At 36.0% G+C, this 943,127-nt stretch overlaps 35 protein-coding genes, 4 long non-coding RNA genes and 3 other non-coding genes across 78 annotated transcripts; 19 read left to right on the top strand and 23 right to left on the bottom strand.

The window, feature by feature from the left end:
- Window positions 1-11,376: 11,376 nt before the first annotated feature.
- On the bottom strand, window positions 11,377-241,525 carry LOC149679713 (uncharacterized). 5 transcript variants are annotated; one of them, XM_089835491.1, is made up of 14 exons: window positions 241,213-241,525; window positions 135,343-135,429; window positions 20,425-20,691; window positions 19,201-20,011; window positions 18,880-19,092; window positions 18,562-18,804; window positions 17,986-18,428; window positions 16,556-16,845; window positions 16,318-16,457; window positions 14,901-15,126; window positions 14,671-14,792; window positions 12,998-13,310; window positions 12,841-12,893; window positions 11,377-12,073 (listed from the first exon to the last, which is right to left on the bottom strand). In XM_089835491.1, exons 1-14 carry the CDS (start codon window positions 241,446-241,448, stop codon window positions 11,762-11,764), a joined length of 3,756 nt encoding a protein of 1,251 aa, XP_089691617.1. In that variant the 5' UTR covers window positions 241,449-241,525; the 3' UTR covers window positions 11,377-11,761. The 5 variants fall into 5 exon arrangements, with proteins under 5 accessions (XP_089691617.1, XP_089691620.1, XP_089691618.1 ...); XM_089835494.1 differs by lacking the exon at window positions 241,213-241,525 and adding an exon at window positions 168,232-168,590; XM_089835492.1 differs by lacking the exons at window positions 135,343-135,429; window positions 241,213-241,525 and adding an exon at window positions 107,914-108,334.
- On the top strand, window positions 155,706-156,873 carry LOC149679714 (uncharacterized). The gene is made up of 3 exons (XR_016365882.1): window positions 155,706-156,051; window positions 156,116-156,222; window positions 156,321-156,873. It is a non-coding gene; the product is annotated as an uncharacterized LOC149679714 (long non-coding RNA).
- Window positions 241,526-241,646: 121 nt separating the features above from the next.
- On the top strand, window positions 241,647-245,571 carry LOC149679712 (WASH complex subunit 1-like). Its single transcript, XM_089835523.1, has 6 exons — window positions 241,647-242,258; window positions 242,330-242,622; window positions 242,708-242,925; window positions 243,810-244,228; window positions 244,308-244,392; window positions 245,233-245,571. Exons 1-6 carry the CDS (start codon window positions 242,025-242,027, stop codon window positions 245,379-245,381), a joined length of 1,398 nt encoding a protein of 465 aa, XP_089691649.1. The 5' UTR covers window positions 241,647-242,024; the 3' UTR covers window positions 245,382-245,571.
- A 578-nt stretch (window positions 245,572-246,149) lies between these two features.
- On the bottom strand, window positions 246,150-269,911 carry LOC149679711 (endosome/lysosome-associated apoptosis and autophagy regulator family member 2-like). The gene is made up of 19 exons (XM_089835505.1): window positions 269,669-269,911; window positions 269,458-269,581; window positions 260,449-260,569; window positions 258,449-258,656; window positions 257,487-257,637; window positions 257,181-257,270; window positions 256,329-256,443; window positions 255,668-255,817; window positions 254,715-254,990; window positions 253,517-253,910; window positions 252,710-252,928; window positions 252,358-252,570; window positions 251,735-251,956; window positions 250,711-250,836; window positions 250,461-250,647; window positions 249,287-249,495; window positions 248,139-248,319; window positions 246,989-247,035; window positions 246,150-246,852 (listed from the first exon to the last, which is right to left on the bottom strand). Exons 2-19 carry the CDS (start codon window positions 269,554-269,556, stop codon window positions 246,831-246,833), a joined length of 3,030 nt encoding a protein of 1,009 aa, XP_089691631.1. The 5' UTR covers window positions 269,557-269,581; window positions 269,669-269,911; the 3' UTR covers window positions 246,150-246,830.
- A 1,873-nt stretch (window positions 269,912-271,784) lies between these two features.
- LOC149679710 (coiled-coil domain-containing protein 77-like) lies at window positions 271,785-279,099 on the bottom strand. Of its 3 annotated transcripts, XM_089835518.1 has the most exons (8): window positions 279,032-279,099; window positions 278,711-278,756; window positions 277,493-277,668; window positions 275,802-276,129; window positions 274,285-274,889; window positions 273,151-273,276; window positions 272,708-272,860; window positions 271,785-272,094 (listed from the first exon to the last, which is right to left on the bottom strand). In XM_089835518.1, exons 3-8 carry the CDS (start codon window positions 277,655-277,657, stop codon window positions 271,945-271,947), a joined length of 1,527 nt encoding a protein of 508 aa, XP_089691644.1. In that variant the 5' UTR covers window positions 277,658-277,668; window positions 278,711-278,756; window positions 279,032-279,099; the 3' UTR covers window positions 271,785-271,944. The 3 variants fall into 3 exon arrangements, with proteins under 3 accessions (XP_089691644.1, XP_089691645.1, XP_089691643.1); XM_089835519.1 differs by lacking the exons at window positions 278,711-278,756; window positions 279,032-279,099 and adding an exon at window positions 278,600-278,630; XM_089835517.1 differs by lacking the exons at window positions 278,711-278,756; window positions 279,032-279,099 and adding an exon at window positions 278,170-278,316.
- An 851-nt stretch (window positions 279,100-279,950) lies between these two features.
- LOC149679709 (isocitrate dehydrogenase [NAD] subunit gamma, mitochondrial-like) lies at window positions 279,951-284,909 on the bottom strand. The gene is made up of 10 exons (XM_089835526.1): window positions 284,640-284,909; window positions 284,474-284,530; window positions 284,200-284,303; window positions 284,021-284,136; window positions 283,552-283,609; window positions 282,978-283,110; window positions 282,772-282,905; window positions 281,296-281,545; window positions 281,117-281,211; window positions 279,951-280,367 (listed from the first exon to the last, which is right to left on the bottom strand). The coding sequence occupies exons 1-10, from the start codon at window positions 284,739-284,741 to the stop codon at window positions 280,214-280,216; spliced, it is 1,203 nt and encodes a 400-aa protein (XP_089691652.1). The 5' UTR covers window positions 284,742-284,909; the 3' UTR covers window positions 279,951-280,213.
- Window positions 284,910-285,377: 468 nt separating this feature from the next.
- On the top strand, window positions 285,378-286,140 carry LOC149679708 (translation machinery-associated protein 7 homolog). The gene is made up of 4 exons (XM_089835473.1): window positions 285,378-285,521; window positions 285,596-285,651; window positions 285,732-285,894; window positions 285,962-286,140. Exons 1-3 carry the CDS (start codon window positions 285,506-285,508, stop codon window positions 285,861-285,863), a joined length of 204 nt encoding a protein of 67 aa, XP_089691599.1. The 5' UTR covers window positions 285,378-285,505; the 3' UTR covers window positions 285,864-285,894; window positions 285,962-286,140.
- Window positions 286,141-288,398: 2,258 nt separating this feature from the next.
- LOC149679707 (protein SSUH2 homolog) lies at window positions 288,399-292,722 on the top strand. The gene is made up of 6 exons (XM_089835544.1): window positions 288,399-288,499; window positions 288,556-288,605; window positions 289,302-289,374; window positions 291,383-291,512; window positions 291,584-291,665; window positions 292,112-292,722. Coding segments are annotated over exons 1-6 (564 nt in total). The 5' UTR covers window positions 288,399-288,497; the 3' UTR covers window positions 292,339-292,722.
- Window positions 292,723-293,400: 678 nt separating this feature from the next.
- On the top strand, window positions 293,401-296,298 carry LOC149679706 (protein SSUH2 homolog). The gene is made up of 4 exons (XM_089835743.1): window positions 293,401-293,891; window positions 295,006-295,108; window positions 295,171-295,275; window positions 296,041-296,298. Exons 1-4 carry the CDS (start codon window positions 293,770-293,772, stop codon window positions 296,185-296,187), a joined length of 477 nt encoding a protein of 158 aa, XP_089691869.1. The 5' UTR covers window positions 293,401-293,769; the 3' UTR covers window positions 296,188-296,298.
- A 1,214-nt stretch (window positions 296,299-297,512) lies between these two features.
- LOC149679705 (protein SSUH2 homolog) lies at window positions 297,513-303,025 on the top strand. Its single transcript, XM_089835741.1, has 11 exons — window positions 297,513-297,598; window positions 297,669-297,733; window positions 297,819-297,968; window positions 298,282-298,351; window positions 299,538-299,667; window positions 299,747-299,807; window positions 300,759-300,937; window positions 301,142-301,338; window positions 301,445-301,547; window positions 301,726-301,830; window positions 302,259-303,025. Exons 1-11 carry the CDS (start codon window positions 297,588-297,590, stop codon window positions 302,403-302,405), a joined length of 1,218 nt encoding a protein of 405 aa, XP_089691867.1. The 5' UTR covers window positions 297,513-297,587; the 3' UTR covers window positions 302,406-303,025.
- Window positions 303,026-303,398: 373 nt separating this feature from the next.
- On the bottom strand, window positions 303,399-485,812 carry LOC149679702 (uncharacterized). Of its 3 annotated transcripts, none has more exons than XM_089835506.1 (7): window positions 485,592-485,812; window positions 465,124-465,248; window positions 322,978-323,221; window positions 313,430-313,687; window positions 308,471-308,674; window positions 307,551-307,887; window positions 303,399-306,824 (listed from the first exon to the last, which is right to left on the bottom strand). In XM_089835506.1, the coding sequence occupies exons 1-7, from the start codon at window positions 485,679-485,681 to the stop codon at window positions 305,680-305,682; spliced, it is 2,403 nt and encodes an 800-aa protein (XP_089691632.1). In that variant the 5' UTR covers window positions 485,682-485,812; the 3' UTR covers window positions 303,399-305,679. The 3 variants fall into 3 exon arrangements, with proteins under 3 accessions (XP_089691632.1, XP_089691634.1, XP_089691633.1); XM_089835508.1 differs by lacking the exon at window positions 485,592-485,812 and adding an exon at window positions 483,028-483,183; XM_089835507.1 differs by lacking the exons at window positions 465,124-465,248; window positions 485,592-485,812 and adding an exon at window positions 340,231-340,659.
- Window positions 374,099-375,636, top strand: LOC149679704 (uncharacterized). The gene is made up of 2 exons (XR_016365881.1): window positions 374,099-375,105; window positions 375,560-375,636. It is a non-coding gene; the product is annotated as an uncharacterized LOC149679704 (long non-coding RNA).
- LOC149679703 (DNA repair protein SWI5 homolog) lies at window positions 413,200-420,108 on the bottom strand. 3 transcript variants are annotated; one of them, XM_089835548.1, is made up of 2 exons: window positions 419,831-420,108; window positions 413,200-415,318 (listed from the first exon to the last, which is right to left on the bottom strand). In XM_089835548.1, the coding sequence occupies exon 2, from the start codon at window positions 415,278-415,280 to the stop codon at window positions 415,020-415,022; it is 261 nt and encodes an 86-aa protein (XP_089691674.1). In that variant the 5' UTR covers window positions 415,281-415,318; window positions 419,831-420,108; the 3' UTR covers window positions 413,200-415,019. The 3 variants fall into 3 exon arrangements, with proteins under 3 accessions (XP_089691674.1, XP_089691673.1, XP_089691675.1); XM_089835547.1 differs by having other exon boundaries at window positions 419,805-420,102; XM_089835549.1 differs by lacking the exon at window positions 419,831-420,108 and adding an exon at window positions 418,980-419,384.
- A 7,431-nt stretch (window positions 485,813-493,243) lies between the features above and the next one.
- On the top strand, window positions 493,244-496,572 carry LOC149679701 (NFX1-type zinc finger-containing protein 1-like). Of its 2 annotated transcripts, XM_089835510.1 has the most exons (3): window positions 493,244-493,403; window positions 493,598-493,717; window positions 494,120-496,572. In XM_089835510.1, the coding sequence occupies exons 2-3, from the start codon at window positions 493,714-493,716 to the stop codon at window positions 496,012-496,014; spliced, it is 1,899 nt and encodes a 632-aa protein (XP_089691636.1). In that variant the 5' UTR covers window positions 493,244-493,403; window positions 493,598-493,713; the 3' UTR covers window positions 496,015-496,572. The 2 variants fall into 2 exon arrangements, with proteins under 2 accessions (XP_089691636.1, XP_089691637.1); XM_089835511.1 differs by lacking the exon at window positions 493,598-493,717.
- Window positions 496,573-496,592: 20 nt separating this feature from the next.
- On the top strand, window positions 496,593-499,587 carry LOC149679700 (uncharacterized). The gene is made up of 4 exons (XM_089835530.1): window positions 496,593-497,328; window positions 497,901-498,332; window positions 498,393-498,474; window positions 498,563-499,587. The coding sequence occupies exons 1-4, from the start codon at window positions 497,259-497,261 to the stop codon at window positions 499,089-499,091; spliced, it is 1,113 nt and encodes a 370-aa protein (XP_089691656.1). The 5' UTR covers window positions 496,593-497,258; the 3' UTR covers window positions 499,092-499,587.
- An 814-nt stretch (window positions 499,588-500,401) lies between these two features.
- On the top strand, window positions 500,402-501,464 carry LOC149679699 (diphthine--ammonia ligase). The gene has a single exon (XM_089835472.1). The coding sequence runs from the start codon at window positions 500,502-500,504 to the stop codon at window positions 501,246-501,248; it is 747 nt and encodes a 248-aa protein (XP_089691598.1). The 5' UTR covers window positions 500,402-500,501; the 3' UTR covers window positions 501,249-501,464.
- Window positions 501,465-506,069: 4,605 nt separating this feature from the next.
- LOC149679698 (uncharacterized) lies at window positions 506,070-513,055 on the top strand. Its single transcript, XM_089835515.1, has 8 exons — window positions 506,070-506,541; window positions 507,203-507,249; window positions 507,811-508,020; window positions 508,739-508,903; window positions 509,739-510,113; window positions 511,188-511,288; window positions 512,111-512,611; window positions 512,762-513,055. The coding sequence occupies exons 1-8, from the start codon at window positions 506,441-506,443 to the stop codon at window positions 512,984-512,986; spliced, it is 1,725 nt and encodes a 574-aa protein (XP_089691641.1). The 5' UTR covers window positions 506,070-506,440; the 3' UTR covers window positions 512,987-513,055.
- A 565-nt stretch (window positions 513,056-513,620) lies between these two features.
- On the top strand, window positions 513,621-612,846 carry LOC149679697 (uncharacterized). 7 transcript variants are annotated; one of them, XM_089835485.1, is made up of 14 exons: window positions 513,621-513,795; window positions 580,164-580,229; window positions 580,911-581,005; window positions 581,086-581,275; window positions 598,017-598,096; window positions 599,595-599,678; window positions 599,799-599,864; window positions 601,104-601,325; window positions 603,414-603,518; window positions 603,605-603,746; window positions 604,582-605,379; window positions 608,180-608,574; window positions 609,786-611,447; window positions 612,166-612,846. In XM_089835485.1, exons 2-14 carry the CDS (start codon window positions 580,164-580,166, stop codon window positions 612,314-612,316), a joined length of 4,056 nt encoding a protein of 1,351 aa, XP_089691611.1. In that variant the 5' UTR covers window positions 513,621-513,795; the 3' UTR covers window positions 612,317-612,846. The 7 variants fall into 7 exon arrangements, with proteins under 7 accessions (XP_089691611.1, XP_089691607.1, XP_089691606.1 ...); XM_089835481.1 differs by lacking the exon at window positions 513,621-513,795 and adding an exon at window positions 545,079-545,289; XM_089835480.1 differs by lacking the exon at window positions 513,621-513,795 and adding an exon at window positions 551,125-551,452.
- Window positions 612,847-644,728: 31,882 nt separating this feature from the next.
- On the bottom strand, window positions 644,729-652,669 carry LOC149679696 (sterile alpha motif domain-containing protein 3-like). Of its 4 annotated transcripts, none has more exons than XM_089835470.1 (10): window positions 651,453-652,669; window positions 651,218-651,306; window positions 647,255-647,551; window positions 646,929-647,189; window positions 646,761-646,860; window positions 646,505-646,705; window positions 646,231-646,434; window positions 645,268-645,448; window positions 645,128-645,204; window positions 644,729-645,044 (listed from the first exon to the last, which is right to left on the bottom strand). In XM_089835470.1, exons 3-10 carry the CDS (start codon window positions 647,539-647,541, stop codon window positions 644,775-644,777), a joined length of 1,581 nt encoding a protein of 526 aa, XP_089691596.1. In that variant the 5' UTR covers window positions 647,542-647,551; window positions 651,218-651,306; window positions 651,453-652,669; the 3' UTR covers window positions 644,729-644,774. The 4 variants fall into 4 exon arrangements, with proteins under 4 accessions (XP_089691596.1, XP_089691597.1, XP_089691595.1 ...); XM_089835471.1 differs by having other exon boundaries at window positions 647,255-647,400; window positions 651,453-652,668; XM_089835469.1 differs by lacking the exons at window positions 644,729-645,044; window positions 645,128-645,204; window positions 645,268-645,448; ... (2 more) ...; window positions 646,761-646,860; window positions 646,929-647,189 and having other exon boundaries at window positions 647,456-650,021.
- A 73-nt stretch (window positions 652,670-652,742) lies between these two features.
- On the top strand, window positions 652,743-657,547 carry LOC149679695 (uncharacterized). The gene is made up of 6 exons (XM_089835467.1): window positions 652,743-654,339; window positions 654,402-654,723; window positions 654,778-655,187; window positions 655,257-655,362; window positions 655,434-655,648; window positions 655,716-657,547. Exons 2-6 carry the CDS (start codon window positions 654,716-654,718, stop codon window positions 656,996-656,998), a joined length of 2,022 nt encoding a protein of 673 aa, XP_089691593.1. The 5' UTR covers window positions 652,743-654,339; window positions 654,402-654,715; the 3' UTR covers window positions 656,999-657,547.
- A 17,118-nt stretch (window positions 657,548-674,665) lies between these two features.
- Window positions 674,666-691,742, bottom strand: LOC149679694 (PI-PLC X domain-containing protein 3). The gene is made up of 2 exons (XM_089835466.1): window positions 691,232-691,742; window positions 674,666-679,468 (listed from the first exon to the last, which is right to left on the bottom strand). Exons 1-2 carry the CDS (start codon window positions 691,407-691,409, stop codon window positions 678,462-678,464), a joined length of 1,185 nt encoding a protein of 394 aa, XP_089691592.1. The 5' UTR covers window positions 691,410-691,742; the 3' UTR covers window positions 674,666-678,461.
- Window positions 691,743-693,768: 2,026 nt separating this feature from the next.
- On the bottom strand, window positions 693,769-695,157 carry LOC149679693 (NFX1-type zinc finger-containing protein 1-like). The gene has a single exon (XM_089835698.1). The coding sequence runs from the start codon at window positions 695,155-695,157 to the stop codon at window positions 693,769-693,771; it is 1,389 nt and encodes a 462-aa protein (XP_089691824.1).
- A 4,053-nt stretch (window positions 695,158-699,210) lies between these two features.
- Window positions 699,211-704,946, top strand: LOC149679692 (uncharacterized). The gene is made up of 5 exons (XM_089835464.1): window positions 699,211-703,853; window positions 703,920-704,219; window positions 704,283-704,411; window positions 704,479-704,508; window positions 704,591-704,946. Exons 1-5 carry the CDS (start codon window positions 703,813-703,815, stop codon window positions 704,736-704,738), a joined length of 648 nt encoding a protein of 215 aa, XP_089691590.1. The 5' UTR covers window positions 699,211-703,812; the 3' UTR covers window positions 704,739-704,946.
- A 3,914-nt stretch (window positions 704,947-708,860) lies between these two features.
- Window positions 708,861-716,300, bottom strand: LOC149679691 (NFX1-type zinc finger-containing protein 1-like). Its single transcript, XM_089835697.1, has 3 exons — window positions 716,147-716,300; window positions 714,117-714,198; window positions 708,861-713,727 (listed from the first exon to the last, which is right to left on the bottom strand). The coding sequence occupies exon 3, from the start codon at window positions 713,691-713,693 to the stop codon at window positions 708,861-708,863; it is 4,833 nt and encodes a 1,610-aa protein (XP_089691823.1). The 5' UTR covers window positions 713,694-713,727; window positions 714,117-714,198; window positions 716,147-716,300.
- Window positions 716,301-717,678: 1,378 nt separating this feature from the next.
- LOC149679690 (NFX1-type zinc finger-containing protein 1-like) lies at window positions 717,679-723,381 on the bottom strand. The gene has a single exon (XM_089835696.1). It carries the CDS (start codon window positions 723,379-723,381, stop codon window positions 717,679-717,681), a length of 5,703 nt encoding a protein of 1,900 aa, XP_089691822.1.
- A 294-nt stretch (window positions 723,382-723,675) lies between these two features.
- On the bottom strand, window positions 723,676-726,682 carry LOC149679689 (uncharacterized). Its single transcript, XR_016365932.1, has 3 exons — window positions 725,971-726,682; window positions 724,401-724,482; window positions 723,676-723,989 (listed from the first exon to the last, which is right to left on the bottom strand). It is a non-coding gene; the product is annotated as an uncharacterized LOC149679689 (long non-coding RNA).
- A 6,983-nt stretch (window positions 726,683-733,665) lies between these two features.
- Window positions 733,666-743,483, top strand: LOC149679688 (NFX1-type zinc finger-containing protein 1-like). 2 transcript variants are annotated; one of them, XM_089835462.1, is made up of 3 exons: window positions 733,666-733,845; window positions 735,907-735,988; window positions 736,239-743,483. In XM_089835462.1, the coding sequence occupies exon 3, from the start codon at window positions 736,265-736,267 to the stop codon at window positions 742,526-742,528; it is 6,264 nt and encodes a 2,087-aa protein (XP_089691588.1). In that variant the 5' UTR covers window positions 733,666-733,845; window positions 735,907-735,988; window positions 736,239-736,264; the 3' UTR covers window positions 742,529-743,483. The 2 variants fall into 2 exon arrangements, with proteins under 2 accessions (XP_089691588.1, XP_089691589.1); XM_089835463.1 differs by lacking the exon at window positions 735,907-735,988.
- Window positions 743,484-744,209: 726 nt separating this feature from the next.
- Window positions 744,210-746,962, top strand: LOC149679687 (apicoplast pyruvate carrier 1-like). The gene is made up of 7 exons (XM_089835695.1): window positions 744,210-744,283; window positions 744,444-744,576; window positions 744,634-744,828; window positions 745,378-745,500; window positions 745,653-745,862; window positions 746,154-746,253; window positions 746,317-746,962. The coding sequence occupies exons 1-7, from the start codon at window positions 744,210-744,212 to the stop codon at window positions 746,364-746,366; spliced, it is 885 nt and encodes a 294-aa protein (XP_089691821.1). The 3' UTR covers window positions 746,367-746,962.
- A 3,217-nt stretch (window positions 746,963-750,179) lies between these two features.
- On the bottom strand, window positions 750,180-751,827 carry LOC149679686 (uncharacterized). Its single transcript, XR_016365931.1, has 2 exons — window positions 751,369-751,827; window positions 750,180-750,513 (listed from the first exon to the last, which is right to left on the bottom strand). It is a non-coding gene; the product is annotated as an uncharacterized LOC149679686 (long non-coding RNA).
- A 4,851-nt stretch (window positions 751,828-756,678) lies between these two features.
- On the bottom strand, window positions 756,679-833,485 carry LOC149679684 (protein FAM107B). 2 transcript variants are annotated; one of them, XM_089835539.1, is made up of 5 exons: window positions 833,467-833,485; window positions 801,521-801,626; window positions 763,336-763,642; window positions 761,339-761,492; window positions 756,679-761,271 (listed from the first exon to the last, which is right to left on the bottom strand). In XM_089835539.1, exons 3-5 carry the CDS (start codon window positions 763,623-763,625, stop codon window positions 761,158-761,160), a joined length of 558 nt encoding a protein of 185 aa, XP_089691665.1. In that variant the 5' UTR covers window positions 763,626-763,642; window positions 801,521-801,626; window positions 833,467-833,485; the 3' UTR covers window positions 756,679-761,157. The 2 variants fall into 2 exon arrangements, with proteins under 2 accessions (XP_089691665.1, XP_089691664.1); XM_089835538.1 differs by lacking the exon at window positions 833,467-833,485 and adding an exon at window positions 824,331-824,988.
- LOC149679685 (uncharacterized) lies at window positions 778,043-781,181 on the bottom strand. Its single transcript, XM_089835522.1, has 2 exons — window positions 780,828-781,181; window positions 778,043-780,758 (listed from the first exon to the last, which is right to left on the bottom strand). Exons 1-2 carry the CDS (start codon window positions 781,078-781,080, stop codon window positions 779,578-779,580), a joined length of 1,434 nt encoding a protein of 477 aa, XP_089691648.1. The 5' UTR covers window positions 781,081-781,181; the 3' UTR covers window positions 778,043-779,577.
- Window positions 833,486-840,350: 6,865 nt separating the features above from the next.
- On the bottom strand, window positions 840,351-840,422 carry TRNAE-UUC (transfer RNA glutamic acid (anticodon UUC)). The gene has a single exon. It is a non-coding gene; the product is annotated as a tRNA-Glu (tRNA).
- A 236-nt stretch (window positions 840,423-840,658) lies between these two features.
- TRNAE-UUC (transfer RNA glutamic acid (anticodon UUC)) lies at window positions 840,659-840,730 on the bottom strand. The gene has a single exon. It is a non-coding gene; the product is annotated as a tRNA-Glu (tRNA).
- A 764-nt stretch (window positions 840,731-841,494) lies between these two features.
- On the bottom strand, window positions 841,495-841,566 carry TRNAE-UUC (transfer RNA glutamic acid (anticodon UUC)). Its single transcript has one exon. It is a non-coding gene; the product is annotated as a tRNA-Glu (tRNA).
- A 5,779-nt stretch (window positions 841,567-847,345) lies between these two features.
- Usp7 (Ubiquitin-specific protease 7) lies at window positions 847,346-867,630 on the bottom strand. 7 transcript variants are annotated; one of them, XM_089835496.1, is made up of 20 exons: window positions 867,016-867,630; window positions 864,118-864,240; window positions 863,927-864,029; window positions 863,754-863,852; window positions 863,597-863,670; window positions 863,162-863,226; window positions 861,839-862,234; window positions 861,688-861,768; window positions 861,518-861,608; window positions 859,308-859,910; window positions 858,212-858,293; window positions 856,709-856,904; window positions 855,980-856,274; window positions 853,051-853,334; window positions 852,592-852,957; window positions 852,398-852,507; window positions 851,218-851,434; window positions 851,066-851,137; window positions 849,687-849,792; window positions 847,346-849,589 (listed from the first exon to the last, which is right to left on the bottom strand). In XM_089835496.1, the coding sequence occupies exons 1-20, from the start codon at window positions 867,092-867,094 to the stop codon at window positions 849,483-849,485; spliced, it is 3,549 nt and encodes a 1,182-aa protein (XP_089691622.1). In that variant the 5' UTR covers window positions 867,095-867,630; the 3' UTR covers window positions 847,346-849,482. The 7 variants fall into 7 exon arrangements, with proteins under 7 accessions (XP_089691622.1, XP_089691623.1, XP_089691625.1 ...); XM_089835497.1 differs by having other exon boundaries at window positions 849,696-849,792; XM_089835499.1 differs by having other exon boundaries at window positions 858,212-858,281.
- A 331-nt stretch (window positions 867,631-867,961) lies between these two features.
- On the top strand, window positions 867,962-872,416 carry LOC149679679 (HUWE1-associated protein modifying stress responses). Of its 3 annotated transcripts, none has more exons than XM_089835534.1 (5): window positions 867,962-868,255; window positions 868,688-868,902; window positions 869,746-869,817; window positions 869,879-870,253; window positions 871,640-872,416. In XM_089835534.1, the coding sequence occupies exons 2-5, from the start codon at window positions 868,713-868,715 to the stop codon at window positions 871,915-871,917; spliced, it is 915 nt and encodes a 304-aa protein (XP_089691660.1). In that variant the 5' UTR covers window positions 867,962-868,255; window positions 868,688-868,712; the 3' UTR covers window positions 871,918-872,416. The 3 variants fall into 3 exon arrangements, with proteins under 3 accessions (XP_089691660.1, XP_089691659.1, XP_089691661.1); XM_089835533.1 differs by having other exon boundaries at window positions 867,963-868,249; XM_089835535.1 differs by lacking the exon at window positions 867,962-868,255 and adding an exon at window positions 868,365-868,585.
- Window positions 872,000-879,918, bottom strand: Sans (SAM_USH1G_HARP domain-containing protein Sans). 2 transcript variants are annotated; one of them, XM_089835521.1, is made up of 3 exons: window positions 879,314-879,918; window positions 879,024-879,231; window positions 872,000-876,686 (listed from the first exon to the last, which is right to left on the bottom strand). In XM_089835521.1, the coding sequence occupies exons 2-3, from the start codon at window positions 879,191-879,193 to the stop codon at window positions 875,414-875,416; spliced, it is 1,443 nt and encodes a 480-aa protein (XP_089691647.1). In that variant the 5' UTR covers window positions 879,194-879,231; window positions 879,314-879,918; the 3' UTR covers window positions 872,000-875,413. The 2 variants fall into 2 exon arrangements, with proteins under 2 accessions (XP_089691647.1, XP_089691646.1); XM_089835520.1 differs by having other exon boundaries at window positions 879,024-879,206.
- A 676-nt stretch (window positions 879,919-880,594) lies between these two features.
- LOC149679677 (uncharacterized) lies at window positions 880,595-882,028 on the top strand. Its single transcript, XM_089835540.1, has 3 exons — window positions 880,595-880,762; window positions 880,909-881,022; window positions 881,098-882,028. Coding segments are annotated over exons 1-3 (807 nt in total). The 5' UTR covers window positions 880,595-880,760; the 3' UTR covers window positions 881,789-882,028.
- Polr3E (RNA polymerase III subunit E) lies at window positions 881,903-888,859 on the bottom strand. Its single transcript, XM_089835509.1, has 11 exons — window positions 888,657-888,859; window positions 888,418-888,549; window positions 888,235-888,347; window positions 887,837-888,179; window positions 887,659-887,774; window positions 886,549-886,631; window positions 886,279-886,478; window positions 885,350-885,409; window positions 884,619-885,242; window positions 882,779-882,910; window positions 881,903-882,124 (listed from the first exon to the last, which is right to left on the bottom strand). The coding sequence occupies exons 1-11, from the start codon at window positions 888,696-888,698 to the stop codon at window positions 882,041-882,043; spliced, it is 1,929 nt and encodes a 642-aa protein (XP_089691635.1). The 5' UTR covers window positions 888,699-888,859; the 3' UTR covers window positions 881,903-882,040.
- A 270-nt stretch (window positions 888,860-889,129) lies between these two features.
- Window positions 889,130-927,059, bottom strand: LOC149679675 (uncharacterized). Of its 3 annotated transcripts, XM_089835489.1 has the most exons (7): window positions 926,784-927,059; window positions 926,561-926,636; window positions 895,912-896,195; window positions 892,610-895,843; window positions 892,002-892,265; window positions 891,788-891,931; window positions 889,130-890,687 (listed from the first exon to the last, which is right to left on the bottom strand). In XM_089835489.1, the coding sequence occupies exons 2-7, from the start codon at window positions 926,571-926,573 to the stop codon at window positions 890,589-890,591; spliced, it is 4,038 nt and encodes a 1,345-aa protein (XP_089691615.1). In that variant the 5' UTR covers window positions 926,574-926,636; window positions 926,784-927,059; the 3' UTR covers window positions 889,130-890,588. The 3 variants fall into 3 exon arrangements, with proteins under 3 accessions (XP_089691615.1, XP_089691614.1, XP_089691613.1); XM_089835488.1 differs by lacking the exons at window positions 926,561-926,636; window positions 926,784-927,059 and adding an exon at window positions 923,948-924,882 and having other exon boundaries at window positions 889,130-890,684; XM_089835487.1 differs by lacking the exons at window positions 926,561-926,636; window positions 926,784-927,059 and adding an exon at window positions 923,948-924,881.
- A 1,998-nt stretch (window positions 927,060-929,057) lies between these two features.
- Window positions 929,058-933,614, bottom strand: LOC149679674 (uncharacterized). 3 transcript variants are annotated; one of them, XR_016365857.1, is made up of 4 exons: window positions 933,317-933,614; window positions 931,299-931,397; window positions 930,831-931,205; window positions 929,058-929,727 (listed from the first exon to the last, which is right to left on the bottom strand). XR_016365857.1 is itself a non-coding variant. In XM_089835460.1 (3 exons), the coding sequence occupies exons 1-3, from the start codon at window positions 933,471-933,473 to the stop codon at window positions 930,925-930,927; spliced, it is 537 nt and encodes a 178-aa protein (XP_089691586.1). In that variant the 5' UTR covers window positions 933,474-933,614; the 3' UTR covers window positions 929,058-930,924. The 3 variants fall into 3 exon arrangements, 2 of the variants coding, with proteins under 2 accessions (XP_089691586.1, XP_089691587.1); XM_089835460.1 differs by having other exon boundaries at window positions 929,058-931,205; XM_089835461.1 differs by having other exon boundaries at window positions 929,058-931,205; window positions 931,302-931,397.
- A 1,176-nt stretch (window positions 933,615-934,790) lies between these two features.
- On the top strand, window positions 934,791-941,835 carry Pdi (protein disulfide isomerase). 2 transcript variants are annotated; one of them, XM_089835459.1, is made up of 8 exons: window positions 934,791-935,132; window positions 935,581-935,778; window positions 935,853-936,124; window positions 936,201-936,305; window positions 936,365-936,812; window positions 936,883-937,061; window positions 938,240-938,326; window positions 941,143-941,835. In XM_089835459.1, the coding sequence occupies exons 1-8, from the start codon at window positions 934,982-934,984 to the stop codon at window positions 941,185-941,187; spliced, it is 1,485 nt and encodes a 494-aa protein (XP_089691585.1). In that variant the 5' UTR covers window positions 934,791-934,981; the 3' UTR covers window positions 941,188-941,835. The 2 variants fall into 2 exon arrangements, with proteins under 2 accessions (XP_089691585.1, XP_089691584.1); XM_089835458.1 differs by lacking the exon at window positions 938,240-938,326 and adding an exon at window positions 937,993-938,082 and having other exon boundaries at window positions 934,797-935,132.
- The last annotated feature ends 1,292 nt before the right edge of the window (window positions 941,836-943,127 follow it).

Raw genomic sequence — 943,127 nt, 5'->3', positions numbered from 1 at the left:
AGATTAAAACAAAAAGTGTACTTCGTTGAAGCGTGCTCGCGGTTGTGTAATATGAGAAACTCTCCCCCTTTATCTCTTGGAATAGTGTCGACCCCCAATCCCTGCGTATATAATTACGTTTACGACCGTAACACAGGGAACACGCGTGAATAGTCTCCTAGGGTAGCACATTCTAGCTCTAGTACCAAGAACTAATGTTTTGAATTGAATCGCCACCATATACTTTCTTTAAACCTTTGACCTTGGATGCTAGCTCTAGTACCAAGAATTAATCTTTGGATTGCCACCCATAGTGTACTACTTTCTTTAAACCTTTGACCTTGGATGGTTCGTTTAGGGGTTGAGAATAGTGTACTACTTTCTTTAAACCTTTGACCTTGGATGGTTCGTTTAGGGGTTGAGAATAGTGTACTACTTTCTTTAAACCTTTGACCTTGGATGGTTCGTTTAGGGGTTGAGAATAGTGTAGTTTGTTTCTCATTTTACATGACGTCTAGGCTGGGAACTGTAAACGAAGTACACTTTTTGGTTTGATCTATGAACCTTTGTTTGATAAAACGAGTAGAAAACTCAACAGCAGCTAGCATATAGATTAAAATATTTCGTTAAGCCTTGTCCTCAAGTTTAAAATATCAGCAGTTTAACAAAATAACAGACTAACACTTATGGAACATTAATTATAATAACGCGATCTTCGCGACTGAAAAAAAACATTAAGAAATAATTAAAAATAATGCAATCAATTTACGACAGAGAGAGAAAAAAATAAATAAATTTAAAAAAAAAAGCGAAAGAAAATCAAATCTAGGAAATCTAACAAATTTTTTCTAAATACGAAATGTATACTGATGTTGTTCCCCCGCAAAGCATGATGCAAATATAAATTAACGCTGCTACTTTAAAGCCCGCCGCCGCCGCCAGTAAAATGTGAAAAATTTTCTATAGAAAAAAAAAAAAAAACCATTGAATAACGTGTTAAAATATGTTAGTTAAAATTTAATGTTGTTAAGAAAACATTTAATCTGTTATTATAAAAAAATCGCTAACTAAATTTCTTTGTTTAGTTTAAAATTGGTTTTAATTAATTAATTACTTAATTAATTAATATATTAAATATTAAATTAGAAAAAATATTCCAATCCAAACCAAACCTAGTCAAATTTGAAGAAGAAAAAAAATATATAAAATTTAAATTTAAAAGATAATTAAGGAAAATATTAATTAATTTTCATCTAGTCATAATATTAATTAACTATTGGTAGAGTATAAAATTTTCTTTAGAATATTCCCTTATAAAAATGTTAAAATTTTTGAAAATGTTAAAATTAATTTCTATGTAAAAGTTTAAAAATAGAAAAATTAATTATAGTTAAAATTAAAATTAAAATTAAATAATTGTTATTATTAATTATTGAATTATTTTATTTCAGGAGTTAAAAAAATATAATATTTTTAAGCTAAAGTTGTGAACTTGTGATAATGATAGTTTATAGCTTGGTTATGGTTTTATTTTTAATTAGCTTCTAAAAATTCCCAAAATAATTTAATTTAATTAATGGTGCTTTTATTATTATTATATATATATATATATATATGTACGTGTATATTTTATTAGTTTCTAATAATATCTTTTAAATGATTTACACCCAAAATATTTGTTTTAAACAAAAGCCAGACTGCTGAGAAAAAAAAATATTATATATTGGAGAAATGTTAATTGCTTTTTTTAGAATTAAAGTTTTAAAAGGTTTAAAATAATAAATGCGTAATTTTTTCTTCATTAATTTTTTTAGTGTTTTAGATTAATTTTCATTGTGGAAGGTACAATACAATTCGCTTTCATTTCAGAAGACTAGCTGTTACCCGCGGCGTCGCTAGCGTGTAATAAGAACTTCCATCAAAATTATATAAAGAATGGGTAATGTAGATTTTACCAGGGATAGATTTAATTTTAGAAGTAGGAATGGAGAACAGAGTAACGTGAGCGCGCATGGTCAAAATCCCGGACGGACCCCCTTCCCCGGGACGGAAGGGGGGGGGGTTATGAAAGAAGAGGCGGGTCATAGCGACAGAGGTAAAAAGGAAATTTAAAAAAGGTATTATTGTATATAACTTTTGTCCAGGGATAGATTTAATTTTAGAAGTAGGAATGGAGAACAAAGTAATCTGGGCGCGCGTCAAAGTCCGGACCCCCTTCCACGGGACGGGGGGGGTATGAAAGAAGAGGCGGGTCATAGCAACAGAGGTAAAAAGGAAATTTAAAAAAGGTATTATTGTGTATAACTTTTGTCCAGGGATAGACTTAATTTTAGAAGTAGGAATGGAGAACGGAGTAATGTGGGCGCGCGTCAAAGTCCCGGACCCCCTTCCACGGGACGGGGGGGGGGGTATGAAAGAAGAGGCGGACGGGTCATAGCGACAGAGGTAAAAAGGAAATTTTTAAAAAGGTATTATTGTGTATAACTTTTGTTAAACTGGACATAGGTGACCACTGGTGCGTGGTACTGCTGGGTTGAGTTTGAACCACTGCAAAAATTCGAGGGGCTAGTCACCAAGGCTCAGGGATCCCAGCGATCCTATAGTTCTTATAAAATCGTATACTTTTGAACCTGTCCTATATTATTCTATAATTTCATGAAAGGTCCGATAATATCCTATAATTTTGGACTTAGTCGAAGTTTTCCTATAGTTTAGCATGAAACTGGGGTAGATTTAATTTTAGAAGTAGGAATGGAGAACAGAGTAATCTGGGCGCACGTCAAATCCCGGACCCCCTTCCACGGGACGGAGGGGGGGGGGTATGAAAGAAGAGGCGGGTCATAGCGACAGAGGTAAAAAGGAAATTTAAAAAAGGTATTATTGTGTATAACTTTTGTTAACCTGGTCATAGGTGACCATTGGTGCGTGGTGCTTCTGGGTTGAGTTTGAACCACTGCAAAAATTCGAGGGGCTAGTCACCCAGGCTCAGGGATCCCAGCGATCCTATAGTTCTTATAAAATCGTATACTTTTGAACCTGCCCTATATTATTCTATAATTTCATGAAAGGTCCGATAATATCCTATAATTTTGGACTTAGTCGAAGTTTTCCTATAGTTTAGCATGAAACCGGGGTAGATTTAATTTTAGAAGTAGGAATGGAGAACAGAGTAATGTGGGCGCGCGTCAAAGTCCCGGACCCCTTCCCCGGGACGGGAGGGGGGTTTGAAAGAAGAGACGGGTCGTAGCGACAGAGATAAAAAGAAATTACGTATATTTCGCCGTTCCCGTCAGCAACGTCATCAAAACGTAGTTTAAGTGAGCCAATAAGACAATTTAAACTTTTCTTTACGAGTTGGAGGGAGGGGCTCTATACTGGGCTATGAGTCGAACTGAAGTAAATACTAACCGTTCTCCATTCCTACTTCTAAAATCTAATCTATCCCTGAAGGATTATAAATTTTTGGCTGGGCCTCCTGTTAAAGCATTTAAAGTAATTTAACCTTTAACCGAGAATTAACTTTTGTTTGAAAGTCCGCGCGTTTCAACCTATTTCACAAATATTTAGTACACTGGTTTCCTTTAACCTATAGACGGGCTGAATGGTCTGTTGGGTTCGATTTGTTGCCATCTTTATAAATGGCGGCCAGAAATTTACAAACTCTTCTTTATGGAATGATGTCCGCGTGAAAAGAAATAAAATATGTCCCGACGGGCTGAAGGGCAATGCCGAGTGCCTTCGCTGAGTCGCTCCTAGGGTACTACAAAAATATTAGTCATCAGTCAAATCTACCCATTCTTTAAGTCATATTGATGGAAGTTCTCACTACACAGCTATAGTCTTATAGTTTCCGTATATCCTAAATGAAGTGATAACTTTGGATTAAGTTACTTTGCGTGCTTACCCTGAGTATATAGCATTGCGAGCTTGTGCGTTGTCAGTATAGAATCCGTTTCTGATAAGCAAACGCACAGTCAGTAAAGCGGCCCCGCTCTAGCTTTAAGAAATTGAGAAACGAGGGATAACTCAAAGATCACACTAACCAATCCTTGAAGAGTTTGTAATATTCAAAATAGTTGTGTTGTCCAAAATAAGTGTGACACTTAATGTCAAAACGTTCGAGAAAGCGATCCCTGGTAGCCGAAACCTTCCCATTATAACAAACAATCTTTAACGTGGTTAAATATCAAAGGGAAATGTCACGCTTGTGACTCTGGCGCGAAATATGCAAACAGTGCTAGGCCTAAATAAATTAAATATCAATTTAGATACATACTTATACGTTAAGCCTATATATATAAACAATGAATTAAATTATAATAAAAGGGTCACGTCATAGGTTACGTCACAATTACTGTAACGATGACGTGATCTATGACGTCACAATTACCTTAATGATCACGTGACCTGTGACGTCACAATTACGTAATGATCACGTGATCCATGACGTCACATTTACGTAATGATCACGTGACCTGTGACGTCACAATTACGTAATGATCACGTGACCTGTGACGTCATAATTACGTAATTATCACGTGATCCGTGACGTCACAACTACGTAGCGATCACGCGACCTGTGACGCCGCAATTACGTAACTATCACGCGACCTGTGACGTCGCAGTTACGTAATGATCACGTGACCTGTGACGTCACAATTATGGTAATGATCATGCGACCTGTGACGTCACAATTACGTAATGATCACGTGACCTATGACGTAACCATTACGTAAGGATGACGTCATAGGTCCCTTGACCATCGCCAGACAGATTGAAATACAGAAGTCCATAATGTCGGAGTGAATTATTGTTATCCGCTTAATGACTATGGCCTTGAATCTTTTGAATTAAGTAGCTATTTTATGATTCATGTACGTCAGTGAATCGGTAACTTGTAACGTATTGAGCCCATTGGTTCTGTATTTGATTAATAAAATTCACGTTATTGTGTTGAGAAAGCACTCAAAATAATTCTAATATAGTGGGTCTAATTCAGAGGATATGTTCTGTTTGTATGTGTGTGACTCCGTTTCCAAACCCTATTACCACTGACATTTATTAGTAAGCTTAAAAGTAAAAATGATTTTATCATCCAGATTTAAGAATATTAAAGCAAAGTTTTATTTCAATATTAGTATATTACATTTGGTTTTATAAAAGACAAATAATTAAAAATGATACAATAGTTTATTGAAATGAATGAAAGTCGCGTCCAGATCCCGAAAATAGAACAAATTTTATGTTATTAACAAATGTTAAGCAGCTTAGAAGTATATAACTTAAAGTAACAAATTTTCCCACGCTTCTGGAAATTGGGGTTCTTGTATGGATAACAAGGGCCTGATTTATCATTACTTTCGCTTGCGAAAAGCCGAAGATCCTAACTTTTCGCTTGAAGCGCGTCCCGATTACACTCCGTCCCAGCGTACCAAGCTGGCCGCTGCCAGAGCTGAACTCTCCCGTCGACTTGCTACTGGTGAAACTGGTCTTCACATTCGTAACTGTAAAATAGTTAAGAGACCTCAACGCCCCACACCTCTTCCACGTTCTACAAACAGTTCTTCTGTGGGCAAGTCTACTACTCCCTCCCATAGTGTCTCTTCCGGTACTGTGCCGAAAACGTTTGCCTATAACGCACCTCCAACTCCCCCACCAGCTCCATTCGCCACTGGTCCACCTCTTTCCTTCCCCAATAATCTTCCAGTTGGTGTCCCATCTCTCCCTGGTACTGTTGGACAACCTCAGTACCCTCCCCCAGTACCGTGGTCCCCTTACATATGTCCTCCGCCGTTCACCACTCATCGTCCCCCGGCATTTCTTGCCGTGTGATACTACTGTAATATCAACCTTAAACTCTCGTGCCGCTGTTTTTCGTCCTACTTTGTCTACATATTTACAATGTTACGCTTCGTCAATTTTACCTACTGGCTCCCCGAGTACCACTGACCGTGTTTCCCTCTTATCTTCTTGTGATTCTCGCGCGCTACTGACCAATGTTCGTAGCCTTAACAATCGTTATAAACTGGATGAGCTAACTACTCTAGTCGCCACATATCATCTCTCCCTGATTGCCGTTACCGAAACCTGGTGGTCACCCGAAGTTCAGGACTGTGAATATCCCCTACCGGGATTAACCCTCTATCGGCAAGATCGACTTACTAGTTCCTACGGCGGTGTAGCGCTATATATACTCTCTTCGTTACAGGTTACCGTCTTAAGTTTCCAAGACTTTGGTCTTCCCAATTTCACCCCGAATATCCATGGTCTTGATATTTTAACTGTTTTAGTGTCCCAGTCTACCTTTAAGATTGTTATATCTGTAATTTACCGTTCGAACAATGCGGCTTACCGCAATCACGACCCATTAATTTCGTATTTAAATATGTTAATTGCCTACTGTGATAACAATAAGTTCCTACTCCTCCTCCTAGGTGATTTTAATTACCCCTTAATTGATTGGTCTACGACCTCCCCTAAACCTGGTGCGTGTCGGTTCACTAAACTTTTCTGTGATGTTATACAACAACATTCCCTAACTCAAACTGTTCGTTTTGCTACCCGTGACGGTGGTCCATTTTGTAATGATAATTTATTAGACCTCATCTTTAGTTCTGATCCTAACCTTGCACATACCCCAGTTTTATTACCTCCAATTGGCTCGAGTGACCACGGTTCCGTCTTATTCAACATTGTACTCTCTCCCACCAGTCGGATACATGTCCCTAAGCCTAATTTTTTTAAAGCTGACTATACTGCATTTAGTTGCTTTTTATCTACCATTGATTGGTCGTTGATCTTGTGTCAAGGTGATTTAGATACTACTTGTTCTTCCCTCCTCACACTGATCCATTCTGGCGTGCGAGCTTTTGCCCCATTAACCACACCCCGTAAAGATATCTCCGCTGCTCTTCGCACTCAAGCTAGTCATGACTTCAAACAAAAAGCTTGGCAGCGTTTATGTAAAGCTAAATCCCGTGGTGCTGCGTCTGCAACACTCCTTCGTCTCCGTAATGCTTACTGTCAAGCTCGTAATGCCCACACGACTCATTACCGGAATTCTCGGCGTCGGTATGAACATTCCCTCACCACCCTTATCCGTTCCAACCCGAAATCATTTTATTCCCATATAAATAACTTTCGTCAGTGTAGATACACAGTCCTGCAATTAAAACGCCCTGATGGCTCCCTGACCAACACTATCAAGGAGTGTGCTACCCTCCTTAACGATTACCTTGCCACTACTGTTCAATATCAATCCTCGCGTCCAACGTTCAACTTCCCTCCTATCCCCACGAATTCCTCGGTTCTCCTCTTAAGCGAATTTACTTGTGACCCTTGCGATATCCTTCGACTCCTCACTCTATTAGATATAAAACAATCACCAGGTCCCGATGGTATCCACCCTAACCTCTTAAAGGCCCTTGCACCTCTCTTAGCTCTACCACTATACTTACTCATAGCGCGTTCCTTTTCTTCGTGTTTTGTACCCTCTGCCTGGAAAGAAGCCAATATTACTCCTATACATAAAAAAGGGTCTAGGGCCGATCCCGCTAATTACCGCCCTATTAGTTCCTTAACCCAAGTCTCGAAATTATGTGAGCGTCTCGTTCATGAACAATTGCGTTCCTTTCTCGTATCGAAAAACTTTTTCTCCCCTTATCAACATGGTTTCCTTCCCCGTCGTTCTTGTCTCACAAACTTACTTTTTGCCACGAATGAATGGACGCAGTGGTTGGATGATGGCCACTCTGTCGACGTATTATATCTCGATTTTAGTAAAGCTTTTGATTCGATCCCTCACTGTGCCCTTATCTATGCCCTCGAGGTTGCTGGTGTCACGGGTAACGCCCTTGCTTGGCTCTCCCACTATCTCCTAAATAGGCGTCAGCGAGTCGTCCTCCAAGGTGTCACAACCGACTGGCAGTATGTTGAGAAGGGGGTGCCCCAGGGGTCCATCTTGGGTCCCCTCCTTTTCAACATATTTATTAACTCCATGCCGTCAGTTGTGAAACACTCTTCCATTATCCTTTTTGCCGATGACGCCAAGCTTTATCGTCGTATCCGTGACTCCACCGATCAAACCTTGCTCCAACTTGATCTCGATGCACTGGTTCACTGGGGTATTGCTAACGGACTCTCATTTAATGTCACTAAATGCAAAACTCTCCATTTAGGTCGCCGTAATCCCTTGTTCGACTATTCTATAAATGCTACGACTTTAGCCACGTCCTCTTGTGAAAGAGACCTAGGGGTATTTATTGACCCTCTTCTCAAACATTCCGTTCACACACTCAAAATTTCTAAGCGTATTAGGAGTTTGACGGGCATAATCCGTCGTAATTTAAATTTTAGGTCCATACCCCTAATTAAAACGCTTTACAATTCATTAGTCCTTCCTCTAATTGACTATTGTTCACCAGTCTGATGTCCACTTATTACAAAAGGCCCAAAATGCTTACTCCAAGCTCCCGCATAAACTTAGCAACTACCCAGCCCCCCAACGTCTATCTTCACTAAACATTGACCCTATCACCTTACGTCACAAAATCAACAACCTGTGTCTAGTATTCGATATTGTCCATCGTAACCTTGATTTGGACCCCTCATTATTTTTCACCCCCTCTTCCAATACAAGAACTCGTGGTCACTCACAGAAATTCACTAAACCGCGGGTCGCGACTACCTTCCGCCAAACGCATTTTGCCAATTCTGTCATTGATGATTGGAACTCTTTGCCCAATGATATTATCATACTCTCTACCAAATCTCAATTCCGTCGTCATTTGATACGCTTTTTTCGCGCAACTTTGTAACTTTCATTACCCTAAGTTCCTTATTGTATTGTTAGTTTTTTTTTTCTTTTTTTTATTCTGAATGACCAATTTATACTGTACCATCTTATTTAACTATCATTATTATCTTTATCTTATTTTATTTTATTCTTATTTTATACATATACATGGTCTTAATTAATCTCGTGTTATTATTCTTGCCCAATATTATTGTATTATTTGCTCCTGATTACTTGTTGTTGATGTTTTCTTATTTGTAATTACATTTTAGTTTTTTTTTTTTGTTTTCTCTTGACAATTTGTAACTACGTACGATGCCCATTTACACGTCACTTTGATGACTTTGTGGGCAATCATTCACTCAATAAATAAATAAATAAATAAATAAATAAACGTTTCGGGCTGGAAACTAAAGTATAAGCGTGGATAGGTGTGTTCGTGATTGTTCCTATATCCAGATTCTGAAAATAAAATCAAAATAATCAGATTTTCTCTTATGAAAAATTCATGTTTGAGCGGATTCGAAAAACACGGACTATAGGGTGAATCCTAAACAGCGTACGTGTAGCTGTAAATTATAGAGAATTTATATGTTTTCTCATTTTGTCTGTTATTACGCTCTTCTTCACTCGGGATCCTTGCTTTCGAATAGACGAAACCCTACCGAATGTTATTATTACCCTTATGGACGATGTGAGTCAAAATATTTGTTAAAATCCCACCACCCTTAGTATGGTAACAACGACAAGCGTGACATTTCCCTTTGATATTTAACCACGTTAAAGATTAATTGTTTGTTATAATGGGAAGGTTTCGGCTACCAGGGATCGCTTTCTCGAACGTTTTGACATTAAGTGTCACACTTATTTTGGACAACACAACTATTTTGAATATTACAAACTCTTCAAGGATTGGTTAGTGTGATCTTTGAGTTATCCCTCGTTTCTCAATTTCTTAAAGCTAGAGCGGGGCCGCTTTACTGACTGTGCGTTTGCTTATCAGAAACGGATTCTATACTGACAACGCACAAGCTCGCAATGCTATATACTCAGGGTAAGCACGCAAAGTAACTTAATCCAAAGTTATCACTTCATTTAGGATATACGGAAACTATAAGACTATAGCTGTGTAGTGAGAACTTCCATCAATATGACTTAAAGAATGGGTAGATTTGACTGATGACTAATATCAGGAGTTCATAATAAACCCTCCTTCAGTTTAAACGATAATTCTAAAAGAAATAGGTTTGAAATTTAGTCATCTTGGTCGCGATCACCCATTATTTACCATTGAAGCGTGGTTTTCACGAGTTCTTTGGGTCACCGGATATTCGACAAGGACACGTCCGATATTCCCGTTTATGATAAATTAATAGGCAGGTAAGCTATAGATACAAAAAGAGCTCAAAATAGATCAAAACAAGCAGTGATATCTAGTTTATTAGGGAGGTGTAGAATTCGCCACATTTCCAGCTTTACCTCCAGTCCAAACGTAGGTCCGGAGTTAATCCCCGCCGCCTCTAAATTACAACAACCAGCATCTCATTGGTTCTTGAAAACTCACGTCAGCGCGACGCGAATGACGAAAATTACGTATTTTCCGACTGAGGAGAGGCAGCGAAATAGCCCGGCCTCCTTTTAAGTCTCCCCTTGTATTTTGAAAGGAGGATTGGGACTATGGCGCTCGAGTACTTAGGCATCTTATACCTTCTCCCTAATAAACTAGACATCACTTCTTGATCAAAGCTATTTCGTTGTTTTCACATCCGACAACGGACCATTTTACGTCAATTAATTAATATATATATATATATTGCTATTGACACAAGTTCATAAGATATGTTCCATAAGTATGTCACTACCTATACTTCTTAATGCTAGAGACTTACAGCTCGAGCTAGTTCGAGAACGACAAGCGAGAATTGACTACACTCGGTTTGGCAGTCCATCTTCCTATTTTGTCTGTGCTAAGCCTTTGACAGGGCCTCACCAGGCGTCGCTTTACGAGAATCTATGACGTTTCACCTACGTCACTTCATGACAAGCTCTCATTAACCCCGTGACTAACTTATGTAACATATCTTATGAACTTACGCTATTGATTATAAGGTAAATCGACAACCTTCAAACCTTATGGGTTTATTTACAACGACACTTGACTTACCTGCGTTGGATTTCAGTACCAAATGATCGTTTCATAGACGGAGTCAATTTGCTAGATACCTTTAACGACAGGTAAAATTACGCAACATTAACACTGGGTAGTGGGTACTATCATAGGTTTATATGATATGTTCCATAAGTATGACACTATCTATACCCCGTAAAGCTATAAAGAGACTCACTGCTCGAGCAAGTTCGAGTCTCGACACCACTAGGTTAATTTTGCAGTCCATCTTCCTATTTAGTCTGTACTAAACCTTTGACAGCGCCCCACTCACCAGGCGTACGTCGCTTTACAATTGAATCTATGACGTTTCGCCTACGTCACTTCGTAACAAGCTCCAGTTTGTAACCAGAATTTACAAACTTATGGAACAAAAACTTAATTACGCTATTAGTGACATCAGAAAATAAATAAGTACAAACAACACACTCATATTCATACTAGTATTTAATTTTATTTCTGTAATAATTTTGTACTCGCTACTATTTACAAATAATTTACATTTTTATTTTTCATCTTGGAAAAATGTTTTTTTAAATCTTTCTATAGATTAATTTTATTTATTTATTTATTTATTTACACTTTAGCGTAAATAATTATAATTTTTGTTTTATAGAAGGGGGGAAGGGGGTAAAGGTGTGTAAAATATAAACTATTCAAACTATTTCAATTAACTGAATTGAATTGAATTGAAATTTTTGGTATTAGGAGAAAAAAAAAAGGTATATTTTTTTCATTTCGCATATATTATTAAAATGAGATGAAAAAAGAAAATTAATATATAAAGTTTTTTTCAAATTAATTTTATTTTCAATTTTTTCTCACGCTTCGGAAGAATCACCAGGTAGTTTACGCGGTTGTTGCGTTATTTTGCTTGCACTACGAGTTTTTTTACCGAATAAATTGCCAAGAAAACCCGGTTGTCCCGGTTGGCTTTTGCCTTCAACTCCAGTGGCTCCTACTGCGGCTGCGCCGGCCGAGGCCATACCAGCAACTAAAGTGGAGCCTTTACCACTACCACCAGTTGTAGTGACCGTTGTGGTACCAGCACCGGGTTTCGAAGTTGAAGGAACTGTTTGCGGGGATGAGTCTCGACTCACAGTACTAGCTGCGGAAGACTGGAAGGAAACTGACTGCAAATTGTAGTAAAGAAGTATTTATGTTTAAGTGTAATTAAATGGGTTAATAAGTGCGCGGCTAAGTTTGCAATAGTTATTATCCCTTTTCTCATATAAAAACTAAATAATAAAATCCACGTGAGTACCCAACTTTCGCACCAAAATGAAGAAACCACGCGAGTACCCAACTTTCGCGCCAAAACAAATAAACCACGCAAAGACCCGACTTTCGCGCCAAAATAAAGAAACCACGCAAATACCCGACTTTCGCGCCAAAATACATAAAACACGCAAATAGCCGACTTTCACGCCAAAATACATAAAACACGCGAGTACCCGATGTTTCGCGCCAAAGTAAAGAAACCACGAGAGCAGCCGACTTTCGCGCCAAAATAAAGAAACCACGATCGAGAGCAGCCGACTTTCGCGCCAAAATACTGAAACCACGAGAGCAGCCGACTTTCGCGCCAAAATACTGAAACCACGGGAATACCCAAACTTTCGCGCCAAAATACATGAAACACGCAAATACCCAACTTAATTCGCGCCAAAATACATGAAACACGCAAATACCCAACTTAATTCGCGCCAAAATACATAAACCACGCAAATACCCGATGTTTCGCGCCAAAATACATAAACCACGCAAATACCCGATGGTTCGCGCCAAAGTAAACATCGCAAATACCCAAAATTTGTTTCTTCTATCCTCCCCACCCCCTCAGTAGGAAAACTTCCAATAACCCCCACAAAACATACTAAAAATCATGAAAATCACTCACCATTCCACTATCTAAAGATCCTGCACTTCCTCTTCGAACCGGTTTACTCATTTCTGTAATAGAACGAAGTTTAATTCAATTAAAAAATCAAATAATATAATCAGTTACTTCGCAAAATTTAAAAAAAAAAACACCAAATTGTAAAATGTAAACTTACGTTGCTCATGAAGGTCCAAGAGGGAGTTGGATAAGGCGGAACGCTTTAAACTATTACTTCCAGAAGCTGGAGGTATTGATAAATTGCCAGTACTTCCACCCAATCGGGCGCTGGAACCAGCGAGCTTCTCTTCCTTCAAAGCCCCCGCCGGTGGAATTATTTCCATATCAGCTACACCGGAGTCTCGATTTTCCCCGACACGCGTTACACCATTCAAATTCGCACTTGTAGCGGCGTTATTCGTCAAATTTCGAACCAATTGCTGCTGTTTCTCTAATTCAGCTTCAATTCGAAGGTTTTCCATTTCGTCCATCTAGTAGTAAAATCGCCAACAAAACGTCTTAATAATAATAATAATAATCTAAGCTTTTGTCTATGAAGGGATTTCCACACTAAGCCTTGGCTTGTTTACAGGTGGGCCCCTTTACAATGCATAGAGGGGTGGTGGCTAGCCCCTATGCCCCACAGCTAACCTACAGCGCCCTATGCTAACTATTACTACTAACTTAGAAGTTAAAAACCACTCTTCGGTAAAGGAACGCTTGTTTCTGTAGGCAGACTGATCTAGCCCCCATAACTCCCATGTTAATTTCCACGTGGTTTCTGGGGGCTGGGCTTGATAACTTATTATCCCCAGCACGCCTCTGGTCAACGTCTTTCTAACTGTGATTTCATTGGTTGGTAGCAGAGATCCTACCACAAAACCCGCCTAAATACGTTGTGAAAATGGTACGTACACAATGACTACTATAGAGCTATCTCAGAAGATTTATTTGCCCATAGAACCTAAGCGGTACCAATATGGCCGCCAATTTCCAAAGCTAAGCCTGTGACGTTTTACCTAGGCACTGACGTCACTCACAACTGAGATACGTCTATTAACTATGATATGCATTCCTGGTGTCTATTATAACGACAAAAACTAAGTCTGGCTAATTGACGTCTTTCTAACTGTGATTTCATTGGTTGGTAGCAGAGCGCCTCCCACAAAACCCGCCTAAATACGTTGTGAAAATGGTACGTACACAATGACTACTATAGAGCTATCTCAGAAGACTTATTTGCCCATAGAACCTAAGCGGTACCAATATGGCCTCCCACTGCCAAGGCTAACCCCGTTACATTTTACCTAGGCACTGACGTCACTCACAACTGAGATACCTCTATTAACTATGATATGCATTCCTGGTGTCTATTATAACGATAAAAACTAAGTCTGGCTAATTGACGTCTTTCTAACTGTGATTTCATTGGTTGGTAGCAGAGTGTGGCCCTACGCGAACGCAAAGTGCACAGCGCAGTAAGATAGATTATTGGCGGGGTAAAATTCGTTATACCAGAAGAAAAAAACGGGACGCCTCGCGAAGTTGCCCAAGCTACCCACTTCCCCTATTTTCTTCTGGTTATACATAATGATTAGTCTAGTGTTTCCCAAAAAACCGCCGGAAGAACTTATTGGACTGAATTTTTAGCAACAAAAATTGTTCAAAACCTTAATAACAGTATAAAGATTAAAAATAAAAGCTTATTTTTTGTAATAGAGGCATGATTATTCTGATGATTTCGGATTGGAAAAAATTAGGCTTAGCTATAGTTATCGCTAACAAAGAAAATCTTGTAGATTCATTTTTACACACAATTAAAACGGGAAGATAATTAGACTTAACTCTTACCTCTAATATCGATTCCTTCAAATCTTCAACGAATTTGGATCTATCATGTTCGTTACGAGCGTTAAAAGTGACCAGCACTTTATCGTCGACACGTTGACTTAGTCTAATTCCGTGAGGATAATCTGCTCACAAAAAATAATTAAACACGTCACAATTAATAATACAATAATTAATAATCCGATTTTAAATAGAATGATTAATATATATATTTTTTATTTATGGGAACTTACACGGAGCTTCGAAGAGAGTGACACTCATACCGCAGAGTGGAAAAGATTGTCGAAAAGTGTATGTAACGCTATTCTTCTTCTTGCTGAAGATTTTCGTGACCATAAGCATATCGTTGAATAGAAACACTTCTCTCTGGTGAACACCGGGTCGTTCCTTTTTACTGACGTCGAACACCTCGTACAGTCGACAGTAACAGACGAGACGTCGATGTGGTAATGCGAGATTCTGAAATACCAACAAGAAACGTAACGATTATTAAATATAATGTTTGCATGTGTTGTTCAAACGCTTCAAAGGGTTCTATAAGGCGTTATGTAGGCCCGTTTCAAGAACTATATTTTGTAGGAGTGTTACTATTTCATGGAGTAGTGATTGGGCAAAGTCAAACTCTTTATTGGAATGTACAATGCGTTATGTAGTGCCGTTTCAAGAACTATATTTTGTAGTAGTGTTACTATTTTGTGTATAAGTGATTGGGCAAAGTCAAACTCTTTATTGGAATATACAATGCGTTATGTAGTGCCGTTTCAAGAACTATATTTTGTAGTAGTGTTACTATTTTGTGCATTAGTGATTGGGCAAATTCAAACTCTTTAAAAGGGATGTATACTGCGTTATGTAGGCCCGTTTCAAGAACTATATTATGTAGTATTGTTACTATTTTGTGTATTAGTGATTGGGCAAATTCAAACTCTTTAAAAGGGATGTATAGTGCGTTTTGTAGGCCCGTTTCAAGAACTATATTTTGTAGTAGTGTTACTATTTTGTGTATGAGTGATTGGGCAAATTCAAACTCTTTAAAGGGATGTATACTGCGTTATGTAGGCCCGTTTCAAGAACTATATTTTGTAGTAGTGTTACTATTTTCTGGAGTAGTGATTGGGCAAAGTCAAACTCTTTAAAGGGATGTACAATGCGTTATGTAGTGCCGTTTCAAGAACTATATTTTGTAGTAGTGTTACTATTTTCCGGAGTAGTGATTGGGCAAAGTCAAACTCTTTAAAGGGATGTACAATGCGTTATGTAGTGCCGTTTCAAGAACTATATTTTGTAGTAGTGTTACTATTTTGTGTATGAGTGATTGGGCAAATTCAAACTCTTTAAAGGGATGTATACTGCGTTATGTAGGCCCGTTTCAAGAACTATATTTTGTAGTATTGTTACTATTTTGTGTATTGGTGATTGGGCAAATTCAAACTCTTTAAAGGGATGTATACTGCGTTTTGTAGGCCCGTTTCAAGAACTATATTTTGTAGTAGTGTTACTATTTTGTGTATGAGTGATTGGGCAATATCACGTGAATGTAAACGTGGAAAAACTACACTCGTATAAACTAAACAATTATTTCCGTAAATAAAGATCATTTATATTTAAATTTAAACTTAAGGTCTAATAGCATAATTAAATAAAACTTACAGGTTTCTTTCCAACGATTGTTTGATGAACTTTCAAAACTTGAGTGACATGATCGGAACCTGGTTTAAACTCATTGGCTTTGATTCTTTCATATATTCCCGTCAACATCTCTTTATCCAAGTCATGACCGTCATCAACACCTAAGAATTAAAGTAATTGGCAAGGCTTAACACACGCAACACTTAATCCTAATTATTTCTAAGAAGAATACGAATATAAAATTTAAACTAAAACTAACCTCTCAAATTTTTAATAAAGTCTTCGACCTTCATCCGTTTCTCGGCTTTCATATTAGGCGTATGTAAATCAGTGTTGAGCATAATAATGGCAAAAGCCAAAACAAAAACGGTGTCTGGGTTGGTGAATTTGTTGACAATATCCCGATTACAAGAAACGAATCTGTGACTGAATACTTCAACGAGACGTTCGATCTTTTGAGCTTCACCAGGAAGCCTAAAGTAAGTTTGAAATTTACGAAGGGCCACGTCGACTTGCATACCAGCCAGATCTAACTCCTGGACAAAATATCTGTAAACGGAATTGAATAAGGTTAAAGTTAACCAAAAGTTAAACATAAATCCATTGATTCTTCAAGTCTTAAACTTAAGATTATTTTTTTTTACGAGTTTGCATAGGAATAACGTGGCTTTACCAAGGGTCTTAAACTTAAAAGTAAATTCTCAAATTTTAATCGATTTTATATCTATTCAAAATTCCATAATTAAAACTTATTAGACTTAAATGTTAGCAACAAAAATCGTTAAAAACCTTAATAACAGTATAAAGATTAAATATTAAAGCTTATTTTTAGTAATAGAGGTATAATTATCCTGATGAATTTGGATTAAAAAAACATAGCTTAAAGGGGCTGTTCGGTGTGCTGAACAAAACGACGATCTTCCAGATGGAGATGGGGTCTGACAGCTGCTTTAACGATTGCTTAACAAAGCGCTAATTAGACTGAATTTTTAGCAACAAAAACCGTTAAAAACCTTAATAACAGTATAAAGATTAAATATTAAGGCTTATTTTTAGTAATAGATATATAATAATTCTGATGAATTTGGATTCTCAAATTGTAATCGGTCTTTGGTAATAGTTACGATATATGAGAACAATGTGTAAATATTTCCAAACACCTATTCAAAATTCTATAATTAAAACTTATTCGACTTAAATTTTTAACGACATAAATCGTTAAAAACCTTAATAACATTATAAAGATTTAATATTAAAGATTATTTTTCGTAATAGAGGTTTAATTATCCTGATGAATTTGGATTAAAAAAACGTAGCTTAAAGGGGCTGTTTGGTCGACGATCGGCCCCATGGAGTTTAGCATAGCGGGTGGGTAAAAAATGAGAGGGGGTCGGACAGCCACTTTAACCATTGCTTAACTATACTTATAACTAAAAAAGCGCTAATTAGACTTAAATTTTAGCAACTAAATAGTTCAAAACCTTAATAACAGTATAAAGATTAAATATTAAGGCTTATTTTTAGTAATAGAGGCATAATTATTCTGATGAATTCGGATTGGGAAAAATTAGGCTTAGCTTTACTTATCGCTAACAAAGAAAATGAGGTATAACTGTCTGCTCTGAAGTCTGCTACAAATATCTAAACTAATCTTCACAAAGGAAAAACTTCAAAAAAGGTAGAACTTACTCTAAAACGGCCATATTGAAGGGCGACATCAAATTTCCCAGGTATTCTCCAATCATCTGCTTGCTGAGTCCTTTTCTGGAGATAAGAAATCTGGCGACCGCTTGCGGCGATCCTTCGAGAAAACCACGTAAAATGAGGTAACGAATACCTCGTTCTGGTTTCTTATTGAACAAATTCAGTCCGACTCTGTATTGTCTTTTTCTTTGGACTTCAGAGACTTTAACACCGCACAAGGGGGTCACCGGGATGCCATCGTGGGGAGTTTGTAAACCGGGGATACCGTACGAATGGCCCGGATAGTTCATCATTTCCGAGTTGGGCGGAGAACCGCAATAGCCGACACCGACCGTTGTACCTTCCAAACTATCTTCGCTGTTCTCAGAAATATTGCTCAAACGTTTGTCTTCGGCTAAACCACTGTTGGAACACTGTTCGGCTAGGACCTATTGGGAAGATAATTGGATGTCGTCGATTAAGACAAAGGTCATAAGATATGTTCCATAAGTTTGTCACTGGTTATTGGGAGCTTGTCATGAAGTGACGTAGGCGAACGTCACTTTTGTTTGTGGTACTTACTAGAGATTTTCGTTTCCAAACTGGGGAAGCTTCAACCATGTAGGTCTTCTGTCGTACGGACGATTCAACTCCTGGTACACCACCTCCACTACCACTTGTATTGCTACCCGTGCTACCACTGGAAGAAACCGACGACGCGTCATAGGCTCCTGACCCTGAATCCTTCAGACTTTCAGCCGGAGACGCCCGACTGCTACTTGAACTACGTGAATCCATCACGATGGAACAAGTCCTCTTAGGTATCTATTGAACCCCATTCCGTTAGTTTAGGGCTAACTGTACACTAGTTATTATTGCATTGCGGGGTTAAGTACTTACTTGTGGGGGAACCTTGCGGATATCCGTGGCAGAACTGGCCGAAGCTCTACGTCCCAAAGACGACGAGTCACCCGGTCTACTTTGCGTCATTCTCAACTGTTCCGGTGTTCCTTGGCGATGGACATTATTGCGAGGAATGTTCGATGACCGACGCAAGTCTCTCGGTAATGAATTTTGACGGATTTCAGACAGTTCACCTTCACAGGCACCAGACTGAAAATAAGATGACCCGCCACGATTATTCAGCGTTCCCACAATGCCTCGTGCGTCAAACCTCCCAAGGTTACAAATCCATTAACAATAAACCAAAAACAAACTCACCGAACTGATGGCACTATCCTCGGAAGACAGAGATTCCCTTGGCGTATGGTACCTTTCTTCTTGCGTCATAATCATGGCTTGTTCGCTACCTTGCTGACTAGAGTTAATGTAGCATCCACTTGAAGATGCAGGCCAATTATTAGGCGGCAACCTTGTTGGAGGAGTGTAGTAAACACTATCGTTCCCAGCATCCAATGACCCTGATATTGAATCATCAGTCACGGCCCGATCTTCAATGACGCAATGACAGGAGACGCTACCATTGGCTATGATCCCGGAAGACGCGTCATCAGTCGGTGTAACGTAACTCGAACTACTGCTGCGATGTCGATCTCTCGAACTCGAAGACCTTCTGGAATGGTTACTCTCATTGAGGCCATCGTCGTAGTACAAGGGGTATGGATTCTTGACGACTTCATTATCAACCACGTCGTTAGGTCGCTCGGTTTCAGTCTCGAAAATAGGGTTAGCTCTTTGGTGTGGTTGTAGATTATTGGTGGCGTAGTTTCCATATCGACTCGAGTGGTGGTGATGGTAATGTGGATGGTGGTGGTTTGGTGCCGGCGTCATGGCCGTCGAACCGTTCTTGTACAGGAGCCACTCTTTGTTTTCCAGTTCTAAGGCGTAAACTCGACGGGACAAACGTTTCTCGCCTTTGGACGCGTTGGCAATGTCCTTGAATCGTTTTACCATACAGTACTTGCGGAAAACGCGTTGAATGGTCAAGGCAGCGTGACGTGCTCTCACACCGCCGTACTTTCGTTCAAGCATCTCGACTTGCTTGTCGAGCAAGTCTTGGGACAATTCATACCTAATAAAAGGACATGCCGCGTTTAATTTTAACTAATAAACTGGGCATAATTAATTATAGATCTTAATTTAACTGTCCTAAAAGAGACGTTAAAAACACGTTAAAATATTTCCCGCATCCTTCTTTGGCCCTAGTTACAGCTTTGATGTTTGGGTCATCCATAAATTAAAGCAACGTAAAAATTCAATCATAACTCGTAAAAGGTGTCTCTTGTGGCAAAATGTCCTAGAAGTTACACTTTCGACTCAAAACCACTCTCAGAACCCCTTGTACTTCGATCGTACCACCCTCTTTGCAACACCCTGTATAGTGGCATTGTGGGGGACCACCCATAAATAAGTTCTGATCCCTACATGCCCTTAAACCCGGCCATAATTTCGCAAATACGTGCATAATAGTATCTCAGAACTTACTGATTTGTGTGTAACCTGGTCCGTTTTAAAGTTTCCTCATCCAATCTCCTAACGGGTGTTTTCTTGGGACCGATATGACCACTAACTGACCGTTGTCTGGAGCGTCCGAATGCTGGATTTTGAACTGCGGGGACTGCTGAATTAGGGTAATGACCATTGCCCAGTAACTGTCCAGATTGTGAGGTATTATCCACCGAATAAGACCGCAGTTGCTTCAATGGTGGTCCGGGGCCGCAAGTTGGACGGTCAACGGTTTTTTGGCCAGGGCTGCAAATAAACAATAGAACACAGAAATGTTAAAAACAATTTAAATTAAATTAAGTACAAAATTAAACACAAATGAACAGGTAAGTCAAGTAACTCCTAGGCCTAGCAGGTGAATATGAAAGCCAACAATATCAAAATTCACACTTTAAAATACAAACAAAGGTGAATTTGAATTAATTACTAGCAACCCTGATAATAACAATAAAACAATAAACAATTGTTTACCATAAACTCCGCTTTTGTCTAAATGAAAGTCTAAAAGATCCAAATTGAACAACAATTTCATTTAATTCAGGATCTTTCGGTACTAAAGCTTGCTTATCCGGATCAACTTTGGGTATCAGAAGCTCAACGCATTCGAATTCAGACATATTACAAATTTACATTGAATTGAATGTAAAATTCGCTTGATTTGACAAACACGTCAGATTTCACTGATTTCCTAACTATGTTCTAACCTTCCTTAATAGAAAAACACCTCAGGGGGTTAATAACACTTTGAACGCCTACAATACGAACGATGCGGTGAACCTTTCTCGAGAAAATTAAACAACCCACATACGTTGGTCGAACCGTACATGCGATTTCAACCACAAAACCGCGAACTAACCATAATGGGAAAGTAGTTACTAAAAAAAGCAATGATTGTTATTACAATTTTTTTTATCGAATTTTTTAATTTGGTACCAAAGTGGCGCAATCTTTTTTTTTTTTTAGTTTTTTTTTCATTTAAAGGGATAGTTTGTTAATTATTAAAGTGACAGTCGTTTTCCCTTAGTTTATGGTAATATTACAATACGAAAATTCCCCAAACATTTACGAACAATTTCAAAAATTCCCCAAACATTTACGAACAATTTCAAAAATTCCCCGACTTTTACGAACAATTTCAAAAATCCCCCGACTTTCACGACAATTTCAAAAATCCCCCGACTTTCACGACAATTTCAAAAATCCCCCGACTTTCACGACAATTTCAAAAATCCCCCGACTTTCACGACAATTCCAAAATCCCCTTAATTTCACGACAATTCCAAAACTCCCTAACTTTTAAAAATCAGGTTTATCCAATAAATCCATAGATACTGGTCTGTTTCAACCCTGAACTACCAATATCTTAAAAAAACCCTAATTTAAATTAAAAAGCGATTAAAAACCAATCTCACGGATGAATAACTGAGAGGAAGTCAATTAAAATAATGTCAATTAGGGGAAAGGAGGAGGGTTAAATCAAATGTCAGAGAACACCTAAAAATGGCAGAAGATACTTTAACAACATAAAACAGAGAGGCCAAAATTACTTTTTACCTTAAAGCAAGTTTCAAATTAAATTTCGCAATCAGAGAGGAGAGATTTCCTGCCTGGAGTATTTCTCACGACTCAAAAATCACAAATGAATGGAATGAAAGTGTTCTGTTATACCGGTATTGCACTATTATTTTATTTTTAATTTGTTTTGTAGGTCGTCACTAAGGCCTTAAGTTTATTCTTGGAAATTTTTGAGTATCAATAACCTTGTACATACGTTAGAGGAAATTGCGTAAATTAATTTCCTTCATAAACATTTCCGAAACGGATATTAAAAGGAAGTGTTATTAGCAAGAGATTAAAATTTAGAATCAATACCTAGAATTTTAAAATTTAATGAATGGAATATTGTAAATTGTAATCATCATTAACTAATTGAGCCATTTCTAAATTTCAACGAGTTAGTAATGTGTACGTCATAGTTCGTGAATGGACCGAAAACGTTCAGTTAAAATGTCGTCTGCTATAAATTAATTGACAGGTTTTAATTTCTAAAATTAAATATATTAAATTATACAAAATTGGAGGGATTTTTTTCTTTGGGTTCCAAACAGTAGTAGTGCTAGGTTTTACTTGTTACTACCACTTTAATTGATCATGATATTATTGGCCAATTTTAAAGCAATTATAGACCAATTTTTAAGGCAATTATAGGCCAATTATTAAAGGCAATTATAGGCCAATTTTGAAAGGATTATAGGCCAATTTTGAAAGGATTATAGGCCAATTTTGAAAGGATTATAGGCCAATTTTTAAAGGCAATTATAGGCCAATTTCGAAGGGAACATAAACCTATTTTAAAGGGAATATACGCCCCAAAATTTTAAAAAGAATAAATAAAATTAAAGTAACAGTGAAACAAACACTCATAATAAATAGGCCTACCATTACGATAATTAAAATTTAAGGTTCGTGAGGTCGAATAGCGTATATTTATTTATATTATTTTTAAAATAATAAATAAACAAGTTTTCAAATTAACCAAAAGCCGGAAACTTCAAAATTTGTTTTAAAAAGCGAAATGATTATTATAAGCAAGTTAACGCCCGTTCAAATATTAACGTAGCTTCCATTTAAAACAATCGCATACGGTTTTGAAAACGAACTACAAAACTAGACAATGGAACTCTTTTATTTTTTATTATTTTTTAACTTAGAAAAAGTCAAGCCACCTTACAATAGTTATTGGGACTTTTGCATAAGATAAAAAAAAGTGTTCGGCTCTGTTGACCAAGCGTGGCAACGCTTAAGAAATTAAAACAATAGGAGCCAACTATACACTGCCACTTTAGGGACGTCAGCTAACAAGGTTAAAGGCTTAACGCTAAGCCTAACTTAGCTAGAAAACAAATCTTATTATCACGTATGGACTGAAAGGTTAAAAATTGGTGCACATTTTTTTTCTTTCTTTGTGTACTTGAAGTAGAAAGGCAACTTAATATAAGATTTTCACCACAACTACCTTGCTATCTAGGTAGCTATGTTTTCAGTTACAAATTCCCTATTTTCCGTGATTTTCCCTGAAATTTCAAGGCAAAAAATAACAGTATATATCTTTAAGAATTTTTTGGTTTTTATACATCATCCCTCCAAGAAATTGTTTTAAAGCATAAACGTTGGAATTTAGAAACTTTCTTACAATTTCCCTGACTTAATTGAAATCTTCAAATTCCCTGACTATTCCCTTGACCTTTTAAACCAATTATTAAATTCCCTGACTATTCCCTTGACCTTTTAAACCAATTATTAAATTCCCTGACTATTCCCTTGACCTTTTAAACCAATTATTAAATTCCCTGACTATTCCCTTGACCTTTTAAACCAATTATTAAATTCCCTGACTATTCCCTTGACCTTTTAAACCAATTATTAAATTCCCTGACTATTTCCTTGACCTTTTAAACCAATTATTAAATTCCCTGACTATTCCCTTGACCTTTTAAACCAATGATTAATTTCCCTAACAACGTTTTTGGAAAATTGTTAAATCCCTTGACTTTCCCTTGACCTTTTAAACTCATTATTAATTTCCCTAACAACGTTTTTGGCAAATTGTTAAATCCCTTGACTTTCCCTTGACCTTTTTAACTCATTATTAATTTCCCTAACAACGTTTTTCGCAAATTGTTAAATCCCTTGACTTTCCCTTGCCCTAACTGGCCTCTTCTTAAGACAATTCCCACGCAATTCCAGATTTTCCCTGAAACATAGCAACCCTGTACTAGGCTACGCTATCCCATAAAATTAAAGATATAAACCTAAAAGAAAAATTGGAATAAAAATTGGTCAAAGGCCATACATTGTATATTAAGTTAAAAAATATAAAAATAAAAAAAAAACCATTAACGAGATCCGCCTCTTCGTTTTCTGGGGTTTTCAAATAAGGTTTGTTTTAGGCATGCATGGTTCACTTATATATCACTGCACTTCCGTTTCACCAAAATTAGGGGTGCAAAAACATGTGTAGAGTTTTGTAGACTAGATTTTTATTTATAGACCAAAGCGGAAGTCTGCGGTGAATGGGGGTATTTTGGGTATAAGGATAAGCGTGCGCTGAAATGTTAAATCCCGTCTTTGGACTTGAGTCCCTTTAACTAGAAGACCAGGGAGAAAAGCTAACCAGATGCTGATTAGGGCTTAAGGATCGGATTCATGTATATTTTTAATTTATGAAGTGTTTTAGTGAGTTATGTCCGATATAATTCTGTCGGTATGTTATGTAGTACTTAAATATGAACCATCTTAAACTTATTTACTAATAAGGGTCGGCATTAATTTTAAATTGACTAATAAGGGTCGGCATTAATTTTAAATTGACTAATAAGGGTCGGCATTAATTTTAAATTGACTAATAAGGGTCGGCATTAATTTTAAATTGACTAATAAGGGTCGGCATTAATTTTAAATTGACTAATAAGGGTCGGCATTAATTTTAAATTGACTAATAAGGGTCGGCATTAATTTTAAATTGACTAATAAGGGTCGGCATTAATTTTAAATTGACTAATAAGGGTCGGCATTAATTTTAAATTGACTAATAAGGGTCGGCATTAATTTCAAATTGACTAATAAGGGTCGGCATTAATTTTAAACTGATCAATAAGGGTCGGCATTAACTTCAAATTGACTAATAAGGGTCGGCATTAATTTTAAACTGATCAATAAGGGTCGGCATTAATTTCAAATTGACTAATAAGGGTTGACATTAATTTTAATTTGACTAATAAGGGTCGAAATCAATTTTACATGCAACCCCGTTAAAATCACGTTTAAACACATTCACCATATTAAACCAATTAATTTCTATAATTAAAATAAACTAATTATTTCATAAACTGTTAATAAAAACAAACAATAAATAGAGGGTAAATTAAAAATTGCAAAATAATATAATATTCATCACGTGTTAAGTTAAATTAAATTAGCTCCAATTGGAGTTCAGGACAAGTTGCAATTTATTTACGCAATAAAACAAATTTAATAATTATTACAAAAACAAACCTTACCGACTAACAAATCCAGATACACAAATTAGCATCTTCGATTAAAAAACAACATCCACAAACGCCACTCTTACGTTAAACCATCGCGTTTAAAATACAATATTAAACTTCAAACCCGCATAACCCACGTAAGCGAAGTTTCAAAAATATATAAGATCATTACAAGCAGGAGAAGAAAATCCCACATCACATCTTAGGAAAAAAAAACAAGAAAAAAAAATAACAGGCCCTTGGTTGCTTAGCAACGGCCAATCACAATTCTAGGGAAGTTTCTCTTCTGCTACAGGCGAGCGACCAGACGCCAGGTGGCTCGTACAATATTTTGGCCACGAGTTATGTATGCAGACCCCTCTGGGCTCTGGCTCTCTCTATCTAGATAACAGCAGATGGCCAGGGTGTTTGCGCGCCACGCGTAGGGGTCATGGGTCAAATTTTTCAAAGAATAGCGCGGCTGCTAGCTGCTCTGTTAAAGTATTTTTATCTATTTCAAAATAAAACTGAACGAATTTTCTAAAAAACAAAAATATGTAACCTAGACACTCAATGATGTGTAACATTTTTAAGAAAATATTTAGAATTATTTAAAATAAGGTTTATTTATAAATTTTATGTTATTACTTAAAAATTTAAATTATATCATTCATTCCTAAGAATGACCCTTTTACAATATTTTTTTTAATTTGCAAAGGGATACTTAAACTGTAGAAAGAATGCAATAACCTTAATTAAACTAATTAAAATTTAAATATAAAGTTGGAAACATTATTAGACATTTCTTAAATTCTTTAAAACATTTATAAACTATTTTAATTTACTTGAATTAAATGGAGAAAATTTCCTTGGGATTTTATTAGTTTTAGTTTCATTGCAGGGCTATCATAACTTTAGTTAAGTCAATTCAGTTTGAATCAGTTCCAAAATATCTATCTTAACTAATTGCAAAGGCCTATGGATTCTGACATACCTAATTATGATTTACTTTCATTGCAGGGGTATCATAACTTTAATAAGTCAATTCAATTCAGTTTGAAACAGTTCCAAAATCCACCAACCTTAACTAATTGCAAAGGCCTATGGATTCTGCCATAACAAACTATGGTTTAACACAAATTCGGGCCTCTCTTTCAGATATAACCTGATCTCAGTAATGTCAGGCCCTGTAAAATAATCCAAGTCAAGCAATACTGACAAGTTCAAACTGAACTTCAGCACAGTCTCTTGGACAACCAATGGACCAATGGTCTGGCAAGACTGGAGCGAGGAGGAACCACAAAAAAAAGTCCCCATAGTGAAAACTACTTATTGAACAGCCGAAAACCACAGAATTAAACACATATGTACTAAATCCCCAAGGGCATAATTTATAAGAGACACCTGGATTCCGATACCGGTGGATTGTGGATGAACCCAGGTTTCGTAATATAATTGGCACTCTCTGCTACCTAGCTGGTAGGTACTGTCGTATCTTTGAGGGGATATCGCGTCCATAGTACCGAGGGGTCAGTTACTCAGCATAATTAATGATATTACCTGTAATATTTAAATGCACTATCCTTGAAAGTGATTATCCCCTCGCATAGCGCGTGCCGACTGCTGCATGACATGATTATAAAGCACGTGTTTTCTCTTTATATGAGAGGCACACGTCACGACAGGGCACATGTCTGACTCTGTCCTAACCAAGGACGAATTATATTATAAATATACTGCTTAAATATTAATAGGTATTGAATAACTTCGATTAAAACCAGGATTCAGGTTTGATTTATTCGCGAAATACAGTATAATATAACTTTATTTCGAATTATTTAGATTTGATTAATTTAATGATGCAATGTGTGTACTTTTTAATCAAGTGCTTTTAAAATAAGCAAATAAATGGTTTAATGCAAATTAGCAAGATTTAACAAAAATAGGGTTGTAAACTTGTAATGTTCAGTTTTTGCGTTTGAAAATTTCCCTGACTTTTCCAAGGTTTCCCTGACCGCCCAAAGTTATTTGCCCTGACTAATTATATTAAATGCCACATTAATTTGAGGAATTTACTAATGGTGTGATTAAATTTACCGAAATAAATAATTATTAACAGGTTTGCAACATTTTAACAAAACAGGGCTTTAATGTTCAATTTTTGTATTTATAAAAATTCCCTGATTTTTTCAGATTCCAGGTTTTCCCTGAACGCCCTAAGTTATTTTCCCTGACTTTGTAGAATGTAGTCGAATGTTGTGTTTAAATTTCCCGAAATAATATTAAAGTCCCTGATTTCTATGCCATATTTAATTACAATTTTCAAAATCCCTGACTTTTCCATGTTTTTACCCGGACTTCCCAGGGATACAGTACCACAAAAAAATTTAAAAATTTAAAAATTTCTCACAGTCAATTTCAAAGTGGACATTTCTTAATCGTAACAACACCCGAACTAAATAATAACATCATGCGATAGTCAATTGAAAGACCCGGATTTTAAAAAAAAGGTCTCTCTATTAGAGTTGGTTCAGAAATACAGGCATTAGCGCGAATAATTACACGAAGATAGACGTCATTACGGTTGAATTACACCACGTATACCAGTACTAGTACCCCGTATCCATACTCCGTAGTATCTGGGAAGCGAAATTTGGTTCTCATGAGGACACTAAGTTACCTAGCTTAAAGTTCAGGTGAATTATTTTTTTTTTTTAAATTGCAATCTAAAACATTTTATTTTAATATTAGATGATCTATTTAATTTTAGAATATATACAGGGTGTCTCTAATAAGTCTGGCATAAATTAAGCGGTGGGGGTGTTCTTAGGGAGAATTATAGGATTTTATAGGAGAAAATATGTGTTTTTATAGGAAAATATAGGACTAAAAAAGTAAAAATGATCATATATAATACTATTTTGGCTTAAAATATGTAGAAAAATCTCAAAAAATAATAATAACCAATTAGATTTTACTTTGAAAATTCAGAGGAACTTAATTAAATTAAATGATATAATATAAAAAAATCCTGAAGCAATTTCGGACATATCTAGTCAAGTGTGATCTCGATCATAAAAGGGCCAACTAAACTTTGATATAAATTTGATGCTAAACTAGAAACGAAAACTTCCCAAACTAAGTCAAAAATATAGGAGATATTATAGGGCATACCTTTCATGAAATTATAGGATAATATAGGACAGGTTAAAAAATATGGGATAAAATAGGACCTTTCATGAAGTTATAGGATAATATAGGACCTTTCATTAAATTATAGGATAATATAGGACCTTTCATTAAATTATAGGATAATATAGGACCTTTCATTAAATTATAGGATAATATAGGACCTTTCATGAAATTATAGGATAATATAGGACCTTTCATTAAATTATAGGATAATATAGGACCTTTCATTAAATTATAGGATAATATAGGACCTTTCATTAAATTATAGGATAATATAGGACCTTTCATGAAATTATAGGATAATATAGGACAGGTTCAAAAATATGATATAGGACTTTATAGGAATTATATTACCGCTGGGCTCCTTGGAATTAAGTAATATAATAAAATTCATTTCACATGACCTTTAAAGTCAAATAAACTTTAATAATAGTGTGTAGTTGAAATGTTATTTGAATGAAACGGGCGTCACGCTTTCCTGACCATTCCCAACAAATGCCGCCCATCATCTAGACAGTCTCCAAAAACAGAAAATACGTTTTTGGACAAACTTAGAATAGTATTAAGTCTGGGGACTCTCAGTGGACAATAGTTTCGAATTTTCCAGAAAGAAAATGACAATTTGATTACGGGACATAAGCGGAATAAACGTGACCTTGAAATTTATTTTGGGGTTTATTTTCTATAATGACGTAATTTGGAAAAGATGGGGAATTCATTAAACCCTTTTTGTTTTAAACAAAAGCTAGCGATGATTAGCTCATATGTTAATTATGCTAAGTTATTTTCCGTTAATGTCACAAGCTATAGCAGGAATGCATACATCTAATAGGAATTATTGTGTAGCCATTCATTTTCTCTCAACGTATCTAGACGGATTCTGTGGAAAGAGCTAGACTAATCATTATGTATGACGAATTTTACCCAAGCGATTAAAAATCTATCTCGCTGCCTGTTTCAACTTGTGCACGCGCATGACCACTCTCTGCTACCAACCAATTTATGAAATCACAGTTAGAAAGACGTCAAAATTATTAACAGGCGTGACGGATACTATAGTAAGGTCTTACGCCCGGCCCACAGAACCAGCATAGAAATTAACATGGGATAAATGGGCGCACAATGATTCCTATTAGCTATATGTATTCCTGTTCAAATATATATGCCTATTTTTATAACGTTTTTAAATTATCACTAAAATTCGAAAATTCACGTGTATTATATTTCATATTTTCTTTGAGCGGATGTTGAATATAAATTCCATTTTCTTTTTATTACAAAGCAGGTGTTTTGGTTTTATTTTCTTTTCATATTTTCTAACGCATTATTCTGGGTGTTTTGTTGAGTTTTCTGTCTATATTTGTATGAAATACATAGCGCACGATTTTACTGTAAACCACATCCTCTTGGAACTACATATTTTACAACGTATATTAAGAGATTATAGATACACTTTCTCTAATGACCCCTAACCCTAATGGAAAAGATCATCCTAGAATACTTTAAATTTAATTCGAAACTTCAAGTAAAATCATATGAGAAAATAGACCATTTCATCAATCACTTGCAGAGATATTTGTCTATCCATAAAAGATATACAGTAGAGGAGTAGACACTTTAGCCTTTCCAGTTTCCACCAAAGGCGGCAAACTTTACAGAGTGGAAGGCATCTGATTGGCTAAGCGGAGGTATGAAGTTAAATGGGGGATATTTTTACCCCTTTGCCCACTCCCTATACTTCTCGCCAAATTTTTACTATAGGGATTTGGCATTACTACGTCATGAAACGTCAGGCTACCTTCCACTAGTGCTAAAAAACATACCAGGAGAGGGTCTTATATAGCTTTCATTCTGTAAAAAAACATACCATAATGGCGCTGGGGGCGGAGTTAAGTCCGAATTGCCAAGTCCCTATTCATTTTCGTTCCCCCCCCCCCAATAAAATGTCGTCTGCTTTACTGTATATCCCTATGGAGGCGGAGAGTGGTGTTTAGACAAAGGCAACCACGTGATTGTCTACCAAGTAACCGAAGAAGCTCCGGGATTTAACTAGAACTGAATACAACAACTGTCTACTCCTCTACTGTACATCCTCTATGGTTTATCCTAGCATTTTCCTTTCAAAACATTTGGCAGCATACTGATACAGAGAAAGTTAAATATTTGAAAATCTTCAATAACAAAATCATTTTATACAAAAAATTTTTCCCTGTTTAAAAAACACATAAACGACAATTATCTTCTTAAAGCTGGTTAAACAAGGTTTGAAAAATTCACGTTATATTCACGTGAAAGTCAAATTAACCCCAAAGTAACTAGTGAAAGGGGTCAAGATATATTACTTAAATTTTCCTCCTGGTAAAACATTTTCCATTTCATTTTCAAAAATTCATAAAAAACAAAACGCCCTTAAGCGGTTTACAAAATATCGAGTATACCAATACATCTTTAATGTTACAATATGGGAAGTAAAATATTTAAAGTGTCTGTAACATTTTTCAAGACGTGCCGATGCAGTAACGAATTTTAGTGCCGTCAAGAAGCGATATCTAGCTTACTAGGGAGAAGGAATAAATTCGCCACATTTCTCGCTTTATCTCCAGTCCAAACGTATATAGGTCCGGAGTTAATCCCCGCCGCCTCTAAATTACAACCAGCCAGCATCTCATTGGTTCTTGAAAACTCACGTCAGCGCGACCTACGCGAATGACGAAATTTACAGTCATATTTTCCGACTGAGGAGAGGCAGGCGAAAAAGCCCGGCCTCCTTTTACGTCCCCCTTGTATTTTGAAAGTGGGACTGGGACTATGGTATAACGCGAATACTTAGGCATCTTATACCTTCTCCCTAATAAACTAGATATCACTTCTTGGTAATAATAAGGTATCATACTATCACATACACTTTTAAATTTTCTTATGGGTACCGACCGGTAAAGTCGGTTGGGAACATTTTATAACCTAGATTTCTTACGCAAAAAAGTTCAGGAGGATCTAAGATCAAGAAAGAGCGGAGTCTAAGGTATTCTTGGAGAAAACGGTGTAGTTTTCTTTTGGGGGGACAAAATATGAATACAATACGGTTCTCTCATGGTTGGGTGCTCACTTCAAAGGAGCTACCGGCTTTTCTATTGAAAAGGATGGAATGCAGTGACGCAACTATTTAATATTCAATGATTTATAAAAAATGGTTACTGAACTACGATTGCCAAAGCTATAGGGTCGTCTATATGCGATAAAAAAATTCGGTTGAAGATTTGCAATACTCTGGGGAGTTAGACCGACCCCCTAGGTTATATCATATTTTTGAAGTACATAATATAACTTTTAAAAATTTATAATTTTTATATTTTTGTTTTTGAAAATGTTTTAAATATTATTTCTCAAATATGATATAAGGCATATTTGAAAATATAAAAACAAACATTACGCATAAGTAGCTTCAACATTAGGCATATTTGATAAAAACTAGCTCAAATATCACGCAAACTAGCTCAAATATCACGTAAACTAGCTCAAATATCACGCAAACTAGCTCAAATATCACGCAAACTAGCTCAAATATCACGCAAACTAGCTCAAATATCACGCAAACTAGCTCAAATATTACCAATATTTCATAAATATTAGCTCAAACATAACGCATATTTTGCCAATATTAGCTCAAACATAACGCATATTTTGCAAATATTAGCTCAAACATAACGCATATTTTGCCAATATTAGCCGGATTTAGCCCAAACATTACGCATAATTTGTAAATAAATCAAAGAATTTGAGATACTTTAAACAAGAAGTGATATCTAGTTGAATAAACTAGACATCACTTCTTGATAATAATATATCTTCAAAAACTGCTCAAATATTTTTAACAAAATCTAAAATTAGTATGCATTCAAAAGACTTACGCAGTTTAATAAATATACAGGGTGTTTTCGAAAAGTCCATCAATAATGAAAGGGCGTATTTATTGGGCCATTTTGAGTCGAAAATGTTCTATGACATTTTGCCGTCCGACCCACGGTTTTCGAGTTATGATTTGAATATTTTAGGGATGACCCCTTCATTAAATTAGCGCTGTCTTTCAATTTCTTAATTAAATTTAAGGGGGTCATCCGTAAATTACTCCAATCATAACTTGAAAACAGTGGCCCGGACGGAAAAATGTCATAGAACATTTTCGACTCAAAATGACCCAATAAATACGCCCTTTCATTATTGATGGACCTTTCACAAACACCCTGTATATACCCCAAAACGTTGTTGTACTGTGCAATTTAATATGGACACACTTTTAAAACACCGCGTCAATATAGAAACTAAAGTTAGAATACAAATCAAGCCACCCAAAACAAAACAATAACCAGGCACACAGATACAGGATGTTTTTTAAACCAACCAATTTCAAAATTTAGAGAATTTTATCTCTAAATGTTTTCTAGGAATTATAATCATATCATTGAACAAACGATCTCATCTCGATCTTGGGGATTTTCCAAAAACAGTTCTAACTTCTTAAGGTCTTATTCTTAAGAAATGAAAATTACATCCGCAAAGCCCCTAGCGCCACCTGCCGCTTCTTGACGCAACAATTCCAAGAATAATTTTTTTTTTTTTTTTTAAAAATCTCAATTTCCTAGGACCAAGGTCATTATTATTCTTATAATCTTATAAAGTCCATGAATTCTTACAAATCGCCTTCATCGTATACAGGGTGTTTATAATTATAGGACCGAAGTACAGTGGGATAGATAGTTCAATGGGAAACCAATTTTGAGCCGAAAATGTTCTATAGGCTACTTCTATGATCATACACAACCGAAACAAGTTATTAACATTATCGAAGGAATGTTTTACGGATGACCCCTTAATAAAATTAAAAATCATTGTTTTTGTAGTTTATTTAAATTTAAGGGGTCACCCATAAAACAATCCAATCAAAATGTTTCGCCCTAAGGGACATCCGAAACAAGTGTTTAACGAATGACCCCTTATTAAAATTAAAAATCATTGTCTTTAAGTTTAAATAAATTTAAGGGATCACCCATAAAACAATCCAATCAAAATGTTTCGCCCTAAGGGACATCCGAAACAAGTGTTTAACGAATGACCCCTTAAATTTAATTTGAAACTGAACGACAATAACAATACTAATTTAATTTAATTAAGGGGTCATCCCTAAAACACTACTTCAAATTAAAACTGTGTCCATTATGTCAAAATGGTCATAGAAGTATAGATGTTACATTTTCGACTCAAAATTGCTTCCCCATAGAACTATCCCACTACAAATACTTCGGTCCTATAATTACCCTCGATTTTGTAGAACACCCTGTATTTAAAATTCCATAGATACCACGCCGCAATACGTAAAAAATTAATTTAAATCGTCATTAAATCGACATTTTAATGAAGGTATGAATTAATAAACCTTGAATTAGCTTCAAGGGTTTTGCGTTTAATCACGTGGTTTAATTCGTTTGAGCGGGAGTAAATGTAATAAATTTTATACTCAGATATTTGTTGGCAACAATGCAAAAGTAAAGGTATTTTAATGTCATACACCTGCGACGTATTTTTCGAATTTTGATGTATAGTGAGACAGAATTTTTCTGAAAAACGTGATCTAACGCACACGTTTTTATATTATTAAAATTAGAATCTAACAATCTATTTCGATGTATAAAGATATAAAAAGACTGTACTTTTAACAATTATTAATAGCTATAGAGTATTTTACCGTGGTAATTTATACGGTATTTTACCGTGGTAATTTATACGGTATTTTACCGGTAAATTGAAGACACCTGAAATTTTATTATTTTTTTAGCGGAAAAAAAGGATAAATTTCAAATTAGCTAAATCTTTTAAAAATTTATATAAATTATTAATGATTAAGGTGCAAGATTAAAGGTTTAAAAAAGTTGGATTTATTAAGTTTAAAATGGTTAAATAGGCATGATATACTTATTACACTCAGGGATAGATTTAATTTTAGAGATAGGAATGGAGAACCGAGTACTGTGGGTGCGCGTCAAAGTCCCGGATCCCCTTCCACGGAACGGAGGGGTATGAAAGAAGAGGCGGGTCATAGCGTACGTATTTTTCGCCGTCCCCGTCAGCAACGTCATCAAAACGTAGTTTAAGTGAGCCAATAGGATAATTTAAACTTTTCGTTACGTGTTGGAGGGAGGGGCTCTATACTGGGTGGTCTATGAGTCGGACTGAAGTAAATACGAACCGTTCTCCATTCCTACTTCTAAAATTAAATCTATCCCTGTTACACTTACTTATTTCAATAAATAAATTTGTTTATATTTAATGATATTTTTGCCTATTTTTTATAACTCTAAATTGAATAAAAATCAAGTTGATTCAACCCTTTATGCTCCCTTTAAATAATTATATACAGGGTGTTTCTGATAAGTCTGGTGGCATAAATTAAGGGGGATGTTTATTCTTTGGAAAATCGATTTTGAGTCGAAAATGTCATAACTTCTATCGCCTCCATTTTGTTTACCACAAGAGACACTGTTTTCGAGTTAAGATTGTTGTTGGAGTATTTTACGGATGACCCCTTAAATTTAATTAAGAAACTGATTAAGGCAATGATTAATTAATAATTTAATTAAGGGGTCATCCCTAAAACACTATATCAAATCATAACTCGAAAACAGTGTCCCTTGTGGCCAACAAAATGGAGGCCATAGAAGTTACTTACATTTTCGACTCAAAATAGATTTCTCTAGGAACAAACACCCACCTTAATTTATGCCAATGCCAGACTTATCAGAAACACCCTGTATATATATTCATCATATTTTACATATAAAAAATAATATCAATATTTTGAAAGAATTAATGGGACTGCGTTTATCTTTGAATTACCTCGACGTTTAATTTTCTCTACATATACACATACCTGTACCTCGTACATTAATTAATGGTTAAAGGTACTGTAGTAGTTCTTGAAAGTAGGTTAAAAATACCAGTTAATTCAGATTTTTTGTAGAGATTGTCAAGTTTTAAGCTAGACAACTTAGCGACTTAATACTATAGCTGTTTATTCTAACCTTCCCCTTTTTCCCAGCATGGACCATTTTAATTATTTGCATAATATATCTTAAACTGGTTTCTATTTAACAGTTTGGTTTGATTTTGATATAACTGGATCTTACGAAAATAATCAAAAAAATTATTATATATGGTAATTTTTTTCCCAAATTTTTATAAAGGGATACTGAAGCTATTTTCATTTATAATTAGAGAAAAAATGTTTTATAAATGTTTGTTTCTCCTTAAGCTCTAGGCCAGGTCTTGACCTGGGATGTTATGACCCCAGTTTTGATATTTAGGTTACCTTAACTATAGATGCCTACCATGAAAGGTTGATTTAAATATTCAGCCGCCATATTAGAAAATGGTGGGCAGATACGTGACTGAAAATTGTTGACTTTACGCACTAATGTAAATACTATACTATTTACTTTTATCTCCTTTGTTTACACTACACAGCACACCTGTACCTACGTCTATGTTTGCCTGTTTATAAATGGCAACATAGTATTATCATAAGTTTATAAGGTATGCTATATGATAAGTATGACACTAACTATACAAGTTCGTAATGCTAGAGACTTGCAGCTCGAGATAACTAGTTCAAGAACGACAAGCGAGAATTGAAGTACTTCACGTACTCGGTGGTTAATTTTGTAGGACTTCCATCTAGCTCCTATTAAGTCTGCATTACTAAGCCTTTGACAGTGCTTCACTAGGCGTACATCGCTTTACCTCGAATCTATAACCTACGTCAATCACTTCACAATTACAAGCTCCAGTTTCTAAGTTACCAGAATTTACAAACTTATGGTGAACATATCTTATAAACTTATGATATTATTTATATCAACAAAGATGTATACATTCTGTTCATCAATGTTTACTAACGTCCACTAAAAACTAATAACCCACAATTATTTAAACAACCCAGTTAAGTGCAGCTTAATCCACTGTTATTAACCATCTATAACTAATAAAACTATCACTTTAGAAATAAATAGTAAAGCGTAGTTATTAAACCAGTTAAATACAAAAACATTTTAATATTTAAAAACCTCTTTTAACCTTTAACACGCATTAAAATTCCACAATTTTAAATAAATCAAGTGGCCAAACGAAACCGAAAAAACAACCCACGAAAGTCAAATATTTTTTTACACTTACATTTATATAAGAAAAAGCTAAACACTGTCCCAGACACAACTAAAAGGCCGAATTATTCCAAAGTTCTAGACAAACCAAGCCAACCAGACTAAGAACACTGTACAGCATAGTTATAATAACTCGATGGAAAAACCGTACATTCAACAACGGGCTCAACGGCAGAGGAAATAAGAGAAAGAACCATTAAACTAAAGTCGCGTGAAACCAACGTTAACTGAAACACGCCATACTTGCGCTAAGCAACCGACAAAATAATGACGTAGATAAGAGCTCCTATAGGCGACAGTTCCAACTAATACTAAATGATACGGGGGGGAAGGGAGGAGGAGACGTAGTTTATTATTTTAAAGACCGAATGAAACGTTGGAATATTATTCTTGAAATATATGGACTCTTCTATCGAAAGGGTTAGTCTTGTTATTTTCGCCGTTAAATTGGGCTATTTTTCCGCCGTTAAACTATAGCTATTTTTCGCGTTAATCTAGCTATTTGCCGCGCTAAACTACTTCTTTTCGCGTTAATCTCGCTATTTTTCGCGTTAATCTCGTTATTTTTCGCGTTATTCTAGCCATTTTTCGCGTTAATCTAGCTATTTGCCGCGCTAAACTACTTCTTTTCGCGTTAAACTGGCTATTTTTCGCGTTGATCTCGTTATTTCCGCCAATTTAAACTCGATATTCGAATTAGTCTATTGAATTTCCTTTCCATAGATATTATAAGGGGTGACCTTTGAACCTTATCTCAGGACAGGTCAAATATGGAGCCTTTAGACAGATACAGAGACAGCTTTAAAACTTCTTTAATTATAAAAAGCCACATTCTCACAAAAATGTAACTAATAAACTTATGTTAACCTTAAACTCTTGAATTTTCTTTTAAGTTGTATCATCTTCCCTTTGGCATATGTGTGTACCCTTTCAAGCCAGATGCTTAGAATCAACTTCAAACTATTTATAATTCCACAACGGTATTTTAAAAAGGGTGCCCCCACAGGATTAAACTCAGCAACTAACTTACCCTATAGTGCCGAGCACCGAGTGTAAAGGTATTTATTTATTTTGCATCTCTTTCTCTCTTATATTTAAATTATAACGTTTATGAACTGAAATTCTCTTTGTTAATTAAAAATAACGGTTACTAGTGTTATAACTTTGAACAGTAAATTAAGCTTGCCCTTAAAAATAAGCCCTAATATTTCCAAAGTATTTTATATTCTTTCAAAATTAAGCCCTAATATTTCTAAAGTATTTTATATTCTTTTAAAATTAAGCCCTAATATTTCTAAAGTATTTTATAGACTTAAAATTAAGCCCTAATATTTCTGAAGCGTTTTATACCTTAGCCTTAACATTTCTAAAGTTTTTCATACCTTAGCCCTATCATTTCTAAAGTGTTTTATACCTTAGCCCTAAGGCCCCTAATATTTCTAAAGTGTTTCATACCTTAGCCCTAAGGCCCCTAACATTTCTAAAGTGTTTTATACCGTAGCCCTAACATTTCTAAAGTGTTTTATACCGTAGCCCTAACATTTCTAAAGTGTTTTATACCGTAGCCCTAACATTTCTAAAGTGTTTTATACCGTAGCCCTAATATTTCTAAGGAGTTTAATACCTTAGCCCCAATATTTCTAAGGAGTTTAATACCTTAGCCCCAATATTTCTAAGGAGTTTAATACCTTAGCCCCAATATTTCTAAAGTGTTTTATACCATAGACCTAATATTTCTAAAGTGTTTATACCATATAGACCTAATACTTCTAAAGTGTTTTATACCATATAGACCTAATACTTCTAAAGTGTTTTATACCTTAGCCCTAAATGTTTTATACCTTTTAAAATTAAGCCATAATATTTTTAGTGTTTTTTATACTCTCAATTAAGCTTAAGGCCAAAATATTTACACTATATTACACCTTTGAAATTAAAAATCATACGATTAAAACGGTTCCAGTTTAACTTCATCCATTCATTTTTTTCATATTAATATTCATAAACTAAAATCCCATTAGCATTTTAATCTAAATTAAATTTGCATAATGAATTCCTTTTATCTTCAATATCATTATGTATAATAAAGGTTAAAAACTTTTGTTCCTTAAGAAGATGAAAGACATATATACACAAAAGAAGGGCGTAGTTGGAAAAATGGTGTGAAAACTACATTCTATTCTCTAATGGGAATTATAATCTACATTATTCATGAATATTAAATTAAGTTTTTCATTATCACTAATCACTTATGAATTTCATTAAATTAATTTTAAGATATTCCAATCGAAAATTTGGATATTTCAAAATAATGTCAGAATATGGACAGACTTAAGATTATAAACCTATCCTCGCATACTTCGGTTATTTTATGACGTATTTGCAATAAGCCACTTCATATTTGAATAAAATAATTATTTCCACAATTAAAATTTGAATATTTAAATGTCAGATGGCGCTCTTTACATTTCATCATTATTAGATCAAAAATTAGCAGACGAATTTTCGCTACAAAGTTAGGTCCTAAAACGTTTCTTCGAACGTTCATATGTTCTTATCATAAACATAATAGAATAAAGCGTAAGTATGGACCTGCCATATAGGCTTATGGTATGGACAATGTGCATACGAGAACGAAAAGAGATCTGACTGCGGTGCCATCTTTCTTTGAAAGTTTCCCCTACTAACTGAATAAAATAGGCATGGTCTATTGTGATTTCCGTCATCAGTATTGAAGGGTTACGAGCAGAGGTAGGTGATCAAAGTAGGCCTTGCTTTCCACCACCAGGAGACGCTTCTCTACGATAAATAAGCCACCACGACACGCCCCTCTGTTCTTTCTAAAACAATTGGCGCTCATTGCAAATATCCTCTGGACCTATACTTACGCAAAAGATTATAGTCTTATGTTATAAAGAATACCCTACAACTTTTGTTATTTTTGCGAAATTTAATATTTAAAATTTAACATATTGACGCAGATAGTAAATTCCGTATGACGCAAGTATTGTCTGTAATTTCTGGTCAAAAGAACACGAAATTTCTTATATTTTTCAAAAGAGTAAAATATTATCATTATTTATTACCAAGGGCACTTTAAATACCGCCCCGCGATACAACGGGGAAAATAATTTGTCATAAAAACAAGTTTTTTCCAATACTCATACGTTACTTTAAAAAAAACAATTCTGGTGATTTCTTTCCTTTAAGGTTTAAAGAACTAATGCCGTATGTCTGGGTATAATGATGGTTTTAAATATCATAATTAAAAAACTGGTTATTAAAACCATGTTTCTTTAACAATGCCTTTATAAACTGCACCAGGGATAGATTTAATTTTAGAAGTAGGAATGGAGAACAGAGTAATCTGGGCGCGCGTCAAAGTCCCGGACCCCCTTCCCCAGGACGGAGGGGCATGAAAGAAGAGGCGGGTCATAGCGTCAGAGGTAAAAAGGAATTACGTATTTTTCGCCTTCCCCGTCAGCAACGTCATCATAACGTAGTTCAAGCGAGCCAATAAGATAATTGAAACTTTTCGTTACGTGTTGGAGGTAGGGGGTCTATACTGGGCTATGAGTCGGACTGAAGTAAATACTAACCGTTCTCTATTCCTACTTCTAAAGTTAAATCTATCCCTGACTGCACATATATTTACCAGGAATGCATACAGTTAATAGGAATCATTTTGTAGCCAATTTCCCACATCAATATCTATGTTGGTTTTGTGGGAGGGGCTTGAGAACTTACTATCCGTCACGTCTCATTATACTTGGCAGTGCTACGTCATGCAACGTCACGCTACCTTCCACTAATGTTGAAAAACATACCAGGAGGAGGGGCTTACATACTTTTCATTCTGTAAAAAAATACCCTAATGGCGCGGGGGGCGGAGTTAAGCCCGAATTGCCAAGTCTCTACTCTGACGCCTTTCTAACGTAAATAAATTGCTTGTTAGCCGAGTGTGGTCATACTCAAAGTAAAATTCGTCATATATAATGATAAGTCTAGTCCCTCCCACAAAACCCGCATAGATACCCTGAAAAAATAGATGTAGCACAATGTTTCATATAGAGTTATCTTAGATGACTTAGTGTGACGTCACCAATGCTATTTAAACCTAAGCAGACCAAACATGGCTGCCCACTGCCAAAGCTAATCCCGTGACGTTTTTACCTAGACACTGACGTCACTCACAACAGAGTAGCTCCGTTAACAGTACTATACATTCCTGGCTTCTATAATAAGGTTAAAAACAACTTATGTCTAATTCCCCAAAAATTCCTCAGTCAAGGGTATGGCATAGTGGTTTGTTACATCACATTTGTTTAAAAATCATAAGTTAACGAAAATTCAATTCAAATAAGCTGTAGGCGTGAAAGTCTGAAGAAGTTAATGATCTTGCCTAACATTAACAACCTCAAGAAATCCTTGAAAAAAAAACAACTTGATCTATTTTTAAAACGAGTATAATACAACATAATTGTGTCGCGAACTTTTTGAAAAATGGCTTGGCATGGTAATAACAAGAAGTGATATCTAGTTTACTAGGGAGAAGGTATAAGTTGCTTAAGTATTCGCGCCAGGCCATAGTCCCAGTCCCCCTTTCAAAATACAAGGGGGGGACGTAAAAGGAGGCCACCGGGCTATTTAGCAGCCTCTCCTCAGTCGGAAAATATGACTGTAATTTTCGTCATTCGCGTTGGTCGCGCTGACGTGAGTTTTCAAGAACCAATGAGATGCTGGTTGTAATTTAGAGGCGGGGATTAACTCCGGACCTACAATACGTTTGGACTGGAGATAAAGCTGTCTGAAAATGTGGCGAATTTATACCTTTTCCCTAGTAAACTAGATATCACTTCTTGCTTTTACCTTGGGAAAATGTTTCTTTAAAAAAAATGCGGGAAAATTCGTACCATAAAACTTGTAACCCCGTGCCTAAAGCGCCACTAATGAATGTATGTATGTATGATGCATTGGCAAAATTTGTATGTATATGTATTTAATTTTTTCATTATTTTTTTTTTTGATATAAAAATTAGACATACGGTATACCAGAAATCAGCAAGTCATAAGTAATTAGTATAACATTTGTTTGACTGCACGCGTTTATTTAAACGGGTCAAATTAAAATTTATTCCGTAGTACATCTTACATCTACCTTATTAATTACATGTACTCTAATTAGAGTGTAAATAGATTGCGGATTAGGAAATTATATTTGTATATGTATATATGTTATTTTTGCATGTTTTAAGATTAGTCGGCACTATTTTTCAGGTCAAAATACGACTTGGAAATTTCAAATTTGTTTAACTAATTAATGTCGCCTCAGAAATTCGATAACTTTAAGTATCTTGAATTGAAAAATTTATCAAAATTCATTCCCATAAAAATGTTGAATTGATTAATGAAATGCATCTTAACTCATCCTCATAAATTACTTTGAATTCACAAAATTTGTCAAAATTAATCCCGATAAAAATCAAGAATTGATAAAATTTATCAAAGTTCATCCCGATAAAAATCTTGAATTGATAAACTGCATCAAAAACCATCCCCATAAAAAACTTGAAATGATAAACTGCATAAAAACTCATCTCAATTAAAATCTTAAATTGATAAAATTCATCAAAAATTAATCTCAATTAAAATCTTAAATTGATAAAATTCATCAAAAATTAATCTCAATTAAAATCTTAAATTGATAAAATTCATCAAAAATTATCTCAATTAAAATCTTAGATTGATAAAATTCATCCCAATTAAAATCTTGAACTGATAAATATTCTTAATTCATCTCCACAAATATCTTGAATTGATAAAACCACAACACCGATAAAGAACTAAATCGACAACTTTCTTCTTACATCTAGTCTTTGAGCGACTTAGAAAACCCCAAATTATGGCCTGTTTACGCGTCTTCCAAGTGGCTCTAAGAATCTAAATGTACACGTAACAATCAAAACAAATGCATGCCACTATTAATAGTAACATAGAAGAGCCTATAAAAACAGTTTTAAATTAGGTCTCCAAAAGCTTAGTAAAATGTACCGCATATATCTCTTTGTAAGACAGATTTAAACAAAAAAAGAAACATCTTGTAGTAATATAACACATACAACACCATCGCAACCAACCACGTTTATTTCGTAAGGTTTCTACGTATCTGGGGGTTTTTGACCTATTTAATTCCTATCTCTACCATCATTTAGCGAGTGTTCAGAGCCTGAACCCATTATCTCTCCAATTACAGCATTAAATCTTACAAACAACAAAGCTTTTAAAATTTCGAGACAAACAACTAAATGCTTTTAAGTTTCTAAAACAATTTGTTATTAGGAACAACTCTCCATATAGACATAGCCCTATATTACTATCCATAAGTAAGGGTCTATAGAGTGGTATTGAGAGTGGAGGAGCTACGGTGAAGTGACGTCAAAATTGAGCTGACGACTTCCAATTTGATCTCCAAAAACCAACTTAAGGTAAAAAGTTAAGGAGGTTGTGACGTCATGAGAAAGTTCGTAATAGCAGACTATAGAACTAAGAATCATGAGATAATGGATCCATTCAGAAGTATCGTCTGCTAGACAGTTAAGGTGGAATATAGGGAGCTGCCAGAGAGGTGGGGTTTAAAATGGCTCCTCCCCTTTCCATCAAATTGGCGGCCAACTTCACAGAATGAACGGTTAGTGGGGGAAGGCTTCTGATTGGCTAATTGAGGGTCTGACGCTAAGTAGGGGAGATTTTAACCCCTTTGTCCACTCCCTATTCGGTATGGGGATCCAAATACATTAGATATGGACACATAATGAGTCGTGTTAAGGGTATAGACGAGTATCACAGGAAGTGATGATTTTCAATTTATTACAAATCCGCCACCAGGAGACGCCCCTCTACTAGAAATAAACCGGCACGAGAAAAACTCTACCTCACGACAGACACATACTTATAGAGAGTATTATAGGGTTATGCTATAACGGCTGTTACAAAGTAAATGTATAATCTTTCCGCGCGGGTTTAACCTTTAAAAGATGTTTTTGAATTGGTATCAATGTAGGTCTAGGTCTGACAAAACGCGTAGTAAGCTTCTGTTATGAATTTTTGTGTAGATGGAGATAAACCTAACCGATGTGAAGGTTTTAGACCACACGATCGAGTCGCGTTATGAATGTTTTTTATAAAACGACAACCTTTCATATTATTAATTGCTCAAAGAGACAGAAAGATAGAGAGAGATGATTCACGAGAAATTCTAAGCCTTGGTTTCAATGTCTTAAAGGCATACTACTACATTAAATGAAACTTATGCTAGCATTAAAACTTCTTAAGTAGATACATGTAATATACCGTTCTTGTTTAGTATTTAATGATAGCTCCAAGTTTGTTTTTATCTATATTTTCATACACTAAATAATTTATAACCTTTTAAATAATAGATTACTAAGCCTAATCTGGTTTCAACCGCTTTAAACGGTGGTTTAATAGGCCTAATCTAGTTTGAACCGCTTCTAACGGTGGTTTACTAAGCCTAAATCTCTAGTTTGAACCGATTTAAACGGTGTTTTACTAAGCCTAATCTAATTTGAACCACTTTTAACGGCGGTTTACTAAGCCTAAACGTAGTTTCAATCACTTAAACATAGGTTACTAAGCCTAAATCTAACTTTATTCACTTCCGTGATAATTTTAACACTTTTCCAAAAAACAATTCGACAAAGAATTTCTAAGCCTAACTTTGTCTAAAAAACTGTTTCCCAAACTTACCTAAGCCTACTTCTAATGAAAAGTAGGCTTAGGTAAATCGGGATATTAAAATTGGGCCTATTTTTTAGGTTTCAAATGACGATCTAATTAAATTATCATTTAAAACCCAAAATAGACCAATTTAGGCTTAGCGAAATTCGATATGTCATTTAATAGACCTTTAATTAAACCTTGGTCCAAAGTACGAAAAAAACAGAGAAAGACAGAACAACACTTACGCCAAAATACAAACGCAGAAAAACCTACACGTCTCAATCGCGCAATTTTGCAAAATTCCGAAATAAAACATTTTTTTCTTTCTTTTTATTTTTTGTGTATGTTCGATTAAGTTTAAAATTATCCCAAGGTTAAAACTACATCTTAACTTCGGAGTTTACATTTATCCATATGCTATAACACGTCTCTAAACTAACCCGTAAATTTTAAACAAACATTCTACCAGTAGACTACTAAACCACAGACCCGATAATGCTTTTAAACTTCACATAACAAAATAAAATTCAAATTTACACATGAATAAATCCATACATTTAATTCAACCAACCAAAAATGAGTAGAGGTGGAACTCACCTATTGAAATTTCAATGAATAAAAAGAAGAATCCCTGGTGTTATTTTTTATGTAAAAAACGTATAAAAATCAACCTGGTTTACAATGCACTGGAGAGTTTTATTCCCCCGTTTCCGGGTTTTTGATTACTAAAACACACTGACCGAGGCTTAGTGATGCCTCTATCCTAACTGAAATAACACACGAGTTGCTAGGATGAACTAAAAGTTCTTCTAAAACTACAGAGAGTTGTTAAACTTGCTAAGTAAGAGAGTCTGCCCTGTGCTGGAAAAACGATTAAATTTTCCCTCGCGCTTTTGGCAGTTTTAAGCCACGCCTATTGGATTGTTTATATACTTTAGAGGTCGCTGTTCATAGGTGGCGCACTGTTCTTTATGTAAAAATTTAAGATTCTCTAGTCTACATTAAAAAAAATATACGTTACTAAGCAAAGAATATTATATTTCTACTTTAAATTGTGTTATTAATTAGAATTTGAATTACAATACTCATTAGTAAGTTATAAAACCTTAATTTAGGCTAATCATCTAAAAACGAATGTAATATTTTAAATATTTTCTCAATTTTATTTTAATATCTGTACCTTCGATATTTAGGCCAAAATTTGGAGAGAAAAAAATTCATATCAACCTTTAATTTTATTTATTTCAAAACCTCTAAAATATTTATTTAAATTATTAAATGTTCTGGGCGTTGTCTAAAATTGTCCACCGTAGTAAATTAAAATTCCAAACGCCTTTTAAGTTAATTAGTTTTAAACGTTCCTCGTCTTAACTGATAATCTTTATTTTTATATTACTGCTAGACAGTTTTTTTAAATAAAGTTTTAATCTAACATTGCGACGATAATAAATCAAATCTTTGCAAGTTGGTAGACAGAAATGAAGTTTTTAGGTCATATCTCGCGACAGGAAAAGCGGGAAAAAAATTGTTCCTTATGTTTGTAAAAGTTGCGTATTTCAAAATTCAAAAATAGCAATTAGGTAGCGCCATCTATCTTAGCTTAGTTAAAGCTACCAATATATTTAAAATAACGATGTTAGATAAAAATTTGATAATTATTTTGAAAGGCGTTAATTATACTCATTATAAAATTATATATAAAATGGTTTAAGATTTAATAAACAAGTATTTCATAAAATTTTCGCAGTGCTTTCATAGATGGCGCGACATGCTAAGTATTTATATAAAACATTTTATTATTTTTTGCGCCTTTTCCCTGTGTTGAAAATAACGTGTTTTGAGAACTAACTTCGTACAAGTTAATAATTAACGGAAACATAAATTTAACTGAACTTAAATTCCGAAATTTTTGAATTAAATGCATTATATACCCCTTGCTACATGTTTGAGTGACACTTTATATCCTAACATTAGGACCGTTTAAGTTACCGAAGGTGCAGATACTATGAATATGTCTGTAAATAAAACCTCCCTCAAATATTAAGATTTTTTCCGATGGTTTGAAAAATGCTTTTGACACGTGCAGGCCTAACTTTCGTAAGCCTCGGACAAAACGTAATTAAACGCACTTAAAAAAGTAGACCAAATTTAGACGAAGCCCATAACCCATAACATTCTGATTCATAATTCACCAATCAAAAGACTTAACGACGCGTTACAATCGCCTACAATTAAGGGGTGTAAAATATAATTTACTCGCATTTATGTACCTAACCATTCTCTCACCAGATGGCAAACGAAGGAACGTTTTCAAAATAAACAATTTTTAAATAGCTAGCCTTTTATATGCCTAGTGAATGTATATTGGTTCCGGGCCATTAAACAAGAGCTGCAGTGTATATACTACCTTCATTAGGTAACAGCATAAGATCATAAGATATATTCCCCATAAGTTTGTCACTGGTAACTTAGAAACTAGAGCTTATAATTTTGAAGTGATTGAGGTAGGTCATAGATTCGAGGTAAAGCGATGTACGCCTGGTAAGGCGCTGCTGTCAAAGGCTTAGTAATGCAGACTAAATAGGAAGATGGACTGCCTGAGAGCTTGTCATGAAGTGACGTTGGTAAAACGTCATATATTCGAGGTAAAGCGACATACGCCTGGTGAGGCGCTGTCAAAGGCTTAGTAATGCAGACTAAATAGGAGCTAGATGGAAGTCCTGCAAAATTAATTAACCACCGAGTGTAGTTAATCAATTCTCGCTTCCGTCGTTCTCGAACTAGTTATCTCGAGCTGTAACTCTCTAGCATTGAAGTATAGGAAAGAGTCATACTTATGACGTAACATATGTAATAAACTTATGGTAATCGTTGCCATTTTTCACTGGGTAGAGTCCCTAGGTCATTAAAGGTTATCGCTTCTTCCTCTAAGGTAAATTTAGTTTTACAAAAGATTCTATACAACAACCCTGTGTAAATTAATTGATACAATAGAGGGCAGTTAAATAGTTTCCAGGTTGCATATATTTTCTGGGAAATAATAAATAATTTTCTGTTTTGTAGCTGTGCTTTGCTTTGTCTGACTAAACTGTTTTAGCTGCCTTCAAACCCCCCAAAGTTCATAGGATGAAGAGTTTAATGTAGGTTGCGACATACCGGTAGTAGTGCAGATATTTACGTATTTATTTATTTGTTGTATTCAAAATGAGTCAAAGGTTTCCAACAATTTTTTTATTATTTTTATAAATAATTTTTATGAACTAAAAATATTTGTTATCCAGTTAATAGCTACAGTACGTTTAATGACAGGTCATATTTTGCAAAGTAGTTTTATGTGATTTGTTTTTGTTATTGCCAAATTTTCTAGGTACCTGTTAGGTCTATTTTCTTAAGCCTAAATTGTAAATTTAAATAAAATTATTAGTCCACAATGGTGCGTTATATTTTGGGACTAAAATGTTTGTTTACGATTTTCGGCAGCAAATTTTGAAGGTCTACTACCCTGTAATTAAGCCTACTTTTTAGGCCCTAATTGGCCATATGTCTAATCAGCGCCACTAGCGGAGGGTCTGAAAACTACTCCCATAGAGTCTAGGTATATTTAAGAGGGCTTGCAGAATTTCCGCCAGGTGGCTCGAACGCCGCGCCATCTGACGGAAATTCTGCAAACCCGCTTAAATATACCTAGACTCTATGGGAGTAGTTTTCAGACCATCCGCTAGTGGCGCTGATTAGACATATGGCCAATTGGAAAATATTGAACATGGATTGTTAAGCCTAATTATTGCATTTGCAAAATAGTTTGCCACAAGCTGGCTATTTTGTAAGTACAAGCGCTGAAAGTATCACTAATTTAAGATGAACAGCGAATTCCACAAACGTTTTAGGGGTCTAAACTTGAAAAACCTAGATCAAAATAACGCGTCGTCTGCTTCAGAGTTCAAGATATTGAAACTTTTGGACTCTCAAGCAGACGGCGCATGCTGAAAATCACGTGTTAAGCCTTGGCAATGCATCGGTAATAATATGGACTGAATTTTATAAATTCATATTGAAATGTTTTGACTCAAGCAGACGACGCATCATTTTGACCCACAGATTTGTAAGTTAAAAATCGCGCGTTAAGCCTTGGCAAATGCACGGGGAATAAGGTGGATCTAATTTTTTCAATTTATTTTTATACAATAAACCAAATATGTTTTAATTAATTCTATATAGGTACCTCAAAGGCAAATAAATCCACTTTTTAATAAATATTAAAACCGCAACTACCATTCTATAATGAAAAAGCCTGAAAATAAAAGTAACTATTTAAAAAAAGAGTATGGACTAAACTGGGATAGATTTATGGCCCTAAGAAGTAACGCGACCGGTAGTCAAAGACATACATAAGTCACAATAAAATTGGTGTCATTGAGTTACAAACTAACGAAAAATATTTAAGTAAAAAAAAAAAACTCGTTTTAAAAGTTACCTAATAATTCAAACTGCTGAAAAAAATGAAAGTTTACAGACGTAGAGAAAGAATTTGCAAAAAGTTTTCACGTTTTTGGTCAATGTTTAGGATTTTTACTAAATAATAATAGACCATTTCAGAAGATTCCCAAATTATGTATTATTGTTTTCCCTGATATTTCCCTGAAATTTCAATATTTTCCCTGTTTCCCATATTATTACAAAACACTGGATAAAAAAGTTAAAAAATGTGACCAAAAAATCCCAAAATAATAATTTTTTGTTTAAAGTTCTACGCGTACCTACACGTTTCAGAACAAATTTACGTCGAAAAATAAAAAACTGAGAAAACATTGAACGAAATATTTTCCAATCGTTATCGTCTAAATAACAAATAGGTCGCTAAGTTTCATCGATGCGAACCTTTAAAGGCGTGGCGCTAGCGTGTTAACCAACCCCAGTTTGCATTAAGTTCAAAACTTCGCACCGCATTTAAATTTAAAACATTAGACTGTAAACTAAGACTGTCTTAAATGGTACATGTTACCATCGATTAAGGTTACACCGGCACAAACTTTAGTTTAAGACGACTTGGAATAAGACAGGAGAACGGAGGGGGGGGGCTATAATGTAACTTGATATACTTATGTTAAGTTTACCTACAAATCTTGAATCGAGAAAATAAAATAAGAGATAAATAAAAAGTTTTTTCGTTCAGGAAAAATAAATATGAGTTTAATATTTTGTTGTATTTCTAACTATTTTGAAAAAGTTTCCATAAATAAATTTGGTTTAAAATATTGTCTATAGGCTTAGGTACAGACAGGAATGCATACAGCTAATTGGAATAATTGTGTACCCAGCCATTTTCACTGAACGTATCTAGGCAGCTTTTCTTTATGGGAAGAGCTAGCTAGACTTTTCGAATTTTACCTCGCGAATAATCTAACTCGCTGCGTGGTGCATCTTGGGCGCATGTAGGGCCACGCTCTGCTAGCAACCAATGAAATCACAATCAGAAATAAGTCAGAATTATATGAGGCGTGATGGATAGTGTACTCTAGGTAAAGCGGTTTGGCCAGCGAAATCGTAAATTAATTCCAAATTAAACGTTACTATCATTTTAATTATCTTTAACATAAAAAATTACGTGTCATTTTCCATTAAAACTACGAAATTAATTTAGGATCGCTTTGAATTTTAGCCTAAATAAACCCAATTTTAATTTAACTATGTATTATATAAATTTAAAAAAATAATTAGCAAGTCAAATTTCATAAAAAAATTCAAAATTCATCAAAAATATTCCTCATAATTATTTACGAAAATTAAAAATTCTCAGGCAATTAAAAATTAAAACATTAAGAATTTATGGATATATTAACTTCGGATGGACGGGTTTTCTACACCACCACCAACAGTATGGTACCATTTCGTTCTTAGCACACACAATGAGTGCGAAAAATGTGAATTTGACAGAAAATTTCGGGTTGATTAGGTTTTTCTTTTTATTTTTTAAATTTTTTCAAATATTTAATTTTTGTTCTCGAGGTCAGTAACTTTAGTATAGACATGAAGTAACGTATTAAATCCAGGGCTAAAAGCTTTTCTGGTTTTTCCAGGCACTTTTCTACATCATTAAAAGACAGTTTGTAATTTAAAACTAGTAAAAATGTACGTATAGTTTTGAAAGCAAAAATACCTTTATTTTAATCAAAATTATTAATCTATAAAATAACATGATAACATTACAGAAAAATAACCCTTGTATCTGTTATTAAAAAGGTTATTTTTGCTATTCTAAAATGTTTTGTTGTTTTGGTAACGGCACGGGTTGGGAAAATCTTACGGTGTATTTCGTAAATAATCTCACGAAATATCAAATCACAACTAATCCAAAATCAAAACTGCTATATAGAGACCCGCATATTGCTTCAATGAACAGCGTTGCCTAAGATTTTGTTTTAAAATGTCTTTCGCAGATTTTCTGAAGTAATTTTAAATGAGCAATTTTATTGTCAGAACATGTAGAATAGTCAGAAAGTTTTGTTTAAAAGAAGCTAATCATGAACTTATAAATATAGTTCATGCTAGTACTTACAATTGGAAAATTACGGAACCAATATCAAAATTCCCTGACTTTCCCCCTGACATTTGACACTCATTTTCAAATTCCTTGACTTACACCTGACATTTGACACTCATTTTCAAATTCCTTGACTTACACCTGACATTTGACACTCATTTTCAAATTCCTTGACTTACACCTGACATTGGACACTCATTTTCAAATTCCTTGACTTACACCTGACATTGGACACTCATTTTCAAATTCCTTGACTTACACCTGACATTGGACACTCATTTTCATTCCTTGACTTACACCTGACATTGGACACTCATTTTCAAATTCCCTGACTAACACCTGACATTGGACACTCATTTTCAAATTCCCTGACTAACACCTGACATTGGACACTAATTTTCAAATTCCCTGACTTACACCTGACATTGGACACTCATTTTCAAATTCCCTGACTTTCTCCTGACATTGAACATTCATTTTAAATTCCCTGACTTTCTCCTGACATTGGACACTCATTTTCAAATTCCCTGACTTACACCTGACATTGGACACTCATTTTGTAAAGGCGTTAGATAAGTGGCAATAAGTCGCAAGATGACTTGGCCCAATTAGCTAGCTTTTAAATTCCCTGACTTTTCCCTGACATATAGCATTCATTTTCAGACTCATTGACCTTTCACCTGAAATTATAAACCCATTTTAAAACCCCGACATTTCACACCACTCCACACTGATTTTCAAATTCCACAAAACAAAGTAAATTACCCAATTAAGGCCATGCGGCATCAAGATATAAACCCCAATAAGAAACCGCTACTATACTAAAGACACTACAGCAACAGCACGTACAGAATTAGCGTAGGTGAACTTCCCGTTAACCCTTAAGGGGCCATTTTCTTCCCGCCTAAAAGATATACATAAGATTCACGCATATAAGGATTTAGGATAGTTTATAACGAAATTGAAATTAAGGTCTGTAACACCCTTGTCAAAGAAATCTTTGAATTCGAGTCGGTGTACTAGCTGCGCCTGCGTGTCCTTCAATGGACATATTTTGCGGTTCGCAAAGCGTGTACTCAAGTCTCTCCCTTTTTATTTAATTACTGTTACTTTTACGTTTACTTGGACGTGGGGGATTTGGCAAGGATATTTCATCAACGCCTGTTAATTCAATATTATACATTCAAAGAAAGAAAATAAATCTTTGCTTTGAAAGTAAAAGGACTTGTAGTGACGCGCTTTGTTGGTTTCAATTGTTATTTGTATACACTAACAGTTTAGAACCGGACAAGGTTAGTGAAAATGGACAATAGGCCAATTTAATACATTGTAATATAGACCTACCTGGTTTAGTGTTTATGATTATCTAGTGATATTTATAAATACAGGATGATGTGGCAAAAAAGGTGGTATGGATTCAGTGAAGTAAAGTGTAGGCCTACAACAATGGACTAAAATTAAAATGTAGCTTCTACGACATTTTGGCCTAAGGTACATGATATTAAAGAGTGTTTTACGGATGACCCCTTAAATTTAAGGTAAGAATTTGATTTAGGCAATGATTTCTAATTTAATTAAGGGGTCATCCCTAAAACACCGCAATCATAACCTTTTTAAACCGTGTCCCTTAGTGGGACAAAATTTTGACTCCAAATTGATTTCCCATAGAACATTTTCACTCACTGTATTTCAGTCCAATAATAACCCTTTTTAAAACATCTGTTAATAGCGATAACACTATAAATACAGGGTGTTTCTGATAAGTCTGCCTTCCATAAATTAAGAGGGATGTTTATTCCTTTGGGAAAACGATTTTGAGTCGAAAATGTCTTAACTTCTATCGCCATTTTGTTGGCCACAAGGAACACTGTTTTCGAGTTTAGATTGCATCCAGAGTATTTTACGGATGACCCCCTTATATTGAATTAAGAAACTAATTAAAACAATCATTTCTAATTTAATTAAGGGGTCATCCCTAAAACACCCATCAAATCTTAACTCGAAAACAGTGTCCCTTGTGGTAAACAAAATGGAGGCGATAGAAGTACAGAACATTTTCGACTCAAAATCGATTTTCCAAAGAACAAAGATCCCCCTTAATTTATGCGACCAGACTTATCAGAAATTAACACCCTGTATACAGCAGATAAGGAATTAAGAAGTTGGTTCTGGAAATTGGTGTAGTATTATTACTAGGAAACTAGGCATGCAGATTAGCTGATGCCAATCAATCTCTGTGATAGGGGGTTCGCGGACCCAACTTTGACAAGAACTCAACCGTCAAACCACTTCTAATAAACCTTCCTCTAGCATTACTGATACGAACCATGAAAAGTTTGACCAATCAAATTGGGTAATTAATAGACTTATGGCAGCCCATGTTATTTGCCCATAGACCTTAATAATAGTCAAAACTGTAAAACTGCCATTACTCTATGTAGATCATAAACAAAACAACACACAAATAAACAAACAACTTTCTCAAATATGTATAAATATAAAATTATTTAAACATCAATTCAAAGTTCTTTGAAAACCATTAATTAAATGTACGTTCATTTCTTCCTTAATTAATTTCCTTGTGATTGGACAAACAAATCACTGTATTTTTCCAATACCAAAGTCTAGGTAAACATTCGAAACTTCGATGATCAAAATACATCAAAACATTTCTCTCCTAGAAAACAGGCCGTAATACTTAAATCCAGGTCAACATATGCATATCCTAAACTATTTTTAAACAATACTGGTATAAAAAAAACGCCCTATTCCGAATGCAAGTTGACGACGGTAGTTTTACTAAAGCCAAGAGAAAAATCTTTTTCAAAAAGTCCCAGATTAAAACTTTAAGAACAATATCCCCTAAATAAAAATAACACATTTAAGGAATAGTACAGGATATTAATTCTAGAGGGGCCAAGTACGTGCTAAATTCTTTTTTTTTTAAATCTTAGGCGACAAACATTTAAAGCAAGACTCTGCTCTGTGGTTTCCCTAATAGATGCTGCTTTGGTTAATCTTTCTACACACCAATTTTACCTTACAAAGGCGGGAGCCAATCCGAACGCGTTTAAGAGGTCTGGAGCTAAGGCGACAAACATTTAAAGCAAGACTCTGCTCTGTGGTTTCCCTAATAGATGCTGGTTTGGTTAATCTTTCTACACACAAATTTTACCTTACAAAGGCGGGAGCCAATCAGAACACTTTTAAGAGGTCTGGAGATAAAACTAGCCATTGCTAAGCTCACCGGGACAGTTAACCCCACCCCTCGCTGTGCCTAGGATCATCTAGTGGTATTTGTTTGAACCACAGGAAAGATTTCTTGGGCTCAAATCATTCGTTACACTTCAATCTATAATTAATAATACCCAAATTTGCATTAAGAGTATTTGACTAAAAGCTTTTAATTAAGAAACGCTGCATGTAAGCAAAAGATTCAAACACTATTGGGCAAGCAAGTCTGCAAGTTAATTGCTTGCCTAACAGAGGTAATTTAGTTAATTAAAAGCTAATAGGTAATTTGCTTATTATTAATTATGGATTCCAGCATTTTTGAGCAGAAAAGTTCAGGAAAATTTTAAAACTCTTGAATCTATTTTTTAAACCAAATTGACCCCCAGACAAAAAGAAATAATTATTTTCTAGGAAATTTATTTTTAGTCAAACAATTTTTTTAGTTGTTCCTTCACGATAACGGAATACTAAAAAGTCTACCTGGTAAGATAGCAAAAAAAATAACCCTTCGCGTGTTGTACATATCGGAATTAAGTTGATCTAAACGTTTAAGGTTCAATAGCTTTTATCACTTAATCTGTGCAGTATTGATAAGGCCTATTGATTATTTATAAGGAACAAGTAGCCCATATCGGCTTTGAACATTTAGATTCGCACGAATGACCTTGAATATATTTATATATGAGGTTTATCTATAGGCTAGCTTTAAGCTTAAGATATTTTAAGTGTAATTATTTTGAAAAGGTATAGCTAGCTGAGTTTAATAATTTAAAATTAAATTAAATGTGTGAAATTCACGGAGTTTTAATTTTATTTGGGTGTAATATGATAGGGTTTAAATAGAGGTTTAATACGAGCCTGATTAGGGCGAAATCCGATCAAAAATAAGAAATTTACGAACCATTTTTAATAGAAAAATTAATTCGTAATTTTTATATATTGTTAATTCTAAAATTGTAAACAAAAGGGATTTTACGTATTTGCATATAATATGATAGGGTCTAAGTAGAGGTTTAAAATGAGCCTGATTTGGGCGAAATCCGACCAGAAATAAGAAAGTTATGAACTATTTTTTTGGAAAAAATAATAGTTAATTTTCATATATTGTTAATTCTAAAATTTTAAACTAACTGGATTTAACGTATTTGTGTGTAATATGATAGGGTCTAAATAGAGGTTTAATGTGAGCCTGATTTGGTCGAAATCCGATCCAAAATAAGAAAGTTACGAGCTATTTTCCCAAATAAATAATTCGTAATTTCAATTCAAATATTATAAATTATTAACGCTCTAGATTCACGGGGTTTCTTCGTAAGGAGCCTAAGTAAGAAGCGCTTTAAAATGAGCGTGAATTGTAATAAATAAATAAATAAATAAATCCAAACCTAGATTAGAAAGTTTAATGCTAATCCCCCCCCCCCCAAATAATAACAATAAATAAAAATAATTCTAAAATTGCCGTTATAAAATTATATTATATCCCTACAAACTAATATTCCACATATTATTATTACTTAAATATTAGTGTCTTCCAAAACTATTATATAATCGACTAGAGACTCTTCAATAACAATTATTTTGATTTTCCCAAACGGAAATTAGAAATTACCAATTTTAAAATAACGGAAAAGAGAGAATTGGACATAATTTTACTTCAACTAAAAATGAACGAATCGTTCGTTTCCCTGATAAAAACTCATTATTAAATAGGGTATTTAGCTGTAATCTTAAAAATAATACTATAGTTTTGATAAATTAAATAGAAAATCATAGATAAGGAAATGAAAACGTTATAAAACAAGCACGAAATTGTAGACTGGCACCCAAAAAGGACTTCTGTCTCTCTCTCAAAATTGAGGATAAAATTACCAAAACAGCGCAAAAAATTTTATCATAATATCCTTTAAATTTCACCGAAATTTCTCTAGTAGTGGCACCTTAAGGTAGCATTCACCCAGGAAAACATTACAGGTATAATTTTTTTTTATGCAAAATGGTTTGTATACTACCGCTTACGTTAGTTAGTTAGTTAGGTCAATGCTAGCGTTGTATTTACCTATATTTATTTTAAAAGGGTTCCCTGTATGGTATCCCATTGACAATGAATATTACATGAGGCGAACGCTAGCTATAATGAATCCCTGTCGAGTTAGGCCTAGGCTTAGGTGGGAGGGGAAATTTGGGGATGACGCAAAAAAACGTACGGGACCCCCGTCGCTTTAAAAGATGAGTAATACTATACCTATCAGATTTATGACAATATAAAGGTTTTCTACCTTTGTTAGACCGACCGTCTGCTTGCTGCAATTTGAATATTTTGAATTTGCACGTCATTTTTCCCCGTTAGGTTAGGCTTAACAATCTCTATGTTAAAACTGTCATTTTTGCTAAGCCTAATTACTTTAAATCTTCTCTTAATTTGGCTCTACACTGTCCCAATTGCATATTAAGCGCTAAGCCTAATTTATAACCCGTTATCGAACTCTAAGCCTAATTTATCTCTGTTAAACTTTATCGAACATTAACCCTAATTTATCAAAATAAAACAAAAATTACACCCTACCTTTCATCTCTGTATTTCCACATTTTGTTTTTGTTAAGCCTAATCGGTGATTTAGAAGGACTACGTCGACCCCTTGGCGGTGTATAATGTGACCTTTTAAACTTTTCACTGACACTAGCGCGTTCAAGCGATATGGCGCGCGAATTTTTGGCTTGACCCCTCCATAATAACCCGCGACTTCTGCTACTACTTCTGGTCCTTGTTGGCACAGGGGTACTTTCGGCGCCAACTTCGTCCCATTCAAAATCCTCAACGATACCGTAACAGGATTCGGGACTAATCACCACATTGCACCCTTTAAACCACGGCCTACTTTGACCTCCAGCACCACCAACTTTCTCGAGACGATATAACCTCTGACCTTTAGCCCATCTTTGCCGGTAACACGCCGCCACTCTTTCAGCTTCCGAATCCGGTAAATTCACTAATTGATCCCGCCAATTATTTGACATTGATTCGGGTTCATTCAGGTCAAAGGACACTTCTTTGTAAGCACCAGAAAAATCGAATTCATAATCGGGACTGGGTGTTTTAATTGGAGATTGATCTCGCGCGTTTGTTTTCAAAATCAACTTACGACCCGGTGGGCAGACGACACTTACACAACCTATGGTAGCCATTATTAGGCCTAATTTCCGTGGCACGGCTTAACGAAACATCATCAAAACACGCGCAAACCGAAAAATTGCCTTAAAAAGTTAAAATTAAACTGCAACCAAGGCCTAACGCGGAACTGATATTAAACGTAGCGATGACAGAACTTGGCGGGGAAAATGATCAAAAAATACTAGCCGAAAACTTTTTTCCCGCATTTCGCAGAGACTAGAGGCGACCCGAATTCGTTTCCCCCCTTTTTTGCGTCCACCCCCACGTGATGTAGGGAAGCCACGCGACTGTATATGTACTAGAGGTAAAGCCGAGTCTGTTAAAAGGTGTACAAGAAATTTAATGGGGAGGAAGGAGTAGTCTATGATTTGAGATTAATTACAAACTTGGTTGGCTATATAGAAGGGATCGAGACAGGGAATTTACCACGGTTTTCTGATTTGCATAATTGTTGTCATACGCCAATTTAGGTACTTTTTATGTGAAACTAACGTATAAATAAATAGAACTGTAATAGTGACGTCAATGGTTCGGTTTAAATCTAATTGGCGATTAAATACTCGTGAAATTACGTGTTTATTTTTCAAAACGTTATTATACAGTATATGGTTAGGAGATATTTTTATAAAGGTTTGGTTGCGGCGTGAAAAGACAAACTAGATATCTGTGCATGTAAACATGAATATATCTGAACTACTAGACGAGTTAAATCAAGAAACTTCATTACAATTAATTAATTAAAAAATATAGACCCATCAAAAAAATCAATGCGCGCAAACTATAGACCCATCAAACCAATTAATGAGCAACCAAGACCCATCAAACCAATTAATGAGCAACCAAGACCCATCAAACCAATTAATGAGCAACCAAGACCCATCAAACCAATTAATGAGCAACCAAGACCCATCAAACCAATTAATGAGCAACCAAGACCCATCAAACCAATTAATGAGCAACCAAGACCCATCAAACCAATTAATGAGCAACCAAGACCCATCAAACCAATTAATGAGCAACCAAGACCCATCAAACCAATTATTGCGCAAACTAGACCCATCAAATCGTTGCGCAAACTAGACCCATCAAATCGTTGCGCAAACTAGACCCATCAAATTGTTACGCAAACCCAAGACTCCTCAAATTGTTACGCAAACCCAAGACTCCTCAAATCCTTCCGTAAACTAGACCCATCAAAATCCTGGCGCAAAATTGGTCAATCAACAAAATAGATTCGCCGAATAGACCTTTCAAATTGTTGCGCAAACCAAACCCATCAAAACAATTATCGGAGCAAGCTATCAAATCACAGCCCAAAGTAGACCCTCAACAAAATCATTTCTAAAAATAGACCAACCTATCAAACAAATAAAACTAACCCCAATTACCATACCGAAAAAAATTAGGAAGTACAATTAATTACTTCGGGTTAAAAACCGCGTAAAACTTATTTAATCCAGACAGAAATATTTAAACTTTAGGATTACCTATAGAAGGGAAAAACCGAAATTAAAAATTTTTCTAGAAAAGTTCAAAGAGACAGGGCTCCCAAAGAAGCAAAGCGCAAGTCAAAAGTTAAAAGTTAAAAATTCCAATACGGGGTAAAAGCAGATAAGCCCGTTAACGGTTAAAAGGGTGCTGGATCGAAAATTCGAAATCCCTTTTCTAGAACAGACCCTGATTAGTGTTGGAATTATCAATTTTGACCCAGGTTACCCTCTCTCCAGATATTCTCTCTTGCCCTGGGCAAGGACAGGATAAAAAAGCAACCAGCATAACACGTTGAACAAAATAATCGAAAAAAAGAAAAAAAAACCAAATACAAGAGGGGCACCGTATAAAACTTTTACTTCGAAATTACTTCCTAGTACTAACAGAAGTCGATTAAGTCAAAGTTATAAAACGATGAAGATGAACTTCATATTTATTTCTTAAAGAGATAGGAGCGTCATCTGGTGTCATGTATATTGATTGGACCACGTGAGTTAATTACATCGAAATAATTAGTTAAACATCCATATAAATTATAATCGAAATATAAATGTCTTAACGTGTTGCAATCAACAATTTGACGTAATATTAAAAGAAAAATAAATGGCAGCCATTTTTAAAGATATCGGGCATTTTTTTCTTTGAGAAAAATAGAATTACGCAGATAGTATATTAAACATCTTCCTAAATTTTAAGAGAAATATAATTTGAAAGTGACACAACAATATATAAAAGGAAGCCAGTTTCCAAGATGGCGGCCGATTTATTTTTAAACCACTTAAGACCGATCCAGATAGTCTAATAAACATACGCACCACTAAATGGCGAATGATAGAAGTACAGGATTAATTTTTTTGGTCTATTTAACTAATTAACTAACCTATCCCACAAAATCGCTATTATGAAACTTAAGCAGACGACGCGAGTACTGCCTTCATTTTTAACTCATTTAAATAACTTTCTCGCTTATAAAACCACAAGTAGAACTACGCACGCGCTCCACATTTTCAGTACAATAATATTCAATATGAATAATCAAACCACTCCCACCGGTTTGCCAACATGGAACCAAATGCATTCAGGTACTATACTTCGAGGTTAATATACTTCTTAATGCGAAGAGTAAATTGAGGGACTATATAAAATTTATAAAATTAAAAAGGTTTTGATAAAATTTTTAGTATTTCCCTATACAGGGTCAAAAAAAGAACCAATATACTGAAATTCATAGAAACTTTATCAAAATATACAACAGAAATTATTGCAGTCTTGGAAAGGATCATATTTATATATAAAAACCCGGTTTTCTAATGCAATTACACCATTTATCTAAGACTAAAAATTAAATATACCTGTTGGAAACAGACTTTAAACTTAGCGATGCGTAACCGAGTAGTTTGTAGGTAAATAATGTTTTCAAAATTTTTAGTAGAAAAGCATAAAAAAGATTTTGACTACTTTTCACTGGGTAATACGGTGTAGGTCGAAGCACTAGAGTGGAAACTTTGGTTTAGTGAGAATTAGAAAAGAAAAAAAAAAATAATATCTTTTTCAAAATTAATTAAGTGTAATTTTTACGGTTTTTGTAGTACGGTAGATTTAAAAATTTAAAAGGCAAGTTTAAATGCGTGAACCTTAAAATTAAGTTGTTGTTATTAAAAGCGTGACGTCATTATTTCACATTTATGGTAGCGTAATAGACGCCATTTTGGGTTAATATCTTTTACGCAATAATTAACGGTATACGTAACGTTACCACTCAGGGTTCATGCACAATTTTAAAAACAAATTTTAATAATATTTTTAAAAATAATTATTTTCAATGTTTTTTCAAGATTATAATTATTTCACTAGATTTTTCAAAATAATTATTAATTTCCCAGACTATTCAAGATTTAAATTTACCAGGTTTTTCAAAATAATTATTAATTTCCCTGGAATTTCCATGAGTTTTCTTACCCTAAAACTACCCATTCGTTTTCCGGCCCTAAACAATTTCCATGAGTTTTCTGGCCCCGAAAAATACCCATTAGTTTCTAGCCCTAAACAATTTCCATGAGTTTTCTGGCCCCGAAAAATACCCATTAGTCTCTAGCCCTAAACAATTTCCATGAGTTTTCTGGCCCCGAAAAATTTCCATAAGTTTTCTGACTCTAAACAATTTCCGTGAGTTTTCTGGCGCCCAAACAATTTCCGTGAGTTTTCTGGCGCCCAAACAATTTCCGTGAGTTTTCTGGCGCCCAAACAATTTCCGTGAGTTTTCTGGCGCCCAAACAATTTCCGTGAGTTTTCTGGCGCCCAAACAATTTCCGTGAGTTTTCTGGCGCCCAAACAATTTCCGTGAGTTTTCTGGCGCCCAAACAATTTCCGTGAGTTTTCTGGCGCCCAAACAATTTCCGTGAGTTTTCTGGCGCCCAAACAATTTCCGTGAGTTTTCTGGCGCCCAAACAATTTCCGTGAGTTTTCTGGCGCCCAAACAATTTCCGTGAGTTTTCTGGCGCCCAAACAATTTCCGTGAGTTTTCTGGCTCCCAAACAATTTCCGTGATTATTCTGGCCCTAAACAATTTCCGTGATTATTCTGGCTCCCAAACAATTTCCATGAATATTCTGGCCCTAAACGACTTCCATCAGTTTCCTGGCCCTAAAAAAATCCCGATTAGTTTTCTGGCCCTAAACAGTTTCCACGATATTTCCGTATGTCTTCTCTGTAATTTGTTATTGGAAATTATGATTCATTGACGGAAGGGCAAAATAACAATAAATAAAAAAAACAACTTTGAGTTTACGCGCGAAAACCTTCACGCATAATTTTGTAATAAATTATGTTAAAAAAAAACAAAAATAAAAACCATATATTAGCGAATAAGCCATATTCTTTCCTAATAGGCTCCGGTACTGTACCCACATAGCACCATCCATACATACATACATATCCAGCACACTCCAAATAAACAACAAATAGTAAAACACCTGTATTATTAACTTTCAAAAACTAGCAAGGCAACGCCCTACAGGTATATCATATGTACGGTAATACTTCAACGGTAAAAAAAATAAATGGTGAAATAATTTATAAATGATGAATTCAAAACAGAATTTTTAACTCTGATAAGTAACATATCAAACAATAAGTATGACTAGCAACATAAGTTTACAAGCTCCAGTTTGTAACCATCTTATAAACTTATGGTTTAATTAATCAAATAGAGAAATTAGCAAATTATGATTGTGTAGAATCAGGGATAGATTTAATTTTAGAAGTAGGAATGGAGAAGGTTAGTATTTACTTCAGTCCGACTCATAGACCACCCAGTATAGAGCCCCTCCCTCCAACACGTAACGAAAAGTTTAAATGATCTTATTGGCTGCTCACATAAACTACGTTTTGATGACGTTGCTGACGGGGAAGGCGAAAAATACGTAATTCCTTTTACCTCTGTCGCTATAACCCGCCTCTTCTTTCATACCCCCCCCCCTCTTCCGTGAAAGGGGGTCCGGGACTTTGACGTGCGCCCAGATTACTCTGTTCTCCATTCCTACTTCTAAAATTAAATCTATCCCCGGTAGAATCATAAAAAACAAATATGCAAACTTTTCTTAATCAACTTCATTTTTCCAGAATTGTCACACTTAATTTTACTATATTATTTACGTCAACAGTTCTTCATTATAAAAGCTTAGCTTTTATACAACTGTCATCTGTTTTACATAAAATTAAAAACAAGTTTTACCGTATAGCGTCGTCAAGAGTAAGCGATCGCGCATCGATTTAATACCCTAGTAACCAGTATTAAGATTTAATGTAAACATCAGGTGGAAATTGGCCCGTATCAATTTAAATGTTATGTATCAAAACCAATTTCGTGATCATCGCCGACCGCCAAAGGAAAATTAAACTGGTTTTTATTTTGTATTTTTGTATTTTTAATTTCTTTCCCGATTCTGTAATCTTAATTTATGTTTTAATTTCAACTTTTTTTTTCCGTCTTAAATATTAATGATTTTGAGGTTATGTAAAGATGTTTGTTCTTCCTGGTTTTTTAGAAATATTATGTTATCCAGGTGTGGAATTATATGATTTTATATTAAAGGAGTCTTTATAATCTAAAACAGAATGATAACTTCCTAAACTATTTGGTTATATGTACGTTTGCTAAAGTTTATTTAGGAAAAGCTAGGAGTTTTAATAAATAATAATTTTCCCTAATTTTTTAAAAATAATTTTTATGAGTTTCCATGATTTTATCAATAAAATTATGCTTTTCTCCTCACTTTCCATGACTTTTCCAAAATAAGACTTTTTTCCTGAGTTTCCATGATTTTTCCACAATAATTAGGCTTTTTTCCTAAATTTCCATTATTTTTTTCCAAAATAATTTGGCTTTTTCCCTTGAATTTCCCTGATTTTTTCAAAATTAGGCTTTTTCCCTGATTTTTTCAATACTAGGCTTTTTCCCTGATTTTTTCAAAATTACGCTTTTTCCCTGATTTTTTTAGAATAATTAGATTTGTTCCCTAAATTTCCATGATTTTTCCAAAATAATTATGATTTTCCCTGAGTTTCCATGATTTTTCCAAAATAATTAGCCTTTTTTCCTAAATCTCCATGATTTTTCCAAAATAATTAGCCTTTTTTCCTAAATCTCCATGATTTTTCCAAAATAATTAGCCTTTTTTCCTGAATTTCCATGATTTTTCCAAAATAATTAGCCTTTTTTCCTGAATTTCCATGATTTTTCCAAAATAATTAGCCTTTTTTCCTGAATTTCCATGATTTTTCCAAAATAATTAGCCTTTTTTCCTGAATTTCCATGATTTTTCCAAAATAATTAGCCTTTTTTCCTGAATTTCCATGATTTTTCCAAAATAATTAGCCTTTTTTCCTGAATTTCTATGATTTTTCCAAAATAATTAGCCTTTTTTCCTGATTTTCCATGATTTTTCCAAAATAATTAGCCTTTTTTCCTGAATTTCCATGATTTTTCCTAGGCTGTTTCCCTGAATTTCCATGATTATTCCCTAAACCAATTTATTAATCGTTTCCCATGTACATGTAAACTCTTTTACAGCGACCTTCTCTTATATAATTACCAGTAATTTCCGAACAGTAATAAATAACCAATTAATAACTCTAGTTCTTAAGCCTTGCCAAGCTTTCATGGATTTACTATGCCAACAATCTGTTCTCTATTTCAACTAAAAAAAAATGTTTAATAGAAATCACTCCTCTAGTCAGTGGACCATTATTTCAATAACATTAAAAACTCTCTAAGATTAAAGTAAATAATATCAATAAACATTCATCAACATAATACTTTAAAACCCCAAAAACAAAGACTGAAAACTACACTATTAACCCCAAAATAATGGCATTAAACAAAAACCTTTCCGATTAAAATCAAATTTTGATTCAGGCACTGACCATAATAAATCTAAGCTCAAGAAAATTATGAGAAAGTGTTCTAGATAACACAATTATTGTGGGTTGGGCATTTCGAAAATGAAACTCGAGAAAGAAAAAAGAAAAATTAAATTGAAGAATGTTTTAGGTAGGCGACCAAGAAAGGTAACCGTTAATTTTTGTAGGCGTTATGGGTCCGCAGATTTTTTTTAAATTAAATATCCAGTCCGGTTTAGGCCCAGTTTACGCCAGAAAAAGGAAACCGTATTATCAAAGTTGGAATCGAAATTAAAGCCACTATTAAGTCCCACAATATTTCGTTTTTATTTTTCAAATTTTCTGAAGGATTAATTTTTTTATGTTAACGAATAAGGAGATTTGCCAAATGATCCTATCCTGTATTACTACTTTTAAAAAAATAAGTATAAAGTATTTACAAAAAGTGGTTTTAGTGATATCAGAACTAGTTAGCAACCTTGATCTAAATTACAGTTTATGTATCTACCGTATTAAATTGCGGATATCGTTATCCCCTGGGTTTTTAACCACCAAATTGTATGTTTCATTTGCTTTTGTCTCTAGGTTAATTTGAATTGCAAATATTGGTTAATTATTTTTCTTTGTTATAAATAAACCTAAGGCTATTTTGTCTAGGGAACTATTAAAATATATACATTATTCTTGACACAAAAATGAAACCTTAGCCTCCTTGTGAATGTGCAGTGCAATCCAAAGCCAACTTGCAAACCCATCAATAAACCCCAAGTCTACTTTTGACCCATCTTAAAACCTCTAACCCTAGCTTTCGACCCATCTTAAAAACCCAAACCCTAGCTTTCGACCCATCAACGAACCCTAACCCTAGCTTTCGACCCATCAACGAACCCTAACTTTTCGACCCATCAACGAACCCTAACCCTAACTTTTCGACCCATCAACGAACCCTAACCCTAACTTTTCGACCCATCAACGAACCCTAACCCTAACTTTTCGACCCATCAACGAACCCAAACCCTAACTTTTCGACCCATCAACGAACCCTAACCCTAACTTTTCGACCCATCAACGAACCCTAACCCTAACTTTTCGACCCATCAACGAACCCTAACCCTAACTTTTCGACCCATCAACGAACCCTAACCCTAACTTTCGACCCATCTTAAAAACCCTAACCCTAACTTTCGACCCATCAAAAAACCCTAACCCTAGCTTTGACCCATCAAAAAACCCTAACCCTAGCTTTGACCCATCAAAAAAACCCTAACCCTAGCTTTGACCCATCAAAAAAACCCTAACCCTAACTTTGACCCATCAAAAAACCCTAACCCTACTTTTGACCCATCAAAAAACCCTAACCCTAACGTTAAACCCGTGAACAAACACATAACCCCAACTTTCTAACAAGTACATAACAACATTTGGAGCTAAGCCTAATTTATTCTCTCTCAAATCTCAATTCTCCGTTCCGTTCCGGAAGAGATTTTTCTTTCAGTATATGTTGATTATGAATGATGGATATTATTATGATATTTATATCAAATCCATTCTTATAGCAACATTGTCTTTCGCATTTAAAATCCTCCAATTAGATAGCCTAACGGACTGACTATTCCCGCCAATTTTCATTTCTCCCCAAGTCAAATTGCGGCATACATTACATTCACCCTCTCATCATTTCAGACCTAAAACGATCGTTAGCGTGTCTTCGAGAGAGGGGAGATATAAGAAAAACAAAAAAATTCAGAAAAAAAATAAGGTTTTTGATGTCACTAGGAAAAGTAGGACTAAAGTCAGTATTCATTCATTCATTCATTGAAAAATATTTCAACTGGAATAATTTAGTCTCTGCCAGTTTTTCCAAGCATTTTTTGTTCGTCTAAAGAGATAGTAGTGAGTAAAAACAAGAAGCGATGTCTAGTTTACTAGGGAGAAGGTATAAATTCGCCATATTTCCACCTTTATCTCCAGTCCAAACGTAGATCAGGAGTTAATCCCCGCCTCTAAATTACAACCAGCATCTCATTGGTTCTTGAAAACTCACGTCAACGCGACGCGAATGACGATAATTCCGTATTTTCCGACAGAGGAGAGGCGAAATAGCCCGGTGGCCTCCTTTTACGTCCCCCCTTGTATTTTGAAAGGGGGACTGGGACTATGGCGCGCGAATACTTAGGCATCTTATAACTTCTCCCTAGTAAACTAGATATCACTTCTTGGTAAAAATTATTTGAAATACGTCAAAGAAACCACGTGACGACAAGATACAAAGAGATTGCAGCGCCAATTCCCCACAGTATGTGGTAGTTTTCGAAATAAAACAAACTAAGCTCCATTAAACCACGTCTTTCCTTAGTCACGTGTCTATGATGTATTTAAAATAAATTTAATCCGTGCACATGCCGATGCCTTCTTTAGTAATTTTTAGGGACTTTTGCAAAGAGAGCCAAGGATAATACATTTAATTAATATAAGCTACTATCCCTTGGAGTTACATAACAGTCAAGGACTCGCAACATTACCTTAAGCCTATATTTTAATAATTACTATAAGACTGTTCAAATACACCTTAACAAAGCTGCCCAAATAGAGACATCTAAAAAATTCCAAAAGGTTTTTGATTGTAAACAAATGAAGTTCATAACTAGAAGTTAATGTATTACATTAGGCAAATTGAAGGTATACAGTATTACGTAAGATTATGAAATTAGTAAGTAAATACATAATTTGATCAAAAATATCGTCTGCTAGTGAAATTTTCTAAGCCTAATTTAAACTTTACTACAAATAGGCCTAAAAAACCCAAGAAGTTTTCCTTTCAAAAATATTCAATTCAATAAACAATTAAGAAAATAGATTACACTTCAAATGCGTTAAGTTTAAATTTATCTAATTTTGGTATACGTGTTAAGCCTAATTTGAATAACTGCTTTATTAGGCCTTAGTCTTGAACGTTACAGCTTTTTAAAAAGTACGAAGTTGAAGTTCAATTTCTCAAACCCGAATAACTTTGAGAAAGGTTTTAAAATTGTCTATCCTGAAGAAGATAAGTTAATTAGTAAATAAAGTTTGTTATCTTATTATATATTCAAATTTATCCCCATTAAGTTTAATCCAAATTAAACATTTGCATATAATACTTGTGTAGAATACAAATTAGCAAAATACGAGTTTTCTTTGAACAACTATACTGTGACTAATTTAAAACCATCTAATCTATCAGAATCCCATGCTGGTATCGGTTTTAATAATAAAGAAAAAAAAAAGGCGCGCTAGTCTTATGAGAACCCATCTTAAGCTACATTCACAAGACTCAAAAGTTTAGGGAAGATTATGAAACAGAGAAGACTATCAAATAATAGTTCTATAATAGACGAGCGAAACCTTTTAACAGCCGTTCCGCAACAACGCTTTCTGAAATCGGCCATCCAATGACGTCACAATTTCAAATAATTAAAAATAAAAAGCCCGGGAAATAAGCTTAAAAGTTGCAACACGAGAACGTTGTACCATCTATCGATTGAAAGGGGAACTAAGGTGTCTACTAAAGTGGCGCCCGCTGTCGGTTGCCAAGGTTGGTTCAGCCGATTCTAAATAGATGGCGCGCGGGTTTCAACCCAAAGTAAGTTAAATTTTATCTCTGGTTTTATTTTGAACAAATATACGAATCCAGTTGCATCACCTGTTTTAATGTTTTTCGCGTGTTTAAAATGCTGATTTAAGTAAAAATAATGTTTTAGGATAGATTTTAGAGCATTATTTTGAAATATAACTAATTTGGAGTCGCAAAACAAGTCAAAATAAACTTTTCAACCGAACTGTTTCTAGATTTTGATGTTATACTTCATAATTTACTGTTATACTTCATAATTTACTGTTATACTTCATAATTTACTGTTATACTTCATAATTTACTGTTATACTTCATAATTTACTGTTATACTTCATAATTTACTGTTATACTTCATAATTTACTGTTATACTTCATAATTTACTGTTATAACCAAACCCTTCATATTATATTAGAGAGTTTAAGAAACTAACGCGAAAACCAGCACTTCAATTTCGTTTTGTAAAACAAAAAAATCTCACGTGACCATTTATTTCATGGTCAAGAAATTATTTATAGTCTGCTACTACGAAATTTCACGTGACGTCACACCCTCCTATCTCTTACCACGGTTTTGGCAACAATATTGGAAGTCGTCAGCTCGGAGCATACAATTTAGACTACCAATATTGACGTCACGTCCCCGTAGCCCCTCCCCCTCTCAGTACCACTCTATATCTACAATCCTCGAGGTTTTCGAAGACGGTGAGTTTCTTAACCTCTCTATTGGTCATATCCTTCAATATTTTAACAGCACATTCAATTGATTTTTGTAAAGCAAGGGGGTATAACAATTTCCACCAATATAAAATCTATAAAATCAATATTTTAAACGTTGTTTTCCCCAAATTTTATCCGACACCTCAGAATGAAGATGTTGCGTTCAATAAATAAATAAACAGATTAGAGCAGACGTTACATTGTTATCTCACTGATGTCGCCGGAATAAACTAGTTTTCTTGTCTTAAAGGTTAACGTAATCATGAAATATTCTAGTTTGATAAATATCTTAAGAGTAAAGACTTGTTTTTTAGGAATTTTTTCTTAGTTTCCTAGTTTGAAATTGGACCCTACCCCTTTTTTCACCTCTAGGTAGATCTTTTAAAAGTTTAACGCCTCAGAATAATAAAGTTTTGTGTGTGTAGATAAACCAAGGGAACTTACTTTACTAGAGATAAGATATAGCAGAAAGAAGATAGAATATTTCTTGTTAAATGTTAATAAAAATTCATCGTAACGCCCAACGGTCAGTTTCAACAAGATGGCCAGGGAACAGTTATTACTGCTCCCTTCAACTTAAGCCTAATTATGGTTCTTTTGGTTTGGTTAAAAATGTTAAGCCTATAATGGTAATAAGGCTCAGATGTATGAGATTACGCTAATTTTAGGCCTATAATGGTTTGAGATTACGCAAATTTTAAGCCTAATTAGGCCTATAATAGTAATAAGGCTTAGATGTAAGAGATAACGCTAATTTTAAGCCTAATCAGTCTTATAATGGTAAGGCTCAGATTTTTTTGAATTACGCTAATTTTAAGCCAAATTAATTAAAACCATTAAGCCTATCTGGAAAAGCATTAAGCCTAATTTTAAAGCTTAATGATAAGTTTGATTATGCAAATAAATAAATACAGTTGAATTTAAAAAAAAATAATAGTGCTAGTTAGGCCTTATTTAAAATATGATACAGATTTACAATGCCGTACTAAGCCTAATTTGAACTTCAAATAAAGGCCTAAATAGTAGCAGGTAGCTTGGACGAAGAGAGAGAAGATGAAAAACAAAACGCTTATTAAGTAACTATCTTCCAAAGTTCTCGGGAAGGAGATACAAAATGAAAAAGCAAACCATATTACAATTTGCGCGTTTTTCTTCCTAGAGAGCAACAGGTTTGGTATAAGAGCGAATTTTGGAGAGTAGCCCACCCTGAAATTTGTCAAGAACCTATTCAACCCACCCACATACCCTCCAGTAACATTTAAAAAAAAATCAAGTTTTTACGATTTAGGCGCGTGCTGGAATTTAACACTTTTAAACTTTCGAAGAAAACATCCAAGATGCCAAGTCAGGGATACCGTACCATTTCTTTTTACTAAAGTAAATCCCACCTTAAATCCGACTAAAATGGTCACGAAGAGTCGAAGTTCATCCTTTCAACCCTCGTTTCCAAATTCAATACGGTTAAAAGAAACTTTTAGGCTGGGTCCTAGGCACGTATTACTTAAGTTTTAGCAGACGACACTGAAGCTAAGATTAATATTTTAAAGGCCAATTACCAAATTCCAACCCTTTCAGACACTCCCTGACCATTCAAAGACGTATTTTGTTAATAGGTACGCCTTTTCCCCAAACATTTTAGGGAGCTAGCAGACTACATTAAAATTCACCCTCATTCAAAAACGTATTTACTATTTTGCCTTTTCCCTTACAGTCTTTGTTAAATAGCAGACGACATGAAAGATACGTACGCCTTTTTAAAGACCTATTCCCACATGCATTACATTCACCCCTTCTAGCAGACGACATTAAAGCTAAGCCTAACATATCAACAAAACAAAATGCATCTTTCTCCCAATATTATAAAGATGATAGGCTGTTACCAACTTGACGCGAAAACCTTGGCAATAGAGAGCTTTCAGTTGGCTGAGTAGAACGTCACACCCACCTAAGTCTTGCCAAGGTTCTGGCAGCCATATTGGTGGTTATTAGCTTTGCTTCTGCATTCAACCCACCAGTATGGCCGTGAAAATTATCTCACGTATCATAGCTCCTCCCCCAACCTAAAGCTCCTTATTCAAAGACACATATTTTAAATATTTTAATAACCCATCCCTTACCGCATATTATCTAGCAGACGACATTAATGTTAAGCCTAAACCAAACAAAGTAGAAAGTACTATCATTCCCAAGATTTAAAAAGATGGTAGGCAAGGCAACGCAGCATCACGCGAAAACCTTATTTTCGGTTATTTCCGTTCATCTAATTTATTTAAATTGCACTGGCAGGGAAAAGATAATTTGAGTCTCAATATTTCATGTAGCATGATAACATCACCTGCCCTTGTCAGGACACAAAAAAAGAAAATCGAAATTTTTCCGATTATAATACTGATGTCACAACGATTTCATTTCCTAGAGAGGCTTATAAAGATGGAGATAAGAATACACAGTAGGGGGTTAAAAGAAAACCCTAACCGGAAGTTGAAATAGTTATAATATTGGCTAACCAATATTTATGGATTTGATATATTGGCGTATATACTCTACAAGGCCAAGAAGCGACGCATGCAATGCTTATTCTTCTACATTATCCCGGTTATACTGAGATCTTACTTAGATATTTGACTGTCAGTAATGATTACATTATCTTGTTGCGATTTAAAGGCGTTGTGAAATAAGTTGATTTATTGAAAAATGTTGTTTAAATTAATTACCTTTATCCGTTGACTCATGGACAAAATAATAAGACCCTTTTCAAAAGGGACGGGGCGTAGTTTTAGGGTTAAGACGGAACATTGATTGGGTATGTGGACACAAAGACGTTAAACGGGGCTTCAACGTTACTAGTCTTGCATGCACCAAATTTGGATGGTCCGTATTGTTTGAAGCTATCCATATCTTAATTAAATACGTCTTTGTTGACAAACATACCCTTCAATGTTCCTTCTGTCTTAAGAATAGAAGGTGTATGGTCAACACACCAGACTCTATTTCGACCCCCTGACCTTTGAAAAGGGTCAAATATGGACAAACACAAGAATAAATGATGTTTCCAAGTGAAACTTACCTAAAAAGAGAATAAAATAAAACAAAAAATTATTAGATTACAGTATTTTTGAAAGAGTATTTCAAATTGTAATAAAAACACAAGACGTTTAGGAAACTTTAACTAAGCTTCATGAGTCACCTTAAGATATACAGGGTGTTTCAAAAAGGGAGGGTTATTATAGGACCGAAATACAGTGGGATGGTTCTATGGGAAATCTATAAATTTTGAGTGGAATGGAAATGTTCTTTACTTCTAGGACCGATTTTGAACCCCAATTGTCGTAACTTATTTAGAAGGTGTAACTTAGGTCAAAAGGTCATAGAAGTATAGAACATTTTCGACTCAAAATTAATTTCCCATAGAACCTACAAAACCCATTTCGTTACAACCAGTATTACACAACTCCTTGAGTAATTTACATAAAATCGTAATTATATTTTTAATTTTTATCTCCCTCTAATATAGGAGGGCTTAAATTAACGTTAATGAATGAAAATATCATAGTTCATAGTAATAGGTGTATTATAATATTAGGCACTTTGCCAGTTGGCTTCAGAAATGTATTATAATAGGCATGATTCAATTCAACCATAAGTTTATAAGATACGTTACCTGATAAGTAAGACACTACCAATACAAGTTCGTAATGCTAGAGACTTACAGCTCGAGATAACTAGTTCGAGGGAGAACGACGCAAGCGAGAATTGAAGTCCCACAATGGGTTAATTAATTTTGCAGGGCTTCCATCTAGCTCCTATTTAGTCTGCATTACTAATTAGGCCTTTGACAGCGCCTCACCAGGCGTACGTAGCTTTACCTCGAATCTATGACCTACTTGAATCACTTCAAAATTACAAGCTCCAGTTTCTAAGTTACCAGCGACAAACTTATAGGGAACATATCTTATGAACTTATGATTCAACTTAATGATAATATATAGTAAGTACCCTAAGGGTATGTAATTGCGAATTTTAAATGAAGACTGAAGAGCTTGCATGCAAAAAAAGAAAGAGGCTTGAATAGGAAAAATACAATCACCAGCTGCCATGTTTTTTGAATGACGCTATGTTTTTAATGAAACCAGAAGCTTATGAACTTCATCAGGAATGCATACAGCTAATAGGAATTATTGTGTACCCACTTATATCTCCCGTGTTAATTTATAAGAGGGTTTTTTGTAAGCCGGTAAGCCGGGTTTGAGAACTTACTACCCGTCAAACACCTATTAGTAATTCTGACGTATTTTAAACTGCGATTGCTTTGGTTGGTAGCAGAGCGTGGTCATGCGCGTGCGCAAAGTGCAACTGGCAGCGTGATAGATTATTAATTCTTCATACCAAGAAGCAATATCTAGTTTACTAGGGAGAAGGTCTAAGATGCCTAAATATTCGCGCGCCAAAGTCCCAGTCCCCATTTCAAAATACAAGGGGGGGGGACGTAAAAGGAGGCCCCGGGCTATTTCGCCTCTCCTCAGTCGGAAAATATGACTGTAATTTTCCTCATTCGCCTCGAGCTGACGTGAGTTTTCAAGAACCAATGAGATGTTTGTTGTAATTTAGAGGCGGAGGGGATTAACTCCGGACCTACGTTTGGACTGGAGATAAAGCTGGAAATGTGGCGAATTTATACCTTCTCCCTAGTAAACTAGATATAGCTTCTTGATCATACATAGATTAGTCTATAGCTCTTCCCACAAAAAATCTGCCTAGATAGTGACGTTGAGTGAAAATGGCTACAAAATGATTCCTAGTAGCTGTATGTATTCCTCTTAATACTGATATCTATGAACAAACTGAATGAATTAATTTTTTTCGTTTAATTTCGATTACAATAAAGTTTTTTATAGTTTTAAAAATAATCGGTCCAAATTTGAGTTTAGTAATTTTTTATCTTTCACGTTTACCTCAAAAGAAAATTAATAATTGCTTTATAATTAGTCAAAAATTAGTACTTAAAGCCTAATTTTAGTTATTATTTTAGGCATTGCAATTACGCAGACAGTATGACCTCCATTTCCCCATTTAGCAAAGTAATAATACAAATTTATAAATAAATTATAATTTCGTAAATGTTCAATTAGCCTAATTACTAAAGTAGTCCTTCGGCTAATTGTTATTCGTAATTAGCCCCGAAATATGAAATATCCCAGTTTTAGATCGAAAAAATAAAATAATAATATAAACCAGAAACAGAAAACAGTCCGGTTATTACCAAAATTATTCAATATTTTTTATGAGAAATTATAATTTCGAGAAAATCAACTTTCGTTATTATTATTTTTGGGTGCTTTTATGTGTCACGAAGTTAGGACACCAAATATACAGGAATTACACGAAATTTAATTGTAAAAAAACAATTTCCCTGATATTTTTTACAGGTTTACCAGAGTACTTTTAAACAAATTTCCATGAAGTGTTTAAAATTTTTACATTCAAGCATGCGGTTGCCACCAAATTTTCATGTTCAAATTCCCCGACTTTTCCAGGTTTTCCCTGACCTTTTTGGTCGATTTTAAAATTCCCTGACTTTTCTAGGTTTTTCCCTGACATTTTTGGTCCATTTTGAAATTCCCTGACTTTTCTAGGTATTCCCTGACCGAGCTAACCCTGTTTAAGGAGTATTTAACATTCTAAAATTGAAGTTTATTTCGCCCTAAATGTCAAGGAATTTTGGTAAAAATAATTTTAAATGCTTTTTTAAATAATTATTAGGGATTTCCCAGATTTTTACTCCCCAGATAATTACAGGTCTTCCCCGTTTCCATGTTTGTATGAACCCTGACAACAAATAAACTGACCAAGCCCAAAGGTTTAAAAATACTTCTTTTAAAAATACCAAAAAAAAAAACTAACAACTTTTCTTTTGAATATATCCAGTCTTTGAACCACCCTAAAACGAATTCACTTAAAATACAATTTAACTTATTTGTAGTTGACCTAGTTTTAATATTTTCAAACTTAAATATAAATATGGATTGTGAAAGCTTCATAGGTTTCTCTAGGTGCAATGAAATTCATCAGCAGTTCATTATTTGGGAGCTACTATTTCTACCTTGAGTATCCCTTTAAATTCAGTTCACATCAAACAAGTAAAAACCGATCACACAAACTCGTCTTTGTTTCTAAAAGCAAGTCACCCGTGTCCTAGTAAACAGTGTTAAAACAAAACGGAAGACGTGATCTAGAAAGTAAATCCATAAATCTCGTAAAATCCACTTTCACTATAAGTTCATAAGATATGTTCCCCATAAGTTTGTAACTGGTAACTTACAAACTGGAGCTTGTAATTTTGAAGGGATTGAAGTACGTCATAGATTCGGGGTAAAGCGACATACGCCTGGTTTCGGCGCTGCTGTCAAAGGCTTAGTAATGCAGACTAAATAGGAGCTAGATGGAAGTCCTGCAAAATTAATTAACCACCGTGTGTAGAACTTCAATTTTCGTTTGTTGTTCTCGAACTATTTATCTCGAGCTGTAAGTCTCTCAGTAGCATAACCAACTAGTATAGGTAGAGTCATACTTATCACGTAACATATCTTATAAACTTATGCTTTCACTAAGACCGGGCTGGAGTAATAATTGACCAGGCAGTAGTATAGTATAAAAAGTTAATATTAAATAATTATCTAGTACCCTCATCAGTTCTTCTTTGTTTCAAATCAAAGAAGCGGAAAACTAGTTCTGAATCGGTATGGAATGGATTCGGCTAAAATACCAGCAACCAGTATTGTCTTTGACAAAAAGTAAAGAATAAAATTCGATAACTTGCACTTCAAGATACAAAAAAAAAAAAGAACCAAACCGAACCGAACTGATAGCCCAGGCGGCTGGTGACGTGTCTCTTCTCCCCCCCCTATAATAGCACGGGTCATTAGGTCCTGGAAAACTCTCACAAGATTCTCCTTTATGCCACCATCTAATGGGGCTACTCCCCCCTTACCAGTCTTCAAAATAATTGTCTCTCTAGTAGAAGATGATTAAACTGAAGTAGGACCTTTCACCAAATAATAGGATAATATAAGAGCTTTCACGAAATTATAGGATAACATAGGACCTTTCACGAAATTATAGGATAACATAGGACCTTTCACGAAATTATAGGATAACATAGGACCTTTCACGAAATTATAGGATAACATAGGACCTTTCGTGAAATTATAGGATAACATAGGACCTTTCACGAAATTATAGGATAACATAGGACCTTTCACGAAATTATAGGATAAGATAGGACCTTTCACGAAATTATAGGATAAGATAGAACCTTTCACGAAATTATAGGATAAGATAGGACCTTTCACGAAATTATAGGATAACATAGGACCTTTCACGAAATTATAGGATAACATAGGACCTTTCGTGAAATTATAGGATAAAATAGGACCTTTCGTGAAATTATAGGATAATATAGGACAGGTTCAAAAATATAGTATTTTATAGGAATTATAGGACCGCTGGCCTCCGTGTAATTAGGATCAAAAAACCTCTGACAACTTCAAGTTAACACGTGTTTGTCATTATACCATTTTCCTCACTTTCAATTTTTTTGGAACACTTCAAATTCACTTTCCCTGAAAGTTAATAATGCCCTCTTTTTTTTAATGGGAAGTTCTGGCACCAGATGAGGAGTTTAATTAAATAAAATAAAGTCGGAAGCGATCGTTTATTTTGTTTGGCTTAAATTCATTTATAATTAAATTAAAAATAATAAATTTATGGGTAGTCGTTAACCTAATTTAATTTAATTTAACTTAACGATACTACGGTTACGGTTAGATAATATGAGGTGACGTATGTTACTCCATACGCGGGTTATTTATTATCATTTTTTTATTAAATTGGTTTTTAATTTAACTGGAATTTCAGAAAATTTGAATTTAAATTTGTTTTTTTAGGTTAAGCTTATCAAATTTATTAAAAAAATTTTGATTTCGAATAATGATTTGTAATTTTGTTTTGAACGCGTTTAGGTAATGGTTATGTTTATCTGGTTTTTCTACTTATTTCGAAAGGTCCAGGGTATAGAATATTTCAATAAATATTAGAATTTGCATATTTAATAATGAATATTTAGACTAAACATTGCAAAATCTCACTCCATAAAACATAATGGACAAAATGAAATTTCGGTAAAAAAACTAAGAAAAGTATTTCATTTAAAAAATGTCATAAGTTTATCAGATATGTTGGCCATAAGTTTGTCACTGGTAACTTAGAAACTGGAGCTTGTCATGAAGTGATTGAGGTGGGTCATAGATTCGAGGTAAAGCGACGCCTGGTGAGGCGCTGTTAAAGGCTTAGTAATGCAGACTAAATACGAGCTAGATGGAAGTCCGGCAAAATTAACAAACCACCGAGTGTAGTATTTGAATTCTAGTTTGTCGTTCTCGAACTAGTTACATCGAGCTGTAAGTCTCTATGCTATAGCATTAAGAATTGTACAGGTAGTGTCATACTTATCATGTAACATATCTAATAAACTTATGATAATGATTTATAATCGTGCCTCTAAACTGAAAACTTTCAATATCTGGACTTCGGTCATTATATTAATTCTGTATTATTGTAAAAATTACGTTTAATTATAAAAACAAATTAATACTTCGGAAAAATATTTATTATTTTTCCATTAATTAAATTTATCTACCTTAACTACTAAATAAAAATCGCTTTTCCTAAGTTAATTTCATTTAATTAAAGTTTAATTAAAATTCAACATCCGGCGATTGAACTACATATAACTCTACTAAAACTTTATCAAAAAATCCAGTTTATCAAAAAAAAAATAAGAAAACTGTCTAAAAAGGTTAAATTGTTAATTTCACCCAGATTATGATTATCGCTTTCGGAAGTTAGGGAGCCCGACTAATTAATGCAACCTTAATTACCCCTAATTAATATTCAGAGTGAGAGTATTACGTTCTTGTTTTTTTTCTTAGAGAAAAATCATGCGTTTTCATTTTTAATTACAATTAAGATTTCTAGATAATACCTTCGTGTTTTATTATTCTTTTTAAGTATCCCGAATAATATTTAAAACAGTTTACGAAATCTGAATACAAATTTCAGTTTTAATTATTCAGGCATTCGAAATTCAACGCGTCTTGAAGAAAAACAGGAAAAATATGGTCGTACCAGTTAATGATTGCCGCAGTGAAAGTTTTTTAAGTTTTAAATTGAGGAAGATAACAGTTCAAAAGAATAAAAACTATAAGGATTTTTCAATTTGTAAAAGGCGAGAGAATTTAAAGTACAAAAACAAATAACACAACATATGTTATTAAGTACTTGAGGAAAACTTTAATTCGGTTAGTAATAATACTAATTTCTAAACCTTTAAAGTGCCAAGAATTTTTATTAATCTTTCGAGCTTTTTGGTTCTAAAAAAACCATTTAAATTAATGTAATATCGATACTGTAAATTAACCAATGTCGATATCGAAGATAAATATTTTTACTAATTTTTCAGCCGATTATCAACCGATTTTTCACCCGATTATCAACCAATTTTTCACCCGATTATCAACCAATTTTTCACCCGATTATCAACCGATTTTTCACCCGATTATCAACCGATTTTTCAGCCGATTATCAACCGATTTTTCAGCCGATTATCAACCGATTTTTCAGCCGATTATCAACCGATTTTTCAGCCGATTATCAACCGATTTTTCACCCGATTATCAACCGATTTTTCACCCGATTATCAACCGATTTTTCACCCGATTATCAACCGATTTTTCACCCGATTATCAACCGATTTTTCACCCGATTATCAACCGATTTTTCACCCGATTATCAACCGATTTTTCACCCGATTATCAACCAATTTTTCACCCCATTATCAACCAATTTTTCACCCGATTATCAACCAATTTTTCACCCGATTATCAACCAATGTACATGGATAATTTAAATTCTAACTGACAAATGGAGCTTCACCTAAACCTATTCTTAATGTTTCCCCATAAAAAAGAAAAAAATAAATCATACTTAAAATTCATATCATGTAACATCACCTAATTATAAATCTCCCCAAAATAAAAATTAAAATAACTTTAAATACCCGCCTTATTTAAACGATAATCTAATTAAAACCAAATTACAATTATTATTTTCACACCCAACCATAAAACTGCATAATTAATTAACTTCTAATAATAATAATTGCCTGAGAACTACCACCAACCAGCACATCCAATTACTCTACCAAATTATTTATAAACTAGTTAGTGGACTTAACCCTTTTCTCATAGAACTCAGATATTAAAATACCTTAATAATTTGAATTAAATATAAAACTGGCTTGGTCAGTTTCAATATCTTTAAGAATTTACAAAAGGCGCGCTCTGTAGTGCGTATCTACAGGTTTGCCAACTTATCTTTGCAATGCATTGTTCTAGGCAATTGATAAGTCCATAAAAACTTTAAAAAATGGCGAACAATTTGACCACGCAACCACGCGTGAGGCCTTGAATTTGGTGGTACCTAGTACCATCAAACCATACTGCACGACTTACTCATTATTTACTGAAGTAGATAAACGTAAAGTCGAATGATTAACTATACAGGGTGTTAATTTCTGATAAGTCTGGTGGCATAAATTAAGGGGGATGTTTGTTCTTTGGGAAATTATAGATTTTGAGTCTAAAATGCTCTATCCACCAGAAGTGAGATGAGACCAGAAGTACTGAGCTAACCAAATTCTTCACTCGGCGAAAGTGAATATTCTTGATAACACAAGAACGGTTGGCCCTCTAGTAGCGGTTTCTGAATTTTCCCTCCAAAACGTGAGACGCTTGCAACGGTAGACGACCGAACTAGATTCAAGGAGCTGCGTCCGTATTTCGCCGCTTTAGGTTGAGGGGAAGCGGGTAGGAAATGTTTTTGGAACTCGACCAATTTTTTTCTCTCTAGTGTAGGCGCGATTGAAGCGGCATAAAATCCTCAAATTTGTTCACTAGTGCCAGGATCTATTGCCAATGCTAGAGCCCTTCACTTAGAGCCTCATCTCACTTCTGTCTATACTTATATCTACATTTTGTTTGCCACAAGGGACACTGTTTTCGAGTTATGATTTGACTCAGTGTTTTAGGGAAGACTCCTTAATTAAATTGTTAATTAATCATTGTCTAAATCAGTTTCTTAACTAAATTTAACGGGGTCATCCGTAAAATACTCGTTACAATCTTAACGAAGCCCGATTTATACTTCTAATTGATTAACTTCGGATACTGCATACTGAAAAAACGTTACTCGGAATTTTTTCTTTTTTCTTCAAGGACTCTTGTTGGAAAGCGCATCTTTCCACAAGATATTTTTGAAGAAAGAAAATTGTTCAGCGTGTGAGTGAATTAAGTAAGTAGTAGAATCATATTTCATCGGGCGGATTATTTTATAATTAATTCGTGGATTATAAGCAACGATAGGCATCGAATTCCTTTTAACCTCCCCCTCTCTTATCTATCTTTCGTTTCAGGAACCTTAGGTACCGTTCGTTCCTGTTCAGAAAGTTCTGTGTTTCATCAAGGAGAACTTAGAGAAGATGTCGGTTATGATACTAAAATAATTTGTATTTAGTTGTTAAGGGAAGAGCACGTTGGTGTTGCGGTCAGTTGAGGTTTAAACTAACCATTCTAATTTGTGGTCTATGATATTAATTGATCTTTTTCCTTGATTTACCAAAATATTATTATTTTTCCATTAAATTTCCAGAACAAGAAAATTTTACGTGAAATTTGGAAAAAAAAAGAAATTTTTCAATGACATTTCTCTAAACAAGTATGATTTTCCACTGACATATCCCTAAACAATTATGATTTTCCCTCATTTTTCAATAAACAATTATGAGTTTCCCTCACTTTTCAATAAACAATTATGAGAGAGATTTCCCCAAACAATTAAAATTTTCCCTAATTTTTTAATAAACAATTATGAGATTCCCCTAAACAAATATAATTTTCCCTAATTTTTCATTAAACAACTATGAGATTCCCCTAAACAATTATAATTTTCCCCAATTTTTTAATAAACAATTATGAGATTCCCCTAAACAGTTATAATTTTGCCTAATTTTCCAATAAACAATTATGAGATATGCCAAAACAATGATTTTCCCTAATTTTTCAATAAACTATGATATTTTCCAATCAATTATGATTTTCCCTAATTTTTCAATAAAAAATTATGAGATTTTCCAATCAATTATGATTTTCCCTAATTTTTCAATAAAAAATTATGAGATTTTCCAATCAATTATGATTTTCCCTAATTTTTCAATAAAAAATTATGAGATTTTCCAATCAATTATGATTTTCCCTAATTTTTCAATAAAAAATTATGAGATTTTCCAATCAATTATGATTTTCCCTAATTTTTCAATAAAAAATTATGAGATTTTCCAATCAATTATGATTTTCCCTAATTTTTCAATAAAAAATTATGAGATTTTCCAATCAATTATGATTTTCCCTAATTTTTCAATAAAAAATTATGAGATTTTCCAATCAATTATGATTTTCCCTAATTTTTCAATAAAAAATTATGAGATTTTCCAATCAATTATGATTTTCCCTAATTTTTCAATAAAAAATTATGAGATTTTCCAATCAATTATGATTTTCAACTGATTTATAGAAAAAAAATATTTCCATGAAATTTCCCCAACTTTCAACTTTTTCCACGTTTGTATGAACATACTTGAATACCTCCTTAGCTTCCCTCTGTTCTCCCTGGCTGGTTCTTGTTACCAGTTACGGACAAGAACGTCCTGCTTTCCATTGCGTTAAAAAAGGCAAGGCGTTCTTGGGTTTTCTGCAGCACGCTTACCACCAACGTGAGGGCTCTCAGGGTCAGGGTTATTTAGCCGTTCAAGAAATGTCTATTCAGGCGTGGAAGTTAATCTATTCTTTGGCTTATAGTGAGTGATATTACTGAGAAATACAACTTACGAAATCCATTACTTCGTCGTTATAATTTTTTTTAAACGCGAATGGTTAGAATAGTTTGAATGCTTCGATAGCTTACGTGGATAATGAAGAATTTTTGCTGTTTAAGTTAGACAATGATATTTCATGGAAAGAAATAATACCTCTAAAGGCCTACTCAGAAAATACAACTTTTGACTCAAATAGATGGGTCAAAAAGTTAAGTCAGCAAAAATTGATCAGTGATCAATTGATAATTTGGTGATTCACCAGGTCCAACTAATGTTAAATGTTCACACGACACAACTAGTTTACTCAACTCAAGTTGACTCATCTAATTGAGTCAAAACGTCGTATACCTCTTTAGATCTAATGAACATACCCTTTAAAATATGGCCGACTCAAAATTTCACATCACTCTCAACAGACATCCCAACCACGCGGAACAAAATCCCGTACATAAGTATAGGTGTACCATAAGTTTATAAGATATGTTACAAGATAAGTATACCGCTACCTATACTTCGTAATACTAGGGACTTACAGCTCGAGATAACTAGTTCGAGAACGACGGAAGCGAGAATTGAAATCCTACACTCGGTGTTTAATTAATTTTGCAGGACTTCCATCTAGCTCCTATTTAGTCTGCATTACTAAGCCTTTGACAGTGCCAAAACCAGGCGTACGTCGCTTAACCTCGAATCCATGACCTACGTCACTTCATGACAAGCCCCAGTTTGTAACAAGTCCTACACTCGGTTAATTTTGCGGGACTTCCATCTAGGTCCTATTTAGTCTGCATTACTAAGCCTTTGCCAGCGCCTCACCAGACGTACGTCGCTTTACCTCGAATCTATGACCTACGTCACTCACTTCAAAATTACCAGCTCGAGTCCAGTTTGTAACCAACCAAACTTTACAAACTTATGTAGGAATATATCTCATAAACTTATGGTATAAGTTATAGTAACAACGAAAGTCTAGCACGCCTAAAATGATTTCCCAATAACTATAACAAAAGATTTTCAATTTAAAAATTACTAAACCGTAACGTTTCATGCAAATCAGTTTCTGCATACTCATTATAATATATAATAATAATAAAAAAAACTAACACAAACGTCTCTTAGAAAACAAAGCTTCCGTGAAATTACGAAAAAAGGGAAAAGATACTGTCACAAGACCTAACTTAAATTTATCACAAGTGTCAAGTTCTGTGAATGGGCGAGAATAATGAGAGGAATTTTCACTTATTAAACTTCAACCTTGGGTTGGAAAGAAGAACAGAAAAAAATAAAGAAAATTTAAATTAATTTTAGTTTTTGCTATTTTTTTCAGAGTCACGAAATGAAAACTTAAAGTGGACTCGAATCTCTTGTTGTAATATTATTGGGTTAAATTGTACGCTATTACCAAAGACAAATAGAGATACAAGGGAGTAAGGAAGGCTACAGTGTAGGCGATGCGCTATAAACGTTTTTTGAGACAACCAAATACTTTCAATGCCGTCTTGTGGTAAGTAGTAGTAGTCGGAGAAAACTGGCAGAAGGGGATAATAGAAGAAGGTTGACACTCTCTGTATCCTCTTAATACTTTAGTTATGTAACATGAATCTTCCCAAGCGAGGGAGCCATTTTTGTAATTTACTCCCCGCTTATCAAACTTAATTCAGATGGGCATCGCACCACCGTGCTAGGGTGAATTCTAAAATTACTGCTTGGTATTTATTAAATCCCCAGCATCATTTAATCCACAAACCTTGATTGTCTTGACGTGGATGGGACAAAAATGACCACAAGCGCCTGCATGCATGCGCCTTGGCAAATGTTAAGCACTAATAGAGTAATGATGAGGGGGAACTATTTACATGGCGTATGCATGATTCGGTTTAGTAACTCCAAATGTTAATCTGATGATGTTGGGAAGAATCATATTACAATTACGCCCCGCTTTGTGGTGGTGCACTTCTCTCCAATAGAAGTATAGGCCTATATACTACTGATTAAGCCTTTCATTATCCACTCCAGTGTCTTATTACTTTCTCTTATACTTCTATTTGTATTTGATAATACTTTTAAATTACATCTCTGCTTTATTTTACTTGGAAATTTTCACCCAATTACGATTAGGAAAAAAATTAAAATAATGAAATCTGATTTGATTTTGAAATTCTTTTCCGAAATTATCATCTTTGTGTTGTTGGAATTGCACGCGCTACTGCGTTTCTCCCTTGTTAAAATAACAGTGGCGCGAGCTGAAAGGTCACCAAAAAGGTCAGCGATTCTTAGAATATTCTTTAAGATAATAGCTAGAAAGAATAATGGCTAATTTGTCACGATTTATCGTCGAGTAATTTAGCCATGACCTTTCTGACCCCTTTCATTGACTATAACTGGTCTTTCTAGAAAAGATTGCAACGTTTCCCAACATATCTCTCAAGTAGTTAGTTTTGTTATTTTTTCTTAAAGTGTCGTTAACAACTAACAAGGAAAATTTAATTGATAGGGGAAAGAAAGTATTGTTAACTAATATTGTATCACTGACACTTTAAGTTGTGGTTGTATTAAGGAATACGTTGAGAGGAGTTTTTGATTGAAGGATGATTGTTGTACAAAATAATTTTAATGAGTTTTAAAAAGGTTTAGTTCTTTTTTATTGGTAAGCCTTGGCTCAATTTAAAAGTCGACACTTTTAGGCTTAACAAGTGTGGAAAGTACTAGTAGATTTTAAAAATGTAAATTTGTTAACAATTGGAAAACAATACATTAACTTAAATTGCAAACCAGCAAAGAAATTAACGCTCTTTGTAATTGATTTTTTTAAACAATCCTAACTGTTTTTATTTGTAAATACGATTAATGGCACCATTTTAAACAGAGTCACACTTTAGTTTTAGTACATAAATCACCCGCAAGGGGTCAATTAAAAAATAACCCCGACTAACGCATTCCCAGCTCGTAATATCACGTGACTTAAGCCCAAGAAAGACGCGAATCTGAATCTCTTAAAACATTTATCTCTTAAGTTATGTAGATATAGTTAGCTCGACACAAAAAATAAGCCTTTTGATTAAGGAGGGGCCCTACACTGTACTTAATCCCGTTGAGAAATACTATTAAGATAAACTGACTAAAGTGATGCAATCGGATTGAGTTAGTCACCCAAACTTGGCATTGGTAATGACATCGTTATAATTTGCAAAAATGTATTTTTATTTTTCTTTTCTGGCTTGTATCCCGGACCAAGGCACAACCCTCCTGGCCAAGTCCCGGCCCGGGGCATTGGATCTCATTAGAGATTATACGGCCTTGGCCTATTTTGGGCTCACGAACTTTCTTCAAAAAGAAAATAAAAAGGTGGCGGGAAATTTTTCGAACCAAAAAAAAAAGTGTAATTTTAGTTTTTCTTTACGAGTTAGGCCTAGTTTATGTTATTAAGTTGTATAATCATAAATACAGGATCTTTTCAAAAGATTTATTAATGATACTAAGAATTGCTACATCCAAGGGGGAAATACCTTAAATGAGTTACGCAAGAAATAGGCGTTAAGTTACGAAATCATTGTGGTAATTTAAGAATTTGAATTTTCAAGGGTATATTCAAATGCAAACAAAAATAGACTTAGAATAGCTAGGCTTATGTTATAATGGGAGAGATTAGATCTGCCTTTTTTTTTGGTAAATAAACAAAATGTCCTTGAGTTTTCAAAGCAATTACGATTTTCCATGAAACATGACCGATTATTCACAAAATTTATGATTTTCCATGAAACATGACCGATTATTCACAAAATTTATGATCTTCCATGAAACATGACCGATTATTCACAAAATTTATGATCTTCCATGAAACATGACCGATTATTCACAAAATTTATGATCTTCCATGAAACATGACCGATTATTCACAAAATTTATGATCTTCCATGAAACATGACCGATTATTCACAAAATTTATGATTTTCCATGAAACATGACCGATTATTCACAAAATATGATTTTCCATGAAACATGACCTATTTTTCAAAAATAATCGTGATTTTCCATGAAACGCCCCTAATTTTTCAAAAAATAAACATGACTTTCCATGAAATATCCCTTCTAATTCAAATATAATTATGATTTTCCATGAAAAATCCCTTATGTTTCAAAAATAATTATAATTATCAATGAATCATACATAATTCTTCAAAAAGGTTACGATTTTCCATGAATCATCAATGATTTATCAAAACTAATTATGATTTTATATGAAAAATCCCTAATTTTCCAAAAGTAATTATGATTTTATGCGAAAAATCCCTAATTTTCCAAAAGTAATTATGATTTTATGCGAAAAATCCCTAATTTTCCAAAAGTAATTATGATTTTATGCGAAAAATCCCTAATTTTCCAAAAGTAATTATGATTTTATGCGAAAAATCCCTAATTTTCCAAAAGTAATTATGATTTTCCATGAAACATCCCTAATTTTCCAAAAATAAATACGATTTTCCATGAAAAATCCCTAATTTTCCAAAAATAAATATGATTTTCCATGAAACACTCCCGACTTTTCCAAAACAATTACGATACTCCATGACATTTCCCTGAGTTCTGGGCTCTCGGAAAACTTTACATGATAATATCAATACCTCCTTATCGGTTTTCCAACATTCTACGAACCCTGGTTATACCAACCACCAAATTTATAAAAATGCAGTTAGCACTTTCAGCTGTGAAGGGGGCGTAATTCTTTGCAGAAAAATCTGATTGATTGCCAATAGGTGCTAGGGGTCAGCTCCGTTTCTGACATATCTTTCAAACCCGGCTGGAATCAAAATTCGAATCCCATTGTTTCTAAAATCTAAAACAAATACAGGCTGGCAAATATCATTGTCAGAGTCCGTCATTCCTGAATTGAAATATATATATTCAAATATATCGTGGGTGGATGTGTCGACGCTAAGCCTCGTACCGTACTTGCTAAAACTTTAAATTATAAATTATAATAAAAGTAATTTAAGATAAATATTTGATAGCTAAAACTAAACGCCCCCTTTTTTTCTTGGTTCTGCCGCCACTGGTTTATTAAATGTAACCTTGACTCTGACATTGACAAGAAAAATTAATTTCTTTTTCTACTATAACATTTAGGATGGTGTTATGTTTAAAGGGATGATGAAGACTAATTGAGGTTGGATAACGTTTCTAATGGACATAGTTAAGCCTTAAGCCTAATTAAGGTTTACATAACCTTTTCAAATGGATATAGTTAATCCTTAAGCCTAATTGAGGTTTACATAACCTTTTCAAATGGATATAGTTAATCCTTAAGCCTAATTGAGGTTTACATAACCTTTTCAAATGGATATAGTTAATCCTTAAGCCTAATTGAGGTTTACATAACCTTTCCTAATGGATATAGTTAAGCCTTAAGCCTAAATGAGGTTTACATAACCTTTCTAATGGATATAGATGAGCTATAAGCCTAAATGAGGTTTACATAACCTTTCTAATGGATATAGATGAGCTATAAGCCTAATTGAGGTTTACATAACGTTTCTAATGGACATAGTTAATTGAGCTTGGATAATGTTTGTTATTTACATACTTAAGCATATTTGATATTGGATAATGTTTGTAGTTTACATACTTAAGCATATTTGATATTGGTTAATGTTTGTAGTTTACATAGTTAAGCCTAATTGAGCTTGGATAAGGATAATGCGTGTAATTTACATACTTAAGCATTTTTGATATAGGATAATTTAAAATTAAGCCTAGTTTGCGATCATTTATGTTAAGTACCTTTGTAAATATATTAAAGTCTAAATTGCGATAATTTAAGTGGGATCATTTATGTTAAGTATCTTTATAAATAAATTAAGCCTAATTTGTGATAATTTATGTTAAGTCCCTAGCTAAAACACATCAGTAGTTAAAGAAAACCCTAAATTGACAGTTCACAATCCCATGAAAATTAGGCTTAACACTCAAAACTCGAAACCTGTTAAAAGTGTCTTAAGAGATTAAAATCTTTCCCGTTAAGAGATGTTTTTTTAAGTGAAAAAGGGTTTTACGTTATTTCATGATTTTAAGTTTTTAACATAACTCGAGTTCATTCGAGTCGAAAGCATCGAGTGAAGGAAAGGCCTTGGAGAAATCTTCCTAAACTGTCCATTAAATATAATTTGTTTAAGATATATTTTTCTGACCTTGTTTCTATGAAACTTCTTTCTATTTATAAACAACGTAACGGAATAATTGCGCAAATTTAGTAATTATGCGGAGAAATATTAAAAAAGGTAATGCGGGTAATTTTTGGCGCGAAATTTTACCTCAAATTATTCACTAGTATGAAGTGTCGGTGACTATATAATGATTTTAAAATTATCTTTACGGGGAAAAATTAGTTAAATTGGTTTAATTCAAAAGTTCATGCTATAATCTTTTTTTTTTTTCTTAATAATTTATTCGAACGAGCATATAAAGAAGAAGTAAGACTAGGCTTCAAATAAAAGTAGTTGGGCGCAGGATTGGTAACTAACTTTTTAGCCCCATCTAACGTCTTTGTTGTTCACATACCCTAAATCAAGCAGACGATACTGTCTATCCTGCCCGTCTCTTTTGTAAAGGAAACTATTAACTAATCTTTATAAAACCAGGGATAGATTTAATTTTAGAAGCAGGAATGGAGAACGGTTAGTATTTACTTAAATGAAAATCCGACTCATAGCTCAGTATAGAGCCCTCCCATCAACACTTAACGAAAAGTATAAATTATCTTATTGGCTCACTTAAACTACGTTTTGATGGCGTTGCAGACGGGGACGGCGAAAAATACGTAATTCCTTTTACCTCTGTCGCTATGACCCGCCTCTTCTTTCATACCCCCCCTCCCTTCCCGTGAAGGGGGTCCGGGACTTCGACGCGCGCCCACATTACTCTGTTCTCCATTCCTACTTCTAAAATTAAATTTATCCCTGATAAAACATAATTAATTATGCTTTTAAAATCTTTAATTACTTCTATTTCTTTAAATTGATACGTCGGGTTAGAATTCTTTCTGTTTTAACGGAAAAAGCGTATAAAATAATGAACATATTAATTGGAACCATTTTTCTATCTACAATATTAAAGAAGATACAAGTGAATTAAGTTTAATCTGTAATGAGTGGCACTACGCGTTGGGCTTTTCCGCTAAACACTAGGGAGTACATCTATTGGACGCCTAGTACCACCTGATGGATTTGCCCAATAGGGGTTCTCCCCAGTGAGTGCTTCGCGGTTTAGCCTAACGCGTAGTGTCATCCATTACGAAAACTTAATTCACTTGTATCTTCATTAATATTGCAGTTAGAAACATGGTTCCAATTTAATAAATTCATTATTTTATACGCTGTTTCCGTTAAAAAAGAAAACATTCTAGCCCGATGTCCCTATCCCTTTAAAAACTTTTATTTATTTTATTCTTTTAAGTTCCGAATCTGTCACTTATTCCCTTAAAAGTTAAAACAAATAATTTATTACGAGCGAAAAAGTATTTGAACTAGAACTTTTAAAAACCCTATATAACTTATCGAAAATTTTCGATTATTAGGTACGTGTTTTTTTTTTTTCTATTTCTTACGGTGTAAACTTTTATGATATTGGGAAAGTTCAAAATCTTTATCCCAATATAAATCTACGAATCCGTGACGGAATTCAAAAAAGTCGGGCCCGGCTGACCTGATTTACTTTTTCTACCAAAAAGATTTATAAAAAAAAACTTTAACGAAAAGAAAGATTTCTAAACATATAAAAAATGGATAACTTTCAAATATAGTTGCTTTCAAAAAGATCTTTGATTCTATTTTGAATAGGTAGGCTACATTCTATAGAAATAATATGGTTCTTTTTAGAGGTCAAAACAGGGGAATAACTCTCAATCAATTATACTACGCTATATCATAAGTAATATAGCTATAAAAAGTATGACACTTCAAGAAAATAATTAGTTTATGAAATTTAGGTGATTATAGGACAGTGAAACACCCTGTATATCTTTATATTTTTAGTTAAAATTTTTAATGCATCTAATTTTAATTAGAAACTAGAATAATTAGAGATGTGGAAATTAAATTATTTTTCAAATATTAAATTCAAAATTTATTATTTAAATTAAAAATAGGTAGACATTTTTAATTGCTAATTATATTCTCCAGCTTAATTATCATATTATTTTATTTATTTAGGCCCTAAGTACTAATTAAAACTGAGCAATTAATAGGTCAAGGGGTCAAAGTTGAAGGTGTCTCTAATTAGCATTTTTTCTCAGCCAATGATATGACCGATTTAGTTAATTGTTTATTTAATTAAAGAAGTTTAAAGCAGTTTGTTTGGTGACGAAGCAAGAGTTCAAATTTTTTTATTTGTAACCCAAGAGGGCAAAGGTCAGTCTGTCTATGGAAGCAAAAATTAAATGACTTACTTTTCGATTTCAGCTCAAAAGTAATTGTTTTAAAAGTAAATGTTGAAAAACAATTTGTTGTTAATTTGAATTGTAATTTTAACAGAAAGAAAATAGCTCCAAAACCAAATTTCCAAATGAATTAAGTTTCTTGAAAATTTTACGACTCATTTCTACTTTAAGTATCCCTTTAAGGACTCAAATGACGTCATTTGTTAACCGATCTACCCCCCCCCCCCCCAGAAGACCTAAGCTATGACAAATTTTCCGGATAACTATGGTCAATAAATTTGGTTAACCCTAACTGTAATAAATTGCGCTGAAGTGACGTAAAAAAACCAAACCTTCTAGTACAGTCCGTTCAAATTGAAGAGCTAACACGTAGAAACAAATGGCGGAAGATTACACAATGTTAAATTTGATAGAAAAGAAAGTCAACGTTGTCAAAGTCAGCCTGAACAAGAACGTAACATCTTTTTATCGACTTATGGCAGTGTAAGCCCTAAAACTATAGAATTTGAACCAGGCGGAAAACATTAAGTGCCATTACTCTGTATAGATATAAAGTCAATAAAGAATGAAATATAGCAGCGGATCGGTTTCGACTTTTTTTTCTGTCCTCTCGCAAAATTTAACACGAAAATTTCTCATGAAAGAAAACCGTTTGTCAATTTTGAACCACCAGCACCGATGGTGGCGGTCGCGAGGGGGCGTTCATGACCAAAAAAAAAGATCGGGAAAAATGTTACTAACGGAACGGAAGCGAATAAGAGCAAAAGTCACCCCTGTAGTTTAAATTACGATGCCTCATTTCCGCGTATACTTAAAGGGAAGGTAAAAAATCACATCGATATGTATTAGGCCTAAATTCTTCCTTAAGCCCAAATTTTAAACTTTTCTCTTTTTTTATTAATTTTAAAAATTGGCAGTTTTGATTTTATTTCAAGTTTCTCTTAAGCCTTATTTTGTGATTTTGACACTGTTTCAAGTTTCTGTTAAGCCTAATTTGCTGTTTTTGACTGTTTCACGTTTACGGTTTCTATTAGGCCTAATTTTGTAATTTTGATTCTTATCAAGTTTTTCTTAAGCCTAATTTTTTAATTTTGATTCTTATAAATTTTCTCTTAAGCCCAATTTTGTAATTTTGACTTTGTTTCAAGTTTCTGTTAGGCCTAATTCAGCAATTTTGACTTTTATAAGTTTCTGCTAAGTCTATTTGGCAAATTAGTCAGTAAAAAAATTACTCTTAAGCCTAATTTTGCAGTTTTGATTCTTATTAAGTTCCCGTTAGGCCTAAAAGCCTAACCTACTTCGCAAAGCCCAATTCGGTGTTCTAAAAGCTTTTTGTTATGTCTAATTTGGTTATTTTGCGTCTTAGGTTTTTGTTAAGCTTAATTTGAATATTTTGTGTCTTAAAACGTTTATTCTTAAGCCTAATATAAAAGTTTTTTAAGCCTAATTTATTTACTAAAACTGCAGTTCCGCAAACCCTTCAAAAACGTTCAATATCCTTTCAAAACATTTTATGGAATTTTTCTAATACCATAAAAAAGGTCGATATAAAATATAACTTCAAAGTAAAACACTAAAGTTTACATTAATTAATATTCACACAAATTAAAAATTAAAAAGAAAAACAAAATCGTGGTCGCTCAGCTCATTAAAAAGTTCATATTTCGTCGATGAAAAACTGGTATTACACGGTTAAAGGGTTTCAGCGCTCGGTAGGGTCCCCCGGAGGGGATAAAGGGGGCGTGGTTAATTACCACGGCACGACGGATCTTAACCAATGAACCATAACGCGTGACCGGTCACCAGTTACGCCTAATTTCCGACATCTGCGCAGTGTAAATTGTAAAATACCTCTTTTTTATATTTTTTTTGGTATTTTTAGTATTTTTAGTACCACCTTTTTTTAATCGCCTAATGAACAAGAACAATTTCCGCAATCGAGCTCAGGATTTGCGTTTTCAAATAGTTTAAAATCAAGGGTCTTAGCTCAAGAAAGAAGATGGGACATTGATTGGAATGCAAAGACGATAGATAAGGCTTCAAAGTTACCAGTCCACCACTTAATTTGGATGGTCCGTTTCGTTTGAAGGTGTATCTTAATTAAATACGTCTTTGTTGACAAACATACCCATCAATGTTTCTTTTGTCCTAGGAAAAGGTGGTCAACATACCTTACTCTATTTTACCCACCAACTTTTCATGTTTAAGAGAGAAAACTGTATAAATGGTTTATTTGTCTTTACCTTTTGAGAGATGACTCATGAAGTCCATAATTACCAAACATGGACCAAATACACCACAAAACAAAATATTGAATTTTCCAAATGAAACTTACCTAGAAAGAGAAAAAGATTCAAAATTATTAGACCAATATCCTTAACATTGCCATTAATTTGCTTAAAAATTAATATTTAAATTGCATTACAGCTAGTAAACATGGGTTAGAATCTGGGATTATGGTAATTTAAAGCATAAAATGCTACGACTTGGTGATTCAAAATTTCAAACCGATTTATATAGACATTTTCCCATTTTTCAGTGCGTTAAATAAACCGATCACATAATCATACATAACGGGTATTATCGGTTCATGCGTCTGAACGCATCTTTGTGAAGTCGACATAAACAATTAAGCAGGTTGACGCAGGAAAATTTAAGTTTTGTCTGTTCAATTGCGTTAGATTAGCTGGAGTTTAACGGAATTAATGTCAATTTTAATCTCGATTAACCGAAGTAAATGAGAAAATATGAGATGCAATTATTCGATAAAATAGGCATCGATCATTTTTAAACGCGATCGCCTTAAATTCAATCAAATTCAACCCCAAAATGATCGATTGATAACAAAACTATCCTTGAGTGTTTATAGTTAGTTACCCGCATAAGGAAACATTTTTCATAACTTCCGGAAAATAATTTAATTTAACCCGTTTAAAAACTTCAAATTAAATTATTGCAAACGATCTGTCGGTATCTTCTCTCTATGATTAACAGATTAAGGGGCCCGGAAAAAATGACGAGTATGTGCAGTTAAGCGTGTCCTGACGCGATTTCAACTTCCGAAAATTTAACTTTGAAACTTTTGAGGGTTTAAAAACCAACACAAAAAAGGTTTAAGTTAAAAACTTTTCCTTATGGTTTTATTTTTTTTTCTTTAAATTATATCGGAAATAAATGCGAGAAAGAGAAATGAAGGAAAAGAGATGCGCGATACAAATAGATTATTAAATTTAAATCCCGAGGTCTGACCGCGAATGAGAAGTTGGTAGAAAGTTCAAGTATTCAACTTTTCTGAAGTATTTATGTAGCCGGAGTTGAAATTCTTCCACGTGTTTGATGTGAATTCAGTTAAATAGGTACAAGGAAGAAATTGATTTAAAGGTCTTTGAGGATCGAGTGTAAATAGGTTTTATAATCTAGTGCCTTTTCTCTTAATCTGAACTGAAGATAACTTAAACTTTATGACACTATTAAAATTCCATTCGACACTCATTTTCAAATTTTCTGACATTTCAATGACATGCAAACCCATTTTCAATTTTCCTGACATTTGAATGACACATGCAAACCTACGCTTTCAAATTTGCTGACTTTTCAAAATCATTAGACACCTATTTTCAAAACTCCATGACTTTCACATGCCATTCCACACCCCATTTTAAAAACTCCATGACTTTCTCATGCCATTCCACAACCCATTTTAAAAACTCCATGACTTTCTCATGCCATTCCACAACCCATTTTAAAAACTCCATGACTTTCTCATGCCATTCCACAACCCATTACTCCATGACTTTCTCATGCCATTCCACAACCCATTACTCCATGACTTTCTCATGCCATTCCACAACCCATTACTCCATGACTTTCTCATGCCATTCCACAACCCATTACTCCATGACTTTCTCATGCCATTCCACAACTCATTACTCCATGACTTTCTGATTCCACAACTCATTTTCAAACACCATGACTCTCCCTATCATTCCACACACATTTTCAAATCTCCATGACTTTAACATGCCATTCCACACACATTTTCAAATCTCCATGACTTTAACATGCCATTCCACACACATTTTCAAAACTCCAAAACTTTTCAATGCCATACCACACAAAAATTTCCAATTAACAGACACACCTGGTTTTCCAGGTAGCGTGGCAACCCTGGTAACTAAACTTACCACCATTACAATAATAAAATATAATTTTAAATTTTAATTATAGATTTCGATTTTTTATTTTTAATTAAAATAAAATAGAAAAAAAAACTTTCAGATTCAGATAGTAATCTATAGCAATAAAATTTTGGACAAATTTGGAAAACCTGGCAATTAAAATTGGCCCAGATATTTTTTTCAATGTACACTTATCAATAAAAAAATCATAGGAAATCTCGTATAGAAAAAAAAATAATAAAATAATTGTTTTATAAAAACGGTATCACCTCTTTATACAAATTCAATTTAAAAATAAAATTTTCTTATGTAATTATAAACCTTATGGTAACTTAAAATAATAAAATCTGCACCTTCCGGGCTATAGCCTTTAGATATAAATAATTAAAATTTTAAGATGTACCATAGCATTAAATAGCTGGTTATAATTTTATATGGTTTCTTAATAACTAAGTAGAAAGATACGAATGATGAGTCAAGTTTTGGCTTTAGGCCTATTACGTTTTTATTATCAAGTCTATTATTTTGATATTTTAAAAATGGGGTCAAAATAACGGTCTTTAAAACTACAATTCTTCAAAAGCATTATCATAAGTTCATAAGATATGTTGCTGCATAAGTTTGTAAAGTCTGGTTACAAACTGGAGCTTGTCATGAAGAACAACCCCCTCCATAGGAATAGCATTACACTAGACTTTAAAGGCTCTTAACTCTGGTTCAACTAAATATACGGGAATGCCATTTGAGTATCTTATAGTCCAATTTGTCCCCCATCCAACCATACTTAAACCTTGGGCCTACGAAAAACATGGGCCGAGTAATTAAGCGAAACGTAAACAAACAACCCCCTCCATAGGAATAGCATTACACTAAACTTTGGAGGCTCTTAACTCTGGTTCTACTGGAGATACGGGAATGCCCTTTGAGTATGTTATAGTCCAATTTGTCCCCCATCCAACCATACTAACGCGATTATCTATTATATATACCCTTATAATTTTCATTACAGTTACAGACCCTTTACGATGCAAAGAAATCTAGGCATAGTCTAGTCTAGAAGACGGTTATTATTAAAGTCTCCCAAAAACTGGATTAAAAAATTGAGCAGATGTTACGTAGCTCCCTGCAAAATTATCGCCAAACTTAATTTGATTTTTTTTATCTCATCGAAACACGAGTTCGTTTCGTTATTTAAGTGCATCGGATGTGTCTATATCCACTTAGCACCTTGGAAACCACTAGATCTAATAACATAACAAAACACTTGGCACTCTAACCGAGGCTTAATTTCTTTTGAATTTGGCCATACAAACACGGGTTCTTCCGCTAGCACCCGATCATTTCCTGTTAGCATACCAAGATGCTAAGAGACTATACTATAGTTAGTTAGAGCATCCCTTGTACTCTTCAAATTTCCAGTCAGTGAAGCCAGGTACCCTTTTATTTTTTAATGAACTATAGTTAATTATAATCGTATGATTAACTGGGCCACAAATCCGTCAGTTTTTTTTTTAATATCACCACCCAAATGTTTTGCGTTACCAAAACAATCCACGAAGTTCATGAAAAATATAATTGGCCAATTTCAAATGATATATCTATAGTACAGCTAGACAAAGTATGGTTTTGTCTAACATTAAGTATCTCCTTGAAAACAATAAGAAAAAATTAATTAATATACAATTAATGTTTCACGATACGAATTATTTCGTCGAGGGTGGCTTTTTTCTTTCCTATTTTATATACGGTTAAAAGTTTAAGATATATTCAGTTCACGAAACGGAAGGAAATTAGAGTTTGTTGCTAATTTTGGTTTTGAATTTATAAATCAAAATTTGTTATGCAAAAGCATAAGTTTATGAGATGTGTTGCATGATAATTATGATGCTTCCTATACTTCGTAATGCTAGAGACTTGGTGAGAGCTAGTTCGAGAACAACGGAAGCGAGAATTGAATAGAGAGTTTAAGCATCCCCTAAACGCGTACGTGTAGCTACCTTCCACAGTGCATTAGACCAATGCATTGTCAAAGGTGGCTACACGTACGCGTATAGGGGATGCTTAAACTCTCTATTAACTACACTCGGATGGTTAATTTTGCAGGACTTCCATCTTCCTATTTAGTCTGCATTACTAAGCCTTTGACAGCGCCTCAAAAGGCGTCGCTTTACCCTGAATCTATGACGTTTAACCTACGTCACTTCAAAATTGCAAGCCCTCAGGAGTCAGGCAGTCCATCACATATTTAGTCTTTACTAAGACTATGACCAGGCGTACGTCGCTTTACCTCGAATCTATGACCTGCTTCAACAAGCTCCAGTTTCTAAGTTACCAGTGACAAACTTATGGGGAACATATCTTATGAACTTATGACCATATTAATTATGAAATTCATGATTATAAAATTTCGATTAATATGTTTGGTCAACTTAAACTTGTTTCACCAATATCTTTTGAATAAAAAAATAGCCTTTAAAACTAAAATAAACAAACAAATTGCGATAACTATGTTTTGGTCAACAATTGTTTGGATTAAGATACTGATAAACAAAAAATAAAACCCAATAATTTTCCCATCACCTTAAGTTACGATTCTCAGAAGTCAGAAGCGTTACCTCTAAATTCAAGTGTGGTAATAAGCAATATTTAAATGTGCCACGTTTATTGTTAACAATTAAAATAAAACAATGGTCAATAATACATACAGTCAGGTGGTTATTCATTTCCTGTTTGCTTCTAAAAATTCTTATAAGTATCGTAATACTTTTTCCTTAATTATTTCACCTTGAAAGTAACGTATGTTTCTCGTTAGTAAAATAAAATTACAATGAAAAATAATTTTCGACTTAGACAAAAGAATTTTGTCATAAATATATCTTAATTAGTTACGGGACTTTCTCGGAAATATGGATAATGTAAAATATATTTTTGAAAGTAGAAGTGCAACTTGCGCTTTCATTTTCTCTAAGGGATATGGTTAGTAGCCCTATCATGGAACACCCATCAAGCAACTAAACTTAAGAAAAGTGTTCCATATTAGAACTGTTCCAAGTTAGGCCTGCTGACCATAGTAGCATTAAAGTTTTGATAGTTTCAAATTATGTCAAACAGTCAAACTCAATATTGAGTATTGCATTTAAATTAAATTAATAAATCGAATATGTTACGAAAACGGTAAAGAACACAGCTAGCAGTGGGTGATGACGTCTTAAGGGTGTTAGCTTATGATTGGTGGAACTGGAAAATGTCTGCAGCTTGAGACTGACGTTTACTGAGCACTCAGAGAGTACCCTACGTAACTTAAAGCAACAGGGACGTCAAGACGGTGTCAACTTCTGATTGGTGGAAAATATCTGCAGCTCGAGATTGGCATTTACTCCGTAGAGCGTGCCTTTCGTAACTATAGAAACAGGGACGTCATGACGGTTTGACCTTCTGATTGGTGGAAAGAATCTGCAGCAGCTCGAGACATGCGTTTAATGCGCAGAGCGGGCCTTTCAGGGGACGTCATGACGGTGTCACCTTCTGATTGGTGCAAAATATCTGCAGCTCGAGATTGGCATTTACTCCGTAGAGCGTGCCTTTCGTAACTATAGAAACAGAGACGTCATGACGGTGTCACCTTCTGATTGGTGGAAAAAAATCTGCAGCTCGAGACTACAGCATGCCCTACGTTACTATAGCAACAGGGACGTCATAACAGTGTCACCTCCTGATTGGTCGAAAAAATCTACCGCGAGCAAATGGCGCTAGGTTCGTAAAGAGTGACCTCAAACGTCATAACGGCGTCTTTCAATAAAAACTATTTAAACCGCAAAAGAAATTTCTCAAAACATAGTTAATGTTCTATGTTCTTTTCGAAGAAAATTCTCAGGATCAAAAGTTTAATGGTACCTCAAATTATAATAATAAAATCATAGGTTTCATTTCCACTTTAATTAGTAGTATTTTGATTGGCTACGGTAAAAACTGACGACGCCTAGCGGGAAAATTATCTACAACCGAAATATCATAATGTGAACATCGTTTCTTTGACAATCAGATAATTATTAGGTTTGTCAAAAACTCGACGAATGAGTCGACGACAAGGAATTACTATAATACTGGCATAACCCAAATTCCTTAACCGGTTGAAATTAAAATAATTAGGCTTAACTTAAGAAAACATCCGTTACGGGATTTACCGGCATTGTATAGTTGAAAACTGTATTTATATAATCGTTAACAATGTTATATAGAATTAATATTTAATTGAAAATTTTCTTATTAAAAATAAAATGATGGTTTTATACATAGTGTTTCTGATAAGTCTGGTGATGGCATAAATTAAGGGAGACTGTGTTCTTTGGGAAATCGATCGATTTTGAGTCGAAAATGTTCTATACTTCTATCGCCTCCATTTTGTTGGGCACGTGGGACACTGTTTTCGAGTTATGATTTGACTTGAGTGTTTTAGGGATGACCCCTTAATTAAATAAATTTGAAATCATTATCTAAACCAGTTTCTTAATTAAATTTAAGGGGTCATCCGTAAAATACTCTTTTAAATCTTAACTCGAAAACAGTGTCCCTTGTGGTAAACAAAATGGAGGCGATAGAAGTATAGAACATTTTCGACTCAAAATCGATTTCCCAAAGAACAAACATCCCCCTTATTTTATGGAAATCAAACTTATCAGAAACACCCTGTATAATAATAAGTTGAAAAAGTGGCCAGCTTTTCAATGGACATTTTGGGGGTTTTTATTCCAGAAGATGAAATAAAACAAAAAATACTTCTAATATTTATTTGGTATTTTCGTTAATGAAGAATTAATGGTTTAAAAAAATTTTGCAATTAGTTAAAAAAACCAAAAAACGGTGAAGTTGTTCAAGCTCTACTACTTCCAGGGGTGATCTCAGATCAATAAACAAGATACTATAATTAATTCCACATTAACTTGCGCTAAAACAAAATACAAATTAATTAATTCACTTTCAATTAAGTTAATTATTCAATCGAATGTGCCCGAGAGGATAAAACCTTAAGTTGTAAAACTAAAACAAAATTCCATAGACATAATTTGAGGCACACTTATTTGACGTGCTCTAAACAATTAGGTCACATCAGGAATACATACAGCTACTAGGAATTATAGTGTACCCAGCCATTTTTCACTCAACGTATCTAGGCAGCTTTTTTGTGTGAAGAGATAGACTAATCATTATATATGACGAATTTTACCCAAGCGAATTTATAATCTATCTTCGTTGCACCTTGCGCGCGCATGACCACGCTCTGCTACCAACCAATGAAATTACTGTTAGAAAGACGTCACAAATTCTCAAGCCCGTTATACCCACAAAACGCGGATAGAAATTAATATGGGATATATATGGGGGTACACAATGATTCCAATCATCTGTATGCATTCCCAGTCATATTAATATTATGCATGGATAATTCAAAGCACAGAATGTAATAATTCGTTTGTCCCTTTGATGAGACCGGTACAGAGTGGAGACGGGTGCCATAACAGAAATCTTCATCGATTTCTTAAATGAAAGGCCTTTGGCTATGATTTAATTACACTTAAGTTTGAAGGAAAGAAATGTACTTAAGTATAATTTTGATTTTTGGGGACAAAATTTGTTTGGTTGGTCTGTAAGTAATACATTAATATTCTGAAATTGTTTCAACACAGTATTTGTAAAGGAAAAGTTAATTCTAAAATTTAAATTAATTGTTGAAATTTAATCTAATATATACCAAAAGTGTACTGTGGTCTTGATTTTGAACTTAAATTATTTTAAAAGAAAAGTTCAGGTAACATAACATTATACCAAAAAGCGATATCTAGTTCATAGGGAGAAGGTATAAATTCGCCACATTTCCAGCTTTATCTCCAGTCCAAACGTATAGTAGGTCCGGAGTTAATCCCCGCTGCCTCTAAATTACAACCACCATCTCATTGGTTCTTGAAAACTGACGTCAGCGCGACACGAATGACGAAAATTACAGTCATATTATCCGACTGAGGAGAGGCTGCGAAATAGCCCGGGGCCTCCTTTTACGTCCCCCCTTGTATTTTGAAAGGGGGACTGGGACTATGGCCTGGCGCGAATACTTAGGCATCTTATACTTTCTCCCTAATAAACTAGATATCACTTCTTGGTATAATGTTATAACACCTGAACTTTCCCTTTAAATAAAACATTACAATTAAAATTCGTTTCAACTTTTCCTTTGACAATTATACTTAAACAAGACCACTTCCTCAATAATAAAATAATATCCCAAAGCGTAAGTTCTTAATAATATATGTAAAATTATTTAAATCACCCCCAGAAATTAAGAAAATTAAGATTTTTATCTGGAGCAAACTTTCACTAAAACGTTTTAAATGAAAATAAATTAAAAAAAAACAATAAGAGGTATTTGATCATTTTAAACACGTTATTCAGATTCTAAACTTGGCCCACTTATTAAAATATATTGTTTATATAAAAAATAATGGAACACATCTTTAAACAATGGTTTGTGTTAAAAAAATACTTGCAAACAATCACCTTTGTCTTTGCTGATAGATTAAATGTTTTTAAGAAAATAAACACCCTTACACAAACCGACCAACCACAAACAGACAAACAAAGAAACAAACATGCCTAAGGCCACACAAAACTTCATTTTCTAAAACCTACGTTGGTTAAAATTCCAAACAACGAAAAACCATCCATTTAAGTCTAAAACAAAGCAACTTCTCATAATTTTTCTTCAAATAGTTGAAATATCCGGTTTAGCCATAGAAAATTTAATTTCATATTTTTTTTTAGAACTTAAGGACGGATTAGTATTGGCTGGTGGAAACCATAAGAAAATCACGCGCGTTAATACCCGTGACCGCACTCTAAGCACGTGCGTTTTCGCGCGTCTTCATTTCCCGCCAATTTAATACAGTTTTCGTAGATTTCCCGCCTTGCCTTTATAATTTTCATATATATTTTAAAACGCTCTGATTATGCGGTGTTGGACAGAATAACAAAATCTTCCAACTCCATTATTAAGTTCAAGTGCTTAATTAGAATCTAACACGTTTAAATGAGTAAGTTTAAAATCTCAAGGGCCAATATAGTAAACATGGATATGAATAAATACTAAGGTATCATGGATTCCCAACTAAGCCCAAAAGCCGGCAATTTCAAGAGCCAGTCTATTACAACATGGATAAGAATAAATACTAAGGTATTATGGATTACCAACTAGGACCAAAAGTCGGCAACCAAATACGCGATACATCCGTTGGGGGGAGGCACCTCTAGAGTCTGAAGTGGGCAGGCAAGAAGAGCTATAGCTCTATCGGGTGAATCCTGAGTGGTGGAGTTTGAAATTTCTGCCATGCGCATAGAGAAAAAATACGAAGTTTCCTCTCACTTATAAGGATGGGGAGGGGGGCTAGAATTCATCTTTATTCTCTGCTGAACGGGCGTCTAAGTGAAATGCCTCGAGGAGATACAAGAGATGGTAATCCGTAATAGGTTAGTATTTATACATATCCATGTAGAAAACAATGTCATTTTGATTTTGATTGAAATTAAAATTAGGCATAAACTAAACGTGTTAAGCCTTATCTACTAACCAAAACTTAATTAGCTAGTTTATCTATAAATTAAAATGTTATGACATAAAAAACACAAATTATAATTGCTAAACATATTTAAATATTTTGAAAATAGTATGCGGACATATTTTTATCACCACACAAACTCAAGTTCAAGATGTCATGAAAAATTAATTTAAAAAAACGTTACATATTCAAATTAATTGTAATTTAATATTCACGCTTCCTGGTTCACATTTTCAATTTAAATAAATGTATTAAACTTCCAAATTTAATTTTAATCGATAAAACAAAATTTAATCTCGTGATTCCGGCATTTTTATTCCGTGGCACGAGAAGTCTCAAGAATTTTTTTTCCAACTTAACCGATATTAAAAAAAAAACCTGGATTTTTTTTGTTGCGTTAAAAATTAACAGGCGCTTCTTTTGGGTGTGTGTTAATGTTAAAAGATAAAGCTGACACCATAGATATAGTAAATAAATATTTAAAGTGGCTATCGTAAAATAAATTGAAATTTTAAGAGAAAATTTACAATTTGAAATATGTAGAAATTTAAAGAATTTAAGTCGCATCAGAAGGGGATAATAGAAGAAGGATGACACTCCGTATCCTCTTAATACTTTAGTTATGTAACACGATTCTTCCCAGGCGAGGGAACCCTTTTTTTAATTTGCTCTCCCGTTCATCAAACTTAATTAAGACGGACATCGCACCGTGCTAGGGTGAATTCTATAACTGTTTGGTATTTACTAAATCCTCAGCAATCAATTAACCAACAAACCTTGACTGTCTTGACGTCGGACAAAAATGACCACAAGTGCATGCATGCGCCTTGGCAAATAGTTAAGCGCTAATAGAGCAATGATGAGCTGGGATCACTATTTACATGGCGTAAGAATGATTAGGTTTTGTAACCTTGCTATAATAAATGTAAAATGATGCTGGGAAGAATCAAGTTACAATTATTACCCCTCAGCTTTGTGGTGGTACACTTCCCTCGAAGAGAAGTAAATATTATATACTTCTGGTTTCATTTATTTCCAATATCTATGATGGTTAGGAATTTTAAAGAACTAAGTTTAAGTAGAGTTCAAAAAAGGGAGATTCACTTAAAATGTTTCAAATAGCCACACCACACGTTATTCGTCAAAAGGGGGGTGAAATACGTAAAGAAGTATTTTTTTTTAAATAACCGTTAATGGGTTAGAGCTTGAAGGTATAATTTCTTGCCGGGGTCTCTCTAATTTGAAATCGACGTAATCTCGTTGGTTTTATTCTAGTTTGAAACATTTTGACGCAACGCAACGAGCAAAATATTGCCTCAAGTTAAAAAAGAAAACTCGTTTATTTTTTATTTTATTTAAAAGAAAAATAATAATTCCTTAACAACGAGGTATGTACTATGTACAACGCAGTACGTTATCTACTTGAACTTTTTCAAAGATTTTATACAGATTTGCACACAAAAGATTAAGTGCTTATCAATGAAATATTCCGCATTGAATTATTTTTATTTAAAAAGAAGATAACACATGCTTGGATAATAATAATTTACAGGCTTTTTGCACGCAGCTTAGCCTAATGCTAATGCCAAAGTCTTAGGTTAGGAGTTTCTAGGTCCAATAATGCCAACGTCTTTAAGTCCAAATCAAACAAAGCCCGATAATGCCAACCTCAATCAAACCCAACTAAGGCCGATAATGTCAACGGCTTTCTAACCCAACTAAGGCCGATAATGTCAACGGCTTTCAAACCCAACTAAGGCCGATAATGTCAACGGCTTTCAAACCCAACTAAGGCCGATAATGTCAACGGCTTTCAAACCCAACTAAGGCCGATAATGTCAACGGCTTTCAAACCCAACTAAGGCCGATAATGCCGGCCCAACGTCAATCAAACCCAACTAAGACCAATAATACCAACGTCGATCAAACCCAACTAAGACCAATAATACCAACGTCGATCAAACCCAACTAAGACCAATAATACCAACGTCGATCAAACCCAACTAAGACCAATAATACCAACGTCGATCAAACCCAACTAAGACCAATAATACCAACGTCGATCAAACCCAACTAAGACCAATAATACCAACGTCGATCAAACCCAACTAAGACCAATAATACCATATACCAACGTCAATCTAACTCAACTAAGCCCAATAACTCCAACGTCATATCAAACCCGACTAAGCCAAATCATTACCTCCAACGTCAATCAAATTCAACTAAGCCTACTAGCTCAACAACAATGAAACCCAACAAAGCCTGAACATCTCTTACACGCATATCTAACCCTAGTTTTGAAAAAAAAAAAAAACCAGATGAAAAAAGGGATAATTTGGGAATTTAAAGGAAAATCCGTGAAAAATCAAAACGAAATACACCTTAATCCAGTTTAAATTTCATTAACCCTTTATGAGTATTTCAATCGTCAAAAATAACATCTTCGCAAAACCGTTTTGTTATCTAAATCATTAACAGATTGGCACGTTCGAATCCATCCAAATGATTTAGTTAATGGTACTTATAGCCTACTTTTCACCCAATACACAAGAAACCAGTAGCAAGACACCAAGCAAACACCATGTCAAAACGTTAATACACAAGTCACGTAATCAAAATAGGTTTAATTTTTTTAAGGGGAAAAACGATCAAATAAAACGAAATAAAACTTTATATAATATAAAGACTATAGAATTTACGAATTTTTGAAAAAACACCGAGAAAATTTATACCATATATAATATTTCCTAACACAAAAATGGTTCAGGTAAAAAATATTAAAGTGGATATGCAACTTGGAGGAATTATTTTAAAATTTAAAATTCGTAGTAAAGCAAAGGTTCTATAGCATAAGTTCATAAGATATGATCTTTCCATAAGTTTGTCACTGGTAACTTAGAAACTGGAGCTTGTAATTATTTTTGAAGTGATTGAGGTAGGTCATAGATTCAGGGTAAAGCGATGTACGCCTGGTTTTGGCGCTGCTGTCAAAGGCCTAATTAGTAATGCAGACTAAATAGGAGCTAGATGGAAGTCCTGCAAAATTAACCACCGCTTCCGTCGTTCTCGAACTAGTTATCTGGGGCTGCAATGTTATGTTCACACTTGCACAGGAGTCGGTTGACAACTCGTTTGCGCACCAAGTTTTGAAACCAATACAAGTGCAAGCACCAGTACAAGCACCAGTACAAGCACCAGTACAAGCACCAGTAATTTATATCATCGGTATTTCGGAAATAAATTGCCGACTTGCATCTCTAGGATGGGCTTATCAGCAAGTACCAATATTTTTGAGTAACATATCTACTTTAAAATTAAATTACTTTTATTTCCGTATAAAATATCTAGGTTTACGGTCAGTTTTATACGATTCTGAATGCTTGCTTATAAAACCATGATACCGCTTATTAACCGTATAAGCATTACGTCACCAAAAAACCCCACCAAATTGACCAATGGATAATCACAGATTATCTTTTGAAAATTGAAAGGATGTTACTTGGTTATTTTGCTATTTTTTAACCGCTCTGGTTAGTAAATAGGACTTATAATGTCAATTTTAAAAGTGAAATTTTTGTTAAAAGAAAAATAATAAATAAATGTTTCAAGTGAAATTGATTTCAGCACCATTTTAGGTAGGTCCTTAGGTTCATGGAACTTTTAGCTTAGCTTAGCTAACAACACTCCTTCCAGATTTTTCATGTCATTTCAAAATGATAAAATCTTACTTCGTACGAGGCCCCATTTAATATGCCCTTTTTAAAAAAGAAAGCTAAAACTATGTATTACAGAATGTTTTAGAGAAGATAAACCAGGCATAAATACAAAGGGAGAGTGAACAAAAATGGATATCATTATTAGTAATATAATAATAATAAGTGTGACGATTTTCATAATTTTAAATGGGGGTTGATTGGAAAGCTAGATATTTTCACCACTTTAACCAAATTCCCCGACTTTTTTTTTAATTCTTAAAATTCCATAACTTTTCCCTGACCTTCTTGTGCCCATTTTAAAACTCCCCGACTTTTCCCTGTCCTTTTTGGCCCATTTTGAAATCCCCTGACTTTTCCCTGACCTTCTTGTGCCCATTTTAAAATTCCCTAACTTTTCCCTTAACCTTTTTGGCCCATTTTAAAATTCCCCGACTTTTCCCTAACCTTTTAGGCTCATTTTAAAATTTCCCGACTTTTCCCTGACCTTTTAGGCTCATTTTAAAATTTCCAGAATTTTCCCTGACCTTTTAGGCTCATTTTAAAATTTCCAGAATTTTCCCTGACCTTTTAGGCTCATTTTAAAATTTCCAGAATTTTCCCTCACCTTTTAGGCTCATTTTAAAATTTCCAGAATTTTCCCTGACCTTTTAGGCTCATTTTAAAATTTCCAGACTTTTCTCTGACTTTTTTTGGCCCATTTTAAAATTTCCCGACTTTTAGCTGACTTTTTTGGCTCATTATAAAATTCCCCGACTTTTCCCTGACCTTTTTGGCTCATTATAAAATTCCCTGACTTTTCCCTAACCCTTTTTGCCCCATTTTCAAATTCCCCTCACCTTTCTGGCCCATTTTGAAATTCCCTGGCGTTTTCCCTGACCTTTTTCAGTCCATTTTGAAATTCCCTGAGTTTTCCAGGTTTTCCCTGATCTATGGCAACCCTGTTTCCACTCCATCCCTATCTCTCCTTGAATTCAACCTTTTATAAAGGCTCACCCATAAGTAATATTTCCAAAACCAGGAATTTATATTGTACGCCAACGCCACCTACACAAAAGTCTCGAAGAATATCACAACAATATTTCGAGCTCGAAACGATCCCCAAACCTAAAGTTTTTGTTTTAAAATATTTGCTTAGAAGTTTCCCACATGTCTCTATAAATGGGCGATTTTTAAACCCAATCCTACACAAATACTTTTTCCAAGACCCGACGTGCGCCAAAGGCTTGTCTTGGATAAAAAAATTATCCCCCAAAAGACGTTTGAGAAATACCTTTTTTAACAATAATTGAATTTCACCATTCAATAATACGCAAATGGCAACGCTAGCCTTTTATTGTATATTTATTCTTTAAGGGTTTAATATTAAGTGCCATTAGTTGGGATTGGAATTCCACCCACCATTAAGTTCTATATCATTAACCATTCAAAAATTTTCTTATTTGGAAATGAAAATTTCGTAATGATAGATAACGTAAAAGTATATTTTTATATATAAATAACTATGGTAAGTATATGGTATGCATAGAATGTACTTCAGTTAGTTAACAATGGAAAATATTGGTTTAAGAGTTTTGAAAATTTGGGAATTTTTTTTTATAAGTTGTGGCAATTTTACCACAAATTTCTGACTTTTGCAAGGAAATTGTCATCACAATTTTACCACAAAATTCTGACTTTCTAAAGGAAATGTTCTCAATTTTAGCAATAAGTGTCAATTTTAGCAATAATTGTCACTTTTCTAAGAAATTGTCTCAATTTTAGAAATAATTGTCACTTTTCTAAGAAATTGTCTTAATTTTAGAAATAATAGTCACTTTTCTAAGAAATTGTGACAACTTTACCACCAGTTTGTGCCTTTTTCGAAGAAAATGTCACAATTTTACAAACACTTCCGACATTTTCCAAGAAATTGTCAGTTTAACAAAAATTTAGTAAATTATTATATATGGAAATTGTCAAGATTTTTCCACCAACTTGTGACCTTTTCTTAGAAATTGGCATAATTTTACCATCAACTTGCAACTAAAATGGGTCTTAAAAACTGTCACAAATTTATCACCAATCTGTTAGTTTCCTCGGATGTTGTCACAAATTTAACACAAATGATTATAGGCTAAGCAACCAATAATTATGCATATTCAATTTGCAATAACAAATATAACATTGCTGTGACAACAATTAAAAACGAAAAATAAACAATTAAAAATGACATCATACCTTAAACAAGCAGTTGACACAGCCTTAACCCTTAGACAATACTTCCCAAGTTGACCATTTAACCTTTTTTCACTCGCGTGTACCACAGATTGACCACCTATTTTAGCAGTACGTCTCTTATAAGGTTGTCGCGTTGTCACAAAAACCGCCTCCTGAAAAATTAAACTATCCTCTTCCAAGGAAAACATGTTGTCACAATTTTTCACACAAACAAATCCAATGCCAAATTTAAACTACGCAGTTAAACCCGAACTAACACATCTTCAAACACAAATTAATTCACAAGAAAAGCGCGAGCGCTGCACGGTACGTTGTAATAAATCCGGGAAAACAACATAAACAACGCATGATGGTTAAGCCTAAATGTCACGAGATAATTTCGCGCCAAAGTTGTTTCGCGCCATATAAAAAGCGCGCGTACAGACGTGCGTTCACTAGCATGGTTCGAAACGATATTAAACAGACAGACTAGTAGTAGAGCCTGGCGAACCGAAAATCTTTTCGACTTAGGACCCCCGTTTCTTTTTGAAAAGAATATTTCCAGCCCTCCCCTCTGTCATATTGCCATAGCCTCCTGAGGAAGTTTCGCGCAAAAAACTATCCTCATCAACTAGTAGATTTTTTATTTAGTTCGGCTGTTGGAAAGTATAATTTGCAGACGTCTCCTCTATGGTTTTTTTGACGTTCGCAGCGCTAATAATATTGCAGCGGTGTCTTTAGGAACTAGTACTAATTATTTTTGATATAAATATGGACTGATTATTTAAATTAATTTATTAAAAGGTAAAATATGGTCTATATTTAAAAAGGCGCATGTTAAAATTTAACATGTTTATAATAAAAAGGAGAAAATTTAAATTTATATTTTTAAATCGGTTAGGAGTGTAGCGCACTTCTGTAAGTCGAGATTCTGGGCGACAAAGTTTGAGGGGAAAAGTCTCTTCGATGTTGGTAAGAATAATGTTACAATTACCCCGCTTTGTGGTGGTACACTTCTCTCGAAGAGAAGAATATTATATACTTCTGATATTTCTTATAACCGCAAAGCTAGGCTTAAAATAAAATGAAGTAACAGGAAGATTGCATTTAATAATTAGCATCGCTATCAGATTGAATTTGATACCCGTCGACAATGTGGGAAAAATGTCGCCTATAAAATGTTCTAACAAACCAACCTAATCTTTATCGTATAATCTAATACGGAAAAGTTGTATACCAATAAGATTACGTAGTTAATTAATACAGAAACAAATTGCACCCTGTCACGTTCGACTCTAATCAAATCAAGATTATTTAATAAAAAGCTTTGTTCTCTTATATGGGAAAAATAGTTTGCATTTTATACTTCCTTTGTTTTCAGTATAAATATTAAGGTAGATAAAATTTATTTATGTAATTCGTTGACACTTAATTTGGTTGAGTATTTATTTAAAAGTGGCAGGAATACATACAGCTAATAGGAATAATAGTGCGCCCATTTCTTCCATCTTAATTACTACGAGGGTTTTGTAGGCGTGACGTCATGACTCATATCTGACGTCTTTCTAACTGTGATTTCATTGTATCAACGCGAGTGCAGGCGCAACGCGCAGCGAGATAGATTACTCTAGAATAATTTTTTTCTAAATCCGTGGCCATCTTGGAAAATGGCGACCTACAACATTTAGTTACGGAAATTAGGGCTCCCAAACCTTGATTGTCCCTTAAATCAAGGAAAACTTCACACTTTTTAACAGTTTATTATTTATTTCCCTGACAATTTAAGGTTTTGCAGGTTTGTACTGTACGAATCTTGTTATACCATATCAAGAAGCGATATTTAGTTTATTAGGGAGAAGATGTAAATTGACCACATTTCCAGCTTTATCTCCAGTCCAAACGTAGAGTAGGTCCGGAGTTAATGACGGCCGCCTCTAAATTACAACCAGCGTCTCATTGGTACTTGAAAACTCACGTCAGCGCGTTGCGAATGACGAAAATTACAGTCATATTTTCCGACTGAGGAGAGTCAGCGAAATAGCTCGGCCTCCTTTTACGTTCCCTTCCCTTGTATTTTGAAAGGGGGACTGGGAATACTTAGACGTCTTATACCTTCTCCCTAATAAACTAGATATCACTTCTTGACCATATCAGTATTCTCTAAACACTATTGATTGCTAATACATCCAATTAAAATTAATTCGTTTATGGTGATTATAACGTTAATTTTATAGCAGTTTCCAAATACTTGTTTTTTTTTTAATTTTTTTTTAATACCAAAATGTAGGAAGATTGGAATTCTTGGGGGTTAATTAACTTTTTTTCTTCTTCTTAAGCTAATGGAGACGATGCGATTAACGAGCCGACTCATTAAGGATCTGTATACAATCTTATTAAAAAACGTAATAGCCTAAGAGGTACAGTACAGTACCGTTTTATTAAGCACCTCCGAGGGTGTGAATTCAAACTGAGCTGCAGTTTTTCGGGTTTTTTTCGTTTTCAAATTGAAAGGGTCCTAGCCTAGCCGTTAATGCGAAGAAATAGGGATGGGCTCACTAATTTACTATCAAATACTTCAAAGGGTTAATGCCATACCACCTTACTGTTTATTATAACAGGAACTCATACAGCTGCTAGGAATAATTGTGTATGGCCACTTTCACTCAACGTATCTAACTAGACGGAATTTGTGGGATGAGCTATGGACTAATCATTATTATTTATGAGGAATGCCATACCACCACCTTACTGTTTATAACAGGAATACATACAGCTGCTAGGAATAATTGTGCTACATCCACTTTCACTCAACGTATCTAACTAGGCGGAATTTGTGGAGAGAGCTGGGGACTAATCATTGTGTGTGACGAATTTTACCCAAGCGAATTTATAAACTATCTCAATCCCTGTTGCACCATACGCATGCGCGCTAAAGGAAATCGCGTTGCCACCAAACAATTAGGAGGCGTCAGAATTATTAATAGGCGTGGCATGTAGTATTCAAGCCCGGCCCATACAACCCGCATAGAAATTAAAAAGGAAGATAAGATGGCGCAATGATTCCTAGTAGATGTATGCATTCCTGGTACAGAGTCATAACCTTTTGGTAGTATTTTCTTCAATTAAAAGCTGTATTTAGCTCAACACAAAAATTAACTAATTTTAAATTAAACTCTAATATTAATAAAAGAAACAGTTCAGGCAACATAACTTTATAGAAGCATCTTTAAGACTAATTAAATGTACTAATTATTTTGTAATAAGAGATATTTAATTATTTTTATTTTTTAATATTTTCTCTTCATTTTTAGAAAAAGGCCAATCATTCTTTTAAGGTTTAATGTATAGAACCTAGACCATTTCCCTTAATAACTTCTATATTTAATTAATCCCAGCTAAGTATTTTGATCAAACAAAAAAAAAATAAAGGAAATTATTTCTTTTATTTTTGATATTAAGGCCCCGATCTTTATCGGAAATTCTATCTGGTAATTTTCGTTGGACGAAAAATATAAAAAAAAAGAAAGAAAAAAATTAAGAATTTTTATATTTGCTCAGAGTGAAAATGGGATGGGAGGATTGAAGGGAGCGAGAAAGGGCCACTTCAAACGAAAATTTAATCGAGAAAAAGTTTCGATGGATCACAGAGAATCATCTTTTTTAATCTCCTCCAGTTTCTCTCTTAAGAACTTTTCCTCTAAGCAGGGAGGTGTTAAAAAGGAGACGTAAGAGACTATTTCCATGTAACTAATGGGGGAAAGACACGGGGGTAAAACTCTGCCTTCCATCTCGCTTTTGGCGCCTGCGCTGTAGTCTTTTTGTATCATGAGAGTGCCTGCGCAGGGAGGTGTTGAAAAGGAGACGTATAGACTATTTCGATGTAACTCTAAGAGGGGAAAGACACAGGGGGGTAAAACTCTGCCTTCCATCTCGGTTTTGGCGCCAGCGCTGTAGTCTTTTTGTACAATGAGAGTGCATGCGCAGAGAGGGATGGCAACGTATAAACCCCCTTCTATGTCCCGATAGCGAGGGTTGCCTACGAACGTTTTTAAATCGAAAAGGAGACATATTGTGGTTGTGGGGTGATTTAATATACTATAACGCGAGCCTAAACATCTCCCACAGTGTAGGGTTAAACCATGAACGCTGGATCTATCTCTAAAGGGACTGGTAAACGCCCGCCTTCCACTGTACAAATCGAGTCCTCTCTAACATAGCATCGGGGGAAAAATCTACCCCGTTTACCAGTCCCTTTAGAATTACAGCGTCCATGTTGTCACGTGGGTTACGGTGTGGAAAAAGAGCTACTATTTGGCGCCCTCTCTCCAACACAAAATTTAAACATACTCTTTTTAAAAAACGTCTCGAACTGATTTCCCAACTACAGCCAAAGAACGTTTATTTTCCTCTCTATCAAGGTCTGTGAGCACTGATAGGAGTTATGAAGAGACAAAATCCTAAGTCAACACCAAAAATATCCCCTGTTCTACTGCTCCCTGCAATGCTCAAAGTTCCCAACAACTGGTTTTCTTTTTCTAAAGTCAACTTCTCGAAGTCCTAAAGCATCTTCAAAGATGAAAGACGTTCAGGCTAAGAAAAGCTGCTCGAATTTTTTTTTTCCTTTTTAGTAAAGAATTTTGCTTTATAAGTGGATAATTATTAGAAGAAAAGACAAGAAAAATCCTCTGCCTTTTTTAAAAAGAAACCGACAGACACTTAGCACGGTATTATCAGCTGTTTAAAAAAATGTTTACTTAAGAGGCAACTTACTGCATGCACCTTATTGATTGTCGAATTGGTGTGAGATGGTTTTTTGTTTAACCGCAGTTTGCAAACTATGATAGTTTAATAAATAGTTTAATACAGTTAAGAAGTGTTAGTACTGACTAACTAATCAAATTCTGACTGATCAAAGCCCAAACCGAATTACAGCTTAAAGGTGAGAAATTGTTTTGCAAGGATGTTAATTAACTCTGAAGTAATAGGCACTGATCAAAGCCAATCCTAACCGAATTATAGCTTAACGGTGAGAAATTGTTTTGCAACGATGTTAATTAATTCTGAAGTAATAGGCACTGATCAAAGCCAATCCTAACCGAATTATAGCTTAAAGGTGAGAATTGTTTTGCATGGATGTTGATTTACTTTGAAGTAATAGGCACTCACTAAAGAAGGATTTTTTCGAATCCGCGGCCATCTTGAAAAATGGCGGCCAGAAATGTGAATATGGTATAACGTAACGAAAACGAAATATATAGTTCTATAATCTTGAAGAAGTAAACATAAAAGATGCAATGGATACACATCTGTCACCATAAGATATGTTCCTCCATAAGTTTGTCACTGGTAACTTAGAAACTGGAGCTTGTAATTTTGAAGTGAATGAGGTAGGTAATAGATTCGAGCCTTCGAGGTAAAGCGAAGTACGCCTGGTGAGGCGCTGCTGTCAAAGGCTTAGTAATGCAGACTAAATAGGACCTGCAAAATTAATTAACCACCTCGAGTGTAGTACTTCAATTCACGCTTGTCGTTCTCGAACTATGCTGTAAGTCTCTCAGTAGCATTACGAAGTATAGGTAAGTGTCAAACTTATGGAAAATATCTTATAACTTACGCTGTCACCAAATACAGCGTTAAATATCACTAACGAGCATATCATACAGTACCGTATTATCCTCATTAGTGAAAAAAAATTGTCATTTACATTTAAAAGTCATCACGCCTAAAAACTAAAAGAATCATCACAATATTTGCATTTTAAAAACCAGCTTAATTAGAAACTCCAAAGTTAAGTAAAACACCCGATGCCAATTAGTGCCAGGGCAAAGCACGCACGTTCACTTCCTAGACGATGTTAACACCTCTTTGAACCCGACAAACTTGCTAAACTGCCTTTAATGATCAAATGTGTCAAAGTCAGATGTTATGAAATATAACTTTAACTTGGGAACTTATTTCATTTTTTTTTTTACAATTTACATATTTTCACACCCCTTAAAATATATTTTTTTATCTTTTAAATTCTTTGGAGAGATGAAATAAAAGGTAATTACTAGAAGAATATGGTTGGTAGCTTGTTCGTGACGTCACCTTTTGACATGCGCCATGGTGGTAAACGGGCATGGTAACTTATAAAAGAGTAACCTCTCTTACCGCGCGTTTAATTTTCGTGACTCACGAATACGCACGATCAAAAATTCTAAACTCGCTGCCGTTTCGTTTCTAGAGTTGCATTAGGGCCAATCGACTATGAGAATTGCTAGGATAATGGTATAGTAATCCAATTTACCAATGGTTCATCTCGCAAAATGTCATAAGGTTTACATTTTCAACTCGAAATCGCCCATAGAAGTCACTGTACTTGTACCTACTACAAGCCCTGAGAGTAGTCGCGTTGTCGGTACGTTCACTTCCCTGTTCAGACGCAAGAGCAGACGACTTAAAACGAGTCATGTATAAACGGCGATTTTTGAACCAAGAGACTTTTGAATACTAAAATAGCTGCTCATCCAAAATTACAAACAAATACCGCATGCCAAGAATCCTAAAGCTTTTCATATATATCGTCTGCTAATGCAGCCATAGCTCACTCTATCACGCGTCATTAACTTAGGCATGATCGAGTGAGTTATGGCTAAGAAAAGGGGCTATCTAACTTAGGTGGCGCCATCCCGACAGACACTGCCCCCGACGAAATTGACAAATTTTCAAACCATAAACCCGCGAATCTTTTACGTATGTTGTAGTTGACACGTTTCTAACTAAGTGAACAAAGCGACTTCACCGACGTGAATTAACGTAAGATTTAATTAGCCTAGTCTGAATGGACCTTTAGAGTCTTATACAAAATATTGGTTTCTTGTTTAGAACTAATTTCATCATTAAAAAGGTTGACACTCTCCCTTTAAAAATGGTTCCACCATCGTCCTATCATTTCTAACTAAGAGGGTGTGTGAAATATTTTTCTTTTATTGTGTAATTAAGCTCGGAAGAAGAGAAAGAAGAAGGTTCGTTTTTTCTTTCGTTCCTTTTAGCAGCAGAGCGGCCCCCATATATTTAAAATCATAAGTTTATAAGATATGGTACATGATAAGTATGACACTTCCAATACGAGTTCGTAATGCTACTGAGAGATTTACAGCTCGAGATAACTAGTTCGAGAACGACAGGCGAGAACTTGAAGTAGTTAATTTTGCAGGACTTCCACCTAGTCCTATTTAGTCTGCATTACTAAGCCTTTGACAACGCCAAAACCAGGCGTACATCGCTTTACCTCGAATCTATGACCTACTTCAATCGCTTCAAAATTACAAGCTCCAGTTTCTAAGTTACCAGTGACAAACTTATGGAGGAACATATCTTATGAACTTATGATGAAATATATTGAATTCACCAAAATGGTGGGAGAGTGTAAAGAAGCTTAAGAAATACGTGTATGAAACGAGATGGACTCCCATAGGGTTCGCCAAAGAAAAAAATGTTTGTTCTAAAAATGAGGGAATTGCCTAAGATTTGGAGAATTTCATTTTTTCCCACGTAACAGTTTTTGAGTGAAGTTTCTTAGGTAACTGTGTTTTGGTTAAATGTCAAGAAAGAGATGTTAATTTCAAAATATTATTTAACAATCCTATATAATAATAATAATATAGGCTTTATCTGCGAATTCAATTCTCATCGTTTAGTTTTAAATATTTTTAAAGTAAACTTAAATGAAAATTAAAATTCGTTTTCATTAGCTGCGTGTGGTTACGCAAATAATCAAACGTAGCTATTGCGTTGATGTGTCTGTGTATGTGTGCATACTGTATACACGATAAATAAGCATAACTCTGAACTACTTAAGAAAAGGACCGCTAATAACTGCGACTCATACTGATAAAGTTAATTCCATTTCATTAGCTACGTGTGGTTATGCAATAAACAAACGTAGCTATTGCGCTGATGTTCTGTGCGTGGGGTTTGTTTGTGGAACCCTGCCAGTTCGAAAAGAGAAAGTTGGTTAACACTTATATTTTTCAAGAAGTGTATCCTGGAGGTAAAGATATACGACTGTCGTCTGCTCAATAGAGCAATGACGCTATAAGCAACAAAACGACGTCATAAGGGTGTCATTTTCCCTTCACAATGTAGCACTACCATTTAAGAACATAGATATAGAACACGTTCATATTCTATTCGTAAAAAAAATTGGAATTTAATGATAGATTTATAGGCTTCTATCCCTTTAAACATAAAGTGACCTTTGACCTCTAATAACTCATCAATACTTAATGATCTTTATGATAAAAGCGACTATAAAAGTCCCAAAATCTTTTATAGCAAACGAAACTAAGTGCATGGTCTACTGATTACAGAACTACACTATGACACTATGAATATCGCGATATCTCACAGAAAAAACTATACGTCAAAGGTTAAAAGGTCATTAATAATATTAATAACGCTACGTGAAACTCCGTACATACAACACAGCACGTTTTGGTACAGACCTAGATAAAAATTCTATTAAATATATCAAGTCCTGTCATAGTTTATGGCGTTAGGCTATTTATTTTATGTAATATCACAAGGTAACAATATCTCCCGAAGGGACCAACTTACTATGCGTGGACGGTTCGATTTTCTCACTCCAACGTCTAATCACAAGTGTTTATAAATGTAAGATTTACAGCTCAAGGCAAGACCGAATGTATGTATGAAAGTCTAATTTGAACTGCCTTATTCGCTGCACCTCTTTCCTTACGTAATTTCACCCCTATTAATTACCGTTTAATCATTAAGCCTCAGTTTAAACTTAAGAATTTTTGCAATAGCGAATATTAGATGCTAAGCTGCTGGCCAAGGCTTTCCCCGTACGTTTCTACATTCCCACCCTTAGGCCGAGATAATAAATTGCATTCTCTACCACTAGGGGACATTGTTTAAAAGCTGCATCTGAGTTTAAAAAAATCAATCTCATCGGGCAAGCTAGCAAGGTCTACGTCACAACATTCAGATCTAGCCTATAAGGCAAAAGGAACTTATACCCTTGCAATTTATTACCTTGTGGTAATGTTTAAACCCAGACTGAGATTCAATTTGGCGATGACAGAGATGAAGATGAGGGTTCGAGACCAAACGCGACCTTCTTATCTACAACATCAGAAGTGTATCACATGACGTAGACATTTTTCTAGCTACGACTATTCTATAATCTAGCTTCCTAACAAAAGTTTGCAGACTTTTGCTACCACAGACTTCTAGTTGTTTAGCCTAAAATAGAAAACATTGCTGTGGGTGCCAAGGCATCTAGAATAGATCGGCCATAGGTCCCGATCTATAAAAAGAGCGAAACTATCTCCGATGAAAACAGCAATGTCTTGATTGACAGATCGGGAATATAAGCAAAAACACGAAAAGAAAAATTCCGATATGCCTCAATGCCCAACTGGAACACGGACAAAAATAATAATAAGTTCAGGCTTAACAAGTTCATCCCTTTTAGGATGCTGTGTATAGACAACAGGTTTACAAGAGACGCTTGTAGTTTCAAGCTTGCATAATTGAAAAGCTCAGGAATTATAGTTAATTTAGCAATTATTAATTGAAAAAACAAATAGTTTTAACGACATTTAATAGCAGGGTTCGGACAAAATTTTTTATATTGGAAAATTCCTGACTTTTCTGACGTGACCAAATTTTGCCAATACCCCTGAACATTTTAAGGCCCACTTCTCTAGTCCTTATTTAGCACTGCTCGAAGCATGGTTTGGTATACCAAACGAAATCCCTGACTAATCCCTGACTTTTTAAGAAAAAAACTTCAAATCCCTGACTTTTTAGGGAAAAAACTTCAAATCCCTGACTTTCTCCCCTATTTTACAAATCATTGACTTATCCAGGTTCCGTACGAACCCTGAGAACTGAAAATATATGAGCTTTACCACAGAGTTCTAAATTTAAAATTCCCTGACTTTTCCAGGATTTCCCTGACCAATTTTAACGGCACATTTAATTGTAGAAAAGACAGACTACATTGCGTTTAAAAATGACTTAATTACAATGAACTTATAAAGACATTAGTTCACGCGAGTACTACTAAAGGTCAAAGTTCACGTTCTCAAAAACAGCGGTATCAAGTTCCATAAATTTACAGAAGGTTGTGGTAACATTGTTTTATCAGGAAAAATTTCAAACGCCGAAATGATTTTGTGCAGATCCTTCAATTTTGCTTAAGGCTTGGAAATTTGAAATTTACAAGAAATCAATTTTGTTATGTAAGAACGTAATTGAAAATCGTGAAATATATTTTTTACCTTTAATTCTAAACTAGATCGAATACTTCTGGCGTCTTCGTCTCCCTTATTGAAAATCCCCTTCAGTGTTAAGTTCGCGGCACGCGCGCCTCGATTTTAAAGGGATAGTAGTATATAAATACATAATAAACTCTTTCCAACAAGGGGACACGAAGTATCGTTTCAACACCAGAGTATTGTATTATTTAACAATTTTTCTATGAAACATTTTAAGACTTTTTTTTTACTAAGCAGTGATTTTTGAATGACAATAAAATCCAAAAAACCCCAATAAAACCCTGAAAAAAAAACCCCAATAAAATCCAAAAAACCCCAATAAAACCCTGAAAAAACCCCAATAAAATCAAAAAACCCCAATAAAACCCAGTAAAACCCAAAAAAAACCCCAATATCACCCAGGAAAACCCAATTAAACATGATGGGCTATTTTTTCCAAAATAAAACCCCGAATTTTTCGAACTACGCTTTATTTTTCCCTCCAACTTTTGAAAAAGGGTAGATCTATTAAAACTCCCCAGTATCCCTTTAAATTTGGAATATATTGGGCTAGTTAAATGATTACGTGGAAATGAGTGTCTAGAGGGTCATTATAGCTTATTATACATCAATAATCGTGAATCCCTCAAAATTGCTTCTATAATAAGGTCTTATTACTTAAAGACGTTAGCTCTCTCTTGAAAAGATTTATTAATATACGCTTTGAAATTTAAACTACAACAAGACGGCACAATCTCTTTCAAGTATAATTTTGTGTTTCTAAAATACGTTTTGACAGATTTACGATATGGTATAAACTAAAATGTAGTCTTTATATGTAATTTAAATGGACTAATTTTATATATATTTTGGCATAAGTAATAAATACAATTATAAGTGCGTCTATTACGGTTGTTTGAACGCTAAATTATGCGAGATAATGTTTATCAAGTAAAACTGAATATTTTAAAATTTTATTTTAAAAATAAATATTTTTAACTAATTGTGTTTGATTATCACATAATTTTCATAATCATCAAACTCTCGCTTTAAGAAACTTGCTTTAAGCATAAGCCTAAATCATCAAGGCTTAATTAAAGTATTAAAATTTTGACTTTGAAATCAAAAGACCTTAAATAGGAAAAAGTAAAATAACAAAGACAAACTTTTGGGGCTCATTTATCAAATAAATTTCAAATATTTTAATTTAGTACAAACTCCAGTCAAATAATTGTCGTTAAGCCTTATTCTAATCTAGCAAGTCTTAATTAACGCAGTAAAATTATGATCTTGAAATTGAGAGACCTTGAAAATCTAAATAAAAACTAATTTATTCAGATTAACAATAGCATAATTTAATGTATTAATACAATTCTATCAAATAACTAACGTTAAGCCTTTCTAATCTATCAGGCAGTAAAATTTTCATCTTGAACTAGGAAGACCTTGAAAACTTAATAATTTTAATTACAAAATTAACTTATTAAACTTGAGCATTTAAAACTGCAAAAATAACCATCTAATTAACCAAATTTTAAGTCCAATTCTAAATATCAAGATTTAAAAATTTAAGCAGTAAAAATTTGATCTTGAAATCGTGTGACCTTGAAATTAAATATATAAAAAGTTCCCTTTTTAAACTAAAGATCAGCAAAATCGTAAAAATTGAGAAAATCGGAACCGGGTCACTTTTGCCACCAAAAACTCTCATCGCGATCGACTTTTTCCTATTTCGATTATATTGAAAAAGATTCTCCGGTCGATTTTCTCTGATTTATTAATTTCCTCTCAGGGATATGTCAATTTTATACCTTTTTCTATATAAAACACACACTTTTTGCTAAAATGGAGCAAACAGAACTTCAGTTAAAAATGAGGGTCTTTTAAAAAGTCAAGTCTGGCGAAAAGATTTTTTTTTCTGTTGGCAAATCTTCATCTTTTATTAATCTTAACCTCGAAAGGACTTTTATCTCTCTAGACCCGAATTGAAATAACGTTATCATCTTTATCCTGGAAAAAGTATTTTCCGTATTTTCACCATGTCTAGGGCAGGCCATCGTATTATATAAAAGGAAAAATATTTATTATAAAAAAAGTTTATTTTATTATTTTTTTTATTTTCTCTTAATCTGATGATACACTTTTTGATGTATCTATTTTATTATGGTCCAGTGTCACGCTATTTCGTGGTATGCCAGGTGCACGGGATTTTAATTTTTTTATTTCTATGGGAAAATGTTATTTAAAAATCCCGGTTGGTTTAGTAAGAGTTGAGAACCGATTTAGTACTAGCATCATGCAAACTTTTATATGTGTTGGGATTACGTGGTTAGGATTTTAGTAACGAGCGGCCTCTAGAGGTCAAAATGTCAAAAGTCTCATTTTAATCAGAGTTATATATTTTATTTTTGTTTTCAAAATTAACATCTAAGCCTGCATAATTTCAAACTTATTTCAAAATGTCTCAGATTAACGTAATTTCAAACGCTAAGCCTAAATTGTGATTTCAAATAAGTTATTCCAAATGTTAAGCCTATATTGTAACTTCACGCGTAATTATTCTAAAATATCTAAGCCTATATTGTAACTTCACACGTAATTATTCTAAAATATCTAACCCTATATTGTAACTTCACACGTAATTATTCTAAAATATCTAAGCCTATATTGTAACTTCACACGTAATTATTCTAAAATATCTAAGCCTATATTGTAGTTTCACACGTAATTATTCTACAATATCTAAGCCTATATTGTAATTTCACACGTAATTATTCTAAAATATCCAAGCCTACACTGTAACTTCAAACGAGGTTATTCCGAAATGAGCTAAGCCTAAACTGTAACTTCAAAAGAAGTTATTGCAAAATTTCCAAGCCTACACTGAAATTTCAAAGGCAGTTATTCCAAAATATCTAAGCCTACACTGTAATTTCAAACAAAGTTATCCCAAAATGTCTAAGCCTAAATTGTTATTTCAAACAAAGTTATTCCAAAATATCTAAGCCAAAACTGCAATTTCAAACAAAGTTATTACAAAAAAATCTAAGCCTACACTGCATTTCCAATCGAAAGTTATTCCAAAACACCCAAGCCTTATGCGAAAAACTTCAAATAATCCAGTAGATTTTCATAAATAAAACAAAGGCGGCTTAAGTCGTTAATACGAAGCCAAATTTCGACAAATAATAGGTCTAAGTAACCAAACACGATATCTACCCCTTTTTCTTAAAAAACAAATAATAATAATAAAACCGAATAAGAAAAAATAAAAAAACAGGTTTCGAATTTCAACCGGAGATTAATTAATCATAAAAGTCATTTTATATAATTTAAAAAAAAAAAATCCACACTGGGCTGTTTTTCGGTTTTTCTTTGGAAAAACAAAATGAAAAAGAAAGAAAAATTGGAATCTTGCCCACACGTCTTCTTCTTCGTCTTTGGGGCAAACCTAAACACACCCTTAGTTTATCATCTTCCGCGTGCAATTAAGGTCATCAAAAGGAATTAATTTGTGGTGAAAAAGCGAGTAGCCTCTACCAAGGTAACCAACCCCCTTCTTGAAGTCGCTCGCCACTTCTTCTACAAGCTACAAGCACACTTAACCGCGATCACCACTTTTAATGGAGTTGAAAAATGCACGCAGTGACATTTTGATAAGGGTTTAAACACAGACCTAACCATACATACGCCTTGACAAATCATTTAATTACACCACAGAGGACCTTAAAAAAGATGTAGTAGATAATTTGAAGTAATGAATATGCGACATTTGCTAGGTTATCATGAAGGGTTTGGACTAAATTTTTATATTGAAACTCCCTGACCAAATTTTGCCATTTTAAGGACGTGTTTACCAGAGCCCACTTCATGATCACACCTGGCCCTTATTTAGCATTGCTTGAAGCAATCATTGTTTGATATACCAGGGATAGATTTAATTTTAGAAGTAGGAATGGAGAACTGTTAGTGTTTACTTCAGTCCGACTCATAGACCACCCAGTATAGAGCCCCTCCCTCCAACACGTAACGAAAAGTTTAAATCATATCTTATTGGCTCACTTAAACTACGTTTTGATGACGTTGCTGACGGGGACGGAGAAAAATACGTAATTCCTTTTTACCTCTGTCGCTACCCCCCCCCCGTCCCGTGGAAGGGGGTCCGGGACTTCGACGCACGCCCAGATTACTCTGTTCTCCATTCCTACTTCAAAAATTAAATCTATCCTTGCAATGACTTATAGCCCATCTTACAAATCCCTGACTTATCCAGGTTTCCAGCCAGTATCTAGCTTTAGGCCTAGTTACTTATCCCCCTGACTTATCCCCCATTTTACAAATCCTGGTCTACATAGGCAGGAAACCCTTCCAGGTCTCCAGCTATAGTTACTTCACAATTACTAACTTCACCTGAAACCTTTAAACAAGAGGCCTACACTTAATTAGACGTAACGCCAACCAAAACATATTTTTTTCTTCTAATTCTTGAAGTTCACTGATGGAAGGCACGAGCGTTAGCCTACGTAAAAATGTTAAGGAGAACTTTGGGAATTTCTTATACTTAAAGGTCACGACCTTTTCCGCGGTTACGGAGAGACGTTGAGCTATATATGGAGTTAAAGCCTTAATTAAGGGTTGTGGTTGCCTAGACTGCCAGGAGACGACGCTCTACGCTATTCTTTTTTTTTGGTTTTTAAAATATTACGTGTATTGCACCTCACTGCATGGATAATTAAGTGGTTTACGTGGGTTTTACTTTGTGCCCCAAAGACCTTGTTTTTGTGTTGTTAATGATTAATCAAATTAATATGTAGGCCGTATGGTGGTGAATTATGATTCTGAATATTAATTAAATGCAATGCCATTTAATATCAGGCCTAGTTTAAATTTAAATCTTATGTACAGGGTGTTGCTGATAAGTCTGGCATGGCATAAATTAAGGGGGATGTTTGTTCTTTGGGAAATCATCGATTTTGAGTCGAAAATGTGAGTAACTTCTAACTCCATTTTGTTTGCCACAAGGGACACTGTTTTCGAGTTATGATTTGATTGGTGTTTTAGGGATGATCTCTTAATTAAATTAGTAATCATTGTCTAAATCAGTTTCTTACCTTAAATTTAAGGGGTTCATTAATAAAACACTAAAAGTAACCTCATTAAAAATTCAAAATTTCCGTGACACTATCTATGTTCATGTGATTAAAAACTTATTTAGAAAAACATTAACGCTGGAAAACCCCCCAAACAAATAAACACCAAGAATTAAAAAATAAATAAATAAATACACAAAAATTTCAAGAAAATTTTAGTATTTGACATATATTTATTTTTATAAATTCCATAGTTTTTAACTATTCCCAATCCCAAACTACCTGTCAGTAGGGTGAAGGGCTTAACTATGCATACAATCATGCCTTCATAAATGCCAAGTGAAATTGGTTCCAAATTTTCGGAAATCACATTAAAACGGGCACCCACTAAACTAAACTACAATGACTTAAATTCAAAGAAAAGAAATATTTTTTTTTTAAATTTCACTTTCAAACTTTCTCGTGATTCACGGAAATGTAATTTAAAAGTTACTAGGAACGTCTGTTAAAAAAAATAAAAAGGCTTAAGTTATTTAGTATTTAGAGTTTTAGACAACCTTTGCTGACTGTACATACACTACAAACTTCGATATTTTTCTACAATACTAACCTACTGCAAATACATTTTGACCTCACTTAACTTATCTCGGTATTTACCAACTTCTTCAAGTCTATTCTCAAGAGAATTTGAAAATGAACAAAATTCGTGATTTCGATTTTTCTTTTTTACCGATGTGAGTGAGGGGTATGCTACTTGCTTGTCTATTTGAGAATCGAATGGAAAAGTTTCATACTTTTGAGAGAAATTAAATGGAAGAGTAATGATTTTAAATTAATATCAATATATTTTAAGGCAAAACTAGAGGATTTTGAGATAATTTTGATCTGTCTAGGGAAGATTCAAGAAACTGACGAAACCAAGGGATTTAGAAATTTCCCTGAAAAACGGTGATAATTTCCAATTTGTATGAAATAACAGTTCAAATTTAAAGGCAAATTTGATTTATAACCGCAGAATTTCGAAGAGATTATAGAATTTCCATGGAATAACCCAACATTTTCGAAGAGATTTTAGAATTTCCAAAGAAATAACCCAACATTTTCGAAGAGATTTTAGAAATTTCCAAAGAAATAACCCAACATTTTCGAAGAGATTTTAGAAATTTCCAAAGAAATAACCCAACATTTTCGAAGAGATTTTAGAAATTTCCAAAGAAATAACCCAACATTTTCGAAGAGATTTTATAATTTCAAAGAAATAACAGAACATTTTCGAAGAGATTTTAGAATGTCCAAGAAACAATCCAGCAATTTCAAGCAGAATCAAGCTTATTATTATACTCATTCATTTTAAACATCATAACAGAAAAAATTTACCAAATTGGAATATAAGGCCTTTTTGAGATTTCCATTGAAGTGTCCAAAACCTCGTTTAAGTGAGATGGAAAATGTAAGAAATGATATAAAATAAAAGCCCATAAGCGCATTAAGGTCATACGATACAATAGAATCCGTTTCCCAAAAAATTGTAGAAAAATCCCACTCACAAATAGACATAAATCATAAATAAAATATAGAATTTATAGACCTAGTTTTGACTTCAATAGAGAACCCACATAAGACCTGAGAAAGGGTTTAAGTAAGTTTATACAATTAGGTAACAAAACGTAGAAGAACACATGGCAACCTACGATGGTTATACAAACGTTCTCAGAACTTACATGGGTTCTTATTTCAATGGAGGTTTTTGTCTGCAGTACATTTTTATTAAAATATAAATATAACGTTTGCAGAGTCAGTCGACTCCCAGATTTAAGTGAAAGCGTTTTACCTTTGTTTATCGAAATGGAACTAGTGGGTACTGAAGGTTATATAATCGTGGTATAATTCTAAGTTCTTAATAGTTTTCTTGCCTTAATTTACCATTGACTATTTTATGCCTTTTGAATTACATCTAGGAGATATCGTTAAAGTTAAGTGGAAAACATGTGATTTACAAAAGATTTTTTTTCTTTAGTTGGTTATTAAATTTGGGTTGGTAAATCGATTTAACAAAGGCGCATTGTTCAATACGAATTATGATTAAAAATTAATCAAAATTAAATCAGATTTATATTAAACTAAATTTAACAAAGGAATTAAATCCATTGAATTCTAGAATTTTAATAAAAATTATAATTTTTTCAGAGTTTTCGCATAAATCTTAGTAAAAATTATAAATTTACCATAGTTTTTCCTAAATTTTACTAAAAATTATAAATTTACCATAGTTTTTCCTAAATTTTAGTAAAAATTATAAACTTAAGAGTTTTACCCGAACTTTTAGTAAAAACTATAAATTTCCCGGAGTTTTACCTGAAATTTTTGTAAAAACTCTAAATTTCCCGGAGTTTTACCTGAAATTTCAGTAAAAACTCTAAATTTCCTGGAGTTTTAAATGAATTTTTGGTAAAAATTATAAAATTCACCTAGTTTCTCCAGAATTTTACAATTTTTTTTTATAAATTTCCTTGAATTTTCCTTGACTTTATAGTCAACGATCTATTTCCCTTAATATTTTCCAGGATTGTACGAACTTTTAGAGTAAATCCCTTTAAACACCATGTTTTCCATCAAATTAACAAATACCCTATCACAAAAAATTCAAATTACAACGCAAGCAAAACCTAAGCAAAATATCTCACCCCCAAATAAAACCGTGTACACAAAAATTTCTATTTTTAAAACCGCTTCGCATGATTACATAGCATATGATATGTTTCGGAAGCATCTTATTAGGCTTTTTATGACCCTATCTTTATTTTTATTGAAACGTAAAAAAAAAAAAAAAATAACCAAAACTTTCTATAGAAAATCTTCACGGGGTATTCAATAAGAATAAGGAAAATGTTAAAAATAAAAAGTAATTTATCACCATTACACTTGACACTGAAGTAATAACTAAATTACAACCTTATAACATATATACTTTGATGCCAAGTTACCTCGTTTAATAATACAACGTAAAGCGAGCCTAAAGGCATAAATATTTTTTTCTTTAAAGATGACAAGGCTTAACAAAACGTGCTTCAGTTTATTTTTATTTTTTTTTATTTTTAGTTTTTTGTAATATTTCTATTTTTGATCGTACTCGTCAAGACAGACCCTTTAAGCACTTTATTATTGTTAAACCTTCAACCAAAATGTCATATTAATTTTATTTGCCTTTATAAAGTGTGACTGACGTATCTCTAGGCGATCAAGATTTATAAATCTATTTTATGTCTTATTGTGATTTACTATTTTGGCAATTTCTTTCTATTTTTTCTATTTTTTTATTTTCAATTTGTATTTTAAATATTTTTTAAAAACATACATTTTTTTATAAAATTTGAAATTTGCACCTCTGACCAATCGCGTAACGTCCTGCCTTTGACAATATCGAATGAAATTTAGCGCGAGATTTGTTATAAAAATTGCGTGCGATGTGACAACTTAAAATCGTAGCGCGAGATATAGAACGTGCTAAGTTAATTTTGTTAACAAGAAGGCAGGGCGTTACGTGATTGGTCGGAGGTGCAAATTTAAAATTATCCACGAAATCTATGAAAACTAATTTGAATTTTAAAATTAATCATTCTGAGTCTGTATTTCCTATATGTTTCACTATGCAGATTGGTTTTATAATTAGTAGAAGAATCCTTATATAAAAAATCACTTGATTTTCTATTTCACCCTCCCTTTAAACAATATCATAAAAAAATTAATCGTTAGCAAGCAAGGTAAAAACCTTTACGAATTACGTTGTTTTTAGTATCGATCTCCTATTGGGTGTATTTTAAGCCAATAAAAAGTATTTTAATCGAAAATCCATAACGCTATACATAATAAAAAAGTAAGATAATTTTCATGTTTGTAAAATTATAGTTTGCTCGAGTAAATATTTCAGGTCCATAAAATCAATGATGCCTTGCAAGCATGCATATTAACCTGCGCCTTCAACAGGAAAGCTATAAAAGCCCATTCAGACTGTTGTAAAATATTACGTTCCTTTCGGTCGCGTTCATTTCCCCGTTCAGACGTTTAAAGCGAATTTTTGAACCAAGACTTTTGAATACTAAAATAGCTGCTCATCCAAAATGATAAACAAATACCGCTCGCCAAGAATCCTAAAAAGTTTCATAATATCGTCTGCTAATGCAGCCATAGCTCACTCGATCACGCGTCAGTAAGGCACGATCGAGTCATAGACAAAGCAATACTGAAGGACCGATGGCAGAGGAAGAAAGTTGAAAAATACTTGTTAATTCGCCTTCTAGCGGCAGAGTAGCAAACCGGAAAGTGGGGGCAGATGGGGGAATCAACGTTCTAAAGAGGGAAGCAGCTAACGTCTTATTTTGTCTAGATGGCGCTACCTTTCTCCGGGATTTGACTCGGAATTTTTCATAACCCCCTCCATTTTGGGGTTGAAAAAGGGGGAAGTAAGCTTAACATTGGTTGTTTAGTCGCTTAGTATGGGGCTCTATGGGCTGCCATTGGTCCTTCAGTATTACTTCGTCCATGATCCAGTGAGCTATGGCTAAAGAAAAGGCACGCTAACGAAGTGGCGCCATCTCGACAGACACTGCCCCGACAAAACTGAAAATATTCAAACTATAAATCCTCGAATCTTTTACTTACGTAGTCGTGTATGTGTCTAACTAGTTAAGCGTGCAAAACAACTTCACTGCCGACATGAACGTAAGATTTTAGTCTATAGTCTGAATGGGCCTTTAGTTACAAGTCGGTTCGTTCGAAATATGGTAAAATAGAGACATGATCACACACCAAGTTACCCCTTCCTTCCCCAATACAAACAACTGCCATTAGTATCTTCGTAACTTTCTGAAAGGAGTTCTTTGACCTTCAACTTCCATTTACTATATATATATGCACATATATACACACGACACGCTACCGTAGACATTGATAATTATCGAACCAATCACAGAAGTTCATTTTCGACCGCGACTCAAACGCAAATTAACGTTTAGGAAAGGGGAGAACGCTTGTACAGGACAGGTTGGCTTAGATATTCGAGAAAATAGAAACTTTTGAAGTTAAAGGCCGACTTCCATCGAAAAGAGTTCTAGCGAACTGAAAACCGAGCATGGAGAATAACTATGTTCAGAGCGACATTGCCGATTTTCGAATCCCAGCTGGGGTAAAAGATGGAAGGGTTCTAGCTAACTGAAAGCCGTGCTGAAGATACACAATAGAGAATTTTCTTCAGGGGAAAGCAAAAATTCGAGAGGAAATAAATTTAAAAGGATTTCTATTGTTCATCTTCAGTTCGCTAGAACCGCATTGCACGGCTTTCAGTTAGCGAGAACCCTTACAACTTTTGACCCAGCGGGGATTCGAAAATCGGCACGGTCGCTTCATTGGTGGTGGACTGGTAACTTTGAAGTCCTGTCTAACGTCTTTGCATCCACATACACCCAATCAAAGTTAGGTATTCTTAACCCTAAATCAAGCAGACGATACTTTTGAAAAGGATTTTTTGGTCATATTCGATTAGCTAAGCCACTCTGTCCATATGGTGAGGAGTCTGAGGACAGGTGGAAAACCACAACGATACAAATGACTAATTTCCGTAAATGATTAATTAACCAATCAAGCGCAGTCAAATGGTTTTAAGGTATTTTTTAAATGCTTTGGATAATATTTAAATAAACAACTCTCTATTTTTTTCAATTAATTTGTCGGTTCAAGCCGGACAACCATTTTTCAATTAATTTAGTTATAATATAGTGTGACTGTGTGAAAATTAAATTTCTATAGTACTAGGTCACGTCACATTACCGTAATTTGTTGTTTGTTCAACAAAAGATTGAAAATTATTAGAATAAATAAATAAATAGCACCCTTTGTAAATGAATAATTGGAAACATTTTCCCGCTTTCTCTGACACTTAAAAGGGTTAACTTCTGGGTGCACCCGGAACTATACCGAATTGCAGAACGTGGATAAATAATTTACAGTGTCGTTCAAATGCACTTGATAATAACGGAGAAAGGTAGGGCGTATGAATACCCACTGTTAAATCAGATAAACTAGAAAGTAGACCCAATCAAGTTATATTGGACATGAATACACTAACGTTTCTAAGAAATAGATAGGGTGTAACCTTGTAATATCAGTTTTAGATATTTTGAAAAGTAATAGTTTAAACCCAAAAGGTTAAACCGGGGTCAAATTATAACTTGGGTGTGCATTGCAAGCCCATATAAGACACGAGAACCTATTAAAAAAAAAACATGGAACATTTACGACTCAAAATCGATTTCCCAAAGAACATCCCTCTTAATTTATGGCAGACTTCTCAGAAACACCAGGGATAGATTTAATTTTAGAAGTAGAAATGGAGAACAGAGTAATGTGAGCGCGCGTCAAAGTCCCGGACCCCCTTCCACGGGACAGGGGGGTATGAAAGAAGAGGCGGACGGGTCATAGCGACAGAGGTAAAAAGGAATTACGTATTTTTCGCCGTCCCCGTCAGCAACGTCATCAAAACGTAGTTTAAGTGAGCAGCCAATAAGATAATTTTAACTTTTCGTTGCGTGTTGGAGGGAGGGGCTCTATACTGGGTGGTCTATGAGTCGGAATAACTGAAGTAAATACTAACCGTTCTCCATTCCTACTTCTAAAATTACATCTATCCCTGGTATGATGAATTTTACCCAAGCGAATTAATAATCTATCTCGCTGCGTAGGGCCACTCTCTGCTACCAACTAATGAAATAACAATTAGAAAGACTGGAGAACAACGATTCCAGTTAGCTGTATGTATTCCTCTTATTAGAACTAAGCATGCTCACGTTTCTCTATAAGACACAGGCCTACCTCAAGTTTAAGAACAGAGTTAAGCATAGCTTCGGGCACTAATTGTTGAAAGGAAGAACACATTTAAGAACTAAGAACTTTCAAACAGTAGAATTTAGATGATTCCTAAAAATGCTAGGGTAACAGCTAACTTGTTTTACGATAACACGAATTCGTTTATTTGAATAAAAATATAACCAATGGTAAGGATACAGTGCCCTAAATGTTCTCTAAACTTATATGGGTTCTTGTTGAAAGATATAACAACATAAGCCCGTCAGTTATGGTTCAAAAAAGAAAAAGAAAAGTTAATTTGAAAATAACCTTACAAAACAAAGCTGAAGGTATTTTTTTTTAAACTTCTTTTTAACTGTAGAGCGACATCTAATTTATTTGAAGACAATGAATAGTATTGAATATTGTTATATATTACTTACACGAATGTATTATAAATTTATATGAATATTTGAAGGTAAGCAAATTTTGATACAACGCGCATGTCCTACTCCTAAGTGCAGTTGGCAGAATAGTCTACATATTTTTAAAATAGGCTTTTTCGCATAGGGGGGGTGCAGTAAATATATCTTGGACATAAACATCGTCACCTTTGACCTCAAATATTGACATTCTTTAACAACAAAATTACCCCTAATAAAAATTCGAACAATAAATTGCATGGTAATATTTTAAAAAGCATTACTTCTGAGGTGGGCCCAAAAAATGTATTTTCTCCATAAACATCATGACCTTTAACCTCAAATATCGACATTATTTTACGTTAAAATTGCCCCTAATGAAAATGCAATTGCTTGTTTGTCTTTTAACAACAATTACTTCTGAGCTGGGCGCAATAAATGTACCTTGGCCATAAACATGGTGAACTTTGACCTTAAATATCACATTCCACGGTTAAAAGTGATTTAAATTTGGTCCCACCATAACAAAACCTCTAAAATATCTTAAACTAAACCCAAAATAATTATCGAAATCGGCCAAATAATGGCTACAATACCACATTTTGGTCACGCCCCAAAACTGGCACTTTTGCTTCATTAATATTCCAGGGATAATTAAACTGATTCATTGTTGTCGAAGGCAGTTTTATAATGAATGAGCTATTTGAATTACAAAGGGTTCAATGGAATAATCATCGTAATTAAATGACTTTCGATTATTATTATATTAAAACGATTTCAATCTAGTTTCCGGATTGACTTGACCTTCAGAAAAAAAGGTTTAGATTGTCTAGAGGTCAATTTGAACAGAATAAAAAGGGTGAAAGAACTTTGTACTTAATTATGCTATAGACTATACAGACCACAAGAGAGAGCGTTGTATCTTCGTCTAGGGTCCAACTAAATTGGACCTAATTGCTTTGAATTGATACAAATTATGCGCTGAAGTTGTTACACCAATTTAAACCTTGAGATGCATTTGAACTATAATCAAATCTTTTAGCGATTGAAATGATTAACTTTTATTATGTAGGTACATTTACTTTTCAAATCAAAATGCAAGACGCTAAGCCTAATGATTGATATGATTAACTATTATTATGTAGGTACATTTACATTTCAAATCAAATTGCAAGACGCTAAGCCTAACGATAAGACGTAATTTATTTGGCGGTAAAATATAAAAATTGCTCAAACTTGGTTGGCTATTTCTCTACCTATTGAAATACGTAATGATATGTACTTATTAATAAAGATTAAAACCTAATAACTTGCGTGTTAAGCCTAATTTTAGGCCAATATCAGACTACTTTAAATCTTGCAACAATTAAAAATGCAACTTCAAAATTTTAAAGACTAATTTTTTTTAGCTTATTTTACTTGGCGGGAAACCCTAGTCTCCTAGTGATCTTTCACTCTCCTGATTGGTTATTTTAAACCCAACAACAGTTAAAAATACAACTACAAATGTTTGAACTCATGAAAAAGCTAAGCCTAAAATAAGGGCCTATTTTATTAAGCGGGAAATACATTTTATCTCCAAGTGAATGTAGTTCACTCTCCTTAAATGTTATCAATTTAACCCCTACAAGATTTAAAACACAACTTCAAAGTCAGTTATTTAAACGCTAAGCCTAAACGTTACACCTAGATGCATTTTTTTTTATCGAAAACCATATTCAACCCAACCAGTTTCATTCAAAAATAGGGACAGAAATTTAAAACACCCTGACAGATCCTTCAATTTCCTTTAAAAGTAGCTTCACTAAGTTCTTTTTGAAAGCAGCTTGACTAAGTACTTTTTGAAAACACTAGATCATCATATTGTTTGTCACATCAAAAAAACAAAACAACACAAAAAGAAGAAATCAAAACAAAAGATTGTAAAGCACAAAAACCTTTCAGTTTTACGATCTTTTAGTGAGATTTTGAAAGTGAGAGCTTTGCCTTCTCTCCGTTTGGTTTCTATCTTCGAAGCCCAGAAAAGAAAGTTAAGGTCGCGCCCTCTATTGTCATTTTCACGGTAGAATGGATGAAAACAAAAGGAAAACGCGACGAAAAATGGTGGTGGCAAGATTACTTCGTCCCCGGCTAAAAATGGGCGCGAAAAATACTCCCAGATAATGGAGAAGTAGAAATAACTCGATCCGCTCTAAGCCTAACTTGGAGGAGAGGTGAGACGGAGTGGTAATGTTCATATGTAATGAAAGTATCTCAGAGTACCTCGCGACAGGCTAGGAAATAAGACAGGTTTACAGGTCAAAAACCAGTTTATTAATAGCTTTGACCACTTTTTTTATTCAAAACGTGAGGGTCACTGGTCCCAATGACTAGTTTATTAATTCCTACTTTTATTAAAAATTGATATGGGGACCTCTTTAATTATTTTCATTTTAACATAAATTTCGACTCCAGGAGTCCAGTTGTGTATACAACCCTAAGCCGAGAGAGATTTTTTTAGAAGAGAGAACGACCACAAGTCCTGGGACCAGTAGAAAAATAAATAGGGGAAGGGTCACTGGTCCCGGGACCAGTTTCATATTTAAGACATCAGGGGTCACTGGTCCGGAGGACTAGTTCAGAAATAAACCTTATTTCCAAGCCTGCCTCGCGAACGCCTCTGTCAATGGTAGGCGATTGTTAAGTGCTGCCACCTAGCGCCATTTAAAAATTTTAATCTATAGTTTTAATGAATTAGCTTCTATTTTTAAGAGATAGGGTGCGACATAGTCGACAATTTCGGACCGTATGTCATTGTGAGGATGCTGGGAGGACTTCATTGCCGTTCCGTAGATGGGGTACCGTACAGAGACTAAGTTATAGCATAAGTTTATAAGATATGTTACGTGATAAGTATGACACAAACTATACAAGTTCGTAATGCTATAGCATAGAGACTTACAGCTCGAGATAACTAGTTCGAAGGAGAACGACGGAAGCGAGAATTGAAGTACTACACTCGGATGGTTAATTAATTTTGCAGGACTTAAGTTCCATCTAGCTCCTATTTAGTCTGCATTACTAAGCCTTTGACAGCAGCGCCTCACCAGGCGTACATCGCTTTACCTCGAATCTATGACCTATCTCAATCACTTCAAAATTACAAGCTAAGTTACCAGTGACAAACTTATAGAGGAACATATCTTATGAACCTATGCTTATAGGGATGGAAATTTCCTATGGATATTTCTTCTCCATCGCGCATCTATTCGCCAAGGCCTAACTACAGAAGCTAGGGCTAGGGGACCCACATGGGATAAAAATTTGCAATGAGAGTTAATTATCGTTCCCTTATACGCAGCTGTTCACGACAGCGTGAAATTCTTAATTACTCGACACTAGAATTCCTGTTTCTTTTATCTAAATCATACCTTATTTTTACTCTGGTATTTATGCAAATATAATTCCGAGGCCCAGGCTGCGCTACAATCATTTAGACACGACGCGGACAACATATGAAGCGAAACGATTTTAAAAACCATCTTTTGAATAAATATAATTTAATATAATACGCGAGAGATAAAACGGATGGTGCTCTAATTAGGCTAATATAAGCGTCGAATTATTTTACGTTAGGCTTAATGATGCTTATGGATTTAAATTGAATCAGAATTTCAAAGATCTTTACGATTGTTTTGTTATTTATTAAATTTTTGTCCAATTTTTAGAGAGATTAGTTATAGCAACGTTTTAGAGACTCTTGAATCACCATATTGCTGACTAGAGATGGGCCGATACCAGTTTAAACCGATACCGATATGATCCGATACTTGTTAAACCGATACGTACCGATACCGATATTTTACCCGATCCTTCGATTAAACCGATATCAAACCGATACCGATATGGTATCGGTATCGGCCCATCTCTATTGGTTTATCATACGAAAAACCCATTTTAGACACTAGTTACGTTATCCAAAAATAGATGAAAAACTGTGCTGTCTCAGAGTTTAGGTCTTATGGCGTCATCTACTCTCAGCATAAGTATTTATTTTCTTCAAAAAATATCGGGTAGAAATATCGGTTCATTTTTAACCGATACCGATATATCGGTTAAGGCCAAATATCGGTACCGATACCGATATGGCATCGATATCGGCCCATCTCTATTGCTGACTTTCTAAGAAGATTTGAGTTACGATTGTTTTGGTATTTATTAAATTTTTGTCAAATTTTAAAGACTTGATTAGTCATAATGACGTTTTAGGGAAACTTATTGTGATGTCGATGACATTTTCTCAGTTTATTGACATGGAAACATGAGCATAAGCCTATTATCCTCTCAGTAAGTAAGGGTCAAAAGGATAAATGTTTTGACAAGCTCTAAAGGGTCTCGTGGTTTTGTTTATTTATATCGTAGAGAGGCACCACCTGGTGGTGGATTTATTTAAAACCAAAACCATCGCCTACTGTAATCTCTACCTGTAACCCGACAACACCAAGGAAGTAAGGAAAACACAGTGGGCCATGTCATAATGACACCTTAACCTAAGGCAAATTTTAACAAAATATAAACCCATAGTTAAGCCTGAAGTTAAGTATTTGAAGCCTGTAAATAGTTTGCAGATAAGTGTTGCCAGTCATTTACGAGTGCAATTCAACCTTTATCTACAACAGATTGAAAGCTGGTAGTTGTGTATGTAATCTTTAGAACAGACTATCTTGTATCTACAGATCTTAGTAAAAATAGGCACGCTTGAGAGCGCTAAGTGGTTTCTTTTCAAGAAACTAGCGCGCTACCAGAGACGCTACCGCCACCTATGAGAAGTTTGTCAAAACATGGACTCACCCATATGCCAAAAACGAAAGAGTCGCTTCGCCCTCCGTTCCATGGTTGGATTGAGATATTGGCAAACTCCTTAAACTGGGTGGTGGTCTGCAATTAAATAAATAAATAAAAAAATACATTAGTGAGAAATTTAAATCAAATTAAATTAATTTAAAACCACACAACGTAAATACAGAAAACGCAACCGCCAATCACGTGACGTCAATCACTACCGTTTCTTAGACAATGTTTTGATAACTTCTAGCAGTAATTTAAAGGAAAAGAGGTTCGGTTTAGCAGACGCCACTAAACCAATGGCAGATGGCGTAATAGTCCTTGATTTTAAGACTAATTAAATGTTAATTATTTTGCAATAAGACATTTTTTAATATTTAATTCCTTTTATATTTAGAAAAAGGCCGTTCTTTTAAGGTATAATATTCAAAATAGCTTGCGCCATCTATCGCCATTAAGCGGAAACATGATGTGTTTCTCGTGAATAATTTCTATCCCAAAAAATAGGACTTTGACGTAATTTTTGGGCTATTGACACTCACTCGGTCTATATATACTCTTAATACAACAAAAGGCTATTCAAGGCAAGTTCATTGCTGGAAACAGTGACGTAATTTGTCTGAGGAAACCTTGCGTTAAGCCTAAAAACTTCAATGGCTTCTTCTAGGGTTCAAAAATCTTAAATTCTTTTACATAACTTAAGCCTCGCGTTCTAGACCTAATTCCCTAACATATTCGCAATCCCTAATTATTATTCTTTCGTCGTAAAAAGCAGTAGCTTTAGAATTTCGCTTAAATCTGCTAAGTAGAACATGTGCTCCGACTAATTAGATTGCAATTAAGAAGTTAAAACAAAAATTTCGCTTCTTATTTTATACTCTTACTGACAATCTCTCGTTAACACAGTAAAACTGCGTCCTTAATGAGTCAACGAAAGTTTAAATTAAAAAGGAGATTAACTTTTCTACTAACTTATTATTAAAAAAGGTCTTAAGCTATTTTAAAACTAAAAAGCAATAATGTTCATTGTTCAACTACAGCCGCAGTATAAGTCTATCAAACTCTCCATAAGTATGGGTCCAAAGCGAATCTTCTACGACCACGCATTCTTTATAGTATAAGCGCCTCCTAGCGGAGTTTTTTTTTCGTAAAAGGGCGTCTCCTGGTGGCGGATTTGCCCAAAACAGAAATCATAGCCTACTGTAATCTATACAATCTTTACTAGTAACCCGTCTACACACAGTAGGCTGTGCAGGTTTGATACTAGATGGCGCAACTGTAACTTTAATTCTGTCTCCTCGATACTATATGCTTGGAGGAAAGAAATGAGATGCAGTAGACATATTCCTTGGCCATGTGCTGCAATGAGTCTCCCAGAGTATCTTGCACATGCCCCTACCTTTGGTAGAGGATTGTTAAGTGCTGGAACCTAGCTCCATTTAAAAGTATAAGGTAGTTCTCATGCATTAGATTCTAATTTTAGGATACCCTACTGAGGATGCTGGGAAAAGTTCGTAAAGCTAGATTCCCACTCGACGGAAAACACGACGGAAACCCGGCAGAAAGGGGTTCGACCAAAAAATCTTAACGCCGAGCTCGACGGAATTTCCGGGCGTAAGTTGTGTTCTATTTTTTCGGTCGTGTTCGGCGTTACGCCGGTTTCTCAGCCAATGAATTTATCCCACTGACAACGTCATAAATTTCAAGAGCGCCCGCTTACGCGAGATCGATTGATAGCCGCCAAGGCTTATCGGAAACATACCACCAAGAAAGAAAAATAAAACTAACGGAAGTAAAAAGAGATTTGATGTTAATAAGGAAGACTTTACTGAGGAGGTTAGAAAAATTCCCTTCTTGTACGATCTAAGCGACAAGGGGACAAAGATACTAATTCAGAGTGAAATGGATGTTGTGGAAACAACTCATATCTGTCACGTGACCCAAAAATATCTACCGCCAAACTGAAAATTCAGTCGTAGTGTGAACGGTCTACCGCCGGACGCCGGCGTAAGTTAAAATTTCTACCGTTGGCTGTGTGATTTCCGCCGGTTTTTTTCGGTCGAGTGGGAATCTAGCTTTAGAGGTATGGAGATGTCTACTACATACGCTGCATCTCATCTCTCCTTCAAGCTATAAGCCTCTACCGCGGACCCAAACTTACGCATTATAGGGTTGGTACAATTTGAGTTAAATTTAGAACCGTGGTGAAACAACCTTTAAGTGATAAAAGAACTTAGACGAAACGAGTCCTTTTCTACGCATTATTTTAACCATTCCAAGCATGAAATGTCATATAAAGTCGTTCTATGATTAAAAATCAATTGAAAAGTAATCTTTTTGGGATTGAAATTTTCATAACATATTTTTTGTACAGTTCCAAGAATTTCAATCTTGCCTAAATTACTCTAGTACCGCATGTCAGGTTGAAAAGTTAGCAATTATAAAGCTAAGCTCCCTCTTATATCTAAGAATAGGTTTAGAGAGATAAGAGGAAAGCGGGCTTTATACGTGCTGACGTTTAGACAAGAATATGATTATAAGCAAAAACATTAACATATTAAAATATTCATAATTTTTCTTTTCTTCCAAATCACCACCATAATTTCATCGTAACCAAACTTAAGTTTATACCAGTGATAGATTTAATTTTAGAAGTAGGAATGGAGAACGGCTAATTAGTATTTACTTCAGTCCGACTCATAGACCACCCAGTATAGAGCCCCTCCCTCCAACACGTAACGAAAAGTTTAAATTAACTTATTGCATGGCTCACTACAACTACGTTTTTATAACGTTGCTGACGGGGTCGGCGAAAAATACGCAATTCCTTTTTACCTCTGTCGCTATGACCCGTCCGCCTCTTCTTTCATACCCCCCCCCCCCGTCCCGTGGAAGGAGGTCCGGGACTTTGACGCGCGCCCACAGGCCCCACATTACTCTGTTCTCCATTCCTACTTCTAAAATTATATCTATCCCTGTTTATATTTAAACAATTACTTCTGAGGTGCGCGGAAAATTCTATCTTCGCAATATACATGGTGACCTTTAACCTTAAATATCCCAGGCCACAGCACGAATATTTGGAATCGGGTTTCGTCACGAACACGATAAAGATCATTAAAATGTATTTAATTAAAACAATATAATTATCAAAATCAGTCAAATCATCGCTGAGAAAGGCCATAAGTGACGTGACTTTTGACCTCAAATTAATACATCTTTAATTAAGATGTTTACAATCTTTCAACGAAAACTTTGGGTTGTATTTCGACTTTAATTGCACGAGTTTATATTTCAAATCCCCTCTCCCAAATAAACCATCCCAAAATGATTGCAATCTTAAGATAGGCTAAATCCAACCCCAAACTCGACTTCTGAAGGGTTAAAAGCGTACCCATTCCAACGCTGTAACAAATAAAACCACTTAACCAACAATAAAATATTTACCAACCCACATAATATAAGAAAAATCCAATAAAAACCATACCCAAAATATTAAATTTAATATAAAAACTCAACTACTCCACAAGAGTTGGTAAACTCGTTGAGGATAAAAAAAAAAAAAAAATACGGCCTCACAAAACATTTTAACAATATGAAATATTGTACCCCCAACTAAACCATTTCTATTGCAAGTGAGAGTTGCTAAGGTTACGGTGGAATTATTTTGCAAGAAATTGACTTTACTAAACAGGTCTTCAACTGGAACTGTAGATTTAAATTGAAAGGCACACAATATCATATTTTTAAAAACGAAAGTTTTGTTTGGCGGAACCGTTGCCCTAGAAATTCTAAAAGACCCGTATCCCCAAAACGATCAGATCATAAAGCACCCAAAAGGCACAGCACGAAAAATGAAAAATATAATCCAGTTTTACTCAAGTGATTCAACATAGAAGTTCATAAATAAGAATAAATAATAATGATTTTTATCCTGAGTTTTTGGCTCGAAACCAATTTCCGTTATATTTCCAGGTCTTCCCTTCTCCCTGATAAACAAGTGTTCCATTTCCCTGATAAACAAAAATTTCCCATTTTCTCTGATATTTGTTTGGTTCTCGACCAATTTCCCTGCTAAAAGGCTATGAATTTTACTAATAATTATAATTTTCCCTGATTTTCAAGAAAATTATGATTTTTTCCAAATTTTAGAGCTCTAACCTAACATATCCCTTATATTTCCAGGTCTTGCCTGTTTTCCCTGTACAACGACCTCTGACCTCTGGTAAAACTCTATATAGAAACTCGAAAAGAGTACGTTTATTTTGTTATCATAAACTAAATCCACCTGGCTTAATTACATAATCCATTTAACTGCCTAAAACTATTTAAAAAAACCAGGAATACATACAACTAATAGGAATAATTGAGTAGCATTTTCAGCCAACGTATCTAGGCAACTTTTTGTAGGAGGAGCTAAACTAATCATAATGCGTGACGAATTATACCTCGCGAATTAAAAACACATCTCTCTGCCTGTTACATCAAGGACCACGCTCTGCTACCACACGTTAGAAAGACGTTGACCAGGCGTGGCTGGGATAGTAAGTTCTCAAAGCCCGGTATACCCACAAAACCCTCACAGAAATTAACATGGCAGTAGATATAAGGCTACACAATGATTCCAATTATCTGTATTTATCCCAGGTACAAACTAATTTACTTCTCATTATGGTCATCTGGAACGTTTTCTGGTAAAGGATGATGGTACAGATCCCAAGAGATATTTTTTTCATCCGATATAATATGAAAGAGACAAGTTTTTTTAGGTCGAATTTTGGAGCACTGCCAACCCAGAAGAAGAAGTAGAAGACGGAAATTCTTCCAAGTAAAAGGTTAAGTATATGGGACCCCTATATCTTTGGGGACCCAAGTAGAAAAGAAGGGACGATGACGACGTTACCAAATCGATGACGTCTTGAATAAGAAGGGGTTGGGAGGAGGGGGTAGGTTTAGTAGCAAGGGAGATAGGGGTGGTCTTATTGGCGCCAGTCTGCCTTTTACCATTTAACCCTTCACTGAACTTATATTTCTGTAAGGTACCAAGGGCTCAAACACTTACTTAAATAAAATCTCCTCGAGTTAATTTCGTCTAATATAAGGTATTGATATAGTTTGAATACATGTAAAGATATGAGAAGTATATAATGCTTCTCTTGGAAAGAAGTGTACCACCACAAACCGCCCGGGGTAATTGTAAGTTTGTAACTTGATTCTTCCCAACATCATTTTGCATTTATCTAGCAAGGTTACTAAACCGAATCACATACGCGATGATAAATAGTTCCCTCACCATTAAGTACTCTATTAGCGCTGCTTAACTATTTGTCAAGGCGCATGCGTGCGCTTGAGGTCATTTTGTTCCATCACGTCAAGACAATCAAGGTTTGTGCAGGGTTAATTGATTGCTGAGGATTTAGTAAATACCAAACAGTAATTTTAGAATTCACCCTAGCACCTGGGAAGAGTCATGTTCTACATTCCCAAGATTTTGTCCAGCCCCTCAGTAGGTAAAAGTTCCAAGTTTTTGGCGAGAAACGCACCTTCCTATCTTTGAACCCGAGACGTTGTAGAAAAAAAATATCGGCGATTCGATTTTCGCTCCTATACATCTTACACGAATCTACCTACAACAACCCGATTAAGAAAAATCGCCGAGTCCTACTTGAATATGAAATTTTTCCTAAGCCTTTTCCCTTACCTAAGTATTCTTAAAGCTTGGAGGTGAGACGTGAGATGGAGGAGTTGTCGTTGGGCCTTGGTCACGCCCCTACGTTTTGTAGGAGATTGTTAAGTGCTGCCGCCTAGCGCCATTTAAAAATGGACTAGTTCTCATGACTTAGCTTGTATTTTTAAGACACAGGTGGCGGTATTGCTGACTTTTACATACCGTGCGAGTCGGACGGTGCGACCCTACCAAAACGCCATCAACTGAGGATGCTGGGAGGACTACGTTGCCGTTCCGTAGATGGAGATACAGAGGTTACTTTATAGGTATGGAGAATTCAACTCCTGCTCACCTCTCTGCTCCAAGCTTTAAGCAGAGAGGCAACAGGCTTATGGATTTCTTTTTTTCTTTAATTTGAAAAATGGCGGGAAATTAAACGCGCGTGAATTGAGCCACCGGTCTCCCTCCCCTGGTACTTCAGATATGAGTTCAGTTCAGTCTATTTTAGAGTTAAGGGGTGTGACGCAGTGAGTTGGAAGTGATTTACATGAAAGGGAGTGAGACTATGGTTTAGTCTAGAGATGGAGGAAGCTTCGCTTTTGCATTATTAAATTATTATTTTAAACAGGAGTTATTAGACCATACAATATACGACGACCGGAGGGGGTTGTTTAAGTAGCCAATCAGAATAGAGGAGTGATTTTGGCGGGTAATATTGCGCCAGGCCTATTTTGAGGTGTGGAAGGTATTTAAGGCTTAGGTGATTGCTAGGAGAGTTTATGATTAGCGTATTTTGTGCCAAGGCTTAGAGCGTATCTTGTGACAAGTATAGGAATATCAATCATTAATTATCATAATGACCAAAAATATGTATGTATAAATATGGCGACAAGAAAGGTAAATTTAGGCCTAACTCAAGTCTCGAAGTTAGGCTTAAATACTGGAGAAGAAAGGGTCAAAGTTAGGCTTAAGAAATTGGATAAAAAACGTCAAAGTTAGGCTTAAGAAATTGGATAAAAAAACGTCAAAGTTAGGCTTAAGAAATTGGATAAAAAAAACGTCAAAGTTAGGCTTAAGAAATTGGATAAAAAAAACGTCAAAGTTAGGCTTAAGAAATTGGATAAAAAAAACGTCAAAGTTAGGCTTAAGAAATTGGATAAAAAAAACGTCAAAGTTAGGCTTAAGAAATTGGATAAAAAAACGTCAAAGTTAGGCTTAAGTTATTGGATAAAAAATATCGAAGTTAGGCTTAAGTTATTGGATAAAAAAACGTCAAAGTTAGGCTTAAGTTATTGGATAAAAAAAAAAAACGTCAAAGTTAGGCTTAAGAAATTGGATAAAAAAATATCGAAGTTAGACTTAAGATTCTTGGTGGTACAAATGTCAAAGTTAAACTTAAGATCCTTGGTGGTACAAATGTCAAAGTTAAGCTTAAGATCCTTGGTGGTAAAAATATCAAATTAGGCTTAAGGCCCAAATGATAAGAAAGTAAAAAGGCTAAAGGTTATTTAGACGATAAAGGCTTAACTTTTGAGTACATAGATTCATTCATGCTTAAAGACAGCGGTTTGAGATAAAAATTTCTTGAGTAATCTTTTCTACAGTTCCTAACCCTTAAATTCAAAAATACCACTAACGTTAAGCCTAATTTAATCTTCAAAAATCTCCTTGACATAAACATGGAAAAGTAACCCTAAACACAATGCTTTCTCTTCGTCTCATGATGACAAGGCCTAATTCAAGCGTATCATAAACCCAACCTAGAAGAAAGGAGGGGGTTGAAACTACACCCTCCCTTCTGGGATTTCAACTGACATTCTCTTTAATACAAAATACACCAGAGGTTGAATTTCCCCAAGTAGAAAATTTAGGGTTTTAGCTATGATCGATTTCTATAAAGAAAAATGATCCATCTTTGCACTGAAGATAACCCTACGCGGAGTGATACGTAATAATAATTTTAGGTAGAGAAAAAAGAATCAAAGTCAAGTGACATGGTACCCAAAATTACTTACTCCTCCAGCAGAATTTTGATTAAAAATTAAATTAAAAGCAGACGAAGCATCCATCGCAAGGTCAAATATTAACTTGATTAATTTTTGGGGAACCAGAACTGACTGGTGGGTGTGCGGTGGTTTCAAATATTAAATTATTTAATTAAATATTTAATTATTTTTAGTTACGCCCCTATAAGTATTTTTTTTCCTTGGACTTTGGTGTGCAGTGAGGTAAACATTTTTACAGGGGTACCGTAGGTTAACATGGGAAATTGTGCAGCCTAAATGTCGGCTTTACCTAAAACCCCGGTGTGCAGCAGGGTAAACATTTCTGCAGGCGTTTATAGGAAAATTGTTTTTTTTATTTTTTTAAATGATTTTTTGGTTTTGTTTAAAAGCATAGTTTAAACGCAAAATTGGTATGGTTTAATTAATGAAAATAATTTTTAAGTATCTAGCCTTCGTAATAAGCTAGATCTTTAATGGAGGTAGCCATATTTTTCATAAATTTTAGGGGAAAATATTTTTGTGATAAAAGCTACCAAGAATTTCTCCGATTTTTCCCTGAACTTCAACCTTTCAAAACCAAATTTAACAACAGTGAAAAATAATTTTTGAGGACGTTTTCAAACCGCCTTAAATTATTCTACCACTAAATTTTCATTGGCATATTTTTTGGTTGAATTTTCATATTCCTACATTTACTAGTTCAATTTTCAAAACCTCAATTTTAAGTCCAAATTTCCAAACCCCTCATTTCAAAAATTCCCCAAAACGCCCTCAGTTTTCCGGTTAATTCCCCAAAACGCCCTATTTCCCCAAACACCCTCAGTTTGTTGACAAATTTCCCAAAACACCCTCAGATTGTTAGCAAATGTTTCAAATCCCCTCAAGTTTTTCGGAAAATCATCTCAAGATTTTATGCCAGTACGCCTTCAGATTTTAGACCAATTTCTCAAACACCCTCAGTTTTAAGAACTCCTCCCAAAACTCGACCAATCCCTTAACTTCTCCTCAACTGTTCATAGCAACCAATCCTATGTTTAAAAATTCCATTCACCACTAAACCCCACCGCATTAAAACGCTTTAAAAGCAGGCTTAACAACTTTGATGTTGGTGGTTTTCAACTTTCTACTCTTACATCAACTAAGCTTAGTGATTCACAGCTAAATAATTCAAACCGTTGTAATGCCATGCAACATGGTAATACTTGGGAAACTAGCATTTACATTACGAAGGCAGCAAGACGGGGGAACTAACTAACGGAGGGGTGCATAAAGTCACAAACGAAGATATATATAGTAGACCAGATGTGGCCCTCCTCCCTGAGTCCCTGGTAGGGTCCCCCTAAACTGTCTCCCCAGCGTCAAATAAAGGAAAAGTTAGAAGGGAATTTACCGGAAGTAAGGGGTGGGGACGTGGAAGAAGAGATGGGAAGCTGACTGACTGAGTAATCAGGATTAAGATATAGGCCTAGAAAATTCCATAGCATCCTTTGCTCCTGAGCTTCCGTAGTTTGTATATTGGAATGACGGTGGTCAGGTCAGAATAGTATATGGGGGGATTTATAGAGATGATGATTCAGACACAGACCCTTAAGAGTTGGGTAGGTACCTGACTCACCGTTTTCGGTTTCCCAAAATTCAGGGGAAGCCCATGCCATGCAGCTCCCTCAAGATTAACATACGCTTCAATGCGTCGATAGGTACGTGGTGGGAAACGGGTTCGAGTGCAAAATCTAACGGGTTTTAAATATATTCAAAAGTGAATCAATTCGAAGTTATCAATTTTCGCTGGCATTTAAAGTTTTTCCCCTTTCTATTTCCACCTATTTTCCATGACCTCTCGATTTCCCTGACTATATTCGGCCCCATTTGTTATTTCCCAGACTATATTCGGCCCCATTTGTTATTTCCCTGACTATATTCGGCCCCATTTGTTATTTCCCTGACTATATTCGGCCCCATTTGTTATTTCCCTGACTATATTAGGACCCATTTGTTATTTCGGATTTCCCTGACTATATTCGGCCCCATTTGTTATTTCCCTGACTATATTAGGACCCATTTGTTATTTCGGATTTCCCTGACTATATTCGGCCCCATTTGTTATTTCCCAGACTATATTTGGCGCCATTTGTTATTTCGGATTTCCCTGACTATATTCGGCCCCATTTGTTATTTCCCTGACTATATTCGGCCCCATTTGTTATTTCCCTGACTATATTCGGCCCCATTTGTTATTTCCCTGACTATATTCGGCCCCATTTGTTATTTCCCTGACTACATTCGGCCCCATTTTCAATTCCCAGACTATATTTGGTCGTAGCTAAATGATGTAGACCCCATTCTCTGGTGACACTTTCCACTACTCAGTTGACCCTAAGAACACACCCTACCCTTCAATACATAGCAGACTTATATATGAAACACCCTGTACAGTGTCCTCCCAAGATTGAAAGCAAATACACAACACAATTCAGCAAAAAAAAAAAAAAAATCAAGAAAAAAAAATGTGAAACTTTTTCATACTGAAATATACAATATTGAACAAGGTATAAATTCCTTAAATTGTAAACCACAAATAGCCTCAATATAACTTCCATAACAGTGCAAAGTAACATTGGGAAACCGTCCATAATCCCTTCAGTAAATCCTTAATCAAAACTATGGGGTTCTGAAGAATCTTGAAAACGATTACTCGTTGCACCGCGTGTGACTCAACACGACTCCAATTCGCGAAATGAGTTTTTCCCATCCCTAGTTTCAACATCCAAACATTCCCAAAAGTGCCCACTACTATTTTATTACTCTATGACAAGTACCATCGTAATTCTCCGTTGCTAAGTAACGCTTAAGTACGACGTAACTTGACACTGAGGTGGAAAACTACAAGGTACTTGGAGTAGCAGTTTGAAGCTTGGATAGTCTAGGAAATGAAGCGATTTTGGTCCATTTCGAGTGGGATTTAAACTCTGTGTAAAAGCTGACACTGACTCAAGGGGTTCCGGATTTTTTAAGGGGTTATAGTTTAGGGTTCTGTTTTTTTCTTCCTTTCTTTTAGAGGTTAAAGGTTATAACAAGGTAATATGTGTATTATGTGCTTTGTGTTAAGACTTAAAAGAGATGGATTGAGTTGGGGTTTTGTTAGGATTAATGGAATGGAATTTTTAATCTTGGGATTGAAAGAGTAAGCTGAACCGAAATAGTTTTAAATTAGGGTTGGGAGGAGTTGTAGGCGGAGGTTGGAAAATTAGGCTTAAGGAAGAGTTGTAGGGGGAGGTTGAAAAATTAGGCTTAAGGAAGAGTTGTAGGCGGAGGTTGAAAAATTAGGCTTAAGGAAGAGTTGTAGGCGGAGGTTGAAAAATTAGGCTTAAGGAAGAGTTGTAGGCGGAGGTTGAAAAATTAGGCTTAAGGAAGAGTTGTAGGCGGAGGTTGAAAAATTAGGCTTAAGGAAGAGTTGTAGGCGGAGGTTGAAACATTAGGCTTAAGGAAGAGTTGTAGGCGGAGGTTGAAAAATTAGGCTTAAGGAAGAGTTGTAGGCGGAGTTTGAAAAATTAGGCTTAAGGAAGAGTTGTAGGCGGAGGTTGAAAAATTAGGCTTAAGGAAGAGTTGTAGGCGGAGGTTGAAAAATTAGGCTTAAGGAAGAGTTCTAGGTGGAGTTTTAAAATTAGGCTTAAGGAAGAGTTGGAGAATGAAGTTTTAGAGTTAGGCTTAACGAGAGTAGAAGAATAAGGTTTCAAAGTTAGGCTTAGAGACGAATTTGAGGCGAAGTTAGAAATCAATGGGAAAACGCTTTTTAAAAACCAACTTATTTGGTTAAAATAAAAAAATTATACATTTAATTAACGTATGAACGTCCCCCAGCAAAAATACGCCCCCATTCCAATTTTAAACCTAGAACAACCAGGCAACCCTAGGCAGGCTATAAAATTCAATAAAACAGTGACTTGTGGGCTTCTACCCATCAGTTCATATTAGTCTAGAGTCGGTATATAGCTCAGAAGGCAGGCAAAAGAAAAATCCACGTTCCTTTGGTCCGGAAAACATACATATACTCCTACGATATAGGGCTAACTAAATTCACTCACTTCTGAGGCATCATGGTATCAGAAAACCTACAGAAGTAGGAACTATACCCCCATAGGTAGGCGGGAAGAGGGTAAAAAAAAATAGCAATTCCCATAAGGCAAAAGCAAGCGCGCCAGTTCTCGTTCAATATTACCCTGATAGACAGAAGCAAAACCCCTATACCAAAAAAACCATTAATCCCATATAGATTAGAACCCCAGTGGGGAGCCAAGGCCTAACTTTATATATACAAAATGGCGGCGACTGAGAGAGAGAGAGAGTCAAAGGAAAAAAAAACCAATATCAAGCCACCGACCGACATTCCGTGGGGACGTGGGACACTTGCCTGAAATATGGAAGTCGACTAAGTTAGCTGACCCTTGTCTTTTACCTGTTGTGTTCTACTAGCAAAGGTGGCATGACTGTTTCTACATTACAGGCGGCCATTTTAAAAATGGCGGAGGGAATATTCAAACCCACGCAGGATATAGTGGGGCAATCATTACACGGCTCTACTTTTCATTACATGTACTATTAACAGGAATACATATAGCTAAAAGGAATCATATTTATCCCATATTAATTTCTATGCGGGTTTTGTGGGCTGGGCTAGAGATCGTACTCATAATTCTGACGTCTTTCAATCTATAATTTCATTCGTTGGTAGCAACGTGAGGTCAAGATGCAACAGGCAGCGAGATAGATTACTCGCTTGGGCAAAATTCGTCATACATAATGATTAGTCTAGCTCTTCCCACAAAAAAGCCAGCCTCGATACGTTGAGTGAAAATGTCTGCACAATAATTCCTAGTAGCTGTACGTATTCTTGTCACAATCTAACTACAAGTATCCAATCCCTCCACACAGAACATACCTATAGTTGGTATTTGTGATTTACCCGGCAAGGTTCGTGTGGCCAGACTCCATAATAAATAGCCTTACAAACTCGCGCCTTTTCAAAATAAACTCACGGCACATATTCCTTATGTTTTATAAGGACCATTTCAATACAAAGTCAGCGCAACATCTCGTAAGCAAGGCTAAAAGTTAGTTATAAACTAACAAATATAAACGCGCGTGCTATCAAACGAAATAGTCTAAGAAAACATCCAAACGTATTGGCACGTGGCTGCCGATTTCTTTCACCTTTTCCCGCCTTTTCCAAGTTAAGGTTTTTCCCGCCATTTCTTTACTAAGCGTGTATGGATGTTTCTATCTCTATCAGGACTCCTGGCTGGAGTTCTGGGTTTCCGTTAGGGGGCAGGATGAGAGACGTCTTTCGTGTCTAGTTGGAAAGCCTCCCTTGCCCTTACTTGGTGCCCTATTTTCGCGCCAAAAGAAGGGCATTTTTTTCGCCAATATTTTCTCTTTCTTTACAAACGATTGCTTTGGAAAAATGACGTTTAGAAAGAGAAAGGAAAAATAATGCCATCACGTATGCTACGAGTGTCAAATTAATTTGATAAAGATGTTAAATGGTTGGCGGAGGATACGTAATTCATACAATATTATACAGGGTGCGAATTTTGCATGGTGACCAGTAAAAATACTCCAACTAAGGCGTAGGTGTTAGGCAGGGAAAATGTGCAAGAGATTTACAGGCGCTAATAGAGAAATTAAAGAGGGTGCTAATTAAATCAAGGCCCAGCCCAAACCGCTTTACCGATAAGGCTTAAAATTTGCAAGGACGTTACTCTTAAGTAGTAGGTACTCACTAAAAATTATTTTTTCCCAATCGGCCGCCATCTTTAAAAATGGCGGCCATAAAAGTAACCTAAACCTATTTTATGGAATAACGTTGGTGAATTTTAAACAGATTTCTTTTATATTTAGTTCACTGGTTCAGTATATCCTATAGACGGGCTTTATTGCTTTTAAAGTTCAATTTGCCGACATCTTTAAAAATGGCGGCTTAAATAGTAGTAAATAGTTTACCTAGAAATGGTTTGGAATAAACTACTCGACTTTCAAATTCGCTACCATCATGTATAATGACTGCTATAAATGTAAAAAACGTATTTACGAAAGCGCTGACATTAAGTATGGTGGTTCACTAATAGCATCGCTTGTACTCAATTCTCGCTTGTCGTTCTCGAACTAGCTCGTCGTCATACTTATGGAACATATCTTATAAACTTATGCAAATATTATAGACGATCTTTTATGGTTTTTGCTTTGATTATGTCCCCATTTTGGACGATGCCATTGCAGAAAAATAAGCCGAAAACATAAAGACAGGAAGTACAACGTCCGTACATTTTAGGCCTAACCAGGTCGACGACAGCAGTCTCCTTGCTATTACCCTATAAATTTTGAAAGGCGATATGGGACCAAAACAATCCCAAAAGTGTATATATATATATATATATATATATATATATATATATATCTTTAGTATCTTTCTGGATGGTTGTTTTAAAAAAGTCGCAAAGATATTTTCCTAGAAAGGTTTCAGGTTTTTTAAGTTTGAATTTAGTTGGTCTTAGCTATAGCAAGAAGCGATACCTAGTTTATTAGGGAGAAGGTATAAATTCGCCAAATTTATAATCTAGCTTTATTTCCAGTCCAAATGTATAGCAGGTCCGGAGTTAATCCCCGCCGCCTCTAAATTACAACCAGCATCTCATTGGTTCTTGAAAACTCACGTTAGCGCGACGCGAATGAGGAAAATTACGTATTTTCCGACTAAGGAGAGGCTGCGAAATAGCCCGGCCTCTTTTTACGCCCCCCCCCCCTTGTATTTTGAAAAGGGGACTGGGACTATGGCGAGCGAATACTTAGGCATATTATACCTTCTCCCTATCACTTCTTGGCTAAAAATAACTCTACACTAAAAAGGCTTTTATCAAAGGTTTACCTTAAAAAATAAACACGATAATATACACTGGTCCCATGTGAAATTAACCCGCCATATTTTAGGCGGGAATCTGTTTGAATCAGTTTGCTTATAAAAGAAAAAATAAAAACTAAAAATAAAATAAAACTTTTGACAATATACTTGAAAATGCTTTTATATTATTATCACAAAAACTCAAGTTTTTCTAAAAAATATTTTTTTTTTTTTTACTTTTTTGGTTGAAAAATAAATAAGATTTCACGAGACAGTTGGCGCGGATAGACAGGCTATAACCGCGCGCGCGGGAAAAAAAATATTTTGGCGGGAAAGATAACGCGCCTTTTAAAATGACGCGCGACAAACAATTTTTTCTTTTCTATTCTAAGAGGGTAGAGAGAAAAAGGCGCGAAATCATAACATTTAGATATGAATATATCATTTTTTCTTCTCATAAATATTGAAGCAGGGATAGATTTAATTTTAGAAGTAGGAAAGGTGAACAGAGTAATGTGGGCAAGCGTCAAAGTCCCGGACCCCCTTCCACGGGACGGAGGGGTATGAAAGAAGAGGCGGCCGGGTCATAGCGACAGAGGTAAAAGGAATTACGTATTTTCCGCCGTCCCCGTCAGCAACGTCATCAAAACGTAGTTTAAAACTGAGCCAATAAGATAATTTAAACTTTTCGTTACGTGTTGGAGGGAAGGGCTCTATACTGGGTGGTCTATGAGTCGGACTGAAGTAAATACTAACCGTTCTCCATTCCTACTTCTAAAATTAAATCAATCCCTAATTGAAGTGAATATTGTACGTGGGTTTACACTGCGGTTAAAGGCTTTTACTTAAAATTGTGCCAAATAATCAGGTTAAAATATTTTTGGGAAAAACAGAATCAATTCTTAAAGATAGCCTTTAGAGCTTCACTCTTAAAACTTTTATACATTCTCAAGTTTCACTTTTGAACATTTGGAAAAGTTTTGAAAAGCTTGAAAAAAGCTTTTTAGACGCGGTTTAGATAACGAATGTACGACTAGGTCGTACCATGGATATTATAAATATGACTGTTATAACTTCCAACGAAATTTCACTAGCTTCTGTAAATTTGTAGCCCAATACAGTGGGTTATTACAGAAACACAAGGGGAATGGTTCTATGGGAAATCAATTTTGAGTGGAAAATGTTGTAACTTCTATTGCCACCATTTTGCCACAAGGGACACTGTTTTCGAGTTATGATTGTAAAGAGTATTTTACGGACCCCTTAAATTTAATTAAGAAACTGATTTAGGCAATGATTTTTTAATTTATTTAAGGGGTCATCCCTAAAACACTGAGTCAACTCATAACTCCCTTGTGGTAAACAAAATGGTGATAGAAGTTCATTTTCGACTCAAAATCAATTTCCCAAAGAACATCCCCTTTAATTTATGCCACCAGACTTATTAGAAACACCCTGTATCATTTTCAAAGCAAGTTATCTAAAGGAATCAATTTCATCCTTTTTCCTCAGATGTGCAAAAACTGACCATCTGTCATTCTGCGATATTTCTTATATCTATGTTTTATGAAACTATTACATTAGCTTTGTGAGCAGCGCGGAAAACTAGACCGTCTGATAGATAGCACACTGGCACAAGCTAAAACTAGCACGTGTGGAATTATTATAGAAAAATACGCGCGACTTGGAATGAAAATCGGGGCCACGCGCTTTTGGATGTAATTTCACGCGTTAATGGTTACGCGCCTGAATTTCTTTTTTCATATATATATTTTGGCGGGACATACAGCGTGGTTTAGCTATTTGAGAGGACAAATAGATTATTGAATCTAATTATTTTACCTAAACGTTCCCATGCACATTAAGATCCGCCAGGGATAGATTTAATTTTAGAAGTAGGAATGGAGAACGGTTAGTATTCACTTCAGTCCGACTCATAGACCACCCAGTATAGAGCCCCTCCCTCCAACACGTAACGAAAAGTTTAAACTATCTTATTGGCTCAGTTTTAAACTACGTTTTGATGACGTTGCTGACGGGGCCGGCGAAAAATACGTATTCCTTTTTACCTCTGTCGCTATGACCCGTCCGCCTCTTCTTTCATACCCCCCCCCCCCCCGGTCCCGTGGAAGTGGGTCCGGGACTTTGACGCGCGCCCACATTACTCTGTTCTCCATTCCTACTTCTAAAATTAAATCTATCCCTGGATACGCCACGACTCACGAGGCACCGCCAGACGGAGCTCGAGTTCACTACACGCAGCGGGACGATAACCAACTCACACATTGGCGCTTCTCGAATAGCTAAGCCACTCTGAATAGATCTATAGGACGAGTCTTCCTTTTTTGGGTCTTTGGTTTTTAGATGAAATTCGGTTATGAATGATTCAGGCAGAGTAAAGTTGCAGGGTCAAAGTCTAATCAAAAATATTTTCACTTCATGGTACCATAAGCTTATAAGATATGTTAGTGATAAGTAATTAGGGCTGTGCGAGCCTTGAATTTTTGGTTTCGAGTCGAGTTTCGAGTATTGAAATTTTCTCTTATCGAGTATCGAGCCGAGTCCCGAGTACTCGAATCGAGTATCGAGTAGTTGGGAAATTTGTTTCGAGTATTTATCGAGTAATTGGGAATTGATTTTGCAGTATTTCAGCACTTTTTGTTAATTTATCGCTCTCATAATAGACATTTAGTGTAATTTTGATCATCGACAACTACTTCAAATAATTCCCGGACGGTATTAGTCTTCTTCCCTTTAAATTTAACAAACTTAATTCCTAATTAATATGTTCTTCGCAATCTCATTCCTCACCGAAGTCACTAGCCATTGTTATACTTCGAGCAAAGTCTCAAACGAAATATACTAAGCTGAATTTAAAAATAAATAAATAAAATAAAAGAACAATAATAATAGTCAACGCGCCTTTAACTGTATTTCACTACTTTTACTTCCACTGTTGAACCAGCTAGGAGCTACTACCCCATTACATTACACTGGCATTATGATCTAAAGTTTAGATTCTAAACTACCCAATCAGCACTGACTTGCGTCTGTTAACCATAAAGAGTGACTTTCTAGTAGATTGTTATTGCTACTACATCCCATTTTCAAAGCTAAAGGCCTTCCAAAAGCAGGTTCGAGTATTTATCGAGCCTTGGTTTGATACTCGAAACTTTTTCGAGTCTCAGAAAATCTCTTATCGAGTATCGAGCCGAGTACTCGGCTCGATACTCGATCGAGTACTCGAGTCTTATCGAGTACTCGCACAGCACTATAAGTAATACACTGTTGTTTACGTTTTGCTTATTTACTCGGCCCCTGTTTGTCGTAGCCCTACGTTCTCAGTATGGTTGGATGGGGGACAAATCGGACTATAACATACTCAAAGGACATCCCCGTATATCTAGTAGAAACAGAGTTACGAGCCTCTAAAGTCTAGTGTAATGTTAATCCTACGAACATTTTGCTTAATTACTCGGCCCCTGTTTGACGCAAATTTCCCTGATTTCCCTAAATTTTACTAAATATTCGAAATTTCCCTGAATTTTCCATGAGGTTTTTGTCAACTATTTATTTCCCTGATGTTTTCAGGTTTTCCAGGTTTATATGAACCCTGCCAAGCGTATGTCGCTTTACCTCGAATCTATTACCTACTTCAATCACTTCAAAATTACAAGCTCCAGTTTGTAACCAGTGACAAACTTACAGAACATATCTCATGAACTTAGGACGGTACTAAAAAGAAGTCTATTTCATGTCAAACCCTAAATTTTTTTTTTAAATAAACCCTTTAACAAAATTAGTATAATTAAAACTATTAAAAACACTGAGGTGCTTTTAAGTATCCCTTGAAGGCGGCCACGCTCCTCAAGTAACTCAACATGAAAAATTAATTAGCTCTAAATATTTTTAGAAAAACTAAACCGTACATACCATATTTCAAAGTTAAAATGTATAAATCTACCTCCTTCAGTTTCAGCACGTGTTTCAAATTAAATTCTAAAATCCTATGGGATACATGCACCAGAGGGCCAGGGTAGGCCTCCCAAATGAAGTATAGTGTACTACTTAGTCTTTAGTTGGTGGCGCCTTGAACCCCATATATTTTGCACCAGGGGGCGCTCCGGGGTAACACGTCACGGAGTAAGGAAAAGTTCTATTTAAGGAAATAACTCGGGTCAGCTGAGTTAGTTCTCGGGTTTTGATTGACTTTCGGGGCACTAAGGAGATTCTAGTTGGTCTTAGGCTATTTTTAAAGATGTTTCGCTAGGGCTAAGGCTACGGTTTACCCAAATATACATACTGTATAGAGGACGAGATTTCAAGGGTCCTGAAAGGTTTAAGGCTTGTTGATAACGAGCCGTGAACGGATTTAAAGATGAAGAAGTAAATATGCGCCTACCTTTGACAGTACTGAAGGGAAAACACGTAATATTTAAAGGGGGATTCCAGATTAGAATTTTTTTAATCTAAGAACTTTCTTTATTGAGCGGAAGTCCACTATTATATTAAATGGATAGAAGCAGAAGGGGATAATAGAAGAAGGATAACACTCTGTATCCTCTTAATACTTTAGTTATGTAACATGATTCTTCCCAGGCGAGGGAGCCCTTTTTTTTAATTTGCTCTCCCGCTCATCAAACTTATTATCGCACCGTGCTAGGGTGAATTCTTTAACTGCTTCGTATTTACTAAATCCTCAGCAAGCAATTAACCAACAAACCTGGATTGTCTTGACGTGGGACAAAAATGACCACAAGCGCATGCATGCGCCTTGGTTAGCAAATAGTGCAGCGTTAATAGAGTAATGATGAGGGGGAAATATTTATCCTTCGCTTATGCATGATTCGGTTTAGTAACCTTGAGCACTCCAAATGTAAAATGATGTTGGGAAGAATCATCTTACCCCGCTTTGTGGTAGTACACTTCTCTCCAAGAGAAGTATTGTAACGGGGACTTCGGTGAATGTCCCTACGTTACTCTCGGTGACTTTAGGGAAGGTCCCTTTATGAACTTCATGCCCTTATTTGGAAAACTTTCCGTAAAGATGATTCACCCCTTTCGCTCGACCACCGGAGAGGATTTGGGGTTTCTTGGGGTTTTTTGGAGTCAAAGGAGTGTTCGGTAAAAAGAGAGGAAAAAGACTTCACTTCAGTTTTGGATTGTATCGAATAAAGATGTTCTTGTAAAAACGTTTCACCTTATTTCCCCGATAAAAACTTATGTAGCGATACCTCGCCACATAACTTGGTGGAGGCGCCGGGCAGATTAAAAAATAGGACGGTAATGAAGATTAAAAAATAGGACGGTAATGAAGATTAATAAATAGGACGTAAAATAATAAATAGGACGGTTGGTGAAGGGGGGGGGGGGGTGTTGTAACGGGGACTTCGGTGAATGTCCCTACGTTACTCTCGGTGACTTTAGGGAAGGTCCCTTTATGAACTTCATGCCCTTATTTGGAAAACTTTCCGTAAAGATGATTCACCCCTTTCGCTCGACCACCGGAGAGGATTTGGGGTTTCTTGGGGTTTTTTGGAGTCAAAGGAGTGTTCGGTAAAAAGAGAGGAAAAAGACTTCACTTCAGTTTTGGATTGTATCGAATAAAGATGTTCTTGTAAAAACGTTTCACCTTATTTCCCCGATAAAAACTTATGTAGCGATACCTCGCCACATAACTTGGTGGAGGCGCCGGGCAGATTAAAAAATAGGACGGTAATGAAGATTAAAAAATAGGACGGTAATGAAGATTAATAAATAGGACGTAAAATAATAAATAGGACGGTTGGTGAAGGGGGGGGGGGGTGTTGTAACGGGGACTTCGGTGAATGTCCCTACGTTACTCTCGGTGACTTTAGGGAAGGTCCCTTTATGAACTTCATGCCCTTATTTGGAAAACTTTCCGTAAAGATGATTCACCCCTTTCGCTCGACCACCGGAGAGGATTTGGGGTTTCTTGGGGTTTTTTGGAGTCAAAGGAGTGTTCGGTAAAAAGAGAGGAAAAAGACTTCACTTCAGTTTTGGATTGTATCGAATAAAGATGTTCTTGTAAAAACGTTTCACCTTATTTCCCCGATAAAAACTTATGTAGCGATACCTCGCCACAGTATCATATCCTTCTGGAAATATTATATACTTCTATTGGAAGTGTGCGTACACTAGTAAAGTAAAGCTAATGACACCACATGTGCTTATATTATTTTCATGTTTTAGAGGAAAATCAATGTTTGGGAGCAGATATCTCCGTAAATAAATGTTGTAGACCACATGGATGTTCTTTGACGACACCTTCCACTACTCGGTTCAACCCAAATAACACAGTAACTTTTAATTTAAGGTAAACTTATCAAAACACCCTTATATTAAAATAACTTTTGCATTGGCCCCATATGATCTTTCTACAAACTACCAAATTAAGAAACATTTCCCAGTAAAGACGAAGTTGAACATTCAAATCAACGTCAAAAAATGTTGTTCCAGTCAGACCTACCTACAGCGTCGTTTACGAACTTGTCAGACAAGAATAATATGGTTCATTTTACGAACTATTTTCTTAACTTTGGCGTTCCGGCTACTAAAAGCAACGTAAAACAACATAGACAAGCAATTTTAGGAAGCAACAAAGTTGTTACTAGGTAATGTTACACGCCGCCATTTTTATTACCTTTTTCCCGCTCGTTTTATTATCTATTAAGAGCAGCGCCACCTTTTTTTACAGCCCAATTTGTCGTCTATAACAAACTGCTTCTGTCCAAAAACCGAAACGGCTTATGTACAGCCAGCCTAGCGCTAGACTTAAAGGTTACAGGTAGACCCTTTAAATCAAGAACATATAGCTACTAGTATGGTAGTAAAAAGCTTGGCGCGAACAAATGGGCGCCAAATTTATTCCTACACTGCTCGGTGAGTTGAAAAATATACTACAAGTGCCAGTAACATACCTCAAGTGGTTTTAAAATATTTTAAAACAGTTTCACCTACACTTTAAATATTATTTTTTATATAAAACGGTTGCTAGGCAACGCTACTCTCTAGCTAAGCCTAAATATCGAAAGAGAAAGAAAAAAATCGCGGGAAATAAAGCAAAAAAAAATCCCTGCACGCGCTTGATTCCACATCCCATGTAGGAACTTTTCGCGCCACCTTCCCCAATCCCCTTTTTGGCGGGAAAGATGGACTGTTCCTCCCACGTGCCCGCGAGATTTTCCCGCCTTTACTAGCTCCTTCTCTAAAGTAGGGAGAGAGTAGCAGCTCCCTTTTCATCTCAACTCCCGCCAGATGCGAGGCGCGAGCCACGAGCGACCCTACCTCGAGGTTGCAGCGTGCGCTATTTAAAGATCTATAGCTTTCCTAGACCATCGCGCGGGAAAATCTAGTCTAGGGGGAAAAGCGCGGCGCGTAAATTTCTAACCTTTTCTCCTTATCCTATAGGGTTCCAGCTCCCGCGATCTTTTTGGCGCGGTTTTAATGGCGGGAAAAGCGAGGAGGTATACTATAGAAAAGGGATGTCTGTTGTTTCCCGCGCGCGCGTTTTTAGTGATGGATCAGGTTGAGAGCGGGGGCGGGAAAAATGCTGGAAGTAAACGAAGTTACTTGACATCAGCGTGGAAAACGGGGCTGTAATTTAAAAGGTAGTTTGTCTAAGGACAAGGTATTTTGTTGTTTTTTTATCCTGTTTTCCCCGTCAAGGTTTTGATCTTGAAAAGTTCCCGTGGAAAATGGGCGTTGTGAAAATTTAATGCTGTACTTTAAGATCAAAGGGACGATGGGCTATCAAAACGCGAACCTGTACGTAAACGCATAAAATATTTAAAATGGTGCATTGCATTTTGCAATATTTTACAAAGAAATACTTATTGAAGTGCCAATAAGCCTGACGCCTGTGGATGGGTTATACATGTTCGCAACGACGTATTGGCAGAAAGCCAGCCATCAGGGGAGCCTAGATTTATTTACCTGCCTTCGGAAGGCATAACTTTGTGTATTAAATATTTGCGATAATTATTGGATTTTGAGTTACTGTTGGGTAATTTTTATTGGGAATTATCTTCCATTGGAGGATTTTAACCAAGAATTTACAAAAGAACGGTACATTGGAGGATTTTAACCAAGAATTTACTATAAACTGTTCCATTGGAGGATTTTAACCGAGAATTTACTAAAGACTGTTCCATTGGAGGATTTTAACCGAGAATTTACTAAAAACTGTTCCATTGGAGGATTTTAACCGAGAATTTACTAAAAACTGTTCCATTGGAGGATTTTAACCGAGAATTTACTAAAGACTGTTCCATTGGAGGATTTTAACCGAGAATTTACTAAAGACTGTTCCATTGGAGGATTTTAACCGAGAATTTACTAAAGACTGTTCCATTGTAGGATTTTGACCAGGAATTTACTAAAGACTGTTCCATTGTAGGATTTTGACCAGGAATTTACTAAAGACTGTTCCATTGTAGGATTTTGACCAGGAATTTACTAAAAAATGTTCCATTGTAGGATTTTGACCAGGAATTTACTAAAAAATGTTCCATTGTAGGATTTTGACCAGGAATTTACTAAAAAATGTTCCATTGCAGGATTTTGACCAGGAATTTACTAAAAAATGTTCCATTGCAGGATTTTGACCAGGAATTTACTAAAAAATGTTCCATTGTAGGATTTTGACCAGGAATTTACTAAAAAATGTTCCATTGTAGGATTTTGACCAGGAATTTACTAAAATTGATCCATTAGAGGATTTTAACCAGGAATTTAGTAAAGACTGTTCCATTAGAGGATTTCAACCAAGAAATTTAGTAAAGACTGTTCCATTAGAGGATTTCAACCAAGAAATTTAGTAAAGAGCGCTTCCATTGGAGCATTTTAACAAAGAAATTTACAAAAAAACATAGCCATAAATCGAACTGAAAACTTCACTACTACTAATCAATACTATTTCAATTTAGACCAAAAAAAAAAAAAATCAATAAACCTTCACTCTCTTCAAAAACGCCTGCATATATTGAACCACATAAATCTATCACCAAATCTCATAAAGCAAGCGTAACTGTTAAACACACGTGTTGCTTTCAAAAACCCAACCAGTACAGACAGAACGTGACCTAACTCAACAAATCGTACAAAACCCTAGCACCTTTAACCAAAAACAAAGCTAAGCCTTGCCAATATCCGTTGTACGATTTAGGCCCGGTTATGTTATACCTATAAAACCTTAACCCTAACTCGAGCGCAGTATAACCTTCCGTCCTCAGAGTCTGCACGTGCTGCGAGTTCGATAAGGTTAAGGGATAAGGCACACGAGGAACGTACAGTACATTCAATATCCCTGGAGATTTGAATGACACCGAGGTTAAGGTTTGCCTTACTAAGGAAAATGGCGACCTGAGGGGGGGAGTTTGCTTCAACAAGGTAAAATACTGGGTTTTTTATCCCTTACGTTTCAAGTTAAGTTTATACCACAATCAAAGGTAGGGCTCTATGGTTTAGAGAAGATATAAGAGAGCTAGCACCAAAAGACAAAGACAGTTTTGGTTTTGTGTAAGAAGCATAAGTTTAAAATCGTAAGTCTCTGTACAGTGTTGAGCAAAATCTACAGCACACATTTTTACCATGTAATAAAAAAAAAAAAACCATAACTTCATAATTTTCCAAATGTTTTCTGTCCATACCTCTATAAACGTCCAGAACAACATTAAAAAGTTGCTAATATTTTTAAACCACATTAAAATAATAATGCTGGATCCTAGTTGGGGTTCGCGGGCCCATATTAGGTTTAATTTGGAATGATTTCCCTTGTAAGATACGAACACTTTATTTTTAAATTTAGTTATAAAAGAATTTGTTTTTATCTTATAACTACAATAGAGGGACAAATACTTTGTTATTCAAAAACAGGACGCAAGTTGGGGTCCGCGGACCCCCTTAGATTTTCTTTGAACCAGCTTTTATTGATGTATATGAAGGAATTAATAAACAGTATTTACGCAGTTGCCTTTTATTATACAAAAACTTTGGTTTTCAACTCTAGATCCAAGTTGGGGTCTGCCGGCCCTTTTTTAAAAGGAATTGCATTTTAAAGTTCAAGACTTTTGTTTTTTCAACTCTAGATTCAAGTTGGGGTCCTCGGGCCCAATATGGACTAGCTTTCCTTGAGAGATATGAAGCCGTTAAAATAGAATAAGTGACATCATTAGCCTAATAAATTTCCTCACAAAAATTGGAAGAAAACAAACAACATAAAATAGGCAATCCGTTCCAGACTTACTTAAGGTTATAGACTTATGGTATCAATCAGAATGGAAAAAAAAAGTTCTTCGAAAGAAAAATCGAATCTAGTTTCTTCCTTTTCTTTAATCTAATTTAAGGAAGTTCCATTCCTAATTATATTATGCTAATCAGTCTAAATTTGAATAAGAACAAAAAAAATATTCTTTTCTTTCTTATTAGGCATAGACTTCAAAGAAATCTGACGGATGGAAAACTTGGAAACTTTAAAATGCCATTTATGTCAACTCAAAGATTCAAAATAAAAATTGCCAAGGTTCTATAGTAAGAATCAAGCTTGCAAAGAGTAGAATTTAACACAGAAAAAGCAGGTCCTATTTAAAGCTAATTAAGGTGAACCTTTGTGATGTTTGTTTAGTAATTTATTTTGAACAATAACGTTAGATCGACAGACAGGGTCATGACCTCGAGACTGTAGATATTGCCCTCTAGTATACAGTAACTAGATTAAATGGCGAACGGGTTATCCGTTATCAGATTGGCTTCAGAGTGAAGCGATTTGGGACAAAAATAATGATACGGTAGACGATAGTAGGGACTTGCCAAAGACCAAAATGAATTTCTCTTTATAACAAAGAATGCTTCAAAGGGTTACTTACAAGTTCTTTGCAGTAGTTAAACTAGGCTTAACTAATTTTAATGTTAATTTAATGGAAAATACAGGGAAATATATGGTATAAGTTTTGACATTGCTATAAAGTTCACATAATTTTTTTTTAATCCCCGATTTATCCTTGACTTTTTACACTCATTTTTCAAAATCCCCGACTTATCCTTGACCTTTCACCCTCATTTTTCAAAATCCCCTGACTTATCCTTGACCTTTCACCCTCATTTTCCATATTCCCTTACTTATCCTTTCCAAAATCCCCGACTTATCCTTGATCTTTCCCCCTCATTTTCCAAAAATCCCTGACTTATCCTTGACCTTTTACCCTCATTTTTCCAAATCCCTGACTTACCCTTGACCTTTCAACATCATCTTTCCAAATCCCTGACTTACCCTTGACCTTTCAACATCATCTTTCAAAATGCATGACTTATCCTTGACCTTTCACCCTCATTTTTCAAAATCCCTGACTTACCCTTGACCTTTCAACATCATCTTTCAAAATCCCGACTTATTTATCTTTGACCTTCTTCCCTTATTTTCCAAAAAACCCTGACTTATCCTTGACCTTCCACCCTTCCATTTCAAAATCCCTGACTTACCCTTGACCTTTTATCTTCATCTTTCAAAATCCATGACCTTCCTCTAACCTTCTAACCCTCATTTTATCAAAAACCCCTAACACATCACACAGATTTGATACAAACCCAATTAAGTACCCCTTTAAACATCGACGCAATAGAGCGAGGGTTAAATACGGATACTCTGAAACCCCAAATAACAGCCAAGGCGAAGTATTTCTGGACCTTGGCCAAAGATCAACATTTAGCCTATATTTACTACAGGGTATTAGGCTTAAATTGATATTGAGTCATTTTGCAATATTGCTTTCTGGTATTTAATTGTTAGAATAATTAAATTACGCGCCATTTGACCCAGAATCACCACTAAATCTAATGAAGGAACTGACCAGCAAGGGAAACCAATTTAAAGCGTAATATATTTCCCGGCAAATTAAGCCTATTTTCATTTCATTTAAAACAATTCAATTTAGGCTTAACGAGTCGGAGCTCGTCATGCTATAAAAAAGGTTTAAGCTAATGCTATTATTCTCTAATGATAAAATAGAGAAAGCTGAGGCGTGGGGATACACGATGATTATTTAATCCCTTAAGAAAGAAAGTAGTACAGAGAAAGGAATTTTATATTCTTTCACGAAATTAAAGTTTAACCAGGGATAGATTTAATTTTAGAAGTAGGAATGGAGAACAGAGTAATCTGAGCGCACGTCAAAGTCCCGGCCCCCTTCCAAGGGACGGAGGGGTATGAAAGAAGAGGCGGGTCATAGCGACAGAGGTAAAAAGGAACTACGTATTTTTCGCCGTCCCCGCATCAGCAACGTCATCAAAACGTAGCTTAAGTCAGCCAATAAGATAATTTAAACTTTTCGTTACGTGCATGTTGGAGGGAGGGGCTCAATGCTGGGTGGTCTATGAGTCGGACTGAAGTAAATACTAACCATTCTCCATTCCTACTTCTAAAATTAAATCTATCCCTGGTTTAACGTAAACATTTTTCAGTTTCTATTCTATTCTAAACTTTGACATTTTCGATTCAAAATTAATACCCAATGGAACCTGCATCCCACTGTATGTACTCCTGTCCCATAATTACACCCGTTTTGGAACACCCTGTACATAAATAACAACAAATTCAACATCTCTAAGGTTATAACACCCTAATCGAATTAATTACAGCGTCTGGGTACTACCAGAAGTAAGATGAGACTAGAAGTACTGAGCTAACCAAATTCGTCACTTGGCGAAAGTGAATATTTTTGATAACACACCAACGGTTGGCCCTCTGGTAGGGGTTTCTGAATTTTCCCTCCAAAACGTGAGACGCTCGTGGCGGTAGACGGCCGAACTAGATTCAAGCACCCGCGTCCGTGTTCCGCCGCTTTATAGGTTGAGGGGAAGGGGGTAGGAAATGTTTTGGAACTCAACCAAATTTTTTCTCTCTAGTGTAGGCGCGATGGAAGCGGCATAAAATTCTCAAATTTGTTCACTAGTGCCAGGATCTACTACCAATGCTAGAGCTCTTTACTTCTAGTCTCATCTTACTTCTGGTACTACCATTCTGGGCTGCAGGCTGCTTACTATAGTATTCACGCGGGGAAAAGGTGCGAAAATTTTCCCCGCGTGAATACTATAGTAGCTGCCCCTATAGGTAATTTTCCCAGACACGCTAACTTCGAATAGGCGCAATTTACCAACACCAATAACAGTAGTAGGAGGAATGCAGCTTCCATAGGCAATTCAATTCAATAATGAAAACCCAGGGAAACAAGGATATACAAGGGAGCGAGTAAGCAAGCAAGCAAGCCATGGGAATAGCTTTACCGGAACAGAGGTATGGTCGGAAATTAGAAGCGTGCATGTATGAATTAGTAATGAGTACCCCGAGATTGGACTAATTACTACCGCTGAGAATTACATGTACAAAAGACTCGATCGGATCCCCCACGTCGGACAAGCTCGAGAACATGAAACGGTGAAAGCATCAGGGGAATTGGTAGCTATACCAGAAACGTCCGAAGTATTACGAGGGCAACGGTTGATCGAAGTATGTTTTATTTATTATTTGTAATAGGAATGCATACAGCTAATTGGAATAATCCATTGTGTAGCCATTTTTCTCAACGTATCTAAACGGGCTTTGTGGGAAGAGCTAGACTAATCATTATGCATGACGAATTTTACCTGACGAAAACTTGCGTTGCTAAGAACCAATGAAAGCACAGTTAGAAAGACGCCATCAGAATTATGAGGCGTGACGGATAGTAAGTTCTCAAGCCCGGCCCACATAGAAATTAACATGGGAGATATTAGGCCGCAATGATTCCTATTAGATGTATGCATTCCTGTTATTATTAAGGTCAAATGTAAGTGACAGATAGGCAGTAATTAGATAGTAATAGTAGATGATGCCCGGTTCACGTTGCTTATTAAGAATTCTTTTTTCTTAGGCTATTTAACATATTTTTGAAATTTCTGGCAGCAGTCGCTCGCGAACTTTTCAGGGACTACACTATAAGTAAGCAAATAGACGGTGGATTCATTTCCCAGGAGACGGTCATTAAACTAAGCAAACTCCTGGTTTGATTTATTTATTTATTTATTTATTTATTTATTGGAGGGATAGGGTTGCTAAGCCAAATTGACTTATGTGCAACCCCCCAAAAGCATTAAAGTACAACAAATGAACCGAAAAATATTAAATTATTAAAGTCAGGCGTTGTCCAGGATCCAAGCCGTTATACTATGACGGAAAGTGGTAGAAGATTCCAATGATAACAACTCCTCAGGTATCGAGTTCCAATCATTGATGACCCTTGCGGTAAAGTGACTAGCTTTAGGAAAGGACTTCGCCACAGGTTTCGCCAGTTTAGCAGGATGTCCTCTGGTGCGTAGATTAGTTGACGGGAGAAATAGTGAAGACATGTCAGTGTGCACATTGCCTCTATAAATATCGAATACGTAGACCAAATCATTAACACGTTGTCTAAGAGACGGGGAAAGTAGGCGGAGTCGCTCATCACGCGTAGCAGGGGAGTGGTGGCTAAATCCCTTTGTGACCTTCGTGAATCTATTGTGGGCCTTTAAGAGTAGAGATTGCTGCGTAATTCGAGGAGGGCGCCAGATGACAGAAGCGTAGTCAATTAATGGTAAAACCAGGGAATTATAAATTGTACGCATGATAGTTGGCGAATGGTGGCAAAAATTCCGTCGCGTTAGCCCAGTAATGCTATTTATACGATTGGCGGTGCGTTGAGCATGGGTGCTAAAGGCAAATGTTTCATCCATAAAAACGCCTAGGTCCCGCACTGAAGCCACATTAGACAGAGAGATACCGTTGATATTGTAAGAAAACCTAGGGTTTTTTGATCCTAAATGAAGCACCGCGCACTTTTCCACGTTGAATTGCATCCCGTAGGAGGACGCCCATGCGACGACGTTGTCCAAATCACGCTGCAATTGAAGGCATTCATCCTCGGTCTGTATGGCATTGTAGAGTTTCGCGTCATCCGCGAACAGAAGCATTTTAGAGTAGGCGACATTGTTAGGCAGCGAGCTTATAAATATGGAAAAGAGCAGTGGTCCAAGAACGGAGCCTTGAGGAACGCCACTTTGTAGTTCGCGATAGGAGGAAGCGAAACCCTTGTAGACCACACGCTGACGCCTGTTCGAGACAAAATCGATTAACCAGTCAAGGGCATTCCCGGTGATACCAGCACCCATCAAGGAGGAACGAATGGCGGAAATTGGAATGGTGTCAAACGCTTTAGTGAGATCAAGGTATATGATGTCAACTGAAGCTCCATTCTCAAGCCATTCCACCCAGTCGGTAGTGGCAGTCAGTAGATTAGTCACGCATGATTTTTTACGAAGAAAACCATGTTGGGAGGGATGAAAGAACTGAGTAGCTTCAAGATAGTTGTCAATTTGAATTTTCGCGATCCGTTCGCAAGTTTTGCCGACTTGACTTGTAAGGCTAATTGGTCGAAAGTTCTCCTTTGCAAGACGACTCCCTTTTTTATGAATCGGAGTGACATCCGCGGTTTTCCAGCCCATCGGAACAGTACCCGTAGAGAAAGAACGATTGAACAATATGGTTAATGGGCCGCAAAGGAGAGTAGCCGAATTTCTCAAAAGATACGGATGTAAGTCATCGGCGCCGGGAGATTTCGAGACATCGAGTGAAGAAAGCTGAGAGAATACATCCTGTTCAGTACAGATGAAAGTGTCTAAGGCACAGCGATCGAGTGACTGTGCCCGTTTGGAGGTCACGGCGGATACTTCCACGACGTTAGACGAAACCCCCGCGAAGTAAGCGTTTAATAATTCCGTGATCTCCTCCTGGTTAGATGTCAATGAGCCATCAGGACGCCGTAATTGCGAGATAGAGAATTTGCACGAACGTTTAGTGTTAATATAACTGTAGAAAGCTTTAGGGTTGGATTTTATCATGGAGGTTAGCCGCATATCCTTTTTTCGCTGGGCTTTCCTGGCAGCATTTGTATAGCCATTACGAGCCTTCTTATAGCAGTTATACGCTTGGTCAACGAGAGTATTATTAGCTTTCCGCTTCTTTAGTCGTGAATAGCGTGCCCAAGTTTGTCTCTTATATTCATATGATTTCGTCGAACGAACATTAATAGGTGGCCTTGCCGACGATATTTTGCGGTAAGGAACGTAATACGAGATTCCACGCTGTAGAATTAAACAAAACTTCGACCAGCATTCATCGAGAGTGGGATTGTTGAAAATGGCTATCCAGTCTTGACTTGATAAATAAGCGTAGAAGTTTACATAGTCGCCCTTGAAATAGTCTCGTGTGAGTCGAGGAGTGGGACTGGACGAAAACACCGGAAACGCGCAAGTAAATGTTAAAACATCATGGTCGCTGGACGCGATGGGCGACTGGTGAGAAAGATTGTAAACAAGCAAACAATCAGACACCAGTAAGAGATCCAAGATGCTTGGCGCGGTACTGGTGGTTCCCGCGCGGGTGGGTTCAATGACTATTTGATAGAGATTTAAATCCTGAACCCGTTCTAAAAACGCTTTCGTTGCCAAAGTTGCTCCGCTGAGTGAAGTGAAGTTTGACCACTCAATTTTCGGATAATTGAAATCGCCCAAAATCAAAAGTTTACATTGAAATGAATCCACCGTCTATTTGCTTACTTATAGTGTAGTCCCTGAAAAGTTCGCGAGCGACTGCTGCCAGAAATTTCAAAAATATGTTAAATAGCCTAAGAAAAAAGAATTCTTAATAAGCAACGTGAACCGGGCATCATCTACTATTACTATCTAATTACTGCCTATCTGTCACTTACATTTGACCTTAATAATAACAGGAATGCATACATCTAATAGGAATCATTGCGGCCTAATATCTCCCATGTTAATTTCTATGTGGGCCGGGCTTGAGAACTTACTATCCGTCACGCCTCATAATTCTGATGGCGTCTTTCTAACTGTGCTTTCATTGGTTCTTAGCAACGCAAGTTTTCGTCAGGTAAAATTCGTCATGCATAATGATTTATTTATTTATTTATTTTAAAAGGTTCAAATTTGTGGATCAGATAATATGCTAATTATAATTTTTAACAGGAATATAATCTAAGGGTTTAAATTATTCTTCAAAGATAATATTATACTAAAATACTTGTGATACAAATTGTCAATTTCTGTAAGTTACCCTTGACAATGCAACCGTCAATTTTCCCCAAGCTACCCTTGACAATGCAACCGTCAATTTCCCCAAGCTACCCTTGACAATGCAACCGTCAATTTCCCCAAGTTAGCCTTGACAATGCAACCGTCAATTTCCCCAAGTTAGCCTTGACAATGCAACCGTCAATTTCCCCAAGTTAGCCTTGACAATGCAACCGTCAATTTCCCCAAGTTAGCCTTGACAATGCAACCGTCAATTTCCCCAAGTTACCCTTGACAATGCAACCGTCAATTTCCCCAAGTTAGCCTTGACAATGCAACCGTAAATTTCCCCAAGTTACCCTTGACAATGCAACCGTAAATTTCCCCAAGTTACCATTGACAATGCAACCGTAAATTTCCCCAAGTTACCATTGACAATGCAACCGTAAATTTTTCCCAAGTTACCCTTGACAGTGCAACCGTTAATTTTCCCCAAGTTACCCTTGACAATGCAACCGTAAATTTTCCCAAGTTACCCCTGACAATGCAACCGTCAATTTCCCCAAGTTACCCCTGACAATGCAACCGTTAATTTTCCCCAAGTTACCCATGACAGTGCAACCGTTAATTTTCCCCAAGTTACCCTTGACAGTGCAACCGTTAATTTTCCCCAAGTTACCCTTGACAGTGCAACCGTTAATTTTCCCCAAGTTACCCTTGACAGTGCAACCGTTAATTTTCCCAAGTTACCCCTGACAATGCAACCGTCAATTTCCCCAAGTTACCCTTGACAACATAGCCCAATTGTCAAATAAGCTAACCAACATAATATAGACAAACCTGTCAAAAATATCCCTAACTTTTTCTTGACCCAATAAATCAACTAAACTTCATCTTGCCTATACTATCCTTGACCTTTCAGCCCAACATTCTCAAAGGTCAAGATTGTTTTAAACCATATAGGTCAGCTGTCACTTCTGCTTAAGTTAATGACCTTTTTAACCCAATACCAACTTCACTAAACTTGACTCAATCACCTTTTAAGAGTCGATCAACTAAGCAATAAAATTCAAAACCATCAACAAGAACAGACCCTCCATAAACAACACAACCTTCAAAAACAAAAAAAATACAAAAATTCCAAAAACCAGGTCAATAAATCCATCAAAACATCATTAAAAAAAGAAAGTTCAAAGGTCAAATCTCCTTACCTATCACCATTAACCCCATTATTCATCTCCATCGCCGTCTTGGTCAAGTAAAACCAAATGATGCCGGTTAAATTACGAAACCAACCTCAAACGTAAACAAGTACCTTCTTTTAAAAAAACAACTTCCCGCCTAAACCGTTAAGTTAAACCTTTTAAAGTCAGTAAAAAACAAACGGCCTTTACTGACAGAAGCTTAAAATCAGTTCGATAGGCTTCGAAACAACACGATAAAACAGTTTTAAACACACAATAACTGTTCCGCTGTACTGTTCTAAAAGAAAACACGGCCAAAACCCCAAAAGCAAAGTTCGAACTCTCTCAAAGCTCGTCTCTCGAACACGGTTCCCAGCTTCCGCAACTCAGACAGAATAGAAGACTAGTGACTGTGTAAGGCCTAGTGAGGCTTTTCAAAACTCTAGGCGGTGGGGGAGTTAGTAAGGGAACGCCACCTATTGGGTCTACTTGGGGTCGATAATTTTTGAAGTTCCCCCTCTTTCTACGTTTTTTTCCTTGCCATTCTAACATTTTTATGGCCGCCCCACTTAAGGTCCGTTCAGACTACAGTATTATCTTACACTCATTTCCATGTTCCGAGGGGCTAATCACTGTCAGACTCCCTGTACACCGATCTGGGATAGATTTAATTTTAGAAGTAGGAATGGAGAACAGAGTAATGTGGGCGCGCGTCAAAGTCCCGGACCCCCTTCCACGGGACGGGAGGGGGTATGAAAGAAGAGGCGGGTCATAGCGACAGAGGTAAAAAGGAATTGCGTATTTTTCGCCGTCCCCGTCAGCAACGTCATCAAAACGTAGTTTAAGTGAGCCCCAATAAAATAATTTAAACTTATCGTTACGTGTGTTGGAGGGAGGGGCTCTATACTGATCTATGAGTCGGACTGAAGTAAATACTAACCGTTCGCCATTCCTACTTCTAAATTTAAATCTATCCCTGACCGATTACAGATTACGTGTAAACATTTTAAGACTTTCAAGGACAGGGCTTTTAAAGATTGCTAGTAATCACTGTAAAACAGTCAAAATTACAGACGTGTACACTGAGTGACCGGCCCCTCGCCCTGTACAGACGTGAAAGCAGACGACTTAAAACGAGTCGCTTATATTGATTTTTGGAATAATAAAATATCTGCTCATCCAAAATGATGAACAAATGCCGCTTACCAAGACTCCTAAAACTTTTCATAATATCGTCTGCTAACGCATACATAGCTCACTCGATCACGCGTCACCAACTTAGGCATGATCGAGTGGGCTATGACTAAAGAAAAGGCACGCTAACGAGGTGGCGCCATCTAGCCAGACGCTGCCCCGAGTAAATTGCAAAAAGTTTCAAATTACACCCGCGGAGAATCTTTAACGTAGTCATTGACACGTGTTTAATTAAGCGAGCAAAGCGACTTCACCAACGTGAATGAAAGTATGATTTTAGTCTAGTCTGAACGGGCCTTTACTGCCTACCCTTCTCTAGTAGACAGGAGGGGGGCAACGGTATGACAAAAGGGGGGGGGACACATTGTCATAGGGATAAGCCCCCGTTTTCGGGGGTTGACAAGGCGCGCTGTCTAGGATGCAGCGTGGGGTGAAATTTGGAGCTAAAAATGTTTGACATTGGGGGATTTTGCCTCTCTCGGACTATTTTTAGATATTTTTGTGTGCCTTTTGCTATCCAAAGGACAGTAGTAGTGCATTTGTGGATTTGGTTGCAATGGAGTTGGAATGCGGAGCTTTAAAATGCGTCTAATTATATCAAAATACGTTTGTAAATAAGAAAGTTACAAAGTTCTCAAATTAAGGAATTTTAATAAATATTCCTTAGCTCTACTAAAAATTATGAATTTAATGAGACTTGCCCTTAAAGAATTTATCATGAGACTCGTCCTTTAAGAGCTCATTATGAGACTAGCCCTTTAAAGTCACTAATTGTTACACTTTACATTTAATAATTCACTAAATTATCCCAAAAATAATCAACTATTACAATTTCATAGTTAATTATTCATGAAGTCATTTGACAAAAAAACGATGATTTTAATTTTTTATATTTTGTCTTTAAAATTCCGTGAATTTCATTGGAATACAATAAAATTCTATGAAATTCCATAAAATATTTTACGAAATCTGCTGTTTTCACTCTTTTCTAGAAAAAAAAAAAACACCACCAATAATCTTGAAACAACATATTTGACCTAAAAACCCATAAACCCTGACCTCTGATCTTACGAGGTAATCGCCTTACTTTATAGCTAAGCCTTTGCGCTGACAAGGCTTAACTCTGTGTCTATTATAAAAGGGCTATAGGGGGTAAAAAACACAGGTCGAATAATGCAAAGTACATAGTTTCGCTGTTTCGCAATTTGGCGGGAAAAAAACGACTCGCAATAGAAGCAAGTACACCCCCTAGTACCAATGCTGCAACTTGCCGTAACAGTAACGCGAGCACGTTTCCCGCCAAGAATGAGCCAATCAGGATTTCGCATTAAAGCTCGTTAAGCCTTGCTCGGTAAAAAAGAGGGGGCAAAAAGGGCCAGGGAAAGTTTGTAATGTACTAAAAAGGGCCCTAGACTCCTGAGCCCTGATTAGATCAGAAAACCCCCAGGTCCAAAACTCGAGTATTTCGCTAATACAAAATGGACCCGCTAAGCCTAACTGTCGAGAAAAAAAAAGCGAACAAAATGCTAACTATACTCTATTCCGTGTTGCAAACCTAAAAAAATAAAAAAGACTTCACGCAACTTCATGTTGTTCTTTATGAATTTTATCGTTACAAATTTGAGTGAAATCTAGATTTTTACCTGAAATTAGGGTTAGGAAAGGTAGATTTTTGAACTCGGACATTTTCAAATTTTCTGATTTAATTTTATCTTTGACCTTTCAGACAAAACAAATTTCCTAACTATTGTGACATATTTTTAATATTTCCTGATGTTTCCCTAAATTCTCGGTAACATTTTCCACATTTCATGATAATTCTCTAAATTCTAAGGCATATTCTTATTATTTCCTGAAGTTTCCCTAATTTCTCGGGCATATTTTCAACATTCCCTGAAGGTTCCCCTAACTTCTCGGACATATTTTCAAAATTTCCTGAAGTTCCCCTAATTTCTCGGGCATATTTTCATTATTTCCTGAAGTTTCCCTACCTTCTTGGGCATATTTTCATTATTTCCTGATGTTTCCCAGATTTCTCAGGAATGTTTTCAATATTTCCTAACGTATCCCTGATTTAAGCATACTTTCTAATTACCTGACTTTCACCGACCTTTCAATGACATTTGTAATCCACCTACTTCACCCTGCCTTTTGAAAAATTCTGAGTTATTATCTGCAAAATATCAACGACATTTTCCTGACCTTCTAAGGAAGTTTCAAATTCCCAATATTTCTCTGACCTTTAAGGTATATTTTCAAACACCCTGACAAATTTCGAATTTAATGAAATATGGCAACTCAACTACCTAAAAATCATACTTTATATTCAAACTTTCCAAAAGAAAAACAAAGAGATTTAAAATAAATTTTTGATATTTTGTATAAATAAAGATACAAGCTTTAAATCTTAACCTATAGGATGAAAATAAGAAAGCCTACAATATAGTAGCTATTTTAGGAACTCCCTAACTCTAACCTACTTTTGTCACAAAAAATATTAACTGACACCGGAGTGGGCACGAAGCAATTTCTATGGATTACCCCTGGGTGCCTACTAAATATTTCAACAGAGTTACGTCAAAAAAAAAAAATACGAGACAGGAATTTTAAAGTTTAATTTTTCAATTTGAACGCACGTTTTCTTTTCATAAATATAATAAAAAAAACTCAATAGTTTCATTTGAATTTAAATTGTGCATAAAACAAAAGCAATTATCTAATTTTGGCGGGAAATAAACACGTGTTTCCCGCTAAATAACAAAATCTAACAATTTCCCGCCAATAAGTACATGTAACGCCACCTTTCGCAAAAATTATGAACTAGGTAACTTCTTCGTTTCCCGATAGACGGAGACACCGTCAAGTTTCGCGCCAAATCGGGTCGAAAAACGCGGGAAAAGCGGGAGCTATGATGCGTGACGGAAAGCGCGCCTAAATTCTCTATCCTCTATTATAGAGTTACAGAACGAAAAAGGAAACTGAATTTAGTTTCTAAGAAAGATTTGAGTAGAATTCTAAGAAAATATCTAGAAACTTTATTTCAAATTAGCATTTAAGGAAAAAGCTATTTGTCCAGGGTTCCAGAAAAACTATTTAAGCGTAGTAAATAAATAGGGAGTCCATTTACTTAAATGGAGTCGATGCTAAGACTAAAAAGGAAACTAAAGTCGGACACTTTCCGTTCAAGATGATTGAATAAAAGGACAAATTTGATTTTGAAAGTACCTAGGCGTCTTTGGGAATGAAAATAACTCCCTTAGCTTAAAAGACGGGGTTGTATGGATATTTTATTTGAAAACTACCTCCCTGACATTGGCTGACTCTCCCTGACAATCTAAAGTCATTTTCAAGCCTCATAATTCTGACGTGTATCTAACTGTGATTTTATTGGTTAGTAGGTAGCAACGTGAGTTCCCAGACGAGAGATAAATTAAATCAGCCTATAGATACTTTGACAAAAAATGGCTACACAATGATTCCTATTAGATGTATGTATTCCTGTACTCGTATAGCTTCTTCATTTTACATTTAAAGTATCAGTATCCGACCTCTCTTTGTTCGAATCTTGGAAAATACAAAAGATAACCTTAACCCTATAGGTTTTGTGTTTTTCTATTAAAGTTTTTTCTTTTCCACTGGACTCTACTACTTTCTCTCTCTTCCAGGGTTTATATAATGTTTGGAAAACCGATCTCCCAGTTTTTTCCTATATATTTCCATGAGTTTCCCCATCTATTTCCCTAAGATTTCCAGGTGTTTCCCCAACAAATTTTCCAGGTGTTTTCCCCATATATTTTCCAGGTGTTTTCCCCATATATTTCCCAGGTGTTTTCCCCATATATTTCCCAGGTGTTTTCCCCATACATTTCCCCGAGTTTTTCGGGTGTTTTCCCCATACATTTCCCCGAGTTTTCCAGGTTTTTTTCACCCACACATTTCTCTAACAGTTCCAGGTTTTTCCCCACACATTTCCAGGTTTTTTCCCCAAACATTTTCCCAAGTTTTCCAGGTGTTTTCTCATATATTTCCTTGTGTATTCCAGGTTTCCCCCAATACATTGGGTAATAACAATGGGAGTCGTTTCTTTGACAGTTTAAGTAACCTCTTCAGAGAAAACTTACTGAAACCTCACAAAATTTCCCTGAATTTCACTAAAAATTCTAAATATTCATGAGTTTTAGTCAACTATTTCCCTGAGTGTTCCTTCAATTTTTGTCAACTATTTCCCTGATCTTTCCTTGAATTTTTGTAAACTATTTATTTCCCTGAGGTTTCCAGGTTTGTATGAACCCTTGTCTTCTCTATGGACTAAAATAAAAATAGGGCTTTATTTTTATATATATTTTCTTTGGTTTCTTTCTTTTATTTTTTTTTTCAGTTCTTCTAAGTTGAGTAAGTCCCATAAGAAAGACCTTTTTCCTTCCGAGTCATTGTGTACAATATAAAAAGAATCTATTGGATTTTAGGATATAAAGGGTAAATGCTTCCAGAGGAAGAAGGAACTAAGGGGTGGAAGTAGTGATCCAAGAGAGAGAGAGAGAGAGAGAGAGAGTGCACTCGATAATAAAAGAAAAGTTAAGGAAAATTTAAACGAAAACTGACTGGTACGCGTACGCCAAGGGACTCAAATTTTATTATTATTATTATTATTATTTTTTTCCTATTTTATTTCAATAAAATTATGAATATTGATAAAATATCATCATAACGCTATAAGACTCTACATAAGTAAGGGTTATTGCATAAGACCAAGCATTTTACGGACAAGGTAATTTCCAAAAAGAGTAGTTGAATAGTATTATAAATGAGCATTTTTAGTCCTATATTTTCCTATAAAAACACATTTTTTCCTCCTATAAAATTCTGAAATTCCGGGAAAAAAAACCTATTCTTGGTTTTTCCCTGACCTCTTAGGTACATTAATTCCCTGACTTTTCCAGGTTGTCCCTGGACCTGCCCCTACATTAATCAGACGACATTGCGTTCCAACCCCTTAGAAAAGGAGTCTGACTACTCTGGTATGTCCCTTTCTGTTAAACATAACCCTACTTACAATTTCATACTTTTCATCTTTCTTATAAATTACCAAAAAGGGGTGTTTGTTTTAATAAAAACACAAACTTAACCTTAAAATTAGACCTTTTAGAAAAGGGGTCTGTCTACTCTGGTATGAGTATGACCCTTTCTGTTAAACATAACCCAACTTACATTTTGCTACTTTTCATCTTTCTTATATTCAATTACCAAAAAGGGGTGTTTGTTTTAATAAAAACGCAGCAAGCTTAATCCTTAAAATTATACCTAAATTTAGACATACTTGGAATCTGAGTCATATTTTTACTAGAGCTTAAATACGATATTCAGAAACAAGACATTAACTTTTGGGGCTTTTGGGTTTAAGGACAATTTTAAGGGCGTCTAAAATTCCTAAGATGTTTTTGGGCTCGTGTCGCGCACGTGTAGCTTTTCTCCCGCCAAATATGCTCCCTAGAGTATATAAAAAAATATGCACATTCCCCAAAAAGGAGAGATATTTTGGCCAAAAACATTCGTTCGTAACATTCTAGTAATCCAGAAGTAACTATATCAAGATTTCTTGAGTTATTTTTAGATTATCTCAAAAAAAAAAAAAAAAAGCTCAAGATTCATTCTGTTTTAGTACTTCATTGTCTAAAGGCCTATTCAGACTAAATGAAATCTTACGTCCCAGTCGGTTTCCTCGTTAATTTCGTTTCGGTCGCGTCATATGATATGTTACATGATAAGTATGACACTACCTATATTTCGTAATGCTACTGAAAGACTTACAGCTCGAGATAACTATTTCGAGAACGACAAAAGCGAGAATTGAAGTACTACACTCGGTGGTTAATTTTGCAGGACTTGCATCTAGCTCCTATTTAGTCTGCATTACTAAGCCTTTGACAGCAGTGCCTCACCAGGCGTCGCTTTACCCTGAATCTATGACCTACCTCACTCACTTCATGACAAGCTACAGTTTGTAACCAGTGACAAACTTATGGAGCATATCATATGAACCTATGGTCGCATCGGGACGTTCATTTCCCTGTTCAGACGCCTTAGCAGACGACTTAAAACGAGTCGGGTATATATGCCAATTTATTTAGCCAAGAATGTTGAATACTAAGATAGCTGTTCTTCCAAAATGATAAACAAATACCATACCAACTTTTCATATATCGTCTACTACAGCCATAACTCACTCGATCACTCGTCAGTAACTAAGGCATGATCGAGTGAGCTATGGCTAAAGAAAAGGGGTGCTAACGAAGTGGCGCCATCTCGACAGACACTGCCCGACGAAACTGAAAATTTTCAAACTATAAACCCGCCAATCTTTTACGAGTCGTTGACACGTGTCGAGCAACGAGACTTCACAGACGTGAACGTAACATTTTAATCTAGTCTGAATGGGCCTTAACATACTTAAGCCTTTTATCCACCATAGCACCATCATGAGCACTCTCTTTAATTCCGATTTACCTTTGCTACTGGACATATAATATAACAATGTGATTTAGCCTTTCAATATATTTCTGTTCTCTAATCTGCAGAACGCGTGATAAGTTGGAAACAAAACGTTACGCAACCAATCAAGCGTATATAAATTCGGGGTTCCTTTCCAAAATTTCGTTCAAAAATGAGCTTTTCCCGATACCATTATAAATTTAAAGGAAATGCCTCTTTTAATAATAATAAATGTGTAACCCATACCAAAGGTATAACCTTTAACAGAAGGGGATAATAGAAGAAGGATGACACTCAGTATCGACTCTTAATACTTTAGTTATGTTACATGATTCTTCCCAGGCGAGGGAGCTCTTTTTGTTAATTTGCTCTCACGCTCATCAAACTTAATTCAGATGGGCATCGCACCGTGCTAGGGTGAATTCTATAACTGTTTGATTATTTTTGATACTAAATGCTCATTGATTGTCTTGACGTGGGACAAAAACGCACAAGTGTACACGCCTTAGCAAATGGTTAAACCAAGAAGTGATATCTAGTTTATTAGGGAGAAGGTACAAGATGCCCAATTATTCGCGCGCGCCATAGTCTAAGTCCCCCCCTTTCAAAATACAAGGGGGGGGGGACGTAAAAGGAGGCATGGCTATTTCGCCTCTCTTCAGTCGGAAAATACGTAATTTTTGTCATTCGCGTCGCGCTGACGTGAGTTTTCAAGAACCAATGAGATGCTGGTTGTAATTTAGAGGCGGGGATTAACTCCGGACCTACGTTTGTACTGGGGATAAAACTAGAAACATGGCGAATTTATACCTTCTCCCTAGTAAACCAGATATCACTTATTGGTTAAACGCTAATAGAGTAATGATGAGGGAACTATTTATCGCGTAGTCCATGATTCGGTTTAGTAACCTTGTGCACTCCAAATGTTAATCCTGATGTTGGGAAGAATCATGTCACAATTACTTCGGTTTGTGGTGGTACACTTCTCTCGAAGAGAAGTATAATACACTTCTGCCTTTAAGCAAAGCGGAAGCTCACCGTTATACGAGGTTCCCACGAATCCGGTCCCCCGTTTCGTTATGAGTCAAAAATCGGCCCGAAATTACTTTAAAATGTACAGTACAGCACAGCAAGAGTCACGTGATCAAAAACCGATAATTTTAAAATTAATTATTTTAGCCCATTCGGACGAAAGATGCCTTGCCTTCCTTCCTTCACGATCCCATTTCAAAATAATAAATGTTTTACTTCATAAAAGTAAAGAACTTCTGCTAAAAACCAATATAATTTCAATATATATTTAAAAAAACCTCTAAATTAATCTAGATATACAGGGTGTTTCTGATAAGCCTGGTGGCATAAATTATGGGGGATGTTAATTCTTTGGGAAATCGATTTTGAGTCGAAAATGTTCTATACTTCTATCGCCTCCATTTTGTTTTCCACAAGGGACACTGTTTTCGAGTTATGATTTGATATAGTGTTTTAGGGATGACCCCTTAACTAAATTATTAATTAATTATTGTCTAAATCAGTTTCTTAATTAAATTTAAGGGGTCATCCGTAAAACACTCTGGATGCAATCTTAAGTCGAAAACAGTGTCCCTTGTGGTAAACAAAATGGAGGCGATAGAAGTACAGAACATTTTCGACTCAAAATCTATTGATTTCCCAAAGAACAAACATCCCCCTTAATTTATGGAAGGCAGAGTTATCAGAAACACCCTGTACTTAAATTGAGAAAAGTTAAACCTAACTGTACTTCATCAAAATTTTAAAAGTTACCCTAAAGAAAAAAAAGGGCATTTAATAATAGAAAATTTCGCCTTGAAATCCGAAAATTAACTCACTCTATTTAAAAATTTAAAACGTCTCCAAGTTAATAATATACCTTTCTAGAATACGGTCAAACAGTACTGACATCTAATTCTGTCTCGAATAAGAGTAAAAGCCTTAGAAAGTCAAAAGGAATTGACAATTTAATTCAGGACGATTAAGCTTAGCGCGCGTTTGAATAAATGTTGATTGCCAAGCAAGCTGGTGCCATTGCCCACCCTCTAGCTTAAGTTAAGGTGGGCCTTGGGCCTTGGGCGATGGTAGCAAATGCCTTAGCAATCACTCCTTGGAGTGTAACAGATGTTAAGACTGGAAAAGGAAGGCTATACTGGAAACGGATCCGATTTAGGCTTAGGTAGATTACAGTACCTCGCGGACAAAAGCAAGCGAGAGAAAGAAAGATATTTCATATATATCTCGCCCAAGTTCAAAATTTGTAGTTGATTAAAGGGATACTTAAAGTGGGTACATTTAAATCGAAAATTAGCTGGCTTTCCAGGGAAAAGTTTCAAAATATCAAAAAACTTAAAATTGCATAATTATTTTTGGGAATAATAATAATATTAGGCCTTGGTGTTCATGGTCAGAAAAATGTTTGTTTTTACCTTTACGATGACTCATAAAACATCCCAAAATTTATGACACATGGACAAACACATTTATATGTTCAAATGAATTTTCAAAGTGAAACTTACCTAGAAAGAGAAAAGTAAAACAAATCATTAGATTAATATTTAATATTCAATTTCTGTTTTAAAATTAATGACATATCCTCAATAAAAAATGGTAAATTCAATATATTCGGTTTGGTACTTGGTAGCGAATATCTAGTATTCATTTCCTCAGTTTACCACGAGGTGGCAGTAAATACATTTGTCGTTATCTCAAGACAAGAGCATACTGGGTAAAGCACACTTCCTCTGGTCCTGGTCCAAAACCATTTTATTAATTGCTTAGACCAGTTTTTAAATTTACAAAATGGGGGTTACTGGTCCTAGGTACCACCAGGGATAGATTTAATTTTAGAAGTAGGAATGTAGAGCGGTTAGTATTTACTTCAGTCCGACTCATAGACCACCCAGTATAGAGCCCCTCCCTCCCTCCAACACGTAACGAAAAGTTTAAATTATCTTATTGGCTCACTCAAATTACGTTTTGATGACGTTGCTGCCGGGACGGCGAAAAATACGTAATTCCTTTTTACCTCTGTCGCTATGACCCGTCCGCCTCTTCTTTCATACCCCCCCCGTCCCATGGAAGGGGGTCTGGGACTTTGACGCGCGCCCACATTACTCTGTTCTCCATTCCTACTTCTAAAATTAAATCTATCCCTGTTTTGCACAATAGGTGGGGGTCCCAAGTACTAGTTTAAAAAAATATTCTTAATTCCTAGACCAGATTAGTCAAGAGGCAATAATTTTGAATCACGTGATTGTCACCTACTCTGGGTCTTACTTTCTGTTCTTTTCTATTTGCGTTTGGTTATAAATTTGGTGAGAAAAAAACCGGATTTTTTTGTGCCAACCCTGAATGTTTCAGGATCCTAAAAAGTCTAGTAAAAGTTGGAAGAAAAATGTAAAAATTTATCTTGTGAATAAATTTTTCTGTATCTCTGTATTTTGTTGGTGAATGGGTATATAAGGCCAAACGCTGTGTAATCCCTAAAGAAAACTCGGGTAAAAATTTGAATATCTACCCACTGTATATACAGCTAAGTTTAAGCCAATGCAATACATTAAGTGCTCTAGAGCATATAATGAATGCAAGCGTTACTTACAAGAATATTATATAAAAAGGCGTTCCGCATTTACATAATATCTACTTCCATTTTAACGTGAAAAAAAAAGTAAATTGTACGTTTTTTTAAAGGAAATATAGGAAAATATAGGGAGGAAATCGGTGCAAAATATAGGGAGGAAATCGGTGCAAAATATAGGGAGGAAATCGGTGCAAAATATAGGGAGGAAATCGGTGCAAAATATAGGGAGGAAATCGGTGCAAAATATAGGGAGGAAATCGGTGCAAAATATAGGGAGGAAATCGGTGCAAAATATAGGGAGGAAATCGGTGCAAAATATAGGGAGGAAATCGGTGCAAAATATAGGGAGGAAATCGGTGCAAAATATAGGGAGGAAATCGGTGCAAAATATAGGGAGGAAATCGGTGCAAAATATAGGGAGGAAATCGGTGCAAAATATAGGGAGGAAATCGGTGCAAAATATAGGGAGGAAATCGGTGCAAAATATAGGGAGGAAATCGGTGCAAAATATAGGGAGGAAATCGGTGCAAAATATAGGGAGGAAATTGGTGCAAACCCTAAAAACATTTTTCCCTGATCTTTTTGACTCCTTTTCAATTTCCCTTACCTTTCCATGTGTTGTACGAACATAAAAATTAGACGCAATTCAGTATCCACTTTGCACTAAACTGTAAACACTCGTGACTTCATTGAATAAATTCAAGATTAGAAATCCCCTAACCCGAAAAAAAGGGATATATATATATATTTCTTTTAGGTTGTGTGAAAAGAAAGTCTAGCTCTTCTAGCGCGTAGATTGAGTACTGTATTTATGCACTGACTTCTGAAGTGTGATTTGGGGTAGAAATGGAGTACTTTCTCTATATCCTTTCGATAGACTACTTCGGTCAGAAAAATAGCGTAATCTCGTAGAAGCCGGGAATATTCAATAAGTATTAAACCGGTTAAAGGCGAGAAACGAAATTACTCCGAACTTGAATCAAAACGCCGGGATTATTAGCCGGGATACAGAGATCGAAATCGGTCTGATTTCAACTCGATGACGGTTTCTTTAAAAGGAGAATTTCTTAAGGCCTGTTCAGACTAGACTAAAATCTTACGTTCAATCATGTTGGTGAAGTCCCTTTGCCAGCTTAATTAGACACGTGACAACAACGACGTGTATAGATTCGCGGGTATAGTTTGAAAATTTTGCAAATTCGTAAGGGCAGTGTCTGTAGAGATGGCGCCACCTCGTTAGCACGTCTTTTCTTTAGCCATAGCTCACTCGATCAGTCTGGGAAATAAGGATATTTTTTAAACTAGTCCTTGGGACCAGTGAACCCCTAGTGTCCTAAATAATAAACTGGTCTCAGGACTGGTCCCCGCCTTTGTTCTCCTATAAATGTACAATTAATAAACTGGTCCCGAGGACCAGTAACGTCCCACTTTTTGAATTAAAAAAACTAGTCCAAGCAATTAGTAAACTGAGTTTGGACCAGAGGAAGTGTGCCATTTCTCAGACTGCACTCGATCATGCCCAAGTTACTGACGCGTGATCAAGTGAGCTACGTACGCTTTAGCAGACGATATTATGAAAAGTGAATTTTAGCGAGGTATTTGTTTATCATTTTGGGTAAGCAGCTATTTTAGTATATTCAAAAGTCTTGGTTCCAATTTCAAATTTTGAAAATAACCATACACGCAAGTCGTTTTAAGTCGTCTGCTCTGGCGTCTGAACAGGGAAATGAACGTACCGGAACGAAATTAACTAGGCGACCGACGGGAACCTAATATTTTACTCTAGACAGTCTGAATAGGCCTTCAGGTATTCCCACTGCATTTTAGCTTAAGATTTGTAGACTTTTGCAAATAAATTTTTAGAAAGTGTTCTCGATAAGTTTAAGGGTTTAGATTGATTTCTTTTATAAAAGAAGTGGTATATATTTTCAGTTCGGTTCCTGTGGGACTAAAGGATTTACTAAATAAATTACAGAGGTTTTCGCAAGTAAAGATTTCATCCGTTTCTAGGAAAGTTCATAAGATATGTTCCATTCCATAAGTCTGTCACTGGTAACTTAGAAACTAGAGCTTGTAATTTTGAAGTGATTGAGGTTGGTCATAAATTCGGGGTAAAGCGACGTACGCCTGGTTCATGAGGCGCTGCTGTCAAAGGCTTAGTAATGCAGACTAAATAGGACCTAGATGGAAGTCCCGCAAAATTAATTAACCACCGAGTGTAGTACTTCAATTCTCGCTTCCGTCGTTCTCGAACTAGTTATCTCGAGCTGTAAGTCTCTAACATTACGAATCGTACAGGAAGTAAGTCGTACTTATCATGTAATATATCTTATAAACTTATGGATTAGCTAAAAACCAGTACTAACCTAATTTCAAAAATGTCAAGCCTAACTACAAACAAATCTTTAGAACAAATTTCAAAAAGATGAAGCCTAACTACAAACCAGATTTCAACTAAATTTCAAAAACGTTAAGCCTAACTCTAAAGTCTCCAGTAGTCAACCAAATGTCAAAAATATTAAGCCTAACTTTCAAACCCAAAGTCTTAAACAATAAACATCACATTTGAAATAACGCTGCCAATTTCAGAAGTGCATTAAAAGCGAAGTGAGCTACATAAATGTATCCCCATCTGATAGTACAGCAGAGTACACGAGTCTATTTTGACTAGCAAATCACGTGATCCATCTCTAAGCCTAACCTAGAACGTTTGTAATTCCACGACAGAAGAGCAAGTAGAGAGAGAGGAGAGACTCCGTATTTTTATCTTTCGCTAAAGCATTACAGAGCATTACATCAGCAGTCATTAAAAGCAAAACAAGGTTCGCGTGTCACGTGTCACGTGCTGGGAAAAACGTCATTAGAGGTCATCGGTCAAAGAGAAGAACCCCCTTTTCCCTTTTCATTCGTACCCCCAGAGAAAAATAGGCGATGAACCGAAAAAAAAAATACCGAAATAGAAATAGCTTCTTTCCCCAACTCTCTTCGGATATGTCTTTCTTAACTCTTTAAGCTAAGGAAGCGTTAAAATATTCCATTATAACCAAGATGGGGTCCATCCATAACCAACTACGATGTATGGGGGCCCATACTAGGTTACCACCCCGTGTTAATGTTACCTTATGGTGTGATTTGGTATTTTGGTTTAAGGATGTTTTTCGATGTTACCAAAAGTCTATTATATGAAGTAGTAAAAATATTTTAAAATATAGGTCTCTAAATTAGGAAGATGACTTAGTTCACCCTCCCTTTAACAAAAGAAGTGCTGTTTTAAAGGTTTTTCTACTAATTATAAGACCAATATGAATGGTGAAACATCCAGGAAATACAGACTCCGAATGATTTTAAAATTAAAATTAGTTAAATTAGATTTCATGGATAATTTAAAATTTGCACGTTCAACCAAACACGTAACGCCCTGCACCTTCTTCTTACATAATACTGTTTTATAATAATATTTTGCCTTAAACTATGTAGAAAAATCTATAGAAATAGTAACAAATTGGATTTTAGTTTGAAAACTGAGAGGAACTTAATTAAAATTTAATATATAAAAAAATCCTGAGCAAGCCTTTGAAGCAATTTCGGACATGTCTAGTTAAATGTGATCTCGATCATAAAAGAGACAACTAGATTTTAGGATAAATTTGATGCTAAACTATACGAAAACTTCCCAAACTAAGTCAAAAATATAGGATATTATAGGACCTTTCATGAAATAATAGAAAAATATAGGATAGATTCAAAAATATATTATTTTAAAGAAATTATAGGACCACTGGGCTCATTGAAATAATCTAATTTCCAAATACCCCAAGAACTTCAACGTTTTTTGAAAACTTTGTATTCTATTCTGAAACCTACGTTGTCTTACGTTTTTTGAAAACTATGTCTACAATTCTGAAACCTACGATGTCTTACCCCAACTTATATTTCTTTCGTGGACACCTTGACCAGGTTGACCCCGATTAATATTTGACCCCGTTCGAACTCCAATACCAACATCAGGGGATGTCCTTCTGGGATAGCCCACTTTTGTAAAAGAAATGTCTAATGTATAAAAAAAAAAAAAGTCAAACTAGACGAAGAGCGATTTTCGACCCAAAATTCCAATAGCGGAGAAATATATCTCAAAGAGGCATACGCCCCCCCTTCCTCTTGCCCTATTCCAACCCCCCCAAACTCCCCCTTGAATGTCTAGCATCATCCAGCATCTCTTGGGGCATTGCGGGCGTTTTTGAGGGTGGCACTAGAATACACCCAAGAAGACACTCCAAGAAAAGCAGCCCCATACTGATACAACGCCACCCTGCCAGCACCATTTCGAGCTGCTTTTCCTTATTATTTAAGAATTTTTCGTCCAGGGAGTCGCAAAGTCGAGAGGATAAATATTGCCATAACCGTATAATATATTTCTCCATAAGTATGGGTCTATCGTATAGACAACTTCGATGTTACTAAGTGGGGAAAGACACGGGGGTAAAACATTGGCTTCCATCTCTCGCTTTGGGTTCAGAGAGTTCGCAGGGAGGGCTATGGGTCCACCCCTTGTATGTCCTGATACTGAGTGTAGCCACCTACCTCTTATTTACACTTGATAATGAAAGCGTTAAAAAGATATCCAGCGCCATCTTCGTTACAAAAAAAAATAATTATACTCTAAACCTCGTACTTCAAGTTAATATACCCCTTGAAGGAAAGAGGTGAGATGCAGTAGAAATCTAAATATACCTATAACCAGAACGTAGCCTCTGTACTGCCATCTACAGAACTTCAACAAACTCCTCCCACCATCCTCAGTTTATGGCGTTATGGTAGGGTCGTAAGGGTACTTAAACGTCGACAATGCCGCTCCCTGTGTCTTAAAAATAGAAGCTTCTAATTCGTGATAACTAGGTTCTATTTTTCAATGGGCGCTAGGCGGCAGCACTTAACAATCTCCTACCAAAAGGTAACGGCGTGCGCGAGGAACTCGGGGAGACTTCCATTTCCGCATATGGCCCACGAACATTTTTACTCTTAATCGAATCTTTCCCCCAATATCACAAGTACCGTTGCCATTTTATCCAACAAATCCATCACCAGATGTCGCCCCCTTTACGACAAATACGCCACTAGTAGACGTACGTTCATAAAAGCATTTTAATAGACCATTGTATTAATTCCAGCAGAGTAGCAAACACCCCAGGGGCGGGGAGGTCACGTTCTTAGGTTACTTCCCTCTTGCCAAGAAGCACCACCGCTAGATGGAGGCAGTGTAAGTCAGCTAGACTCCCATTTCGCGTGTAGTGAACTCAAGCTCCATCTGGTGCCAGGGAAATAACCTAAGAGGGCAGCCTACCTCCCACCTTTGTGTTAATTTCTCTTCAAACCATTAATGGAAACGAGAAGCCCTGGCAGAATATTTTAGCCTAGGCTTTGAACCAATACTTAAGGAGAGTTTTACAGGGTTATGATATTTCCTATTCTACTGTGACTCGTGAAAGGGATTTGTTACAGAGCATGAAGCTTTGGGGTAACACGAGGGGTGCATGCATGCAGTGATTAATGAATTTTTCCGAATTGTTTTTCTTCCATTTCAAAGGATTTTTCACAAACTTATATAAGAACGAGTGGGTGTCCATCTTTCTTTTTAATTAAATACGAAACAGAAATTGTTTGCAATCATCCTAAGAAATTCAATATAGATTCAAAAAGAACTTAGTTCATTACGTAAACGAGCATGCTTCTAGCTGTACTTCCGGCGCAGCTTACATTGTCGACTAAATATTTCGTTATCGGTTGCACACTTTATTTATCTTTCTTTTTAAATCATTTTTGACCTTGCATTAAAATTATTGTTCACATTTTATATAAAATTTACTTAACTAAGAAAACAAGCCAATTGATTTTCGCTTACTTAGACAAGATGACCTTTGACCTCAAACATCTCCGACTCAATTTAATTAGCGCAGTTTTAATTCTAAAAATTCGTTCAAATTAATTAGTCCTTTCAAATACATTTAACTATTTTTAGAGCTATTTATTTTCTACTGAATCTTTGGTTTACTTAAATCTGAAGTTAATGACTTCATCCTGAGAAGTATAACACTGAGTTTCCATTAGACGAATGAACCATAATTTTTACACGCTAATTTTAAATCAAAGGCCGTGATATTCTGAATTAATATTAGCAGAAGTGAGATGAGACCAGAAGTACTGAGCTAACCAAATTCTTCACTCGGCGAAAGTGAATATTCTTGATAACACACCAACGGTTGGCCCTCTGGTAGCGGTTTCTGAATTTTCCCTCCAAAACGTGGGACGCTCGTGGCGGTAGACGGCCGAACTAGATTCCAGCACCCGCGGCCGTGTTCCGCGGCTTTAGGTTGAGGGGAAGGGGGTAGGAAATGTTTTTGGAACACGACCAATTTTTTTCTCTCTAGTTTTAGAGCGTGGGAAGCGGCATAAAATCCTCAAATTTGTTCAGTAGTGCCAGGATCTACTATCAATGCTAGAGCCCTTCACTTCTAGTCTCATCTCACTTTTGATATTAGTTAATTATATAATTTAAAACCAAATTAATACGGAAAGATACGAGACGCCATAATTTTCGCGGTCACGTGATGAAAAATAATGCTGTATTATTGGACTTTTAAGAAAGATAGATGCCGCTATTGCTGTACTATTGGTCTAATTTTAGAAACTTAGCCAATAACTAATACGCTACAACAACTTAAGTAAAATGGGTCCGTAATTTAAAATTTCCCTGAGACCAACTAAACATTACTTTTAAACAAGCTGTCTAACAATGCCTAGTTTTCTAATAAGCTCCGACTCTAAAGTGTTATACTTCCCTGGATAGAATATCATGAACTTCTGGTTAATTTCCTTAATTATAAGCCTGAAAACAAACTCAAATTATAAAAGAAAAAAATAATACTATTTACTTTTAGTTTATAAAATGACACTGGCCTCTAAACTCTAAAGCCTCTCGTAGTAAACCAAAACCAAAGTTAAGAGGGGTTTAATTTCCATAAATTAAATTCCGCCCACAATTAAAGCCCGCCCGTATTAGAGTCTCCTCTAAAACCAAACCAAAAACTAATTAACAATTTTAATCTGCACCCAACGGAAAATAACCCTGCAACCTACACGGTAAACTGTTTCTAATCTGTTGGTTTATAAGAAACAATTAAGTCAACTTCCCCCCTCTCCGTTTTTTACTTCTTAATTGCTAAAGCAACAGTAGCGCCATTGTCAAAAATTACATTACCATAGAGTGCTTAATCATCAGCGCCATCTCGTTAGTAGGATGCTAACTAGAAGTAAAAATTTTTTTTTTCTATTTGCTAAAAGCAGGGATAGATTTAATTTTAGAAGTAGGAATGGAGAACAGAGTAATCTGGGAGCGCGTCAAAGTCCCGGAACCCCTTCTACAGGACGGGGGGGGGAGGGCTATGAAAGAAGAGGCGGGTCATAGCGACAGAGGTAAAAAGGAACTACGTATTTTTCGCCGTTCCCGTCAGCAACGTCATCAAAACGTAGTTTAAGTGAGCGAATAAGATCATTTAAAGTTTTCGTTACGTATTGGAGGGAGGGGTTCTATACTGTGAGGTTATGAGTCGGACTGAAGTAAATACTAACCGTTCTCCATTCTTACTTCTAAAATTAAATCTATCCCTGTGATAACACAACCCTATAATACGTTTTAGAAGTATTAAACTAAACATTTGTCATCATTCGCGTCGCATCAATTTAAAATAATTGATTAGAGTAATTAGATAATGGTACAGCAGTTACCTTAGCAATTCCAAACCCACAAACGATAAGAAAAATCCTTGAAAAAAAAGTTACAGGTACCTTAATAAATATTAAAATCAACCAAACGGAAGAAATCACAAAGTTTTCTAAAGAAGTCAAATTATACAATACATAATTCAATTAAATACTTATATTGCTAATAAACTCCAAGTATTAAAAGAAATAATAATATAGGTGCTCTAGTTTTACGTTATCAAAGGCTTATAACTACACTTAAGTGTAACACAAATTGATCTAATAAATACGAATATACAGGGTGTTTCTGAAAAGTCTGGTGGCATAAATTAAGGAGTATGTTTATTCTTTGGGAAAACGATTTTGAGTCGAAAATGTTCTATACTTCTATCGCCTCCAATTTGCCACAAGGGACAATGCTGTTTTCGAGTTAAGATTGATTTTAGTATTTTACGGATGACCCCTTAAATTTAATTAAGAAACTGATTTAGACAATGATTAATTAATAATTAATTACTAATTAAATTTAAGGGGTCATCCCTAAAACACTAAAATCAAATCATAACTCGAAAGCAGGGTGTCCCTTTTTCGACTCAAAATTAATTTCCCAAAGAACAAACATCCCCCTTAATTTATGCCACCAGACTTATCAGAAACACCCTGTATATAAACGAACAATACATCAATATACATAAACGGAAATAGAATGCCTTTAAACGGAATCTGTACGAGTGTAGACCTACAGCAACGGTAACGGATACAAGCATATTTAAGCTAATTTCCCGGTAAGTGTGTATGCATTATTTGATTAGATAATGAATTCACAGCTAAGACCTAATTCGTAGAAAGATAAAGAAAATACTTCAAACTAGAACTATTATTAAGGGTTGCCACATAATATTTTTCATTTACATATTAAAAAACAAGTTGGGAAACCAAAATAAACCTCTCCGAGTCGAGACGCAATTAAGAGGTAAGTAACACTGGATATGTACACCAAGAAGTGATATCTAGTTTGCTAGGGAGAAGGTATAAATAGTGCCACATTTCTAGCTTTATCCCCAGTCCAAACGTAGGTCCGGAGTTAATCCCCGCCTCTAAATTACAACCAGCCAGCATCTCATTGGTTCTTGAAAACTCACGTCAGCGCGACGCGAATGACAACGAAAATTACAGTCATATTTTCCGACTGAGGAGATGCGAAATAGACCGGCCTCCTTTTACGTCCCCCCTTGTATTTTGAAAGGGGGACTGGGACTATGGCCTCGCGAATACTTAGGCATCTTATACCTTCTCCCTAATAAACTAGATATCGCTTCTTGGTACACCATGATTCCTCTTAGCTGTATGTATTCTTGCAAATACTCATAATATCATTTACATATGGCCGACGAAATGTTAAGGCAATTAATTAAAAATTTAAAATTGAAAGTTCAACGACGTTTTAGGTGGAATAAATTAATTCAAGGTTGTAAGTAATAATTACGACCTTATTTTGAATACACCAAGGCCCAAAACGAAACGAATCATTTATATATCTATAGGTACTGTAAAATTAAACATTTAAAACTCAGTTGTTACAATTCCCCGATGCTTGATTCCTTTTGGTTCCGCGCCAGTGACACCTCCAGCCAAAATTGAAGTACAACATAAATAACCTAACAAAAATTAAGTAAGAACTTCGATAAAATGCGCTATTAAAGCCTGATGATGGCGGTTTTAATGTATAAGGGTGGTTTTTGATTGCATTTAACTCTTTTTGTATTGCGTTTACTGTTTTGTAAAAAATTTGCATAACTAAAAAAATGAGTGGTTAGAATTTCTATGAGATACTTCCAATTGTTTATGGAGGGAGCCCAGACAAAGATTTAAATTTCTCATAGGAAAAATAGGATTTTGTTTCCGGAATTATAGGATTTTATAGGAGAAAAAGATGTGTTTTTATAGGAAAATATATGACTAAAAATGATGATCATATATAATACAATTTTCGCTTAAACTATGTAGAAAAATCTAAAAATAATTACAAATTGAATTTTATTTTGAAAATTAAGAGCAACTTAATTAAAATATAATATAATATAAAAATCCTAAGCGAGCCTTTGAAGCAATTTCGGACATGTCTAGTCAAATGTGATCTCGATCATAAAAGAGCCAAATTTGATGCTAAACTATACGAAAACTTCCTAAACTAAGTCAAAAATATAGGATATTATAGTCTGACCTTTCACGAAATTATATGATAATATAGGACAGACTCAAAAATATAGGATTTTATAGGAATTATAGGACCTCTGGGTACTTTTCGTTGGTATGTTACTTGTGATAATAAGCATAGAAGTGGAACTCCGCACTGGTTTACACTAGGGTAGCAATTAAATAATCCCCTTTCACTGTAACTTTCCACTCGAGCAAGTTAGAGCCCTCTCCCTTTCTGGCGCTGCTGCATGCGGGTCGTTGGTCGATCTGGCCACCCATAACTGTCACGAGCTAGTCACACAGTCTCAAATCACAAGATTCCCTCGCTCTCCTCATCTTCTATCATAATACTTCAAGAGATACTCAATGTGGCCAGGGTATAGTCCCTAAACCATAACAGACCATAAAAGCCAATATAATATATATTTTACCAGGGATAGGTTTAATTTTAGAAGAAGGAATGGAGAACAGAATAATGTGGGCGCGCGTCAAATTCCCGGACCCCCTTTCACGGGACGGAGGGGTATGAAAGAAGAGGCGGGTCACAGAGACAGAGGTATAAAGGAATTACGTATTTTTCGCCGTCCCCGTCAGCAACGTCATCAAAACGTATAGTTTAATGGAGCCAATAAGATAATTTAAACTTTTCGTTACGTGTTGGAAGGAGGGGCTCTATACTGGGATACGAGTCGGAATATCTCAAGTAAATACTAACCGTTCTCCATTCCTACTTCTAAAATTAAATCCTACCCTGGTCTACAATCATGTTATGAACTGACTTAAGAATCCCTTTAAGGGCCATCCCTATTTAGACGGCTCTCTTTCAAGCAAGGGGGGATTCGGAGCTTAACGCGAATTCCCATATAAATGACAAGGATGACGACGTAATCCCAAATTCTAGCTTTTTCTTTAAAAAGAAAAAAAATAACTAGAAAAGAAAAAGCCTGGTTTGTTACTAACAGAAAAGGCAGGAAAAATTTCAGACATTCTTAGCCTTAAGTCCGTTCACACCATGTTCTATGTCAACTTGAAAAGAGGACAAGTAATAATGGCTGTTATAATACCCCACATAGATATCATAAACATTTAAATTGCACCTCGACTAGATCGAGCGTTACTAAAAGACAGACAGACATAAGTGGCGCTCATGCTCTTACATCGTTTGAAGGAAAATAAAGGGATTTCTATTCGTCTACTAATTATTAGATCAATCTGATTAGTGAAACTCAAATTAGTTTCATATATTCCATGGGTAATTTGAAATTTGCACCTTCGACCAATGGCGTAACGCTATGCCTTCTTGTTAGCAAAATTAATTCCCGTGGTACGCATGCTCCATGTCGAATGAAATTTAGTTGCCGAGATTTGATAAAATGAGCGCGATGTGACAATAATATAGAGGGCGCCAAGTACATTATGTTAACAAGAAGGCGGGACTTTACGCGATTGGTTGGAGGTGCTAATTTCAAATTATCTATAAAGTCTATGAAACTATTTTAAAATCAATCGGAGTCTGTACTTCCTTAATGTTTCACTACGCAGATTGGTCTTATAATTAGTAGAAGAATCGATACAAAAAAAAACCACTTGATTTTCGTTTTCACTCTCCCTTTAAACTAAGAAACTAATCATATAATAATAAGGTCAACTGGTTTACGCGTAACAAAGCCACGTACGTTAGTGCCAAGAACATTACCGAAGAAGACATCACTCTTATTTGAAAAACCATAGAAAAGAAACCCATAAGAAAATAAAAATATTATCATCGTTGGCTTTTTAAGTGGTTGTCGATAAAATGGGTTGGATTCTTATAAACCTCTGATGGTATCGAAAAAAAACAACAAATAAAGTCAGATGCCAAATAACTTTTCCAAAAGAAAAACCCTTCTTCAGACGATGATACGAACAGCAAACAATCACGCTTTACAAGGAGTTAATAATATTAATAATTGGATTAAATTGATACCGTGGACTAGAATTGCTTTCATTTTAATCGAAAGAGGGTATTAAATGATGAATATATCAATTGGAACCATGTTTCTATCTACAATGTTAAAAAAGATACAAGTGCAATTATGTTTCCGGAATGGACAGACACTACGCGTTAGGCTTTCCGGCTAAGCACTGGGGAGCACCTCTATTGGACCTCTAGTACCACGTGTAGCATTCGTCCAATAGATGTACTCCCCAGTGCTTTTCGGGAAGCCTAACGCGTAGCGTCCATTACGGAAACTTAATTGCTCGTATCTTCATTAATATTGTAGATAGAAACATGGTTCCAATTGATTTATTCAATATTTCACACGCTCTTTCAATTAATAAGGAAATAATTCTAGTTCGGAGTATCCCTTTAAAGGGATTGTGAAAAGTAAAATCAAGGCAATTCTTCTACTAATTGTAAGACCAATCTGCTTAGTGAAACTTCAGGAAATACGCCAGGGGTGAGGCCGTCATTGGGGTATTCTGTGTCGCCAAGAAGCAACAACAGATGGAGCCACGGTTCACTACAAGCGGGAGGCTAAGTAACTAACACTGTCTCTAGTGTGTACCTCTTGAAGAGAGGGAGAATAGAATATCCCAAAGGTGGCCTCGCCCCAGTGTGTTGGTTTCACTGTTAGTTCTGTTAGTTATTTCCGAAATGGTCAATAATACTCCTTAGAAAAAATAAAACACGATACAATTTTTATTCCTCGTAGCTCTCCCGATCGTTACTTTTACTCCGTTCGCGCCCTTTTGGAAGAAGCAAAAAACTTGCCCAAGCTAAACCTAAGAAAAAGGGGAGAAACGTCTTTGTCGATTGACGAAGTGCAAGGAAAATTCTTTGATGTTATTTTGGACATTTTCCAACAAAAATGTTGACTTTTTTTAAAAAAGAAAAAGCTATCGATGGGTCCTTTCTTCTTTTAACACTCCCTTTTATCTTATAGCTAAAGAAAACAAAGTTTAAAGTACTCTTTAACGACTTTTCACAACAAGGTCAAGTGCAATTATGGTAGCAAAAATATCGCTATAGCTTAGTCGTATGTACCAACTACACACAGTTTGGGAGATTGACAACAGTTTGTCACATGTTATTCTGAATAAACAAACTTGTCCAAATACAGATGGATCCCAGCGGTGGTCTTTTAATTCAACTGGGAATATATACAGCTTTGTGTAGCCAGCCATATTCTCAGGCGTAGAGTATACTGAGATATGAGGAGCTAAGGGGGTCTGACGTCAATAGTGTGTGATGTGAGCTGACTGGTGACTTCCAATATGGTCGCCAAAACCGAGGTAAGAGATAGGAGGGTGTGACGTCACTAGAAAGTTCTTAGTAGCAGACTATCCAGGCAGCTTTTCTTTGCGGGAAGAGCTAGACTAATCATTATATATGACGTATTTTAGCTAAGCGAATAGCCAGTTGCAGGGTATCAAGTCATATCTACAAGGGCCTACCGGCCCTGTAGAATAGGCGTTTCGGGGATAGCAATTTCTCAAGCCCCGCCCACAAAACCCGAATTCATAGAAATTAACATGGGAGAAATAAATGGGAACACAACGATTCCAATTAGCTGTATGCATTCCTCAAATACTCATAATACCATTTACTTTTAGTCAACCACATTTAAAGGCAATTAATAAAAATTTAAGCTTACGTATTTAGGACTACTTTTAAAATGAAAGTTCAAAGTTCAAGGTGGAATAAAGTTTAAGTTCAAAAGGTCAATCAACACAAGTTCCTAAATAAAGCTAATTAAGCCTCAACCTAAATGCATCAGAATAAATTAAATTATCCCCTTATTTCATTATCCCTCAACCTAAACGCATCAGAATAAATTAAATTACACTCTTATTTCATTACCCCTTTAAAATATAAATTAACTATTATTATTTTAACTATTACTCTCGGGTAGTCACTGTCTTTAAGTCCATCAACAAGTTAGAACGGAGAGAGAGTTAGTGTTCCCATTAGTTACAGCAGGCACCATTACATTAAAACTATACTGAGCACTAGCAAAAGCAAGCTTGCACCCTCTCTCATACGAAACACTATACAAGTAGCTTAAAAAAGCAGGCAGGGACATGTAAGGACAGAAGCCAGCAAGTACAGGGTCGATAATTAGACACTGATTGAGTTGCCGCCCTGTTGGGGTAAGGAAAGGCAAAAAAAGTCACCCTCCTTTTTCAATGAATGATCCACAAGTGAGGTATATATAGAGTAAAGTTATCCGAGTACAGAGTCAACCCCATAATACAACACCGAGTGTTTTGTGTTCTCTCATGAATTTTGAGTGTTCATTATCATTAATGGAAGGGGATTTTTCTATTATCCGGAAATCCCTTCTCTTGTTTATTCCAAAATTAAAATATATAACCTTTGAAGTTGTCCTTGACCTTTTGGAAGGGTTGAAGTCAATCCCTAAATTACCCTTGATTTTTGCATGGAGTTTAATCAATACCCTTAAATGACCTTGACATTTTGGAAGGGGTAATAGCCTCGATCCTCTATAAATTGACCTTGACATTTTGGAAGGGGTAATAGCCTCGATCCTCTATAAATTGACCTTGACATTTTGGAAGGGGTAATAGCCTCGATCCTCTATAAATTGACCTTGACATTTTGGAAGGGGCAATAGCCTCGATCCTCTATAAATTGACCTTGACATTTTGGAAGGGGTAATAGCCCCCAATCCCCATAAAGTGTCCTTGACCTTTTGGAAGGGAAAGCCCCAATCTCCTACATTGTCCTTGACCTTTTGGAAGGGAAAGCCCCAATCTCCTACATTGTCCTTGACCTTTTGGAAGGGAAAGCCCCAATCTCCTACATTGTCCTTGACCTTTTGGAAGGGAAAGCCCCAGTCCCCTACATTGTCCTTGACATTTCGAAAGGGGTAGCCCCAATCCCCTAAATTTTCCTTGACATTTTGGAAGGTTTTCCTCAATTTTCTTTGACATTTTGGACTGATTTTCTCACTTATAATAGAGCTCCACTACATACGCATTTTGTACCTAAATTTCTATATAATTTAGACACGATTTCTCTGATCATTTCCCTTCATAAATTACATTTAACTTTAAGTTTACTATTCCATACTCCATAGTCCTTCATTCGATGTCTTTCGCATCTAATCATTCTCATTCATACCAGTAACAATCCCCACCAATTTAATTTAATACATTCCCACAGACACAACACATATTCCTCCCATCGACCCACCCAAATCCCATAATTCTCCACTAAAACCTATTCATGAAAACAATTACTCCACTCATAACAGACCATTGAGTTCTAATATATGTATTTCTAGAGTTTTTGTTGAATTTCCTCCTCGCGTACTCGGATTCGTCGAATTTCATTACTTTATCATTAGTCGGTAGCGCCATCTGTCGCCTTACGTGAGAAGCTTAAAAGAATTTCCCACGATTTTTGCGGGAAAGCGCCCCGCAAAATCGTCGCAGCTCGAGTTTGAAAATTAGGCTTAGGAAGAAGTAAAGCGCGAAATATGAAAGTTAGGTTATTGAAAAACCGTAAGTGGAGCCTAATAAATAAAATTTGATATTTAATAAATGGAATATTGATCAATTTCTTATTAAATGCGTGTTTTTACTTGGGAATTATATGTTATTAGTTATTAAAGTAACACATAATGTGAAAATGTATTAAATTTCGAAATGGGTCGAAAATGCTCAGTAGAAAAGTGTGTCAACACTGGTAGAAATAAAAATGTTTTGTGACATAAGTATATACGTATAGAAAATTAATAAATATTGAGATAGTTCAACCCTTTTTGAACTGTACCATTAAGATTCCATGCAAAAAATTCGGAATTACCAAAACAATGGTGTCAGGCCATTAATGGAATTGTATGGACTCCAAAAAAAGACATTTGCAGTGATCATTTTTGTCAAGTTGACTACCACGAAAGCTCAAAAATACATTTACTATCGGTTAATGCAGTTACTTCTCTGTTTTTACTCGAATCTAGCAATTTACTTCCATTATCATAGCGGTTTCTAAACATTTTCTATCTATATTGAGAAATTATAGCAGACGCCATAGTAAAAAATATGTGTTTTTAAGTGAAATAGATGGCGCCACCACCTAATGATAAAGTTATCCGTCCGTCCCATAATTTCAAAAACGATGGTCGCGCGAGCGCGAAAACCCGATATCCAAATAGAACTCTAGAAAGATATATGTTCTGAACTCAATGTAACAGACTATACAACCCCTCCACCCCCAAGTTAGAAAAAAAAAATCCGAGCAGCAGCGCTTATTAAATCTATTCGTTCGCTTCCTGCTTAACAGAACATTTTTGAAAAGTCGGCCGGAATAAAGACAAAGGCCTAGCGCCGGTAGTGGGGTGGAAGCTTTTCAAAAGAGCCATGCACCAAGGCTTAGCAATAGTTATAAAGTAAAAAAATAAAAAAGAAAGAAAGAAAGAAAGTGACTAGCCCGGGTTATCTATCAAAAATGAAGACGGCAATTTTCCACTCCGGAGGCGACACACTTAATAACATTAACTAAAAAAAGTCATTTGGCAAGCCTAGTGGTTTTTCCTTAGTCCTTACTACACTCAAGTTCATAGTTTAGAAATCCAGCAAAAACGTCTTAAAATAAAAATGGCGTACGAAGGAATTACTGGTGGGGACGGTATCGTCTTAATTTAAAGACTTATGGTTAAATACTCTCGAAGTTTTATAGCTAAGTGACAATATGCAGTGATTAACAACACCAAGACACGTTAGAACCGCTATTAAAGGCAATTGTACAATGCGTTACGTGGGGGCGTGGCCTATATCAAGCTTATCTATATCTTAAATCCAAATAGCACTCTACTGGGCATGTGTGAATTTCGTAGCGTTATCAGTGCCTTGGGAAGCGGCATCTCCATTTCCATTGAATCCATAATGCCGAGTCGTGGCACACCATTACAGTCACGTGTCAATACCTAATCACTACTCCATAAAATAGTAACGCTACTACTTATGGCACAAAATATAGTTCTTGACACAACGCACTAGACATCCCTTTAACCGGAAGTCTCGTTTATACCATACACTCTTTTCAAAATTCTTAAGACTGAACATTGATGTTCATGTGGACAACAAAGATGTAAATTAAGATATGGCTTCAAACGAAAAGACTCCAGTTCAGTGGACGGGTAACGTTGAGGCCATATTTAGCGTCTTTGGAGCATCCACATACCCAATCAATGTCCCGCCTTAACCCCATAACAGAGCAGACGACGCTTCTAAAAAGGGTCTATTCCAGGTCTATCCTGTATAAACAAAGCCCTTACCAAAATAATACTTTTGAAATCGTTAAAAGAAATCTGACCGCAAAATTTTTCTTTTCAACCAACGCAACCGCATCTTAAAACCACCCCAAAATTAATCCTATTAAGTCAACAACCCTTTCATAAAAAGATTATATGGTTTCTTATCGGATGGCCCAAGACCCTCTAGGTCTTCTTTAATCGATTTATGACCTTATGACCCTTAAACTCGCCCTTAAAACCCACCCTACCAATATCGACTTTAAAACACCTACTTCTTTCTCAATAAACTTTCATAGACTTTCAAAGAAATATTGTCAGTGAAAGTAAAGAAAAAAATAATAGAAATTGATTTTTTAGCTCTATTAGTCTAGCTAAGAACCCACTTATGACATGAGAACGTTACAAGAAATAATTGGACACACTGTGATCTCGCGTTTTAACCCCTCCCCTATCTTAGAGGAGGAATGTTTTATTCTGGAGTAGAAGTAGTTGCTGGTGATACTTAGTTGTTTAAAAATCCCGGCGTGTTTCATTAAGTGCAGCCATCTATCGGTGAGAATATTTTAGTAGCAAAAACTAGCTAGTTCTTGTTGGTATAACCAGGTGGCATCAAAAACGCATGACCTAGCATACATATTGGTATATTTTAGGGACATTCAAGGGAAGGTCCTGCAACTCCAGTACAAACTTCTCCTCTAATTGGCAAGTTTTTAAAGAGAGCGCTAAACGTATGAGATCATAGTATCTAAAGATGGGTATTCGTACCTTCTCAGTAGGACTTTGAGTTCTAGGTCTGGCCTATTTTTAGGAGAGAATAAAATCGATATGACATGTCGGTGCCATGTGTGTCCTTTAAAATAGTAATGCAAGCTGACCTTTATGAACTTAAAAGTTGCCTTTACCATTAATAAAACTTAACAAGGGTCACCAAACGAGAATTATTTATTATATTATTAGTTAGTGACGTATTATACCCTTTTCCCAAATCCATAATAATGATTATGATAATAATAATATTAGTGGATTTGGCGCGAGGGACAGAAAATATTGGCAAACGACGAGAGAAACCGGACGTAATGAAATTTTTATCACCAGATGACGCCCTGCGAGAAAAAAATAGAGAAAATCGGGGAAAAGACAAAAAATACTGACGGCGGGAGCTAACGGAGCGAAAAACAATAAAGAATTCCAGCCCGGAACAAAATAATAGGGAATTTTGTAGATTTTCTGTCACAATAAAGCAGGGTTTTCATCGGACCGAATTATTTGGCAAAATATCGCTTTATCCTCTGCTAAAATACACCAGGGGATTTTCACTCAACGGAAATTGATGTCCTTGGTCACCGTTAATACAGTCCTAAATGATGTCTGCTCAATCGTCTGCTTGTATAACTGCCTTCCATCTCGCTTTTCGGCGTCTGCGTTCTACGCGTTTTGGGTCCAAGTGTGCGCATAGACAGCACTGGGTCAACCCCATTGTAAGTCGGAGTCCCGATACTGTGGGTTGCCTAGCCCATTTTTTTACACCGAAAGGGTCTTTCAGAGCTCGGTCCCAGTCGCACTAAAAGATACTTTTCGTTTCAGCCAATCGAAAATGTTCCACTGGTGGCACTTTTTCGCACTGTTTTGCCTCGATTCAATTTCCGACCTCGTGAAAACCCGCCTTAAAGGCAGCAAGGGTCCCCGGCGTTTCTTACAGAGTATTCTATCCTCCCAAGAAGAAAAGGTCTTGATTGGAAGAATTTGGATTTGATCGGTAAAACGTCTACCGGTGCACTTTCTGGTCTTTTCTTTGCTGAGACTATGGGTAAGGTTATACCACTAAGCCTTGGCACTAAAACTAAATTGAATCTATACTACCTCTACATTGAGCGAGCGAGAGTGAGTGAGTGAGTGATGCTTGCCGAGTCAATTTTGTTCTTTAGAACAAGGACTAGGTCCCAGGTTTGTTGTTCGTTGGTCCTACGTGTTTGACCAGGAATAAATACAGCTACTAAGAATCATTGTGTACCCAGCCACTTTCTGAACGTATCTATGAAACTTCTATTGTAGGAAGAGCTAGACTAACAATTACGTATGAAGAATTTTACCCAAGCGAATTAATAATCTATCTTTCTGTCTGTTGCACCTTGGGTTGCTACACCAACCAATGAAATCTTAGTTTGAAAGACGTTGACCAGAATTATTAATTGGAGTGAGGCGTAGTAAGTTCTCAAGCCAGGTATACCCACAATCCCCACATATAAATATTAACATGGGATAAATGGGGCAGGCACAATGATTCCCAGTAGCTGTATGTATTCCCGGTTTGACCCGGTTTAGATTAATCTTTTAGCAGCTTTAGTGCTTTTATTGTTTAAGAAATATACGTGTATTGCGATAACCTTTAGTGACACTTGGTATTTGTTTAATAAAATACGTTAACACACACGTAGATTACCTAATTGTAATGTGTATTGTCTTATTTACTCGAGCTCTGATTTATTGTTAATATAAACGAAAGTATTTAGTACGAGAAGTTTGGGTTATCTATATCTAGTAGGTCAAAGTCCTGACTGACAGACTGACTAATAATCAACGCCCAGCACAAACCGCTTTACATAAAAGGCTCAAATTCAGCAAGGATGTTACTCTTAAGTTGTAGGCACGCTGCGCACGCAATAGGAAAGATATTTACAATCCGGCGCCATATTGAAAAATAGTAGCCTGAAATGTAACCTAAACCATCATTATGGAATAACTTTCACGCTATTCAACATATTTCTTAAATATTTAGTACACTGGTTCCCTACATCCTATAGACCATCTTTGTGGTTTTTGGGTTTCGATTCGCCATCTTTCAAAATGGCGGCCTGAAATATAACCAAAACCTTTATGCAATAAGATTCGTGCATTTCAAGAAGTTTCTTAAATATTTAGTACACTGCTTCCCCATATCCAATAGACGGGGTTTATGGATTTTGGGCTTCGATTTGCCGCCATCTTTAAAAATGGCGGCCTGAAATGTAACCTATGTAATAACTTTCACGCTATTCCCTAATATTTAGTACACTGGCTCCCTACATCCCATAGACGTGCCTTATAACTATGGGACTTCGATTCTCCTCCATCTTTAAAAATGGCGACCAGAAAGATAACCTAAACATAATATATGAAATAACGTCCGTGCATTTCAACAGATTTCACTAATATTTAGTACGCAGGTTCCACATATCCTAAAGACGGGCCTTATAACATTTGGACTTTGATTATCCACCACCTTCAAAAATGGCGCAAGGAAAACTAATAAAAACATCCCGACATACTGAAGGGGCAACACCCCAGAGCACCTTTCAATTAAAAAAATATTCTTTAAGTAACAAAAATGACTCATGAGGCCTGCCTTTGCTACCATAGTAGTTCATAAGCTCCCCAATATTATCACCAGCACTTTACACCTACACCTACAGCAAACGAGAAAATAGAGATAGAAACAACAATACAAACTTTGATTATGATTAATTTGGTTGGTTGGCAAGGCCCACAATAAATGTTGTCTACAGCTTAGCAGAAATACTCTATTTTTGTCCATTACATTAAGAACCTTGTGTCCCTCTCGCCGGACCCGGACCCGGAATCCGGATACGCTCAAGGGACCATTTCCCACTGTCCCTTTTTCCCGCGCTATCTATTCCTACAACAAGACTTTGGCGCCTTTTTCAGGGTAGAAACGGGGGGGGGAGACCATTTTGAGTGGGCATTTGACAAACTGGGTACCATTTTCCACCACCAGTAATGGAGAACCATATTTTAAGGGACTTATATTTTTTTTATATCCTCCTTAAAGCTATAATATTTTTTGGACTCAATCCAAGATGGCAACCCCCCCTCTCCCCCTTTCACCTCTACAACAACCCATCTTTTGTAAAATAGAGTTTATGACCCCTGGTGGATGGCTTATATTAGAAAGTTAGGGGCCAAGGCTTAAGGGCATCTTTATTTTTGAAAAAATAAAATAGCTAGCTAAACATCATTTGAAATATTGGTACGAGATAAGGGTTTTGTGATATATCGCCTTGAATTTATTTATTATACCTAAATAATAATAAAATTATAAGTTAATAATAATGCATTAATAAGTTAAACAGATGCAATAAACTAATGTGACATCAAGGCCATAGCGCAAAAGGCAATTTGTACCTTACTACAAGAGAGCGCCATCTTTCTGCAACTAAGAAATCAAACGTTACAAACAGACAGACAAAAGCAGAACGTTCCTCATTAGAACGTGTGAATAAGCTCTCCTTTCAGACTCACTTCACGTTATTTCTAAAAATTTGCGTTTATAACTTACTACACGAGAGCGCCATCTCACTGCAACTTACAAATGAAGCGTTACAAACAGACAGACAAAAGTTACCCCTTTCTTATATACATACATTTTATTTTATATAAAATAAAAATATGAAGTTTTAAGTAAATGCACCCCCTATAAAGTTCCAAATCAATTAAGCGTTATTTACAGACAGACAAAAGTACTACGGGCGTTTCGCATAGAACGTACTGTGTTAGAGCTCTCCTTACACTTCATGTTATTTCTAAACATTTGCCTTTGTAACTTACTACACGAGAGCGCCATCTTTCGGCAGCTAACAAATGAAGCGTTACAAACAGACAGACAAAAGTTAGGCCTTTCTTATTATACATTTGATTATATTTAAAATAAAAATAGAAAGTTTAACGTTAAATATATAAATGCCTACAGAAAACCCCCGCCTATATCTTGAGTTTAAGGAATATCTAGCTTAAAAATTTTGACAGGGCCCTGACAGTCTGGTATGCATGGTCGATTCTCATTGTATAAGGGACGTAAGGTTTAGAGACCCTAAAACCCTAGGAAACGAAAATTTGCACACTAAAAAGATTTTAAAAATGTATTTTCTTGCACTGCTAAGCATTTCATATTTGCTATGGGCAAGGAAGGGCCCCTTTTCTTAAGTTATTGTCACTTTAGAGCACTATAGAACCTTATAGAGACCCAAGTATCATCCTATTCCTAGTGTAGACTTACATTGATAAATTGAAAAGATTTTGGCAGATTTCTTGAGAGAGAGTAAATATTGATCGGCAAATAAATATACTGCATGAAAAATTGGCTTAATATTTTAAAGGATTAACTTAAGGTTTCTGAGTGGATTAACTTTTAAGAAATTCACAATTTAATTTTTAAAGTGCCGTTGACTGCATGTGTTATAGGGATTTCATGTTTTTTTTTTCTTCTCCAAATTTGGATATTTAAAGGGATAGTACCGTTTAATTTTTAGTTAACAAAAGGAAGAACTATAGGTTTTAAACAGAAGCATATAATACTTCTCATCGAGAGAAGTGTACTATCACAAAGCGTGTGGGTAATTGTAGCATGATTCTCCCAAACATCATTTTACATTACAAGGTTACTAAACCGAATCACAGACGCGAAGGATAAATAGTTCCCTCATCATTACTCAATTAGCGCTGCTTAACTATTTGCCAACCAAGGCGCATGCATGGCATGCGCTTGTGGTCAATTTTGCCCCACGTCAAGACAATCAAGGTTTGTGCCTATTTGATTGCTGAGGATTTAGTTATAGAATTCACCCCAGGCACGGTGCGATGCCCATCTGAATTAAGTTTGATGAGCTGGAGAACAAACAAAAAATAGGGGTTGACCATAATTACGAGTCGTGACGTGTAGTAAGTTCTCAAGCCCGACCCACAAAACCCGCATAGATATTAACGTTTAAAATATGGTGGCACAATAATTCTTATTAGCTGTATGTATTCCTGCTCAAATACACATATAAGATACTAAATAAAAAACCTGTTAAGATCCCAATCACAATGATTTGCACTATTCCTACAATAGACTAATGGCACCTACTGTATTTGGCCGTATGGGTAGTTAACACAGAATGCCACTCCTCTATACTGGCCTATTGACACAACAGTCAGTAACTCTATCTTGCCTTCCAATATTGCCAGTGGCTAGACTATGGATGGGTATATCTATACGAGTATCCCTTTAATTGCTTCCTAGATTGCATTACAAGAACTATTATCTAACCAGGCAGGGCCATAGCCCTAAAACCCAGTATAGTGGCTATATCTATTTGCGGGGTCCCAAGTCCAACACCGTTGTCGTACCAATAAAGGCCAAGGGCTAGGCTTGGTCTGTCTTGCCTTCCCTGCCTGTCTCTCTAACTATGGCTCTTTTAGTGGTCATCATCCCCCTTCAAATATATTATCGATTTTTCTTCTTGGCTCCACGGACAGCTTGCCAGTGCACCACCGTGGGACTTGGGCAGAGAGCCAGTATACAGAACGAGGGGTGATTCACTCAGAAAAGTACCAAGGATTTTTCATTTCAAAGTACGCCTCGTTTTCACTGAACTACGCCAGGTTTTCTGTGACCGGCTAGAGAGGGGTTGCATCATGCATGCAGCAGGCTTCGAAATAAGGCTTACAAAGAGCTCAGGTAAAAATTTAAATTCCTTATAGGGAGCTAACAGTTCTGACCCTGAAACGTCACACCCTTCTATCTCTTACTAGATTTCATCCCCCATGCAGTTGGAAACAGTATTCTACGCGCAAAAATGACAACCAGAGAGGGGCTGTGTGACGTCAGACTATCTCTTCCCCCTAGCCAGTTGTTAGCTCCCTATAGGAAAATATGAACTTTTTTTTCGGAATTATAGGATTTTAAATTAGAATAAAATGGGTTTTATAGGAAAATATGGGAATAAAAATGCTCATATATAATACTATGCAAGGCTGAAACTATGTATAAAAATTACAAAAAATAATAATATCAAATTGGATTTTACTCTGAAAATTCAGAGGAACTTAATTAAAATATAATATATAAAAAAATCATGAACTACGCAATTTCGGTGTCTAGTCAAATGTGATCTCGATAAAAGAGCTAAATTTTGATAAATTTTAAGCTAAAATATAAGAAATCTTGGACTAAGTAAAAAAAATAGGATTTCACGGGACCTTTCATGAAATTATGGGATAATATAGGACAGGTTCAAAAATACAGGATTTACAGGATCGCTGGTCTCCCTAATTTAACAATACGCATACTTCAAATGCAATATTACGTCTTAGTGGATATTTCAGACTTGAAGCGCAGCGAGATAGATCATTATTTGCTTAGTAAAATTCGTCATACATAATGATTAGCCAAGCAAAATCACAGTGGCAACCTCTGGAAAACACTGCACTGCAGCAGTGAATACCCCCTTGAAAAGAAGGCAGTCTTATCTATCTCTGGTAGTGAAACAATTCAATCAACTTTCTGCTTAGCCCCTTATTCTTCCTGCTCCAACCCATATACTGCGTATTGTATGTACAAAGGAGGGGTACATACATGGCATAGTGTTGGGCATTTTTCGAGACGGGATAAAATATAGTTCTTTTGTTCTTTGCGATGATGTGGTCCATAGGACGCGGACGATTGAATGTCCACCTCCCATCCCCTTCCCATCTCTCGTGAGGCTAGTTGATGGTCAACTGTAATTAGGGCATTGGAAAGCCCGGGTCCGGGCCGGGGGAAAAACGGGTAAGCCTTAGCAAACTTGTAAAAGGCGCGCTCCGCTCTTTTATCGTTAATTAATCTTTCATCTTGTTATATCATAAGTTTATAAGATATGTTACGTGATAAGTATGACACTACCTATGCTACTGAGAGACTTGCAGCTCGAGATAACTAGTTCGGGAACGACGGAAGAGAGAATTGAAGTCCTACACTCGGTGGTTAATTAATTTTGCAGGACTTCTTTCCATCTAGCTCCTATTTAGTCTGCATTACTAATTAGGCCTTTGACAGCAGCGCCTCACCAGGCGTACGTCGTTTTACCTCGAATCTATGACCTACTTCAATCACTTCAAAATTACAAGCTCCAGTTTCTAAGTTACCAGTGACAAACTTATGGATGAACATATCTTATAAGCTTATGTGGTGTATCTATACTAGCTGTTGTTGTTACTGTATCTGTCATGTCCGCAAAAATGATGCTATTTATAGCGTTTGATTGCGTTTTCGAATTTCATTGTATTGCATTGCATTGCGGTTTAGTTCTACCCCTTCCCCCTCGGTTGAGGGATTGTTTTTCTTTGCGTTGTATAAAGGACAATTCAAACTAGATTAAAATCTTACGGTCACATCGGTGAAGGCGCTTTGCTCGATGCTTAATTAGACACACGTGTCAACGACTACGTAAAAGATTCGCCGCGGGTTTATAGTTTGAAAAACTTCGAATTTCGTCAATGCAGTGTCCAGATGGCGCCACCTCATTATCGCCTTTTCTTAAGCCATAGCTGACTCGATCGTGTCTTACGGACGCGTGATCGAGTGAGCTACGCATTGACAGTCGATATTATGAAACGTTTATCCAAGGTTCTTCGAGGTATTTATCAATTTGGACGAGCAGCTATTTTAGTATTCAAAAGTCTCGATTCAAAAATCAATATCACCTTAATTATGATTAGGCCTAGTATTATGTCATACTAACAGACCATTTTAACAGGTCGGGATCTTAAAATAGAGTGCATTGACTACCTGGTTGTCATTCATGGCTTCAAACAATACGGACCATCCAAATTTGGTGCATCAGGACTGTTACAACTTAGAAGCCCTTTTTAACAACGTCTTTGCATCCACATACCCACCCAATCAATGTTCAGTCTTAAACCCTAAATGAAGCAGACAACACAAGCCCAACCACGCCCCTTTTATAAAAAATGGTCTATTTCAAACTAAGGTATTGATTATAAAACATTAAATACTTGTACTTCATTTAACGAACGTCTGATACCCTTCAATATACTTAAGCGGATCAATACGGGGCGATATTCTCACACTCACTATAAGCCCGCACTTAATACCAACCAACCCAACCCAACCCAACCAGTTCAGCGACTGAAGGGTCTTCCCGGCACGCTATAAAGATCTCGGCTTTATAACTTACCCAATAGACCATTCAAATAATTGCTTATAGAGAAGCCCAACAACACAGCAGGCGAGAGCAGGGATAAGGGAGGTGAGATGGATTGGAAATGATGATGGGCGACCTGCGGCACCGTATCTCTCCCAGTGTACCTCGCGCACGCCCCTACCCTTCGGTAGGCGATTGCTAAGTGCTGCCGCGTAGCGCCATTTTATATGTACGAGAACTAGCTTCTATTTTTATGATAGAGGGAGCGTCCTTTACAATTTCCTCCGGTACGACCCTACCAAACCGCTGAGGATGCTGGGAGGAATACGGTGCCGTAGGTGGGGGTACAGAGGCAACGCTGTACGTATGGGGGTTCCACTCCATTCCTCTCTCCTTCAAGGCGAGAGGAAGGCCCCCTTCTTAAGTTATTTCCCCTGGCGCCAACCAGGAGAGAGACGGAGAGAGGCAACGCGAGACGGAGTCCAAGGTCACTACACGCATCAGGGGAGGCTAGTCGACTCGCGCTGCCTCTAGCGGTGATGCTTCTTGGCGCGGCGCCAGGGAAGTAACTCAAGGTGATCTCACCCTGCTTCTCTGTTGGAATTAATGAAATAGTCTATAGGCCCATCCAACCGATCTGATAGTTGATAAGGCGGACTTGATTTTAAGATTATTATAATATAGATTGTTTAGAGTTTCCCTAAGAAATAAGATAGTTTCCAATTTATTTAAAACAGAGTTAAAGGGAGCTAGAGTATAGAGTTTAATTTCGATTATCGTAAGGTTTTGACAGTTTTAATTACTTTGAATAAAATGTGAAAATTCCGATTTGCTACCTAATAAGTTATAACTTCATTAAATTGAAAGTATTTCGGAACTGAAAAGGGTATTAATAATTATTGGACCAAAGTAGAGCGGGATGGTTCTATGGAAATCATCAATTTGAGTCTAAAATGTTATTTTTATTCTATACCGATTTTAGTCCAATAATGAAAACCTTCTAAACAAGTTATGATTGCAGTGTTTTACGGATGGCCCCTTAAATTTAAATAATATATTACCAATTTAATTAAGGGGTCATCCGTAAAACCCGGGTTAACACAACTATCGGAAAACCGATTTCCCTGAATTTTCTAGGTTTTTATCCCATATATTTCCCTGAACTTTCCAGGCTTTTCCCGAAATATTTCTGTGGCATTTACAAAGGTCAATGGTTTCAGAAGCAGACGATAATTTACGTTGCAGTAACTTACAGCAAGCTTACAGGCGCTTGACATAAGCTGACAACGCGGGAGCCAATGAGTATATTCTATAAAACCTCACAAATTTCCATGATTTCCCTGAATTTCACTTATAATTCTAAATTTCCCAAAGTTTTTCATCAACTATTTACTTCTCGAAGTTTTCCAGGTTTTCTCGTACATATTTTCCATGCAGGTTTTTCCTTGATTTTTACTAAAAAGTCTAAATTTCCCCTAGTTTTCTGTCTACTATTTATTTCCCAGAGTTTTCCATGCAGGTTTGTATGAACACAGATAACTTCTTTTCTACTTAGCGTATCCCTCGTTTCAAAACATCATCAAAACAACATCTTCCAATCAAACAGGGCCACAGAACCCGCTGTACCTCAGTCCAATCCTACCACCATTATGAGAAAACCACGTACATATGAACCCTGTTAAAAACTATTAAGGCTCAATATATCCCTGGAATGCAGCAAAATCTATTATGGGAGAAAATTCTTTAAAAGCCCTTGATTATGGATTGGCGTGAGCAGGATAAAAAGGAGCGAAAAGCTAATCGAACTCGCTGCTTGGTGATTTCCGAGCAAGGTCCTTTCTTTTTTTAAAGACCATGACGTCAATGGGCAGTTTCTTTGACGTCTTTAAAGGTCCGTTGCGACTCCGCGTTGGCGCTAGCTAGCGACACAAGTTAGTTAACATTGATTTTAGATGACAATTATGGATTTTTGTTAACGATCCCCGGGCCAATATTATTACATACATACGCTCTATGATAAAAAATAAAATTGCTATCACAAATTACAAGAAGTCGCTGATTAATTTAACGTCTTTCTACGTCCACTTAAGTTAAAACTAATTTCAAAATTAAGAGGGTGATAGTAAAATAACATAAATTAATATGTATACAGGGTGTTTCTGATAAGTCTGGTGGTGGCATAAATTAAGGGGGATGTTTATTCTTTGGGAAATCAATAGATTTTGAGTCGAAAATGTTCTGTACTTCTATCGCCTCTATTTTGCCACAAGTGACAATGATGTTTCCGAGTTATGATTGTCCAGAGTATTTTAGGGATGACCCCTTAAATCTAATTGGATTCTAAGGAAGTATAATGTTAGGATGCCTAACTATCAATTAAGTTTTTTCTTTAACTATTATTAGGCCTATACAGAGTGTTAATGAAGGACCTATCATGAATTAAGGGGGATATTCTTCAAGTTAAGATTGCATCCAGAGTATTTTACGGATGACCCCCTTAAATTTAATTAAGGAACTAATTTAGACAATGATTTCTAATTTAATTAAGGGGTCATCCCTAAAACACTGAGTCAAATCATAACTCGAAAACAGTGTCCCTTGTTGCAAATGGATATATAGAAGTTAAGACATTTTCGAATTTAATTAAGAAAATGATTAATACAATGATTACTAATTTAATTAAGGGGTCATCCCTAAAACACTCATCAAATCTTAACTCGAAAACAGTGTCCCTTGTGGTCAAACAAAAAGGAGGCGATAGAAGTACAGAACATTTTCGACTCAAAATCGATTTCCCAAAGAACAAACATCCCCCTAATTTATTTATATACACCAGACTTATCAGAAACACCCTGTATTTTAAAGTAAATAAACACTTAATTTTAAATAAACTATGATATTAAAGCGCAAATTATTCTACAGAAGATTCATACCACGTCCCACAGACACAGTCCGTTATTTGACCACCCAATTGAGGCCCAGTGGGCGTATTACATGTTCACCCATGGCCAGCCACAACCATGGGTTCAGTTCAAAAAATAAACCGCTATTTTACTTAATCTGTAGGCGTTTTTTCACCCAAAAAAAAAATTCAAGTTCCTGGTTACTTAATTCAACTTGAAAACAGACCAAGAAAAACAGTTAGGATAAATAGCTAACTTCAGTATCGTCTTAAGTTGATACTTGAATTCAAGTACCATGTATTATTTCAAAGATAAGTTGCACTGAGGTTTAACTTAGCTGGTTTATAAATTCAAGTTAGAATTTAAAGTTGTCAATGACTCATGTCAAAGTTTAGAGAAAAAAGTATTTTCTTTATCTACGGGCGGGTCTGTGTGAGAAGTTGAGAATTCGTTTAAATACCAACCAAGTTTTGACTTTATCGGTGTATTTTAAAAGTAGACATGACAGAAGAAGCTATGACTACTACTGTCACACGGCAATGTTAAAATATTTGGTGGATTAGCAACTAGGGGTATTTGTATTCGCGGTTTCACTTATTCATTTGCACATCCGGGAATTGTACGAAATTTACTGAAATTTATGTCCAAAACCCAATTTTCTTGTTATTTCCTTGAAGGTTTTGCCCTAAACTACTTCCTCTGATATTTCCATGAGTTTTTCTTTAAATCACATTAATTTAATTTGTCCGTGAGATTTTTGGCTTTAAACCAGTACCTGAGGTTTTGCTTAAAAGCAATTTCAATGAGTTTTTGCTTTAAACCAATTTACACGAGCTCAAACCGATTTCCGTGACGTTTCCATGAGTTTTTGAATTTAAACATTTCCCTCGAGTTAGAGCTCAGAAAACCAATATCCATGAGTTTTTGCATTAAACCATTTCCCTCGAGTAAGCTCAGAAACCAATTTCCATAACATTTCCATGAGTTTTACCTCAAAACCATTTCCCTCGACATTTTAATGAGTTTTAGCTCAAAACCAATTTCCCTCCACATTCCCCTAAGTTTTAGCTCAAACCCAATTTCCTTGAAATTTCCATGAATGCTCCAATAATCTCATTTCCTTGACTAATTTTCTTCTCCTTATATTTCCATGACTTCCCTGTATTGCATTCCACGTACGTTAATACGAACCCTTAGCTCAATCTGCACCTTCTCTGCACCTCATTCGTTATCCGCGAACATCAATTCCTCTCTAAGGTATAAAATAGACTGGCAATTTCTCAGCTTGACATAACATAAGCAGAGGTGGAGTAGTCCCATGGATGGAATTGGGCCTATGTATTTGGTCTTTAGAAACGGGGTGGGAAAAGATCGCGTTTCTATTAATCCCCAGTGCAAACAGACTCGTTTCAACTGTCTAGGGGTCCCTGAAGAGGGCGCTAAAAAAAGATTTACTTTTATGACCGCCCCGATACGATATGGGGGGAGGAGGGGACACAATCTCGGGGCAAAACCCAAAGCACCCCAAAGACCCCCATTGTGGACCCAGATTGGCCCAAACGATACCCTAACAGGATTACTTGAAGGACTGGTTATCATAAGAACAGAAAAATAACAAAAGGATGTTTTTGATAAGTCTGCCATAAATTAAAAGGCGTGTTATTTGAGTCAAACCGAGTGAAACGTTTCCAGGAACATGGGCGCATGGATTAACCAACGCTAGGGATTGTTCACTAACCGGGTTTCCCATGTATTTCTATTGCCAACTACATGTTCCGAATTATTCCTTGATCCCCCTTTTCATTCCCCCAATTTACTTCACCAAAACGGATGAATATAGCGCCATCTCTAGGCAAAATAAATGGTTTTTGCGGATTTTAAAGATGGCGGCGCCCAATTTTAGGCGGGATTTTAATTTCGACGTCATAGGACACGTGATATTTGGTCCAATTTTCTTATAACTTCCGGTTAGGGATAGTAGCTGCTGCTAGGGGGTGTTTGGAACATGCATACTTAATCTTTTAGGGGGAACGAACATCCATGATGGCGGTCTACAACATTTAATTACGAAGATATTGGCTCCCAAACACTGATTAGTCTCTTAAACGACGACAGAGCCACACACGTATTTTGGGTGGTTTAGTCCTTGGAGGAGAGACGTGATATAGAGTAGAGTGGGTCATGAGGGGCAATGAAAGTATCCCAGTGTACCTTGCGTACGCCCCTACTCATCGGAAGAGGAGATTGTTAGGTGCTGCGGCCTAGCGCCATTGTATTTGAATGAGCTTCTTTTAATTTTTAAAAAACAGAGAGCATCCTCGACTACCCTACAAAATCGCTGAGTATGCTGGGAGGACTGAGAGAAATAGTCGCACTAACTGTGGAACGGCTCAGATTGGGTGTGACGCCAAAAATGGGGGACGCATTGGTAATTGGTCAAGAAGGGCTACAGACGAACCAATTACAATCGAGTCCAACTATTCCTAACCCCATTTTTAAGTGGCGTCCCACCTAACCCGAGCCGTTCCGCAGTTAGCGCGCATGCCTATTCCTCTCAGATTTCGTCATCATCCTCGGTTTCCCTAGATGGCGCTACATACTGCAACGTTAGAGGTACTGAAGTTACTACTCCATCTCTCTCTCTCCTTCGAGGAAGTGTCAGAATCATCCGTTTCCAGGCCCGCTGCTCAAACCAACCAGTACTTCAACGAACCCTACTACAACACAACATCCCCCTTTATCAATGAAGCTCAACGTACATACGTACGTACGAGAGCAAGACTTGATCTGGAGATATATTTTTTTTCCAGGGCTATCCTTCTTTCGTTTCAAATGCTAGGGATCTTTTTTATTTGGGCGTGCTCCCGAATACTAAAAACTATTGAATCGGAGGGGATTTGGGAGATTTTCATTCCGAGATTGCTTGCTTTAGCTTAAGCACTTTTAATGAAAGAGAAAGAGGAAAAAATTCCCAGTAAATTCTCCGTTTTCCCAAGGGATATTTCCAGAATTAAAATTTAAAGCTCTGATTAGATGTCAAATATTTAAAAATCATCAATTCTTTCAAAAGCATACACATAGTTTTCTGACTAGGAGCGTTGATAACATTTACACCAGGAGACCAGGCTACTTGGCGCACGATAATGCGTCACCAAGATAGCCTGGCCTCTTGGTGTAAATGGTATCAATGCTCTTAGTTTGAAAACTATTTACTAAATAAACAGATTTAAATGCTAGCAAAGACATATGGTGAAAATAAAGAACTCTTATTGGATATTAGCAGAAAACCTAGGGGTAAATGTAGTAGATTTCATACAACTTTTAAAAACTGATTTCAAATATATTTGCAGGTGCAAGGTAACCCTGGTAACTGCAGGAGTGGCTTTCTGTAGTAACAACTACGGGATTGCAGTAACCCATTCAGGGCAAACTTCCTCAAACCTCACAAATTTCCCTTATTTCCCTGAATTTATACGCCAACAATTTAAATTCCCTGATATTTCCAGGAAACCTGTTATGCATTTGGTTTGCCCACGCACTCTAGTAAGACTACAATACTCATCCGCCGAATGTTTCCCACCAATACCACGAGGTGGCAGTAAATACACGTGTTTCCCTCGGCTCAGAGGCACCGCGAGCCACGTGATTGTCTCCTACGCTCTCCGTTTACAGTACCTTACTTTCTGTTATTACAATTTGCTTTTGCTAAAATTTCCCATGAAAAAAATTAGGGGCTACGCTCTTGTCATAATGATGCTCTAGAAGTATCTGATATCACAGAAAAAAGGGGGGAGAACTCCAAAAATGTTTTAAAAAAAATATTGAAAAAAGTATCTTCTACCCTAAAGCTATCTTGAATTGGTGGTCGAGGAGCTAACCACATTTTAATTCTTAATTGCTACACTACACCATGCATGCATGACGAAAAGTTATGTCTAATGATAATAACACAACAAGAATGAAAACATGCAGTTTCGTCTGTCAGTAACGCTCAAACATCAATTAGCTTGCAAAATAAGTTCACATTGCTTATACCACAAGTTTATAAGATATGCTCCATAAGTATGACACTTCCCATACTTCGTAATGCTAGACTCTTACAGCTCGAGATAACTAGTTCAAGAACGATAAGTGAGAATTGACAACATTCGATTTATTTTGTAGTCCATCTTCCTATTTAGTCTGCACTAAGCCTTTGACAGCACCGACTGACCTACCTCACTCACTCACTTCATGACAAGCTCCAGTTTGTAACCAGTGACAAACTTATGGAGGAACATATCTAATAAACTTATGCTTATACTGGTTTCGATTTAGGACCGATGTAAAATGGGTTTTATGGGAAATCAAATTTGAGTCGAAAATATTTAATGACATATTGCCACAAAAGACGTCCCCAAAACAAGTTACGATTGGAATGTAGTATTTTAAGGATGACCCCTTAAATTAAATTTAAGTAAGATTTAACTGAAAGACAATGATTTCTAATTTAATTAGGTTGTCATCGTAAACGGCCACCCTTAGGGCAAAACGTCACAGAACATTTTTGTAAACTTTGTAAACGTATCGATTACTCGTAGTGACGTGCCCCTCGAAATTTGATAATATATGAAAAGCATAGCTAAAACCCTTAGGGATAAAAAAAAAAAATAGAAAAAACCATCTCCCAGATCCTTGTGTGTCTGTTCGGGTGCGTCTCCATCAAAATTAGATTATTAAAAACACTTACTGTAATAACATACATATATATGCCTACGAACCCCCATCATAACGACTTTTTCCCCAGCCAAAAATAAGTGATATCTAAAAAAAGGTATATTATTATTAGAAATAATATTCATTTTTTCTTTCTTTCCTATAGTATTTTTACAATCTAGAAGTAAATGAAACTGAAGTTAACACATAAACTAGCCTGCCATTAGGGGTATACTAACACTAATGGAAAGGAATTCACGGGTATATAGAAATCGTAAGTGTAAGTGCATGATTGTACAACGAGGATTTTACTTGTCATTAGTTCCGCGTTGTTACAGACGAGTTGCGTTACATCGCCCCAGGGGATATAACATTGATTTCTTTACCTTTTTACCCAATAAGGAGGTTTTTCCGAATAGCCTATTGATCTTCTCATGGTTGAATTCCAAATTTGGTAAAATTTAAAAATGTGTTTCTCTTTTATCAAGTTTTATGTACTAGAATAACCCTATAATGCATAAGTATGGGTCTGCCATATAGGGGCAAGATTACAGTATCGGCACTGTCTCTATACGGGACTTACGAGGTTACCGCCCCCTATTCGGAGGATTGTTATGCCAAGGCTACGGAGCGCGTTCGACGACAGGGAATGTCAGCCACTAACTAAAGGCCGCCGACAGGTTATGGCAGCGCCCACAGAAATACCTCTCGTAAATCCCGTATAAAAATTTTCGAGTAACATGGCTGAATTCAAAATTTGTTAAAATTAAAATTGTGTTCATTTTGTACAAGTATAACCCAATAGGGCATAAGTATGGGTCTTCCATAGGGGCAAGCTTATAGCATTGGCGCTGCCTACTAATCTTAATTCTCATGGCTGAATTCGAAATTTTGTAAATTAAAAAATGTGTCGGTTTTTTGTAGACTTATAGCCCGACATTGCGTAAGTTTGGGTCTTCCATAGGGGCTTATAGTTTTCAGTTGAGGGAGGAGCAATGATTTCTGAGATAATTCAGGAGGAAAGCTGAAACCCACCAATATGGCTGCCAGAACAGAGGTAAGACGTAGTATTAACCCCAGCTCTAGTTTTCTATAGTATAGAACTGTGACACTGTCCATTCAGGAATGAAAAAACTAAACAGAAAGTTACGAACTTGCGCCATCTTTCATTTAAAATTTCTTCTCTAAATTGGAACACATCCTTACTGCGACTTAATTCCTTTGTCTATACTCGGGTTACGCGTAGAGTTAGAGATCACAGAAGGCGATAATTTACATTTCAGCCACCAGGTGTCACCCCTTTACAAGAAATACACCGCCAGAAAATGTCCCTCTATATTTTACAATAAAGACCCTTTCGACCCATACTTATGAAAAGTATGTCAGGCTTATGGTACAAATTTGTATTTCAAAAGCATTATACAACGTTTTACGCAGGTTGGTTTAGCTATTTGAGGACAAATAAGCTACTATAATCTAGAGTTTTCCCAACTTGAACTAAGCCGACGATACAGAATAAATGACAGTCAACACTTTTACATCATCTCGTCAACTCAATTCAGTTCAGTTCAAACACTATATTATAATAAAAGCTATTGACCCTTCTCAAATGGCCAAACCACTCTGTAGCAGAATAGAGGTATCTTAATTTTCGGGCGGCAAGGATATAATTTCTGTGAATTAATGAATTAAATGAAAGAGAAACGCTTCGTTACAGAAATTTTAACGGATTTTGAATATTTGAATTTCAAATTTTCTTAATTGGAATAATATTTTTCCGTTGGGGTTGTTTCTCTTGTATCAAAGACTTTAAGATGTTTGTATTATATTAAGCTAATATTAACAATTTAGGCTTAGCTATTTTAACAGCCCAAAAGTATCAATGATTTCGGTTTAGGGTTATCACAAGGTTTAAAGGTGAATATTCATGAATGGTACAAGGTTTAAAACATCGAATTAGGCTTAGAGATAGTTGACAAAGTCCTAAAAAACAAATTAGGCTTAGAGATAGTTGACAAAGTCCTAAAAAACAAATTAGGCTTAGAGATAGTTGAAAAAGTCCTAAAAAACAAATTAGGCTTAGAGATAGTTGACAAAGTCCTAAAAAACAAATTAGGCTTAGAGATAGTTGACAAAGTCCTAAAAAACAAATTAGGCTTAGAGATAGTTGACAAAGTCCTAAAAAACAAATTAGGCTTAGAGATAGTTGACAAAGTCCTAAAAAACAAATTAGGCTTAGAGATAGTTGACAAAGTCCTAAAAAACAAATTAGGCTTAGAGATAGTTGACAAAGTCCTAAAAAACAAATTGGGCTTAGAGAATAGTTGACAAAGTCCTAAAAAACAAATTGGGCTTAGAGAATAGTTGACAAAGTCCTAAAAAACAAATTGGGCTTAGAGAATAGTTGACAAAGTCCTAAAAAACAAATTAGGCTTAGAGAATAGTTGACAAAGTCCTAAAAAACAAATTAGGCTTAGAGAATAGTTGACAAAGTCCTAAAAAACAAATTAGGCTTAGAGAATAGTTGACAAAACTTTCAATCAAACCAACAAAGAAACACTTAGGATTATCAAGCAGAAAATTGGTCCGCTTGTCAAGGCGACAGTATTAAGCTACATAAAATAGGCTTAACAAATCGTCGGTGTTTAGCGACTTTACACACTTAATCCTACTAATTACACAAGGAAACGTTGACGAAACAGACCCATCATAACCATGTATAGCAAAGCTCAAAAGAACTGTAAGCCAAGAAGAAATTAAACGCTTTCAAAAACTTCTTGACCTCATCTTAAACCCTCTCAAGAAAAACTGACGTTAATGAGTTGTTTCCAATTAATCTTAAGGAACTACAAAACGTATATACATAAGCCTTTGCCGCTTCTGAAAAATCCGCGGCTTTCTTGAAGAAAATAGAAATGTCTTTCACTCCCTTTGTTAATTTGAAAGGCGACACTGTCGGCAAGCCAGCTCTTTCGTGTCCCTCTAAAGCCCAAAATATCCACTAAGACTTTGCAGAAGTAACTTAACTACGCAAAGTAACCCACCAACTTTTTTTAATATTATCAGACGGTGATAATACTTCTCTTTAGAAGAAGTGTACCACCACAAAGCTGGGTAATTGTAACATGATTCTTCCCAACATCATCAGAATTAACATTTATTATAGCAAGGTTACTAAACCGAGTCATGCACATACGCGAAGGATAAATAGTTCCCCCTCATCATTACTCTATTAGCGATGCTTAACTATTTGCTAACCAAGGCGCATGCATGCGCTTGTGGTCATTTTTGTCCCATCCACGTCAAGACAAAAAAGGTTTGTGGGTTAATTGATTGCTGAGGATTTAGTAAATACCAAACAGTAATTTTAGAATTCACCCTAGCACGGTGCGATGCCCATCTGAATTAAGTTTTATGAGCGGGAGAGCAAATTAACAAAAAGGGCTCCCCCCTCGTCTGGGAAGAACCATGTTACATAACTAAAGCATTAAGAGGAAACAGAGTGTCATCCTTCTTCTATTATCCCCTTCTAATATTATGCTTAGCTAGTAATTCTTTACAAAATTTAAAAGGTTTGCTACACTTAGCGCTGTCAGGCTACGTTTGTCAAAACGAAAGACACAGAAATAAGAATAGTTTATACAGAAAGGGGGGCCCATTTGGAGTCGTTTTGGAGACAAGCAAATTCGTCACGTCTTATGTCTTAACACAGCGAGCGCGCGCTGTCTTTGTAGCAAGACATTTTTAAATTCAAGAATGAAGATGGTAAAAAAAATTAAGAAAAAATTCTAGGCACCGCAGAAATATATATCTAGTCTAAAAGATTTTTGTCTTAATTGATGTTACAAAGTTGACAGACCGAAACGGGAGGAGACTAAAAGATTTCTCATGATTTAGAAAATGAATGTACACCTCCCATCTAAGATTTTTTTAGGGATTTTAATGGAAAACCTTCCAAGATATTCTTTAGAAAAATTCTACTCTTTTGGCCAATTTCGTAGTTCAGTTTTCAGGCAGTGTTTGTTAACATCACATGGTTCAAGAGCACTTTGCATGCAATTTTCAAACACACCAAAAAGCTCAGTTGGGAAATATGCGAAAGCCGTCACAAAAATACTATCCACGCTAGGAGTTTTGTGATCCAATCAACCTTATTCCCGATGCGTGTGCCAAGGCTTAACTCTCTTTTATTTAACTAACAAATCTGGGTAAAAAGTATAGCGTCGCCTGCTTCTGAGTCAAATTACTTTCAGTAACTTCTTAATACTAATTGCTTGTAATCCAATACACCTTATTCCCGATGCGTGTGCCAAGGCTTAACGCGCTTTTCTAACAAACAAATTAGGCTAAAAAATATGAGTCATCTGCTTCAGAGTCGAAAATATTTAAACATTTAGAGTGACTTTCGAATTTGAAGCAAACGACGCTTTTGTTTATGCCCTTCCGTTTAAAATAATCTACGATGACGTCACGAGCATCTTAATTACACACAATTCAACCCGTTTAAATTTAAAGCTATACTGCGCATGCACCTGACATCGATAAGGTGGGGTGGCGTAGCGGTTAGCGCTTTCGCCTCGCAGCAAGAGGATCCCGGGTTCGAACCCGGACTGTGACACCGGGTGAAAAATCTGGGAACAAATCCTTCTGCGTAGAGTTTGCAAGTTCTCTCCCCGCTTGTTAAAGGAGTTTTCCTCCGCGGTCTAACCCGGTTTCTCCTTTCCATCAAAACTTGCAGAGGTTAACGGTAATAGTTAGTATAGGGCGCTGTCGGTTAGCTGTGGCATAGGGGCTAGCCACCACCCCTCTATGCATTGTAAAGGCGTTAGATAAGTGGCAATAAGTCGCAAGATGACTTGGTCAAATTAGCTAGCTGAACTTATAAAAGCATCAGGATCGAGCCCTTGCAAACTGCTCTTCATAAACCTGTACGCGATAATACAAATAGACTTAGCAATAGCAAATAAATGTTTTTCATATTGAAATTAGAAAGCCGTCTAGGTTCTATAGCTACCTCTGCATGGCCTATTTCAAAACACATCACACTATACGCTATTCATTTCACAATATTGCAAAATCTATAATAACACGTTTTTTCCTCGTTCGAAAGGTTCAATGTAAGAAATACCAGAAGTGGTATGAGACTAGAAGTGAAGGGCTCTAGCATTGGTAATAGATCCTGGCACTAGTGAACAAATTTGAGGATTTTATGCCGCTTCCCACGCGCTAAAACTAGAGAGAGAAAAATTGGTCGAGTTCCAAAAACATTTCCCACCCCCTTCCCCTCAACCTAAAGCCGCAGAACACGGACCCGGCTCCTTGAATCTAGTTCGGCCGTCTACCACCGCGAGCGTCTCACGTTTTGGAGGGAAAATTCTGAAACCGCCACTAGAGGGCCAACCGTTTGTGTTTTATCAAGTCTTTTCACTAATGCCGAGTGAAGAATTTGGTTAGCTCAATACTTCTAGTATCATACCACTTCTGGAAATACTAATCATTAAAAATTCCCCTACCTATCTAGGCTTTACTGGCAACCCTAAAATTACCGACTGAATGCGCTCGACTCTACAAACTAATTAACCAATTAGCTTTGTCTAACTATGGGCTGTTAAATAAAAGCATAAGCAAATATTAATAAAAGGAAGTAAGCTACTAAGAATTATGAAAGTTCCCAGTAAAATAATATTCACGACGTGTACTCCAACTGCAAGTCTTGATTTCTTTCTTTATAAAGTAGCGTCTATGGCTGAAGACCAATCAGAGCCAACGTCCTGACTGACTGGTGCTAGTAGGGATAGATTTAATTTTAGAAGTAGGAATGAAGAACGGTTAGTATTTACTTCAGTCCGACTCATAGCCCAGTATAGAGCCCCTCCCTCCAACACGAACCGAAAAGTCTAAATTATCTTGACGTTGCTGACGGGGACGGTGAAAAATACCAGAAGTAAATAGCAGAAGTGGCCCTTTGTACCTTTGGTTAGTGCAAGGCGTCGCGAAACCCCTCAAAAACGGTTCCCGCGCTCAATATTTTAAATAAGCCAATCAGGAGGAGCCCAGAAATTAGTTCTCATTTTCATTTTATCGCTACCTGGTGATAAGCTTCTCAACTATTTCAGTCGTCTTATTTCAACGCAATGCGATCTTACATACAAAGATCAAAGTGAGAAGAAGACACAAACTGTATTTAAAGGAAAAACTAAAGCAAGTCAAACCAAACCAGATGTGAAAACTAAGAATATCTCTACGGAAGACTTAAGCCTTGGCGAGCTTGCGGATAGGGAAGGGGTTGAAATTAAGGATAATAATTTGAAAAATCCTGGAACTAATTTGGAAATTGGTGTTCTTGGCGCTAAACAACATTCAGCGGCACAGATTGTTAAAAGAAAACTACAAGGTACTGATTTGTCTGATTAATGTGCAACTCCTCTGAAATATAAGCGTGAAAATAACCCTATGGTTGGGAATGAAGCAGACGACTACTACCAATCCTGGAAATCCATGTATTCATCCGCGTTTTCCCGCCAAAATCACCTAGTTAGGACGGCGCGAAATTGTCCAGAAAGTGACGCCTCGCTAAATTAGTCTATTGGGCCACTTGTGCTATTTACTTCTGAAAATACGTAGTTCCTTTTTACCTCTGTCGCTATGACCCGCCTCTTTTTTCATACCCCCCTCCGTCCCGTGGAAGGGGGTCCGGGACTTTGACGCGCGTTCCCAGATTACTCTGTTCTCCATTCCTACTTATAAAATTAAATCTATCCCTGGTTCTAGTAAATGTAATTCGGTTTTACCGCGTGCTCGCGCTAGTATTCATACGTGAGTTTGTCCCGTAGTACAACATTCAATACATTGCCTTACTTTTTGTTAAACAAATTCTATTTGCTTTTGGTTAAACCTATTGTCACCTTGACCTACTTAACTTCCACGAGGACCCAAAATTTCATTAAATAAACCAATTGAAAGAAAGTAGAAGAAGAAACGATATATCTTTATTAATATTAAAAAAAAGGTCCCTATATAAAGAAGTCCATAAATCAAGTAAAAGCTTTTGCGCCTGAATAGAAGCATTGCGATTCAAGTATTAAACAGAATCAGGTTAAATTATTGACTACACCTCCCACATACGAAAAACACCTCCCAGTCCTGACTCCGAAAGATGCGCATAGATCAAGACCAATTAAAGTCTCAGTAACAACGAAAAGAGCTCAAAGAACAAACAGACTGCAGCAGGGATAAATTTAATTTTAGAAGTAGGAATGGAGAACAGAGTAATCTGGGCGCGCGTCAAAGTCCCGGACCCCCTAGCTTCCACGGGAAGGGGGGGGTATGGATAAAGGGGCGGGTCATAGCGACAGAGGTAAAAAGGAATTACGTATTTTTCGCCGTCCCCGTCAGCAACGTCATCTAAACGTAGTTTAAGTGAGGCAATAAGATAATTTACACTGCTCGTTACGTGTTGGAGGGAGGAGCTCTATACTGGGTGGTCTATGAGTCGAACTGAAGAAATACTAACCGTTCTCCATTCCTACTTCAGAAATTAAATCTATCCCTGACTGTTAAGTCACTAAATTTGTAATCGGGCAGTAAAGTCAGCACAACAGCCAACGCGAAGAACATGAACTTTACAAGTTGACAGTGAAAATAAGGATAATAGGGGAAAAAGCAAAAGGGCTGGATTTGAAGAAGGCACGCCCCTTTTACATCTACATGGTGGAGAATTTTTTTAAGTGGAAGGCTAGTGGGGGAGTAGCGCTGATTGGGCGAGCAGGAGTATGACGTTGGGAAGGAGGGGTTTCAACTGTGTTGCTGTGCGAAGTTCGACCAATTAAAGGCTCTTTCAGACTCAACTTGATGGGTCGACTCGAGTTGAATCAACTAGTTGGATCGAGTGAATAGACGCTGGATGAGTTGAGTCACCAAAAAAAGTTGGCTTGGAAAAATTGGATCAATGACCCAATTTTTGCTGACTCAACTTTCTAAGTTCATTTCTCCAGCCAATCAAAATGAATTACAAAAAAAAAGCCTTTTTCGCGGGTTATTTCGTAAGTGCCAATGTAGGTGGCGCTTAAAAAGTTCCATTTGGCGGTAAAAGTTTAGTCGTGTGAAAAGGAGGATTTATTTCACTTTTCCCTTTTCCCTTTAAAAGTTGGGCAAGTTGATACAACTTTTTGACCCATCGAGCTGAGTCAAAAAGTTGGATCGTCTGAAAGAGCCTTAAAGGCCGACTTCCACCGAAAAGGGTTCTTACGAACTGAAGACCGTACATCGATTCTTAACAATAGAGCGACCGTGCCAATTTTCGAGTCCCCACTGGGGCAAAATTTGGAGGGGTTCTTACGAACTGAAAACCTTGCTATGCGGGTTCTTACGAACTGAAGATAAACAATAGAAAGTCTCTTAAATATTTTATTCCCGATTTTTACGACCCTCTGAAGGAAAATATCTATTGTTTATCTTCAGTTCGTAAGAACCCCCGTATCAAGGTTTTCAGTTCGTAAGAACCCCTCAAAATTTTGTCCAGCGGGGATTCGAAAATCGGCACGGTCGCTCCATTGTTACTCTCGATGCACGGTTTTCAGTTCGTAAGAACCCTTTTCGATGGAAGTCGGCCTTTAAGATATTCCCCATAGATTGGGCGCAAAACTCGACCCAAAACATTAAAACTAAAATGTCACAGGCACTTTTAACTAGACTTCAATATATTGGCAAGAGAGTTCCAAATGATTACTACCCCCACCTCTCCAAAACTTCACCCCCCCCCTTCCGATATTTTTTTATTAAAAGTAATAAAATAGGGGGCACCCTTCAAGTGACAGCTACTTCATTTTTCATGGCCTCTTTACAAAAAACGAAGGAATAGTTTTCAAGTAAAAAAAAAACGAAGACTAAAGGGTTTCGTACCCTTCTTTGGCGGATCATATACTTTTGTACAACGGGGGTTTCAAAGGGTAGATAGCACCACCAGAGCATGGCATACAAAGGGATACGTTACTTAGGCCTATATTACCCGGCGCAGAGGGTGTGTTTTAAATGGATTTCAATTGCTTCCGCACCATCACCATGGTGAAAGCATAACCCTATAATATTCTCCATAAGTATGGTTGCAACGGATATTTGCTATGGGGCAGGGAGTCCAGCCAAAAATTTGAATGCCTTATAGGAAAAACTGGAGTTCTTGTTCTGTAGTTATAGGATTTTATAGGAGAAAAAGCATGTGTTTTTATGGGAAAATATAGGATTTTATAGGAGAAAAAAATGTGTTTTTATGGGAAAATATAGGATTTTATAGGAGAAAAAATGAGTTTTTATGGGAAAATATAGGATTTTATAGGAGAAAAAAATGTGTTTTTATGGGAAAATATAGGATTTTATAGGAGAAAAAAATGTGTTTTTATGGGAAAATATAGGATTGTATAGGAGAAAAAAATGTGTTTTTATGGGAAAATATAGGATTGTATAGGAGAAAAAAATAAGTTTTTATAGGAAAATATGGGATTTTATAGGAGAAAAAAATAAGTTTTTATAGGATAATATAGGATTGTATAGGAGAAAAAAATAAGTTTTTATAGGATAATATAGGATTGTATAGGAGAAAAATGTGTTTTTATTGGAAAATATAGGAATAAAAATTATGATCATATATAATACTATTTTGGCTTCAACTATGTAGAAAAATGTATAGAGAAAATAATGACAAATTGGATTTTACTTTGAAAATTCAGAGAAACTAAATTAAAATATAATATATAAAAAAATCCTGAACAAACTCTTATACTTATAAAGAGTTATATAAGGTAATGATGAAGCAAATGCAACCCACTAATTTTTTTTTAATATTCAAGAGTGTGGAAGATGGGGTAATTCATTATTACCGTTACTTCAAAATTCATCTCGAATCATCTGTCTAGTTGACAGTTAGACCCCTAATCAAAATCGGGATCTTTATAAAATTAATATTTAATCGAGTAAAAATTATGCTTAAAGGGAGGGTGAAAAGGAACATCGCGTTATTTTTTAATCGATTCTTCTACTAATTATAAGACCAATCTGCATAGTTAGCGAAACATCCAGAAAATACTATCTCCGAATTATTTCAAAATTCAAATTAGTTTGAGATAGATTTCATAGATAATTTCAAATTTTCATCTCCGATCAACGGCGTCATGCCCTCCCTTTAAAAAATACTTTTGGCACCGACAAAGCGGTCTCACAATACCCTATACATTAATCCTTTAGTACAGGTACATCCCCAGTGCCTGGCCCCTCGATGTCGCCTGTCCTTCAATTTACATACTTCCCTTCTTTCACAATACAGTCATGTAAGTAACTTTCCCAGGAAGTCAACTGACCAAACAAAACATAGAATACGTAACCGCCCCATCAGAAGCAAAATAAAATAAAGCCCATTTTATGTACAGGGTGTTTTCCAAAAAGGGTAATAATAATTATAGGATTGAAGTACAGTGAGTGGGAAGGTTCTATGGGAAATTAGTCAATTTTGAGAATCGAAAATGGAACTCTATACTTCTATGATCAGGCGATTTTGTCCTAAGGGACACGGTTTACACGTTATGACTACAGTGTTTTACGGATGACCCCCTTAAATTTAAATCAGAAACTGAAATACAATGATAATTTAATTAAGGGGTCATCCCTGTAACACTCAAATCATAACTTTAGGACAAAGTGACATAGAAATTATATTTTTGAATCAAAACCTAAAACTGGGTTACCAGAAACTTTTCAGATTCAAATTAAATTTTTTTCCGGACATTATTCCAAAATTTTCCCTGATGTTTATAGGCCCAAAAGTTATTGTTCTAAATATAAGAATGCCATGATGATATAAGTCAACAATTTCGTTTAAATCGCAAAAATATGGTCAAATGTGATCTATCTAAAACTGCCTTTAAAACGTAACCCAGCTGGTTGGTTGAACCTCAGATATTACAGCAACTTTAATCAAAATCTTCCTGATTTTGTTAAAATTCCAAAGAAAAAAGTTTTCCCTGACCTACAATGGACCATTTTGAAAATTCATAAAAATACCCGACATTCCCCTGACCTAGGTTCAATAGCTCATTTTGAAAATCTTAAAAACCCCTGACCTTCACGACCTTTTTTGAAATCTAAAAAATTCCTGACTTATCCGGACGTATATGACCCAAATTTTAAATTTCCCTGACCTTTCCAGGTTTTCCCTGACCCTTGGTAACCCTGCCAAATAGAACCCAATGTAATTACTATTTCGGTCCCTATACCAACCTTGAACCATTCTAGAACACCCTGTAAAATACGTAACCGTCCGTCAGCTGTTAAAAACAACTACTACTACATTCAACCAAAACTGATAAATATTGGTTTATTTTCATTATACTAGCTAAAGCCCAGTATAAGGTACACACACAACGATATTCGGGGCGTTTTAAAGTTATGGGTTATAGTCGATTGAATAAATGCATTTTCAGGGCTTAAGTTTTATTAGCATAAAAAAAGCCAGGCGTTTTAACGTCAAAAACACATTTTTCCCAGAAGTATATTATAATACTTACTCTTCGAGAGAAGCGTACCACCACAAAGCGGGGTGGGTAATTGTAACATGATTCTTCCCCAACGTCATTTTACATTTATTATAGCAAAGTTACCAAACCGAATCATGCATATCATCATTACTCTAATACCACTGTTTAACTATTTGCCAACCAAGACGCATGCGTGCGCTTGTGGTCATTTTTGTCCCATCCACGTCAAGACAATCAAGATTTGTGGATTAATTGATTGCTGAGGATTTAGTAAATAACAAACAGTTATAGAATTCATCCTAGCACGGTGCGATGCCCATCTGAATTAAGTTTCATGAGCGGGAGAGCAAATGTTCAAAAAGGGCTCCTTCGCCTGGGAAGAATTATGTTACATAACTAAAGTATTAAGAGGGTACAGAGTGTCACCCTTCTTCCATTATCCCCTTCTGATTCTCCACATAACCCCTAAAATCGTCCATTGAATTTAATACGTTTAAGGTTGATGGCGAAAGATGCCATCCCTTTCTTTTTAAAAGCCCAAGAAAGCTTCCATAAACGGTAAGAAAATAAGAAGTCGCTTAGATAAAAGAATGGCAAAGATTTTTTTAAATTATAAAGCCCAGATAATTCATAATTACTTTCCAATTACTACCAGTAAAGATCCGAGGCTACAACCCACGAACATGTATGAGTATTTCCGGGAAAAAATATCAATCCATCATTTGCCCCAAAAAACTAGGAATAAATACAGCTAATAGGAAACATCGTGGTCCCCATATCTCCCATGATAATATCTATGCGGGTTTTGTGGGCCGGGCTTGAGAACTTTAATACTATCTGTCATGTCACGCCTCATAATTCTGACGTCTTTCCATCTGTAATTTTCATTAGAGTGCAAGGTAGATTTTAAATTTCCAATGTAAAATTCGTCATATATAATGATTAGTTTAGGTAGCTCTTCCAACAAAAAAAGCTGCATAGATACGTTGAGTGAAAATGGCTGCTACACAATGATTCCAAGTAGATGTATGTATTCCTGGTTGTTTTTAGAAAAATCTCGAGAGACTATCTTTCAAGATATTCTAACAACCTCAGACAGACCCTTGGGGGCCTAGACAATACAATATACCTTTCTTTCCATTCATATAACCATAAGCTAATGAAGACATATCCTATAAGAATGACACTATATAATCTGTAATGATACAGACATTTTCGTCATTGTAAGCCTTTGATAACACATCCAAATTCCCTGATGTTTAATACCCATAAAAGTTACGTAACATTTTCGATTCTCAAAATTGATTTCCCCATAGAACCTAATACACTTTATATAACAACCAGTACAGATCGTGTACAAAGTTCAAGTGTTGCCAGTCATTTGTGACGTGTGCAATTCAACCTCTATCTACAACAGAACAGAACAGACTGAAAACCTTGTAGAAATCCGTTCAATTCAGTGATTATTATCATTCAGTTCCAATTACCCCAGATGCTCTAATATCAAATTACTGACAACCCCTTGAAGCGCATGCGCAGGTTAAAGTTAGAAAAAAGGGGAAGGGAACATTTTTCCTACCCCCTTTAGTGCACACCACAACTTATCTGATAACCAGGTACCAAACTTACACGAACCAAATCTCATAAACTTATGTTATATAACCCCTTTTTTAACTCTTGAAAAATAATAAAAAAACTAATAGACAGACAACATCACAACGTAAGACACAAAACAAAGCCCGTCATAAACCATAGAGTAAAACTAGGTATCTTTTCCAAACCCCCCACCTTAAAGTCAAACTAGATGCAAAAAAATATAAAAGAGGGTAAATTTGCATAAATAACAAGAACACCGACAAAACTAAGCTAAGCTAAGCTTTCGGTGGATTTTTAAAGCTATAGAAAGGGCGTCAATGTGTGTAAAAGGAGTGGGCTTATGGTATAGAAACAATACCTTACAATTTACGCCTAAAAAACGAATAGCAGTCTGGAGCCATAGATGCTCCAGTCTCTACTTTATAAGGAATGCATACAGCTAATAGGAATGATTGTTTACCCATTTTTTTCATTGTATATAGGCAGGGTGGAGCTAGGCTAATTTTACGTTGCACCTTGGGCACGTATGACCACGCTCTGCTACCAACCAACGAAATCACAGTTAGAAAGACATTGGCCAGAATTATGAGGCGTGAAGGATATTAAGTTCTCAATCCCAGCCCATAAAACCCGTGTAGAAATTAACATGGGATATATTTTTTGGGAGGCACAATAATTCCTAGTAGCTGTATGTATTCCTGCTACTATCTAGCAGCGAGATAAGGTGTATAGCCTTAAATTTAACCTAAATTAAATACTGTGGGATTTTATGTCATTTTTACTTTGAAACCAATACGTCAATGTCCATGACGTACCATAATTAAATAAATTTGGGCTTTAAATGTTGAAGTTTAAAATAATTATTTTACTCCATTAAAGGGATAGTAGTACCTATAAATAAATTATTAGATGCACCCTTTTCAAACGTCGGGGGGGGGGTAAAATAGAGTGATGTGTTGACCACCTTGTTGTTTCAAAATGAAACATAGATGGGTATGTTTGTCAACAAAGACTTAAATTAAGATTTTATGGCTTCAAACAATACGGTCCATCCAAATTTGGTGCAGGACTGGTAACTTTGAAGCCCCATCTAACGTCATTGCATCCACATACCCAATCATTGTTCAGTCTTGACACTATTTCAAGCAGACGACACTGAGCTTACCCCTCGGCTTACCCCACCCCATTTAAAATGATCCAATCCCTGATTTTCCCTTGACCTTCTCGTCCCATTTTTAAAATTCCCTAATTATCAGGTTGTCCTTGACCTAAATTTAGGCAACCCTGAATTCAAGAGTTAAATTATGCAACTACCACTTTAGACAGAAGCTAAGTAAAAAATAGACCGTAGCACATACATGTTCTATATTTAAAACAATACATAACTGTAACATAAGAATTTGGCTGCATCGACATTTTTCCAAATAATAATAATATCGTCGAGGTATCAATGGCTACCCTTGTGTAATCCACTAACACCAAGGTGTCGGATAGTTCTCAAAACTCAATGTTAATTCTTCACTTAAAAACAAAATATTCCAACTCAATATTTAAATTTAAATTAAAATCTAAACCCAACCAAATTCTACCAAAAACCCTAACGTAACGAACACAAAATACAACGAAAATGTAACCATAAAATATCAAGTGTTATGTCCCTCCGTGTTACTGATAGCATCACCAGTCCCTTGAGGGCGGGAAACACACACAAAAAGCGGGAAACCCATGAAAACAATGCCTTCATCCAATACTAAATAAATTCCAACTTGAGAATGCACGAACTACTTCGTCTTTAGGCACGATTACATTACGTGTAAATCCGCCGTACGAGTTTCTTCAGTGCACTAGTAACAGATAGAGACATAATTCTATCATACTATGGATAAGTATTAGTCGAAATGACAATGCAATGATCACCCAACCTTTATCGAGGGTGGAGTTAAAGCTATTGTAAAGAAGGCATCGACGGGTGGGTAAGAACTATTTGAAATACGTCACAGGAATCACGTGACGTCCAAATACAATACAATGACTCCATATGGAGTGAGACTGGTCACCTAGTCCTTTTTTCGCAATATTGCAGGGCAAATTCCCCGTAGTGGCATTTTTTGAAATAAAACGAACTAAGTTTCTTTGAACAACACCTTTTCCTCAGTCAGTTGAATATGACTTATTTCAAATGAATTTAACCCACACGCCGATGTCTTCCTTACAGACCAATTAACTGGTCCACTAGGCGCATCAATAGCTAGTTTTAAAGCAACAGCCACTGATCAATTCTGATTGATTCTTGTCTTTGACTAGAGGTAAAACTGGCAAACTCGTAGAAGATTAGCCAGCATGTTAGGGGCGCTAAAGAAGCCAACCAACATATTTTCTCTAACTAAACACTGTCTCGCAAGGACAGTGCCAATAAGCCCATATGGAAGACCCATACTTAGCATCATACCCTTACGATAGAAATAGGATGCCTTTGAAAGGAGGCGAACGAAACACGTGAATATGACATTTTCAGCACCAAATCAAACCAAAGCCAAGCCTAAAAGCTATGCTTTTCTAACCCATACTTTGTTATCATTCCTTCAAAGCTAAATCTTCAGTCTAAACTTAGTTTGAAACCAAAATACCCCCCTACTAAGCTACTTGACCCTAAAACAACAAAAGGTAAAGTACTCTAATAGCATTTGTAAGTAATGCAAGGTGACATCGGTATTAGTGTAAGTAAATCTATACAGCTAAGCCTTGTCAACGACTCCCCCTATTGGAAAAATGAGAAGAAACACATCCTATTGTTTACACCCCTCAGTTTCCGCGCTGTATCTCAACCACAAAATGCAATGAGGTTTATATTGTTTATATTTATAAAAATAAACATTGAAGTTTGAAGGCGTGGAATTTTAATTTTGGGATGAACTCTAGGGTAAAGATGACGCAAAGTAAGATAAAATTTCCCATTTTTCCAATGATATTATTTTCAATCACGGAAATTTAAAATATTTCTGATTTTGATGTTTTGAAAATTCTTTGTCACCTACACGCCCACTGTAATTTCCATGAATTGTTTGACAAATTATTTCAAGGATAATATTTATGGGTTTTCCTAAAAATAGAATTATTTGTTCAAATTCATTTTAAAATTAGTCCAAGTAGACTTATTAAATATTATTAACTTATGGGATGACCTTCAATAACCTTTCGAAATTATCTCCTGACCTAAATCAAGGGAGCTCGTAATAAACGTTAATTAATAAAAGTGTTTAAAACTATTAAAGCAAAATAAATAATTAACTAGGAATTCCAAGCATACTTATTAATTCACTTAGTAACATTACATCAGTTCATAATTAATCATTCCGACCCTTATTGTTAAATTGTAAGGAACAAAGTAACTGTAAGTATGACAAAGCCGTGAACTTCTTTCAAGGGCACATTTTCAAATCCCTTATATTCTTAAAAAAAAACTGACCTTAGATCAAATTTTCAAATTCGGACTTCAGTTTGAATTTTCGGAATAATTTTAAAAATCAACCAAATATTATTTTCCTGATCTTTAGGGATAACTACTTGACCTTTTGACCTTTCAAAGAAATTGTCAAACTAAACGACATTTGCTTGACCTTCAGGGCCTTGCATTTTCGGACAAAATAGTCAAATGAATCTACTATTAGGCTCTAAATTCCTTATTTTTAGGGCAAATTCTCAAATCAACCTACAATTATTTCCCTAGTGTTTCGGGAAAATTCTCAAATCAACCGACAATAATTTCCCTGATCTTTCGAGCTAATTATAAAACTCAAGATTTTTCCCCAAAATTGTAATTAAATCCCAAAAGAAAACAACAATTCATATAGATGTCAATAATAAATGTTTCTGTGAACAAAGACTAGCAAAAGTAAAAGATAAAAGAAGCAAATGGAATGACTGAAGTGCAGATATTGAACATTTTCAGACATGATTATAAAAAATAAATTATTTGAAAATAAAATTGCTTATCATCATAATTTTTTTTCACCAAAATTCCACTTGCCAAATTCATTCATCATGAAATTTTGCATTATTTTCTTTCAGCACTTAACAGATACAACTAACCATCCCCGAACCCTCAACCCTTGGTTGGGTCACACTAACATCAACCACGTTACCTCTACCAAATATAATTAAACATAGTTTGTATTAATAATTACATTATCTCTTAGCGTGCATGTATGTACCCTCTTCCTTCTCTAGGTTACATAAACGACTTAATTAATATTTTACCCAACCAAACTTCAAGAGAAAAGAAGAGAAAATTTCGCCTGACGTGCGACCCCTATATCTAACCTTACCCAAAGCCTTAGCCTTAGCCTTAACCTTAAGGCCCGGCCCCCCCTATTTAAGGCGTCTCTGTTCAAAGTACAAATGGAGGAAGAAAAGTTTTCTTATAGAATAGAAAGACATTTAAAAAGATGAGGAGAAGGTGGTGGTAGTAGAGATGGGGGGGGGATGGTTAGTGGATTCAGGAACAGTTCAGGGCGGCTCAACCTTGCTCCTGAATGGAGACAGGGGTGAAGGGTAAGGGTAGGGGTACAAGGTTTCGCAAAAGGGGGGTTGATTGTTTCCCGATCTCTTCTTTCCGACAAGGCTAGGGTGGTACTCTACTGGTACAGCGTGGGGTCCGAGGGGTCGACTGCATAATGTCAGAAATTAATAGGGGCAAATGGGACTTGAAATAGGTATTTCTTAAGTTTAAAACATGTTACATGATAAGTATTACACTACCTATACAAGTTCGTAATGCTAGAGACTTACAGAGAGCTAATTCGAGAACTGCAATCGGTTAAATTGCAGTCCATCTTCCTATTTAGTCTGCATTACTAAGCCTTTGACAGCAGCGCCTCACCAGGCGTATGTCGCTTTACGCGAATCTGAAGCCAACGTCACTTCATGACAAGCTCTAAGTAACGTCCATCAAAATGTTATAAAGAATGGGTAGATTTTTACTGATGACTAATATTTTTGTAGCACCCTAGGAGCGAAGGCACTCGGCGTTGCCCGTCAGCCCGTCGGGACATTTTTTATTACTTTTCACGCGGACATTATTCCATAAAGAAGGGTTTTTAAGTTTTTGGCCGCCATTTAAAAAGATGGCAACAAATCGACTCCGAAAGACCATTCAGCCCGTCTATAGGTTAAAGGAAACCAGTTTACTAAATATTTGTGAAATCGGTTGAAACGCGGACTTTGTTGCATTGAGAAGATTTTTTTTACATTTCTGGGCGCCATTTATTAAGATGGCGGCGGATAGGGAAAATCTTTCTTATTGCGCGCCTACTACTTATGAGTAACGTTCCTGCAAATTTTCAGCCTTCTAGAGCAAGCGGTTTGGGCTGGGCGTTGATTATCAGTTTGTCAGTCAGGACTTTGATTTATATAGATATAGATTATAGGACCTTCCATGAAATTATAGGATAATATAAGACAGGTTCAAAAATATAGGATTTTATAGGAACTATAAAACTGCTGGGCTCCCTGAATTCGAGTAAACAGTAAACATTGTATCCATAAATAAATAAATAGAATAATAAAATACACAAAAGCAAAATATGCTTGGAATTATTGCACTTCAATTTCAAAACAGATATCATCGTCTCTCATTTCCCACTATTAATTTCCGTCTCCTTCTTATTGATTTCTTTTACTGGGGGGTCTACTGTACAGTATGAATGTGGGTCCCGCGATGCTCTAGCTTTTACCCCAATTCCGATAACTTGATCGACATTGGTATATACAATACGAGTCTGCTTGCTGCGAGAGAGAGAAATAGGAAGAGGAAGTTGGAAGTATAAGGGGAGAAAGAAGAAGACTTCCTCACTTCCAGGGCTTTTTGTTAGGATATAGTCACACTTTACTAGAGTGCCTTTATAGTATTTACCTGCTAAGCTTTCGTTTTAAATATTCATAATATAACTCATTCGAAAATAAAAGGTAAAGAAAAAACAAGATAAATATAGAAATATTTTTTCAATTCAAAAAAAGAAAAAGAAGTTTACATTTTCAATTTCTATGATATTTCTTTACAGGTCAAAATTTAAAGAGACTTCTATATTGAAAATCAGAAAATACCGTTCTTTCCCAGGTAATCCTTGACCAAATTTTGCCAATATCCCTGACCATTTTAAGGTGTTTACCAGAGTCCACTTCATCACAGCTGGGCCCATATTTAGCATTGCTCGAAGCTAAGACCATTAACAACCCCCGGGACTCGCAACGCAAGCTTTGTACTTTTCGTGGTTTTCTGTTACGCGCGATCCTAGCGACCCTTGCGGTATATTGAGGAAACTTTCAGGGTGCACCGAATTTCCGGTTTACAGATTCCTCTTTGCTATTTAAAAATGGCGGATGACGACGAAGAAGATGAGAATGAAAATGTTAACGTGTAAGTTATTGAAATTTAGCGATATATTATTTTGCTATTTTATCATAATTGTACATTGGGCATTATTGTAGTTAAACCGTTGCGGCCTCGGCCTCCGAATTTATTTTAAGCGATATCCGGAACCGGAAGTTCTGTAAACCCTATAAGTTTCTATCCGTTGCCGCTTGGTGGCACCCTTGTCGCGAAAACAGCCGTAACTCCCAGAGGCGAAAGTTTCAATACGAGGATCTTATTGCGTAGCGAGTCCCGGGGGTTGTTAATGGTCTTAGCTCGAAGCATGGATTGATATAACAAACGAAATCCCTGAATTTTCAGAAAAAGTTATAAATCCCTTACTTATCCCCGACTTTTTCCTAAATTTTCGAAATCCCTAATTTATCCAGGTTTTATCCCATATATTTCGCAGGTTTTTCCCCCATATATTTCCCTGTGTTTTCCAGGTTTTTTCCCATGTATTTCCCTGGGTTATCCAGGTTTTTTTTAATAACAACGGGAGTGGTTTTTATTATAGTTGAAGCAAACTTACTCAAACCAAAAAGTGATATCTAATTTATTAGGGAGAAGGAATAAGATGCCTAAGTATTCGCGCGCCATAGTCCCAGTCCCCCTTTCAAAATACAAGGGGGGACGTAAAAGGAGGCCGGGCTATTTCGCTACACTCTCTTCAGTCGGAAAATACGTAATTTTCGTCATTCAGTAAGGTGAGTTTTTCAAGAACCAATGAGATGCTGGTTGTAATTTAGAGGCGGGGATTAACTCCGGACCTACGTAAATTGAACTGGAGATAAAGCTAGAAAATTGGCGAATTTATACCTTCTCCCTAATAAACTAGATATCACTTCTTGCTAAAACCTAACAAATTTCCCTGAATTTTACAAATAAATCGAAATTTCCCTGAGTATTTCACCAACTATTTAGTTCCCTGAGTTCTCCAGGTTTTCCCGGTTTAGTATGAACCCTTTCAACTTCCCTCCTGAAGTGAATACACCACCAATATGGCCGTGTAAATTACCTCACGAACCTTAGCTCCCTACACCCAAACTAAACCTCTCTCTATTCTCTCAGCGCATCTTTAAAAATAAGATAAAGATATTCAATGTTAAGAAGCTGAAAATTCATTCTCTATGGCGTGTTTGAAAGCTCTTAAACTTGCAAAGTAGCAAAATGCGCCTTTGTTGTTTAGATTCCGGAGAACAACTTAAGAATTCAGGCTTAAAGAGAGCTATAGAGAAAAGTCATAAAAAGATTTGGATTTCTAAATTTAGCTTCATTCCTTTTTTATGCTAAAAGAAATACAAGGCCTTTTTTCCCCCTAGTTGTTAATAAAGCTCTTTTCTTTCTACTAAACATATTACAGTCTAGCCTAAGAAAGAAATAATAACAATGTGCTAAGGCTCTAACCGGCAAAAAGAAGAAAAACCTTTGACAGAAAAAGAAAAAACATTTGCAGAAGCTACAATGTTTTGGGTCATTAAGAGAAAAACGAGGGGACAGTTACCCAGTAAAGTTTGTACTTTATGATCTTCATAGTTAAAATTCATTAATCTCCGAATTTTATTAATTAAACTGCATGGTTAGTACCAATAACACTAAGTAAATTAATTTTAATTATTAGAAATGGTTTAATTGACTTCGGAAAATTCTGATGGCAGGGTTGCCACGAAGTTTTAAAATTCAATTTCCCTGATTTTCCCTGTCTTTTAGACGAACCCCTAATAATTAAACCAATTAATAACGTTCCATTCTACACCCGTAACATTTTAGCTTACCATTAATTAAGCTTAATTAACTTAAATTTGAAAAAAAGGTTAAATTATGCCATTATCAATGTACGGGGAATCCGAGAGTGATTTATCCCTTGGAGAAAGCGTCCCATATACGATTCTATAAAAGCATAAAAATAAAAAGGAGACCACCCTTAATTCAGTATTACATATTAGATAAATCTTAATTTAGACTAAAGACCTCCCGAGACCTTCATAGTTTAAAAACTTAAGTTTAAATATTACTAATTACCCGTGAATTAACCGGCATTATTTAACAGGGGGGGGGGGGGTAATTTTCTTACAATTAGTCGAAAATTTCTAAATCCATTTCACCAGGAATACATACAGATAATTGGAATAATTGTGTCCCAATATACATATAACCCATATTAATTTCTATGCTGGTTTTATGGGCCGGGCTTAAGAACTAACTACACGTCACGCCTATTAAAAATTCTGACGTCTTTCTAACTGCGATTTCATTCATTGTTTCTAGGCACGCACAAAGTGCAACGAGCGGCGAGATACAAAATTAATTCGCCAGGTAAAATTCGTCATGATAAGTCTATATCTCTTCCCCCAAAAGCCGCCTAGCTACGTTGAAAAAACTATTGGGTACACAATTATTCCTATCAGGTGTATGAATTCCTGGTAAATATCGAATTTCCGCGGGTCGTCGTAACCTTGAACTCATTTCCAATCAAAAAATATAATTACAAAGATCAAAACCTTAGATTAAATCCGAAAAAAAAAAATTGTAAAATATAAAAATATGACCACAAAATTCAAACAAAGCTAAAATATTTCAAGGTCATTCAATTTTAACTTCCTCATTCGCATATCATCATAAAAAGTTCACGTTTATATTACACAACGCCGAATTTATCTCCGGAGATAATAAAACAAGACCCTACCTGCCCATCCCGGGGTCAAGAGCGGAGAAGTCAGTGTTTTAAAATGGAAATCCCGTTAAACATTAGAAACAAAAACGGAGAATGAAAAAATACCGGTTTTTTTTTTAAATTAAATATGTTTTATATTTAAAATTCAATCGTTGTCGTGAATCGTGATTGTCCCTCCATATATAAGACAAGATAATATTGGTATTATTACAATAATACAATAGAAAAAGAGCATTGGTATTATTTCCTCAGTTCAAAATAAATATATAGGATTAAATTATTTCCTAAAATTTTGAAATAACAACAAATGAACTTTAAAAAGTAACGCAACACTTATAAGTAAAATTCTGCTTGATATTATACAGGGTATTTTCTATAAGGAGTGTTAAGACCGAAGAACAGTTTCAATCAAAAATTTAAATTCCTTATAGGAAAATGGGAATTTTTTACGGAATTATAGGATTTTATAGGAGAAAAAATTAATGCGTTTTTATAGGAAAATATAGGACTAAAAATTATGATCATATATAATACTATTTTGGCTTAAACCATGTAGAAAAATCTCAAAAAAAAAAATAATAACCAATTGGATTTTACTTTGAAAATTCAGAGGAAATTAATTAAAATATTATATAATATAAAAAAATCCTGAGCGAGCCTTTGAAGCAATTTCGAACATGTCTAGTAAAATGTGTTCTCGATCATAAAAGAGCCAACTAAATTTTGGGATAAATGTGATGCTAAACTATACAATATAAACTTCCCAAAACTAAGTCAAAAATATAGGATATTATAGTCTGACCTTTCATTAAATTATAGGATATATAGGACAGATTCAAAAATATAGGATATTATAGGACCTTTCATGAAATTATAGGATAATATAGGACAGGTTCAAAAATATAGGATAATATAGGACAGGTTCAAAAATATAGGATATTATAGTCTGACCTTTTATGAAATTATAGGATAATATAGGATATGTTAAAAAATATAGGATTTTATAGGAATTAGAGGACGGCTGGGCCCCCTGCAGTCAATTTCTTACAGTCAATTTAAGGGGTCATCCATAAAATACAAGTTTCCAATCCTAACTCAATAACAAAGTGTCACTGAACATTTTTGACTCAAATTCGCCTTCACTCCTACCACCCTTATAAAGATCTCGACCACGTGGTATACTTAAGTTTATTACGTTACTTGGTCCGTTTTAAATAATAAATAAAAGAGTTTCCTTTTACAATAGACTAAAATAATCTGTTTTCCGCTAAGCCTAACGGAATGAAGAATTGAAGATTAAATATTATAGCCTTGGGCAACGAGGGTAGTAGGTACTGTATAAGTGCAACGCGTTTATTCTTTTTTTATTCTCATCCGCATTAAGAAAGAATTAATCTCTATTCAAGCGTTATTACGTTGACTACTGTTCTACAATTTTAAAAGAATCCTTTATCAAAACTAAACCAGGCAAAAACAATTGTCAAACCGGCGGAGGACCTTTTTTTAATAAATATATTTAAGAAGACCATAACATAAAGTAAATTCTCTCGGTGAAATGTGCATTTTTTGATGATGAAAGATGTCGTAAATTGACTAATGTTGATACCGATGCGGATATCGAAGTTTTTCTGGAACCGATAAAGATTTTAACCGACTATTTAAACCCAATGAAATCGGATGTCGACCGATTATCAACCGATTGGTAGCCGATTTTTATCGATTACCAAACGACGTTTAGTTCTTTACCCCCGATTAATCGACCAAAATCAGTAAAGAAACCTCAAACTGATATATTGGCTAAATTAATATGATATCGGTCTCGGGGATCGATATGGCCGGTATATTGGATAATAATTAGTAAAAGTCAGTCGATAATTGTGTTCATTGGGATAACTTATCTGTTAAAATCGGTCGATAATCGGTTAAAATCGGTCGATAATCGGTTAAAATCGGTCGATAATAGGTTAAATTGGGATAAATAGTAGCTTAAAATCGGTCGATAATAGGTTAAATTGGGATAAATAGTAGCTTAAAATCGGTCGATAATAGGTTAAATTGGGATAAATAGTAGCTTAAAATCGGTCGATAATAGGTTAAAATCGGTCGATAATAGGTTAAATTGGGATAAATAGTAGCTTAAAATCGGTCGATAATCGGTTAAAATCGGTCGATAATAGGTTAAATTGGGATAAATAGTAGCTTAAAATCGGTCGATAATCGGTTAAACTCGGAATCGGTTCAAGTAAAACTTCTATATCAATATCGGTTAATTTACAATATCGACCATAACTAAATTCGAAAATCCATTTGGCAAATTAAAATACCAAACATTCATCCCCAAAAATATTAAAATTAAACCTACAAACCTAAATAAAAAGTTAAATAAAACGGAATATAAAAAAATAAAACACTTCCCATTTGTAAATGAAAAGCCAGAAAAAAAAGAATGCTTTTAAAAAATCTGATCTCAAAATATAAAAAATAATATCAATTTTTATGGGCACTTAAATTTTTGGCGGGAAAAAAATATTCAACGGCATAAAACCAGCCACCCCATGGACCCCCACACCATATCCCCATAAAAAATAAAACCATAATCACAAACGTTTAGAAAAAAAAAAGAAAAAAACCCGAAAAAATTTCAAATTTCTAAATTGCGCTATTACCAAAAACTATCCGAGCGTAAAAGCTTAATTTATCCATTTTTTAGGCCTCTAGAAAAAAATATCCAAATTGGCGCGGTATGTATCTCATAAAGATACAACATTAAGACGTTTCTTTCTCTCTTTTTTTTCTTGCTTTATTTTATTATTTTAAAGATGAAATAACGCCCTTAGGAAATATAGTCTAAAATATTTCGGAATATAAAGAGAGATGAGATAGACTCGGGGGGATAAGCAGAATCAAAAGATCAAGTTCCCAAATTTCCAATGAAATTTTTGAAACTGACTCAGTCTGTCTGTCACTGTCTCAACGCCATGAAAATAGTGATGTCATCCGAGATATTCTTCACCTCGGAGTTGTGTAATATTTGGATTATGACTGTTTAATTAAATAATTTAATAGTGGGTGTATTTGACAGAGGGGGTATTGCACTCGCGGATTCCCTGGATTTTAGTAGATATTTTATATTTTACAGAAATGTTCCCAAAATTTTAGTAAATATTTCAAATTTTACAGAAATGTTCCCAAAATTTCAGTAGATATTTTAAATTTCACAGAAATGTTTCCAAAATTTTAGTAAATATGTTAAATTTCCCAGAAATTTCCCAATAATTTACTAAAAAATATTTTATATTTCCCAATATTTTACTAAAAAATATTTTATATTTCCCAATATTTTACTAAAAAATATTTTATATTTCCCAATATTTTACTAAAAAATATTTTATATTTCCCAGAAATTTCCCAATATTTTACTAAAAAATATTTTATATTTCCCAGAAATTTCCCAATATTTTACTAAAAAATATTTTATATTTCCCAGAAATTTACCAAAATTTTACGTACAATAATTTAAATTTCGCCTAAATGCCTCAATATTTTACGTACAATAATTTAAATTTCACAGAAATGTCCCAAAACGTTACGAACAATATTTTAAATTGCACAGAAATGTCCCAAAATTTCACGAACAATAATTTAAATTTCCTAAAATAACTATAAATTTTAATATTTTAAATATAACCCTGAAATTTCACTAACTTTACTAAAATATTTTATAAAAATATAACTCTGAAATATCGCTACTAATTTTACTAAAACGTTCGCCCTAACATAACAGCAAACAACTTACTTCCCCGATTCGTATTTTGAACCTTACGAAATCACAATAATTTAGCGTAAAAACAACAAACACATTTTCCCTCCCTAATCCATCCCTGAACTACAACATCCCAAAACTCCCATGAAAAACGCAAAAAAAAAAATTAAAAACCCCTGTACGAAAAACACCCTAAAAAGAAATTTAACCCTAAATGACCTTTGTACCAACCAAAACTGGTCCCACTCTCTCTCTCCCATAGCTAGGTAATATCTCACCGAGAACAACTTTACAGTATAGGAACAACCCCCTGTAGTTTTAGTCTACAAAACAATTTTTAGGAAGCCATGCCGCTGAAGAGAGGTGGTCTTTTATAAGCCCACAATACAATCGGCAAATTTTCCATATATAAAAAAAACGTAATAAAAAAGGGCCGTTGGCTAGACCAGAACAGCAGACCGCCCTAAAGCCTAAACCCCGCTCTAAACTCAGCTGAGGATGCCGGTTGTACCTCCACACCACCAGGTGGTTGCGGGAAAAAAACTCTCTAATCTCTAGGCCTAAAAACTTAATCCTCAAGTTTTATCTTTTCTTTTTAGGCAAGGCCTACTGGCTTTAATAAATAAATAAATTGGTATCAAACTTCACCTAGCTAATTAAAGCGCGGGAAATAGTAAACTAATTTATGATTGCAAATTTGAATATATTTTAGCGCGCGCGTTGGAGGCCCCTCCTTTCAAGGTTGCAACGATGACGTAATTCAAATAATATTTTGTACAATATTTATACACATGTACTGTACCTATACTAAACACTTCGTAATTTAGGCTTAACGCCAGGTAAATATTGCTTAAGCACCACGTGTTTAAATAACTTGTTATTATACATTTTCAAAAGAATAAACAATGAATGTTTACAATAAAGGATTTGTTGTATGACGTAATATATTAGTTACGTTAGGCTAAGGGGAATTTTAAACTAAATTAGGCTTAACGTCAGGTAAATATTGCTTAAGCACCACGTGTTTAAACAACTTGTTATACATTTTCAAAAAAAAATAAACAACGAATGAATGTTTACAATAAAGGATTTGTTGCATGACGAAACATATTTGTTACGTTAGGCTTAACTATAGGGAATTGAATACTAAATTAGGATATAATTGGGAAACTCTGATTTATAGGCTAATTAAAATGGATGACTCAAATGTTATGGAGCGTTCTTAGACCCTACTATCATAGATTGCATGATCTAATTAGTTTATGGGAGAGATAACGAGTTTAATCCCTCTGATAAGGGGGTGGTTATTTCACGAACGATGTTCTAGGGTTCTCAATCTCAACTCAACAACTTGGCGGGATTTGATTTGGCGAAAATACCTAGCTTACTAACTTTTCGCGCCTCTTAAATGCCACCGCCCCCTTTTCTCCTAGCTGCTAGCTGTCAAAATACTAAAACGTCAAGAAAAGAGGCCAAGTTTTTATTTAATTTTAGCTTTAACCCTAATTAAGGTTGACATTTAGTAAAGTTTATAAAATAAACATTTTCCCGCCAATTCCGAAGGTTATAATAATGTTAAACAGAGGTCAAAGGTTACCACATTCTTTACGAAATATTTGGCGCCAATTTCTAACCCCCCCCCCCATACCTAAGTCGCATTGGTTTTAATGGACAATGTTACCAAGTTCATGAATTAGCAATACCATTTAAAATATTAAATGCTTGTGTTCCCTTTAAATTAATTAGGTTAGCCAATTAATGTAGCTCTATTGACCACATGTCCATTAGAAAAAAGAAGAAAATAATAACCATTTCCCAACGTGAATTTAACAAACAAGTTTGTTGTGTTATTGATGTTCTAAAGTTATTGCAACTTTTCCCGCTTTTATTTTGGGCGGGAAATAGTAATTTCGGTTAAGTTTAGACTACCGGAGGTCAAAGGTGACCAGATGTATATGATAGAATAATAATATAAAATTAGTTTCCTACCGTTCTTTGCTGTTAGGATTATCCTTAATTCTCTTCAATTCGCTCATTTCCAATTCAAACTTGAGTTTGTTGATATCACAAAGTAGGGCATCCCTTTCTTGTTGCAAAGTAGCCACTTCGTTTTCCAATTCTTCGATGCGAATAAATTGACGTATCACTAATTTGTCCTTTTCTTCGACTATTTTACGTAAATCCTCCATTTCTACCCGGGAATCGGGTACCGAATTTTCACTCATCTCACCGACACGAACTCTAAACACACACTGGACGCCATCATCATGATCATAGGCTTTCGAAAACGGAATAGACACTAGCGCCGACACTTTGCGATGACGGCCGTCAATTGAACTAATAAAATCCCGCTCTCTGTCTTGCATCTAGCTCGCGGATTGGCTGAAAAAAGCAACCAAAATACAGAATTAAATCGTCTGTCATCCATTCCAGCCTTGATCCTTTAGGCTACAGTGACCAAGGCTTATGGATTTTTATCAATAAATTAATTAAAAAGCCATAAATAATGCAGTTAATTAATAAAAATAACTAAATTAACAATTCTTAATACGATTTTGATATAAAATAAGCAGTTTTCGCTAGATTAAACGAAATACTAAACGTTTTTCGCTAACCCTAAAAGTTTAAAAAATAGCGGAAGCCCAGGCAGCAGGTAGTAATCAGTAAACAAAATCACATGACTTCGGATCGGAAATCATTTTATAAAAGGGGGTGTAGACGTATGTTATATTTCGCGGCGGTGAACTATCAATTTAATTATGATTAAAGTTTTAAATTACTAAAACTAAATCGTAATAAAGATGAGGGATCAAGTTTATACCGTGCCCCTTATCCCACCTGATTTAAGAAGGGAAGAAACAATACTTCACATCGCGGATACTCTAGATTACTTAGAGCAAATTACCAATGATATTTTCACGCGAATTACATCGCGGGTTGAAGAATATCGAAATAGATTACAGGCAATTAATAAAAGAGCGGAAATCGCCCAAGCAAAAGTTAACAAAATCCGTGGTAGCAATAAAGCAACAAAGGTATCTATGTTCCGTCTATTTCTAATTCCTCGTTAAACCTTAATTAAATCTAACTAAAAGGGGGTATATAGGTCTTTTCAAGCTACAAATACCCGGGTGTTGAACAACCCATAGCCCATAAACCAGTATTTTTAGCTGAGGATGATTTTAAACTCAAACAAATTGAGAGATGTCCCCAAAAAGTCAAATCAAAGCATACATTGCCAACGGAGCAAACATTGAAAGAAAAGCTACAGTTTTATAATGTCAGGGCTTCGGAAAAGAGGCAAAGGAATTCGGAAACTGTAGAAGAGGGGTTGGGTAGATTACCAGCGGTTTTGGACTCCGTCAGTACTTTATTACTGTTTAATACAGCGGAAAATCCGTAAGATTTAGATTTCTCGTCTAATTTTGTCACTCAATCGTCTATTTTTAAGTTAATAAATACATAACACTAAAATTGGGTGTAGATATAAGAAATACGTGTTATTGGACCCATTGGGTGCTGTAACAAAAACCAGGAAAAGTTTGGAGGATGAAGCTAAAGATGATGAACTAGGGGATGCTCCGATAACAATGACAAATCAAGATCAATTGGAAAAACAAGATAAAGAGAACTACTTCTATCATCCTGGAATGGGACAAGTTCCTGATATGGATGTACCTCTGGCATTGCCTGATTTACCAGGTTACTACTTAAGTTTATTAACCTCTTCCCCTTAAATTTTCCTTACAAAATTAACTGTTCCTGACATCCCTATTTTGCATTCTTATTTATTTTAGTCTTTGCAAATATATCAATAAATAAATTTAGGTTTACAAAAAATTAACTTTCCCAATAAATAGGGAGCTGCCAGAAAAAGGTGTAACTTAAGATAGCTCCTCCCCTTTCCACCAAAATGGCGGCAAACTTCAGAGTGAAAGGCTATAGTGAGGGAAGGCTCCTGATTGGCTGAGTGAAAGGATAATAGGGGTGGGGGAAGGCTCTTGATTGGCTGAGGGAAAGGCTAATAGAGGTGGGTGAAGGCTCCTGATTGGCTGAGTGAAAGGATAATAGGGATGGGGGAAGGCTCTTGATTGGCTAAGGGAAATCTATAGTGGGCTGGGGGAAGGCTCCTGATTGGCTGAGTGAAAGGATAATAGGGATGGGGGAAGGCTCTTGATTGGCTGAGGGAAAGGCTAATAGAGGTGGGTGAAGGCTCCTGATTGGCTGAGTGAAAGGATAATAGGGATGGGGGAAGGCTCTTGATTGGCTAAGGGAAATCTATAGTGGGGTGGGGGAAGGCTCCTGATTGGCTGAGTGAAAGGCTAATGGGTTGGGGGAAGGCTCCTGATTGGCTGAGTGAAAGGCTAATGGGTTGGGGGAAGGCTCCTGATTGGCTGAGTGAAAGGCTAATGGGTTGGGGGAAGGCTCCTGATTGGCTGAATGAAAGGCTAATGGGGTGGAGAAGGCTCTTGATTGGCTGAGTGAAAGGCCATAGTGGGGGATGGCTCCTGATTGGCTGAGTGAAAGACCGTCCACAACCCAATCTAATTTCACTTTAACATAAAACTTTCCTCATACATTTGCAGGTATTGCCGATGACATGCTCTACAGTGCAGATCTGGAACCCATAGCTCCCTCATTCCCTAACATAGGCCTCCCTGAAGTTCCCGATTTACCAACAGTCATCCCTGAACTCCCATCACCATTAATGGACTTGGACATTATAGCACCTCCTCCTCCCCCTCCCCCAGAGCTCCCATCTCCTCCCCCGCCGCCTCCTCCACCTCCACCCATGTCAGCTCCCGCTCCACCACCCCCTCCTCCACCCACTGAACTCCAAAAACCAAAGGAGTCCACCCAGACTAAAACACCCAAGGAGAATCTACCCCCAGTTCCCGATGCTAGAGCAAGTTTGTTAGAATCTATCAGACAAGCTGGAGGTTCGGGGAAAGCTAAACTTCGCAATGTAACTGATAGAAAGATGGAGGTTAAGAAGAAGAAAGAGGTGAATTGAACTGAATTGAATTGAACTGGTGTTTGTGTAAGTAAAGGATGAAATAAATGAAAAATTTTATTGTAACTAGGAGGAGAAAGTGGTTGTCGCAACTTCAGGGGATTTGATGACTGATTTGTTTAACAAGTTGCAATTGCGTAGAAAAGGAATATCTGGTAATTTATCTACCATGGGTTTCAGGGTTCATACAGCTTTTGGAAAACAAATTTCCCTGAGATTTCTAGCACAGGTTTTTTCCCATATACTTCCCTGAATTTTCCAGGTTTATCATGGAGCAAATGATAACGAAGGAGGGGGGGGGGCAAATAGGACTATTACATAATCAAAGGACATGCCCGTATCTCTAGTAGAACCAGAGTTATGAGCCTCCAAAGTATAGCGTAATGTTAATCCTATGGAGGGGGTTGTTTGTTTACGTTTTGCTGTATTACTCGGCCCCTGTTTGTCGTAGCCCTAAGTTTTAAGTATGGTTAGATGGGGGACAAATTGGACTATAACATACTCAAATGACATCGCCGTATCTCTAATAGAACCAGAGTTATGAGCCTCCAAAGTATAGTGTAATGTTAATCCTATGGAGGGGTTGTTTGTTTACGTTTTGCTTAATTACTTGGCCCCTGTTTGTCGTAGCCCTAAGTTTTTAGTATGGTTGGATGGGGGATAAATAGGACTATAACATACTCAAAGGACATCACCGTATCTCTACTAGAACCAGAGTTATGAGCCTCCAAAGTTTAGTGTAATGTTAATCCTATGGAGGGGGAATGTTCACGAACATTTTGCTTAATTACTCGGCCCCTGTTTGACGCAAATTTCCCTGATTTCCCTGAATTTTACTAAAAATTCTAAATTTCCCTGGGGTTTTTGTCAACTATTTATTTCCCCGATTTTTCCAGGTTTTCCCTGTTTTCCAGGTTTGTATGAACCCTGCAGTTTGTTTTAAAGTTAATTAAGGAAAAGTAATTAAATCCGCATCATAATTACGTACAATTTAGGTACAGTTAAACCAGCAGATGCAGGGGGTTCCGGTGATAACGCGGTTTCAATGATGAGTGCAATGGATAAAGTATCCGCAATGATTCCACCTCCACCTGCAACAGTTGATAAGGATGAAGTTGATAATAATAGCGATGATTGGGATTAAGATATTAATTATATTATTAGGCCTAAATGAATGTGATTACCTCAGCCTAATTTTGTACACATAAATAATAACTAATAAATAACCCCTAATCATTGGATTGATATTGATATAATGAAATTAGTGTAAGAAATTATATTTAACTATGTTGAAATTTTGATTTTTCATAAATAAAACATTCCTAAACACCTACTTTTGCTTCTCGTGTACTATTTTACGCTAATAGGGACTTGGCAGTACTACGTCACGCAACGGCAGGCTACCTTCCAGTAGTGCTAAAAAACATACCAGGAGGAGGGGCTTATAGCTTTCATTCTATTAAAAAAACATACCATAATGGCGCTGGGGGCGGAGTCCCTATTAACACCAATAATTAGGCCTAACCTCATTGTTACCTTTGCCTAATCTTTAATTAACTGGTTTCCATTTAAAACAGAAATAAAGAAACATATTTACCCACACTGAAGTGTCAATTTTGTAGAAATAAACGTTCTTAAACTCTTTAATTACTTTCTAATCATACTTCATTAAATTAATTTAATTTTAATTCACTCAAAACGTCCTCCCAATTTCAAAATTTTCAGTTAAACAATGGCGTGATACTTCAAGCTTCAACCCTGGAAACTGGCGATTTCGCGCGCTCGATTCTCAAGATATGTCACGTGATATATATAGAGACTTCTCATTGGTTGAATCAAAGTTGCAAAGAAAAGCGGGAATTAAAGGCGCGAAAGTTATTATGGCGGTAAATTTGAAAGAGCAGACGACAGATTCTATTTTAGCGGTTTTTATTATTATTTCGTTAGCTTTTTGAACAAAACAATTTTTTTACATAAAAACTGCGCCAAAAACCAACAAACACAAGGGAAACATTAGTTAAGTTAATTTTTCACGAGAAAACAAAAACCTTTTTAAAAAATAGGGTTTTTATGTGCGATGCGTTTTTCCAGTTTAATACAAAACTTGATGTTATGTTAGTTAGTTAGTTAATACATAAAACGGGTTATAAATGAAAAACACGTAGTAGGAACTACTTTTTGATGAACGTTTTGGTTAGTATTAAAGTTAATTATGGATGGACTAGGGTTTTTTAAATACGATTTTAACTTGATTTAAAGTAAAATCTAGTCCAGTTTTTTTTGTGCGGGAAGCACGAAAAATTTAAGGTACAACTTATAGTTGTATCATCATATAGTTAATTATTAAATATTTTTCCACATTAATTAGGTTTAAATTAATTACTTATCAAAAACTTTTTAAGAACAGTTCTCTAAAAGTCCAGCGCGCGCAAAATAGTTTACTCTGGTTCACAAATTCTCACTCAAAAGTTAAGCCTAAAATTGTCTCTTTTTTTTAGTTTAAAAAAAAACGAACATTTTTGAGGGAATTTCATATTTTAGTTTTTTAGAATTTAAAAAAAAAACTTTTGCGTTTAAGTTTGGTTTTTAAGTGTTACGAATTTATCGGAAATAACCTATAATTTAATGTCAAATTCAGCTAATAGGCACTTTTTCGTATATTTTCATATATATTATGTTATAAATAATATATCGTAATTGTTTAAAATAAAACAATTTGGAAATAAAAATAAATTAAAAAGAAAAACTCACAGCTGACTTCGGTTTTTGGTCAAGTGAATCCTTTCGGAATTGTCATCCTGCAAAAATTTAATTCCGTTTTCAAACCAAAAAACTTAAAAAAAAATAAATTAAATAAATAAATGAAATCATAAATATTAATTAACTTAGTCCTTCTTTTAGAATTTTCCATATTTAACTTTGTTAATCTAATTACTTACTAATTTAACTCTTAGAATATCTACAAACTACCGTTTTTTACCACTACAGAAGATTAAACGTTAAGCCTTGGTTAAGAAGAAATTCCCTAAGCCTTTGCAAGATTGCCAAAGTTAACAATAATTTTACTAAGCCTAAAATTATTTTTGCTAAGCCTTGGTTTAGATAAATTTCCCTAAGTCTTTGCAATTGCAATAGTTGCTAAAGTTAAAAAGAATTTTACCAAGCCTTGGTTTAAATGAATTTCCCTAAGCCTTTGCAAGATTGCTAAAGTTAATAAGAATTTTTCTAACCCTAAAAAGAATTTTTCTAAGCCTTGGTTATGGTTAAAAATACTTTACTAAGCCTAAATGTTAAAAATACCACAAGTAAAAGATTAAAATCCATTCAAAACAGAACAAGCCGAGTTCCTAAAATTCCACCATAACCACAACTACATGGGAGCTGCCATATTGGCATTGGCAAACGCTAAGTTTTCAGCTAAGCCTTGGTTTTAAGGCTGAAGTAATTTCAAGTAAATATATTTAAGCCTCGGTTTTAGGGCTGAAGTAAATAAGTTATATCTTAGTTTTAGCCAAGGGTTAACAATCCCTAAGCCTAATTCGTTTTTCAAAACTAATTTGAGGTAAGCCTTTGTGTTAGGGTTAAGAAGAAGATCGTAAATGCGTATCATAGAGTTTTTTAAACCTATTATTATTTCTCAATAGTAATTCATTAAAGCTAGGATAAAGTTTGAACAGCGGAAAACTTTCAATTACTCTAGTGATATCCGAAAAACTAATTATACAATTAATTAATTATTCAACTATTGGTTTGGTTTTTGTTATATAATAATTAGTACGCGCGGTATACGGTACGGGTTTCAAAAAAAAATTGTTGTTATTTAGAGAAAGAAGAATTATAGAGAGATAGAGAGAGAGTTAATGTAATTAAAATTAATAAAATGTGCTTAAACAAAGTTTACATTGTTTCCTCGACCGCTTCCTTGGAACTTGGAGAGCAGGCTTGAACGTCCAGTGCCCGTGGTGACCACCGCGTCATACTGATCATCGTCGTCATCATATATGGCACAGCTTTCCGCCGTGGGCAATTCACCTTCCTTGGAAGTGCCCGACTGAACTAATTTCATGTACTTGTACTCCAATCTACAATCAAGTACAATTATAACTTACAAAGGCTTAGCGTTAATTAAATCAAATATCGGCTACTGTGGCACCCCTAGCATTCTGGCTAAACTTCTACACACCAATTTTACCATTTTACCTCACCTTTCCAAAGGCATGAACCAATCGGAACTCATTCTTGAGGGCGGAGCTAAAACTAGCCGCCTTTTCTAAGCATAGAGTAGTACTGAGAGGGGAGGAGTTACGGGGACGTGACGTCATTATTGGTAGTCTAAATTGCATGACCTGAGCTGAAGACTTCCAATATGGTCGCCAAAAGAGAGGTAAGAGATAGGAGGGTGTGACGTCACGAGAAAGTTCGTAGTAGCAGACTATAGCGGGCCAGTTAACTTCACCCCTCGACTACAGAATACGGCCATAACCCATAAGTTCATAAGATATGTTGCCATAAGTTTGTCACTAGTTACAAACTGGAGCTTGTCATGAAGTGACGAGATTCTCGTAAAGCGACGCCTGTCAAAGGCTTAGTAATGCAGACTAAATTGGAAGATGGAAGTCCTACAAAATTAACTAACCGAGTGTAGTTAATCAATTCTCGCTTGTCGTTCTCGAACTAGTTATCACGAGCTGTAAGTCCTAGCATTCGAAGTATAGGTAGTGTCATACTTATCATGGAACAAATCTAATAAACTTATGATACGGGATCGTAGCAAATATCCTTTCAACCCAAACTTATGGAGAGTATGATAAGCTTATGATAAATCGTCTAATGTCATACTTTTGTAACACATTATATTCATAGCAAATTTCCTTTTCACCGACAAATACTTATGGAGAGTATGATAAGCTTATGATAAATCGTCTCGTACAAGAAGAGGTCATTACACAAAATACACGTTAATGAAACTGTTGAAGCGATTAGGCCCGAAATAGAGCTAGGGTGTTACGTGAAGTAAAAAGAGCGTAAAATAATCAATGAATCCCTTACTTTCTATTTTTCTTCCAACAATATAGAAGCAACGCCAATAAAAGAACTCCTAACGCCACACTAGACGCTATCACTGTTTGCAATTCGAAAGGAACAACGGAGCAAGGTTGAGTGTGCTTTTTGGGTGTGTCCTTACCACTAGGCACGCAACCCTTTAAGGCGATGTAATGCAGAGTTTGAACTCCATTCTTACACTCGCCCTTAACGATCTGCAAAAAGAAATAACCACCAATAGTTCATTCGTTTTAAGATGATTAGGTCTGAAGTACAAATGAAGCCTAAAATGTGATTCTTTTAAAAGATAGTAGTAGGCACGTCAGATAGCAAAGGCAAATAGACATAAGAGGAAGTGAGGTACTAAGGATAGAGGAGTATATTTTTCTGTCTGTTAGTAACACTAGGGATAAAGTAGAAGTGAAGCCTAAAATTATATATTTTTTTAAATCGTAGACACGTAAGATAGCAAAAGCTATTATAAATATCAGAATGTGAGGTAGGTAGGATAGCGGAACATTTTTGTCTGTCTGTTAGTAACGCTAGGTATAAAGTAGAAATGAAGCCTAAAATGTATGTTTTTTAAGCATAGTAGACACGTAAGATAGTAATGGCGAACAGAAATAACAGAAAGTGTCAAATGATGTCGTAAGGATAACGGAGCGTTTTTGTCTGTCTATTAGTAACGCTAGGTATAAAGTAGAAATAAAGCCTAAAAATGGATATTTTTTAAGCATAGACACGTAAGATAGTAAAGGCGAACAGAAATAACAGTCTAACAGAAAGTGTCAAGTGATGTAGTAAGGAAAGCGGAGCATTTTTGTCTGTCTGTAAGTAACGCTCGATCTAGTTGTAGGAATTTGGCGGAGATGACGCATATCAGGAAACATATAGCTAATAATTGTGTAGCCATTTTCTTGCCATTGCGAGAAGAGCTAGACTAATCATTATGTATGACGAATTTTACGTTGATCAGAATCATGAAGCATGACGGATACTATAAGTTCTAAAGCCCGGCCCACAAACCCCGCACAGAAATTAGCATGGGATATATGCCTACACAATGATTCCTATTAGCTTTATGTATTCCTGATAATAGTTATATTTCATTTCTGCTTTATGGATTCTTTAAACGTTTTTCGCGCGTGCTAAACTCAAATTTAGTTGGAAAATAAATTACCTCGTAATCGTCGCTAGTACAAACTCGGCACGCTCTCTGTGTTTTCCATAAGAAATGGTAACTACACCCATCGCAAGTACCATCGACGCAATCAGGTGGCATACTTATTTTACCAGGATCTTTCATAGAAGGGTCACAACGCAATGTGACAGTCGTGTATCGTCCATCAGGACACGCCGTTGTTCGACTATAAGTTTAATTGAAATTAATTTAATTTAATTTGAATTAGGTGTTTTAATATATATTTTACCTCGAGGCGATATAATAAAAATGTATATCGTCGGGTGAACTTTCGGGTCCTTTGGCGAATTTGTCGATGACCGCGATGTTTTGGTAGGTTTTTTGTTTCGTCACACCGATTAGCCAGTCGCCGATGCTGTTAAAGTAATTAGGAATATGTGGTTATTTAGTTCTTCTTCTTTAATATTGTAGATAGACATATATGGTCAGTGTGGAAAATCGGTTATTTCAGTACCAAATAATTTGCTAAAGTGAATAAGCAGACTAATACGTAATGTTTGGACTATTGCCGATCGATTGCACCCATTTTCAGACTACTACGATGCGTATTTTTCTAACAAAATGTGTTTTAGAATAGCTATATGACAGTCCTAACTTGGAACAGTTGGTCTTAACTCGGAACAGTCAGTCTTAAAATGGAACAGTCTGCCCTAATTCGGAACAGCCAGCCTTAAAATGGAACAGTCTGTCCCAAAATGGAACACTCAGCCCCCAAAATGGTACAGTGTCTCAAAATGGTACAGTCTGCCCCCAAAATGGTACAGTGTCTCAAAATGGTACAGTCTGCCCCCAAAATGGTACAGTGTCTCAAAATGGTACAGTCTGCCCCCAAAAATGGAACAGTCTGCCCCCAAAATGGAACAGTTTGCGCCCAAAATGGAACAGTCTGCCCCCAAAATGGAACAGTTTACCCCAAAAATTGAACAGTCAGCCCAAAAATTGAACAGCTTGCCCCAAAACGGAACAGCCTGCCCCCAAAATGGAACAGTCTGCCCTAAAACGGAACGGTCTGGCCCCAAAATTGAACAGTCAGCCCTAAAATGGAACACCTTTGCCTATTTTGGAACACCCAAATATAAATGCGGGAAATCGATGTTAGGGTGGGTAATAATAAGCAATTTTTAACTATTAGCGATGCTACGACCATCCCAAAGGGCCAAATCCCAATATTCACTCTTTCCAACAAAAAAACTGGCCCTTTAATTTGATTCCCATTTCCTTCGAAAACGACTAAAGAAAGAATCGAAACTTACCTGACAGCTTGCGTGGCCATTATCTTGTCTTCATCTCCTTGACCTTGCGGAGGTACCAGAGTTACTCTACAAACGCTGGACCTAATTTCTGAAACTTCTTTCGACACATTGTTGGTGCAAACTGCTTGAGGGTTAGGTTTCCCGCAAAGGCTTATATTAAACAAATGATGGAAACTCATGCCGTTTGACGTGAAAAATGTGCTGGACTGAATTGTCATAGATCTGACAATGAAAGACGAAACAAACGGTCCATAATATGGTCGTTAGTCTTAATAAGAATGCATACAGCTAATTGGAATCATTGCGTAGCTATTTTCTCAACGTATCTAGGCGGATTTTGTGGGAGGGGCTTGACTAATCATTACGTATGACGAATTTTACCTAACCGAATTTATAATCTATCTAGCTGCTCGTTACACCTTGCGCATGCCTAGGACCACGCTCTGCTACCAACCAATGATGTCATAGTTAGAAAAACGTCAGAATTATGAGGCGTGACGCATTTGAGGTTCTCAAGCCCAGTCCACAAAACCCGCATAGAAATTAACATGGGATATATGGGGTCACAATAATTCCAATTAGCTGTATGTATTCCTGCTTTTAATAATAGTACTTAGGCTTACTTTGGAAGCTTGGAGAAGTCTATTTTTCCATTAATGCCAACTGGTAAGCCGCAATTACTGTAACAAGTTTGTCTATCATCTGAACGGAGACCAGCTCCGCATGGTTTACAAGATCCTCGTCCAAATGCCAACTTATCAGTGACGTAGGTGTTCAAAGGACATTTATGGCAACCCGTACCTTCAAAGTATTCACCAGGACCGCAAGGGATACATCTAAGAAAGTTAGTTTAATCAAGTTTGTATTTAATTATAACGGTTAATCAATCATTAAATTTTGTAAAGAACCATTTTTAAATGTTCAAAACCTTAGTAGTGGAAATTAAATGCTAAGAAGGTTTAATTATTAACTTACCCATCAACTGCTAGTCCTTTATGACACTTGATACACTCCGAGGCGCCGCCTTTAATCGTGTTGGTGACGCCAATGTCGAAGATTTTGACGTATCCGTCATCTGGGCTTGGGGAACCACTTTCAGTTGAGATGTAGGGAACATCACCTTCGCTGGTGAAGTAAGGTGCCCGGGTAAAGGCCCAAGCAAAGTTGTAGGTGTCGTTGCGCAGTATTGGATACCTGAAATGTTTACGCAATGTCTGTTGGTTCTTTGGGTTAAAACCAGAAGGGGATAATAGAAGAAGGATGACACTCTGTATGCTCTAAATACTTTAGTTATGTAACATGATCTTCTTCCCAGGCGAGGGACCCCTTTTTGAACATTTGCTCTCCCGCTCATGAAACTTAATTCAGATGGGTAACTATCGCACCATGCTAGGGTCAATTCTATAACTGTTTGGTATTTACTAAATCCTCAGCAATCAATTAACCCACAAACCTTTTTTGTCTTGACGTGGATGGGACAAAAATGACCACAAGCGCATGCGCCTTGGCAAATACAAATAGTTGAGCAGCTCTAATAGAGTAATGATGAGGGGGAACTATTTATCGCGTATGTGCGTGATTCGGTTTAGTAACCTTGTGCACTCTAAATGTTAAGGAAATGATGTTGGGAAGAATTATGTTACAATTACCCCAGACGTTTTGTGGTGGTACACTTTCCTCCAAGAGAAATATTATATACTTCTATGAAAATTAAGTCTACCCTAATTTCAACCAAAATCTTAATTCTTAGCTTAAAATTAACTTCATTAAAATTTAACTTACGAGAACGTTTCCTTTGGTCTATTTCCTTTCCAGGAGTTGATGACTTTGAGACTATTTCGTCCAGTCGTTTCCAACAAGAAAAATTCGCAATTGGCTTGACAGTTCAGTTCAAAACTGAAAGTTAATTCGCCAACTGGTATGGCTTGTCCATTCACAACCTTTTCCTTGGCGCGAAAACCGTCCACTTCTAATTTCAAAATGAGGATGGCGCTGTCACCGTGTCCGTGTCCGCTGCGGATGTACTGTCCCGCCGGTATCCAAGCCGGGTTTGTTCTACAATCTCTGTCCTGAGCAGCGCTGTTGCACGAAGCCACCATGAAGGGAGGAATTTCGTTCCAAATTTGGTAATTTATTCCGTAATTAGGTGACGTTGACGCCGGACATGATTTGCAACCTTGAGAAAATTGGAACACAGAGAAGACACGTAAGATAACAAAGCGGAATAGAGATAACAGAAAGTGAGGTAGTAAGGATAGAGGAGCTTTTTTGTCTGTCTGTTAGTAACGCTAGGTATAAAGTAGAAATGAAGCCTAAAATACTATTTCCTTTTAAACATAGTAGGCACGTGAGATAGCAAAGTCGAATAAAAATAACCGAAAGTGAGGTAGTAAGGATAACGGAGCATTTTTATCTGTCTGTTAGTAACGCTAGGTATAAAGTAGAAATGAAGTCTAAAATGCCATTTTTTAAGCATAGTTGACACCTGAGATAGCAAAGGCGAATAAAAATAATATAAACTGAGGTGGTAAGGATAACGGTGCATTTTTGTCTGTCTGTTAGTAACGCTAGGTATAAAGTAAAAATGAAGCCTAAAACACTATTTTTTTCAAACACAGTAGGCACGTGAGATAGCAAAGGCGAATAGAAATAACAGAAAGTGAGGTTGTAAGGATAGCGGGGCATTTTTGTCTGTCTGTTAGTAACGCTCTATCTGATAGTTGCAGGAGTTTAGCGGATATGACGCATATTAGGAACTAGGACTCATTTTGTAGCCATTTTCTCAACGCATCGAGGTGCATTTTGCCGGCTGACAAAACCCGCATAGAAATGAAGTTGGGGGCACAATGATTCCTAGTAGCTGTATGTATTCCTGTTATGACATAATACTAAATTTCTAAACGATATGGATTTTCCGTGAAAAGCAGCACAATTTTATTTTCCTTAACAAAGGCTTAGTGATAAAGACTACGTTACTTACTTGATGATCCCTTGGAGAAGCTATTAGGATCGCAAAAGACGCAGGTACTACTTGACTCTGATTGTTGCATTCCGGGGTTACAAGTCATGCACTTTGTTGTTTCCGCCGAAGGTAAGCTAATAGATTTAGGATTGTTGTCGCTGAGACATATTTTTTTATCTCTCCATTTGTAAGACACTGTCGTCGTATTGGTGCTCAAATCACATTGGGAATACAATGGGTAGTAGTCTAAGTTGGTGCAAGGTTGGCGTGGGACGCACGTTCCCGAACCAGGAGCTATAACAAAAACAAGATTAAAGATTCAGTTAATTAATAGACCATTACATTAAGATGGAAATAACGTTTAAATAATCTTTAAAGTAATAGCGTTCAGAAGGGGATAATAGAAGAAGGATGACACTTCGTATCCTCTTAATACTCTAGTTATGTAACATGATTCTTCCCCCAGGCAAAGGAGCCCCTTTTTGTTAATTTGCTCTCCCGCTCATCAAACTTAATTCAGATGGGTATATAACTATCGCACCGTGCTAGGGTGAATTCTAAAATTACTGTTTGGTATTTACTAAATCCTCAGCAATCAATTAACCCACAAACCTTGATTGTCTTGACGTGGGACAAAAATGACCACAAGCGCATGCATGCTCCTTGGTTGGCAAATAGTTAAGCAGCGCGCTAATAGAGTAATGATGAGGGGGGAACTATTTATCATCGCGTAGGCATGATGATTCAGTTTAGTAACCTTGTGCACTCCAAATGTTAAGGGAAAGATGTCGGAAAGAATCATGTTACAATTACTCAGGGCGCTTTGTGGTGGTACACTTCTCTCGAAGAGAAGTATTATATACTTCTAATACGTTTAATAAGTTTTCTAGTAGTTAACTGAGAGTGAGTCGTGGATTTTCTGGTGACGTTCGGTTAAGGCTTAGCATATAGTTTAAATAAAATTTACTTACGTGAATATTCGTAAGTTGAATTGCAGGGGGTACATACTGCTGAGCCCCGTTTGGAATAAGTATTTTCAGCGCAGGGTGTGCATTTTTCTGCCCCAGTAGGACTTGAGGTTCCCGCTGGACACGGTGTGCAAGTGGAAGTATAAGCTACCCCTAAAATTTAACTCGTTTCTAATTAATTGCTTCTCCAATAGAGAAAATTTGGAGTGAAAATATGGATACAAGGATGATTAAGAATAACGTGGAAATTAATTGAACACCAAGTTAAAATACAGGGTGTTTGTGAAAGGTCCATCAATAATGAAAGGGCGTATTTATTGGGCCATTTTGAGTCGAAAATGTTCTATGACATTTTTCCGTCCGAGCCACTGTTTTCAAGTTATGATTGGAGTAATTTACGGATGACCCCTTAAATTTAATTAAGAAATTGAAAGACAGCGCTAATTTAATGAAGGGGTCATCCCTAAAATATTCAAATCATAACTCGAAAACCGTGGCTCGGACGGCAAAATGTCATAGAACATTTTCGACTCAAAATGGCCCAATAAATACGCCCTTTCATTATTGATGGACTTTTCACAAACACCCTGTATACGTCATTTTACAAGCTTATTTGTTGGATAAAACCAGAACATATTAAAAAAATATTAAATTATTTATTTACCTGTAACTGAAACAGATCTAATTTTAACTGGTCTCGGAACGTGATCAAAATATCCAACGCCACCGATTCCTATTGTTTTCCAATACACTACATTTTGGCCTTGATTTAAATCAACCTGAAACAATACCTCAAAATGAACTAAGATCATATGTATACACCCCATGTCTTTACGTTCTCAGAGAGTATATGGGTTCCTGGTTAGGGCTACACAATGATTCCTATTATCTGTATGTATTCCTGGTTAGGGAAATCCCCATATTAGATGAAACCAAGAAGTGATATCTAGCTTATTAGGGAGAAGATATAAGATTCCTAAGTACTCGCGCGCCATAGTCCCAGTCCCCCTTTCAAAATACAAGGGGGACGTAAAAAGAGGCCGGGCTATTTCGCCTCTCCTCAGTCGGAAAATACGTAATTTTCGTCATTCGCGTCGCGCTGACGTGAGTTTTCAAGAACCAATGAGATGCTGGTTGTAATTTAGAGGCGGCGGGGATTAACTCCGGACCTACTATACGTTTGGACTGGAGATAAAGCTGGAAATGTGGGGGCGAATTTATACCTTCTCCCTAATAAACTAGATATCACTTCTTGATGAAACTTTAATTTAATATACGTGATATAATTATTATCATATGGGTCCACTCGGATCTGAGCAAAAAATATTTAATTTTTCCACAAAATAATAAGTAATTTATTCATAACAAAATTGACCTCAAAATTATTTCTAGAATTTAACCAATTTCATGTCATTCGAAAAAAACCTACGCTTGGTAATTTTTCTCAGTTCTTGATCACCACTAATTACACCATCGGACTACACAATTAATTAAAATAAATTAAATGCAAACTAACCGTAATTGTTCTCCATTCACCTTCATCCGTTCTTTCGGGCCATCTATAGCTCTCGGGTTGTCGAACGTTCTGACACCGATCATTTAAAATCTAAATTAAAAACAATTAAAAAGCTACAACGAAGCTGAATCTCAGCCTGTAAGTTTGCCTCTGCAGCCTGTAGGTTGTTTTTCCCTTGAACACAAGTGTGTTGCGGGTTAAACACTTCTACAGGCGCTCGTAAGAAATACACAGGGATGTTTGCCCCTAAATGCAGTCTTTCCATACGCGCTTGGTTTAAGAGAAAATAATATACAATATATTCACCTCAAATGTGAATAAGACCATATCATCCAAACTTTGATACTCAAATGTTAATTTTCCATCTTTTACTAATTTAACCGAGTAACTTAGAGTGACGGAACAAGGCCCGCCTTCCGAGGAAATATAATCACCGTTATAAGATTTCCAAGAATATCTAATATTAAAAATAAAAATAAGAAATTGGGTGGACTAATTTAATTAATTAAAGTAGTAGGAAGATTAACTAATTTCTTTAAAAGAGATCGATCATACAGGGTGAGTACCTTTGCATGGAGCCCATACAAAAATTTAAATTCCTTATAGGAAAAAATAGGAATTTTTTTCCGACGGAATTATACGATTTTATAGGAGAAAACAATCATGTGGTTTTATAGGAAAATATAGGAATAAAAATGATGATCATATATACTACTATTTTGGATTAAACTATGTAGAAAAATCTATAGAAAAAATAAATAGCAAATTGGATTTTTTAATTTGAAAATTCAGAGGAACTTAATTAAAATATAAAAAATCCTGAGCGAGCCTTTGAAGCAATTTCGAGGATAATATAGGACAGGTTAAAAAAAACAGGATATTATAATACTTTTCAAGAAATTATAGGATATTATAATACCTTTCAAGAAATTATAGGATAATATAGGACAGGTTAAAAAATATAGGACCTTTCATGAAATTATAGGATAATATAGGTCAGGTTCAAAAATATAGGATTTCATAGAAATTATAGGACCACGGAGCTCCCTACCTTTGTCGTGGTCCTGTCTATAAAATATACTGAGACTTATCATTTAATTCATCTACTAGCACCTGTATAAATTACTACGGTTGGAGAAATAGGCCTATAGACTGTTTTGGGAGGCGCAAAGGTTTCCACCCTGTATATTAACCATCCAATTTAGTAAAGCCCTATACGATCTATTTATTAATTAATAAAATGGAGTATGGAATAATAAATGACTTACTGCGTGCAATTAACTGGTCCGTCTAAGTTTGATTTTTGGAGAAACCTGAAGCTACTTCCGAACGACTCAAAGGATCTTTTGAATCCTTCGGGTAAGGGCTTCCAATCATCAATTAATTTACCTCCTCCTAATGAGAAGGTACCCGGCTTGCACGGTTTACATTGAGAGTTTTCTTTGTCTAAAAATGTCCCCGGTTCGCACGAAGTTGCTGCCAAAAGAAAAAGGAAAAGATACCTAGTTTTAGAAAAGAGATTTTACTTTTCAAAGGGATAATAGTAGGTTTTCTTTCGACTACAATAATGTTTTCGGTATAGTTTAAAAGAGTTTGATTAGTAATGGACACAAACCGATGTATCGATTCGAAATTAATTTAACGATTACTCGGCTAGAGGTTAATTTAGGTTAATAATCGGCAAAAATCGGTCGATAATCGGTAAATATCGGTCGAAAATCGGTAAATATCGGTCGAAAATCAGTAAATATCTGTCGATAATCGGTAAATATCTGTCGATAATCGGTAAATATCTGTCGAAAATCGGTAAATATCTGTCGATAATCGGTAAATATCTGTCGAAAATCGGTAAATATCTGTCGAAAATCGGTAAATATCTGTCGAAAATCGGTAAATAGCTGTCGAAAATCGGTAAAGATCTGTGTATAATCGGTAAGTATCTGTCGATAATTTGTAAATATTTGGCGATAAACGTTATATAACTGTCGATAATCGGTAAGCATCTGTCGATAATTGGTAAGTATCGGTCGATAATCGTAAATATCTCTTGATAATCGGTAATTATCGGTGGATAATCGGAGGATAATCGGTAAATATCGTTCGATAATCGTTAAATATCGGTTCATAATGGGTCGATAATGATTTCATTCGGATAAATAATAGTTTTTTAAATAGAAAATATAATAAGCAATTTTATTGGGTGATGACGTCACTACTGCCGTTTAATCTTCTGCTTGGAAAGTATCTGTACCTCGCGACTGGAATTTTCTGCATTTTGCTCTACTATCCCTTTAAGTCCAAGTACCCCCATAGCCAAGTCTGAAAATTATAACGAAGGGTCTGACATTATCCATTTCAAACTTTCAAAATTAGCATAATCACTTTTAACACCCTTAATTTACATATCAGACATTGGTGCGGTCGCTACGAAGTTTTAAAGTGTATAAAAATCATGCATTATTTATGAAGTTTTAGAAACACTCGTCTAGTTGCTTAGCATCTAGTAAAGAGAGAGGTGTTAGTAATTTACTAAATTACGCTATAAATTACCCTTATATTATCATAGCTATTAACCCTGTATATTACTAACATTTTTTCTCAGTGTATTTTCGTATTTTTTAAACCTAAAACTTAATTTAAAACCTTAAAGGCCGAGATCCAACAAAGAGGGGTTTTAGCCTAGGCGAACTGAGAACCGTGGAGTGGATAGGTGGGGCCATCTGGTGCTGTTTAAAGGAAAAGATACCGGTTCTACACATTATGCCTTAAAATGACGGCCTTTTTCTAAATATAAAAGGAATTAAATATTAAAATTAAAATAAATGAACTCTTATTACAAAATAATTAGCATTTAATTAGTCTTAAAAATAATCAAGGACTACTGCCTCGCCATCCGCCATTGGTTTAGTGGTGTCTGCTAGCCAGAACCCCTTACCCCTACGGGATTGGTTGAAACAATCCCGTGCGAGTTCTGGCTACCAGACGCCTCTTAAAATGGCAGCACAGTAGCCCTTGGTTTTTTAAGACTAATTAAATGCTAATCTAATTATTTTGCAATAAGAGATCATTTATTTTAATTTTAATATTTAATTATTTTTATATTTAGAAAAAGGTCGTTCTTTTAATTAAGGTGTAATGTTATGTTTCCTTTTAAATTAATAAATTACTGATGGTGCTATATACTTGTTCTTACCAAGATGCTAAGTAACTCTAGTCAGTCTGGAATTTAAAGGCAGACTCAATATATCAAAGAAAAAGTATTCCTTACTGCAATTGGCTCTTTCAGGGGGATTTGGTGCTCCTTGTATGCACGTATTAGGCTTAGGCACCGAAACTCTCCATCTCCCGCCAAATTCGTCACACTCCGTGAATTCGTAGTGAAAATCTTCCTAAAAAAATAAAATAAAATAAAAAAAATATGAATATCGGTTTTTAGGGATAAGAAATTTTTATATTTTGGTGCTGGAATAGAATACAGTAGAGTCATAAGCCTGTCATATTCTACATAAGTATGGGTCGAAAGGATGTTTGGTACTAGTACCCATGCTTCATAAAAGGGTGGAGCATGGAGTTAGGGAAAAATAGTCGTTGGGGGAAATCATGAAAACTCAATACGTCCGCCCTTGTCACTGGTTACAAACTGGAGCTTGTCATGAAGTGACGTAGGTCATTGATTCGAGGTAAAACGACGCCTGGTGAGGCGCTGTCAAAGGCTTAGTAATGCAGACTAAATATGAAGATGGAAGTCCTGCAAAATTAACCACCGAGTGTAGGACTTCAATTCTCGCTTGTAGTTCTCCCTCGAACTAGCTCTCAGTAACTCTCTAGCATTACGAAGTATATAGAAAGTAATTAATTTTTATTAATTATAATATATAGAAAGTGTCATATTTATGGAATATTATAGTTATATATAGGGAGATTTCGAATCCAGTTCACCTCTTTCCTCCAATTACTAAGAAACCAACCTAACCTATGACCCACTCGACCAAGGAAAGACAATCAAAGTATACCAGCCACTGTTTGGCTTTGGAAAGAGAAACTTAAAAGAAGATGGCGCTACTGTCTCTTCAATTTTGTCTCGCATGGAGTCCGGGCCCAAACGGTAGAACTATACTTATGCATTATGGGGTTAGTAGTTAGGCCGTTTCCGAACAGCTTAATGCGATATCGATTTTTCGGTATTTTATATATTTCTTTTAGATCTTTCGTCCTGGTAATAAAGAAAGGCCTTCGATTTTCAGCGTCGTTCAGGGTTTTGAATAGATATGTCAAGTTGCAGTACAGGGATGGCCCCCTTTGTTTAATTAATTACCTAACCCCTTCCCCAACATCTAAAAGATAAATTATGTCGATAAAATTCCAAACAGGATTTTTGCGGTATACTGTGCCAATTCCCTTCTTTCAAACACATCGTCCTTTCTCTACAACCCTTGCTTTTTTGTAGCAGAAGTCGTAAATGAATAATTACGACACAGTAAAGTTAATTAAATGCATTTAAAGGGAATACAAATACCGAAATTTGCCTTATTCCTATTCAGCGTCACTAGCGGAGGGTCTAGAAACTACTCCCATAAAGACTTCATAAGTTACCCAGTCTCTATGGGAGTAGTTTCCAGACCCTCTTCCAGTGGTGCTGAGTAGGAATAATAAGGCAAACTTACAGTGAATCATCTAATTACCGCCACATTTTTACACCAAGTGGCGCTAGTTACGTTAACAAAGCAATTTAAGGCCGACTTCCATCGAAAAGAGTTCTAGCGACCTGAAAACCGAGCATCGAGACTAACAATGGAGCGACCGTGCTGATTTTCGAATCCCCGCTGGGCTAAAAGATGGAAGGGTTCTAACTAACAGAAAGCCATGTAATGTGATTCTAGCGAAATGAAGATACGCAATAGAGAATTTCCTTCAGGGGAAAGGAAAAATTCGAGAGGAAATTAATTTAAAAGGATTTCATTTGTTCATCTTCAGTTCGCTAGAACCACATTGCACGGCTTTCAGTTAGCGAGAACCCTTCCAACTTTTGACCCAGCGGGGCTTCGAAAATCGGCACGGTCGCTTCATTGTTAGTCTCAATGCTCGGTTTTCAGTTCGCTAGAACCCTTTTCGCTGGAAGTCGGCCTTTAAGTCGGGGCACAAAAGTAGTCAGTGCAATTTGGTCATGTAAGAGGATTTAAGTTTAAATACTATATTTTAAAATGATATTAATTCTGTCTGTTAGTAACATCGGTCCTATAATTACCCTTGCAACACCCTGCATATAAAAACCGTGTTCTTCCTAACTACCAACGCATCTGTTTCGACTAACCACGTGACACCTAGTGCCCATTTTGTATTAGTCAGCAGCAAGTAAGTGTTCAGTTTTTATACCCTTTCCTTTCAACAGTACTCGGCTACATTTCGCGCCATTATTATACCGCGCCAATTTTTTACGCTAGTCCCGTTCCCATACCACCGGAAATTAAGATTTTTGGAGTTGCAAGCTCAGTTGGTAGGGGTAAACTAAACTACCACTATTTACTGAACTTCTTCCGGAACTGGGAGAGAGAAGCCATGCCACGAACGTACGAAACAAAAAACAATTAAACCCAACAAATCAATGTCATAAAAGGCAATAAACAATGTAGCGGTACAAATACAAGGCGGGGGTTGTCTTTGGGGGCTGGAAGTAGTAAGAGATAAACCAGGAGGTTTTGCTCTAGCTCCTCTTTGTCTGAAGGAGAACAGAACAAGAGGTGTAATAGAAGTTAATAATTTGAGGTGAATCTGATCTGACACTCAGAACAAATATGTGAATGTAACTTATTTCTAACTCAACAAGTTTCACTGATTTTTGAACCTTTTTGCTGTCGTAAGATGGAAAATTCATAAGTATGTTTGTCAACAAAGACGTATTTAATTAAGATATGGATAGCTTCAAATAATACGGACCATCCAAATTTGGTAGTGGACTGGTAACGTTGAAGCACTATCTAATGTCTTTGGGTACCACATGCTTAACCCCTTATATCAAGCAAACGATACCCATTTCAAAAGAGTCTATTTCGAAATCTGTTTTATCAAAAAGTTTGAATCAATTTTCAAAATGGAGCTTATTGATTTCTATGAACTTTTGAACGCTAACATTTCCTTGACCTTTCGGGGTCAACAGCGTTTGTAAATTTTTCCCTAATATTTTGAACGAAATTTTCTCAACGATTCCCTGACCCTTTCAATTATATTTGTATTCAGAACGTTTCCCTGACCTTTTGAACAAAATTTCGTACTCAACAACATTTTACAGACCTTTGGAACAAAATTTAGTATTCCCAACATTTCCCTGACCTTTGCAACTAAGTTTCGTATTGACCCAACATATCTCTGACCTTTTGAACTGGACTTCGTATTCCCCAACGCTTCCCTGACCTTTTGAACTAGACTTAGCCTTCCCCGACGTTTCCTTGACCTTTTGAGCTAGACTTCGTATTCCCCAATCTTTTGAACTAGTCCTCTTATTCCCCAACATTTTTCCCGACCTTTTGAACTAAGTTTCGTATTGACCCAACATTTCTCCGACCTTTTGAACTAGACTTCGTATTCCCCAACGCTTCCCTGACCTTTTGAACTAAACTTCGTATTCCCCAACGTTTTTCCTGACCTTTTGAACTAGACTTTGCAATCCCCAACATTTCCCTGACCTTTTGAACAAAATTTAGTATTCCCCAACATTTTCCAGACCTTTCGAACAAAATTTCGAATTCCCAACTGCCTTAAACCTTTAAAAGGGGTGTCTGAAAGTTCCCAAGGCTTCACTTCAAATCTGTGAACTTCTATTTCCACGAATCTACTAGAAATAAAACGACGTAGTACCAAAGTAGCCAATCCATTTTTGATGAAGTTTTGTGTAGGTTTTTCTCCTTCAAAGAAATAGGGGAACTAGTTTTTTCTAAGCCTTCTTTACTTCCTGAGAACACACCGAGAGGGTAGACACTACCTTAACGGCACTAATATCAAAGCTATACTCAACAAACACAGAAACAAATGGGTGAATATTCCCTTGGAAGGTCCTATACCGGTAAATTGAGGGTTATATATTTCAGGTAATGTTTCTATGGCCCTAACTACTACCTACGTTGAAATCAAAATAGAGTGCTCCTTTGCTAAGCCTAACGCGTAAAGTTGAAAAGCTTCGTGTAATCGCAAAAGATACCTGGACTTATTCTATGTTGACAGAAATAGATAAACACAAAGTGTTCATTCATTAACAGGTACAAAATGAATATTGACCAACCAAAAACGTTAAGCCTAGTTTTAAAATTGAACTTCGCACGATTTTACTTCCAGACGTTGCTAGTCAATCTTCGAAACGCTTTACTAAATGAACCGTAATATAGGCCTACTATTTCTTCATCGTAAATGGCTCTCTGTTGTTACCTTTTCATTTATTTATTTTTTTTTAGAAAATAAACTATTTCACAACTTTCAGATTCAAAAGTAAATGATAACAAATTGGGGGTTATCCATAAAGGTTACGGGTCAAGAATAGAATAGGACGCTCTTAATAGGCTTCATGGATAGGGGTTCACCTCTGTCCCAACTTTGAAGCGAACTGAAACAAACCACTACGAAAAATTAAACTCAATTTCCCTAGTGTTACCAAAAGCGGATAAGGCTTCACACATACACATTGTGTATGAGATATAATTTAAATTTATATAACGGTCATTTGTTTATAAAGTCATCACCCCTTCATTTGCTGTAAAATAATACGTATATTTAACGCAAAATTACAGCCTAGTTTTAAAAATAATGCCTAATATAATAACAACAAGTGATATCCAGTTTATTAGGGAGAAGGTATAAATTCGCCAAATGTCTAGCTTTATCTCCAGTCCAAACGTATAGTAGGTCCGGAGTTAATCCCCGCCTCTAAATTACAACCAGCATCTCATTGGTTCTTGAAAACTCACGTCAGCGCGGCGATGCGAATGACGAAAATTACAGTCATATTTTCCGACTGAGGAGAGGCAAAATAGTCCCGGCCTTCTTTTACGTCCCCCCTTGTATTTTGAAAGGGGGACTGGGACTATGGCGCGCGAATTCTTAGGCATCTTATACCTTCTCCCTGATAAACTAGATATCACTTCTTGATAATAATAAGCTATTAAAAATATCACAATTTTATTATGTGATAAAATTTGGTGCCAAAATTAACAAAGAAAAACTTCTAACAACAAGAAACAAGTAATGAAAATTTTCCACTAATCTACTTCTTTTCATATCATACAGGTAATTTCAAACTCTTTCTTGTAAAATATGAACTTTATTACAACCCTATTGTTAAGCCTAACTTATTTTACATAAAATTGTCACTTCGCTAAGCCTTTTCATAAAAAAATATACGAACTAATTTAAAGTTTGTCCCCTTTAAATTTTTGGTAAAACGATGTTGTTTATAGACAAGCGAAAAGCAGTTAAAACTACCCCTACATCGTTTCCGGTTTAACCAATAGAAAACGGAAGAAGTATAGTGACGTAACATACACTCTACACAGCCAATGATACCTCCGGAAACTCAAGGATATATTTCCTAGACCTCAGTTTCCTTTCCTAAGTTTCCTTATTCGTTTTAAGGAAAAAAGAAACTAAATTAAGGCTGAATAGAGTGGCCTTAATTTGTTACAGCAGGCTACATTACACATTAACCTTTTTCTCTCTCAAGGATTTATGAGTTTAGGGGGATTTTTATACAAGTTAGGCTTAACGAAATTTACCAAGAATTTGTGTATAAATGCAAGAGAATGGTTGGGGATTAAAGTTTCTGTGTATCTTCTAACCTAAAGGATTAACCTAGATTACTGAGAATTTCTTAAATCTAAGAAGAACTTCGATGTGTTAAATATTTCAAAGTGTTTGGTAAGAACAAGAAGTGATATCTAGTTTATTTGGGAGAAGGTTTAATTCGGGGCACATTTCCAGCTTTATCTCCAGCCCAAACGTATAGTAGGTCCGGAGTTAATCCCTGCCTCTAAATTACAACCAACATCTCATTGGTTCTTGAAAACTCACGTCAGTGCGACGCGAATGACGAAAATTACAGTCATATTTTCCGACTGAGGAGAGGCTGCGAAATAGCCCGGCCTCCTTTTACGTCCCCCCTTGTATTTTGAAAGGGGGACTGGGACTATGGCGCGCGAATACTTAGGCATCTTGTATCTTCTCCCTTATAAACTAGATATCACTTCTTGGTAAGAAATAGTGCATTAGTGTTTGAACAATGGGGTTTTAGCAATAATTTTTGGGTTAACCTATTTTCCTTATGTTAATTAACTATAAAAGGATCTTAATTCCAAAAACCTAGCTCATTGATTTAATGAATATTAAGTATTTGAGCCCAATAACAACTGTTAATTTAAATAAAAAAAATTTGAAAGGTGTCTATTTGTGCATTAAAGTGGGAAAATGGAGCATTAGGATTTAGAATTATTTCCCAGACTCTATTACTGTTAAATTAATTTCAATTACTTGTTTACCATGTTCGTATGAACCCTGAACTATATGTCTACAAATAAAAGCACTCCACTGAATATATCCTTGCAATGTCAATTCAGGAAAAACTGTTTTACAAGCTTTAGAAAAACACCACCGGTATCGTTTTTAGATAAAATGTCGTAGAAATTGCATAAAACCTTATATAAAACTTAAACCCACGTCAACCTAACTACAGTATACACCCCTACGGATTACATTCGTTGAAAAACATCAAAAAACCGCAGTGAAAGTGCTTTTCCAGGGACAAGAGAGTACCCCCCCCCCTCCCCTAAAAATACCATGACAAAAATGTCAAACTAAGCGAGTTTTTTCGCTCAAAATTTTGTGAAAAAATAACCCCAATAGAATGGATTCCGTAGAACCCAGGAATACATAAAACCATAAGTTTATAAGATATGTTCCATAAGTATGTCACTACCTATACTTCGTAATGCTAGTGGCTTAATGAGAGCTAGTTCAAGAACGACGTGAGAATTGACTACACTCGGTTTTGCAGTCCATCCTCCTCTTTAGTCTGTACTAAGCCCTTGACAGCGCCTCACCAGGCGTCGCTTTACGAGAATCTATGACGTTTCGCCTACGTCACTTCATGACAAACTCTCATTAACGAGTGACACACTTATGGAACATATCTTATAAACTTATGATAAAACTAACCGGAATCATTGTGCAGTCATTTTCACTCAACGCATTTTTTGTAGGAAGACCTATGTATGACGAATTTTCCCTAGCGTATAATATATCTCGCTGTACGTTGCACCATAGAGGATAAACAATAGAGGGGTAGACAGCTGTATTCAGTCTATTTAGTTCTGGATAAATTTTGGGAATTTATTTTTCGACTTTTACGAAGTATGATTATGATTTACAAGGGCCTAAGTCAAATTTTATTTAGCTACTTCCGGCCCTCGGTTAGTTGGTAGACACGTGGTTACCTTTAGTAATCTAAATATCACTCCCCGCCTACATAGAGGATAATACAGTATGGCAGACGACATTTTTCAACCAATACTACGTCTTGTACAATGGAAAAAAATCAGAAATTAATAGTAAAAATTTATGTATTTGCAAAGGCTAAAGTATCCACTCCTCTACTGTATATCCTCTATGGACGGGCTACACCTTGGGCGCGCTTAGGATCCGGCGTTGCTACCAACCAATGAAATCACAGTTAGAAAGACCTCATGCAGAGGGGAAAGTAATTTCTCAAGCCCGGTATACCCACAAACCCCGCATTATGGGAACACAATGATTCCTATTGGCTGTATGCATTCCTGGTAGAATCAATCTAACAGAACGTGGTACGTGTTTTCATAAAACAGCTTTGAAATAGTGTAGTATTCACCTACACAAACTAGACTAACAGAACTTCAATAACGAAACACCATTTGGTTTTAGTGCATGTATACGGAAACCAATTTCTCTATAAAATTTTATCTTCCATGAAAATGGTGTTTATTTTTTTATTTTTTTTTTTTCATATGTAAAAAGGGCTTATTTCCGTTTTTATCTAAAAATATGTTCAATATTTCTAAAACAATCAAGAACCATATACATGGTGTTTCAAAAAGGATGGTATGATCAAAGTACAGTGGGTGGGATGGTTCTATGGGAAATCAATCAATTTTGAGGAGAAAATGTTCTATACTTCTATCACCATTTTGCCACAAGGGGCACAGTTTTTAAAACTATGACTGGAGTGTTTTATGGATGACCCCTTATATTTAATTAGGTAAAAATCTGAAAGACAATGATTTATAATCTAATTTAATTAAGGGATCATGCGTAAAACTCTATAATCATAACTCTTAAACGGTGACCCTTTTTTCATATTTCCGAGGGGCCACTCACTCAGTGTATTTCGTGTAAAATACGGCACCCTTGACATAACCAAAAACGGGTTTACAAGTAATCTTTAAAAGCCCTGCCCTTAACAGTGTAAAAACGTATTAGGTGTACAGTACAGGATACATAAGAGTGATTAGCCCCTCGTATATTTCACAATGCAGATATTCCCTTAAATTAGTAGAAGAACAAATAGATAAAAAAAGCACTTCATCCTCCCTTTAAAGGGATAATGAATGACCAATCTGAGAATTACGACTGTACCATAATTTAAATTTAAACAATATACCTCTAAGTTAACTTTAACTTCAGTGCCATGCTGAGAGTTTAGAGTCTAGAACCGATTCAAACTGAACTACAATCCCGTTTTTCTAACACCGCAATAACAAACTGGCAACACTCATAGAAGTTACCCTCCATCATTGAAAAACTAAATATAATTAACAAAAACTAAACACATAAACCACTCACCAAAAAATTGACCTAACACCTAACTAAAAAACACCTAATATTTCATTTCGCCACGTTTTCAATTCAATATGCAAATGAGACTATACCAAACCAGGCCGGGAACAAGACAAGTGCGTATTACGTCACAGTGCTAAAAATCACACCCGAACAGTAGGACCTACCCGTATTTTTTATTATAGCAGTATTATTAACGTAAGGGAGTCTAAATAATCAATAATTTCGTCAAACAGGGGGGTCTAGTTGGCGGATTAGTCGGTTAAAAGATTAACAAAGACCCACTATAGCTGTGGCCCATAAATTTAGATTAAAACAATACCACGCTACGGATTAAGATAAAAAGAAAACCAGACAGGTAGAAGTATAAAAACACAAACGCAAAAATAAAAACACGTACTGTAATAATTAAAGTCTAAAAAACGGAACTTACTGGTTTACAAGCTGGGTATTTATCCATATAACATGGCTGTAATTTCCAGCAAAATAGCCATAATGTTACGGGCATCCATAAGGCGTAATTAATCTTCATAATTACAGTTTAATAGGTGTGAGCGCTAATTAATTATTTTTAATAAATTAAATTACGACTAAATCTATGTGCCGATAAATTACAAAAAAAATTAAAATAGTTAAATATTTACTGGGCTAACTTAATATAGGATTCATTTGATTTATAAATATATTTATTTATTTATTTATATTTAAAGCACTTTTATTAATTAATTATTTATTTATTATAATATATAGATGGTTTTAAACTAACGAGCATTACCCAAAAGCCGAACAACAACGCGTAGCAGCACACTCCGCCATTTCGCGCTTTACTGTAAGGTTTACGCAGCGCTGTTTAGATCATTTTAGGTGTTGGCTGCGTTACGTTCTCTCTCCGTAGGTTGTTCGATTTTTCGCTAGAGATACATAGAGACTTTGGGAACATGTGTTTAGGGTAGGGGTTGAGTTCATGGCGCCATCTAGGTAGGCCTAGTTAGTACAAGGATTTATAGGATACGCCACGCTCTATTTGATTTTTCCAATCACGACCTTAGTTGATTTTATGGTCTAGTGATTGTTATAAGAATAGATCGATAAATTCGACTGGTTTAGACGAAGATTATAGAGAAGACACGTCACGTGGTTATTAAATTAATTATTTTGAAGGGTGTGTAAACTAAGTTTAAAGGGGGTGTAAAGGGAATAGTTTAGGGGGTGTTTGTTTTCTACGGAAGGTAAGTAACGCCATCTTTATTATAAAAATATGGAATTTTCGGTAGAAATTAGCGGTTGATGGGCAGAAGCGAATAGAGGAAAGTATGAATCAAAGGGGGTTTCGCGAGGCGTAGGGATAATTTTTTTTCGCGCCTTCTAAGAGTCGCGTTTTGGCGGGAAGTCGCGGATGAATACAATTCCCCCAAACTATTTTCTCTTCGTCTGTCGCCCTTGACAAGGGGTGCATCTAGTGGAGCGTTGCCTACGTTAACGTAGGCAACGAGTGGAGTTTGTTTAAAATAAACCTCATCCGGAACTAGCTATACGAAGTTTTATACTTACGCAACATAACCTTATGTAGTCGGGATATAATTAGTGAAACTTTCCTAAGCCTAATTGCCTGGCTTTACAAATATTATTTCCGTTGATAAGCATTTTGGAAAGTTTAATAGCTTCTTATAATCGAGCGTTGAGTTGAGAAATTAGCAGATTGTAATCTTAGCTTTGTTTATCGGATGAAGTGTTTCTAGCTTATAACTGATAATATTATATCTTAATTGGCACACGATGGCAAACCGTAACATTTTCCCATGTGTAAATCAAAAAGTACGGAGATACACAAGTTTTAACAACTTCTATAGTCTCGCGCCGCCTATCGGCAATTAAACCGCTCATATTTTGAAAATTTCCCGCCATTTTAAAAGTAGGTCTTAAAAGATACAATTCAAGAGTTTTGAAATAAATAATAAAACTGGAGATTAATAAACGAACGGTTTCCAGGACTATGTTGAAATTTGTTTTCCAAGCTAACATATAACCAGAAGTTGATAATAACTGAATCTTTAGGCAATTAAAGGCACTATATTTAAAATTTCCCGCCAATGCAAAGGTATGCCGCTACGGGGCAGCACTTAACAATCTCTACCGAAGGGTAGGAGCCAGGCTTGGAAATAAGGTTTATTTCTGAACTAGTCCTCCGGACCAGTGACCCCTGATGTCTTAAATATGAAACTGGTCCCGGGACCATTGACCCTTCCCCTATTTATTTTGCTACTGGTCCCAGGACTTGTGGTCCTTCTCTCTTCTAAAAAAATCTCTCTCGGCTTAGGGTTGTATACACAACTGGACTCATGGAGTCGAAATTTATGTTGAAATGAAAATAATTAAAGAGGTCCCCATATCAATTTTTAATAAAAGTAGGAATTAATAAACTAGTCATTGGGACCAGTGACCCTCACGTTCTGAATAAAAAAAGTGGTCCAAGCTATTAATAAACTGGTTTTTGACCTGTAAACCTGTCTTATTTCCTAGCCTGGTAGGAGCGTGCGCAAGGTACACTGTGAGAGTTACGGTGCCTCAGGTCGCCCGTCATCCATCTTACCTCATTTATCCCCGACTAAATAGTCAGGGATTTAATACAACTAGAAATTAAATAACTACCATTTAATTTCAAAGCCATCTATGGCCAATTAAAAGCCCCATATTTTAAACTTTTTGCGCCATTGCAAAAATAGGCCTAAATAGGTCTAAATTAAGTAAAAAACTATGAAATTCAACAGTCAAGAATTTATTAAAAAAAGGTTCTCATTTGTAGGAAAATACAATTTTCGTAATAATACTAAAAAAAAAAAAAAACAGATACAAACTTAATACTTCATTTTAGGAAAATCGTTAAGAAAATTGATTTTGAATGGTCCGATTACAAATGATATTAAACTAGACGCAAGTCTCGTTCCAATTGCGCGATTTGAGCTTTCATGCTTCTCAAGTTATCGTGAAGATACTTAGACTTGGTCGTAGTTTTATGAATGGTCTCCAAGGCCTCAGAATCAATTTGCGAGTGACCTAACTGAGTCGCAGCCTAATTAACCACACAAAAAGTAATAATCAGGACCCATAGCGAATTTGCAAGTGCAAGTTTGTACAATCATAAGTTTATACGTGATTTGATACATGATAAGTATGACGGGGGATAGATTTAATTTTAGAAGTAAGAATGGAGAACGGTTAGAATTTACTTCAGTCCGACTCATAGACCACCCAGTATAGAGCCCCTCCCTCCAACACGTAACGAAAAGTTTAAATTATCTTATTGGCTCACTTAAACTATACGTTTTGATGACGTTGCTGACGGGGACGGCGAAAATACGTAATTCCTTTTAACCTCTGTCGCTATGACCCTCCCGCCTCTTCTTTCATACCCCCCCCCCGTCCCGTCCCGTGGAAGGGGGTCCGTCCGGGATTTTGACCATGCGCGCAGACATTACTTTGTTCTCCATTCCTACTTCTAAAATTAAATCTATCCCTGGTATGACGCTACCTATACTTCGCAATACTGAAGACTTACAGCTCGAGATAACTATAGTTCGAGAACGACAAGCGAGACTTGAAGTAGGCCTACTACACTCGGTTTTGTAGCAAAGTGCTGGCAACGCAATGTAAGTTTTACAAAGGATTAAAAAAGGTCTCATTACCTTTGCAAGGGACTTTTCAACTTTGTCCAAATGAGTCTTCAGAAGTTTAATGTCACTCTTGAATCCCTCAATTTCGAATTTGTGACGTTTCTCCAATTGCTTGAATTGAGTACTGAATGATTTCACTTGATTCGCGAGTTTCTCATTACGTTCCTTATTAAAATAAATCAATTCGATATTTAAAACCTTATTAATTAATAACATTGGTGTTAAGTGCGCCAAAAATTATGGAGACGATACCCTAAGTTTATTGTTAAGAACGTACCATTCTAACACCTTAATGATTAACTTCTAATTAATCCGAATTTAATTTAATTTTAAAGTTGCAAAAATATTAGTTTCTAAGGAAAATATAGGCATATAATTAAGAAACCTTTTCCCAGTTTCCAGCACAAGTAAAAGCTTAGCTAATTCCAAAAAAGAAGTAAATAAACTTTACTTACATCCATCAAATGTTTCCCAGCATCCTTTTGTTCACGTAACAACGCCAACTCTTCTTCCAACTTCACACATTGACTCCTGTATGTTTCGCACAATTTTTTGCTCTTTTCTAGATTACGATGCAACATCTACGAACATGAAAACACTTCGATTTTAGGTCAAAGGTTATCTAACTAACACTGTGACTGCGTTTCAAACGTCATCCAGCTCGATTATTAAAATATATTAACATTATGGTCGAGAAGATGAAAGAGATCAAAATAAAGAAAGAATCCAGAAAAAGTGACAAATTATATTAACTAATTTTCACATAAGTGACTTACAGTAACTGGAATTTGAAACAAATTTAAGAGGCGATCCCAGAACATTTCATGGGCAACGATCATTCTCAACTCAAAAATGCCCATAGAAGTTCCCACTCAGGGTTCATACAACCAGGGATAGATTTAATTTTAGAAGTAAGAATGGAGAACAGAGTAATCTGGGCGCGCGTCATAGTACCGGACCCCCTTCCACGGGACGGAGGGGGGTATGAAAGAAGAGGCGGGTCATATCGACAGAGGTAAAAATGAAACTACGTATTTTTCGCCGTCCCGCCAGCAACGTCATCAAAACGTAGTTTAAGTGAGCCAATAAGATATGATTTAAACTTTTCGTTACGTGATGGAGGGAGGGGCTCCACACTGGGCTATGAGTCGGACTGAAGTAAATACTAACCGTTCTCCATTCCTACTTTTAAAACTAAATCTATCCCTGATACAACTTTTAGAAAACCGATTTCCCTGACCCTTCCAGGGTTTTTTCCCCATATATTTTCAGGTACAAGACCACCTATTAACTGCGAGAGTGGTTTTTTAAGCAGTAACTACAGGATTGGTTATTTTTAGTTACAGCAACACTGCCAACACTCTTCAGTAAAAACTTACTCAAACCTCAGAAATTTCTCAGAATTTTACTAAAAGTTATTAATTAAATCGAATCTTCCCTGAATTTTTAGTCAACAATTTATTTCCCTAACATTTCCATGTTTGTAGGTTAGGTACTTACCCTGCCACTGAACTTTAACCTCCCACCATCCTCCCATTTTGGTACAACACCCTTTATACTTGAACCCACAACTTATCATATGATATTACCTGTATTTCCGCTCTGGCATTTGTGATTTGAGGCGCCTGTGAAACGGGTTTCATGTTGGGCAAAGTATGAAGCGCGTTCGACGACAACGACAACGAAGACTGAGGTTGTCGAAATCCGGGTGGTACCAGACTGACGAGACTCGACGCCTTGCTCATACCGTGAACAGTACTGCCCTCCCTGTTAGTAAAACCAAGGCTAGCGGCTTGAGCGGTCATTTGAGCCTTCTCCTTAGCCACCATTCTCCTCAAGGTCCTAATATGCATGGCCATTTCATCTCGTTGAGCGAACCAACTCTGTTCTTCGGCTTGGTGCTTCCTTATCTGTTGTAACGAGTCTTCCGTCATCTTTGACAAGAGATCTTGGGAAATTTTCAACTTCTCATTTAAAGAGGCGATTTTTTTGCTATCCTTTTTGCGTTGACCTTCGGCCTCGGATCTCGTCACCGAAAGGTCTTCGGTTAAATCAGCGATATGTTCTTTAACGTATTTAGTTTGTTCTTCAAGTTCAGATTTTAAACCCTCAATTTTAAGCTTAAATAAGTGAGTATTGTCAAAGTCTTCGACTGATTTAGGCTTAGTTTGTTTAAGCAGTTGTTGCTGTTTGACTGAAAGTAAATTGCGTGTAGATTTAATTAAACTTTCGATTAAAAGAAATTAAATTAACCCTAATTTAATTTATGCGTTTATTTCATTATTGTTGTTGTTTGGTTCAAGCAAGAAGCGATATCTAGTTTATTAGGGAGAAGGTATAAGATGCATTGCCTAAATATTCGCGCGCCATAGTCCCAGTCCCCCTTTCAAAATACAAGGGAGAGCGCGCAGCGATTGGTTCAGTGGCGTCTGCTAAACCGAACCTCTCACCCCTACGGGATTGATTGAATTCTAACAAACAGAGGTAAGGATAAAGGAGTTAGCAATCCGCCATCTTAGTCTCTCAGAAGCCTTAATGTGAAGCGCCCATGCTATTTGCCCATAGAACCAAAGTGGTACCAAACATGGCCGCCCACTGCCAAAGCTAAGCCATTAACGTTTTACCTAGGCACTGAAGTGAAATGAGATAGCTCTAGTCTATAGAGCTGTCTCAGAAGGCTTAGTGTGACGTCACCCATGTCATTTGCGCATAGAACCAAAGCGGTACCAAACATGGCCGCCCACTACCAAAGCTAAGCCCCTAACGTTTTACCTAGGCACTGACGTCACAACTGAGATAGCTTTATTGGCGATGCGTGTGCCAAGGCTTAATGCGCCATTTTTCAATTTTTAAACTGACAAATCTGGTTGCGTAGTCTGCTTCAGAGTTAAGAATATAAAAAGCAAAAACCCAGATTTATCAGCATCAGATTGATTAAGGAGAGGGGTTAATTATTTAACACTTCGGTGGTCACATGATCATTCAATAGGAGACTAAAACCAATAAGATAGGCCTAAACGAACATAAATTACATGACAACTTCACAAGCAACAGTACCAAGGCTTACCAAATACCAAAGATTTAATAAAAAAAAATTATTTCTTACTGAAAACTTGTTGTTGCCTAGCAACTGACGTTGCATTTGATTTTGGTCTAAATTTAGGCTGATTTTTACCAGTAGTGCCAACATTTTCAGAAAAATTCTTCAGTACTTCCTCAACATCGAAAGAAGGCTCACTTTCCTCGCAATAATGAATAAGTCGCTGGATTTTTTTACGATCTTCGAGTTCTCTAATCTTTAGCCTATCATTTTCAGCGTACAGCCTCAGAATTAGTTCGCGTTCTTCGAATAAACGAGCTTGCAAATCACTAAGTGATTGACGAAGAGCGGCATTCTCTTCCTCTCGTTCCATCAGATCTTTCTCCAGTTCATACTATGTAAATAGCAGTTTAAGTGATGAAAATTAACCCTAATTACATTTTAATTAAAAACTAAAGCATATAATAGCTACAAGATTAGATTAGATATATGCAGGGTTCATACAACTTTTGGAAAACAAATTTCCCTGAGAATTCCAGGTTTTTCCCCATATATTTCCCTGAGTTTTACCGTATATGGAGCAAATGTTAACGAAGGAGGAGGGACAAATAGGACTATTACATAATCAAAGGACATCCCCGTTTCTCTAATATAACCAGAGTTATGAGCCTCCAAAGTATAGGGTAATGTTAATCCTACGGAGGGGAATGTTTCTTTACGTTTTGCTTAATTACTTGGCCCCTGTTTGTCGTAGCCGTACGTTTTTAGTATGGTTGGATGGGGGATAAATAGGACTATAACATACTCAAAGGACATCCCCCCATCTCTAGTAGAACCAGAGTTATGAGCCCCCAAACTTTAGTGTAATGTTAATCCTATGGAGGGTATGTTTATGAACATTTTGCTTAATTACTCGGCTCCTGTTTGTCGTAGCCGTACGTTTTTAGTATGGTTAGATGGGGGATAAATAGGACTATAACATACTAAAAGGACATCCCCCTATCTCTAATAGAACCAGAGTTATGAGCCTCCAAAGTATAGGGTAATGTTAATCCTATGGAGGGAAATTAATGTTTATGAACATTTTGCTTAATTACTCGGCCCCTGTTCGACGCAAATTTCCCTGATTTCCCTGAATTTTACTAAAAATTCTAAATTTCCCTGAGTTTTCCCTGGGGTTTTTGTCAACTATTTATTTCCCTGATTTTTCCAGGTTTTCCCTGTTTTCCAGGTTTGTATGAACCCTGATATGATTTTTTATCTGAGAGATATTCTAAGTGTGTAATGCTAATTAGGCCTTATTAGTCAGAAAATTAGGCTTCACAAATTACGTCAATTAACAGAATTTATGATTATGATTTAATAAATTGTATCAGCATTCAAGAATCAGACTAAATGTGCACCCGTTTTTGTTATTATCAAGTTTTAACAACTAAATAAATTTCACCCTTTTCCAAAAATTTTAATATATTGGAGATTTTTACCCCTAAATATTGCTACTTTTACATAATTATAGTTAATTAGCTTGTTTATTCATTGTCGCCTTTTGCGCAATGTTGTTATTTTTAATTTCTATCTACCCTAAACTGAGGCAAACTTTTAGTCACTGGTAGAATCAGAACTATAGTTATTAATTAAAGGTATTTATCTATAAGACATCCTAATTAGGGTTAGATACTGCACGAATTAGGCTTAACAAATTAAGTTAAAAGAGATGACTTATAAATTAAGAAATAGATTAAATTTAATTATCTTACCACATTACTACACGTATGTTTGAACTCCGAAAGCCTGGCAACGATTTTCGAATCTTCTTTTTCGAAAAGTGAAAGCCTGTTTCGATAGAAATCAAGCACTTCTTTCGAAGGTTCGAGATCTTTAAGCCTTTCGGCCACAGTAGGCAGATTTATGTTCGTATCCATGACGTTAGAACCTTAAAATAAAGTTTTACCACATCGGTAATTAATTTAAATATGGCGGTGTTGAATGAAGAGAGTTAAGCCTCGGCTATAATTCTCAAGAGAAAATGCAGATAAAACTGAGGAACGGTTCTGATTGGCCCAAAAACCCGGCCCGGCTTCGTAATAAACAAGGTTGAAGTATCGGGGTTAAGACATATTAAAAAATCCCGTGAATTTCAATAATTTCTAAAAAATTATGTTGGGTTTAATTTAATCTTATCACTATGTAATATATTAAAGAATTAGTTTTAATTTTTTCCCCGATGATTAAAATAAGCCTATTGTAATACAATCGACTACATATAACAAAACTACAAAATCAAGTCTAGAATAATCCTACTTTCTTAGCCTGAATTAAATATCCTTGATTTATAACAAACAACACTGTTTTTAGACAGCGAGTACAAGTCGGTTCGCTATACATATTTTTAATATATAATAGGGACAAGTGACCTTGGTAATATCAAACTTACTCCCGTTAGATGATAGACCACAAGCGGTTCCACTGCAAGTCTGCAACACGAGTTTCACGAAAGGCTTTTGTTGCCGCGAACCCGCGTTTCCTCGATGAGAGGCTAACAGTCAGCCAAGAGAGCTCCGTTTAAAATGTGGAATATATTCGATGAGATCCTTGGAAAAAAAGTTAGAACCCCCGCGCCCTCTGACCACAGGCTTTACACGTGACTAACCGACCCCAGAAGGATGCTAAGCAGGGGTAGTACGGGAGGGATAAAACACACACCCGTGGGCGATTCGTTGGTGACCAACTTAGCAGAAGGGGGGGGGGGCTAGGGTAGATTGACACTTTATCGCGTTAAAGATAACTTGACTAGTTTATATCCTGCCCTTTTATGAACATCGCTACGTGTTACCCGGTTTGGAGATTCTACAAGTCAAGCTTACCTGCTTTCTTTTATGAACATTGCCGCGGGTTAGCGTTTCCCCGATTCTATAACAATAGAGGGCGGGAAATGGGCTGAAATTCTTTCCTCCTACCCCAATCAGGTGACTTACCTCCCACTAATCTTCAACAAAATTTCTCGGAACTCGGAATTTCTCCTGTAAGCCAAGCTACTGGGCGGCAAAGTTTGAGGGAATACGACACATGTCGGCGATCCTACCCTATAGGTGCCGACTGCCCCGTGTCCGCCGGAGGTGACTTGACCCCCACACCCCGCCCGTCACCTCCCAAGTAAACCTCATTTCCTTCCCCTGCTTACACTCCTACTGAAAACCTGACTAATCACATCCTTGCCGCGGTCCATAGACCCTATCGCATTGAAACCTCAAAAAAAAAAAAAAAAAAAAAAAAAAAAAAAAACTCGGAATTTCTCCGCCACTTTAAAGGGGCTCTCTCCCTCTCCCTTTTTACCCATGGCTATGTTAAGCTCTATGAGGAAGATCGTCCTTTGTCCCACGTTCTACAATGCACCTTGGGGTAACTTTTAAAGAATAGAGCTATCTCAGAAGCCTTAGTGTGACGTCACCAATGCTATTTGCCCATAGAATCAAAGCGGTAACAAACATGACCACCCACTGTCAAAGCTAAGCCCGTGAGGTTTTACCCAGGCACTGACGTCACAACTGAGATAGTTCTATTTCTATTAAGAATAAAGATGCGGCTATCTGCCCTCTCCAATTAGCAACTTTCAAGCCTTGGCACATGTATAAGGAATACAATGAGATTACAGTAAAATAGGCCCACACTTAAAATGACCTACAATGTAGCTAGCGGCATTTTAATGCTACAGAGGTATCTCAGAAGCCTTGGTGAGACGTCACCCATACAATTTGCCCATAGAAGTTAAACCAAGCGGTACCAAACATGGCCGCCCACTGCTAAAGCTATAGAGTGCTGTCAGAAGCGCCGGTGTGACGTCACCCATGCAGTTTTCCCATAGAGTGCTGTCAGTTGTGACGTCAGATCCAAGGTTAAACGTCACGAGTCTGCCTTTTAGCAATGGGCGGCCATGACAGTTACCGTTTTTTTCTTTATGGGAAAACCGCATGGGTGACGTCACACCGGCGCTTCTGACAGCACTCTATAAAGAAAAAACGGTAACTGTCATGGCCGCCCATTGCTAAAGGCAGACTCGTGACGTTTAACCTTGGATCTGACCTCACAACTGACAGCACTCTATAGGCCTGTGACGTTTTACCTAGGCAATGACGTCACAACTGAGATAGCTCTATTGGTCCCATTTTGAGGCTCTACAAGGATCGCGTAAACACCAAAAAAATTGGGCAAACGCAATTAAAACTCTTGAAATACTTTAATTAATAATAAACTTTTACATTAAACACTTTCACAATTCAAATTTCTGGAGTTTCTAATCTACATTAGAAACAAATAAATATATTTTTGAACAAGTTCATTAGGGTCTAATTAATTTAAGTTAATGATTATATTATAACAGCTAAATACATTCTGCGGCAGCTCTATTATTTCTCTATTCTAAATGATTGTATTTCTTTTAGCGAAGGAAAAAGGCTTAGGTTTTAGTGTTTTTTTCTTTCTTAGACCAGAGAAGAATGAGCTTGGACATCCTTAATGATTGATTTCGCCACATCAGCGGTAGTTGATTGACCACCCAAATCAGGGGTGTGCAATTTCAATTTGTTAATCGTCCTATCGATAGCGTTTCTAACAATTTGCGCCTGCTTTTTCAAACTAGAAAGATTTAAAAGTAATAGAAGAAATTCAAAGTTTGAAATTAAATAACTAAAAAGAAAAAAAAAATTGAGGTTTTTGGTCGCCATTTGCAATTTAGGCAGACAGCGCCATCTAGTTTAAACGGTATAATCCACCTTATTCCATTTCGCCAAAAGTTAGGCTTAGTTCGGGATTCATGGGGGTGAGTAACGGGAAGAAATTAGTCTGTCATCCGCTACAGTAAATATTTTTGGCTTTTGTAGCAGACGACAGACGAATTTCTTCCCGTTACTCACCCCCATGAATCCCGAGCTAAGCCTAACTTCCGGCGAAAGGGAATAAGGTGAATTAAGCGTAAATTATTAATTCGAAATTAAATAACTAAGAAAAAAAGAAAAATATTGTGGTTTTAGGAGTCGGGACTATGGGTCGCCAATTTGCAATTTAGGCAGACAGCGCCATCTAGTTTAAAAAATATAATTAAGCGTAAATTATTAATATTTTCTTATTTAAAGTAATTAAAAACGTATTTCGTTGTTTATTTTGCTAGCGGACGCCACTAAACCAATGGCGGATGGCTCAGTAGTCCTTGATTTGTTTTTTAAATTAAATTCTAATCTAATTATCATATTGTAATAAGAGATCATTTATTTTAATTTAAATATATTTAATTCCGTTTTATATTTAGAAAAAGGCCAATCATTCTTTTAAGGTATAATCAGTTATGTTTAAATGAAATAGGCCTAGAAGAATTAGAGTAAACTTACCCCAAATAATCCAACAAATCTCCACTCGCATTCAACATAGCAATAGGATTAGCGATATTTTTACCGACAATAGATTTTCCAGTATTACGAGTTCCCTAATGAATTTTTATTAATTAATAATAAAAATATCTTTACCAACTCTTCTCTAAAAGCGAAATATTAAGAAAGAATCAACTTACAGTCTCGAAAACAGCGTAACTATGACCATAATTCGCACCCGACGTAATTCCGGGTCCACCAACGATTCCACAAGCCAAATTGGTCAAAATATTTCCATAGAGATTCGGGAGAAGCAAGACATCAAATTGATGAGGATTAGAAACCATTTGCATGCTGCAGTTGTCAATAATCATATTATTGTATTCCAATTCGGGATATTCTTTGGCAATCTCCGTGCAACATTCCAAGAATAATCCGTCTGATAGTTTCCTTAAATAAAAAAGTTAAAGGAGTGTTGAAGACCTATGCCTAGTGATGGCCGAGACTGTCAATTAACATTTGGCGATATTGATATCAAAGTTTTAATGGAATTAATACTGATTTTAACTGATTATTTATTTAAACTCCGCGAGATAACCAATTATTTAAGGCAATCATACTGATATCAACTGGTTTTTATGGATTATCGACAGATTTTTAAGGATTATCGACCTATTTTCGCGTGTTATCGACAGATTTTCGCGTGTTATCGACCGATTTTCGAGTGTTATCGACCTATTTTCGAGTATTATCGACCTATTTTCGCGTATTATCGTCCGATTTTAGCGTATTACCGTCCGTTTTTCGCGTATAACTGTCCGATTCTCGCGTATTACCGTCCGATTTTCGCGTATAACTGTCCGATTTTCGCGTATTACCGACCGATTTTCGCGTATTACCGTCCGATTCTCGCGTATTACCGTCCGATTTTCGCGTATAACCGTCCGATTTTCGCGTATTACCGTCCGATTTTCGCGTATTACCGTCCGTTTTTCGCGTATTACCGACCGATTTTCGCGTATTACCGTCCGATTCTCGCGTATTACCGTCCGATTTTCGCGTATAACCGTCCGATTTTCGCGTATTACCGACCGATTTTCGCGTATTACCGTCAGTTTTTCGCGTATTATCGTCCGTTTTTCGCGTATTATCGTCCGATTTTCGCGTATTATCGTCCCATCTTCGAGTACTATCGTCCGATTTTCGCGTACTATCGTCCGATTTTCGCGTATTATCGTCCCATCTTCGAGTACTATCGTCCCATCTTCGAGTACTATCGTCCCATCTTCGAGTACTATCGTCCCATCTTCGAGTACTATCGTCCCATCTTCGAGTACTATCGTCCCATCTTCGAGTACTATCGTCCCATCTTCGAGTACTATCGTCCCATCTTCGAGTACTATCGTCCCATCTTCGAGTACTATCGTCCCATCTTCGAGTACTATCGTCCCATCTTCGAGTACTATCGTCCCATCTTCGAGTACTATCGTCCCATTTTCGCGTACTACCGTCCGTTTTTCGCGTATTACCGTCCGATTCTCGCGTATTACTGTCCGAGTTTCGCGCATTACAGTGAGTTTCGCGTATTACCGTCCGATTTCAACATATTACCGTCCAATTTTCGCGTAACACCTTCCGATTTTCACAACTACTATCTCCCTTTCTCAGTTACTTACATGATATTAGCTTTGTGAACAGCCGTCACCTTCTTGCGTCCATTATTTTTGGCATATTCAAATCCAAATCGAGCAATTTCCTCAGATTTCTCGCGTGTAATGACTTTAATGCTTTCTACCACTCCGTGAACGCTCTGAATGAATGAAAATTCTCCGTTTTTAAATAAATACCAATCAATTTTCGGCCATTTTGAAGGAACACCTACTTCATGCTCTAAGCAACTGTACTCTCCTTCGGTGTTCTGACGAATCAGAACCAAATCGACATCCTTGTGTCGTGTTTTGATGGCGTCTTGACTCTTACAATGAATGATGTTGGCGAAAAGGTTTAACCTGAGTCTAAAAACCGATTTAAAATTAAAAATAAACAACTACAGTTCCGTTAACTAGCAGTTTTTTTAACCCTATGCGCGTGCCAAGGCTTAAAGCTGGAATTTAACTGACAAAATGAAGCGTCGTCTGCTTTAAAGCCATAAATACGCGTGCCAAGGCTTAAAGCTAGAATTTTAACTGACAAAATGAAGCGTCGTCTGCTTAAGAGCCATAAATACGCGTGCCAAGGCTTAAAGCTAGAATTTTAAATGAAAAAATGAAGCGTCGTCTGCTTTAGAGCCATAAATACGCGTGCCAAGGCTTAAAGCTAGAATTTTAACTGAAAAAATGAAGCGTCGTCTGCTTTAAAGCCCTAAATAAGTAGGTTAGTCTTAAGCCTTGGCGCGTGCATGGGGAATAAGGCGGATTGATGAAACATTACAGGTGTGTTATTAAACTTAAACCTACCTTAGTTCAACATTTCGCGAACGAAAATGTCTAACATTTTCCCTCGTTTCAATGTTACCTGTTTACAAAACTTAACATTATTAGTGATCCTTGTGCCAAGGCTTAACAAGCCCTTTATAAATCCACCTTATTCCCTTTCGCCGGAAGTTAGGCTTAGCTCGGGATTCACGGGGGGGGGGGGGGTTGAGTAACGGGAAGAAATTAGTCTGTCGTCTGCTACAAAAGCCAAAAATATGTACTGTAGCGGACGACAGACCAATTTCTTCCAGTTACTCACCCCCATGAATCCTGAGCTAAGCCTAACTTCCTGCGAAAGGGAATAAGGTGGATTTAACTGTTAAATTTGGGTCAAAATGATGCAGAGTTGAAAACAAAACGTTTCAACTCCAGATGCGTCATTTAAAAAAAAAATGACGCACAAGCATTGGGAATAAGGTCAATTATTTTAATTTAAAAAAATCTCTCCTACCTTTAATAGCAACACCATTACGTCTTATGGAAGTAATGGCTTCATTGACTGCATCAGCATCCTCCTTAGTAGAGTCAAGGTTAATGATTTCAAAATCGACAGGGAAACCTCCAACGCTAAATAATTAACCTACAAGTCTAACCTAATTTCAATAATTAAATATTAATAATTAAACTTACGTGAACATTTCTCGAATGTAAGCCATCATTTCAGGTCCAATTCCATCCCCAGGTAACATGCTAACCATAAAACGTCCTCCATACTTTGCTTTTTTAAATTCAACCTGGAAAATTTTATCGGAAACATTAGAGGAATTTTTGTATAAAACGTAATAGTTTTAGTCTAAACACTAATTGTAACAAAATTATACGTGTTTTCTCATCTGGCGGAGTGGCAAAAAAAGCAATTGCAAGCATAAGAGTGAACCAAAAATTTGCATATTTTTAAACTTACCCAGGCTGTCTTGTCTATTTCGCTGAGAATGTTGCTTACAGAGTGCAAGCAAGCCACCTAAGGTCACGAAGAAATTAGAATTTAAATATTTTTATTGTTAAGCCTTAGCCTTATTAGGCTTAATATAATACGAATTGTTTAACTGAATTATTGTTTAAATGCTTACATGATTGTTCGGGTGCAAAGCCGCGGGTTTGGTTAGGTTTAAATTAGCATTATTAATTAATTTACTACAAGTGCGAAAGGGGAACGATCTAATAGCCGCCATCTTTATGATTGGAAATTGAAAGGTCACAAAAGGTCAAACCAAGGAGGATCGAAACAGTGATCACGAGTGGCTGAAAGACGTGCGCCTTTAAGAAACTATTTTAATAATAATAATAATATTGTGGAAAAGGTGGCAATAAACAACAATTAGCAATAATTTGGAAAAAGGGGGGCAATATTTAGGGGTAAAAATAGAAATATGTCAAATTTTGGAAAAGAGGGGTTAAGTTTATAGGTAAAGTGGTAAACTGAACTGAATTGAAAGCCTTCTACACAGGCCCGGAAATAAGAAAAAAATCTTATGGGACGTGTCCAGTGACTCCCCATTTCACTGGAGTGTTGCATCTTCATAGTCAAGCTATCAAAATTCGGAAAATTTATTGGTCAAAATGTCCAGGGACCCCCTTAGTTTTTATAAAAATTGTGGGACATTTTAAAATTTTATTGGACAATGTCCTGTGTCTTGTGCTTATTTCCGGCCCTGTCTACATAAACCATAGATATTTTCAACATATATACATTAGGATTTTATATACATAGATTTCAGACTAGAAAAACTGATACTATTTACACCAAGAGGCGAGGCTAATTGGTACTGCACTTTGTAAGACAAGTAGCATGGCCTCCTGGCGTAAATGGTATCAACCCTCCGTGGCTGAAACTATATATTAACATTTCTATGACATAAACACGTTTCGTCGTAAATTTCCCTTCTTTCGTTAGGTTTGTTTCTCGTCCTCTCTTCACTAAAATTAAATTTTCAATATGTCTGGACGTCAAGGTTTGTATTAATGAAGTTTTAATTAACAATATTAATAGTTAAACTTCAAATTTACAAGCGTATTTTGTTTGTAGGTGGAAAGAAAAAGCCCCTAAAGGCTCCAAAGAAGGATGGTGGAGACCTCGATGATGTAAGCCTTGGTTTTAATTTTAACTATGCTTTATCTCATTGTTAACCGCGTTTTAATTAATCTAATTGTTATGTAATTAGACTGATAAGGAGTTTAAGCAAAAGCAGAAAGAAGAGCAACGATTATTAAAGGAAGCTGCGGCGAAAGCTGCGCAAAAAGGACCTTTAGTTGGAGGTGGAATTAAGAAATCGGGAGCTGGAGGTAAAAAGTGACACTTGCTGCTTTTGGAATGGGCTTGTGATGGTACGTTAATTATTAATTAGTTTAATTACTGATTAACTATTCAATTAATATTACTAAATTTCTGTAGGAACTGAAAATGGAAGGCTAAGGGAACTCTTTGTACAGATATCTCGTTTTTTTATAATGACTTAATTAAAATTATCCCAAGCCAATTTTTTTTACTGGTTTCATTGTTCTGCCTAATTTTCAAAATTTCTTTTTATCTTCTGTAAAATGTTAACTAATAAAAATTCTCCTTAAAACCGTGTTGTGTTGTTGTGTTTTTGATATAGAGCTATTTCAGTGGGGGAAAAATTTCGTCTGCTACGAAAATTGGGCCTGCCTTTGAGTGTAGGGCGGCCATTTTATGAGAGTTTTCTCTATGGGCAAATAGCATTGGTGACTAGCCATTACCCCCTCTGAAATAGCTCTATTGGGCAGTTGTTGTGAAAGGGCCATTGGTGAGCAATGCAGAGAAAAAGCAACAGTAGATAGATAATTTTGTTAACAAAAAGGCAGGGCGTTGCGTGATTGGTGGGAGGGGCTTATTTCCAATTATCCATAAAATCTGAACCTAATTTGAGTTTTAAAATCAAACAATAAGACGTCTGACATAATTTTCCTTAAAAAGAGGCACTAATGCCACCAAAGTTAAAGCTAGAGAGTAGGAACAAAGGGAACCATCTTTACAAGGAAATTCGGTGTCATCGGTGATTACTAGCATAGCCCAATCGATCACGCACTCGACAACGCAAGCTGCTCGCGCTATAGAGCTATTTCAGTGGGGGAAAAATTTCGTCTGCTACGAAAATGGGCCTGCCTTTGGCGGACCGGGGCGGCCATTTTGTGCAGATTTTCTCTATGGGCAAATAGCATTGGTGACGTAGCCATTACCCCCTCTGAAATAGCTCTATAGAAGCCTATTCAATCGGCCAAAAAGTGCGACTTTTAGACTATCGCCGGGGAGTTCGAAGGAACCCAAAATTAACATTAAGTTCTATGGGAGGAGGAAGGTTTTTTGGCCAGATGCTTTGTCCTATTCATCCAAATGACCTGAAATTTCACTATATTCAGGGTTCATACAAACCTGGAAAACAGGGAAAACCTGGAAAAATCAGGGAAATAAATAGTTCACAAAAACCTCAGGGAAAACTCAGGGAAATTTTGAATTTTTAGTAAAATTCAGGTAAATCAGGGAAATTTGCGTCAAACAGTGGCCGAGTAATTGAGCAAATTGTTCACTAACATACCCCCCCCCTCCATAGCATAACATTGCACTATACTTTGGAATCTCATAAATGTGGTTATATTAGAGATACGGAGATGTCCTTTGATTATGTAATAGTCATATTCCCCCCCCCTCCTCCTTCGTTAACATTTGCTCCATAAAATACTCCATATACGGGAAAAAACCTAGAAAACTCAGGGAAGTATATGGGGGAAAAACCTGGAAATCTCAGGGAAATTTGTTTCCCAAAAGTTGTATGAACCCTGATATTTACGAGTTTTGGTTTTTCCCTGATGTCCTTTAGCTTTATTACAAATTTTCTTTAAAAACGTGTATAAGCAAAAGTACAAACATATTTTCTTTTTCACTCTGTTATTTAAGCGGAAAACATCTAATAAATTAATAAACGTGTTAAATTTAAAAAAAAAATTAAGTAGTTTTCAACAACCAAGTCGCGGTAATATTTGAAAGAAAATATATTTAGAACATTTTCTTGTATGGAAATTAAAATTTGGGATTTAAATGATACTTTAACGAAGATATTAAAACTTTAAATCAAGCACTTGGTTTAATAAGTTTTTTTTTTTTTGAATTATTTTCATCGAAAATTAAAACTAAAAAACTTGGGATAGTTTTAGATTCATGAAGTAGCTTTTTTTATTACATTAATGCTTATATATTACTAAAAAATGGGAAAAAACCATCTATGGGACCGGATCTTTTCCTTCGTAGACTAACGTTTTAGGATTCATGCCTGAATCCGTGTAATATTGGCCGTTTAAATGGTCTACTTCATGCTGCGTAATTCGAGCTGGCCAGCCTCTAACTTGCCACGAAATTGGCTTCGAATATTCATCATTAATAAATAAAATTACCTTGGGTCTAATGTACTCTCGAGGTTTAGTTTTGTACCAATTAGTTTTACTTCAAGAAACCAAGGAACGCTTTTGCTGTAACTTTTGAAGCTAGCGCACATCTCGGGGAAACTAACCTTAGTATTATCAGAAGGGGATAATAGAAGAAGGATGACACTCTGTATCCTCTTAATACTTTGAATCTATCGTCCGCTGAGTCGTGGAACATGCCTACAGACACGTGACATTTCTCAATCACTATTGCAGAAAATAGTAACGCTACTACTTGAAAATATAGTTCTTGGCACGACCCTAGTACCTAGGTAACGAATTGTACATCCCTTTAAGTATGGGTCTGGATAAAAAGCGATAAGGTGCAGAGATTAGAACAATCCTGGTTGGTTAAACCGAAAATAAAATAAAAACCCCGTTATCAGTTATGACAGAAAGCGGGAAAAAGAACATTGTTGCAATCCTAAAACATTCGAATTTGCATCTCATCGTCGTAAACGCACTGTAAATTTCTTCTTCCAGATTATAAAATGTATGAGTAAATCATTCGTTAATTTAAACCAATTTTTAATTCTAATTAAATTACAGGGCTACGTCTAACGAAAACGAAATACCTTCATCAACACAGAATGTTCAAGGTTAGAGTTACTTAATTAAATCATCATATTTTTAAAGGCCGACTTCCATGGAAAAGAGTTCTAGCGAACTGGAAACCGAGCATCGAGACTAACAATGTTCAGAGCGACCGTGCCGATTTTCGAATCCCGCTGGGGTAAAAGATGGAAGGGTTCTAGCTAACTGAAAGCCATGCAATGTGGTTCTAGCGAACTGAAGATACGCAAAAGAGAATTTCCTTCAGGGGAAAGCAAAAATTCGAGAGGAAATAAATTTAAAAGGATTTCATTTGTTCATCTTCAGTTCGCTAGAACCACATTGCACGGCTTTCAGTTAGCGAGAACCCTTCCAACTTTTGATCCAGCGAGGCCTCGAAAATCGGCACGGTCGCTTTATTGTTAGTCTCGATGCTCGGTTTCCAGTTTGCTGGAAGTCGGCCTTTAATGTAATCATAATTAGTGATAATTAGATGTTGCCACATTAAATGGGTAACACTGATTGGGTATGTGGACAACAAAGACGTTAAATACGGCTTCTAACTGGTGATGTTGAAGCCCTATCTAACGGGTTTGGGTTCATCAACAATTTGATGCCTCTTTTTGGCATCTTTTATTCTTTATTATTACTTCTAATGGTCAGCAAGCCACGCCCCAATGCCCGTGTTCCTCTCTATACAATATATAAATTTGTCTAACGCTAAAAATGCATTTTTTTTCCAGAAACTGTTGCACCCCCTGTTGATCAAACAAGAAACTACACAGCTCCAAGGGAAAATGAACCCTTTACAATAAGGTGATAAATATGTTACTATTTTGTGGAAAAATCCATATAATCAGAAGTATATAATACTTCTCCTCGAGAGAAGTGCACCAACCACAAAGCGGGGTAATTGTAACATGATTCTTCCCCCAACATCAGAATTAACATTTGGAGCAAGGTTACTAAACCGAATCACATACGCGAAAGATAAATAGTTCCCCTCATCATTACTTTATTAGCGTTTAACTATTTGTTAAGGCGCATGCGCTTGTGGTCATTCTTGTCCCACGGCAAGACAATCAAGGTTTGTGTGTTAATTGATTGCTGAGGATTTAGTAAATACCAACCAGTTATAGAATTCTCCCTAGCACGGTTAGGTGCGATACTTACCAATCTGAATTAAGTTTGATAAGCGGGAGAGCAAATTAACAAAAAAGGGCTCCCTTGCCTGGGAAGAATCATGTTAAACATAACCAAAGTATTAAGAGGATACAGAGTGTCATCCTTCTTCTATTATCCCCTTCTGATATGAAATAAGAATGTATATACATATACTTGTGAAATCCTCTGACTCACTGATAACTGTCTCTCCAGAACAGTTCAGACATTATTCTCAACCAGATTTGCACGGAGATTAGTTGATCTTAAGAAAGTTTTTATAATCTAGATCAATTACTAAAACCATAAGTTTATAATGCCTCATGATAAACTTATGCTAAAACTATATGTAGAAATTGCAATATATTATAATTTGATGCATACGATTGGTTATCGTATTTCTCTTTAAATACGTAACAGATTTTTATCATTTTGCTTTCATTTTATTATCTTGCATTTCGCGGAAAAAATGTCATAAAGAATTATTTATATCACCGTGTTGCGTACAAAACTTAATAGCCGATTTTAAAAATGACGTTTCATTAGGTGCGTCCGCAGAAACAAGGGAGTGCCTTCCATCTCTGCTTTCCCCCCCCCCCCGGCTACATATATTTTGTATGGAGGACAAGGCTTATTGAGCACTTTTACCAAAAAAAAATTAGGTTTCATTAAAGACAATAGGACACCACAGGGGTAGGGAGGCTAATGGTGGAATTCATAAACGTCGGACGAAACGCAATTTAGTACTGGCGAAGGCAGGACGTTTGCGCACGACGCCCTGACAACGCCTGTACCAGAAGTAAGATGAGACTAGAAGTAATGAGCTAACCAAATTCTTCACTCGGAGAAAGTGAATATTCTTGATAACACAAAAACGGTTGGCCCTCTGGTAGCGGTTACTGAATTTTCCCTCCAAAACGTGAGACGCTCGCGGTGGTAGACGGCCGAACTAGATTCAAGCACCCGCGTCCGTGTTCCGCGGCTTTAGGTTGAGGGGAAGGGGGTAGGAAATTATTTTGGAACTCGACCAATAAGTCCTCAAATTTGTTCACTAGTGCCAGGATCTATTACCAATGCTAGAGCACTTTACTTCTAGTCTCATCTTACTTCTGCCTGTACTAAATTGCGTTGTTTTCGATGTTTATGAATCCCACTAAGTTTAGTGGCCCGTGATCAAACAGTATGTTAGGCGTGCCATAGCAGCCGACAGTTGATTTTAAGCCTATTCTGAGTTATGATAAGGAATGAACCGGTACAGATACCATATCGTTATAGGCACCGATACTCTGGGTTTCCCGATAGTATCGGATCGGCTGGTTTAATATGATACTAAACCGATACTCGTTTAAAATACGTTAGATGGCGCTACATGACATTTTTAGGTCTTTCAGTAATGTATTGATGGTGATAATATCTCATTTCTATGAATGTCAATAAGCCGTGATATTATTTTGGAAGTACCTCTAAACATTGTACATTGTAGTATAATTCATAAAATTACTCTATAATTATTTAATAGTATTTTTAATACATATGTAAATGGCACTGTACTACTAAAAATATCGGTATCGGGTTTTGGATCATAGTGAGTAAATATCGGTATCGGTTTAAACCTGGTATCGGCCATCTCTATAAATTCTGATTGGTTTAACCTGTAATGCAGCAATCCCAACTTAACGGAGGAACAAGTTAGAGAAGCTGTTCTGGATTTCGCTACTAAAAAGTCTTGCTATGGCAAGAAAACAGCAAAACAAATTACTGTGGAAGAAATAACCAATAAATGTGCTTTTCATGTAAGACATAAACTAATAGACCATCTTTCAATTAAGCCTAATGGTTTTTTTTTTGGTATTTTTTCGTAAAGTATACTTTAGAAACCTTTGCGGAGAAACGGGAAATATCCTATAATTACGTTCCTGCATACTCAAGCAAGGATGATGACTCAAGTAAAGAACGAATTTTTAAAAAAATGTGAACAAATGAATGAGGGGAGTTGGTAGTGCGATTTTGTGAACACTCTGATGCCACACTAAAAGTTATACTCGAAGTAATTAGGGGAAGTACGTAACAGATGGAGTTTTGACGGAAGTCGCGGATGAATACACTATTTTCTCTTCGTCTGAATCCAGGGCTTCAGGCTGAACGATTTTTGTTAGCTTTAGGGCCGTAAGGTGGCACAGTGTAAGAAAATTTCTCTGGATAACTTGCCTCTCTCTGATTGGATGAATTCAAATTTTGCGCGGCAAACCGTGTTTTATTAAGCTGGAGATACATACTTCGTCTATTTACTTCTGGTTGGTTATACCAAGTTTTCCTGCAGCATCCCTCTTTCTCTCGTTGTGGCAGTTAAGATGCGCGTACAATTTGTCCCCTTTTCTACTACTCCTTGTAGGTGATGAATCAGACAATGAAGATCCTCCGGAAATATGGGAAATACCAGCCGAACCTGGCGAACCTTTCGTTGACGAAATACAAGTTCTGGAAGTACCTAACAGTAGCACAATCGAAACTTGCCCTATTTGCGATGGAAGTGGGGAGGGAGATTGCATCATGTGCCACGGAACTGGAAAGGTAAGTTTTCCATTGTTCTCTGAGATTACCATAGATTTCGTAGTATGAACCTGAGTCCTGAGGTGGTAAATGTAATTCGGTTTGCCCGTGTACTCGAGCTGGTATTCATACGCTCATTCATTTTATGTTATTTAAATTTAAATTTGAATTTAGCAAGAGAAAATAGAAGAGCTTGGCTCAAAATTTAACTTTAGCCCAGCTTTCTACCGCGTTTGATGGTCGTCCTGTTTTTTACGCCCTCCCCCTAGAACCTAAAGTAGCCAATCAGAGGAGGCTAAAGATTAGATATTGTGTTTTTGGAAAGTAGCGCCAGTGAGCACAAAAATTGGATTTGTGTTCCTCCCTGATAGCGCTACACAACAGGGATTCTGGGAGAGAGAGCCGCTCCTCATTTGTTTTGCGGGGACTTCCTGGGAGGTGGGTGTCGCTAGAGCGGTTGTAGAAGTGACTGAATCTAACCCCTCAATCATAGATAGATAGTGGGGTGGCGTAGCGGTTAGCGCTTTCGCCTCGCAGCAAGAGGATCCCGGGTTCGATCCCGGACTGTGGCACCGGGTGAAAATCTGGGAACAAATCCTTCTGCGTAGAGTTTGCAAGTTCTCTTCCCGCTTGTTAAAAGGAGTTTTCCTCCGCGGTCTAACCCGGTTTCTCCTTTCCATCAGAACTTGCAGAGGTTAACGGTAATAGTTAGTATATGGCGCTGTAGGTTAGCTGTGGCATAGGGGCTAGCCACCACCCCACCCCTCTATGCATTGTAAAGGGACCCACCTGTAAACAAGCCACAGGCTTATTGTGGAAATCCCTTCATAGACAAAGCTTAGATTATTATTATTATTAATAAATATTTATTATCTATTCCTCAAACCAGGAGTTCATACTCAGTTCAGGTATGAACTCCTGCACAAACGAGGAGCAGTACGCGGAGGAAGAAGTATTAGACCTATACTCTCTTCGATTTTCTCTTGCCTTTAGTCATAAGTCTAATAAATTAGCCTAGGAAGTAACAAAAATGTGGGTCTGGGTCCTCTCCTCTGTTGTGTAGCAGTACTGAACAAGCGCGACACATTCGCCCCCTCGCGTTTACTTTTTTCAGAAATTCGTTTTAGGTGCGACTCGTAGGCCAAAAATTTGCCCTATTGGGAGGGAACCAGATATTGGATGTAGAAGTGAAGAAAGATTTTCAAGAGAAGAGATCGAAATTTCAAACAGGGTTAGGAGTTAAAAGGCGTTCCTACCCAACAGCAGAGACTTACGCTATACCAGCTATTGTAACTGTTTACTTCCCAGGCTAATTTAATGGACTACTGCTTTAGTGGACACAAATTTGGGTTTTGAAAGAAACTAGTTGCCGGTTTGATTACTTCGTTATTCATTGACTTATGATTAAATACGTAGAAAGCATGCGGGCGTTGCGGAGGAGGTGGTTCTTTTTTTAACGGCACTACTGTGTTTAACGCCACTGATGCCCTAATTACCTGTATGTCATGCCTTGGAAGTGGAACTGAAAGGTGTTATTATTGTAGCAGCACGGGTAAAAGGGATTGTCGCCATTGTTTTGGAATGAAAAAAATCTTAAAATTCATGGAACTGACAATTACATGGTAATAATAATAAAAACCCCATTAAGGGATGCCAGGGATAGATTTAATTTTACAAGTAGGAATGGAGAACGGTTAGTATTTAGTTCAGTCCGACTCATAGACCACCCAGTATAGAGCCCCTCCCTCCAACACGTAACGAAAAGTTTAAATTATCTTATTGGCTCACTTGAACTACGTTTTGATGACGTTGCTGATGGGAACGGCGAAAAATACGTAATTCCTTTTTACCTCTGTCGCTATGACCCGCCTCTTCTTTCATACCCACCGCTGACCCGGGGTAGGGGGACCGGGACTTTGACGCGCCCCAGATTACTCTGTTCTCCATTCCTACTTCTAAAATTAAATCTATGCCTGAGATACGTCAGAAGTTAAAGGCTTAAATGTAATCAGGGAGAAGTTGAAAAGGGGAGCGATACACAGTGGGAGATAGGATCTTCGAATATGGTTATATTAGTGCTTTCTCGTCGCGTGGGTTACTGTTTGTATATTTATTTAGTTACTATTTTGGGCCCTCTCTCCAAAACAAAATGTGTGCGTTGACGCGTCCAATGAAATCACAGTTAGAAAGACGTAGAAACTAACACGGTATACATGGGGTTGCAATGATTCATTTTAGCTGTAACAGAAGTATATAATAATACTGCCCTTCGAGAGAAGTTTACTACCACAAAGCGGGGTAATTGTAACATGATTCTTCCTACCTAACATCATTTTACATTTATTATAACAACGTTACTAAACCGAATCACATACGCGAAGGATAAATAGTTCCCCTCATCATTACTCTATTGGCGCTGCTTAACTATTTGCCACGGCGCATGCACGCGCTGCGCTTGTGGTCATTTTTGTCCCATGTCATGACAAATCAAGGTTTGTGGGTTAATTGTTGAGGATTTAGTAAATACCAAACAGTTATAGAATTCACGCTGAAGTTGAATGCCCATCTGAAGTTTGATGAGCGGGAGAGTAAACCAATAGGGTTCCCTCGCCTGGGAAGATTCATGTTACATAACTAAAGTATTAAGAGGATACAGAGTGTCATCCTTCTAATATTATCCCCTTCTGGCTGTATGTATTCGTGTTTATGTTACTAATAATTCGTGTGTTTGAAAAGGACCAATCACATTGAGGAATATGTATCAGATACAAACGACTTTCCAGGAGCGAAAATGAAACACGTTACCGGGGAGATAGCATTGTTGGAGAGATCTCCTAAGGTTTGTTGAAAGATTCAACCAAGGCTTAGCAACGAAGAATAACAAATTAAACATTTCAATAGGCACAACCTGTGACGGGGTTCCCAGTTGAATCTGTCAACACCGCGTCCCAAGAAATAACTTCCAAACACGAGACTGAATTTCCATTGGAAAAATTTTTGGAACAAGTGAACTTAAGCCTAAACAGGGATAGATTTAATTTTAGAAGTAGGAATGGAGAACAGAGTAATCTGGGCGCGCGTCAAAGTCCCGGACCATGGATTAACTAACGCTAGGGATTGTTCGTTAACCCTAAAAGATAAAGTATACATGTTCCAAACGCCCCTTGCAGCAGCTATTTTCCCTAACAGGAAGTTTTAAGAAAATTGGACCAAATATCACGTGTCCTATGACGTCAAATTTAAAATCTAGCCTAAATTGGAAGCCGCCATCTTTAAAATCCGCAAAACCAATTTATGTTGCCTAGAGATGGCACTACATCTACATCCGTTTTGGTCCAATAAATTGGGGGAATGAAGAGGGGAATCAAGGAATAATCCGGAACATGTAGCTGGCGATATTAATACATGGGAAACACTGTTAGTGAACAATCCCTAGCGTTAGTTAATCCATGCCCGGACCCCCTTCGATGGGACGGGGGGGGGGTATGAAAGAAGAGGCGCGTCATAGCGACAGAGATAAAAAGGAATTACGTATTTTTCGCCGTCTCCGTCAGCAACGTCATCAAAAACGAAGTTCAAGTGAGCCAGTAAGATAATTTAAACTTTTCGTTACGTGTTGGAGGGAGGGGCTCTATACTGGGTGGCCTATGAGTCGGACTGAAGTAAATACTAACCGTTCTCCATTCCTACTTCTAAAATTAAATCTATACCTGTCTAAAATTTAAGCCTAATGAATATTTTATATCTAACCGGAAGTATTATTTCATACAGCGTCAGACGCTCAGAATCATTCCCTTAACAGAAGTGGCCTACAAATGGCACGAAAAACCAGGACGACTCTACATTTATGGCTTTGAAAATAAAGTCTACTTTCCCGATTTCCCAAAACCCTGTTGTTGGGGTTGCAACATTATTTAAATTCGAAATTTTAAAAAAAGGCCAAGGCTTATATTCATGGCCACCATTTTTCTGTTTATTTTAATTTATTTATTACTGATTAAATGCTAATGATAATTAAACAAAGAATAATGTTTTCCTCAATACGTTTCCCATAAGTTCATACTATGTATTCCTCCATAAGTTTGTCAATGGTTACAAACTGGAGCTTGTCATGAAGTGATTGAGGTAGGTCAAAGATTCGCGGTAAAGCGACGCCTGGTGAGGCGCTGCTGTCAAAGGCTTAGTAATGCAGACTAATTAGGAAGATGGAAGTCCTGCAAAATTAACTAACCTAGTGTAGGACTTCAATTCTCGCTTCCGTCGTTCTCGAACTAGTTATCTCGAGCTGTAACTCTCTAGCATTACGAATTTGTATACGTAGTCTCATACTTATGGAACATAACTTATAAGATTATGGTCTTCCGTTGTGTGATTTTGAACATACCTACTACTTAGTAGTAACGTTCCTGCAAAACTACTTTCAGCCTTCTAGCTAAAACGGTTTGATCTGGGCGTTAATTATGAGTCAGGACTTGTATAGATAATTTTTAGACAAGGAGGATTGATACCTTTCACACCTGGAAACCAGACTATGCTAATGCACTTTCCCCGCCAAGCAGCCTGGCCTCCTGGTGTAAATGGTACCACCAATCCTCCGTGTCTGAAAACTATGTTCAGACATAGATTTTATAGACTCAAAAAGATTTCAAAATAAAAATAAAAAAATAGTTTAACCCTTTTCTTGAAGAGTAATTAACATTTATCATATATCAAATTGCAAAGTGGTAGTCGCACGAGCTTGTCCGAAGCCAGTGGTAAATGAGGTAGGATGCATTGGAAATGATAATGGGTGACCTGAGGCATGCAACGAAACTCTCCCAACCAGTGTACCTCGCGCGCGCCCCTACCCTTCGGAAGAGGCAGGCGATTGTTAAGTGCTGCCGCGTAGCGTCATTGTATTTGTATCTGAACTAGCTTATATTTTTAAGACACAGGTGGCGTCCTTTACGTACCATTCCGAAATGTACATTCCCGACCTAAACGCCACTTAGGATGCTGGGAGAAATTCGGTGCCGTTCCGTTCCGTAGGTGGGGGTACAGAGGCAACGTTGTAGCTATGGGGTTTCCACTCCATGATCTCTTTCCTTCAAGGAGAACTTAGCAGAACAATGGCAATTTTTCTTCACTGAAGTAGATAAGATGATACATTTAGGCTTAACGCTTATCATACCTTATCAGTTATGTTTGCAAGCCGACAATTACTACTACTACCACCAGTACTTCACTAAGATCCCTGGAAGCTTAAAATAAAGACCACCACGAAAATTGGGGCGTGTTATTTTTCAAGTTTAACCCTGTTGTCAAAATCTTAATTTAAAATGAATTACGGGTAATTAATTAAAGTGATTAATAAATAAATTAACAATTATTATAATTAATAATATTAATTTTAATTGCAGGGGAGCTACAATTAACGATGGTGCTTACTCCAATACCATACCGTATTCTCCGCATGACCCACAAGGTTATTTAAATTATTATTATTATTATCAAAGTTAGTGCCATTAATTAAGCTTAATTATTAATTAAATTGTTTTATAATTTATTAGGTTCAAGCGGAATTGGTCCACCACCACCCCCTGATTACGCCACAGCTGTTAATGTTCCAACAACTCAAGAGCATATTGAGGATTTTAAAAAGATACCTATTAATGAATTGCAACAAATACCTGGTTATAATGAAGCTACGTTTGATTCAAGCAAGTTACATGTTAATAAGTTTATAATTTAAGTTATAGTGGGGCGTGTATAGTCTGCTTGATATAGGGTTAAGACGGATCATTGATTGGGCATGTGGGTGCAAAGACGTTAGATAGGGCTTCAAAGTTACCAGTCCTGCACCAAATTTGAATGGTCCGTATTGTTTGAAGAGATATCGTCTTTGTTGACAAACATACCCATCAATGTTTCGTCTTCAGACAACCAGGTGGTCCAAACACCAGACTCTATTTTAATTTTACAAGTCTAAAATGTAATTTATATTAAAATGCATCATTTAATGTATTATTTCAGTGGCTACAGCACCCCCTGCTGACCTAAATCGAAATTACACACCACCCACCGAAAGAAACCAGTTACTAAGGTGAAAATATGTTTATAATACGAAATTTTATGGCTACGGTGTAGGGATTTTCTTTTCATATCAGAAAAAAAGTAAATTAACTCGAAACTGTAATAAGAAACGAACAACTTTGTCTGTCTGTTAGTAACGCTTTATCTATTTGTGGGTAGATAGAAAATCTGTCTTGCTCTCTGTGTGTTAAACCATAGAAATATGATAACCGCCATAAGCATGAGTTATAAAGATATTTGGTACTAACAACTTTGTCTGTCTGTTAGTAACGCTTGATCTATTAGCGATGTAGATAGAGAATCTGTCTTTCTCTGTGTTAAACCATAGCAATATAATAACCTCCATAAGCATGAGTCATAAGTATATTTGGTACAAATGCACATATTCTCTATATATACAGGGTGTTTCTGATAAGTCTGGTGGCATAAATTAAGGGGGATGTTCTTTGGGAAATCGATTTTGAGTAGAAAATGTCGTAACTTATATCGCCATTTTGTTGGCCCAAAGGGACACTATTTTCGATTGGATGTGTGTTTTAATTAAATTAGAAATCATTGTCTAAATCAGTTTCTTAATTAAATTTAAGTGGGCGTCCGTAAATATTAAATTACGCTAACTTCAGATTTACCTTCTTCGTATAAACACCACGTATAATTTGATTTCTAAACATTGCCGATAATATACTACAATTTTTTCTTTCATCTGAATTTTTAACAAAAGATAATCATATCGTGGGTTACACTTAAATTTCTTTTTTTTTTTTTGATATGGTAACCTTGGTATAACCAAGAGGTAATATCTAGTTTATTAGGAAGAGGGTTTAAACTAGCCAAATTTCTAGCTTTATCTCCAGCCCAATTTACGTAGGTCCGGAGTTAACCCCCGCCTCTAAATTACAACCAGCATCTCATTGGTTCTTGAAAACTCACGTCAGCGCGACCGACTTGAATGACGAAAATTACGTATTTTCCGTCTGAGGAGAGGCGAAATAGCCGGCCTCCTTTGACGTCCCCCCTTGTATTTTGAAAGGGGAACTGGGACTATGGCGCGCCAATACTTAGGCATCTTATAACTTCCCCCTAGTAAACTAGATATCACTTCTTGGTATAACTAACCGAGTTATTAAAAATATCTTAACAAAAGAGTTTTAAAGAGAATGTAACGGTTTAACTCGGAACATCCGCGTATATTACAGCATTCCTAACATGACAGAGGAACAAGCCAGAGAAGCTGTACTTGATTTTGCATCCGAAAAATGTTGTTACGGTACTAAACCCGCAAAAGAATTAATCGTGAAAGATATAACTTATAACAGCGCTTTTCATGTGAGACAAATAATCAATTCATAATTTTTATAAAGTAGATCTAGGCCTAATTGTTGTTTGTTTGTTTTCTTCTTAATAGTACACTTTAGAAACATTTTGCGAGAAACGGGAAACAGCGCGGGCTTTTAAACCATATAAAGGTAAATAAACAACAATAAACATCTGGAGTGATAGATAACTGGGAGTCTGGGAGAGTTATTTCTTTGTCCAAGTACAAAAATATACAGCCCCCTATCTATACTGACTACGTAATCAGTCTGTAATCCTTGGTAATCATTCGTAATCCTGTCATAATCCGTAATCATTCGTAATCCTGTCATAATCCGTAATCATTCGTAATAATGATTAGTCATTACGTAATCATGTGCAATCATTATGTACTCGTATGCAATCATTATGTAATTATGTGCAATCATTATGTACTCGTATGCAATCATTATGTAATTATGTGCAATCATTATTTTATCATGTGCAATCATTATGTAATTATGTGCAATCATTATTTTATCATGTGCAATCATTATGTAATTATGTGCAATCATTATTTTATCATGTGCAATCATTATGTAATTATGTGCAATCATTATTTTATCATGTGCAATCATTATGTAATTATGTGCAATCATTATTTTATCATGTGCAATCATTATGTAATTATGTGCAATAATTATGTAATTATGTGCAATCATTATTTTATCATGTGCAATCATTATTTTATCATGTGTAATTATTATTTTATCATGTGCAATTATTATTTTATCATGTGCAATTATTATTTTATCATGTGTAATCGTTATGTAACCATGTGCAATCATTATGTAATCATGTGCAATCATTATGTAATCATGTGCAATCTACATAATCATGTACAATCATTATGTAATCTTATGCAATCTACATAATCATGTACAATCATTATGTAATCTTATGCAATCTACAAAATTTAGCCACGGAGACATGGGTTCCCAAACATTGATAAAATAGATTATTGGGTAAAATAGATTATTTCAAAATGCGTTAGATTACTTTAAATTCGATAAAATTAACCAAGAAAGATAAGCCTTGGCACTAAGCACTAAGCCTAATTATAGGTACACCGATCTCGGTTGGTTACGCTCCATTACCGTGGGAAGTACCAGCTCATCCTAAAGAAGCATTCAAGAACGAAGTGCAAATAATTGAAATCCCTAACACGGAAGAAATCAGAATATGTCACATTTGCGCTGGAGTTGGACAAAAATGTTGCACCAGATGTATGGGAGCTGGAAGCGTAAGTTTTAAATATAATTAGAACATTTCGACGGTGATAGACCTTTTTCCAAAAGGAGGCGAAAGGCGTATCGTCGACTTTTGAAAAGTGTCTATTATGGTGTTGTCAACATTTAGTATCGCGACATACCACGTGGGTTTGCGCCCCAAAACTGGCCTATCAAACACATGACCAGTTTGAAATTTTTATTTTAAATTATTTCAGGTTTGTTGCTCATGGTGCAATGGAAGCGGTCACAGACATCGTCACGGCGAAAGCGAACATCATCATAGCCACTGCCACCATTGTCACGGTAATGGGCGTGATAGATGTTTCACATGCATGGGTAATGGACACGTGACATGCAACACTTGTAAGGGAAAGACCCAGCTTCGATTCTTCATTGAATTGACAGTTACATGGTAATATAACTTGATCCAAAGAACACCCCCTTAATTTATGGCAATATTTATCTGTGTAAGAAATATATGAATATGATTAGTAATTAATTACCCTTCGTTCCTGAAGGACCAATCACGTTGAGGACCATATCTCCGATATAAATGACTTTCCCAAAGAACTGATTAGAGAGGTTAGTGGTCAGATTGCCCTGGATGAAAGATACCCAAAGGTTTGTTAATAAACCCTAATAGACCATTACAATAATGTCATAAGAGAAGCAAACACCACAGGGTCAGGGGTCACAGCGCGAGTTACCCTCTCTTCCTTCTCTGTGTTGTTTTCTCTGCAACTAATTAATCAAATGGTCCATTTATCATCAAATAATGTCACCTAAAATATTTGAACAGGTATGGCCAGTGACGCAGTTTCCCGATGCTTCAGTCAACATGGCGTCACAACGCATAATTTCCAAACACGAAATAAGCTTTCCAATGGAACGCGTTTTGGAACAGGTAAATCTAAGTCTAAAATTTAACCCTAATCAGTTTCTGATATAAGTCTGGTGGCATAAATTAAGGGGGATGTTCTTTGGGAAATCAATTTTGAGTCGAAAATGTTGTAACTTCTTTCGCCTCCATTTTGCCACAAGGGACACTGCTGTTTTCGAGTTAAGATTTTTAAGAGTATTTTACGGATGACCCCTTAAATTTAATTAAGAAACTGATTTAGACAATGATTTCTAATTTATTTAAGGGGCCATCCCTAAAACACTCATCAAATCATAACTCGAAAACAGTGTCCCTTGGGGCCAACAAAATGGAGGCGATAGAACTATAGAACATTTTCGACTCAAAACCGATTTCCCAAAGAATAAACATCCCCCTTAATTTATGCCACCAGACTTATCAGAAACACCCTGTATAATAAGTATTCATTATAGCGCCAGCGAATCAGAATCGTTCCCATAGCTGCGGTAGAGTACAAATGGCAGGAAACACATGGACGATTTCACGTTTATGGTTTTGAATCCAAAGTCCATTTCCCGGATTATCCACAAACATGTTGTTGGGGTTGTAACATTATTTAAATGGTGTGAGAAATGTTCAATTAAACTGAGATATTTTACTTTTTAATTGGTAAAACTAGTTCAAGAGAGTTAAAACAACTCAACAAGTATTAAGCCTAAATTTATGGTTTTATCAGGGATAGATTTAATTTTAGAAGCAGGAATGGAGAACAGAGTAATGTGGGCGCGCGTCAAAGTGCCGGACCCCCTTCCCCGGGACGGCGGGGGGTATGAAAGAAGAGGCGGTGGGGTCATAGCGACAGAGATAAAAGGGAATTACGTATTTTTCGCCGTCCCCGTCAGCAACGTCATCAAAACGTAGTTTAAGTGAGCAGCTAATAAGATAATTTAAACTTATCGTTACGTGTTGGAGGGAGGGGCTCTATACTGGGTGGTCTATGATTCGAACTGAAGAAATACTAACCGTTCTCCATTCCTACTTCAGAAATTAAATCTATCCCTGGTTTTATAAATACTTTTGACACTATCGTGTAACTAAAAATTTATTAAATTTTTGGGAACTTTTCATACTCCAATTAAATCTAAAACATTTGTATAAATGGGGTAGTAACAAATAACGTGATTGAGAACTCTGTGATTTGTATAACAGCTGTGAAATAAAGACCTATTTGATAAACAAACGGTAGCTAAATCTTTTCAGTTTTCAGCAAACGTTCATATAGTGTCGAACCCCATCTGTGCAGGATTACCTTGACGACGCTGGCACAGGGAACACGCCTGAAGTGGCAGATGATAGCTCGAGTACCAAGAATTAACGTGATAATAGAATACTACTTTCTATAAACCTTTGACCTCAAATAAGCAAGCTCTTCCGGTTTAGTTGATGTAAAGGTTGAGGGGAGGGTCATTTGCTTCTAATTTTACATGGCGTCTATAATCAAAGGTTGGGAACTATGAAGGAGGTATACTTTTTGTTTTAAGCTATGAACGTTTGCCTTTATCATGAACTAATCACCGATCCAGAAGTGTAAATAGTCATAAGTCAGAAGTGTATATGTTTGGTAAATACTAAATACGTTTATTAACACATCAATATTATTCAATTTACAAAATATAAATCGCGCATACTACCAAATACTGAAATTTCTTTGTAATTTGTATATGACATTGTATTGCTTTAAAATTGTTTAAAGTAATATATAGAGACCTAAAAAAACGCCTTTGGCTGTAAGTTTACTAGAGATGCGAGTCGATAACTTACCGTTTTATCAGAGAAAATTGTACTGGAATAGAAAGTAGAGACGATAGTTACGAACAAAATCGTTCTTTTTCAGATTATGACGTCACAGAGATAATAATTAAAGTCAACTAATCAGAGATATTTAGAAAGATGGAACGCACCTACAAAGGCAGGACCTTAATTCTATTCCAGAACGATTATCTCTGTTGTTATATGGATTTTACAAGAGCATTGTAGAGAGAAAAGGGTTAAGATGGTGTATTTGATTTAACGAATGGCTTATTAGTAGATGGCGCTGCACTTCGTAGCGTTTACAGAACAAGTCCATGAAACCTCGCTATTCAAGTAATTATAGCATTATAATTTACCCCCAAAATTACAATCGTATTTTTGACAATCAAAAACCGTAGGTGTAATTACGAACACACACAAAAAAACCAACGGTAATTTAGTCGGTAGATGGCGGTTTTTAAAAATAACGGTATCACTTCGCATCTCTACGTTGTTTCTTTTCAAATATTAACAGATTCCAAAGGCAATGAGACACACTTGCGCTGTTTCTTTTTATTTAATTAAAATGGTCCATTGGATACGTATAAACCACTAATTTTGTACAATACCACATTTGTTCATCATCTTTTCATATAGAGTAGCGGCACTCCGTGTTACTACCCATAGAACGTAATACAGTCAAAGGTAGGTAGGTGCCATTACTCTTTAGCAAGCATAAGTTCCATAATGTTCCACGAATGTAGTCAAATTTATGGAACATACTAATTTTTAGATTACGTTTAAAAATATATATATATCTTTTCTTCCAATGGGAGGGGGTCAAAAGTTCAAATTTCCAAAAAATTAAAAAAAAGGTCAAACTTTACAAAAGTGGAGCTATTATTTGGCATCTTCAGGTATTTGGTTCTATAATGTTCCAAGATACGTTAAGGCATAGCTAACTATAATCTAACTATACTAACAAATGATTTGAAAAAAAAAAAAAAACTTAGAGAATATTAATTTTAAGTTTATAATTATCTTCGTAATTATTTTAGCAATAATTATATTAAAAATAACCAATATTTATATATATATTTGTTTGTTTTTTGGCACGATGTTTATAGTGCCTATTTGGTAAGTTGTACGTGAGGTTCTTTAATACCAGAAGTAAATCAGCATCCAGAAGTGTGTCATTTCAGTTTCTATAAGGCTAAACTGTACGACTACGTTCAGCCTACGCTCTGACGTCACAAGCGAAACGGCTCTATGTTATATACCTATCAAAGTTTCAACAAATTCTCAATTTTAAAATTCCTTGAAATTTCCACGCATTTCACGTTATTTTCCCTTTTCCATAAATTTCCGCGAATTTCCGCGAATTTCCACGTTCTAATACCGTCCATAACCACCAGACTTTTCTTTGTATCGTCTGCTGAATCTTCTACCAATTGTCAAACTCCTTTACCGATTCTAACCGAGTATTAACCCATTTTGACCGACCATTAACCTTAACTTTGCAACGGCTCGGGTGGCGAAACCGTTGCATTTAAACCCTACGTGATACCAAGAAGTGATATCTAGTTTATTAGGGAGAAGGTATAAATTCGAGCCACATATCCAGCTTTATCTCCAGTCCAAACGTATAGTAGGTCCGGAGTTAATCCCCGCCGCCTCTAAATTACAACCAGCATCTCATTGGTTCTTGAAAACTCACGTCAGCGCGACGCGAATCACGAAAATTGCGTATTTTCCGACTGAGGAGAGGCGAAATAGCCCGGTGCCTCCTTTTACGTCCCCCCCCCCGCTTGTATTTTGAAAGGGGAACTGGGACTATGGCGCGCGAATACTTGGGCATCTTATAACTTCTCCTTAATAAACTAGAATCACATCTTGGTGTTACAACTTCAAACTACTACAGCTGACAGTCCAGATTTCTGATTTCACCCAAATTACATATGGTGACGCCCCTGTTGATACTGACACACTTTTGGCATACTTAAATCAATTAAATCTACTTCTGGTACTCAAAATAGTTCGAATGCACAACATTGTTCGTCTAAAATTACTGTTCCCGCACAAATCAACCAATGACCAATCAAATCAAGATATTAAACAATTTTTATTGGCGGCATCTTTGGATCGATCATGCGCGGAAGAACGTTCATGGTGAGCAGCGGGCGATCTTGTTGCGGGCATACTTCCCGCTCTTTGTTTAGCGGCTGCCAACGCGTCATTACTGACGTAAGAAATACGTACACCACCGTAAGCCTTGCGCGGTGGTAATTGGTAAGGGTCATCATCGTCATCTGAACTGCTACTCGAGCAAGTACTACAACTCTCCCCGTCATCGTGACCATGATGACTGGCGTAGTTTCCAGCGGCACCACGAGTAAAACTATCATTTAATCTGGATTTTCTATTGGGATTTGAAGTTGCTTCCGAACCTCCGTAGCTACGACTTCTGGGTAGATTTTTCGATATTGTAACTGTCTTTTTAGGCTTAGGAGTATTGGTACTACCACTGGTGTTAAGGGCGGGTTTAGGCAAAGGCTTAACGTCTTCAACAGTCGAACTATCGGTGCTACTACGTTCGGCTTTGCAGCTAGTGTTCCGTGACGCGCTGCGTTTGGGTTGAGTTGTCATCTCACTGTCGGCACTGCATATACTCGTGTTGACCGATGGTGGGGTCACAGTGTCCGATTCTTGTAAACTACGAGGGGTCAATTGTTGTTGATGGACAACATTGTCCTCCATGGTAGCGGTCATGGGGTCGCGTGTAAGGTCAGGCATACTAAAATGACCACCGGATAGCCTCTGAGCCGCTACTACCATGTTGCGGTTTCTACTACGTTCACGGATTTCTTGTATGACTTCCACGAACATTTCGGAGTTGGCTAGAAGCGTGTCCAAGGTGAATTCTGATAGGTTAATGGGGACACGACACCGGCCTTCCACCGTCGAAGGTACGAGGCAATTCCCTGCCTCGCCATTGGTTGAATTATTGTCTCTAGGGCTGGAGTTACCCAAGGTTTCAAGTTCGTAACAAAGCTTCGATAATACTAAAGCCTTTTCAGCAGCGCTGACGTCAGCGGATGATGTTGAACCCTTGTCAGAGGTGTTGCCATCGCTTTGTTGCTGCGATGACGGGGATTGCGTCAATGGATTACGGTTGTTGTGTGAGTATTGGTCAATAGCTGGTGCCACTGGACCTTCACGGATGCTACGATTGACTGTTGGCGGTTCGCCTGGACAACGTTGATTCATTATTAGAAGATATTTTCGAAGCAATTGGAAGGAAACTAACGGAAACCACGTGGTTATTCAAAGCGCGTGCAATCATGCATCGTACCGTTTAGGTTAAACCAAACCAAGAGTGTCGTTCGAAGAAGGTGAAAAATTTCCAAAACCAAAAGAAATGCATAATAAAGAAGTGAATACAAATCTAGACGATAAGTCTATCTATGCAGGAATTGGACCCAATCAAATTGCAAGGGAATGAACTACGAACGTGCAATGGAATCACGCAAAACCTGCGTAGGCAAGCCCTAAACGCAGGTGAAGCTCTAAACAGCATTAAAAATGCTCATAAAAATGCTCATAAAATCACTACTCGAGCCAAGGAATTAAAGCAACTCGTTGTCGAACCAACTGAACTCGACATAACGCCACGTTATATAACCAACGCTTAACGCATAAATAAACATGCAACTACCAACCCAGAACTACAAGTTCTATATTTTAAGAAAAACTCCAAATATAAAGTGCAAGGCTTAGCAGAAACATTGAAATGTCCAGGCAAGAGCTATCAATAAACGCTCTAAGGGTTAGGTTATCTAGATTTTCCACCCACCAAAACCCTATTAAGTCAAACAAAGGCAACTACTACAACCAGTTCTTAAAAATTCAAGTCATAAAACCAAGTACCAAGGTTTAAATTCTATATTAAAAATAGATGTAAATCAATCACTCACCCCTACTGCATTGTATGGTACAATATATGAGTCCACGTCTAGGTAGAAACGGTCGTCCCAAGAGCGATATCTTGCAGGTATGACAGTTGAAACATGCTTCAGTTGCGTGCCAATGTTGACCTTCGTGTGACATTTGACCTTGATCAACTCCTATGGCTTCTCCGCACGAATCGCAGTATTCGGCAAATAGGGCGTCGAAACAGTGCAGACAGTAGGGTCGACCTTCCCGCATTATGTACCGCTGACCACCCAACTGACGGTCGCATTCGAAACAACTGAAATGCTTCATGTGCCAAGCTCGACCTTCAGCTTCGGTGCATTCGTCGGCGAAGATTATCTATTTTAGAGGTCATACAGAGGTTAACAAATATAATTTTTATAACAATTTTGTACTAAGTCTATTTGGTTACAAAGTCTATTTCGTTAATAAGTCTGTTTTTTTTATTAATTCCGGAGATAGATTTAATTTTAGAAGTAGGAATGGAGAAGAGAGTAATGTGGGCGCGCGTCAAAGTCCCGGACCCCCTTCCCCGGGACGGGGGGGGGGCTATGAAAGAAAGGGCGGGTCATAGCGACAGAGGTAAAAAGGAATTCCGTATTTTTCGCCGTCCGCGTCAGCAACGTCATCAAAACGTAGTTTAAGTGAGCAGCCAATAAGATAATTCAAGCTTTTCGTTACGTATTGGAGGGAGGGGCTCTATACTGGGTGGGCTATGAGTCGGACTGAAGTAAATACTAACCGTTCTCCATTCCTACTTCTAAAATTAAATCTATCCCTGTTAATTCTAAAACAAAATCGTTGATAAAATGGCTGGTTACACAATGATGTATTATGGGATACCCTGGTTACTCTAACACAATATTTTTAGAATCGTTTTACTTCCGATGTAAGAGGGTCAAAAATCAAATGTTTACATTACCTCATCACAAGCGGCACACCGTGGTTTGAGGCTTTCGGCATGATGTCGTCCGCAATAGAGTTTGCCTTCCCGGAAGAAGTAGATTAGGTCAACAAGAAGTTCATTGCAAACGGAACAGGTGAAGCAGGCTGGGTGCCAACAGGTCGAAGGTCCGGCTCGGGAAGCAAAGACGCAAATATCGCCAGCTCCGATTGATTCTTCACACTGAAATTTAATTTAAATAAAATTTTCAGAATTTTCACTTCATATTATCAGAAGGGGATAATAGAAGAAGGGTGACACTCTGTATCCTCTTAATACTTTAGTTATGAAATTACATGATTCTTCCCAGGCGAGAGACCCCTTTTTGAACATTTGCTCTCCCGCTCATCAAACTTAATTCAGATGGGTAATTATCGAACCGTGCTAGGGTGAATTCTATAACTGTTTGGTATTTACTAAAACCTCAGCAATCAATCAACCCACAAACCTTGATTGTCTTGACGTGGGACAAAAATTTAATTACCACAAGCGTATGCATGCGCCTTATTATTATTAATAATTAAGCAGCACTAATTGAGTAATGATAATTGGGAACTATTTACATGGCGTATGCATGATTCAGTTTAGTAACCTTGCAATAATCAATGTAAAATGATTTTGGGAAGAATCATGTGACATTAACCCGGCTTTCCGGTTGCAGATATCAGCCCACGTCACAAATGACAGGCAACACTAGTCAGTACATAATATCTATTTATAAAATATGTGGTGTCCTATTCCCAAGATATAGTGAAATAAATGATGATTACTAAGACTACATTATTAAAAGGCCAAGTTAAAAATTTCCATGTATGAATCACTTTAACCATTAGGCACCTGAACATCTTATCAGGCTTCCCCCGACCCCGGGAGCCAATTCCATTCCATCAAGCTTAGTTTAACACAAATCAAAGGGATAACGACCCTCTCCCATAACATGATGACTAAACCAACCTCCCTCGACTTCCCCACGCTCTGCTACCGCTTCGCCGGTTTTAAAGATATGGGGACATTGTTATAGATAAAGTGCACTCTTAAAATAACGCAAAAACCTTATAGAAAACTGTTACATTCTCTTGAAAGTATGGAGCAAATGAAGATTGTGAAAAAGAACAGACTGAAATTCTGTCTGTATGTAAATGTCTCAGAAACCAGAGGTGTCGGATACTTTCAAATAGATAGCTTTATAGGTCATTTAAAGTCCTGATTGACTGATAATCAAGGCCCAGCCCAAACCGCTTCAGCTAGAAGGCTGAAATTTTGCAGGGATGTTACTCTTAAGTAGAAGGCACGCACTAAGAAAGATTTTTACAATACGCCGCCATCTTGAAAAATGGCGACCAAAAATGTGACCTAAGTCTTCTTTACAGAATAACGTCCGTGCATTTCAACAGATGTCTTTGTTATTTAGTACATTGGTTTCCCATATACTATAGACTAGCTTTATGGTTTTTGTGGATAAATTTGCCGCCATCTTTTAAAATGGCGACCGGAAATGTAAATATTAAATTTATTGAGCTTATTTTGACGAAATGTATCAAAATAAATTTTGATGATCTTATTTTAAATCTAATTCAACTCAATATTTAAAATTTGTGGTGGTAATGAAGAACCAAGAAACGTAAGGTGTTTTTCATTTTATTTGGCAAATATCCAACCCCTTCTATAACATCATCCTCATCACGGGATGAAATGAGGGATCGAATTCTCCTCTTCCATAAACGTGAGTTGATCTCATAACGAGATTTCAACACGCACCATCCCCACTAAAGGGAGGGTGAAAAGGAAAATCAAGAGATTTCTTTTTGTTGATCATTCTACTAATTATAAGACCAATCTGCATAGTTAAACTTTTATACAGGATATACCTCCGAATGATTAACTTTAAAATTCAATTTAGTTTCATAGGTTTCATGGATAATTTGAAATTTGCACCTCTGACCAATCACGTAACGCCCTCCCTTCTTGTTAACATAATTCCCGTGGAACGTTCTACATCTCACGCCATGATTGTCAAATCATTTCATTTGACATGGAGCGTGACACGGGAATTTTGTTGACAAAATGTCAGGGCGTTACGCAATTGGTCGGAGGTGCAAATTTCAAATTACCTACGAAATCTGAAACTAATTTTAATTTTAAAATAACTCGGTGTCTGAATTTCCTGGATATTTCACTACAATTAATCAGAAGAATCGACATTTCGAATAAAACGTTTCAATTAAATACATAATAACTGTACATTTCTACACTGGCTACTAAACACTATCCCTTATAAAGAATTCTGAATTATTATTACACTCATAAACAATAACATATAACAGCACAGCACACAGAAGGTGCTTAACTTCACGTTTAAAAATCCCAGTTTCTCGTTACACCATTACGTGACACCCCTACCCGGAACTCCTGCCCTGCTCGAGTCGGTGTCGAAAAGCCGAACTCTTGCAGTCCAGAGCAAGTCGGAGTTTGATTACATTGGAGTACGGGGTGATGGAGATCCATCCCCGTTCTACTTTTCAAGGGGAAACTGGTTGGCTTTACAGGATTACACATAAGGATATTATCATTCCTTCCATTCTCCTCCAGAACTTCTCCTACATCTGAGTCACGTGGTTATCGATGTGGAAATTCTACCCCCTCCAACCCGGCTCGTGTATTGGATAAATTTATGTCCATGACTCGACTCACCAAATGCATGAATATTTTAATTTGTATAAATATAAGTATATACAGTATGTGTTTTTGATAAGTCTGGCTGGCATAAATTAAGGGGGATGTTTGTTCTTTGGGAAATCGATTTTGAGTCGAAAATGTCGTAACTTCTATCGCCTCCATTTTGTTTACCACAAGGGACACTGTTTTCGAATTATGAGTTGATGGGTGTTTTAGGCATGACCCCTTAAATCTAACTAAGAGACTTAAAGACCATTCTAATTCAATGGGACATTCCTTTAAAATACCTTAGATGAAAAAATAAACAAACATTTCAGGGCTTTCGAAGGCGCTAAAAGTGTATATATAACCATAAGTCCATAAGGATATGTTGCTACATAAGTTTGTCACTGGTAACTTATAGAAACTGGAGCTTGTAATTTTGAAGTGATTGAAGTAGGTCATAGATTCGAGGTAAAGCGATGTACGCCTGGTGAGTGAGGCGCTGTTAAAGGCTTAGTAATGCAGACTAAATAGGAGCTAGAAGTCCTGCAAAATTAACTAACCATCCGAGTGTAGGACTTAATTCTCGCTTGTCGTTCTCGAACTAGTTATCTCGAGCTGTAAGTCTCTAGGTAGCATTACGAACGTGTATAGGTAGTGTCATACTTATAATGTAACATATCTTATAAACTTATGATATAACACATTTAAAAATGCCCTGGTGTTGGTGGCATGGATTTATCTTGAATTTACTAACAAGAGTAATTTGAAACCATCGAACCGTTGCGACGAAACATTATATAAAAAGACCACCCTCTTCAAGACAAATATTTCCCACGAATCTTACCATCAACAAGTTTGTACTCTACGTGTTCTTAAGGTTAGAAATGTTTAGATTTATCATAGCCCTAGCTGTAATGCATAAGTATGGGTCTACCGACTGGCCTTTGTTTTCCAAAAAGGGTGTTAATAAGGCAGTGGTTCTATGGAAAAACAATTTTGAGGATCGAAAAGGTAATCTATACTTCTATTACCAGTCGATTATGCCCCCATAAGGGATGCACCCCCAAAACTAGTTAAGATTGGAGTATTTTACGGATGTTCCCTTAAACTTAAGTAATAATAAACTGAATGACAATGTTTTCTAATTTAATTAAGAGGTCATCCCTAAAACACCACTCAAATCATAACTTGTTTACCGTGACCTTTAGGGCAAAATGGAGTTAGAACATCTCGGTTCTTCCAACCTCTCTGGAATTAACATCCTGTAGTATCGGCCTTTATCCTTTTATTTAGAAAATAACTTTTCTACGCATACTTTGGTTAGTATGATAGAATTATGATTTTATGACTGTATTGTTGGTAAAACAATCAAATGGATTAAAATTCTAAAAGCAACCGAAACCACCAACCGGAAACATTTATCGAGAATTATATAATGGAACCTAAATTGCGCAACAATCAACCTACAAATAGACCGCTTCAAATTCATTTAATTTGGGTAAACGCATTAAAATCATCGCGAGAAGCTATGTCGATTTACCAAAACATAAGTTTATAAGATATGTTCCACAATAAGTATGACACTAAATATACTTCGTAATGCTAGAGACTTACAGCTCGAGATAACTAGTTCGAGGGAAAACAGCGGAAGCGAGAATTGAAGTACTACACTCGGTGGTTAATTTTGCAGGACTTCCACCTAAGTCCTATTTAGTCTGCATTACTAAGCCTTGGACAGCACCGCCTCACCAGGCGTCGGTTTACGTGAATCTATAACCTTCCTCAATCACTTCAAAATTATACGCTCCAGTTTCTAAGTTACCAGTGACAAACTTATGCAGCAACATATCTTATGAACCCATCAAACTCTCTTTATCACATTACAAGTACTAGTTCGAGAACGACGGAAGCGAGAATTGAAGTCCTACACTCGGTTAATTAACTTTGCAGGACTTCCATCTAGCTCCTATTTAGTCTGCATTACTAAACCTTTGACAGCATCGCCTCACCAGGCGTATGTCGCTTTACCTCCTCGAATCTATGACCTACCTCAATCACTTCAAAATTACAAGCTCCAGTTTCTAAGTTACCAGTGACAAACTTATGCAGCAACATATCTTATAAACTTATGATACAACCCATGAAATTCTCGTCATCACATTACGTGTACCAGTTAAAAAAACAACAGACAAAAACAACATCTATGCCCAACTTTCGTCCAAACAAAATTAAAATCAAACATAGAAAATAAGAAAATAAATATTTTTTCAAACTCACATTATCGCAAGTAAGCGCGTTGTTTTGAGCATGAACAGGAACTTGTCGAATGGTTCCTCTTCCTAAAGCTTCCCTCTTCCTCTGTTTGGAAAATAGGCGCAATTCCCTTCGTTCTTCCTCACTGAGGGCGCTACAGTAGCGAACCTCATTGTCGTGCGGAGGCAATTGATGGAGCAACTGCTTTATACGATACTTTTCACCAACACTGTTCACGTAGGGCACTTTGGCTTCCGGCAACCCGGCAAAGTACAAATGAACCTGAAATAAAAGGTAAGAGATATATAACGGGATATCAACACCACTAGATTAAAATCAAATTTAAAGAAACAAAAATAAAAAAAGATGCCCGTAAAACAAATGTTAGAACAATTAAAGTGATAATATAATAGGCCCGGGTATATTATGGTTTGGTATGCTGCCCTAGTTTATAGATTCATTTTGGTATTTTTTTTTTTTTTAAAATAATAATTTATAAAATGGAGGTCAAGATTATATCTTCGGGTGTCGGGCTCAATCTCTCTATACAGGGTGTAAATTTCTTTAGATATTCATAAAATGTTCAATAATTAATACAATACAGGGTGCTACAAAAAAAGGTAATTATAGGAACGAAGAACAGTGGTATTGTTCTATGCTGGGAAATCAATCAATTTTGAGCAAAGAAAATGTCGCAACTTTTGGGACCGATTTTACCATTAAGGGCCACAGATTTCAAGTTAAGATTCGAGTAGTGATTTAAGGATGACCCCCTTTAATTTAATTAAGGGGTCATCCCTAAAATAATCTAAGCATAACTCGTAAACGGTTCATAGAAGTTGCATTTTGAGACTCAAGATTGATTGTCCATAGAACCATGCACTGTACTTCGGTTCTATTACCCTCTTTTTTGAATACCCTGTATAATTGTAAAAGTCCAAGATGACTGATCATTAACGCCCAGCCCAAACGCTCCGCTTTACCTACTAAGGAAGCTGAAACTAGTTCTAGTAAGTCGTTATTATAAATTAAATACTAGGTGCTCAATAGATAGTTTGTCGACAACTCTATTGCCAATCATTTGAGAGTGCAAACTGAACAATTGAATCCGCAGCCATTTTGGAAAATGGTGCCCATATAATATACATGTTATTATTAATAATACCAAGATGCAATATCTAGTTTATTAGGCAGAAGGTATAAATTCGCATCATTTCCAGTAGGTCCGGAGTTAATCCCCGCCTCAGGAGAGGCAGGCGAAATAGCCCGGCCTCCTTTTACGTCCCCCCCCCCTGTATTTAGAAAGGGGGACTGGGACTAAGGCGCGCGAATACTTAGGCATCTTATACCTTCTCCCAAATAAACTAGATATCACTTCTTAATAATACTTCAGATTAATTCACTTCTGTACTATTTACTTCTAGAAATATTAAACCTAAAATAATACTATGTCAAGGTTAATAAACTTCGAAACAATAGACTATAAAAATTTAAATTTTGTCACCCGGAACTAGATTAGACAATGTTAGACCCGTAACAATTAAAATTAAGGCTACATTAAGTTAATTACTTAACTTAAAAGTCCAAAATTATCATCAAAGGTAAGTAACCTTAGGGAAACCTACACTGTACAATTAAAAATGATTCTTTTTATCCCCCTCTCTTAAGAAAATTTCAATGAACTTGGCAAAAAGGACCTCATAAAAATGAGTAATTTCATCTCAGTGGCGTCACGGCCCTACCTACGAAGAAATATCGCCGAAAAAATGCCTTTGGAGATAACATTTTCAATGAAAATAATACGTAGGAAACACTAATTACTATTTCGGAACCCCTATTTAAAGGGATAATAAAATGCTTCATCTGTTTTGGTAATAGCACATATTAGTTTGCAAAATATTATTAGAAAATTTGTCATGCATATTCAAGTAAATAAGTGGGTAGTGATAGTCCTCTCGACTCGGAGACGTAATATTATACTTTACCAACTTGTTTCTATTTTGACACTGAAAATTTAAATGTGGATGCGAAAAATCTCACGAAACAGAGTTTTGGGACACACTGATTTAGCTCCCTCGTAATGAATACAGGGTTGCTACGAGAGTTTTATGTTCAAATTCAATGGCTCTTCCAGGTTTTCCGGTTTTCCCTGACCTTTTTCTACTATTTTCGCAAACGTTTTTAGGTGCAGTTGTTATTATTCTAAATATAAGAAGGGGTGATATATAAATTTTAAACATTTTAGTTTAAGTCGTATGTAAAACATTGCGAATTTCGGTGTCTGGTCAAACATGATCTCGCCAAAACGCAATTTAAAACGTCACACCATGCTGGAGGGTTTAACAGCAGATCTTTTAGCAACTTTAATCAAATTTCCAGACTTTATTGAATTCTTATCACTACACTACTTTTCCCTGACCTTTTCGGCCAATTTTGAAATTCCCTGACTTTCCAGGTTTTCCCTTACCTTTTCAGCCCATTTTAAAATTCCCTGACTTTTCCTAGCTTTCCCTGACCTTTTCGGCACATTTTAAAATTCCCTGACTTTCCTAGTTTCCCTGACCTTTTAAAAAAGCCAATTTTGAAATTCCCTGACTTTTCTTAGTTTCCCTGACCTTTTCGGCCCATTTTAAAATCCCCTGACTTTTCCTAGTTTTTCTGACCTTTTAGGCCCATTTTAAAATTGTCTGACTTTTCCTAGTTTTCCCTGACCTTTTAGGCCCATTTTAAAATTGTCTGACTTTTCCTAGTTTTTGAAAAGCCCATTTTGAAATTCCCTAAATATTATCCGAAATTTCTTACACAAGCACTTCACAAACCCTTGAAAACGAGTTTTGTCACACCACGTGGAACACGTGTGTCAAGTTACATTGACTCGGAAATCTATATTTCCCTGTTAATTCAAGTCTAACGAGGCTGAATATGACGACTGTTTAGCTTGTTATAAGAACACACCGCGCGTTTTGTGGCCCTCCGGTGCAGAGGGTTCATTCCTTGTAAAATGTACGAAACTACAAAGTGGAATGTTCATTTTTAGAGAACTGCTTGGCCAGAGCCCAGAGGCCGAATACAAGACGCTGCTGAAATGCACGTACCCTGTAATTTTTGTGTAGAGTGCAAGTTACTACCATATCTCCAAAAAAAATAGAATGGTCTTTTTCTACCAAAAGTTTATGAGAGGGCTATTATTTTTAAACAGTATATTTTTAACACACAAAATATTTTAGTGAAATTCTTTGTCGGCGGCAGGCTAGGCAGTACACCGGACTTTGAATCTTGAAAACTTAACAATGCGTTTGGTTTTATGATGACACTGTCTGTTGTTGTGTTTTAGGCTTAGAAATATAAGTCGAGGCTTCAGGTTATATTTAAATATATAAAGTTTTAAGGTTTGTTGTTTAGGTTTAAGTTTAAAGAAACTTGTGTGACAAAACAAAACTGTTCATTGTAGGGCTGTCATAGTGAAATTTGAATTGTTTGTCAAATTTAGCTTAACACAATGATATCTCAAACTTAGTTACAGAAATTTTAAACAGTTTACGTTAAGTTTAAGGCAGAGAAATTTCAAACTGTTTACGTTAGGCTTAACGTAGAGAAATTTCAAACTGTTTACGTTAGGATTAACGTAGAGAAATTTCAAACTGTTTACGTTAGGCTTAACGTAGAGAAATTTCAAACTGTTTACGTTAGGCTTAACGTAGAGAAATTTCAAACTGTTTATGTCAGGCTTAGCGTAGAGAAATTTCAAACTGTTTACGTTAGGCTTAACGTAGAGAAATTTCAAACTGTTTACGTTAGGCTTAACGTAGAGAAATTTCAAACTGTTTACGTCAGGCTTAGCGTAGAGAAATTTCAAACTGTTTATGTCAGGCTTAGCGTAGAGAAATTCCAAAACTGTTTACGTTAGGCTTAGCGTAGAGAAATTTCAAAACTGTTTACGTTAGGCTTAGCGTAGAGAAATTTCAAAACTGTTTACGTTAGGCTTAACGTAGAGAAATTCCAAAACTGTTTACGTTAGGCTTAACGTAGAGAAATTCCAAAACTGTTTACGTTAGGCTTAACGTAGAGAAATTCCAAAACTGTTTACGTTAGGCTTAACGTAGAGAAATTCCAAAACTGTTTACGTTAGGCTTAACATAGAGAAATTCCAAAACTGTTTACGTTAGGCTTAACGTAGAGAAATTCCAAACTGTTTACGTTAGGCTTAACGTAGAGAAATTCCAAACTGTTTACGTTAGGCTTAACGTAGAGAAATTTCAAACTGTTTACGTTAGGCTTAACGTAGAGAAATTCCAAAACTGTTTACGTTAGGCTTAACGTAGAGAAATTCCAAAACTGTTTACGTTAGGCTTAACGTAGAGAAATTCCAAAACTGTTTACGTTAGGCTTAACGTAGAGAAATTCCAAAACTGTTTAGGTTAGGCTTAACGTAGAGAAATTCCAAAACTGTTTACGTTAGGCTTAACGTAGAGAAATTCCAAACTGTTTACGTTAGGCTTAACGTAGAGAAATTCCAAACTGTTTACGTTAGGCTTAACGTAGAGAAATTCCAAACTGTTTACGTTAGGCTTAACGTAGAGAAATTTCAAACTGTTTACGTTAGGCTTAACGTAGAGAAATTTCAAACTGTTTACGTTAGGCTTAACGTAGAGAAATTTCAAACTGTTTACGTTAGGCTTAACGTAGAGAAATTTCAAACTGTTTACGTTAGGTTTAAAGTAGAGAAATTTCAAACTGTTTACGTTAGGTTTAAAGTAGAGAAATTTCAAACTGTTTACGTTAGGCTTAACGTAGAGAAATTTCAAACTGTTTACGTTAGGCTTAACGTAGAGAAATTTCAAACTGTTTACGTTAGGCTTAACGTAGAGAAATTTCAAACTGTTTACGTTAGGTTTAAAGTAGAGAAATTTCAAACTGTTTACGTTAGGTTTAAAGTAGAGAAATTTCAAACTGTTTACGTTAGGCTTAACGTAGAGAAATTTCAAACTGTTTACGTTAGGCTTAACGTAGAGAAATTTCAAACTGTTTACGTTAGGTTTAAAGTAGAGAAATTTCAAACTGTTTACGTTAGGTTTAAAGTAGAGAAATTTCAAACTGTTTACGTTAGGCTTAACGTAGAGAAATTTCAAACTGTTTACGTTAGGCTTAACGTAGAGAAATTTCAAACTGTTTACGTTAGGCTTAACGTAGAGAAATTTCAAACTGTTTACATTAGGCTTATCGTAATGATAATACAAAACCATCCTAGCAAAATATAGTTGCATCAGTTTTAAACTGAATGAAATTTTATATTACATTTTAAAGATAAACGTATCAAACAAGATCATAGCATCTAGGCCCCCTACGTTTTTCTCACTTTATTTTAAAAAGGAAAAAATTCCAATTTGGCTAAGGCTTAACCTAATTGAAAATTGTCATTTACGTAATCTGTACGAAGCAATTACTCCCACAGATGCTAGCTAGAACCCATGGCATCTTAACCATTTTTCAACCCTAGTTTATTAAACGAGGCCTAGCTTTTCTTCCATCCCCTTCTCAAAAGTTATCTCAAAACTAAATTTCTTCTAGAAAACGCACTAAAACTATCTTTGAAATCCACGCCCTCATTTAAACTTCAATGAATATGAATGAATTAGCTATAACTAACCCTCTTTCGTTTAAAAAAAAGCATCATTTTCAAATTTTCAATTTCCATAAATTACTCGTTAGCCTTGGTTTATCATCAAAGCCCAAGTTGGCGCCAATAAAACTTAGGCGCCAAAATTTAGGGGCACATTTGAAGCCCGCCTAAATAAACTATAGTGAAGTTAAGAATAGAGGCGAAATGTTCTGAGATCAAGAAAGCCCATACCAAAACAAGTAGGCCTAAGGTCAAGAAATAGAACTGTGTAACTTCTATCTCCATTTTGCCACAAGGAACAATGCTGTTTTCGAGTTAAGATTGTTAAGAGTATTTTACGGATGACCCCTTAAAATTAATTAAGAAACTGATTTAGACAATGATTAATTAATAATTTAATTAAGGGGTCATCCCTAAAACATCAAATCATAACTGGAAACAAGAAGTGATATCTAGTTTATTAGGGAGAAGATATAAATTCGCCACATTTCTAGTTTTATCTCCAGTCCAACCAAACGTAGGTCCGGAGTTTATCCCCGCCTCTAAAATACAACCAGCATTTCATTGGTTCTTGAAAACTCACGTCAGCGCGACGCGAATGACGAAAATTCCGTATTTTCCGACTGAGGAGAGGCGAAATAGCCCGGCCTCCTTTTACGTCCCCCCCCCCTTGTATTTTGAAAGGGGACCACTGGGACTATGTCGCGCGGATACTTAGGCATCTAGTAAAATAGATATCGCTTCTTGCTGGAAAACAGTTTTCCTTGTGGCAAAATGGAGGCGATAGAAGTACAGAACATTTTCGATTCAAAATCGATTTCCCAAAGAAGATGCCCCTTAATTTACGCTGATCAGACTTATCAGAAACACCCTGTATAGTTGGGAACTTTCTTAACACAGCTTAATTTTCGTGGCAAATGTTTGGGGCTCATAAGGATAATAATATAACTTTTGGCGCGAATTCAACCACATTAACAGCGCCAAAGAGCCAACGTGATTTATTTATAACAAACCAATCAGATCTGTTAAAAAAATAAATGTGACATTTCTAAACACTAAAATAAAAAAAAAAATAATAAAAAAACTTTATAGAAACGTTTTAAAAATGAGTCAACATTCAGATCGGACATATTCAACGCCCTTGTACATGGAACACACACTTCCGTCATAGACTACCTACTCCAATTGTAACAATACATAAGCCACTCCCATGTCACGTCAATCCAAATGCGAAGCGTTAACAAAGGTACGAAACAGACTTTTCATAAGTTTTTCTGTAAATTCCCAAATTCCCATTTGTCTTTTTAAAACCACCATCTCCCCACGCGAACCTATAAAAGAAGGTTGGACTGCTTTCTTTTTTACAAGTTTTATCTTAATCTACTGGATAGATTTTTCTCTAGTGCTAACATAAACCTATAATACTCTCCTTAAGTATGGGTCGACTTAATATTTGATTGTTTGTTAGATTCTTCTAAATGATCTACGCATAAAAGTATAATCCTACGTTCACAAGCAGCTTTCGTCGTCAAGCGCGTGATCGAGTGGGCTATGCTTCTATACACCAATTTTACCTCCCCAAAGGCAGGAACCAATCTTAACTCATTCTTGAAGGCGTAGCTAAAACTAGCCTTTGCTAAGCATAGAGGGCCAGTTAACTTCGCATCCCTTGGCCATTCTTTTATATAAGTTCATAAGATATGTTGCATAAGTTTGTATCTGGTTACAAACTGGAGCTTGTCATGAAGTGACGTAGATCATAGATTCAGGGTAAAGCGACACCTGGTGAGACGCTGCATGTCAAAGGCATAGTAATGCAGACTAAATAGGAAGATGGAAGTCCTGCAAAATTAATTAAAAATCCGAGTGTAGGACTTCAATTCTCGCTTCGCGACGTTCTCGAACTAGTTATCTCGAGCTATAAGTCTCTAGCGTTACGAAATATATTTAGTGTTAAACTTATGGAACATATCTTATAAACTTATGGTATAACATAATGCAGATATTTTATACAGTTAGGTGCAAAGGCTTTAGTGCACCAGTACTTAAAACCACATGGGTCGCTAGGCAACCCTGGGTAGGTAAGCCCAAGCCTTAGTGGAGGGATGTTTCTACGAAGATGGCGCTACAGTCTCCAGAATTTCTTCATTCTTACCCCCTATGGCAGACCCATACTTATGAAAAGTATTACAGCGTTATATTACTATTTCTCTCAACTGAGACTTTCCCGTTTCGAGATCCGAGAATTTTCCAAGTGTTCTTTAGAAATTGTGACACCAAATAGATTGATCAATGCTAGCGAAGATTTAATTTATGACCTTGTGTGATAATTTTTATATAGGTATGTACCTACATGTACCTCTCTCTAGTGAAAATGTTTTCCATGTTTCCAAGATCAAAAAGGTTTCTAGACTCTAGAGGCCTTAAAAATTAGTCAGAACTTAATCTATCAAAGAGTACGTATACTTGCAATCTTGATTTATAGAAAAATTCATAAAACTACGAGCAACATTACAGCCATTTCTTCGATTTCTACTGAAGCCACCCAACAAACGAACGAACGAACATATTTAACTAGATGTTTTTCGTACTGATTATATTAAAAACAAATCGGTTTTTAATTGCTTATTTGCATTCTAGGAATTATAAAATGTTTCTTTTTTGTGAAGTAAATAAACCAAGCAAGAGCTTCAATTTCGTTCCGGTTATGATTTGGCTAAAAAGACTTTTACAAGCAATAGCCCAAAGGCTTAACAAACAAAAAAGGATCATCATTGTAATTTAAGCATTGGTTTGTTATATATAATTGCTAAGCTTAACGCGATGCCAGATTCAAACTTACAAACTTTTACTATAACAGCCCAAAGGTTTAACTAACAAAAAATCATCATCATTCATTAATAACTTAAGCCTTGGTTGGTTATGTATAATCACTAAGCCTAACGCCATGACAACTTCAAACTTCCACAAGCCTTGGGAAAACAGTAGCATCATTGTAACTTAGGCCTTGTTTTGCTAAATTATAACTAAGCCTAACGCGACGACAGCTTCAAACTTATGAACTCCACAATAACAGCCCAAAAGGCTTAACAAACAAAGGACCATCACTATTGTAACTTAAGCCTTGGTTTGTTAAATTATGGCTAAGCCTAACGCGATGGCAGATTCCACCTTATTAACTTTCACAATAACAGCCCAAAAGACTCAACAAACAAAAGAGCATCATCATTGTAACTTAAGCCTTGGTTTGTTAAATTATACCTAAGCCTAATTCGACGACAGATTCATTGACCTTGAATCTGAATAAAAACGAACATCAGAGTTCCTCTGGTAATATTATTACAATCATAATTTTTGCAGCGGGTCCTCCCGTTTCTTTTAAGTCTTTTTGCGCACAAAAGGAAAAAAAAAATAAAAAATTAAAGCTAAACCTCCAAACAATGACTTCATAGGCAGGAAAAAGTAATTAAAAATATAGAAGGAAGGCAAAAATAATCCTTCGGGGCAAATGACCTTTGAACTGAATGAATTTTTCGCGTTTAGTTACGGTGCCTCAAACTCAACAGATGATGGGTAGAGAAAGAGGAGGAGTTTTAACGTCACGGGTAAAGTTATCGCGTCAGTTTGATGGAATTAGGCTTAAGGATTTTTATACATAAAAAATTTGGCAAATATTTTAATTGCATAACGGAGATTTTTTAATGAGTTTTTGACTATCTGGGGAGTCTTATCGGATGTTAGGCTTAACAAGAATGGTTCTAGATGAAGCATCCTATGCTAATTAACTGAGCAAAGGCTTAACTGCTAATTTACAAAGGCGCTATGTAAGCGTTCCCATAAGAATTGATTTTCGATTCAAGCAGACGACGCTTGAAGTCTAGATGTTAGTCAAATATCGCGCTAAGCCTTAGCCAAACAATATCTAAAAGCTAGTTTGAAAATTTAGGCTTACCTGTTCAGATTTTAATCCAGGTGGAACCCAAGTATACTCTTCAAGAGCACACCCACTATCATCATCCGATTGACTTTGTCGCTGATTGGCGTCCGCCGTGGGAGCAAAGGGCAGCGCCATCCTTTGGGTCAAAATAGAACGTTCCGTTTCGCCCGATAGGGTGGGCGTGGCTTGGGTAATCGTCTCGCCATTAGCTGCCACCGTATGCTCGTCTCGCGGACATTTGCAATTTCGACAAACTTTTCTGTAAAAATAAGAAGAAGAAAGTGGATTAGCATAAAAATTCGTTTAGAAAATTAAATAACTTTAATTAAAATATAACTATGAACTCTGTTCCCATAAATTAAAAGCTCGCTTGAAAAACCGCGCCAAAGCTCGCGTTACAGCGACATCTGGCGACGCTATTGTGGAGGGAAACAGCACAACCTACGCTCATCACTTCAAAAACCGCTTATGTGTTGTAGCATTTTAATACCCCTTTAACTTTGAATAATCTACTATTACGGTGATATAACTTTCAGTTTCATCTCATAAAATGTCCTCGAGAGAATCAACATTCCAAGTGGAGTAAAATTATGATAATTCGACTATAATAATGAATATTAATGAGGAAAATTCAATACCGCCTACCATAATGATAAAATATTGTTTTAAAATGTATTAAAATTGCTTAAAATTGTATGGTCGCCACGATCGCTAAAGCCCAAAGGCCAAGGAGCTTACCCTATTAAAACCGAAGGGGAAAGAAAATAATATCATTCCCCAAGGAGTATACAGAATTTATTTGACAGTTTAAAGTAATTTTCCCTGACCAGGGATAGATTTAATTTTAGAAGTACGAATGGAGAACGGTTAGTATTTACTTTAGTCCGACTCATAGATCACCCAGTATAGAGCCCCTCCTTCCAACACGTAACGAAAAGTTTAAATTATCTTATTGGCTGCTCACTTAAACTACGTTTTGATGACATTGCTGACGGGGACGGCGAAAAATACGTAATTCCTTTTTACCTCTGTCGCTATGACCCGCCTTTTCTTTCATACCCCTGTCCCGTGGAAGGGGGTCCGGGACTTTGACGTGCGCCCACATTACTCTGTTCTCCATTCCTACTTCTGAAATTAAATCTATCCCTGGTATAGCTAAGCTTATAAGCTTCTGGTAAGAATAATACTCCATAGAAAAAAGGGGTAACATGTTTCTCCTGGCTTTAAGCTTTGATCCTGGGCCTAGATGATTACCTACTATACTACCACCACGAGTAGCTATTGCTAAAGGCTTTTTTAATACATACGGAATTCCCCCTAAACGAAAGTATTATAAAATATTAAAACCAGATAAAAATCGCCTATAAACAGTCGTTGCACCCAATATATATAGAGCTCCCATCACCGACTCTTCGATTTCAAGCCTAGATAAACCACAAAAATTCGGTTACCTAGCCTCTTACGCAAGAGATAAGTTTGATATTGTATCGATTAGATAGAGTATAACCTGTCTCCCTTCGTCTATAACTAGGTATAGGGTCGCGTTTAAAATCGTGATAATGAAAAAAGTCAGAGGGGGTTTTCTCAACATGTTTTGAAAATACAGCTGTATACGCATAATAGGATTAAATAGACCAGATTTCTTATCATTTTAAGTTATCTTAAACATTTCAGTAGTAGTTTTAATACCATCATAAGTTTATAAGATATGTAACGTGATAAGTATGATACTACCAAGAAGCGGTCTATAGTTTACTAGGGAGAATGTATAAATTCGCGCCACATTTCTAGCTTTATCTCCAGTCCAAACGTTACGTAGGTCCGGAGTTAATTCTCGCCTCTAAATTACAACCAGCATCTCATTGGTTCTTGAAAACTCACGTCAGCGCGACGCCAATGACGAAAATTACAGAGTATTTTCCGACTGAGGAGAGGCGAAATAGCCCGGTCTCCTTTTACGTCGCCCCTTGTATTTTGAAAGGGGGACAGGGACTATGGCGCGCGAATACTTAGGCATCTTATATCTTCTCCCTAATCAACTAGATATCACTTCTTGGCATTACTAAGCCTTTGACAGCGCCTCACCAGGCGTCGCTTTACCTCGAATCTATGACCTACGTCACTTCAAAATTACAAGCTCCAGTTTGTAAACAGGACTTACGGAACATAACTTATGAACTTATGATACCATCTCGGTATAATATAGCATAAATCGAATAATCCTTTTCAAAATAGAACATTTTAGGCTCAAAAGAGACCATAGAACCATTATACTTCGGTCAATACTACCACCCTTTTTCGAACTCCTTGTTTAATGTAAATTTTATGAATTATTGAAATGTGGTGTCTCTTTCACAAACACCAAAAAAGTACGCATATCACAAGGAAAAATTTGAAAACGAAGGCTACCATAAATTTATTTGCTTATTTAAGTGTAAAAACGCCCCATTTTTTAAGGAATTTCGTCGCATCATAACAGGTTACAAAATTCAAAAAAGTGAGGGAGAAAGTACTCAGTCATTTAAATATAAACTCTAAATAACGAGACAACTTGACTTTGATAAACGATATACAAATTCCAACAAGTTTCTCGCCGGCCAGTAAATAAAAGAAAGTTAAAGAAAACACACTTTTCTGGTTTGGTGCTATGATACACATCGTAATGGCACCGCGTGTAATCCTTCCGTATACACCTAACACCCTGAACGGCAGTCAAACGCCACTTCACTTAAAAAATAAAACTTCATTCTGAAGATATTTTTCAACAGGGAGACTCGATTGGTGTGGAGACGTATTGGTTATAGGCTAAATAAACGTCCCTACGCTACTGCCACCCTCTATGGGGAAAACTCAACTTTCGCGCACCTTTCCGGGCATCAGAGATCAAAGTTCTCATTCGTGTTTACGATGTTGTATAGACCTTTTCGACGTAGAAAAGGGGGGTAGGCAACCCTCAGTATCGGAACGTACCAGGGGGGGGGGTTGATACGTTGCCGTCCGTCTCTGCGCTCTCTAAAGATACAAAAATACTACAGCGCAGGCTACAAAAAGCGACATGCAAGGCAGAGTTTTATCCCCTTTTAATTCCATTGAAATGGTCTATTATCCCGAATTTTTAATAACTGGATCACGTGACGCGATGACGTCAAACGGAATAGACGTTTTAAAATCAGGTAAGATGGCAGTATCGTCTGCTTGGAATAGGGTTAATACGTAACATTGATTGGATGGGTGGACGCAAAGACGTTAGATATGGCTTCTAAGTAACCAGTCCACCGGGGACGTGACGTCAATAGTCTCAATTGTATGGCCTAAGCTGGCTGACGACTTCCAATATGGTCGCCAAAACCGAGGTAAGAGATAAGAGGGTGTCACGTCACCAGAAAGTTCGTAATAGCAGACTATTCAGGATTGCTTAGCCCTCCCTCTTCACTTTCGACATGGTACATTTAAATTCACCCTTTTATAATAAACTCCCATACAGAATCTCCCTGATTCAAAAGATAGAAAAAAACACAAGCGTTCAATCTAATTCTCGTTTTGGCCCATTTGTATTTTATAAGAAGGGATTGACCTTTGAACTGCCAACATTCTATCAATATTAAAAACGTATCTAGCGGTGAAAAGAAATTCTTTCTAAATCTTATTAACGCGATTCACAATAGGAACCAAGTTAGGGAATTTTAACGGAAACTGAAAAGCTTTTCTTCTGTTTCCATTTGTTGCGAAGTTGATTTATATATTGCGTACCATTCTTGGTTTGCTTATGATTTAAAGCTGCATTTAAAGCGATTTAAATTAAATTTAAAGGTAAAGTTCAGGTAACATAACATTATACAGGGATAAATTTAATTTGAGAAGTAGGAATGGAGAACAGAGTAATCTGGGCGCGCGTCAAAGTCCCGGACCCCCTTCCACGGGACGGAGGGGTATGAAAGAAGAGGCGGGTCATAACGACAGAGGTAAAAAGGAATTACGTATTTTTTTGCCGTCCCTGTCAGCAACGTCATCAAAACGTAGTTTAAGTGAACAGCCAGTAATATAATTTAAACTTTTCGTTACGTGTTGGAGGGAGGGGCTCTATACTGGGTGGTCTATGAGTCGGACTGAAGTAAATACTAACCGTTCTCCATTCCTTCTTCTAAATTAAATCTATCCCTGAACATTTCCTTTAATCAACATGGTAAAGAAAATTGCGATTGAAAACTAACTGGCAATAACAAGGACTATTATTTTGTGCAAGTTTTGAAACAGTGCATGCGTTATCCGCCGCGTCGTGCGCAATTTACAATTTAAAATGGGGGACCCAATTTTTACGCTTCGACTTTGAAAAATGATTCCTTTTATGATTCGAAGGTATTTTTTTATTCCACTCTTTAGAAATAAATTTGAACCATCATCAGTTTTGCATCATCATACCCGAACCGTCTTGACTAGCTAAGCCTTTTATGGGAATCTAATTTTGATGTGGTATTAATTTTCAAGTTTTTGTAGCCCAGAGTGAAAGTTTAATGACCTGAATATTTGGTTGTTTGAGCGACGTTTAAGTACCCTTTCTAGATGAAGTAAATTATTGGTGAGAACACGTCTTCTAGACAACTAATCGTGATTTGTTCCCCTAACTTACTGTGATCATAGTTAGAATTGTTTTAAATTGTTGCAGTTATAGTGGTAAATTAATTATTCCTGTAATTTATAGTTACAGTGGTTTTGTTTAATTTGCATTGTGGTTAAAATGGCGTTAATTGCATTTAAATTACAGTCAAAGAATCAATATAGAGCAAGTTAGTTTAAATTACAGTAAATATTAAGTAAAATTCCTTTAAATTACTGCAAAAATCCCGTAAAATCCCTTTAAATAATAGCCAAAATCTCGTAAAATCCCTTTAAATAATAGCCAAAATCTCGTAAAATCCCTTTAAATAATAGCCAAAATCTCGTAAAATCCCTTTAAATAATAGCCAAAATCCCGTAAAATCCCTTTAAATAACAGCCAAAATCCCGTAAAATCCCTTTAAATAACAGCCAAAATCCCGTAAAATCCCTTTAAATAACAGCCAAAATCCCGTAAAATCCCTTTAAATAACAGCCAAAATCCCGTAAAATCCCTTTAAATAACAGCCAAAATCCCGTAAAATCCCTTTAAATAACAGCCAAAATCCCGTAAAATCCCTTTAAATTACAGTCAAAAATATGTAAAATCCTCTAAATTACAGCCAAAACCAGTAAAACTCCTTTAAATTACAGCTTAAATTCCATAAAATCCCTTTAAATTACTGCCAAAATCCCGTAAAAATAAATACATTCAATAAGGTGTTCAATTCCTTTGAATAAATTTACCCCACAGAAAAATACGTCAAATATTTTAAATTTGCCTACAGTTAAAACTTCAAAATTTTTGGGCCCAATTTAGCACCAAAGCCAAAGGGTAAAATCGAGCTTAAACTGGTTTCATTAATAACGCATTGTAGAAGCCTTTGGCTTTGCTACAACCAACCAATTCGTACTGGTCAGGAAATAAAAACACAGTCGTTTTAAACAGGTTGAATTTCACTCTAAAAATTGCTTGAAGATCTATACGATGCGTTTTGTTACTGCATGCAGGATTTATGAATTTATTTTTTTATTTTTTAAATATATTTCAACCCTCTCTCTCTCTCTCTTTCGAGAGAGAGAGTCAATTGGAAATGACATTGATTTACAAGTTTAAAATCCGGGTTGAATTACTTCCAACTAACTGTCAGGTTAAAGCGGTATATGGAAGTAGAAAGTGCATTACGGTGTTGGGTTTAGATTAATGTACTATGATGTCAGGCGTTAATGGGGCCATTTAACCGTCCCTTGAGTCTACGTATTCATATAGTTCTAGTTTCATAGGTAACATACAACAATTAGTATGACACAGAATGTTTGTTTACGACCAAGAAGCGATATCTAGTTTATTAGGGAGAAGGTATAAGTTATTAACATTTCCAGCTTTATCTCCAGTCCAAACGTATAGTAGGTCCAGAGTTAATCCCCGCCTCTAAATTACAACCAGCATCTCATTGGTTCTTGAAAACTCACGTTAATCGCTACTTCCGTCAACAGACTCGTTATTTGTCAATAATTTTATATACAGGGTGTTTCTGATAAGGCATTTTTCCGTCCGGGCCACTGTTTTCAAGTTAAGATTGATTTGAATATTTTCAGGATGACCCCTTAAATTTAATTAAGAAACTGATTAAGACAATGACTTCTAATTTAATTAAGGGGTCATCCCTAAAACATCCATCAAATCTTAACTCGAAAACAGTGCCCTTAATTGTGGCAAAATGGCGATAGAAGTTACTACATTTTCGACTCAAAATCGTTGAATGAACACCCAACTTAATTTCTAACAGAGATTTCAGAAGCACCCTGTATATGAAATCTTATGAGAGTCACGTGACTTATATCCTTCAATCTATTAGCCCATGATTCTCATTATTACACGAGGGGCCGGTCACTCTGGGTAATCGGAGTACACGGTTGTACCTTTGACTGTACTAAAGCCCTGCCCTTGACAGATTACACGTAATCAGTAATCGGTGTAAAGGAAATCTGACAGTGATTAGCCCCTCGTTATTATATACCAATTCAGAATTACGTTAGTATCTGTCCCCTCGGATGTCTGAAAACGCGGTGGAGCAGCAAAGTGCCCATTGTTTTGGGAGTGACCATAATTTATGAGCCCGGTCTAGACCGTTTTTGCCCTCAAGCAACAAAATACATTTTGGGTTTAAGACTTAACTTCACAAACTTGCATTACAACGCAACGTTAGGCAATTCTAAGTACCCGATTTACCGAATGCATATTCATGAAACGCGATCGCAATGAAAAAGTAAAAGCGCTTCCTTTCACCTTATCTCTCATACCTTGAATAACTAAACAAAGCTGCTAAGGGAGAAAAAATATCATAGGGGTTTCACCTAAAGTTCGGTTGTTAAAGAATAGAGTGTGAAATTACCTTAATTTTTAAACTGGGTATTAACTGGGTAAATTACCGATAAATTAGTATCATTGGACAGGCAAGAATTTGGGCTATACTCAATGGATTTGCAGGAATTCACCACCCAAAGTTCCAAGCCACGTTTACAATATGGTCTGTCTGTCGTAATTGAAGTTCTAATTTATAAGTAATTCTAAGTGAAAAGTAATTAATTTCGCATAAACATCTTGGAAGAAGTTGGTAGAACGTTCTTTACAAGGTTAATTGCAACAATTTCAATTTTCAGATTCAAATTCCCTGACTGTTTACAATCATTGTCCTTAACCGCTTTAGGCCTAAGTTAACAGTATATTTTCAACAACTCATATATTATAACACTCAATGCTGAAACATTAAAGTTGAAAGCTTCCCCACTAAAATCAAATTTCCTGACTATTTCCAACGATTTTCCCTGACTTTTTAAGGGAAAAGTTTTTAATAATAACAGAATATTATATTCAAAATACCATCTTCAACTTACGTTATAAACCACATTTATTGTAAACATGTGCAACTCTGTAACATAACATTCAACGCCGGAATTTCACCAAATAAAACCAAATTCCCTGAATTCCCTGATAAATTTATGCCAACTCTGTTCTATTCGCGCCTTACAAGTAAATGACATATTTCCGTTGAAATGAATTTTTTCATAAGAAAACTTAAAAATTCAAAGAAGTTTCTAGTAAATCACCTTTGCCTCGAGGCTAATGACTCGTTTTAATTTTCACCTATAATTATATATTTTTATAAATACCAGTCACACACATAAATTTTGACAGGATGTGCTTGTGCCCTTTCCTTAGGAAATTAGGTAGTTTTTAACCTTTTTTTAAGTTTTATTATTTCATTTGACAAGTGTTGAAGAATTTTATCCTTAATCCAAATTTACGATCTGAATAATCCGGATTAATTTTCGAATTTATTTAACTTTTTTAAATCTTGTAAAATATGGTAGACAACATTGAATGGAAAACCTTCCGTTAGAGGATATTATTTTCTTTGTTATGTAAAATATGTTTAAATATATTGGGGTTTTAATTTATAGACCGAGTTCGGATTTTTATTGGAAAACACTATAATTCTTTTTATATAAAGGATTTAGTTGAATTAGAGATAAATTAAATCACCATATTTGCAATATCCGGACTCGTTCGAACCAGGGATAGATGTAATTTTAGAAGCAGGAATGGAGAACGGTTAGCCCAGTATATAGCCACTTCCTCCAACACGTAACGAAAAAGAACATCTCCCTTAACTTATTTATCAGACCAGAAGTAAGATGAGACTAGAAGTAAAGAGCTCTAGTATTGGTAGTAGATCCTGGCACTAGTGAACAAATTTGAGGATTTTATGCCGCTTCCATCGCGCCTACGCTAGAGAGAAAAAAAAACTGGTCGAGTTCCAAAAACATTTCCTACCCCCTTCCCCTCAACCTAAAGCCGCGGAACACGGACGCGGGTGCTTGAATCTAGTTCAGCCATCTACCGCCACGAGCGTCTCACGTTTTGGAGGGGAAATTCAGAAACCGCTACCAGAGGGCCAACCGTGTGTGTGTTATCAAGACTATTCACTTTCGACAAGTGAAGAATTTGGTTAGCTCATTACTTCTAGTCTCATCTCACTTCTGATCAAAAACATTCTGTACAAAATTAAGGTTTATTAATGACTTCTGTATTATTTTATCAACACACACAAAGAGATTAAATTAAAAAAATAGTTATCAGACCATTTCATTACCCCTTTAATATTAATCGTAAATAAATAAACAAATAAAGTTTAAAAAATTATAATTCCATACTCTTTTAAAAATAAATGAAAAATAAAAGATAAAAAAAATCTATCATAACCCTTTCCTTCAAACTCAAAAATTTGAGATATTTCGGATACTAAATATAACTTTCTAACTAAATTAATTTACATAAAAAATTTGAACTAGACTCACAAACTTCAAAGTTAAAAAAAAAAAAAAAGTAACCCATAGCATATATTTTATCATGTAGAACGTATGTGCAGTATTTTTTAAACTTACCTGGCTATATAATTACTACCTGTCAATTTACCTCCGTTCACAACGAAAAACCTTGAATGTGATGCTATGCTAAAGGCCTAATTTTAGAGAATGGGCATTACCATAAATATCTTTACACTGACTAAGGTAAAAGGTGCCTATACTCTGTAAATTAGTACCTGAATTTTCTTGAACAGAGTCGACTCTATATTGGTATCATTTCGAAAAAAGAAGGGACTAACTTAATCATAGGATAGGCTCTGGTTTTATATTACTTTGAAATAGAAAAAAAGGGTTAACTTGGATTCTTATCTACTTTCTAGAGATAACCACGTGTTACGGACACTCGAATTAAATTTGGAATTTTAAAAGCACATTCTGTTAAGTGTAAATTTAGTTTTTTTTTATTATTAAAGGGTCGTAAGTAAAAGTTCTCGTAGTTAAGTTTCGAAACGTGTTTGTAATTTAAAGTTACTTATTTAATATTAAACAAAAGTATATGTATAACTAAATTTCACAGTTTAGGTGAGTTTTATGCATTTTTTTGACATTATTATGCTAATTAAATTTGAGAACAAAAAGGATTATGGTGCGATTATTACTGAATTTTGATTATTTTGATGATTTTCATGAAAATCTCGAATCATTCGAAGATTTTTTAATGATTTTCATGAATTTCTCGAATTATTCGAAGATTTTTTAATGATTTTCAAGAATTTCTCGAATTATTCGAAGATTTTTTAATGATTTTCATGAATTTCTCGAATTATTCGAAGATTTTTTAATGATTTTCATGAATTTCTCGAATTATTCGAAGATTTTTTAATGATTTTCATGAATTTCTCGAATTATTCGAAGATTTTTTTAATGATTTTCATGAATTTCTCGAATTATTCGAAGATTTTTTTAATGATTTTCATGAATTTCTCGAATTATTCGAAGATTTTTTTAATGATTTTCATGAATTTCTCGAATTATTCGAAGATTTTTTAATGATTTTCATGAATTTCTCGAATTATTCGAAGATTTTTTAATGATATCCATGAATTTCTCGAATTATTCGAAGATTTTTTAATGATATCCATGAATTTCTCGAATTATTCAAAATTTTTTAATGATTTCCATGAATTTCTAGAATTATTCTTAGAATTTTTAATGATATCCATGAATTTCGTAAATTATTCGAAGATTTTTAACGAATTTTTGAATATTTTTGTTCAATTCGCAGAATTCTTTGATAATTATTAAAAAATTCAAGAAAAAATATTTTAAAAGTAGGTATTTTACTAAATTATATTAATTATTTGAATCTTTTGTGTGACTTAAAGTTAAAAATAAATAAAAAATGTGAAAAAATTTATGAATTTTATAACTTAATTGAAGGCAATCGTTAATTTAATTTAAAATTAAAGAATTAAGATAAAATATTAACGATCTCCATAAATTAAATTTAAAACAGCAAAGAATTAAAGTGAAATATTAAGGAGGTTCATAAATTACATTTCAAACCTAGCCAAGAATTAATGTATTTAAATTATAACTAAACTTCATGAATTCCAAGCATTTCTAAATCAGATAAAAAATACAGGACTTGCTAATCTGCCTTTGGGGGAAAACTCAATCGTAAAAAAGGCGTATATTTTCTTGAGTCAAAAAAAAAAAAAAAAAAAAAAAAAAAAAACTATAAATATTTGAAATTTGTAATTTCTGTCGAAGTTACGGAACTAAATTAACCTTAGAAGTAATAAGGTCATTAAATAAATAAATAACGTACACTTACACTGATTTAGAGTTCGACATAACTTCGAGCTTATCAACTTTACAACTAATCTCCTTTATGATAAATGATATTAGTTCGCGAACTTGCCAAGTTTTAAATTTCAAACTTTAATTGGTTGAACCCAACCCTTTTTACTTTTGACGAATAACCGACCAATAATTTTAATTTAAAAAAACGAGAGAGAGAGAGTTCCCTTCTACAATTTAACTTTCAACGCAATTAATTTTTCAGTTGAAAGTAATTATTAATTTCTATTAGTTTTAAATCAATAACTTTAAGTTGGTTTAAAATTGGTTTATTTCGTCCATGTCTAGGAATTTAACTAATAATACTTTCCCCCTGAGTCTTCCAAAATAATTATGATTTTTGAAGTAATGATTTTTCTCCTATTTTTGAAATATTTACGATTTTTCGAATTATGATTTTTCTCCTATTTTTGAAATATTTACGATTTTTCGAATTATGATTTTTCTCCTATTTTTGAAATATTTACGATTTTTCGAATTATGATTTTTCTCCTATTTTTGAAATATTTACGATTTTTCGAATTATGATTTTTCTCCTATTTTTGAAATACTTACGATTTTTCGAATTATGATTTTTCTCCTATTTTTGAAATATTTACGATTTTTCGAATTATGATTTTTCTCCTATTTTTGAAATATTTACGATTTTTCGAATTATGATTTTTCCTTGATTTTCCCCTTATTTTCAAACATAATTATGTTTTTTCCCCTGATTTTCCAATATAATTATGTTTTTCCCCTGATTTTCCAATATAATTATGTTTTTCCCCTGATTTTCCAATATAATTATGTTTTTCCCCTGATTTTCCAATATAATTATGTTTTTCCCCTGATTTTCCAATATAATTATGTTTTTCCCCTGATTTTCCAATATAATTGTTTTTTCCCTGATTTTCCAGTATAATTATGTTTTTTCCCTGATTTTTCAATTTAATTATGTTTTCCCAGATTTTCCAATTTAATTATGTTTTCCCTGATCATTCAATACAATGTTTATTTTTCCCTTATTTTTCAATATAATTATAATTTCCACGAATTTCTTCCCCTAAAATGATTTCCCAAATAACCCCATATCTTCCCTTACAAATTCTCCAAACTATTCCAAACACATAAAAGTACACTGTTCCAATTAAATTTTTTAATTATTTTCATTCTAAAACATCAACTCATTCAAGACACACTCATGCTTATCGTGATCTAGACAGGTTAAGCTTCGATACAATTTCTCAAAACTTATCAAATTAGATACTGAGACCTTGCCTTAGATAGCCGCGTATAGACAAAGCGGTCTTTGTAAACAGTTATAACAGGGTGTGTACCCCAAAAAAAGGGGCGTGGATCATCCAACCTCCCTAGCTTTGAAATGAAAATTGAAGTTTTCGTTTTTTTCGGACCCTTCAAAATAAAAAACACACGAAAAAATTTGGAACAAAAATTTGCCGGCCAGCACTCACTTCAAATTTGAAGGAGGGGAAAGAAACATTAAAGTAGGTCTAAAGTTGCACACTAAAAACAAAGCGAAGTTAATGCTAAATAATGTAGTTAATCTTGGTGTGAAGTTAAGTTGATTCATTTCAAGTGTCATCAACGAGAAATATATAGCGATTCACCATTGTTAATTAAAAATTAAAAATTTATAGTGAATGTATCTTATGTCTGTCTGTCTGTCTTTTAGTAACGGTTGATCTTGTCAAGTGTGTGAGGCCAGCTAAAAATTTAAATTCCTTATAGGAATAATAGGAATTTTTCTCACCGTAATATAGGATTTTTAAGGAAAAAAATAGGATGTGTTTTTATAGGAAAATATAGGAATGAAAGTACTAATCTATAATACTATTTTGGCTTAAACTATGTAGAAAAATCTATAATAAAAAAAAAACTGGATTTTTTAATTTGAAAATTCAGAGGATTTTAATTAAAATATAATATGTAAAAAATCCCTAGAGAGCCTTTGAAGCAATTTCGGACATGTCTAGTCAAATGTGATCTCGATCATAAAAGAGACAACTAAATTTTGATAAATTTGATGCTAAACTATACGAAAACTTCCCAAACTAAGTCAAAAATATAGGATATTTTAGTCTGACCTTTCATGAAACTATAGGATAGGTTCAAAAATATAGGATTTTATAGGAATTATAGGATCAATGAACTCACTGCAATTTTTTGTTGGTTTTCTTTGAAAGACATGTACAAAACGAATAAAACTACGTGAAGAGTCAAATTAACACTTGTTTAGCTATCCACAATCACAATATTTTTTAGCATATCTTTATGCCCACAACCAGTCAAGCACAATTCACAAACAACTTTCTAAATGTTTGTCCTATTTCGGCGTATTTGGTCTTCAAATGAAGGTCTCGACAAACTTAACCGTACTTATTAACTACCTTCAAATATATAATTTTCTCAATATTTAGGTTATAGCAGAGTGTATTTATTTTTCAAAGGGTTTTGTGTGGGATTTCATCCTTTTCCGCCGTTAAGAAAAAATATGGAAATTTAAATGCCCATTCAGACTCAAGACTAAAATCTTACGTTCACTTTGTCGGTGAAGTCGCTTCACTTGCTTAATTAGACACGTGTCAACGTACGCTTTAGCAGACGATATTATGAAAAGTTTTAGGATTCTTGGCGTGGTATTTGTTTATCATTTTGGATGAGCAGCTATTTTAGTATTCACAAGAAGCGATATCTAGTTTACTAAGGAGAAGGCATAAGATGCCTAAGTATTAGCGCGCCATAGTTCCAGTCAACCTTTCAAAATACAAGGGGGACGTAAAAGGAGCCCGGGCTATTTCGCCTCTCCTCAGTCGGAAAATACGTAATTTTCGTCTTCGCGTCGCGCTGACGTGAGTTTTCCAAGAACCAATGAGATGCTGGTTGTAATATAGAGGCGGGGATTAACTCCGGACCTACGTTTGGACTGGATATAAAGCTAGAAATGTGGCGAATTTATACCTTCTCCCTATTAAACTAGATATCGCTTCTTGGTCTTTAAAAGTCTTAGTTGTAAAAATCACCATATGCGCCGCTGGTTTTAACTGAAAATAGTCTGCTCTTACGTCTGAACAGGGAAATGAACGTACCTTCGACGCGACCGAAATCAAACTAACGAAGCGACCGACGGGAATGTATGAGATTATATTTACTCTAGTCTGAATGGGCCTTTAAAAGAAAAATATAAAGTCCTATTTATGATGACAAACTTAGGAAGCATAATTACAGGGAGTAGTACTTTTTGGAGTCCTAAGGCGGCAATGCATTTCTTTTTAACTTGGTTTTTCACGATCTGATTTACTTTACGATGTAAATAACAATAATACCTATGGTGGGCCGTACACAGACACAGACTCGAGGGAAATTATTTTTTAAGTCATAAAAGATACCTGCTACACCTTTTTTGGAAACCCAAACACTATTATCATATTTTGGATCATTATGGATGGTGGTTTTAAAGGGTTACTTAAACGATAGTGGAATTCAAAAGGGGACAGGGGCGTGTTATCCTCTGCTTATATAGGGGTTAAGACATAACATTGATGGGTATGTGGATAACAATGACGTTAAATAGGGCTTCAAAGTTACGAGTCCTTTAGTTTGAAGCAATATCTAACGTCTGTCCTCTGTTGTCCGTCTAAAGAAAACAAGATGGTCAATACACAATACACTATTTTAACCTCTATTTTTCAAAAAGGTATATTTTAACTCGTTTTTTACATTTTAGTCCGCCATTTTTCAAGATGGCGTAGGATTAGATAAATCTTTCTTAGCGCATGCCTACTACTTAAGAGTAACGTCAATGCAAATTTTCAGCTATCCATGTAAAGCGGTTTGGGCAGCGCTTGGCGTTTTTCATCAGTCAGTCAGGACTTGTGACTTAAATATATATCATTAGCTTATGCTTAAATTAACAATTTTGCATGAACATTCGCAAATAAGTTTTAAATATAATAAACTAAAATAATCCAAATTTAAAAAAAAATGTATTTTTGTTAATTTAAACTATGTCAATTAATTTTCTAAGTCGGCCGGAATCCCGGATAAAAAAAAATTTCCTCAAATTAAAAAAAAAAGAAAAAATTTTAATATTAAAAGCGACCACCCATGAAATTCCAAAAAAAATATTAAAAATATTTTAAAATACTTATCGCTTTATCCCCCAAAGAAATTAAATGAAATATGATTAAATAAAATTCAATTCCATCTTTTTAACTAATTTAAAAAAAAAATAATTATTTAATATTATTAAAAAGCCAAAAGAAAAATAAAAACCCGGAATTTATGCTGAAAAAAAAATTCCCTTCCAAGTTACGTAAAAATGTAACCCTAATGCGTTTTGACCTCTTGACCTTAACCACGGTGGGGCGAATGCGTTAGACACTTAAGTGTTTTGAAAAATAATATCGAAAATGTGGGGAGATGGAAGCTTCGGGCAAGAAGCGATATCTTGTTTATTAGGGAGAAGATATAAGATGCCTATGTATTCGCGCGCCATAGTCCCAGTCCCCCTTTCAAAATACAGGGGGGGGGGGGACGTAAAAGGAGTCCGGGATATTTCGCCTGCCTCTCCTCAGTCGGAAAATATGACTGTAATTTACGTCAATCGCGTCGCTTTGACGTGAGTTTTCAAGAACCAATAAGATTCTGGTTGTAATTTAGAGGTGGCGGGGATTAACTCCAGACCTACTATACGTTTGGACTGGAGATAAAGAGCTAGAAATGTGGAGGCGAATTTATACCTTCTCCCTAGTAAACTAGATATCACTTCTTTCTTCGGGTGTGTTTTAGTTAAGATATACATTCATTTTCTCATTTTATTTTATTTTATTTATTTTTTATATATTTTAGGTTGTAATGACACTACATGACGGAAATCTACTGAAGGTCAGCTTGGTCAGTGATTTATCTACGGCATTTTTACCATCACGTGTATACACGTAGTTCAATATCAAAGTTGATACTGTTTTAATACGTCAAAATTAGAATTGCGAGTTCTAGAGCAGACGGCGTGTATATTAAAACCAAAATTCACGACTGCATGGGCGTGAATGTGTTCTTGGCGAGGGGATCATTTCGCGTTATCGGTGTACTATAATGTATTTTTTATAAACATTTCCCTATACTTTTGGGAAGGGGGGGGGGGATTTTATATGTAACTTTTTTAAATATTGCGGTACCCATATAGCAATGACCTTTTTTGGCCAATTTTCCTGCATTTCAATGACCTTTTAGACCAATTTTTATATGCCCCCCATATGTCTCATGTTAAAATCTATGCCGGGCTTGGGTGCTATAAATTACGCCTCATATTTCAGTTTAAACTTTAGTGCAGTGTTGACAGGCCCTAAGTTGGCCGAGTACTAAGTGAAACTGAACTACTAGCCTTTCTTATTGAAATTTCTTGACTCAATAACCGCCTGGCAACACTGTGGGAACTCCAAAAAAATAACCCTTCAGTGGAAACTATGTATGGATATGTTTCAAAACCAATAGAACTTTTCCCGGCTAAACTTTACTTTAGCTCGCGCATTTTAAATACAGTTTTTTCAATAAATATCTTTTCTGGGAGGTTAATTATATGATAATTAATTAAATTTAAGGTGCGGAAACTAACTTACATCAATATTTTCCATGTTTTTTGTAATTTATTCCCTCTTATTCCCTTATCCATGAGCGGCTAAATGTGCGCCTGTTTTTGTATGAGTGGCTAAATGTGAGCCTGTTTTTGTTATTATCAAGTTTTATCAACTGAATAAATTTCCCCTTTTCCAAAATTTTACTAAATAGAATATGTTTTTACCCCTAATTATTATTACCTTTCCAAATTATGGCTAATTAGCTTGTTTATTGCCACCTTTTCCAAAAAATTATTATTTTTAGTTTCTTTCTACCACAAAAAGAGGCGCACTTTTAGCTATTCGTGTTTTTGTTATTGTCAAGGCTTATCAACTGCATAAATATCCCCTTTTCCAAAAGATTACTAAATTTTGTATGCTTTTTTACCTCAAAATATTGGTCCTTTTCCAAATCATTAGACCCAACCATAACTTTTTTTAAAATGGTTGGGGAACTTTATAATCCGCTTAACACTAACTGTTGATATGGATGATGAAAGCCATGAAAACATTGATTAAAATAGTTTCCGCACCTCAAATGTATTTAATTATCATATGATTAACCTCCAAGAAATGATATTTGTTGAAAAAACTGTATTTAAAATGCGCGAGCTAAAGTAAAGTTTTTCCCTTTTCCCTGATAAATCCCTGAGTTTTCTTTGTTCTAAACCAATTTCCCTGATTTTCCCAGGTCTTCCCTGTGCCAATATGCATCCGGTGACGACACACTTTCAAATAATACCCCCGAAACTTCACCAATCCCTTCCCTTATCTTCAAGTTCATAACCACTCAAGTTTATATAAAGTAACTAATAAAACTTACATGGCTTCTTGTATCTTTGGTGGTTCACTAACAGACCCATTTGTAACTGGTCTCCTTTGACCATACATTTGTTTGTACAACTTATACTGGTCACCGTATAACCAACACACTTTCCACCATTGACGACACACCAAAACCGAACTCTTCGGTGGTGTCGTTGTGGGTAACCCGTTTCCATTATTGGCACTCATTTCAAATTAACAACAAAAGATAATCACAAAAAAAATGAACAAACGCGCACCATAAATATCACAACACAAATTAATTAATCCACAGAGCTTCAGGTAACACCATAGTAATCCAATATTTAAGCCTATATTTACTGATAAATTTAAATTATAACGCGGACACTGCTGCGAGAAAAACGTCTTACTACCTTTCCTCATGCGTTAGGTTTAGGCACTAGAGAGTAGAGAGCAGCCGACGCGATCTCGAGAGACTAAAGTTTTGGCGCAAAAGAGGGCTGGAAAACAGAAAAAAGAAGAGATTTTGCCGCGGGCATAGGGGGCTTGTACTAAAACGCTACTACGCTAGTTCTTCTAAAGTTTTAAAGTTTGGTTTTACCGCAGAAAATGACTCGAAGCATGGTAGTGTAAAAAGAAATCTTAGAAGATTTTTCTTTTAAAATATTGTATTATTTATTTATTTATTTATTTTCTAACAGGAGCTAAATAAAAACTTGCGCGTTACTTTTTGGGGATAATCATAAGCTACTTTGCGTTTGTGTTGCAGTTTCCGTAAACGTTACATTTTTTTGTAATTTTTTTTACTATGATGGAAAGAAGTGATTTACACTAAAGGTTCATTTGAAATTTCACTGATATTTATAATAGTCCATGGCTAATATTTTCTTAGACTTTTCCAAATTATTATAACAGTTTTCCTGATTTTTTCGAATACATTATGACATTCTCCATGATTTTTCCAAATAAATATGACATTCTCCATGATTTTTCCAAATAAATATGACATTTTCCATGATTTTTCCAAATAAATATGACATTTTCCATGATTTTTCCAAATAAATATGACATTTTCCATGATTTTTCCAAATAAATATTACATTTTCCATGATTTTTCCAAATAATTATGACATTTTCCCTGATGTTTCCAAATAATTATGACATTTTCCCTGATGTTTCCAAATAATGATGACATTTTCCCTGATTGTTCCATATAATTATGACATTTTCCCTGATTTTTCCAAATAAATATGACATTTTCCATGATTTTTCCAAATAAATGTGACATTTTCCATGATTTTTCCAAATAAATATGACATTTTCCATGATTTTTCCAAAATATCATGATATTTTTCCTGATTATTCCCAATAACTGACATTATCCCTGATTTTTCCAAAGATATATGACATTTTCCCGGATTGTTAACAAATTATTATGAAATTTTTCCTGATATTTCCATATAATTATGACATTTTCCCTGATGTTTTCAAATAATTATGACATTTTCCCTGATTTTTCCAAATAACTATGACATTTTCCCAGATTGTTCCCAAATAACTATGAAATTTTCCCTGATTGTTCCCAAATAACTATGAAATTTTCCCTGATGAGTCCAAATAATTATGAAATTTTCCTTTATTTTTCCAAACAATTATGTCATTTTCCCTGATGTTTCCAAATAATGACACTTTCCCTGATATTTAAAAATAATTTAGATTTTCCCTGATACAAATAGACTGCAGTAAATTATAAATCATATCTCCTTTAACATTGTTTATTTGTTTAAAGAACAAACGAACAACAAACAACTTTCTGAAATATTTACAACATAGACACATAGTTTAAAAATATCCATTATTTTATATAATATTTCAAATAAAAACCTAAACAATAAAGGGATAATGACACGAAGAAAAAAAAATGAAATGATGTAGAGTCAATGACACCTTACAAACAAACACCTAAAAACGTAAAAATTTCGGACAATGAAAAGTTTCATGAAAATCTCTCTAAACTAAAGGTCAGTGGGATGGTCCGGCCCGGCATCCAAGCCCAAATTTTCTTCTTCAATATGGAAGGGTGTGTGTTAAGGATACATTATCATCGCAAAAAAAAAGTGGAATACTTTAGGTCTATACAAAGAAAAGCGCGCACATTGTCCGGGCTGAAAACTATTCATAAACACGAAGCTATGCACCTTTTTAAGATAATAAATTAAAAAAAAAATTAGAGAGTGACTTGAAATTTAATTAAAACAACCCCAAGGGTTTCGAGAATGGGACAAACCCCTTTTTAATTAATTTAATTAAAGCGAGACATAACTAATTATCTAGAATTGCAATTTGAATTGGTTAGTTTTTAATTTAAATTCGAATTTCAAAGGTAAAATTTTTGAATTTAAATTTCAGATTGAACTGGTTAATTTTTGAATTTCAATTTCAGATTGAACTGGTTAATTTTTGAATTTCAATTGCAGATAGAGCTAGTTAATTTTGAATTTCAATTGCAGATAGAGCTAGTTAATTTTGAATTTCAATTGCAGATAGAGCTAGTTAATTTTGAATTTCAATTGCAGATAGAAACAAAATTGAACTGGTTAATTTCAAATTTCAATTGCAGATAGAACTAGTTAATTTTGAATTTCAATTGCAGATAGAACTAGTTAATTTTGAATTTCAATTGCAGATAGAACTAGTTAATTTTGAATTTCAATTGCAGATAGAACTAGTTAATTTTGAATTTCAATTGCAGATAGAACTAGTTAATTTTGAATTTCAATTGCAGATAGAACTAGTTAATTTTGAATTTCAATTGCAGATAGAACTAGTTAATTTCGAATTTCAATTGCAGATAGAACTAGTTAATTTCGAATTTCAATTGCAGATAGAACTAGTTAATTTCGAATTTCAATTGCAGATAGAACTAGTTAATTTCGAATTTAAATTGCAATTTGAGCTAGTTAATTTCGAGTTCAAATTGCAATTTGAACTGGTCAATTTCGAGTTCAAATTGCAATTTGAACTGGTCAATTTCAAATTTTAATTACAATTTGAACTGGTTTATTTTTCAATTTAAATTGCAATTTGAACTAGTTAATTTCGAGTTCAAATTGCAATTTGAACTGGTTAATTTCAAATTTTAATTGCAATGTGAACTGGTTTATTTTTGAATTTAAATTGCAATTTCAAAGGTAATATTGAATATTAATTTGCAATTTCAAACGCTAATTTTCTGTTCTTCAAAATAAATTAACTATTAGTGTACTTCATCTTCAATCAATAACTAAAAATATTAGATTTAATTCCAATTGAGAATTAATTAAACAAAACCACAAATTATTTCATCACCTCTTAAAATAAACTTGCGCTATTTGAAAACAATACGTAAAAACCCAAGTTATATAAGATTAAAGTAAACCGTTAATTAAATAAGTTAAAGTTGGTAAAAACCCGGGAGTTAGCGTCAAATTTTTCTCGTTTTTCTCCCTAGTTACTTAATTATCGTAATTAAACCGCTAAACCGTTAATGATTTTTATAATAATGCCTAATTTAGTTGAACACCATACCACCATATCAAGGATATTTTTTCAGATCCGGCAAAAATGAAACCGTGTAACTTAAATCACAAGCGACCTTGCACTTTTAAAGATAAAACAAAGGTAACATAATAATTATAAGTATGTCTTTTCACAAATTGAAAGTTGCTCATAACCCTTGGTCAAAACAGTCCACATTATTCTTAAAATAATAAAAATAATAACGAAACTATGCCTATATATTTTTTGATATAATTTAGAAAAATTTAAAAAAATTCGGACGGTTTAGTAACAAAGCAGACGACGCTAGCTACAATAACCTCAATACTAGGCCTACTTAACTTTGTTAACCCTATTATAAAGCAGACGATACTAAGCCCCTCCCCCTTGGTCTACTAAAACAATTTAGAAAGAGGCATACCAAGAAGCGACATCTAGTTTACTGGGGAGAAGGTATAAATTCGCCACATTTCTAGCTTTATCTCCAGTCCAAACGTAGGTCCGGAGCTAATCCCAGCCTCTAAATAACAACCAGCATCTCATTGGCTCTTGAAAGCTCACGTCAGCGCGACGCGAAGGACGGAAATTACGTTTTTTCCGACTGATGAGAGGCGGAATAGCCCGGCCTCCTCTTACGTCCCCCCTTGTATTTTGAAAGGGGGACTGGGACTATGGCGTGCGAATACTTAGGCATCTTATACCTTCTCCCTAGTAAACTAGATATCACTTCTTGGGCATACTTATAGCTGTAATATCACTTTTAATTGCACTTAAAAGATTCAATCTACCCACGCATTGTACGGCTGAACCCCTTAATTATATTAACACTGAAAAACAATAGATTTATAAATCCTATAGTAATTACTAATTAGGGTGTACAATTCCAAACTGGTTTAACGTAGTAAAAATTAATAACTTAAGAATGAAGTTAATTTTTAATTCATTTCTAATTTTGAAAAAGAAAAAAGACATATGATAAAGAACGCTTTTCTGACTACTTGAATGAATATGCTATTTTATTTTTCGTCAAAAACATTTTTTTTGCTTTTGTAAGGCCCGGTGAATAGTTTAGTATGGCATTTATTAATTGGGAAAATTTTTATAATTCAGGGGCTTCTTTGTGTAAAAGGATATAGCGTCTTTTGTGAACAAGTTTCTTCAAAAGATTTCTCATTTATTAGTACGAAGATTGATTATTGAGAGTATTGTTCAATTCAAGGTTTCAATTCAAAACTGACTAAGGGTTTGTTTCGTAGAAGCAGAAGGGGATAATAGAAGAAGGGTGACACTCTGTATCCTATTAATGCTCTAGTTATGTATAACATGATTCTTCCCAGGCGATGGAGCCCTTTTTGTTTGCTCTCCTGCTCATCAAACGACTCTGGGTTTGTTTGGTAGAAGCAGAAGGGGATAATGGAAGAAGGGTGACACTCTTGTATCCTCTTAATACTTTAGTTATGTAACATGATTCTTCCCCCAGGCGAGGGAGCCTTTTTTTGTTAATTTGCTCTCCCGCTCATCAAACTTAATTAAGATGGGCATTGCACAGTGCTATGGAGAATTCTAAAATTTCTGTTTGGTATTTACTAAATCCTCAGAGCCAATCAACCCACAAACCTTGATTGTCTTGACATGGGAGAAAAATGACCACGAGGGCATGCATGCGCCTTGGCAAATAGTTCAGGGCTAATAGAGTAATGATGAAGGGTAACTGTTTACATGGCGTATGTGATTCGGTTTAGTAACCTTGCTATAATAAATGTAAAATTATGTTGGGAAGAATCATGTTATAATTGAATTAACCCTCTTTGTGGTGGTACACTTCTCTCAAAGTAAAGTTGTATTATATACTTCGGGTAGAGCTTAAAATTATTATTGCCTGAAAAGCCATAGATTTAGATAAACAGTAAACAACGAAGATGTTTTTTTTTTAATTTTTAATTATTGGAGTTGGAGAGATAGAGAGAAAGGATAGCAGTTCAGTTTGAATCAGTTCCTGATTACCTTGGCTAATTTCAGAAGGTCTGACAATACTACATTGAAAACATTTCATCCCATTAAAAAGTCAAAATACCAAGGGTTACGTTTGAGTTTCCAGTATCCCTTTAAGTCAATAAAATGGATTTAATTTTTCTATGAAAATGAAAAATGTTTTTAAACAGACTTTTTAGCCCCGTAAACTTTCAATTTCGTAATGCTCAATTTCTCATTTGAGGCCTACAAAATAATATCAAAACTATACAACAAGCAAGCGCCTTTGCAAAAATGGTCAATTAAAGGGGCCAGTCACTAACTAGATATACTTATATACCAACGTTACTTTACACTAAAAATTAAGCCGGGGAAAATACGTAAGGTAAGAACAATTTAATGAAAAGTGTCATCAGATCTTAACATAAGGGTGGTTCAGATCAAAACAAAAAATTAGGTTTATAACAAATAAAAAAATGCTTAATTAGGGGTTATTCAAAAAGCTAAAATGTTATGAGTCTTTAGAATAGTACGTTGTTAAAAGGCTTCATGGTTATTAGGGGTTTGCCTCCGTCCCCAGTTTTGATTAGAACCGTACAACTACCAAACAACTTCTAAAAATTAACCTTAATTTAACTAGTTTTACAAATTAATATCAAGCATACAGATTAAGTAATTAAATTGTGAATGTGTAGATCATTAAGGAGGAAGAAACAAACCACTTTATCAAGATTTAAGTCTGCCTTCCCTAAATTAAGGGGAATGTTCTTTGGGAAATTGATTTTGAGTCGAAAATGTTCTATATACTTTTATCTCCATTTTGTTTGTCCAAAGGGACACTGTTTTCGAGTTATGATTTCATTGGTGTTTTAGGGATGACCCTTTAATTAATTAAATTAGAAATCATTGTCTTAATCAGTTTCTTAATTAAATTTAAGAGGTCATCCATAAAATACTCTGGATGCAATCTTAACTCGAAAACAGCATTGTCCCTTGTGGCAAACAAAATGGAGGCGTTAGAAGTTACGACATTTTCGATTCAAAATCGATTTCCCAAAGAATAAACATCCCCCTTAATTTATGCCACCAGACTTATCAGGAACACCCTGTACATATTAAATATTGGGTCTTTTGATCCGTACCACCCTATATGTATATACATTTACCATCTTATCATACTCCTGAATCAATCTAATAACAAATCATAATGATATCCAACTAGAGACGCTCTAGAAACAAGATGAAATGAACCATATTTCATATATATATATAAATTGAATTGCAGTCTTGAAAAGTGTACATGAAAAAAACACGGTGCAGTTTATAATGAAAATTTCATCTATCTAAGATATATATTCGGCACCTTAATATTCGACCCACGTGGTTCCATTATTAATGAAACGTTTTTAATCCAAAGGGAAATTTAAACCATAATATAAGGTTTACTTACTGCGAAGTTAAGTTGAAATTCGCATTGTTTTATTATAATATAAATCAAAGTAATTATGTAGTAGTATTTATATTAAAAGGAACTTGGTAATTTAAGTCTATATTGGCCCTAAGGGCTTTTATAAATACGACTATTTTTTGTTTAATATTTAATATAAATGTATGGGTCGAATTTTCCCATGGTTTTGAACTTTATATTTTAGTAAACGGTGCAATGGTGACAGAAGAGGGGGTATCATTAGAAGATGGTACGCTTCGATGCCTTTCAAAATGTTGTTAAGAGTTTAGTTCTGTATCTTTGACTTTCTGTATTTCTAACCTATTATTTTCGTAAAGGATTTTGTGCTTTAGAAGTATATAATACTTCTCTTCGAGGGAGAAGTGTACCAGCACAAAGGGTCCGGGGTAATTGTAACACAATTCTTCCCAACATGATACCCTTAACATTTGGAGTGCACAAGGTTACTAAACCGAATCACATACGCGTATGATAAATAGTTCCCTCTCATCATTACTATATCTATTAGTGCTTAACTATTTGCCAAGCTGCATGCATGCGCTTGTTAATTTTTGTTCCACGTCAAGACAATCAAGGTTTGTACCTACTTGATTGCTGAGGATTTAGTAAATACCAAACAGTTATAGAATTCACTCTAGCACGGTGGTGCGATGCCCATCTGAATTAAGTTTGATGAGCGTGAGACCAAATTAACAAAAATGGCCCCCTAGCCTTGGAAGAATCATGTTATATAACTAAAGTATTAAGAGGATACAGAGTGTCATCCTTCTTCTATTATCCGCTTCTGATTTTACTAAAAAGAAGATTATCTTAAGATTTTCATATTTCCTTTTTTCAGGGTTTTATGAATTTTTATTCATTTACTAGCAAAAACGGGTAAAGCTTAAAATTAACTGACGCTATCTTACCAGGATGTTTGGATTAGTTTTCCTGTTGCTATTAAAATAAGCGACGACTTAAACCCTATAGTCATTAGACAGTTTTCAAAAGTAGGGGGTAAAATAGTCTGGTGTGTTGAGCACCTGGTTTTCTGAAGACGGAACATTGATGGTTATATGGACAACAAATAAGTATTTAATTAAGATATGCCATCAAACAAGTTCTAGCAGCATCATCAGCAACGTTTTGGTAGAGTCGTACATAGTACGAAAACACCTGCAATACGGTGTGTTCTTAGGCCAAACCAGGGATAGATTTAATTTTTGAAGTAGGAATGGAGAACGGTTAGTATTTACTTCAGGCCAACCCAGAATAGAGCCCCTCCCTCCAACACGTAACGAAAGGCTTGAATTATCTTATTGGCTGACTTAAACTACGTTTTGGTGACGTTGCTGACGGGGACGGCGAAAAATACGTAATTCCTTTTTACCTCTGTCGCTCTGACCCGCCTCTTCTTTCATACCCCCCCCCCGTCCCGTCCGGGGAAGGGGGGTCCGGGACTTTGACGCGCACCCACATTACTCTGTTCTCCATTCCTACTTCTTAAATTAAATCTATCCCTGTCAACATCATTTACCAAAGGAGGGCCTTCGCAAGGAACTCTGGGAGACTCTCATTGCAGCGCATGGTCTATAAACATTCTACTCCATTTCACCTCTCTTCTCCAAGCTATATAAGATGACACGATCGAATCGAAGTACAACCGCAAAAAGAATATCAACAAAACAATCAATAAATAAAACTTTCAATTATTATCATCTAATTTGAATATGAAACTGCTTTACCGTCTAGACTAAGCCTTTTAACGGTTCATTCCTATCTTTTTAACGTCTCCGAAAAACATCCTAATTGAATTAAAATCAAACTAAAGGTGTGCTGTAAGTTGTTTTTACCATTTACTCCTTTTTTTAATCGTCTTGAAAACGGGATTTTTCTCCACGCTTATCGCTTTAGAAAAGTCTGATTAAAAATGAGAGATTTATTTTTTTCCCATGTATTTAGATTGGAATAAAGAAATCATGGACTTTGTAAGTCTATAAGGACTTGTCAGTTCAGAAGAAATAAGTTTTTTGCGACACCTGAGTCTAGATATCATTTTCCAATGATAGGGGGGGGGGGGTAAAATAGAGTCTGTTGTTAAAGGGAGGGTGAAATGAACAATAATGAATCAATCGCTTTATACACCCTAAATTTCCAAAAATTGTTAAAGCGGCATATGCTTGAATTCAAACGTCAACAATAGCTATGTTTAAAATAATTTCAGGAATACAGTTTCTTAAAATGATTTAACTATAATTTAGGTAAATTTATGACGATTAAAATAATTAATATCAATTATATTTATTAATTTAATTACTTAAGAAAAACATCTTAATTGCGTCTCAACTCTGAGAAGTTTATTTTGGTTTCCCAACTTAGCTAGTCCTATGCAGGGTACATAAGATCCATGACGAAACTGAACTTGAAAAGTTTAAAAATGCTTTATGACTTAACGTTATCTTAATGACATTTTTTTACTTTTTTCTGATATTCCGATGTCTCTAAACTCTTTTTTACAAAAAAGGAACTTTCTCTCTCGAGTCTAAATTGACATTTTCGACTTTTGCGGAAGTCGCGTGATATCAAAAACTCGTTTGCGACTGAATTATCTCCCCCTTTACTGATATGGAAACGGAATTATCTCCATTTTCCCCCCTTTACTTATGGGGGGGGGGAACGGTGACGTAATTAAGCCTTATTGATGTTACTTTGCACTGGTGGTCTTTAAAAATCAAGATAACTAAACACACTTTTAATCTCAAAATTTTAGAGGTAAATAAACTAAGACTAACTTGACATCCAGGTGTGTTGTGTAATAGACAGTTTTTCTTAGAAAATAAAAAATATAGGATATTAAGGAAGAATATTAAGCCTAATTAGGAGTCAATTAACAGGGAATATTAAGCCTGAAACAGAGAATGTTAAGCCTAATTATTAGTCAACAAACAGGGAACATTAAGCCTAAAACAGAGAATAATAAGGGCTATTAACTTCCTAAAACAGAGAATAATAAGGGCTATTAACTTCCTAAAACAGAGAATAATAAGGGCTATTAACTTCCTAAAACAGAGAATAATAAGGGATATTAACTTCCTAAAACAGAGAATAATAAGGGATATTAACTTCCTAAAACAGAGGGGTTTAAATTAAGCCTAAAGCAGAGAATGATAAGGGATATTAAACCTAAAACAGAGAATAATAAGGGATAGTAAGCCTAAAACGGAGAATAATAAGGGATATTAAGCCTAAAACGGAGAATAATAAGGGATATTAAGCCTAGAGCAGAGAATAATAAGGGATATTAAGCCTAGAGCAGAGAATAATAAGGGATATTAAGCCTAAAGCAGAGAATAATAAGGGATATTAAGCCTAAAGCAGAGAATAATAAGGGATATTAAGCCTAAAGCAGAGAATAATAAGGGATATTAAGCCTAAAGCAGAGAATAATAAGGGATATTAAGCCTAAAACAGAGAATAATAAGCTATATTAGGCCTAAAACAAAGAATATTTATTAATCTTTAAACCGAGAATATTATCCTTTAACAGAGAATCTTAATCCTTAAACAGGGAATATTAATCCTTAAACAGAGAATATTAATCCTTAAACAGGGAATATTAATCCTTAAACAGGGAATATTAATCCTTAAACAGAGAATATTAATCCTTAAACAGGGAATATTAATCCTTAAACAGAGAATATTAAGCCTTAAACAGGGAATATTAATCCTTAAACAGAGAATATTAAGCCTAATTAGAAGTTAATGAAGAAGGAACATTAAGCCTAATAAGAAGTCAATTGATAGGGAATATTAAGCCTATTTTTAAACCTCAATTTAATAAAAAAAAAAACATGAAATCAGGCCAACAATTTTCAAACTTCACACCTGCTGAACAACTTTTAAAAATAAAAAATAAATTAAAAATTTTAAAAAAGTAGTTCATAAATGAATTATTACATTGAGGGCAAAGTTTAACGAGTTCTAATTAACCAATATTTTAAAACGACGTCTGATTAGGTCGAACATTAAATTAAAAATTAAAAAAGAATGTAATAATAAAAAATTCATTCAAGAAAATATCGTAATAAAATTGGCACGACAGATCGGCCCATCTACCACGCCTACTAAAAATATTTCAGTGTAAAAAATATATTTTAAGGTCCCAAATAGGAAGTTACAGAGAAATTCACGTAGTTTGTAAACGGCCCCTAGATTTAGAGTCACAACTAGCAAAATTAAAAAAGGGCCACGAGACATAATTAATGGTCTCATAAACGTTTGCTAAGGGTTTTTTAATTAATTCTTATAACTTTTAGAAAACATTCTTGAGACGGTCGCGAATGGCTATCATAAAATCTAAGCTCTTGAGTTTATCCGTCGAGGGGTTCGCTACTCTTAAAGACAGATAGACCCTTATCAAAAGTGGGAAGTAGAGTCTGGCTATACAAGGTGTTTCTGATAAGTCTTCCATAAATTAAGGTACAATCAAGAAGAAATATCTAGTTTATTAGGGAGAAGGTATAAATTCGCCCCCACATTTCTAGCTTTATCTCCAGTCCAAACGTAGGTCCGGTGTTAATCCCCGCCTCTAAATTACAACCAGCATCTTATTGGTTCTTGAAAACTCACGTCAGCGCGACGCGAATGACGAAGATTACGTATTTTCCGACTGAGGAGAGTGTAGCGAAAAAGCCTGGCCTCCTTTTACGTCCCCCCTTGTATTTTGAAAGGGGGACTGGGACTATGGCGCGCGAATACTTAGGCATCTTATACCTTCTCACTAATAAACTAGATATCACTTCTTCTTAAGGAGTATGTTCTTTTGGGAAAACGATTTTGAGTCGAAAATGTTTATGACAATTTGCCGTCCGGGTCACTGTTTTCGAGTTAAGATTGTTAAGAGTATTATACAGATGATATCAATTTGTTTTAGTAGCGTTCCCCTCAGTATAAAATTAATTAAAAAAATAAAATAAGGGGTTTTTCAGCTAGATTCAAAGGCTCGATAGTAAAATTGGAAATTGGAATTTGTGGATGTTTAAAACCTAACCATTTAGGTTTTGGGCGATAAAATTCAAGGACTATAAAAATCGGGCTACAAAATTTCCTTCCTTCCTCAATATAAAAATTTAAGAATAAAAAAAAATAAAAAGTACTAATCACGTGGGTGCAAGAAAGCGCTTAATTCGAACGTTTTGCTTGCGAGAGAGTTGCGATTTAAAGGTTTTGTGTAAGCTAAATAGGTTTATTTTTTCTTATGTTTTAGAGTTAAAACGTTTTAGGTCTAATAACGTCTACGTTTCAATTTTGAAGAAATTATTTTTAAGTTTTATTTGTATTCGTTCAAAGTGATTTACTCCCAACTTGTTGAAAATTAATAGATCTAATTACGGTGACGAAGGCCGATTTTTCATTTTAGGTAATTAAAATAAAATTCAATTACTTTTATTATTAAATGTTATATAAATTAATATTTTATTTGAAAATTAATATTTCATTTGGAAATTAATATTTCATTTGCAAATTAATATTTTATTTGTAAATTAATGTTTAATTTTTAAACTAATAATATTTAATTTTTAAACTAATAATATTTAATTTTTAAACTAATATTTAATTTTTAAACTAATATTTAATTTTTAAACTAATATTTCATTTTTAAACTAATAATTTGTTAATTGTTATTTATGGGGAATTCATTTTTTAATTGTAATTTATGGGGAATTCATTTTTTAATTGTAATTTATGGAAAATTCATTTTTTAATTGTAATTTATGGAAAATTCATTTTTTAATTGTAATTTGTGGAAAATTCATTTTTTAATTGTAATTTATGGAAAATTCATTTTTTAATTGTAATTTATGGAAAATTCATTTTTTTAATTGTAATTTATGGAAAATTCAGGTTAAAATGAAAAATATTTAATGGTACAAATTTCCACTACTCCTTTAAAAAATATTGCCGATTTTTGGCGCCAATACCTTGGGCCCTTCACACAAAAAAGAAAAAAAAAAAAAATATCGAAGAAGTTCGAACTCAATTTAATTTACCAATTTTTTTTGTCCCTTGGAAAGTTATTTCTTCTTTACCCTTAAGTTATAATTAATGGAACTCGTTTTCATCGAAAATTACGTATAAAATTGGACGAAAAAGAATTTTTGAAATTGGAGAAGCCTGGGCCTAGGCCTATAGGGCAATTTAGGATAGCCTCCTCAGCATTGGTATTTGACATCGCGTGCTAACCCAAGCAAAACGAGATATCATCCCTACAGGATCCCAAGTTAGTGGAAAAACGCTCGGGTTAAGCGCGATTTCATCATTTGATACACTTGGATACTCTTTAATGTTTCAAATTTTCGTCTTGTTTCTCTTCATTTTGATACTTAATTTAGGACTAAAGATTAAATTATTTCGATTTTTGGAAAAGATTTGAATTTTAAAGTTCGAAAGCATTTATAAGTCATGTAACTGGGGAAAAGTATACCATTTAATGAGTTTGAAGGTTTTTAAAGGCGCCATTTAAAGAGTTTGAAGGTTTTTAAAGGCGCCATTTAAAGAGTTTGAAGGTTTTTAAAGCGCCATTTAAAGAGTTTGAAGGTTTTTAAAGGCGCCATTTAAAGAGTTTGAAGGTTTTAAATTCACCATTTAACGAGTTTGAAGGTTTAAAGTTATCTTTTAAAGAGTTTGAAGGTTTCAAAGTCACCATATACATTTTTTAAAGTTTTAAAGTCACCATTTAAAGTGTTTTAAAGTCACCATTTAAAGTGTTTTAAAGTCACCATTTAAAAATCTTAACGGTGCCATTTAAAGAGTTTGAAAGTTCTAAAGTCACCATTTAAAGATTTTCAGGGTTTTAAATCCATCATTTAAAGAGTTTCAATGTTTTAAAGTCACCATTTAATGAGATTGAAAGTATTAAAGTCAACATTTAAAGACTGAATATTTTAAAGTCACCATTTAAAGAGTTTGAATATTTTAAAGCCACCATTTAAAGTGTTTGAAAGTTTTAAAGTCACCATTTAAATAGTTTCAAGTTCTAAAGGCACAATTTAAACAGTTTGAAAAACGAGTGCCTACCCTTCGAATTAACTGGTCAACAGGGGGCTCTGATAACGTAATCATTTCCAAAAATACAAGTTTATCGTTTGGTATACTTACTGAAGATAATGTTACCCATGTTAATGGAGATAAAAACTATGAGCCATTTTTAAAAATAAAACTCTATTTGAAATTCCGCGAAACACCTCAATAGACTCTTGTAATGTCACGTGTAATGTACTTTCTTTTCTCTATCCTTTCTAAGCCTTGTCAGATTAGGCTTAACAAAGTTTGACGTCTAACATCGCGAGGAGGCCCCACACTGCTTAACTTTTTAAAATAAGAAGCGTTATTTTTTGACTTTTTATGTAAAGTGTCAATCAAAAAACATAAAACCCTAATACCCTATGACGTCAATTTTAAAGTTAGGTCAAAAGGAATTGACATTGAAATAACGCGAGTTTTCAACACAACGCGGCCTTTAAATTCAAGGACTTTTAAACTGTCCGTGTAATGTTATCCTGAATGACAACTCGCAAGTGTTTAACGTTTGTAACTATGTTTAAAGACGTTCAAAGATTGAAGAGGGTTGCAGTGCCATGATCTCTGTTTTTTCCCCCATAATCTCCGCCATATTGGCAAGCTAATACGAAGAAGTGATATCTAGTTTATTAGGGAGAAGGTTTAAGATGCCCAAGTATTCGCGCCCCATTGTCCCAGCCCCCGTTTCAAAATACAAGGGGGGACGTAAAAGGAGGCCGGGCTATTTCGCCTCTTCTCAGTCGGAAAATACAAAGTAATTTTAGTCATTCGCGTCGCGCTGACGTGAGTTTTCAAGAACCAATGAGATGCTGGTTGTAATTTAGAGGCGGGGATTAACTCCGGACCTACGTTTGGGCTGGAGATAAAGCTGGAAATGTGGGGGCGAATTTATACCTACTCCCTAATAAACTAGATATCGCTTCTTGCTAATACAACGAGTATCTGTTAATGAACTACACGATACGTCATCAGTTCTTATTAACAATCTTATTTATATTTGATTAGGTAGTTTGTTCTTTATTTAATTCCAAATTTGTTCAAATTGCACCATAGATGATATCAAGAATACCAGGAATTAATACATCTAATAGGTATCATTGTGTAGCCAGCCATTTTCTCAAGGCATCTAGGCAGCTTTTTTGTGAGAAGATCTAGACTAATCATTATATATGATGAATTGTATCTCGGGAATATTCTATTTCGCGGCGCGTTGCACCTTACGCGCATGACCACGCTCTGCTACCAACCAATGAAATTGCAGTAAGAGTATACCTTGACCAGAATTATGAGGCGTGACGTGGATAGTAAGTTCTCAAGCCCGGCCCGCAAAACCCGCAAAGAAATTAACATGGGAGATACATATGGTGGCACAATGATTCCTAGTAGCTGTATGTATTCCTGGTAACGCTAGAAGTGGTTTAGTTGAGTTACTACTTCAAGGTTAATTTCCGATAATTTCCCTAACAAGTATTACTGATAATAACCATGCAGATTACTCAAATCCAGTAAAGAATTGTGACTGTGCGTAAAGAACATATAAATAAATAAGTAAACAAACAAATAAATAAATAAGTAAATAAACCAATAAATAAATAAATAAACCAATAAATAAATAAGTAAATAAATAAATAAATAAGTAAATAAACCAATAAATATATAAGTAAATGTATAAATAAGTAAATAAACCAATAAATAAATAAATAAACCAATAAATAAATAAATAAATAAGTAAATAAATAAATAACTTTCTGAAATATAAAATAGACACAAACAATTGTTCTAATTTTAATAATATTATATTTTGTTTCAAATAAAAATTTAAAAAAATAATAATCTAGCGTTAAATTTTCTTTTTCAATTTAAAATGGGTTCATTTTCATTTTGAAATACGCCAATTTTAATGACCATTTAAGTTTCATGGTCACTCGCTTTTTCCGTTTGAGTTAATACCGCCCACATTGAAATTGAAACTTGAAATATAAAATTAACCAAACCTACTTGTACTAAACGTGTTAAAAATCTCCAATTAAACCAACGTATTTCCTTCTTTATTTAAAATCTAAATATCTCTCTAAATTATTAAAAACAAAACCTGATTTATATTTTTTAATGACGGGGAAACCCGGTACTGTAAACAAAAATTTTAATTGCAAACGACTAATAATATTAAAGGTGAAAATATCCAAATATATATTTTATATACAGGGTATTTACAAGAAGCGATATCTAGTTTACTAGGGAGAAGGTTAAGATGTCTAAGTATTCGCGCGCCATAGTCCCAGCACGGGCCACTTTCAAAATACAAGGGGGGACGTAAAAGGAGACCGGGCTATTTCGCAGCCTCTCCTCAGTCGGAAAATACGCAAGAAGCGATATCTAGTTTACTAGGGAGAAGGTTAAGATGTCTAAGTATTGGCGCGCCATAGCCCCAGTCCCCCCTTTCAAAATACAAAAGAGGGGGGACGTAAAAGGAGGCCGGGCTATTTCGCCTGCCTCTCCTCAGTCGGAAAATACGTAATTTTCGTTGTCATTCGCGTCGCGCTGACGTGAGTTTACAAGAACCAATGAGATACTGGTTGTAATTTAGAGGCGGGGATTAACTCTCGATCATTTCCCGCCTTCAAGTACAAGTACCCCACTCAAAGCGTGCAAGGCACTTTAGGTATAAGAAAGCTCACGAGATGGCGTGGGTGTCGAATAAAGAGTTCTCATCAAATCTTATTACCCCCTTTTAGAAACCTACGAAATGTATAAGATCTATTCAAGACATGATAGTTAAGTAATAATAGGGCGGTGATGGAATTGAAAATACACCTAGAAATGGGAGAGAGAGAAAAAAAACGCTTCTGTCCAGGCTTCTGTTTTAAAGAGAGCTTGAAGGAGAGACTCGAGAGAGTTCTCGAGTGGAAATCCCCATACCTATGACCATAAGTTCATAAGATATGTTCCTCCATAAGTTTGTAAAGTCTGGTAACTTAGGAACTGGAGCTTGTAATTTTGAAGTGATTGAAGTAGGTCATAGATTCAGGGTAAAGCGACGTACGCCTGGTGAGGCGCTGCTGTCAAAGGCTTAGTAATGTGCAGACTAAATAGGAGCTAGATGGAATGGTCCTGCAAAATTAACCACCGAGTGTAGTACTTCAATTCTCGCTCCATAAGTTCATAAGATATGTTGGCCATAAGTTTGTCACTGGTAACTTAGAAACTGGAGCTTGTGTTTTTGAAGTGATTGAAGTAGGTCATAGATTCGAGGTAAAGCGACGCCTGGTGACTGGGGCGCTGTCAAAGGCTTAGTAATGCAGACTAAATAGGACCTAGATGGAAGTCCTGCAAAGTTAATTAACCACCGAGTGTAGTACTTCATTTCTCGCTTACTCGTTCTCGAACTAGCTCTCAGCAACCTCCTATCTCCCAGAATAGTGTCGACCCCCCCCTCTGTGTATGAATACATTCCCGACCGTGGCACAGTCATCATGTACTACTTTCTATAAACCTATGACGTCAAGAAGCTCTTTCCTGATTGGTTAGTTCCTATAGACGGTTGAGAGGAGTTTAGTTCACTTCTCAGTTTACATGTCGTCTACAGCCAAAGGCAGAGATTTGTTAATGAAGTGTTCTTTTCGTTTTTACATCCATACACTTTTGCTCTCAGTAAGTCTCTAGCATTACGAAGTGTCATACTTATCATGTAACATACCTTATAAACTTATGGATAACGCCAATAGAAAATGGCTACACCATGATTCCTATTAGCTGTATGAATTCCTGATTATAATGTTACGTAATTACCTGCAACTAATTTCTCTTTATCAAATAAACAAGCTAGGTGTTTTTCAAATTAGAAACACACCTGATACAAACTTAAATAAACCCTGACACTCACGAACAGAGTACTTAAATCTTTGCATTGTACCCTATTATTACACTTTGAAACTTAAATGTTATCAAATTAAAATACAACAGATTCTAAGCCAACATGCAGCTTACAAAAGCCAGCGCGGTGTAAAAAATGTATTCAGCTCGTGGCATCCTTAAACTAGATAATTGCACATCTTGCAAAACGAGTTCATGCAACTTTTACTATTCAAAGAAAAAAAATATTATATAAAAAAATGGACTATAGTGAAAATATATATATATATATATACAAATACACGAAAATAAAAAATGATATTTTAGAGAGTGTCATTTGACTTCTTCAATTTTCATACCTTAGAAGTAGATTAAAGTGAAATTATTAAATTAAATATATTTTCTAATTTAAATTATTATATTAAATCAAGAAGTGATATATAGTTTACTAGGGAGAAGGAAAAATTCGCCACATTTGTAGCTTTATCTCCAGTCCAAACGTATAGTAGGTCCGGAGTTAATCCCCGCCTCTAAATTACAACCAGCATCTCTTTGGTTCTTGTAAACTCACGTCAGCGCGACGCGAATGACGAAAATTACAGTCATATTTTCCGACTGAGGAGAGGCGAAATAGCCCGACCTCCTTTTACATCCCCCCCTTGTATTTTGAAAGGGGGACTGCGACTATATGGCGCGCGAATACTTACGCATCCTAAACCTTCTCCCTAATAAACTAGATATCACTTCTTGGTGAGAGCTAGTTCGAGAACGACAAGCGATTTGATTGAAGTCCTACACTCGGTTAATTAATTTTGCAGGACTTCCAACTAGCTCCTATTTAGTCTGGATTACTAAGCCTTTGACAGCACCCCAGTCACCAGGCGTACATCGCTTTACCTCGGATCTATGACCTACGTCACTTCATGACAAGTTCCAGTTTCTAAGTTACCAGTGACAAACTTATGGAACATATCTTATAAACTTATGGTTACATCGAAGTGGTCTATTCCTCAGCAAACTTTGAACCACTAAAGAATCAAAATATCACTTACACTAAAAACAATCATTCCATAACGTCGCAATAATCTACTTCCTGATATATATATGTATATGAAATGGTCAATGAACTTGGCCAACTACATATAAATAGGGACGCTACCTAAGTACTTATTCTCGAAGTATTCTTTACAGTAGGAAAAACACTGGCCATCACAGTTTCCCTATATACTTTAAAAAGAGACTACAAAAGAATAACCTGAACTTTGACCCTGCAGAAGTTAAAAAAAGAAAAAACCCAAAATTAAGGACTTTAAACCATTCAAAAGAATGGCTATATAGAATTTAAAATAACCATTATTAAGCTCTTTGTTAAAGTAATTTCAAAACTCATCGTATCACCTTTGAAGAAAAGATTAATAATAATCATTTATAAATTTTATATTTAAATTTAATGCGTTATTTAATTGCTTATTTTAATTTTATTTGTTACTCTTAATTATTCACTTATGTTAAAACAATGAAAAACTTCGCTATTCACTAAGAATAATTAGCAAAAGCTTCTTTTAACAAATGGCAATAAACAGTAAACAATATCCTGCTTAGTTCCAAACTTCTAATCATTCTCGAACCACGGTATCATTTTCATCGGTTCGAATTGTGGAACGCTTAAGAGAGAGATCAATAGGGACTCATGGCGCTGGCGCCACCTAGATTCCTAATGAGGAACTATGTAATTGAATCGGTGACGTCACGCGAAACTGAAACTGGTTTATGAGTGAAGCCTAGATAAGAGGCTGACTTTAAGGGGTTTTTCGAGTTTGGGAAATTTGAATCAGTGTTGAGGGCTGATGTCGAAAAAATACGTATTGTTTCTTAGGTATTTCTTTGGTTATTTTAATAAAATTTGGCATATATTATAAATATAATAAATTTCCCTGAAGTTTAACATAAAAATAAGAATTTTCTTGATTTCTTGACTATTTCGGTTCATTTTTAAATTCCCTGAATTTATAGATTTTCCCTGAAAGTTGCTTTAAACTTTGATATCTATTTTTTAAAATGTTCAACTTTTACTAAATAAATAAGTACGGCATTGAAGCTTTCAGAAAAAAAAATTCCCAAACATATCTGGGAACATTTTTAAGTTCCCTAACTTTATATTTTCCCTAACAGTTTCTTAAAATTTTTTCCTAGTTATTTTTCATTATGCCTTATGCTCCACTTTTACTAAATAAATATATGCATCGAATTTAATTTCCCTGAAGGTTTCAGAAACAAGATAAAATAAAAATGATTTTCCCAAACATTTTTGGGCCCATTTTTAAATTCCCTGATTTTTACTTTTGTATAAAAAGTAATTTCCATGCAGGTTTGTTTTCTACACGTTATACGAAGCCCTGGTTTAACTAAATTTCGTTAAACTTAGACAATTAAGATTAATCGAGAGTTAAACTGCCTCGCAATCAATAACGAATTAAGTACAATACCATATTATTAACATTATATCTTAGATTATCTATTGACTACGATTAAAAACAAATTTAAAATAAAAATATTTTCTAACTTGTCCTGGATATATATGGGCCTTCCTCTAGTCTAACCAGAAGTAAATTTAACGGAAAATATCAAAGGGTCCTAAAGCTAACTAAAATCGAAAAAAACCTGGACAGACGAAGAGAAAATTGTTTGGGGGGTGTATTCATCCGCCTCTTCCCGCCAAAAATGCGATACTGAGAAGGCGCGTAAAAAACCACAACTCGACGCCTCGAGAAACCCCCTATTTACTTCTGTCGGAATTTAAATATTTTTGATACCTTTCGTTTAATATATTTCTATTTTAACCTATAATATAATTAGGTATTATTAAGTATCCTGTAGAAAATCATAAAGTCGCCTCTTAAGAAGAAAAAAAGTAATTTCCCTTTCGAGAGTAGGTAGGATCGACTTGTTATTCAAAAAATATACGTCACGATCAACGGTACCATCCGGGTTTTTGACGTCACGATTTAATAAATTATAATGATTCCTCGAGAAGTAATCTTTAAGCCTACCAGTTACTAACTTATCATAAGGAACGGTACCACCATTACTGAAACGATATTACTTATCCCTCCTTTAAAAGTTCTAAATTTCATTTAACAATAGAAGCATGAACGATAAAAATCAGATTACGATAAACGTAATGGTGCTACTAAACATCATTGAATTTTTAGTTCGTAAATATGGCCATAGATGGCGATATCTTCCAATGAAGTTTTATAAGATCAGGGATAGATTTAATTTTAGAAGTAGGAATGGAGAACATGGCAATCTGGGCGCGCGTCAAAGTTCCGGACACCCTTCCAAGGGACGGGGGGGGGGGAGGGTATGAAAGAAGAGGTGGGTCATAGCGACAGAGGTAAAAAGGAATTACGTATTTTTTCACCGTCCCCGTCAGCAACGTCATAAAAACGTAGTTTAAGTCAGCCAATAAGATAATTTAAACTTTTCGTTACGTGTTGGAGGGAGGAGGTTAAATTAAATCTAAGATAAGATACATGGGAAGGTTTTTAGAAATAATTTGGTACGTTAATACCAGGGAGAAATGAGGTAAAGTGGAGTTGAAATGATGATGGGCGACCTGCGGCACTGAAACTTCCCCAGTGTGCCTCGCGCACGCCCCTGCCCTTCGGAAAATGCGATTGTTAAGTGCTGCCGCGTAGCGCCATTGAATTTGTATGAGAACTAGCTTCTATTTTTATAAGAGAGAGGGCGTCCTTTACGATTCCGTACTGTACGACCCTACCTAAAAGCTACTAAGGATGCTGGGAGGATTTCGGTGCCATTCCCTAGGTGGGGCTACAGAGGCGATGTTATAGGTATGGGGAATACCACTCCGTGTATATTTGACCCATAATGTCCATTCCTAAATGCTTATCTACACATTCATGCAAGTACAAATAGGCCTATGGCACTTGACAAAAATATGTAAATATCCTGATATTCTTTAGTTATTATTATTCCTGTTACTTATGTACCGTACCCAACCCAGAAAAGGGAAAGGGTACAAAACCATCATCATCATCAAAATAACGATGGGTCTTTAGCGTAAATGTTTAAGAAGCAAAAAGAGAAAAGATATGATGGAAAGGGAGAAAACTTATACAGTACAGGGTGTACAGTAACAAAAAGGGAGGACAGTTATAGGGCCGAAGTACAGTGGGATGGTTCAGTGATCACTTATAAGTAGGAGTCCCATTTAAAAAAGCGGTGCCGAGCTGTGGATCAGACTTAGGCACATGCGCAACTGGCGAAACAGGGAGAGAAATAAATCAGTGAAGTTTGTTTAGGGTCACCTTCGCCTGTGCACCGAGGTAGGTGCGCCTGAGAGAGAGATCGGGCTTACGGATCACGTGATGTCTGGCTCCTCGGCTATGCGCCAAGGTAGGTGCGCGTGAAAGAGAGTCTAGGCTGTGCCGTTATAGTTACCTTTCATCTTGGACTCTCCATCTTATACGTTCTCACTGGGTGGGAAATCAATTTTGAGTTGAAAATGTTTATTCTACGACATTTTGTCCTAAGAGGCACCATAAACAAGTAGATAAGCTTTAAATCTCATCAAAGGACCACCCTCAACAAATAATGACTTGTTTTAGGGATGACCCCTTAATTAAATAAGCGTCGTATTTCAATTTCTTACTTAATTTTAAGGGGGTCATTCGTAAAACACTAAAATCATAACTAGTTTAGGGTGTCCCTACCCTCATTTCAATCAAAATGGCGATAGAAGTATAGAGTTAGTTACATTTTTGACTCAAAATTGATTTTCCATTGAACCATCCCATTGTACTTCCGGTTCTACCACAGTTTTTGGAAAACACCCTGTATTTCCATGGGAAAAGATTATTATGGGATTAAGGGGCTTTTCGTCGGATGAATAAGCATTAATAACCTCCTCAACCCATGCATGCACCACTGTCTTTTGTTTTCACAAAAATCCCACCAGGGAGCCAGAGCATGCAGATATTGAAACGAGAAACGAGTTTATGTAGAGAGAATTGCCTGACTCTGAAAGTAATGCTGCTAATAATATCTAGCAAGGGATGGGGGGATGGGAGAACTTCAAAAGAAAAACGAGCTTAAATGTAGCATAGAACATACATTGCCCCGGTCGGTTGGGCTAAATTGACTTCAAACCTATCCCGGGTATTTGTAACAGCAGGGAATTCTCAGGGTAAAGAAAAAATTATTTGGATACTTATTATGATGAGGATAGAAGAATTTCAAATTAGGCTTAGGCAGAGGTGGATTGGGGCTATAGCAAATATAAAAGAAGTTCAAATTAAGCTTAAGGCTACATTGAAGATTAAATAATTTCAAATTAGGCTTAGGGCTACATCGAAGATTAAGTAATTTTAAACTAGGCTTAGAGCTACATCGAAGATTAAAGAATTCAAATTAGGCTTAGTGCTACATCGAAAATAGAATAATTTCAAATTAGGCTTAGTGCTACATTGAAGATAAAATAATTTCAAACTAGGCTTAGAGCTACAACGAAGATAAAATAATTTCAAAACAAGCATAGCATTAGCAACACTGCTACTTTATGAAGAAATCTAATTCAAATTAGAATTAGCATCTTTTCAAACATATAAGTTTTTAAATCCAACAGAATAAATATAAAACCCTACCCCCCCCCCCAAAAATTTTGTCTGCAATCACAAGAAATAAACCTAACTACAACACGACCACTTGGCAAAACGTGGACAATACTAGTCCCTTTTAAGGAGGCCATTCAAATAATGACACTCTCCACCAGAAGAAAGATAAAAACTACGTAGCAATCTACTCAAAGAGTCAAATCTCGTCATGATGACGTCATTCCCTTATATCTTACGACGAAATCACCCAAGAGCCAAGGCATGCACTGTCACTAATAGACACTTGTCTTTCGGTAACCCCCTACTACACCCGCCGTGTATATATCTCTTTCCTAAATATCATCCTCTTTCCCCGTCTTTTAAGTCTCCGAGATGAGCTAGACTCATCCCGTTTCATCCCCAGCTTCTGAGAATCCCTCGGAACGGTTCTTTGCCTCCCCCTTTTTCCACAGTATCCGCACATCGATTTATCTTTTGGCTATAAAGAGATGGTTGGTGTCTGAGCCATCCAAGAGCTTAAGACATTGGGGGTCCAAAGAGGCGTGACAGTCACCCTGGCGCCTTTAACAACCTTTGACCTCCCTCCCCCCAAAACAGTCATCGTTAAAGTGTAACTGATACGTCTCAAGTGGAAGCTAGCAGCTATGGCAGCTTTCCTTTATTTATTTATTTGTTATGTTTTACTCCTAGTGTCCGGTTCACCGTATTTCAACCAATAAGGGGCAGAGAAAGATGCCGTATTTCAACTAATAAGAGGGCAGGGAAAGATGCCGTATTTCAAAAAAATAAGAGGGAAAGTTAAAGTATTTCAACCAATAAGATGGCAGAGAAATATGCCGTATTTCAACCAATAAGAGGGCAGAAAAAGATGCCGTATTTCAACCAATAAGAGGGCAGAAAAAGATGCCGTATTTCAACCAATAAGAGGGCAGAAAAAGATGCCGTATTTCAACCAATAAGAGGGCCTAGAAAGATGAAGTATTTCAACCAATAACATGGCAGAGAAATATGCCGTATTTCAACCAATAAGAGGGCAGAGAAATATGCCGTATTTCAACCAATATTAGGGCAGAAAAAGATGCCGTATTTCAACCAATAAGAGGGCAGAGAAAGATGCTGTATTTCAACCAATAAGAGGGCAGAGAAAGATGCCGTATTTCAACCAATATTAGGGCAGAAAAAGATGCCGTATTTCAACCAATATTAGGGCAGAAAAAGATGCCGTATTTCAACCAATAAGATGGCAGAGAAATATGCCGTATTTCAACCAATGAGAGGGTAGAGAAAGATGCCTATTTTAACCAATAAGAGGGCAGGAAAAGATGCCGCGTTTCAACCAATAAGAGGCAAGAGAAAGATGCCCTTCCCTTCTTAGATAAATTATTTACAGATAATTAAAAATCTAAATCATGACTAATTAAGTAAATTTATACCCTAGATTTGTCCATTATAAATAGTACAGAAGGTCAAGTTATTTGATTGAACTTAGTGTAAACGTTTATGATATATCAAAATGATTAAAAATGCATAATTATTTTCGCGAAGACATTTATGGTCAGAAAAGTGTTTGTTTTACCTTTACGATGACGCATGAAACAACAAGTTTATGAAACATGAACAAACACATTTACAGGATTGAATTTTCAAAGTGAAACTTACCTAGAAAGAGAAAAAATAAAACAAATCATTATATTCAAATTAAACATTAAATTTCTGGATTAATTTTAAACACATTCTCAACAAGAAAACAGACACACAACGCAACAGTTTCACTGACACTTTAAAGTCTCGATCGTCTCGGGCCGCCAAGACAACGAAAGACCCTCGTAAACAATAAACTGGATATCTTTAAATCCTTAAGAAGCAAAATATCGTATATGATAGCTAAACCTTGTACTAAAGTTACTTGATTTTGTTTGTAAATTACATCCAAGACTTTACTATTATTGGAGTTCTTACTTAAGAACTTAAGAGAAAGTTCCTATTTGAAACAAAGGAAGGATTGGATACTTCCAAACTTCGCGTTCGAGGACCTTTTACATATTATATAAAAGAAATGCATACAGCTACTAGTAATGATTACGTAGCCATTTTTTCAACGTACCTAAGCACCTTTTTTAGTTGGGAAAGCTATAGACTGATAATTATGTATGACGAAGTTTACATGGCTAGCTGCATCTTGAACCTGACCTCGCGTTGCTATCAACCAATGAAATCGCAGTTAAAAATACGTCAGAATTATGAGACGTCACGCATTGTAAGTTCTCAAGCCCGGATTACCCACAAAACCCGCATAGAAATTAACATGGCAGATATAGATAGGAGCACAATGATTCCCAGTACCGGTATGTATTCCTGATATTAAAGCATTGACTGCACCTCTTCTGTGTAGTGCTCCCTCTCCAATCCGCGAATTGAATGTTAAAATTCTTACAATTTTTTTCTACATGGTTTGTATAGCGTTACAATGGTATTATCTTTGGGATATTTTACGATTGGTACGTGAGGTTAAGTTTAAACCTTCTCGGCTTTTCGAAGCTTAACCAGTTCCAGCCTTTTTTTGATTTAATAAGTCGTGAAAACTGAGGGTCACAAGTTTTTATGCTCGGATCAAGCTTCTGAGTCATGGTGGATCGTTCGTTCAAGTTATAGAAGCATTTTTAGGGATGGTCATAAGACTGTAATACTGTCCGTAAGTATGGGTCGAAAATAATATGTGTTACGATCCCGGATCTAGAATGGACTGAAGGATGAAAGCCTCCGGTTTGAAGTTGAAACTTTTAAAGGAAGATGGCGCCACGGTGTCTATAATTTTGTCTCGCATGAACAGTTACATTGGTAGGTTTGCGATTTTGAAGCGTCGCTCCGCAATAGCGAGAGCTACGACGCTCCTTTCCAATTTAACCTTGATATATGTTGTGCAGGGAAGTTTCAAACGAGGATGAATGCAGAAGTAGATTAACATTCCTACCTCCAAGGTTTAAAAGATATGAACGAACAAAACGGGTTCTAGATGAACTAAACCGAGCATTGAACTAACAATAGACTAATGGCACGCTATGTTATTTCTTCATAGAGATTACAACACTCAAAGTTGGGATACTACAATACACCACTTTGACATTACCTAGGGCGCCACAGCGGGCTACTGCGAACTAGTACTTATTAAGATGGGCAGGGAAAAAAACCGCGTGGGGTTGCGCTTTTGCTAGTAGGGGTAACAAAGAGCAGTTTCCAGTCTTTCCCCTTGAGGCGCTTCGAGCGCGGGGCATCGGGCATGCGCACAACAGAATGTCGAAGTGGTGAATTACTCTATGGATGACCGTTAGGGGCCCTAAGCTAACTAAAACCGGTAAAAGACGTTTTAGGCCCACAGAAGAGCATAAACAATGAAGCCTCCCTTCATGTGTTGATGTTGTTTTGGCCTTGACCCTACTTTCAATTAATTTAATTTTGCTTAATTAGAACCCCTGGTCTCATCTAGAGAACAAAGAACTAAACTTTGGGACTGTTAACTAACACCGCCCGGTTCTGCCCCAACACCGCAATAATATACTGTCTAAAAGGGGGGGGAGTAAAACCACATGGACAATTCCGATACTATACGCCCCATTGGCAGACCCACACTTAAGAAATTTTAGGGTTATGATAAGCACTGACGAACCTATTATGCCGAATTTCTTGCTCCCCAAACCAGCTATGTTCTCAACTGGCTTCAATGAAATTAGGAAATTAACGAATTGTGACTGTGTAGAAACAAACAAACCACTTTCACAAATATACAGGGTGTTTCTGATAAGTGTGGTGGCATAAATTAAGGGGGATGTTCTTTGGGCAATCGATTTTGAGTCGAAAATGTTCTATACTTCTATCGCCATTTTGTTGGCCCCAAGGGACACTGTTTTCGAGTTAAGATTGTTAAGAGTATTTTACGGGTGACGCCCTTAAATGTAATTAAGAAACCGATTTAGACAATGATTAATTAATATTTTAATTAAGGGGTCATCCCTAAAACACCCATCAAATCTGAACTCGAAAACAGGGTGTCCCTTAGGCCTTAGGGGAAAAAGGAGGCGATAGAAGTTAAGACATTTTCGATTCAAAATCGATTTCCCAAAGAACAAACATCCCCCTTAATTTATGCCACCACCAGACTTATCAAAAACACCCTGTATATAAGATTAAAAAATCGTTCTGATTTTCAATTATTATTTTTAAAATTATCCTCTAGATTTAGTTTTAATTATCAGACCATGAAGTACAGAAGAAAATTAAAAAAAAACTCTGATCCACAGTAAATTTGTAACACCATTATATGTGACAAGACAAAGGGTTTAAAAATTAGGGTTTCCTTAGGAAATGAGCCGCACGACAAAAATCGTTTGAAAGAGGGAGAATGTGGGAAGCCTTGATGATACCATAAGTTTATATGATATCTTCCATAAGTATGACACTACCTATACACGTTCGTAATGCTACCCTGAGACTTACAGCTCGAGATAACTAGTTCGAGAACGACGGAAGCGAGAATTGAAGTACTACACTCGGTGGTTAATTAATTTTGCAGGACCAAGTTCCATCTAGGTCCTATTTAGTCTGCATTACTAATTAGGCCTTGGACAGCAGCGCCTTACCAGGCGTACTTCGCTTTACCTCGAATCTATGACCTACTTCAATCACTTCAAAATTACAAGCTCCAGTTTCTAAGTTACCAGTGACAAACTTATGGAGAAACATATTTTATGAACTTATGATGTTACCTCATTGTGTCCTTAATGTCTTCGAAGGCCCCGTATTCCACTGCTACGTATCCTCCCTAGTTTTATTTTAACAAAAAAGAGGGATATGCAAATGAGACGTGAGTGCCTGGGAAATTTGGGCCTTGACAACATAGCAGCGGACAGAATAAAGAGAAACTCTATGCAAATCACCTACGTATTTTTAACATAGTTTTGATGCAGGGTTTACTGTGCATGTGCATGAGAAAATGGCTCATTTGAACCGAATCAAGTGATGACTTGAATTCTAAAGGAAAATTTGAACTTTAATTTTAATTATACAGGGTGTTTCTGATAAGTCTGCCATAAATCAAGGGGCGTGTTCTTTGGGTCAAACTGAGTGGAAAGTGTCAAAGAACATGGGGTGTACAAGAATTTGCAACGAAGATATGGCCCCCCAAACATTGGCCCCTAAAACAAGAAAATATTCGAATATGTAGACTAAAACAAATTCAGCCTTATCAACTTGTTTAGAAATAATGAGACAATTTCAATAGTTTCCCTCTAACATCGTTATTGAACTTTCACCTGACAGAAGTGTATTAAATGAGTAGAAGTATGCCTACTCTAGTAAAGTAAATTCAAAGTATCATGGTACCTTTCGGTTGGTATTACTTTTATTCTTAACAAGTTAACATGGACGTTACAGGTATTGTTCAAAATGTCCACCAACGGCGTTAAGACAAACATGAACCCGTCTTTCGAAAGATTCTTGGACATGTTGGAAGATTCCTGGCATGTTCCTGATTGTTTGACAACCTTCAATAATTCGTCTTCGCAAGTCTTCCTCATCACGGACTTCATTCTTGTACATGATGTCTTTGAGATGACCCCAAAGATAGAAATCGCACGGATTTAAATCCGGAGATCTGGCTGGCCACGCAACTGGTCCTCCACGCCCAATCCACCTCAAATTAAACGTAGCATTAAGATGTTCTCTAACTGCACGGCTGAAATGTGGGGGTGCCCCGTCGTGCATAAACCACAGGTCACGAAGTAATGCTAACGGTATGTCCTCGAGTAGTTCAGGTAAAGTGTCTCTTAAGAACGTGAGATATGCTTCACCATATAGTCTGGGTGGAAGAAAATGCGGACCTAGTAAATGATTACCAACAATGCCGCACCATACGTTTAAAGAAAATTGCTGTTGGTGACTTCTAACACTAGTTGCGTGTGGGTTTAATTGGCGCCATTCGTGGTGGTTGTGATAGTTCAGAATTCCATCCCGGGAAAAATGTGCCTCGTCGGTTACTAAAAGGACCCGTGGAAATTGATTGTCCTCTACTCTGGCCAAAAACCACTCGCAAAAGTCGATGCGTCTTGGATAATCTGCCGGGTTAAGAGCTTGCACCTTTTGAATATGATACGGGTGAAACTGATGTCCGCGGAGAATTCGCCAGACCAAAACGTGATTAACATGTAATTGTCGTCCAACTTGTCTGGTACTTGTCGAGGGGTCCTCATCGAACATGGCAAGGACGTCTTCCTCGATTTCCTCCATGTCTTCTGGAATGTCTCGCTCTCGAACGTTGTTGGGTTGTACTTGTCCGATGTCCCTCAAGCGCCTGTCAACAGCCTCGAACGTACGACGATTTGGTATGCGTCGTTGCGGAAATTGTTCCTGGTATCGCCGCTGTGCTTCCACTGAATTGCCCTGCGCCAGTCCATACATGAGATGCATGTCTGCATATTCTGCATTGGTATACGCCATACTGTACTACCACACGTTCGTTCGAAGTGATACTGTGACGTTATCAACAACATCGCGTTACTTTATAGCAAACCACCGTTTAGTTTTTACGTTTGCGTCATGACTGTCAGCATTGTTTTTTATTCACAAACGTAAACAATAAACGGTGGTTTGCTAAAAAGTCTTTGGGGTCATCTCAAAGATTTTTTTGACATCGTGTACAAGAATGAAGTCCGTGAATAAAAAACAATGCTGACAGTCATGACGCAAACGTAAAAACTAAACGGTGGTTTGCTATAAAGTACCGCGATGTTGTTGATAACGTCACAGTATCACTTCGAACGAACGTGTGGTAGTACAGTATGGCGTATACCAATGCAGAATATGCAGACATGCATCTCATGTATGGACTGGCGCAGGGCAATTCAGTGGAAGCACAGCGGCGATACCAGGAACAATTTCCGCAACGACGCATACCAAATCGTCGTACGTTCGAGGCTGTTGACAGGCGCTTGAGGGACATCGGACAAGTACAACCCAACAACGTTCGAGAGCGAGACATTCCAGAAGACATGGAGGAAATCGAGGAAGACGTCCTTGCCATGTTCGATGAGGACCCCTCGACAAGTACCAGACAAGTTGGACGACAATTACATGTTAATCACGTTTTGGTCTGGCGAATTCTCCGCGGACATCAGTTTCACCCGTATCATATTCAAAAGGTGCAAGCTCTTAACCCGGCAGATTATCCAAGACGCATCGACTTTTGCGAGTGGTTTTTGGCCAGAGTAGAGGACAATCAATTTCCACGGGTCCTTTTAGTAACCGACGAGGCACATTTTTCCCGGGATGGAATTCTGAACTATCACAACCACCACGAATGGCGCCAATTAAACCCACACGCAACTAGTGTTAGAAGTCACCAACAGCAATTTTCTTTAAACGTATGGTGCGGCATTGTCGGTAATCATTTACTAGGTCCGCATTTTCTTCCACCCAGACTAAATGGTGAAGCATATCTCACGTTCTTAAGAGACACTTTACCTGAACTACTCGAGGACATACCGTTAGCATTACTTCGTGACATGTGGTTTATGCACGACGGGGCACCCCCACATTTCAGTCGTGCAGTTAGAAAACATCTTAATGCTACGTTTAATTTGAGGTGGATTGGGCGTGGAGGACCAGTTGCGTGGCCAGCCAGATCTCCGGATTTAAATCCGTGCGATTTCTATCTTTGGGGTCATCTCAAAGACATCGTGTACAAGAATGAAGTCCGTGATGAGGAAGACTTGCGAAGACGAATTATTGAAGGTTGTCAAACAATCAGGAACATGCCAGGAATCTTCCAACATGTCCAAGAATCTTTCGAAAGACGGGTTCATGTTTGTCTTAACGCCGTTGGTGGACATTTTGAACAATACCTGTAACGTCCATGTTAACTTGTTAAGAATAAAAGTAATACCAACCGAAAGGTACCATGATACTTTGAATTTACTTTACTAGAGTAGGCATACTTCTACTCATTTAATACACTTCTGCCAGGTGAAAGTTCAATAACGATGTTAGAGGGAAACTATTGAAATTGTCTCATTATTTCTAAACAAGTTGATAAGGCTGAATTTGTTTTAGGGGCCAATGTTTGGGGGGCCATATCTTCGTTGCAAATTCTTGTACACCCCATGTTCTTTGACACTTTCCACTCAGTTTGACCCAAAGAACACGCCCCTTGATTTATGGCAGACTTATCAGAAACACCCTGTATTTTCTTAACTTTAATTATTATAGTCGGTGTTAATTTTTCCAATATAGTTTAGATGACGGGTTTACTGTGCATGAGAAAATGGCTCATTTGAACTGAATCAAGTGATGACTTGAACTTTAAAGGGAGAATGAAACTGTAATTTTAATTTAATTTCCCAAACACAATTAATTATTGACGATGTTAACTTTTAAATCTAATTATCTTTATCTGGGTGCTCGTTAGTTAATTTTTAATTATGATTAACAAAATAGATTCATATTGGTTAATTAATAGTAAAGTAGTTTTATAAACTTCAATAAGTTAATTAAATAGTGACAATTTTACAGTCTGAAATTTCTGGTGATTAGAAGCCATCGCTAGCTGGTTTACAAACTTTGATAATTAGCTGAAAATTAATGCAAAATCTTTGGTAGTAAGTTAAGTTTTAACACTCCAAATCAATTAAAAATAACTTGATGTCGCCTTTAATTATGAAGAAAGGTATTTAGAAAATTTTCTTTTGTTTAATTAATTTCAAATTTGAGCATCAATTGTAGAACAAAAATTTCTAGTAGAAATCTCGTATATTAAAAATAATATGCCTAAATATTTTCTTATAAAATAAATAGGCGAAAATAGGCCAGTTTAACTCGCAGAATATTGTGGTGGAAAAATATTTTACAGCCTCGCATATGTTCTTAAAATAAATAGTACTTCTGCGCGATTCGTACCTGTGTAGGGTAGTGTAACTTTAAAAGGGTTATATTTTACACGTAAAAGAGAGGTATACTCTATTTGAACATATGCCGGTTGTAAGAGTGCATGTAGTTGGATGTTTTCGAACGAGAACTTGCGGGCCAAGGTTGCAAAGTAATATTAGATGGTACGGAATAGAACTTTGCAATAACAGTTTGGCGTACGCGATAACCTTGATGTTGTTATAGACATATTCGTTTATTACAAACAGAGAAACCAACACAAAGGAGTGAGGCCGCCATTGGGGTATTCTCCCTCTCGCCAAGAAAAAACGCCAGACGGAGCCAGAGTTCACAACAGACGGGAGGCTAACCAACTCGCGCTGCCTCTAGCGGTGCTTCTTGGCGAGAGGGAGAATACCCCAATAGTGGCCTCCCCCCCCCCCTGTGTGTAGGTTTCTCTGTTTTTAATAAACTAATTTGTCCATTCCGAAAATTTATGGAAATCAGACAAATCAAATTTAATATGACGAATTTGTTATAAAAGCCTTAATTGGATAGTTGGCGTTAATTAATCGCTCGCGAAAATTTAGTTTTAGGACTCAGACAATTGTTTTAGTAATAAAGAAAAAGAAATCATTTGATACATCACTATATAAAGAACAGCGCTATATCGTCTTGAAATTTACAGGGTGTTTCTGATAAGTCTGGTGGCATAAATTAAGGGGGATGTTCTTTGGGAAATCTATTTTGAGTCGAAAATGTTCTATACTTCTATCTCCATTTTGCCACAAGGGACACTGTTTTCGAGTTATGATTAGCATAAATTCAAACTAATATGTAATTCCCATATGCCTACATCATTCATTTAACGCCGACGAAAAACATTTCGAACAAGCTATAGATTGTCCAACTAATTTCGTTATTCTTTGAACTTTGACCTTTATTTATAATAAGAGGATTGCTGGTGAAAGTAAATATTCAACAAATAGGTCCATATTTTCTTAATTATTTTACGAGAGAATGGCCAACTGGGCTGGCTCCAACTAAAGAAGGTGACCTCCAACGCCCCTGTAGTGTTTTCTTCTCTTTTGGAATTAATGGGAATGGTCTATTGAGCAGTGCAATCTTCGAAGGTTTATTATCAACATAGAAAAGAGCGGTTCTCTATGAGAACATATGTCACTTCTAAGGTTGATTTCCTGCTTAAAATATAAAATGTAGTTGAATGTTTTCGTACGCAATTTTCGCGTCAAGGTGAAAATGACACCTGCAATTTAGTTTTTGGCCTTCGCCTGGGTATTTTTGCAAGAGAATTTGGCGCCATGGATGTCTATTTCGACCATGTACATTCCTAGACGCACGGAATCGCTGGATAACTTTGCGATATATCTCAACCATGTACTGTACCTCGATGCGCGAATGATATAAAAGCACACTCGGCGGTATCGTTGTCATTCCGAGATATTACCATAGAGATAGGAACATATATACCTCTAGAGTCACAACATGGAAGCGTCCCCATAGACTTTAACCTTATCATTAGTGAATATACAACGTTAAAAACAGTATACTTTATCAAATACACCCAGCGCCATCTGTGCCAAAACGGAAGAACTATTTTGATATATTTTCAACGGCGTAGTCTGCTACTGTGTCTATGCGTGTATTGTATTCTAGCAAATTCGAGGGAAGTGATAATGAATTAATTAAACAAATTGATGATGATTTGACAAGTTAATTAAACAAACATTATTTTTTTGGAGTGAATGAACGAATCATGAATGCTGAATGTAAAATGTACGTATCAACTAATAAATAAATTCAAATTATAAATAGACTACTATTGTCCTTGGAATAAAATCAGTTTGGTCAGTCGTTTTCTAATATTCTCTTTTCATTTTCTCGTTCATATTCTTTGCTATTTTCCTCAGCCTGATATCTGTGTAGATGTTTATTGCCTTTTTAACAATGTGATTTAAATCGTGGTTCCATCCGAACTCTTGGTCATATATGTGCTCCGTTAGAGTGGGAAATATGTTTTCATGAATTAAGCATCGTCAACAAGAGTTTCTATTTTGAGTGGAATGTTTTTAATGCAACCACGACATTTTTCAAGATTTAAGACTTCTAAGGCATTTTTCAGTAAGATCAATGATTTTGACAATATCCTTAGATGGATATTGTCTGTGGAAATACGTTAATGTTTGACAAAGCCCCTAAAATTACAATGATATAGCCTGTAGCTCTGTACATACAACAAACAGAGGGCTATCGTGTTCTTCAATGTCCATTGGGATGTCATACATTTCTGTGCGTTGGGAAAATGTTCCAACTTCTACAGTTAATGCGCGATATCCTCTATTGCATTTTCGTCTAGATTATGCTCCGCGGGTTCATTGACCTCAATGTAACTTGCCAAAGGTATAGGCTAGTTTGGAGTGTGATATTGACCGCCGCTTGAATAGTTGGCAATAAGGTAGGCCTATTTTCAACCGTTTCATTTACCGACGCGTGAGTGGTTTGGGGAAAGGTTTCATTTGGGATTGTTCTAGCGTATGTTTTCTGTAAATTGTATTAACAAGTTAAATAAGCACCAAAAGTTATTTTGCAAAACAGTAAATTAGAATTTAGGAGATCCTCATTTGATTCCGGTAAAAATAAAGAAGGAATCTCAGTTCTTGTCAGCCTGGACTAAGTAAAGCTAAGTTTCTATTATTAGTCCAAGTTGTCAGTACTTTAATAATGGAAGCATTTTCCCGAAAGGCATTTGCCTCAAAATTATCTCCGCAAATCGTGTCATTTGCAGTTGGAACCCAGTCCGTTTTTCCTATGGCTTATTGTGATAACAACTTAGTTTAATAAATTAATAATGTCAACGTTTAATTTATTGGGTTTTCACCTATGGCATTAAACCTTTTTGTTTCTTCCAGTATTTTTACAAGAGGAAACAGCGCATTTTCTACCCATTTTGTTAAATTTTGAACAGAAATAAAATAAAACACTTAAATATACTTTGGAAACATTTATTTAGATAGTTAAGAACAAATAAAATAATATAAGGTCCGTCAACTGAAAAAAGTTTGAAAAAGTTACAGATTTACCGCGAAAAGTTCATTTTTCCCGCCAAAAAGTCATTTTTAGCGCGAAAACCTTTTTTAGCAACGCCATCTATTTGTAGCTCGAATAATATTTTAGTTAAGAATATCGCCGATAGTGGCGCTGGTGTCGAATGATAAAGTTTACATGGTTTTAAAAAGTGCGGCCTGTCTCGGGATATACGTTGTGACTCTAGAGGTATATATGTTCCTATCTCTATGGATATTACTGGAACCAGACTACTGAAAATTCTACTGTCGACTAAACTCTACACTATTGCCTAAAGATGAACAGCAAGTACTTCTCAACCCTTTGTGTTTTGTTGCTGGTGGTAGCAATGCTGGATGCATCCAATGCTGAAAGTGGTATGTTTTATCAAGAAGCGATAACTAGTCGCTTCTTGGTTTTATCAGAAGTAAGATGAGACTAGAAGTACTGAGCTAACCAAATTCTTCACTTGGCGAAAGTGAATATTCTTGATAACACACCAACGGTTGGCCCTCAGGTAGAGGTTTCTGAATTTTCCCTCCAAAACGTGAGACGCTCGTGGCGGCAGACGGCCGAACTAGATTCAAGCACCCGCGTCCGTGTTCCGCCGCTTTAGGTTGAGGGGAAGGGGGTTGGAAACTTTTTGGAACTCGACCATTTTTTTTTCTCTCTAGGCGCGATGGAAGCGGCATAAAATCCTCAAATTTGTTCACTAGTGCCAGGATCTACTACCAATGCTAGAGCACTTTACTTCTAGTCCCTTATTTTACTTCTGGTTATATTAAATAATAAAGAATCTTCAGGCATAGGAATGAAAGTATAATGTATATGAGGGTAATTAATTCATGCAAGCTATTTGATTGCACTTAAATCATAGTAAAAATCTCAATTTAATCTAATTACTAATTAATCGTAAAGCAGTTAAAAATCACTTAAATACTGAGATCTAACGAGCACAATGAAAAATACACATTAATTAACTAAAAAGACGTCAAATTTGAAGACTGAACTAAATACATGGTAACTTCAAGCCCAAAGTAAAAACATTTACTCGAATAAAAATAGGCCTAAAAACCAGTTATATTTCAGTCATATTAAGTACATATTATAAATCTGTGGTAATCGGGACTAAATTTATTTATTTGTGAAAATCCCTTGATTTTATCAAAATAATAAAACTAAATTAAAGCATTGAAATTCATCTTTGACGTGAATTAAATTCAGTATAATGAGAGTAACTACGTAATTAGATGTAGAATCATGGCGTATATTATCATAAATTCAATATGATTTACTCACTATTTAAACATAAATCTTCTTAGATTTAACTAGATGTTAAATCTTGAACTGAATTTTGAAATCTCATTTGTCTCTATCTAGTTAAGAATAATGAGAAATCACCGATAATGGAATTACTGCGCTCTAAAAGATCAAGATTTGGATCATCGCATTTGTTATCTAAAACACCAGGAAAACCATTTTCTTTCAAAGCTGGGATATGTCAGGTCGTTCCGTGCTCGTGAAATGTTAAGGATTAGGTGTTGGTTTATTATATCATTCTTTCCAAGTATTAAAGGGTTTAGACACTATTATATAATTGTAATGTTAATTGATATTATCAATATGCACCTCAACACCGGGAATATTCCACGAAAACCTTTTCCATTCTTGAATTCAAAAATATTAAAATACGTATTGTAAAAGTATAACAATGTTTTATGTTATGTATATTTTTTCCGCAATAAAAAGCATTATAGGCTTAGTTCTCCTCTGAACTTTTTAAGCCCACTAAAACTCTAAAAACTCCAGTAATATCCGAACAGGGGGTGGGGTGGTACTGAAATCTTGGCTGAAATCAAAGGCTGCGTTCAGTAACACTCATCAGGAAAAACATCGATGTTTGGGAAAATGAAATCGGTGTTCTTTTGACGTCATGATGACGTTGCAGTTGCTCAACGGCACAATTTTGTGAAATCGATGCTTTTCTTAATGGCGACGATATTATGATAACGTTATGGCAGAGGCTTAAATAATAAATCCGAACTATTTACAAAGATATTGTACTTCAATTTATCAATTAAATCAAAATTCTTTCAGAATCCTTTTTTTACCGAAATAATATATTGCTTTTTCTATAAGGATAATATTTGTCAATTTTTCACTATTTAAAATTGATGGAGATTGGGATGTAGTTCCCCCAATCTTTTTTATCGCGGCCCAAAATGACGAAATTTACGTCATGAATCCGATGCTCATCAAAAAAAAAACCTCCTCTCACAGCTGATTTTTCTGATGGGCATCCGATGAGCATCATGACGTCACGCCCAAAGACGCGAAAAACCGTTCAGTAAGACATCGATGTCATCTTTTAGACATCGATGTTTTTGATGCCGGTTACTGAACGCAACCTAAAGGTCGATCTACTCAATATAGTAGATATATATAATTTTTATTCCAAAGTCTTCAATTGTAGAACAAAAACATTCTAGTAAAAAACTCCTATATTTAAAATAATAGGCCTATATGTTCTTACAAAATAAATTGGCGAAAATAGTCCAGTTTGACACGTCGACTATTGTGCTGGAAAAATATTTTTCAGGGTCGCATACGTTCTTAAATTAACAAATAGTACTCGTCTGCGCGATTCGTACCTGTAGTGCAACTTTAAAAGGGTCATGTCTTACATTGAATAATGAGGTACTCTATGGCAACGTATATTAGCTTAAAATTTAAAATGGAATTGAGCTTTCAAGTCAAATGGCAAGTGAAATTAATATTCAATACAAATTCATAAGATAATGTTCCATACGTTTGTCACTGGAAGTTATTGAGACCTTGTCATGAAGTGACTTAGGTGAAACTTCATAGATTCTGGCAAAGCTTGTCGTTCTCGAACTAGTTATCTCGAGCTGTAACTTGTCCCTAGAATTATGAACTGTATAGAAAAAGTCATATTTATGGAGCTTAAAAAGTTATGGTTCCACGGAGTATGAATTTATTTCCTTCTCTAAATCATGTGCTGCAACTCGATGCAAAAATGATATAAAAGCACACTCGACGGTATCGTGGTCATTATCTCCGAGATATTACTGGAACCAGACTACTGAAAATTCTACTGTCGACTAAACTCTGCACTATTGCCTAAAGATGAACAGCAAGTACTTCTCAACCCTTTGCGTGGTTTTGTTGCTGGTGGTGGCGATGCTGGGAGCATCCAATGCCGAAAGTGGTATGTTTTATTAAATTTTTATAGAGTTTGAATATTGAGGAAGGAAACAGTCCCGCAACAGATAAGAGGGTGATTAAGTCTCAAACGCTATTTAATTGCACTTAAAATCGAAAATGTGAATTTAATCTAGAGTGACCACTGAAAATTGTAAATTCCTTTAAAAGAAATATATCCTTGAAATATAGGAAGAAATAGATGAAATTTATGGGAAGAAATTTATGAAAAATAGGTTAGGAAGAAATGTTTTAGAGAAATTGATCTAACAGTGCACGATTATCACGTAGGTTATGAAAGTTAACTATTGGTTTTTTCTGTTTTAAGGAATCATTGGTTCATCACCTTCATTAGGGATGATTAAATTTTACGAGCATATTGTTATTTTCGCTTTCAATTTTGAGTAGCTGACTATAAAAACCATATCGAGTTCAAATTATAGAAGAGTATAGGAATTTCCATGAAATTATGTTATAATATAGGAATTTTAACGAAATTATGGGATAATATAGGAATTTCCATGAAATTATGTTATAATATAGGAATTTTAATGAAATTATGGGATAATATTGGAATTTTAATGAAATTATGTTATAATATTGGAATTTTAATGAAATTATGGGATAATATTGGAATTTTAATGAAATTATGGGATAATATTGGAATTTTAATGAAATTATGGGATATATACAAATTTTAATGAAATTATGGGATAATAATAATAATGAAATGAAATGTTTGTTTATTGTGTATAAAAAAAGCTATTATTACAGCTCACGAGAATATAATATCTTTATCAAGGTTTTTTTTTAAAATCAGAATTCCTGGTTGCTTACATCATTTTTCGTACCGGTTTAGTTTAACTATTAATTCAATAATAAAGTTATATTAAATTTTATTAGATTGATTAAATTTATATTTTACTTTCTAATAGAACGTTCGGTTTAAGATTTATAGTCCTTTGTAAAATGAACTTGCATTAATCATCGATTATGAATTTCAAATATATTGAAAATCCCATTAACTAAAACCATTAAAAAGATATAAATAATCTGCCTAAATTTAACAAGACATGAAATCTGCAAAAGAAATTTTCTAAATCTTTCTTTCGTCTCTATAGTTGCGAATAATGAGAAATCACCGATAATGGGATTACTGCGCTCTAAAAGATCTGAGCATTTCATGTCTAAAACGCCAGGAAAACCATTTTCTTTCATAGCTCGTTCTCCTCAAACGTATCAATGCTGCCCTGGTACTGTTTGTTGCTATGGTAAATAGAATGCTAACAAAAGGCAGCTATGGTGGCGGGTACGTTTTAAACAATTATTGTAATAAAAATATACTAATTAAGTAGAATAATGTTTAATGTAATGCATAAATAATGAAATAAAGAGAAATATTATCATACACTTGATGAAATTAGACATACTTCCTGAATTTAGCATATTCGGTTAGTACCAATATCTTTATAAAAGTACTATTGACGCTAAGAGACATAAGGTTTATGGGTGAACCATTCCTTTATTAAGGTTCTAAGATAATTACCGATTAAAATATTCATTCTTTAACACACGTTTGACCGAGTCTCTGTTTACGATTTTGAACGCCTCGTGATTGGTGAATATTGTGTATAAATTTAAGTGGTCATCCGTAAAACGCTCTAATCATAACTTGTAAACGGTGTCCCTTACCGTAAAATGGGTACCCAATGCAATTTGGTCCCCTTCGTAGCACCGTGTATATTCCAGGGCTGATAATCTCCCACGCGCTCAAAATTTTAGTTAATAAGTGACTAATTAGCTTAAAATAATAAGCAAAAGTGCCTTAAAAGGACCAAAGTAAGTTATTAAAAAGGAACAGGTGGAATTATTAAAAAATTTTCAGGGATGACCCAATTTTCATAATCATTTACTTAAATTAATGATATTTTAAAGGTCTATGACGTAATTGAGCCCAATCTATGGACTTGGATACTTCAAGTCAAAGGTCATCTCATAAAACGTTTTAAGGCGAAATAAGCCACTTTGAAGCACGGCTCAGAATGTAAAGTAATTGTTATCGTTTAAAATCAAAACCAAAAACATTCATTTTTAGCCACATCGTTTGATGAACATCTAACAATGAGGGTATTAGTTTCACTTGGTCTGAAGAAGATGTAGAAGGGGAGAAGAAGAAGTATCGTTCGTCTTTTTAAAGGGAGAATGAAAAGAGTGATTGATGATTTTCAAAGGGAGAGGATTATGATTTTTCTATAACAGTGCATTGGGAATGTACCTCTGCACATATAAATTAACACACTTAGAGTGAAAAGCGATAAATTGTGTTAAGGTGATATTTTTCATTCATTGGTGATTTTAAAGGAGAAAGGATTATGATTTACCCATGACAGTACAATGCGGATGCTCTGTAAGAATATTAATGAACAAACACTAGTATCTGTATGTCTTTTGTGAACACACACATTTGTCATATTGACCTACATAAAATTGCTGATTTCATACTCTCTTTAAAATTTCTCACCTTTCAAGCCATAAATATTCTAAGAAACCGAACAACTTTCTATAAAATAAAAATTTCGGGATTTACACAAAGAAAGAACTCAAGTTGGGTGTTTTACCGAATTCTTTCTCTTTCAAACGCTCCTGGACATAAGTCAATAAGTATGCGTGGGTATAAGTCTATGTTGTAAACTTAAACTTTCAGTGCGTGTATTAATTGAGCGTTACGTGTTTAATAATTTTAGCACTGTTAAAGGTAACTCATCGAGGACATAATCACTAAAACTTTGTTCTTCTATTAAGGTCCACTTAGATGTTAAAGGTGTCGAGGGGCTATGCACTAATCTTCGTTCATTGGTGATTTCCATTGATACTTTTAAAAGGGTTATGGATTTATTGGTGATTTTCATTAATGCTTTATAAGGGATAGGGATTCATTGGTGATTTTCATTAATGCTTTATAAGGGATAGGGATTCATTGGTGATTTTCATTAATGCTTTATAAGGGATAGGGATTCATTGGTGATTTTCATTAATGCTTTATAAGGGATAGGGATTCATTGGTTATTTAAATTGGATGAGAATTAGGGGTTATGTCTGGATTACGGTTAATCATCGAGGTGCTACCCACTCGTCGATTTTAAACGGAATTGTGATTAAGGTATACTTAGAGGTAACGGGTAATCATCTTAGCACTGTTAAAGACGACGCGTCGAGGAGCTATTCACTAACGGTAATTTTCACTCATTAGGGATTTTTATTAGTGATTTTAATAGGGAATTTGTTTAAGGGTTACTTATGTGTAATTATTTTAGAAACGTTAAATGTAGCGCGCCGAGGGGCTACTCACTAAAAAGTCATTGCCGATTTTAAAAGGGATTGGGAATAGGGGTTATTTAGTGGAACCGAGCAATCATTTTAGCACTGTTAAAAGCAACGCGTCGAGGGGCTATTCACTAAAGAAGATTTTTTTTCATTGGTGATTTTCATTGATGCTTTTAAATGTGATAGGGATTTATTGATGACTAGCTGTTACCCGCGGCGTCGCTCGCGTGTAATAAGAACTACCATCAAAATGATACAAAGAATGGGTAGATTTTACTGACGACTAATATTTTTGTAGCATCCTAGGAGCGAAGGCACTCGGCGTTGCCCGTCAGCCCGTCGGGACATTTTTTATTACTTTTCACGCGGACATTATTCCATAAAGAAGGGTCTTTTAGTTTTTGGCCGCCATTTAAAAAGATGGCAACAAATCGAACCCAATAGAGCATTCAGTCTGTCTATAGGTTAAACGAAACCCCTGTACTAAATATCTGTGAAATCGGTTGAAACGCGCGGACTTTGTTGCATAGAGAAGAGTTTTTACATTTCTGGGCGCCATTTTTTAAGATGGCGGCGGATTGCAAAAATCTTTCTTAGTACGCGCCTACTACTTATGAGTAACGTTCCTGCAAATTTTCAGCCTTCTAGGGCAAGCGGTTTGGGCTGGGCGTTGATTATCTGTCAGTCTGTCAGTCAGTCAGGACTTTGATTTATATAGATATAGATTTAAAATGGATGGGGATTAAGGGTAACTAATACCTATTCCAAAGATAGAATGTCCTCGATAGATGGAGCCTTACAAACGATGGGGCTCTAATCTGGCCGGGGCCATCTTGCTTGATTTAATAAGTCGTGAAAACTGAGGGTCACAAGTTTTTATGCTCGGATCAAGCTTCTGAGTCATGGTGGATCGTTCGATCAAGTTATAGGAACATTTTTAGGGATGGTCATAAGACTGTCATACTGTCCGTAAGTATGGGTCGAAAATAATATGTGTTACGAGCCCGGATCTAGAATGGACTGAGGGATGAAAGCCTCCGGTTTGAAGTTGAAACTTTCAAAGGAAGATGGCGCCACGGTGTCTATAATTTTATCTCGCATGAACAGTTACATTGGTATATAGGTTTACAATTTTGAAGCGTCGCTCCGCAATAGCGAGAGCTACACCGCTCCTTTCCAATCTAACCTTGATAAACGTTGTGCAGGGAAGTTTCAAACGAGGGTGATGCAGAAGTAGATTAACATTCCTACCTCCAAAGTTTAAAAGATATGAAACAAAAAAACGGGTTCTAGATGAACTAAACCGAGCATTGAACTAACAATAGACTAATGGCACGCTATGTTATTTCCTTATAGAGATTACAACACTCAATGTTGGGACACTAACATTACTCTATGGATGACCGTTAGGGGCCCTAAGCTAACTAAAACCGTGTAAAGAAGTCCAAGGCCAACTGAAGAACATAAACAATGGAGCCTCCCTTCACGTGTTTATGTTGTTTTGGCCTTGACCCTACTTTCAATTAATTTCATTTTGCTTAATTAGAACCCCTAGTCTCATCTAGAGAACAAAGAACTAAACTTTGGGACTGTTAACTAACACCGCCCGGTTCTGCCACAACACCGCAATAAGGAATAATATACTGTCTAAAAGAGGGGGGGGGGCTAAAACCACATGGACAATTCCGATACTTTACGCCCCATTGGCAGACCAATACTTAAGAAATTTTAGGGTTATGATAAGCACTGACGAACCTATTATGCCGAATTTCTTGCTCCCTAAACCAGCTATGTTCTCAACAGGCTTCAATGAAATTAGGAAATTAACGAATTGTGACTGTGTAGAAACAAAGAAACCACTTTCACAAATATACAGGGTGTTTCTGATAAGTGTGGTGGCATAAATTAAGGGGGATGTTTGTTCTTTGGGAAATCGATTTTGAGTCGAAAATGTTCTGTAGTCTGTACTTCTATCGCCTCCATTTTGTTGGCCCCAAGGGACACTGTTTTCGAGTTAAGATTGTTAAGAGTATTTTACGGGTGACCCCCTTAAATGTAATTAAGAAACCGATTTAGACAATGATAAATTAATAATTTAATTAAGGGGTCAACCCTAAAACACCCATCAAATCATAACTCGAAAACAGTGTCCCTTGTGGGCAACAAAATGGAGGCCATAGAAGTTACTTAAATTTTCGACTCAAAATCGATTTCCCAAAGAACAAACATCCCCCTTAATTTATGCCACCAGACTTATCAGAAACACCCTATATATATAAGATTAAAAAATCGTTCCGATTTTCAATTATTATTTTAAAATTAGCCTCTTGATTTAGGCTTAATTATCAGACCATGAAGTACAGGAGAAAATTAAAAAAAAACCCTGATCCACAGTAAATTTGTAACACCACTATATGTGACAAGACGAAGGGTTTAAAAATTAGGGTTTCCTTAGGAAATGAGCCGCACGACAAAAATCGTTTGAAAGAGAGAGAGAAATGTGGGAAGCCTTGATGATACCATAAGCTTATATGATATCTTCCATAAGTATGACACTACCTATACACCTTCGTAATGCTACCCTGAGACTTACAGCTCGATATAACTAGTTCGAGAACGACGGAAGCGAGAATTGAAGAACTACACTCGGTGGTTAATTAATTTTGCAGGACCAAGTTCCATCTAGGTCCTATTTAGTCTGCATTACTAAGCCTTTGACAGCAGCGCCTTACCAGGCGTACTTCGCTTTACCTCGAATCTATGACCTACTTCAATCACTTCAAAATTACAAGCTCCAGTTTCTAAGTTACCAGTGACAAACTTATGGAGAAACATATTTTATGAACTTATGATGATACCTCATTGTGTCCTCAATGTCTTCAAAGACCCCGTATTCCACTGCTACGTATCCTCCCTAGTTTTATTTTAACAAAAAAGAGGGATATGCAAATGAGACGTGCGTGCCTGGGAAATTTAGGCCTTGACAACATAGAAGCGGACAAAATAAAGAGAAACTCTATGCAAATCACCTACGTATTTTTAACATAGTTTTGATGTAGGGTTTACTGCATGTGCATGAGAAAATGGCTCATTTGGACTGAATTACGTAATGACTTGAATTCTAAAGGGAAATTTAAATTTAATTTTAATTATATTTTCCTAACACAATTAATTATTGACGATGTTAACTTTAAAGTCGAATTCTCTTTATCTGGGTGCCCTGTAATCAATTTTTAATGATGATTAACAAAATAGATTCATATTGGTTAATTAATAGTAAAGTAATTTTATAAACTTCAATAAGTAAATTAAATAGTGACAATTTTACAGTGTGAAATTTCTGATGATTAGCAGACTTCACTAGCTGGTTTTAAAACTTTGATAATTAGTTGAAAATTAATGCAAAATCTTTGGTAGTAAGTTTAAATTAAATTTTAACACTCCAAATCAATTAAAAATAACTTAATTTCGCCTTTAATTTTGAAGAAAGGTATTTAGAAAATTTACTATTGTTTAATTAATTTTAAATTTGAGCTTCAATTGTAGAACAAAAAATTTTCTAGTAAAAAAAACTTTTATATTTAAAATAACAGGTCTATATTTTCAAATTAAATAAATTGTAAAATTTACTGTTTAATTAAATTTAAATTTCAGCTTCAATTGTAGAACAAAAAATTTTTCTGGTTAAAAACTTTTATATTTGAAATAATAGGTCTATATTTATATTTTCTTATAAAATAAATAGGCGAAAATAGGCCAGTTTAACTCGCAGAATATCGTGCCGGAAAAATATTTTTCAGTCTCGCATATGTTCTTAAAATAAATAGTACGGCTGCGCGATTCGTACCTGTGTAGAGTAGTGCAACTTTAAAAGGGTTGTATTTAAACATGTAAAAGAGAGGTATACTCTATGGGAACATATGCCGGTTTTAAGAGTGCAATCGGATGTAGTTGGATGTTTTCGAACGAGAACTTGCGGGCCAAGGTTGTAAAGTAAAATCAGGTGGTACGGAATCGAAAACTTTGCCATAATATTTTGGCGTACGCGGCAACCTTGATGTTGTTATTCCAAAAATTTATGAAAAACAGGTAAATGAATTTTAATATATGACGAAATTTGTCATAGGAGCCTTAATTGGATAGTTGGCGTTAATTTTAGTTTTAACATCACAATAATTTTAGTTTTAGCATCACACTAATTGTTTTATTAATAAAGAAAAATAAATGAATCATGCCGTGAAAACCCACTCGATTAAGCTCCATTCATCTTCAAAGGAGCATAAATGTAATCCCCCTATTACGTCATTCATTTAAAGTCGAAGAAAAGCATTTCGAACAAGCTTGATGAATTAATTTCTTTTTTCTTTGAAAATTGACCTTTATTTATAGCAAGAGTGTGGCTGGTGAAATAGGCCTATATATTTCTTGTCAAAAGAGTTGGAAAGTAGATCAGTTTAAAGCATAGCACAGCACTTGGATTTCCTACAAGGTGACTTTGCTCCTGAACTTCAGGTTTAGCTTGGCGAAGGCAACCTTAGAAGGGTTATTTTCTACATAGAAAAGAGCGGTTCTGTATGAGAACATATGCCTTTTCTAAGGGCGATTGATTTGCAGATTAAAATCTAAAATATAATTGAAATTTCGAGCCATTTGACAGATGTTTTCGAAAAAATGGCATTGATATTTATTTCCAATATAAGTTCATAAGATATGTTCCATAAGTTTGTCACTGGTTACAAACTGGAGCTTGTAATTTTGAAGTGACGTAGGTCGTAGATTCAGGGTAAATTAAGCGACATACGCCTGGTTTTGGCGCTGTCAAAGGCTTAGTAATGCAGACTAAATAGGAGCTCGATGGAAGTCCTGCAAAATTAATTAACCGAGTGTAGTACTTCAATTCTCGCTTCTCGTTCTCGTACTAGTTATCTCGAGCTGTAAGTCTCTAGCATTACTAATAGTATAGGTAGTGTCATACTTATGGAACATATCTTATAAACTTATGGTTCCACGGAATTGAATTTTTGGCCTTCGCCTGGATGTTTTTGCAAGATAATTGTTGCGCCATGGATGTATATCTCGAATCTATAACTCTAGACCATGTACATTCCTAGACCCACGAATTCACTTTGCGATATATCTAAATCATGTACTGTACCTCGATGTGCGACTTATATAAAAGCACACTCGACGGTATCGTTGTCATTCCGAGATATTACTGGAAACAGACTACTGAAAATTCTAAGGTCGACGAAACTCTAGACTATTGCCTAAAGATGAACAGCAAGTACTTCGCGGCCCTTTGCGTGGTTTTGTTGCTGGTGGCAGCATCCAATGCCGAAAGTGGTATGTTTTTCCAACTTTTATAGAATCTGCAGGCAGCGCAATGAAAGAGTCTCGAAAAGGAGGGGGGTTTAAGTTTCTCCCGCTATTTAATTGCACTTAACTTATGGGATAATATAGGAATTTTAATGAAATTATGGGATAATATTGGAATTTTAATGAAATTATGGGAGAATATAGGAATTATCATTAAATTATAGGGGGAAATAGGAAGACTTAAATAAATAGGAAATGTAGGAAGAGTGGTCATTCTTGTAGGCTGAGTAATTACTAATAAATCAAAAATTAATTGCGAGTAAATCCCATGACTTATAAAAAAAATATAATAAACCAACTTAGCATTGAAATTCATATTAGACATCGATCATGAATCTCAAATATATTGAAAATCCCATTAACTAAAACCACTAAAGAGATCTCTCTAAATTTAACTAGATATTAAATCTGCAAAAGGATTTTTCTAAATAGTCCTTTCGTCTTTGTAGTTGCGAATCGAGAGAAATCAAAAATAATGGAATTACTGCGATCTAAAAGATCAGAACTTCGATCAAAGAATCCCTTATCTAAAACAGCAGGAATACCATTTTCTTTAAAAGCTGGTTTTTCGAATTGTTGTAATGAATATAACGAAAGATGTTGTTAAAGAAAATAGAATGCTAACAAAGCGCAATTATGGTGGCGGGTATATTTTAATTATTTCTGACTTCAAGACACTTGCAATTATTGTAATAAATATACTAATTAAGTAAAATTATGTTTAATGTAATGCGTAAATACTGAAATAAAGGGAAATATTGTCATACACTTACTGAAATCAGACAAACTCATTAAAGTTAAGTGTATTTATCCTGAATTTATCATATTCGGTTAATTATTTCTAAAAATTACAAATTTCTAAGATAACTATACCGATTAAAATCTTCATTGTCCGAGTCTCTATTTATGATTTTGAAACGCCCCAAAAGATAAATTTAAGGGGTCATCCCTAAAACACTCCAATCATAACCCTTGTAAACGGTGTCCCTTATTTCAAAATGGGAATAGATTAAGTTGATTTCCAATAGAACCATCCCACATCAGGCCTATAATTACACCCTTTTTTATAACACTCTGTATATTACATTTAACACGTGGATTAAGGATATTCGTTTTATCTTCGATTTCAATGGAAAAAACATTAGTCAGCAATTTTTTAAAACCGGCAATGACATTATTCTCGACACATTATTAGGGAGAAGGTATAAATTCGCCCCACATTTCTAGCTTTATCTCCAGTTCAAACGTAGGTCCGGAGTTAATCCCCGCCGCCTCTAAATTACAACCAGCATCTCATTGGTTCTTGAAAACTCACGACAGCGCGACGCGAAGGACGAAAATTTACGCCCCCCCCCTTGTATTTTGAAAAGGGGACTGGGACTATGGCGCGCGAATACTTAGGCATCTTATACCTTCTCCCTAGTACCACTAGACATCGCTTCTTGGTATTAACCAGGTTTTTTTTTCCAAAATCAACCAGTGTACGTGGATGATCCAAAGACGTTACAAAACTTAGGACACTGGTAAGTGGTAACATTAAAGCCCTGTCTAACGTCTTTGTTGTCCACATACTATACCAATCTTCCGCCTTCACCCTAAATCAAGCAGACGATACTGCGACCCTGCCTCAATTTGAAAGTCGCTAGGTGATGCGAGATCCCAATATGATCCGAGTCATTTCTAAAGTCTTATTAATAACATATAATTAACTAAAGTAAGATTTTATTAAGATGCGCGCGGTTGGTTCCGATTCTCCGAACGTGCATGGTTCGATGGAAGTCGTGAAAACTGAGGGTTACAAGTTTTTACGCTCTTATCAAGCTTCTAGGACACTGTGGTTTCAAGCTTCTAGGACACTGTGGTTTCAAGCTAGGAGCACTTTTATGGATGGTCATAAGACTGTCATACTTTCCGTAAGTATGGGTCGAAAAGAATATTTCTTACGAGCACGAATCTAGAATCGACTGAGGATAGAAACACCCCGGATTGGAGGAATAACGTTTGAAGGAAGATGGCGCCACGGTCTCTATAATTTTGAATTTCGTAGCTTTTCCCCAACAGCGAGAGCTACTACGCTCCTTTTTAATCTAACCTTGATGTACGCGCTGTGCAGGGAAGTTTCAAAACCGAGGATGATCGCGGAAGTAGATTAACATTCCTATCTACAAATTTTAAAAGCCATGAACCAACAAAATAGGTTCTAGATGAACTAAACTTTTTTGAACCTTGTTTAAAATCGCTCTTGTGTCTCTATTAATTAATTGTATCTTTAAAAAAAAATATTGAAAGTGTCGATTAAAATATTTAAACTGGTACCAAGGACCATCAGTAACACCAATGTAATCCCCCTTTGCCTACATCATTTCGAACTTTAATTTACGAGAGAATGGCCAAAGGGGCTGGCCTCCCCCGCCCTGTATTGTTTTCTTCTCTTTTGGAATTAATGGGAATGGTCTATTGAGCAGTGCAATCTTGGAAGGTTTATTATCAACATAGAAAAGAGCGGTTCTCTATGAGAACATACGTCATTTCTAAGGGTGATTTCCAGTTATATATATAAAATGTAGCTGAATGTTTTCGAACGCAATTTTCGCGTCAAGGTGAAAACCTCTTTGGCAGTTGTTTTTCGGAAAAAATGACACCTGCAATTTAGTTTTTGGCCTTCGCCTGGTTGTTTTTGCAAGAGAATTTGGCGCCATGGATGTCTATTTCGACCATGTACATTACTCGACGCACGTAATCGCTGGAGAACTTTGCGATATATCTAAACCATATACTGTACCTCGATGTGCGACTTATATAAAAGCACACTCGATGGTATCGTGGTCACTACGAGATATTACTGGAACCGAGACTACTGAAAATTCTACTGTTAAAGAAACTTGAGAATATTGCCTTAAGATGAACAGCAAGTACTTGGCGGCCTTTTGCGTTGTTTTGTTGCTGGTGGTAGCAATGGGAGCATCCAATGCCGAAAATGGTATGTTTCACTAAATTTATATAGAATCTGTAGGCACCGGAATGAAAGAGTCTCGAAACAAAGGAAGTTCAAGTCTCTCCCTCTATTTAATTACACTTAAAATCGAAAACGTGAATTTAATATACGGTGACCACTAAAAATTGTAAATTCCTTTAAAATTATGGGATAATATAGGAATTTTAAATGAAATTAGGCGGAATATAGGAATTACCATGAAATTATAGGAAAATAGGAAGGAAATAAAAATATTGGAGAAAATAGGAAGGAAATAAAAATATTGGAGAAAATAGGAAGGAAATAAAATATAGGGAAACAATAGGAAATATAGAAGAGTGGTTACAGATTGAACAATTACCAATAAATCATAAATAAATTGCGAGTAAATCCCATGACTTATGAAAATATATATATATACCAACGTAGCATTGAAATTCATATTAATCATTGATCATGAATCTCAAATATATTGTAAATCGCATTAACTAAAACCACTAAAAAGTTATAAATAATCTCTCTAAATTTAACTAGATATGAAATATGCAAAAGAAATTTTTTAAACCGATTGGTCTCTATAGTAGCGAATGAGGAGAAATCACCCATAATGGAATTACTGCGCTCTAAAAGATCGGAATTCCGATCGAAGCATTTCTTATCTAAAACAGCAGGAAAACCATTCTCTTTAAAAGCTGGTGATGATTATATTTTATGTTGTATACTTTATCCATGTGAAGGTTGTCCCGCTGATTAGAATGTTAAAAAATATCAGCTATGGTGGCGGGTATGTTTTAATTATTTCTGGTTTCAAAACATTTTCAAATTATTGTAATAAAAATATACTAATTAAGTACAATAATGTTTAATAGAATGTATAAATACTGAAATAAAGAGAAATATTATCATACACTTAATGAAATCAGACAAACTCATTAAAGTCTTAACATTTTGTCCTGAATTTATCATATTTGGTTAATTATTTCTAAAAATTACAAGTTTCTAAGATAGCTATACCGATTAAAATCTTCATTGTCCGAGTCTCTGTTTACGATTTTGAAACGCCGCGTGATTGGTTGGTGAAAATCATTCTGTATGATACCCAAACGATAAATTTAAGGGGTCATCCCTAAAACATTCCAATCATAACCCTTGTAAACTGTGTCCCTTAGGGTAGAGAAAAATGTCATAGATAGAAGTTGTCATTTTCTATTCTCAAAATTCATTTCCAATAGAACCACACCACTGTACATCAGTCCCATAATTAACCTCCCTTTTTATAACACCCTGTATATTACATTTAACACGTGGATTATGGATATTAAATCAATAAACGATTTTTACCTTTAAAAGGGTGATATTTTACATAGTAAAATGACGTAGGTACTCTATGGGAACAAAGAGGATATATATTATCTTTGATGGGAACATATACCAGCTTAAAATTTAAAATGCAATTGAGCTTTCAAACCATTTGGCACATGCTTTCGAAAAATGGCACATGAAATTTATTTCCAATACAAATTCATAAGATATGTTCCATAAGTTTGTCACTGGAAGTTATTGAGACCTTGTCATGAAGGTGAAACTTCATAGATTCTGGTAAAGCGCACCCCTGGTGAGACGCTGTGAACAGACTAAATAGAAAGATGGTTGTGCTGCAAAATTAACCACCTAGTGTAGTACTTCAATTCTCTCGAACTAGTTATTTCGAGCTGTAAGTCTCTAGAATTATTATGAACTGTATAGAAAGTGTCATATTTATGGAGCTTAACTTATAAAGTTATGGTTCCACGGAGTATGAATTAATTTCCTTATCTAAATCATGTGCTGTAACTCGATGCGCAAATGATATAAAAACACACTCGATTGTATCGTGGTCATTCCAAGATATTACTGGAACCAGACTATTGAAAATTCTACTGTCGACTAAACTCTACACTATTGCCTAAAGATGAACAGCAAGTACTTCTCAACCCTTTGCGTGGTTTTGTTGCTGGTGGTGGCGATGCTGGGAGCATCCAATGCCGAAAGTGGTATGTTTTACTAAATTTATATAGAATCTGTAGTATCCTGTATATGAGAGTATTTAATTCACGCACGCTATTTAATTGCGCTTAAATCATCATAAATTATTAATTTAATCTAGTTAATAATTAATCATAAACCAATTAAAAATCACTTAAATACTGAGATCTAACTAGCATAATTAAAAATACACATTAATTAACTAAAAAGCCGTCAAATTTGAAGACCGAACTAAATACATAGTTCAAAAAACCCAAAAATAACACTTACTCAAATGAATATAAGAATAAATTTCAATTATATTTCACTCCAAGTACATATATTATAAATCTGAGGTAATTAGGTCTAAATTTATTTAGTTAAGAAAATCCATTGACTTTTTTCAAAATAATAAAAATAAATTAATGCATTGAAATTCATCTTTGACGTAAATGAAATCCAGTATAATGAAAATAATTGCGTAATTAGATGTAGAATCTCTGTAGTAAATTATCGTAGACTCAATATGATTTAGTATGCAATTAAATCAATAGTTAAATCAAGGATAAATTTAATTTTAGAAGTAGGAATGGAGAACAGAGTAATCTGGGCACGCGTCAAAGCCCCGGACTCCCTTCCCGGGGGGAAGATGAGGGTATGAAAGAAGAGGCGGGTCATAGCGACAGAGGTAAAAAGGAATTACGTATTTTTCACCGTCCCCGTCAGCAACGTCATCAAAACGTAGTTTAAGTCAGCCAATAAGATAATTTAAACTTTTCGTTACGTGTTGGAGGGAGGGGCTCTATACTGGGTGCTCTATGAGTCGGACTGAAGAAAATACTAACCGTTCTCCATTCCTACTTCTAAAATTAAATCTGTCCCTGGTTAAATATAAATCTTCTTAGAGTTAACTAGATGTAAAATATTGAACGGGAGATAGATTTATAAATCAATCCCGCTCCTTTTGTCTCTTTATAGTTCGGAATCGAGAGAAATCACCAATGATGGATTTACTGCGCACTAAAAGATCCGAATTCCGATCGAAGAATTTCTTATCTAAAACCGCCGGAAAACCATTTTCTTTAAAAGCTGGTGGTTCAGGATGTTGTTATGGTACTTATTGTAGAAATTGTTAAAGCAATTATGGTGGCGGGTATGTTTTAATTATTTCTGTCTTCAAAACACTCGCAATTATTGTAATAAATATAGTAATTAGGTACAATAATGTTTAATATAATGTATAAATAATGAAATAAAGAGAAATATTATCATACACTCTATGAAATCGGAAAAACTCATTAAAGCTAAAATAATTTGTCCTGAATTTATCATATTCGGTTAAATATTTCTAAAAATTAATAAGTTTCTAAGATAACTATACCGATTAAAATCTTCATTGTCCGAGTCTCTGTTTACGATTTTAAAACGTCTCGTGATTGGTTGGTGAAAATTGTGTACGTTACTCAAACGATAAATTTAAGGGGCCATCCCTAAAACATTCCAATCATAACCCTTGTAAACTGTGTCCCTTAGGGTGACAACATGGCGATAGAAGTTATCATTTTCGATCCTCATAATTATTCGGTCCCATAATTGCCCTTTTATAACACCCTGTATATTACATATTAACACGTGGATTATTGATATTAGTTTTATCTTCAGTTTCAATGGCAAAAAAATCAATAAACAATTTTTCAAAATTTGCAATTTCATTATTCTCGACACACCTGTGGCCGTACATCGTATATCAAAAGTATTAACCAGGGTTTTTTATACAAACAATGAGAAAAGAGGTAAGATGGAGTGGTAATGGTGATGGGAAAGCCCCGTTTAACGTCTTTGGGTCCACATACCCTATCAATGTTCCGTCTTAACCCGAAATCAAGCAGACGATACCGCGAACCCGATGCTTAGTTTTCTAAATTTGATAATTAATTGAAAATCAATGCAAAATCTTTCTTAGTAAGTTTAAATTAAGTTTTAACACTCCAAATCAATTAAAAATAACTTAATTACGCCTTTAATTTTGAAGAAAAGGATTTAGAAAATATTCTGTTAATTAATTAAATTCAAATTTGAACTTCATTTGTAGAACAAAAAAATTTCTAGTAAAAAAACTATATTTAAAATAATAGGTCTACATTTTCTTATAAAATAAATTGGAAAATTTTCTGTTGTTTAATGAAATTCAAAGTTGAGCTTCAATAGTAGAACAAAACCATTTCTAGTAAAAACCACTTTTATATTTAAAATAATAGGCCTATATGTTCTTACAAAATAAATTGGCGAAAATAGTCCAGTTTAACACGTCGACTATCGTGCTGGTAAAATATTTTCCAGGGTCGCATACGCTCTTAAATTAACAAATAGTACACGTCTGTGCGATTCGTACCTGTAGTGCAACTTTAAAAGGGCCATATTTTACATATATATGGAAACATATATCTGCTTAAAATTTAAAATGTAATTGAGCTCTCAAGCCAAAATGGCACATGAAATTTATTTCCAATACAAATTCATAAGAATTGTTCCATAAGTTTGTCACTGGTTACTGGGAGCTTGTCATGAAGTGACTTAGGTGAAATCTCATAGATTCATAGAACCATATATGGCCTTATCTAAATCATGTATTGAAACTCGATGCACAAATGATATAAAAGCACACTCGACGGTATCGTGGTCATTCCGAGATATTACTGGAACCAGACTACTGAAAATTCTACTGTCCAAGAAACTCTACACTATTGCCTTTAAGATGAACAGCAAGTACTTCTCAACCTTTTGCGTGGTTTTGTTGCTGGTGGTGGCGATGCTGGGAGCATCCAATGCCGAAAGTGGTATGTTTTAATAAATTTGTATAGAATCTGTAGTGTTCTGTATACGAGAGTATTTAATTCACGAACGCTATTTAATTGCACTTAAATCATCATAAATTATCAATTTAATCTAGTTACTAATTAATCATAAACCAATTAAAAATCACTTAAATACTGAGATCTAACTAGCATAATTAAAAATACACATTAATTAACTAAAAAGCCGTCGAATTTGAAGACCGAACTAAATACGTATTTAGTTCAAAAAACCCAAAGCAATAACACTTACTCAAATGAAAATAAGCCTAAAATTCAGTTATATTTCAGTCCAAGTACATATTATAAATCTGAGGTAATCGGGACTAGATTTATTTAATTAAGAAATTCCCTTGATTTTATCAAAATAATAAAAATAAATTGAAGCATTGAAATTCATCTTTGACGTAAATGAAATTCAGTATAATCAGAAGTAAGATAAGGGACTAGAAGTATCGAGTTAACCAAATTCTTCACTTGGCGAAAGAGAATATTCTTGATAACACGCCAACGGTTGGCCCTCTCCCTCTGGTAGCGGTTTCTGAATTTTCCCTCCAAAACGTGAGAAGCTCGTGGCGGTAGACGGCCGAACTAGATTCAAGCACCCGCGTCCGTGTTCCGCCTCTTTAAGTTGAGGGGAAGGGGGTAGGAAATGTTTTTGGAACTCGACCAATTTTTTTTTCTCTCTATTGTAGGCGCGATGGAAGCGGCAAAAAATCCTCAAATTTGTTCACTAGTGCCAGGATCTATTACCAATTCTAGAGCACTTTACTTTACTAGAGTCCCTTATTTTACTTCTGGTATAACGAAAATAACTACGTAATTAAATGTAGAATCCTGGCGTAAATTATCATAGATTTAGTACGCAATTAAATCAATAATTAAATATAAATCTTCTTAATTAGATTTAACTAGATGTAAAATCTCGAACGGAGATAGATTTTTAAATCAACCCCGTTCTTTTTGTCTCTCTTTAGTTCGGAATCCAGAGAAATCTCCAAAAATGGATTTACTTCGCTCTAAAAGATCCGAATCCCGATTCAAGAATTTCTTATCTAAAACCAAAGGAAAACCATTTTCTTTAAAAGCTGGGGGTGCATGTTGTGTCCAAATGCATTGCCCAGGTTGTCCTCCCCGAGACCAGATTCCTCAGTAAAGCAGATATGGTGGCGGCCTGGCGGGTATATTATAATTATTTCTGGCTTCAAAACACTCGCAATTATTGTAATAAAAATATACTAGTTAATTATAATTATGTTAAATGTAATGTATAAATACTGAAATAAAGAGAAATATTATCAAACACTTAATGAAATCAGACACAAACTCATTAAAGTCAAGTGTTTTTGTCCTGAATTTATCATATTCGGTTAATTATTTCTAAGATAATTACCGATTAAAATCTTCATTGTCCGAGTCTCTGTTCTATTTACGATTTTGAAACGCCGCGTGATTGGTTGGTGAAAATTGTGTATGTTACTCAAACGATAAATTTAAGGGGGGGGGGTCACCCCTAAAACATTCCGATCAAAACCCTTGTAAACTGTGTCCCTTAGGGTGGCAACATGTCATAGATAGAAGTAATACATTTTCGATTCTCAAAATTGATAATTTCCCATAGAACCACTAGCTCCACTGTACATCAGTCCTATAATTAACCTCACTTTTTTATAACACCCTGTAGATAACTAGTTCGAGAACGACAAGCGAGAATTGAAGTGCTACACTCGGTTAATTTTGCAGTCCGTACCTGGCTTGGGTGTAGTGCAATTTTAAAAGGGTTATATTTAACAGGAAAAAGAGCTTATCTCTACGGCAGCATATGTCGTTTCTAAGCCGGTATAGAGTGCTGTCAGAAGCGCCAGTGTGACGTCACCCATGCTGTTCTCCCATAAAGAAACAAGAGGTTCCAAGGAAACCCTTACAATTTTGTCGCGCTTTCTAATGTATTTTAGCAATGTATAATGAACTCCATATTGATATAATAGCAAAGGATAATTATTACAAAAACTATATTTACGCACTGTATAATTAATGCCTTACTTATATACAGTAACATTGCTAATTAATATTGAAATCGTATAAAGAATATCTCCTCAACAAAAGCCGAGATACAACAAACCCCAAAAAATCCTTATTTCTCAGCCTGTTCTCATGCGGCTCTGTCGACACAGGCCAGATGTCCAGTTTAAAAAAATCCTTATTTCTCAGCCTGTTACGGCTACAATGACAGGGAGTCGAACATAAAGAGGTCACACAAAAGACACGTGTCCTTGGAATGACCCATATTAGTTTAAAACACGTTTCCGCACAATTTAAATGAGATCATAGTGTTTAGCAGACGGCATAATGAATTTTAAACTTTTTAGGACGGTCTGAGACAAGGACTTGGCAGTATCCCCGTCGGCGTTACAGCGTCACTTTCGGCGAAAATGAGCCAAATAACGATGAAACCGAATTAAAAATAACGATGAAACCGAATTAAAAAATTAAACACCGTTAGCGGAATGCAGTGAGCAACAAAAAATGTCGAGTCCGCACGTTTAATTACCGAAAATCAAAGAATAACAGCGAAAACATGAGAGTGGAGGTATTTTTAGTAAGGTCTCAAACACAGTTATAGAAAAAGCCCCGTCATGAGTCCCGAGGAACAAACAATACGAGCTTTTCCAAGACCTATGGCAAAACGCTGCCAGTAGGTAAAACCAAAAGACGCGATAACACGAAAAGGTATAAAACCAAAAGACGGCGATAACACGAAAAATAGTTTAAATCACTGAAAATTAAGTTTGATTACCGTTAACGGAAGGCTTTAGAAGTCGTTATGTGCAAAAATCCGGAAACAGAACGAACAAGGAACCGAAATTTGAATGAAATAACCGGAGCGCGAGCAGCGTTGCCAGATTGAAAAAACGAAATTATGGTATTCTCGCTCCAAAATTATTGAATTCTTGGCAAAATTATGGTACGGCTGGTAAAGCCCTTTTAGGCATAGCGTGATCAAGTGGGCTATGTTCAAGGACGTGCTAGCCGCCTTCCTATCCTACCCTATCATCCATCCTTGCCGTGAGACCTCTATTGGGTTTCGTCTCGCAACTTCCAAGAAGTAGTATACAATAAATTTCTAGGAATAGTATTTACGGTATACCTTGAAAAATTATTGAAAATATGGTACTAACAGTAAAATTATTGAATTTATGGTACTATTTAAAAAATTATTGAATTTATGGTACCAAATATCAAAATTATTGTGTTTTTGCGTACCATAATGGTACATAGTAGAAATTATGGTACACTGTGAATTTCGAGGTGAAATTATGGTATTGTACCATAATTATGGTACATCTGGCAACGCTGAGCGCGAGTGAAGCGGCGAACTTATCATAGATGGCGACAAAGTCGCTTGTGATAAGGTAGTAGTTTAAAGAGACGACGACGAAAAAATGCGACGACGAAGGCGGAGCTAATCTTCCGTTTTATGTCTCCGTAATATTTTGACTCCATCATAGATGGCGACAAAATAAAAACGGTAACTGTCATGGCCGCCCATTGCTAAAGGCAGACTCGTGACGTTTAACCTTGGATCTGACGTCACAACTGACAGCACTCTATATCGAGGTTTAAAGGTACATGGTTAAGGCAACCATAGCAGAAAATATTTTAGCAAAACATGCAATTACAAATAATTGGATCTTGTATTAAACTTTTATACAGTACCTGTCTAAACCATGTACATCGATGAACAATATAAAAACACGTAAACGTTGTTTTTCAGAACCCAAACAACTAAAAATTCTACTGTCGACAAAACGTTACAATATTGCCTTTAAGATGAACAGCAAGTACTTGGTGGTCTTTTCCGTGGTTTTGTTGCTGGTGGTAGCGATGCTGGGTCCATCCATTGCCGAAAATGGTATGTTTAAATAAATGTTATAAAATCTTTAGCAGAGAAATGAAAGTGTCCCATACCACTGTTTGATTTCACTTAATCTCAATTAAATCTTAATACTAATTAATCGAGAAAATAAATTAAAATAACTAATGTACTGCGAACTAATCACCTAAAAATACGTTATATTGAAGACTGAAAGACGTTTTGAAAACTTAAATTGAGTATGAAATGATCTGACAACAATTTTTTAATCGATTTTTACTGATAAAATACTATAACGGGCCTAACGAAGATAAACTCGAAGCACAGGGCGCGAGATTTTAATAGTGGATAAAGCAAGTGGTGGGTCACTAATTGGTCACTCGCAATACCTCTGTTTTTAAGTCATAAATCTCAAAATTTATTGAAATTTCTATTAATTTATAAATCTCCCTGAAGATATAAAATCTTGATCAGGATTAATTTGTTTTTATAGGTCCGAATAAGGAGAGATCACCAATAATGGATTTATTGAGATCTAAACGATCATTCGAGTTTCGATCATCGCATTCCTCACCGAATCATGCAGGAAAGGGAATTTATTTAAAACCTAAATTAGGTTTGGCATATGGTGGACACTAGTTGGTGTCCTGATGAATGATATTAACAAAAGGTAGTTGAGGTGGCAGGTTATTTCATTGAAGTTTTTAAGCATTAAAGGGTTAATTTAAACACTATTCTATCATTGGAATGTAAACTAACTGATATTAAATTAATTAATAAAAAAGGAGATTAATATATGCACCGGGCGGGAAATATGATGGATATTACTTAAAATTAGATTTAATTTTTGAGTTTAAAATAAAAATATTGTTTGATAATAACGGTTAATGCAATGTACATTTTTCGTCAATAAAAAGGAAGATAGTGTCATTCAATATTAAATTATTTAAAATACCGTCCGAATATTTAATGCCCACTCATAAAGACCAACCAGGGATAGATTTAATTTTAGAAGTAGGAATGGAGAACACAGTAATCTGGGCGCGCGTCAAAATCCCGGACCCCCTTTCCCGGGACGAGGGGGGAGGTATGAAAGAAGAGGCGGGTCATAGCGACAGAGGTAAAAAGGAATTACGTATTTTTCGCCTTTCCCGTCAGCAACGTCATCAAAACGTAGTTTAAGTGAGCCAATAAGATAATTTAAACTGTTCGTTACGTGATGGAGGGAGGGACTCTATACTGGGTGGTCTATGAGTCGGACCAAAGTAAATACTAACCGTTCTCCATTCCTACTTCTAAAATTAAATCTATCCCTGGACCAACGAATAACGAAATATTAATAAAAAAAATTACAAATTGGGCGTTGATTATTGACATATTCTAATTTCTAATAGATGACTTCAGACTTCATACCGACTTTAACAGTATTTCAGTTCTTTATAAGACTGATGGCGCCATCTAAGAGTAGCAATCGCGTATTTTGTATTTATAGTTAAATAATTTTCATGCATTAAAGTATATTGGAAAATTACAACAAATGACAAATAAAATCGGAAAAATATTTCAATATAAAAGATTATAATTTGATTTCTAATTTTGTTAATTTTAATAAGGACTGCTACTTCATGGAATATATAATATAGTTTGACTTCAAAGAATTCTCCAACGGATCATTCTCATAACCAACAAAAAGGGTATACACAGAATATTGCAAACAAGATGGACTCGTCCATCGTTACACTCCGCCATAATACAAAACTGTACTTCAATACGATTCGTAGCAGTACAGTGTCGTGCAACCTTGGAAGCCGTATATTTTATACGTAAAAGAGCCCGATCTCTATGCGAAAACATACGGTTTCAAAGGGTACAGCTCATTCTTCAAGGTACATGGATTATACTACCTTCGCAGACATTTTCCGAAAAACAAAGCATAAATTATAAAATCTAGTTGTACGGTTATCTAAACCATGGAGCAATAAAACTAAAGGACATGACTCTTGTAACTTTAGAAAATATGACTGCTCAATATTTGCTCAATAATTTGTTATTCAACAAATTTGTCCAATACCATGTTATGTTATTCAATAAATTTGTCCAATACCACGTTATGTTATTCAATAAATTTGTCCAATACCATGTTATTCAATAAATTTGTCCAACATCATGTTATTCAATAAATTTGTCCAACATCATGTTATTCAATAAATTTGTCCAACATCATGTTATTCAATAAATTTGTCCAACATCATGTTATTCAATAAATTTGTCCAACATCATGTTATTCAATAAATTTGTCCAACATCATGTTATTCAATAAATTTGTCCAACATCATGTTATTCAATAAATTTGTCCAACATCATGTTATTCAATAAATTTGTGCAATATCATGTTATTCAATAAATTTATCCAATATATTGTTTTTCAAGAAATTTGTCCAATATATTGTTTTTTAAGAAATTTGTCCAATATATTGTTTTTCAAGAAATTTGTCCAATATATTGTTTTTCAAGAAATTTGTCCAATATATTGTTTTTCAAGAAATTTGTCCAATATATTGTTATTCAATAAATTAGTCCAATATTGTTATTCAATAAATTGGTCCAATATTGTTATTCAATAAATTGGTCCAATATTTCGTCATTCAAGAAATTTGTCCAATATATTCATATTGCTATTCAAGAAATTTGTCCAATATATTCATATTGCTATTCAAGAAATTTGTCCAATATATTCATATTGCTATTCAAGAAATTTGTCCAATATATTCATATTGCTATTCAAGAAATTTGTCCAATATCATGTTATTCAATAAATTTGTCCAATATATTCATATTGCTATTCAAGAAATTTGTCCAATATATTCATATTGCTATTCAAGAAATTTGTCCAATATATTCATATTGCTATTCAAGAAATTTGTCCAATATATTCATATTGCTATTCAAGAAATTTGTCCAATATATTCATATTGCTATTCAAGAAATTTGTCCAATATCATGTTATTCAATAAATTTGTCCAATATATTCATATTGCTATTCAAGAAATTTGACAATATCATGTTATTCAATAAATTTGTCCAATAATTTGTTATTCAAGAAATTTGTCCAATAATTTGTTATTCAAGAAATTTGTCCAATATCATGTTATTCAATAAATTTGTCCAATAATTTGTTATTCAAGAAATTTGCACAATAATTTGTTATTCAATAAATTTGTCCAATAATTTGTTATTCAAGAAATTTGCACAATAATTTGTTATTCAATAAATTGAAAAGTAGACCAGGTTACTTTGACAAATGGTAGAATTTTTTTTTTTCTTTTGACGTGTGCCTTCACAGTTTGAAAGATCACTCCTGTACAATTCGTACTGTACAATGTAAAGCAACCTTTGAAGGGGTATAATTTATATGGGAAAGAGCGGTTCTCTACGAGAAGATACACAATTTCAAAGGATGATTCAACATTTTAATACGAAGCAGTTCTGTCTTCGTATATATTTCAGCAAGATTGACTAGACAATGTCCTTGTTGCTGGTGGTAGCGATGCTGGGAGCGGGTAAGCAATATGCTAACCAACAGTTTGACCCCCCCTTCACCCCAACATCTCCGGCCAGCCCCTTTAATTTGTTTCTATCCACGATTGTTTTTGGTGTACCCGGGGCCAGAAACACGGATAGAAATGCTTGCTTTAAGGGTTGGAGTAGGATACCTATAGACCAAGTAGCGTTAAAAGGCTAAAATTGGCGTCACAGTTATAAGTATTAATTATTAAAGAGAAAACACATTATGTTTCCGCTCATTGGCGACAGACGGCTCTTTTAGCGCGAGTCTTTGGGTAGCTGCATTTCAGTTCTTTATAGGACTGATGGCGCCATCTAAAGAATTCTTCAACGGACCATTATCATAACCAAGAAAAAGGGTAGACACAGAACATTGCAAACAAGATGGACTCGTCCATCGTTATACACCGCCATAATACAAAACTGTACTTCTATACGATTCGTAGCAGTACAGGGTCGTGCAACCTTGGAAGCCTTATATTTTATACGTAAAAGAGCCCGATCTCTATGCGAAAACATACGGTTTCAAAGGGTACAGCTCATTCTTCAAGGTACATGGATTATACTACCTTCGCGGACATTTTTCGAAAAACAAAGCGTACATTATAAAACATAGATGTACGGTTGTCTTAACCATGGAGCAATAAAACTACTACATTAAATAAAATACGACATTGCTATCGTTCCATTTATTGTTATAAAACAATAAATGGAACGATAGAAAACAATAAATGGAACGATAGAAAACAATAAATGGAACGATAGAAAACAATAAATGGAACGATAGAAAACAATAAATGGAACGATAGAAAACAATAAATGGAACGATAGAAAACAATAAATGGAACGATAGAAAACAATAAATGGAACGATAGAAAACAATAAATGGAACGATAGAAAACAATAAATGGAACGATAGAAAACAATAAATGGAACGATAGAAAACAATAAATGGAACGATAGAAAACAATAAATGGAACGATAGAAAACAATAAATGGAACGATAGAAAACAATAAATGGAACGATAGAAAACAATAAATGGAACGATAGAAAACAATAAATGGAACGATAGAAAACAATAAATGGAACGATAGAAAACAATAAATGGAACGATAGAAAACAATAAATGGAACGATAGAAAACAATAAATGGAACGATAGAAAACAATAAATGGAACGATAGAAAACAATAAATGGAACGATAGAAAACAATAAATGGAACGATAGAAAACAATAAATGGAACGATAGAAAACAATAAATGGAACGATAGAAAACAATAAATGGAACGATAGAAAACAATAAATGGAACGATAGAAAACAATAAATGGAACGATAGAAAACAATAAATGGAACGATAGAAAACAATAAATGGAACGATAGAAAACAATAAATGGAACGATAGAAAACAATAAATGGAACGATAGCAAAGGTACCAGGACATTTTTATCAGTTTTCGTGCCACCATGTTTAAAGATGACAGAAAATCGAAGCCAAAAATCAATACGTCGTTTACCAGGCAAATTCCAGTGGGGCCGCCATTGCGTCTTAGTAGTTTTTGCTACCGCCATCTAGCGTCGAAGTAAAGCGTAAAATTCGGTATTTTTGTCTCTTTAAACGTCGGTGTTTAAAGCCATCTAGCGTTCAAAAGCAGGAAGTTCAAAACCATCGTCTGAAATCCTTTGGCACGGTGAATCCGGTGATTTGAACATATTTTTTTAATTCTCATTGGTAGTTAGTAAGTTTTGAAAAATAAAAAATGGCAAGTTGGGGTAGAACATGTTCCGTTCTTGACTGTAAAAGTAGTGATAGGGTTTTAAGGGAGTGGAGATCGCGGGTTTGCAAACTTCATTCGGGACCTGACAAAGGGTTAGCTCAGTGTCATAAAGATTGTTGTTGTCCTCGGCCATTTTTAAAATACGGATTAAAATCAAAGTACAGAATTCGCTCACTAAAATTTAAGAAGTGGGAGGTAACCTCGTACATCGCCTATAGGTTATAGGGAACCAGTGTACTAAATATTACTGAAATCGGTTGAAATGCACGGACGTTAAAGGGACTGTGAAGAAAGCATGGGCGGGTGGGTAAAAATTATTTGAAATACGTCAGAGGCACGTGACCGAGGAGAGGCGTGGTTCAAAGAAGCTTAGTTCGTTTTATTTCGAAAACTACCACTTCATGGAATTGGCGCTGCAATCTCGCGAAAAACAAGGACTAGATGTTCAGTTCCACTCAATGCGGAGCCTATTTGTATCTTGGCATCACGTGATGTCTGTGACGTATTTCAAATAATTTCTACCCACCCGCCGATGCCTTCTTCGCAGTCCCTTTAATCCATATAGAAGGTTTAGGTTACATTTCTGGCAGACATTTTTCAAGATGGCGGCGGATTGGATGAAAAATCTATCTGCAAAATTTCGGTGTTCTAGGTTTGGGCTGGGCGTTCATTATTGACTTTATACCGACTTTAATGTATTTTAGATAAACATTTCACCTTTCTTTGCAAGAAAAATATATAATGTTAAACCAGTTATAAAAATATACGCTTATATTTTTGTATAAATTGGAAAGTAGGCCAGTTTATATTTTTCTCGAAAAACACTTTGCAGCCTCGCGTCCGTCCCTGCCTTTTGTGTAGTGTAGAAGGGTTATATTTTACAGTTTTACTTGTACAATAGAGCTTATCTCTATGTTAACATATGCCGTTTTTACTTCCTGGTTTAAAGATACATGGTTAACGCAACCATAGCAGAAAATTCAAAATGTTTTCCATAAACCTGCAATTACAAATAATTGCTTCTTTTATTAAACTTTTCTGAAGCAGTTGTCTAAACCACGTACATCGATGAACCATATAAAAGCGCACTTGGCGTCCACGTTGTTATTCAGAACACTCAACGGAGTCCTGATTGCTACAAAGTCAACTCTACTGTCAACGAAAAGCTACAATAACTTTGCCTTTAAGATGAACAGCAAGTACTTGATGGTCTTTTGCGCTGTTTTGTTGCTGGTGGTAGCGATGCTGGATGAATCCAATGCCGAAAGTGGTACGTTTTAATAAATCTTACTGAATCTGAAGGAAGTGGCAGGGAAGTTTTCTGTTTGTGTCATGCATGCTATTACTCTTATTGTAGTAAGGATTAGGGTTACCATTTTAGCACTGTTAAAGGTAGCGCTTCGTGGGGCTACTAACTCAACTTTCTGTCTGTTTTTGTCGCGCTTTTACAATTATAACATAAGTGAATTATTGAAGTAAGGATGACTTTACCACTGTTTAGGATAGGGCATCCACTCAAATTTTAATTTCAGGAAGCTCAGCTTTTAAATTCCTTATAGGAAGAATAGGGGTTTTTTAAATTCCTTATAGGAAGAATAGGGGTTTTTTAAATTCCTTATAGGAAGAATAGGAGTTTTTTAAATTCCTTATAGGAAGAATAGGAGTTTTTTAAATTCCTTATAAGAAGAATAGGAGTTTTTTAAATTCCTTATAGGAAGAATAGGAGTTTTTTAAATTCCTTATAGGAAGAATAGGAGTTTTTTAAATTCCTTATAGGAAGAATAGGAGTTTTTTAAATTCCTTATAGGAAGAATAGGAGTTTTTTAAATTCCTTATAGGAAGAATAGGAGTTTTTTTTTCCGGAATTATAGGATTTTATAGGAGAGAAAAATGAATGTTTTTTATAGGAAAATACAGGACTAAAATTGCTCATATATAGTATATACTACTATTTTGACTTACACTATGTAGAAAAATCTCAAAAAAAATAAATAAATTGGATTTTACTTTGGAAAGAGGAACTTAATATATATAAAATCCTGAGCAAGCTCCATAATTTCCGCGTCTGGTCAAATGTGATCTCGATAAAAGAACTAAATTTTGATAAATTTGACGCTAAACTATAAAAAAAACTTCGACCAAAAATGTAGGATATTATAGGATCTTGAAAAATGGCGAACATAAATGTAAATAAACCTTAAAGTTGATCTGGCGTTTCAACCGATTTCTTTAATATTTAGTTGTCCGCTTTTCTGTATAATATATTTCCATTTGATCGCTATTTTCGTTTCTATCTAGTTGCGAATAACGAGAAATCACCGATGATGCATTTATTGCGCGCTACAAGATCCGAACTTCGAGCAATGCATTCCTTATCCGAAACGGCGGGAAAACCACTTTCTTCGCGAGCATTGATGGGCAGGAATAGTAACGGTAAAAACGATAAACAGAGCAGAAATAGACGAAATGGCAGGCGTTCAGGCTAAGAAAAGGCGGCATGGTTATTTCATTTTGTTTTTCCACGTATTATACGGTACTATAAACACTATTCGATTATTTTGATGTTATTGTTATTATTAAAACACCGCGGGAATATTTGACTTGTTTTCAGTTTTCTTATACTTTTTTTAAAAATTTAAAACACTTTTTCAAAAATTATATAAAAAAAATATTGTAAAATTGTACGAATGTATATTTTTCTGCAATAAAAGCTTAATAGTGTAACGCAATAAATATAATAATATTCTTTAAAAATTCCTCCGAATAATTCTAAGCCTATTGAAAGAAAACTCAAATAGTAAATTCATTTTGAGCAATTTCTAACTTCGTATTTCCTAACGCTGGAAGAGATAAATTGGGTTGCTGTTTGAACAAAATGTTTTATGGGTCACGAGGTCAAATCAAGGACTGTTATTCGTATTTAAGAATCAATCAACTATGCTCAATTTACGGGCAAAGGTGACGGGGTCGTGAGAAAGACAGAAGTTCAACAAATATTAAGGAGGTTTATCATAGCTATTGATATCACGGTAGTTAAGATTAAAAGAGGTCGAATCAAGTGATTAAATAAGATATTTTATTAACAATTTCAGAGACTGAATAACGGGCCGCGGCCCGAAACGTTTCTGAAATTGTTAATAAAAATATTAAGGAATACGTTTTGGTATTTCTTCCTACCAATAATTTGGAAACCGAAAAAGTAAGCCAGTCTAACTTGACGCATACCGAAGTAGAAAAGCATTTTACCGCCTTGCAGATGTACTCATTATGAAAGAGTACTTCTGTACAGTCTAGGGTAACGCAACCTTAGAAGGGGTTATATTTTACATGAAAAAGAGCGGTTCCCTAAGAGAAAACACGCAGTTTCCAAGGGTGATTTGCACTTTTTAATATAAAATGCAATGCATCTTTTCGTACGAAAGGTTTTTGACAAGACCGACTACACAATGCTCCTAGTTGACTGAGCCACGTACCTTGATGGGGACATCATATAAAAGCACACCAGCGTTGGTGTTGTCATTAGAAAAAAAAACCTTTCTACTGAAAATTCTACTGTGGACGAAATTCAACATTATTTTGCCTTTAAGATGAACAGCAAGTACTTGGTGGTCTTTTGCGTTGTTTTGTTGCTGGTGGTAGCGATGCTGGATGCATCCAATGCCGAAAGTGGTATGTTTTACTAAATAAATATTTTAGAGTTTGTAGGCAGAGGAATGAAAGACTCCCGTGCAGATATCGAAATGTATGAAAAATTCACACTGATTTTAACAGAAAGACACCTTTTGAAATTAAGGTATTTTCACTAAAAATAAAATATCCGTTGATTTCCCGTTTGTTCTCAACAGAATAGTTAGTATGCCTAATAAGAGCTGGAGTTATGGGAATGACGTGGCTTGAATATGGGTATTGACCATCTTGTTTTTCATCTAGATGAGAAATCATCAATGGGGTTTGGACCGAGGCGGTTTTTATCTGAATCGGATAGACAAGGAATGATGCCCTTGCTGACAGAAGAAAGAAGATTTCCTTTCCAATAATAAAGGATGATGTTAGTTGTCAGCTTATTTCAATTTTGTTTTTTCCAAGCATTACTACGGTACCATGAACACTATTATATTATTTTCATGTTATTGCTATAAATAAAACACCGCGGGAATACTTGATTTGTTTTTCTTCACCTATTTTTGAACTTAAAACACTTTCAAATATTATAATAAATATTGTAAATTATAATAATGTTTAATGTAATGTATAAATACTGAAATAAAGAGAAATATTATCATACACTTAATGAAATTAGACAATAAACTTTAAAGTGTTTTTCCCGAATTTATAATATATTCCGTTAAATATTTGTAAAAATTACAAGTTTCTAAGAAAACTACCGAGTCTCTGTTCTGTTTACGATTTTGAAACGCCAAGTGATTGGTTGGTGAAAATTGTGTATGTTACCCAAACGATAAATTTAAGGGGTCATCCCTAAAACATTCCGGGGCAACATGGCGATACAAGTTACATTTTCGGTTCTCAAAATTGATTTCCCATGCAATTCCCATAGAACCATCCCACTCCAAATCGCCCAAAAAACATCCCCCTTAATTATAAGAAACACCCAGCTTTGAGCTTCTTATTGTAAAAAAAAATGTAGCCGGTACAACTTCAATTAAGATAATTAAAATTCTATAAATGAATCCATATTTTCTTGTCCAATATTTTTCTTCTTTGGAAAAGTAGGCCATTTTAACTCGACGAATATCGTGCTCAAAAAATATTTTGCAGCCTAGCGTTTAAATTCTACTTCTGTACAATCCGTACCACTGCAGGAAAGTGCAATCTTAAAAGGGTTATATTTTACATGGAAAAGAGCCGTTCTCTATATGGGAACATATGCCGTTTCTAAGGGTGATTTCCAGTGAACTAGCCAGATGTTTAATTTTTTCGAAAACAATAATTTGTCGCCAAGGTTGTCTACAACTGTAGACCATGTACCTCGATGCACGAATTGTATAAAAGGACACTCGGCGGTATCGTTGTTATTCCGAGATATTACAGGAACCGGACTGCTGAACAAAATTCTACATTATTTTGCCTTCAAGATGAACAGCAAGTACTTCGCGGCCCTTTGCGTTGTTTTGTTGCTGATGGTGGCAATGTTGGGAGCATCCAATGCCGAAAGTGGTATGTTTTAATAAATTTAATAGAGTTTGAAGACTGATAAATGGGGCAGTCTCGTATCGGAGGATGATTAAGTGAAATCAGAAGGGGATAATAGAAGAAGGATGAAATTCTGTATCCTCTTAATGCTTTAGTTGTGTAACGTGATTCTTCCCAGGCGAGAGACCCCTTTTTCAGGGCTCCCACCAAAATCTCAAAAATAAATAGGGGAAAACGGACTTTTCACGATAAAAATATTGTAAAATAGGGACCTAAATTTTAAAAGTAGGAACCAAAAAGGGACCACTGGCAGCAGTAAGACACGCTACCACTGAACCATAGAGACACGATAGAACGTTCGAGTTTTCATCCTTTAGTTTATCTCTAAAGTGTCGGGGATGGGGGGGGGGGTTTCCTCTCCATCTGTGGGGTCGGATACTTTTGAATTTTTATCTGTGGGGTCGGACACTTCTTTACATTTTTTTTAGGTTTTTTATATTTATTTTCTTTTTATTTATGCGCTAATTAAATAGATAACGATGTGGCTACTAATAAGGCCCTTGGGCCATCTTGTTTTTTCTCTATTTAGTTCCGAATCACGAGAAATCACCAACAAGAGAATTATTGCGCCCTAAAAGATCCGAATTTCGAGCAATGCATTCCTTATATAAAAAAACTGGAAAACTACCGTCATCGCAAGCATTGAGGGCCTTCTGAGACCTGGAAAAGCTTCTGGTAAAAGATTTAGACACTAAGAAAAGGTGGACCATATTAGGTGGCCGGTTATTTCCCTTTGTTTTTCCAAGTATTATATTACTACGGTACTATAAACACTATTTTGATGTTATTATTATTATTAAAACACCGCGGGAATATTTGATTTGATTTGTTTTTCTTCACCTTTTTTTGAATTTAAAACAATTTCAAAAAATTATATAAATAAATATTTTCAAATAATAACTTTGTTAATATTTTTCTGCAATAAAAGAAATATTTTGCTGGTTGGCCTAGTAATAAACATTCATCACATTTACCAACTTTTTTATATATAAATATAAATGAGAAAGAGGGCCATTTTGCTCGACAAATATTGGGTCAAAAAACATTGCACTCAATATAAAATCATTGACATTCTAATTCCAAAGTAAACTAGATATCGCTTCTTGATACAACCAAATGAGAAATGAGCCATTGCTCGTGGCGCAATTTCTGATCCTCTATAGGGTTTGGAATATCCATGATTAACTAATACAACTGTAACTCAGCATGACAGGTGATTGTATAGGGTAGTGCAATGTTAGAAGCGGAAGAAGAGTGATATTATCAGATGAATTTGGATGTTCCGCTTTTACGAGAATTTAGGTAAAAGCATCACGGGATCATGGACCTCGATGCACAAACCAAATAAAAGCGCGCTTGGCTTTAGTACATTTATTCCGAAACAAATTTCGAACAACAAGACAGCTGGAAATTTACTTCCGGAAAAAATTCGACACATATCGACGTATTGCCTTTAGTAGTGGAATGTTAGAAGCGATATTTTTAATACGAAAAAGAGCGGTTCTCTATGGGACGGCATACAGAATCTAAGAGTGATTTCCAATTAATATTATCAGATGAATTTGGATGTTTCCGCTTTTACGAGAAGAGAATTTAGCTGAAAGGATCACGGGATCATGGACCTCGATGCACAAACTAAATAAAAGCGCGATTGGCTTTAGTACAGTTATTCCGAAACAAATTTCGAACAACAAGACAGCTGGAAATTTACTTCCGAAAAAAATTCTACACGTATTGACGTTAAGATGAACAGCAAGTACTTGGTTGGCTTTTGCGTTTTGTTGCTGGTGGTAGCGATGCTGGATGCATCCAATGCCGAAAGTGGTATGTTTTAATAAATTTAACAGAATTTGAAGACTGAGGAAAGGAACAGTCCCGTAACAGACAGAGAGTGATTAAGGCTAAAACGCTATTTAATTGCTCCAGAAGTGAGATGAGACTAGAAGTGAAGGGCTCTAGCATTGATAGTGGATCCTGGCACTAGTGAACAAATTTGAGGATTTTATGCCGCTTCCCACGCGCTAAAACTAGAGAGAAAAAAATTGGTCGAGTTCCAAAAACATTTCCTACCCCCTTCCCCTCAACCTAAAGCCGCGGAACACGGACCCGGCTCCTTGAATCTAGTTCGGCCGTCTACCACCGCGAGCGTCTCACGTTTTGGAGGGGAAATTTTGAAACCGCCACCAGATAGCCAATCGTTGGTGTGTTATCAAGAATATTCACTTTCGCCGAGTGAAGAATTTGGTTAGCTCAGTACTTCTGGACTCATCTCACTTCTGATTGCACTTAAATCGAGATTGCGAATTTAATCTAGGGTTACCACTGAAAATTGTAAATTATTTTAAAGGAAACATAATGGAGCCCAGTCAAAATTTTAAATTACTCATAGGAAAAATAGAATATTTTTTTTCCAGAATCATAGGATTTGTTCGTTTTCCGGAATTATAGGATTTGATAAGGGGAAAATGTGTTTTATAGGAATAAAAATGCTCATAAATAATATTTTTTGGCATAATTAATGTAGAAAAATCTAAAAAAAAAGGAAAAACAAATTGGATTTCACTTTGAAAATTCAGATAAACTTAATTGAAATATAACATATAAAAAACCCGAGCGAACTCCGCAATTTCGGTATTGTCAAATGTGATCTCTATAAAAGAGTTGCTAAACTATACGAAAACTTAGACTAAGTCAAAAATATAGGATATTATAGGAGTAGGACAGGTTAAAAAAATAGGATTCTATAGGATTTATAGGAAAATATTGGAAGAAATGCATGAAAAATATATGAAGAGGTTTTTTTTTGAGAAATTAATCTGTCAGTGATGAATTATCACATAGATCATAACAATAAACTATTTGTTTTGCTGTTCCAAGGAATTGGTTCATCATCTTCATTTATAGGGATAGTGTTTTTCGTTTTAAATTTTGAGTAGTTGGCTATAAAAACCATATCGAGTTGAAATTAAAGGAATTATCATGAAATTATAGGGGAAAATTTTTAATTCATATAAATCATGAATATCAAATATATTGAAAATTCCATTAAACCTATAAACATATATAAATAATCTCCTCAAATGTAACTAGATATGAAATCTGCAACAGTTATTTTCTATTTCTAAGTCGTTCTTTCGTCTCTATAGTTGCGAATAATGAGAGATCACCGATTATGGAATTACTGCGTTCTAAAAGATCAGAACTTCGATCAAAGAATTCCTTATCTAAAACAAAAGGAAAACCATTTTCATTAAAGGCTGGTGATGCAGATTTATTGCCTTCATGAATGCTAATAAAAGACATCAGTAAGGCATTGGGTGACGGATATGTTTTAATTATTACTGGCTTCAAAACACTGAATTATTGTAATAAATATAGTAATTAAGTAATGTATAAATACTGAAATAAAGATAAATATTTTCATACACTTTATATATAAGTTTAAATATACGTTTAAGGACCAATGTTAATTGTTAATTAAAAAGAAATTTTTCGTTACTTTTTATTTGTAAATATAGAGATATTAAACAATTAAAATAGAAGTAAATTGATTACTTCTTATCGCTTGAGAAACGTTCCCTGATTGGCTGAAGCTTCAGTCATTTAATTCCAAAGATAACGTTGAACTAATTAGCGAAAATCAAGGTCTAAAAGTACTGACTCAATAAACCAATAAACAAAAAAAAAAAAAAACACAGAAATTTGCATCTTTTCACCTTCTCTTTAATATTTATAAATACAGGTTGTTTCAGATAAGTCTGCCACAAATTAAGGGAGATGTTCTTTGGGCGGTCCGTGAGATACTGCAATCTTAAGACTCAAAAATCCAGAAAGTGTGAAATAGTGATTAATTTTTAAAAAGTGGGTTCTAGTAACCGAAATTGAAAAAAGGCCCTGGGAAAGGCATGACACTAAATGAAATACGTTCAGCTTGTTATTTGTCAACAAAACTGCCTTTTGTGGAAGCCATCAACTCCTGATGAGTGAGACAGAGCTTAGCCAATAAGTATGAAGCCCCAAGGACGCAAAAACGTCTACAGATACCGTGGGAAATACCTTAAATTCTTAAAAAAATAGCATTACAACAATGTGATCTAAGCGTCATACTTATTGTTAAATATAACTTATGTTAAAACTAACAAAAGCCAATGTACGGAGTTAATGTTGCAGCATATTAAAAATGAGTCAATTTCAGACCAGTCTCTTTCTGTCTCTCTCTCTGGAAATTCTTGTATATAGTTTAAATTAGGTCATTAACGAAAGCCCTAATGAGCGGGACGTGATTAAGTATTTAATTAATTAATTAATCAGTTCCTCTAGCTTAGTTTTAAATTAGTTTTTAACGACTGTTTCTTTTCTTTTATTTTTTTAATATTCAAGTTCGTTAAAATCATTATTTTTAATTAGTTACGCTTAGTCTTTCCGTTTATTGAATTTTAAATTGATAAAATAAAACAGCTAGACATTATTGGAATTAATTAACAAGTTGGTGGGAAACCAAAATACACCTCTCCGAGTCGAAACGCAATTAAGAGGTTTTTCTTAAGTAATTAAATTAATAAATATAACTGATATTAATGATTTTAATCGTCATTAATTTACCTTAATATTAGTTAAATCGTTTTAAAAAATATTATTTCTAAAATCATTTTAAACATAGCTATTGTTGACGTTTGGATTCAAACGTATGCCTCTTTAACAATTTTTGGAAATTTAGGGTTTATAAGGCGATTGATTCACAATAATGGTAAGAAAAAGCGCAATTGCATGAACCTTTGGTGGAAGCCCTGCCATTGCGAGGGTAGACGTTTCTCGTAACCCTATAGCCGATCGCCGCGTAAATCTTAATCCTAACGATGATAATAACGTAGAAGCCAAAAATTGCTATCTGCAAACACGTTTGCCGCGATTTGCCAACTGCGAAAGCATTTACAGACACACAGATACGTCCAATGTAATACCTCTCGTCACTCGGAGAGGTTAAAACATATTTATTAATATTAATTAAAAATTTATATTCGTTAGTTTTTATTGTCGGTAAGTTTTTAATAATAAGAATAATGCCGATTCTAATACAATTCAATTAAGTTTAATGAAACAATGCGGGAAATATTAATCAAACCCCAATTAATCATTTAGTTGTAAATCATATTTCTGGTACTGTTCTTTAGTGGTGGTTCCCTCCATTTCGGCCAAACGACCCATGACCATTTGGGCGGCATCTTTAAGTTCATTATACTCGTGTAATTTATCAATATGCCAGTCTAATTCACTCTCGATTAGACCCTCTCTTTCTAAGTCCGCTATTTCGGCATCCATCGCACGTTCCGCGTTAAGGAGAGAGGTCAAATCCCCTTTGACCTTTGTGACCTCGTCACTCGAGGCCATGACTCGGAAATATAAGGTTTTAAATGCTTGGCAAAGGCCTAAGATTAAAACAGAAAAACAAAGAAACGGTATATCGGTATGTTTTCCCCCTAAACAGTCACGTGATAGGATTGGAGTATTTCTCGTAAGTTGTAAATTCAATATAAGCAGTAGCATAGATATCATAAACATGTACACATTTCCATCGATGTATAAATCTATGAGATTTTTGAGGTAATTTATTTGATAAGTGGATTAAATTTTCTCAGTTAATTTATACGGTAAATTTATGATATTTTTTGAGGTAATTTATATGGTAAGACATTTCAATTTTTGAGGTAATTTGCATGGTAAATCGGTGCAATTTTAGACATACTTTAGATCGCAAATGTGCAATTTTTTTATTTAATTTTTAAGGCAAATCGATGCAATATATGATCTAATTTTTAAGGCAAATCGATGCAATAAATGATCTAATTTTTAAGGCAAATCGATGCAATATATGATCTAATTTTTAAGGCAAATCGATGCAATATACGATCTAATTTTTAAGGCAAATCGATGCAATATATGATCTAATTTTTTAGGCAAATCGATGCAATTTATGATCTAATTTTTTAGGCAAATCGATGCAATTTATGATCTAATTTTTTAGGCAAATCGATGCAATTTATGATCTAATTTTTTAGGCAAATCGATGCAATTTATGATCTAATTTTTTAGGCAAATCGATGCAATTTATGATCTAATCTTTAAGGCAAATTTGTGCAATTTTTGATCTAATCTTTAAGGCAAATTTGTGCAATTTTTGATCAAATTTTTAAGCCAAATTTGTGCAATTTTTGATCAAATTTTTAAGCCAAATTTGTGCAATTTTTGATCAAATTTTTAAGCCAAATTTGTGCAATTTTTGATCAAATTTTTAAGGCAAATTTGTGCAATTTTTGATCAAATTTTTAAGGCAAATTTGTGCAATTTTTGATCTAATTTTTAAGGCAAATCGGTACAATTTTTGATCTAATTTTTAAGGCAAATCGGTACAATTTTTGATCTAATTTTTAAGCAAAATAAGTGCAATTTTTGATCTAATTTTTAAGGCAAATAAATGCAATTTTTGATCTAATTTTTAAGGCAAATAAGTGCAATTTTTGATCTAATTTTTAAGGCAAATAAGTGCAATTTTTGATCTAATTTTTAAGCAAATAAGTGCAATTTTTTGACGTAATTTTTAACGCAATTCGGTGCAATTTATAACGTGCTAATGACACTAAATTCATGCTATTTCTTATGAAATATACTGTTCGTCACAAATTTTTTCTAAAATTTCATAACTTCACCTCACACAAGCCGTAAAATCACATCAAAATTCTAAAATAAACACTGACCCTTAGATGTATACATATCTTTGATATCTATGAAAGAAAAACTACTAAATTCCTTCCTCAATCCTGACAAATACTCTAAACGACAACGTTACTTGTCCATACAGTCAAACCTAGCGTCTGATACACTAATCTAATCGTTTGAATGCAAAGTTATAGGAGTTAACTGATCCCCATGGCGATTATATGGCGGGAAAACTTCGGGGGTCCCGGAGGTAGTCCCGAGTTAAATCCGGACCAAACGTAAATCAAAGTGGGTTTCCATGTGGGTGGGTGGTCATTAAACGGTCAAGACTATTTCAGAGTTGGACTGACTGCAGCAGTCCGGGACATTCTAGATAGAGAGTCTAGACGTCCGAGACACCCTATTGGAATTTCGAATAGATATAGATAGAAAAGACAGAGAAAATTGCGCTTTTCCGGCTTAAAAAGCATTCTAAAACTTTGAGATGAGATTAGGCTTAGCGAAATGATGCAATTTAGACTTATCGAGACTATCAAATTGCTTTGAAAAGTTCGCAATTGTTTGAGAATAGGGTTAGATTTTTCACATTCAAGAAGTTGAGATAACAGTTAGGTTTTCACAGTAATAAGATTGAAATTAGGCTTAGCTTTTCAATTATTTTTTCACAGTAATAAGTTTGAAATTAGGCTTAGGATAGAATTTTCCTAGACATAAGTTTGAAATAAGGCCTAGATGTTTCACATTCGTAAGTTTGAAATACGTTCAAAAGTATGAAATTGGGCTTATTCCAATATGTATTTAAATATCCAAATTAGGCTTAGCAAACTATTCCAATATGTATTTAAATATCCAAATTAGGTTTAGCAAACTATTCCAATGTGTATTTAAAGATCCAAATTAGGCTTAGCAAACTATTCCAATATGCATTTAAAGATTTAAATTAAGCCTAGCAACTATTCACACGATGTATTTAAAAATTTAAATTAGGCTTAACGCAATAAATCTCTGAATTTAACAATAAAACTTTTAAAATTGGTTTACAAACTAAATAATAGTTCAAAACACCCACATCAGGGCTCCCACCAAAATCTTAAAAAAAAGTAGGGAAATAGGGGATATTTTAGGCTAGAAATAGGGTGAAATAGGCACCGAATTTTTTAAACTAGGTACCAAATAGGAACCAAAATGGGATCTTTATTTGAACTTATATTTTCACAAAATGACATAGTCAGATATTTGTAAAAATATTTTATCATAAAACTGACTTAGTTTTTGTTTATTACATTACTACGTTTTATCTATCACAATTCTATCACACTTAACAATCAGTCTTTTTCGTTTTTCAACGAAATAAGAAATTTAAATGTGTAAAATGGACTTTGGGTTGAATATTATAAGCTGATGGCACATTAAACTAGGAATATGGTGATTTAGGGACCAAATCACAATTCTATGGTGGTATAGGGACCTCAAAAAAAAGTAGGGGGTTTTAGGTATTTTAGGGACATGGTGGGAGCCCTGCCACATGGAACCATAAAACAACCATTGAATCGGAAAAAGAAGTGTCCAAAAACACTCAAGGAAAAAATGGACATTGAAGAAAATCAATATAAAAAGAATGAGCGCGTTGTCCCACCCGCCAAACTGATACTGATGACCTGCAAATGAAAAGAGACAGCCGAATTCCCCCGTCCTATTTCAAACATAAAATACATCGCTAAGCTGTCCATCTATAACACCCTAGTACACTTTCAAACTCGTGAATTCCATTTAAAGTACCCTACAATTTCAACTTATCTCTACACTGGGGCAGATACTAAAGAATAAAAAAATAAAAACAGGCCCTGAAAATTACGGGGGCGATGGTGACGATATTGCCATAAGTAAATAACTATCCCAAATAAGTTAGGATAAATTATCACTAAAATTCAAATTAAATTAATAAATTGTTTAAATTTAAAATAATTTCTTGTGTCGTCTGAATTACGCTTTCATAGACAGGGTGACCTTTGATAGGTCACAGACGGAATTTTTAAAGTCGGACTTCGTCACGACACAGACCTTTAATATGTCTTTAATAACTAAATTATTAAACTAATTATTAAATCGGTTAAGTCATCACTGAGGAACGTTGTTTTTAAGTATTATCACCTTTGACCCCAAATACAATATCGACATCAACGCCATAGTGAGTCTCAGGGCCTGGTTATATTCTAGATTATTTCTCGGTGTCACCCAAAATGATAAAAAATGGTTCATCATTTGACAATTCCAAGATGGAAAATCTAAGCCGAGGAGTCTAAACCCAAAGCCCAACCGTCAAACATTTTTTCTTTTTCAAATTTTTTGGTCTAACTTCCAAGTTCTACCTACATTCTAGATTCTGACCTTCGCCAAGTTAAAAGGGACACTTAAACAAATTTCTTCTTCACATCACTCTTTCTCTGGCACTATAGTAGGAATTTAAAAGCGTAATAATCCATTGAGTGATCACTTATTTCAAAGATTCAAATTTGATGTCCGATTGTCCAAATTAATAGTGATTTTAGCTGCATTTAAAAGAATTCTTGGTAATAAAGCTCACTATCGAAGTATTTCTTTGATTTTATACAGTACTCGCGCCTAAGTATCCCTTTGATTTTGTACAGAACTCGCGCTTAAGTATCCCTTTGATTTTGTACAGAACTCGCGCTTAAGTATCCCTTTGATTTTGTACAGAACTCGCGCTTAAGTATCCCTTTGATTTTGTACAGAACTCGCGCTTAAGTATCCCTTTGATTTTGTACAGAACTCGCGCTTAAGTATCCCTTTGATTATGTACAGAACTCGCGCTTAAGTATCCCTTTGATTATGTACAGAGCTCGCGCTTAAGTACTCCTTTGATTATGTACAGAGCTCGCGCTTAAGTACTCCTTTGATTATGTACACAGCTCGCGCTTAAGTACTCCTTTGATTTTGCACATTTAAGTATCATTTTAATTTGTACAGTACTTGCATTTAAGTATCCCCTTAATTTGTACAGTACTTGCATTTAAGTATCCCCTTAATTTGTACAGAACTCGCGCTTAAGTATCCCTTTGGACAGTACCAGAGAACCCAACCCTAATAACGGTTTTCAAATTCAAAATTTTCAACAGTTCTTTCATACACTTTAAAATTAAGCTCATTCTTAATTATAATTAAAATACTTATACTTACGCATCTACATATAGATTTAAACTTACAATTTACGTATTTTAAATGTAAAGTTAAACTTTAAATAAAACTTATTTTAAATCCATCCGCAGATCGACGTCCCATTTAAAAAAATAGCAGACTAAAAATTCCATTAAATGAAACTAGATGTCAGGCCTATCTCAATATCTCATTTTAAAAAACCATCATAATCAAAATATGTGGTCTTATTCGGTTCATAAAGATGTCTGTCCGAATATATTTAATACTGGCAATATTGATCAACTTATCGTGGGAAAGAATGCTTAATAATTACCATAATTACCTATGCAAAGTATAAAATAAAAAAAATCGAGATATATAATTTATAAATAAATTATATAATTTTTTTAAATTAAAAAAAAAGCCATACTGCAGGTTTTAAATTTTTAAAACAAATTTTATGGACCACTAGTGGATAGTGAAGGTAAAAGTTTACAAACCAACGAACGTCGTGTGTAATTTGAATAATTATGATACTTTGTCTGAAGGGACAGTAGCATAAAACAGATAATTAAATTTTGTGTATAAATTTAAAACCTTTGAAGCTATAATGTTAGGAGAAAAATATATATTTTAAAATTTTCCATTTAATTGATATTTGGTGACATCTCAAAGAGAGTTAAGTAGTTATGACGTCATCAGTCTGTCAAACGGTCTAATTTATTTTCCATTTTCGAAAACGTTCATCCAAAATTAATTAATCTCAATTTATATGTTTTCAAATATTAATTTTTTTCATGTATTAAAACTTTATATTTGTTAAAATTAAATGCTACTATCCCTTTAAAAATTACAGCGTTGCTAAAATCTTAAGGGGGGCTCAAATAATTCGATTTTAATTTTTCTAAAAAATTATTTTGAGTCTGGTATGGGATTGAAATAAAAAATTATGTCAAAAGTTTATAGTGAATGTATTAACCCATTTTTTGTCAACTAAAAATATGAAATGATAATTGATATTTAAGACGACTAATTACGTAATCGAATATGGGTCATTCTTGTATAAATTTTTAATTGATTTAATTACGTATTATTTTCAACGGCTTATTAACGGATTTTATGGTCGTTTCCCACAGTTTTTTTAACAACATTAATTAAAAACAGAGTTCAGAAAAGAATTTCCAAAAAAAAACCTTTTGGAACTGATTTACCTTTGCAGGTTTTAATGAGTATTTCAGGATAAATTTCCAGGAGTTGAACTTAATAATTTTATATTGAAGGAATATATAAAGCTACTTGGAATTTCGCACGCGCACGACCACGCTCTGCTACCAACCAATGAAATCACAGTAAAACCTCACAATCACATGAAACGTGACAGATATTAAGTATTTAAGATTGGCCCACTAAACAGTCATAAAAATAAACCAAAATTTAAAAATCTCAAACAAGAAATCACTTCTGAAAAATTCAAATTAAAAATATAAAACTAGAAAACCCGAGAAAACCGCTAAGCCTGAAAAATATTGTCTAATATGAAAAAAGAAAGCATACAAGGCTATAATGTAATAAATTCATCCCCTGTCTTGAGGTTCTCGTAAAAACTAAAAGAAATCTTTATGTTTTTAGTTCAAGGCAACCGTTAATCGTCTTATAGTGTCTTATAGAATAAGTAGAAGTTTGGGAGGACCTCGTTTTTAAAAGCATAAAGAATTATAGTCAGCTAACTTTTACGCCATACACAAAAGTATTAAAAAAAATAGCCAGTGACACAATCAGAAACATAAAAAAAGAAAATAATAATAAAAAAATAGAAAACCGGTGCCCCTTTAATCTTTGTTTTAAAAGATATACCGTGACCTTAATACGCCTAGCTTTTATTTTTTCTAATTTAATTTAGAAGTTTAACTTCATTAGCATATTAAGAAAACTAATTAATTTTATGGGTTTTTATTATGAATAGACCGTTACTGTAATTGCTACAGAGAAGCAAACATACCGGGGGGGGGGGGGATTTTCAACGTCTTACCAGGGATAGATTTAATTTTAGAAGTAGGAATGAAGAACAGAGTAACTGTGGGCGCACGTCAAAGTCCCGGACCCCTGCCACGGGACGGGGGGGGGGTATGAAAGAAGAGGCGGACGGGTCATAGCGACAGAGGTAAAAAGGAATTGCGTATTTTTTCGCCGTCCCCGTCAGCAACGTCATCAAAACGTAGTTTAAGTCAGCCAATAAGGTAATTTAAACTTTTCGTTACGTGTTGGACGGAGGGGCTCTATACTGGGCTGTGAGTCTGACTGAAGTGAATACTAACCGTTCTCCATTCCTACTTCTAAAATTAAATCTATCCCTGGTCTTACTAACTGCGATGTCTTTACAGTTGGTAGCAGAGCGTGGTCCCAGGCACGCCTTTTGCAAGGCGCAACGTACATAGAGATGGATTATTCGAAAAGTAAAATTTTTCATACATAAAATTATTGGGCCAGCTCTATAGAACAAAATCTGCTTAGCTAGAAACGTTGAGTGAAAATGTCTACTTCATTATTCCTGCTATCCGTATGCATTTCTGCTCTAAACCAATTACAAATCATGATGCAAGTATATAAACAGCCTGTTATATTCCAGACTCTTATATTGATTAGAGCACCCCTTATTATTTTGACTATGTGGCAGTCTGTCAGTTAGTTCCATAGAGTTCTTACCCACTTCTTCAATCAACGTAAAAGAGTGTACCCCCTAACCATATAAACAAAATCCTTTACTGTTTATTTCACCTTAAGTTTATCAGCAGCTACAAAGCTAGAGGTCCTTTTATCTCTCTTATACTAAACCCTAGAGATAACTGGAAGTCTAACTTCGTACACGCTCTCATTTGAAGTTGAAAAAAGGGGTAGTCTATAAACCAAATAAACTTGTCAGCGAGTTCAAAGTCAAACATACCATGCCATGCCATACCCGACGTAACATCATGGATATTAACTCTTTAAAGGGGATAGGAAAACGGGGGTGCCACAAGAAAGGAGAGCTTAGGATATAGTATATCAAGGTCATTTGATATTTTACAGTACTACTGTTTAGAGGTCGAGTCAAATGACATACAGTAGGTTCATACAACTTTTGGAAAATCGATTTCCCTGACATTCCCAAGGTTCTTCCTGTGTATTTCCCTGATATGTCCAGGTGTAAGGCCACCTAGTAATTACAGGAGTGGGTTTTTTTGGAGTAATAACTACGGGAGTGGTTATTTTTAGTTGGAGCAACCCCTTCAGGGCAAACCTACTCCAGTCTCAGAAATTCCCTGAGTTTTCCCTGGATTTTCCCTGAATTATACTAAAACTATAAATTTCCCTGAATTTTGCTAAAAATATAAATTTCCCAAAGTTTTCCCTGAATTTTGCTAAAAATTATAAATTTCCCAAAGTTTTCCCAGAATTTTACTAAACATTATAAGTTTCCCAGAGATTTACCTGAATTTTACTAAAAACTATAAATTTCCCAGAGTTTTCCCTGAATTTTACTAAACATTATAAATTTCCCAGAGATTTACCTGAATTTTACTAAACATTATAAATTTCCCAGAGATTTACCTGAATTTTACTAAACATTATAAATTTCCCAGAGATTTACCTGAATTTTACTAAACATTATAAATTTCCCAGAGATTTACCTGAATTTTACTAAAAACTATAAATTTCCCAGAGTTTTCCCTGAATTTTACTAAAAACTACAAATTTCCCAGAGTTTTCCCTGAATTTTACTAAACATTATAAATTTCCCTGAACTTTCCTTGAATTTTACTAAAAATTATAAATTTCCCAAAGTTTTCCCTGAATATTACTAAAAATTATAACTTTCCCTGAATTTTTAGTCAAAAATATATTTCCCTGACATTTCCAGGTTCTCCAGGATTGTATGAACCCTAATACTCCCCGACTTTGCAACATGGCCCATTACTAATTTGTACTAGTCCTCTTTATGAACACAATGTCCTTGGCCAACTCAGTGCAGTGCAAACTCACGTGGGGGTTCTCATGATATAAACTAAGTCGTAACATAAGTAACTTGTCAGCGGGGGTCAGGGCTAAATTGATTAAGCGTAATTGGACGGAGCGGGCCGGGTCCGCCTGAATTGTGGACATTGGTCATTCCAAAGTCGTTTTCGGGAATCCAGACCAGATTGAATTAAGACTCTCCGAGGCTTAGCAATTCCTTAGGGTATTTAGAAACCTTAGGGTTCCCCGCTATAAAGTTTCTTATCATCGACTCATTCAGGGTTAGGGAAAGGATAAGTGCTAAGCCTAATGGAGGGTCAGCTCTTTCCCCTTAACCTCAAAGCAGTCGACCTTTAATTAGGTTTCGTGGTTATTTGATAAGGACTTTGTGGGAATCTCAAGTTTTATATTTACTTTAATTGCTTAATTTGAGTTGAATGAAATAATTACGACCCAATCACAAAGACTAAAGACATCGGTCTAATCTAAGAAATTTAAACTTAAGCTTGGCCAAGAAGTGATATCTAGTTTATTAGGGAGAAGGCTAAGATGCCCAAGTATTCGCACGCCTTAGTCCCAGTCCCCCTTTCAAAATACAAGGGGGGACGTAAAAAGAGGCCGGGCTATTTCGCCTCTCCTCAGTCGGAAAATACGTAATTTTCGTCATTCGCGTAGGTCGCGCTGACGTGAGTTTTCAAGAACCAATGAGATGCTGGTTGTAATTTAGAGGCGGGGATTAACTAACCTACGTAACGTTTCGACTGGAGATAAAGCCAGAAATGTGGCGAATTTATACCTTCTCTCTAATAAACTAGATATCACTTCTTGGTTAGCGGTTTAATTAAAAATAATTTTATCACGATTTAATCTGATTTAATTAACAATTAATTCGAATGTGAAAAAAGGCACGTACTTATACCAATTAAAACATCACACACGTTTGGTAAAACCTGAGCAATTTAAATAATAATTATTTCGTTTCATAATTAAACGCAAATTAAAAACATTTTGTATATATATATGTTAAATAGTAAAAAACCTGATCACGTTCGTTATTATGAACGTTTGGAATTTCCGTTTTGTGTTTTTCTTCGACGACTGTAAATGCAGGCAAATCGTACATTTTTAATTAAGGCCCATCAATCTCTTTAAACGTTTCTAGTTTTCTACCATTTTTTCTTTTAATCGAATTCTCTTTGCAGAGAGAGAAAAATAACGATTAATTTCAGAGCTAAACTTTAAGGTTTGGTTCCGAAGTAACGTATCCCCTATAAGTATGCTTTGTTGGAAATTGTGTGGAAGTTAGCAATAGTAATTAAGTTTAGAACTTTATTCAGCCGGCTTGTTTTTCAAAGGGTTTACTAACTGTTTTTACGTCAAAAGGTGCATGTACTGATGAGACCGGTTATATGTATTCATATTTGATCGTTTCTCTGGCTGAACGCAGTCAACAACGTTGCTATAACGCGTTTACTGTTGTTGCAACGTCACGAAGATGCGTTCAGTCGCAGCTACCGAAAAGAACGCTTATCCATAATCGGTTTCTCACGCTGAACGCAGTCAACAACGTCGCCAACGCGTTTACTTTTATTGTGACGTCATGAAGATGCGTTCAGTCGCACCAACCGAAGGTACCGGCTATATATGATATTAAATGTGGTCGGTTTATCAATCTCGCTGAACGCAATGTCACTAACGCGTATAATGTTACTGCAATGTCACGAAGATGCGTTCATTCACACCTACCGAAAAGATCGGTTATATGTAATCGGTTTCTCTCACTGAACGCAGCCAATAACGTCGCTTAAAAATAAGTTTGAGGGAATCGGACACATGTCCTCGATCCAACCCAATAGGTGGCGACTGTCCCGTGTCCACCGGTACAGGTACCTTAATCCCATCACCCTTTCCCTGATAAATCATACACGTCATAAAACCTGACTAATCTCATCCTTGCCGCGGACCATTTGCATTGAATTGAAACCCTTAATACAAACAAAGAGGCATACTTATAATTCCTAAATCACTTATTTTAGTTTTGGGACGGGTTGCCGGGCACATAAATTAGTCGGCCCACATGTAACGCCCTTTTCGTTTAAACCTTCATGTAGTTTTTTGTCAATTTTAAGATAAAACTCGGATAAAAATGCGTTTAACTCTTAGTGTTCGTGTTATGTACGACTCTCATATAGCTATACCTCGACGAGGTGTTAATGTATTTTGACCTTTTGACACTATCCCATGCAAGCAAAGAAGTGGTCGAAAAAGAAGTTTGTGACACATACAGAAACTAGATTAGAAGGATTTCGATTTTAGATTTAGTGTGGCAGTAGGAACATAACCCATTTAACTGGAAAACTGAATAGATGATTGCATAAATTTCTTGCAGAGAAACCAACACATAGGCGGAAGGCCAAACGCCTGAGTTCACTACACGCGGCGCCTCTAGCGGTGCTTCTGGGCGCGAGGGAAATAACCCAAGAGGGCCAAGAAGGCGACGGACCTGCATGTTGTTGAGTTAACAAGACGGCCCAAGGGCTCGTAATAGTAGCCATATCGTACGAGTGAATAGCCCCTCTATACCCTACCCTAATGAGTGGATAACCCCTCTATACCTTACCCTAATGAGTGAATAGCGCTATCTTTTTCAATGCTTAAATGATTTACCGTGCATAAAATCAGAGTGAATAGCCCCTCGATTCACTACTCTAAACAGTGATTAAATTATGACCGTATAAATTTACTTATGTTGTAATTCTAATATTCCGGCGAATCGAAGAACAGATAGTTTTCAGTGATAATCCCCTCGATGAGTTTACAACATAGACTTATGCCGATGCACACTTATCGCATCTTATAAATTTCTAACAAGGACTTGTGCCCAGAAACTTTTGAAAGAGAAAGTTTAGTTATAGTGATTACGCATTTTAGTGATTATCCCCTCGAATTACCTTTAGCAATACTAAAATGATCAAACGAATAACGCTCATTTAACACTATGTTAGCTCTATCTAAACCCACATTTGAATTAACCGCCAAAACGTTCCAGTCAAACATAACACAGATGACGATAGCTTCCGAACGAGAACGAAACACATGAGGAGCGCGGTAGGAAACGGGGAAAATCGTTATCTATTTAATTAGCACATACATAAAAAGAAAATAAATATAAAAACCCCAAACATACAAATTCATAAGTATCCGACCCCACAGATAAAAATTCAAAAGTATCCGACCCCACAAATTAAGAGGTACCCCACCCCACATCACCCCGACATTTTAGAGATAAAAATAAATAATAAAAATCTCGGGGTTTCTATCAAGTGTCTATAGTTCAGTGGTAGAATGTTTGTCTACTACGCCAGCGACCCGGGTTCGATTCCTGGGCCTGACCTGAAAAAATTTTAATTAAAATTAAATCTCTAACCGAGCCCAGTAACCCCTATGGGTGAGTTGCGGTAATATAAAGTTCCTTTTAAGCTAACATCTGACGATAACGAAGCGACAACCCCGGCCTATCGATATGGCTAAAAACCCCAAACATACAAATTCATAAGTATCCGACCCCACAGATAAAAATTCAAAAGTATTCGACCCCACAGATTAAGAGGTACCCCACCCCACATCACCCCGACATTTTAGAGATAAAAATAAATAATAAAAAACTCGGAGTTTCTTTCAAGTCTCTATGGTTCAGTTGGTAGAATGTCTGCCTATCACGCCAGGGTCCCGGGTTCGATTCCCGGGTCTGACCTGAAAAAATTTTAATTAAAATTAAATCTCTAACCGAGCCCAGTTACTCCAATGGGTGGGTTATGGTAATATAAAGTTCCTTTTAAGCTAAAATCTGACGATAACGAAAGCGAAAACTCCGGCCACAAGTACTACTACTACTACTACTACCAGGAGTTCATAATAACCCCCCTTCGGGGGGGAAGTACGAAACTGGTTAAAAAGCCCGTAACAACAAAGTTTCGCCGTAAAGCTCAGCGGATTTATACACCGCTTAACTCCCAAAGAAATAGTTACCCCAATGTTTAGCGCCCACGCGCATTAATTTCCCATATTCCGGGCTAGCACTATTTTTATCTTGTGATTTTGGGAGCGAAAATGGCTCGCGAGTCGCGTTTCACGTCTGTCGGCACGGCGCGCGGGCAGCCGCGGTGTACATTAAGCCTTGGCTAAGAAGTTGGCTTTGCGATGGTTTCTAGTTTTCAACAAAACATTTAAACGATAGTCATTATTGTTTTCTTGTGATATGTGTGAGAATTCCGTGGTTAAATTAAAACGGTATGGACAAATTGATTCCTAGTATCTTTAATATAAGAATTCCATCGTGTTTCTACGTCCACATACTCGCCATTTTTCTTTTAACGACGGAGATCCCTGCCAAGTTTTGGAACGAAAACCAAGGAGTATAGATACTACTACAATCTACTGTAAAGTTGTATGTCCATCAACAGGCTAGTCCTTTATATGCGCAACGACAAAATCTTGTTGTTCGCGATTTTTACCATTAGCTCTATGGCAAGTTTTGTACTTCCCCCCGAAGGGGGGTTATTATGAACTCCTGCTACTACTACTACTACTACTACCACTACTACTACTACTACTACTACTACTACGGCTCGGGTCAAAATAAGAGCCTATCGTATACTACGATATGGCTAAAAAAGACTATCTTTGAATATAGTTTTAGCAATTAGCTTCAGTTCAGTTTTCTTCATGATTTAGTATTAACTAAACCAGTATTTAATTTGTTGCCAAGTTCAATAAAATTCTTATGCTATACCAGGGATTGATTTAATTTTTCGAAGTAGGAATGGAGAACGGTTATTTACTTCAGTTCCACTCATAGCCGAGTATAGAGCCCCTCCCTACAACACGTAACGAAAAGTTTAAATTATCTTATTGGCTCACTTAAACTACGTTTTGATGACCTTGCTGCCGGGAACGGCAAAAACTACGTAATTCGCTATGACCCGCCTCTTCTTTCATACCCCTCCGTCCCGTGGAAGGGGGGTCCGGGACTTTAAAGCGCGCCCACATTACTCTGTTCTCCATTCCTACTTCTAAAATTAAATCTATCCCTGATTGGAAATATATTTAATGACAAAAATACTTTACAATAAATTTCTAATTTAAATATATTTCACATAATGAAACCAGACGTACAACACTTTGATCACGAGTGACCAACCTCTGATTCTTAATTCCCTGGTGAATTGAGCAGACCCTATAAAGAAGGGCAATCTCCAATATTGTTAAAAAAAATCATCCGCGATCTATTTTTAAAATATTCCAATACACAAAAAACTTGATATATCTTCCAGGAAACTTAAGTTAAATAAGTTTATTTTTAGCCTGAGAAGTAATTTTCACCAGCGGTTATACACCAAACATTATCTACAACTTAAGTATGTAAATTTTAAGTTGCGAATAAAAAAAAATAAAACTTTAAAGAACTATATCTACAATCTAGGTCGGGGAGTGTGGTGTACTAAGTTTTGAAGGCCTAAAGAGTAACGTCTGGGCAACAAAGTTTGGACTCGGGATAAGACGCCAGGCAACCCGACCACCCACACATTATCCAGCATGGTTATGTTAAACTCGAAAATGTCTTAACTTATATCTCCATTTCGATTACCACAAGGGACACTGTTTTCAAGTTATGATTTGATTTTAGTGTTTTAGGGATGACCCCTTAATTAAATTAGAAATAATTGTCTTAATCAGTTTCTTAATAAACACTGTTGTGGATGTCGCTAAGTCATAGCATGAATTTATTTATTAACATGAATATATATCTGCATTGACTAGTTAAACTACATATTCAGGGATGGGAGGGGCTTAGTTTGAGTGACGTCAGAGGATTTCTGTCGGTTTGTTTTTAAAGCTAAAGCTCTTGTCACGCGGAAGGCTAATTATGCTTGTAAATTGATCAACTACCGAATTAATTTAACTCCAACAGCAGGGAAAAACCAGCATCATCAATTCTCACGATTTAAAATGTTAGTAGTTTACTTTCAACCGTTACATTAATTTTCATAATGGCCAAGGCTTAGTACTTTACCAACGGTTTTCAGTTTCAGATTAGGAAAAACCATTGCAGGCACTTATTATAATTTCCTTTAAAAGATCAATATCACTTTCGGACATCGTGTTGAGATATTTATTCACGTATCGGCGATCATTTTTAATATTCAGTTGACGCACTTTGGTGAACCTAACCGAAAATTGTATCCCTCATACAATTTGGTTAAACTGGTCGTCTGCTGTTCGAACTTCCAGGTGTCTCGATTTTGATTGGCTACCGCGATGACGTTAAACGCGTATGTAATAGAAAGGTCCCTCCCATCCCTGAATAACATGATAGAAAGGCTAATGATACACATATATATTCATGTTAATAAATAAATTCATGGTCATAGGCTTAGGGCAAAATCGGTCATAAAAGTTACATTTTCGACTCAAAATTGATTTCCGTTGGCTCCTAAGTCTAACCACGGTTCTGGCAGCCATATTGGTGGTAGATTTCAGCCCTCCTTTTGCATTAAACCCACCAATATGTCCATGTAAATAGAATCTCACGAAACTTAGCTAATTCCCCAAACGAAAAACGCTCTACTTCCGGTCTATAATACCCCATTTTTGTAACATCTTATTTCAGTTTCAAATTTAAATTTCAGGGGTCATCAATAAAACAATTTAATCCAAACTTGGTTAGGGTGTCCCTCCCTTTCGTCACAGAAGGTATGTTTTAGACCCACTGTAATTCGGTCTTAAAAAAACCCATTTTGGGAACAACAATGTATAATCAAGAAGTGATATCTGGTTTATTAGGGAGAAGGTATAAGATGCCTAAGTATTCGCGCGTCATAGTCCCAGTCCCCCTTTCAAAATACAAGGGGGGACGTAAAAGGAGGCCGGGATAATTTCGCAGCCTCTCCTCAGTCGGAAAATACCTAATTTTCGTCATTCGCGTCGCGCTGACGTGAGTTTTCAAGAACCAATAAGATGCTGGTTGTAATTTAGAGGCGGGGATTAAATCCGGACCTACGTAACGTTTGGACTGGAGATAAAGCTAGAAATGTGGCGAATTTATACCTTCTCCCTAGTAAACTAGATATCACTTCTTGGTATAATATTTAGTATCTTTGAACCATTTAGAGTTACCTCCAAAATTAAACTTCAAGTACGACTATCCCTTTAACCTTTAGGTAAGGACTATAAAAATCGTCTGGAATTTCCCGCTGTTCTTATCGGAGAGAGATTCGAAAATACTATAAGAATGCTTTTAAAAGCAAAGGCTCCGAGTCCTTAGCTGGAAATTCATACGCATGCTAACTTAACAGTTGAAACATCTGTAAAAACACAGCTAAAATAGATATAGGCGATCCCGTATATCCGTTACCAAAATAAACGGTCGTAAAAAGGTTTTAAAAATAGGCCAAAAAATGTTGGGTCCGAGTACAATAGCATTGTATCTTGCCGCTTTAATTACCCCTCGAGGGCGTTTATAAATAACCTAGAAAACGTTGTTACGTTCCTCCAAAGCGTCAAGGTAAATTTAATACATATAGTTTTCAAAGTAGAGGATTGATACGATTTACATTACAGGAGGCGCAGGCTACTTGGCGGGAAAAGTGCAGTATCAAGTGGCCTGGTCTCCTGGTGTAAATTGTATCAATTCTCCTAGTCGGAAAACAAAGTATATTGTAGGGATACCCAGCCAACCCTAGGGTCGTTTGAATGTTTTGGAGTAATGGAGGACCACCTTTTGGTTGAAATAATTGTAAATTGGTCATTTGAAATTCTCCCACTGTAAAGCTATGTATCAAGTGATGGTGTTACTACGTATTTTACAAACTTCGCTTATAAGACTGATGTTAAAAGCTTTGATCTTATAGAGCATTATACTAAATATTAATCGAATTTTCAACGAAAAACTGTAATTTCTAATTTTAAACATGTCAAGATACTTACTAAACAAATGCACCTAAGCCTAACTTAAATAAATAAATAAATCACTTCATTTTCCATTTCACCCTCCCTTTAAGAAATCCAAAAACTCAAAGGCGTAACTCGCAGACCCTTTGAGGTCATTTCATACTTATTTTTTTCAAGGCATCTCCCAAGCCAGTACACCTATTCGAAATTGTAATGCCGCACCCATCTTGTTTGAGAGAGAAGAAAAAAAACGTTGGTGATTATAATTCTTTTTCTACACGTGCTTTGGCGAAAAAAGTTATTTTTTTATACAACCCGGAACACTATATTTCATTCCAATGGCTGGCTTTTACTATAGATCCAACCTTATACATGTTATGTGCGCGTTAACATTAACAACCTTCAAACGAGGCTCGAATTTATGTTACATCGAAGGAACGAAGGGGTTGGGCCCAATTGGTTGGTTTGGTTAAGCTAGCAATCACCAAGAAGTGATATCTAGTTTACTAGGGAGAAGGTATAAATTCTCCACATTTCCAGCTTCATCTCCAGTCCAAACGTAGATCCGCTTCTAAATTACAACCAGCATCTCTTTGGTTCTTGAAAACTCACGTCAGCGCGACGCGAATGACGAAAATTACGTATTTTCCGACTGAGCAGAGGCAGCGAAATAGCCCGGCCTCCTTTTACACCCCCCTAGCCCGGCCTCCTATTACGTCCCCCCTTGTATTTTGAAAGTGGGACTGAGACTATGGCGCGCGAATACTTAGGCATCTTATACCTTCTCCCTAATAAACTAGATATCACTTCTTGGTAAGCAATCACTTTTACGATTTAATAATTGGGAACTTAACTTCGAAAGGGTTATAAAATATTTACGGTTATAGGTATGTACACTTTGTGGATATCAAAATTCTTCGCAAATGTTTGATAGATTTTATTAGCAACTTTTAAATCTATTAAGTTATCTATGTACCATGGATTTTAGCATAAGTTTATAAGATATGTTACATGATAAGTATGACACTACCTCATTCACTTCATGACAAGCTCTCAGTAATCATGAAGTAACGTAGGTGAAACGACATAGATTCGAGGTTTAGCGACATACGCCTGCAGTGGTCAGGCGCTGCTGTCAAGGCTTAGTAATGCAGACTAAATAGGATCTAGATGGAAGTCCTGATGCAAAATTAATTAACCATCCGAGTGTAGTACGTCAATTCTCGTAATGTCATACTTATCATGTAACATATCTTATAAACCTATGATCTTACGGTTTCAACCGATTTTTTTAATTTCTGGTTGATAATTTAGCAGATCACCCTTTTCAAGTTAACCTGTCGTATATTTAATGTTAAATAGCTATAAAATGGAATGGATTAATCTGATAGTGTTAATAAAGGCCAGTTTTCTTTAAGAAGGGCGGTTTTATAAGGGAAGAGATAGACGAACTGGACTCGCTGTGAGTTCAGTGATCCTAAGAAGGGAGAAAGAGAGAGAGAGAGTGCATACACCCAAACAATGTGTGATGAATAAGTCTACACGTTAAGTTTTACGGTTTTTTCTAACGTTTTTCCTGCAGATTTTAAGGGTGAAAGAAAGGTTTCTATCTGGTTAAATTCTTATATACAGGGTGTTTCTGATAAGTCTGGTGGCATAAATTAAGGGGATGTTCTTTGGGAAATCTATTTTGAGTCGAAAATGTAAGTAACTTCTATCGCCTCCATTTTGCCACAAGATACAATGCTGTTTTCGAGTTAAGATTGTAAAGAGTATTTTATGGATGACCCCTTAAATTTAATTAAGAAACTGATTTAGACAATGATTTCCAATTTAATTAAGGGGTCATCCCTAAAACACCCATCAAATCATAACTTGAAAACAGTAGTGTCCCTTGGGGCCAACAAAATGGAGGCGATAGAAGTACAGAACATTTTCGACTCAAAATCGATTTCCCCAAGAATAAACATCGCCCTTAATTTATGCCACCAGACTTATCAGAAACACCCTGTATATATTGGACACTAACTTTTCATTTAAAAATTCCTTGACTTAGTTATTGTCATCCCTTTGGAGTTATAATAAGTATGGTTTTGCAAAAGATACGGGGATGTCGCTTTGAGCGAGTATATTACAGCCCCACTTCTTACCTTTCTAATGACAGTAATTACTAATGGTTAAAACCATCAGGTATTGATTAAATTAAGCATTAAAATCAGGTTAATTATATCGAAATTATTTAAAAAAAAAGGCATAATTATTTTCGCGAATACGAGACTTTTTATCATTATTCATAGAATTGTTCAAATATAGAAAAATTTAAAATATTCATAACCATATTTTGGCGAAGACAATTAAGAACATCGTCCCAAGATGCTTTGTTCTTACCTTTGAAGCAATGATGCAGACGTTGAATACCCAAATTTTCGAACCACAGACAAACAAACACATATGCACAATCGAAATTTCAAAGTGAAACTTACCTAGAATGAGAAAGAAATAAATAAAATATTAGTAACAATTTTTTTTTTAATATTATTTTTACAAATAAAGAGATAAACCATAGTCTGACACTGATTACTTAACGAGTGACGTAGATGGAACGTCATCATAGATTTTCGAGAGGCTCTTTACCAATAAACAGACTAACAATGCTCTCAATAAGGCTGTATTATTATAAAATATAAATATACATATATAGTTTTCAGAATGGAATGATACATATCATTTACACAATGCTGCCAGGCTTCAGGTGTTACACATGGAGGCCATACTCTATGGTGTAGTCAGAAGAAAAAAATGGTATGAATACTCCTAGCCTGAAAACTAAGTACTAAGTATGGTCTGCTTGATATTAGGGTTAAGAACACTGAACATTGATTGGGTAACCGTATGTAGGTCCAAAAAAGTTAGATAGGGCTAATTCAAAGTTACTAGTCCTGCACCAAATTTGGATGGTCCGCATTATTTGAAGCCATATCTTAATTAATTTAATACGTCTTTGTTGTCAATAAACTTACGTCTTAAGTCAACAAGGTGGTCAACACACCAGACTTCATTTGATCACAAGTAGAGCCACCCAAAGCACTCGAGCCCAAAATAAAAATCTATCATATGCACATGAGAAAGGAAAGGGCATTTTCTCCCAAAGGAGTTCGAAGTATCTTGAGTTTCACATCAAAATAAAAATTCGTGAAGTTTAAATAGAGATCGTGTTACTTATAGGGCTCGAAAAATAATTGCCTCTCTCCAATATAATCTACCTCCATAAAAAATAATCGCACATCATGTGATTTTATATTTCCCTTTTCACTTCGGATCAAACAAATCCGTAATATATTAAAGAACTAGATAACGGAAGTTCCTTAACAAGAAGTTATCCAATAAAACATGATCATTAAATTTAACTTAAGTATAGCAATATGGGAATAAACAACGTATTTTCATGGTAAAATATTGGGAAATAAATAACGTATTTTGATGGTAAAATATTGGGAAATAAATAACGTATTTTCACGGTAAAATATTGGGAAATAAATAACTTATTTTCATGGTAAAATATTGGGAAATAAATAACTTATTTTCATGGTAAAATATTGGGAAATAAATAACTTATTTTCATGGTAAAATATTGGGAAATAAATAACGTATTTTCATGGTAAAATATTGGGAAATAAATAACGTATTTTCATGGTAAAATATTGGGAAATAAATAACGTATTTTCATGGTAAAATATTGGGAAATAAATAACGTATTTTCATGGTAAAATATTGGGAAATAAATAACGTATTTTCACGGTAAAATATTGGGAAATAAATAACGTATTTTCACGGTAAAATATTGGGAAACAAATAACGTATTTTCACGGTAAAATATTGGGAAATAAATAACGTATTTTCACGGTAAAATATTGGGAAATAAATAACGTATTTTCACGGTAAAATATTGGGAAATAAATAACGTATTTTCACGGTAAAATATTGGGAAATAAATAACGTATTTTCACGGTAAAATATTGGGAATAAATAACGTATTTTCATTACGAAATGGGAACAAATAAATTCCCAAAAAGTACCATTAAAATTATCCTATTGAATTTTAAAACTTCAGCTTGATACACTTTCGTAAGTAAGCTAAGATAAGCATATCTGGTTTTTGAATAATCACGACTTTTCTTAAAACTGAAGCCGTCATAGCCAGCGCAAGACTGCCAGCGCGATTTAAATCTCGAAAAACTCCATTTCTTTTGAAACTTCATTTTTATTGGATTTATCGAAATTCTCGTGAAATATTTTATTATCACGAAAAGATATAATGCCCTTCACGAAAGCTTAATAACATCTGATAATCTGGCATTTCAGTTACTGAACCGTGCAAAAATCACGCCTTATAACCAAGTAGGGTCCCTCGAGTCTTCAATTGAATCCTAAAGAACCCCTACTCGGATGTAAAGCTATTTTATAATGGAGTTAGAGTTAAGAAACCAAAAAAGTATTAAAAATAACTGAGTGAATGGATCAGGTATAACTCGTATTTTAGTCGGTTTTTTTGGAGGGGTTTGAATCTTCAATATCTCTTATTTCCTGAACTTTCGCTTGTCAATATATGCCGAAGACAAGTTATGCAAAAATACAAGCAGCGGGAACATGTTTGTTAGCTGCTATGTATCTTTAATCTAGATTTATTTTAAGTTTTTATATAGGGCCACTTTTAGGGATAGGGGGAGATATTCAATTAGCGTTCATTATATTTGGGATGTATATATTAAGTACGTAACTAAAATAATTAGAAAATATTGTATACGGATTTTACAAATAAATACTTTAGTATTTTAAAGATTTGGGTTCCAGATAGGGTTCGAAAATTACGGTAATTTTGGAAAATGGTAAATTACGCGGTAATTTACCGCGTAAATTACCGTTCATGGTAATTTACGAAAATTCAAAAATGAATTATATTGATCGTTTCTAAGCTAAATATTGAAAAATACCACTTGAACATAGCTATACCTTTCAAAGCATAGTGTCGTACATTATTTAAATACCGAGTTTTGATGTTTGCAGTTCACATAATACTTTTGAACAGCTACATCTACTTTCTTCTTCTTACCCATTTTGTGAATTATTGCTATTTCACGTTTTTAGAACAAAATTCTAGAAATGGGCCGATACCAGTTTAAACCTATATATCGGTACCGATACAGATATTGGTATCGGCCCATCTCTACAAAATTCTAACAACTACAGGGTTTCCAGCTGACGCAAAGGAACTCGACGACAAGAATAGACCAGAAAATAAAATTTCATTTCCTTAATCAAATTTTTTCCACGCTTACTGTTCGATTTCTATGACTTACTCATGTCTCATGAAAAGAAATAAGTGTGCATGCGCGGCTAGAGCAAAATATGGAGCTTTTAGACCATTTTCCAAGAGAAAGACATGAGAATTCGGTGGTAAATTACCATCGTGGTAATTTACGACGGTAAATTACCACGGTAATTACCAGGGTAATTACTGTTTTCGTAATTTACCCGGGAAAATCGTAAATTACAGTTACCCTGGTAAATTACCGTGTAAATTACGATGGTAATTTACCGATTTAGAACCCTAGTTCCAGATTGGAACTGTATAGGTTTATTTTGAATTTCTCCTAGACCTTTCGGGCTTATTTACAAAATCCTTGACATTCTCCTAGACCTTTCGGGCTTATTTACAAAATCCTTGACATTCTCCTAGACCTTTCGGGCTTATTTACAAAATCCTTGACATTCTCCTAGACCTTTCGGGCTTATTTACAAAATCCTTGACATTCTCCTAGACCTTTCGGGCTTATTTACAAAATCCTTGACATTCTCCTAGACCTTTCGGGCTTATTTACAAAATCCTTGACATTCTCCTAGACCTTTCGGGCTTATTTACAAAATCCTTGACATTCTCCTAGACCTTTCGGGCTTATTTACAAAATCCTTGACATTCTCCTAGACCTTTCGGGCTTATTTACAAAATCCTTGACATTCTCCTAGACCTTTCGGGCTTATTTACAAAATCCTTGACATTCTCCTAGACCTTTCGGGCTTATTTACAAAATCCTTGACATTCTCCTAGACCTTTCGGGCTTATTTACAAAATCCTTGACATTCTCCTAGACCTTTCGGGCTTATTTACAAAATCCTTGACATTCTCCTAGACCTTTCGGGTTTATTTACAAAACCCTTGACATTCTCCTAGACCTTTCGGGCTTATTTACAAAACCCTTGACATTCTCCTAGACCTTTCGGGCTTATTTACAAAACCCTTGACATTCTCCTAGACCTTTCGGGCTTATTTACAAAACCCTTGACATTCTCCTAGACCTTTCGGGCTTATTTACAAAACCCTTGACATTCTCCTAGACCTTTCGGGCTTATTTACAAAACCCTTGACATTCTCCTAGACATTCTAGACTTACAATTTTGAAAATTAAATTATATTTCGACTCATTCCATTTAGACTAGTTAATTTTGAAACCCGTTAACTTTTCAAACTAAATGGTTTTAGCCTTGTTTTAAATAAAATCAAACATTTTCGCAACCTTTATTTATATGATTTAAAAACCATAATTTCTCTACAATTCCGGATTTCCCATGAACAAAAGACCACCGAAGTTCAAATATTTGCGCCTAAAGGTCTTTAATATTCTTCTATAAACACTGTTTTATTTGCTAAGCAATCAGAAGATTAGTGGGCCGTATCTTAATTAATGTAATAAAGCTCAAACTATTCACGTTAAAAAGAACACAAAATTAATTTCACCATAAATAACATAACAACAAGAAGAATGTCACTCAACGAAAAACGTTAATAAAGATGCTCTTCCGAGTAAACATTTCCGTCAACCAAAGTATACAGGGTGTTTCTGATAAGTCTGGTGGCATAAATTAAGGGGGATGTTCTTTGGGAAATCCATTTTGAGTCGAAAATGTAACTTCAATAATGGCGATAGAAGTACAGAACAATTTCGACTCAAAATCCGATTTCTCAAAAGAACAAACATCCTCCTTAATTTATGGAAGGCAGACTTATCAGAACAGAAACACCCTGTATAATTTAAACAAATAATACAAATTAAGTATTCACGCTTCCTACCTGAAGTTAATACGATTTTAAATGGTTAATAAGAGTCATCTGCTTTTTGGAAAACGAAAATACAAATAATAATACGGTAGCAACGTTATTCGTGAAGATGAAAAGAGTTATTAAGGCTAGCCTAGAGCTAGGAAGCTAAGAAAACCTTCGAACCATTTGGTCTCGCACGAAAATACCCTTACAATACAATCAAGAAGCGATATCTAGTTTACTAGGGAGAAGGTATAAATTCACCACATTTCTAGCTCTTTATCTCCAGTCCAAACGTATAGTAGGTCCGAAGTTAATCCCCGTCGCCTCTAAATTACAACCAGCCAGCATCTCATTGGTTCTTGAAAACTCACGTCAGCGCGACCAACGCGAATGACGAAAATTACAGTCATATTTTCCGACTGAGGAGAGGCAGGCGAAATAGCCCGGCCTCCTTTTACGTCCCCCCTTGTATTTTGAAAGGGAGACTGGGACTATGGTGCGCGAATACTTAGGCACCTTATACCTTCTCCCTAGTAAACTAGATATCGCTTCTTGATACAATTACAATGGGTGATTCTCAAAATAACAATTTTCGGGAAGGGGGGGGGGGGATATTGCCAAACTAATAAAAGGAAGAAACCAAAATTATTCGCCGAAAAGTATATAATTTAAAATTAGTACCTATAATCTGATTATTATGGAAACCAGGAAATCAAACCGAGGAAATAATAAAATACAAATTGCAACTATACGTATTAAGAAATTTTCGGAAGATGGTATGATGATGTCTATTTCACGATTTTATATCGTAAGTCAGGAATGCATACAGTTAGCTACTAGGAATAATTGTGAACCCTTATGTTAATTTTTATGCGAGTTTTGTGGACCGGGCTTGAGAATTTACTATCCGTCAAGCCATAAGTTTGTCACTAGCTTTACATGAAGTGACCTAGGTAGGTCATAGATTCGAGGTAAAGCGATGTACGCCTGGTGAGGCGCTGTCAAAGGCTTAGTAATGCAGACTAAATAGTACTAACACGAACTGCAAAATTAACACCGAGTGTATTACTTCAATATTCGCTTGTCGTTCTCGAACTAGTTATCTCGAGATGTAAGTCTCTAGCATCACCAAGTATAGGAAGTGTCATACTTATCATGTAACATATCTTATAAACTTATGGTCAGGCCTATTAATAATTCTGACGTCTTTCTAACTGTGATTTCATTGGTTGGTCAGGTGAGCACGTATGAGGAGTTTCCACCCCCTTTCAAATCCGGTACCGAGCTTTGGCTGTGTATCAGAGTTCCGCACATGGGCAATCGACGCAACAGAGAGGGGAATAAAAAATATCAGAGACGTTTATTTAAGGCCAGTATTACTAACGGATCCCGTGATGTCTGGCGCCTTGGCTGTGCGCCGTGGTAGTTGCGCGTGAGAGAGATATTAGGCAGTGCCGTTATAGTTACCTTCCCTCTTTGACTATCCTTATTTTACGTGTGCAGCGAGATAGATTATTAAATTTGATAACCTCTTGTTTAATTTGTTTTATGACCAAATTTGTCTATGGGAAAAAATAAAACCCGATTCAAATTCAATGACTAATCCTAAAACATTTAAACCCCTTTAAGGCCACTTTATCAAGTGATATCGTGTACATGTCAACCCACGCTAAACTATTCCGTATATTGATGGAGACCTAAGATATTTATATAAAATATAGAAATTACTTCGTCAATGGCATAATACCACATATTCTATATTAACCCAAAATACGGACATACATTTTCGTTCAATGTCAACTACGATTGTCCTCAAATCGAACAAATGTCAAGTTCCTTTCTTAGGTTGACTGAACCAATGAGACTTCAGAGGTCTAGACTTTGTGAGGGTAAAAAGTATGCAATTCATTTGGAATATTTTAGATGTAACTTCTTAAATCACTTAAAAATAAATCTTTGACACAATAATTCACAATACCGTCTTCTGCCTTTGTCATATGTCTCCCATGAATACATATTTTTAAACTTTCTACGTAGACAAAGAAACTTGTCTAAAAATTCACACCAACTTCAATAAGCAACTAACAATTCACAATACTGCCTTTTAGCCTTGTCATTGTCTCAAAAGAATATATATTTTTTAACTTTCTCCATAGACAAAGAAACCTGTCTAAAAATGCATTAAAACTTCAATAAGTAACTAACAATTGACAATACTGCCTTCTACGCTTGTCATTGTCTCAAAAAAAAAAATGTTTTTAACTTTCTCCATAGACAAAGAAACCTGCCTAAAAATGAATACTAACGTTCAATAAGTAACAAACAATTCACATTACTGTCTTCAACCCTTGTCATTTGCCTCCCAGGAATGCATATTTCTTAACTTTCTACGTAGACAAAGAAACCTGCCTAAAAATTCATACTAACTTCAATAAGCAACTAACAACAATGACTACTACCCTTGTCATTGTCTCCCTTAACTTTCTCCATAGACAAAGAAACTTGTCCAGACACTCCTACTAACTTCAATAAGTTATTAACAATACACAACACTGCCTTCTTCTACCATTGTCATTGTCTACCATGAATCTACAATATATGTATGTCATTTACCCTTAGCAAGAAGCGATGTCTAGTTTACTAGGGAGAAGTAATAAGACGCCTAAGTATTCGCGGGCCATAGTCCCAGTCCCCCTTTCAAAATACAAGGGGGGACGTAAAAGAAGGCCCCGGGCTATTTCGTCTCTCCTCAGTCGGAAAATATGACTGTAGTTTTCGTCATTCGCGTTGGTCGCGCTGACGTGAGTTTTCAAGAACCATTGAGATGCTGGTTGTAATTTAGAGGCGGGGATTAACTCCGGACCTACTATACGTTTGGACTGGAGATAAAGCTAGATTATAAATGTGGAGGCGAATTTATACCTTCTCCCTAATAAACTAGATATCGCTTCTTGTCCTTAGTATAAACATTTTTTATTCGGAAACCTTTTTCAAATCACAAATAAAAATACAAAAAAAAATAAAAAGGGTTTTCACTCTTCCTATAGAACTATTGCACCCACTGAGAATTCCTTCAAGGGTGAGTGAATAATGTGTTTGCAACTATACCATTGTTTTGAACAGGTATACCCTCCCTACCTTACCTTAATAGAAAAATTATTATTACAGATATAAATACGTGTTTCAAAAGATATTTTTATATAGATATATAAGTTAATTAACTTCTTTTGATTTGTCTGCGAAGAGTTCGATGAACTTAAGGGGGTTTCCTTCAATAAAGCTTGCTTGTTGTTTGACTGCATTTTTTTGTACGCAGTTGATTATTTTTAATTTAATGTGTTATTTTAATTGGCTTCCTTCGTTTCAAAAATGCGAATTATCTTTAAGATTAAGATGATGATTATTATTATTATGAATTGTAAATGCTTACAGATTGTTTCCTGCCCCTGAGCAATTAACTAATGAAATCCTGTTCTCAGTTTCACTTTTAATTTTTTTTATTATTTTTTGAATAAAATTTGTCGCTTGATTTTGAAGGTGAATTAAATTAGAAGTAATATAATATCATAAGGTTATAAGATATGTTACAGTAAGAAGTGATATCTAGTTTACAAGGGAGAAGGTATAAATTCGCGCCACATTTCCAGCTTTATCTCCAGTCCAAATACGTATTTTATTTATTTTTTATTTATTTATTTATCAAGTATACATATTCGCTAAGCCTTTTTTGTCTAGGCTTCTATGCAAATAGAAAAAAGAGTTATGTATGAAAAAACATGTAATTATGGAGCAAAAAAAAAAAAAAAAAGAAAAAAAGGAGGGGAGTGGGTGAACAAAATTTTAAGAATTTAAACTATAAAAAATAGAAACTTTTTGACGAAACGTGTGACGATTTTGAAGTTGAACTAAATTAGATGGGAGATTATTCCAGTCATGAATGGCAGTGAAGGTGACATGATTGAGGCGAAAATTTGATTTAACGAGAGGCTTAACCAATTTGAGGGCGTGACCACGGGTGATGGTTGTGGATTTGGTGAAAAATTCACTTGTTTCCAAATCAAGGCGGCCGTGGAAAAAGTCGTGTAAAAGGCAGAGATTGTTCACGCGATGTCTTAAAGAAACTGATTGAATCCGCAATGCAGCTAGGCGATCGGGTGCGGGAAGTCTAGATATTCGTTGCGGAAGCTTCGAAAAAGCATTTTGAGCCTTCTGCAAGATCTTGGCATCACCTAAGAGAGATGGTGTCCAAATCGGCGATGCATAGTCAAGTATCGGAAGAACCAGAGAGTTATATAACCCACGAATAAGTTTCTCCGATCGATGGTGTATATTTCGTCGAACCAATCCAGTGGTGGATCTGAGACGCTTGCAGACTTTGTTGGATTGGCTTGAAAATTTCAACTTGGTGTCCACCAGAACCCCTAGATCCTCTTCCGTCGCGAGCGAACGAATTGGGGTACCATTTATGAGGTATACGTTGTTCGGGTTATGACGACCAAGATGAAGAACCGCACACTTACTGGCATTGAAGCGCATATCGTGATCAAGTGCCCAATTCGCAACAGCGTCCAAATCATCTTGTAGGAGGCGACAATCAGCCATATTACGAATGCGAAAGGATAACTTAGTGTCGTCCGCGAATAAAAGGACAAGAGCATGTCGCACGACAGATGGAAGCGAGTTGATGTAGACGTTGAATAATAGGGGCCCAAGAATGGAACCTTGGGGTACCCCGCGCTTCACAGCACCCAAAGAAGACATTTCGCCGTGCAGAACCACTCGCTGTGTACGACCGCATAGGTACGACCTCAACCATTCCAAAGCGTCTCCAGTGACGCCCGCTAACTCCAATGTATGCAGCAAACCAGTATGAGAGACAGTGTCGAAAGCCTTCGAAAAGTCCAAATATATAATGTCAACACTCGAACCATCGTCTAGCCATTTCGCCCACGTAGTGGTGGCAACGAGCAAATTGGTGATGCATGACTTCCGAGGAAGGAACCCATGTTGAGCCCGGCTGAAGAAGGTGATGGCTTCGAGATGAGCACGCAGCTGAACGTGGACTAGTCTTTCAGCAATTTTAGGAATGTGATTCAGCACACTGATCGGTCTGTAGTTCGAGGGATCTATACGCGATCCATTCTTATGTAGAGGCGTGATGTTGGCCTCTTTCCACTGGTCCGGGAGAGTGCACGTAGAGAAGGAATAATTGAGTAGCCGATGAACTGGTGCCAGCAATTCAAGTGCGAGACGGCGTAGTAGAAGAGGGTGAATACCGTCTGAACCAGGAGACTTATTCGTAGGTAATTGATGGAGTTCGACTAAAATAGCTTCAGGTAGACAATCAAAATGGGCAAGAGTACGGGTAGCAGTAGAAGGGAGCATAGTACGGTCGACAAACGAGGGACAAGAATGGTGACCAGAATCCGAAACCACCGATACGAAGAACTCATTTAAAGCATCAGCCGCGTCCCGAATAGAAGTGGTTTGAGAGCCATCAGAACGAGTTATATGCGTAATTTTGTGACGGCATTTTCTAAATCGATTTATGTAATTGTAGAAACTTTTTGGATTATCCTTTATACGGGAAGCCAATATGTTTTCTTGCTTCCGTCGTAGTTTGCGAAGATGATTAGTGTTGGAGTTTCGAAATTTCTTATATAAATCGTACTGGGCATTCACAACGCGCTCACTGGCATGCTGACGCTTTAGTTTAGAAAGTTTCTTCCAAGCTGCTTGCTTAAGTTGACGTGAACGAGTAGTCCGAGCAGCTGGTGATGGCTTTGGCAATTCCTTGCGAAATGGGATAAAAGCGTTTATCCCAGCCTGTAATACCAAATCGAAAGCAGTCCACAAGTCATCGATGTTGTCAGCGGATAAGATATTATCCCAGTCAGTGTTCCAAAGGTAGCCGGAGAATGAATCATAATCACCCTGGTAGAAGTTGCGTGTAGGGCGAAAAGTATCGGACTTTGCACTAAGGCAGGTTTCAAAGAGCACAACGCAATGATCACTAGTACCCACAGGAGCATGGATCGTCGGATTGAAGGATAGAATGGGATCCGAGCAGAAGATAAGGTCCAGGACAGAGTCCTTCATAGAAGCCCCGCCGAAACGCGTTGCATCCAGCACGATTTGGGTTAAACTGCTGTCGATAATGCACTCTAAAAACGACTTGGCATGCTGGGTGGCCCCCGGGTAGGGAATAACCGATGTCCAGTCTAGTCCAGGGTAGTTGAAGTCTCCAAGAAGGAGAAGCAAATGATGATTAACATCACAGAAGTCCGTGAGGGCCTTGATGTAGTTGGTAGTGAAGACATGATTACTGTATATCGGATTCGGCGAGCGATAGACAACAGAAACGACCAATGTAGTAGACCCCAGTACAATTAAAACAGCCAATGAGTCAACACCCTCATAATCTCCGGCCTGAGGGAGAATTGGATCCAATTCCCGAGACTTGAAAGAGTCCAATAGGTATAAGGCAACACCGCCACCCCTTGAAACACCGCAACGGTCGGCACGGTAAAGCGTAAATGAGGGTACGTGAAATTCACTATTTAAGTGCTCGGATGTCCACCAAGTTTCAGTTAACGCGACAATAACGGCGTTATGACGAGAAATTAGGTTCACAAGTTCAGTAAATTTATAGTTATTGGCGATACTGCGTGCGTTTGTTAACAAGCCCGTGAAGGATGACCGAGTATTAGCACACGATTGGCGTTGGAGAGGAAGTGACGATAGTGATGAGTAATGCGAAAGGGAAGGCACTTGATGTTGACGTGGCGAAAAGGAACTGAAGGTCGACGCACAGCTCGAGAGTAAATCGGGTGAGGGTACGAAAGGTGCAGCGAGATAGTTTAGGTGAGACCCTTCCGAAACAGCTGAGAGCGGAATTAGTTTTTTGGCGCAGACGCAAATGGTGGCAAACTTGCCAACGGTATAGCAGTGAGTTTTGAAGCGCATGGTGACATAGACATTGTTGTAACAGTAGTTGTAGCGGTAGCGGACGAAGTTGAAGTAGCACGGGGCGAATGAACGATGGATCCCTGACGTATTACAAGATCGGTTTCGCCCCCAGCACGGCGACGTTTAAGCGCCTGGCGCAGTTCAAAAAATCTTCGCTGTTCATGCGGCGGTCTATCCAGCGAATAAGAATAATTGAATCCGTAATGACGATCCTTGCGTAAGGCATGTAGGCGAGAGAAAAAGTATCGACGGTCATGAACCGTCAGAAAACGAAAAGCCAATGGACGCGGCCTTTGAGAATCCTTTGAAAAACGCCCCAAACGAGAAAAGTGAACTTGCTTGATGTCTGAGACAGTATAACCGCTGTCGCGCAGAAGATTCTTGCAGAAGTTCTCGTCATCATCAAGTGAATCATTATCGGCCACGCCATAGATCAAAATGTTACGCTTGCGCCGCTCAACATCAAAACGATCAGTGGTGTGGGATCCATTGACAACGGAACCCCCGTCAACCCGAGGAAGTAAACCCTCTGCGCCAGTTGATGGAGTCGAACGAAGAGAAGCCTCGAAGTTTGCCGACAATTCTTGTAGGCCTTGCGAGTTCGATTCACTTTTAGCACCCACCGAGTGTAGCTCATTTCGCAGGGACTTCATCTCACGGCGAAACTCATCCAGGTCAGATACAGCAGTCGAGGTCTTACAAGACTGACAATGAAGTTGCAGCGAACGAGAAGTATTCTCGCAAAGGACTCTGACAGAGTTAAGGTCACCTTGCAGGGAAGTCAATGAGTTGGTAATCGAACGAGAATGATTGTGAAACTCCTCAGAATGGCTGGAGAGTTCCTGTGGTAGCTTCACTATTTCAGGAGGCAAAGAACCTCCGGGTGAAAGTCCGGCACACAAAGTTTGAAGCGCAGCGAGAGATTCTTCGACGCGTCGTATGGCGGACATATTGTCATTCACAATGGTATGTAGATCTGGAGCCAGGAGAACACAACTTGGGCAAAGAAACGGTAAATGCTTAGCCTGGGCGGTATCCAGACTGCAGTGGTCCTTGCAAAGGCTGTCAGGCAAATGAACGCACCCAGAATGGCAAAGAGAACGACACAAACCGCAAGTAAACGCAGTTTGTCCCTCGCCAACATTCAAAGAACACATCGAGCACACTCGATGGTCGCTTGAGGTAGTGTGTTGAGTAGTAGTCGTGGAATTAACGGACGACAACGCCTTGAGAACCGACCGACCCCGGGTCATAATGGAGCAATCGAGGTCAGAATCTGCGATAGTGGAGACAACTGAAGCGGATAGAGAGCGTCGTCGAGGCATAGCAGTGGTTGCAAGGTTATTGTAAAATAAAAGAAATCACTAAGCCTTGGCCCGAGAAAAAACGAGTTTGAAAGTTGAATTTAAATTTAAAACGGCACGAGCAAAAAAACACGCGACCGTCCGCCGCGAGAGTTCTAATTGTAATTAGGTCCGGAGTTAATCCCCGCCGTCTCTAAATTACAACCAGCATCTCATTGGTTCTTGAAAACTCACGTCAGCGCGATGCGAATGACGAAAATTACGTATTTTCCGACTGAGGAGAGGCTGCGAAATAGCCCGGCCTCCTTTTACGTCCCCCCTTGTATTTTGAAAGGGGGACTGGGACTATGGCGCGCTAATACTTAGGCATCCTAAACTTTCTCCCTAATAAACTAGATATCACTTCTTGGTGAGAGCTAGTTCGAGAACGACGGAAGCGAGAATTGAAGTACTACACTCGGTTTATTAATTTTGCAGGACTTCCATCTAGTCCTATTTAGTCTGCATTACTAAGCCTTTACTTAACCAAACCTTACTTTAACCAACTTCCCTGACTTTGTTGAAATTTTTAAAATTTTCTGACTTTCCCTGACATTTTTAACCCAATTTTAAATTCCCTGACTTTTCTAGATTTTTCCCTGACCTGTTGAAATCTTGCAGAAAATTTTAGACTCAAAATCGCCCACGGAACCAACTGTACCACTCTTTTTGAAAGACCCTGACAAGTACTACTTTAGGAAAATTCCCAAACCAATATGCAACTCCGTGACTTTCAATATTACAATTATAAAATTCCTTCTCACCCATTTTAAAAATAACCTTTTTATTTTTCAAATTTCCCATGAAATCAAGGAAAATTTTCATTATGTACTTTTACTCATTAAACATGATCATAAAATCTAGTTATTTTTAAATTAATGTAGAGGTACTGTTAGATATGACGTCACATGTAGCGTCGAGTCATGTCGGTATAAAAAAACCGTAATAATAGTCTGAGAACTAGATTTTTCAAGGATAATATTGCTCGAAAGTTGAATCAAGCAGAAAAACGATTTTCTAAATTGAATTCAAGGTTCTTTATGATGAAAGGGAAGGCATTAGAATAACCCCACCAAAATTTGATAGACAAATTGAATTGCGAGTAAAGTTGCGGTGACTCATCTCAATAAAACCTGGCCCTCCAAGGATGGGATTAGTTTAGCATCCCTAACTCCTCTCTTTGTTGAAAACATCACTTCAATCTCGATTAAAACTTCCAAATGGTTTTACAATTGTTAAAATCAAATTCCCCTTTGTACTATTAAAGTTCATTCATTTGAAATTGTATAGACAGAAGTAGTTTAGAGTGACGTTAATAAAATGTAGGGTGGTTATAGAGAGTTTGTGTGGAACATGTAGCATTTAGCAGCTTGATTTGAACAATTTAGATCTGTTTATGTGATTTGGGAATTTGATTTTAGTGTAATAGATCTGTTTTCGTGATTTGGCAATTTTATTTCAGCATAATATATCTCTTTTCATGATTTAGCAACTTATTTCAGCATAATATATCTCTTTTCATGATTTAGCAACTTATTTCAGCATAATATATCTCTTTTCAAGATTTACCAACTTATTTTCCACATTTTAGATCAATAATTTTAATGACTAAGCAATTTGTTTTTAATATTTTAAATCTATATTTTATCATTTCAGATATTTGCTGAGATTTGGCGATTTTTCAATCTCATTTCCTTGATTTAGAAATTCAAGTTTTGGCGAAATTAATTTCCAAATTTTTCAAATAACATTATTTGAAGAATTTTTGTTGTAATTTTGTAATTTGGAAAACTTAAGTTTAACATTGCAATTGTTTGATTTTAAGATGGTGGAGATTAATTATGCATAATTGTAGATCAAATTTTAATCATCTTAGTCCTAATTAACGATACTGCAAACTAATTCAACAATTTCAGACACGAATACCTCAATCTTTCAATGAAAACCATAAAATTAGATCTAAACAAAATCTGACAAACCGGCACTTCAGTCATCATTAAAAGGTGAATTACTTCCAAGTCATGAAGTGAACTTTCGAAAAAAGCCTAACCCACCAACCCAAACAATAAAATACAAGCAGTGCAAAGTGTTAATGGGTTCAACCTCAAACACCAACGTAACTTTACATCGATTACCATACTAAGGTAACGGATAAAAACAGCAAAACAACGGTGCATAGTTAAGCAGGTACAAAAAAACTTAACAATGTAGGAGAGAAGTTATTCAGGCGATACGAACCCATAAAAACTATCGTCAGATTGGTATGTTTGCTTGCCTAAGTTACGTTTGATTGATCACGATTTTTTTATATAACATCTAATGGTTACCAAGAATGAATAAAAAAAAGAACTAATGGTATGTGTACCACTCAAGTGAACTTCCTGAAGTTCAAAAAAATTTCACTTCCACCCGGGGCCCGAAATCGAAATGTTGAGCAAACAGTTTTTTTAAATAATCAAACAAGGAATACTCAGATTTCTTCGACTTGGAATCTTTAAGAGGCCATAAACAACCTACTAATATCTGAATGAAGGCAAGGGGAAGGACTTAAACTTTGACAAACAGCATGCTCCTCCTTCCTAGCGTTTCATTGGCTGTTCACATATAAAGGACAACCGTCTACTTGTTCAGCTTGTTTACATGTGGGTTCGACGTTCATAGGTCGCTTGCTACGTCAATGTCACGTGATTTCTAAGTTAAAATATATTATGCATGACGTCAGGGGTGATGGTTTTTAATGCTCCTCCCCTTTAGTTCAAGCAAAAAAGCTAAGAAAAAGGTCTGTTAAAGATTTGAAGTGGACGGATAGTAAGTTTTTAAGCCCGGCCCACAAAACCCGCATAGAAATTAACATGGGAGATATGGGAGGTAGAACAATGATTCCTAGTAGCTGTATGCATCCCTGATCAAACACATCAGCATTTTCACGGTTACTTTTTGTTTTGACTTTGAAAAAGTTCTTCCACGTTTCGCTAAATTTTAAACACAGTAATTAGCCAGCTACTGTCCGAATCCGAAAAGAAAATCAAAAAGGTTACACACCTTGAAGTTCACTGATCAGAATATAAATAACACGCAAACAAAAAGTAAGACATAAAATAATAATCACAATATTAAAAGATAAGTTCAGTTAACATAACATTATACCTTAAAATAACGGCCTTTTTCTAAACATAAAAGAAATTAAATATTATAAAAATAAATTATCTCTTATTGCAAAATAATTAGCATTTAATTAGCCTTAAAAATAATCAAGGACTATAGTACTATCCGCCTTTGGTTTAGTGGCGTCTGCTAATTCGAACCTCTTATCCTTTATCTCTCTCAGCATGTGAGAATTCAATAAATCCCGTAGAGGTAAGAGGTTCGACTTAGCAGACGCCACTAAACCAAACCTCTTTACCTTTCTCAGAATGTGAGAATTCAACAAATCCCGTAGAGGTAAGAGGTTCGACTTAGCAGACGCCACTAAACCAAACCTCTTACCCTTTACCTCTCTCAGCATGTGAGAATTCAACAAATCCCGTAGGGGTAAGAGGTTCAATTTAGCAGACGCCACTAAACCGAACCTCTTACCCTTTACCTCTCTCAGCATGTGAGAATTACACCAATCCCGTAGGGGTAATAGGGTCTGGCTAGCAGACGCCACTAAACCAATGGCGGATGGCACCGTAGTCCTTGATTTTTTTAATACTAATAAATAAATGTTATGTGTATATATTTCAACTTTGTCGTACTTTTAAAACACGACATATTACTTATGGCCAGACTAAGTGGCTAACTTCGCACTGAACATAAATCTAATCCAAACCCATCCTTACTTCCATGTCCTCAGACTAAAGTCTCCTAATTTGAATTTAACGAGCTTTCAACGAGTAAAAAATGGACTTTTCTGTAAATCACATATTACTTGTCTATGTTACGAGGATTTCGCATTAGAGAGATTAGTTTTAAAACTACTGACAACAGATGGGGGTAAATTAAGTTAAGTTGAAGTTTACATTACTGCAAAAAAAAAGAGTGAAAACTTACTTTGAATTTCAAAAATTTAATAAATTTATGGGTTTAAAATTAGGTTAGACATTAAATATAGATTCGGATAGATTTATATGAAATTTAAAATTCAATTTTTGGGTTAGGGGAAAGTTAAGTGGACGGTTTCACGCTGTGCCTACCATCAGTGGCAGATGAGATTTTAATAAATTCCCCAAGCCGTTTTAATAATTTCCTTTTTAAAATTATTTCTAGATCGATTTTCCAATAAAAGATGATCGAAGTAATCTGCAAATGCTCTCGTTAAAATGATGTAATAAAGAGTCTATAATTGGTTTAAAGGTATTTTGCTTTGTTCGGATTGGTCAGATCTCCTTACCAAATAAGTGTGAAGCGCTTCCCTCAAAACGCACATAGATACGTTGAAAAAATGCATGCTACACAATCATTCCAATTAGCTGTATGCATTGCTGCTCTAAACTAATTACAAATCATGACGTCACAGATGTAATCAATAAATAACTCTTATGATTCACCGATAAGTAATTGTTTTCTCATATTCAATTCTACTCTTCATAAGAATTTAAAACTAATTAATCGAGATTCAGAATTGAAGTCGAATAAGTTCACAATCTTTCTTTCCCATTGTTATATTGTAACAAAAGATATTTAACCTCATGCTACACGTATCAATTCCAAACTAAACAATAGTCTATACGCATAAATGCTACTTTATATCAACTTAATTAATTTAATGATCTATATAAAGAAACAATTTAAAAACCATTAAAAGTAACGATTATTTTTCAAGGAAACCGTAATCTCAGGTTGATCCCCCTCACTATTCCGAGTTCACCATTTAATATTAAATCAGTGATAGATTTAATTTTAGAAGTAGGAATGGAGAACGGTTAGTATTTACTTCTGTCCGATTCATTGCCCAGTATAGAGCCCCTCCCTCCAACAAGAAACGAAATGTTTAAATTATCTTATTGGCTCACTGAAACTACATTTTGATGACCTTGCTGACGGGGACGGCGAAAAATACGCAATTCCTTTTTACCTCTGTCGCTATGACCCGCCTCCTGTTTCATTAAGAGTAATTTTAAAATTACCAATAATTAAACATGAAATTAAATTAAGAGTAATTTTAAAATTACCAATAATTAAACGTTTAAATTACGCGGAATTTAGAATTAACTTGCACGCAATTTTATATTAAATTAAATTACATCCTGCTATTTAAATTACAAACCTGTAATATCCCGTAATATTAGGTCGGAAATATAAGTAACAAAACGTACGTAACACAATTTTTTTTATTTTATTATGGTCAGAATTACGTCAAAATTTGAGCACGATTTTGTGGTATGGTTTGAAGTTTGGGTTTCCCGAGCCAGCTATCAGACGCATGGTTAGCGACGCGGAAAATCTAAAATTTTTTTTAGCCCAAAAAATATTAAGTGACATAACACCCGTAAGTTTTACGTTATATTTAAAATATATTTATCATAAACTGAACAAGAAGGGATATCTAGTTTATAAGGGGGAAGGTATAAATTCGCCACATTTCCAGCTTTATCTCCAGTCCAAACGTAAGTCCGGAGTTAATCCCCGCCTCTAAACTACAACCTGCATCTCATTGGTTCTTGAAAACTCACGTCAACGCGACGCGAATGACGAAAATTACGTATTTTCCGACGGAGGAGAGGCGAAATAGCCCGGCCTCCTTTTACGTCCACCTTTGTATTTTGAAAGGGGGACTGGGACTATGGCGCGCGAATACTTGGTCATCTTATACTTCTTCCTAGAAATATCCCTTCTTGAACTGAATATATTTGTTTGCTCTCCCGCTCATCAAACTTCAGGTGGGCATTCTATAACTGTTTTGTATTTACTAAATCCTCAGCAATCAATTTATCCACAAACCTTGATTGTCTTGACGTGGGACAAAAATTCACCTTGGCAAATAGTTAAGCGCTAATAGAGTAATGATAAGGGAACTATTTACATGGCGTATGTGATTCGGTTTAGTAACCTTCCTCCAAATATTAAGGGATGTTGTGAAGAATCATGTTACAATTACCCCGATTTGTGGTACACTTCTCTCGAAGAGAAGTATAATATACTTCTGGTAATATAAAGCCTGAAAGAACAGTGTCTATTCTCCCAAAAATAATAATTTTTACTATTATAATATACACGAAACACACTTATTCATACTATATTACTTTTTTTACAAAATGTTTTTCCCCGGTCCACGTAGAAACACTTATATAACAGTTTAACAGATAGATTACACTACCACCCCCCCCCCTTACCTAGACCGCGGAAAAATAACAAAAAAAAAGAAAAAAATAAAGAAGTAGGAATTCTCGCGCGGTCAAAAACGGACTCCAGCGCTCGCCATCGAAAATTCAAAGCGAGTAAAATAATTTGAGAGCTGTCATTTCAAATTTCGGTTGGGCATCGTGATTACTAGAGCGTGATGCCCCGAAACACTCCATCCGCACGAGAGTTATGTCAGAATAAGTCAGATTCACAGAAGAAAAGATTGAGAAATTAATGTACTACCTGTATTCAATTACGCCTCGAAGGAAATATGGATTCAACTAAGATTTTATTTAGGATGGTTTAGCATAGATGCTCTGACTGTTCTGGGGTATTTTACATTTATATTCAAAAACAAATATAAAATAATTGAAAGTGTGGCTGTGATTCATGATGACTAGTTATAACTGAGCTAAAACACAGAAATATTTATACAGGTGTATAAACTACTAGAAGTATATAATGTATATATAATCTCTTCGAGAGAAGTGTATCGCCACAAAGCGGGTTGGTAATTGTAACATGATTCTTTCCAACATCATTTTACATTTATTATAGCAAGGTTACTAAACCGAATCATGCATACGCAAAGGATAAATAGTTCCCCCTCATCATTACTCTAATAGCGCTTAACTATTTGCTAACCAAGGCGCATGCGCTTGTGGTCATTTTTGTCCCACGTCAAGACAATTAAGGTTTGTGCAGGGTTGATTTCTGAGGATTTAGTAAATACCATACAGTTATAGAATTCACCCTATCACGGTGCAATGCCCATCTGAATTAAGTTTGATGAGCTGGAGAGCAAATTAACAAAAAGAGCTCCCTCGCCTGGGAAGAATCATATTACATAACTGAAGTATTAAGAGGATACAGAGTGTCACCTTTCTTCTATTATCCCCTTCTGGCTGTATCTGGGAGCACGGCAGTGCTCCCAGCCAAGTCGAGCACTGACATCCTTTTCTCGAAGCAACTCGTGGCACTTTTAAGCCCACTGTAACTTCGTGATGGGTACAGGTAAAAGTCTGAAATTTTGCTTGCCGCGAGGACTGTCAATCCTAGCTATAGTTTCCAAATTTCAAGTTCCTACCCTATATACTTTTCGATATATCGAAGGTGAAATTTACCTTATTTTGTCACTCACTCACTCACTCACCGATCATCAAAATTCTAAGTTACTTCTAGGGTAGATAGAAACTTAAAATTCAGGATTTAGTTTTAATTTATTTTATAAAGCACAGAAAAATTAAAACATCCCGAAATTTTTATAAAATTGTTCTTTAGTTCTTAATTTTAAAACTAGATGGCGCTGCCGTCTTTTCAACAGAAATAGTGTGTGTTCTTGATGAAAGGACGTAATGGTCCAAAGTTAACCGAAAGTTGTAACTGATGCTACATTCTTATATTAGGATATCGCGTACAATCTTTATTACATATTCTCTGCGGGTCGAAAGGGGTAATTCAGCGTAAATAAGGACAAACGTTAGCGATTACATTGGCAAACGAAGTACCACGAGAGGGTCTTGTTTTAATATAACTACCGAGGGTCTACAAAAAGAAGTGAGATCCTATGAAAAACATTAACATGTACAAAAATGGGCCAAGCCTCGCCTCGTGACCTCTCCGCCGTAAAACGTTCTGAGATCCCATGTAGAGCCAAGTCTGCCTTTTGTTCTCATTCAATCGCCAATTGAACAATTATGTTATAAATTAAGTCCTTTTCCTAATTAATAACCAATATTCTTTGACTCTATCATTATTATACATCTTTGTTCGTATCAAAAATATCGTGACTTGGCAAGAGCAGGTCATCCCCGTCGATTATTTTAAAATAGGCAACGATTTAGTGAATATCCCCTCGACTTCCTTTTAATATTACTTACCTGCGATTGCCAAGTCACGATATTTTTGATACGAACAAAGATGTATAATAATGATAGAGTCAAAGAATATTGGTTATTAATTAGGAAAAGGACTTAATTTATAACATAATTGTTCAATTGGCGATTGAATGAGAACAAAAGGCAGACTTGGCTCTACATGGGATCTCAGAACGTTTTACGGCGGAGAGGTCACGAGGCGAGGCTTGGCCCATTTTTGTACATGTTAATGTTTTTCATAGGATGTAGGTAGTCCTGATACTAGAATCAAATCAAAATCACTCGAATACCCTCAAATTAGCTTTCACCCTCCCTTTAACGATATGAATTGTTTTGGTTTGTACATATCCTGTGTAACTATTTAAGCATAATTAGTCTTTGTTTTAATCTACGCCTTATCTATCTAAAACCATTAGAACTTTAATTTAAAGTCCATTATTAGCCAATCGGAACATTGTTTTACAATTGTAATGATTCTACGATCACGAATTTCAAAACCATACTGGCTGGCCCTTCCAAAAGAAGTTTTTTTTTAATTCTTTCTTAGCCATCTAGGGTATTTGCGAATAAGAGGTTGATGTAATGGAAAAATTAAAACAGGAGTTTTGATGTTCATAGTATAAGATCAGGGATAGATTTAATTTCAGAAGTAGGAATGGATTAAACGGTTAGTAATTACTTCAGTCCGACTCATAGACCACCCAGTATAGAGCCCCTCCCTCCAACACGTAACGAATAGTTTAAATTATCTTCTTGGCTCAGTTTTAAACTACGTTTTGATGACGTTGCTGACGAGGACGGTGAAAAATAGTGACGAATTACCTCTATCGCTATGACCCGCCTCTTCTTTCATACCCCCCCCCCGTCCCGTGGAAGGGGGTCCGGGACTTTGACGCGCGCCAAAATTACTCTGTTCTCCATTCCTACTTCTAAAATTAAATCTATCCCTGATAAGATCTCTTAGCGCAAGAGGAAAGAAAACCACTTTGTATCAAGGTACAGAAATTTGTCTAATTAGGCTTAATACAAAGATTTTAAGCCATTTCCTTGGCCTTTCTGCTTGAATTAAAAGGGAGGAGGGTTTGGGGTTTTAAACCGTCACCCCTGACGTCATGCATAAAAAATTAAACTTAGAAACCACGTGACATCGACGTAGCTAGCGACCTTTGCCACAACTTTCACAAACCCAAATGTAAACAAGGTATCTTTGCGTGTATCCTATAGATGTCAATAGCCAATGAAACGCTAGGAAGGAGAAGCGGGCGGCATAAAAACGTTTTAAGCCCTTCCCCTTACATTCAATCAGATATTAGTATGGGGTCTATGGTCTCTTAAAGATGTACTTCAGAGGACACATGAATACTTCTAATCTCTGGTCAAGAACGACCCGTAAACCTAACCACTAAAAGCACTAATCCTTATTTAATTTCTCTACGATATAGCGTTGTTGAAACAAATCTCGTTTTCTATCTCCATCTTGCGTGGGAGTGTTGTGAAGGTTTGTTGAACAGGGCCCATTGTCTGAGAGTTTTAAAACAAGCCATATACTTTCACCCCCAACACGCTTCTTTGTTCTCCCATTTCTTTTGGTTAATTATTACCGCCGGTCTATGCCTGCATGTGCTACGTCGTGGAATTTGAAATAAGGCGGTGAAAGTACTTGAAGGGGGGAAAGGGGGGGAGTGTGTTCTCTTCATGATGTCTCTGACCCCTTCAGTATTATAGTTTTACAAACACCAAAATGCATTGCACCTTTTAACACGTCCTACGTGAGTCTAGAATTCTATTTCGCCTAAATTGTTAATTCTAATCTTTATTTATATTTTAGACTGTGTGTTTGTATTATAGTATATATTTAGGTTAGAACAGGAATTCATACAGCTACCAGGAATCATTGTGCAGCCATTTTTTAAACGTATCTAGCTAGGCGGATTTTGTGGTAATAGCTAGACTAATCATGAACCTTACTGAGAGCTAGTTCTAGAACGACAAGCGAGAATTGAAGTCCTACACTCGGTGTTTAATTTTGCAGGACTTCCATCTTCCTATTTAGTCTACATTACTAAGCCTTTGACAGCGCCTCACCAGGCGCACATCGCTTTACCTCGAATCTACGACCTACCTCACTCACTTCATGACAAGCTCCAGTTTCTAAGTTACCAGTGACAAACTTTTGGAACATTATGTCATTATGTATGACGAATTTTAGCTGCTTTTTTGCACCTTGAGGGCGCGTGACCACGCTCTGCTACCAGCTATTTAAATTACAGTTAAAAAAGACGTCAGAATTATGAGGTATAACGGGGATAGTAAGTTCTCAAGCCCGGCCCACAAAACCCGAATTCATAGAATTGATATGGGGGCACAATAATTCCCATTAGCTATATGTATTCCTGTTCCAAAATATAATCTAGACTCTCAACAGAATTTACTAGGCACACTAACATCTACTTTCCTGTACTACAAACATGGTTAAAGATGCTTGAACCATGTCTAGGAAATTTACTAACAATGATATTCCATGATTTATCCCTCCCTTATTATTCAAAATAATTCCAATTTTCCCTGATTATTTTGCCCTAAATCAATTCCCCTGATATCTCCAGACATTCCCACAGTTCCTCATATTCGTTTGAACACCGACTTCACCCTACACAGCAAATACAAATCATTTAAAACCCTGCACACCACAATTACAACCAGCCAAACTTCAAAGAAATATAAAAGGCGCCCAGCCAACATGGATATAACAATAGTTTTCCATCCCTAAAAAGCGCAAAAGTAAAAAAGCAAAAAACATCGATAATGTAAAAAATTATAATCCGATAAAACGTCACACTGGACTTCCAATTCTTGGGATTCTAAATTTTTAATCTTTTCATATTAACGTATAGTAACTAAAACCAGTTCCTTTAAATTCTAATAACAGTATAAACCACCTTTCTCCCAACCTCCTTGTCAAAAAAGAAAACGTATTTCCCCTTTGCCTTTCAAACCAAGTGACAGCACAATACTTAAGTTTAAATAAAATATTATTCAAATATTAAATTTAAAAAAAAATATTCAGTTGAACCTTGCTAGATCTGACTTCAATTCAAAAGAAGAAGACGTACTTAACTATGTACCTTGACAACTTCAGTTGACCCTGACTCAAATGAATTATTGTATTTAATAAACAACATTAACCCCAATGCAAACTTAAACTCGAAAGAGTTATAAACAAACTTTTCAGTACGTTATTTGAATACGAAATTATATTTATTCCGCGGGCCTTTGAAGAAATGTAAATTCGGCATAGATAAAGAAAAGGTTATGGTCTAATGGCAAGTCATGTTATTGCGATATGGGGTTTCATATAGTAACTGCCAATACGGTATTCTGAAAGGTAGTTAAATTCATTAAAGTAGAAACGTAACCATGCATGGGCTCATCAAAATAACCTATTTTATCGAATATAACCTTTTTATATGTCGCGGGGGTTAATGGTGTGTTAACCAACTTGTTTTTATTGATGGGTACCAGAGAGGTAAATTAAGATAAACAATTATTTTCAAATAATTGATGTTTTATAATCATGTCTCTAAAAACTGAAAAAATATTTAATATCTGGGACTTCAGTCATTCCAATTTGTTCATTTATCTCTTACGCTTTTTAGTCCTATAGTCTTTGTCCACAAAAATAGTATTTATTAATTAAAATATGGTTTCAAACAATACGGACCATCCAAATTTGATGGACTAGTAACTTTGAAGTCTTATCTAACGTCTTTGCATTCACATTATACTCAATAAATGTTCCATCTTAACCCTAAATCAAGCAGACGATACTACGCCTACGCCCCCTTTTAAAAATGGTCTATTTTTAAATATTAAAAATGCCTTAAACATTTAGAATTAGCAATGTTAAAACGTTTATTCATAAAATTGTATTTATAAAGCATAAAAATTTTGAAGTGTCATTTCCACTTTAAAGTTCTATTTTCAAGAAAATGAAAAAAAAATTGCCACAAAATTCCAGATTGAAATAAAAAATAATTTCTTAGAAATACCTGCACCTAATTTTAAGGTCTAATTTTTTTAAAAGAAAACCATATTGTAAAGGAGGTGATTATTCAATTTGAATTGGGTTTAAAATATTTTTAAGAGCTCGCAGTCTAAATCATCATCGTCAACTTTAGGCCTAAGGAGGTAATAAAATTATGGGCCAAAAATATTCCAAAAAGGAGGTAAAAACCGGTACTTTAGACTGATCGACCCGCGCGACTTCGGGCCCACTGAGGCGTAACTTTGAAATATTTTATTTGATTTATAAAAATTATATTTTTTTATGTTTTACTTTTACCATTGAAACGCTATGTAAAAAGAAAATTTCACCCTTAATTTTTTCATAACCTCAAAGGAATGGCGTGGTGTACCTCAAAGGAATAGTATCGTATCTATATTTTAAGTTTATCTGTCTGTTAGTAACGTACGGGACAGTTTCGATTCTATATTTCAAGTTTATCTGTCTGTTAGTAACGATTGGGATAGCTTCGATTCTATATTTCAAGTTTATCTGTCTGTTAGTAACGATTGGGATAGCTTCTATTCCAAATTTCAGTTTGTCCATTCATTAGTAACGCTCGCGATAAATTATATTCAATACTTCAACTTTGTCCGTCTGTTAGTAACGCGCAGGATCAATTATATTCCACATTTCAACTTTGTCCGTCTGTTAATAACGCTCGGGATAGCTTATATTCTATATTTCAACTTTGTCCGTCTCTTAGTAACGCTCGGGATAGCTTCTATTCTGTACTTCAACTTTGTTCGTCTGTTAGTAACGCTCACGATAAATTATATTCAATATTTCAACTTTATCAGTCTGTAAGTAACGATTGGGATAAATTAGACTCAACATCTCAACGTAGTCATTCTGTTAGTAACGCTCGGGTTAAATTAGACTCAACATCTCAACGTAGTCATTCTGTTAGTAACGCTCGGGTTAAATTAGACTCAACATCTCAACGTAGTCATTCTGTTAGTAACGCTCGGGTTAAATTATATTCAACATTTCAACTTTGTCAGTCTGTTAGTAACGCTCCGGTTGAATTATATTCAACATTTCAACTTTGTCAGTCTGTTAGTAACGCTCCGGTTGAATTATATTCAACATTTCAAATTTGTCAGTCTGTTAGTAACGCTCCGGTTGAATTATATTCAACATTTCAACTTTGTCAGTCTGTTAGTAACGCTCCGGTTGAATTATATTCAACATTTCAACTTTGTCAGTCTGTTAGTAACGCTCCGGTTGAATTATATTCAACATTTCAACTTTGTCAGTCTGTTAGTAACGCTCCGGTTGAATTATATTCAACATTTCAACTTTGTCAGTCTGTTAGTAACGCTCCGGTTGAATTATATTCAACATTTCAACTTTGTCAGTCTGTTAGTAACGCTCCGGTTGAATTATATTCAACATTTCAACTTTGTCAGTCTGTTAGTAACGCTCCGGTTGAATTATATTCAACATTTCAACTTTGTCAGTCTGTTAGTAACGCTCCGGTTGAATTATATTCAACATTTCAACTTTATCAGTCTGTAACGCTTGGGACAGTTTCGATTATCTATTTCAACTATGTCCGTCTGTTAATAACGCTTGAGATAGCTTCTATTCTATACTTCAACATGCTTTGGTCCGAAGTCAAACCTAACGTCTTCGTTGGATTCACATACCGGACAGACACACAGTTAAAAACAATAATCATTTTATATTATCTTTCCAATAAATAATAAAATAAAATAACAATTCGAGAAAGAATGGTCCTTTCCTTTAACTCGCGATAATCTAATAGTCGAAATAATTTCCCGGAACCATTTTCCTTCAAAAATAAAAAATAAAAAATTAAATAAAAATAATGGCATCCCGAACCAAAGTCTCGAAGGTTCGATTTGTCATTATTAAATCAGCGGCGCGGCCTTATTTCATTGTATCGCCGTAGTGTAACCTTTGTATTTCCGTGGCTATAGGTGCGTGCCTACCCCAAATATTTTTCTATTGTATCAATTGGAATTGTTCGTTGGTGGTTTGACCTTATAAATCACCGCATTTCAATTTTTCAAATCGACATGAAAGAAGCCGATTATCGGTTAAGTGAAAAACTTAAAAATAAAAAAAAAAAAAAAGAATAAGAATTAATATTGAGGTTCTAGTAATTTTCAAAGACGGTACTAGAAAAAGCAAGGGGGGAGGGGGATCATTCACTAAGAAGACGCTGTACCTGTACTAAAGTAATTGCAAATCATAAGTAACCTAACAACAATATGTATGGTATTCAATGTAATACGTAATAAAGGTGTGTTTCCTAGGAAAATATTATTTCCAAGTAAATTCCAACAACAATAGAGCTTGATTGAAATTTTTTAAATCTATCTTAGGGAATTTAGCATTACAGCAATGGTAAGTGTTATACTTATGTTTATATGTTACTTATATAATTCGGTCATTTATAGCGGTATTTATTAAACTACCGTAATTAAAATAATTTTATCATAATCTCCCGTTATTTTTACTATGATAACACCTGTTACCCACAATTTTTATTATTCTTTTTTTCCCAAATTAAATAGGCAATTTAATAGGTTAATTACCGTTTTTAAATAATTTCCCATCTCTACAAAAATTCCACTGAATTACGGGCAATTAATTAACTTCTTCTCCAAATTTGAATCGTTAAATCCAGTCTAATTAACTCAATAAATTACATTTTTTAATTTCCGATCTCTACAAAACTCCCACTAAATTACAGAAAAATAATGAATTACTTTCTTACCCAAATTTGAATCGAAAATTCTCTCGAAATTAACTCAATAAATTTTTAATTTCCCATCTCTACAAAACTCCCACTAAATTACGGAAAAATCCCCAAAATTTAAAGGGACTGTAAAGAAGGCATTGGCGGGTGGGTAAAAGTGTTTTGAAAAATACGTCACGGACACACGTGATGCTAAGATACAAAGACTCCTCATGGAGTGGAACTGGACATCTAGTCCTTGTTTTTCGCAAGATTACAGCGCCAATTCCATGAAGTTGTAGTTTTCGAAATAAAAACGAACTAAGCTTCTTTGAACCACGCCTCTCCTCGGTCACGTGCCTCTGAAGCATTTCAAATAATTTTTACCCACCCGCTGATGCCTTCTATACAGTCCCTTTAAAATACCACTAAATTACGGACAAATCATTAATTTGAATGGTTAATTGTCTGTTAATCACTCGATAAATAACTAATATTAATTCCCCATCTGTCCAGAAATCCCACCATTACCATTAAAGGCAAAGAAATAAGATATTATGGAGGCTAACTTTACATCAAAATATTTCATCCTCTTTCAAAGTCTACTACATCTCAAAAATCTAAAACTTCCAAAAACGAAAATTTCTAATTTAGAAAAGAAAAAAAAAGTTTCGAGGCATATTTTATAAACTGATTTAAAATTCAAACTCCGAGTAAGATAAAGAATTTATTTTCCGAAAATGGTATCTTAATTGTCCCTCTCTATTAAAAAAAAAAAATACAGCATCTTCAAAACTAAACTGGAAGAAGGCATTTTATAAAACCCGTTCTTACATAATTCACCCTTAAGCTTCTTAGAATATCAGTCGCCATGGAAATTTAAAAAAAAAATAAAAAATAAATACAAAAAAACAGGAATTAAAAAAAAATTATAAAGAAATAAAAATAATTTAAAAGAGATAGTAGTAACGTTAAATTTTGATTATCAGTATCGAAAGGTTTTCATAGTTTCAAATATGCGAAAATTCAAAATTTAGCAACTTATCAGTTTTGTTAACCGTTTACGAGTTATGACCAGATTGATTTACGGATGACCCCTTAAATTTGATTTAATAAAGAAATTGACAGAAAATCCTAATTTTATTAAGGGGTCATCCCTAAAACTCTCCAAATTCTCATATGATAAAATTGAGCAACTGATCAGTTTTGTTAACCCTTTCTTTGGCCACCGTTTCAAGTTAAGATTGTTAAGAGTATTTTAAGGATGAACCCGTTATATTTAATTAAGAAACTGAAAGACGAATAGTAATGTAATTGAGGGGTCATCCCTAAAACACTTCAAATTCTCATATGAGAAAATTCAAAATTGAGCAACTGATCAATTTATTAACTCTTTCCGGGGCCACTGTTTTCAAGTTAAGATTGTATCCAGTATTTTACGGATGATCCCTTAAATTTAATTAAGAAACTGATTAAGAGAATGATTTCTAATTTAATTAAGGGGTCATCCCTAAAACACTCCATCAAATCATAACTCGAAAACAGAGTGTCCCTTGTGGCAAACAAAATGGTGGCGATAGAAGTTACGACATTTTCGACTCAAAATCGATTTCCCAAAGAACAAACATCCCCTCTTTATTTATGCTAAACCTTTCAGAAACACCCTGTATATATTTAATTTGGAATAAATATTAATTTCATTAAACTTACTAATTAATTTATAAGCTACTATCCCTTTAAGTTGATAAAAATTGATACTACAGAACTTTTCCCATCCCAAACAATTTTTTTTCAACAGAAACAAAAATACCCTAACAAGGTTAGAGTAATGGCATTCCGTGCTAACATGCCATTGTAACGCTAAACTAACAAAGGCATTGACTGCCATACCAACGTATTCAATTCGGCAAAATTTATATAGCATCAATCTAAATTAAAAATCTAAATTGATGGAAAAAGTATCTTTAAGTTATAGGCCATTTCAACGTTTATTTTCCTACAGCTTAGTAATCGTATATTTTTAGTACCATTAAAGGCTGTAGAGTAATAGCTCATGGTTTGAACCGAAACAGCAGATGAAATTTAAGAAAAGGAGTTTGTCTTTATAGTTATGGGCTATTTCAACGGGGTAATTTTATAAGTATAATAAATTTCATATTTATAGTACAGTTAAGGGTAGCGTTTGAAACAGCGCGTGGTTTCAATTGAAAACCAGCATCGAGGTTACGATGGACTATTTCAATGCATAACCCAATACGATTCAATTATGGCTTAAGAGTATTCGTATTTATATTACAATCAAAGGCAGAAGCGAAATAAAACCTAAGTTGTATCGAAATGGTCCATTAAGATAACGGATTTTGTTTGCTGTTTGTTATTACAATCAATCATAAGATGCGTAAAGGTTTTTCAAGAAACTTCCGGATTAAGTTTAAAGTAACTTATAGAAATTTAACTCGAATTATTTTCAATAATAACAAGAGTGTATAACATAAAACAGAGCGTGCAGCTGCTCTTTAGCCCTTGGCTTTGCCTAATACGGTAATTAGCGGTAATACATCATTATCTATGATATAATTGATTGTCAAATTGGTTCTATAAGTTGTAAACTCGTTTGGTTGTACACAATTTGCAACAATTGTCACATTGTAAAATTAACTACTAAATTAAGTTTAATTATTTTAAATTGGAATATATCGTTTCGAAAAGTAGGGGGATGAAATAGTCTGGTGTGTTGACCACATTGTTGTTTTAAGATGGAAAGGACATTAATGGGCATGTAATGTTTGTCAACAAAGACTTATTTAATTAAGAATGGTTAGAAACAACACGGACCATCTAAATTTGGTGCAGGACTGGTAACGTTGAAGCCCCATCTAAAGTCAATGTTCATATTTAACCCTTATATTAAGCAGACGACGTATACTGCGCCCCTCCCTACATTTTTAAATGTTGCCTATAAATTATAATTATGTATTTTTCAAACCCAACTTAATAATTTTAAAAGTCTAGATATAAATTTTGATTTCCTACCTCCAAAAATGAGCCACGTATCCTGGACACTTGTCACCGCAGATTTGACATCCGGGAGATGAGTCCATCGTCTTGTCAGTTTCAGGTTTGACCACTAACTTCCGGCGTAGTAATGGAGAATGAATCTGCAAATATTTTTAAAAAAATTAAAATTTAAAATCCAGATTTCTTTGTTTTACATTAAAAAAAAAGAGGATTTTTGTTTGTTTCTTTGTTATAGGATTCTACCAAGAAGCGGTATCTAGTTTAATAGGGAGAAGGTAAAAGATGCCCAAGTATTCGCACGCCATAGTCCCAGTCCCCCTTTCAAAATACAAAGGGGGAATGTAAAAGGAGGCCGGGCTATTTCGCCTCTCCTCAGTCGGAAAATATGACTAATTTTCGTCATTCGCGTTGGTCGCGCTGACGTGAGTTTTCAAGAACCAATGAGACGCTGGTTGTAATTTAGAGGCGGCGGGGATTAACTTCGGACCTACGTAATTTTGGACTGGAGATAAAGCTGTCTGAAAATGTGTCGAATTTATACCTTCTCCCTAATAAACTAGATATCACTTCTTGGTTCTACACAATCCCGGTAAAACACAAGGGCAACCAACGCCTGGTAACTTAGCTATATAAGCATAGTATTTTATAAAATCTTAAATGTGATTTCAAGGAGATTTATGGCAATCAATACACGTATCAACGCGATATCCACATATATACTCCTTAATTTGAACTATAAGAAACTTTGTCAAAATTTCTTATCTTAATTTCGTCATTAAAATTCTGCTAGTTTCTTCTCAAAATGGTTAAATAAAAGATAGCCCGAGAAAACCCTGTGCCACACCGCAAATTCCATCAAATAAAAGTCGAAAAATAAAATTCCAAAAATGTCAAAACCTCAAAATAACTTTTTTTTTTTTTTTACCAATTCCGATAAAAGAACTCGAAAAAAGTAACTTTTTCTTTCACAAAAACTTCAAAAAGTCGAAAAGTATTTTCATATTGAAAAACTTAAAGAAACATACTTAAAGGCCGACTTCCAGCGAAAAGGGTTCTAACGAATTGAAAACCGAGCATAGAGACTAACAATGGAGCGACCGTGCCGATTTTCGAAGCCAGATCCCCATGGGTCAAAAGTTTGGAGGGTTTTCGCTAACTGAAAGCCGTGCAATGTGGTTCTAGTGAACTGAAGATGAACAATAGAAACCCTATTAAATTTATTTCCTTTCGAATTTTTCCTTTCACCTGAAGGAAATTCTCTATTGTTTATCTTCAGTTCGCTAGAACCACATTGCATGGCTTTCAGTTAGCGAAAACCTTTCCATCTTTTACCCCAGCGGGGATTCGAAAATCGGCACGGTCGCTTCATTGTTAGTATCGATGCTCGGTTTTCAGTTCGCTAGAACTCTTTTCGATGGAAGTCAGCCTTTAAGGAAGAGGGGTAGTAAGTTCAATTCAATTCAATTCATTGAGAGTTCCTCCTTCAATTCCAAATAAGTACATTTATATACAGGGTGTTTCTGATAAGTCTGGCATAAATTAAGGGAACCATTTTGAGTTTAAAATGTCATATGACATTTTACCGTCCAGGTCAATGTGTTCATGACATTTTCAAAATACCCTGACTATTTCCCTGATAGATAACACCCATTTTCAAAATCCCTGACATTTCAGGTTTACCATGATGTACTTCATCATTTTACCATGGTAATTTACTCCTTAATTACCAATCATTTTAGTAATTTGGCGCTCAGAACTTCAAAAGAACTTAACAGACTACAATGTAATATTTTTTTTATTATTATCAAATTTTGAATGGACTAAAAAACACTATGGTAATCAGTAATCTCACGTCACTAAAACCAAATTTTACACTGTAATTACAGGTAATATTGCAATGATTTTAGAAATTTTGGCTTGCATAACTCTTAAACTGTACCGTTTCCAAATAAACCAAAACATAAAATACCAAAATAAACCGCAATATAATAGTGATCTCCATTTTTGAATCCACTCAAATTACTCTATAAATAAATATGGTAATCAGTAATGTAAATGTACCGTTTACAAATAAACCTAACCATAAATTACCAAAATAAAACATCACATCCCTAAAATCAAATTTAGTCGCTAATTACTGGCCCACACTACCAATTATTTTAGTATTTTTGGAAGTTCAACTTTCCACTAATAAAATTCATCAAATACAATACAAAATAAGAAAAAAATTAATCGACTCTAAAAGAATATGGTAATCAGTAATCTAACATCTCTAAAACCCAAAAGCACCCTTTTCCTTCACATAGAAGGGGGTAGTTACCAGTTAGATATTTTCCATTAATGCATTGACCCTTTTTTTTATGAGTTGAACTCGCTGACCCGTGACTACTTATTTCATCCAACTTAACTTAAATATTTTTCAACCTTAAGTTCCAAGCGAGTATACAAGGCTAACCCCTAGTATTTTGGATAAGCCTGTAATAAACCATTTCTACCTTTGTTTCTAGTACACATTTAGGGTCAAAATTTATTCATGAGAAAACAGGTTAGGTCCCAACACACATTTTAAAAGTTTTTTTTTTTTTTTGAATCAAAGGTAAAAGAGTGCCGGCAAAAACACACCAGTGGCCACTCAGACCCCCGGTACATGATTAAGTCTACCAAGTCACGACAGAGTTTTAACTTTAAAAAAATAAATAATAATTCGAGGAGTCAGACAGTTCCCAGTCGAAAAATTAAATTCCTTATAGGAAAAAATGGGATTTTTTCCCCCAGGAATTATAGGATTTTATAGGAGAAAAAGCATGTGTTTCTATAGGAAAATATTGGAATAAAAATGATGATCATATATAATACAATTTAGGCTTAAACTATGTAGAAAAATCTAAAGAAAATAATAACAAATTGGATTTTACTTCGAAAATTCAGAGGAACTAAATTAAATCAGGGATAGATGTAGGTTTAGAAGCAGGAATGGAGAACGGTTAGTATTTACTTCAGTCCGACTCATAGACCACCCAGTTTAGAGCCCCTCCCTCCAACACGTAACGAAAAGTTTAAATTATCTTATTGGCTGCTCACTTAAACTACGTTCTGATGACGTTGCTGACGGGGACGGCGAAAAATACGTAATTCCTTTTTACCTCTGTCACTATGACCCGCCTGTTCTTTCATACCCCTCCGTCCCGTGGAAGGGGGTCCGGGACTTTGACACGCGCCCAGATTACTCTGTTCTCCATTCCTACTTCTAAAATCAAATCTATCCCTGTCCTTTAGCTAAAATTCGATTAGACAGACAATTGGTTAAGATTCCTTTTATTGAATCTCATTCATTGAAGGAAAGTATCCGATTTAAAGAAAAGACAAAAAAAGTGAAAGTGAGTGTACTTATATGAAGAAAAGGCTTTAGAGCCCCGAGGGCAAAAGAAAAATCAAAATGCATGCGAGACTAGAGATATTGCGAATCTGATTGTAAAAATAATACTTATATATATATATATATCTCTTGACCACGATTTCAATGAGTCAATCTTAACCTCATTATACACCTTAACAATTGCGCCGCCTAACAGGAAGGGATTAAATATCGTCAGAAGTAAATGAACCGAAGTTACTTAAGACTCTAAAAACTGTCCAACACATTTGACATAACGCGGGGCTTTAAAAAAGCAGAACCTTTCATCCCCCCCTCGTCCTTGGCAGAATTATTGCAGAGGATTCTGGGACCAAAGACTATAAGTGACTGTGCCATTTAAGCCCGACTATATAGTCTTTGTTCCGGTATTTCAGTTGTTTTGGAAAAGTCGTCTGCTTGATCAAATTGATCTTGACGTCCAAGGCTTAGGCTTAGTACCTGTTGTTTACTTGCCGTTTCGGAACTGCATACCGATGGTTTCTGATTCAAATCGATCCCGAATTAAAAGCAACTTCAATTATGGCCAAAAACTTAAAGGAGAAATTGAATATTTATCTAAAAAATATTAAACGACCCTTCGTTATTTCAAGATTCCAAAGTTACAAAGACATTTTGAACTCAGCAACAGGCTAAAAGTATATTGAAATCCGCCATTTTAAAATATACAAATTTCCGACAACCGACTTCCGTTTCCACACAGCAACCGTTTGGTGGCGTTTTTAGAATAACGGCGCTTGAGAATGGGGTGCAGGAATGGGGGTTAAATAAGGGGAATTATAAGTAACTTGTGTTTAGCGAAGAAGCAATGGGACTCCAGTAACTTCGGTTCATTTACTTCTGATATCGTTATTATGCAACCGTTTCCGCTTTAAAAAGGTATTGTGCAAAATGTTATAAAATTATTATTGTAGACCTGGTCTGGATGGGTGCACGTCTACAATTACGGTATTGGTCCATTATCAAGTCGTATACTGTGGATTAGTTTTAATAAAATCGAGTAATAGACTCATTTAAAACAATTTCATGAGAACAATACCAAGAAGGCTTATTTAAATTGCCAGATTTTAGGCTTCTTCTTTTTGGCCGGTGTGAGTGGACAAGTAAGCCCCACCCACTTTATGTCCGTCATTGCCCCGCGCTTACTCATTGGATTCCGACGCTAATGACAATTTCCGACTTTGTGCACTTCAACCAAGAGCTCCCGTCTGACACGTGAGAGAAAGTGAAATATCCTTCTTCGTATCTATTTGTTATCACCATATAGTTTTTTGTTAATATAAGTGTTAGTAATTTCAAAATAGTAATATTTAATTAATGTTTCAAAATAATTCTTATATTTCTCCGATTTTAAAAGTAAATCGCGACATTTCTCCGATTTTCCAAGTAAATCGCGACATTTCTCCGATTTTCCAAGTAAATCGCGACATTTCTCCGATTTTCCAAGTAAATCGCGACATTTCTCCGATTTTCCAAGTAAATCGCGACATTTCTCCGATTTTCCAAGTAAATCGCGACATTTCTCCGATTTTCCAAGTAAATCGAGACATTTCTCCGATTTTCCAAGTAAATCGCGACATTTCTCCGATTTTCCAAGTAAATCGCGACATTTCTCCGATTTTCCAAGTAAATCGCGACATTTCTCCGATTTTCCAAGTAAATCCCGACATTTCTTCGATTTTCCAAGTAAATCGCGACATTTCTTCGATTTTCAAGGTAAATCGCGACATTTCTCCGATTTTCCAAGTAAATCGCGACATTTCTCCGATTTTCCAAGTAAATCGCGACATTGCTCCGATTTTCCAAGTAAATCGCGACATTGCTCCGATTTTCCAAGTAAATCGCGACATTTCTCCGATTTTCCAAGTAAATCCCGACATTTCTCCGATTTTCCAAGTAAATCCCGACATTTCTTCGATTTTCCAAGTAAATCGCGACATTTCTTCGATTTTCAAGGTAAATCGCGACATTTCTCCGATTTTCCAAGTAAATCGCGACATTTCTCCGATTTTCCAAGTAAATCGCGACATTGCTCCGATTTTCCAAGTAAATCGCGACATTGCTCCGATTTTCCAAGTAAATCGCGACATTGCTCCGATTTTCCAAGTAAATCGCGACATTTCTCCGATTTTCCAAGTAAATCGCGACATTTCTCCGATTTTCCAAGTAAATCGCGACATTTCTCCGATTTTCCAAGTAAATCGCGACATTTCTCCGATTTTCCAAGTAAATCGCGACATTTCTCCGATTTTCCAAGTAAATCGCGACATTTCTCCGATTTTCCAAGTAAATCCCGACATTGCTTCGATTTTCCAAGTAAATCGCGACATTGCTTCGATTTTCCAAGTAAATCGCGACATTGCTTCGATTTTCCAAGTAAATCGCGACATTGCTTCGATTTTCCAAGTAAATCGCGACATTTCTCCGATTTTCCAAGTAAATCGCCTAATATCTTTCAAATGGTTATTGAAGTTTAAAAAAAAAAAAGAAATATTGATACATTTTTGTAAATTCATAAGCAAATACTCGACAAAAATACATTATACAGTTTATCCCTAACCCCCGAATGAATTAGCGCACCTTTCGTCTCTCTTCAATCGGCTTCTTAGGGGTCGTTCATTAGAGGATTTTCGAAGGTCGGGCGTGTTAAAAATATTGTCACACTTCTTACGTCACATTTTGTGAACGCCTCCAATCTTTATTCGTTATAGAATATCTTTATGCGCTTGTAAACCAATTTTCATGCTCTTAACCCAATGTGCACAATTGTTTCACATATCAACCAGACTATACCCAGATATTTTGCAAGCCTCCATTATTTTACACAATCCTATAAACCCAGTTTACACTCCTTAAAAACCAGGATCATAGTTCAAAAAAAAAAAATTCTCGGAATTTAATTCAATAACATTGTTAAATAAAAATTACCTATAATTTGCTTTGTTTACAGTAAATAAACAATCAGTTCAAGTGTTTCAAGAAACTTAAAAATCAACTTTCGGTAACTTTCTCCTTCGTAACCACTTAACTTTAAATACTCGCGCCTCCTTCAACAAAGAAAAAAAAATAAAAAAATAAAAAACCCGCGCCGAAAAACGTGTATCACGCAACCTCAAGATCTTCTAGAGAGTCCATATAATCAAAATTCTTATGTACCAACCAATATGGGTTGTGAGAATTGATAGGACGACAGTAGTACCAGGAATAATTACAGCTAATAGGAATTATTGTTCCCTCATCTCAAAATTGTTAATTTCTACGCGGATTTTGTGGGTCGGGCTTGAGAACTTACTATCCATCACTGATCATAATTCTGATGCACGTCTTTCTAGCTATGATTTCATTGATTGGTAGCAGAGCGTGGTCATGAGCAAGCGCTAGGTGCAACAGGCAGCGAGATAGATTATTAATTCGAGAGGTAAAATTCGTCATACATAATGATTAGTCTAAGTAGCTCTTCCCACAAAATCCGTGTAGATATGTTGAGAAAATGGCTTCACAATGATTCCCATTAGCTGAATGTATTCCTGAGATAACTTCATAAATTATAAATTCTGAATGACTGATAAATCAATGCCCATCCCAAACCGCTTAACCTATGAAGGTAAAATTTTGCAGGGACTTTACTCTTAAGTAGTAGGTGCACATCACTGAAATATATTTTCTCTCCGCGGCCATCTTGAAAAATGGTGGCCAGAAACATAAAATTTGGGAATAACGCTGATCTTGCGTTTCAAAATATTTCGGTAGTTGTTAGTAAAGGTTCCCTATATTCTATAGATGGGTTTCATAGCTTTAGGGGTTGAACATACCCTCCGCCATCTTTCAAAATGGTAGCCCTAAAAGTAAGAAAAATGGGCTGACGGGCAACGCTGCTACTCCCAGCAGGGAGAAAAGTGGTAAGATGGAGTGGAAATAATGATGGGCGACTTGCGACTAAGAAAGTCTCCCAGTGTACCTTGCGCACGCCCCCTACCCTTCGGAGGCGGCGATTGTTAAGTGCTGCCACGTACCGCCATTGTATTCGTACAAGAACTAACAGAACTTCTATTTTTAAGACACAGGGGGCATCCTTTACGTTTCCATACCATACGACGCAAACAAAACGCCATAAACTGAGGGTGCTGGGAGGACTTCGTTGCCGTCCCCTAGATGGCACTTTTGACTGCAACCTTATTAGCTACAGAGATTACCACTCCATCCCTCTCTCCTTCAAGCTACTCTTGTATAAACTTTCATTTTAACCAAATATACAAATAGCACATCAGTATATTTTACAATTGGTACTACTTTCGCCCTAGAAATTCGTAGAAAGTATATATTATGGGTTAAGTATCGCCAGACTGGCACCTTTAGCAGAAGAAGGATAAGAAACGCGTTTTTTTAGTGCCCGGCCAAAACATTCAACTTGTTAGTTATGAAAATGTTGAAATCATGCATGGTTTTATGGCATTTGTGGTTAAAGGCACGAGACACAAGGTCGCATTTAGCACGAAGACACGAATAGAGATCCGGTTTATGGTACCTAATGTTAATTGTACACTGTAGTTTAATGTATGACACTGATATTAGTTCATTTTAAAAACAACCTTGTTATATATAAGAATAGTAAGTAAAACACAATACTGCGTGTTAATACGTAATCAAATTAGAATGTGTTATTAAAGGACTTATTTTTAATGAAATATAGTAAAATTTGAGTTTTATATACTCGATGTATATGAAACCAATTTTTAACCGATTATCGACCGATTTTAACCGATTATCGACCGATTTTAACCGATTATCGACCGATTTTTAACCGATTATCGACCGATTTTCGACCGATTTTTAACCGATTATCGACCGATTTTTAACCGATTATCGACCGATTTTTAACCGATTATCGACCGATTTTTAACCTATTATCGACCGATTTTTAACCTATTATCGACCGAATCATTTAAAATCTACTAGACAACCGATTATTTATGCAAATGAAAAAGATACCAATCTATTTTTAACGATTATCGACCGATTATTATAAACTTAGTGACATAACCGATTATTTATCCCAATGAAAGCGATGTCAACCGATTTATACCAATTATCGACCGATTATTTATCCCAATGAAACAGATGTCAACCGATTTATACCAATTATCGACCGATTATTTATCCCAATGAAACAGATGTCAACCGATTTATACCAATTATCGACAGATTATTTATCCCAATGAAACAGATGTCAACCGATTTTTAAAGATTATCGACCGTTTATTTATCCCAAATGAAACAGATGTCAACCGATTAATACCAATTATCGACCGATTATTTATCCCAAATGAAACAGATGTCAACCGATTTTAACCAATTATTGACCGATTATCTATCCGAAATGACATATATGTCAACCGATTTTTACCGATTAGCGACCAACTATTTAAACTCCGATAATTTATTCCAATAAAAACGATATCGACCGCTTATTAACCGATAAAGAGGTAAATTAACCTCGAATCGATCAATGCTATAATGATTAATGAATGATTTAAGTCTCAGCACGAATCTTCAGTTAATTTAAAAAATTAAATATAATTCGTTCAAATTAAAAAAAAATAAACAATGTACATAATATAATAAATATTACCTAAACAAATTACATGGCGTATTAACTATAACAATTCGAAAAGAAACTTCATAACAAGTCTAACTTAATTTAGGCCCAACTGAATGAAACTCTTTATATATTTCTTTAATTAGTTCTAATTAATCATTCAAAACATCCTACACAACAAGAATTCAAACGTCAAGTTAAGTCAACCTTCACGACAACCTCTAATTTAAGTAGACAGTCATACGCATTAATATTACATTTAAAGAAAAAACTCTTTTTTTTTTAATTATCATATTCAAATTAGGAGGCGTGGTTTCCAGACGACAGAGCTCCTACGATTTCGAATTTTTGTCTTTAAAAATATTAACATAAAAAATATACTAAGTCTTATCTTAATTAAAAAAAAAGAATAACTCTTTTGGCCTATAGGCGAAATATAAATTATAAAAAATATGGAAATGGCCTTGAAGTTAAATATAATTATTTAATGATGAAAAGTTTATGGGAATCAAATGTGATTGCCTTAGCTTTTTCAAATCGAAAAAAAAAATCCCTGATATTTGAAGCTTTTTAGTGACCAATTTTAAATTTAAATGGCACTTTAATTTATAGAAGTCTATTTAAATGACATTGCTAAGCCTAATTAGAAGGATATATTTAAAAGTAAAAACAAAACCCATAAAATTTCTAATAAAAAAACCACCTGGTTAGAAAATAAGTAAAAAAACCTTCAACAGGTGATAGTAGCCAAGATTTAAAACCTACACTTTCCAGGGTTAGAAATTATTGCAACCGGAAGTACTAGAAAGGTGCAACGACAGAAGAAATGAGAAACAAATTAAGAGTAGAAAGTTTGGACTACTAAGACCCAAAAAATATTCTCAGTATTCCCAAGCTGTTTCTGAGAAGTCTGGTTGGTGGTGGCATAAGTTAAGGATGATTTAGATGTTCTTTGGGAAATCAATTTTGAGTCGAAAATGTCTTAACTTCTATCTCCATTTTGTTGGCCACAAGGGACACTGTTTTCGAGTTAAGATTGCATTCAGAGTATTTAATTAGAAATCAATCATTGTCTTTGAGCTTGAGGTTAGAATTACCCTGTGTTAGGGGCCAATCGATGTTTGGGAGTTCATACTAATAACCACTAGTTATTAATTAGTAGTAAGTTAGGGTTAAGATGTGGCTTAAAATTTAATACTAATTTGAAATAAATAATAACCCTTTCATAAGTCGGTGCTTATTTTCAAAGACACGATGTATCCAAAAAGTGATATCTAGTTTATTAGGGAGAAGGTATAAATTCGCCCCCACATTTCCAGCTTTATCTCCAGTCCAAACGTATAGTAGGTCCGGAGTTAATCCCCGCCGCCTCTAAATTACAACCAGCATCTCATTGGTTCTTGAAAACTCACGTCAGCGCGACGCGAATAACGAAAATTACAGTCATAATTTCCGACTGAGGAGAGGCTCAAAATAGCCCGGCCTCCTTTTACGTCCCCCCCCCTTGTATTTTGAAAGGGGGACTGGGACACTATGGCGCACGAATACTTAGGCACCTTACACCATCTCCTTAGTAAAGTAGATATCGCTTCTTGGATATCCAAAGACGTTAAAATGGGGGGACTGGTACATTTAAAGCCCTATCCAATCAATCAGTCGATAGGTAACAAAACACCTTTCTTCCAAAACTAGACACGACGTCATTGGTCCTTTAAACTATAAACTAAACTAACTAATAAAACTAATAAAAATCTTTCCCGGATTCTTATCAGAGAATCCATCCACAAAAAGGTTTGAAAAGATTTTATATAAAACTAAAATTAATATAAAATGAAATAAAAACTTTTTACATGTCTATGATTTCTTTGAAAAAAAATTAGAATTTTTGGTATAAGGTACGTAGAAAGGTGTTTCTGCGAACTAGTTCTAAATTTTAAAAGAAGATTTGAAAGAAGAAAAACAGAAATAAAACCACGACGTTTATTTTAAGACAACGCCCAATGGAAGTTTAGTTACATGGCAACCCTTTTCTTTATTTTTTACAGAAAAATGTTTTGAAGTTTCTTCTTCTAGTCTTTCTAGAATAGGATAATTTCAACTGAATTCGTTCGCACCTTCGCCCACAAGTGGGCCAAAAGAACCGGACAAGAGGGTCGCTTTGGTTGCGAATTAAGCTTCCTCTAAGGTTTGTTATGGGAGAATTGTGTGTACTAATTGTTATGATTAAGAACAAAGAAGTCTAAATAATGATTTTAGTGCTGTAACGGTATAATTTTTTCATATAAATTGGAGGTTTGAAAGAATATTTTTCCGCGATTACGCAAAAATAATTTAGAAAAATCCCCGATTATGAAAACAATTGCTTTTTCTTGATATTTCTGACAATTTTTCTCCCAAAGAAATTTCCCTGATAATTCTGACCTTTTTCTCCCAAAGCAATTTCCCTGATATTTCTGACTTTTTTCTCCCAAAGCAATTTCCCTGATATTTCTGACTTTTTTCTCCCAAAGCAATTTCCCTGATATTTCTGACTTTTTTCTCCCAAAGCAATTTCCCTGATATTTCTGACTTTTTTCTCCCAAAGCAATTTCCCTGATATTTCTGACTTTTTTCTCCCAAAGCAATTTCCCTGATATTTCTGACTTTTTTCTCCCAAAGCAATTTCCCTGATATTTCTGACTTTTTTCTCCCAAAGCAATTTCCCTGATATTTCTGACTTTTTCCCCCAATTTCCCTTCTATATCTGACTTTTTCCCCAATTTCCCTGATATATCTGACTTTTTTTTTCTCCCAAAGCAATTTCCCTGATATATCTGACTTTTTTTTCCTCCCAAAGCAATTTCCCTGATATATCTGACTTTTTTCCCTCCCAAAGCAATTTCCCTGATATATCTGACTTTTTTCCCTCCCAAAGCAATTTCCCTGATATATCTGACTTTTTTTCCTCCCAAAGCAATTTCCCTGATATATCTGACTTTTTTTCCTCCCAAAGCAATTTCCCTGATATATCTGACTTTTTTTCCTCCCAAAGCAATTTCCCTGATATATCTGACTTTTTTCCTCCCAAAGCAATTTCCCTGATATATCTGACTTTTTTTCCTCCCAAAGCAATTTCCCTGATATATCTGACTTTTTTTCCTCCCAAAGCAATTTCCCTGATATACCTGACTTTTTTCCTCCCAAAACAATTTCCCTGATATTCCTGACTTTTTTTTCCTCCCAAAGCAATTTCCCTGATATTCCTGACTTTTTTTCCTCCCAAAGCAATTTCCCTGATATTCCTGACTTTTTTTTCCTCCCAAAGCAATTTCCCTGATATTCCTGACTTTTTTCCTCCCAAAGCAATTTCCCTGATATTCCTGACTTTTTTTCCTCCCAAAGCAATTTCCCTGATATTCCTGACTTTTTTTCCTCCCAAAGCAATTTCCCTGATATTCCTGACTTTTTTCCTCCCAAAGCAATTTCCCTGATATTCCTGACTTTTTTTCCTCCCAAAGCAATTTCCCTGATATTCCTGACTTTTTTTCCTCCCAAAGCAATTTCCCTGATATTCCCGACTTTTATCCTCCCACAGCAATTTCCCTGATATTCCCGACTTTTATCCTCCCAGAGCAATTTCCCTGATATTCCCGACTTTTATCCTCCCCGAGCAATTTCCCTGATATTCCCGACTTTTATCCTCCCCGAGCAATTTCCCTGATATTCCCGACTTTTATCCTCCCAGAGCAATTTCCCTGATATTCCCGACTTTTATCCTCCCAGAGCAATTTCCCTGATATTCCTGACTTTTTTCTCCCAACGCAATTTCCCTGATATTCCTGACTTTTTTCTCCCAACGCAATTTCCCTGATATTCTTGACTTTTTTGTTAATGCAATTTTAAAATGAAAATTCCCATTTAACACACAGAAATATACCCGATTTTTTGGTCACCAATAATCTAATATTCCCCATATCGTCTCTATTTTCCATATTCATACGAACCCTGTCTTACACTAATACTTTCTACTTCTGAGTTACTTGACCCCTCAATTTGCATTCAACTCTAAAATTTAGAAACACACATTTCACTCTAACATTCAAATGTACTATATACAGAAGATGACACATTAGGTTAGTAAATAGCTCTAATTTTGGAAACTCATAATTTCACTTCAAAGCTATTGAATGCTATTTAAAAACAACTTTAATTTTCAATGAAAACCATTGAAAAATGCAGACCTGTATTTTTTTTTTTTTTTTAACTTTACCAAAATATCAGCATCCAGTCAAAAAAGAAAATGGTTCTAAATGAAATCACGGGGCTGGGATTCGCCGAGGGGCCTGCCACTCTTACAGGATTCACATAACTTACTTTACGAAAAATAATAAATAAATTTCCCTGAATTTGTCTAAAAATTATATATTCCCTTGGATTTTCCCTGAACTTTTCGAAAAACAATAAATTTCCCAATTTTCCCCGCATTTTACGACAAAATCTAAAATTCTGATGTTATCCCGAGTTTTAGGGAAAATTATATAAATTTCCCTGAATTTTACGAAAAATTATGTGTCAAAAGACATTTTAAATAATCAGTTTGAACCCTGCTCTCACTCAAAGTAATCGGTGTGCACGGCAGATAGCTCTTGAATGCACTGAAGGGATATCGTTGAACCGAGAGAGAGAGATACTGATAGTGATTATCCCCTCGGAATTGACGCAGTCTCAGACTAAAGTTAGAAGAGAGTGGTAGACTGGGAAATTTATGATACCAAAAAACATTCGAGCGAAAGAAATACACAAATCAGCGCAACGGACTTTGGTAAAAACCGTAAAAACATAAAAAACAAACCGGTTATTCCGTTTAAAAAAAAAAGAAAAAGACATCTAGCTTTCTTTTCTCAGTAAAAAGAAAAATACTAAGTAGCGACCCAGACAGCAAGGAGGACAATTTCTAGTTATCTAAATCCATTAATATGGAAAAATGCAATTGCAATTTCATTATAGAGTAGACCAAATATTCCACGATTTTATTAATTTTTACATTCTCTTAATATAAATGGTTGAACTAGATTATTTTATATTCATAATTTTTAAATTTTGATTAGCGTAAAAAATAATGATTAAATTTGTACTAAGTGTTTATCTTATATGAATCTTTAAGAAAATTGTTTGTTTCTTTGTTATTAATGATCTACACAGAAGGGAGTCCAGCCCAAAATTTAAATTCTTTATAAAAAAAAAGGATTTTAATTCTCGAATTATAGGATTTTATAGGAGAAAACAATTATGTATTTTTATAGGAAAATATAGGAATAAAAATTATGATCATATATAATACTACTTTGGCTTAAACTATGCAGAAAAATGTAAAAATAAAATAATAAATTGGATTTTACTTTGAAAATAAATTCATAGGAACTTAATTAAATTAAATGATATAATATAATTAAAAATCCTGAGCGAGCCTTTGAAGCAATTTCGGACATGTCTAGTCAAATGTGATCACGATCATAAAAGAGATAACTAAATTTTAGGATAAATTTGATGCTAAACTATAAACGAAAACTTCCCAAACTAAGTCCAAAATTATAGGATATTATCGGACCTTTCATGAAATTATAGGATAATATAGGACAGGTTCAAAAATGTAGGATTTCATAGAAATTATAGGACTGCTGCCTTTACCTAATTAAGTTACCCAATAAAATCCCAACTTAAATATATTTCTAAGTCTAAAATATATGATGTTATAGGACCTTTCATGAAATTATAGGATAATATAGGACAAGTTCAAAAACACAGGATTTCATAGAAATTATAGGACCGCTGCCCTTACTCATGATACCCAATAAAATCCCAATTTAAATATATTTCTAAGTCTAAAATATATGATGTTATCGGACCTTTCATGAAATTATAGGATAATATAGGACAGGTTCAAAAATATAAAAGGATTTCATAGAAATTATAGGACTGCTCCCCTTATTCGTCTTACCCCAATAAAATTCCAACTTAAATATCTTTCTACAAGTTCAAATCGATTAAATTAAAACCGCACATTAAACCAATTCAACCGTTTTGAAAAAAAAAAAAAAAAAAAATAAGAAATTCCAGAAAATACAGTTTTACCAAAAATAAATTAAAAATAAAGTAAGAAAACCGGACAAGGTTAATAACGGTTTTTCACCATTAAACTTTTCAACTTTTCGTGCCCAGAAATGAGATAAAATATGTTCAATAAATCGAAGAATGGTCAGGCCCCCCAGAGGCGAGTGAGGACGATCGAGTAGTCCCCCTTTTAAGTAATTTAATACGACTTCATTTAATTTAAGGATTCGACGTCCCTCGTTTTCAAAGATCTTTAAGAGTCTAAAAGAAAAACCAGGCGGCCGGCCGCATAAACCATCTTCAAAATTCGAGTTTCGTTTATATATATATATATATATACATTTAGTGGCACCCCCATAGGGTGTAAAATACGAATATATCCTGATACCATGAGTTATCACCATCTATCAATGAATAATGAACTACTTTCTATAAAAGGTTCTATATATACAGGGTGTTTATGATAAGTCTGATAATTAAATTAATGGGGATGTTCTTTATACGATTTTGAGTCGAAAATGAAACTTCTATCGCCATCTTGCCGTTGTTTTCATGATTTTTTGTATTTTACGGATGACCCCTTAAATTTAATAAAGAAACTGAAAGATAATGCTAATTAAATATAAGGGGTCATCGCTAAAACACTCAAAACGTACCTCGAAAACAGTACCTAACCCTCACAGGGTTCATACAACTTTTGGAAAACAAATTTCCCTCAGATTTTCAGGTTTTTCCCCATATACTTCCCTGAATTTTCCAGGTTTTTCCCGTATATGGAGTCTCCTATGGAGCAAATGTTAACGAAGGAGGGGGGGGCAAATAGGGTTATAACATACTCTAAGAACATCCCCTTATCTCTAGTAGAACCAGACTGAGAGTTATGAGCCTCAAAAGTATAGTGTAATGTTAATCCTATGGAGGGTATGTTTATGAACATTTTGCTTAATTACTCGGAAGCTGTTTGACGCAAATTTCCCTGAATTTTACTAAAAATTAGAAATTTCCCTGAGGGTTTTGTCAACTATTTATTTCCCTGATTTTTCCCTGTTTTCCAGGTTTGTATGAACCCTGCTTTTACACCACAATATACCTTCACCCTCTAATACCAAATTTATCCCCCCCCCGATTTGACCTTTAACCCCTGTAATTTCCCCATATATTTCACGTTATACTAGGTCTATATAGACAATGAATGCAAAATAATCGTTGGGTCCACCCGTATCGAACGTCAAATATCCGCAATCATGATGTTGTATTAAACAACTTTCATTTTCAATAAAAATTATCACGCTTAATTAGGGGTTAATTAATCAAAAATCTAAATTGTTAAGCGTCTAGAACAGCTATTGGGGTTCACCTACGTTCTGACCTTGAAAATAACTAAATCAAACCAGTTCTAATAATAATAAATTACCTTAATTTCAATAGTGTTGTTTAATTAATCAAATTGAGAAATTAAGTAATTGCGACTGTTTGTATCATAAATAAGAAACAAACGAACAACTTTCTCAAATATATATAACATTCATCCTGCAGTACAATATTCTTGGGCCAATTTAAAAAATTCATCCTAATATCATTAAATACTCGAGATAGAATATAATCATTACTTTAGAAGACCCTACTCTCTCCTTACTACGTTTTTAGTCCCCCTCTTTTTTTCTTCAAAGTATTTTTCTTTATATTAGTTCTACACCAATTACTTCTTCGTAGGAAACGAACTCATCCCATAAAATTCCAAGACACAGTATGACGCCAATGCGTAATTAAAAGCAAATTTATGTAACTTTAACAATTCGTGCCATACCCTATCCTTCCCTTAATATCGCTAAGCCTAACGTGTATCAATGTTGTAATATAACGAATACGCATGCGTCGACTAAATTAAAACGTATTTACTTATACTCCATAACTAATTAAAGTTTCATAATATATTTAATACGTAATAAGTTCATGGTTCGTGCTAACCCTAATTTACAGGAATTGCACACTTTCGGGCTTACGAAGTTAAAAGAATAGGCCAAAAATAGGCGAGCTTACGTCACCGGCTACCGAAAATTACGCCGTCTGTCTTTAATTTTCACCGTGCAAGGGCTGAAGTTCAAACTTTACCCGCTTTGTTCTCATAAAGCACTGTCTCGTGCATAAACGCGCCTCATTTGTCGCCCGTTATTGGACAATTTACGCGCCTTTGCCCTTAGTTTTGTTGAAGAAGGCGCATAATTGCGTTTCCCGCCCCAAAAAAACACAATAAGATCGTGTCAAAAATTACCTATTTGCAACATACTTAATCACTAATTCGTTGATAAATAAATGTTTAACTGTAATAAAATCCCTGTTTTGGCTTTCATTTGCGATGCAAACTAACTTATAACTATAGAGTGCTGTCAGAAGCGCCGGTGTGACGTCACCCATGCTGTTTTCCCATAAATAAAAAACGGTAACAGTCATGGCCGCCCATTGCTAAAGGCAGACTCGTGACGTTTCACCTTGGATCTGACGTCACAACTGACAGCACTCTATACCAACAATTTTGGACCGGCCATATTATCACCCCTTTCAAACGTGATTTACAATAACCACATCTTTACTACTAATATTTCCGATTTATTAACAAAACCATAATAAAATTAGGCTTAATAATCTTGTAAACAATAGAACATGTCTAATCACATTGAAGTTTTAGTTAATATTCCATTCCGTCTGACATAAAAAACGTTTCGAAAATAGCGCCCAAACACTCCAACGTGATAGACCAAGGCTTAACGTTGTTCCCAAAACTTTCCGAAACAAATTAATCTTGCTTAAAAATTAAACTCACCCAATTAGTTCGATTATCCTCTGTTTAAATCCACAAAAAAGTAATCCAAAATGCTTGAAAAATGCACAAAACACTCTGTTCACACCACTTTTAACAAAAAATTGACAGGAAAAACGCGCCGTAAACTTTCCGACAACCGTTCGCGATCGACAAAAAGCTAATACTGAATCTCTCCGGTCGTCGAGACTCGAGAGTCCGAATTCCGAAAGGAGAAAACTTTTCTTCGGGCGGGAAACGGACGGGGGATAGAGACGCGCCGTTGGCTAGTAGGGTTTGAATTTTAACGTCGTCTGCTATTTGCCCCCCTTTTGCTACAAAGTACGGAGAATTAAAGTGACGTAATAAGCATATTTTTGACCAAATTATTTGAGCTTAAAGTGTGGGGCACATTAAAATGATCATTATTTAAGCATAATATTGGGATAAACCCTTTTTATAGCTTTGATATGAGATTAATAATTCTAAAATTGGTTAATAAATATGAAAACTACGCGAAGTTTACATGGAATAGATCAGAAAAACACCTGTTTTGTTTGAAATGTCACCTTCTATGATGCTTTGCCTTTCATTAGTTAAGGCTACTGCTGTAATTAGTTAAGTCTAATGCTGTAATTAGTTAAGTCTACTACTCTAATTAGTTAAGTCTACTGATTTAATTTGTTGTCTAATGCTTTAATTAGTTAAGTCTACTGCTCTAGTTAGTTAAGTCTACTGCTCTAATTAGTTAAGTGTACTGCTCTAATTAGTTAAGTCTACTGCTCTGATTAGTTAAGTCTACTGCTCTGATTAGTTAAGTCTACTGCTCTAATTAGTTAAGTCTACTGCTCTAATTAGTTAAGTCTACTGCTCTAATTAGTTAAGTCTACTGCTCTAATTAGTTAAGTCTACTGCTCTAATTAGTTAAGTCTACTGCTCTAATTAGTTAAGTCTACTGCTCTAACTTTTTATAGTTAAGTCTACTGCTCTAATTTTTTATAGTTAAGTCTACTGCTCTAATTTTTTATAGTTAAGTCTACTTCTCTAATTTTTATAGTTAAGTCTACTTCTCTAATTAGTTAAGTCTACTTCTCTAATTAGTTAAGTCTACTGCTCTAATTATTTAAGTCTATTTAAATTGTTTGATCTGTTATAAATATTATAATAGTTTTGAAATACTAAAAATAGCACAATATCAAGGCCTATTTTTGGGCTATTTTATTCATTTTTAGGTCAAAAACAGCTGATTTTATGAAGTTTAAAATCCAGACTGCTTTTTAACGCTTCTTTAGTCTCTACTTTCTATAGAGACTTGACGTAACAAAATGTTTTTGTAACCTTTTCTTAAAAAGGACTAAACCTGAGGTTCTTTTCGGTTTTGCGGAGTGAAAAAGATTTGATTTCAAAAGATGTTATTACAGAGGTTATGTCATAAGCCACAACCTTTTCTGATATGAAAGGGGCCTCATAACGTTAACCAGGAGACGAGCAAAAACCTTCTCCCTGCCAACTCCTATCCACCCACCACATAACAGGATGAAGACAAAACAATATAGGAAAAGACCATAATACAATTTTACATTTTAACAGTTCGGTTGTATCACGGAATACCTATTACATTTTTCAGGAATTATGTTTCAAATTACCCTTATATCTCAGATTATGACATTTTTCTACCCTTGTGTCTCAGATTATGACATTTTTCTACCCTTACGTCTCAGATTGCGACATTTTTCTACCCTTACGTCTCAGATTACGACATTTTTCTACCCTTACGTCTCAGATCACGGCATTTTTCTATCTTTATGTCTCAGATTATGACATTTTTTAGCCCTTATCTCTCAGAATACAACAATTCTTAACCCTTATATCTCAGAATACAGCACATTTCGAACCCTTATATATCAGAATATAGCAATTGTCAACCCATATATCTCAGAATACAGCAAAATTCCAACCCTTATATCTCAGAACACAGCACAATTCCAACCCTTATATCTCACAATACAGCACAATTCCAACCCTTATATCTCACAATACAGCACAATTCCAACCCTTAATCTCAGAATACAGCTCAATTATCAACCCTTATATCTCAGAATACAGCACATTTCCAACCCTTATCTCAAAACAGAGGACTTATATTATAATATCTCAGAATACAGCAACTATCAACGCTTAAAATCTCAGAAAACATCCCCATTTCCAACCCTTGTATCTCAAAATACAACAAATATCAACTCTTATACCTCAAAATACAGCAAATATCAACCCGTTTATCTCAAAATACACTAATCAACCCTTACATGATACATCTCCGAACACAGCAAACCACCACCACCACAACAGCATCAAAACTCTCTTCTTAAATTCAATATTACCACCAACCCCAACATTAAAACCGCACCTAAAAAACATGGTCTCTGCACGTGCTCGTAAATTTGATCTCCCAGCGGCATTCAGCATCAAAAAAATCCGCCAAAAACCTTACAGACTTTTTCCAATCCCGTATAAAATTTAACAGAAAAACTTGGACTTGCGAATCCCCAAATTAAAAACTTAATAAAATAAACTTGATTAAAACTTACTGTAACATTTTGCGTTGGTAATTGAGTAAAATTATCATCAGTACATTCTTCTAACGACTGTAAATACCTAACAACGGCTTCAAACGCCATAAAAATAGTTGAAAAAGGCTAAACCTAACTTTAGAAACAACCGGAACCTTTTGAGTCGAGTAAATTTGTGTGGAAGTAACTTCTAGAAAATTGCAACGAGAGGGCTGGAAATAGACCCTAACGGAAGATGAAAGTCATGGATGTGACTGTACCAATGGGATGGGGATTTTTCAAGAGCAGTAAAGAAGTTTCGGGGAAAAGATGTGTAGGGGTCAGAATGGAGACATTTCATCCCCCCTTTCGAGAGCGCGGCATCCCTTGCCTATGATATCCGAACTTTATCTACATGTAAGGGACATAACTACAATACCCCTGTCGCCGTATTGTCGCTGGGTTTGACGCTAAAAAATGAATTGGTTTTTGGGTATGGATGGTATGGGGAAGGGACAAATTCAATTCAACCAGTGGACAATTTTTTTTTAATATAAGCGTAATCAGGAGTTGATAACGTGAGTATGAAACGTAGAATCAGAAAAAAAAAAGAAATTAACTTCAATGCTGACTGGTCCTGATGGTATCAAAAGCTTATAACTCTCACCGAAGTTCACATCAGAAGCCTCTCGCAGCAAGGCGTGGGTAGTTGAAGAATTTTTATATGGGTGCGACAGCTTGGAGGAAAGAGGTGAAATGGAGTAGTAATCTCCATGCCTATAAAGTAGCCTCTGTACCGCCATCTAGGGAACGGCAACGAAGTCCTCCCAGCATCCTCAGTTTATGGCGTTTTGGTAGGGTCGTACGGTACGGAAACGTTGACGACTCCGCCCTCTGTGTCTTAAAAATAGAAGCTAATTCATTAGAACTAGATTCGATTTTTACATGGCGCTAGATGGCAGCACTTATCTCCTATACCAAAGGTAAGGTCGTGTGCAAGGTACTCTGGGAGACTCATTGCCGCCACACCTGGCCCACGAACACTTTTTCTTGAAGGAGCCAGCTTGAAGGAATGCAGCTTGTGTTGCACCAATGGTTGGCAGTTTAAAACACCCATCATACTTTGCGTTAGCGTGGACTTACTCCTTAGGTGGCATCTAGTGGACAAAATTATCGAGGTTTTTTTCTTTAATGTTCACACATACGACGTGGCTAAAAAGTGAGGAATCCGATAGAGGGCGCTGCAATCTTAAGCCCATGTAAACTAAAGCATAGTGGGTAATTATTGCTGCTTTACATGTCACACCCACTTTTCGTCTCCAGTTAAGCTGGTTCCTCCAAGATTTTTTCTCCATCTCACTTCTCTCCTAGCCTTGAAGCTTTAAAAACATACTACTATTTATGCATTCTTTCGTTGGTGGTACTCATGGTTCGAAGCAGCTGTGGTTAATCGCTTTTGTGTATGAGAGAGAGAGGGTTGAGATATTGAACAAAAAAAAATTAATAAATTTCAATAGGGTGTGTGGTGTACTCTGGCGGAATTTATCGGTGCAATGGTGCGGAAAGGGGTATGCAGATGTATTTGAAGTTAATCGACTGAATTTCCAAATATAATTTAGAAAATTTGGAAGATTTCAAGAGCATTTGAACAAATATACAGGGTGTTGCCAAAAAAGGGGGGGGGTTACATCGAAATGGTCTATGGGCATTCGAACTCCCGTTGACTCTATTCGCCGATTCGTGGAGACTTTGAACACGCTTACAGTCAGGTGAATTTTCCCAATTACGAAATAGTTCCACTACTACAAAAAGTAGTTCTTGATGCGCCCCAAAATAGGCCATTGTACATTCCTTTCATCATAAGTTTCTAAGATATGTTACGTAGTACTTATACAGTTCGTAATGCTAGAGACTTACAGCTCGATCTAGCTGGAGAACGACAAGCGAGAATTGAAGTCCTACATTGGGTTATTTAATTTTGCAGGACTTCCATCTTCCTATTTAATCTGCATTACTAAGCCTTTGACAGTGCCTCACCTCGAATCTATGACCTACATCATTCACATCATGGCAAGGTCCAGTTTGTAACTAGTGACAAACTTATGGAGGAACATATCATATCAACTTATGCTTCCATTAAAGTTAGAATTGCGTAAACATTTACAGAGAAAACAATGACACCGGAAATCAAAACGAGACTTTCACTTCCTTTTCCGAGTTATAAGCGACTTCTCAACTTCAAGAGGCAGATCCCGTCGAGAATGTTACGGGAATTATTCCAAAATAGTGATTTATCCAAATGATTGTAATGTTTGTTAAAATTTTTAATTACAAATGTATCGTAACTATCATCAGCATTATGTCTGTATTACATATAAGTGCTTTTAAAGGTGAGAATACGCTGTTGTTAGATGAAATAGACTATTTCATTACTACCATAAGAGATGCAAAAACTGAAAGGGCGAGGGTGATCACCTTCTTGGGTTATTTCCCTCACGCCTAGATGCACCGCTAGAGGCAGTGCGAGTCGGCTAGCCTCCCACGCACTCCGTCAGGTGTTGCTTCTATAGACCATTTCGACGTAGGCAACCCTCAGTATCGTGACGTACAGGGGGTTGATACATGGCGCAATTTCATGATACAAAGAGATTACAGCGCAGGCGCCAAAAAGCGAGATTGAAGGCAAAGTTTTACCCCGCGTCTTTTCCTTTTAGATACAGAGAAATGGTCTATCAACTCAGATTGTTTAAATTTAATTGTAATAAATCCCTTAATTAGCTGACTCTGGGTGTACTGCACTTGACAATGAAGGATCTATACACCCTCATTTGTCCAAGATTGCTTATGTGTGTCCAAAGGTCAATCAACTCTTTGGAGATAAATACAGAACTTGCGTCAATGGTACTTGGACTGGAAGTGTTCCGATTTGCGGTTTGTTGTGACTATATATATTTTTATTAGTTTGACACTGGTTACCGACAGCGTTGCCTACGCACAGGCCTTGATTAACGTAGGCAGGGCTGACAATTACTATAGTGAAGCGATTACATAGATCTGCCTTGCAATTGACTGGTTCGCAATGATGCAGGTTCGAGAATGTTGGTTGAAAATGTGACTCAAACTAGCACGTATAAAGACCAGGTGCCTAGTCTGGCAGTAGACTTAAATTATTCCACTTGTGCCATGATTCCATTTTTCGAAATCGCACCGTTTCCCTACGACTTACGCTGGTTGGGAAATATTGACTCCAGTAAAAACGTTTCTGGATTTCGAATTACGGTTTCTCTAAGTAAATTTTCCATGATTCTAAAATAAATTTTTGTCTATTCTGTTTCTTTTTTGCTTTTAATGGAAAGGTTAAGGTAACATAACATTATGCCTTAAAAGAACGGCCATTTTCTAAATACAAAATTAAAAATATTAAAATAAATAAATAATCTCTCATTACAAAATAATTAGCATTTAATTAGTATTAAAAACGAGGACTACTTTTAGTAGCGTCTGCTAAATCGAACCTCTTTACCTTTCTACCTAACCTTACCTCTCTCAGTCTGTGAGCAGGGCCGGAAATAAGCACAGGACACTGGACACTGTCCGATAAATTTTTAAAATGTCCCATAATTTTTTTGTTTAATCTAAGGGGGTCACTGGACATTTTGACCAATAACATTTTCGAAGTTTTGACAGCTTGGCTATGAAGATGTAACTCTATTTTTGCACACTCCAATGGACAATGTCCTATAAATATGTCACTGGAAACATATCCTTATTTCCGGCCCTTACTGTGAGAATTCAACCAATTAAGCAGACGATACCTGGCCCCTCCCCCTTTTTAAAATTTCTAACAAGTCTTTCGGCTTCTTTAACCAGAAAAGGTGACATCGAAGTATCCAAAACTATCAGTTTACGTCATTTCTACACCCGATGCTTCACCAATACTGTATAGCAGTATTGAGTGTATTAGAACTATAACATACAAAGGTAATTAAATCCAAGGCTTAACCGATTGCCATGCCAATTACATTTAAACTTTATTAAATAAATAGTTGATGAATCCATATTGGTTCAAAGTCGGGTTTTCACTTGCCCTGAAAACACCAAAGGAAACAAAGTTTACGTAGATTACCAAAACCAAAACAAGAATGGCGATTATACTAATCTTCAATTGCTAAAACTCTGCGAAGTTGAAGTCTTCACGAATGAAAGTACATAAATGTTTTCAAATGGTTTTCAATCCTATTAACACTATTAACATAAGTTTATAAGATATGTTCCATAAGTATGACAATTCCTATGCTTCGTAATGCTAGAGACTTACAGCTCGAGATAACTAGTTCGAGAACGACAAGCGAGAATTGAAGCCCTACACTCGGTTAGTTAATTTTGCAGGACTTCCATCTAGCTCCTATTTAGTCTGCATTACTAAGCCATTGATAGCAGCGCCTCACCAGGCGTATGTCGCTTTACCTTGAATCTATGACCAACGTCACTTCATGACAAGCTCTCATAAACCAGTGACAAACTTATGGAAGATATGAACTTCTGCTATTGTCTTTCAGTATCTTAGTTAACTTGAAGGGGTCATCCACAAAACAATTAAATCATAAAATTTAAAAGCTGTCCCTTACATCAAAATGTCCTATAGTTACCCTTTTTGTAATGAAGCGTCTAAGCCACGTGGTAATTTTAATTAGAAAACTTTGGGAAACACATGTTACAAACAACATGAGATAAACTTGTAGGTTAAAATACTAATCAATTTAATTTATTTACTATTATTTTATTTATTTCAAATAAGCTAAAGGAGGAGTCCCGTACCCCGCACCTAAAATTATTTTATTGAAAGGAAACCCAGAACCATCCAATACTTCAGTCAAATCAAGTAAGTTATGATATAATGTAAGACTGTTTGGGTTTGGAGTTGAATAAAAAAATGTTATACGGATAAGTTCCAGCTGGACCTAGTGAAGAATTTTACCTTAACTACGTTTACATTGGACTTGGTTGTTTGGCATTCGTTTGCGCATTAGTAATCATTATTGTACTTGTATCGTAAGTCTATTCCTCTGGTCATACACTTGCTATAATCTTGGCTTTGTAATAATTGCATATGCATTTTTAGCAAGCGCAAAAAACGTCCAAACTCAACAACAGATTACTGGCCAAACATCACTGACACCAATATGGAAGAACCAAGTACTAATTACAAACAAGAGTTGTCATATTTAAACATTCCGTACCCTTTGCCACGTGACTCGCAGTCAACAGAGGTGATAATTCGCGATTGGTCAAACAGTGCACGCGATTCAAGAGAGGACGAACATCATTACAGTGTCGTTGACCATCCTGTCTTACCGGACAACCCGTATTTGCGCATTTTGGACGAACCATCAGATGATGACAATGGACAGGTACACATTTACGAAGAATGTCACGACTATGATTGTCATACAGCCTCTGCTTTACGAGAAAGACGTCCCAATGAAGAGAATGTTGTGCCTAAACCACCGACAACTAGATTTTCTCAATTGTTGAGTTCTTTCGGTAGAAGACCACCTCCTACAGCACCCAAACCCGAATTTAATTTTAACTACAATCCATGAAACTTAGGATTATGTAAATATAGTAAAATAGTTTTCCATATACCATAAATAAACTGTAATTTTAGGTACAGAGGTCACCTTGAAAAAGTTCTGGAATTTTCTATGTATTTCTTAATGCATTATTTTTAAGAGATCTTGCCATATTGGGAAATTTTTTAAACTATATTTAAAGGGGTAGTGAATGTTTAATTAACGTTTGTGCAATGAAATTAAATTAAAAGATGGTTACATTTACATTAGCAAGAGATTATAAATAGTGTGCTCTAAAGTGGGTAGAGAAATTTCTCAACTTTAACTGCGCATGCGCTTCAGGGTTTCCAATAATTTGTTATTAGAGCATCTGCTGTATGCAGGTTTGGACACTGAATGATAATAATTGAATTTTACAGTATCTGTTGTAGATAGCGGTTGAATTGCAGACGTCACAAATGATTGGCAACACTTGTCCGCACAATATTTAGATAGAAAAGTAGAAGAACCAATAGTGGATAGCAGTGTACTAACGTCATAAGACTAAACATAGTAGATATTTCAAATAAAAAATAAATTATTAAATTTATGAATATAGGCCAAATACTTCGGAGTTATTATGCTGTGTCAAATTTCACACCACAGTCTAAAATTTAGTGATCAATTAGTCCATCAAAACGACGTTACTAGTCTGTGTGTTTTGCTCCGTGGTATTATGGTATTTAACAATCCCTTTAAATACTTCACTTTCTTTTATCAAATGATAACATCAACATTTCAAGCTACTCGATCTTCGAACGGTAAAGGATCTTTTCATAAACCTATTATAAACTAAGTAAGTATGAGTTGAATTTAACGATATCGTAGACGCATTCTTTACAAAAGCAAAAGTTCATAGGAAACCAAAAAGTGTACTTCAATACAGCTTCCTCGCGCCGTGTAATATAGAACCCCCTCAACTCTCACAATAGTGTTGACCCCCCTCTGCGTATGATTACTATCACGACCGTAGTACAGGGAGCACGTGTGAATAGGCACCTAGAGTAGTGAGATGGAGCAGAGAGGTTCGTGCGGCAATGAAAGCGTGGAAGAACTCCCAGAGTACCTCGCGCACGCCCCTACCGTTGGTGTAGGGAATAGTTAAGTGCTGCCGCGTATCGCTATTTTAGAATTGAAGCTAGTTTTCATGAATTAGCTTCTATTTTAAGACACAGGGTACATCGACGACCCTAAAAAAACACTACTGAGGATGCTGGGAGGATTTCGTTGCCGTTCCAATAGATGGGGGTACAGAGGGTACATTATAGGTATGGAGTTTCTACTCCATCTCACCTTTTTCCTCCAAGAATTGAAAATAGTTAATAGTTTAAAAAAGCAACGCAAATAATTGTTTTATAAACATTTTTGACCCTAATTTGTCATAAAAATTTAATAAATCCCATTTGTACGAACCTTTCATAATCCAATTAAATCTAAAACACATGTTTAAATGGGGTAGTAACAAATAAGGTAATTTAGAACTACGTCATTTGTACAACCAGCTGTGAAATAAAGAACTATCCTATTTAATAAACAAACGGTAGCTAAATCCTTCCGGCTTTTAGATAAAAAAACCTTTACAAACATAATCGCGTCAACCGCCATCTGCGTACGTTTACCTTCACGACCGTACTATTTTCCATCAACCTTTGACCTCAAAAAAGCTCTTCTCAGATTGGTTGGATCGTGTAAGGGTTGTTTGCTTCTCATTTTACATAGTGTCTGCAACCAAAGATTGAGAACTTTGAACGAAGTATAATTTTGCTTTCATCTAGATGGCGCTGGAGTCTCTTATATTTTGACTCATATGAAAAATAGAGAACTTTAATTTTTTTCTGAGTAACACGTCTCACCCTCCTTATGTCTTTTCACGGTTCTGTTAGCCATATTGGTAGCCTTTATATTTCTTCTTGCATCTGTATGGTAGTGAAAATAAATTACCTGACGAATCTTAGCTCCTCCCATAACCGAATGCTGTCTAGACCGATACTATCAGCCCCGACAGCAATTGCATACTTACGCATTATCATTATAGGGCTATGATCTTGAAAACAATTTAGAAATCAACATTTCAAAAGCCCAGACTACGTGAAACGACAGTCGTCGCTTGGGACGGGACAACTGCGCGACACAAGAAATTTAATAAATAATTAAGACGAACATGGGAACATTGACGTTTGGCTTAAAATAAACGTAATTAAGCCTCGATTAACGAAGATAATCAAAGCTGGAAATATAGGTAAGTTTTTCAGAATAATTTCTTTACAGTGCAAGAAAAATTAAAATTGCGTGATACTAATTGTCCTAAGTTTACTACACATTGGCGCGTTTTAATCGTTGTTTTGTGTATGTGTTTGAAAAATTGCGCCAAAGTTTTCGTTCACAATTAACGCGGGAAAACACAATGAGTAGATAAAGATTAACTAATTTCAGAAGGGGGATAATAGAAGAAGGATGACACTCTGTATCCTCTTTATTCTCTAGTTATGTAACATCAATCTTCCCAGGCTCACCCCTTTCAGTTTGCTCTCCCGCTCATCAAACTTCAGATGGGTAATTATTGCACCATGATAGGGTGAATTCTATAACTGTTTGGTGTTTACTAAATCCTCAGCAATCAACCCACAAACCTCGATTGTCTTGACGTGGGACAAATATGACCACAAGCGCATGCATGCGCCTTGGCAAATAGTTAAGCAATGATGAGGGGGGACTATTTATCGCGTATGCATGATTCAGTTTAGTAACCTTGTGCTCTCCAAATGTAAAATGATATTGGGTAGGAAGAATCATGTTACAATAACCCCGCCGCTTTGTGGTTGGTACACTTCTCTCGAAGAGAAGTATTATATACTTCTACTAATACCCTTGATTTTCAAAATTCTTTAATTAACTTCGGGTTTTTTTTAAATACTTCATTCGCAGTCACAAAATTTTTCCGTTTTAAATCCACAGTTGAGAAATTCCCAATGATGGAATCAAAACCTGGAACATCTAATCAAAATGACTCAAATGAGACCAATAACCAATCACTGTGTCCTGTACAGAACAGCGATGGTGATCAGAGTGCACGTTGTCCTAAGTTACATTACTTAAAATACATTCGGGAATTAACACCGTTTCTAAACGAGTCCAGACGTAATCAACTGAAACGCGCCTATGAAAATGACGCATCGACGCTCGAAATGCAATCACAACGTCCAAAACTCAATAATAATAAAGACAAGCCTGAATTTGCACGACCACTGGCTAAGGAATGGCTACAGGGTCAAGAGATACTAAAACGTATGCAAGAATCAGTCAAAGTTGATGTGGAGGATTGTCTTCGGGGGCAAGTTGAGGTGACACTACCTTGCGGTCACTTAACAAAATGTCTTCGTTACCAATCAAAGGAAGAGGCGTCTTTAATGGAAAATTGTCCTCAAATCTGCAACACTGAGTTAAAATGCGGACACAAATGTCGCGGTACTTGTGGCCAATGCTTTCAAGGAAGATTGCACGTCGTTTGCGAAATGAAATGCCAGAAAATACTGGTATGCGGCCATCCGTGCAAGTCTGGGTGCTCGAATAGCTGTCCGCCTTGCAGTAGACCTTGCGAAAATAGATGTCCTCATAGGAAATGTCCTCAACTATGCGGTTACCCTTGCTCTCCGTGTCTCGAGCAATGCAGTTGGAAATGCGAACACTTCAAATGCAATCAACTGTGCAGCGAACCTTGTGACAGACCACCTTGCGATCATCCTTGCGACCAACTCCTTATCTGCAGTCATCCTTGCGTTGGTCTATGCGGGGAACCTTGCCCTAAACTATGCCGCATATGCAACAAAAAAGAATTGCAAGCCGTTTTCTTCGGCAACGAAGACGAACCCGACGCGAGATTTCTGCAATTAGAAGATTGCCACCACGTATTAGAGATCCAAGGCTTAACGGAATGGGTCCAGGAACAAATCAGCGGGGCGATAAAAGCCATCACGTGTCCAAAATGCAAAACTCCTATTAGAAGGAATCTTAGATTCGGAAAGGACGTGAATAAAAGTTTGTTGCTAATCGAATTGGTTAAAGAAAAGTGCTTTGGAAAACTCGAGGAAAACAGAGAGTTGCAGAGGCAGGTAAGACTCGAATTGTTGAAAATTGAGCATTATTATCCTCCTTGGAGACACAACGTCCAGAAAATATACCAAGCTATGAAGAATGAGCTTTCAGATCAGCAAATACAGCCACCGCGTAATGTTCTGATTGCAATTCAAAACAACACAGCAATTTTGAAGGAATTGCTGAAGATTTTATATTATCATAGAGTTAACCATAAAAACGAGACGCGATATGCGCTTGAAAAATACCTCAACATGTCCGCCAATAAAATTTTCTCCAAGATGACTGAAGTCAATCACAACCGTCAAACTGTTCAATTTTTGGATGACATAAGCGTGGAAACAAGACGTCTGCAATGGATGATAAAATTCGCCAACGAATTTAAATGGTCCACGATTACCACGGAGCGAGCTAAGGAATTTATCGCAAAGTTGACATCTTGCAAAGCAATGACAGAGGCAGATTTCGATGTCTTTAATTCCTGGAAAGAAGAGTTGAAGATATTTAAAGGTGGCATGTATTCAGAAATAACTAAGGGAGAGACCATGAAAGTGGTAAGGGCCATGTGTCTGCCTCAAGGAAATTGGTATTGCTGTCCAAATGGACACGTTTATTGCGTCTCCGGATGCGGAAGGCCCATGGAAGAAGGAACATGCAACGAATGCGAATCAAGAATTGGTGGACGTGACATACTGATCAACGATAATAGACCTTTCAACTTTTATGACAACTTCTTCACTGATATACCGTGGATGTAGTCTGAAGTCAAATTATTCAAGCAGACTAAACTTGTGGACTTTTTTCTTAAGCACCATAACTTCCAAGAGGGTGTTCAAGTATCGACTGTAGTCCGTGCATGGGTTGATTCTTTGGCCTAAAGAGACACCGTTTACTAGTTATGGTCAGAGTGATTGACCAATGTCCCTTTAATGAATAAGCATTGCCCTTCAGTTTCCCGAGCAGTTTCCTAATTAAATTAACCACACTCTAATCATAACTTAATTGTTTAGGGTGTCTCTTAGGGCCAAATAGGTCATAGAATTTATATTTTCGAATCAAAATCAATTTTCCATAGAACCATCTGTACTTAGGTTCTATAATTACTATTTTTGAAACAGCCTGTACTGAATATGTTTTTAAAACTTGATTGTCTGCCGCAACCACTTTTGACCCTTGGTGTACAGACCAAGTTTTTACCCAATTTTTCTTCAATAGATCTAAAACATTTCTTTCGTTTTTCTCTTAATTTGTGTTTATATTTTAAGGCGAAAGATATTAATTATCAACCATTTTAATTAAAGAGTGTTTAAAATTAATTCTTAGTATTCTTATTTTAGTAAGAATAAAGTTAATGAACTTGTAGATGGCACCACTTTAGTAATAATGGCCGTCTTGAAATGCTTGAATCATGATGACCATTCCTAAATTTATGTTACTACCGCGTTCATGCTTAAAGTTATAGAGGTTTAATTGCGTTTTTTGAAAGTGATTGTTTGAAGACATGTAAGCAAGACGTAAAAGGAGGCCGGGCTATTTCGCCTCTTCTCAGTCGGAAAATACGTGATTTTCGTCATTCGCGTCGCGCTGACGTGAGTTTCAAGAACCAATGAGATGCTGGTTGTAATTTAGAGACGGGGATTAACTCCGGACCTACTATACGTTTGGACAGCTAGAAATGTGGCGAATTTATACCTTCTCCCTAATAAACTACATATCACTTCTTGGTTAGGTCTAAAGGATGTACGATTGTGACTCGTCAGTATTTTTAGAGAGGAAGTCAAGAAACTTACACACCCTAATCTATTGCGTACACTTACTTTAGTTCGACTTCCGACTGAGCTGCAGTGGCGAGAATTAGAAGCTTTAATTATTAAATACAATGCAAGCTTATTTTAACGCAACCAACCATCTTTCGTAACATTTAGTTCGAGGTAGAGGAGGTCGAAGAATGGCTCTGGATGTTTGTCTTTGTTTTCAAAATAATGATTAAATTATTATAATTATGTTTAAATTATTTAATTTTAAGTTTATCATCTTCATCTTTAGCGTGATAATAGTACATCCTTCAAAAGGTGAGAATATGCTAATTAATTTTAAGTTCAAAGACGATTAATTAGATTTAATAATAATAATTTCCCCATTAGCCGGTTATGGGTGTAGTAAACTCGGGCTTCGCTTTTTTATTAGAAGGGGATAATAGAAGAAGTATGACACTCTGTATCCTCTTAATACTTCAGTTACGATTTCACTAATATTTAGTACACTATCGTTGGTTTTATCAGAAGGGGATAATAGAAGAGGGATGACACTATGTATCCTCCTAGAGTAACATCCCTGAAATTTTCACCTCTCAGCCTGCACCTTGCGCGCCTAATAACTCGCGTTGCTTCTGTACCAACCAATGAAATTGCAGTTAGAAAGACGTTGACCAGAATTATTAATAGGCGTGACCACGGATAGTAAGTTCTTAAGTCCGGAATACCCACCAAACCCGCAGAGAAATTAACATGGGATATATATATATGGGGGCGCAATGATTCCAATTAGCTGTATGCATTCCTGGTTATATCTATAGTAAAAACATTAAAAATGCTGGCACTTGACAATTACAAACCAGAATTTAAATATGTTCATTCTGATACAGGTTGGTGTAGTCGCGTAGGCAGGGCAGGGCCGTTGGAACCGAACCCTTCACCTGAAATTACTTCGAACAGCACAAAAGCACCCAACAGTATTTCAACAATCGCTATAGAGCCTATGAGCATTCCACCAATCGTTCTAAAGCCCATCAGCATTCCACCAATCGTTCTAAAGCCTATCAGCATTCCACCAAACGCCACAAAATCTACCAGTAGTTTACCAATCCCCACAAAACCTCCCAGTTCCTCACCAATCACCACAAAATCTACCACTACTACACCAATCGTCACAGAACCTATCACTATTTCACCAATTGCCACAGAACCTACAAGTTCTTCACCAGTTGCCACAGAACCTACCACTACTTCACCAATTGCCACAGAACCTAGTATTTTACCAACTGCCACAAAACCTACCAGTACTTCAATCAACTCAAGTAAGTCATATTGTACTACTTACGCAGGTTTGATCTAACATTACTCATTGCCTAGCAAAGACTTTAACCCGACCTACGTGTACATTGGACTCGGTTGCCTGAGCTTTGTTTTGTTATGGGTAACAATTCTAGTACTTGTTACGTAAGTCGTTTCCTCTGACCGTTTGCGCATAGCTTTACTAATTTGCATATTGGTAAATCGTAAAGCCTTAGTGTCTATGTGTATTTAGTAAGAACAGAAAGGGTCCAAACTCAACGACACCTTACGGGTCAAACGATACGGATATCTCTACAGAACATCCAAGTTCTCATTCCAATCAACAGGTGTCGCGTATACACATACCGTGTCCTTTACCACGAGGCGCGAAGAAGCCAGAGATCATGTTAGGGCGTTTTCAAGACTTACGTCGTGACTCTAGCGTGGACCAACATCATTACAGCGATGTTAACACCCGTAACTTTGCGGAGAACCCTTATGTGACCATTATCGATGAACCATCTGAGGCTGGAAATGGACAGATAGAAGTTTATGATGATTGTTGTTCCGGGGTATTGTACGATGACTGTTGTTCGGCTGCGACATTGTATGATGATTGTTACTCGGGTAATACGAACCATGACCGGTGTTCGGAGGCATTGTACCATGATTGTTTTAGTGGGCGTACGCCACAGTTACCTCAACCACAGAAAACTATATTTTGTCAATTAGGTGTCAGTACTTTAGGCCTAAGAAGGCCTCCACGTGGAGGTACCTCATAAACAAAGTCTATTTTAATTAGACCACCCATTTGAAAAATTGCTGCGGTAAAATAGAGTCTCGTGTTTGGACAACTTGTTGTTAGCATTGATGGGTATGTTTGTCAACAAAGACGATAGACATAGCTTCATACAATAAGGGCTTATATGCACTGGTAACTTTGAAGTTTTGTCTTTTGGTTCACATATTGCCCAAAATTTTGCAGACAATTTAATCAAATATTTTGAAAGTGAAAATGAGCGTGTATATAATATAATTATAATTATAGTTTTATATCGAAATTAATTTCTTTCAACACTATTTTTAAATAAATTACACTTTTAACTGGAAATTCGGTGAAATTCAAAGGACTACTTACCATTCTTCCTGCCTCGGGGCTAAGGACATCCTGTACATTGCACAACTTCCGTCGCGAAAATCATCCTCTACCTTTGCGATTTTTTTTCACAATATTTTGAGTGTATTGACGTTTGAATTTTCAATAAACTTTACAGTCGATTATGATGTCTTCATTAAATGCAATAGCCACGTTGAAAGGTCACTCTTGCTTGTGACCCCGACTAAACTATCCTTAAAGAAAACGATGACCTTTGCTGTCCTTGTTATTTACATCAGCATGAGGGGTTTTGTGGTCTCTTCTCATTTCTGTCTGTAATTCTAGTGTAATTAAGTTAATTACGACAAACTATTAAATTAAAATATTCAAGCTGAACAAGTAATTTTTTGCAAAAGCAAAATGGGCAACAAATTCAACTAAAGATGGAATAGAAGGTCCTGTCTTTGTACGTCCATTGCACGGATATTAAGAGCTTTTAGTTCTTCTTTCATTTACAGCTTTCTTCTGATTGGTTTTCATTTGATATTAACTATCTGTTGCGACGTCATAACCGAATATTAAGAGAAAATTAATTATCTTGTTCGTCGCAAATAACCACCATCGATAGTACCTTCTATTCCAGTACTATTTTCTCTGTTGCAACTTTAGAGCACATCTTGGTTTTCACGATACGCTAGCGCCATCTTTGTAATCGTTCGAGCACATCTTGGTTTTCACGATACGCTAGCGTCATCTTTGTAATCGTTCTAAATAAAATTCTAACTATATGTCTGACCTTTTCAAATAGTATAATTTAATTAAAAATTGGGTTATAAAATTAATTTAACTAAAATCCTTTCATTAAACAAAATAAATTACTTAAACATTTACAAAATCAATTTGATTAAAAATATAATACAAATACATTGATCGATTTCAGCGTCACGTCACCAGGATGATGTAAAACAAATCGTCTGCTACACAGTTACAGCAACACGACCACGTTACCGGTAACCCTAAATGCAAAGTTTCGACACCAAAATCAATTTTTAATTAGCAAATCTGTATCAAAATCACTCAAAAATCTTAATAAACCATGAAAGTTTTAGCTTTAGTAAGTGGTGGTAAGGACAGTTGTTACAATATGATGGTATGTGTCCGTGAAGGCCATGAAATAGTAGGCTTAGCGAATCTGTATCCTGTTGGTGCTGAAGAACTTGACAGCTACATGTACCAGAGCGTAGGTCACGACGGTATCCAATACTACGCAGAAGCGATGGAACTACCGCTTTTCCGTCGACCAATCAAAGGTAAGGCCGTGAACAAAGGAGAACTGTACCAAGAACCAACCACTGGTGATGAAGTTGAAGATTTATACCACTTAATGAAAGAAATTAAACAAGAATTGAACTATGATGCTGTTAGTGTCGGAGCAATTTTTTCCAGTTACCAAAAGGTCAGAGTTGAAAACGTGTGTGAAAGATTAGGAGTTACTATGCTAGGTTATTTATGGCATCGTAAACAATCAGAACTCTTGAAAGAAATGATTGAAAATGACGTTAATGCTATTATAATCAAAGTGGCAGCGTTAGGATTGGACCCAAAGGTACATTTGGGTCTAACTATTAAAGAAATTTATCCGCATATGCTGAAAATGGAAGAAAAATACGGGTTGAATGTTTGTGGAGAAGGTGGAGAATATGAAACATTTACATTGGATTGTCCGTTGTTTAAAAAAAGGATTGTAGTTGAGGATAAAGAAATGATCTTACATTCCGATGACCCTATTGCCCCTGTTGGATATCTTAAGTTTAATAAGTTAAAAGTGGTTGATAAAGTTTAATTAATAGATCGTTTTTGTAAAGTAATGGCAGCCCCCCACCTTTGACTGTATAAAGTTCTATGGGGAAATAACATGGGCTGCCATTACTCTATTATTTTCTGATATTTATTAAATAGAGGAGAAAGTTTTATAATGCGCTGGCGACATCTATTGAGAAAATGTTGTACTTATATACTTGTTTTTGTTGAATAAATATTTTTAAACTCTCTTGCCCAATTTCTTGAGTATTTCTTTGTCAGAATAGAGTAATTTCTTTCCCATATACCGCAACATCATAACCCTCTATCTCTTACCTTAGTGATATCCCCTCTCCCCTTCCCTTCCGGGGGCAAATAGTATTCTCTAGTACAAAGTTGCCCCTAACGTAGGGGATACACAGTTCACTCCCCCTCTCAACCGAAATTACTCTATAAGTACTGAGAATTGGTAGGGTGATGATCCAGCCATTTTCCAAATACAAACACCATAAAAAGTTAAACACTGAAAGTGACGTCACAAATGCGTTTTTTTCTGCAAAAGAATAAAATTAAATAAAAGTCACTTTTCATTTCCATAAATATGAAGTTTCTTATAGAGCTATTTCAGAAGCCTTAGTGTGACGTCATCCATGCTATTTGCCCGTAGAACCAAAGCGGTACCAAACATGGCCGCCCACTGCCAAAGTTAAACTCTTGACGTTTTACCTAGACACTGACGTCACAACTGAGATGGCTCTATTGTGAAATGGAGGCCTTGCATCAGAGACATTTTATATTTAATAACAAGGTCTTAGGTTACTGTTTGTAATATACAGGGTGTTGCTTAAAGTGTGGTGTTACCGAAGTACAGTGGGTTCTAAGGACCATATTGAGTCGAAACAATTTTTGGTAGAAACTGGAATCCAAAACTTGGAATCAAATTATGCAAATTCTTGGAATTAAACGGTGTATTTTTTACTTTACGTTTTGCAAATTACAGCGAAACTGGAGATATCCCCTCCATATATCATATAACGACGTCATCACCTATATATCTTCAATCAGGAATACATACAGCTAATTGGAATAATTGTAACCCCCATATATATCTCCCATGTTAATTTCTATGCGGGTTTTGTGGGCCGGGCTTGAGAACTTACTATCCGTCACGCCTCGTCTCTCTAACTGTTGTTTTATTGGTTGGTAGCAGAGTGAGGTCAGGCGCGCTCCCAAGGTGCAACAGCGAGATAAATTATTCGCCTTGTAAAATTCATCATGCATAATGATTAACCCAGCTTTTCCCTCAAAATACGCCTAGATACTTTGAGAAAATGGCTTCATGATGATGCTTCTTAAGTTCCTATTAATTTTATGTATTCCTACTTCAATACATTACCTTTTGGTTTGGCCAATAGCACACCTGTTTTAATTCTCCGTAACTCAAAAACATTTCAGATCATATTTTAGGAAAAACATGTTTACTACCTTTTATAGGTAATTATCATTTCTCTAACTAAAGCAATGAAAGTAATGTAAAAATATTTAAACAATCTTGTTTTGATCGTTAGTATCTTGAGTTGATTAGATAGAGTATCCTAAAGAATGTAAATTGATTGGGTATGTTTATCAACAAAGAGATGGCTTCAAACAATACGGACCATCCAAATTTGGTGCAGGACTGGTAACGTTTAAGCCCCATCTACCGTCTTTGGATGTCCACAATGGGTAAATTACCGGGGATCCTACGTATAATTGTAATCTGCTACATTCTCCGGTAAATTACCACAAGTTAAAATAAAAGTTGGTAATTCACCAAGGTGCATTACACAACCACCAAAATGTTATTGGGTTCATTGACCAAAATTTCAAAATGATAATTATTAGGTTATGGTTGGAGTGTTTTACGGATGACCCCGTTAAATTTAATTAAGAAACTGAAAGGCAATGATTTCTAATTTAATTAAGGGGTCATCCCTAAAATACTCTGGAAGTTACATTTTCGACTCAAAAATTTATTTCTCATAGAACAGCATTTTAATTATTTTATTAAATAAATATTTTATTACAAATAGTAAGTAGATTTTACTACACACTAATTATTATCACCTCCTGACCATTTCACCATGACATAGAACCCCCCTTCCCAAAAAAATGCGGGCCTTTAGGACTACAATAATAAGATTAACATACCCATAGTAGCACGTAAAAACGAGCCCGAAAGAACCTAAAACATCTGATTAAACAAGTAATAAAAATAAATTCTAATTAAGTATTTTTGTTTCAACAAAAACCATTGAACATTATTTGATCAGATACTCCTTAATCAAACGCCGCTTTTAACGAGGACCCTTCTAGTAAATATTTTTCATCGCAAAGTGATTGTTGCAAGTACGTCCCTTGGCCAGAAGATCAAGAAAAATACTAATAAACCGTTTCGACGTAAAAACGGTGGTAGGCAACCCTCGGTATTGGGACACACAAGGAAGGGGGTTGATACATTGCCATCCCTCTCTGCGCACTCTCATGGTTTAGAAAGACCACAGCGCAGACGTCGAAAAGAGAGATGGAAGGCGAAGTTTTTACCCCCGAATCTTTCCCTCTTAGTTACATCAAGAAGTGATATTTAATTTACTAGGGAGAAGGTTTAAATTCGCCACATTTCTATCTTTATCTCCAGTCCAAACTTAGGTCCGGACGTAGTTAATCCCCGCCTCTAAATTACAACCAGCATCTCATTGGTTCTTGAAAACTCACGTCAGCGCGACCAACGCGAATGACGAAAATTACAGTCATATTTTCCGACTGAGGAGAGGCTGCGAAATAGCCCGGCCTCCTTTTACGTCCCCCCTTGTACTTTGAAAGGGGGACTGGGACTATGGCCCGCGATTACTTAGGCATCTTAGACCTTCTCCCTAGTAAACTAGATATCACTTCTTGATGAGAGCTAGTTCGAGAGAATCGAGAACGACAAGCGAGAATTATCTACACTCGGTTTTGCAGTCCATCTTCCTATTTAGTCTGAATTACTAAGCCTTTGACAGCGCCTCACCAGGCGTACATCGCTTTACCTCGAATCTATGACCTACCTCAATCACTTCAATCGATGTTTGGCAGTTCATACTAATAACCACTAGTTATTAATTAGTAGTAAGTTAGGGCTAAGATGTGGCTTAAAATTTAATACTAATTTGAAATAAATAATAACCCTTTCATAAGTCGGTGCTTATTTTCAAAGACACGATGTATCCAAAAAGTGATATCTAGTTTATTAGGGAGAAGGTATAAATTCGCCCCCACATTTCCAGCTTTATCTCCAGTCCAAACGTATAGTAGGTCCGGAGTTAATCCCCGCCGCCTCTAAATTACAACCAGCATCTCATTGGTTCTTGAAAACTCACGTCAGCGCGACGCGAATAACGAAAATTACAGTCATAATTTCCGACTGAGGAGAGGCTCAAAATAGCCCGGCCTCCTTTTACGTCCCCCCCCCCTTGTATTTTGAAAGGGGGACTGGGACTTTGGTGCGCGAATACTTAGGCATCTTACACCTTCTCCCTAATAAACTAGATATCGCTTCTTGGTTACATAGAAAATCGAAACTCGTTTCCAGTTTTTCACGTCAATTTAAGTGATCGACTATCACTTTAAAGTAAATTTCTTAATTCCGCAATGATTCTTTCTTGGATCAGAATCCTTGATTTCCCAAACCCGTTACGATATTTTCAAGATAAATTGAGTGGAATTAAGACAGACCTTCAGAAACTCCCTCCAAAAAAATTTTCCACATTTACACTTAAAGTATCGAAAAAATTCGTTACTCAACATATAATAAACTGGAAGAAGATATATACGAAACTAACGAAAGATCCTGAATGTTTCAGCATCAATATAAAGTATATTAACTCAAAGTTATATACTAGCTTTTACCCGCGGCGTCGCTCGCGTGTAATGAGAACTTCCATCAAAATGATATAAAGAATGGGTAGATTTTACTGATGACTAATATTTTAGTAGCACTCTAGGAGCGAAGGCACTCGCCTTTGCCCGTCAGCCCGACGGGACATTTTCTATTACTTTTCACGCGGACATTATTCTATAAAGAAGGGTTTTAAAGTTTCTGGCCGCCATTTAAAAAGATGGAAACAAATCGAACCGAAAAGACCATTCAGCCCGTCTATAGGTTAAAGGAAACCAGTCTACCAAATATTTGGGAAATCGGTTGAAACGCGCGGACTTTGTTGCATAGTGAAGATTTTTTACATTTCTGGGCGCCATTTATTAAGATGGCGGCGGATTGGAAAAATCTTTCTTAGTACGCGCCTACTACTTATGAGTAACGTTCCTCCAAATTTTCAGCCTTCTAGGGCAAGCGGTATGGGCTGAACGTTGATTATCAGTCAGTCTGTCAGTCAGTCAGGACTTTGATTTATATATACAGGATGTTTCTGATAAGTCTGCCCAAAATTAAGGGGATGTTCTTTGGGAAATCGATTTTGAGTCGAAAATGTAACTTCTATCGCCATATTGCCATCGAATTAAGATTGGAGTATTTTACGGATGACCCCTTAAATTTAATTAAGAAACTGATTTGGACAATGCGGTTTTGGCTGCGCGTTTCTGTCAGTCAGAAATTTGACTTACAACCTTTCCTGATCGAATTTAGCTTAGAGTACTAAATTAACTTCATGTTAACACTACTCTAAGTTTCAAGGACGATTAAAATAAATACGCTTCTGAAAACATCGAGCTAATCTTCTTTCTTATAACTACGTCATAAATACCCCGACGTTTCCGATTGGCTCATTCTTAGTTTGATAAGAGTCTAATGACTCGTCGCTATAGGGCGGGAAATTAAGAAGACTTATTTCGAAGCAACGCCGCCGAATACGCGCGCGATTGAAAATTCGTGGTAGCAAAAAAATTACCTTCCTAGAAGTTGCGATGCATCCAAAGTAAAATACAGTATAGAGAGTATATAGCAATAATAACCAACATTTGAGGACATTAAATTAGCAGGTTCATCACCTAACCTCCCCTAAAAAACGGGATACTCTTAGGGAATATACCTTTCTGAATTTTAAAAATATCCTTGTCGAAGTTTCGCAAATTACAGAAATTTATTTTTTTTTAAATTTATTTTATTTGTCGAGGCATCTTTGTCATATTGTACTGAATTGAAGTTGTGTAGATTTGCTGAAGTGGTTTTTGGCAACTGATTGTCAAAGTACACACAAGATGAAATTGAAATTTAGGCTTAACGCGATGTTGTTTGCCTTTGTTTTGATGGTGCTTTATGGATTTGTGTTACAACAAGTTAACAGTAACGAAGCTTCAAGGTGAGTACTTGAATTGATTAAGTTTCAAGTCGTCGTGTTCTTGGGAAACTAGTTTTGGTTGGAATGAATTTGATTTTGCCTTCAACTTGAATATTTTGTCAAGTTGAACAATTAAGTCAAATTTTATGGTTGTTTTTCTCAGGTTTCTTCAATCATTAAAGTTGGTGTGAAATATCAGGGAATTTTAATTTTGACATTTACAAGTCAGGGAATTTTTATAATTGTCATTAAGACATCAGGGATTTTTATAATTGTCATTTAGAAGTCAGGGAATTTTGAAGCTGTCATTTAGGAGTCAGAGTATTTTAAAGTTATCATTATGTAGAAGTTAGGGAATTTTAGAGTTGTCATTTAGAAGTCAGGTAATTTTAAAATTGTCATTTAGAAGTCAGAGAATTTTTAAAATGTAATTTAGAAGTAATGGAATTTTCAAATTTTGTCATTTAGAAGTCAGTAATTTTTATAATTGTCATTTAGACCTCAGGGATTTTTAGAAGTTAATTTAATTTAAAATTGTCATTTAGAAGTCGGGGAATTAAATCAGGGAATTTTTTAATCGTCATTTAGAAGTCCGGATATTTTAAAAATGTAATTTCGAAGTATATATTGTTGTTCAACTATTCATTGTTTTAACATAAAGACTTAATTACATTTATCCTAGAAACGACAAACTATTATCAAGAATTAAAAGATCGAACTATAATCAAGGTATGTTTCACTGCCCCTTTAAATTTTAAGATGTCTAGTCTAATAAATAAACTTGAGTGAAGTCAGCATGCTGTTCAAGAAATTCGGTTCACATCACTATTAATTTTACCATAAGTAACATTACTACTCATAAGTGTGCAACGTAAAAACTCACAGAAAATCATAATAATCTTGCAAATCAGGAAATAATACTCATTTTTCAAATCATTAAAGATCATAATTATTTTCCAAAAATCATAATTATTTTGCAAAATCAGGAAATATTATAATTATTTTGCAAAATCAGAAATTATTATTACTTCTCTCTGAAACCAGGAAAATTATTATCATTTTGCAAAATCAGGAAATATCATGCAAAATAAGGAAAATTATAATTATTTTACAAAATCAGGAAATATTATAATTATTTTGCAAAATCCGGAAATATCATTATTTTGCAAAATCAGGAAATATCATAATTACTTTACAAAATCAGGAAATACCACACTTATTGTAAATGTTACTTATGGTATTATGAAAAGGGCACTACATTAAGCACGTGCTTTTTGTTACACTGGCTAGATTGCACCATTAGGTCAGAAGGGTCATCAAGGGGCAGTATTATTACACCATGGTACCCCGAGCACTACCCCTCCAACTCCCGCTGTGAGTTGGACATAGAAGCTCCAATGGGTCACACAATCTCCCTTACTTTCGAGGATTTTGATTTGGGACCCCAAGAAAATTGTCCATACGATTGGGTCAGCGTTACCGAATACTTCGGACAACGAGGTCAACATTACATAAGCAATTCAAACGAGTATTTTTAATTGGAAGTGTTACAGCAAGAAAGTAAATGAGCCTAATTAATTAGTGTTTTAATTAAATAACACCTAATTTTTATATGTTACTGATTTATATCTTCAAAGGATAATAGAACTATCAGAAAGTAATTAGGTACTGGGAAGGTTATTAAATCCTTAAGTAGTAGCAAGAAGTGATATCTAGTTTATTAGGGAGACGGTATAAATTCGCCACATTTATAATCTAGCTTTATCTCCAGTCCAAAAGACGTAGGTCCGGAGTTAATCCCCGCTGCCTCTAAATTACAACCAGCATCTCATTGGTTCTTGAAAATCACGTCAGCGCGACGCGAATGACGAAAATTACGTATTTTCTGACTGAGGAGAGTCGAAATAGTCAGGCCTCTTTTTTCGTCCCCCTTGTATTTTGAAAGGGGAACTGGGACTTGGCGCTCTAATACTTAGGCATCTTAAACCTTCTCCCTAATAAACTAGATATCACTTCTTGGTAGTAGTAAAATTGTTTCCGACATAGGTGCTATAAGTCTTGATTTCCTTATCTTTATAGCTTTTCAAAGAAAGTGAGGTTATTGGATGAAAATTAGTTTTAATGAATTAGGAGATACCTTACAATTAAAAATACGTGTTTGCAATATTAAATTAAATTGTGTTTAGTGTATTAAATTAACGGTAATTAATGCAATTAGGAGAAAATATGATCATGTTCTGCGGTAGTTCCCATAGCAGACGTACAGTCGAAACAGCTTCCCGAAATATCAAAATTGTTTTTCAATCTGATGGTTACAACAATTATAGAGGATTCTACGCCAAATACAGCTTCGTTCGCACATATGGCAGCACTGCACAGAATGGTTTGCAGTAATAATATGCACTATTATACTCGTAAAGGACAAGTCAAATTTGGTTTTCATGTACAGCTCAACTACCGATGTTATCAAATAGTAACAGCAGCATAAGTTTATAAGTTCCCTAAGTATAACACTACCTATACTTCGTAATGCTAGAGACTTACTGAGAGCTAGTTCGAGAAAGACAAGCGAAAATTGAAGTCCTACACTCGGTTTTGCAGTCAATCTTCCTATTTAATCTGCATTACTAGCCCTTTGACAGCGCCAAAACCAGGCGTCGCTGTAAAGAGAATCTATGACGCGTCATGACAAGCTCTCAGTAACCAGTGACAAACTTTTTGTACATATCTTATGAACTTATGTTAGTTAAAAACTAACAGCATGAATTGGTAATTGGTAATTTTATTTCAAAACACAATAACTATATAATTTGTGAGACTTGTCCTTTTAAGTCAATAGACTTGGGAATGGCAGAGGGTTCAATTCAGTTCAATTTCGTCTTCAAATTACGTACGAAACCCAAAACTGAAAATAATGAAAGCGACCAGCTACTATGTCTTTTGGTATTTTATTACTCCACACGCAAATATTGGCAGCAAAATTAAAACTGAACTGAACCCGTGCCGTTGACAACAAGGGACTAATCACTCTCGGGTTACTTTCGTTGTAATCAGTTTCGCACTGTCAGGATAGTGCTTTCAAACATTGCATACGTAACTTTAGTACATATTACTGCAAGTACACTGAATACACAGAGTGACTGGCCCCTCGATTAGCAATGTTGCAAACGAAACGTACATACTTTAACCAATTTACCAAAACCAATATGTAAATGTAGATCGAAACCAGAACCAAAATCACAACGTGAACAACCAACCAAACCGTCAACAACAACCGAACCAAAACCAACCACACAACAACCGTAATTCGAATCAACCAGTAAGCAACCAAAACAACCGTGGCACACAAACCCAAGGGAGTAATCACCAACCAATAAACAATCAAAACAACCGTGGTACACAAACCCAAGGGGGTAATCACCAACCTCAACAATTACGTCCGAATAATAAGAAACCTGGAAACAATCAACCAATTGCTTCCAATCACAACAATAATAATAAAAACAACAATAAACAACAAAACAAACCAGGCTCCAATAACAAAGTGCAAGTTAATCAAGGGAAACCAGTTTCAGCCGGATATCCACCTAAAAGTAAGAAATTAATCAACATTATGATAGTGATTAATTTTTCTCTTACGTAGATAGTTAATTTTAAGTAAAGTTTAAAGATGTTTATATTGAAAGGGAATTTTTTCAAGGCCTTTTTATTGCGTTACTAGAAAATCAGAAGTAGATTAAGTGGAAGTATAGTAAACACAAAGTAGACTCTTTACAAAAGGGGTCTGACCGCAGTGTTGTCTGCTTGATAAGGGTTAAGACGGAGTATTTGATTAGGCATGTGGACGCAAAGACGTTAGATAGGACTTCAAAGTTACCAGTCCATCAAATTTGGATGGTCCGTGTTGTTTGAAGTTATAGCTTAATTTACGTGTTTGTTGACAAACATACTATATCATTGTTCTGTCTTAAGACAACAAGGTGGTCGAATTAGGACTACTTTTGAAAAGGGTGTATTTCCCGTTTTCCCCTTTCACTTCTTTGATTGGCTAGCAATCTAGCCAATGAGAACGCTGGTCGTAAATTGTGGGATATTGGGTAAATACAAAGTAAAAATAGTAGTGGAATTCATTTTTGAATTCTGATGTTTTAGGCCTATATTAGCAACTGAAAATCGTTTAAAAATCAAGGAAATTGTTTTGATGAGCTAATATAAACGTTTTTGAGCTAATTTCATCATTCTAAAGCTACCGAAACGCTTCATGCTCTCTTTAAAGTGTTACATAAGTTTATAAGATATGTTATATGATAAGTATGACACTACCTATACTTCGCAATGCTAGAGACAGCTTGAGCTAGTTCGAGGGAGAACGACCAGCAAGAATTGAAGTGCTACACTCGGTTAATTTTGCAGTCCATCTTCCTATTTAGTCTGCATTACTAAGCCTTTGACAGCGCCTCACCAGGCGTATGTCGCTTTACCTCGAATCTATGTCCTACGTCACTTCAAAATTACAAGCTCCAGTTTATAACCAGTGACAATCTTATAAGAACATATCTTATGAACTTATGCTGTTATCATACCTTCGAATTAATCTACGTCTGTTAAGATACGAACCGCGTTGTAATTAATTTTAATTGGGGAAACTTTCATTATCATTTCAATAGGGTGTGGGAAGAATGTTGAAGATATGGCCGAAGACAGAAACCAACAAAGCTCCAGAATTGTTGGAGGCAGTAAATCGGAACGTGGAGAACATCCTTGGCAGGTATGACTTGAGTGGTATACACCAGAAATAAATGAGCATTTATTTCTTGGCGGTACACATCAAAAGATTCAATTTTAAAAGTAGACATAGTTGAAAAAGTTCGTTGGAGATTTCAAAGTCTCAACTAAGCATGGTATTCGGTCCAGTACAAAGCTCCAATGAATATTTTTCTTCTATGAGCAAGGTTGCTTAGCAAGGTCATGATTATAACCCTGACAAGGCCCTTTTTTTCCGAAAGTATTAAAAGTTTTTAAACAGGCAAATTTCCTTAAATGGCTAGTAGCATAAAATTGACAATTAAATGAGATTGCGAAGCGATGTCTAGTTTATTAGGGAGTAGGTATAAATTGGCCACATTTCCAGCTTTATCTCCAGTCCAAACGTGTAGTAGGTCCGGAGTTAATCCCCGCCGCCTCTAAATTACAACCAGCATCTCATTGGTCCTTGAAAACTCACGTCAGCGCGACGCGAATGACGAAAATTACAGTCATATTCTCCGCATGAGGAGAGGCGAAATAGCCCGGCCTCCTTTTACCCCCCCCCCCTTGTATTTTGAAAGGGGTACTAAGTTTCAATAAGAGTCGCTGCGTGGCGCTATACAGAACCACACCGTCATATCCCCATTCTAGTCCATTTTTGTTTACGATCTTAGATGGGATGTTGAATGTTCCGATGGGGGCGCCACAGGAGCAGACATTTCCTTTAAACATTACATGACCTTTGACAACTTACTAGCAGATGGCAGCACATGCCCTTTTTAATTCTCATTGCGTAATTTCATCAATTTACTTGATCAACGAAACTTAAATCTTTATCATTCAGGCCATGCTATGGGAACCAGACAACAAGGCCTTCTGCGGCGGGACCGTACTATCAGACATGTGGATCATATCGGCCGCTCATTGCTTTGACCCCAAACTGACCTCCCACATAAAATGGAAGCGTGTTTGGGTCAGATTGGGTAAATTCAACCAACTGAAGAAAGAAGACGACGAATTCAATTCGCAAATCGAGAACATCTACCAACACCCTGATTACAACGGAACCAGTTTCGATAGCGATCTGTCTTTAATCAAACTGAAGAAAGCAGTTCGATTCAGTCCCACTATTCAACCCATTTGTTTGGGACAAGCCCAGTTCATCGAAAGGTTCTTTCAACAAATTGATAACTTGCCGCAAACGAGCGGCAACAACAAGGGACCAATGGGTGTCGTTACTGGATGGGGGAAATTGGCTGAAAAAGGAAACGCCCCCAAAGTGTTGCAAGAAATTAAGATACCCATTGTCAGTAGAAGTTACTGTAAAGGCACTGATACAAAAATAGTACGTATTGACAGATATTTATTCAAACCGTATGACAATCTCTCAGTAACCACTGACAAAATTACGGACCCATACTTATGGAGGTTGTTATAGGGTTATGTTCTTGTATGAGAAATTATTGTAAGAACCAGGATTTTCTCTGTTTGTTAGGTCACAAAGAACATGTTCTGCGCTGGTTATGACCAAGATAGCGTTGGTGACGCTTGCCAAGGAGACAGTGGTGGACCATTCATGATCGAGGATCAAAACACGTGGTATCTAATAGGCGTGGTCTCCTGGGGTATTGGTTGCGGTCGAGCCGGACAATATGGTTTCTACACTAAAGTTAACAATTTTCATCCGTGGATTAATAACATAATACGATCTGAATCTTGATTAAATGTTTTATATTCAGTTCATTCCTTTATTATGAGATTAAAAACCGTACATTTTCTAAGGTTTAAATTAATCCTTATTTATTTTAAAAACGTCATAATGTTTAAAAGCAGTGGTACACTTCTCTCACTTAAAAAATATTGCCTTCTTATGAGATTAAATGTTCAGACGTTCATTGGTAAAAACCGGAGTCACCGAGTTTCTAGAATTTCTAAGACTACCGGTTTCTTTGTATATATTGCTGAACGCAATATAAAACAACGTTCAGACTTATTTAGTGGGAAATGTATTTTGTTTAGTGCGAACGAGGCTTTAAACATTTTAAGTTTTATTTCTACTCCTAGATGGCAGCAGTATATTGGTTTCAAACCAACATCTATACACGCCGCTGGAAATATGGGTAAATTTGAGATAAATTATGCAATTTTTATTTACTAATTAGTGTTAAACAATTTATTAATATCGATTCCAAGAAATAAAAATTATTTGGCAATATTATTTACAAGTTTAAGCAAAGTAAACGAAAGTTATCGCTTAAAGTTTGACCGCGGCATCATCTAAAGAGATTTGAAAATTTTCGGCGCATTTGGCGCATGCGCTATTACGTAAGTTATATCACAGTAGACGGGGAAAAGCGGGGGAAAGCCACGAATCCGGCTGCTGCAGCAAGTAACGAACGTTACGTTACGTTTCGAAGTCGGCGGGTTGTTGTTTAATCGGTTAATTTTGATAAACAATCGTGAATAATGTGAGATAACATATCAAGAAACAGTATACACATCTAAAGAGGAAATCAACTTCGTTTAAGGGTGAGTGAAATCTTATTTTATCTACTTTAAAACTTTCTTCGAATTGTTTGGGATAGTTAAAAAATTCCTTCAAGTGTAGTAAATCTCATTGTATTTTTATTTTTTATCTCAGTCAATTTGTATATTTTGTATATTTTGTACATTATTATTCTATTGTTATATTGCTTATTTCGCTCCTGGAGCTGTAAGGCGTTCCACGCCCTAGCTCGTCAATAAACACGGAACAAAAAAAAAAAAAAAAAGTTGCCAAAAAGTTACGTTAAGCCTTGGTCATAGGGTTATATCATATCGGAAGTTAGAGAAACTTTTGGAGTGTAAACAATGTGGACTTTAGAGGCGTGTGTGAATGGGAAAACGTGACTTCCAGACAAAATATCGTTTATATTTAATTTAAATTAATTTATTAGATTTAATTATGAGTTTTAATATTAATTTCGACCGTTATATATAAATATATATTAAAAAAATAAGGACAGCTGGTTTTTCGAAGCCTTTAAGTCCCATGGGGTTCACTATAGGTAGTAGCTATTGTATTTTTAGTCCAGGTGATATATTAGAATTAGGCCTAACATCTGTACCGATTAAATAATACAAAATTGAGGGCGTTTTTTTTTACAATAATTATTTGCGTCGTAGTTAGGCTTAGCAACAAACATGAAAACTTTCACTTAATACATAATAAAACAAGTTTAGCCAACTATACATGAAAAAAATTATACCAAGACTGGTTTTCGCGCCATACATTAACATCCCCTATAATTTAGGTCTACTGTAGAAGAATTTTACAAAACTATCTCTCTCTAAGTAATGTAGGAATGACATTAAAGTGTAAGTGAGATCTTCTGTGATGTTTTCTTACATTTTATAGACCCCACTTTCCCTGAAGCCAACGGTTATGCAAATTAGGTTTTAGACGTCATAAAAACGGTCTTTATAAAAAAAAAACTTTCATTGCCTTGAGGCTACTAAGGCTTAGGTAATACCAAAAAGTTTTTGATTTTGGTCTACCTCTCTCTCAAATTCCTTTTAGGAAGGGCAAACTAGTTTTATTGCACGGCTTTGGGCAAAAACGTGAGCCTTCATTATCTGTGTAGAAAATCCCTCGCATGTTTGTATCAACGTTATAATTTTTTTTATATAAATTCTTTTTTTTTTTTTTTTTTTTACTTTAGACTTTTTCGGGTTGAATTTTTTTTTTTTCGAATTGAATAATCGTGATTTGAAGGTCGTTGCTTTTTTAAGAACTCGCTTGCTTTTTGGGCGACTTGTTTTTATAAACCGTCTTACGATGAGTGTTCAGTAAAGGTTAAACGATTTCCTGATTATTTTTTTTGGTGAAACAGAAACGTAGAAACACTGCTACAGGTTGAAACTAAAGGGGTAAGGGGTTGGACATTAGCGAACAATTTAAATTTTTTTTAATAAGCGCCTGAACATTGATTGTCATATGGTTCCCATTTTTTTTGACACGTGATTTCCTTCAATGTCATACGGTTTCCTGTGATTATGGTGTGATTACCGCGTAATTTGGCGAGATTACCGGGAAATTTTGGCGAGATTACCGGGAAATTTTGGCGAGATTACCGGGAAATTTTGGCGAGATTACCGGGAAATTTTGGCGAGATTACCGGCCAATTTTTCGAGATTACCGCCCAATTTTTCGAGATTACCGCCCAATTTTTCGAGATTGCAGCCCGATTTTTCGAGATTGCAGCCCGATTTTTCGAGATTGCAGCCCGATTTTTCGAGATTGCAGCCCGATTTTTCGAGATTGCAGCCCGATTTTTCGAGATTGCAGCCCGATTTTTCGAGATTGCAGCCCGATTTTTCGAGATTGCAGCCCGATTTTTCGAGATTGCAGCCCGATTTTTCGAGATTGCAGCCCGATTTTTCGAGATTGCAGCCCGATTTTTCGAGATTGCAGCCCGATTTTTCGAGATTGCAGCCCGATTTTTCGAGATTGCAGCCCGATTTTTCGAGATTGCAGCCCGATTTTTCGAGATTGCCGCCCGATTTTTCGAGATTGCCGCCCGATTTTTCGAGATTGCCGCCCGATTTTTCGAGATTGCCGCCCGATTTTTCGAGATTGCCGCCCGATTTTTCGAGATTGCAGCCCGATTTTTCGAGATTGCAGCCCGATTTTTCGAGATTGCAGCCCGATTTTTCGAGATTGCAGCCCGATTTTTCGAGATTGCAGCCCGATTTTTCGAGATTGCAGCCCGATTTTTCGAGATTGCAGCCCGATTTTTCGAGATTGCAGCCCGATTTTTCGAGATTGCAGCCCGATTTTTCGAGATTGCAGCCCGATTTTTCGAGATTGCAGCCCGATTTTTCGAGATTACCGCCCGATTTTTCGAGATTACCGCCCGATTTTTCGAGATTACCGCCCGATTTTTAGAGATTACCGCCCGATTTTTAGAGATTACCGCCCGATTTTTCGAGATTACCGCCCGATTTTTCGAGATTACCGCCCGATTTTTCGAGATTACCGCCCGATTTTTCGAGATTACCGCCCGATTTTTCGAGATTACCGCCCGATTTTTCGAGATTACCGCCCGATTTTTCGAGATTACCGCCCGATTTTTCGAGATTACCGCCCGATTTTTAGAGATTACCGCCCGATTTTTAGAGATTACCGCCCGATTTTTAGAGATTACCGCCCGATTTTTAGAGATTACCGCCCGATTTTTAGAGATTACCGCCCGATTTTTAGAGATTACCGCCCGATTTTTCGAGATTGCAGCCCGATTTTTCGAGATTGCAGCCCGATTTTTCGAGATTGCAGCCCGATTTTTCGAGATTGCAGCCCGATTTTTCGAGATTGCAGCCCGATTTTTCGAGATTGCAGCCCGATTTTTCGAGATTGCAGCCCGATTTTTCGAGATTGCAGCCCGATTTTTCGAGATTACCGCCCGATTTTTCGAGATTACCGCCCGATTTTTCGAGATTACCGCCCAATTTTGGCGAGATTACCGCCCAATTTTGGCGAGATTACCGCCCAATTTTGGCGAGATTACCGCCCAATTTTGGCGAGATTACCGCCCAATTTTGGCGAGATTACCGCCCAATTTTGGCGAGATTACCGCCCGATTTTTCGAGATTACCGCCCGATTTTTCGAGATTACCGCCCGATTTTTCGAGATTACCGCCCAATATTTCGAGATTACCGCCCAATTTTGGCGCGATTACCGCCCAATTTTGGCGCGATTACCGCCCGATTTTTCGAGATTACCGTATAATTTCCGAGTTCATGATTACCATATGTTCTCCGATATCCCACAAAGTCATTATCGACAATTGATTATCCAGCGTGGTAACTCGCCCTTTTAATAATTTCGGAACCTGTTTCAATTTAAACATTGTAGCAGATTGAGCTGTTTTTGGGGTGATCAATAATTTTTAATCGGGTGGTTTGATCTAATTAGCATAATTAAAATGGTGTCGTGGGCATACCAGAAGTATCATATAGATATTTAACCTACGCTACGACTACCTTGAAGAATTGAAACTGTATTAGTCTTACAGAAATAGTAATTGAAAGAATTAAACACAGGAAATAGAGAAAAAATTCACTGAAATTCCAAGAAATTTCATTATTTCCTGAAATAGCAAAATTAATTTAATTCCAATTTCGAAAATGTTCTATGACGCCTTTTTGTGGTCCGGGCCAATGTTTTCAATTTAAGATTGGTCAAAGTATTTTACGGATGACCCCTTAAATTTAATTAAGAAACTGATTTAGACAATGATTAATTAATAATTTAATTAAGGGGTCATCCCTAAAACACCCAGCAAATCATAACTCGAAAACAGCATTGTCCCTTGTGGCAAGCAAAATGGAGGCGATAGAAGTAGAGAACATTTTCGACTCAAAATCGATTTCCCAAAGAATAGACATCCCCCTTAATTTATGCCAATTCCAGACTTATCAGAAACACCCTGTATACTTCTACCAAAAAAATCCCGGTATATTTCCCCCAAATCCTTCTGCAGTCTAAATATAGAAAGAGAAAACGGTCTAATAAAACTCTTTAATTTACTAAATGAATGGCAGATAAAGTGACCCTTCAATCCATTGAACAAGTATAATTTAAAAATTGAGGTTTGGGTGCGCCCTGAACCAAATGGACCAAGATAGCCCAATACACTTGGGACTTCTGAGGCCATACTCTCTCATCAAATACTATTCCAGGAATACATACAGATACTAAGAATCATTGTGCACCCATATATATATATATATATACAGGTTGTTTGTGAAAGGTCCATCAATAATGAATGGGCGTATTTATTGGGCCATTTCGAGTCGAAAATGTTCTATGACATTTTTCCGTCCAGGCCACTGTTTTCAAGTTATGATTGGAGTAATTTATGGATGACCCCTTAAATTTAATTATGAAATTGAAAGACAGCGCTAATTTAATGAAGGGGTCATCCCTAAAATATTCAAATCATAACTCGAAAACCGTGGCTCGGACGGCAAAATGTCATAGAACATTTTCGACTCAAAATGGCCCAATAAATACGCCCTTTCATTATTGATGGACTTTTCACAAACACCCTGTATATATGTTAATTTCTCTGCGGGGTTTGTGGGTATACCGGGCTTGAGAACTTACTATCACGTCACGCCTCGTAATTCTGGTTAATGTCTAACTGTGATTTCATTGGTTGGTAGCAACGCGAGTTCCTAGTCAGGGTTGCCACGGGTCAGGGAAAACCTGGAAAAGTCAGGGAATTTAAAAATGGGCCGAAAAGTCGGGGAATTTTAAAAGTTTCAGCAAGGTCAGGGATTCTGGGCTGTTATTTATAGTTAAAATGTTTCTTATTCATTTTGGTGCAACAAATACGTTGGAAAACGTAATGTAGAGAATTTATTTAATTATAAGGACTTAAAACGTGCTGTAAACATTTACACTTCGCCCTAAAAAGGTCAGGGAATTTGGTTCTGAAAGTTCCGTGGCAAACCTGCTAGGGGCGCAAGCAAGGTGCAACAGGCAACGACGTAGATTATTAATTCGCTTTGGTAAAACTCTTCGTGTATAATGATTAGTCTATAGCTCTTCCCGCATTAAAAGATGCTTTGATACATTGAGTGAAAATTTGCTACACAATGATTCCTGGTAGCTGTATGCATTCCCGACTATACCTATAGTTGATACCAAGAGTAGGGCGGAAGATAATGGGAATTGATCTAGATTTTTTTTTCTCTTTTATTTAAAAAGCGTTCTTTTCCGTTGTCGAAAACTTGAGGACGCAGAAAAACAACGCCCTATCTGTAAACTCTTCCCAAAGTCTCTTATTTTTCCGGTTTTTATCTACGTGTGGTTTTAGAAAAGGAGTTTTTGGGGGACCTCTGGTTTGTGTGTCTGTTTGTTTGTTATGTGGAGATTGAACCACAGCAAACATGGTTAGACTAAGGGGATATGTCGGGCTAGAATTTTTTTCTCTTTTTTAGTCGAAAGAGCGTGCAAAATAATGAATATTTCAATTGGAACCATGTTTCTATCTACAATATTAAAGATGATACGAGTGATGCAATTAAGTTTCTGTAATGGATGGCACTACGCTTTAGGCTTCCCGCGAAGCACTCAGTAGGGAGTACTCCTATTGGACGCCTAGCACCACCTGAGGGATTCCTCCAATTGGGGTACTCCCAGTGAGTGTCCATTACTAAAACTTAATTCACTCGTATCTTCATTATATTGTAGATAGAAACATGGTTCTAATTGATAGATTCATTATTTCAAACGCTCTTTCGATTTTCAAAAATAAAATATTATCCCTTTAAGTTTAATGTGTTATTACATTTAATAGAAGACTGTCATTTTCTTTATTGCAATACTTATTTATTCATTATACGTTAAACATTTTTATTCTTTCACAATATTTATTATAATATTTGCAATTATTTTTAAATTCAAAACCCAGTACAGAATATTGCATATATTTCTTTTAATTATATTATATCATCAAGAAGTTATATCTAGTACCTCTGGGATACTGATATAACTTCTTGATATCATATTGCATAACTTTACGGTGATCTGATAACATAGTGTTTAAAACCTTTAAGACTTGGAAATAATATTGAAATAACGCGCCGCCACCTATAATTAACTGCCTGTTGTTAGCATCAACGATGACCATAGTTACTACCCGTCCCAGATTTAAGAGGAAATGGTTTTCATGCCGTTTTAGTTAAGGAGTGCCATGATCGAAATTCCGATCTTTTAGAACGCAATAATTCCATGATCGGGGATTTCTCCTTGTTTGAAACTATATAGACACAAAAAGAATGATTAAAAAATCTCTTTAGGGTTTCACGTCTTGATATTCAGGGCGAGATATAACTTATCAGGGTTAATACGAAACCTGGATAACTCATTGATTTGAAAAATTGGAGGAAAAGTCAGGGATTTAAAGTTTTTTCCTAAAAAGTCAGGGATAGGTCAGGGATTTCGTTTGGTATATCAAACCATGCTTTAAGCAATGCTAAATATGGACCAGGTGTAATTATGAAGTGGGTTTTGGAAAAACCTTAAAATGATCAGGGATATTGGTAAAATGTGCATGGTCAGGGATAACCTGAGAAAGTCATTGATTTTAAAAATGACGAAAAAGTGAGGGATTTAAAGTTGTTTCCAAAGAAGTCAGCTAGGGATAGGTCATGCATTTCGTTTGGTCTTTTTAGTAAAACATACCACTTTCGGCATTGGATGCACCACCAGCAACAGAACGCAAAAGATCACCAAGTACTTGCTGTTCATCTTGAAGGCAAAAGAATGTAGAATTTAGTCGACAGTAGAATTTTCAACAGTCTGCTTTCCTCTAAGTTTCTCCGAACAATAACGTCAACTAAATCTGTGTTTAAAATTTGATAATTGGTCTACAGTTGTAGACAACCTTGGCTTCAAATTATTGTTTTCGAAAACATCCAACATCTGGCATTATACGAATTAATTTAAAATCACCCTTAGAAACGGCATACGCTCCCATTGAGAACGGCTGTTTTCCATGTAAAATATAACCCCTTTTAAGATTGCACTGTCGCGTAGTGGTACGGATCGTACAGAAGTACTATTTTACATTGAGAACGTAAGCAAGGCTGCAAAATGTTTTTCTAGCACGATATTCGTCGAGTTAAACTGGCCTACTTTTTAAATAAGTTATTTTACAAGAAAATATAGACGAATTTATGCTTAGAATATTAATTATTTTAAATGAACTTTTATCGGCTACTTTTTTCTTACAAAAAGAATTTGAAATAATTATCTATTAAGAATTGACTACACTCGGTTTTGCTGTCCATCTTACTATTTAGTCTGTATTAAGCCTATGACAGCATCTCAACAGGCGTCGCTTTACGGGAATCTATATGACCTATACGTCACTTCATGAAAAGCACTTGATAACCCATGACAAGCTTAGGGAACATACCTTATAAACTTATGAAGTTATGATTATACGTGAGACATCTTTATGATTTGACAGTATTTATTATAATATTTGATATTATTTTTAAATTCAAAACCCAGTACAAAATATTGAATACATTTCTTTTTTTTTTTTAATTATATTATATTACATAACTTTACGGTGATACCATAGTGTTTAAAACCTTTAAGACTTGGAAATAATAATGAAATAACCCGCCGCCACCTATAACTAACTGCCTTTTGTTAGCATCAACGACGACCCACGGTAGTAGTAAAGACCGATTTAAGAGAAAATGGTTTTCTTGCAGTTTTAGTTAAAGAATGCGATGATCGAAAGTGGGATCGTTTAGAACGCAATAATTCCATGATCTGTGATTTCTCCTGATTCGGAACTATATGGAGACAAAAAGAAAGTTAAAAATAAACTGTTCAATGTTTTACGTCTAGTTCCATTCAGGGCGAGCTATAACCAAGAAGTGATATCTAGTTTATTAGGGAGAAGGTATAAGATGCCTTTGTATTCGCGCGCCAGAGTCCCAATCCCCCTTTCAAAATACAAGGGGGGACGTAAAAGGAGGCCACCGGGCTATTTCGCCTCTCCTCAGTAGGAAAATATGACTGTAATTTTCGTCATTCGCGTCGCGCTGACGTGAGTTTTCGAGAACTAATGAGATACTGATTGTAGTTTAGAGGCGGGGATTAACTCCGGAACTACGTTTGGACTGGAGATAAAGCTGGAAATGTGTCGAATTTATACCTTCTCCATAATAAACTAGATATCACTTCTTGCTATAACTTAACAGGGTTTTCGTACGAAACCTGAATCATAAGCCATTGATTTTTAAAATTTGGGTAAAAGTCAGGGATTTAAAAGTTTTTCATAAAACATCAGGGATTTCGTTTGGTAAAAAACAGACCGTGCTTTAAGCAATGCTAAATATGGACCAGGTGTAATTATGAAGTGGGTTCTGGTAAACACCTTGAAATGGTCAAGGATAACCTGGGAAAGTCATTGATTTTAAAATGGGGAAAACGTGAGGGATTTAAAGTTGTTTCCAAAGAAGTCAGGGATTGGTCATGTATATAGTCTTTTTAGTAGAACTTACCACTTTCGGCATTGGATGCTCCCATCGCTACCACCAACAACAGAACGCAAAAGACCACCAAGTACTTGCTGTTCATTATAAGGCAATATTGTAGAGTTTCGTCCACAGTAGAATTTTCAGCAGTCTGCTTTCTTCCAAGTTTTTCCGAATAATAACTTGAACAAAATTTGTTTTTAAAATTTGGAAAATGGTCTACAGTTGTAAACAACCTTGGCGTCAAATTCTTGTTTTCGAAAACATCCAACATCTGTCAATATACGAACTTGATATCACCCTTAGAAACGGTATACGTTCCCATAAACAGAACGGCTGTTTTCAATGTAAAATATAACCCCTTTTAAGATTGCACTATCCTGTAGAGGTACGGATTGTACAGAAGTACTATTTTATATTGAGATCATAAACGAGGCTGAAAAATATTTTTCTAGCATGATATTCGTCAAGTTAAACTGGCCTACTTTTTAAATAAGTTATTTGAAAAGAAAATATAGACGAATTTATGCTTAGAATATTAATTATTTTAATTGAAGTTGCACCAGCTACATTTTTCTAACAAGAAGCTCAAATCATTATCTATTATAATAAGAATTGACTATGCCCGTATGCCTACAAACGGATTTGCAGTCCACCTAGTAGTAAGCCTTTGACAGCGCCTCACCAGGCGTCGCTTTAAGAGAATCTATGACCTATCACAATCACTTCATGACAAACTCCAGTTTGTAACCAGTGACAAACTTACGGAACATATATCTTATGAACGTATGATAGAATTCAAATTTTTATATTTTCACAATATTTATTATATTTGCAATTATTTTTAAATTCAAAACGCAGTACATAATATTGCATATATTTCTTTTTTACCTCTTCGAGTGACGATGACGTCACGGAGAGGTATTACACTGGACGTATCTGTCTATCTATCTGTGTGTGTGTCTGTCACCACGTTCGCAGTTGGCAAATCCGATGAAACTTGTACACCATTTTCATCGTTAGGGTTAAGATTTACGCGTTGATCGGCTAGGGTTACGAGAAACGTCTAGCCTCCCTAAGGTGGGATCGCTACCAAAGGTTCACGAAATTGTGGGTTTTCTTATCATTTATTGTGAATCAATCGCCTTATATACCCTAAATCTCCCAAAATTGTTTAAGAGGCATACGCTTGAATCCAAACGTCAACAATAGCTATGGTTAAAATTATTTTAGGAATAAAGTTTTTTTAAACGATTTAACTAGAATTAACGTAAATTAATGTCGATTAAAATAATTAATATCAATTAAGGTAAACCTCTTAATTGAATCTCGAATCGGACAGGTTTATTTTGGTTTCCCAACTTGTTTATTAATTATATCATTTTACATTACAGTGATACTTTAAACACTATAAGATTTGGGAAAGAATGAAATTACCCGCCACCTGTCTTTTGTTAGGCTCGAACTTTACCAGCTTTTAAAGAAAATGGTTTTCCTTTAATTTTAGTTAAAAAGTGCGATGATCGAAATTCGGATCTTTTAGAGCGCAATAATTCCATCATCGGTGATTCCTCCTTATTCGGAACTATATAGAGACAAAAAGAATGATTAAAAAAATCTCTTGAAGGTTTTCCGTCTAGTTACTTGATTCAGGGAGAGATATAACTTAACAGGGTTGCTACGAAACCTGGATAACTCATTGATTTTTTTTTTTTTTTTTTAATAAATTTGGAAAATGCCAATGGGGAAAAAGTGAGGGATTTTAAGTTATTCCCTAAAAAAGTCAAGGATAGGTCAGGGGATTTCGATTTGTCTATCAAACCATGCTTTGAGCAATGCTAAATATGGATCAGGTGTATTTTGGTAAACAACATAAAATGGTTAGGGATATTAGTAAAATTTGACCAGGGACAGCTGGAAAAGTCACTGATTTTCAGTATAAAATTTCGTCATAACCCTGCTCAATTATTGAGAGATTTATGATTTACGTAAAATAATTGTTACAATTTTGAAATTAGTATTAGTTTCAGAATATTCAAGGTTGGAGTTTTCCTGTATTTACTTTAGTATTTAGATGATTTATTGGGGTTGATTTATGTAAATTGATTAATCATTTCTCTGGGTTTAACTTATATAGATTAAATTACAATTAAATATCGTATTGTGCTTCATCCCCCTCCCCAGAGTCCCCTTGTTCTTGGAACTCTTTCCTTAAGAGTTTGCGGGCCCCCATCAGGACAGCCTTAGAAGGTTCGGGCCCCGGGAAACTCAAAACTGATCGAATTTCCCTCCTCTCTTGATGACCGTGATGTAAACAAATTCTATATACTTTTAGTAAAACATACCACTTTCGGCATTGGATGCACCCATTGCTACCACCAGCAACAGAACGCAAAAGATCACCAAGTACTTGCTGTTCATTATAAGGCAATATTGTCGAGTTTGGTTCACAGTTAGTAGAATTTTCAGCAGTCTGCTTTCCTCCAAAGTTTTCCGAATAATAACGTCAACTAAATCTGTTTTTAAAATTTAGTAAATGGTGTACAGTTGTAGACAACCTTGGCGTCAAATTCTTGTTTTCGAAAACATACAACATCTGGCATTACGAATTAATTAAAAATCACCCTTAGAAACGGCATACGCTCCCATTGAGAACGGCTGTTTTCCATGTAAAATTTAAACCCTTTTGTGGTTGCACTAACCTGTAGTGGTACGGATCGTACATAAGTACTTTTTTATATTTAAACATGTACGAGGCTGCAAAATATTTTTCTAGCACAATATTCGTCGAGTTAAACTGGCCTACTTTTCCAATTTATTAGACAAAAAAATATAGACTAATTTATGCATAGAATATTAATTATTTTAATTGAACTTTTATCAGCTACGTTTTTCTTACAAAAAGAATTTGAAATAATTATCTATTAAGAATTGACTACACTCGGTTTTGCAGTCCATCTTCCTATTTAGTCTGTATTTAAGCCTATGACAGCATCTCACCAAGCTTCGCTTTACGGGAATCTATGACCTACGTCACTTCATGAAAAGCTCTTGATAACCAGTGACAAACTTATGGAAAATATCTTATAAACTTATGAAGTTATGATTATAGGTTAAACATTTTTATTCTTTCACAATATTTATTATAACATTTGCGATTATTTTTAAATTCAAAACACAGTGCATAATATTGCATATATTTCTTTATTATTAATTATATCATTACAGTGACAAAATACTGTTTAAACTCTTTCAGATTTCGAAACAACCCTCCACCTATAATTAATAACTGCCTTTTGTTAGTATCAACGACGACCTATGCCAGTTTTAAGTGAAACTTCTTTTCCTTTTGTTTTAGTTAAGAAATGCCATGATCGAAATTCGGATCCTTTAGAGCGCAGTAATTCCATGGTCGGTGATTTCTTCTGATTCGGAACTATATAAAGACAAAAACCGATTAAAAAACACAATTTATTAAACCATGTTCAAGGTTACACGTCTAGTTACATTCAGGGTGAGATATAACTTATCAGGGTTCCTACGAAATCCGGATAAGTTATTGATTTATAAAAAGGGTGAAAAAGTCAGGGATTTTTAAAGTTTATTCCTAAAAGGTTAGGGATTTCGTTTGTTCTATAAACCATGTTTTTGAGCAATCTATGTCTATATAAATCTTAAATCAAAGTCCTGACTGACTGACTGATAATCAACGCCCAGCCCAAACCGCTTGCCCTAGAAGGCTGAAAATTTGCAGGAACGTTACTCGTAAGTAGTAGGCGCGAACTAAGAAAGATTTTTCCAATCTGCCGCCATTTAAAAAAATGGCGCCCAGAAATGTAAAAAATCTTCTCTATGCAACAAAGTCCGCACTTTTCAACCGATTTCGCAAATATTTAGTACACTGGTTTCCTTTAACCTATAGACGGGCTGAATGGTCTTTCGGGTTCGATTTGTTGCCATCTTTTTTGAAATGGCGGCCAGAAATTTAAAAACCCGTCTTTATGGAATAATGTTCGCGTGATGGACCAGGTGTATTTTGGTAAAAAAACCAGAGATATATTGGTAAAATGGTCAGAGATATATTGGTAAAATGGTCAGAGATATATTGGTAAAATGGTCAGAGATATATTGGTAAAATGTGGTCAGGGATAAGCTGGAAAAGTCAGGGATTTTAAAAATATGAAAATTTCGTCCGAACCTTGCAAGTTAATTATTGAAAGATTTATGATTTACGGGGAAGAATTCAATTGTTTTCATTATGCCGAATTTGAATTCAAAATAAAAATGAATTTCAAGTATTATAGTTTAAAGAAAGTTCGGGCCTTGGAAAAACTGACCGAATAGCCCCCCCTCCCCATGTCCACGGCCCTGCTAGCGCTGCCAACAGATTCTATAATATTTATTTATTTAAACATACCACTTTCGGCATTGGATGCTCCCATTGCTACCACCACCAACAACAAAACAACGCAAAAGACCACCAAGTACTTGCTGTTCATTTTAAGGCAAAATATTGTAGAATTTCTCCGACAGTAGAATTTTCAGCCGTTTGCTTTCCAGTAAGTTCGCGAAATGACAACGATACCGTCGAGTGTGTTTATTTAAAATTCGTTCATCGAGGTATGTACATGGTCTACAGTTGTTGACAACCTTGGCGCAAAATTCTTGTTTTCGAAAACGTCCAACATATGCCAATACGAATTAACTAGAAATCACCCTTAGAAACGGCAAATGTTCCCATAGAGACTAGCTGTTTTCCATGTAAAATATAACCCCTTTTAAGACTGCACTATTTTGTAGTGGTACGCATCGTTCAGAAGTACTTTTTTATATTTAGAACATACGCGAGGCTACAAGGTATTTTTCTAGCACAATATTCGTCGACTTAAACTGGCCTACTTTCCAATACGTTATTTATCTCACAAAAAAAAAATATAGAATAGTTTATGCATAGAATATTATTTTAATTGCTACGTTTTTGTAACAAGAAGCATATCAAATCATTATCTATTATAATAAGAATTGACTACACTCCCTTTTGTAGTCTGCATTACCAGTGAAGGATTTAATTTTAGAAGTAGGAATGGAGAACGGTTAGTATTTTCTTCAGTTATTCCGACTTATAGCCCAGTGTAGAGCCCCTCCCTCCAACACGTAAGGAAAAGTGTAAATTATCTTATTGGCTGCTCACTTAAACTACGTTTTGATGACGTTGCTGACGGGGACGGCGAAAAATACGTAATTCCTTTTTACCTCTGTCGCTATGACCCGGCCGCCTCTTCTTTCATAGCCCCCCCCCGTCCCGTGGAAGGGGGTTCGGGACTTTAACGCGCGCCCAGATTACTCTGTTCTCCATTCCTACTTCTAATATTAAATCTATCCCTGGCATTACTAAGCCTTTGACAGCGCCTCACCACTTACCAGGCGTACTTCGCTTTACCTCGAATCTATGACCTACTTCAATCACTTCATGACAAGCTCCAGTTTGTAACCAGAGATTAACAAACTTATGGGGAACATATCTTATGAACTCATGATAGAATTTACATTTTTATTCTTAATTACAATATTTATTATAATATTTGCAATTTGTTTTACATTCAGAAGGCATATATATCTTTTAATTATATGATATCATAAGACATTACAGTGCTACCATAGTGTTTAAACCCTTTAAAACTTGAAAGTTATAATGAAATAACGCGCCACCTATAACTGCCTTTTGTTAATTAGCATCAACGACCAATTAGGCCAGATTTAAGTGAAAATGGTTTTCTTGCCGTTTTACTTAAGGAGTGCGATGATCGCAAGTCGGATCTTTTAGAGCGCATTAATTCCATAAACGGTGATTTCTCCTTATTTGAAACTATATAAAGAAAAAAGAACGATGTAAAATTTCCCGATTAAGATTTCTGAATGATCCAAAAAAGGTGGTGAAAGTGAGACTGAAGTATAAGACGCTTCGATTTTGAGTCGAAAATTTAACATTTTGTTCCAAGGGCCACTGTCTTCAAGTGTTTTATGGATAACCCCTTTAATGAAATGAGTATTGTCTTTCAGTTTATTACTTAAATTTAAGGGGTCATTCGTAGAAATCTTTAACCTGTGGTCCTCATTTCGACATTTTCGACTCAAAATTGATTTACCATAGAACCATCCCACTGTACTTCGGCCCAATCACCCTTTTACTAACACCCTGTATAATTAATTGTATTTTGATTTTAATATTTATGATTTAATTGTAATCATGTAGCATGCAAAGCATCACTGTCCGTTATGGCGAACTTGACTTCTTCTGCCTAAAGATTCTAGTATATAAATTTAGTAAAACATACCACTTTCGGCATTGGATGCACCCATCGTTACCACCAACAACAAAACAACGCAAAAGACCGCCAAGTACTTGCTGTTCATCTTAAAGGCAAAATAATTGTAAAATTTTCAGTGGGAAGTTTGCAGCAAGTTCTCGAAATGACAACGATACCGTCGAGTGTGCTTTTTTTAAAATTCGTACAGCAAGGTACATGATCTATAGTTGTTTACAACTTTGGCGCCAATTTATTTTCGAAAACTTGCAACATATGCCAATATGAATTAACTAGAAATCACCCTTAGAAACGGCGTACATTCCCATAAACAGAACGGCTGTTTTCCATGTAAAATATAAACCCTTTTGAGATTGCGCTAACCTGTAGTGGTACAGATCGTACAGAAGTACTATTTTATATTGGGAACATAAACGAGGCTGAAAAATATTTTTCTAGCATGATGTTTGTCGAGTTAAACTGGCCTACTTTTCCAATTTATTTGACAAAAAATAATATAGATAAATGAATAAAATATTAATTATTTTAATAGAAGTTTTACCAGCTACGTTTTAAATACAATGAGAATCTCAAATCAATATATATATATATACAAGTTTAACAGACTAATTCAGATTGTACTTTGTACGTCGAATAATGGATCCTTTGTTCAAGTTCAAGATGAATTTCAAATGTTTAACCTTGAAGGAGAGAGGGATCGTTTAGAAACCTTCAAAATACTAGAAAATACCGCGTCAAGAATTATAAAACTATTCATACATCGTCTGCTAATGCGTAGCTTACTCAATCACGCGTCATTAAGGCATAATCGAGTCAGCTATGACTTAAGAAAATGCGCTAACGAACGAGGTGGTGGCGCCATCTCGACCCTGTTCGACGAAATGTGGTACGTAGTCGTTGACACAGTCTGCTAATGCATAGCTCACTTAATCACGCGTCATTAAATCATGATCGTACCAGCTATGGCTGAAGAAAATCCGCTAACGAGGTGGTGGTGCCATCTCCAGATCCCCTGAAGTAACTGAAAGTTTTTCAAACTATAAACCCGCGAATGTGTTACGTAGTCGTTGACGCATTCTGCTAGTGCGTAGCTTACATGATCGAGTAGGCTATGACTGAAGAAAATATGCTAACGAGGTGGTGGTGCCATCTCGAGACTGTTCGGCGAAACTGAATATTTTTCAAACTATAAACCCGCGGCGAATAACTAATTTAGCGAGCGAAGCGACTTCACCCACCGCGACGTGAACGTCTGAATGGACCATAATACCCCTTTAAATCGTGCAAAAAAGATCGATAGGGCTATAGCTTTGTTCAGCGTCGTATTGTCTAGAGCTCTAGCCTTTAAAGAAACCGCTGAATTGGGGGGAATTTCTTTCTGGACTTAGCTGCCTACTGATCCCCCGCACGTTTTGTCATTGAATAAAAAGCCATGGGTAGGCTACTTTTTTTAGTTTTTAGCGCCATCTATTGATGGCTAAAAACTAATGCATTTATACCGAAGATTTACTACCCCCACTTTTACCCCTTTCACCCCCACTTTTTCCCCCTTTCCCCCCTCTTTTCCCCCCATTTCCCCCTTTTTTAGTGCCTTTCCCCCCTATATTACCCCCTTTTTTCCCCCATTATATCCTATGTTACGGCTGGTTGGGCGTCTTAACCCCGCCTTTTCGCGTTAATTTATTCAAATTTATTCATAATTCATAAATAATGCTCTAAAACGCTAACAGATGGACCTAGGGTAGCTAAGCTTCATATTATTTTATTTCGTAAATTTCCAAATCCCCAACGGGACTCGAACGCTCCAACGTCAACGCTACGGTTCGGAAACCCGGTACGCTAGAACTGCGCCACAGAATGCTTATATAAACCTTTGCTTTCATGAGATATAAGCTGGGATAGAAATCCATCTCGAGTCTAGGCGCGTTTGCGGCGTTTCGCGCTAAGAGAGAGAAATTAAATAATCGCCCACTACCACGTTAATATGACGTTAAGTCGGCCTCAAAGTCACGTCTGAAGCTTAGAGTTCTTTTCCTAAAACCTTATCAGTCTTGAATGTAGAGAGAAACGAATTAGCAGGCAAAGTTCACCATGAGTTAACCAATGATATCGTCTCTTGAAAACTCGTCTGCTACTCTACTTAGTTAAGCGAGCAGTCCACGTTTACAAGTGAGATTAATGATAACTTTATAAATAATGATGTTTAAAATTAACCGATTGAGGAAGTTACAATAGTTCAATATATATTATTCTGTAATTTAATTAAGATTAAAATAAATATATATTCACGAGTGAGATTAATGATCATAATGGTAGATAATGATGTTTCAAGTAAGTTAATTGAGGAATTCACTGTAGATTAATTAATATTATACTTTAATTTAATAAATATTATACTTTAATTTAATTAATATTATACTTTAATTTAATTAAAATTGAGGAAGTTACAATAGTTCAATATATATTATTCTGTAATTTAATTAAGATTAAAATAAATATAAATTCACGAGTGAGATTAATGATAATTATAAATAATGATGTTTCAAGTAAGTTAATTGAGGAATTTACTTTAATTTAATTAATATTATACTTTAATTTAATTAATATTATACTTTAATTTAATTAATATTATCATGATACTATAGTTTATGATAACTTTACAAATAATGATGTAGTTTAGTTAAGTTTAAAACTAACCGATTGAGGAAGTTACTATAGGGTTGGTACTGGTAATTATGGACACTTTTTGCAAATCTTTGAATAACTTCCGTGGAGCTAACGTTAGACACCAGAAACTTTCAGGATATGAAATATGATTCTTTATACACAATTCGCTGTTTTCAGCTTTTTAACTCTCTTAAATTTTGCACAATATCCTATTTCCCAATCCCCTCGGAGGACCCCAATTGTGAACAATCGCTGGTAAATGTAAACACCCTGACCCTAAATACTGAAGGAGGTAGTGACTGAACACTGGACCCAAATGTGAACAACAATGATAATCAAATGGGAGGAATAAAAAAGGCCCTAGGAAAGGACAGGGTTGCCACAGTACCTGGAAATCCTGGAAAATCTGGAAAAGTCAGGGAATTTAAAAATGGGCCGAAAAGGTCAGGGAAAAGTCAGGGAATTTGATTTTAGTGGGTAAAACTTCTGGGAATAAGTCTTTATTGAAAGAGTAATGAAAGTTTCTCCTCATGCTCTCTCAACACAGAAAACTCTAGATTAATCCTTAAAAATGTCTAGAATTGTTTTTGTAAAGTAAATGCTCTCTTAGACTGTTATTTATAGTTAAAATGTTTCTTATTTGTATTGGTGCAACAAATACATGGGAAAATTTAATGTTGAGAGTTTATTTAATTATAACCACTTGAAACGTGCAGTAAACATTCACTTTTTCGGCCTAAAAGGTCAGGGAAAATCTGAGAAAAAGGTCAGGGAATTTGGTTCTGAAAATTCCGTGGCAACCCTGAAGGAGCTACCATTACGTAGGGCCTAAATCCATGCACCTAGATTAAAGTTTACGCAGATGTGATAAGTGATAATAGGATAATATAGTTAAATCAATACCCGAGTCAAAATGTTCAATAATTTGTTGAGAAGTCCTATTTATTTCGATACCTCGCATAACAGCTGTCTCATTTTCTCGCTTTCCCGCCCAATAAGTAGTCGTAGCTACCGCCCTCTTACCGCTAAATTGATAAACTTACTAATGGCGCGAAATTTGAGTCTTTTTTGGGTCAATGATGTATTTTAAAGTTAATATTATAACTTTTACTTTTATTTTTTAGTAAAATAGCTTAAAAAGGATTCTAATTAACCTTGAAACAATTGAATTTTTACCTGGTTTTTTCCAACTCTAAAATCGAATTCCGAATCGAAACCACAGATATTAATATCAATTTTATAGTGAAAAACGTGATCTATCTAACGATTAAAGGTTTGTTATCGTGGGATTATTTTAACTCTTCCTAGAGCTTATTCCCCGATGGTATTGTATTAAGCAACACCTAAAATTGGCATCAACTTAAGTTGATTAGTCCGAGTTGGTGTGTATATAGGTTCGTATCTTTCATCCACGTATTCCTACAATGTTCATACCATTTTTATCGTAATCCTCAATATTCAATCTACAAATAGAGCTCTTTTAAAAGGAATTTAAGCCGCCCAAAAATTAGCTACAAAATGTTAAAGAAAAAATAGAATCGTTCACATTTACCAGTACCGACCCTAGTTTAAAAAATATTATTCTGTAATTTAATTAAGATAAAGTTCTGTAGGTTAAGTTTAAAATGAACCTAATGAGTAAGTTACTGTAGTTTATTACTAGATTGATTTTATTCATAATAGGAATGCTATTTTACAAACAATGAAAAAAAAAACCCCGAAATGCTAAATTAGCTGGGGTCATCTTATAATGCATATAGTAATACTAATTCTTGTCACTAGAAGGCGGTAAAAACTATATGACTGGGTCATCTTGTTTCATTCTCAATTTTTATGCCTCTTGAAATTCCCCATCTCTTTCCTTTTTGCCATAAAATGATCTATAAACCGAACTAAAGTACCGTGAATAAAAGGGTTAATGCGGTTACCCTTTTCTCTTCTCTCTCTCCATTTCTTCATGGAGTCGGATCATAAGTAAATAATTATCCCTTATAAGTTAAACCAGGGATAGATAGACTTTTTTAAGACGGAATAAACAATGTTTGGCCTTTACTTCAGTCCGACTCATAGACGAGTATGTAGTCCCTTCCTTCAACACGTAACCAAAAAATTAAATTATCTTATTGGCTCACAAAGACTACGTATTGGTGACGTTGCTGACGGGGAGGGCCAAAAATACGTAATTCCTGTTTACCTCTGTCGCCATGACTACGACCCCTCTTGCGTTGTACCATAGCCCACTCGATCACGCGCGTCACGACGCAAGCTGCTCGCGCTATAGCTATAGAGAGCGGATCGAGTGGGCTATGGTTGTACAGATAAGCGTCTTTACAGGGGTTCAAAATGGAGCCGTCTAAATGCGAGGGTCCGGTAATTATTCGGGAATTGTTTTTAATAGCAATTAAGAAGGTAGTTAGTGAATTTGGTGCCGGTGTTTTGGATTTGGAGTACATCTGTAAAGGTGAAAAGTGTTCGCTAATTCTTTCTTAAGCCAATCATGTCTACTATCCTCATGATTTGTAAACTAATTTGATGAAGTTAACCAAGGCTTAGTGAATGGTCAGGAGTTTTGTGAGCTTAGTGTTTGGCTAAAACCTGTTCGTGATGTAATATCTATGAAGACTTTTACTCAATTCTAACTCACTATTAATTTTCTTGGGTCTTCCCCGTTTTTTTTTTCAGTTGCAAGCCCTATGTCTTGTGTAACTTCCATTTTTAAACAATGTTATTTCAAAAATTACAATCCGAGCCCATTCCAACTTGGCAGACGAAGGGGCAGACGACGTTTATTTGACCCGGATATACATACAACGCCATAACAAAAATAAGACCCGCCTCTTCTTTCATACCCCTCCGTCACGGATAAGGGGGTCGTGGACTAGGACGCGCACCCGAATAACCCTGTTACCCATTCCGTCTTAAAAAAGTCTATCTATCCCTGGTTAAACATACTCTATTAATGAGGTTTCATGGTTAATTAATATTAATATAGGTGACAGGGATAACTTTAGTTTGGGAATATCAGTGGTTGGTTGGTTTAGAGCAATATGAACTGAAGGGAAATTATAATTATGTTGAAGAATTTGGGGAAGATTAATTTTATTTTGGAAAATTAGGGAAAATTAATAATTTTTAAAAATTAGGGAAAAATTAATAATTTTTAAAAATTAGGGAAAATTAATAATTTTTAAAAATTAGGGAAAAATTAATAATTTTTAAAAATTAGGGAAAAATTAATAATTTTTAAAAATTAGGGAAAAATTAATAATTTTTAAAAATTAGGGAAAAATTAATAATTTTTAAAAATTAGGGAAAAATTAATAATTTTTAAAAATTAGGGAAAAATTAATAATTTTTAAAAATTAGGGAAAATTAATAATTTTTAAAAATTAGGGAAAATTAATAATTTTTAAAAATTAAGGAAAATTAATAATTTTTAAAAATTAAGGAAAATTAATCATTTTTAAAAATTAGGGAAAATTAATCATTTTTAAAAATTAGGGAAAATTAATCATTTTTAAAAATTAGGGAAAATTAATAATCATTTTTAAAAATTAGGGAAAATATAATTTTTAAAAATTAGGGAAAATATAATTTTTAAAAATTAGGGAAAATATAATTTTTAAAAATTAGGGAAAATATAATTTTTAAAAATTAGGGAAAATTAATAATAATTTTTAAAAATTAGGGAAAATTAATAATAATTTTTAAAAATTAGGGAAAATTAATAATAATTTTTAAAAATTAGGGAAAATTAATAATAATTTTTAAAAATTAGGGAAAATTAATAATAATTTTTAAAAATTAGGGAAAATTAATAATAATTTTTAAAAATTAGGGAAAATTAATAATAATTTTTAAAAATTAGGGAAAATTAATAATAATTTTTAAAAATTAGGGAAAATTAATAATAATTTTTAAAAATTAGGGAAAATTAATAATAATTTTTAAAAATTAGGGAAAATTAGTAATAATTTTTAAAAATTAGGGAAAATTAGTAATAATTTTTAAAAATTAGGGAAAATTAGTAATAATTTTTAAAAATTAGGGAAAATTAGTAATAATTTTTAAAAATTAGGGAAAATTAATAATAATAATTTTCCCAAATTTTACAAATTAATAATAATAATTTTCCCAAATTTTACAAATTAATAATAATAATTTTCCCAAATTTTACAAATTAATATTTTCATTTTTAAAGGTTTAGGAAAATTATTATTACTAATTGGGAAAAATTGTTATTATTGATTTGAAAAATTTCTTCTGTTTCTTAGTAAACTTGTTTATGAATTAGCAAGAAAAAACAAATTTAATTTCTTTGGCTTCCTCCTCCTCCTCCTCCCAACCCAGGGACTACCACATGATATAAGAGAGCCCTAATTATCCCCAAGGGACCCTGTATCCTTGCAAGGGGTCATACTTATGGGAAACCCCCTTTTTTCATGAAGTAACTACCCTATTGGCTGAGTAAGGGTTAACACCACACTAGCTGTGCCTCAAAATAGTTTTACAGGGTTCATACCAATATGGAAAACCTTTTATCTATCAGGTTAATTAATTTAGAACAAAATAACTCGGTGAAGTATCAGGTAAATTAATTAAGATCAAAATTACTCTGTGAAATTTCAGGTAAACTAATTAATAACCAAATAAATATCAGGAAAAATCGGGTAAATTAATTAATAACAAAATAAATATCAGGAAAAAGCAGGTAAATTAATTAAGAACAAAATAAATGTCAGGAAAAATCGGGTAAATTAATTAATAACAAAATAAATATCAGGAAAAAGCAGGTAAATTAATTAAGAACAAAATAAATATCAGGAAAAAGCAGGTAAATTAATTAAGAACAAAATAAATATCAGGAAAAAGCAGGTAAATTAATTAAGAACAAAATAAATATCAGGAAAAAGCAGGGAAATTGTAGGAACCATGTTTTATAACCTCTATGGGGTGTTATTACTGGATTTACTGCTCTTGCCTTGATTGTTTTCTGATGACATAAAAATTTTGGAAATTTCTTCTTTCTTTTTTACTTTCCTTGGTGTGAGATAGTGTACTTTGAAATCCACTTTAGGGAGTTAAAATTGGACCTTTTTTATTATCCCTGTGACCTATGGTAGGAGAAACCAATTTTCTTATGGGCTTCCCGAAAGACTCGGCGCATTTTTGGGGTTTTTTTCAGTGAGAATTTTAACCAACTAAGCTACTCAAATACTATGCAGGGAACCCAGCGGTCCTATAATTCTTATAAAATCCTATATTTTTGAACCTGTCCTATATTATCCTATAATTTCATTAAAGGTCAGACTATAATATCCTATGTTTTTGACTTAGTTTGGGAAGTTTTCGTATAGTTTAGCATCAAATTTATCAAAATTTAGTTGGCTCTTTTATGATCGAAATTGCTTCAAAGGCTCGCTCAGGATTGTTTATATATTACTAGCCGTTACCCGCGGCGTCGCTCGCGTGTAATAAGAACTTCCATCTAAAATGATATAAATAATGTGTAGATTTTACTGATGACTTATATTTTTGTAGCACCCTATGGCACTCGGCACAGTCCGTCAGCCCGTCGGGATATTTTTTATTACTTTTCACGCGGACATTATACCATAAAGAAGGGTTTTTAAGTTTTTGGCCGCCATTTAAAAAGATGGCAACAAATCGAACCCAAAATACCATTCAGGCCGTCTATAGGTTAAAGGAAACCATTGTACTAAATATTTGTGAAATCGGTTGAAACGCGCGGACTTTATTGCATAGAGAATATTTTCTTACATTTCTGGGCGCCATTTTAAAAGATGGCGAAAAATCGAACCCGAAAGACCATTCAGCCCGTCTTAAGGTTAAAGCAAACAAATGTACTAAATATTTGTGAAGTCGGTTGAAACGCGCGTACTTAATTGCATAGAGAATATTTTTTACATTTCTGGGCGCCATTTTTTAAGATGGCGGCGGATTGGAAAAATCTTTCTTAGTACGCGCCTACTACTTATGAGTAACGTTCCTGCAAATTTTCAGCCTTCTAGGGCAAGCGGTTTGGGCTGGGCGTTGATTATCAGTCAGTCTGTCAGTCAGTCAGTCAGTCAGTCAGTCAGGACTTTGATTTATATAGATATAGATATTTTAATTTAATTAAGTTCCTCTGAATTTTCAAAGTAAAATCCAATTTGTTATTATTTCTATAGATTTTTTTTACATAGTTTAATCCAAAATAGTATTATATATGATCATCATTTTTAGTCCTATATTTTCCTATAAAAGCCTTTTTTTTCTCCTATAAAATTCTATAATTCTGAAAGAAAAAATAACAATTTCCCTATAAAGAATTAAAATTATTGGCTGAAGTATCAAAACATGCGAATGTAAAAAGATCTCTGAATGGATCAAAGTTCTATTAACTTAAGGTTTAATTTCAGGTGTGCTATATTAAACCACCACAAAAAAAAATGGAAAAAAATCCCTTGAATTTCTTCCGTCTTGGACTAGAGCCCGTCTAATTACAAAGCCTGAAAGCCGTGTACCCAAGTTAACCCACTTTCACCGACGTTGCACCACCCTTACCCATAAGTTTATAAGCTATGTTACCTGATAAGTATGACACTACCTAAACTTCGTAATGCTAGAGACTTACAGGCTCAGCTCGAGATAACTAGTTCGAGGGAGAACGACGGAAGCGAGTCAATTGAAGTACTACACTCGGATGGTTAATTAATTTGCAGGACCAAGTTCCATCTAGCTCCTATTTAGTCTGCATTACTAATTAGGCCTTTGACAGCAGCGCCTCATCAGGGGTACATCGCTTTACCTCGAATCTATTACCTACTTCAATCACTTCAAAATTACAAGCTCCAGTTTCTAAGTTACCAGTGACAAACTTATGGTGAACATATCTTATAAACTTATGCTTACCTTAATCTCTCATTCCCAAAGAGAGAGATAGAAAGGCTTAAGATTGGGGTAAGGTTCGTTTTCTTTGCCTGAATTTACCTCAGGTTTTTCCCCTGATATTTAGAGCTGTCTGTAGCTCGTCTCTATTTCCCGCACATCCTTGATATCAGCTCATCGCACCAACCTGGCAATCTCACAAAATCATCTCTCTGTTAATTTCCCTCTCTTTCTATTTCTAAGTGGAATAAAGAACCCACCGTTTTTGGTAGGAGTCCAAATGATAACACATAACAGGCCTTATTTCTGATTCAATAGACAAATTCGTTTATTACAAAGAGGGAAACCAACACACGGGGGCGAGGCCGCCATTGGGGTATCCTTCCTCTCGCTTAGAAGCAACGCCAGACATAGCTAGAGTTCACTATACTTGGGAGGCTGACCAACTCGCACTGCCTCTGGCGTTGCTTATTGGTGAGAGGGAGGATACCCCAATGGCGGCCTCGCCCCCGTGTGTTGGTTTCCCTCTTTGTAATAAACAAATTTGTCTATAGACTTTTCAATCGTCTGCTTCATAAGGGGCTGAGATTTGAAGGAGAGAGGGATGGAGTGGGAGTTCCCATACCTATGACCAAAAGTAATATAAGAACCTCCCTACGGGAGGAAAGTGTACAAAGGCGAACTTTTGCCGATACATCCTCGTCCCGCGGCGCGTAGAGCGTAGGAATACATTCTCTGATCTCGCGATTGCGTCGGCTGCTTAAGTTAGTCAATCTCACAGACTCATTGTAATTTTAAGCATTTCCAAAGAAGTAATTCATGCTGCATTTTTAGATTTTGATGATAATCAATCATTAATAACCAGGGAGTGACTAGATTATAGGATTTTCATAGGTCTTTGCATAAAATTTGATTTAAACCCTTACCTTGCCAAGGTATATGCCTAACACTGTACATAGATAGATTTTAAAATGGTGTTATTATCTATCTCGAAATTGTATTCTTGTATTCATCATTTTCACCCTCTTGGCTTCACAAAAAACTAGATTTTCTTTTCGAAATAACCGTTTGTGAATATTTATTAGTAAAAATAGGAATCCTCTATTTCTTACGACAGACGGCTTAGCAGACTACACAGCTCTTTTTCCTCTTTCCCTTTCCAACGACCATATCAAAGGACTAAGATCTACCGTACCTTGTCCATGCGCAATAGTGTCTGAATATGGTATTTGGCGGTTCGAGGATGTATCGCGTGTTTTAACGTTACGACTATGGCGTCTTGTATACTTCCCTCCTGTAGGGAGGTTTCTTATATTACTTCTGCTATGACGTAGTGTCTGTAGCCCCACCTTCGGAAAGGCACCGAAGTCGTCCCAGCGTCCTTAGTGTTTACAGTACGGAATTGTAAAGGACGCCCCCTCTGTCTTAAAAATAGAAGCTAGTTCTCATACAAATACAATGGTGCTACGCTGCTTGGCTCCATCTATTGAAGCTTTCTATTAGTTCAATAGACCTTTTCGACCTCATTATCGGGACATACAAAGGCCATCCGTCTCTGCGCACTCTCATGATTAAAATGACTACAGCGCAGGCGCCAAAAAGCGAGATGGAAGGCATAGTTTTACCCTCATGTCTTTCCCTCTTAGTAACATCGTAATAGTCTATTCGCCCTTATTATTACACTCCTTGGAAAGGAAAGGTTTTGTTTCTTCTCGTATCTTGAAAGACTGAAGGCGACTCAAATCAAGACTCCAAACGCGAAAAGTAAATTAAGAAATTCTCCCGGGAAGTTTTGGGTTTGGAGGAACTATGGGAAGTCTTGTGTACAAGCGTAAAATATCTCCTTTGAAATTGATCAAGGCAAAACAAGAAAAAGAAAAAGGTATTATATATAAACTGGGCTTAATTTAGATCCATCTACATTCTAGACTCTACGACCTTTTTATTCATACCCTGTTTAAATTTCAAACCCTACTATTTTGTACCACCAAGAAGGGATATCTAGTTTACTATGGTGTAGGTATAAGATGCCCAAGTATTCGCGCGCCATAGTCCCAGTCCCCCTTTTAAAATACAAGGGGGGACGTAAAAGGAAGTCGGGATATTTCGCCTCTCCTCAGTCGCAAAATACGAAATTTTCCTCATTCTCGTCGCACTGACGTGATTTTTAAAGAACCTATGAGATGCTGGTTGTAATTTAGAGGCGGGGATTAACTCCGGACCTACGTCATCTTGGACTGGAGATAAAGCTAGAAATGTGGCGAATTTATTCCTTCTCCCTAATAAACCATATCACTAATAGGCCTTTATAGAAAGTTTTTACGGCTTGCGCACCTTGTTGATTTGTCCCGCCGCGCCTGCGCATTATAACAGCCATACGTCACCAAAATTCTCTCGGAAGTGACGTCACTAAACTCAACAACCAAGGCTTAGATCAAAATTCTTAAATAAATATACTTTACGTTAGATCTAATCATTATAAATTCATACGAGTATCAAATATCAACATTAGAATAGTTCGGCAAAATATGAATAAGATTTGCTGGCTTAAAGTAGATAAACACAAACGAAGAACAAACGCGTTAAAAAAAGCCCACCATTTTATCAGTCGGCTTTATCTCTCCAAATCTTGCCTCCAGTTCGTGTTTTTTATAACACAAAACTGGCTGAACTGAACTGACTCAGTTTGAACTACAAGAGGGGACAAGTACCCATAATTCCTTTAGAACTTTCTATAAAGGCCTATTGGTTATAATAAACCATTTTACAAAATATCATTTGAATTGGTTGAAAAATACAAAAGTTACCTTAAGAAGTTGCACACAATAACAAATAATTTCGGGTTCGTCCAATTACATTCCAGGGTTCCATGAAACTCCGTTAGAAGCGCTCTTTAAACGTATGTCATTTAAGTATAACTTGTTAAACGCTTCCCATGGGCATCCGTGATTAATATATTAAAAACAATTTACTAACTTTATGATGGTTTCAAAAGTTTTAAACTAAACTACACCCTTTTGCAACATTCCTTGAAGAAGAAAAAAATTATTTGCAACTCCCTTCGTCGCATATTTTTAAAAACCGCATAGCAAGCTTCATTAAACCCCAAATATTCGAGCTATTTTTAAAATTAGAAACGATAAATTAGACAGTCAAGCAGCCTGCTCTAGCTACCTTTCAGTCCCAGTCTTCATAGATAAGAGAAATATATATATATATATATATATCTCATGAGTTCCTGACTATGTAGGGCGAGTATTCTTAAGTCTTAACGGATCACGTGACGTCTGGCAGTCTCTGCGCCGATATAGGTGCGCGTGAGAAATCAAGCTGTGCCGGCGTTATAGTTACTTTTTGCCTTCCCTCTTTGGATCTCATTTAGGTTCTTTGGGCTCACCAGTTTGAAATATAGGGCTTAACTCCGCCCCCAGCGCCATTATGGTATGTTTTTTTTTACAGAGTGAAAGCTGTATAAGCCCCTCCTCCTGGTAGGTTTTTTAGCACGAGTGGAAGGTAGCCTGACGTGTCATGATGACGTAGTAATGCCAAGTCCCTATTGGTAGCACATGTGGGTAAAAGTCTACTTAGGATAAGACGTGTTGGTGACATTGAATGGGTATGTGGATGCAAAAACGTTAAATAGGGCTACAACGTTACCAGTTCACCAAATTTGGATGGTCCGTCTTGTTTGAAGTCTTTGTGGAAAAACATGCCCGGGTGGTCAACACACCAGACTCTATTTTATGATTGTTGAAAAGGTTTTATTAGTTAAGATATCTATGGGGGATATTCTCCATTGAAGCCTCTCCGTTGCACAATGTCTCCACGTGCGTGCTTTTTCGCGCCTTTTTCTTCTCGACTCGAGGCGGGTGGTGGGCTGGTGGCAGCATTTGGCGCGTGCTTTTTCGCGCCTTTCAATTCTCTCGCGGGGGCCCTCTTTTGAAGTCAAGGAATTTGGTACCAAAATATACATTTTTCTTTTTTCAGTTTGTACTACGGATAAAGGGGAGACCATTCTTTATTTTAAACACGCTTTAGGTTGTTTGCTAGGGAAGGTTTTGGTATATTTTTATCTTGAAATGGAATTTTAGCTTACTTGCGTGTTTTCATTGAAAGTGGTGCTGAACCAGGATGAATTCACCCGAAAAATTTGTCGTATGGTTTCTTCCATAGTGACCGCCCCTCTCCCCACAATGTGCTTCCACATGCTTTTTCTTCACTTATAGATTTTTCCTTATTTTGTCCCATAGATTTTTCCTTATTTTGTCCCATAGATTTTTCCTTATTTTGACCCATAGATTTTTCCTCATTTTGTCCCATAGATTTTTCCTCATTTTGTCCCGTAGATTTTTCCTTTTTTTGTCCCATAGATTTTTTCCTTATTTTGTCCCATAGATTTTTCCCTATTTTGTCCCATAGATTTTTCCCTTATTTTGTCCCATAGATTTTTCCCTATTTTGTCCCATAGATTTTTCCCTATTTTGTCCCATAGATTTTTCCTTATTTTGTCCCATAGATTTTTCCTTATTTTGTCCCATAGATGTTTTCCTCATTTCCCCGTGCATTTCTTCTCTATAAAATAGGCATAGATTTTCCAAAAATAAAATTCCAATATTTGTTTTATTTATTTTTATTTCACCTTCCCTTGAAACATTTACCGACGCAGGTATAACGCTACCACAACAAGCAAACAAAGAAGCCACCCACCCATCCATCTTGAGGAAAAAGAGCGCGAGCAATATTTGTTATTTTTGCTTAATTAATAGACAGAGGAAGCTGTTTTGAAAAATATACAAAATTACTGCTTCAAACTTCAAACATTTACTTACAGCAAGTTTAAAAGGCTTTTAAAACCCCATACTTCGTTTAAGAGATTAATCTCAAGCTTTTAGAAATAATCTTCTTAGTTCGTACTCGGTTTTGGGAAATATATTCAAAATTTAATTAAGTTTATCAAATATTCTCTTAATTGCGTTTTTCGGGCTTGAGTTCGCTTCTAAGGTCTGGTAACGAAATTAGAGCTAATAGAACGAAAGCTAAGCTTCAGTGATGTCTTTACCTTAATCTCCGCCTTATTTACTATTGCCTCAAACTGACCAAATTGCGGCCACGGTGTTTTTAGAAGTAAATTAATTCGTAATGTTCCAGAAGTTATCAGGGGTTCATTTTCAACTGAAATTACTGGTAAATTAACATTGTAAAAATACGGTATGACTCTAATCGGTAATTTACTGCGGTATTTTGTAATTTATGGCGGTGTATGGTAATTTACTGCCGTAAATTAACAAAATACCGCCGTAAATTACCAAAATACCGCCGTAAATTACCAAAATACCGCCGTAAATTACCAAAATACCGCCGTATTTCGTAAATTACCGACTCACATCATCTCTATTTATAGCATTAACATCTAATTAATCTACTTCCGTTAGCAATACAATACCATACCTTGAAGCGGAAGTAGTCTTATCATTATATGGGTTTTAGCTCTGGTTAGGTTTTTGGGAACTAAGAGGGAAGCCTTACAACAAATTAATATCAGGGATAAATGGACAACCTTAGTTTGCATTAAATACCATCATAAACATTCTTTAGATTTACTGTTATACTCGCTGTAACCTCATTCTGTCTACTCTGAGAAAATTGGTCTAAAATCTGAGCCAAAAAGATGGGAGGCTCAAATTCTTCTTTCTATCAACAGGGAGACTCTTTAAGGGAGCTGTAACACAAAACATTCACAAAGACTGCCTGTAATAGACCCCTTTTCTGAAAGGGGGATAGGAGTCTGCTTTATTTAGGGTTAAAACATAACATTGAATGGGTATGTGTATGCAAAGATGTTAAATAGAGCTTCAAAGTTACCAGTCCTTACTGTTTGAAACCATGTCTAACGTCTTTGGTATCCACGTGACATACCAGATGCTGCGTCTTAAGACAACAAAGCAGTCAAACACCTGACTCAATTTTAACCCCAGTGTTTTGAAAATGTATAGAACCCCACAGTTATCGCTACCTTTCGCAGGGAAGACCCTACACAACTTATGCGCATCGTTCTGCGCATCATGAGTCTTTCGATCATGTTTATTATTTAAGTTCACGATTTTCCCACAATTATCACGTGACCCACGTGCAGAGAGGCGATGTAAACCATTAAGTGCTGCCCTCTAGCGAAATGGAAGCTATTTCTCATGAATTAGCTTCTTTTTTAAGACAGAAAACAATGCCGACATTTACGTATTATACGACCCAACCTAAACGCTAAGGATGCTTAGAGAACTTCGTTGCCATTCCATAGATGGCACTACAGAGGCCACTCCATCCATCTCTCCTTCAAGTTAAAACTCCCGCTGGGAGGACTTCGTTGCCGTTCGTTCCCTAGATGGCGCTATAGAGGAAAGGTTATAAGTGTGGAGATGTACACTCATCTCTCTCCTTCAAGTTATAACTCCCGCTGGGAGAACTTCGTTTGCCGTTCCATAGATGGCGCTACAGAGGCAACGTTATAAGTATTAAGATGGCCACTCCATCCTTCTCTCCTTCAAGTTAAAACTACCGCTGGGAGGACTTCGTTGCCGTTCCATAGATGGCGCTACAGAGGCACGGTTATAAGTGTTAAGATGGCCACTCCATCCTTCTCTCCTTCAAGTTAAAACTCCCGCTCTAGAGTCTCCCTGTAATAAACGTTGGACATGCGCGATGGTAAAGCTGGGAAAAGCAATGCGTTTATTGGTAAGCGCCTCTCAGCTGATTTCAGATTCTTATAGTGCGGCGTAGTTCTCTCAAAGCTGCATATGCCGGCGTTTCTTAAAAACCTCCAAAGCTCGTCCCAGTATAAAATTTAACCCTTTTGCCGCTAAGAGAGCTGTGAAAAATGCTTTCTCCTTTTACTACTTGTTTTTATCAAAAGGATTTCGGAGAGTTTTCTTGCTGCAGAGTAATTTAACCGAATTTAGGGCAAAAGATGTCGGTGTTGTTACTCTATGAATTGCAAAGTGTAAAGTGATACCTTTTACTCAAAAAGTTGAACAGTGAATTTATTTATTTATGAAGTTATTGGCGAGTATGGTTGGATGCCTCGATTTGTGTTTTACCGTAAGTTTTATTTAAAATATTGTTATATACAAAGTGTTTCTGATAAGTCTGGTGGCATAAATTAAGGGGGATTTTCTTTGGGAAATGAATTTTGAGTCGAAAATGTCTTAACTTCTATCGCTATTTTGTTGGCCACAAGGGACACTGTTTTCGAGTTAAGATTGTCAAGAGTAATTTACGGATGACCCCTTAAAATTAATTAAGAAACTGATTTAGACAATAATTAATTAACAATTTAATTAAGGGGTCATCCCTAAAACACTAAGTCAAATCATAACTCAAAAACAGTGTCCCTTTTTGCAAACAAAATGGAGATAGAAGTTAAGACATTTTCGACTCGAAATCTATTTCCAAAATAACATAAGTCCTTAATTTATGGTAGTCTTATCAAACACCCTGTTTACTTGCAAGTTGTCCGCATGTCTGTCAATGAAAGCGTGACAACTGACAGAGGAGTGTTTTGTTTTAATATGGGATAAAATGTTATTGGAAATTGACGAATTTTGACAGTGATGGGCACAAACCGATATGATGTCGGTATTGTTGATTGAATAGATTTATCGGTCGAGGTTATTTTACTGATTTATTGGTTGATTATCGGTAAAAATGGGTGTTGATAATTGGTGAAAATCTTTTTATCGGTTGTTTGTCGGTGAAAATCGTTTTATTATCGGCTAAAATCGGTTGTTTGTCGGTAAAAATCGTGTTACTATCGGTTGTTTGTCGGTAAAAATCGTGTTACTATCGGTTGTTTGTCGGTAAAAATCGTTTTATTATCGGTTAAAATCCGTCGTTTGTCGGTAAAAATCGGTTGTTTGTCGGTAAAAATCGGTTGTTTGTCGGTAAAAATCGGTTGATTGTCGGTGAAAAATCGGTTGATTGTCGGTGAAAAATCGGTCGATTGTCGGTGAAAAATCGGTCGAATGTCGGTGAAAAATCGGTCGATTGTCGGTGAAAAATCGGTCGATTGTCGGTGAAAAATCGGTCGAATGTCGGTGAAATATCGGTCGAGTGTCGGTGAAAAATCGGTCGAGTGTCGGTGAAAAATCGGTCGAATGTCGGAGAAAAATCGGTCGAATGTCGGAGAAAAATCGGTCGAATGTCGGAGAAAAATCGGTCGAATGTCGGAGAAAAATCGGTCGAATGTCGGAGAAAAATCGGTCGAATGTCGGAGAAAAATCGGTCGAATGTCGGAGAAAAATCGGTCGAATGTCGGAGAAAAATCGGTCGAATGTCGGTGAAAAATCGGTCGAATGTCGGTGAAAATAGTTTGATTATCGACAAAACGGTTGATTATCGGTAAAAATCGGTCGATTAATATCGAAACACTAATTTTGATTTTTCATTAACGTTTAACCCTTAACCTCGCTGCCTCCGCATTTTTCTCCAATCAACATCAAAAATAAAAGCTTATCACTATAAATAAAGGCCCTATCTTCCGTTAGAGGGCTGGGAGGGGAGGGGGGTGAATTTGAAGCACTTAATACCTGTCCAAGCTGCCAAAGTTCCAAAGTGAACCTATAGCTCCTGTCAACGTTTTAAACGCCAAAAACGTTTCTCCTAAATAAGGTTTTGTTTGCTCTGAAACTTTCAAGTTTATAAAAATTAGCGTGGGCTGTCCATTTTTAACCCAAACACTTGAAGAATTTTTTTATTTTTTAAAAAGGAAAAGGAATATTTGAATTTTAAAAATGAGCACCACCAACGCCAAAGTTAATTATTTAAGTCATTTTCTTGACATTTAGACGCTTGAATATTTTACAAATAAATATGAGAAGAAAGCAAAGGAAAATTCACCCTGTAGAAGGAGCTGTTTTAACGTTTAAACTTAACTGAAGTATATAATACTTATCTTCGAGAGAAGTGTACCACCACAAAGCGTAATAATTGTAACATGATTCTTCCCAACATCATAATAAACATTTATTATAGCAAGGTTACTAAACCGAATTAGTTTCGCGATAAATATTTCCCCCTCATTACTCTATTAGTGCTGCTTAACTATTTGCCCAGGCGGATGCATGCGCTTGTGGTCATTTTTGTCCCATGTCAAGACAATCAAGGTTTGTGCAGGGTTGATTGCTGAGGATTTGGTACAACCAAACAGTTGTAGAATTCACCCTAGCACGGTACGATGCCCATCTGAATTAAGTTTGATTAGCGGGAGAGCAAACAAAAGGGGCTCCCTCGCCTGGGAAGAATCATGTTACATAACTAAAGTATTGAGAGGATACAGAGTGTCATCCTTCCTCTATTATCCCCTTCTGCTGCTATAAATTTCATCCTTATATGTGAAGTGGTTTGGAATTGGCGTTGATTATTAGCCAATCAGGACTCTGACTTACAATGTAGCCAACAGAGGGCTCTGCTTCTTTCTTCTATTAAAAAAAATTCTATGCAAAAATTTAAAAATTTATTTATATACTACCAGGGATAGATTTAATTTTAAGAAGTAGGAATGGAGAACAGAGTAATGTGGGCGCGCGTCAAAGTCCCGGACCCCCTTCCACGGGACGGGGGGGGGGGTATGAAAGAAGAGGCGGGTCATAGCGACAGAGGTAAAAAGGAATTACGTATTTTTCGCCGTCCCCGTCAGCAACGTCAACAAAAAGTAGTTGAAGTGAGCCAATAAGATAATTTAAACTTTTCGTTACGTGTTGGAGGGAGGGGCTCTATACTGGGTGGTCTATGAGTCGGACTGAAGTAAATACTAATCGTTCTCCATTCCTACTTCTAAAATTAAATCTATCCCTGATACTATACCATCTCTTAAAATAAGTCTATAAGAAATTTTCAAAAGATGAAAATGGGTATTTTTTACTAAAAAGAGACAATTTGATGAAAACGTTAAAGGTCTAAGGTTGACCCGAGATCGACACACCTGTACTATTTTTATCGTCGCTGTCTTTTATGACAGTATCACCGGAAGATTATCTTGAGCGAGCTATTTTTATATCTATCTAGGCTAGAGTTATCTTTTATGAGAGGCTATCATCTCCTCACCACCAGGAACTGTATCTATGTTGACCTTTTAGTGGTTGTATCTATGGCCTTTAAGATATATGATAATGTCAAATTTCCCGGGGATTTATGACTTTTTGGGGGTGAGGGAGTTATTTGGTTTTCTTTTCAAAGAATTTTTCGCGAGATGGGTCATTGATTGAACTAAAAGCAGGGTTGCCTTAATTCCTGGAATTCCTGGAAAGTTCAGATATTTTTGAAAGGCGTGAGATTTTATAATTGTCATAATAGTCAGGAAGTTTTCGAAATTATCGTAATTGTCAGGGAATTTTTCGAAATTATCGTAATTGTCAGGGAATTTTTCGAAATTATCGTAATTGTCAGGGAATTTTTCAAAATTACCCTAATTGTCAGGGAATTTTTCAAAATTATCCTAATTGCCATGGAATTTTGAAAAAAAAATGTCATATTGGTCAGGGAATCTTGAAAAGAAAATGTCATATTCGTCAGGGAATTTTGAAAAAAAAATGTCATATTGGTCAGGGAATTTTGAAAACAATGTCATATTGGTCAGAGAATTTTGAAAACAATGTCATATTGGTCAGGGAATTTTGAAAACAATGTCATATTGGTCAGGGAATTTTGAAAAAAATGTCATATTGGTCAGGGAATTTTGAAAAAAATGTCATATTGGTCAGGGAATTTAGAAAAAAATGTCATATTGGTCAGGGAATTTTGAAAAAAATGTCATATTGGTCAGGGAATTTTGAAAAAAATGTCATATTGGTCAGGGAATTTGAAAAAAAATGTCATATTGGTCAGGGAATTTGAAAAAAAATGTCATATTGGTCAGGGAATTTGAAAAAAAATTGTCATATTGGTCAGGGAATTTGAAAAAAAAATTGTCATATTGGTCAGGGAATTTAAAACAAATGTCATATTGGTCAGGGAGTATGTCATATTGGTCAGGGAATTTTGAAAAAAATGTCATATTGGTCAGGGAATTTTGAAAAAAATGTCATATTGGTCAGGGAATTTAAAACTTATAAATTGGTATTTTTTTAATAGAATTACGGTAACACACGTAGATCCGAATATTACATAAATCATAACTTTTCTTGTTAAATAAAATAACAGTCGACAAATTAACGTGTAGGAAGTTTTTAAAATGAGAAAAACACTCCTTAGTTAACTCCGCCTTGATGAATTTTAACTTTCACTTCAAATGAAACTTAATACTTAAAATTAATCCATTCCCCCTTATACTACACAGTACAAAGTTATCTTGAACAACCCGTATCTCAACGACAAAAAAAGTCAACCTAACTTTATAACCTTTTGAAACTTTCTTTTGAAATAATTTTAAACGAAGAAAGTTTGTAGAATATGTATCAGTTGAACTCGGTACTAAAGGATAGATGAAACCCTTTATAAATAATGGAACACATTTATGTTGACACAAGCGCTACTTAACTATTAATGTGTCAACTAAACTTGGTACTGTTTATTAAATTAATTCATGGGATTTTTCATAGTGAAAAGGGGTAATTAAGCAATTTTTATTTAAAAAAATGCTTAAAGGGTTTTCTTGATTAAAAATACGTTAACGGTGGTTTTTATGCAGTTAATTATATAGTTTCCGTTAATATAACGTTCGGCCTAGGGTTAGGTTTATGATGAATGATATCAGAAGTAATTTAGTAAAGATAAGTTTGCCAAACGCCTGTCCAAATCTTATCTTATTATGCATACAGGGTGTTTCTGATAAATCTGCAAACCATAAATTAAGGGGGATGTTTGTTCTTTGGGAAATCGATTTAAAGTCGAAAATGACTTAACTTCTAGCGCCATTTTGCCACAAGGGACACTGTTTTCGAGATATGAGTTGAGTGTAGTAATAGCATAAGTTCATAAGATATGTTCCATAAGTTTGTCACTAGTATCTTAGAAACTGGAGCTTGTAATTTTGAAGTGATTGAGGTAGGTCATAGAATCGAGGTAAAGCGACGCCTGGTGAGGCGCTGCCAAAGGCTTAGTAATTCAGACTAAATAGGATGATGGACTGCAAAATTAATTAACCATCCGAGTGTAGTACTTCAATTCTCGCTTGTCGTTTTCGAACTAGTTATCTCGAACTGTAAGTCTCAGGGTAGCATTACGAAGTATAGGTAGTGTCATACCAAGAAGGGATATCTATTTTATTAGGTATAAGATGCCTAAGTATTCTCGCGCCATAGTAGCAGTCCCCCTTTCAAAATACAAGGGGGGACGTAAAAGGAGGCCGGGCTATTTCGCCTCTCCTCAGTCGGAAAATACGTAATTTTCGTCATTCGCGTCGCGCTGACGTGAGTTTTCAAGAACCAATGAGATTCTGGTTGTAATTTAGAGGCGGGGATTAACTCCGGACCTACGTAACGTTTAGACTGGAGATAAAGCTAGAAATGTTGCGAATTTATACCTTCTTCCTAATAAACTAGATATCGTTTCTTGTCTGTACTAAGCCTTTGACAGCGCCTCACCAGGCGTCGCTTTACCTCGATTCTATGACGTTTCACTTACCTCACTTCATGATAAGTTCTCACTAACCAATGACAAACTTATGGCACTAATAAACTTATATTTATATTGTAAGAAATCAATTTTGATATTAATTTTGGGCATACTTAGGAAGACTTTATTACTAATGGTAGAATAACCTAATGAGGGCCTTACCAGTCATAGAGAGGAAATTTTTTTATCTGTACATGGCTCAACCAACCCTCCAACGACGTTTTGTGTTTTATTGCTAAGAGAACTTTGATCGAGTGCAGTTCAACTCGGAGCTGCTTGCTAGTTGTCTCGAAACTTTTAAAGAATGTTCTAAGAAACAGGGACCACGACCACTACTGCCACCTTTCACATCTGGTTTTATATTTTAAAACGTTAAAGACATCTTTTTTTAAGCCTTTCTTTTTAAAGATCTCAGAGTTCAAGTTGTTGAGTTTGGTTCAGCGTTTCGTTTAGTTTGAATTTTTGAAAGAGTTACAGTCATAGTTTGTTGTTTTCCCGATGTGGATAAATTTTGTGTATCAGATTGGAGTGTGATTTGTGAGTGTGAAGTTGAGCAACGTTTGTAGTGCGGTTTTAATATTTTAAGCCAAATATGATTGCGGATAAAGTGCTCGCTTCGCCAAAATGGCAAAGAATACGGAGATTTGTTAATGTAAGTTCAAAGTTCAAATTTATTTTGTTAATTCGTTTTGATTGTTTTGTATAGGTTGATTTGTTTACAAATTAGTGGGATTAGGTTTAGATACGGAAACAGGGTGTTAATAAAGACCTGGAGATTCTGGAAATGTCAGGGAAATTTACGGTTTTTGTAAAATTCAGGGAAAACTCCGGGTACGTTTATAATTTTTAGTAAAATTTAGGGAAATTAGGGAAGACTTGTTTTTGTAAAATTGAGGGAAAACTCCGGGTGCTTTTATAAATGTTATAGTAAGATTCAAGGAAATTAGGGAAGACTTAAGTTTTTGTCCTGAGGAAGTCGCTTAAAACTAAATATTACTAATCCCTCCTTAGTTATTACTCCAAAAACCATTTCGGCAGTTATTAGGTCGTCTTGTCTTGCACATGGAAATACTATGGGACATAAACCAGGAATTTTCAGGGAAATCTGGATTCTGTTTTGCAAGAGTTATATGAACTCCGGGAAATAAGTTAAATAACACATGTGGTTTTAAATCACTTAAGTCATGGTTGCCATTCATTTATTGTTCAGGGAAATCCTTGAAATGTCAGGGCTTTTAAATTAAATCTAAGTTAGAAGATCAGGGAAAGCCCAGGAATTTTTATAATTTCAGCTAAGTCAATGAATTTGAGTTAAGAAACGTATTGGGTTAAATATTCATTAATGAAAACACCTATTTAGTTAACCATTATTAATCTACCATAAATCCAGTATAAATATTGTGACGTAGATTTAATTTATTCAAATTAACTGATCAGAATTATTAATATGACAATATTTCTGAACAATTAGTATAGCTTTTAATTCCGGATTCCAGAACAATAACAAATATGAATGAGGATCGAAAAATGGAAGTTATTACTAATTAATACACAAAACTTCCCCGTCAATTCCTCGAAAATTAATAAAACAGCTGTTTATTAGGGGGGGGGTGTTCAATAAAATACCCACGCAAATTCCATATAAATACACTTGCATTTGCGTCCTTGGTTTTAATCGAAAAAGATATAAATTAATCATATCTATAATATAGGCCATTCCTATTCAATTCAAGAGCTATCTAAACCCACATTAAATACCGAAGTTAAAGGGAGAGTGAAATGGGGACCAGACAATTTTTGAATTAATTTAGATGTTTCAAATAACATCATAATAATTATAAAAAAAATAAACAGGGTGATTAAATAACATAATAGATAATAAATATATACAGGGTGTTTCTGATAAGTCTAGTGGCATAAATTAAGGGGGATGTGTTTGTTCTTTGGGAAATCGATTTTGAGTCAAAAATGTTCTATACTTCTATCGCCATTTTGTTTGCCACAATGGACACTGTTTTCGAGTTACGAGTTGATGGGTGTTTTAGGGATGACCCCTTAATTAAATTAGAAATAATTGTCTTAATTATTCTCTAATTAAATTTAAGGGGTCATCCGTAAAATACTCTGGACAATCTTAACTCGAAAATAGTGTCCCTTGTGACAAACAAAATGGCGATAGAAGTTACTAAATTTTCGACTCAAAACCGATTTCCCAAAGAATAAACATCCCCCTTAATTTATGCCACCAGACTTATCAGAAACACCCTGTATATGCATTAAAATTCTTTATAATTTTCTTGACAATGCACTTTAATTTTGGGTCTAATTAACCAATACCGTTTAATTAAGTTTAAATTACCTTAAGCCATTGTTAATTGGACTGGGTATACTGATAATGACGTATTATCGATTACCAATGCATACTTCAGTCGATTTTATCGTAAATTAACTTATCCAAAGATAAATGAACAATAATTATAATACTTGTGATTTGTGAAATCCACTTAATGACTTGAGGGCTCTATCTCGATTAAATCTTCCACTTGAAACCATCGAATCAAATAGCTTTATTTTTAATTATACTAATTTGAAAATAAACCCTATACTTTTACCCTAAAAAGAGGATATAAATAATAAAATTTCAATCACAAATAAATTATTTAGTTCCCTATATTCCCACAAGGTGGCGCTAGGATCTTCATACGACTTAAAAGTTAAAATTTCCTGACTCAATTTGAAAGTGTAGCGAACCGAAAGCTTGGAGCTATTGCCGTTCCGCTTATTTTGTCTTTGGGTTGAACTAAGCACTGCCATCTTTAATACTAGGCCTTGAAATGTACAACAGAAGCATTTTTTAAGTGACACTTTGAATTTGCGCTTAGTAACCGTTAGATGGCGCTTTTCTGAGGCGAATTTTCGCGATGACGAAAGTAAATTCGTACTGCGCAGTCTCACATGACGTCACGTCTTTCACCTACGGCGGGCTATTTTAAAATGTCCCATAAATTTCTATTATTAGAATGGCTAAAGGTGCACCTCTTTTTAGGGTAGAAATAAACTAAAATGACAATTTTTTGGAAAAGGTTGCAATAAACAAGCTAATTAGCAATAATTTTCAGAAAGGTAGCAATAAATAAGGGTAAAATTTAGTAAAATTTGGAAATATATTCAGTTGATAAAACTTGATAATTCCAAAAACAGGTGCACATTAAGCCGCTCATATTTTTTTAAGAACTAAGAGGTCCATTGGATAGTTTGACCAATAAATTTTCAGAAGTTTTGATAGCTTGGCTAGGGAGAAGCGTCTCTATTTTTGCGCACTCCAGTGGATAATGTCCTGTAAATTTTCCATTCAAACTGGGGGCACTGGACACTTGTCCTATAAGAAGTGTTTCTTATTTCCGGCCCTGACTATGGGTGCAATTAGTCGCTAAAATGATACTCAGTTATGTATGATTGTATCCTTCGTCAAATTCAGTGAAATCTGAAGCCCAACTACAATGAATAGATCAATGTGCTTGTATCGTGTCTCTCAACCTAGATCCCACGCAAAAGTTTTGAGTTTAATACTTTTGCTGGATCGTTGGGGATATAGGTATCCCAGCAATTATTTGACGAAAATTTGAATTGATATTGCAGATTTTGTAAAGAAAGCAATGCACTTAATTTCGAAACGTTGTTCATTGATGATACTTGACATCTCATTCAACCATATTTTCCGAAGGCTTTAAAATGTGACTGTCACACTTATTTGTCATTAACGAAACTACTGTTAACAAAGTTTATAAGACCACTGTTTGACAACTACGCGAAAGATTTAACAGATCGCAAATAATCGTACAAAAAGTTCAAGAACAAACCTCTCTCTAGAAAAACTCTAAAGATTTAAATACATTTTACCCACGCTGTGATAAATGCCTTCTTATGTTTTAACAAGTTGAAAATAAACTTGTCGTTTGAATTTTAATGTGTCAGGTTATTTTAATCAGCTGCTATATTATCCTCAATAGCTTTACTTTAACCGTTGTCTTGCAAGCTTTCAACAATTTCCCATAGTTTTGAACTTGCCGCCAGTTTAACGCCTCAGAAAAGCGACATCTAGCGCCATTTGTGAAATCCTACCTGCCACCCCCCTTTTATTCGTATCGCATGGCCTAGTATTAGAGAAGGCAGTGAACTAAGGCGTAGTACAGAATTAACTTGAAAATATTCTTGTGGTTGTTATGATTATATTTATAAGGAATGTTTGAACGAAGGACGGAAAAAATTAGAAATGTGTTTTAGTCATAATGATAATGAGTGTTTCTTTGTAAAATGTATACCATTTAAGGTTTATTATGAGTCTACGTAACAAAATGCCTTATTGTTATTATTAAGATAAAATGAAACCGACTTTGGCTCTTTATTAGGAATAGAGTTACAAGATAAAATTAGACACTTTAGTTAAAGGGATTTACACTTTGCGAATTTTAAGATATAATGAAAGGGAATTGAACACAATTTGGGAATTTTAAAGGTAAAATTAAAGGGATTTGAACTCAATTTGGGAATTTTAAAGGTAAAATTAAAGGGATTTGAACAAAATTTGGGAATTTTAAAGGTAAAATGAAAGGGATTTGAACAAAATTTGGGGATTTTAAAGGTAAAATGAAAGGGATTTGAACAAAATTTGGGAATTTTAAGGTAAAATGAAAGGGATTTGAACACAATTTGGGAATTTTAAGGTAAAATTAAAGGGATTTGAACACAATTTGGGAATTTTAAGGTAAAATTAAAGGGATTTGAACACAATTTGGGAATTTTAAGGTAAAATTAAAGGGATTTGAACACAATTTGGGAATTTTAAGATAAAATTAAGGGGTTTTGAATTAAATTTGGGAATTTTAAGATAAAATTAAGGGGTTTTGAATTAAATTTGGGAATTTTAAGATACAATTAAGGGGGTTTGAACTCAATTTGGATATTTTAAGAAAAACGAAAGATATTTGAACCCAATTTGGATATTTTAAGAAAAACGAAAGATATTTGAACCCAATTTGGATATTTTAAGAAAAACGAAAGATATTTGAACCCAATTTGGATATTTTAAGAAAAACGAAAGATATTTGAACCCAATTTGGATATTTTAAGAAAAACGAAAGATATTTGAACCCAATTTGGATGTTTTAAGAAAAACGAAAGATATTTGAACCCAATTTGGATATTTTAAGAAAAACGAAAGATATTTGAACCCAATTTGGGAATTTTAAGAAAAACGGAAAGGAATTGGATCTCAATTTAAGAATTATAAGATAAAATTAAAAGGATGATTTGAATTCCATTTGGGAATTTTAAGATGAGACGAAAAGGGGTTTTGCACCTAATTTTGGTAATTACAAGATGCAATTTAAGATGAGACGAAAAGGGGTTTTGCACCTAATTTTGGTAATTACAAGATGCAATTTAAGTAATTTGCATTACATTTGGGAATCTCAAGATTAGAAAAAATTTGCCCTTCATACGGAAAAAATTAAACAATTTAACAATTAAATATAAAACAAAAATGAAAGCTTAACGGCATAGAAATTAAAATGCGCATCTCGAAATTTCGAAATCCGGTACGAAACCGTTGGGAAGTTAACCCAAGTCACGAATCGAAACCATATTAATAAATAGATCGTTGAACATCAAAATAAATAAAATTAATATTCCGAAAGCATTGCCTTTTAACATATGATAACTAAAACTATCCACGCCTAAACCCGGGCCTGTTGTATCAAAAATACGGTTTAAACGATCACCTTTTAATTTAAACGATTACGCGCATTGCTAAATTCGTACAAAGAAACTTTTCATATCCCATCCAAATTTAATCGTTTTTTAGCACCCCCTTTTGGTAATTAAAGGTTACTCCTTGGTTTTACTGACCGACCAATCATAATCGTTCATTTAATTCCTACGGGCGCCATCTGTCAAGCGCGTTAACCGGCGTGTCAAAAGCAGTCTTTCATCGCGGCTTTATATTAAAACTCATCCCAAAAGATGAAATTATTTAAAACGGTTTTTTTTGTTTAACTTCATCTATGAATCGAGTTTTTCTTTTTTTTTTCGTAATAAAAACCGTTGTTTTAAATTATAGGGTATATAGACCGGGAAAACTGACTTGAAATATCTAGTTATGTAGGCTTTGAGAAGTTCTAAGGTAACGGTGGTGACAATGGAAGTCGTAACGGTGGTGACAATGGAAGTCCTATTTTCAAAAGTCAGGGGGTAAAATAGAGTGTAGTACTTCAATTCTCGCTTTTGTCGTTCTCGAACTAGTTATCTCGAGCTGTAAGTCTCTCGGTAGCATTACGAAGTGTATAGGTAGTGTCATACTTATCATGTAACATATCTTATAAACTTATGGTATAAGTCCTGGCTGACTGATAATCAACGCGGGGCCCAAACCGCTTTAGCTAGAAGGCTGAAAATTTTCAGGGACGTAACTCTTAAGAAGTACAGACGCGCTAAGAAAGATTTTTTTCAATACGCCACCATCTTGAAAAATGGAGGCCAGAAAAGTAACCTAAACCTTCTTTATTGAATAGCGTCTCGTCTGTGCATTTCTACAGATGTATTTAATATTTAGTACACTGGGTTCCCTATATCCTATGGACTGACTTTATGGCTTTTGGGTTTACATTTGCCGCCATCTTTAAAAATGACAGTCAAAAATGTAACCTAAACCTTCTTTATTGAATAACGTCCGTGAATTTTAACAAATTTCTTTTATATTTAATGCACTGGTTCCCTATATCCTATAGACGGACTTTATAAGGCTTATGGGTTTCGGTTTGCGCCAACTAACGTTAAAATCAGTTAAAATGATATCTAAGCTAAGTTCCTAGAAAATTACCCCTAAAACCACGCCCCAACTTAGTTCCAAATGGACGCAACGGAAAAAGAAGTTGAATTTTACATCTGACAAAAGCTTAAATTTATCATACAATGGCACCACCATCCCCTTGTATCCTAGCAAATCACTCTGTATTAACTCTGCTCTGTTTGAAATTTTTTATCTCTAACTTTTTCCGCTTTTATAGTTGAGGGGGTGGATTTAATTTCAGACCTGTATTTTGATTACTAGGGTCCTTTAGACAGTCATCTACTTGATCCTTCATTTTTTTGTTCGGTTCGCTAAGCCTAACTCCTCCCATTTTGAGTCGTTCACTCTTTTAAGTCATTAAGTCTTGTTTCTATTTCATTTAATGACTTTTTACGACAAATGACAAAAGTCCTAAATAGTCTTTAATTCTTTGTACAGTTGTACATCCTTCACTTCCGTTTTTGAAAACCCCGTTTTATTTGATTTGATGAATTACATTTTTGGGAAAAACCGTAATTTTGACCCAGATTTCTTTCTGATTTGATGTGTGATGATTATAACGACGCTGTTACGTCAGATGGTGAAATTTTTGTATGAATAATTATTTATTTTTTAGCTGTTATCAAGAAGTGATATCTAGTTTATTAGGGAGAAGTTATAAATTCGCCCCACATTTCCAGCTTTATCTCCAGTCCAAACAAACGTAGGTCCGGAGTTAATCCCCGCCACCTCTAAATTACAACCAGCATCTCATTGGTTCTTGAAAACTCACGTCAGCGCGACCAACGCGAATGACGAAAATTAGGTATTTTCCGACTGAGGAGAGGCAGCGAAATAGCCCGGCCTCCTTTTACGTCCCCCCTTGTATTTTGAAAGGGGGACTGGGACTATGGCGCGCGAATACTTAGGCATCTTATACCTTCTCCCTAATAAACTAGATATCGCGTCTTGCTGTTATACTGTATTTATTGGTTCAGTGTCCTAAACTGAAGTTTTATTTGGTCTTGAGGAATGTAAGATAAGACTCAAAGGCTTAATTAGTTAATGGTTTTGTAGAATTATTTAAATTAGTTTAATTGCATCCTTATTAAGATTAATTATAATTAAGGTTAGTTGTTGAAGGGTTTTTTGTGACGTAAATGTTGATGACTATAGTTCATATTGGAAAGCGTGGTTCTTTTTATAGGGAGGTTGTAATTGCTAAGCCGGAATTGCATTTTTTTTTAATTTTTTGTGAAGAAAATTGATTATTTGATGAAAGTTTATTCATAAATTTCAAAAGTTTTTAAATATTACTTTATCAGTTTAACGTAATTTTTCATTAAGGAAAAAAATTATAAATGAAATATTTGCTTAATTTTACGACACACGTGCTTATTTCCCGCCAAAAGTGCATAAAATTTCCCGCCGTTTTCACCCATCCGGATTTCTAAATAGTATTTTAAAATTCATCTATCACTTGATTATCGCCTTTAAGAAAAAAAATTAAATCATTCTGAAATATTTAATTTTTCGATACACGTGTTTATTTCCCGCCAAAAAAAAGACACGTGTTTTTTCCCCGCCATTTTCGAAATCCATCTAGAGAGAAGAAGCATTTTAAAATATCGCGAAATTCAATGGCACGTGCCGCAATTTGGCGCGAAAATAACTGGAATCTCGCGCGACCCTACTAAAATTCGCACACAGCACACCCGGGGTTGTTTGTACTTTATTTAGCCTTTTCAACGTTGCTAGGCAACCGAATACCAACCGAGAAGAAGAAGATGAAGAAGAACGTGAACATTTTTGGATTCAGGTTTTATAAAATAAATGTTTTAAAATAAACCCTCGACGTATTAAGCCTAACTTTTAAAAACCTTTTCCGAAAGTCGATTGAATTCAAAACTAAACGGGATTGTCTAGTCCTAATACTAATCTCTTTAATAAGTCAAGTAACCTCGTCCGTTATAACTTGGAGATTTGAACAGGTTCCTCGCTCAAAGACCTCCCCTCTATTAAACGACTCTGTAATAGCAGACAATTTAAAATTTATAAATCGCTTGACTTTAAAATTTCCGGTGTTGCGCTGTTATACAAGTATTAATTATTTACAGAAGTTTATAATGTTAGAAGTAAATGTAAATACCCGCGTTTAATTCGTTTTTTTAAAGAGATTTTAGTATATAAATATATTATTAGATTTTTTATTAAAGTCTATTTACAAAAATTGTCATGAAGGTTCATGGCGCTAGACATCTTTTGGTTCGAAGAAAACCCGGAGTTTAATTAAAAAAAACCAGCTCATTGGGTTTTATTGGGTTATTTATATTTAGAAGTTGGAGTTCGTGAATTTTAATAATTGTCATTAAAAAGTCACTTTTTAATAATAAATAAAAATAATCTTAAAATATTTTTAACATAAAATTTAAAAATATTAAATAATACTTTTGAGGTTAAAACAAATATTTTAAACTATCTTTAAAAATAAATTATTTTAGCATTTAACTTAATCAAAATTATAGATTTTAGTGATGGTTTTTATGATGGGTAAAATAACCCCCAGCTCACTGGGTTTTATTGGGTTATTTATATTTAGAAGTTGGAGTTCGTGAATTTTAATAATTGTCATTAAAAAGTCACTTTTTAATAATAATAAAAAAATAATCTTAAAAATGTTTTAACATAAAATTTAAAAATATTAAATAATACTTTTGAATTTGAAACAACATATTTTAATCCATCTTTAAAAATAAATTATTTTAGCATTTAAATTAATCAAAATTATAGATTTTAGTGATGGGTTTTATGATGGATAAAAAAACCGATAAAACCAGTAGGTTTTTTTAAAAAAAAATCGAAATTTCTGCAAATAAAAACATCAATTAAATTTATCAGTAAAAAAACTTGTAAAATTCAATATAATTTTTTTTAAATTAAAAACTTCTTTAATTAATAATAATAAAAATAGTAATTTAAGATTCTTTTAGCTGCTATAATAAACTTCAGATTACGAACTTCATATTTCTAAAATAAACTTTGAGCCTCCGGGGTTTATAACATAGTTCTTTTTCACGAACTCTGACGTACGTACGATACCAACACACACGAGACGAAACCGGAGGGGTGCTAAGGCTTAAAACACCAAAAATTTTGGTGGTTAAAATTCGCCCCCCCCCCCATCCATATTATTATGATGCAGCCAAACTCTCCCTCCCCCATAACTTGCTGTAAAAAAAATAAAAATATTACAACGACACCCTGCGGTAATATCATGTAACTCGATTTTTCAACGCTCGACACTTGTGTGTAGGATTCTACATCGACTAGAGAGGTTACCGCTAACGGGAGCTTGTGTCGCGCTGTTTAAAAATGCTGTGTCTAGTCTTTTAAAATGTGTTTAGAAGTATTTTAGTGCTGAGGTAAATGAAGATAAACACCGTATCGTGTCGCGTTGTCTCGCGCCATGCCACGTTTTAGTAAATAAATAAATAAATAAATAAGTAAATAAATAAACTTGCAAATGTGTTTGTAACTCAATTAAACGTGTTTAGAAGTATTTTAGTACTGAGGTAAATGAAGGTAAACACCGCATCGTATCGTATCGCGTAGCGTCGCTCCATGCCACGTTTTAGTAAATAAATAAATAAGTAAACAAACTTGCAAATGTGTTTTTAGCTCAATTAAACGTGTTTAGAAGTATTTTAGTACTGAGGTAAATGAAGATAAACACCGTATCGTGTCGCGTTGTCTCGCGCCATGCCACGTTTTAGTAAATAAATAAATAAATAAATAAGTAAACAAAATAGCAAATGTGTTTGTAGCTCAATTAAACGTGTTTAGAAGTATTTTAATTCTGAGGTAAATGAAGGTGAAGATAAACATCGTGTCGTGTCGCGTTGTGTCGCGTCGCACCTTGCCACGTTTTTTCGTAAATAAATAAATAAACAAACAATCAAACACATAATGATTGTTTGTGTGGAAAATATTTTGGTACTGAGGTAAATGAAGATAAACTCAGAGCACGTCGCGTCGGTCGCGTTCGCATTTTAAGTTACCGTTAAATATATAAGTAAACAAACAAACAATGATTGTTTATGTGGAATATACTTTATTGTTTAGAGGTATTCTAGTACTGAGGTAAACAGTGACAAGCCCAGAGCACGTGTTTTATTCAAGTTTCTGGAATACGTAAATAAGTAAACAAACAATAATGCTTGTTTGTGTGAAAAATTGTTTAGAAGTATTCTAGTACTGAGGTAAACAGAAGAGAGACAAACGCGGAACACGTGGCGTAAATAAATGTCTGGTAAATAAATAAACAAACAAATAATGTTGATTTGCGTGTAAAATAATTAATTTATTCTACAATATGAAGTGATGTATTTAATTACTCCGTGTTTTGTGCGATTGACTTAAAGAATTTTGCTTGATTTTTAACAACATGGGATCTGATAGACTTTACAAGGATGTGATACAATTTTTTACAGTAAGTTTTTGTTTTTTATGTTTTATTTTTATTGGTACATGCCATATTTTGTTAGAGGTATTTTTTTTCTTCTTGGAAAACTGTATATTGTACCGTTGCGCGCGGGACTACTTTTGCCGAGAAGGGTTATTTTTAGGGACATGTCTCTTGATTTTGTTGGGTTTGGATGGGAACTTCTTAAGTTGGTTTATTTGAGTGTGTTAGTAAAGAAGAAGTCTTTTAGCAAAGTTCTTTTTTGAGACGAAGGTTTCAAATGGTTTTTAACTTTAAAAGGGTAGAGGGTTTTTAAAGGTGAGTTTTAACTTAAGTTTTTCTATAGTAAATTGAGTTTTGTTTTATTTTTGTGTAATTTTAAAGTTGGGTATAATTTATAGTTGCGTTTTATTAACGGGTTAAGTCTAAATGGTTTTAATTTTATTAATTAATGAACAGTTCAAGTTTAAATTGGGGTTTTGCTATGCGAAATTAACTTAATTAAGTTTGATGTGTCATTTGTAATGATTTCTTGGTGTTTTGGGTTTAAATTAGGCTGTGATGTTTCTGGGGTGAAATGTTTTAATTTTTATAAATAGATGATTCTGTATATTTATTTATTTATTTATTTATTTATTTATTTGAAAGTGAAGTTTAAATTTAAAGTAGTTTTTTAAACTTGTGGTCAAAATTTAATTATGCTATCTTTGAATATAACTTAGTTGCTTATCTACTTAAAGTTGTTTATCTTTATTATTTCTAATTTAAAATTGATACACCCTAGGTAATTAGCATAAAACCCAAATTTATCAATATATATTATTGTGGGAAAATGTTGTTAAGTCAAATATGTTAATGAAATTGATACCCCGAAATCGGATTCGTTGAATTAATTTGGGTTTTCCTTTCCGTATAGAATTGCTAGCTATCTCTTCTCGGAATATATTAGTTAAAATCGAGGGGCTATTCACTCCGATTCCCTGTACACCGATTAAAAGACAGTTTTCAAAAGGGGCGGGGCGTACTATCGTCTGCTCGATATTAGAGGTTAAGATGGAACATTTATTGGATATGTAGGTGACCGCAAAGACGTTAAATATGGCTTCAACGTTACCAGTCCTGCACCAAATTTGTATGGTCCGCATAGAGACTTAACAGCACTACATGCAACGTCATGCTACCTTCCACTAGTGCTAACGCAAAGACGTTAAATAGGGCTTCACCGTTACCAGTCCTGAACCAAATTTGTATGGTCCGCATAGGGACTTGGGCTGTCAGTATGCAACGTCACACTACCTTCCACTAGTGCTAAAAAACATACCAGGAGGAGGGGCTTATATAGCTTTCATTCTGTAAAAAAAATACCGTCATGGCGCTGGGGGCGGAGTTAAGCCCGAATTGCCAAGTCCCTATTGTTTGAAGCTTTCCATTTTTTTCAATTAAATACGTCTTTTTTAACAAACATACCCATCAATGTTACCTCTTAATATGGGGGTCAATACACCAGACTCAATTTTACACCCAGAGTTTTCAAAAGGATAAATATTTTTAGTACATACGCGGAGTATCTGGCCCCTCGGTTAGAAGTGGGAAAAGAAGTTTAGTATTACTGTTTATCCGCTTCTTTGAAAGTTGGATATGAGCCCAATTCGTACTGTTTATGTAAATTAGGCACTCACCATCATGTGACTCTCTGACATAACTTTCGCTTTACCTTGGTGGGAGGAAACCGCTGTATAATTATGGCATGTAGTGTTTCTTAGAAAATTTTTTGTACAACTTTTCCCATTGGAATTATTATTTTTTTTTTTGGGTCGGGCATATTTTAACTTATAAGAATATGCAATGTAAATGACGCTAAAGTGTCGTAATTTTTTGGGGTGATTTAGGTATGTTTAAGAAGAAATATAAATTATAATCCGACACCTTTATGGTTATGGTATTTTGAAATTTTAAGTTTCTTAAGGGTTAATTGCTTGGATAAATTTGAAGTTTATAATTAATTAACATTTTGGGTTAATAATGAAATTTCCGATTTGATTCTGTATGGTTAAGGGAAAGTTTGGGATTTTTATCTATTACCAGAAGTAATTACAGAAAATAGTTTACAATTTTTAATAACTACTAAATGCCAAAATTAGAGAAAATAGTTTACAATTTCAAAATAAAGCAAAATTTCATGATAAAATATTTTGGGGAAACGGAATTTTGGTTAAAAAAAAACGAAGATAAGTATTTTTTGAATAATTGATGTTTTATAATCATGTCATTAAACTGAAACATTTTAATATCTGGGACTTCGGTCATTCCATTTTCTTCTCTTATCGTTTACTTTTTCTAGTCTTTGTCCACTAAGACAGTTTTTAATAGTTCACAATTTTTAATAACTACCAAATTCCAAAATTATTGAACAAGAGTGTACTAATTTAAATTAAATCAAAATGATCATAAACCTGGGAAGTTTAACATTTTAATTGTGTCTACATACTCATAAGCAGAAAAAGTTCAATTTTTTAATTATATCAACAATCAATCAATCATTAGCAAGATAATCTATAGTGTGTTCAGGAAATGTTTGTGAATTTTTAATCTAGAGATTGTTAATTAAAAGGTAATGAATTTTTAATTTTAATTAATTAAAATTAATACAGGACTTTAGTTAGAGTTAACACTTGGGCAAAATCTCTCTGGGAATACAGATGTAATTACAATTTATAGCGCACAGGTATAAAATAATTTCGTAGTAAAATGTAAGTGTAGGATCGCAATGTTTGTGTAGGTGTTCCCGTTTTTCAGAGGGTTTTTTCCGTCATCGTACCTTAAATTTGCTATTCGAATGTCGTCGTTGTATTTTAAATCCAGATAACACTTCTACGGTCGTTTATATAGGTTTTTGAATAAAAACGTAACAAACACCCTTGCATTGCGCCCCTAAAAATTTATATCTGATTTGCGTAAACTTTACCCCTACGCATTGTTGTTAACTAATACGCAAAACCACGTATCTCATTTGTTGATCATTTCACACCTTTTCAATGGATAAAATAACGTTACAATTTAGGGTTTAATGCACTGAAACTTCCGGGTGAGATGATTTGATTTCAAATACGATGTTTTTGATTTAAAGTTGTAATGAGGACAGGACGATTGTGTCGGGTTATGTTTTAGTGGAATATCCAAAGAAATAAAATAAGAAAAACACCCCTTTTTTGAATATAATGGTTGGTTATCATAAGTAATGTAACATCTGTAAGTACGATCGACACTCAATGAAAAACTTTAATAGATAATACCAAGAAGCGATATCTAGTTTATTAGGGAGAAAGTATAAATTCGCCACATTTCTAGCTTTATCTCCAGTCCAAACGTATAGTAGGTCCGGAGTTAATCCTCGCCGCCTCTAAATTACAACCAGCATCTCAATGGTTCTTGAAAACTCACGTCAGCCCGACGCGAATGACGAAAATTACGTATTTTCCGACTGAGGAGAGGCGAAATAGCCCGGCCTCCATTTACGTCCCCCCTTGTATTTTGAAAGGGGGACTGGGACTATGGCGCGTGAATACTTAGGCATCTTATACCTTCTCCCTAATAAACTAGATATCACTTCTTGATAATAACGTAAGTTCGTAAGATTAGTTCAATAAGTTTTGACACTGGTTACAAACTGGAGCTTGTAATTTTGAAGTGACTTAGGTCATAAATTCGAGGTAAAGCGACATACGCCTGGTGAGGCGCTGTGAAAAGCTTGCTAATGCAGACTAAATAGGAAGGTGGAAGTCCTGCAAAATTAACTGAGTGTAGAACTTCAATTCTCGCTTGTCGTTTTCGAACTAGTTATCTCGAGCTGTAAGTCTCTAGCATTACGAACTGTATAGGTAGTGTCATACTTATCATGTAACATATCTTATAAACTTATGGTTAAGGGCGTAGTGTGCGATTGCCAAGAAAATTAATTGAATCCAATTTTTTTTTCTTTACCAAAAAATTGGCATAAGTTAACATTACATGCAGAACCTTTCCTCCTTCCACAAATTCCAACAGCTTTATTGCAGATTCAGCAAATTCTTATGAACCAAAAAATTAAAAATAACAGTTTCAAAATAATCTTTAGGTATCATATTTTTGAACGTATTATTAAATATCACTGTGAAATCGAACACCTCATCAGATAGATGACTAGTGTAGTTTATAACAGAGAGGAAACTGAGGCGTAAGAATACACTGTGTTAGGACTCGTAAGAAATAAAGTAGTATATACCAAGTACACTTGTACAAGTATAGAAAGATATGTTCGATTTATGTATGAGTAATGGTTTTCCCTTCTCTTCCTTCTTTCTCTGAATTGTTTTTCGAGTTCAGAACTGAGAAAAACTAAGTCTAGAGTGCTCAATGATTGGCAATAACTGCGTATGATTTATGTTAGGTTTGCTTAAGAATGTGTTGGGGTGATTTTTACTTGTGAGTGATTTGTGGTAAAGTGAAAATGTGGTCCACTCATGTTAGGAATTAATTTTTTGTCAGAATTCTAGGGATGTTTGTCTGACTAATGCAGCAATGCTTACTTGTCTGCATGGTTAAACGAGTTTCAAAGTTCGTTTTAGGAAATCACTTTTTTTGAATCAGCATTTTTGCGGATATTATATGTTTCAATTTATTGCTTTTGCGTTTCAATTTTAGTTCCAATGGAAATGGTTCTTTTATTACTTTTAAGTTTATGAGCATTGAAATTTGTATTATTTGATCTTTATCACCTTAATATTGAAGGTTTTTCAGTTATGAACATTAGCATTGACCCTTGACCATCATTTACAAGGAAGTGCCTTGTCATTGTACAAAATTTAAGTCCTTACAAACCCGCTAAATTATGTGGCATTGTTTTTGTTATTAAAAGCCAATAGCTTAATAGTAGAGTCGAAATAATATAATATATAGTGAGTTCCTCGTATGAGAATAAATTATGTTAAATAATAGTTTATTCAAAAAAAACCGAAATTTATCGTCCTTGTCTCGTTAATTAAATAATAAAAGTATTGTCTATCCTAGACCAAGGATAGATTTAATTTTAGAAGTAGGAATGGGGAACAGAGTAATCTGGGCGCGCGTCAAAGTCCCGGACCCCCTTCCCCGAGACGGAGGGGTATGAAAGAAGAGGCGGGTCATAGCAACAGAGGTAAAAAGGAATTACGTATTTTTCGCCGTCCCCTTCAGCAACGTCATCAAAACGTAGTTTAAGTGATCAGCCAATAAGATAATTTAAACTTTTCGTTACGTGTTGGAGGGAGGGGCTCTATACTGGGTGGTCTAAGAGTCGGACTGAAGTAAATACTAACCGTTCTTCATTCCTACTTCAAAAATTAATCTATCCCTGAGTAGGCATAATTTTCCATACCATTTACACTGCAGGATACTAGGCTACTTGGCGGACAAAGTGCAGTACTAACTAGCCTCTCCTCCTGCAGTGTAAATGGTATCAACTCTCCTAGTCTTAAAACTAACTATATTATATTAGCATAAAACCTAATTCATGCCTTCTGATAGCCAATCTAACCTTCAAAATAACACAAACCATTGTCGCCTGATAAAAACGACCCTGATCTAAAGTGTTCCCAACAACCAGCCAGCCATTCATTCATTCATTGTGACTGAGAGAGCATTTTGATGTCACTCAATTTGTTAGCCAATTGAGATCGAACGATTAGGGGTAAAGGATGTTGCCTTATGTGGATAGCGACAATAATAAATAAAGAAGTTCATCTTCCTTATAAAAACTGCAACATCTCATCTTTTGTCTTCTAATCTAAAACCAGTTGATAGTAAAACGTGGTAGGGGAATAACACGCCACCAGTAATCACGTCTTCAATGTACGACCCTGCCTTTCTCCATATTACATTCATCTCAATAGATAAACCAAAAGACGCTTTTCTTCTTCCAAACCAAACCAAAGCAAATGAAGATACAATCTTAAGTTCATAAGATATTTTCCCCATAAGTTTGTAAATTCTGGTAACTTAGAAACTGGAGCTTGTAATTTTGAAGTGATTGAAGTAGGTCATAGATTCGACGTAAAGCGACGTACGTACACCGGGTGAGGCGCTGCATGTCAAAGGCTTAGTAATGCAGACTAAATAGGAGCTAGATGGAACTAAGTCCTGCAAAATTAGCCATCCAGTGTAGGACTTCAATTCTCGCTTCCGTCGTTCTCGAACTAGTTATCTCGAGCTGTAAGTTTCTCAGTAGCATTACGAAGTATAGGTAGTGTCATACTTATCACGTAACACATCTTATAAACTTATGATACAATCTTATCTTTGAGCTAAGCCTTGGTCTCAAATTATTAATAGTGTGGCTGCTGTGGCATACGCGGTTGACAGACTTTCTGTCTTTGTTTGTACATCCTTTTCAAGCGTGTAATTTTTTCAGGCCCCAAGTGGCCCCTCACCCCTGTTCATGACGTAACAAAAATCAACACTAGGGTGACAAGACGCCTTTTTTTTTTAATATTGGCAAAGGCTTAGCGTTCATTAAAATGCACCACCGACATCCATGATTGACTCTTGAGAAGGGAGATAGATAACCAACGCCCATCGTTATGAACCCTAATATTAAAATTCGTGACGTGACACGTTACGTAGCCCGTGAAATATTAGGCAGGTCAAAGGTCATTAGGCTAATGGGTGCGGACACGATTTTAGAATTTAGTTTCGTATATACTGTAGCTTTAGAGAGGCGAACAGGTTTCAAGGTAAATTTATTAAGGTATGTTCGAATCGTGATGTTTTAACAATTGAAGTTGGGAAATTATTGACGTTTATGTACTTGGATAGATTAGGCTTAGATTTAAGCCTATAAGTGCATTGTTGTAAGGAGTGATAAAATGATGTGGAAATTAGTTAACATTTTATGTTAATTTCGCATAACGTTTTGTTGTATTTTTAAAAAACGCTTTATAAACAGAGCCATTGAAGAAAGTTAGCATTGTCTTAGTCAGTTCCTTTTTTAAATTTAAGGGGTCATCCATAAAACACTCCAAACATAACTTCAAAATGTCATAGAGGTTACATTTTCGATTCGAAATCGCCCAAAGAACATCCTCATTTATTTATGGCAGACTTATCAGAAGCCCGCTGGATAACATAACACCAGAAGTATATAATACTTCTATTCGAGAGAAGTGTACCACAAAGCGTGGTAGTTGCAACCTGATTCTTCCAAATTAACATTTGGAGCTAACTAAACCGAATCATTCATACGCGATAAATAGTTCCCTCATCATTACTCTATTAGCGCTGCTTAACTATTTGCTAACCAAGGCGCATGCTTGCGCTTGTGGTCATTTTTGTCCCACGTCAAGACAATCAAGGTTTGTTGGTTAATTGATTGCTGAGGATTTAGTAAATACCAAACAGTTATAGAATTCACCCTAGCACGGTGCGATGCCCATCTGAATTAAGTTTGATGAGCGGGAGAGCAAATGTTCAAAAAGGGCTCCCTCGTCTGTGAAGAATCATGTTACATAACTAAAGTATTAAGAGAAGATACAGAGCGTCATCCTTCTTCTATTATCCCCTTCTGATGAGATACAACTCGTTATTTAATAACCAGAAACAAATAAATATTATATGATATCATTATTAAATATATGGTCATTGACACAGACAGGAAGTCGACATTCAGATAAAATTCGATACTTCTAGTCTGTTTAATTTAAATTTTAATGAAAAGAATAATCCATAGTATCATATTTCCTTGTTTAAAAATCACACGTTCTAAAAAACAATCAAAGAAAACTTAAATAGAAAAAAATTTAAATTCTTAAAACTGTTAAAACAAAAGTTTCGAAGGCTACGCTCCGTTTACTCTTATCATAAGCTTATAAGATATATTACATGATAAGTATGACACTACCTATGCACTTCGTAATGCCAGATACTTAATGAGAGCAAGAAGCGATATCTAGTTTATTAGGGAGAAGGTATAAATTCGCCACATTTCTAGCTTTATCTCCAGTCCAAACCGTAACGTATAGTAGGGCCGGAGTTAATCCCCGCCTCTAAATTACAACCAGCATCTCATTGGTTCTTGAAAACTCACGTCAGCGCGACTGACGCGAATGACGAAAATTACGTATTTTCTGACTGAGGAGAGGCGAAATAGCCCTGGGCCTCCTTTCACGTCCCCCCTTGTACTTTGAAAGGGGGACTGGGACTATGGCGCGCGAGTACTTAGGCATCTTATACCTTCTCCCTAATAAACTAGATATCGCTTCTTGTTGAGAGCTAGTTGTTCGAGAACGACAAGCGAGAATTGATTGTCTACGCTCGGTTTTGCAGTCCATCTAGCTCCTATTTAGTCTGCATTACTAAGCCTTTGACAGCAGCGTCTCACCAGGCGTCGCTTTACATCGAATCTATGACCTACGTCCCTTCAAAATTACAAGCTCCAGTTTATTACCAGTGACAAACTTATGGAACATAATCTTATGAACTTATGCTGTTATATAATATTTACCATATTGTCGAATTTTTTTACGCTGTTCCATGGTAACTTTACAGTACTACTAAAGGCAGGGGAGTCGTTTTTACTCCCTTTCCCTCTTGACAAGTTAAAGTGCACCCAAATATAAATTTTTCCCCATTTTCATTTTTAGAACAATAGATGCGATAGTTTTTTTGAAAAATTCCAGACTAGGGTATTTTTTTTTTAAATAGAAAACAAAACATACACCCAAAGAGAAAAGTTATTCAAGTGTATCATGTATTTGTTACGTAACACATGGCCCGTTCTTAACGGAGTTACGAGGGGTCGGATACTCAAATGTTTTGATTAGCTTAACTAACATAATTCTCTTACAGGGAGGGTGAAAAGGAAAATTGGTAATTTTTTATGAATTCTTTTACTAATTATAAGACCAGTTTGCATAGTGAAACATTCAGGAAATACAGACTGAATGATTTTCATAATTCAAATTAGTTTGAGATTTCATAGATAATTTGGAATTTGCACCTCCGACCAATCGCGTAACGCCCTGAATTTTTGTTAACAAAATTCCCGTGGAATTCACACTCCATGTAAAATGAAATTTAAAATTATCAAAACATTAATAATAATAGTGTTGTCACAGAACAGTCCTGGAACTGTCCATGGAATTAAAAAAAAGTGTGAAATGCCGTGGAATTTCAGGAAATTGACACTTAGTCAGAAATTTTGAAATGAAAAATTTGGGAATACCAAGGCTTACTGTAGCCTAAATTGTGCTAAAATCCCTTTAAGCATACAGTTAAAGAACTATTTTCGAGTATATATATAGAGTTGTACTAAAAGGGGAGGAGCTACGGGGATGTGACGTCAATATTGGTAGTCTAAATTGTATGCCCTGATCTGACGACTTCCAACATGGTCGCCAAAACCGGGGTAACGGATAGGAGGGGTTGCCGTCACGAGAAAGTTCATCGTAGCAGACCATAGTGTAGAAATTTCAGCCTGCATTTTGTTGACAACTGCGCTGCACCACAGAATATGGGCCCCTTGGTGCATATTACTTTTAACTTTAAGGCCTTGTGAATTTCGTGAGCCACGCACTGAACTTAGACATTTTATTAATACTTTACAACATTTGCTACATCATCTCACGCAATTATCAGTGCCTAGAGTGTCGCGTGGCGCACTGTAGTACTTCGAAGTAGTTTTGGGGTGTCAGTTAGGCCTAATTTTTAGTCATTGAACTGAATGGAGGCCCTTTTATGTGTTTATGTTATATGTAAGGGAAAGCGCTAGATAGATTGATAGATGTATTTTATCGGTTATGTTATTATTATCGTTGAAAACGGCGGAAGTTTGAATTTTCAACTTCCTTTCTATGAGATGTTTCCTGTCTACATTTTTTGATACAAAAATATCACCCGCCCCTCTTATTATTATACAGGGTGTTTCTGATAAGTCTGGTGGCATAAATTAAGGGGGATGTTTTGTTCTTTGGGAAATCGATTTTGAGTCGAAAATGTTCTATACTTCTATCGCCTCCATTTTGCCACTTCAAGGGACAATGGTGTTTTCGAGTTAAGATTGTAAAGAGTATTTTACAGATGACCCCTTAAATTTAATTAAGAAACTGATTTAGACAATGATTATTCTAATTTAATTAAGGGGTCATCCCTAAAACACTCCATCAAATAATAACTCGAAAACAGTGTCCGTTGTGGCCAACAAAATGGAGGCGATAGAAGTATAGAACATTTTCGACTCAAAATCGATTTGCCAAAGAACAAGCATCCCCTTTAATTTATGGTTTGCAGACTTATCAGAAACTCCCTGTATAAGTGAGTACACAATGTCGATAACCCTCTTTTGGGGCCGCCCAGTTGTGGAGGGCTTATTATTTGTAAAATAACCCAAATTCGAAGATTAATTGCATTTAAATTCATTGGTTGAAACTTTAAAAGTATAGTCACGGTGGACCAATTCTATCTGTTTGAGAAGTAGCTTGTTATTACAAATTTGGTGATTCATCAAATATGTTTAAGTTAGAATTGTTAGAATTTTATTAATTGGATTATTCGGTAGAAAAGGATAGAGACTATTCTCTGGCTTATTTAATTTTAAAATTAGAAATACTTTTTAATTGTATTATTTAACATTAAAGAAATATTAATTTTAATATAACTATTTCTTTGCTTTTAATATAATTTATTTCATTGGAGCTTTTGTAAGATAATTTTGAGCCATTTTATTCCACTTCCACATTTACATGTATTTCCAAGCATCGAAAACATCAATTTTCCCGCCTTTTCAGTTTCCAATATAACTCCCATACCATCCCGCCAGGATCCCGCGGCATCATTCTCACCAAGCACGTTCCCATCGATAACTATCGCCACCTGTTGAGTAGGGGATACAACTTTACAATAACGTTAGGTGGGCGTCACGGTTTGGCGCGCGCGCGGTTTTTTTTTCGAAATGGCGGGAAATTCGAGAGCGTGTTTATCATGTTGATCCCGTTACATTTACGAGGAACGGATATAAGGTTTTATGATTTCTCATAACGATAAAACATCTAATTATCTAATTATTCAATAATTTTATATTATTTACTACCTGTACTATACATGATATAGTGTAGGGAAATTTGTCCGTTAAAAATGGGAAATTGTTTTAAAACCTTAAAGGGGCAATGAAATGTCAGACAACCATTTTTAATAATCTTATATTTGAGAAACTGTTTTGTTTGTTTGTATGGTTGTAGCAAGAAGCGATAGCTAGTTTATTAGGGTGAAGACTAAGATGCCTAAGTATTCGCGCACCATAGTTCAAAATACAAGGGGGGACGGAAAAAGGAGGCCGGGCTATTTCGCCTCTCCTCAGTCGGAAAATGCAAGTAATTTTCGTCATTCGCGTCGCGCTGACGTGAGTTTTCAAGAACCAATGAGATGCTGGTTGTAATTTAGAGGCGGCGGGGATTAACTCCGGACCCACTATACGTTTGGACTGGAGATAAAACTGGAAATGTGGCGAATTTATATCTTCTCCCTAGTAAACTAGATATCGCTTCTTGGTTGTAATTTATGATGATCTACACAATCTCATGCCCAAAGATTATTTAGTGTTTAGTGTCTACATTGACGGTAAATTCTTCCCAGTTTCAGGGCCATTAAAACACGTTAATTATTATAGCATCTTAATTTAATTAAGTCAATTAAATTAATTTATGACGTCATTATAGACTTATTCAGCAAACTTTATTTCGAATACTTTAAACTTTCAAATAAATATTTTATTAGTTTCAAAGTTTTAGGAGTGTTTAGGTTAAAAATCTCAAATGACGTGATAAAGATGATTAACCTCTATTACGTAATTACATCATCTGATGCCACTTTTAATTTTAATAATGTTTTAAGATAAAAAAACTACCCAAAAAGGATTTTTTTTTACATAAATATAATTTTTTTACTGCCATCCCAAATCGGAAAAAGGAAATTACGAAATTGTCGGAAAGAAAAGTATAAAAACGGAAGTTAATTAGGCTTAGAAACGGAAATGAATATTCGAAGGCCTTAGTTCCTCATCTCTAAGAAAATATTTTAGACTCTAGTGGCGGTGATAAGCAAGAATAGTAAGATTATTATTACTATAGTTTATCAAGGTCATTTAAAATTAATTGCAGACCGCTGTGTTTGAAGCTAGGTGCATGGAGGGGAAGTAAAATATTAGAATCTGTGTTTTTTCTGGTATATCAAGGTCACTTGAAATTTCCAAGCCTAAAAATTAAAATTATATAAAAATAAATAAATAATGTAAAATGATTATTGTAGTATATCAAGGTCATACCAAATTGATTTTAGACCTCGATGTTTGAAGTTAGGCGTTTGAACGAGAAGTAAAATATTAGGATCTGTATTTTATTTCTGGTATATCAAGGTCACTTGAAATTTTCAAGCCCACCCAAGCCCAAAAATTAAAATTTAGAATTACATTTAAATAAATCTTACTTGTCAGGGAAATAACCTTTTAAAAAAGAACTAAATATAAATCACGAGATATCCTTATCGAAAGTTAAAAAAATAACCTTTAAAATCAAAACACATTAAGACAGACGTCACATCACGTGACCTTCCCCGGTGAAGAATTTTAATTGCGTAATGATAGGAAAAAACCGTCCTGCCAACAAACTACCTAGCCTTTCAATTCCGAACCCAACTTTCCGGAAACTTTAGTATGAGCTCATTCGCTCTTTAACAAAAAGGAAAATAATAAAAAGAAAATTCCTTTGAGATTTGGCTACTCGTCATACGAATTGATAGGAAAACGGTGGCACCTTTTTGCAATGGTTTTACTCGAATGGTGTGTGTTGTGAAAGTGTCTTTGGGCGCTTTGTCGACACAAGAATTACTGTTTAAATAAAAATAAAACAAATTAAATAGAATTGGAAATAAAAAATAAATTACTGAATTAAAAAACGAATTGGAAATAAAAAATAAATTACTGAATTAAAAAACGAATTAAAAAGATAAATAATAAATGATTTAAAAAGTAAATAAAGCTAAATAACTGAATTGAAAAGATAAATAATAAAATATTTAAAAAGTCAAAGATAAATAACTGAATTAAAAGTAAATAATAACTGAATTAAAAGTAAATAATAACTGAATTAAAAGTAAATAATAACTGAATTAAAAAGATAAATAATAAATTATTTAAAAAGTCAATAAAGATAAATAACTGAATTAAAAGTAAATAATAACTGAATTAAAATGATAAATAATAAATTATTTAAAAAGTCAATAAAGATAAATAACTGAATTAAAAGTAAATAATAACTGAATTAAAAGTAAATAATAACTGAATTAAAAAGATAAATAATAAATTATTTAAAAAGTCAATAAAGATAAATAACTGAATTAAAAGTAAATAATAACTGAATTAAAAGTAAATAATAACTGAATTAAAAGTAAATAATAACTGAATTAAAAATAAATAACTGAATTAAAAGTAAATAATAACTGAATTAAAAATAAATAACTGAATTTAAAAAAAATTTAAAAGTGAATAAAATTAAATAAAAGAATAAAAATAATTGAAAAAATAAATAGGAATAAACAAAATACAATAAAAATAGAAATAGTATAAATTAAAAATAGAATAAATAAACTAAATAATAGAAAAAATAAAATTTGTAAATTAATATAGTGAAAATAAATTAAAATAGTAAATAAATAACATAAAATAACAGGAATTTTAGAAGATAATTATTATAAAATACCCAATATTATTAAAAAAACACAATTAAATTCATTTAACTCTCCCTTTAAATATATAAATAAATAAATATCACCTCTGCCGCCCTAGCAATTCACACTATTTCTACCTTTATAAACACTGTCAGTTGAAGTCTCACAACAACCCTGGCCTTCTAGTACGTACCTTCCCCTACCTTTAAATCAATGCCAACCACTTGTTGGAATAACTCACTATTGAAAACTTTGTGCCAACTACGCAGGCGCTTCAGTTATAACATCGTAATAGCACTACACGTTAAAACGAAGTATGAAAAAGGCGTGGGAGCTGCCATTAGTCTGTCTCTTCACCTCCCCCATATCCCTTAGGATGATAAAAGTTTTGTTGGAAAGGAATTGGAAAACGGTTTGGTTTACTGGTAGTAACTCATTTCGTTTTCATCATGAGAAGCAATTACAATTTGTCTCCCGCTCGTGGCCCCGAACTGTAAACGTGTTTATTTTAATTGTAGTTAACGTTAGTTAAGCCTAATTAGGAGTCGCGATGGATTATCAACTTGAAGTTCCAACAATAACAACAGAGTTGGATGAATGTGGGATTCCCAAAATGAGATTCTCAGCTAGGTGTAAACAAGGACATGTTGGGCCTCATGGCCTCAAACATTGTTACGGATTACAATTAAAATTAAAGGTATTTAATTCATAATTAATTATGAATTTTCTAGTTTATTTTTTTTTTTCGTTTTTAGTTACGGTTAGCTTTATTAATAGTTAAGTACTTTAATTAAACCTGGAGTTATGACTCAGTTATATGAAACGTAGATGTAGGAGGTGAAGTTAGTTAACCCAGAATTTTGGTTTTGTACCGGTAACTGTACAAAAATCCCAGTTACAATGGGGTTATCGGGTTTTCCACGTCGGTTTTTCCGTAGAAATGACATTTTTAGGGTTTTTGAAGCCATAGTACATTTTGACGTTCATTTAAATTACCGAAATTTCACTTAAACCTTTTTTAAATTACCGAAATTTCATTTAAACCTTTTTTAAATTACCGAAATTTCATTTAAACCTTTTCTTAAATTACCCCAATTTCACTTGAACCGCTTTTTAAATTACCCCAATTTCACTTGAACCTCTTTTTAAATTACCCCAATTTCACTTGAACCTCTTTTTAAATTACCCCAATTTCACTTGAACCTCTTTTTAAATTACCCCAATTTCACTTAAACCTTTTCATAAATTACCCCGGGCCAATTTCACTTAAACCTTCTCTTAAATTACCCCAATTTCACTTGAACCTTCTCTTAAATTACCTCAATTTCACTTGAACCTTCTCTTAAATTACCCCAATTTCACTTGAACCTTCTCTTAAATTACCCCAATTTCACCTGAACCTTTTCACAAACTACCCCAATTTCACTTGAACCTTTTCACAAACTACCCCAATTTCACTTGAACCTTTTCACAAACTACCCCAATTTCACTTGAACCTTTTCACAAACTACCCCAATTTCACTTGAACCTTTTCACAAACTACCCCAATTTCACTTGAACCTTTTCACAAACTACCCCAATTTCACTTGAACCTTCTCTTAAATTACCTCAATTTCACTTGAACCTTCTCTTAAATTACCCCAATTTCACTTGAACCTTCTCTTAAATTACCCCAATTTCACTTGAACCTTTTCACAAACTACCCCAATTTCACTTGAACCTTTTCACAAACTACCCCAATTTCACTTGAACCTTTTCACAAACTACCCCAATTTCACTTGAACCTTTTCACAAACTACCCCAATTTCACTTGAACCTTTTCACAAACTACCCCAATTTCACTTGAACCTTTTCACAAACTACCCCAATTTCACTTGAACCTTTTCACAAACTACCCCAATTTCACTTGAACCTTTTCACAAACTACCCCAATTTCACTTAACTTAAATCACATTATATTAACGTTTATACATAAAATATTTACAAAAACCGTAAATTTAATTACTTCTTTTCATACAAGTTTACAAGTAATGTAGATAAGGACATAACTAATATTTCCCAATAACATAAATATAATAGAACAAAAAACATAATCGTAAATTCACGAAACAATTTTGAATTTGTAGTCCACCATCAATTAAAGAAAAATAACGGTTAACATAAGGTACTTGAATCTTCTGATAACGTCAACGCGTTTATTACTCAATATTTATCAGTGACGTCACAATTTTATTACTCTTTCAAGTGTTCACTCAACCGCGTCAACCATTGAAAATATATAATTCGAACTAATTTAAGTTTAAAAGGCTTAACAATACGATGATGGCACCTATAATTACTTACAAAGCTTAAAATATTATAACTCTGCCATTACCCTACGGAGAAGGTTTTAAATTTCATTATATGACTTCATTAAATACATTTCGGGGTGATGACGTAACTTATTATTATTGTATTTTCCATTTCTAAATTAATTCTACTCACGTGGGTTGATTTTGAGATGGAGTAGTGGCAGTCTGGCAGATAACGTTACCATTTCTTATATATTTCTACAAAGGAAAGCTAGGCACTGCCATTACGTTAACAACAACACCCACAAGGCGAAATAAATTTGATAACATCATAATTATTTTTAAAACTAAATTGAGGGACAAACATAATTTAAAAAAAGTAAAGAAAGACTGTAGTTATTTTAAACTTCCAAGGTTTCTTTGCAATATAGTTGTCAATAGCAGACGACATTTGACCTACGTATAGACAAGTGTTGCCAGGCATTTGTTAGTGCAAGGGAAATTTATTATACCGGTTCTTAACTTTAACCGCATGCGCCCTTCATCTCGGGTTTTGAACTGAATCGAACAGAATTCTACAAGATATTCAGGGATAGATTTAATTTTAGAAGTAGGAATGGAGAACGGTTAGTATTTACTTCAGTTCGACTCATAGACCACCCAGTATAGAGCCCCTCCCTCCAACACGTAACGAAAAGCTTGAATTATCTTATCGGCTGACTTAAACTACGTTTTGATGACGTTGCTGACGGTACCCGCGGAAAATACGTAATTCCTTTTTACCTCTGTCGCTTTGACCCGCCTCTTCTTTCATACCTCCCCCCCTCCCCGTCCCGTGGAAGGGGGTCCGGGACTTTGACGCGCGCCTAGATTACTCTGTTCTCCATTCCTACTTCTAAAATTAAATCTATCCCTGGTTTCACTAAGCTCTTAGATTTTATAATCTATAGAAGAATCTATGTATGAAAAAAAAATCTATTTGTTTTTCATTTCACTCTCCCTTTAAGCTTAACAGTTGAAATGAAGATAAAAGATGGGTTGGATAAATTGAGGTTACACTTGGGATTTATTTCTTCATGCTCACGAAAAAGTTTCTTTTAAAGATTCGTCATGGTTTTTACGGTCACCACGCCTTTTGGGAATTACCCTTCGCTTGATTTCTGTTGTTGTTGGTCAGTGTCCCTAGGTATTTGCAATTGAGAAAAGGCTTGTGAACAACGATAAAAGAATCAACCATCCATTTGTAGTCCATGGGAAATTCATGGGCGCAACTCTGTAAGATTAGACCAGTTTCAAAAATCGGGTTATAGTGGATGGGGATGTTTGCCAACAAAGACGTAGAATTTAAGATATGGTTTCAAACAATACGGACCATACAAATTTGGTGCAAAGGAGGTCGTCAACACACCAGACTCTATTTTAACCCCGACTTTTCAAAAGTGCCTGTTCAGTATTACCAAGAAGTGATATCTTGTTTATTAGGGAGAAGGTATAAGTTGCCTAAGTATTCGCGCCATAGTCCCACTCCCCCTTTCAAAATACAAGGGGGGGGAGACGTAAAAGGTGGCCGGACTATTTCGCTTCTCCTCAGTCGGAAAATATGACTGTAATTTTCGTCATTCGCGTTGCGCTGACGTGAGTTTGCAAGAACCAATGAGATGCATCATGCTGGTTGTAATTTATAGGCGGGGATTAACTCCGGACCTACTATACGTTTGGACTGGAGATAAAGCTGGAAATGTGGCGAATTTATACCTTCTCCCTAGTGAATAGATATCACTTCTTGGTATTACTATAATATCGACATGGTCTCTCACGAATTTCTCAGTACCTATTGAAATTTATTCTAAGCGATAGAGTTAATGAGCTCACCTGGAATAGGTTTTTGACCTCCCATAGAGGTTAAATTTAGGGTCGAGATGGGTTTGTTATGTTGTTATCGTAATATTGTTATCTGCTCTGCTGTTAGCACTAGGATGTCAATATCAAAGTTTTTTTTAACAAGTATTAGCTAAAATAATGTGTTAACTGATATATATTTTTATCTTTTGTTTTGCAGATGGCTGAAGGACGTAGAAGCCAAGTCGTGTTGCTGGACGACCGCAGACTTGACATTCTCGTCCAGGTATGTCTTAATTTTTATCTTAATTAAAAGGGATTCTTAAACGATTTAATTTAAACCTAGAAATCCCCAAATGAATTAAAATTTTCGTCAAATCACATTTTTTAAAATTGTAGTGGTTTGATGAAAATAGTTTAAATTTCTTAGTATAGTTAAGCTTTAATAATTTAATTAAGTTGAAACTAGTAATTCTTTTAATTGAATTTCACTAGAAAATTAATCATGTCTAAATTAATTTAGTAGTTTCTTAATTGGTTTAATAAACGTTTTGGTTGTATTAATGAAATTTTAATTAACAATCTTCAATAATTTAATTAGGTTAAAACTATAGTAATACTTAAAATTAATTAATTCTTAATTAGTAGACTTTGTTTGATGAAAATAGATTAAATTAATCGAATTTCATGAGAAAGTTGTCTAAATTAGTTTATTAGTTTCTTAATTGGTTTAATAAACGTTTTGGTTGGATTAATTGAATTTTAATTAACAATTTTCAATAATTAAAATATTTAATTAAGTTTAAACTATAGCAATTCTTAAAAATTAATTAAAATTCTCAAATAGTAGATTTGGTTTGATAAAATTAGGTCAAATTGATTTATTAATTAATGGTATAATAGACGTGTTTGTTGTATTAATTAAATTTTAAATTTTAATTATCAATCTTTTTATTTAAATTTCTAGCCTAAATTATACGCTGGTGATCTGTTAGATATGGTCTCATCTCATTTTAATTTAAAAGAAAAGGAATATTTTGGTTTGGCGTATTTAGACGAAACGTAAGTTAATTAAATTTAATTTGAATTTATTAAGGTTTGGGTTAAGTTAAATTATTATTATTTTCATTTTAACGCAACAGTGGTCACTACAATTGGCTCCAAATGGACAGGAGAGTTTTGGAGCATGAATTTCCTAAGAAATTTGCTCAAGGGCCGGGTCCACTAGTACTCTATTTTCTCGTCAAATATTTTGTGGAACATATAACGCAATTACGAGATAGTTCCACAGTCGAGGCATTTTACCTACAAGCCAAGTCATTAGTGGCCAAAGTAAGTACTTAAGTTTTTTTTAACTATATTTTTTACGGAGGTAGATAAATTGGAAGTTATCACATAATTAACAAATTGTTCGTGAATATCGCGAGTCTTGGGAATTTTTAATGTTATTGTACTCGATTTTGGGATTTTTCCAAAATCTTTCGATAAGGAATTCAGGGTTTTGTGAAGTTTTATAAAACTTGATACTATATTTCGAGTTTTTGATGTTGACATTTTAATTTGAATTCGCGAAATTTTGAGTTGACATTTTAATTTGAATTGTCGAGATTTTGAGTTGACATTTTAATTAAAGATAGTAGTGAAACATTTTGGGTTCCAAGATTTTAGAGAAAGAGTTTTTTGACAAAATACACAACTTTTCGACTTGATTTTCACCACAATATTTGAGAAATTATAATTTTAGTTTCATCTACTTCTGATTTTTACCTCTCCGAGTGACGTATGTCACGGAGAGGTATTACACCGGCCGTGTCTGTGTGTCTGTCTGTCTGTCTGTCTGTGTGTCTGTCAGACCCCACGTGACCGCGTTCGCAGTTTGCGTATTGGAGCAAACAAATACCCGATTTCCGGAACGCGTTCGCGGTTCACGGAAATTTGGCCATTCATCTACCAACACAAGTCTTTACTAACTGGCTTCTAAGGACCACAATCTGCTAGTCTTTGTCCATCCCACATGGACACTAGTCTGTACTTGCTAGCTTCTAAGCACCACCATCTTCTGTTCTTCGTCAATTTCCCCTTGACACCAGCTTCTATGCACCACCATCTTCTGTTCTTCTTCAATTCCACATTGACACCAGGTTCTATGCACCACCATCTTCTGTTCTTCGTCAATTCCACATTGACACCAGCTTCAATGCACCACCATCTTCAGGTCTTTTGTCCATTCCACATGGACGCCAGTCAGTACATTCTGGCTTCTTTTCCTCCGTCATCGTTTGGTTCCAAGATATACGCGGCGATCGGCTAGGGTTACGAGAAACGTCTAGCCTCCCAATGGCAGGGCTTCCACCATCGGTTCACGCAAATGCGTTTTTATCTATTATTTGGTTTTAAGATATACGCGGCGATCGGCTAGGGTTACGAGAAACGTCTAGCCTCCCAATGGCAGGGCTTCCACCAAAGGTTCACGCGAATGCGTTTTTATCTATTATTATAATGGAAACGAAACGTATATATACCCCAAAATTTGAAAAAAGCGGGCAAGAGGGGTACCCTTCACTTTAAACGTCAATATTAGCAAAGTTTCGAAAGATAATAGGAACAACTTTATTTTAAACGATTTAACTATTTTTAAAGTTATTTACTGGCGATTAAAATAATTAAAAATAATTATATTTATTTAAATATTAAAGATAAACCCAAGTACCGAAGTCGTTAAATCATTGCCTCCTATATCTATCAAGGCCCGTGCATTGCGTTATATTTCGTACATTGTCTCTTATATCTTTTTAGGCCCGTGCATTGCGTTATATTTCCTACATTGCCTCCTGTATCTATCAAGGCCCACGCATTGTGATATATTTCCTTCATTGCCTCCAATATCTATCGAGGCCCGTGCATTGCGATATATTTTTGAGAACAACAACCAAAATGGGAAGCTCCTCTCAGAACCATAATAATTTGTTTTCTGAGTTATATGAAATGAAAATATGGATAATATTTTCGGCAATTCGATTTGAATGGCTCTTTCTGATGTATCATTCTCTCAGCACTGTTCATAATGGACAGGAACGTAGAGATTCGAGACACTAGGAATTACGATAGTGTTTCAAATCGTCTGTATTGAGGGCTTAAAGGCTTTGAGTGAGTCGAAAGATAAATACACATCCTATTTTTTAGTTGTACCATGCGTACCACAATGTTGCCAGGCGTTTATTGAAGGATGCTTGGGTACTTGGTACAGACTGTTACGTCTACCAAGTTTCCTAGCATCCAAGAATAAATAGGATTCATAGAAGCCAGTGTTAAGGGCATGTCATGGGTCAAGTCGTTAAATATATCGACGCAGTTAAATAGCTGATGGCATTATTTTATCCACTTTCCCATTGCCTTTCGAGTGGAAGTTCAACTTTGGCACGGACGACAGATGGCGCTCTTAAACTTCTACCCCCAAAAATCGTTGTTGTCTGCTCGTTTTCCCCTTCCGCGTTTTTTCGTTATAAACTTATGATTTAACGAACTGTTAAGATAAAATTTCATATTTCCTAAGACAGATAAGCTTCTACTCCTTTCATATTACTCCCAGTTAGATTTAACGCTTAAAAAATATATTTTCAATAAAAACACCGCTTCCACTAGTGGATTTATACTCCTTGTTAGATTAGTGTAGGTGTAGAGAGTAATCATTACAAACGCTAAAAAATATATTTTCAAAAATGAAGAACATAGAACATTTATTCTATATCAAAAAATATTTTGGTGGTAAGATTGGTTTAGAAAAATCCAAACGGCTAGATATTGTTAAAAAAGAAATGTGTAAGCTATTTGTAGATGAGATAATTGTTTTACATGTTTTAAATGAGACTAAAACTTCCACTATTGTGTCTAAAAAAGTGTTGGCAATGTAAATTTTTTAAATATGACGGAATTGCGGTTGATATGATAGCGCCCTATTTGCGAAAAAAACCTTTTTTTAAACAGTTTAATCATTCTTTGATAGAATTTCGAAGGAAGAAGTTAAGTGTTAGATTTGCTCGATTAATTTTGTTCGGCAAATAATATAATTAAGCCTTACGTATTACTGAAGGAGATTGATTTTGCCAACCTTTGTGAGTATTTAACTGTTTAATAATTATTTTGGTTAAGTGGGAGCCTAGCTTATGTGTGATTGGGTTGTGGCTTCCATGATTTGGGCACATTTGCTTTTTGTGTGGCGAGGTATGATTCAGCTTTGATATGGACAAATGTTACAAATCATACTGGTAGACTAAGAATGCGGTTGAGGTATAGCGAGAGAGTAGAGTTTCCACAGCAATTGAGAGATATTGAAAAGGCTTGAACAATAGACTATTTTAAAATTCAATTCCTGCACTTGCAAAGAATTAAAAAAAGCGATAGATGCATATATTTAGGTTGTTTAAGGGGTAGTGATAGTCATCTAAACTCGGAGAGGTAATATTTTGGCTTTCCCAACTTGTTATGGTACGCATTTACTTTCAGTGTGTGTAGCCACAAATAAGCTTTGGTGCCGGGAGTGTGGCGCACTCCTGTAAGCCAAGCTTCTGGGCGGCAAAGTTTGAGGGAATACGACACATGTCGGCGATCCTACCCTATAGGTGCCGACTGTCCCGTGTCCGCCGGAGGTGACTTACCCCAATGCCACCTTCCGTCACCTCCCAAGTAAACCTCATTTCCTTCCCTGCTTACACACATACGACCTAGCGGCCCCCGTCAGTGCTGGGCCGCGTAGGGTCTCCCGCTCACTTCTTCCTGGTGCTCAAGGCCTAACGGCTAAGCACTAGTGCTAGTAGGTGGAAAAAAAAAAAAAAAAAAAATAAGCTTTGGTGTTATGTAACGTTAACAGTCATGTTGACAAACTAAGAAAATCGTTGAGATGAAACGAAAGGATAGTGTTTACAATGCAACCCTGTTGTGAATATGGCTTTGAACATAGAGGGCATACAGTTGAGGAGTAGAAAATTGGGCCTTTACAAACACGTAAAGGTAATATCCCTCCAAAGTTTTATCTCTTCATTTCCCGTTTTTCCCCCATCGGATGATTTTAATGTGTACAAGTATATCATTATTGGATGTAAAATGTCGTCTGATTTACAGTATATTTGCTGTGCTTTGTATACTGCTTAAATATTTCATAAATTTTAACTTAAGAAACATTTCCATATCTGGGTAAATAAGTTTGTAAGTAGTCGTCTTTACTCGGAGAGGTAATATTTTGGTTTTCCCAACTTGTTACACTTTCCTCCGTTTTTATGAGAAAACATTTTTACAAAGTTTTATTAGAGCAAAAACACTTAAAAGAAGGTTTACTTTATTTATGATTTTTAAGTCCGAGTTTAGGAAAGGGTTTTTTTCAAAACACTTTTTTCTAAAAGAAGTTATTTCTTCAAAGAATAAATTAGTTTCTATCTTTAAAAGATAGTAAATTCAATTTTATGTTTTATGTTTTTTGCGGTTTCTAAACATTTTAAAAAGCTTTTGAAATTGGCTGTTCCACAAGGCTTGTTTCAAATTTTAGTTTAAGAGTGAAAGTTTTAACGTTTTTTATTTAAGATGAATTCGTTAAGCATGATTGCTTTTTGATCTTTATATGAAAATTCTTAATGTATTCATAGCGAAAGTTATTCGTGAATTTTAAACGCTGTACCAGTTTCATTTTAATATTTTTGTTTTTATAAAATCTTGGAATATATTAGGGTTTTTTTTCTGGCGTGGTTTTGGCGGGATATTGTGGTTAGTTTATCCTTAATTTGGCGGGAAGGGTTGTCAGACGCCTTAAATTTGGCGGGAAGGGTTGTCAGACGCCTTAAATTTGGCGGGAAGGGTTGTCAGACGCCTTAAATTTGGCGGGAAAGGTTGTCAGGCGCCTTAAATTTGGCGGGAAAGGTTGTGACAGGCGCCTTAATTTGGCGGGAAAGGTTGTGACAGGCGCCTTAATTTGGCGGGAAAGGTTGTGACAGGCGCCTTAATTTGGCGGGAAAGGTTGTGACAGGCGCCTTAAATTTGGCGGGAAACGTTGTCAGGCGCCTTAAATTTATAGTTAAAGCTGTTACTTGAACTATTTTTAAGTGAAAGCTCCGTATTTAACTTGGAAAAGGTTATCAAGTGTTATTTCTGGTCTATAAAGATTGATAAGTGCTATATTTGGCGGGAAAGGTCATAGTACTTTTCATTTAGGCGGGAAAGTTTATCAGGTGTTATTTATTTATTTAGTTATTTTTTTCTATAACGACTCGAGAGTCAGGTGTGGTTGTATTTGTTCTATTTTAGGCCTGCCTTGAGAGTTAGTTTTTTTTCTTTGGAAAGAACATAACACTCCATATTGTGGGGGGAAAAAATATATAACGCTACACCCCACATTGGTGGGGAAACAAAAGGGTCCTGGTATCAAAAATGACGGGAAATGATCTCCAAAAAAAAGTCTCCCCATCTTGAGTGAAAAATGATGTTGCCAAAGGAAAACCGCTCTACAAAATGGGCATCCCATTTCCCCATCTCTTCCACTTCATAGTAGGGACAAGAAGTGATATCTAGTTTACTAGGGAAAAGGCATAAATTCGCCCCCCCCCATTTCAAGCTTTATCTCCAGTCCAAACGTATAGTAGGTCCGGAGTTAATCCCCGCCGCCTCTAAATTACAACCAGCATATCACTGGTTCTTGAAAACTCACGTCATCGCGATCTACGCGAATGACGAAAATTACAGTCATATTTTCCGACTAAGGAGAGGCGAAATAGCCCGGCCTCCTTTTACGTCCCCCCTTATATTTTGAAAGGGGGACTGGGACTATGGCCCGCGAATACTTAGGCATCTTATACCTTCTCCCTAGTAAACTAGATATCGCTTCTTGGTAGGGAAAAGACTCTTCAGTCTGTCCACAAATGGAGAATCAATGTTAGGCCCAACCAAAACTTCTCTACTGTCATAATTTAGGTCGAAATTATGCTACCACGATCTCTTCGTAGCTGTCAAATTCTGGCGCATATTGAGAAGGGTTGCGTAAATGGTAAAACACTCTCTCTCCCCCGCTGTCAGGATAGATTGCCATTGAGGATATCACGTGGGTTAGGCGCCCAAAAGACCCGCCAAAAACCCCCCTTCAAAAGCCACGGGGGTTAGTGCCGATGTATATATAACAAAAGGCGGGAACTTGAAAGGATTCTGATTGGATATTACTCTTAATAGATTGCCATTTGGTGTTGCTAGTACGTGTAAATCGGCAGTTTATGGTTAATTTATATTAAGTGTGATGTCAAGTAAGATTGACTATTTCAAGCTCTTTCAAGGGTTAAAGATTTCTTGTAAACTTAGCGAAAATATATATTGGTAGTGTGTTATTTGAAAATATTTTAAATGGTTTCTTTCTATGTTTAGATAAACATGTTTGTTTACTTCTCATTTCTTTAAATAACATTTTAAATTTTTAAATTTACGATTATTGGAGTTTTCTATGGCTTTTGAATTAGTTTTAAAACTCTTTTCAAAAATTTTCAAAGAGGGAGTTAGGGTTAACGCCTTTTAAAGTCCTTAAGCCTAAACGTCAAAACCGAGCTTTGCTTTCTAAGCCTAAATAACGAACGTTCCACCTGCCCTTTAAAATGCGACTACGTGAGTTCACAGAGTTCGTTCGTAGATGTAAATTATTCAAATCCACATTCATCCGGCCTCATATAGACGAAATGACGTCATAAACTAACACAAGCTGACAAGATAAGCGATTAAAACGAAACCAGTATAATATTTTACGTCTACTGACATTATTATTCGGTATAGTTCAAAAACCTCTGGATCCTTTAATTACATGCACCCCAACCCAAATTCATCTCCAGTGTTAGGTAGCTAAAAAAATAAACCTGCTGTAGGCAGTTTTTAGCAAATAATTTTCCATCTTCGAGCAATCAGTAAAATCCAATGTAAAAAAAAGTGTTTATAGTTAAGCCTAATTGTAAATAAAAGGTGGCGCTGGGCCCCCTTCGTTTTTATTTCAGTTTCACCTTTAACTAACTACGTCGTAACTATTAAAATTCTTTTTAAATCCATTCCATCATATTTAAAGGTCAAACATTTTTATTATTTCCAGCCCTAAGATCTTTCTCCTAGATAAAACACCCTATTTCCAGCCCCATTCCCTTTTTGGACTAGTCCATTTTCTACTACTCTCTTAGAATTTTTACCCCCATTTTCTTACTCCTCGCTAAGAGGGCGGGGGGATTACGTAGATCTAGGCATTTCTGTAGAAAGGGGGGAATGAAGCGTTATAGGAGTTACAGGGGCAAGTTTCATCTCCGCCACCTCCCCCACTTCTCCTAGTTCTCCCACTTGCTCCAGTGATGTTGCTCGCGTAAAGTTAGTCAGTCGATTCGATGCCTTGTTTTGACGCGAAGTTATCCGCCGTAAAGATTCGAAATTAAGTGAGACAATGTAATTAACTATTACCAATCGATAATTAAGAGATTGAAGTCGCAATTGGGTGAGTTGTCTTTAATTTTAAAACTAGGGTTAGCCTAGGAACGTGGGAATCTTTGTTTGCAATGGGATGAGATTGACCAAGGGTTAAGTTGGTTGCGTCTGCGAATGTTACGAGATTTTGGCGCGATGAACTGATGATGCTTGCGCCTTATGAGTGACCATTGACCCCTCTATTCTTATATTAAGTTGTCTGCTATTATGGGTGATGATTTTAATTTAAGTTCGGCTTAATTTTGAGATATTATTGGTAACAAATCGAAACAATTTCATATCAAAATTTGAGCAAATTTTTTATTAAAAAACTACGATCGTAATCTGATGAGCTAAAACGTTTGTAGACCTTAATTAGGCTTAACTATAATCTGTCTGTAGTTTTAGTAAACCGACCTTTAACCTCACGGTTTAAATGCTAGCGTGGTTTTTTTTTAATGTTGTTGAGCACATTTTTATTGAAAGACTTCGTAATCTGATGAGTTAAAAATATTGTAGACGTTAATTAGGCTTAACTAATCTGTCTGTAATTTTATGAAACCAACCTTTTGACCTCACGGTTTGAAAGTTAGGCTTAGCGGTGTTTTTTTTTTAATATTGTTTGTGTCGTGTTTAATACAAACCTAGATACCCCACGTTTAATTTTGACGTGGGAATTAACATAAGTTCTGTTTATAATACATTTTTCTTAAGTGAGATTACACTTTGTAAGTGAGAAACACGTTTGACTTTGACCAAATTTGGCCCACTTCCTTTCAAAGTATCTTCACGTTTTTTAAAGAATAAGATGCTAGCTTAGACCGGTTGTTATTTTACCCTTAAGGTTTTTCTTTTTTTTTGTGATTAGATCCTAAATAGCAGCACTAGAGTCTTTTTCAAAGTAAACTAGCCGATGGTACCATTAATAAAAATCTAAATATCACTCACCCATATCCATGTCCTAAAGAAAAGAACACTGTTATTTACAGACAGTAGGATGACACTAAATTCCGGAGCTATGTGTAATGTAAATAGCCCATAGGGTCCTTTACCCTAATCATATTTGCCCCAAATTTTAATTTTTTAATAATACGAGTTATTGATTTTGACAAGATCAATGTACTATGTGATGAATTAAGTTTCACCGTTTTTTCCTTCTTGAACAGAAGTACATAAACTGAAATAAATTAAACTCATTAGGTGACAATAATTGTCAAATACATAAAATGATTTTCCAAAGAACGGGGCGATTTTTGAGTTCAGAATTTTCTATGACGTTTTGCTGTAATGGCCACAGTTTACATGTTATAATTTAATTGTTTTATGGATGACCCCTTAAATCTAATACATAAAAGGATTTACCAAAAAGGGTAATAGGCCCATAGAACAGCGCGATTTTGAGTTGAAAATGTTCTATGACGTTTTGCTGTAAGGGTCACTGTTTACGTGTTGTTATAATTTAGTTGTTTTATGGAAGACCCCCTAAATTTAAGTAAGAAATTGAAAGACAATTCTAATTTAATTAAGGGGTCATGCCTAAAACACTATAATCATAACAAGAAGTGATATCTAGTTTAATAGGAAGAAGGTATAAATTTCCAGCTTTATCTCCAGTCCAAACGTATAGTAGGTCCGGAGTTAATCCCTGCCTCTAAATTACAAGCAGCATCTCACTGGTTCTTGAAAACTCACGTCAGCGCGACCTACGCGAATGACGATGACGAAAATTACAGAGTATTTTCCGACTGAGGAGAGGCTGCGAAATAGCCCGGTGGCCTCCTTTTACGTCCCCCCTTGTATTTTGAAAGGGGGACTGGGACTATGGCGCGCGAATACTTAGGCATCTTAAACCTTCTCCCTAATAAACTAGATATCACTTCTTGATCTTAACTTGTGGGGTAAAATGGCATTTAGAACATTTGTAGACTCAAAATCGCCCCCCAAACCAAATTCTTAAAGAAATCTAATATGAATAACGATTTAAAAGACACCATGCTTACTTCGAGTTACGAACTTCTTTTCGAAGTCTTGAAAATTTAATTCCGTTGTCAAACAAATTAGGTGTTTTTTTTGTGACAAATTTTCGGGGTTAATTTCAATGGATCACTAACTAAAATGGGTGGCGATAAGAAAGACAAAAGAGCAGCTGTAACATTCTTGTATCTTATGACTTTTTAATTAACTCAGATCTCCCTTCTTGTAATTTTCAAACAAAAGAGCTACAACCGCTCGCCTCGCTTTTGTTTGACTAATTATGTGTGATGTAAACGAAGAACTCATTTTTTTGTTTTGTTTGGTAATTAAATATGACGTCATTAATGATTCTCTCTACACTGACTCTAAATGACTGTGTTAGCTTAGGTTTTGGTTCCCAACCGGTTTTTGGAAAAGTCCACAAATCTTGCCAAAAAATTAAAAAATAAAATTGAAAAATGCTAAAATAAATCCCAAGAACTTTTTAATTAATATTCGTGTATTATCCAAAAATCCAAGATGTTCTTTAAAAATTATAAATTTCAATATTAAAGGCTAATTAGCGATAAAACAAACATTCTAATGATTTAAAGCAGGAATGCATACAGCTACTAGGGATAATTAACGATAAAACATTGAACACTAAAGGATAATTATTAATTAACGATAAAACAAACATAATTATTTAAAGCAGGAATACATACAGCTACTAGGGATAATTAACTATAAAAAACTCTTTAATGATTTAAAGTAGGAATACATACAGCTACTAGGAACTATTGTGCCCCCATATAGAGCTATTTCAGAGGGGGTAATGGCTACGTCACCAATGCTATTTGCCCATAGAGAAAACCCTCATAAAATTTCCGCCTTACACTCAATGGCAGGCCCAATTTTCGTAGCAGACGAAATTTTTCCCCCACTGAAATAGCTCTATATCTCGTGTTAATTTCTATGCTGGTTTTGAGGGTATACCGGGCTTGAGAACTTAGTATACATCATGCCTATTAATAATTCTGATGATGGCGTCTTTCTAACTGTAATTTCATTGGCTGTTTGCAACACGAGTTCCTAGGCGCGCAAGGTGCAACGCGCATCGAGACAGATTATTTCAGAGGTTAAATTCGTCATACATACAGCTCATCCCACAAAGCCCGAGTAGATAAAATGAGAAAACGGCTACACAATCATTCCTGTTAGCTTTATGTATTCCAGGCCAGATATTTGCGAATGCAATTCAACCCCTATCAGTCTACAACAGACTGAACTAAGCTTGTAGTTCTGTTCGATTCAGTTCCAATTACCTGAGATGCTCTAATAACAAATTACTGGCAACCCTGAAGCGCATGCACAGTTAAAGTTAAGAAACGGCGGGGAGGAAATTTCCCTACCCCCTTTATTGCACATTATTTATACACAATCGAATTTCGTTGTTGCCAAATACCAAATACCAAAATGGTTTCTTTATCCTTTGAAACTCTAAAGCAGTATTATTATACTCTTTTGGGAAATTTAACCCGTTCAAATAAATAACTACCTTCAATATATTCTACCAAGAAGTGATATCTAGTTTATTAGGGAGACGGTATAAATTCGCCACATTTCCAGCTTTATCTCCAGTCCAAACGTATAGTAGGTCCGGAGTTAATCCCCGCCGCTTCTAAATTACAACCAGCATCTCATTGGTTCTTGAAAACTCACGTCAGCGCGACCAACGCGAATGACGAAAATTACAGTCATATTTTCCGACTGAGGAGAGGCTGCGAAATAGCCCGGGGCCTCCTTTTACGCCCCCCCTTGAATTTTGAAAGGGGGGACTGGCACTATGGCGCGCGAATACTTAGGCATCTTATACCTTCTCCCTAGTAAACTAGATATCGCTTCTTGATTCTACTAAGAAACTGAAATCACCATCATCTTTGAGATAGAGAAAAAAAAACTAACTACCCACTTTCATCAAAATCTATTTCGTTTGAAAAATAAGAAAAAGAAACTGGACTAACCTGAACTCTTTGAGGGAAGTTTTAAAGCCCCAAATTTTCTTTCTCAAAAATCACCTGTTTTAACGTGATCGGTCGGTGGGTTGTTCGTGGTTTTTGTGGTTTTGGTTTTTATACTTCACCATTGTGTCTACCATAAATTACCTGTATCGCAACACTAATTCAAAAGTATGTAATAATATTATTATGCCAAGTTGCCAACCAATATGGGGTAAATCAGGTTTAACCAGTATTTGTTATTGTGTAAAGATTTGGTTATTTATTTGTAAATTAATTTATATAAGAAGGGTTAGAGTGATGTTGCGGTAGTGGTGGGGGTGTTTTCCAAGTTTTTGTTGGACCGTCGTAAGATTTAATTAATTTTGACTTTAATTTTAATTGATGTTTGCCCGTAACATGTCAGGGATTTTGAAAATTGCGCGTAAAATCGGGTTCATACAAACAAGGAAAACAGGGAACAAGCCCTGGAAATATCAGGGAAATTGGTGAAGAGGAAAAAATCAAGGAAATATCAGTAGAAATAAAAATTACTTCGAAAAATCAGGGAAAATCAAAGTATCTTTCAAAAAAAACAGGGAAATTAAATAAAGTGAAACAAATACACTTCAGTGGGACCCATAATATATTTCGGTGCATGAGAAAATCGATGTTAGTTGTCTCAGTGTAGAGAAAAACTTCGGTGGATGGAATTATGTTTGTTGGTCCCACTAAAACATCATTCGTATATTATCTTCTAACAAGGAGTGATAAATATGTGCTGATGTAGGTATGGGTGTGTCTGGTTACCCTTTTGAAATTATAACACTCCTCTAATGCAAAAAATACACCTCTGGAAATTTATCAGAAGTACTCTGGAAAACCCTGATATATCTGGGAAATTGGCTTTGGAAATTTCGTATGAACGCTGACAATGTTGGGGAGTTTCAAATCGGTAATTTCTAAACGTTCAACATTCTGAATTTTTTACCAATAAATATGACAATAAATTGGTCAGGGAAAGTAACATTAGAGGGTCAGGTATGGTCAGAGAAAGTTACATCGAGGAATTTTGAAATGAAAAATCTGACTTGGTTGGAACCTTTTCTTGAATATTGCCGATTACCTAATCCAAATCTATCTAAGCGGAATAACTTTTCGTGCTTAAAATGTAGAGATAGACATTTGCAAAATTTGATGTTTCCATCTAGCCTAAGGGGAAGGCGGTTTGATTTTTGGAGATAAAATTGAGTAATTCACTTCCGAAAGTTTGGAAAAATCGATCGTTAAATACATCAGATGGGGAAATAGAGCGGACGTGAAGATGCAACCTCAGGGGGAGGAGGGTCGCTTCCGATACATAGCCGAACTTCCGATATTTTCAAGTTTTCTACGAAGTATCAACTAGAAATAGTATTAGGCGCCGCGTACGAACGAGATATGAATCTATATTTTATCCAAAAACCAAAAGTAAAATAATAAAAACAAATAAGTATGACGATTTAAGTGAAATTTCTAAGGAAGATTTGTTCCGTTTGGGGGAGGAGCTGAGATTCGTGAGATAATTTACACGGCCATATTGGTAGGTTCAATGCAGAACGAAAGCTGAAACCCAGGAAGTGATATCTAGTTTATTAGGGAGAAGGTATAAATTCGCCACATTTCCAGCTTTATCTCCAGCCCAAACGTAAGTCCGGAGTTAATCCCCGCCTCTAAATTACAACCAGCATCTCATTGGTTCTTGAAAACTCACGTCAGCGCGCGACGCGAATTACGAAAATTACAGTCATATTTTTCGACTGAGAAGAGGCAGGCGAAATAGCCCGGCCTCCTTTTACGTCCCCCCTTGTATTTTGAAAAGGGGGACTGCAGGACCATGGCGCGCGAATACTAAGGCATCTTATACCTTCTCCCTAGTAAACTAGATATCACTTCTTGGTTTTTTTGGTATTCGGAAAATTACCAAAACATCTCTACTTCTGCGAGACCTTTGGACAAATAACAAATTGGGTTGAACGAATTTTAAGTTTCACTCAGCAGCAATTGTCATACTTAATTCGTTATGTTACTTATATTCGAACGTCGATTTATCACGATACTGAAGTTTGTAGGCATTTTTCGCATTTTTTATCATCATAAATAGACAGTATAAGAATGTTCCGTAGAAAGTAGCTACACGTAAGCGTAGACGGTCACGTGATTCATAACATTTCTCCCAAGAAGACCCCTTACGTGGACGTATAGCTATAAAGTTTACAGTACATTGATGAACAAATATTCTATTGAAGTTAGCTAGCTCTAGACGTACGCGTAAAGGGGCTTCTGCTTAATCTCTCTAATTTCTGAAACGTCAAGTTATCGTGTTTATACGCGCAGAAATCGCTGCTGTGTTTAATACCGCGCGCCATCTTTTCTAGTTGAAACTTTGTGAATATAGGCCTAACTGTAAGTGAACAATCAAATCGAGCGTAAAAGCAAAAGGGAAAGTTTTGAGTCACGTGATGTCATTTTCTGACCAATCTCCCTCTTAGTTTCCTCCTTTTTGAGCCGTGCGCGCGTGCTTCTTTGTCTGTGTCTCGCGTGCATGACGGAATCCAGAGGGGTCGGACAACTATTATAAATTCTATAGTAGAATATTTTTTCATTTGATCCAATTGCATTTAAAAGTAGAGGAAATATGCCACAACTGTATCGTAAATTCCATTATTATTACTAATAGGAATACATACAACCATAAGTTTATAAGATATGTTATGTGATAAGTATGACACTACCAATGATTCGTAATGCTAGAGACTTACAGCTCGAGCTAGTTCGAGAACGACAAGCGAGAATTGATTACACTCAGTTTTGTAGTCTATCTTCCTATTTAGTCTGCATTACTAAGCCTTTTGACAACGCCCCAGTCACCAGGCGTATGTCGCTTTACCTCGAATCTATGACCTACTTCACTTCATGACAATCTCTCAGTAACCAGTGACAAACTTATGGCCAACATATCTTATGAACTAGTAGTAACATCAAAAAGCGATATCTAGTTTACTGAGGAGAAGGTATAAATTCGCTACATTTATAATCTAGCTTTATCTCCAGTCCAAACGTATAGTAGGTCCGGAGTTAATCCCCGCCGCCTCTAAATTACAACCAGCATCTCATTGGTTCTTAAAAACTCACGTCAGCGCGACGCGAACAACGAAAATTACAGTCATTTTCCGACTGAGGAGAGGCAGCGAAATAGCCCGGCCTCCTTTTACGTTCCCCCTTGTATTTTGAAAGGGGGACAGGGACTATGACACGCGAATACTTGGGCATCTTATACCTACCTTCTCCCTAGTAAACTAGATATCGCTTCTTGGTAACATGTAATAACACGGAAACTGTCCGACTCCTCCAGAGAGAGACACTCACACACTCTTTTCCCGCTTCTTTTCTCCCTGATGTTTCCGCGCCAAATATTTTCGGGTGCATCATCATTTTTATATCATTTTATCCCCTCCCTCCCTACCTCCCTCTGTCCCCCCTTTCTTTAGTCTTTCCGTGATATTATCTTTAGAAACGTGCTCTTTTACAATGGAGTAGAATAGCGTCCTGTGTGTGTACCGTTATTCCTGAATGCCCTAAGCTGCTTGACTGGCTTCCCCCCAACGCTAACGCCGGCCAAATACCCTATTCCCCTCCTCCCTTTTCGTTTCCCTCCCCTCGGGGTCATTATCTTTATCCAATTTTCATCTATAGAAGGTGAAAAATGACAGTGATTTCATTGTTAGTATTAGCGATTGTCTTTCGCCTATAAAATTGCCTAAATCAATCTTGGGATTTAAAATTAGTAACGTTAGGTTTTATGGATAAGTATCTTTGTAGGAATATATTTTTATCTATTTTAAGCATAAGTTACATACAGGGTGTTCTAAAAAAAAAAAAAGGTGGCGATTAGTAGTATCAGAAGTATATAATAGCGTGACAAATGTACCAGCACAAAGCGGGCGGAGTAACATGGTTCTTCCCAACATCATTTTACATTTATTATAGCAATTAAGGTTACTAAACCGAATCATGCATACGCGAATAGCAACGTTTCATTGCAACAGAAGTATATACTTTGCTTCGAGATAAGTATACCACCACAAAGCGGGGTAATTTGCTTCCCAACATTGTACATTTATTATAACAATAACGCGATACATAGTTACTCATCATTCATTACTCTATTAGCGCTTAACTATTTGCCAAGGCGCATGCATGCGCTCGTGGTCATTTTTGTCCCACGTCAAGACAATCAAGGTTTGTGGATTTATTGATTGCTGGGGATTTAGTAAATACCAAACCGTAATTTTGGAATTCACCCTAGCACGGTGCGATAATTACACATCTGAATTAAGTTTGATGAGCAGGATAGCAAACAAAAAGAGCTCCTTCGCCTGGGAAGAATCATGTTACATAACTAAAGTATTAATAGGATACAGAGTGTCATCCTTTGTTATAAGGGCGATTATAAGTTGGAAATGTTGTGACATTTTGAAAAAGCATTAAGTGAAATAAGTGCGATCTGGTAACTTGGGCTAAGAATTATAAATAATGTTTGAATTTGAATACTGCTAAGTTTATCAAAACTACCTTAACGAAGATCCGTTTCAGCATGTGACAAAGCTAACTGTAATGTAAAAATACAGTTGCTACGTTGTGATTAGTGAGCTTTGCCTCGCGAAGTTGCAACCCGTATCTTAAAACTATATTTATTCTGCTCAAGAATGAAAACAAATAAGAGTTTTGGCTCGAAAGATAAATTACTATCATAGCTTGTTAACTACAATTTGGTTGCCTTTATTAGCGACTCGCAAGAGGTAATTTTCCTTTCAGTGTGGGAGGGAGATAAGCCTTAGTCAAACCAAAGAGGGTATAAAGGGGAGGAGTAGAAGGCTTGGCTTTAGCCACCGTTCTCGTGAAAGTTTTCTTCTTTCTCTCTCTCGTAGCTCCTAGTGCGCACGCATCTCTCTCTGCCCCTCTTATCGGTTGAAATACAGTGAACCGGTTATTATATTAGGAGGAAAATAAAATAAACGAAAGAGAGAACTCTATTCCCGATTCCCTAAATAGTAAATACATTGTCGAAGCTGCTAGCTTCAAAACCAGGGATAGATTTAATTTTAGAAGTAGGAATGGAGAACGGCTAAATAGTATTTACTTCAGTCCGACTCATAGACCACCCAGTATAGAGCCCCTCCCTCCAACACGTAACGAAAAGTTTAAATTATCTTATTGGGTAGCTCACTTAAACTACGTTTTGATGACGTTGCTGACGGAAACGGCGAAAAATACGTAATTCCTTTTTACCTCTGTTGCTATGACACGCCGACTCTTCTTTCATATCCCCCCCCCGGTCCCGTGAGAGGGGGTCCGGGACGCGCGCGCCCACATTACTATATTCTCCATTCCTACTTCTAAAATTAAATCTATCCCTGCTTCAACTTCCTCTCTATATATACCCTCTTTGGGATAAGCTAAGTCATAGCATAGATTTGTTTGGGAATTTTCCTTCCTAATTCTTTTGTTTTATCTCTCTCTGTTGGAGATTATTCGAGGGATTAGTTGCCAACCAAATTAAATCAGTCTCAACTAGCTTAAAGTTTCTCACGTTATTTTCGTTTTCTTGTTTTCGTTCTCAGGGTTCGATCGAAGTTGATAGTGAGACTGCCTTTCAACTTGCGGCACTCGTTTTGCAAGCCACTCATGGAGATTATACTGAGTAAGTATAACATTATCTACGTCTTTGTTGTCGTTGGAGATTCAATTAAATTCAAATTAGGCCCAGCACCTGTAATTAAAGTTAAGAAAGAGAGAAAGTCGTTAGGTTAGTTAGCTATGATTATGTTTTGATTTGATTGCCTTAAATGGGAAATAGAGAAAACAGACGGGTTCGTATAAACCTGGATAACCCTGGAAATGTTGTGTCAGGGAAGTTAATTGTTGACTAAAAATTTAGGGAAAACTCGGGGAAGTAAATTGTTGGCTAAAAATTTATGGAAAACTCGGGGAAGTAAATTGTAGGCTAAAAATTTATGGAAACCTCAGGGAAGTAAATTGTTGGCCAAATATTTAAGGGAGAATTCTAGGGAGAGTAAATTGTTGACTAAAAATTTAGGGAAAACTCGGGAAAGTAAATTGAGGGAAATTTGTGAGGATTAAGTGAGTTCACTCTGAAAGTGTTGTTTCAACCAGAAGTTCATAGCTAAAAACCAAAAAAGTATACTTCATTTAATCTTGCTCGCGTCGTGTAATAAGAGAAACCCCCTTCTAACTCTCAAAATAGTGTCGACCCCCTCTGCGTATGATTACCTTCACGACCGTAGCAAAAGGAACAAGCGTGATTAGGCTCCTATAGTAGCAGATACTAGCACTAGTACCATGAATTAACGTTTGGATCGCCACCATAAACCTTCTCTATAAAACTTCGACCCCCAAAGACCTCATCTCTGATTGTTTGCTTCGTGAAGAGGTTGAGAGCGACCAGCTAAAGGCTGGTAACTGTAAACGAAGAATACTTTGTTTTATTTATGAAGTTTTGCTTCAGCTATAAAACCAAACTTGCAGCAAGAAGATATATCTAGTTTACTAGGGAGAAGGTATAAGATGCCTAAGTATTCGCGCGCCATAGTCCCAGTCCCCCTTTCAAAATACAAGGGGGGACGTAAAAGGAGGCCAGACTATTTCGCCTCTCCTCAGTCGGAAAAGGAAAATACAAAGTAATTTTCGTCATTCGCGTCGGTCGCGCTGACGTGAGTTTTCAAGAACCAATGAGATGCTGGTTGTAATTTAGAGGCGGCGGGGATTAACTCCGGACCTACTATCGTTTGGACTGGAGATAAAGCTATAAATTTGACAAATTTAGACCTTCTCCCTAGTAAGCTAGATATCGCTTCTTGCTTGCAGTTCTTAGTGCAAATTGCATGGGAAATCGGGGTTTCAAAAGCTTTACGAACCCTTTACACGTTTTTAGTTAAATTACTTAACCTCTCTATAGAGTCACTCAAACTCTAAAGTTAAGAAACTTGAACTCCGTGTTACTCTATAATGATAAGCGTTAGTTTGCCTACAAAAACAACACTTGTAGTTAATTAAGAGGTTTCTTCTATACCCGAAATCTTTGCCCCTTATAGCTTAGCCTAGCTAGGATGGAGAGAGGCCCTGTCATATGTTTATCACTCAGTTTAATCATAAACCTTCCCCCCAATTTTGCCTCGCAGTGACTCCACAGCGAAAAATTTGTTGAAGAAATTGCCAGTTTTGCCTACCAGCGTCTTTAAAGAGCATCCGTCCCTAACTATATGGTGAGTACACTACTTCAATAAGTTTCCCTGAATTAACTGAGTAAATTTAAGGTTAATTATAATGATTTCCTGTTTTATGGTTAATTTGCTAATTATGCTTTTAATTTTTATATTTTTTAGTGAAGATAGAGTAGCTGGTTACTATAAGAAGCAACTCGGACAGTCCAGAGGCTCGGCTATCGTAAAGTAAGTTCTAATCTCTCATTTTTTTAAATTGGGTTTATTATTAGGTTATTTATGGACTAAAAGCAATTAGTCGGTATTTTAATGAATGGCCTGCTTAGATTACTGGTAATTCAATGACGTCCGTAATTTACTGAAAAATTTTACTGTCGGTAACTTGATCATAAATGACTTTCGTGGTGAACTGTCGGTAATTTGATCATAAATGACTTTCGTGTTGAATTGTCGGTAATTTGATCATAAATGACTTTCTTGGTGAATTCTCGGTAACTTGGTAAATGACTTTCGTGGCGTATTGTCGGTAATTTGATCATAAATGACTTTCTTGGTGAATTGTCGGTAACTTGGTAAATGACTTTCGTGGCGTATTGTCGGTAATTTGATCATGAATGACTTTCGTGGCGTATTGTCGGTAATTTGATCATGAATGACTTTCGTGGCGTATTGTCGGTAATTTGATCATGAATGACTTTCGTGGCGAATTGTCGGTAATTTGATCATGAATGACTTTCGTGGCGAATTGTCGGTAATTTGATCATGAATGACTTTCGTGGCGAATTGTCGGTAATTTGATCATGAATGACTTTCGTGGCGAATTGTCGGTAACTTGATCATAAATTACTTTCGTGGCGAATTGTCGGTAACTTGATCATAAATTACTTTCGTGGCGAATTGTCGGTAACTTGATCATAAATTACTTTCGTGGCGAATTGTCGGTAACTTGATCATAAATTACTTTCGTGGTGAATTGTCGGTAACTTGATCATAAATGACTTTCGTGGTGAATTATTGGTAATTTACTAAACATAAGTTAGCACATATAAGAGTATCATAGTGGCAGCTTAGGGTAATTAAATGCGAACCCAAAATTTTGGTAATTTATAGGCCTAATATTTAAAACAATTTTAATTCACGCGATAAAATTACTTTTTGGGCTAAAATTTCTTGAAATATTGCCAATTTTTCACGAATCACTTCAAATTTGTTTTTCGAGCTTTACTATATTTCAATTACAAATCTGCCCACACAATATTTTATCTGTACTCCTAATTACGATAAATGAAAGAAAGCCTATACATTTTCATTTAAAGGAATAATGAAGTAGAAAAACAAGTTCATTTTAACACCCTTGATCAATTATAAATACATTTTTTCCTACTTCATTATATCTTCAAGAGGTTCATTTTGGTTATCTATAGCAGAGTAGTTTATGTGAAGTCTTTCTTTTCTTTTCTCTTAAAGCTATATGAGTTTGGTTGAAACTCTGCCTACTTACGGGATACATTATTATCAAGTGAAAGATAAAGGTAGTATTCCATGGTGGCTTGGATTAAGTCATCGAGGTCTCAGTCAATACGATTTCTCCGATCGTAAAACTCCGCGAAAAGTCTTTTTATGGAAACAACTTGAGAATCTTTACTTCAGGGATCGCAAGTTTTCTATTGAAGTTCACGATGCTAAACGGTAAGATCATGGTTTTTGTGTTTCTCACTAATAATTCTGTCCTGTCTTTAAATCTCTTTAAATTCACTTTGATTACGTAATATCAGTTCTTGTTCGTCGTCACTTCAAAGACACTTTGAACTAATTGTATTTCTAACTGTTTGAAATGATTTTAAATCGTTTTCTGTTCATCTAATTTCATTGTTGGGAACTTTTTATTCTGTCTCATTGCAAATCTTTTAAATTCAGTTCGTGTTTTCAAAAATGTTGCATTACCATGTCATAAGTTTATAAGATATGTTGCTGCATAAGTTTGTCACTGGTAACTTAGAAACTGGAGCTTGTAACTTTGAAGTTATTGAAGTAGGTCATAGATTCGAGGTAAAGCGATGTACGCCTGGTTTTGGCGCTGCTGTCAAAGGCTTAGTAATGCAGACTAAATAGGAGCTTAACCACCGAGTGTAGTACTTCAATTCTCGCTCCATAAGTTCATAAGATATGTTACTGCATAAGTTTGTCACTGGTAACTTAGAAACTGGAGCTTGTAATTTTGAAGTGATTGAAGTAGGTCATAGATTCGAGGTAAAGCGACATACACCTGATGAGGCGCTGCTGTCAAAGGCTTAGTAATGCAGACTAAATAGGAGCTAGATGGAAGTCCTGCTAAATTAACCAACCGAGTGTAGTACTTCAATTCTCGCTTGTCGTTCTGCTAGAACTAGTTATCTCGAGCTGTAAGTCTCTAGCATTACGAACTCATATAGGTAGTGTCAAACTTATCATGTAACCCATCTTATAAACTTATGATTTAGTAACGTTTTGAGTAAATTTTATTGTTGGTAAGCAAGTAAAATTTATTTGAATCCTTCACGCTCATATTGGATATTGTTGCTTAAATTTCACATTTAACCTTTCACACATTCAAATTCACACGCAGTCTTTCGAACTGTTTCTAAATGCAATTCATATTCACACCACAAATCTTTTAAACCCCGATATTTATGTATAAATGACCAAGCACCGAATCATCCTTATTTTTATGTTGTGAATTTTTTTACGTCTCCTGACTTTGTTGTTTTTAAGTTTCACGTTCTGTTTATATGCACAAATTCGTTTTTCACTCGTTTTAAAATGCGTAACTAGTACAGACTACAGAGTTTAAGAAATTGACCAAAAAAAACCTAATCATTTAGCATAACATGTTAATATTACCTAATTTTTAATTATGGATCGAGAATAAGGTCGCCAAGGGTGAGGGAAACCATGAAAATGTCAGGGAATTTAGAAATAGGCCTTAAAGGTCATGGAAAAGTCAGGGAGTTTAAAAATGGGCCTTGAAAGGTCGTGAAAAGTCGGGGATTTTAAAAATGGGCGTTACAGGTCATGGAAAAGTCAGGGAGTTTAAAAATAAGCCTTAAAAGGTCGTGAAAAGTCGGAGATTTTAAAAATAGGACTTGAAGGTCATAGAAAAGTCAGGGAGATTAAAAATATGACTTGAAGGTCATAGAAAAGTCAGGGAGATTAAAAATATGACTTGAAGGTCATAGAAAAGTCAGGGAGATTAAAAATATGACTTGAAGGTCATAGAAAAGTCAGGGAGATTAAAAATATGACTTGAAGGTCATAGAAAAGTCAGGGAAATTGAAAATGGGCCTTTAAAGGTCATGGAAAAGTCAGGGAGATTAAAAATATGACTTGAAGGTCATAGAAAAGTCAGGGAAATTGAAAATGGGCCTTTAAAGGTCATGGAAAAGTCAGGGAAATTGAAAATGGGCCTTTAAAGGTCATGGAAAAGTCAGGGAAATTGAAAATGGGCCTTTAAAGGTCATGCAAAAGTCAGGGAAATTGAAGATAGGCCTCTAAAGGTCGTGAAAAGTCAAGGAATTTAAGAATAGGCCTCTAAAGGTCATTGTAACGTTGAATGGGACGTTTTTTTTCGGTCAATTTCAAAGACTTGTTAGCAACTTCAATTAGCTATCTTGTAAATATTGAAACTGCGAAACTTTTCAAGCAACAGAGCTAGGAGACGAATTTTCTTAAACAATGACAATTAAGACTCTGGATTAATTATGCTCATCAAACTCGTGGGTTGGTTGGTTGTTATTCTAGGGTGGTTCATACCCTAAGCAGTTTCAATCTTTACGAGGATGCCATTGAAGAGCCTCCCTCTGACTTAGACGAGCTTTCCGATGCTATTTGTGATCCCACTACTCAGTAAGAGTAGTTTATTAATTGTTAATTTTATTTTATTTTGGTGGAAGGAATAGTTTTTTGATCTGGTTAATTATTTTTGATTCTAGGGTTTCTGTAAGTCGTAGAACTTTTGGTCCAGGGAACGTTACTGTCCTGGTATGGCTAGCTCAATCTCCAAGTCTGACAAAATGTATTTGGTCCATGGCTATCGCTCAACATCAGTTTTATTTGGACAGAAAGCACAATAAAGTAAGTTTGCAAAATATATTTGGGTTTTATGAAAAAGGTTAAGTGAAAGTGGGGATATATTTGTTGGCATGTTAACGAAATTATCGGGATATATTAATTGGCATGTTAACGAAATTATCGGGATATATTAATTGGCATGTTAACGAAATTATCGGGATATATTAATTGGCATGTTAACGAAATTATCGGGATATATTAATTGGCATGTTAACGAAATTATCGGGATATATTAATTGGCATGTTAACGAAATTATCGGGATATATTAATTGGCATGTTAATGAAATTATCGGGATATATTTGTTGGCATGTTAACGAAATTATCGGGATATATTTGTTGGCATGTTAACGAAATTATCGGGATATATTTGTTGGCATGTTAACGAAATTATCGGGATATATTTGTTGGCATGTTAACGAAATTATCGGGATATATTTGTTGGCATGTTAACGAAATTATCGGGATATATTTGTTGGCATGTTAACGAAATTATCGGGATATATTTGTTGGCATGTTAACGAAATTATCGGGATATATTTGTTGGCATGTTAACGAAATTATCGGGATATATTTGTTGGCATGTTAACGAAATTATCGGCATGGATTATTGGCATGTTAACGAAATTATCGGCATGGATTATTGGCATGTTAACGAAATTATCGGCATGGATTATTGGCATGTTAACGAAATTATCGGCATGGATTATTGGCATGTTAACGAAATTATCGGCATGGATTATTGGCATGTTAACGAAATTTTCGGCATGGATAATTACTACAAAAATTAATATTTTTAATATGATTTTGTTAATAAGAATACAATTTTGTTTCTTCAGTCTCAGGTTCAAGTTCCTCGCAATTTAGGTCAAATTGCGGCCGAATTATCAGCCAGTACCCATTCCTTGTCGTCTTCCGCCAGTTCAACCCCACGTTTAAGTCGTAGTGCCTCGGCGCACAGTTTACCCGCTCTCAAAATTGAAGGAGACGGTGTCAGCGAAGAAGGGCGACAAGCCAGAGCAGCCATGTTGGCCGCCTTAAAAGCCAAACGCGACGCGTTGGAAGAAGCCCTCATAAAGAAAACCGCCGACTTGAAAGCCATCTGCCTTCGAGAAGGCGAATTAACCGGAGAACTCCCACCGGAAACTCCGTTATCGGTTGGGGAACCGCCCCCTCAAGTCAGACGACGCGTTGGAACGTCTTTTATGTTAAATGACAAACTTATTCTTTGCGGACAAACTAAAGAAGAGGAAATCATGACGAAACTCGAATTAAACATCGATATTCAAAGTAAAATCGCTTCCGCCGCTTGGAAACTCGCTAACGATGTTTCGGCCAAGAAATCGGTTCGACGGCAACGCAAAATCACCTATCAACAAGCCCAAGTTAAACTCAAGGAGTTGGAAAAGGAGTTAATTGCCAAAAAGAAGCAAGTGGATATGAAGAAACGTCTTGCAGCTCGGCAAATGTCCGATGATGAACGCAGTGAGGATAATATAAGTCATTCGACGGACGGAAGTGGTGGTGGTGGTGGTGTTAATGAGAAGTGTTACACGGACTCTATGATTACACTTCAAGCTGGTCTCGAAGATGCCAACAATCATATCAACCGTGTCCTAACTGTTTCTGTTGGACAGGTAATTATGTCTTTTATTTTTTTTTTCCTACAATTTCTTCTTTGGGGGTTTTTTTTTATTCTGGTAGAAGTAGGTTAAGGTGAAGTTATTATGGGTATCAGATACCTTAAATTAAAATTATAGCGTAGTATTAAATTTTGTGCATGTGATATGTATATATGCTTTGAGGAATATCTATTGTCGTTCAAAAAGCCTTTTGCACGGTTATGACATCGCGATGTTGCTATAGTTGCGACGACACGTACAAGGGTCAAATGTCCATCACGAGCTCTTGATTTTTAGCATATAATTTAAATTAATTTAGGACCCTTATGTAAATAAGTTTTAATGACATAAGGATATCGATGTCCTGAAATAAAGCTTTATTTATTTATGTCAAGGTGACACCGTTATGACGTGAAACATGAGGGCTTACCCTATTTTATTTTCAGTTATCAAATTATTTATTTTCAAATCGCAAAACAACTTTATAAGGCTCAATTTTCACATTTTAATGTATTTACAACCTTAAAGTAGTCACGGCACTACTGGAAAAACTTTAGTTAAAGATATAGGTACAATTTTAGAGAGCCCGCGGACCCCACCTTGGATAGCAACTTTTTAACGCTATATTGGTCAGAGCAGTTGATAAGGCTGATAAACGTTATATTTGCACATTCGACCTTATTCACTTAATATGTTAGTCCGCGAAGTTTTATCATTGGTATTAATATTGACATAAGTTTATAAGATATGTTCCATAAGTATGACGCTTCGTAATGCTAGAGACATACTGAGAGATAGTTCTAGATCGACAAGCGAGAGTTGACTACACAGTTAATTTTGCAGTCCATCTTAATTCCTATTTAGTCTGCATTACTAAGCCTTTGACAGCGCCCCAGTCACCAGGCGTATGTCGCTTTACCTCGAATCTATGACCTACCTCACTCACTTCATAACAAGCTCCAGTTTCTAAGTTACCAGTGACAAACTTATGGATGAACATATCTTATCAACTTATGCTATTAGTATTGATTATTTCAACTCTGTCCCAACTATTCATTTTATGAATTTTATTTTATTTAACTTCTAATTTACCTTTGGTGGTTAAATAACTTGTGTGTCTTTGTAAAGGTAGAAATGGTAATAAAGATTATTCGCCAGCTTATTAAGTATTGTTCCGCTTCGTTAGACGGGAAAGCTTGGGAAAGAAATATTTTTGCAAGGTCATTTAGTTGAATTCCATGATTTTTACTATACGAAATGATTAAGTAAACTTGAGGGAAAACAGCAGCTAGGGTGGGAGGTGGCGTGTAAGGCTTGATTGCAAATCATTTCCTTTGTTTCTAGATTGTAGAGAAATTTCGGGGTTTTTAGCGTTTTAGACTTTAGTCTGGGTTCAAGTTTCGTACAGGAAGGATGTTCTGTAGATTTTTCTGTCAGGTATGCTGGGTTTTACTTTCTAAAATGAATTTTCACGAGAGGGTTGTTTTTAGTTTCAAGTGAAGTTCATGGGAAAGTCTTTGAGTCGCGTTTATCTCTGTGGAAGTTCATGGGAAAGTCTTTGAGTCGCGTTTATATTTGTGAAAGTTCATGGGAAAGTTTTTGAGTGGCGTTTACGTTTGTGAAGGTTCATGGGAAAGTCTGAGTCGCGTTTATGTTTGTGGAAGTTCATGGGAAAGTCTTCGAGTCGCGTTTATGTTTGTGAAGGTTCATGGGAAAGTCTTCGAGTCGCGTTTATGTTTGTGAAGGTTCATGGGAAAGTCTTCGAGTCGCGTTTATGTTTGTGAAGGTTCATGGGAAAGTCTGAGTCGCGTTTACCTTTGTGGAAGTTCATGGGAAAGTCTTTGAGTCGCGTTTACGTTTGTGGAAGTTCATGGGAAAGTCTTTGAGTCGCGTTTACGTTTGTGTAAGTTCATGGGAAAGTCTTTGAGTCGCGTTTACGTTTGTGGAAGTTCATGGGAAAGTCTTTGAGTCGCGTTTACGTTTGTGGAAGTTCATGGGAAAGTCTGTGAGTCGCGTTTATCTTTGTGGAAGTTCATGGGAAAGTCTTTGAGTCGCGTTTACGTTTGTGGAAGTTCATGGGAAAGTCTGTGAGTCGCGTTTATCTTTGCTGAAGTTCATGGGAAAGTCTTTGAGTCGCGTTTATCTTTGCTGAAGTTCATGGGAAAGTCTTTGAGTCGCGTTTATGTTTGTAAAAGTTCATGGGAAAGTCTTTGAGTCGCGTTTACGTTTGTGAAGGTTCATGGGAAAGTCTGAGTCGCGTTTACGTTTGTGAAGGTTCATGGGAAAGTCTGAGTCGCGTTTACGTTTGTGAAGGTTCATGGGAAAGTCTGAGTCGCGTTTACTTTTGTGAAAGTTCATGGGAAAGTCTTTTGAGTCGCGTTTATCTGTGTGAAAGTTCATGGGAAAGTCTTTTGAGTCGCGTTTACGATTGCGAAAATTCATGGGAAAGTCTTTTGAGTCGCGTTTACGATTGCGAAAATTCATGGGAAAGTCTTTTGAGTCGCGTTTACGATTGCGAAAATTCATGGGAAAGTCTTTTGAGTCGCGTTTACGATTGCGAAAATTCATGGGAAAGTCTTTTGAGTCGCGTTTACGATTGCGAAAATTCATGGGAAAGTCTTTTGAGTCGCGTTTACGATTGCGAAAATTCATGGGAAAGTCTATGAGTCGCGTTTATCTTTGTGAAATTCATGGGAAAGTCTATGAGTCGCGTTTATCTTTGTGAAATTCATGGGAAAGTCTATGAGTCGCGTTTATCTTTGTGAAATTCATGAAAATACTCGCCTAAAACCAACGTTATTTTTCTGTTTATCAGAATTCTTCAAACTGTCCATCACCAGTACCAAGTTCAAATTCATCCTCTGTTCATAACGAAAACCGCCTTCTAAGTCGAAACGGTTCCATCTCGGCACCGGCAAGTCCGACCAAACACCGGCACAACTCTCAAACTACCGTTAGTTCTTCGGACACTCCTCCAGCGTCACCAGTGTGTCGCGTAACTGATCGCAGCTTCGATGGACAGGGTTATAAACCAAACGGACTCTATCAAACGAGACAAAGTTATCGAAATCAACATTACCCAACGTTACCCCTGAATGGTGGTGGAGGGAGTTCAGCAACAAGTAGAACTTACTCAACAGGGTCCGAATATGACAATATTAGCATTGACAACGCGAATTGTGCCATGTTGAAGTCGCCCTACCAAAATCGGTAAGTGTTAAGCCTTTTTTATCTATTTATTTTTTGCAACCGATGTTCTTGTTGCATAAGATTTTATCCATTGCTAATTGCAATGCACTTATAGTTACTTAGTTGGCTTGCTATTTAATGTCGCTGCGGGTTTAAACTAATTAATTTAAGTTTGAAAGTAATTTATTTAATTGTGTATTAGATATAATTTTTTAAAAGCGCTGCGAACTTTTTTTTTTTGCGATGTTTTTGAAATGGAGAACTTTTTGCATGAATTGTATTTGACACAATATTAGTAGTGTAGTATTTATCAACACACTATTTCGCACTAATTTTCTACACACTTTATGCCTAAAGAGTAATTTCTTTTCTATATATCACAACGTCATAACCCTCTATCTCTTACCTTAGTGACATCCCCCCTTCCGGGGGCGAATAGTATAAAGCTATCTCAGTTGTGACGTGAGTGCCTAGGACTAGGTAAAACGTCACTGGCTTAGCTTTGGCAGTTGGCGGCCATGTTTGGTACCGCTTTGGTTCTATGAGCAAAAGCATGGGTGACGTCACACTAAGGCTTCTGAGATAGCTCTATGTTCTATTACAAAGTTGCCCCCAACGCGGGGGGATACGCAGTTCACTCCCCTCTCTACCGAAATTACTCTATTCCTTTGTTTACCCCCTTGTGGTAAACCATGGACCACCGCAAATATGGTGTTTTTAGTCTTGGATAAGGGTCTTCATTGAACCTGCACTTGTACTAAGGTTTGGGAGTTGATAACATAAGTGTTTTAAAATATCTAAATTATTTAATACAATATATAATTTCACTTATAAAATATAACTGTACGCGAAACGGTGTTTAAGCTAATGCTTTGGTATGTTGTTTGCAATAATGTAGACATAATCACTTGTAGTTGTAGCATCTAGTACGTAGTATTTTTGGCATGATTCGTTGGTGGGTTTAACAGGATGTATGCTTAATTGGTGCCACACTGCTTTGCTCGGTGTAAAAACATATTAATAATCACCGTTACCAATTAATTTGGCATGATGCATAATATTGTTGGACACCCCTTCTGGTTTTTGTACAACTACTGTACTTACTGTCTGTCCTTTGGATTTTGAACGCACCCAAAGTAGCAATTAATAAGCTACGCTTCAGCGCACCTCATTTGCATAAAATAAAGGCATTATTATTAAAAAATACGCGTCAAATTTTTGTTACGTCTCAGATTCGAGGCTTCGTTAAATACGGAAGGTTCGAACCTGTACAGCGTTTCGACGCAACGAACGAGTCAGGCTCTTGATTCTAAAGACGATATAATTCTTCCATCACCCACCCCAAAAACGGAACCAGAGAATTTTGGTCTCATGTCCAGGCACAATAGTTTGGATAGTATGCGAAGGCACTCGTATCAAAGACTTAACTCTCAACCGCAGTCCCCGGCACCACAAAGTCCAGTGTCTAAGAAACCCCAATCACCTCTCCCACCTCAACAGTACCATAATCAATCTCATACGCTTCCAACATCGATGTCCTATGATGAAAGACTGAGTATGTACCCCAAGACGCGCCAGCAACAACAACACGACGCTAATGAACAACACAATGCCGCTCGACTAAGGCACCAGTCAAGTTTTAATAGCTCTCAACAGTTTAAACACCCAGGTGCAGGTGGAGGTGGTACAATTGAAACGGTTAACCCCGTTTACCAACACCAGTTCAGTTCATTACATCGGCAAGTTCAAAGGGTACGCAGCGGAAACAGCAACGAATCGCGTAGTTTAGATAGATTAGACTGTGATGATTACCCCGTCTTCGAGGACAATTACTTACCTAATTCCTTAAGAAGTGGTGGAGGAAGTAATAACACGATCCCACGTGATGGTATTACCGTGACGTATTTACCACCGCCTGGTAAACCACGTTTGAAGCACAGCAAATCCGGGGATGTTAGCTCGCGTATGAACTCGTTGCCGAGACCAAGTACATTGAACGTTCAAAATAGTGAAGATGGTGTACAACGGAGTGATAATTTGCAAAGACACGGTAGTGTTTCGGGTCTAAGTAACGGTTCCTCGAAGCCCGTATCAGTTGTACATCCTCAGTTATGGTTAGAAACGTCTTTAGACGAGGTTGTCGGAGCAACCGCGAGTAATGTTCAGTCCCCAAAGTCACGGTCGAAGAATTGGACAGAGACTTCCTTAGATTCCCCGTTACCGGTGAGAAGGTCAAAGTCCAAGGAGCTGGGAAGTACAAATACGTTAAATACCCTTGCGTCTATGACGGCGAACTTGGATAACTTGATCGCGGGAAGGTCTGTGACCCCAACTACATCCACATCCACACATTCGATGTCCCATCCATCGTCAAACGACATTCAGTCTTCCTCAATTCCCGAAGAATCAAAGGAGACCACGCCTACTTCCGGTTGTCCCCCAACAACAACAGGAAGGACGTCCGTTGTACCGCCCGAGTTTAATTATCAAAATGGACCCATTTCTGGCGTTCCAACGGTGGATGTAGTTAGCGTTGGACAATTTCAACCGTATTGGGAAGAGACTAAACCATACGAACTCTCAGATTTTTATAAGTACAGCACAAAGCATCGTAATTCGTCCGCTTCTACGTCATCATCCTGTCAAAATAGTCCGGTGAAATGCAATAATAATAATAGTGTTAATAAGAAGGATGATTCGTCGCTACAAGATGTTTCAAATTCGCCATATAAGGAAGTCAATTGCGTAGGAGGTGCTACGGCCACGAGAACCCAAAGGGAACTTTATTACGGGAGTCCTCCTGGAATGGCTAACTCTAATTTCTTACCTGAATCTCCAATTAATAAACATTTACTTAGCCCTACTAGGGTTATAAGGAGAGCCAATAGTCCTGCGTAAGTAATTTAAATTTTAATTTGTTTTGGAGGAAGTTTTATGAAGTCAAATTGTGTGAGAATCGGTTTTCAGAGTTCAGACATTAGCTGCTATCATGGTTTTTGAAATGTAATAGATGATAAATTTTTAGTTAAATTTCCGAAATGAATTTAAGGTGACTTTAATCAGACATAGAGAAGATTCTTACGTCACATATATGATTGAAATTACGTCACATATATGATTGAAATTACGTCACATATATGATTGAAATTACGTCACATATATGATCGAAATTACGTCACATATATGATCGAAATTACGTCACATATATGATCGAAATTACGTCACATATATGATCGAAATTACGTCACATATATGATCGAAATTGCGTCACATATGTACGATCGAAATTGCGTCACATATGTACGATCGAAATTGCGTCACATATGTACGATCGAAATTGCGTCACATATGTACGATCGAAATTGCGTCACATATGTACGATCGAAATTGCGTCACATATGTACGATCGAAATTGCGTCACATATGTACGATCGAAATTGCGTCACATATGTACGATCGGAAATTGCGTTACACGTACGATCGAAATTACGTCACAAATGTTCTAAACTACCAAGAAATAAAAAATCTGAACCTCCACACATTGACTTCATAATAATTTCAAAAATTTTAATAAAATTAAAAGATTTAATTAAAAAACTTCATTTATTACAGACTGGCTCAATCCAAATCTCCGAACGTAATGAGTCCCGATGGAAGTTTTACCTTTGATCCGTCGAGAATGTCTGTAGTTGATGATTTTCACGAAGAAATGATTGCTTGGTACGAAGATCAGGAAAATGTTAAAAGAGCAACGTTAGTATAAAAAAATAAAATATAAAAACAGAATCAAAATTTTTAAAATAATACTAATTATATTCGATAGAGTAATATTAAATTAGCAGCGATGGGAGTAGAAATGAAATTTTTAACTTTTAAACAGAATTAATTTTTAAATTGTAACTTTTCGATAATAGTTTTTAAAGAAAGTGGTGTAAATAAGGGCGGCATTTCTTTTTGCGCGAAGGCAAAGGATCATGATTAGAGATTGGTAGAGTTTATTTATTATACAGTTTTAGACAGTTTTGAGAGAAGGAAATTAATTAATTAATGAATTTTTGTAAAATATTAATTAATTATAACATTTTAAGCTCACAAATATCATCATGGCAGAAAAAGAAATAATAAAAATTCATAATTATAGTCAATATTTTGGAGTGATTGATTTTCTTCTACCCACCACCTAATTTTATTAATTAACGGTAAAGAATTTAAATTTTTTACCATTATTGTAAAACGGATTTTTTTTTTACGTTTTAATTAAAAATAAAAATACCAAAAGTATTTTAAATTTGATTTGATAATTTTTTGTGTTGGTTTGTGTGTAAGTCAAAAATGGAGGTCTTATGACAGAAATGAAGTTATCAACTTGAATCAGAAGTATATAATACTTCTCTTCGAGAGATGTGTACCACCACAAAGGGCCGGGGTAATTGTAACATGATTCTTCCTACCCAACATCATTTTAACATTTATTATAGCAAGGTTACTAAACCGAATCACATACGCCATGTAAATAGTTCAATTCTCATCATTACTCTATTAGCGCTGCTTAACTATTTGCCAACCAAGGCACATGCATGCATGCGCTTGTGGTCATTTTTGTCCCCACGTCAAGACAATCAAGGTTTGTAGATAAATTGATTTTTGAGAATTTAGAACAGCTATAGAATTCACCCTAGCACGATGGTGCGATGTCCATCTGAATTAAGTTTGATGAACAGGAGAGCAAATTAACAAAAAGGGCTCCCTCTCCTGGGGGAAGAATCATTTTACATAACTAAAGTATTAAGAGGGTACAGAGTGTCACGCTTCTTCTATTATCCCCTTCTGCTTGAATGGATCATTAGTTTGAAGTCATTTGTCAATTTAGTGCCAGTTTTGAAACGTCTCTACTAAATTGAGCGTGGTTACTTCTCCACCATAGCCAATGTGAATGACAAATACGAAATGGAACTTAACAACAGGCTTTCTATAAAGTCAGCGTCAATTCTGACGCATTTCAAGACAGAGTAATGCATCGGAGCCGATTTAAATTTGTAAACTAAAAAGCGGTGTAATATCGCTTCGTGAGACGACAGTCCAGCGAACTTTCTTCTCAAATGACAAGCCGAAATTAGCATAGAGTCGCAGGTGCTAATACTCGATAAAATAACCAGTAAATATAATGTGCAAATTAGCGGTAGAAATGTATATATCGCAAAAGAAATGGCATTTATCATTGGTTCGTCACTCAATACAGAGATCGAGACGTTAACGGCAACATTAGAAAAAAATTCGACTAGCCACAAACATAAGAGTATTTTAACATTTGAATCCGAGTCTTGAACCATTTTCACAATGTCCGTATGGACTGTCGCGATGTGTTTAATGTTCAATTGCGGGTTTTTAATCTTATTTGCTAATTCAATCACACGAAACCGCACAATGTCAGCTTGAAAAGCCAAAATAATTTGAAATAGAAATGGTACGATTAAAATTAAATAGAAAAGCACGTAATCAACTGCGCTAACAATTTTACCCAAACCAAGGTTCACTTTTAAAAACCGGCAATCGTGAAGGTTGTATTCGATGTAAATTAGCGTCTCGTTTACGTTATATTGAGCAATTTCCACTATTTTGATTGAAATCATCAAAATATTCGACAGGAATGAGAGTGTGACGAATATCCGATACGATCTTGTTTCAATTGTCTTTTTCGTTAGTGTCCATATTTTTACGAAATTGGAGCTAAATGTCTTACTGAAGAGGCAGATATTAACTATGAAACAAACCGCAAGTACACGCGTTAGGTACATAACTTGTAACAAAATATCAACTCCGCCTACTTGGACACGAAAATTGAATTCGATTGCCCAATAAATCACGCGCATTGCAAATGAGTTTGCAATCACAAATGTTACCCATCCTTTCTTAGTGAATTTTTGACGCTTTTTACCTAGCCTAACTAATTCCAGACATTGCAGTATTTTCAAAATAACCAAAGTGAACGCATTTTTGCTGTAACTCTGTTTTCCATTTCCACGACCAAACATTTTGCAGCAAATTTTAATTGCGACATTTTTGCATACACTTCGATTTGGAATTCTACGAGCAAACATTTTTTAAGCAATTATTCACCGTTCACGATCACCAAAAATCTACCGAAACACTGACGTTTGTTCTGTCCTTCAACGTCATAAATACTTTTACTGTAAGAGAGTTTAATCCATAAATGGTATCATTTATTTAACTAGTTAGATAGAGCTGGCACTAAGGTACTTATTTCCATTTTCTCCAAGTCAATTTATTTTAAATAATAATAATGTCAGTTTCCATTTTTCCTACACGCTACGTAAAGTTTGGTAAACAATGATGGAAAAACAAAGGTTTCACATTTCCAATTCCACGAATACGACCAAACACTTCGAAATATTTTTAGTCACGATATTATCGCAGACACTTTGACTTCTACCGAACCAAATTAATCCAAGGTATTGCATAATTTTCAATATAACGAAGGTGAGCATTTTTCTCACCACACTGAGCACCAGAGTATGGTACCGTACATTACAAATGCAAAGCACATTTTCCCCATTTTTATTTTCTCTCAAAATGGGAGGGCCCTATGTAAAGTTCGTTGTGCAACACCTGTTGTTGATCTATTTCTTCTCAATAAAACTTTCAAAGTTAAAAAATAATCCTTATTAGGTAAGTCACATTTTGCTGAAACATTTTTCGCTTTAATTAGTAAGTAAAATTGTCAAAGAACATAAATTTGAGTGCGGCATATTTATATTAACATTACGAGTAATCGTTAAGTCTTCTCAGTGAGCACTTATAAAAAGGAGACTAGGATATTCAAAGATAGAAGAGTGATGGTGACGATGACGGCACACCACGATCTCTCTCTCTCTCTCTCACGCGCACCTACCTCGGCTCACAGCCGAGGAGCCAAACGTCACGTGATCCATTCTGGGCGTTAACAAACTCCGATTTTTTCTCTCTGTTGCGCCGATTGCGCATGTGTGTAGCTCGGGTTTGAAATGGGAGCTGATAAAGAATTTTTTCTCTAGAGTTCTCTTCTTAAGTTCTTATATGTGCTCACTGGTCTTATACAAGTAGGGATAGACTTAATTTTAGGAGTGGGAATGGAGAACAGAGTAATCTGGGCGCGCGTCAAAGTCCAGGACCTCTTTCCACGGGACGGAGGGGTATGAAAGAAGAGGCGGGTTTTAGCGACAGAGGTAAAAAGGAATTACGTATTTTTCGCCGTCCCCGTCAGCAACGTCATCAAAACGTAGTTTAAAGGGGCTAACCGGACCTCTCCCGAGGCAGTCTGCCTTTAGGGACGGGGGAAAACACTCAGCTTTTTGGCTATAAGGAGTGGCGCCACCGTCGCGGCGGGGGGCTAGGCATTATGCTTCCCAACAGTTTGACCCCGCAAGCCTCCGGTGGCGCACTTTAAGTGAGCCAATAAGATCATTTAAACTTTTCGTTACGTTTTGGAGGGAGGGGCTCTATACTGGGCCATGAGTCGGACTGGAGTAAATACTAACCGTTCTCCATTCCTACTTAATGAAATTAAATCTATCCCTGATAAAAGAGACAGCCTTCCTAGATCAATTCTAACCATTCTAAGATCCACGGTCCTCTTTTATTAACAAGTATTCTCTAGCGTTCTTTGCTAGCGCCATCTATGAGCTAGAGAATTAAAACTATTATTCGTATTTATTTATAGCGCGGCTTTACACGTTTTGGAACCAACATTTTGGTGGAAAATTGGATCTTTTTCACACATTCCTTTTTTAAGGCAATATCTTACGTATTTGTAACAGCGATTAGGAAATAGGATGGCTATGATTTCAAACAACAATTAGCCAAGACTTTGCCTTCTACTTTCCAAGATCTAATTGCATATAAATTTCTATAATACGTTATTGGTTTACATTTCCCCTTTAATTGTCCTCGAAGTTTGAGGATAGAAAACGTTCACGAAAGCCCGTGTACAAAAATAAAGCCTTTCTTTAATGAAAAATTTGTTTCCTAAAGGAAAGTACCACCATTATTTAAAGTCTATTTAAATAATTAAATTGTCTATGGCTTCTTCTCCACCATTGTCATAGTGAATGACAAATACGAAATGGAACTTAACAACAAACTTTGAATAAAGTCAGCGTCAATTCTGACGCAATTCAAGACCGAGTAATGCATCGGAGCCGATTTAAATTTGTAAATTAAAAAACGTTGTGAGATCGCTTCGTCAGTAGACAGACCCACGAACTTTTGTCTCAAATGACAAGCCGAAATTAACATCGAGTCGCAGGTGCTAATACTCGCTAAAATAACCAGTAAATATAATGTGCAAATTAGCGGTTGAAATGTATATATGACTGATGAAATGGCACTTATCATCGCTTCATCACTCAATACAGAAATGGAGACGTTAACAGCAACATTTGAGAAGAATTCGACTAGCCACAAACATAAAAGTATTTTAACATTTGAATCCGAGTCTTGAATCATTTTCACAATCTCTGTATGAATGACCGCGATGTTTTTAACGTTTATTTGCGGGTTTTTAATCTTATTAGCTAATTCAATCACTCGAAACCGCACAATGTCAGCTTGAAAAGCCAAAATAATTTGAAAGAGAAATGGTATGATTAAAATTAAATAAAACATCACGGAATCAACTGCGCTAACAATTTTACCCAAACCAAGATTCACTTTTAAAAACCGCCAATCGTGAAAGTTGTTTTCGATGTAAATTAGCGTCTCGTTTACGTTATATTGAGCTATTTCCACTATTTTTATGGAAATCATCAAAACGTTCGACAACAATGCGAGTGTTACGAATATTCGATAAGATCTTGATTCAACGGCCTGTTTCGTTAGTGTCCATATTTTGACGAAATTGGAGCTAAATGTTTTACTGAAGAGACAGATATTAATTAAGAAGCAAACGGAAAGTACACGCGTTGGGTACATAATTTGTAACAAAATATCAACTCCGCCTACTTGGAAACGAAAGTTATATTCGATTGCCCAATAAATCACGTGTAATCCGTAAGAATTTGCAATTAGAAATGTTATCCATCCTCTTTTAGTGAACCGTTGACGCCTTTCACCGAACCTAACTAATCCCAAACATACCAGAATTTTCAATATAACAAAAGTGAACATATTTCTGTCTACACTTAAATTTCCTATTCCACGACGATACAATTTTGAACACTTTTTAGTCATGACATTTTTGCAGGCGCTTATATTTCCAATAAAACGAGGAAACATTTTGAGTCACTTTACACGTTCACCAAAATCTACCCGGAAACTTACGATTTTTCCGTTCTTGAACTGCGTAATATAATTTCAAACTTCAGCGAGTTTAATCTATTTATTTCTAGCGTAACGAAGGCGGTGCATATACAGTTAATTTTCTGCCAAGAAAAACGCAAAATTGCTTACAGAGCCCGCCCTTTTTTTTCTTGAGTGGCATAATGGTAAATATGGCCTAAAAATGCTTAATAACTATTTCCTTTAAATTATAGCGTATAATGATAAAAGGTTAACTTTGAGTTAACATTAAAGGAATAATAGAGGATTATATACGAACGATTTTTATTGTTAAAAATGTTAAACAAAAAATTTTATAAGCGAGTTTTTTAGTTACTTTTCACATCGTATGATGTACATTTATGATGAGGCTCTTAGTTTGACCCGCCATGTTGTACTCGTACTCGCAGACCTGAAAGAGTAGCGCCTTTGACAGTATAAAAGTTTTTGTTCGCCATTGAAGGGAGAGTGAATGGGAGAGAATTGTAGTGAAGTGACATTTTTCTTTCGTGTATTTTAAAAGGATGGGGATTATAATAGTAAGATTAAGCATTGCATTTAATTGTACTAGTAAGGTTAAGCATTTTCAATTGTGTTTTACGTTTGCTCGATATATTTAAAACGAGATACATGATTAGGGTATTACCTTAATTTAAATGGAAGGTTTAATACTCCCTTATCGAAAATAAGGGGTTCACGCTTTTAATCCAGCTCTCCTATGTCAAAATTCAAAAAAATCGATTGGAATTTTTAAAAAACAAACGGAAGTATATACCGACGTTATATATTATTATTTATATTATATTTATATTATATTTATTATATATTATTATTTATTATTAGAAGCTACGTGTATTTCTCTCCACAAATCGAGAAGAAAAGGTACTAGCTTGGGGCTTCAGATATTACAATTATAACGTAAGTAAATTTATTGAAGTAAAGATTAAGGGTTATAATTTTTGTTAGGGCATCGAGGGGCTATTTAATCTGATTTACTGTACTTCTTTTAATGGGTATTTCGTTTTACCACTGTCAAAGGATGCACATCCTGGGGGTACTTACTCTCGTTTTCCGTTCGTGTCACACTATTATAATCATAACAGAAGTAAAAAATTAAAGTAATCATTTTAAAACAGTGAAGGTAGCGCATGGAGGTCCTATTCACTCAAATTTTCTGTACATCTGAAGTTTGATAAGCTGGAGAGCAAAAAATAAGGGCCAGCCTGTTACAGAACTAAAGTATTAAGAGGATACAGAGTGTCATCCTTCTACTTTTATCCCCTTCAGCTTGAATGGATCATGAGTTTTGTCAAAATTTAGTGCTCGTTTAACGGTTTTGAAACAACGGCTAAATGATTTAAAAAAAGAAAATGGGGCATACAATCGTCTCTACTAAATTGCCTACGGTTTCTTCCCCGCCATAGTCAAAGTGAATGACAAATACGAAATGGAACTTAACACCAAGCTTTGAATAAAGTCAACGTCAATTCTGACGCAATTCAAGATCGAGTAATGCATCGGAGTCGATTTAAATTTGTAAATTAGAAACCGTTCTAAGATCGCTTCGTCAGTCAACAAACCCACGAACTTTCTTCTCAAATGACAAGCCGAAATTAACATCGAGTCGCAGGTGCTAATACTCGCTAAAACGACCAGTAAGTATAACGTGCAAATTAGCGGTAAAAAGGTATATATCGCGAAAGAAATGGCATTTATCGTGGGTTCGTCACTCAATACAGAAATGGAGACGTTAACAGCAACATTGGAAAAGAATTCGACTAGCCACAAACATAAAAGTATTTTAACATTTGAATCCGAGTCTTGAACCATTTTTACAATGTCCGTATGAATGGCCGCGATGTGTTGAACGTTTATTTGCGGGGTTTTAATCATATTAGCTAATTCACTCACTCGAAACCGCACAACTTGAGCTTGAAAAGCCAAAATAATTTGAAAAAGGAACGGTACGATTAAAATTAAATAAAAAATCACGTAATCAACTGCGCTAACTATTTTACCTAAACCAAGGTTCACTTTTAGAAACCGCCAATCGTAAAGGTTGTATTCGATGTGAAGTAGAGTCTCGTTGTCGTTAAATTGAGAGATTTCGACCATTTTGATTGAAATCATCGAAATGTTCGACAACAATGAGAGTGCTACGAATGTTCGATAAGATCTCGTTTCAACGACATTTTTCGTCAGTTTCCATATTTCTACGAAATTGGCGCTAAATGTTTTACTGAAGAGACAGATATTAACTATGAAGCAAACCGCAAGTACCCGAGTTAAATACGCAATTTGTATCAAAATATCAAATCCGCCTACTTGGAAACGAAAATTAATTTCGATTGCCCAATAAATCACGCGTAGCGCGTAAGAATTTGCAATTAGAAATGTTACCCATCCCTTTTTAGTGAATCGTTGACACTTTTCACCAAGCCTAACTAATCCCAGACATACCAGAATTTTCAATATAACCAAGGTGAACATATTTTTGTCTACACTTAAATTTCCTATTGCACGACGATATATTTTAGAAAACTTTATAGTCATGACATTTTTGCAGACGCTTAGATTTCCAATTATACGAGGAAACATTTTAAACACTTTTGGTCACGGTTCATGATCACCAAAATCTACCGAAACACCAAAGTTTGCTCCGTTCTTGAAACACAGCGCAATTTTTGACTCTAGAAATTTTAATCCATGCATGGTGTTAAATAACACAATCTGTTGAGAAGGACGGAGTATTGACTATGGACCACTGCAGTATTTGTTCCAACACGGGACTAGGGCCTTATGTAAAACTACTAGTGAAACAAACACCTGTTGTTGAACTCTTTCAACTCAATACAACGTATAAAGTTAAAAAAACAATTTTTATTAGACAAGTCACGTTTGTTTAAAACATTAAAGGAAAAACGTCGTTTTTGGATCAAGTTATTTTATTAATCAATTTTTTTTCGCTAAAATTCTTAAGTAAAATTGTCCCAGAACATGAACTTGAGTGCAACTTATCTATACTAACATTACCAGTACGTAATATGCAAGAGACAACCTTCCTAGAGTCGCAAACAATTTTAAGTTCCACAGTTATCTTTTGCTTTTATCAGAAGTAAAGTAAGGGACTAGAAGTATCGAGGTAACCAAATTCTTCACTTGGCGAAAGTAAATATTCTTGATAACACACTAACGGTTGGCTCTCTGGTGGCGGTTTCTGAATTTTCCCTCCAAAAAGTGAGACGCTCGCGGTGGTAGACGGCCGAACTAGATTCAAGCACCCGCGTCCGTGTTCCGCGGCTTTAGGTTGAGGGGAAGGGGGTTGGAAATATTTTGGAACTCGACCAATTTTTTTCTCTCTAGTGTGGGCACGATGGAAGCGGCATAAAATCCTCAAATTAATTCACTAGTGCCAGGATCTACTACCAATGCTAGAGCTCTTTACTTCTAGTCCCTTATCCTACTTCTGCTTTTATTAACAAGTATTCTCTATCCTTCTTGCTAGCGCCATATATGAACTATTATCCGTATTTATTTTAGTAAGCGGCTTTACACATTTTGAAACATACGTTTTAGTTGGAAATTGCACAAACATTTCATTTGGAAGGCAATATCTCCCGATTAGGATGGCTATGATTTCAAACAACAATTAGCCCCGACTTTGTCTTCTAGTTTATTAGCACTTACTGCAAGTGCATTTCCGTAATAAGTTTACATTTCCCCTTTAAGTGTCGTCGAGCGTCAGAGTCTAGCAAACGTGCACGAAAGTCCAGGCACAAAAATTATTCATTTATAGATCTATCAAAGTTTTAATTTCTTTTGTTTTAGTGCAAGGTTTGTTACCATAAAGGCAAGGTCCACAATTATTAAAAGCCCTTTTAATTAATTAAATTGCCTACTGTTTCTTCTCCACCATAGTCATAGTGAATGACAAATATGAAATAGAACTTAACACCAAGCTTTGAAGAAAGTCAACGTCAATTTTGACGCAATTCAAGACTGAGTAGTGCATCGGAGCCGATTTAAATTTCTTAATTAAAAAACGTTGTAAGATCGCTTCGTGAAATGACAGACCAGCGAACATTTCTCTTAAATGACAGGCACTAATTAACATTGAGTCGCAGGTGCTAATACTCGATAAAATAACCAGTAAATATAATGTGCAAATTAGCGGTTGAAATGTATATATGACTGAAGAAATGGCACTTATCATCGGTTCATCACTCAATACAGAAATCGAGACGTTAACAGCAACATTTGAGAAGAATTCGACTAGCCACAAACATAAAAGTATTTTAACATTTGAATCTGAATCTTGAATCATTTTCACAATCTCTGTATGAATGGCCGCGATGTTTTTAACGTTTATTTGCGGGTTTTTAATCTTATTAGCTAATTCAATCACTCGAAACCGCACAACTTGAGCTTGAAAAGCCAAAATAATTTGAAAAAGAAATGGTACGATTAAAATTAAATAAAAGATCACGTAATCAACTACGATAGCAATGTTACCTAAAACTAGACTCAGTTTTAAAAAGCGCCAATCGTAAAGGTTGTTTTCGATGTAAAGTAGCGTCTCGTTTTCGTTATATTGAGCAATTTCGAACATTTTGATTGAAATCATGAAAACGTTCGACAACAATAAGAGCGTTACGAATATTCGATAAGATCTTGACTCAACGGCCTTTTTCTTCAGTGTCCATATTTTTACGAAATTGGAGCTAAATGTTTTACTGAAGAGACATATATTAATTATGAAGCAAGCCGCAAGTACACGCGTTAGGTACATAATTTGTAACAAAATATCAAATCCGTTTACTTGGAAACGAATATTAAATTCGATTGCCCAATAGATCTGGCGTAACGCGTAAGAAATTGCAATTAGAAATGTTACCAATCCTCTTTTAGTAAACCTTTTACGCTTTTCACCAAGCCAAACTAATCCCAGACATACCAGAATTTTCAATATAACGAAGGTGTACATATTGTTGTCTACCCTTAAATATAATATTACACGACGATACAATTTAGAACACTTTTTGGTCATAACATTTTTGCAGACTGGTAGATTTCCAATTTTACGAGGAAACATTTTGAGTCACTTTACACGTTCACCAAAATCTACCCGAAAACCGACGTTTGTTCATTTCTTAAACAGCGTAATATAATTTTGAGCTTCAGTGATTTTATACTATACTGTTCTACCGCAACGAAGGCGGCAAATATACAGTGAATTTTCTGCCAAGAAAGACGCAAAGTTGTTAGAGCCCTCCCCCTTTTCTTGAGTTGTATAATGGAAAAAGTTTAATTGCATTAGAACTATTTCCTTACTAGGTCATTTTTGAATAAACTTTAAAGGAATAATAGAGGATTTATATACGAACGATTTTTTACCTCTCCGAGTGACGATGACGTCACTTAGAGGTATTACATTGGACGTGTCTGTGTGTCTGTCACCGCTTTCGCAGTTTGCAAATACTAGCAAAAGTGTTCGCAGAAGGCAATATTGGCTTCTCCAGTATCATCGTTAGGGTTACGAGAAACCTAACCAAAGGGTTACGCAATTTCGGGTTTTCTTATTATTCATTTTGAATTAATCGCCATATATACCCTAAATTTCCATCAAAACTTGCAGAGGTTAACGGTAATAGTTAGTATAGGGCGCTGTAGGTTAGCCGTGGCATAGGGGCTAGCCACCACCGCTCTATGCATTGTAAAGGGACCCACCTGTAAACAAGCCACAGGCTTAGTGTGGAAATCCCTTCGTAGACAAAGCTTAGATTATTATTATTATTATTATTATTATTATTATTATTATTATTATTTCCAAAAATTGTTAAAAGAGGCGTACTCTTGAATTCAAACGTCAACAATAGCTATGTTTAAAATGGTTTTAGGAATAAAGAGCTCAAAATTTTAATATTCAAAAAGAAAGACTAACGAATATTTTAATACTTTAACAAGGAATTGTCAAAACGCCCAAAGTCAAAACCGGGTTTAACGAATTGTTCAAACTTGCAAACACACGCTGCGTAATTGGTTGAAACCATGTTGAAACTTTAGGAGGCTAACATTTTGAGCAACAATCCTCTGCTTGTCTTCTGAATAGTTCTTATTGTTTCTCGGTTTCCAGACAAACATTTTCGGCTTGTTGTTTTCCTTTACGATCTGTTGAGCGTCACCGCGCAAGAAAGCAGGTGTATAAAAACAACGCAATTATAGTTTTGAGAAAGTTTACCTTACAGTTTTGTTGCTTTAATTTGCAAGAATAAAGCGAGCGAAGTAGCTGTACTTTACCTAGGTTCATGTTTTCCTTTACGATCTGTCGAGCGTCACCGCGCAATTTAACAGGTGTATAAAAACAACGCAATTATAGTTTTGAGAAAGTTTACCTTACAGTTTTGTTGCCTTAATTTGCAAGAATAAAGCGAGCGAAGTAGCTGTACTTTACCTAGGTTCATGTTTTCCTTTACGATCTGTCGAGCGTCACCGCGCAATTTAACAGGTATATAAAAACAACGCAATTATAGTTTTGGGAAAGTTTACATTACAATTTTCTTTCCTTAATATGTAAGAATAAAGCGAGCGAGGTAGCTGTACTTTGCCTTGGTCGAGATTTTTTTAAAAAAAAAAAAAGAGTTTAAATGTTCATAATGTCATTTTTGAATTTCAACTATTGTACCGGTAACCACATTATATAGGCTCATGCCTCTGTGGTTGCCAGTAGCTTTGGGTTACGTAATAAATATTATTATTATTATTTATCTTTTGGAGCTGAATGGCCTTTCATGGCTCTAGCTCGACAAACAAATAAACGGAGCAAAAAAAAATATACCAAGGAATGTCGTTGACATTTGAGCATTTGCAGAAATCGAGACGTGTCGTTAACAGCAAAATTAATACATAATTCGACCAGCCACCAACACGAAAGTATTTTGACATTTGATACTGAGTCTTGAAGCATTTTCACAATGTCCGCGATGTGGTTAACGTTAATTTTCGGGGTTTTAATCATACTTGCTAATTCAATACGACCAAACGTTTTGAAACATTTTTTACTCGTGATATTATTGCAGACACTTTGACTTCCACCGAACCTAATTAATTCACGATATTGAAGCAGTTTCAATATAACGAAGGCGAACATTTTTTTCCTACACTTAATTTTCTATAGAGCATTATGGTACATTACAAATACAAAGCACATTTCCTCCAAAAAATTTCCAATTAGAGTCATTATTTTGGAGTGGTTTTCTTCTACCTAAATAACTTTATTAATTTAGAGTAAGGAATTAAATTCATTTCACCATTATTAACTTAAGCATTAAGAGGAGACAGAGTGTCATCCTTCTGTTATCCCCTTCTTTTTGAATAAGGGCATACTATCGTCTCTACTAAATTGTTTATGATGGTTGCTTCGCCGCCATCGTCAAAGTGAATGATAAATACGAAATGGAACTTAACAACAAGCTTTGAATAAAGTCAACGTCAATTCTGACGCAATTCAAGATCGAGTAATGCATCGGAGCCGATGTAAATTTGTAAATTAAGAAACGTTCTAAGATCGCTTCGCCAGTAGACAAACCAACGAACGTTTTTCTCAAATGACAAGCCGAAATTAACATAGAGTCGCAAGTGCTAATACTCGCTAAAATAACCAATAAATATAATGTACAAATTAGCGGTAGAAATGTATATATTGCTAAAGAAATGGCATTTATCATCGGTGCGTCTCTCAATAGAGAAATTGAGACGTTAACAGCAACATTTGAGAAGAATTCGACTAGCCACAAACATAAAAGTATTTTAACATTTGAATCCGAATCTTGAACCATTTTCACAATGTCTGTATGAATGGCCGCGATGTGTTGAACGTTAATATCAGGGTTTTTAATCATATTAGCTAATTCAATTACTCGAAACCGCGCAACTTGAGCTTGAAAAGCCAAAACAATTTGAAAAAGGAACGGTACAATTAAAATAAGGAAATAAGTCACGTGATCAACTGCGCTAACAATTTTGGCTAAACCAAGATTCACTTTTAAAAATCGCCAATCGTAAAGGTTGTATTCAATGTAAAGTAGAGTCTTGTTTACGTTAAATTGAGCGATTTCGACTATTGTCATTGAAATCACCAAAATGTTGGACAACAATGAGAATGTTACGAGTATTCGATAAGAACTTGTTTCAACGACATTTTTCGTCAGTGTCCAAATTTTTACGAAATTGGCGCTAAATGTTTTACTGAAGAGACAGATATTAATTATGAAGCAAGCCGCAAGTACACGCGTTATGAACATAATTTGTAACAAAATATCCAATCCGCCTATTTGGAAACGAAAATTTAGTTCTATTGCCCAAAAGATCACGCGTAATGCGTAAGAATTAGCAATTAGAAATGTTACCCATCCTTTTTTAGTGAATCGTTGACGTTTTTCACCAAACCTAACTAATCCCAGACAAACCAGAATTTTCAATACAACGAAGGTGAACATATTTTTGTCTACATTTAAATTTCCTATTCCACGACGATACATTTTAGAACACTTTTTAGTTACGACAGTTTTGCAGACGCTTAGATTTCCAATTATACGGGGAAACATTTTAAGCACTTTTGGTCACGGTTCACGATCACCAAAAATCTACCAAAATACTAACGTTTTTTCCGTTTTCCAACTTCGCAAATGTTTTTACGGTAAGAGAGTTTGGTTCATAAATAGTATGGTTTAGTTAACATGATACTGAGTAGATAGAGTGTACTGTTTTCATTATTAGTAATGCACATTACCATTTTTCCTAAACGCTACGTAACATTTGAGCAAATTAAGGGTTTACAAACTTACTCACGTTAGACTATCACCAAAATCTATCGAAACACCAAAGTTTGCTCCGTTCTTGAAACACATAACGCAATTTTTGACTCTAGAAACTTTAATCCATACATGGTAGGTGTTATTTAACATACTGTTGAGAAGGACCGTCAAGGACGGAGTATTGACCATGGACCACCGCAGTATTTGTTCCAACATGGGTGGGACTTATGTTAAACTACTAGTGAAACAAGCACCTGTTGTTGAACTATTTCAACTCTATACAACGTATAAAGTTAAAAAATTATTTTTATTAGGCAAGTCACGTTTGTTCAAAACATTAAAGGAAAAAAGTAGTTTTTAGATCAAGTTATTTTATTTATCAATTTCTATTCGCAAAAATTCTTAAGTAATATTGTCTAAGAACATAAAGTTGAGTGCAACATTACCAGTACGTAAAATGCAAGATACAACCTTCCTAAAGTCACAAACAATTTTAAGTTCCACGGTTATCTTTTATCAGGGATAGATTTAATTTGAGAAGTAGGAATGGAGAACAGAGTAATGTGGGCGCGCGTCAAAGTCCCGGGCCCCCTTCCACGGGACGGAGGGGGGTATGAAAGAAGAGGCGGGTCATAGCGACAGAGGTAAAAAGGAATAACGTATTTTTCGCCGTCGCCGACAGCAACGTCATCAGAGCGTAGGTTAAGTGAGCCAATAAGATAATTTTAACTTTTCGTTACGTGTTGAAGGGAGGGACTCTATACTGGGTGGTCTATGAGTCGGACTGAAGTAAATACTAACTGTTCTCCATTCCTACTTCTAAAATTAAATATATCCCTGGTTTAAATCATAAAACTAAGTGAAATATCAGGGAAAGTCACTATTAACTTGAAAAATTAGGAAAAATCATCATATTGAAAAGTTGGGGAAATCATAATCGTCTTGAAAAATTAGAGGAAATGGTAATCATTTGGAAAAATTGTGGAAAATCGTAATCGTCTTGAATAACTAGAGCAAATCGTATTCATTTTGAAAAATTGTGGAATAAATCTTAATTATCTTGAGAAATCAGGAAATGTTAGTACTCGCGAAATCCCTAGACATGACCCATAACCCAAAGTCAAAATTAAGTCTCAGTTTTGAATAATGTCAAATGTCAGTAAGTTTAGAAACAGAGAATACGGATTTAACTTTTCGCCAGTTCGCTGTTAGCAAAGTTCGACCAAGGACTGGTACATATTCTGGGCTTGCTTTACTTTTGGCGAACTAAAATAACTGAAAATTGAATTAAAGAATTGCAAAAACAAATTTCAAAATTCATAAATGTGTTATTTTTGCACAATGACTTGAAAACTTCTTTCCTCGACGGTCACAAGTTTGTGTTAAAGGAAAAGTTCAGGTAACATAACATTATGCCTTAAAAGAACGGCCTTTTTCTAAATTTTAAAGGAATAATATTAAAAAGAAATAAATGATCTCTTATTACAAAATAATTAGCATTTAATTAGTCTTAAAAACGAGGAGTACTGCGCCCCCATTGGTTTAGTGGCGTCTGCTAAATCGAACCACCTTACCACTATGGTACCAGTCTTAGAAATAAGGATTTTTTTGAAACTAGTCCTCGGGACCAGTGACCCCCAGCGTCTACAATATTAAACTGGTTTTTGGGACCAGTGACCCTATCCCTAATTTATTTTTTACTAATCCTATTTAAAAAATAAGGGATTATTTCCTTGACGCACAGCCCATTCGATCACACTTTGGCCTCAAAACGAGAAATGCACAAAATTATGTCAAAAATCAGAGTTAACTCTTAACATTGCTGTCAATGGGAGCCTGGGAGGAACACCGTTTTTGGTCCTAATTTTGAAAATACTTATTGAAATCTCTTGAAATTTTAATGAGATATACAAAATAGTGTTTGGTATTTTTGTTTAAAGTTTTTCTCTTTCAAAGCTTTCTGTAAGAACATTAAACTTTGCATCATAATTTAAAACCCTTCAATATGCCTCTCACTAAAATTTCAAGAGATTCGATCAAGTGAAACGGAAGAAACTTATTAAACCGTTCGAAGACCAAATTTAATTAGGGCTTACTTTCGTTCTAATATTTATACAAAAAACTATTAAAGGGAAACTTTTGAAAATTTGAAAAAGTAGCAAACGTTTTGCACATCTCTTTAAAATTTCAACAGATTTGAACCGGTAGTTTCAAAATTTGGGCTAAATAACAGTGTTCCTCCCATAGGTTAAAAGCTAGCTCCTTGAATTTTTCGAGCAAAAAAGCCCAAAATTACCAACACGCGCTTTTACATAGGAAAAGAATTGTGTGGAGTGTGAAGCCAAAGCGTGATCGAGTGGGCTGTGGTTGTAGCAAGGAAGGCAAGAATGAGAAGTTGAGAACCAGCCAAAGGCTAGGAGTCTATATCCGTGGAGTAGAAATTTATAATGACTAGAATTTTTAAACTGGTCCCTCCTGAATTTTCATAAAAGTTCTCAATTAATAAACTGGTCCCAAGGACCAGTAACCCCCGGATTTTGAATAAAAAAACTGGTCCGAGCAATTAATAAACTGGTTTTAGACCTGTGGACCTGTGCTATTTCTCGCCCTTATATCTCTCAGCCTGTGAGAAAATTCAACCAATCGCGTAGGGGTAATAGGCTCGGTTTAGCAGACGGCTCTAAACCAATGGCGGATGGTTCAGTAGTCTTCGTTTTTAAGACAAATTAAATGCTAATTATGCTTTCATATTTAGAAAAACGCCGTTCTTTAAGGTATAATGTTATGTTACCTCTACTTTTTCTTTAAGATTATGTAGGTAGGCTTCGTAGCTAATGTATTTTACATTGTTATTTTTAAATGAAAAGACGTTTTAATCCTTAAGAAAGCACTTACAATCGACGCCCATTATTCGAACAAAGATTGTACGTACATGTATTGCTGTTTACTTGAACCACTCCCTGCTTGAACCTCTGTTCGCCTTAAATAAGAATATGGATTATAACCCGTTTCCAAGTTGAGAAATATGTTATACTGTTGAATCGACCCATTGAAAGACATTTGCAATTTGTAAGAACAGAACATTGTTTCGGTTGACTTCTTCGAGCGTGTATCATGTCTAAACATTTTTTCCAAATGTTTGGCTGTGGAATTGCAAATCTAAGTGTGCGCAAAAATGTGTTCACTCTTGTTATTTTGATAATGTTGCGTTGTTTGGGACTAGTAAGGTTTTGTGAAAAGCGTCAACGATTCACTAAAAAGGGATTGTTAACATTTCTGATTGCGAATTTGTACGGATTACACGTTGTTGTTTGGGCGATTGAACTTACGTTTCGTGTTCAATTAGGCGGTGTTGATATTTTGCGTCAAATTGCGTATGTAACGCGTGTTTTTACGGTTTGCTTCATAATTAATATCTGCCTCTTCAGTAAAACATTTAGCGCCAATTTCATGAAAATATGGACTCTGACGAAAATGGAGATTGAAACAAGTTCGTTTCGAGCATTTGTAACTCTCTCATTATTGTCCAACGTTTTGATGATTTTCATCAAAATGGCCGCTATCGCGCAAGCCAACGTAAACGATACTTTACGTTATATAGAATACGACCTTTACAATTCCATGTATTTAAAATTGAATTTAGGTCTAGCCCAAATGGTAATCCAGATTGATTACGTGATTTATTTCCTTCTTTTAATTGTACCGTTTCTTTTTCAAATTGTTTTGGCTTTTCAAGCTCACGTTGTGCGGTTTCGAGTGATTGAATTAGCTAATCTGATTAAAAACCCTGAAATGAACGTTAAACACGTCGCGGCCATTCATACAGACATTGTGAAAATGGTTCAAGATTCGGATTCAATTGCAAAAATGTTTGTGTGTTTGTGGCTAGTTGAATTCTTTTTTAATGTTGCTGTTAACGTCTCTATTTTCGTAATGATACCGCGCTCTACATTACACGTTGTTTCCGAAGGCATTTATACCATTTTACCGCTAATTTGTACGTTATATTTACTGGTTATTTTAGCGAGTATTAGCACCTGCGACTCGATGTTAATTTCGGCTTGTCATTTGAGACAAAAGTTCGTGGGTCTGTCTACTGACGAAGCGATCTTAGAACGTTTTTTAATTAAGAAATTTAAATCGGCTCCGATGAATTACTCGGTTTTGAATTGCATCAGCATTGACGTTGACTTTATTCAAAGCTTGGTGTTAAGTTCAATTTCATATTTGTCATTCACTTTGACAATGGTGGAGAAGAAACCATAGACCAATTAGTGATAGTCGCATATTAGTGTTTGACATACCCTCTGAGACACTGACGCAAGTTAATTACCCGAAAGCTATTACGTCACGACACTTAAAGGTAACGTTTAGGTAACATAACATTATACCTTAAAAGAACGGCCTTTAAGTATAAAGGAAAAATAATTGTCTCTTATTTCAAAATATTTAGCGTTTAATTAGTCCTGGGATAGATTTAATTTTAGAAGTAGGAATGGAGAACAGGGTAATGTGGGCGCGCGTCAAAGTTCCGGACCCCCTTCCACGGGACGGAGGGGGTATGAAAGAAGAGGCGGACGGGTCATAGCGACAGAGGTAAAAAAGAATTAAGTATTTTTCGCCTCCGTCCCCGTCAGCAACGTCATCAAAACGTAGTTTAAGTGAGCCAATAAGATAATTTAAACTTTTCGTTACGTGTTGGACGGAGTGGCTCTATATTGGGGTATGAGTCGGACTGAAGTAAATACTAACCATTCTTCATTCCTACTTCTAAAATTAAATCTATCCCTGAATCTACAAAAAAGTGTTTATTTTTTACACTGTCTCTCGGGCGTTTCCAAAACGGTCACTCACGATGCCTTTTATCTGGCAATGTTTTGACGGTTCTTCATGATACAATTCTTCGTAATAACAACTTTATCTGAAATCTATATTTTCGCTTTTAATGTTTGTGCAAAGGTTAGAAACTATGAAGCTAATACCCACATTGCGTTTTAGTTACAAAGAAAGCACTCAGTATCTAAAACAATGAAATAAAATTGAAGGTGAGTGCAGTGGCGAATACTAGAATCTCCGTTAACTATTATTGTTCGTGAAATATGAGTGAAAAAATGTTTCAAAATGTTTGCTCCTCAAATTGGAAATCTTAGTGTTCGAGAAGGGAATAAACCGTACAAACGTCAGTTTTCCGGTAGATTTTGGTCAACGTGTTATTTGACTTAAAATGTTTCTTCGTATAATTGGAAATCTAAGGGTTTGCCAAAATTTCATGACTAAAAAGTGTTCTAAAATGTTTCATCGTTTAATTGGAAAATTAAGTGTAGACAAAAATTTGTTTACCTTTGTTATTTTGAAAATACTGCAATGCCTGGGATTAGTGAGGTTTGGTGAAAAACGAAAACGATTCACTAAAAGAGGATTGTTAACATTTATAATTACACATTGTTTTGCATTACACATGACTTGTTGGGCAATCGAATTCAACGTGCGTACCCAATTACGCGGAGCTGATATTTTGTTCCAAATAGCGTTTTTAACGCGTGTATTCTCGGTTTGCATTATAATTAATACCTGTCTCTTCAGTAAAACATTTAGCACCGATTTCTTCAAAATATGCACACTAACGAAAATGCAGATTGAAACATGTTCTTATCGAATTTTCACATTATTGTCCCACTTTTTGACATATTCCATCGAAATTACCTCAGTAGATACTCTATTTTACATTGAATACAGCCTTTACAATTCACGGTATTTAAAACACAATCTGGGTTTAGCCAAAATAGTTATTGTAATTGAAGATTTGTTTTTTTATTTAATTTTAACTGTCCCGTTTCTTTTTCAAATTATTTTGGCTTTTCAAGCTCACGTTGTGCGGTTTCGAGTGATTGAATTAGCTAATATGATTAAAAACCCGCAAATGAACGTTCAACACATCGCGGAAATTCATACAGACATTGTGAAAATGGTTCAAGACTCGGATTCAAATGCTAAAATACTTTTATGTTTGTGGCTAGTCGAATTTTTCTCTAATGTTGCTGTTAACGTCTCGAGTTCTGTATTCAGTAACGAAACGAAGTTATACCACATTGCATTTGTCATGTACATATTTTTACCATTAATTACTTTACTATATTTACTGGTTATTTTATCGAGTATTAGCACCTGCGACTCAATGTTAATTTCGGCTTGTCATTTGAGAAAAAGGTTCGTGGGTTTGTCTACTGCCGGTTTCTAATTTACAAATTTAAATCGACTCCGATGCATTACTCGATCTTGAATTGCATCAAAATTGACGTTGACTTTATTCAAAGCTTGGTGTTAAGTTCCATTTCATATTTGTCGTTCACAATGTCTTTGGTGGAGAAGAAACCGTAGATTATTAAGTGATAGTCGGGGGTGGTAATTACGTGTGTCCCTGTAACCCCGCTAATTGCGTCATTTACGACAATGTGACGACGTCAGGACAATGAATAGTTTATAAGTCAAATCTACAGCGCCATAGTGAATATTATTGCGTCATAAGTTGCAAGGTTCATGCGAATATTGAAAACAGTTTCTGGAAGAACTTTCAATCGAGGGGGTAGACGCTTTGGACCTCTGTGTACACCTGAGTTCAAATGAGTTCAGCTTTGACAGTGCATTGAGTTCAAATCCTTCGGAACTCAGAGTTCAGCTTTGACAGTACATTGAGTTCAAGTCATATTGTACACCTGAGTTCTCAAGTGTCTTCCCCCTCGCTTTCAATATCATCAAAATTGGTTTAGAGCAATCGTGATTACATAAAGATTATTGCTCCTAATTATAGCCAATTTTTAGCGATATTTTTTCATCTACACACCTAACTTTTTTAATTTGCAGTAAGGAATTAAATTAATTAATTTGACTTACATTGTAAAATAGATACATTTTAATTAAATGTTCAAATGCATTTTTGGTTATTTTTAGTTACGTGTGGTTATGTAATAACAAAACTAGCTTATGCGATACTGATATGTATGTGTGTCTGTTTGTCTGTGAACCTCTGGTAAACGAAAAACAAGAGTAACTAGAAACGGATGCACCCTAACTGTTGGACCATCTCTTATGTTACCTTAGCTAGTTATTAAATATGGTTTTGTGTTACGCTAGACAAAATATGGATTCACTTTCATGAGACAAAGATTATGATATGCGGTCGAGGAAATGTTTTAGCTAAGGGATGTCCCTGGACAACTCGTTAAGGATAGTTAATTGAGTTAAGCAAATCCATACTATTTATGAACGCGGAGAAACAAACACAACAGTCACCTTCTTGGGTTATTTCAGTCGTGCCTAGAAGCACCGCTAGAGGCTATACGAGTTAGCTACCCTACCACCGCGTGTTGTGAACTTTGGCTCCATCCCTTGGTGCGAGGGAAATAACACAGTAGGGTAGTTTCCCCACCTTGTGTTGGTTTCTCTGCTAGTACTTAATGAAATGGTCTATTGTACGAGCGTGTTCTCTAGCGTCTGTCACTCTTCTGTCTCGCCAACAGGTAGCCACACCCAAATAATATATTTATTTATATTTTTCCTTTTCTTTTAAACTATTTAAATTACTTTTAACATTCGCTGCTCCGAGTCTTTACAAGAAAAGACTAACGTTAGTGTTTCGGTAGATTTTGATGATCGTGTATTTAAGACTAAAAATGTTTGCTCGTAGGCATAGAATTAGAAATTTAAGTGTTAGCAGAAATATCACAACTTTAAAATGTTGCGAAATGTTTGGTCATGGAAATAGAAATGAATCTAACAGCAAAAATATGTTCACGTTTGTTATATTGAAAATGCTGCAATGTCTGGGATTAATTAGGTTTGGTGAAAAGCGACATCGATTCACTAAACGAGGAATGATAACTTTTCTGATTGCAAATTCGTACGGATTACATATGATATGTTGGGCAATCGAATTTAATTTTCGTGTTGAATTAGACGGAATTTCAATTTTGTTTGAAATTACGTTTCTAACGCGTTTATTTGCGGCTTGCTTCATAATAAATATCTGCCTCTTCAGTAAATCATTTAGCGCAGATTTCGTAAAAATATGGACGCTGACGAAAAAGGCCGTTGAAACAAGTTCTTATCGAATATTCGTAACATTCTCGTTGTTGTTATACATTTTGATGATTTCAATAGAAATGGTCGAACTCGCCCAATTTAACGTAAACGAGACTTTACTTTACATCGAGTACAACTTTTACGATTCGCGTTTTTTAAAACTGAATCTAGTTTTAGCCAAAATTGTTTGCGTATTTGATCACACTTTGTTTTTATTAATTTTAATCGTGCCGTTTCTTTTTCAAATTATTTTGGCTTTTCAAGCCCACGTTGTGCGGTTTCGTGTGATTGAATTAGCTAATATGATTAAAGACCCTAAAATGGACATTAAAGACATCGCGTTAGTTCATACAGACATATTGAAAATGGTTCAAGACTCTGATTCAAATGCTAAAATACTGCTCTGTTTGTGGCTAGTTGAATTTTTTTCTAATGTTGCTGTTAACGTCTCGCTTTGTGCATTGAGTAATGATTCGAAGATATATACCATTGCCTTTCTCATATATACATTTTTACCGCTAATGTGCACATTATATGTATTGGTTAATTTAGCGAGTATTAGCACTTGTAATTCTATGTTAATTTCGGCTTGCCATCTGAGACCAAAGTTCGTGGGTTTGCCTACTGATGAAGCGATCTTAGAACGTTTTTTAATTAACAAATTTAAATCTGCACCGATGCTATACTCTGTCTTGAATTGCATCAGAATTGACGTTGACTTTATTCAAAGTTTGTTGATAAGTTCAATTTCGTATTTATCATTTACAATGTCTATGATGGAGAAGAAACCATAGACAATTTAGTACAGACCATGTAAAGGAGATATTATGTGTTCCTAGTTTAAATATGTCTACCAAGGCCAAGTTCAGCTACTGGTCAGGCTAGGCATTTCTTTTGCAAGCTAAGTGTTAAAACGTTGCTATAAACAATGGCGAAGAAATATTCGTTAAATCTATAAATGTGTTGTGTTAGGGCGTTGCAAGATTGTCACGCTCTATAACACTTATCGGGAAATGTTTGAAAGTTCTTAATGAAAACGACTTTATCCGAAACAAATATTGTCGTTTTTAAAGGTAAAGTTCAGGTTACATAACTGATTATACCTTGAAAGAAAGGTCTATTTCTAAATATAATAGAAAAATTATTAGAAAAAAAAATTATTAGTAGGTAAAAAGTGGGGCATCCAGCTCACCCGGGAGTCGGGAGTCCAGGTTATTTCTATGGGGAGTCGGGAGTTAATGTTATTTCTATGGGGAGTCACGACTCCCAGGTGAGCTGGATGCCCCACTTTGGTATACTATCTCCAAGGAGTTAACGTTATTTCTATGGGGAGTCTTCTTCTATGGGGAGTCAAGAGTTATAATGTTATTTCTATGGGGAGTCACGACTCCTACGAGTTGGATGTCCCCACTTAGGTATACTATCCCTAAGGATAGGGAGGGGGTCAGACAGGGGGACAGACAGGTGGTAATATACTTCCGCGTTCTACTAGAGAATGAGTGTCCATAGGTGTATACTTTGCGTACGATCGAACAACATCTGTTTTAATAGGGGGGGGGGATGATCCCAAATCATTGAGGAGGAATGTCGTTTGTTTCACCTAATAATAAGGGGGGAGGGTGTATGAAATGTTTTCATTTAATTCGAGGTAAATAATCCCATCACCGTTAGTATATAAAAGAGTGAAAACGTGACTAGTTTTGCATTTAACAGTCGGATAAGTTGTTGAAAAGATGTCTGAATCCGGGGAAAACACTTCTGAAATGGAGAGGTAAGTTTTTTAGCCTGCTGAAATTATTCGCGATTTTTTAAGTTATTATTACATTGAAAGAAACACCTTTTTAGTAATGACGTATCAGCTAACACATCTCCAATGGCAAACGGGTTTGATTTAATATATAAGGAACCTCTTGTTGACCCCTACAAAAAGGTGGATGGTACTACGACGAAATTTATAACTATCAACCGTCGACGTTGCACGAATGAATTATTTCTGAACATAAGAGTTTTTAGATATTCACTCCCCTTAAAAAAATATTTACCAACTATGGAGGGGGTTGTGTTAACTAAATTTCATGTCAATGGTCTAGTTAAATTGACGAGTAGTTTGTCCATTGAAACTTTCGGGTTTCGTCAAAGTATAACCCCAAAGGAGAGAATGTTTTCTTTGTCGGAAAATTTTCTATCAAACGATGCGTGGGCGACTGTACTCGATGAATTGGAGGAAGATCAGGTGCTATTACTACGTCGTAAGAAGGACTCATCAAGTGTTTCCGGGATAACTTTAACTCTGAAAGAGTGGGAAGCCCTTTCTCAGTCCATCGACACCATAGAATTTCTCTACAACCATGGCAGTCTCATGAAGAATTTTGAGATTAAGGAAACTCTAACATATTATTTAAAGGCCGCTATCAATAAAATCGCGTCGAACGAGTGTAATGGTTGTCAACTGCAGATGGGGAATCAACTTGGACACCCCTGTATCACCAATGATTGGGCTACTAAGGTCCGACTTTACTTCGAACCAGCCAAAGAGTCCTTAGAGTTAGAGGGAATATACGGCGTTATATATTTTTATCAGCATGCCCTGAATAGAACAGCCGAAGCTGCACGTTCATTCGTAGATGTTTCGACTATTGTAAAAACTTTTCTTTCATCTGGTAAACTTAAAGCTGATATCCTAAATCAGGAATCAACTGAGTGGGGTATTTCCCCTAGAATTATCGACTCCTATGTAAATCATATAAAGTCCTGATTGTAAATTTGTAAACCTTAATGCGAGTGAAAGTAAATAAAATGATTTAAATATCTTTATTTGTCTGATTTAGTTCATATATCAGTTAGCGGTTGGTTAAATAAGACGTTAACAATATGAGGGATTCGTTTTATTTGTTCGCTATATCTACAGCGAGTCTAGATGTATTTAAAGATAATACCCAGAGTCGTTTCAAAATGTTACTCCCGAAGGAAATAATTCTAAATGGGGAATATGAGGCAGGGTTGGCAACTACCTATCCAGTCCGGTTTAAACCACCTGGTTTAATCCGGATTAATCCACTTAAAAAAATCCACCTAAAATATCCGGCTTAATTATGAATGGGGAAAAATCAATTTTGTGCCATATAAATAATTAAAATACAACCAGAAACAAGGCAAAAATATATGTAGCGACAACTAAAGATTATTTATTATGAATGATAAAACTAATAGTTATGTTACCGGTTACTGTCCAGTTAGGCAGGACGTTACGCGATTGGCCGGAGGACCTTCTTTAAAATTATCCTTAAAATCTGAACCTAATTCGAATTTTAAAATCATTCGGAAGTATTTCCTGGATGTTTGACTATGCAGACTGGTCTTATAATTAGTAGAAAAATCGATAAAAAATCACTTGATTTTCTACTTCACCCTCCCTTTAAACTGTGGGCAATACGTTTAACATTATTTCGATTACAGCAGTCTATTACATTACATATCTATTATTCACGTTATCAATCCTGCAACACAATATGGTAGGAAACATACTATTTTCAGTGGAATAATACTATCCCATAGAAGCTATTGGCCACTAATACCGAAGCCACCCTGTATACTTAATATAATAGAGATTTCCCTCCCTATCAATCACAGTTTGGGCGGAAACAGCAACCGCTGTTTTGGGAAATTGCGCTGTATTGAGAAACGCGGAAACAGCAACCGAGATTTTGCTTCCACGCGGTTTTGCAAACCGCTGTTTTGGGAACCGCTTTATTCCAAAACGCTCTTTTGAAAACCGCTCAACTACCCGTGAACCGGCATTTATACGTGCATGTATAAATCCCGCCCACTAGCCTTTGCCAAGCCAAACCCGGAATTTATAAGGAAAGTCCCCTTGTAAGGGATCCATTTCGTGAAAACATTTTATCAGTTAAACTAGCAGACTATATTGGAATCGGGGCTAGGGGTCGGGGAGTGCCCCAAAACTAAAATAAGACCTAAACAGAAGTACTTTGCCTTCAAAAAAACCTAAAATAACTCGTGTTTTTAAAAAATCCGGATAAATCCAATAAAATCCGGTTTAATCCAATAAAAACCACTGGTCTGGATTTTATTCAAATTATCCGGATTTTTGCCAACCCTGATATGAGGTGGGGTTAAAAGAGCTTATATTACCCACTGAATATGATAATATACCAATCACGGCAACGTCGTTCAATCTTTATAAACACCCTGTTAATCGTAGGAAAATAAGGACTTTCGAGTTACCTTATTCCGAGTGGGGTGATAGCGTACTTGATGGTTTAGATATTTATTATTTAATCGCAAATAGTTTGGTTTTCCATTTGGGGGATGACGGAACCGTTAACATAATTGACCATGGTGATGAAAAAAAGAGGAAACTGGAGATTGAGTTAAAGCCGAATATAGAACTTCAATTAGACAAACAACTAGCCGACTTCATAGGTTTCAGAGAGGAGTTGCTAACGGGAAATTCCAAATCAAAGCACTTACAGTTCATGTTTTTAAAACCATCCGGTGAGAAATATGACTTTATGAAAGCGTCAAACGTTATTCACGTTAATAGTATAAAGAAAGAGGAGGCAACAGTAATCAACCTTAATATTGATAAGGGATACTATAGAACTATTGAAGATCTGTTCAATAATATTAAGAGTAAATTACCGGACAATATCAAAAATCAGATACACTTCGAGAAAAAATTGGACGGACGAACACTGATGAGAGTTAATTCAAATTATTCTATTGAATTTCCCGCGGATTCTCCCGAACTAGGAAATATTTTAGGATTTACAGGGAACCAAATCGGTATAAGATTAACCGGCTCTGTTAAATCTAGAGGTATCCCCGACATCGCGAAAGGTGTTCAAAATTTATTCGTCTATTCATCATTAGTTGAGGAAACACCTGTCGGCGATACATATGCCCCAATATTAAAAATCATCCCATTTAATAATGTGGGGAAACATCGTGAAATCATGTCTTTGGAATATAATGAACCTGATTATTTTAAACTCAAGTCGAATATAATTGAAACGGTTGAAGTCAATATAAGAACTAGCGATGGGAGTTTCCTGGCATTTCACCGCGGACAGACCATAGCAAAAGTGCACATACGGAGACGGAACAAGGATGGAAAATAACCCATATGTTATATATTTCTCCCAAGTCGGGGGTGATCTACCTTATTTCTCCTCCCCACCTACACATTCCGGTGCCGGGTTTGGTTCCATTTTCAAAAATATATTTTCTTATCTGAAACCAATATTTGCACCCGCCGGACGTTTACTTAAAAACGAGGCTCTGAAAGCTTCAGCAAACGTATTATCAGATTTGGCTGAAGGTGCTAATTTTAAGGAGAGCGCTAAAACTCGACTCAAGAATGCAGGAACCAATATAATCAGTGGACTCCAATCAGGGAAAGGAAGACATTTAAAGAGACGACGAAAGACTAAGGAGTCCATTTCTAACGTGAAACACAAGCGGGTCAGACGGAAAAAAGATTACTTAGATTAAGCAATGGCACTTTTGATGTCTAATTTAGATTTTTTCAACGAACCGATTACCAATCACTGCATTGAACAATCGGAGACTGTTTTATTCAAACCGTTAGGTAATTTATCGACAACAGGTGCACCCATCGAGTATTTAGTTCATGGCACCCCGGATTATTATTTAGCTTTAGCTCAATCTTTAATAGAAATTGTTGTTAAAGTTACCGAGGAAAATGGTGATAATTTGCCAGCTGGGGAGCAAGTAGCCCCCGTAAATAATTTCATAAACGCGATTTTATCACAATTAGACGTTTATTTGAATGACACCTGTATATCTAACGGTCTCCCAACATACGCTTACAAAGGCGCGGTAAGCGATCTTCTTAATTTCGGTAGTGAAGCGAAGAAAACATACCTCGCTACACGTTTACTAACTGAAGGAAATGATGGTATTAACGTCAATACGGCATTTTCAAAACCGGAAAGCGGACTCAAAAAACGTCAGGAAGAGATAGCAGAATCAAAATCCGTACAATTAATTTCCAATATTCATCATGAAATCTTTAACTCTGATAAATTTCTATTGAACGGGGTATCATTGAGATTGAAATTCAGTAGAAGTAATCCCGCATTCGCACTCTTAACTCCAACTAATAATACAAAGAGTTATAAAATAAATATCATAGACAGCACACTGTATATCAGAAGGGTTAAAATTAATCCGGATATAGTACTCGGCCACTTAATGGCCTTAGAGAAAACAACAGCTAAATACCTGTTGAATCGAATAGAATGTAAACTGTTTACAATCCCCACCGGTTCCATGGAGACCCTACGTGACAATTTATATATGGGGAAACTCCCCCAAAGACTGACCATAGGAATTGTGCGCTCATCAGCTTTCAATGGTCACTACCATCAAAACCCTCTCGCATTTGAACATTTAGGTTTAAATTACTTAGAGGTGACTATCGGTAATCAGAGATTCCCTAACGAGGGTTTCAGACCATCATTCGCGCAAAATATGTGTAAGAGGGAGTACTTGAGCTTGACTGAGGGATTGAATAATTATAAGAAGGACAGTGGCAATAATATAACATTCGATGACTATATAAACGGGAACACCCTTTACGTTATCGACTTAACTCCAGATCAATTATCGGGCGAAAGTCATAGAGAACCAGTTCGAACTGGGAATTTACGTTTGCATATGAAATTTAACTCTCCAGTAGCTCATAACCTATCCGTCATTCTCTTCGCTGAATTTGAATCACTCCTACAAATATCTCGGGATCGTGGTGTTATTTACGAACAGGGATGAATTCAAATGAAATAAGAAACATTTTAAAATGTACTGTCGGTAAACGCGCGATCGGTGTTTTTCCCTCTAATCATATACCCAAGTGTAACCTTAAAGAATACGGGTTGTGTCTTAACAACGAGGATTGCGCGAAACCCGGAAGTCACTGGTTAGGACTATACGTAAAAAATGGGAAAACAACTTTCTTCGACAGTTTCGGATTATCACCTGAAGTGTATGAACTAAGCTTTATAAGAAAACTAACCAAACATTTCGAATACCAGAAATATCACCTGCAAAATGTATCTACTAAAGTCTGCGGTTTACACGTAATATATTTCCTGTTACTAATGTCTAAAGGGTGGTCTTTAAAAAAAATTATTAATACCTATTGTAATAATACTATGTTAAATGATATTATGATAACTTTGCATATTTACCGGGAATTAAATAGGAAAAGAAAATGTATGCTTCGCCTCTAGTAAATAAATATTCGTAAACAAATGCTGATTTTTTATCCCATCGGGAAAATATTTATTTTCTTAATTTGTTTTTATTTTTTATTTTATTTAATTTTTCTTTAAAAAAAACTTGAAATACCGTCACCGTCCACCAATCCATCCTCTAGAGACGGTCTAGAGTCCTCCGTTGGTTGTTGGAATCTTGGCCTTTTTTGAGCCCTAGACCGTCTTAGGGGTGGCGGCTGAGTTGGTGGTGGTGGTGCCATTGGTGGTACGGTGACTGCGAATTCCTGAGGTTGGGGAGGTGCAACCGGAACTACGGACAGGGATGATGTGGCTACATCCATCGATCCTCCGAAAAGGTTTAGGAACATCTCCCCGCGCGCTCGGTTCTCAGTGGAGATTCTCGGGTCCCTTAACTGCACCTAACACACGCACACACACACACACACACACACACACACACACACACACATATTTATTAAATTTTCATTCTCTTTATTTATAAATAAAAGTTTCTTATATTACTCACCTCCATCACCCCGCCGCAATTGCAGAATTTTTCCCTCAGTTTTCTTACATTCGGGAAGTATGGGAGATGCACCTCCACAACACCCCTTTCCTCCATGCATACCATTTCATTGAAAAACATGTTGTGCATGACTTGTATGGTGTTAACCATTTCCTGGTAGGTGAAATTTAACTCGGGACGCTTAGCCCCGAACCACGAGTAGATTAAAATGGCTTTAGTCTCCGTACTAGTCATTTTGCGCTTATGATTTTATTACCCAAAGTTCCGTATTTATATACAAAATATCCACGGCTTGTATAATATGATATATTATTTATCCCCACATGTGTTTCACGAACATTGAGGCTCTAAGTAACTATTAAGGATTGGATTAAATAAAAATTATACTAAGGATGTTATGTTTTGATGGGTGTATTCGAAGTTCCCGAACTTTCGATGTCTTTATTGTATTATTTATGTCATATTTATATCAAAATTAACAGGTGCTAATTGAAAGAATGAACGTTGAATTTCTGTTTTGTTCTTTTTCTTAATTCCCATCTTCTATAGTAACACGTTATCACCAGCTATAGGATGGAACCAAACATGTTTTGCTAGTAAACCCCCCCCCCTTGAATTGTATTTCACTGCTTCATTTAATTCTGTTCCCTCTACAGTAACCTAATATAATTTGCCAGGTGCTATATGAAAGAATCAAATATGTTTCCGCGTCTAAACATCAATCCTCCAAATTTTGTCGCGTTGTTTCCCTTAACATAGTTATATGAAGTAAACAAATATGTTTTGCGTGTAAACATGGCCCCCTTCAAATCCCGTTTTACTTAATTTTCATCTTGTATAGTATCCTAATTCTTCTATACTCACACAACCTAATTTTGTCAGGTGTTACACGAACGAGCCATTTTTGTGGATCTGTTTTATTATTATTATTATTTTTTTTTTTTTCCCGATCGTTTATTTTCAGGGTAATAATTACGTTAGACGTTTAATGAAAGGGGGGAGTTTGGGTGCATACGGGGTGGAGATATAATCCAATACTTTGTCTATTGCACATGTGAATCAAGTATTTTGATGTAGTTGACGTTGATTGATTAATCAGTTTTTCCTATATAATCGAATTCAGCTCCCCTTAATTATTTATATCCTGCAAACCACACTCTTAGAAATATGTGTTCAAACTTGGACGAGAAAGTGTGCAATAGGCTGCCACTGAGACAGCACACTTTTTTGGCCGAAATTGAACAAAAATATATCGTCCAATATTGGACCCTTTATATCGGCCAAAATTAGACGTTAAGTCGTTCAACTATGGATAAAAAAGACACAAATTTGAACATTTTTATAATCTAAACTTGCACATTTCTACCAGAAGCGTTCAATTTTGGTAGAATTATTGTTGAATTACGGGGCTTTGATCGTTCAATTTTGGGACTCTCAACGTTCAATTTCGGGGGTTTTTTCGTTCAATTTCAGGGTTATTAACGTTCATTTTAATCGCTATTATCGTTCAATTTCAGAGCAATTATCGTTCAATTTAGGTTTTTTTTTCGTTCAATATCAGGGCTATTAACATTCAATTTAAGCGGTATTATCGTTCTATTTCGGTTTTTTTTTTCGTTCAATTTAAGGAGTATTATCGATCAGGTTTGGGGCTATTATCGTTCAATTTCGGGGTTTTTTCCGTTCAACTTCAGGGCTATTAACGTTCAATTTCAGGGCTATTAACGTTCAATTTAGGGGGTTTTATCTTTCAATTTCAGGGCTATTATCGTTCAATTTCAGAGCTATTATCGTTCAATTTAGGTTTTTTTTTCGTTCAATATCACGGCTATTAGCATTCAATTTAAGGTGTATTATCGTTCAGTTTTAGGGCTATTCATCGTTCAATTTCGGATTTTTTCGTTCAATTTAAGGGGTATTATCGTTCAGTTTTGGGGCTATTAAAGTTCAATTTAGGGGGTTTTATCATTCAATTTCAGGGCTATTATCGTTCAATTTCGAGACATATCGTTCAGTTTCGAGGCTATTGTCGTTTTATTTCGTGGGTTTTATCGATCAGTTTAAGCCCTATTATCGTCCAGTTTCGGGGATTTAACGCATAACTTTGGGGCTTTAATCTACCCATTTTGGGACATTTAACCAGTAATATTGTAAAGCTATTTGATAGGTAATATGAAAAGGTCACGTTTAGGATGTCTTTCTGAAATATTTATTTCAACATACATACATTTATTACAGAGAAAGCATGTTAATTGCATTTAGCATAGCGTTGGAAGTTTTTCCGGAATCAATTTTGAAGACAATTTTTTGTAGATACTCCATTGTTTTCACAAGTGGTTTCGGATATTGCATATGAAACACGTAATATGCGGCAAAAACAGAAACTGCACCTTCTTCGGTAGAGCCAATTTCAAAGATTTCAGACTCAACTTGGACTTCGGCTGCAGCATCAAGATAATTTATGTCCGAAAACAAGATTATAGGGGTAGCTCCCTCAGGCGTCTATAAAAAGGAGCACAAATTAAAATTTATGATCAAGCAGGATTTAGAATTTTGAGAAAAAGGTTTCAAAATGCAAATCTCACATCAGCAGTAAAAAACAATTTTGTTGATTCTCCAAATAAGCACGGTAATAATAAAATTGAAGCCCGTATTTGCAATTCTGCAAAACATAAATAAAAATATATTACTGATAAAAGTTAATCGCAGCTATGTTTGTATTTACCTTTAAAAGCATCATCTGACATAACTTGACATTTTTCTTTTAAAATGGACAAAATAGCTTTAGCATTTTTCTTTTTCTGCACCAATTGCAAAATTCTTGTCGCGATGGGCTGGAAATGTAGGTAGAGAACCTTTTCAGCAGATGGGTGAATGTTACACAGCATATTCAGTTCTTTAATGAGCTGTGCAGAAAGAGGGGTAGTTCATTAGCAAAATTATACTATTAAAATACAACGAGAAGCTAAAAGCCACGGCCAGATAGAGTTCTAGGCAATCAACGAACACATTTCATAATGGATTTAAAAATGTTTCAACTACAATAGACTAGAATTGTTACCATAAAAAACGATGTCCGGAAAGTTTTATATTTGATTCATGCTAATCAAATTACTTATAGTGGAATATATTTAGAGAAGGCCTGATAAACACTACTTTTGTATGCTTTTAGTTTGTTAGTTAAAGGGAGGGTGAAAAGGAAATTCATGTGATTTTTAAACTATTCTTCTACTAATTATAAGACCTATCTGCAAAGTAAAACATTTATTCGGAAAATATCCCAGAATAATTTTTAAAATCAAGAAAGATTGAGATTTCCCCGACAAATTAAAGCTTGAACGATCAATCGTGTAACGCCCTGCCCTTCAGCTAACAAAGTTTTCACTTTTGTCACATCCTGGGCATTGTTTATCACATCTCGTGCTATAATTGCGCTCGATATAGCGCGTGTAAAGGAATAAAGGCACGTTGTTACACGATTGATCGTAGGTTCAAACATTAAATTGTCCGTGAATTCTCAATGTATTTCGATTTTTAAAATTGTTCTGTAATTTTTTCTAAATGTTTTACTATGCAGATAGATCTTATAATTAATATTCGAATCGTTAAAAATCGCTTGATTTTCCATTTCAACCTCCCTTTAACACTATCTAATATAACTTCCATCATCCCTTAAAATAATTATTACTTTGTTTTTCTTCGACAAAACGGGAAACATCCTAATTACGTCGGGCACAGAATGCTGGAAAGCATATTTCTGTCTATAAGCAGCTGTACGTTTCATTTTTTCTTCAATTAAATTCTCGTTGGGTTTGGATTTCTCCAATTCTTTATTCATAGCCCATAAATGAGCTTGTATAGTTTCCTCATCTTCGGCTATGCTGGAAAGGTTCTGATGAAAGAAAAAAAGGCTTGTTAGGATTAATGATTATATTTCTATTTTAGTTAAACACAGGACTCACCAATTGAGTTGACCTTTTTATTTTGGGCTCTTTTGGCTTGGGTTGACTTTCCTGAGATTCTTCATCTCCTGTGGGATTTTCCTCTGCTGGAAGCTTACGTTTTTTTGCATATTTTTTCTTCATTTCTTCGACCATCTTTGAACTACTGTTTTTAGCCCGTTCGTGACGGTATTTAGTTTTCAAACTTTCGAGCCACGTGTTCTAAAAGTATTTAATATTAAACAAAATGAACATCACATCTAACTTATCTCTTTACATATCCATTGTTGTTTGGGTGCTTTAACCTGTCTTCTAGAAAAGGGTATTTCTCAACCAAAGCACTACAAACTCTATTCCGTTCTTGCTTTGTCGGATACCTTAGAATATTACAATTAAGCTATATTATCAAAAGGTACAAAAACGAGCGAATGCACACTACTCTTACTCTTTGTATCTACTCATGTCTTCAAACAAGATTCGTACAATTTGGGCCTTGTATTCCCTCTTAAATACATGGGGATTCTTGCTCTCAATCATTTTTCTAATAGTTTCCGGGAGTCTAGGAACTACATAAGGGCTAGGAATGGATAATTCTTCTAGGTCTGTTGTAGAAGAGGCTTCTCTGCAAAAGGCTTCATCTGTCATCGACTTCAGAGAATCACTATTTAATCCAAATGATTGACCCGGGTTTGTTATGCTCGAAGAACTAAAAATTTGGAAGAATAATTTCAACGTGTTTATATATTTTAGATGAATATGAATTTTTAATACCTAGATCTTTCCATACGGATGATAGTGCTTGTTTCTTCCAAAACAACATCATTTGGTTTTAAAACCAAGTTTAATTTCGACTTATTTTCGGGTAACCCATTATCAAAGTTGTGGTTTACGAAATCATTGAAATCCTTGTCCTCAACCTGGACATATTTAATCTTTTGATTGATTTCAAAAAGAGTCTCAAGTTCTTGAATAAATGTTTCCTTGCTGACATCACCGCATTGAAACACTAATTTTTTTTCCTTGCACGTAACGTGATATTTCAAATGGTTTGTTGCCATCCTTAAAACTCTAAACAAATTTTTGTTTAGACATCATTTTCTTTAAAAGATGGAAATTAATCTCTGCTACATAGTTTGTGATTAAAGACTAAAACTGCGTTTGCGTCAATTTTATATAATTCTAAGGCGTAGTTATCAATTTCCTCACCGGGGGAAAAAATACACCAGCCATTACTTTCATCCACGCAGTAAGCATTGTAATGTTTCATAAAGTTTGTTATTAGTAATGGCCGACAACATATATACCATTTTTCAGTTATTTGTACAATATAGTAGATTTTCACACATACTGGGAGGTCGTCACTATTCACATTGAGGCAATATACATATCCTGCTTTGTATGTTATTGAATTAACGCGAATGGTGGAGGCAATTTGAGTAACTTTCGCGTCTACTAAATATTCCATGTACATTCTTAAATGTTCTTTTAAACCAAACGGAAGATTGGAAAAATTAATCTTCATTGGGGTTACAAATGAATCATCTTCAAATCCCGATTCCCCACTTCTTTCCCAGCATTGAAGTAACTGATGACGTTTAGAGACTGTGTAACCAATGTTCCTGAAATTTCTAGATATAGCAGCAAGTTGTTTAAAATATTGATGTTTCGCTTCGAAGCGCATACACCAGAGACGAACTAAAGGCCCAAATTCGTAAATTAAGCGAGGGTAATGAATCAAATAGTGTCCCTTTGGAGTGAATCGGGAATTTGGGATTTCATTAAACATACAATTGAAATCGTATATCAAATCATATAAATAAGGAAGCCATTCTTTTTTTATTGCGGGGGCTATGATTATTTCTCCAATTTCAACTAAGGTTAACAATAAAATCCAATATTTGTCATCAACAGGGAAAAACGAACCGAACATGAGAGGGAAAAACGTTAACATACATTTCTTTTGGGACGCTGTGCCAACGAGTGTACCATTGCCAGAAAGTACACTCTTGGTTATCGGTACGCTTCGATTTTTTACATTAAGTTCTCCTAAGGGAAAACTTTCTAATTTCGCATTTATATCATCCAGAGAAATATAATTTTCACTAATCATATGGTTTATACACAGTTTTAGCACTCTGGGTACTAACCCCTCGTAGAAATCATGCATTATATCTGGGGGCAGTGACTGGGTTACTTTGAAATGCGGTAACACGCAAAATGGGGAAGAGCTTTTTACTCCATATATTGGAATGTTATCTGGATTTTCACGAATTGCCTCTAGATGGTATTTATGAATATCCTCACTTCTAATAATCATATCGTTTTCGTCTAATTTCTGAGATAAATGTTCCTTCTTGGTCATACAAAACCTACACACTCTTCCAGAGGAAAATGATTGAAGGAACCCACCTACACCGTGACTCGATAAATTGTCCCCAGAAATGGTTGCTAAAGCCCCAATTATTTTTTTACTTCTTATTTCAAACCCTTGAGTTTGTAAAAGCTCCAAATCTTCCAATAATGGCTTTAAACATTTATTATAGCCGTATTTTTTTAGGACGGGATATTTAATAACCATAGCTAAATTAATGCTACTTAATTTGCTTCTGTAGGCAGGACTAAAATTTCCAATTGCATAATAGATCAAACAAATTTTGTGCTTCCCCCTTTTGGCCCCTAGTGGATTAACAACTTCCACCTCATCCAAATAGAAATGAAGTCTTAATATTTTGGAGTCTACACGAAATAATGGATGCGCTTGGCAAATGGCACCATCTTGATAATCTACCATATAGTTCACATTTCTTTTGTCCACTTTTAAAAAGTCACTCCAAACGTCATCATGCGCTAAAAGATGCTTAAGGACTTCAATAACAGGCACATAGCTTAGGGTATCTTTGAAAATAGACTTATTGACTTTTCTAGTTCCGAGGGTGTATTCAATATGCTCTACAAGATTTAATTGTTCTTTGCAATATGTATGTAACCTGTATTCTGACTTAATAATAGATGTAACCCCAGAGGTAATTTTTTTAACATGGAAATTTCTACCAGATTCGTCGTCACCTGGCTTTCGTAGTAAGTTAAATGACACCTCAATTGATTGTTCCAATAGATCGGTGAAGCTATTTGACATACTTATGGCAGCTGAATTTGGTATTTTATGTTTCTCGCGTATTCCTAGAATCATTAAAGCAGCACTTCTCTCAAGGTCACTAATTTGTAAATCATTATTCACTATTTCCTCATCCGCAAATTGTTCACTATCTTCTAATTCTGAATTGGAGTCGTTTGCTAAACATCCAGGAACAGTTACGATACTTTTTCCTACGTGGTTTCGGTAAACATGACTTTTTAGCGACACATATTTTTGAAATATGCGTGTGCAAGGTTCGAAGGCACATTTAAAACTTCGATTAGGTTCGTGCGAGTGAAGCACAAACAAATGTTTTAGCCATGACTTATAACACTGTTTTTTCACCCTGGGGTGAACACAAATAGAGCACGCAAAAACCATTTTGAGGTCATGAATTGCAACCTTTCAAAAACATAAGACATTACAGTAAAGACACTTCATTGGTGGAAAGATCTTAACTTAAAATTAAATTTGATTTGAAAAAATTACAACAGAGCTATTGCTAACTTTAGCCGGCCTATATTATATTCTAAATACCTGTTACATGTTTAAACCCATTTATTTGCCATTTATTTGTAAATGCTACAACTTGGGCTATGTGTGGTTAATACTGATGGCTTAAAAATTGTTATCGAAATCTGAACACTCTAATCAAATTCAAAACATTCCAATCAAAATCTAAAAATTATAATCAAAATCAAAACATTCTAATCAAAATCTAAAAATTATAATCAAAATCTAAACATTCTAATCAAAATCTAAACATTCTAATCGAAATCTAAACAGCTGATGGTTTTCGCAGATGGACTTTTTAGTTAAAATAGTTTTTTTATTAATTATTTTTCTCCCAAAACTCTCTCACTCGTCACTCCTCCTTTAAAAATATTATTTCGTCGTGTCACCTCTCCTTTGAAATCTGTGGCGACGATCGGCGGTGAAAAGTCGTGGCCCAGAAAGGCAAACGCAGGAGTGGCCGCATTCCACTCCCGAGCTAACTAAAAATAGGCTTACCAGGGTAAAGTTGGGTTTTCAAAAGCCCTTGTTCACGGTATAAAACGAGCGGGAACGAGAAAAAGTATCGCTTCGATTTTTACCCTCAACAAGCGCCTTTGAAAACCAACCTTTCGTCCCGTGCGAGGAGAGTGTGGTGAACAAAGCCAAGAGAGGGTTGGGGAATGTACCCCCCGCGGGCCCGCTACCCCTTTTTTCTTTTCAAGCAATTCTAACCGAAATGGGCAGGACCAAAGATCTGGCGCGAAAAATTCCACTCAAATATAGTCTTACGAAATTAATTATTTTCGTAATATCTAAAACCCTTAGATTAAAATTTCAGTATGAGCGCGTACCATCGATCCGTTTCAAGGGGTCAGTTACAGATTACAAATCCAAGAATTAAAGCTAGTCTATATTAACTAGTGATTTAATTTATTAAATTATTATTCAATTTAGCTGCTCCGACTGCTCTTAGAGCACTCTAAAAGTCATTGACACAATGAATAAAGAACATAAAATTCACATTACACTACTCTATTTCTAAATCAAATTATATTTCCAGCCGGAAATAGAATATATATAGAATACATGGATAAAAAGCTTACCTTAACTTATGTAGGGAATTCTTATTATTATCGAAAATTTACTTTGTTGGTAAGTAAAAATGATAAATGTAAAATTAAGGAAAAGAAATCTGGAAAACATCGATAGCTAGTTTAGTATCAAATTTTTGCTATACTACACTTCGACCAAAGAAAGATGTATGAATATTCTATCGTAATTATTATCTCTTCTTTCGTTGGACGAAGCATAATTTAATTTAAAATTTTGAAGCCATACCTTTAATGAAATGTAGATATTCTTTTCTTCTACGAACAACTCTCAAAATGGCGCGAGAATAGCAAACGTTGTGATCACTATATGCAGAGAAATTTCATCAAGCTAAAGAACGGTTTTCTTGTTCACTACTGTTGAGTACAAGTTCTACTGGCTAAATAAATGGTCAAAAGAATTTCCGAAAACTCTTTGAAAAGAAGTCTTTGTAGTTATTTGGTCACGTGACAGCTACTGAGGCGCCGAGAGGTACCTCTGGATATGGGTTTTTCTTTGTCGTTAAACCTAAGACTTAACCTGAACCTTTCCTCGACCCTCGGCACAGTGACGCGTTTCAATGGAATTTTTACTTGTTGAAAGAAGTTTGACTGACAGGTGGTAACGCCTTCGTCAATACTAACCAAAAGCACTTATAATACCGTATTTTCCAAAAAAAGGCTTTCTCACAAATACGTTTTAACGTTTAATTTAAATTCTAACGTTTTAGTTAGATAAAAATTTAAACCAATTTTAAAGACCAATAATGGCTTTTTAATAATAATGTTCTCGACGATTTTTGTTGGAATTAATTTGTTGTGTTATTAGTTTTAATTGTGTTACTTTTGTATTTCAATTTCTAAACCTTACTTGTTTTCAACAGTGGGAGAGCCAAATTAGCTTAAGTTCAATCTACCAGACTGAAATAGTAGGTGTAGAATTATACGTGTAAGTTGGGTGTTTGGCAGATTATTATTAAATCGGTCAAATCACTATGTAAAATTGGCCAAACCAACCAAATTATTCAAACCAACCGCTAAGCCAAATCACAAATACGAATAAAATCACTTATGTCAAAGTACTCAAATTTAAAAAAACGTGGAAGATAAAGGCCACCTGCATGCTTGCCCATATCTTACCTTAAAGCTTTATAAATTTAATCAGAAAAAAGAAAAGGCTTGTGCATTTGCACATTTTTTACCCATATTGAACGGAAAATCAACCAAAGTTTTGACTTTGGAATGTATGTACCAAATTTGAACAATTTTTCAAAATACGCCTAAAATTGGATCCATTTGTGCAAGTTTGGACTAGCTTTGCACACTTTTTACCCATATTGAACGGAAAATCGACCAAAGGTTTGACTTTGGAATGTATGTACCAAATTTGAACAATTTTTCAAAATACGCCTAAAATTGGATCCATTTGTGCAAGTTTGGACTAGCTTTGCACACTTTTTTCTGAGAGTGCATCCGGGAATCCCACAGCATCCAACCTAAGGTATGTCTCACATTTTTATTAGTCCCTCTGTTTCCACAATCTCCCTAACCGGGAAAATAGAAATGAACCACGTGATATTATAATGGATGGATATAGGTAAGCCTGTATTCAAAACACTGGAGGAAAAAAATGGAGAAATTCGCCTGCACCATTTGCGGGAAACCTTTCACCAAAAACTGTAACCGTCTACGGCATGAGCGAGAAACTCATCAAAAGACGTCTTTAGTTTGCCAAATTTGCGGGGAAACTTTTAAACGGCACTATCTTTTTACAAGGCACATGAAAAAACACCCCGAAGTCTCAAATTTATCTACCCCTGCAACACCCTCGGTACCATTTACATCGAGAACTTCACAGTCGGTAACAGCGGATGCACCTGTAACAGAAACGTCTTCCCACCCCTCTTCCCCTATTCCTAGTACCTCCCAACAAAACTCGAATACACAGCTGAACACCGACCCTCGAATAGAAACAATGAACGTTTTAGGGGGTGCTGCTTTCTTGGCGCGTTTTGACGGTAATGACGCGCTCGACTTTACATCTCTGATAAACGAGTACAGAGGGGAAATAATTAACTATCTTAAAAAACATTTAAAGGAGAAGAAGGGAATTAAGTGGTATTTAGTTGCTAAAGTCAAATTTTATAGACAATTAGCGAACTCGACTGATGAAGTAGAGTGTGAACCATATTTCCGCAGTTTAACCCAAACTACTATGATGATGGATGCAATCCACGGTCAATTAACGAGATGTATAGTAAAAATTTTAAACTCAATGGAAGCGTTTGAAAATCAGGGGTCAGGGTGGAAAATCAAAAACTTAATTTATATTCAATTGAACATTTGTTCGTATAAACCTCTTATAGGTGGAACGTACATTAAATTACCAAAAAAACTTTCTGCTAAAAAGTGTTTAATAAACATTCAAAACAAAGACGATAAGTGCTTTCTTTGGAGTATCTTAGCTAAACTCCATCCCGTGTCAGGGCATAACAAAGAACGGGTTTCTAAATATAAACGGTACGAACACTCGCTCAATACTTCAAATATATCCTTCCCCTTTGAATTAAACTCCGTGAGACTTAGAAAGTTTGAGGAATTAAATAATCTTTCTATAAATGTCTTTGGTTATGAGGAAAATATATTCCCACTATACATCTCTGACAATAAATGCGAAAAAGGACGACAAATTGACCTACTACTATTCGGTGAAGGAAATAAGAAACATTACTGTGTAATTGACGATCTTGACCGTCTTTTATCCGGTTTCGCGAGACACAAGGGACCTTCATTTTATTGTAGATATTGTCTACACCGATTTAGCGGTATCAATGCGAAAGTAAGGTGCGATGAACATGTGAAGGAGTGTTCGGTTTATTCACCACAAAAGATCGAAATGCCTGAAGACAATATATTACAATTCGATAAATACGAGCTTCAAGAAAAAGTAAACTCCGTCGATTACTTTAAAGGACTGTATCTTCACCCATAATATTTTTAGGTTCCATGGTCGATATACGCCGATTTTGAATCGGTACTGGCGAAAGCGGATTTATGTGAAAAATCTCTTTCTGCTACAGTAAAACTTTCGGAGCATATTTGTTCGGGGTTTTCTTACATCGTTGTCCCGTCTAATGGTAGATATTTTTAATTCAGGTAATTCCGACGTGTTTTATTTATAGATTAAGGTTCGATATAGGTGTTCCGGCTAAACCCGTTACATATAGAGGGGAGGACGCCGTGGAAAAATTCATCGATTCCTTGCTAGTGGAGGATGAGATTATACAGGAGAAACTCCGTAATCCTGTACCTATAACTTTATCCCCTCAACAGGAACTCGCGTTCCAACTTTCTACAACTTGTTACATATGTGGTGAACTTTATGTTGATGATTTAAACAACCAACCTGTTCGCGATCACTCGCACATAACTGGTGAATATAGGGGTAGTGCACATTCATCGTGTAATTTAAAGCTTCGTCTGCCTAACTACATCCCCGTTTTACTTCATAATATGTCGCGGTAATTAATACTCACACTTAAAATTATTATAAGCGTCTAATACACAATTCGTAGGTATGATGGTCATCTTTTAATGCAGAAAATAGGGAAGTATAAGAACCAACGTATACAATGTATCCCATCGAATTCCGAGACCTATATCTCCTTTTCTTTAGGGAATTTAAGGTTTTTAGATACGTATAGATTCATGCCGAGTAGTTTACAAACGTTAGTAGAAAATTTAGCGGAAGGTGGTTTAGCCTCCTTCAAAATTTTAAATTCAGTTTATGAAAAGGAGAAGGCTGAGTTACTACTACGTAAACAGGTTTACTGTTACGATTACATAAGTGATGTTGAAAAATTCAACGAAACCAGATTACCCTCAAAGGATAAGTTTTTTAACAGACTGACAGGAGAAAATATTAGCGATGAGGATTATAATCATGCACTTAAAGTGTGGAGTGTGTTTCAATTGAAAACCTTAGGTATAGACCGCTCTCTTCAGTTAAAAAATTGAAGTAATTTCAAGTAATTTTGAAATTTCTAACTCCTAGGTGATTATCATGATCTTTACGTGCAAGCTGATACACTCCAATTGGCGGATGTATTTGAAAATTTTAGGTCGATGATTAGCGATAACTACGGAATTGATTGTAATAGGTATATTACCCCTCATATTTTTGGTTTAACGTATTATAACCCCCCCCCCCCAACCTTTCACCCCTCTACAGAACATATACCGGACCGGGGCTGTCATGGATGGCTGCTCTCAAAATGAGCAAGGTGAAACTGGAATTATTTAAAGATCCAGACATGCATCTGTTTATTGAATCTGGCGTAAGAGGGGGAGTATCTGTGATTTCCCATAAATTTTCGGAGGCAAATAACCCTTACATTGCTGAATCTTACGACCCTTCTAAACCAACCAACTATTTGTGTTATCTTGGTACGATAATAAGGGTGGACTATTAATGAAAAACAGATTTGCTGTAAAATATTTTATTTCTTTGAAGATTGTAATAACCTGTACGGCGATGCTATGTCAAAACCACTGCCTATAGATTCGTTTTCTTGGGTGGAAAATGATGAGCTAAAATCGCTTATGGATGAAATTAGAAATATACCTGATGATTCAGAGACGGGATACATATTACAAGTTGATCTCGAATACCCTCCCGAATTGCATGATCTTCACAATGATTATCCCCTCGCACCCGAGAAAAAAATTACTAGCTACGATGAACTCTCACCATTATCGAAAGATATTCTAGAAGCTACAGGGAGTGAAGGGGAGTTAAAATTCCCCAAGCTGGTACCTAACTTGTATGATAAAAAATATTACGTAGTTCATTACAGTAACTTAAAATACTACTTAGAACTCGGGATGAAACTTAGGGTAATTCATAAAGCTCTTAAATTTAGACAAGGGAAATGGTTGAAGCAATATATTGACTTTAACACCTTAAAAAGGAAGAGTGCGAATAACGCTTTTGAGAAAGATCTATATAAATTATTGAATAATTCAGTTTTCGGGAAAACAATGGAAAATCTAAGATGTAGGGTAAATTTCGAACTAGTCCATACACCCGCAAGAATGGTGAAACTAACAGCCTCTCCAGCTTTTGAGAGAATTACTGTTTTTAATGAAAACCTTGTCGGTGTTCATATGATTAAGAAGAAGCTAGTTTTAAATCGCCCCATTTATACCGGTTTCTGTGTTCTAGAATTATCAAAACTCACTATGTACAAATTCCACTATGATTTTATCAAAGCGAAGTACAACAATAGAGCTTTGCTAAATTTCACGGATACAGATTCCTTATTGTATTCTATTCAAACTGAGGATGTATATCGGGATTTTAAGGAACATATGGATAAATTGGACACCTCCGATTATCCAAAAAACCACTTCTTATTCAGTGAGTCTAACAAGAAGAGGTTGGGTGTGTTTAAAGATGAATTAAATTCCATCCCAATAATTTCCTTCTGCGGTCTTAAACCAAAAATGTATAGCATTAAATCCCTCGCGGGTGAAAAGAAAACAGCTAAAGGCATATGTAAAAGAATGATTCAAAGGCATGTACGTCATGAGGATTACAAAAAGTGTTTGTTTTTAAGAAAAAACACTACGACGGACATTATTCGCATAACGAGCCAAAAACATAAACTTTTTACAATCCATCAAAAAAAACAATGTTTAAATTCCTTTGATTCAAAACGATATGTTTTAAAGGACGGAATTACGACGTTAGCATTTGGCCATTATAAAATTACGGATGAATTCGCTGATTATTAATTCGGAGGTGGTTCATTCGCTATTCCCCCCCCTCCCCCTTTAGTCCCATTATCTCTGTAAACTAAACCCCCCCCCCCTCTTTAGAAATAACACTATTTCAAATTTTACCAGGTTATTGTAGTTTCTGATGGTGGTGGTGGTGTTGGAATTTTTATTAATCTAGTTTCAGGGCCATGGAAAATGATAATGACACTCTTGAAACCCTGAAAAAACATGGATTCGCGCCTGTTCCTCGAACAGGTAGTCTCCTCTGCCCTCACTGCGAGGGGGGACTTAAACATATGCCTGGTGACGGCCAGTTAGATTATTTCTGCACCACTCGGAACTGCGTGAAATTTCGACGATGCGTTTTAAGCCAGACGAAAAAGGTGGTTTGGATGGCCACGCGAGCTACATCCCGTCGACTGTTGGATGAGAGAAACTTTTGCGAAAACTGTGGAGGGTTCAAATATACAATTAGGGGCGAGTGTCCTTGTCATGAATGGCGAAATTCTGATTGCGATGATTCGCTGGAAAATGTAAAAAAATGGTTAAAGGAAAATATATGAAATTATGGATCATTAATAAAATATGGTTTATTTCTTGTTTTGAGAAAAAAAATCACTTGTCATATTTTAATGTAGTTGTATATAACGCTATGGTAATTAGTTCTAGGAATCTTGTATATAATGTGATAGTAATTAGTTGTGGGACGCATTTCAAGGGAGGAGGATGAGGCGAACGTTAGTCATTCCTCTTGAAGTCGTGGAAAGGTTAGAAGCAGCTAGAAAAACTAGAAAACGTAGAGGGGTGAAGGGTATTTCTTTGGATTCTTATAAGTCCTTATTAAGAACATTAAGTTCAAAAACACCTCGTATTTTACATAAAACTAGAAGAAATCATAAATGAAGAATTTTCCTGAACTCGAGAAACTCTACCATGATATAGCAAACGCCGGAAGCTACGCCGGTGTAAACCAACTATATAGATCCGCTAAGGATAATGGGATAAAAGTAACTCTAAAAAACGTGAAGGATTATTTGAAGCACAATGATGTGTATACCCTTCATAAACCAGTTGTTCACAAATTTAAGCGAAATCGTACTTTAGTGTTTGGAATAGATGAAATTTGGCAATTAGACTTAATGGATCTAAGAAACCTATCACGCGAAAACAGGGGTAACAATTACATCTTAGTATGTGTTGACACTTTCAGTAAATACGCATTTTTAAAGGTGTTGAAAAATAAGAAAGGCGTGACGCTTGTTAAGGCATTTAAGTGCATACTTTCCAATTCTAACAATAGAGTCCCACGTCTCATTCACGTAGACAGGGGGAGTGAATTCTACAACCAAACTTTTAAGAAATTCATCCATTCTCGAAAAATGAAAATGTACTCTACAAGTACAGATACAAAGGCATCAATTTGTGAGAGATTAATAAGAACGTTAAAGGCACGTATGTATAGATATTTTACGAAATCGGGTTCTAGGAAATACATTCATATCTTAGATAAACTTACTTCCGCCTATAATAACTCGCATCACAGAGCAATTAAGATGAAGCCAATAATGGTATCCTCTAAAAATTCGAAGGAGGTATGGTTAAACTTGTACGGCAATCATGACTTTTCCCCACCCACCGATTATCAGTTTGATGTTGGTGACATTGTACGGATTAGCAAGACTAGAGGGGTGTTTGATAAGCGCTATCTACCATTTTGGTCAGAAGAACTTTTTAGAATAATTGAACGTATCCCTAGGACCCCGCCTGTATACCGGTTAAAAGATTTAAACGAGGATAAAATTGAGGGAATTTTTTATGAAAATGAAATTCAGAAAGTTGGGAAAGACCTTAAGAACTGCACGTTTAAAATCGAGAAGGTTTTAAGGAAAAGAAAAACAAAGAATGGTGTTCAATTATACGTTAAATGGTTGGGTTACCCCGAATCTTTCAATTCTTGGATTTTTAGTAACGAGGTTACAAAAGTATAGGTACCTCTCAAATCCATGTCATTCGTCTATGGGTCATGAAATGGATACGTGGTATTTGAAATTTATCCACCCCTCAGCTTGGTTAGTTACAGGGAGTTCGCAAAGTGGGAAGTCGGAATTCGTTTTCAAAATCTTAAGAAACCTTGAGAACAGCATCACGCCTAAAATACAACGAGTTTGCTATTGTTACGGGGCCTATCAGAGTAAATTCGAGGAATTGAGGAAAGTGGAACCCCTTGTAGAATTTCACAATGGACTCCCTCAAAATCTAGATGACTTTTTCGATCCGTCTATTAACAATTTAATAATAATAGATGATTTAATTAACGAGTCCAAAGATAATGTTAACATCGGAAATTTATTTATTAGAGGTTGTCATCATAATAGTTTATCAGTCATATTGCTTTCTCAAAATTTATTCAAAAATGGGAAAATCATGCGTGATGTTTCTTTGAACTCCCATTACATAATTTTAATGCGGAATCCTAGGGATCAGGGGCAAACAAAATATTTAGCGAATCAAATGTATAGCCACAACCCCAAACATTTAACCAGTGCATTTCACCACGCTACTTCGAAACCTTACTCCTATCTTATCATAGATACCCGTCAAGAAACACCCGATCTGCTTAGGCTGAGAACTAATTTTCTAGAGAAAGAGTCGATGATATTTTACATAAATGACGGTGGTTTTTCTAAATGATCAGCAGTATGAGACGGTACAGCACCTTAGACGGTCACCCTTTGAGGGATATTTCTCATCCTCTTTCTAACCCTCAAATAAAATCCGTGTGTGAAATCTGCTTAAATATAACGAAAGGGAACGTTGTTCTTCCAGTGAAAGTAAAAAATAGATTTAAGCGGTATAAAAACCTAATTAGAAAATTATCAAAGCGGAGAGTTTCACTAAAGGACAAACGGAAAGAACTTTCTAAATCACAAAACGGGGGTTTTCTCCCATTACTGAGCTCCTTGTTACCCTCCATTGTAAACGGGATATCAGCCCTACTCGGTGTAAAATGACATCCTCACGACCTATGGTTTTAGTACCATATGGACAATTGGAGTCAAACAAGAGTGTGTTGGATAATCGAATGACAGCGTTAGATCGTGACATGTATGATATATTGAGGGAGACAGGAATGTCCTCCCAGGAAAAGGCTAAACGATACATGAACCTGCTAGAAAATTTCCTACATAATAAAAGCAAAATGCAACCAGATGTAGTTCATGTCGATAACCTTCCATCCCAGATTCCGACCACTACAACACAATCACCACATCCACCAAATCTAAACATAATACCCAATGTTAAGCCACAGACGGCAACCCCACCTAATAACAACGCTGTAACAAGAACTCCAACATCTGAAACAGCTTTAAAAAAGAAAAAGGGGAAAAAATCACTCAACGTGTCTCGAAAGCCTAAAATTAAAGCAGGAAAAACGAATGAAACCAGTAAATCACCATTAAAATTATTCGATGATGCACTAAATAATTCCGAATTATCACCAAGTTACATCCTCACAAGGAACAGAACGAAATTCAAGAATTCAAAATGTAGTGTGATCAAAAAACCTATTGTAATCAACTGGAAAACATTATAATAAAACTTTGACATTCCTAGAAATTCTTCCTTCCAAATTAAAATACCCCTCAATAATGTTATCAATCATCAGACTCTTATTAGAACAACTGTTATCACTCTTACAAGGGGAAATATATTTCCAGACAACATTCCTCCTCAATGTCCCCCCCCCCTCCCCCTATTAAAACAGATGTTGTTCGATCGTACGCAAAGTATACACCTATGGACACTCATTCTCTAGTAGAACGCGGAAGTATATTACCACCTGTCTGTCCCCCTGTCTGACCCCCTCCCTATCCTTAGGGATAGTATACCTAAGTGGGGCATCCAACTCGTAGGAGTCGTGACTCCCCATAGAAATAACATTATAACTCTTGACTCCCCATAGAAGAAGACTCCCCATAGAAATAACATTAACTCCTTAGAGATAGTATACCAAAGTGGGGCATCCAGCTCACCCGGGAGTCGTGACTCCCCATAGAAATAACATTAACTCCCGACTCCCCATAGAAATAACCTGGACTCCCGACTCCCGGGTGAGCTGGATGCCCCACTTTTTACCTACTATTATTTCTTATTACAAAATATAATTACCATTTAATTACTATTAAAAACGGCTTACCTGAATTTTTACTTTAATCTTTGTACAAAGATTAAGAACCGTGAAGGGAAACTCAATCTAACGGACATTTTATTTGCACTCCTAATGTTTTAAACTAAACGGCATAGTACTAAACATATGAAAGTAGACTGAATGTGAGTGCAGTGGCTAATACTCGAACCTCATTCATTGGGTCGGCAACCTTTGTCGTTTGTGAAATATGAATAGAAAAGGTTTTAAAATATTTCGTCGTGAAATTGGTAATTTAAGTGTTAGCAAAAATATATTCACCTTTGTTGTATTTAAAATGCTGCAATGTTTTGGATTAATAATATCATGAATATTAAATGTGGCAAAACGTTTAGTGGTATTCTTGAAATTGGAAATATTAACCCCCTTGTTTATCATTCATTATTTACCAAACTTTAAGTAGCGTTTAGAAAAAATGATAATGTACACCATAATCATTGTTATTTAACTAGATTTTTTTGACCTGAAGGAGATAATGAAAAAATATACCTTAGTGCGGGATCAAGGTACACAGTATATTAAATAATTAATACTGTTTACGGATTAAACTCTATTACGATAAAAATATTTACGCTGTTGATCAACGGAAAATAAAATGTTAGTGTTTCGGACGGTAGATGTTGGTGATCGTGAACCAAGACCAAAAGTGTTTAAAATGTTTGCTCGTAGAATTGCAAATCTACGTTTTGGAAAAAATATCGTAACTAAAAAGTGTTGGAAAATATTTGGTCGTGGAAATGGAGATAAAAGTTACAGCAGCAAAAATGTCTTCACTTTTGTTATATTGAAAATTCTGCAATGTCTGGGATTAGTAAGGTTTGGTGAAAAGCGTCAACGATTCACTAAAAGAGGATGCTTAACCTTTCTAATTGCGAGTTCGTACGGATTACACATTATTTGTTGGGCAATCGAAATTGCTTTTCGATTTAAATTAGGCGGAGTTGATATTTTACGTCAAATTGCGTTTTTATTGCGTGTATTTGCGGTTTGCTTTACAATTAATATCTGCCTCTTCAGTAAAACATTTAGTTCGAATTTCGTAAAAATATTGACGCTTACGAAAATGTCGGTTGAAACAACTTCGTATCGAATATTTGTAATCATCGTATTATTGTCTAACTTTTTGATCATTTCGATCAAAATGGTCGAAATTGATCATTATAGCGTTAACAATACGCTATTTTACATCGAATACAGCCTTTACAATTCGCGGTATTTAAAATTGAATCTTCTGTTGGCTAAAATGATCACCCAAATTGATCACATTATTTATTTATTAATTTTAACGGTACCGATTCCTTTTCAAATTATTTTGGCTTTTCAAGCTCACGTTGTGCGGTTTCGAGTGATTGAATTAGCTGATATGATTAAAAACCCGCAAATAAACGTTAAACAGATCGCGGCCATTCATACAGACATAGTGAAAATGGTTCAAGACTCGGATTCAAATGCTAAAATACTTTTATGTTTGTGTCAACTTCTCTCTCTTTTCAGTGATGCACAAATCGACTTTGTACTTAGTTACCTTCGCGATTTATACCTTTTTACCGCTCATTAGCATATTATATTTACTGGTCATTTTATCGAGTATTAGCAGTTGTAATTCTATGTTAATTTCGGCTTGTCATTTGAGACAAAGGTTCGTGGGTTTGTCTTCGCAAGAAGCGTTCTTAGAACGGTTTCTAATTTACAAATTTAAATCAGCCCCGATGCATTACTCTGTCTTGAATTGCGTCACAATTGACGTTGACTTTATTCAAAGTTTGTTGATAAGTTCAATTTCATATTTGTCATTCACTTTGACAATGGTTAAGAAGAAACCGTAGACAATTTAGTGATAGTACATATTGGTATTTGTATACCCCCTGAGACACTGATACAAGTTAATTACCCGAATACTATTACGTCACGACACTTAAAGGAACAGTTTGACGTTCTTGAACATTTTTAGAGATTCGTTTGAGCGATAAGAAATGGCCTTGATTTAAATCTACATTTTCTGCAGCTAAACGTGACCTACCCTATTTCAAATTATGCGTTGTTATGTATTTTATCAGGGATAGATTTAATATTAGAAGTAGGAATGGAGAACAGAGTAATCTGGGCGCGCGTTAAAGTCCCGGACCCCCTTCCACGGGACGGGGGGGGGGTATGAAATAAGAGACGGGTCATAGCGACAGAGGTAAAAAGGAATTACGTATTTTTCGCCGTCCCCGTCAGCAACGTCATCAAAACGTATAGTTTAAGTGAGCCAATAAGATAATTTAAACCTTTCGTTACGTGTTGGAGTCGCTATGAGTCGGACTGAAGTAAATACTAACCGTTCTCTATTGCTACTTCTAAAAGTAAATCTATCAATGATTTTAAATAAAAGTAAATTTTTCAAATGGAGGGAGATGCAACAGGTGTTTCTCTCATCTTTTTTTAAAATCCTCCCATTGCATGATAGGGCTCAATTGGGGAAAATAGGCTTATTGTACACTATGGCTCTGATGTCAATATTACGACCTTCTACGCAGTGTCTCAATAACATCATACCATGTATTGATTGAAATTCCTTGTGGCGAAAAATTATTTGGTTCGGTTCCAGAACACAACAAACTTTAGATTTTCGGTAGATTTTGGTTATCGTGGACAGACACTAAGTGTTTGAAAATGTTTGCTCGTTTAATTCGAAATCTAAGTGTCTGCAATAATATCGTGACTGAAAAATGTTACGAAATGTTTGGTCGTGTTCGTCGAATTGGAAGTCTAAGTGTCTGCAATAATATCATGACTGTAAAATGTTTCGAAATTTTTGATCGTGTTCGTCGAATTGGAAATCTAAATGTTAGTAAAAATATGTTCACCTTGGTTATTTTGAAAATTCTGCAATGTTTGGAATTAGTTTGGTTTGGTGAAAAGCGACAACGATTCACTAAACGAGGATGGTTAACATTTATAATTGCAAATTCTTACGCGTTATTCTTGATTTGTTGGGCTATCGAACACGCATTTCGTTTCCAATTAGGCGGAATTGATATTTTGTTTCTAATTGCGTATTTATCTCGGATAATTGCGGCTTGCATCGTAATTAATATCTGCTTCTTCAGTAAAACAGTTAGCGCTAATTTCGTCAAAATATGGATTCTGACGAAAATGGCTATTGAAACAAGGTCATATCGAATTTTTGTAACGCTCACATTATTGTCCAACTTTTTGATCATTTTAATCAAAGTGTTCGAAATTTGTCAATTAAACGTTAACGATACTGTAGTTTACTTAGATAACAACTTTTATGGTTCGCGGTTTTTAAAACTGAATATAAGCCTAGCCAAAATGACCATCCTTATTGATAACAGTATTTATATATTAATTTTAACGGTACCTTTTCTGTTTCAAATTATTTTGGCTTTTCAAGCTCAAGTTGTGCGGTTTCGTGTGATTGAATTAGCTAATATGATTAAAAACCCGCATATTAACGTTAAACACATCGCGGCAGTTCATACGGACATTGTGAAAATGGTTCAAGACTCGGATTCAATTGCAAAAATATTATTATGTTTGTGGCTAGTTGAATTCTTTTTTAATGTTGCTATTAATGTGTCTATTTCTGCAATGTTGCAAAATTCCGTGTTACACGTACTTCATTTCGTGATATATACCTTTTTACCGCTAATTTGTACATTATATTTACTGGTTAATTTAGCTAGAATTAGTACCTGTGACTCTATACTAATTTCGGCTTGTCATTTGAGAAGAAAGTTCGTGGGTTTGTCTACTGACGAAGCGATCTTAGAACGGTTTCTAATTTACAAATTTAAATCGGCTCCGATGCATTACTCGGTTTTGAATTGCGTCAAAATTGATGTTGATTTTATTCAAAGTTTGTTGATAAGTTCTATTTCATATTTGTCATTCACTATGACTATGGTAGAAAAGAAACGGTAGGCAATGTAATTATTTAAAAACCCTTTTAATAATGGTGGACCTTGCATTTAAGGTAACAAGCCTTGCAATAAAACATAATCAATATTTTTGTACACGGGTTTTCTGGCGCCATTTCGAGATGGTGACAGTCAACGACACTTAAAGGTAAAGGTACGGTACCACAAAGCGGGGTAATTGTAACATGACTCTTCCCAACATCAGTACATTTGGACTCTTGAAGCAAGGCTACTAAATCGAATCACATACTATATTAGCGCTCAAATATTTGCCATGGCGCATGCATGCGATAAGAAATGCTTTAGACAATTCCCTTCATTCAAAATCTACAATTTGCTTTAATGTTTCTGCTAAACGAACAGCTAAATCGTGATCTAGATAGATTTATTTGGTAGCGTTTTACAGTTTAAATAAAATGAAATTTTTCAATTGTAGGTTTTTGCGATAAGAAATGCTTTAGACAATTCCCTTCATTCAAAATCTACATTTTTCCTATAATGTTTCTGCTAAACGAGCAGCTAAAACGCGACATAGATAAAATTATTTGGTAGGCCTAACGTTACGCAGTTTAAATAAAATGAAAATTTTCAATTGTAGGGAGATGCAACGGGTGGATTTTTTTAAAACCTCCCCTTGCATGATAGGGCTCATTTGGGGATAATAGTCTCTGATGCCAATATTTAGGCCTTCTACGCAAAGTATCGAAAACCTCTTATCATGTATTGATTGAAATTTCTGTGGTCGAAAAATTTTGTTAGGCAGTTCTTAAACTGATTGAAGTTTGGATTTTCGGTAGACTTTAGTCATCGTCCAACGTGGTTTAAAAACGTTAATAATAGTCTAAGCTTTGTCTGTGAAGGGATTTCCACACTAAGCCTTGGCTTGTTTACAGGTGGGTCACTTTGCAAAGCATAGAGGGGTGGTGGCCCTATGCCCCACAGTTAACCAACAGCGCCCTATACTAACTATTACCGTTAATCTCTGCAATTTTTGATGGAAAGGAGAAACCGGGTTAGACCGCGGAGAAAAACTCCTTTTTCAACGTTTAATATGTTTGCTCGTTTAAGTGTGTGCAATAATATCGTGACTGAAAAATGTGTCAAAATGTTTGGTCGTGTTCGTCGAATTGGAAATCGAAGTTTCTGCAAAAACATCTTCACCTTGGTTATTTTGAAAATGCTGCAATTTTTTGGATTGGTTATATTTGGTGAGAAGCCACACCGATTCACTAAAAGAGGATGTTTAACCTTTCTGATTGCACATTGTTACGCATTACGCGTCATTTGTTGGGCAATTGAATTTAATTTTCGTTTCCAAGTAGGCGGAGTTGATATTTTGTTCCAAATTGCCTACCTAATTCGTATATTTGCGATTTGTTTTATAATTAATATCTGCCTCTTCAGTAGAACATTTAGCGCCGGTTTCGTACAAATATGGACACAGACGAAAAAGACCGTTGAAACCAGATCTTATCGAATATTTGTAACACTCGCATTATTGTTCAACGTTTTGGTAATTCCCATCGCAATGGTCGAAATCGCCCAATTCAACGATAACGAGACGCTACTTGACATCGAAACCAATTTTTTCAATTCGCGGTTTTTAAAATTGAATCTGGGTTTTGCTAAAATCGTTAGGGCATTTGATGGCGTGATATATTACTCAATTGTAACCATACCTTTTGTTTTTCAAATTCTTTTGGTTTTTAAAGTTCACGTTGTGCGGTTTCGAGTGATTGAATTAGCTAATATGATTAAAACCCCGCAAATGAACGTTCAACACATCGCGGCCATTCATACAGACATTGTGAAAATGGTTAAAGATTCGGATTCAAATGTTAAAATACTTTTGTGTTGGTGGCATGGTTGAATTCTGTTTTAATGTTGCCGTTAACGTCTCGATTTCTGCAAAGGCTGGAATTTCAACGATATCCCTTGCTACATTTGCGTTATATACGTTTTTACCGCTGTTTTGCACATTATATTTACTGATCATTTTAGCAAGTATTAGCACTTGCGATTTGATATTAATTTCGGCTTGTCATTTGAGAAAAAAGTTCGCTGGTTTGTCGTTTCACGAAGCGATCTTAGAACGGTTTCTAATTAAGAAATTTAAATCGGCTCCGATGCATTACTCGGTTTTGAATTGCATCAGAATTGATGTAGACTTTATTCAAAGTTTGTTGTTAAGTTCCATTTCGTATTTGTCATTCACTATGACTATGGTGGAGAAGAAACCATAGACAATTTAGTACAGACGATGGCATGCACCAGTGGTTATATTAAGTGTTCGAAGTTTAAATGAGTCGACTAAGGCAAAGTACAGCTACTACGCTTGCTTTATTCGGATTAATTAAGACAACAAAATTGCTTGGAAAACTTTCCCAAAACTGTAATTGCGTTGTTTTTATACACGTGCTTAATTGCGCTGTGACGCTCCATGAAACGTAAAGGAAAACATCACGCTGAAAATGTTAGTATGGAAATTTAGAAACATTCACAACTACTCAGAGGAAAAGCAATGGATTGTTGTTCAAAATATTACCCTCTAAAAGTTCCAACTAAATTACAAAGCGTGTGTTTGCAAGTTTAGATAATTTGTTAAGCTTGGTTTGGAATTTCGAATTCGTGCATTTTGACAATAGACCATTTCGATGTAACACTAAGAGGGAAAGACACGGGGGTTGCGCTGTTGTCTTTTTGTATCATGAGAGTGCGCAGAGACGGATGGAAATGGATCAACCTCATTGTATGTCCCGTTACTGAAGGTTGCTTACTCCCTACTTTTGCATCGAAAAGGTCTATTCCTTGTTAAGGCATTAAAATATTCTTAAGCCTTTGTTTTTGAATATTGAAATTTATAGCTCTTTTACTTTTAATGTCATATGAAAAGTGAATACGGACGGTTTTAACTAAAAAACTCCCTAATCAATTTTATGTTGTTGAACATTTTTAACGATAAAAATCGTTCGTAAAAATAACTTTATGTAAGTACTCTATTATTCCTTTAATGTTAACTCAAAAATGACTTAGTAAGGATCGCTTGACATAAAAGAAAATAGTTCTCTTAATGCAATTATGCGTCTTTCTTAGCAGAAAATTAACTGCATATGCGCCGCCTTCGTTACGCAAGAAATATATACATTAAACTCACGCGGCTCCGATGCATTACTCGATCTTAAATTGCGTCAGAATTGACGCTGACTTTATTCAAAGGTTGTTGTTAAGTTCCATTTCGTATTTATCATTCACTTTGACGATGGTGGAGAAGCATTCATAAACAGTTAAGTGAGTCTAAGGTGATTACGATTAGCAACTTGGTAAGAAATTGGTGTTCCCAGTTTACAGCTTGACCAAGTTGCACCAGGGATAGATTTAATTTTAGAAGTAGGAAACTAGGAATAAAGAACAGAGTAATCTGGGCGCACGTCAAAGTCCCGGACCCCTTCCACGGGACGGAGGGGGGTATGAAAGAAAAGGCGGGTCATAGCGACAGAGGTAAAAAGGAATTACGTATTTTTCCCCGTCCCCGTCAGCAACGCTATCAAAACGTAGTTTAAGTGTGCCAATAAGATAAGTTAAACTTTTCTTTACGTGTTGGAGGGAGGGGCTCTATACTGGGCTATGAGGCGGACTGAAGTAAATACTAACTGCTCTCCATTCCTACTTCTAAAATTAAATCTATCCCTGGTTGCACTTAAGCTTATTACGTATTAGCGCTTTTTGAAGCATTGCGTAGGGTATGCCTTTTCCCGCGTAAATAGTGGCGCCAGATGTCCGTAACCTCTTTGGCTTTAATTTTTGCAAGTTGTATTAATGAAAGTATTTGTTTAATATCGAGAGCGTTTTCAAGAATTTCACGCTCGACAACACTTTGTGCAAACTTTGCGTAGCGTGTAGGAAAATGTAAGTAAAACTTTGACTAATCGTCATTCTTTCTTACTATATCGAGAAAATAAGGTGGCCTGAATAGTCAATATTCTGGGAGGTGCTATTTTCTATGCAGTAAGATAATTATTTACCAGTACTCTCTTATGGTAAAAATATTTTATGCAGTTGAAGAACGGATCTAACGTCTTTTCGGTAGATTTTGTTGATCGCGTATAGTGTCTAGAACGATATTTTTCAAAATGTTTTCTCCTGCATGGAATTTGAAATCTAACTTTCTGAAAGACGTTTTGTAACTAAAATATACTTCGAAATATTTCCTCGTAAGATTGGTAATTTAAATGTCAAGAAAAATGTGTTCAATCCAGTCTTGGAAATAAGGATATTTTTAAAACTAGTCCCCAATTGGGACCAGTAACCCCCAGCGTCCACAATAGTCAACTGGTCCTTACCGATTTTCCTATAAATCTGTAATTAAACAAGACGGCCCAAGGGCTCGTAATAGTAGCCACATCGTACGAGTGAATAGCCCCTCTATACCCTACCCTAATGAGTGGATAACCCCTCTATAACTTACCCTAATTAGTGAATAGCGCTATCTTTTACAATGCTTAAATGATTTACCGTGCATAAAATCAGAGTTAATAGCCCCTCGATGCCCTACTCTAAACAGTGATAAAATTATAACCGTATAAACTTACTTACGCTGTAATTCTAATATTCCGGCGAATCGAAGAACAGATATTTATGCCCAGAAACGTTTGAAAGCGAAAGTTTAGTTTGCTCGTCAAAGCCCATAACCGATTTACGAAGTTAACCCAAGGATGCGGTCACTTGCCACCGATTCAACGAGACGCTAAACTTCGCGTCATTTCGCCCTTGCTGCGTCACCGCGTTAATGATCTAATGTACCTTTATGTCCTTCTCAAAGGCGCCATCGATATTCCGGTCACCGATTTCTTCGAGTCTAATCCTGAGACACGTACTCGCGGCCATCGCCAAAAACTTCGAAAGCCACGTGCGCGTACCCGGTATTCTTTGCAACACTTTACATACAGGGTATTGAATGACTGGAATGGGCTTCCTATCGCTACCCTTGCCCTTCCGGGGCGAAACTCATTTCGCACTGCCGTAACGGCGCTATTTGACTCTTAATTCAGGCTATACCGAATTTGATCTGCCGTATTAACAATATTTTTCTTTATATATAATTTCATATTTGTAGTTTTTTCATTTAATTTTTTTTATTTCTTGTTGTAATCCTTCACACTTTACCGACGAGGGAGGTTGTACATAAGCCCATGGCTTCACGACCCTTTACCTCATGTCTCTCAAATAAATAAATAAATAAATAAATAAATAAATAGTGATTATCCCCTCGAATTACCTTTAGCAATGCTAAAATGATCAAACGCGTAACGCTCATTTAACACTATGTTAGCTCTATCTAAACCCATACCCCAAAGATACAAGTTCAGAAGTATCCGACCCCAAAGATACAAGTTCATTAGTATCCGACCCCAAAGATACAAGTTCATTAGTATCCGACCCCAAAGATACAAGTTCAGAAGTATCCGACCCCAAAGATACAAGTTCAGAAGTATCCGACCCCAAAGATACAAGTTCAGAAGTATCCGACCCCAAAGATACAAGTTCAGAAGTATCCGACCCCAAAGATACAAGTTCAGAAGTATCCGACCCCAAAGATCCAAGTTCAGAAGTATCCGACCCCAAAGATCCAAGTTCAGAAGTATCCGACCCCAAAGATCCAAGTTCAGAAGTATCCGACCCCAAAGATCCAAGTTCAGAAGTAACCGACCCCAAAGATACAAGTTCAGAAGTATCCGACCCCAAAGATACAAGTTCAGAAGTATCCGACCCCAAAGATACAAGTTCAGAAGTATCCGACCCCAAAGATACAAGTTCAGAAGTATCCGACCCCAAAGATACAAGTTCAGAAGTATCCGACCCCAAAGATACAAGTTCAGAAGTATCCGACCCCAAAGATTCAAGTTCAAGTTCAGAAGTTTCCGACCCCAAAGATTCAAGTTCAGAAGTATCCGACCCCAAAGATCCAAGTTCAGAAGTATCCGACCCCAAAGATACAAGTTCAGAAGTATCCGACCCCAAAGATACAAGTTCAGAAGTATCCGACCCCAAAGATACAAGTTCAGAAGTATCCGACCCCAAAGATACAAGTTCAGAAGTATCCGACCCCAAAGATTCAAGTTCAAGTTCAGAAGTTTCCGACCCCAAAGATTCAAGTTCAGAAGTATCCGACCCCAAAGATTCAAGTTCAGAAGTATCCGACCCCAAAGATACAAGTTCAGAAGTATCCGACCCCAAAGATTCAAGTTCAGAAGTATCCGACCCCAAAGATTCAAGTTCAGAAGTACCCGACCCCAATGATTCAAGTTCAGAAGTATCCGACCCCAAAGACACAAGTTCAGAAGTATCCGACCCCAAAGATACAAGTTCAGAAGTACCCGACCCCAAAGATACAGGTTCAGAAGTATCCGACCCCAAAGATACAGGTTCAGAAGTATCCGACCCCAAAGATACAGGTTCAGAAGTATCCGACCCCAAAGATAAAGTTCATTATAGTGATTACCCATTTTAGTGATTATCCCCTCGAATTACCTTTAGCAATGCTAAAATGATCAAACTCATTACGCTCATTTAACACTATGTTAGCTCTATCTAAACCCACATTTGAATTAACCGCCAAAACGATCCAGTCAATCATAACATAGATGGCGATAGCTACCGAACGAGAACGAAACGGGGAAAATCGTTATCTATTTAATTAGCACATAAATAAAAAGAAAATAAATATAAAAACCCCAAACATACAAATTCATAAGTATCCGACCCCACAGATTAAGAGGTACCCTACCCCACATCACCCCGACATTTTAGAGATAAAAATAAATAATAAAAAACTCGGGGTTTCTATCAAGTCTCTATGGCTCAATGGTAGAATCTTTGCTTACCACGCCAACGACCCGGGTTCGATTCCCGGCTGCGATCCGAAAAAAATTTTAATTAAAATTAAATCTCTAACCAAGCCCAGTTACCCCTATGGGTGGGTTGTGGTAATGTGGAGTTCCTTTTAAGCCAAAAAATAACGATAACGAAAGCGAAAACTCCGGCCACATGTACTACTACTACTACTACTACGGCTCGGGTCAAACTAAGAGCCTCATCGTATACTACGATGTGGCTAAAAAAACCAGTTACACCACTTTGGACCAATTTTTACAATCAATTGAAAAACTGGTCCTAAGGATCAGTAACCCAACTTTGTGAACTTAGAAACTGGTTGAAGGACCAGTGATCCAAACTTCCAAATTTAAAAATTGGTCCAAGAAATTAATTAAATTGTTTTTGACCTGTGGAATTGTGGTATTTCCTAGACTGGTTCACTCGTGTTACTAATTGTGAACTTTAGGACTAGTTAGGTGAGTTAAACTTTATCAAAACTATAATTGCGTTGTTTTTATACACCTGATTTCTTGCACAGTAACGCAGACCGAAAATGTTTGTCTAGAAATTGAGAAACACTTAGAACTACTCAGTCAACAAGTAATGGATTATTGCTCAAAATATTAGTCTATAAAAGTTTCAACCATGAATTACATAGCTAGTGTTTCTGATGAACGTGTAACAAAACGTGACCTAGTAAGATTACAAACGTAAAGGTTTTACGGAGCCGAACCGTTGTTTCACTCGGTATTTTCTAAAACCCTCCTCTTGTATGTTGGGACTGTAGTTAATGTTAAAAAAAAAAACCCTACGTATGGATTGAATTTTCTTGTATCAAAAATTATACTGTGCGTTCAAGAACGGAGCGAACTTCGTTTCGGGTAGATTTTAGTAACCGTGCAACGTGAAATCAAGAACTTTAAGATGTTTGTTCGTATAATTCGAAATCTAAGTGTCATGACCAAAAAATGTTGCAAAATGTTTGATCTTGTTCGTGGAATTGGAAATCTATGTGTCAGTAAAAATATGTTCACCTTGGCTATTTTGAAAATGCTGCAATGTCTTGGATTAATTAGGTTCGGTGAAAAGCGTAAACGATTCACCAAAAGAGGATTGTTAACTTTTCTAATTGTGAATTCGTACGGATTACACATGGCTTGTTGGGCAGTCGAATTCAGCTTTCGTGTCCAAGTAGGCGGTGTTGATATTTTGTATCAAATTGCGGTTTGTTTTATAATTAATATCTGCCTCTTCAGTAAAACATTCAACGCCAATTTCGTAGAAATATGGACACTTACGAAAATGGCAGTTGAAACTAATTTTTATCGAATTTTTGTAACGCTCACATTATTGACCAACCTTTTGATCATTTCCATCAAAATGGTCGAAATTGCTCAATACAACTTTAACGAAACTCTTAATTACATTGAATACAGCCTTTACGATTCACGGTATTTAAAACTGAATCTACATATAGCCAAAATTGTAATCCAAATAGATCACCTGATTTATTTCCTAATTTTAACTGTTCCATTTCTTTTTCAAATTATTTTGGTTTTTCAAGCTCACGTTGTGCGGTTTCGTGTGATTAAATTAGCTAATATGATTAAAAACCCAAAAATTAACATTAAACACATCGCGGCCATTCATACGGACATAGTGAAAATGGTTCAAGACTCGGATTCAATTGCAAAAATGTTTGTATGTTTGTGGCTAATTGAATTCTTTTTTAATGTTGCCATTAACGTCTCTATTTCTGCAATGTTGCAAAATTCCATGTTATACATAATTCATTTCGTGATATATACCTTTTTACCGCTAATTTGTACATTATATTTACTGGTTAATTTAGCGAGTATTAGTAACAGTGACTTGATGTTAATTTCGGCTTGTCATTTGAGAAGAAATTTCATTGGTCTGTCTTCGCAAGAAGCGATCTTAGAACGTTTTTTAGTTTACAAATTTAAATCGGCTCCGATGCATTACTCTGTCTTGAATTGCGTCAGAATTGACGTTGTCTTTATTCAAAGCTTATTGATGAGTTCCATTTCGTATCTGTCATTCACTTTGTCTATGGTGAAGAAGAAACCATAAAATATTAAGTTATAGCATGAATTTATTCATTAATATTAATTCATGAATAAATTCATGGTTATAGTGTTGTTATTTTGACGTCACGACACAGGATACTGAGTAGTGATATATTAACAAAAAGATCATTGAAAGGAATGATATTGGAATAGTAAAATTAATCCTATGGAAAATTCAATTAATTTGGAAAATTAAATTAATTTGAAAAATTAAATTAATTTGAAAAATTAATCCAAAAACGCATGAAAATTATAGGAATTTTTAAATTAAATCAAAAAACCCATGAAAATTCAAGGGATTTTTAAAATTAAATCAAAAAACCCATGAAAATTCAAGGGATTTTTAAAATTAATCCAGAATCTCGTGAAAAATAAAACGAATTTTTTAATTAATCCAGAAACTCGTGAAAAATTAAAGGAATTTTTATAATTAATCTGAAAACTCGTGAAAAATGAAAGGAATTTTTAAAATTAATCCGGAATCTCGTGAAAATTAAAAGTAATTATTTTTGAAATTAATCCAGAAACCCGTTAAAATTAAAATGAATCCAAAAACGATAAGAAATTCACAAAAGAATGAAATGCATTTTTTTCTGATAAATGTTTGTTCATTTTTATTAAGCCATTATTTGATAAACCATGAGCAAATAATACAGTTCAGTTATTATTTAACTATCCCTTCCACATTAGTTATAAAGGTGAACATTGTTTGTTAGTTAAGCAGATCGCATGACGACTCGTTTATGTGTGCACTTTATTTTCCCATATATTTATCACAAATCTGACGTCATTTTTCAATATTTTTTTTTTTCACGTAAACTTTCATAGAAAAAATTACATAACTTATGTAAATTTATTTTATTAACCAAAACCCATGAATATTATCATCATTAATTTTTTAAAAACTTTTATTTAAATTTTTTTTTTCAAAGACGAAAAATTTTTATATCAAATTTTTTTATGAATCGTTTCGTTTAAGTATTAATTTTTCAGAAAATTTTCTTTGAAACAAAAAAGAAATTAAATTAATTTAAGTTTTTAAAAATGATGTGTGTGGAAGACGGGCTTTGGTTTTTATTTAAAATTAAAAATTTATTTAGAAAATAATTATTTTAATCGTCGTAATTAAATATCCGGCGTGGCAAAGTGCTATTAAGCGTTAATTAGTTTTAAAAAATTAAGTGCTTTATTTTAGCTTGTTTATTTTAGCTTAATTTTAAAATAGTTTACATAAATATATTAATATTAGTTTTACTTAAATCTAAACACTTTTTAATTATTTTTAACAGTTTTTTTTGGGCTAGCTGAAACATTTAATATTTAATATATCAAGCGGCTTAATCTCGTATATTAATTATTTTAATTTAATTTAATTAACTTTGGTAAATTAGAAATATTGCACAATATAAAAATGGGGGAGGCTTTAGTGAACCATTTAAAGTTTTAAACATTTCCACAAAGTTTATATTAAGGGGTAGGTAGGTTATGTATATATAATTATATTTTTAAACACGATTTTTATGTTATTTATTTTTTCGTATTTAACACATATTTAGGCAGTGGTTAATATCTCATAATAAATTTATGCATTTGGTATTAATTAATTAATTTATGCAACATTATTTACAATATTCAGTATAATTATGCTAGGTCAGGAGTTAATAAAATGAATGCTTTAATTGCCATACCCGTTCAGAAAGTATTATCAAGAAGTGATATCTAGTTTATTAGGGAGAAGGTATAATATGCCTTAGTATTGGCGCGCCATAGTCCCAGTCCCCCTTTCAAAATACAGGGGGGGACGTAAAAGGAGGCCGGGCTATTTCGCCTCTCCTCAGTCGGAAAATATGACTGTAATTTTCGTTATTCGCGTCGAGCTGACGTGAGTTTTCAAGAACCAATGAGATGCTGCATGGTTGTAATTTAGAGGCGGGGATTAACTCCGGACCTACATTTGGACTGGAGATAAAGCTGGAAATGTGGAGCGAATTTATACCTTCTCCCTATTAAACTAGATATCACTTCTTGGTATAATCTTAGACTCTTTTCTTTAATAAATGATCAATGACAGTTGGTGACTTCGATGGGAAATCAATTTTGAGTCGACAATGTTCTATATGAAATTTTGCACTGAGGGTCACCGTTTACCAGTTATGATTGGAATGTTTTAGGGATCACCCCTTAATTAAATTAGAAATCATTGTCTTAATCAGTTTCATACTTATTAAATTTAAGGGGTCATCCATAAAACACTAAAATCATAACTTGAAAATAATGTGCCTAATTAGGGCAAAATGTTATACGGGATTTACGAGAGGTATTTCTGTGGGCGCTGCCATAACCTGTCGGCGGCCTTTAGTTAGTGGCTGACATTCCCTGTCGTCGAACTCGCTTCGTAGCCTTGGCAGAACAACTCTCCGAAAAGGGGGCGGTAACCTCGTAAGTCCCGTATAGAAGTTACATTTTCGACCCAAAATTGATTTCCAATTATACTTCGGCCCTATAATCACCCTATTTGTAATAACCTAATTGTTCTTCATAAGTAAGGGTCTGGTAATAGGCTATAATAATTTACGTTTCCGACTAAGCCACCACCAGGTGACGCCCATCTACCATTTTAAAAAGCCTACTACACAATTAGCGCGTTTTGAATAGTTGCGTTTGAAAAATCGCGCCAAAGATTGCGGTTATAGCGACATCTGGCGTCGCTATTCAAGAAACATGTCAAAATGCGCTAATATGTAGTAGCATTTAGTAGTGAATATCCTTTAGACCCATACTTATGAAGAGTGTCATAGGGTTATGGTTTTAGGTATTCTATATTAAGTGCCATTTCGTTCTAGACAGAGTTCGCTAATGGGACTATACAAAAGGGTACCCCTTGTATGTTTTCTTCTCTTGAGCGAGATCACTTCAGGTGACAGGCGTATACAATGTTGTCTGCTTTAATTTTACTGTTTGGTACCTTGAGACTTCAAGCTGTCTTAACCATTCTTCTACTTACAGTATTGTTTGGTCGATATATCAATTATGTAATTCCTAACCATGCTTCACAGTCCTTTTACTACTCAATTTACCAACTCTTGATAATACAATACTCAAAAAGCATTATTTACTAAAACATTTTTTTTGGTGGGGTTAATTATTAATTTATTTTATTCCTTTTTATTTTTAACATAAATCTTAACAATATATATTAGTATAATTTAATTTAATTTCTTTAAATATAATATTTTGAAACGGGGGATTTAATTATCTTCAAATATTTGAATGTGCGCTGTGTATTTTCATCTCAATCTCCTTTAAATTTTACTTCACTGCATAGCCTTCCTTGGTTTTTAATACTTTTACATTAATTAATACTTAGTGTAAACTATTCAACCACCTACCTTTTATGTTTCGCACTCAAATTGAATCTTACATCGATTTAAAATCAAAATTAACAAGAACCGAAAAGTCACTTTCGTAGTAGGGGTACGTGTACGGGGAAAGAAGCGGTACAAATGGGGTTGTGTCACGTGACGTGACTTTACGTCATAAATGCACCCATTAATTTCTTTATTAATAAAAAAGCATTTACCATGTGACGTTATTACATATTGAATAACAATTAATTATACTTCATTGTTTTTGTATTGTAAAGGCTGTAAATGCACCGTTTTCCCCATCTAATTGCTTTTATGTTAAACGATGCACGTATGAACGGGTTAGGCTTAAGCCTAATTAGGCCTAACATCACTTAAGCCTAATTAAGGTTTTAAGTAGAATTATCGATGTTTTGTTACTCATTTAAGCCTAGGAGTATGGTTTTGTTAAGCCTAATTGAGTAACAACACCATGTACCACTGATTCACGTCTTTCAAAAGTTTAAACCGTTCAGTTAAGTCTATCAAATTTAAGAAATATCTTACTGGTTAAGCCTAATCTTGGAATTCAAATTAATTAATTGATATACCATATTCTTAGCCAAGGCTTAGCTTAACATACTCTTAATATTACAACGCATAATTGATCAAATCTTTCAGAACTCATTAACTATTACAGATCTACCAATATTAACTTATACTGTTAAGCCTAAATAGCATGTATGTCTTGAAATCATTGTTTGATTTGATACCAATCTTAAGTAAAAGAGAAACAAGTATACAAGGCTTAACTTGACAACAGCCCAAGGCTTAACTAAGATTCCAATGAAAAACATTTAACCCTCCAAAAATAAACAAAATTTATTGACAAGAAGAAATTTCACTAACCCTAATTAGGCTTAATACCATACCCAATCAGAGCGCATCATTTTTATCAAAATACCTGTACAACAATACCACCTCATAACCCAAGAAACAAATTGCCAATCTTTCGCAAGTAGATATAAATGAGATCGTTTAAACGAGTTCGAGTCGTGTTATAATCTCACACAACTTATTTTCGGTGATATTCTTTTCAGCTCCATTATTGTTGTTCATTTCAATTTGTTGTTTCTTCTGCTCTTCCTTCCGCTGCCGTTCCAACAGCTCCTGCTTGGCTCGATCCTCCAATTCCTTCTGCAACTTTTCATCGATGTTCTTGTAATTCAACTCGACCACCGATTCGGGTAGACGACACTTATCCATGTCCACGAAATCGCAAATGACCACGTTCAAACCTTGAGGCATTTTGTCCGTTAACCATTGTAAAATTTGCGGTCTCGATGGTGATACCAAGAGATTCTTCAAGTTGCCGAATGTATGACGTAAAACGTAGAACAAAGATGGCGTCAAGATGGCTTGCGTGACGTAAAACACTCCTTGTGGTCTTTCCTTGTATTTTTCCGATAAGAAATCAATCAAACCAGTGACGGAAACGGTGTTAGGCCAAGGATTAGGTATAAGACGACCTGGCCAGAGGAATGGGTGAAATTTAGCCACGGGGTCTCTGTAGAACAGAATGACTTGAAACCCTCGGGACCACATCCATTCTAATGTAATTGCGTTGGGGTCCCCGACTAAAGGACACAATGAGGATTGAAACGTTGAGATCAGCAAGGTTATCAATTTGTGATGGTCCTCGGCCGAGATCTTGTAAAAATGTTGGATGTCTAAGAGGACAACTTCTTTGCTCTTTTCGTCTAAGAACTTCTTGATGTCTTGAAGTATTTGACGAACCGAGGCGCCGTATAGACCATGAACGACGTACAATTCGTTACTGTTGCCTCTTGACGCGATGCGTAAGTCGAAGTAACGGACACCGGCTTCAAGTTGTTGCCGGATAGGGATGGTTTGAGTCTTAGACCAATTCAAAATGATGTGTTTCATGAAACAACCCATGAAGACTGATGGGTAGTACAGTTCCGGTTGGTCAGGAGCAACTTCCGAATGAGGGTCTAATGAGTAACTTCCGGCGTCGTGGGAACCTGAAAAAGTTACGTATCCATTTTAATTACTTTATATTCATTTATTTGGCCTAAATTATTAGAAAATGCGTAAAAGCAAACGTGGTCTTCCCAGCTTAGACTCGTTAAGTGAAACTTTGGGAAGAAAAACGTTTCATTACAACTCACAAAGTCACAGATTTTCTCTTGAAAAAGTTAACTTCTCAAAAATTCATTATTATACACTTATTATTATAAAAATCGCCAGTTAAATATAGCAAAATTATTATGTTTTAAATACATATACAGGGTGTATCTGATAAGTCTGGTCACTCTGGTGGCATAAATCAAGGGGGATGTTCTTTGGGAAAACGATTTTGAGCCGAAAATGTTCTATACTTCTATCGCCTCCATTTTGTTTACCGCAAGGGACAATGCTGTTTTCGAGTTATGATTTGATGGAGTGTTTTAGGGATGACCCCTTAATTAAATTAGAAATAATTGTCTTAATCAGTTTCTTAATTAAATTTAATTAAGGGGTCATCCGTAAAATACTCCAACAACAATCTTAACTCGAAAACAGCATTGTCCCTTGTGGCCAACAAAATGGAGATAGAAGTTAAAACATTTTCGGCTCAAAATCGATTTCCCAAAGAACAAACATCCCCCTTGATTTATGTCACCAGACTTACATCAGAAACACCCTGTATATCATTGAACAGATTGAATTATGACAGTTCTCTTCCGGGATATATATAGATTGCTTATATTGATTTTGGACTGTCTAGCTTAATACTAGACCTGTATCTGATTACATCTCAAATCTCTTGTCTCATTTGGTATTGATTAATGTTTCGACGTGTTTTGAATCGTAATTTCAACCGCACCCATTCCTGATATTATCAATCTCTTTTAAAGGGGGTTATTAAATAATATATAATATTTTCAAGGTTAAGTTGCGCGTTTAATTTCAAGTTCAATATAAGGTTTTGATCATTTTTAATACCTATAAATGTGAAAATTGAGCTTTGTTAAACCAAAATATTTAGATCATCGCTTTTGCTTATTGGTGTTCAATATTTAAATAGGGCAGTTTAACCAAAAGTATATAATACTTCTCTTCGAGAGAAGTGTACCACCACAAAGCGCCCGGGGTAATTGTAACATAATTCTTCCCAATTAACATTTTACAATTATTATAGCAAGGATACTAAACCGAATCACATACGCGAAGGATAAAATAGTTCCCCTCATCATTACTCTATTAGCGCTGCTTAACTATTTGCCAACCAAGGCGCATGCATGCGCTTGTGGTAATTTTTGTCTCACGCCAAGACAATCAAAGTTTGTGGCTTGATTGCTACTTGGATTTAGTGTTCCAACAGTTATAGAAGTCACCCTAGCACGGTGCCATAGTTACCCATCTGAATTAAGTTTGATGAGCGGGAGAACAAATGTTCAAAAAGGGGAAGAATCATGTTACATAACTGAAGTATTAAGAGCATACATAGTGTCATCCTTCTTCCATTATCCCCTTCTGGTTTAAGTAAACGGTACTAATTTACGCAATAAACTCTGCCAAAAGAAGTCATGAGGTCAAACCAAAAGTAATATATGGCCTATAAATCTTTTTGAACAAAATTCAGCCTCGCAATTGAGTAGAAAACCTAATTTCGAACCTTAATTTTGAATTTAAAAAAATAATCATATAAATTGAACTACCAACGAAAACTTTACGTTATCACCTCTGTTTAGGCCTAATTTCAACTCAACCAAACTTTCCTTTCTCATGCATTTTCACAATGACCCCAATTACCCAACAAAAGAATGGAAGGAAAAAAGAAAACTTGATTTTTCAATCAAGTAGTTATCGATTTTCTTTACAACATTTTAAAGGAAAACGGTCCTATTTATGGAGACTCGGTTTGGAGCGACGATTACCCCGTATCATAAGTCTATCATACACATAAGTATGGGTAGAAAGGATATTTGCCTCGTGAAGGGGCGTGTCCTGGCGTCGTATTTGTCGTAAAAGAGTCTCTTAGTGACGGATTTAACATAAATAGAAACCATTGCCTACTGTTATCTCTAACCCAACCCGAATCAATATGAACCCCCCCCCCCAAAAAAAAAACCATGACTTTAGTCTGTCCCCGTAGCTGTTCCGAGATGGCGCTACAATCTTTCTAATATGGACAATACCTATACTATTTTGGAGGAGAAAGATAGATGACGAGCGATTCAGCCGACGTCTGTGTATTCAAAATAGAAGCTAATTCACACGCAAATAAAATGACAATAGGAGGCAGCACTGATCAGGCCCCCTACCTAATCGCAAGGTACTATGGGAATCTTTCATTTCTACACCATCATACATTGTACGAGAAAATTTTGAGCTGTTTGATTCTAGACTCTAGAGTAGCATAGTTGGGAGCCATCTGTAGGCTGTAGCTGTTTAGAAAATCCCACAATGCTTTTCGTGATTAGGCATCAGTAAGTGCTGACACCTCTCAGTAGAAATATTCGGATTCCTCTTTTTTTTTTTTACTTTGCTACGTCACTTGTTGCTGCCTCCAGATGACGCCTTATACATAACCAAACACCGGGCTAGTATGTGTAAATTTTACCACGCTCATAAATGGGAAAGGCATCTCGTATTAGCACGATAAAGCATGATTTCTACTCCAGTATCAAACTATAATCCTCAAAGAACCATTTTTTTTGATGAATTCCCGTATCACCATTCCCATGATAAAACATGAAATATAATATTAATCCATATTTTCTTTCGAAACATTTTCCTTTGAACGTTGGTTCGTTCCAGCTCGTTAAGCAATTTCCCTAGTGCCATCTAAATGGCTTCACCCCCATTACAAAGCATACTATAAACGTAAGTCACTTGTCAGCGTTGCTAAAAGTCACGAGTGCCTTGGGACCTTAACCTTTCTCAAATGGAAATTTTTGTAGAAAAAAGATTTTTCTTTTCTGTTACAAAAGACTCCTTGAATTTCCGTGTTCTTCAAAGGATTTTATGTCCTTTGAGATAAAGTTATATATAAGGATATCTTTTAAAAAATAAATTTGGTCTCTAGCGTAAAGAACATTATTTACTCTTTAGTTATTATGAAAACTATAGCTAAGCTACCGCGCGCAGGAAGCCCAGCCAAAAATTTAAATTCCTTATAGGAAATATAGGAATTTTTTGGCCAGAATTATAGGATTTTATATGAGAAAAAATCATGTGTTTTTATAGGAAAATATAGGAATAAAAATGCTCATGTATAATACCAGAAGTAAGATGAGACTAGAAGTACTGAGCTAACCAAATTCTTCACCTGGCGAAAGTGAATATTCTTGATAAGACACCCAACGGTTGACCCTCTGGTACCGGTTTCTGAATTTTCCCTCCAAAACGTGAGACGCTCGTGGCGGTAGACGGCCGAACTAGATTCAAGCACCCGCGTCCGTGTTCCGCGGTTTTAGGGTGAGGGGAAGGGGGTAGGAATTTGTTTTGGAACTCGACCAATTTTTTTCTCTCTAGTGTAGGCGCGATGGAAGCGGCATAAAATCCTCAAATTTGTTCACTGGTGCCGCCTGGATCTACTACCAATGCTAGAGCTCTTTACTTCTAGTGTCACCTTACTTCTGATAATACTATTTTGTCTTAAACTATGCAGAAAAATCTCAAAAAAAAAAAAAAAAAAATAACGAATTGGATTTTTAACATAGGGCCTGAAACCGGGAAGTGTTTTCTGTCTATGTAGACACTAAACACTAAATAGTCCTTGGTTGCACCCGCAATCCGAATGATGTTGTTCAGTTCTTTTAGAAACAAACAAAGTTTTATTTTTACTTTGAAATTCAATAAAACGTTGCATTATCGTCCCAACCTTGAGAAAAACGCGATCAAACCACATGACTTCTAATGAACATTAATTTCCCCAGTGTTACTTAAATAATAAATCATTCAGCTCGGTCAAATACGCTAACCAATAAACATAACATAATTAGTTGGTTTATAAAAAAAACATTATTAAAAATACACTAAACAAAAATGCCTTTCACTGAAAACTGGAAGGGTCAGGGACAAACCAAGGAATTGAATAACTACACAGGGTGTTTCTGATAAGTCTGGAATTGGCATAAATTAAGGGGGATGTTCTCTGAGAAATCGATTTTGAGTCGAAAATTTAAGTAACTTCTATCCCCATTTTTTTTGTCCTAAGGGACACTGTTTTCGAGTTATGATATGACTCAGTGTTTTAGGGATGACCCCTTAATTAAATTATTAATTAATCATTGTCTAAATAAGTTTCTTAATTAAATTTAACGGGGTGATCCGTAAAATACTCTTTACTAGAGATGGCCGATACCAGGCTTAACCCGATACCGGTACAAACATGAACCGATACCGATCGATACCGATATTTACTCACTATGATCCAAAACCCGATACTTCAACCGATACCGATATGGTATCGGTTCATCCCTAGAGTAGTAGGCGCGTACTAAGAAAGATTTTCGCTTATTAGTTGTTAAATAAACTGAATTCAGGTACTTTTTATATAAATGAGAACTCGTCACGATTGAAATTCATAGAAATGAGATATTATCACCATCATTACGTTACGAAAAGACCTAAAAATGTCATGTAGCGTCATATAACGCATTTTAAACGAGTATCGGTTTAGTATCGGTATCGAACCAACCGATCCGATACTATCGGGAAACCCTGAGTATCGGTGCCGATACCGATATGGTATCGGTACCGGTTCATCCCTACTCTTTACAATCTTAACTCAAAAACAGCATTGTCCCTTGTGGTAAAACATTTTCGACTCAAAATTGATTTCCCAAAGAACAAACACCCCCCTTAATTTATGCCACCAGACTTATCAGAAACACCCTGTATATAACCAAATGAAACCCGACTTTGACTCTTTGAGACGACGGCCTTGGGTTTTGTCGGGCTGCAGGAAACATTACACATAGTATTCAATCGATCAATGAATGTTAGAAAATTCCAAGTTACAGTCTGGGTATTTTCACCATTAAAGAATACCCTAGTCCAAGGCTTAATGGTGTATATTTTAAACGGATTCCAAAGTATAGGGGCCCCGCCTTTCTTGGTAGTAAAAGGTTTGCTTGAAAAAATTGTTATTTAACTTTATATATAAACCTATAGAAAGTTCAGTCTTGTTAAACTTCCGCCGGGAAAAATTGACAACTTGGGTTTTTTCATGGACTTAGGAATATTTAAGAGGACGAGAAAAGGGGTCATTTTCGCGACCAAGTACACACGTTATAATACAGGTTGTTTCTGATAAGTCTGCCTTCCATAAATTAAGGGGGATGTTTGTTCTTTGGGAAATCGATTTTGAGTCAAAAATGTTCTATACTTCTATCTCCATTTTGTTTATCACAAGGGACACTCTGTTTTCGAGTTAAGATTGTAAAGAGTATTTTACGGATGACCCCTTAAAATGAATTAATAATTATTTCTAATTTAATTAAGGGGTCATCCCTAAAACACCCATCAAATCTTAACTCGAAAACAGGGTGTACCCTGAGGTAAACAAAATGGAGGCGATAGAAGTATAGAACATTTTCGACTCAAAATCGATTGATTTCCCAAAGAAAAAATATCCCCCTTAATTTATGCCACCAGACTTATCAGAAACAACCTGTATATTATATTTTTGCACGTGCGTTCTCTCAGATTTCCCGTCCCCTATAGGGTTTGTAAGGTCCATGGCTTTATATTTATTTTTCATTTAAAATTACCATATAGTCAGACGGGGTATCATAAAAACAACAACTCAGCTGTAAAAAAAACCGCTTTTTTAGGCGGTTTTATTTCAAGCATGACACGTGAGAAGCTGTTTTGACAATTTTACTACCGGGTTTATAATAATTTTGGGGATTTTTCTAAAAAAATATTAAGGATCTAGTCTAGAATTACTCCTTTTCTTAGGCTTTAAAGGGTTAAAGACCCCAAAAATCGATAATTTTAATATTAGATAATTTCAGCTTGAAGGGTCAAGGAGAGAGGTTAGATGGAGTTGCAATCTAAATACCTATAACGTTGCAGCCTGTACCCGGAGGCTCCGCTGTACCCTAGCCATCTACGTAACGGCAACGAAGTCCTCCCAACCGCCATTTTGTAATATGGACGCCGATTTAAAACAAAAGTTTCTCAGCCGTAATATAAAGCCAGGGATAGATTTAATTTTAGATGTAGGAATGGAGAACAGAGTAATCTGGGCGAGCGTCAAAGTCCCGGACCCCCTTCCACGGGACGGAGGGGGGGTATGAAAGAAGAGGCGGGTCAAGAAGGAATTATGTATTTTTTCGCCGTCCCCGTCAGCAACGTCATCAAAACGTATAGTTTAAGTGAGCAGCCAATAATATAATTTAAACTTTTCGTTACGTGTTGGAGGGAGGGGCTCTATACTGGGTGGTCTATGAGTCGGAATAACTGAAGTAAATACTAACCGTTCTCCATTCCTACTTATAAAATTAAATCTATCCCTGTAAATACCTTCTATCCGGCATTTTTCTCATAAATGTAAATTGAATTTTAAATTATCCCTTAATTCATTAGGTAGAGATTGGGTGCGAACGTGTAAACAAATTAATTATCTTCTCTGCCAGAGTTTTAATTACGCGTTTAAGCAAGTGGATATTATAACATAAGGCTTAGAGCTTAGGGCTAAGTCTGAAGGCGGATCTTCTGCTGGAAATAAGTTTGGCTGGCGATAGCTTAATCCAATCAGATCATTGGCGCGATAAGCCTAAATCATCCCAAATAGATCCCCTCAGGCAAATTGCACCCAAAATTCTATCCAAGCAGAAAACCGACAAACCTACGAAACGATGGTTAAGCCATTCTGCTTCGAAATAAGAAATCCTTCGACTTTTACTTCCGTGTAATAATGAGTTTATTTTTTACTTGCAAGAATATCTAAAGGGATACTTTGGACTATAAATTTTCTGTTTTAATCGAAAAAAACGTATAAAGTAATGAATATGTCTATCTACAATATTAAAGAAGATACTTGTGAATTAAGTTTCCTCAATTACGCACAGGGATAGATTTAATTTTATAAGTAGGAATGGAGAACAGAGTAATGTGGGCGCGCGTCAAAGTCCCGGACCCCCCTTCCACGGGACGGAGGGGGGGGGTATGAAAGAAGAGGCGGGTGGGTCATAGCGACAGAGGTAAAAAGGAACTACGTATTTTCCGCCGTCCCCGTCAGCGCAACGTCATCAAAACGTAGTTTAAGTGAGCAGCCAATAAGATCATTTAAACTTTTCGTTACGTGTTGGAGGGAGGGGCTCTATACTGGGTGGTCTATGAGTCGGAATAACTGAAGTAAATAATAACCGTTCTCCATTCCTACTCCTAAAATTAAATCTATCCCTTATAATTTATAACCACCTTAAAAAAAGAGAGAAAAAAACCACCTCACTACTTTCAAAACTACTTGTTGAACTGAATTAACTCACTTAATCATTCACGAGTCATTGAGCACCCCAATTTACATCTTCCTCATTTTTGTTAAAGCCTAACTCGTTTTGTATAGTGCCCGAGAATTGAAGATAAATGTATGCAAGGGCCAGGGAAATCCCAGTGGGGCGTTTTCCATTTGAACTCTGACCTCTCTATTCCTTGAAATTCACCTGGTATCCGATTCTTACTTATACCATAAGTTTATAAGATATGTTACCTGATAAGTATGACACTACCTATACGTGTTCGTAATGCTATAGCATAGACTTACAGCTCGAGATAACTAGTTCGAGAACGACGGAAACGAGAATTGAAGTACTACACTCGGTGGGTTAATTAATTTTGCAGGACTTCCATCTAGCTCCTATTTAGTCTGCATTACTAAGCCTTTGACAGCAGCGCCTCACCAGGCGTACATCGCTTTATCTCGAATCTATGACCTACCTCAATCACTTCAAAATTAAAAGCTCCAGTTTGTAAGTTACCTGTGACAAACTTATTATGGAGCATATCTTATAAACTTATGGTTATACTTAAATATTATCGATTTATAAAATATTAATTCCAACCTCGGAGGGCGGTAGTCTTATAGCTTTGCGAACTTTACAAAGGCTTAACACTTTTATAGAATAAGAAAATTGAATTTATAATTAATTAACAGCCCAGACGATTTCGAAAGAGGTCAAAGGTTAGATTAGGTTAATTGAATGTGTTTTAATGATGTTTACACACGGCTAATAAGTTTGAAGTTTTGAAAGTAATTGTTCCTCCGAGGCCAGAGAAAATACACTTGTAGTTAAAGGAATAGAAAGTCTTTGCCAATCGGTTATAAAAATGCACCTATGCATGCATTAATTTTTTTTAATACGAACTGTCGAACTCGTTGCAAATCCTTTTGACCCACACTTATAAAGAATATCATAGCCTTCTGAAGATAAAATGCAATCTCGAAATTTATTTACCAAAATAAATATACCTAAAATATTCCAAAATAAATCTCATGATTTAGAATGAATATTTATAAAGAATATTTATAAAGAGGAATACATACAGCTACTAGGAATTATTGTGCCCCCCATATATCTCCCATGTTAATTTCTATGCGGGTTTGTTGGTACACCGGGCTTGAGAACTATATCCGTCATGCCTCATTATTCTGATGTGCATCTTTCTAACTGTGATTTCATTGGTTTGTAGCAACGCGAGTGCTTAGATAGATAGATTATTCACGAGGTAAATTTCGTCATAAAAGGGATAGATTTAATTTGAGAAGTAGGAATGGAGAACAGAGTAGTATGGGCACGCGTCAAAGTCCCGGACCCCCTTCCACGGGACGGGGGGGGGGTATGAAAGAAGAGGCGGGTCATAGCAAAGGAATTACGTATTTCTCGCCGTCCCCGTCAATAACGTCATCAAAACGTAGTTTAAGTGAGCAGCCAATAAGATAATTTAAACTTTTCGTTACGTGTTAGAGGGAGGGGCTCTATACTGGGCCATGAGTCGGACTGTAAATACTAACAGTTCTCCATTCCTACTTCTAAAATTAAATCTATCCCTGCCTAGATACGTTGAGTGAAAATGGATGTAGCACAACGTTTCCTAATACCTATATGCATTCCTATAGCGAAATATGCAAAATTTAGTAGCTAAACCTGAGAACTTAAACCTCCAATGCATTTGACCCGATCTCCCCGCGGGGTTGGGGGTTCCCTGAAAGCCAAAGGTTACTGAAGTTACTTAATGTAACAAGTTATACTTTTATCTTTTTTCTTTACCATAAATATTTTATAGTTTAATATTTTTATGGGGTCGAACCTTAATACACTGACCATCGTCCAAGATATCTACGCCCCAATCCCAAGACAGATTGCGTGAAAGGGTGTGGTTTGACTTGACGTCGGCTCATTCCCATGTTGTCAACCCGATGAAAATAATAGAAAAAGAATTTCTTTCTCTCTCTATACAGGGTGTTTTCCCAAAAATTGTGGTATGACCGAAATACTTTAGTACATGAGTGGGATGGTTCTATGGGAAATCAATTTTGAGTCGAAAATGTAACTAGCTTCTATATTGCATATTGCCACCAGGGACACTCTAATTTAATAGATAATTTTGACTAAAGAGGCTACAGAAAATCCCCCCTTCCTGTCTGAACTTAAACTAAGGTGCAGTGTTGTCAGACCCTCTGTGCAACAGTTAAGTAGGTTAAGTACTGATTGAAACTGAACTGTGCTAGCCTTTCTCTGCACAATCTCTTGCCTCACTAACGGCCTGGCAACACTGGGGGTACGTTAAAACCAAGAAGCGATATCTAGTTTATTAGGGAGAAGGTATAAGATGCCTAAGTATTCGCTCGCCATAGTCCCAGTCCCCCTTTCAAAATACAAGGGGGGACATAAAAGGAGGCCGGGCTATTTCGCCTCTCCTCAGTCGGAAAATACGTAATTTTCGTCATTCGCGTCGCGTTGACGTGAGTTTTCAAGAACCAATGAGATGCTGGTTGTAATTTAGAGGCGGCGGGGATTAACTCCAGACCTACGTTTGGACTGGACATAAAGCTAGATATGTGGCGCGAATTTATACCTTCTCCCTAATAAACTAGATATCACTTCTTGGTAAAACTCTCTTTAGTGTAAACTATGTATTAAGAGGTCATCCTTAAAACACTTCAATGATAACTTGTAAACTGTGTCCCTTGTGACAACAAAATGGCGATAGAAGTATAGATTACATTTTCGACTCAAAATTGATTGATTTCCCATAGAACACCCTGTATAGTTTGTTTTTAGACCAAAGTAAGGGTTAAGCTTAGTAGCTTTTTGATTGATGGGTATCCGGAGTTTTGACGTTTTTAGCAACTAATGGCCGCCTTTTCTTTTTAAAAAAATTGTCAATAGTCCAAAGTTAATGTTTCAAGCGCTAATGTAATGTGCTTTCAAAGATATTTGCTCTTGAGATAGAATTAGAAGGAAGTTATACTGAAGTTATATGTGTAGCAAGAAGCGATATCTACTTTACTAGGGAGAAGTTATAAATTCGGCACATTTCTAGCTTTATCTCCAGTCGAAAATTACGTAGGTCCGGAGTTAATCCCCGCCTCTCATTGGTTCTTGAAAACTCACGTCCGGGTCAGCGCGACGCGAATGACGAAAATTACGTATTTTCCGGTAGAGGAGAGGCGAAATAGCATGACCTCCTTTTACGTCCCCCCCCCCTTGTATTTTTAAAGGGGGACTGGGACTATGGCACGCGAATACTTAGGTATCTTAACATTCTCCCTAGTAAACTAGACATCACTTCTTGGTGTAGTAACGAAACACGTTGAATTTTAGTAAAATTAGGATTCAAAATACCTTTTACTTTTTCAGGTTTTTTTATTGACCGTTTAAAGTTATTTTCCCTGACATATTTTAATGTAACTTTTATTTGTATATTGTATAAAAATTATGCACTAATTGAAAAATTTCGTGTATTTTTGTAAAATAATCAAAAATCATTGGTCACAACAGTCAGAAATGTATCAATGTCGCATTGCCAACATATAATTAGAAACATTTAAAATAATATTTTACCAACACAACATGCTATGTAAATCTTGTCACCAATGACTTTAATTCATTTGGTTTCTTCAATTAAAATAATTGCGACTGCTAATTTAATTTCTCCACTAGCCCCTGTAAATCCCTCATGTATTATCCCCGCATAACACCAATGCCTTAGGAGAAGTATCTACAATTGAATCCGGAGACTAAGATTTCCACCCTGTACATAACTAAATCCATAATTTCCCAACCGACAAGTAATTCGAGACACATTTGAAATTTTTTTTAATTAAAACGACCGTTGACCCATAACCATAAATCAATCATTCACATAAACGAAAACTATAGCCTTCAGTAGAAATACATAAAATTAAAGATTATCCAATATCCAAACATAAACTTCAAATCATGTATAGTTTGTTGGATAAAACAAGTCTAATATTTCTAACCACGATTTAATTATGGTAAGACAAACAATTAATATTTAACACCGATTAAATCGTATTTTTAATCATATTAATTGAGATTAAATAGGCAAATGTTGCGCGCCTAACTATGGGAGTGACCACCCCTATACCACTTAACTTAATCTAATTATCAATGACATTAATGGTAATATAAAACCGTTAAAATAATCGCTATTAATTCAACAATTAAACCTGGGAAGTTGACGCAACCAAGCGTATAATTAAAACCCAAAGACTCCCAGTCCAGATACTCTTAAACAAGTGGGGAAAATTTGACACTTACCAGGTATGGCCAGTGACAGTAATGGTACATGATGTAAGGCAACGGGTAATTCTTCCATCCATTGCTCCAAATTTCTCCGTCGTTCATCGACGATATAAAGACCGTTTGTATTGTTTTTGACCGCTTTGGGTTCATGGGAAACAACCACTTTATCCGTGGTGTTTATTTCGTCTTCCATTTTTAGCCTTTGCTAGACGACGCGAAGCCTGGAGAAAGGGAAAACGCCTTTATTTTGATCCAGTGGCAAGGCTTAGCGACAATGCACCGCGGCCGACAATCTTTAGGGCTTAGTGTTATTTTCTAAACGTATCGTACTCCGGACCGGAGATTGTAGATGTTTTAATGATTTAAGGTTTACACTAGCGAGTTGATTCGGACCCCCATTTTTTCGTTCCACCTGCCTTTTACGGTACAGTTAAGTAATGTATTCTAGCCAGCTAGGATCTAGAGGTTTGAAGCGAGGACCTAGTCTATGTTATGGATCGAATCATGTGAGATCTTTCAGCAGAGGCGGGAGAGTTTAGGAGCGCTGTTGTTAAGCGCGCGCAGTGGCCTGTGTTGTTGTGTCGCTGACGTTTCTATAAGGTTAATCTTTCGTCACCAGATGGCCATAGAGAGGTTTCAAAGAAATCTTTTAAAATAAGAGCACACGTGTTCGCAAACTATTACTTCTCCCAAAAGTTATCTCTATATACTTTTGCTAGTTAGTGTTATGCAGGGAAATTTGTACGTGATTTACAGGGGCTCTAGTAGAGAATACAATAATAAGTATTTTGACTGGTAAATGTTTAGAAATTGGAATAAATGTCTAAAAGAACAGTTTAAAAGGGTGGAAAGCTTCGTTGTCAACCACACTAGTTACTTCTCTTAAGGCGTTAGTGTTATGCAGGGAAATTTGTACGGGATTTACAGGGGCTAGTAGAGAAATTTAATAACTAGTCAAAAGAAATTTTAATTAAAGTAACGAAAGCCTTCAAATATAAAAGGGAAAAAAATATTAAAAATAAATTATCTCTTAATACAAAATAATTAGGCCTAGCGTTTAATTAGTCTTAAAAACGAGGACTACTGTCCCATCATTGGTCTGCTGGACCAATTAAAATTATTTTTAGACCAATTAAAATAAGAGATCATTTATTTTTTTAATATTCTACCATGGATAAAGATTGCGCGTGTGAAAATGTTTTTCACGCTATAGGATAGGCAACTCCCTATCTAGAACGACAGCTTATTCTGTATATACTCTGTTACCGCTTCGGTTGTCAGCACGCGCAAAGCTAGGCCTCTATGTAACGTACCTTTGCGCGTCTTGACAATGAAATACCTTTCTTTTAAGTTAGAAATATGTTTATTTAAGAATATTATTTAAACTTTATTGAAAATACGTAAAACACATCCAATATCATACTTTTGGCTTACATGACAATAAAACACTTCTTAAAAAGTCTTCAAACAAGTTAGGATTAAACACTAAAAGGCACATAGTTTTTAAACTTAATTCTTATACATACATTTTAAGAAAATTTAAGTCGTTAATACGTTTTCAGTAAACAAGATTTTTTTTTTTTTGGTACAAAAAGGTATGTTCTTAAACTGTAAGTGATAACAAATTTTTAATTAATAGTAACTACTTTTAAATTGAGCAGGTAATTATGAAATTAATTGCTTTGGCTTATAAACATTAAAACACTTTGTTAACGTTAACCTTCACATTAAGAAAAAATCAAACATTTCACGAAATAAAGAAAAAAAAAAATGAAATATTTCAAGAAAGAAAGAAAAAATTAAACACTTCAAGAAATAAAAAAAAAAAAAATTAAACATTTCAAGAAATAAAGAAAAAAAAATTAAACATTTCAAGAAATAAAGAAAAAATTAAACACTTCAAGAAATAAAAAAAAATTAAACATTTCAAGAAGTAAAGAAAAAAATTAAACATTTCAAGAAATAAAGAAAAAAAATTAAACATTTCAAGAAATAAAGAAAAAAATTAAACATTTCACGAAATAAAGAATTTCAAGAAATAAAGAAAAAAAATTAAACATTTCAAGCACTAAAGAAAAAAAATGAAACATTCAAGAAATAAAGAAAAAAATTTAAACATTCAAGAAATAAAGAAAAAAAATTAAACATTCCAAGAAATAAAGGAAAAAAATGAAACATTTCGAGAAATAAAGAAAAAAATAAACAGTTCAAGAAACACAGAAAAAAAAATAAAAATTTCGAGAAATAAAAAATTTTAAGTTTTAAGAAATGATGAAAAAATGGGCAAAGTCGGCTATTTCAATAACCTAACACTTTTAAGTTTACTTTCTTTACTTTTTTTAAGTATTGAAAAAAAAATAATAAATGACATTGGTTTTAAAACGTAACACAACTTTGTTAACGTTACCCGTGACAAAAAAAAATCATTTTTGTAATATAAAGCAAATATGAAACGTTTTACGATACCAAAAAAGTAACAAACCTTTTAAAACTAATGAAAAAATAGGCAAAAGTTGCCTATTTCAATACCACAACACAAGACAAGAAAAGGTCTAGTAGCGTCTGTAGTTTGGTCTGCGATAATAATTTGGCCTAACAGTAGCTACTCTAGGAGTGGCGGGGCTACGATTGATACCACCAATTGCAAGGGCTCTATTATCATCCCTCAATCTGTGACTTTGTCCACCAATGGTAGACTTGCATTCGTTACATGTTCCTTCTTGCATGGGTCTTCCGCATTCGGTGACGCAATAAACGTGTCCATTTGGGCAGGAATACCAATGACCTTGTATTATTATACCACATATTACCACTTGCAATGTCTCCTCTTGACTTACATCCAGACAACCCATTAGCTTCTTCAGTTCTTCTGTCCAGGAATTAAGAATTTCGAAATCTGACTCAATCATCGCTTTGCAAGATGTCAACTTTGTGACAATTTGGGAAAATAATTCCTTTCCTGGCTCGATGGAAATGTCAGGGGAGTTCAATCCGTTCGCGAATTTTGTAATCCATTGCAGACGTCTTGTTTCGATGTTTACGTCATTTAAAAATTGAATCGTTTGACGGTTGTGACTGAGGTTCGCAATCTTGGAGATAATTTTCTTACGAGAAATTCTCACGTATTCTTCAATTGACTTTCGCGCCCTATCTTCCAGACAGTAAAAATCCGGATTATGTGGAATTTTGTCCAATTCCTTGCAAACGGCGAAGTTGTTTTGAATTGTAATCAGATTATTACGCGGTAGTACACGTCTATCCGAAAGACGTTTCCTTGTAAATTCCAATGTGGTTCTGGTGATGCACGCGGAATGAAAAAAAGATCTGGATTCTAAGGCTAATTGCCCCTGCAACTCTCTGTTTTCCTCGAGTTTTCCAAAAGACTTTTCTTTAACCAATTCGATTAACGACAAACTTTTATTGACTTCCTTTCCGAATCTAAGATTCCTTCTAATCGGAGTTTTGCATTTCGGACACGATATGGCTTTTATCGATCCGCCTGTGTGTTCTTGGATCCATCTCGTTAAGCCTTGGATCTCTAATACGTGGTGGCAATCTTCTAATTGCAGAAATCTCGCGTTGGGTTCGTCCTCGTTGCCAAAGAAAATCTCTTGCAATTTTTCCTTGTCGCATATACGGCATAGTTTAGGGCAAGGCTCCCCGCATAGACCGACACAAGGATGGCGACATCTTCTAAGGCGTTTGTTGCAAGGATGATCGCAAGGTGGTCTGTCACAAGGCTCGCTGCACAGTTTACCGCATTTGAAGTGCTCGCATTTCCAACTGCATTGCTCGAGACACGGAGAGCAAGGGTATCCGCAAAGTTGAGGACATTTGCTATGAGGACATCGATTTTCGCAAGGTCTAGTGCAAGGCGGACAGCTATTCGAGCACCAAGACTTGCACGGATGGCCGCATACCAGTATTTTCTGGCATTTCATTTCGCAAACGACGTGCAATCTCCCTTGGAAGCATTGGGCGCAAGTACCACTACATTTGTGAGAGAGTATAGACCACCGTATACCGATGAGATTCTCGGTATACGGTGGTCCTGTGAGGAGGAGGGGGTTTATTACCTCCCACTCTTCGTTCTTCTCTGTAGGCGGTGGTGCGCCGGAGGGTAGGGGGGATTGCAGGGGGGGGGTGAAATTGATGACGTCACGTGATATTGTTGGCGGTAAATTTGATTTGTAACGCCCCCCCCTAGTTGTGGCGGGAGATTTAGTTGATTATTAAGGTGATGGCGCGAAATTTGAATTTATATTTTAGTGTATTGATCTGACGTGACTTGGCGATGGTAAAGGTATGTAGTGCCCATAGTGGTATTGTAGGATATTGTATACATTTAGTGGATGATTTATATAGGTTCAGTAGACTCTTTCTACACCGTCCTGTAATGCTATTCTCTGTATGATTTTATGGTATCTCCATGTCTGCTTATGTCATACTAAAGAACTAGTTTTAATTGAGATATGGTTTACATTGCAAAAGGTACCAATTAAGCTACGATGCGGTTCTACAGCAAGGGTGTTTTGCATTGGTTATTATGGTACTGAGTTAAAACAATAGTACATTTTAATACCATAAACGAGGTATTACAACAGTTTTTTGCACAGTTTGGTAGTTGATTAGAAGCTAAAATGAAGCAGTACTACTAAAACATCATAAATAAAATTTGATTCACATTAGTTTTAATACGAATTTGGAGAATAAGTACAATTACTCGAGTAAAAACGCGAAATATTCCTAAAAAAACATCAGAAAATACGGGTTACATAGCATACATCATATAAAAATAGAACAATATTACGGCATGCGAGATTATTAAGTACATATATACCCATATACCCTCATAAAAAATATAGCAATACTACTTTTAATATGGTTTAAAAGCTACAATGGTTATTATACGATTTTAGTACAAATATGAGGCTAGTTATTAAACTAAAATGTTCACAGGATTGACGAAAAAATATATTTTTCCTGACGCGCTATACACGTTAAAATACTGATATACGATTACGGATGAAAATATCGAAATATTACTAAAAAAAACGTTACTATAATTATCATCAAAAAAATAAAAATTACACTTATACAAAACAGTATACTAATTTTTAAACTATAGTGCTAATATATACTAATTAAAAAAAGCTTACTAGATGCAAAAACAGTACCAAAAAACACTGTATATTCGTTAAAATATTGTTACATGTTAATAGTTAAAATACGTTAATATTACTATAAATAATACTTGAGATACCTATTAAAATACTGATACTGGGTCTCTAAAATATATACAAGTAACTTATGTGGAAAATGTCAAAGATTCTATTTAATATAACCGTATGGGGTAGTTTTATAATCAGGTAGAACTCTAACTTTATCCACTACGACCTGATATGTTTTGGTCTGGTTGATCGTGATCAGTGTGTGATCTTGCAGACGTCTGATTTGAGGGCCAATAGGGACTTGAATCGAGTTCATTAGAGGTTCACCTTCATTGTTTACCCCCAGTAGTTTCTTCATTGTTTCAAAATTTATATAATTTTCTGTATAGGCGTTTAAATAAAATCCTTTAACTTTAATAATATTGGTTTTTTTGCCCGTTTTAGGGTCGAGAATGTCCATAGAATAGTTCTTTGGTCCAGCACTCCCCCATTCACAAATATACGCATCTTGTCCATAAGGTTCTAACTCATTTTTAAGTTGCCCCAAATAATCGCCTGTGGGTAGCAAATGAGCGCCGTCTGGCGAGAGGTATAGTAAACTATCCGTGTCATAATAAAAACAAAGGTCACCGACCTTTTCAAGATGTTTTAGTAAATGTAATCGGGCCATAGTCGTAGTAAAACAAGCGATGACTACGTTTGTGTGTTTGTGCACAATCTCGTTTTCGAGAATGTGTTCGTACTTTACTAGTACTGTGTTTTCGTTGATTGTTAATAAACTTTTCACCTCCAAGTCTGGATTTAATATTAATCCGTACAATTTGTTGGCATCTTTGATTAATTCGGTAGAGGTGTGTCTTGTTTTCTGGCCAAATTTACCCCAAAAAGAGTTGAGCATAAGTTTGCTAAGGCATCTGAGACCTTCATTTTTCTCTACTTTAGTGATATCCAGTTCGACGCCCTCTTCGTCTTTGAAGTTTTTAACGTAGTTCTCCTTATCTTCTAGAGTCTGGCAATCTGCAGGAAAGCCACTAGCTAGGGTTTTATACTCTAAAAAGGTATTAACATAATCTTTAAACAGTCCACCCTGTTTTGTTTTGGGATCGTACTGTGTGACTTTGTATGACCAAGCCTCGTACATTCGTGTGATTGTGTAACCATTCTCTACTGCATGGCGTAACTCATCGACTACCCATGTACCTCGCAATTCTCTTTGTTCTGGAGTATGTTCACAATCATCTTGAAATTGGGTTTTGCAGCAGGTGTAACATAATGGAAACGTTAATTTTCCATTAATACGAGCCGGCAGAACGGGATGAATGAGGTTTTGCGCCGGTAAGATGTCACATTTAAGAAGTCCATCAAACGAAAATATGTTGGGAAAGTTGTCTAATATTATTTCAGGGTGGCCTATAGGTATCTTGGTGGTTTTGTTAATGAAAGGGTATAAACTTGTGAAATCCACGTAATGAATACGCTCTGATCCTGTTGTTTTATGGTATAATTTCGTGGCACAACATCTGCCTCCGAAGAATGCATCACGGGGGTCTAATCTTTTTACTATTTTAGGCTTAATATCATTATGGTTTAAAAACTCTGTTATTTCGGGTTTATTCGTTTTTTCTTTCTGCCATTCGCACTCCCATTTGATATTTACTATATAATTGAGGGATTCAAATTTGGATAACACGTTCATGCTACTAAAATATCTAGAGTTCAAAGTCTGAGCAGGGTCTCCATGCAAAGCCTTGTTTCTGTTTAAAGGAAAGTGTATTTTGCACCCATGATAGAAACACCCCCAGTATTCGAATATTTCCTTGTTGATTTCACAAAAACCGTCTACTTTGAGTTTTTGTATTCTGGTTTCTTTACCTCTAAAGGAGGATTGGATAGATATATTTCGTTTGTGTGCGGTCCACTCAAGCCATTCTATAGCACCCATTGACTGATTTTCACTAAGTCTATAATAATTTGCCGGTATGATGCCTATAGTATCGGGTTTAAGATAATTTCGGCGAAACACGTGAGAGCACACGCCAGGAAGAGTAATTGCGCCGCAATTAAATGGATCAACGCCTGTTACTTTAAGCAGTAGGGTACGAAAAGTTAAACAACCTAGGAATAGTAAAACCGTGTCGTTCTCACAATAATAATTGAGTTCCTTCAAGAAGTCGAAACCTTTACCTTTACTATCTTCTGCGTTATGCCATTTTAAGAAGGCATCTAAATTCTTCCTTGTAAAATATTGACAACCATAAGCTTCGATAGGGGGCAGATTAGTCTCTATAGCATAGTTGGTTTCATTCTGTCTATTTACATCAAAATTGTGTTCTATTACATTGAATAAAAAATGTGGGAAATACCCTTTGACTGCATCAGGTATACCAAAAGTAGCGGGAAACTTTGCTAAGGCTACAGGGATGAAATTATAAGAATCCAGAAATAGCAAGTTAAACAATTTCATTTCTAAAATTCGAGTTCCGTTAATTTTCAAAGATGGAACGAATTTTTCATCTCGATTAATGATTTCTCTAATTAGTAACTGATTATCATAATTACTGCCATAGTGAGACAGTATGATGACGTTCTTAACGGCATGCAATTGCATTAAATAATCTAAAAATAAAGCTATAGGATTTCCGCCTGAAAATTGCTGTTTACGCTTACCAAACTGACTACACATAATACAGTTAAAATTTAGGGATGTTTCATCTATACAAAACTCACACACTGTTATACTGACTAACAGGATAGCCTGGTGTTCAAAGGCTCCTAACTTTTCCTGACAAACCTTAGTTTGTATACATTCTATATCAAAGAAAATATACATAAGGTTGGGCTGATTAGGTCTAGGCTTTTTAACGGATAGCACTTTCAGGGGTTTATCTTTGATAACCTGGATATAACATAAGTGATTGCTAGGTTGATATTTCTTACAGATCTGACAATATATATCCCCACACGTATGCACCTCAGTTCTTCGGGAAAAATCAATAATATTTAAGCAGTCTTTACAGTGAAAAAGACGCTCACATAGCGGCTTTTTACTGCTGGAAGATGCTAAGTGGCTTTGATAGCAATCGTCGCCTAAGAACTTTCGTAAACAAGATTCACAAGCTATCTTGGGGCCTTGGCATATAGTGGGTCTCATGCAACTAAAACAAAAGTCATTACATTTATGCGACTGTATTCGCCAATAGGGTACGAGACATTTTTCGCAGAATCGGTCATGATTAAAAAGTGGTCTTAATCTTGTAATAACGTTATAATGGTTATTTTCATTCAATAAAAAGAGGCGGGGCCTAGTATCATCGGGATCGTTTTCACCTAAAATCAAGATAGGAACGCTGTTTTCGAATTTGTAGACGAAAATCGAATATTTATTTAAATAAACTTTGAACTTTTGAAAAGATTCAACCGTCCCACAATCACTAGCCCTTACTCCTGCCTTAAGACATAGTTCTAAAGCAGCTTCTTGCTGCATTTTGTTCTCATCTCTATATGTAGATAATGATTGGTAATGGGTCTTTATAATCTTGTCTCCGGTTGTATCATTAGCATAATTTCTATGAGATATAGCTACACAAAGAGCTCCGGCAAGACAGATGTTATCTGAATTAACTATACGTACAATACCACGTCTATCTTTGCAAAATAGATTAAAAGGTTTAATACCTCGGGGTAACGTGAGGGTCTTGCCCTCAGGTATTCGTACAATGCTAAAAATCAGTTTAATAGGACCCAGGAAAAATGATTCCATTTCGTCATCATAGAGCGTAACACTAAGCTGGTCAAAAAGAATATTAGGGTCGACTTGATCTGCTCTTCTAAAAGATAATTCTAGTTCGGACCTACAAATAGTTGCCGCACTCTTTAAAGTAATTTGAACGTAATCTGTAGGCCTGTACTTACTAAGAACACATTTGGTTACGGTACAAATACTAGCGACAGGATCTTCAGTAACTCTAAGAACAATCTCTCGGCCATACATGTTAAAATGTTTGTAAAATCTCTCACTTTGCCCTAGTATCTCGCAAGAGGGTACGGTGTCAATAGGTATGGGCGGGTCCGTTTCTCCTCCTCCCCATTGTACGTCGATTTCATCGTCAAAAATCGTCTCTTCAGAACCGTTCTCCCTCGGTAAGGTATCGTTCAATAGTGTCTCTTCTACGGGTGGTCCTTGATCCGTTCGGTCTAAAAATGCGGCTATCTCTTTGTCATATTGCGAGCTGTTGAAGTCGGCGATTAGTGTTTCTTCTTCTTGTATAACCCGTTCAATTTCTTCTTGTCGTTTCGCCATACGATCTGAGTATTCAGTTATTAAGGGACTCGGAATTAGATTCCTTAGGTTTTCCAATTCTTCCAGGGTATTACAGTCCTCTGGTGCTCGAGCAACTGTTTTCATATACTCGAGTAAGTCGAGGCAAGCTTGACTAACATTTAAGTCACCCTGTACTACGAGTTGTGGTAGAGTCTGCGGTCCGTACACCGGATCTAGTCGCAGATAGGTGCATAGGAAGAAATAAAACTCATATATTATACGTAACGGCCAGGGTCTATTTATAGTCAGTTCGTTCAAAGTTGTACGGAGAGTTTCAAGATCCATGTTTAGCTTTCGGTGTTTGAAGATCGACTGTGGATTTTGATCATTTCCTCGGCCCCTTTTATACTAAATTTCATAATAAAAACGCGCAAATTCCTCAACCATTTAACAATAGCCCTTATTGCTTATCAGTCATCAGATGTTTTACTCTCAAGGAATTTTCTTACAAACACCGTAAATACCTAATTTTATTGGGATAATAAATAAAAAACATGGTATGTAAAGTATTTATAGAGATTCTCAAATGAGAAAATACCCTTTGTTATCCTCACGTCTGTTAAAAGTATCTTTTGTTCCGAATTTTTCTAACAGGTCATAAAAACCATTGTAAATTTTTCAAAAAAAATGCTACCTTAAGCTAACGAAATTTCTTAATAGACACGCCCACATTATTCAATCGTTCAACAATAGCCTGATTTATTGCTTATCAGATGTTTTTCTCACTATGCATTTTCGGACCCATGCCTGTTAATAGTTTAGATCAAAAGCACGATGGATTTGCTTTATGTCAAAAACAATGTCGCCAAAAGAGTGGCCTATAAATAGAATTTTGTTACAAACACCGTAAATACTTAATTTTATTGGGGTAATAAATAAAAAACATGGTGTGTAAAGCGTTTCTAGAGATTCTCAACTATGGTAGTATCCTTTGATATCTTCACATTGTACACTTTTCAAAAAGTTACTTTCAACTCTACCTTAAGCTAACCTATGACCCTATAGTTTCTCACGGTCCTGAATATGATTGTGTAGGCGAGAAGTCGGCCTGCTCCATGACATAAACTTGGATATAACACATTTGTGTGAGCAATAAATCACAAAATAAATTCCAATGATAACAAATGGTTCGACCAACCCCCAAAGCCATTGCATGAACGTGTTAACGGAATAGGCAATAATCAGCCCGGTAGTAACTAGGCATTTAAATATAACATATTTAATTCCTTAAGAGGCTAAATTTCTAAACTTTTGAAAAAGAGACAATGCCAATCGAAATAGTATTCGTTACATACCGACGATATAGTACAGTGTTTTGGATGCAAACTGCATTTTATTAGCCTGGAAACCCATTCCTTACGAAGATAGAAGAAATTACTATAGGTTAAATCAAATGCAATTTAAAATGAAAATTGAAAAAATGTCTTTTTTTATTAGAACTTATACTTTTAAAGAAAGTAATATTTTACTTTATATTACGGTCTCTATAAATTTTATTCCTACAAAAGCATCCTTTGTTATAATCTTACAAAACTATAAGCCTACACAGTCAATCAAATATTGACAGGTAAAAAGAGGAGACCGGGAAAACCCGGTCCACAGTACCTGCCTTCTTGTTTTCTTGCATATTTATGGAATTACAGAAGATGTAAAATATTATTTTCGCTTTGGTCGGTGGCATAGTAATTGATTCAAAAAAATTGTTGCTTATGGTGTACAGATGGTGTACAGAACTAGGTGTTATCTTTTATAAGTTTCCAATTGAAAAAAAGGGGAGGGGTTGCAAGAGCTGAAGAAACTTACTATCGACCAAACATCAAAGGTAAACCGAATTGAACCTTGCGTTGACAAAACATCCACCCCCAGGCCTGTTGCTTCTAGATTTGTATGGTCCTGTAGCGCGTGTAGTAAGATACAACTGATTCCGTATATATCTTACATTTTTTAAATGTTTATATAGCCTTCCCTAATGGCGTTAGCTTGTTATCGAATTTATTCTCCAACACGGTTGCATACTGCGGAAAAATAACGCCATAAAGGAAAACTTTTTAGAACTCCAAAAGAAGAATTTTATGGTATCCGCCTGTTAGGTAATCTCGGGATTGGAAGCGACGATGTTTTTACATGCATTGTACTAAAAGATCCTAAAATAGAATACCAAACAGTGAACATAGCCCCCCCCCCCCTCCCCGACCAAGCCTCTTCAAGAAAAAAATATATCACAATAGAATTTTTACTAGTTGAAAAGGGTCGTAGGACGCTATGAACGCGTTGAACTCATTCTAATTTAGGAGTGGAACCTTGCGTTGACAAAACATCCACCCCCAGGCCTGTTGCTTCGATATTTGTATGGCCCTGTAGCGTTTGTAGTAGGATACAACTGAGTCCGTATATATCTTACATTTTTTAAATTGTTTATATGGCCTTCCCTAATGGCGTTAGCTTGTTATCGAATTTATTCCCCAACACTGTTGCATACTGAGGAATAATAACACCGTAGGAACAATTTTTAGACTTCTACAATAGGAATTTTATGGTATCCGCCTGTTAGGTAAGCACGGGATCGGAAGCGAAGATGTTTTTACATGAATTGTACTAAAAGATCCTAAAATAGAATACCAAACAATGAACATAGCCCCCCCCCTCTCCCCGACCAAGCCCCTTCATGAAGAAATATATCACAATAGAACTAACACTAGTTAAAAAGGGCCGTAAGACGCCATGAACGCGTTGAAATCATTTTCAAAACTAAGGACATCATCCTGCCTTCCACTGTAGTAACCTCTGAAAGCTTTTAACGTGGATTGTTACTATTCGAGACTGTAAATACGGTTAAAGAAGCTTGTACTGTTAAACCAAAGACGGATGATCAAAGAAATGTTGAAGGGAGTTTTTCCAAATATATCCAAAAAGAAAGACACCTGAAAAATAGTCCAATAGCAAGGCTTCGGACCAATTTTCCCGCGAAAATTTTTACCCTTGTACATGCTAACCATCTTGGAGTGACGTGTTTGATCTCGAACACGCCTTGACCCTAGTAAAAAGTATAAAATGAAGAGGTCGAGCCCCCAAAGGCACCACTTTCTCTCAAGCCAAAGTCAAAAATGAACCAGCAGCAACAACCCATGGACCTTTCTTCAACAGGGTAAGAAAAAAACTTTTTTAAAAAGTTATCTTTTTAAGAGAAGACTTAGAAAATCTTTCTCTACAGCTACGTCCACGGAGTGGACACTCCGTACTCCCCCGACGAGTTTTCGGACTCGTCGGGGACATCCCGTTCGGGGTCACCCGAGGCTTGCCCTCAACGCCCTCATTGCGTCGTCGGGCCTCAGCGACGACGCAACCCGTCACCGCCGCCCAGCTTGCCGCCGACCCCACCGCCCAGCCTGCCACCGACGCCACCACAGAGTCCAGAACCCCTGCCCCCATATCAACCTCTCCCGGCCATTTATTATCCATGGTTAGCCATGCCTAGGCCGGGAGAGGCTGATTTAAACGTCAATAGTGACTTGTAAGTGAACCTTTTATCTTTGGGGTAATATAACGCGAAATTATAATTTCTATTTACTCGTAGCCTCATCCATCAACTCCAATTGTACCTGGCGGTACTTGCGGAGGTCATTAGGGATAATGATTACTTAAATGACCTGTTGAATCAAGTTCGGCAGGTCATTTATAATCACGCAATTTTCATCCCCGATGAGTAAGTATTTTTAAAAAGGTTTTATTCCGTAGATATTTTAAACTAAATTTCATAATTTCTATTACAGCCTCCTGGCCTTTAACTGCCGAGGGTTCCGGTAAGCTAAATACATTTCTTACCCCTATATACACAATATTAACAAGTAATAACTAATTTTACTCTCTCTCTCTCTTCCACAGTGTAACCCTCGAGCTAGGGCAGTTAGTCCTGTACCGTCGGGTGCGATTTTTGGAGGTGCCGCCGCCTGCTGCACTAGTGTTCGAGAACTGGGATGAAATATTTTTCCGATGGTTCTCGGCACTAGTGCAGATCCTCACCCAACCGTGAGGAGGGGGTGGGCGGATGTAAAAAAAAATGTTAAAAAAAATATTTTTGTAAATTTCTTTTAAAAAATTGTAAATTTTTTGAAAAAATAAATTCTGATTTGACCTTATATACTTTTCTTTATTTAAATTAAGCTTATATTTTTACCTTTCAAAGTTTAGTTTATTTTTCTAAACTCTAATTTCATAGTCTTAAATAGTAAAAGGGAAAAAGATAGCTTAAAAATGTATGATCTGTATTTAGAAAATATATAACAGTTTTTCGGTTCAATTCAATTTATTTTAAACATAAAATTAAATACAAATAAAATTAAAAATGAGTTAGTAAATGCATACGGGTTTTTAAGTATGTTATTTGACCCGAAATTACAGAAAATAAATTATAATTATAAAAATAGTTTTCAAGATTTTCTTCTTGAAGAACATTTTTGAATTTCGTCACGACCTGGTAAGACGTTATAAAGTTCGTGAAGTACCCAACCACGGCGTCAAATTTCTCGGGTTGACCATCCAAGCACGGTATGCGTTCATAATCCCCGTATAAATTATCATAGATGGCGTTATAAAACTCTATGAGTATATCTGCCATGTGTGTAAACACAATTTCATGGTCGCTTATCTTAATAAGATGCTCCTTTACAGCTCCCGAAATGCGATTCAGGGCCACTGTCTCCATACTGTTCAAAACAATAGACTCCTCCTTTAACATGTCTCTAATGTGGCATGTGTTATGGTATGCCACAACCGTTGTCTTTTCATTGGGGTTATCGTTTAACACGATTTCAAAATTGTTAGTTTCGTGGGCGGCAGTCCAACCCGCTAATACGGGTAAACGTGGAATCAGCTTTTCCCATGTACTAGTGGAAATGGCGAAGCTTTTTAAAGATTGTAACCTACATAGCCGAACTTCGGGATCCAGCGTACCGTTTACAAATCCAGTTGTTAAGAACAACTCTTTAGATATATGGAATCTCCCGTTAATTTTACGTTCGTTAGTCACAACTATCTTCCTTTTGCCATTTTCCATCTTGTAAGTTTAAGGTCTTCTCGAATAATGATACTCGACTCTATTTAGTCAGGGGTTTTTATACTAAATTCCTTACAAAGCTATTACGAAATATTTATTGTCCTTAACTATTGCAGTGTTAGACTGTAAACGTATTTTTATGTCAAAGTTCTGAAGATTAAGGAATTCCAGCATTCCCAAGACCAATAAAATAAATAGTACAATAAGTAGATTTTAGGGGGTTGATCGCCAAGATCTGACGTATTCTGGTCAACCTTTGTGTACTCGACTCCATAACAATTCATGAAATACAATGGAGATGGGGAGAACGTAGAAACCGCCCGCAACTTATGGTAACGGACCCTTCAGCTTGCCAGAGAGAGTTATTTTTACAATCATTTTATTATGCCCTCAAGATCTCTATTGACCTCCACCCCGTGGCTTGAGTATACACCGCTAGGGAATGCATCACAAATTCTTAATAGGTGTTAAATTTTTATTTAAATAGAAAATAATTGGTGAAATTTTGCTAAAACAAAAGTGTTTTTGGTGAAACATAGAGTAATTTTGATAAATGCTGTGCAAATTTATCGACACGTTTTTAACAATTTGAAATGTTTTTCAAATTACGCTTTTAGTTTCGGTTAAATGTAATCTAGAGGACTGATTTCGTGTCGGTGGTCTATTCGTTTTTACATGTATTCCTATGGGATTTTAAAAATTTCAAATGATCAATTTCGGTTCGAAAAAATGTAACGTTGTTGATTAAAAACGTTTCGATTGTTTTTTACTTCTAACACTAAATGCGTTGGGTACATTATTATATATCATAAAATTTTAAGGCAACTAAAGAAACAAAGTGAGTTGGATTAACTGAAGTCAGTACCTTTTCAAACTTTGTATGCAATTCTTTGGGAATTTAGGAAACCCAAATAAGCATTTTTATATGTTAGAAAAATGTTGGGTACAATATTTCCTTCTATTGCTAGAAATCCAAGATTCATGCACTGACATTAGCTAAATAGCACTTTGTGTTGAACTTTGAACTTTTCGTTGGTGCTATATTCTGTTTTAGTATATAGGGATGTATGTCTTTCTAAAGGTGTTAGTTAAAAGCTGTGTTTTTCCCTAGAACAGTGTAAATAGCAGTGAAATTCTAGTGTGAAACTATGTAAATGATTTGGCATTGTAAACATATACTTTGGTCTCGTGCTCGAATTGATTGACGTTTCCTAAGAAATACTTAATTAGCTTAGTCTTTGTTATAGTAAAAGATTGCTATACTATTTTCTGCGAAGAGGGGGGGGTGGCGGATTCAATAGGTGATAAATTTTTATTTAAATAGAAAATAATTGGTGAAATTTTGCTAAATCAAAAGTTTTTTGGTGAAACATAGAGTAATTTTGATAAATGCTGTGCAAATTTATCGACACGTTTTTAACAATATGAAATGTTTTTCAATTGACGCTTTTAGTTTCGGTTAAATGTAATCGAGATGACTGATTTCGTTTCGGTGGGCTATTCGTTTTTACATGTATTCCTCAAATGATCAATTTTGTTTCGATAAAAAGTAACACAAATGATCAAAAACGTTTCGGTTGTTTTTTACTTCTAACTCGAAATGCGTTGTGAATGATGCTTCTTTCAATACCGTTTTACATTTTCCACAAATTTTTGATTACGTTGCCGATAATTTTGATAAATATAGTATAGTCAATGCTTCGGTTTAATGATATATTGCGTTTCTGTTAACGCGACAAAGACATAACTTGTTGAGACTTGTCCAGATAATGCCCTTGGGGGGGGGGCAAACACCTAGAATCAAATGTTTGGTGGTAGAGTGAGTCACCAATTAAAGCAATAAATCCGAAAATAAATTATATTCCTAACAATACAACTGGTTCCCCCTTTAAGGTAATAAACCACCTGGTGGGTGGTCCAATTAAAGAATTGACCAAATAAATTCTTTTGTTCAAGTTCCGCCCCTTTTTATGGCCATAGACCCGTCTGAACGTGGTTACGTAAAAAGCCGATGGAATGTCTTAACACGCTGGTGTGAGTCATAAATCACTCAGATTCCATTGTTAACAATACAACAGGGTCGACCAAGCCCCCTTTTAAGGTGCTAAACCACCTAGTTGGAGGTCCACTTAAAGAAAAATAAATTCTATTGATAACAATGCCTGGAATCAAAGGGCCCTGCCCCCCCACCCTATCTCAAAAAATCTAGACATGTCTGAAAGTGTTTACGTATAAATAAAAACAGATGGGGATAAATTCTTTAGTTATGTCCCAAGTTCGACCTCCTCCTCCCCCTTAATGTCATATAATATATAACTGTTGGGTGGCCAAAAGGGAATTTTGTAAACTGTAGAGTCATTTCACTTCCGAACTCTGGAGAGAAAGGTTGTTGACAAGATTAGTAAGAAATCACGTGTTTCCTCCGATGCACCTTACGTAATATGTAATTCTTTTTTCGTAACAATATCACTTAAAATATGTGCTAAATAGAAAATATATGAAACAGTCAAGCTATATTCGTGTATACTTTACGCGGAAATGTTAGGATCAGCATTTTATGATGTTTTAGTAGTACTGCTTCATTTTAGCTTCTAATCAACTACCAAACTGTGCAAAAAACTGTTGTAATACCTCGTTTATGGTATTAAAATGTACTATTGTTTTAACTCAGTACCATAATAACCAATGCAAAACACCCTTGCTGTAGAACCGCATCGTAGCTTAATTGGTACCTTTTGCAATGTAAACCATATCTCAATTAAAACTAGTTCTTTAGTATGACATAAGCAGACATGGAGATACCATAAAATCATACAGAGAATAGCATTACAGGACGGTGTAGAAAGAGTCTACTGAACCTATATAAATCATCCACTAAATGTATACAATATCCTACAATACCACTATGGGCACTACATACCTTTACCATCGCCAAGTCACGTCAGATCAATACACTAAAATATAAATTCAAATTTCGCGCCATCACCTTAATAATCAACTAAATCTCCCGCCACAACTAGGGGGGGCGTTACAAATCAAATTTACCGCCAACAATATCACGTGACGTCATCAATTTCACCCCCCCCTGCAATCCCCCCCCTACCCTCCGGCGCACCACCGCCTACAGAGAAGAACGAAGAGTGGGAGGTAATAAACCCCCTCCTCCTCACAGGACCACCGTATACCGAGAATCTCATCGGTATACGGTGGTCTATACTCTCTTTTGTGTCCGCATTTTAGTTCAGTGTTGCAGGTTTCAGGACAATTTTCCAGCAAAAACGCCTCGTCTTTCGATTGGTAACAAAGGCACTTCGTTAAGTGACCGCAAGGTAGTGACACCTCAACTCGTACTTTACATTTCCTTCGGCAATAGTCTCCGCATAATAGGCCGCATTTGTGTCCACATTCAAGGATTTTATTACATTGCTCGCGACAACGTTTCTTGAGTTCATTTTCGTCTTTGGACAAGCAGCACGTGATGGTGATAGTGTGCTTACACGGTCCAATCACTTTTTGTTTTACTTGGCAACCACCACATATATCTACACATCGTTGAGGACAAGGGTGTCCACAGTCCAAAATTTCGGGACAAGGTGATTTGCATGAGAAAGTGGTTATGTCTGCGGAACATATTATATCAACTTCGTGTCCGCATCGAGGGAAAGTCTTTGTAACCGTTACTTGACACGGAGGGCATTCGTTGTAACATAATTCATTACAGTTATGTCCACATTCAAGTATTTTAGAACATGGATGTTTGCAAAGATAATTTTCAACATCAACGTGACATTCCATTTGAGATTCGTGCCCGCATTTTGGTACTGTCTTCGGTACCATGACCGTACAGAGACCGCAATTGTCTTGACATAGTTTGTTACATTTATGTCCATTGACGCAGGATCTCTCACAAGGCTTCAAACACTTTAATTCTTCGTGATCTCTGTTCAATGGGTGACACTTCTTAGGACATACGTGTCCACACTCCATCCTGTAGTCGCATGGCAAATGGCAACCTCCGTCGGGGACTTGGGTAAAATTTAACGGGGTCTCGGCTTCGATTGAGGTTTTGTGTACTTGGCATCGCAAATCCAAACTAGGACCAATGGCTGACATCTTAACAAGCTCATTGGTGATGTTGGTCCACAGAACACTTTCTTGCGCAAACAGATCGAAATTGCCGATACAAAAAAGTGCTTTCTTGGCTCTCGATAGCGCGACGCATACTCTATTCTCCGTTTTAAGAAATCCAATACTATTCTGATCGTTGCTTCGAACGAATGACAGCAAAATAATATCATTTTCTTCGCCTTGGAAGTTATCAACAACCGTCGCTTTGACGTCTTGGAGTTTACCAGTCAAAAGTCGTTTGATTTCGAACAACTGCCCAACGTATGTAGTTAATATGGTTACTTGCGATGGCATATAGCCTTGGAGTAAAATATACTTGCATAACGCAACGATATACTGGGATTCGTGTAAATTGAGGCGCGTTGTTGTGTCGCGTTCTTGGAGTTCCTGTTGGTTATGGTTCACGAAGAATACGCTCTTACTGAAACCAACAACTTGCTCGTACTTTAGAACGGATTCGTGGTCTTCGAGATCTTGGTAAATGTGCGGCACGAGCAGTCTGGAAATCTCTGGTCGCATTCGATGTTGGATACCCAAACGGACAAAGGGTATGCCATTCTTGATAAGGCGTTCGAAGAGCGATATCTCCAAGTTGAACTTCTTGGCGAGTTCGTAGACAACCGGGTTGGGTCGCAACTGTTGATGGTCCCCAATGAGGATCAAATGCTGGGTGTGCTTACTAAGTGAAGTGACGATCTGAGCTTCGAGTACTTCAGCCGCTTCTTCAACGACGACGATTTTGGCCTTGATACTGCTGACCAAGTGGCGGTACTTGGCGGCGCCTGTTGTAGTCATGCCGACAACGCAGGCTGATTTCGCCAAACAAGCGTCTTCCTCCGCTCGCATCTCGCTTAGTGTAACCAATTTCTGTTCGTAAGCTTTCTTCAGATCCTCTGTTTCGAGTAATTTTTGTTTCACGAAAGTATTCAACCACGTTTTGTATAAACGCCACCTATCGTGATATTGTAAGCTCCAGATATTCCTTCGACTGATTTGACTTAACTCGTTACTCGTGAAAACTCTGGTCGATTTTAACTTTTCCGCTAAGTTATCGGTACCTTCATTAAGGCTCTCTCTGCCAGTTCGTTGTGAATTTTGAGTTCTGCAATTATACGCTCCCTGCAGCTCTGAGTGGTTAAAAATAACCTCTCTCTTTTTGTGATAAAAATCCGATTCCTCCATTCTTTGGTCAATGATATACTCAATGTCGTGCCCATCTTGATCCTCTGGCACTTGGCCATTATCATCCTGGTATTTACGTTTGGTACCTCTTCTATTTCTCAAGGATTGTTCCATTGCATTTTTGATTACAGATTCTTTCTTGGCCTTGGTTCGTGGCTCCGCACTTTCATTGCCAAACCTGAGCCATTCATTCATTACATTCCTGCTATTTATGGTCGAATCCTTAATGAAATACGGTACATCAAGTACGAAGTTATTGTAATGATGTTCTTCCATTACAGCCACTAAATCTTCTTCACTTAGAAGGCAAGAATCAGCCTTTCGAACGAGGCATTCGTTGAATTTAATTTGGTTCATTATTTTTCTAACTTCATCCCTGGTGGAATGGTGTTGAGAAGAAAGATGCCCGCCTCTTTTTCTATTACTGTTCACGGAATAGGGCCTGACTGCATCACTGCGACATTTTCCACCGACTCGAATCAGTTTGTTGGTTATCTTCAAAACACCCTCGAGGAATTGGTCCAATGCGTGATTAGTGTAGCAGACGATCAAGATGGGTGATAAGCTGTCCGGGTTCCATTGCTGGCTATTGTGCAGCAATGCTTTCATTATCTTTAGTCCAACATGCGTTTTGCCCGTTCCAGGAGGCCCCTGAATGATGGACAATTTCTGGGTGAGAGCGGACTTGAAGGCCAAGTACTGAGATTGATCCAACTTTAGTTCATCAGCAGAGGGCCATGTGTTCTCGTCGAAAAGTTTAACTTTCTTTTCGGCTTCACAATGGTGTTCCAGTTTTGGATCAGTTTCCTGGACTGCAGATTTAGTTAAAACGCTTTCATTTGTTTCGTTTACGTCAAGATCAGGAAAATTATCAGTCACTAAGTTTCCGAAACAGTAAACACTGTCATCGTGAAGGTACGCAGGCTTGTCAATCGTTTTGCGCAGCTCTACAATATGTTCCTTCATGGGAAAAGTGTCTTCGTCCACATTCTGTAATGCTGTCAAAACGTAACGACTGGCTTCGAAATAAGCTTCGGTTTCAACCATGGTGAAGATCAAAGTTTGTACATTCAATATTTTGACCTGATTCTCGAACTTAACGCCCACGACACCTTTGCGTAGTTGTTCAACGATGCGTTCCGAAACTGTACCAAAGTAAATAGATTTGAAATTGTCCGGAGTTAGACAGACTAAGGCTCCGTAGAGCAGACGTTTGCTGGTTTCCCAGGTGACATTACGAGTAGCTTCCGCGTCGAATGCGACGTAATGAGCTACTCCATCGTCTCCGAGTGTGGTTTCGATTATTCTTACACCCTCGTAGACTTTAATATCCATTACGCGTTTCTTGTTAGTTTGAAGTTTTTGATTTTCCAAGTACGTGGCGATGCCGTTTCTAAGTGGCCGAATGAAATCCTCCCTCAAGAGTCGAAATTGGACGTCAAGGTAATGGTTAACATCCAAGTACCTTCCTTCAACGATATTTGGTCGTAAAAACGGTCTGACGTTGTTAACCAAGTCTTGGAGTTCCGGGAAAATTGGTATGGTTCGAAAATCATTGGGTACTCGGTCAATGTCCTTACGATTCATGTTATGTACAACGTTATAACTGTCCAACAAACTGTTCATTTTGAGTTCCATTTCTTCGAGACGTTTTAACATGTCCTGTCCACGTTTCTGAGCGTCAGTTAGCCGAGTTATCGTGATTCTAGCAAATGGAATCAAGGTTTGCGTTGTTTGTAGCGATGCCTCAGGTTGAAATTTTTGCAAGGCTTCAATGAGATCCAAGATGTAGTACATTGACTGCAATTTGAAAGTGTCCAACGGGGTGCTTTGAGCTTCCAGTAAGTATTTGGGCAGTTTTACGGTGAAGAACGTTTCGCATTCTTTAAGTACATCGCCTAAGAAATTCTTCAACGATTCCTTGTGATCGCAATGGGACGCTAGCGATAAGACGTGCAAACACATTGCGAATTTATCTTTAGAAATTTCAGAGTCAATAAGACTTAATTTGAAACCACTGCGACGCGTTTGAATGGTAAAAATAACTTCATTGGGTGGTTTTAACTGTAAGTCCTGCAAGTTTTTGTAGCCCATTGGGTACTTGCGATCATTCGTATCGCTATTAGTGATGTTTACATGAGAATGGCTTACAAAATTGTTTGATCTGATTATTGTCGTTTCTGGTAGTTCTTTGGGTCTGGCCCCACCGAAACTGTGTGACTGGTTACCGCGTTCCTTTGAGACATTGTGATTTATCAGATACCTTTGAGTCTCTTGCGAGTGTCTCGGTAATGGTAGGGCTTTGGATTTGGCATTATTTAAATGGCCTTTCGAATACCATGCTTGGTGGTCTGATTCGAAATTCCGCTTCTTTCGACTAATCGCGTTCTGAGGTAGAACTTTAGACTTGGCAACTTTTAAGTGGCGTCTCCAACACTGGGATTTCAAACTCCGGTTCGCTCGACTAGTTCGTTCCTCTTGATACTGTTGCAACTCTCTCGGGAACTGTTTCGCTTTTTGTGACTGAACTTCGAATATAGCTGTTTGAAAAACTCTTGCTCCCCGGTTACTATCACGTTTGAGTACTGGACGCAGTGATTGGTTATCAATTTGATTGGACATTTTCGGTTGCGTTGAAATTTTGACAGCTGCTAAACTATGAATTGGAAATACTTCGTGATTGTGAATTAAGTATATAAAACTACAGATATTTATTTGTCCTCATGAGATTAAGAATTCTTCATATCGCGAGCTAGCTCAAGAAAATTTCCCCTTCCTAAACCTTATTTAGGGTATTGGTGTTTACAGTTACCTGCGATTGTTCAGAGTTGGGATCCCCTAAGGGGCTTGGTAAAATAGGATATTGTGCAAAATTTAACAGAGTTAAAAGGCTGAAAACATAGTGAATTGTGGCTAAAGAATCAAATTTCATGTCCTGAAAGTTTCAGGTGTCTAACATTAGCGCCACGGAAGTTATTCAAAGATTTGTAAAACGTGTTCACAGTTACTGTCCAGTACCAACCCTTCAAAGTTAAAGTTACCTACCTTCAATCAATCCATCCGCTTCAATAAAATTCTTTGGCTTCGCATTTCAGCATTTAATTGAAAATTGTTCTTTGAAACAAACCTATCAGAAACAAATCCGCAACCCTTAGGGATACATTTACTCTAAAGAGGTAAACATAGAAGCAACACAGGGAATCTTTATGATGTCGCGATGTTGGAGGGCCTCCTTAATTATTGAAGTCAAAATTTCACAAGCGTCGTGAGTTACCTAGAATACTCCTCCACACCTCAAAGTGTCAGGTTGGAGAAGGGGAGATGAGTATTCCTTGTGTCGCTTGCATTTATTTTATTGTAATATTTTTTTTTTAAATGAGTCATACATTTCAACTTATAGAGAGGTTATGTATAAAGTTAGTAGGCCTAATAACAAATACAAATACTATTTTCAAAAATCGGGGAGTAAAATAGAGTCTGGTGTTTAACCACCTGGTTTTGAAGCATGATTGGTATGTTGAAAACAAACACGTTAGATATGGCTTCAAACAAAGGGACTTTGGGGGACTAGTAACTTTGAAGCCCCATCTAACATCTTTTGATGCGCACACACCCCTGAGGGTCTATTAGGAATTAAAATAATATTGACGTTGATATTCAAAATAAATAATACAATCTGAATGGAGTCGAACTTTCAAAGGCAGGAAGAAGTGGCCCCATCATTTTACCAACTATAAATTACATTGACACCTTTTGAAAGAACATGACCAATGGATTCATGAATTTGTTCGTGTACATGAATAAAGATTCTTACAGTATAGCTCTGATGCCCTCACGGTTTATAGCCCTGATGCCCTCACGGTCTATAGCCCTGATGCCCTCACAGACTATAGCCCTGATGCCCTCACGGTCTATAGCCCTGATGCCCTCACGGTCTATAGCCCTGATGCCCTCACGGTCTATAGCCCTGATGCCCTCACGGTTTATAGCCCTGATGCCCTCACGGTCTATAGCCTTAATGCCCTAACGGTTTATAGCCTTAATGCCCTCGCGGTTTAGAGCCCTATTGCCCTCGCGGTCTATAGCCCTGATGCCCTCGCGGTCTATAGCCCTGATGACCTCGCGGTCTATAGCCCCTGATGACCTCGCGGTCTATAGCCCTGATGCCCTCACGGTCTATAGCCCTGATGCCCTCGCTGTCTATAGCCCTGATGCCCTCACAGACTATAGCCCTGATGCCCTCACGGTCTATAGCCCTGATGCCCTCACGGTCTATAGCCCTGATGCCCTCACGGTCTATAGCCCTGATGCCCTCACGGTTTATAGCCCTGATGCCCTCACGGTCTATAGCCCTGATGCCCTCACGGTCTATAGCCTTAATGCCCTAACGGTTTATAGCCTTAATGCCCTCGCGGTTTAGAGCCCTATTGCCCTCACGGTCTATAGACCCTAATGCCCTCACGGTCTATAGACCCAAATGCCCTCACTGTCAAAACGATTGAGGTAAGCCTTAATGCAGCATATGCCAATCAAGAGGTATGACATGGCGAAGTCAAAGCTCAATGAGGTGTTATGACAAAAGTACACTACAATCTGGGGTCATTCTTTTTTTGACAGTAACAGCAATAGGTTCTACATTCATGGGTCTATAGTATGAGTCTTTTTGAAACTCAACAAAATAAATTACTACGTTTATATAACTAACGATTGTACTATAAATAATTCCTTCTAAAGCTGCGAGTAAAGCTGGCCATTATTTGCAATCATAGAAAACATATGAGCGGCTAAATGTGCGCCTGTTTTTGTTATTATCCAGTTTTTTCAGCTAAATAGACCTCCCCCTTTTCCAAAAAAATTACCAAATTGGGTATGTTTATACCCCTGAGTATTAGTACCTATTCCAAATTATTGCTAAATAGCTTGATATTATAATTTTTTTCAACCCCTAAAAAGAGGCGCATTTTTAGCCATTCGTGAAAACATAAAAGCAATCTGCGCTTCATTCAACGCGCGGCCCGTGGGTGGTGCAAGGCATAAGTAATTTCATTACAAAAAAGATTTTCAGAAAAACTTACGTGTTTTTAGAACTTTGATCATTTTCGTAAAAACAAGAGTTAATCACTTTTAGTTTACACTCATTTTAATGTTCCGATGTTTGTCTTAATCAGCGGTTATTAATTTTTTCTTTTTACTTTGCGCTAAGCAGTTACAAGTTACAACATGCGAGGTTTTTTAGTTTTAGTTTGGTTTTAGAATTTCTTAACCAGGAATGGACATAAGTAAATATTGATTTTGTCCGGTTGTCCCCCTCTTAAAGGTGATTCGAAACGAAATAATATGCATTAAACATGGTCTAAAAATGATCTCAGAACTTTTAAAGCTTATTAGACAACAATCAAGGTTATCGTACAAGTGTCCAGTGACCCTTAATTTTCATAAAGGTTATATGGAGTCCTGTGATTTGTACTTATTTCCGTCCCTGTAGACAACTGTCGTTTCGGGAATAGATTAATAGATGGCAGGAAAGTTCGTGCATATCAGGGATAGTGAACTCAGCATCGTAACTCTCACAATGTAGATCGTGCACGCAGGTGCACGCCACGCCCTTACCTTCGGTAGGCGATTGCTAAGTGCTGCCGCCTAGCGCGAAGTATGAGAACTAGCTTCTATTTTTTAGATAGAGGGGGCGTCCTTTACAGTTTCGTACTGTGCGAACCTACCTAACCGCTGAGGATGCTGGGAGGACTACGGATGTTGTAGGTGGGGGTACAGAGGCAACGTTATAGGTATGGGGGTTTCATCTCCCCTTCAAGCCAGAGTTATTAATTATTTCGATTCGTGAGATGTGCTGGGTGTAGTAGCTTTTATGCCGATTTCAGGCTATGGTATTTAAAAATCTAAGGATTTTATTAAACGTGGAAACCTAAATCTTCGGCGACCAGTCTAGATGCTTCTCTTAAGGCGTTAGTATTATGCAGGATTAATTGGTACTGGATTTGAAGGCGCTAATAAATTAATTCCATGAATAGTTGCATTAAATTGAAGTAAAAATAATATTTACTAACACAGAAGCATTTTAATTAAAGTTTATTGAAAATATTTAAAACACAACCAATATACTTTTGGCTTACATGACAATAAAACAAATATGGGTACTTGGTATTCAAACAATCAGTTTTTAAAGTTACAACTAAACAATAAGGACTCATATTTTTTTTTTTTTTTTTTTTTTCAAATTAATTCTTAACCAAAGCTTTGATTCACAAAATCAAGTAACACGTTTCGGAAAACATGGAAAAATTTCGATTCTCTGGTACTCAAAAATATTTTATCAAACAGTAAATTATAAAAAATTTAATCACCTAATGTTAACTACTTTTAAGTTTACTTAAGTTACTTTTAAGTATTGAAAAAATAATACATGACATTGGTTTTAAAACGTAACATAACTTTGTTAACGTTAACCGTGACAAAAAATTGTAATATGAAGAAAATATGAAATGTTTTAAGATATCAAGAAAAAAAAATATTTTAAAAAAAATGGACAAAAGTTGCCTATTTCAATACCAGGACACCCTCTTGGCAATCATGGTAGTCAAGAAATGGTCTAGTAGCGTCTGTAGTTTGGTCTGCGCGAATGATTTGGCATAATTATACCAGAAAAGGCAGTATTACGATTGATACCACCAACAGCAAGTGGTCTATTATCATCCCTCAATCTGTGACTTTGTCCACCAATGGTAGATTTGCATTCGTTACATGTTCCTTCTTCCATGGGTCTTCCGCATTCGGTGATGCAATAAACGTGTCCATTTGGGCAGGAATACCAATGACCTTGTACGGTACCCATGGCCTTTACCACTTGCAATGTCTCTTCTTGACTTACATCCAAATACCTGGGACCAATTAGCTTCTTCAGTTCTTCTGTCCAGGAATTAAGAATTTCGAAATCTGACTCAGTCATCGCTTTGCAAGATGTCAATTTTGTGATAATTTGGGAAAATATTTCCTTTCCTCGCTCGATGGAAATGTCAGTAAGGTTAAATCCCTTCGCGATTTTTGTAATCCATTGCAGGCGTCTTGTTTCGATGCTTACGTCATTTAAAAATTGAATCGTTTGACGGTTGTGACTGACGTTCGCAATCTTCGATATAATTTTCTCACGAGAAATTCTAACATATTCTTTAGTTGACTTTCGCTCCCCATCTTCCTTAACGAGATAACGAGGATTATCTGGAATTTTGTCCAATTCCTCGAAAATGGCGAAGTTGTTTTGAATTGTAACCAGAATATTACGCGACAGTACGCGTTTGCCTGAAAGACGTTTCCTTGTAAATTCGAGTGTGTTTCTGCTGATATACTCCGAATAAATAAAATCCCCGGATTTGGACGCTAACTGCCTCTGCAACTCTCTGTTTTCCTTGAGTTTTCCAAAGGACTTTTCTTTAACCAATTCGATTAGGGACAAACTCTTATTGACTTCCTTTCCGAATCTAAGATTCCTTCTAATCGGAGTTTTGCATTTCGGACACGAGATGGCTTTTATCGCTCCGCCGGTTTGTTCCTGGACCCATTTCGTTAAGCCTTGGATCTCTAATACATGGTGGCAATCTTCTAATTGCAGAAATCTCGCGTCGGGTTCGTCTTCGTTGCCAAAGAAAACGGCTTGCAATTCTTCTTTGTCGCATATACGGCACAGTTTAGGGCAAGGCTCCCCGCATAGACCGACACAAGGATGGCGACATCTTCTAAGGCGTTTGTTGCAAGGATGATCGCAAGGTGGTCTGTCACAAGGCTCGCTGCACAGTTTACCGCATTTGAAGTGCTCGCATTTCCAACTGCATTGCTCGAGACACGGAGAGCAAGGGTATCCGCATAGTTGAGGACATCTGCTATGAGGACATCGATTTTCGCAAGGTCTACCGCAAGGCGGACAGCTATTCGAGCACCAAGACTTGCACGGATGGCCGCATACCTGTAATTTCTGGCATTTCATTTCGCAAACGACGTGCAATCTCCCTTGGAAGCATTTAGCGCAAGTACCACTACATTTGTGTCCGCATTTTAGTTCAGTGTTGCAGGTTTCAGGACAATTTTCCAGCAAAAACGTCTCGTCTTTCGATTGGTAACAAAGACATTTTGTTATGTGACCGCAAGGTACTGACACCTCAACTCGTACTTTACATTTCCTTCGGCAATAGTCTCCGCATAATAGGCCGCATTTGTGTCCGCATTCAAGAAATTTCTTACATTCCTCGCGACAATGTTTCTTGAGTTCATTTTCGTCTTTGGACAAGCAGCACGTGATGGTGATAGTGTGCTTGCACGGTCCAATCACTTTTTGTTTTACTTGGCAACCACCACATATATCTACACATCGTTGAGGACAAGGGTGTCCACAGTCCAAAATTTTTGGACAAGGTGTAAGGCATTGGAAAGTGGTTACGTCGGCGGAACATATTATATCGACTTCGTGTCCGCATCGAGGTAAAGTCTTTGTAACCGTTACTTGACAAGGGGGGCATTCGTTGTAACATAGTTTAGAACATTTATGACCACATTCAAGTAGTTTAGGACAAGGGTGCTTGCAACGAAATTTTTCAACATCAACGTGACAACTCATGCGAGATTCGTGACCGCATTTTGGTACTGTCTTCGATACCAAGACCATACAGTCACCACAATCGTCATGACATAGTTTGTTACATTTATGTCCATTGACGCAGAATCTCTCGCAAGGCTTCGGACACTCTACTTCTTCGTGCTCTCTGTCCAATGGGTGACACTTCTTAGGACATACGTGTCCACACTCCATCCTGTAGTCGCACGGCAAAGGGCAACCTCCGTCAGGGACTTGGTTAAAATTGAACAGGCTCTCGGCTTCGATTGAGGTTTTGTGTACTTGGCATCGCAAATCCAAACTAGGACCAATGGCGGACATCTTAACAAGCTCATTGGTGATCTTGGTCCATAGAACACTTTCTTGCGCAAACAGATTGAAATTGCCGATACAAAACAGAGCCATCTTGGCTCTGGATAATGCGACGCATACTCTGTTCTCCGTTTTAAGAAATCCGATACTATTCTGGTCGTTGCTTCGAACGAATGACAGCAAAATAATATCATTTTCTTCGCCTTGGAAGTTATCAACAACCGTCGCTTTGACATCTTGGAGTTTACCAGTCAAAAGTCTTTTGATTTCGAATAACTGACCAGTGTATGTAGTTAATATGGTTACTTGCGATGGCATATAGCCTTGGAGTAAAATATACTTGCATAATGCAACGATATACTGGGATTCGTGCAAATTGAGGCGAGTTGTTGTATCGCGTTCTTGGAGTTCCTGTTGGTTATGGCTCACGAAGAATACGCTCTTATTGAAACCAAGCACTTGGTCGTACTTTAGAACGGATTCGTGGTCTTCGAGATCTTGGTAAATATGCGGCACGAGCAGCCTGGAAATCTCTGGTCGCATTCGATGTTGGATACCCAAACGGACAAAGGGAATACCATTCTTGATAAGGCGTTCAAAGAGCGATATCTCCAAGTTGAACTTCTTGGCTAGTTCGTAGACAGTCGGGTTGGGTCGCAACTGTTGATGGTCCCCAATGAGGATCAAATGTTGGGTGTGCTTACTAAGTGAAGTGACGATCTGAGCTTCGAGGACTTCAGCCGCTTCTTCAACGACGACGATTTTGGCCTTGATACTGCTGACCAAGTGGCGGTACTTGGCGGCGCCCGATGTAGTCATGCCGATAACGTAGGCGGATTTCGCCAAGGCAGCGTCTTCCTCCGCTCTCATCTCGCTTAGTGTAACCAGTTTCTGTTCGTACTCTTTCTTGAGATCCTCTATTTCGAGTAATTTTTGTTTCATGAAAGTATTCAACCACGTTTTGTATAAACGCCACCTATCGTGATATTGTAAGCTCCAGATATTTCTTCGACTGATATGTCTTAACTCGTTACTCGTGAAAACTCTGGTCGATTTTAACCTTTTCGCTAAGTTATCGGCACCTTCGTTAAGACTCTCATGGCCAGTTCGTTTTGAATTCTGAGTTCTCCAGTTATATTCTTCCTGAAGTTCTGATTGGTTAAAAATGACCTCTCTCTTTTTGTGATAGAAATCCGATTCCTCCATTCTCTGTTCAATAATATACTCAATGTCGTGCCCATTTTGATCGTCTGGTACTTGGCCATTCTCATCCTGGTCTGAACGTTTGGTAACTTTTACATTTCTCCAGGGCTGATCCGTTGGATTTTTGTCCACCGATTCTTCCTGGGCCTTGGTACGTGACTTTGCACTTTCATTGTCAAACCCAAGCCATTCATTCATTACGTTCCTGCTTTTAACAGTCGAGTCCTTAATGAAATGCGGTGCTTCTACTACGAAGTTATTGTAATGATGTTCTTCCATTACAGCCACTAAATTTTCTTCAGTTAGAAGGCAAGAGTCAGCCGTTCGAACGAGTCTTTCGTTGGATTTAATTTTATCCATTATTTTTTTAACTTCATCCCTGGTGGAACGGAATTGCGAAGAAAGTAACCCGCGGTTATTTCTAAGGTCGTTCATGGAGTATGGCTTGATTGTATCACTGCGGGATTTACCACCGACTCGAATCAGTTTGTTGGTTATCTTCAAAACACCCTCGAGGAATTGGTCCAACGCGTGATTTGTGTAGCAGACAATCAAGATTGGAGATGAACACTTCTCGTTCCATTGGTCTTTATTGTGCAGAAATGCCTTCATTATCTTTAGTCCAACATGTGTTTTTCCCGTTCCAGGAGGTCCCTGAATGATGGACAATTTCTGAGTGAGAGCGGACTTGAAGGCCAAGTACTGAGATGGATCCAACTTCAGTTCTTCAGCAGAAGGCCATGTGTTCTCATCGAAAAGTTGAACTTTCTTTTCGGTTTTGCAATGGGGTTCCAGTTTTGGTTCAGTTTTCTTGACATGAGTTCTAGCTAACTTCGCCATCAATATCTCTTTTTTTCTCTGATGTTCACTTTTTTCTGTATCAAGATAGGGATCTGGGTTTTCAGTTTGAGCCATTGCATCCATTTGTTGTGTGACAAGATCAGGAATAGTCGCATCAAAAAAGTTACCGAAACAATAAACACTGTCATCGTGAAGATATGCAGGCTTGTCAATCGTTTTGCGGAGCTCTACAATATGCTCTTTCATGGGAAAAGTGTCTTCGTCCACATTCTGCAATGCTGTCAAAACGTAACGACTGGCTTCGAAATAAGCTTCGGTTTCAACCATGGTGAAGATCAAAGTTTGTACATTCAAAATTTTGACCTGATCCTCGAACTTAACTCCCAGGACACCTTGACGTAGTTGTTCATCGACACGTTCCGAAACTGTACCAAAGAAAATAGATTTGAAATTGTCCGGAGTTAGACAGACTAAGGCTCCGTAGAGCAGACGTTTACTGGTTTCCCAGGTGACATTACGAGTAGCTTCCGCTTCGAATGCGACGTAATGAGCTATTCCATCGTCTCCGAGTGTAGTTTCGATTATTCTTACACCCTCGTAGACTTTGATATCCATGACGCGTTTCTTGTTAGTTTGAAGTTTTTGATTTTCCAAGAACGTAGCGATGCCGTTTCTAAGTGGCCGAATGAAATCCTCCCTCAAGAGTCGAAATTGGACGTCAAGATATTGGTTAACATCCAAGTACCTTCCTTCGACGATATTTGGTCGTAAAAACGGTCTGACGTTGTTAACCAAGTCTTGGAGTTCCGGGAAAATTGGTATGGTTCGAAAATCATTGGGTACTTGGTCTATGTCCTTGCGATTCATGTTATGTACAACGTTGTAACTGTCCAATAAACTGTTCATTTTGACTTCCATTTCTTCAACACGCTTTAACATGTCTTGTCCGCGTTTCTGAGCGTCAGTTAGCCGAGTAATCGTGATTCTGGCAAATGGAATCAAGGTTTGCGTTGCTTGTAGCGATAGCTCAGGTTGAAACTTTTGCAACGCTTCAATAAGATCCATGATGTAATGCATTGACTGCAATCTGAAAGCGTCCGTCGGGTTGCTTTGAGATTCCAGTAAGTATCTTGGCAGCTTTACGGTGAAGAACGTTTCGCATTCTTTAAGTACATCGCCTAAGAAATTCTTCAACGATTCACGGTGGTCGCAATGGGACGTTAGCGATAAGACGTGCAAACACATTGAGAATTTTTCTTTAGAAATTTCAGAATCATTAAGACTTAATTTGAAACCACTGCGGCGCGTTTGAATGGTAAAAATAACTTCATTGGGTGTTTTTAACTGCAAGTCCTGTAAGTTTTTGTAGCCCATTGGGTACTTGCGATCACTGGAGTCACTATTAGAGTACTTAGCAACGTTTTTAAATTCAGGTCCACAGTTATTGAATGTTTTGGGTCTGGCCCCACCGAAACTTTGTGACCGATTGCCATTTTCCTTTGAGACATTGTGATTTATTGGATATGTTTGAATCACTCGCGTCTGGGTTGGTAACTGTCTCTCTTTTTGTCGTTGAACTTTGGGGTTGACAGCGTCTAATTGGAGTTTTGAACGCTGTGGCTGGTTATTTGATTCCAACTTACGGTTTGTTCGACTGACTGTTTTCTGTGTCGCTTTTTGTGGTAGAACTTTGGGACTGGCAACATTTAACTGGACTTTTGAACGCTGTGATTGGCTGTTTGATTCCAAATTCCTGTTTTTGCGACTGGTAGGTTTCTTTTGACTATGTTGCGACTCGCTGGGGAACTTTTTCGAATTTTGTGAAGGGACTTCAGGCAAAGATGCTGAATCACGTCTTGGACTGTGGTTACTATCACTGTAGAGTATTGGAGGTAGTGATCGGTTATTTGTGTCCTTTGTATCATTTTGATTGGACGATTTCGGTTGTGATTCCATGGTTCGATATTTTGATGACTGCTAAACTATGAATTGGAAATACTTCGTGATTGTCAAATGTGAATTAAGTATATAAAATTACAGATATTTATTTGCCCTGCTCATGCGATCAAAGGTGGAATTCATAAACGTTGTCGTGACGCAATTTAGTACAGGCGAAGGCATGGCGTCGTGCGCATACGCCCTGCCTTCGCCTGTATACTAAATTGCGTTGCGTCCGACGTTTATGAATTCCACGTTAAACCTTCAAATCGCGAGGTCAAGAAACCTTCCTTTCAAAGATACTTTATAACACGACAATAATGAATTTCAAAGCTAATTTCGCAAACATACCGGCGATAAACTTCCAATGTAAAGTAAGCAAATCAATTATTATTTTAAAATTATCTTCATATAAACACTACTTGTTAGACGACATAGCTGTTTAAATTTCCTACCTTCAATCAATCCACCCGCTTGAATACAATTCTTTGGCTTCGCATTTCAGCATTTAATTGGAATTTGATCTTTGAAACAAACCTATCAGAAACAAATCCGCAACCCTTACTCTAAAAAGGTAAGCATAGAAGCAACACTGGGAATCTTTATGATGCCGCGATGTTTGAGGACCTTTTAAAATACCAGAAGTTCATAAGATATGTTCCATAAGTTTGTCACGGGTTACAAACTAGGTCATAGATTCAGGGTAAAGCGGCACCTGGTGAGGCGCTGTCAAAGGCTTAGTAATGCAGACTAAATAGGAAGATGGACTGCAAAACCGAGCGTAGACAATCAATTCTCGCTTGTCGTTCTAGAACTACCTCTCAGTACGCTTCTACCATTACGAAGTATAAGTAGTGTTATACTTATGGAACATATCTTATAAACTTATGATCATAGCTCCTTATTAATAGAGCTATCTCAGAGGCTTTTGTGTGACGTCACCCATGCTATTTGCCCATAGAAACAAAGTGGTACCAAACATGGCCGCCCTGTCAAAGCTAAGCCCGTGACGTTTTACCAAGGCACTGACATCACAAATGAGATAGCTCTATTTCCCAAGCGCCGCGAGTTTCCTAGAATACTCGCCCACATTTCGAAGCGTCATTTTGGAGAAAGGGACATAAGGATTCTCTGTGCCGCTTGCATTTTTTTTTTCATTATAATTATATACATTTAAATTTTTCTTTAATGAATCATAAATTTCCCGGTATAGAAGTTCCATAGTATAATTAGAAATAACAGATAGAAATGGAGGCGTTTCAAAAGTCGGGATTAAAAAAGAGTCCACCTTGTTTTCTTAAGACGAAACATTGATTGGTATGTGTACAACAAAGACGTTAGATATGGCTACAAACAAATGGACCAAATCATTTTACCAAGCTATGAATTACATTGACAGCATTAGAATAGAGCTATCTCAGCTGAGACGTCAGCTCCTAGGTAAAACGTCCCGGGTTTAGGTTTGGCAGTGGGCGGCCATGTTTGGTACCGCTTTGGTTCTATGGGCAAATAGCATGGGCACACTAAGACTTCTGAGACAGCTCAATAAACGTGACAAGCAAAATTTCGTCTTTTATATTAATGGAACCATGATTTATTCACGTTCATGTTCATGAATAACGACCCTTACACGCCCTAATACCCTCACTGTCAAAAAGAGGTAGGCCTTAATACAGCATCCGTCAGTTAAGAGGTATGACGTGGTTACGTCAAAGATCAACGAGGCGTTATTATCACAAAGACGCACTCAGTAAAGGCAATGGTACTATTTAGTCGCTATATTCATGGGTCTAAAGTATGAATTCATTATGAATCTCAACAAAATTAATTTTTACCTTAATATCTAACTAACGATTCGCCTACAAATAATCCATACACCCTACTAGCGAACAAATATAGGCGAAAAGCTGACCATTATTTACAATCATAGAAAACATAAAGGTGATCTGCGCTTCAGCATGGCTTCAGTCAACGCGTGGCCGGGTGATGCAAGGCTTAACTAATTGTATTTTCTGAAAAACTTACGTGTTTTTTGAACGTTGATAATTTTCGTAAAATCAAGGGTTAATTACATTTAGTTTACACTAATTTTAATGTTCCGATTTTTGTCTCACTCAGCGGTTATTAATTTTCTTTTCTAGCGCTTCGCACTACGCAGTTACAGCCATGATCCATGGAGCAAGCACGTGCGAGGTCTTTTTAGTTTTATTTTGGTTTTCGAATTTCTTGACCAGGAATGGACATAAGTAAATATTGATTTTGTCCCTCTCTTAGTATTAAATTTTATGGGACAAGAAATAATACGCATTAAACATGGTTAAAAATAATCAAGGAAGTTTAATTTTCCAATCTTCAAACTTTGACAAAGGTTTCTGTGACCCTCAAGTTTCATAATGGTTACAGGGATTCCTGTGATCTTGAAGGAGAGAGGGATGCGTAGAAAACTCCGTACGTATAACGTTGCAGTCTGTACCCCCACCTAGAGAAACTAAGTTCTCCCACAATGCTCTGCCTTTCGGTATAGGGAGCTAACAGTTCTGAGCCTGAAACGTCACACCCTTCTATCTCTTACTGGAGTTTCATCCCCCCTAACGGTTGGAAACAGTATTCTACGCGCAAAAATGCCAACCAGAGAGGGGCTGCGTGACGTCAGACTATCGCTTCCCCCTAGCCAGTTGTTAGCTCCCTATTGTCGTACCATGGACCAACCACTATTGCTTAATTCGTCCATGGTCGTACGGTACGGAATTAGTTGATAAACTCAATTTAATCCGGATATTAGCCTTGACAGAACAAATCTCCACAAATGCATGCGGAAGTAAATTAAGTAATCTCGTAATTCGGAAATAATCCCTCCTCCCCCCACCCTTTGAATCCCTTGTGTCGAAGCAGTGCTGCCAAAACAATTGTTTCCCAAGAAGAATGGTACAGTAAATAACTCGAATTAGAAATGCGAGAAGGATAAGAATGGAAAGGGTTAATCAAATAAGAAAACAATACTTATTATCCAATTTGAATCGGAAATTATTTAAGAAAAATAAATTCAATTAAGAACAACATAGGTATTAGGGAAGGGTTATTTTATTTACGGTATTTTACTTAATATATTCATGATATAGGATTGATTTGACGGATGTTTACTAGTATTTTTAAGGTAAACGTTTATTAAAGGGGTATAATTTAGTGTTTAATATCGACAATGGTGCTAAATCAAGAATGGCTCTATTTAAAGCTAGGGGTGGAAAGTTACTTGTTGTTCAATATTTTAACTTTCTTGAATTTAGTAAACCTGATTGCTAATGGAATGACTTAATTAAATTTATTGCTTCATTATATTTCTAAACTATGTTTATTTATTAGTTGAAAACAGATTTATTTTGCTGGTTTAAATTGTGTCCCGCTGCAAATAAAATGTAGGCTTAATTCTAAATAGGTAGAAATAATAATGACTTTGATTTCAATTGAAATACTAAAATGTTTTATTTGGGGATAAAATCAGATAAAAAATTTACAAGACAAGATAATAAAAAAAATTAAATGCAAGTTAAAAAAAATTAATTTGTATTTCAAAATGGTGAAACATTTTTTGTCAGAAATAAATTTAAAAATGAAAAAAAAAAAATTATATACACAATACATACATAAAAAAAATTCAAGTAAAAATATAAAAATCGTATTAAAAAATACTCGTACTATTGTTTTTTAACCGAATTCACTAACACATTAACGCGGAAGTATTTTAATTTTTTTCGGAAGTAGCGGGATTTTTTTTCACATACCGTATAAAAAACTGGTATTTTTCTTCGGGTCCAGTTAAAGGTTCCAAATCAGGATCGGACAATCGTCCCAGCGAAATGAATTGTCCGTCGACTCTCTGCAAGATTTTTGCACCGCACGAACCAATACCCGAAAGTAATGCAACGACTAAGTCTTCTTGAGCCGCGCAAACTGAAGTCCTTTCGTAATAATGACGTTCATTATTTAACGAACGCGTTACCAATCCAGGGTAAGTCAGGTACTTCCCCTCATCTTCAAAAAGAACGATGTTCTCGCCAGCCTTTACCATATTGGGGTTTTCATTAAAGGTTGCACTCGCGGCGTTTGTGGTGAATAAGTTAACAAACGAATTGCTTTCAGGTTCATATTGGTAAACATCTCCCCCGTTCTTGAAGATAATGTTACCATCTTGTACCGTAATCACTGGCATCCAGTAGTCGTACGAGTTTAATTGGAAGTTAAGGACTTTCAAGTCACTAATCAAACTGTTGTAACACAAAATGACTACCTTTTTCGTAGCGGTGTTCTTCCCGTAAAGGTAAACAATACCATTTGAGGAGTATAAACAGAAGCACATGAAATTTGCTGGCACGTTAATCTTACTCGCTTGCACGTTAAAAAACACGGTTTTTACTTCCATGGTATAAAGGATATTGTCCACACTCAAGAAATAAAACTTGTCTTCGTCGATCGTGTACTTAGTAATAACCGAGGGAAAATTCAACTTGACTTCGCGCCATGTTGGATGTGCAGGGTAGAAAGACGGTTTGTAGTCCGCGACGCAGACATCGCCTCCCGAAATTTTGACCCAAGCCGCGCGTATGTTGTTAGTGGCCAGATTCTGGAAGACTTGATTTACCGCACCGTTTAAGGCATTCCAGGACTTGATTTTGTTATCTCGCGCAAAATTGTTAAGGGTACCTTCTAAACTCAAGTGGTGAAGCTCCTCCCATCCGGTAATATTAAACAGTTCGACGCATTTTAAGAAATTCACGTGTTGGTTTAAACGGGACTCGATCCATTTGGAAGCCAAATCCAGTTTCTTGCAAACGAAATCCGACGTTGTAATATAATGCAAGTGATGTTGGTTTAATCCAATGTTTAGCGGATGCACGGCCGGGTTCTGCAAGATTTGAAAGACATCCAATAGTAAATCAAACGGGACTTTGTCCAACGGGTATGTCCACTGATAATGGAAGGGTACTTCTATGGTTGTGTTCAAGTAAGGGTCGTTGACGACTCGACGAAGAAATGCTTCCTTTATCCCTTTCACAGCTTCCTCGTCAGCAAACACCTTAGCGTGAGGGTAAAACTGCTCGCAATTTTTCAAGTACTTGGCGTTAGAAATGAAACCGCGGCATTCTTGTATCAAACTGTCTAAGCAAAACATATCCGCGAGCTCGCAGAATTTGTGTAGTTCTTCCGGCGCCCATTTTTCAAAGTCAATCTTGGCCCCGTAGATATAGTCCAGAACGAACGCGAATGAGTCTTTGCTTACACCGGAAAGTTCAACTTCTTTTCTGGTTGCCTCGATAAAGTTGCCCGTAAACATCCTTCGAAAGTACTCGCAAGTTGATACCAAAACTGTTTTATGGGCATTGAATTTCCGATTCTCGACAACTAAAACGACATCGCAATTAACGTTGCTCTCTCTATCCTTTCTAAGGTGGTCAACGATGCTAAGGGCGCGGTCAACCCTCAATTTGCAGCTAAAATCGGACGAGGAAATCATATTTCTATTAACTATACTAAACTTTTAAACTCGAAAAAAAGTTAAAGTATTTAAGTCCAGAGAATTAATATGATCTGATAACTTAAGCGGGAGAAAAGATCATGCAGCTCTTTACGATGACTGACTGATACGAAGTGATTTCATGGATGTTCACTTGGCTATCAATATGAAAACTATGGCTTTAATCGACAGCCAATAAGATGCCTGCTTTTGCGGACAATTTTCCCTCCTCTCTTTCTATTGGTTCAAAGTTACTTATCTATACTTTGACTAAGGGCGTCGCGTTCCATTGTGTCCGCCATAGTTCTCATATTTAGATAGCAAAGGTTGCCTCACCCCGATCCCCAAAAAAACGCATAGAAATTAGTTACAGCTGGGGTCATCGTACTCCTTTTCCAAGAAAGAGTTGAAAATGTAAAATTTACCTTAAAATGTTGTTATGTACTAAAGATAATATTTTAATCTACCCCGAGTTCCCAGAATTTATCAGCCCCTAGGCCTTTGTACCTAACAGGACCAAGTACAATAGCAACCAAGGGCGGGACCGGTATTTCTTATCTATTTGAGCCAAGGTCGTTGTATTGTTTACTTTTGAGTTGCCCTTTTGTACGCAACCCTCGCTATCGGGACATACAATGGGGTTGATACAATGCCATCCATCTCTGCGCATGCTCTCTCATGGTACAAAAAGACTACAGCGCAGGTGCGAAAAAGCGAGATGGAAGGTAGAGTTTTACCCCCCCCCGTGTCTTTCCCTCTTTGCTACGTCGAAATGGTCTATTGATGTGCGCTGGTTGCATTTTCCAAATTTCGTAAGGCTTATCAGTGTATGAAACCTACCGAACAATAGTTATCTATTTGTTCCAAGTTGTTGTTTGCTTTTGAATTTGACCGACCCTCACCCTTCGCTTCTTGCAAAGTTGAATTTTTGTTTTTGCAAATATTGAAATTTGTTTGCAAAACTTAGCATATTTTATTATATTTGAGAAATTTAATAATATTTCTTTTTTAAATTAATACAATAGGACTTTGAGGTTTTAATAGTATAGTATTTTAATTAGAGATGTGAGTCGGTAATTTACGGACGCGTAAATTACCGATTTATATCTTACCGTAATTTTAAAATGGTAATATACCGGTAAATTACGCAAACTACCGCGATAATAAGCCTGTGAAAGAATAAAATACCATAAATTACGGTAATTTTTGTTATTCCAAAATTTTAATCGGTAATTTACCCGGTAAATTACCATTTTTAAAAATTACGGTAATTTCACATCTCTAATTTTAATGACATAGTTCGCCGTTATTATTTAATTATTTAAGCCTATTATCTCTTAGTTGTATTAGAATGAATAATACTCCAGCGGCCATCTTGGAAAATGGCGGTCATATACCGGATAGTTTATACAGTTAAAAATTAATTTAAAGTGTTCTTATTGGGTGTTTATATCGAAGTTCAATCATATTTCAATAGACAATGGTCGGAAAGGGGGGGGGGGTTAAAATATTATAATTTGATGGGTGTTTTAGGGATGACCCCTTAATTAAATTAGAAATCATTGTCTTTAAGGCAACTTTCTCTATGGTTTTGGTACAATGCCCGTTTGGAGCAGACGTGTGATATGTTATGACGTTATGAAAGACGCGGGAGGGGGAGGGAAGACGCGTATAAACAAAAAGACATAAAGATTGGCGTTACAAAAGAGCAGTCAAAAAGTCATAAAAAAGCATACTTTGACGCATGGAAAATATATCCAAACTACTAAAATAGACATACAGCTTGGCGAAAAGCCCCTTTAAGTATTTTATATATCAGAAGGAATGCATACTGCTTATAGGAATCTTTATAGTCATTTTCACTCAAAGTGAGGGGTTAGTCACTTGAATAATCAGGTGTACAAAACCGATTACAGAAATCGATTACTTGATTTCTAGAATTCTTAGAAATCATCAGTAATCACAATCATTCTTGTGGGGAAATCTCCGATAATCACTGGAAACCACGTGAAATCTTGAGGAAATCAGAAATAATCACATGATTAACTAGTAATCTTTTGTAATCACCTCGGTAATCTTTCGTGAAATAATCACGCGTAATCAATTGAGGAATTCGAAATCCAAAATAAAAATCATAATCAGTTGAAATAGAAATAATCACTAAATTCATTGAAATTTACGAAGAATCCAGTCAGTGTTGTTCTTAGCAATTTTGGGAATGTACTTTTCTCAACTCTAAAACGTACTTTTCCAGAAAAAGGGGGGAAAAACGTACTTTTAACTTTCACCCCCCTCCGAAACGCTTAGCGCGCCATCTAAGATACAAAATATCTTAAATATAATTATAAGATTATTTTTTTATATTAATTCATGGAATATTATTTATTTTATTCTAACTGTATTACTCAAGTTTAGCGCCACTCTGGAAAATAAAAATTCCAGGGAAAGGGTTCAAAGGGTACAAAATAACGATGGGTGATTGGCTCATTTTTCCTTTTGGCTTTTTTGCCATGCGTAGAGACTTATTATTTTTTAAAAAAGGAAGTGAGTTGAAAAATAAAACAAGGTGTCCGCCAGATTAAGTTCGTCCAAAAAAAGAATCAACTTTTTTAAATACTAAGAGATTAATTTCCTCGTCGTTATTCAAAAAAGTGCTAAATCGTCCCCCAAAAAATTAAAAAATACTTCCCATTCTAGAAATTCCAAAAAGTACTAAATAACCTACCAAAAATACAAAATGTATTTTTCGTACTCCAAATTTGAAAATGTACTAAAAAAGTACATTTGTACTACCAAGAACAACACTGAATCCAGTGGTAATCACGGCATTCACCAAAAAATCCCCGGAATACATTGGAATTCAAACAGGAATCACAAGTAATCAGCGGCAATAACGGGAAATCAGTGCAAAGATTACGGAAATCACCGAAAATAATCGTAATCACGGAAATCAAGGAATTCATTCAGTAATCAACGGAATTCACATAAAAATTTTTATCAGGTGTACAAAATTTTGGCGAATGACTAGCCCCTCGGCACTTATCAATCGCCTAGCGAAGGGTAGGGGCGTGGCGAGGTACACTGGTATAGTTTCGGACTTCGGTGCATGCCACAGGTCGACCATAATCATTTCCAATCTATCTCACCTCATTTAGCCCTGTTCTAAATATTTTAAGGAAGATTTGTTCCCATGATAGGGAACATTAATAAGTTCCGGAAGGGCAACTCTAAAATCATATTCATCCTTGGCATCACAAGGGGTCGCTTCTACGAAAGTTTTCACAAATAACAAGCTCGCGAATTCTAGGAAATCGTCTCCGAAACACGCCTTTGTAAACATTGAAAGCATTTCACCATAAGTTAATAAGATATGTTGCATAAGTTTGTCACTCGTTACTGAGACCTTGTCATGAAGTGACGTAGATGAAACGTCATAGATTCGAGGTAAAGCGACGCCTGGTGAAGCGCTGTCAAGACAAAGGCTTAGTAATGCAGGCTAAATAGGCCCGGGAGCTAACAGTTCTGACCCTGAAACGTCACACCCTTCTATCTCGTACTGGAGTTTCATCCCCCCTAACGGTTGGAAACAGTATTCTACGCGCAAAAATGCCAACCAGAGAGGGGCGCGTGACGTCAGACTATCTCTTCCCCCTAGCCAGTTGTTGGCTCCCTATAGGAATATGGACTGCAAAATTAACCGAGTGTAGTACTTCAATTCTCGCTTGTCGTTCTCGAACTAGCTCTCAGTAAGTCTCTAGCATTATGAAGTATGGGAAGTGTCATTCTTATCATGTAACATATCTAATAAACTTATGATTTCACTTATGGACGAGTAGTGTCGGTAGAGAGGGGAGTAGACTGTGTATCCCTCCCTCTAGGCGCGCTTTTGTAAGAGGGTAGGGGCGTGGCCTGATAGGGGGGATGACACTGAACTAAGAGATAGAAGGGTATGACGTTTGCATACGACCAGAGAGAATTTAGAAGGGGAGTGGAAGGCCCCCCTTTGACTCTATTAAACGTGATGACGCCCAAACAAGATGTCGCGTTGAGCTTTTTGGGGTAGGAGAGTTTCCGGTCACGTGTTCTAAAATCTCTCTGTTACAAACGCACCATACCGGAAATCGACCTGCCTAGATAACGTTTAGCAGACGACGTTGCGCTACATTCCAAACCACCCCTTCCACTCCCCTTCTAAATTCTCTCTGATACGACGGTAGAACTGACATTACTCTCTATGGTTAAAGTCGATGGATAACTGCCTACCACAAAGTCGCAGCATATACGAAAATACAATTTAGCATATTAATACGAATATCGGAACATTAAAATGAGTTTAAACTAAACGTAATTAACCCTTGATTTTACGAAAATTAAAAAAGTTGAAAAAACACGTAAGTTTTTCATAAAAAAATCTTGTTTCTAGTGAAATTACTTAAGCCTTGCATCACCCACGCCTTGACCGCATGGGCATGACTTGACTGAAGCCGTGAAACGCATAGACGCGGACCGCCTAAGAAATAATGGTCGGCTATGCTCCATGCCATGGCTATACGCCTATATTAGTTCGGAGGGGGATCCCGTTTCGGGGCTTTAGAAGGGATTCTTTGTAGAAGAATCTTTAGTTAGATATTAATTTTGTTGAGTTTCAGTATGAATTCATACTTAAGACAGATGTTTCTTGATCCTATATAGTACTACTGCCGTTACTGTCATAACACCTTGATCTTTGTCATAACCAAGTCCGCCTCTTGATTGGACAGTGAGGCCCTGAGGGTATGGTAAAGAATGAGTGTGAGGAAATTTGTTTTCACGCTATAGGATAGGCAACTCCCTATCTCCGACGACAGCATATTCTGCATATACTCTGTTACAACTTCGGTTGTCAGCACGCGCAAAGCTAGGTCTCTATGTAACCTAGTTCTGTAGTCTGTACGTGCTGTCAAGAGACAATAAACTTCAGGATTTAAAATATCCCCGAATTTTTTGGGCTCTAGGCCTTAGTTTCAAATACGTGTACTAGGCCCTTCAAACATTATCAAGCAACGTTGCGCTATTAAAAATTGCAACAATTCAAAAACAATTGCGACAATAGAGCTATCTCAGCAGCCCTAGTGTGACGTCACCCATGCTATTTGCCCATAGAACCAAAGCGGTACCAAACATGGCCGCCCACTGCCAAAGCTAAGCCCGTGACGTTTTACGTGGGCACCTACGTCACAACTAAGATGACTCTATTCTACAGCCTACTTACGTACACGTATTTGAAACTAAGGCCTAGAGGTTCGTGCATTTGAGGTAAAAAAAACTCGCGGGTATTTTAAATCCTGAAACTCCTTATTTTCTTCGTCTCTTGTCAGCACGCACAAAGCTAGGTTACATAGAGACCTAGCTTTGCACGTGTTGAAAACCGAAGCTGGAACAGAGTATATACAGAATAAGCTGTTGGTCAAGATAGGGAGTTGCCTATCCTATAGCGTGAAAACAAATTTCCTCACGCGCATTCTTTATCCATGCGTGTAAGGATCGTTATTCACGAAGACGTTAAATACATAGTTTACAGGCGTGGAGGATTCCTACCACTAACACAAGGAGACCAAGCGACTTAGAGTGTAAAATCGTCTGCTATTTTACACTCTAAGTTGCCAGGTCTCCTTGTGCAAATGGTATGAATCCTCCACGCCTGTAAACTATGTATAAGGGCTTCAATGTTACCAGTCCACCAGATTTGGTCCTTATATTTGTAGCCATATCTAACGTCTTTGTTGTACACACACCAATCATTGTTTAGTCTTAAGGAAACAAGGTGGTTAAACGCCAGACTCTATTTTACAATCAACTTTTGAAAACCGTCTATTTCGATCTGTTATTACTAACTTTATACTTTGGAACCTCTCTATAAGTGAAAATATGATTCATTTAAAAAATAAATGATTACAATAAAAGAAATGCAAGTGGCACAGGGAATCCTTATCTGCCTTTCTCCAAAATGACACTAGGAGATGTGGGCTAGTATTCTAGGAAACTCACGATGCTTGAAAAATTAATAAGGAGCTAATACCATAAGTTTATAAGATATGTTCCATCCATAAGTATAACACTTCCTATACTTCGAAAAGCTACAGACTTACAGCTCGAGATAAGTTCGAGAACGCGAAGCGAGAATTGAAGTCCTACACTCGGTGGTTGATTTTGCAGGACTTCCATCTTCCTATTTAGTCTGTACTAAGCCTTTGACAGCGCCAAAACCAGTCGTCGCTTTACAAGAATCTACACCGTTTCGCCTACGTCACGTCATGACAAACTCTCAGTAATTACTTATGGAACCTATCTTATAAACTTAGGTTCTCCAACATCGCGGCATCATAAAGATTCCCTGTGTTGCTTCTATGTTTTCCCGTTGAGAGTAAATCAGTATATGTATCCCTTATAGGTTGCGGATCTGTTTATGATAGGTTTGTATCAAAGATCAAATTCCAAATAAATGCTGAAATGCGAAGCCAAAGAATCTTATTCAAGCGGATGGATTGATTGAAGGTAGGAAATTTATACAGCTTTGTTTTATATCGTTTTACCAATACAAGTAGTGTTTATAAGAGGAATTAAAATTAATTTACTTATACATTGGAGGTTTATAGAGGTATTATAGGAAATTATATCTTTGAGTCTAGAAAGGGGAACGTTTCTTGAGCTCGCGATTTGAAGAATTTTTAATCTCATTAGGGCAAATAAATATCTGGAATTTTATATACTTAATTCACAATCACGAAGTATTTCCAATTCATAGTTTAGCAGTCATCAAAATTTCGAACCATGGAATCACAACCGAAATCATCCAATCAAAATGACGAAAAGGAGACAAATAACCAATCACAGCCTCCCGTTCTCAACAGTGATGGTGGTAACCAGAGCGTAAAAAGTATTTTTGAAGCTTTGTTCGAAGTTCAGTCACAACAAAAGAAAAAGTTCCACAGCGAGTCGCAACTGAGTCGACAGACGCCCAGCAGCCGATCTAGCGAATTAATGGAATCAAATAGCGAATCACAGCGTTCAAAACTCCATTTAAATGTTGCCAGTCCCAAAGTTTTACCGCAGAAAGAGAGACAGTTACCGACCCAGTCGCGAGAGATTCAAAGGTATCACGATGTCTGGTACCAATCCCAGAATTTTAGTGGGACCAGACCGAAAGAACTACCAGAAAGGACAATAATCAGACCAAACAACTTTATCAGTCAATCTCGGGTAAAACAAAATTACTATATGCCTAGATTGGCAAATGTTGTGAACTACCCTGATAGGGATTCGAATGATGGCAATTACCCAATGGGCTACAAACATTTGGAGGACTTGCAGTTAAAATCACCCAATGAAGTTATTTTTACCATTCAAACACGTCGCAGTGGTTTCAAATTAAGTCTTAATGATTCTGAACTTTCTAAAGAAAAATTTGCAATGTGTTTGCACGTCTTATCGCTAGCGTCCCATTGCGATCACCGTGAATCGTTGAAGAATTTCTTAGGCGATGTACTTAAAGAATGCGAAACGTTCTTTACCATAAAACTGCCCAAATACTTACTGGAAACTCAAAGCAACCCGACGGATAGTTTCAGATTGCAGTCAATGTACTACATCATGGATCTTATTGAAGCGTTGCAAAAGTTTCAACCTGAGCTATCGCTACAAGCAACGCAAACCTTGATTCCATTTGCCAGAATCACGATTACTCGGCTAGCTGACGCTCAGAAGCGGGGACAAGACATGTTGAAACGTCTCGAAGAAATGGAACTGAAAATGAACAGTTTGTTGGACAGTTATAACGTTGTACATAACATGAATCCCAAGGACATTGACCAAGTACCCAATGATTTTCGAACCATACCAATTTTCCCGGAACTCCAAGACTTGATTAACAACGTCAGACCGTTTTTACGACCAAATATCGTCGAAGGAAGGTACTTGGATGTTAACCATTACCTTGACGTGCAATTTCGACTCTTGAGGGAGGATTTCATTCGGCCACTTCGAAACGGCATCGCCACGTACTTGGAAAATCAAAAACTTCAAACTAACAAGAAACGCGTCATGGATATCAAAGTCTACGAGGGTGTAAGAATAATCGAAACCACACTCGGAGACGATGGAGTAGCTCATAAGGTCCAATTTGACACGAAAGCTACTCGTAATGTCAACTGGGAAACCAGTAAACGTCTGCTCTTCGGGGCCTTAGTCTGCTTAACTCCGGACAATTTCGAATCAATTTACTTTGGTACAGTTTCGGAACGCGTCGATGAACAACTACGCAAAGGTGTCGTGGGCGTTAAGTTCGAGAATCAGGTGAAAATTTTGAATGTACAAACTTCGATCTTCACCATGGTTGAAACCGAAGCTTATTTCGAAGCCAGTCGTTACGTTTTAACAGCATTGCAGAATGTGGACGAAGACACTTTTCCCATGAAAGAGCATATTGTAGAGCTGCGCAAATTGATTGACAAGCCAATGTACCTTCATGATGACAGTGTTTATTGTTTCGGAAACTTAGTGACTGATAATTTTCCTGATCTTGACGTAAAAGAAACAAATGATAGCGTTTTAATTAGGCATCATAGAAAAAGTGGAATGTTGAGGTCGCTTTTAACTAAATCTGCAGTCCAGAATACTGAACCGAAACAAGATACCCATTGTAAAGCAGAAAAGAAAGTTAAACTTTTCGACGAGAACACATGGCCCTCTGCTGAAGAACTGAAGTTGGATCAATCTCAGTACTTGGCCTTCAAGTCGGCTCTCACCCAGAAATTGTCCATCATTCAGGGGCCTCCTGGAACGGGCAAAACGCATGTTGGACTAAAGATAATGAAAGCATTGCTGCACAATATACAGCTATGGAACAAGGACCGCTTATCACCTATCTTGATCGTCTGCTACACTAATCACGCCTTGGACCAGTTCCTCCAAGGTGTTTTGAAGATAACCAAGAATCTAATTCGAGTCGGTGGGAAATGTCGTAATGATACAATCAAGCAATACGCAATGAACAACCTTAGAAAAAACCGTGGATTTCTTTCTTATCAACTCGGTTACACCAAGGAGGAAGTTAAAAAAATAATGATCCAAATTGAATCCAACGAACGCCTCATGAGAAAGGCTGATTCTTGCCTTTTAACTGAAGAAGATTTAGAGGCTATAATGGAAAAGCATCAATACAAAAGCTTCGTAGTTGAAGTACCGTATTTCATTAATGACTCGACTGTTAAAAGCAGGAACGTAATGAAGGAATGGCTCGGGTTTGACAATGAAAGTGAAAGGTCACGCACCAAGGCCCAGGAAGAATCGGTTATCAAAAATCCAACGGATCAACCCTGGAGAAATGTGAAGGTTACCAAACGTCCAGACCAGGATGAAAATCTCCAAGTACCAGAGCATCAAGATGGGCACGACATTGCGTATATTATTGACCAGAGAATGGAGGAATCTGATTTTTGTCAAAAAAAGAGAGAGGTTATTTTTAGCCAATCAGAACTTCAGGAAGAATATAACTGGATAACTCAAAACTCAAAACGAACTGGCAGTAAGGGTCTTAAAGATGGTGACTTGGTGAAAAAGTTAAAATCGACCAGAGAATTCACGAGTAACGAGTTAAGTCATATCAGTCGAAGGAATATCTGGAGCTTACAATATCACGATAGGTGGCGTTTATACAAAACATGGTTGAATACTTTCATGAATAAAGCATTACTCGAAATAGAGGACCTCAAGAAAGCTTACGATAAGAAACTGGTTACACTAAGCGAAATGAGAGCAGAGGAAGACGCTGCCTTGGCGAAATCAGCCTACGTTATCGGCATGACTACATCGGGCGCCGCCAAGTACCGCCACTTGGTCAGCAGTATCAAGGCCAAAATCGTCGTCGTTGAAGAAGCGGCTGAAGTCCTCGAAGCTCAGATTGTCACTTCACTTAGTAGGCACACCCAGCAATTGATCCTCATTGGGGATCATCAACAGTTGCGACCCAACCCGGTTGTCTACGAACTAGCCAAGAAGTTCAACTTGGAGATATCGCTCTTTGAACGCCTTATCAAGAATGGTATTCCCTTTGTCCGTTTGGGTATCCAACACCGAATGCGACCAGAGATTTCCAGACTGCTTGTACCGCATATTTACCAAGATCTCGAAGACCACGAATCCGTTCTTAAGTACGAGCAAGTCCTTGGTTTCAATAAGGGCGTATTCTTCGTGAACCATAACCAACAGGAACTCCAAGAACGCGACACAACAACGCGCCTCAATTTGCACGAATCCCAGTATATCGTAGCATTATGCAAGTATATTTTACTTCAAGGCTATATGCCATCGCAAGTAACCATATTAACTACATACACTGGGCAATTATTCGAAATCAAACGACTTTTGACTGGTAAACTCCAAGATGTAAAAGCGACGGTTGTTGATAACTTCCAAGGCGAAGAAAATGATATTATTTTGCTGTCATTCGTTCGAAGCAACGACAAGAATAATATTGGATTTCTTAAAACGGAGAACAGAGTATGCGTCGCATTATCCAGAGCCAAGAAAGCTCTATTTTGTATCGGCAATTTCGATCTGTTTGCGCAAGAAAGTGATCTATGGACCAACATCACCAATGAGCTTGTTAAGATGTCCGCCATTGGACCTAGTTTGGATTTGCGATGCCAAGTACACAAAACCTCAATCGAAGCCGATAGCCTGTTCAATTTTAACCAAGTCCCTGACGGAGGTTGCCCTTTGCCGTGCGACTACAGGATGGAGTGTGGACACGTGTGTCCTAAGAAGTGTCACCCATTGGACAGAGAGCACGAAGAAGTAAAGTGTCCAAAGCCTTGCGAGAGATCCTGCGTGAATGGACATAAATGTAACAAACGATGTCAAGACGATTGTGGTGACTGTATGGTCTTGGTATCGAAGACAGTACCAAAATGCGGTCACGAATCTCGCATGAGTTGTCACGTTGATGTTGAAACATTTCGTTGCGAGCACCCTTGTCCTAAAATACTTGAATGTGGACATACATGTTCTGAACTATGTTACAACAGCGAATGCCCCCCTTGTCAAGTAACGGTTACAAAGACTTTACCTCGATGCGGACACGAAGCCGATATAAAATGTTCCGCAGACGTAACCACTTTCCAATGCCTGACACCTTGTCCTAAAATACTTGAATGTGGACATAAATGTTCTGAACTATATTACAACAAATGCCCTGATTGTGAAGTATCGGTTAAAAAGACTTTACCTCGATGCGGACACGAAGCCGATATAATATGTTCCGCAGACATAACCACTTTCCGATGCCTAACACCTTGTCCTAAAATTTTGGACTGTGGACACCCGTGTCCTCAACGATGTGGAGATATATGTGGTGATTGCCAAGTACAACTAGAAGTGATTGGACCTTGCAAGCACACTATCACCATCACGTGCTGCTTGTCCAAGGATGAAAATGAACTTGTGGAACATTGTCGCGAGGAATGTAAAAGATTTCTTGAATGCGGACACAAATGCGGCCTATTATGCGGAGAATATTGCCGAAGGAAATGTAAAGTATTAGTTGAGGTGTCACTACCTTGCGGTCACTTAATGAAATGTCTTTGTTACCAATCGAAAAACGAGGCGTTTTTGCTGGAAAATTGTCCCGAAACCTGCAACACTGAACTAAAATGCGAACACAAATGTAGTGGTACTTGTGGCCAATGTTTCCAAGGAAGATTGCACGTCGTTTGCGAAATGAAATGCCAGAAAATACTGGTATGCGGTCATCCGTGCAAGTCTTGGTGCTCGAATAGCTGTCCGCCTTGCACTAGACCTTGCGAAAATCGATGTCCTCATAGCAAATGTCCTCAACTGTGCGGATACCCTTGCTCTCCGTGTCTGGAGCAATGCAGTTGGAAATGCGAGCACTTCAAATGCGGCAAACTGTGCAGCGAGCCTTGTGACAGACCACCTTGCGATCATCCTTGCGACAAACTCCTTATCTGTCACCATCCTTGTGTCGGTCTATGCGGGGAGCCTTGCCCTAAACTGTGCCGTATATGCGACACGGAAAAATTGCAAGAGATTTTCTTTGGCAACGAGGACGAACCCGAGGCGAGATTTCTGCAATTAGAAGATTGCCACCACGTATTAGAGATCCAAGGCTTAACGAAATGGGTCCAAGAACACACCGGCGGAGCGATAAAAGCCATCTCGTGTCCGAAATGCAAAACTCCGATTAGAAGGAATCTTAGATTCGGAAAGGAAGTCAATAAAAGTTTGTCGTTAATCGAATTGGTTAAAGAAAAGTCCTTTGGAAAACTAAAGGAAAACAAAGTGTTGCAGAGGCAGTTAGCCTTAGAATCCAATTATTTTTTTCTTTCCGCGTATATCACCAGAACCACACTCGAAGTTACAAGGAAACGTCTTTCGGATAGACGCGTATTACCGCGTAATAATCTGATTACAATTCGAAACAACTTCGCCATTTTCAAGGAATTGGACAAAATTTATAATCCGGTTTTTTACTATCTGGAAGATGGGGCGCGAAAGTCAATTGAAGAATACGTGATAATTTCTCGCGAGAAAATTATCTCCAAGATTGAGAGCGTCAATCATAATCGTCAAACGATTCAATTTTTAAATGACATTAGCATCGAAACAAGACGCCTGCAATGGATTACAAAAATCGCGAAGGGATTTAACCTTACTGACATTTCCATCGAGCGAGGAAAGGAAATATTTTCCCAAATTATCACAAAATTGACATCTTGCAAAGCGATGACTGAGTCAGATTTCGAAATTCTTAATTCCTGGACAGAAGAACTGAAGAAGCTAATTGGTCCCAGGTATTTGGATGTAAGTCAAGAAGAGACATTGCAAGTGGTAAAGGCCATGGGTACCGTACAAGGTCATTGGTATTCCTGCCCAAATGGACACGTTTACTGTATCACCGAATGCGGAAGACCTATGGAAGAAGGAACATGTAACGAATGCAAGTCTACCATTGGTGGGCAAAGTCACAGATTGAGGGATGATAATAGACCTCTTGCAGTTGGTGGTATCAATCGTTAACCTGGCTTTCCAGGTGGACCTACTCTTACGCAAAATTATTCGGGCGGACTATATCTTTAGAACCACGATTACCAATTGGGTGTTCGGGTATTGAAATAGGCAACTTTTGCCCATTTTTTCTTTGTTTCTTGAAACGTTTAATTTTTTTTCCTATTTCTTGAAATGTTCAATTTTTTCTTTGTTTCTTGAAACGTTTAATTTTTTTTCCTATTTCTTGAAATGTTCAATTTTTTCTTTGTTTCTTGAAACGTTTAATTTTTTTATATTTTTCGTGAAATGTTTAATTTTTGGTTCATTTCTTGAAATGTTTATTTTTTTATATTTTTCTTCAAATGTTTAATTCTTTGTTCATTTCTTGAAATTTTTTAATTTTTTTTTCTTGAAATGTTCAATTTTTGGTTCATTTCTTGAAATGTTTCATTTTTTGTTCATTTCTTGAAATGTTTAATTTTTGATTCATTTATTGAAATGTTTAATTTTTGGTTCATTTCTTTAAATCATTAATTTTTGGTTCATTTCTTGAAATGTTTAATTTTTTGTTCATTTCTTGAAATGTTTAATTTTTTATTTTCATTTTTTGAAATGTTTAACTTTTTTATCATGTGTGTTAATGTTTATAAATTAACTACCCAATTTAAAAGTAATTAGGCCTACTATTAAAATATTCATCCCTTACAGTTTAAAATTATAGCTTTTTATACCAGTTTATATCATGTTTACTGAAACGTTTTACTTAAAGTTTCTTAACATAAAGGATTGGCTAAGAATTAATTTTTAAAAAACTACGCACCTTTTAATGTTTAATCCTAATTTAACAACTGATTGTTTGAAGACTTTTTTCAGAAGTGTTTTATTGTCATGTAAGCCAAAAGTATGATATTGGCTGTGTTTTACGTATTTTCAATAAAGTTTAAATAAAATTCTTAAATAAAAATATTTACATTTTCAGGCAAGGATTATTTAAACCAATTTAATAGTCCCTGGTTAGGCTCATAATAGTACCCACATCGTACCGTACTTAACAGGTGTACACAAAATTTGTGTGAATAGCCCCTCGATGCGCTACCTTTAACTGTGCAATCCTTACAACAACAATAATAATAATTGTAAATGTGTGACACAACCAGAAAACTTGAGTGAGTAGCTGCACGATGTACATCCTTTAACTGTGGTAAAACGAAATACCCATTAAAAGTAGTACAGAAAGTCAGAGTAAATAGCCTCTCGAAGCCCCCCCCCAGCCCCAATATTACCCTTAATCCTTCAATAAATTTACTTACGTTATAATTGTAATATCCAGGGGCCACAAGCTAGTACTTTCTATTTCTTTTAAAATTCTTTTAAATTTGTGGTGAAATCCACGTAACTTCTAATAATAAACACCGCCTAAATATAACGTTGGTATACCTGCTTTTCCTTTTTAAAATTCCCTTCGATTTCTTTGAATGTTGAAATGGGGGAGCGGGATTGAAACTGCGTGAAATAATATTTTTCGATGGGTGACAGAAATTTAAAGGGAGAGTATAACTCCCATCTAAATTAAGGCAATCCCATAATCCTCTCTCATGGGAATTAGAAAACAATGGTTAGTCACATGACAAGTGGTTAATAATTATTTTTATTTCAGTGGTACCCAAAAGACAAAGGTTTATCAAATGGTATCATTCTATCAGGGTACGGAATGGGTGCTTTGGTTCTGAACCAAGTTCAAAGTGCGTTCTTGAACCCACATAACATTCAACCAAGAGCAGATGGGTAAGTAATTAGTTAGGTCAGGGTTAATGTTAATTAGGTAATACAGAGTGTTTCGAAAAGGGTAGTAGGATCGAAGTACAGAATGGCTCTTAGGGATTTAACAATATCATTGAAGATTTTCGACTCACAATCGCTTATAGTATAATTTAAATGTCAATAGGTTCTTTTACGAAGGTGAAGTCTTGGACAGAGTCCCCTCTGTGTTTTACGTCATGGGTGCGATTTTCGGTGCGTTGCAGATTATTGGAATAATGCTATTGTTTCAGCCACCTTCTGACATAGAAGAAGAAAATGTAAGATATCATGATTTAAGAAGTGTTAGATTTGTCTTAAATTATAATTAAAAATAGACAGCGACTAAACCATCTATAGATGTAAGCGTGATTGAAACCCAGTCGCAACCGCAGTCCAATAAGAACATTTTTCGCCTAGTCAAAAAAGAAATGGGTCCACGTGAAATGTTACAACGTGAAGAATTCTACGCCATTTGGTGGACATTCGCTTTAATAACTCAGTGTATTCAATTTATCAATACTTACTATAAGGTAGGGTTAACTTCATTAAAGGGAGAGTGAAAAGGCCAGAAACAAATATTATCCGACAAATGTAAATTTTCAAAAGTTGACGTTCTAAGCCAAACGTTACATTTTTGGTAAAAATCTATATATACTTTGAATCGCCTCTAACCATTTCAAAGATTACGTACAGAGAAACCAACACACAGGGCCAAAGCAGCCATTCGGTTATTGCCCAGAAGTAACTCCAGACAAGCCCGTGTTTACTACACGCTGGAGGGTAGCCAACTCGCACTGCCTCTAGCGGTGCTTCTTGGCTAGAGGGAGAATACCTCATTGGTGGCTTAGCCCCGGTTTGTTGGTTTCTCTGTATGTGATTTCCGAAATGGTCTAGTACAGCACAAAAGTCGGAAATTTATTTTAAAAATGAGCTATGTTATGTTTAGCATGTCAACTACTGAAAATGTTTTTTGTTGGCGTAAATCGATTAAAAATTTGTACCTGACCATTACATTCTCTCTTAAACCTCGAAAGTCTTCGCTGTAACTATATCACAATTATTTTCACAATTATTTAAAGACGTATGGACAATTGTTCATCCAAGATGACCGCTTCCTCTCTATAGTGGGATCTTTCGCAAATATTTGTAACTGTTTAGGTAGAATTGTCTTTGGTAGAATTCAGGACAAGTCTAGTTATAAGGTAAGTCGGACATGACGGTAACCTGACCACCCATAATATGTTAGGTTAAATTTGGGTTTCTATACGCCAGGGTCGGTTTAATGAAGGGTCAACCCAAATTCTTTACAGGGAAAGTACTTGTAGAGGTTGTTGACCTTTTATTGTACTTATAGTTGGTGGCAATCATCATAACGTTATCCTTGACGGCTCTGATGTTGAGTTTTGTCGTGGTACCTTACGGTGGTAAGGTGACCTTTGTCATTTGGATCTTGCTGACGTTTTTCATCTTCAGTGGTGTGTATTCCATCATGCCCACGGCCACAGACCTGAGTTTTGGAAGCAAATATGCCGGCACTAATTTTGGAATTCTCTACACATCTCCGGTAAGTACTTAAGACCTGGTATTGGTGATGGTTAGTCTTAACGTTTGTTGGCAAAGTAGGCTTAGGATTTCTTGACAAAATAGGCTTAGGATTTAATGACAAAATAGGCTTAGGATTTAATGATAAAATAGGCTTAGGATTTCATGACAAAATCGGCTTTGGATTTCATGACAAAATCGGCTTTGGATTCCATGACAAAATAGGCTTAGGATTTAATGGCAAAATAAGCTTAGTATTTAATGACAAAATAGGCTTAGGATTTCATGACAAAATACGGTTTAATTATTTCAGGCGATATCTTCTGTACTCGGAGCTTTCGTAATACAAATAGTGTTGAATAACTTAGGTTGGTCTGGAACCTTTTTTGTCGTGGGTGCATTGACATTTATGGGTACGTAAATTGTTAACCTTTGACCCACTAATAATGTTCTAAATCTTTAATTTAATATTGAAGGTTTCTTTATAAATTTATTTATGCCGGAGAAATTAGAACATATACGATAATATCAACTATAGTTGAATGCTAGTCTACTCAGCAGTACAGACTACAATTACACTAATGAGAAATTTCATAAACACAAATCAATTAACCCTTTTTGAGAAAACATTTGCTCTCAAAAAGTCAAGAAGCAACACAGAGAATCTTTATGATGTCGCGATGTTGGAGGGTCTTCTTATACACCCTTTCGACGAGTCTAAGAGGGAAAGGCGCGGGGGTAAAACTCTGCCTTCCATCTCGCTTTTTAGCGCCTGCGCTGAAGACGTTTTGGATCTGAGAGTGCGCAAACACGGCACTGGAGCAACCCCCTTATATCTCCCGATACCCGATACTAAGGGTTGCCTACCCCCTTTTCCCGTCGAAAGGGTGTATTGACGTCAAAATTGCCCAAGCGTTGCGAGTTACCTAGAATAATAATCCACCTCTCCTAGTGTCATTTTGTAGAAGGGGAGATGAGGATTCCATGTGCCGCTTGCATTTGTTTTATTGTAATAATTTAATTTTTTATCATTATTATTTTAAATGAGTCATAAATTTTTACTTATGGAAAGGTTCCAAAGTAAAAAGTTAGTATTAAAAATTATTCTTTTCAAAAGTCGGTTGGTAAAATAGAGCCTGGTATGTTGACAAGGTATGTTTGTTAACAAAGACGTTAGATATGGCTTCAAACAAAGGGACTTTAGTGGACTGATAACTTTGAAACCCCATCTAACGTCTTTGGTTCCACGTCCCCCCCCTTAGGGTCTATTTACATAATATTCCGATATTGATGTTCAAAATAAATAATACAATTTGAATTGAGTCAATGAAATGATCATTTGCTTCACAAATCCCATGATGCAGGTAAGTCAAGTGTAGTTGTGAATAAATCCATAACGTTTGAAGGTTGTCAATTTACTTTATAACTAATAGCAATATATATATTAACTAATATATTAAGTAAAATCAGAAGTATATAATACTTCTCTTCGAGAGAAGTGTACCACAAAGCGGGGTAAGTGTAACGTCATTCTTCCCAACATCGGAACATTTGGAGTAAGGTTACTAAACCGAATCACATACGCGATAAATAGTTCCCTCATCATTAGTCTGTTTGCGTTAAACTATTTGGCAAGACGCACGTGTGGATTTTTGTCTCACCCCAAGACGAGGTTAGGGAGTTGATTGCTAAGGATTTAGTAAATACCAAACAGTTATAGAATTCATCTTACGGTGCGATGCCCATCTGAATTAAGTTTGATAAGCGGGAGAGCAAGCAAAAGGGGTGACCCTGGGAAGAATGACGTTACATAACTAATAGATGATGGCATCCTTCTTCTATTATCCCCTTCTGGTAAAATGTATTAATGGTAATAAAAATAATTCAGTTTTTAGCGTTTCTGGTTTTAAATGTCGGGGGGCCACCAGGAAATTGTGGGTTCTATAAAAACCTCTCTCGAATTTTGTTTGTTTACCACTTAAGAATAGTCCATTGATTCAACCTTTTATCCTGTGGGATTAAAAGACCTATTTCACCGTTGGTTTCTGATGTCACTTCAAGGGTAAGATGATTTGCAGTCCTATTAATTTACCTTCAGTTTTCGAAACCAGGGATGGTCCGTTGTCGGGTGTGAAAAGAACGAAAGTGTTTTGATCGGTTTTGATCTATTTTGAGCTCTTTTACGGTTTTAAAATCAATCCCAGATCGTAATCCAACTCCGCCACTTCATCCCCATATCTGAAAAGAATAGGTCATGAATGGAAATGGGACACGAAATAGTCTCTTAGCTCCTTGGTACGACCAGAAAAGACTATTATCAAGAGTAAATAACCCCGCATCTCTTATGGACGAGTAAAATTGCCAGGAAAAGATCAATGCCAACTAAGAGATAATTTATTTCAGAGGTACATTTTCAGGCCAGGTGTTTCGTGCGTTACTTTTAACCGTACGTGTATTTCTATATTAAATGAAACCAGAAGTATATAGTACTTCTTTTCGAGAGAAGTGTACCACAAATCGGGGTAAGTGTAACGTCATTCTTCCTAACATCGGAACATTTGGAGCAAGGTTACTAAACCGAATCACAAACACGATAAATAGATCCCTCATCATTATTCTATTAGCGTTTAACTATTTGCCAAGGCGCATGCATGCTCTTGTTGATTTTTGCCCCACCCCAAGACGAGGTTTGTGGGTTGATTGCTGGGGATTTAGTACCAAACAGTTATAAAATTCATCTTAGCACGGTGCAATGCCCATCTGAAGTTTGATGAACAGGAAAGCAAACTAAAAGAGTTAGCCAGGAAAAAATGACGTTACATAAATAAAGTATTAAGAGGATATATAGAGGATATATAGCGTCATCCTTCTTCGATTATCCCCTTCTGATAAAACTAATATTATATAAATTATCTATAAATTATAACTACACGTTCGTTGTGTAGTATTCACGCAATTTTCGGTGTTTTTCGAATCTGCTCAAACATGCATTTTTCATAATCAGATTATTATTATTTTATTTTCAGAATCTGGATATAGGAACAACGCTGAACACACAGACACCTATCGACGCTTATAGGTCGTGGAGTCAAGATTGTTTCCCGCTATGCTCTTGGAAATCGCGTGTTCATGAATTTTGAAGTCATTTAAAACAAGGAATCACGCCTCTCGTCGACGATCAGCCATTTCTCTATTTGCCTTCAAGGATTCAGCCCAGGATCTAGAGCTCTTTGCCGCCATTTAAATCGCTTTTGGAATGAATTCATCGAGGCCATGTTGGAATGCGCAGCAAGTGTAAGACTTTTAATAATCCCCATTGTTATTTTAAATAAAGTAGTTTTAATGAAATAGGCAGAGTTAATTTTAGTAAACTATTATTTATTTACTGCAAAGTCAGTTTATTTAATAATAATAATTATTCTAAATTAAAATTAAATATACCACGATCGCGAGGTTAAGTCTTTCTTGGACAAGGCTTAAGAGCTTAAGCTTAGATTCTTAAACATTATTTTCTTAGTAATTTAACTCCATAAATAAAGGACCGGCTTTTCATTAATTATTTAAATAAATGAGATATTTAGCTAAAAATTATTATCTTGTTAGGCTTAAAGTTACCCTTCATAATGAGGCAATTGATTAATATTCATTATTAATATATTTTCGTTTTCAGAGGCGAATGATTTTCTGCTGCTGATCCGTCAGGCGTTTCCTAGTAGATGTTTTCAACGTTCGATAGACTTGGGAGTTACCCGCTGTTAAAGACGCTCATTGGCTTATTTCTTGGACTTGCGTTACACCATTCCTTCAAGCTGATCTGGACAATTAACTTGAAGATTCTTAACTTAACTCCATTTTTTTCTTGAGTATTCTTTTTCGTGACCACTTAATTTAATTTTACGCGTTAAACTTGAATTTACGGAACTCTTTAAAAAAATTTTTGTAGAAATTTTTTGTAAACACCTGAATTGTTTTTTTCTTATTGAATAAATTTTGCCTTGGGTCACGTTCTTCCTTTTCTTTCATTTGTTTCAAGGTTGGGGGTGGTTTGAATTTTTTGTGGTTTGAATTTTTTAAGGTCTGGACTTAGGGGGGTTTTTTTAGGGTCCTTTTTAGGCTTTTTTTTACTTTTTATTACTTTTTATTAACAATGTTAGGCTTATTTTCTTTTTTATCAAAAATTAATGGTATTAATATTTTGACAAAACAAGAAAATAAGCCTAACATTGTTAATAAAAAGTAAAAAAAAGCCTAAAAAGGACCCTAAAAATCCCCCTAAGTCCAGACATTAAAAAATTGAAACCAAGTCTAGTATCGAAATTATTTTAACAAAACAAAGAACGAGGTTTAAAGCAAACTTTATTCAATAAGAAAAAAGAAACCGTGTGTTTACATAAATTTCGAACAAGAAAAATTATTAAAGTGTTTGGTAAATTAAAGTTTCAAAGCAAAAAAATAAAGAGAGTCAAGTAAAAAATTAGGTAATTACAAATAAAAATGATAGAGTAATTTGCACGTTATTTTTTATCATTTAGCTTCGGTATGTCCGTTTTTTGGAAGTCATCGCCGAGAGAGATAGAAAGACATCGTGTAACGTAAATCCAATAAGTGATGTCATCTGGAATGATACGTCCCGGAATGACCAGCGACAGAAAATCCAAGAACATAAGCCGCATCTATAAACGAAAACATATTAATAACACATATTAAGCTATTGCCTACTATAACCAAAAGCCTTCAAAATAATAATTTATGTCAATCTCGTAGAGTTACATAATTTAAGAACGGGTCCTTAATTAATAAAACCAGCTACCAAATTCATAGAGAGAAACCAACTAGCTGCCAACCTGAATTAAAGAAAGACTCTGGCCAACCATTTCCCATGATTGTATAGAAAATAATTTTAGGAATACCTGCCATTTATTTATTTTAAATTAAAATTATACCCACATTCCCCCTAAATAAAAACTATGTTTAAATGTGACAAGGCTTAACGTAGGCTTAGGGCAACCTCGTGTTTTAAGTTATCTCTGTGAGACTTGATTTTCGAAAATCATTCACGTTATCTCTAAATTAATTACGTATAGCGTAATAATAACGATAGCTTCTGCATTAATTTTAGGAAAACCTTTCATTTATTTATTTATTTTAAATTAAAACTATTCCCATATAGCCCATTACTAAAAACCGAGTCTAAATAGGAGAAGTCGTAACCGAGGCTTTGGGCAAAATAATATAATTATCTCAGCGGGACTTGATTTTCGAAAATCCTTCACATTATCTCTAAATTAACTACGTTCCCGAATTAATTGCTTAATAATAATAGCCCCTAAACTAATTAATAAGGGATTGTCTCGGCTAAGCCTTGTCCAACATCTCGTTGTAAAATTTCATTTATGGTACTTGATTTTAAATAAATAAATAAAATTTACTAACATTTAACACTACCTAACTAGTTTAAATACTTGAAATAAATAAAATAATTGAAGGGGAGCTAGATGAGTTTGGATTATTGTAAAGTTAAAACTTACGGGCTGTTACAGCACGTGGCGAAGCAATGGCCACAAAGTCTTGAAGAGCTTCGAATTCAGCATGCGTACTTGGGGAAATCGGTCAGAGAAATGGCGAAACTATGAAGAATAGACCTCAAAATCCACTATTACGATCCGGTGAGCGAAAAAGGTTTTCCTCGATGCGTTCAAGGCAAGGAATGAGCTTCGCTGCAAATTGTTTCCAGAAGAGAATTCAATGGCGGCGAAGAGCTCAAGATTCTAAGCTGATTCCATGACGACGAAGAGAGTAATGGCGAAACGTCAGCGAAAGGCCTGTTTATTCGTTGATTGGGAAGAGCGGAGCTGGAACGATCTTGACTCCACGGTGCCGATCAGAGAAAGAAACGTTGCTTGTAAAACGTCTGACAAGCTCTACTCTTAGTTTCCAACGTCAGTGGCGCTGCGAACGAAGGAGTGCGCACAAAGATGCGTCGTGACTCTGGCGCGAAATTAAAGAACAGTTACAGTGCTAGGCCTAAATAAATTAAATAGCAATTTACATACCTACTTATACGTTAAGCCTATATATATATGTATATATATTCCTGTACCCTCATTTCACAATTACGTAATGGTGACGTCATAGGTTATATACGTAGCGCTATACATTCATTAAAACAGTGAGTTCAGTTTAGTTCAATTCAAGATATTTCACGTGACCCCTACGCAATTGAGACGTCAAAGGTCACGTGACCACTACGCAATTGTGACGTCAAAGGTCAAGTGACCATGACGTAATTGCGACGTCAAAGGTCACGTGACCATGACGTAATTACGACGTCAAATGTCACGTGACCATTACGTAATTGCAATGTCAAAGGTCACGTGACCATCGCCTGACAGTTTGAAATACAGAAATTCATAACCCCAGAGTGGATTATTGTTATCCGCTTAATGACTACATATGGCCTTCTGCTAATAATCTGATCTTATGAATATAGTAGCTATTTTATGCTTCAATATATGTCAGTGAATCGGTAACTTGTTACGTATTGGGCCCATTAGTTCTGTATTTCATTAATAAAATTCACGTTAGTTTTGCGTTACTATTCTCTTGAGAAAGCACTTTAAATAATTCTAATATAGTGGGTCTAATTCAGAAGATATGATGTGTTTGTATGTATGTGACTCCGTTTCTGACATTTGTTGGTAAGCTTATAGATAAAAATGATTTTATCGTCCAGATTTATGAATATGAAAGCAAATTTTACTTTGATTTATAATACATATATACTTATAATTCAACATTTGTATATTACAATTGGTTTTATTAAAGAAAAATAATTAAAATGATACAATAGTTTATTGAAATGAATGAATGAATGTTGAGTCCAGATCCTGAAAAGAGAACAAATTTACTCTTATTAACAAATTTTAAGCAGCTTAGAAGTATATAACTTGAAGTACAAAGTTTTCCATCGCTCCTGGAAATTGGGGTTCTTGAATTGAAAACAACGATTTGGGCTGGAAACTGAAGTATAAGCGTCGATAGGTGTCTGTGTGTTCAGCGTTGTTCCTATATCCAGATTCTGAAAATAAAATAAAGATAATCTGATTATGAAAAATGCATGTTTCAGCTGATTCGAAAAACACCGAAAATTGCGTGAATACTACACAACGAACGTGTAGCTATAATTTATAGAGAATTTATATAATATTAGTTTTATTTAATACATAGATACAAGTACGGTTGAAAGTAACGCACGAAACACCTGGCCTGGAAATGAACCTCTGAAATAAATTATCTATTAGTTGTTATTGATCTTTTCCTCGCGATCTTTACAAAAACTATTGAAACCATATCGACCCAATTGGTCTTTCCAAAAGTTATGAAAATCCGCGAAACAAAGATGAATTTTCTCTCGTTTTGTCTGTTATTACTCTACTTCCCACGAGGTCTTTGCTTTCGATCAGTATGGAGACGAAACCCTACCGAATGTAAGTATTATAGTTACGAACGACGTGTGTCAAAATATTTGTTAAAATACCACCCTCAGTATCGTAAAAATTACGACAAGTATGAAATTTCCCTTTGCTCTTTAACCACGTTAAAGGTAAAGGGTTTGGTATGATGGAAAAGTTTCGGCTACAAGGGATCGCTTCCACGAACGTTTCCACATTAAGTGTCATACTTATTTTGTCGTTACGTAACTTATGACAACACGGATATTTTCAATACTTTAAACTCTTCAAAGATGGGTGGTTGGGGGTGATCTTGGAGTTTTCTGGGAACCATACAGAGCGACCAAGAAGTTATATCTAGTATCTCAGAGAGAAGGTATAAATTCGCCAGATTTCCAGCTTTATCTCCAGTCCAAACGTAGGTCCGGAGTTAATCCCCGTCTCTAAATTACAACCAGCATCTCATTGGTTCTTGAAAACTCACGTCAGCGCGACGACGCGAGTGACGAAAATTACAGTCATATTTTCCGACTGAGGAGAGGCGAAATACCCCGGCGTCTCCTTTTACGTCCCCCCTTGTATTTTGAAAGGGGGACTGGGACTATGGCGCGCGAATACAAAGGCATCTTATACCTTCTCTCTGAGATACTGATATAACTTCTTGGAGCGACCAAATGGCAGCTGAATAAACCTTGTTAACAGGCTTCTACGCGACGAATTCACTATGCATGTATGTTATTCTATTAATTATTATTCATTCGCCAAGAACCCATTTAAATTCAGAGAATGTTTAAAGAAACAATTCATCTCCCCGTTCCATTAGTGCGCCACAAGGCCCGACAAATGTTCACGCGCTTGTGAAAGTCGTTTATGGACACTTCAACCTGGAAGGAGAGAGGGATGGAGTCGTCCCAGCATCCTCAGCCTTTAGATGGGGTCGTACAGCACGGAATGGTAAAGGATGTCTCCTCTGGCTTAAAAATAGAAGTTAGTTCTCATACAAATACTACGGTGCAACGCGTCAGCATTTAACAATGGTCTACCCAAGGGTAGGGTCGTGCGCGAGGTACACTGGGATACTTACGGACCGGTGTCATCATCCTTTCTTGTATTGCCTAGTTCATGATTTAAGTACTAAAATAAATTACCCCAAATTGGAAAATTATTTTCAAGTGTTTGTACTTGTATTGTCTGATCCATGATTTAACTAATCAATTAAATTACCCAAAATTGGAATTGGATAAATATTTACAAGTGCTTGTGTTTGTGCTTGTACATGTACTTGTATTGCCTGGTTCATGATTTAACTACTCAATTAAATTACCCCAAATTGGGAAAATATTTACAAGTGCTTGCACTTGTACTTGTATTGCCTGGTTCAGGATTTCACTACTCAAATAAATTTGTAACAATTAGAAAAATATTTACAAGTGCTTGTGTTTGTGCTTGTACTTGTATTGCCTGGTTCATAATTTAACTACGCAATTAAATTATCCCCAAATAGGAAAAATATTTACAAGTGCTTGTACTTGTACTTGTATTGCCTGGTTCATGATTTAACTACTCAATTAAATTTCCACAAATTTGAAAAATATTTACAAGTGCTTGAACTTGTACTTGTATTGCCTGGTTCATGATTTAACTACTCAATTAAATTTCCACAAATTTGAAAAATATTTACAAGTGCTTGAACTTGTACTTGTATTGCCTGGTTCATGATTTAACTACTCAATTAAATTTCCACAAATTTGAAAAATATTTACAAGTGCTTGTGTTTGTGCTTGTACTTGTATTGCCTGGTTCATGATTTAACTACACAATTAAATTTCCACAAATTGGAAAAACATTTACAAGTGCTTGAACTTGTACTTGTATTGCCTGGTTCATGATTTAACTACACAATTAAATTTCCACAAATTGGAAAAACATTTACAAGTGCTTGAACTTGTACTTGTATTGCCTGGTTCATGATTTAACTATTCAAATAAATTTGCGCAAATTTGAAAAATATTTACAAGTGCTTGTGTTTGTGCTTGTACATGTACTTGTATTGTCTGGTTCATGATTTAACTACGCAATTAAATTACCCCAAATTGGAAAAACATTTACAAGTGCTTGAACTTGTACTTGTATTGCCTGGTTCATGATTTAACTACTCAATTAAACCAATGGTGAAATAGGTCTATTAATCCCACAGGAAAAAAGGTGGAAACAATTAATGGACTATTCTTAAGTGGTAAACAAACATTATTCGAGGGAGTTTTTATAGAACCCACTATTTCCTGGTGGCCTGGACGTATAAAACCAGGAACGGTATAGAACTGAATTATATTTATCAGGGATTCATTTAATTTTAGAAGTAGGAATGGAGAACGGTTAGTATTTACTTCAGTCCGACTCATAGACCACCCAGTATAGAGCCCCTCCCTCCAACACGTAACGAAAAGTTTAAATTATCTTATTGGCTCACTTAAAGTACGTTTTGATGACGTTGCTGACGGGGACGGCGAAAAATACGTAATTCCTTTTTACCTCTATCTCTATGACCCGCCTCTTCTTTCATAACCCCCCCTCCCCGTCCCGTGGAAGGGGGTCCGGGACTTTGACGCGCGCCCAGATTACTCTGTTCTCCATTCCTACTTCTAAAATTAAATCTATCCCTGTTTTTTTTTAAATGTATACCCGACTCATAGACCACCCAGTATAGAGCCCCTCCCTCCAAAACGTAACGAAAAGTTGAAATTTTCTTATTGGCTCACTTAAAGTACGTTTTGATGACGTTGCTGACGGGGACGGCGAAAAATACGTAATTCCTTTTTACCTCTATCTCTATGACCCGCCTCTTCTTTCATACCCCCCCCTCCCCGTCCCGTGGAAGGGGGTCCGGGACTTTGACGCGTGCCCAGATTACCCTGTTCTCCATTCCTACTTCTAAAATTAAATCTATCCCTGCTAATACCAAGACGCGATATTTAGTTTCCTAGGAAGATTTAAGTTAAATCAACAACCTTCAAACGTTATGGGTTTATTTACAACTACACTTGACTTACCTGCATCATGGGATTTCTGAACCCAATGATCGTTTCATAGGCGGAGTCAGTTTGCTTGATCCTCTGGAGTGTCTATACTGAAAAGGACGGTGCTACAAATTAGAACAAATTAATTGGAATTATTTAAACTAAACAGATGTGACAGTCCATGCTTTTCATCCATTATTTTGTGACAAATATAAAGCCCACTAACTGCCATTTGACCAAGTTTCTTCAAAGGGATAATGGGACTCGACGTAATTGGAAAATGAAAGTCTGATCTTGGACAAAGGTCAAATTCCATGGAACTCCATTTCAATTAAAAATCAAATAAATAAATAAATAAATAAATACCAACTGTTTTTCGTGGTTTTATTATAAGCCTATCAGTTTTTACAATAACTTATCTTTTATTTATCTTTTTTTTTTCCAAAAACGAAAGGCGAAAACAAAAATTAGTATTTTTCTTTAACTAAATACTTAAATGATCGTTGATTAATTTAATTTTCTTTTCAAAAATTACTAATTAATTTTACACGAAAAATGGTTTCACAAAAATAGAGACCAAATATGTAAGTAGGTTTTTTTAATTAATTAATTAATTAGTGTTATTTTGGGGGAACGTGAGGTATCTTTTTTTTTCATACGAATAAATTTTAATTAATATTAGAATATTAATTACCTTTTTTTTCTTTAATTTAGAAATATTTACGTCGGGATATGTCGAAATTACAACGATATATTTTTTGTCGTGAACTACGCAATAAATACTTATAGTTTTTCTTTTCTTTTTGTTTGAACTGTTGCATGTGAAAATTAATTAATTTTTAAATACACATAATTAAAGGTATACTTAAACTTACCAAAAAGTTTTTTTTTTTTTTTTAATCGGAGATGTTATACCAATTAAAAATATTAAAAATTTTAATTTAAGAAAATTTTTAAATTATTTTGGCATAACACGTACGTAATGTCTTGGGCGAGTTAAAGTATCACTTTAAATTAAATTAAAATTAAATTAAATTTAATTAAAAATTAAATTTAATTTAGTTTAATTTAAATTTAATTTAATTTAAATTTAATTTAAATTAAATTAAAAATTAAATTAAAAATTAAATTAAAAATTTAATTAAAAATTTAATTAAAAATTAAATTAAATTTAATTAAATTAAATTAAGTAGACTGATGTCACGTTTAGCCTAGGCTTAACGATTTTATGGAAGCATCGCTTATTATTATCATTATCATTTTAACACTCACTGCCAAATATTAATTAAACTAATTACAAAAATACCTTACCTTGCATTCTGTGACGTCAATTCCTATTTTACATTTAACTTTAATTTTTTTTATTTATTTCTATGTCATTTTAATTAATTAAAATTAAATGTCGTTTAAGGAAAGGATCCTTTGTGGTATTCTGTACTGGTTTTTTATCATATATCACACGTTAAGTCATCTGGCAGTGCTGTAGAATTTGGGTTATATCGTTAATTGTTTTTTTCTCAAGGCAAGCTGTTATAGTTAATTAATAATCAAGTTAATAGGAAAAATTAGTTTCCTAGTTTACACAAGTTAACTTTAAAAGTTAATTATTAATTTAGGAAATTACGTAGTTTGAAATTGGGAAGAATAAAGTTTTTTTTCCATTTCCGTAAATTACACTTAGACAATCAATTATTCTAATTCAAGGGGTATTTGTTACTTAGTTTTTTAAACTAACGGTTAGATTGCGCGAGACCACAGTTAAGAATAAAATTTCTGCATCTTAGAAATTTGGTAATTAATCTGTTTCAATGTGTTAGAAAGCTTTAAGAATTAAAATTCTAGGTGTTAGAATGAGTAAGAATTATTCTTTCATAAATTGAAATGAGCGATTGCACGATACTTTCGCCTAGAATAAAATATCTGCATGTTAGAAGTTCGAAATAAGATCGGATTTCCATTAATGCATTGAAAGCTTTCTATCTAACTTTAAGAATTAAATTTCTAGGTATCAGAACCTTGGAAATATTCTTTAATTAATACAAGATACCTAATTAAGATCGCGTCAGACATTTCCAAAATTGGTTTCAAATTTCTCATATGTTTTTGGTTCCTTTCAGAACGAAAGTTCTAGGCGTCAGAACCAAAGTTCTAGGCGTCAGAACGATAAGTTCTAGGCGTCAGAACGATAAGTTCTAGGCGTCAGAACCAAAGTTCTAGGCGTCAGAACGATAAGTTCTAGGCGTCAGAACGATAAGTTCTAGGCGTCAGAACCAAAGTTCTAGGCGTCAAAACCCAAGTTCTAGGCGTCAAAACCCAAGTTCTAGGAATCTAGGTGTCAGAATGTAAGTTCTAGGCGTCAGAACGATAAGTTCTAGGCGTCAGAACCAAAGTTCTAGGCGTCAGAACCAAAGTTCTAGGCGTCAAAACCCAAGTTCTAGGAATCTAGGTGTCAGAATGTAAGTTCTAGGCTTCAGAACGAAAGTTCTAGGCGTCAGAACGAAAGTTCTAGGCGTCAGAACGAAAGTTCTAGGCGTCAGAACGAAAGTTCTGGGCGTCAGAACGAAAGTTCTGGGCGTCAGAACGAAAGTTCTAGGCGTCAGAACGAAAGTTCTAGGCGCCAGAACGAAAGTTCTGGGCGTCAGAACGAAAGTTCTGGGCGTCAGAACGAACGTTCTAGGCGTCAGAACTGCATGTTTCGTAGAGTTTTCAAAGTAAATACCTTACAGTCTCACGCAATCTACTCGTATGTAACAGAAAAATAATTTAGAGGAAAACTATCACAATATTTCATCTATCATCATGTTTATCGAAATTTACTAATAAAATATGAACTATTATTGTCAAATTTGTTTCTCTACCTGAAAAAAATACTGATTCTGCATTGCTTTTGAAAATTTATTTCTTAATATATCTCGTTTGATTTGAATTAATTTCTCATTTTAAATACGATTAAACTTTGAGCACGACAATTAAATGCTGAAAAACAAAGGCAAAACGAAATATATATATTTCTTCTAATTAACCTTACCTACATTGACGTAATTACATCATAAGGGGAAGTTTGTTTGTGTCTATTAATTAATTTTTCGTTTTAATATTCTTTAAAGAAAGAAATTTAAATCACACCGGATAAAGGTTTATCTTTTCATCCAAATCTGTCGATCATTTTCAATTTTTATTAATCATCATTCTGAGAATTAAAATTGTCAGAAAATAATTTCTTATGAAGTCAGATTGATAAAATGTTGTCAAAGACTGAAAATTTGTATACTAAAGTCATTTGTTAAATTCTAAATAAAGTTTTATACTAATAACGTGAGGGAAAAATCTTCAGCCAATCAGAGCATGATTGAAAAATGTTTGAAAAAAAATCTAGCCAATTATAGTAGGATTGAAAGTGTGGGGGAAAACCTCTAGCCAATCAGAGTAGGGTTCAAATGTGTGGGTAAAAACCTTAAGCCAATCAGAGTAGGGTTCAAAAGTGTGGGGGAAAACCTCTAGCCAATCAGAGTAGGGTTGAAAACTATGGGAAAAACTCTAGCCAATCAGAGTAGGGTTCAAAAGGATGGGGGAAAACCTCTAGCCAATCAGAGTAGGGTTGAAAACTATGGGAAAAACCTCTAGCCAATCAGAGTAGGGTTCGAAAGTGTGGGGGAAAACCTCTAGCCAATCAGAGTAGGGTTTGAAAGTGTGGGGGAAAACCTCTAGCCAATCAGAGTAGGGTTCGAAAGTGTGGGAAAACTTCAAGCCAATCATAGTAGGATTGAAAAGTATGTGAGAAAACCTCTAGCCAATCAGTGTAGGATTAAAAATTGTGACAAAAAACCTCTAGCCAATCAGAGTAGGGTTCAAAAACGTTGGGACAACCCTCAAGCCAATTAGAGTAGGGTTCAAAAACGTTGGGAAAACCTCAAGCCAATTAGAGTAGGGTTGAAAACTATGGGGAAAACCTCAAGCCAATCAGAGTAGGGTTGAAAACTATGGGGAAAACCTCAAGCCAATCAGAGTAGGGTTGAAAAGGATGGGAAAAAACTCTAGCCTATCAGAGTCGGAATCGTAAAGGGCGGTAAAAACCTATCCAATTAGAGCAGAGTATAATAATACCCTTTTCCAATTGGCTGGAAGTTTTCTACGTCGTATTTATAATAATAGAATTGTTCATGAAAAGAAAATACTTCAGTTACTTTAGAAATTAATTTAGACGTAATTTTATCAATCTAAATTAATAAAAAAATTATTTAACCAATAAATTCTCCATTCAAATCAGTTCCCACACTTGTAACTTAACTTCTCGATCAGAAGTCCGTCCGTCCGACTTACAATTAATTTTCCCATCTAAAAAATAAATTTTAAAGTAAACAAACCCTTATATACGTTAATTAGAATAATAATTATCCCACGGAAAAAATGTACACATTATTAACACGTATTTACAAGTTTCACGTCTTCGTCTCTAAATTACTCTCTCATTTAAAATGTCTCGTTGACGGTAAATTACATGATCCTACGAAATATTTACCATACCACAAAAAGTCTTGGGGTTGTTTTTTCATTTTCCCAAAATTAATTTTGAGAGTAATTTTAGGGTTTTTAATGTTAAATTTCTTTTCAAACGCGCTGAATTTTTTTATTGAATATTTGTTTGTTTGTTTAAAGCTAGCCGTGCGCGGTTTTTGTCTATAGGGGTTATTTGTTTGCTGAAAAAATATTTTTAAATAAAGTCGATGTATCGTTTGTATACGGCGTATAGTTTTTTTTTTTTTTTTTTTTTTTACAGTTTTACGGTATAGGGAGCGTTCATATTGTTAATTTGTGTTTTTATTTTTGGCACCTCGACACAAGGGAAGGGTTAGGATTCCGTATCAACTGGGAAGGTATTAGCTCGAACTCGAGCGTGGACGCGAAGAAATTCAGGTTGGTCGACTTCTTCCGGTTTTTTGGTGTTGTTGGTATCGCCTTCCAGCTGTTTACGAAAGTTAATTTAATAAGCTTTCTTTATTGCTAAATTAATTTTAAATCAATTTCTTTACCGTTTTAATTTTTGACGCTTGCTCCTCCAACCTCTTTTCAAAGGAACTCCGTTTGTTTAATTTTTCGCCTTCAATTTCTTTCTTTTTCTGTTCGTCTCGAATTTTTTCCATCACTTTTTGGAGTTCCGATTTTTGACCTAGAACACTTTTACCTCTGAAATAAATGAAAAGTCGTGTTAGCTCAAAAACTCAAACTTTGAAACAAACACCAGTTTTGTCTTATTTTAAACTAGCTGTTACCGCTCGCTTGTAATAATAACTTCCATCAAAATGTTATAAAGAATGAGTAGATTTTTACTGATGACTAATATTTTTGTAGCACCCTAGGAGCGAAGGCACTCGGCCTTGCCCGTCAGCCCGTCGGGACATTTTTTATTACTTTTCACGCGGCCATTATTCCATAAAGAAGGGTTTTTAAATTTCTGGCCGCCATTTAAAAAGATGACAAAAAAATCGAACCCGAAAGACCATTCAACCCGTCTATAGGTTAAAGGAAACCAGTGAACTAAATATTTGTGATATCGGTTGAAACGCGCGGACTTTGTTGCATAGAAGATTTTTTACATTTTTGGGAGCCATTTAAGATGGCGGCAGACTGGAAAAAAATCTTCCTTGGTGCGCGCCTACTACTTATGAGTAACGTTCCTGCAAATTTTCAGCCTTCTAGCACAAGCGGTTTGGGCTTGATTTATATTCAAGGGGCTGAATGACCCCCGATCGTTGTTTGTCCCATGGACCGAACAGTACATTCAACTAATACATGTGAAAAGCCTGCCATGAACATCCTCGAGAGGGAAGGGCTAATCACTCGGGCTTTAAAACACTACGTGTACTAATTAAGTACTGAAAAATGTAATACAGCGGGTACACCGATTAGTTCCCTTCACCTTCCGGCTTCCACTCGGTTAACTGTGGACCAGAGGATGAAGACTGTCCAATTTTGAAATACCTCACTTTGTGGACACTTACATATCCAATTATGATCGGATTTTGAAAGACAATTGGTGCAATTTACCGGCTCCATACACATCCATACAATTGTCCAATTCTTAACAACATGTTCTAAAATCTTGACATTTTGTAATCTATAACTTTCAGATAACGAAGCTCTAATTCTGAATACGAAGGAATCTTAACTACGCAACTTTGCAATGCAGTTTTGATAAAAATTATATTGATACGAATTTGGTTATGACAATTTCCATTTTTCACTTTTTATCACATTGTATTATCAATTGTTTGAGTATATGTTCTTAGTAACTTGACTATTCTGATTTGAATAACAAAATAACTTGGTGGTCAATATCAAAGTAGAAACGTTTTAAATTTGAAGGTAACAGAAGCTTATAACCGCAACAAATTTAGTATGAAACCTGAGACTAATTTGAATTTTAAAATCATTCGGAGATATTTCCTGGATGTTTCACTATGCAAATTGGTCTTATAATATATATAAAAAAGTCCTTGATTTAAGTAGAGCCAACAACATAAGTTTATAAGATATGTTACATGATAAGTATGACTCTTCCTATACGAGTTCGTAATGCTAGAGACTTACAACTCGAGATAACTAGTTCGAGAACGACAAGCGAGAATTGAAGTCCCACACGCGGTGGTTAATTTTACAAACTCCATCAAGAAGTGATACCTAGTTTATAAGGGAGAGGGCATAAATTCGCCTCCACATTTCTAACTTTATCTCCAGTCCAAACGTATAGTAGGTCCGGAGTTAATCCCCGCCGCCTCTAAATTACAACCAGCATCTCATAGGTTCTTGAAAACTCACGTCAGCGCGACGCGAGTGACGAAAATTACTTGTATTTTCCGACTGAGGAGAGGCGAAATAGCCCGGCCTCCTTTTACGTCCCAACCCCCCTTTTATTTTGAAAGGGGGACTGGGACTATGGCGCGCGAATACTTAGGCAGCATCTTATACCTTCTCCCTAATAAACTAGATATCGCTTCTTGCTTACGCCAATAAGTATCTATGTACTCACATTTTCTGATTGAACATAAGTTCCTTGTGCAGGTTCTGTCTTTCCTGTGAAGTTAAACAAGGGTTTCCAAGTTTCTTTGGGATAACTAAACCATCCTCAGTCAGTTGGACGGGGTTGCCGTTTGTACCAGCGGTCGTAGTCATGTTTGAAGAGTTGTTCTTCAAATTCAACTTGTGAAATTGTTGTTGCTGTTGACCGCGCTCGGCCTTACGCGAGGACCTCTGCTTGCGGCTCGACGAATTTTGACTATTTTCTTCTTCTGAGTCGCTGTAGTCAGGCTCTGGTATCATCGCTGGGTAATAAAGCTCTGCGAGAAAAAATTAAAAAAATAATAAACACAAATTATAATTAAGAACTAAGGACATATATTATCTAAATAATCTTTTTTTATTTTATTTTAAAGAATTGCATTGTGTAAGGTTTAATTGGGTACGTTGAAAAATGTCATTAATTATAGCTAATTGGCTAAGAAATATTAAATTTCATTAGAAAATGAAAAGCTAACAGATTTCGAAGGTCAAAAAATAATACCCTAATTAAATTTTGCCAGACCTCCCATATATATATTTATTTCTAAAATTAAAACTTTATTAAATTACAGTATAGAAGATAATAATTTGAAGTAATTAAAATATGTCACCAATGCGGATTCAAGTATAAATATGTTATCATTATATTTTGTGTTCAAATAATTTTTATATTATCAGGGATAGATTTAATTTTAGAAGTAGGAATGGAGAACAGAGTAATGTGGGCGCGCGTCTAAGTCCTGGACCCCCTTCCACGGGACGGGGGGGGGTATGAAAGAAGAGACGGGAGGGTCATAGCGACAAAGGTTAAAAGGAATTACGTATTTTTCGCCGTCCCCGTCAGCAACGTCATCAAAACGTAGGGTTTAAGTGAGCCAATAAGATAATTTAAACTTTTCGTTACGTGTTGGAGGGAAGGGCTCTATACTGGGTGGTCTATGAGTCGGACTGAAGTAAATACTAACCGTTCTCCATTCCTACTTCTAAGAGTAAATCTATCCCTGTTATTATATATAAAAAAAGGACTTTGATCCATGAGTTTTAATTTTAATAATATCAAATAGATAAAATATTATATTTTATATCAATTTCAATTTCATCTTAACTTGAAAAACCACAAACAATTTGAAACTTATAATTATAAACTTCTGTTTATATAGCAAAAGAGACACACTAAAAACACAAATATAAACATTTTTTTCCTAATTAGGGTTTATTTTAGTGATCTGGTAAATGTCAATTAAATTACGTCATGGAGAATCTGGAATTGTTAAATATAACCAGAAGTATATAATACTGCTCTTCGGGAGAAGTGTACCACCACAAAGCGGGAGGGGTAATTGTACCACGATTCTTCCCAATCCCAACATCAGGATTAACATTTATTATAGCAAGGCTACTAAACCGAATCACATACGCCATGTAAATAGTTCCCTCATCATTAAGTACTCTATTAGTGCTTAACTATTTGCTAACCAAGGCGCATGCATACGCTTGTGGTAATTAAATTTTTGTCCCACGTCAAGACAATCAAGGTTAGAAGGTTAATTGATTGCTGAGGATTTAGTAAACACCAAACAGTAATTTTAGAATTCACCCTAGCACGGTGTGATTGTTACCCATCTGAATTAAGTTTGATGAGCGGGAGAGCAAATGTTCAAAAAGGGGTCCCTCGCCTGGGAAGAATCATGTTACAAAACTAAAGTATTAAGAGAGGATACAGAGTGTCATCCTTCTTCTATTATCCCCTTCTGATTTTACATATATATTTTTAAAACACTAATAAATATCTTCTTACGAGACATGATGTGATGAACTTTTTTATGGTTTCCCCGAAGGTTTTCGAATTATTATGATTAGTAAGACGAAAGGCTACTAGGCCTAGCGCGAAAAACTTGTTCCACGTTTGGAAAAAACACTACGATCTGGTTTTAATAATTATCTTTCCAAGGTTCAAAAAACTTAAGCCTCAATTGTCAATATCTTATCGAAGTTTGTAGAGTTAAGTTTTCAAGAGAGCGCAAGCACACCCTAACCAAGAAGTGATATCTAGTTTATTAGGGAGAAGGTATAAATTCGCCTCCACATTTATAACTTTATCTCCAGTCCAAACGTATAGTAGGTCCGGAGTTAATCCCCGCCTCTAAATTACAACCAGCATCTCATTGGTTCTTGAAAACTCACGTCAGCGCAACGCGAATAACGAAAATTACAGTCATATTTTCCGACTGAGGAGAGTGTAGCGAAATAGCCTGCGGCCTTCTTTTACGTCCCCCCCCCTTGTATTTTGAAAGGGGGACTGGGACTATGGCGCGCGAATACTTAGGCATCTTAATCCATCTCCCTAATAAACTAGATATCGCTTCTTGCCCTAACTCAATAAATAAAGTATACGTGAAATTTCTTCTCCCAGCGTCTAAAAAGGGTATATGAGATATAAAATCAAATATTGCGAAACTAGATTCAAGTACCTATATATACAGGGTGTTTCTTATAAGTCTGGTGGCATAAATTAAGGGGGATGTTTGTTCTTTGGGAAATTATCGATTTTGAGTCGAAAATGTTCTATACTTTTATCGCCTCCATTTTGCCACAAGCTTAGGACACACTGTTTTCGAGTTAAGATTGACCCCTTACCTTAATTAAATTAGTGATCATTGTCTTAATCAGTTTCTTAATTAAATTTAAGGGGTAATCCGTAAAGTACTCCAACAACAATCTTAACTCGAAAACAGGATGTCCCTTGTGACAAACAAAATGGCGATAGAAGTTAACGACATTTTCGACACAAGATTGATTTCCCATAGAAATCCTTAGGTCCTAAAAGTACTGTTTTTTAACAAACTGTATATTTCATTTTATATAAATAATATACACACGGCCTAGCCCTATATTATAGATTAGATATTCTTGTTAATTTATAGTTAAGGAATAAAAAGAAAATAAGAATTTTAAATAATTTCATATTCGTGATTCCCAAAAAAATATGATTAAAAAACTGTATATAATCTAACAACACTCGCCAGGAATTTGCGAAATTCAAATTCTCAAATTCATTAAAATTTTAATCAAATTTCACGATTTAATTTAATAAACTCTAATTAAATTTAAAGGGATAGTTGCATTTTATTTTCGACTAAGGTACGATCCATTTAAAGTAAAAAAAAAATTGTGTGAGATTTAACAGACTACCTGACCAATACTTCATATTTCACGTGTTTGGAGTATATAATTCGAGGGGCTATTCACTCTCTAAAGCTCTGTACACTGATAACGCGATGCGTGTAATAATTTCAGACACCGTCAAGAATATATAAAGCTTTAAAGACCGCCAATAACACTTAGTGAGTAGTGACTAACTCCTCGGTCTAATCTCGAGGGATAATCAATTCAAGAGATGTTTGTACTAGTAAACTCGGGTAAACAAGTCTTGTTGTAAAACTTTAAAACCTCGCACAATAGCACAAGACGCAATCACTTATGGTACACACTTAAATCACAAATTAATCACCAAAGTAATTAACATACCATATTAACTTAATTGCAGATAATCAGTTAAAACAATCAATTGTAGTATAATTAGTAAACATCAAAAATCACATCACATCACCAATCTACGCAACGACAATAACCGAACCAAAATACAAAATTGTTTGCTTTTTTTGACTGAGTTATTTAAGTGTTTACTGACGCGTAACCTTCATAACAATGTCGCAATATAAAAAATTAGAAGTTAAAATTACGACAAATGACGTCAGAGGAAATAACGTGACAACTTCTAACTAACAAACGCTTCCTAAAAAGGATCCATAACCATTTTCCAATCTTCTTTCAAGAAAAAAATATATGAAATTATTTTGAATCACTATTATTATTATTTTGGGTTTTTTGAATTACATAATTTTTTTCCGCTATGGGTGCAATCATAAGTTTATAAGATATGTTCCATCCATAAGCTTGTCACTGGTTACAAACTGGAGCTTGTAATTTTGAAGTGAGTGACGTAGGTCATAGATTAGAGGTAAAGGGACGCCTGGTGAGGCACTGCTGTGAAAGGCTTAGTAATGCCAGGGATAGATTTAATTTTAGAAGTAGGAATGGAGAACAGAGCAATAATGTGGGCGCGCGTCAAAGTCCCGGACCCCCTCCCACGGGAGGGAGGGGTATGAAAGAAGAGGCGGGTCATAGCGACAGAGGTAAAAAAGAAACTGCATATTTTTCGCCGTCCCCATCAGCAACGTCATCAAAACGTAGTTTAAGTCAGCCAATAAGATAATATAAAATTTTCGTTACGTGTTGGAGGGAGGGGCTCTATACTAGGTTATGATTCGGACTGAAGTAAATACTAACCGTTCTCCATTCCTACTTCTAAAATTAAATCTATCCCTGATAATGCATACTAAATAGGAGCTAGATGGAAGTCCTGCAAAATTAATTAACCGAGTGTAGTACTTCAATTCTCGCTTCCGTCGTTCTCGAGTCGAATAGTTATCTCGAGCTGTAAGTCTCTATGCTAGAGCATTACGAATAGTATAGGTGATGTCATACTTATCATGTAACATTTATTATGAACTTATGGTGCAATGGAAAAAGAACTATACGTAACGGCAAATTTGACCCACAACCAGAGATACGGAATAATATCTAGTAAAAAAATACGTTGAATTTAAATTTAGCTGACAGTTAAAAAGGACCTTTTACCGTAACAATAAACCCTATTGTGTTACTATTTAATTTATTATTAAACACGTTTATTGTATTATTTTAGCTGAGAGAGAGCAAAAAAAGAATAAATAAATAAATAAAACGGAAACAGAATTTTTAGTTGAAAATTATGGAAAATGTTATGCAAAACCTCGTAACGATTTTCGGGTTAATAATTATGTAGGAAAATTGTGGTAATGGGCTTTTTTGAGTCGGAAATGTAATTTCTATGACATTTTGCTTCAGAGCTAGTGTTTTAGGGATAACCCCTTAATTAAATAAGCATCGTATTTCAGTTTCTTACTTATATTTAAGGGGTCATCCCTAAAACACTCCAATCATAACTTATAAAATATAATGATTTAATAATTTTTCTGTCCATTTATAGGTATGTTTGAGAGATGGAGACCGGGACACCCCGAGGGTATGTGAATCCAAAGACCTTAGATAGGGTTACAAAGTTACCAGTTCATATTGTTTGAAGTCATATCTGTTGCCTTCGACTTCGTTGTCCACAAACCCATCAAGGTGGTCAACAGACCAAACTATTTTATACCCTCGACGTTTAAAAAGGGTCTAAACGATAACCTGGGTTCATACGAAATGTCCCATCAAATTTCTCTAACAGGGTTGCCAGAAAATGATCAGTTTCAAATTCCCTGACTTCTCCAGGTTTTCCCTGACCTTTTTAGACCCACCTATCATTATTCTAAATACAATTAAGAAGGGGTGATAGAAGTAAACATACAGCAATTTATAAACACTTAACGTAAAACATGATTTTGGTGTCTGGTCAAACGTGATCTCGCTAAAACGGACCGTTTTAAACGTCATCCAGTTGGATGGTTGAACCGCTGATATTTTAGCAACTTTAACCAAATTTTGAAACTCCCTAACCTGTGGCAACGCTGAAAGGGATGCCTTCATCATTTGTCAGTAGCAGTTAATATGTTAAATTATGACTAAACTTAGCAAGCAACAAGTGAGTTTGAAGTGTTAGGACTGATAATAAATTTGTCCTGCGTGGTACGAGAAAGGGCGCCGCATCTTCCCAAGTTTATTAAAATTAACGCGTCCAATTTAAGCCTCTATAAATAACCTTTGACACCTAGAAAGGGGATCTCGAGTAAAATATAGCCTTTACACGTATTGCACTCTCTAATATGGGATGAACTGTATATATGGGTGGCGAAAACGGGTGGCTTCCTGTTTAAACGATGGTGGTGCTATAAGGTTTGGTGGCTGAAGTGTCTGCCTGCTTTTCCAAACTTCCTAATTTGTCCCGACTCTACATTTTTTTGAAGGAGATAATGGGGCCTATCGGGTTACTTACTCATGGATCATAATGTTGCTAGTAATATGAAGCTACACTCTTCTATGGCTTGATACACAGAAGTATTTTCACAATAAGTTATGCCATATACGCAAAAAGGCCTTTAGAATATATCAAATTTTCGAACCAGGCCTCGTTTGAAATATTTGATAGGGTTAGTCCCCCTATTATCGGACGCTCCTATTATCGGACACATTTTTAAAAAGTTGTTTATAAAACTGCCGGGGAAAAAAGGAACACTGTAAGTTACCTAGTTTTAAAGAGGGTGTCGAAATCTGTATGTTGCATGTAAAAACAGAGAAGGGGCTCGATGTCAGAGGAGGAAAGCGCGAACGAACCAGATATCCAATTTTTTTGATTAATTAAAACTAATTGAGGGGCCGGAAAAATTCTTCCCCCCATTTTTAAATCGTGTTTTGAGGTATATAAATAGAAGCCAACTATAAGTTATGTGTATGGCTGTAAAGCCCGAATCTTTTTCTATAAATTGCTACTTTAACAGTTAGTTCTAGGTTTCTTTACATGAAAATAAAACGCGAATCGTATCTAATGTAGAAAACCTATTATCGGACAGCTTTCAAACACGTTTTAAAGACAAATATTTAACGTAGGCTTACAATAAGAGAGGGATTGTAAATATTTAATGCTTAAAGCGGTTAGTGATGTTCATAATGGATCCAGAAGTGTCAGAGAAGTAACAATTTTCACGGGTCTTTTATTGTTAAAAAAAATTGGTATTCCAATTGAGGAACCATTGTCCGATACAGAGATCCCAGTGTCCGATAGCAAAGACCCACTGTCCGATTCTGAGGTCCCAGTGTCCGATAGCAAAGACCCACTGTCCGATTCTGAGATCCCAGTGTCCGATAGCGAAGACCCAATGTCCGATACTGAGATCACAGTGTCCGGGCTACAAAGACCCACTGTCCGATACTGAGATCCCAGTGTCCGGGCTACAAAGACCCACTGTCCGATTCTGAGATCCCAGTGTCCGAGTTGGATGTATAGGCGTCCGATAAATGGAACATGGGTGTCCGAATCAACATCCAAATAGCCGATAATAGGGTACGATACTTGCCGAATAAAATCCATGATTGGGACAACATTACATCGTTCTTTTGGAATTATTTCTATACCATTAGGTGCAGAAACGTTCAAAATATATATTTCATAAACTTTTCAAAGGTTTTCTGTGATTTCCTTACATTTAACCATAATTTTTTAAAATGTGTCCGATAATAGGGGGACTAACCCTAACTTCTTTTAATATTTTTATAATAAACTGACTTAGCTGAAACAAATCTGTTTTGGGAATCAAAAAAGTGTCGGGCTCTCATTTGCTCCACCAAGTTTGGGTTGAAGGATACAAAAATAGGTAATACTAGAATTGTTTTCCGTTAAACTGAAAGGCAATACAGGGTGTTTCTGAAAACAAGTCTGGTGGCATAAATTAAGGGGGATGTTTGTTCTTTGGGAAATCGATTTTGAGTCGAAAATGTTCCATACTTCTATCGCCTCCATTTTGTTCGCCACAAGGGACAAACTGTTTTCGAGTTAAGATTGGTCAAAGTATTTTACGGATGACCCCTGAAATTAAATTTAATTAAGAAACTGATTTAGACAATGATTTCTAATTTAATTAAGGGGTCATCCCTAAAACACCCATCAAATCATAACTCGAAAACAGTGGCCCTTAGTGCAAAATGGTGATACCCTGATAGAACATTTTCAACTCAAATTCGCCCAAAGAATATCCACCTTAATTTATGCCAGACATATAAAAAAACACCCTCGTTTAATTGGAAAGTTCATATAAAATTAATATTATTAATATTGGTACTATTAGTCTATCTACAATTTTAAAGAATATACAACGAGCATCATTAGTAAAAACGTTGATGTAAAATGCCTAGGCACGCTCCTCATATGGACAATCTCAAACTGTTAGTTGTCCTTATTTCAACAAAAACATTGCCATAGAAATCGTTCAATTTCTCACTGTTAACTAAAGCGGTTTCTCCATGAGCGTGGCATAAATACAGAAATCACAATAAGTATGACACTTTCCATTTTCGCAACACTGAGGTTTGTTCCCATATTATGGCTTTAAGGAGGAAGTTTGATTCCATGCCCATAGCACCCCGGAGTTTTTTTTTTTTTTGTTAAATTGTGACTTGATTTTATGGATTTGGACCGTTGTTTCGAGTAATAAAGTGAACATCAGCAAGATGGGGAAACTATACTTTAAATCCATCCATATTAGTCCTTAGTGTTAATATACATTGGCTCTCCCAATTCGATTTTACTCGAAAAGATAACCATTGTGCATGGTATTATATTTCGTGTCATACTTATTGTTGCTCGTGTTACTTTCGATGTCGGTGGTATGGGGGTTTCTTATTTCTTTGGCAAGGGCAATTAGGAGTTAGTTAGGGGCATCGTTTACACAATCCCACACAAGTTAAGACTCCATAGAGAAGAGGGAAACCGTTTTTACATAAACATTTATTCTTCGTTTCCAGATAACAGTTGATAAAATTGATAAATGTTTATTCAACCATGGATCTCACATTACGTTACCCTATATGGGGACAGGAAAATGGAAGTGTGATTGTATCAAGGGAGCCCAGCCTAAAAATTTAAGTTCCTTATAGGAAAGATATAATTTTTTTTCCCGGAATTATAGGATTTTATAGGAGAAAAAAATGGGGTTTTATGGGAAAATATAGGAATAAAAATGCATGAGCATATATTTATAATGCTATTTAGGCTTAAATTATGTAGAAATATCTCGAAAAAAAAATTAGATTTTACTTTGAAAATTTGGAGGAACTTAATTAAAATATAATATATAAAAATTCCTGAGCGAGCCTTTAAAGCAATTTCGGTGTCTAGTCAAATGTGATCTCGATACGTAAGAACCAATGAGATGCTGGCCGTAATTTAGAGGCGGGGATTAACTTCGGATCTAATAAACTAGATATCGCTTCTTGATAGAACAAGTTCAAAAATATAGGACTTTATAGGAATTATCGGACCGCTGGTCTCCCTGCCAATTTTGCACCACCGTAAACAAGTACGATACTAAGGAATACCGTTAGGGCAACCATGACATTTGACCCATTACTGAAACACTTTCAGGTTAAAATATAGGACCTTTCATGAAATTATATGACAACTGGGCTCCTTATAGTCCTCTTTCGAATTTAAGTCCTTGACTTCTCGATTCTACGGAGGCGGGAGTGTCGGTCTTATGGTCCTTTATGTTTAGTTTAGTTTTTTTTTCTTTTAGGACTAACAGTTACTAGTCCTCTGACAGTTCCAAGTTATTCTTTATAAACGGACGGAATAAGGTCTATAATTAGATTGGAAGTACGGACGGATTTTCGGGGGTGACTTAATTTATGGGTACTGGGTGTATTATCAACGATTATTTCAAAGAATTGTCCCGGTTGGTCATTATTAAAGCTTAATTTACTCTCTTTTTTATCTCATCCTCTCTTCTGTGGGATGTGGGTATATAAAATGCTTAATTGTGGATTAGGTTTAATAATAGGGGTACTTAATTGAAGGAGAAAGAACAGTAATTTTTCAAAATTTGGTTCACGTTGTTCTAGTTTACAACTTAATCGAGTTTATAGTTCCGAACTAGAAGGCAGTACAGAATAGGCTCAAGATTAAGAGCCAAACGCCAGAACAGATATCGGCTCAAAATTAAAGGAAAGGTTTAACTAACATAACATTACACCAGGGCTAGATTTAATTTTAGAAGTAGGAATGGAGAACAGTTAGTATTTACTTCAGTCCGACTCATAGACCACCCAGTATAGAGCCCCTCCCTCCAACACGTAACGAAAAGTTTAAATTATCTTATTGGCTCACTTAAACAACGTTTTGATGACGTTGCTGACGGGGACGGCTAAAAATACGTAATTCCTTTTTACCTCTGTCGCTATGACCCGCCTCTTCTTTCATACCCCTCCGTCCCGTGGAAGGGGGTCCGGGACTTTGACGCGCGCCCACACTACTCTGTTCTCCATTCCTACTTCTAAAATTAAATCTATAACTGTTACAACATGATCGAGTTTATAATTGAGAGCCAAAAGCCATAAGATAATCAGCTCAAAATATAGAATCCGTTCAGAATTACTCGCACCCAAACCTACAGAATTGAGTTTACACCCAAAATCAGTTCAATTATTACGCTTATAACGAAAAAAAAAGAGCTCAAAATATTCGAACCTAGCTCCGAAACAAAGCCACAACGTCATTTTCTAGGTTGATATTATCTAAGAAAAAACAAGACGGCCCAAGGGCTCGTAATAGTAGCCATATCGTACGAGTGAATAGCCCCTCTATACCCTACCCTAATGAGTGGATAACCCCTCTATACCTTACCCTAATGAGTGAATAGCGCTATCTTTTACAATGCTTAAATGATTTACCGTGCATAAAATCAGAGTGAATAGCCCCTCGATTCCCCACTCTAAACAGTGATTAAATTATAACCGTATAAATTTACTTATGCTGTAATTCTAATATTCCGGCGAATCGAAGAACAGATAGTTTTTAGTGATAATCCCCTCGATGAGTTTACAACATAGACTTATGCCGATGCACACTTATCGCATCTTATAAATTTCTAACAAAGACTTATGCCCAGAAACTTTTGAAAGAGAAAGTTTAGTTATAGTGATTACGCATTTTAGTGATTATCCCCTCGAATTACCTTTAGCAATGCTAAAATGATCAAACGCATAACGCTCATTTAACACTATGTTAGCTCTATCTAAACCCACATTTGAATTAACCGCCAAAACGTTCCAGTCAAATATATGATAGATGACGATAGCTACCGAACGAGAACGAAACACATGAGGAGCGCGGTAGAAAAATCGTTATCTATTTAATTAGCACATACATAAAACGAAAATAAATATAAAAACCCCAAACATACAAATTCATAAGTATCCGAAACCACAGATAAAAATTCAAAAGTTTCCGACCCCACAGATTAAGAGGTACCCACCCCATATCACCCCGACATTTTAGAGATAAAAATAAATAATAAAAAACTCGGAGTTTGTATCAAGTCTCTATGGTTTAGTGGTTAGAACGTTTGTCTACTACTCCAGCGACCCGGGTTCGATTCCCGGGTCTTACCTGAAAATTTTTTAATTATAATTAAATCTCTAACCGAGCCCAGTAACCCCTATTAGTGGGTTGTGGTAATATAAAGTTCCTTTTAAGCTAAAATCTGACGATAACGAAGCGACAACCCCGGCCACTACTACTACTACTACTACTACTACTACGGACGGACGGCTCGGGTCAAACTAAGAGCCTATCGTATACTACGATATGGCTAAAAATATATTTTGCATCTCGCATTACTTCCGCATGAGCTGAAACGTTAGGGCCCTTAGAGACAAGCTGATTTAGCTGATCTTCATCGCGCTATATGACCATCAAAACAGTCAGAAAATTTGAATATATACAACCAGAAGGGGATAATAGAAAAAGAAGGATGACACTCTGTATCCTCTTAATACTCCAGTTATGTAACATGATTCTTCCCAGACGAGGGAGGCCTTTTTGAATATTTTCTCTCCCGCTCATCAAACTTAATTCAGTTGGGTAGTTATCGCACCGTGCTAGGGTGAATTCTAAAATTACTGTTTAGGATTTACTAGATCCTCAGCAATCAATCAACCCACAAACCTTGATTGTCTTGACGTGGGACAAAAATTTATTTACCACAAGCTCATACATGCAACTTGGCAAATAGTTAAGCGCTAATAGAGTAATGATGAGGGAACTATTTATCGCGTATCCTTGCTCCAAATGTAAAATGGTGTTGGGAAGAATCACGCTACCATCACCCAGTTTAGCGGTAGTACACTTTCCTCGAAGAGAAGTATTACAACATACTTCTAATTCAACCATATGAGACGTACAACCCAACGCAATAATCTCTTCCTGGTAACCATGACAACCATCTTTTCGAGACTAGACGCTAAAATTTTGGCGCCAAAATTTCGCGCGCGAGCCCCTTTGCTTTCCCCTTTGTCAATTCACGGCACGTGCTACGTATTTATCGAGTACTTTTATGAGAAGAGCTCTTACCAGTTTTCGGTTACCTTTTTTTTTAGCCCCGAAGTACAAGTTTTTATTATCTTGATAGAGAGACCTTGCTCTTCTTTACGGTCAACCTTACATCCAAGGACGTGATTGTGTCTATGATCACGAGTTGGGCACAGAGAGATAAAAGTCTAAGCCAGTTAGGTTTGTCTCTTTCAATAAGGTTGTATATAAATCAAGTTACCTAGACCCAAGAAGTGATATCTAGTTTATTAGGGAGAAATTATAAATTCGCCCCCACATTTCCAGCTTTATCTCCAGTCCAAACGTATAGTAGGTCCGGAGTTAATCCCCGCCGCCTCTAAATTACAACCAGCATCTCATTGGTTCTTGAAAACTCACGTCAGCGCGACGCCAATGAGAACGAAAATTACGTATTTTCCGACTGAGGAGAGGCGAAATAGCCCGGCCTCCTTTTACGTCCCCCTTGTATTTTGAAAGGGGGACTGGGACTATGGCGCGCGAATACTTACGCATCTTACACCTTCTCCCTAGTAAACTAGATATCGCTTCTTGGCTGTATATAAATCAAGTTACCGAGAGCAAAATAACGTAGCGAAAAACGAAAAGAAAAATTTTAAAACAGACAATTTTGGGGGTAACGAAGTAAGGATCAAATTTCGTCACTAAACAAAAATTGTTATTTTCATGGAAAATGAACAGTGAAGACCGAAAACAAGTTGTTTGTTCATAAATTTCGTAACGCTTGAAATAAGCATTATTAGTTAGTAAACAAATTCTGAATTAGAAAATAATTAAAATCTGTATGAACTTTGACTTCAATTACAAAATTCCCTCACTTCCTCCTGACATTTCGAGCTCATTTTCAAACTTAAATCCGACATTTCAAGCTTAACTATTTTCAAATTAAGCCTACCTCACAATTCAGAGTTTAAAACAAAATAATTCCTTGAGCTTTTAAAAGTGATATCAAATTTCGAATCCTGAGGTTTCGTTTAAAAACTTAAAACTTCTTCGGCCTTTTTGATCAATCATTTCACTGAGTATTTTTTGAACATAAATAAAAACCACATTTTTCAATTTTTAAAAAATGTGCCTTAGGAGATTTCAACCCTATTTTTTTCTTGGCAATCTATCAGTAAGAGGTCACCGGGGTCAATAAAATGCTTTCGGTTGGGAATTGACCCCTACTTCATCCCCAAAGCTAAGTTATCTAGGCCTAGAAAAAAAAATAAGAAAAATATCTTTCAAAAACAGTCACGGATGAACTGCAAAGTTTAAACCCTTTAGAAAACTTGCAACTTTTTGAATTGAGCGAAATATTTTTTTTATATCATATACTTTAAGATTTATTTATTTAGTTTATATCACGCGAAAGGTCGCTTAAAATAATTTTCTTAAAAGGTATACTTAAAATCACGGTTGTTTATTGCTATATTTTCATATTCAAGTCCTCCTGTAACGTTTTTACTACAAATTAACACCTTTATATTCCAAATATTTGCCTATTTTTTTCATTTATTTTCAAATTTACTAACTTTAAAATAGCATTATCAAATTCCTTGAAATTTTCATGACATTTTAGTCCTATTTCAACATTCCGAAAGATCTCAAAGACATTTTTTAGTCTTATTTTCAAATTCGCGAACATTAACTTTTCATTTTAGTCTTATTTTCAAATTCGCGAGCATTAACTTTTCATTTTAGTCTTATTTTCAAATACCCGAACATTTCCCTGACATTTTAGTCCTATTTCAAATTTAGATATAAAATTAGATATCCATTTTCAAATATTTCAACTACCCCCACCCCCAAAGAACAATCCTCCATAATTTCAGAACATATTTTCATCGTTTCTGACGTTTGTATCAAACGAAACCTTTGCAAATACTTACAATCTCTTAAAACAACAATCACTTAAGTATTCCTTGAAAACTTTCTACGTTATGTAATATTTTTTAAACTTTATAACATTTATTTTTTCCCCCTTTTAGATTTGGTTAGTTCTCCCGGCTTCTGAGGTGTTTTCTTTGCTCGAAAGAAAAACATTTTCAAATAAATAAATCGGTTTTTTTTTTCTTATTCAAGAAAGGGTTAATGAGACGTGACCAAATGCATTTTTCAACCGGAGAAAGTACTTCAATAAAAGCCATGGATTGCGCGTTTTAAAAACGTATATTTCGCGATATAAACTTTTAATTTCACTTAATTATAAAATAAAACATTCCTTATCAGCAGAAGTGGTTGGATTAGATTGAAAATAAAAATTATTTTAGAAATACGAACAATAAACTACCAAGGCTCGGTCATAAGTGCTATAACAATAATAAGTATGACCAAGAAATGATATCTAGTTTTATAGGGAGAAGGTTTAAATTCGCCGCATTTCTAGCTTTATCTCCAGTCCAAACGTAGTCTCTCCGGAGTTAATTCGAAATCGCCACCGAATATAGGGGGCGCGTCGACTCCACAAAATGGCGGCTGAAAAGGGGGTTAGTGATACCGAAATGGATACGAGCGAACAGGTTTTAAGTTTGGATAAGTATTATGTATCGCTTTTTTCAATTTTATCCTATGTCGAATTCAAAAATGGAGACCACAAACGCTGTTTAGTAGAAGGAGAAGAAGTGTTTAAAAATAAACATATCATATGCTGTGGTATTCAGAGTCGAGACGACAAAGGCTTAAGTATAGTGGGTCTATGTTTGAAGTCTAGTGATTTACAGTGTGCTCAGCCACATCAGTTATCTTGCAAATTAAAGGAAGATTCAAACTTTGAAATATCCTGTACATGTAAGGCTGGTTTAAGTTCTAAATGTAAACATTGCATTGCGTTACTCATACTATTGAACCGAGAAGGAGTTTCTTCGCTTGAGGATCTCAGTTGTACAGATATGAAACAACAATGGGGAAAACTAAAAGACTCTGGCAAGAATATGTATAAGCCCATACCAGTTGAACATTTTTGCCATTTTAAAAAGATAGAAGCAGTGCATAAGAAACCTACGGAGGAGATAAACACTCTTATACAAAAGAAACTGTTGGCCAGCGCCCCAAAGTCTGCTCTCGCTCTCCACAAAAAAGGTAGAGCTCGGAATATTTCAAACCTTTCCTTGGACTTCCCTTGTTCCGACATTTTAACTAAAAATACAAACCAAGCTGAAGCTCTGAATAGAGTTTTAAATGTTTCACAGAGTGAAGATGTCTTGATTGCTCATTCAACGACTGAAAACCAATATTTAACATCGCAACTATGGAACTTAGAACTAGCTAGATTGGATGAGAAGTGTAGAGATTGGTTTAATGCTCACGTTAGAGTAACTAAAGAGCGAGCCATAGAGCTTTGTAAAGAAACGGCACTTCAAGGTGATGACGAAGAAAGTAAGACCTGGCTTTGGGAACGTAAAAGACGAATAACAGGATCAGTATGCTATGCTCTATTCACTTACGTAGAGAGAACTGAAGGTGCTTGGAAAATGAAAATAGAAAAGCATTTAAAATCATATAATTTTAAGGGAAATAAAAACACAGAATATGGTAAGAAAACTGAAAAACTGGCTACCAAGCGGTATAAAGAAGTTTATGGGCATGATTTGAAATCATTCGGAACAGTGATAAATGCAATCGCTCCCTGGTTAGCTTTTAGCCCTGACGGTGTAATTTTTGAAAATCAAAAACCTTCAATCTTGCTTGAAGTAAAATGCCCTGTTGAAGGAGAAAATGTTTCATCCGCAGAACTGGTAGAAATGAAAAAAATTAGTTTTCTAGTAAAAACTGAGAAAGGCTACGATTTAAAAAAAAAGCACAAATATTATGGCCAAGTTCAATTAGGAATGGCAGTTTTAAACTTAAATCAGACTCATTTTGTTGTTTACAGCAAAAAAAGTAATGATTTTTTAAATATTGTTGTACATGCAGATCTTAAATTTATCTCAAATTTAATTGAAAAACTAAAATTTGTATATTTTACGCATTTACTCCCTCGCTTAGTTAGTTAAAATGCCCTTTTTTTTTGGCAAAAGCTAAAAATAAATAAATTGTTTACTGATTGTAATGAGTATTTTATTTCTGTAATTAAAATCTTGAATCGCCAAGAATAGGTGCCGACAAATTAACAATCCCAACTGCAATAATTTTCATTTCATTAACATAACAGATCATATCCCACTCCATCTTTTCTGAAAACATGGCAAACAATTTAAATCGCTGAATTGCTCTTTCGACATGAACCCTGGCTTTAGCAATTTCTACATTTCTTGTAGCTTCTTTTGCTGAAAGTTGTTTTTTATTTTTTAGAAAGGGTGGTCTAATTAGATCAATGCCTTTATCCGCGCACTCTTCTTCTATGTAAAAACCTTTATCTACCATTACTGCGTCAACATATGGGGTGAGTTTGTCGAGAACTTTACTCTCGATAGTTATATGTTTATCGGAGGCTCTTCCACCATAGGGTTTGCTCACGTAAGTTATTAGTCCAGCTGGGGACACACCAACTAGAAGTTTTATGGTATGCGTTCCCTTGTAATGAGAGTAGGTCAAAATTCTACATTTTAGACACCTTGGCCTCTCAATTGGTGTTTCAGTACAATCAAGCACAATAACAACATTTTTGAACTTTTGAAAACATTGAGGCATGTTTTCTACTATTTCTTCTTTAGCTGGGAAAACAATTGCAGTTTGCAAAACGTCGGCTAAGACAAAAACTGCCTTACGAAAATATCTGCGACAGCTAGTTTCAGAAATTCTGAGCATTGTTGACAAAACACCGTACGAAATATTGAGTTTTATCTTCATTAGAACGAGCAGCACAATACCCTCCACTGGTATTAATGTTTGAAAATTTAATATCAATTTTGTTGATTCCACAATTGCAAAAAATGTTTCAAAAGTAGCCACTCCGGATAGACGATTAATATCTTTATCATTTTTTATGGAATTTAAAATACTGTAGCTTTCCAGTGTGTAAGTGTTAACTTGAACCGTTGCGTCTTTCTTTTCCGGAATACGATTCAATTCCAGAACCTCCGTTTCTTCTAACATTTCTTCGTGGGTTTCTAAGAGAAATGTTTCTTCTTTATGCTCTGTTAAATCATCAGTTCCAGCTTTTGCTGTTATATTCCTTGCTTCAACTCTCTTGGCTCTTTCTGCCCTTCTTTTCAAATGATTCTCTGTAAATTGTTTTTGGTGGGATGTTGTGGGTAAATTTTGAGATGGAACAACTCCGAGTTTCAATCTACGTGTCTTAGCTGGGACATCTAATATAAACAAGTTATAAATTAAGTATCTGCTAGGCTTAGTTAATATAAAAGGAAAACTATAAATACCTGGCAAGAAATAATCATTGCGATTAAAATGCAGGCTACAAACAATCATTGAATTGGAAATTGGCTTTCCAATTCTCAAAATGTTCTTCCAAGAGTTTCTAAGTTTCGGGTTTTTTGGGAACAAATGCAAACTTAACCCAGGAATGCACTTATTAAGCGACGAATTACATTGAGGTACGCAGCAAAATTTTTTACTTATTTTCGGCATAATTAACTCAAATGGTTTAATTATATTCAACAGTTCTACTATCATTAACAACTAACAACCTTAAAGTCCAAGGCCCAAAATCAACAACCCCCTTTTCGACAGTTCCCCTCACTACCGCGTGGTGGCGGGTCATGTAGTGGCGATTGCGAATCTCTTTGGTCAGTCTATCTGGCAGTTTTTTTCTAAGTTTAATGAAAATAGGAATTGTAGATATTAAATGAATCCCCTCAACTTAAGACGAGAGAAATGTGACGTAATTAAGGTCAGAGTTCATTGGGGCGTTAAAATCGTCTCGACACAAAAACTCTCATAAAATTTGACCTCGTAAAAGTCAAGTACTGGTCGTGGTTTTATACCTTGAATGTTTAATCTTAGGCCTAATATACTCAAAAGAAAAGCTGAGGATGGAATATTTTTAGTTTTTTTCAAATTTTCCTACTGCTAAAGAAATAAAATATAGGATGGGGCATGGACTTTAATTGCAAAGAGGACTAGCAAGACAAATTTTTTTTTTCGACTCTAGTGCATTGACGTTAGGGGTAAAAAATAAGTTCATTTACTTCCCCCCGGCATGCCTACCTTTAACCAGTTATTGCTTTGAAATTTTTAGTGACCTTGATATACCAGAAATAATTCTTATACTAATTTGTTACGTCCTCGCCTTGTGTCTAGCGATTTTTTGAAATTAAATTTAGAATGACTTTGAAATGCTGAGTTACTGACTGCCTTTAAACAGTAATATCTTTGATATAAATTTCGAGTGACCTTGATATACCATAAAAAAACAAAACCTCTTTTTTTAAGTACTCTCCACGCGCCTAGCTTTAAATTGTGACGTGTGAAATTTAATTTAGAATGAACTTGATATACTGACGGTGATCTCTTTCAAAATTTATTTCGAGTGACCTTGATATACTTTAAAAATACATGCTAATTTTTACGTCCCTTCCACGCGCCTAGCTTTAAACCGTGACGTTTGAAATTAAATATAGAATAACTGTTGATTTACTTGTTGTTTTTGCTCTTGAGCAAAGCTTGAATGCGCTCTACCTGTTTCCCGTCCCTTGTAGGGTTTGTAAGGTCCATTGATAGATTCGCCAAGGCAGAGAGATTACTATCTAGTAGCAATTCCAACTGTAATATTTTTTTTCCATCTTTTTTGTCGAGACGGAATCAAGTTTTCCCTGAATTTATAACAAGGTTCCACAATTCTGTCGGGTTTATTGTTTGTGTAATTTTCGTCTGTCTAGCGTTTGACAATAAGCCTAGTGCTCATTAAGTTCGCAACTTTGATTAGATTGATGTAAATGATATCATAGTAAGTGGGGTAAGTCATTCTTTGAATTTGAAGGTTTAATTAAGAAATTAAAATCACTTGAAATAATTTTCCACGAAAAACTCATGGAAATTTCATGGAAAAGTTTTGTTTGAGTACGAAACCAAGTTAAATTTTGCTAGAAAAAATCTACAAAATTAACTAGATTATTAACGTATTTTGTGACAATATTTAGCCACAATAATTGTCACAGACATAAAACGTTTCCATGAGTTTTCCCGAAAATATATTGAAAAACTCATGGAAAAGATTTGTTTAATTTCGAAAACAAATCAAATTTTGCTAGAAACGTTTTTACAAAAATTAACTAGATTAAGAATATTATCATATTTTGTTTTGACAATTATATATTTATTTCCCGAAAATTTCTTGAAAAACTCGTGGAAATTTCACGTAAAATGTTTTCGTAATAAAAGAAGTTAACTTTTGTAAGAAACAATTTCCAAAATCAAGTAGAAAATTAACCTATTTTGTTTTTGACGATTATTGTCACAAACTTCATTTATTTACAAGTAAATTCGAATATTAAAATTAACTTTACTTTTCATTTCAATATAATAATAATAATAATAATGAATGAATATGAAATATGAATTTCGCTTCAAATACATTTTGGCGTAGTCTTGTTTGCTCAAAAAAAAGGCACCTCTCGATATTTCAATTTTGAATTTTCAAACGACAGAAAAAAGTTAACGCATTTCGATCTGTTCAAATCTTGGAAGAATTTCCTTAAGCTCTTCTTGGCCATCCCCAAACTCCAAAGAGACCAAGATTGCAGAAATGCAGGTAGGGTCGCGCGGCACACTCGGTCTCTAAGATGTACCAAGTACTCTAGCAATATTTTTGCCTTTAGCCAAACATTGAAAACATCTTATTCCTCCCTCCCTCCCTTCGCTTTTGAAACGGAATTAAAGTTCTGGTTAGGCCATTCCGAGGAAGACCCTAAAGGTCCCGTCTTTTAGTTTTTTTACTCCGCAAATCAATCTTGAATCTTCAAAAACAACTCGCGTCAGCGCACCTAGCCTTCTCCTAGACAAATTTCTACGTCTAAAACTAGATCAGAATCTTTTTAACATCATAAGTAAATGAAATTGGCTAAAAGTTACAGATCGGGGAAATCCTGGAAAAGTCAGGGAGTTTGATTTTCTTGATTTTACAAAAAATTCCAACGTTGAACATTATATGTACAATATGTTTTAAAACCTAACCTGAGGAGTTCATTGGTAAAAATACAGGGAAAATAACGGGAAATAGTCCGGAGAATCCTGGAAAAGTCAGGGAGTTTGATTTTCTTGATTTTACAAAAATTCCAACGTTGAACATTATATGTACAATATGTTTTAAAACCTAACCTGAGGAGTTCATTGGTAAAAATACAGGGAAAATAACGGGAAATAGTCCGGAGAATCCTGGAAAAGTCAGGGAGTTTGATTTTCTTGATTTTACAAAAATTCCAACGTTGAACATTATATGTACAATATGTTTTAAAACCTAACCTGAGGAGTTCATTGGTAAAAATAACGGGAAACAGTCCGGGGAATCCTGGAAACGTCAGGGAGTTTGATTTTCTTGATTTTTCAAAAATTCCAACGTTGAACGTTATATGGACAGAGTTCCACTGTACAGTGTTTTAAAACATAAGTCGAAGAGTTTATTTGTAAAAATACAGGGAAAATAACGGGAAATAGTCATGTAGTGGCGATTGCGAATCCCCGCCGCCTCTAAATTACAACCAGCATCTCATTGGTTCTTGAAAACTCACGTCAGCGCGACCTACGCGAATGACGAAAATTACTTATGTATTTTCCGACTGAGGAGAGGCAGGCGAAATTGGCCGGCCTCCTTTTACGTCCCCCCTTGTATTTTGAAAGGGGGACTGCAGGGACTATGGCGCGCGAATACTAAGACATCTTATACCTTCTCCCTAATAAACTAGATATCACTTCTTGGTATGATGCTAAATAAAACAATTTACACCTTAACCAATTTGTTCTCGGTCAAAACTTTTATATAACGGGGGGGAGGGGGTGAAGATATCGTCTGCTTGGTATATCGGATTAATACCTAACATTGATTGGGTATGTGGACAACAAAGACTTTAGACAGGGCCTCAAGGTGACCAGTCCAAAAATTTGGTCCGTAAGGGTTTTTAAGAGTTTCCCTGAATTTGTAAAAATTTCCCATTTTCACGCAAAACCAGCCGGGAACTTAAACCTTCCTTAACAAATTAATCAATGTTCTAAATAAATTTTCTGATTAGGAATCTCAACTGCCATATTTATAGTTATTATGTTACCCATGTTTTAACGCAATAAAAATAAAACCCTTCAGTAACCAAAAAATATACAACAAAAATAAATTTATTAACATATTTATATATCCCTCGCCCAGAATATAATATTAAAAATTCAAAACAAGCTAGAGGCTAGGCTTACCTTAAAAAATATTTCTGAAAATTTCTAGGGTAACAGTAAAGCCATTGTAATACACAATAATATTGCAGAAGACCTAACGAAAAACTTTACGGAAACCAGAAGTGAGATGAGACTAGAAGTGAAGGGCTCTAGCATTGGTAGTAGATCCTGGCACTAGTGAACAAATTTGAGGATTTTATGCCGCTTCAATCGCGCCTACACTACAGAGAAAAAAAAATTGGTCGAGTTCCAAAAACCATTTCCTACCCCCTTCCCCTCAACCTAAAGCGGCCGAACACGGACGCGGCTCCTTGAATCTAGTTCGGCCGTCTACCACCGCGAGCGTCTCACGTTTTGGTGGGAAAACTCAGAAACCGTTACTAGAGGGCCAACCGTTCTTGTGTTATCAAGAATATTCACTTTCGCCGAGTGAAGAATTTGGTTACAGTAAATAGAAACATTATTCCAATTGATATATCCATTATATTATACCTTCTTTCGATTGAAAAAGAAATAAATTCAAGCCCGGAGTATCAATTTAATTCGCCTTAGAAAATGTTAATTAAAAGTATCAAAACATCTGCGTTGATTTTAAACGATTTTACTACTCTACAAGACAATATAAATTATTATTATGAGCTCCTCATAGACCTAGCAATTCTAATATGGCCCACTGCTATACTAAGAAATTTGAAAAAACAAGCAATTGAAACTTTTTCGCCGTTCAGTAAGATCAAAATAATATAAGCAAAACAAACCAGCCAGGAATGATATCAGGGTGACCCATCCAAGAAGATTCTACAGTAATAAAGATTTCCTTCGCTCTGGCTATGCCCTAAGACTAAGTTACATCATAAGTCAATAACCACTGCCAATGAGTTAAAAACATGCCCATAGAAGTTTTCCAACTAGCAACTATAGTTCGATGTATTTTGTTTTTTTTTTAAACAGATAACTTAGATTGGGGTACATTTCACCGTGCAACAAAATTTCTGATTCCCGGACCTTTCCAGGAATTCCCGGAATATTTCCCATGACCTTCCATGTATTTGAAAGAATCAAGTCCGAAGGTTGGGTTTTAAAACATATTTTATTGTGCAAACGCTTTGACGTTCAACGTCGGAATTTTTGTAAACCCAAGAAATTTTCGTGAATAAAACCAAACTCCCTGATTTTTCCAGGATTTACCGGACTATTTCCCGTTATTTTCCCTGTATTTTTACAAATAAACTCTTCGACTTATGTTTTAAAACACTGTACAGTGGAACTCTGTCCATATAACGTTCAACGTTGGAATTTTTGAAAAATCAAGAAAATCAAACTCCCTGACGTTTCCAGGATTCCCCGGACTGTTTCCCGTTATTTTTACCAATGAACTCCTCAGGTTAGGTTTTAAAACATATTGTACATATAATGTTCAACGTTGGAATTTTTGTAAAATCAAGAAAATCAAACTCCCTGACTTTTCCAGGATTCTCCGGACTATTTCCCGTTATTTTCCCTGTATTTTTACCAATGAACTCCTCAGGTTAGGTTTTAAAACATATTGTACATATAATGTTCAACGTTGGAATTTTTTGTAAAATCAAGAAAACCAAACTCCCTGACTTTTCCAGGATTCCCCAGACTATTTCCCGTTATTTTCCCTGTATTTTTACCAATGAACTCCTCAGGTTAGGTTTTAAAACATATTGTACATATAATGTTCAACGTTGGAATTTTTTGTAAAATCAAGAAAATCAAACTCCCTGACTTTTCCATGATTTCCCCGATTTGTAACAACCGCTATTTTAAACTCTCTTCAAAATAAAAAAAAAAATCTAGAACTAGCGCCTTAAATCCACGCGTAACTTACACCCAATTTAATTTACTTATGTCAAAAAGATTCTGATCTAGTTTTAGACGTAGAAATTTGTCTAGGAGGAGGCTAGGTGCGCTGACGCGAGTTGTTTTTGAAGATTCAAGATTGATTTGCGGAGTAAAAAAACTAAAAGACGGGACCTTTAGGGTCTTCCTCGGAATGGTCTAACCAGAACTTTAATTCCGTTTCAAAAACGAAGGGAGGGAGGGAGGAATAAGATGTTTTCAATGTTTGGCTAAAGGCAAAAATATTGCTAGAGTACTTGGTACATCTTAGAGACCGAGTGTGCCGCGCGACCCTACCTGCATTTCTGCAATCTTGGTCTCTTTGAAGGAGATGGCCAAGAAGAGCTTAAGGAAATTCTTCCAAGATTTGAACAGATCGAAATGCGTTAACTTTTTTCTGTCGTTTGAAAATTCAAAATTGAAATATCGAGAGGTGCCTTTTTTTGAGCAAACAAGACTACGCCAAAATGTATTTGAAGCGAAATTCATATTTCATATTCATTCACTATTATATTGAAAGTTAATTTTTAATTTTCTAGTTTACTTGTAAATAAATAAATTGAGTGACAACAATTGCCAAAAAAACTAAATATGATAAATTATTCACTTGATTTTGTAAATATTTACTTGCAAAATATGACTAAAACATTTAAGTGAAATTTCCATGAGTTATTCAAGAGATTTTCGGGAAAATTCATGGAAATAAATATATTTAGCAACAATAATTGTCAAAACAAAATATGATAATATTCTTATTCTAGTTTATGATTTTAGTAAAAACGTTTCTCACAAAATTTGACTTGTTTTCTTAATTAAACAAAACTTTCCATGAGTTTTTCAAGATATTTTGGGGAAAACTCATGGAAAAGTTATGTTTGTGACAATTATTGTGGCTAAATATGGCCACAAAATATGTTAATATTCTAGTTAATTTTTTTAAATATTTTTTCTCAAAAATTTGACTTGGTCTCGTACTCAAACACCAAAATATTCCATGAAATTTCCATTAGTTTTTCGTGGGAAATGACGTCAAGTGATTTTAATTTCTTAATTAAACCTACAAATTCCAAGAATGAATTACCCCACTTACTATAATATCATTTACGTCAATTTAATTAATCAAAGTTGCAAACTTAACAGTAGAATTATTGTCACAGGCTATATCGCAAGACAGACGAAGATTACACAAACAATAATCCCGACAGAATTGTGGGACCTTGTTATAAATTCAGGGAAAACTTGATTCCGTCTCGACAAAAAAGATGGAAGAAAAATATTACAGTTGGAATTGCTACTAGATAGTAATCTCTGCCTTGTCGAATCTATCAATGGACCTTACAAACCCTATAGGGGACCAGAAAACCGTTACAGGTAGAGGGTCGCATTCAAGCTTTGACCACGTGCAAAAATATATCAGATCAGCTCGAAGATATTAACGATTAGCGTTCACTAGGATACATCATTCTAAATTTAATTTCAGAAATCAAGAGGGGGCGTAAACCACAGATGTATTTTCCTGGTATACCAAGGTCATAACTGGTAAAAGTAAGTAAGTAATAACTGGTTAAAGGTATCCATTCCGGGGGGAAGTAAATGAAATTAATGTATACCCTAGCCTCACTGCAATCGTGATGCAAAAAAAAACTGTCTTGCTAGTCCTCTCTGCAATTAAAGTCCATGCCCCATCCTACATTTTATTTCTTTAGCAGTAGGGAAATGTGGGGAAAAAACTTTAAAAACAGCGAATATTCCATCCTCAGCTTTTCTTTTGAGTATATTAGGCCTTAGATTAAACATTCAAGGTATAAAACCACGACCAGTACTTGACTTTTACGAGGTCAAATTTTATGAGAGAGTTTTTGTGTCGAGACGATTTTAACGCCCCAATGAACTCTGACCTTAATTACGTCACATTTCTCTCGTCTTAAGTTGAGGGGATTCATTTCATATCTACAATTCGTATTTTCATTAAACTTAGAAACGAACTGCCAGATAGACTGACCAAAGATATTTTAAATAAAGATTAGTAGATTAGGTCTGAAGAGCTTTGAATTATACAAGTTATAATATTAAAAATTAAATACATTTAGGATTAAAATAAGTTAATTGTAAAACTTGAAGGTTGACCTTTGACTTACTAGTAACTTCAGGAGGTGGGGGTTGTAAGCTTCTGGAACCGAAAACTTTATCATATGGAGTTTTACAGAATACTCTAATCAGATTAATTTTAGAAATTAATATTAAATTATAAGGTCAAAGTTCGGGTCATAATATAAGAAATCAAGAGAAATACTTTAGGGATCAATTATAAACTGTAACACGTGGCTGACCTTTGACTTATTATTAGCTTTGATAGACGTCACTAAGGTCTAGGGTATGGAGTTTTCCAGACTATTCTAATAAGATTTATTTAAGGGATTAATATGAAATTATAAGGTCAAAGTTCAAGTCATAATATAAGAAATAAGGAGAAGTACTTTAGGGGTAAATAAACTTCACACGTAGCTGACCTTTGACCTATTAGTTAATAACTTTAATAGACATTACTAAGGCAAAGAGGATAAAAAATACAAAATCCAAACAAGCCGTTAAATGATATGGCCTTTTACAGACTAGTCTACGATTTATTGTAAGAATTATAATTGAATTAAGGTCAAAGTTCAAATAACAATATAAAAGAGAAAGATGCAAGTGATTGACCTTTGACTTACAAGCAATTTCCACAGACACTACTAAGGCCAAGGGTATAAAAATATATAAAAAGCAAACAGTTAATAATATTTCGTTTTACATACTAGTCTACTATTTATTGTAGTCCTGAGTTATAATTGAATTAAGGTCAAAGTTCAGGTAACAATATAAAAAAGAAAGAAGCACGTGGTTGACCTTTGACTTATAAGTAATTTTCGCAGACGTTACTAAGGCCTAGGATATGCCAGATCCCTGCTAATATAATTAAATATAGGAAAAATCAGCGCTTCGGATTATTGTAGAGGTAGAAATGTTACCTTGGGGAGATTATTGCATTCGATACGTGGGTGCCAGCCAGGTATTGGATTAGTGATTACAGAATTCTAACAGGTGTTTTGCTTGAAAAAATAAAATGAAAAAGCCACAAATAGGTTTTGCACAATTACAATTCGTTACCCTTGAAGAGATTTGCCAATGAGAATTAAAACAACCTGACTGTAACCATTACAAGCTAGTACATAAGCGGATATTGGCATGCAGTGCTAACAAATTAGCCTAGGGATTAAGTATGTTGGCAAAGCGAATTACGTTTACTCTTCGGGTTTGCACTACAAAATTTATTATAATCTCCAAGAACCAAACATATATTATTTGTAAGCCAATGCCTCAAAAGCCGGATTTGGTTATTATCGTCGGAGAAAAGTAGTAAAAGATAACGTAATATTAAAGTAGGGCTCCCCGAGTTTTCGACATTTAATTTCAACAGGAATAGATTTAATTTCAAAAGTAGGAATGGAGAACGGTTAGTATTTACTTCAGTCCGACTCATAGACCACCCAGTATAGAGCCCCTCCCTCCAACACGTAACGAAAAGTTTAAATTGTCTTATTGGCTCACTAAGTTTTGGGACGGGCGGACGGCGAAAAATACGCAATTCCTTTTTACCTCTGTCGCTATGACCCCCCGTCCCTCGGAAGGGGGGTCCGGGACTTTGACGCGCGCCCACATTACTCTGTTCTCCATTCCTACTTCTAAAATTAAATCTATCCCTGATTTCAAGAATTTCCCCCGATTTTCGATATTTATTTCTAACACTTTCGTCATTCTTTTAACAATCGACCCAAAGTTTTCGTTATTCCTTTAACAATTCCCCCAAAGTTTTCGTCATTCTTTGAACAATTCCCTGACTTTTCCAGTTTCCTTAGAACCCATTTCTTCAAACCCCATACTTTTCCCAAACCTTTAACGTGTGTCCACACAAATTCCCGAACCTTCCCAAGTTAAGTTTCCCAAAATCTCCCTGACCTGAAATAACCCTTAATTACCCACAGGTCAGTCATTAAAAACTTAAGAAACAATAAAACATTCGCAAAGAACAAACGATAGCAGCACAATTCAACCTTAAAATGAGTTAAAAAAACTCATAGCAAAACCCCCATCCCAAAGGAAAGAAAGAGACCCATTACAAAACTGCAACCACTTACATAACAAAACCATAGGTGCATAACGAAGAATGGTCAAAAGTGTCATACACGTAGTAGGAGGTTGAACAAGATTATACACAATAATACGTGATATATAAACCACCCTCCATTGTCCAAGTATCGCGTCAACTTAAGTTCACAGCAGAGACAAAGGCATTTCACATAATATATAAAACTAACTAATTTTCAATATAAAATAACTTTGAACTTCAGTACAAAGTTACTTTGAAATATTACTTAGACCATTTCGTTCCTGGGCCAAGATACTTTGTATTCACCTTTAATGCTATTAGTAATTTTGAAAGAAGTAAGGGTATTCCTGTGGAAGTTAGATAATAAAGGTGGAATGGCCCATAGAGATTAAGGGAGGAGATTTGATTCAACATTCCCATCATCACATTGCAAAAATTGTCGATGAATGAAATTGGGTTCTAACACGGAAACTCTCCCAAGCAATAAATTGAATCTCACGAGCCCTTAACACTAACGCATTCTAGAATATCAAATATCTGAAGTGAATTAACTCGAAGATGTCACGTTTATTATTAACTTAACTTTGCTTAGAGTGTTATACAGTAACAAGGGGTTCAACTTGAGAGGAAAAAAGTGTTTTTAATTACAGCAAATCTTCCTAAAGATTTCGTGATTTCATATTTAATTTCGTATTTTGTCTTAAAGGTTTTTCGTGATTTTGAAAGTAATTTAGCAAATTATTGAAATATTTCGAAAATTATTCATAAATACGTAGTGATTTACTCAAATGTTTTTCGAAATCTTTCAAAATATATCGAGATTTGCTCTCTAACGTTGGATTTCACCTCAGATTTTTGTGATTTTGGAAGAGATTTCGCAACTTATTGAGAGATTTCGAAAAAATATTCATAAATACGTAGTAATTTACTGTCTAACGTCGGATTTCACCTTAAGTGTTTGGGATTTTGTCAGATATTTTGCAACTCATTCAAAGATTTCGTAATACATTCATAAATATTGTCGAAAAATATTTAGAAATCTTTCAAAATATATCGAGATTTGCTCTCAAACGTTGGATTTCACCTCAGATTTTTGTGATTTTGGAAGAGATTTCGCAACTTATTCATAGATTTCGCATAATGTTCATAAATACGTCGTAATTATTTACTCAAATTAGAAATGTTTCTAAATATATCTTGAATTCAGACTTTATCTTTAACACTTAAAACACTCGGTTAAAATTAAAACTAATGATTCACCAAATGAAAATCCACTATACTTTACACCTAAATACAAATTTTAATCAAAAGCATGAAAACGCAATCTTGATTTCTACAAAACTGCTGACCAATCATTGACAGCCAGCGTTTTGATATCTAGACATTTATACAAAATTTGATTATTTCAAATTTATTCGCAGTAAAAGATTGAAAATAATACCGCTATATTAAATGAAAGAAAAAAGGAAAAAATAGTGGAAGTCGGAATTACCTCCCCGTGACATAATAGCGTTACTAGCAAAGATTTTAAGCTTGGTTGATTACCGAGAAAACATTATTATTTTCTAAAGAATTTACACACCGCACCTGTATCTTTAAGTTACACCTACATCAACGTATTCTATTTTTGACCTATTGTTGCGTTAAGTCTAACCTATTTTTAAGATTATACTTATTTTAATCTCAACTGAGATGAATTCAAGACTGCGAATTTAACAGCGAATACAATAAACATTTATTCGTGAGTTTCATATGTAAGTTAAATTTAAAGTGACGAATGTTCCTGTATTTTCAAAATATAACCTATTAATTTGTCGATTTTCAAAACGATGTCCATTAATTAAATCAGAAATTTGAAAAACTAATCAATTTATCTATATCTATATAAATCGAAGTCCTGAGTCCGCTTGCCCTAGAAGGCTGAAAATTTGCAGGAACGTTTCTCATAAGTAGTAGGCGCGTACTAAGAAAGATGTTTCCAATCCGCCGCCATCTTGATAAATGGCGCCCAGAAATGTAAAAAATCTTCTCTATGCACCAAAGTCCGCGATTTCCAACCGATTTCGCAAATATTTAGTACACTGGTTTCCTTTAACCTATAGACGGGCTGAATTAATTGTCTTTTGGGTTCGATTCGTTGTCATCTTTTTAAATGGCGGCCGGAAATTAAAAAACCCTTGTTAAATTATAAATTTGTGTTTATCCAAAGGTATCCATCAATTAAATCGCAAATTTATGGATATTGAAATAGTATTTCATTAAATCGTAAATTTATGGATATTGAAATTGCAATTCATTAATTAAATCAAAAATTTGTAGATTTTCAAAATGTAATCCATTAAAAAGCGATTCATATTCGTAATTTTGAAAATGTAACCCTTTAAGAAACGACGATATTAAAATTGAAGAATTTTAGTAAAACAAAAAAAAAATTAAAATTACGCAATTAAACGAAGATATTTCTGAATAAATATAACGTAACCATAGAAAAATAATATTTAAAAAATTTATAAATATTTGCTCAATAAAAACTGGCGTGAAATATCATTAAAATAAAGAAAACTAAATTATAAAATTCAAAATCCGTAATCACCAACTAGGCCTAAATAAATAAGGGATTCGTTAAAAAAAAGTATTATATTTGAAGTTTAAGTTGATTAACCTTTTAAGGCGTGATTTCATATTCGATTCACGTCAAAAAGCAATAATCTAATCTGAGTAAAATATCGCAGCTCGCATTTCAAAGTCGGGTTTGATTTTTCATTTTATTTTTTTTTGGTCCGAATTAAGTGACCCTTAAGAACTGGTCCCCCACATATATATTATATAATAAAGAGTGCTGCCATAAAACTCACATTCCGATAAGGCAATTAGTTAGATAATTAACTTTTCTTATCTTATAATCGCTAATGAGTTGAAATTAACAGCGACATTTGGGTGCTGCGGGCCATTGAATATTTTAAGGGTTCTCAGGAATAAATTAATGCCAATATACAATATATGGTGCTTGTGTTTTTAAAAATAAAGAATGAAATTAGTACGTCACACAAAAATTCATAGCCATATTTTAATGAACTTGAAAAATCCTAATTATTAATTTTTTTTAATGATTTGAATCGAAACTTATAAAACAACTTAGGCATATTCTCAATCTCCACTACCCCTTTCCAGTTCTCAAATATCACGATTTTTCCTTCCAATTTCAACGAATTTTCTAAAATTCCACAATATTTCCTTGAAAAATTAATGGTACATTCTACAATTCCAGTATTTTCCCTCGCAATTCTAAGGACACATTCTCAAATTCCACAATTTTCCCTCGCAATTCTAAGGACACATTCTCAAATTCCACAATTTTCCCTCGCAATTCTAAGGACACATTCTCAAAGTCCACAATTTTCCCTCGCAATTCTAAGGACACATTCTCAAATTCCACAATTTTCCCTCGCAATTCTAAGGACACATTCTCAAAGTCCACAATTTTCCCTCGCAATTCTAAGGACACATTCTCAAAGTCCACAATTTTCCCTCGCAATTCTAAGGACACATTCTCAAATTCCACAATTTTCCCTCGCAATTCTAAGGACACATTCTCAAATTCCACAATTTTCCCTTGAAAAACTAATTACATATTCTCAAATTCCACAATTTTCCCTTGAAAAACTAATTACATATTCTCAAATTCCACAATTTTCCCTCGCAATTCTAAGGACACATTCTCAAATTCCACAATTTTCCCTCGCAATTCTAAGGACACATTCTCAAATTCCACAATTTTCCCTCGCAATTCTAAGGACACATTCTCAAATTCCACAATTTTCCCTCGCAATTCTAAGGACACATTCTCAAATTCCACAATTTTCCCTTGAAAAATTAATTACATATTCTCAAATTCCACAATTTTCCCTTGAAAAATTAATTACATATTCTCAAATTCCATAATTTCCCCTTGAAAAATTAATTACATATTCTCAAATTCCATAATTTCCCCTTGAAAAATTAATTACATATTCTCAAATTCCATAATTTCCCCTTGAAAAATTAATTACATATTCTCAAATTCCATAATTTCCCCTTGAAAAATTAATTACATATTCTCAAATTCCATAATTTCCCCTCGCCATTCTAAGAGCACATAGTCAAATTTTCCCTTACCATTTTATAGCATTGCACCCAATCCAATTAGTTCTGGATATTCTATGAATAATGAATATCTTACTAATTAAATCACCCAAACATATTTCGAATTTATTTGCAAAATTAAGAGAATCAAGTTCCCCTTTGAAATGAATCAAACACTTTCCCCATATTGTGAAACATAATCTAATCTAATCTATAACAATCCTAGATTTGACTATTACATCAAAATATGACAAGTTAAGCTTAACAGAAAAAAGAACCACTAAGCAGGAAACTTGTCAATATCGAAACTCACTGTAAAATAACCAACCAACTTTGCTGAATCATAGCAACAACACCAATACAACCATCCATAACCCTACAATACTCTCCAGAAGTATTGGTCTACCATAGCCTAAGGTCTAATCGTATCGCTGCGCCATCTACGTTTAAACGTTTACCATAAAATGGGAAACAGAATTTAGTACTGCTACCATAAGTCTTTGAAATATGTAATAGTTCCATAAGTATGACTTCGTAATGCTAGAGAATTGCGAAGAGCTAATTCAAGAACGACAAGCGAGAATTGACTACTCAGTTTTACAGTTCATATCCCAATTTAGTCTGCACTAAGCCTTCGACAGGGCCATACCACGAGTCGCTTTACGAGAATCAATGACGTTTCCCCTACGTCACTTCATGACAAGCTCTCAGTAACCAAAGACAAACTTATAGAACATATCTTATGAACTTATTAACAATGCAGTTTGGTAAAATCAAATAGGGAGCTAACAGCTGGCTACGGGGAAGAGATAGTCTGACGTCACGCAGCCCCTATCTGGTTGGCATTTTTGCGCGTAGAATACTGTTTCCAAGCGTTAGGGGGGATGAAACTCCAGTAAGAGAAAGGGTGTGACGTTTCAGGGTCAGAACTGTTAGCTCCCTATTGGGAAATGAACGATTTGTGACTCAAATGTATACATAAAATTTCGACCAAGACTTATGGGAGAACTATTGGGTTATGATACAACACGAAACGAACAAGATTTCTAACTGGAAAAAAAAACTTTGTTAGTTTGCGTGGGAGTGGGGGGGGCGGGGGGTCTGTTATATCTGGGTAATGAATGTAAATGAAACAATGATGACGTCATTGGGGAAGTTAGTTGGAAAGAAAGAGAAGCCGTCTGTTTGAAACGCGGCGGCGGCGGCACGCGCCAAACAGTCGACGTGCATCAATATATATATATACAATCATATGAGAGAGTACACAACGAGTTTTTCTAATCACGAAAAATGACTATTTACGGCGTTGACAGAAAACGGACGGAACGCAGCCATGAATAATTAATTAGGCCCCAGCGTTTTCAAAGGGGTAATGAAAAAATGCATAGTGGAATTGATTGGGAAAAATCGATGGACCCTTTCTTTATACCTATTATTAACCAATTTTTCACCTATTATTAACCAATTTTTCACCTATTATTAACCAATTTTTCACCTATTATTAACCAATTTTTCACCTATTATTAACCAATTTTTCACCTATTATTAACCAATTTTTCACCTATTATTAACCAATTTTTCACCTATTATTAACCAATTTTTCACCTATTATTAACCAATTTTTCACCTATTATTAACCAATTTTTCACCTATTATTAACCAATGTTTCACCTATTATTAACCAATTTTTCACCTATTATTAACCAATTTTTCACTGATATTTCGGTCAAATAATATAGACAGGGTTGCCACGGAATTTTCAAGCCAAATTCCCTGACATTTCCAGGTTTTCCCTGACTATTTTTGAGATTTTCCCTGACCTTTTTAGGCCGAAAGTGTGAATGTTTACAGCACGTTTTAAGTGCTTATAATTAAATAAACTCTCTACTCAACGTATTTGTTGCACCAAAATGAATAAGAAACATTTTAACTAGGCCTATAAATAACAGTCTAAGAGATTTTTTTTAAAAAAGGCATTTACTTTAGAAAAACAATTCTAGACATTTTTAAGGATTGCTCTAGAGTTCACTCTGTGTTAAGAGAGGATGAGGAGAAACTTTCATTACTCTTTCAATAAAGACTTATCCCCAGAAATTTTACAAACTAAAATCAAATTCCCTGACTTTGCTGAAACTTTTAAAATTCCCTGACTTTTCCCTGACCTTTTCGGCCCATTTTTAAATTACCTGACTTTTCCAGGTTTTCCCAAACCAGTGGCAACCCTGCTAGAACCGATTAATCGATAAACCTCTATTATTTAGAGAAATTTATAAACAGGGTGTTTCGGATAAGTCTGCCATAAACCAAAAGAACAACATCCTTCAGAAACACCCTGTATCTAAACGCAATTTAAGATTTAACTCAAACCTTATTAAATCCAGAGAAATATATAAATTAATCCACGACTAATTCCGAATTAAATTTAATTCCAAGAGAAATAAATTTAAAATACTAATTAACTTAATTAGAACTAAAATACCCTTACCTATAAGTCCGTAACCAACCAAAAACAAACTCAAGTAAAGAGAAGAAAACACGTCTTAACTTCACCACAAAACTTTCAAACTGTCAATAAATTTTCCCAGACCAAAACGTACAAAAATAAAAAAAAAATAAAATTTAATTTTAAAATAAAGATAATAAGTTCAGAAAACCACACACAAAATAAATTACATTTTACCCCATTTGTACTTAACTACAACTAAAAAAAAAGAATTTAAAAATAAACTACGACATAACATTTCCCCCTTAAAAAATATAACGAAAAATGCTCACAATTGAATAAAAATGAATCAACACAACCTGGAGCATCTGCCGCGGAGATAAAGGCACCCAATACATTTTCCCCGTTAAAAATTACACAATCAGGGTTCATACGAAATTTCCAAACCCAATTTCCCTGATATTTCCAGGTTTTCCAGAGTACTTCTTTTAAATTTCCAGGTGCATTTTTTGCATTGGAGGAGTGTTATAATTTCAAATAGGGTAACCAGACTATACCTACAACCACATTATATAGGCTCATGCCTCTGTGGTTGCCAGTAGCTTTGGTTACGAAATAAATATTATATGTTTACCATTCTTTGTTAGGTTATAATAGACAGTACCAAAATACAGAATTCCAGACACCAGGGCTGATACTCACTCATACGCTCAATTTTAGTTGAATAAGTGACTAATTAATTTAGAAATAGTAAGCAAAAAGTGACTAAATAGGGGCAAATTAAGCCGAATTAAGCAATAAAAAAGGGCCACTTGAAATTAAATGTTTTCAGAGATGACCGATTTAAAAGATATTTTGAAGGTCAGTGTCGTAATTTAGCCCAATCTATGGTCTTAGATATTTCCAGTCAAAGGAAACGTCACCTCATAAAAGGTCTACGGCGAAATTCAATTACAGAATTCAAAGCAATTGATGCCGTTTTAAATCAAAAACAAAACATTCATTTGAACTGGATTCATTTTAAATAATAAGTTAAACATTTGCTGAGCGAGCGAAGCGAGCTCCACAATTTTGGGGTTTGATCAACTTTGATCTTGCTATTTTTGCGTTTAAACCGTCATAAGACGATTTTTTCGTGCACCAAATTAGATTATGGGTCCCACTGAAGTATATTTGTTTAACTTAATTTAATTTCCCTGATTTTTTGGAAAAAAAATTAATTTTCCCTGATTTTTCGAAGAAATTTTCATTTTCCCTGATATTTCCCTGATTTTTTTCCTCTACACCAATTTCCCTGATATTTCCAGGTTTTCCCTGTTTTCCATGTTCGTATGAACCCTGACAATAAACGATACATATCTGCCATTACTTAATTAAGGAAAAATAATTTAATTTTTAATATATATAAAACTTTAAATATCTTTTTGTAAAAAGACTGGCTTTTATATAGTTGGCAACAAACTATTTACGAGGATAATTACGGATATCTGCGGGTGTAAACGTGGTAAATTATATTTAATTTTCTTTTCAATATGGGGATTATGGTTGTTATGTACGTGTAGCGCCTGTCTATATACTCTATAGTAGTGTTTGAGATTTCATAAATAGGCTGGGAAAACAGAAGTATTTGTAAAAAATTACGGTTTTTACCTTCCTTGAAAGTTTTAGAACTAAAATGACATAATTGATGGAATTATACCAATTATAACCCTAGAGATTTATAGCAGACGAATTTAGTTAGGGATACCAGCCCCGGACTCCTGAGTATTGAAAAATATAAAACTAAAATAGAATAATATAATTCAATGTAATCAAGAAGCGATATCTAGTTTACTAGTTGAGAAGGTATAAATTCGCCCCCACATTTCTAGCTTTATCTCCAGTCCAAACGTATAATAGGTCCGGAGTTAATCCCCGTTGCCTCTAAATTACAACCAGCAATCATCTCATTGGTTCTTGAAAACTCACGTCAGCGCGGCGACGCGAATGACGAAAATTCCGTAGTTTCCGACTGAGGAGAGGCGAAATAGCCCCCCTCCTTTTACGTCCCCCCCCTTGTATTTTGAAAAGGGGGACTGGGACTATGGCTCGCGAATACTTAGGCATCTTATACCTTCTCCCTAATAAACTAGACATCACTTCTTGATGTAATTAAATACTTTCTCGTGGTTTTCTGATTATATTTATGTTAATTGACAAGTCTCCTATCACTTGAGCTAAATTTTTGCATAAATTAATTTATTTCTTGTTAATATTGATGTTGCTAAATTTGTTCTCCACTTAGGATTGGCACAAACAAATTCACCAAATTTTCAAATTCCAATTCTAATTCCGAATTTTACAGGTTTCCCTGACTATTTCCCGTGATTTCCCCCTGACCTTTTTAGGTCAAAAGTTGTCAATATTAACAGTATATTTTAAAGAATACCATTTGTATAAATCAAGTTATGTGCCTCTAAAATTTGTAAATGAGTTCAAAGTTGTAAATTTCGTAACTCCCATTAAAACCAAATTCCCCGACTTCGTTAGGTTAAAACAATTCTTAGAATTAAAACTTAATTCCCTGCAATGTTTTTGACCTATTTTTAAAATTTAAATTCCCTGACTCTTCCAGGAGTTACCTTATCTGTGGTAACTGGTAACCAACCCTCCTTAAGTGAATAGCCCCTCGGTTTTTCCCAAAGTAACCCTGACCTTTATAAACGGGTAAAATTAGTCAATGATATAAGGTTAGTTGATAAAGGTAACGTAGGACTAAATGATCTCATAGTTGGAAGCTGAAATCAATTCTAATGGCATTGCTGACTCAGTTAAGTGTATGACGAAACATTTGCTTTACATTAACTCCGTGTTTTTCCATTTAAAATCTATATTGCTAAAGTGCAATTTCTAGAATTATGACTTTCCTTGATCAATTTGAAGCAATTTTCAAATTTCCAGATCCCTAGAACTATATTGATCAAATGACAACCCCAATAACATAAAATATTGGTACAGGGGTTCAAAAACGTTCAAAATAATTAAAATTGTATTTAGACTAATTAATGTCTCTTGTTATTAAGCTAATCTTTGCCGAAAACGTATAAAAACTAAAGGTGTTTAAAGTAAACACGTTTGAAATCCTCATTTAAAATTAATACCTTAATTTAAAATCACGCGAAATCATTCAACATCGACATTTTTATGATTTTAATTAACTTTAATGCAATTAAATTAACTCCAATGTAAACCAGATTTATCTGATATCGAATATAATCAATAAAACTATTGTCATACAGAGTGACGCTTAAACTGTCATAAATGAAAACTTCCTTGAATAAATTAAATCTAACTCAACTATGACTCATGAAATTAATAAGGATATAAACTAAGCATTCTTCAACTCAGTTAATTCTCATATTTCACGAAAATTATACACATAAAAGGGCGAAAAGCTTCCTGAATAATTGCATATAATTAACTTTACATAACCAAACACAGTCAACTACGTAGTTAGACAGATGTACGCTAGCATAAAATGGTATCAAAACATTGTGTTACTCTTTAAAACATTACCGAGACTTCAATTTAGGATAATTAAATTAATTTATGTTGATATCGAAGTTTAAATCGCCCTAAAAACCCTAAATATTGAAATAACTCAGAACAGACCCCAGGGAGTGTTTTTATATAAATATTAAGTATTACCCTTAACATTCCCCGACACGTTTAATTTACGAGAGCAAATCCTAAATCCGTATAATTATCATAATAATATCACCCCCTATTGGTTAAAATCAGCGTGAATCCATAAAATTAGCATAAAAAATCACTTCGAAAAGAACAACCACCTTACACCGTCTGCATCTCAATTTTCTCATCAATAACCCCTGCATTTACAAACAAACTAAGCCTAATTTAGGCCTAAAACCGACAGGAAACGGAAGCAAAACATTGTGTTACTTCCGTCTTAACAAGAACAAATAAATCGCCTAAAACAAATACATGTAGAAAACACAAAACCTGTAGCGGCTATTGTTAAGCCTAATCTATAAAAAAAAATAAAATACACCTAAGCCTTGGCCTAAAGAATTTCAGGGGCAAAAAAATCATAACAAAAGTTTCGCCGTAAAAACGTACGTTAAAAACGTGAGTAAGAAAAATAAAGAGAGACTTACCGGGCCTTTTCCAGCTCGGTGTTTTCTTGGAAACATGGAATTTTCCGTTGTTGTTGTTGTGGTTACTAACGTTGTTTGAAACTTCTTTGCCGCCGGTAGACGAGGCCTAATTTAACACCAAATAAAACGAATAACTAATTAGTTCACGCTTTAAACAGATGACAGTTTTAACAATGAATGGCGGATAATTTTAGCTCGAGCAACCGTAAGCTTTCGCAGTTTTCACGGACACTACTATGGTCAAATTTAACACATTACAGTTCGCGATTTCAACTGTGGACTGCTACCCGCTTTGAAGCCGTGCCAGTAACTGATTGAAACGAGCGGTAGGCGGCGCTTCAAAAACCCAGCGGCCGTCGATTGTGAGGGGACCAACACTACGGCCTATTCCGTTATTACCTGCTTTTGGTTTAGTTCTAGCTCCCTTTTGCTTTTAAATAGTATTTTTAAGTCACCATTCTCATGTTCAAGTTCATTTAAACAAAGGAGGGGCATAAGCTGCAATATTGTTGGAGGGCCTTGTGCGGCAATGAAAGTCTCCCAGAGTACCTTGCGCAAGCTCTACCCAATAAAAATAATTAAAAATAATGGTGGTTCTCTGTACTCTGTAGGAGTGTAGTCTGCTCTTTAGGCCTTTGCCGTTGTATTGAATAGTATGCCAAGGATAGACTTAAAACTTGTGACAAGCACTAACATTTATCATGAACCTCAAACAAAACTATACAGCCCCTAGCATCACCTGGCATATTTAAATATTTACGGTTCTAAATTTAAGCGTGCCGGTCCCCTCGTCTAGGAGGAAGGCAGGAGCTATCCCTTGGATTTTAATGGACGAGTTCATTTCATGAAGTACACTAGGGGGTGACCAGGTTATATTATCTCATATATACCCTATTGTATCGTACTTTTTGACAATTAATTAAAATTCCCCCCTTATAATATAATATAATATTGTATAATATAATATAATATTGTATAATATATAAATATATAAATATATTAATATTATACAGACACGGATAAGCTGTTTATACATATAACGGCTATATTTTATAATATTGATAAACGAGTATTAAGATTAAATTGGATTAGATATTTAATGTTTATTTAAACATAAGTGTAATGCAAGCGTGCCATAGACCAGAGATAACGTTTATTACTGATAATAACGTAATGCTTATGGGATCATGGTTTAAACTAGGGTTAAATTAAATGGAGAGTGATATAGTGTAAATTAGGGTTAGGATTAAGCCTAATTAACTATAAAAACAGAAATTTGAAACGTTTTCAATCACAGATAATAAATAGAAGAAGGGTTAAGACATCTAGTCACAAGCAATCTTTCAAAATTCGCGCGGGAAAAATTATAGCACGTGGTTTTCAATTTTCAATTTCAAATTAGGCTTAGGTTTAGGCCTAATCATTTATATCTTTCAAAAATTTGTATTTGTAATGTACGAAAGTTAATAAAAACCAATTTGCTACGGTACTTTTCTTGGTATGAATAATGTTTACAGGATGACAACCGAGATTTAGGCCTTGGCTCCATGGTTAGGCTTAGAGTTTTAAAAAAGGGCTTAGTGTTAGGCCTTGACTCCATGGTTAGGCTTAGAGTTTTAAAAAAGGGCTTAGTGTTAGGCCTTGGCTCCGTGGTTAGGCTCAGAGTTTAATATAAGGGTATATCAACAACATTTTTACACAATTAAGACACATTTTCCAACAAACCAATTAACAAATAATCACCCTTAATGTTTAACACAGCACCTGATGAACTAATTTTAACTAATTAACAAAACACTTAATTGCATACTTGAAAACACAATGAAAAGAATAACAATACATAAGCGTCAGCGTGAACATTGATAATTATGTTTGTATAGTTTTCATCCCATTTTCTAAAAGAGTTGAAAAGAGATGAGTCTGTCCATTAAGTAAAAGTGGGAGGGGCTTGAAAATCACGTGATTAGGTATCGTGTCATTAGGGACAAGGTACTTTCCGTTTTAAAACAATCTAGGCTACAGTTTCCCCCGCGCTCTTAATATCATCGTAATATCCCCAAAACAATTCCAACCCCACGACCCGGTCCGGTAATGGTAGTACCAGCACTATAAAAAGACCAAAAAAAAGCTGACCGCACCCATTGTAATTCTATAGCCAAGGCTTAGTGCTTGATCAAGCATAATACTATTCTCGATATTTGATATTATTTGAAACCCATAACGTAAAGTGTACTTTAATAAATCATAAGTTTATAAGATATGTTACATGATAAGTATGACGCTTCCTATACAGTTCATAATGTTAGAGACTTACAGCTCGAAATAACTAGTTCGAGAACGACAAGCGTGAATTGAAGTTCTACACTCGGTGGTTAATTTTGCAGTCACACTTCCTACTTAGTCTACATTACTAAGCCTTTGACAGCGCCTCACCAGGCGTATGTCGCTTCCTATGACCTACGTCACTTCATGACAAGCTCAAGTCAATAAGTGACAAACTTATGGAACATCTATCTATATCTATATAAATCAAAGTCCTGACTGACTGACTGATAATCAACGCCCAGCCCAAACCGCTTGCACTAGAAGGTTCAAAATTTGCAGGAACGTTACTCATAAGTAGTAGGCGCGTGCTAAGAAAGATTATTCCAATCCGCCGCCATCTTAATAAATGGCGCCCAGGAATGTAAAAAATCTTCTCTATGCAACAAAGTCCGCGCGTTTCAACCGATTTCGCAAATATTTAGTACACTGGTTTCATTTAACCTATAGACGGGCTGAATGGTCTTTTGGGTTCGATTTGTTGCCATATTTTTAAATGGCGGCCAGAAATTTAAAAACCCTTCTTTATGGAATAATGCCCGCGTGAAAAGTAATAAAAAATGCATCCCGACGGGCTGACGGGCAACGCCGAGTGCCTTCGCTCCTAAGGTGATACAAAAATATTAGTCATCAGTAAAATATACCCATTCTTTATATCATTTTGATGGAAGTTCTTATTACACGCGAGCGACGCCGCGGGTAACAGCCAGCACCACCTAGAAGTGGTTTTGCTAAGTACTATTTAAAAATAACGAACGAAACATCTTCTACATCATCATATTCTTCTTCTTCTTCTACACACCAGGTCAAACTAATAGCCCATCGTATATACGATGTGGCTAAAAAAGGACATGGTCTTTTATAAATATCCTAAGATATACTTCTTTCTTATATACTTCTAACACAATTGAAATTGGTCAAAAGAAGTGTACTTTGAAAAGTAAGATAATTCAGGGTGGATCTCTTTTCTATGAAAGATATTTTTAGATAGGTTAAGCGATTGACGACGACCTACATTTGACTAGCCTAAAAAAATAGTAAAAGTGAAAATCGAATGTAGGCGTGGTTAAAGAAGTCACCCTTCGTATACTTTTGAGTGGACAATGCGAAAGAAACGACGAAGATAGCCAAGGCCTAATTGAGATTTAACAATAGGGGGATTTCCCTTTCAATATTCTAACTTGAACAACTAGGTAAAGGATTATGTCTTATGTAAGACTCCTTTTAACAAGGTTCTAAAAGGGATACTTAACTCATTAGGCATATCTTATATTTTTAAGAAATGGTTTTTATGATACAGGATTCGTACAGCTTTTGGAAAACTGATTTCCCTTGAGTTTTCCAGATTTTTTCCACGTAAATTTCCCACAGTTTTCTAGTTTCTAGGTTTTGCATGTATTTCTATGAGTTTTCCAGGTTTTTTCCAACATATTTCGCAGAGTTTTCCAGGTTTTTTCCCCATAAATTTCGCAGAGTTTTCCAGGTTTTTTCCCCATAAATTTCGCAGAGTTTTCCAGGTTTTTTCCCCCATATAATTCCCTTGAGTTTTCCAGGTTTTTCCCCCATATAATTGCCTGAGTTTTCCAGTTTTTTCTTCATACATTTCCCCGAGTTTTCCAGTTTTTTCTTCATACATTTCCCCGAGTTTTCCAGTTTTTTCTTCATACATTTCCCCGAGTTTTCCAGGTTTTTTCCCCATATAATTCCCTAAGTTTTCCAGGTTTTTTCGCCATATAATTCCCCGAGTTTTCCAGGTTTTTTCCCCCATATAATTCCGAGTTTTCCAGGTTTTTTCCCCCATATAATTCCCCAAGTTTTCCAGGTTTTTTCCCCCATATAATTCCCCGAGTTTTCCAGGTTTTTTCCCCCATATAATTCCCCGAGTTTTCCAGAGCTTTCCAGGTTTTTTCCCCATATAATTCCCTGAGTCTTCCAGGGTTTCTTCCCCATATAATTCCCTGAGCTTTCCAGGGTTTCACCCATATATTCCCAGAGTTTTCCCGGTTTCTTCCCATAAATATCTTGAAAAGGGGTCTATTAAACGCTACTAACTGTCCATTTAAGTACACTTTAAGCAAAGAGGATCTAATCTTTTGAGGCGTTAAAAATTGGGGAGTAGAAGCTTATAGAGTTTGAACGAAAGGGAAGTAATTAGAACATTTTTTACTCTTAAATAAAAAAGAAGAAGATAAGATTTGAAAAACGTAGAGTGAAGCTTTACTTTTCTGATAATAACTTCATTTATATGACACGACGTCCGTCCGTCAACTTTTATGTTTAATAAGTTTTCCCCCTTTTTTTCCTTTTTTCAAAAACTAATTTAAGTTTTAAGCATAGATAGCAGCTCACTCAGTCGCTTTCCCAATTTAAGTTCTCGCTCAACAAGTTGACGTTTTACTAATTAGAATTTTTCAAATTTCCCAGAAAATTAATTTCTCTAACAATATTGTCATTTTTGACTTTTAATTTAAGAGAGTAGAGTTAAGCCTATTTTGATACAAAAGACTAATAATTTTGTTACACGATTTATAATTAATAGATCGCTAATTTTAATTTAATAATTATGCAAAAATAAAATTTAATTTATTTGCTAAAGTTAATGAAAGGAACAATATGATAATTAGCATTTAATTAGTCTTAAAAATAATCAAGGACCACTGCACCATCCGCCATTGTTTTAGTGGCGTCTGCTAGCAAGAACGTCTTACCCCTACGGGATTGGTTGAATTCTAATAGACTGAGAGAGGCTAGGGGTAAGGTAGGTTCGATTTAACAGACGACACTAAAGCAATGGCGGATGGCGTAGTAGTCCTCTATTATTTTTAAGACTAATTAAATGTACTAATTATTTTGTAATAAGACATCTATTTTAATTTTAATATTTAATTCTCTATATAAAAGTTAGGGTCCTACCAAGAAGCGATATCTAGTTTATTAGGGAGAAGGTTTAAGATGCCTAAGTATTCGCGCGAGCCATAGTCCCAGTCCCCCTTTCAAAATACAAGGGGGGACGTAAAAGGAGGCCGGGCTATTTCGCAGCCTCTCCTCAGTCGGGAAATATGACTGTAATTTTCGTCATTCGCGTCGCCGCGCTGACGTGAGTTTTCAAGAACCAATGAGATGCTGCTTGTAATTTAGAGGCAACGGGGATTAACTCCGGACCTACGTAATGTTTGGACTGGAGATAAAGCTAGAAATATGGCGAATTTCTACCTTCTCCCTAATAAACTAGATATCACTTCTTGGTTCCACTTTACATAGTCAAATATCGAAAACTTTTAAAACCCTAGACATGGATGGGGATTACTTATAAATTATATTTACTCAAGAGAGAGAAAGAGAGACTGGGTCCCTTACTATAGTATTTGAGCACCTTGGTTTTCTCCAAAAAATGCTATTGAAAAACGGATTTTTCATTCTCAATTTAGGGGGGCTCAATGTTTATAGGCGGTATTCTCTCTTTTAAGTCCGATTCCCACGGGTCTTGCTTTTGAAATTTATATTGATTAGCCAGATGTCCCCCAGGAGCGAACCTAGCGGAAGCCACCACTTGAAAAAAAGGGACCCAATAATTTATGCGTCAATTTAGGCTTAGCAAAAATGCAAGGAGTACCAATTAAAACAGTGTAAATGGATTAGAAATTTAGTCTTGAAACCATATTTTCTAGTTTAATTTTGATGTTAAATAGCAATAAAATCCTAAATCTATTTATGCGTTAAATTAAGCTTAGAATAACTGCAAAGAGAACCAATTAAAGCAAATGGATTAGAAATTTACTTCTGAAACGATATTTTCTTGTTTAATTTTGAAGTTAAAGAGTGCTAAAATCTAAATGTATTTGTAAGTCAAAGTTCTGATTGATTGATTGATTGATTGAGTGACTTATAATCAACGCCCAGTCCAAACTGCTTTAGCTAGAAGGCTGAATTTTTGCAGAGACGTTACTCTTAAGTAGTAGACACGCCCCAAGAAAGATTTTTCCAATCCAACGCCATCTTGAAAAATGGCGGCCAGAAATGTAACCCAAGTCTTCTTTTTGGAATAACTTCCGTGAATTCCAACAGATTTCTTTAATACTTACTACACTGGTTCCTTATATGCTATAGACGAGCTTTGAGGCTTTTGGATTTATATTTGCTGCCATCTTTAAAAATGGCGGCCAGAAATGTAACCTAAACTTTCTTTATGGTGTAACGTCCGTGTATTTCAACAGATTTTTTTAATATTCAGTATACTGGTTCCCTATATCCTATAGATGAGCTTTAAGGCTTTTGGGCTTTGATTTGCCGCCATCTTTTAAAATGGCGGCCAGAAATATAGCCTAAACTTTCTTTATAGAATAACTTCCGTGCATTTCAAGAAATTTCTGTAATATTTAGTACATCCTAGAGATGGGCTTTATAGCTTTTGGGCTACGATTAGTCGCCATATTTTAAAATGGTGTCTTATGTACTAACTAATAAATAAAAACTATGAAAAATCCCCCTATAGTTGTGACTATCACTTTAAAGTATCCCTAAACCTTTGGTAACATTTAGTTAATATATTTTAAATTAAAAACCTCAACAAAATGCTTAGAAGAAAAATTAAATAAATAAATAATAAAAATAAAATTCCAAATTATAACTATTACCTAAATTGCAATAATATTTCTTAATAACACATTACATTTAATAAAAAAAATAACAAAAATAAAAATGTATTCACAGGTCAAAGCACTCAAGCGCAACCATAAAATTATTACAATGAAACCAGAGGTCAACCCTCTTACCAAAAATTTCCAAATTTCTTGAAAAAAAAAAAAAATAAAAAACACTTTTCGAAATTTACGAATTTTTTTTTGAACTAACCAATGTCTACCCAACCAACCATGTCAGTATGAGTATTTATCGATTAAAATTATTATTTAGAAACCAGTTAACAAATTAACTAGAGCTAGAAATTAGAAATAAGAATTAAAAAATATTTTGAAATAAATTTCACTTTTAAAGTTCCGCTGACCTGTTACTTAATTGTTATTGTTCGGAATTTAAATTAGGCCTTTAATTAACAGTAACAATTAAGGTTCAGGGTCAAACTCTATATGAAGTTAATTTTGGATCTTTTAATAATTAAAAGGTTGAACTAGAATACAAAACAATAAAAAGTAATTATTTTGTTGAATCGACAAATGCATAGTGTTCCGAAAATGGTGTATAATTATAGAACCGTTGTACATTTTATTACAAATTTGTAGTGAAATGGTTCTATGGGAAATTAATCAATTTTGAGTCGAAAATGTTCTATACTTCTGTGACCGGTTCAGGGAGCCCAGTCCAAAAATTTTAATTCCTTATAGGAAAAATATAGGAATTTTTGTCCGGAATTATAGGATTTTATAGGAGAAAAAATGATGTGTTTTTATAGGAAAATATAGGAATAAAAATAATGATCATATACAATACTATTTTGGATTAAACTATGCAGAAAAATCCAAGAAAAAAAATAATAACAAATTGGATTTTACTTTGAAAATTCAAAGGAACTTAATTAAAATATAACATAATATAAAAATTCTGAGCGAGCCTTTGAAGCAATTTCGGACATGTCTAGTCAAATGTGATCTCGATCATGAAAGAGACAACTAAATTTTAGGATAAATTTGATGCTAAACTAGAAACGAAAACTTCCCAAACTAAGTCAAAAATATAGGATATTATAGTCTGACCTTTCATGAAATTATAGGATAATATTAATATAGGCCAGCTTCAATAATATAGGATTTTATAGGAATTATAGGACCACTGCGCTCCTTGCCAATTTAGCACCACCGTAAACAACTACGATACTCAAGTCCGAGTCGCCTCTGAGGAACGGCATTAGGGGCAACCATAAAATTTGACCCCGTGACCCCAAAAACACTTTAAGGTTATAAATTTACGAGCCGTGAGTGGGACGTAGGTAAACAACCATTCGTTAATTTACAGCTGTGTTTTTTGGTAAATAACCAACACATATCATCAGTCACTTATATACTTGTAATTGTTGGGACAATACGTTAGCAGAGAGTGCGAGATAGAATGTGGGTCAAATGATTTATCACTTTGAAAAGAAAAAGGGGAAATAAATAAAACGTAACTTTGACAACCCCCTTCCCAGTCAGTGGCGTTGTGCACCACCAGGAGCGCTGATTGCCTTGTCCCTACAATACCTAGTTGTCCCGGGATTCCGAGTTCCGACCTTGGGCTAGTTATCGATTCGGAAGATACTTTTGGGCGCGCTTTGGGGGTCCCAAATGAACCGGGTCAACCTACCACCCTACTACCCTCTAGCTCTCGCTGTTTCAAGGCACACTCTTTCCGGGTAACCCGGATTCCACAATTTATAAACGAGATATACAGGGTGTTCACATCATTTTATCACTCACAAGGGACACCGTTTAGAAGTTATGATTGGAGTGTTTTGGTTATGGCCTGGACACCCACATGGTGTTTTAAACAAGGGCAGTTGGACCGAATTACAGTGGGATGGTTCTATGGGAAATTCAGGTTTGAGTCGAAAATGTAAAACATAATTCTATGACATTTTGTCACTAGGGACACCGGTTAGAAGTTATGATTGGAGTGTTTTGGTAATGATGGTCTGGTGTTCTAAACAGTGTAGTTGGAGCGAATTACAGTGGGAAGGTACAGTTCTATGGGGAATCAATTTTGAGTCGAAAATGTAACTTCTGCGACATTTGATAACAATTAATAATTTTTGATAGGAGCGTTTTAGGGATGACCCCCTAAATTTAATTAAGAAACTGATTTAGACAATGATTTCTAATTTAATTAAGGTGTAATCACTAAAACACTCAAATCATAACTGGAAAACAGTGGCCCTGACAGACACAAGGTGCTCCAAAAAGGCCCGGATGGAATTGGACCGAATTACAGTGGAATAGTTCTATGGGAAACCAATTTTGAGAATACCAACTTCTATCATTTGACCCAAGGGAGTGTTTTAATGTTGACCCCTTAAATTTAATTAATTAAGAAACTGAAAGACAATGATCATTAATTTAATTAAGGTAAGGGGTCACGGTCCAGTAAAACATTCTAATAACAACTTGCAAACTGTAGCCCAAAGTAGAATAATTTCGACACAAAATGGTCCAATGTACTTCGTTTGGTCCTAAGAACCCTTTTTGAAACACCCTGTATCTATTCAAGACATCTAGACTCGAGGGTTTCGTGCACGTACTTGGGACATACTTTATTAAATATCTACTTCAAAGATTAGGTTTATACCAAAATATTCCAATAGCGTATTTAGCGCCCCCCAAAGTGTCCAAAGTGTTTTAAAGACAAAGGACAAGATGGAATTGGTTATTTTAATTAAAAAGGGCATAATGAATTTTATAATTGTGTTTATTTTATATGTATACAGTTATTTCTGATAAGTCTGCCTTCCATAAATTAAGGGGGATGTTCTTTGGGAAATCGATTTTGAGTCGAAAATGTCTTAACTTCTATCGCCTCCATTTTGTTGGCCACAAGGGACACTTTCCGAGTTATGATTTGATGGGCGTTTTAGGGATGACCCCTTAATTAAATTAGCAATCAGTCTAAAATAATTAGTTTCTTAATTAAATTTAAGGGGTCATGCGTAAAATACTCTTAACAATCTTAACTCGAAAACAGCATTGTCCCTTGTGGCAAAATGGCAAAAAAAGTTACAACATTTTCGACTCAAAATCGATTGATTTCCCAAAGAACAAACATCCCCTTAATTTATGCCACCAGACTTATCAGAAACACCCTGTATATTTTTACTAATTTATGTTCTGATATTCTCGGTTAAAAATTAATTTATTAATGGTGAATTCAGAATTTCCAATATTAACTATAGTTTCATTGAATTTGAGATCCAGCGCTCATGCTTTAAGCATCGCCAAGAAGTGATATCTAGTTTATCAGGGAGATGGTATAAATTCGCCAAATTTCCAGCTTCATCTCCAGTCCAAATGTAGGTCCAGAGTTAATCCCGCCTCTAAATTACAACCAGCATCTCATTGGTTCTTGAAAACTCACGTCAGCGCGACGCGAATGACGAAAATTACGTATTTTCCGAATCAGGAGAGGCGAAATAGCCGGGCCTCCTTTTACGTCCCCCCTTGTATTTTGAAAAGGGGACTGGGACTATGACACGCAAATACTTAGGCATCTTATAACTTCTCCCTAATAAACTAGATATCACTTCTTGGTATCGCTTTAAATCAAAACTGACGAGATTAAAAAAATTATTTCTCGAAAATCCTTGGATGTACCCCCAAAATACGGCAATTTATGAACATTTCGATATGAATATTACTTTAGGGGCAGCAGGAAACAGCTGCCGACTTAATTTAAAGCTTCAAATTACCTGAAAAAAACCCATTTATCAAAAATGTTTATAAGATACGAGGTATCTGGACGCTATAAACCTAATCTATTTAAAATAGGCCAAACTATAAAATATTCAAAACTTACTTTATTTTGAACTACGCGTTTCCAAACCTCAATTTAACTAGTCGGAACCACGCAAAGAAAAAAGTTTATAACAAACTCCAGTTCCCATAAATAACCTTTGACCTATAACTCTAAACTAACTGTATATAAACGAGAAACAGTAAAGTAAACCATGGACGAATTATTCATGGATGTGTCGGCACCCCGAAATTCGCTTCATCAGGGATAGATTAAATTTTAGAAGTAGGAATGAAGAACAGTTAGTATTCACTTCAGTTCAACTCATAGACCACCCGGTATAGAGCCCCTTCCTCCAACACGTAACAAAAAGTTTAAATTATCTTATTGGCTGATCACTTAAACTACGTTTTGATGACGTTGCTGATGGGGACGGCGAAAAATACGTAATTCCTTTTTACCTCTGTCGCTATGACCCGTCCGCTTCTTCTTTCATACCCCTCCCGTCCCGTGGAAGGGGGTCCGGGACTTTGACGTGCGCCCACATTACTCTGTTCTCCATTCCTACTTCTAAAATTAAATCTATCCCTGATAATATCATAAGTTCATAAGTTTGTCACTGGTTACCGAGTGCTTGTGATGAAGTGACGTACATGAAACGTCATAGATTCTCGTAAAGCGACACTTCGTGAGACGCCGTGAAAGGCTTAGTACAGACTAAAAGGGAAGATGAACTGCAAAACCGAATAATCTGCCTCGCTGCGCGTTGGACCTTGGAAGCGAGTGACCACGCTCTGCTACCAACCATTGAAATCACGGTCAGATCATCCGTCTCGGTATATTTGGTCCATGGATGGTGACCGAGGCTTAAAAGTGAATCAAACAGGCACTATCCCGCAAAAGCTGCAGTTTAACACCCCGTAACCAGCTTTGACATTTCCCCAAAACTTGGAAGCTAAAGTTACGCTACAAAATGTCTCTCAAGCCCTCGTTCTCACTCTCTAGAGATGCGAAACTATATACGAGAAGATTCTCAACTGATACTTCTAGAAAAGGATGGTTCAAATCCATAAGAACTACCCAGGTTGGCAAAACGAGTAGAAAAGACATTAGGAACGACATAACCCAATATTTACATAAATATGGGACTGCCATACGGGCTTATCAGGGCCGGATTAAAGGGGGAGCCGAGGGGGCACTGGCCCCCGGGCGCAAGGCTTGCTGGGGGCGCATTGAGTTAAACTATTCCCCCTTAGAAACATTTGCTGTTCCTTTTTTTCGACTTAAGGGGGCGCACATTATCTCGGCCCCCGGGTGCAAAATTGCTTAATCCGGCCCTGGGGCTTATAATATCTCGGAGTAGCGCTAACATGAGAGGGCCCTTCCCGTGCATAGCTGTAAAATTTACCCATATAACGCTGGTTTTAGATTGGGTGTAAGCTATGGGCGCCACCTGAACACAGCCACAAGAACTACTAATTACACTTGACTAAGAGAAATATTTATACCGAGAGGTGGAGGACTGCATGCAATGATGTCCATCCAAGAAAAGCATACTGGGATTTTTAAACAGTCACGGATGACCACCTCAACAACACAACTACAGTATCAAACTTTCAATCCTGCAAGATAATATCGGAATTGGTCATGCGAGACAATATTAAAGAGATTGCTCCGCCATCTGGGATTATATTTTTCTCTTCTAAACGAACAGTATAGATCGAGCCATGGCCTACTGTGATCTCCTTGGTCAAGTCAGGTTACGAGTAGGGATAGAGATCAGAGTAGATTGCTTCTATTTCTACAAATCCACCACCAGGAGACGCTACTGTACAAGGAAATATCATTACAATCCATGGTGGAGTCCGGTTATAGTTGAAGTTGGATATCACGTTGGGCGATGGTTTCTGTTTAATTATAACGCGCCACCAGGGGTCACCCCTCCATAAACGATGCGTGCTCATAGCAAATATCCTTTCGACCCATACTTATGGAGGGTAGTATAGGTTTATGTGAAGGTCAATTAGAGTTTGCAGAAAATAGAAAGGTTTCTAGGATGTTTTTCCGTAAGTTAACGTCGTGCGCATTCATTTTCTTAAAACGTTCTGGGAATTGGGAAAGGGAAAATTATAATAACCTAGATTTGAAATTTCGGGATAATTTACTGGGCTCTTTTAATCCCAAATTAAATCGAAACTAATTTGAATTTTGAATTAAAGTCAAGACTAATTATTTTATCTTTTCAAAAATATCAAGTGCTTAAAGATAAACTTTGGCAAGCTTGAAAAAAACATCGATATTATGTAAAATTATATAATTGCGAGTTAAAAATAAATATTAAAAAAAAGTAATAATAATTTTAAAATATTGAAGAAAAGCCATCATTCAGGGGCAATATTCCCGTGTATTTCCTACGAGCGCCTGTAGAAATGTTTCACCCGCAGTACAGAAATGATATTGACACAAGCCACCCACCAGGCGCCATAGAGAATACATTAAGAAATGGAACAGGATGTTTTCTTAACCTCGGACCCAATAAACTTGTTTTAAGTCTATCCAAAATTAGGAAAACTGCTGTAAACTCATACAATAGCCTCGATGTACTATCTTACGAGCTAAACAAGGTGGTAGCGGATCTTGCCTTATGCCGTTTACCCTAGGCTGCTAGAAATCTGCCACCATGGAGTAATATTAAAGGGGACATGGAAAAATTTAATGCAAATATACTCCATAGAAAATGCCAATGGAAAACGGCATTTATCTGTTTCTAGACACGTTTATTTTTGGTGTACAAAGGAATAGCAGACAAACACAGACCAAGAAGTGATATCTAGTTTATTAGGGAGAAGGTATAAGATGCCTAAGTATTCGCGCGCCGTAGTCCAAGTCCCCCTTTCAAAATACAAGGGGGACTTAAAAGGAGGCCGGGCTATTTCATAGCCTCTCCTCAGTCGCAAAATATGACTGTAATTTTCGTCATTCGCGTCGCGCTGACGTGAGTTTTCAAGAACCAATGAGATGCTGGTTGTAATTTAGAGGCGGCTGGGATTAACTCCGGACCTACTATACGTTTGGACTGGAGATAAAGCTAGAAATATGGCGAATTTATACCTTCTCCCTAGTAAACTAGATATCACTTCTTGCACAGACACAAATAGGTGACATATCAGTATAACAAATACTAGTCCAGTTATTAAATAACCGTGTGCATGCGTAACCTTACCTAGCTATTAATGAAATGAAACTAATGTGTAACCCTTTTTTTCGCGACAAATTTGAAAAATATGTCTAAATCGTTACTGATAATCGTACACTTAAGTTTATGGTCAAATTCTCTGCCATCAAAACGTAACCGGGTCAATTCAATATAGATCAGTCAATCAATACAAGCTAAATTAGAATTAATCATCATTAAACTTAATTAACCATAGAGAAGTCTGGTGGTTCCTTTCTCAGTAGCAAGCTGTGACAAACAGTCCAACAATTCAATTCGTGGTAAGTAGGGGTTTAGGAATAATTTAAACTTGTAAATGACCTGGCACAAAATCCGTTAACCAAATTAAAACCAGCAAGCTCTCACAGTCATGTAGAGAATGCTTAAATCCCATTGGTTTAGCCGGGTTTAGCCCTTTACAGAATTAAATTGGTTGGGAACTCTAGCAGGATGTATGTACGTAACAGATCTAACCCCGTTATCGAGCCTACGTGCTCGCTAACGAGTTAAATTGACGCAATGCACGTGTTTACAATACGTAAAGTCAACTTAAGATGGCAGTTGATTATTGGTACGGGTTTCAAAATATCAGGCGCCAGATTAAAAAGGTTTCCATGTGTTAAGTACGAAATTTAATTTCTGTCGCTAAGCCTAACGATCGTCGAAGGGAAATGTTTTTGGCATAGATCCGTTTACAGTAGCTGATTAGCGCCCAAAATCTATAGCTAACCCTAACTTTTTAGGGTTAACGTGTTATAAGACTTCACTCTCTAAAGTCCTATTTTAAATCGAGATTTTTTTCGACAGTTAATTTAGCCTGAATGAAGGTTTTGAAGTTTAAGGGTAACAGATGTTAAAGAACTTCTTTATAAAAAGACAAAGGTGTCATTACCTTTAAGTAATGAAATAGATATTTCGTAAGTTTGTCACTGGTTATAAACTGGTGCTTGCTTCATGAAGTGACGTAGGTAAAGCAACGCCTGGTGAGGCGCTGCTGTCAAAGGCTTAGTAATGCAGACTATATGGGGAGATGGACTGCAAAATTAACCACCGACTGTAGTACTTCAATTCTCGCTTGTCATTCTCGAAGTAGTTATCTCGACCTGCGAGTCCTTAGTAATACGAAGTATAGGTAGTGTCATACTTATCATGTAACATATCTTATAAACTTATGTTATTTTCAATAATTGTATTAAAGGTATTTTTGAAAATAACTGCTGTTGTATGTGTTCTTGTACAATCATAAATATTGACGTTCTTCGAGTGTTTTTGAGTCTATAATGTTCTATGAAATTTTGCCGTCCGGGCCATTGTTAAGATTGCCTGAGTATTTTACGGATGACCCCTTAAACTTGATTAAGAAACTGAAAGACAATGATTTCTAATTTAACAAAGGGGCCATCCCTAAAATACTCGAATGTTTGTATGAACCCTGGTAGATAATATTAGCAAACTAAAATATTTTTTTAATTTAAATATAATAAGAAAAAACTATATTAAGACTTAAAATTTAATAATAATAATAATAACAAAAAAATTACAATTTTTTCCATAAGCCTTGTCCTTTAAACAGCCTATTTAACGATAGCGAAAAATATGAAACTTCAACCCCCCCCCCCTCCCTACAAAAAATAAAAAAGAACTTTTTCAAAAAAAAGTTAACTTTCGATTTTTGAAACCTTAAAATAAACAATTCCAACGCAATATTTTCATAATCTTTGTTTAAAATCAATATCTATATTTTTCCGTATATTATTTTACCTCGTATAAAAAAATGTTTCCATGCAAAGTTAACTTAAAAAAAATAATAAAAATTAAATAAAAAAATCGACGTTTTCCTAATATTGTCCTAAATTCATCGAACGTAACTTAAGCTAAGATATAAAACTATTTAGCAATAAAAAATATATACCGGTTTATATCAGACATTTTAGAAATATTTATCCCTAAATAATTTTCCTCGTATCATTTCGTTACGATAAAACATTTCTTTTTGGAGGGAAAAATGTGGTCTTTCTTTCTATGACAATAGATTTGTCTTGTTTCGTATTGGGCAATAAAAACGTGTAATTGGTTATCACGCGCATGCGTCATTGCGGTAAAAGTTCTTATTTTATTTTACTTGAAAAACTGGAGAGGTAATAATGAAAAAATTGTACAAATTAAGAATGATTAAATTGAATTTTTGAAAGCAAATAAATTTTTATGGATCTTATTTATCTTTGACAATTCTTTTATATATTTGTTTGTATTTATGTTCGTTTGTTCATTATTATCTACACAAATAAAATTCGTTAATTTCCGAATGAATTAATGAAACTGCATTGATTGATTGATATTAATTTGTAACATCAGGGATAGATTTAATTTTAGAAGTAGGAATGGAGAACGGTTAGTATTTACATCAGTCGGACTCATAGAATCCCTCCCTCCAACACGTAACGAAAAGTTTAAATTATCTTATTGGCTCACTTAAACTACGTTTTGATGACGTTGCTGACGGGGACGGCGAAAAATAGTGACGTAATTCCTTTTTACCTCTGTCACTATGACCCGCCTTTTCTTTCATACCCCCCTGTCCCGGTGAAGGGGGTCAGGGACTTTGACGCGCGCCCAGATTACTCTGTTCTCCATTCCTACTTCTAAAATTAAATCTATCCCTGGTAAAAGCAAGGGAAATTGAGGTGAAAGGTTTATATAAAATAGTACTTTATTTTGGCGATACGAAGTTAATTCTTGATACTATGTTCAGCCTGCCTATTCACGCATGTTCCCTGTGCTACGATCGTGAAGGTAATCATACGGACAGGGGGGTCGACACTATACATGGCGCGAGATAGCTACAACAAAGTATACTTTTTGTTTTACCTATGAGCTTTTGATAACCAGTTTAAATTAATCACATTAGCCCCCCATGGAAAAAAAGGTCAAAGTAACGATAACCTTTATTACGTCATTAAATTCTCACGTGTCAAAAACCATTTTCAAAAACTTCAATGCAGCCCACGCGTACAAATATGGACAACCTTTTGAAATCAAGCGTTAAATAAATACGTTTAAAAAATAAATAATGGTAATTCACAATGTTGCAAGGCTTAAGAGAAAATATTTCTTTGAATGGAAGGAATTCTTTCATATTTAAAAGTTCACCTTGACACTAAAATTGGCCTTAAATCTCTTTAAAAGTCTAGTTTAGTTTACTTTTTTTATTTAGGTAGTGATATAATTCTTGACCACACCTATTTAATTGTTAAGGGAATTTAGCGCCACGGTACCAAGGAACTCAAGGTTAGCGGCAAATAAGAGGCGCGAACAATCTAAAATAAACAAGTCCTTGGATAATTTATCAGTTTAATCTTAAGTGATTTCATTAAAGGGATAGTACCACTTAATTTAAGATTACCAGACACGACATTAGCGCGTTTTGAAGTTTCCCGTATGAATATAACGTCGTCAGGGCTTGATTAAAGGGGGGGGGCACTGGCCCCCGGGCGCAAGGCTTGTAGGGGGCGCAAGGCTTGTAGGGGGCGCATTGAGTTAAACTATACCACCTTAGCAACATTTGTTGTTCCGTTCTACTTTTTTCCGACTTAAAGGTGCAAAATTGCTTAATCCGGCCCTGAGCGTCGCCAGATGTCGCTATGACAGTAACCGTAACGCAAGCTTTGGTGCGATTTTTTAAACACATACATTTTACGCAATGCTTATAAACGCTCTAATATCTAGTAAGCTCTAGACTATCATGAAATCATGAATTAAGGTTTTCATAATTTTAATACCCAAAAATGTGAATACTAAGCAAAGAAAAAATGTGAGATTAGTTTTTGAAAATCGAAAATATTTCGAAAACGTAAAATATTAAACGCCTTCGACGAGATCATGACGTCATTACTGTGTCGCTTTCTGCTGAAAAGAGTTACAAGTGACTGGTGTTTGCGACACCCTAACTATAAATACAGTGTGTGACGTCATAAGTTAAACTGTGTTTTATTCGACGAGATCATGACGTCATAACTGTATCGCTTTTTGCTTTAAAGAGTATCACGTGACTGGTATTTTTGCGACACCCTAACTATAAATACAATGTGACGTCTTAAGCTAAACTGTGTTTTATTTTAAATGTCTCCAAATATTTCTTTAAACCACAAACTTTAAAATAGATATTTCTCAAAAAACGTAGTGCGTGTGTGTGTTTAACGCTAGGTTTTCTATATTTTATTGGGAGATTTTTTCAATATAAAAATAATTATGTTACTATCCATTTAAATTATCTAAAAGACAGACAATGTTTTCGGCTTTAATAGCTCGCTCTAGTCTAAAAAGATTAGCAGCTAGGCGTGGTGGTACTAATTTTTCAAATACTTAAAAAACGTAGACTAGACAATCTATTAAACTAAATCTAAAACGAAAACGAACGAGAAAAAAAAACAGTCGCTTCAAGGCTGTTTCATTTATACCTAATTGTTTCATCAATAATTGCAATTAAAGGGAGAATGAAGACTGAAAGAAAGTATATTCATCGATTTCCGAAAAAAAAAAAAAAAAAAAAAGGATTTAACGAGAGGCATTTCTATTCTTTAGGGCCAATCATGGCACTCCCGACATCTACCGGAGAATCACGTGAACGATTATAAACATTACGTCTTATTATAATTAACCCATTCATAGTACCCCGGTTTTAAGTTTGGCATAAGCTATAGGCGCCACCTGGTTATAGCAATCATGCCCAAGCCATGAAAAGCATACTGGGATTTATAAACAGCTAGAGATGGTTCCCAACTACGCTACCCCAGAACGAAACTTTCTATTCCAAGTTTCCATTATCCCTTTGAAGGAAAACTTGGCCAAATGGCAGTTACTAGGCTTTTCTTTATCGCAATATAACGGAAGAAAAACACGGACTGTCACATCTGTTTAGATTTAAAATAATTCCGGATAATTTATTCTAATTAATTGTTCCTGTACCATGCACTTTCCCTGCGTCTTCATTATCCCTTTGCAGGAACTTTGCCAAATGGCAATTATCACGATATAACGGAAGAAAAAGCATAGGCAGTCACATCTGTTTAGTTTAAAATAATTCCGGATAATTTGTTCTAATTTTCCTTACACCTACAAGTCAAAATTATCTAAAAATAGTAAATTTCAAATAACCAATTTCCGCTATTTAACGTTTGCTGAAATTTCAAATATAAACATTGAACCGAACCATTGCCTTTATTTTTGTTGGCAAACTTTTGAAAAGCTCTTTATATTTTAAAAGAGTTTTAACATTGAGATAAAACACAGTTTTTGGCAATGGGTTGAAATTTTCAAGTTTAAAGGACAAGTCTTATGAAATAATAAAAATATCCGTTTTGGTTACAACTATTTTGAAATGGTGTAGATTGAAATTTAGGTTATTATGAGTATGGTCAGAAGTAAATGAACCGAAGTTACTGGAGTCCCATTGCTTCTTCGTTAAACACAAGTTACTTATAATCCCCCTTATTTAACCCCCATTCCTGCACCCCATTCTCAAGCGCCGTTATTCTAAAACGCCACCAAACGGTCGCTGTGTGGAAACGGAAGTCGGTTGTCGGAAATTTGTATATTTTAAAATGGCGGATTCCTTCGGAGAAGATTTATTCTTTATCGATGAAGAATTGAAATAAGATATGGTTTTGTCGTTCAAAAATGTTAGCACCCAGTGCAATTTTTACTTAGAAGCGAAAGTTCAACAAAAAAATAAATCGGTAATGTGTCATATAGAAACAAATAGAGTCGAATCTCGCCAAAAAATCAAAGTTCAAGATAAGCCTTTGCATAGTGTAAACACAGCCACCGTTGCCACGCAATGTTTCTTAAGAGATTTATCTTTGACTAAAAAAATGGTGAAATCTAATTCTAATAATGACGATTCCGAGGGAAATTCATCTAAGCACAATGCCGGATTACCTTTAAAACCAATAGGGAAAGACATTTGCACAGTATACAGTTCCGAAACGGCAAGTAATCAACAGGTACTAAGCCTAAGCCTTGGACGTCAAGATCAATTTGATCAAGCAGACGACTTTTTCAAAACAACTGAAATACCGGAACAAAGACTATATAGTCGGGCTTAAATGGCACAGTCACTTATAGTCTTTGGTCCCAGAATCCTCTGCAATAATTCTGCGAAGGACGAGGGGGGATGAAAGGTTCTGCTTTTTTAAAGCCCCGCGTTATGTCAAATGTGTTGGACAGTTTTTAGAGTCTTAAGTAACTTCGGTTCATTTACTTCTGGTATGGTTAATTTACTTATTTAAATTTTGAGAAAAATTAAACTAAAATTTTTTGTTAGTTGATTACAAAGGGGTGGGAGCTAGAGATGTGAAATTTAAGTAATTCATTAAAAAATGGATAACTTACTGTTTTTGAGAAAATTAAATTACCGCTCTACCGGCAATTTATCGTAATTGAATTACAGTTACTGGACATTATATTCTCTATAGTTCTACGAGCTAAAATTACACAAAAATTAACTGACCAGTTCTGATTTTCACTTAAATTTGCAGAAAAATCAGAATGTTGTGTTTAAAAATTACCATGTATTGTTTTCAAGCTAGGAGGATGCATACCATTTACCCAAGGATGCCATGCTACTTGAGACCATAATAGTCTGCTCTTTTGTCCTCCAAGTAGCCTGGCCTCCTTGTGTAATTAGTATGAACCATCCTAACCTGAAAGCATTTACTTCTCAATGATTTTCAAGTACTGGTTAAGAAGTCTTTTCACGAGACATGCCCTTTAAATTAAAAAAAAACCATAGTCTACTGACAGCGCTACTATAACCTACATTAACCACTGTCAATCCCGAAAATCATGGACAAGTGACTTGAAAAAGGCAATTTATAAGGGATGAGTCAAAAAGTTGAAGTTATCTCAAGAGAGACTTTAAATTTAGAAAAATCCGCCTTGATCTTTCTTTTCATTTAAACCCTTTTATAATCAAGAGATAGCAGTAACTATACGTCAACCGTTTAAGGGTCTACGTGGTGTTAGTATAAGTTGCCAAGACTCTATATATAAATTTGAAATGGGTTGTCTACTTAATAAACAATTACGTCACGGGGAGTTTTTAAGTACTTTAAAATTAGGGCGTGGGATAAAGCGTAGGCGGATAAGAGTAATTTTAATTAAGTAATAATTATGATTTATTTAAATTAGATAATGGATCATGTAATTAAGATAGCGAGGGCTTTTAATTAGCAATAATTAAAAACTCTCAGTTGATATTTATGATATAAGTTGTCCAGTCTCGATGAAACTTATTCAATAAGATTGGTTATCCACAAACACAAGATTTAATGACATTTTAATTAGAGAAAGATATCAACAACAATATTTATCAGGTATTGTTTCTGATAAGTCTGACATGAATTAAAGGGCGTGTTCTTTGGGTCAAGTCGAGTCAAAAGTGACAAAAAAAACCTGGGGTTACTAAAACTTGCTGACCACAGTATTTATTTGTTACTTTTGTTGACGTAGTACCAGTACCAATGCAACTAAGTCTTTGAATCAATGGGATAGAATTTTTATTTCTTTTTTTAATTGAAAAAGCGTATAAAATAATGAACTTTATCAATTGGAACCATGTTTCTATCTACAATATTGAAGAAGATACGAGCGATTAAGTTTAATCCGTAATGGATGGCACTACGCGTTAGGCTTCTCCGCTAAGTTCTCACTGGGGAGGAATCCGTCAGGTGGTACTAGACGTCCAATAGTGGTATTCTCCATTGCTTAGCAGAGTGGCCTAACGCGTAGTGCCATCCATTACGTAAACTTAATTTCTTGTATCTTCTTTAATTTTGTAGATAGAAACATGGTTCCAATTGATAAAGTTCATTATTTTATACACTCTTTCGATAAAAAAGAAAATATTCTAAAACTCTAGTGCTGTGTATCTCTTCAAATATATCAACTATGATGAATATATTCTGCCCCTCACTTTGTTACTATCTTGCACCAAAAAGCTAGTCACCCAGAAAAATATTTATAATATCACCGCCGACTAAAGTACATTTATTTAATGGTAATAATTCTCACATATAACAAAGTTATATTTAGTACAACTATCAGTATATAACTAAGTGCAGAGTATGTTTCGGTAAATACGTAACAGCGTTTGTACGAAATTTCCAAACCAATTTCAGGTTATTTATCATAAGTGTGGTGGCATAAATTAAGGGAGACTGTGTTCTTTGGGAAATCGATTTTGAGTCGAAAATTATTTAACTTCTATCTCTATTTTGTTTGCCACAAGGGACACTGTTTTCGAATTAAGATTGTCCTGAGTATTTTATGAATGACCCCTTAAAATTAATTAAGAAACTCAAAGACGATGATTTCTATTAAATTTTCTAATTTAATTAAGGGGTTATGTTATCCCTAAAGGGCCACTGTTTTCAAGTTAAGATTGTCCTGAGTATTTACGGATGACCCCCTTAAATTTAATAAAGAAACTGATTTAGACAATGATTTCTAATTTAATTAAGGGGTCATCCCTAAAACACTACATCAAATCATAACTCCAAAACAGTGTTCCTTGTGGCCAACAAAATGGCGATAGAAGTACAGAACATTTTAGACTCAAAATCGATTTCCCAAAGAATAAACATCCCCCTTAATTTATACCAGAATTATCAGATGACGATATTCCCTGATTTTTTGTCTCTTAACCAATTTCCCTGATATTCCCTTAGATCCTCCCAGACATTCCCAACTTCGCGTGAACATTGATCAACACACAATTCAAATACGACCTCTTACAACACAACAAAACCAACCAATCTTCAAATTCAAAATTAAACAAATTCTTACCTTCCATGACTTAGACCTGGCTCTTTTGGCCGGATAATTAGCATTATTTAATTCCTGAATTAATTCCTTTTGAAACATAGTTTTAGTTTGATCAGCCGATAAGGGTCTGTCATTTTTTCTTTGGCTAACAGCGTGATTATTACCCATAATTCCTTTTGTCACAATTTAAAACAAACAAACCGCACAAAAACACCAATAAATGACTAGAATTCACACAACAAGAAGAAAAACCGCACTCAGAAGGCCGATATACCGAACTTCATATTTCATATTTCGCAAGGCAAAGATATCCAAGTGACCATTCGCCAAAGATATTCAGACTAGTCTAATGAACTCACGGTCTAAGAAGGTAAATTTCCAACCAAAAAAAAAAAAAAAACTAGACTAACGTTTGCAAAACTGGGAAAACTTTCCGGCGATTTTTTTTCTTGAGTACAGAAGAAAACCGCATTTGAAACGCTTGAATAACTTTGAGGTAAAATAATTTCACGAATAATTTTGCTTACAGATATATATAACACAGAAATATACGCGTTGTTATATTGTTGGGTTTACTTATTCAAAAATTGAGGAGAATAAATATAATATACGAGAATTTGCAAGGGAAAGATGTTTGAATTTGAAAAGAATATTTTTCGTAACGTTTTAAACGCTTAAAGGATTACGAATGACTAGTTTTGACTATGGGTTTTAGGAAAGGGTTGAAATTTTAGAAAAACAAAAGTAGTTCTCGTTTATAAAAACTTGGCTTTCAGCCTAACTCCCTTTAAACTTTAGTGTCTACTTCAGTTTATAACGGGATTAGGTTTTTTTTTAAGTTCTGCGCTCCTTTTACGCGCACGTTCTATCTGATTGGTGGAAAAATTGAAACGGTGAGAGAGAGAGAGAAAAAAAATCCCGCGTCTCGACTTCTTGGCGCGTTTTTTTCCCGCCGTTTTTAAAGCCCGCCAAATTCCCAAATATTCAATTATTTTTAAAGGAGTGAGAAAATCGTCTGCTACAAGAAAGGTATGGACTATGGACCAGGCTGAGAAATAAGGCGGTGACCCTGGAGTCCTGGACAAATGTCCACTTTAAAAATTAGCTGAGAGAGTTTAAAAAATAATTGCTTGGCGGTCTACAGGCCTGTGCCAACTTAATTAAAAACCTTCCAATGTTATCCATTTTAAGTGCCCAGTGTCCATTTTTTTAAATTAACGTGCTTGGGCTCTACTGGCCACAAGTCTAATATTTAAAACAAATCCTTATTTCTAAGCCTGGTATGGACAACGAGACAACTTTAGTAGGCAACTAGCACCCCCTGGTATTCTTTACATAGAGGGGTTTTAGGAATGACCCCTTAATTAAATTAGAAATCATTGTTTAAAATCAGTTTCTTAATTGAATTTAAGGGGTCATCCGTAAAATACTCCTCCAATCTTAACTCATAAACAGTACCCATTAGGCAAAAATGTCATGGAACATTTTCGACTCAAAATCGATTTCCCAAAGAACATCACCTTAATTTTTGGAAACCAGACTTATCAGAAACACCCTGTAGACTAGTAAAATTTTAATATTTAATTTCTAGAGTAATTTTGAACCAAATTTCTATTTGAAAAATTTAATTTCCCACAGAGCCATCCCACTGTACTTCGGCCTCACCACCTTTTTTAAACACCCTGTCCTGTAGTTAACATAAGTTTCCTGTCTCTCTGATACAGGTTTTAAGAAATATCGGAAATTGGGGACTTTCAAAAGAATTAAAATTTGAGCTCAAATGTTAAATTACTGCTGGCGGAAGTTTCTTTTTTATTCAATAGGAATTAAGACCGTATCTTGACTTTTATCGATAATCGAAACGATTTAATATGTTTTTCAAGCTATTGACTGATTTTTTCTATTGATTGTCTACGAAGCTTTTCTATTAAAACAGGTTCATCAAGTTTATTTCAACTTTAAAAACATTTTTCTTTAGCTAGAATAAATTATGTTAATTGCGTTTTAATTAACGTTGTTCTAGAATTTCGCCGTTGTTTGTTTTGATTTAAGAAGTAATAAACTAGTTTTTTTTAAAAAAAATATGGGCTAAAGGTTTAAGATCAAATTAAGTTTCAAAGGTGTTTGAATTTGAAAAGAGTTGGATAGTGAATTGCGGTGAAAGTTTTTGGTTTTAGTTTATGAAGTCTTCAAAGCAATGCTTGAGCGTTATTAGGCTTAAAATCGTGTTTATTTAGGAGATGTTAGGCTTATTTTGGCTTAGAACATTTGGTTGTGCATTAAAATACTAAATAAGGCTTAGTTTCAAGCAAGGTACGGTTATATATTTAGGCTTAGAAAAGTTGGTTGTGCATTAAAAGATTAAATTAGGCTTAGATTTAGTTAAATTAATCATGCATCACGCTTAAAACACAATCAATACTTATTCAAAGACACTATTCTCAGTTCATATAGGCTTTGTTAGGCTTAGAACACAGATTAAAAGATGAAATTAGGCTTAGATGTAGAAAAGTCCAGATAAGGCTTAGCAAACATTTTAAATTTGCAAACAATACAAGTTAGACACGAAGTATGCCTAGCGACTCCAAAACTCGTAATTTTCTTCTGTTTTAAATTTCTAATTTGCTAATTATTTTTAATTAAAATACTTCATTAAATCAAACCGTGTCTAATCAAAACCTTGTCCATGAATTTATTTTAGGAGCAGGTGAGTTTTTTTCTTCCTTTCTTGTCATAAATTAAGCATGAAACATATTTTCCTTCTAAACGTGAATTTGCACGTACAGTACGCTTAACGAAATCAGGTGATAACAAAATAACCCATCTAACAGGCCCTCAAAATCCGTGGGTGAATAAATTAAGACTTCGTTGCGTTTGCAAAATCCTAGCCATTCAGAAAGTTAGGAACACTTTAGCTTTATGATTCTTAAAATTCCCTGAACTTTCCCCGGGTATTTTGAATTTCTTAAAATTCCCTGAATTTTCCAGTCTTTTCCTGAACTGTATCAACCCTGTATTTTGTGTTAGTCTACATACACCTTGAAGGAGAGAGGTGAGCTGGAGCAGTAACCTCCATACCCATAACGTTACAGTCTGCACCGTCATCTACGGAATGGCACCAAAGTTCTCGCAGCATCATCAGTTTATGGCGTTTTGGTAGGTTCGTACAGTACGGAATCATAGAGGACGCCTCCAGTGTCTTAAAAATAGAAGCTAGTTCTCGTACAAATACAATGGCACTAGGCGGCAGCACTTAACAATCGCCTCTTCCAATGGATAGGGGTCGTGTGCATGGTACACTGGCTGGAAGAGCTTCATTGTCGCAGATCGGCCATCACTATTACCGCTCCATCTTACCCTTCTCTCCCTGATCTAACGTCTTAGGATGTTTCGTCTTAAGAAAATGTTCAAATAGTAGACTATTTACCAGGGATAGATTTAATTTTATAAGTAGGAATGGAGAACAGAGAAATCTGGGCGCGCGCCAAAGTCCCGGACCCCCTTCCACGGGACGGGGGGGAATGAAAGAAGAGGCGGCTCATAACGACAGAGGTAAAAAGGAATTACGTATTTTTCGCCGTCCCAGTAAGCAACGTCATCAAAACGTAGTTTAAGTGAGCCAATAAGATAATTTAAACTTTTCGTTACGCGTTGGAGGGAGGGGCTCTATTCTGGGCTATGAGTCGGACCGAAGTAAATACTAACCGCTCTCCATTCCTACTTCCAAAATTAAGTCTATCCCTGATTCTACCCTCTAGAAATTTGCTACTAACTAAAGCCGCGTTTACATTTTGAAATAAACGTTTATGGAAAGGCCTAACACATTTTTCCAGGCCCTTAATACACCCGGGGCAGCGCCGAGTAGCTCAGCAAATTGATCACTAAACCGTCCGTCGCTCACGTAATGCTAGGGGCCTAAAAATCGTTAAACCTAGATTGAACTTTATAAGTTTAAGCAGAAGTAAGATGAGACTAGAAGTAAAGAGCTCTAGCATTGGTAGTAGATCCTGGCATTAGTGAACAAATTTGAGGATTTTATGCCGCTTCCATCGCGCCTACACACGAGATAAAAAAATTGGTCGAGTTCCAAAAACATTTCCTACCCCCTTCCCCTCAACCTAAAGCCGCGGAACACGGACGCGGCTCCTTGAATCTAGTTCGGCCGTCTACCACCGAGAGCGTCTCACGTTTTGGAGGGAAAATTCAGAAACCGCTACCAGAGGGCCAACCGTCGGTGTGTTATCAAGAATATTCACTTTCGCCAAGTGAAGAATTTGGTTACCTCGATACTTCTAGTCTCATCTTACTTCTGGTATAAGCTTTTGGACCCTCGAAGAAAAACTGCCATTAATTTCAGAGAATTTCTAAAATACTTTACAACGAATATGATAAAAAAAAAACACACACATATTCTTGAAGATATGAATTTATAAAAAATTCAACGATGCGAAAAGTTCAGATTGGATAGATTCTGATAGAAGGATTATAAAATAAAAACCAAACCACGCTTTTGACGCTCAAAAAAATAATTTAAATTCTTTTTAAGTTTTGTTAAACATAAAAAAGGGTTATAATCATCATCTTTGGGGTGTAATTATAGCGCCAACTATAAGTACGTGATTATAATATAAAAATTAATTAGCATTTTTTCTACAAGTACATATATACTTTTCCGGTCGTAGCAACAACTTTGAAGGAATTGTGGTTCATGGAATACTTGTATGAATACACAGTGTTAAAGAAGCTAGTTCTATCTAGTGGCTCAGCACTTGTTAGTTATGTTTTTTCATGTTGCGACAACTAATTAATAGTAATTAAAGACGAATAGAGATAGCAGAAGGTGAGACACGGTGTAGATGTTCCGTCAGTCCCTCTACCTTCTTTGGTCAACCAATCAGCGTTCTACTTTAAAGGGATACATCAGACTAGAGTTTTTGTCTTATTGATTGACAGATCATATAAAATAATGGATATATCAATTGGAACCATGTTTCTATCTACAATATTAAAGAAAATACAAGCAATTAAGTTTAAGTAATGGTCAATACGCGTTAGGCTTCCCCACTAAACACTGGGGACTAACCCTATTGGACGCATTACGTAATATTTGCCGTCTCGCGTCACCTAAGCCGAGTCCTTACTGAATCACTTTCTGTTTTCTATTTGTTTTTGATAATATCAGAAGCAGGATAATATCACGAATTTATGAGCGTCGCTATTATCAAAGTCAAATTATATGCGATCTTGTCTGAGCATAGCGACACCTGGCTACAGTTTCTGGCAGTGGAATAGACAAATTCATATATTACATACAGAAAAACACGCGCATGAAGGTTACTAATCCTATTTGTTTTTGATAATATCACGAATTTATAAGCGTCTCTATTTTCAAAGTCAAATTATACGCGATCCTGTTAGAATATAGCGCCACCTGGCTACAGTTTCTGACAGGGGAATAGACAAATTCATATATTACAAACAGAAAAACACTCGCGCATCAAGGCAAGTCTATCCCATTAGAGGTAAAAATATAAAAGTAATATCCAATTCTAGAAGATGAACCCCGATTTTCTTATTTTTCAGCGATTTATCGATTTGTTTACATCTGATTCTAAGTAGAAGGGTCATTACAATTGACGTCACTAATTAATTCTCTGCCCTCTAAGAATGTACTATAAATTTAATTAATCTTATCTTAATATAGCAAGTCTTATAGCTAGCCTAGATAATAAAAGAAAACAGGATTAAGATTTTAAGGAAAAAAAAAAGAAATTCAATCAAAATCATAAAAGATCATCCCATAATGAGAATACAGTGTTAGGAAATATATACTTAAAGTGTCTGTGACTTAATTTATCGGAATTTAACTATAGACACTTGTAGTTTTAATCGACTAGTTCCAGTTCCAAGCGAGAATTGGCTCATGGATTAACTTACGCTAGGGATTGTTCGTTCCCCCTAAATGATAAAGCATGCATGTTCCAAACGCCCCCTAGCAGCAGCTACTATCCCTACCAGGAAGTTCCTATGATGTCACAATTGAAATCTTGCCTAAATTGGGCGCCGCCATCTTTAAAATCCGCAAAAACTATTTATTTTTAATGGAGATAGCGCTATATCTACATCCGTTTTGGTCCAATAAATTGGGGGAACGGAAGAGGGGAATCAAGGAATAATTCGGAACATGACTTGGTGATAGCAATACATGGGAAACCCGGTTAGTGAAGAATCCCTAGAGTTAGTTAATCCATGCTATATCTAACGTCTTTGTTATCATTGTCCCATATTAACACAACAAGGTGAAGATGGTCAACACACCAGATTATTTTAACTATTGAAAAGGGTAGGCCTATTTGAAATGAGATGAAATGCAATGGCAATTTTTCTCGATACATTGTAAAAAAAACATTGTAAGATCTTGCATGTAGATGGCGCTACAATTTTCGTACAAGGTTCTACGCTAAATTTATTAACCCCAGTAAACTAACGGACACTTTAGTAATAAATAACTCACACTTTAAAAAGAAAAGGAGCTTTCCAATTGAAACAGGTCTTTAAGAACCCGAATATCCCCCTGATACCATTAATACCAAAGAGCCAAAAGTAATAAAAGAAAAAAGGTATCTCATTTTGCTCGCATGGTGCCAAGACGTCAGCTATCAAAAACACTACTGACTTAACGGAAAAGAAAACTAGTTCGACCTGAGCCGAGCGAGATCCAAATCAGCCAATATAGATTTAAGACTCTTATCAAAAACAGCCTTGACACCATTTCTAATTCTCTCTATCTCCATCTGTATCTGAGGTATTATTGCCACTAGACAAGAATTACAACTTGGACAGGAGAGTTTGGAAATAATCCCGAACGCATAAATTAAGATTTAATGTATGTACGACATAAGTAGCATAATGATATTAAGTATGACATTTCCTATTGTTGTTAAGACTAAATCTCTTCCTAGTACCACGTACCTGACGGATTGGTAAAATAGGGGTGCTTCGCAGGAAAGCCGAACGCGTAGTGTCTATTACAGAAACTTAATTGCTCGTATCTTCATTAATATTGTAGACTAGCTGTTACCCGCGTGTAATAAGAACTTCCATCAAAATGATACAAAGAATGGGTAGATTTTACTGATGACTAATATTTTTGTAGCACCCTAGGAGCGAAGGCACTCGGCGTTTCCCGTCAGCCCGTCGGGATGCATTTTATATTACTTTTCACGCGGACATTATTCCATAAAGAAGGGTTTTAAATTTCTGGCCGCCATTTAAAAAGATGCCAACAAATCGAACCGAAAAGACCATTCAGCCCGTCTATAGGTTAAAGGAAACCAGTGTACTAAATATTTGTGAAATCGGTTGAAACGCGCGGACTTTGTTGCATAGAGAAGACTTTTTACATTTCCGGGCGCCATTTATTAAGATGGCGGGGGATTGGAAAAATCTTTCTTAGTACGTGCTTACTGCTTATGAGCAAAGTTCCTGCAAATTTTCAGCCTTCTAGGGCAAGCGGTTTGGGCTGTGCGTTGATTATCAGTCAGTCTGGACTTTCTTTGAGTGTCGTACTTTTGGTTGCTGTATTTCCTATGATAACGAACGCTACGCATAAATTCATACATAACTTATTTCAGAGTACAGACACATAATGTTTAAAATAAAAACAGATCCAATTGTAAGGTAATCCTCCACGCTTCCCTAATCCTACGTCTCAAATGACTCCTCATAATATTTATAATTAAACTGAAATTATGTTGAATTACGTTCGATGATGTGACGGAATAAGGGTGCTGTTTAATTTTAGGGATTTGCGTTGCGAGTAGAAATTAGGTTTATTACCTGGACAACCATACCTTGGAAATTACTTCCTTTTCTAAACATTACATATCACACCGCCTCAACTTTCGCTATTTAGAAAAGTCAGAATGAACTGGAGTACCTAAGGTTCTATTTATTTTTTTCTTTTTCTTAATCCGGTTTGATGGTAAATTTAATAATAATGGTGCGTCTTAACTATGAAGTCTAAATCGGTGTGTCAATCTTTTGTTGAGACTTTTCCGGGCTATTTTATTTATTTATTTATTTATTCATTCATTCATTCATTTATTTATTTATTTATTTTTACACGCGGAAAGATTTCCGTTTCTGTCAGGGTCCAAATAAATTTAAGTCTTCATTTGATTTTAGTATCAAGTGTTTATTTTCAATTTGAACCAAAACTAATTTGCATGATTATTTAATTCTGGTTTAGGGTTTCCTTCGAAATTTTGAGTTAAAATATTTTTGAGTAGAACCATAAGTTTATAAGATATGTTCCTTCCATAAGTATGACACTACCTATACTTTGTAATTATGCTTAAGACTTACAGCTCGAGCTAGTTCGAGAACGACAAGCGACTACACTCGGTGGTTAATTTTGTAGTCCATCTTCCTATTTAGTCAGCATTACTAAGCCTTCGACAGAGCCTCACCAGACGTCTCTTTACCTCGAATCTATGACCTACGTCACTTCAAAATTACAAGCTCTCAATAACCATTGACAGGAGCATGTCTTATGAACTTATGGATTGGTAGTACGAATGAACTAAGAAAGATTTTTCCAATTCGCTGATACATTTATGTAATACCATCCGCTTGTTTCAACCGAAATTCTATAATATTTAGTACAACGGCTACCTATATCCTATAGATGGGCTTTATAGCTTTTTTGGGGTTCGATTTGCTACCACATTTTAAAATGGCGGCCAGAAATGTAACCTAAACCTTCTTGATTTAATACTGTCCGTGCATTTCAACCGATTTTACTAATATTATTACATTGGTCCACTGTATCCCATAGACTTGCCTTATACCTTTGAAGGTTCATGTTGCCGCCATCTTTAAAAATGGCAACCCTAAAACTAATTAAAATTGACGCGAAGGGTTAACGGTGCAATGCCTGATACCTTTACTACTAATATTCTAAAACATTCCGATTACGTTTTCCGATTTAGGAACTTTAAACATTTTATAATACAATTAGGCATAACTCTCGTAAATATTTAGGTCTAAAATTAAAATAACACTTTCCTTACCAGCAAAAAAAAAACCCAAAATTAATAATAAACAAATAGACAAATAGATAAACAAAGAAATCAAAAACAAACAAGAAACCTACCTGAATATGAGCCAATAATCCCATTCCGGTATAATCGTAGAAACCAGAAGAACGATGTACAACAGCCATCTCGCTAAGCAAAAATATTACGTCTAACGATTATGAAAGTAAACTTCAGAACTTCGATATTCTGTCCTTGTTAAAACGACGGCGTTTCCTCAATGGAGGAAGTCGCTAAAGATTCGCTTCCGGATTCTAAAAAAACAAGGAAAAATTAAGCACGTTTATTAAAATACAAGGAAAAATCGAAATGAATAAATTACTCGAATGGAAACATCGATAAAGATTTAACCTAGACCCCTAAGTCAATTTTGTGTTTGAAGACTTCAGGTTAAGTGTATTATTATTATTTCCCCAAAACGTGTAGTACGCTTAACTACGACCTACGAACGATTGATTAATGTTTTAACAATGTTTAAAAGAATTAAAATTGAGGTAAAATTCGAGAAAAATTCATTATTTTTTTTGTGAGGTTCATCCATCGTATAAGCAAGAAGCGATATCTAGTTTACTAGGGAGAAGGTATACGGATAACGTTAACTCGCCGATACAGTATGTTTCTGGTAAGTCTGGTGGCATAAATTAAATTAAGCGGTATGTTCTTTGGGAAATCGATTTTCAGTCGAAAATGTTCTATACTTCTATTCCCTCCATTTTGCCACGAGGGACAATGCTGTTTTCGAGTTAAGATTGTTAAGAGTATTTTACGGATGACCCATTAAATTTAATTAAGAAACTTATTTCAAGACAATGATTTCTAATTTAATTTAGGGGTTGTCCCTAAAATACTAAATCAAATCATAACTCGAAAACGGTGTCCCTTGTGGTAAACAAAATGGAGGCGATAGAAGTATAGAACATTTTCGACTCAAAATTGATTTCCCAAAGAACATCCCCCTTAATTTATGCCACCACACTTATCAGAAACACCCTGTATATCTAGTTTTATTACATATTTCAAAAAGGTTCCAGTATTTTATTCATTTTTAAAAAAAACCTCGGATTTAATTGGGAACACTTTTAGTATATACTGATTTATGCGGATTTATGTAAATTAGAAATTGGCTTACCAAAATTCAACGCAAATTATTCAGTAACGCTCTAAAGATTCCTATTTACTAATTGCGACCTCGACAATTTGGCATCAAAAACTCAGCTTGCAAAAGCTAACCTATCTTATCTAATTATTCGGTGGTCGTAATTAGATTAAAAGCTACACTTAAGAAGTTGGGAAACAATTATCACACAAAAAGGTAATTTTATGATTCTGGGATGTTTATCTCCTAGATAGCTATCGCATATGTCACGTTTAACGAAACGACTTCGAAGAATTACTTGTACAATTCATCAGCATAATGCTGAATAGAAAATTATACCAATTGACACTAAAATCAAGAAGTGATATCTAGTTTACTAGGGTGAAGTTATAAGGTGCCTAAGTATTCGCGCGCCATAGTCCCAGTCCACCTTTCAAAATACAAGGGGGACGTAAAAGGAGGCCGGGCTATTTCGCCTCTCCTCAGTCGGAAAATACCAGTAATTTTCGTCATTCGCGTCGCGCTGACGTGAGTTTTCAAGAACCAATGAGATGCTGGTTGTAATTTAGAGGCGGCGGGGATTAACTCCGGACACGTCTACGTTTGGACTGGAGATAAAGCTGGAAATGTGGCGAATTTATGCCTTCTCCCTAGTAAACTAGATATGTCTTCTTGCTAAAATCTAATCACTAAATACCAGATTTCGTACTAAGAAAATTTTAACAAAACATTCCGGGTTATACGCTTTCATCTCTTAATTCGAACAAGTGAGATCATTAAACTGTTATTCCCAAATACTTAAATTTGAATACGGTTTTATATAGAAAGTTCAAGAAATTGACCTAGAAACGTGTAGCATTCTAGAGATGTTAAAGTTTTTGGCGCGAGAACAGCCCCACGTGCTTCTCAGATTTCAATTTCACATTAGGCTTAGCTCGCACAAGTCTGATTGACGCGAGAAAAACCCCACGTGCTTCTCAGATTTCAATTTCACATTAGGCTTAGCTCGCACAAGTCTGATTGAAGCGAGAAAAACCCCACGTGCTTCTCAGATTTCAATTTCACATTAGGCTTAGCTCGCACAAGTATGATCGACGCGAGAAAAACCCCACGTGCTTCTCAGATTTCAATTTCACATTAGGCTTAGCTCGTACAAGTCTGATTGACGCGAGAAAAACCCCACGTGCTTCTCAGATTTCAATTTCAAACTAGGCTTAGCTCGTACAAGTCTGATTGACGCGGGAAAAACCCCACGTGCTTCTCAGATTTCAATTTCACATTAGGCTTAGCTCGTACAAGTCTGATTGACGCGAGAAAAACCCCACGTGCTTCTCAGATTTCAATTTCAAACTAGGCTTAGCTCGTACAAGTCTGATTGACGCGGGAAAAACCCCACGTGCTTCTCAGATTTCAATTTCAAACTAGGCTTAGCTCGTACAAGTCTGATTGACGCGGGAAAAACCCCACGTGATTCTCAGGTTTAAATTTAAAACTAGACTTAGCTCGTACAAGTCTGATTGACGCGGGAAAAACCCCACGTGATTCTCAGGTTTAAATTTAAAACTAGACTTAGCTCGTACAAGTCTGATTGACGCGGGAAAACCCCCACGTGATTCTCAGACTTCAATTTCAAACTAGGCTTAAGTTGATCAAATCTTATTGAAATTTAAACTTAACGAAATTAAAAGTGCAAAATGTCTTTGCTGACAATCACATTTTTCGGTCAAATTCTTACATAAACTACGTAATATTAATCATTAATCAACTTACGAAAACAATACCTGAAGTTAATCCAACGTTAGCACCTTCAAAACTAAACCTTAATACAACCGTAACAACTATCTTAACAATAATAAAAAATGTTCCCTAATACACCAACTAAATCCAAAATAAACCCTATTTTGACGTCATGGTAATCTTGGACCCTGTTACCTAACTCCCGCGCTTTATTTTTCATATGGTCACGTGAGTTTTCGCGCCTAAAATCTGTCGTATAAAAAAGGCGGGAAAGAGAGTGATTGGATGAGCTTCGCGTATTGTTAGGTAAGCCAAGGTAGGAGTAGGTACTTATCTTTTACTTTTTATTCAATTCACGGTTCAATTACTTTCCAAAATACACTGGTTCCTAGTACCGAGAAAGGATCCCCAGTAATTTATGAACGAAAAAATGCAAAGTAGAGTGATGTTACCGAAAACAATAGTTATTTAAAGAAACTAAGGAAACTTCAAACATGATCTAAGAATGACAGCAAAAAACGTATAGTTTGTCTCAAAAAACACTGATTAAACTGAAGTTAAAATTAATAATAAAATAGCACTACCTAAATACCAACTTCTTTAAAGTACAATGTTAATGGTTTGAAATAGGCTTAATGGAAAGTCTCGGCTGTGGTTTAGTTTAAATTAATGCCACTAGATGCCTTCATAGTCGAGGATGTAGCTGATTGGCCAGCTAACCTTAGCAATAGAGCTATCTCAGAGGCCTTAATGTGACGTTACCCATGCTATTTGCCCATAGAACCAAATTGGTACCAAACATGGCCGCCCACTGCAAAAGCTAAGTCGGTGACGTTTTACCAAGCCACTGACGTCACAACAGAGATAGCTCTATTTCGGTAGGGAGAAATGAGGTAAGATGGAGTGGTTGTGATATGCGACATGCGGCACTGAAACTCTCCCAATGTGTACCTCACCCACGCCTCTACCCTTCAGTAGGCGATTGTTAAGTGCTGCCGCGTAGCACCATTGTATTTGTATGAGAACTAGCTTGTATTTTTAAGAGAGTGGGGGCTTCCTTCACGATTTCGTATCTGTACGACCCTACCTAAAACGCTAAGGATGCTGGGAGAACTTCGGTGCCGTTCCGTAGATGGGGGTACAGAGGCAACGTTACAGGTATGGGGGTTTCTACTCCATCCCTCTCAGGAGCCGATATTGACTTTAATGGCTAGGGGTTCGCTTCTGTACAGTCCTAAACAAAGGGGGATTCCAGTGGGACATTAACTTCGGGGTTAATCTACTTCTGAAAAATCCATATGAAAGAGAAAAGGCTTAGGGAAGCTTATGTTTAAATGACGCGGAAGTCGGAAATCAGAAACAATATGGTTTATTACGGGAGGATAAGCTCGGTTTGTTTTATGATGAGGAGCTTTTTCTTTCTCCGTCGTGAAAGTTGATGACTGTCACCAAAGTCACCGGTTATCAATCTTAAAAAGAGATCTTTCTATAAAAAATAACCAAAATCCAAACCAAATTTATTTAATATTAATATGTTATTTAATGGAATATTTTCGTGTATTGAATAATTTATTAAATCTAAGGGATTTAAAATTGTTCCCATTTAGTTTCATCAGAAGTATATAATACTTCTCTTAGAGAGAAGTGTACTACCACAAAGCGGGGGCGTAATTTCAACATGTTTCTTCCCAACGTCATTCCAAACATTTATTAGAGAGTTTAAGCATCCCCTATACGCGTACGTGTAGCCACCTTTGACAATGCATTGGTCTAATGCACTGTGGAAGGTAGCTACACGTACGCGTTTAGGGGATGCTTAAACTCTCTATTATAGCAAGGTTACTAAACCGAATCACATAGGCGAAGGCTAAATAGTTCCCCCTCATCATTACTCTATTAGCGCTGCTTAACTATTTGCCAAGGCGCATGCATGCGCTTGTTGTCATTTTTGACTCGCCTCAAGACAATAAAGGTTTGTGGGTTGATTGCTGGGGATATAGTAAATACCAAAGAGTTATAGAATTCACCCTAGCACGGTGCGATGCCCATCTTAATTAAGTTTGATGAGCAGGAGAGCAAATTAACAAAAAGGGCTCCCTCGCCTGGGAAGAATCATGTACTTACGTAACTAAAGTATTAAGAGAAGATACAGAGTGTCATCCTTCTTCTATTATCCCCTTCTGATTTTATTTATAAACGTTCCTTAAAAAGCGTAAGGGGTTCTAAAGGTCAAAGTGTATGGTTAATAATTGCAGCATTGTCACAACATACTCAAATTTATCTGATTTCCTCTGATATTGTAAGTCTTCAACTTAATTAGACAAACATTTAAAATACTTAAATAACAAAACAACCAGAACAAATAATTTAATATCAGGGCTGCCAGAAATCATTTGGAAGGTACTTTACCGGCAAGTAAATCAGATATTCCCTGACTTAAATAAATTGTACAAATTGCCAAATTCAAGGACTCTTTAAGGACTTTAAATTTCCAGAGCCAAATATATAAAAAATACTGTAACTTACATGGTAAATTGAATCACATAAAATCAACTGAGAAAAAAAAAACCACATTTTAACATCGACTTAAAAACACGTCGCGTGTATTTCAAAAACCCAGAAAAACTACTAATAACCGAAAGTTAGCTTGGAGTAAAAGAAATATATACGTTTCGTTCCGATTTTTCATTTATTAGGGTCAAATAATTCGGGTGGAGCTTCTAGCATGTTGTACGCTTCTAGTTTCTTTGGAGTTAAACGGTGAATTTATTTCAATATCTCACGAATACGGAACCTCAAATTTATGGTCATAGCAAAAGCTTATTGATAATAAACGAAAGTACACACTTCATTCACGCTTTCTCGCGCCGTGTAATATGAGAACCCCCCCCCCCTTTCCCCTTTGCCTCTCAGAATAGTGTCAACCCCCCTTTCCCCTTTGCCTCTCAGAATAGTGTCAACCCCCCTCTGCGTATGATTACCTTCACGACCGTAGCACAGGGAACATGCGAGGAAAGGCTCCTAAGTAGCAGACGCTAGCTAGCTCTTGTACCAAGAATTAAAGTTAGGATCACCACAATTGAGTACTATTTTCGATAAACCTTTCACCCCCAAAAACCTCTTTTTGGATTGCTTAAGAGGAGGGTCGTTTGATTCTCATTTTACATGGCGTCTACATCCAAATACTGCGAGCTGCGAAATAAGAATACTTCTTATTTATAAACTTTTGGTCATAACCCTATAATGCAAAAGTATGGGACTCCCATACGGGCTTTTAAGATTGGCATTGTCCATGCGCCAAGAGGCAAGCTAGACTGAGACCGAGCTCGACACTGCCAGGAGGTTAGCTAACTGGCACTGCCTCTAATGGTGCATCTTAGTAGGAAAGAAATAACCCAAGATGGCGATCTCCCCCTCCTGAGGTGTTTGCTTCTCTTTTGGAATTAATGGAATTGTCTATACACATCCGGAAGACTCCGTTCTGCCATTTTAAAAAGAATGCATGCTCGAAACAAATATCCTCATGACCAACACTTATAGAAGAGTATTATGGGTTTATGGTCGACCAAAAAATTGCTCTACATCTAAAAATTGTTCTACTGTATCATGAAAATCCACGTGTTGATATTCTAACATTGCATTGCTTAAAGATAGCTTCAAAATCTGTCAGACAACATTCATTAATTAAATGAATACATTCTTCTTTTAACTTCAAAGCAAACTAAACCCGCCGGCATTTAGGTCTGATGATTTTGTAATAACGTTACGTGGGTTCACAAAAGAATCTACGGCAAAAGGTAACAAAACGTTAAAAATCACGTGACAACTGACAATTAAAAACACTGTAAGACAGGGCGTTGTAGACTAACTAGCGTTCAAAACCGCCGCGGTGGATTTTTATCTAAGAAAATCCAAAATAAAGCATTTCTATTTTTCTACTTCCCATGATATCTCACAGATGGCCGTACTTGAAGATTTTTTCGCGCTAAAAATCGATTCCCTTTGTAGCGTGCTTATTGCCCGCTTTTCTTCATTAGACGAGTCTATTTTTCGCCTAGTTTTTGTTAATGAATATGTTCTTAATAAATTTTTTTACTAAAATTATTGTTTCTCCGATACCGGGAATCGAACCCGAGCCTTCTGGGTGAAAGCCAGATATCCTAGCCACTAGACCATATCGGATATATCACTACACAATCTTAATTTCGACCAGAATAAATTATCCACATGTAGAACCGGTATAAAAATTTTGAAGTCAAATACATAGCTTTCAGACTAGGAGGGTTGATACCATTGACACCAGGAGACCAATACGTGGTTATTTCTCGCTTTTCTTCATTATACGTATGTCTATTTTTGGTCTATTTTTTGGTTAATGAATATATTCTTAATTGATTTTTTTACTAAAAATGTTATTTCTCCGATACCGGGAATCGAACCCGAGCCTTCTGGGTGAAAGCCAGATATCCTAGCCACTAGACCATATCGGATATATCACTATACAATCTTAATTTCGACCAGAATAAATTAGTCACATCTAGGCCTAGAACCGGTAGAAAAATTTCAAAGTAACACATGGTTTTCAGACAAGGAGGGTTGATACCATTTACACCAGGAGACCAAGGCTACTTTGCAGACTAAGTGCAGCACCAAGTAGCCTCGTTTACTGCTGTAAATAGTATCAACCCTTCTAGTCTTAAAACTATGTATTATGCAAAAGCATAGTTAAGCCTACTTTTAATCCATTACATATTAAATCAAAACCTACTTTTCAATATTAAAAAATAAAAATTAAATTAATAGTTTTCACTAAAGGGGACCATAATACAATTAAAATTTGTAACTTCTGACTTTGAAATTAAGTAACCATTTAACCTAAATCGGATATGACATTTTCACCTCGCTAATTGTGGACATGTTAATTATTTCAATTCGAAACCAGGATAAATGAATATAATAGTTTTTTTAAGGAAAATCACCCGTATCTCAATTAAAATTAAAGGGAAAAACTTTCATTAATTTAAGGGGAAATAGAGGTAATCAATTTAATTAGATTACAGCATAAAAAACCTAACCGGAACAGATGATATTTTGAATATTTGGACTTTCAAATCCGGTAAATTAAGCTAAACCCAAACTCCCAAAGAAAACTTTAATTCTTATACGGGCCTAATTATCTTTAAACTACGACCCTACATTACTAAAGTTGGTCAAATGACGTTCCAAGAAAATTTGAAAGAAAAAAAAATTAACGCTCCGATACCGGGAATCGAACCCGGGCCTTCTGGGTGAAAGCCAGATATCCTAGCCACTAGACCATATCGGATATGTACCTTTCCGTGGAAATTAGGCCTTATCAACCGTTAGTAGATAATATTCCATGGTTTCTATTTCGGAACAAAGGCCCACAACTGCGATTATCTTTTGAAAATTCCCATACGTAGAAGAAATCTATGTATTTCTGGTTATAATAATAGCTTGAAACCTAATTTAGCTACCGAAATGACATTAGGGAGTGTCCCTTGGCCTTGAAGAAGAATAAAGACAAATGTAGCGGAAAATTACACCACCGGATCCCGCACTAAATTATGTTAGCAAATTAAGTTTGATACATTGTATTTAAATACGATACGATGTGATTACGCTACGGTTAATTTTAGGGAATGAAAAACCAATATTTGTTAAGCCTTTTCTTTTTACGTTTCTATGGAGTATTGAGTAGTCTTAGCTCCTTGGCTTGGACTATATCGTGCCTATGAGACTTTAACACGGGGTGTCACTACTCTGTAATGAATGGCACGCGCCGTTTCGCGCTAATACAAATTTGGCGGGGAATATTTCCCGCATTTTTTGAAGCTTTTTGGCGGCTCTTTCAGCGTGACAGTGTTAACAGTAAACTAACATTGAGTACAATGCCCTTTTTAAATACTTAAATATAATAAATAATGTCCTGATTTTGTATAAAAAAATTGCTTTGTATGTATCTAAATGAATCTTTTATCCATTGAAAAAAATTGTTTACGATGTGTTATACTTAAACGCTTTTTATGTAAATTGTTAAAGATGAAATGAAATGAAACATTTTTATTACATTAATGTAAAAGATAGGAAAATAGCCAAAATATTTGGAATTATTGAAGTCATAAATGCTTTGATTTAAATAATGAAGTTAGAATGTTGTTTAGCAACTGAAAAATCACTTATTTTTAATGCATAGTTTCAGACAAGGAGGATTGATACAATTTACACCAGAAGGCCAAGCTACTTTGCATTACCACAGCCAACTCGATCACGCAAGTTGCACGCGCTGCAACTCGCGTGATTGAGTGGGCTGTTACCAAATTAAGTAGCCTGGACTCCCCATGTAAATACTCCTAGTGTGAAAACTAAGTATTCCAAAAGCCAGAAAACCGAAACTGAAAAATCACTTATTTTTAATGCATAGTTTCAGACCAGGAGGATTAGTACAATTTACACCAGGAGGAGAAGCTACTTGGCATTACCACAGCCCACTCGATCACGCAAATTGCACGCGCTGCAACTCGCGTGATCAAGTGGGCTATTACCTACTTAAATAGCCTAGACTCCCTATGTAAATACTCCTAGTGTGAAAACAAAGTATTTCAAAAGCCAGAAAACCGAATTTTAAGTTTAATTTCGAAAATATGAAACATTGAACTAAGGAAAAATTTCAAATAACCTTTACAATAGAAATTTCGTACTATAAAATTTGTTATTTATAAATAAGTTATTTAAATAAAATACAGTTAAATCATGCAAGTTAAGGTTAGTCAGTTCCCATGAAACTAAAAATTTTCATTTGTCGCTTTCTATTCGAATTTGTTGATAGTATAACTTTAAAAAAAAATATTTTATACAATTTTTGATTTTTTGGTCATAAAAAAAAACGCGGGAAAGTTAACGGTTTTTCCCGCAAAATTTACGGACTACTGAATTTTATGTCACATTTAAATAAAATGCACTTTTTTATTCATAAAATCTAAAGTTATTTTTGGCTATTTAACATTTTTTGATAAATAATAACTATGGTCCATTTTTTTTAAAGACACAAATTATAATATCGGTGGTGTATGTTTATGTTAAACGTAAATATCACAAATTTGAGGGCAAATTTTTTGAAAATTATCTACAAAATAAGTTTGAAAAAGCGTCATTATTTGAATAAAATACAAAAATTTGCATATCAATGTTTTTCTGCAACTAAATGATATGGTCTAGTAGGTAGCTTTCACTAATTTGCATGTAACGGCAAAATAATGCATTGTATAAACAGATTTAAATGTAAAATTATTTCAGTAAAAAATATTTTAAAAAGACTAATTTTTATTTTCATGATAAAGGGGCCATTACTAAAGCGATAGTAAATTTCGTTTTATCTCATAAGTTTAATGTATAGGTAGTGTCATCAAGAAGTGATATCTAGTTTATTAGGGAGAAGGTATAAATTCGGGCCACATTTCCAGCTTTATCTCCAGACCAAACGTAGATCCGGAGTTAATCCCCGCCTCTACATTACAACCAGCATCTCATTGGTTCTTGAAAACTCACGTCAGCGCGACGCCAATGACGAAAATTACAGTCATATTTTCCGACTGAAGAGAGGCGAAATAGCCCGGGCCCCCCTTGTATTTTGAAAGGGGAACTGGGACTATGGCGCGCGAATACTTAGCCATCTTATACCTTCTCCCTAGTAAACTTGATATCACTTCTTGGTTTTATACTTATGGAACATATCTTATAAGCTTATGGTCGAACTTAAACGCTATTACCCCTTTAATTGTCAAAAGTTAAAAAATTAGTCACAGTTAATCTCGACCAATGAAGAAGATACCTGAATCATGACGTTATAACCTAGGTCCCACTTTCTAAATTAATTAATTATGGCCCCATAACCCAGTACAACGTCATAAGACAATCAAAGTGATAATTGCTTATCAAACTACCGCTACGTCATTAAGATAATTCATCAAATTATAATCTACTAATCAAATAAAAAAGATATAAAAATTATCAAATATTCACCCAAGTTTCTCCCCGAGTCCCCATCCACGAAACGTTTCAAGAAAAGTGGTTCACCCTAAGGTACGGTTACCAGAATGAAATTAACCGAATTTCCTAGAGGGGGCGATTTAAAGTAAAGTTGTCTCAAAACCTATACTTTAATTAAAAACTAGTTTTCTTCCTCAGGTCATTTTCAAAACAGAAACAAAGTTCTCGCGTCAGAGAAAAATTAGACTTAATAAGGGTCAGATCATATTACTAGAAATGAATCAACTCGAAGATATACTATACATTGGCTTCATATACCATAAGTTTATAAGATATGTTACATGATAAGTATGACATTACTTATACTTCGTAAAGTTCGAAATGCTACTGAGAGACTTACAGCTCGAGATAACTATAGTTCGAGAACGACATGTGAGAATTGAAGTCCTACAATCGGATGGTTAATTAATTTTGCAGGACTTCCATCTAGCTCCTATTTAGTCTGCATTACTAAGTCTTTGACAGCGCCTCACCAGGCGTACATCGCTTTACCTCGAATCTATGACCTACCTCACTCGCTTCATGACAAGCTCCAGTTTCTAAGTTACCAGTGACAAACTTATGGAGGAACATATCTTATGAACTTATGATGATATCAAGGAAAGAGTCAGAGTAGTAACGAAAGTAATTGAAGTTAATTGAATGCTTGAAGCATTTGATAGTTTTGGATAATTATATACTTCTTATAATACCGGAAAAAACTCAGGAAAAAAATATTCAGGAAAAAAAGCGCCACTAATCATGAAGATTTCTTACGTGATTTGATTCCTATCCAATTATTTACCGTTAATAATTTTTTGGCCTTCTCATTTACGGGGATCGAGGAAATACGGGAAATGCTATAAGGTGATAAGGTGTTTAAGATTCGCGTGATTAGGTAATTTAGATTACCGTGAATTGCATCTTAATAAAGATTACGAACTTTTTTTAAGTTTACCATAAGTAGTTCTTATTATTCAAAACTTTCTAAGTACATTTTTGCAGGTGACAGTATTATATACCATAAGTTTATAAGATATGTTCAGTAAGTATGACACTACTTGTACTTCGTAATGCAAGAGACTTACTGAGAACTAGTTTGAGACGTGAGAATTGACTACACTCGGTTAATTTTGCAGTCCATCTAACTATTTAGTCTGTACTAAGCCTTTGACAGCGACTCACCAGTCACCAGGCGTCGCTTTACGATAATCTATGACGTTTCACCCACGTCGCTTCTTAACAAGCTCTCAGTAACCAGAGACAAACTTATGGAACATATCTTATGAACTTATGATATACGGAAACCCACCCTATTCCCTTAGCATCCGCCTACAACAGAAAAACATGGCGTCTGACCTATGACCTCTACCTAAGATTTTCTCATGTTATCCATGAAAAACCATACAAAGCCTTTAAAGTTAAGCGCTCCAATTTAACTTATAATTATTCGAACATGATCTCAAGAACGATCAACTACCCAACCCAAATTAGACTGACTGAAGTTGAATTCAATTGACCAAAGCCCAATTGACCTACGACCTCTGCCTATCACATTCTATTTATCAGTAACAAAAGCCGCGTGTATCCCACTGGCCAAAACTTAATCCAACAATTAGAACAACACATCGTATGACAAAACAAATTAAGACTTACCCAAATTAGTTGAATAAGATGAAACAATTAGTTCTCGGCTTAATTGTTGTCAATTCACAAAACTTCAACACAACAAACTCGTGAAATATGATTCCAGCTGAAGTTCTCGAAAGTCGAAACACAACCCTAGTTTGGCAAACCGAAAACCGTTCTTCTTGATGGATGATTTAAACAAACCCGTAAATCGGGATCTTCATAAACAGCTAGTAGACAATCAGGCCATACCACTAATATTTCCACAATTCAAACTCAAGGTGGTTTGCAAACCCCGGCTATCTATGAACGTACTTCTCCTTTAAAACCCGAAAAAGAAACACGTCCGTACTGTACAAGTCAAAGTTATTTAGGAAAATTACCGGTAACGTGACTAAAACCGCGCGACTCGCCCACCCAACTAGCCAATGGGGGAACGGTAAGTTATGATCTTTTGTATTCCGCAAAAAGGAAGGGAAAAAAAAGATCAAGATAGATCTGCCGCTTCTTTATGACAATCTACGACAAGATTTTACGGGGAGATAAGTTTTGGGGGGAAGTTATTAGAGAACTACCGTTCTGCACCATTTGCGATGAGTTTTTCGCGCGCTTTTCTATGAAAATTTCTTTAGATTAGTCTTAACCAACACCTTCCTATGAGATTTTTTTTTATTTAAGATTTCAATCTTCACACTTCACCCTAAATTTTTTTTATACAACGGGCCCAGATAAGAACAAAAAAAAAACTAACGTTAATTTTTTTAAGCGGTCATTAAGTTCATTCACACAAAATTCGGGATTTTTCCAGCCCCTTCAATTAGGCCTAATTATTAGATCATAGCCCACTCGATCACGCGCATCACGACGCAAGCTGCTCAGCGCGGATAGAGTCCTATTCTGTTTCTGTAACTCGGAGTTTTTCATCAGAAAAACAAACATATTTTGGTTTTGACATTTTCCATATGCCATATAGTTTTGTTAGAGGAAAAAATTCACTTTCTTATTTAACGTAAACTTTTCATTAGTCCTATGATACCGAGAGTTTTATATTGATAAGCTCGCGATTAATATCAAGTGATAATGTGATATGCAAATTCAGAAATTAAAGGGGTCAACCAAGACTCTTCTCCTTTTCCCCAACCCCTAAAAAGTCTTTTAAGAGTTTGAGACTAGACCTTTTCGACGTTTCGTAAGTCAGATGATGGGGGGCAGAGCCGCGTGCAACTAGCGTGATCGAGTGGGCTGTGGTCAGGGCATAGCCCAATACCCACTCGATCACGCGCTCAACGACGCAAGGTGCTCCGGCTATAGGGTCTGTTTATATTGGCGGTTGGCGCGCTGAGACCCTTGTCTTGATTCTGATTGGCCACAATACAGCGGGCATTTTAAACAATACAAATTACTTCTTAAGCCTTTTCCAATCTTAATTTTTTTGTTTCGTTTCTATTTTGGATTTATTTAAAAAGAAAAATACAATTTATGTTCTAATACAATTAAAACAACGTGACGAAATTTATTCCTGTACAATTTTTTGTTAATTTTTTTAAACCCAGTTCGTGCAAATTCTTTTTTTTTTAATAACTTGCCAAGTTTTTTCCGTTTAATTTCATTTGAAAAAAAATGTTTATTTGTTGAAATTTTCCATAATAAATATTCCCCTAATTTTAGTCATTTCCTCGTCCAAAATCGCGCATTTCCAAATTAAAAGCGTTGTTAAATAAATTTCATTAAGTTCAAATTAAAATAATGTAGAAGGGTTAGTTCTTTTAGTTTTATATTTTGGCTTTAGTTAGTTACTTTAAATAGAAATAACTTATTAAAGTTAAAGGGTTGATCGTCTCCAGAATGAGAACCTTGGAAAGTTTTGTTCCTCAGTTTAAAGTTTCAAATTTCAAATTCGACAAATTTCAAATTTGCCTTGTGACTTAGTGATCTTAAGTCGTCTGCTAAATTTCCTAAGGGCTCCCCTGATTGGATAAGTGTGGGCCTTAGTAGGGGAGATTTTCTCCCCTTTACCACTCCCTTTAGGTGAATAAGTTAGTAAACGTAGTCTGCTAAATTTCATACGAAAGATAAAAATTTAGCAGACGACGTTTACTAACTATATTCACCTATAGTTAGTGGGAAACGGGTGGAAATCTCCCCTACTATGGGTCAGACCCTCACTTAACCAATCAGGAGCCTTCCCCACACTATCCTTTCACTCTGTGAAGTTATGCCGCCATTTTGGTGGAAAGGGGAGGAGCTATTTAAACGAATTTTGTTAGAGGAATAAAACTTTGCGAGGTTAATAAAATCGGTTGGTTACTTAAAAAAAAAATAAATATAAGTTCTTCGTAAATGTTTATTCGCATAACAGAGCAAGATTAATATGAAATTTAATTAAGAGGGAAACAAACAAACTTACTTTTAAATCTGTAATATGAAATGAATACGTAACCCGTTAAATCGGATTAAACACGCTACGATGAATCAAATGAAAAGTTAACACGTAGAACACAAAATGCAATCAATAAATAATAAGAAACAAAGTTTCGATCTATCTAAAAAAAACCCATTTCTTTAATTACCGTAATTAAATCAAATCTGATCATGAATCTCGCTTAATTAATTAATTAATTTCATACGCGACACCCAAAAAAAAAAAAAAAAAAAAACATTACATATTAAAAAAATATGATAAAACCATGCATTCTTTGCTTCGATAACGTATCGTAAATCACATAAATAAATTTCATATTAATCTTGTTCATGTTGAAGTTTTCTTTTTCCACATATTTAAGTAAGTAAGTAACAAAGAAATCTTGTTAACGTTAACGTTCAATTCATCATAGATTAAATTTAAATTTTTGTATCGAACGAACGAACGTGTCACTGGGATCGGAAAATGATAACGAACGAAACGGAACGAAACGAAAAACTCCCAATTAAATTTAATTCCTTAAATTCCTTTTTAAATTCATTAATTAATTAATTAATTACGTTCTTTCTTATTAATGTTGTTGTTAAATATTTTTATTAAATATTCTAAAATAAAAATAGACGATGGCTTATTTTATTTTATTTTTTTAACTCGGGAGCGTGTTTTCTTGTTTCTGTATTTGTTTTTGTTTTTTTTGTAGTGAATTTTGTTTGGTTGTTTTTTTGTTTTTCAATTCCATAATATGTACACGAAAGAATAGAATAAAATAAAATAAAAGTGAAAAACACTTCTCTTACCTTTTTAGTTTAATTCACTTCTTTCTGAAAGAAATGAGGATACTTTTATGTTTTGGTTTTTTTTTTTGCGTGTTGTTTCGGATTCATCGTTAAATCTCTAAAACCACAACCACAAGTGGTAATTTTAACATTTTTTTTTTCTTTTTCTTTCTTTTCATCTCATTCTTAACTTAAACAAAGTTTCTTTTCCAATTCCAAAGTTTTTTTACTTTAGTTCTTTTAAACGATGCGATGTTCGCAAAAAAATTGCAATTTTAAAAAAAAAACTCGATCTCGCGTATCTTTTGTTATTCTTTTTTGTTTTTTTAACGTTGAATAAACATTTTTTTTGTTTTTTAATAGTTATTAGTTGTGAATTTTGATAGCTTTTTCCAAATAATTATATCTGGAACGTTTAGGCGCCTTATTAATGTGTTCCAAAGCCAACCAAGGTCGAGGTTGCATCGTGCTACCTGTAAAACGAATGAAGAAAAAGAAGGAAGAAAGAAATTGCTCGGAGAAATTAGTATTAGTATTAAGTATAAAACCATCGTAAAACTAATCGCTAACAATTCTCACGTGGATTTGGCAGAAAGTCTGGCAAATTAATGCAATACTCTGTCTCTTCTTCGTTAATATATCGCGGAATTCCCATCACAACAATGGCAAATTTGAACTAGCGAGAAAAAAAGAATCATTTGCCAAAATGATTAATTCAACGTAACTTGAAGGAAAAGTGCAGGTAACGTAACATTATACCTTAAAAGAACGACGGTCTTTATTTTATTCAAAAGTAATTACTAATTACCATTTATTTTGTCTTAAAAACGAGGACTAGTGTGCCGCCATGTTTAAAGGGAGGGTGAAGTGGAAAATCAAGTGATTTTTTATTGATTCTTCTACTAATTACAAGACCAGTCTGCATAGTGAAACATTCGGCAAATACGGTTTCCGAATGATTTTAAAATTCAAATTAGGTTCAGATTTTAAGGATAATTTTAAACAAGGACTGCCGACCAATCGCGTAACGCCCTGCCTTTTTATTAACAAAATTCTCGTGGCACGTTCCGTGTCGAATTAAATTTATCACGAGATTTGATAAAATTAGGCGCTCGACGTGATAATCATGGCGCGAGACATGGAGCGTGCCACGAGAATTTTGTTAACAAAAAGGCAGGGCGTTACGCGATTGGTCAGAAGTCCCTGTTTAAAATTATCCTTAAAATATGAACCTAATTTGAATTAATTTTAAAATCATTCGGAATTGGTATTTCCTGAATGTTTCACTATGCAGAATGATCTTATAATTAGTAGAAGAATCGATAAAAAATCACTTGATTTTCTACTTCACCCTCCCTTTAAAGGCGTCTACATGGCGAGGCGTCTGCTACCAAGAACCCGCATGGGATTGTTTCAATCCCGTACTATCTGTAGGGGCAAAAACGGATTTATGGGATAAGAACGTCGGAGTTAGCGAATTCACTCCCCATCCTCGCATACTTTATTGAGAAACTTCGTCTGCTTATATTTTGACTCCACCCACAAATTCTGTATATAGCTACTTCTAGAGATCGAATTTGTGGGTGGAGTCAAAATATAAGCAGACGAAGTTTCTCAATAAAGTATGCGAGGATGGTACTAGAGGCTAAAGGTACGATCCGACGTTCTTATCCCATAAATCCGTTTTTGCTAGGGGTAAGTGGTTCTGGCTACCAGACAGACGCCACACCATGTTTAGAGGCGTGTATTAGCCAACCAGAACCTGCACAGGATAACAACCAATCCCGTAGGGGTAAGTGGTACTGACTAGCAGACGCCACTAAACCAATGGCGGCTCAATAGTCCTCGTTTTAAGACTAATTAAATGAAATAAGAGTTTTTTTTTAATATTAAGAAAAAGGCCGTGCTTTTAAGGTATTATGTTGCACATTACGTTACACAGCACTAACCTTTTCAAATTCTTTATCTGGCACGTCTAATTTCTTTTGAATTCTTTCCTTGACTTTGGAGAAAGGTTCATTCTGTTGTTGGGTTTGTTTTGAATCGCAAATTTAGAGGCTTAGAAACTTAACTAACTAGTATTTTTCTTTTTTGGAATTACTTGTTTAATTTTGAGTAGAAAAGGAACACCGTAAGTTGAGAAAATTTCTTTATAGAAATGAGCGACGGGAATTAGAAGTTCGTCGTCGTTTAAATGTAGCTCGTCTTTGGGTATTTCTTCAATTCTGTATGTTTTCGTTCCCGCTGAGTTTAAACATTCTAATTGGACATCCTCACGTTGCACACTGAAGATTTTGTAGCTTATCACTTCTAATAACCTTTTGGGGGAAAACAAATCGCGTGGCTTGCTTTGACACTAATCATTTGACATATCCAAACGTTCTATGAGTTTATCCCGCCCAAATAAAACGTTCCGAGCGTTTGTCCCGCCCAAATAAAACGTTCCGAGCGTTTGTCCCGCCCAAATAAAACGTTCCGAGCGTTTGTCCCGCCCAAATAAAACGTTCCGAGCGTTTGTCCCGCCCAAATAAAACGTTCCGAGCGTTTGTCCCGCCCAAATAAAACGTTCCGAGCGTTTGTCCCGCCCAAATAATACGTTCTACGCGTTTATCCCGCCCAAATAAAACGATCCGAGCTTTTGTCCCGCCCAAATAAAACGATCCGAGCTTTTGTCCCGCCCAAATAAAACGATCCGAGCTTTTGTCCCGCCCAAATAAAACGTTCCGAGCGTTTGTACCGCCCAAATAAAACGTTCTATGCGTTTGTCCCGCCCAAATAAAACGTTCCAAACTCTTTTCCCGCCCAAATAAAACGTTCTAACCTTTTGTCCCGCCCAAACAAAACGTTCTAACCTTTTGTCCCGCCCAAACAAAACGTTCTAACCTTTTGTCCCGCCCAAATAAAACGTTCTAACCTTTTGTCCCGCCCAAACAAAACGTTCTAACCTTTTGTCCCGCCCAAACAAAACGTTCTAACCTTTTGTCCCGCCCAAACAAAACGTTCTAACCTTTTGTCCCGCCCAAACAAAACGTTCTAACCTTTTGTCCCGCCCAAACAAAACGTTCTAACCTTTTGTCCCGCCCAAACAACCGCCCAAATAAAACGATCCGAGCGTTTGTCCCGCCCAAATAAAACGATCCGAGCGTTTGTCCCACCCAAATAAAACGTTCCAAACTCTTGTCCCGCCCAAATAAAACGTTCCAAACTCTTGTCCCGCCCAAATAAAACGTTCCAAACTTTTGTCCCGCCCAAATAAAACGTTCTACGAACTAGTAAATTACCTAAGCCTTGCAGAAGCACCATCTTCCGTCGATGACTCAACTTGTTTCATGGCTTCTTCCAGTAGATCAGCTACGCAGCCATTTTTATTAGGATAAAGAACTAACTCTTTCTGTTCGGTAGAAAAATTAAAAACGGGGCAACGTTAATCTTAATTAACCCAATTTTTAAATTAAAAGCGCCTCCGTCATCTGACCTCTTCTTTGAGCTTGCTATTGACCCAAACACACTTAAATTGCTTCTTATTTTCTAATTCGTTCACTCTAATGCTGAGTTGCTGGTAGAAGATTTTCTTGGGTTGTTTGGGCTTGTAACACGTCAGTAGGTCTTTTAACATGCCTTCGTAATTAAAGCGCAACGCGCTACCGGGTCCCTCGCGATAATTTTGCGCTTTAAAAAACTGCAACAAATAAGGGTCCGTCCCCAATTTCTGAGCAACGGCGAAAGCCATTTGCTCATAGTTCATACGGTTCGAGAGAACCAAAGTAAAACCCGGGTCATTCGGAATCGTTTTGTCACAGAAAGTGACTTCCACTCGGTAATAGAGATCGCGGAAATAATCCTTCAAACCAATCAATCAAAACGGTAATTACAAATTTCAATCGTGATCGACAAAATGTCACACTTCGTAAGTAATAAAGACTTAATATCTCACCGTGACAGAGGGTAAGTGTGTCTGTGAAGGATTAACAACGTTATTCCCGCTGTTTGTATTTAATGCCGATGCTGCTGCGGATTGTTTAAAGATTTCATCCTCGAGATCTTTGGTTTTTTGGAATACGATTATGTCACCGTCCATTAGTTCCTCCAAAACTTTCTCTAGGGGAAGATCCAAATCTTCGATGGGATCAACGATATTTGGTTTAACTTCCTCGTAAAGAACCAAGCTGGTGTTTGGCGGAAATCCAGCTTTCTCGTTTAAAATTGGTATTAATTCCCCTGAAAAACAAATTACACAAAGTAAATTTATCAGATCTTTGCTGTAAAAATTGTATTTAACAGTAAAGTCACCGCAAATAATCTTATCTCGCTAAGCCTTGCACCTAGGACCACGCTCTGCTACCAATCAATGAAATCATAGGTAGAGAGAAGTCAGAAAAGAATTAGCCTTATTCCTTATCAGCGCCACCTAGTCATAGTGGCGACTTTGAGAACTACTGTAATCGGCAAGCCAACCACTCCAGATGTCGCCAAAATCAGTTGACATCATTTTTTGGTAAGACCCCGGGGCCGAGAGTGCTCGTCAGTGACGTCACCAGATTTTAGCGACATCCGATTGGCTTGCTTATTACAGTAGTTCTCAAAGTCGCCGCTAAGGGTAGGTGGCGCTGATCAGGAATAAGGCTAATTACGGATAGAGGCCAACCAGATGTCGCTAAAATCTGGTGACGTCATTTTTTGGTAAGACCCCGGGGCCGAGAGTCCTCGTCAGTGACGTCACCAGATTTTAGCGACATCTGATTGGCTTGCTTATTACAGTAGTTCTCAAAGTCGCCGCTATGGGTAGGTGGCGCTGATCAGGAATAAGGCTAATTACGGATAGAGGCTTGACGGATAGTAAGTTCTCAAGCCCAGCCCAAAAAACGCGCATAGAAATTAACATTGCTTTCACAAAATCTTGAAAGGATCAACACAGTTACGACATCGCCCTCTTGCTATAGTTATGTCAAGGGGAATAACATCGCGAATAATAACTATGGCTGCTCGTTGCACCTTGCGCGCGCGTCTATTGGAAGTCGCGTTCCTACTAACCAATGAAATCCTAGCATTATTTTCAGGGTTCGTACGAAATTTTTACTCTTGAAATCCCTGACTTTTCCAGGTTATCCCTGACCAAATTTTGGCAATATCCCTGACCATTTTAAGGTATTTACCAGAGCCCACCTCATCACACCTGTCTCATATTTAGCATTGCTCGAAGCATTGTTTGATACACCAAACTAAATCCCTGACATATCCCTGACTTTCTAGCAAAAACCTTTAAATCCCTGACTTTCTAGGAAAAACCTTTAAATCCCTGACTTTCTAGGAAAAACCTTTAAATCCCTGACTTTCTAGGAAAAACCTTTAAATCCCTGACTTTCTAGGAAAAACCTTTAAATCCCTGACTTTCTAGGAAAAACCTTTAAATCCCTGACTTTCTAGGAAAAACCTTTAAATCCCTGACATATCCCTGACTTTCTCTAGGAAAAACCTTTATATCCCTGACATATCCCTGACTTTCTAGGAAAAACCTTTAAATCCCTGACATATCCCTGACTTTCTAGGAAAAACCTTTAAATCCCTGACATATCCCTGACTTTCTAGGAAAAACCTTTAAATCCCTGACTTTCTAGGAAAAACCTTTAAATCCCTGACTTTCTAGGAAAAACCTTTAAATCCCTGACTTTCTAGGAAAAACCTTTAAATCCCTGACTTTCTAGGAAAAACCTTTAAATCCCTGACTTTCTAGGAAAAACCTTTAAATCCCTGACATATCCCTGACTTTCTAGGAAAAACCTTTAAATCCCTGACATATCCCTGACTTTCTAGGAAAAACCTTTAAATCCCTTGCAGCGGTTTCGCCCAGAAACCGTTGCAGACGACAGTGGACGAAAGCTTAAAATTTCAAACCTCTGGGTTATGTTCAGTCCACTGCCGTCAAGTAACTGTCTAAGCCCCAAATATCTAGTTCTATCCGGTTGCCACCCTTCCCCCTATTGAGGAAAGGAGTTAGCATCCTGCGGGAAATGTATAAAAGAGAAATTTTACGTTGTATTAACGCATTCGCATTGACACCCGGGTACAATGTAGTCGTCACTATTTTTGCTGAACCTCATGGTTCAGTTTCGTCTTATATGATTTTATTTAATTTACTAATTTAAATTAAGTTAAAAGTTAGTCTCCAACCACGGATCTCCGATAGCGGCACAACCAAGAAGAACCTGGGTAATATGATTTTAACACTTAGCGTTGTGACTACGGTCCTCCTTTATAAGGATTGACTGAACGCCTTGTACACGGAAAATTTTTTCCGTTACACCCTGACATATCCCTGACTTTCTAGGAAAAACCTTTAAATCCCTGACTTTCTAGGAAAAACCTTTAAATCCCTGACTTTCTAGGAAAAACCTTTAAATCCCTGACTTTCTAGGAAAAACCTTTAAATCCCTGACTTTCTAGGAAAAACCTTTAAATCCCTGACTTTCTAGGAAAAACCTTTAAATCCCTGACTTTCTAGGAAAAACCTTTAAATCCCTGACTTTCTAGGAAAAACCTTTAAATCCCTGACTTTCTAGGAAAAACCTTTAAATCCCTGACTTTCTAGGAAAAACCTTTAAATCCCTGACTTTCTAGGAAAAACCTTTAAATCCCTGACTTTCTAGGAAAAACCTTTAAATCCCTGACTTTCTAGGAAAAACCTTTAAATCCCTGACTTTCTAGGAAAAACCTTTAAATCCCTGACTTTCTAGGAAAAACCTTTAAATCCCTGACTTTTCCCCCCTAATTTTAATATCCCTGACTTATCCAGATTCCGTACGAACCCTGATTTTTCCCCAATAAGCCTAAATTACAACAAAGTACATCGAAACAAATGAACTTACTAGCTTTAGATGTGATAGGCACGTAACTATGCCCGACGTAGGCAATTTTCTTCTCCTTTGGGTTGTAAAGCTTAAAGAACAGCAAGACATCGCTTTCTTTATCAAATTCGGGTAAAGCTGTGGCCCCCGAATCTGGTTCCACCGTTTCCAGAAAAATAGTCCAAGGACTATTACTCTCCGCCAAATCAATAACCGCTTTATTAAGATCGGCTTCCACGTCCAACGCCGCGGGTCGAGAGGTTAGATTCGAACGAGGTGCAATGGGCCACGGACGGATCATTGACAAAGGATAACGCTGAAATGGTGGTAAACATTGACATCGTAACCCCAACAATATTATAGCATAGTGTAATGTTAATCCTATGGAGGGGGGTATGTTCACGAACATTTTACTGAATTACTCGGCCCCTGTTTGTCGTAGCCCTACGTTTTTAGTATGGTTGGATGGGGGACAAATTGGACTATAACATACTCAAAGAGCATCCCCCTATCTCTAGTAGAACCAGAGTTATGAGCCTCCAAAGTATAGTGTAATGTTAATCTTATGGAGGGGATGTTCACGAACATTTTGCTTAATTACTCGACCCCTGTTTGACGCAAATTTCCCCGATTTCCCTGAATTTTACTAAAAATTATAAATTTCCCTGAGGTCTTTGTCAACTATTTATTTCCCTGATTTTTCCCTGTTTCCCTGTTTCGTACGAACCGTAGGATTAATAACAACATTACCATTTGATCAGAGATTAATTCTAGTAGCTCTTGTAACGTCGTTGACTTTTTGACTTTGAAAATCCTATAATTGACTTTATCGGGGTCGAAAAGATCATTGCCTTGATGACCGCAGAAATGATCTTCCGTTAACACTTGAACATTCATATATAAATGCGCTTCGTTCCTCTCTTTACGTTTTAAGGCTTCTTGTCGTCTATTGATTAACAGACGGTTAATTACGACAAAGAGTCCTAGAAAGTGTGCGTAACACAGGGTTCGTACAAAATTTTTGGGATGAAATTCCCTGACTAACTTGAACAAATTTCCCTGACCATTTGCAATAACGTACATGGCGAACGTATATGAAAACCAATCTATATTCACTCAAATAATTTTTGCACGAGTTATTTTTATAAAAATTAGCCAATTAATTCGTTTAAATTTAATTTGAAGTAAATCATAAATAACCTGAGCGAGCGAAGCGAGCTCCGCCAATTTGGGACTTTGCTCAAATCTCAGACAAAAAGTTTTCTTGTCACCATTATACTTTAAATTTCCCTCCAATATATTTTTCCCTGACTTTTTAGGTCTATTTTAAATTTCCCTGACTTTTCCCTGACTTTTTAGGTCTATTTTAAATTTCCCTGACTTTTCCCTGACTTTTTAGGCCCATTTTCAATTTTCCTGACTTTTCCCTGACTTTTTAGGTCTATTTTAAATTTCCCTGACTTTTTAGGCCCATTTTCAATTTCCCTGACTTTTTAGGCCCATTTTCAATTTCCCTGACTTTTTAGGCCCATTTTCAATTTCCCTGACTTTTTAGGCCCATTTTCAATTTCCCTGACTTTTCCGGCCCATTTTCAATTTCCCTGACTTTTCCCTGACTTTTTAGGCCCATTTTCAATTTCCCTGACTTTTTAGGCCCATTTTCAATTTCCCTGACTTTTCCGGCCCATTTTCAATTTACCTGACATTTCCCTGACTTTTTAGGCCCATTTTCAATTTCCCTGACTTTTTAGGCCCATTTTCAATTTCCCTGACTTTTCCGGCCCATTTTCAATTTCCCTGACATTTCCCTGACTTTTTAGGCCCATTTTCAATTTCCCTGACTTTTTAGGTCCATTTTAAATTTCCCTGACTTTTCCCTGACTTTTTTAGGTCCATTTTAAATTTCCCTGACTTTTCCCTAACTTTTTAGGTCCATTTTAAATTTCCCTGACATTTCCCTAACTTTTTAGGTCCATTTTAAATTTCCCTGACTTTTCCCTGACATTTTAGGCCCATTTTGAATTTCCCTGACTTTTTAGGCCCATTTTCAATTTCCCTGACTTATTAGGCCCATTTTCAATTTCCCTGACTTTTCAGGCCCATTTTCAATTTCCCTGACATTTCCCTGACTTTTTAGGCCCAATTTAAATTTCCCTGACTTTTTAGGCCCATTTTAAATTTTCCTGACTTTTCCAGGTATTTCCAGGTCGTGTACGAACCCTGTAACAGCACACCGAATTAAAACTTATTTACTTTTCTTCTTGAAGCCTTTCGGCTAACTGTTCGGGAATGTCTGACTCGGAAACCGGTTGTAGAACATCTTCTACAAGTGTAACTACAGAGCGTTAGATAACTCCCCCATCCTATAAGGTTTAATGCGTAGTTTCCGAGGGGTCGGACGTTCGGCATTTTAGTGTACGGGATTTTGAGATTTCAAGATTTTGCCCCAGATTTTGAGATTCTGACTCAGATTTTCAGATTCTGACTCAGATTTTAGAAATCTGGAAATCTACTCCAAGATTTTAAGATTTCGGGATTTTACAGGAGATTTTCAGATTTTGAACGCGATTTTCAGATTTCGAAGGAGATTTTGGGATTTTGTTTAGGATTTTCAGATTTTGAAGGAGATTTCGGGCTTTGGAACAAGATTTTCAGATTTTGAAAGAGATTTTCGGATTTCGAGGAGATTTTCGGATTTCGATATTTTAGGATGAGATTTCGGGATTTTACGTTAAGATTTCGGGATTTCTAGATTTTAATGTGAGATTTCGGGATTTTAGGTGAAGATTTCGGGATTTTCAGGTTTTAAAATAGGGATTTCGGGATTTTCAGATATTAAGGTAGGGATTTCTAGATTTTGACGTGAGATTTTAAAATTTTCAGATTTTGACGTGAGATTTTAAAATTTTCAGATTTTGACGTGAGATTTTAAGATTTTTAGATTTTGACGTGAGATTTTAAAATTTTCAGATTTTGACGTGAGATTTTAAAATTTTCAGATTTTGACGTGAGATTTTAAAATTTTCAGATTTTGACGTGAGATTTTAAAATTTTCAGATTTTGACGTGAGATTTTAAGATTTTCAGATTTTGACGTGAGATTTTAAAATTTTCAGATTTTGACGTGAGATTTTAAAATTTTCAGATTTTGACGAGAGATTTTAAAATTTTCAGATTTTGACGTGAGATTTTAAGATTTTGACGTGAGATTTTAAGATTTTTAGATTTTGACGTGAGATTTCGAGATTTTCGAGAGAGATTTTAAACAGATTTCAAACGAAGTGTACGGGATTTTGACAAACGTCCGACCCCCCGGTAGTTTTTCTAAAAAATTATCCAAACCAACTTACGAATTTCCGAATCTCTAATATAAACCAACATATAAGCGTTAGTACAATGTTTAACGGTAATATCGTCTTCGTGTCCTCCAAAATTATGATCTATGGCTTCTTGCTTGGTACATCTGGAGACAACGTCATCGTCGAACTTACACCATTTACCATCGCCTTTGGGATTGATAAAAACTACGTAATGTCCTCCGTGATTATCTCCGCTATGAACTAGAACGGCGTGAAGCGTATAAGTGATAGGCGGCGTCGAACCGGGTGTCGTAGCGGCTAAAGGAGCTAATGCCGGATTAGCCGTGACTGAAAGCGGTGTCGGGTCCTTAGTATTTTGCGTTTGCGATTGAATTAGCTGCTGTTGATGTTGGGGGCTTTGTAGAAACTTATCCAAATTTAACTTTTCGGGAAATTCGAATCGGTCGTTGATCTTTATGTTCGTATCAGTCTGGGGATCGTATTGAAACCGTAAGAGGTGTAAATGTAAAACGGGTGGAAACGAAGAGAAGACAATCCCCTTTTCCGCTTCCTGAAGACCGTATTGACCGGCATCGTATTTATTCTCACCGTCTAAAGTTTCAACTGCGCAGTAATCGCTGAAAGACTCGTAAACTGATGAAAACAAACATAAAAATATAAATCAAACCCCTTCTGTTTTTTTAAGATATGTAGGCCTACAGGTTATACTTTTAAAGGAAAATGTTCAGGTAACGTAACATTATATTATACTTTAAAAGAATGATTGGCCTTTTTTCTAAATATAAAAGGAATTAAATATTAAAATTAAAATAAATGATCTCTTATTACAAAATAATTTGCATTTAATTAGTCTTAAAAATAATCAAGGACTACTGCGCCATCCGCCATTGGTTTAGTGGCGTCTGCTAGCCCGAACCCACTTAACCCTTACCATTTTCAGTCTCTAAGAAGAATTCAACCAATTCCGTAGAAGTAAGAGGTTCGGTTTAGCAGACGCCACTAAACCCAACCAATCACGTAGGGGTAAGAGGTTTGGTTTAGCAGACTCCACTAAACCCAACCAATCCCATAGGGGTAGAAGTTTCTATTTAGCAGACTCCACTAAAGCCAACCAATCACGTAGGGGTAAGAGGTTCGGTTTAGCAGACGCCACTAAACCCAACCAATCCCATAGGGGTAGGAGTTTCTATTTAGCAGACTCCACTAAACCCAACCAATCCCATAGGGGTAGGAGTTTCTATTTAGCAGACTCCACTAAAGCCAACCAATCACGTAGGGGTAAGAGGTTCGGTTTAGCAGACGCCACTAAACCCAACCAATCCCATAGGGGTAGGAGTTTCTATTTAGCAGACTCCACTAAACCCAACCAATCCCATAGGGGTAGGAGTTTCTATTTAGCAGACTCCACTAAAGCCAACCAATCACGTAGGGGTAAGAGGTTCGGTTTAGCAGACGCCACTAAACCCAACCAATCCCATAGGGGTAGGAGTTTCTATTTAGCAGACTCCACTAAACCCAACCAATCCCATAGGGGTAGGAGTTTCTATTTAGCAGACTCCACTAAAGCCAACCAATCACGTAGGGGTAAGAGGTTCGGTTTAGCAGACGTCACCAAACCCAACCAATCCCATAGGGGTAGGAGTTTCTATTTAGCAGACGCCACTAAACCCAACCAATCCCATAGGGGTAGGAGTTTCTATTTAGCAGACGCCACTAAACCCAACCAATCACGTAGGGGTAGGAGTTTCTATTTAGCAGACGCCACTAAACCCAACCAATCACGTAGGGGTAGGAGTTTCTATTTAGCAGACTCCACTAAAGCTAACCAATCACGTAGGGGTAAGAGGTTCGGTTTAGCAGACGTCACCAAACCCAACCAATCACGTAGGGGTAGGAGTTTCTATTTAGCAGACTCCACTAAAGCCAACCAATCACGTAGGGGTAAGAGGTTCTGTTTAGCAGACGCCACTAAACCATTTTCAGTCTGTAAGAAGAATTCAACCAATGGCAATCACGTACAGGTAAGTGGTTCAGTTTAGCAGACGCCACTAAAGCAACGTCGGATGGCGCAGTAGTCCTTGATTGTTTTTAAGACTAATTAAATGCTAATTATCATATTGTAATAAGAGATCATTTATTTAATTCCTTTTATATTTAGAAATACGCCGTTCTTTTAATTAAGTAATAATGTTACGTTATCGGAACTTTTCAGGACTAAGGCAAAAAAAAAAAAAACTCACTATTTTTCTTGCCCTTAACGTTTAATTGAATATCATAAAAGGGTTCCACCCTTGATGATGTGTAACTAACGTGTTTGCACCGGATAAAAGACTAAAATAACGATAAACCGTTGATGAAAAACCAATTCGCGACTACATTAACCTATAGATAGTCTTTTACAAGTTCTTACAATCATTTTCCCTTCGAACAACCTCGGTATTGTTCCTTCAACGCAAGTTCCTTTCATTTTACTTTCCATATTGTCCAACAACTTTAATCAGAACAAAAAACTTGAAGTTGACGTACGCTGTTTCCAAACCAACTTCCAAATTGGAACTCACCACTCGACAAAGCTCTTGTACATCATGTTGCATAAAGGAATCCAACGTTTCCCATCCAAAAGATTTGGTTAATTTTTTAGTACCAACGGGTTTATCAAAAAATTGAAGTTCGTGAAAGACCCTCTGTAAAGCCAAGGCGACACTCTTTGAGGAATCGTCACTCTCCGTTGGCATTTGGTAAACAGCCTTGCGTAATTTATTAGTGAAAAACAAAGTTTGTAGGAGCGAGTTCATATAGCAGGTAGCACCCTGGTTTTTAAGGCCAACGTAGCCCGTGTGTTTCTTAGAGTCCCAACTGACTCCGTGGGGTGCATCCGCGCAAACCCAAACTTCTAAGATGATAGAGTCGTCCTTAATGTATCCTTTTTCAGGATCCATGATGTCCTGTGACAAGTCCTGGGGTTAAAATCTTAAAAAGTGCGTCACTCGCTTTTTTTGGAATAGTAAGGGTTGCTACAAAGATCTCTTTCCCCGGCTACTCTTACAATAAATACTCCCCAATTCCTTTTACTAGCAATTTGCTTAGGTCGCTCTAACCAAGGATCATGCGTAACCTGAAAGAAATCGGCGCGCTAACTGTGGAACAGCTCGGGTAGGGTGGGACTCCAAAAAATGGGGGAGGAATAGTCGGACTAAATTGTAATTGGTTCGTGTGCAGCCCTTCTAAGCCAAAAACGTTCCCCTTGCCCATGGCACTGACTAACATGAATGATGTAACAAAGGATCATGCGTAACCTGAGAGAAATCGGGCGCGCTAACTGTGGCACAACTCAGGTCGGGTGGGACTCCAAAAATGGGGGAGGAATAGTCGGACTAAATTGTAATTGGTTCGTGTGCAGCCCTTCTAAGCCAAAAACGTTCCCCCTTGCCCATGGCACTGACTAAAATGATTGATGTAACAAAGGATCATGCGTAACCTGAGAGAAATCGGGCGCGCTGTGGAACAGCTCAGGTAGGGTGGGACTCCAAAAAATGGGGGAGGAATAGTCGGACTAAATTGTAATTGGTTCGTGTGCAGCCCTTCTTAACCAAAAACGTTCCGCCTTGCCCATGGCACTGACTAACATGATTGATGTAACAAAGGATCATGCGTAACCTGAAAGAAATCGGGCGCGCTAACTGTGGCACAGCTCAGGTAGGGTGGGACTCCAAAAAATGGGGGAGGAATAGTCGGAATAAATTGTAATTGGTTCGTGTGTAGCCCTTCTTAGCCAAAAACGTTCCCCCTTGCCCATGGCACTGACTAACCTATAACCAACCCTTGTGGACCCATGACTGACATGTGTAGCAACCCTTACAATAAATTTAAATACAAAACTTTACATTAATAGTCATAAAATGGCTGAAACCCCAATCATTTTCTTTACTGTAGAATAAATGTTGAATTTCTGCGTAACAAACGCGATAAACAAAATAGAAAAAAGATTAGTAACAATGTATTCATTCATTTCACACTATTAATTAAAGGGACTGTAAAGAAGGCATCGGCGGGTGGGTAAAAATTATTTGAAATACGTCAGAGGCACGTGACCAAGGAGAGGCGTGGTTCAAAGAAGCTTAGTTCGTTTTATTTCGAAAACCACCACTTCATGGAATTGGCGCTGCAATCTCGCGAAAAAATGGACTAGATGTTAACTAGTCCCACTCCATGAGGAGTCTTTGTATCTTGGCATCACGTGATGTCTGTGACGTATTTCAAATAATTTTTACCCACCCGCCGATGCCTTCTTTGCAGTCCCTTTAACGAAGAATATTTACTTCTTTTAAAAGTATCTACGCCTTCTTTCTGACTTATTAACCTCAACTCCGCTACCGCATTACACGACCAAGTGCTGCGAACGAAAACCAAATAAACTTGGTTTCACGCAAACGGAAATAACAGTCCATTAAGTTAAAAAATTAATTTTAATCTTACGACGATTCTGATTCTCCGTTACACTGTAAGAAGAAACCCAAACTCTTCGTTGGTTGTCGATCTTGACCCTGGTTTGTTCTAGGCATTGCCATAATTTTCCTAGCATTTTTAAAACCACGAATTACGATATCGCTAACTAACACATCGTGTACCTAATAATAAAACTATCTTACCAAGGTAAATTTCTTACAAACGTAGGCGGACTTAAAACTGTTTCCTTCATTTTACTAAAATTAGTTACTATGAATCTGAAGGTAGCCTCAGAACGGGCTTCGTCTATTAAAAAGTTAACGGAGATTAAGGAACGTACGTTCAACGTTTGACCACCGTAATTAAAATCGACAAATGAAAATTATTAATGAACCTTCTTCCTCCATTGCTTCTTCTTGAGATATATTACCACCGGTTGCTGTGGCGTCTTGCCCAAATTCCCCGTTTAAAAATTTTCCATCGTCAGTATTTGAATCGGCACTCTGTGTTCTCGTATCTGACAATTATATTCAAATTTTACCAGACTTAAATTATATTATATTTTAGTATTTGGTGCACGGTATAATTTTAGAGTCTGAGATTTTGATGGGATTTGACGTAGCTTTTTCAGACAGAGATTGTTTAAATTTCTTTCTTATGAATTTCATTTGTAGAAATGGGTTTTGTTAGAAGAAAATACATAATTTTTCACATATTATGTTAAAATAACTTAAACTAAATGCACTAACATTGTAGCGGACAGCTACATTCAATGCAACAGTAATATGAGCATTTTTCAACGTTGTAGTTATAATAATATAAACTAAATGCATTAATAACTTAATGTAACAGTAATATGAGAGTTTTTAAAATGGGAAGTTAATAGAGATTAATTAACGCCTCCAGTAATTCTAATAAAATTCAAGGCAAAATGAAATGTTCTGAAAAATATTTCAATTATTAAACTTAGATTGATCAGGGTTCATACAACTTTTGGAAAAGCGATTTTTCTGAGTTTTCCCCATCTACAATACAGATCTGTGTCACTATACATTTCCCTGATCTTTTCAGGTTTTTTCCTTGATTTTTTCTCCTACATGTCCCTAATTTTCGCCCCTATATTTCCCTAATTTTCGCCCCTCTATTTCCCTTATTTTCGCCCCTATATCTCCCTAATTTTCGCCCCTATATCTCCCTAATTTTCGCCCCTATATCTCCCTAATTTTCGCCCCTATATCTCCCTAATTTTCGCCCCTATATCTCCCTAATTTTCGCCCCTATATCTCCCTAATTTTCGCCCCTATATCTCCCTAATTTTCGCCCCTATATCTCCCTAATTTTCGCCCCTATATCTCCCTAATTTTCGACCCTATATCTCCCTAATTTTCGACCCTATATCTCCCTAATTTTCGCCCCTATATCTCCCTAATTTTCGCCCCTATATTTCCCCGATTTTCGGCCCCTATATTTCCCTTATTTTCGCTCCTATATTTCCCTGATTTTCGGTCCCTATATTTCCCTGATTTTCGCTCCTATATTTCCCTGATTCTTGAAGGTTTTTCTCCTATATTCCCCAGGTTTTTCCCCTATATTCCCCAGGTTTTTTTCATACATGGAGTAATAACAACGGGAGTAGTTTTTCATAATGCAAGCAACCCCTTCAGAGCAAATTTACTCAAACATCACAAATTTCCCCGATTTTATTAAAAATTCTAAATTTCCCTGAGTTTTCCAGGTTTGTACAAACCCTATCAAAACCAATACAAGTGTGGTTAACTGGCCATTCCAATCTCTCTTTAACACATTTAAAGCAGCAATATTTGTTAGGAAAGCTCATTTAGATCTGATTAATTATTACCTGTAGTAGTACCTGTTCTTATAAATAAATAAAAACTATGAGAACAGAAAGCCTTGACCACTTTGTAATTTCAGGCCTCTATACTAACTAATAAGATTCACGTATTTAGATGCTTCGATCCTTCAATTCATTTATGAATATTTAATATTGAATTATAAGCAAATAGATATTGAGTACTCACAACATACACGGAAACAAAATATTTTCAGCATTAAGAATGCTTAGAATAAATAAAATATTTAACGTAGCGGAGAAACATTTATATTATTCCCTTTATAATTATTATTTTACCAACTTGTAAACAGTACATATGATAGGTAAAAGACATTTTAATTATAGTCAGAGTATCTACGTAAAAACTTTCTACTTTTAATCTAAAATAAATAAAAACACTCCCACACAGCTCCAAAGTACGTAAGTAACGTTGTTAGTATAAAAATCAATGATTAAAATGTTTTAACATTGAAAGTGTAGGTCGTGCAGACTCTAAACGTACGTAAGCATTATAATGAGCTTGCAATAAACGGTAGTACGGTACCTTCCAATTTAAATTTCTTTCTTAGCCTTATTTAATTCCATAACACGATGATAAGTCAATTTTGCTTACTCAACTTTTGGAATACAAATTTCTATATATATTTTGTTAATTTAATTTCCCATATATTCTTATAAAATTAAAATTAAAATTAAAGTAAACGTGGTTTATGCCTACAAGACTTTAAAATGATTATTTAAAACACTAATGATTTTTTCCAACAGAAAAATACACAGGTTAGTGCTTGGTTACACCCCTGATTTTTATAATTTTTTTCATAGGGGTAAAACTGTTCTAAAAGCTATATTATTTCTAATAACATCGCCTAATAAAAAACGCCTATTGCATACTAATTTAATGTGTTAAAAGACTACATATAAGATTCGTAAATTAATTTTTACGGATTGTTTAAATTAAGCAAGCAATTTAAGGGATAGATATGATTAGCATAGGCTTAGGGTAAGATGACTAGGCTTAATAGACGCCAAAACCGGCCATTATAAAGGTATTTTAGGTTAAGCAACAGTCATTAACTAAGATAGTTCGGCGTGTTAATTGGTTAAATAGATGCGGAATACGTAAAACGAGGTTTATTTACCTGATAGATAAAGTTCTCGGCAATTTGATATTTTCACTACACCGGGATATGTTAGGCAGTGAAGCCCCGGTTACAAAATATTAACCAAGCGGCCGCTGCTAAACACGCGAGCGCCTATGAAGGCAGGCAGGGCGCGGGGTAGGAGTCAGACAAGCGGAGAGAAGGGGAAAAATAGGCGGCCTAGTGCACTGCCTACGTCTATAATGGCTCTCAATACAAACACACATCTACCTAAGCCTCGGTCTTTTAGGGTTAGCGTGGGGGGTGAAGCCTTAGAAGTTAGAAATGATAGTTAACTAACCTTCTCTCGTGTCCATTTCCTCTGGTTCTGACTGATTATCCTTGTCGTCAGGTCCGAGGCTGACGTAATTTACGGACATATTGTCACTCGGTACAACCGTTTGTTTCTGTTTTTTCAATTTACCCGCCGACGTGACCGTTTCTTTGAACGCGCTACCTGTCGAATTCTTGCCAGAGACGGTCACTTTCACGTGTTTACTGTTTATTCGCCCAATGTCTGCTGATAAGGCTTTCTCCTCGATTGACGAATAAAATATAATTTCGAAATATTTACACGCACCTTTTAATTCATTTGGAAAAACCCCGTAAAATTCTCCGAATAAACTTTCGAACCCGTCTTGAAAACACAAAAGGGGATTTTCTTTCTCAAGCGAAACAACGCGCCGGGCGGTGAAGTTGCATTCGCGCCTGTTTTGACGTTTTTCTGTACAATAGGATATTGCCTCCAATATTAGGCTATTACCCGAGTTTAAAACAATCCAATTAAACGTACAAATTTAAGTCGAGCCTTTAAAATAATAATAATTTAGGGGTTAATTACGCGAGGTCGTTATATTTCGTCGAGAAATTTTCCACCATCGACGTAAGATCCAAAATGGCAGCCAAATTTCACCTCGCTGTCGCTAGAGGCACGGATAACGTAGCCGCGTAGGATTTTGATTGGTTAAAATTCTGTATGAACTTTTAAATCAAAAACATTGTATCATGGGCCGATTAACTATAAAAGTTACACGCTTTTGGTCTTAAGGACAATTCTTGACCCTGATGAATTTTGATTGGTCCAAAACAGGAGGTTAAATTAAATGAAAAAAAATTGCATCTTTTAAACCAATCAAACGTGAAGGTGATTTTTTTCTTCTTTCAATCTACTACGCCTGCGCAATGACGTTTTAGGCCTTTTTACCCCGTTTTTCTTTCCCCCACATTGTATTGATCATTCTTCGGTTTAGTTTGGTACTTTTGGTTTAGTCCCGTAGAGGCTGAGGCTCGGCCGCTAGGCTTCTTCTTTGCTTCAAAAAATGTTTCTGATCAGTTGAGTGTTGATTGATGTTATCTGTTGGAATTTCATGACGAAACAAAAACGTTCATAATTTTTAAGTTAATAAACGACCAAAATTAGACTAAGTTTTGTAGTTCAGTCGCGAACGGCGAGGAACATTTTTTCTTCCTCTGGAAATAAATTTTAGGTTTCCGGGAAAAAAAAAATTCTACTATACATCTGCTACATGGACATGGTACAGGTATTTCTTCGATCGAACCAAGGCTTACGAAAAGCGGATAAAAAAAAATTCCTATCAAAAATCGTAGCTTGCTTTCTTGAGTTTCTTCTTCTACTCTAATAATAAAGTCTAGTAGTGCAGTGTTAAATCAAAATCAACGCGACGCCCTAGCATCTGGGATAATGTGCAGAAAGTTTTAATTTAACTCGCGTTTGCCGGTTTTAATAATTATTTAAATTATAATTAAACTTAATTAAACTGGAAATATTGTAGTTGAAAACTAAAATAGAATTTCTAAAAACCCATATATGAAACTTCCAAGTTCCAAAGGATTTGGGCCTTGGTCGTTAAGTAAAGAACAACTTAAAGATTCTTTCTCATGAGTTGACCCAGCCCTGTTTTATTAAATCTGGCTTAGAATGTGAAATATTCAAGTTTCACATTGATTTCTAGGAAAATTTATAAAAAATTGTACATAATGGACGATATACCAGAAAGAGGGGAATTAGATTGGTTTAATTTGACCAATTGGGAACAACAATGCGTGGAAGAAGTCGAAAGCACACCAGACTTGGAGCCACAAATGCAAGTGGAAAAAGACTTTGCAACTCAAAAATTATGGGTTATGTTTCAAAATTCCGCTACGTGTATCGCTCAGCTTTATAAAGGTAGCGCCGCGTTATTCCATTATTACCTTTACAGGGTTCATACAACTTTTGGAAAACAAATTTCCCTTAGATTTCCAGGTTTTTTTTCCCCATATACTTCCCTGAGTTTTCCAGGTTTTTCCCCTGGAGCAAATGTTAACGAAGGAGGGGGGGGGGCAAATTGGTCTATATCATACTCAAAGGACATCCCCGTATCTCTAGTAGAACCAGAGTTATGAGCCTCCAAAGTATAGTGTAATGTTAATCCTATGGAGAGGGTTGTTTGTTTACGTTTTGCTTAATTACTCGGCCCCTGTTTGTCGTAGCCCTAAGTTTTTAGTATGGTTGGATGGGGGACAAATTGGCCTATAACATACTCAAAGGACATCCCCCTATCTCTAGTAGAACCAGAGTTACGAGCCTCCAAAGTATAGTGTAATGTTAATTCTATGGAGGGGGGGAATGTTCAGGAACATTTTGCTGAATCACTCGGCCCCTGTTTGACGTAGCCCTAAGATTTTAGTATGGTTGGATGGGGGATAAATTGGACTATAACATACTCATAGGACATCCCCGTATCTCTAATATAACCAGAGTTATGAGCCTCCAAAGTATAGTGTAATGTTAATCCTATGGAGGGAATGTTCACTAGCATTTTGCTTAATTACTCGGCCCCTGTTTGACGCAAATTTCCCTGATTTATCTGAATTTTACTAAAAATTCGAAATTTCCCTGAGTTTTCCCTGAGGTTTTTGTCAACTATTTATTTCCCTGACATTTCCAGGTTTTCCCGGTTTTCCAGGTTTGTATGAACCCTGCTTTACAATTGGTTAAACATAAAAAATAAACCCCCTAAACTTGTAGATCGACAACAGAATTTAGGTCTGTGGTTACCTTTTCAAAATGCAGCTAGTGCCGTAACTAGTTTATATAAAGGTCCGTTAATTTATTAATTAATTAATTTTAATTATAATAACTATATTTCGGATATTTTTAGAATGTATCGAATCCCAAAAAGGGTTTTTAGACTTGGGTATCCAATGTGGAACTCAACGTAGAAACAAAGACTTACTAGCATGGGCGAAACGAAGAAAACGTCATATACGACGGGAAGATTTAATTTCATTCTTGTCTGGCAAAAGCCCTCCCCCTAGTTCCGCAGTTTCCCAAAGAGCGTGGAACACACCTCGTCAAAGAATATGTGTAGATGGTGTCAATCATCATTTGCATCACCATCTAAATCACCAGTGCCACCATCAATACCATCATTTGATGCATTCATCAAGGTTATCGTTCCAAACAGCTTCCCAAAATGAGGATCCAGAAGAAGGGGCTGACCCGGACTTGCAAACGTTCCGAGAGGCTCTTTCTGGTAATTGCCTTCTCAATACTTTTCCCAAAAACCGTTTGTTTACAAAAGAAAGGGGGGGGGAAATGAAAAATGGCCCGTTTGTTTACAAAACAATGGGAGAAAAAAGGCCGTTAGTTTTCAAAAGAATGGGGGGAAAAGGCCGCGTTTGTTTACAAAATAATGGGGGAAAAAAGCCCCTTTGTTTACAAAACTGGTCGACAAAAGGTCCGTTTGTTTACAAAACAATGGCGGAAAAAAGGTCCGTTTGTTTACAAAAGAATGGGGGAAAAATGGCCCTTTGTTTGCAAAACTGGCAGAAAAAAGTTCCGTTTGTTTACAAAACTGGCTGACAAAAGGTGCGTTTGTTTACAAAACTGGCTGACAAAAGGTGCGTTTGTTTACAAAACTGGCTGACAAAAGGTGCGTTTGTTTACAAAACTGGCTGACAAAAGATGCGTTTGTTTACAAAAGAGTGGGGAAAAAAGGCCCTTTGTTTACAAAACAATCGCGGATAAAAGGGCCATTTGTTTACAAAATAATGGGGAAAAAGGCCGTGTTTGTTTACAAAATAATGGGGGGAAAAAGGCCCGTTTGTTTACTAAACAATGGGGGGAAAAGGCCCCGTTTGTCTACAAATAAATGGGGGGAAAACCCCCGTTTGTCTACAAAATAATAGGGGGAAAACCCCCCCGTTTGTCTACAAAATAATATGGGAAATCCCCCGTTTGTCTACAAAATAATATGGGAAACCCCCCGTTTGTCTACAAAATAATATGGGAAGCCCCCCGTTTGTCTACAAAATAATATGGGAAACCCCCCGTTTGTCTACAAAATAATATGGGAAACCCCCCGTTTGTCTACAAAATAATATGGGAAGCCCCCCGTTTGTCTACAAAATAATATGGGAAACCCCCCGTTTGTCTACAAAATAATATGGGAAGCCCCCCGTTTGTCTACAAAATAATATGGGAAACCCCCCGTTTGTCTACAAAATAATATGGGAAGCCCCCCGTTTGTCTACAAAATAATATGGGAAAAGGCCCCGTTTGTCTACAAAATAATATGGGAAACCCCCCGTTTGTCTACAAAATAAACGAGGGAAAACCCCCGTTTGTCTACGAAATAATAGAGGAAAAACCACCCCTTTGTCTACAAAATAATAGGGGGAAAACCCCCCGTTTGTCTACAAAATAATAGCGGAAAAACCCCCGTTTGTCTACGAAATAGAGGGAAAACCCCCGTTTGTCTACAAAAGAATATGGGAAACCCCCCCCCCCCGTTTGCCTACGAAATAATACGGGAAAAAACCCCTTTTTGTCTACAAAATAAGTATAGTCTAATTGGTCTATAACGCTACTCAATTGACAAATTATAACTCCGTCTCCAATTCTTTTGTGTGTTAAATAGTTTCTGGGGGAACTCGTCAAGCTCCATGCAGCCCGAGTAGTGGATCTTCTCGATCTTCCGTGACTAATAGTGGCGGCGGCGGTGGTGTTGTTGTTGGTAGTGGTGTTGGTGTTGGTGGTGGTGTGGTCTCGCGAAATCGCAGTCAAGCATCTTTAGCCGAACTGAATGCTTTTATAGCTGACGAATTTATGCGCCATGTTGATTCTCGTAAACGGGCGTCATCTAATACAGACGTTATAATGGATTCCCCAACCCATAAACGTAGCAGGCTCACTTGAGTTTATATAAAACAAACAAACAAACAAAAACGAAATCAATATAAATAAAAATAACCAACAAACAAACCAACAGTTTTTCTTCCCCCCCAAAAGTTTCCATACTTTTTCTTCTTCGTAAAAAACCAAAAAAAATAAAAATATTTTAGTATAAATCTGCTTCTACGTTTAAATAATAAATAATATTTCTCGGGGAAATTAATAAACGCTAATTAATTGTTACCGAGAAATTAATTTCTCCAATTATTAATTGGTTCCTGTATTACAAATTTAATTAAATTAAAATAAAATGAAATGAATTAAAAATAAGATACGCTAAACAACGTTTAAAATTAACGCAATAAGAAAAAAAAAATTTGTTAACGAAAAATAAAAATTCCGATTACATTCTGTTTGCAAAAAACTATAACAACAACAACAACAAAAATGCCAACTATAATTATAATTAATTAAAAATAAATTTCTTGTAACAGTATTTAAATAAAGTGTGTGACTAAAAGAATTTTTTTCATTATTTCGTTATTTTATTAAGGTTTTATTTTATTTATTATCAGGGTTTTTTATTTTTTTTTAAACACTTCGCTACAAAATTACAATTACAATTTTATTCAGACTTTAGTTATTGGAAAGCGGAAATCGTCGTCATCGAACTTTGGATGGTTTGTTGTTTTAAGTACCATTATTTTTCAGTGAACTCGAAAATTCGAGTTTTTTTGGGTATTTCCCCACGAGTAGATAATAACAGAAGGGGATAATAGAAGAAGGATGCCACTCTGTATCATCTTAATACATTTGTTATGTAACGTCATTCTTCCCAGGCTCACCCCTTTTGTTTGCTCTCCCGCTCATCAAACTACAGATGGGCATCGCACCGTAAGGTGAATTCTATAACTTTTTGGTACTAAATCCTCAGCAATCAACTCCCTAACCTCGTCTTGGGGTGAGACAAAAATCCACAAGTGCGTCTTGTCAAATAGTTTAACTCAAATAGACTAATGATGAGGGAACTATTTATCGCGTATGTGATTCGGTTTAGTAACCTTGCTCCAAATGTTCCGATGTTGGGAAGAGTGACGTTACACTTACCCCGCTTTGTGGTACACTTCTCTCGAAGAGAAGTATTATATACTTCTGATAATGATAATAGAACATTACTAGCTCGAGTTGAATTACTAATACCAACCAAGAAGTGATATCTAGTTTATTAGGGAGAAGGTATAAATTCGTTCATCCACATTTATAATCTAGCTTTATCTCCAGTCCAAACGTATAGTAGGTCCGGAGTTAATCCCCGCCGCCTCTAAATTACAACCAGCAATCATCTCATTGGTTCTTGAAAACTCCTCACGTCAGCGCCACGCGAATGACAACGAAAATTACAGTCATATTTTCCGACTGAGGAGAGGCTGCGAAATAGCCCGGGGCCTCCTTTTACGTCCCCCCTTGTATTTTGAAAGGGGGACTGAGGGACTATGGCGCGCGAATACTAAGGCATCTTATACCTTCTCCCTAATAAACTAGATATCGCTTCTTGCTAATACAGTTAAGCTCAAATCGTTTCTTATATTAAATCTATAATCTTTTGATAAACTAATACAAAATACTCGAGAAAACACATTATCTGCCTTTCTTCTAAAAATCGAAGGGAAAATATTACAAGAAATAAATAATCTTTTATTTAAAAGTAATTACCCTTTAATTGGTCTTAAAAACGCTGACTACTGCCTCGCCATGCTTAGAGGTGTCTGTTATCCAGAACCCAAAGTGGATTAATCCCGTAGCGGTAAGGGGTTCTGGCTAGCAGACGACACTAAACATGGCGACGCAGTAGTAAATTTTTTGAAATATTTTCCCTTTTATATTTAGAAAAAGGCTGTTCTTTTAAGGTATAATGTGTAGAACGGGGATCTTTTCATTTAATCTCTTGCATCAAAATACTTTCAATAAGATTTTAAAAAATTTTTAGCTATTGCTTATATGGCTTATTGGCAACACACTAAACAGACCTGGAATACATTATTATTATTCCTGTACATTATTTAAGGGGCTCACCGCAGATGTTGGGGTGAAGAAAAAGCTCTTTGGCCATAAGGAATGACGCCACCGTCGCGGTCGGCGAGTAGCAACTAGCAATATGCTTACCAACAGTTTAACCCCCATGACCCCCAACAGCTAATGCGAGTTCCTTCAACTATAGGGACCTTTTCTATGCCCTGTAAAATGTCAATAATGGAATGGTCTACTGAATGATCAAACTGCAGATGTTTTAAGAACTTTAATTCCCTGAAATTCTTGACTTTTCTCTGACCTTTTTGGATCATATTCAAATTCCCTTACTGCTCCCAGTTTACACTGACTTGTGACAATTAACCCTGTACATTAAAAACTTCGAGCGCCCCCACTTTGGATTCCTCCATAGACAGTAATCAATATCGAGTTGTTTTTCCCCAAAAATTTAAAAACATAGTGCAAGAAGATTGGCACAGAACTCAACAACCACAAAGTACAATTATTTCTTCAAATATTTGGATTTCCCCTGATAATTTTGAAAATAATCCAAATCTTCGATTTTATCAGTTCCCTGCGCCCTCAATTTCAATAAGGGCTGGACTTGCGGAAGGTTTAATTTAATTTGATCTGCAAGTGTGTCACAAATAGACCCTAAGTTAAAGGAAAAGTTTAAGTGTAACAACATAACATTGTACCTTAAAAGAACGGCCTTTTTCTAAATATAAAAGCAAAAATAATAAATCATACCTTATTACAAAACAAAATAATTAGCATTCAATTAGTCTTAAAAACAATCAAGGACTACTGCGCCATCCGCCATTGGTTTAGTGGCGTCTGCTACACCGAACCTCTTACTCATACGGGATTGGCTGAATTCTCACAGGCGCCTAAGTATTCGCGCGCCATAGTCCCAGTCCCCCTTTCAAAACACAAGGGGGGGGGGACGTAAAAGGAGGCCGGGCTATTTCGCCAACTCTCCTCAGTCGGAAAATACGTTTTTCAAGAACCAATGAGATGCTGGTTGTAATTTAGAGGCGGGGATTAACTCCGGACCTACTATATGTTTGGACTTGAGATAAAGCTAGATTATAAATGTGGGGGCGAATTCATACCTTCTCCCTAATAAACTAGATATCACTTCTTGATTCTATTTTAAAATTTTTCCTTTTATATTTAGAAAGAGGCCGTTCTTTTAAGGTATAATGTTATATTACCTTCCCTTTTCCACACATTACGAACTATCGATAAATATTTACAAAAATATATCCTACGTGTATACATGTACAAAAACTATACTATATATTTGGACGGTTTGTATTAATTAATTTGCATTATTTACTTGTAAATGTATATATATATGTATATAAACACTGGCCGATGAATTTTTATTAATAGTTATAATACTACGATTTAAAAAAACTATAAAAAAATATATATCTTTAGTTTATTTTATCTTATCTTAAATTTGTAAAGTTTAATTTATTTATACTTAAAGTTGGGAATCGGCAACTTCGCCGGGATCTTGTAAGGCAGCTTGACGTATCTCAATGGCCTTCATTAATTTCTTTCTTGGCCCTAATTGCATCCCCAAATCCTTTAAATCCTCCTCATTTAGCAACATCAAAGCGTCCAAATCAATTTTTTCTTGCGTAAACAACGGAACGTATTCAATCAACCCATGTGCGGCGAAGAACAGGATTAACGGTGACGCGTCCTCAACGTCATCTTGTTCATCCATATTTAAATCATCCTCATTCCACGGTAATAAATTCGCTTGCGTTCTCTGCTGTAAACTACTAGCGCTTCCAATGCTATCATTAGGATCTTCGTAATCTTCGTCATCCTCCGGACTCTGATCCATAGCGGCGTTTAACGAAGGAAGCGAATGTAAGGTTGTCGTTATAGAGTTTCTAAAAGCGACACTACCAAATCCGGGTCTCTCAAAAATACTAGAAGGTTGAGGAACCGTTAATCTTTCCCCATCATCGTGAAATAAATCATTTTGGTTGGTTTTATCGTGGCTAGGTTCGCTAGCTGCCTTCGAAACGTTACTGTTACTATCAAAAACGTCTTTCATGTGACGTTTCTTTTGTAACGGGTCCTTATCATCGTATTTTGGGACGTACATTATTTCAGAATCCCTTCGTAAACCCGATAATGATCTAACAGATTTTTTCCCGGTTCCTTCCATTTCCCGTACTTTGAATTCGGAAGTAGCGGAATCTTGTTTTTTTAACTGGATTTTTTTGGAAACGGCGCCTAACCCTTTCTTTTGCGAAGATGACGTATTAACAATATCAGAAAATTTAGGGGAAGAATATATAAGGCGGGAATCTTTCCGTACATTATTAGGGTCCAATTGTCGACCACCTAACTGATTCGGTTTCGAATCGGTAACTGTCATTTTTTGGCGCTGTTTTTCTAAAACTTTTTCATCTTTCTCGGCTTTTTTCGTAGCTTTCTTTTGCAGTTTTGAAAAATTCTTTATTCGTTTCTCAGCGTCTTTAGTGGCTTTGTCTTTTAATTTTTCAACGTGTTTTGGTTTATCGGTGGATATTTTGGCAGTTACACCATCTAGGAATCTTAAAACTTCTTCTTTCTGATTAATGGCGGCTACTTCTTTAGCGGTATGAAAATCATTGTCCATAGCAAATAAATTGCAGTCAAAACTGACTAGAAATGACACGCAACTTAGATGGCCATTAGCTGCGGCGCAATGTAAGGCAGTGTTGCCATAATGGTCGCATCTGTCAGGGTCACCCCTTAAAAGGTTTAATTTAAACTCTGTTAGAACAATAATTCATCTCCACGCAGCTTAGCTTTTAATGTCTACTTTAGTCATGCGCAAGCGTGCTTGAGAACCTCCTTCTTCTATTTAATCAAGTGCCGTTACATTATGATTAAGCCAAGAAGTGATATCTAGTTTACTAGGGACAGAGAGAATTTAGAAGGGGAGTGGAAGGCCCCCCTTTGACTCTATTAAACGTGATGACGCCCAAACAAGATGTCGCGTTGAGCTTTTTGGGGTAGGCGAGTTTCCGGTCACGTGTTCTAAAATCTATCTATTACAAACGCATCATACCGGAAATCGACCTGCCTAGATAACGTTTAGCAGACGACGTTGCGCTACATTCCAAACCACCCCTTCCACTCCCCTTCTAAATTCTCTCTGCTAGGGAGAAGGTATAAGATGCCTAAGTATTCGCGCGCCATAGTCCCAGTCCCCCTTTCAAAATACAAGGGGGGAACGTAAAAGGAGGCTGGGCTATTTCGCTACACTCTCCTCAGTCGGAAAATATGATTGTAATTTTCTTCATTCGCGCAGGTAGCGCTGACGTGAGTTTTCAAGAACCAATGAGATGCTGGTTGTAATTTAGAGGCGGTGGGGATTAACTCCGGACCTACTATACGTTTGGACTGGAGATAAAGCTAGAAATGTGGGGCGAATTTATACTTTCTCCCTAATAAATTAGATATCACTTCTTGATTAAACCCATAATTTTAATTTCTATTTTAATATTTTCACAGATTTTCCTTGACCTTTTAAATGAATTTTATTGTAACTAAAACTGTTCAAGGAAATGTTCAGGTAACACAATATTATACCTTAAAAGAACGTTGTTTTTATAAATATAAAAGGAAAAATATTAAAACAACAAATAAATGATCTCTTATTACAAAATAATTAGTACATTTAATTAGTCTTAAAAACGGGGACTACTGCGCCATCCGCCATTGGTTTAGTGGCGTCTGCTAAATCGAACCTCTTACTCCTACGGGATTGGTTGAATTCTCACAGGCTTAGAGACAGTAAGGGAAATAAGGCGGTGGCTTAGGGCGAATGACCAGTTATAGTTTAAAAATTCCGTGGTCCAGTTTAAAAATTTAAAAATCAGTGGGGAGTTCACGGAACCACTAAGAAAATTCAAGGGTAGCCAGAGTCCAGACATTAACTCAAATATTTTAATTATTCACTTCTTTAGTTTAGAAGACGACGTGCCCGGGTCATTGGTCATGGACCAGTTTATTTATTCTAGGCCAGGGGGGTCGCTGGCCTAATGTCCAGTTTCAAAAAAAAAAAAAATACTTATTTCCCGCCCTGCTGAGAGAGTTAAGGGCAGTCTGGGAAATAGCACACTTCCTCTGGTCCAAAACCAGTTTATTAATTGCTGGGACTAGTTTTAATTTAAAAAGTGGGGGTTACTGGTCCTCGGGACCAGTTTATTAATTACAAATCTATAGGAGAACAAAGCCTGGGACCAGTCCGGAGACCAGTTTATTATTTCGGACCCTAGGGGGGGGGGTCACTGGTCCCAAGGACTAGTTTAAAAAATATCCTTATTTCCCAGACTGGTTAAGGGTAAGCTCACGTGGGGTATAGCCAACTCGATCACGCGCGTAAGAGGTTCGATTTAGCAGACGCCACTAAACCAATGGCGGATGGCGCAGTAGTCCTTGATTGTTTTTAAGACTAATTAAATGTACTAATTATTTTGTAATAAGAGATCATTTATTTTTATTTAAATATTTTATTCCTTTCATATTTAGAAAAAGGTCGTTCTTTTAAGGTATAATGTTATGTTACCTGAACTTTTCCTTCAAAATATAAGATTTCTATGCCAAATTTACTAATCAATTAGATTTTTCTTAACCAATAAACTAAATTTTCGCACTTGACCCAAAAGTTACAAGTGGTTAAAGTTTCCATCACCTTTAAGACCATCTTCCCTCCCCCTTTTCATTGACCTTTGAGGTCATAACCTATAACCATAAAACAGGTATAGGACTATTTCACAACCACTTTTAAGGCTTTTGGGAACAGTTCCTCATAGCTTTCCTGACATTTTGGCTCACTATCTTTTATATTTGGACATACTCCAGGTATAAACAAAACTCGCGCGTTCATTTTAGATAACAGTTTCAACACTTGTCTAACTCTAAAGATAACCAACTCTTAAAACCTGATACAAATAAATGTCAAAAGACTAAATGATAACCCATCATAAGTGATAAAATACAGGTACACTTTCCTCTATTTAAAATTAGCTAATCGCCAAAATTAACCTAATTTAAATTAAATCAAATCAAATACAACTTACCCTCGTCCAACTAAGACTCTTAAGGCTTCCAAATTCCCACAATGAGCTGCGTACAATGTAGGTGTCATACCATCTTCATCCGGCGCGTTACAGTCTTTTCTGGTGGCTTCTTTCAAAAGTTCAAGATAGCCATCCCTAGCAGCTCGATGAAATTGGTCCCGATCTGACATCTTGACCCCTGACCTGATCAAAATGTATAAAATAAGATCTAAAAATGTGTTAAATTAGCTTTAAACAAACCTAATTAATAGAATAACGTGTTAATTTAGCTATGAATCAGCAGCACCTACCTGTTGACGAATTTTCTCACTGTTAGGTTAGGCTTTTAATCACCCTTCGTAATGATAAAGGGTGAAAATTTACACCCCCAACCATAAAGCCCCTCTCTCACTCAGTGGGTGGACTTTGACCTAGGCTTACGTGGTGGAAATAGGCTATAGCTAGCGCCTTTTCAGGGCTGAGCTTGCTTTACAAAAAAAGGTTTTATATAATAACTTTCGCCGCCGTAAATCCCCGTATCTCTTATCAATAAATAATAGTACTAAAGCATTTATTAATTTTTTATGGTATGGTACGGCCCATTCAATGTCATACAAAAAATTCCTCTTTGACGGCGAAAAATTGACGGGCGCTAAAGCCCGCAACGACGCGTGACATTTTTTGGCGGAAAAATCACCCCTTTTTCAAGGGATCATTGGACTGATTGAGGCTAAAGCTAACAAAAATCTGTCAAAACTAAATTTTTTCCTAATAGGATAAATTTGCTCTAGTAAACATTTATAAATAGCCTAATCAGTCAGTGTATTGCTACTTTCTTTAGTGAAAAGTTTGAAAACTGTAAAGATTTGAAAAAAATATTAAACTTTACGAATCTTAAGCCTAACTAATCAAAACATGAATTTATTTTGTTTCACCATGGGTATAGCCACAGCCCACTCGATCACGCTATGGATGCACGACTAAAGGTGATCGAATGGTCTTCCAGAAACAATATCAAACGGAAAGTCGAAGGAGTTGCAGCGGTTTGACATTTCTGCTCACTGATTTGAACAGTTATAAGTTACCTAAATGAGGTGAGATGGATGGGCGACCTTTGGCACTGTAACTCTCCCAGTGTACCTCGCGCACGCCACTACCCTTCGGTAGGCGATTGTTAAGTGCTGTCGCGTAGCGCCATTGTATTTGTATAAGAACTAGTTTCAATTTTTAAGACAGAGAGGGCGTTATTTACTATTCCGTACGACTACGACACTACCTAAAAGCTGAGGATGCTGGGAGGACTTCGGTGCCGTACAGAGAGAACGTTATAGGTATGGGATCCCACCCTATCCTTCTCTCCTTCAAGGTTTGAAAGCGTGGTACTCCTTTATTATAATGTCCAAGGGAAAAAAATGCGAGAAAAAGCAGTACCGCCACTTTTGCATATTCATGGCTGGAACAAGTTAATTCATTGATTCGTTCGTACAGTGTAATATAGCAAAACCAACAAAATTCACTATTAACGTTATAATAGATAGGTTAAGGGGGTGGCAAAGTATAAGCGCACTGAACGACTCATAAAATGAACCAATGAAATCGGAGTAAGGGAGTTTCTAATTAATCGTGCATCAAGAAATTTCTCCGGCGGCGAGCTATTAATCTCCTTGATTAAAAAAGCTGGGGATAAGTTAATAATTTTTGAAAGCTAAGAATTTGGTTTTAATCAACTTAACTAAAATAATAAACCCGGCACAAAAAATGTAAGTGTTTTCTTTTATTTTATGTTGAATTTTTGAAATCTTAAATTATAGTCCAAGGCTTAGCACGTGGTGCTTACCGAGGCTTATACTAAACAAAGACATAAAAAGACAAAAAATTACTTACACAAATTAACTTAATTAATTAGGGCTGCAAGTGTTCGCCGCAGTAGAAAAGACACCGCTAAATCGTCTAAAGCTAAAGACAAGGACCATAAACGTCGTAGCGCTTCTTCGAGTTCCAATGGTAGTTCCAGCGGAAGGTATTATTCTGGTTATCACGTGTGTTTGTCTGTCTGTTTGTTTGTTAATTTGTTTATTAATAAATCTATATGTAGTTCGTCATCGCGTAGTAGTTCATCTAGTTCTGGAAGTTCATCAAGCTCCTCAAGTAGCAGTAGTCGAGCTTCCTCACGTTCCAGTTCATCTTCCTCCTCAGGGTCTTCATCTTCAACCTCAGCGCGTCGTGGAACCTCTAATCGCGATCCTAAAAAGAAACCTTCCTCTTCCCGTACAACAACTTCTCCTTCCAGACGTCGCAAGAGAAGTCCAACTCCTAAACCTACAAAGTTGCATATCGGGCGTTTAACTAGAAACGTTACCAAAGAGCACGTCATGGAAATCTTCAGTTGTTACGGAGTCGTTAAAAACATCGACCTACCAATGGATAGAGTCCATTCTCACTTATCTAGAGGTTTCGCTTACGTCGAGTTTGAAAACGCGGATGACGCTGAAAAAGCTCTTAAACACATGGATGGAGGTCAAATTGATGGTCAGGAAATCTCCGCTGCACCCGTTTTATTGCCCAAACCTCGCCCTCCTGTTGGACGTAGAAATTCCCCACCACCCATGCGTCGTGGACCACCACCAATGAGGCGACGTTCTCCACCAATGAGAGGTGGAGGTGGTAGAGATAGGAGAAGAAGTCCACCCATGAGGCACAGATCACCAAGAAGACGCAGTCGCTCACGTTCACGATCAGCGCGTAGACGTAGAGATGGTAGATCAAGTTCCAGTTCATCCCGATAATAATCCATAAATTCTTGTTCATATCACTGAAGTCTCAACTAATTTTACCATGAATTTACAAAAGCTTGACCTGAAAATTTAATAATTTCGTTCTTTCTTCATTAAATGTCGAAATTGTATTGCAATGAATTTCTTTTTATTATTATTGTATCATGATTCATGACGCTTAGTTACCGAGTCCCACCCAATTCTAACGTGTAAACAAACAAATAAATACTTCATCATATTATTCAACCTCTACTTTGGTCTAATTCATTTTGTTGCAGTTGCAGTTTCACTTTCCAAAGCAATAGTTCCTTTCATATAATAAAATCCTGATTTTAGCACGCAGAATTCCTAGAAAAGTAAATGACGTGCAGTTAGACGATTAGTTGTAGTCTTCTTGTCCAGGGTTCATACAACTTTGGGTAGACTGATTTCCCATATACATGACAGGGTTCATACAACTTTTGGAAAACAAATTTCCCTGAGATTTCCAGGTTTTTCCCGTATATGGAGTATCCTATGGAGCAAATGTTAACGAAGGACGGAGGGCAAATAGGACTATAACATAGTCAAAGGACATCCCCGTGTGTCTAATATAACCAGAGTTACGTGCCTCCAAAGTATAGTGTAATGTTAATCCTATGGAGGGGGTTGTTTGTTTACGTTTTGCTTAATTACTCGGCCCCTGTTTGTCGTAGCCCTAAGTTATTAGTATGGTTGGATGGGGGACAAATTGGCCTATAACATACTCAAAGGACATCCCCGTATCTCTAATAGGACCAGAGTTATGAGCCTCCAAAGTATAGTATAATTTCCCTGAGTTTTCTAAAATTTAAGACGTTTTCCCTGAATTTTAGTCAACAATTTCGAGGTTTGTATGAACCCTGTTATCTTTAACCTAAAGGCACAGAGACTAAAGTTGAAAGCAAGGAAATAGACCATAAGGACTTTCCAACTCTGTCTGTTGCATGACAATAAGTACATAGAATTAATTGTTAGGCTCACATTCAATATTTTCCTGCAATAAGTTTCCGCGGCACTGTTTTTACCCCCTAATTCATCTTCAACTTTCTTTTGGTAAGTTGCAAATCGAATTCGGGCTGTTTTAGAAAATAGATCTAGTAGCGATTCACGCAGCTAAATTTGAAAAGAAAAAGAAATGTAGAATTAATATTTCGTAAGATATGTCACGTGTAAAAGGGATGCACAAATATCGAGGGGTCGGACATTCAGCATTTTAGTGTACGGGATTTTGAGATTTCAAGATTTTGACAAAGATTTTGAGATTTTGCCCCAGATTTTGAGATTCTGACTCAGATTTTAGAAATCTGGAAATCTAGTCCAAGATTTTAAGATTTCGGCATTTTAAAGGAGATTTTCAGATTTTGAACGCGATTTTCAGATTTCGAAGAAGATTTCGGGATTTTAAAGGAGATTTTCAGATTTTGAACGCGATTTTCAGATTTCGAAGAAGATTTCGGGATTTTAAAGGAGATTTTCAGATTTTGAGGAGATTTTCGGATTTCGAGGAGATTTTCTGATTTTGATATTTTAGGATGAGATTTCGGGATTTTACGTTAAGATTTCGGGATTTCTAGATTTTAATGTGAGATTTCGGGATTTTTGGTGAAGATTTCGGGATTTTCAGATTTTAAAATAGGGATTTCGGGATTTTCAGATTTTAAGGTAGGGATTTTGGGATTTCTAGATTTTGACGTGAGATTTTAAAATTTTTAGATTTTGACGTGAGATTTCGGGATTTCGAGAGAGATTTTAAACAGATTTCAAACGAAGTGTACGGGATTTTGACAAACGTCCGACCCCTCGACAAATATACAACGCGTTATGTGCAGGGCCGGGGCGTGTCAAGAACTACATTTTGTAGTAGTGTTACTATTTCTTGTGGCCATGATTTGGCAATATCACGTGACTAATAGCCTAGTCAGCGGATATATTCAAGGGATATGCCGATGCCCATTCTTAATGCATTGATAATACTACGAAAATCACACATGCCCAGATAGAGAGACGTGTACTACAAAGCAGGCGGGTAATTGTAACGTGATTCTTCCCAACATTATTTTACATTTGGAGCAAAGGTTACTATTAAACCGAATCACATACGCGAAGGATAAATATTTCCCTCATCATTACTCTATTAGCGCTGCTTAACTAATTTGCCAAGGCGCATGCATGCGCTTGTGGTAAATTTTGTCCGACGTCAAGACAATCAATGTTTGTGGGTTAATTGACTACTGAGGATTTAGTAAATACCAAACAGTTATAGAGTTCACCCATCTGAAGTTTGATGAGCGGGAGAGCAAAAAAAAAAAAAAAAAACAAAATGGTGCCATGATCCCGGGAAGAATCATGTTACATAACCAAGGCCCGAATTAAGCAATTTTGCACCCGGGGGCCGAGATAGTGTGCGCCCCCTTAAGTTGAAAAAAAAACGGAACAGCAAATGTCCCTAAGGGGGAATAGTTAAACTCAATGCGCCCCCAACAAGCCTTGCACCCGGGGGTCAGTGCCCCCCTGCCCCCACCCTTAATCCGGCCCTGAAGTTTGATGAGCGGAAGAGCAAAAAAATGGTGTCATGATCCCGGGAAGAATCATGTAATTTCATAACTGAAGTATTAAGAGGATACAGAGTGTCATGCTTCTTCTATTATCCCCTTCTGGTGGTATTTAACAAATGGTCTTCATAATGCTTGCAAGGATTATAGTAGTAGAACTTGATATCTTAGGGGTTAAAGGTCACAACCAGTCTAGCGGACGCGGTAGCTTTTCAAGGGCAACCCTGACATAATACTTAGCGCGTGTAGGCTAAGAACTCATACTATACCTTGTCCAAGCTATCACCAACTCGGATTAGTCCGTAAATGGGTTCCTCCGTTGCATTTTGCGGCCACTTATTCGATAACCTAAAAACGCCATTAACTTTGACGATACCATCTTCCAACTCTTTATCAGTGAAACGTTGTTGATTAGCAGGGGTTAAAAAACCCTTGATTTGAGTCAAAGATAAACAATGATGAGTTTTCATAATTTGCGTCAATTGCTTATGCAAATCGGGCATCGAATTGCCGCCGCCTTCTAAATTTTCTTCCTTTAAATCCCCGGATTGTTTCGTTCCAACCATTTTTTGCGGAGAATCTTCCCGAGATGATTTACGTCTAGGCTTTTTAGATTGACTTGTAGGGCTAGTCGGTTCCGATCTAGGTGTTGTTGGGTTGGTTGTAGGGGCGCTAGTAGGTGTCGCTGTTGTTGTAGCAGTTGCAGTTGCAGTTCCGGCGGCAATTTTACTCATAAGTTGGTTACGCGCTGCCCATAACATTTTTTGACGTTGCACCGCTTCCGGGTAAGATTTAACAAAGTCATTATCATAATCGTAACGGAATTTCCATCTTCCGTCACTTTGACGCGTGGCAATATTGGTTAGAATGTTTTTCCAATCTTCATCTAGTAACTTAATGATAATGATAATGATAATTAAAGATGAAATGTTAAATATTAAAATTCAAAATTAATGTAGCGGCACAACATTCTTGGAATTATTATTATTATTATTATTACTTTTAAGGTTGGTGGGATATCTTTACGATCGAACAATGGATTATCATTAAATTTCCACATCTGCAAGAAAATAGACAACATTCAGGGAACATAACATTATACCTTAAAAGAACGGCCTTTTTCTAAATATAAAAGGAATTAAATATTAAAAACTAAATAAATGATCTCTTATTACAAAATAATTAGCATTTAATTAGTCTCAAAAACGGGAACTTCTGCGCCGCCATTGGTTTAGTGGCGTCTGCTAACCTGAACCTCTTTCCCCATACCTCTCTCAGCCTGTGAGAATTCAATCAATCACGTAGGGGTAAGAGGTTCGGCTTAGCAGACGCCACTAAACCCAACCAATCCCATAGGGGTAGGAGGTTCGGTTTAGCAGACTCCACTAAGGCCAACCAATCACGTAGGGGTAAGAGGTTCGGTTTAGCAGACGTCACCAAACCCAACCAATCCCATAGGGGTAGGAGTTTCTATTTAACAGACTCCACTAAAGCCAACCAATCACGTAGGGGTAAGAGGTTCGGCTTAGCAGACGCCACTAAACCCAACCAATCCCATAGGGGTAGGAGGTTCGGTTTAGCAGACTCCACTAAGGCCAACCAATCACGTAGGGGTAAGAGGTTCGGTTTAGCAGACGTCACCAAACCCAACCAATCACATAGGGGTAGGAGTTTCTATTTAGAAGACTCCACTAAGGCCAACCAATCACGTAGGGGTAAGAGGTTCGGTTTAGCAGACGCCACTAAACCAATGGCGACGCAGTAATTAAATGCCAATCATTTTGTAATAAGAGATAACTTAATTTGTTTTTAACATTAAATTCCTTTTATATTTAGAAAAAGGTCGTTCTTTTAATGTATAATGTTATGTTAGCCGAACTTCTCCTTTTAAAAATAAGAATAGGCCTAATATTTGAAGACATTACGTACAATGAAATCTCTAGCACGGCCAAGATTTTCAGCTGGTACCCTGGTAACATCGCTGAAAGAATCTTTCGGATACAGAAGTTCACTTTTAACAACCCAACAACCTTGAACCAAAACAGCAACGGGTTGAAGTAAACGTAAAACGACTGCTGGATCAATTGGTTTCAGTAACTCCACTAGTTGATCAAATTTAACTACTTTGGCTTTAAAATTAAGTTATATTGGTTAATTACAATGAATAAATATAGTAAATATGGTAAAATAATAATATACCGTTTAGGAAAATGCTTTTAATTCGGTCGGAATGCGAAATTTTGCTCCCCACTAAACCAGTTAGGGATTTATTTGTCCCATTACTTAAATATAAATAAATTTAATGTAGATTAACGCGAATTACCTAATTATGCCTATGTAATTGCTTAAAGGAAAAGATTCCAGTTCTACACATTATACCTTAAAAGAACGGCCTTTTTCTAAATACAAAAGTAATTAAATATAAATCTTATTACTAAGTAATTAGCATTTAATTAGTCATTTAGTCTTGAAAAAAATCTAGGACTACTGCGCCATCCGCCATTGGTTTAGTGGCGTCTGCTATCCCGAACCTCTTACCCCTTCTGGATTGGTTGAATTCTCACAGGGCTGAGAGAAACAAGGGTAAGGGGTTCTGGCTAGCAGACGCCACTAAAAACTATAAACCTTATTACCAAATTAATTAGTACATTTAATTAGTCTTAAAAATAATCAAGGACTAATGCGCCATCCACCATTGGTTTAGTGGCGTCTGCTAAACAGAACCTCTTACCCCTTCGTGATTGGTTGAATTTTCACAGGCTGAGAGAGGCAAGGGTAAGGTTGGGTTCTGGCTAGCAGACGCCACTAAAAACTATAAACCTTATTAGCAAATTAATTAGTACATTTAATTAGTCTTAAAAATAATCAAGGACTAATGCGCCATCCGCCATTGGTTTAGTGGCGTCTGCTATCCCAAACCTCTTACCCCTTCTGGATTGGTTGAATTCTCACAGGGCTGAGAGAGGCAAGGGTAACGGGTTCAGGCTAGCAGACGCCACTAAAACAATGGCGGATGGCGCAGTAGTCCTTGTTTTTTTAGTTTAGAAGACGACGTGCCCTGGTCATGGACCAGTTTATTTATTCCAGTCAGGGGGGTCGCTTTAAAAAAATCCTTATTTCCCACCCTGGTAAGGTAGGGTATAGCCAACTCGATCACGCGCGTAAGAGATTCGATTTAGCAGACGCCACCAAACCAATGGCGGACTAATTAAATGCTAATTATTTATTCTTTTAATATATTTCCCATTTTGGCTGTTCTTTTAAGGTATAAGGTTATGTTGCCTGAACTATTCCTTTAAATCAGTTTACCATTCAAGTGGAACCAAAGTGTTAATATAATCAGAAGCGGAACACTGAATATCTGATGAGTCCTGCTCTTTTTGGCTGCAACGTAGCAAAGAGTGTTCTAAAGAAGCTCTCCCGCTCTGAAACCCAATCTTTTATATTCAAACACCTAATTGAAAAAAAAAAATTACAATTTTTTTACCCATGACGGAAAGTAAGTTGTGTTAATCCATGGTTCACTAGCTGCTTTCTTTTGTAAGAAATGAAATGATCTCTCTTTAGCCGCCTTAGATCTTTCAGTTTCTTGGGAGGCGAACTTCACAGTGACAGCTTGGGGTTCATCAACATCCGCTTCCTCCATGGCACTATCCTTTTTACTTTGAGCTCCATCAGCGGCATCCAAATAATTGAAGCTGGGTCTCAAATGAACCACGGATTCCACTGGAACTAAATGAAGTTCGCCTTTGACTAATAGACCCACGGCGTAGTTAGAAGTAGAGCTAACTGCCTTTGTTGAGGTAAGAGTTTGTCTCTCGAGAACGTTGCTAAAATATGACAGTTTAATACTATGACGCAACAATCATCGATGAAGACTCAAACCTGTTATTATTTTTGACAAGATCATCACTGCCTTTCATATTAAGGACAATTTGTTCCCCTCTCCCGTAATTGTAGTTTTGGCTATCACAATCTAACCCAATATCAAGCTCAACCTTAAAAATACAAGCCAATGTTCCGTTATGACACCAAAAAACCAAAAAATACGTTAACGTTAATATTAACCTTATGTTGTCCAGGTTTAACACGTGCACTGACAACTGCATCTCTATCTATAGAATTATCTCTCGTAGGCTTAGAAGGATATTGGAAGATGTACAAATTTTTGCTTAATGTTTTACTCAAATAAACATCCAACTGAAACCAAAACAAATAAAAAATTTCCCACGTGTGTGTCAGATTTAACAGAAGTGAAAGCAGTAGAAAAATATTATAAACAACAATAAGCCTTGGCTTAACTTTACTTCTTGAACAACTTCGTCGTCCCCATCGGTATCACTATCCATTATTGAAAGGTGATTTTATGGTTTATATATTATATTAAGCGTTAACAAAGCGATTATGTAAAAATTTTAAAAGAAATGATCTTAAATTGTAGAAATTCCTGAAAAAACAACACCGCATCCGAAATTCCAAACTTCCAACCCAACCTCACGGCAATATTACAACGTCACGTGATTTATCCAACCAATCATCAGCCCTTCATCAAGAACCACGTGCAGCAACTGTCCAATCATCAGCCCTTCATCAAGAACCACGTGCAGCAACTGTCCAATCATCAGCCCTTCATCAAAAACCACGTGCAGCAATTGTCCAATCACTAATCGCCGCGGGAAATTTTGATGTTTAGAAATAGGCCACTTGAACACATCATTGGAACACATGATCTCTGACGCAAGGCCTAAAAAGCGATATTACTGGAAATAAGAAAAAAAAATTAATGTCTATTCGACAAACGTTTAATTAGAAAAAGCTATGATAAATTAAATAGATACAAATGATATGAGCCTATGAGATTACATGTACAACATGACATCTTTTTTTCTTAATATTTTTGTCAATATATCTGCCATTTTTGAGGCTAAGTCTCTCGTTTTATTTTTTTTTTTTAAATTTCTTCATATTATTTCGAGAAATATAAATTGGAAATAATGAAATAATTTCCCCTGTATATTAGTTTATTATTACATTATGTCTCAATATTATTATTTTTTTATTCTTCAAATAATTGTCTTGCACACGCTAATAAAAGTTTTGGTACAAGACATCGATATACCACAACAACAAAGTTTATTTTAAACCAGAAAATGGCTGGCGATTTTTTTTTCAATTAAAAAATGAAATATCAACCCTTTTTTTTAATATTTTTTTATGGAAAAGCTCCTTTTATCATTGAAATTATAACTCAAATTTTCCAAGAACAAAAAAACTAAAAAAAAAAAAAAAAAAATTAAAAAAAAAAAAAGAACAGCTATGGAACATAATTTATGTGCGCATCTTTTTTAAAATAAAAAAAAACTTATTTACATTTTTAATATTTTTTTATCTATTTAATAAAACGAAAGAATTACTTACCCCTTGTTAATTTTTGACTTGATGTTAATTTTTTTTAATTTCATTTTGTTTTAATAAAATTAAATTATATTATATTTCACTAGGGAGTCTTACCTTCAATCTTGTAGTTCAGTTGTCATTCTTTTTTTTTATTAACATTTACGGGATATCTAAGATTAATTTTTATACTAGTTATATATATATTTTAAAACTTAACATTTTTAAATTTAATTTCTAATTTTTTTTTTTTTTTTTCCGAGATTTAGAAGAAAATTTTTTAATTAATTTCCAAATCCAATAAATTATAATCGTTTTAAAAAATTTTAAAACCTACGAAATAAAAATAAAAAAATGGGGGTTCGAATTAGAAATATTAATTTGTAAAAGGTTTTTTTTTTTAAAGTTTAAAGACTCGAGATTCGCAAAGCAATTTAAAGGTTTAGTGTTGATTTTTCATTACCAAGAAATTTTATGCCGAAAAATGGATGAAATATTTTTTTTTTTTTTTTTTTTTTCGAGAAAGTTCACTTCACTCACTTCACATTCTTTCTCCGATAATAATGACACAAAAGGTTAATTGACACTTTTTTAACTGAAGTATTTGTTTTGGAAGAACTCCTGGACACTTCTTACCTTTTTTTTTTAAGTTTTTTAGTTTTTTAGGTTTTGGTTTTATAACTTCGCTAAATTCATCGAGGATTTTAATAATTTTTAATTTTTTTTTCCTTAAAAGAAATTCCTTTTAAATTGTCTAAAAAAAGCGTAGGTAAAGCCTATAGTTTTTTCTCTCCATTAGTTCTTAGTTTACATTTTTTTTATCGCACGTCCCCTGAAAACTACAATCAACAAGCGTTTTCCGAATTTATCGTAGAATTAACGGTTGTATTGCAGGAGGAAGGCCCGCAATCTTCCTGTTTAATTTCAACCTTTACCTTGTACTGCTGCATCGCCATTATTAATTAACAATAAATTAAAATCAAAATTGCTTAATTAATATCAACGTTTCCGAAGTATTTTCAGATTCTTTGAACTGCGGTAACTCTTAATAAAGGGAGGGTGAAGTAGAAAATCAAGTGATTTTTTTTATCGATTCTTCTACTAATTATAAGACCAGTCTGCATAGTCAAACATTCAGGAAATACCAACTCCGAATGATTTTCAAATTATTTCAAATTAGGTTCAGATTTTAATTAGGATAATTTTAAAGAAGGACCTCCGACCAATCGCGTAACGCCCTGCCTTTTTATTAATTAACAAAATTCTCGTGGCACGCATGTTCCGTGTCGAATAAAATTTATCACGAGATTTGATAAAATTCGCGCGCGATGTGACAATCGTGGCGCGAGACACGGAGCATGCGTGCCACGAGAATTTTGTTAATAAAAAGGCAGGGCGTTACGCGATTGGTCGGAGGTCCTTCTTTAAAATTATCCTTAAAATCTGAACCTAATTTGAATTAATTTTAAAATCATTCGGAAACCGTATTTCCTGGATGTTTCACTATGCAGAATGATCTTATAATTAGTAGAGATGGGCCGTTACCGATACCATATCGGTATCGGTACCGATATTTGGCTTTAACCGATATATCGGTATCAGTTAAAAATGAACCGATATTTCTACCCGATATTTTTTGAAGAAAATAAATACTTATGTTGAGAGTAGATGGCGCCATAAGACCTAAACTCTGAGACAGCACAGTTTTTCATCTATTTTTGGATAACGTAACTAATGTCTAAAATGGGTTTTTCGTATGAAAAGCCAGTTTTATAGTTTCAAGTACCGAAATTGGATCGAGAATCATCTATAGAGATGGGCCGATACCGATACCATATCGGTATCGGTTTGATATCGGTTTAATCGAAGGATCGGGTAAAATATCGGTATCGGTACGTATCGGTTTCCCAAATATCGGATCATATCGGTATCGGTTTAAACTGGTATCGGCCTATCTCTAATAATTAGTATAAGAATCGATAAAAAAAAATCACTTGATTTTCTACTAATACTTCACCCTCCCTTTAAAGAAATTAATTCTTACTTTGTGTTTCGGACAGAGCATGGAATAGTTTAATTCATCCATTTCGCAACCCCGATCTTTAGCGCAAATAAAATGATACTGTTCCGTACAACCTTTGCTAAAACAACCTAACGTGGCTCCATTTAGTTTACACTTGCAACAAATCTAATTTCCAAAAACATCGGTTAAAATTCGATTTTTTTTTCTAAATTTTCTCAAGAAGTTATTTACTTACCATTTCGGCAGCTTCTTTTACGGCTTCATCAAGACCTCTCACTCGCTGCCTGACTAAATAAACTCCCTGAGACCATATGGCGCAATCCTCATGTACCCAATACTCTGTTCCGCTATGGTTCAGTTCGTTATTAGGAATAGGACCGCCAGCTGCCGTACTAATTGAGCTACAATCAGCTTCCACTGAATGTATACCATCCATTGAAGATGTGGTTGACGCGGCGGTAGCCGTAATTCCTCCAAGAATGCTACTTGATTTTTTACCCTAAATAACAAGGTTTTCGTATCAGCTTCAATTCGAAACGTAGATCTGGCCATTTAAAGGGACTGCAAAGAAGGCATCGGCGGGTGGGTAAAAATTATTTGAAAAACGTCAGAGGCACGTGACCGAGGAGAGGCGTGGTTCAAAGAAGCTTAGTTCGTTTTACTTCGAAAACTACCACTTCGTGGAATTGGCGCTGCAATCTCGTGAAAAACAAGGACTAGATGTTAACTAGTCCCACTCCATGAGTAGCCTTTGTATCTTGGCATCACGTGATGTCTGTGACGTATTTCAAATAATTTTTACCCACCCACCGATGCCTTCTTTGGAGTCCCTTTAAAACTTGCCTGTTTAGCCCTTTTAAGTAGAGTTGATTTTAGGCATTCTTCGGAGGCATCGGACCGTTTGCGTTTGCCGCGAATTTGGCGGTTCAACTGAGCGTTACTTTGTTGTCCTTGTTGAGAAGGCGCGCTATTGTTTACTCCGGCGTTCGTACTCGAATCCCAAACTTTGTTACTCTCGTCATTTTCCGGAATGCTAGTAGGGGTGGGTACGCCGGATGAGTAAGGTCCCGTAGGTGTAACGGAGGAGGCGGCATCTGCCATTCTTTGTTGATCTTCACTCGAAAAATAAGGTCCGAACAGATCACCCATACCTCGATAGTGACTTCCTTTGTGACACAATGAACACACCCACGAGCGATCGCGGGTGAAAGCGTCGTACAATGGGGAGAGGGTACTACTGTGACCCAAAACACCCAACTTTTTCCGCGCCAATACCGAAGGTCCCATTGAGCTTATTGGCCCTTGCGGGGGTCGTTTTTGTTTAGCCATTTTACTGGTCTCTTTCACTTCGTCATTCACCGCGAAATTAACAACCTCAACCGATAAAGGTTTCTCCCTCGTCCCCGTCATACGTATCACTGGCCCTAAAAAAGTCCTCGGCTTATTCACTTTATTCTTTAAAAAAGGATTCTCCATTTCAGCAATAGGCGTCATGACGGGCGGTTCTTCCATCTTGACCACCATATTAGTGGGACTTTTAATAGGAGTGTTTAGCCCCTGTTGTTGTTGCTGCTGCTGCTGCTGGGAAGGCGCTTTCTTGGGGCTATTTTCCTCTCCAGGCTGTTTGGGTTTGTTTTTGCTCCCCCTAGGTCTGCCTCGTTTACGTTCAACTTGAGGCTGACCCGGGTATGCGGGACCCACTGACATTCCAGGAGTTACTTCACCTTGGTAACTTTGCTGACTATAGTAATCATCGGGTCCTCGACTACCCATACCCATATTTTCTTGTACATGAACCGGTGGAACGGTTCCGGGTACCTGAGGATTTCTAGAGCTGAACTGTAGGTCCTGGGATGAACCTGGGGGTGGTAAGGGTAGATTTCTCGGAGTTTCTAACATGGCCGATTTCAAAAATGGCCCTGAACCTTCGTGTAGGTTTTCATCTTCACCTCCAATCATAGAAGGATCTCTGGGAGAAATTACTGAAGGATCTAGTCCACTTCCTCCCAGGTAACTAGATTCCCTCAAACCATCAGTGGCATTGCCACTCGAGTCTAAAAATCCCCCATCAAAGGGTGGCCTCTCATTCACAAAATGACTAAAAGCACCTGCTCTTCTTCTACTCCTTCTTCCACTACCTCGCGGAGCTCTTAGTCCTCTAGCTCTGGGAGGTCTACCCATGGTTAAGCTCGGATCATTGTATCTAGGGTCTTCCATCATATTATCACCCATTGGTGGTGGAATTCCTCCAGGACTGGCAACAGTTCTTTTCTTTCTTTGTCCTCTTTTTAAGGCTAAGGAGAGGTACATTCCTCCTTCATCCAGCGAACAAACGCCACTAACTTCTTCCGCCGAGGCTGAAGCTCCTCCTAGTTCATTATCACCTTCTCCAACAAGCATTCGCCCACCCCATCTAGGCGCTCCGGCAAATCGACTGCCCCTACCCCTCTTTCTTGGGACTCCTATGTCCGTATAGTAGTCCATCTGTCCATTTGTGCCATCATTACCCGGATAAGGTTTTCTGGCACCCATGGGTCCATACATCATGGGATCCTTATCTCCCTGATTTACCCCGAATTCCGAAGGAGACCTCCTCCTGCCTCTTACTCCTTTAGCGTACTTCTTTTTACCAGTATAACCCGGAATGTCATAAGAGGTAATCATGTCGTTAGAGTTACCATTAGACACTCCGCAATCTATCAATGAGTCCGAACCGTGGCTAGTGTCTAGCATTCCGCTGGGTCGAGGATTACAATCAATTCTTTGATGTTGGGAAACCCCCATATCACCATTTAGTTGATGACCCGAATCAACCACAACAGGGTAAGATTCGACACTAACTGAACTATTCGAAGCCGAATCTTGAGCTGACGTGAAAGTAGAACTGGTTGGAGTAGACACGCCAGCTCTTGGAGGGGTGCAAAGTCTATTTTGATCCAAGTTATAGTAAGTAGGATACGGAGAACCCGGGTCGTTTCCAGCCAAGTTCTCCACAGAAGAGAAATACGATGAAGGCCGATTTGTATTTGTACCAGGATGATGCTGCTGGTGGTGGTGAGGTTGATGCGTCGGAGGCGGGGGAGGATGAGGATGACTTTGATTCATTTCGTATTGACCCCGAGCAACCGCGGCTGTCGCCTCGGCCGAAACCATCTCAGAGTCCAACATAACCATCTTCTGCAGAGACTGCAAGGGATCAGATGGCCCGCCAACCATTCCAGAAGGTTGAGAAGGGCTTCCCATTGAAGATACCGATTGGTTTGGTGGTGGCGGGGATGACGATGACGAGGTAGGGGGCGTTTTACAAGACTGTTGTTGCTGCTGATGGTGGGGAGTCATGGGTGACGGAGGAATCATGGAAGACTGATGGTGATGATGGGGGGACGGAGTAGCTGAAGCGGGAGGCGGGGAAAAAGGAGTATGACCCGGAGAACGACCATGATTGGGTAAGGGAGAAGGGGTTGTCCTTGGCGAGTGAAGCATTCCGCCGCCAGGGCTAGGAATTTGACCGGATTGTGTCCATGTGTGGGGGGAATGACTGGGCGAGGAATTGTTAGGCGGCATTTGCCGATGGTAATGTCCAATGGGTGTGGACATGGAAACTGGCGGAGATCTCATTGGCGGAGGAGGCATAGGGGAGGAAGGAGTACTGCTACTCAAATGGGAGGGAGGAGGTAAAGACCGTGATGCCGGAGATTGCCCTTGGTACAACAAATCACTGGCGTTACTTCCGTCGTGAGCTGGATGAGACCAAGGAGATGCGGAGGATCCAGATGACGGTGGCTTCATGGACTGCTGTAGTAAATGAGCATTGGGACTTCCACCATATATTGGAGGAGATCTACCAGGGTACACGTCTTGATTCGACAAAGGTGATGGCCCATAGTGTCCTTGGGAAGATGGGTAAGGGCTCAATTGGTGTCCAGCCGAGTAGGACAGCGATGGCAGATGCATTTGACCCGCAGATGTTCCACCATAAGGAGATTGGTGGTGAGCTGGTGGTGAAACAGGATGCGGCCGGTATGGCGATGGTGGGGGCTGGTAGGCCGAGTAACTATTGGTTTGGCAGTGTCCACCCTGCACATAATATAACACCAATGCTTAATAAATTCATTTTTGGAGGAACACGTTAACCAGTTTCGTACCATTTGATTTTCATAAGCTCTGTCAGAATACATGCTAGACATCACTGAGCTATGGTAGTTGGAAGTTAAAGAAGTAGCTTGATGTATGGCTGACACTCCACTGGCGTTGGCCAAGGCCAAACCTCCATTACCAGACGACGAACCGGAAGTTCCGCTATTAGAAACCGCGGCAGCCGCTGCCGCAGCGGCAACAGCTACAGCGACAGCGCTGGGTGGATAAGCGCTGCCAACTCCACTGCCATAATCCGGCGTTTGATGATTAGTCGTTGGTTCAGGACTCGAAGCTGCAAATTAAAAAATTGATTCCTTGTTAAAAATGGGTCAAATGTTTTCAACTTTTAAAGACGTAATTTAATAAACGATAGGCAATAAAAAGCGTAAAAACTAGAAGATATTTAATCCTAACTGGTTTTACATTTTTTTTTTTACTTTTTAAAAAAGGTTTGCAACTTTGAAGGTCAAATTTAAAGGCGGGAAACGTCTTGACAACATGTACCTTTCTTTACTATGGTCTTAACGAAACTTTCCCCTTTGGTATTTGTTAACCAAACCCAAGAATAATGTAAATTATTCCACGAATAGTGAAGTCATGTAGTTAAAGACGACGTGTTGTGTAATATTTACCAAAAGATCGGTAAGAAAGTAAAGAAAAATGAAAGAATTTAAGGCCAACAAAAATGTCAAGGTTCCCTATGCCTCAACTGTATCTGAAAAATGTTTGGTTTTGTTTGTTCCGTGTCTCAATTCAATTCCCTTCTGAACGGAACATACAAGCATTGACAATAGACCAAAATGTTCACGGAGAAAACGGATAAAATTATATTACCCTTTCTTTCCTTAACCTTTTAATATTCATTTCAAAATTAAATATGTTCAACTTAAAACTTTAAAAATACATAGGAACTAGAGTAAATACGTTTAAAATTTAAACCATGGATAAATACTAAGAAAAAATTCCCAGTACTATTTCTTTTTCTTAGAAAATGTAATCTTAAAGAAACGCGGTAGAAAAAAAAAGGCGCGCTTCCAGAAAAACTTCTAGGGGGTAGATTTTACAAGGCAATTTCAATTACTTCAATCTGTTAGTTTGTGTTCCATAGCCATACCATAGAAAGCGTGCTACAGTTCCGTATGTAAGCGTATGAGAGAGGAATGAGAGAGAGAGGGATGGTAAGAGGATGCCAACGGAGTGGGGAGAAAAGCGCTACCAGAGCTTCTCCGATTCCCCTTCCTCTGGATATTCAGGTTGCCATAGCAACGGAGCATCGATCCAGAGAACGGGGAGTGAGATAGGGTAAAGCTAAGGCCAGAACGCGCTCGAGGGATAGAGGAGGAGGAAAACCGAGGGTTAAGGGGTACTGGGGTGAAGGCTGGACCAAAGCACGTGAAGCAAAGCACGCTTCCAAGGGGGAATATAAGACCTAGGGCCTAGGCCTACCAGAAGTTGGCACGGGTGGGGACTCGCGGCGGCAGTCCCGGAAAGCCCGCCTAATAGGAGTTAAGGAATGCTATGCTGTTGGAACCACTGCCAGAACTACTGTACCAGATATGGTGGAAGGCAAGGGACAGGGGAAGATTTAGGTCTAACTTTTTCCCCCCTTCTTTAGGGATCTGTCAGTAGAGTTATAGGTTGACTTAACCTACTGGTACGTCATTTTAAAGACCCCTATTTCGGTACTTTTGCTTACCCAGTGTGCCAGTTTAATTCTACAATTCCAAAGATAGGCTATATATCAGAAGAGGACATTCAGAAGTAGATTCAACCGAAGTAATCAAATCCTTGTCCGAATTAAGAGATATTTACATCTTATTTGAAACGGTACTATTTTATGCAACACGTTACGGTTCAAGACTATTTACCTAACGGAGAGTATTAAATTGGCTACCGGTAACAAAGCTATCAGCGTTATAGAACTTATCGCAACTAAACCCTTCCGCAACAATAAACCTACTGTAGCTGATGAAGGTTTTCATATATCCATCTAGAACATACTAGCAATTAAATTTCTTAAAGGCGCCTATGCGTTAGGCATCGCTGCGAAAAAGCCAACAGAATCAAATTCTATTAGACAACTAGTACCACATGACCTGACGGATTTGTCCAATCGGGTTTTATAACCCCCTCCCTGTCGTCATCTTTGGTGACATGTCCAACGTGTCTTCAAGATCATGTCTAGTATCTTCTTTAACAGATATTGTCAACTAAAGGGGGGTAGAAAAATGTCCTCCCCAGTTTCTTAACCCTAACTGCGTTTCAGGGTTGCCAATAATTAGTGAGAGCATATCAGGTTTGGAACTGAATGAACTGAATTGAACAGAACTACAGACTTTTCAATCTGTTGCAAACAGCGGTTTAAATGCATTCTCTTGTTTATAAACTATGTATATATGTAATATCAAGAAGAAATATACCTTCATAGGTAATATTAACCCTTTTATTAGACCTTTCAAATAAAAGAAGTAAATATTTTTAGCTAGGAACCTTTTCTTAATTGTATTAAGAAGTTAAGTAAAGTCAGAAACTCCAGACTAAACTCTAACGAAAGTCAAACCACGTCTTCATTTGATAGAGACAGCATAAACAAAGAAACAACTTTAGTAGAATGTCGTGTTGTTGGACCTAACCCGCCTTTAATCACGAGTGAATAATTATCCCCAAGGGGAGATACTAAATTTCCAAAAACCAATCAGTTTATTGTCCCTAGAGCATTTGTAATAAATTTCTAGGTGTATCATTTTATTTACATTGAAGGAGTGTTTATAATCTAAAATATAATCTGGACTCTCAATTACAGAATTCACGAGCTCATTAAGAAATGTATATATTTATAATATGCACAACGAACATATTTACTTAAAAATCACCGATATAAATTTTCGGGAACAATTACAGTTTAGTCTGAAATATATTAAGTTCAGTATATAAAGTTCAAGAGGTGTTTACACTAGAGACTTGTAACCGTTTTCAATTATTTTTGAAAGCTCAAAACTTAACACTCAACTATTATTTTTAAAAATGTGTTTAACATTTCCATAAACGTTAATTTCAAAGTGTAAACACGGCTTTAGTAGCTTAAAACTTAGCAAATAAACCTATTTCAAAAGTCAGAAGGAGATAAGATGGAGCGGTAATAGTGATGGGCCATTTGCGGCAATGAAAGCCTCCCAATGTAACTTGCGCACTCCCCTACCCTTCCTTCAATAGGCGATTGTTAAAAGCTGCCTCGTAGCGTCATTGTATATGTATGATAACTAGCTTCTATTTTTAAGACACAAGGGGTATTTCCGACATTTCAGTAACGTACGGCCCTACAGTAACGCTACTGACTAGGATGCTGGGAGGACTTCGTTGCCGTTCCGTAGATGGCGCTACAGATAGAAACGTTATAGGCAGGGAAATTTCGGCTCCATCTCTTTCTCCTTCAAGGTTAGATACGTCTCCGAACAATACACACACACACACACCAAATTTTATAGACTGGTAACTTTTATGTCTTAACCATAAGTTTGTGACTGGTTACAAACTGGAGCTTGTCATGAAATGACGTAGATAAAACGCCATCTATTCTCGTAAAGCGACACCTGGTTTTGGCGCTGTCAAAGGCTTAGTAAAGCAGACTAAATAGGAATATGGAAGTCCTGCAAAATTAACCACCCAGTGTAGTACTTCAATTCTCGCTTGTCGACTGAGGACAGGCAGCGAAATAGCCCGGCCTCCTTTTACGTCCCCCCCCCCCTTGTATTTTGAAAGGGGGACTGGGACTATGGTGCGCGAATACTTAGGGATCTTATACCTTCTCCCTAGTAAACTAGATATCGCTTCTTGTCTCTAGCGTTACGAAGTATAGGAAGTGCTCGGGAAGTGCCAAACTTATGGAACATATCTCATAAACTTATGGTCAAGCAGACGAAACTGCGGGCTCCACCCTTATGAAAAAGGGTCTATTGGGAGCAAAAATACTTCAAATTGATGCACTTTTACCACCACAACTGATAGATAAACGTAGACAAGAATAAATCCCTCGCCGAGACTCCCTCTGCCATCACACACTCACGTGACTATATGGGGAGTTTTAGGGAAAGGTTTTATCGGAAAATGATGGGAGAAATATGAAACATTTTGGGTGGTTTTGCGTCAGGAGGATTTAATTAGAAATTGAGGACAGAAGAGGAGGCGTAGGAGGAGGAGGAGGGCCCCAAACGAAGCTGTCTGTACCTTAATTACTGGCCAAGTTAGACCTATAAACTTGAAGGGGAAATTTTAGAGATATACTATGTTACGGTGGAAAGGACAGGAAGGAGACGTTCTAAAAGGGGTTGTTGGGGTTACGTAAATGCTATGACAGAGTTAATCTCAATAATATCGCCAAAACAAGTATAGTTTAGACTTTAGAATTAAAGCACGATAATAGGACCTTTGAATTTCGAAATATAGAGAGTTTGTCACGTGACGCATTTTTCAAATTCAAAATTCCCTTACTATTTATTCCAGATTTTCTCTGGTCAACCAGGGATAGATTTAATTTTAGAAGTAGGAATGGATAACGGTTAGTATTGACTTCAGCCCAGTATAAAGCCCTTCCCTCCAACACGTAACGAAAATTTTAAATTATTCCATTGGCTCACTTAAAGTACTTTTTGATGACGTTGCTGACGGAGACGGCGAAAAATACGTAATTCCTTTTTACCTCTGTCGCTATGACCCGCCTCTTCTTTCATACCCCCCCCCCATCCCGTGCAAGGGGGTCCGGGACTTTGACGCGCGCCCACATTACTCTGTTCTCCATTCCAACTTCTAAAATTAAATCTATCCCCGGTTCAACTAAAGAATTTTTCCAGCTTTTATGGATAGAAAAATCAGAATTTTGTGGTTGTATACGAGTTGTAGCATGAAAACTAAAATTACTGAACCATTACCACCAAATTCCAAGAGTTTTATTATGACAATTTCAAAATTCCCTAACATTTCCAGGTATTCCATGCAGGTTTAACAGTTACTTAGGTCTGTTGTTCGTGTGCTGTCATAGACGACTGGAATTCCTTGACAAATGATATTATAACTTTAACCATAAGCGGATAATAACATTATCCATCCGCTTATAATAATATATATAATGCTAGATACTTAGAAAGAGCTAGTTCAAGAACGACAAGCGAGAATTGAAGTCCTACACTCGGTTAATTTTGTAGGACTTCCATCTTCCTATTTAGTCTGTTGTTCTAAGACTTTGACAGCGCCTCACCAGCATTCTGGGAAATAAGGATATTTTTTCAACTAGTCCTTTGGACCAGTGACCCCCCCCCCCTAGTGTCTGAAACAATAAACTGGTCTCCGGACTGGTCCTAGCCTTTGTTCTATAGATTTGCAATTAATAAACTGGTCCCGAGGACCAGTAACCCAACTTCTTGAGTTAAAAACTAGTCCAAGCTATTAATAAACTGGTTTTGGACCAGAGGAAGTGTGCTATTTCCCCAGACTGCTCACCAGACGTCGCCTTACGAGAATCTATGACCTACGTCACTTCATGACACGTTTCATTTTGTAACCAGTGACAAACTTATGTAACTATCTTACGAACTTATACTAATAGTGATAAAATAAACTTACTATAGATGATTGATAGCATTTACACTAGGAGTCCAGGCGACTTGGTACTGCACTTAGTCCGCCAAGTAGCCAAACCTGACCTCCAGATGTAAATGGTACCACCAACACTCCTAGTCTCTAAACTTATGTATTTTGGAACAATAAATATTTCCAAAAAAAAAAAAAAAAAATTAAAAATAGAACCATCGAAAGTTGGTAAGACCAAGACCCTCTCTGACGCCCTAGCAATTCTCACACAGACAATATATATCCACGCAGTCCTTACGCAACAAATTTAAAGGCGTTTCCATGGAAACCCCCCATAAAACCTTGGTCAAGTGCAACGCTCCCCGTTCTTAACCATTAACGCTATAGATGCCATTGTCCATCGAACCTAAGTTGAAGCAGACAGACAAGGGAAGTCTAACCTAAGGCGCTTTGATAAAGGGGGGTGGGGGAGGGGAAAGACAAGGCGTTCGCCCCCCCCCTTACGTAAAGCACAGGGAAATACTAGTCTATGTCACTGAGCTAAAAAAGGTTAAAAATACTAGGGCCTCTTATATGTTAGAAAAGAAATTTTTGGAAACGAAAAAGGTACAATAATTTCGGACACGGACAAGGGATTCTAAAATGACAAGGAGAATAGAGTAATGGCACCTACTTGCCTTTGACTGTATTATGTTCTAAGGGTAGTTAACATGGAGTGCCACTACTCTATATGGAGTCGAAGTTCATTAAAACGGAAGTATATGAAAGATTAATAGTTTAAGTCTATGAATTAAGGGTTTCATCTTAATGCTACTTTTATTTGAAGATTCGACAGAATGGGGTGTTTAAAAAATTACCAGTAACGTGAACTTTTAAATGATGCTATTACTACAATTGAAAAATTACCGATCCAATTTATTAACTGTTCCCGACTTTAGTAACAATTTTAAAACTACTCTCCCTGACTTTTTCCTGACATTTCCCACCCATTTTTAAACTGGTTTGGTTTTCCCTGACATTTCCCACTTATTTTTAAACTGGTTTGGTTTTCCCTGACATTTCCCACTTATTTTTAAACTGGTTTGGTTTTCCCTGACATTTCACACCAATTTTCAAACTGCTTCGGTTTTCCATGACATTTCACACCAATTTTCAAAATAGTTCAGTTTTCCCTGACATTTCACACCAATTTTCAAACTAGTTCAGTTTTCCCTGACATTTCACACCAATTTTCAAACTAGTTCAGTTTTCCCTGACATTTCACACCAATTTTCAAACTAGTTGAGTTTTCCCTGACATTTCACACCAATTTTCAAACTAGTTCAGTTTTCCCTGACATTTCACACCAATTTTCAAACTAGTTCAGTTTTCCCTGACATTTCACACCAATTTTCAAACTAGTTCAGTTTTCCCTGACATTTCACACCAATTTTCAAACTAGTTCGGTTTTCCTTTGACATTTCACACCTATTTTCAAACTAGTTCGGTTTCCCCTAACATTGACACCTATTTTCAAACTGCTTAGATTTTTCCTAACATTTCACACCAATTTTCAAAACTGCTCTCGTTTTCCCTGACATTTCACACCTATTTTCCAATTCCCTTTACTTTAAAGATATTTCAAGTACAGCAGCAACCCTGCATAACTCCCAGAAATATACTATTAATCCATTAGCCATTTTCTAACACCTGTAGATGTATTCCCTCCCATTATAAAAAGAAAACTAAACAAATTAACCTGAAAAACCTTTTAAGTATCCCTTTAACAAAAACACGAAAACTAGTTCGTATTTTTTTAAGGCCCCCAAATTTAGGCCTCTTTACCTGTAAGAGAAACTGTATCGAATGACTGAGAAGTTCGCGCCAAAATGAAATGGGAGTTTTCCCGCTCAATAGAATACCGCGCCAATTTTTGTATTGTTTACAGAGTCCGCTTTTACATATATATAAATATAGTTGAGACAGCTTTATTTATTTTTAATGAACCAAGAGAAACCTCATTTAGAAAACGAGCGAGGAAATAAGACTCCCAAAAGGAAGTTAGTAAACAGCGGATATTATTAGCTCCGTGTCGGCGTTAAGCCTAATTAAACCTCAGCCTAATGATCATCTATTTACAGTTAAAAGCGAGAGTGAAATGGAAAATAAGTTATATTAATTTTTTGCATCAATAATTCTACTAATTATAAGATTAATCAATTTGCATAGTGAAACATTCAAGAAATACCAACTCCGAATGATTTTAAAATTCAAATTAGGCTTAGTTTCATAGATAATTTGATATTTGCACCACCAACCAATCGCGTAACGCCCTGCCATTTTGTTCACAAAATTCCCGTGGCACAATCTATATCTCGCGCCACGATTGTCAGTCACATGATTCACATCGCGCGCCATTTTTATCAAATCTCGCGCTAAATTTCATTCGACACGTGCCACCTGAATTGTTGCACCAAGAAGTGATATCTTGTTTATTAGGGAGAAGATGCCTAAGTATTCGCGCGCCATAGTGCTGCAGTCCCCCTTTCAAAATACAAGGGGGGACGTAAAAGGAGGCCGGACTATTTCGCCTCTGCTCAGTCTAAAAATACGTAATTTTCATCATTCGCGTCGCGCTGACGTGAGTTTTCAAGAACCAATGAGACGCTGGTTGTAATTTAGAGGCGGGGATTAACTACGTCCGGACCTACGTCTGAACTGGAGATAAAACTAGAAATGTGGGTGCGAATTTACAACTTCTCCCCAATAAACTAGATATAACTTCTTGGTTGCAGTTTGCTCTGGACGTTGACCTGTTCTCAGTCAAGTCAGGAGTAAGAATTTTTTCATTACATTTAGTTACAACGTAAAATTAATCGAGCGGTGCAAAATTTAAGAATTAATTAATAATGAAAATCCGTCTTGTCATCGTGTATAAAATTTGTAACTACATAACTTACCGTAATTAAATGAAATTAAATAAGAAATAACTCTGACTACTTTGCCCTAAAGAGCTTATTTCAACTGACCAATCTGAACTGGAAAGCGCCTCAACCCTGTCCGAGACCCTGTCCAACAACGATTAAAATATTTTACCCATGGGGTAGGTCCGTAGTGAAAATGGCCAACCTCACGCCCATACTGCTTTCGTTTCTGCACTATATTTAATTCGAAAGAAAACACGCTAACTTTTAATGGCACAAATAAACCAAAAAAAAAAAGTTGCCCGCTACACGGCATGGTAAACTCAACAGGTAGTTGCAGAAGTCGGTAGGTAAAGTGGTAAATGTAACTCTATTTTCATTTGAAAATACCACAAGTTTATAAGATATGTTCCATAAGTTTGTCACTGGTTACAAACTGGAGGTTGTCATGAAGTGACGTAGGTCATAGATTCGAGGTAAAGCTACATACGCCTGGTGAGGCGCTGTCAAAGGCTTTGTACAGACCAAGAAGTGATATTTAGTTTATTAGGGAGAAGGTATAAATTCGCCACATATCCAGCTTTATGTCCAATCCAAACATAGGTCCGGTGTTAATCTAAATTACAACCAGCATCTCATTAGTTCTTGAAAACTCACGTCAGCCGTCAGCGCGACGCGAATGACAACAAAAATTACGTATTTTCCGACTGAGGAGAGGCTGCGAAATAGCCCGGCCTCCTTTTACGTCCCCCCTTGTATTTTGAAAGGGGGGACTGGGACTATGGCGCGCGAATACTTAGGCATCTTAGATCTTCTCCCTAGTAAACTAGATATCACTTCTTGTACAGACTAAATAGGAAGATGGATTGCAAGACAGTGTAGTTCTTCAATTCTCGCTTGTCGTTCTCGAACTAGCTCTCAGTAAGTATAGACAGATTATTATCTATACAGTAAGCCTATTGTTACGAAGCATAGGTAGTGTCATACTTATAATGAGACGTATCTTATAAACTTATAATAATACATCTATAGCTGCGTTTTACTATCAACTTCAAGTAAGAGACTTTTGATAAGAAATCTAAAGCCGAACGAAAAACATTAATGTAGGATTGTGTCAGTGTTTTTGGTTTAAAGCAATCAATACAATAACATTAGAGTTGTTTCGCGTGCTAGGTTGGTTGCTTGCTTGCTTATTACGTTCGTAATGTCGTTAAACTTCCTCCAAGGGTCCCGAGAGAAAATTATTACCCAAGTATAGAAAAATTTATCATTTACGTAACCGGCGCTTAGGGAAAAGCCATGACAAATTCAAATCTTTTTGACCATGAATGACAAAAGTTGGGAAAACCCAAAAATTGGTTTCTTATAACCTGATGGAGTTCAATTAAATAGAACCATAAGTTTATAAGGAAAACTAAGAGTGGACCAGTTTATTACTTGCGAATCTATAGGAAAGCTAACAGAGGACCAGTTTATTACTTGCGAATCTATAGGAAAGCTAACAGAGGACCAGTTAATTAATCGCTAATCCATAGGAAAACTAAGAGGGGACCAGTTTATTAATTGCAAATCCATGGGAAAACTAAGAGCGGGCATCAGTTTATTAATCGTAAATCTATAGGAAAGCTAAGAGCGGGCATCAGTTTATTAATCGTAAATCTATAGGAAAGCTAAGAGAGGACCAGTTTATTAATCGTAAATCTATAGGAAAGCTAAGTGAGGACCAGTTTATTAATCGTAAATCTATAGGAAAGCTAAGAGAGGACCAGTTTATTAATCGTAAATCTATAGGAAAGCTAAGAGAGGACCAGTTTATTAATCGTAAATCTATAGGAAAGCTAAGAGAGGACCAGTTTATTAATCGTAAATCTATAGGAAAGCTAAGAGAGGACCAGTTTATTAATCGTAAATCTATAGGAAAGCTAAGAGAGGACCAGTTTATTAATCGTAAATCTATAGGAAAGCTAAGAGAGGACCAGTTTATTAATCGTAAATCTATAGGAAAGCTAAGAGAGAGGACCAGTTTATTAATCGTAAATCTATAGGAAAGCTAAGAGAGGACCAGTTTATTAATCGTAAATCTATAGGAAAGCTAAGAGAGGACCAGTTTATTAATCGTAAATCTATAGGAAAGCTAAGAGAGGACCAGTTTATTAATCGTAAATCTATAGGAAAGCTAAGAGAGGACCAGTTTATTAATCGTAAATCTATAGGAAAGCTAAGAGAGGACCAGTTTATTAATCGTAAATCTATAGGAAAGCTAAGAGAGGACCAGTTTATTAATCGTAAATCTATAGGAAAGCTAAGAGAGGACCAGTTTATTAATCGTAAATCTATAGGAAAGCTAAGAGAGGACCAGTTTATTAATCGCTAATCTATAGGAAAGCTAAGAGGGGACCAGTTTATTAATCGCTAATCTAACTAAGAGAGGACCAGTTTATTAATCGCAAATCTATAGGAAAACTGAGAGGGGACCAGTTTATTAATTGCTAATCTATAGGAAAACTAAGAGCGTACCAGTTTATTAATCGCAAATCTAAGAGGGGACCAGTTTATTAATCGCAAATCTAAGAGGGGACCAGTTTATTAATCGCAAATCTAAGAGGGGACCAGTTTATTAATCGCAAATCTAAGAGGGGACCAGTTTATTAATCGCTAATCTATAGGAAAACTAAGAGCAGACCAGTTTATTAATCTCAAATCTATAGGAAAACTAAGAACGTACCAGTTTATTAATCGCAAATCTAACTAAGAGGGGACCAGTTTATTAATAGCTAATCTATGGGAAAACTAAGAGCAGACCAGTTTATTAACTGCAAATCTATAGAAAAACTAAGGTGAGATCAGTCCTAAGTAACAGATTATTATTTTGGAAACAGGGGGGGGGGTCGCCACTGGTCCAACGGACTAGTTTTAAAAATATCCTTATTTCCCAGATTGTTTGTCCGCTTCCAAGCATACTCCACTTTCGTACAAACCTCACTTTTTTCAAGCCAACCGTGACATCAATCCAACCATTAAAATAATTTAAAAACAAATTCATTTAAACTACATAAAAATAAATAAAAACAATTTAGCTTGCCAGGCTAACTTTTAAAATAATTGCGACATGCACGAATAACAACGTAACAAAAATCAATATTGCCGTTTCAAACCTACTCTATTTCCCTCGAAAAGCAAAGTGCCTTAAATTTTTAAAAAGGATTTAAAAATGATTACATTTTATAGTTTATTTACTTTTCAATTGACATTTTCCCCCCGGTTATACTCCGGCCTCTGTAACCATTCTGAAACATTTACGAAATGGCATAAGTTAACTAACAAAGGTAAGTAGTACACAATTTCGTTTCAATGATAATAGAGCATTTCGACGTAACAAAAAGGGAAAGACACGGGGGTAAAACTTTGCCTTTCATTTAGCTTTTTGGCGCCTGCGCTGTACAGTCCTTTGGTATCATGGAGAGTGGGCAATGTATGAATGATCCCCTTTGTACGTCACGATACTAAGGGTTGCCTACTCTCTTTAAGATCGAAAAGGCCTATTGGTATTGAACAGACAAGTTGGGAGCAGAAGCTAAGATTAGTGAGGTAATTTAAAGGGCCATACTGGAGGGTTGAAGGAAAGTTGAAACCCAACAATAGGGACTTGGCAGTACTACGTCATGCAACGTCACGCTACCTGTACCTTCCACTAGTGCTAAAAAACATACCAGGAGGAGGGGCTTATATAGATTTGGTTCTGTACAAAAAAAAACATACCATAATGGCGCTGGGGGCGGAGTTAAGCCCTATATGGCTCCCAAAACTGTGGTAAGACTTCAAGGAGGTGACGTACTACTCAGATCTCTATTGCCAGTCATTTGTGACTGAGAGCTTGTCATGAAGTGACGTGGGTCATAGATTCGAAGTAAAGCGACATACGCCTGATGAGGCGCTGCTGTCAAAGGCTTAGTAATGCAGACTCAATAGGAAGATGGACTGCAAAATTAACCACCGAGTGTAGTACTTCAATTCTCGCTTCCGTCGTTCTCGAACTAGTTATCTCGAGCTGTAAGTCTCTAGCATTACGAAGTACAGGTAGTGTCATACTTATCATGTAACATATCTTATAAACTTATATCAACATTTTTCATGGAATTTTATGAAACTAAAAGCGAACTAAACAACTTAATCGAACCCTTTAAGCTTTGCCTTTGAAAGACACACTTATAAACGTCATGTTACGTCGAGTTTTCGAAATGCATCTCATCTCGTATTTCTGATATACTACATAGTACATACGCTTATATTCCATTCCATTTCAGAAAACCTCCCTTAGGGGCAACGGCAAGCAATGGAGCCGGGAGCTTGGGCTGCTGCCTTGAGTTGTAGTAACTAGTAAGTAACGTGGGCAGTAAGTTGGGCGGAGTCTATTTTTAAAATCCCTCGAAATAGTTGGGTGGGCGAGACTCTACTTTCGTTCGATAAAAGTAGAAGTAACTCCAAACGAAAATACGCTCATCCGGTTGGTTTATAAAAGCTAATGGGTTTGAAGGCGGGAAGATGAAACGCGTTGTTTTTAAGAGATTAAGACTGGGTTTAAGTAGAGTCAGAAGTAAATAATACTTCTATTCGAGAGAAGTGTACTACCACAAAGCGCCTGGGGTAATTGCAACATGATTCTTCCCAACATCATTTTACATTTATTATAGCGAGGTTACTATTAAACCAAGAAGTGATATCTAGTTTATTAGGGAGAAGGTATAAATTCGCCACATTTATAATCTAGCTTTATCTCCAGTCCAAACAAACGTAGGTCCGGAGTTAATCCCCGCCGCCTCTAAATTACAACCAGCATCTCATTGGTTCTTGAAAACTCACGTCAGCGCGACACGAATGGCGAAAATTACGCATTTTCCAACTGAGCAGAGGCGAAATAGCCCGGCCCCCTTTTACGTCCCCCCTTGTATTTTGAAAGGGGGACTGGGACTATGGCGCGCGAATACTTACTTAGGAATCTTATACCTTCTCTCTAACAAAACTAGATATCACTTCTTGATTAAACCGAATCACAAACGCGATAATTAGTTCCCTCATCATTACTCTATTAGCGCTTAACTATTATTGCCAAAGGCCCATGCGCATGTGGTCATTTTTGTCCCACGTCAAGACAATCAAGGTTTGTGGGTTGATTGCTGAGGATTTAGTAAATGCCAAACAGTTATAGAATTCACCCTAGCACGGTGCGATAGTTACCCATCTGAATTAAGTTTGATGAGCGGGAGAGCAAATTAACAAAAAGGAGCTCCCTCGCCTGGGAAAAATCATGTTACATAACTGAAGTATTAAAAGGATACAGAGTGTCACACTTCTTCTATTATCCACTTCTGTTTACATACTGAGTTGGATGTATTGCTTCTAAATTAACAAAGGAATCAAGTTTGTATAGAAATAAAATTGTTTTAAGATGGGGATATATCTTGTTTAATATTTAGACGAAGTTAAAGTGTACACAGTGTATACCATCAGTTCTTGCAGTTGCAGAGGGATTGTATGTAGGGTTATGCATTAATATTTCATTTAAAGGCCGACTTCCAGCGAAAAGGGTTCTAGCGAAACTGAAAACCGAGCATCGAGACGAGACTAACAATGGAGAACGACCGTGCACCGATTTTCGAATCCCCGCTGGGTGTAAAAGTTGGAAGGGTTCCAGCTAACTGAAAGCCGTGCAATGTGGCGGTTCTAGCGAACTGAAGATACACAATAGAGAATTTCCTTCAAGGGGAAATCAAAAATTCGAGAGGAAATAAATTTAAAAGGATTTTTCATTGTTCATTCTCAGTTCGCCAAAATCACAATGAACGGGTTTCAGATAGCTGGAACCTTTCCAACTTTTAGCCCAGCGGGGATTCAAAAATCGGCACGGTCGCTCCATTGTTAGTCTCGATGCTCAGTTTTCAGTTCGCTAGAACCCTTTTCACTGGAAGTCGGCCTTTAATTTACTTTGAAAAACGTTAAAATTTAAAATATATATTATTATTCTACCTTTCTGAAACCTATCATGTTTAACCGGTTTTTATGAACCTCGAAAGATGGCGTTAAAGGCAGGTTAGCACAATACTAGACGCATACTTATGGATGATGGCTTAACTTATGATTGCATGTCGGGAAAAAAATACGAAAATCGGATAGCGTTTGACATAAGCCAAGAAATAAACTGAATAAACAGAAGCCATTCAAAAATTGACTTCTTCGGGAAACTTTCAAGTTAAGTTGACGTTCAAATAGTAACTCCGCTTTTGACTTCGTTTACTTTTAAATTAAGCACCACAGTACAAGTTGAAACTAACAGTTGCAGATGGACGCCAATCGGCGTTAGTAACAGAGGATTTACCTTACAAAAAGTAACATAACAATTGTAAGTATGTTATGAATTTATGAGAATTTTGTGGGAAAAAGTCAAAATGTACTAAAGATAGTGTTAAATAAGTATGACACTACCTATACTTCGTAATGCTACTGAGAGACTCAGCGACGGCCACACCAGAAATACGCGTTCGCTCTCTTCGCTTTGCCATGGTTGCAAGGTTCGCAAGCTTGAAACGCATTCAAGCCACATATTTAAAACAGCTCTAGATAACTAGTTCGAGAACGACAAAAGCGAGAATTGAAGTCCTACACCCGGATGGTTCATTTTGCAGGACTTCCATCTAGCTCCTATGCATTACTAAGCCTTTGGCAGCGCCTAACCATGCGTACGTCGCTTTACCTCGAATCTATGACCTACCTCACTCACTTCAAAATTACAAGCTCCAGTTTCTAAGCTACCAGTGACAAACTTATGGAGGAACATACCTTATGAACTTATGGTTTTAGTCATACGTTTTGTTATTAGTTTACTTATGACTGTATGAAAAACCGCTTTCGGACATTGTCGGTCTCACGACTTAAAAAAGGGGGACAGAGAATCTATTCCAGCCCATTCGCTGTTCCCCCCCCCCCCCGCCCCCAACACCAAGTTGGCTGGTTATCTTATTGCCAAAAATTCGATTTGGAATTTTTTAAAGACCCCCCCCCCCCTCTCTCTCTATACAATGTTACAAACCCCCTAAGAAGTAAGAATGTGCCGGTTCAAAGGGATTCTTGATTGTCAGTTCAGGAGACACTAACTGGGCTTCAATTTTTCAACATGCTTTAATTATTATTACACGCTCATGGCAATATTTGCCATTTTAGATTCGGTTATTTTAATATTCAGAAGTCATGGTTGAAAAATAACCATTTAGGCGACCGACCAAGAGCGTGAGATTTTAACGAGGGGTCGGACGTTTAGGAAAAAGTGTACGGGATTTCGAAATCCAATTTGATTTCATCGGATTTCATTTGATTTCGTCGGATTTTGTTTGATTTCAGAATTCGATAAAATCCAATGGATTTCATCGAATTTTGATATTTTTCCCGTGATTCCGTCGGATTCTGCTATTTTTACAGTGATTTCGACTGATTTTGCGATATCTCCCTTGATTTCGTTGGATTTTGAGGTTTTTCGCGTGATTTCCTCGGATTTTGAGATTTTTTTACTGATTTTGTGATTTTTTTACTGATTTTATGATTTTTTTACTGATTTTGTGATTTCGTTGCTGATTTCGGATTTTTTATTTGATTTCGAAATCAGCATTAATTTCGGATTTCTTAAATTGGATTTCACGGGTAGCGTACGGGATTTCATGAATGACGACCCCTCGGATTTTAATCTAATCTGATTCTGAATGGGCTTTTAATAAAAATTGCGGCAGGCCTATGACATTCTTAAAAAGGAGGTGATAAAATTTCTGTAGAGGACATGGTAACAGGAGTAAATACTTACTCCTGGAACTAATCAACATTGTAACTATCAAACACAGTTTCAAATAATCTCAAGAGCTCATACTTCCAATGATAAAAGTAATTAACTTCTAATTATGTAGATTTTTACCAAGATTAAATGTTATTTCATTCACGATTGTCTCTTATAAATATTCTTGAACTTAACTAATGTTGAACCCTACTTTCTTAAGGCATTCAACGTGTTTTTTTGGCTATTAATATTTGGTAAGTGCGTTTGCACTAAACTATACACACGTATGTTTCAAGGTAAAGTCAGAAGTAAATGAACCGAAGTTACCGGAGAGGGCAAAATTTGTATAATGCGTTTTCCATAACGTGGGGGTAGTAAAAATCAAGGTAGCTGTACCTCTACCTGAATCGTCTCGAAATTTAACGCTGGCACCAAAGACCATAGTTACAGCTTAGTTACAAATTCGCGCAATATCGTTAGTATGAATAAATAGTCGTTGTTTCAGAAATAGGCGTCTGCTTCTATCTTAGGAGCTTAGGCCCTAGGCTTACGTTCGATAATGGATGAAAACATATGGGATGATCTTTTGAAATACCTTTCAAATGTTAATCGACCATTTGTGACTTCAAGTCGGGAAAGATTTATTGAAATTCTAAAGTCAGACATTGGACAAAAGTATGTTAAAAGTATTCTTATCCTACTCGAAAAGTTTTTCAAAGAGTGTGAACCTCTCCCCAAAAGAATCTTCCGAGGGAAAAAGTCGCCATTTTTAAAAACTCTAATTCCCGGAAAATCCGGTTACTCGAACATTGGCCGCTTGGTGGCGTTTTCAAAATTGTTGTGACTCGAAAGAGCAGAGGAGCGAGACTATCGTCGGGGTTGAAATATGGGGGTTTGTGAGGAACTTGTGCTTAATGAATAAACAATAGGACTCCGGTAACTTCGGTTCATTTACTTCTGGTAAAGTTGAAATGAGAAAAATACGATAGTACGTAAACAAGGCTTCGTCAAAATAGAAAAATATATGAAAACGTTTGCGATAAATGTTTTAAACACCAGCTGCAATGAAATTTTATCTAAAATTTAAAAATAAAACCCATTTTTTCCTAGGAAAGTTTATGCAAAACAAGTAATTTTAGCTGAAGCGAAAAGTACGTCAACAGAATTGACTCTAGAAGATACGCCGGCCAGAAACTTTACTAATATTCAACCTTATTTTCTTCGGACATTCAACGTGTTTTTTGTCCATTTGGTTAAGCGCCTTTGCACTAAACTATAAGAGTATGTTTCAATGTAAAGTTGAAATGAGAACAAGTCACGTAAATAAAATTTCCTTATTATCTAGGTGTGGTTGGGGCGAACGTGATAGTTTCGTATGTGGGACCGTCCATAAACTACGTCACGCGAAAAAAAGCATTTTCTGACCCCCCCGTCCCCCCAGATCACGCTTCGTCACGCTTCTCTCAGACCCCTCCACTAAAAACCACGTCACATTTCTTTAGCCCCCCCCCCCCCCTCCGCACTATGATTTGTCTTAATTTACAAATTTAATTTGATTAATTTCTTGAGTGATATGCCGCCCTCTCAGAAATATTTTGCTCGGCTGAAAATTCAAGTTGTCTTCCGTTTTAAGCTTTTTCCCTCTGATTGACCTTTAGAATTTTAATGTCTGGATGTACTTTTTATAAGATTCAAAAAAGTTCCATAAAGTTTAGTTAAAGGGGCACACTTTTTAGGTTTCGACACTGTCACCGAAAACAGACTAATCGAGCTTGAGATTTAGAAAATTTGCCAAAGAATCGAAACCATTTCAATCGGTAGGGGCATTTGATTCATCCTCACAAATAATAGGGGCGAATAAACAGAGGCATAAGAGAGTTTACGCTGTTTATTTTAAATGCGCTATTTAAATTGGCTATAAAAAGGTGTAAATAGTAGATAATTGCTTAAATTTTCTACTATTTTAGTGATGATGGAAGAACAATTTTGGTAAATTATTGTAACGGTGGACTATGGAATGTTGTCTTTCTTCTTCTATAACATAAGAGAGCCAATCGGCCTCTTACTGACTTTGTTACAAAATCAATGCTAAATGTGACGTCACGCATCGAAGAACCACTCCCTCCCCCTTGTCACGGACCGTCACAAATTTAGAAACCCCCTCCCCCCCATAAGAGTGTGACGTAGTTTATGGACGGTCCCTGTGCTAATGTAGTTTAGTATTGATGTTTCCTAACTCGCTAACAGTTGGGGAACATTAACAGCCACACAGCCTTTGTAAATAAGGCCCTTTCCGCCTGTAAATGAATCTCTCATTCTAGCTGCTATGACCACATTCCGAAAAACCGGAGTTTGGAGAAAATATTTCTAATATCAACGCTTTGATACAGCCGTCCATCAAATTAAACACAAACTTGAGGGTTGCCGGTATCTAACCAGGTGAATTCTTTGACGATGCCAATGTAGTTTCTTTCCCAATACCATAAGTTTATCATGCCTCTAAGTAGAGAAATGGCTGCTACTCCTATGGCAATAGTGTTTGTCTGGCTCCCTTTAATGAAACCCTATACTCTCTCCGTATCATTTATCACCTCAACTTGAATACAGAATTGTACTGCCTAGCCTAGCGTTTCTTTTATCCCTTTTAGAATGTTTCAGGACTGAAACCGCCTCTATCTCACGAGAGACAGAGGGATTTGGGGTTGCTTAAGTAAAATTCGTTCCCCCCAATGCCTGCCTATACGAAACGTAAAAATCTCCTTTATTCCATTTTATGATTTTTTTTTCATGTGACCCATTTAGTAATCGTCTCGACCGCTTGGTGGCTGCACTGCGACAGAAATTTCAAAATTTTCTCTCTTCGGATCTCTATACGAGTTCTGACGTCACAGTAGCCTGCGGAAGATGCCCAGTTGTAACCCGTATTTGTGTACTTAGAGACATGATAAACTTATGCCAATACTTATAAGAGCTGGAAGCGGATCTTTTCATATAAAGGGCCCCAACAAACTTGTTTTATGTCCATCCAAAAACACGAAAACCGTTATAAATTCATACCATAGCGCTAATGTACTTTCTTTCGAAATTTCTTTAACATTACGAGCTCCAAAGTGGTAGTGGATCTTGCCTTAATCGGTTTCTATCCACGCTTGGTTTTTTGTGTACCCGGGGGCCACCAACAAACTAACACACATACATACATACAAAAACACCATCGCAAAGCTAGGTCTGGTTACATAACCACACCTAGCAATAACTATATGAAAACGGTCGCGATCAATGTATTAGAAACCAGCTGCAATGGAATTTTACCCAAAATTAATAAAAACAACATATTTTTACCTAGAACAGTTCGTGAAAACAAGTTATTTTAGGCTATAGGTTGAAGCGAAAAATACGTCAACAACAGAATTGACTCTAGAAGATACCTTGCAGAATCGAATCATAACTCCATTTTCTCGCCTCTCAGTTGGTACAGTCAAAACTTCACCATGCAAATGAAACATCTAATATTTCTATCCCTCATGTTTTTGTCACTTATGTTAAACATCAATGCTGTTGAGCTAATAAAACCCGGTATGTAAAGAGATTTTTAGAATTCCTCATTTAGGACAATCTTGGAGGACAAGTGCTACTTTAGAGTTATTTTATCTGCGCTCAGACTAAATGCGCGGATAATTTAATGGTTATCCAAGTAGGGATTATTTAGCTATAATAGATAGGTATCACAACCCAAACAACACACGCTGGAATGGTACTACAATTAATTAATACAATGAATTTTTTATTTATAGATTCAGAAAACGCTATCAGTTTGAAATCAAATAAACCAAGTGGTCAATATGCCATTCAAAAGAAACATAGCTTTAAAAAGCTAAGATTGGGTGCCAGAATCCTCACACTTGGATCCGCCATGAGACTCCGAAGCTCAAACGCGAAACATCCCTTACCTCATCTCTATTAAAGTAACAAAGACTAGGCATTCTCAATTAAGCATTTATTTGCATTATAACAGAAAAAAAAGGAGTACGAAAACTTCTAGCTCCCTAAAAGTCTGTAATATCTTGGAAAAACAGGAAAACACACGTGGTTTCCAATTTCATTTTTAAATTGAGGAAAATCTAGGGTGCTACAGATTTTCGAACAGGTTTTTTTTCATAGATTTTCTTTCAAATCTCTATTTTATCCATAAAAATTATATTGTAAATTGGACCTTTCGAAAGTGTCAATTAAATTGTAATCTTTAACTTCCCATAATAAAGGTGATGATTATGTAAATTTTTACCGAAATTAAATGCTATTTATGCCACGATTGTCTCTTTCAAACGCACTAACTTTACCAATGTTGAACCCTACTTTCTTCAGACATGATTCAATGTGTGCAAGTCTTTATTTGGGTAAATGAATTTGCAAATTACCTATAAATGCTATGCTATGTTTCAAGGTAAATTGGAAATGAGAAAATACGATAGTACGTAAACATGGCCTCGCCAAAGTAGAAAAATATATGAAAATGGCCGTGATCAAAGTTTTAGACACCAGCTGCAATGGAATTTTACCCAAAAATTCAAAACAAACCTATTTTTCCTAGGTCAGTTCGTGAATAACAAGTCATTGAAACTCAAAGTAAGGCAACGACAGAATTGACTCCAGATGAGATATAAAGCGAGAAAACCGACCTAATCAACTCATAACCCCTGTCAGGGTTGTTGATTTTTTTGATTTAAATCGGATTTTTTTGATTTTAATTGATTTATTTGATTTTTTTGATTTTTATTGAACTAATAGATAGTAAATTACCAACATGAAAACTTTTGAGTCAAAATTAAGCAAAAGCAAAATAATCATGACATTTAAGCAGCTATTGGATATTATTACTATTCAAATGCTTGTATAAAAAGACTAGCTTGACCGCTATTTCATTTCCTAGCCTTTCCAGCAAGACAAACTGGAATTCTGGGAAAAACTTACATTGAAATATACCAAAGCCACGATTATTTTTAATTTTAGGTCTTTTCTAATTAAGTTTCTTCTCGAGTTACTTAAACTACTCCTTGGAATCTTAGAAAACATTTTTTAAAAATAAAAATATATTCTTGATTTAAATCAAATGATTTTTTTAACTGATTTCAATCAAACAACCCTGACCCCTGTTGTTTCTCGCTTCTCCGTTGGTACACCCAAAACTTCATCATGCAAAGTAAACATCTAATATTTCTATGCCTCATGTTTACATCACTGGTGTTAAACATCAACACTGCCGAAATAAAACATGGTATGTAAAGCGATTTTTAGAATCAGTCCATCCTCATATGAAACTTAGAAACTTAACTTTCGATATTCTTAATAACGTTTACCAAGAAGCGATATCTAGTTTACTAGGGAGAGGTATAAAATATCGCACGCCATATAGTCCAGTCCCCCTTTCAAAATACAAGGAGGCCGGACTATTTAGCAGCCGCTCCTCAGTCGGAAAATAAAAAAATTTTCGTTGTCATTCGCGTCGCGCTGACGTGAGTTTACAAGAACCAATGAGATGCTGGTTGTAATTTAGAGGCGGGGATTAACTCCGGACCTACGTTTGGACTGGAGATAAAGCTAGAAATGTGGCGAATTTATACCTTCACCCTAATTCCTGGTAGCACCCAACACACGAGGTAGTACTACAATTAGTGAATATAATAATTTTTTTTTCTTTGTTTATCTAGAAAACGTAGTCGGATTGAAATCAAATAAACAAAGTGAACAACATGCCTTACATAAGAAAAATAGCTTTAAAAAGAAAACATCTGGTTTGGGTGTACTTGCAGGAAACTTGCAACTCCGAAGATCAAACGCGAAAAATCCGTTAAAACCTCATCTCTATTAGAGTTAAAAAAAATCAACAGAAAAACCTGTACGAAAACGTCTAGCACTATAGACCGTAACATCTTCGAAAATACACATGTGGTTCTCAAATTTAGCTTTTAAATTGGAGATAAAGTACGTCGTACACATTTTCGTGAAAAAAATTTACAATGCTACAGATTTTCGTACAGGTTTTTACATTTGAGTCTCTTAAACTCTCTATGTTATCCTTATTATAAAAAAAAATATCCATAAAACTGTACATTGAATTGTAATCTTAATTTAGTTCAATAATTTATCGTATAATTTGTTCTTTAACTAATGGTTTCTAATTCAAAAAAATTATTTAATGTAAGCAAAATAAATGTTTCTATATATACTATACTTATGTAACAGAAAGTATAATATAATAAAATTTAATATTTAAACCAGATTTTTTCTATTTTAAGCAAAAGAGGGTATAAAATAATGAACTTTATCAATTGGAACCATGTTTCAATCTACAATATTAAAGAAGATACAAGCAATTAGCTTTCCCGCTAAACAAAGGGGGGTTCCCCTATTGGACGCCTAATTATCCACCGGATGGATTCGTCCAATAAGGTCTCACCAAGAAGTGATATCTAGTTTATTAGGGAGAAGGTATAAGATGCCTAAGTATTCGCGCGCCATAGTGCTGCAGTCCCCCTTTCAAAATACAAGGGGGGACGTAAAAGGAGGCCCCGGGCTATTTCGAATCTCCTCAGTCGGAAAATATGACTGTAATTTTCGTCATTCGCGTCGCGCTGACGTAAGTTTTCAAGAACCAATGAGATGCTGGTTGTAATTTAGAGGCGTAGGGGATTAACTCCGGACCTACTTTACGTTTGGACTGGAGATAAAGCTGGAAATGTGGGGGCGAATTTATACCTTCTCCCTAATAAACTAAATATCGCTACTCGGTCTTAACAGGAGAGCCTAACGCGTAGTGTCCATTACGGAAACTTAATTGCTCGTATATCCTATAATAACGTATAGGAATAACGTAGAAACATGGTTCCAAATGATAACACTCATCATTTGTGTTCGGTTATTTTAATATTTAAACCTTAATCCTAAAAAGTCCGAAAGGTCAAAATACCATTTACAAATGTTAAATAAATAAAAGTTAATCACAGTTTAAAAAAAAAAGCCTATACAAATTATTTTAGTGTCAAGACCCTTGCTAACAAGATTCTAAACATCCGCGAAATGTTTTACAGGTTTGCAAAAAAGGGAGCCCTGAAGGGGAAAACAATAATCATGTCATAATGAGTCGATAAAACCCGTACAAAGAAAAGGCCGTTTAAGAAAAAATACTACGATAGACATCTTGGGGTCTCTCTCCCTCTCCTCTCTCATAAATTATGGAATTTTAGGCCTAAATTTTTGGGTCCTAGGTCATTTCACTCAAAATCTCGCCCACCTTACGAAAAAGCTTAGTTTATCCATCCCTAAAGGGATAGTAGCGGATGTAAAAAATTTTTCTTCAGTTTTTTTTTTTTTTGTTGACCAAACTGGATGATTGATATCAGTAACACTAGGGAAGTTAAGGTTCATTAGAAGTTGAGTGTAAGAAAGGGTCAGTGATCAACTTATAATTTGGTAATTCAACTTGTCCAACTTCTGTTCCCATGTTCCAACTAATTTGCTGAATAGAGTAATTTCGGTTGAGAGGGGGAGTGAACTTTGTATCCCCTACGTTAGGGGCAACTTTGTACTAGAGAATACTATTTGCCCCCGGAAGGGAAGGGGAGGGGGGATATCACTAAGTTAAGAGATAGAGGGTTATGACGTTGCCGTATATGGGAAAGAAATTACTCTATTCAAGTTCACTCATCAAAAATTGAACTTCCCTGAACATTTTGGCAAAATCTTTGAAATTCCCTGACCATTTTGGCAAAATCCTTGAAATTCCCTGACCATTTTGGCAAAATCCTTGAAATTCCCTGACCATTTTGCCAAAATCCTTGAAATTCCCTGACCATTTTGCCAAAAATTTTAAAATTCCCTGACCATTTTGCCAAAAAAATTTAAAATTCCCTGACCATTTTGCCAAAAAATTTAAAATTCCCTGACCATTTTGCCAATAAAAATTTAAAATTCCCTGACCATTTTGCCAATAAAAATTTAAAATTCCCTGACCATTTTGCCAATAAAAATTTAAAATTCCCTGACCATTCTGGTCCATTTCTAAATCCACAACTTTCCCACGTTTTCCCCCAACCATTACGACATTATCACGCAAGGCGAACTTAATTTCTTCCCATTTTCCATTTCAAAATATCAAAAAATAACTTCTTATCCGCTCTAAACTTTTACACTAAATTCCAAAGTACGAATATGAAAACCATTTTGGTAGTCGAAACGCAAAGCAACGCGAGTTCGCGACTGACTATCCCTTTAATCCGTAGCAAAATTTGAGGCCACGCTGAAGGTAAACGTAGTTTTTAGTTGCGGGCTTCCTGAAGTTCTTCCTAAATATCCCTCTAGTAAACTTTTATTCCCCTAAGGGCCTAATATAACCTTAACGCCGTCGAGAAAAAAAAGTCACTAACTTTTTCCTAGTTATTAGAAAACCAACCAACTTTTTCGTAAAAACGTAGGTTTGCCTCTTTATTTTTTTCTAACCAAAAACCAACTTAACTTGGCACTAGTACCACGCTTAAGAAACGTACGATTGGACATAGTAAAATAGTGTCAAGTTACGTTGTCTTTCTTAGTATATAAAAGCCAGTTTTTCGGGAATCCCCCCATGTGAAAATTCAACCCCCATACATTGCCTTCCTGTTTCTGTGTGTTCCAACCTACTTTGGCCCTAAAATCCACGAAAAAAGAAACGCGTTAGGACAGACCAGAAGTATATAACAATATTTTGAGGGAAGTAAGTGTTTGTTTAAAGATATCGACAGATTTTATCAGACATGTGAGCGTCGTCTGTCATTTGTGACAGGGAGCCCAGACAAAAATTTAAATTCCTCATAGGAATTATAGGATTTTATAGAGGGGGGGAAAAGTGTTTTAGAGGAATATATAGGAATAATAATGCTCATATATTATACCATAGGTTTATAAGATATGTTACTTGATAAGTATGACACTACCTATACTTCGTAATGCTACTGAGAGACTTACAGCTCGAGATAACTAGTTCGAGAACGAGTAAGCGAGAATTGATTAACTACACTCGGTGGTTAATTTTGCAGGATTTCCATCTTCCTATTTAGTCTGCATTACTAAGCCTTTGACAGCAGCGCCTCACCAGGCGTACGTCGCTTTACCCTGAATCTATGATCTACGTCTCTTCATAATTACAAGCTCCAGTTTCTAAGTTACCAGTGACAAACTTATAGAGGATATCTTATGCACTTAATGGTGCCAAGAAGTGATTTCTAGTTTACTACGGAGGTGTAAATTCGCCCCCACATTTCCAGCTTTATTTCCAGTCCAAACGTATAGTAGGTCCGGAGTTAATCCCCGCCTCTAAATTACAACCAGCATCTCATTGCTTCTTGAAAACTCACGTCAGAGTGGCGACGCGAATGACGAAAATTACAGTGTTATTTTCCGACTGAGGAGAGGCTGCGAAATAGCCCGGCCTCCTTTAACGCCCCCCCTTGTATTTTGAAAGGGGGACTGGGACTATGGCGCGCCAATACTTGGGCATCTTACTGCTTCTCCCTAGTAAACTAGATATCACTTCTTGAATGATGGTACTGACAATAACAAAAAGAAACATAGAACAACTTCATTTTCAAAACATAATATACTTCTAGTTAAGCCTAAGTGCAGTCTAAACTTTGGATTTCTGGAATTTTCTCTCCATTGGTACATTCGTACTTTTAAAAATACAGTTTTCAGACTTCAAAGATTATTTTTAGGTCTAAGAAACGTTTGGATAAATGGGTCATTTCTATTGTTTCACACCTAATACGGAGGCGTCGGATACTTCGCCATGGTTAAATCTTAACTATAAATAGTCCCCCTTTTCTAAAGTACTTTTCTTCATCACATGGTTCAACGTCGTTACGATTTAGTCAAATACGTGGCCCCTTAATTAGTACCTAATGTTCGTTGGACCATAGAGGTAGTTAGCCTTAGGAAATAAGTTGTTTAACCTCCAGATTTCAAATTAGAAGTTGATAAAAAAATGGTCATGAAGTAGCGATAAAAGCGTGAAATTTTATTAGACGGGTTCATACAACTTTTGGTAAACAAATTTCCCTGAGATTTCCAGGTTTTTCCCCAAATACTTATCTGAATATTCCAGGTTTTTCCCCGTATATGGAGTATCCTATGGAGCAAATGTTAACGAAGGAGGAGGGATAAATAGGACTATTACATAATCAAAGGACATCCCCGTATCTCTAGTAGAACCAGAGTTACGAGCCTCCAAAGTATAGTGTAATGTTAATCCTATGGAAGGGGTAGTTTGTTTACGTTTTGCTTAATTACTCGGCCCCTGTTTGTCATAGCCCTAAGTTTTTAGTATGGTTAGATGGGGGACAAATTGGCCTATAACATACTCAAAGGACATCCCCGTATCTCTAGTAGAACCAGAGTTACGAGCATCCAAAGTTTAGTGTAATGTTAATCCTTTGGAGGGTATGTTTATGAACATTTTGCTTAATTACTCGGCCCCTGTTTGAAATTGACGCAAACTTCCCTGATTTCCCTGAATTTTACTAAAAATTCGAAATTTACCTGAATCTTCCTGAGGTTTTTGTGAACTATTTATTTCCCTGATTTTTCCATGTTTGTATGAACCCTGAGTCACCCTCTTTTTAGAACACCCTGTACAATTTCTAATTCGAAAAACCAATAAGAAGTTTGTGAAAAATTAGACGAAGTACTCTATAAACGGGGCCCCTACCAGAGGGTATGTGATCATGGTTTAATGACCTTTACAACTTAATAGCACCTGTAAAACGATCCGAGAATATTTTAAAATAAAGAAATTATAGAATTAAAAGGGATTTTTCATTAAAACAAATTCTAAAATGACCTTTCCAGCTTTAATCTGACCCACTAAGGTCGATTTTCCCAAACCAATTTCATTATTTGAAGTTTCAAGGTTGTTGTCAATTTAAGAAATACAAAATGACTAATTTCTACCGCGTTTTACAGACTAGAACAGTAAACTTAGAACACGTGATCTAAACTCATCATACTAATCAAATTTCCGAAACTTTTCATTGCTTTATTTTAATATCACGCTCAAATCGAAAAAAAAAATGAAGATTCAAAAATTTACTATGACGGGAAATTCCCTCAAAATCAAAATAACCCTAAAAAGAATAAAAATTATTTGAGCGGGAAAATTAAGGGCGCGAAAATTTAAACCGCCAATCAACATGTGTTTCGGCAAAACCAAATTTCAATCAAATCAAAATAATACACTCGTTAAAATACACGTGAACTTAAACTCAGGGATTTCACGAGACAATGAAACGTAATACAACCATCCATTTTTCTTTTTTTTTTAGTATTCCTTTAGTAAATTCCTCTCGGAAAGTAAAGTACGATTCTGATTGGTTAAAAACGGCAGAAAGGAATGAGGGCGTGGTTAAATCACGTCAAAACGTCCGATAAAAAAAACCTCCAAAAGCAAAAGGAAAAAAAAAAATCCAAAACAAGACAGAGGACTAGAGAGAGGCGAACAGCGGGCGGAATTTAAAAGTAAAAAAAAAAAAATTATTTAAGAAGAAAGATTGAAAACTAGTTTCAGCAGCGCAGTTTTTCCCGCGCATTTTACGTTAAGCTAAGCCTAATATAACATTACCTTACTTATAAAATATAAAACCAATTTAGGCTTAAGTGTTTTTTAAATAAATAAATAAATCAAACAAATTAAAATTAAACAATTAATAAACTTACCATACCAAGCGGCCAGCATCGGACTTAATGCCGACATTATTGCTTCCACCGAAAAAATTGTTCTAGCCGATAGGCTGGTCAAATACCAGCTTTGGAAGCCCCGTTAATAAATACATTTAAATTATAAAAGAACCCAAAAATTAAGCCTAATCACTTTGTAGACGTTTTTGGCCTACAACTCGGAGTTTAGCGTTCACTACTACTAAAGATACAGTATCCCAATGGTCAAGCATCTGACGTAGGCGTAACGCCATAAAAAAAAATGCTCGAATCGTAGAAGAAAAAAATGGCCAAAAAAATTCGTTTCTTATAAAACTACACAAGCCTAGGACTCAGAGCGGCAGGGTCCGCAAAAAATCATTAAAAACAAGTTGTACCCGATACCGATGTTACCGGAACTCGTCTGGTATGGTCATTTTTATGGACCGAATAATAAATACACTGATTTATATTATACTTTGTAGCAACACACTTGGTTGGAGGTTAGGTTTTAAAACGTTAACCCTAATCCAAAATAGGCGAAAAATTTCACTGGCGTTTCTTGAAAAATTCACCTGCGACGTTCGTTCACAACACTACACCCACATAAACACAATTGATCACACGGATTTTCCAACTGAGGTTTTTTTAGGGGAGATCTCTACGCGTAAACAACGACGAACGGTAATGTACACTTTTCAAGGAGTTGAATTATAAGTAAACGTAGAGGTACAAGTTATTGAACCGTTACGTCTAGAAAGATCACACCAGAGACTCGCCTATTTATATTATAACTGCGAACGAACGAAGGAAGGAGGCTCTCTAAGCTACGGTACGGAGAAATGTCATCCAAGAGCTACGGGCTTCCTCAGCCAGCGAAGCGAAATCCGGATAGAACCGTACGTACGTGAATATCCAGCAAAGACCCGAGCTAAAATCCTGACCCTCCCTTGCTTGCTTCCTACAAGCACCAGAGCTACGAGTATTTCAACATCCCCCTATCCACCCCAACCCTACGCTCCTTACACCCTAGTGATGCTGAACCTGAAATTGGGACTTAGTAGATGAGATGATTCAGACCTTCTTATCCATCGGGCCAGATGAGCAATTGCCCAGAACTCATAAAAACACTGGTGTCTTAGTTCATAAGATATGTTCCGTAAGTCTGTCACTGGTTACAAATTGGAGCTTGTAATGAAGTGAATGAGGTAGGTCATAGATTCGAGGTAAAGCGACATACGCCAGGTGAGGCGCTGTCAAAGGCTTAGTAATGCAGACTATGTAGGAATATGGGCTGCGAAATTAACCACCGAGTGTAGGACTTCGAACTATTTATCTCGAGCTGTAAGTCTCAGGGTAGCATTGCGAACTGTATAGGTAGTGTTATACTTATGGAACATATAAACTTATGCGGATAAGTCCTCACGCCCCGCCCTCAAAGCTCGCATGGATATTACGGTGGGATATATGGGGGCACAATTATTCCTATTAGCTTTATGTATTCCGCGTATATTATATGCCCTAACACTCACTGGGTGCATATTTTCACCTCATTGCCAGTTCCCAATAGAAGGCTACCGCGAGGGAGAAAAACCACGTGACTTGAGGTCAATATTGCATTGCCCGAACTGACGACTTCCAATATGGTCGCCAGAGATAAGGTGTGACGTCACGACAATATTTCTAGTAGCTCCCTATATGGTTAAACTCTATAATTGCGGTCAACCCAGGTCAGTTTACTAGCCTGTTCTAGAAAGAACAAGATCTTTTCAAGAGTGGTCGTATATTTCCATTCTAAGTGACGCCATTTAAATACAAATATAAATTGAACTTTCAACTTGTTATTCTTAACCTACCGATACAAGACTATCAAAAATATTTATAATCTCTGATAGTTATTTTAATATTATTTTCAAGCACGCTGTTAAGTTTATCATATATATATTCTCACGCGATATACTGGCAATCATGTTGGTATATAACTATATTTTAGCCATGATCGCTCAACATGAGCCTGGGAAATTTTGTTTAAAAGAATATCAAGCATATCATCTACCACAACGGACTGAAATCCTGAACTAAGAGGAAAGCCCCTTTTCCCAGTCCCAGCTTAACCAAAAACAGGAGGGGGGAAAGGCGACATTTTTGCCGTTTTATACCGGCAGAGAGCGCCACTGTACAGTGACAGGTTGTAAAATTGCAACTTTATGGGGGAAAGAATCGGAATCGAAGGAGGGTCAATTTCATTCACAAAGATTTCAATAACTAAATATATTATGTAAATTAATAGATGGTAATAATAATAATAAAGTTGTAGCAAAATAAATATTGGGAAATTTCTTTTTTAAATATTGATAAGATAAACAATGCAGATTAATTTAACAAGCAAATCAGCTGTAATTGAAGTGTTGCGTAACACAGTAATAATAACTACATTCTTAACTAAAATATGATATTTAACCTCTAATCAATATTAACCTCATAAATAATCTCTTAAGATTAGAATGATAAGTAAACATCAATTTATAAATTTCATGCTTTGTGAGGAAATATTAAGGGATCATTTAATGTATACCACGCAATAAACAATACCACAAAAACCAAAAATATATTAAAAAGGTCTGGGAGGCTTACCAGAATCTGACATTCCTGGTTGGTACTTCCTGTAGTTGTAAATCCTTTGTTTATTGCTGGAATTATGTTTCTTTCACTATAAGAAACATTAAAATTTAATAATTAATTGTTAAATTAAAGTTTGATATCATTTTAATATTATAAAACCACTAAACTTGATGATTATGTCATGCAAAACATATACTAAAATTTGATATTCCTAAACCCTGTAAGATCGGCTTACCTTCTATGCTGCAGCTTAATTTTGAATTTGAACCTAAAAATGGGCCTTGGCACTTGGAAATATGTTCGCCATGAGTTTCCATTTAAAATTAATTGCAACGCGAATATTTTAAAGAAATTAACCGTACGGTAACTTAAAAAATATAAAAATTATTAATTTGAGTAATTAAAAATTAATAATAATTAGTTTAATTCATTAAACAATACATTTTATGTAACAAGCTCACACACAACTCGCGTAAGTACGCGTTGTCTCAAAGAGTGTCTGATTCTGAACAAATGATTTTTTTCAGGCGGGAAAGACAGGGAGTCATATACGGGTTCAAAGGTCATATTTTGAGTCACGTGGTTTAAAATTTCACCCCGCCAAGTTCAAATTTTGCGATTTTAATCATAGATATGTTGTAATATTTTCATATTTTCAAAACTTGAAAAGTGCAAACGATTTTCAGTAGAAAATATGAGGCGAAATATTATCATGCTTCTTTAAATTAGATTTACAGTTTTGGGGACCTATTAATACTTTTTCTTTCATAGACCGGTTTCCATTTGACATTCCCTTCCCCTTGAGATTGTTTCGTTAAAATCTATTACCCAATTTAAGTCGAAACTAAAGGAAAACCTGAAACTCTGTCTTAAACTTGCTTTTCTACGTTTTATTCGGAGTTGTAAGACATTATGGCCCTAGCTCGACGTCCCCCCCTCCCCACAGGAGCCGGAAAAAAAATTAAGGAAGTTGGATGAAATGCTTGTGAAATCTACTTACCTCGTTTCAATGCTTCCATCAGACTTGTAAATAGTGATAATTTCTGCGGGCTCCCCCCCCCCCAAAGCAGACTTTTCTTGGGTACCCGCGGCTCCCTAGTGGACTAACTTAGGTAAATAAACAAAATGTGAGGGAGGGAAGGATGCACTCCAGCCCATGTTCCGGCCACAGTTTTGAGGGGAAATATTCGTCATTTAATCTTTTCCCCTTTTTTGAGAGCTGTTTTGAGCTGTCGTTATGGGTGAGAGTTCTCAACTTCTCATCACCTTGAATTTTTCAGGGTACCCGGGTGGTACCCCCCCCCCCCCTAAAAATATTTTTTCAGGGTGTCCTGTGAATTTTCTTGGGTGTCACAGGCTCCCTGGTACCCCCTATTTACAAGTCTGGCTTCCATAGAAAACGTAAATATTAAGTTGTGAACTAAGGTAGCAAGCTTAACGGCACTACTTGAAGGAGAGGGATGGAGTAGAACCCCCCCCCTTCCTATAACGTTGCCTCTGTACCCCCCACCAACGGAACTGCATAAAAGCCTTCCCAGTATCATCAGCGTTTAGGTAGAGTCGTACAGCACGGAATCTTAAAGGCCGCCCCCTCTGTCTTAAAACTAGAATCTAGTTCTCCTACAAATACAATGGCGCTACGCGACAGAACTTAACAATCGCCTACCGAAGGATAGGGTCGTGCGCGAGGTGCCCCAGGTCGCCCGTCGCCATTACCACTCCGTCTTACCTCATTTTTATCTGCTTTTAGTGACAACCTCAGTTTGCTCAAGGTTGTCAGACCTTACGACATCAAGGTTGCGTAATCTGAGAGAAATCGTCCCTCTGAGGAACGGGTTAGATCCGGTGGGATGCTAGAAAATGGGGGATGAATACACGGAAAACTGGCCTGTGGTCTGAATACACGGAAAAATGGCGGTTGGTCTGAATACACGGAAAAATGGCGGTTGGTCTGAATACACGGAAAAATGGCGGGTGGTCTGAATACACGGAAAAATGGCGGGTGGTCTGAATACACGGAAAAATGGCGGGTGGTCTGAATACACGGAAAAATGGCGGGTGGTCTGAATATACGGAAAAATGGCGGGTGGTCTGAATACACGGAAAAATGGCGGGTGGTCTGAATACACGGAAAAATGGCGGGTGGTCTGAATACACGGAAAAATGGCGGTTGGTCTGAATACACGGAAAAATGGCGGTTGGTCTGAATACACGGAAAAATGGCGGTTGGTCTGAATACACGGAAAAATGGCGGTTGGTCTGAATACACGGAAAAATGGCGGGTGGTCTGAATACACGGAAAAATGGCGGGTGGTCTGAATACACGGAAAAATGGCGGGTGGTCTTCCCGATTAGTTTGACCTATACCGCCCGCCATTTTTCCGAGTATTCCTCCCCTACTTCTAGCGTCCCACCAGACCCGAGCGGTTCCACAGTTAGCGTACCAATTTCCCTCATATCGCGCATCCCTTACCAAATAAGTGAATAAACAAAAAGACGCACAAACTGCTTAAAATGGAAGAAAAAATGTTTATTGAAAAACGAAAGCAAAAATATTCCAATACGATCTTATGGGAGAGTCCTGTATTGTATCCTCCACCAAATATTTATTTAAATGGTGTATTTCACCACAAAAAAAGAAGCCTATATTCTGCTAGGCTTATCTAAGCTTAAAAATTTATTTCTTTTCTCCAAAAATTAACCCGCATTATGATTGGCTGACTTTTGCTAATTTATATTTATTTTTTCCTGTCATGGGATTAATTATACTATTAAAGTACTTTTAAAAATACCATTTTAACACAGAAAAAAGAAACACCTTATAAATTGATTAAAATACGCCCCCATTTGTACACTTTTTTAGGCCTATTTCGGTCTAATCTAATCTACTCGAAGAAATTTGATAATTTCGGGGGGAAAAGCTAAATTTGAAATTTCCCTTTCCCCTGACAAAAAAAAACAGCAACACAGCAAACTCCGCAACAACAGCCAATCAGTAATCTCAGCGCCATGACAGGTACTTTCTCTCCCATAACACTAGGACTCGGCAAAACTGGACGAAAGACGGTGGCGGGCTGCGGGAGCGGGAGAGAGACTGGAATCTCGCACACCAACACCTCCGCCAATCAAATCTCCGCTTTACAACTGCTCACGCAACAGCACTACACCGCTTACAGTGCCTGCGGTCACAGAACACAAATATAGTTAGCAAAAAAACAAAATGTTTAAACAAATGTGTAAAATTATATATCCATAAACCAACCAAAAGTGTATAACGTAAGCTAGGAATTATTGAATTAAAGTACGATAATATATATTTAAAAGCTGTCCAAGTTTGTGACTATTAATTAATTAATTAATTAATTAATTTCGCAATTAAATCCATGTTCTTGATGATTAATTATTTATGAGGTGCTGGCGATTACGCGAAACTTCCGTACGTAGTAGAAATCAAAATATTTTACAAAAATCGGAATTAATATGAATTTTATAATAACGATGGGAAATCTTCGGGGGATTTTTACGTACGATACGATGTTTTCTTTTCATCAAGTTTTTTTTTTTTTTTTTTTTTTTCCCAATTCAATTAAAAAGTTATCATATTTGATTTGAAAAATGGCTGGCTTACATTTTTGTTACTGGGATATTTTATAAACTTTCCCAAAAGTTACGTAAAATTTACGATAATCGTGAAAGAATTATTATTATAATAATAATAATAAGGGGAGGGTTATCGTTACTTTTTTGGTTTTCTCTTTCATTTCAGGCAATATTTGACAAAAAAAACCCACGAAAAGTCGTTAATACGGTATGATCCGATCGCGTTATGTTATTTCACGTTGGTTGATCAACTGTAGACTTTGTTTTCTCTTTTCAAAAAAAAAAGTTCGTTTTTTTTCGTTTGGACTATTTACAATCATTGAATATATGTGTACGACGATACAATTCCGATACCGATATCGATATTTCTCGCTAAAAAATCTCTATACGGATACGGTTAGCTAAATATAATTTCAGGGAAGATTTGATTAAATTGAATTTGATATTAGGGTGGGTGGGACTATCGGGGAAGCAAAAATGAACAGACATTTGGCAGAGTTTCGCTTCGCTAAATTGTAGCGTATACGTTACGCTACTGAGCCTTTCGAAAAAAAATCATGGGTTACAAGGTTTTAACGAACTATATAAAGGGTTTAACTAAGCCTAAAACTACTACGATGGGGGTCGTTAAAAATAATAAAGAACAAATAGGAAAAAGCACAATGGAAGAGAAAAGTTTGACCTTATCCATTTTTTGTCAGCATTTTCGTTTTTTCCAATCCGTCGCCTCAATTCACCACCGATAATAACACCCATCAGGAAGAGCTAAAATATGATCATCTGGCAGAAATACGTATAGAATCTCTTTCTCCACAAACGAGCGAGCGAGCAAACACTTTCAATAAAACATAATCATCCGCTTGATTTGGAACGAGAACGAGACTGCCGTTCTTCTTTTGGACTTCCTGATCTGCTACGACTTCTAGGGACATCATCCACGCGATCATTAGGGCTGTTGCTTCTACTTCTTCCGTTAGTATCCTTCTCCACGTGGCTTGTGCTAGCTTCCGGTTCGGCTGAACCTTTTCGTTCGTGACTAGCGCTTCTAGATCGTGATCTTTTTTTGAAATAGAAAATAAGATTTTATGGTTCGCGTAAGTAAGTGTCAAATGAAACCCATTTTTAACACCGCAAGATTCGTTTTTCTTACAACCTGGACTCTGATTTCTCTCTTCGGCGGTCGTCACTTGGGGATCGGCTACCGGAACGAGATCTCCTTCTTCGACTGTTTCGGTCTCTTGACCTGGACCTTTTTAGAGAAACACAACAATAGTTTTAATAAAAGTGTGTAGATAGGTCTTGCGTTATCAAGACGACAAGATTTGGGTGTCAATATATGCATAGTTTTCAAACTAGAAGGATTAATATCATTTACACCATGAGACCAGGCTACTTGGTGCTGCTCTATGTCCGCCAAGTAGCCTGGACAAGCGTCCTGGAATAAATGATATCAATCCTAGTCTGTTAACTATGTATTACAAGTAATGGAGCAGATGCAGTTTACCGGGGCACTTTATCAAATTGAACATAAAGTTGATATTCGCCCTCAAAACAACTAAGAACTTCTGTCAGAAAATTTTGTGAAACGTCTTTTTAAATTATATATTGTTTCAAACAGCACTACTTTCACATAACCCAACCTGAACCTAACCATAGACGGACTCTGGAGCTAGTGACCGAGTCTATTACCCAGCATCATGTCTGCACTTTAATTGCAGCTCTGGCTCAACATGGATGGGCAGAGACAAACCAAGGAGTTTGTCCAAGGTCCGTCCAAGACGAGAGCAAAAGAACAACTTTCACTCACAAAAAACAGAACCAGGCTGCCACCAGTTTAATTTCTGGACACTGTTGACCCAATAGATAGTTTACACATGGAGGAATCATATCATTTACACCAGGAGGCAGGGCTACCTGGAGGACTGAAACCCATCTGCTTTTTTTCCTCAAGAGACAAACCAAGGAGTTTGTCCAAGGTCCCTCCAAGACAAGAGCAAAAGAACAACTTTCCCTCACAAAAAAACAGAATCAGCCTTGCCACCAGTTTAATTTCTGGACACTGTCGACCCAATAGATAGTTTACACACATGGAGGATTCATATCATTTACAACAAGAGGCAGGGCTACCTTCAGGACTGAAACCCATCTGCTTTTTGTCCTCAAGAGACAAACCAAGGAGTTTGTCCAAGGTCCCTCCAAGACAAGAGCAAACGAACAACTTTCCCTCACAAAAAACATAATCAGGCTTGCCACCAGTTCAATTACTGCACACTGTCGACCCAATAGATAGTTTACACACAAGGAGGATTCATATCATTTACACCAGGAGGCCGGGCTACCTAGAGGACAGAAACCTGTTGGCTTTTTGTCCTCAAGGTGTAAATGGTAAGGATTCTCTCTGTGTGTAAACTATCTTTACTCTATAGGCACCTGCACATAATGGGCATTGTCGATAACCCGCTTTGCAGGTTCTACCGAGAGGAAGAGGAAACCTCACACATTCTCTGCTCTGAGGTTTGAGCATTTTGACATGCATTCAATGGAACCTGACCACTGTCATGGACAACTGGATTCTAAGTTTCATCAAGGCAACTGGACTGCAGTTTAACTAGCTCGGGGTAAACAATCTAACCTAAGTATAGAGCTATTTCAGAGGGGGTAATGGCTACGTCACCAATGCTATTTGCCCATAGAGAAAACCCTCATAAAATGGCCGCCCTACACTCAAGGCAGGCCCAATTTTCGTAGCAGACGAAATTTTTCCCCCACTGAAATAGCTCTACAGGTGCACGACGCGACGCGACAACCCCTTCAACAACAACCTAACCCTCATGGAAATGAAGATATAGGCCAAATAGTGTGCTACCACGAATCTGGGGGGGGGGGGGAACTGTGACATCAATATTGGGTCCCGAATTTGTATTGCCCAAGCTGACGACGTCTCGCGACTGCCAATATGGTCGCCTGAAAATAAGGTAAGAGATAAGAGCATGTGACGTCACTACAAAGTTCGTGGTAAATGGTTTTGATAGTTATTGTACTAACATTTTTAAAAAACAAATTTCATTGTTTCTGACTAATTTGAGGGTGCTGAACGCGAACATGGACTTCATTTTCAATTTAAAAAAGAACCCGGTAAACTTAGCTACACTTATACCTAAATATTACCTAGATCGGGATTGTGACCTGGAGCGAGATCTGGATCCACCTCTCCTTCGTCCGCGACTTCTGGATCTGGATCTAGATCGACGACGATAACCATAACGTCTTCCTCCACTGTTGCGGTGGTTGCTTCTACCTCTCCAATCTTCATTGGGACGGCCATAACGTGCCATTTGAACTCTCAACTCACGTCCATCCAGGGTATACCCATCCAAGGCATCCATCGCGTCTTCGGCATCTCTTTTATCATAAAACCGGACGAAAGCAAATCCCCTGCTATCCTTACTGAATGGGTGTCTCGGAATATAAACGTCTCCGACGTGGCCATGTTTTTCAAACACGCGTTTCAACTCTTCCGGAGTTGTCCTATAAGTTAAATTGTCTACTTTAAGAGATGTCATACCATCTATAGTTGGAGGACCACGGGAGTAACTCATTCTCTTCTTTAGATTCGACTATAAATCTATTCAAAACTTAGTTTTAAACCATAAACTAAACTATTTATTTTGATTGAATATACACTTATTATACAGTAAACACTCGCCGGCTACTTTATAGCTAAGCCTAAAAAAATGGCGCGAAAATGGCGTCGATTTCAGCGAAAATTCTTACCGCGTGCTTACGCAGAACGGTGCAGGCGCGGAAAAGGCAAAAGAAAGAAGAAGAAGATTACAGCGTTGCCAGATAAAAATTACCAAATTATCGTACCAAAGCAAAAAAATTATCGATTTTCAACCAAAATTATCGTACGCTCTGAGCGCCTCCAATATAGCGGTAAAACCAATGCGGATGTAATTCACCTTGAATTTATACAAAAATCAGTACAAGCATAAGGAGATAGGGTAATAACGTCTCCAAGCGTTTCTCACATCCAGCGTTTGGCCTTAAGTCTATTATTACTATTTATCTATATATTTATTTATTTCGTGTGTTGTTCACAAAGTCAACAATGTGACGTATGTGTGAACATCGTAAGTGTAGTACATAGCCATGTTACTGAAAGACACTACAGGAGTACATTAATATGAGAACTAACAAACGGTTAATAATGTAAATATTAAAGAAAAAAAATAATATGGGATGAACATGTATCACTCTCTTCTATTTCGCCTATTTCTACACCTAGCGAGACTTTTGTGTCCAGATTAGTTGAATTTCCCGCTAAATTCGAAATTATAGTACAATTATCGTACGCTTCAAAATTATCGCATTGTACTATAATTATCGTACGTCTGGCAACGCTGAAGAAGAAGATACATTTACATAAATCATCATCATTGCTACGATTGGTTTATCCTAGTCACGTGCAAAATTGAGATTTTAAGTCCAATAGGAGACAACCACGATGAAATTTGACGTCATGGACAATGTCAATAGACCAATTTAACACAGTACGAGCCTATTTATTCCTAAATTCAAATCTCGCTGCTTTTTACAAAAGGCTTCATCCAGAAACGTAGCTGGACTACCGAAATCTATTTAGACAAAAACCCCCTCGTGTTTTCCCCCTTAAATATTTAGTGCCACGTTCAATTTGCCGTAGGCGACGACAAAAAGTGCTTGAAATCGCCGAAACCGTCCTTTCACGTATCGCGACTCTCACCAGTGAATGGTCCTTTGATCTCGGAAACTTTTTTTAGAAATATAAGTTTTAATTTCTTTAGTTTAAAAATGAAATTAGTTATTAGTATATCGCTAGTCTTCCTTAGTTGTCTAGGAGTTTTGTGCGATGACATTAAAAGCGAGGATGGAGTGTTAGTTTTAACCAAAGATAACTTTGAAGGCGCAGTGAAAGATAACCGGCATATTTTAGTGGAATTTTGTGAGTACATTAACCCCCTGAGGCTAATTTATACATTCCCGATATGGGGAAAAAATTATTATAATATTTAACTTTCATTTTGAATGCATTATCGTAATTTTACGTTATAGACTAGTGGCACCCCATGTTATTTTCCCATAGACCTTAATACAGTCAAAACTGGGAAACTGCCATTACTCTATAGTATTTCACTTATTTTGAATAAATTATCGTAATTTTACGTTATAGTATGCATTATCGTAATTTTACGTTATAGACTAGTGGCACCCCATGTTATTTTCCCATAGACCTTAATACAGTCAAAACTGGGAAACTGCCATTACTCTATAGTATTTTTTATCTTTATTGAAGTGGCACCCCATGTTATTTTCCCATAGACCTTAATACAGTCAAAGCTGGGAAACTGCCATTACTCTATAGTATTATTTTTTAATCTTTATTGAAACAGATGCCCCGTGGTGCGGACATTGTAAAGCTTTGGCCCCCGAGTACGCTAAAGCCGCTCAACAATTAGCCGAAGCGAAATCCGAAATCAAACTAGCCAAGATTGACGCCACAGAGCAAGCCGAATTGGCTGAGAAACACGATGTTAGGGGTTACCCTACCATTAAATTCTTTAAACAAGGAAAACCAGTTGAATATACTGGTATAATAAAATTTCCATTCTAAAATATGTAAATTAAGTCCTAACGCATTGAATAAACTTGGGGGCGTTTAAAGGTGGACGCACAGCTGAAGATATTGTTCGTTGGTTGAACAAAAAGACTGGACCACCGGCTCAAAATCTTGAAACTGAAGATCAAGCCAAAACCTTTAAATCAAGCGCAAACGTTGTTGTTGTTGGCTTCTTTAAAGATCAATCCAGTGCCGATGCCAAAGCCTACTTAGAAGCCGCTGCTGATACCGATGATTTTGCATTTGCCATCACCTCTAACGATGATGTGTACAAAACCTTAGAGGCGACCAAGGATGGAGTTGTCCTGTTCAAATCGGTAAATATAATACCATAATAATCTCCGCAGTAACGTTAGCAACTGGAGTATAATCGGTTATTTGATCGAACAATAGTTTGATGAAGGCAGAAATGATTTGGAAGGTGATATCACCACTGATGCTGTTAAGAAATTCGTCAAGGCTAATCATCTACCTCTAATTGTTGAATTTAACCACGAAGTACGAACGAAAACACACGAAACTGGAGTTCTTCGCAAACTAACGATAATTCCTTTCAGAGTGCCCAAAAGATCTTTGGAGGAGAAGTTAAAGCGCACAATTTGTTATTCTTGAACAAAGGACACGATGAATACGAAAAATTCTTGGAAGCCTTCCGCGCAGTCGCTAAGGAATACAAGGGCAAAGTTTTGTTCGTTACCATCGATACCGATGAAGAAGATCACGATCGTATCTTGGAATTCTTTGGCATGAAGAAGGAAGACATTCCAGACATGCGTTTGATTAAATTAGAAGAAGAAATGACCAAATTCCGACCACAAACTAAAGAAATCAACGAAGAAAACATTCGTCAATTTGTCGTCGATGTTTTAAGCGGCAAGATCAAGCAACATTTATTGTCCGAAGAAATTCCCGATGATTGGGATAAACATCCCGTTAAAACTTTAGTCAGCAAGAACTTTGATGAAGTTGTTTTTGATAAATCTAAGGATGTTTTAGTCGAATTCTGTAAGATTTAACGAAACGCCAAAAAAAGATTAAGGTTAATAACTTAATATGTAATTAAATTTGATTTTAGACGCCCCATGGTGCGGACATTGCAAGCAATTAGCTCCAATTTACGATCAATTGGGGGAAAAATACGCCAGTCGCGATGATATTCTCGTGGCCAAGATGGATGCCACTACTAACGAGTTGGAGCACACAAGGATCCAAAGCTTCCCCACCATTAAACTTTATAAGAAGAATACTAACGAAGTAATATGACTTTACGTTTTTCGTTAATCTCTTAAGATTAGATAACAATTTAAAGCTACTAAGTAGAACTCCATTCTTTAGTAGTAGTAGTAATAATAATAATAATACAGTTTTATTTCAGCGCTAATCCTTTAATCTAGAAGAATAGGAGTGGATTTTGGTGTGGGGTCTACACTTAAGCTTCTTACTTAAAGGGATAGTAGTGTTTAATTAAAACCACCGTTAAAAATTGGCCTGTTAACTGTGGAACGGCCTTAGGTCTGGTGGGACGCTAGAAAATGGGGGAGGAATACACGGAAAAATGGCGGACAGTCTTTTCTGATTCGTCTGACCTAGACCGCCCGCCATTTTTCCGAGTATTCCTCCCCCATTTTCTAGCGTCCCACCAGACCTAAGCCGTTCCACAGTTAGGGAGAAAAATTGGCCTGTTAACTGTGGAACGGCCTTAGGTCTGGTGGGACGCTAGAAAATGGGGGAGGAATACACGGAAAAATGGCGGACAGTCTTTCAGATTCGTCTGACGTCGACCGCCCGCCATTTTTCAGAGTATTCCTCCCCCATTTTCTAGCGTCCCACCAGACCTAGGCCGTTCCACAGTTAGGGAGAAAAATTGGCCTGTTAACTGTGGAACGGCTTAGGTCCGGTGGGACGCTAGAAAATGGGCGAGGAATGCACGGAAAAATGGCGGACAGTCTTTCAGAGTCGTCTGACGTCGACCGCCCGCCATTTTTCCGAGTATTCCTCCCCCATTTTCTAGCGTCCCACCGGACCTGAGTCGTTCCACAGTCCTCCCCTATCTTCCTTGGTTTTAAATGTTTCAAAGTGTGAACTTTACCTTTAGATGAGGCGGATTAATACATAATTTAGTCCACAGATAAAGTAGCAAGGATAAAAACTAATTACCCTTTTTTGAACTATATACATTGTATAGGTAGTAGAGTATAACGGTGAACGTACTTTGGATGGTTTAACGCAATTTCTAGATACAGACGGAGAATACGGCAAAGCTGCTCCGGAAGAGGTATACAATATTTGTTCACTTCTTTACTAATTCTTTGTTTCTTTCTTTTTTTCCGTTTTTCTTTGTTCTCCTTGGTTTTATTTCTCCGCTGCGACTTCTTTTCTGTTCATACACTATCACTATCTTGAAACGGGGTTAAAAACAAAAAAAAAATTAGGCGGTAGAATTCAATGGTGATCGTACTTTGGAAGGTTTAAGCCGATTTTTGGAATCGGGTGGTGCTGCTAGTAAAGAAACGAAAGAGGTTAGATCGACGAACCTGTCTTTTTTTTATTATTTCTGACTACTTACTAATTTTCTCAATTAACAATCTTGTTTTTTTATGAGAGATTTTTTGCTAAATCCAGTTTTAGTTTGTGTTAAACACTTAAACGAGCGATTTCGCATAGTACTTCGAGCGATTTCGCATAGTATAGTACTTCGAGCGATTTCGCATAGTACTTCGAGCGATTTCGCATAGTATAGTACTTCGAGCGATTTCGCATAGTACTTCGAGCGATTTCGCATAGTATAGTACTTCGAGCGATTTCGCATAGTATAGTACTTCGAGCGATTTCGCATAGTATAGTACTTCGAGCGATTTCGCATAGTATAGTACTTCGAGCGATTTCGCATAGTATAGTACTTCGAGCGATTTCGCATAGTATAGTACTTCGAGCGATTTCGCATAGTATAGTACTTCGAGCGATTTCGCATAGTATAGTACTTCGAGCGATTTCGCATAGTATAGTACTTCGAGCGATTTCGCATAGTATAGTACTTCGAGCGATTTCGCATAGTATAGTACTTCGAGCGATTTCGCATAGTATAGTACTTCGAGCGATTTCGCATAGTATAGTACTTCGAGCGATTTCGCATAGTATAGTACTTCGAGCGATTTCGCATAGTATAGTACTTCGAGCGATTTCGCATAGTATAGTACTTCGAGCGATTTCGCATAGTATAGTACTTCGAGCGATTTCGCATAGTATAGTACTTCGAACGATTTCGCATAGTATAGTACTTCGAACGATTTCGCATAGTATAGTACTTCGAGCGATTTCGCATAGTATAGTACTTCGAACGATTTCGCATAGTATAGTACTTCGAGCGATTTCGCATAGTATAGTACTTCGAACGATTTCGCATAGTATAGTACTTCGAGCGATTTCGCATAGTATAGTACTTCGAACGATTTCGCATAGTATAGTACTTCGAGCGATTTCGCATAGTATAGTACTTCGAACGATTTCGCATAGTATAGTACTTCGAACGATTTCGCCCGATAGTACTTCGAACGATTTCGCCCGATAGTACTTCGAGCGATTTCGCCCGATAGTACTTCGAGCGATTTTCGCATAGTATAGTACTTCGAGCGATTTTCGCATAGTATAGTACTTCGAGCGATTTTCGCATAGTATAGTACTTCGAGCGATTTTCGCATAGTATAGTACTTCGAGCGATTTTCGCATAGTATAGTACTTCGAGCGATTTTCGCATAGTATAGTACTTCGAGCGATTTTCGCATAGTATAGTACTTTGAGCGATTTCGCATAGTATAGTACTTCGAGCGATTTCGCATAGTATAGTACTTCGAGCGATTTCGCATAGTATAGTACTTCGAGCGATTTCGCATAGTATAGTACTTCGAGCGATTTCGCATAGTATAGTACTTCGAGCGATTTCGCATAGTATAGTACTTCGAGCGATTTCGCATAGTATAGTACTTCGAGCGATTTCGCATAGTATAGTACTTCGAGCGATTTCGCATAGTATAGTACTTCGAGCGATTTCGCATAGTATAGTACTTCGAACGATTTCGCATAGTATAGTACTTCGAACGATTTCGCATAGTATAGTACTTCGAGCGATTTCGCATAGTATAGTACTTCGAACGATTTCGCATAGTATAGTACTTCGAGCGATTTCGCATAGTATAGTACTTCGAGCGATTTCGCATAGTATAGTACTTCGAACGATTTCGCATAGTATAGTACTTCGAGCGATTTCGCATAGTATAGTACTTCGAACGATTTCGCATAGTATAGTACTTCGAACGATTTCGCCCGATAGTACTTCGAACGATTTCGCCCGATAGTACTTCGAGCGATTTCGCCCGATAGTACTTCGAGCGATTTTCGCATAGTATAGTACTTCGAGCGATTTTCGCATAGTATAGTACTTCGAGCGATTTTCGCATAGTATAGTACTTCGAGCGATTTTCGCATAGTATAGTACTTCGAGCGATTTTCGCATAGTATAGTACTTCGAGCGATTTTCGCATAGTATAGTACTTCGAGCGATTTTCGCATAGTATAGTACTTCGAGCGATTTTCGCATAGTATAGTACTTCGAGCGATTTCGCATAGTATAGTACTTCGAACGATTTCGCATAGTATAGTACTTCGAGCGATTTCGCATAGTATAGTACTTCGAACGATTTCGCATAGTATAGTACTTCGAGCGATTTCGCATAGTATAGTACTTCGAACGATTTCGCATAGTATAGTACTTCGAGCGATTTTCGCATAGTATAGTACTTCGAGCGATTTTCGCATAGTATAGTACTTCGAGCGATTTTCGCATAGTATAGTACTTCGAGCGATTTTCGCATAGTATAGTACTTCGAGCGATTTTCGCATAGTATAGTACTTCGAGCGATTTTCGCATAGTATAGTACTTCGAGCGATTTTCGCATAGTATAGTACTTCGAGCGATTTTCGCATAGTATAGTACTTCGAGCGATTTTCGCATAGTATAGTACTTCGAGCGATTTTCGCATAGTATAGTACTTCGAGCGATTTTCGCATAGTATAGTACTTCGAGCGATTTTCGCATAGTATAGTACTTCGAGCGATTTTCGCATAGTATAGTACTTCGAGCGATTTTCGCATAGTATAGTACTTCGAGCGATTTTCGCATAGTATAGTACTTCGAGCGATTTTCGCATAGTATAGTACTTATAACGATTTCGTCTTTAAAAAACCCAATCTAAAACTGGATTAAAATTCAATTCAACGTAACTCGAACACACGTTAAATTAAATTAAAACCCTTTTAATTTTTTTATAAATTAAAATAGGAGGTCGAGGAAGAAAAGGACGACGAAAGCCATGACGAGTTATAAACGCAATCATTCTAAATTAACCCCCATCCACGTTCGTCTCCCCCCCTCCCTACCTCTTTGTTACTTGTCATGTTAAATAAAACGAAAAAAAAAATAAGTTTAGTTTTTACAGGCCAGAGAAAAATAATTAAAAAAAAAAACCAAAATTTCAAAAGCCTAATTTCATTTCGTTTCGTATCCGAGTAATTGTTTAGTTTAAAATTAATTTAGTTATTGTTTTTTACGTTCGATCTCCTTTAGTTTTAAGTTAAGTTAACGTTCCAATTCTTCTAATTTTATAACGATAAGGTAAAAAAAACAAACTTCCATAAAATAGTCAGCCATTAGACTTCTAGTACGACTGTTGCGTTACTTATTTCTCGGTGTGCTTGTATAACAAACAAAAAAATACGTTAAAATGATATTAATTAATTAAATAAATAAAAATAACAACAATTTGAATTAAGGAATGTCAATGGTATGACTGTTAAAAATTAACAAAAAAAAAAATAAAAAACTTAAAATTAATGAAAAAGAAGAGACTAAGGATGTCTTTCTCAATGTTTTACGTTCATTCAATTGTTCTATTTTTGAAAAAAACAAAAGAACAACATGTTTGGTTGGTTTAAATTTGTTTATAAATAAAAATAATTTAAAACTTTCCTAAAATTTGGTTTCGACTCTTTTAATTTGATTTTCAGGATGTTTTTCTCAATATTAGATACTATAGTGTGTTACCACGAACTTTGTAGTGACGTCACATGCTCTTATCCTCTTACCTTATTTTCAGGCGACCATATTGACAGTCGCGAGACGTCGTCAGCTTGGGCAATACAAATTCGGGACCCAATATTGACGTCACAGTTTTTCCCCCTAGCTTCGTGGTAGCACGCTATACTATTTGAGAAGCTTGAAAAACACTTCTTTTATGAGCGTTTCACAAGTTTATAAGCTATGTTACGTGATAAGTATGGCGCTTTCTATACTTCGTAATGCTACTGAGAGACTTACAGCTCGAGATAACTAGTTCGAGAATGACAAGCGAGGATTGAAGTACTACACTCTGTTTGTTAATTAATTTTGCAGGACCAAGTTCCATCTAGCTCCTATTTAGTCTGTATTACTAAGCCTTGGACAGCGCCTCACCAGGTGTATGTCGCTTTACCTCGAATCTATGACCTACCTCACTCCCTTCAAAATAACAAGCTCCAGTTTCTAAGTTACCAGTGACAAACTTATGGGGAAGATATCTTATTAACTTATGGTATTTTAATGAATAACATTTTTCTCTAGGATAGTTCCAAAGTTCATACAAACGTGAATTTTGAGGTAAATAAATTCGTCAATATTTAATAAGTACAATAAATTTCCGGGGTATTTTAGAGGGTTAAAAATCGTAATTAAGTTTTATCGTAAAATAATTGTTTTTGATTCTGGAGAAAATAGAAAAATCTGCTTTTCAGATAATAATGAATCATGTGGTGTCTTCAAACCAATTTACTAACTAAAAATCACTATTTAATGAAATATTTTAAAACCATTTAATTAACTTAAAATTCTTTAGTTAAAGGGGTTGACCGATCCCCCTTTCCTGATTTACCCACCCGCTATGCTAAGCTCTATGGGGAAGATCGACGTTTGTCCCACAGTCCGGGCAGCCCCTTTTAATCCTTATTCCCCTTAAATATTTATTTGAAAAATCAAAAGTTTGTATTTCACCAATTGTAAAAAGGCCTGGTTCTAGCATAAATTTCTGGTTCTAGTTAAGAATTAAACGCGACATTTATTGATTGAATGTATAGTTATTGAGAAAAAAATTAAAAATGCTCTTATAAGTGACTTAATAGCAAAAAAAAGTGCCTTAAAAATTCCGCTTTTAATTTTCTACGAATTTTGTTGATTCAACCGGACTTCAAAATTTGAAATATAATATACACCGACAATTTTAACTTAAAAACCAA

This window comes from Phalangium opilio, unplaced genomic scaffold (assembly GCF_054372755.1).
Source record: "Phalangium opilio isolate 3A_F unplaced genomic scaffold, DU_Popi_V2 ptg000041l_1, whole genome shotgun sequence".
Classification (NCBI taxonomy): Eukaryota; Metazoa; Arthropoda; class Arachnida; order Opiliones; family Phalangiidae; genus Phalangium; species Phalangium opilio.
Note: the sequence above shows the minus strand (reverse complement) of the source record. Positions and strands in the feature narration are given on the sequence as shown.

Coding starts and splice junctions, on each gene's coding strand:
- LOC149679698 (XM_089835515.1), top strand. CDS start 506,441: ATGAAATTGAAATTTAGGCTTAACGCGATGTTGTTTGCCTTTGTTTTG. Junction 508,021..508,738: donor CGAATACTTCGGACAACGAG/GTCAACATTACA, acceptor TAATGCAATTAG/GAGAAAATATGATCATGTTC. Junction 511,289..512,110: donor GTGGAGAACATCCTTGGCAG/GTATGACTTGAG, acceptor TTTATCATTCAG/GCCATGCTATGGGAACCAGA.
- LOC149679685 (XM_089835522.1), bottom strand. CDS start 781,080: ATGATAGTAGAACTGTTGAATATAATTAAACCATTTGAGTTAATTATG. Junction 780,759..780,827: donor CAATGATTATTTCTTGCCAG/GTATTTATAGTT, acceptor TGTTTATATTAG/ATGTCCCAGCTAAGACACGT.
- LOC149679684 (XM_089835538.1), bottom strand. CDS start 824,477: ATGGGTAATAATCACGCTGTTAGCCAAAGAAAAAATGACAGACCCTTA. Junction 763,643..801,520: donor ACCGAGCTGGAAAAGGCCCG/GTAAGTCTCTCT, acceptor TTTTTCTCGCAG/AGCTTTATTACCCAGCGATG. Junction 761,493..763,335: donor CTTATGTTCAATCAGAAAAT/GTGAGTACATAG, acceptor CATTTATTTCAG/AGGTAAAAGTGTTCTAGGTC.
- Polr3E (XM_089835509.1), bottom strand. CDS start 888,698: ATGGATAGTGATACCGATGGGGACGACGAAGTTGTTCAAGAA. Junction 886,632..887,658: donor ACTTTGGTTCCACTTGAATG/GTAAACTGATTT, acceptor TTTATATTTAAG/TAATGGGACAAATAAATCCC. Junction 882,911..884,618: donor TTGGTGATAGCTTGGACAAG/GTATAGTATGAG, acceptor TTTCAAATTTAG/CTGCGTGAATCGCTACTAGA.
- LOC149679691 (XM_089835697.1), bottom strand. CDS start 713,693: ATGTCCAATCAAATTGATAACCAATCACTGCGTCCAGTACTCAAACGT.
- LOC149679688 (XM_089835463.1), top strand. CDS start 736,265: ATGGAATCACAACCGAAATCATCCAATCAAAATGACGAAAAGGAGACA.
- LOC149679692 (XM_089835464.1), top strand. CDS start 703,813: ATGAACCAGCAGCAACAACCCATGGACCTTTCTTCAACAGG. Junction 704,220..704,282: donor TTAAACGTCAATAGTGACTT/GTAAGTGAACCT, acceptor ATTTACTCGTAG/CCTCATCCATCAACTCCAAT. Junction 704,412..704,478: donor GCAATTTTCATCCCCGATGA/GTAAGTATTTTT, acceptor TTTCTATTACAG/CCTCCTGGCCTTTAACTGCC.
- LOC149679693 (XM_089835698.1), bottom strand. CDS start 695,157: ATGAAATGCCAGAAAATACTGGTATGCGGCCATCCGTGCAAGTCTTGG.
- LOC149679687 (XM_089835695.1), top strand. CDS start 744,210: ATGGGTGCTTTGGTTCTGAACCAAGTTCAAAGTGCGTTCTTGAACCCA. Junction 745,863..746,153: donor GAATTCTCTACACATCTCCG/GTAAGTACTTAA, acceptor TAATTATTTCAG/GCGATATCTTCTGTACTCGG. Junction 746,254..746,316: donor GGGTGCATTGACATTTATGG/GTACGTAAATTG, acceptor TTAATATTGAAG/GTTTCTTTATAAATTTATTT.
- LOC149679705 (XM_089835741.1), top strand. Junction 299,808..300,758: donor GGCTTTTAAACCATATAAAG/GTAAATAAACAA, acceptor GCCTAATTATAG/GTACACCGATCTCGGTTGGT. Junction 301,339..301,444: donor ATTGAATTGACAGTTACATG/GTAATATAACTT, acceptor TCGTTCCTGAAG/GACCAATCACGTTGAGGACC.
- LOC149679690 (XM_089835696.1), bottom strand. CDS start 723,381: ATGGGCTACAAAAACTTACAGGACTTGCAGTTAAAAACACCCAATGAA.
- LOC149679711 (XM_089835505.1), bottom strand. CDS start 269,556: ATGAAGATTAATTACGCCTTATGGATGCCCGTAACATTATGGCTATTT. Junction 260,570..269,457: donor AATACCCAGCTTGTAAACCA/GTAAGTTCCGTT, acceptor TTATTTTTTTAG/GAAGATTTTCACTACGAATT. Junction 252,929..253,516: donor AGACCAAAGGAAACGTTCTC/GTAAGTTAAATT, acceptor TAAACATTTCAG/GTATCCAATACTGCGCAACG.
- Usp7 (XM_089835496.1), bottom strand. CDS start 867,094: ATGTCCGTAAATTACGTCAGCCTCGGACCTGACGACAAGGATAATCAG. Junction 863,671..863,753: donor AACGGAGAATCAGAATCGTC/GTAAGATTAAAA, acceptor TTTCGTTCGCAG/CACTTGGTCGTGTAATGCGG. Junction 856,905..858,211: donor GAAAGGCTTCAAGAAGAAAA/GTAAATAAGTTT, acceptor GTTAATCAATAG/ACGACAAGAAGCCTTAAAAC.
- LOC149679708 (XM_089835473.1), top strand. Junction 285,652..285,731: donor ATGGTGGAGACCTCGATGAT/GTAAGCCTTGGT, acceptor TTATGTAATTAG/ACTGATAAGGAGTTTAAGCA.
- LOC149679694 (XM_089835466.1), bottom strand. CDS start 691,409: ATGGAAGACGAAATAAACACCACGGATAAAGTGGTTGTTTCCCATGAA. Junction 679,469..691,231: donor ACTGTCACTGGCCATACCTG/GTAAGTGTCAAA, acceptor TAACTTTTTCAG/GTTCCCACGACGCCGGAAGT.
- LOC149679675 (XM_089835487.1), bottom strand. CDS start 923,984: ATGTCGGCATTAAGTCCGATGCTGGCCGCTTGGTATG. Junction 896,196..923,947: donor GATGCTGGCCGCTTGGTATG/GTAAGTTTATTA, acceptor TTTAATTTGCAG/CTTCGAGTCCTGAACCAACG. Junction 890,688..891,787: donor TGCTCTGTCCGAAACACAAA/GTAAGAATTAAT, acceptor ATGGCGATGCAG/CAGTACAAGGTAAAGGTTGA.
- Pdi (XM_089835458.1), top strand. CDS start 934,982: ATGAAATTAGTTATTAGTATATCGCTAGTCTTCCTTAGTTGTCTAGGA. Junction 936,813..936,882: donor GGATGTTTTAGTCGAATTCT/GTAAGATTTAAC, acceptor ATTTGATTTTAG/ACGCCCCATGGTGCGGACAT. Junction 937,062..937,992: donor ATAAGAAGAATACTAACGAA/GTAATATGACTT, acceptor TACATTGTATAG/GTAGTAGAGTATAACGGTGA.
- LOC149679712 (XM_089835523.1), top strand. CDS start 242,025: ATGAGGGATCAAGTTTATACCGTGCCCCTTATCCCACCTGATTTAAGA. Junction 242,926..243,809: donor GGCATTGCCTGATTTACCAG/GTTACTACTTAA, acceptor ATACATTTGCAG/GTATTGCCGATGACATGCTC. Junction 244,393..245,232: donor GCGTAGAAAAGGAATATCTG/GTAATTTATCTA, acceptor CGTACAATTTAG/GTACAGTTAAACCAGCAGAT.
- LOC149679709 (XM_089835526.1), bottom strand. CDS start 284,741: ATGGCGGCTATTAGATCGTTCCCCTTTCGCACTTGTAGTAAATTAATT. Junction 282,906..282,977: donor ACAGTTGCTTAGAGCATGAA/GTAGGTGTTCCT, acceptor TCATTCATTCAG/AGCGTTCACGGAGTGGTAGA. Junction 281,212..281,295: donor GTTACGCTGTTTTCGAGACT/GTAAGTTGATTC, acceptor AAAATTCATTAG/GGAACTCGTAATACTGGAAA.
- LOC149679707 (XM_089835544.1), top strand. Junction 288,606..289,301: donor ATCAACACAGAATGTTCAAG/GTTAGAGTTACT, acceptor TTTTTTTTCCAG/AAACTGTTGCACCCCCTGTT. Junction 289,375..291,382: donor AATGAACCCTTTACAATAAG/GTGATAAATATG, acceptor CCTGTAATGCAG/CAATCCCAACTTAACGGAGG.
- LOC149679702 (XM_089835506.1), bottom strand. CDS start 485,681: ATGGCGTTTGAAGCCGTTGTTAGGTATTTACAGTCGTTAGAAGAATGT. Junction 465,249..485,591: donor TACCAACGCAAAATGTTACA/GTAAGTTTTAAT, acceptor AAATATTTGCAG/ATTCATTCTCCATTACTACG. Junction 307,888..308,470: donor GGTGTGCCGCTTGTGATGAG/GTAATGTAAACA, acceptor CCTCTAAAATAG/ATAATCTTCGCCGACGAATG.
- LOC149679700 (XM_089835530.1), top strand. CDS start 497,259: ATGTTTAAATTATTTAATTTTAAGTTTATCATCTTCATCTTTAGCGTG. Junction 497,329..497,900: donor AATAGTACATCCTTCAAAAG/GTGAGAATATGC, acceptor ATTCTGATACAG/GTTGGTGTAGTCGCGTAGGC. Junction 498,333..498,392: donor CAGTACTTCAATCAACTCAA/GTAAGTCATATT, acceptor TGCCTAGCAAAG/ACTTTAACCCGACCTACGTG.
- LOC149679710 (XM_089835518.1), bottom strand. CDS start 277,657: ATGGATACGAACATAAATCTGCCTACTGTGGCCGAAAGGCTTAAAGAT. Junction 272,861..273,150: donor CTGGGAAACATTTGATGGAT/GTAAGTAAAGTT, acceptor TATTTTAATAAG/GAACGTAATGAGAAACTCGC. Junction 272,095..272,707: donor TTGAAAAGTCCCTTGCAAAG/GTAATGAGACCT, acceptor GTGGTTAATTAG/GCTGCGACTCAGTTAGGTCA.
- LOC149679674 (XM_089835460.1), bottom strand. CDS start 933,473: ATGGCCGTCCCAATGAAGATTGGAGAGGTAGAAGCAACCACCGCAACA. Junction 931,398..933,316: donor AGGTCACAATCCCGATCTAG/GTAATATTTAGG, acceptor TTCTCTAAAAAG/GTCCAGGTCAAGAGACCGAA. Junction 931,206..931,298: donor GAGAAATCAGAGTCCAGGTT/GTAAGAAAAACG, acceptor TTTCAAAAAAAG/ATCACGATCTAGAAGCGCTA.
- LOC149679699 (XM_089835472.1), top strand. CDS start 500,502: ATGAAAGTTTTAGCTTTAGTAAGTGGTGGTAAGGACAGTTGTTACAAT.
- LOC149679679 (XM_089835534.1), top strand. CDS start 868,713: ATGGACGATATACCAGAAAGAGGGGAATTAGATTGGTTTAATTTGACC. Junction 868,903..869,745: donor TATCGCTCAGCTTTATAAAG/GTAGCGCCGCGT, acceptor CTAAACTTGTAG/ATCGACAACAGAATTTAGGT. Junction 869,818..869,878: donor CGTAACTAGTTTATATAAAG/GTCCGTTAATTT, acceptor GGATATTTTTAG/AATGTATCGAATCCCAAAAA.
- LOC149679713 (XM_089835490.1), bottom strand. CDS start 57,572: ATGGCTACCATAGGTTGTGTAAGTGTCGTCTGCCCACCGGGTCGTAAG. Junction 19,093..19,200: donor AGGATAGTGCCATCAGTTCG/GTGAGTTTGTTT, acceptor TCTTATTTTCAG/TCTGGTGCCTGTGAAGGTGA. Junction 15,127..16,317: donor CAATCGTTGGAAAGAAACCT/GTAAGTTTTATT, acceptor TTGGTATTTCAG/AATCTCGCATTACCACATCG.
- LOC149679677 (XM_089835540.1), top strand. Junction 881,023..881,097: donor AATGGTAGTTCCAGCGGAAG/GTATTATTCTGG, acceptor ATCTATATGTAG/TTCGTCATCGCGTAGTAGTT.
- LOC149679695 (XM_089835467.1), top strand. Junction 655,363..655,433: donor TACGGAATTGATTGTAATAG/GTATATTACCCC, acceptor ACCCCTCTACAG/AACATATACCGGACCGGGGC. Junction 655,649..655,715: donor CAACTATTTGTGTTATCTTG/GTACGATAATAA, acceptor ATTTCTTTGAAG/ATTGTAATAACCTGTACGGC.
- LOC149679696 (XM_089835468.1), bottom strand. CDS start 650,000: ATGGTTTTTGCGTGCTCTATTTGTGTTCACCCCAGGGTGAAAAAACAG.
- LOC149679706 (XM_089835743.1), top strand. CDS start 293,770: ATGTCATGCCTTGGAAGTGGAACTGAAAGGTGTTATTATTGTAGCAGC. Junction 293,892..295,005: donor ATGGAACTGACAATTACATG/GTAATAATAATA, acceptor GTGTTTGAAAAG/GACCAATCACATTGAGGAAT. Junction 295,276..296,040: donor TGGAAAAATTTTTGGAACAA/GTGAACTTAAGC, acceptor TATTTCATACAG/CGTCAGACGCTCAGAATCAT.
- LOC149679697 (XM_089835479.1), top strand. CDS start 576,364: ATGGATTATCAACTTGAAGTTCCAACAATAACAACAGAGTTGGATGAA. Junction 599,679..599,798: donor CATCCGTCCCTAACTATATG/GTGAGTACACTA, acceptor TATATTTTTTAG/TGAAGATAGAGTAGCTGGTT. Junction 601,326..603,413: donor GAAGTTCACGATGCTAAACG/GTAAGATCATGG, acceptor TTGTTATTCTAG/GGTGGTTCATACCCTAAGCA.
- Sans (XM_089835521.1), bottom strand. CDS start 879,193: ATGTCAGATCGGGACCAATTTCATCGAGCTGCTAGGGATGGCTATCTT. Junction 876,687..879,023: donor AGAGTCTTAGTTGGACGAGG/GTAAGTTGTATT, acceptor AAACCTTTTAAG/GGGTGACCCTGACAGATGCG.